General features: G+C 46.7%; 428 protein-coding genes across 428 annotated transcripts in view; 211 read left to right on the top strand and 217 right to left on the bottom strand. All coding sequences in view use genetic code 12, as the record gives it.

Moving 5' to 3' along the window:
* Positions 1 to 1,752: 1,752 nt before the first annotated feature.
* LODBEIA_P47380 (uncharacterized protein) lies at positions 1,753 to 2,202 on the bottom strand (the record flags this gene model as incomplete). The annotated part of the gene is made up of 1 exon (XM_066974992.1): positions 1,753 to 2,202. One exon carries the CDS (start codon positions 2,200 to 2,202, stop codon positions 1,753 to 1,755), a length of 450 nt encoding a protein of 149 aa, XP_066831676.1.
* Positions 2,203 to 3,379: 1,177 nt separating this feature from the next.
* Positions 3,380 to 4,420, bottom strand: LODBEIA_P47390 (uncharacterized protein; the record flags this gene model as incomplete). The annotated part of the gene is made up of 1 exon (XM_066974993.1): positions 3,380 to 4,420. One exon carries the CDS (start codon positions 4,418 to 4,420, stop codon positions 3,380 to 3,382), a length of 1,041 nt encoding a protein of 346 aa, XP_066831677.1.
* A 235-nt stretch (positions 4,421 to 4,655) lies between these two features.
* On the top strand, positions 4,656 to 6,164 carry LODBEIA_P47400 (uncharacterized protein; the record flags this gene model as incomplete). Its single annotated transcript, XM_066974995.1, has 1 exon — positions 4,656 to 6,164. One exon carries the CDS (start codon positions 4,656 to 4,658, stop codon positions 6,162 to 6,164), a length of 1,509 nt encoding a protein of 502 aa, XP_066831678.1.
* On the bottom strand, positions 6,161 to 7,471 carry LODBEIA_P47410 (uncharacterized protein; the record flags this gene model as incomplete). The annotated part of the gene is made up of 1 exon (XM_066974996.1): positions 6,161 to 7,471. The coding sequence occupies one exon, from the start codon at positions 7,469 to 7,471 to the stop codon at positions 6,161 to 6,163; it is 1,311 nt and encodes a 436-aa protein (XP_066831679.1).
* Positions 7,472 to 7,490: 19 nt separating this feature from the next.
* LODBEIA_P47420 (uncharacterized protein) lies at positions 7,491 to 9,173 on the bottom strand (the record flags this gene model as incomplete). The annotated part of the gene is made up of 1 exon (XM_066974997.1): positions 7,491 to 9,173. The coding sequence occupies one exon, from the start codon at positions 9,171 to 9,173 to the stop codon at positions 7,491 to 7,493; it is 1,683 nt and encodes a 560-aa protein (XP_066831680.1).
* Positions 9,174 to 9,727: 554 nt separating this feature from the next.
* Positions 9,728 to 10,237, bottom strand: LODBEIA_P47430 (uncharacterized protein; the record flags this gene model as incomplete). Its single annotated transcript, XM_066974998.1, has 1 exon — positions 9,728 to 10,237. One exon carries the CDS (start codon positions 10,235 to 10,237, stop codon positions 9,728 to 9,730), a length of 510 nt encoding a protein of 169 aa, XP_066831681.1.
* A 188-nt stretch (positions 10,238 to 10,425) lies between these two features.
* On the bottom strand, positions 10,426 to 10,743 carry LODBEIA_P47440 (40S ribosomal protein eS25; the record flags this gene model as incomplete). Its single annotated transcript, XM_066974999.1, has 1 exon — positions 10,426 to 10,743. One exon carries the CDS (start codon positions 10,741 to 10,743, stop codon positions 10,426 to 10,428), a length of 318 nt encoding a protein of 105 aa, XP_066831682.1.
* Positions 10,744 to 11,565: 822 nt separating this feature from the next.
* On the top strand, positions 11,566 to 13,083 carry LODBEIA_P47450 (uncharacterized protein; the record flags this gene model as incomplete). The annotated part of the gene is made up of 1 exon (XM_066975000.1): positions 11,566 to 13,083. The coding sequence occupies one exon, from the start codon at positions 11,566 to 11,568 to the stop codon at positions 13,081 to 13,083; it is 1,518 nt and encodes a 505-aa protein (XP_066831683.1).
* Positions 13,084 to 13,133: 50 nt separating this feature from the next.
* On the bottom strand, positions 13,134 to 14,633 carry LODBEIA_P47460 (uncharacterized protein; the record flags this gene model as incomplete). Its single annotated transcript, XM_066975001.1, has 1 exon — positions 13,134 to 14,633. The coding sequence occupies one exon, from the start codon at positions 14,631 to 14,633 to the stop codon at positions 13,134 to 13,136; it is 1,500 nt and encodes a 499-aa protein (XP_066831684.1).
* Positions 14,634 to 14,787: 154 nt separating this feature from the next.
* LODBEIA_P47470 (uncharacterized protein) lies at positions 14,788 to 16,377 on the bottom strand (the record flags this gene model as incomplete). Its single annotated transcript, XM_066975002.1, has 1 exon — positions 14,788 to 16,377. One exon carries the CDS (start codon positions 16,375 to 16,377, stop codon positions 14,788 to 14,790), a length of 1,590 nt encoding a protein of 529 aa, XP_066831685.1.
* A 192-nt stretch (positions 16,378 to 16,569) lies between these two features.
* Positions 16,570 to 17,850, bottom strand: LODBEIA_P47480 (uncharacterized protein; the record flags this gene model as incomplete). Its single annotated transcript, XM_066975003.1, has 1 exon — positions 16,570 to 17,850. One exon carries the CDS (start codon positions 17,848 to 17,850, stop codon positions 16,570 to 16,572), a length of 1,281 nt encoding a protein of 426 aa, XP_066831686.1.
* Positions 17,851 to 18,052: 202 nt separating this feature from the next.
* On the top strand, positions 18,053 to 18,724 carry LODBEIA_P47490 (uncharacterized protein; the record flags this gene model as incomplete). The annotated part of the gene is made up of 1 exon (XM_066975004.1): positions 18,053 to 18,724. The coding sequence occupies one exon, from the start codon at positions 18,053 to 18,055 to the stop codon at positions 18,722 to 18,724; it is 672 nt and encodes a 223-aa protein (XP_066831687.1).
* A 4-nt stretch (positions 18,725 to 18,728) lies between these two features.
* LODBEIA_P47500 (uncharacterized protein) lies at positions 18,729 to 20,738 on the bottom strand (the record flags this gene model as incomplete). Its single annotated transcript, XM_066975006.1, has 1 exon — positions 18,729 to 20,738. The coding sequence occupies one exon, from the start codon at positions 20,736 to 20,738 to the stop codon at positions 18,729 to 18,731; it is 2,010 nt and encodes a 669-aa protein (XP_066831688.1).
* A 543-nt stretch (positions 20,739 to 21,281) lies between these two features.
* On the bottom strand, positions 21,282 to 23,966 carry LODBEIA_P47510 (uncharacterized protein; the record flags this gene model as incomplete). The annotated part of the gene is made up of 1 exon (XM_066975007.1): positions 21,282 to 23,966. The coding sequence occupies one exon, from the start codon at positions 23,964 to 23,966 to the stop codon at positions 21,282 to 21,284; it is 2,685 nt and encodes an 894-aa protein (XP_066831689.1).
* Positions 23,967 to 24,808: 842 nt separating this feature from the next.
* LODBEIA_P47520 (uncharacterized protein) lies at positions 24,809 to 26,785 on the top strand (the record flags this gene model as incomplete). Its single annotated transcript, XM_066975008.1, has 1 exon — positions 24,809 to 26,785. One exon carries the CDS (start codon positions 24,809 to 24,811, stop codon positions 26,783 to 26,785), a length of 1,977 nt encoding a protein of 658 aa, XP_066831690.1.
* An 859-nt stretch (positions 26,786 to 27,644) lies between these two features.
* Positions 27,645 to 29,453, top strand: LODBEIA_P47530 (uncharacterized protein; the record flags this gene model as incomplete). Its single annotated transcript, XM_066975009.1, has 1 exon — positions 27,645 to 29,453. The coding sequence occupies one exon, from the start codon at positions 27,645 to 27,647 to the stop codon at positions 29,451 to 29,453; it is 1,809 nt and encodes a 602-aa protein (XP_066831691.1).
* Positions 29,454 to 29,698: 245 nt separating this feature from the next.
* LODBEIA_P47540 (uncharacterized protein) lies at positions 29,699 to 30,724 on the top strand (the record flags this gene model as incomplete). The annotated part of the gene is made up of 1 exon (XM_066975010.1): positions 29,699 to 30,724. The coding sequence occupies one exon, from the start codon at positions 29,699 to 29,701 to the stop codon at positions 30,722 to 30,724; it is 1,026 nt and encodes a 341-aa protein (XP_066831692.1).
* Position 30,725: 1 nt separating this feature from the next.
* LODBEIA_P47550 (uncharacterized protein) lies at positions 30,726 to 34,703 on the bottom strand (the record flags this gene model as incomplete). The annotated part of the gene is made up of 1 exon (XM_066975011.1): positions 30,726 to 34,703. One exon carries the CDS (start codon positions 34,701 to 34,703, stop codon positions 30,726 to 30,728), a length of 3,978 nt encoding a protein of 1,325 aa, XP_066831693.1.
* Positions 34,704 to 35,002: 299 nt separating this feature from the next.
* On the bottom strand, positions 35,003 to 35,434 carry LODBEIA_P47560 (uncharacterized protein; the record flags this gene model as incomplete). The annotated part of the gene is made up of 1 exon (XM_066975012.1): positions 35,003 to 35,434. The coding sequence occupies one exon, from the start codon at positions 35,432 to 35,434 to the stop codon at positions 35,003 to 35,005; it is 432 nt and encodes a 143-aa protein (XP_066831694.1).
* A 78-nt stretch (positions 35,435 to 35,512) lies between these two features.
* Positions 35,513 to 35,818, top strand: LODBEIA_P47570 (mitochondrial 54S ribosomal protein bL34m; the record flags this gene model as incomplete). Its single annotated transcript, XM_066975013.1, has 1 exon — positions 35,513 to 35,818. One exon carries the CDS (start codon positions 35,513 to 35,515, stop codon positions 35,816 to 35,818), a length of 306 nt encoding a protein of 101 aa, XP_066831695.1.
* Positions 35,819 to 35,879: 61 nt separating this feature from the next.
* LODBEIA_P47580 (uncharacterized protein) lies at positions 35,880 to 44,651 on the bottom strand (the record flags this gene model as incomplete). Its single annotated transcript, XM_066975014.1, has 1 exon — positions 35,880 to 44,651. One exon carries the CDS (start codon positions 44,649 to 44,651, stop codon positions 35,880 to 35,882), a length of 8,772 nt encoding a protein of 2,923 aa, XP_066831696.1.
* Positions 44,652 to 45,187: 536 nt separating this feature from the next.
* On the top strand, positions 45,188 to 45,973 carry LODBEIA_P47590 (uncharacterized protein; the record flags this gene model as incomplete). Its single annotated transcript, XM_066975015.1, has 1 exon — positions 45,188 to 45,973. The coding sequence occupies one exon, from the start codon at positions 45,188 to 45,190 to the stop codon at positions 45,971 to 45,973; it is 786 nt and encodes a 261-aa protein (XP_066831697.1).
* Positions 45,974 to 46,001: 28 nt separating this feature from the next.
* On the bottom strand, positions 46,002 to 47,264 carry LODBEIA_P47600 (uncharacterized protein; the record flags this gene model as incomplete). The annotated part of the gene is made up of 1 exon (XM_066975017.1): positions 46,002 to 47,264. The coding sequence occupies one exon, from the start codon at positions 47,262 to 47,264 to the stop codon at positions 46,002 to 46,004; it is 1,263 nt and encodes a 420-aa protein (XP_066831698.1).
* Positions 47,265 to 48,290: 1,026 nt separating this feature from the next.
* On the top strand, positions 48,291 to 48,904 carry LODBEIA_P47610 (uncharacterized protein; the record flags this gene model as incomplete). The annotated part of the gene is made up of 2 exons (XM_066975018.1): positions 48,291 to 48,297; positions 48,495 to 48,904. 2 exons carry the CDS (start codon positions 48,291 to 48,293, stop codon positions 48,902 to 48,904), a joined length of 417 nt encoding a protein of 138 aa, XP_066831699.1.
* A 274-nt stretch (positions 48,905 to 49,178) lies between these two features.
* Positions 49,179 to 50,456, top strand: LODBEIA_P47620 (uncharacterized protein; the record flags this gene model as incomplete). Its single annotated transcript, XM_066975019.1, has 1 exon — positions 49,179 to 50,456. One exon carries the CDS (start codon positions 49,179 to 49,181, stop codon positions 50,454 to 50,456), a length of 1,278 nt encoding a protein of 425 aa, XP_066831700.1.
* Positions 50,457 to 50,529: 73 nt separating this feature from the next.
* Positions 50,530 to 50,901, bottom strand: LODBEIA_P47630 (uncharacterized protein; the record flags this gene model as incomplete). The annotated part of the gene is made up of 1 exon (XM_066975020.1): positions 50,530 to 50,901. The coding sequence occupies one exon, from the start codon at positions 50,899 to 50,901 to the stop codon at positions 50,530 to 50,532; it is 372 nt and encodes a 123-aa protein (XP_066831701.1).
* A 603-nt stretch (positions 50,902 to 51,504) lies between these two features.
* Positions 51,505 to 53,748, bottom strand: LODBEIA_P47640 (uncharacterized protein; the record flags this gene model as incomplete). Its single annotated transcript, XM_066975021.1, has 1 exon — positions 51,505 to 53,748. One exon carries the CDS (start codon positions 53,746 to 53,748, stop codon positions 51,505 to 51,507), a length of 2,244 nt encoding a protein of 747 aa, XP_066831702.1.
* A 745-nt stretch (positions 53,749 to 54,493) lies between these two features.
* On the bottom strand, positions 54,494 to 54,844 carry LODBEIA_P47650 (mitochondrial 37S ribosomal protein bS6m; the record flags this gene model as incomplete). The annotated part of the gene is made up of 1 exon (XM_066975022.1): positions 54,494 to 54,844. One exon carries the CDS (start codon positions 54,842 to 54,844, stop codon positions 54,494 to 54,496), a length of 351 nt encoding a protein of 116 aa, XP_066831703.1.
* A 464-nt stretch (positions 54,845 to 55,308) lies between these two features.
* LODBEIA_P47660 (uncharacterized protein) lies at positions 55,309 to 55,911 on the top strand (the record flags this gene model as incomplete). Its single annotated transcript, XM_066975023.1, has 1 exon — positions 55,309 to 55,911. The coding sequence occupies one exon, from the start codon at positions 55,309 to 55,311 to the stop codon at positions 55,909 to 55,911; it is 603 nt and encodes a 200-aa protein (XP_066831704.1).
* A 32-nt stretch (positions 55,912 to 55,943) lies between these two features.
* On the bottom strand, positions 55,944 to 56,642 carry LODBEIA_P47670 (uncharacterized protein; the record flags this gene model as incomplete). Its single annotated transcript, XM_066975024.1, has 1 exon — positions 55,944 to 56,642. One exon carries the CDS (start codon positions 56,640 to 56,642, stop codon positions 55,944 to 55,946), a length of 699 nt encoding a protein of 232 aa, XP_066831705.1.
* Positions 56,643 to 57,088: 446 nt separating this feature from the next.
* Positions 57,089 to 58,930, bottom strand: LODBEIA_P47680 (uncharacterized protein; the record flags this gene model as incomplete). Its single annotated transcript, XM_066975025.1, has 1 exon — positions 57,089 to 58,930. One exon carries the CDS (start codon positions 58,928 to 58,930, stop codon positions 57,089 to 57,091), a length of 1,842 nt encoding a protein of 613 aa, XP_066831706.1.
* Positions 58,931 to 59,149: 219 nt separating this feature from the next.
* LODBEIA_P47690 (uncharacterized protein) lies at positions 59,150 to 60,832 on the bottom strand (the record flags this gene model as incomplete). The annotated part of the gene is made up of 1 exon (XM_066975026.1): positions 59,150 to 60,832. One exon carries the CDS (start codon positions 60,830 to 60,832, stop codon positions 59,150 to 59,152), a length of 1,683 nt encoding a protein of 560 aa, XP_066831707.1.
* Positions 60,833 to 61,305: 473 nt separating this feature from the next.
* LODBEIA_P47700 (uncharacterized protein) lies at positions 61,306 to 62,217 on the bottom strand (the record flags this gene model as incomplete). Its single annotated transcript, XM_066975028.1, has 1 exon — positions 61,306 to 62,217. One exon carries the CDS (start codon positions 62,215 to 62,217, stop codon positions 61,306 to 61,308), a length of 912 nt encoding a protein of 303 aa, XP_066831708.1.
* A 1,219-nt stretch (positions 62,218 to 63,436) lies between these two features.
* LODBEIA_P47710 (uncharacterized protein) lies at positions 63,437 to 67,168 on the bottom strand (the record flags this gene model as incomplete). The annotated part of the gene is made up of 1 exon (XM_066975029.1): positions 63,437 to 67,168. One exon carries the CDS (start codon positions 67,166 to 67,168, stop codon positions 63,437 to 63,439), a length of 3,732 nt encoding a protein of 1,243 aa, XP_066831709.1.
* Positions 67,169 to 68,159: 991 nt separating this feature from the next.
* LODBEIA_P47720 (uncharacterized protein) lies at positions 68,160 to 70,652 on the top strand (the record flags this gene model as incomplete). The annotated part of the gene is made up of 1 exon (XM_066975030.1): positions 68,160 to 70,652. The coding sequence occupies one exon, from the start codon at positions 68,160 to 68,162 to the stop codon at positions 70,650 to 70,652; it is 2,493 nt and encodes an 830-aa protein (XP_066831710.1).
* Positions 70,653 to 70,932: 280 nt separating this feature from the next.
* LODBEIA_P47730 (uncharacterized protein) lies at positions 70,933 to 72,798 on the top strand (the record flags this gene model as incomplete). The annotated part of the gene is made up of 1 exon (XM_066975031.1): positions 70,933 to 72,798. The coding sequence occupies one exon, from the start codon at positions 70,933 to 70,935 to the stop codon at positions 72,796 to 72,798; it is 1,866 nt and encodes a 621-aa protein (XP_066831711.1).
* Positions 72,799 to 72,912: 114 nt separating this feature from the next.
* Positions 72,913 to 74,511, bottom strand: LODBEIA_P47740 (uncharacterized protein; the record flags this gene model as incomplete). The annotated part of the gene is made up of 1 exon (XM_066975032.1): positions 72,913 to 74,511. One exon carries the CDS (start codon positions 74,509 to 74,511, stop codon positions 72,913 to 72,915), a length of 1,599 nt encoding a protein of 532 aa, XP_066831712.1.
* A 2,033-nt stretch (positions 74,512 to 76,544) lies between these two features.
* On the bottom strand, positions 76,545 to 78,032 carry LODBEIA_P47750 (uncharacterized protein; the record flags this gene model as incomplete). Its single annotated transcript, XM_066975033.1, has 1 exon — positions 76,545 to 78,032. The coding sequence occupies one exon, from the start codon at positions 78,030 to 78,032 to the stop codon at positions 76,545 to 76,547; it is 1,488 nt and encodes a 495-aa protein (XP_066831713.1).
* A 2,573-nt stretch (positions 78,033 to 80,605) lies between these two features.
* LODBEIA_P47760 (uncharacterized protein) lies at positions 80,606 to 81,766 on the bottom strand (the record flags this gene model as incomplete). Its single annotated transcript, XM_066975034.1, has 1 exon — positions 80,606 to 81,766. One exon carries the CDS (start codon positions 81,764 to 81,766, stop codon positions 80,606 to 80,608), a length of 1,161 nt encoding a protein of 386 aa, XP_066831714.1.
* A 5,176-nt stretch (positions 81,767 to 86,942) lies between these two features.
* On the top strand, positions 86,943 to 87,833 carry LODBEIA_P47770 (uncharacterized protein; the record flags this gene model as incomplete). The annotated part of the gene is made up of 1 exon (XM_066975035.1): positions 86,943 to 87,833. One exon carries the CDS (start codon positions 86,943 to 86,945, stop codon positions 87,831 to 87,833), a length of 891 nt encoding a protein of 296 aa, XP_066831715.1.
* Positions 87,834 to 89,599: 1,766 nt separating this feature from the next.
* LODBEIA_P47780 (uncharacterized protein) lies at positions 89,600 to 90,406 on the top strand (the record flags this gene model as incomplete). The annotated part of the gene is made up of 1 exon (XM_066975036.1): positions 89,600 to 90,406. One exon carries the CDS (start codon positions 89,600 to 89,602, stop codon positions 90,404 to 90,406), a length of 807 nt encoding a protein of 268 aa, XP_066831716.1.
* Positions 90,407 to 90,424: 18 nt separating this feature from the next.
* LODBEIA_P47790 (uncharacterized protein) lies at positions 90,425 to 92,527 on the bottom strand (the record flags this gene model as incomplete). Its single annotated transcript, XM_066975037.1, has 1 exon — positions 90,425 to 92,527. The coding sequence occupies one exon, from the start codon at positions 92,525 to 92,527 to the stop codon at positions 90,425 to 90,427; it is 2,103 nt and encodes a 700-aa protein (XP_066831717.1).
* A 513-nt stretch (positions 92,528 to 93,040) lies between these two features.
* LODBEIA_P47800 (uncharacterized protein) lies at positions 93,041 to 93,730 on the top strand (the record flags this gene model as incomplete). The annotated part of the gene is made up of 1 exon (XM_066975039.1): positions 93,041 to 93,730. The coding sequence occupies one exon, from the start codon at positions 93,041 to 93,043 to the stop codon at positions 93,728 to 93,730; it is 690 nt and encodes a 229-aa protein (XP_066831718.1).
* Positions 93,731 to 93,816: 86 nt separating this feature from the next.
* LODBEIA_P47810 (uncharacterized protein) lies at positions 93,817 to 95,019 on the top strand (the record flags this gene model as incomplete). Its single annotated transcript, XM_066975040.1, has 1 exon — positions 93,817 to 95,019. The coding sequence occupies one exon, from the start codon at positions 93,817 to 93,819 to the stop codon at positions 95,017 to 95,019; it is 1,203 nt and encodes a 400-aa protein (XP_066831719.1).
* A 60-nt stretch (positions 95,020 to 95,079) lies between these two features.
* On the top strand, positions 95,080 to 96,180 carry LODBEIA_P47820 (uncharacterized protein; the record flags this gene model as incomplete). Its single annotated transcript, XM_066975041.1, has 1 exon — positions 95,080 to 96,180. The coding sequence occupies one exon, from the start codon at positions 95,080 to 95,082 to the stop codon at positions 96,178 to 96,180; it is 1,101 nt and encodes a 366-aa protein (XP_066831720.1).
* A 38-nt stretch (positions 96,181 to 96,218) lies between these two features.
* Positions 96,219 to 96,695, top strand: LODBEIA_P47830 (uncharacterized protein; the record flags this gene model as incomplete). The annotated part of the gene is made up of 1 exon (XM_066975042.1): positions 96,219 to 96,695. One exon carries the CDS (start codon positions 96,219 to 96,221, stop codon positions 96,693 to 96,695), a length of 477 nt encoding a protein of 158 aa, XP_066831721.1.
* A 185-nt stretch (positions 96,696 to 96,880) lies between these two features.
* LODBEIA_P47840 (uncharacterized protein) lies at positions 96,881 to 98,974 on the top strand (the record flags this gene model as incomplete). The annotated part of the gene is made up of 1 exon (XM_066975043.1): positions 96,881 to 98,974. The coding sequence occupies one exon, from the start codon at positions 96,881 to 96,883 to the stop codon at positions 98,972 to 98,974; it is 2,094 nt and encodes a 697-aa protein (XP_066831722.1).
* Positions 98,975 to 99,816: 842 nt separating this feature from the next.
* On the top strand, positions 99,817 to 101,070 carry LODBEIA_P47850 (uncharacterized protein; the record flags this gene model as incomplete). The annotated part of the gene is made up of 1 exon (XM_066975044.1): positions 99,817 to 101,070. The coding sequence occupies one exon, from the start codon at positions 99,817 to 99,819 to the stop codon at positions 101,068 to 101,070; it is 1,254 nt and encodes a 417-aa protein (XP_066831723.1).
* A 279-nt stretch (positions 101,071 to 101,349) lies between these two features.
* Positions 101,350 to 101,634, bottom strand: LODBEIA_P47860 (uncharacterized protein; the record flags this gene model as incomplete). Its single annotated transcript, XM_066975045.1, has 1 exon — positions 101,350 to 101,634. The coding sequence occupies one exon, from the start codon at positions 101,632 to 101,634 to the stop codon at positions 101,350 to 101,352; it is 285 nt and encodes a 94-aa protein (XP_066831724.1).
* Positions 101,635 to 101,819: 185 nt separating this feature from the next.
* On the top strand, positions 101,820 to 102,278 carry LODBEIA_P47870 (uncharacterized protein; the record flags this gene model as incomplete). The annotated part of the gene is made up of 1 exon (XM_066975046.1): positions 101,820 to 102,278. The coding sequence occupies one exon, from the start codon at positions 101,820 to 101,822 to the stop codon at positions 102,276 to 102,278; it is 459 nt and encodes a 152-aa protein (XP_066831725.1).
* A 1,114-nt stretch (positions 102,279 to 103,392) lies between these two features.
* LODBEIA_P47880 (uncharacterized protein) lies at positions 103,393 to 108,171 on the top strand (the record flags this gene model as incomplete). Its single annotated transcript, XM_066975047.1, has 1 exon — positions 103,393 to 108,171. The coding sequence occupies one exon, from the start codon at positions 103,393 to 103,395 to the stop codon at positions 108,169 to 108,171; it is 4,779 nt and encodes a 1,592-aa protein (XP_066831726.1).
* Positions 108,172 to 108,941: 770 nt separating this feature from the next.
* Positions 108,942 to 109,856, top strand: LODBEIA_P47890 (uncharacterized protein; the record flags this gene model as incomplete). The annotated part of the gene is made up of 1 exon (XM_066975048.1): positions 108,942 to 109,856. One exon carries the CDS (start codon positions 108,942 to 108,944, stop codon positions 109,854 to 109,856), a length of 915 nt encoding a protein of 304 aa, XP_066831727.1.
* Positions 109,857 to 114,188: 4,332 nt separating this feature from the next.
* Positions 114,189 to 115,555, top strand: LODBEIA_P47900 (uncharacterized protein; the record flags this gene model as incomplete). The annotated part of the gene is made up of 2 exons (XM_066975050.1): positions 114,189 to 114,202; positions 114,256 to 115,555. The coding sequence occupies 2 exons, from the start codon at positions 114,189 to 114,191 to the stop codon at positions 115,553 to 115,555; spliced, it is 1,314 nt and encodes a 437-aa protein (XP_066831728.1).
* Positions 115,556 to 115,798: 243 nt separating this feature from the next.
* On the bottom strand, positions 115,799 to 117,979 carry LODBEIA_P47910 (uncharacterized protein; the record flags this gene model as incomplete). Its single annotated transcript, XM_066975051.1, has 1 exon — positions 115,799 to 117,979. The coding sequence occupies one exon, from the start codon at positions 117,977 to 117,979 to the stop codon at positions 115,799 to 115,801; it is 2,181 nt and encodes a 726-aa protein (XP_066831729.1).
* Positions 117,980 to 118,112: 133 nt separating this feature from the next.
* On the bottom strand, positions 118,113 to 119,261 carry LODBEIA_P47920 (uncharacterized protein; the record flags this gene model as incomplete). Its single annotated transcript, XM_066975052.1, has 1 exon — positions 118,113 to 119,261. The coding sequence occupies one exon, from the start codon at positions 119,259 to 119,261 to the stop codon at positions 118,113 to 118,115; it is 1,149 nt and encodes a 382-aa protein (XP_066831730.1).
* Positions 119,262 to 119,422: 161 nt separating this feature from the next.
* LODBEIA_P47930 (uncharacterized protein) lies at positions 119,423 to 122,221 on the bottom strand (the record flags this gene model as incomplete). Its single annotated transcript, XM_066975053.1, has 1 exon — positions 119,423 to 122,221. One exon carries the CDS (start codon positions 122,219 to 122,221, stop codon positions 119,423 to 119,425), a length of 2,799 nt encoding a protein of 932 aa, XP_066831731.1.
* A 130-nt stretch (positions 122,222 to 122,351) lies between these two features.
* On the top strand, positions 122,352 to 123,338 carry LODBEIA_P47940 (uncharacterized protein; the record flags this gene model as incomplete). Its single annotated transcript, XM_066975054.1, has 1 exon — positions 122,352 to 123,338. One exon carries the CDS (start codon positions 122,352 to 122,354, stop codon positions 123,336 to 123,338), a length of 987 nt encoding a protein of 328 aa, XP_066831732.1.
* Positions 123,331 to 124,488, bottom strand: LODBEIA_P47950 (uncharacterized protein; the record flags this gene model as incomplete). Its single annotated transcript, XM_066975055.1, has 1 exon — positions 123,331 to 124,488. One exon carries the CDS (start codon positions 124,486 to 124,488, stop codon positions 123,331 to 123,333), a length of 1,158 nt encoding a protein of 385 aa, XP_066831733.1.
* Positions 124,489 to 125,162: 674 nt separating this feature from the next.
* Positions 125,163 to 126,545, top strand: LODBEIA_P47960 (uncharacterized protein; the record flags this gene model as incomplete). The annotated part of the gene is made up of 1 exon (XM_066975056.1): positions 125,163 to 126,545. The coding sequence occupies one exon, from the start codon at positions 125,163 to 125,165 to the stop codon at positions 126,543 to 126,545; it is 1,383 nt and encodes a 460-aa protein (XP_066831734.1).
* A 203-nt stretch (positions 126,546 to 126,748) lies between these two features.
* Positions 126,749 to 128,314, top strand: LODBEIA_P47970 (uncharacterized protein; the record flags this gene model as incomplete). Its single annotated transcript, XM_066975057.1, has 1 exon — positions 126,749 to 128,314. One exon carries the CDS (start codon positions 126,749 to 126,751, stop codon positions 128,312 to 128,314), a length of 1,566 nt encoding a protein of 521 aa, XP_066831735.1.
* A 79-nt stretch (positions 128,315 to 128,393) lies between these two features.
* Positions 128,394 to 129,461, top strand: LODBEIA_P47980 (uncharacterized protein; the record flags this gene model as incomplete). Its single annotated transcript, XM_066975058.1, has 1 exon — positions 128,394 to 129,461. One exon carries the CDS (start codon positions 128,394 to 128,396, stop codon positions 129,459 to 129,461), a length of 1,068 nt encoding a protein of 355 aa, XP_066831736.1.
* A 50-nt stretch (positions 129,462 to 129,511) lies between these two features.
* LODBEIA_P47990 (uncharacterized protein) lies at positions 129,512 to 130,897 on the top strand (the record flags this gene model as incomplete). Its single annotated transcript, XM_066975059.1, has 1 exon — positions 129,512 to 130,897. One exon carries the CDS (start codon positions 129,512 to 129,514, stop codon positions 130,895 to 130,897), a length of 1,386 nt encoding a protein of 461 aa, XP_066831737.1.
* Positions 130,898 to 130,960: 63 nt separating this feature from the next.
* LODBEIA_P48000 (uncharacterized protein) lies at positions 130,961 to 132,397 on the top strand (the record flags this gene model as incomplete). Its single annotated transcript, XM_066975062.1, has 1 exon — positions 130,961 to 132,397. The coding sequence occupies one exon, from the start codon at positions 130,961 to 130,963 to the stop codon at positions 132,395 to 132,397; it is 1,437 nt and encodes a 478-aa protein (XP_066831738.1).
* A 59-nt stretch (positions 132,398 to 132,456) lies between these two features.
* On the bottom strand, positions 132,457 to 132,987 carry LODBEIA_P48010 (uncharacterized protein; the record flags this gene model as incomplete). Its single annotated transcript, XM_066975063.1, has 1 exon — positions 132,457 to 132,987. One exon carries the CDS (start codon positions 132,985 to 132,987, stop codon positions 132,457 to 132,459), a length of 531 nt encoding a protein of 176 aa, XP_066831739.1.
* A 61-nt stretch (positions 132,988 to 133,048) lies between these two features.
* LODBEIA_P48020 (uncharacterized protein) lies at positions 133,049 to 133,453 on the top strand (the record flags this gene model as incomplete). The annotated part of the gene is made up of 1 exon (XM_066975064.1): positions 133,049 to 133,453. The coding sequence occupies one exon, from the start codon at positions 133,049 to 133,051 to the stop codon at positions 133,451 to 133,453; it is 405 nt and encodes a 134-aa protein (XP_066831740.1).
* Positions 133,454 to 133,574: 121 nt separating this feature from the next.
* LODBEIA_P48030 (uncharacterized protein) lies at positions 133,575 to 134,844 on the top strand (the record flags this gene model as incomplete). Its single annotated transcript, XM_066975065.1, has 2 exons — positions 133,575 to 134,773; positions 134,838 to 134,844. 2 exons carry the CDS (start codon positions 133,575 to 133,577, stop codon positions 134,842 to 134,844), a joined length of 1,206 nt encoding a protein of 401 aa, XP_066831741.1.
* A 109-nt stretch (positions 134,845 to 134,953) lies between these two features.
* LODBEIA_P48040 (uncharacterized protein) lies at positions 134,954 to 139,696 on the bottom strand (the record flags this gene model as incomplete). The annotated part of the gene is made up of 1 exon (XM_066975066.1): positions 134,954 to 139,696. The coding sequence occupies one exon, from the start codon at positions 139,694 to 139,696 to the stop codon at positions 134,954 to 134,956; it is 4,743 nt and encodes a 1,580-aa protein (XP_066831742.1).
* Positions 139,697 to 139,879: 183 nt separating this feature from the next.
* LODBEIA_P48050 (uncharacterized protein) lies at positions 139,880 to 141,214 on the bottom strand (the record flags this gene model as incomplete). The annotated part of the gene is made up of 1 exon (XM_066975067.1): positions 139,880 to 141,214. The coding sequence occupies one exon, from the start codon at positions 141,212 to 141,214 to the stop codon at positions 139,880 to 139,882; it is 1,335 nt and encodes a 444-aa protein (XP_066831743.1).
* An 860-nt stretch (positions 141,215 to 142,074) lies between these two features.
* LODBEIA_P48060 (uncharacterized protein) lies at positions 142,075 to 143,673 on the bottom strand (the record flags this gene model as incomplete). Its single annotated transcript, XM_066975068.1, has 1 exon — positions 142,075 to 143,673. The coding sequence occupies one exon, from the start codon at positions 143,671 to 143,673 to the stop codon at positions 142,075 to 142,077; it is 1,599 nt and encodes a 532-aa protein (XP_066831744.1).
* A 79-nt stretch (positions 143,674 to 143,752) lies between these two features.
* On the top strand, positions 143,753 to 144,184 carry LODBEIA_P48070 (mitochondrial 54S ribosomal protein bL31m; the record flags this gene model as incomplete). The annotated part of the gene is made up of 1 exon (XM_066975069.1): positions 143,753 to 144,184. One exon carries the CDS (start codon positions 143,753 to 143,755, stop codon positions 144,182 to 144,184), a length of 432 nt encoding a protein of 143 aa, XP_066831745.1.
* A 5-nt stretch (positions 144,185 to 144,189) lies between these two features.
* On the bottom strand, positions 144,190 to 145,458 carry LODBEIA_P48080 (uncharacterized protein; the record flags this gene model as incomplete). The annotated part of the gene is made up of 1 exon (XM_066975070.1): positions 144,190 to 145,458. One exon carries the CDS (start codon positions 145,456 to 145,458, stop codon positions 144,190 to 144,192), a length of 1,269 nt encoding a protein of 422 aa, XP_066831746.1.
* Positions 145,459 to 145,615: 157 nt separating this feature from the next.
* LODBEIA_P48090 (uncharacterized protein) lies at positions 145,616 to 147,691 on the bottom strand (the record flags this gene model as incomplete). The annotated part of the gene is made up of 1 exon (XM_066975071.1): positions 145,616 to 147,691. The coding sequence occupies one exon, from the start codon at positions 147,689 to 147,691 to the stop codon at positions 145,616 to 145,618; it is 2,076 nt and encodes a 691-aa protein (XP_066831747.1).
* A 92-nt stretch (positions 147,692 to 147,783) lies between these two features.
* On the top strand, positions 147,784 to 149,802 carry LODBEIA_P48100 (uncharacterized protein; the record flags this gene model as incomplete). Its single annotated transcript, XM_066975073.1, has 1 exon — positions 147,784 to 149,802. The coding sequence occupies one exon, from the start codon at positions 147,784 to 147,786 to the stop codon at positions 149,800 to 149,802; it is 2,019 nt and encodes a 672-aa protein (XP_066831748.1).
* A 1,854-nt stretch (positions 149,803 to 151,656) lies between these two features.
* Positions 151,657 to 152,154, bottom strand: LODBEIA_P48110 (uncharacterized protein; the record flags this gene model as incomplete). The annotated part of the gene is made up of 2 exons (XM_066975074.1): positions 151,657 to 151,695; positions 151,744 to 152,154. The coding sequence occupies 2 exons, from the start codon at positions 152,152 to 152,154 to the stop codon at positions 151,657 to 151,659; spliced, it is 450 nt and encodes a 149-aa protein (XP_066831749.1).
* A 38-nt stretch (positions 152,155 to 152,192) lies between these two features.
* Positions 152,193 to 152,786, bottom strand: LODBEIA_P48120 (uncharacterized protein; the record flags this gene model as incomplete). The annotated part of the gene is made up of 2 exons (XM_066975075.1): positions 152,193 to 152,486; positions 152,535 to 152,786. The coding sequence occupies 2 exons, from the start codon at positions 152,784 to 152,786 to the stop codon at positions 152,193 to 152,195; spliced, it is 546 nt and encodes a 181-aa protein (XP_066831750.1).
* Positions 152,787 to 159,366: 6,580 nt separating this feature from the next.
* Positions 159,367 to 160,983, bottom strand: LODBEIA_P48130 (uncharacterized protein; the record flags this gene model as incomplete). Its single annotated transcript, XM_066975076.1, has 1 exon — positions 159,367 to 160,983. One exon carries the CDS (start codon positions 160,981 to 160,983, stop codon positions 159,367 to 159,369), a length of 1,617 nt encoding a protein of 538 aa, XP_066831751.1.
* Positions 160,984 to 165,088: 4,105 nt separating this feature from the next.
* On the bottom strand, positions 165,089 to 166,078 carry LODBEIA_P48140 (uncharacterized protein; the record flags this gene model as incomplete). Its single annotated transcript, XM_066975077.1, has 1 exon — positions 165,089 to 166,078. The coding sequence occupies one exon, from the start codon at positions 166,076 to 166,078 to the stop codon at positions 165,089 to 165,091; it is 990 nt and encodes a 329-aa protein (XP_066831752.1).
* A 2,184-nt stretch (positions 166,079 to 168,262) lies between these two features.
* On the top strand, positions 168,263 to 169,717 carry LODBEIA_P48150 (uncharacterized protein; the record flags this gene model as incomplete). The annotated part of the gene is made up of 1 exon (XM_066975078.1): positions 168,263 to 169,717. The coding sequence occupies one exon, from the start codon at positions 168,263 to 168,265 to the stop codon at positions 169,715 to 169,717; it is 1,455 nt and encodes a 484-aa protein (XP_066831753.1).
* Positions 169,718 to 169,998: 281 nt separating this feature from the next.
* LODBEIA_P48160 (uncharacterized protein) lies at positions 169,999 to 172,557 on the top strand (the record flags this gene model as incomplete). The annotated part of the gene is made up of 1 exon (XM_066975079.1): positions 169,999 to 172,557. The coding sequence occupies one exon, from the start codon at positions 169,999 to 170,001 to the stop codon at positions 172,555 to 172,557; it is 2,559 nt and encodes an 852-aa protein (XP_066831754.1).
* Positions 172,558 to 172,930: 373 nt separating this feature from the next.
* LODBEIA_P48170 (uncharacterized protein) lies at positions 172,931 to 180,718 on the top strand (the record flags this gene model as incomplete). Its single annotated transcript, XM_066975080.1, has 1 exon — positions 172,931 to 180,718. The coding sequence occupies one exon, from the start codon at positions 172,931 to 172,933 to the stop codon at positions 180,716 to 180,718; it is 7,788 nt and encodes a 2,595-aa protein (XP_066831755.1).
* LODBEIA_P48180 (uncharacterized protein) lies at positions 180,711 to 181,934 on the bottom strand (the record flags this gene model as incomplete). Its single annotated transcript, XM_066975081.1, has 1 exon — positions 180,711 to 181,934. The coding sequence occupies one exon, from the start codon at positions 181,932 to 181,934 to the stop codon at positions 180,711 to 180,713; it is 1,224 nt and encodes a 407-aa protein (XP_066831756.1).
* A 1,395-nt stretch (positions 181,935 to 183,329) lies between these two features.
* On the bottom strand, positions 183,330 to 184,340 carry LODBEIA_P48190 (uncharacterized protein; the record flags this gene model as incomplete). The annotated part of the gene is made up of 1 exon (XM_066975082.1): positions 183,330 to 184,340. The coding sequence occupies one exon, from the start codon at positions 184,338 to 184,340 to the stop codon at positions 183,330 to 183,332; it is 1,011 nt and encodes a 336-aa protein (XP_066831757.1).
* Positions 184,341 to 184,950: 610 nt separating this feature from the next.
* Positions 184,951 to 186,537, top strand: LODBEIA_P48200 (uncharacterized protein; the record flags this gene model as incomplete). The annotated part of the gene is made up of 1 exon (XM_066975084.1): positions 184,951 to 186,537. The coding sequence occupies one exon, from the start codon at positions 184,951 to 184,953 to the stop codon at positions 186,535 to 186,537; it is 1,587 nt and encodes a 528-aa protein (XP_066831758.1).
* Positions 186,538 to 186,624: 87 nt separating this feature from the next.
* LODBEIA_P48210 (uncharacterized protein) lies at positions 186,625 to 191,217 on the top strand (the record flags this gene model as incomplete). The annotated part of the gene is made up of 1 exon (XM_066975085.1): positions 186,625 to 191,217. One exon carries the CDS (start codon positions 186,625 to 186,627, stop codon positions 191,215 to 191,217), a length of 4,593 nt encoding a protein of 1,530 aa, XP_066831759.1.
* Positions 191,218 to 192,290: 1,073 nt separating this feature from the next.
* LODBEIA_P48220 (uncharacterized protein) lies at positions 192,291 to 193,475 on the top strand (the record flags this gene model as incomplete). The annotated part of the gene is made up of 1 exon (XM_066975086.1): positions 192,291 to 193,475. The coding sequence occupies one exon, from the start codon at positions 192,291 to 192,293 to the stop codon at positions 193,473 to 193,475; it is 1,185 nt and encodes a 394-aa protein (XP_066831760.1).
* A 182-nt stretch (positions 193,476 to 193,657) lies between these two features.
* Positions 193,658 to 208,519, bottom strand: LODBEIA_P48230 (uncharacterized protein; the record flags this gene model as incomplete). Its single annotated transcript, XM_066975087.1, has 1 exon — positions 193,658 to 208,519. One exon carries the CDS (start codon positions 208,517 to 208,519, stop codon positions 193,658 to 193,660), a length of 14,862 nt encoding a protein of 4,953 aa, XP_066831761.1.
* Positions 208,520 to 209,484: 965 nt separating this feature from the next.
* LODBEIA_P48240 (uncharacterized protein) lies at positions 209,485 to 210,699 on the top strand (the record flags this gene model as incomplete). Its single annotated transcript, XM_066975088.1, has 1 exon — positions 209,485 to 210,699. The coding sequence occupies one exon, from the start codon at positions 209,485 to 209,487 to the stop codon at positions 210,697 to 210,699; it is 1,215 nt and encodes a 404-aa protein (XP_066831762.1).
* A 49-nt stretch (positions 210,700 to 210,748) lies between these two features.
* LODBEIA_P48250 (uncharacterized protein) lies at positions 210,749 to 213,685 on the bottom strand (the record flags this gene model as incomplete). The annotated part of the gene is made up of 1 exon (XM_066975089.1): positions 210,749 to 213,685. The coding sequence occupies one exon, from the start codon at positions 213,683 to 213,685 to the stop codon at positions 210,749 to 210,751; it is 2,937 nt and encodes a 978-aa protein (XP_066831763.1).
* A 483-nt stretch (positions 213,686 to 214,168) lies between these two features.
* Positions 214,169 to 214,924, top strand: LODBEIA_P48260 (uncharacterized protein; the record flags this gene model as incomplete). The annotated part of the gene is made up of 1 exon (XM_066975090.1): positions 214,169 to 214,924. One exon carries the CDS (start codon positions 214,169 to 214,171, stop codon positions 214,922 to 214,924), a length of 756 nt encoding a protein of 251 aa, XP_066831764.1.
* Positions 214,925 to 214,981: 57 nt separating this feature from the next.
* Positions 214,982 to 216,634, bottom strand: LODBEIA_P48270 (uncharacterized protein; the record flags this gene model as incomplete). Its single annotated transcript, XM_066975091.1, has 1 exon — positions 214,982 to 216,634. One exon carries the CDS (start codon positions 216,632 to 216,634, stop codon positions 214,982 to 214,984), a length of 1,653 nt encoding a protein of 550 aa, XP_066831765.1.
* Positions 216,635 to 216,821: 187 nt separating this feature from the next.
* On the bottom strand, positions 216,822 to 217,910 carry LODBEIA_P48280 (uncharacterized protein; the record flags this gene model as incomplete). The annotated part of the gene is made up of 1 exon (XM_066975092.1): positions 216,822 to 217,910. The coding sequence occupies one exon, from the start codon at positions 217,908 to 217,910 to the stop codon at positions 216,822 to 216,824; it is 1,089 nt and encodes a 362-aa protein (XP_066831766.1).
* A 194-nt stretch (positions 217,911 to 218,104) lies between these two features.
* On the top strand, positions 218,105 to 218,395 carry LODBEIA_P48290 (uncharacterized protein; the record flags this gene model as incomplete). The annotated part of the gene is made up of 1 exon (XM_066975093.1): positions 218,105 to 218,395. One exon carries the CDS (start codon positions 218,105 to 218,107, stop codon positions 218,393 to 218,395), a length of 291 nt encoding a protein of 96 aa, XP_066831767.1.
* A 54-nt stretch (positions 218,396 to 218,449) lies between these two features.
* Positions 218,450 to 219,868, bottom strand: LODBEIA_P48300 (uncharacterized protein; the record flags this gene model as incomplete). The annotated part of the gene is made up of 1 exon (XM_066975095.1): positions 218,450 to 219,868. The coding sequence occupies one exon, from the start codon at positions 219,866 to 219,868 to the stop codon at positions 218,450 to 218,452; it is 1,419 nt and encodes a 472-aa protein (XP_066831768.1).
* A 468-nt stretch (positions 219,869 to 220,336) lies between these two features.
* Positions 220,337 to 222,838, bottom strand: LODBEIA_P48310 (uncharacterized protein; the record flags this gene model as incomplete). The annotated part of the gene is made up of 1 exon (XM_066975096.1): positions 220,337 to 222,838. One exon carries the CDS (start codon positions 222,836 to 222,838, stop codon positions 220,337 to 220,339), a length of 2,502 nt encoding a protein of 833 aa, XP_066831769.1.
* Positions 222,839 to 224,836: 1,998 nt separating this feature from the next.
* Positions 224,837 to 227,077, bottom strand: LODBEIA_P48320 (uncharacterized protein; the record flags this gene model as incomplete). Its single annotated transcript, XM_066975097.1, has 1 exon — positions 224,837 to 227,077. The coding sequence occupies one exon, from the start codon at positions 227,075 to 227,077 to the stop codon at positions 224,837 to 224,839; it is 2,241 nt and encodes a 746-aa protein (XP_066831770.1).
* Positions 227,078 to 228,841: 1,764 nt separating this feature from the next.
* Positions 228,842 to 229,567, bottom strand: LODBEIA_P48330 (uncharacterized protein; the record flags this gene model as incomplete). Its single annotated transcript, XM_066975098.1, has 1 exon — positions 228,842 to 229,567. The coding sequence occupies one exon, from the start codon at positions 229,565 to 229,567 to the stop codon at positions 228,842 to 228,844; it is 726 nt and encodes a 241-aa protein (XP_066831771.1).
* Positions 229,568 to 230,053: 486 nt separating this feature from the next.
* On the bottom strand, positions 230,054 to 231,792 carry LODBEIA_P48340 (uncharacterized protein; the record flags this gene model as incomplete). The annotated part of the gene is made up of 2 exons (XM_066975099.1): positions 230,054 to 231,327; positions 231,774 to 231,792. The coding sequence occupies 2 exons, from the start codon at positions 231,790 to 231,792 to the stop codon at positions 230,054 to 230,056; spliced, it is 1,293 nt and encodes a 430-aa protein (XP_066831772.1).
* A 255-nt stretch (positions 231,793 to 232,047) lies between these two features.
* LODBEIA_P48350 (uncharacterized protein) lies at positions 232,048 to 233,646 on the top strand (the record flags this gene model as incomplete). The annotated part of the gene is made up of 1 exon (XM_066975100.1): positions 232,048 to 233,646. The coding sequence occupies one exon, from the start codon at positions 232,048 to 232,050 to the stop codon at positions 233,644 to 233,646; it is 1,599 nt and encodes a 532-aa protein (XP_066831773.1).
* A 181-nt stretch (positions 233,647 to 233,827) lies between these two features.
* Positions 233,828 to 237,462, top strand: LODBEIA_P48360 (uncharacterized protein; the record flags this gene model as incomplete). Its single annotated transcript, XM_066975101.1, has 2 exons — positions 233,828 to 234,440; positions 235,628 to 237,462. The coding sequence occupies 2 exons, from the start codon at positions 233,828 to 233,830 to the stop codon at positions 237,460 to 237,462; spliced, it is 2,448 nt and encodes an 815-aa protein (XP_066831774.1).
* A 162-nt stretch (positions 237,463 to 237,624) lies between these two features.
* Positions 237,625 to 240,252, bottom strand: LODBEIA_P48370 (uncharacterized protein; the record flags this gene model as incomplete). Its single annotated transcript, XM_066975102.1, has 1 exon — positions 237,625 to 240,252. One exon carries the CDS (start codon positions 240,250 to 240,252, stop codon positions 237,625 to 237,627), a length of 2,628 nt encoding a protein of 875 aa, XP_066831775.1.
* Positions 240,253 to 240,690: 438 nt separating this feature from the next.
* On the bottom strand, positions 240,691 to 242,877 carry LODBEIA_P48380 (uncharacterized protein; the record flags this gene model as incomplete). The annotated part of the gene is made up of 1 exon (XM_066975103.1): positions 240,691 to 242,877. One exon carries the CDS (start codon positions 242,875 to 242,877, stop codon positions 240,691 to 240,693), a length of 2,187 nt encoding a protein of 728 aa, XP_066831776.1.
* Positions 242,878 to 243,256: 379 nt separating this feature from the next.
* Positions 243,257 to 244,534, top strand: LODBEIA_P48390 (uncharacterized protein; the record flags this gene model as incomplete). The annotated part of the gene is made up of 1 exon (XM_066975104.1): positions 243,257 to 244,534. One exon carries the CDS (start codon positions 243,257 to 243,259, stop codon positions 244,532 to 244,534), a length of 1,278 nt encoding a protein of 425 aa, XP_066831777.1.
* A 78-nt stretch (positions 244,535 to 244,612) lies between these two features.
* Positions 244,613 to 245,674, bottom strand: LODBEIA_P48400 (uncharacterized protein; the record flags this gene model as incomplete). The annotated part of the gene is made up of 1 exon (XM_066975106.1): positions 244,613 to 245,674. One exon carries the CDS (start codon positions 245,672 to 245,674, stop codon positions 244,613 to 244,615), a length of 1,062 nt encoding a protein of 353 aa, XP_066831778.1.
* An 8,754-nt stretch (positions 245,675 to 254,428) lies between these two features.
* LODBEIA_P48410 (uncharacterized protein) lies at positions 254,429 to 255,664 on the top strand (the record flags this gene model as incomplete). Its single annotated transcript, XM_066975107.1, has 1 exon — positions 254,429 to 255,664. One exon carries the CDS (start codon positions 254,429 to 254,431, stop codon positions 255,662 to 255,664), a length of 1,236 nt encoding a protein of 411 aa, XP_066831779.1.
* A 1,131-nt stretch (positions 255,665 to 256,795) lies between these two features.
* LODBEIA_P48420 (uncharacterized protein) lies at positions 256,796 to 257,233 on the top strand (the record flags this gene model as incomplete). Its single annotated transcript, XM_066975108.1, has 1 exon — positions 256,796 to 257,233. The coding sequence occupies one exon, from the start codon at positions 256,796 to 256,798 to the stop codon at positions 257,231 to 257,233; it is 438 nt and encodes a 145-aa protein (XP_066831780.1).
* A 65-nt stretch (positions 257,234 to 257,298) lies between these two features.
* LODBEIA_P48430 (uncharacterized protein) lies at positions 257,299 to 258,279 on the bottom strand (the record flags this gene model as incomplete). Its single annotated transcript, XM_066975109.1, has 1 exon — positions 257,299 to 258,279. The coding sequence occupies one exon, from the start codon at positions 258,277 to 258,279 to the stop codon at positions 257,299 to 257,301; it is 981 nt and encodes a 326-aa protein (XP_066831781.1).
* A 379-nt stretch (positions 258,280 to 258,658) lies between these two features.
* Positions 258,659 to 259,744, bottom strand: LODBEIA_P48440 (uncharacterized protein; the record flags this gene model as incomplete). The annotated part of the gene is made up of 1 exon (XM_066975110.1): positions 258,659 to 259,744. One exon carries the CDS (start codon positions 259,742 to 259,744, stop codon positions 258,659 to 258,661), a length of 1,086 nt encoding a protein of 361 aa, XP_066831782.1.
* Positions 259,745 to 259,929: 185 nt separating this feature from the next.
* Positions 259,930 to 261,531, top strand: LODBEIA_P48450 (uncharacterized protein; the record flags this gene model as incomplete). Its single annotated transcript, XM_066975111.1, has 1 exon — positions 259,930 to 261,531. One exon carries the CDS (start codon positions 259,930 to 259,932, stop codon positions 261,529 to 261,531), a length of 1,602 nt encoding a protein of 533 aa, XP_066831783.1.
* Positions 261,532 to 261,567: 36 nt separating this feature from the next.
* LODBEIA_P48460 (uncharacterized protein) lies at positions 261,568 to 263,325 on the bottom strand (the record flags this gene model as incomplete). Its single annotated transcript, XM_066975112.1, has 1 exon — positions 261,568 to 263,325. The coding sequence occupies one exon, from the start codon at positions 263,323 to 263,325 to the stop codon at positions 261,568 to 261,570; it is 1,758 nt and encodes a 585-aa protein (XP_066831784.1).
* Positions 263,326 to 263,423: 98 nt separating this feature from the next.
* On the top strand, positions 263,424 to 264,821 carry LODBEIA_P48470 (uncharacterized protein; the record flags this gene model as incomplete). Its single annotated transcript, XM_066975113.1, has 1 exon — positions 263,424 to 264,821. The coding sequence occupies one exon, from the start codon at positions 263,424 to 263,426 to the stop codon at positions 264,819 to 264,821; it is 1,398 nt and encodes a 465-aa protein (XP_066831785.1).
* A 209-nt stretch (positions 264,822 to 265,030) lies between these two features.
* On the bottom strand, positions 265,031 to 267,316 carry LODBEIA_P48480 (uncharacterized protein; the record flags this gene model as incomplete). The annotated part of the gene is made up of 1 exon (XM_066975114.1): positions 265,031 to 267,316. One exon carries the CDS (start codon positions 267,314 to 267,316, stop codon positions 265,031 to 265,033), a length of 2,286 nt encoding a protein of 761 aa, XP_066831786.1.
* Positions 267,317 to 267,647: 331 nt separating this feature from the next.
* Positions 267,648 to 268,421, bottom strand: LODBEIA_P48490 (uncharacterized protein; the record flags this gene model as incomplete). The annotated part of the gene is made up of 2 exons (XM_066975115.1): positions 267,648 to 268,338; positions 268,411 to 268,421. The coding sequence occupies 2 exons, from the start codon at positions 268,419 to 268,421 to the stop codon at positions 267,648 to 267,650; spliced, it is 702 nt and encodes a 233-aa protein (XP_066831787.1).
* Positions 268,422 to 268,629: 208 nt separating this feature from the next.
* On the top strand, positions 268,630 to 271,068 carry LODBEIA_P48500 (uncharacterized protein; the record flags this gene model as incomplete). Its single annotated transcript, XM_066975117.1, has 1 exon — positions 268,630 to 271,068. One exon carries the CDS (start codon positions 268,630 to 268,632, stop codon positions 271,066 to 271,068), a length of 2,439 nt encoding a protein of 812 aa, XP_066831788.1.
* Positions 271,069 to 271,292: 224 nt separating this feature from the next.
* On the top strand, positions 271,293 to 272,930 carry LODBEIA_P48510 (uncharacterized protein; the record flags this gene model as incomplete). Its single annotated transcript, XM_066975118.1, has 1 exon — positions 271,293 to 272,930. One exon carries the CDS (start codon positions 271,293 to 271,295, stop codon positions 272,928 to 272,930), a length of 1,638 nt encoding a protein of 545 aa, XP_066831789.1.
* Positions 272,931 to 273,359: 429 nt separating this feature from the next.
* On the bottom strand, positions 273,360 to 275,567 carry LODBEIA_P48520 (uncharacterized protein; the record flags this gene model as incomplete). Its single annotated transcript, XM_066975119.1, has 1 exon — positions 273,360 to 275,567. One exon carries the CDS (start codon positions 275,565 to 275,567, stop codon positions 273,360 to 273,362), a length of 2,208 nt encoding a protein of 735 aa, XP_066831790.1.
* Positions 275,568 to 279,191: 3,624 nt separating this feature from the next.
* Positions 279,192 to 280,190, bottom strand: LODBEIA_P48530 (uncharacterized protein; the record flags this gene model as incomplete). The annotated part of the gene is made up of 1 exon (XM_066975120.1): positions 279,192 to 280,190. The coding sequence occupies one exon, from the start codon at positions 280,188 to 280,190 to the stop codon at positions 279,192 to 279,194; it is 999 nt and encodes a 332-aa protein (XP_066831791.1).
* A 1,221-nt stretch (positions 280,191 to 281,411) lies between these two features.
* LODBEIA_P48540 (uncharacterized protein) lies at positions 281,412 to 283,118 on the top strand (the record flags this gene model as incomplete). The annotated part of the gene is made up of 1 exon (XM_066975121.1): positions 281,412 to 283,118. One exon carries the CDS (start codon positions 281,412 to 281,414, stop codon positions 283,116 to 283,118), a length of 1,707 nt encoding a protein of 568 aa, XP_066831792.1.
* Positions 283,119 to 283,421: 303 nt separating this feature from the next.
* LODBEIA_P48550 (uncharacterized protein) lies at positions 283,422 to 283,700 on the top strand (the record flags this gene model as incomplete). Its single annotated transcript, XM_066975122.1, has 1 exon — positions 283,422 to 283,700. The coding sequence occupies one exon, from the start codon at positions 283,422 to 283,424 to the stop codon at positions 283,698 to 283,700; it is 279 nt and encodes a 92-aa protein (XP_066831793.1).
* A 143-nt stretch (positions 283,701 to 283,843) lies between these two features.
* LODBEIA_P48560 (uncharacterized protein) lies at positions 283,844 to 284,587 on the bottom strand (the record flags this gene model as incomplete). Its single annotated transcript, XM_066975123.1, has 1 exon — positions 283,844 to 284,587. The coding sequence occupies one exon, from the start codon at positions 284,585 to 284,587 to the stop codon at positions 283,844 to 283,846; it is 744 nt and encodes a 247-aa protein (XP_066831794.1).
* A 4,882-nt stretch (positions 284,588 to 289,469) lies between these two features.
* LODBEIA_P48570 (uncharacterized protein) lies at positions 289,470 to 291,242 on the top strand (the record flags this gene model as incomplete). Its single annotated transcript, XM_066975124.1, has 1 exon — positions 289,470 to 291,242. The coding sequence occupies one exon, from the start codon at positions 289,470 to 289,472 to the stop codon at positions 291,240 to 291,242; it is 1,773 nt and encodes a 590-aa protein (XP_066831795.1).
* Positions 291,243 to 294,958: 3,716 nt separating this feature from the next.
* On the top strand, positions 294,959 to 296,737 carry LODBEIA_P48580 (uncharacterized protein; the record flags this gene model as incomplete). The annotated part of the gene is made up of 1 exon (XM_066975125.1): positions 294,959 to 296,737. One exon carries the CDS (start codon positions 294,959 to 294,961, stop codon positions 296,735 to 296,737), a length of 1,779 nt encoding a protein of 592 aa, XP_066831796.1.
* A 655-nt stretch (positions 296,738 to 297,392) lies between these two features.
* LODBEIA_P48590 (uncharacterized protein) lies at positions 297,393 to 300,169 on the bottom strand (the record flags this gene model as incomplete). The annotated part of the gene is made up of 2 exons (XM_066975126.1): positions 297,393 to 299,708; positions 299,777 to 300,169. 2 exons carry the CDS (start codon positions 300,167 to 300,169, stop codon positions 297,393 to 297,395), a joined length of 2,709 nt encoding a protein of 902 aa, XP_066831797.1.
* Positions 300,170 to 305,221: 5,052 nt separating this feature from the next.
* On the top strand, positions 305,222 to 306,994 carry LODBEIA_P48600 (uncharacterized protein; the record flags this gene model as incomplete). Its single annotated transcript, XM_066975128.1, has 1 exon — positions 305,222 to 306,994. One exon carries the CDS (start codon positions 305,222 to 305,224, stop codon positions 306,992 to 306,994), a length of 1,773 nt encoding a protein of 590 aa, XP_066831798.1.
* Positions 306,995 to 307,391: 397 nt separating this feature from the next.
* On the top strand, positions 307,392 to 308,279 carry LODBEIA_P48610 (uncharacterized protein; the record flags this gene model as incomplete). Its single annotated transcript, XM_066975129.1, has 1 exon — positions 307,392 to 308,279. The coding sequence occupies one exon, from the start codon at positions 307,392 to 307,394 to the stop codon at positions 308,277 to 308,279; it is 888 nt and encodes a 295-aa protein (XP_066831799.1).
* Positions 308,280 to 308,396: 117 nt separating this feature from the next.
* Positions 308,397 to 309,845, bottom strand: LODBEIA_P48620 (uncharacterized protein; the record flags this gene model as incomplete). Its single annotated transcript, XM_066975130.1, has 1 exon — positions 308,397 to 309,845. One exon carries the CDS (start codon positions 309,843 to 309,845, stop codon positions 308,397 to 308,399), a length of 1,449 nt encoding a protein of 482 aa, XP_066831800.1.
* Positions 309,846 to 311,413: 1,568 nt separating this feature from the next.
* Positions 311,414 to 312,916, top strand: LODBEIA_P48630 (uncharacterized protein; the record flags this gene model as incomplete). The annotated part of the gene is made up of 1 exon (XM_066975131.1): positions 311,414 to 312,916. The coding sequence occupies one exon, from the start codon at positions 311,414 to 311,416 to the stop codon at positions 312,914 to 312,916; it is 1,503 nt and encodes a 500-aa protein (XP_066831801.1).
* A 181-nt stretch (positions 312,917 to 313,097) lies between these two features.
* On the bottom strand, positions 313,098 to 313,778 carry LODBEIA_P48640 (uncharacterized protein; the record flags this gene model as incomplete). The annotated part of the gene is made up of 1 exon (XM_066975132.1): positions 313,098 to 313,778. The coding sequence occupies one exon, from the start codon at positions 313,776 to 313,778 to the stop codon at positions 313,098 to 313,100; it is 681 nt and encodes a 226-aa protein (XP_066831802.1).
* A 476-nt stretch (positions 313,779 to 314,254) lies between these two features.
* On the bottom strand, positions 314,255 to 315,712 carry LODBEIA_P48650 (uncharacterized protein; the record flags this gene model as incomplete). Its single annotated transcript, XM_066975133.1, has 1 exon — positions 314,255 to 315,712. The coding sequence occupies one exon, from the start codon at positions 315,710 to 315,712 to the stop codon at positions 314,255 to 314,257; it is 1,458 nt and encodes a 485-aa protein (XP_066831803.1).
* A 2,352-nt stretch (positions 315,713 to 318,064) lies between these two features.
* LODBEIA_P48660 (uncharacterized protein) lies at positions 318,065 to 320,053 on the bottom strand (the record flags this gene model as incomplete). Its single annotated transcript, XM_066975134.1, has 1 exon — positions 318,065 to 320,053. One exon carries the CDS (start codon positions 320,051 to 320,053, stop codon positions 318,065 to 318,067), a length of 1,989 nt encoding a protein of 662 aa, XP_066831804.1.
* Positions 320,054 to 320,293: 240 nt separating this feature from the next.
* On the top strand, positions 320,294 to 323,959 carry LODBEIA_P48670 (uncharacterized protein; the record flags this gene model as incomplete). Its single annotated transcript, XM_066975135.1, has 1 exon — positions 320,294 to 323,959. One exon carries the CDS (start codon positions 320,294 to 320,296, stop codon positions 323,957 to 323,959), a length of 3,666 nt encoding a protein of 1,221 aa, XP_066831805.1.
* Positions 323,960 to 324,191: 232 nt separating this feature from the next.
* LODBEIA_P48680 (uncharacterized protein) lies at positions 324,192 to 324,467 on the top strand (the record flags this gene model as incomplete). Its single annotated transcript, XM_066975136.1, has 1 exon — positions 324,192 to 324,467. One exon carries the CDS (start codon positions 324,192 to 324,194, stop codon positions 324,465 to 324,467), a length of 276 nt encoding a protein of 91 aa, XP_066831806.1.
* Positions 324,468 to 324,704: 237 nt separating this feature from the next.
* LODBEIA_P48690 (uncharacterized protein) lies at positions 324,705 to 325,526 on the bottom strand (the record flags this gene model as incomplete). Its single annotated transcript, XM_066975137.1, has 1 exon — positions 324,705 to 325,526. The coding sequence occupies one exon, from the start codon at positions 325,524 to 325,526 to the stop codon at positions 324,705 to 324,707; it is 822 nt and encodes a 273-aa protein (XP_066831807.1).
* Positions 325,527 to 325,917: 391 nt separating this feature from the next.
* LODBEIA_P48700 (uncharacterized protein) lies at positions 325,918 to 326,895 on the bottom strand (the record flags this gene model as incomplete). Its single annotated transcript, XM_066975139.1, has 1 exon — positions 325,918 to 326,895. The coding sequence occupies one exon, from the start codon at positions 326,893 to 326,895 to the stop codon at positions 325,918 to 325,920; it is 978 nt and encodes a 325-aa protein (XP_066831808.1).
* A 1,239-nt stretch (positions 326,896 to 328,134) lies between these two features.
* Positions 328,135 to 328,869, bottom strand: LODBEIA_P48710 (uncharacterized protein; the record flags this gene model as incomplete). The annotated part of the gene is made up of 1 exon (XM_066975140.1): positions 328,135 to 328,869. The coding sequence occupies one exon, from the start codon at positions 328,867 to 328,869 to the stop codon at positions 328,135 to 328,137; it is 735 nt and encodes a 244-aa protein (XP_066831809.1).
* A 167-nt stretch (positions 328,870 to 329,036) lies between these two features.
* Positions 329,037 to 330,233, bottom strand: LODBEIA_P48720 (uncharacterized protein; the record flags this gene model as incomplete). The annotated part of the gene is made up of 1 exon (XM_066975141.1): positions 329,037 to 330,233. The coding sequence occupies one exon, from the start codon at positions 330,231 to 330,233 to the stop codon at positions 329,037 to 329,039; it is 1,197 nt and encodes a 398-aa protein (XP_066831810.1).
* Positions 330,234 to 330,426: 193 nt separating this feature from the next.
* Positions 330,427 to 331,035, top strand: LODBEIA_P48730 (uncharacterized protein; the record flags this gene model as incomplete). Its single annotated transcript, XM_066975142.1, has 1 exon — positions 330,427 to 331,035. One exon carries the CDS (start codon positions 330,427 to 330,429, stop codon positions 331,033 to 331,035), a length of 609 nt encoding a protein of 202 aa, XP_066831811.1.
* Positions 331,036 to 331,070: 35 nt separating this feature from the next.
* On the bottom strand, positions 331,071 to 332,193 carry LODBEIA_P48740 (uncharacterized protein; the record flags this gene model as incomplete). The annotated part of the gene is made up of 2 exons (XM_066975143.1): positions 331,071 to 331,753; positions 331,938 to 332,193. The coding sequence occupies 2 exons, from the start codon at positions 332,191 to 332,193 to the stop codon at positions 331,071 to 331,073; spliced, it is 939 nt and encodes a 312-aa protein (XP_066831812.1).
* Positions 332,194 to 332,492: 299 nt separating this feature from the next.
* LODBEIA_P48750 (uncharacterized protein) lies at positions 332,493 to 333,584 on the top strand (the record flags this gene model as incomplete). Its single annotated transcript, XM_066975144.1, has 1 exon — positions 332,493 to 333,584. One exon carries the CDS (start codon positions 332,493 to 332,495, stop codon positions 333,582 to 333,584), a length of 1,092 nt encoding a protein of 363 aa, XP_066831813.1.
* A 40-nt stretch (positions 333,585 to 333,624) lies between these two features.
* Positions 333,625 to 335,565, bottom strand: LODBEIA_P48760 (uncharacterized protein; the record flags this gene model as incomplete). Its single annotated transcript, XM_066975145.1, has 1 exon — positions 333,625 to 335,565. One exon carries the CDS (start codon positions 335,563 to 335,565, stop codon positions 333,625 to 333,627), a length of 1,941 nt encoding a protein of 646 aa, XP_066831814.1.
* Positions 335,566 to 335,893: 328 nt separating this feature from the next.
* On the bottom strand, positions 335,894 to 337,189 carry LODBEIA_P48770 (uncharacterized protein; the record flags this gene model as incomplete). The annotated part of the gene is made up of 1 exon (XM_066975146.1): positions 335,894 to 337,189. One exon carries the CDS (start codon positions 337,187 to 337,189, stop codon positions 335,894 to 335,896), a length of 1,296 nt encoding a protein of 431 aa, XP_066831815.1.
* Positions 337,190 to 337,384: 195 nt separating this feature from the next.
* On the top strand, positions 337,385 to 338,719 carry LODBEIA_P48780 (uncharacterized protein; the record flags this gene model as incomplete). The annotated part of the gene is made up of 1 exon (XM_066975147.1): positions 337,385 to 338,719. The coding sequence occupies one exon, from the start codon at positions 337,385 to 337,387 to the stop codon at positions 338,717 to 338,719; it is 1,335 nt and encodes a 444-aa protein (XP_066831816.1).
* A 128-nt stretch (positions 338,720 to 338,847) lies between these two features.
* Positions 338,848 to 339,624, bottom strand: LODBEIA_P48790 (uncharacterized protein; the record flags this gene model as incomplete). Its single annotated transcript, XM_066975148.1, has 1 exon — positions 338,848 to 339,624. One exon carries the CDS (start codon positions 339,622 to 339,624, stop codon positions 338,848 to 338,850), a length of 777 nt encoding a protein of 258 aa, XP_066831817.1.
* A 58-nt stretch (positions 339,625 to 339,682) lies between these two features.
* Positions 339,683 to 340,408, top strand: LODBEIA_P48800 (uncharacterized protein; the record flags this gene model as incomplete). The annotated part of the gene is made up of 1 exon (XM_066975150.1): positions 339,683 to 340,408. One exon carries the CDS (start codon positions 339,683 to 339,685, stop codon positions 340,406 to 340,408), a length of 726 nt encoding a protein of 241 aa, XP_066831818.1.
* A 170-nt stretch (positions 340,409 to 340,578) lies between these two features.
* On the bottom strand, positions 340,579 to 341,874 carry LODBEIA_P48810 (uncharacterized protein; the record flags this gene model as incomplete). The annotated part of the gene is made up of 1 exon (XM_066975151.1): positions 340,579 to 341,874. The coding sequence occupies one exon, from the start codon at positions 341,872 to 341,874 to the stop codon at positions 340,579 to 340,581; it is 1,296 nt and encodes a 431-aa protein (XP_066831819.1).
* A 233-nt stretch (positions 341,875 to 342,107) lies between these two features.
* LODBEIA_P48820 (uncharacterized protein) lies at positions 342,108 to 342,863 on the bottom strand (the record flags this gene model as incomplete). The annotated part of the gene is made up of 1 exon (XM_066975152.1): positions 342,108 to 342,863. The coding sequence occupies one exon, from the start codon at positions 342,861 to 342,863 to the stop codon at positions 342,108 to 342,110; it is 756 nt and encodes a 251-aa protein (XP_066831820.1).
* A 364-nt stretch (positions 342,864 to 343,227) lies between these two features.
* On the bottom strand, positions 343,228 to 343,609 carry LODBEIA_P48830 (uncharacterized protein; the record flags this gene model as incomplete). Its single annotated transcript, XM_066975153.1, has 2 exons — positions 343,228 to 343,422; positions 343,604 to 343,609. 2 exons carry the CDS (start codon positions 343,607 to 343,609, stop codon positions 343,228 to 343,230), a joined length of 201 nt encoding a protein of 66 aa, XP_066831821.1.
* Positions 343,610 to 343,865: 256 nt separating this feature from the next.
* LODBEIA_P48840 (uncharacterized protein) lies at positions 343,866 to 345,113 on the bottom strand (the record flags this gene model as incomplete). The annotated part of the gene is made up of 1 exon (XM_066975154.1): positions 343,866 to 345,113. The coding sequence occupies one exon, from the start codon at positions 345,111 to 345,113 to the stop codon at positions 343,866 to 343,868; it is 1,248 nt and encodes a 415-aa protein (XP_066831822.1).
* A 609-nt stretch (positions 345,114 to 345,722) lies between these two features.
* LODBEIA_P48850 (uncharacterized protein) lies at positions 345,723 to 351,308 on the top strand (the record flags this gene model as incomplete). The annotated part of the gene is made up of 1 exon (XM_066975155.1): positions 345,723 to 351,308. One exon carries the CDS (start codon positions 345,723 to 345,725, stop codon positions 351,306 to 351,308), a length of 5,586 nt encoding a protein of 1,861 aa, XP_066831823.1.
* A 63-nt stretch (positions 351,309 to 351,371) lies between these two features.
* On the bottom strand, positions 351,372 to 357,131 carry LODBEIA_P48860 (uncharacterized protein; the record flags this gene model as incomplete). Its single annotated transcript, XM_066975156.1, has 1 exon — positions 351,372 to 357,131. The coding sequence occupies one exon, from the start codon at positions 357,129 to 357,131 to the stop codon at positions 351,372 to 351,374; it is 5,760 nt and encodes a 1,919-aa protein (XP_066831824.1).
* A 350-nt stretch (positions 357,132 to 357,481) lies between these two features.
* On the top strand, positions 357,482 to 357,805 carry LODBEIA_P48870 (uncharacterized protein; the record flags this gene model as incomplete). Its single annotated transcript, XM_066975157.1, has 1 exon — positions 357,482 to 357,805. The coding sequence occupies one exon, from the start codon at positions 357,482 to 357,484 to the stop codon at positions 357,803 to 357,805; it is 324 nt and encodes a 107-aa protein (XP_066831825.1).
* A 395-nt stretch (positions 357,806 to 358,200) lies between these two features.
* On the top strand, positions 358,201 to 360,033 carry LODBEIA_P48880 (uncharacterized protein; the record flags this gene model as incomplete). Its single annotated transcript, XM_066975158.1, has 1 exon — positions 358,201 to 360,033. One exon carries the CDS (start codon positions 358,201 to 358,203, stop codon positions 360,031 to 360,033), a length of 1,833 nt encoding a protein of 610 aa, XP_066831826.1.
* A 766-nt stretch (positions 360,034 to 360,799) lies between these two features.
* On the bottom strand, positions 360,800 to 362,149 carry LODBEIA_P48890 (uncharacterized protein; the record flags this gene model as incomplete). Its single annotated transcript, XM_066975159.1, has 1 exon — positions 360,800 to 362,149. One exon carries the CDS (start codon positions 362,147 to 362,149, stop codon positions 360,800 to 360,802), a length of 1,350 nt encoding a protein of 449 aa, XP_066831827.1.
* A 2,186-nt stretch (positions 362,150 to 364,335) lies between these two features.
* Positions 364,336 to 365,856, top strand: LODBEIA_P48900 (uncharacterized protein; the record flags this gene model as incomplete). Its single annotated transcript, XM_066975161.1, has 1 exon — positions 364,336 to 365,856. The coding sequence occupies one exon, from the start codon at positions 364,336 to 364,338 to the stop codon at positions 365,854 to 365,856; it is 1,521 nt and encodes a 506-aa protein (XP_066831828.1).
* Positions 365,857 to 368,055: 2,199 nt separating this feature from the next.
* LODBEIA_P48910 (uncharacterized protein) lies at positions 368,056 to 368,481 on the top strand (the record flags this gene model as incomplete). The annotated part of the gene is made up of 1 exon (XM_066975162.1): positions 368,056 to 368,481. The coding sequence occupies one exon, from the start codon at positions 368,056 to 368,058 to the stop codon at positions 368,479 to 368,481; it is 426 nt and encodes a 141-aa protein (XP_066831829.1).
* Positions 368,482 to 369,324: 843 nt separating this feature from the next.
* Positions 369,325 to 370,239, top strand: LODBEIA_P48920 (uncharacterized protein; the record flags this gene model as incomplete). Its single annotated transcript, XM_066975163.1, has 1 exon — positions 369,325 to 370,239. The coding sequence occupies one exon, from the start codon at positions 369,325 to 369,327 to the stop codon at positions 370,237 to 370,239; it is 915 nt and encodes a 304-aa protein (XP_066831830.1).
* Positions 370,240 to 371,946: 1,707 nt separating this feature from the next.
* LODBEIA_P48930 (uncharacterized protein) lies at positions 371,947 to 373,155 on the top strand (the record flags this gene model as incomplete). Its single annotated transcript, XM_066975164.1, has 1 exon — positions 371,947 to 373,155. The coding sequence occupies one exon, from the start codon at positions 371,947 to 371,949 to the stop codon at positions 373,153 to 373,155; it is 1,209 nt and encodes a 402-aa protein (XP_066831831.1).
* Positions 373,156 to 373,463: 308 nt separating this feature from the next.
* LODBEIA_P48940 (uncharacterized protein) lies at positions 373,464 to 377,255 on the top strand (the record flags this gene model as incomplete). Its single annotated transcript, XM_066975165.1, has 1 exon — positions 373,464 to 377,255. The coding sequence occupies one exon, from the start codon at positions 373,464 to 373,466 to the stop codon at positions 377,253 to 377,255; it is 3,792 nt and encodes a 1,263-aa protein (XP_066831832.1).
* Positions 377,256 to 377,410: 155 nt separating this feature from the next.
* Positions 377,411 to 378,070, top strand: LODBEIA_P48950 (uncharacterized protein; the record flags this gene model as incomplete). Its single annotated transcript, XM_066975166.1, has 1 exon — positions 377,411 to 378,070. The coding sequence occupies one exon, from the start codon at positions 377,411 to 377,413 to the stop codon at positions 378,068 to 378,070; it is 660 nt and encodes a 219-aa protein (XP_066831833.1).
* Positions 378,071 to 378,126: 56 nt separating this feature from the next.
* LODBEIA_P48960 (uncharacterized protein) lies at positions 378,127 to 379,821 on the bottom strand (the record flags this gene model as incomplete). The annotated part of the gene is made up of 1 exon (XM_066975167.1): positions 378,127 to 379,821. One exon carries the CDS (start codon positions 379,819 to 379,821, stop codon positions 378,127 to 378,129), a length of 1,695 nt encoding a protein of 564 aa, XP_066831834.1.
* Positions 379,822 to 380,065: 244 nt separating this feature from the next.
* LODBEIA_P48970 (uncharacterized protein) lies at positions 380,066 to 381,385 on the bottom strand (the record flags this gene model as incomplete). The annotated part of the gene is made up of 1 exon (XM_066975168.1): positions 380,066 to 381,385. The coding sequence occupies one exon, from the start codon at positions 381,383 to 381,385 to the stop codon at positions 380,066 to 380,068; it is 1,320 nt and encodes a 439-aa protein (XP_066831835.1).
* A 242-nt stretch (positions 381,386 to 381,627) lies between these two features.
* On the top strand, positions 381,628 to 382,803 carry LODBEIA_P48980 (uncharacterized protein; the record flags this gene model as incomplete). The annotated part of the gene is made up of 1 exon (XM_066975169.1): positions 381,628 to 382,803. The coding sequence occupies one exon, from the start codon at positions 381,628 to 381,630 to the stop codon at positions 382,801 to 382,803; it is 1,176 nt and encodes a 391-aa protein (XP_066831836.1).
* Positions 382,804 to 382,964: 161 nt separating this feature from the next.
* LODBEIA_P48990 (uncharacterized protein) lies at positions 382,965 to 384,143 on the top strand (the record flags this gene model as incomplete). Its single annotated transcript, XM_066975170.1, has 1 exon — positions 382,965 to 384,143. The coding sequence occupies one exon, from the start codon at positions 382,965 to 382,967 to the stop codon at positions 384,141 to 384,143; it is 1,179 nt and encodes a 392-aa protein (XP_066831837.1).
* A 270-nt stretch (positions 384,144 to 384,413) lies between these two features.
* LODBEIA_P49000 (uncharacterized protein) lies at positions 384,414 to 386,801 on the top strand (the record flags this gene model as incomplete). The annotated part of the gene is made up of 1 exon (XM_066975173.1): positions 384,414 to 386,801. One exon carries the CDS (start codon positions 384,414 to 384,416, stop codon positions 386,799 to 386,801), a length of 2,388 nt encoding a protein of 795 aa, XP_066831838.1.
* Positions 386,802 to 387,140: 339 nt separating this feature from the next.
* LODBEIA_P49010 (uncharacterized protein) lies at positions 387,141 to 388,463 on the bottom strand (the record flags this gene model as incomplete). The annotated part of the gene is made up of 1 exon (XM_066975174.1): positions 387,141 to 388,463. The coding sequence occupies one exon, from the start codon at positions 388,461 to 388,463 to the stop codon at positions 387,141 to 387,143; it is 1,323 nt and encodes a 440-aa protein (XP_066831839.1).
* Positions 388,464 to 389,090: 627 nt separating this feature from the next.
* LODBEIA_P49020 (uncharacterized protein) lies at positions 389,091 to 391,532 on the bottom strand (the record flags this gene model as incomplete). The annotated part of the gene is made up of 1 exon (XM_066975175.1): positions 389,091 to 391,532. The coding sequence occupies one exon, from the start codon at positions 391,530 to 391,532 to the stop codon at positions 389,091 to 389,093; it is 2,442 nt and encodes an 813-aa protein (XP_066831840.1).
* Positions 391,533 to 392,144: 612 nt separating this feature from the next.
* On the top strand, positions 392,145 to 392,930 carry LODBEIA_P49030 (uncharacterized protein; the record flags this gene model as incomplete). Its single annotated transcript, XM_066975176.1, has 1 exon — positions 392,145 to 392,930. One exon carries the CDS (start codon positions 392,145 to 392,147, stop codon positions 392,928 to 392,930), a length of 786 nt encoding a protein of 261 aa, XP_066831841.1.
* Positions 392,931 to 392,972: 42 nt separating this feature from the next.
* LODBEIA_P49040 (uncharacterized protein) lies at positions 392,973 to 394,708 on the bottom strand (the record flags this gene model as incomplete). Its single annotated transcript, XM_066975177.1, has 2 exons — positions 392,973 to 392,984; positions 393,038 to 394,708. 2 exons carry the CDS (start codon positions 394,706 to 394,708, stop codon positions 392,973 to 392,975), a joined length of 1,683 nt encoding a protein of 560 aa, XP_066831842.1.
* A 270-nt stretch (positions 394,709 to 394,978) lies between these two features.
* On the bottom strand, positions 394,979 to 397,468 carry LODBEIA_P49050 (uncharacterized protein; the record flags this gene model as incomplete). The annotated part of the gene is made up of 1 exon (XM_066975178.1): positions 394,979 to 397,468. One exon carries the CDS (start codon positions 397,466 to 397,468, stop codon positions 394,979 to 394,981), a length of 2,490 nt encoding a protein of 829 aa, XP_066831843.1.
* Positions 397,469 to 397,744: 276 nt separating this feature from the next.
* On the bottom strand, positions 397,745 to 398,617 carry LODBEIA_P49060 (uncharacterized protein; the record flags this gene model as incomplete). The annotated part of the gene is made up of 1 exon (XM_066975179.1): positions 397,745 to 398,617. The coding sequence occupies one exon, from the start codon at positions 398,615 to 398,617 to the stop codon at positions 397,745 to 397,747; it is 873 nt and encodes a 290-aa protein (XP_066831844.1).
* Positions 398,618 to 399,111: 494 nt separating this feature from the next.
* On the bottom strand, positions 399,112 to 400,221 carry LODBEIA_P49070 (uncharacterized protein; the record flags this gene model as incomplete). The annotated part of the gene is made up of 1 exon (XM_066975180.1): positions 399,112 to 400,221. One exon carries the CDS (start codon positions 400,219 to 400,221, stop codon positions 399,112 to 399,114), a length of 1,110 nt encoding a protein of 369 aa, XP_066831845.1.
* Positions 400,222 to 401,965: 1,744 nt separating this feature from the next.
* On the top strand, positions 401,966 to 402,586 carry LODBEIA_P49080 (60S ribosomal protein eL20; the record flags this gene model as incomplete). Its single annotated transcript, XM_066975181.1, has 2 exons — positions 401,966 to 401,972; positions 402,069 to 402,586. 2 exons carry the CDS (start codon positions 401,966 to 401,968, stop codon positions 402,584 to 402,586), a joined length of 525 nt encoding a protein of 174 aa, XP_066831846.1.
* A 287-nt stretch (positions 402,587 to 402,873) lies between these two features.
* On the top strand, positions 402,874 to 403,677 carry LODBEIA_P49090 (uncharacterized protein; the record flags this gene model as incomplete). Its single annotated transcript, XM_066975182.1, has 1 exon — positions 402,874 to 403,677. One exon carries the CDS (start codon positions 402,874 to 402,876, stop codon positions 403,675 to 403,677), a length of 804 nt encoding a protein of 267 aa, XP_066831847.1.
* Positions 403,678 to 403,859: 182 nt separating this feature from the next.
* LODBEIA_P49100 (uncharacterized protein) lies at positions 403,860 to 404,966 on the bottom strand (the record flags this gene model as incomplete). Its single annotated transcript, XM_066975184.1, has 1 exon — positions 403,860 to 404,966. One exon carries the CDS (start codon positions 404,964 to 404,966, stop codon positions 403,860 to 403,862), a length of 1,107 nt encoding a protein of 368 aa, XP_066831848.1.
* A 702-nt stretch (positions 404,967 to 405,668) lies between these two features.
* Positions 405,669 to 406,985, top strand: LODBEIA_P49110 (uncharacterized protein; the record flags this gene model as incomplete). Its single annotated transcript, XM_066975185.1, has 1 exon — positions 405,669 to 406,985. The coding sequence occupies one exon, from the start codon at positions 405,669 to 405,671 to the stop codon at positions 406,983 to 406,985; it is 1,317 nt and encodes a 438-aa protein (XP_066831849.1).
* Positions 406,986 to 407,054: 69 nt separating this feature from the next.
* Positions 407,055 to 408,239, bottom strand: LODBEIA_P49120 (uncharacterized protein; the record flags this gene model as incomplete). The annotated part of the gene is made up of 1 exon (XM_066975186.1): positions 407,055 to 408,239. The coding sequence occupies one exon, from the start codon at positions 408,237 to 408,239 to the stop codon at positions 407,055 to 407,057; it is 1,185 nt and encodes a 394-aa protein (XP_066831850.1).
* A 176-nt stretch (positions 408,240 to 408,415) lies between these two features.
* LODBEIA_P49130 (uncharacterized protein) lies at positions 408,416 to 410,590 on the top strand (the record flags this gene model as incomplete). The annotated part of the gene is made up of 1 exon (XM_066975187.1): positions 408,416 to 410,590. One exon carries the CDS (start codon positions 408,416 to 408,418, stop codon positions 410,588 to 410,590), a length of 2,175 nt encoding a protein of 724 aa, XP_066831851.1.
* A 2,453-nt stretch (positions 410,591 to 413,043) lies between these two features.
* LODBEIA_P49140 (uncharacterized protein) lies at positions 413,044 to 416,187 on the top strand (the record flags this gene model as incomplete). The annotated part of the gene is made up of 1 exon (XM_066975188.1): positions 413,044 to 416,187. One exon carries the CDS (start codon positions 413,044 to 413,046, stop codon positions 416,185 to 416,187), a length of 3,144 nt encoding a protein of 1,047 aa, XP_066831852.1.
* A 276-nt stretch (positions 416,188 to 416,463) lies between these two features.
* On the bottom strand, positions 416,464 to 417,072 carry LODBEIA_P49150 (uncharacterized protein; the record flags this gene model as incomplete). The annotated part of the gene is made up of 1 exon (XM_066975189.1): positions 416,464 to 417,072. The coding sequence occupies one exon, from the start codon at positions 417,070 to 417,072 to the stop codon at positions 416,464 to 416,466; it is 609 nt and encodes a 202-aa protein (XP_066831853.1).
* A 400-nt stretch (positions 417,073 to 417,472) lies between these two features.
* Positions 417,473 to 419,080, bottom strand: LODBEIA_P49160 (uncharacterized protein; the record flags this gene model as incomplete). The annotated part of the gene is made up of 1 exon (XM_066975190.1): positions 417,473 to 419,080. The coding sequence occupies one exon, from the start codon at positions 419,078 to 419,080 to the stop codon at positions 417,473 to 417,475; it is 1,608 nt and encodes a 535-aa protein (XP_066831854.1).
* A 4,981-nt stretch (positions 419,081 to 424,061) lies between these two features.
* Positions 424,062 to 424,574, top strand: LODBEIA_P49170 (uncharacterized protein; the record flags this gene model as incomplete). Its single annotated transcript, XM_066975191.1, has 1 exon — positions 424,062 to 424,574. One exon carries the CDS (start codon positions 424,062 to 424,064, stop codon positions 424,572 to 424,574), a length of 513 nt encoding a protein of 170 aa, XP_066831855.1.
* A 46-nt stretch (positions 424,575 to 424,620) lies between these two features.
* Positions 424,621 to 425,046, bottom strand: LODBEIA_P49180 (uncharacterized protein; the record flags this gene model as incomplete). Its single annotated transcript, XM_066975192.1, has 1 exon — positions 424,621 to 425,046. The coding sequence occupies one exon, from the start codon at positions 425,044 to 425,046 to the stop codon at positions 424,621 to 424,623; it is 426 nt and encodes a 141-aa protein (XP_066831856.1).
* Positions 425,047 to 425,921: 875 nt separating this feature from the next.
* On the top strand, positions 425,922 to 427,826 carry LODBEIA_P49190 (uncharacterized protein; the record flags this gene model as incomplete). The annotated part of the gene is made up of 1 exon (XM_066975193.1): positions 425,922 to 427,826. One exon carries the CDS (start codon positions 425,922 to 425,924, stop codon positions 427,824 to 427,826), a length of 1,905 nt encoding a protein of 634 aa, XP_066831857.1.
* A 165-nt stretch (positions 427,827 to 427,991) lies between these two features.
* On the top strand, positions 427,992 to 428,942 carry LODBEIA_P49200 (uncharacterized protein; the record flags this gene model as incomplete). The annotated part of the gene is made up of 1 exon (XM_066975195.1): positions 427,992 to 428,942. The coding sequence occupies one exon, from the start codon at positions 427,992 to 427,994 to the stop codon at positions 428,940 to 428,942; it is 951 nt and encodes a 316-aa protein (XP_066831858.1).
* A 964-nt stretch (positions 428,943 to 429,906) lies between these two features.
* Positions 429,907 to 432,543, top strand: LODBEIA_P49210 (uncharacterized protein; the record flags this gene model as incomplete). Its single annotated transcript, XM_066975196.1, has 1 exon — positions 429,907 to 432,543. One exon carries the CDS (start codon positions 429,907 to 429,909, stop codon positions 432,541 to 432,543), a length of 2,637 nt encoding a protein of 878 aa, XP_066831859.1.
* A 113-nt stretch (positions 432,544 to 432,656) lies between these two features.
* On the bottom strand, positions 432,657 to 433,295 carry LODBEIA_P49220 (uncharacterized protein; the record flags this gene model as incomplete). The annotated part of the gene is made up of 1 exon (XM_066975197.1): positions 432,657 to 433,295. One exon carries the CDS (start codon positions 433,293 to 433,295, stop codon positions 432,657 to 432,659), a length of 639 nt encoding a protein of 212 aa, XP_066831860.1.
* A 185-nt stretch (positions 433,296 to 433,480) lies between these two features.
* Positions 433,481 to 433,939, top strand: LODBEIA_P49230 (uncharacterized protein; the record flags this gene model as incomplete). The annotated part of the gene is made up of 1 exon (XM_066975198.1): positions 433,481 to 433,939. One exon carries the CDS (start codon positions 433,481 to 433,483, stop codon positions 433,937 to 433,939), a length of 459 nt encoding a protein of 152 aa, XP_066831861.1.
* Positions 433,940 to 434,958: 1,019 nt separating this feature from the next.
* On the top strand, positions 434,959 to 436,881 carry LODBEIA_P49240 (uncharacterized protein; the record flags this gene model as incomplete). The annotated part of the gene is made up of 1 exon (XM_066975199.1): positions 434,959 to 436,881. The coding sequence occupies one exon, from the start codon at positions 434,959 to 434,961 to the stop codon at positions 436,879 to 436,881; it is 1,923 nt and encodes a 640-aa protein (XP_066831862.1).
* Positions 436,882 to 437,022: 141 nt separating this feature from the next.
* LODBEIA_P49250 (uncharacterized protein) lies at positions 437,023 to 437,460 on the bottom strand (the record flags this gene model as incomplete). The annotated part of the gene is made up of 1 exon (XM_066975200.1): positions 437,023 to 437,460. The coding sequence occupies one exon, from the start codon at positions 437,458 to 437,460 to the stop codon at positions 437,023 to 437,025; it is 438 nt and encodes a 145-aa protein (XP_066831863.1).
* A 414-nt stretch (positions 437,461 to 437,874) lies between these two features.
* On the top strand, positions 437,875 to 439,398 carry LODBEIA_P49260 (uncharacterized protein; the record flags this gene model as incomplete). The annotated part of the gene is made up of 1 exon (XM_066975201.1): positions 437,875 to 439,398. One exon carries the CDS (start codon positions 437,875 to 437,877, stop codon positions 439,396 to 439,398), a length of 1,524 nt encoding a protein of 507 aa, XP_066831864.1.
* Positions 439,399 to 439,636: 238 nt separating this feature from the next.
* Positions 439,637 to 441,040, top strand: LODBEIA_P49270 (uncharacterized protein; the record flags this gene model as incomplete). The annotated part of the gene is made up of 1 exon (XM_066975202.1): positions 439,637 to 441,040. One exon carries the CDS (start codon positions 439,637 to 439,639, stop codon positions 441,038 to 441,040), a length of 1,404 nt encoding a protein of 467 aa, XP_066831865.1.
* A 367-nt stretch (positions 441,041 to 441,407) lies between these two features.
* Positions 441,408 to 463,940, bottom strand: LODBEIA_P49280 (uncharacterized protein; the record flags this gene model as incomplete). Its single annotated transcript, XM_066975203.1, has 2 exons — positions 441,408 to 454,510; positions 454,601 to 463,940. The coding sequence occupies 2 exons, from the start codon at positions 463,938 to 463,940 to the stop codon at positions 441,408 to 441,410; spliced, it is 22,443 nt and encodes a 7,480-aa protein (XP_066831866.1).
* A 4,696-nt stretch (positions 463,941 to 468,636) lies between these two features.
* Positions 468,637 to 472,017, bottom strand: LODBEIA_P49290 (uncharacterized protein; the record flags this gene model as incomplete). Its single annotated transcript, XM_066975204.1, has 1 exon — positions 468,637 to 472,017. One exon carries the CDS (start codon positions 472,015 to 472,017, stop codon positions 468,637 to 468,639), a length of 3,381 nt encoding a protein of 1,126 aa, XP_066831867.1.
* Positions 472,018 to 474,125: 2,108 nt separating this feature from the next.
* LODBEIA_P49300 (uncharacterized protein) lies at positions 474,126 to 477,215 on the top strand (the record flags this gene model as incomplete). Its single annotated transcript, XM_066975206.1, has 1 exon — positions 474,126 to 477,215. The coding sequence occupies one exon, from the start codon at positions 474,126 to 474,128 to the stop codon at positions 477,213 to 477,215; it is 3,090 nt and encodes a 1,029-aa protein (XP_066831868.1).
* Positions 477,216 to 477,918: 703 nt separating this feature from the next.
* On the top strand, positions 477,919 to 479,604 carry LODBEIA_P49310 (uncharacterized protein; the record flags this gene model as incomplete). The annotated part of the gene is made up of 1 exon (XM_066975207.1): positions 477,919 to 479,604. One exon carries the CDS (start codon positions 477,919 to 477,921, stop codon positions 479,602 to 479,604), a length of 1,686 nt encoding a protein of 561 aa, XP_066831869.1.
* Positions 479,605 to 479,915: 311 nt separating this feature from the next.
* Positions 479,916 to 480,416, top strand: LODBEIA_P49320 (uncharacterized protein; the record flags this gene model as incomplete). Its single annotated transcript, XM_066975208.1, has 1 exon — positions 479,916 to 480,416. One exon carries the CDS (start codon positions 479,916 to 479,918, stop codon positions 480,414 to 480,416), a length of 501 nt encoding a protein of 166 aa, XP_066831870.1.
* A 48-nt stretch (positions 480,417 to 480,464) lies between these two features.
* On the bottom strand, positions 480,465 to 481,517 carry LODBEIA_P49330 (uncharacterized protein; the record flags this gene model as incomplete). Its single annotated transcript, XM_066975209.1, has 1 exon — positions 480,465 to 481,517. The coding sequence occupies one exon, from the start codon at positions 481,515 to 481,517 to the stop codon at positions 480,465 to 480,467; it is 1,053 nt and encodes a 350-aa protein (XP_066831871.1).
* A 167-nt stretch (positions 481,518 to 481,684) lies between these two features.
* On the bottom strand, positions 481,685 to 483,241 carry LODBEIA_P49340 (uncharacterized protein; the record flags this gene model as incomplete). Its single annotated transcript, XM_066975210.1, has 1 exon — positions 481,685 to 483,241. One exon carries the CDS (start codon positions 483,239 to 483,241, stop codon positions 481,685 to 481,687), a length of 1,557 nt encoding a protein of 518 aa, XP_066831872.1.
* Positions 483,242 to 483,452: 211 nt separating this feature from the next.
* Positions 483,453 to 485,405, bottom strand: LODBEIA_P49350 (uncharacterized protein; the record flags this gene model as incomplete). The annotated part of the gene is made up of 1 exon (XM_066975211.1): positions 483,453 to 485,405. The coding sequence occupies one exon, from the start codon at positions 485,403 to 485,405 to the stop codon at positions 483,453 to 483,455; it is 1,953 nt and encodes a 650-aa protein (XP_066831873.1).
* Positions 485,406 to 486,345: 940 nt separating this feature from the next.
* On the top strand, positions 486,346 to 488,376 carry LODBEIA_P49360 (uncharacterized protein; the record flags this gene model as incomplete). Its single annotated transcript, XM_066975212.1, has 1 exon — positions 486,346 to 488,376. The coding sequence occupies one exon, from the start codon at positions 486,346 to 486,348 to the stop codon at positions 488,374 to 488,376; it is 2,031 nt and encodes a 676-aa protein (XP_066831874.1).
* Positions 488,377 to 488,726: 350 nt separating this feature from the next.
* Positions 488,727 to 490,073, top strand: LODBEIA_P49370 (uncharacterized protein; the record flags this gene model as incomplete). The annotated part of the gene is made up of 1 exon (XM_066975213.1): positions 488,727 to 490,073. The coding sequence occupies one exon, from the start codon at positions 488,727 to 488,729 to the stop codon at positions 490,071 to 490,073; it is 1,347 nt and encodes a 448-aa protein (XP_066831875.1).
* A 564-nt stretch (positions 490,074 to 490,637) lies between these two features.
* Positions 490,638 to 491,903, top strand: LODBEIA_P49380 (uncharacterized protein; the record flags this gene model as incomplete). The annotated part of the gene is made up of 1 exon (XM_066975214.1): positions 490,638 to 491,903. One exon carries the CDS (start codon positions 490,638 to 490,640, stop codon positions 491,901 to 491,903), a length of 1,266 nt encoding a protein of 421 aa, XP_066831876.1.
* Positions 491,904 to 492,449: 546 nt separating this feature from the next.
* Positions 492,450 to 494,888, top strand: LODBEIA_P49390 (uncharacterized protein; the record flags this gene model as incomplete). Its single annotated transcript, XM_066975215.1, has 1 exon — positions 492,450 to 494,888. The coding sequence occupies one exon, from the start codon at positions 492,450 to 492,452 to the stop codon at positions 494,886 to 494,888; it is 2,439 nt and encodes an 812-aa protein (XP_066831877.1).
* A 142-nt stretch (positions 494,889 to 495,030) lies between these two features.
* Positions 495,031 to 495,861, bottom strand: LODBEIA_P49400 (uncharacterized protein; the record flags this gene model as incomplete). The annotated part of the gene is made up of 1 exon (XM_066975217.1): positions 495,031 to 495,861. One exon carries the CDS (start codon positions 495,859 to 495,861, stop codon positions 495,031 to 495,033), a length of 831 nt encoding a protein of 276 aa, XP_066831878.1.
* A 192-nt stretch (positions 495,862 to 496,053) lies between these two features.
* LODBEIA_P49410 (uncharacterized protein) lies at positions 496,054 to 497,043 on the bottom strand (the record flags this gene model as incomplete). The annotated part of the gene is made up of 1 exon (XM_066975218.1): positions 496,054 to 497,043. The coding sequence occupies one exon, from the start codon at positions 497,041 to 497,043 to the stop codon at positions 496,054 to 496,056; it is 990 nt and encodes a 329-aa protein (XP_066831879.1).
* Positions 497,044 to 497,270: 227 nt separating this feature from the next.
* LODBEIA_P49420 (uncharacterized protein) lies at positions 497,271 to 500,258 on the bottom strand (the record flags this gene model as incomplete). Its single annotated transcript, XM_066975219.1, has 1 exon — positions 497,271 to 500,258. One exon carries the CDS (start codon positions 500,256 to 500,258, stop codon positions 497,271 to 497,273), a length of 2,988 nt encoding a protein of 995 aa, XP_066831880.1.
* A 1,587-nt stretch (positions 500,259 to 501,845) lies between these two features.
* LODBEIA_P49430 (uncharacterized protein) lies at positions 501,846 to 503,147 on the top strand (the record flags this gene model as incomplete). Its single annotated transcript, XM_066975220.1, has 1 exon — positions 501,846 to 503,147. One exon carries the CDS (start codon positions 501,846 to 501,848, stop codon positions 503,145 to 503,147), a length of 1,302 nt encoding a protein of 433 aa, XP_066831881.1.
* A 105-nt stretch (positions 503,148 to 503,252) lies between these two features.
* LODBEIA_P49440 (uncharacterized protein) lies at positions 503,253 to 504,299 on the bottom strand (the record flags this gene model as incomplete). Its single annotated transcript, XM_066975221.1, has 1 exon — positions 503,253 to 504,299. One exon carries the CDS (start codon positions 504,297 to 504,299, stop codon positions 503,253 to 503,255), a length of 1,047 nt encoding a protein of 348 aa, XP_066831882.1.
* A 219-nt stretch (positions 504,300 to 504,518) lies between these two features.
* On the top strand, positions 504,519 to 505,790 carry LODBEIA_P49450 (uncharacterized protein; the record flags this gene model as incomplete). Its single annotated transcript, XM_066975222.1, has 1 exon — positions 504,519 to 505,790. The coding sequence occupies one exon, from the start codon at positions 504,519 to 504,521 to the stop codon at positions 505,788 to 505,790; it is 1,272 nt and encodes a 423-aa protein (XP_066831883.1).
* Positions 505,791 to 505,966: 176 nt separating this feature from the next.
* Positions 505,967 to 509,146, bottom strand: LODBEIA_P49460 (uncharacterized protein; the record flags this gene model as incomplete). The annotated part of the gene is made up of 1 exon (XM_066975223.1): positions 505,967 to 509,146. The coding sequence occupies one exon, from the start codon at positions 509,144 to 509,146 to the stop codon at positions 505,967 to 505,969; it is 3,180 nt and encodes a 1,059-aa protein (XP_066831884.1).
* A 915-nt stretch (positions 509,147 to 510,061) lies between these two features.
* On the top strand, positions 510,062 to 511,507 carry LODBEIA_P49470 (uncharacterized protein; the record flags this gene model as incomplete). The annotated part of the gene is made up of 2 exons (XM_066975224.1): positions 510,062 to 510,079; positions 510,146 to 511,507. The coding sequence occupies 2 exons, from the start codon at positions 510,062 to 510,064 to the stop codon at positions 511,505 to 511,507; spliced, it is 1,380 nt and encodes a 459-aa protein (XP_066831885.1).
* Positions 511,508 to 511,728: 221 nt separating this feature from the next.
* LODBEIA_P49480 (uncharacterized protein) lies at positions 511,729 to 512,517 on the top strand (the record flags this gene model as incomplete). Its single annotated transcript, XM_066975225.1, has 1 exon — positions 511,729 to 512,517. The coding sequence occupies one exon, from the start codon at positions 511,729 to 511,731 to the stop codon at positions 512,515 to 512,517; it is 789 nt and encodes a 262-aa protein (XP_066831886.1).
* A 359-nt stretch (positions 512,518 to 512,876) lies between these two features.
* LODBEIA_P49490 (uncharacterized protein) lies at positions 512,877 to 514,223 on the top strand (the record flags this gene model as incomplete). The annotated part of the gene is made up of 1 exon (XM_066975226.1): positions 512,877 to 514,223. The coding sequence occupies one exon, from the start codon at positions 512,877 to 512,879 to the stop codon at positions 514,221 to 514,223; it is 1,347 nt and encodes a 448-aa protein (XP_066831887.1).
* Positions 514,224 to 514,345: 122 nt separating this feature from the next.
* Positions 514,346 to 516,050, bottom strand: LODBEIA_P49500 (uncharacterized protein; the record flags this gene model as incomplete). Its single annotated transcript, XM_066975228.1, has 2 exons — positions 514,346 to 515,635; positions 515,931 to 516,050. 2 exons carry the CDS (start codon positions 516,048 to 516,050, stop codon positions 514,346 to 514,348), a joined length of 1,410 nt encoding a protein of 469 aa, XP_066831888.1.
* Positions 516,051 to 516,488: 438 nt separating this feature from the next.
* LODBEIA_P49510 (mitochondrial 37S ribosomal protein uS17m) lies at positions 516,489 to 517,274 on the bottom strand (the record flags this gene model as incomplete). The annotated part of the gene is made up of 1 exon (XM_066975229.1): positions 516,489 to 517,274. One exon carries the CDS (start codon positions 517,272 to 517,274, stop codon positions 516,489 to 516,491), a length of 786 nt encoding a protein of 261 aa, XP_066831889.1.
* Positions 517,275 to 517,513: 239 nt separating this feature from the next.
* LODBEIA_P49520 (uncharacterized protein) lies at positions 517,514 to 518,701 on the bottom strand (the record flags this gene model as incomplete). The annotated part of the gene is made up of 1 exon (XM_066975230.1): positions 517,514 to 518,701. The coding sequence occupies one exon, from the start codon at positions 518,699 to 518,701 to the stop codon at positions 517,514 to 517,516; it is 1,188 nt and encodes a 395-aa protein (XP_066831890.1).
* A 262-nt stretch (positions 518,702 to 518,963) lies between these two features.
* LODBEIA_P49530 (uncharacterized protein) lies at positions 518,964 to 519,761 on the bottom strand (the record flags this gene model as incomplete). Its single annotated transcript, XM_066975231.1, has 1 exon — positions 518,964 to 519,761. One exon carries the CDS (start codon positions 519,759 to 519,761, stop codon positions 518,964 to 518,966), a length of 798 nt encoding a protein of 265 aa, XP_066831891.1.
* Positions 519,762 to 520,067: 306 nt separating this feature from the next.
* Positions 520,068 to 520,670, top strand: LODBEIA_P49540 (uncharacterized protein; the record flags this gene model as incomplete). The annotated part of the gene is made up of 1 exon (XM_066975232.1): positions 520,068 to 520,670. One exon carries the CDS (start codon positions 520,068 to 520,070, stop codon positions 520,668 to 520,670), a length of 603 nt encoding a protein of 200 aa, XP_066831892.1.
* A 199-nt stretch (positions 520,671 to 520,869) lies between these two features.
* LODBEIA_P49550 (uncharacterized protein) lies at positions 520,870 to 522,862 on the bottom strand (the record flags this gene model as incomplete). Its single annotated transcript, XM_066975233.1, has 2 exons — positions 520,870 to 522,265; positions 522,750 to 522,862. 2 exons carry the CDS (start codon positions 522,860 to 522,862, stop codon positions 520,870 to 520,872), a joined length of 1,509 nt encoding a protein of 502 aa, XP_066831893.1.
* Positions 522,863 to 523,350: 488 nt separating this feature from the next.
* On the bottom strand, positions 523,351 to 525,924 carry LODBEIA_P49560 (uncharacterized protein; the record flags this gene model as incomplete). The annotated part of the gene is made up of 1 exon (XM_066975234.1): positions 523,351 to 525,924. One exon carries the CDS (start codon positions 525,922 to 525,924, stop codon positions 523,351 to 523,353), a length of 2,574 nt encoding a protein of 857 aa, XP_066831894.1.
* Positions 525,925 to 526,405: 481 nt separating this feature from the next.
* On the top strand, positions 526,406 to 527,428 carry LODBEIA_P49570 (uncharacterized protein; the record flags this gene model as incomplete). Its single annotated transcript, XM_066975235.1, has 1 exon — positions 526,406 to 527,428. The coding sequence occupies one exon, from the start codon at positions 526,406 to 526,408 to the stop codon at positions 527,426 to 527,428; it is 1,023 nt and encodes a 340-aa protein (XP_066831895.1).
* A 79-nt stretch (positions 527,429 to 527,507) lies between these two features.
* On the bottom strand, positions 527,508 to 527,912 carry LODBEIA_P49580 (uncharacterized protein; the record flags this gene model as incomplete). The annotated part of the gene is made up of 1 exon (XM_066975236.1): positions 527,508 to 527,912. One exon carries the CDS (start codon positions 527,910 to 527,912, stop codon positions 527,508 to 527,510), a length of 405 nt encoding a protein of 134 aa, XP_066831896.1.
* A 278-nt stretch (positions 527,913 to 528,190) lies between these two features.
* LODBEIA_P49590 (uncharacterized protein) lies at positions 528,191 to 529,879 on the top strand (the record flags this gene model as incomplete). The annotated part of the gene is made up of 2 exons (XM_066975237.1): positions 528,191 to 528,413; positions 528,801 to 529,879. 2 exons carry the CDS (start codon positions 528,191 to 528,193, stop codon positions 529,877 to 529,879), a joined length of 1,302 nt encoding a protein of 433 aa, XP_066831897.1.
* A 142-nt stretch (positions 529,880 to 530,021) lies between these two features.
* LODBEIA_P49600 (uncharacterized protein) lies at positions 530,022 to 530,606 on the bottom strand (the record flags this gene model as incomplete). The annotated part of the gene is made up of 1 exon (XM_066975239.1): positions 530,022 to 530,606. The coding sequence occupies one exon, from the start codon at positions 530,604 to 530,606 to the stop codon at positions 530,022 to 530,024; it is 585 nt and encodes a 194-aa protein (XP_066831898.1).
* Positions 530,607 to 531,724: 1,118 nt separating this feature from the next.
* LODBEIA_P49610 (uncharacterized protein) lies at positions 531,725 to 533,044 on the top strand (the record flags this gene model as incomplete). The annotated part of the gene is made up of 1 exon (XM_066975240.1): positions 531,725 to 533,044. One exon carries the CDS (start codon positions 531,725 to 531,727, stop codon positions 533,042 to 533,044), a length of 1,320 nt encoding a protein of 439 aa, XP_066831899.1.
* Positions 533,045 to 533,160: 116 nt separating this feature from the next.
* Positions 533,161 to 534,114, bottom strand: LODBEIA_P49620 (uncharacterized protein; the record flags this gene model as incomplete). Its single annotated transcript, XM_066975241.1, has 1 exon — positions 533,161 to 534,114. One exon carries the CDS (start codon positions 534,112 to 534,114, stop codon positions 533,161 to 533,163), a length of 954 nt encoding a protein of 317 aa, XP_066831900.1.
* A 221-nt stretch (positions 534,115 to 534,335) lies between these two features.
* Positions 534,336 to 536,627, bottom strand: LODBEIA_P49630 (uncharacterized protein; the record flags this gene model as incomplete). The annotated part of the gene is made up of 1 exon (XM_066975242.1): positions 534,336 to 536,627. One exon carries the CDS (start codon positions 536,625 to 536,627, stop codon positions 534,336 to 534,338), a length of 2,292 nt encoding a protein of 763 aa, XP_066831901.1.
* A 1,926-nt stretch (positions 536,628 to 538,553) lies between these two features.
* On the bottom strand, positions 538,554 to 539,342 carry LODBEIA_P49640 (uncharacterized protein; the record flags this gene model as incomplete). Its single annotated transcript, XM_066975243.1, has 1 exon — positions 538,554 to 539,342. One exon carries the CDS (start codon positions 539,340 to 539,342, stop codon positions 538,554 to 538,556), a length of 789 nt encoding a protein of 262 aa, XP_066831902.1.
* A 2,175-nt stretch (positions 539,343 to 541,517) lies between these two features.
* Positions 541,518 to 542,138, bottom strand: LODBEIA_P49650 (uncharacterized protein; the record flags this gene model as incomplete). Its single annotated transcript, XM_066975244.1, has 1 exon — positions 541,518 to 542,138. One exon carries the CDS (start codon positions 542,136 to 542,138, stop codon positions 541,518 to 541,520), a length of 621 nt encoding a protein of 206 aa, XP_066831903.1.
* A 1,530-nt stretch (positions 542,139 to 543,668) lies between these two features.
* On the top strand, positions 543,669 to 545,564 carry LODBEIA_P49660 (uncharacterized protein; the record flags this gene model as incomplete). Its single annotated transcript, XM_066975245.1, has 1 exon — positions 543,669 to 545,564. One exon carries the CDS (start codon positions 543,669 to 543,671, stop codon positions 545,562 to 545,564), a length of 1,896 nt encoding a protein of 631 aa, XP_066831904.1.
* A 374-nt stretch (positions 545,565 to 545,938) lies between these two features.
* Positions 545,939 to 547,438, bottom strand: LODBEIA_P49670 (uncharacterized protein; the record flags this gene model as incomplete). The annotated part of the gene is made up of 1 exon (XM_066975246.1): positions 545,939 to 547,438. One exon carries the CDS (start codon positions 547,436 to 547,438, stop codon positions 545,939 to 545,941), a length of 1,500 nt encoding a protein of 499 aa, XP_066831905.1.
* Positions 547,439 to 550,727: 3,289 nt separating this feature from the next.
* Positions 550,728 to 553,700, top strand: LODBEIA_P49680 (uncharacterized protein; the record flags this gene model as incomplete). The annotated part of the gene is made up of 1 exon (XM_066975247.1): positions 550,728 to 553,700. One exon carries the CDS (start codon positions 550,728 to 550,730, stop codon positions 553,698 to 553,700), a length of 2,973 nt encoding a protein of 990 aa, XP_066831906.1.
* Positions 553,701 to 553,902: 202 nt separating this feature from the next.
* Positions 553,903 to 554,448, bottom strand: LODBEIA_P49690 (uncharacterized protein; the record flags this gene model as incomplete). Its single annotated transcript, XM_066975248.1, has 1 exon — positions 553,903 to 554,448. The coding sequence occupies one exon, from the start codon at positions 554,446 to 554,448 to the stop codon at positions 553,903 to 553,905; it is 546 nt and encodes a 181-aa protein (XP_066831907.1).
* A 611-nt stretch (positions 554,449 to 555,059) lies between these two features.
* LODBEIA_P49700 (uncharacterized protein) lies at positions 555,060 to 557,975 on the bottom strand (the record flags this gene model as incomplete). The annotated part of the gene is made up of 1 exon (XM_066975250.1): positions 555,060 to 557,975. The coding sequence occupies one exon, from the start codon at positions 557,973 to 557,975 to the stop codon at positions 555,060 to 555,062; it is 2,916 nt and encodes a 971-aa protein (XP_066831908.1).
* A 2,188-nt stretch (positions 557,976 to 560,163) lies between these two features.
* On the bottom strand, positions 560,164 to 560,595 carry LODBEIA_P49710 (uncharacterized protein; the record flags this gene model as incomplete). The annotated part of the gene is made up of 1 exon (XM_066975251.1): positions 560,164 to 560,595. One exon carries the CDS (start codon positions 560,593 to 560,595, stop codon positions 560,164 to 560,166), a length of 432 nt encoding a protein of 143 aa, XP_066831909.1.
* Positions 560,596 to 560,859: 264 nt separating this feature from the next.
* On the bottom strand, positions 560,860 to 561,840 carry LODBEIA_P49720 (uncharacterized protein; the record flags this gene model as incomplete). The annotated part of the gene is made up of 1 exon (XM_066975252.1): positions 560,860 to 561,840. The coding sequence occupies one exon, from the start codon at positions 561,838 to 561,840 to the stop codon at positions 560,860 to 560,862; it is 981 nt and encodes a 326-aa protein (XP_066831910.1).
* A 205-nt stretch (positions 561,841 to 562,045) lies between these two features.
* Positions 562,046 to 564,229, bottom strand: LODBEIA_P49730 (uncharacterized protein; the record flags this gene model as incomplete). The annotated part of the gene is made up of 1 exon (XM_066975253.1): positions 562,046 to 564,229. The coding sequence occupies one exon, from the start codon at positions 564,227 to 564,229 to the stop codon at positions 562,046 to 562,048; it is 2,184 nt and encodes a 727-aa protein (XP_066831911.1).
* Positions 564,230 to 565,796: 1,567 nt separating this feature from the next.
* Positions 565,797 to 567,161, top strand: LODBEIA_P49740 (uncharacterized protein; the record flags this gene model as incomplete). The annotated part of the gene is made up of 1 exon (XM_066975254.1): positions 565,797 to 567,161. The coding sequence occupies one exon, from the start codon at positions 565,797 to 565,799 to the stop codon at positions 567,159 to 567,161; it is 1,365 nt and encodes a 454-aa protein (XP_066831912.1).
* A 182-nt stretch (positions 567,162 to 567,343) lies between these two features.
* LODBEIA_P49750 (uncharacterized protein) lies at positions 567,344 to 568,927 on the bottom strand (the record flags this gene model as incomplete). The annotated part of the gene is made up of 1 exon (XM_066975255.1): positions 567,344 to 568,927. One exon carries the CDS (start codon positions 568,925 to 568,927, stop codon positions 567,344 to 567,346), a length of 1,584 nt encoding a protein of 527 aa, XP_066831913.1.
* A 304-nt stretch (positions 568,928 to 569,231) lies between these two features.
* On the bottom strand, positions 569,232 to 570,350 carry LODBEIA_P49760 (uncharacterized protein; the record flags this gene model as incomplete). Its single annotated transcript, XM_066975256.1, has 1 exon — positions 569,232 to 570,350. One exon carries the CDS (start codon positions 570,348 to 570,350, stop codon positions 569,232 to 569,234), a length of 1,119 nt encoding a protein of 372 aa, XP_066831914.1.
* A 521-nt stretch (positions 570,351 to 570,871) lies between these two features.
* On the top strand, positions 570,872 to 571,153 carry LODBEIA_P49770 (uncharacterized protein; the record flags this gene model as incomplete). Its single annotated transcript, XM_066975257.1, has 1 exon — positions 570,872 to 571,153. One exon carries the CDS (start codon positions 570,872 to 570,874, stop codon positions 571,151 to 571,153), a length of 282 nt encoding a protein of 93 aa, XP_066831915.1.
* Positions 571,154 to 571,727: 574 nt separating this feature from the next.
* LODBEIA_P49780 (uncharacterized protein) lies at positions 571,728 to 572,805 on the top strand (the record flags this gene model as incomplete). The annotated part of the gene is made up of 2 exons (XM_066975258.1): positions 571,728 to 571,773; positions 571,868 to 572,805. The coding sequence occupies 2 exons, from the start codon at positions 571,728 to 571,730 to the stop codon at positions 572,803 to 572,805; spliced, it is 984 nt and encodes a 327-aa protein (XP_066831916.1).
* A 264-nt stretch (positions 572,806 to 573,069) lies between these two features.
* On the top strand, positions 573,070 to 574,095 carry LODBEIA_P49790 (uncharacterized protein; the record flags this gene model as incomplete). The annotated part of the gene is made up of 1 exon (XM_066975259.1): positions 573,070 to 574,095. One exon carries the CDS (start codon positions 573,070 to 573,072, stop codon positions 574,093 to 574,095), a length of 1,026 nt encoding a protein of 341 aa, XP_066831917.1.
* A 277-nt stretch (positions 574,096 to 574,372) lies between these two features.
* Positions 574,373 to 578,227, top strand: LODBEIA_P49800 (uncharacterized protein; the record flags this gene model as incomplete). Its single annotated transcript, XM_066975261.1, has 1 exon — positions 574,373 to 578,227. The coding sequence occupies one exon, from the start codon at positions 574,373 to 574,375 to the stop codon at positions 578,225 to 578,227; it is 3,855 nt and encodes a 1,284-aa protein (XP_066831918.1).
* Positions 578,228 to 579,206: 979 nt separating this feature from the next.
* LODBEIA_P49810 (uncharacterized protein) lies at positions 579,207 to 580,601 on the top strand (the record flags this gene model as incomplete). Its single annotated transcript, XM_066975262.1, has 1 exon — positions 579,207 to 580,601. The coding sequence occupies one exon, from the start codon at positions 579,207 to 579,209 to the stop codon at positions 580,599 to 580,601; it is 1,395 nt and encodes a 464-aa protein (XP_066831919.1).
* A 105-nt stretch (positions 580,602 to 580,706) lies between these two features.
* On the bottom strand, positions 580,707 to 583,280 carry LODBEIA_P49820 (uncharacterized protein; the record flags this gene model as incomplete). Its single annotated transcript, XM_066975263.1, has 1 exon — positions 580,707 to 583,280. The coding sequence occupies one exon, from the start codon at positions 583,278 to 583,280 to the stop codon at positions 580,707 to 580,709; it is 2,574 nt and encodes an 857-aa protein (XP_066831920.1).
* Positions 583,281 to 583,610: 330 nt separating this feature from the next.
* On the bottom strand, positions 583,611 to 585,455 carry LODBEIA_P49830 (uncharacterized protein; the record flags this gene model as incomplete). The annotated part of the gene is made up of 1 exon (XM_066975264.1): positions 583,611 to 585,455. One exon carries the CDS (start codon positions 585,453 to 585,455, stop codon positions 583,611 to 583,613), a length of 1,845 nt encoding a protein of 614 aa, XP_066831921.1.
* A 530-nt stretch (positions 585,456 to 585,985) lies between these two features.
* On the bottom strand, positions 585,986 to 586,432 carry LODBEIA_P49840 (uncharacterized protein; the record flags this gene model as incomplete). Its single annotated transcript, XM_066975265.1, has 1 exon — positions 585,986 to 586,432. The coding sequence occupies one exon, from the start codon at positions 586,430 to 586,432 to the stop codon at positions 585,986 to 585,988; it is 447 nt and encodes a 148-aa protein (XP_066831922.1).
* A 914-nt stretch (positions 586,433 to 587,346) lies between these two features.
* LODBEIA_P49850 (uncharacterized protein) lies at positions 587,347 to 588,654 on the top strand (the record flags this gene model as incomplete). The annotated part of the gene is made up of 1 exon (XM_066975266.1): positions 587,347 to 588,654. The coding sequence occupies one exon, from the start codon at positions 587,347 to 587,349 to the stop codon at positions 588,652 to 588,654; it is 1,308 nt and encodes a 435-aa protein (XP_066831923.1).
* A 2,572-nt stretch (positions 588,655 to 591,226) lies between these two features.
* LODBEIA_P49860 (uncharacterized protein) lies at positions 591,227 to 592,585 on the bottom strand (the record flags this gene model as incomplete). Its single annotated transcript, XM_066975267.1, has 1 exon — positions 591,227 to 592,585. One exon carries the CDS (start codon positions 592,583 to 592,585, stop codon positions 591,227 to 591,229), a length of 1,359 nt encoding a protein of 452 aa, XP_066831924.1.
* A 189-nt stretch (positions 592,586 to 592,774) lies between these two features.
* On the top strand, positions 592,775 to 596,119 carry LODBEIA_P49870 (uncharacterized protein; the record flags this gene model as incomplete). Its single annotated transcript, XM_066975268.1, has 1 exon — positions 592,775 to 596,119. The coding sequence occupies one exon, from the start codon at positions 592,775 to 592,777 to the stop codon at positions 596,117 to 596,119; it is 3,345 nt and encodes a 1,114-aa protein (XP_066831925.1).
* An 83-nt stretch (positions 596,120 to 596,202) lies between these two features.
* On the bottom strand, positions 596,203 to 597,363 carry LODBEIA_P49880 (uncharacterized protein; the record flags this gene model as incomplete). The annotated part of the gene is made up of 1 exon (XM_066975269.1): positions 596,203 to 597,363. The coding sequence occupies one exon, from the start codon at positions 597,361 to 597,363 to the stop codon at positions 596,203 to 596,205; it is 1,161 nt and encodes a 386-aa protein (XP_066831926.1).
* Positions 597,364 to 597,670: 307 nt separating this feature from the next.
* LODBEIA_P49890 (uncharacterized protein) lies at positions 597,671 to 598,048 on the top strand (the record flags this gene model as incomplete). The annotated part of the gene is made up of 1 exon (XM_066975270.1): positions 597,671 to 598,048. One exon carries the CDS (start codon positions 597,671 to 597,673, stop codon positions 598,046 to 598,048), a length of 378 nt encoding a protein of 125 aa, XP_066831927.1.
* Positions 598,049 to 598,138: 90 nt separating this feature from the next.
* LODBEIA_P49900 (uncharacterized protein) lies at positions 598,139 to 599,515 on the bottom strand (the record flags this gene model as incomplete). Its single annotated transcript, XM_066975272.1, has 1 exon — positions 598,139 to 599,515. One exon carries the CDS (start codon positions 599,513 to 599,515, stop codon positions 598,139 to 598,141), a length of 1,377 nt encoding a protein of 458 aa, XP_066831928.1.
* Positions 599,516 to 600,691: 1,176 nt separating this feature from the next.
* LODBEIA_P49910 (uncharacterized protein) lies at positions 600,692 to 600,973 on the bottom strand (the record flags this gene model as incomplete). Its single annotated transcript, XM_066975273.1, has 1 exon — positions 600,692 to 600,973. One exon carries the CDS (start codon positions 600,971 to 600,973, stop codon positions 600,692 to 600,694), a length of 282 nt encoding a protein of 93 aa, XP_066831929.1.
* Positions 600,974 to 603,473: 2,500 nt separating this feature from the next.
* LODBEIA_P49920 (uncharacterized protein) lies at positions 603,474 to 614,648 on the bottom strand (the record flags this gene model as incomplete). Its single annotated transcript, XM_066975274.1, has 1 exon — positions 603,474 to 614,648. The coding sequence occupies one exon, from the start codon at positions 614,646 to 614,648 to the stop codon at positions 603,474 to 603,476; it is 11,175 nt and encodes a 3,724-aa protein (XP_066831930.1).
* Positions 614,649 to 615,993: 1,345 nt separating this feature from the next.
* LODBEIA_P49930 (uncharacterized protein) lies at positions 615,994 to 617,016 on the top strand (the record flags this gene model as incomplete). The annotated part of the gene is made up of 1 exon (XM_066975275.1): positions 615,994 to 617,016. One exon carries the CDS (start codon positions 615,994 to 615,996, stop codon positions 617,014 to 617,016), a length of 1,023 nt encoding a protein of 340 aa, XP_066831931.1.
* Positions 617,017 to 617,194: 178 nt separating this feature from the next.
* LODBEIA_P49940 (uncharacterized protein) lies at positions 617,195 to 617,974 on the bottom strand (the record flags this gene model as incomplete). The annotated part of the gene is made up of 1 exon (XM_066975276.1): positions 617,195 to 617,974. One exon carries the CDS (start codon positions 617,972 to 617,974, stop codon positions 617,195 to 617,197), a length of 780 nt encoding a protein of 259 aa, XP_066831932.1.
* A 695-nt stretch (positions 617,975 to 618,669) lies between these two features.
* LODBEIA_P49950 (uncharacterized protein) lies at positions 618,670 to 619,209 on the bottom strand (the record flags this gene model as incomplete). Its single annotated transcript, XM_066975277.1, has 1 exon — positions 618,670 to 619,209. One exon carries the CDS (start codon positions 619,207 to 619,209, stop codon positions 618,670 to 618,672), a length of 540 nt encoding a protein of 179 aa, XP_066831933.1.
* Positions 619,210 to 620,545: 1,336 nt separating this feature from the next.
* LODBEIA_P49960 (uncharacterized protein) lies at positions 620,546 to 621,628 on the top strand (the record flags this gene model as incomplete). Its single annotated transcript, XM_066975278.1, has 1 exon — positions 620,546 to 621,628. One exon carries the CDS (start codon positions 620,546 to 620,548, stop codon positions 621,626 to 621,628), a length of 1,083 nt encoding a protein of 360 aa, XP_066831934.1.
* A 217-nt stretch (positions 621,629 to 621,845) lies between these two features.
* Positions 621,846 to 622,190, bottom strand: LODBEIA_P49970 (uncharacterized protein; the record flags this gene model as incomplete). Its single annotated transcript, XM_066975279.1, has 1 exon — positions 621,846 to 622,190. The coding sequence occupies one exon, from the start codon at positions 622,188 to 622,190 to the stop codon at positions 621,846 to 621,848; it is 345 nt and encodes a 114-aa protein (XP_066831935.1).
* Positions 622,191 to 622,984: 794 nt separating this feature from the next.
* LODBEIA_P49980 (uncharacterized protein) lies at positions 622,985 to 625,147 on the top strand (the record flags this gene model as incomplete). The annotated part of the gene is made up of 1 exon (XM_066975280.1): positions 622,985 to 625,147. The coding sequence occupies one exon, from the start codon at positions 622,985 to 622,987 to the stop codon at positions 625,145 to 625,147; it is 2,163 nt and encodes a 720-aa protein (XP_066831936.1).
* A 611-nt stretch (positions 625,148 to 625,758) lies between these two features.
* On the top strand, positions 625,759 to 627,999 carry LODBEIA_P49990 (uncharacterized protein; the record flags this gene model as incomplete). The annotated part of the gene is made up of 1 exon (XM_066975281.1): positions 625,759 to 627,999. The coding sequence occupies one exon, from the start codon at positions 625,759 to 625,761 to the stop codon at positions 627,997 to 627,999; it is 2,241 nt and encodes a 746-aa protein (XP_066831937.1).
* A 1,149-nt stretch (positions 628,000 to 629,148) lies between these two features.
* On the top strand, positions 629,149 to 632,649 carry LODBEIA_P50000 (uncharacterized protein; the record flags this gene model as incomplete). The annotated part of the gene is made up of 1 exon (XM_066975285.1): positions 629,149 to 632,649. One exon carries the CDS (start codon positions 629,149 to 629,151, stop codon positions 632,647 to 632,649), a length of 3,501 nt encoding a protein of 1,166 aa, XP_066831938.1.
* A 223-nt stretch (positions 632,650 to 632,872) lies between these two features.
* LODBEIA_P50010 (uncharacterized protein) lies at positions 632,873 to 633,886 on the bottom strand (the record flags this gene model as incomplete). The annotated part of the gene is made up of 1 exon (XM_066975286.1): positions 632,873 to 633,886. The coding sequence occupies one exon, from the start codon at positions 633,884 to 633,886 to the stop codon at positions 632,873 to 632,875; it is 1,014 nt and encodes a 337-aa protein (XP_066831939.1).
* Positions 633,887 to 634,208: 322 nt separating this feature from the next.
* Positions 634,209 to 635,648, bottom strand: LODBEIA_P50020 (uncharacterized protein; the record flags this gene model as incomplete). The annotated part of the gene is made up of 1 exon (XM_066975287.1): positions 634,209 to 635,648. One exon carries the CDS (start codon positions 635,646 to 635,648, stop codon positions 634,209 to 634,211), a length of 1,440 nt encoding a protein of 479 aa, XP_066831940.1.
* Positions 635,649 to 636,092: 444 nt separating this feature from the next.
* LODBEIA_P50030 (uncharacterized protein) lies at positions 636,093 to 639,521 on the bottom strand (the record flags this gene model as incomplete). The annotated part of the gene is made up of 1 exon (XM_066975288.1): positions 636,093 to 639,521. One exon carries the CDS (start codon positions 639,519 to 639,521, stop codon positions 636,093 to 636,095), a length of 3,429 nt encoding a protein of 1,142 aa, XP_066831941.1.
* A 4,494-nt stretch (positions 639,522 to 644,015) lies between these two features.
* On the bottom strand, positions 644,016 to 645,923 carry LODBEIA_P50040 (uncharacterized protein; the record flags this gene model as incomplete). The annotated part of the gene is made up of 1 exon (XM_066975289.1): positions 644,016 to 645,923. The coding sequence occupies one exon, from the start codon at positions 645,921 to 645,923 to the stop codon at positions 644,016 to 644,018; it is 1,908 nt and encodes a 635-aa protein (XP_066831942.1).
* A 2,155-nt stretch (positions 645,924 to 648,078) lies between these two features.
* LODBEIA_P50050 (uncharacterized protein) lies at positions 648,079 to 649,752 on the top strand (the record flags this gene model as incomplete). Its single annotated transcript, XM_066975290.1, has 1 exon — positions 648,079 to 649,752. One exon carries the CDS (start codon positions 648,079 to 648,081, stop codon positions 649,750 to 649,752), a length of 1,674 nt encoding a protein of 557 aa, XP_066831943.1.
* A 1,746-nt stretch (positions 649,753 to 651,498) lies between these two features.
* On the top strand, positions 651,499 to 655,110 carry LODBEIA_P50060 (uncharacterized protein; the record flags this gene model as incomplete). The annotated part of the gene is made up of 1 exon (XM_066975291.1): positions 651,499 to 655,110. The coding sequence occupies one exon, from the start codon at positions 651,499 to 651,501 to the stop codon at positions 655,108 to 655,110; it is 3,612 nt and encodes a 1,203-aa protein (XP_066831944.1).
* A 314-nt stretch (positions 655,111 to 655,424) lies between these two features.
* On the bottom strand, positions 655,425 to 655,664 carry LODBEIA_P50070 (uncharacterized protein; the record flags this gene model as incomplete). The annotated part of the gene is made up of 1 exon (XM_066975292.1): positions 655,425 to 655,664. One exon carries the CDS (start codon positions 655,662 to 655,664, stop codon positions 655,425 to 655,427), a length of 240 nt encoding a protein of 79 aa, XP_066831945.1.
* Positions 655,665 to 658,235: 2,571 nt separating this feature from the next.
* Positions 658,236 to 661,802, top strand: LODBEIA_P50080 (uncharacterized protein; the record flags this gene model as incomplete). The annotated part of the gene is made up of 1 exon (XM_066975293.1): positions 658,236 to 661,802. One exon carries the CDS (start codon positions 658,236 to 658,238, stop codon positions 661,800 to 661,802), a length of 3,567 nt encoding a protein of 1,188 aa, XP_066831946.1.
* A 2,841-nt stretch (positions 661,803 to 664,643) lies between these two features.
* LODBEIA_P50090 (uncharacterized protein) lies at positions 664,644 to 665,375 on the top strand (the record flags this gene model as incomplete). Its single annotated transcript, XM_066975294.1, has 1 exon — positions 664,644 to 665,375. One exon carries the CDS (start codon positions 664,644 to 664,646, stop codon positions 665,373 to 665,375), a length of 732 nt encoding a protein of 243 aa, XP_066831947.1.
* A 340-nt stretch (positions 665,376 to 665,715) lies between these two features.
* LODBEIA_P50100 (uncharacterized protein) lies at positions 665,716 to 667,553 on the bottom strand (the record flags this gene model as incomplete). Its single annotated transcript, XM_066975296.1, has 2 exons — positions 665,716 to 667,228; positions 667,339 to 667,553. The coding sequence occupies 2 exons, from the start codon at positions 667,551 to 667,553 to the stop codon at positions 665,716 to 665,718; spliced, it is 1,728 nt and encodes a 575-aa protein (XP_066831948.1).
* A 3,776-nt stretch (positions 667,554 to 671,329) lies between these two features.
* On the bottom strand, positions 671,330 to 672,886 carry LODBEIA_P50110 (uncharacterized protein; the record flags this gene model as incomplete). The annotated part of the gene is made up of 1 exon (XM_066975297.1): positions 671,330 to 672,886. One exon carries the CDS (start codon positions 672,884 to 672,886, stop codon positions 671,330 to 671,332), a length of 1,557 nt encoding a protein of 518 aa, XP_066831949.1.
* A 371-nt stretch (positions 672,887 to 673,257) lies between these two features.
* Positions 673,258 to 673,512, top strand: LODBEIA_P50120 (uncharacterized protein; the record flags this gene model as incomplete). The annotated part of the gene is made up of 1 exon (XM_066975298.1): positions 673,258 to 673,512. The coding sequence occupies one exon, from the start codon at positions 673,258 to 673,260 to the stop codon at positions 673,510 to 673,512; it is 255 nt and encodes an 84-aa protein (XP_066831950.1).
* Positions 673,513 to 674,084: 572 nt separating this feature from the next.
* Positions 674,085 to 674,759, top strand: LODBEIA_P50130 (uncharacterized protein; the record flags this gene model as incomplete). The annotated part of the gene is made up of 1 exon (XM_066975299.1): positions 674,085 to 674,759. One exon carries the CDS (start codon positions 674,085 to 674,087, stop codon positions 674,757 to 674,759), a length of 675 nt encoding a protein of 224 aa, XP_066831951.1.
* Positions 674,760 to 674,950: 191 nt separating this feature from the next.
* Positions 674,951 to 675,922, top strand: LODBEIA_P50140 (uncharacterized protein; the record flags this gene model as incomplete). Its single annotated transcript, XM_066975300.1, has 1 exon — positions 674,951 to 675,922. The coding sequence occupies one exon, from the start codon at positions 674,951 to 674,953 to the stop codon at positions 675,920 to 675,922; it is 972 nt and encodes a 323-aa protein (XP_066831952.1).
* Positions 675,923 to 676,023: 101 nt separating this feature from the next.
* LODBEIA_P50150 (uncharacterized protein) lies at positions 676,024 to 677,514 on the bottom strand (the record flags this gene model as incomplete). Its single annotated transcript, XM_066975301.1, has 1 exon — positions 676,024 to 677,514. One exon carries the CDS (start codon positions 677,512 to 677,514, stop codon positions 676,024 to 676,026), a length of 1,491 nt encoding a protein of 496 aa, XP_066831953.1.
* Positions 677,515 to 679,494: 1,980 nt separating this feature from the next.
* Positions 679,495 to 685,026, top strand: LODBEIA_P50160 (uncharacterized protein; the record flags this gene model as incomplete). The annotated part of the gene is made up of 1 exon (XM_066975302.1): positions 679,495 to 685,026. The coding sequence occupies one exon, from the start codon at positions 679,495 to 679,497 to the stop codon at positions 685,024 to 685,026; it is 5,532 nt and encodes a 1,843-aa protein (XP_066831954.1).
* A 2,645-nt stretch (positions 685,027 to 687,671) lies between these two features.
* LODBEIA_P50170 (uncharacterized protein) lies at positions 687,672 to 689,543 on the top strand (the record flags this gene model as incomplete). Its single annotated transcript, XM_066975303.1, has 1 exon — positions 687,672 to 689,543. The coding sequence occupies one exon, from the start codon at positions 687,672 to 687,674 to the stop codon at positions 689,541 to 689,543; it is 1,872 nt and encodes a 623-aa protein (XP_066831955.1).
* A 2,633-nt stretch (positions 689,544 to 692,176) lies between these two features.
* Positions 692,177 to 693,430, top strand: LODBEIA_P50180 (uncharacterized protein; the record flags this gene model as incomplete). Its single annotated transcript, XM_066975304.1, has 1 exon — positions 692,177 to 693,430. One exon carries the CDS (start codon positions 692,177 to 692,179, stop codon positions 693,428 to 693,430), a length of 1,254 nt encoding a protein of 417 aa, XP_066831956.1.
* A 1,882-nt stretch (positions 693,431 to 695,312) lies between these two features.
* Positions 695,313 to 699,446, top strand: LODBEIA_P50190 (uncharacterized protein; the record flags this gene model as incomplete). The annotated part of the gene is made up of 1 exon (XM_066975305.1): positions 695,313 to 699,446. The coding sequence occupies one exon, from the start codon at positions 695,313 to 695,315 to the stop codon at positions 699,444 to 699,446; it is 4,134 nt and encodes a 1,377-aa protein (XP_066831957.1).
* A 266-nt stretch (positions 699,447 to 699,712) lies between these two features.
* LODBEIA_P50200 (uncharacterized protein) lies at positions 699,713 to 702,838 on the bottom strand (the record flags this gene model as incomplete). Its single annotated transcript, XM_066975307.1, has 1 exon — positions 699,713 to 702,838. One exon carries the CDS (start codon positions 702,836 to 702,838, stop codon positions 699,713 to 699,715), a length of 3,126 nt encoding a protein of 1,041 aa, XP_066831958.1.
* A 1,756-nt stretch (positions 702,839 to 704,594) lies between these two features.
* On the top strand, positions 704,595 to 705,263 carry LODBEIA_P50210 (uncharacterized protein; the record flags this gene model as incomplete). The annotated part of the gene is made up of 1 exon (XM_066975308.1): positions 704,595 to 705,263. One exon carries the CDS (start codon positions 704,595 to 704,597, stop codon positions 705,261 to 705,263), a length of 669 nt encoding a protein of 222 aa, XP_066831959.1.
* Positions 705,264 to 705,731: 468 nt separating this feature from the next.
* LODBEIA_P50220 (uncharacterized protein) lies at positions 705,732 to 706,406 on the top strand (the record flags this gene model as incomplete). The annotated part of the gene is made up of 1 exon (XM_066975309.1): positions 705,732 to 706,406. One exon carries the CDS (start codon positions 705,732 to 705,734, stop codon positions 706,404 to 706,406), a length of 675 nt encoding a protein of 224 aa, XP_066831960.1.
* Positions 706,407 to 706,628: 222 nt separating this feature from the next.
* LODBEIA_P50230 (uncharacterized protein) lies at positions 706,629 to 707,642 on the bottom strand (the record flags this gene model as incomplete). Its single annotated transcript, XM_066975310.1, has 1 exon — positions 706,629 to 707,642. One exon carries the CDS (start codon positions 707,640 to 707,642, stop codon positions 706,629 to 706,631), a length of 1,014 nt encoding a protein of 337 aa, XP_066831961.1.
* A 3,231-nt stretch (positions 707,643 to 710,873) lies between these two features.
* Positions 710,874 to 713,570, top strand: LODBEIA_P50240 (uncharacterized protein; the record flags this gene model as incomplete). Its single annotated transcript, XM_066975311.1, has 1 exon — positions 710,874 to 713,570. One exon carries the CDS (start codon positions 710,874 to 710,876, stop codon positions 713,568 to 713,570), a length of 2,697 nt encoding a protein of 898 aa, XP_066831962.1.
* Positions 713,571 to 713,691: 121 nt separating this feature from the next.
* Positions 713,692 to 716,355, bottom strand: LODBEIA_P50250 (uncharacterized protein; the record flags this gene model as incomplete). The annotated part of the gene is made up of 1 exon (XM_066975312.1): positions 713,692 to 716,355. One exon carries the CDS (start codon positions 716,353 to 716,355, stop codon positions 713,692 to 713,694), a length of 2,664 nt encoding a protein of 887 aa, XP_066831963.1.
* A 1,077-nt stretch (positions 716,356 to 717,432) lies between these two features.
* LODBEIA_P50260 (uncharacterized protein) lies at positions 717,433 to 719,178 on the bottom strand (the record flags this gene model as incomplete). Its single annotated transcript, XM_066975313.1, has 1 exon — positions 717,433 to 719,178. The coding sequence occupies one exon, from the start codon at positions 719,176 to 719,178 to the stop codon at positions 717,433 to 717,435; it is 1,746 nt and encodes a 581-aa protein (XP_066831964.1).
* A 2,657-nt stretch (positions 719,179 to 721,835) lies between these two features.
* On the top strand, positions 721,836 to 722,660 carry LODBEIA_P50270 (uncharacterized protein; the record flags this gene model as incomplete). Its single annotated transcript, XM_066975314.1, has 1 exon — positions 721,836 to 722,660. One exon carries the CDS (start codon positions 721,836 to 721,838, stop codon positions 722,658 to 722,660), a length of 825 nt encoding a protein of 274 aa, XP_066831965.1.
* Positions 722,661 to 723,212: 552 nt separating this feature from the next.
* LODBEIA_P50280 (uncharacterized protein) lies at positions 723,213 to 726,077 on the top strand (the record flags this gene model as incomplete). The annotated part of the gene is made up of 1 exon (XM_066975315.1): positions 723,213 to 726,077. The coding sequence occupies one exon, from the start codon at positions 723,213 to 723,215 to the stop codon at positions 726,075 to 726,077; it is 2,865 nt and encodes a 954-aa protein (XP_066831966.1).
* A 161-nt stretch (positions 726,078 to 726,238) lies between these two features.
* Positions 726,239 to 726,958, bottom strand: LODBEIA_P50290 (uncharacterized protein; the record flags this gene model as incomplete). Its single annotated transcript, XM_066975316.1, has 1 exon — positions 726,239 to 726,958. The coding sequence occupies one exon, from the start codon at positions 726,956 to 726,958 to the stop codon at positions 726,239 to 726,241; it is 720 nt and encodes a 239-aa protein (XP_066831967.1).
* A 375-nt stretch (positions 726,959 to 727,333) lies between these two features.
* LODBEIA_P50300 (uncharacterized protein) lies at positions 727,334 to 728,327 on the bottom strand (the record flags this gene model as incomplete). Its single annotated transcript, XM_066975318.1, has 2 exons — positions 727,334 to 728,197; positions 728,265 to 728,327. 2 exons carry the CDS (start codon positions 728,325 to 728,327, stop codon positions 727,334 to 727,336), a joined length of 927 nt encoding a protein of 308 aa, XP_066831968.1.
* Positions 728,328 to 729,722: 1,395 nt separating this feature from the next.
* Positions 729,723 to 730,910, bottom strand: LODBEIA_P50310 (uncharacterized protein; the record flags this gene model as incomplete). Its single annotated transcript, XM_066975319.1, has 1 exon — positions 729,723 to 730,910. The coding sequence occupies one exon, from the start codon at positions 730,908 to 730,910 to the stop codon at positions 729,723 to 729,725; it is 1,188 nt and encodes a 395-aa protein (XP_066831969.1).
* Positions 730,911 to 731,254: 344 nt separating this feature from the next.
* On the bottom strand, positions 731,255 to 732,679 carry LODBEIA_P50320 (uncharacterized protein; the record flags this gene model as incomplete). Its single annotated transcript, XM_066975320.1, has 1 exon — positions 731,255 to 732,679. The coding sequence occupies one exon, from the start codon at positions 732,677 to 732,679 to the stop codon at positions 731,255 to 731,257; it is 1,425 nt and encodes a 474-aa protein (XP_066831970.1).
* A 1,137-nt stretch (positions 732,680 to 733,816) lies between these two features.
* On the top strand, positions 733,817 to 734,692 carry LODBEIA_P50330 (uncharacterized protein; the record flags this gene model as incomplete). Its single annotated transcript, XM_066975321.1, has 1 exon — positions 733,817 to 734,692. One exon carries the CDS (start codon positions 733,817 to 733,819, stop codon positions 734,690 to 734,692), a length of 876 nt encoding a protein of 291 aa, XP_066831971.1.
* Positions 734,693 to 735,162: 470 nt separating this feature from the next.
* On the top strand, positions 735,163 to 736,413 carry LODBEIA_P50340 (uncharacterized protein; the record flags this gene model as incomplete). Its single annotated transcript, XM_066975322.1, has 1 exon — positions 735,163 to 736,413. One exon carries the CDS (start codon positions 735,163 to 735,165, stop codon positions 736,411 to 736,413), a length of 1,251 nt encoding a protein of 416 aa, XP_066831972.1.
* A 630-nt stretch (positions 736,414 to 737,043) lies between these two features.
* On the top strand, positions 737,044 to 739,254 carry LODBEIA_P50350 (uncharacterized protein; the record flags this gene model as incomplete). The annotated part of the gene is made up of 1 exon (XM_066975323.1): positions 737,044 to 739,254. One exon carries the CDS (start codon positions 737,044 to 737,046, stop codon positions 739,252 to 739,254), a length of 2,211 nt encoding a protein of 736 aa, XP_066831973.1.
* A 1,667-nt stretch (positions 739,255 to 740,921) lies between these two features.
* On the top strand, positions 740,922 to 744,497 carry LODBEIA_P50360 (uncharacterized protein; the record flags this gene model as incomplete). The annotated part of the gene is made up of 1 exon (XM_066975324.1): positions 740,922 to 744,497. The coding sequence occupies one exon, from the start codon at positions 740,922 to 740,924 to the stop codon at positions 744,495 to 744,497; it is 3,576 nt and encodes a 1,191-aa protein (XP_066831974.1).
* Positions 744,498 to 744,777: 280 nt separating this feature from the next.
* On the bottom strand, positions 744,778 to 745,746 carry LODBEIA_P50370 (uncharacterized protein; the record flags this gene model as incomplete). Its single annotated transcript, XM_066975325.1, has 1 exon — positions 744,778 to 745,746. One exon carries the CDS (start codon positions 745,744 to 745,746, stop codon positions 744,778 to 744,780), a length of 969 nt encoding a protein of 322 aa, XP_066831975.1.
* Positions 745,747 to 746,320: 574 nt separating this feature from the next.
* LODBEIA_P50380 (uncharacterized protein) lies at positions 746,321 to 748,966 on the bottom strand (the record flags this gene model as incomplete). The annotated part of the gene is made up of 1 exon (XM_066975326.1): positions 746,321 to 748,966. The coding sequence occupies one exon, from the start codon at positions 748,964 to 748,966 to the stop codon at positions 746,321 to 746,323; it is 2,646 nt and encodes an 881-aa protein (XP_066831976.1).
* Positions 748,967 to 749,501: 535 nt separating this feature from the next.
* On the top strand, positions 749,502 to 750,143 carry LODBEIA_P50390 (uncharacterized protein; the record flags this gene model as incomplete). The annotated part of the gene is made up of 1 exon (XM_066975327.1): positions 749,502 to 750,143. One exon carries the CDS (start codon positions 749,502 to 749,504, stop codon positions 750,141 to 750,143), a length of 642 nt encoding a protein of 213 aa, XP_066831977.1.
* A 3-nt stretch (positions 750,144 to 750,146) lies between these two features.
* LODBEIA_P50400 (uncharacterized protein) lies at positions 750,147 to 751,061 on the bottom strand (the record flags this gene model as incomplete). The annotated part of the gene is made up of 1 exon (XM_066975329.1): positions 750,147 to 751,061. The coding sequence occupies one exon, from the start codon at positions 751,059 to 751,061 to the stop codon at positions 750,147 to 750,149; it is 915 nt and encodes a 304-aa protein (XP_066831978.1).
* Positions 751,062 to 751,144: 83 nt separating this feature from the next.
* On the top strand, positions 751,145 to 753,994 carry LODBEIA_P50410 (uncharacterized protein; the record flags this gene model as incomplete). Its single annotated transcript, XM_066975330.1, has 1 exon — positions 751,145 to 753,994. One exon carries the CDS (start codon positions 751,145 to 751,147, stop codon positions 753,992 to 753,994), a length of 2,850 nt encoding a protein of 949 aa, XP_066831979.1.
* Positions 753,995 to 754,093: 99 nt separating this feature from the next.
* LODBEIA_P50420 (uncharacterized protein) lies at positions 754,094 to 754,423 on the bottom strand (the record flags this gene model as incomplete). The annotated part of the gene is made up of 1 exon (XM_066975331.1): positions 754,094 to 754,423. The coding sequence occupies one exon, from the start codon at positions 754,421 to 754,423 to the stop codon at positions 754,094 to 754,096; it is 330 nt and encodes a 109-aa protein (XP_066831980.1).
* A 200-nt stretch (positions 754,424 to 754,623) lies between these two features.
* LODBEIA_P50430 (uncharacterized protein) lies at positions 754,624 to 755,484 on the top strand (the record flags this gene model as incomplete). Its single annotated transcript, XM_066975332.1, has 1 exon — positions 754,624 to 755,484. One exon carries the CDS (start codon positions 754,624 to 754,626, stop codon positions 755,482 to 755,484), a length of 861 nt encoding a protein of 286 aa, XP_066831981.1.
* A 3,211-nt stretch (positions 755,485 to 758,695) lies between these two features.
* LODBEIA_P50440 (uncharacterized protein) lies at positions 758,696 to 760,837 on the top strand (the record flags this gene model as incomplete). The annotated part of the gene is made up of 1 exon (XM_066975333.1): positions 758,696 to 760,837. One exon carries the CDS (start codon positions 758,696 to 758,698, stop codon positions 760,835 to 760,837), a length of 2,142 nt encoding a protein of 713 aa, XP_066831982.1.
* Positions 760,838 to 762,702: 1,865 nt separating this feature from the next.
* LODBEIA_P50450 (uncharacterized protein) lies at positions 762,703 to 764,883 on the top strand (the record flags this gene model as incomplete). Its single annotated transcript, XM_066975334.1, has 1 exon — positions 762,703 to 764,883. One exon carries the CDS (start codon positions 762,703 to 762,705, stop codon positions 764,881 to 764,883), a length of 2,181 nt encoding a protein of 726 aa, XP_066831983.1.
* A 528-nt stretch (positions 764,884 to 765,411) lies between these two features.
* LODBEIA_P50460 (uncharacterized protein) lies at positions 765,412 to 765,690 on the top strand (the record flags this gene model as incomplete). The annotated part of the gene is made up of 1 exon (XM_066975335.1): positions 765,412 to 765,690. The coding sequence occupies one exon, from the start codon at positions 765,412 to 765,414 to the stop codon at positions 765,688 to 765,690; it is 279 nt and encodes a 92-aa protein (XP_066831984.1).
* Positions 765,691 to 766,240: 550 nt separating this feature from the next.
* Positions 766,241 to 767,158, top strand: LODBEIA_P50470 (uncharacterized protein; the record flags this gene model as incomplete). The annotated part of the gene is made up of 1 exon (XM_066975336.1): positions 766,241 to 767,158. One exon carries the CDS (start codon positions 766,241 to 766,243, stop codon positions 767,156 to 767,158), a length of 918 nt encoding a protein of 305 aa, XP_066831985.1.
* A 195-nt stretch (positions 767,159 to 767,353) lies between these two features.
* On the bottom strand, positions 767,354 to 768,544 carry LODBEIA_P50480 (uncharacterized protein; the record flags this gene model as incomplete). Its single annotated transcript, XM_066975337.1, has 1 exon — positions 767,354 to 768,544. The coding sequence occupies one exon, from the start codon at positions 768,542 to 768,544 to the stop codon at positions 767,354 to 767,356; it is 1,191 nt and encodes a 396-aa protein (XP_066831986.1).
* Positions 768,545 to 768,754: 210 nt separating this feature from the next.
* On the top strand, positions 768,755 to 769,507 carry LODBEIA_P50490 (uncharacterized protein; the record flags this gene model as incomplete). Its single annotated transcript, XM_066975338.1, has 1 exon — positions 768,755 to 769,507. One exon carries the CDS (start codon positions 768,755 to 768,757, stop codon positions 769,505 to 769,507), a length of 753 nt encoding a protein of 250 aa, XP_066831987.1.
* Positions 769,508 to 769,753: 246 nt separating this feature from the next.
* On the bottom strand, positions 769,754 to 770,296 carry LODBEIA_P50500 (60S ribosomal protein eL30; the record flags this gene model as incomplete). The annotated part of the gene is made up of 2 exons (XM_066975340.1): positions 769,754 to 770,068; positions 770,294 to 770,296. The coding sequence occupies 2 exons, from the start codon at positions 770,294 to 770,296 to the stop codon at positions 769,754 to 769,756; spliced, it is 318 nt and encodes a 105-aa protein (XP_066831988.1).
* Positions 770,297 to 770,974: 678 nt separating this feature from the next.
* On the top strand, positions 770,975 to 771,442 carry LODBEIA_P50510 (60S ribosomal protein eL24; the record flags this gene model as incomplete). The annotated part of the gene is made up of 1 exon (XM_066975341.1): positions 770,975 to 771,442. The coding sequence occupies one exon, from the start codon at positions 770,975 to 770,977 to the stop codon at positions 771,440 to 771,442; it is 468 nt and encodes a 155-aa protein (XP_066831989.1).
* A 181-nt stretch (positions 771,443 to 771,623) lies between these two features.
* Positions 771,624 to 772,670, bottom strand: LODBEIA_P50520 (uncharacterized protein; the record flags this gene model as incomplete). The annotated part of the gene is made up of 1 exon (XM_066975342.1): positions 771,624 to 772,670. One exon carries the CDS (start codon positions 772,668 to 772,670, stop codon positions 771,624 to 771,626), a length of 1,047 nt encoding a protein of 348 aa, XP_066831990.1.
* Positions 772,671 to 773,335: 665 nt separating this feature from the next.
* Positions 773,336 to 777,385, bottom strand: LODBEIA_P50530 (uncharacterized protein; the record flags this gene model as incomplete). The annotated part of the gene is made up of 1 exon (XM_066975343.1): positions 773,336 to 777,385. One exon carries the CDS (start codon positions 777,383 to 777,385, stop codon positions 773,336 to 773,338), a length of 4,050 nt encoding a protein of 1,349 aa, XP_066831991.1.
* A 2,568-nt stretch (positions 777,386 to 779,953) lies between these two features.
* On the top strand, positions 779,954 to 781,847 carry LODBEIA_P50540 (uncharacterized protein; the record flags this gene model as incomplete). Its single annotated transcript, XM_066975344.1, has 2 exons — positions 779,954 to 780,546; positions 780,692 to 781,847. The coding sequence occupies 2 exons, from the start codon at positions 779,954 to 779,956 to the stop codon at positions 781,845 to 781,847; spliced, it is 1,749 nt and encodes a 582-aa protein (XP_066831992.1).
* A 330-nt stretch (positions 781,848 to 782,177) lies between these two features.
* LODBEIA_P50550 (uncharacterized protein) lies at positions 782,178 to 783,761 on the top strand (the record flags this gene model as incomplete). The annotated part of the gene is made up of 1 exon (XM_066975345.1): positions 782,178 to 783,761. The coding sequence occupies one exon, from the start codon at positions 782,178 to 782,180 to the stop codon at positions 783,759 to 783,761; it is 1,584 nt and encodes a 527-aa protein (XP_066831993.1).
* A 4-nt stretch (positions 783,762 to 783,765) lies between these two features.
* On the bottom strand, positions 783,766 to 784,323 carry LODBEIA_P50560 (uncharacterized protein; the record flags this gene model as incomplete). Its single annotated transcript, XM_066975346.1, has 1 exon — positions 783,766 to 784,323. One exon carries the CDS (start codon positions 784,321 to 784,323, stop codon positions 783,766 to 783,768), a length of 558 nt encoding a protein of 185 aa, XP_066831994.1.
* Positions 784,324 to 785,366: 1,043 nt separating this feature from the next.
* LODBEIA_P50570 (uncharacterized protein) lies at positions 785,367 to 788,174 on the bottom strand (the record flags this gene model as incomplete). The annotated part of the gene is made up of 1 exon (XM_066975347.1): positions 785,367 to 788,174. The coding sequence occupies one exon, from the start codon at positions 788,172 to 788,174 to the stop codon at positions 785,367 to 785,369; it is 2,808 nt and encodes a 935-aa protein (XP_066831995.1).
* A 523-nt stretch (positions 788,175 to 788,697) lies between these two features.
* LODBEIA_P50580 (uncharacterized protein) lies at positions 788,698 to 790,263 on the bottom strand (the record flags this gene model as incomplete). Its single annotated transcript, XM_066975348.1, has 1 exon — positions 788,698 to 790,263. The coding sequence occupies one exon, from the start codon at positions 790,261 to 790,263 to the stop codon at positions 788,698 to 788,700; it is 1,566 nt and encodes a 521-aa protein (XP_066831996.1).
* A 263-nt stretch (positions 790,264 to 790,526) lies between these two features.
* On the bottom strand, positions 790,527 to 791,264 carry LODBEIA_P50590 (uncharacterized protein; the record flags this gene model as incomplete). Its single annotated transcript, XM_066975349.1, has 1 exon — positions 790,527 to 791,264. One exon carries the CDS (start codon positions 791,262 to 791,264, stop codon positions 790,527 to 790,529), a length of 738 nt encoding a protein of 245 aa, XP_066831997.1.
* Positions 791,265 to 791,547: 283 nt separating this feature from the next.
* Positions 791,548 to 793,653, bottom strand: LODBEIA_P50600 (uncharacterized protein; the record flags this gene model as incomplete). Its single annotated transcript, XM_066975351.1, has 1 exon — positions 791,548 to 793,653. One exon carries the CDS (start codon positions 793,651 to 793,653, stop codon positions 791,548 to 791,550), a length of 2,106 nt encoding a protein of 701 aa, XP_066831998.1.
* A 364-nt stretch (positions 793,654 to 794,017) lies between these two features.
* LODBEIA_P50610 (uncharacterized protein) lies at positions 794,018 to 795,358 on the top strand (the record flags this gene model as incomplete). The annotated part of the gene is made up of 1 exon (XM_066975352.1): positions 794,018 to 795,358. The coding sequence occupies one exon, from the start codon at positions 794,018 to 794,020 to the stop codon at positions 795,356 to 795,358; it is 1,341 nt and encodes a 446-aa protein (XP_066831999.1).
* A 229-nt stretch (positions 795,359 to 795,587) lies between these two features.
* On the bottom strand, positions 795,588 to 798,467 carry LODBEIA_P50620 (uncharacterized protein; the record flags this gene model as incomplete). Its single annotated transcript, XM_066975353.1, has 1 exon — positions 795,588 to 798,467. The coding sequence occupies one exon, from the start codon at positions 798,465 to 798,467 to the stop codon at positions 795,588 to 795,590; it is 2,880 nt and encodes a 959-aa protein (XP_066832000.1).
* A 794-nt stretch (positions 798,468 to 799,261) lies between these two features.
* LODBEIA_P50630 (uncharacterized protein) lies at positions 799,262 to 803,815 on the bottom strand (the record flags this gene model as incomplete). Its single annotated transcript, XM_066975354.1, has 1 exon — positions 799,262 to 803,815. The coding sequence occupies one exon, from the start codon at positions 803,813 to 803,815 to the stop codon at positions 799,262 to 799,264; it is 4,554 nt and encodes a 1,517-aa protein (XP_066832001.1).
* A 332-nt stretch (positions 803,816 to 804,147) lies between these two features.
* LODBEIA_P50640 (uncharacterized protein) lies at positions 804,148 to 804,918 on the top strand (the record flags this gene model as incomplete). Its single annotated transcript, XM_066975355.1, has 1 exon — positions 804,148 to 804,918. The coding sequence occupies one exon, from the start codon at positions 804,148 to 804,150 to the stop codon at positions 804,916 to 804,918; it is 771 nt and encodes a 256-aa protein (XP_066832002.1).
* Positions 804,919 to 805,067: 149 nt separating this feature from the next.
* Positions 805,068 to 806,221, bottom strand: LODBEIA_P50650 (uncharacterized protein; the record flags this gene model as incomplete). Its single annotated transcript, XM_066975356.1, has 2 exons — positions 805,068 to 805,623; positions 806,142 to 806,221. 2 exons carry the CDS (start codon positions 806,219 to 806,221, stop codon positions 805,068 to 805,070), a joined length of 636 nt encoding a protein of 211 aa, XP_066832003.1.
* A 269-nt stretch (positions 806,222 to 806,490) lies between these two features.
* LODBEIA_P50660 (uncharacterized protein) lies at positions 806,491 to 808,431 on the bottom strand (the record flags this gene model as incomplete). Its single annotated transcript, XM_066975357.1, has 2 exons — positions 806,491 to 808,270; positions 808,376 to 808,431. 2 exons carry the CDS (start codon positions 808,429 to 808,431, stop codon positions 806,491 to 806,493), a joined length of 1,836 nt encoding a protein of 611 aa, XP_066832004.1.
* A 356-nt stretch (positions 808,432 to 808,787) lies between these two features.
* On the top strand, positions 808,788 to 810,644 carry LODBEIA_P50670 (uncharacterized protein; the record flags this gene model as incomplete). Its single annotated transcript, XM_066975358.1, has 1 exon — positions 808,788 to 810,644. One exon carries the CDS (start codon positions 808,788 to 808,790, stop codon positions 810,642 to 810,644), a length of 1,857 nt encoding a protein of 618 aa, XP_066832005.1.
* Positions 810,645 to 811,190: 546 nt separating this feature from the next.
* LODBEIA_P50680 (uncharacterized protein) lies at positions 811,191 to 812,369 on the top strand (the record flags this gene model as incomplete). The annotated part of the gene is made up of 1 exon (XM_066975359.1): positions 811,191 to 812,369. One exon carries the CDS (start codon positions 811,191 to 811,193, stop codon positions 812,367 to 812,369), a length of 1,179 nt encoding a protein of 392 aa, XP_066832006.1.
* Positions 812,370 to 815,870: 3,501 nt separating this feature from the next.
* Positions 815,871 to 816,728, top strand: LODBEIA_P50690 (uncharacterized protein; the record flags this gene model as incomplete). The annotated part of the gene is made up of 1 exon (XM_066975360.1): positions 815,871 to 816,728. The coding sequence occupies one exon, from the start codon at positions 815,871 to 815,873 to the stop codon at positions 816,726 to 816,728; it is 858 nt and encodes a 285-aa protein (XP_066832007.1).
* A 1,251-nt stretch (positions 816,729 to 817,979) lies between these two features.
* LODBEIA_P50700 (uncharacterized protein) lies at positions 817,980 to 819,611 on the bottom strand (the record flags this gene model as incomplete). Its single annotated transcript, XM_066975362.1, has 1 exon — positions 817,980 to 819,611. One exon carries the CDS (start codon positions 819,609 to 819,611, stop codon positions 817,980 to 817,982), a length of 1,632 nt encoding a protein of 543 aa, XP_066832008.1.
* A 1,111-nt stretch (positions 819,612 to 820,722) lies between these two features.
* Positions 820,723 to 821,874, bottom strand: LODBEIA_P50710 (uncharacterized protein; the record flags this gene model as incomplete). Its single annotated transcript, XM_066975363.1, has 1 exon — positions 820,723 to 821,874. One exon carries the CDS (start codon positions 821,872 to 821,874, stop codon positions 820,723 to 820,725), a length of 1,152 nt encoding a protein of 383 aa, XP_066832009.1.
* A 1,735-nt stretch (positions 821,875 to 823,609) lies between these two features.
* On the bottom strand, positions 823,610 to 825,220 carry LODBEIA_P50720 (uncharacterized protein; the record flags this gene model as incomplete). Its single annotated transcript, XM_066975364.1, has 1 exon — positions 823,610 to 825,220. One exon carries the CDS (start codon positions 825,218 to 825,220, stop codon positions 823,610 to 823,612), a length of 1,611 nt encoding a protein of 536 aa, XP_066832010.1.
* A 2,311-nt stretch (positions 825,221 to 827,531) lies between these two features.
* Positions 827,532 to 828,908, bottom strand: LODBEIA_P50730 (uncharacterized protein; the record flags this gene model as incomplete). Its single annotated transcript, XM_066975365.1, has 1 exon — positions 827,532 to 828,908. The coding sequence occupies one exon, from the start codon at positions 828,906 to 828,908 to the stop codon at positions 827,532 to 827,534; it is 1,377 nt and encodes a 458-aa protein (XP_066832011.1).
* A 2,151-nt stretch (positions 828,909 to 831,059) lies between these two features.
* Positions 831,060 to 833,717, bottom strand: LODBEIA_P50740 (uncharacterized protein; the record flags this gene model as incomplete). Its single annotated transcript, XM_066975366.1, has 1 exon — positions 831,060 to 833,717. The coding sequence occupies one exon, from the start codon at positions 833,715 to 833,717 to the stop codon at positions 831,060 to 831,062; it is 2,658 nt and encodes an 885-aa protein (XP_066832012.1).
* Positions 833,718 to 836,273: 2,556 nt separating this feature from the next.
* LODBEIA_P50750 (uncharacterized protein) lies at positions 836,274 to 837,770 on the bottom strand (the record flags this gene model as incomplete). Its single annotated transcript, XM_066975367.1, has 1 exon — positions 836,274 to 837,770. One exon carries the CDS (start codon positions 837,768 to 837,770, stop codon positions 836,274 to 836,276), a length of 1,497 nt encoding a protein of 498 aa, XP_066832013.1.
* A 5,115-nt stretch (positions 837,771 to 842,885) lies between these two features.
* Positions 842,886 to 846,422, top strand: LODBEIA_P50760 (uncharacterized protein; the record flags this gene model as incomplete). The annotated part of the gene is made up of 1 exon (XM_066975368.1): positions 842,886 to 846,422. The coding sequence occupies one exon, from the start codon at positions 842,886 to 842,888 to the stop codon at positions 846,420 to 846,422; it is 3,537 nt and encodes a 1,178-aa protein (XP_066832014.1).
* Positions 846,423 to 846,753: 331 nt separating this feature from the next.
* LODBEIA_P50770 (uncharacterized protein) lies at positions 846,754 to 847,305 on the bottom strand (the record flags this gene model as incomplete). The annotated part of the gene is made up of 1 exon (XM_066975369.1): positions 846,754 to 847,305. The coding sequence occupies one exon, from the start codon at positions 847,303 to 847,305 to the stop codon at positions 846,754 to 846,756; it is 552 nt and encodes a 183-aa protein (XP_066832015.1).
* A 1,002-nt stretch (positions 847,306 to 848,307) lies between these two features.
* Positions 848,308 to 848,781, top strand: LODBEIA_P50780 (uncharacterized protein; the record flags this gene model as incomplete). Its single annotated transcript, XM_066975370.1, has 1 exon — positions 848,308 to 848,781. The coding sequence occupies one exon, from the start codon at positions 848,308 to 848,310 to the stop codon at positions 848,779 to 848,781; it is 474 nt and encodes a 157-aa protein (XP_066832016.1).
* A 3,177-nt stretch (positions 848,782 to 851,958) lies between these two features.
* Positions 851,959 to 854,496, top strand: LODBEIA_P50790 (uncharacterized protein; the record flags this gene model as incomplete). Its single annotated transcript, XM_066975371.1, has 1 exon — positions 851,959 to 854,496. One exon carries the CDS (start codon positions 851,959 to 851,961, stop codon positions 854,494 to 854,496), a length of 2,538 nt encoding a protein of 845 aa, XP_066832017.1.
* Positions 854,497 to 854,910: 414 nt separating this feature from the next.
* Positions 854,911 to 855,894, top strand: LODBEIA_P50800 (uncharacterized protein; the record flags this gene model as incomplete). The annotated part of the gene is made up of 1 exon (XM_066975373.1): positions 854,911 to 855,894. The coding sequence occupies one exon, from the start codon at positions 854,911 to 854,913 to the stop codon at positions 855,892 to 855,894; it is 984 nt and encodes a 327-aa protein (XP_066832018.1).
* Positions 855,895 to 856,412: 518 nt separating this feature from the next.
* Positions 856,413 to 856,946, top strand: LODBEIA_P50810 (uncharacterized protein; the record flags this gene model as incomplete). Its single annotated transcript, XM_066975374.1, has 1 exon — positions 856,413 to 856,946. The coding sequence occupies one exon, from the start codon at positions 856,413 to 856,415 to the stop codon at positions 856,944 to 856,946; it is 534 nt and encodes a 177-aa protein (XP_066832019.1).
* Positions 856,947 to 858,436: 1,490 nt separating this feature from the next.
* Positions 858,437 to 860,230, top strand: LODBEIA_P50820 (uncharacterized protein; the record flags this gene model as incomplete). The annotated part of the gene is made up of 1 exon (XM_066975375.1): positions 858,437 to 860,230. One exon carries the CDS (start codon positions 858,437 to 858,439, stop codon positions 860,228 to 860,230), a length of 1,794 nt encoding a protein of 597 aa, XP_066832020.1.
* Positions 860,231 to 860,415: 185 nt separating this feature from the next.
* On the bottom strand, positions 860,416 to 861,903 carry LODBEIA_P50830 (uncharacterized protein; the record flags this gene model as incomplete). The annotated part of the gene is made up of 1 exon (XM_066975376.1): positions 860,416 to 861,903. One exon carries the CDS (start codon positions 861,901 to 861,903, stop codon positions 860,416 to 860,418), a length of 1,488 nt encoding a protein of 495 aa, XP_066832021.1.
* Positions 861,904 to 863,288: 1,385 nt separating this feature from the next.
* LODBEIA_P50840 (uncharacterized protein) lies at positions 863,289 to 864,422 on the top strand (the record flags this gene model as incomplete). The annotated part of the gene is made up of 1 exon (XM_066975377.1): positions 863,289 to 864,422. One exon carries the CDS (start codon positions 863,289 to 863,291, stop codon positions 864,420 to 864,422), a length of 1,134 nt encoding a protein of 377 aa, XP_066832022.1.
* Positions 864,423 to 864,810: 388 nt separating this feature from the next.
* On the top strand, positions 864,811 to 866,457 carry LODBEIA_P50850 (uncharacterized protein; the record flags this gene model as incomplete). The annotated part of the gene is made up of 1 exon (XM_066975378.1): positions 864,811 to 866,457. One exon carries the CDS (start codon positions 864,811 to 864,813, stop codon positions 866,455 to 866,457), a length of 1,647 nt encoding a protein of 548 aa, XP_066832023.1.
* Positions 866,458 to 866,812: 355 nt separating this feature from the next.
* On the top strand, positions 866,813 to 868,114 carry LODBEIA_P50860 (uncharacterized protein; the record flags this gene model as incomplete). Its single annotated transcript, XM_066975379.1, has 1 exon — positions 866,813 to 868,114. One exon carries the CDS (start codon positions 866,813 to 866,815, stop codon positions 868,112 to 868,114), a length of 1,302 nt encoding a protein of 433 aa, XP_066832024.1.
* Positions 868,115 to 868,285: 171 nt separating this feature from the next.
* On the top strand, positions 868,286 to 869,827 carry LODBEIA_P50870 (uncharacterized protein; the record flags this gene model as incomplete). Its single annotated transcript, XM_066975380.1, has 1 exon — positions 868,286 to 869,827. The coding sequence occupies one exon, from the start codon at positions 868,286 to 868,288 to the stop codon at positions 869,825 to 869,827; it is 1,542 nt and encodes a 513-aa protein (XP_066832025.1).
* A 502-nt stretch (positions 869,828 to 870,329) lies between these two features.
* Positions 870,330 to 874,166, top strand: LODBEIA_P50880 (uncharacterized protein; the record flags this gene model as incomplete). The annotated part of the gene is made up of 1 exon (XM_066975381.1): positions 870,330 to 874,166. One exon carries the CDS (start codon positions 870,330 to 870,332, stop codon positions 874,164 to 874,166), a length of 3,837 nt encoding a protein of 1,278 aa, XP_066832026.1.
* A 443-nt stretch (positions 874,167 to 874,609) lies between these two features.
* LODBEIA_P50890 (uncharacterized protein) lies at positions 874,610 to 879,652 on the top strand (the record flags this gene model as incomplete). The annotated part of the gene is made up of 1 exon (XM_066975382.1): positions 874,610 to 879,652. One exon carries the CDS (start codon positions 874,610 to 874,612, stop codon positions 879,650 to 879,652), a length of 5,043 nt encoding a protein of 1,680 aa, XP_066832027.1.
* A 395-nt stretch (positions 879,653 to 880,047) lies between these two features.
* Positions 880,048 to 882,030, top strand: LODBEIA_P50900 (uncharacterized protein; the record flags this gene model as incomplete). The annotated part of the gene is made up of 1 exon (XM_066975384.1): positions 880,048 to 882,030. The coding sequence occupies one exon, from the start codon at positions 880,048 to 880,050 to the stop codon at positions 882,028 to 882,030; it is 1,983 nt and encodes a 660-aa protein (XP_066832028.1).
* Positions 882,031 to 882,231: 201 nt separating this feature from the next.
* On the top strand, positions 882,232 to 883,617 carry LODBEIA_P50910 (uncharacterized protein; the record flags this gene model as incomplete). The annotated part of the gene is made up of 1 exon (XM_066975385.1): positions 882,232 to 883,617. The coding sequence occupies one exon, from the start codon at positions 882,232 to 882,234 to the stop codon at positions 883,615 to 883,617; it is 1,386 nt and encodes a 461-aa protein (XP_066832029.1).
* Positions 883,618 to 884,439: 822 nt separating this feature from the next.
* Positions 884,440 to 885,666, top strand: LODBEIA_P50920 (uncharacterized protein; the record flags this gene model as incomplete). Its single annotated transcript, XM_066975386.1, has 1 exon — positions 884,440 to 885,666. The coding sequence occupies one exon, from the start codon at positions 884,440 to 884,442 to the stop codon at positions 885,664 to 885,666; it is 1,227 nt and encodes a 408-aa protein (XP_066832030.1).
* Positions 885,667 to 885,985: 319 nt separating this feature from the next.
* On the bottom strand, positions 885,986 to 886,207 carry LODBEIA_P50930 (uncharacterized protein; the record flags this gene model as incomplete). The annotated part of the gene is made up of 1 exon (XM_066975387.1): positions 885,986 to 886,207. One exon carries the CDS (start codon positions 886,205 to 886,207, stop codon positions 885,986 to 885,988), a length of 222 nt encoding a protein of 73 aa, XP_066832031.1.
* A 310-nt stretch (positions 886,208 to 886,517) lies between these two features.
* Positions 886,518 to 890,906, top strand: LODBEIA_P50940 (uncharacterized protein; the record flags this gene model as incomplete). Its single annotated transcript, XM_066975388.1, has 1 exon — positions 886,518 to 890,906. The coding sequence occupies one exon, from the start codon at positions 886,518 to 886,520 to the stop codon at positions 890,904 to 890,906; it is 4,389 nt and encodes a 1,462-aa protein (XP_066832032.1).
* Positions 890,907 to 891,106: 200 nt separating this feature from the next.
* Positions 891,107 to 891,472, bottom strand: LODBEIA_P50950 (mitochondrial 54S ribosomal protein mL49; the record flags this gene model as incomplete). The annotated part of the gene is made up of 1 exon (XM_066975389.1): positions 891,107 to 891,472. The coding sequence occupies one exon, from the start codon at positions 891,470 to 891,472 to the stop codon at positions 891,107 to 891,109; it is 366 nt and encodes a 121-aa protein (XP_066832033.1).
* Positions 891,473 to 891,972: 500 nt separating this feature from the next.
* On the bottom strand, positions 891,973 to 894,255 carry LODBEIA_P50960 (uncharacterized protein; the record flags this gene model as incomplete). The annotated part of the gene is made up of 1 exon (XM_066975390.1): positions 891,973 to 894,255. The coding sequence occupies one exon, from the start codon at positions 894,253 to 894,255 to the stop codon at positions 891,973 to 891,975; it is 2,283 nt and encodes a 760-aa protein (XP_066832034.1).
* A 2,746-nt stretch (positions 894,256 to 897,001) lies between these two features.
* On the top strand, positions 897,002 to 898,198 carry LODBEIA_P50970 (uncharacterized protein; the record flags this gene model as incomplete). Its single annotated transcript, XM_066975391.1, has 1 exon — positions 897,002 to 898,198. The coding sequence occupies one exon, from the start codon at positions 897,002 to 897,004 to the stop codon at positions 898,196 to 898,198; it is 1,197 nt and encodes a 398-aa protein (XP_066832035.1).
* Positions 898,199 to 898,332: 134 nt separating this feature from the next.
* Positions 898,333 to 900,780, bottom strand: LODBEIA_P50980 (uncharacterized protein; the record flags this gene model as incomplete). Its single annotated transcript, XM_066975392.1, has 1 exon — positions 898,333 to 900,780. One exon carries the CDS (start codon positions 900,778 to 900,780, stop codon positions 898,333 to 898,335), a length of 2,448 nt encoding a protein of 815 aa, XP_066832036.1.
* Positions 900,781 to 901,125: 345 nt separating this feature from the next.
* Positions 901,126 to 903,453, bottom strand: LODBEIA_P50990 (uncharacterized protein; the record flags this gene model as incomplete). Its single annotated transcript, XM_066975393.1, has 1 exon — positions 901,126 to 903,453. The coding sequence occupies one exon, from the start codon at positions 903,451 to 903,453 to the stop codon at positions 901,126 to 901,128; it is 2,328 nt and encodes a 775-aa protein (XP_066832037.1).
* A 303-nt stretch (positions 903,454 to 903,756) lies between these two features.
* On the bottom strand, positions 903,757 to 908,277 carry LODBEIA_P51000 (uncharacterized protein; the record flags this gene model as incomplete). Its single annotated transcript, XM_066975396.1, has 1 exon — positions 903,757 to 908,277. The coding sequence occupies one exon, from the start codon at positions 908,275 to 908,277 to the stop codon at positions 903,757 to 903,759; it is 4,521 nt and encodes a 1,506-aa protein (XP_066832038.1).
* A 231-nt stretch (positions 908,278 to 908,508) lies between these two features.
* Positions 908,509 to 909,243, top strand: LODBEIA_P51010 (uncharacterized protein; the record flags this gene model as incomplete). The annotated part of the gene is made up of 1 exon (XM_066975397.1): positions 908,509 to 909,243. One exon carries the CDS (start codon positions 908,509 to 908,511, stop codon positions 909,241 to 909,243), a length of 735 nt encoding a protein of 244 aa, XP_066832039.1.
* A 106-nt stretch (positions 909,244 to 909,349) lies between these two features.
* On the bottom strand, positions 909,350 to 913,363 carry LODBEIA_P51020 (uncharacterized protein; the record flags this gene model as incomplete). The annotated part of the gene is made up of 1 exon (XM_066975398.1): positions 909,350 to 913,363. The coding sequence occupies one exon, from the start codon at positions 913,361 to 913,363 to the stop codon at positions 909,350 to 909,352; it is 4,014 nt and encodes a 1,337-aa protein (XP_066832040.1).
* Positions 913,364 to 913,785: 422 nt separating this feature from the next.
* Positions 913,786 to 914,490, bottom strand: LODBEIA_P51030 (uncharacterized protein; the record flags this gene model as incomplete). The annotated part of the gene is made up of 1 exon (XM_066975399.1): positions 913,786 to 914,490. One exon carries the CDS (start codon positions 914,488 to 914,490, stop codon positions 913,786 to 913,788), a length of 705 nt encoding a protein of 234 aa, XP_066832041.1.
* Positions 914,491 to 916,474: 1,984 nt separating this feature from the next.
* On the top strand, positions 916,475 to 919,019 carry LODBEIA_P51040 (uncharacterized protein; the record flags this gene model as incomplete). The annotated part of the gene is made up of 2 exons (XM_066975400.1): positions 916,475 to 916,511; positions 916,612 to 919,019. The coding sequence occupies 2 exons, from the start codon at positions 916,475 to 916,477 to the stop codon at positions 919,017 to 919,019; spliced, it is 2,445 nt and encodes an 814-aa protein (XP_066832042.1).
* A 1,736-nt stretch (positions 919,020 to 920,755) lies between these two features.
* Positions 920,756 to 921,328, bottom strand: LODBEIA_P51050 (uncharacterized protein; the record flags this gene model as incomplete). The annotated part of the gene is made up of 2 exons (XM_066975401.1): positions 920,756 to 921,171; positions 921,316 to 921,328. 2 exons carry the CDS (start codon positions 921,326 to 921,328, stop codon positions 920,756 to 920,758), a joined length of 429 nt encoding a protein of 142 aa, XP_066832043.1.
* Positions 921,329 to 923,601: 2,273 nt separating this feature from the next.
* Positions 923,602 to 924,633, top strand: LODBEIA_P51060 (uncharacterized protein; the record flags this gene model as incomplete). The annotated part of the gene is made up of 1 exon (XM_066975402.1): positions 923,602 to 924,633. The coding sequence occupies one exon, from the start codon at positions 923,602 to 923,604 to the stop codon at positions 924,631 to 924,633; it is 1,032 nt and encodes a 343-aa protein (XP_066832044.1).
* Positions 924,634 to 925,374: 741 nt separating this feature from the next.
* Positions 925,375 to 927,435, top strand: LODBEIA_P51070 (uncharacterized protein; the record flags this gene model as incomplete). The annotated part of the gene is made up of 1 exon (XM_066975403.1): positions 925,375 to 927,435. The coding sequence occupies one exon, from the start codon at positions 925,375 to 925,377 to the stop codon at positions 927,433 to 927,435; it is 2,061 nt and encodes a 686-aa protein (XP_066832045.1).
* Positions 927,436 to 928,176: 741 nt separating this feature from the next.
* On the top strand, positions 928,177 to 930,597 carry LODBEIA_P51080 (uncharacterized protein; the record flags this gene model as incomplete). The annotated part of the gene is made up of 1 exon (XM_066975404.1): positions 928,177 to 930,597. The coding sequence occupies one exon, from the start codon at positions 928,177 to 928,179 to the stop codon at positions 930,595 to 930,597; it is 2,421 nt and encodes an 806-aa protein (XP_066832046.1).
* A 341-nt stretch (positions 930,598 to 930,938) lies between these two features.
* Positions 930,939 to 931,895, top strand: LODBEIA_P51090 (uncharacterized protein; the record flags this gene model as incomplete). The annotated part of the gene is made up of 1 exon (XM_066975405.1): positions 930,939 to 931,895. One exon carries the CDS (start codon positions 930,939 to 930,941, stop codon positions 931,893 to 931,895), a length of 957 nt encoding a protein of 318 aa, XP_066832047.1.
* A 138-nt stretch (positions 931,896 to 932,033) lies between these two features.
* On the bottom strand, positions 932,034 to 935,750 carry LODBEIA_P51100 (uncharacterized protein; the record flags this gene model as incomplete). The annotated part of the gene is made up of 1 exon (XM_066975407.1): positions 932,034 to 935,750. One exon carries the CDS (start codon positions 935,748 to 935,750, stop codon positions 932,034 to 932,036), a length of 3,717 nt encoding a protein of 1,238 aa, XP_066832048.1.
* A 1,327-nt stretch (positions 935,751 to 937,077) lies between these two features.
* LODBEIA_P51110 (uncharacterized protein) lies at positions 937,078 to 937,968 on the bottom strand (the record flags this gene model as incomplete). Its single annotated transcript, XM_066975408.1, has 1 exon — positions 937,078 to 937,968. One exon carries the CDS (start codon positions 937,966 to 937,968, stop codon positions 937,078 to 937,080), a length of 891 nt encoding a protein of 296 aa, XP_066832049.1.
* A 187-nt stretch (positions 937,969 to 938,155) lies between these two features.
* Positions 938,156 to 939,058, top strand: LODBEIA_P51120 (uncharacterized protein; the record flags this gene model as incomplete). The annotated part of the gene is made up of 1 exon (XM_066975409.1): positions 938,156 to 939,058. The coding sequence occupies one exon, from the start codon at positions 938,156 to 938,158 to the stop codon at positions 939,056 to 939,058; it is 903 nt and encodes a 300-aa protein (XP_066832050.1).
* A 1,488-nt stretch (positions 939,059 to 940,546) lies between these two features.
* LODBEIA_P51130 (uncharacterized protein) lies at positions 940,547 to 941,616 on the bottom strand (the record flags this gene model as incomplete). The annotated part of the gene is made up of 2 exons (XM_066975410.1): positions 940,547 to 941,183; positions 941,306 to 941,616. 2 exons carry the CDS (start codon positions 941,614 to 941,616, stop codon positions 940,547 to 940,549), a joined length of 948 nt encoding a protein of 315 aa, XP_066832051.1.
* A 1,558-nt stretch (positions 941,617 to 943,174) lies between these two features.
* On the bottom strand, positions 943,175 to 944,857 carry LODBEIA_P51140 (uncharacterized protein; the record flags this gene model as incomplete). The annotated part of the gene is made up of 1 exon (XM_066975411.1): positions 943,175 to 944,857. One exon carries the CDS (start codon positions 944,855 to 944,857, stop codon positions 943,175 to 943,177), a length of 1,683 nt encoding a protein of 560 aa, XP_066832052.1.
* A 955-nt stretch (positions 944,858 to 945,812) lies between these two features.
* Positions 945,813 to 946,136, top strand: LODBEIA_P51150 (uncharacterized protein; the record flags this gene model as incomplete). Its single annotated transcript, XM_066975412.1, has 1 exon — positions 945,813 to 946,136. The coding sequence occupies one exon, from the start codon at positions 945,813 to 945,815 to the stop codon at positions 946,134 to 946,136; it is 324 nt and encodes a 107-aa protein (XP_066832053.1).
* Positions 946,137 to 946,521: 385 nt separating this feature from the next.
* On the top strand, positions 946,522 to 947,256 carry LODBEIA_P51160 (uncharacterized protein; the record flags this gene model as incomplete). Its single annotated transcript, XM_066975413.1, has 1 exon — positions 946,522 to 947,256. The coding sequence occupies one exon, from the start codon at positions 946,522 to 946,524 to the stop codon at positions 947,254 to 947,256; it is 735 nt and encodes a 244-aa protein (XP_066832054.1).
* Positions 947,257 to 947,442: 186 nt separating this feature from the next.
* Positions 947,443 to 948,081, bottom strand: LODBEIA_P51170 (uncharacterized protein; the record flags this gene model as incomplete). The annotated part of the gene is made up of 1 exon (XM_066975414.1): positions 947,443 to 948,081. One exon carries the CDS (start codon positions 948,079 to 948,081, stop codon positions 947,443 to 947,445), a length of 639 nt encoding a protein of 212 aa, XP_066832055.1.
* Positions 948,082 to 948,439: 358 nt separating this feature from the next.
* LODBEIA_P51180 (uncharacterized protein) lies at positions 948,440 to 949,390 on the bottom strand (the record flags this gene model as incomplete). The annotated part of the gene is made up of 1 exon (XM_066975415.1): positions 948,440 to 949,390. The coding sequence occupies one exon, from the start codon at positions 949,388 to 949,390 to the stop codon at positions 948,440 to 948,442; it is 951 nt and encodes a 316-aa protein (XP_066832056.1).
* A 695-nt stretch (positions 949,391 to 950,085) lies between these two features.
* On the top strand, positions 950,086 to 951,240 carry LODBEIA_P51190 (uncharacterized protein; the record flags this gene model as incomplete). Its single annotated transcript, XM_066975416.1, has 1 exon — positions 950,086 to 951,240. The coding sequence occupies one exon, from the start codon at positions 950,086 to 950,088 to the stop codon at positions 951,238 to 951,240; it is 1,155 nt and encodes a 384-aa protein (XP_066832057.1).
* A 170-nt stretch (positions 951,241 to 951,410) lies between these two features.
* On the bottom strand, positions 951,411 to 955,475 carry LODBEIA_P51200 (uncharacterized protein; the record flags this gene model as incomplete). Its single annotated transcript, XM_066975418.1, has 1 exon — positions 951,411 to 955,475. One exon carries the CDS (start codon positions 955,473 to 955,475, stop codon positions 951,411 to 951,413), a length of 4,065 nt encoding a protein of 1,354 aa, XP_066832058.1.
* Positions 955,476 to 955,691: 216 nt separating this feature from the next.
* On the top strand, positions 955,692 to 956,501 carry LODBEIA_P51210 (uncharacterized protein; the record flags this gene model as incomplete). Its single annotated transcript, XM_066975419.1, has 1 exon — positions 955,692 to 956,501. The coding sequence occupies one exon, from the start codon at positions 955,692 to 955,694 to the stop codon at positions 956,499 to 956,501; it is 810 nt and encodes a 269-aa protein (XP_066832059.1).
* Positions 956,502 to 957,370: 869 nt separating this feature from the next.
* Positions 957,371 to 957,907, top strand: LODBEIA_P51220 (uncharacterized protein; the record flags this gene model as incomplete). Its single annotated transcript, XM_066975420.1, has 1 exon — positions 957,371 to 957,907. One exon carries the CDS (start codon positions 957,371 to 957,373, stop codon positions 957,905 to 957,907), a length of 537 nt encoding a protein of 178 aa, XP_066832060.1.
* A 177-nt stretch (positions 957,908 to 958,084) lies between these two features.
* LODBEIA_P51230 (uncharacterized protein) lies at positions 958,085 to 960,049 on the top strand (the record flags this gene model as incomplete). Its single annotated transcript, XM_066975421.1, has 1 exon — positions 958,085 to 960,049. One exon carries the CDS (start codon positions 958,085 to 958,087, stop codon positions 960,047 to 960,049), a length of 1,965 nt encoding a protein of 654 aa, XP_066832061.1.
* A 194-nt stretch (positions 960,050 to 960,243) lies between these two features.
* LODBEIA_P51240 (uncharacterized protein) lies at positions 960,244 to 961,641 on the bottom strand (the record flags this gene model as incomplete). The annotated part of the gene is made up of 1 exon (XM_066975422.1): positions 960,244 to 961,641. One exon carries the CDS (start codon positions 961,639 to 961,641, stop codon positions 960,244 to 960,246), a length of 1,398 nt encoding a protein of 465 aa, XP_066832062.1.
* Positions 961,642 to 962,300: 659 nt separating this feature from the next.
* On the bottom strand, positions 962,301 to 964,475 carry LODBEIA_P51250 (uncharacterized protein; the record flags this gene model as incomplete). The annotated part of the gene is made up of 1 exon (XM_066975423.1): positions 962,301 to 964,475. One exon carries the CDS (start codon positions 964,473 to 964,475, stop codon positions 962,301 to 962,303), a length of 2,175 nt encoding a protein of 724 aa, XP_066832063.1.
* A 1,100-nt stretch (positions 964,476 to 965,575) lies between these two features.
* LODBEIA_P51260 (uncharacterized protein) lies at positions 965,576 to 966,076 on the bottom strand (the record flags this gene model as incomplete). Its single annotated transcript, XM_066975424.1, has 1 exon — positions 965,576 to 966,076. One exon carries the CDS (start codon positions 966,074 to 966,076, stop codon positions 965,576 to 965,578), a length of 501 nt encoding a protein of 166 aa, XP_066832064.1.
* A 1,097-nt stretch (positions 966,077 to 967,173) lies between these two features.
* Positions 967,174 to 968,577, top strand: LODBEIA_P51270 (uncharacterized protein; the record flags this gene model as incomplete). The annotated part of the gene is made up of 1 exon (XM_066975425.1): positions 967,174 to 968,577. One exon carries the CDS (start codon positions 967,174 to 967,176, stop codon positions 968,575 to 968,577), a length of 1,404 nt encoding a protein of 467 aa, XP_066832065.1.
* Positions 968,578 to 968,882: 305 nt separating this feature from the next.
* LODBEIA_P51280 (uncharacterized protein) lies at positions 968,883 to 970,394 on the top strand (the record flags this gene model as incomplete). The annotated part of the gene is made up of 1 exon (XM_066975426.1): positions 968,883 to 970,394. One exon carries the CDS (start codon positions 968,883 to 968,885, stop codon positions 970,392 to 970,394), a length of 1,512 nt encoding a protein of 503 aa, XP_066832066.1.
* Positions 970,395 to 970,447: 53 nt separating this feature from the next.
* On the bottom strand, positions 970,448 to 971,533 carry LODBEIA_P51290 (uncharacterized protein; the record flags this gene model as incomplete). The annotated part of the gene is made up of 1 exon (XM_066975427.1): positions 970,448 to 971,533. One exon carries the CDS (start codon positions 971,531 to 971,533, stop codon positions 970,448 to 970,450), a length of 1,086 nt encoding a protein of 361 aa, XP_066832067.1.
* A 494-nt stretch (positions 971,534 to 972,027) lies between these two features.
* LODBEIA_P51300 (uncharacterized protein) lies at positions 972,028 to 972,768 on the top strand (the record flags this gene model as incomplete). The annotated part of the gene is made up of 1 exon (XM_066975429.1): positions 972,028 to 972,768. One exon carries the CDS (start codon positions 972,028 to 972,030, stop codon positions 972,766 to 972,768), a length of 741 nt encoding a protein of 246 aa, XP_066832068.1.
* Positions 972,769 to 973,014: 246 nt separating this feature from the next.
* LODBEIA_P51310 (uncharacterized protein) lies at positions 973,015 to 973,860 on the top strand (the record flags this gene model as incomplete). The annotated part of the gene is made up of 2 exons (XM_066975430.1): positions 973,015 to 973,158; positions 973,669 to 973,860. 2 exons carry the CDS (start codon positions 973,015 to 973,017, stop codon positions 973,858 to 973,860), a joined length of 336 nt encoding a protein of 111 aa, XP_066832069.1.
* A 305-nt stretch (positions 973,861 to 974,165) lies between these two features.
* Positions 974,166 to 975,080, top strand: LODBEIA_P51320 (mitochondrial 54S ribosomal protein uL22m; the record flags this gene model as incomplete). The annotated part of the gene is made up of 1 exon (XM_066975431.1): positions 974,166 to 975,080. The coding sequence occupies one exon, from the start codon at positions 974,166 to 974,168 to the stop codon at positions 975,078 to 975,080; it is 915 nt and encodes a 304-aa protein (XP_066832070.1).
* Positions 975,081 to 978,012: 2,932 nt separating this feature from the next.
* On the top strand, positions 978,013 to 978,831 carry LODBEIA_P51330 (uncharacterized protein; the record flags this gene model as incomplete). Its single annotated transcript, XM_066975432.1, has 1 exon — positions 978,013 to 978,831. One exon carries the CDS (start codon positions 978,013 to 978,015, stop codon positions 978,829 to 978,831), a length of 819 nt encoding a protein of 272 aa, XP_066832071.1.
* Positions 978,832 to 979,959: 1,128 nt separating this feature from the next.
* On the bottom strand, positions 979,960 to 982,521 carry LODBEIA_P51340 (uncharacterized protein; the record flags this gene model as incomplete). The annotated part of the gene is made up of 1 exon (XM_066975433.1): positions 979,960 to 982,521. The coding sequence occupies one exon, from the start codon at positions 982,519 to 982,521 to the stop codon at positions 979,960 to 979,962; it is 2,562 nt and encodes an 853-aa protein (XP_066832072.1).
* A 412-nt stretch (positions 982,522 to 982,933) lies between these two features.
* LODBEIA_P51350 (uncharacterized protein) lies at positions 982,934 to 985,033 on the bottom strand (the record flags this gene model as incomplete). The annotated part of the gene is made up of 1 exon (XM_066975434.1): positions 982,934 to 985,033. The coding sequence occupies one exon, from the start codon at positions 985,031 to 985,033 to the stop codon at positions 982,934 to 982,936; it is 2,100 nt and encodes a 699-aa protein (XP_066832073.1).
* Positions 985,034 to 985,300: 267 nt separating this feature from the next.
* Positions 985,301 to 987,280, bottom strand: LODBEIA_P51360 (uncharacterized protein; the record flags this gene model as incomplete). The annotated part of the gene is made up of 1 exon (XM_066975435.1): positions 985,301 to 987,280. One exon carries the CDS (start codon positions 987,278 to 987,280, stop codon positions 985,301 to 985,303), a length of 1,980 nt encoding a protein of 659 aa, XP_066832074.1.
* Positions 987,281 to 988,324: 1,044 nt separating this feature from the next.
* On the top strand, positions 988,325 to 990,094 carry LODBEIA_P51370 (uncharacterized protein; the record flags this gene model as incomplete). The annotated part of the gene is made up of 1 exon (XM_066975436.1): positions 988,325 to 990,094. The coding sequence occupies one exon, from the start codon at positions 988,325 to 988,327 to the stop codon at positions 990,092 to 990,094; it is 1,770 nt and encodes a 589-aa protein (XP_066832075.1).
* Positions 990,095 to 991,796: 1,702 nt separating this feature from the next.
* Positions 991,797 to 992,993, top strand: LODBEIA_P51380 (uncharacterized protein; the record flags this gene model as incomplete). The annotated part of the gene is made up of 1 exon (XM_066975437.1): positions 991,797 to 992,993. The coding sequence occupies one exon, from the start codon at positions 991,797 to 991,799 to the stop codon at positions 992,991 to 992,993; it is 1,197 nt and encodes a 398-aa protein (XP_066832076.1).
* A 725-nt stretch (positions 992,994 to 993,718) lies between these two features.
* On the top strand, positions 993,719 to 994,750 carry LODBEIA_P51390 (uncharacterized protein; the record flags this gene model as incomplete). The annotated part of the gene is made up of 1 exon (XM_066975438.1): positions 993,719 to 994,750. The coding sequence occupies one exon, from the start codon at positions 993,719 to 993,721 to the stop codon at positions 994,748 to 994,750; it is 1,032 nt and encodes a 343-aa protein (XP_066832077.1).
* A 295-nt stretch (positions 994,751 to 995,045) lies between these two features.
* LODBEIA_P51400 (uncharacterized protein) lies at positions 995,046 to 995,994 on the top strand (the record flags this gene model as incomplete). Its single annotated transcript, XM_066975440.1, has 2 exons — positions 995,046 to 995,155; positions 995,289 to 995,994. The coding sequence occupies 2 exons, from the start codon at positions 995,046 to 995,048 to the stop codon at positions 995,992 to 995,994; spliced, it is 816 nt and encodes a 271-aa protein (XP_066832078.1).
* Positions 995,995 to 996,096: 102 nt separating this feature from the next.
* On the bottom strand, positions 996,097 to 998,469 carry LODBEIA_P51410 (uncharacterized protein; the record flags this gene model as incomplete). Its single annotated transcript, XM_066975441.1, has 1 exon — positions 996,097 to 998,469. One exon carries the CDS (start codon positions 998,467 to 998,469, stop codon positions 996,097 to 996,099), a length of 2,373 nt encoding a protein of 790 aa, XP_066832079.1.
* Positions 998,470 to 998,719: 250 nt separating this feature from the next.
* Positions 998,720 to 1,002,025, bottom strand: LODBEIA_P51420 (uncharacterized protein; the record flags this gene model as incomplete). Its single annotated transcript, XM_066975442.1, has 1 exon — positions 998,720 to 1,002,025. The coding sequence occupies one exon, from the start codon at positions 1,002,023 to 1,002,025 to the stop codon at positions 998,720 to 998,722; it is 3,306 nt and encodes a 1,101-aa protein (XP_066832080.1).
* A 740-nt stretch (positions 1,002,026 to 1,002,765) lies between these two features.
* LODBEIA_P51430 (uncharacterized protein) lies at positions 1,002,766 to 1,003,785 on the top strand (the record flags this gene model as incomplete). The annotated part of the gene is made up of 1 exon (XM_066975443.1): positions 1,002,766 to 1,003,785. One exon carries the CDS (start codon positions 1,002,766 to 1,002,768, stop codon positions 1,003,783 to 1,003,785), a length of 1,020 nt encoding a protein of 339 aa, XP_066832081.1.
* A 268-nt stretch (positions 1,003,786 to 1,004,053) lies between these two features.
* Positions 1,004,054 to 1,006,630, bottom strand: LODBEIA_P51440 (uncharacterized protein; the record flags this gene model as incomplete). Its single annotated transcript, XM_066975444.1, has 1 exon — positions 1,004,054 to 1,006,630. The coding sequence occupies one exon, from the start codon at positions 1,006,628 to 1,006,630 to the stop codon at positions 1,004,054 to 1,004,056; it is 2,577 nt and encodes an 858-aa protein (XP_066832082.1).
* Positions 1,006,631 to 1,008,037: 1,407 nt separating this feature from the next.
* LODBEIA_P51450 (uncharacterized protein) lies at positions 1,008,038 to 1,009,519 on the bottom strand (the record flags this gene model as incomplete). Its single annotated transcript, XM_066975445.1, has 1 exon — positions 1,008,038 to 1,009,519. The coding sequence occupies one exon, from the start codon at positions 1,009,517 to 1,009,519 to the stop codon at positions 1,008,038 to 1,008,040; it is 1,482 nt and encodes a 493-aa protein (XP_066832083.1).
* Positions 1,009,520 to 1,011,848: 2,329 nt separating this feature from the next.
* LODBEIA_P51460 (uncharacterized protein) lies at positions 1,011,849 to 1,016,468 on the bottom strand (the record flags this gene model as incomplete). Its single annotated transcript, XM_066975446.1, has 1 exon — positions 1,011,849 to 1,016,468. One exon carries the CDS (start codon positions 1,016,466 to 1,016,468, stop codon positions 1,011,849 to 1,011,851), a length of 4,620 nt encoding a protein of 1,539 aa, XP_066832084.1.
* A 7,679-nt stretch (positions 1,016,469 to 1,024,147) lies between these two features.
* LODBEIA_P51470 (uncharacterized protein) lies at positions 1,024,148 to 1,025,059 on the top strand (the record flags this gene model as incomplete). Its single annotated transcript, XM_066975447.1, has 2 exons — positions 1,024,148 to 1,024,184; positions 1,024,272 to 1,025,059. The coding sequence occupies 2 exons, from the start codon at positions 1,024,148 to 1,024,150 to the stop codon at positions 1,025,057 to 1,025,059; spliced, it is 825 nt and encodes a 274-aa protein (XP_066832085.1).
* Positions 1,025,060 to 1,025,305: 246 nt separating this feature from the next.
* LODBEIA_P51480 (uncharacterized protein) lies at positions 1,025,306 to 1,027,411 on the top strand (the record flags this gene model as incomplete). Its single annotated transcript, XM_066975448.1, has 1 exon — positions 1,025,306 to 1,027,411. One exon carries the CDS (start codon positions 1,025,306 to 1,025,308, stop codon positions 1,027,409 to 1,027,411), a length of 2,106 nt encoding a protein of 701 aa, XP_066832086.1.
* Positions 1,027,412 to 1,027,500: 89 nt separating this feature from the next.
* On the bottom strand, positions 1,027,501 to 1,029,678 carry LODBEIA_P51490 (uncharacterized protein; the record flags this gene model as incomplete). Its single annotated transcript, XM_066975449.1, has 1 exon — positions 1,027,501 to 1,029,678. The coding sequence occupies one exon, from the start codon at positions 1,029,676 to 1,029,678 to the stop codon at positions 1,027,501 to 1,027,503; it is 2,178 nt and encodes a 725-aa protein (XP_066832087.1).
* Positions 1,029,679 to 1,030,686: 1,008 nt separating this feature from the next.
* Positions 1,030,687 to 1,032,051, top strand: LODBEIA_P51500 (uncharacterized protein; the record flags this gene model as incomplete). Its single annotated transcript, XM_066975451.1, has 1 exon — positions 1,030,687 to 1,032,051. One exon carries the CDS (start codon positions 1,030,687 to 1,030,689, stop codon positions 1,032,049 to 1,032,051), a length of 1,365 nt encoding a protein of 454 aa, XP_066832088.1.
* An 837-nt stretch (positions 1,032,052 to 1,032,888) lies between these two features.
* Positions 1,032,889 to 1,036,635, bottom strand: LODBEIA_P51510 (uncharacterized protein; the record flags this gene model as incomplete). The annotated part of the gene is made up of 1 exon (XM_066975452.1): positions 1,032,889 to 1,036,635. One exon carries the CDS (start codon positions 1,036,633 to 1,036,635, stop codon positions 1,032,889 to 1,032,891), a length of 3,747 nt encoding a protein of 1,248 aa, XP_066832089.1.
* Positions 1,036,636 to 1,036,899: 264 nt separating this feature from the next.
* LODBEIA_P51520 (calmodulin) lies at positions 1,036,900 to 1,037,517 on the top strand (the record flags this gene model as incomplete). Its single annotated transcript, XM_066975453.1, has 2 exons — positions 1,036,900 to 1,036,902; positions 1,037,071 to 1,037,517. The coding sequence occupies 2 exons, from the start codon at positions 1,036,900 to 1,036,902 to the stop codon at positions 1,037,515 to 1,037,517; spliced, it is 450 nt and encodes a 149-aa protein (XP_066832090.1).
* A 317-nt stretch (positions 1,037,518 to 1,037,834) lies between these two features.
* Positions 1,037,835 to 1,039,031, top strand: LODBEIA_P51530 (uncharacterized protein; the record flags this gene model as incomplete). The annotated part of the gene is made up of 1 exon (XM_066975454.1): positions 1,037,835 to 1,039,031. The coding sequence occupies one exon, from the start codon at positions 1,037,835 to 1,037,837 to the stop codon at positions 1,039,029 to 1,039,031; it is 1,197 nt and encodes a 398-aa protein (XP_066832091.1).
* A 361-nt stretch (positions 1,039,032 to 1,039,392) lies between these two features.
* Positions 1,039,393 to 1,040,025, top strand: LODBEIA_P51540 (uncharacterized protein; the record flags this gene model as incomplete). The annotated part of the gene is made up of 1 exon (XM_066975455.1): positions 1,039,393 to 1,040,025. One exon carries the CDS (start codon positions 1,039,393 to 1,039,395, stop codon positions 1,040,023 to 1,040,025), a length of 633 nt encoding a protein of 210 aa, XP_066832092.1.
* Positions 1,040,026 to 1,040,437: 412 nt separating this feature from the next.
* Positions 1,040,438 to 1,049,728, top strand: LODBEIA_P51550 (uncharacterized protein; the record flags this gene model as incomplete). Its single annotated transcript, XM_066975456.1, has 1 exon — positions 1,040,438 to 1,049,728. One exon carries the CDS (start codon positions 1,040,438 to 1,040,440, stop codon positions 1,049,726 to 1,049,728), a length of 9,291 nt encoding a protein of 3,096 aa, XP_066832093.1.
* Positions 1,049,729 to 1,049,819: 91 nt separating this feature from the next.
* LODBEIA_P51560 (uncharacterized protein) lies at positions 1,049,820 to 1,050,899 on the bottom strand (the record flags this gene model as incomplete). The annotated part of the gene is made up of 1 exon (XM_066975457.1): positions 1,049,820 to 1,050,899. One exon carries the CDS (start codon positions 1,050,897 to 1,050,899, stop codon positions 1,049,820 to 1,049,822), a length of 1,080 nt encoding a protein of 359 aa, XP_066832094.1.
* A 432-nt stretch (positions 1,050,900 to 1,051,331) lies between these two features.
* LODBEIA_P51570 (uncharacterized protein) lies at positions 1,051,332 to 1,053,707 on the bottom strand (the record flags this gene model as incomplete). Its single annotated transcript, XM_066975458.1, has 1 exon — positions 1,051,332 to 1,053,707. The coding sequence occupies one exon, from the start codon at positions 1,053,705 to 1,053,707 to the stop codon at positions 1,051,332 to 1,051,334; it is 2,376 nt and encodes a 791-aa protein (XP_066832095.1).
* Positions 1,053,708 to 1,053,882: 175 nt separating this feature from the next.
* Positions 1,053,883 to 1,056,393, top strand: LODBEIA_P51580 (uncharacterized protein; the record flags this gene model as incomplete). Its single annotated transcript, XM_066975459.1, has 1 exon — positions 1,053,883 to 1,056,393. One exon carries the CDS (start codon positions 1,053,883 to 1,053,885, stop codon positions 1,056,391 to 1,056,393), a length of 2,511 nt encoding a protein of 836 aa, XP_066832096.1.
* A 157-nt stretch (positions 1,056,394 to 1,056,550) lies between these two features.
* Positions 1,056,551 to 1,058,671, bottom strand: LODBEIA_P51590 (uncharacterized protein; the record flags this gene model as incomplete). The annotated part of the gene is made up of 1 exon (XM_066975460.1): positions 1,056,551 to 1,058,671. The coding sequence occupies one exon, from the start codon at positions 1,058,669 to 1,058,671 to the stop codon at positions 1,056,551 to 1,056,553; it is 2,121 nt and encodes a 706-aa protein (XP_066832097.1).
* Positions 1,058,672 to 1,059,203: 532 nt separating this feature from the next.
* LODBEIA_P51600 (uncharacterized protein) lies at positions 1,059,204 to 1,061,819 on the top strand (the record flags this gene model as incomplete). Its single annotated transcript, XM_066975462.1, has 1 exon — positions 1,059,204 to 1,061,819. One exon carries the CDS (start codon positions 1,059,204 to 1,059,206, stop codon positions 1,061,817 to 1,061,819), a length of 2,616 nt encoding a protein of 871 aa, XP_066832098.1.
* A 13-nt stretch (positions 1,061,820 to 1,061,832) lies between these two features.
* Positions 1,061,833 to 1,063,432, bottom strand: LODBEIA_P51610 (uncharacterized protein; the record flags this gene model as incomplete). The annotated part of the gene is made up of 2 exons (XM_066975463.1): positions 1,061,833 to 1,061,842; positions 1,061,904 to 1,063,432. 2 exons carry the CDS (start codon positions 1,063,430 to 1,063,432, stop codon positions 1,061,833 to 1,061,835), a joined length of 1,539 nt encoding a protein of 512 aa, XP_066832099.1.
* A 931-nt stretch (positions 1,063,433 to 1,064,363) lies between these two features.
* On the bottom strand, positions 1,064,364 to 1,064,807 carry LODBEIA_P51620 (uncharacterized protein; the record flags this gene model as incomplete). The annotated part of the gene is made up of 1 exon (XM_066975464.1): positions 1,064,364 to 1,064,807. One exon carries the CDS (start codon positions 1,064,805 to 1,064,807, stop codon positions 1,064,364 to 1,064,366), a length of 444 nt encoding a protein of 147 aa, XP_066832100.1.
* Positions 1,064,808 to 1,065,842: 1,035 nt separating this feature from the next.
* On the top strand, positions 1,065,843 to 1,067,636 carry LODBEIA_P51630 (uncharacterized protein; the record flags this gene model as incomplete). The annotated part of the gene is made up of 1 exon (XM_066975465.1): positions 1,065,843 to 1,067,636. The coding sequence occupies one exon, from the start codon at positions 1,065,843 to 1,065,845 to the stop codon at positions 1,067,634 to 1,067,636; it is 1,794 nt and encodes a 597-aa protein (XP_066832101.1).
* A 117-nt stretch (positions 1,067,637 to 1,067,753) lies between these two features.
* LODBEIA_P51640 (uncharacterized protein) lies at positions 1,067,754 to 1,069,358 on the bottom strand (the record flags this gene model as incomplete). Its single annotated transcript, XM_066975466.1, has 1 exon — positions 1,067,754 to 1,069,358. One exon carries the CDS (start codon positions 1,069,356 to 1,069,358, stop codon positions 1,067,754 to 1,067,756), a length of 1,605 nt encoding a protein of 534 aa, XP_066832102.1.
* A 1,848-nt stretch (positions 1,069,359 to 1,071,206) lies between these two features.
* The window catches only part of LODBEIA_P51650 (uncharacterized protein), a gene marked incomplete at both ends in the record, with an annotated part of 1,383 nt that continues 1,059 nt past the window's right edge, over positions 1,071,207 to 1,071,530 (bottom strand). The window contains one exon of the mRNA XM_066975467.1: positions 1,071,207 to 1,071,530. This exon is cut by the window's right edge and continues 1,059 nt beyond it. Coding sequence (XP_066832103.1) covers positions 1,071,207 to 1,071,530 — 324 coding nt within the window.

Consider the following 1,071,530-nt stretch of genomic DNA (forward strand, 5'->3'; position numbering starts at 1 on the left):
GAGTTTATGTGCATCCTTACACCAGAGTTTATGTGCATCCTTACACCAGAGTTTATGTGCATCCTTACACCAGAGTTTATGTGCATCCTTACACCAGAGTTTATGTGCATCCTTACACCAGAGTTTATGTGCATCCTTACACCAGAGTTTATGTGCATCCTTACACCAGAGTTTATGTGCATCCTTACACCAGAGTTTATGTGCATCCTTACACCAGAGTTTATGTGCATCCTTACACCAGAGTTTATGTGCATCCTTACACCAGAGTTTATGTGCATCCTTACACCAGAGTTTATGTGCATCCTTACACCAGAGTTTATGTGCATCCTTACACCAGAGTTTATGTGCATCCTTACACCAGATTTTATGTGCATCCTTACACCAGAGTTTATGTGCATCCTTACACCAGAGTTTATGTGCATCCTTACACCAGAGTTTATGTGCATCCTTACACCAGAGTTTATGTGCATCCTTACACCAGAGTTTATGTGCATCCTTACACCAGAGTTTATGTGCATCCTTACACCAGAGTTTATGTGCATCCTTACACCAGAGTTTATGTGCATCCTTACACCAGAGTTTATGTGCATCCTTACACCAGAGTTTATGTGCATCCTTACACCAGAGTTTATGTGCATCCTTACACCAGAGTTTATGTGCATCCTTACACCAGAGTTTATGTGCATCCTTACACCAGAGTTTATGTGCATCCTTACACCAGAGTTTATGTGCATCCTTACACCAGAGTTTATGTGCATCCTTACACCAGAGTTTATGTGCATCCTTACACCAGAGTTTATGTGCATCCTGGGGGCCATTTTGCACCCACACCAATACACCCAACCGTGATGCTGCTGTTGATCCCATAATGGTATCACTGTACTGGCTGAACCCTCTATAGACCATCTCACCCAGTTAGCTGATAAGGCAAATTCAACATTTTTGCATCTATTTCATCCAAAGTTCCCCGTATGGGTACCTCGAAATGAAACACCACCTACATATGACTTAACCAATGGTAGTACCTGCTTTGAGCTGATAGCTAAACAACTACCTGTAATCCTATGTGAAGTTTATGTCCTCTACGTCATAGGTCTCTGCTCGTCACGGCACCTATCTCACTCATATGGTTACTTTTTTTTTTGTGGACTCCAGTCGTGACCTTCGCGTACCAATTTGAACCCCATACACCTGAACTTCTAGCTACGGTCAACTTGCAAAAGTAGGGGCTCAAGCGAGCACAAACAAGAGCACTTCATTCGTTTTTGCTTCAAAGAGAAAGCTTCCCAGTGTGAGTACCTCGAAATGACAAAACTTACCCAGCTCTTGCTTGTCATTAATACCCCAGATCAGTACTACGTATTAAGTGCTACTTGGCACGCGCGGCGTGATTAAGAAAGGTGGACCTCGACTTCAAGAGCTCAGGAAATCAACATGCACTCGACTAACCACCCGCTCTTTTGCCCTTCACCATTACTCTCCATTGCTGAGGGGCTGTGATTTACACTGGGATTCCCCCTGGATCTACGCAACAGACTGTACTTGTAATTTCGTTCTGCGTGAAGCAATCTGAGTCATCTAATTTCGTTGTTTTTTGCAGCAAAATGTCTCAAAAATAAACCTGTGAGAAAACTCAAACTAAACAACTTATACGTTTATAAAGATTTATTAATTACGATAGTTTGTTAATGGCAAACTCATTTCAACTGATGTATTAATGATATGCCTACAAAGACTCAGAGTTCACTGTGTCTATTGATCAATCAACGGCGCGTCATATCTCACCTCGTGGTAGTCCCAAAAGAAACTCAACTCTGTGGGAACACTCGAGTTGCATTGGTCTCGCCTCGAAACAATCTCCACAAACTCCTCCAATGGACAGCTGAATCCAACCCCGCTGGTGCACTTTGGGTACGGAACCACTGCATCATTCATAACAAACCGCACATACAGTTGGCCTCCGCACTGCAACTTTTCCATGTAAGTTCGGCCTCCCTGGGGGAACATCTCGGCCGCGTTGTAGGGATTGGGCAAAACAACATGCGCCGGTAACGCAGTTTCAAGCTCGACCAACCCCATAGACGAAAAGTAGATCTCCATATCGGTGTCGTGGGTGAACATCAACCATGTCTTGTGCTCAGAGCTGCCCTGTAGTAGTTTCAAGGACGCGGCTACCATCGCCGAGCCCACGGTGGTGCTCATGTTGTTGCCCGGGCCGATCTGGTAGTAGTTTCCGAAATCCGTCCTGTACCCGCTCTTGATATACTCCTCATTGGTAAAGAGCTCTGCAAAAGGCGACCAGCCCTTGACGTTAATTTCCTCTCTACTCTTCGACTCTCCACCCAATCACTCCAGTTGCTGCTACTGGTCTTAGAGGGACTTTCTTTTTGTTCTCTGTCTCTCTTTCTCTCAGTGTCTACATAGTTGAGTCTCTTACGGAGCCAAATGGCCATTTTGCAGCCACACCAATACACCCAACAGTGATGCTACTGTGGACTCCATACCCGCACTGAGAGGACACTTTGCAGTCCAGATGGAAGTCCAATAGAACCACCTAGTCTTTTGCTCTCTATTAATTATTTCGTTGTTGAATTTCCCTCCAATTTTACGCAACATTTCACTGTGGTTCCTGTGCACCTACTCTCTACACTTCTCCGCACTTCAATCTCCGTGTCACGTGATCCAACCACCACACTAGAAGCACCCACAGACGTCACCATCGTCCTTCCTCCACTCTATTGGCTCCCTTTACGGTCAAAGATCCTGGCTCACGCCTCATCTAGATTGCTGCTTTACTCTCCTACATGAGTACATGTCATGTCTTCTGTTCGTTTTCAGCGCTACCAACTGCTTCACGTATGCTTCCCGCTCCCCACTGTCTGCACCTGTGTCTGTTTTGGGCAAGTTCACTTCAAAGTCCACTTGCTTCTAAGGCACTGTCTCGTATCAACAGCTAGAGCTTTGTAGTCAAAAACGTAGTCACTTCACCGAGTCTACAAGTTTTTGCCGCATAATCTGGCAAAATTGTCACCTTGAGGGCGAATTACAGTAGTATCGACTATGCAGTACATAACAAAGCTTTCAAATACACCAGAGTTTTAAAACATGCTTTGGTCTTATGCAGTGACGACATCCGCAATGTGTCTAGGGAATCCGAGAGTCACGGCATTCCCTTGCAATGTCACTGGTATCGCCTACCTAGTATGTACATACCAAGAGCTGTCAATTGTGGTGCTACTGCGTGTATATTGTGGCCTCGGGGCCCCTGTCTACGCTACTGCCGGCACGTGCATATCACGTGCATTGCAACCCAACGGACATCACAACATCTTAGCACACCTGCATTTTGATCTTCCACTGGCTATAGTCTAAAGGTGGCTCATCCCAAACCGTTTTTCCTGCGCTTTGCCAAGGCGTACCGCATCGACTTTAACATCCCCGATGCAAACACACCCTTGATCGCTTGCACAACCGAACTATAAATAATCGTCCTCGTGATCAACTGCTTGATATTGTAGGCGAGGTTGCGGTCGGTGGCAATCTCCTTGATGGACGACTCCGGGTACCGGCTGTATAGCTGCGTGCGGAACTTCAACGGTAGGCACGAGATGAGTTTGATCTTGGCACTGGCGTTCAAATTGGTCTTGAAAGTTCTGTCTTTGTCATCGTTGTTCGTGAGTATGAGGTAGTTGCGGTGGATAAAGTAGTCGAGTATCGGCTGGTAGAGTTTGCGAAAGTGGTGGAACTGCTTGGAGACAATGTTGCGCACCTTGTTCGGGTTCTCGCCTCCCACGTACATGCGGAAATCGCCCAAGTACGACAAACTGGTGATCTGCTCGTAGAGTTCCCTTTCGGAAAACTGGTTGGACTGGATCAAAAAAATCGCTATGGTCATGGCGTTCTTGAGGTTGTACTGGTTCAAAAACTTGACCATGACGTCGTGTTCTTTGATGTAGTTGACCGGTTTCTGCATCCGCCCTGCAAAGTAGAGCGACGACCACTCGCTCAAGTCCATGAGTGCGCTCCGCTCGTCCACCACGCCGTACTTTGTCACGTGGTTCTGGATGGAAACATAGGGGTTGAAGAAGATGCCCTTGCCCTGGATCAAGTTGATCCACATGAGCGATTTGGCCGAGTAGTGTCCCGGGTTCTGCTGTAAGTTTTCCCTGTGGAACTGGGCCGAGTCCTTGACCAAAAAGATAAAGTCCAACTGCTTGGTGTCGGATCTGTCTCCCGTGTCACTGCCGTACCCGTCTTGCGGAAGAATCCCCGAGCCGTAACCAATGGCCGCCTCAATTGCAGGCTGGAAAGAGTCAACAATGTTTCTGAGCTCGCTCTGTGCTTGCGTCTCTAGCGTCTGATTCTCGGCACAAAAGTCCAACGGTATGATGAGTTTTTCAAACCCGGCAGCCCCCTCCATGATTATAGGGCGGTAGTATTGGTCGGAGTACGGAGTCGTCCGGGTATAAGCATGCCGGCGGGCGAGCCGCCTGGAATAGATGCTAAAGTGGTGGCCAATGCGTCGTGGACACGTTCGTATCATTGTTGAGTCAACTAGACGCCTGGTAGTGAGTGAAAAAAGGTTCAAGAAAAATATAAAAAATTTTGAAAAATTTACAGGTCCCCACGCGAGTGACTAATAAGCATCACCATTCATGTCGGCACAAGCATACAGGTCCACTAGATCCACCACCCACGAGGACCTCTCGTTTGAGGATGTTGTCATGACCGGGTTGGCGCCCGATGGAGGTCTCTACTTGCCGTCGGCGATACCCAAGTTGCCCCCCAGCTTCATCACCAAATGGAAGGACTTGTCGTTCAACGAGTTGGCTTTTCAAATCATGAGGTTGTACATAAACGAAGCGGAAATCAATGACTCAGACCTAAAGGATTTGGTTGCTAGGTCGTACTCCACATTCAGGGCAAAAGAAGTCACCCCCTTGAGGCAGTTGGACGAAAACCTCTACCTTTTGGAGTTGTTTCACGGCCCAACGTACGCCTTCAAAGACGTGGCGCTTCAGTTTGTCGGCAACTTGTTTGAATATTTTTTAGTGAGACGCAACAGTGCTAAAGCCAAAGGGGAACCAAGAGACATTGTCACTGTGGTTGGCGCAACATCAGGAGACACTGGCTCGGCAGCCATCTACGGATTGAGAGGCAAAAAGGACGTTTCGGTGTTCATTTTGTACCCCACGGGCAGAATCAGTCCCATCCAGGAAGAACAAATGACCACTGTGGAGGACTCCAACGTGCACACTCTTTCAGTCAACGGCACATTTGACGATTGTCAAGACATTGTCAAGCTGATCTTTGGCGATAGGGAGTTCAACGACAAGTACCACGTGGGTGCGGTCAACTCCATCAACTGGGCGAGAATCTTGGCTCAGCAGACGTACTACTTTTATGCGTACTTTCAGTTGCAGAAGCTAGCACCAAGCAGCAAGGTGAGATTTGTGGTTCCCTCTGGTAACTTTGGAGACATCTTGGCAGGGTACTATGCCTATAGGATGGGCTTGCCCGTGGACAAATTGGTCATTGCCACCAACGAGAATGACATCTTGGACAGGTTCATGAAGTCGGGGGAGTATGCCAAGCAGCAGGGTGTCGGGGTCAAGGCCACCTACTCCCCAGCAATGGACATTTTGATCTCCTCCAATTTTGAAAGGTTGTTGTGGTACTTGATCAGGGACAACTTGACTGGTGGAGACGACGCAAAAGCCGGCACCGTGTTGAACCAGTGGATGACAGAGCTAAAAACAAAGGGTAGCTTCACCGCGCCAAGTGCGGTGGTTGACCGTGCCAGGCTGATTTTCGACTCGGACAGGGTCTCCAACAATGACACCATCGCAGCCATCAAAAGGGTGTACTCCGAAAGCCCTGAAAAGTACGTGATTGACCCACACACGGCCATCGGAGTGGAAACGGCGTACCGGTTCCTTGCAAAAGAGCCGGCGCAGTACATTTCGCTTTCCACAGCCCACCCTGCCAAGTTCTCGGAGGTGGTGAACAAAGCGTTGGAGTCGTTTGAGGGCTACTCGTTTGAAAAAGACGTGTTGCCCGCAGAGTTGAAGGCGTTGAGCAGCAAGGAAAAGAGGTTGAAATTGATTGACGAGCCTAGTGTGGAGAAAGTGAAGCAGGCTATTAGAGATGAGTTGAAGTTTTAGACCTTTTTGTTTATAGTGACTTGTCCGTCGACAATGTCGACTTTGTAGCCCACTTGTTGCAATACCTCATCATCGACTGCCTTTGTCGCTTCCAACTCTGCTACAAACTTTTGGTTCTGCTCGTTTTTTTCCAAAAGATACTTGACGCAGAGAATCGCTTGCTCTTTGATGAACGGGTTGTTGTTGTCGATCTGGCAGTTGGAAAGGACCAAGCCCAACCCCGCCAACTCTCGCACTCGTTCTTGGGTTGTAAATGACTGGTAGGAAAGGTACGAAAGGATGGTGATGATCATCCCCTTGGCGTTGGAATAGCCAACCGCTTGTTCAATCTTGGAGGTCATGGTCACTCGTTGCACGTTTTCATGTATTGTTTTGAGCACGTGGATGAGCAGCGGTAGGAAATTGGAGTCACTGCGGAGGAATTTAATTGAGTGGTGGTATTGTGCAAGATCTGATATAATGTGTAGTGTGTTTAAAACCCCCGACTCCAATGCGTCGTCCTGAATGGTGTCACTGTTCAACCGCTGGCTGAAACTCTGGAACGTGGTCACGGTCCAGTCCAACAATGCAACTAGCTGGTAGCCACTCCAGTCGTCTTTGGTCTGAACAATGTCGGAGGTGGCACCAAGCCAATCCATAACACCTGCATCGTCTTGTGTTTTGATCCACTGGCCAAAACTCTCGTGCGTGACAATGTCGTATATCAAGTGGACGAGCATCTTGGAATCGTGGTCGACTTTGTTAAAGTCAATACCCTGGTACAAGCGGTACACGTTTTTCATCACATGGTTGTCCTTGATGTGAAGCAATGTAAGTAAGGTTTGATTGGTAACATCTGGATCTTCAGTGTAAAACTGCCGGAATAGTAGATGGATCACGGGACGCTCAAACAGGCTCCTAGCTGACCCAAACAACTTATTGGTTTCGTTGACGTATTCGTTGCGGGGAAAATTGGCAAGTGCCTCCCAGTAAACAAGCCGGATCTTCTCCGTCCACTCACTCACTGGTAAGGAAAACTTTTCCAAGCTTGTGATGACCCGGGGGTAGAACTGGTGGTCCAATACTCGAGAGAGGTTCCTCACCACCAATAGCAACCCACGGTATAATCGCAACTGGTATGTCTCATTCTGAGGTGTATACTCCAAAACTGTTGTGACCGAGCTGGGGTGTAACAACTCTTTTGTTTCGCTCTCCGAGGTTAGCTTCACCACCTGCGCCAACTCCGCCAAGCGCTCGTTGAAATGAGAGTCGTCCGAGTCTCTAAGCTCTTGTAACACCTGCTCAGTAAGCTGATCAAGGGAACTCATCTGATTAAACACTACACGTCTAAAAATGTACAGGCGGCCTTTCTGCGTCGCACCCGTGCGGATTGAACAAACAAAACTTCGGCACCAACGGAGACACAGCAAAACCCAAGGAGACCAAATACTCGCGAAACTTTACAATACGCGTCGACATCTCGTACAACCGAAACTCGCCGCTTGCGTTCTTGTTGCCACTCCAGAGCGACTCTCCCAACGCCGAGGCCCGTGGCCAGATCTTGCCTGTCAACACAGCAAAGTCCACTTGCTCCGACCATAACACCGCTTCTGCGCCAACAACTAGCTCCTGCTCGCTCTGGGTCAAGTTGCTCAAAAAGTCAAACGTGTAGATCCTCTGCCAGGTTTTATACGGACCGCACCAACTGCCTCCCTTACAGGTATTAAACTGAGTGTTTTGCGGAGCGTCGACATACTTCCAGTCGTTGGTCAAGAATCCGCCGTAGCCGCAGTCGAGGTAGAGGTGGTCGTACAGGGACACAACCACTTTGTAACCGCGCAGAGTCAAGTTTTTGATTCCGGAGCCAGTGTGCCAGATCTGTAATGTGATGTTGCCCGGTAGTGACTCGACAGCCCCGTCTGCCAACAACACGTCGTCCCACATGATCAATTGTCTCTCGGGGACCGAGTTGTACATCGGCAAGGCGCGGTCAAGGTAGTGCTGGGTGATATCACTCAAGGTGGCATTGTCGTACCATGAGTCGGGATAGCAGTTCTTCTGAAGCTCGTCGTTACCCACGTGGAAGTAGTGGTCGCGGAAGACATTGCTCAACTCGTGGTAAACATCGCCAATGACGGTGTAAGTCTCGTCGTTCATGATATTCAATTGCCCCGAGGGAGGCTCCACGCCGGCATAGTTCCAAAACTGGTCGGCACATTCCACGATGTTTGGGTCCACTTTTCTCCACCCGGCTCGAGCGTGTCCGGGCATGTCAATCTCGGGAACCAATCGCACTCCGCGCGCCCTGGCAAAGTCCAATACCGAAACCAAGTCCTTTTTCGTGTATACTTCGCTCGCAGAGTAAGCGTCTTCGGTCATCTCCGGGTAGCTATCAATCTCCACCGGCCAGCTCTGCGAATCCACCAAATGCCAATGCAAGGTGTTCATTTTGGCAAGGGCCATGACTTCTATCTGCTCGGTGATTTTGTCCACAGGCAAAAAGTTCCGAGCTGAATCGACCATGAGCCCGCGGTGTTTGAAGAGCGGGTAGTCGTGGACATGCACAGACTGCTCAACCAAGTACTGGCCACACTGGTAAACCACCATTTGTTGTAGTGTAGTTAGCGCATGCAACGTGCCCCAAATGGTTTCACTGGAGATGCTGATCCCGTCCTCGTCAACGTTGAGCTGGTAGGATTCGTCTACCCCAAATTGCAAATCAGCATCGTAATCTGTGATGTTCACGGTGACGACGTTTGGAGCCAGGGCTTTTGACTCGGGACAATGTGCTGTGACGTTCTGGTACAAGTATGGTGACCATTTGACGGTTTTAATGTCATCAACAGCTCTCTCAAACGCCTCCTGGACCAAGCTGTTGTCCCCTGCTTCCTCTTCCAACTCAATGTTCTCCAAGTCGATAACGATTGCGTTTTGGCCGAACCATGTCACGTTCTGCGGGCGTGGTAACGGATCAACCGAGACTGCAAGCACCCTGCTGCATAATAAAATGTACCAAACGAGACCGAGCATTGACAATACCGTAAGCTTACTGATAACAGTTGTAGTAAATGCTTATCCTTGTAAGGATTTTGCTCGTTTTTTATATTCCACTCTGGCACCGTTGTGATCTCCTCCAGGACATCCATTTGCGAGTGGATGCTGTTTATCCGCGACTCGCTATTGTTTCCACCGATTGGTCACGGTTCAAAAGCTGAACCGTTGCACCCACGTTTTCATTTCCTAACCGCTAAACTCTGTCAAAACCACTTTCACCAAACCAATGTTATGGGTTGATTGTTTGTTTTCTTGTGCGGTCTATCCGTGTTGTAGTTTACCGCCGCCATGCTGAACGCGTCACCGGCGTCGCGCATCACTTTCCGTAGAAGAGGTGCTTGAAGTATCCTTGAGCCCGGGTCTGTCTAATCTTTTGCTTTTACCAACACAATGTCGGCTTCCCCGGCACCCACGAAATTCTAAAGTTCCAGGTTGTGTCTATTAAGATCTATATCTCGATTTATCCCACAATATGATGCGTCTTCCTCCCCTAATGGCAACCACTTTTGATGACAGGTTCGATTCTGGCCTCATCGTTGTTGTTGTTTCAACTGTTTTTCAAACGCACCAATCATGATGTTGCTAACCTGCGGAGCAAACATGGAACTGAGATGGTTGTACAATGGGTTTCGAAACTTGTACGTGAGTTTGAAATCGACTCGACACTTTGGGAACTTGCTCGTCGAAACGTGGCTGAACACCCACTGCGTTTCAAGGGTCTCAAACAACTCTAGCTCAACACTTTTGGCGTACACGTTTCTGTTCTCCTCGCAGTGGAGTTTGCATACAAACCGCTCGGTAATGTCGTTCCACCCGATTTTCAAACCAGCTCCCGAGGGGAGATTGCCACCATCCCTGCTTGTAATGAACGAGTCCTCAACAAACGGCACAAAGTTCTTGTAGTTGTCCACCCTGCTTACGATGTCGAAAACCTGCTCCGGTGAGCCATTGAGGACCCGTGAAATGCTATATGACTGGGGCTTCGAAGAGCCAAAAAATGCCCTCTTCAACACCAACGGGCGACTCGTTCGTATCATCATGTAGAAACAAGAAGGAGTGTTTGGAGCTCTCGTTTTTTTTTCTCTTTTAATTTCACGTCGAGGCACCGAAAGAGGCCATCTCGGTGGGTTGAAGAGTACTAAAGCTACACTGAAGCTAACACATTATGGTTTTCAAAATTTTTTGGTCGTAATATACAAATGCTAGCAAGAGCCCACTACACTATCAATTACTGAGCACGAGTGTAGATGGCTTGTTTGGAGTGCTTCAAGACCGGGGTAATGATTCCGTCGTCCTCCAACTGTCTCAAAGCAACACGGGCAAGCGAACCTCCAATCTTCAATCTGTCAACCAAAACGGAAACGGAAACGTACTTGTAGGTTGGGACATCCTTCAAGATTCTGTCGTATTTCTCTTGGTCCAAGATGACAATGTGCTGAGCCTTGTCCTTGACCTTACCCTTGTTCCACTTCTTTTTACCTTTCTTACCACCGGCCAAGGCAGCAGCAGCTTTAGCGGCCTTAGTTTGTTGGATCTTTGGCGCCATTCTAGTGTGGTTGTTAGTAATCTGAAAACTGTGGGACCCGGGAATTAGCTGCGATATTGGGAGCCAGGCGCTCTATAAAGACCTTTTTTTTCGACAAGCATTGTCGCCGCTGGTTGTTCAGTGCACTGTCAAAGGTTTTGTAGTTTCATTTGCAAATAAATGGCCCCCAGGCATCTCCAATGTAACTGTCAATATGGCCTCATCTTGGCTCCCAAGTTGATACACCGCTGTGGCATTGGTCGTAACATACTTCTATAGTTGCTTGTGTACTATAAAGATGAGCTGGTAGGACGTATTTTTCCAATCTGTAAGGCGTAAAATGGTGAGGTCTCTCTCTGGCTTTTTTTTCTCTGCAACTAGGAGGAAACGGGGGTGGTGTGTGCGTCCCACAAATGGCACGTGAATCCAGGTCAAAGACCTATTTTGAAAACAACGCAACCTGTTGCTACTACTGCTAAGATTCAGAAGGGGACTTTTGCAATGGATAGGACAGCCACTTTTCAAACCATCTCTGTTGCCTATTTTGCAGCACGGGTCTACATTTCCCGTTGTGTTGTATCACACCTCGTGCTTCACGTAGCGTCGCTTCCAACTCTTCCCAGCACCTGTTCTTGAATCTCCTAGGCTGTGGTAAACACCTCACCTCCACCTCTCCATGCCCACCTCTTTGACCTTGGAGCTGCCTTTACATTCTCTGGGCCACCTTCGAGAACGCTATTGCACAGTTGGTAGCTCCTGATTTTGTGGTGGGCATCACCAACATAGATTGCGCCAGAGACGGGCAATTGGAGCAGGATTATAGATTCAAGCAGCAGCAGCACCATGACCAAGAGGCAGGCCGCGGAGCAGATCACTAAGGATGCTTTTGATGACGACTACGAAACAAACGAGGCCGACGCACCCGCCCGTGCCACCTCGGAAACTTTGTCCAAGAGAAAGATCCTAAAGCCCAGGGGGAAGTTGAATGAACCGAAAGGAGAATCACCTTTCTCAACTGCACTGCAGTTTCCAAAGCCACACACAACGTTACCAAACTCGCCAACTACAACAACTTCCCAAAAGACTAACAAAATCCGTGCCTTGAATGAAAACTTTGTCAAGAAAGTCAACGAGTCTCACATTGCCAATTCGATTGTGGACTTTACCAGCATAGCCGAAGCCTATGTGAGATATTACAAAAGCATCGAGAGCGATACCAAAGAGATACCGGCAGAAAAGATAGAGCAGACTAAAGACGGGCACGACGATGCAGAATCGGAGGAAGAATCGGAGGAGGAGCCGCGCAAGCCCGAGGTCAAGATTCAGGGACCGCTGTTTTCTTTTAGCAACACGTCCTCTACAACCAGCAAACCCGCGTTCACATTTGACCCAAAGAAAATCGCCAAACTAAACGAACGAGATCCGGATGACTCCGATGACGAGCTAAAGGGGCCTACTTTCAATTTCAGCAAGCCCATCGTGGATAGTGTTTTCAAGTTCAAACCGAATGGTGCAGACACAAACAACGATACAGCCAAGGGCGGTACTGAAAAGTCATCGCCTTTTCAGTTTCCCGCGTTGTCAAAGCCGCTGGTAGCCAACACCTTCGGCGGGTTGCCGCAGCAGCCAGAAAGTAATGCACCTCCAAAATTCAATTTCAGTGCAAATCCACCCAGTTCTTCCGCTTTCAATACGGCCAACACCTTTCAATTCGGAAGCGCAAAGCCAACTGCATTTACCAAAGCTACAGCACAGCCCACATCCTCTCCTTTCCTGTTTGGTAAACCAGCAGGTGAAAACACCACGGCATCGCCCTTCCTGTTTGGCACCCTGCAGAAACCAGCATCTTTCGGGTCTACAAACCAAGCGGATGCAAACCCGTTCTCAGCACCCACCAAGAGCACGTCCACTGTTGCGGAACCAGAGGATAACAAAGCCGGCGAAGACGAACCCGAAGTGGAAGGAAACTTCACCCCCGTGGCTGAAATGGGCGAAATGAAGCAGGTCGAGACGGGAGAGGAGAACGAGGAGACAAAGTACACCATAAAGGCAAAGTTGATGGAGTTTGACCAGTCAAACAAAAACGAGCCGTACACCCCCAAAGGTGTGGGACTTTTAAAAGTCTTGCGCAATAAAGACACTGGCAAGTCGCGGATCTTGATCCGAGCCGAGGGCAATTTCCGTGTCTTGCTCAACACGACCATCTCCAAGGACATTGAGTACACCCGGTACGGCCATGGGTCGCTAATACGATTGCCAGTGTTTAGTCCCGAGGGCAAAATCACCACCTACTGTATCCGTGTCAAGGATGCCACCGGCGGCCAAGAGTTGCTAAAGCAAATCAACGACGCAAAGTGTTGATGAAAAAGTAATGCATCGTGTAATAATAATAGTAATAAGATATATACAGGTTATTGTTTAGACTCACCATCTTTCTTTCCATTGTCAAAGTTCAAGAACTTGCCCAAGACTTTGCTTATTCTCGCCAACTTGGAAGGGTGAAGATCCTTTTCATCCATATCGAGCACTTTCTCCTTGCCCAGGTCGTTCTCAAGCTCCAACTGCCAGTCGGCATCGGTTCGCTTGGCGTTCTTGTCGTCAAATGCATCCGCCAAGGCTTCAAGTAGCGCGGTCTGGGTCGGCGTTTCCGGAACGAGGGTCTTGACATGCAACACGACATCGAGATCGCCTCTGTTGTTCAAGTTGCCATTCACGGGGACACCCCTTTCCGGTATCACGAGCTTGCGGCCGTTTTGCACCCCGGGTCTGATCTTGAGCTTGATCTTTTGCCCGTCCAAGGTAGGAACAATGATCTCGCCCCCTAAGGAAGCCGTGGTCATCAAAATCTCCTTGTCCATGACCAAGTTGTTCTTATCACGGGTGAATATGGCGTCCTTCTCCACATTGACCCTCACTATCAAGTCTCCATTGCGCGTTTGGTTGTACTCGTCTTTGGTCACGTATGGCGCATCGCCGCCACCGGGGATCCGAATCCGGGCGCCGTTGCTGATCCCTGGAGGTATCTTGACAGTCGTTGACTTGGGGATCTCCTGCACGCCATTGCCATGACAGGTACCGCACTCGTCGGATCTGGGTATAGTCACGCCAGAGCCGTGACACGTGGGGCAAGTGGACGCCATGTGGAACCCACCCATGACGTGTGCCGTCTGTCCGGTTCCGTGGCAGGTGGGACAAGTTTGCTTCTTGGCTCCTTCTTTCAAGCCGCTTCCGTGGCAGGTGGTGCACGAGTCGAGAACCTTGTAGTTGATAGTCACCGATCCGCCAAATATACTCTCCTTGAACGGTATAGACTTCATAACCTCGACATTGTCCCCAACATGCTCCGTAACAAAGCGCGCACCTCCTTGGCCTCCGCCTCTCCCCGAAGCCCCCCTCCCACCAGCAAATGCTTCCCGAAACAAGTCTTCAAAATCAAACCCCATATTGCCAAAGGGTCTTCCCCCTGAGCTTGCACCGCCAAACCCTGCAAACGGATTGCCTCCTCCTGCGAACGGATTCTGTCCCTGTGCACCACCACCAGCACCAAAGGGACTTGGATTGCCATTCTCATCAAATGCACTTTTCCCAAACTGGTCATACTGCGCTTTCTTTTCCTTATCTCGCAAGATCTCGTAACTCTGCTGAATCTTGTGGAATCTCCTTTCCGCGTCCTTCTCCTTGTTGACATCCGGGTGGTACTTCTTGACGAGGTCGTAATAGGCCTTTTTGATCTGCTTGGGATCGGCCGACTTGTCCACGCCTAGAGTCAGGTAGGGGTCGTAATCAATCAATAGTCTGCCTGTCGATGCATGGAACGCCCTTCGAAACGAGCACGACACAGGGCGTGCCTTTAACAACCGCGGTCTAGAGCATGGGGGATGAAGGTTCAAGACAGTCTTTGGTATTCTCATGGTCGACTTGGCTTTTTGCCCTGTCAAAGTAGACCGCGTTTAAAACTGGCCGATGCGAAGGTATTAAATCTAGGTTAGACAGTATCGTAGAGAGAAGATGGGAATTTTCCACAAAATTCCATGGAAGAGAGGTCACGTGACGCGCTTCTGTATTTTACACCCGCTTGCCATCCATTTCTCGAGCTACGGTACGCCACTTACAAAACACCTGTTTAAAGAAGCGCACTCCCATACCGACGTCTTTGTACCCGGCGATGCTCCGTATGGAATGCATGCTGAGAATGGGGAGACCCACGTCGATGATCATTCGTGCCCCGTTGACACCTCTCTGGCTGCTCGACATGATCGGCCCGATGGTGCCTCCGGACCGCGAGTCGTTTCGTATGTGAAACTGCTGCAACTTTACTCCGTCCAAGTCAGCCACTATTCTGGTGAGAAACTCTTTGCCCAAAGAGTCGCTCAATACGTGTGCATTCGAGTCAAACTTGATCGACGGCCCCGTGTTTGGTAGCGGGAAGTTGTTCTCCAAGTAGGCCTCCTTGAAGTTTGGATTTAATGCATGCGTGACATCGCTTGATAACAAGACGGTGTTTGTAGTCAACTGCGCAACGGCCTCCGATACGGGGAGCTCTCTGCACCTGGCAGCCACTACTGATCTTAAAGTGTCAATCAAGAATCCTCCACAAGCCCCAGTCGAGGTCAAACTGCCAACCTCCTCGTTGTTTGCCAAGTATACCCCGTTGAGTGCTTCCGAGGTGGAGATGTCCTTGTCTAGGAGAAATTGCTGACTATATTCAATGAGACCGTAGATGGAATCGAAAGCACAGAGCCTGTCGTCCAAACAGCCCAGAAATATAAACTCGCGATTTACTCCTCCGCGACAGCTGGGCTGCACATCGACTAGATCCAAGTCAAAGTCAACTATCGAGCTCAAAGAAACCCCAGCTAGGGCGCAAATGTACCTTAGCAATCGCAATGAATGTCTTGCAAAAAACTTGCTACCTAGCTCTTCCTCCGTAGGTACTAGCTCGTCGTCCGAACGATGAGCAAAAACTGGAACGGCTTGGGTTTGCTTGTTGTAAACAGCCGTATCCACGCCAAAATGCGGTGCTAGCGACGGAATCACCGCGATTGGGAGCGGTGCCGAGTTTATCAACGTGCGCTGCACACCTTGCGGTGTCTGCACGAGCACACTCCCTGCAAGCCCAAGGTCCCGGTTGAGCCAGTTGCTGTTCAAGCTGCCAGAGTAAGGTGCCACTCCTATAAGATCGTACCCGTCCACCCGCAGCTTCAACAGACCACGGGGATTGACCTTGACACTCAATGCGTCGCAATGGCTTGCAACAAAGCAAGATCCCTTGCCAGGTGACCATTTCCCGCCAATGACAAATGCAACCAACGACTGGTCACCGTTGCAAGTGTAGTAGAACCCAGCATCGAGCTCTGCAATGGCCTTGTTCTGGCTGATGGACTTGAACCCGTTATTCTCCAAGAGGGATTTAAAGTGCGAAACAACGTGGTAGGTGGTGGGGTTTGTGTTTATGAAATCAAGAAACTGATCAGCATAGGCCTCGTAGTAACTGGCAAGTGGGTCATCAGGTGCTGGTGCTGCCGTGGTGTCATTATCCCCGTTCTCCTCTTCCGCTTCAATTGAGTCTGCAGTTGACACTCCACTGTCTTCCACTGACGAGTCACTATCGTCTGCCACGATGGACCACTCAGTGGCCACTATCGACCGCTCCATTGCGCTATCTATTGCTCTTGTGTCCTAAACCAGGGTCGGTTTTAGCATCCAGATGTGTTTATGCTGGCACTCCGTCTCCCACCGTCCCCCGCGAAAAAAAAACCCCCCCCCCCCTCGCAAGCGCGGTTCATGATAATACCTACACTTTGATCCTTACATTAACAAATTCACCGCTACACACTCATACAAAGCCTACCCCACGGCTGTAAGCGAGTCAAACAAAACCGATATGGACTCCCCGAAATGGTCTCTTCTGATACATTCGGCAAAGATTGGCGAAACGTCAATCACCACTAGCTTGTCCTTGTGCGCCTCGATTTCCTCTTTCGGGATCGGATACGTATTGGTAACTACAATCTTGTCGATGCATTTGGAGTCGGTCAAAGCGCTCAAGCAGCTGTCGTTAAACACCCCGTGGGTGCCAACCACGTAAACGGCTTTGGCGCCACAGTTCAATCTCAAGTGCTCCGCCGCGGCAATGAACGAGTTGGGCTTGTCAATCATGTCGTCCAAGATAATGGCGACTTTGCCCTTGACGTCGCCAACGAGAGTAATCAACTTTTCCTCAACCAAGGGCCCATCTTCGTCGTCCGAGTTCTGCGCGGCGTTATACGACCCACCAAGCACATCGCTGTCCAACATATTGGGCTTGGTCAAGTGCGAGCCGTTGGAGTCGCAGAGAACACTGTTTTCCAAAACACCCTCCCGATGAGCACGCTCGCTCTTGAATTGGTAGTCATCATCCACCACGTGGCCCTGGACAATCCGAGCCGTCTGAAGCTCGTTGACAATGTTGTCCTGCTCCGTAGCGTCCCCACCGTCTTCAGCAATAATCTTGGCCTTCTTCAACGCCTTCTTGCGTGCGTACTCGTCCTGGGTTCTCCTTCTGTCGGTGTGGATCATGGCAAAGTTGATCTTCAACGAGTCGGCCAACGCCGTGACTCTTTTGGTGCCACCGGGGTTCTTGGAAACAACAACCGAGTTTTCCCAGTCGGGGATGTTGTGGCGGATCCACCTGGCCAACGTGGGCGCCCCCAACAAATTGTCCACCGGTTTGGTGAAAAACCCCTGCATCTGGCTTGCATGCAAGTCCATGCTGACAACATGGTCTGCGCCAGCCATCACCAACAAGTTGGCCAACATCCTGGCAGTAATGGCACCACGGTGCTTCTTCATCTTGCTCTGCTTGCTGTAGGGAAACTGCGGGATGACCGCGGTAATCTTGTTTGCACTTCCGCCGCGGCATGCGCTGATCAATATCAACAACTCCATGATGTGGTCGTTGATGTGCGGCGAGCCGCTTTGAATGACGTAAACGTCCTCGTCTCTTACACTCACGCCAATCTGGACCGATGTCTCGCCGTTGCTAAACTTTTTCAAGGTGCACGGGGCCGGCTCGACGCCCAACCGGTCGCAAACCAACTGGCCCAACTCAGGATGCGACGATCCTACAAAGATTTTGCACTTGCGCATATCCAACGACGGTGACAATGTGGAAAAAGCCGGGGGTGCTTGCGTTGAGTGAAGTTGGTTCAAGGATGAACTCTTCTCAAGGGATGAAAAGTGAGAGTGACAATCGTGTAAGGCAACTGGATTCTCGCCTTTTTTTTTTTTTTCTTTGGTTTCTCTGTTCCCGCGGAGTCAGGAGATGGCAATGCATCCAGACTAGAGCATAATGGAGCAGCTACAGTTGAGCATAGCTTCACACAGGGAGACAATTCGAAACTCGAGCTTTTTCCATGAAATTCAAGAGTCATTGAGCGGGGACTTTACCAACATCCGGTGCTTGGCCTTAGGTTCACCCAGCGAGAGCTCAAATGCTCGGTACCAGTACGCTTTGCTTTTGGAGTTGGTGGAGACCAAGAACATCGCTGAGGTGTCTCTTTATGACCCTGTGTTTACCGATTTGGATATGGAGTTGTTCAAGCCGTTCACAGTGGAGGAGCACTATCGCGGTGGGGCGGGCCCTGAAACCCTATACTATATCCCCCATGCTCCACTCGAGGTGATGGAGCAAATACTAGTCACCGACAAGCCAATGGTGTTTCTAGGCAACGACATCATTGCTCACACGGACCGACTAACAAAGCGCAAGCTAGCTTCCCTCTATCCGACCATGGCTGTTCTTGTGCATTACTCAGATGACGGCTCCTGTAACGACGGGTTTACCCCTGTCACAAACAAAAAGAGAAATAGCCGCAAATTCAAAGAGCCAGAAATAGTTTACAATTTCAATGCTGTGCACTTCCACGGAGTAGAGATCACACGATACAAAAACAGCTTCAACAAGAAAACACCCTGGGGCAACGCGTTTTCTGACATTGCATTCCATAGACTAATAGACTAAAAAACTATTCTAATCTCAGTTTCTTGTTCATTGGCTCTTCACTCTCATCTCCATCTTTCAACAAATGTTTAGCCAAAATCGAGTACAAGTCGTCCTTTGTAAACGGCTTGGCCAAGATATCGCTCATCCCGTTTTGCAAATACGTCACAAGGTCGTTATCCTCGATGTTGCCCGTCATGGCAATAATCGGCGTCTTGGTATCAAACGAGCGAATCACGCTCGTCGCTGTGGCTCCGTCCAAATTGGGCATGACTATGTCCATCAACACGAGATCGTACTTGGTGTTTTCCACCGTGGAGATGGCATTGAGGCCGTCGGTGACAACGGTGACTTGACACCCGTACTTTACCAAAAACTTGCGACACAACTGAATGCACACATTGTCGTCCTCAACCAAGAGAACATGGAACTTTGGGTTGGCAATGGAAGTGGTGCTGGTCTGTGGTAGCACATTGGTTTTTGGTGACGCCGATGAACTGGTCAAGGGAGAGAGGGGTTTGTTGTTCGCTGGCGACGCATGCACATAGTCTTCAGGAGCAGTTCCGGGGTTGGTCTGCGATGAGGAGGACAAGCTTTGCTGGTGGTTCTCATGGTGCTGCTGGTGTTGGTGCTGGTGCTGGTGCTGCTGGTGTTGGTGCTGGTGCTGGTGCTGCTGGTGCCGGTGTAAGTGAGGCGGCTGCTGGTCAAGCGTTTGGCCGCTGTTTGAACCTCGTGGTGGTGGCCCCTGGTGGACATCATCCATGGACTGAGTTCGGTCTAGTGTCTGGTTGGCAGACTTGGTTGGAAGAAATGCTTGGTTCGCTTGTGTCACCGACAGCAGGCGCGAGAGCGTGGCAAGACCGCTAATGGGACTGGTGGCGGAGTATGCTGTTTGCGGCGGACGGCCACTCGGGATGGAAAGGGAGCGGTTGTTGTTGAGAACCGCTGGTTGCAGTGGCTGTTGCAGGGCTCCAACTAGGTGGGAAGGTATTGGCTGAGTCATTCCCATTGTGGAGGCGCCGCCAGACGGCTGCATCGATTGCGTTGAAACCACGGGCGATTGGAGGTGCGGTGGGATTCGCGGCGACTGCAGCTGCAAATGCTGCGATATACTGGGAAGCGACGTTGCCGAGAGCGAGCCCAAGTGGTTGGCCGTGGACATGCTGGCGTTTGGGTCCGGGTGAGTAAAAGGGCCGGGGCCAAGGGCATTTGGTGGTGGAAAGTCCAACGGCGGAATTTTGATCCCAGACTGCAACAAGACATTGATCAAGAGGCTCATGGAGCGGTAGTACCGCTCGTTGAAGGAATTTATGGAGACAATGTGGTCCACCAACGTCTTGTATTTCTTTTGTAGCACTGCATTTTCCTGGCTTAGCACCTGGTTGCTCTCTTTGAGAGCGTCAACTTGCTCTCTCAAATGGTTCTGCGACTGACTTAGCTGGATGTAGTTGTGATTGCTAGCTGGGTGTGAGCTCTGTGGAAGGGGGACCCTGGTGGAATCGTTTGCTGCTGTCTCCACATTCACTTCTGATAGGCTGGGGTTCTTCTTGATAGCTGCACTTGTAGGCTTTGATCCGTTGTTGGAAGACGATGGAGACGCTCCGCCGGTTTTCTTTGTAGTGGGGCCTTTCCTCTTGATATTGTCCAACGATTCTCGGTCGTTGATTCTAAAGTCGGGATGTTTAAACTCCCAAGCGTCTTCGCCATAAGGGTAGCTCAGTTTGGCCTCGTTTGGAATCTTGACTTTATGAAAGTCGTACTTGTTCAATTGTCTAACAAAACTTGCAAAATTGGAATGTTTGAAGTGGCGTGGCAAAATGTCCTTTGTAAAGTTGTTTGTGTTGATCACCACAAAGCTGTCCCCGTTTTGGGTCCATTTGACAATGTTCTTATAACTATCTTCTTGAAGCATGAGAAATAGCTTTTTGACAAAGTCGTTGGACCCGCTCTGGTTGGAGCTTGACGTTGTAGCAAGCGTGGAGTTGGGAGCAATGGTGTGCTTCAACGATGTGGTTGTAGAAGGAGGAACCGACATGATAGAAATGGGACGGGCTTGTATTCTAAAATTATTGGCTTCGCTGGCTAGGTGATGTTGTGGATGTAATCATGAGTCGGCGGAAGGAGCAAAAAGCAGGCCTCTGAATCGGGGTAAACGGGTGGAAGGAGGTTGATAAATAACTTGGGACCAGAATGTATAATGTGTGAGCTACCAGTGTAGTTTGAGAGTTCTGCAGCTACAAATCACCTTATAGAGTCTAGTAGTGGCAGTTCCCTATACTTGTGCTCTGGTGGTAAGTTCCAAAAAGTGTTGATCTTTTTTCGCTCTCCCTCAGTCACTGTCTCCCTTTTACTAATAATAGTAGTCTCCTTTAATACACGATACATATACTTCCGCACTGTATAGCATGGACTAATTACTCTAAACAAAACGTAGGAGGGATTGGATGCCAAAAACAAGGCATGTCAGATATAGGGGTTGGGGCTACATGTGAAGACATGGCACCGCCGTTAAGTAGAGTTGAAGAAAGAAGTTAGTCTCTTTGCAGCCACAAACGTGTTCACTACATACCACACATAATCACAATTCGTCGTGTCCGGCTCGGGCATTGTTGTTGAACACAATTGGAAACTCATGAGGTTTGACTATTGTGATTCTGCCCCTGCCCTCGTCGACAAGCTTGCCTGTACTCACCGAACCCACTTTGTTCTTGATTCCCACAATGACAATTCTTTCAACGTTGACTGCAAGTGTGTAATTTCCCTCCTTTTCCACCAGAATGCCTTTCCTTTCGTCAACTTTGTACCTAATGTATGTAAACTCGCCACCAATGGTTTCGCCGTCGTCGACATATAACGACCCTTGCGCCTTTCCCTGTTTGTCCAACGCCACCACCAAAGTGTAGGGGTCGTGCTTCATCAACTTGGTGGATCTCCTATACCTCAGCTTCATTGGCACCACTGACCCGCCTTTGAGCAACATGGGAACATCGTTGAGCTCGACACTGAACCGATGGGAGTTTAGTCTCTCTCCAATCACCCCGTTTGCAAAGTGGTAGTAGATGTCCTCGTGATCTCGAGGAAGGAAAAACTCCACTTCTTTGGCACCTGCATCCGTAACAGGCTTTACCAATATCCCAGTATCGCCAAGGAAAAATTCGTCGTCAACCTCAAACGTCACCTTGTCCTTCAGGCCTTGGTAGTCGTAAAACAACGGTTTAATCACGGGGGACCCGTTTCTGGAAGCGTGGTAAAAGCTCGTGTAAAAAGCAGGAAGCAACGCGTACCTCAATCTGATGGCATTTCTGATACTCGACAAGTATGGCTCCTCTACCATCCACGGCTCCCTTCTTCGTGAGTCAATGTGAGCGTGCGCTCTGAAGAATGGATACCAAATACCAGCTTGGTACCATCTGGTGAGCAACTCTGGCGAGGGATTGCCAAAGAACCCACCAACATCTGCCCCGGCGAATGGCATCCCCATTATGTTGGAGGTCAACACCATGGGGATGGATATTTTCAAATACTCCCATTTCGACATATTATCGCCGGTCCACATGGCAGCTGTCCTCTGACTGCCGGCAAAATACGACCTAGTCAATATAAACGGTCGCTGAGTGGGCAATCGTGCAAGCAAGGACTGAAATGTCGCCTCGTGGTAGGTCAACCCAAACACGTTGTGGATAGACCGGTGCTCCCACTGGCCATAATGGATGTTGTCCTTGGGGGCACTTGTTTCCGGTCCACTGAACACCGATGGCTCGTTCATGTCATTCCAGAGGTGCAAGTTTTTGTACCTGTCAGAAATCATGAATTTTCGATGGCTTTCGTCCCAGAAACTTCGGCTCTCCGGGTGCATGGTGTCCACCCAAACAGACTCACCGGGCCAGCAGTGTCCATAATACACTTGGTTGTCGGCGTTTTTCATTGCTATACCTCTCGTGACCAACTCATTGCTCACCTCGTAGCCGGTTTTAATGTGAGGGTCAATAATCACCACCAAGTTCCGGCTGCTCCGGTTCAACTCCTGCAACATCTCTCCCGGTTCAGCAAAGTTCTCCGGGTGCCATGTAAAATACTTTTTATTGTCGGCGTATTCAATGTCAAGCCAGATGGTGTCATAGGGTATCTCGTACTCGTCGAATTTAGAGTTGACCTCCAACACATCCTTGATGTCGTTGTAGTTCCACCGGCACTGGTGGTAGCCGAGACTTGACAATAGGGGCAACTGCGTGTTTCCGGTAAGCTTGCCGTAGACTTGGTTAACATCCCGCGGACTATCCTCAATAATCACCACAAAGTCCAAAATGCCGTTTTCCGACATCCAATGCACTGATGACGCGCGGGTGTCTTCTTCGATATCGATGTAGGTGTCGGCGCTGTTGATCCAAAAGATCCCCGCTGCCACGTTGCCGTTTACTGCCATGACCAATGGGATCGACCCGTACATTGGCAACCGCGAGTCGACCTCGTATTCAAAAATGTCCACGTTGTAGAGCCTGTATGGCTCATGCATTTTGGTATCCTTCAAAAGCATGGAGTCTGCATGCTCGGGGATGCCGTAGAGGCTTTCGAACCCAACCAAGGTAAAGTCGAGTGCCACCGCCTCAGGTCCAAGGGGCAACCTATCACCTTTTGAGTCGGCAAAGCTATCGGAAAACATATCAAAGTCGGACTCTTGAGGAAAAAGATTTTCCTGGTTGTTCTCTTTTGATCTGGAATGCTCAATGTTGAGCAACTGCTTTCCGTTGACGACAATCTGCTCCTTTCCGTCGTAAAAAAATGTAAACGTGACCGGGTTGAGCTGAATGGCAACCTCGTGTCTGGGGTATATGACGGTGATCTCGTTATCCAGTCTCTTTAGCCGAAACTGCTGTGGACTGGGGCTATCCTTGAACGCCCAGTTAGAGGCCTCGTTGTATCTATTAGGATTCACCAAGCCCTCACTCATGGGTCTCCTTTCGTCCATTTTGAATCTGAAGCTGTTTTCAACGATGCTGATTTCAAAGGGAAACACAGCTGGTGCAGCACTCGCAAGGGTCTTTTCAATCTCTCCACTCAAAACCCCATCCTCAACCTTAATCGAGTCTTTCAAAACTTGGTAAGGGCTCTGAAAAGCGGGATCAAGCAGTACTTGCTTGGCATAGTGTCGATTGCGGTGGCAAAACCCTGCCTGGTGACAGCTTTTGAAGAGATGGTCCTTGACACCCAAGCAGCAGCTCAACAATGCTGTGAGAAGAATAAGAATCCGCGATAGCAGGTGCATGGAGAAGGGATATGAGGAGAATGAAGTAGGGTGAGTTTGTACCTGTATTTAATTTTCAAGACGCATTTTATGCTGTTAATCTTTTGCTTTTTTTTTGATTTGCGCTTTGCGGGATTCGAAATGGGTGTCAGTACCGATTTGCAGCCATCACGTGACTTCCCAATGAGCTTTGCAAAGTCATACCCTATCCTGTAAAACAGGTCCATGAGCTACTCGCTCTGACTGTATTAGACGGAAGATGACTTTATTCTGTTTTCTCGAGTTTTGCTGCAACTGGTAAAGTTTTCCCAAAATTTTGGTGCAAATTTCATCATATATTTTTATGCGTGGTAATCTTCTGACACCTCATCTACATGGTGGTTTCAACAAATGTAAACCCCCGTGGTGCTCATGTTTTTCACTTTCTCAAACACAGGAAATGATTGTGAATGAGCAAGTGCAACTACTGTGATTGGGAAAAAGGAGAGTCTGGCATGCAGATTGTTGCTATTGACACAGCTCTGCAGTTCCCCTTATGGCCATAGAGAGCTAGAGCTTTATGATACAAGTGAGGCCATATCAACGCAGTGCATGTCTTGCCTCCTGCCCACAACGAGTCGACGGAACCGATGGCACGTTCAACAATCGTATCTCAACATCCGCTTCGATTCCCGGCCATGAAGGTTTAAAAGCGTACGGTCGTGTGACTTGCCATAAAAAAGATCCCAAGTGGTAGTATCAAGAAAATGGAAAAGAAAAATTCAGTCTCTTTAAACAGCACCAGAATATTCATCTAGAACAGAACAATCTGTTGCAAACACATATTATATCCAAATACAAGTTAAGAAACCGCCGCGATTTCAATGAGCCTGGACAATGATAGAAAGAGGTCACCTGAGACAGACCATCTACCGTCAAAGAAAGCCAAGGTGCTAGATGAGCTCAGCACCGAGGGCCCGCTCAGCCAGGCCGACGTTGTCTATTTCAAAAAGGAGGCCATCTACAGACAGATGCTCAACTATAAAGAGCAAGTACTCAAATTGCAAGGCAAGGCGAAACGGCTCTCGATGGAGTCCGAGGGAGTCAAACATGTCATTACCGTGTTGACGGCATGGTACAACCAGATATTGGCGTTGTTTGACAATAACGAAGGGACCAATGAAGATGTGTTGGTGCCGTTTCCAGAATCAACGGATGACGAAAAGCTAGAACAGCTAAGACGAGCAGTGTCAAGAGCATTGTCGTCAACGTTGCCTCTAAACTTTGACGCAACAAAGCTCCAACAGTTGAGTTCCATCAAAAGCCAGAACCAGATACTAGCGAGGGAGAATGAGTCGCTCTTGGTGCAAGTTGACCAGTTGCAAAAGGAAATCCTTGGTTTGATCAACCTGCGAGAACGCAACGCGTCAAAGACGCTAAAGAGAGTCGACGACAGTCGGAAGGAAGTTAGTGAAGATGTAAAAGTCAAAGAGGAAACACCGCAGCCTGTGCCGAGTGGTGACCAAAACGGAAACTCTCGCGATGTAGGCGACGAGCAATGGGAGAAATTAAACTTGGAGCTTGAGCAGCTAAAGTCGTGCAACCAGGTGCTAAACAGTCAGCTCGAGGAAATGACAGGCTCGAATAAGGCCCTTTTGTTGAAAACCACCGCGTTGGAGAGCAAGATACACAACTTGGACGAGTCCGACTTGCAGGAGAATGTGATTTACAAAAAGATTGTTAAAAACAACCAGTCCTTGCAGGAGCAGATTAGCAAAGTCAGCAAACTAAACACGGTGAATGTCGCAAAGTTGACCGAGTTTGAAGAAAAACACAACGAGCTCAAAAGCTTGATAGAGGCTGATATTGTCAAGGAGAATGAGAGCTTGAAGCAGACCTTGGCCAAAGTAGAGCAGGACTTGGTCCGCGTGAGAACAACACGCGACGAGCTTTTGGGCAAAAATACGTTGCTATCCAAGCAAATTGAAGACCAAAAGACTGCCGCGGCACTTCTCGAGTTGAATGCGGTGTACTCAAAGAGGATCGATGAGCTCATCCAGAGTCGAGTTGAAGTTAGCGGAGATGCTAAAATCGAACTCCTAAATAACGAAATTAAGGAAATCGAAAGTGCATTTAAGCAAACCAGAGAGTTTGCTATGAAGAAAATGTCCACAGCAATAGACCACGAAAACCAAGTGAAGAAGCTAACAATTGAAAAAAACAAGGCGGACCAGAAATACTTTGCATCGATGAGACTCAAGGACTCGCTCAGCAGTGAAAATAAGGTATTGAAGCAGCAAGTTGCCAAGTCGCAGGATTTGGTAAAGAGTTTCACCGAGCTTGAGCTGAACTATCTCAACAAAATCGAGGTCTTGACAAAGTCAATTGTCGACTACAAGATCATCAAGGAAAACTCGTTGCAGGATAACTATAACTTGCAAGATAGTATCAAAAACTTAAACGTCATCAAGGACTCCCTAGAGAAAGATGTGGAACGAAAAGAGGCCAAGATCGTTTCCATGACCACGGAGGTGGTGGAATTGAAAGACCAATTGAACAAACAAAGCTTACAGTTGGACTCACTAAGAAAAGAGTTTGCAAACGCAGAGAGCTTAATCAACAAGTACCGAACCAACAACACCGACTCAATCATCCAAGAAGACGAGCAACAGTTGGAGGCGTTGCGGTCGATTGCAAAGTGTTCGGTGTGCACAAAGAACTGGAAAGACACGGCGATAACCGTGTGTGGGCATGTGTTTTGCTCCAAATGCACGCAAGAACGGCTAGCTGCGCGGTTGAGGAGGTGTCCCACTTGCAACAAAGGCTTTTCCATCAATGATCTTTTAACTGTTCATTTATAACAATTGACGGAATGCGTTTTGTATCAACATGTAATAGTAAATGTGAAGAGTAACGAGCAACGTTGTATCAGTACTGAAAATAGTTCAAACTCTCTACCTTACCAAGCCAACACGCGTATGCATCTGGTGTCGACAGAAAAACAAAATAAAAAAATAATCTTGCTGGCTCCTTTTTTTTTTCCCCCACTGAATCGTCACCCATAAGTTTGTTGCCTCCAACATGTATCGCCCAGCCCCTACCTAGATAACCTAATAAATGCAATTACATAGTCAACAGTGGTGAGGTACTCCGACAGATGTTACTAGGCTTGAGTTTTGGTCGGAAAAGGTTTAGTACTGGCACCAACGGTACAGCGCACACGATGAATCTTTTAATCATGTGACCCATCGGTGAGAAAAAAAAAGTAATAGTCAACAGGGAGTCTACCACGAAATACCCCCCCTCAGCTGAATTTCAAGCTTGGTTTTACTATTGGCTAATCCACCAGCCCCGAGAGAATGACACCGCCATGAGAACTACTTTAAACAAGTACAGGGCAAGGTGGCAAAAAAAAAAAAGAGACACCAGGGGATATAATTTTTGTCTTCTTCCACGGTAAAGTCTATACGTTGGAGAAGGTGGCGTTGGAACTTTACAAGTAAACGACTCAAGAGCGAGAATTGCGACTGGAAAAAAAAAAATTAAAAAAACAAACAACATTGAGCCAGCAGTATAAATACAATTCAATTTTTCCATCGATTTTTCACAACACAGGTACAAAGGAGAGAGATAGATTTTCACCACCATTTGAAAAAAAAAAAAGAAAACAAAAAAATAGGGACTTCTGCACATGGCAAGATTTCTACAATAGAGTCCATCATGTCCACCGATCACGAGTTTCAGTCGCCGGAGAAACGGAAACTAGATGAGCGAGAGGAAGATTCTGCTGCCGAGGAGGGCTCGAAGAAGCAAAGGACTGAAAATGGACAAGTTGAGGAGACTGTGGAGACGGAGGAGACAAACGGGAATGGAGACTCAAGTCAGGTTCCTGATCAGCAGGAGGAGGCTGCAGCAACCACGCAGCCTACTGCAACCACCTCACCTCCTACGGCTTCTGCTCCCACACCCGCAGCCAAACCACCAGCGGAACCAGATATGGACAACTTGCCCGCGGATCCCATGCCTGCCCACCAATACAAGTACGCCCTAACTACAATCAAGGGCATCAAGAGATTAAAAGACTCCACCCCTTTCCATCTCCCAGTCGACACTGTCAAACTAAACATCCCATTATACTACAACTTCATAAAACGCCCCATGGACTTGTCCACTATAGAACGGAAGTTGCACGTGAAGGCCTACGAGAGTGCGGAGCAGTTCACCAGCGATTTCAATCTCATCATTGAAAACTGCCAAAAGTTCAACGGTGAGGCTGCGTCCATCTCCAAAATGGCGTTGAACATCCAGGCCCAGTTTGAAAAGCTCATGCTCAACATGCCCCCGAGGGAATTACCACAGGGAGTCACAGAAACAAAGGCAGTGTCTCCCGACATCAACAAACGAAGGGCGGACTCTGTTGCCGCCGCACGGCCAAGAAGAGCGGTGCACCCACCGAAATCAAAAGAACTACCTTACGACGTGAGGCCTCGCAAGAAAAAATTTGCAGCGGAACTAAGATTCTGCGCGCAAACCATCAAGGAGTTGACGTCGAAAAAGCACTACAACTACAACTTTCCCTTCTTGGCGCCCGTGGATGCCGTAAGCTTGAACATCCCCAACTACCACCAAGTTGTCAAGGAGCCCATGGACCTCGGTACCATTCAGTCCAAGTTGACAAACAACCAGTACGACAGCGCAGATGATTTTGAAAGAGACGTGCGGTTGGTGTTTAAAAACTGCTATGCGTTCAACCCCGAGGGAACCGAGGTCAACATGATGGGCCACCGCCTTGAGGCCGTGTTTGATAAAAAATGGGTCAACAAACCGGTGCCCGAGCCAACACCCCCCGCTTCAGAAGTGGAGGAAGAGGAGGTGTCGAGCGAGGAAGAGGAAGAGATAACCGAGGCCATGATTGCCGACGTGCCCGCGATCCAGTTTCTCGAGAACCAGTTGACGAGAATGAAGAAGGAGTTGGACGAGATGAAGAAAGACCACTTGAAAAAATTGCGCGAGCAGCAAGCGGCTAAAAAGAAAAAGAAGAAAGCAGCACTGTCGACTGCCAAGCGCGGCTCAAAGGCGAAGCGAAAGGAGTCGTCGGTGCCGCCCGTTAGCCAGGTGAAACTCACGCCGCCGCAACCGGTTGTCACATACGAAATGAAAAAACAGGTTTCCGAGGTTGTGCCTACGTTGTCCGACAAAAAGCTCAATGCGTTGATCAAAATCATCCAGGACGACGTGCAAATCAGCAACGAGGACGAAGTGGAGTTGGATATGGACCAATTGGGTGACTCCACGGTGTTGAAGTTGTACGACTTTTTATTCGGCGAAAAGGCGGCAGTCAAGATCAAAAAGAAGGGCAACAAGTCGGGAACCAATCTAGACGAGTTGGCGCATTTGAGGTCGCAGTTGGCATTGTTTGACGAGGGCAACGGGCATGCGCAGACAGAAAGTAACGGTCTTATGGGTATCAAGCATGAAGAAAGCTCCGACGACGATGCCGTGTCGTCTGAAAGCTCGGAGGAGGAGTAGTGAGGCCAGGATGCGGGATCTTTCTTCTCTTGTTTTTCTTTTTTTTTTTTTTTTTTTTTGGCTTCTATATACTTGTATTATTTAAAGAAATTTCCATCAACTGCTTATCTGTAACTTGCAAATTGAAAATATTCTAGAGTGGGACTCTACTCACGTGACTGTACCTAAAGCTGGTGTAGCAGATCATCACTTGTGTATTTGCACAGATTTCATCTCATCTCAGCTGCAACTGTGCAATTCCCTCAATGACAGTTCCCTCGAGACCGGCAGAGAACAGGCCCACGGCGATTATACAAAGATGCAAACTAGAGAACCGGCCAGTGTGCGTCGCAGGCCCCATGGTCAGGTACTCCAAACTCCCATTCCGTGAGCTATGCCGGTTCTACAATGTGGATATAGTCTACACGCCAATGATACTAGCTCGTGAGTTTGTCCGCAACGATATGGCTCGGTATTCGGACTTTACTACAAACGCCCGGGACCACTGCGTCATAGTGCAAGTGGGCGTCAACAACGTGGAGGACTTCATGAAATTCATCGATATGATCTTGCCGCATGTGGACGGGGTTGGGATCAACTGCGGATGCCCCATAAAGGACCAGATCCGGGAAGGGATCGGGGCTGCGTTGATGAGCGAGCCGCATCTCGTGGCAGCGATGATCTCAGCGGCCAAGGCCAAGTACGGGGGTTCTGTTTGCATTGACACAAAAATCCGAATACACAGCGACGTGAATGAAACCATCGAGTTTGTCAAGATTGTGGAGGCTGCGGGCACCGACATCATCACCATCCACGGCCGCACAAAGACCACCCGGTCGTCCACCCCTGTTGACTTGGACGCAATCAAGATGGTGAGGCTGCACATTAAAACGGTTCCTGTGATCGCCAACGGCGACTGCTTCACATTGGACGATTGTCGGAGAATCGCAGCTTATACCGGTGCCGACGGTGTCATGTCGGCACGAGGGATACTAGCAAACCCGGCACTTTTCACGGGTCAGGACCAAACACCCTGGAGTGCAGTCGAGGTGTTTATGGCGTTGACCACGAGCTACGGCTTGCCATTCAAGTTATCGCAACACCACGTACTGCAGTTGTTGGAAAATATGCCAGTGTCGAAAAAAGTGGTCAAGAGAGTGAATGCTGCGAAATCGATGGTGGAGATGATTGATGTGTTGGACACATACTTTGTGCTAAAGAGAAAGCATGAGAAGGGATATGCATGTGCTGTGGAACCTAGTTGGAAGAAAGAAAGCTTGAATATTACATAAGTTACATTTCGGCTAGTTCGATGTTCATGATTGGCACACTTTTGGTCTTGTTGTCGATTTTGTAGATCCCCACCAACTTTTGCGCCAACTCAAACATATTGTTCCGTAAGGAAATGACGATAAACTGGGCGTTTTTGGTCCTCTCCTTTATATAGTTTGCCACAATAGACACGTTGCGAAAGTCCAATGCGGCGTCGATCTCATCCATCACATAAAGCGGCGTGGGTTTGTATTTGTGCAAAGCAAACACCAATGCCAACAGGCTCAACGTCTTTTCGCCGCCAGACAAGTTGGAAATGTTTTTCCACGACTTTTTCGGCGGCATCACGCTGAACAAGATGCCCTCGGAAAAGGGGTCCAAGCTGTCCACCAACTCCAACTCGGCGTTGCCTCCCATGGTGATCATCCGGTACATGTCCTTTAGTGTCGAGGAGATGTCGCTGAATCCTTGCATGAACTCGTCGAGTCTCTTTCTCTTCATATCCTCGCAGTAGTCGCGCTTCTCGTCTCGATCGCCAATGGCTTTGTTTAAATCGTCTTTTCTCTCCTTGCACTCTGCGAGTTTGGTCCCGTACTCCCTCAAGATCTCGACATCCACACGCACAGTCGACATGTACTTTTCAATCTCTTCCACTTCGGAGTTGACAGCGTCAATGTCGATGTCGTCGTCAGACTCGTTATCTAATAGTGGCGTGGTATATGTGGACTGCTCGTGGTCCGGAAGCCAGTAAATATAGGGAGTGAGGTCCCGCACCGGTATCGAGTCTAGAGCTTGCTCGTTCTGGGCGACCAAACGCCGCATCTTTTCCAAATGTCCCTCTACTTTCTCCAATTGGTTCTTTATCTCAACCTTAAACTGTTCAAAGTCAGCAATCTCGGCCTGTTTCTCCTCAATCTCCAAACGCGCTACTTCAAGCTGCTCATCCTTTTCTTGCTTTTGCTGATTCAACACCTCCATTTGCACTTCCAAAGACTGCATCTGTTCCACCACCACGGCTTGTGACTCTTTCAACTCCTTGACCGCCGCTTCCAACTCTGCCAAGACCCGCGTTTCTTCGTCAATGTTTCGCGTGTGCCGTTCAATATCGCTTTCCAACTTCTTCACCGCAATTCTGTCCCCACTGGTCTTGTCGTTGGTTATAGAAATCTGCTTCTTTATACTATCAACCGTGGAGCTTTGCACTTTTAAATCGACACCTCCCGCCTCCATGATCTTCCGCTCTAGCTCCGAAATGCGCGTTTCCGACTCGGCCATTTCAGATTGCAATATGGATTTCTCCCGGTGCAACACGGCTAGCTGCTCGCGCTTGTCCGTAATCTGCGCTTCAAAGGGGTTCGTGGCGTCCATCTCCTCTTGCTCTATGGACAAGGTTCTCCTCAACTGAGCAATCTCTTTCATCTCTGATGCAAGCCCGGCAATGTCCAACTTTAACTTTTCAAGCGCCCGCCGTGTTTCCGGCTCGAGCTTTTTCACCTGCTTTAGCGCGGCCACGCTCTCGTTATACTGCTTGCTCGTGTCATCGTACTTGCTCTCCAACTCCGATATCCGCCCCCGCAACAGCTCCAAGTCCAGTTCCTCAACCTCGTTGGTATCCTCACTGCGCGAGGACGTCAACTTCATGGCCCCCTTTTGAATATAGTTGCCACCGCCTGACATTGTGCCAAAAGTGTCAATCACTTGCCCATCCAAGGTGGCCACCTTCCACCGTTTAGCACCGTAGGCGACGGCCTTGGCCTCTTTCAAGTCGGGCGCGACCAACGTGTGGAACATCTTGCTAAAGAATGCCGGTGCAAATTTCGAATCAAGTGGGTCAACGAGGTCAAAGAGCCGCTTGACCTTGGATGGGTCGCCAGGCGTGTTTATCGGGGACAAGTCAAACTTGCTCAACTTGGAGAGACATATAAAGCTAGCATATCCAAGTCGGTTTTTTCGCAAGTACTCGATGCAGGCCTGGGCGGTTTCAACGGAATCGACAACCATGCTGTCCAAACCTGGGACCGCTGTTGAGATTGCGACATCATATTTTGCGTCAATGCGGCCAAGGTCGCCTAGTCGTCCGTGGAAACCTTCAACCCTGCCGGACTTTGCCAATTTGCTTAGAGATGCTAGCACGCTGTTTTTGTTTTCCTTGGATTGCAAAATAGCAAGCGAGTCATGGAGCTTGTTTTTGTTCTTGGAGATTTGCAGCTTCAACTTGTCCAACCCGGCTTTTAACAAACTGGTCTGCTCCTCGCCGAGAGCCCACTGCTCGGTAATCTTTTCCAAGTCTCGCTCCTTCTGTTGATACTCTGCTTCCTTGGATTTACCCTCTGCTTTGATATCTCTGAGCCGTCGCTTGCTTTGCTCTAGCTGGGTCCGTTTACTATTCATTTGGCTCTCGAGCATGTTGATCTCTGTTGCAACCAACTGGGCTTTGCTTTCATTCTCCTTGATTTTGGACGTCCACGGCTCCAACCGTGTCTGCAAGGTTTCAATCTCCTGCGTAAACACGGAGGTCCTCGCTGTTAGCTTTGCCCTCATCTCGGCCATCTTGTCCTCCTGTGCCAGTAATTTCAAAGTTAGCGTCTCAATCTCGGTTTTGTACTGTGCAGAGGAGTTGGCATAAGTGGATAAGCTCTGCTTTGCCTTGTTTAAAGATGCAGTCAGCGACGCCACGGATTTGTTTGCTTTCCTGATCTTGGCGTCCATGTTTTTTGACTTTTCTTCAAAAGCAACGTTTTGCTTGTTCAAGTCCTTGCGTTGTTTGCTCAAACGATCCATCTCAGTGGTCAATCGCTTTAGCTCCTTGGTGGTTTGCAGCTGCTTTTCCTTCTCGGTGGTGATCTGTTTAGTGACCTCCGCGACTGCTTCTGTTCTCTCCTGCAACTTTCCCCTCAACTCGCTTGCTTCTTGCTCCTCCTCTTGCATCTGCAGTCTGTACCGCTGTGCGTTGCAACGGAACTGGAGCCCCATCAAGTGGTTCAATTTCCGCTCGAGGTCCAAAAACTTTAAAGCTTCAGCCTTTTTCTCCTCCAACAAACTTTTGTCCTTTTCCACAAACTCCAACCGATCTGACTTTTCCTGGCATATAGTGTTGAGCTCTTCAATCTCAGTGGTTGTATCTTCAATCAACTGCTTGTACTTGGTCGTTCCAATAATGTCTTCCAAATACTCAAGTAGGCCGTCTTCGCCCTCCTTCTCGGCCTTTGCCTTCATTTGCGCTATGGACTCGACCTCGCCTTGAAGAATCAAAAACCGCTTGTGCTCCAAGTCAATGCCTTGTTTTTTCAACAATGAGGTCACCTCGGTGTATGTGCTCTTCTTGTCGTTGATATAGTACGCCGACTGGTTGTTCTGGAACGCTTTTCTGGAGACGACCAAGCTTGAGTCTGGTACATTACCAGCTCCTTGAAGGATGGGGTCGCCATAGACCATCTTAAAGTGTATATCGACCTGGCAATACTCCGGCCGACTGGTGCCCGAGTTGTGTATCAACTCGGATATTTTTCCCTGTCTCATTTTGCTGGCTTTGAATCCAAACACAAATAGCATCGCGTCAATGACGTTGGACTTGCCACTGCCGTTGGGGCCAACCACTGACGAGAATGAGGAGTGGAAGGGCCCGATGAGCTGTCGACCGGCGTACGACTTGAAGTTGGTCAAGGCCAACCGATCAATGACTAGTCGAGGCTTTGTGGGAGTGGCGCACGTGGTTTGCAGCGGGTGGTTGACCACCGACGGCAGTGGCTCTGGCATTGGCGTTCCGTGGCTAGCTTCAGCAGTTTCTGCACCCTCAACATGTTCTGCGAGTGGCGCATCAATTTCCACTTTACCGGGGTCTAGCATATTTGTTGGTCCTTCATTGCCTTCATGTTCCTCTCCTTCCGCGTCCTCACTTTTCGAAGGAGCCTCGTCTTCATGCTCGCTTGCGGCTTTATCCGACTCATAATCGCTGTTGTTGATAAACGAGTTGTCGCTGGCGTCGAGTTTCCTTTTCATCCGGGAGGAGTGAGGTTGTAAACATAGAGCAGCAGTTTGGATGTAAGCCTGGTTCAGGTTGATTTTGTTGCAAAAACTGATCCCTACGCGTCAGGCAGAGGTAAACAAGAGACAGAGATTTTGCGGCAAATTACACGACTTTTTTCAAGGAACTGCTCATCGGTGCACCACCAGAGTGTGTGCCAGCCACCCAATGCCAAAGCTATTGCTGATCTAGCTTGTAACTTGAAGCCTATATAGTCTTTGAAACTGAGCTGCGAGCGACCGCTTCCGTATCCCACGCCATGACAGCAGAATTTCTATTCATCAAACACAATCTTTTTTTTTTTAGCGCCATCCTCGATTTCAGCGGCACTAGAAGATGTCGCCATTTTATCCGACAAGAGCGGTGGCAAGCCTCGTAAACTTCTCTGTATTCGCTTCAACTGCGATAACTTAGCCAGGCTTTCCTTGTCAGCAGCAAACCCGGTGCTCTGGTTCTGCTCCTGCTGCGTTATAGGGTTGTTGTTGTGCTCGCTAACGGTAATAAACTGGGACACGAGTGCCTCTGCTTTGCTATCCAGGAGCAGCACAGTGGCGTCTATGTGAACAGTTGTTGGTGAGTTTAAAGTCGAAGGGACAGCTCTTCTGCTGTCGCCGTGGAGCCCTGGCATTGTCTCTTGATGTTGGAGCAAATGAGTAACGTGCGGGTTGGTGATGATAAATACGCTAAAAAACTCCTTACCGTACATTGCAGAGAGAGTGGAAAAAAAATCACCATCCAGATCAGCTCCGCACCATATCAAGGTTCAATTCAACCCCCAAGCGTCATGTTGCAACATATCCTCAAAGCACAGCTCAGCAACGTGTTTAGACAGCCCGGTCATATTCCGCGGCTTACACAAGCGCTCCCTCGGCAGCTCTCACTCACCCAGCCTGCAACACCAACTATTTCACCGTTACAGTCGTTGCTCGGCCTTGTGCAAAGGAGATACAAATCCAGAGGAAACACGTACCAGCCAAATACGTTGAAGCGGAAAAGAACATTTGGCTTTTTGGCCAGACTCAGAACAAAAGGCGGTCAAAAGGTGCTTGCCAGAAGAAGAGCAAAAGGAAGATGGTTTTTGACTCACTAGATAAAAAAAGCTTACCATGTAAATACGAAATAGATGGAATAAAAAGACCTCATTTTTTTTTTTACATTTTGCCCAACATTTTCGAGTACTGCGTTTCCACCTCATGGACCAATCTCTGGAGGTTGACAATAACCAACTCATGGGTAAAGTTGGGGAACTTGTCTCTGTTTAGTCCAAACCACTCCAACGGCGGTGTGGCATTGCCCAACTCTTTGAGCTGGGGTGCTTCTATTATTGGCGGCGCAAGAGGCGAGTATCTGTATTTAGACTGGATCTCAACCTTTTCCATCGTCTCCTTGATGGCATTGTCTATTTCCTTTGTTGAGTCCCCCTCGCCCAATTGCTGTTTAAGCGTTGACAACGCCGGCGGTTCCTCTTTGACTGGCGAGTCAAACTTTTTCTGTATATTCTGCTTGTACTCAATCCTGGTGGAAAGTGCACTCGAATGAATGTTGTACATTTCGCGGATAAAGTTGACTGAACCCAAGTTCCACCGCACTGCAACTGTGCCTCCAAAGGAAGACTGGAACAAGTACTCGATAACGTTGCTTTGGCCCTTTTCAAATGTCCGCATGGAGATCTTAAACGAGGGAAACACAAATATCGTGCCGCCCTTTGCCTGCTTGGCAAAAGAAACAAACTCAGCAACAGTGCACGTTTCGATAAACGTCTCTGGTGGCGGAGGCATACTCGAGAGCGAAACTGTTAGATCGTTAAACTTCAAGTCCAAGTCATTTGAGATTCCGTAGCCGTACTCATTTTGTTGGAACTTTGCCCGCGATTCGTCCAACTTGAGAACGAGAACCTTGGTGTTGTCCATGGACGATGGGTACACGTGCACAAGCAAATGACCGATGGACACCAATATCTGCGTGTCTAGCTTCTTTACCGTTTTCAAGAGGGAGTGCTTCAGAAACGACCTCGACGGCATCCTTTGGCTTATCGACTTGCCTCGCGAGGAGTCTCTGAGGATCTCCTTGTAGGAACTTTTGTTGTCCTGGTTCATGCGTGAAATGGTATTGCCAATGTCCATAAAGTTCGACGCCGTCAACGAGGTCAAGTATATCTCGAGCGCTTTGAACTTGCTGACAAATATCAAGTGGTCCTTGGTGAGGGCGATTTCATTCTTTTTATTGTAGATGTCCATTGAAAAGCCGTCGAGGTAGGCAATGGCAATCACATGGTAGTCAAAGGACATCTTGAGCAGCAACTCGGCAATACCCGCCGAGATCAACACCAAGGGAACGTCCAAGGTCTCTGCTCCGCCAATGTTCCATTTGATAGCGGTGTGCAAATTCACGTTGCGCACAAGCAAGGACCCGCCCAACCTGCCCTCAGCGGAGAGATCGATCTCGTTGATGCCCGTCTTCAAGTCCTGCGACCAGTCCTGGGATTTCTTGGAAACGGCCCAGAAGTTGCCGATGACGAGTCTGAAGATGCCCAACGCTTGGCCAAAGTCGACTTCAACGTTGACCTTGTTTGTTACAAAGACCACGACCCAGGGAAATGCATAAGTTGTCGACACCTCTCGAAACTTCATAGCAATGTTTTTGTTCTGCGCCAACTCCGAGGAAGTCGAAGCTGTTGCAGCATGGCCTCCCGGGTGGTGACTCTCATCGTCGTGGTGATGGTCGTATAAGTGCTTTGGAAACCAGATGTCTTTGAACAAGTCCACATCTTGGTACTGCTTCACGTTGACGTACGCATCTGCGTTGGTCACGCAACCGGTGGAGAACATCCCCCCAGCTCGACCAAACTCGAGCACACTCAGGAGCAAGATTCTCTCCATTTTCAACGACGCGCTGATGTCTCTCGAGTAGACGTGCTGAAGCGATGCGGCAACACCGTCCATGAGCACTGAAAAGTGGAGCGATTTCCCCTTCAGGTCGTTGGAGCCAATCTGCACTAGGATCCCTTCAAGTCCAACAACTGCCGCAACCTTCGCGGTGGGCTCACAGCTGAGTGTAAGCTGCTGCCTCTCGATCCTTATCGCTATGTCAAACGCAAAGTCGTCCAAAACAAAGCCATCGCTGCGGCTCACCTCGTTCGAAGCCTTGCTAGTCAGCTCCTTGTCCTTGCCAGATTCAGGTTTGTGCATCGACTCCTTGATGCTGGAGATGATGTCCACGAGCACCGGCACACACTGTGGAAATAATGTGTTTTCGGAAGAAGAGGTCACCAACTCCCCACTAAGCTTTTTCTTGCCGTTTAAACATTCAGAAAACTTGAAGATGGTCTTGATGGCAGGAGCATGCAAAAACAACGACTTTTTCTCCCCAAGATCCTCGTCCTCCATTCTTGATATCAACACATTGGAGCCTGCAAATGTCGAGACAAACTCGACCGATTGGAATGGGATTTTGAAGTCTGATGACGGTCGCGCCGGCTTGGGCTCGGACGCCTTGTCGTCGAATAACCACGACTTTCTCTCCATATACTTCTGGATTCGCGATGCGGAGCTCGCAGATTTCTCAACAAAGGTGCCAATCGATGTCGACACAAACTGCACATCTATCTCGTCTCCATTGAGCGACAACCGCAAATGCTTGGACTTTTTATCCTGCTTCTCTATCATGTAGATCATCTGCAAGTTGGGCAAAAAGGCTCTATTCAAACTGGTTCTTTCAGACCGTGTGCTGTAGAAGTCATTGGCCGTGCCTCCATGTGCTAAGGAGATGTACGCCCCCATCAAGGTGAACTTGCCCAAGCTTTCCTCGGTGGCTGCAAAAAACTTTTCTGCGCCGATAATGACCCCGGGGCAGTCCTTTGACCGGTCGTTGAAAAGCCAGCCCATGCAAAAGTTGTAGGAAAGGAATTGAAAAGCGGAAAATCGGGAGTAGATGGCCATCTCGACGCTGTTGCGAACTTGATCCTGTCTGGGCTTTGGTGAAGTTTTTGCTTGTTTTGGAAGCATTGGCAATATATCGTCTAGTATCTTGATGGACGCAATCACAATAGATTCAGACAAGGCAACACGGCAAAACTCCGACTCAATCTGCAAGCTCTGGCGTGTGTTTCTGGAGTCCGTGTCATTGAACAACCGCACAGCCAAGTTTAGAGCAATGATGTTTGACAATGCCAACGGGATATTCTTTCCCACCAAGCTCACTCGGGACGCTGGTATCACAACGTCCCCGTAAGCAGGCACTTCCTTGGCGATGGGCAAGTTTTCCAACTCCTGGACTACGGAAATGTTGCAAACGTTGAAGCTGGTGCCCTCGACGCTGAACCCCAAGCTTGCCTTGTTGAAAACAGCTGCCAACTCCAAGTACTCTCCCTTGAACTTGAGCCTGAATAGATGGTTTGTCTTGTTTTCATGGCGGGCTCCCTTGCCATCGGAAAGCAAGGAGTGTAATTTGGCAAGCTTTTCTTGCAATTTGGGCATCTGAAATGACACAAATCTCATTATCCGAGTGACATCTGCAAATCGGAGCTTCAAGTATCCGATGGAGAGTTCCGACGAGAGCAACATCAAATCTTCAGCACTTTCAACACCGCACAAGCTTACAAGCTCGGTGGAATGGAGTTCGAGTACACTGTGGCGGTCGATGCAGAAGTTGCTCTTGAGTCGCTGGAACTCAACTCGAGTAGAGACACGGCCATCTTTCATAGTGGTGCTAATCGCAAATCCCGTGAGGGCACCTGCAAAGTGGAGCGGGTCAAGCAAGTCTATCTTCCAGACGATTTCCTTGGCCTTGGCAGTGCAGCTCAAAAATAAAGGCTTTGCAGGCGGCGACGACTTTGGAGATCCTGAGTCCTTTGATGCCAACCCTTTTACAAACGGGACGTCTTCCGCCATGAGTACTTGCAACACTTGCATAATTCGATCACGGCGACTGACCAAGCTGGTTCTTGTTCCCTCTGTCTCCACGTTCACCTGCATCAGCGACCCTAGTTTCACAAACACCACGTTTGACTTGTAACAGCTTTGCGTAAGCATTTGCTCTTTCATGGCATGTAGTGCCACCTCTAGCATTTCAATATTCGACACAACTTGCAACCGTGATTCCGAGTCATCCTTGTGGAACATTGTCAAGCAGTTCCTCACGCTGAAAGTACCTGCAGCGTTTAAAAGCTCAACTGATTGGTCGAAATGATCAACTTTTACCGTGACTTGTATATGACTTTGCTCCTTGGCTCCCTGATTCGAATGATGTGATTTTGTGGCGAGATCACCAAGGTTGAGTCTCGACAATGACTGGAGAAACGTGTTTGTGATTTTCCCCTCATAAGAACCCACGCTCAACGCTGCGTTGATACCTTTCTTTACATCACCCTGAGGTGGCAGCAGAGTCCCCGTGCAGTAGATGTCGCGCAACCGAAAGTATGCTGGCTCCTCAAGGCTTGCGCAATGGACCGAGACTCTGTGTATGGATGTGACAAAGTCAACCTGCAAAGGCGTGCTTTTCCCGGCTCCCTTGAATATTCCTTCCAACATCTGCCGCCGCTGCTGCGGGTTCGACTCCCACGCTCTCCAGTTGGAAAAATACACCCACACCTCTTCAAGCGCGTTTAGCGAGAGGCCCTTGTCGCGCAAGTTCTCCATCGCGTTGTGCAACCAACTACTCGGCAAGCTCCGAAGGGTGTGTCGCAACTTTGCCACGATCTTCCAGCCGTCGGAGTTCCGCATGTGGTCCTTCTTGGATCGCAATATGTACGCCGGTCGCGTGAGGACATCGGGGTCGTGATCGATTGCATGTTCAACAGAGGCCAACGTCAACTCGTGGATAAGCTTTGCCTGCAAGAAGCTGTTCTTTTCGATAGTGTCGAGAATCGTCAAAGCAGGGTTGATGGATTGAAGTACAGCCTGACAAGACTGAATTTGATTGCTGATTTCAGCCATGTCAACTTCGAAACTCAAATAGTTGACATCAGCGGAGCCCACGATACTGCCGTCTCTCACGTCAGCCCACAACTCTAGGTCCCTAGCTTCCGCCACTATTGCCAGGTTCTTACCCTCTTCCCCGAGAGATGTCACAGAAACACACTCAACGTGGACTGCAAGCGACAACTCCTCAGACTGTGCATCATCCACATCCTCTCCCGCCAAGAAGGCCTTTTGGGAGACTGCGGCGGAGAAATTGGACAACACCAATTCTAGCCTTTTTGCTGCGCCTCCTCTTTGCATACTAGCAACATCACTACCCACATCCATCGACAAGTGCACTACACACTCGTGGTTCACCACGCGAAAGTTCTTGACCGACTGGGACAACTTCTGCATTGCGTTCAATGACTCAATAGTGGAGACTTCGATCTGGTCCATGAGCGACTCCATGCTGACATCCGCCATGACCTTCGTCATCAAGGCAAACACTAGCGAAAAAACCTCGGGACAAATGTAGGCTTTGAGTGCGCCAAGCTCCACAATGATATTGTCATACTCAGTGTCTGGTTCCACCACATAAGAAGGAGTAAAGTCCTCGCTGTCATAAACGACTGTGGGATACGTCTGCTCACCAATCGGGCAGACATCATCAACACTGCTGTGCAAAACACTACTACTGCCGCTTTCAAGAACCACATCAGCAGTAAACTCCGTCAAAGGGATGGCCACTTGTGGGAGTGACAACGAGGTCATGAAGCTCCCCTTGTTTGCGTCGTAAAACCTATCCCTGTACTCCTCGGAAAGCAAAAAGGGGGCGCGGTGGAAAGGAGCATCGCTATTGCGCATGTGAAGCTGTTGTATCGCTCGACGGCCCATCATGTCCTTTTTCTGACAGATGTTCACCAAGGTCAACGACGTTTGAAGGTAAAACACTAGCTTCATATCGCCGTGGCGGCATGTTGTCAGTGCCTTGGCTGTGATGCCCGGGATCGACACCGATAGTCTGTTTGAGTACCGGTTGTTGCTCATGTCATTGTACGACAACAATAAATCGTCCATCTGGAACTCCAATAGGCTCAGCACGTCGGGTCTCAACTTGAATAAAAATCTCGGGCAGCGAAATGAAAAGTTGGCTGCATCAAACGCAGGTGGGAACAACTCACCCAACGCGTTTTCATGGTCCAGCAACCCCGATCCGAAGTTTGAAATCCCCGCTTTTAGTGCCCTGATGATACCGGGGTCGCCATCAATCACCCACTCGCCGCTGGCAAAATCCCATTTACACCAAAAGGTCAACTCGGTGGGAGGTATGCCAAACATTCTGTGCGAGTGGACGCTGAATCCGTCGACGTGCATGTCGGCACGAGTCGCGAAATGGCTCTGTGCGTATTCTCCTACATCTACAAATGGCATTTTTTCATCAAAGTCGTGGACCACGGTGCCTGAAACCGGGCTAAAGTCTGCTTGCATGTCCATGTAGTAGTTTGTGAATCGAAGGTCAACGTCCAACATGTCAAAATACAATCCCACATGGGACCGGCAACTGTACAAATGCTCAGGCAAGATGATCAACCCGTTTCTCACCTGGAAAGTAAACAACACATCAACATCGTTTTCTACTTTGAGCATCCCCCAGTAACTCTCGTCCTTGGCCGGTGCCTTGTCCTCCTCTGTGGCTGTGCTTCCACCTCGGTTGTTGAACTCCTCAAACGTCTTGAAATGAATGTGGTCTCCGAAATAGTTTTCTCGCATCGTAAACAAGTACCTGATGGCAAACCCATAGAATATCAAGCACACTTCATCACCAATGCAGTTCATCTCCACGCAGTTGGACGTGTTGATCTCGACGCCGCTGTAGAACGTGTAGGCCCCCGAGACCTCGAAATGACCGCTGCTGCCAACGAGAATCGTTTTCGCCATGAATGCGTTCACTGTGTGCCAGGGCGGTATATGCAAATTCAAGTTGAACTTTGGCGTTGAGACGTGGTAAGAAACTGTAGATTTTTTGGTGAGTGAGCCATACATGGGGATTCCCACAGTACAGTCCATCTGTTTGCCTTCAAAGGAGAGGTACTTGTTGTTGCTAAAGTCCAAAGGGTGGTTTATGATGTTGTTGTCGTTGACATTCAAATATAGCTCGTAGTTGATTAGCTTCCACTGGATGTTGTAGACAAATGGTCTAAAGTATTCGTACGGGAGCGGCTCGCCTGATGCAAAGTCAGCGAATAGGTCGGAAAATAGCAAAAGGTGCTCTCGCAACAAAAACATCCTCGCATTCAAACTGACCTGGTCAAATGTCCAGGTGCATTTCCCGTTCCACAGCAACGGGAGGCCAATGTCGGCGCTAATCTCGTGGGAGTCGGCCAAGAACAACACATCGTGATTCACCGATGTCCGCATTTCGGGCATGTTGAAAACCATCTTTAGCCGGTTCGGCCACTTGTCCTCCTTGTCGGTGACGTACGAAGTGAAAACACCCACGTTGGACCCTTCGCCGAGCTTCAACTCGATCCACCCAAACGGCCGGCCGGTCTTGGGCACTCCCAGGCTGATGTAGTCATTGTCTTTGCTCGGTTCGCGAGTGGGCACCCGCACGACCAAGTCGTCCCGCACAATAACGGCAATCTTGAAACCCTGGTATTCTCTTTTCTTGCTCCCTTCTGAGGCCACGCCTGCATAGTTTGGTGTTGAATCTTTGGCTAGCGGAGGAAACAACATGTCTTGTAGGGGTGCCCGCTGTTGGTCGGCCCATGGTCCATAATGTATAGTCCCATGGGAGATCTCAATCTCGAGACCTGATTCAGGCGCCTCCCCCGAGTCAATACCAGTTTGCACACCGGGGGAGTCATAATAGTAGATGAATCGTGTCATGGTGGAGTCTAAGATCAAACTGTACTTGGCATACTGTTCCTGGTTTGTGCTCATTGGCGACAACACCTCTGGTTCTTGAAACTCGCCTACGTACCGTTTCAAGCCTCTCCATTGGTTGTGCGGTAGGTCGACTCGTGAAGCCTCGCGGCCCTGATCGAGTCTCTTGCGCACCCATTGCATGGCACGAGTGAATCTGCGCCATACTTTATACCTCTTCATGTCTGCGTGACTCCTTTGGGACTTGTCTTTGGGGTGAGTGTCGTATCTATGCTTGTCGTATCCGAGATTTGTCTTCATTGCGATCTGGAATTGCAAAAACTGAAGATCGTGGAGTAGTCTGTAGGGGTCTAGTGAGTTTGGTGCTTTTGACACGTCTATTGATCCCCTTGCAGATTTGAACGAGGCCACTAGAATAGAAGGTGTCACGACATTCCCCAACACAATGGCTCCCTTTTTGACTCTAATCTCCAAGGGCAATACCCAGAGAAACAACATCAAGGACCTGCTTTTGGACTTTCTGACAAACTCAATCGACTCTCCTTCCTTGTCGTTCCGGTGCGAAGCCGAGCTCTCACCCGAAGACGTTGATGTTGACGATGCAAACGATTTTTCCGTCTCCTTTGTTGCTGAGTTGTCACCCGTTTTCAAAATCTCAACAATGTTGTCAAATGCCTCCGTGCGGTTGTAGATGAAAATCTCCAACCCATCCACAACCATAACAAACCGAGACGGCAGCTCGTCGTTTTGCTTTTGCGTGACTCCGCCAACTTCGTAGTCGGTGTCCCAGTAGTAGTTCGAGAGCTTGGTCAACCTAAAGAGCCAGTACCTCCAGGTCAAGGTTACGTTCAAAATGGAAATAGTTGCATCGCTAGTTGTGATGGTGAGGTTTTTGATGAATATCCTGCCGGCTAGCGGCGAGATTTTCATTGCGTCCACGCGGATCCTGGTTTTATACGCCGTCCAGAGTATCAACTTGAATAGTAGGGAAAATAGGAAACCCAATAGCTTGTGGAAGTAGAAGATGAACCCGAGACCCAAGATCAACGCTAGCACCCAGTCTACCAAGTAGATCCAAAAGGACACCTTAATGGTGGACGTGGAAGTGACTGCTATAAACTGTGATTCAAATGCCATTATCGGTGAGGTTGGAAGAGGAATGCTGTCGCATAGCCTTGAATCGCCCGAATCCCTGGTGTTGTATGCCGTGGAAAAAGGATAGATTGGAAGACGGGTTTTCTTTACCCTGGTGTTTGTAATGTAAAAGTCTTATTTGGAGGGCACCAATTAGCTTGTGATGAGTGTATCTATCGCCATACGACACTTTTTTTCCGCTGAATTCCGCGGTAAACTTTGGGAGAAAGGGAAGAACAGGGAGCAGCATTTGGCCGTGGTGTGTGCAATGGTTGGTTTCCACCACTACTGTTGCAGAAGAAGACGATATGTGTACCAGTTTAGAACGTGTCCTCACCATAATGGTGCTGTATATGATAGTAGTCAATGACTTGCTTGTTGTGTAGTCTGAAAGATAGATAGTGTTGTCTATGCTATATCAGTTGTAGTAGTGTGTTTTGGTGGTGCGCGTTTACAGCACGAAATATCAAAACAAATGTCACAGCTTTGATTACAACCTGCGTTTCTTTCACCACTTACTCCTTCATTCAGCCACCATCATGTCTCACAGAGTCTTTGACAACTCCGAGAACCGGAATGTGATTAGGTCACGAAATAAGCAGGAAAACAACAACACCGCAAACACCCAAGTCTACAAACGAGTGCCGTTGGGTGGTAAGAACCAAAACATCACCAATGTCGCATTCAACCGCTCGAAATCAACACTTGGATCAAACATATTCAATCCGCCCCAGTTGAGTAAATCAAACTCAACGTTGGGAATACCATCTGCTGCTTCATCTTCCTCGTCGGTGTTGGTCCATCAAGATGATTCGCAAGCGAAGCAATCGCTGCTACTGCCCAATCGAGTTTCCAAAAGAGTAAACCTAGAGCCAGTATCAGACAATACAGCTCTTGTCAAGCGGTCGAGGTTGGACGATGAGCCATGGACAGACTCTTTGATTAAACCTCAGTTGCCACAGAAGGGTCCTGCCGGCAGAATCGGGTCGACTTTGAGGACAGACGCGCTTCATGCGCGAAATCTTGCCCGTCCCGCTGCCAACAACATGGACCCGGTGAAACAGTGCCAGCGCGTTAATGACATCGACAGATTGGTTGAACTACATTGGAACGACGAGATCGAATCCGTCCCAGAGAGAGCACCTAGTGCAGTTCCCAGACTATTTGACGAAGCAGAGTTGCAATGCTTCTCAACTCCTAACAACACTGATAGCGATGCGGTAGATGTAGGAGAGATGACCATCGAGGTGGATATAGAAGAAAACCAGCAAGAAGAAGGGGAACTCGGGTTGAACGATACCGATTTGCAAAACTTGTTAGATTAAATAATGCGGTATCCTATCTACAATGCTATTATTGTTGACTACACTGTGGTGAGTATTCTCTATAGCCCTCTTCGTGTTCTTGCCTCGTTTCGTATGATGGTAAATCAGCAGGTTGGAGAATTGTAAAATCAGTGATTAGATTGACGTTTGCTTCGGGAGCTATTTGTGCTTCAGCTGACACTGGAAGGACGTTTCTGATTTTTATCATGTCGTCTCTCTCCAAGCACCAATTATCCCTGGGGAACTCAATTTCCGGTTTGAGATATAAATCGCCATTGGACTTGGCCGAAAGCCACGAGGACGCTCCTCCTCTAAGAGGCATTCCTTCTCCTGCAATCTTGATGAAGTCATGAGGTCTAATGACTTTCCCCGCTGGCGTGCAAAGCTTGATGCTTCTCCCATCCAAATGAATAACCACCTGCTTGGAGAATCCTGTCAACGCGTCTGCGAGGGGCAATGTGAAACTGGCGTACAAGTCATTCCCCTTGCGCTCAAACGTTTGATGTTGCTTACAAGCGTACTCTAGTATCACATCTCCGGCAATCTTTCCCGGGCACTGGTCGCTCTCGCCCTTTTTCCGAATCACGCCGTTATTGGGAGACCCTTTTGGTATTTCAAACTCGAGTATTTTAGTCTCCTCAGTGACTCTGGCTCCGCCGCACTGCTTGCATTTGTCTTTGGTTCTGTGTATTTTCCCTGTCCCACTACACTTGACACAGTCAACATAGTGTTGCGAGACAAGACCAGGTGCCACTCGTTTGATTTTGCGAATGTGGCCCTCGCCATTGCATATGCCACACGTCTTGCTCACCACGTTTGACGACCTGACTCCACTGCCTTTGCAGCTGGTGCAGATGACGTTTCTGGTTGACGTGGTCCGCACGGTCTTTCCCATGTACAACTCTTCGAGGGTGACCTCCACCTTGATTTTTGCATCTTCCGTTTTGGCCTCGTTGTGTCGAGCTTGGCCGTTGCTGAAAAAATCGTGAAAATCGTTGCCGTTGTACTCGTTGAAGCTCGCTCCGTAAAACTGCTCAAAGGGGTTTGAAGCGTAAGTTTGGCTGGCATCTGTACTACCAAACTGGTCGTACCGATATCGTTTCTCTTCATCGATGAGTATTTCATACGCATACGAGATCTTCTTAAACTGAACTTCCGCCTCCTCGCGTTCCGTCCCCGACGCTTTATCCGGATGGTACTTCAAAGCAAGCTTTCGGTACGCCTTTTTGATCTCGACGGCGGTGGCATTTGATTCAATTTCTAGTATCTCATATAGGTCTTCTTCCTCCATAGTTGCATGGGTGGAAAGGATCAACAATTAGCAGTGGTGGAAAATATATTGCAGAATCTCGCTCGCTGCGATGTGATTATCCACCCTCTGGAACCTTGCAAAAACCCTCGAGATATGACTGAGAATGAGACAAGGGGCAACTGGAAAACAGAGGCCAAGTGCAATACAGAGCAGATGATGTCAACTGTTTTGACCTTCAAGTTCAACTATAGAAAAACACCTAGATATCAGCCTCAAGTGGGATAAAAAGCAGCCAAAAAAAAAAATGGAAAAGCGACAATTGCAGGATTCGAACCTACGCGGGCAGAGCCCATCGGGAATAGCTTACCACCTGAGTAGAAACCTGCACCCGACTCCTTAAAACCACTCGGACAAATTGCCGAATGTACCAATCCGGAAGGTTCACAGCTGCTTGCAACCAGATTCTGCAATAATACAACTTTCTGGCCCTTTGGTGGGTCCTCGAGACTTGATTTCAATGGGATACATCATTTCTACAATCTTGGGATTTTGTTTTATTTTCGTCCAAATTTTTAGGCAAATTCGTACAAGATTTGGTATAAACTCAACAAGTACAGGACTTTGGCTTCTTTCTATCAATCTCAAGCGATGGACTCATGATAGTATCAATCCTGGGGTCCTATGTACTCTCTATTTTTAGGGTTGCCTCAGTTTTTTGCACCCAGTTACCTTACAATGAAAAAGGAGCGATTCTGACTTTATTTTGCCAGCGTTTCCCGAGATGGAGAAAACCAACTTCTCTAAAGCGCTACTGAGGTAACACAAGAATCGGCGGTTCAACAAAGATCTTTTTTTGCCTTCTTGTATTCACTGTTGTAGCCCAGCAGGCAAACAGTGCTGGTATACTTGAGGAAAATGCAAAATTGGATCCACTTGCGTCGACAGAAAAAAAAAAAAAACTAAACTCAGCCAAACCAGCAAGTTTAAACACAGGATATACAATCTAGTTCTTACTAGCACAACCACCACTTCCAAAACACTTATTTACATAGAGCCGAATCAATCATGGTATGTCTTGTAGTCGAATTGGTGAACCCTCTACTACAACTGCCACCATCTCCCTTACAACGTCATTTCTAAAATTCACATGCTAGCATAGGATACTAACCTTCATTATCTAGTCAAGATCAGGGTATGTCCAATGACTCCACTCGCTTCAAAAAAAAAAAATGCCACAAGCATACTAACATGTCCCATCCAGTGTCCAAGTTGCAGATGAATCGTTAAAAGCATTCAATGAATTGAAGTTGGGCAAAAAGTACAAGTTCATCATCTACACTTTAAACGACGCCAAAACCGAGATTGTGGTTGACGAGACGTCCACAGATCCAGAGTACGACTCGTTCTTGGAAAAGTTGCCTGAAAACGAATGCAAATACGCTGTTTACGATTTTGAGTACGAGATTGGCGGCGGCGAAGGAAAGAGATCCAAGATTGTGTTTTTCACTTGGTCGCCAGATACCGCACCAGTGAGAGCCAAGATGGTTTACGCATCGTCAAAGGACTCCTTGAGAAGAGCCTTGAACGGTGTTGCTGCCGATGTCCAGGGTACTGATTTCTCAGAAGTTGCATACGAATCGGTCTTGGAAAGAGTCAGTAGAGGTGCTGGGTCCCATTAAATGGAGATATTTAAAGGTATTATTACAGGATTTGATATTCTTTTTCTTTTGTTACGAAACAGCTCTTCTTGGTTGGAATTGATTTCAAGTGTACCTAAAGTCGCCAAACCTGCCAAAAGCCCTGTCTTTGCGGGAAAATTCCGTTAACCTCTGGCGGCCACGCACTCCTGAAATAATATCAGTTGCGGGTCAAGCAGAAAAGTCTGGGTCACAGCTTTCCCAGGTTAATATCTCTAGTCTACCTCCTCCACGCCGAGGGAATAAACAAATTAGAATGTCGACCAAACTACCGCGGGCGACGTTGGCGCAGAAATTACACGTGCTCGACTACTTTCATCAATCCGATAGTCCCCAGTTGAAAACCGTCGACAAGTTTAAAGAGCAACTCTCAATTTCAACGTCGTCGTTAAGTGAATGGTTGAAAAACGAGCCAGAGTTGCGTAGGCGGTACAGCGAAGCCAAGTTCAAATCGTCCAAGAACGCCAAGCGCAATGCAACGTTCAAATACGAGGACATCAACAAGGCCATGGACAAGTTTGTCCAGGAACGACTAGCAAGGAACGGTCCAATTAGTGAGCCCGTGCTTCGCGAACAATGGGCGCGGTATGCGCAACAGTACGGAGTAGACGACCCCAAGCGGTTGCACAGCTTTAGTCACGGCTGGTTAAGTCAGTTTCGAAAGAGACACGGGATAAAGACAAACAAAGTCAACAAGGAAAGGGGGAGGGTCTCCAAGTATACACAGGGGCAAGGAACTAGCGTAAGCCAAAAGTCACAAGAGCCGGGATCCGGCCACGACGGATTATCACCCCCCGCTTCAATATCGATACATCAGGGGGCCGACTGTCCGATTGATGTTTCTTATACGAGTACCCAGTCTATGACTCCCAGTGAGTTCAACCATGCGGCAATGTTTCGAGTCGAAACTGAAACTACTGAGACTGCAGAAACTCGACAGGCAAGACCGCCCAGTGTGGATGCAGATCAGGATATGGATGCAGATTTCATGTGCAATCATGAGGAAACGCACCATCATCAGAGATCAAATCACAAGTCAAACTTGCACGGGTCGGGAGCCCACTCGCAACTTGCAAACGCATCTCACCCAGCACATCCTGCTCAACTTGATCTATCTAGAAACGGGTTCGGTGTGGAGCTCCAATTCGAAAAGACTGAGAGGTCAGGGAGGGGCCATCAGCAGGGACAAGATCTCCACACGTCAACTCTCCGCTCCTCGCAGGCCATGGCACATAACAATGTCTCAGTACCGCAACGCGTTTCCTCTCACCAGATGAATCAGTTGACACCTAAATCAGCAAACGTGAGCAACCGCGTGCCGAGAAGCAACGGCCCGCCAACAATCGTAGATGTCGAAAGGTTCATATTTGTTACGGGCGACAAGTTCTTCCACAACCATCAGCAAAGCTATCCCAACACGTTTAAATTGTTTCAAAAATTCAAGGAGTCGTACTTTGATGAAAAGTACCTTGCTGAAAGTGCAAGTGTGGACCAAATTCAGAGCAGCCACAGCGATCCAACTTTATCTGAGTAGGAAGTTATCATCTAAGAGGTCAACAACTGCTAGTGGTTTCGTCTACATGTGTGATTTGAAAAAGTGACATGCATTATATCGAATTGGTGAAATCAATCTCATCATGAGCAAGCTCGACATTCAATCCAGGCTTAACGTTAATCGGCTGCTGGCTTTCCAGCCCCTTGACGGGATCCAATTTGCATTTGCAGGTGCTGCACAGCCTGGTGCATTTTGATATTTTAAAATCAACAAGATCAATCTCTTGCAGCTTTTGCGTGGCGGTGTTCATCTCGGACACGAGTCTTGTCGGTGGAAGGATAGGTTTCTCTGGAGTTGCGTTTGACTCCACTTGTGCGCTTGTGCCAGCAGCTTGCAGGTTAAGCAGGGTGGATTTGTTGATCTTGGTGTTTATAGCAGCATTAGCTTCGTCGTGTTTGGCATATAAATAGTTCCGAAGTGCCATCTTGCTGTAGTTATATAATTTTTGACGATACTGTGATTGGCCTTGAGGTGCTGCAACAATTGGCAAGCGCATAACTCCGATGTATGGAGTTGGGCAGATTGGCCTATCAGTAAAGACCAGTATATCCAGTGCGTTCTACTTTTCTATTCCAGCACACCACAATTCGAAATATACAATACTTCTGATGTTCTTCTTTATGGTATATATGTCCCCATCAGCTATCATCGCTGAGAAGTGCATTGCTATCGTCTTTTACTCCACCTCTTGGTGGCTGTTTTATAATTTTGCAGCATACTGTCCGTTTTCCTCTTGGTTTTTCCTGTGCTGCATACACGCAAAACAAGAGTGGCCTGATTTCTGCACCTTTCATCATACCACCATGCCCCTTACCGATTGCATCGAAAGGAGGTTTCTGCATTTGCTCCATCTGACAAAAGCCGTTTCCTGGATAGGCATTTCGTCTTTAACGAGATATTTTACAGCAGGTTTGAAAACACTGACCCGTCTGATATCATTTCCCACCACTTTAGTTAAACGCATTACATAATACAAAAGACGAAACTACCAAAACAACGGCCACCCACCCTTAACTTCACCCCCCACCTATTTTGCCGCTGGGTTGTGCGATTGAGGCGTTAACTTGAGCCCAATGATGACAATCCCAAGCGCAATGGTGAGAAACTTGAACTTTAAATTGTCATCCACGAGCGCGTCCCTGTTCTTTGATTTCCTCTTGGATTTCGCTTCCTTGGCTCCCCCCATCACTAGATGCTTGATCTGGTTCAACATCCCAACTTCCCCTTCGGAAGACGCAGAAGAAGACGATGCATATTCGCTCAGCTGCTGCTCTTCAGCTTCGTCGTCCGCCGCGTTCAACTGCCAGGTCATGTTCTCATACTCTGCTGCGTCGCTCTCGTTCTCACTTAGCGGATACAACTCGGACCGCTCAAACACTTCAGAGGCAAATTTCTTGACGATCCGGTCGTTGACAAAATTACTTTGCGCGTGCTGACGCGGGCTGTCTTGGTCTTCATCTAGTTCGAATATGTCAAAGTTGCCAATGTATTGCTCGTCTGGGTTGGGCACGTGACTGGCATCGCAAATCAACCCCACGGGACTCATCGAAAATGGCGTATTTGCGTCTCTGGCATTGTGCAAGACAGTGTTGATGGAAACGGACCTTAGCACGCGTTTCTTGTTGATCAACAAGTCGCGCGAGTCTTTGATCAACTTGGCATCGGAGTATTCGTAGCCATTCTGCCGTAATGAGGTCAACGACTGTTTCTTGGCCAACCGCTTGATGTTCTTTTTTTGCTTTTGTAGCTCAAAGCCAATGTAGGAGAGCAACTTTTCATTATGTAGCTTGAGTGATTGTAGTTCGAATTTGAGTTTTGTAATCTCCTGTCTTGTGCGGCTGTCCGAGTTTAAACAGCTGGATCTCTTGGAAGACAGTTCAGAGTCGTCGAATGAAAAGCGGTTGTTGCCCTCGGTGTCAGTTTCGGGTCTCATGTATCCATTCAATGCAAACAAGGTCCCCTCTCGGTGGCGCGACTTGCTGGAGTCAACGTCAACAGACTCCTCAATCACATCGAATATCAGCAGGTGCCGTTTCGAGCTTTGGCCCTGAGGCATGGATGATACCCTCGTTCCATTTTGCTCTTCAAACTCGACTTTGACGGGTATTATATCGTGACTGTTATATCGCACGTGGTTTGGCTTTGTTGATGAGTACCGTTTGACAGTTGCATCGGCCATTTGCTCAAACACACCGGCATCTTCAATCGAGTTGCTTGGTGCTAGTTTGAACGGAGATAGCACAAAATCCGTCGGCTCGGGCACTTTTGGTTTTGATTTCAAACACGTGGGCAAGGACCTGCGTTTGCGGTTTTTCGACTCTGGGTCTGGAGATGGAGGAAGAATGGCGGTTTCCGCGGGCGGGAACTGAAAGCCATGAGCCACCTTGATTGAGCCCGTGGAGGTGTCCTTGAGACAGGAAGAGTCGTGGTGGGGATCCTCCTGCATGCTATGATTAAGAAGATCCAACTCGCCCTCGCTGCTGTCAATGTGTTTTTCTGAAAAATTGAGCAATGAGTAATTGGAGTGATGACTGAGAGCGTCAATATCTCTGTCCAATGCTGCAACTGTTTTTTCACTACTTGGTCTCACTTGGCTAGCCAAGCGTTCACACTGGCGGTTTAAAAACTCAATTTGGTCCATTAGAGCAAGCTTTGAGTTTTTCTCCACTTCAAACTGGTTTTGCAACACCTTGTAGTCTCGCACAAGCTTGTCGTATTTCTCCTCCAAAAGGTCCCTACTGTGGTCACCAGTGTTGACCTGTGGTAGTGTGTTGCCAACTGCTTCACTTTGATGTTGTAGTTGGTTGATTTTCTTTTGCAAACAATCAACAGTTTTCTGGTAAAACTCTTCTTGCTGGTTAATGAGATCTTTGAGACACTCTTTTTCCACTTCCATCTCCCCCATGGCCCTTGCAACGGTTTGGATCTCCCTTTGAGCTGCTTCCAAGTCAGCTTTCCTGTGCTCGAGCTCGTGAACAAGTAGCTGGTTCTCTGCTCCAATTCCCTCCACTTTCAACAACATGTCTGCATATCGTCGCTCCAATGCGTCATATTCTTGTTTACGGGTGTCTAAATGAAAGTTGTCACTTGGCATCACTTTGGTTGTTGGTGTCTGCAGTTTAGCCGGTTTATCCGGAACAACACTCGTGTTTGCCTTTGACTTGTTAAATGCCAACGGCAATGCTGTCGTTACTGGTTTCCTTAGTAGATGTTCTGTTTGAGTGATTACTGTAATCTCATCACTATCTCGATGGTTTGCAGACTGTCCCATGCTACTGAAACCAGGAGAAAATACGCAGTTCTTGATTTCGATGCAACGCACAGACAAAGGCTTGATTTTGATTTGGTCTGGTTCTCTCGCTACTGCCTCTTAGACCATGCACGCCGTGGCAATATCTTCAGGTTCTACTGTCAGTTGTAGTGCCGCCAAGGGTATTTGAAAACAAACAGCCAGTGAAAATAAATTTCTACCCCCTTGAATAAACCAAGTTGGCTCTGAAAGAGAAAGTATAGACCCAAGATCGTGGATAACCTCTCCCTCTTCTAAATAAACGCTGTTCCACCTTTGGCCAGGAATTTTTTTCTTTTTTGGTTTTTTAACGGTGGTTGTTGTAGAGGGTTTTTCTGTGAGAATGTGTACAGTTCATCTGTTTTGGTTTTATCCACATACAACTCGGGACACTGGAATTATACACAAGCAAAGAACAATAAACCTTACATCTACCAGCATGCCTCGAAAACAGGCACCTGCTATGCCTAGTAAGGCACACCCTTGCTTTGTTTGTTTTTACAACTGCACTGAAGTCACCCGTGTAACGTATGCTAGTGTGGAGATGGCAAGCAAAGGAGGAAGTAAGTGTCGCGTTTGGTAATTTCACGACAAGCAAAATGTCGATTGCCTAGACAACTCAATGCTTCTATTGTAAGGAGTAGCTATACAAACGCAAGTCATGGAACTGTCATCATTTTTCCATATTCAAGCCAACCGTCACCCACTCTGTACAAAACTCGCTCCCTCACCTAAGGGCCTGTTCCAAAGATGTCCCCGGATTCAAACTCTTGGTCAAGTCGTGTTTCTTCATACTGGCCCTTAGGATTCTCGGGTCTTTTCGCAATGTTCTCAACAATTGCGCTTGCACATTACTCGAGGAATCAAACCCGATGATGAAGTTGTATCCTTGAAAGTGCCGTTCTTGTTCTCTGGAGACTATCTTGGGTAGTGGTCTTGCGCCTAAGCTCGTTATGTCCCTGATGACGCCTCTGTTGTTCAAGATCAACTTACCAACTGTCGAGGCAATCTTGGTGGCTTCCTTTGTAACATGCAACGGATCCGTGATACGGGCTATAGCAAATAGTTCGTAGTACATTGTCTTTGGCGCTGTCAGCTGGGTTCTAGCCTGGTTGACTATCGGCGAGGTTTGAAAATTTTCCCTTCACCATTTACAACTGCGATGGCGCTACCAAATGAAACACCATCCAGATATACGGACTCTTGACTTTACAGTTCCTCAATCCCATACAATCCTCAATCCCATACACTCCTAATAGTGCTGGTCTGGGGGCAAAACAATGAAGTGAATGTCCACATGCATCTAGAACTCCCCAGCATCAGCAAGCCCAAACTCATCTATGTGGAGACCGCACTGTCCCGCCGCGTTCACACCCGATTGCTGCAAAATATTATCAGTGACAAAGTCGAAGTCACGTGCAATGATAAATTGCAGCCAGCTTGACAAGGTATCTCGGCACTCTTAGCACTTCAAAATCTAGCAACGACTGAGCTCAAAATTTTTCCACCAGCAACGTATACTTTTACTCCAGCATCGCTATCATGGCTTCCAACATAACATGGCATCCTAACTTGACGCACAGTGAGAGAAGTGCGTTGAGGAAACAGCAAGGTGTAACCGTATGGTTGACTGGTTTGTCAGCGAGTGGTAAATCCACCATAGCATGCGCTTTGGAACAGTCGATTTTAGCAAGAGGGTTGAACGCGTACAGGCTCGACGGTGACAATGTTCGATTCGGATTGAACAAGGATTTGGGGTTCAGCGAGGCCGATAGGAATGAAAACATCAGAAGAATAAGCGAAGTTGCGAAATTATTCAACGACTCGTGCTGCGTTACCGTGACGTCATTCATTAGCCCCTACAGAGCAGATAGACGGTTAGCTAGGCAGTTGCACGAAAAGGACAACTTGCCCTTTGTTGAGGTGTATGTCGATGTGCCAATTGAAGTTGCTGAGCAAAGAGACCCCAAGGGGTTGTACAAAAAGGCCAGGGAGGGGATCATTAAGGAGTTCACTGGTATAAGTGCGCCTTATGAAGCGCCAGAGCACGCAGAGATTCATGTGGAAAACCACTCAGGTTTGACCGTGGAGCAAGCTGCCGAGCAGATAATAGAGTACCTCATAAACAAGAAATACATTGAGTAGATATTTAAAAGGGTTGGCATTATGTAGTCACTTTACTTCTTTAAACTGTCCAATCTAGCTTGCAAGTCGTCCTCCACGGTCTCGGCACCGCCGTGGGCACCCACGCTCTCAGCTACTTTACCCACAGCTTCTCCATGTGAGGGCGCACCCGTGGGCGTGTCCTTTAGATTCAAGTTCAGGTTCAAGTCAACCCCAATCTCGTCAAGCACCTTGCCCAAGATCTCGTCAATCTGCTCTTCCTCGCCCAACTCGTCCTCGTCCATCGCCATGGCGTCGTCAATGGCGTCATCCATAAACTCCTGTTTCTGGTCCATCATGTCGTTCTCCTTGGCAAACTCCTGCGCGATTCTCGATAGCTGAGGCAAGTTCATTGACCTGTTCATACCACTCAACACGCGTGTAGCGTCCCTCATTGACATGGCCATCTGCTGGTTGGACCGTACACTTTGCACACGCAACGATATCGCCTGTAGTTGCGCCTTCATGGAGTTGAACTTTTGAATGTACGACTTGGTTCTAATCAAATCCTTTGCTTGGATCTTGGCACTGGAAATCTGCCCCTGTTTCGCCGACTTTTTAATCTCACTGATGAGCTTCTTTTCTTGCTGCTGCAACTTGGTCACTTCCCGACTGAGTTCCCTCTGCGTCTTTTCCAATGCTCTTTGATTCTTTCGAAGCCGTTCCTGCGGAGTGAGCTTCTTCCCGAAGGCCCATTCAAAGATCTGCGACATGATGTATTAGAAGTAACTTGTTCCTGGGGTGTGGTGTTGGATGTGTGGGTTTACGCCTTATCTCGGCAAACTGCTACATTTTTTCTGCGAAATTTCAAAAAAAAAAAGACCTATACTTTATACCCACCAAGAGCCAGCAGCACAGCACGGTGGGCCATGCCATAGCCGGCCTGGTATCCATTCCCACCAGCACCATAGTTGTGCACAATAATCTTGCCGTCGTCGCATTTCTCCTTGCAAACCCTAGCTCTTACTGAACGCATACGTACCCTCACCTTGAAAAAAAAAAAGGAGAGGATAAGGTCTACTTTTCAGTCTTTTACAATCTTGTCGACTGCAAAAAGTATCATCGTGATAGGCGCGCGCAATTTTCATTATTCCGAGTCAGAGAAGACATTAGCGAGCACCATACATGTACTAACCCAGCATGGCTTCCTATGCTTTGTTTATTCACCGTCATGCTCATTAAGTATCGCACGCAACGTCTCAAACACAGCAGCAGAATTATCTTGCGAAACGTCTTCTATTCCGTAATTGTAAATCGACCCTAGCCCGTACAATGCAATCGATGTGCACACCGCCATGGCGAGATATCCCTTCCCGGTGAACCCGTTTGGTAACGGTGGTTGTTGCAAGTTCTGACCTCTTAAATCAAGGAAGCTCATGTGTCCGGCAGCGTTACCCTGTGTCGGTACCTGAACTTCCTTGCACGCCTTTGCGTGGTTATCGCTTATGTTTCCCTGAAGTTTCTGTATCTCATGCGGATCCTCAACCAAGACCAAAGCCAAGCCTTGCTCCAAATGCCAGTCCACGTGACAGTGGAAGAACCACACCCCAGGGTTCTCCGCCACAAATCGAAGCACGAAGTATCCATTGGGACGCACTTCAATTGTATCCCTAATGACTGGAACTTTGGGAAACTGCAACAGGCCCCTATGGTCTGGAACGTAAACCACTGGTTCTTCAGGGTCATTTTCACTACGCGCAATAACCTGAAAGTTGTGTCCGTGCAAGTGAAACGGGTGCTTGCCGTCGTCCTGGTTGTTCAACACTAGTTCAATCACCTCGCCTCCGTGCAAGACATACGCGTTGGTGTTTGTCCCGTATATTTCTTGGTTTGCAGCTAGCTCGCCACTTGACAAGACGGTGTACAAAGTGGGCACCTTTGGTGGAGTATACGACTTGCCGTTGAACAAGGCATAAGTGACACCGTCGCCCAAGACCTCCATTGAAAAGTTGACCTGGATGGTCATGTCCGGCTCGGGCAAGAGCCTCTCGCCACTGAGAGGCACAAGTTCGAAATCATTAAACCCTTTTAGTTGGCCAACAGTCTCCTCGAAATCGTGGTACGGATAGTGTCCCGGGTTGTCGACTTTGTCATTGTACACAACATAGTTTGTCGACACCAACTGCAAGTCCTCGGGCACCTCATCCAACATGGTCATATCCAACACGTTGGCAAACCGGTAGTTCCTGTTTGCACCCGGCTTGGTCTTTACAAGAACAGCATACCGTTGGCCAACAGTGATGTATAGCGAGTCCACCGTGTATGGTTGCACGGGCACCCCATCAACCTCCACAATGACCAAATCGTGGTCTTCAATGAACAAATACTGCGACACAAACAAGCCCATGTTGACCACACGAAGCAAGTACGTCCTGTCCGGAACCACGTTCCAAGTGGCATTCTTTGTCTCATTGAACAAGCTATTCTGCGGAATGGGCTCGGCACCCGTGGGGTTGAACCGCGACATGAACAGCTTCATTATCACGGGTGTCTCCAAATGGTAATGCTCCGACACGGATAACGCCACTTCCTCGTCATAGACATACGGCACACTCTCCTCATCGTCTTTTTCGATGACAAACATCCCTCTCAAGCCGTCGCCGTACTGGCTGCCGCTATGGGAATGGTACCAGTATGTGCCGGTTTGGTTGCCAATTGTGAAGTCATATGTAAAGTTAACCAGAGGCCCAATGGGACACTGCGTCACCATTTCAGGTCCATCCTGCCCATTCTGACCTTTCATGAAAAGTCCGTGGAAATGCAAGGACGAATTGCGGTCAGGTAGTCCATTGTGAAAGTTTATAACCACCCGGTCATTCCTCTTGACTCTGACTATCGGATTAGGCCACTCGCCGTTGATTCCAATCATTCGTCTTGGAAAGACCCCATCGGGGTTAGCGTCGACATAGCCTATATTCCAGTTGAAACGGTGAGTCTTTGCTAATAACGGCGTGAGACAGGCGGACAAGAGGACCAATAGCACCAGCGTGGGACAGTACATTCTTGAAACCTAGCGTGGTGGCTGTCTTTGCAAATGGTTAGAATGAATCTGTTGCGAGTAGTATGTCCAAACCGGAACCCTTTTCCTGACATCGGCTCCACCAGAGCAAAAAAAAAGGAATCACCTAACAAGTTGATTTTGTGTCACTTGTCAAATTTTGCAATCACCACACCCAAGCAGCCACTTTTCCAAAAGGGGTCCCCCCCCCCACCCCCCGGTTTACTCCCAGTTTCTGGAAAACACCCTACCAGGACACGGGCAACTATCAGCAATAGAGTTTCTGGGAAACGCAAACCCGGCCCCTTTCCAATCGTGTAGACTCAGATCCACATACGCGCGCATGTGGTCCCTGATATACTGCAGCGTAGGATAGTCCTCCGGATCACAAGTCAAGCTCACCTGGTCTCGCGGCTGGTACACTCGCACATAATCCACCAAGAACTTTGCCGGCAAGTCCAACCTGCGGAGACTCAACGCGGGGTTCCACACCCTCGACAAGCCCATGTTGAAGATAAGCGACATGGGCTCGCGCGAGATTTGCCTGTGGCCAATCCACTGGTTTCCATGTAACGCTTCGCCCTTTAATGTAAACGTCTCCACGTCGTTGATAGCGAACCGCACATACCCTCCGCCTTTGGTGTCGTACTCCATGGCGAACCGGATAAACCCGTCAATCTCAACCGGGGTCTCGAGCGAGATCGACTCCTGGTACACCGTGCCAACGTCTTGTCTAACCATTGTGTTGTTGACATTGGCAATGTCCACGAACCGGTAATCCGGTCTCCACCACTCGTCAAAGGGCGCAACTTGCACAGTCTGGACCCCCCAGTACTTGTTGCCATGGTACAACCCCTCCACAATGTCAATCTCGGGCGCACCGCGACCCACACCCAAGCTAGGGTGGTCTTCTCCGAAACACGTGCATGAACTCAACCTTTGTCCCGGCAAATAGGACATCCCCAGATTGGCGGTGCTTTGGTTCGGCAAGATCCCCACGTCGCACTCGTCATACGTATAGGGCCACACGCCGTCGGATGACGCGAGGTAGCCTGGCCGCGCCAAGTTGCCCAACGACCACACCGCGGGCCATAGCCCGTTCTCCACCAGGCGCGGCATCTGCACCAGGATCTCCACCCGCGCCTGCTTGTTGAAACACAACTTGTTCCACGACTGAACCATACCGGAAACGTACAGCTGCTGCCCCACCTTGTGTTTGTCAAACGTGATTTCCAAACAGCCGTCTCTGGTGGTGACCATCAGCGGCAGGTAATACTCCAAGTCCTGCGTGGCTTGGTAGTACAAGTCCACCGCCGTGAAGAATTGGTCTTCGTACTCGGCAAAAGTGCGGTTCTCGACGTTGAATTCGTCGGAAAACACCAACGTCCAGCTTGATTTTGCAGGCAGCACAGGGCTATCGGGATCGACTAGATTGGTACGAATGGCCTTGAGCTGAGTATATGTTCTGTTGGTCAATTTTTCCAACCGGTGTCCGTTGCGCATGGGGTTGTTGAGCATGATGCTTGCCGTTATAGCATACGCGCACGCGGCAGCGAAAACCGTAGTCACCACCAACACGGCCACAAGAAACCGCCAGTTCAGTTTGCAAAATGGCAATCTCCAGTAGCGGGAACGCATTGGCGGTGCCAGTGACGCATGAGCCACCACTTCTCGAACCACTTGCACGTCTTCAGACTTCGTCTGCAACAAGGCTTCATCGAGGTAGTAGCCTGGCTCTTCAAGGTAATCAAACTTGCCGTTACCAAACGGCTGGAAAAAGCGCGGATCCAACGTCGTTGGCGGGGTATACGTCTGCTCGGTGGCAGTCTGAGCCGTAGACACAAGCGAAGTGGATGTGCTATCGGGGCTCTCGCGGAGCTGTTTTGGCGAATCCCGGTTGACCATTGAAGAACCCACTGACTTGTTTCACGAATGAAGAAAAAAAAAAAAAAGGCAATGCAAGATCTGTGCTTTTGCTTTGCCTTTCGGTTCGTTCTTGAGTAGAGTATTTGTAGTTATTATTGCCTGGTGTGTTTATCCAAGAGTTTAGGATTGAACCTGGAATCCATATTTTGCAGCCAGGGGCCCCATTTCGGAAGTGTGCGCGGCGCGCTCTCAACACGGAAAAGATCCAAAAGTGGAAACTCGTATACAAATCCGAATGAAAGCAACTGTAAGCAAGACACGAGAGTACACTACGAATCATCTCTCTATAAGATAACTTTGCCTATCAATTGAAAAAGCCCTGAAGTAAAGTACAAAACTGTATGTATATAATCTGGTATCCCTGTTTCATGATCGACTCAACCGACAAGACCTCGTTGCAGAGGTCGTGAGTGATTTGTCTCTCGACGTATGTTTTTTTTCTTTTCTCTTTTTTATGCCATTGGTGCCTCGCCTTCAGGTCCAATGTATTTGGGATCTCTCCATGGACCCACATCGCCCAACAACAACTCATCGTCGGTGGCAGGATCCATGCCGCCGTACTTTTGGGGCAAGTTCTGCGGAGGAATCTGTCTCAACAACTGCTTGGTATAGGAGTAGCCGTAAATGTGGATCTTTGACACGGTGACTGGGTCCAAGAACGGCTTGAATAGTTTGAATGCAGTGGAAAAGCCAAAGGGGGCATTGATTAAATAAAACTTACCCATCCTCTCCGGGTAGTAGTCCTGGCCGATTTTCGAGGCCTCCCTTACGTAGCCAATGACGTTGTATGCGGTGGATATCGATATCCCTTTCAAGTCCAATATCGTGCACGAGGTCTCCACCAAGTGTCCGGCTTCTCTGGAACACGCGGGCAAACGGTACTTGACCATGGCCTCGTACTCCCAAACCAAGTTCTTGAGCATTCTTTCCTGGGTGGTGATCTTGAGCATCTTGTTCAAGTCGACTTTGCCCAACTCTTCATAGTAAACAGGGCGGCCGTCCTTGTCTGTCTTGTGGTAGTAAGTGGGGTACATCTTGGCAACAATGGGTTTCTCTTCGTACTTGAAGTCCTTCATGATGGTGTTGGTGCCAAACTCGTCTCTCCACTTTTCACACTCGATAAACATCTCCTTCGCCAAGGCCAAGTCGAACTTCCTAGCTCTGAGAAAGCGCAATAAACTGGCGTCGTCTAATCTCTGCGCGTACCCCAACTCGACCAAGTCCTTGCGCATTTGAATCACCGCCTCGACTTGCTCCTCTGTTAAGTTGGAAGTGAAGCCGGTCAACTCACTAGGTGCGGTGATTTGCGGGTACGACTCCAACAAGACATCTTCTGAAACCTGGCTCATGTTATCCGCTGTCATCTTTAAAACAAGCTAGTGTGACTCAAAGTGGGTTGCTGTTGATGGTGGGGTTTGAAATTTGAAAACAAATCAGTAACAAAGAAAAAAAAAAAAAGTAGACCAAAGTGCCTAAAATGGTAGGGTATCCCGTGACTGTATGTCCGATGAAGATCTCTCCCGTGTGGCTCTGGAGATCTTGAACACAGATGAGATGCAAAGAATGCGGTGGTGCCGTGGGATGTGTGTCTCTATCTATAGCAGTGGTGGGAATAAAAGAGAGTGTTGAGAATACAGAGATGTTTTATATGAAAACTACAACAACAACAAAAAAGAAAGAAACATTTTTTTTTTTCCCTGCGCCAGCGGATTGTTGAAAACACCAGCGAGTTGGAGCCGATGGGGGAGCCCAGCCTAGAAGAGGCAAACCGAGCGTCCATCTCGTAAAAACGAAACACCACATAGGGAGTCACTCGAATCCAAATGCTACACCCTGGCCAGACTTGATGCCTTGGGTCTCTCATCGTTGGCAACCATGTTGTTATAGACCGCCACTACGCGCCCAGCCCGCCCACACACCAAGCGAAACTCAACAAAAATAGATTTTTCTGTAGGTCACGTGATGGTCGTTGTTTCGCATTGCTGACGTGGGTAGCAATCGTATGGAGGCTTCGGATGCATTATCAAACACACACGTGTCTCTTGCAAAAGCTGCTTGCACCGCCACCCACGCCATCTCGTGCTTGAAACTGGGTGATAAGAGCGTTTGGAAAAGCGTGGGTTGGGGCTGGACTACATTGCCATGATCTCTACACGGTCCATGGTTCCGCTCGCTTGGTCTGAGGATAGGGTTTCTTCCAAACAACATCTCCGGCCCCTATTTGGCTAAGCAAGGTAGCGTGGTCCCCGAGTGATCCTGAAGATATCTGTATTGCTGTGCTGCTCTATTGTTCCTGCTCTTTGACAATCTGTCAGTAGCATGTATTTAGTGCAACCCGGTTACGTCAAACACCTCCCATCGGCTTTAACCACTTGTCGAAACTTCCTTTGTCGGTTAATTAGCCGCAGCCAAAAGCGACAAAAGACGACAACGTGGTTAGTTTCTGCAAAACGGTGCGAAAAGTACACTACTGAGCTGAGCAGTTACTACTCCGCTACCAACTGCTTCGGTTCATCAGTCCCGTGATCATAAAACATATTATTACAAAATAACACTACAACTCTAACAGCCCCTCGTTATCAGTCAACTTGCGCTGCTTGATTTGCGTGAAAGCCATTTGCGAAGTGAACTCTTGACTCTGCCTCCGTTTTGTCCACTCATGATACTGCCGCTGCTCCCTCCTCTTACGCTTCCCATATCGTCGCTTTGCAGTGCAGCCCCATTTCGGTCTATTGTTAATGTAGATATCGACGATGTTGATCTATGCTGAGGATGGACATCGCCGTAAAACTTCAACTTCAACGACGCCAACGCGTTGTCGTCGACTATAGATTTGTAACTGGAGCCAAGATTACCAACACCAGCGCCAATGCTGCTGCCACCGCCAACACCTCCTCCACTTCCACCACCATTGCTAACCCCGACGATCCCCCCACTAGCACAATGTAAGTTTAGATCCGAGGAGATGATCATGTTTCGTGACACGTCCAACCAGGCCCTGCTCAATACGTCGTTAGTGAACCCACGCCACAATACATAGTCGTTTTCCTTCACAGATAGATAGTTTGATGGGTACTCACACCCCTCGAGGTAACTCTCCAACTTATGGATCTTGTTCATAATCCTTGTGCTTTGGATCTGGATATCCTTTAGCGAAACCTTTGAGTTGATAAACGAAAAAATCTCCTCGTTGCCGTTGTATAGCGATTTGCTAAACCCTTCAGTCTCGTTCCCACCATGTAGATTCAAAAACTCCAGCTTTTCAAACTCGAGCGAGCCGATTTGGTAAAGCTTCTCCTGCACGGCGTCATCGCTGAGATCTCCATCCATGTTTATCCCTTCAAGGTTTATCGAGTGGTCACTGTCGCTAGCGTTATCGCGAATCAAGGGCAGCGGCTGCGCCGAGCCGGGCTTAGAGGCTGCACCCACGTTTCGTTGTGGACTTGCCATTGGCGAGCTCGGTTGACTATTCATCTTGTGCGCTGCAATGGTGTTGAAGTCCAACATGTGCACCAACTCTGTCATTCGCAAATACTTGTCAATGAGGTACGGCGTCGTGGGCAACTCGTGCGATGTCTCATCCAACCCCAAGTCGAACCTCTTGACCTCATGACTGAGATCAAGAATCTTTTCATTGAAATCGTTTTTGCGTCCCGTTATCCTATCAAAGTACTCGTAGACTTCAGACTGGTGCTCTCTTAAAAATGCATTCATCTTGACGAGATGCGGTTCCTTATGCGGACTAAACTCCTGTCTGTTGGCCAAGTTCAACAACACTTTAGCAATCAATGTCAAGGTGCGTTGGGTGACCCCCGTCTGGTGGTTCTTGGTTAAATAGAATAGTTTCGGGTTGAGTATTGCCGGGCAGAAGAAACGGAGGAAAATAAACGCGCTAACACAGTTTAAGCTGGTGACATTGTCGTCTGCCGCGCAAAACAACTCCACCTTGGTTCGAAAGTTTTTCAATTGCGTCTTGATCTGCTGGGGGATGTCGTTGGATGTGATGTAGATCTTGTGCCAGAGCTCTTCGGCATAGGCGTACAAGTTTTGGAAGTTATTCTCCACCATCTGCTTGACCCTTTCGTCCCTCTCATTGCTATCTTCTTCCTCCGAATCGTCTTCCTCATCACTGCTACCACCAAGCAGATCAGGCACGTCTCCTTCCGGGTAACCATGTCGCGCCGCTTTCTCTTGCAACCTTACATACCGCGGATCCACTTCACAATTCTTTTTCTCGCGATTGATCTTTGCAAAGAAGTCCCCAAACACTTTTTCCAAATACTCCTGTCCGATTCTGATGTTGTACCTCTCCAACGCCTTGGAGAAAATGGACGACCCTCGGAAAAGCGTGTTGAACACATTGCTCTGGGACGTGTTCTTGGAACCATTGGTGAGTTTATCCCCAAGTGTTGCAAGTGATATCTCCATCAACACCTTAAAAAACTTTTCCTCTTGGTTCAAGCACTGGAAAATGTCGAGCAAAATGACACTGACGCGCTCAAATTCAGATGCGGCAACGTTTTCATTAAAAAAATGAACGAGTTCATCGATTGGTCCGTTCTTGAGCAAAAACTCCAAGCTTTTGAAATGGAGACTGCTTGGGATGTGGAACTCCTTGAGGTGGACTTGGAGCAAGAGTTTGCCAATGGGGATGTTGCATGGGTCGTATATCGTCAATCTGACGATATCGAGACTGCGGTTGCTATTAAAGCTTGTCGAGATTGGAATGGACTTGACTTTGATTCCGGTGGAGGGCGAATTGGTGCTGGTCATGATGGTGGAGCTAGTGCTGATTTGCTTTGTCAAGATATCGGGCGTCACGTAAATAGTGCCAATGATCTTATCCGACGGAGAATGTCCATTGTTTGGGTTGCTGCATGTTTTGATCAAAATGTGGATCATTTGCGTGGATATCGGCAAGTTTGTCAGAAACTCCTCTTTCCAGAACGGGTTGACTGTGTGATTCACAATTGCCGTCCGTGACCAAGGGTAGCCCCACATTCTGATTTCCGCGTAGATCTTGCCCCCCTTTGCCGCATCGACGCTGCTTGTTTCAAACTTGGCTTCAATGATGTCAACGGAAATGTTTTTCGACACTCGAAAGTGATCGCGTGAAAAGTCTGAAACCGTTGGTGTGCGGTGCAAATTTGCGGTGGTGACCGGTTTGGACTCGCTGTTGAATGATCCAATGTACTCTCTCTTGGCAAAATAGTTAAGCCCCACAAACCAATCTTCGAGATCTATATGCAAGGGAAACTCAATGTACACTCTTTGGTTACTGGCAATGCACTTGCCATCGCGCGATAAAAACGGGGTCAACAACAACTGGTCCGCTGTTAGAGTGCTAGTGGTACGGATAGTATTATTTAGCCGGAGTTCTTTCAACTGGCCCAAGAACAACACGTTGGAGCTGTTGAAGATGGAGTTGTGGATCTCGCGGATCTCAGTTGAGTATAACGACTTTACATCGATTGAGTATAGCAAAGTGCCGTCTAGCTCGCTTATAAAGTTCAATATCCCATTTGAGTTCAATGCGCCCATTGTGTAAAACCATCCTTCGTTGATGTAGTAGTTGTTTTCACTTGCGTGGTTCAGTACGGAGTCATCAAAACTGCTATTGAAGTTTGAGTCAATCTTGGGTTGGTAGATTGGCCCTCTCGGCCCCAGGATGATGTTCAAGTTCTTTGACTTGTATGGCAACGGACCGTATAATTTGAACCGGCATACTAGCAATTCATAAGGAGTGGCACTAGATTTGGACGGTGGAACAACCTGCTTGTTTTCGCTATACCATTTCTTGGCCAAGCCCTCCGGCTTCAAGTTCTGCCAGGCAATCAAGGTGCCTATCAAGTTGCCAAAGTTTGTCTTTGACGCGATTTTGACGTACAACTTGTCGTTGGCAAATGTTTTGATGAATACCGTGGGCGGGTCTTCCTCGGGCGTGCTGGTGTCGCCGCCATTCTTTTTGTTTTTGTTCTTTCGAGTCGGTAGGATTGACGACGCAGTGGAAACGGACGAGGTGGAAGTTGACGATGTGTGTAGTTGGTGTAGCAGCTGTGGCTGGGTCTGCTGCAGTTGCTGCAACTGCAAGCTTTGCACATTCGGTATAATTTGTATGGAGCAGGACTGGAGCGCGCGGAGGAGCAAGTAATCGTTGCCGTGCTGGTCAGTGGAGTACAATTGTCCAATCGCGGTGATAAAGATGGACTCAACGTGGATCCAGCTGATGGAGTCTGTTGAAACCAAAAAGCTTGAGCCGTGGAAAGTGCCTTTTGAACGTGATAGGATCCTATGGAAAGCAGTCTGATGTGTCATCTCGACGGGTTTGGAAGGTCTAACAAGCGTGGTTCAGCTACAGCGTCATAAACCCAGCACCGGCGGTTACTATAACGAGGGTAATCTGTGGAGATGAAGAAAAGAGCGAATAGACGTTGGTTCTTTTGGTGTGGAAATAACCAACCTGTTTGGTTCTCAAAATGTTACCACAGCAGACTCTCTTTTTCGCTCGCCAAAGGTCCTCCAGATACACCCACGCGACGCGTGCCACGTCAGAATTAAGTTGTAGACGAAACTGGCACTTGAAACCGTGTTAGCAGGACATAGCTTAGAGACCACCCCTTTAGCAGGTCGGGGTTACCAGGAAGGAGAGGACGCGAAGACGTGTTTACAGATGTTGACCCGGGGGAAATTCTACCTAGGTGTGGGTAGTAGCTGTAAACATTTTTTATGAAGCCAGCGTAAGTAGAAGTCGCGGTTTACACCAATTCTTGCGTTTGACAATCAACTGCAAGAGCCAAACAACTGGGTCTACTCCATGCGAACAAGTTTCCTAGTAGCAATAAGTACTGCTCTTACCCTTCCGCTTCCCCACGCTTGTGAATAAGTGTTGGTGTAGCATCTTGCAAAGCTACATGCGGACTAGACTCCCAGGTGGGTGAAATTCTACTCTTTTTACGATTTGAGTTTGGCGGCTGTCTCTTCAAGCTGATGATTTTGTTTCGTTTTCATACCAGCTGTAGCAGACACACCTATCACCTTCGAGAGTTCACCGATCATCATCCATTTCACATTTCATCACCTCTAGTGTTGCAACTGTTAATATACTTGATTGGTTTTTTGAGTACTCCAAGGTAAAGGCGAGAGTGAGAAAACCACAACCAAAAAGATTTCACGACATTCCATCAACAACCAACCACTCAATCCATTTGGCAGTACAAGGCTGACACAGCATTCATTCCTTCAAACATTCTTCATTCGTTCTGTCTCCCCTTTAGCTTGTTCAACCACAGTTTATTTGCCGACTATAATGGACTCGCGCACGCCTCCTCAGCCATTTCGGTCATTTTCAACAAACTCAAACTTATCAGTGGTTAGCTCGTCCACCTCGTCCACAAGCACCACGGCTAATACAAACGGACCCTTGTTGCAGTCCACGGCCATGAGAACCAACCTGTCGGGTCCGTTAAACATCAACAATTTCAACAAACCTAGCAATTATAAGGACCACTTGTACTACAAATGCGAGGCCTTGAAGCGGAGATTACTGGCAATCAAGGGAATAACGCCGTTTATGAACCTCGCATTCAACAATGCGGAAAAGTTGTGTGATCAGCAGTCGCTAAGCTTGGCCCAGGAAGGCAACGTGGCCAGCTTGGACCGGTTTTCCATGCAGTCATCGAATTCCATGGGCAGTGGCAATTTGCTTCAACAACAGAGCAGGTCTGCTAGTAACGGCACCGGTAATACTCGCAGCTCGAGCCATAGCTATGGTGTTGCAAATATCCATGAAAGCTTGCTAACATTCACCGCGGGTGTGCTACCCGCGAATATCAGTGTTGACCCGGCAACGCAATTGTGGAAGTTGTTCCAACAAGGTGCTCCCTTGTGCCTTATATATAACCATGTCTCGGGTTCCACAGACAACCAGTTGGTTGTCGTTAGCTCGGACGACTTACGAATTTGCAAAAAGTCGGTTTACGATTTCATTGTTGCGGTGAAAACGCTCTTTGCTTTTGAAGAAGACGAGTTGTTCACCATATCAAATGTGTTTTCCGATAGCACCCAGGACTTGCTCAAGATCATTTCGTTTGTCAATAAACTATTGGATAGCGGCCTGCAGCCAACAACACTCGGACAAAAGGAGCAAGACGACATCAAGTTGGATGTGCAGATTGCCGACGAGCGGTCCAAAGTGTTTCGAGAAATCATTGAAACCGAAAGGAAATACGTGCAAGATTTGGAGTTGTTGTTGAGCTACAGAAACCAGTTGTCCGAAGCGGACTTGCTCTCGCTGGAGCAAATTCACACATTGTTCCCCAACTTGAACGATATAATCGACTTCCAAAGAAGATTTCTCAATGGACTCGAATGCAATATAAATGTACCGGTCAAGTACCAAAGAATCGGCTCGGTCTTTATCCACGCAAGTCTTGGTCCATTCAGAGCCTACGTGCCGTGGACAATTGGACAGCTTACGGCAATTGACTTGATCAACAAGGAAAATGCAAATTTAAAGAGATCCTCAAGCTTGATTGACCCTGGGTTTGAACTTCAATCGTACATCTTGAAACCGATACAGAGATTGTGCAAGTATCCATTGCTTTTAAAAGAGTTGATCAAAACAACCACACCCGAACTGTCCAATGGAGAGCCGGCAGACTCCCAGGCTTCTGAATTGCACGTGGCAAGATCGGCAATGAAGGAGGTGGCCAACCAAGTCAACGAAGCACAGCGAAGAGCAGAAAATGTGGAAGTGCTCCGCAAGTTGATGGAAAGAGTCAATAACTGGAAAGGATTCAATCTACGCGACCAAGGCGAGCTCCTCCATCATGGGATAGTCAGAGTCAAAGACGCAGAAAATGAAAAGGAGTACGTGGCCTACCTCTTTGAAAAAATCATCTTCTTTTTCAAGGAAGTGGGCACGGAGAAGGAGAAACCAGACAAAAAGAACAAGTTTGGAAGCAGAAAGAAATCGAGCTCGACAGTGTCACAATCAACGGCAAACTTGCTTGAATCGTTGAACGGGAAAAACGATCGCACACCGTTGGAACTCCGGGGTAGGGTCTACATTTCGGAGATATACAACATCAGCCCGCACTCCAGTAATGGGTACACATTGGTGATTGCATGGTCTGGCAAGAAGGAAAGCGGTTCGTTTACACTAAAGTACCGGTCAGAAGAGGCACGCGCGCAATGGGAACAATGCCTACGATCGTTGAAAACAAGTGAGATGAACAACCACATTTCACGTAAACTACGTGACTCGCAGCTGTCTGCAAACACCAACGACTCATCCATCTATGAGTACATGGGCGGCGAGTCGCCAAAGGCCTTGACCGGTGACCAGCAGCGCAACTCGTTCAACGAAACTCGACACCACTCTTCGTCTTCAACGCAATCGATGATGATGATGATGCGCAACGGCAACAGATCAAAATCAGGCGAGTTTTCCCGTCTATCTACATCGTCCTCAACATCCTACAACAACAGCTCCAGCACTACACCCGTGTCATTGGCGCCAACGTTGCCGTCGCCGGATGTCAGCATACGCTTAATCTTTAACAACGCCGAGCTTGCAGATTGTTTAATGGTGAGCTCGCAGATCCAATTTGCCGATTTGCACCTGAAGATAGCCCTGAGGATATCGGCGAGTGGGCTCGTGAGAGACCATCTTGTGATCAACAAGCTACGGTATAAAGACGAAGATGGTGATTTCGTGGTGATGGACTCAAACGATGACTGGAACCTTGCTATGGACGAGTTGGACGCTTCTCGTGCACTAACCATTTGGGTGTCCTAGAGTGTATATGGTGGTAGTAAGTAGAACAGACGTCTCCCGCGACCCGCGGCTAGCCGCGGCTAATAATGTCATGATGATAAGCAAATCCTCTACAAGTTCTGACCCCATTTTGGCTATGAGTAATTTGACTCATTTGATTTGACCAGCGCTGCATGCAGTGCTTCAGGAGATGAGATCAAAAAAACGGCTACCAGTCTGGAAAAACTCGAGTTCTATATTGAGCCACCAGATATGCCAGTACAAGGCTGAACCAAAACCCCAAGCATACACCCCACACGCAATGATACCCAGTCTAATACGCCAGACATGCAAACGTCTAAGAGCAACTTCAACGAGAAGACCGTACTCACCGGCGGTCAGGTCCCTCCCCAGGGCATTCACTCGGAATCTAACAACTGAACAGCAGGCAATTCTAAATCAGCCACGAGCCAAGGATCAAGTAGAAGTGTGCATAGTCGGTGGCGGTCCCTCGGGGCTAGCCACAGCAATAAAGCTAAAGCAGCTAGACCATGAACATGGCGCTGGCGAAATGCGAGTCATCGTCTTGGAGAAAGCGGCTGATTTCGGAAGCCACATTGTGAGTGGAGCCGTGATTGAGCCGCAAGCGCTCCGCGAACTATTTCCAACCAAAGACGACGGTGGTGACGATGTTCCATTGCCGGCGGATATGGTGACCAAAGTCACGTCGGACCACATGATGTACTTGACGCGCAACTCGGCGTGGCCCTTGCCTGAACCTCCGCAGTTGGCAAACAAGGACAAAAACTTTATTGTTAGTCTCAACACGGTGGTGAAGTATCTCAGCGAGCAAGCTGAAGAGTTGGGCGTGGAGCTATACCCGGGCATCAGTGTGAGCGACGTCATATACAACGAAGCAAAGGATGTGGTGTTGGGTGTAGCGACGCAGGACATGGGGTTGGACAAGAACGGCGCGCCAAGGGAGACTTTTGAAAAGGGAATGGAGTTCAACGCACGAGTCACCGTGTTTGCGGAAGGGTGCCACGGGTCATTGTCAAAACAAATAATCAACAACTTCCAACTTCGTCACGATTCAGCCCCACAAACATACGGTTTAGGGCTCAAGGAGGTTTGGGAAGTTGACGCGTCCAAATTCCAGCTGGGCTACGTGGGGCACTCGTTGGGGTATCCGTTGACTCGCGACTCGGCCGCGTATGGGGGTGGATTCATCTACCACTTTGGCGACGGTCTTGTAGCTGTGGGGCTCGTCATTGGCCTCGACTACGCAAACCCGTACATCTCCCCCTACCAAGAATTTCAAAAAATGAAAACCCACCCGTTTTATGCAGACACTTTGCGCGGAGGCAAGTGCATTTCCTACGCGGCGAGGGCACTAAACGAAGGCGGGTACCAAAGCATCCCGCAGTTGTACTTCCCCGGCGGCATCCTCGTCGGGTGTTCAGCGGGGTTCCTCAATGTGCCAAAGATAAAGGGCACCCACACCGCGATCAAATCGGGAATAGTTGCTGCTGAGTCTATCTACCACAAACTCAGGGACGTGCCACATGATGGCGACGAGGAGCAATTCGAGTTGGACATAAGCCAGCGCCCTGTCACTCTCAAGGAATACGAAACCGCATTCAAGGAGTCGTGGGCCTATAAAGAGTTGCACGCCGTCCGCAACGTCCGCCCCAGCTTCAACTCGCCCTTGGGCACATTAGGCGGATTGGCCCATTCCGGGTTGTCGACAATGCTAACACAGGGACACGAACCTTGGACGCTCCAGTATACCCACACCGACGCCGAGGCAACCCAGCCCGCACAAAACTTCAAGCCCATCGACTATCCGAAACCAGACAATGAGCTAACTTTCGATATCTTGACCTCGGTGGACCGCACAGGCACCTATCACGGCGAGGACGAGCCCTGCCATCTTCGCGTTCCAGACCAGGACTTGCACAAACACGCCGAGCTCAGCTGGCCCCGTTACCAAGGTGTGGAGCAACGGTTCTGCCCAGCTGGAGTCTACGAGTATGTGGAAAGCGACTCCAACCGCTTGGGAGTCGAGTTCAAAATCAACTCGCAAAACTGCATCCACTGCAAAACTTGCGACATCAAGGTCCCCTCTCAGGATATCAACTGGACCGTGCCTGAAGGCGGCGACGGCCCAAAGTACTACATGACATAACTTCTGCCCTTTCCAGTACAAACAATAAAAAGTCATTATACGTTATAACTATACAATATATTTTTTTCTTCTTTTCTAACAATTTTGCGCAAAAAAACTTGAAAACTGAAATGTTTAAGCAAAGAATGAGTCAATGTCGGTATCTTCAGGAGCACCAATGTCGAGAGATAAAAACCCGGAACGGATGACGTTTAACCATTTGTGGTTGTTTGCCTCGTGGCCGTGGTTACCGGCACGCAATGCCGCGGCATGCAACTCAGCCGCAGCAGCCGCGGCGTTGGCACTGTGCATGCTTGGAGCACGAGATGCGCGCGGAGCAGCAGCAGCAGCAGTGACAAACTTGGGCTTTTTAACCAACAAGTAGGACATTGACTTGGACCGCTTCCCGTTTTTGCGCACAGTTTCGATGGTCTCGTCGTCATCGTCATCCCTGTCTGATTCGTCATCAAAGACAAGGTCAAACTCGTCCATTTCATGGTCCGAGCCGGTGAAGTCGTCTTCCCCTGTGGTTGTAGTGGTGGTGGCAGTGCGATTCAAGGCGGCAGTGACTGGTGCTGACGAGTAGGGCACATTCAAGTGGTGCTTTTCAAACGCAGAGGAACTGGACTCGAAAAAGGAGTGTCTGGTGATGCCCAAGTCAAACATTGTTTGTCTTCTTGGTTTAGCCAAGCTGGCCTGTTTGGCGGTAAGTAGCGACTCGTCTTCAGCTGCGGGATCTTGAGGTTGCCTGTTGGGAGTGGAGGCCGTGGTTGTGGTTGTGGGTGTTGCTGTTTCCTCCGACACGTCTTCATCTTTGTACTCTTGACTGTGCTGCTCCCCCTTTTTAACCTCCGCTAATAGGGTCTTGGCAACGTGTTCGAACCCGGACGCAAGGATCCCACGGTAGACATAAACCATTCTCTTTGGCGACGCGTCGGCCCAGTCTCTGGAAATGGCATACTTTAAACTAGTGTCGCCCTTTTCGATTCTCTTGATGTACGCGTTGAGCTTGGCGCTGACCAAATTGGAGGTCTTTGTTGAAAGACTAGCCATTTCGGGTTTCTTTTCGCGCAAGATGTCGCAGACCTGTTTCACGGTTAAACCTTGCCCTTCTGGATCCTCTTTGAAAAGAATGAGAAAGATGTTAAAGAGGACATCGTCTTCCAAGGAAGCGTCGCCTTCTTGTATAGGCTCTGGCTTTTCACCGGTAACGGGGATAGCCGTTGAGATGCCAGTGGCAATGGGTGCTCTAGAAATTGGCTTTGGCTTTTTGATCTTCTTTGCAGCTGCGGTTGCAACTGACGAGTCGTTGGATGAGGGAGGACTCGATGTTGAAGTAGGCGGAGTCGACTCTCTAGTCGAGTCTGGTTGCGTTTCCAAAACGGACTCGGGGCTAGTGCTTCTAGAAGATTGCTGTTCCTTGCCGATATCCATCTTGGCCAAGTCCCCGCTAATCGAGTAATTTCGACCGGGCTCACTCTCTGCCTCGTGTTCGTCTTCCTCTTCCTCCTCATCCGAGTCCTGGCTCTCTTCCTCCGAGCTCGCACCGATGGCATCGTCGTCACCGTTGTCTTGGTTCTTTGCCCTCTCTAATGCAACTTTTTCCGTCGGATGCAAGGGCAAGCTCTTGGTTCTGTTCTTTTTAGCGACACCCAAAGTGTTTGGGTTGAACGTGGGCGAGGCAGCACTGGCCATCCCGTGTAACTCCAACGGACGTCTTTCAGTTAATGCCATATTTGACCACTCTTGCTATAACTTGTCTGGTAGATTGCAAAACTGTAACCAATAGTATCTGAAACAAAATTGAAATGGATCTATGATTTGATATATGAAAAAAAAAAAAAACAAAAAATAAAATAAAAATTGAACCTGATAATGTACAGTTTCTCCCTGCTGAGTATATGAAAGTAGATAAAGACAAGTTCTAGATATAAAAAGTCGTATAGGAGTAAAATGTCATCAAATGATACGGACGGTGTAAACAGTGTAACTTTGCAAGACCTGATTTAGCAGTTCATATCAATAGCGATTCTTTTTTCTGTGGGTGTATGGAACAAAAGTTGATAATCAAAAGTAATCTGTGGGAGTAGGGAACAAGTGATAGTGAAATACTTGTTTCTAGTGAGCGTGTGGATATGAATATGTGTTCTGGACTATGGAGTGTTTGTGGGTTCCAGGGTGTTACAAACGTGACGCGATAGCCCTAGGTTGAAAAAAGTGTTGGTCGTGGCAGCACTGGGTGTATATAAAGAGGATAAACTGAAAAACTAAAGGGTGGGAGGGAAGATGCAGGGGATGGTGCTTGGATTATATTAAAATATCCAATATTCCTGTTGCATCAGGAGGATCGTATCGATTGATTGTGTGAAATAAATTACTACGAAATTTTCAAAACTGAGATTGGGGGGGGGGGGGAAGAGAAGGTCGTGTCCGGGGGTCAAATTCAGCTTCCAAGAGCGACTCCTATTTTCTCAATCAGATGCCACATTATACCAGTGCGAGGCCTACCGAGTCTGTTAGCATGGGCTGTTTCCACTTCCCTGTAGCTGGGTCCCCCCAGGTGGTGCTTTCCCGCCCTTCCTCATAGCCTTTGCAGTCTATAGGTAAGAGACAGGGGTAGGATCTAAGGGCGGAGGTGGCCGGAGCACATGCTACCTCGGTACCAATCAGAACCTGTTGATGCTACACAAGTGTTTTTTTTTTCTTCCATTTACAACGTGCTGCAGGGGAAGTAGAAATGGCGCACTTTAGTATGTGAAAGGAGAAACTCATAGGCGCCAGTGAAACGCAATCGAAAGTCCTTCACGAATGTAAGACAAGTCCTTTCAGCAAGTCCTATTGAACAAATAGATCCAGGTCCTCCATCGATTGATCCGGTCTCGGGTCTCAGAAACTTGAGAGACTTGTGTGAAACCCTCGAGTGCCTAATTGGGAAAACAGGGAGCAATCTCGCATCAACACTTGTTGCCTTTCCCCTATACAGCGTGCAGTGGGTGTTGTTTCCATCTATCGATCCAATCAGAAGTCGCTCTGGCACGGGTTTAACCACTACCTTCTCTGTTCTATTATTCCCTATACACAGAAAGTGTTCCCGCCACTGCCTTGCGCGTAATAATAATCCATCTCTCTCTGGCCTTACACCCCCACCACCACCAACGGCGACATCTCGCTTATCGCTCGCAAAGGCAATCTTTCTAGACGTTGCTTGCTGTCTTATTCAACGAGAAGCGGTTCGACTGCGGATAATCAATAACCGGGAGAAATGAGTTTGGTTGGTGAAACGCTTCCACACCGCCGTCTCAACAACAAATAGCGCATCTTAAGCAATAGTTCAGAAACCAACACGTAATTAACTCGTAAATGTCACCCCCTCTTTTACTTCTAACTACCGCGCCGTCTTGACATAGAGGTGTAGAGCCAAAACCCAGGGCGATGAACCCCTAAGCCAATGGCGCAATCTAAACTCTGGTGTAGTGTCATAACTGCTACTGGCGCGTGGTTAAAGTAGACAAAGCACGTCAGTATCTCCAATCAATTCTATCTGCATGTATGGCTCTTTCCTCCTCGGTGCTAATCTAGGTAGAACTCCAGCGGCCCCTATTCCCGTGGAGTGGCCCGGGAACCGGGCTATAGCCCTCTTATATGAAATGCGAGGGTATCATTTTCTTATTTTTCGCAGCAATCAGATGTTGCGCGTTTACATACTTTTGCAACCAACGGCAGGTGGCTCCGTTAGAGTCTCTTACCTCTGGGCCTATTTACAGTACTCAATCCTTGGCATCTTCGTGCTCGTCGCCGCCACTTTTCAATAACCCGAGCGCTTGTAGGGTGACTTGCCAATCTTCTCGCCAATAGTCGTCTCTATACGGATCCTCAAACTCGTTTTTGTTTGGAGGAATAAACCAATAGTTTAGCGCAATATGTACATCTGCCCCGGCAGCGTGGTTATCCTCCACGCCAAAGCTCGAAACCTCGTGGAACCAGCCGGCAGGTAGGTATAGCATCTCGCCTTGTTCTAGCCAAACGGTCATCTTGTTCAACTGTAGTACACCAGGAAAGTGCTCCAGGGCAAATGCCTCCACGTGTTGTCTGGTGGCTTCATCCATTTCGTCAAGATGGAGTAGCGCGGGCGGGATTTTGGAAAAACTAGGCGGATCGAGCGATTCTCCATCGAGCAGGTGTGTCAGATCCACTCTGGTGTTCTCCACCAGCAACTCGTCTTGTCCATCACCATTGTGTCCCTGTTGCCAGCGCAAGACGTCTTCTTCAATTGCGCCGTCGTCTCTAATACTCATCCACTCCGGTGCATTTGCATCTCTCTTGTAGTCAATGACGCCGTTGCCATAGACTCTCGCAATGTTGCCCCAAGTGTACAATTTCTTTGCATCCGCGGGACTAAAGATTGTAAATCGTTTCCGTCCTTGCACCAATATGTACAAGTTATCGGCATGGTCGTGGTGTAGACCTGAACTAGAGCCATTTGACGGTATCTGTTTGTCTAGGTCAGTCAATGGGGTTGTCAAATCTACTTTGTAGTTGCCTGACTTTTGAGTCTTGCCCATCCATAGATTGATCTGCTGTGGGATCAATGTTGGAACTATCTTTGGGTGAAGCGGTAGTATGTCAGACTGGGCAAGATTAGACAAGGGTCGTTGGTAGAGTTCCGATACTCGTTCAACCGCCTCGTCCTGGTCCATCGCAATCGTGTCACCCCCTTCTTCATCTTCCCCCTCATCAAAGTCATCCCGAAGATTGTTGATATCGAATGATAAAGTCTCCGCAAAATGGTCCACCTCTTGTTCTTCTTCCTCTTCCTCGTCTTCTTCGTCTTCCTCGTCTGGTTGCTCCACGGGATCCACCTCGAGGTCACCACTCTCTTTATACTGCGTTGTCAAATAGTAATCGCCATCGCCCAGTTTCAACTTGTCCATCAACTCGCTCAACTTCATCTTGACCCGCTTCTGTCCCGAGCCGAACCCACCACTGTGCAATCGCTCGACTTGCAACTCATCTTCCTCGTCTCCATACTGTAAAGTCTCATAGAGACGGTCAAGTTTGAACTTTGTTAGCGGGACCAACCCTTCTCGACTCGTGAGTTTCACCGGCTTTCTCGAGCTGATGTATAGGTCGAAAAACTGTTTGGGGGTAGTATCATCTGCATCGAGCGTGGGAACTTGCACATCGCCAGCGGGAACAGCCCATCCATTGTAGTCGTTCACCCCCGTCTTTTGCTTCTTTCGCGGAGCCGGGGACATAACCTGTTTCAGCTTGTTTTTTTTTTTACCAGCTGCAGTGGATCAGCAAAAGCTTAGTTATCCCTTAGTTCACTATCGCTGTGGCATCCCCGCGTCTGGTTATCATCGTTTGATTTATTTATTGTCTCCAATGTCGCAACCCGAGTGTTTAGTGTCTGAAGATATTCAAGACAGAAAACAGGCGTGTGGTTTTTTTTGTCTGCGATAGAAAAGCTAAAGTTTTTTCTTTGTTCGTATCAAACAGAGCTCCACACTAGTTTTTTTTTTCCACCTTCCAGAACAGACGAGGCAGGTGTTAATGAAAGGTTATAGCAGCGAGTGCTTTCAAACAATGTAGGCCAAGAAAAGGCAAAGATGAAGGCGAAAGGCCTCGTCAGCTTTGCGTAATGCTCCCTCGGCCGCCCCCTGTCCCGAGGAGACTGTTCAATTCTGCAGCCTTGCTCAACGGCTGAGATAGCAATCAAGTTGCTGCAGCGTAGGGGAATCAATATCTACCGTTCTTGCCAGCGTATGTTGAGGACTGTCGCGAATCTGAGACAACGCAATGCTCGTCGAACGAAGTATATGAAACATTGAATCGGATTCAGATTTGACCAACTTACAAAAAAAGAATTGGTTCTATTTTTTTATCAATGGCCGGGCCGGTTAATAGGTTAACCTTTTTTTCTTTCCGCTCGGACTCCATCTGGCGAGCCAGACTCACCAAGCCATGGCGAAACCACAAAAACCTCCAGAAATATCCCTGCGAAGAACAAAACAGAACAGGTTTGCCCACTATACCCAATTGGGTGATTAGTCCCTCGTCTCCTCGGCTTGCGCTTGGACGTCCAGCCTTTGTGTAAGCAGAATTTGTTTCGAGACTCACACCGTGGGATGCTGAACATTCCACGATTTGCGAAAAAACGCAATGCAAGGGAAACAAAGACGCTCATGTCAGCCTTAACGTCACCACAGAGGGGATAATAAAGGTGGCCGGAGTTGAGGAGCTGGACAAAAAACTCTCTTCAACTTGCCCAAAGATACACCGTCTCCTTCTCCTACACGGGCCGGAAATGGGGGAGGGGGCCGTGTAACTTGTCCCTCATGTGAAGTAAACGTTTTCGATCCAGGCGCTACTAACCAGCATAAGAATCAGTCCACCTGGGTCCCCAATGAACAAGACAAACGTTTTTTTTTTTTTTCAAGGGCAGCTCTTTGCAGGTGGGCTCCTGTGCTTCAACCCTCCCCCCTTGCACAGCAAGTGTCCGTTCCAAGAGGAAGCTAATTTTAAAGTGAAGATAAACGAGGTTATATCTAACCTTACTATTGTCTCGCAGAACAATGTCCATTTGACAATTGCAGCCATTAGTGCGGAAAATAAAAAGGGAGAAATGTTGGAAAAGTCTAGGGTGAACAGTAGACGATGTTAAGCCCAGACGGTCAACAAGGGAGAGTAAGAGTCATCATCGGAGTTGACATCTCCAAGGCTGAGCAAGCGAGTTGAAACCACATGGAGGCAACCGGGATACCTTACACGTTACACCTTGTGTCTAACCTAATCTCCGTTGCTAGAGTGGGACACATCCAAACCCGATGGACCTCCTTTCTCACGCGTCGCGTCTACCGCGGTCGGCACGCCCTTCTCGACCAATATACTGCAGACTCCTTCCCCCCTTCCCGCGTTCCACCCTGTAACAAAGGACAAGTTGTCCTTCTTTTTCAGTCAGATGCGCCTAACCTGGACTGTCTTTGTTGGATTTTGAGTTTAGTCAGCTCAACTAAGCGCTAGTCTCCCTAATGGTCAGAGACTAAAGCCAGACAAGTTTCACAATTAGCCAAATGTGGCTTCCCCTAGGGTTGTACATTTGCTACTCCGTTTCAAGATAAAGTGCCAAACAACAAACCCGGGTAGTAATTTTCTTGTTTCCTTTTGGCTCCGCTGGATGAAATGTTTCACCCGTTTTGTTTTACAGTTTGGAGGGTTGTTAGAGCACAGGGTGAACGGGCGTCGTGAAGCACTGCCGTCACCGGAAGGCGATGTTTAACTTGGCTTCAAACATTTTACGCTCGTCTTTCAATGTACTCCCTCAGCGATAAAGTGACAATAAAAGAAAAAGTGATCTCACCAATTCCACTCTTTGCTTTTAGATCGCGTTGCAACAGTGCACAATAGCGCGGAGCCTGCGCTACCATGTGCTGTCAAATGATTGCAAAAGATTGCGCCCGTGGTGGGTTATCGATCCACTTCAATTTGGACCACTATTACCACGGCCAGCACCACCAGCGTAGTCGCACGTGTAGTTGAGAGAGTTCAAGTGTCACGTCAAGGATGCGGCACCAAGTTTGTTAGTTTCTTCCCCTTCCTCAACGAGATAGGGGCACAGGAATTCCTTCCACCCTCAACCGTAGATCTCTACGCTGCACGGATTATGACAAGATACACAAAAACGGTTTTCTCTCGGAACAATCACAATATAGGGGAAACGCAAGAGAAAGCCTGGAGTTCACCTCTGTTTCTTTTTTTTTTTTATCACGCTGTATTTATTTATTCACTTTTTTTTTTCTCTTTTTTCATTAGAAGTCATATATTCGTGCTATATTCTATGAGGGGCTCCTGAGGTGGTGGTATCATTACTCTTCATTCTTTTCGGACCGGGCGCGTTGTTCCCCCCAAGCAGAGGCTGGTCCAAAGTTTCCCGTCTTTTTCTATCAATTCGCTCTTCGGGACTTGGCCCCGGGGTCAAAGGCATGGAAACTTTTGGCGTCTTTGGTGGAACGGCTCTGTTGGCAGCAAGTGCGCCGTTGCGGTTGCCATCACTGGTGCCGTTGGGGTTGGTGCGGCGGCAGTTCATTAAATATTTCTGTTGCAAGCTGTTGGGGATAGCGAGGAACTTGATATTCTGAAACACTGTTTGGAAATCCTCAATCACTAGCACCAAGCGTGGAAAGTGCTGTGGGGAGGTTGACACTGCTAGCACATTGTTGTAGAAATGTAAAATCGTCATCAAGTTGATGGGGAGCTTCAGCAACGAGATGGCCGACATGATGGCCAAAATGGCGATTCTCGACGACGAGTAGTCAAAGTAAATGTTGGGGTAAAACTGGAACAACTCGCCAAGGTAATACGCAGTCACCTTGATCTTTTGGATGTTGTGCTTGATAATCATGGCCTGGGAGTCACTACCGGACGTCAAGAGGCTGAGAAAGCTATCGACAAACGCGTCGTAGGTGGGCGCATTGACCACCCACTCCAACGACTTCAAGATGTGCTTCTCCATCTCAATAAACAACTCCTTGGTGTAGCTATCAACACAGATCTTTCTCAAGTCGCTCAAGGTGGGTATTTTAAACTTGGAGTCCAAGTTCTTGCAGCTGATCCACAACGACGTCAACCCCAACAACTGGTAGTGTTGCTTCTTGACGATTCGTGTTGAGCAGTAACGGTCAATCAAGCTAACTGCAAGTGGGAACGTGGATCTCGACAAGTTGAGAATGTTGCCAACTTCGAACAAAAAATCAAGCAACAACGGTCTCATGCTCAACTTGATCTCTGGCTGCTGCTCAATCAACCCCAACGTAGGCAACGTCTGGATCTCTGCGGTGAACAAGTGCTCCAAGACGTCAATGTGGTATTCAGCAACACTGTCATTGTGGCATTTTTGCTCCAACTGCTGCAAAAACGGGTTATTAGCTTTATTTTGTGCTTGCACCAACCTCTGCTGGTGGAAAGCGTCCGGGGAGTTGTTAGTAGCCATGGTGGGACCTTATTCTATCTCGACAAATACAAAGCAAAGGCGAATAAAACACACACGGTGGGAAAAACCACTTTTTTGATGTAAAAAATGTGGTTGTCAAAAAAGAAAAATTGTGGGGAACTTGACTTGGTTGTAAAAAAAAAAAAAAAGGGACAGTGTCTGGAAAGAAAATGCGACACTGGTATTTTCTTTTTTTTTTGCGACTTTAACCAAGACTATCAAAGTTCAAGTTCAACGGATCTCCAGTAGTAACCAGTTACTAGCAAAGGGAGACGTACAAATGGTATGCAAATGTAAAGGTGTTGCGTCGTGAATCCGTGACGCTACAAAGAAAAAAAGTTGAAACGGTGTTGAAGAAAGACCTGGAAATGTGAGGCAGCAGTAGTGTGGGAATAGCGTTCCGTGAGTCCAACACTGTACAAGCCTAGCGATCGAAAATAGAAACCCTAGTGATGGAATAGTTGTTTTTGTAGTTGACAATGAAACTTCAACGGATGAGAGTCAGATGTCAAAGCAAATCTCTTTCCAGCAGCGGTGAGCGAGCGAGATTGAATATTCTTCTTGGTGGAGAACTAGTTAAAGCTACTTTGAAGAACCAAACTGTTTGACAACTGAATCTGACCTCAAGCAAGGAATAGCAGGGGGGGGATGGGAATGTTATAGCAAGTGGAACTAAATAGACCAGGCCCGTAGAAGAATGAAGCGTCCGATAGCGATGAAAGTGATTCTCTATGAGGATGGCAACTTAGCGTCAAGTGTCACACAGTCTATCAGCAAGACAAGAGCGGGGGTGTGTGTTGAGGTTTGAAGTGTAGAAAGTGAAGAAAAAGGGTTGGAGAAGTTGCAAAAGTTGGGAAAAAGTGGTGGAAATATATATGCTAGATGTTGAATATGTACTCTGCCTACTGCCATTATGTTCTCTTGTATGAAGCTCACCCTCCTTGAAAAATTTAGCATTAATTAAAAATTAAGAATAAAAAAAAAGATCTGTTCTTGTTAACAGTTCGTTACTAATAATATTATTAGCTGCTACTGCATAATGCCAGAGAGTCCAATTAAGCGACAGTGCATCCACCAGATATTACTACTTGACTACCAGATAGACACAGAGAGATAACCACATACAATTAAACATGACACAAGTCACAAAGACACCGACGACATTAGTTACAAAACCGTGGGGGGACACGACACGACACCACACGACACAACACGACACAACCACACTACAATGCCATCAACCACCAAAGAAGGCGCCGACAGTCTCGTAAGTCTGTCGAGTATAAGCACCAGCGCTATCACCCTTGGCATCACCGTGAGCAAGCTCAAGGTGAAGAGCCCCATCACGAGCTTGAATTCTACACCAAATCCTCTTGTTCTAGTGTAAAGAGTCCTCGCACGTGTCGTGCTGCTCAAAGGAGTGGGTTGTCCATTTTCACATTTTAGCTACTTTGGGCATACGTGCCTTTACCACCACTACAATTGCAAAAATGCAATTTAGCAAAAAAGGAGCGTTTAAACGTACCTGGACAAAGGCCTCCCAAAGAAACGAGATTGTTCTTGTTTGAAACCAGCAACAGTGGAAAGCTTCAATCAAAAACCACACATCGAAAATCAAAAAACGAAAACCGAAAATAGAAAATCTGCTCTGTCAAAGCCCTAAAAGAAAAGCTTAGTGTCTTGTTATAATCTCCCCCGTTGTGTCTGGTGGTTGGTAGCTCTAACGATCTCCTTTGTGGTTCCGAGTCTGCTTTCGAACCAATTAAAGTCACAGAGTGGGTGCGTTATAGCTTTGGGCTATTTTCTCTACATTGTTCAGCGGGACAAGGCAGAAGGGGGAGCGGAGGAACACTGACACTTCCATGCTGAAACTCCAGGGGGGGAAGAGGGAAAAATGCGGGAATGTTAAATTGGGAGCTCAGACTCACCGGGTGTTGCCAGTGAGATTTTCCAGCGTATCTCCTGGCATTGAAATACTTCGTACCACAATGCACCCACTTCTGGCTCTCCCAATCGAGACATAATTTTTGCCAAACGGTTCTGCAAATTATGAAACCGCAGGAGAGACAACCGCTGCCTGAGCTGGGTTCGTGTGAGAGCAAGAAATATAAAGCCCACGCAATGCTGGTGGCGGAAATAGACACTATTTTTTTTTTCATTCTCGACAATAGTGATCTTCTGTCTCAGTCAATGAAACCGCACCGACTATACTTACAAAATAAAGACCCCACATTTGGAAACCAAGTGTTGATCCGCCAACACCACAACCATCACCAGAACTCCTCCCAATGGTTTAAGCACTAAAGACCATCTTTGCTTCTAGAAAACGGCACACCACATGGGCCCAAGTGGCACTCTGTCAACATATTTTAGTCTCCATCGATCTCACTGTCTGTGTATAGTCTGAAACGCAGTGATTGTGACGCTAACTGTGCGGGCTCTTGGTTTCAGTGTCGTTGCCCCTATTTCCTCCCTCCCCCACTCCTGCTCGCTCTTCTCCTCGCTTCTTCTTTTTTTGTCCAAGATTTTTTTTTGCAATCTCCTTTGTATTACAACCGCTGGAGTGTGCAAATGAGCTGTTGAAAAAAGAATCTTGTTGCATTTATTTTCTCTCGGCTATCGAGTAGCGGTGGTGGTTCATTGGTGCTTTCGTTGTAGTCTACTGTACCGGTGCAGCCTGTATTCCAGGCACCAAGCCAGCTGCCTCTGTCTCAACCAGTCCCGACAGTATAAAAACCCAAGTCTCGAACCCTAATGTCCAACCTCAAAGCAGCTACTATTAATAACGAAGAGATTTAGGGCCGCGCGTATCTCGTGGTGGGCACGAAGAGCTAAAAGGTAAGAAAAAAAAAAAAAGAAAAAAAAAAAACTGGTGACGATCTCCCGCGGGCGACTCTTCTGCCTAATCTCGCACCGGGAGGCTTGACAAGCGGCTAGGTACGTTCAAGGGGGGAGGAGAAGCGTCTCACTCCGCCTGATGGCATCGCGGTGACGATCTTTGAGCCCAATTGCGCAACGCCTGCTGCTGCTGCTAGAGTTGCACTCAGTCAACCAATCGGTCAACCAATCAGCAGAATCGGGTAAAGTTTAACTTACTCTCTGCCTTTGCCGATTATAGAGTTTTAATTTTGGATAGGATAGTTGGAACACCCATAAAGGTGAGATCCGCAAGGTTTGGGGTTTTGCAAAAAGCCAAAGATCTACAATGGCCAGACATGTAAACTTTATTAGACTTTGGTGTCTTCAATTCGGTCAATTGTTCGCACGGTCGAACTGACAAAGCTCGGTAGTTGTCAGTGCAGACCACATGCATCCGGCTGAACTGATGCTCTCTGTGTCCCTTTCCACCCACCGGTTTTTTCACGCATTTGTGTGCTGCAAAAAAAAATTCTCATGGGGTCGATGAGATGAGCTTGGTTGAGCTTCATTACTGTATCACAGTGTTCCATGCTCTCCTTTCGAGGAGGTGCTTTTGTGATAAAGACATGGATTTGCATTGTGTGCAACCACAAATTGCGCCCAGCTAAGGCAAATCTCTACAAGTACAAGAGCTACCGAACTGGTGTATTTTTCATCGCCTGATCTTGCAATTTTAGTGATCCTTATCCTTCAATCACCAAAACAACAACGTTTGACTCTATTTTTTTCTGGAACCTGGTGTTCTCTTTAGAGGAAAGCTAAAACGCTGCTTCATTGACTGCATCAGAAACAATCTCAAAGACGAACCCGAAAAACCGATAAGGTGGTCTGTTTACGGATGTGTCTCGAGGGGTAAATCCCGCTTACCTCCCTCTCACACACGCCGGAGAGCACCATCTAGCGTGGACTCTGTCATATAAAACGTGGTCATCTTGACCTCCTTATCCCTGGCTGGAGCTGAACTGAAAAAAAGAACACAAGCAAGGCTTTACTGCCCCCCTGGTAAAAGTTTATCCTGAAGCAGTAGCTCCCGTTCTCCCTCCCCCCTCGAGTCTAGCCAGACGGAATGATTGCTGTCTGGTTTGAACAAGTGCAGATCGCGCCCTCCCGGGAACAATCAACCAATAGTGGAGCTGCTACACGCTAAAACATTTATAGATAACCTAGCGTGCATCACGTGGAAACTACTAACCTTCCAACGCCATGTCCGTGTCCACCAAAGGAAAGGAGAGCAGAACTGACAGTTATTGCAGGTATAGAGCCAGTGTAAACTTTCCAAAGTCGACTGCCTCTAGAGCACAACGCAGGGGCCTTTAACAGTCCACTGCTTTCTCTCTTAACCACTCCGTCTTGCTTCCTAGAGGAGTTGAAAAGACGCTTTGCTGTATTGCGTAGAAAACAGAAGCCAGCTCGGAGTCCTTTTTGTGCCGCGCAATACAGCAAAAGCTCATAAGTTCAAGATGTGAGAAAAGTTCTGATTTTAGTTGGCACCAGAGAGAACTAACCGCAGAGAACAAGAACAGCAGACAGAAACTGATATATTGTGGAGGCACAACGAAACAAAGAAGTGAAAATTGAAACACCTGAGTTGAGCTATCGCCCCCTTTTTTATCAAGATGTACGTTTGCTAGCACGGAAGTTTGACACTTGGTTTTTCCACTGGCAGCTCAAGCACGGCTTCCAAGGAATATGCCACCACATCACCGGGATTGCTCTTTCGCAGAAACTTTGCCGTTGGTTGCGAAGCTCCCGCAACCAGATCCCACAAAATAATGCAACATTCTCGGCTGCGGTGTTTACCTCGAAGGAGCCCACACACAATAAGCCATTCGAAACATCCTTTGCGCACAACAAAGCGTGCCGTGGTTGTGAATATGCCGAGGCTTTGAACAGACCACGTTGGTGTCCGCGCGTAGAGCCAAACGTTGTTATCAACTGGAGTGGAGTGATCTAAAGGTCTCTAAACACTAAAGTCACCAAGCCTCTAAGTGATACAACCGTTCCGCAACCAAATTTACGTAAACTGGATCAATTGGTTGACCCCTTTCAAGTGCAACTCAAAAATTGCGTCTTAGTGCGCCATTTCATCAACGCTGACATTTTTTTTCTCACCATGTTGACGCAAAAAAAAAAAAAAAGAAAAAAGAAAAATTCCAGAGCCATCCACCATCAAGTGTTACAATCCAAGGTGAAAAATTTTCTCTATTCACAACACAAAAGGTGCCTTCTCATCAGACTCAGCTCAAGGAACACAACCATGGAGGAGTTGATCCAACGTCACAAGAAGGAGAACAAGGACTTGATCGCGACAATCACAGGGTTGAAGAAACAAGCGACAAAGAAGAACAGAAAGAGCGTGCTTGAGAAATGCCAGGAGTTGGATGCTAGTCTAAAGAAACGGCATGCTGCAGAGCTAGCAATGTTGAATGAAAGCGACGACGTTGGTGGCGAAGAAAACGACGATGGTGTCTCTCCCGAGCAGCTACTAGCAGAAATGTCCCTAGCACCGGAGACACCACTGGACACATCGAACGAGGCATCACATGCTGCTCCCTGCAAGAGGCGAAACCGACAGAAGGAAAGACTAGACAAGCGCAAGGCCGAGATTGAAAAGATGCAGCGGGAGGCCCGCGAGGAAGCACTAAACACAACCGACTATCGACAAATCGAAATCGACTCGATGAACCAGCTCCTCCTGCTACACAACTTGGAACTACACGAGATCAAACCCGATGGACACTGTTTATTCGCCGCGATTGAAGACCAGCTCCGGGAACGACACCACATCCAACGATCGATCCAAGAGTTGCGCGACTTGGCCAGCGACCACATCTTGGCGAACCAGGACGACTTTGTCCCGTTTTTGTTTGACGAAACCACATGCAAAGTGCGGGACGTCGATAACTACTGCCTGGAACTAAGAACAACGGCAATGTGGGGGTCCGATATGGAAGTGTTGGCGTTGGCGAGGATATTCCATTGCTGCGTCACCATCCACATGGCGGGGGCCCCGTCTCTCAAGATCAACGAAAGTGAAGAGGAGCAGGAGCCCGAGTTGCAGTTGGGGTATTATAAGCACTCGTATGGACTAGGTGAACATTACAACTCGCTAAGGGATAAGAAGAAAATAGTTGAGCCAAAGGAGTGATCTTTATATATATAATTTTGTACTAACCCTCCACCCTTGGCCTGTCGATAATAGTGTCGTGCTTAGTGTCGCGACACTGCTAGAAGAAACATAATATCATATTATATTTAAGCTGTGCTGCATAGAGTTTAGATCTCGTAAATGTACGCCGTGCTTTTATACGTCCGTATTCACACACAAAACGACTCGGCTTCAGATTCCGCTACAACTCGGTTGAGGAGAATATGCCCCGAGATCTTTATCGGAATAGCACCAACGGGATGTTACTGTCTGGGCCACAAGCTGGATTCAGCTGGGGCAAGCCCAACTCGAGTCTAGATAATGGGCAGTTTGAAAAAGAAGGGAGGATCAAACATCCCTGCATCGATCAGGGATGCAAGACGCAAACCGCTGAGTCTAGAAGTGAGGGATGTACTCTAGATACTCTCATTCCCGGTTGTGGCTTCCTCTTTGCTAGCACGTTTTCGAATAGGGGCTGTTGCACTGGGTTCACTAGGGATAGGTGTCCTCCCCCCCCTTTTCTTTTCTTGGTGATAATCAAAGTATCCAAGGACAATTTCACCGAATTGGGAAGAGCATTATTAAACTGGCTTTTGCAAAGTTCCAGATACGTGCAGATGTATATTTTTCAAATTGTCTGGCGCTGGCTGCTTCGGAGTCTGTCGTGTGGCAGCGAGAAACGAAAAAGCAAAAAGTCGCAGACATAAAAAAAAAAAATGTTGTGAGCGTGACACCCACGTGACGCGCGATCCTGGCCCACATTTTCGTCTCTCCTCTTTTGCTTGATTTAACCCGAGCTGAGCTAACAATGGACTCCATGCCCGTGACGAAGAATGGGTGCAGTCTCACAGGCTCTGCCGCAACGCCTATGAGTCCTTCCCTCACGACAGCGTTGTCTGCAGCAACTGGGAGTGATCAAACACTCCAGGGGGGCTTTGTATCGTAAATCGTTTTGATAAACCAACGTGATACGCCTCAGTTTGATAAGAGAGGGAGCCAACTAAACTGTAGCTGAGTTAAAGGAATAGCGTAAAGCTCTGAAGGTCAAATTCGGGGGCAATCTCACACTTCTTCCAACTTCAATGCGGTAAGAGTGTACGGAAAAGACCCTGGATGAGTTCTAGCCGACAACGTCAGGGCATCCTCCCTTTCTCCACCTCTCCGAATTGCACATGTAGAAGAAAGCAAATGCAAAGAATGCAGTATCACTGGCACTACCCACTACCCTTGTGCTTAAGTTATAAAGTGACGTTCTTTTCCCACTTTACCACATTGTAGCGCCACTTGCATGTTACACCCCATCCATGTGAACCCTGTGTCTCACACTGTCAAATGGTTTTGAGGATAGGCAAGGGATGGAGGAAAAAAAAGTGTCAGCTCGACACCAAGGGATACGTTTATCCTGGACATAAGGCGGACTTGTACTGTAAAACAGCTGCGTGGAAGCCTCGGTGGAAGCTACTGGTTTGCTTAATTTGCATGGTGTTTGAACATCAACACCTATGGTCACGTGACATGGGCATACTCCAGGCCTGTGTCACTTGAAGGCCATCTTGCATTCACCAATGATGGAAAAAGCCAGGATAGACATCGTCCGAACTCACATCACCAACCACTCAACGTTGGTGTGTCACTTGCATCCAAGGTGTGCCCCCCCCCACCTGCCTTTGCTCAATCTCGGTCATCACGCTTATTTCCATTTTTTTTTTCCTCTTTCTCCATTTCGCATCGCATCACTCTCTCAACTGCAAAGATAAGCATTCATCATGGGTTGGCTCTGGGCAGACAAGACGGAAACCAAGTCCGCTCTGACACCTTCCGCTGCAAAGTCACTGGGATGCCCGGTCGATTACACATCGTTGAAATCTCTGAGTTCATCCAGGCCATCTGTTTGCCCCGTCCAACCAAGCAACAGCAACGATCAAGTGTTGAATCCCTTGAACAACATGCCCATGGCTATATCAAGCGAGCGAGCACCGGGCCAAAAGATCAAGTTGTCAACCGAGCGAACCATCTCCACGATCCCACGAGGCGAGTCGCTGGACCAAGGGCTCTGGGAGTATCCATCTCCACAGCAAATGCTCAACGCCATGCTCGCCAAGGGCAAAGGCGAGGGAATACCCGAGGATGCGGTGACGTCGATGGTGGAGGTCCACAACTTCCTCAACGAAGGCGCCTGGCAGCAGATCTTGGAGTGGGAAAACAAGTACACTAACGAAACAAAGGTCGAGCCGAGGTTGCAACAGTTTACAGGTAGACCGCACGATCTCTCGCCAAAGGCAAGAGTGTACTTGTGGTTAGGTGGGTTGTTCCCCGACACGTTCAACACGGTGCCACCGTTTGATAGACACGATTGGTACGTGTTGCGAAGCAAGGGGAGAAACCAGGGCTGGAAAAAAGTGAGGTATGTCATTGACTACTATGGCGCTCCCGATGATGAAGAAACGGGCATGCCGGCGTTTATGTTGGACACCCGTCCCGCGTTGGACGATGTGGCTAGTATACGTGATAGAATTGTCTCGTTTGCAGGGCCAGTGTGGAGAAAAGCCATGGGAGATGCAGATCAGTTTTAGTCTTTATATATAGCAGGATTAATTATTTACATGTTTCAGCAATTTTTGTGCTATAGCTGGCGGGAGCTCAACAAACTTGCTGACTCTGGAGAGCATCTTGACCATTTCCGGCACGTAGTCTGCATCGGGCAACTCGGCCATGTCAGCGAGAACGAGCGAGATCAACTTGTGGTTGCGTTTGCTTAGTAAGTAGTTGAGGATGAAGTAGTAGGTGAACCTGTTTGGTCTCACTCCAGGATCGTTCTTCATCCTCCTGTAGTACTCTAATGCGAGCGGCGTGTCTCTGGTGAGAAGATTTTTGATCATGATGTTCCAGATCCGCGCATCGTTGTTGATATTGGAGATGTAGTAATCGAAAATTTGCACTGCAATCGGGATATCCCCATGGGACAACTCCCCTTGCAACATCTTACTTTGAATGGCACTGGACCTGGGTTTTGTTTCCATCATGTGCTTGTAGAGCACTCTAGCAGCAACCATGTTCCCAGAGTCAACCAACCCGTTGAGCACCGCTGAAAGAGTGTGCTCGTTTTTGGTGGCGCCTTTCAAAGTGTGCAAGATCCCTTCAAAGCTCGGTGTTTTCCCCTTGTCAATGAGCGCATTGACATACGCGCCTACCAAGGTGGTCAACGAATGCACCGTCTCGGGAATGCCGTGCTCTTGCATAAACTCGTTGATGCCACGCACGGCTTTGTAGTTTTTCTTTTGCGCATAGTGGGACATGAACATGTTCAATACAGTGGCGCTAGGTTTGTAGTTGCCTTCTTTCATGTACTCGCGCATCCGGTGCTCGGCATCGTCAATCCGGTGGTTGAAAACGAGGCCGCACAAGACACCATCCTTTGCCGCGTTGCCGTTGAGTTGTGGGTGCTGTTTAATATGCTGTTCAGCAGAGTCAAAGTCATTGGCAATCGCAAAAGCGCTAACAATGCTGCCCAAAGTCTCCTCGTCAAAAGCCACTTTGCTTGCTTCTATAGTGGCCAACATCTTTTTAAAGTTACTCATAAACTCACGCTTTTGCTTTGCTGACGCTTTCGCGAATCTGTTGGGGTTGATTGTGGCGCGCAACACCACATTCCAAGCGCCAATCGATGGCTTGATTCCGGACTTGAGGATGTTTTGGAACATGTTAAACACGTCGTCGTACTCGTCAATGTAAAAGTATCGGTCCATCATGGCAACCAAGACCCGTTCATCGATCTTGATCCCTTGCTTGGATGAGACTTGCACAATCTCGGCGTATATACTGTCGAGCTCCCTTCTGTCACGCAATGAATATATTTTCTGAAGCATTTTGGCACTGTTGGGATTCACCTGCCCTAATCGAAACTCATCCAACACGCGTTTCAATTTCGCAAACTCTGGTTTGGAAAACACCTTGACCTCTTCAAGGGTCCGCTTTAACATATACACAGCTGGCACAGTGTCGTTGTTGGAAAATTTTTTGGCGTTCTCTTCTGAATAGGTGAGTCCTTCGCCCTCGCAGGCCATGACATATGCGTAGTAGCTCAAGTTGGGAAGATGGTACCCAGTGTACTTGGCTTCCCCGTCTTTAAGGCTCATCCCTACAAACACAGGTGAAGAGTTTTTGTACTCCAAGTACCTGGCCCATAGTTGCATCACCCTGTGGTACTGAGCGGGGTCTGGCTTATTCTGCAAGAGCGATATGGCAACTTCGGTAAAATGGTACTGGTGTGCAATCTGGTGCAGGGTGAGAAACTGCAACACCTCGTTGAGATCTTGTCCATTCTGCTTTGCTAGTTGGAACAACTCAATGCTCAAGGGAAGGAAAGCATTGTATAAGGCGATTTCCGGGATGTTTTCCTGTTTGCGTATCTCACGTAGAAAAGTGATTCCTTCCTCGAGAATGTCTTTTATTTCGTGGTAACCAGTTCCCGAGCTGATTGTCTCCTGGATTTGCTTGGTAATGTCTCTCAACTTGTGGTTCTCCACTCTTTTGGCAGCTGTTTTCGACGGATGAATGGGCGTGTTTGACGGCTCAACTGATTCCGACAGAGTGGTTGTTTGACTCCGGATTAGTCTCGGAGGCAAGGCTCTTACCCCTACACTCAGCAACACATGCCCGCGCAACAACGGTCTTGCTATTCGTCTGGGGATCATTTACGTTGATGGGAAGAGAAAACGTGCACTCTCTGGAGAAAATTTTGCAATTTTCACGAGTCGCGATTCGACACCAGGGTGGGTTCGTGAACACACTGTGGGTGTTTTTTTGAGAGCACTACAAATGGTTTCAGTTGCTGGAAGTGAATGTATTTTAAAAAACTGTATAAAACCCCTCGATGGTTGAGCCTGGGCAAATGTTAGCAAGTCTGTCAAAGACATTAGAGCACTACTTGTACATATCAGATAGATTTGAATAAACGGTTTTTATCATAAACAAAATATCAATTGAGCTGGGTTTATGCTATGGAGTCCTAACGACTCAGTATCATCATGAACAAGGTTGATAGAGATTTGTAACATACCAGGGATAGTAGCTGATTAAAACATGGTGGAAAGAAAGAAAAGAGTCGGTGAAGAAGGCTTGATTTTTTTTTTTCTTTGCTAGTACCTCTTCACTTTTGTTGCGCAGTTTATCAACACCTGCTAGGTGCCACCCACCACAACTACCAAATGACAAACCATGTCAATGACAAGTACAACATTGGCAATGCTCAAGAGACACCGCCAGATCTAGTGTTCTTTAACTACCATGAGTATTTAGTGTCGCAGCTGGGTGGTTCTGAACTGCCCGTGGTAGTCGTAAACCACTTTCCCAACCATTACAAAGACCAGTCATCCGTGTCGTTCAAGCACACGAGGGTTGTAAGAATACCACGTTGTTATGATATCCAGTGCTCGGACTTGATACCGCAGTTCTCTATATTCTACCCAGGGCAAGAGCCAGGGGCAATCAAATCAGAGGAAAGTAACTCGGTCATGGCCACGTTTGATCAGCATGAGTTTGGAGTTACATCTGAAATCTTGCAGCTCCGGCAACGCATATCGGAACAAGACTTGCTCAAACTTGTCACCACCATCAACTTCAAGTTGCAACTAGCCTTCAACCCGTTCTCAGTATGGACTCTTTGTGAAAACATTTGCAACGTCTTGACTGGCGGGTTATTCCTCCTGTTGATGAACTTTTGTCATTTGTACACTTACTCCAGGAGACAAGTTACCAAATTGGAAGCGTTTATCAGACATCAGAATGAACAGTTTCAAAAAGACGGAGTCGACTTGGTAATCACTTCACCAAGGAAAACAGCATATTTGTCAGTACGTGTAATCCTTCAAAGTCTATGGCGGCGCGCTAAATACTAACCAAAAATGAATATTTTTCGCAGTTGGATATACAAGTTTCCAACCTCATCCCCTCGTAACCTGTAGATACTTCAACCACCACCACGATGAAGCAAGTCATGAACGGTGTGTTTGCCATAAACAAACCCAGTGGGAGAACCTCAGCCAACATAATTGCAGAGTTACAAGAAATCTTCACCAAGTCGCAAGTGTTTGCCCTGGATATGCAAGCGATACGAGACAAGATGTCCTACGACTTGGGCCAGGACAAGAAGTGGAAAAACAAGGCCAAAAAGAAAATAGCCAACGCCAAGGTGAAAATCGGGCACGGGGGCGCGTTGGACCCTTTAGCGAGAGGGGTGTTGGTTGTTGGCGTTGGGCTAGGTACAAAGAAGCTACAGTACTACCTCACCGAGTGCCAAAAGACCTACGAAGCCAAGGCATTGCTTGGTATTGCCACGACAACGGGTGATTCAGAGGGACAGATTGTGTCTCAGAATGAAATAGCACATATAACACCAGACTCGGTTTTACACGCGGCGGAGAAATTTGTTGGCGACATTAAACAAACTCCACCGATTTTCTCCGCGTTGAAAGTGGACGGCAAGCCCTTGTATGAATACGCGAGAGAGGGGAAACCCATACCGAGGGATATCAAAGTGCGAGAGGTTAACGTGGGGCGTATCAAAGTGTGTGAGGAGGACCTCCTCACCACTGAACATGACTTTAAAAGATTGGAAAGCGAGTTGGATGAAAACGGCGTCGCAAAAGAACATGCGTTGATGAACAACCCCACGTTAAACGACTCGCCATTGTATTTTTCCAAACAGTACCTTGAGCAAACTGGGGGAGTGCCTCAAGAGTGCAAGCCACGGTTGTTGTCAGAGGACGAGAGCCATCCGGACAAATTGCCCATGTTCCATTTCACCGCCGATGTATCGTCAGGGACCTATATCCGGAGTTTAATCAGTGACATTGGCCGTGCAATGGACTCCTCTGCGTATATGGTGGATCTTGTTAGAACGAAGCAGTCGGAATGGGTTTTGGGTCGCAATGTGTTTGAGTTGGAGAACTTCCAAAGGGGTGATAGAGTGTGGGGCCCAGTGTTGAAAAAGGTCTTGGCTCATGGTGGTGAAGGGGTCGACTTGGCAAAGGAACTAGCCGAGGCTGAAAAGGAGACTCAAAGGGGGGTTGAAAACAAGGGCGATGAGGACTTTGACTTGGAATCGGAATTCGCCAAAGCTAAGCAAGCTCTGCATCGGGATAATGACGAGGGTGCCGAGGGATTCAAGAAGCGAAAATTGACCTAGGGCGGAAAAAAAAAAATGGTGCTGCGAAATATATAGAACCACTCTATAGACACCAACAAGATGATCCGTAAGCAACTAGCACGATTCGTTCATTCTCCAGCATTCAAGCACCATGCACGAACAACAGTAAACCCCGTTGACTTTAGACTAACTCCTCCAAGCAACGTTACCCCCAAGTCGGTGCTAGTTTTCTCGACACCGACGTGCCTACCCAACATCATTCAAGATGCCATCGATCTACACCAGACAAACAGACTACAGGTTGTTGTAGCGGGCATCGACACAATGGTTCCGTTTTCAAGTAGGAACGGTGTGAGTGAGTTGTGGCTTGAGCAGGAAATGAAAATCGGCACGTCGGTGCTACTTGAGGAAAAAGACGACATCAACAAACCGCCACGCGAAAGCGACGGGATCAACCCTGTCTCTGCGAGAAAAAACTGGAAGGACATCACCGGGAGCGTTAGTTTCAAGTTGAAGAATGAAATGGAGGCACGGGTTACTCTTGCAAACACCGTTTTCTCCTCGGGTTCAATCATCACCTTGTTTTACTTTGACTCGAAAATGGGCCTCTCGGGACAGCACTTGTGTGAGTTGAGCTTGGAGTTACCGCATGGCGTGATACCACGACACTCAAGAGCTATTGTCGAAGACCATTGGACTCCACTATACCCGAACGAGTCGTTCAAAATTACAAAATGCGTGGGTAATTTACTAAAACAGGTTGAGAACAAGCCAGCTGCCAAGTTTTTAGAAGAGAACAATCTGTTGATGAGCCTCAAGTCGAAAGATACAGAAGTGTATGTCAAGGTGAGGAAACAGGGCACCACCCACGTTGATAGATTCAAAGTGGTTGCAGGTGGCGGGGGATGGGGAGCTAAAGCTGACATAATCGCGCTATCAGCGGAGGCACAACCCAGTGTAGGTGACTTGATAGAGTTCTACATGGTGACTCCCCAGCACCGGTTCCAGCCGCAACACGATGTTTCGAAATACCACGACTGTTTCGCACTCCAGAGCAGCTACGAGGAGACGTCGTATGGGTCACGTCTCGCACAAGAGCAGGTGTTTGAAAATGCGTTTGGGTGCGGCAGTGAAAAGGGGTTCTTTTGGAACGGGGTGGGGCATGTGTCCCCCGGAGAAACAGTGTTTGTAAAAATGTAACAACCCACAGTTGCTTTTCTTCTCTCTCAATTTTCCGAATGCCAATCAAATACATCAAGGGCGACTTGTTTAGCCATACAGCCCGTAAACCGTGTATACTAGCACACGCTTGCAACACTGGCGGAAGCTGGGGCGGCGGGATCGCAGCTGTGTTTAGACGCAAGTTTCCTCACGCTAATCAACAGTACAGCGAATACTGCCACGGGAATCGAAACTTGCTCGGAACCTCGTTGTTGTTGAAAGGTGATGATTTTGACAAGAATAGGATCTACATTGCCTGTTTGTTCACCAGTGACTTTCAGCAGACACCAGAGGAGATTGTGGCGCTCACGGATGAGGCAGTGCATGATCTCGTTGGTCAATTAAAGGCAATCGACGTTGAAACAGACAACGGCAAAGCTGTCATCAACATGCCAAAGATCAACGCGGGGATATTCGGAGTGCCATGGCAAGACACCGAAGCAGTTCTTGCAAAGTATACAGACTTGCAGATCAATGTATACGTCATGGACTAACACCAGTTGTTTCCGGCGTGAGATCACATCGGTCAACGGTGTTCGTTAGCTGTAGGTCGTGTGTACCGGTGAAAAACTTGTTGCCGGTGCCACCAAGATGAAAACTACAACTTGTAAATATTTAATATACAGATTGTTATCGCCCTACTCCAAAACTGTCCAACCTCACTCCGCCATTATCAATCATGGATGAGGGCTTGATTGCTACAATCAACAAGTTGCAGGATGCTTTGGCTCCATTGGGCGGCGGCTCGCAGTCACCAGTCGACTTGCCTCAGATCACCGTTGTGGGATCGCAATCCTCGGGCAAATCTTCAGTGTTGGAGAACATTGTAGGGAGAGACTTTCTTCCACGAGGCACGGGTATTGTCACTAGAAGACCGTTGGTTTTGCAGTTGACCAATAGAAGAGCCACCCCTAAAAACAAACAAGAGCTACTCGATATCGAAGCGAATGAAGGCGGCGGGCAGAAGGAAGACAACCCTGACGAGTGGGGGGAGTTTTTGCATCTCCCAGGTAAAAAGTTTTACAACTTTGAAGACATCAGGACTGAAATTGTGCGTGAAACGGACGCCAAGACCGGTAAGAACTTGGGTATCTCGCCCGTGCCCATCAATTTGAGAATCTACTCGCCCCACGTGTTGACATTGACGTTGGTGGACTTGCCCGGTTTGACAAAAGTGCCCGTTGGAGACCAGCCAAAGGATATTGAGAAGCAAATCAGAGACATGATTATGAAGTTTATTTCCAAGCCCAACGCCATCATCTTGTCGGTAAACGCGGCAAACACGGATTTGGCCAACTCGGACGGGTTGAAGTTGGCCAGGGAGGTTGACCCTGAGGGCTCGCGTACTATTGGTGTCTTGACCAAAGTCGACTTGATGGACCAAGGCACCGACGTTATTGATATCTTGGCTGGAAGGGTGATTCCGTTGAGATTTGGCTATGTGCCAGTCATCAACAGAGGGCAAAAGGACATTGAAACGAAAAAGACCATTCGACAAGCGTTGGCTAATGAGGCCAATTTCTTTGAAAACCACCCTTCCTACAGAGCCAAGGCCCAGTTCTGCGGCACGCCCTATCTTGCCAAGAAATTGAACGGCATCTTGCTCCACCACATCAAGAGCACGTTGCCGGATATCAAAATGAAGATTGAGCACTCGTTGAAAAAGTACCTGAACGAGTTGAGTTTGTTGGGACCCGAGATGGCAGAGTCGCCCGCGTCCATTGCGTTGAGCATGATTACAAACTTTACCAAGGACTACACGGGGATCTTGGATGGTGAGTCGAAGGAGTTGAGCTCGCAAGAGTTGAGCGGCGGCGCGCGGATCTCGTTTGTGTTTCATGAAATCTACAAAAACGGGATCAATGCGTTGGACCCGTTTGACCAGATCAGAGACGCCGATATCAGAACAATCTTGCACAACACCTCGGGTTCGGCTCCGTCGTTGTTTGTGGGCACTGCTGCGTTTACAGTTTTGGTTAAGCAGCAAATCAAGAGAATGGAGGAGCCATCGATTCGATGCATCAATTTGATCTTTGACGAGTTGGTTCGCATCTTGTCGCAAATCATTAACCAACCGCAATACACTAGATACCCTGCGTTGAAGGAACAGTTGTCCAACCATTTCATCCAGTACCTAAGAGAAGCGTTGGTGCCAACAAATGAGTTTGTCACTGACTTGATCAAGTCCGAGGAAACGTATGTCAACACAGCACACCCTGACTTGTTGACCGGAACCCAAGCTATGGCGTTTGTAGAGGAGAAGTTCCACCCAAAGCCTCAAGTGCAAGTTGATCCAAAGACTGGGAAACCGGTGCCACAGCAGCAACAACAACAACAACAACCACAACACCCACAACACCCAGCAAACTCTGCCAGGCCGGAGGAGTCATCAAATGGATTCTTTGGTGGCTTTTTCTCTTCCAAGAACAAAAAGAGATTGCAGCAGATGGAGGCCCCGCCACCGGTGTTGAGAGCAACGGGTACAATGACCGAGAGAGAAACCATGGAGACAGAAGTGATCAAATTGTTGATCTCATCGTACTATAATATTGTCAAGAGAACAGTCGCTGACATCGTCCCCAAGGCGATCATGTTGAAATTGATCAACAAGTCCAAGGACGAGATCCAGAAGGAGTTGTTGGAGAAAATGTACAGCAACCCTGAGTTGCCCGACTTGGTCAAGGAGAATGAACTCACTGTGCAGAAGAGAAAAGAGTGTATTAGAATGGTTGAGGTGTTGCGAAATGCAAGCGAAATCGTGGCAAGTGTTTAGATTAAACAGATGCAGTGTAACCAATGAAATAGAGTATTCTTGTTTCCTTTTGAGGCCAATGGAGATAACGGTCGTGCGACCATTGAGGCTGGTGGCGTTTGCAAACTCGTCCATTGTGCAACAGAGCAATTTCTTAAGATCACCCTGTGCAGTGTGTTTGCCCTTGTCCCGTTCACGTTGTACGCAGCTTTGCTGTTACCACCACTGCGCAGAATAGAGTCACTTTTTCTCTGTTTTTTTTTTTTTTTTTTTTTTTCACCACGCCTGCAGTAACGTTGCGCAATAATAGAGCTGAGATTTTTCTTCTTTTTTTTTTTACAACCAATTCACCCATTCATCCCCAAAGCAATCACCAAAACTCCCCCCGTTTATCTTTTCGTCCGAGTTTTAGTATTGAATAATAGAGAGCTCCTGGTTAGAACTCAGCACAGGCCGCATCGTCCCTTTCATAAATTTTGCAGCGAAAAAGACTTTTCAAGCCATCGTCGTCTCGTGTCAAACAAAACAGGAGCTGTTACTTCAAGTCGATTTCAAAAACAAAGTCTTTTTGAGTCCTTGTTGAAGTCTCCGTGAAAAGTGCTTATATGCCAAAGAAACCACTACGAAAAAGCCTATTTTTTATCAATAGATTGATCGAGCCCGGGTAACGCCGAAAATATAAAGTACTACCAGAGCAAGTGCAACTCTTACAATCACACCTACGCCGATCGTGTCGTTCAAATTCTTACCTGAGAAACACCGCTGACATCAAAAAAGCAACCCACCTCCACAGTTTACCAATTGGAACGTTTCTTGCTACTTCTCCGTTTCAATAAGCGAACCCCACAAGAGTAAGTTTCGCTATGGCCACTCCTGCTTGCCCCGAACCGTTTGTCGACCATGAACTATCGATCAACTTAGACTCCACGTTTGCCTTTGAAGGTCCAGAAAAGTTGTTGGAGATTTGGTTTTGGAAGTCGGAGAGTGTCTTGCCCGAGAGCGCACCAGTGGGAGGTTTGCGCTCTATCGCGAGAGAGTCTTGGGCCAAGATGTTGGACTTGGTCAGCTGCAAGATCTTGTCCATGAAATCGTCCAGGTACATGGACGCGTACTTGTTGAGTGAATCGTCGTTGTTTGTGTTCCCACACAAGTTGATCTTGAAAACGTGCGGTACCACCACTACGCTAGCATGCTTGGAGGAGTTGTTCACAATGGCGCAGTCCATCTGCGCAATGGGCAGCAAGGAAATCTACCGAGTCTTCTACTCAAGAAGATCTTTCATGTTCCCCGAGAAACAGATCCACGTGCACAAGGACTGGAAACACGAGGTGTCGTTGTTGAACCAGCACTTTAGCTTGGGCAAGTCCTACGTCGTGGGCAACTTTGACAGCGACGACCATTGGTATCTTTATGTAGGAGGAGAAGAGCAAGACCACCCTCTGGCTGGCAGCAGCGCAGACCAGACTTTTGAAATATTGATGACTGAGTTGGACCCGGAGTGTGCGTCCAAGTTTATCTACTCGAGAAAACCAGGTGACGATATTGGCGAGCAGGATGATTTGGGACACGAGCTAGGCTGGGAAACCATGATGGAGACAGAGTTGGACACGGTTTTCCAATCGCCAAGGGTCAATACTCATTTGCCTTCGCCTTCGTTGTCGGACGTTTCCGAAGACGAGGACTGCATGGATTGCAAGACTGACGACAACTGCCTCCAGGCTAGCGCCAATTTTGAGTTCATCAACGATGCCTTTGCATTTACTCCCTGTGGCTACTCTTCCAACTCCATCTGTTCCAACGTTGCCGGTGGGTACTACTACACGCTCCACATAACTCCCGAGTCGGGCTGGAGCTACGCGTCGTTTGAAACCAACTACCCCTTTAACGAAACAGTGGACGTGATCACAGTCTTGACCAAAGTGTTGAAGATTTTCAAGCCAAAGAAGTTTTCCTTGACCTTGATTGAGGAGATTTCGGATGAGCAGCACTTGACTGGAAAGCAGTTGGTTGGGTGCGACTTGATCTTGAAGGAATTGGGCTACAAAAGGAATGAAAAGGCGGTGTACGATTTGAAAAATGAGTACAACTTGTTGTACATGAATTTTCGAAGTGGATAGGTTAGTGTATAGAGGAGATGTCATTTACATGTGAAAGTATTTTGGCAAATTTTGTTGCGAAAATGCTATAAAAAGTATCACTATCCCATTCTGACTCAGCACCATGATATCGCGCCCCTTAGGAGAAGGATGCGTGAGAATAAAGACTTTTACACAGCTACCGCTGGTTTAATGGGGACAGACCATTGCAATTGTTCTCTCTTTTCCCTTCAGTCTCATTCTGGTGCTACAGTGTCAGCTCACGCATTGCCAGTGCCAAGTAAACCATACCCAGTTGACTCAATCTCGCTCATTCTGGCCTCGCTGCTCCTGTTGCATCTTCTTTTGTATCCTCGACTTTGCCTCCGGAGTTAGCTCTAAAGTTGCAGAGTCCAGAACAGTCATCTTGACTGGGACTTTCTCCCTTTGCCTGCGCTCGACTTCCTCGGGAGAGTGTGGTTCGTATTTGACAAACTGGAAATCAGAGCCAACTTTGTGCGCGGCATAGACTCCAACAAGTACTGCGATGGTGCCCACGATAAACTTGTGGGACATTGGCGACCCCTGACCCATGCTTTGCCTCATTAGTGACGTGAGTGGGGCTAGCAACAGCTTCGAGGGAAATCTTCACTCTTGACCTATTGGCCGATTTTGACAGCGCTTGCACGACTTTGTACAAACGAGGGCGAGCAAGGTGATAACAGAGAGGGAAAATCACCAACCACTGGTGTCTTTTTTGACACCCAATTTTACAGCCTCCACACTAATTAATGGCTGCACTTCCCAAACGAATCCTCAAGGAGACCGAGCGGTTAGTAAGTGACCCAGTCCCGGGGATCACCGCGACGCCAAGCGAAGACAACCTTCGATACTTTGAAGTGACAATCGACGGGCCGAGCCAGTCCCCCTACGCTGAAGGAGTGTTCCACCTCGAGCTCTATTTACCTGACGACTACCCCATGTGTGCCCCAAAAGTGCGCTTTTTGACCAAGATCTACCATCCCAATATCGACAAGTTGGGGAGAATATGTTTAGACGTGCTCAAGGACAACTGGTCGCCGGCATTGCAGATCAGAACCATCTTGTTGAGCATACAGGCCTTGTTGGGCGCACCAAACCCGGACGACCCTTTGGCGAATGATGTTGCCGAAGACTGGAAGCGGGACGAAAAGAAGGCCGTCGAAGTGGCAAAGGAATGGACTGCCAAATACGCGACGAGAAAGGAATGAGCTGTTTACAAGGCATGGGAACTACACCAGAGGGTTTTTTTTTTTTTTAGATAATGAATGATGATCTTTTATCATATGTGTGTGGACAGAACTAGTCGTTGTACCGTATACTGCTACGAGTAAGTTCACCTATTAATAGTAGTCTCAACAATAAGATTTTGAGATCTGGCGGGTCTGCTTCGCAGGGCTTGTTTACAACCTCATATTCGGGTGGCCACCACAGGCCTGTCGAGGGTAAATGTATCCAGGTGATGGAGAACAAACTCAACCCAACGCGTCGTTTGTTAACCAAACACGGCCGTTGCTCCCAGCCCCGAATCTGAACTAACCGATCCCGAACATTCTTGAAAAAAAAAAACAAAAAGAAAATAGAGAATCTCGGACTCTTTTGTGGTGGTTAACTCCACCAATGAGAACAAGACAGTCCACTTATGGTCGTGATCACATACAGATCCCATAACCTAGCTATTGTCCCGATGCTATGGTCTCAGTATAAACACCGCATATCCTGGTGAAAACGGAATTTCCACGAATGCAGTTTTGATATTGACCGAAAGAGAAAGCGGCAATAAAAAAAAAAAAAAAAGAAAAGGAAAAGCGAACTCTTCGTGCCGCAGGTTCCCGGTTAGAAATGACGTTGGTCAGATGCCCACACCACGCAGCCCCCTTGCTACTTCACGGGCAGGCGATGTGCAGTCAAGGACCATCCACTAAGCAAAAGCAACTGCTCTGGTAGACTGAAAAGCGCCTGAAGGCCAGGTAGTAAGATGGCTGACAAGAGGAAGGGGGTCTCTCAGTCAAACCCCGTAATCATGTCAACCCGTAATGAAATTTTAATCTTTTTTTTTTTTTCTTTTAATATTTTATATTTCGGGCTTTATTAAAAGAATCGTGTTTCTCTGAAAAAGGTCAAGGGCCTGGCTTTTTTTTTTACAACCAAACCGGTGAATCCAAGATCTGTTGTTTGTATTGCTGAGGTTGACTTTCGAAAGTCAAACGCGCTGCTTCACATTCACCTACTGGTATCTTTTCACTGCCAGATCTCACCTAAGATCCGGATCGGATGGAAAGATTGCGAAAATACCGCAGACCCATTGAGTAGAATTACAGCACCATGGTGAGTCGTGATAAAAGCAGGGCACAGACGAGTCCCTTTAGTGATCACAGCGCCGAGTTGGAAGACGATGATGGCTCAATCTTGAAATCACCGTTGGAAGCGCACTTTGACAAGGGCCGTTTGTCGTACCACGGCTCGGCCAGCCTGGCCAACCACGACTCATACTCTGATGATTCCATGCCACCCACGCCAAAGCTTGCCGCAGACTCATTCGACAACGGGAAAAGCTCTCGTTTGAAGTTTCAATTGGGGTCCAACCAAACACCCCCCTCGTCGTCGTCTTCGTCGTCGGTTTCCCCGTCAAAGCACCGGTTTTCCAAATCGCCAAAGTCTCCCTTTTTGGACGACGTGATATTGGAGGATGAAGTGTACCAGAAACCCAAGGCGGAGGAAGCTGAAAACACAGCAGAGGTGTCGGGACTGCATGAAGACTTGGCCACCAGAAGACACCGGTGGGGCACGTTCAGAGACAAAAACGGGAGACCCGATCTGGCCAAAACAGGCGTGGGCCGGTCCAGGACCTTGAACAAGATACTACATCCACACCGCAACGACAAGGGGCACCACCACCGACTGTTGAAAGGGAGGATCAAGTCCATCAGGAAACCAAACACTCACTCGATTGACTTCCCCGAGCTCCACCACCGTGACTCGGACTCTGACAGCAACAAAGACGCGCCGGAAGGGGATTCTAAAAACAGAAAGCTGGAGAAGCGCACAGTGGTGTTCAACAGAGAGCTCCCTGAACAGTTTACAGACATGGAGACGGGCAAGCCAAACACCAACTACCCCAGGAACAAGATCAGAACGACAAAGTACACCCCACTCACGTTCTTACCGAAAAACATATTCAACCAGTTTTTCCACAACATTGCCAATATTTATTTCCTTGCGTTGATTATCTTGGGTGCGTTCCAGATCTTTGGTGTCCCCTCACCGTCAATGGCGGCGGTGCCGTTGATTGTCATTGTCATTATCACCGCGATAAAGGACGCCGTAGAGGACTCCAGGAGGACAATCACGGACTTGGAAGTGAACAACCAGCATACGCATATTTTGGAACAAGTGCATGACTCGGACTACCACTATGAAAACCGAAACGTGAATGATGAAAAAGTGTCTCTCTGGAGGAGGTTCAAAAAGTGGAACACAAAGTTGTTGGTCAAGTTCTGGGGAGCACTGAAGAGCAGCCTCACAAAGGAAGGAAGGGCGAATAGAGCGAGGGAAAAGCACAACCGTGAAAACAACATCCAGGAGGGAGAAGCACGAAAGTCGTTTGAAAGTGATGTTGTCACTCCGCGAAACTCGATTGATCCGTTTGGCGAAACCATTCGACAATCGTTTCACAAACCACGGTCCTCGGGACAGGCACAACCAAAGACTCTAAAATTTGTTCGCAAGTGCTGGAAAGATGTCAGAGTGGGGGACCTCTTGCGTATCTACAACAACGACGAGGTCCCCGCCGATGTGGTGATTCTATCCACGAGTGACGACGACAACTGTTGCTTTGTCGAGACAAAGAACCTCGATGGGGAGACAAACCTCAAGGTCAAACAAGCATTAAAGTACTCTTCAGTCGATGACAAAATCACCAAAGCCGACGACTTGATCGACAAGTCGTTCCAAATTGACTCAGAGGGCCCGCATGCAAACCTCTACTCATACGAGGGCAACTTGAAATACACTGCTCGCAACGGGCACCCACTAGAGGAGCCCGTCACTATCAACAACTTGCTTCTACGTGGATGCTCTTTGAGAAACACCAAATGGGTTATTGGGATAGTGGTGTTTACCGGAGACGACACCAAGATCATGCTCAACGCCGGGGTCACGCCAACAAAGCAATCGCGCATGTCCAAGGAGTTGAACTACTATGTCTTGTTGAACTTTCTCTTGTTGTTTATCATTTGTTTCGTCTCGGGCTTAGTCAATGGGTTGTATTATAGGAAAACAGGGACGTCGCGGGACTACTTTGAGTTTGGCACCATTGCGGGCACCCCCGCGCTCAACGGGCTCGTGGGGTTCTTTGTCGCGGTGATATTGTACCAGTCATTGGTTCCCATCTCGTTGTACATCACCATTGAAATTATTAAAACGGCGCAGGCGTTTTTCATATACTCCGACGTGGGGATGTACTATCCAAAGTTGGATTTCCCGTGCACCCCGAAATCGTGGTCCATTAGTGACGACTTGGGCCAGATTGAGTATATATTTAGTGACAAGACGGGGACATTGACGCAAAACGTGATGGAGTTTAAAAAGTGTACGATAAACGGTGTCTCGTATGGCCGTGCGTATACAGAGGCGTTGGCAGGGTTGAGAAAACGTCAAGGTGTGGATGTTGAAGCCGAGGCAGCGCATGAACGTGCGATGATTGCAGAGGATAAAGTGGAGATGGTTGACAAGTTGCGCGGGTTGCTCAAAAGCACCACCTACGATGACGAAATCACGTTTGTTTCGCTGAAGTTTGTTGACGATCTCTTGGGTGCTGCGGGTGAAGACCAACAGGAGGCTGGCTACCATTTCATGTTGGCGTTGGCATTGTGCCACTCGGTCTTGGCCGAGCAGAGCGAAAAGAACCCGCACAAGTTGGTGTTGAAAGCGCAATCCCCCGATGAGGCCGCGCTAGTGGGCACTGCCCGCTCCTTGGGGTTCAATTTCAAAGGCACCACGAAAAAGGGCTTTTTGGTGGACGAGTTTGGCACGTGCAAGGAGTACCAGGTGTTGAACACGTTGGAGTTTAACTCCACAAGAAAGAGAATGAGCACTATTATCAAGATACCGAGTGACCCGCCCAGGGCGTTGTTGCTCTGCAAAGGTGCAGATAGCATTATTTATGAGCGGTTGTCCAAGACCGAGAACGACCCGGAGATGCTCGAGGCCACTGCTAGGGACCTTGAGGAGTACGCCACGGAGGGGTTGCGGACATTGTGCATTGCCGAGCGAGAGTTGACGTGGGAGCAGTACACCGAGTGGAACAAACGGCACCAGGTGGCGGCGTCCTCGTTGGAGGATAGAGAGGGCAAGATGGAACAAGTGGCGGACGCTATCGAGCAGGAGTTGGTGTTGCTTGGGGGTACCGCGATTGAAGACCGGTTACAAGATGGGGTCCCCGATGCCATCTCGTTATTGGCCGAGGCCGGGATCAAGTTGTGGGTCTTGACTGGCGACAAGGTCGAGACTGCGATCAACATTGGCTTTTCGTGTAATTTATTGGGCAACGAGATGGACTTGCTCGTGATCAAAACTGCTTATTCTAGCGAGGAAACAGAAAAGATGGGCCTCGAGCTAGGCTTTGGCAACGCCGAGGCGCAAATCATCGACAATGTTATCAGCTTTTACTTGAACCGCCACTTCAACATGGAAGGCACCATCGACGAGCAAGAGGCTGCCATTGGTGATCACACTGCTCCAGATGCCCGGTTTGGCGTGGTTATTGACGGGGACGCATTAAAGCTTGCCTTGATGAACCGCGACACCAAACGGAAATTCCTCTTGCTCTGCAAAAAATGCAGAGCCGTGTTGTGCTGCCGGGTGTCGCCCGCACAGAAAGCCGCAGTGGTCAAGCTAGTCAAGGACACGTTGGATGTCATGACCTTGGCGATTGGAGACGGGTCCAACGACGTGGCCATGATTCAAGCCGCGGATGTCGGTGTGGGGATCGCGGGAGAAGAAGGCCGGCAAGCGGTGATGTCCTCTGATTATGCGTTTGGCCAGTTTCGGTTCCTCGCGCGGTTGTTGCTCACCCACGGCCGGTGGTCCTACAAACGCTTCAGCGAAATGATCCCGTCGTTCTTCTACAAAAACATCATCTTCAACATAGCCTTGTTCTGGTACGGGATCTACTGCGACTTTGACGGGACGTACTTGTTTGAGTTTACCTATCTCATGTTCTACAACTTGGCATTCACGTCGCTTCCCGTCATCTTCATGGGCATCTTTGACCAAGACGTGAGCGCAAAAGTGAGTCTCCTTGTGCCGCAACTATACCGCTCGGGTATTTTGAGAAACGAAATGAGCGATTTAAAGTTTTACATTTACTGTCTTGACGGAATATACCAGAGTGCCATTTCCTTCTTTTTCCCTTACTTGATGTACAAGACGCTGTTTCCTGGGGAGAACGGGAAACCGGTCGACCATAGGTTCTGGGTCGGGGTGCCTGTTACAGTCATTGCATGCACAAGTTGCAACTTGTACTTGCTTTTCCACCAACGTCGGTGGGACTGGCTCAGCTCGCTAATCATTGGCATCTCGATCCTCATTGTGTTTATCTGGACGGGGCTCTGGTCGTCGTCGGAGTACTCGTCGCAGGAGTTCTACAAGGCGGCGGCGCAAGTGTTTGGCATGACCGCGTTCTGGGCGGTCATCTTCATTGGAATCTTGGTGTGCCTACTTCCAAGGTTCTTCTATGACATTTTACAGAAATTGTACTTTCCCAAGGACGAAGACATCATCAGGGAGTGCGTGCAAAGAGGCGATTTCGACCCGTACCCTGCCAACTATGACCCAACAGACCCCGATAGGCCAAAGATCAGCGCCTACTCAAGCGCAGTGGTCAACCGGATGAGCATGGACCATCGCGTCTCCGACGATAGGGTCGACATGAGCAACCAGGCCACGACGCCGCACACGCCACCACCGGGGTTCCTCGCTCAAATGCGAAGGAAAAGCAAGAGCTTCCGCCACCACTCCGACTTGCTGACGGAAACCATCCAAATGGAGGTATTTGATGAAAACCAGAGACGCATTTCAATGATTAGCGAGAGAAATAGATAGACAGTGTAGATTATAGAAAACTAACAGTTGATGAGATGGAGCGAGAAAAGATTAATGGCGCGTGTCGAGGCGCACTGGCTCTTTGGCTCAAATTTTTCAGGTGGAAAATACCACAAAATCGAGCGATGGGAATGGGGAGAAAGTGAGCGAATGAAGTGAGGTTCAATTGGGCACTGGCATTGGCATTGGGATGTGCGCTGCTTGGAGGGGTCAGCAGGGACACATAGGATGGGGAGGGAGTCACCAGTACCGAGCCGTTGCGTTGGCCCAGGTCTAACAATTTTCTCTCCCTCTATATAGGTGGCACTAATTGGCCAATAAAAACCGTGCATTGTCAGTTCCTACATGAATTTTTTTTTATTCCGTAAATCACCGCGATAACCAGAAAGTCGTGTGTCACGGCGCCAGCTCTAGCTACAAAAGTGCCAACAACACGGGTCTTTGAGTCGGGAGTCCTCCTCGTTAAGCCGTTGGTGGTTGATCCATCATCATTGGCATAGTATTCACATTATCCAGCATGACCTCCCGACTCAAACGACACCAATAACACCGTTGTTGCATAAAAAAAAACAGAAATATACAAAAATAAAAAACTTTTTATCAGAAAATTATTCGCTCAACTCTATTGCAGTTTCTGAAAGAGAAAAAGTTTTTCCTTATAAAATGTCGAAAACTTTTCCTGATTCCTGTTCCTCTTTTTTACACACTCTTCTTTTTTTTCTCCCCTTTTATTTCACCCAAGCAACCCCGTTTACATATTCAATACTACAATGGCAGCTGAAAAGAGTAACTTCTTAGTCGATTTCCTTATGGGAGGTGTCTCCGCCGCAATCTCCAAGACTGCCGCAGCACCAATTGAGAGAGTCAAGTTGTTGATTCAGAATCAAGATGAGATGTTGAAGCAAGGTAGATTGTCCCACCCATACACTGGTATCGGGGACTGTTTCAGAAGAACGGCCGCAGATGAAGGTCTCATTGCCTTTTGGAGAGGTAACACCGCCAATGTTATCAGATACTTCCCAACACAAGCTTTGAACTTTGCTTTCAAGGACAAGTTCAAGGCCATGTTTGGTTTCAAGAAAGATGAGGGTTACTGGACCTGGTTTGCAGGTAACTTGGCCTCTGGTGGTTTGGCCGGTGCCACTTCGTTGGCCTTTGTCTACTCCTTGGACTATGCCAGAACCAGGTTGGCCAACGACGCCAAGTCTGCTAAAGGCGACGGTAAAGGTAGAGAGTTTAACGGTTTGATTGATGTTTACAAGAAGACCTTGGCTTCCGACGGTATTGCCGGTCTTTACAGAGGTTTCGGTCCTTCCGTTGTTGGTATCATTGTCTACAGAGGTCTCTACTTTGGTCTCTACGATTCGTTGAAACCAGTTGTCTTGGTTGGTCCATTGCAAGGCTCGTTCTTGGCCTCGTTCCTCTTGGGTTGGGCCGTCACCACCGGTGCCTCTACTGCTTCGTACCCATTGGATACCGTTAGAAGACGTATGATGATGACCTCAGGTCAAGCCGTCAAGTACAACGGTGCTCTCGACTGTGCTAGAAAGGTTATTGCCGCTGAAGGTGTCAAGTCTCTTTTCAAGGGCTGCGGTGCTAACATCTTGAGAGGTGTTGCCGGTGCCGGTGTCATTTCCTTGTACGATCAATTGCAAGTTATCATGTTTGGAAAGAAGTTCAAGTAAATTTTATATAGTTAGATAGAATACTGATTTCTATAAGCCAGTGGAAACTCTGAAAAGCCTTGGATGGTTCACGCGAGAGGTGTCAAGCGAAACGTTAATGCCGATGGACACAAAGTCATGGCAAATAACCTCTATTCCCGAGTCAATGAAGGTGTCACGTAGCCAAACAATAAGGTTGTCACGTGAGTTAGTAGACTCTCATTGATGGTGGCTGCTCTTGCTCCGTAAATTTTCAAAGATAGGGCCTGTACCGGAAGAAATTTCATAAAGCATGACTTCCTCTGGTGATGTAAGTTGTCAGGTAGAATTGGTTGTGAAATTGGGCCTTGATGCTGAGCAGACAACTGAGTGAGCAGATGAAGCTCAATTATATAGTGTCAATAGAGGAGAGAAAAGCCATGTTTTCGTCACTATGAAATGTTCCAGTTTCGTTTTCATGGCTACCACTGGTTTACTGTGAAGTCACGTGCGCGCACACTCAACTCTGGGCGTTGTTAAAACTCTTCAGGAAACATCTTTTTCCCAGTGTGAGGTTATTTTGTTCCACTTGTCCATTAACGCGTCAAACGGGGGTAGTGTCGACTCTGTTTCACGTTGTTTAAACGTTTGAATAACAAGAAATAGGGGCAGTTATTGATTGTCTTTTCCAACAACCGTGTGTGGGGTAACCCTCACTTTTGTAATTGTCGGGGAGCTTTTCAAGATGGCCTTTGCAGAATGCGCTTGTCGTAGCATGCCCCACCGCAGATCATGAGCGGCTCCCCTCATCTCTTGAGTGTGCTCTTTTTACAACTCCCCCATCCGCCCCGCTCTCTCTTCGAGAAGGACGTATCTCCGAGTCTAAAACTTACCCCTCGTGAACGCAACACCGACGACTGTTGGTGATAATGCCTGAGCTTTGAAACATATGTTCCCTGATTCAGTGCTTGCGCACCTTTACTGGATTTTGAAAGAGTTTGACCCGGACTTTGGTGTCACCACGAGCAAGGAGGTTCCGCAAGTGATGTTGCCTTTGCTCATCTCAATCTCAAACAGTTCCGCACTTTACAATCCCAACAAATTTTTGAAACCACTGCCGAGCACTTGCAAACATGGTGGTACGCACCAAGACTTATGTCTGACCCTCACCAATAAGCCTCTGCTGATCGGTCAAGAGGATTGTGGATCGATCGGCACACAGCACAAAGCACCGTTGGAGTTGTCCAGAACCAACCATCCCTTGTTCAAAGCAGTACGATGGTTTCGAACTCTCTCGAAACTCCGACACAATCGTTTCCAAGGTTATCTCCTAAGCGACGAGTGCAAAGTAGCAATTTGGTTGACCTTCCACAACCACTATTGCTCTGAGACGCGTACTATCATGTACCATCGTCAAAAACTGAGCAAGTGAATAGATGACTGAATAGGAAAGTGGAGTAAAACATTCTCTCTTGCCAATCGCTAATGGTTCATAACCGTCATGTATCGTGACGGCATGCTAAAACTGTTTAGTCAATGAAAAAAGAAGGGCACAGCTAATGATGTGCATGACGAGATATTTACAAATGCCATCAAAATCTCAACTCTTGTTTCACTAGGGATGCTTTCTAGAGAACACAGGACTGGAGAGAGAGACGACCACGATGGCGAGAAGACACTTTCCGCAATTGGTTCACCTTTTGTTCAAGGAAGAGCGCTTGCGTCAAAGCAATTCCTCAGTTTGTGCTTCTCCTTTCAAAGTGGGGCGCAAACAATCGCTAGAGACCTTCCACGAGGTCTATTTTCTTGAATCCGCTGAACCCGTTACCCCTCGCTCAGACTCTGGCTTGCCCCGCTAGCAACAGGGTAGGTTTGCAAAGGTTTTATCTCCTTCCCCAAAGCAATTAAAGCCTGTGCCTAACTAGTCAAGAGCATTCCTGGAATTGCTAAGATTGCCGGAAATTTGCGTCGCTGAGCCTACTTAGATCTTGACTAGATAGGCTCCTGCACTGTTTCTTATCCCTGGCCCCACAACGTTTTAGAGCAAACGTTTCAGTCCTTCTGAAATAGTCTCCACGCGCTAGAGCTCTAGGGAGGTAAAACTAGGGAGATCTGATTGGTTCCATTCGTGAGCTCTGCTGGGCACATCCTAATGTGCTGCTTAAGCACCTCCACTGTAAATATCGTTGTTCCAACCACTTGAAGCAGTCGACCCGAGACTCATCCCATCCCATGGAAAAGTAAAATTTTGTAAATTCACGTAGCAAGTGGTTTTAGCTGCAATTGCTGCAAAACGGCCAATGTTGTCTGCAGTAAATAAAACGGCCTAATTAGGCCGAGAGTGACTAGATAGGAAATGTAAATACTGCGACTGCTCCTCGCCAGCTACCAGATGCCTACGTCCGATTGTTGAAAATCACCCACTTGTACTTTATATTGCTGCACTTCATATCCAGAACAATAGGCCGCAAATGATTAAAAAGCGGGTTTCTCGATTTCAAACCTCCCCACGGTTAGTGCTTATTTTACTTCACCATTTGTAAACAGTGAGGAGACACCAGAGATTTGCTATTAGAAACGAGGGTGCCACCAGCGTTGTACACAATTCCACACTTGAACCCCAAGGTGAACTTTAAACCCTCAAGGATTCTGGATTGAGGCCTCTTGTGGTGGCGGGGCGATCTATTAGGAGGGAAAACGACAGTGAAAGCTTAAATTGGCGAGCCTAGCTTCCAAGTAGTATTGGCACTAAATCAAGTGGGGTCGAACCGCGGACATACAAAATCGAGGATCTGCAACTTGAATTGCTGGAGAAAACGTGTGGCTTACACTCTTCCCCCTCCCTCTTATTGTCGAAGGCCTTGGATGCTTCCTTTTCTAATTTTTTAATACGCACAGCATGGATGAGCGAAAGTTTCCTTTTCAGGAAGTCCAATTAACATTGCTTAGTCCGTGCTAGAGGTAAATAATATGGGATCCAGCTTGGTATGTGCGCGAAAGTCTACCAGAGGGTAAACCCGTGAAGTCAAGTCTCCGTCCAAGGAACACTCTGGAATTCTTGTTTGTAAAGAAATACGGGCTCGGTCCGCAGGCAGACATAATGTGAGGGCTCTCCCCCTCATCAATAAGTGACAGCTTTTTTTCAAAATAATATTATTTGACATTCCCTTGTTCTGTAGAAGCATGCCGCACCACCGTCCCATTTAGTATCACTTGCGGAATGCCCACCACCACCAGAGTCCTTCCAAGAACAACTTGTCCCGCGCCAATGCCCCTCCTCATTGCACTCTCGTGATCACACAGTCTCCCCAAGTCATCCCCTTGATCTCAGGGTTCATACTTCCGCGTCCCCTTCCGCCTTGATCCGCTGCTTAAATTAGGGCCCCCTCATCCACCCCCACAACTCGGCAGCAACCGCCTTAAAAGCTTAATATCCACTATACTCGGGAGCTACCACATGCCGCAAAATGCCAACTGGCAAACGGTTTAACTTCAAAATGGAAAGGGAAAAAATAAAGTGACGCAATGGTTGCAAAAAAGTTTGTCGGGGAACCTCAAGCAACGGGCAAGGGACGGTGTATTATTTTCGTAAATTATTTTCCGCGCCATCAACCACCCCGGCTCGTAAAGACAGGTGAGTTTCAAGAGGCAGCTCCACTGAGTCAACTGGCCGGCGCCTCGGGTGAACATCAATGACCGACAACCCCCCCCATAGATCACCTCATTAACACACGCTATTGTCAAAAGCTCGACTAACTAGGCAAGCAAATTCGCGATGTTATTTCCACTACCCCTCGCCCGATGCGTCTAATTAACACCAGGGTTGCTCCTCCGTCATTAGCAAGGGGGAGCCCTCTTTCGTTTATTGATTTTCCTGCTTGATTGGGGCCGGGGGGTCATGTACGCCATATACACAGAAAGCAATTACCCAAACAGGCTATAATCAAGTAAAGCGAGTTATATTTTCAGCCCATTCCACATGCCTTTTGCCTATTTAGTCAAACCCCAGTGTGCCATTACAGCAAATGGTGCGCAGAAAATTTTTAAGGTCGATTGGGTTAATTTGACCCTCTTGTGGGTGTTGAAAAAAGGGCCCACGAAAATTAAATTCTTTTTTTTTTTTTCTATTTTTATTTTTAGTTTGGCTATTTTCTTGCCCTGGGTGCATGGTGACACAATATCGCAAGTGTCGAGATACGCTCGAAATCTTCACCACAAGAACCATCCTCAATTGACTTGCCTAGTGGGCGGTCCGCGAATAGTACTATTCGGGAGTCCCTGGAGTTGAGTATATATTGGAAAACATATCCTGCTCTTTCTTACCTCTCTCGTTGGTTCAGCAACACCTCCATCAACCGATACCCCTACACCGATATGAACATTAACGCGTATGTTTGAAACTGCTACTCAGACATCATCAACTCTTACTAACCCGCTATAGCAACGTATTACCTCCAGCTAACGGTAAGAAGCTCTGGAGAGTCAAGAGAACTCCCTCAGCGTCTCACTCAAAGTCCTCATCCACAGACTCACACTCGTCGAGGCACCTGCTGCAGACGTCGATCGAGTGTCTCAACAACTCGTTGAAAATAGCTGCTGCTGCTGCAAAGTTTACCTTGAGAAGACCGCCATTGAGGAGGCCGAAGAACAAACCGGGTAAGCCCAAGGACTTTGTCTTTGTTGATCTCTCCCCTATCAAGTCAGACGACGTGGAGCAGCAAGAAGCCGACAAGGCCGTCCCTGTCAAGAGCAAGGCGCAACCGGAAGCAAACCCGTCCCCGGCTGCCAACTTGCAGTTGCCTTCGCCTACTTTATCCTTGGAAGACTCGCTCTTTGACTTGTCCACATTGCCCAATTTCGATGCACCTCCTACTGCTTCTGCTTCCACCAGCCCCGACTTGGGGTTGGGGATTATGAACTTGGGAATCGACTGGGACCAGCCTGCACCACAACCATTTGCCCACCAAAACAACAACGACCTTTTATACGGATACCAGCAAACCATGATGCAGCAACAACAACAAATCCAGCAGTTGCAACGCCAGTTGCTTGAACAGCAGCAAAGACAAGCTCAGCCGGTGTTGTTCCACTCGACGCCAGCATTGCAATCACAACCTCAATTCCCGCAGCAGCAGCAGCAGCAGCAACTACACTCGCCAATACAGGAGCCAGACTTTAACCAGAAAAGACCTCGACAATGCGCATCTTCTCCAACTGCAGGCCAGTTGCAATTCAAATCGTACCAGCCAAAACCAAAGCACAGCAGGTCATCCTCCGAGGCATCTGTAAGGAAGCCACAGCATAAGAAACAAGTGCAAGCGCACAGGTGTATGAGTTTGCCATACATCCCATCCACAACCAACATCCAACAACAACAGCTTCCCGAAGCGCCACTGTACACGTCAACAACGATGCAAAACGTCGACTCAAACGTGAGCTTGGACGACTTTATGATGCTCAACGACCAGCTCTCGATGAGCTTTGCCCCCGGCATCGCCCAAAACCCCGAATCATACACCCCAGCTACAACCTACTCCGAAGATGAACTCGCCAAACCGGTGTTTAACCAGTTTAGCTTCCAACCACCATGCGTAGAGTTATCATGCGGCTTCGAAGAGTTCCTCACTGGCTCCGCCACCACTGAGCAGCCACTGCAGTACCAGTCGTACCCCGTCTCGATTGCTGCTTCCACCGCATTTAATGAGTTTGAAATGGGCGCATTCTGTCCGATTATAGAGTGAAGCTGGCCTTTGCTCTCCTGCATTTACCCCTAGTTTCAGTTCCTGATATATCCACTTGTTTTTTTTTCCCATTGACTCATTCGGTTTCGCAATCTTATTTCGGTATTCTTGGTTCCACTCATCTGGCTATGAATGGACTCACTTGCTTTTCGGTCACTTTTTAGCACCATGCTTGCTTTTATTTATAACATAATGCAGATACTAAACAAAGTTATACTAGCTAATAAAGATTTCGCTCTCCGCCTATAATGGCGGAATATCTCCTACATAGTTGACGTGGTTCCAGTTGTGTGCAAGATGGATCGACTTTCCTTGCTGTTTCTTGCGCTGGGGCTGCGGGGTTGTACTCTCTGTGTTGTTATTTTTCTCCTCCCAGTTCCGAGCATATCCTACAGCCTGCTTTTGCGCTTCAAAGTCTTCCTCCATGTCGGCCTCCACATACTCCACCTCTTGGTTCTTGACATGGATCAACGGAACATAGTCGGTTTGACACGTGGGTTTGATGTAATCATCCTGATCATCGGTAACCATGCACTGCTTCCTTGCCTCGACGGAGAAACTGGTCACTTTGCAATAACTGGTGTTGTCCAACACCGCCTCTGAAAACCACCGCGTCTCCAACCGTTGGTACAACAACTCGGTCTCGGGAGAGTTACCAATATCCTCCGCCACGTGGTGCCACCACTCGGTGTTGAGGGTCCAGTCCAGCGGCCACTTCAACTCGGGGTCGTACAAGTCCCTGGCGGAGTAGGCAAACTCCCAGTTGGGCTCGGCGCCGTCATTGTAGAACGACTTGTCCAAGGGCGTGTAGTAGGTGAATGAGTTGACAATGCTAAAGCTCTTTTCGTCCACTGCATAGTACTTCCACGCGGGGTTATAGCCAGAGTATGGGCTCACCAGCGGTCCCACCAAGGCGTGGTTCACCGCGTTTTTCAACTCCTTGGCGTCGCTTCCGTCGCACCCGTACTGGACCATAAACGTGTCTGCTTGAACGTGGCCAAAGAAGATCGCCGCTATGACTTTTGGCGAGAACCGCTCAATGATGGAGGTGAAGATCTTGGTGGAAATGGGAAGCGCTTGCTGACTCGGTGGTAGATGCGCGATTATCCACACCCGCTGGTGGTTTCTCTCCGAGTCAATCAACTCCTCAATGAGAAACTTCCACATGCCGTGGGAGTCCACGTCCAACATGTTCCAAAAACAGTACAAGTTCTTTGTGTTCCACACGTTTGAGTTTAAAGATATAACCTTGAGTCCCTTGAGGGTGATGAGCGAGAACCCCGTTTGCGAGTACCGGATCTGCTTCGCGGTGTCGTGGTCGACCCAGTCCAACTCCAGCCACAAGTCCGCGAGAAAGTCAAACTGCCACTGGTACGAGTTGGAGTTTTCGCTGAGGTGCTTTTGCGGAAGCTGGTTCATGGGGAAAATGTCCCGCGTGCCAAACGTGGGGATGACATCGATCTTGTCGAGGTACTTTTTGATGATCCGGTAGCTAGTCTCCTGCGACTTGATGTTCTTGTCCTTGCTCATGTAGCAGCGGTCCGAGTGGTCCACCGTGCCGCCGGTGAATAGCGCAAACTCAAAGGAGAGGTGGTTTTGGTGCAAGTCTCTTATGCACAGCATGGTGTTGTTGAGGAGCAACGCCGGGGTGTCGCATGTGTACTCGCCAAACTGCCGCGCTGGAGTCCACGTCCGCTTCTTCACCTTGGTGATGTCCAAATACTTGCCCTTTTCGAAATGGTTCTTGCGGTAGGTGCTGTCGTAATAGCCGGTGTCCAAGTTTTCATTCACGTGCGGCGCGGCGGCTTTGGTGTTTCTGCAGTGGCTCGAGCAGCACAAGCTTTGGCTGCAGTTGGCTTCGGCAAAGACAGTATAGTCGAGCTGCAAGTTGACATCGCTGATGTGCAAAACATGGAATACCTCGCCGCACCCGTCTGGTGGCTGATAGTTTTTAGGCTTCAGCGGCCACATGTTGGACATGTCGATGTTGGGGGTCTCGGGCAAGACGTGGCACTTTTTGTCATGGTAGTAGCAGAAGTAGTCGCCATCCAACCCTGACGGGTTCATCAAACTGGCAACTTTGGCAAAGTCGTTCCCGGTGCTGGAGTAGTCCTCGCCCGAGTAGCCGTAGTTCATGTGGCACTGCACTTCATCATACCCGGCCTCAACGCACCATGTGAGGAATATCTGCGGCACCAAATCCGGTCTCGTCAAGCCAATGAACTTGGCTATTTGCAACCGGGTCTTGCAGGTGGTGCATTCGTCTAAATCAGTGGCAGCCTCGACGTTGTGCAACTCGGCAACCGCCCTTTTGCAGATTTCCTCGTCGGTAAGAGCAGCCTCCACGGGGGGTTTGTAATGAAAAGGCTGCGCCTCGTAGCCGGTGGCATACACAATGAATAGTGCCAACAAAACCAACAACATTGCCCTTGGGAGATTGTGGTTGTAAGTGTTGTAAGTTTTGCAACAGATTTATTCTAGGGGGGTAGGGGGGTATTTTTTTCTATGGTGTGTGCGGTTACAATATCAATTGCACTAAATAACAATACTTACACCATCAGAGCATCTCGCTGATAGCATTGAGCTTTTCAAGACTCAGTTGGGCGTTCCCCATGGATTCCAAGTCCCGTTTTAAAACAGAGACTAGCTCCTTTGTCAAGGCAAGCTGTTTTATGGAAAACTCCTCCTTCATTCGTTCAATGGCCTCGGCATGGTCATTGAGGATCCTCGTGATTTGTTTTTTCACCAGCTCGTTGTCCTTTCTCATGGCCAGTCGAACGTCGTTGGCGTGGGAGAATACGGACTCCAATAAGCCAATGGCTTTGCCGAGAGCGGCATCGCCTCCGGCCGCAACGTCGCTCTTTAAGCTGTCAACTTGGTCCAAGACTAGCGACAGTATCTCTTCCAAATGCGACGCGGCTGAAGTACTGTATGTTTCCACTAGCTCCGAAACGCTGCCGCTGTCCTCAAGGAGCCTCGTCGCCGCGGGGGAGGACTTACCCCTCGGTTGGAAGCTGCTCCTGACAATGTTACTGCTCTCTAGCTTCAACTGCTTGATCTTGTCGCTCAACTCGTGAAGGTCGAGCAACGCGCGCTCCATCGCCTCTTGGGGGCTCTCTGGCGTGACATGGTGGAAGTTGTAGTACTCGTCGCTGTCGATCTCGGACAAGGTCTCGGGGATCACGTGGGGCAGCAAGTCGATGCCATTGGCAGCCTCTTTGCTTCGAAGCGCCTCGGCCTTCCTGATCGCGGCCACCAACTGGCGCTGCAACGTGCGCACGGTGGGGACAATGAAGTTGGTGTTGTTCTGCTCTCTGAACTTGATGTCGTAGTACTTGTTCTGGATAATCTCCCACTTTTTGGTCTGGCTGAGCGACCTGTTGCCAACGTACTTGAACGGCTTGGTCTCAACTATGAGATAGAGAATCAACTTGACGTCTTCGCCAGACAATTTCATCCGGTGCGGGTTCTTCATGTTGTTGATATGGGCAAGGGCCTGCGACATGGTCACGGGGTCAACCTCCGAGCCCATCAGGTGCTGTCTCTTGCCGGCGGCTGCAACCGCGGCGGAGGCTGTGGCCGCAGCGGACTCTGCGGCTAAACCCTGGTAGTCGATGGAAGAGTGCTCATGGTTGCTGGACTCGCTCGAGTCAACTTTGCCACCGCGGTGCTGCGAGTCGTATTTTTTATGACCTGATGGAGACATGTCTTTAACGTGGGAAAAACTTGTCAATCCTAGTGTCGTGAAAAAGAGGTGTAGAGTCGTTGGTTCAGGATGTGTCTTGATTTTTGTCGTCACTCGTTTGCTTTGTTTTGACTTTGTGTGCTACCATGTGACACCAGAGTTTATACACCTACATGGGTCATTTAAAAGTTCAATCCCGCGGCAAACGAGCTGGTGATGCTCCGGATGTCGTCCTCGATATTCTCCCCGCTGTATCTCGCACCTTCGTACTTTTTATCAATCTTGTGCAACTTGCTGTAGAAATTGGCGCTGATGGAGTTGTCGCCGTTGTAGTAGTTTGACTGGTTGGCCAACGCGGGCCACAACTCGTCCCTAACCTTCTGCTGGCGTTGCACGTCAGACCCTTCATTGGCCATGCTGCCGCCGTCAAAAGTGGCGGTCGAGAATGCCGTCGATGGAGCGCCAAGCGGGTTCCTCTTTGGCCCTTTGGTGGTGCCTCGCGCAGCGTAATTGTTTAGCTGCACCATGGAAAGCTGCAAGTTGTCCAACGGTCCATCGACCAAGCACCCCTTTTCGCGGAAATGGATCAACAAGTGGTTCCATAGCTTGTTGCGCGACAATGCGCGTGGGTTCCCCAACACCAACAACCCGTACTTGGCCCTGGTGAGCGCCACGTTCAACCTCCGCGGATCGCTCAAGAACCCAATGCTTTGCGAGTCGTTGGCGCGAACACAGCTCAAGATGATAAAGTCCTTCTCCCGCCCTTGGAACGCGTCGACACTAGTAATCTCCACTTCAAGATACTCATGCCGCTTGTCCAAGATTGTCGAGTTGATGGACATGAACTGCACCAAGTACGCCCTTTGGCCCTCGTAGGGAGTGATCACCCCGATCTGCTCCGGCCTGATCCCGTCCTTGAACAACCGCGTGATGATCCGCTCCACGTTCATCGCCTCGACTCGGTTCAAGTACGAGTTGCCGCTGCCGCTCAACTCCTCACGGCCGTAATTGGCCCAGAACATCATCGGGGTGTCCAACACGGGCCAGGGGAACATCGCCTCCTCCACCAACCGGTCCTGGCTAGTGACTCCGTTTTGGAGTGAGCCTTCGTAAAACATGTTGCTGGGGAACTCGGACAAGCACGGGTGCATTCTGTACTGCACTTCCAACCGAATCGGAACGTGTCCGAGAAAGACCAATCGCTCAAATAGGGACTGCTTTAGCCCGGCATCGGCGGCTTTTCGGTCCAAGATAACAGGCCCCAACTGCTGGTGGTCGCCAACGAGAATCACCTGCTTGGCTCCTTTGACTATGGGGATCAACACCTCCGGCTCGGAAGCCTGCGTGCTCTCATCTATCAACACTGTTCTGAACTTGAACTGGGCTAGTCTCTTGTCGGCGGCACCCACACACGTACAACACACAACCTCGGCCTTGCTCAATATCTTCAACTCGGACGCACGCAAATTTTTGATAAAGTTTTTGGCATCCTCCACCGACAACTCGCCAACCTCGTTTTTCAATTTGATCAACTTCTTCAACTCTCCCTTTGCCGATTTGTTGACAATGTGGTGCAACGCCAAGTGGCTCACGGAGCTCTCGACGTCCTCGCGTGACTTGGCCGTCAACCGCACCACCCGCAACCCCAACGAGTCCAACTTCTCGGCCAAGTGGTCAACGGCTACGTTTGAAGGCGCGCAAACCAAGATCTTCTCCTTGTTCAAGCGGGACAAATGGTAGACTATCGTGGCGGAGGTGACAGTTTTGCCTGTCCCCGGTGGTCCTTGTATCAAGGAGAGCGGTCTTTGCAACACAGACCTCACAGCGTTGGTCTGGGAGATGTTCAACTCGGTCAACTTTGGGTGCGAGAATTTCTCCGGGGCCTCAATGTCAAACTCCACGGGAGCCACATCGTGGCCCAACAACTTGTGGTAGAGGTACGACGAAACAGACTCTTCGTCTGTGGCAAAGTCCTTCATTGCTTGCTGCATCCGGTCGTACGAGGTGCCTTTCCACACAAACTCGGCAGTAAAGTCGTTGGTCAAGTTTGTTGGTGGCGCCACTTTGGACGCGTTCAACTCCAATGTGAACTCCTCCTGGTAAGAATTGGGCAACCTCAAGATAAAGCCATGCCCTTCCCAGGGCTCCCTCTGGCTGCCGTTATAACGCAATATAATCTCATCTCCCACAGCCACTTTCAAATTGGAGGTCTCAAACGTCATCAACGTGAACGAGGCCAAGTGTCTGTTGTTCAACCCCAAGGCCCACTTGACCTGAATATGCTCTAGCGCTTGCGACTCCTTCAAGTTTTTATCGTAGTCGGCTTCCAATTTCACCAACGGGCCAAACGATCTCTGGTACTGGAACCCGTCGTTGTACCGCATCAATATCGGCAACACCAGCTCTTCGGCAACGTCGTTATTCTCAACGTCGTTAATAGTCGCATCCCGGTTCAACCGCCACTGGGCCTCCAACTTGGAAATCTGCTGCGGGGTCACCTGCCTGGAATCAATCAACGCCTCCTCGCTCGGGGGCGGCGCCAACCACGACAAAAACTGCCGGTCTTCAATGAGCGACTGCCAGTGGCTCGTGTCCCAGTTGATGTCCTTTGACCGTGCGCAGGGCAAACGGCAGAGGATCACCACGACAGACTCCTGTTTGGCAGAGACAAACCCCAACATAAACACGTTCTTGTTGCCGCAGTTGTAGCACTCCAACGTGGTGTCGCCTAGATCCGACTCTTCGTGCAAGCTGACTTGGTTGTGGCGGGACATTACCAAGTGGGTGACAATGTGGGAACTAGAAGAGTTGGTCTTGTCGTTGCAGAACCACTTGTTGCACGTGTTGCACTTGATCACCGAGTTGGGGGTGTTGACTCCACAGTAGGCACAGGCATGTGGGTTTTGGCTCAACTCAAACCCGGGTGCCTCTGCCGCCTCATCAAAGTCGTGCTCACGGTCTTCCCCAAACACTGTACTCATTGCTTGGTTTAGTACTGTGGTGAGGAGAAAGGTCAATTTTTTTTTTCATCTCGGTTTGGAAAAATAGACTACTACTTTATCATCGGATTACCAATCCACAGTAGACTGAATAAACTAGAGTAACTACACCATGAACATCGTGCCCCATCCCGACCAGTTGCGGGACATGTGTCCGATCTGCAAAACAGACAAGTACCTCTCCCCCAGTATGAGGTTTCTTGTCAACCCCGAGTGCTATCACAAGATCTGCGAGTCATGCGTCGATAGGATCTTTTCACTAGGCCCGGCCCCATGCCCGTATCCGAAATGCGGAAAAATCTTGCGAAAGAACAGATTCAAGCAGCAGATCTTTGAGGACTTGGTTATTGAAAAGGAGATCGACGTGCGGCGAAGAGTCGGTGCCATCTACAACAAAACCGAGGAGGACTTTGCCAGCTTGAAAGAGTACAATCAGTACTTGGAACAGGTGGAGGAAATAGTGTTCAAATTGAGCAACGGGGTTGACCTTGAGGCGACGGAGCAGGAGGTCAGAGAGTACGAGAGCGAGCACAAGCTAGAGATTCTCGAAAAGAACATGCGCGAGTCGCAAAAGACAGCCGACTTGGCCAAGTACCAGGATGCCATGGAACGGTTGAAGCAGGAGAAGCTCAAGATTCAGAAACGGATGGAGCAGGAGGATGTGGAGTTTAAGATCCTCCAGCAGCAGGAGCTTTTGGAGAAGATGACCAACAGCTCAATGAGCAGCGAAGAGTTGCTTCAGCAGCAGCAGCGGCAGTTGAACAAGCGCACGCTGCAGAGGAAGAAACAGTTGCAGCAGATAAACAGCCAGTTGGACCAGCAGTTTAGCAGTAGTGTACCCGAGAGCCGCCTGGCGGTGGCAGTTGCACCGTTTACGCCGTTCGACGGAGACAGAGATTTGACTTTGAGGTATCGTCTATTGAGCCAAACTGTTGACCCCAAGGATAGCTACCACGACCCGTATCTATTCGAGTTGGCAAAGAAAAAGGAGTATCTAGGGGGCGGCTGGAGGTTGGCTAATGTTTTTGAGAGAGCACTAGACGAGGCATTCTGCGGGCTAGGGTGTTTTGTGGAAGGGGAGAAACTAAGCATTAGCTAAAGTCCATGAATGTGGCTTCTGGGTGGTAGTAAATAGGGCAAGACCAGTAGCTTCTCTTTATGTCATCCCAGATACTTTCGCCTCCTTTTTTGAACAATTCTGGTGGCACGCGCATTTCCTTGAATCGGCACCTCAAGCCGTAATTTTCGAGGTCTATTTGAACCAACTTTTTGTAGACTTCGTAAATGACCTGTCTGTCAGCACCAAGCCCGTTGAAGAAGGAGAAAACACCGTCTGGTTTCAACAAACCAACAACATAGTCAAACAACTCGAGCATGTCCAGGTAGTGCTCGGAAAAAGTGTCGTAGTAGATGCCATCGAAGAAAACAGTGCCCTGAGAAAGCAACTTGTCGAGTTCATCCTGCCAGCGGCCACTCAAGACCACCACATTTGCTTTCTCAAACCAGCCATCTTGTTTCATCTTGGCTAGCACATCTGGGTGGGCTTCACAAATGTAGTGCTTGCGGGGGTTCTTCTGCTGAAGCATCGTGTCTATGATCCCCATTCCAAAGCCAATGTTGAGAATACACAAGTCGTCACTACCATTAACGGTGATTGAGTCTGCGGCTAGTTGCATGATATCCGACTCCCAGCTCATCATGACGCCGTCTTTTCTCTCTTTCGTGACTAGCGCATCGTCCACATACTCAAGTTTCGACTCGAGAAATGCTTGCTGGTTGTGGGAGGGAGCAGCAGCCTCTTCAGAGGCAACCACTTCCCCTTCTTCAACAAACTCCACGTCATACTCGCTCACTTTTCTCAACAACAACTCTGCCCTCACGCCAGCGTCCACAAGCTTCTCATACAACGCCCAGTCTTTAAGCCCGCGCCGGATCAACACGCACCCCGGGGTCTCATTATTGACATCGGTGAAGCTCCAGCCGGCGCCGTACTCAAACAAGACATCACACATTTCATCAACTACCGCGGTTTCACCCTCGTCCAAGTCTGTTGGCACATGAGTGCAGATCAAATGCAACGGAGTCGTGGCGGTTGCTGGTTCAGTCTCCACCCGATTCTCATAGTTGTACGCCTCCTCCACTGTATAAGTAGCGGGGACCCCGCTGCTCAAGTACGACCTCAACTGGGAGACATACTCCACAGTTATGGGGCGTGTGGGAAACTTGCATAGATCATGGAGCTGGGACATGTCTTGAGGAACAAACCTTAGCGATGATGTGAGAGAAAAAAAAATAACAGAAAGGAGGAAAATCAATGGTGGACTGCTAACAGTCTAGACCACGCCCAGAGGAGTTTATTTTTCCAAAACCTGTCTTTAAAGTCGTATGATTAGCAAGTGCTGCAAAAATAGTCCAGTATTATATCTCACGGTCCAAAACCGCAACATGGAAATCTACGAAAGATGCGGATAATGGCTGTTGTTGGTCTAAAAACAATCGCGACTTCTTATCGCTGGATTGGTCCGTGCAGAAGCCATGGTGGTCATAGCTGAAGAAGAGATACACCAGAGTTTGGTTCAGGTGGAAGAGCAACGGCGTGGCGTGGGGTGACTGCGCCAGAGGTGGTTTGGATCGTACATTGGATTGCATTTAGATATATTTTACAGGCCAAGTGCAAGAGCTGTCTTGATGAATGCAAAATCAAGCATCTAGGTTCCGTCGTTGGTGGATAAAAAGGAAATCCAGTCGGTAGGGTGCTTTTCTTGTTGAGAGTGTTCCACGCAGGATTCCACAGAGCCAACTACAGGTTAGATCCATTAAAAGAAACAAATACACTGGTTGAGGATTTTTTTTTATATATCGCAAGCACTTCCACTGACTGGAGCTGCCATCGGGAGGAGCTAACGACATTGCTTTCCGCCCAATGTCTTACAAGCTTAATGACTACAGTTCGTTCTTTTCGCCCATGGGGAACGCCAACGAGATGCAGAAACTGTTTGCGGAGGAGGAGGCTGGACATGTGCCGGTTAAGGAGCAGGTGCAGCAGCAGGATGTCACCTATGAAGCAAAGGATGCTCCGTATCACATGAGAATGGACCCGACTAGTCTCTGCTTGCTAGGGCAGCCGGTGCTTGAGGTCGGCAGTGGAGGTATGAGAAACCAAACTAGTGAAACACCCGGGTTCCCTGTTGATTTGGACTTTTCCCTCGCTCCCTCGTTTCAGCAGTGTGTCACCAATAGAGCAAAGCTGATGAATATGCCGCTGCCAATGTGCAGCGGGGAGTCCTCCTACATCGACCGCAACTTGCCGAGCAACACCGGGTATATTGCCGGGACAGACGAGATTTGCAACGACACGGGAATGGACTTGGGGTATAATCCGCCAGAGCTAGGGTTGCTGGAGTCGGCAGCGGACGATGCTAGAGGTCAGTCTCATGACCACGATGACGCGAATAAGCCACCCGGGTTTGAGTTTCCCCAGCTCGGCAATGAAGAGATTGCGTCGCACTTGTCGTACTCCGCCGCGGCAGCCACAGTGAGGTCTCCGTTATCTGTCGAGGCCAATGTTGAGACGTGCCCGCTGAAAACGGAGGACGGGGCGGTGGACCAGCAGGGCAACCAGTTGCAGCAGTCGTCCACTTCCTCCTCACTCAGCTCATTCACCGCGTCGCTGTTTCAAAGCATCTACCCGGTCATCGGAGGCAAAGGCCTGGACTCTATAAAGAACGGCTTCTCCTCGCCGGCTACACCAAATAGACTGCAGACGCCCAATATAAAACAGGAAACCGGCAGCCCCTTCAAGCCTAGCAAAAAGGAACCAACAAAGCAGAGACCCGCAGTGGTGACCGAGTCGTCCGTGTCGACCCCATTACTGCAGCCCCATTCGGGCAGACCGCGGGTTAAATCCGCGCACAACGTGATTGAACAAAGGTACAGAAACAAGATCAACGACAAGTTCAACGCGTTGCAGGAGTCGGTGCCCACGTTGAAAATCTTGGTGCTCCGGAAGCACCAGGAGAAAATGCGGTTGAAGCAGCAGCGGATGCAGTTGATCGGCGACGACGTGGACGAGTACGACAGCTCCGAGGGGGACGAGATGGTCCCCTTTGGCGACCAGTACAACAACATGTCTTTTGAAGACATTGACTTGGAAGGGTTGGAGCCCGCACGAAAGTTGAACAAGGGCACAATCTTGGCCAAGTCTATAGAGTATATCAAGTTCTTGGAAGAGAAGAACAGCAGAATGCAGCAGGACCACGACGAGTTGGTGGTCAGGGCCAAGGAGATGGGGTTTGAGATGCAGTGAGGATATTTATATAGATATTAGGGTGTACGAGCTCTAGGATAATTGCACGCGCGCTGCAGTTTTATTTTTCCCCGTCGTATGCCAAAAGTTTTTCGTAAACGACGAGATGCAAAAACACACCATTTTGGAGGGTGAGACATTGCAGTACTTATAATTGGACAAGTTCCTGAGAGTTGGTTCCCTCCATCGCTCTATCATCAGCAATGGCTATCGTTGACGGACTACTCCAAGGGTACAATTTCTTCCTCACCTTGTCCACTTTCCAGCAGCTTTCCATCCTCATTGCTGCTCCGTTTGTGTACAATATCGTATGGCAGTTGCTCTACTCGTTGAGGAAAGACCGTGTGCCGCTTGTGTTTTACTGGATCCCCTGGTTTGGCCTGGCGGTCGGGTATGGACAACAGCCGTATGAGTTTTTTGAAAACTGCCGCAAGAAACATGGCGATGTGTTTGCTTTTATGTTGTTGGGGCGGGTCATGACCGTCTATTTAGGCCCCAAGGGCCACGAGTTTATCCTCAATGCCAAGTTGTCTGATGTTTCCGCGGAGGAAGCGTACCAGCATTTGACGACCCCCGTGTTTGGCAAGGGCGTCATATACGACTGCCCTAACGCACGGTTGATGGAGCAGAAAAAGTTTGCAAAGTTTGCCTTAACCACGGACTCGTTTAGGAGGTATGTCCCGCTCATCAGGGAGGAGGTGTTGAGCTACTTTGTCAAGTCGCCAATGTTTAATTTGTCAAAGCAGAGTTCAGGCGTGGCCAATGTCATGCAGACACAGCCGGAGATTACCATATTCACTGCGTCGAGATCGCTCATGGGCGCAGCGATGCGCAACCGCTTCGACGAGTCCTTTGCTCAGCTTTATTCGGACTTGGACAAGGGCTTTACCCCGGTGAACTTTGTCTTTCCCAACTTGCCATTGCCGCATTATTGGAAGCGAGACGCGGCGCAGCAGAAAATATCCCAAACGTACATGAAGGAGATCACCAAGAGACGTGAAGCTGGAGTCGACGCCAACGACGACTTGATCAGCTCGTTGATGGTCAACTCCACGTACAAGGACGGCGTCAAGATGAGCGACCAGGAGATTGCCAACTTGTTGATTGGGGTGCTCATGGGCGGCCAGCACACGAGCTCCTCCACGTCGGCCTGGTTCTTGTTGCACTTGGGAGAGAAGCCGGAGTTGCAGGAGCAACTATACGACGAGATTCAGTCCGTGTTGAAGCCAAAAGGCGGCCGCCTCGACGACTTGACTTACGAGGACTTGCAAGGGATGTCCTTGGTCAACAACACCATCAAGGAAACGTTGAGGATGCACATGCCTCTACACTCCATCTTTCGCAAAGTCATGTCGCCGCTTGTGGTTCCAGGGACCACCTTTGTAGTTCCCAGGGGACACCACGTGTTGGTCTCGCCAGGGTACGCGCATACCAACGAAAAGTACTACCACAACGCGGCAGTGTTTGACCCGCATCGCTGGGACGACTCCAACTTGGCCAGCAAGGACTCAGACGAGGTTGACTACGGGTTTGGCAAGGTCTCCAAAGGCGTGGGCTCGTCGTATTTGCCATTTGGTGGAGGAAGACACAGGTGCATTGGCGAGCAGTTTGCCTATGTGCAACTAGGCACTCTCTTGACCACGTTTGTGTACAACTTGCAGTGGGAACTAAAGGGCAAAACTGTGCCTGAAGTGGACTACACCTCGATGGTCACCTTGCCTCAAGAGCCTGCGGAGATTGTTTGGAGAAAGAGACCCACCTGTATATGATTTATCGATTTGTATTTCTCTCGCTCTTGAAGAAAAAATTTCAAATCTGTAATAGACCCACACCATCCACCAAAGAGCTATGCCACGTTCGTTTCAGATCAAAGTGCCCGCGTCGTCGGCGAATATAGGTCCCGGGTTCGACGTGTTGGGGGTAGGGTTGCAGCTCTACTTGAGTATTAGCGTGGAGATTGATCCCAGTGTTGATACCACGGCGGACCCCCACAACGCGCTTCTTTCCTATGAGGGTGATCTCGCCGAGAAGGTCCCGTTGAGTTCAGACAAGAACTTGATCACACAAACTGCATTGTATGTGCTCAGATGCAACGGGATCAGCCAGTTCCCCCACGGAACCAAGATCCACGTGAACAACCCCATCCCCCTTGGGCGCGGTTTGGGCTCGAGCGCTAGCGCCATTGTCGGCGGAGCCTGCCTAGGGAACGTCATTGGGGACTTGCACTTGGACAAAAGGAGGATGCTCGATTACTGTTTGATGATTGAGAGGCACCCGGATAACATTGCCGCCGCCATGCTCGGCGGGTTTATTGGGTCGTACTTGAATGAGCTCGACGAGGGGGACGCAGAGGCCACGCAGGTGCCATTGGAATGGGTCTTGCCTAAAGAGGACACCCCCCGGTCCTCCATAGTGCTGTCACCGCCGCCACGGGACATCGGCGAGTACGTGCAGTACAAGTGGAATCCGAAAATCAAATGCGTCGCCATTGTGCCCAACTTTGAGGTCAGCACAGACAAGTCCAGAGCAGTGTTGCCGCAGACCTACTCCCGCAAGGACATTATCTACAACTTGCAAAGAATAGCCATACTCACCACCGCGTTGACCCAGAACCCGCCAAACCACAAGGTGATCTACGAGGCAATGAAGGATAAGATCCACCAGCCGTACAGGACGGTGTTGATCCCCGGCTTGGACACGGTGTTGAAAGACGTGGTCCCCGCGAAACACCCGGGACTCTGCGGCATCTGCCTCAGCGGTGCTGGTCCAACCATTTTATGCCTCGCTACTGACGGGTTTGAAAGTATTGCACGTGACGTCACGGGTATCTTCCAAAGCGAGGGGATCAAGTGTGACTGGAAAGTGTTGGACTTGGCCTACGACGGGGCCACTGTAGATGTAAATAGAGAGACTTAGAATGAAATTTTCCACGGGGAAAAAAGTAAAAACCCTGGACACCATAATACATGCATTCAATGGGTCAAGTTGAAACAGGCGGCATCCAGTCGTTGTTACTGGCTTCCTCTACGCAGCCCGTGTACTTGATAGCGGTGCAAGTCGAAGGAGGACAAGCGTTTAGCGACGAGTTTTACAAGAAATTGTTGACCCCGCTATTGGCTGGAAGCGACTACACTTTGGCCAGGTTGACCGCGGAGACAACCACTTCCTACCACCACTTGCTCGACACGGGAGTGTTTGACGAGGTGAAGGTCCGGGTCCAGCCAGACTACTACTCGACAGCTCCATCGGTAAAGTCGTACAACCATGAGAAATCGATCCCGGCAAAAGTCACCTTTGACGTTTCCCCTACTCCGCTCAACACCAGCCAGGGGTTTCTCAAGTTTGACGCTGAGGACTTTCTAAACCTCCAATTGAACCATGTAGATAGCAACTTCAACGGCAACGGCGAGGTTGTCTCCGTGGGGGTCGACTACAACCCGTACAAGCCTCATGACCATTTATTGAGCCAGTTTAAGTTTGCTTCCAGTTTGAAAGACCCGCGGTTCAAGGTTGTTTTGGACGGTGGGTACAACACCAAGGACAACCACGCGTGGCTGGACTTTCAAGAGAATGAATTGGGTGGTAAAATAGGGATCCAGTATAAGGCCCCGGGGCCATGGAGTGTTTTTGCTGGGTTGTCGTTGTTCAAGAGGAACCTTTATGATATAGACGACAGCGCGCTGGACAATCTCAAGTTCTTTGGTGGGCAGTTTTTGAAGTCCAGCGTTGCTGGTAGAGTCTGCTACAAGAATGTTTCATGTTTGGGCAAAGTGTTCCCTACTGATGGAATCGAGGTGGAGGCCGATGCCGAGTTGAGCTCCGTACAAGAGCAAGCAAACCCCAGTAACAGCGGCGAGTTTGCCAAACTGAAGGTTAGACTAGGCCTCTACAAGTCGTTCCTTAACATCACCACTAGTTTCACAGGGGAGGTTGGAGGCATTTACAACTTCAACAGCAAGTTCCCCGTCCACACCTTGGACAAGTTTTATCTCGGCGGACACAGCTCGTTTGTCGGGTTCAAGCAAAACAGCGTGGAGCCTAGTGGAGGGTTACTGTTTTACAAATTGCAGGCCACTATGCTTACAAAAGTGCCCCGGCTCTTCTACGCTCCGCCACATAACGTGGAACCTACTTCCCCATTGAGACTATACTGTACAGCATTACTAGGCAATGTGGATTCCAAGTTTTCCCTTACTGACAGCACCGCCGCGCTCTCGTACGGTGCCGGGTTAAAGTATTTCAACCAGTGGGCCAACTTTGACTTGGGGTATTATTTCAGCAAGCGTCTGGGAGGAGACGAGAGTGCAGGCGTGCAGTTTTCAATCTCTATTGGCGCCTGCAATCATAGATAGAATAGACGTGCTACCACTTCGGTGTAAAACAAGACGTGTTGACAACCTCTTCTTCCACCAACGATGGGAGTCTCAGGGCTACTCCCGCTTCTCAAATGCATCCAGGACCCGTGCTCGCTTGAGCGGTACCGTGGCAAGACGCTAGCTATTGACACGTATGGGTGGTTGCACCGCGCGATAGTCTCCTGTGCCGAGGAGCTCTGCCTTGGGAAACCGACTAGGAGGTACATCACCAGCATCTTGAACAAGATTGCCATGCTCCGGCACTTTGGGATCAACCCGTACTTTGTCTTTGACGGCGCGCTGTTGACGGCGAAAGCAGAGACCAACGCAAAGAGAAAGCTGGAGCGCGAGGAGGCACGCAGGCTTGCAGAGAAGTATACAAGGGCGGGAAAAGCCACCCTCGCGGCAAAGGCGTACATGAAAGCCGCTTGCGTGAGCCACCAGATGGCGAAACTGATCATGGTGGAGCTAGACAAGATGAACATTTCCTACGTGGTGGCGCCGTACGAGGCGGACCCGCAGATGGTGTACCTAGAGAAAACCGGCATTGTTGATGGGATCTTGAGCGAGGACTCAGACTTGCTTGTGTTTGGGTGCCGCAAGTTGATCACAAAGTTGCGAGATGATGCTAGTTGTGTGGAGATTGACAGGGCAAACTTCAACAAGGTCAAGGCGGTTCCTTTCCTTGGCAGTCTCAGTAGCGACCAGGTGCGACTTGCGGCGATGCTCTCGGGCTGTGATTACACCAGGGGCGTCCCCGGCGTCGGCATCAAGTCCTCGGTCCAGCTAGTGCATCGGTACCGGGACTTACAAAAAGTTGTAGTGGCCTTGCCTGCCGCGGGGAAGCCACTTCCCGAGGACATCGAGGGGGAGTTTGCTAGGGCGACCCTTGCGTTCCAGTTTCAAAAAGTGTTTGACCCGAGGACGCAGCAAGTGGTGGCATTGAATGAGGTGCCGCTGAGTTTGGATGTAGACGCAGCGACTCTAGAGCTGGTTTGTGGGCAAACTTGGGATTCAGAGTTGGCGGTAAAGGTCTGCAATGGATTGGTTGATCCAAACACCCACGAGGTGTTGCTTTCTAGAGAGCACCCCGGGTCTGTACTTGGCATGGTCAAGCTTAAGAGAGTGGGAACCGCGTCAGTAAAGTGTGCGACGAAAGTGTCACCGACGTCAAAGAAGTTGCGCAAGTTGGCCTCCACTGAGGTAAAGACACTGGGAATTAGTAAGTTCTTCCGCCCGCAGGAACCAGAGACCACCGATGGGAGACCAATTTGGATCTCAAGTTTGCCCGCGGAGTCAAAAGAGATAGTAAAGGTTGAGGTTGGTGAAGTAGAGGAGTCCGAAGACACTGCGGGGTCACCAGTGAGAAAAAAAATGAAGCCTTCCATCAAAGGAGGCCCGAGACCAGTCTTGGTGACAAAATCAGTCAATGTTGTTGAAAAACGGCAGGAACCCAAGCCCCGCCGTGTAGATTTGAATAGATTTGCATTCAAGTAGAGCCTAGCACCCGCGTAAAATACTTGCTCCTATAGCCAATCGTGTGAGGTCCAGGGGGGCTAGCACCCGCGTAAAATACTTGCTCCTATAGCCAATCGTGTGAGGTCCAGGGGGTCTTCAGCGTCATTCAATTTGTAGACTTTCTTAAACTTTGCAATGTCCGCTCTTTGGTAAAGTGCGTCGTCTGTTATGGGCACCACTGTGCCCAAAGACTGGGTGAACCGCTCAACTTCGATGGTGTTCTCCTCCCTGCCTAGTATTTTAATGATCACCGCACTGGAACACGCCTCCAGTATTCCAAACCGCTTTAGTGCTTCTGAGATCACATTAACAGGGCACAAGTTGAGCAAAATCTCCGCATTTAAGGTCCGCGTTTGCATCTGGTCCAGCGTGTAACTTTGCAAGCTATTGTGGATGCTGTGGTGGAGCTGCTCCAATGAGACGATGTACGTGGTGCTGCAAAAGCAATAGTCGTACTCGGGGTTAGCATCAGCGAGCTGCTTCTGTATATTGGCAATCGCGTCCTTGGTCAACCCATCCACCAAGAAGACGAGCACCTTGAACTGGGGAAACTGTGGGAACATCGCCATAGTGTGGTCTCAACAGTGCATATTTTTTTTTTTCCAACGCCAGAAACCGTTACCTTTATCAATGGCAGCCACGGAAGACGCTAGCCAGCTGATGGGGGTCACATTTGACTCCAATGGAACGACCAATCCATACCCGGAGGCTATTCTACAACAGTCAGGCAAGTCGAACAAGCTCTATTCTTCGCTACAGGGCACCACCCCGCAATTTATCACCGCAGCACCCACCATTCCAACGACACGATGGCACGGCTCCCACTTGGAAGCAGCACAGCGACGGATTCTAGAGAAATGGCTAGGTCAAACTGCAGGGTTGAAACAGGCACAGCTGAGTGTTTACGCTGCTCCCATTGGACGGGCGAACCGGCTCTTTGCATGGGCATCGAGTGACGCCTACGTCGAGTCAAAGCGACTACAGCTAAGGCTACAGCGGGGGAAGCGCAAAGAGCTGGAGCTGGAGGATCTGTAACTTAGAGTCACCGCCCGGTATGCGTGACGGCCCGGTAAAGTTGATGGAAAGTGCCAGTAGCCTGTAGTATATAGTTTTAACGCGCAGTGTTGAAAAAAATCTCATCTACCTCTTACACCAGATGATGTTCAAGGTACGCCACCTGTTACGAGTCCACCCCCGGTGCTACTCTACAGCACCTCCGATTCAAAGCACCACTCTTGCCAACGGATTGAGGCTAGTGACAGACTCCACCCCGGGCCATTTCAGCGCCTTGGGAGCGTACGTCGATGCAGGATCAAGATACGAGGACCCTTTGAGACCGGGACTCTCACAAGTCCACGACAGACTTTGCTGGAGGAGCACTGAAAAGTACACTGGCACGGAAATGACAAACACGTTGATGCAGCTAGGGGGAAACTACATGAGCTCGGCGCAGAGAGAGTCGATGATCTTGCAAGCGAGTGTCTTCAACAACGACGTGGGGAAGATGTTGGAAACCATCGCGCAGACGGTACGGTACCCGCAGTTCACCGACCAAGAGTTTGCCGAGGCCCTCCAGGCTGTGGACTATGAAGTCCAAGAACTACCATACAAACCAGAATTGAATTTAGCGGAGCAGCTCCACGCTGTAGCGTACAAGAACAATACCTTGGGGATCCCATTGTTTGCCCCGCGGGAGAGGGTGCCGTTGATCCAAAAGAAGGAGGTGCAGCAGTACCACCTACGCTTCTTCCAGCCCGGCCACATAGTCATTGCAATGGTGGGAGTGCCACACGAGCAAGCGTTGAAAATGGTGGAGGACAATTTCGGCGACTGGAACTCAGCTGGCCACAATATGGACAAGGGGGCCGTCACTTACACCGGCGGCGAGTTGTGCTTACCCCACGTCAAGCCGTTGTACACCAACCAGCCTGAGTTGTACCACATGCAGATTGGGTTTGAAACTACGGGCTTGCTCAGCGACGACTTGTACTCGTTGGCCACTCTCCAGAAACTTCTCGGTGGCGGCTCGTCTTTCTCCGCGGGTGGCCCGGGCAAGGGAATGTTCTCCCGGCTCTACACTCGGGTCCTCAACAAGTACCCCTTTGTTGAAAACTGCATGTGTTTCAACCACTCGCATATTGACTCGGGATTGTTTGGAATCACCGTGAGCTTGGTGCCAGAGGCCGGGCACTTGGCGCCGCAGATTATATCCCACGAGTTGGCCGAGTTGGTTGCTGAAAAGAACGGGTTGACCGAAAAGGAAGTCCAGCGGGCTAAAAACCAGTTGGCCAGCGCGGTGCTCATGAATGTGGAGAGCAAATTGGCAAGACTAGAGGACTTGGGAAGACAGGTGCAGTGCCAGGGGAAAATCACTACAATCGAGGAAATGGTTGACCGGATTCAAAATGTAACGGTTAAGGATCTAAGTAGAGTTGCGGAGAGAGTGTTGGTAGGTAAGCCGTCGGTTGTGATGCAGGGCGAAAGGGAGTCGTTTGGTGATGTTCTGGAGGCTTTGAAAACGCAAGGGTTGGGGAACTAGTTTGAGAGCTTCTCCTTTTCCATTACCAATAGTGTCTCCTGCAATTGATTGTGTTTCTCTTGCAACAACCTCAACTGTAGCTCTTTTTCTGTGTTTTCACTGTGTAGCACCTCGATGCTGCTCTTGTAGCGGTTGATCTTGTTTTGGTAATCAAAGTTTTCATCGTTATACCGCTTGCTCAATTGCGACTCATTGTCGATGCGCACTTGCAACGCAGCCACTTGGCGGGTTAGTGACTTGACCGTAGTTTCCGCGTCGTGTTTCTCCTGTAGTGCCAGATCTAGTGCACTGGACAACTCGTTCGACCGTGACTCTAGGTACTTGATCTGCTCGTTGCTGAAAAGCTTCTCTTGTAGATCCTGCACTTGCACACTGAGCTCCTGGTTTGTTTTCTTTAAGGAGTAGTTCTCCCCCTCCGCCACTAATAAATCATTCCTGAGCCTCTGCTGGTCCTTGTAATCAGAACTGGTGGATAGTTTCGAGAGTGCCAACTCGGATTGCATCAGCTGCGCCTCTTTGCGTTGGTTTTCCAAGTGTGTTTTCAAAAAGGCAGCCTCTGTTTTGGACTGGGCAAGCGCGGTGTGCAGGAGCTCCAACTCGTGAGACACTTTGGCCAACTCTTTTTCTAGTGTTTGTTTTTGTTCAGTTAATCTTGACTTTTCCCGTGCGTTTTCCTCTAGTATCTCTTTCATTCCCGCGAGTTGTTTCATGAGGGAGCCGATTCTCCTCTCATTCATGATCTTCGCACTCTCAAGCAGCCTGATGGTGTCAGTCTGTTCCTCAAGTCTTTGTTCTAGTTGTTCCTCCTTAAGACTCATCTCCTCTAGCTGGTTCTGTAGCTCGTCTCTGCTGCCTCTCACCTCGTCTAGATCAAGCTGCAACTTTTTGTTCTCCTTTTTTAGTGTTGCCTCCGTTTCCGCCTTATAGTGCAACTCCTGACAAAGTGTCTGGATCTCGTCTTTCAACTTTTCCGTCGCTGCTCGGTTCTCGTAGTTGCCAATGTGATATTCCAACTGACCGCGCAAGTCAGCAATAACCTTCTCTCCCGCACTCACCTTCCTGGTCAACTCCAACTGCACCTTTTCCAATTTCTCCGCTTCCCCCCTGGCCTCCCTCAACATACTCTGCAGCGTCCTTGCTTCGTCCCGCGCGAGTCGGAGCTGGCTCTTGGCCTCATCCAAGTCCCGCTTTGCCGCGGTTTCATGTCTCTTTGACAATGTCACTGCCGACTCGGCCAACTCTAGCTTGCTGAAGTACTCCCCGCTCCTGGTTTTATAAACGGAGAGCTCCAGCGTCAACTCTTTATTCCGTGACTCCAACACAGCGTTGTTCTCTCTAACTCTAGCTAGCTCCTCCTCATGCTTATCCATTGCCGCTTGAAAGCCCACCTGTTTCACCCGGTAGAGCTCCTCCTCGGACTCCCGCAAGAGCGATTTCAACCGCAACACCTCGGCCTTGGCGGTGTGCAACTCCTCCCGCAGCGCTTTCAACGACTTGTTGATGTCGTGGTAGATCTGGATAAAGTCGGGACTGATCCCGTGGAACGCGGTGGGTGTCTCCCGTGGAGGCTCTACCACTATCGGGGCTGTCTGTGTTTTGTTCAACTGCTTCTGCAAGTCTATAGCATAGCTCTCCGCTCTTTGCGCATTGCTCTGCTCTTGCTCTAGCCTCATCTGGAGGTTACTAATCTCCTCACGTAGCGCCTCAACGTTGCCTCCTCGGGGTTGTCCAAGTGCAAGCAGCCGCCGTTTTGGCGTCAACTCGGAGCTGCGCAAAGCTCTCTGCTTGACCGCGAGCAACTCCTCTCTCAATTTCGAGTTTTCAAACTTTTCCTTCCGCAAGCTTGCGCTTTGTTCGTTCATTTTGAGTTTAATATGGGCATACTCTTGCATGAGCTGCGGGTCCGGCGGTTGATTTTCTTTCTCAGTGCTGCGCTCGGTTTCAAGTTGGGAGATCTTGGAGGCTAGTGATGCATTGGTGGTGACATGTTTCTCCTGGAGGTTGGCATAGTCCAGCTTCAATCTCGCTAGTTGTGCCTCCATTTCCCCCAAAGCAGAGTGAAGTCTCTCATTCTCCATCGACTTTTTCTCTAGCTTGGATTTTGACAAGGTGAGTTTTTCCCTCGCCTCTGCTAGCTTCTGCTTCTGTTGTTTCTCTGTTTCCGCCAAACGCTTGAGACTGCCGGTGGCTGCTTCATGCTCCTTCTTCACCCTGTCCAACGCTTGTGTAGCCCCCTTCAACTCCACAGTCAACTTCTCCACTGCAGTTTCATAACCGGTCTTTTCCTGCATCTCACTCTCCAATCTGCTAATTATACTTACATGGCGCTTGTTCTCCGCCCGTAGCACCGCCAATGCCAGCTCCTGCTCTTTCACCACACTTTGACTCTGTTGCAAGTCGGCCACCACTGCGTCAAGCCTACTGGTTTCCATCTTCTCCACAGACTCTGCCAAGTATGGCTTGACGTGGAAAAAGAGTGCCATCCATGGATTCCCCTGGAGTCCCTCCAACCGTAGCATTGTTTTGGAGACGACCCTAGCAGCGTGGAACTGTTTGCTCTCCCTGGCAACTACCTTTCTTGTGGCATTCCCACGGATCACCCGCTGCAATTGGGTGAAAATCTGACCTAGCCGAGCGTCCCTCATCGCCTCCAACCGGCCCAAGACTGCGCTTTTGAAAAATATTCTGGTCTGTCCAATCTTGTACAAGTCTGGCTCCAAACACTTTAGTATGGACTCACATTGGCGCCGTTCCGGTTGCCCCGAGGCGTCCCCGAGAATGGCATACCTGCTGACAAACTCCGCAAAGGGGAGTTTGTTTGGGTACCCCGCCCTTGTGATCCTGATCCCCTCGAGCACCCCGTTGCACCTCAACTGGTCCACCACGAGTCCCCGGTCAAACTTGCCAGGGATCTTGTCCAAGTTCGGGAGTATGCACCGGACAAAGTGCGGCTTGGTAGAGTCGAGCTGCCGCATTAGCTCCCCCAACTGGTCCCTATGCTTCAGCGAAGCTGTCTTCATGAGCTTGTTTCTGGTTTTCAAGGGGTTCTCGTCATGGAACATCCCCCGGATGTACTCGTTGCTCGACTCCCCCATCAACTGGAGTATGCTTTCACTAAGCGGGTCGGTGTTTTTCTGCAACCAGCCGTCGACATTGTACTCGACATCCCCCGCGTAGTGCTTGACAATGAACCCGCTCTTGTACTTGTTTTCCGCAAACTTGGGGTGTTTTTTGTTAAAGTGGTGGCTCAATTTCCCCATAAACATTGCATCCGATGACTTGGGCATCATGCACTCTTCGTCGAGGAGCTTGAGAATCCCCATGGGCGAGCGAGACTCGATCATGTCTATGGTAGGTTGCAAGTCCCTACCAAAGTCGACATAATCCCACTGTATTTGCTCCCGCATGTACTCCTTCTGCTCCAAGATAAACGAGTGGTGGTTGAAAAACTGCTGCAACTTTTCGTTAGTGTAGTTAATACACAACTGCTCGAACGAGTTGGACTCGAAGATTTCAAACCCGGCAATGTCCAACACTCCTATGAAGTTCCCCGTGGACCCATTCAAACTGTCGTTGATCTTCCCCACGATAAACTGGAAGAGCTTTTCATACACCCACCGGGCAAAGGCGTCGATTGCGAACTTGACGTCGTCGGCGCGCTGCGATTTCACGACTAGTTCCCTCCCGGCCCTAACTTTTGGCCGGAGGAATGCATCGGAGAGGGAGGCCGGGGATACCCCCAAGAGCGCTGCTATTGTTCCCACGGGTGAGTCTTTGGTAAAACTGGCCTGCTCGGAGGTTTTGGAAGTAAACTGCAAGTTGCCCAAGTGCAACACCACGGCCAAACACGAGAATATCAACTCCTGCTCTTCACTGGTGAACCCAACAACGTCAAACGCGGACATAAGCAGGCTGAAGCCACCATCATGGGTTGTCTGTGCCAAGTACAGGTACTCCCCGTCCTTGCTCAACCCGAGCTTGTCCAACTTGTCGTATCCACTAAGAAACTGATAAAACACGTGGTAGTTCCTCTCCTTCAAACCCTGGCTCACCACCCGCGATTTTTCCAAAAGGTAGTAGTCGATGTGCGCTCCCGAGATCCCGCCCTGGTCGTCAAAGTAGATCTTGATAAACTTGCCAAACCGGGACGAGTTGTTGTTTTTGATGGTCTTGGCATTGCCAAAGCTCTCCAAGATGGGGTTCGCTTGTAGGATTTTGCTGTCGATACCGGTGGTGGCTCCCTTTGCGGACAAGTAGTGGATCACTCGTTTGGTGTTTTCGGTCTTGCCGGCGCCGGACTCCCCCGTGATTAGGATGCTTTGGTTTTGGTTCCCTCGCGTGAGCTCGGTGTAGGCTTTTTCAGCAGTGGCAAATATGTGGGGAGCATTGTCGCGGTAGCCACGGGCATCATAAATAGGCAACGGCTTGTACGGGTTCACCGCGACCAAGAACAACCCCGAGTATGTGTAAATCGAGTCCTTCGTATACCGAAGGTACAAATTGTACACCACCGAGGGCTCGTTCAAGTGGGTCAACTCGGCCATGTCATTGCACATGTCGAACCGCGGCGGGTTGCAGCTTTCCATCAGGCCCTGGTCGACCTCGACCGTGGACTCCACTGCTCCGTCTTTCCCCACAATGGCCACTTTGCACCGGCCATTCTCTAAATGCTCTGCAACATAGCCTCGTAGGAACTGCGACTGGTCGTTGTTGAGCCACACCCAGGCTCTGGCACTCATTGCTGGAGAAGGAGAGTGGTGCCTAGAGGTTGTTCTTGCCTCGATCTCGTTTTTTCCTCTGTCGTTGCCGTCTCGGGCGAGAACAAAAACAAACCAAACGCGTGAGGATAGCGTGGACTACAGCGTGGGCTACAGCGTGGGCTACAGCGTGGGCTACAGCGTGGAGGCTAGTGTTATCTGTATTTAGTTTATAGCAACAGGCGAATACCCAGCTACACAACTACTTCCGTACCGCTTCTTTCTGATCTTGGTGGCGGACCGCGGCGGCACTAACGGGTGGAAACTGGCGTGTGTCGGCGTGTTGCAGGAGGAGACAAACCCCCCGCTGTCGATGGACCGTTTGTTGGAAAAGACAGAGCACTGCGAGGTGGCCAGCGGCGGGGTTACCGGCGGTCCCGACTCGAAGCTCAGCGTGGAGGACGAGAACGACGGCGATCTGGGTTTGTAGTAGTACTCGTCGTGGAGCTGTAGCAAGATGTCGGCGAGACGTATGAGCCTGGCATCTAGCTGGACATTGTCTTTGCTCTCGCTGAGCTCCTGCATTACCAGCAGGTGGCTGGAGTGGTAGTTTCGCACAACCTGGATCACTCCCGAGGCCTGGTATTTTTTGGAAAGCACCTCTGTTGTTTTGTTCAAGTGGAGCATCAACATTAGCGCGGTCTTCTTTATCATGAGCAAGCTGGTGTCGTCGAGGCCGCTAAGGAACGCGCCGTGGACTGGCGGCTGCTTGTTTTCCACGTCGTCGTCAAAAGGGGCCACGGTGGTTTCTGTTTTCTCTAGCAACTGTTTCAACGCAGCGGCAGCTGTCGGAAGTTGCAACATTGAACACGCAAGCAAATGGGCAGTGATGGCAACTATGCTGGTCGGCACAGCCAAATAAAACTTATCGTATAGCGACAACTCGCAGAGAAACCGCGCCACGGCACCAACAGCACTCGCAGTGGTGTCGTCGAGGGGCCCGGAAAGGTGGCTCCCCGCGATGCTCAACTGCAAGCAGTCCTCCAACGTCGGGTGACCAATCGACCACTCCAATGTACCAAGGATGTGCATTTCCATCTGCACAAACATCTCCTCGTCGTAAGCGTGGCGGCACATGATGGTCAACTCTTTCAACGTGGGCACTCGCGACTTCTTATCCTCATACTTCCCCGCGATCCACAACGCCGTGCAGCCGACCAACTGGTAATGCCGTTTGAAAACGATCCTTTTGGCGCAGTACCGGTCGATGATGTTCAAGCATAGGAAGAGCGTTTGCGGCTGCAACTTGAAGCTCGAGTGGAGCTCAATGAGAAAGTCTATTAGAAACGGGCGCATGTACCATTGGATCTCGGGCTGCAAGTCAATCATCTCGGGGTTGGCAGAGGAGACACCCTCGAGCGTGGCCAAGGTCTGAACATACTCCTCGTGGTACTCCCCGGTAAGCTTCGCGTTGGCGTGGGTCTCAATCAACTCGTGGATCCGGTGGTAGACTCTAGGCCTGGGGTGCAGCGGCGGCCCATACTTGCAAACTTGCGACATGGCGGATGGCTGGCGAGCAATCAACAGTGGCTTCGGGCACCAGCGAGCTCAGCAAGTTAAATAACTCCAGCCTGGGTTTCCCTGGCTTCACCAGGGAATTCGGAGAATGTCACAAAGAACCAAAGGTGGTGCTTCCCGCGCAAAGAAAATCGTCCCCCCTGCCTGAAGCAGCTCTTGTTTTCAACTTCGCGAGAAAGAGTGGTGTCAAAGGAGTAAAAAATAGTAAACAGAGAAAATACGTAAAGCTGTTATTTTTTGTTCGACGCGTCGCTAAGCAAACAGTCTCCACGAGCAATGTGCAGATGGTTTCAATGGGGAATTGAGCAATGGTGCCCACTGCGAGGCGCTTAGTTGGGGGTATGAGCCAGACCCGATGGGCTGCGTTCACTCACAGCTCTGACTAGCGAAACCAGTTGGTTGTTGGTTCCGTGATAATATTGCACTCGTAGGGGAGAATTTTGGCTGGTTTGAGATACGCGTTTGCGCACTAAAATGTATATACCCCTTTGATTTTTCTGCTCGTGTTGAAAGGGAACGGCAAGGTACTTTTAGAGGTAAATTCAAGGTCCAGAAAACACAGTGAGCGGTGTTAGGTCAACTCTTAGAAGCCCTGCCCATTAGCGTGCTCCAAAGGACGCTTATAGAGGCAAGATATAGGTCCAGCGAGCTCTTTATAAAGGAACCCCTTTCGAGAGTCCCTGGCTTTCCGGTAGAAACAAGGTTCCACGTCTAAAGCTTGAAGAGGGAGGCTTCAGTAATCTCTGTAAAGAGGTACACCATCTAACCAAAGAGCAGAGATATGGAATTGCTTTCGAGGTGGTCAGCTATAGATAACACTACACTATCAACGATCTCATTCACTAGTTTGCGCCCTGGCCTCTACCCTGGCTCTCACTCTTGATAGTTTCATCCACCGATAGCAACAACGTGGCGGCCTCGGTGGCAGAGGCAATGGCGTTGATCTTGACTAGTGCCGGCTCCCAGACAAAGCTCTTCATGTTGTCGCCCACATTCTCCAGCTGGAAGTCCACCCCGTACCAGGTCTCGCCCTTGGCGTGGGCGCTGCGCAACTTGTTCAACAACTCGATCGCGTCCAACCCGGCGTTTTCGCAGAGCTGTCTGGGGATCACCTCGAGTGCCTTGGCAAACGCGGCGATGATCAACTGCTGCTTCCCGGCGATGGTCTTTGCATACTCTCTGAGATACTTTGAGAGCTCCATCTCGATCGCGCCCCCGCCGGCGACAACCTCGTGGTGCGCCACCGCGCGCTTGACAATCATGATCGCGTCGTGGAGCGAGCGCTCCACCTCGGCAATCACCTGCTCGGCGCCGCCACGCAAGATCAAAGTGCACGTCCGGGCCCGGGGGCAGTCCGTGAACAAATTGTACCGCTCGCTGCCGATCTGGACCTCTTCGAAAAGGGCGCAGGTGCCGAGCTCCAGCGGGCGGATGTCCGAGCACGTGCTTTGCAACTGGCCGCCCACGGCCTGCAACACACGGTCCATGTCCGCGGCGCTGACCCTACCGGCGCAGAAAATGTTCCGGTCGGCAAAGTATTGCGTGGCCAAGTCCCCAATAGGGAGCTTCGACAAGACGATGTTGGCGCCCGAGGCGGCAATAGAGTCGAGCTTGCGCAAGATGATCTCCCACTCGGCGTCGACTATGGCCTGGTAGTCGCCAACGCGGTGCACCCTGACCTCGGCGTTGTCTCTTTCAGCCTTCAACTCCAACTCCACGTTCAACGCAAGTATCTTTGGGTCCTTGATCTGCTTTGGCTGCTGCTCAAACCCGGCATACGAAAACGTCTTTTTAAAGGCAACGCCGTTGACAAACATCGACTCTTCAAGGGCGCCCCCGGGCACCTTCTTGATCCCGATGCGGCTCTCGTCCAAGTCGTCCGGGTCGAGACTCCTTACTGCATCGACGGCCATCTTTGTGAAAAAGGCCGAGTTCTGGCTGATTAGTTTCGACGACATGGCAGTGGTGGCGCATTTCTCCAACATCTCTTGGTCCCCCTTGTTGGTGTCCACCGCCAACTCCTCAATCTTTTCAATGCACAACTCGCTCGCGAGACGGTAGCCCTTGGCAATCAAGTGGGGGCTAACTCCGTCCTCGATAAAGCTCTTGGCTTCCTTGAGGAGCTCCCCCGCGAGGATCGCCACGGAGGTGGTGCCGTCGCCCACCTCGGCATCCTGCGACCGCGAGATATCCACGAGCATCTGCGCCGCAGGGTGGACAATATCCAAAAGCTTCAAGATCGTGGCGCCGTCATTGGAAACAGTGGTTTTGCCGTTGGACGCGACGAGCAAAATGTCGGAACCGTACGGCCCAAGCGTGGGCTTCAATGTGTCTTGAATCGCCAAGCAGGCATTGATGTTGGCGATGATCTGGCCCTTGCCCTGGGACGAGTCGGTCCCCTCTTTCAACACGACAATCGTGGGTGTCTGGTTGAAAGCCATGGTGGTGGAAGAAGATGATGGAAGAAAAAAAGAAAATTTTGAGGGCGCGAGAAATATGAAAATCTTCACCACTTCAGCAATGAAACAGTTCATACAGGTCAGGTACAGGTCGGTGTCAATGGCCGGAGAGGTCCACTTGTCCTCCCGCAGAGTGATGCGCAAGATCCAGCAAGGCCGGGCCAGGCCCGCTATATTCTACCAGTTCGACTCCCTAGTAGAGCTCAGCGATGGCTCGGTCATTTCGAGGAGGTCGCCCGCACCCAAGGATGAAATCCGGATGATCAACGATCAAAGAAACAGCGTGCTTTGGAACCCGCACAGGGCCGACTTGGACACGTTGGACTTGACTGCCACGGGCAAGATTGGCAAGTTCAAAGCCCGGTTTGGCCAGTTTGGTGGGGAGCAACACGAGGGAGACGAGAAATTGTTCAGCTTGATGGCGGAGAATGCCGAGGAGATCACCACTGGGAAGTTGTATGATAAGAGAGCAGACTACAAGCGGTTGAAATAGGGCGTTTAGTGTTTTAATGTGGTTTTGAGGTACCCCTCATGGTCGTGGAAGTGTAAGAACTCTAGGGTGGACGCGAGGCACCACCCGGAGCGGCGGAGCTCCTCGATTGCCCACCGTAGCGACTCTCTGTCGCGTCTCTGTACAGCCTTGATGGCGATGGTCTTTATACAGTGGACTAGACTTGCAGGCGCGAGCCTCACGCGGAGCCCCACGCGGGGCGGTTTCTGGTAAAGTCTGTTTGATTGGTGGAGGTGCCACGACGAGTCCCTGAGGATGCCGATGAGGCACCGGATGGACTCTTTGAGGTTGGTCTCCGAGCGGACCATCTCAATGGCAAACTGCTCCAACACGGGGTCGCCCGCAAGGCGGTGGAGCTGGCTGAGGAGGTCTTTGTTCCCTGTATGTTTGAATAAAGTGAGGCACCCCCATTTCGAAACCTCAATGGGGGTCCTCTGCACTAGCTGCCGTGCTTGGTGGGTCTTGCCATCCCAGATCAACCACTTCACAGTCAAGTCCAACTCTCGTGGCGTCGTCTGCCCAATGCTCCCGATGATTGCCCGCGCTCGTGCTCTGTCGCCCCCGTCGATAAACGCCTGTAGCAAGTCGCAGCGAGCTGACCTTGACAAGGGCGTCTCGAGGGCGCTCACCAACAGCTCAAACCTTGCTGGGTCGCGCCTGGCATAGAACGAGAGCATGTAGGAAGTCAACTCGGGGGAGTTTCCAAGCTGCGGGAGTTCGTGGTGGACTTCCTCATCATTGTGGTGGCACCGGAACACCCGCACCAACAAGGCGGCAACCTTTGTTGAGTCCACGAGGTGCTTCGCCAACCTCCACGCCTTGATCGCGGCAATGCTGTTGCCATTGTCGGCGTTGACCTTGAGCACTGAGGCAACAGCGAGGGTCACTTTCTCGGGCCCGAGCAGCTTGATCTCCCCCCACAGGTGGAAAAACAAGTGGTTGGCGTAGGTGTTGCCCACACTGTGCGAGGCAAAGTACTCCAAGCACTGCACCGCCACCGCTGGTTTCACCTCCGGGTACTGCTGCAACACTTGCAACACGCAGTAGGCGTTCTTGGCAAAGTACCGGGGGCTCGAGGCGCATGCGACTTGGATGAGCCGCAACGCGTGGGCCGGCAGCGGGCTGTACCCGCTGCGTTTGCTTTGGAGAAGGAGTGCTGAGGCCCGGGGGATCTGGTTTCTGTCGATTAGCAGTTGCAACCGTGGCTCCACTCCCACACTGAGCGTCCTTTTGATAGTGCGTGTTACTGACCTCATCGTGGGTGATGCTGGAGAGGTTTTCAGTTTTGGAAATTAACAGGATCGATATAGTCGCACTACTCTATGCACTAAATGGTTTCTACAAGTCTTGAGCAAATGTCCATGCCACTGCTTTATAGTGAGCTTTTTACCTCCCCTTTTTTGTTCAACGCCATTACATAAACTTACAATCGCCCAAGCCAAACCCGTACATCACCTTTTCCACGTCTTTTCGTATATCCGCCCAGTCCTTGCGCCGCTGGACAAACTCGTAGATCTCCTCCTGATTGAAGATCCCGTTGAACTTGGACAAGTCGCTGACCAACCGGCCGATCGCCTTGGAGTCGTTGCCGCTGATCAAGTACACGTTGCCGATTTGTTTTAGTGCCAGGAAGAGCGGCGCCACCACGCGCTTGTTGCTGCGGATGCTCCCCATGACGACCTCGAAGTAGAGGTTCAAGTCGGCTATCAACGTTGGTGCGCCTATCATCGACACCGTGCGGCCCTTCAACACCTTAACCACGGTTTGGAAGAACCGCTCGGCTAGTTCCTGCTGAAAGACGTCCACCACCGAGCCCTCCGCGCTGTCCACGAGGAGGTTCATGTTTTGCGAGAGCACCTCGGTTGCCCTTTGCGCTGCCTCGGTAGGGCCCACACTGGGGGAGCCCAGTGCGGGATCGTATTCGCTATCGTGGAGCCGCTTTGTGTAGATGGTCTCGATTTGATGCACCAACACCTCGATCCCTATGTTTAGCCCCTCGGCAACGTTTGTGTCCACTAGGACTTCCAACTTGCGCACGCTGTGTGTCAGGGACACCTCTTTGCAGAACCGGTCCACCATTTGGATGATGGTGTCGGCTGTGTTTATCAAGTCAAAGAACAACACCAACGGCTGTCCCGGGGGCTCCACCGAGGAGTATGTGGGCGACTTTGGGTTGCACGATTGTAGAAACGCGAGCGCACGGTCAAACCCGGGCCGCAAGTGGTCGCTGCCGACGGTGTCCATGACAAAGGTGATTATCTCCTGCTGGGACTGGGCGGCGTCGCTGCGGAGGGTGTGGATGGAGTAGTCCTGGAAGTTGGACAACCGGGACAATGCCGTTTTGGCGTCGTCGAGGAGCCCCATTATGGCCTCCGGAGTGAACGGCTCCACGGGAGCCACGGGCGGTGTTGGGGTCTCCTCCGGCGCCAGGAAAACACTCTTGAGGCTGGAAAGGATGGTAGACTCTGGGGTTACACTCACCACCGGCGGTTTCTTTACCTTTTCCTTCACGCTGGAGACTTGCTCGCGGATGTACTCTGCGGCAAACGGAGCAAACACCATGTCCAAGAGCTCGCGCTGGTAGGACTCGTGCGGCTGTGCCAACTGCGGAATCATGGTGGTGGCGAGCCGGTGGTACAACTGGGGCACCACAGAGAGGTAGGTGCCGTGTTCCTTGGCCTCCACGATCGCCAACTGTACCGCCGTGGCCACTAGCGTCGACATGAGCTCCTCGCAGACCTTGTACATCATGGAGAGGTCAGCGGGGAACGCTGCGTGGACAATATGCGAGTGCCTCCGAAACTCCAGCGTGAGCGCAGCAACTAGCGTGTCCACGTCCTGCGCCTCTATGTTTCCCTGGGCCATCTTCTGGAGGAAAAAGTCCACCAACACCAGCTGGTTATCCAACGCGACGAGGATCTCGGCAAACCGTTTAGTTGTAGGGTACTCCTCGAGGTCAAAATGGATCTCGATCTCGCGCAAGACGGCGTTTTCAAAGATCTCGAGCAACTCGCAGAGCTTCCCGTGGGCATTGCGTCGGGACTCGGGCAGCAAGTCGGCCCTGTTGTAAGCCTGCAAGTTCTTCAACATCCGCATCTGCTCCTCGGGTGTGTGAAAGTCCTGGAAAATCCGCAACCGGTCGTAGCTGTTGCAGCCCACCAAGTCGTAGTAGTACACGCCCAACGCCCGGTGGATCTTGAGCACTTGGTACCGGGCGTTCTTGGCCAGCCGGTAGACGTAGTCGAGGCAGGTGAGGGGGTCCCCGAGGTAGTCCAAGTGGCCCCCTCGTATTGTCTCCTTGCTGAGCGCCACGGCGTTGTCCCAGACGCCCATCTTTTGGAGAAGGGAGACCCATAGCCGGGGCTCGAGGGTGGCCTCATACGCGGATCTTGAAACTAATCCGAACACGAGGAGGTCCCGCACGGGGAGGAAGCTGGCGATCCGGCGGGCGATGGCAGAGGGGATGACAGCGGGGGTGGTTCGAGGCATGGTGGAGGAGGTGAGGTGCGCGTATACAAATTTTTCCACCGTCCATCATCATAAACCCAGGCCCCTGGTCCCAGCCCCTGGTCCCATCACCGATGCGATGGTTGCACCCCAGTGTCTGGTTTGTTTGTTCTCGATGCTTGAGTCTGGCGAGGCTGCGCCAGGCGTCCCTTTCCGATGCCATCGCCTCCTACATCGCCGCCACTGTCTCGGCGCAGGACGTGATCTCGCCCATACAGCCATACATCAGGCACCTCCCGGGCCTCACCAAGCAACTACAACTATGTCTCGACCCGCAGAACAAGGCCGCCGCCATTTTGGCCTCCCCCGTGCACCTCCTCCACCCGCAGGTGTACCTCTACACCGAGCCGCTATGCACTGACGCCCACTCACGAGGCGTGCTCCTCCAGCGGTTGCTTTTCCACAGGTGCTACCCCCAGTGCTGGGACTTGTTCGTGCGCGGGAGCTTGAGCGACGTGGATGAGCTTCTATCGGCGGTGGCACGGATGTCCAACCGCTGCGCGGCGGTGGACTTTGCCTTGGCGATGCCCGACGGTTATGAAAACCGCTCGTTCGGCGTGCAGGTGTCAAAGGCGGTGGGGTATACGCTCGGGGTGGACCCGGGGAGGCTCAAACTGGCGTGGCGGGAGTTGCAGCGTGTGGCCACGGCGGAGGAGGTGTTGGCGAGAGCGCCACAAGACCCTCCGTTGCTCGGTCTTAAACGAGCCATGCAGGTGGCCAGGGACGATGAGACTGCCGCCGTGTTGGCCCACTTTGAGGATGTCTTGAGGGCGCCCGGCTGGGTCACCTCGGTTTGTCCCAGCTTTGACCACAGCACCACCTTGCGGGAGTCCCCGGCCCCCGAGCTGTTGCGAGGCGCCCTCGCCTCCGTGCTTCGCCCCCCGGTTGCCCTCGCCGACGTCGATGTGGTCTACTTGATGAACGTCGGGGTGGACCCCTTGGCGGTGCTACGCGTGTACCAAAAGTCCCCCGCGTTGGTGAACAAGCTCGTGGAGAGGGTGCTAGAGGGAAGCGACGAGGACGTGCGGGAGGCGTACATCTTGGCCGCACCTAGGCTAACCCCTGGGGTAGCCTCCAAGTGCCTTTCCAGGGTGGCCCCAGGCTCCTCGATTGTCCCGTTGCTCAGGGCAGTCCCAGATATTAATGTCGTTGAGGTGTTGGAGGCGTTGGAGCTAGACTCCAAACAGTACATGGAGCTTATTAGGCATTACCACCGCCACCCGCGGGTCTCCCGGTTCTTGATTACCAACTTCTGCAAGCTGGGGCGGGTGGAGGAGCGCCACCTAGTATCCCTCGCCTCCACCCCCAATGCCGCCCGAGGGTTTCTCCTCGAGCTCCACCGGTCGGCGTTGTGCCGGGCGCACCTACTATCCCCCACGCTCCTCCTCAACATCGTGAACGCGCTCCTACAGCTGCTATCACCGGGAGTATCACTAAAGCAGTCGCTCCGCGCAATGGCCACCACCCAGAGGTCCCTCTTGCACAACTCCTTTCGCTCGTTTGCCCAGGCGGTGTCGGTGCTAGAACCCAGAAGCCTAGCGCGCGCGCACAACCTCATCTTCCAAGTCCTCCACTCGCCTCAGTTTTTTCTTGCCGCCGACCCGCAGGCCGCCGCATATTTATACAAGGCCATTGCCTATGATGTGTTTCGGTTCGTGGCGAGGAAAGAGAACAGGTTGGCGGTGTTTGCCGAGATCCTCCCCCACGTTGAGCCTGCCTACTGGGCGCGGCACTGGCACCTCTACAGCGTCGTCGCCAGCGACGTGGCCGCCGCGGGGATGCTCTTGCAGCAGCACTGCGGCCGCAAAATGGAGCTCCGTGGCCAGTTCCCCGCCATCGTGCGGGCGATATTGCACCACCGCGAGTTGCCCATCGACAAGCGAATCGCACACTTGGACGCCTTCCTAGCAACGGCGGAGCACCTCGACTACCCGTTCACGCTCAAGGCCAAGTCGTGCCACGAGATTCTCGCCGAGTTGCAGCGGGGGGGCGGCCATACCCTGGTGCAGTGGGTGGCGCGCCTCGCCAAGCGGAACCGCCACATGCGGCGGGCGTTGCAGCAGGTGAGGGAAAGAACCCAGAGGCTGCTATAAGCGAAGCGCAAAAGCGCGGCCCACAGGCTCTACTTGTTTTCGTGAATAGAGGGGGCTGCAAAGTCCGGGAGAGTGGGCTGAGCGCTCCCCCTAAGGGGCCGCTAACTTTGGCTGGCTCCGCAAGCTGAAGTTACCTCATTGCACTCCTGCAGTTGTCGCTTCAAACTTTGAGCAGTGAATAGAGGGAGTCCGGGAGCTCACCATCGACACTGCGTTGGTTGAGGTCTCTAGCCTCCAAGACTTGGAGACTTGAATAGAGGGTTGGTTTTGAATCCTGATACTTGTTACCACACTAGTAGCTTAAACTTGCCCGGTTTCAACGGGGCTGGCTGTAGCTAATCTTGGCCAAGCTCACATTAAGTCTTTACTTTCAAAACTGTAGCGTGTAGAGGTATCTAAGTCTGGAGCGAGTAGTGACTTGACTGCTCCCCAAAATGATACAAACGTACTTAACCTCTAGAGCTCGTACCACTTTGTTCTGACATCGCCATTGTGTAGGGTGCACATGAACACTGAACTTGTCTTTACGACTGACCATGTGTACCATAGCTTCTTCTCAATGCCAGGGGGGCCCAGTTTAGAAACTGAGCTTGGTAAGGTTACTGCTTAGTCCGGTTTCAAAGGTTGCCGAAACGAGAGAGTTGCTGGAGGGTCGCCCAGTTAAGCAACTGAGGTTGGTGGACTCTGGTGGAATGTAAAGTTCCAGCTTAGCCCGGTTTCAAAGGTTGCCGAAACTAGAGAGGTGCTAGAGGGTCGCTCAGTTTAGAAACGGAGGTTGGTGGACTCTGGCGGACTGCTTAGCTTTGCTACTTTCAAAGGTTGCCGAACGTGAGAGTTGCTAGAAGGGGGCGCCAGTTTAGAAACTGAGTTTGGAGGACCCTGGAAGTCCGCTCAGCTTTGCTACTTTGCCCGGTTTCAAAGGTTGTGGAACTAGAGAGTTGCTAGAGGGGGGGGAGTTTAGAAACGGAGCTTGGTGGACTCTGGAGGTATGTAAAGTTGCCACTTCGCCCGGTTTCAAAGGTCGCGGAAACTAGAGAGTTGCTATAGGGGGCGCCAGTTCAGAAACTGAGTGTGGTGGACTCTGGAGGACTGCTTAGCTTCGCCCTGTTGCGGAGACTAGAGTGCTGGGCCAACATTGGGTCACCTTGCTGCTCAGTTGAACTTTGCGAAAGTGTGTAGAGGGCGGCTTTCAACCAGTGTGTGAGTCTCAGAGCTGACTCAAACTTAGACCGACTTCAGCAATGACCAAGGCCGGCTGAGAGTTGACAAGCCTGGCCCCAGCGTGGCCAGTTCTGGCTCAGAGCTTCAACCTTGGCAGTTACAACGGTTGGCAGGTCTACACTATTACATGGTGTATATTCAATCTCAGTGGAGCGGTCATTGTTCACTCAGCGTCCTCTTCAAAATTGGTCGATTGATTCATCGCCGACTCTTGGACCGACCTCTAGCTTTGTCCAACTCAGGAGATTGGGCAACCTGCTATTCTCAATGTTAGCACACACATTCTCCTTCCAACTTACAACTGAGAGCATGAGGTGATCATTGACTTAGTAGTGAACCTCATCACGGTTAAGCCAGACTTACAAACACTAGCACCTCCAGCGTGGCTTGTCTAGCTGCCGAGCTTGGTGCAGCTGGCTGCTTCCTCGCGGTTTACCCCTTCAATTGGAGGAGGGGCTCTCTCAGCTGAGTCCACTGTAAGAGGCACTGGCTTCTACTGGTAAGTTTCAGAGCTGAAACGCGCTTGTAACATAGGTGCTACTATACCTCAGACATCGTATTTCAAGACGGGGCCTATGTAGTCTATCCAGCGCCTCAGAGTATCTTCCTATGTAGCCGATGCGCTCCACCCTGTCACCAATTCTTCTTCTTGCGCATCCGCTGGTTCGTAAACTGCCGCAGTTAGTATCAGCTCTCCACCGTGTCTCGATCTTTACATACCCAGACTCTCACCTGCAAAGGAGTGATGCCGCACTTCTCCGCGAGGAGCTCCCTCTCCTTCTTGTTTGGAGCCGACTTTCTGTCAAACGCCAGCTCGAGCAAGTACTTTGCTCTGTCACTCAACCGTTGTCTCGTTTGCCTCGGTTTGCCCTGGGAGTCCGCATTGGTCACCGCAATGGACACTTTTCTCATCGCAAAGTGAGGTCTTGCGGCGCTTACCACCGCCGCCTCCTCACAGCTGTACCCCTTGAGTTTCTCCAAAGTCGCCGGGAGCTTGCCCACGCTCCAGGAGACACACGGGTTGATCATGTTCAACGCGGTGTCGTCGCCAGAGTCGCCGACCCCAAGGGCCTTGTCGAGCTCCCCGAGGCTCCGTAGCAATGCCAATCCGCTGTCCAATTCCAGGTTCATGGTGAGAAAAGAAAAAGAAAACTGTTTATTCCGGCGCGCTATCTAAATATATCCTCAGTCACGATCCCCCAGCGGCAATTAAGCGCACCCTTAACCTGAAACAGTGGCGCTGCACGTTTCTTTTGCACCTTTTTAGCAGGGTTGAGTCTGAACTTGAGCCTGGTGCCTCCCCCTGTGGCCGCGCGCTTACTCGGCTGGAACAACTCAGTGTAGCTCAAGTTTGCTGTAGGAGCAGGGGCGAACATCGACTGCTTGCGGTCGTGCCAGATCGACTCGAGGAGGGAGAGATACTCAAAGTACAGCTTGAACGGGCGGCCGGCCGCAGCCCAGAGCTAGAGGAGGTTAGTAGCGGAACAACTAGACATGGCCTCGGTACATACACTTGCTGCGCTTTTGGAAACCAGCGTGAAGTTGGACTTCTTCTCCCGCATCATGCACGAGAGGGCGCCCCTGGCAATGACAAAGCTGTTGCGCGAGCGGAAGGTGTTCTTGGGTGGGGCGCCGTCAACAAAGGTGGTGAACCCGGTGGACCTCACATTGGTGGAGCTGGCAGGGAAGGACTCGGCGGTGGTGAGGCTCTTGACGCCGCGGGGCTGCCTGGGGCTGGTCTTGGGGAAGCTGAAGGAGTACATGGTGAAGCGAGGGGGGGGAGAAAAAATAATTTCTGAGATATTTTCTGGGGTTATAAAGGGGGGCGCGCTACCCTTGTTATTAACTCTAGTTTCAAACGTGGTAGCTGAGCCCCAGCCAGCCGAGAAAGCTGCTTTAGGTTAATTGAAACGGGCAGAGCTCACAACGACAACAGGGAGCACTAGTAGTCTGGAGCCGTGGCAAACGCTGGTTTACAGAGTGAGACTCTAGCAGGCTGAAACAGTCTACCTCAGTTTGGGCAAGTTCAACCAGTAAGACAGGCTTAACTCTCAACTAGCTTAAGCTGGTGGCTTCGTTGACAGACCACCCAGTCTAGTCCAAGTTCAACCGGTGAGAAGACTAGCTCTCAATCTCACTGAGCCGACTACTGTAGTTCCAGGTTGGACAGTGTAGCCAAGTTCAACCAGTGAGAAGACTGAGCTCTCAGTTCCAGACTGAGCCGACTACTGTAGTTCCAGGTTGGACAGTGTAGCCAAGTTCAACCAGTGAGAAGACTGAGCTCTCAGTTCCAGACTGAGCCGACTACTGTAGTTCCAGGTTGAGCAAGTTCAGAGAGACTTAGCTCTCAGTTCCGAACTGGTGACTTGGTGACCAGACCACCCAAGCTTGAGCAAGTTCAACCAGTAAGAAGACTTAGCTCTCAGTTTACAGTCTGAGACTTCTCTGGTCAAGCCCACCCAAGGTTGAGCAAGTTCAACCAGTGTAAGAAGAGTTGACTCTCAACCAAACTGAGCCGAGTAGCCAAGATTGACCAATGTAAGTACAGACTTAGCTCTCAGTTCCAACTAGAGCCGAGTAGCCCCAGTTTGAGCAAGTCCAACCAGTAAGAAGACTTAACTCTCAGTTCCAGATTGAGCCGAGTAGCCCCAGTTTGAGCAAGCTCAGCCAGTAAGAAGAGTTGACTCTCAGTTCCAGATTGACCGACTAGCCCAGTTTGAGCAAGTCCAGCCAGTAAGAAGACTAAGCTCTCAACAAGACTGAGACTACTCGAGGTCAAGTCTCCCCCAATTTGAGCAGTGTAAGACTTAACCCTCAGCTCCAGCCTGGTGGCTTGGTTACCAAGTGTTGTGTCTTCGATGTCAACACCCTCACCTCCCCCACGCTGAACCAAGAAGCTGGAGCCAGTGTCTGAGAGCTAGTAGGAGAGTGGCCCGTCCACGCTGAACCAAGAAGCTGGAGCCAGTGTCTGAGAGCTAGTAGGAGAGTGGCCCGTCCACGCTGAACCAAGAAGCTGGAGCCGGTGTCTGAGAGCTAGTAGGAGAGTGGCCAGTCCAAGCTGAACCCAGGGTCCAAGGAAGATGCTGAAGGTGGTAGGACTGTGTCAAGGAAGATGCTCGAGGGAGTGGAACAGTGTCAAGGCAGTAGATGGAGCTTGTAGAACAGTCAAGAGTCATGATTCCAAACCAAGGTTAGAGCTGGAGCTGGAGAGTAGTGTCAAGAGTGTCAACTCCAAACCAAGGTTAGTGGAGCAGTCAAGTGTCAACTCCAAACCAAGGCAGTAGCTGGAGAGCAGTGTCAACTCCAAACTGAGGTTAGAGCAGTAGCTGGGGAGCTGTGTCAAGAGTGTAGGTGGAGGTGGTAGAGTGGTCAAGAGTGTGAAGGGGGAGGTAGTAGTCAAGAGTCAACCACTCAAACTAAGGCTGGTGGAGCAGTGTCAAGAGTCAACTCCAAACTAAGGCTGGAGCTGGGGGGCAGTGTCAAGAGTGAAGCGGGAGGTAGTGTCAAGAGGGAAGCTGGGGGGGCAGTTCCAAGAGTGAAGCTGGAGGTAGTAGTCAAGAGTCAGCTCCAAGCCAAAGCCAAGAGTCCAAGCTGAACCGAGAGCGTGTAGTCAAGAGTGGAGTCCAACCTGGAGGTGGTGGCAGGAGTCCAAGCTTGTGGCCAGGGTCCAAGCTGGAGCCTAAGGTAGAGGACAGGGTCCAACCTTGAAGTGGTGGTTAGAGTTCAGAGTTCAGAATCCAAGCTGAACCAAGGTGGAGGTGGTGACCAAGGTCCAATCTGGAGTGGTGCCCAGAGTCCAACCTTACCAAGAGTCAGAGTCCAAGCTAGAGTCCAAGCTAGTGGAAGAGTCCAACCTGGCGCTGAGTCCAAGCTCAAACCAAGAGTCCAAGCTCGTGTCCAGAGTCCAAGTTGAACCAAGAGCCCAGAGTCCAAGCTGTAGCCAAGAGCCCAAGTCTAAGAGTCGAAGCCCAAGCTGTAGCCAAGAGCCCAACCTGAAGTCAAGCTGCAGTCAAGAGTGGTGGAGCCAAGAGTCCAAGCTGGAACCAAGAGTCCAAGTCCAAGTTGAACCAAGCTGGAGACAGGAGTTTAGGGTCCAAACTGTAGCTAAGAGCCCAAGTCTAAGAGCCGAAGTCCAAGCTGTAGCTGAGAGTCCAACCTGAAGTCAAGAGTCTAGGAGTCAGAGCTGGAGTCTCAGGGTAGAGTCCAAGCTAAAGCCTGTGTCCAGAGTTGAAGCTGGAGAGTCCAAGCTGAGTCCAAGGTAAATCCTGGAGCTTCTAGTGGAGTGTTGGGGAGTCAAGTTGGAGCTTGCAGCCAGAGTTCAAGCTAGTGCCCAGAGTCAAAGCTGGAGACAGTGGAGTGGTGACCTGAGTCTAAACTGAAGCTGGTGCCAAGGGTCCAAGCTGAACCAAGGGAGAAGCAGTGAGCCTGGAGGAGAGTGAGCAGAGTTCAAACCGGAGACAGTAGTAGAGTGGGCAAGTCCAAGCTGCAGCAGTGAGCGGGGAGCAGTGAAGTAGTGGTTAGAGTCCAAGTCCAAGCTGTAGCGAAGACAGAGCTTCTAGGAGAGTGACCAAGGTGGAGCTTGAAGTTGGAGTCCAAGCTGGAGGTGGAGTCCAAGCTGGAAGTGGAGTCCAAGCTGAAGCCTAGGGTCCAGGTCCAAGCTGTGGCCTAGGGTCCGAGTCCAAGCTGTAGCCTAGGGTCCAAGCTTGAGCCAAGTCCAAGCTTCAGGTAAAGCAGTTCCAGTGAGCTAGTAGGAGTGGACAGAGGTCAAGGTAAGGTGAGTTCACCAAGCTGAAGCCAAGATACTGAAGTGGTTATGGTCCAACCTGGAGCAGTGAGGAAGTGAGCTTGTGGCAGAGTCCAGAGCACAAGCCTAGGCAGTGGAGTGGTGAGCAGTGAGCAGTGGGCAGAGTCCAAGCTTGAGTGGTGGCTAGACTCCAAGTTGAGCCAAGGTAGAGGACAGAGGTCAAGCTGGAGGAGAAGTCCAGAGCCCAAGCTGGAGCGGAGTAGTTTCAGTGAACAGACCAAGCTGAAACCAAGAGACTGGAGGTGGGTCCAAGAGTCCAACCCCAACCGCAGGGAGGGGTCATGGGATCAAGGAAGATAGTAGAGAAAGTAGGACTGTGTCAAGAGTGTGAAGCTGGAGGTAGTGGAGTAGTCAAGAGTCAACTCCAAGCTGAGGCTGGAGCTGGAGCCCGGGTCCAAGCTGGAGCAGTCAAGTAGTTCCCAGAGTCCAAGCTGGAGCCCGGGTCCAAGCTAGTGGGCAGAGTCAAGCTAGTTCCAAGGTCTACGCTGAGGCCAAGGTCGAAGCTGGAGGTGGTGCCAAGAGCCCAAGCTGGAGCAGTGGAGAAGTTTAAAGTGAGAACCGAGAGCCTGTAGTAGTAGTGGTTAGAGACCAAGCTGGAGCTTGTAGCCAGAGTCCAAGCTAATTCCAAGGTCGAAGCCGAAACCAGTGGAGTGGTGTCCAAGTCCAAGCTGGAGCAGTGGAGTGGTGTCCAAGTCCAAGCTGGAGCAGTGGAGTGGTAGTCAAGGGTGGAACCAAGATTCTTAGAGCCCAAGTCCAAGCTGGAGCTAAGGGCTAAGGACCAAGCCGAGCCCAAGTCTACAGCACAAGGTAAGGGAGGGTGAGGTCACCAAGCTGAAGCTAGGTAGAGAGTCCAAGCTGGTGGTGAGAGTCGAAGTCCAAGCTGGAGGTGAGAGTCGAAGTCCAAGCTGGAGGTGAGAGTCGAAGTCCAAGCTAGCACCTAGGTCGAAGCTGAAACCAGTGGAGTGGTGTCCAAGTCCAAGCTGGAGTCCAAGCTAGAGACTGGAGCAGTGAAGCAGTGTCTGGAGTCCAAGCTTGAGCTTATAGTAGAGTCTCCAGAGTCCAAGCTGGAGCAATGCCCAGAGTCGAAGCAGGAACCTAAGGTCCAAGTTGAACCAAGGTAGACCAAGGCCGAAGCTGGAGCAGTGGTTAGAGTCCAAGCTGAGGCAGTGGAGTGGTGGTTAGAGTCGAAGCTAAGGTCCAAGCTGGAGCTTGTGTCCAAGGTGGAGTCCAAGGTGGAGCCCAACTTGAAGTGGAGTGGTGAGCAGTGAGCTGACTCCAAGTTGAGCCAAGGGAGAGTCTGGAGTAGTGAAGTACAGTGTCGAGCCCAAGCCTGGAGCAGTGGTTAGAGTCCAAGCTGGAGGCCAAGCTGGAGTCCAAGGTCGAAGCTTGAAGTGGTTACCAGGGTCCAAGGTCGAAGCTTGAAGTGGTTACCAGAGTCCAAGTTGGAGACAGTGAAGTAGTTTTCAAAGTCGAAGTTGAGGTTGAGGTCAGGGTCCAAGTTGAGGTTGGTAGAGTAGTTTTCAGAGTCGAAGTTGACCCCAACTTCACTATGTTAACTATGGCCAACTTCACCTCTTCCTAACTCCACCAGTATCCACCTGGACCCACTTTTGAGGCTACAGGGTGACTCGTGGAGGCCTGCTCTATACACTAGGAATGTGGTTGAACCCTCAACTTCAATTTTTCACCTACTATCGACCCTCCCTCCGGTCGGGTCATGACCCCCAACTTCACTATGTTAACTATGTGAAGTCTTAACTATGGTCCAACTTGGACCCACCCTAACTTCTTCAATTTCGAACTTGACCTACTTTTGAGACTATGGGGTTACTGGTGGAGGCCTGCTCTATACACTAGGAATGTGTTTGAACGCTCAACGTCGAAACTGCGCGAACTCATTCAGTTCTCAAGTTCATCTAATTCTGAGACCACAGGGTTACTCCTGAGAGTCTCAACTATACACTAGTAAGGTAATTGAACCCTCAACGTCGAAACTGCACGAACTCATTCAGTACTTCACTTGAGTCAATTCTGAGACTATGGTTCGACTCGCGGGGGCCTCCTCTATACATTAGAAATGTATTTGAACCGTTTTGGGCAAGTTTCAAAAGCTCACTAACTACTCCTAACTATGGACTCTTAACTATGGGAACTTCACCCTTCTCCAACTCACTCAATTTTCACCCCCACTTAATTTTGAGAATATAGGGTTACTCACGAGAGTCCACTCTACCACTCAGGAAGTTGTTTGAATGATTTTCAGCGAGTTTGAAAAGTTCAAGAGAGCCGCAGTGTTAACTATGGGGCAACTTTGAACCTCTATAACTTCCTCAATTCTCACCCCCACTAACTTTTGAGAATACAGGAAGACTCGTGGGAGCCCAGGCAACACATTAGAGTGGTGGTTGAAGTGTTTTGAGCGAGTTTGAAGTCACTAACTATGGCCACTAACTATGGACTCTTAACTATGGCCTACTTGGGACCTCTATAACTTCTTCAATTTTCAAGCGTATCTAATTTTGAGAATACAGGGTGACTCGTAGAGCCTCAAACTAAACACTAGAAGTGTATTTGAAGTGTTTTCAGCGAGTTTCAAAAATTCAATAGAGCCCCGGTGTTAACTATGGGGAAATTTCAACCCTCTCTAACTCCTTCAATTTTCACCCTTATCTAATTCTGAGACTACGGGAAGACTCGTGGGAGTCCCTACTACCCCTCAGGAAGTTATTTGAACCGTTTTGAGCGATATTCAAAAGTTCACTAACTATGGACTCTTAACTACTGTTAACTATGGTGACTTAACTATGGTGACTTGGCACCTCTCTAACTTCGTCAATTTTCAACCTCTGTTAATTCTGAGACTATGGGGCGACTACTGAGAGTCCCCTCTATACACTAGAGATGTAACTGGGCCGTTTTGAGCGAGTTTGAAAAGTTCACTAACTATGGCACTAACTATGGTGACTTAACTATGGCAACTTGACACCTCTCTAGCTTCTTCAGTTCTCAACTTGACTCAATTCTAAGACTACGGGAAGACTCGTGGGAGTTGGAACTACCCCTTAGGAAGTTATTTGAACCATTTTGGGCGAGTTTCAAAAATATCATAGAGCCACAGTTAACTATGTACTAACTATGGCCACTAACTAGTGTTAACTATGGGCAACTTCAACCCTCTCTAACTTCTTCAGTACTTCACTTGAGCTACTTTTGAGACTATGGTTGGACTCGTGGAAGTCTGGACTATACACTAGGAAGTTATTTGAGCCGTTTTGAGCGAGTTTGAAAACTTCACTAACTATGGTGACTTAACTATGGCCAACTTCGCACCTCACTAACTCCCTCAATTTTCAAGCTCAGTAAATTCTGAGACTATGGGAAGACTCGTGGAGGTCCCCTCTATACAGTAGTGATGTATTCAGACCGTTTTGACAGAGTTTGGTCACTGACTTCCAATCCCTCCCTCCGGTCGGAATTGGGCTATACTAGAGCTCCCTCCTCCAATCCCTCCCTCCGGTCGGGATCGGAGTCGGGGTCGGTTACGGGAGTATCCCCTGCGTCACCAACTGATACCTATCATATATCCTCGTCGACAAGCTCTCCCGGCTCTGCGCAATCAACCGCTCCACAAACACCTCCGCCTCCCCCTCATCCAACTCCAAGTGCAACCTCCGCACATCCATAAACGGCGCCAACCTTTCCCACCCCCTCCGCAAATCCCTAAAACAAACCTTACACGTCTCCACAAACAACCCGTACTTCTCCCCCAAAATCTCCACGTACTCCCCCGTCAACTTAAACGGCGCCGCCTCGAACGGCCCCGGCGCGCGCCCGAGCACAAACCCAAAATCAATATGCACCACATGCCCCTCCCCGTCCACCATAATATTCCCATTGTGCCGGTCCTTCACCTGCATCACGTAGCACAAGATCGAGTAGCTCGCCAACGACACCGCAAAGTTCTCCACGTTGCGCACGTACGCCTTGAGGCTCGTCGCGCGCTTCACCGCGTGGATGCTCAGCGCGGCAATCACCTCCACGAGCGCCGTCGTCGCGCTGATCGGCACCACCCGCATCTCCTTCACCCACCCGCGCGTGTACACCCTCGCAATCATGCTCACAAGCTGCGCCGCGCGCGCCTCCTCCACTATCTCCGCCGCGGTCTTGACGATCACGCACGCCAAGCTCCACCCGGGGTACCGCCCCCACGGGCTCTGCGCGCGGATGCGCGCGCGCCGCTCCGCGTACGTCTCCTCCGCGGCCTCCGCCCGGAGCGACGCCACGAGCCGCTCCCGGATCGCGGGGTCCGTGAGCTGCCCGATCATGGCCGCGGCCACCACCGTCTGCGCGGCCTGCGCGGTGCTCTCGGGGCGCGGCGGCGCGCGGAAGGGCTCGCCCAAGTCGGCCTCGTCCGCGAGCTCGGGGTCGCCGCGGAGGTACTCGAGGAACAAGAGAAACGGCGCGCGCTCGGCCAGGCTCAACACCACCGCCTCGGGAAGGCGCACGATCTTGTGGTCGACGAGCTGCGGGATGTCCACGCCCGCGCCGGGGAGCTGCTGGTTGAGGAGCGCGAGCTCGGCCTGGAGCGCCGCCAGCCGCGCCTCCTTCGGCAACTGCACGAGCCGGTGGGAGATGTTCTGGAGCTGCATGATGAACGTGGTCTCGCGCCGCGTGTAGCCGGTGTCGGCGCCGGCGAGGGTCGAGCCCAACTCCTGCGCGAGGATGGGCGCTATGGTGGCCCCTGGTAGGGCGACGCAAGTGGTGTACGCGGCCACCGCCACCGCCAGGAGCGTGTACCGCGTCTCCTTCGCCTCGTTGTCGGTGAAGAGGACGTGCTGGAGGCGCGTGAGGAACGCGCGGAGCGCGGGGAGGAGCGCGGGCGCGATGTTGGGGAGGATCGCCTGGCACCGCCAGAAGGTGACCACGCTGAAGTGCGGGTGCGCCACGGCGTGCGCGAGGAGGAACGTCTCGAGCGCGCGCGAGCCGCGCGTGACGAGGTCGACGAGCTGCGGGATGTAGAACTCGAGCTCCGCGGCGGGGTACTCCTGGAGGCGCTGCACGAGGCGGTGCTGCACGGCGATGTTGTCGTGCTCGCCGAGGAGCTGGAGGCAGCGGTGGATGGGGAGCCCGGGCTGGGTGATCTCCTCGAGCGACATCTCTGTTAATATTCTTCCTTTTGCAAAGGTCTGGGTGTCAGTCGATAGCGGAAAAGTTGGAGAGTATGACTGTGGCTTGGCGTGGGGTGAGCAGCGATATCGACTGTGTGAGCTCAATCCAAAATCTTTATGTCAATGCAGCTCTTCCAGTTCTCAAGTTCTGAAAAAGTGCGAGCTACTATCGAAAAGCCCTGCTTCTGAGCTTTGTTATGACACCAGCAGCTGCTACTAAGGTCTCGTATTGGCGGAGCTATTGAAGTTTCAAGTCGGGGGTACTTTTGCCACTGCCTTATGAAATTGTTGTCTTTTTTAGTGTCCAACTTTGAGTTTCCCTAACTCACTCAATATTCAAGCTCTGCTCAAGTTCTTGGTTTTAATCGACAGCCGAACAGCTGAATAAAATGATAGTGATAGCTGTTGCTAGTGATCAGCGATATTGACTGTGTTATTGCGTGTGCAAGTTTTTATGACAATGCAGCTCCCTCAATTCTCAAGCTCTTTAAACGATCAAGGTACTATTCGAAAGCCCAGCTCTTGCTCTTTATTTTGATACCAGCGGCTGTTCGAAAGGTCTCGTATTGGGTGAGATATTGAAGTCTCAAGTGGGGGCTCTTTTGTCACTGCCTTATGAAATTAAGTCTTTTTAGTGTCCAATTAGAGCTTCTCTAACTCGCTCAGTTTTTAGCCTTTTTTTAAGGTCTGGGTACCAATCTGGAGCTAGTACGCTGAATAAGATGATTGTGATAACCGTTAGTGGTGAACGGCGATGCTCGCGATGTCCTGGCGAGTCTAAATCTTTCGCGTAGCCTAACTCGCTCAGTGTTTACGCTTTCTAGATGGTGTAAATTGAAGGTGATAGCCCTGCGTTTGACCTTTATTTTGGCACCAGCGGCGTTTACAACGGTCTCTTAATGGGTGAGTTATGGAGGTTCCAAGTGGGGGCTGCTTACCTTGAAAATTTGTAAAGTCTTTCTTAGTATTTTTTGACCTCCTGTAACTCGCTCAATATTCAACCGTTTTTCAAGTTCTTGGTATTAATCGAAAGCCGAGCAGCTGAGTAAGATCGTAAGAATAACGGTCCGTGGTGAAGAGCGATGTGTGCTAATTTAGTGCCGGTGCTAGTCTTTATGTCAGCGTAAGTCTCCCAGTTTTGAAGCTCTTTATATGATCAAGATATGGTTGGAAAGCCCTTTATTTGCGCTGTAGAATGGTATAAGCAGATTACCGGTGGGTAAAGTACCGGTGGAGTTATCGAGGTTCCAAGTGGGCTCTTTACCTACTTCTTTGAAAATTTGTTGTCTTTTTTAAGTGTTTTTTTGGCCTTCTCTAACTCGCTCAGTTTTCAACAGTTTTCCAAGTTCTCGCTACCAATCGGGAGCTGAAATAGTGAGAACTTTGATAGAGATGGCGTCTGCTTGAGACCGGCGATGGTCGCAATGTTACTGCAAGAGCAAGTGTTTACGTCAATGCAACTTTTTCAGATTTTAACGTCTTCTTACGATGAAGAGATTGTTTGAAAGCCCTGCTTCGGAGCTATATTTTGATACCAGCGGCTTTGCGAAAGGTCTCTTATTGGATGAGTTATCGAGGTTTCAAGTGGGTGCTACTATAAAAACTTTTTTCAAGTCACTAGTGTCTTTTTTCTTAGTATTTTTTGACCTCACCTAACTCTCTCAATATTCAAGCTCTGTTCAAGATCTCAATACCAATCGATAGCTAAAATAGTGGGGAAGCAGCTGCGAATAGCGGCGGTTGAAGAGCAGCAATATTGACTATGTTATCCCAATCCCAAGTCTTTATGCCGATGTAACTTTCGCAGTTTCAAACCTTTTCAAATGCTGCAACTTGAGAATGACAGCCCTTTGTTTGCTCTTTATGCTGGTATAAGCAGACCTCCTTGAGGTTGAGTATTGGTGGAGCTATTGAAGCTTAAAGTGGGGGCTCTTTACCTACTTGAAAAAAATTTGCTAAGTCTTTTCTTAGTGTTTTTTTGAGCTTCCCTAACTCTCTCAATATTCAACCGTTTTTCAAGCTCTCGGTACCAGTCGACAGCTCAAACGCTGGAGAAAAGGATAGTGATAGCGGCTTTTAGAAATCAGCTCGGTGCGCGATGTTATTTCGGCTCAACTGTTTATGTCGATGTAACTTTCCCAATTCTCAAGCTCTTTACACGATCTAAATACTGCTGGATAGCCCCTTGTTTGGTCTTTATTTTGACACCACCGGCTTTTGAAAATGTCTCGTATTAGAGTTATTTCTACTGACTTTGAAAATTTTGCCAAGTTTCTATGCCAATTTTGACGGATTCTAAGAGTTTCTGTACCAATCTAAAGCTAAGACGCTGAATAATCTGACAGTGATGACAGTTGTTGTGAGAGGGGTTCTCTGTGTTATTGCGGTGCTAGTATGTAACTCTCTCAGATCTCAACCTTTTTAATTGTTGTAAGTTGGAGGTGATAGCCCTTCATTTGAGCAGTATTTTGATATAAGCAGCTTTGGAAAAGGTTAAGTATTGGCGGAGTTATTGAGGTCTAAAGTGTGCGCTCTTTACCTACTTTGAGAGTTGTTGTCTCGAGTCCAACTTTGAGCTTCTCTAACTCGCTCAGTTTTCACGCTCTCCTCAAGGTCTCGGTACCAATCGACAGCTGAAGAGCTGAATAAGATGATGGTAATAACTAAAAGTGATGAAAACCAATATTGACCGTTTCACGGCGGATGCAAACTTTATGTCAATACAGCTCTCCCAATTCTCAACCTCTCTGTACGATCAATATATTTTTTGAAAGCCCTTTGTTTGCTCTGTAAAACGGTATAAACAGCTTTTAAAAACGTTCAGTATTGGTTGAGTTATTGAAGTTGCAAGTGGGGGTGCCTTTACCTACTTGAAGAAAATTTGTTAAGTCTTTTCTTAGTGCCCAACTTTGAGGTTCCCTAACTCGCTCAGTTTTCAACCTATTTTTACGATCTCTATACCAATCGACAGCTAGGGAGCTGAATAAGAAGATGGTAATAGCCAAAAGAGATGAAGAGCAATATTGACTCTGTTACTGCGTGTGCAAACTGTTAACGTGGGTTCACTCCCTCAGTTTTTACGCTCTTTCTACGATCAAAATACCGTTGAACAGCCCTTGGTTTGCTCTTTAATTTCGTATAAGCAGCTTTTGAAGAGGTTTAGTATTGGTGGAGTTATTGAAGCTCCAAGTGGAACTACTTTAAAAAAATTTTATTAAGTCTTTCTACTGTCTTTTTTCTTAGTAGTTTTTTGAGCTTCCCTACCTCGCTCAGTTTTTAACCTGTTTTTACGTTCTCGGTACCAATCAATAGCTAGAGAGCTGAATAAGAGGATGGTAATGCCGGTTGGTGGTGAGAAGCGATATTGACTCTGTTGCTGAAGGTGCAAGATTGATGTCAATGTAACTTTTTCAGTTTTAAAGCTCTTTACAAGATCAAAATACTAGTAGAAAGCCCTTTGTTTGCTCTACAGAATGGTAAAAACAGCGTTTGAAAAGGTCTCTTACTGGGTGAGCTATTGAGATCTCAAGTGGGCTACTTCAAAAAACAATTTGTTAAGTCGGAGGGGTGCTTTTCTTAATGTTCAACTTTGAGCTTCTGTAACTCGCTCAATATTCAAGCTCTGCTCAAGTTCTCGGTACCGACGTAAAGCTAGAAAGCTGAATAAAAAGACAGTGATAAGAGTTGGCGGTGGTCAGCGATATTGACTATGTTAGCCCAACCCCAATCTTTTATGCCGGGGTAACTCTCCCAATCTTCAACCTCTTTAGACGATTCAAATACCGTTGGAAAGCCCTTGATTTGCTCTTTAATTTCGTATAAGCAGCTACTGAAGAGGATCAATATTGGTGGAGTTATCGAAGCTCCAAGTGATGGGGGGTACTTGAAAAAAAATTTTTGTCAAGTCGGGGGGTGCTTTTCTTAGTGTCCACCTTTGAGGCTCTCTAACTCTGTCAATATTCAACCGTTTTTTACGTTCTTATTACCAATCGACAGCTAGAAAGCTGAACAAGAAGCCCATGATAGCAAAAAGTGATGAACATCGATATTGGAGAAGTTACGGCGGGTCAAAGTCAACTCAATTCTAAACTATCTAATCGTAACTAACTCCACCTCGAGCCACCCCCTCGAGGTCAAAGAAGTGTGGCACAAACACCTCGCCCCTCTCACTCCTCCTTTTTGCCACCTCCCTCTGCCGCTCCTCCACCCTCGACTTCTCCCTCGTCGCGGCCTCCTGGTCGTCCCTCACCAACGCCTCAATCGTGCTCCCCCAGAGCCTCCGTGACTCCATCGCCCCCTGATCTTCGGGAACCCTACCTTCCTCCGGGGTCACCCCCGCCACCCTGAACAACTCAGACGTCTCCCCCGTGGCCAACCTCGTCACCAGCACCCTGTCCAGCCACTTCCCAGAAACTTTATAAATCTCTTTTCCCCCAAACTTAACAACCCCCACCACAACATCATACTCCCCACTAATAAACCCCTTCGTCTTGAACTCCAAAACCAACTCATACCCGTTCCCTGCCAAACTTACCCCGTCGCCCAATTCCACCCGCATCTTCCCAAAGAGGATCCCCCGCGCATAAACATTCGGCTGCGTCGCGGTGTACACCTCCCCCCGGATCTCTATCCGCGACTCCCCCTTCATAATAGCGGCCGACGAGTTGCCCAAGAACCTACTCTGGGGACACACCACCCCGCTGACCCTAATGTCATTCTCTTCATCGATGTAAGTGTATGCCAGTTTTGGCGGGTGGTGCAGGATCTGCTCCGCGAGGTAGGAGGCCCCCCCCCAGCGGCAGCGGAAGTACTCGCCCAACACCGGGTTGAGCGGTTTCTTGACCCCCTTGGGGGCGATGTGCCACGACGCGAGGTACCACTTGACCAAGGCGAGGAACCGGGCCTCCGCCGTGGGCTCGCGGGCGGCCTCTTCAAGTAATTGGTGGAGCTGGAACGGGTTGGCGATGCGCTCCAACATGCTCTTCGGCTCGAGGATGAACGTGGGGAGCGTCACCTTGGACAAGTCCATGCCCACCTTGAGCTGGGACACGAGGTTCACGAGTATGCTGCGGTTGTCGGACATGGTGAGGAGAAGAGTGAGTTAAGATTGCTGTTTTTTTCCGCAACGGGAAAAAAATGAGCCCCAACTTTGACCCTCCCTAGCTTGCTCAATTTTCAAGATAACTTACTTTTGAGACCGCGGGAGGACTGCGGAGAGGCTGCTCTATAAGATAGGACTGTGGTTGAGCTGTTGAGAGCAAGTTTGAAGTCACCAGACATGGTCACAAACTTGGGCTACCTCCAACTTCTGACAGGTTGGATTTCACAAGTTGGGGCCCATACTAATGTTGCTCGCCGCGTTTCTACGAGTCGATTGGTATAGGCAAAAGCCGAAATGGAGCTGATTTCAGTTTCATGAAAGTTGTGATTTTGCAAGTCAGTAGTCTAGGGTGAAACAGTCACTGACCCGCCAACATTGGCCAACTTGGGACCTCTGTAACTCTCTCAGTTTTCAAGCTACGTTACTTCTGAGACCATGGGACGACTCGTGGAGGCCTGGAGAGTACATTCAAGATGTATTTGATCCGTTTTGAGCGGTTTTCATGAAGCCTCTCTAACTCGTTCAATTTTTAAGCTACGTCAATTCTGAGGCCACGGGAAGACTCAGGGAGGCCTGCTCTATAAGATAGGACCGTGGTTGAGTTGTTATCAGCGAGGTCGGTTGCTCTAGACATGGTCAGAAATTTGGACACCCTCCAACTTTTCACAGGCTCAAGTTCAGAAGTTGTGCCCCATACTAATGTTGCTCGGGGAGTCTCTACGAGTCGATTGGTATAAGCGGGAGTGAAAATGGAGCTGTTTTCAGTTTCATGAAAGTCACCATTTTGAAAGTCAGTAGTCTAGGGTGAAACAGTTCATACCCCGCCAACATTGCCAACTTGGGACCTCCCTAACTCACTCAAATCTCACTCTTTTTCAATTCTGAGGGTATAGGGTTACTGCTGGGAGTCGGCTTTATACAACAAGAGTGGAATTGAATCACCATCTTGGAAACTGCGCTACTTCCCTCAGATCTGCTTCTTTTTGAAAACTGCGACCACTACGTTACTCCTGAGAGTCTGGAGAGTACATTGGTAGTGTACTTGAATCACCAACTTGAACACTGAACGAACTCCCTCAGTTCTCAACCGTTTTGAAATCTGACACCACTGGGAGACTCATCTAGGTCTCCTCTATACGCTAGGATTTTATCTGAATCGTTTTGAGAAAGTTTGGAATCTTAAGTATTGTCACAGTAGTTGGTCTTAAGGTCACGCGACACTTAATTGAGGCTTCTCCAACTCACTCAGTCTCCACCCTTTTTCAATTCTGAGGCTACAGGGCGACTCGTGGAGCCTCAAACTATCCATTAGAGATGTAGTTTCACCGTTTTCAGCGATTTTCAAATCTTCAAAAATTGGCAGAAAAATGGAGTGAAGTCTTAGTGCTAACTTGGGACCTCCCTAACTAGTTCAATTTTCAAGCTTATCTACTTTTGAGACCACAGGGCTACTGCCAAGAGCCAGCTCTACACACTAGAGATGCAGTTGAACACTCAGCTTCGAGGCTGCGCTAACTCCTTCAATCTCGCGAACCGCTGTTAGGTGTCTCACTAATGTTGCTTGCCACCTCTTTACAAGCATTTTGGTGTAGGCGGGACCCCGAATGGAGCACTTTTCAGTTTCATCAAGGTTGGCATTTTGGAAGTCAAACCCCGGGGGTGAAACGGTCCATACACCGCAACTATGACATCTCCAGCTCCTTCAGTTTTCAAGATATCTCAATTTCAAGGCTATGGGACGACTCGTGGGGGTCTGGAGAGTACATTCAAGATGGATTTGAAGTGTTTTCAGCGGTTTTCAAAAGTTCACTAAGTTTTCGCAGAAAAACGGAGTGAAGTCTTAGTGTTAACTAAAGTGTTAGTGTTAAGTATGTTAAGTCTTAACTTTGAACCTCTCTATCTCCTTCAATTCCCAACTTGAGCTACTTTTGAGACTATGAGGCTACTGCTGAGAGCCAGCTCTATACCCCTGGCAGTGGTCTGAACCCTCAACTTCAAAACTGCGCTAACTCATTCAATTCTCAAGCTTACTGAATTCTAAGACTATTGGCTTACTCGCGGAGCCTCAAACTATACAATAGAAAGGCATTTGAAGTGTTTTCAGCGAGTTTCAAATCTTCAAAAGTTCGCAGAAAAACAGCGCAAAGTCTTACCAACCACACACCAATGGCTTCCCTCGGCGTGACCCCGCCCATACTGTTGGACCCCCCTACCCCCGAGGACGTCCAAGCCAATGACCTCCTCATCAAAGAACTCAAACTGCGATCCTCGTTTGAGACTGAAACAGCCACAAAGAAACGAGCCGCCGTTCTCACCGAGCTCCAAGCTTTGGCCAACCGGTTCTCCCCCCACGGCTCCAAGTTGTTCACCTTCGGCTCCTACCGCCTCGGCGTCTACTCCCCCGACTCCGACATCGACGCCTTGCTCGTGTTCCCAAAGAACATCACCAGGGACCACTTCTTCACCGAGTTCCCAAAAATTCTAAAGGACAACCTGTTTTCCGAGATAGTCCCCGTGGTGGACGCCTTTGTCCCCGTCATCAAGATGAAGAAAAACGTCTCCATCGACCTCCTCTTCGCCCGGCTCAGCGTCCCCAAGATCACCTCCTCCCTCGTGTTGTCCGACGAGGTCCTCAAGACCGCCGACGCCCTGGACATGCGCGCTCTCAACGGCACCCGCGTCACCGACGAGATCCTCCAGCTCGTCCCCAAGCCCCAGTCCTTCAAGTACGCCCTCAGACTTATAAAAATATGGGCCATGGAAAGAGGCATCTACGGCAACGTCTACGGCTACCCCGGCGGCGTCGCCTGGGCCATGCTCGTGGCGAGAGTGTGCCAGCTCTACCCCAACGCCGTCGCCGCCACCATCGTGTCCAAGTTCTTCCAGATCTTTTCCCAGTGGGCCTGGCCGCAGCCGGTGCTCCTCAAGCCGATCCTCTCCGGGCCGTTACGAGTGTGGAACCCGTTGCTCTACCCTGGGGATCGACTTCACAGGATGCCGGTGATCACCCCCGCGTACCCCCTGATGTGCGCGACGCATAACATCACCAAATCCACCATGGCGGTGATCCTTGAGGAGTTGGAGCGGGGGAGGTCCCTTGGTTTGCCAGAGTTGCTCGCCCGGCACGACTTCTTCCACCGGTTCCGGTTCTACCTTTGTATTGCAGTGGCTTCCAAAGGGGAGGAGCTCCACTTCCACGGCTGGTGCGAGTCGAAGATCAGGTTTCTCGTGGGGAAGCTCGAGGTGGTGCCGGGGGTGCAGCTCGCGCGGCCGTTTCCAAGATCGTTTGAGCAGAGAGTTGCAACGGCGGAGGCGTTGCAAGAGTGTGGGACCACCACAGGAGATTCCTTGGAGGCTGGAGAGTACTGTGTCAGTCTCTACTATATCGGCCTCGTGTTGTCGGAGAAGGTGCTTGACATTTCTTCAGGGTGTGCCGACTTCTTTTCCGTGTGCAAGGGCTGGCCGGAGTATAAGCCGGGGGAGCACTTTGTGTCGATCAGGACGGTTAAGTTGGCGCAGTTGCTGGCGGCGGTGTACCCGCAGGGGGAGGTGCGGCCGAGGAAGCGGAAGAGGAGGGAGGCGGGGGGGGACAAGAAGCGGGCGAAGAGTGTAGAAACTTAGCAGCGTAGCAGCACGCCGGCAGGTGTGCTGCGGTGCGGGCTGCACAAGTTGATAGGTGGTTGGTAGGTGGTTGGTAGGTGGTTGGTAGGTGGTTGGTGTTCGGTGTTTCGTGGTAGGTTGCAGTAGCAGTACAAGTTGATTGTATAGGTCGATTGTATAGGCTGTGTCCAATGTTTCTCGCGCTGCACAAGTTGGTCGGTGTTTGCTGTAGGATTACGCTACCGTGTAAGTTCATTTTGTCCACACCTCGCTGTCCACTCCACTTCCTCTTCTCTTCATCAATGTCCGAGTCCACCACCTTTGAGCTTGACGGGTTGCTCGACGACGAGTTCTTGGAGCCGGAGCCGGAGCCCAAGCTGAACCTCTTTGACTTCCCCGAGAGTCTCGAGAAGCGGCGCCCCCCGCGCCGCGCCGCCCCGGTGAAGCTCCCCCAGAGGCCAGTGGCCAGAGCCAGCAAGGCTCGAGATGTTCAACCGCTCTTGGCTAATGCCGGGGGCCCCGCGAAGTCACCCCATCGGAGACCTAGTTCATCTGAGCCCAGACCCAACCCTTACCAGCCGCAGCTCCCCCAGACGTCCACCAAGTCGGCCAAGTACCAGCCAACGAGCCCGGTGCTGGACAGAAGACGGAGTTACCTCCCAGACAAGGCGCCGCCAAGGGCAACCCCACAGCCAGACAAGGCGCCGCCCCCAAAGGCTGCACTGGTGCCAGAGACCAACGGCGCGCCAGTGTCAACCCCAGTGCAGCCTGAGACCAACGGCGCAAGGGCTGCAGTGGTGCCCCCTTTTGAGACAGGCCCCAGGCCAAGCAAGCTTGAGCCGCAGGTTGAACCAAGCAATCCTCCGGGGAAGTTTGAGGCGCAAGTCGAGCCAAGCAGTTTTCCGGCACCTCCCAAGTTCCACCCGCAGGTGGACCCAAGTGTTCCTTCCATCAGGCTGTTGCTGCCGGGACCCCTGGAGCGCCCCCCGCCCAGCTCGGTCGCGCTGTTGCTGCCCCGCGCACTCAAGTACAGGCCCGCGCACTCGTACGAGCTGTTGCCGGAGAAGTTGAACCAGTTCATGCCCTTGGACGAGCTCAGCCCAAAGTCGGTGAGAAGCAAGACCCAGTTTGAGGTAGACCACGCGAGCGAGGATGAATCCCCAGGGTATGCACCAAGCAACGCTCCTGTAGGAGGTGACCTCCCACCCCCACCGAGTCTACCCCGCGAGGCTCCATCACGGTACCGCCCAGTGCAGCCACTGGGCCAAGTTGAGTCAGAGGTTGATGAGCCAAGGCCCTCCAGATATCAGCCACTGGGCCAAGTTGAGTCAGAGGTTGACGAGCCCATTGTTGCAAAGCCCTCCAGGTATCAGCCTCCCAGAAGCCAGTATGCGCCGGCCGCCGGTGCGTTCGAGCCTGCTACACCACCACTCCCGGTCCAGCCAGTGTCCAGGTACCACCCTGGCAAGGCCCCGAGAAGTCAAACCGCGCCCGTTGTGACCAAGCTTGAGCCCGTTTTGACCAAGCTTGAGCCTATTGAGCCCACGCTTTCCATACCACCGCCAACCATCAAGTACCGCCCCAAACCTCTTGCCCCCCAAAGGGAGCCCACACTGGGTGATAGACCCTCGTTCTGCCTGTTTCGATGGACCACCGAGGGGCGCTATGTCCTCGCTCGAAGAGCTGTTCAGATTGAACCCGTCTCGTCCATCGCCTCCGACTACCACTTGTATCGGCTGTTCCCCGGCCCAATCACGCCAAAGACACCCACCAGTGAGCTCCTCGCCTGGTTGGAGCTCAACCCTCCCTCCATCCTTGTCACCGCGTTGAGGCACCACTTGGAGAAGACAAAGCTAACGGCCACCATACCATACACCAGTGGGGGATGCGAGGGCTCCACGGTGGACCTCGGCGACGCGCAATTGGCCATTGCGCAGGCCAGCGGCCATGACTGGGCCCTCGCCTTGCTTTTAGCCCACTACATGGGCAACTTCAAAGACGTCGCCAGGCAGTACATTGACTACCTCAGCCCGGACCCGCTCCCGCAGGCAGTGCTACTCCTAGCATCGGGACACCCCGTGTTCTCCCCCGACTGGCTCCCGCTCGCCGCCGTGGCCCACCAAGCGGGCGACACCGAGTTCCTCAGAAACTACTCGAGCCAACTCGGCGGCGCGCCTGGAATCGCGTGCGGCGTGCTCAGCGGCGCCCCCCTTGGCGGCAGCTTCGCCCACGTCGGCACCAGCATGCTCACGCAGGTGTACAACAGGGGCAAGCCAAACCCCTTGGTATCACCATTGTTGCTCCACCACGCGATGACGCTCGCCGATTATGGGCTCAGCCAAGCAGCTCAAAAGTATATCGACGTGCTCGCGGCAGGCAAGTACCACCACCAGGAGCTCACCAAACTAAGAGAACGTTTCAAAACCGGCAACAGCTGGCTCGACAAGGTGTGGACCCGGTTGGACAAGTTTATCGGCGGGGACATCCCCTCCCCGGCGACCACCAGGGCCAACAGCATCTGCGCGCCGTACTCGTCCCGGTTGAGCGACTCGCCCCAGCTGGCCATGTGGCGGCAGTACGAGGTCCACGACGACACCGTCAAGGAGTACGTCCCCCCGGAGGAGAAGAAGGAGTGGAAGTTGTTCAAGAGCGAGAAGAGGCCGATCCAGGCCAAGTTGGGCTCGTCGGTGAACCACTTCTACTACGACGAAACGCACAAGCGGTGGTTGGACAAGAGGAAGCCGGTGGAGGAGCAGGTGAAGGAGGAGAAGGCGCCGCCGCCACCACGGAAGGCCACCACGCCGGTGGCCACGGGGGTGAAGCGAGGCAAGAGGAGGAACTATGTCAGTGTGCTCAAGTGAGGGGTTGAATAGTGAGTATAGTTAGTGACAGGCTGTTAATCAAAGCTAGACAAAGCAACCAAGTGCCAGCTCCTGGACTCAGCGGTGACTAAGCCCAGCTTAATCGCACCCTACTATGCCCCGTAACATTGGCACCTTGACAGCCCCGCAGTCCTCCGTTTCCACCACTGATCCAGCCGTGTGATTAGATATTTTTTATCTCTGTCAAGGCCACTCCCGGGTTTGACCGACGTTGTGTTCGGCTAGAGACCCACCTTATCTCCGCTCGCTTAACCCGTTTGGATCTCGCCCGAGATCCAAGCGAGGTGGGGTGATCGGTATCATCTTCTTGGCGGAGGCGGACATGGCTGGTTCCACGCGTGCATCAACGTGCATGCCCGGTTATAAAACGGGATCCGCTGCCGAACAACGCGCGGTGGGTAATCGTTACTCCACAATGTGGTTTGTGTTCTTTCTCCTACTGTCGAGTTTCGCGCTCGACCAGATAGCCAAAATCTACGCCGTGGTCAACGGCGCAAAGTTGTATCTCGAGGTCTCGCTGTTGGGGCTGGCGGCAACGCTTATCGACGATGACGGGAGCTGGGCGTTGGAATTCAAGCTCGACGCGCAGTTCAATTTGGTTGTCGACGGCGCCGAAACCGCCATGGTCGCGCACACGGAGGACTCGTTTCAGTTGCTCATGCTTGATATGGCAGATGGCCTAGCAGCGGCGGACCATCACTGGTCGCTCGCGTGGGGGCCCTCGGGCGAGAGCGAGCTCCACTACACAGACCAGCTCTTTGCCTGCGGCGCGAGCGACCCTTACGAAATATTCAGCCACGCCGAGGACACGCCGGGGTGTGTCCCGATCCAGTTGATCCGGGATAACATATTCAGAAGCGAGGAGGAGGAGGAGGAGGAGCCAGTGGAGGAGGAGCCAGAGGCGGAGGAGGAGTATGAGGAGTACACTATGGAGCCAGCAAGCGCAGGGTCAGAGACTCAGGGTCTGACCAGCGTTGAAGACACAGTGGTTCCAACAGAGACTCTGGCTCTGCCTATACAATCAACCACCGTTGAGGATACAGTGGTACCAACGCTGGACCCGGGGCTGTCAGAAAGCCCAGAGGGAACTGCTCTGGCTCTGCCTCAATCGACCAGCGTTGAAGACACAGTGGCAACAGAGCCCACCGGTGTACTGGAGAGCTCGCGGGGAGAGACCACAGAGGTGACAAACGTGACACCTGTGATATCCTCGCCAGAGTCTAGCAGCGAGAGCTCGACAGGAGCTGAGACCACTGAGGTGACACCTGTGACACCTGTGACATCCTCGCCAGAGTATAGCGAGAGCTCGATACCAACTGTCTCAGAGAGTCTGCCCGTCGATAACACCACAACGGAAGACACAGAAGCCTCCTCACAAGCGGAGTCCACCGGGACAAGCGAAGGCGCGGAAGCAACTGATGTGGAGACTGAAACCACCACTGAAGTGACAACGGCCTCTCCAGTGTCTGGCGAGCAAGTTGAAACAACACCCCCGACTGCGGGGCCACGTACTGGTGAAGACTATGAGACTACAGAGCTCGGTTTGGAAACAACGTCGGACGGTACAAGAGAAACAGGAGAAGCTTTAACTAGTCAGAGTATGGTGAGTGGAACCACCACTGATGCACTGACAACAGCCGAGTCAGCGTACACGAGTGAAGGTTCGTGGAGTCAAAGCACGGCCACGGAGATAGAAAGTGAAAGCGAGACTGGAGCGGTCACAACTGAGCTGGAGACACAAACCAAGGCCTCGGAAGCAACTGAGACGCAAGGCGCAGAGATGACAGAAGGGCTCACCGATTTGACAACCGCGCTGGAGACACAATCTAGCTCACTGGAAGGAGCTTCGGAGATTGGGGATGGCGAATCGACCAATGGTGGAGACATCACAATGACGAGCTGGGGTGCAATCCTGGAGTATGAGACTGCATCCAGTGAACCTTTGCCAAGTGAGAGTAAGGAGACAGTTGAGCTACTGGGGAGCTCAAACTCTCTACTGGAGAGTGGTGAAAGCACGGTGACTGGGGTGGAGCTGTACGGGGAGAGTGCAGAGACTGCTGATGCCACAGCAGACACTGGGGTAGTGGGACCTGTATTGACTGGTGAAAGTGAAACTGAAACTGCTGAAGCTGGTGCTAGGGAAACTGAAACTGGAGCTACTGAAACAAGACCGAGCGGGGAGACTCCTCCTGAGACTTCCCAAACTGATGAAGCGGAACCCACTGAAGAGTCCACTGAAGAGTCCACTGAACCTGAAGCTAGTGAGACTTCTTTTATTGATGAAACTCAAACCAGTGAACCTGAAGCCAGTGAAACTCCGGCTACTCAAGCTGGAGTTACTGAGACTTCCCAAACTGATGAAGCTGAGACTGAAGCTGCTGAAACTGAGACTCAAGCCAGTGAACCGGAATCCACTGAAACTTCCCAACCTGGGTCCAGTGAGACTTCCCAAACTGAGTCTAGTGAGACTCCAGCCACTCAAGCTAGTGAGGCTTCTCAAACTGGAGCTGAGGAAACTGAAACTGAACAAACTGAAACTGAAGCTGGTGCTGAGGAAACTGAACCCACTGAAACAAGCGGGGAGACTGAGTCTAGTGAGACTTCTCAAGCTGAAGCTACTGAAACTATTGGTGAAGCTGTAGCTACTGAAATTACAGATGAAGCTAAGGCTAGTGAAGCTGAAGCTGTACCAACTGACGTTAAGGCTACTGAAACTGAAACTGAAACTGGACCCACGGACTCAACCGAGACTTCCCCAACTGAATCTACTGAAGCTGAATCCACTGAAGCCGGAGCTAGTGAACCCACCGATGAAGCTACTGAAACTGAAACTACAGATGAAGCTGTGGCTAGTGCAACTGAAGCCGAGTCCACTGCAACTGAGGCTCCTGAAACATCACTTCCTTACGAAACTGAAGCTACTCAAACTGAAGCCAGTGAAACTAAAGTTACTGAAGCTGAAGCTACTGAAGCTGAACCTGAGACTTCTCAAACTTCCCAAACTGAGTCGACTGAAGCTGAATCTACTGAGTCTGAATCCACTGAGTCTGCTCAAGCTGAAACTCAAGGTACTGAAACACAAGCTACTCTTGAAACTCAAGCTACTGAGTTTACTGAGACTGAGTCTACTGGAGCTACTGAGACTCAAGCTGGAGCTGGAGCTACTGAAGAAACTCAAGTCACTGAAGCGTCTGCTGAAGAAACTCAAGTTACCGAGACTTCTCAAATTGAGTCAACTGAAACTCAAGCTGCTGAAACTGATGAAACTGAGACTCAAGCCGAGTCTACTGAAACTGAGTCAATTGAAACTGAGTCAATTGAAACTCAAGGTCCAGCTGCCGAAGCTGAGTCTATGGAGACTTCTCAAACTGAAACTACTGAAGTTAGCGAAACTACTGAAGTTAGCGAAACTACTGAAGTTAGTGAAACTACTGAGACCGAAACTCAAGCTAGTGAACATAGTGAACCTCAATCCACCGAGACTTCTCAAACTGATGAAGCTGAGTCTATAGAGACTGAATCTATTGAGACTGAAGCTAGTGGAGCTGGAGCTGCTGTTGAAACTCAAGCTGGAGCTACTGAGTCTACTGATGAAACTACCGAAACTGAACCCACTGAAACTTCTCAAGCTCAAGCTGTTGAAACTGAAGAAGCTGAAACTGAAACTGAAGCTGCCGAGACTTCTCAGGCTGGGTCTAGTGCGACCGAACCCACTGAAATTGGAGCTACTGAACTCGCTGAAAGTGAGCCTGCCGAGACTTCTCCTATAGATGAAACTCGAGTTAGTGAAACTCAAACTACTGAAACATCGGTTTCGTCAGAAACTGATGAAGCTGAAACTCAAGCCAGTCAAGCTAGTGAGACTGAAGAAAGTGAGACTGAAGAACCTGAAACTAGTGAGGCTGAAACTCAAGCCGGTGAAGCTGAAGCTACTGATGAAACTCAAACTATAGAACCTGGATCCACTGAGACTTCTCAAACTGAGTCTAGTGAGACTTCTATTGATGAAACTGAAACTCTAGCTGGAGCTGCTGTGGAAACTCGAGTTAGTCAAACTCAAACTACTGACGAAGCTGAACCCACTGAACCTGAATCTACCGAGACTCCTCCAACTGACGAAGCTGGAGCTACTGAAACAGGAGCCACTCAAGCTAGTGAGGCTGGAGCTATTGATGAAACCCAAGCTACTGAAGCCCAAGCCGAGACCACTGAAGCCGGAGCTGTTGGACTTGAAGAAACCGAAACTCAAGCTGGTGAGGCTAGTGAAACTCAAGCTGTGGAAACTGAAACTCAGGCTGTGGAAACTGAATCCCAAGCTACTCTTGAAACTCAAGTTCGTGAAGCTAGTGAGACTGGAGCTGCTGTTGAAACTCAAGTTAGAGACCCTGAATCCATCGAATCTACTGAAGCTAGTGAAGCTACTGAAGCTAGTGAAGCTACTGAAACTCAAGTTAGTGAAGCTGAGGCTACTGAAATTGAAACTCAAGCTACCGAGACTGGAGAAACTGAGTCTTCTCAAACTGATGAACCCACTGAGACTACCGGGTCTACTGAAACTGATGAAGCTGAAGCCAGTGAAACCCAAGTCAGTGAACCTGGATCCACTGAAGAGTCGACTGAGACTCAAGCTACCGAAACCGAAGTCTCGTCAGAGACTGAGGTTTCAAGCTCTGATGAAACTCAAGCTGTTGAAACTCAAGCTGTTGAAACTCAAGCCACTCAAGCTGGAGCTACTGAAGAAACTCAAGTTACTGAAGAGTCTACCGATGAGTCCACTGAAACTCAGGCCACTGAAACTCAGGCCACTGAGACAGAGTCTAGTGAAACTGAAGAAACTGAGACCCAAGCTACTGAAACTCAAGCTGATGAAACTGAACCCCTAGCTGCTGAAACTCAAGCTGATGAAACTTCTTCCATTGATGAAGCTCAAGCTAGTGAAACTGATGAAGCTGGAGCTGTTGAAACTGAAACTGAAACCGGAGCTTACGAAACTAGTGAAACTGAATCTAGTGAAGCTGAAACTCAAGCTGTTGAAACTCAGGCTACTCAAACTACTGAGTCTACTGAAGCTACTGAAACTCAAGCTGGACCCACCGATGAGTCTACTGATGACGAAACTGAAACTCAAACTACTGAAACTGATTCCGCCGAAGCTAGTGTAACTGATGAAACTGAAGCTACTGAAACGCAAGCTACTGAAACTGATTCCACCGAAGCTAGTGTAACTGATGAAACTGAAGCTACTGAAACGCAAGCTAGTGAACCTGAATCTCAAGCTGCTGAAACTGGAACTGAAGCCAGTGAAGCTAGCGAGACTTCTCAAACCCAAGCTGGTGAAACCCAAGTTGGTGAAACTGAAACTACTGAAACCCAAGCTGGTGAAACTCAAGCTACTGAGTCAACTGAAACCCAAGCTGGTGAACCTCAAGCTAGTGAAAGTGATGAAACTGAGACTCAAGCTGGAGCTTCTGAAACTACTCTTGAAACTCAAGTTAGTGAAACCACCGAAACCTCAGTCTCTGACGAGACTGAGGTAACCCAAGCCAGTGAAGCTGAAGCTAGTGAAACCACCGAAACCTCAGTCTCTGGCGAGACTGAGGTAACCCAAGCCAGTGAAGCTGAGTCTCCTGAGACCACCGAAACCTCAGTCTCTGGCGAGACTGAGGTAACTCAAGCTGTTGAAACCGGAGCCACTGTTGAAACTAATGAAGCCGAGACTCAAGCTAGTGAAGCCACTGCACCTGAGACTGAAGAAACTGAGTCTTCTCAAACTTCTCCTACTGATGAACCCGAGTCTACTGAGGCTTCTTCTATTGATGAAACTCAAGCTACTGTTGAAACTCAAGCTACCCTAGTTGTTGAAACTCAAGCTACCCTAGTTGTTGAAACCTCAGTCTCTGGCGAAACTGAAGAAGGTGAAACTCAAGTTGGTGAAACTCAAGTTGGTGAAACTCAAGTTGGTGAAACTCAAGTTGGTGAAACTCAAGCCACTCAAACTCAAGCTGCTGAAACTCAAGCTAGTGAAACCTCAGTCTCTGGCGAGACTGATGAAGCTAAGTCTACTGATGAAGCTGAACCTCAAGTTAGTGAAACCTCAGTCTCTGGCGAGACTTCGGTTTCCGAGACTGATGAACCTCAAGCTGTTGAAACCTCAGTCTCTGGCGAGACTGATGAAGCTAAGTCTACTGATGAAGCTGAACCTCAAGTTAGTGAAACCTCAGTCTCTGGCGAGACTTCGGTTTCCGAGACTGATGAACCTCAAGCTGTTGAAACCTCAGTCTCTGACGAGACTTCGGCCTTCCTCATCCACGCCCAGCTCAACTCCACCCTCATCCAATTTTCCCTGAACGCCACCCACGTCACCGCGGGCACCGGCGTCCCCGGCCGCTTCACCATAACCTCCACCTACCTCACCACCAACAACCTGTACGTCGCGGTCGGCCCCGGCGGCATCATGTTGTTAGGGGATGAGGCAAGCGCCTCCCCCGGGTGGGCGTTGCTCGACAACACGCTCAGCTTGCAGCAGCTCCAGCGGCGGGACGAGCCCGAGGGGCAGTTCTTTCTCTGCCCCGCGGAGGAGGGCTACGTGGTGCATGTGGAGACACCGGGGGGAGGGTGTGTGGAAGTGGAGCCGTGGGTGGAGCCCGTCGACCCTGTCGACAGGGTCGACACAGCTGTGACAACAGCTGTGGAGACAGCGACAGAGAGTGAAGAAGCTAAGGAGACAGCGACAGAGAGTGAAGAGTCTACTGAAGCTAGTGAAACTGAAGCTTCTCAACCCGAAACTGAGAGTGTGGAGACAGAGAGTGGAACAGAGAGTGAAGCTGAAGCTGAAGAGACAGAGAGTGAGACAGAGACAGAGACTGAAACAGAAGCTGTGGAGACAGAAGTTGTAGACACAGAGAGTGTTGAAGGTAGTGAAACTGAACCTTCTGGAACTGAGACTATTGAAACTGAAACTGAAACTGAAGCTTCTGAAACTGAGGGTGTGGAGACAACTGTGGAAGCTGAAGCTATGGAAAAAGAGAGTGAAACGGAGAGTGGTGGAGCTGTTGAAACTGAAACCAAGACTGAAGCTGAGAGTGGTGAAGCTAAGGAAACTGAAGCTAAGGAAACTGAAGCTAAGGAAACTGAAGCTAAGGAAACTGAAGCTAAGGAAACTGAAACAGGGAGTGGAGAAGCTGAAGCTTCTCCAACTGAAGGTAGTGAAACTGAAACCGAAGCTAGTGAAACCAAGACCGAGGAGACAGAGTTTGCCGAAGCTAGTGAGGAGTCTACTGAAGCTGGTGAAGCAAAGACTGAAGAGACTACTGAAGCTGAAACAGATGAAACCAAGACTGAAACTGAGAGTGAGACAGAGAGTGGAGAAGCTTCAGCTTCTCCAAGTGAAACAGAAGCTGAAACAGAAAGTTATGAAGCTTTTGAAGCAAAATCTAATGAAACTGTTACAACTTCTGAAACTGAAACAAAGACTGAAACAGAAAGTTATGAAGCTTTTGAAGCAAAAAGTTATGAAACTGAAACAAAGAGTGAAACTTATGAAACTCATCAAACTGATGAAACAGAAACTACTGAAACTGAAACAAAGAGTGAAACAAAGACTTGTGAAACTTATCAAACTTCTGAAACTTCTGAAACAGAAACTACTGAAACTGCTGAAACAGAATCTAGTGAAACCAAAGTGGGAGAAGTTGTTCCAACAAAGACTTATGAAGGTTTTGGTACCAAATCTTATGAAACTGTTTCAACTTATGAAACAAAAACTTCTGAAACTTTTGAAGCAAAAACTGATGAAACTACTGAAACTTATCAAACTTATGAAACAAAGAGTGGTGAAACAGATGAAACAGAGACTGAAGAGACAGATGAAACAGAGACTTGTGAAACTGTTACAACTTATGAAACAGATGAAACTAAGAATGAAGAGACAGATGAAACAAAGACTAGAGAAGTTGTTCCAACAAACACTTGTGAAACTTTTGAAGCCAAATCTAGTGAAACTGATGAAACTACTGATGATACTGAAACTGTTCCAACTGAAACAAACAAGTATACACTCTCCACGAGCTACGTCCTGGCAACACCCCCGACACCCCGCCCGCTCCTGGCCGGCGCCGCGCGGCCCCGCCCCTTCATATAGCGTCCATGTACCGTCTTAGCACCAAGCCTAGCTCCCCCATCCTAGCCTCCACCGCGCGCGCCTCCCTAACAAACTCCTCCTCTATCGTGTTTGTCTCCCTGACTCTCCCCGCGATGCGCTCCACCGTGGCCTCGCTCTGCTCCCGCATGTCAGCCTGCCTGGCGATACTAGAGTCAAGCTCCGCCTGAGCTGACTTTAACCCCTCGGCTAATTGTTTCACCTGCTGCTCCAACTGCGCCTGCGTGTCCTCCGCCTTCCTCCGTGTGCGGTCCAACTGCTTCCTGGCCACACTGTACATCTCTGCAACGTCTGTCTCCTCCCGCCTCACCCGGCCGAGCTCGTCCTCAGCCCGGACAAGCGCCTGGTGGCTTTGCTCTTGAAGTTCTTTTGCCCTCGCTACCTCCTCGGCTAGCTTGACAAGCTCCCTCACTTTAACCTTAGTAACCTGCACCGCGTCGACGGTCCGCCCCAACCGTGAAAACCGCAACTCCAATGTTGCAGCAGCTTGGGCCTGTGCTGTCGCCTCCCCGCGCAAGTCGTCCACCACCCTCTCCACCACCGAGACGTCCAACGACAACACCGCTTTTACCTCCTCCACCTGCTCCTGGACCTCCCCGAGGAGAAACTCCACGTCCTCCGCCTTCGCGGCGAGCTCCCGCTTCCTCCCCCGGTACGCCTCGTGCTCGCGGGTGAGTCCGAGCTGCTCCTGCTTCATCGCGCGGAGCCGGCCCTCGAGCCGCCGGTTGTAAACACGTACATGGTCAAAACTGGTTTGGGGGAAAGACTGGATCTGTTCCATGAGCTCTCTAGCACGGGCATCTCCTGCTTCTACTGCCTCCACGACGGCCTCCGCCTCGTGGGCCTTGTTTTCAAACTCCTGCGAGAGCTGCTCCCGGAACCGGATATAGTTGACCAACGCGCTGAGCAACCGCTGCGTGCGGCGTGGCTGCGGCCGGGTGATATCCCCGACGAGAAGGTCACTGACTCCTATGTTTTTGAAGAACCTCTCCGCAAGCTTGTAGAGGAGCAAGGTCTTTTCCACGTCGAGGCTGCGCTCGTCAATCCCCATGAACAAGTGGACGCACTCGGCGATGACCGGCTCGATGGCCGCCCGTGTGGGACGGCTCACCTGCGCCTCGCTGATGGCAAAGTCGCACTCCTGCAAACAGGTTGCTATTTCTTGTGGACTGAGTAATGGAAATCGGTCACGGGCCATGAGTGTGGTGTTGTGGTTATATCCTTTCTGCGGTGTGGATGGCGCACCGGCAGACCGTTTTGATCGCCTCTGTGAGAAGAAAGTATGGTCGCGCGCGCCGCGCGCCGTGCTCAACAGCCGTCCCGAGGTGCTCCAACTCGTCGTCTCTAAATTGGGAGATTGTCCTCATCAAGGACACCTCTGGGGCTATCTGTTTCATCTCCCTTAATTGCCCATTGTAGTGCCCGCCGATGACCGTCTCCACCGCCTCCGTGCACGCCATCGCCGCCTCGGGGCCCATCCACGCCGTGCCCGCGCCCAACGCCATGGCCCCGACCTTCCACACGGGGGTCAAGAGGCTCGGCCGCACCCGCCGGGCAACTTGGAGCCGGTCAAATGTTTTTCGGTGCTGCTGCTCCTGCTCCCACATGTGCTTCAACACGGGCCTCAAGTGGGGGTGCCTGGCCGAGAGGACTGAGATCTGCCCGCGGTAGATGTAGTCCGCGCCCAACTCGCCCGCCTGGTCCACCCGGATCACCCGCGAGAGGTACGCGCCGCGAGAGAGCCGTGCTGCTTTCATCGGTGGTCGGTGTTGACTGAGGTGGGGGGGGGGGGGGGGGGGTTGGTTTTTAAGCTGGTAAGCTGGGGTAAGGGGAATGTCAGACTCTGATCCAACAAGCGTATAAATGATTTAACACTGTAGTGGCTTCCAATGCTTGGTGTTCTTTGGAGTTGCCTGGTGCTCAAGATGGACCAGTAACGGTGCTGGTATAGTCTGCGTTCTTCTTGATCACCGAAAATCGCAAACTTTTCGCTTTTTCCACCTGTTTCAACAGTGGGGTTTCACGGCGAAATTGTGGCTTCCACCAAAACTGAATAGTTGTTCACTTGTCAAATGACAAAAAAGATAATATACACCGCTAAAGATAAGTATGACCATATATATACTAGACCGTTAACTTGACTCAGTAAGCTGCAAGCACCCAGTTTATGACTCCGTGAAATGTTTTCGGCAAATGGCAATGCAAGTGCGCTACCACTCTAAAATTCACCCAAGCTGTCTTTTTTTTCGTGCGCACTCTCCCATTATTTCAATACAGAACACGTGGCACGAGGGACTCACGGTCCTTTGCCAAGCGTCTAACAATTTCTCAGGGCCAACCACGCTAGTGCCATCTCAGCAGCATCTTTTGCTTCCAGCTGTTGGCTCATACATGCTCCGCGACTGCTCAAGTGGGGCGAAAATATTTTACTGAGTGATGCTCGCCCCAGTTTTTCTACGTCTACAGATTTTACCAACTTCTGGCCAATCACAGTCAAGCCTTAAATGATGCTTCAGATGGCCATTTCGTTCCGACACATCAACTTCCAATCGCATTTGCTAAAACTAAAAACGCGTAAAAAAATAAAGACTATTTAAATAGATACCCAGTGGTATTCTTCGTTGATGCTCACATTCCCATCAACAGCAACTTGGACCGGCCGAACTACACTGTCTGTCAAATGAATGTCTAGCTCACTTGAGCTGGAACTCAAGATGTCGTCGCTACTGCAGCTAAAGTCAAAACTACCACTCAGAATGTCTTCAAAAGTTGGACTCATGGGAGCTTGGCGAGAAGCCTCAGCACTCGTAGCTTTCTCCACAATCACACCTGCAGTAACCTCTTTTTCCCTGCACAAGTTCTCCAACCTCTCCTTATCACAGTTGGGGAAATATACACGAAGCACTTTGGCTTCCGCGAGGTATTGAATGGGGAGTTCTCCCAACTCAAAAACCTTTTTCAAATTGCTCTTTACTTCATTGAGTTTGTTCTGGAAAGCGGCAATGCTAAAGAATATGTCATCCAACACGTCTCCTGTGAGATATGTCTTGTTGTGAACGCCTATGCTAAAGTTGACTGGAAAATCAAGATGGCTGCTAACGGAGTCATTGTTACTGTCCACTGCTTCAGCACGAGCCATGGGTTTTGCAATCTTGTAACTAGCCGAGGACTTGTGGAAAGCTCTCAAATTCAGGAAAAACAACTTGTAGGTCATTCTCAAGCCCTGGTGGTACATTTTCAAACGGAAGCTGTTTTGGTAAGTTTCTGAAAAGTTCTTGAACACGAATCCGTGATTTAACGTTCTCAAAACCTGTGACGATCTTTTGAGCGGATGCACGATGGGCCTATGTGGTGTTAATCTGAACGAATAGCGCCAATGTGGAGGTGAATATGTAGAAAAGTCACGGACAAAGACCTTGGGCCTGCCTCCGTTATTCTGAGCAGGAACTCTGGCATAGGCTGGTTTGGGGGTCCGAGATGGTAACTGCGGGGTTTGATGAACTTCACGTTGGAGATTCTCCGAAAACTCTTTGATTGCCCTTTCAACTCTCCTGTAGACGTCTTTAGTTCTCAGGGACACGAGTTTGGAGAATCTCAAGACCATCATCCTTGCTCAATTTGTCAAAAGTGTACTGGTTGAACAAAGAATCCACCGTGTTGAGTGAAAAGACGAGCCGGTGTGGGGAAAATCAAAAATCAAGGATCCCCTTTTTTTGCCTCTTATCTAAAAAAAATATAACTGCCGAGACGGAGCCGAAGCGCGCATATCCCTACAACCGCTGGTAGTGAGGCCAGTCCTAAAACATCGTCTCACTTGATGGACCACACTATTGTCAGCAAAGACCAAATAGTGGAAAAGAAAAAAAACCAGCATTCATTGCAACTTTTATCGACCCCCCAGATCCAGTCAGAAGATCTCCCTTTGTCGTTCTTGTGCAGCGTGAGCAATTTTATAGCTACTATATTAAAAACCTCCACCTTCCTAGCAGAAAAGAGGACGAATCGTATAGTGGTTATTATTTCTGCCTTCCAAGCAGAAGACGTGGGTTCGATTCCCGCTTCGTTCATTTTTTTTTTTTTCTCCACCACCTTTATTTCCATCACCAACCTGTTGATCATCACATTCTGTCTTCTCTCTTCTTTTTACCATTTGTTAATCTTTGTTTTTTTTTTTCTTTCGCTCCTTGGACCCAGAGATCACGTTGAGGACTTTTATGCTCAGACGGCTAGGTCTCACGTATAAACTGTTTTACCGCTCGATGCATTCCATAGTATTGGATGAGCAGGAACTAAAGATACGCAACTTGCTTGTCGACTACTGCAGATACTACCAGGACAATGGCGGAGTGCCGCTCACGTTGAGGATCACCGGTGGTTGGGTTCGTGACAAACTCTTGGGCAGGGAGAGCCATGACATTGATATCGCGGTGGACCACCTCCTGGGGGAGGAGTTTGTTTCCGGGCTACAAGCGTACTTGAGGCAGCATGACCCCGAGCTTTCGATGCGACACGTCCACACCATCAAGATGAACCCGTTAAAGTCGAAGCATTTGGAAACGTGCACGACCAAGTTGTACGATGTAGACTTGGACTTTGTCAATTTGAGGTCAGAGGAATACTCGGACGATAGCCGGGTGCCCGTGATTGAGTTTGGCACTCCCGAGCAAGACGCAATGAGGAGAGATGCCACTTTGAATGCACTTTTTTACAACATGAACGACCTGAAGGTGGAGGATTTCACAGGCACGGGTTTGCTGGATTTGAAAAATGGCATTTTGAAAACACCATTGCCACCAGTGCGGACATTTTTGGACGATCCGTTGCGGATACTTCGGTTGATCCGGTTTGCGTGCAAATTCAACTTTGTCATTGAGCGCTCCACGTTGGAGGCAATGATGGAAATCCACAATCAAAAGGCTCTTCTGACCAAGATAAGTAAAGAGAGAATCGAGATCGAGTTGCGCAAGGCCCTCGTGAGTGCGAACCCGAGCTACGGATTGCGGTTGATCTACAACTGCAACTTGGTGGAGAGTTTGTTTTATGTGGAAGAGTTGGAGCAGCAGTTTGACAGAAATGCCCTTAAAAGTTCAGTTGACAGAATCCCGCACCACCTACAAGCAGCCAGCGCCATTTTCCCGTATTTCGAGCAAGAGGTCAGCTCCACAACGGTGGAAATGCTGCAGGCGTACCGAGATTTCGACGACGACTTTAAATTCAACTTTTGGCTCTCGATGATCTTGCACCCGTATTCCGTTGTGCCACGAGTCAAGAACAAAGACGTCTATGACCAGCTCCTACGCATGGGGTTGAAATGCAAAAAAAGCGATATACTCAAAATCACCGCGATCAACATGGCCGACAGGCTGCCGATTGACAGTTTCTTCGAGACCAGCGTCAAGAGGTCGGACTTGGGGCTATATTTGAGGAAATTTCCCGGGTTTGCCGATCTCAACTTGCTCGTGCAATGTTTCATCGACTGCATCCACGGCGTGCGAATAGAAAACCCATTACCAACAACCCCGGAACCTGTATCAATCCCAAATGAGCAAATAAACTCGATCAAGACGACAATTGCAAAATACGAAAAGTTGTTTGCGGCAGTGAAAGAGCTCAACCTTCGAGACGTGCATAATCTCAAACCATTGCTCGAGGGAAAGACAATCGCCAACGAACTAGGCAAGAAGCCAGGCCCCTGGATGAAACCTGTGACGGATAAAGTATTTATATGGCAATTAGATAACCCCAATGGCTCTGCCGGCGAGTGTTTAGAATATATAAAATCGCATTGCTGTGCGTCATAAAACAAACAAATTTTTTTTCTTTCTGAGTATTTGAATTTTTCAGAATCAGTCATACATAACCTCAATAACCCAGTACCCCATCATTCAATGTCAATTGAAAAGGTGCCCATATTGGGCAAAGAGACAATACATGTGGGCTACGGCATCCAAGAGCACATTGTGGAGGAGACCATCACCAAGTTGGCCTCTTCCACTTATGTCATTGTGTCCGATACCAACATGGCGGAGACCGACACTTTTGCCAAATTGAAAAGCAGCTTTGAAGCGAAACTTGAACAAAAGAGGCCCGAGTCGAGGTTGTTGAGCTACCTCGTTCCGCCAGGGGAGAATAACAAGAATAGGAAAACCAAGGCTGCCGTCGAAGACTTTCTTTTGCAGCAAGGATGCACAAGGGACACAGTCATCTTGGCGGTAGGTGGAGGCGTCATTGGAGACATGATTGGCTTTGTCGCCGCGACGTTCATGAGAGGAGTAAGAGTTGTCCAAGTGCCCACGACATTGTTGGCCATGGTGGACTCATCGGTGGGAGGCAAAACCGCCATTGACACGGAATTGGGAAAGAACTTTATTGGAGCATTCCACCAACCGGAGTACGTGTTTTGCGATGTATCCTTTTTACAAACGCTTCCAAAAAGACAACTCATCAACGGCATGGCAGAGGTGGTCAAGACCGCTGCGATATGGGACGAGGCCGAGTTTACCCGGTTGGAGAATTTCGCCAACCAGTTTCTCACAGAGGTGTCGTCTGCGAGCCCCAACTTGGAAAACATAAAGCAAGACTTGATCAAGACGGTTTTAGGGTCGGTGCGTGTTAAAGCGTTGGTTGTGTCTGCCGATGAAAAGGAGGGCGGTTTGAGAAACTTGCTCAATTTTGGCCACACGATTGGACACGCAATCGAGGCTTTGCTTACCCCAGAAGCTCTTCACGGCGAATGTGTTTCTATAGGTATGATTAAGGAGGCTGAACTATCCCGCTACCTTGGCATCTTGCCCCCCTCGGCTGTGGCGAGACTTTCCAAGTGTCTCTCGGCTTACAATTTGCCCGTATCTGTTGACGAAAAGAAGTTTTCCAAGATCGTCGGCTCAAAGAAACACGACTTGAAAATCGACGCCCTCATCAAGAAGATGTTGATTGACAAAAAGAATGACGGAAGCAACATCAGATGCGTTCTTCTCGAGGCAATCGGCAAATGCTACCAGTCCAAAGCACACCAAATATCAAAGGAAGACTTGAAGTTTGTGCTCACGAATGAAGTGCTAGTTCACCCGTTCAATACCCAGCCAGGCGCCGCGGTCACCATAACCCCGCCCGGGTCCAAGTCGATATCCAACAGAGCCTTGATCTTGGCTGCGTTGGGTCAAGGAACTGTCAAAATTAAAAATTTGTTACACTCGGACGACACCAAGCACATGCTCGACGCATTGGTCCTTTTGAAAGGCGCCAGTGTCGCGTTTGAGGATAACGGTGAAACGATTGTTATTAGCGGCAACAGCGGCAACTTGTACGCCTGCAAAGAAGAGTTGTACTTGGGGAACGCCGGCACGGCGTCGAGGTTTCTCACCGCCGTCGCATCCTTGATCAAATGCGACGACGAATCACGTGACTCCATAGTCTTGACCGGTAACTCGAGAATGCAGGAGCGTCCAATAGGTGCATTGGTCGACGCACTAAGGGCCAATGGATCGTCGGTTGACTATCTTAACCATACAGGCTCTCTTCCGTTAAAGATTGCCGCTGGAAGAGGCTTTAAAGGTGGCAAGATCGAGTTGGCAGCAACAACGTCGTCTCAATACGTCTCTGCCATTTTGATGTGTGCCCCATATGCTGAAGAAAGCGTCACATTGACCTTGGTTGGGGGCAAACCCATTTCTCAGTTGTACATTGACATGACCTGCGCAATGATGAGTGACTTTGGCATCAAGGTCACCAAGTCAGGCTACACCTACCACATTCCAAAGGGCGTCTACAAGAACCCCAGTGAGTATGTGGTTGAGTCCGACGCCTCGTCAGCAACATATCCCTTGGCATTTGCCGCGCTCACAAACACATCATGCACGGTGCCAAACATTGGCTCGTCGTCGCTTCAAGGAGACGCGAGATTTGCCGTTGACGTGTTGAGACCGATGGGCTGTAAAGTTGAGCAAACAGCGCATTCAACTACAGTTACGGGTCCACCCTTGAGCCAATTGGTGGCGCTTTCGTCTATTGATATGGAGCCCATGACTGATGCGTTTTTGACGGCATCGGTGGTGGCGGCTGTGGCACAAGGCACAACCACGATTTCAGGCATAGCCAATCAACGAGTCAAGGAGTGCAATAGAATCAAGGCCATGGTTGATGAGTTGGCAAAGTTTGGCGTCTCGGCACGTGAGACTGAGGATGGTATTGCCGTGACGGGCGTAAAGCCTCTGGAATTGAAGACTCCGTCACTGAGAGGAGTCAAGACTTATGACGATCATAGAGTGGCAATGTCGTTTTCATTATTGGCTGGATTGTGTAAAGAGCCTGTTTTGATTCAGGAAAGGTCAACTACAGGCAAGACGTGGCCCGGTTGGTGGGATGTATTGCATTCGCAATTCAACTGCACATTAGAAGGATTTGAAGCTGAAAATAGTGCCAGAGAGCCAGCTAATAATGGAAGCAAGAGCATTGTGGTTATCGGAATGAGAGCCGCTGGCAAGTCCACCTTGTCGAGATGGTTAGCTGATTTCTTGGGCTTTCAAATATTGGACTTGGACGAGTACTTGGAGAAGAAACTTGGTGTTGATATCAAAACACTCATCAAGGATAAAGGATGGGAGCATTTCCGTCAGGAAGAGACCAAGGTCTTGAAAGAGGCTTTGGTTCAATTTGGCAATGGGTATGTGTTGGCAACAGGCGGTGGCATCGTGGAAGGTGCTGAACCCAGAGCGCTCTTGAAAGACTTTATCTCGAGCAAAGGGATTGTGTTGCATTTACACCGCGACTTGGAGGAGACCCTTACCTTTTTGAGCGCAGATGCAACCAGGCCAGCATACTCGCATGAAGTGAGAGATGTTTGGCTTAGAAGAGAGAAATGGTACCACGAGTGTTCCAACTACTACTTCTACTCGACTCATTGCTCAACCGAGAGGGAATTTTCCGACTTGAAAAAGACGTTTTTGAAATACGTGGCCAAGATAACTGGGTTGGAAACTTTTGAAATACCCGCTAGTAGATCGTCATTTGTCACATTGACATGGCCCGATTTGAAAAAGGAAAAAGAGCTCATTCCAAAGGTCTTAGCCGGCTCCAATGCAGTTGAACTCCGTGTGGACTTGTTGGCTCAGCAGGATGAGTATTTTATTGCTGAACAGATTGGAGTTTTGAGAAGCTTGACAGATTTGCCCATTATTTACACAATCAGGACCAAATCTCAAGGCGGAGGAATTCTGGATGAAGATGCAGCTATTGAGCGGTTGTTGTTGTTTGGATTGAAAATGGCAGTCGATGTTATTGACCTACAATTGATTTCGAAAAACTCCACTATTGAAAATGTGGTTGCCAATCGAGGCAACACCAAGATTCTCGCGTCCCACCATGACTTTACTGGTGATTTGAAATGGGACAATGTGTTTTGGAAGAGTAAATATAACCACGGTGTGGCAATCAATGCCGATGTTGTTAAATTGGTTGGTATGGCCACTGAATTCAAGGATAACTTGACCTTGGAGAATTTCAGAAGCGAAAACGCCACCGTTCCCTTGATTGCGATAAACATGGGCCCACGCGGTAAATTGTCGAGGGTCTTGAACCAAGTGTTGACTCCAGTGACTCATGAATTAATCACCAATAAACCCGCGGGGGTTGGTCAATTGTCGTTGAAGGAAATCAACAGGGCCTTTTTCCAGATTGGCGGATTCGTCGAAAAAAAGTTTTGGGTTGTTGGATCGCCAGTTGGGCATTCTAGATCGCCTTCATTGCACAACGCAGGCTACGAAGCATTGGGTTTGCCTTACCATTTTGATCGCTTTGAATCGGACGATGCTGATAAAGTATACCAAGAATTGATGACCAAAAGCGATTTCGGCGGGTTGGCAATCACGATTCCGTTGAAATTGGACATGAAAAAGTACTGTAAGAAATTGTCGGCCTCGGCAGAGATCATCGGTGCCATTAATACAATTACATCTGAGCTTTTAGGTGACAATACAGATTGGATCGGCATTACAAACTCATTTAAACAACGCGGGTTCACCAAGGGAGGTAATGGGTTGGTTGTTGGCGGAGGCGGCACTTCAAGAGCCGCCATCTACGCATTGCATCAATTGGGATGCGAGAAAATCTACTTGCTCAACAGAACAGAAGCCAAATTGCACGATTTGATCAAGAGTTTCCCACAGGAATACAATCTCGAAATCTTGACACCGGAGGCTAGTGACATTTCGTTGATTATGTCGTGCGTACCAGCAGATAGACCCTTGGACGAAGGTTTACTAGCCAAATTGACGCAAGTATTGAGCAGCAACAAGGGTTATTTGTTGGAAGCAGCGTACAAGCCAGCAATCACGCCAATAATGAAATTGGCCAGCGACAATAAACAGTGGCAAGTGATACCCGGGTTTGAAATGTTGATAAACCAGGGCGATGCCCAATTCACAATCCATACTGGATTCAATGCGCCGTACGACGTAATACGCGAAGCCGTGTTGAATGAATGACTGAATGATGGAATCAATGAACCCACGCAGAGAACATAAATACGAGTCTTGTATCTGTAGATATATGAATATATACACACACTAACAGGTAAACATGCTTCTATGTAATGTCGCGGATCCTGTGTCGCGAAACAGAGCGGGGACATTGTATATATATTTTTTTTTTCGGACACTCGGATAAATTCGTAAACCTTCTATTATCAACCGCCCCACTAGCGGGGTCGCTACCTGCAGTCCCGCTAAGGAATATCTCGGATAATCCTCCGTTGTCTGGTCTATTTTAAGAAACCGGACATGAGGACCATCCCATCTGGTCAAGATGCCCGCGTCGCACACAGAGCACAACAGGTTGAAAAGTTTACTAAGTTAACAGCGGATCGGATGGCACGCTCTTTCAATTTTTTAGCCCTGACAGTTGTCTTTCTGGACCAGCCAGAGACCAAGAATGTGTGGACTCGATGAGCAGCTCCCCGTTTCGATTGAGCTTCCAGTGCAGTATAGGACCAACTATGTTGAAGAGCCTCTCCTCTATTCCCACTCCTCATCTCTAGACCTCTTCCCCCATCGCCCTTCGAGCGGGCTTTGGAGGTTATTGGAGGGCATTTGACATCTCAGCTGTTTTGAAAAGTTCCCCCAATTTTTTTTTTTCGTTTATATCCGCTTTTGTGTCGTGGGGGTTAATTTGTGAGTGATTATATTCGAGACATAAAACAGCCAGTGGCATCAAGAGATGGTTTTACCGGTTCCAGTACTCACGAGGAAAACTTTTGCAAAGAAAAAAAAAAAAAAACAGATCCCCCTTTGGCAACTGTATATTTCATCTGTTGATATCAGATTATTATTGCTAGTGATTCACATCAATCTATTGTCGTCTCCTCTTCAAACTCAGGGATCAAGAAAGTACCGGAGAGAGAGAGAGAAAAAGAGAGACCTTACCCCCCATCCCCGCATCATATAACTTACAACCAAGTCTGGTGTTTGATTGAAAGGCCCAATCCACCCACAGAGTTTCTTGTGTGTCCCCTGCCAACTGTCCTTTCCACACCGGTGATATATTTCACACAAGGGACGGAATGTATCGACAATACCGACTGATTGCCAGTAGAAAACTCCCGCTATGGAATCAGCCGCTACGTTGCCACCGACTAAAAAAGAACACGCGACTGTTGCAGAGATGCTATTCGTCCTCGTCCATCTTTAGGGGAGCACGAAACTACTTTCTAGGCTTTGGCAACTCGGAAGACGAGACACCTAGAGACACTGTTGATGAGAGTATCCCCTATGTCCAGTACCCTTTATTCACAAGAGAGCAGTTGAAAAAGATTGTCGCCGACAAGTACAAGTTTGACTTTGGTTATGCCTCGTTTGGATTCCACTCAGACTCGATAGTCCCGTCCATCAACTCGCTAAGCGACTTGACCGACCCGACCCAGCTAAACTCGCTATTACCAAGAAGAAGACCCCAGGGCTCGCCTAGTGATACCCTCAGCGTCAAGGCAGGCGACGATACCATGCTTGTTTCTCCCTCGGTCTTGGCCATCGCCGATGGCGTTAGTGGCTGGGAAAGCGACGGCTCCCTCGCCAACTCGGGCATCTGGTCCCGATCCATTGTTGAGACGTTTAGCAGACTAATGACGGAATACAAAATCAGCCATTCTCCGCACCACTTGAAACGAAGAGATATCGAGGAAATATTGGATGACTCCTTTTTGCACACATCGCACCTTATGGACTTGCAAAAGCTAAGCGGCTCATCGACATTGATCTTGGGCATGATCAGCGGCGACCGGATTTTGATGATCAGTGTGGGTGACTCCAAAATCTTCATCATTCGAGAGAATAAAATCATTGCTACAAACAAGGAGGAAATGGGCGAAGGCTTTTGTCCAACTCAAATCGGCACAAACACAATGTCCAAAATGCCCTCTGACTTTGCCTGGATTGAACTGTTCAAACTACAAGAGAACGATTACATCGTGGTGTGCTCCGACGGAATCACCGACAACTTGTACGAGGAAGAAATCGTCAGCTACATCAGCGAGTTTGTCAATGTCAAAAAGAACAACTTGAAAACTGTGGCAAACAAATTGCTCATCAAGGCTAAGGAAGTGGCGTTTGACGACTATGCATACACCCCATACAATGAAAAAGTGAACCTGGTTCTAAACAAAAACTCGGGAAGCACACACCACAGTTGCGGCGGCAAAGTCGATGACATGTCCATCGTGGTGGCAAAAGTGGTATTGAATGGGAAATAACTACAAAACGACAGAAATGGAAAGAGGAGGGAAACAAAGGATACAAAAAGTAGAAAAATTAGAAAGATCAGGAAAATAAAAGAAAAAAAAAAATTGGGTCCATGGGAGTAGGTTTTGGTTTTTTAGAGAACATACAAATGTTTTTTTGCTAATAATAAATAATTGCGTAGATTAAAGTCTAACTAAATTGTAGAAACCTCTGCAAAGTACTGTCTAAGAATCGTCGCAAGCATTTCTGGAAGTTCGTTGATATTCTTGACCACCACGTAAAACTCAAATGGAAAAGAGTCGAGGTACTTTTCGACTTTGAGAACATTTTCACCGGTATTGGGGTCTTGCTCGTACCGCACTTGTTGCATGTCCATGATTGACTCCTTCAGATTCACACCATCAATTACAACAAACACCATCATGATTTTCTCATCACGTGCCCTTCTCACCATCCGCAATATCGACTCGTGGCTCTCACACACTCCATCACTGATGATTATCTGCAACTGCCACAAATCGGCTTTATTGTTCACTTTTTGTTCGTCAAAGATCTTTAGCGATTCGTTGCAAAGAGCCTTGATGTCTGTTTTCGACTGTTTAAAGTCAAACCACTGGAAGATTCTGGCACCAGTCTCGTTGCTGAACGGCTTATCAAATGCATGCACCACTTTGACATCTTCTCCAAATCGCACAATGGACAACCCGCCACTCTCCAACTGGCTCAATGCTTTGGAAACCAAGGCTATGCTATGGAAAGCCAACCGATCTGACTTGCTCTCGGACATGGACTTTGAGTCGTCAACTGCAATCATGATTTGGTACTGTCTCTTGGACGGCTTTGTTCTTCTCATCCAAATCTTGTCTTTCTTGAAATCAGATGCAATGTATGGGATTATCCGCTTCATACTCAACCTTTTCCCGGTCTTGTAATCTCCTTTCAATTTAGTGCTGAGAGTGGGCTCCAAGATTAATCTCAATTGTTCGCACAAACCTGAGGCTAGCTCGAGAGTGGCTTGCTCGCTTTCTCTCCACAACTGGCGAGCATCATCCAAAGGAACAGGAGGTTGATCATCATGAGTATGGAGCTCATCTTCAACAATACTCTCTTTGTCTGACTCATCGTCGTCGTCATCATCCTCTTCAAGTCCATTCACTTGATCACCTTGTTGCTCCTCAGAAACTTGATCTAATGCAGCGGACTTCAGTTGATCGTCACCATCGTCATCACCACTACCACCACCACCACCACCACCATCACCAACTTCATCATCATCGACTTCATCGGCATTCAATTCCTCGCTTGCGTCCGCCTGGTCATTGGCTGTAGCCTCTCTTTGATCAATTGGTTCATCTTCTTCGTCAATCGCCATGTCTTCATCAACCTTTTGCGCCTGATCCTCGGTAGCGCTACCTAAAGCTTGCACATCTGCATCGCTATTTGGATTGTGTTGGAATTCATCGGCCCGTTCACCAGCTTCCTCTTCCATCTCTTCCTCCACGGCTTCTTGAATTTCCTGACGACGGCGATGAAACTCCTTGAGAGATTCGCCAAGCTGTTTGAGCGACTCCTTGGCCTCGGCTCTAGCCTCGTCTTGGATTGGCTTTTCAGTTGGCTCATTCGATGTATCCTGCGGACCAGTGTTGGTATCTCCACTGCTGTCATGTTGTGCCGCCAAAACGCCTTTCCCAGACTCGCCATCCTCTTCCTGCATTGCAGTGTCTTTGTCAACGTCTTCGTCGTCCACGTTCGCCTCGGATCCACCTGCACCTTTCTCGGTGGAGTCCTTTTCTTTGCCTTCGTTTTTCTCGTTAGTGTCTTCATCAACCTCATTCCCGTCCTCACCACTTGCTTCAGGCTCTGGCTCTGGCTCTGGCTCCTGTTCTGGCTCCTGTTCAGGCTCCTGTTCAGCATCAGCTTCGGCTTCGGCTTCGGTCTGATCCTGTTCTGGCTCTTTCTGTTCCGTAGCTTCTCCTTCAATGTTTTCCTCCTCTTCAGCATCCGTGTCATCGTCCTTATTTGTAGCGTCAGCGTTCGCTTCGCTTTCACTTTCACCTTCACCTTCACTTTCTTGGCCTTCATTATTGTCTTCCTCATCGTAGTCCTCCTCATTATTCTTTTCCTCGTCGTCCTCGTCACCATCGATATTCATATCGTCCGGTAGATCCAAAACTTCAGACTCAGAGACACTTTCCTCAAGCTGCTCACCCTTGCTGTCTATTTGATCCTCTTGTTCACCAACATCATCTTCCTCTTCCCCTTCTTCTTCTTCATCTCCTCCGCTGTCATTTGCGCCCTCTGCTTCTTCTTTTTTCTGATCTGGGTGCTGCAGATCCTCTTCATCGTTTGCTTCCATCTCGTCGTCCTTGGTAGAGTTTTCTGGAAGCTTGTCCGATTCTTTCTCTTTACTGTCCTCCTCGGCTTCTTCGTCCCACATTTTCTCATCCACGCTATTAGGATCTAACTCATCCAAATCATCAACTTCTTCGTCCAAGTCTTGTTCACCTTCGTCATTTTCATCTTTACCCTCGTCGCTTTGATCGGACATATCCTCGAGCTCCCCAGCCATGTCGCCTTCCATTTCCACCGCATCATCATCCTCATCATCGCCTTTGTCATCATCCTTTTTCTGCTCGTCGTTGGGCTGCTGGGCATTCTCCGTCAAATCATCATCTTCTTCAACATCCTTGGAGTTGTTTTGCGCTCCTTCACCATCTCCCAACCCTGTTCCATCTTGCAAGTTTTGGTCCTCTTTCTGCTCACTTGGTGGCTCTGGGGAACAGAAACCGTTTGTGGCCAACGCGTAAAGCAGAGAGGACAACATTCTTGTAGCACTGGACAAGTCGTCGTACTGGTTGGCAGCTCTCTCGAGTATTCCCGCGCACAAATGAATATAGCTCCTCACTAGCGGCAAAGTGAATGCAGCTAGAACGGAAATTAGCTTAGACTTGGAAGAAGGAAGCAAACCAGCCATTGCAATGCAACGACTAAGCTTTGACGCAACTTTTTCAATGTGCGTTTTGTTCATGAATTCGCTGATCCGGGCTTGAGAGTCGGTGAGCCAGTTGTCGTCGTCGCGACCAATGTCGTTTTTGACTGCCGTGATTTTCTGAACAGATACCAAAATCATAGACGAAAGTTCTCTAAACTCGAGCTCGCACTGCTCGATACCTGCTGTTGGTGAAGCTAGAGAATCAACGGAGTCGGGATGGGTGTTGTTTATCCAATCCGTGATGACATCTGCAACGAATGCAGCGCCTGGATGCTCACCTTTCCAGTCTCTCAAAATGGACAGCAAACCGTCTATATAGTTCTGGAATTCTGCCACTTGATCTTCCTGCTCGGTGGTGACAACGCGACCATTTTCAAAATTTCCCATTTGAGCAAAGCTGTCCAATTGCGATTGCAAGCGATCAAGTGCACCTGCATCCACTGATGTCCCAAAGTAACTCAACGAGGACAAGGTATTTCTCGCATACTCTAACAACCCGGGCAACCAGGATCGTATTCTTTTAGCCCAAGCCCAGTCCTGAGAAAATTTATTCTTTGTGTGGTTTGATATCAACTGTTGTTTCGACTCATTCATTCTTGCCAACGTCAACAAGTCCTTCCCATACTGGTCCGATACAAGGGCGTACTGAGATGCAAACGTAGCCAATGGTCGACGCTTGACTATCAACAAGTGAATCAAATGCTCTATGGCCGAGAGCGCTTTTTCCACATCAACTGCTGGAACATCGCCCGCTGGGTTCGAAGCTGCCGCTCGAAGACGAGGAAGCATCTCCAATATTTTGAAAAACTGGTTATCGCAACCGGCAAGCAATGTCTGTTGAAAACTGGCGGAGTTGGCGAGTATCAAGTTTACCGAGCTCTGCGTCGCGAGGATATCAGAACGCGAACTGGTGATGAGCCCAGCACGCCTTGCCTCCTTGATGGTATCACTGAGCAACTTTCTCTTTTGATTTTTCAAAGCAGCCACCAGTTTTTTGTTGTCATCGCTCAAGTGCGAAGGGGTCTCCTTTCGAAGTGCATTCATGTCCTCGGCGACTTCTTGGGCAAAGTCCAACATGGACGGGAAAGTACCTGCGCAAACTTTTTCAATGTAAACATTCATGTTTTTGTTGACTATAGTGAGATCCTGAAGCCTCTGGGGCCTTTCTTTCCAGGTTGTTATGCGTGAAAGGCCACTTGCATCGGTATCCAAAATAATAACCAGCTCCACGTCTACCTTGGGGATTTTGAAAAAATCTTGCTTAACACCAGAAGTCCCAGTAGGCAATCCTTGCTCAATCACTGGCTGAACCGGCGAGCTCAACACGGATCTATACTTGTGCACAATCTTGAACAAACTCGTGTGTGATTTGCGGGCGCTTTGCTTCAATGCATCAATGTTGACATCTTTCCAACTTGCCAACAAAATGACTTCTGAAATTTCCTTTTGCAATCTGCTCTTTGACTCGGCGATTTTCTCGGCAAAGAGGCTGCTGAACTGGCTGTAAAACTCGATAAAGTTTGACAATGCTTCCAGCGTCAGACGGCCGTTCTTCAAGCTTTGAGCGTGGTTCTTGAATGCTTTCAAAAGATTCAACCGGCTTGCAAACTCTCCGAAAGTGATTTTACTCATGAATGAGTTCAACGCAGCCAAAAGCTGAACACTGCTATTGCCACTATCATTTGCCACAGTTTCATCTCCCTCTTCTTCTTCGTCTCTCTTCAATATTGGTACAATTACCACTTCAAACAAGTGAAACCACCAGCCGCCAACTCTAAGCGAGAGTGAATCTTCCTCATATTTAAACAACGAGTTCCAAGTAGACAACTCCAATTTCCTCCATGAAACCATTAGCAAAGTCAACTTGTCGTAATGCGATTCGAGAGACGTATGCTTGGAGGAATACTTTTGCCATTCAGCGATGTAGGTGTAGATCTGCTCCAATTTCTGCAAAAATCTGCCCAAAGGTAAGCTCACGGGGTAGTTCAAAAACTCATCACAAGCAAACACAATGTTTTTTAGTGTCGCGTGCTCTGGCCACTCGTCCAATAACTTCTTTGCCGAAATGGCTAAGCTCGATATAATGTGTCCCGCTTTGCCAACCTCGTTCGGTTCTCCGTCCCGGTAGAAATGGAAATCCTTCACGGATCCATTCGTGATGACGGCCCGATGCGCTTCATGTGCTTGGTTGATAACAGCGGCCAACGAGGAAGTGGATGTTGCGTTTAGGTGCATATCGTAAGGCAGGAGGTTATCCACAACTTGACACCCTTCTTTCGTCAAACCAGTGACATCAATGGCCGCCTTGTGGTGTTTCGAGTACTGTTCAACGTACACTTCTGCAAGCTTCGCGTAAATGTTTTCAAAGTCTCTCGCCTTGCCCGACTCGGCATCTATATCCATCACGTCTTCGAAATCAGGGAACATGGATTGGAAATCTTCCTCGATGTTTTCCTCGGAGTTTTTGTACTTGTAGAGGTTGCCCTTTTCGGACTCCTCTGCTTCTTCTTTCATCTTCCGCAAATTCCAACGGTAGTAGACAAACTTTAATGATGACAAAACAATTTCTTCAGAGTCGTGGGTGAAGCCTAGCCTTAAAAAGTATATCATGACAGACTCGGCCGCTTGGTCTCTCAAATCCAACTTTTTGACAAATTCACGGGCTTTCTCAAATTCAACCTTCACTGAAGGCAAGCTCAAAATTTGCGAAGTGTTGAGTAACCAATCTTTTGAAAATGAGGGCATTGTCGCGGCCATGGCTCCTATTGCCGACAATTCAAGCCCAAATTTCAATCCTAAAAGATATCCAACCAAAATGTCATTTATATCAGAAAAGACCGCGAAATTCCGCTTCATTCTCTCCACAAACTTGGAGATGTTGTTTTGCAATATTGCCAACTTTCTTGTTGCCTTAGGGTCATTTGTTTCCATCTCTGTAAGCAAATTTTTGATTTCCAAAATGTTCACCGTTGATTCCATTATGGAGTTCCACTCTGAAAACAAACCGTCAAGTGAGTCCAGACCCCTGTAAACGATTGGTTTCTCTGGTCGCGCTTGAGAGTCAAGCTCATCAAGGGTGGTTTCTAACAACAGCGTTCCTTCCCCTTGAGTCACCAGTCTGATGGAGTTCCACGAAGACTTGAGTTGACCATTGTACTTGGTTTGAGCTTCATATAATTGCCACTGGACATATTCTTTGGTTGCAGGGTCATTTGGTTGATCTGGAACGTATAGCATAATGAGTCCGCACGAAAACATGACCCACGCTTTCCCAAGTTGAGACGTTGTCAATGCCGACGCCGAGGCCAACGACATTGCAGGAATCAAATACGTCTCAACAACAACAAGAACCTGGGGGTCCACCAGCGGATCTTTTATTTCAAACGTGTCTGGATCCACGCTTAGCACCCTTAAATATTGCTTACAGCAGCCAATTAACAAGCTGGAAAAAGCCGCCTCCTTGGGGCTCAAGATGGACGTTGAGGACTCGGTTAAGGACCTAAACAAAAGCTTTGCGTCTTCGCCAACTTCTTGGAGTTGGTTCACTGCCGTATCCTTTAAATGAGCCGCCTGCTTCAAGGAAGACAATACCAAAGTGCTGTCAAATAAAGCCTCGACCACTTTGTCGTCTTTGCTGCTTTCGCCGGCACCACATAAAATCTCAAAAATAACGGGATATGGCTTCATCTCGCGGCTTCGAATCAATTCGATAAGCGACCAGTCTGAGTACATGTACAAATCCAGTATCCTCTGCGTAGCGCCCGTGCTCTCCAAAATATTGCAAATGCAGGAAAATTCCCATTTGAACGCATTTTGGCGTCTTTTGGAAAACAGAGAGACCTTTAGCTTCAAATGCTCAATCTCCTCCATGGCCTTCACGGTGAGCGAATCAAGAGCCAATTGGTCATAGCCCTCGTCGTTGATTACTGAACGGAAAACAGCTCCAAATGCCTCAGTAAGCGCAGTTACTGCTTCTCGTGATTCAGGATAGAGCCTCTTGGCCACGAAATCAAAGTCTCTCATGACGCTGGTGAGCTTCTCGTATTGCACCCAGCCTTCCCGAGTCGGTGGGTATTTGCCCCTGAAATTGTCCCAAATTCGGTTCATCGACTGTCCTGTCTTTAACTCGGTTTCAAGCAAGCCTTGGGCAAAAGTGGTCTCCAAAAGTGGGTAGGACAGAGCCCAGTGCCTAAGCAAATCCATAAACACTCTATTCTTTGCTGCATTGTTCTCGTGTAATATTTGAACATATCCCAATGTGACTGCAAGAAGCTCGTGAACTGGGGTGTAGATAGCAACGACAAAGGCGCGGGATGGTGAGGAATCCATGCTTTGTGAAAGCAAAGCCACCGAATCGCGAAAGATTGCCTCTATCAACGGGAAAACATCGGCGTTGCTCATTTGCTTGATGCTTCTACCTTGCGACGAGGCAGCAGATTTTTCCAAATAGGTCATGTCCTCTACCTTTTTGTTCAATGCCTCCTCTTGTACCTGGCTGATCATTGAACCCAATCCTTTCATCTCGCCAACTACTTCAAAAAGCATAGTAGACTCGCACGTCTTCACCAACGGATAGGCATCGGCAAATGTGGATACAATCGAAGTGTTGATCAACGGGTGCTGGCTTTGATGGGAGCCATAGTGCGGGTCAATTGCAAACACATCGCTAGCAATCTTATTTGCTTCAGTGTACAAAGACTGAGTCATGCCACCACCACCACCTCCAAGCAGTCCCAATTGAGAATAAAATGCGGAATACTGCTGTAGATTATTGGCCATGCTCTTTACGGTCTGGTCAAATTCTGTGCTATTTCTGACCGACTCGGCCCAACTCTCGATAAACAGAACTTCTTCAGCGCGCAAAATGGACCACAACGAGCCTATAGCTGTCGAGCCCAGGGTAACAGAATCCACAATGTTGCTGAATCGCTTCATGTTTGAATCTGAATCAAAGACATACGCGGCTGTTGGTGCTGCTTGCTCTAGTGGGAAAGTCCCCATACCCAAGATCTCTTTGTCGAATAGAGTCAGCCTAGCGCTTAACGGCTCCAAATATACCTCGACACCTCTGTTCCGCATTGCTCTTGAAAGCTCGCCGTACTTTGGATCAACGGTTAGGAACAACCTAAAGTTTGGATGAGGCGTAATCACCTGTGGAGAGCCATCTTCTGCCGTGCACTCATTGATGACCAACTTCCCATTGGTCTCTAGCAAAGAATTCAACCGATCCAAGACTGAGGGAGGGCATAAATTGGCATTGTCGAGTACCAACCAGTGACCCTTTTGAACGGCTTGAACTAGAAGGCCATCAAACCACTCGAATTTCAAAGATCGTGGCTTTGCCAACTTTGTCAGCACAGCTAGAGTTTTTGTAATCAACTCGTTCGATGTCAACTCAGGAATGGTCTCAAGTTGGTGGAAAAATTGCTCAAAATTGTCTGAAGTCACCATGTTTGCAAAAGTTGCCCGAAGGACTCCCAACGCTTGCAAAGTCGTTTCCAGAGACATGCTGTCTCCTTTGCTTAACAGCGAATATTTCAGCAACAAATTGCGTGAGATGGTCAATTTCGCTTCACTGAGCACGCTCTGCATTTCTCGAGAGACGTCCGATTGCTCGTAACCTCCAAGGATGTCCATTGAGTCCACGTCGTTGTTCATCGAGAATTCGTCGAGTTGCGCTCCTTGCAAGTTAGCCAAGTACCGCACTATGCATGTTTTGCCCGAGCCCGTGGGACCGGTCAAGATCAACGGGATCGAATGGGCAACGCTTCGCATTGCAGTTTCCAAAATTGAAAAGTTGCACTGCAAGGGGAGAAGCCCATTCCCATTGTTGAATTGGAATAGCGTGTCTCGCAAGCACACAGCGTCACCGAATTGGATAAAACTGTCTGAAATGTTGAAATACCCATCGCGTCTTTTGATGTGTCCAAACTCCTCGACAAATAATCGTTGCGCGTTAGCTCTATCCTCCTCGTTACGAAACCGCTGGAATATAATCATGTCCACAAAGTCCGAAACCTGTAAATCTTGGTTGATGTTTTTGCTCAAATACATCGTAAGCCATCGCAAGGTGTCACGCAAATTAAACTCCCAGGGAGATCCAGCATTGCCCCAGGCCTTGTTTCTCACTACTTCGGTTTCGATTTTGGACATAAAGTTGATTAGTTTTGCACTGTCGGTGGACGACACCAGTGGGAACCCGCTTTTCAAAATTGATAAGAGATCCTCCGAGTTCAACGTGTCGACGTACACAACACTAAAACGATTGACAAACGACTTGGGTAACCCTTTTCTGCCGCCCCCTTGGTACTGCGGGTTTTGCGCTGCAAACACTCTGAAACTCGGGTCCTTCTTGAACGACTTGTCGAGTTCGGGGATGTAGACTTCTCCACGATGGTCCAAGCACGCATTCAACCCTTCAAGCACGGACTGGGATGCCAAGTTCATTTCGTCGAGCAAAACCCATTCACCTCTCTGCATGGCTCTCAAAAACGGAGCATCCCTCCAAGCAAATTCTCCCGCCGAGCCGTCTTTGACGGGAGCATCCGACCCAAACAAGTCCACCAAATCCGTCTGCTCCGATAAGTTTATCCTGTACAAGGGGTTTCCAGTAACTTTGGCGATGGTGTCAATCAAGCTTGTCTTGCCCACCCCGGGACTCCCCTCCAACAATATCGGTTTGTTGAGCTGCAACGCACGCACCACCTTCATCGCGTTGGCCGCCGTGGTGGGCGCGTGCAAACTAAAGGAGGAGTCAAACTTGTTTTGAAAGCCAACGGCTGCCATGGCCACGGGCACGGAGAATTGACCAGCTACAAATCTGTCCTGGTCTACGCTGATCAACGTGTCGACACTGGCAGCAATGTCAGGTTGCCCAAGTAGTTGCAAAAGTTCTGCTCTGCATGCCCGCTTCTTATTCTCCAACTGGTTAGGATCCTCAGCAAGATACGCCGTGTTGTTAGTACCTATGGCATCAATGAAAACCATCGCTGCTCCATGAAACGCGGCCGCCGATGGGTCCATGAAGGCGCCACATTTGTTGATGAACTCAACCCATGAAAGTATGTCTCGGAGAGAAATGACACCATTACTAGCGCCATCACCACCACCACCACCACCACCAAATTCCGTCGCGTACCATCGGGAAAACTCAACCACCGCACGCGTCAACAGTTTGTTGTCTAAACGAGTATCCACGATGGCTTGCACGTCATTGTAATTTTCCATCGATGGAACCCACACTTCAGTGAATCTGTTCCGCAAGGCTGGTGAAAGTTCCTTCTTACCATAATCTCCACCGGGGTTCATGGTTGCAAAAAATTGGAATGAATCAGCTGCCACGACAAAGACGTCCTCGTTTCCCTTTTCCGCAAGTAGCAAGCTCCGCTCCGGTTCCAAGACCGAATTCAACCGTTCCAAAACCGAGTCATCTGCCAACGATATCTCGTCTAGAAGGAAATAGTCTCCATTTTTCATGGCTTTCACCAATGGCCCGTCTGCCCATTCAAACAAGATGGACATTGACTTCAAGTTCTCTTTGATCTTCTGGGCTAATTCTGCAAGAGTTTCCGTGGAGTTCGAGTCGGGGCCCAAAGACTTGGTGAATTGGTGAATTTTCTCCTCCATCGTCAATGCCTCCGAATTTTCAACTCCAACTTGTCCTAGAAAATAGTCCAAGTCCGCCTTCAACTCCGCTTGCAACCTCACTTTGTTTCGAACGGGACGCTGGCTTCCCAATAAATCACCCGTCTCCGTGTTTTGATGGGCATTCACTGCAACGAGCTCCTTCTGGTTCACCGCGGCAATGACTTGGCAAATGGTTGTTTTGCCACACCCCGTTTCTCCAACCAACAAGAGGGGCTCCTTGTTCCTCATAGACGAAACAACAAGCACGGCTAAACGACGCATCGCTTTTGTCCAGACAATCAGTCCGCCGCGCTCGTAGAATGGAGAAAGGTCAAACTTGTCGTAGTACGACTCCATGTCGACTTGCACTTTCATCACTCTTTCAATCGCAGCCTTAACGGCCTCCTTCTCCTGCGGTTTGCGCACTCTTTCTGCCAAAAGCATGTACCCGTTGACTGCCAATTCTTCGTAGCCCACCGCTTCTCTCATGGCCCACCGGAACAAGTCCCTCAATGTGGCAAACGAGTTCTTTTGCTCAAATAGCCTTGTGGACTGACGCTGGACACTCAAGTTCTTGTAAACGTCAACAATCTTTTTGGCATAGCTTGGTGCAATCTGGCATCGTTGTTGCAAAATGGTCTCCAACTCGTCCTGGGGGATGTCGTCAAAATGAAGCTCCAAAAATCGGTTGCGAAAAGCTCGTGACAAAACTTTCCGCCCTCCGTACAATCCAGGTGGGTTCTGAGTTGCAAACAACATAAAGTCAGGATGAGGTTTGACCACCTCCTGTGTTTCTGGAATGAACAACTCTCGGTTGTCGTCCAATAGCCTATTCAATGCCTCCAAGACATCGGTGGGGGCGAGGTTTAGCTCATCCAAGACGATCCAGTGGCCCTTTTTCAAAGCTTCCACCAAGACCCCTTCTTGGAACACCAATTTACCAGAGCTATCGCTGACATAGGTTCCCAAGTACTCTTGCAAATCGGTATGCTCGTGGTTATTGATTCTAACAAACTTGTGCCCCGTGATGCTGGCCAAGTATTCGATCATCGAGGTCTTCCCGGCGGAAGTAGGACCTTGAATCAAGACTGGGAACCTGCGCCCCGAGGTCGCCCTCACCAAGTTCATCAAATTCTTTTCAACAAATGGGGTGATGATGTAGTTGGGGCGAGCGACGATTTCGTTGGGCCCCCGCTTCATCCAATAGTGCCTAAACTGGACATATTCACCTGCCGCGGGAATCGGAGGGATTTGGTTCATTACCGATTTGACATTTCTCAATTTCCCAATTGTGTGCTTGACAATCTCCGGTTTCAAGATCAGTTCCGACTTGGCATCCAACAATGTCAAAAACGTCATTGAAAACCCTTCGTACAACGCCCTTCGGAGTCCATAGATTCGAGCAATGTCGCACACGTATATCAATGTCCTTGTCAAAGTACGTATGCTAAAGTGAGGCCTCTGGTTAGCCCCATCGACAATCTGGTTCTGACTAGACAAGGTTTTCGCTTTCAAGTACAATTCGGCAACATCGTTGACCGCGCTCTCGTCGCCAACACAGTACCGTCCAATGTACTTTTCAATGATTGACAACAAGTCCTGCAAATCTTTATCCGGCGACTGGACGTACATTTCTGTGAATTTGGACCGAATACTCATGGGCAAGTCCCTTTTCCCGACATCGGTGGAAGGGTTCATGCAGCCAAAAATCCGAAACTCTGCATGAGCTGCAATTGGCTCGGTGTCGCCTCTTTCAGCCAAGAGGATGGACCTTTGGTTCAGCGACTCGTTTAGTAGATCGGCAATGCTTTCCAAGGTATCGGAACTTGCAAGGTTTAGCTCGTCGAGTAATAGCCAATCACCATTCTTCAAAGCCCTCACTAGCGACCCCTCTACGAAGCTAAAGGCAAACGAATTCTCCGACATTGATGACCTCGCGTCAAATTCGTCCAACATGACACGAAACTCCTGCCATTTTTTGAGCAAAAAAGACTTGTCCATTCGCGATTTGCGTTTTTTCCTGGGATTTCCTTCTTCATCGGCTTGTATATCATTCTCGTCGTTGTCTTTGTTGTTGTTGTTGTTGTTGTTGTTTTTGTTGTCCTCACGTCGAGGCTTTTCGAGGAAAGCAACGGCCATTTTATAAGCTTCCAGCCATAATTTGACAACATTCTTCCATTGACCATTGTTGAATGAACGAGACAAAATCTTGCTGAACCGTTCATTCTTCTTCTCCGAAAAAGTGGTCACAAATATGGTTTCGAAAAACTCCTGGATGGGCATGGCGAATGACTTGACGTTGACTGGTTTGTATCCTCCCAACAAGTCCCCCGTCTCTGTTTGCTGGGAAAGGTTAATCACGGTGAGTTTCTTACCCAAGAGTTTCGCCAAGTGCTGAATCACTGTTGTTTTACCGGTACCAGTTTCACCAACCAACAACACAGGCTCCGCCATACTCACGGCAACGCCCAACTCTTCCATCAAATGGAGCGCATGGTTGGTTCTGGCGAATGACGAGACGTCCACCATACTTTTCGTGCCAAGTTTCCTGGAACTTGGGTCCGGCTTTGCCACCACCGCCCTCCCTACTCTCAAGTATTCGCTGCCGTTGTCAAAATGAGGTTTGTTCCGCGCCAAAAATAGGTCAACTCTGGATGAGGGAACCTGCAATTGCTCGCCGATGAATCTCACAAGCACCTCGATCGCTTTAGGTTCCACAACAGAGCTTCCAAAGCATGCAACAGCTTCTGCAAAGATATGGTCGTAAGTAGATTCCTCTATGGCACCATCACCATCACCATCAACACTAACAACAGTAGCAGAAACGCCGTCAAGTAGCTTTTCACAACGGCGGCAGAATTTGATCAAGTCTTTACTTGAAATTGGTTTGGGCGGGTTTCCCAGGTTCAACGACAAGAACGCGCGTTGGTCGTAGAATTTCTGCACCTCGAGGAAGCAGTTCATGATGTGGTCCACCATTCTTGCGAGCAGGGGGAACTTGGCGTACAAAATAGTCTTGAGCTCTGCCTCCGCGAGCGGTTCCAACTCGATAAGCTTCCAAAAGCGGGAACCAATCATGTCTGGTACCGAGCCAGCCTTTGTTTGGCGGATCGTCGAAAACAATTGAAATCCATTCTTGGCCTTTATCACTTCGCCGCGAGATGGGATGCTGAGTTGTCTTGTCTCCAACAAAGTCAACAAAACGGATAAAATCTCCGTCGGTGCTTGATCTATATCTTCAATCAAGACCCATTTGCCTTCTTGCACGGCCGCGCTAAGGACTCCCGTGTTCCACTGGAAAGTTCCTGGTTTCTCGCCCGAGGCGTAGGTTCCCAAGAGAAGTTTTGCGTCCGTTTGCTCTCCAAGATGGATCCTCACTATGGAGTCGTGATACGACATTTCCTCGGCTAGGTGGTTGATCAAAAATGTCTTGCCAGAGCCCGCGGGCCCCACGAGCATGGTCGGTTCGTTTCTTTGAACAGATGTGGCGATTTGCCTGAGCGCGTGGATCGAATGAGGAGTGGGGACAAATGCAGATGATTGTGATGAATGTGAAGTGCGTGAATGTATCACCCGCGGAACAAGAACTCCGCAAACCGATGATATCATCTTGGTGGACAATGCCGATGTGTTGATCAAAATGTCTTTTGATGAAGAAGGAGCAATTTTTAAGACCTTGGGCAAGCTTTTGAAATTGGCGATTCTCTTTGCCTCGAAAAGCGGAAGAAAATGATAGTCGAGAAGAGAATCCTCATATGCTGCTATTAATGGGTGGTTGCTTATTTGGTACTTTTCCAACATTGCATTTCGGACTGTTTCCGACGCCAGGAGATACTTTGCTAGGATCTGAACCGCGAGATATTTCGAGACTTTTAGACGGTTTTCAGAGTCTTCTTGCTCCACTATGGAATGCAAGACCTCTGGATCGATGAAATGTCTATACTCGTTTGAGTTATAGTGGAGCAACCTGTAGAAGGCCAACAACGTCTGCTCCAAGGATGAAGACGTCGGGGATAGGCTTTTCCAAAAATCGTTTCGTTCAAGAAACAAGTTGAATAAAGTGATGTATTCGTGAGACAAATGAAGGAGCTTGGATAGTGCTAGTAAAATTATGGAGCCCTTGATTGGTTGAGAACCGGGTGCCTTGGTGTTTGGGCCACCATGTTTGCGGTATTCTTCTTCAAATACCGACGGGTACTTGATCCAGCGAGCGACTAGCTCTAGGTATATTGGTTGGTAACAGTAGTACGCTAGTAATGGATAGCTCAATGCAAATAAAGACAAGTTGTTCAAGTTGTCTTCCATAGACAACTGGCTGTTGAACTTGAATGGCAATTCTTTTGGTAACTTCTTTTCAGGATAGTTTTTCCTGAATACATTGTATGACTTCTGTACATGGTCTAAGTCTATTGCTATAGTGGAGCTTGCTTCGCTCATGGCAACCAAAATACCCCTTGTCTAGTATATATACTTTGGCCCTTCTTAGATGAGCGTTGAAGTTTGAGAGATTCGAGCCAGTATTTCTGGCATTTCTGGCAGTCTGGGAGATGAAAGCGATGAAAAATCCGATGGTCATCGGACTGCTACCAATTGACTTTTCTCTTTGTGTTTCACTCATCTCGCCAGCCCCCTAAAGCCCCCTAAGGGCGAACTTGGTGGATAGACATTGGATCCATCTCACAACAGTTTAGATGCTCCAATTGGCCCGACAAAAGACAAAGGTTACACGTAAACGTTGCACTGAAACTACAACGTAGAGGGCTTGAAATACTCTTTACCTGCATTTTTGAAAGTTCAAGTTCAAGTTTTTTTTTTTTTTTTGCAAAATATGTGATAAATTCTGGCAAACTTTTGAAAAATTGCAAAACTACATACGCCTGCCACCTCAAAAATGCTCTCAAGTACACAGTTCTTTCTCTCAAGTGCTTGCACTGTTTTGTTGAGTCTATCTAACCCTTGAGCAGCAGGGTTCCCGAAGCACCCAATCCTTGAAAGACTCTTTTCGTTCTTTTTTTTTCTTTTTTTAAGAAAACCATTTCTCGAGGTTGCACGCTGGCCCGGTAAACTACACTTTGGCAATTTCGGCGAACTATGGAGTTGCACCCTGGTACAGCTTTGAAAACCCTCAGCTCAAACCAATGAGCTCATACGGCGCTCCACCATCTCCTCTCGGTTGTTGGCGGATCAAACTGTGGCGTCTGCGTACGGCCGAGAAATTGTCTGTTTTGGGTTGTTCAGCTTAACGCCGAACTCCGCACGAACTTCTTATCACGTTGATTTCAATAAAAGGCGACGTTCGACAACGAAGGATGGTGACGAGTAGCCGCCATAGTTTGTTCCAATCATCGTCTTTAAAAGCTTCAGAGTCCAGTCTCCCGATTGATATCACTTGAGCAGTCAAAATGAGTGAGCTGTTTGCAATCTATTTCAAACCAAAGGAGGTGTTGTTGACATTGCTCCACACAGATGATCATTACTCGTTGCAATCCGAGGTCAAGAGTTGGGACAATGTTCAAACACCGGATTCAACCACTGTCATTGATGAGTTGCCGTCTTTCCTCCTGGAGGGCGAGGTTTTTGTAGTGGACTCAGTCAATTCAGGAAAGGGCAGAGCAAACGAAACAAACTTGTACTCGGCCATCGTCGCCCCCTTGTTGGAACGGTTAGAGATCAACCATACTTATATCGAGACCACGTCTGCCAGCTCAATCACCGAGTTCGCGCAGAACTTCAACACACCGGATGCGAAAATCATATTTCTCAGCGGTGACACCTCAATCAACGAGTTCATCAACGGCTTAACTTTGCAGAAAAAAAGCCAGTCCCAGTCGCAGAGCGCAAAGTCCATATACTTGTATCCAATCCCGCTAGGAACCGGGAACAGCTTTGCGTTATCGTTGGACCTAACTAGCCCCTTGCAGTCGGTTTCACGTCTTCTTGCAAGCAAACAAGCATCCCCGCTCCACTTGTACAACTTGTCGCTCCCGCAGGGCTCGTTCCATTTGGTGCAAAACTCAGCAGGAGACGTGGTGGAGTCGGCGGACTTGAAGTTCATAGTTGTGTTTTCATGGGCATTCCACGCGAGTCTAGTTGCCGATAGCGATACTCCAGAGTTGCGCAAGCACGGGTTGGAGAGATTCCAGATTGCCGCTCGCAACAACTTGAGCCGGACTCAGGAATACGAGGGGGACATCATCATCACCAATGCTAAAAGTGGGGGGAAAGATGTCATTGAAGGGCCATTTGCGTATTTCTTGTTGACGCCGTCGACGCGATTCGAGCCTACGTTTGATATATCGCCCAAGGGGAACATATTCGATACCAATTTGTATTTGGTTGCGTTTAGGACGCAGCGGAATCACGACAGCTATATCATGGACATCATGATGCAGGCATACGACAAGGGTAAACACACTGAGAACCCCGACGTGATTTACAGGCGGATCAACAGAGACGAGCAGGTGACGTTGCTCACAAAGAACTCGCAAGAGTTGCAGCAAAGAAGATTTTGCGTGGACGGGAGCATCATTGCACTTCCAAACGTGAGCAGTCACAAGATAGACGTACAAGCTGCTGGAAACACGGTATCTGGATACGAACTTTTCGTCATCCATTAGACATTTTTTTTACAGATATACATATGTTTATTAGACAATAGTTACAACTTTAAGATCTATAACCGTTCCTCCCCGACTGCAGCTTTGGTGGCAAAAACCCAGGGTTGGAGGCCGTGTATAGCTGCCCTTGGCCGTTATTGTAATACTTGTGCTGGTTCGACGTGTGGTGATGGTTTTGGCTCGAATGCCTGGAATTCGGACGGAATGCCGGGTTCTGGCCGTATTGAGAGCGGCCGTATTGTGCCGGTGGTTGCATGTACGAGTGGGACTGCATTTGCGTGTACGTATGTGTGTGCATGTGTGTATTCACGTATGCACCCATGTTTCCTCCCATGTTTGTGCCGCTGGCTTGGTTTTTCATCATGTGCAAATGAGACCTGTAACCGCCTTTTCTCATTCCATAAGTCTTGAAAATTTCAGTGCCGACTGGTCCTCTATTGATATAATCATTATTGCTTATATGGTTGTTGTTATGATATCCGCCCCTTCCGCGTACATCTCCCGAGTCCAACTTGTAGAGAATCTCGTTCCTGTCTGCAACAGTGAGGGCTGCATGCGGCGAAATGAATCCATTTAAAAGCATCGACTTGCCTCTCTTCTTTAAGGGGAAATGATACTCAACTTGAAGGTAGTCTTTCTTTTCCACATTGGGCATTTGGCCCTCTTTTAACGGGTAATCTAGCACCCCGCGCGGCTCAAATTTGCTCATTTTGATGGCGACTCCCGCGAGCCCCGTCTTTGCAAATTTGAAATCAACGGTGTCTTCCAGCTCCTTGTCATAAAAAGCGGTTGAGAACGTTTTGTAATTCTTGTTCTCGCTGGAAATGAACAACTCTGCCTCTTTATTGACGTTTCTGTTGCTCTCGTACTCGGTAAGCTGGTCGTACTTTGCCTGGACAGAGGCCAAGAGCCGTGTCTCGTCAATAAAGGGCAATAGAGGAATACCCTGCCAGCTCATCTTTTTGCCGTTCATATCGATTTCAAACTCCTCCGGGTAGAAATCTATAACCTCGCTGTCTGGGTCCTTCATCAAGGGATGAAAGACCTCGGGCAAGGCATGGCTCGAGGCCGCGGGAAGAACAGACATCAACTGCTCGTAGGGTTTGAATGGCTTCCCCAAGTTGAACTTGACTCCTTCGGGGAACAATTCTTTCAAATTGGTCATGTCCCCGGCAAATGGCGCATAGTGGTAAGGATAGAACCAGTTCCAAGAGGGACAGCCCTGGTAGTAATACAAGGCAACCCACGATATACCTTCGACGTAGCTCTTGACCACTTGTCGTTTTGTTTCTTCAACTTCTTCGTCTGTCTTGCAGTGGAACTTTACTTGGTAGTACCGCTTTTGGTAGCCCGGCTCGTGCAACCTGATCCCGTCAACTACTTCTGTCTCCTCTTGCGTTTCGTCGTTGCCGCCGAGTGTTCTCTTCTTTGTCCTGACAGCGTCTTCGCGGTCGGTGTTTGTAGCCGATGTGTTGTCTGAAGAATCAACAGGGGTATCCTCTTTCAGCAGCAGCAGCTTCCTTGAGTCAATCAACTTCTTCAATGCTGCTGCCGCGTCGTGGTTTGCCATTCCTGCCTTTGTTATGGTGTCCAAGTTGTGCACAATGTCCTTGTTCGACAACGGAGCAAAGCCCTCGACATTGTGTCCGCTGGTATCCATCAAGGGCATGTTTACATCTGCCTGCAAGGGGGCCTTTTCCCTGCCTTTTGAGACCTGCGACAAGTAAATGTTTTTCAACGCCCTATCCTGCTCGTCTGCGAGCTTGCGTCTCTTGCGGTTCTCCTCTCTTCTTTGCTCTGCCCGGAACCGGCTCTGGAAGATCTCGCCTTCTTTGTTTGCCAAGTCGGCCATCAACGTTTCCACACTCTCCAAATTCAACTTGCCGTCGCACGTCACATAGTCGCGGAGTCTGGGGAGACACTTTTTCCAGCAGTTGACCAAGGTGTCGATGCCATTGTCCCTGACGTCCAAACTGGGCAAGTGCGGCAAGAAATCGTTCCCGGCAAAGAAACAGATAAAGACCCAGTCATCGATGGCTCGCTCCAAATCAAAAGGGAATGACAATCTCGGGTTTTGGAGCTCAACCGACAAGTACTCGCGCAACACATTGACATGCAACCACAAAAACGGTTTTTTGCGTTCCTTCTCCTGGATGAGGTCGGCTTGGTCTCGCGACATGGCGATGTGGTCAGATATAGTCATTCGCTTTTCTTGATTGGCGAAAACATCCTCTCTCAAGACCCTGAAATGAGGCTCATGCGTAGCTAGACCCAAGAAGATCAAATCGGCATCCAACCCGTATATGCAATGTCTTGTGTTTGGGTTATACAGCGGGTCCGACCTCTGCGAACGTATAAAGCTCATTAGCTTATGCTCCCCTTCGCCGGGGACCGTGGCGTCGCTTATAATCACTTGGAGGTTGGCCCAGCCGGGGTCGCTGGCCAACTTGTACGCGACCCAGTACCTCAACGCCTCAGCTAGTCGGTCCATAAAAGGTGTTCCCGGGGTGATGGCGTTGGAATCCCACTGTTTCTTACCCTTAACCGCCTCGTCAATCATCTCGCCGCGGGCCTCTTTCTCGCGTATCTCCTTGGCTATCGCGAGATCCTTGATCTTGGCGTCCTGGGCAGACCTGAACCTTCTCGCTCTCTGCTGGTTCATCTTGGCCCTTGGTGCAACACCGTCTACGGCAATCATCAAAACTTTCCGAGGCCGCGCCATCATCAACACCCGGTCTGTATAAGCGAAAATGTCCAAAAACATCTCATCTTCTGTCTCCGGCGCCCTCTTGTGCTCGGGATGCGAGCAAGGATGGACGATCCCGTTCATATCGAGGTAAAGGTTGTCGACTTCGCCGTTGGGGTTTGGTTCCAGATACTTGGCTCCTCCTATCCCGTCGTGCTCATCTTCATCCGCTTCAATAACAGACGAGATAATCTTTGGGTATTTTCGAGAGAGCCACCGAAATAATGCTGGAACTCCCATCTCTTACTGCTTTTTGCTAAGTCCTTAGGCTAGCCTCGAATCAAGATCCTGGGCTCTGAAACTGTCCTGATGGCCTCCAAACAACATTCCCCCATGGCGTATCTTTTTTTTTACGTCTCTACTTCACGCGCAGTTTGACCTTCATGCTGGAGGTGTTTCCATGCTAAACGACTCGAATAAGAAGATGAAAAAAGAGCCAAACAAGTAGAACAAGAAGGCAGGAGCACGGCCAGCTACACCGGTACCGGGTCTGGCGTTGTTCCGCTACAAGCCCACTCGTCTTTGGTCGTTGGTTCTTGATGGCTACGAGTTGGGGGAGATGAGGTAGTGCGGCGTTCGAAAGTTGCGCCTCTTTTTTTTTGGTCATCACCATCCAACTTCGATGTGGTGATTCAGAACCACAGTTTCACCACTTCATTCCTCCATTCAAGGTGCTCAAATCCAAGGGTGGAAAACTAGAGTTAGAACTAGAACTGGAACGGAATGGGCGTGATAGAAGTGGAAAGTGAGCAGCAGTTTACGGACTTGACCCAGTCGAGCGGGTCGAAACTAATCGCGTTGTACTTTCACACGCCATGGGCGGGCCCATGCAAGACGATGAATCAAGTGTTCAAGACCTTGGCCGAGTCGAAAGCCACCACGGACCCCTCGACGCTTTTCCTTTCGATCAACGCCGACGAGCTTTCCGAAGTGAGCGAGCTCTTCGACGTTAGCGCTGTGCCATACTTTATCTTGATCCGCAACCAGACCATCTTGAAGGAGTTGTCAGGGGCGGATCCCAAGGAGTTCATTGCTGCGTTGAACCAGTTTTCGGAGTCGCCAGATGGAGGTGCGGCTCAATCGGCCCAGCTTCCCGCCGCGGCGGCTGCTGCTGCGCTGGGAACACAGGCCGGCTCTGAGCCGGAGCCCGAGGAGTCAGAGGAGGTTCTCAATGAAAGATTGACCAAGCTCACCACCGCGGCTCCCATCATGTTGTTTATGAAAGGCTCGCCCTCGAGTCCCCAGTGCGGGTTCTCGCGGCAATTGGTTGCCATTTTAAGGGAACACCAGGTGAGATTTGGGTTTTTCGACATTCTCAAGGACGACTCCGTGAGGCAGGGCTTGAAAAAGTTCAGCGACTGGCCCACTTTTCCTCAGTTGTACATCAACGGAGAGTTTCAAGGCGGGTTGGATATCATAAAGGAGAGCATAGAAGACGACGAGCATTTCTTTGAGAATGCGGTGAACGCAGCCTCCTGATCTATAGACAATTGCAAAAAAAAAAAGACAAAAAAGAACAAAAAAAAGGAGTACTTGCTATAATTTTCCTTGTGATATCAAGTAGTCTATGTCGCCATCTGAAGAGAATTCTGTATCTGATTGTGAGCTTTCCTCTATGGGGTCACTTAAATTGTCTTTTTCCTGTGCATCTTCTTCTTCTTCTTCTTCTTCTTGTTTGTTCTTGTTGCCCCTTTCGTTTCGAACTGCAATGTCAATGTCGTTTTGAAATTGATCATATGCATCAACCGTTGCACTTTCCTCGCTGGTGACATCCTCGTCGGCGTAGATTTCTTTAAGCTTGCCCCCTAACCGGTTGTACCTAAGCGGTGTCGTCTTTTTCTTCCTCGCAGCATTATATATGAGCGGAAGGAAATATCCATCGCGGAGATTCAACGTTGAAAACGAGCATTGTGGGGCTATGTATCGTCGGTAAGCTTCAATCTGGGCTCGCACCTTGCCTCTCGTCCTGAGCATCTTGAAATGGCGAGGAAACTTCATCTTCAATTTGGAGGTGCTCAGCTTCTTGTCAACAACCTTGCTTAGACTGAGTCTAGTGGCTCTTATTCCTATTTCGCCCCACGAGCAGATATCATTTATACTCAACCCTTCGCATATGGACTCTGCAACCGCGAGAGGGAACTTGGAATCTTGGTAAATGTGGTAGTTTTCCAACAAGCCCAAGCTGAGCAACGCTGCATTTTTATCAGGGTACAGTTCAATCACCTGGGCGATGGAATTCAAGTCGACCGCGTTGCTGTCGCCTTCAAACTCCTTGCTCGAGTAGATGATCTTGCCAAGGGCGTGGAATATGTTCAACGAGTTTTCGCGGTTAAACGTCGCTGACGACTGGTTGCGGCACTTGGCCCACATTTCCAAGTTGGAGATGACCGACCGGATGTCGCCTGTTTTAAACCACTCGTTGAGATGCAAAGTGAACGACGCGTCACCGAGATATTGCGTTAGACCCTCCTGTTTCAAGATTCCCTTGACGGTCTTGCTAAGAAACCTCACGGCGATGGGGTTAAACTTGATGACTTCGACTTGCGCACAGCTCAATATCTCTCTCCCGAGCAAAGTGTCCGCCGTCATGCTGTTCTCAAGACTGTACACGGCTCGAGAATCGTCGCCCTCGTATTCAAACTCGCTCAAACAGAGCACCAACGGCGGCAGCGCGTCATCGCTGTAGACCCATTCCCGAATCGAGTCTCGGAACTCAAGCAACGTCTCCTTGTGATATATATTGGGGAGCTCTTCGATCAAAACAACGCAGTTAGTCTTGTACCTGCACGAGTTGAGAAACACCGAGATCCGCTCACTTTCACGATACTCAACAATTCGGTCATTGAACACGTCGCCCGATTGCATCTCGTTGGCCAACACGCTTACCGTGGTGGACTTGCTTGCCCCGCACGGCCCGGAAAGAACCAACAACTTGGGTCCCGGACCCTTCTTTTGGCCCAGCATCCGGGCCAAAGCCTCCCTGACCTGCTGTAGTTTCGTGGGATTTACGCATATCTCGGATGAAGTAGACGGAGTGTAGATGTCCAACCATGAGCGATTCCATTTTTGCACCTGTTTTTGAGGACTCGGGGGCACCAGGAAGCAGTCCTTGGAATCGCTATCTGAGGACGAATCGACACCTTCAAACGAAGTTTCAACGAGTTTACATTTCTTCCTCCTTGGTGGCATGGAATGGATGTAAAAGATCAAAATAAAATTACACCACGCTGATGCGGTCCCAGTTTTTTTTTTAACGCGTGGGGAAGGCTGGAGCGGGATATTTGCAAGAGAAAGAGGTGTCCATCATACAAGTGGGGTTGGTGCACCAACGTCCTTGACGCTATTGTTTGTTTGTTTGTTTGTTTGTTTTCGCTATCTACAACCTTAGATGACTAGATGTGAATTTCTTGCGTAGTAGGTCAACGTTGATACTCACAGCATCCGAAATGCACTGACAGCACTCGGTCGTCTCGGCAAATTGGAACCACGAGTCGAGGGCAAAGTTGACCGACTCCGCTAGATTGTAGTCGTAGTTGAAGCCAGCATGGTAGCCATATGGGTAGGTGATGATGAACTCGCCTTCTCTATGTACAGTATGGTTGACCTTGATTCCCCTTTTTTCCAAGTACTGGGGCAGCACGATAAAGGTCTTATGTCGCAAGAACTGGGAGCAGTTCTTGTGCTCGTCGGGGAACAAGTCCTTCATCACATTGAAGAACTTTTCCCGGTCGCATTGCGGGATCAGGTACCACTGCTTGGGGGCGCCAAAGTGCAAGTAGTTGATCAGGTACAAGTCCTGGTCCTCCAAATGCCACGCAAACGACGCCTTCCACGTGCCCGCGTACAAATAAGCGTTGTTGACCCCTGGGATCTCCTCCTCCATCAAATCGAGAATGTTGGGTAGTTTTGCCACGTTCCAGATCTTGATGTCGTCATTGAACAAGGACCCTAGCGAGTCTGCGCCGTAGATGGGCTCGGCGTAGGTCAACCCCTTCCAATACGCACGCTCCAACTCCGCGCAGCGCTCATCGGTGAACGCCGAGGTGTCGATGTTATAGTCCGAGACAAACCGCTTCGTTTCCGACCTCCTGCGCTTGCGGGGAGGCTCGTAGCTTTTAGACAACTCCTTCCACTGCTCGATGTTGTACTTGCGAGCCCGCTCGACATTCTGCAGCTGGAAAACGCCATGCCCGTCGTGGTTTATACGCTGCACTATGGGGTTCTTGATGCAAACATTGGATAGCCTCTCCTTGGTGTAGATGTTGTCCAAACTAGCAGACCATTCCCGGGGAGGTATGATCCTCACTATCCCCGATTGCAAGCCGTACTTGTCTATGGCCTTGTTGAACTGGTAGAAATCCTTGAACTCGTCAAACGTCGGCTTGAACACGGGCACCCCATGATCGTAATAGGCTGGCTCGACCTCGATTGCTTCTAGTTTCGCTGTATGTGACCTGGTTTGCATTGGACTTCTGTTCTGGCGTCAGAAAACTGGCAATACTGAAATTTCCAAACCATGAGAAAAAAAACACCATCTGATAACAACCCTCAATTTTCTTCCCATCCCCTAGATAACCCATCCTATTCACATATAGACATCACAAGTGCTTCTTTCCCGTTCAGAGAAGCCGCTGTATCCTCAGAGTAGCTAGTAAAAGAATGAGTCCCGCAGCCAGGAGGAAAGAAGACGACGCTGTGTCAAAGTCGAGGCTATTCAACGCCACCTTCATCACGGTGCTCACCTTGATCGTAATGTTGCTATTGGGTGTCCATTTCATATGGAGTGTCAAGACCATGATCAACCAGCCGTACGGCAACTTGCTAAACAATTTGGTCTATGGACCGGGCACATTCTTGGCGAATGTCGGCTTGAGCAGCAAATTGGTGCGATATCTCAACAAGGTCTTGGTGGAGGATAAAGTCGACGCCGATTACAAGAAATACATATGAAGACAAAAAAAAGGAACAGTACGCAGGGCATTTATACATTTATAGAACACTAGACTAGACGCATTTCAACTTGTCTTCCGCAATTAGATTCACCGTGGAGTAGGCATCGAAAAAATGCTTGTTGCTTTCATCGTTCCACTTGTTGATGACAACCAACTGCTTTAGATTGCGGGTGCTGGTCTCGGCGTCATGTTCAATGAACGTTTCGTCATCGTCCTCATCTGCCGACGCCGGATCCTCCTCGTCCTCCTCTTCATCGTCGATTTCGTCGCCTTCTCGCTCGTCCTCGTTCCAGTCCAAGTCCGAGTCGTAGTCATAGTCAAATCCAGTGGTTTGCACGTCCAACGGGTTGGATATAATCTCGCCCATTTGAGCTTGGTGTTTCTCCGAGTGCCAGGTGCCGACATATGGAGGTTTGGAGTTTTCGTAGAAACTGATATACTTGATCGGGGGAAGGTTGGAAATCATTTGGTTCAACAACAGCTCTGTGGTTGTAGGCATGTTCAAGGCTGTCAATAGCGACTCTGGCGTCGTCATCGACCCGTTGTTTATTTGCAGCAAGTGCAGCTTCTGGCTCAAATATGAGTGGAAATCTGGCGCGGCGCCACTCTCCAGTTGGAGCAAACTGTCCAAGTACTGTCTTGTTTCAATTGAAAACCGCGTTTTCGGTTTTTTGAAAACGACATTTTCTTGAACGAAAAACGGTAGGAAATCACACTCGTAGTCGGTCTTGCCTTCGGACACCTCTTTGTTTTCCTGCAGCACCCCCCTCTCGGGGGTTTTCCTTTTCGGTCCCGCTTGGAAAAAACTTGAAATTTTCTTTTGGCTACGGTCCTTGGCCTCTTGAGCTTTCCGTTTCTCCTCCTCCATCTCTAGCTTCTCGAGCTCCTTGGCCCGTTTCTCCTCTTCGAGTTTTGCCCTTTTCTCGAGCTTTTCCCGTTCCTTCATTTCCCGCCGCCTGTCTTTCTCCGCCTGATCTGCTAGCCTCTTGCGCTCTTTTTCCTCCTGTTCCGCCTTTTTCCTTCGATCCTTTTCTTGCAGCTCCTCTTGCTTCTTTCGAAGCTTTTCCAACTTTTCTGCTTCCCTCTTTTTCTCCTTTTCGAGTCTTTCTTCCTCCCTCTTGCGTTCTTTTTCCAACTTTTCCTCTTCAAGTTTCTTTTTCTTTGCCTCCCGTTCTTCTTCTACTTTTCGCCTCTTTGCCTCTCGTTCTTCTTCCATCTTTCTCTTTTTCGATTCCTTGTCAGCCTCTAGTTTCCGCTTCTTTGCGAGTTTTTCCTCTTGTTTTAGCTCCACCTCCTCGTTCTTCTTCTTCGGTTCCACTTTGCCGCTGCTGTTTTCCGCGTGTTCCGCATGCTCAGAAACATCGACCGTCTCTTCAACTACACCATCACCCATCTTAGCCTCAATGATATTGGAACTGGAATCAATAAGCACGTTGTTGTTTTGCAGTGTCGACGCGTGAACACTGATCATTGTTTCCAAAAAAAAAAAGCTCAAAAAGATTCTCTTTTTACCAACCCCGAGCACTGATGAAAATGATACGGACTCTATGTTACCCTCTCTCCCTTCGATTGATTTCCCAGCTTGATCCAATAAGAGTAGAGCTGTGGAGGTTGTTATTGAATCGAAAGTAGGAAACAAAAATGAAAAAGTTCAAGTTAAAGTCAAGTTCTCAACAGACGCGACTCATCTCCTCGTTTCCTCACTTCCATTTTCTTCGGGCTCAATTCACCAACCAACGCTCTGGCTTTACCCTCCTTCAAGTGCCCAACTACATTGAAAGCTCACCAATGTGTGCAATCGAAATGCCCCAGATAAAAATGCCTCATTAAAATTAACAAATAATATACATGAGCTAGCGAACGTATCAAAACAAGAATGAAAATCTAAAAAATGCAAGCGCAAATGCAAATCAGCACCACCACCATATAATCACCCGCATTATCTATAATCGGGTATGTCTAAATGGAAGAAGGGAGTGTTTGTTCCCACAGCAGCAAGGTACTGCTCATCGACATTCTCTTCCAAGTCGTCGTATCCAGCGGCAATGCCCACATAGTTGTTGCTTGAAGTCAACCCGTCTTCATAAGTACCGAAGCCGGCATTCAACAAACCTCTTCTGATCCAGGGACTTAAAATGCCCGAGAAATGAAACTCCACTTCGCGATCAGCGTAAGCATTCAACGCCTTCCTCAAGTCAACCAACGCCTGGATGGAAGTCACGTCAATTTGCGACACGGTTGAAAAGTCGAAATGGATAATACGCAAGATCGGACGATAGTCCTGGTCGTGCTTCTCGGGCACGTTGTATTTTCTCAAGAATGGCAAGTTCCATTTCAATGGACCGGGGTCGTTCCATGGCCTTGAGCCGGTGTCGGATGTGCTATAGGGTTTGGCTCTTTTGGTCAATTTTTTGGCTTCATCTGAAACGATATCTATTTGACGCGATGCATTTGGATAAGTGAATGATTCTAGTGGCTTGTATACAAGGACACCCGGTGGTGGTGGACTCACAACGATTCCATCGTTGATGTTTTTCTTGTTCAACGGCACCCATCGAGTGTGGAACTTGACGTTTGGATTGGCATTTTGCAATGCATAGGTGGTGGTGCGGTCTTGCACGTTGATATCGCTCTTGTCCTTGATCTTGGGTTCGATCGATCCGCCAAGTTCGGAACCTCTGCTCAACACTTGATGGATTTCAATATCAGAGTCGGAAGTTGATCCATCGTTCGAGTTGTTGGACTTGGAACGGTGGTGGTGACCGCTGCCGCTGCCGCTACCGCCTTCGATGACTGGATTGACAATTTCAGCAACTTGGACTCTGCCCAAGAAAAACCCAGTGGGCAAGGCGATTCTCCACAACAAGACCACCAACGAGGCAGCAATGGCAAAATATATACCGGCTTCAATGGTGACAAACACGGTCAAGATAACGGCAATCAAAAATATTCCACAGTCAATGGGACTGATTTTCCAAAACGACCACGTGACTTTATAATCAGCCATCAAGTCAGAAACAGCGTGGATGATAACCGCCGATAACACTGCTTTGGGGATATAGTAGAAACTCGAGGTCAATGCGTACAAGGCCAACAAGACAACGCAACCGGTGAAGATACCTGCCAATGGAGTTCTCACTCCGCACTTGGCTTTCAAAGCTGATCTTGAAAATGAACCAGTGGCCGGGTACGCGTTGAAAAAAGTACCAATCAAATTGTTGACACCAATCGCAATAACTTCTTGATCTGGAACGACCTTATAATCATTGACTCTACCAAAAGATTTGGAAATGGCAATGTGCTCCAATAACAAAATAACGGTAGACACGGGGATTTCCGAAGCCATGGCGCCAACGATACCTTCGGGAATAGTCATGACACCAACGTGTCTCAACCCGCTAGGAACATTACCAATGGTCTTGATTGGGGGCACAAACTTTTTTTCTGGACCCGTCCAAGCAACCTTCTTTGGGTGGACAATGCCCCAGGAGATGGCAGTGGCCACAATGATAACCACGGCGTTTCTCAACTGTTGAAAATAGAAAAAATACATCTTGTGTCTGGGCCATCTTTTCTGGGCCCACTCGGTGCTAAACTTCCAAACGTACAAGATGAACAAACAAACCAAGCCAAACGCAGCATCGATGGTGCTTGATGGCAAGTCCTTTAAAGTATCAATGATGACTTTATAAGTTGACTCTCTGGTGTTGACTTTGCTTCCATAGCCCATCAACGCGGGCACTTGGCCCGAGATGATGTTGAATGCTGAACCGGTCATGAACCCCATGACAGCGGGAATGGAGATGAATTCCAAGATAAAGCCCAACCTCAAGATACCGATACCGGTGGCGATCCCACCGCAAATCAACGCTAAAAAAGTGGCAATCTCAGGAGGCGAGTACTGGTTGCCGTATTTGCTTTGAACGTGAGCAATGACTTTACCCACTTGCAACGACATCACAGCAACGGGGCCAATCGAGACATCTTTACTCGTGGCAAAGAATGAGTAGATAAACACACCAACAAACGAGGAGTACAACCCGTACTGGGCTTCCAAACCAGCCAACTGCGCATAGGACATGGACTGGGGAACCAAAACCACCCCAACGGTTATACCGGCAACCAAGTCTCCATAAAGCCACTTATAGTTGTAGTGGAGAATCCAGCGAGCAATGGGGAAAAGCGAGATGAGGTAATTCTTGATAAAAGTCAATGGGTGTGCAAAGACATGCTGAAACCATTCCTTGACGGTGACTTCTTCCTCGTCGTACGCTGGCACGTAGTAGCCACCTGGCTGCGCGCGGCTGCCCGAGTCTCTCGCTTCATGGAACTCGTGCGACTGCTTGTGGTGGTTGTCGGCGTGAGGGTAGATCTCAGGCACGGTGGACTGGGGTCCACTCTGGGAAGTTATCGACTGAACCTTGTGGATAAAGTCTGACATGGTACCAAGCTGGAGACTGCAACACTAGCAACAAAAAAAGACTCAATAATGAAACGGCTGTGAAAAAAAAAGAAACCCACCAACAGAAGGAACCTTTTGAATATATATATATATATTTATCTGGTGAAGATCCAACAAAGAAATACAAGATGATCCCTTAAATTGATAATGCAGGATAAAAACACAACCACCAACTGGAAGAATGCAAACGACAATGCAAATGCAATGCAATTGATAAATGAACCAAAAAAAAAAAAAGAAAAAACTTGAAAACTGCAAATTGCAAAAACCGCAGACGCCCTATGCACTGGAGAATCTTTTATCAACAATAGCAGCAAATGGAAATGCAAAAAGTGTGGTTTTGCAATTATTTTTTTTTCTTCTTGGAGGGAGGGGGGGATAACTAAAGATGCAAACAATCGAGGTGCAACGACGATTTACGGGTTAGCAAAGAAATTAGTTTTCTTTTTCTTTTTTAAACCTTCAATACAGGGCGTGAACGTCACTCTCAACCTGCGTGGTAAGTCTCTTGTGTGGAGTGACTGTGTTTGCTGGGTGCTGCTAAAATGGCAAAAATCTTGCAATCTTGACCCACCGGCAGACTCTCGCGTTTTATTCTAAAAGCTTCGCTTAGAAACCTCGTCGTATCCTGTTGGCTTCAAAAAACAAGGGCTACTCAACTAGCGCTGGAGAGTGTGTTGAAGCGGGGCGTAGGAAAGGGCAGCAGTGGTGACAAACCATCGAGACCAGGGATTTTCTACAACCTGAGACGGCTTGGTACGGTCGCCTCTCCCACAGGCGTGTGTGCGAGAGCAAATATAGCCCATGGACATGCTGTGATGTCGTCATCTTGATGGCAAGGTGTGGCAGTTTTGGCAAATTGGCAATCTGCAATTTTAATTTACAACAAAATCCACAATTTGCAGCAGTCACGTGCACACTCACACACTCGCGGTGACGCTGGTACTCCGTTTGGCATATTACTTAGCAGCGGAAAAAAGCGAGCAACACACACACACACACTATAATAGAAGCTTGCGACCAAGAGGGCAGGAAATGACGATCCCAGGACAAGTCCCAAGGACAAGAACTAGACGAGGGAGACGTAGAAGCAGAAGCAGAAGAAACAGAGGAAGGAAGAGGAGCGACAGATACGTTCTTAGTCCTGGCTCCACGACTTTTTTTTTAGTGCCAAAGGCGGAGATTTAGATGTATTCTATACCCCAACCCTTTTTGCAATACAAGGGTTACGAGGACGGTCGAGGGCAGAGACGGGGGAAAGAAACGCCACTGCGACGAAACAACGGGTCTCATGTCAACGCCCTGTGGTGCCCTTTGTCTCTGGAAAGCAGGCGCCTAGCTTGCAATCACCTGGTATTGGCTTGCAAGAAGGGGTTTCATCATCAATAGCTCATCGTAATTCGAAAGCGAGGAACTTATTTTTTTTTTTTTTAGTGCTTCGGGGGCTAAAGGGGGGAAGCGCAATGGGGGTTCAGATGTGTGGTTGGGGGAATATCGAGATGCATCGTCATTTCGTCACCTGCCGCCTTCTTTTCCTCACTTCTTGTTCTCCTTATTTCTTCGCATGAGGCCGAACAGGAGGATAGCTCCCCGTCATGGGGACGACACGCGTAAGCCCGGAAAAGAGAGATGGTTGCTGCTGTTTTCCTCTCTAGCAAAAAAAACTGGCAATTGCCATCGCGACTGCACCAACAAGTAGAGGCTCGTGGTGTATCGTGTGACCACGACTTCATCAAAGCTCACGGGTTACGAGTTTGGTTGGTGCGTCACTTGATAACTAAATCTGCGAACCATATTACCTGAAGGGGGGGGAGGATATTTCAGATAAGCTTTCTTCCGATATACCCCACTACAAAAAAAAAGTAGATAAAGATCAAGATAAAGATAAATCTACCCAACACGCTAAAGTTTATTGTTAGTCTTTTTTTCTTTGTTTTTTTATAAAAAATATATCTATCTTTCCACCATTCCATATTTCTACGCATCTGGGACATTTCCCGACTTTAAGTTTTCAGCCTCGATCTCGTCAACCATGTCTCTATACTTCTGCTGGCTGTAGCACTGCTCCAAGAAAATCTTGTATTTCCCATTCAACAACTTGCGGTCGGGGTCGTTTTTGGACCTGGGGTTGATGACTTTGCCAGGCCCAGTCATTTGCTGCATAATCTTCCACAACAAGGCGCCGGCATTGTTTGGATCCTGCTGCGAGGGTTTCTTTGTCGAGCTTAATGGCTTGAGACCCATACCGGCCAATTTCTGCGATAACCCCTTTTGCGTCTCTTGTTTCGAGCCAAACGACAAGGTGCCCTCGTCTTCGGACTCGTCGTCGCTCTTGACCTGTTGTTTCTGACTGGGCTGGCTGAAATAGTCAAAGTTGGCCTGTTGCGATAACCCGGGGTTGGAATGGGCATAGGCAATGGTGGCCAAGTTGATGGCCGAGGTTGCCGAGGGAGCAGTGTATGGCGATGCCGGTGGGATGTCGGCGTTGGCGTTGGCGTTGGCGTTGGCGCCGGGATTGTGCAAGTTGGCCTCTGACTTCTTCTGCAAAATCCGCAATCTGTTGCTGTTTTGTCTGTCCTTCAGATACTCGTCGACAGAGTCGGCGGCGGCAACGGCGCCTAAAATGGCCGATCCAAACACCACCGCTGCATCGATGTATCTGGGGATAACGATGGGCAACCCCGTGCAGTCGGCCAACAACCGCATCAACAACCCGTTGCGGCACTGGCCGCCGCTCATAAACACGCACGAGATCTTGTGGCCTCCTTCTTCCATGTGCTCGATGATTTGTCTCGTTTGCTGCGCGATAAACTCACAGGCACCGAAATAGTTGACGGCCAAATCCTGGAGCGAATTGTCCAACGACTCGCCAATGATGCTGGCCTTCATTCTCGGGTCGGCAATGGGCGATCTGTTGCCGTGGAAGTCTCCGTAAAAGAACAAGTGCTTGGCCAAGGACACCACCGATCGCTCGTGCTGGTCATGCACCATATGCTCCAAGATCGAGTTCAAATAGTCAAATTTCGAAATGCTCGATTGCTCAGACGCTCTCAATAACTCCTGATTGGCGGGGTGGACACTCAACACGTGTGCCAACAATTGGCCCGTGATGGATTGGCCACCTTCAGCTAACCAGTAGCCCTTGGCCATCACGTCCTTATATGGACCCCACACCCCCTTGACAAAACATGGTTCTTTAGTCATGGCAAGGTGGCACGTGGAGGTACCAGCAACAGCAGCTAATCGGCCACAGGCGTCGCCAATAGTGCCATCGTGGTGCTCTTCAGCAAGCGCAGGCACATCTGCCTTGGCGGCAACAGTTCCAATCCAACCGGCATACGCATCGATAACGGGAGATCCAACCACACACTCGGTAGTTAAACCCAACTCCTGAGCCGATTTCTCGGTCAATTTGCCAACTTCGTCTCCCGCGGTCAAATACTTGCCGTTTTTACCAGGGACACCACCTAATCTTCTGAAATTGTCCTCGACCAACTCGGGCATGTCAATCGACATCAAGAACGGCTCAGACCAACCGGTCTCGCTTCCTTCAACGCCCAAGGGAACAAACCCTTGCTTGCAAACAACCGAGCAAAACGATCTCGTCTCTTTTCCGGAAGCCTTGTGCACCAAATAATCCGCCAAATCGTAGAACTTGCAATCCTTAATCCCGCCCGGCTTATGATGTTTCAACCACTTCATCTTGGGCAACTCCATCTCAATCGACATCTGTCCACCGACATACTTGAGACACTTGTCGCCCGTAGCGTTGATGGCATTAGTTTCCTCTTCCGCTCTATGGTCCATCCAAAGAATGATGTTTTCCGTGTTATCGCTCCAGTCGGGCCCCACCGACTCTGGCTCATCGGAAGATTCAGACACAGCAACCAAGGAACACGTCGCGTCAAACCCAATCCCAAACACATGGGCAGGGTCAACTCCCGAGTCTCTCAAGCAGCTCTTGACGCAGTAGCATATCGCGTTCCAGATCTCGGTCGAGTTCTGCGTGATGTAGTTTGCCTTCAACTCGTGTCTGGAAATGGGCTTCTCCGCTAACCCCAAGATGATCCCGTTGGTGTCGATCAAACATGCTCTAGCGGAACCGGTGCCAACGTCGACTCCAACGTAGTAAATATCGGGTTCTGCCTGGGGCAATTGCGCGAAAAACGACGATTGTCTTCTGTTGGCAAGACTTGTGTTTGACTTGGACCCAACCATGATTTTCGTTTCTGTGTGTTTTAGTCTACCAATTGAGGCTCTATCCTGATGGATGTCAAAGGGAAAATGAAGAGAAAAGAAAAGTTGATGGGAGGGAAGAACTGTGTGTGACTGTTTTCTAAGTTTGTCTGACTCTTTCAGAATTGGGCTAGGGTCAACACCGACAGAGCAACGTTTGCTTTTAAATGAGGCTTGCTCCGAAAGTAAAAATTAAGTTAAAAAAAAAACCAAGAATATGTGGGGGAAGAAGGAGGAAGGGGGAAGTAATGAAAAGGGTTAAGGGTTGAGGATGAAGGGGGTGGGGGGGTGTTGATCGAAAAGTTCGGCTATTAAAGTCGGTGCTAAATCAGCGATTACGTCGAAATGGTGGTATGAGTGCGATTTGATGGATGATGAATTGGGAGAGTTATAGCAATCAACCAAAAATTGAAATTTGCGCCGGGGCCCGCTGTCGCTTAGATTCTGGGAGTTTGTCCCAAGCAGAGTGACTTTTGCAGGCACTGTCTGCCTCTCGCACGCTCGACATGGGCCATGACATCATATTTGCAACAGGGGAGTGGAGGATATTCCCTGAACAAGATTCAAAACTCAGCACACCCGCCACTAAGGCGGCCCTTGAGCTTTTGTAGATAAACCCAGTACTAGTGGTAGATGGGGATGGGGTCTGCCTGTCAACACATTCCACCGTTTCAACAGACACAGCAAGAGCAGCGCAAGAGATGAGCTGGAATAAAGCTTTTCATAGAGAACTGCCTCACGCATGATACCTCGACAAGCAACGGGGAACAACCAGCGTGAAACTCTAACGCACCAAATTTATAAACAGTTTGGGTGCGAAATTTTGTAAAATCTCTGCACAGTCACGGGTCCCATGTCTAGAGCAATATTCACCGACTCTAAACAGACTCCGGCCCTCCCCCCCTTACCGTGTGCCTCCATAATAACGGTTGAAAAAGAGGTTTACCGAGTTTTGAAGTTTGGCTCGCTGATATCCCGAAACACCCCTCTCTTAAAGCCGCCACACGTAGAGCCGCGGCGGCCCCTTAAATAGGAAACTCCCGTGGGTTGCAATGTGGTAGCGCTCGCCCTCCGTCAATCTTCCACATCTGGATCGGATCAATCCCAACCCTGGTTTTAAAGGGGGTATATATGTTGTCTATAGAAAAGGGACTTTATGTAGTATTAAAGGCCACGATAAAGGCATGACAAGAGCACGTCACTACAGACACCGCTTCGAAATTCATTTCCCATTCATTATTTAAACTAGATAACCTAATACACGTCATTTTCCATTGAATTGAAACCCCCTATAAAATGCCGTACCAAACTTTTATTTTCTCTTAAAAAAACAGTATTGTTGTTGTTGTTGTTGTTGTTGTTGTTTTTTCCATGGTGCATCCTTGCTTCCCGTATCTAGTGAGTGAAAAAAATATCAAGACTGGGTGTCAGTGGTGGTTTGAAGATTGCACTAGACAAAATCGAGGCAAACTATGTGAAATGGTAGGAGCCACTTGCCTCGCCATTCTCGCTTCTCCCAGGGTTCAAGTTCATGAACGCCGGATGTGAAAGCTGGTTTTACGGATAATTGGCTTTCCATGATAGAGGTCTCCCACCCTGGCGACTTTCAACATAAAACCCATTGGCCCTCAGTTTTCAGTTTTCAGAATTCAGAATTCAGAATTCAGAATTCAGTGTTCTTAAGGGCGCTATATGCGCGCCCTTCAAACTGTTATTTTCAATTTTTTTTTTCTTTTTCCTCTTTTCTCAACTTTTCAATGACGGGTATTTCTCCACCGCTTCAACCAAGAAATCAAACTGTTCGGTATTTTCAATGGCAGACTTGACATGAGAAGCAGTGATGCGCTTGACGCCCTGTTTTTTAGCTTGCAATATGCTCACTTCCACGAGATTCGCCATGAATATCTCCAAGGCACGCCCGACAATTATCGGGGTCGCTTGAGCAACCTTGCCAATCTCTTCGTCGCTCTGCATGATCTTCTTGATTCGCGCCGCGGGGAAATGGGTTTTGATTTTTTCAAAGCTGGACAAAATCTGTTCTTGCGAGATGTGGTTTGACATTTTATGCAACGAGGAAGACAAATTCTTGTTGTCGTTGTTGTTGTTGTTGGCTGAAGGTGACTGTTGGTCTTCCGAGTCCTCCAACTCCTCCAACTCCTCCTCCTCCTCCACCTCATCGTGCTCGTCTTTTCTTCCATGCTGTTTCCCGTGTCTAGTTGCTGCTGGTGGTGGTTTTGACTGGTTATATTGGTTGTACTTGTAATTTGGTAGCAGCCGCAGCTGCTGGTCCTCGTCAGGATAGCCATGAGCACAAGACGAAGCCGACGACGACGAAGGCACGTCGTCAGTAGCATCGATTAGGTTGCTAATACTGGCCTTTTTCCGGATATTCATATAGTTTGTGGTAGCAGCGGTGGCAGTGGCAGTGGCACTGCTATTATCGTAGTTCATCAAATGTCTCAAATTGGACATGGCTCAGATCCTGTTGTAAGTGCAATTGGTGCCTCTCTGAGAAAAGTCGTGCAATGGTGCTATAGTACAGGTGGTAGCCCCGAGTCGTGTCACGTGCTCCAATCAGCAGAAAAAAAAAAAGTTCCGTGTCGAAGAGAGAGGTGGAGCAGAAAGTGCGCTATTTATATAAGGAGCTTACATAGCAGAGTTTATGTGTGTGTGCGCATCGCACACTTCACGCGGAGAGACAGGGAAAAGGTGGAGCGTGGCAAGTGCATCCACACATACATACGTCTGCAAGGAAGTAACAACAACAGTACACACATACACATACACCGCAGCCAATAAAGGGGATATGACACTACTATCAGTGTCGTGTCGCATAAATATCCCCGGGGGAGAAAATTACGTCTACCTAGTCGTCACGTGTCAGTCAAATCACATCAATCAAACAAGCTGTGTTTCTATAAACAACACAATACACAAGTTACCTCTAACGTCTAGTGCCTAGTCCCTGGTCCTGCTAGGGTTCCATCGTCTGTAAATCACCTCGCTTATCTTGTATCTACTCAACAACTTTTTGATCATCAACCCGTCATCCTCGCCGTCTGCATTCAAGTAGATTTCGTCAAATTCCTGCTGACGAGGTGCTTCAACGTAAACGTGGATGAAATATTTCTTGACGCCACCAACCACTCTTGCTTGGCTGCTCATTTGAAACCAATCTACCGCGTCAAAGCCAGCAACCTCGTTGTCTTGTATAACCAGTACACAATACTCAGCATGTTGGAAAGGCGGCCCTCTCTTATATAGCAAATAGTCGCTACCAAACTTAATCCCCGATCTCACACACCATCCTTTGCTTCTAAAATAATGATACACAACATAGTTTAGTAGAAACTTGTTGTCTGCTTCAATGGTGGGACTGGCAGAATATAGCAGACAGCAGTGTCTCAACAAATCCTTCGCGCCAAGCAGTGAGCCTTCAAACACTATGCGAACTTGGTTCAAGGCAAACTTCAAAAAGAAGGCCTCTACTGCTTGCAATTGGAGAAATTCCAACTGAATCAAGTCGCCCAGTGACTCTGTCACTATTGACTCATCTTCCACTCTCATTCTCCCCGGCGTTTCTTGGCTACTACTGTTTTGCGACAACAAAACCACGCTACCGTCTTTCTTTCTAAACTCAACCAAAAACTCATCCAATATCTTCATCTGTTTCAATTCTTCTTCAGCAATCAAACCTTGCCTCTGTTTGAGCTGCAACTGCTGCAACTCCAGTCTCTTCTTTTTAAACTCGGCTCGCTCATTTCTTCTAGCTTTTGTCAATTCTTCCTTTGCAGGGTCCTGCTGTTGACTTGGAGCAGCAGCAGCAACCACCACCACACCTACATCATTATCATCGTTATTATCCGGATCTTGATCTTGGCCTACCAAATTCAATCGCGCCATGGTCCGCTCTTTCCAATTTGGTGCCGATCTAGATAAAACGCCCTTGCCAAAGAAACCCTCTTGCCATAATCTTGTCATTGACGACAACTCATCAACTTTAAAGATTCCATTTTCCACAAAGACATCGATGGGTTGTTCTTTCACCGCGGCGGTCCTACAAAGGGAAAATAGAGCAACTTGCACCAACTTGAGCCAATAGCTTATCCGGCCAAGGATGCCTTTGTTGTAAGGAGTTTTCAAGTCGATGCCATATTTTTCACCGGCTAGCAAGATAGGTAGCGGTTTGCGATGGATTTTATTCAAATGCCTTGTACTTTTCTTTGCCATGACTGAAATGAAAAAAAAAAAAAAAATTAGTTAGTTAGTTAGTAACTCTCCCGTAATCAGGTTCGACTCCAAGTTCAAGTTTCCTATTGAATATTGGTCAGATACCGTTGTAGTCTATTGAGAAATCATGTGCTCACACTGATCTTTCGATCTTAAAGACACTAAAAGTATGTATTGTCATCAGGAAAAAGTAATAGCCTCAAGAAAACTTGATCATCAAGAACTAAACATACACTTCAACTGTTAGTCATTCTATTCATTAACCGTGATGGAAAGGAAAGAAAGGAAAGAAAGAAAGAAAGAAGAGTAGCTTGTTCTGAGGATAAAAACCAGTTTCAATTTTTCTTCCAGCAGAGAGATGCACCCAATGCCTAGGCTGTCTTGAGCAAGAACCGTTGAGAAAAAACCGACAGTAAAAAAAAAAAAAAAAAAAAATAATGACACCTACGCGATTCGAACGCGTGCATCTTACGATACTAGAATTCACAACTTGTTAAAGTCACAAGAATTTGAAGGTTCTTGAGTCTAGCGCCTTAGACCAACTCGGCCAAAGTGTCAGTTTTTCCGACAGAAAGTTGCCACTGTGTGATTTTGTAGTGTTTATACTGAGCACGTGAGAATGCCATAAGCAACTCTAAATGGATTATATATATTGATACTAGCACATACAATAAACTACACTTCCCACCCCTACAAAGACACATCAAAAAACCAGTGCAAGAATGGATAGTGGTCAACAAATATGTCACGAATGTGATTCCCTGTTGAGAATAGGCGGCACTTTGAAAAGACTCAACCCGTCGCAATTGGGACTTATAGTCAATACGCGGCAGAATTCCGAGTTCAAGAAAGCTGATAAGGAGAGATTGAATGATTTGCAACCTCTGGATTACTTGACCAAGGAAAAGTTGAGCATTTACAACCAGCTCCCCAGGAACGCCGAACCTATGTATCTCAAGAGCTATTTTGAAAGTGAAGATGAAGACGACGATGAAGACGATGACGATGACGAGGAAGAAGAAGATGACGATGAAGATGAGGGCGTGGAAGTGGAAGTGGAGGCGGATGATGACCACCACAACGCCACCGGCTCCACGTCGAATACAAACTCGGAACTAAACTCCTATCTAGTGGTTAATGAAGATGATGTCGATGCCTTGAAAGAACAAGCAGACGCAGACGGAGAAGCAGGAGCAGCAGGAGGAAACCTCAAGAAGCCGGATCACGGCGATGAGGAACATTTTGAAATTAAAATCTCCAGCCGAATCAAGACATTGAACAAGATATTCAGAATTCTTTCCAACACCCAGGATATAGACCATCCTCTAAGCGTCGACTGCGCACATTTACTACTAGAAAACTTCAAATTGAAATTCGATCAAAGCCAAAAGGAGAAAGACCAGTATTTGAGTTTCCTAAAGAAGTTGAAGATCCAAGATGCAAAACTCAACTTATATGACGAACACGGGAATGTCAAGACCCAGTTTGAAAACCAAGAGTTGGACGACTCCCTTCAGCACTCTTTACAGGAGTTTCTGCGGCTTGGCCAATTGGAAAGCGAACGACTACAAGAGTTGCGGCAACTAGAAAGCGACAAGTCGAATTTGGAACAGCAATTGGCCAAGAATGAGGCCGAGTTGGAAGATATCACCACTAACCAGCTCAATGCGATTATAAGACTACGAAACGAGCTCCAGTTGAACTTGATGGATAAACAAAACAAACTAGACCAATTAAACGCATCCTACCAATTCCAATTGAACAGAATCGACGAGTTGCGCAGCTCCAATGTCTACAAGATGATGTTTGATATCAATTTGGACGAAAAGTACGGCAAGATCAACTCCTTCCGCCTCGGGTACAAGATTGTTTGGCCCGAGATCAACGCGGCATTGGGCCAGATTGTCTTGCTCGTTGCCTTCATCTTGAGGAGATTGAACTTGAAACTCCCCTCGTATAGAGTAGTGCCCATGGGCTCGCAATCGCACATTGTCAAGTTCACCGAGCTGGAAAACGGCACCAAAACAAAAAAAGTTTTGAACTTGTACTCGTCAGACGAGTTTACTTTGGGAAGACTATTCAACTTTAACAAGCTAGACGTGGCGATGATTGCGTTGTTGGACATATTGGCCATCATCGTCGAAAGGTTGGCTGAAATAGATAACGAGCTCGAATTGCCCTACAAAATAAGAAACGATACGATTGGAGGCAAGAGTATACGTGTCACCTCAAACTCGGAGTGGACACAGGGCTGCAAGATGCTTCTAACCAACTTGAACTGGATCTTGACCTTTGTAGGTGTCCATACCCACACTGAGTGATTAAGATAGTAAGAAGTAAAGTAAATCTTTCAAAACTTGTTTGTATAGCTCTCTTTCTTTTTTTGCCAACCAGACTTGGGGGAGGGAAATGTGCTGCAAAATATATATATCCATGCACATATATATCCTACTTTTAACAACCACGGTTGAGATAGAGACCACCTACAAAGGTTAGTTTCAAATGTCAAATGGAGTAAAAGGTCCATTTGAGAGCTATCTTCGTCATTCAAGTCCCCTCTGGAAAAAGACTTCCATTCCCGCAGTTTCTGCATCAAACGAATCACCATCCTGCGGCACCAACATCACCGACACCCCAACACGCGTCAATAATCCCTTCACTATAAGCAAACCAACAATCGGTGTCAAACCGGAGTTCAAGAGCTCGAAGCCAAAGCTGAGCCCCCATGACAAGCTAAATGGAATTCGGTTTGAAACACCGCAATTGATTGCAAGCTCGCCGCTTGCAACCGAGATCCAGCCACGACACTACATATTTGCCGGCTGTCGCACTCAAGATGAGCTAATTGAAGCAAGGCAAGTCTATAAGAACTTGTTTGAGGTGAGTCCCAGCACCAATACGTTGACGTCCAAATCCATTAGTCAACCGCTCAGCGCCAGGTCCCACTGGAGCAATGCGACGAGAGACGAACCAATCACCAAGACTCAAGATGCTGATTTGCGCCGCTTAGTCGGCTCTAGACGGGCTAATGTTTCCATGTCTCAATCTTCAACTGACATCCACACCGTTAGTGGAGAAATTGGCGATCTAGCCGCAAAATCGGATTTAGACGCAGGTGACATTCCACCGAGAAGGGCTCCTGCAAAAACCACTAAAGATTGCGAGCCACCACCCCCTCTACAAAAATACTTTGCGAGCGATGTGCAAAGTTCAAGTAAAGGCAAGGATATTTCCTGGAGAACTCAAGTAGTTCTACCGCACCTGCTGCCCCTGCTGCCCCTGTTTTCCCTGCTGCTGTTGCTACTGTTGCCGCCGCGGCTGCTAAAGTTCCCAGTAACGATTCGCGTCTCGCCGTTTTTCTTGAGAGGCTTGCGAAATGGCTGCGAAACGGGCCCGGGAAACACATTTGCTGCATCCTTGCACGATCTGGACTGGATCGAAAGTCCCGAGCCCACAAGTCTCCGCTTACGGAAAAATAGACAACACAACGCAAAGAAAGACAAACCATGGTCATCAAACAAGACAACCACAAACTCCACCAGTCGGGAGAAATCAGAGCCTTTGAAAAAAAGGTCGAAAACAGGTTGTTGGACTTGCAGAATTCGCCATAAGAGGTGCACAGAGGAAAAACCCGTCTGCAGCCATTGCATTCGGTTGAATCTAAAATGTGACTTTTCAGAGGATAGACCTCCATACATGACCAGCAGCAAGTTGCAAATGGCAAAACTCCACGAGATCAAGATGCAAACAACCGAAATTAAAAAGTGCAATCTTCGCCAGTTATGCACATCGCGCCAACGAAAAAAGTCGATGAAAGCAAAGCGGGAATGAACCAATAAAGAGAGAGAGAGAGAGAGAAGAGAGATCATAACTGTAAAAGATACGCTGGTCCAACTACTATCCATCTGCAAGGGGTACAAATAGTATGGTCTTGAGATGCAAATGGCAGGAGAATCGTTGAAGAGAAAACCAACAGCAGCAGGGGGAAAAGCCAAAACAAAACAAAAAAACTAGCAGAAAGACAAAATAAAAGTAAAAAAAGAAAAATAAAAAAATCTTGACGAAATTTGAAGATTTTTGAAAAACAAAAAAAAAAAAAAATGCGTGTCAAGTTATCATCAACTCCCAAGCCCTGTGGCCTTCTTGTCAAAAAACTAAAAAAAACCTATTCAAACAAAAGAGCAATTTACCTTTTTTTTTTTGTTTTTTTTTGTTTTCCAACCCCCAAGAGAGTTATGCTCCATTTGCTTATTGTTGCGCTAGGGCTATTGAGCGGCCTAGCTAACGCTTTCTATCTACCAGGAGTGGCACCCACAGACTACAAAAGCGGTGACCGGATTCCCTTGCTCGTTAATCACTTGACTCCCTCCTTGCACCATGCATCCAACCAGCACAAGATAAACTCCGCCACGTATGTCTACTCTTACGACTACTACTATCCCAAGTTTCATTTTTGCAAGCCAGAGGGCGGTCCGCAGAAACAGCTGGAATCGTTGGGCTCCATCATTTTTGGCGATCGTATCTTCAACTCGCCATTTGAATTGAACATGTTGGAAAAAGTGCAGTGCAGGAAATTGTGCACTTCGAAATACCCGAAAGCGGACTCGGTGTTTGTTAATAGGAACATCAGGGCCGGGTACAACCACAATTGGCTTGTTGACGGTCTTCCCGTGGCCAGCATAGTGCAGGATGCTCGAACTAATACCATGTTCTACGGCACCGGGTTCCACATTGGAGAAGTGGACGCCGACCAGCGCGCGGTGTTGTACAACCACTTTGACATTGTTGTGGATTACCACCAGAGATCCGAGGATATTTTCAGAGTCGTTGGTGTCACGGCCGCGGCAATGTCATTGGACAGATCGGAATTGCCTCCTGACACTCCCGAGGAGAACTTTTGCGACTTTACCGAGTTGAAAGCAGTCCACTTGGACAAGGAGAAAGACACCGACGTGGTGTTCACCTACTCGGTGAGATTTGAAAAGAGCGACGTTGCATGGGCCACCAGGTGGGACAAGTACCTCCACGTTTACGACCCCAAGATCCAGTGGTTTTCCTTGATCAATTTCTCCCTCATTGTGTTGATCTTGGGTATCGTTATTGCCCACATTTTGATTAGAACCTTGAAGAATGACATTGTCAAATACAACGAAGTCAACTTGGACGACGACATCTCCGATGAGAGCGGGTGGAAGTTGGTCCACGGCGACGTGTTTAGGCCGCCAGTGCAGAGGTTGCTCTTGTCGGTCTTGGTCGGTAGTGGGGCCCAAATCTTCCTCATGGCATTTGTAACCATCATCTTTGCATTGTTTGGGTTATTGTCACCATCGAACAGAGGAGCCCTTTCGACTTTTATGTTGATTGTTTACATCGGAAGCAGCGTGATATCCTCCTTCATATCGGGATACTTGTACCGCTTCCTCGGTGGCGATAACTGGAAGTTGAACATGATACTCACTCCTTTGCTCGTGCCAGGCTCCCTTTTTGGAGTGTTTGTGTTTTTAAACTTTTTCTTGATTTCTGTTGACTCGTCAGGAGCTGTGCCCATGGGCACCATGGTGGCCATCATTGTGATCTGGTTTGCCATTTCCATCCCCTTGTCGATTGCCGGTTCAATCTTGGCTTCCAAGAGGCCCTTGCTCGATGTGCCAGTGAGAACAAACCAGATCCCCAGGCAGATTCCCCAGCAGCCATGGTACTTGAAGCTGATTCCCGTGATGCTCATTAGTGGAATCTTCCCCTTTGGATCCATTGCGGTGGAAATGTACTTTATCTACTCGTCGTTGTGGTTCAACAAGATCTTTTACATGTTTGGCTTTTTGTTCTTTTGTTTCTTGTTGATGATCTTGACGACAAGTTTGATAACGGTGCTTATGGTCTACTACACGTTGTGTTCGGAAAACTACAAGTGGCAATGGAAGTCGATTTTGATTGGCGGAGGCTGTGCAGTTTACGTTTTCATCCATTCGTTGTTTTTGACCGGTGGTGAGAAATTGGGAGGGTTGACGTCAATGGTGTTGTACACTGGCTACTCGATTGTCATTTCTCTTCTTGTCTTTCTCTGCTGCGCCAGTGTTGGATTTATCAGCAGCTTGTTTTTTGTGAGAACGATATACGGCCAGATCAAGATTGATTAGTGGTGGTGTGTGTTTGGGGGATATATTTTAGAGACTGCATGGGAGTTTGAGATAGAATAAAACTATAGTTTTTTAAAACAAACAAACAAACAAAAAAGGAAAATGGTGATAGATCATATTGATATATATATACACACATATATATATATGTATTCAATTTATTTATACGTAAGAGGAATGTCCAATCAAGTCAGCGCGAGCCGTAGCAATGATCTCGTCGAGCCATTTCCCATCCGCCTCCGCGGCAGTTTCTCCTCCCGTGGCTGAAAAGTCGAGTTTTTCGGTGGAGAGCATTTCTTTAATGTGTCGAAACTGGTGTTCGCTAATCTGCAAATGGTGTAGATTCAAGTTGAGCAAATTGAACGAAATCGACAAGTTGTGGTTGATGCTCGAGACCGCCTTTGTTGGTGCCAAGTGATCGATGATCCGTTTGATGAACTTGATGGCAAAGAAAAGCTGCTTCAACGCGGCGTTCAAACAGGGGTGCACCACGTTCTTGTTTGACGCTGTCGTGGTGCACAAGTAGTTGGCGAATGACACGACTGTTGCGGCCATCAAATCAATGATTCGTTGGATCTCCGATAAGTCCGACAAAGGTTTGTCGTTAAAGAGTAGTCGATAGACCTGAAATTTTTGCATGTAAAGTTGATTAAAGTGCGAGTAGAATGTATCTTCGTTTGCACTGGCAACGGGTTCATTCACGTTGGTCAGCGTCACGAGACTCAGCTTCCACGAGATGAGCTTTTGAAATTGATAGTGGTTGCTCAACACCACGCAATCTAAAACCTCGTCGCTGGCAGGAAGCAAGTTGATTATCGCGGTGGAGACGACTTTTTCGACCCCCGATGATAGACTTGTAATGCTGTCGATTGTGTCCAAAATGAGATACAGCCTGGCCAAGCCCAAGCACATTCTGTTCAGTTTTTCCAGTTTGTCCACTTTGTGACGGGACGCTCGTCGCCGCACATAGGAGCTCAATGCAGACATGTCGTTTAAAAAAGCTGCTGCGTATGCAAGAAAAGATGAGTGCCGATGGCCTTTTAAAAGTAGACTGTAGTTCACCAAAAGCAAGGAGGACACGTATATAAAACGTGAATATGGGTTTACTTTTGCAAATGACTCAATCAGTTGCAATCTGGCAAAAATCGACACTGAGATATGTTCATCGTTGGTTTTGAAATTTATTAGGTCGTTGACAGCCAAGTGGAAACACTCAACGACGCTTTCCGCTGGAGTTTCCTTGCCACTAGACTGGATCATATTGACTAGCTCCTCCAGCGGAGCTTGGAGCACGGGGTAGCTCGATGCAATTATTTTTTCGTATATTTCCAAGTCCAACTTGAGCAATTCCATCGGTGACCGCAGGGACTGGTGTGGGTTTATTTGCGATATTTGCGGCGTGCTCAAAAACTGGTGAGTGCTGGGGTTGTAGGGCGATGCCGATGCCGCCGCCGCCGCCGCCGCCGCTGCCACCGTTATTGAAGACGAGACTGGCGAGTGTGGCGGGAGCACCAACGTCTTGTTCATTCTTCCATTGAGACTCGACAACGAAGTTACCGAGTTTCTCGGCGAAAGAGACTGGCTGTTATTTCTGGTGAGCTGGGGCCGCGCCAGCGACGAGGCCGATCTAAGCGAGTGAAAGTCCTCCGATTCCGAATCGCTCATGATACTGGTTGAGCTCGGGGGCCGAATGATGGGGATGATCCGGCTGTTTGTGGTTGAAGTGGAAGAGACAGAGTCGAGCGATGATCTTCTTCTGCCTTGCATTTGTCCCGGGTGCGATAGACTGGCGATGGATGAGCGGTGCGAGGCCGTGGATGGCGGCATTTCGTAAGGAACTTTCCAGAAAGGGCCTTGTATTGGAGGGCTTGTTTTGTTCAAGTCCGCTTGACTCTGTTGCACGGCTGAAACTTGCGTTTGCGATTGCGTTTGCGTTTGCGTTTGCGTTTGCGCTTGCGCTTGCGGACTCGGGCTCGATGGGTTTGATTGCGGTAAAGGCCCGGCATTGAGGCCCTGGATGGCGGCGGTTAGTGGTTTCGAATTGTAGTTTAGCAATGGAGGTAGCTTAATTGATCCTCCGAGGGCCGATAGTGACTGCGAATGAGGTCTCATGTGGGTTTCTGGGGAAAAGTTCAGAGCCCCATTTGTATGGTTTTCCTCGACTTTCGCGTGTGCTGGAGCAGCATTGTGTAGTCTGCCTTGGACGCCTGGGAGACTGTGCTGGCCCGAGGAGTGGAAGGTCAGCATGCCGTCACCGTTGGCTGTCGCCGCCGCCGCGGGGTGCTGGTGCTTGCGAGCGAGCCCCGGGTCACCAGAAAACTCCACGCGGTCCTCCAAGTCCTTGATGTACCCTTTCGACGGGCCGCGTTTGAGAGGAGTTCGCGAAAAAGTGCACTCTTCCAAGTTTTTCTCGCAATTGTTGCATATCTGGGTGACTTTGTTCAACGTGGTTGAAAACTCGGCATTGCACTTGACCTTCTTCTTCCGGCAGGCGTCGCAGGCACGAGATATCTTGGAGCGTTTCCGAGGCGGGTCGCTGGACTTGTAAAACGCAGCGCGCTGCGGATGGCCAGAGCCAAAATGCCCGGCGCCTGCCTGGTGCACCGCGGCGCCCGCCAAATAGCGCGACGGGTTCGAGTCGGAATGGCTGCCCATTGCAGGGGCGTGCTGCTGAATGGGCTCTTGTTGCCGATGGATGCTCGTAAATGCCAATTTCTTGTCCTGTCCTGTGTCGGCAAGAATGTCGCTAATCGATGGTATCAGTTTGGCCGTGGAGTTCGAAGTCATCATCTCTTTGCAAAGCTTTTTTCCCCTCAAACAGCTGTAGCTGGAACTTGTGAAGAAACCCAGAGGACGTTTGGAGGCGACTTGCTTGCTTATAAGCAGATATCTACCTTCTGGATACCTTGATAACTGTGGGTTCAGCCTCCACCGGGGCACCCAATTTATGGGGAACCCTCGAAAATGTGTGTCTCGCCAAGGGCGTGTCCCAACCAAAAAAACGGTCGTGTCCCGGTGCCCCCAAATTTCACACCAGCAGCTACAAGGAACAATAGAGATGCCAAATGCCAGTCGAATTAGAACTAGATGGCAGAAGCAGGAAGCAGACAGAGGGCCCAAGCTTGTCTGGAGAGTCAGTTCGTTTATTTAGCAGGAGCCCCACTAGTGGGCTGGCCAAAAAAAAAAAAACCGAGGGTGTTGTGGCCATTATGGGTTCTCTTTTTTTTTTCATCCTAGACTTAGATGAATGTCCCACTCTCGGATTAAGTTCATAAACCCTACGTTGTCCTCTTCTTCGCCATTGTCTCGCCTGTTCCAGATTTCAAAGAGTATCTGCTTGGCTCTCCAGTAGTTGGCTTGTCCGCGGAAACCGTGGCCGCTCCAGATCTGTTGCACGCGGGCTTGTCGAGGCGCACCGAGTGCAAGAGATCCGCAAATGAATAGGTTCCAGAACATTGGTTTGAACTTGAGCTTGAGTGCCTTGGCCAGTTCTATGGCGCCGACTAGGCAGTCGAGGGAGCTGTCGACCAAGTATTGGTACTCTTCGGCTCGAAAGTTTTTATTCATCAACTTGCGGTGATAGAGAATCACAGCTTGGTGGAACGACTTGACGTACTTGATCAAAATATCGTGAAAGGGGTTCTTTGGGTCCAAATGCCAGTTCAGCTTGCTGTGGTCCCAGGTGAGGAGCCTGTCCTCGAGGTCCGCCACGATCCGCGGGAAGTTTCTGGGAAACACCTTCTGGATGTTGAATATGCTTTTGTGGTTCGCCAAATGGATGGACTCGTGGTATATGTGGAGCAAATCGCGGGGGATTCCATACATCAAGTAGATCAAGTCCGCGTCGAACGCAGTGGTGAATTCTGTGTCCAAGTGCGGCGTGAACTTGTAGTTGCTGCTGGGCGCCAACGCGGATTCTGCTGTCACTTCGTAGGCTGCGCCATAGTCCTTGTTGCGGTCAAAACTGATGGTGTACGCCGTCGGCACGTACTTTGCTGAATTCATAGTGTTGGCGGAGACCATGTTGGAGATTGTCGGTCGAATAGGCGAAATGACTTTACCCGCGGCGTTGGTATACAAATTGGTGTCATCATCATCACCGTTGTCGCCATCATCTTCCTCCTCCTCTTCTTCGTCACTCTGCAGGTCAACTAAATCATAGTCGTCCTTCAAGTCTGCATAGTCGATTTCGGCCTTCATCGCGTCAATCTGGTAGTTGTCCTTGTTCACGGCTTGCGTGCTTTCATACATGAAATACTTGAGCTTGAAGATGTTGATGAACAACTTGTTGATCACCTCTTTTCTTTCATGGGCCTTGAGTTTTGTCTTGATGACAAAATCGCCGATAGCGTAAATCAAATCAAAGTTCTCAAAAACGCTAAACATGCTATCTAATTCAATCTGGAGGATGAGCGCAAGAAGCAAATACAGATCATAATACCCATTTCGCTTGCGCAGTTTCTGGTTTTCGTAAATCACATCGGACTCGTCAAGGTGGTATGTAAGTAGCTTGATGCTCAATTTACGGAGCTCCATGCTGATTCTCAAATACTCGTCGTAGGAGACAGCTGCTCGCGGCGAGACCGAGACCGCGACCAGCTCCAGCTCGCGCGAAAGATGAAACGCGCTCAAGCCTAGTGTGAGGTACATGATGCACAATTTAATGCTGCAAATGAGCTCTTCTTCATCCAACTCGGTGGAGTCTTGCAAACCAACCACGTCCCAGCTAGCAAAGTCCCAGCACACAAACTTCGCCACAATCAGCTTGACAAACGGTATCAATAGCACCTCAATGTAGTCGTGCTCGAGCCCCAATCTGGTAATGGAGATCAAGTGCAGGCTGAAGTTGCTCAATAGCTCGCGCATCAAGTCGTGCAACACAAGCGAGTCGCCGCACTTTGAATACAACTTGTTGTTGACCAATTTCGCATTCGCGAGCCAGTCGTCGTCCGAGTCAATGTTCAAGAAAAATTTCGGGTAAAGGATGTGCATCATGTTCTGCTCCGTCAAGTGGTAATCGGGGCCTTTTATGGCGTGGATCGAAAGCTTGGCAAAATGGGTAAGCTTGTAATGGACATGCTCGTTGCTCATCTTTATGAATATCTCCCCTTCGTTGAAAGTATGCGCCGCTTTCTTCGCGTGCGTGGGAGGCTCTGGGCTCTGGGTTTCTTCGTCAAGAGGCAGCCGCTTGTCTCTCGACACATCCAGAGCCTCCATCTTGGCTCCCACAAGTCTGAAGCAGCGGAACGGTCCCGCGTGCGCACCCCCAGTTAGGATCGCCGAGTTGTCGACATCCTCGAGGATATCACTCAACTGCTGATAAGTTTCGTAGCTCATGTGTCTAGGAAACTTCATCAAGCCCATGCTTCGTCTTTGGAAACTATCCAAATCATCGCCCGTCTCCAAACTGACCATCTTCTTCTTCCCTTTGGAGATCGATATAGGGTTGCTCCAACCTAGTCGTATTTCGTAACCTTGGCACTTGCGCTTCAGCTTAGCACAGCGTGTGCAATACGGTCGGGTCAAATCGCATTTAACCTTCCTGCTACGGCAAGTCCAGCACCCATTGAATGTTCGTCCTTTCTTTGGCATCAACAAGTATTATGCTCCCATGGTCTTCCCTTTCCTCTCCTTTTCTAAGCGCTGGCTTATTGAGGTAAAAGAAATCAAAATGGTTGGGACCAAACAAACCACCAAAAAAAAAAAAACAGTATCAACTTTCTTGATGCCATTCCGAGATAGCCCCCTCTCTCCAAATATACCCATATTCTTTTTTAGCGGTTTCTCCAATTGAATGAGTCTAACGACATTACCGATCCAAACCTTTGACGAGTACGATCCCGCGGTTCCAGTTGTTCTTCCCCATGAAAAAGTTTACTCGATTCAGGTGGGGTACAAGTTGTTCCGGTTGAGCGGGCTTTCCTTGTCCTCGGACTCGCCGTCCTACTTCACCAAGTTCTTTAGCCATCCCGAGAACAAAGAGAAAGTGTTGTTTTTCGACCGCAGTCCGCAGGTGTTTGAAAAGATATATAACCACCTACAGGGGTACTCGATAAACATCACCAACGACTACGAGTTTATGCATCTTTGGAGCGATGCGTTCTACTTTGGATTGAGCGGGCTCCGCAAAGTGCTCACGGAACAAGACTACTTTGCCAGCATTGGCAGCGAGAGCTTCAAGATCCCGCGGGCGCTATTGCAAAGCAAGGGCAACTCGCCCAACTACTTCACCATCAATGCCGAGCGGTTGCTATCGGACAATTTGCAAGTGATTGAGCGCAAGAACATGATGCGGCCGCCGCCCCAGCGGCCGGCCGTCGTGACGGGCCGCTCTTCGGACTTGTTTAGGGACTTGCTCGAGGTGTTGAAGGGCAACCCCTCCGTGATCAAAAGTGAGGAGCACCGACTTTTGCTCATGAAGGAAGCGAGGTACTACCGGTTCCTAGAGTTGGAGCAGCGAATGGTGCTGCACAAGGTTTGCAAGGGGTGCATTGTGTTGAACTTGAACCACTTGGCGCGCAGGGGCTTGCTGAATCCGTCGCCAAGCGACAAGAGCATCGAGCGGCCCATGCAGTACTCGCGGCCGTATATAGAGGAGCCGGTGCGCGACTTGATATTCCAAGTTGATTCAGAGGAGGACCCGGGGACAGCGGTGTTGTTTTTGAACAAACGCACCAGTTTGGCCACGGTTGTTTTCCGGGACAAGGTGTTTGCCAAGTTGGTGCAGGTTTTCAAGGGTCTTATCCTGGGCACGATTGTGGATGAGACCTCGATGACTTTTTTTGCCGGGTTCGGCAGGCTGCATACGTTGATCAATGGGCGCGAGATGAAGTCGAGCTGGGTCACCGATCTCATTGGCGAGAATCCCGCTTTTCCATCTGAAGAAGAGAGGGACGAGAAACGAGCATCAAAGAAGAGGAAAATGTCGGACAAGGTCGAAGGCGATGTGATTGAGATTTTCTTGAAGAGGTCCATGTGGAAGTTGCTAATGAGGGGCAATCTCGGCCGACTCGAGGCAGTGTCCATTGACGGTCTCACTGGTCTAGGCCAGGAACGAATAGACTTTTTGTAGAGGTTTCAACGTCTACTCGGCGGTGCATACTTCTGCGAGATCAAAAATAAATGTATTACGATTAGAGGGTGTCCTTATTTAATATCGAGCAACGGGCTCGACTGGCTGCGGGTAATTAATCTGTTGTGAGGTCATTGGCACGACATTGGAGCCCTGGGGAGGAGGGTACTGCGCAGGCTGGGCTCTCTGAAAGTGCAGGTTGTCCTGGCTGAATCTCTCCTGCGCCAAGCGCTGGTTCTGCATGATTCCCGGATTGACATACGTTTGCTGATCGCCATCGGAGGAGTATTGGCCGCCCATGTCTTCCTCCCACTTGCTTCCCACCTGTTGCTCATAATCGGACTGGTTGGTCTTGTAAAGTTCCGGGTGCCTCGATTTGTACTTCCTAATAGCACTGGGGATCAAGTCCATGGCCCACAAGATCAACAACAAGCCGTACCAGAAACAAATCAACCACTCAAACACGGCCGACTTGGAGTCCTGGTCGTGCTTCATGTAGTAGCCAAACGCAGCTGCGAAACAAATGGCGGCCAAGAGCCAGATGATTTTCAAGACAAAGCCAATATAGTACAAGTTTGCCCGGTTGGACTTGCCAAAGACGGTGACGGGGTGGCTGGGGTCCAATTTGCTGTTGTTGGTTCCAAAAATATAGGTGATGCCAAAGTCGCAGCAGCATGCAAAGAAACAAAATGCAATGAAAATCCCAACCATCGTCAAGTGGACGTTGTTAAAGTTCTTGGTGTTGAAGATGGACACGAAAAGAATACCCAATTGGCCAATAGCGGCGCAGATGATACTCGCAATGGCCAATCGGGGCTGGTGGTGGGAGATGTAGGGCTGGATCTTGTGCGCCTTGCGCAAGTACATGCCCACAATCAATGTGCCCACAAAGAAGATACCTTGGAAACCGGCACACGAAATAAACAATGGCTGCAAATTCGTGGCACCGATATCGGAAAGATAGACCGGGTCCTGGTGGTTGTTCATAAACGAATAAATGGGTCTTCCCTGGGCACCCCAGCAGGCGAGCATCGCGATCAACATACCCCACCACACGACAAACGCCACGATGGGGATGAGGTAGTAGTGGATGACCTGGAACCGAATAGCGGGCTTTTTCTGTTTCTCCGCGGAACCCATCTTTCTATTATCGTCTTAATTTATTTATTTTCTTTTTCCCTTGCAGTCGAGGGTCGTAGTGGCTAGTGCGTAGAGCGCAGAGCTTAAGGGGAAAGCGAGTGGTGGCCTAGGTGGTGGGAGGGACAACTGCTCAGGTTATGGAAGAAAACCAGCCCATATAAACCAGAAGATGGAGTTGCAATCGATCGCTTTCTTATACTTGCTGGACCACATTTTCATGTGTTTGATAGAGACTGCATGACAGCAAGCAAGCGTAAAAAAAAAAAATTTGACATTTTTCTTTATTTGTTTTAGTTGCGTTTTGCAAACTATGACGTTTCGAGTTTGGCAGTGGATGGAAAGCAAACATTGCGTGTGCAAGGAAAGGGAAGCTGCGAACCAGACGGGGGGTCGGAAACGCCGGGCAGCAGACGGCTTTATAAGCAGCAGGTATTCCCGAACGAAATTTCCAGGTTTTGATTTTGACTTTTATACCAGATGAACAATAGCCTCTGTGGACTAGAGATTGCTCTGAGTGATGCTCTCTGATAAAACTGGTGCTATCTGTCGTCCAGGATGTATTTCAACTCGCATAAGCAAGTGATTATCAGCCCATCATCAGCAAAATACCGACGTGTCAGCGAGTCGAAATCACCTCGGCCAAACTGTGGTGATCCTAAATTTCCGTAGTTATCGAGTAGGGGGGGAACAGGTTTGGTCGAGATCTGGATCGACGTGAAAGAAGGTCTTGTTTGAGATTTACAAATTTTGCTGCACTGGTAAACGGTTGTTAAAAAAAAATCTGGAATCTCACCCAGTGGGAGTTATCACCAAAACCACCAATCACGAAAAAACGCCCACGGCATAGTCTCCAAATCTCCTCTTGCAAAACCTTCCCTTCAACACAGCCACACAGAGAGAGGCGGGAAGGGCTCTTTGTTGGCTTGAGATTGCTCTTTGGCTTCTAATACGCAACAACGCTAAAAAGGTTGAATTTTGCAGCCTCAGGACGAGAGAATGGAAGGGTTAGGCTGGAGGGTGGTGGGTTTTCATCGGGGGAGGAAGGACACACGATGGGAAGGTTTAGTCCAATTAGCCGTTCGGCACCCTTCCGGCTCAGCCATTTGGGCAATTTGGGGACGACAGCGGGGAGCTTCCTCCACGTAGCAATCGGCTCTGGTGTGACTTACAAAGAACACACACACTTTTCCACACCGTACAAGAGAGTAGAAGTTTTTGCAGGTATTAATGAAGCTTTCAGGTGTGTTTCGACACACCCCCTGGGCCCCAGGAATTGACCCTTTTCGTTTAATTTCTCCAAACGTAGCGTCTGTGGTGGTTATGAAGTGACAAGCCAGGGTCAGTATTTCCATGACGTCAAAATACCGAGTTGCCTTGTGGAGCCGCAAATAGCAAGAAAGCATGAAAGAAGACTGAAAAAAAAAAGTCTCGAGCAAGGGCATCAATTTTTTCATGATTACGGCGGGGGTCTTGATTCAGTCCCGTATCCAGAAGGGAGTCCTCGCATATTTAGCTTAAATCGCAAGGCTACCCTATAGACGACCGTCACGAGAGGCGCTAGACAACTCACGGTGTGTTTTTGACTCTCTTGCATCCGCATCTCTCCAAAATGACCACCATCGAATGAAGAAGAAGAACCCGACCCCAGGTCAAGCCAGGAAAAGGACGCGACGCTCGAGAATGAGTCACTGGTGAGTCTATTCGTATTCAGGAAGAGTAAAACCCGATACTGGTTGTGGTAAGGACCCACTTGCAAAAACCTGCTCAGCAAGTAGCGAGTTCAACACAATTTGGTTGCAAATCGCTTCAAAATAACCAAAGTTTCCACCCACGAGCGGTAATGTGGTCATGCTTGAATTTAATTGCAAGTTTGCATACGTTTCGACAAAAGAACAGCACAGTCGAGAACTCACTTCGATTGCTCTGCAAAAGATTCTAATTCTAATCTACACAATCAATCAAAAAAGGCATAGGAGTATAGGGTGTTTTTTTTTTTTTGTTTTTTTTGGGCAAGCTGACATTGCTATTGAAACCACCCATGAAGATAGCGATTAAAATTTCACCTTCATAGCTCAAGGCTTTCTTTTTTTTTTTGGGGGGACCGTGGAGTCAGCTGCTCGTGATGATGAGCTGTCCATGCTGTACAAACAAGAACAAACAGGAAAAGGAAAAAAGACGAGGTGCCGCGGTTGCAAATCCTTCTTTCTTTCGATGTTGACCTGCTAGAACTCAGCAAACGCTGCATAAATTGCAAAGGCTGCACCACCAACTGCCGAAATAAAAAGGAAGCGAGGGAGCACAGTGTGGAATACGTTGCTCGTACAAGGAAGGGAAGTAGAAAGCTTGGGGGGGGGGGGGGGGGTTTCATTTGCAGCCTTTTGTTCATGTTTCTCAGAAACAAACGCACATTATCCAATCGATATGTGAAACTCCCATGCTCAAGTCAAATCTCATGCACACGGAGCAAAAATGGGGCACCTCAAACGTATCATGATGAAATTCAATCTCCTAATTTATCCAAGAGAATAGACTAATCTGTTTTTGGTTTCGGATTCCAGCGTGTTGCACCGCAAATTCCTATTCTCGAGAATGAGATGTGTGTTCGTGGTGCTGTAACGGTCGTTGTTGAGGCAACAACCGGGGCAATAGCCCGGCCAAGGCACCCAGTACAGAGAACCCCGACGCTCGCAGTCCTCGCCCTCCTCCTTCCTCCTTCCTCCTTCGGTAGGAGCTCTGACTGAGCAATTTAAGGCTGGTGAAGTAGTTTTGTTTTTTTTTTTCCACCTTATTATGCTACGCACACCTGTTAGTAAGTCTTCATCTTGGTCTATTTTTCACATAGAAGAGTCCTCTGGGCTCTTGTCTCACGTCTCACACACATAGACTCTGCCTCTAAGGCGATTTTAGGCGGTTAAACAATTTTGCCCTTCTTTTTCCTTTTTTACAATAAAGATAGATGGGCCTACTTTGGATTAGGTTTTCGAAACATTTTAGTTTCTTCTATTTCGGCGTCATATGTTGGTTAATAGCTATCGATTGTCGCATTTAGGTTGAGTCGCGCACCAGCGGTGCCAGCTCTGTTTTGGCACAGCTTGGTGACTTCTTTTGTTTTGGGGAGAGATCGGTTTTTGAGGGTATTGTCTGGAAATATCCGGAGGACTGGAGTGGGAAGGTTCACTTTGTAGAGGCGGGAGCTAAGTCCGTTAAGCTTTAGGATTTAGGACTAATGCAAAACCGGGTGACGATTTGAAACAAGAGACAAGAACCAAGAAACAAGAAACGGAAAAATGATCATAGAAGTGGAAGTAGAAAATTTGAACATTCTTGAAACGAACCATGCTTCAGTTTCAAAAGGTTGCAGTAAAGTTTCTAGATTCAAAAACCAACTAGATGTCCTTCTTTATTCTTTTCTTTGGTTTGTAAAACTGCAGGCCTATTGATAAATCGTCACCATATACGAACAATGTCCCCTTTCAACTTTCAGCTATTCGCTTCTACAATACCTCTCCCGCTTAGTCACGGGCATCTCGACTCAGAATGATACCACACAGAGCAGGACATGCAAAATTGCAAAAAATTATGAGACTCTGGCTGACACGAACCGACACCAACGGACACTTTCTGATAGCGAATGCGCAGCGCGGCAATGGCGGCTCTTCTCTGCTGGCTAATTGTCTTTCCAATTCCTCCTGTCTTGGGGAGTTTGGAGACAATTTTGGAGACGATTGGGGGCTCGCAGTCTCTGCCCAGTTTCTTGTTAAATTAGTGACCCCCCAAGGGTAATGGATTTGCAATTTCCGTTTTGCCAAATTTGTCCGCTGGGTTATGTTTTCTTTTTCGCAGTCAAATACGAAACTTTCTCGAACCGGGAAACCTCTTGAGAGTACATTTAGCAGGAGAAGCTGAAGTTGAGCTGCTATTCTCCAACCATTCTAAATGTCATGCCATGGACGATTTCTCTAGAACAAGCACATCCTATCTCCCAGTCTTCCCGGCAGCTCATAATTGGAAAAAGAAAACTGTAGGTGCTAGAAAACCAGAGCGGGTGTTCCTCATAACATCTCTGACTCAGTAACCTTTGCAAACTCGCAAACCCGCAACCCGCTAGCTAACATTCACTGAGACGAGATTGAACACTCCTGCTTCCTACTCATGCTCATACCACACAGCTCACACCAAATTGATCCAAAACACAAAATGGAGCTTTTCTAATCCTGTTTCATCACCAAAAAAAGTCCAACTTCTCATGCAAGTTGCAAAAAAAAAAAAACAAAAAAAAAATGGTGAGCTTACCCTGACGTTCCGTTACCCACCCACCTTCTTTCATTTTTACAGCAGCAAATCTAAATAAAGTTAGCTCACTGGCACAAGAGAGATGGGAGATGTGGGCTGCACTAGCTCGAGATTTTCGAGGGTTATGTTGACTTGATCAAGCACCAGACGGGAGTATTATCGCATTTCGCGATGCTTTTAGACGCCGGAAACGCCGCATAGGGAAAACATACCGAAAGAGGTAGAGAATAGGGTGAAAGGTATCTTGTTTCAGCAGCCCGACTCAATGGATGCAAAAAAAAGGGGGGCTGTCCCTTTTGCTCCTCTGTCTTTTGTAGGTTGAGGGAAGAGATCAGTTGATTGAGATGTGATCAAGTAGAAGCATCTTTTTCTTTTTTTATTTTAGCTTGGATGTTTGTGGGTGTTGGTCGGATGCAGCACTTTTCTTTGCCATATAACCAAGGGATATTACGTCGATATACATGGTCGAATTAGAGCTCCTCTTTTGCCAAAAAGTAAGCCAAGCTGCTTCGTTTCTGGTTAGATAAAAGAAAATTAGCCAAAAGGTTGCAGGAGGTGGAGTCTGGCCTTGTTTTTGGTCGCTACCATATGTGAAGATGACACGGTATTTCCACTTGTTGACGCACAACAACAACAACAAGAACAACCAGGACTCTTCGTGGGCAGGGAAGAACCAACAAGGGGGGGGGACTTTTGCTCCACTGCCTTAGAGGAAAAGGGAGAGCACAATACATGGTCTCTCGTTTCAACCTTGCAAAGCTCAAACTGCAAAAGAGACGACAATATTCTACCCCCGATGACGCCGAACAAAGAAGCGGCAACCAGAGGCAACCAGAGGCAACACTGACGCGTAGTGCGTGCTGTCTGTGATTGCGCCAACTTCCTCTGCAATGCCAGACCTAAATGCTGTTCGGGGGCGAGTGTTAGTGGCAATATTTTAGAACAACTAAAAAGGGCGTGTGAGAGAGATGGAGCCGTGACTTCGGCCAGCGCTTTTGGAGAGGAGGCAAAGGCAAGGAGGGAAGGTAAAAGGGGGAGAGGGGGGGGTTGGGGTGGCACACGCTACAAACAATTGATTTTGGTGACAAACCTGAAACGCACGCAACAAGAACTCGATGTTATGTTGTTGTAGTTGGAGGTATGGTTTATTACAACAAGGAAACAGCAAAACTGGGGCTTGGGGGGGACTCGTCAACAAAGGAAGCCATTTTCCATTCCCTTCGTTTCATAAGCGTGTGCTTCTCAAGCTGCTCCTTCGCCCCTAGCCTGACAATCACCAAAGCAGAATAATTTCCACAGTCCGCTGAGGAAAAGCACGATAATGCAGTCGTAATCAAGCAAGACTAAGACTAATGGTGTCCCAAGAGTTTCTCTCTCTATATATTTTTTTAATTAGTGTAGGAGAAATTATTCATCCTGAGCATCCGCATCAGCACGGATCTATGCCACAGCCAATAATTGCAAAAAAAAAAAAAAAAAGGGTAATACGTAACACCAAGCAAGGCAAATCTCCAATTTTTCAAGCCCTCTTTTTATTTCTTTATTTCCTTGTTTCTTTGGTTGGTTGAAGCAACATCGGGCGGTATTGGAAGGGGGATCAACCCGCCCCCCCGGCTTGCCGTGTTGCGCAGGACACCACCGGCAAGAAAAAAGAAGAAAAAGAAAATCTGGCGCGCAACAAGTGGACAGAGAGAGAGGGAGAAGCAAACAAAAGGGGGTAGTGATAAAGGAGAAGAAGATGAGGAAGATGACGGTGACGGTGACGACAACGCACAGAGGATGGATGAAAGATGCTTTCATGATGCAACTTGTACTGTTTTGCGGGTAAACGATTTGCAGTCTCTCATCCTCTTTTTATTTTTTTGTTTTCTTTTTTGGATACCCAGTGTCTTGACTTCAAACACAAAGGAAGCAGGGTATGGGGGGCCAGAGCAGCTCTTTCGCATGCTCAGCTGAGCCCTGTAGACGGAGGAGAAGGAGTTTGCGGGTGTTGTTCTTGTTGTTGTTGTAGCCTTTGTGGAGGCGCTGTGACTCGTAGTCTCTGGCTTTAAATCATGCAAGAAAACAGAAAAAAAAAAAAAAAAAAAAAAAAAGAGAATCACAGTGGTAGGTTAATTGGCAATGGTATGTGAAGTTTCATCTGAAATTTGCTGTTGGTTGTAGCCAACCCAGCTCTTGGTTTTGAGATTGTGGTGGTGGCAATGGCAATGGCGGTGTAAAGTAACATCACACCGAAGAAGGAGAAATTTTAAATCTTCATCTACTGATAATTTTTCGCGTTACACAAAAGTGGCCACAAAATATAATGGCATGGTCGTGCAGTTTGGCCAGTGTCGCAGAAGAACATTTTGCGACAATGACATAACTGAATCTACTTCACGTATAGTCTCCGTGTGTGTGTGTACACACATATGAGTGGATCCAGACTCCGTTTCACCCCCCCTCGAGCCCAAGCAAAACCTCTCGATTCTTGCCAAAAAAAAATTTCCCACCTTAAGCTGCTACTGCAGCTCTATTGTTTCTCCATAGAATCAAGGTGTGTTTGGGAGTTTCAGGCATTGAAAACTAAGATTTTTGCTTGTACAATTAAAATTTTTTTTTTTTTAACTCTTTCCACCAGTATCTTAAATTGGCTTAAATATAGTCGTGCTAGTTAGTTAGTTAGCCAGTCACTCAGGTGGATGGTTGTTGTTCATGCTCCATGTAGACGCATGGAGAGTTGCAGCACTGTTGTTGTTGGCGGTGAAGGTGGTTGGATTTGAGATGACCCTCCATGTATGGCAGTTTAATATGTTGAGTTTATGTGCTGTTTAATTGGCTTTGTTGTAGTTGGGTGAAGGAGCTAAGAGGATGGCAAAATTTTAAAACCGTATTGACTGGTGCATACAAGTAGGCAAGACTCTTTGGGCCAGACAGATGGATCAGCAGCGGCAGCAGCACTACATGAGCATGAGCACCGTACTAGCAGTGGAAACGGCAGACGGAGACAAGCGTCTGCCAGCGGAGATTTAGACATACATCAAGTTGCTACATGACTCTACATTAAACAAACAAACAAACAAACAAGTGGAAAAAGGAACAGGACAATCAAAAACCTCAAGGGAGAGCTCCAGCTAGCAGCAGCAACAGGAGCACCAGTATCGAACAAAGGGTGGGAGCCCGCGGTGGCGGTTTTTTCTTTTTTTTTTGCTTTTTTGTTTCAATTTGCTTCAAGCCATTGGTTGTTCTAGGAATCCTTAGCCTGAGCATGAGTTTGAGATGAGACGAAATGTGCTGTCGAAGTGTCAACTGGAAATAATATGGCAAACCTGACCCAGACGACGAGGACGACGGCGGGCGGGTTTGGTCGGGGCACCAGACACAAAAGAAGAAGAAGATCCCAACCGGCTCTGCTACAAGAAGCAAAGCAAAGACAAGACAAGCCAGGACAAGAAAAGACGGAGCCACCACCCACCATGGCAATAATTACAGAACTACAGAAACGAAAGGAAATTGGCGAAACAAATTAAACAAATATTAAAAAAAAAAAATGGGAAAAGAAAAAGAAAAAGTATGACAAGACAAAGACAAGATGGAACGGAACAGAGCAGAACAAGTGAATCATCTCTCAATGCAGAAACTCAAGGAGACAACGACACCCAGTCTTTTCAGACAGAGAACAGAGGCTCTTGCGCTAACCACCACAGCAACAACACAACCCAACGTAAAAGTAACCAAACTTAACCTGCATATGCACCAAATTGGCTCCAAATTAATTTTTGGGAGATTTACATTTTAACAAATGAGAAAAATTTTAATTGTTCCAAGCAGAGGCAATTTTTGCAATCTTGATATCTAGACTTAATAATATGTGAGCTTGTTAATGTTACAAGTGTGCCCGAAATTATTGTCTGGTGTCTAGGGTCTATGTGCGCTCTCGTCGTTTCTTAGCTCTTGTTGTGTTATGTGGGCTTGTGGGCTTGTAACAGCATCAAGCACAGGGTAATAGTTTGAAATGTAGTTAGTCTTAACTCTCCAGCACTAAAAGTAACGGTAAAAGAAAGTGGGAGGGTAGAAAGAAAGTAAGTAGGTAAGCCCTCCTAAAAATATCACTGATTTGTATATTCTGGTGGGAATTATCCTGCAACTTACTTCAAATTGGTACAGTCGGGACATGCTATTTATACAGTCTATACCCTTTCCATTCGTTTTACATCTTTATTTCCTCCAACATACCCTGAGCTTGTTCATAAATATATATTTATATAAACATCGTCTTTCACCGGGAACCAGAACCAGAACCAGAACCAGGACCCAATCACCATAGTTTGCTAGCTGTTGTTGGTTCAAGTCAGTTTTTCATTTTCCCACTATTGCAGCCTAAATTTATTAGTGATCAGCTCGTTTCGCAACCACTCGTGCCGCACATTATTTCCACCACTTTCAACCATAAAACATCAAACATCAAAAAAAAACAAAGCCATGGACCAGTTTTACATCAACGGATACATCAAGCTTCTTTGGATCCTAATATCAAACACGCGCAAGTCTCCCGCGCTGCTGACGAGCCATCGATTGTTCACCCAGTTCAACACTCGATATGGCAAGTTTATCCAGCAGTTGATCAACAACTCGCAAGTATCCTCGACAAACTTGATGATCTCGCTCTACTACTTGTACAAGTACTACTACAAGAACAGCATATTGAGCCACAGCGTGTGCGAGGAAACGGACGGCGAAACAGCGGAAACCTTGACCAGTTCAACCATCATCTACATGATTCTCGCCTCGTTGATCTTGTCCAACAAGTGCTACGACGACCAGTCCTACACGCTCAAGACGTGGTGGATCATCATTGACACCACGAATAAGCAGATGCCAACGGTGGAGTTGGACTTGAAGTTGTTGAACTCGATTGAGCTGTACTTTCTTGCCTCGTTGAACTTTAAATTGTCGTTTATTGAAATGTCTCAAGACGTGCAGTTTTGGAGCATGATTGAGTGCGACAGCTTGTTTCGTTTCAACAGGAGCATCTTGAACAAGTTCAAGGCCTTGGTGAATGTCGGTTCTGGACAAGATGACGACAAGACGAGCAGGCAGCAGCAGCACCAAAACTGCTACAGCCCGTGGCAAGGAGTGGGTGCCGTGCAAGAGGCAACCAATCTCAACATTACTCCACCTTTATTGTGCCCTGCCGCTTCGCCGGTGCCTTCTGCAACAACTACGTTTTCATCGCCTTTGGACTATCCATTGACCCCACACACTCCCTTTAGCCACAGCCACGAGGACTATGGCAGCAACAAGAAGAGAAGGACAAACAACTCGTTGCTTTCCAACCCGGTGAGAGTCTTGCCTCCACAAATGTGCATCACTCCCGTCAACATGCCTCCTCCACCTCAAGCAAACTACAAGCCTACCTCTGCTGCCCCTCCAACTGCATATTACAACGGCAACTTGCCTTGCACCCAGCCATGTTGCCAACCTCACTCCCACCTGCAAAACTTTGCCGTGCCACCTGCAACCCTCCACCAGCAGTACTTGGCACCAACGCTTCCGCCTTTGCAACTGCTGCATCTCTACACCAAGCACAACACCACCACCTACAGCACGGCTATCCAACAGCCTTATCTTCACTACCAGGCTCCAGCGCCACTTCCACAAGTGCATTCAGTCGCAGTCAACCCTTACACTTGCCAGCCTTATTTCGTATACTGGTGAGATGACCACGTGACGCAATCTTTAAAACTCTCTACACACTGCATTTAACTTTATGACGATTTACGAGAAATCAAAAAGGACAGGTCAAATTAAAAAAAAAAAAAAAGAAAGACAGGAACATATCATGGTCATTATCTTTTCATTGAAACCGGATGACTGTTTTCATGGTTCAGCAAGTTTCCTATTCTTTTCTTTAATTTTTTTTTTTTTTAATTGATTTGGTTATTTATTAAACAAAACGATATGATGAAACGGGCTATAATTTGGGTATATATTGGAAATATATAAAAAGAAAAACAAAGAATAATTACGGACAATAAAGGACTTGAGTCTGATATTAGATTGTAAGCTCGCCATCGTTATACCTCTTGCTTCAGCTAACCTCAGCCATGCTATCTCCACGAGGCAAATTGTCACCCGGTTGTCAATCAGGTGAGGAGGCCCCTCTATACAACAAGATTTTCAAAATCGCTTGCAAGTCCATTTTCAACAAAACAATAGCTCCTTTTGTATCTATCGCCAATCGCCATGCGAAAACCGAAAATGGGGAAGCTAGTTGCCAAATTGGAGACGATGCAGCCAAAACACCTCCCTTGATGTTTCGCAGCCATTTTCCAAACAGTCGTGTAGTTTTGGCCATGCCCCTGATTGTTTTCAGAAGTTGAGTTTTGCTGGCGCTTTTTCATAACCTCCTTCCTCCCAGGATGCTTCTTTCTCCTTGTCTCTGCCCCCCTGTTGTCTTGTTTACGTCGGCAAAGCACTTCTTTGAAAGAGAACCGGGAGAATAGCTCAAAATGCGCTGCAAAAAATGGAATCCATGTGGTGTGGTTCAGGGCGATGTTTGTCATGTAGCGGGAACCTAGCTGCTCCCTTATTTGTTACACCATCTCTATACCTATTTTGGAGCTGCTGGTTTCGCCAATTGGATCGGCGCATAACCAATACTGGCTGCTACTGGCTTATCCGGTCGCTTCTCCAGAAGATGGTTGTGTCCCTGCCTACTCGTCATACCGTTGGTTGGAGGGAGTCCACTGGCGATGCCCACTTTACACGACCTCATCCCAGCTTGCAACACCCACATACACCACACCACAGCCAAACTGAAACCCCCCCCTTGTGGACTAGAGAGCAATGGCACTATGTCAGATATGCCGAGTCGAGACGAGTAAATACACATGCCCCAAATGCAAGATTCCCTACTGCTCACTCAAGTGCTACAAGTCCACGCAGCACCAGCACCATGAACAAAGTGTCGACGTCGAGCCATCGCTGCCGGCTACAGACATCGCCTCGACAACCACCAACGGAAGCAAATTCGACCTGCTTTTGAATAACGAAAAGATCCAGTACTTGCTCAAACAGCCAGCGTTGCAGTTCCACCTCCTCTCGCTAATCACGATCCTCCAAGATGGCTTCATCCGCAACCTCAACCATGAGCAGAAACTCGAGGTGATGAATCTCAAGCTCACTGATCTACGAGCTGGTGGGATCGAGGAGAATGAATTGGTGGATGAGTTTGTCCATCTCGTGCTCCAACTCACCGAGGAGCAGAATGAACACCAAAGCTGATTGAAAAAGAAAAAAAAAAATCTATAAGCAAAAAGTATTTATATATATAGAGACGGCTCAATTTTTTATACATCGCCACCCCAGATATTCTGCGCTTGGCCCTTGAGGTCCACGGCCGCCTGGTACCTGAACAAGAAGCCACCAAGGTCGCCAAACAAAGCAGCGTTGTCGATCTTGGCGTCGAAATCGTCCATTTTCTCATTTGCCGTAGTGATGAACAACTCGTTGCCGCCCTGGCCTCCAATGGTGACGCAGGTGGTCTTGGCAGCAGGCACATGGATCTTCTCAATCAAGTTGCCCTGTTTATCGACATGCACAATGGTGCCCGTGTTAAAGACAGCAGCGTAGATCTCTCCCGTAGCAGTGCGCACCATTCCATCAGGCTCAGCATCGTCAACCCCCGGAAAAATGGTCCTGGTATCTAGAAACACCGTTTTATTCGATAGCTCATTGCGCTCGTGGTTGTATTCAAACTTCCATATTGTGAAATCCATGGAGTCCGTCCAGTAGAACTTGGTGCCCTTGTTACAAAACGCTAACCCGTTCGAGATTAGCGTGTTGGATAGCATCACGTCCACCTGCTGCAAGTCCAGCGTGATACGCAACAACTTCCCCTCCGGCTTCACACCGCCCTCGGCGGCACTCACGTCGAAATCGGTCATGAGCCCAATCCACAAATGGCCCCACGGGTCAATGATCCCATCGTTCGACCTCAATCTCTCCTTCTCCCTAGCGCTAAGTGGATACATGAAGAAATACTCGATGGTGTTGGATGCGAAATCTCCCTTCGCGAGTCCGGATTTGCCGCACACGAGCACCACGTCGGGGTTCTTGGTCAAGCCAATGAACCCAATCGACTCTTTCGGCTCGGACCACTTCAACACTTCGTGCTTGTTCAAGTCGGCTAGATACACCCGGTGCACTTCGCCCACGATGATGTCGACCCATAACAAGGTGTTGTTGCGCGCGTCGTACGTTGCGCCCTCCGCCAAGCGGCCGCGGTAGTCCTCGGGAAAGATGTTGGATGACGAGAGTTGGATGGACATGGTATAGATCAAGTGTGGCTGTTTAGTTGCTTTATAGTGGGGGGTGTTGTATCAGCAATGGTAATTTCAACTTCTTGCGCATTGGAAGATCGCCATCCGTGTGCACGTGCAAGTCACCAGGTGACCCACTCCTCTTAGCCAGATCTACGTGTTCGTGTGTGCAAGACAGAGAGCTCAAATCTCGGGAGAAGAAGAAGAAGAGGATAACGAGTTGGCCAGTCAAACTCAAGAAGTATCACCTCAACTCGGTGTCGATACTATTTATCCATGGGAATGGATGGTATCTTATGTTTCATTCCAGACGAAATATTACCCCTTAAAAAAAGCGAAAAAAATACCCCCTAATAAGCAGCCACCAGCTTATTATATGGCATCAAAGTTAGTCGTCTTCACCCAAGGAGCCATTAGTTTGCAATTTTCTCCATTCTCTCGCTAGTTCAATCAACGTCTCGGTGTCATGACTAGCGCCGACTACGTCGATGGGCACCTTGCTTTCGCTAAACTGGGTTTTCGCAAAAGCACCCATATTGGTCTCATTGATTAGCCTCATTTCGTAATCTTTGGTGACGTTTTTCGTCAAGAGCTCGTTCCAGGTGAACAAGTACGAGTCCGATTTTCTCAGAAACGGGTTGACGTCAATGATGTAGACTTTTTCAAAAGGTTCGGGGATGTATACATCCAAGGTGTATTTCTTCAACTCAGGTAAGGACGCGTCTAGTCTCGGGATAGCCTCTACAGTTACAAATGCGTCAATCTTGGCTTTCAACTGCAGGTGCAAATCCTTGAGAAAATCATAGTGGTTCAAATCTCGCTGCGTTACACCCAAGATCTTCCCGTCCCGGACAAACACGCGGAACTCCAATGCGGGGTTGATATCCTGCCACTGTTTCAACACCAACTCGTACTCAACGCTCGGCACACTACTGCTGCTGCCGCTGCTGCTGCTGCCGCTTTGCACCTCCAGGAACGGATCCACTAGATCATCAGTGATGTGGTCCGAAGATTTAAGCAACAACAATACATCGTCCACCCCCGTGCACCTGATGATGTTTCCCGGCATTAGCCATCTGGCATCCTTGGGACTCGACCAGTTCAACTTTGGAATGACACTGCCCCCAAGATCTTTGATGTCTCGTGAAACTTGCTCATAAAGAGCCGAAATGCAAGCATCACCACTAGCTTTTTCACCTCCAACTTCTTCAATTTTGGTCTCCTCTTCTTCCTCCTCCTCCCAGTCACTGTACTCGTTATCGCTGTTCCGCTCCAAGACCACCTTTGCCTCTTTTGAAGATGGCAACTCGATCCCATCTGAGAGCAAGTACTTGAGAAAGGCCTCGGCTAGTGGCGAGATTATCCTATATGGAAACACGTTTTCCCGAAACAAGGGTGCCCATTTTGAAAACGAGCAGTCTAGCACCTCCTGAGCTTCAAGAGCTATCTCTTCAAACCTTGCAACTTCAGCCATTGACACACGGCGGGATCACGGTGCAAACGGCATCGTGGAATCTCGTGGAAGCAGAGGACGAAAAAAAAACCGGAGGTCGAACGAATGAGAAAAAAATTGTATGTGTACCAACAGAGCCAAGTTTCACTGCCTTGAACCAATTGTCCATCACTAACTAAGGCAACTAACCTCAATTATCTCCGAAAATGGCATCAGTGACTAGAGCTCAGGCTTTGCCCTCCAATGCCACCTTCAAAAACAAAGAAAAGCCGCAGGAGGTGCGCAAAGCAAACATTTTAGCAGCAAGAGCCGTGTCGGATGCCATCAGGACATCTCTTGGGCCCAAGGGCATGGACAAGATGATCAAGACCAAGAACGGCGAGATCATAATATCCAACGACGGGGCCACCATCCTCAAGCACATGGCAGTTTTGCACCCGGCAGCGAGAATGTTGGTCGACGTGAGCCATGCGCAGGACGTCGAGGCGGGCGACGGAACGACAACCGTTGCCATCTTGACTGGTGCTCTCCTTGGAGCCGCGGAGAGACTACTCAACAAGGGGATACACCCCACGTTGATTGCCGAGTCTTTCCAGAGGGCGGCGCAGAGAAGTGTCGCGATTCTTTTGGAGATGGCGCACAAGATCAAACTCGAGGACAGAGAAGCGTTGATTAGAGCCGCGTCGACGTCGTTGAGCTCCAAGATCGTGTCGCAGTACTCGCAGCTATTGGCGCCTTTGGCGGTAGATTCCGTTTTGAAAGTGATGAATGAAAACAAGGACAATGTCGACTTGAACGACATCAGATTGATCAAGAAGTTGGGAGGCACCATTGACGACACCGAGCTCGTTGATGGAGTGGTGTTGACCCAGAGCGTGGTCAAGAATGCCGGTGGACCCACCCGGGTGGACAAGGCGAAGATTGGATTGATCCAGTTCCAAATCTCTCCACCAAAGCCAGACATGGAGAACAACGTGGTCGTGAACGACTATAGACAAATGGACAAGATTTTGAAGGAGGAAAGAGCGTACTTGTTGAACATTTGCAAGAAAATCAAAAAGGCAAAGTGTAACGTGTTGCTCATCCAAAAGTCTATATTGAGGGACGCCGTTAACGACTTGGCTTTGCACTTTTTGTCCAAATTGAACATAATGGTGATCAAGGACATTGAAAGGGACGAAGTCGAGTTTTTGTCGAAAGCGCTCGGGTGCAAACCAATAGCCGATATTGAAAACTTTACAGAGGACAGATTGGGCTCGGCCAACGTGATTGAGGAAATAGAAAGCTCGGGATCGAAAATTGTCGAGATAAAAGGAATCACATCCAAAAACACCAAACCTACAGTGTCTATCATCATCAGGGGCGCCAATAACCTCATCGTTGACGAGACCGAGAGATCCTTGCATGACGCATTATGTGTCATCAGGTGCCTAGTCAAGGAAAAGGCATTGATAGCCGGCGGCGGGGCACCGGAAATTGAAGTTTCCAGACAGCTCATGAAAGAGTCGCATCTTTTGTTTGGAGTTGAGCAGTTTGTCTACCAAGAGTTTGCGCAAGCACTCGAGGTCATCCCTACCACTTTGGCCGAGAATGCCGGATTAAACCCCATCAACGTCGTCACCGATTTGAGAAACAAGCACGAAAATGGAGAGAAAAATGCCGGCGTGTCGGTGAGAAGAGCTGGTGCGTCAAACACATTTGATGAACATGTGTTGCAGCCCGTGTTGGTGTGTACAAGTGCAATAGTTTTGGCTTCAGAGTGCGTAAAGTCTATACTCAGGATCGACGATATCCAATTTAGCCGTTGATTGTATTTATATATTTGGTAACAAAATATATACACCTTACACTAGCTTTACTGATCTCGACAACCCTTTCTTTATACCCGTCTTTTCTCCTTCGTATGGACCTCTATGCTTCTCACTATCGTAAACCTGCCTGACAGATTTGAGTTTCTTTTTGGCAGTCTCATATTGCTTTCTCTTTTTAACTCTCGAGTTTCTGTACTCCTTCTTGCGGTGCGGCGTGAGACCTTTGTTCTTCAAGATTTGGTAGTTGACGGCTCTCTTTCCATCCTCGCCCGCTTCCTCTTGCAATTCAGCTAGCTTGCCCTCCTTGGCTGCCTTGACCGCTGCCAAGTGAGCGGATTTCCTGCTGTCCTGTTTGGTTTGCTTCTTCTGTTTGATCCTCTCGTAATGGCTTCCATCGCCATCGCCATCGCCATCGCCATCGCCATCGCCATCGCCATCGCCATCGCCATCGCCATCACCATCGCCGTAATCTTCGGCATCGGGAATGTCACGTTTATCAAGGCCCCTCTTTCGAGCTTCTTCAACGAGTCGCTGTTGTCGCTCGAAAAGCCTTTCCTTATACGGCACGTCCATGTCTCCTGATATGGCCTTGTCTTTCTGAGCAGCAGCCTTATCGATCTTGGCCGTGTAGAACCTCAAGTTCTTCTTTCGGCGCTTTTTATCTTCCAAATCGACGTCCTCTATGTTGCCTTCCGCGAAATCGTCTTCCGCCGTGTTTAATGCTTGTCTTATCACTCTTTGTTTGTGAACATCAATGGCGCCATCCGATTCGTTTCCTTCTTCTTCTTCTTCGTTTTCTTGCTCTTCTTCCTCTTTCTCCTCCTCCTCCTCCTCCTCCTCTTCTTCTTCTTCTTCCTCGCCATCATCATGGTACTCCTTGGCATCCACAAAGTTATCCTCGTCGATATCGCTCGATCCCACTTCCACCGTCTTTTCAAACGCGGTCTCCGCCAGTGCCTTTGATTTTGCCACTTCCGTTGGCAACTCGTTTGCTTGTCGCCAAACCTCGCGCGAACTTAATATGGTCTCCATCACTGGGTGGTCCTTCATAGACTTGAACCCTTCTTGGCTCTGCAATCCGTCAACAAACAAGGCAAAGTAGGATGATATCGAGGCAAGGTAACCTGCTAGAGCAGCAATTTTAATCTGGATGCAGCGGTTCGGGTGTTCGATATCTCTCAACTCCGCCAATCTAGGTTGTAGAGACTCCAACTCTTTCATTAGCGGTATGAATTCTGGGAAAGACTGGCGCAACATGATCAAGCGTTCGTTATCGTCGAGTTGGTCCATGGAGACACCCGTATCAATCACCAATTGCGATGCAGTGTCTCCTTGGCCATCAAAAGCGGCGGCTTTCTTCTGCCAGTCTTCCATCACAGCCTCATCCACATAGTCGTCCATTTCCAACTCCTCGAGGTGCCTTTTCTGCTGTCTCAACGCTTCCTCTGTCATCCGCTTGGCGTCTTCGTCGTCACTGGCATCATCGCCTCCATAATAGTTCTGTCTGCCACCCCATCCTTTCTCCTCGTCCTCGCCTTCTCCCTCTTCTCCTTTCCCCTCTATTTCTGACGCTTCATCTTCCAAGTCGGAGTCTCCATGGTCCTCCTGACTATCCTCTTCGTCATCTTCCACTCCCATGACCTCTTCCTCGGAGCCCTCGTCTTCCTCGTTGTGCCGACGTCCATACTCCCCCGCGTCGTTAAGAAGTATCTTGTCTCTGTTTGAATGAAACAGGTCCACCTCATCTAGCTCTACATCCTGCTCCTGGATGTTTCTTGTACGTCTGGCCATGTTTACTCAAAAAAAGTACTAGGTCGTTGCTTTGAAGGCTGCAAAATCAAAAGCTCATCTCGGTATATATCCTTAATTTTTTTTTCAGTGCTCTCTTAATGGAGTACATTCATTTTCAAAGTATCACGGTTTCCACCAAGCCCAAGCCCAAATTCAAGACCAACAATCTCCCCAAAGCAATGTCAAACAGGTTGGAATCTTTAAATTCCAAGAAGCCGTCGTCTAGCTCACCTGGATCAGGGTTGAAATTCAAGCCGAAAGTCGTCCAAAGAAAGTCCAAGGAGGAGCGTGCCAAATCGGCACCTCGAGTCAAGGAAGAGAATGCCGATGCACTGAGGACGTCTGCTAGAGGACGCGGAGGATCAATGAGAGGGAAAGGCCGCGGGGGACGTAGTAACTACGCGGGAACTCATCTCGTGACACAAGGTCCGTTGTCAGCTGGCTCAGTTGGCATAGGAAACTCGAGCGGCTCAAAACTAGGTCTCACGTCAGACTTGATCTACAGCAGCAGCGGGGAAGTGTCAGCTCCAGATTTTATCAGCAAGTTGAAGCTCAAGCAGGCAGGTTTGAAAGGGGAGAACAGCGAGTCCGCTAGTAGTATTGACGGCAGCAGCAGCAACGATAACGACGATAACGACCTTAACGACGATGACGACGACGATAATGATCCAACAAAGATAAACATGACGAAGGAATATAGGTTCGAAGACAGCGAAGTCGAGTTGTTCCCACACAGACCCTACCGTGACGACGGCATACAAAGGCCAAAACCCACGAGCATAAAGGTAAAAGAGGAGCAACTGCCTGTAAAGTTGGAGCCTTCAGTTAGCGCGACACCGGAAGTGATGGCACTCCACGAAGTGGAGGCGGTCAAAAGTGAAGATATAGAGGATAAAATTGCCCTGATAAAAGTCAACAAGGCAAAGTTGGAGAGCAAAATCACGCAAACGGATTCAATTGTGCAGGATGAGTCCGAAAAGTTGATCACGGACCACCAGCAGATCGTGGACTTGTTGATGGGGGACGGCAACAATGGCGAGGAAGACGACACGTTTGTATTGTTCCAGCTCCCGCTGCGTTTGCCCGAATATAAGCAAGAAGAAAGCAAAGTGAAGCTAGAGAAGGATTTAATTAAAGTAGAGCCAGGAGAAGAAGACGCAGGTGAAGGGGAAGAAGAAAAAGTGCCCGCGGATGCAAACCGTTCCGTCTTGTCGACCAACACTTCCACACTAAAAGGAGAATTTGGTAGGCTCAATGTGCATCAGTCAGGGAAGATCACCATTGATCTAGGCAACGGAATAATTCTAAACGTCACCAAGGGGTCTCCCGCAGATTTTTTACAAGAACTAACGATGGTGGAACTTGATCTGAAAGCCGCGAAAGACCCGAACCTGGATGAAATGGACATGGTGGATGATGAAGGTAAGGAAATAGCAGGAAAGGTCATGCGATTGGGTACGGTTAGGGATAAGATCATTGCAACCCCATGTATATAGAGACTAGTATAAGAATCTATTATACATGGAGGTGTTGAAATGACTTGTTTAACGGAGAAAGAAGAGAGGAATTATGCCGCAGCCAGGGACGTTGCTATGAAGTTTCTATCGATTGAATTTGACGAAAGTGAAGTTTCTACCGATAAGACTAGACAAGATGTCCAACAATTTGAACTGCTATTTTCTTGATTGTTTTTTATTTCTTTAGATCAGTTTCCAATTAAAGTAGCCGCTAAAGATTCAAGATCTTCCAAGGTTTCTGGCTCATTGTATTCAACAAATTTGTCATGCGATTTTTGCTTCTTGGATGCCGGTTCTTCATCAAACCAATTACTTCGTTTCTTGCCATCTGTGTCGGCTTTCGGCTCCATGTCCCGCTCCAAATCAGGAATTGACTCCCTGTCATCATCATCGTCATCAGAATACTGCGCCTCTTCTCTAAATTGTCTCTCTGCTTCTTTTCTCTTTCGTTTCTTTTCCTGTCGTTTCTGCCTTTCCATGTCCTTGTCGGCCAAGTCCTGAACCTTCATGGTTTCGCGTTCTTTTGTAACAAAGTCTTGCTTCTGCTGTTTAGCATCACCAGCTTTGATAAAGTCTTCTTCGTCTTCCAACTCATAAAGAGCATGCGCCACGCCGTCGTCATCGAATTTGAGTTTAGTCGGATTGCCCTTGGACGCCAAAGTCGCCTTTCGCGAGAGGGCTTTCTTTGCCTGGCGCTTAGAAACAGGTAACAGCAAGTCTGGGAGATCTTGCTCGTTCAAGTCGTGGTCGTGACGTTTCACAGTCATGAACCCACCATCTTCATCGTCATCATCATTATCTTCTGCAGCATCTTTTGCTTTTGTCATGTTGAGGTAGTGATCCGACAAAATCGTTTGATTCTTTCTTTCAAACATCCTATCATACTTGGTCCGTACTTTTGCCGGTTGGTCACTTGGATCACCATTGTCATTAGACTTTGACAATTGAAGCAACTGCCGTGATTGGTTCTTCTTGTTCTTGTTGGCCTCGCCTCCTTTGATTTTGATTTTGGGGGCACCAGGCAAGCCTAATGACGCAGCATACTCCTCCACTGGTAACTCGTCTACTTTGAACACGTCCTTGTCCTTTTGTATGTAGACAGACCTGAAATAAGCAATGAATGCACGCTGGCCCAAATTCTTCATCACCGGGTCCTTAAAACACAAGGACTGAAGTTGAGGCCTGATTGATTTCTTGCTCTTTTCCTTGATATTCATGAATTTCGGCTCAATCTTGTGCAACTTCATCCGTTTCAACATACCTTCCTCCTCTGTCGGCAATAGCATCAACAAGGATTTTCCCAGTCTTCCGAAACGAGCCGACCTTCCAACTCGATGAACATAAGTTGCCACGTCCTCGGGACAATCGACTTGGATCACCCAGTCAATGGCGGGGAAGTCGAGTCCCCTTGCCACAATGTCGGTGGCAAAAAGACAAGCGTGCTGTGCCTGGGAGAATTTCATTGTTGTTTCGAGTCTGGAAGTTTGCTTATGACGGCCGTAGAGTTTCATTAGTGGGATACCGGGCTGTAGTGTCCGGAAAGTCTCGTATGCATACTGAACCTGTTTCGAGGATGAGAAAAACACCAACATCTTGCTTTTCAAATGCGATTTGATGAACGACCAGAGAACGTCTAGTTTTTCATTCAAGGCAACTTTGACGTAGTATTGATCCAAGGATTCCGGCACTGCTGAAACGTCCAGGTCCAGCGAAGAACCGATCTTTTTGGGATTAACTAGCGACAATCTGGCCAAGTCCTGAACGCTATCCGTTTGAGTAGCCGAGAATAACATAGTCTGCCTCGTTGGCGGAAGATGCTTGATTATGTTATCGATCTGCTTCCTGAATCCCATGTCTAAACATCTGTCTGCCTCGTCCAAGACCAAGACCTGAAGATTTGACGTCTCCATGCCTACGGACTCGTTCAAATGCTGCGAGATCCGCCCGGGAGTGCCCACCAAGATGTTCATCCGCGATATGCGGTCTTTCTCGTACTGGACGTCCTTTCCTCCAGTGACCAAACCCGCGGAGAAAGAGTTGTATTTCCCAATCTTGACCAACACTTCGAAAATCTGAACAGCTAGTTCCCTCGTGGGCGAGACTATCAACGCGGCTAGTCCATCGAATTCTGTAATGTCATTTCGGAGCAAGATCTCAATCACAGGCACCAAAAACGCTAGAGTCTTGCCCGAACCGGTTCTTGCCGTGCCCATCAAATCTTCACCCTTGAGTGCAACGGGGATGGATTTTTTCTGAATCTCGGTGAGGGACACAAACGCCGAGTCCTTGAGCCCCTTTAACGTGTTTTGAGTGATTGGAAGGTCGCTAAACTGTGCGAGGGAGGCCTCGTCGACGGCGGGGTCGTATTGTTCGACCCTTTCACGAAGACGTTTTTGTTCTTCTTCCTCTGCCTTTCTTTTCTCGTTCGCCCTGCCATTCTTCGGGTACTTTTTTTGCTTATTGGGCCTGGCCATTTGAAATCTGATGGGAGACGCAACTAGGGAAAACCGGGAAGGAGGCCGTTGACAGTGTTTGCTTTTGCAGCGACTATCAAAGATGGCCATCTTCTTCTTGCATCTCAACTTTGCAAAAATTCCTGGACCGGGATGTGATGTGGTAGCGCATGGACCCACCGAAGATCCATCATCAAAAGAGTTGAACCAACCTGTTTTTACATCTAAGGTCAGTGTCAATTCCCCAGAGTAAGAAGAGAGTGTGTGGGATACTCACTTGTTCGGTGAAAACAAAATTCTTTGTCATTTCAGCCTTGCTAAAAACTCTATTCCTTGTTTCTTCATTTTTTATTTAAAAGTCCAAGGTACGAGAATACTGCAAGCATAGATTCCCATATCGATCACTATGATTCTTGTCCAAGAAGTCACAGGACATTTTCCCGCGCGGTATATTGTACTTTTCAATCACGGACTGGATCACATCTTCGCCGCCGTCTTTATGTCTCTTGTCGCTGACTTCGATTTGAACGAGCAACCCTTTGAAGCTTCCATGCATAAAGACGTTGGAGGTGCGGATCCAAAGATTGCCATTTTCGAGCTCGTAGATCTGGCCGCCGTCGCCCTTGATTATCTGCTTCTGTGTCCAAAGACTTTGCAATTTCTGGTGGACAAACATGTCAAAGCTGTCGTTGAGGCCCGTGGTGGCTCCCAAATGAAGGTGGGAGTCAGGTATGCACAACTCGGTGTTGCCTCCGAGCTCATGCACTTCTTCTCGCACCGGATTGCAAAAGACACTAGCGGAGCTGGAATTGATCACGGTGATGGTGCTTCCAGGGAGGTAGGACGGCGATAACGTGAATAGAAACTGAACAGCCGAGTTTTGGTCGTGGGTTTCTGCCATCTCCTCGGGCACCGAAAGCAGGTTATTTCGGAAAACTTTGAACGTGAAGTTCCACTTGCCTCGTCTTGTCGGTAGTTCGTTGGACAATTCATCTTGAAACTGGATAATCGTTTCCGGGGTAGCATGCTGAACTAAAATCACGCTTTACAACGTATATGTTAGTCACTCTCTCGTTCGCTTCACTTCACCCTCTTTTCCCTTGAAGTCTACATACGCAGAAACCATTGGCTGGAACGTCACTTGGCTGCTATCCAGTGGGTTTTCGTTTCCTGAATGTTGATTCCTGGGGGGAGTTTTCGTGATATCATGACTTTTGCCAAATGAGAAAAAAAAAAGGCTTGAAATTTTGGAACCATCTCCATCTCTCAGCTGCCAGGTTTCAACTGCCAGGTTTCAACTGCCAGGTCTTTTGAGTTCCTAATATTCCAACAGAATGACTGCTTCGGAAACAGCACAGGAGGCCATATTCGTTGGCGCAAACAAGCAAAACTGTGGGTCAGCCTACAACGCAAAGAACTCCGTTGTGGCATTTGCGGCAGCAAACACAGTAGCGCTTTGGAAACCACTAGACAAGAACCACAACGGCGTCTACTATACTTTGAAGCACCATACAAAGGAAGTCACTGGAGTCGAGTTTTTGCCCGAGAGCCCTTACCTCGTGTCCGTGGGCGAAGACCATGGTGTCCATGTATGGAAGGAAAAGAAGGATGTTTACGAGCACCACCAATCGCTCGAGGGCCACACGCACTCTGTGCAGTGTGTGGCAGTGGTGAACCCCGCAGTGTTTGTCACTGGTGGAGCCGACCACGAAATCATAATCTGGGTCTGCAACGACAATCAGAAATTCGAGATGGGCTACAAGTTTCAAGTAAAGAGCAATTTTTACCCGCTAACGTTGGCTGTGCAGGATATCGACGACAAGGGTAACTACATACTCGCGGTTGGCGGAACTACAAATAACGTGTACATTTACACTTTCCAGGTCCAGTACGGAAGCGTCAATAAGTTCCGAAAGAGCGAGGAGTTGACTGGCCACGAAGACTGGGTCAAATGTCTAGCATTTGTCGTGCAAGAGAAATCCGAGGACTACATCTTGGCCACTGGCTCACAGGACAGATACGTGAGGCTATGGAGATTGCGGTTGAATGACAAGATTGACAACTCGGACGAAGATCCGACGAAATTGACGCTACTTGCAAACAAACAATTCAAATTTGAATATGGCGACGGCGACAAGGCTGCTTTCAGCTTTGAGGCTTTGATAACTGGACACGACGATTGGATAAGTGGGTTACAATGGCACCCTTCGTGTCGGAATGGTGATGGTGGCAGTGGGGAGAAACAGCTCCAGTTGCTCACTGCCACTGCCGACACGGCATTAATGATCTGGGAAATGGACGTTGACTCCGGAATCTGGGTTTGCGTGAGTAGACTTGGTGAGATGTCAATTAAAGGAGCATCCACGGCCACGGGTGCATCGGGAGGATTCTGGTCTTGTCTTTGGTTCATTGATCACCAAAACAGCGAGGAGTGGGTGCTTGCCACCGGAAAGACTGGTGCTGTGAGAGCCTACAAATCCGGTCCTGCAGATGAAAAATATTTCAAAGAGACGCTAGGTGTCACGGGTGCAGTGGCTGCCGTAACTGATTTGCGGTGGTCGCTAAGTGGGGAATACTTTATGGCAACATCGTTGGACCAAACAACACGATTATATGCGCCCTGGACACGCGACAGGCACGGTGTCACGACATGGCACGAGTTTGCCAGACCACAAATCCACGGTTACGACATGATTTGCTGGGATAACATCTCGTCGACAAGGTTCGTTTCAGGAGGAGATGAGAAGATTTTGCGTGTGTTTGAACTCACCAAATCGATTGACGAGACGCTTAAAAAATTGTCGGGAATCGAGATCAACAAGGCCAACTCGCAACTCCCAGCATTTGCCTCGCTACCTGTCCTCGGTCTTTCCAACAAGGCCGATACACAAATCTACGAAGAGAAGAAAAACGATGGCGATGAAGAAGAAGAAGATGGAGAAGACGAAGCAGCAGAAGGCGAAGCAGCAGAAGCAGAAGTAGCAGAGGAACAGTTCAACCTGCCACCTTCGGAATCATATTTGCAGAGGCATAGCTTGGCTACGGAGGTGGAAAAATTGTACGGCCACGGGTACGAAATCAACTGTTGCTGTACATCGCCCAATGGTGAATTAATCGCTACAGCCTGCAGGTCAAACAGTGAAAAACATGCCGTGATAAGAATATTCAAGGTCAATGACGACTTTCAACAGAGTCCCCAAGTGTTGGCGGGCCACAATCTCACGATATCCAGTCTCGCGTTTTCGCCAGATGGGAGGTATTTGTTATCAGTGTCGAGAGACCGGCAGTTTAGCTTATGGCAATTGGCGAACCCGGCCACTGCAGAGTTTAAGCTTGTAAAGTTGAATACCAAGGCCCATACCAGGATCATCTGGGACTGTGCGTGGTTACGCGAGGAGAACTGCTTTGTGACTGTGTCTCGTGACAAACTGCTCAAGTTGTGGAGGATACGCGACGAGTCTGTTGTTGAATTGGCAAACAGCTTGAAGTTGGACGAACCAATCACGTCGGTGTCGTCATTCAAAGGCAAGTTGGGGGGAGAAAATGACATACTAGCAGTTGGGTTGGAATCTGGGGCAATCGCCATAGTTGCAATCTCAGTGACCCAGGGCTCCTTGCATCTGGTCTACTCTGTATCAAGTGATTGCACACCTGCGGACAGGATTGAGAAGTTGAGTTTTAGCCCGAAACTTATCAATGACAAATTATACTTGGGTGTTGCAAGCAGAGACACTTCGGTGAGATTGTACAGCTTCCATAAGAACATGTTTTAGAAATAGTTTACCTAGGTGATAGAAATGCCTCAGCGTAGGCCGTAGCTCGTGATCTCTTGATCTCTTGACTCTTTGGTAGAAGTTTCGCAGAGATGGTGTTGATCACGTGATCTCGTATTCTGTGTGAAAACAATATGGAAAAGCAGAAATCCTGATCTGAGGGGTTTTCACACCAACCAAGCACAGACACAGCTGTGCTTGTTTCCAGACCGTCGAGCTGAGCCATGTCGATTAACCAAGTGGTCAACTCAGTGCGAACTGATGGCGCCACAGAGGCAAACTTGACTCAATTGAGAGTACTACTCAGAGACGAGCAAGTTCGATCCTCACAAGAGCTCAAGTCAAACTTAGCATTCTTGATGGAAATTTTCATACAAGTTTTCAAATCTGCCATTGACCAATATAACAGTACCGACGCTTCACGGTTGTTTTCGATTGCGATCGAGGCGATTAAGGTCGCGATCAACCTCGTGGCGTCCAATGCCGACAATTGCGATTTTTTCACCAAGGACGCGGACCTCACTGCCGCTTTTTGGAATTGCATCCACGAGATATACACCTTGAATGAAGCAGCAAGCCTTGAGTTGGTCTTCACGTTAATATCGCAGTTTTTGTACGTGGAGGGAGACGTGGCGCATTATGTACGGTACTTGCATCTGCAATCTATGAATGCTGTAGTTTACACCGAGTTTGCATCTAGTGGCGATCCCGAGGTGGCGCGTGAATTCATCACGGCAAACAAGCACCACTTTGATCTGGCAGACAAGAAGTTTCTTGAACATTATGCCAATCGTTTTCACGAGATATATGCAAACGTAAGCGATCTGGATAAAGAGACTGCTATTGAGATCTTGGAGTTTGTTTCGCCGAGTCTGCGCGCTTTCAAAAGCGTGCTCCTGCTTTTGGAGCTGGAAAAGGATACGAAATTGTTGCGGAAACTCATGGTGGCGAGCACTGATGTTTTCCCGGGTGACATACAAGATCTTGCCAAAGAGGAGGAGTTTTTGGTATCACCACAACTGCTGCTCGTGCTGCTGGGGCTGGCGACGCGAAAAAACCTGTATGCTTTTGCAGCATGCTGCATCTGCGTCGGTAACACTATCCTGAGCGATGAAACTCGGATCAAAACGATCCAGTTGATCAACGACAGCTTTGGAATCAAGAACTTGCTTTTTACGTTCTTTTCCGAGTTCAAAATCACCGACATTGTCCAATTGCAAGCCATCCACATGTGGAACAACTTGTTGGACCAGTCAATCGCGAGCTCGATTATTGACCACTACCGAGAGGAACTAACCACATTGACGAAATTGATGATTGACAATGCCAATTACTACAAGGAAATCAGCGTGGTCTACTTTAAGTTTATAAACAAGTTGATTAAATTCTCAACAGGAACCCACGTACTTCCTGCACCATTAGCTCGACTAGTTTCCGATTTTAACGACAATAGTAATGCCCAATTGACATATGCAAAGTATCTGCTACTACAACAGCATGCAAAAAATCTTAATGACAATCTCAGTGAGTCCGCAGTGACAAAACTCGTCAAGTTCACAGTTAGTCTGGTGAACCGCCAGGACATATTAGAACAATTGAAAACCGTCGCCATACTCAATACTCAACTCAGCGAGAAAAAAATATCAATTCGAGATCTCGATACAGTCTATCTTGGCCCACTTGCGAAATTGCTCGACCAGCTCTATACTCAACTTCCATGCGCAAGAGAAGATGAATCATGGAAGACCAAAATTTTCGACAATAATTTAAAGTTCGTGGCGGGCTCTACAATTAAGCTCCTTGATGGATCCATTGATTTTGCTTCGCTTAAGAGGCTATGTGACAAAATCCTACAAAACTAAAGTTAGTAGAAAGCAATGCGCTAGTCATAGAATAGATAATTTACTAGAAGCTCTTGTCTGTATCTTTCTCCCAATACAACCGAGTTGAAGTTGTTTAGACAAACTGCGCACGTGACTAGCACGTGATGCTTCTGTGCAAAATGCGCCGCGCAAAATGCACCAAACTGGAAACACATCGCACGACGCGTTCTCGGGTGCGGTTCGCAATTCCTCTCACTTTATATTTTCAGCGCCAGACCAAGAAGCTCTTCATTGGAGAGCAGAAACAAGAAACAATTATATGATGTTTAGAGTAGATGACGGAAAAAAAAAAAAGAAAAACGAATATGAATATATGAATATATATGTATGTGTCTTTGGGTCTTTGTTTCTGAATGTGTGAAAATTAATTTGGGGGAGCTCAGTTCATGTGCGTCAAAATTTGTGGAGCTACAGCTGCATGATCCCGTGAATCTTTTTTAAGTGGGCTTTCAAATTATCCTTACGGTTAAATTGCTTGCCGCAGTCTGGCTCCTCGCAATGGTAGGGCTTTTCCGATGAATGCGACTTGAGGTGTCTTTTGACATGCTCCGGTCTTTGGAATCTCGAGTCGCAAATGGGGCACTTGTGTTTCTTTTTAGGGTCCACCTTGTCGTTCTTATCCGATCGATTGTTTCGCACTGTGGGTCTAGTCACGAGTAGATCCGAAGGGATTGGTATTGTCACTGTTCCATCTTCGTCAATTTCTTCCTTGAGGCTGTTTATGCTATTGTTGCTGGAGCTGGAAGAGGAAAAAGGCGACTTCAGCGTTTTACCACCAGTTCTCGAAGAGCAAGATGAATACGCCAAGCTCTTTTCCGCCTTGTCCGATTCCCCGTGCTGTTCATTCAATGTGCTTTTCTTTGCCGCGTTTTTAAGTAAATCATTCGAAAAAGTTGCCATTGGAGGTAATAGATTCGGTGTCGCGGTGTTTGTCGTTGGCGGCGACACCATGGTTGATGAATAGTCCTCGTCTTCTGAACGGGCCAAATTTATGGACGCGTTCAAGTTCATCGACGCGCTTGGGAACTCGATATTGACGATATTCTTTCGGTGCGGATTATAAGGTGAAACAGATAGATTCAAGTTTGAAGTAATTTTCTTGTCCAACGCTGGGTAATCGTCTGGAGTCCTATCGAAATCGGGCAGTAACAAGTCGATTTTATGTGATCGCGGAAGCGCCAATTGTCGCTCGCTTTTGGTGGATATTATGGCACTTGACGAAAGGGTATTTTCATTGAGGCTGTTGTTCAACCCCAAGGGACGTATTTGGCTCTCTCTTCTTTGTTTTCGTTTCAAGCTTGAAAAAGATTTGGCCTTTTTCAATTGCTTCACAGCATCATCTTCGTCGTCGTCGTTTAACGAATCCAACGCGTCGTTGCCAAAAGGGCTGAAGAAAGTTGATTGCGAATGTTTGATTTGGTTTGAGTTGGGGGATTTAAGGGGAGTTGCAGTTACATCGCCAAAGCGGCCAGCACCACTAACACAGCCGCCACCGCAGTTGCTGTCATCGTCAAAAGATGTGGTAGCCTGTGATGGCGTATAAAAGGGGTTCAATGTCGAGTTGTATGACGACGATGAATTTGTCTTTGAGGCAAGCGCTGCTGCTGCTGCATCTAGCGACACTTTCGATCTAGATCGCGAGTGGCCTTTTAATGATTTGTTTGCTGGTGTTTTGGTGATTTTATTGGCAAATGCCGACGAGGTTGTCGCTAAATTTATTGGTGAAAACGAGTCAGTTTTTAATGGTGTATTGTATAGGGACAAGGATGCTGAATTTCTTCCGATTCTTCTTGGAGTTGAGGCAAACTGCTGCAGTTGAGACTGGTAGTTGTGACCGTTTTGCAGTTGCTGCTGTTGCTGAGGTGGTGGTGGTGGTGGTGGTGGTGGCTGTTGTTGCTGATGCTGATGCATTGGAGAGTCAAAAGAATGTCCTGATTCAAATGAGTATAGAGTATTTAATGACACTGAGTGAGGTATATGGGAGTTGGAATTAGAGGTGGGTGGATCTTGGTTGACTGAGATTACTGAGTCTTGGTGTTGATGGTGGTGAATTTGATAATTGTTTGGCATATTAAAAGTCGGTAAATTATCATCGATTGACGTGTTTCTTGAATGATTTGCGAAATCCACCTTGTCCGAGTCAATAACGTTGATTCCCAACCCGTTTTCATCTGTTATATAGAATTTGTTATCGGGTAAGTTGGTTGAAACCGGCACCACTTCATTTTCGTATATTGTTGTTTCATTTAAACTGTTATATGTCGAGTGTTTATTGGTGCCAGAAGCAGCAGTCGTGTGAAACTGGGCAAGAAGCGGCTGTGATTGTTCATTCTGCTGCGGAAATTGTTGAAAATGGTTGTGACTGTGGGAGTTGGGCGTGTTTGATCTCAGTTGCTGTTGTGGTGGTGGTTGTTGTTGTTGTTGATGTTGTTGTTGATAAGAATGCTGGTGCGGTACTACTAACGGGTTGGCGCTTGTCGAGGCAGCGCTATTGCTGTTGTCAAACATGTCAAATGGTGGGTTCCTGCCAATGCTATTGCTGTTCAATATGGAACTTTCATCGTAATTGTAAGGTTGAGCCAATTGAGTTGGAGAACTGAGCAAAAACTTATCCATGGTATCTCAATGACTTGCCAACAGATTGGAATACTTTTCTTTTTCAATTCAATTCAATTCAAAACGGAAACAGTGTCTCTAGTGATATAAATGACCATGAAAGAGAATCTCAAGATATAAAAAAAAAAAAAAGTCGAGTCAAAAATAGAAAACTTGTTCAATCCAGCCAGCAGTCCCTGCGGAGATAAACTTTTGAATCTAACAGCAATTGGTAAAAAATCAAAGCAAATCAAAGAAACAAGGAAAGGAAAAAAAAAAAAAAAAAAAAGCGAGTGTGTAGCTGTTGTTGGATCTTTTTTGGAAATATATTGGTGGTTGGTGGTGGGTGGTTGGTTGGTGGTTTTAAATCTGTAATAAGATTGACAGTGAAACTGATTGATTGGGTGAGTAACGGAAATGAAGCAAAGCAAAAAAAAAAATTCCCTTTTTCAAAACTGACGGCTGGGAGGAGGGTAGCTAGAAAGAAGAAGCCAGGATATATGGGGTTCCCGAGTCTGGTTGAAAGCAGAAGAAAGAAGGGTTGGTTGGTGGGTTGGATCGATTGAATTTGGTTGTAAAAAAAAAAAAAATCATAGTTAGCAGTGAGTGGTTGTTCAACTACTGCTACTGCTATTATATACCACTACAACAATAAGGGAGAAAAAAAAAAAAAAAAGAGAGACGGGGAGGAGAAATTCTTGCAACCAAAATTGCCCAGCTTGTAAGTTGGATGCTGAGCCAAAGAGAGAGACGTGGGTATAGAGCTGTTCTAGCGATGGGGGAGGTCGCCTTCAGAACTCGCCGGATGCAAGTGAATATATTGACCGTCGTTCTTCAAGCGTGTTTGCTTACCCACTGTCCGTGTGGGTGTCTCGCGGGCAAGACGCGACTTTCGCTGTCTAGCCTTCTTGGGATATTGCGCATTTGGTAGCGCGGGGACACGATTTACGAGATCCACTTTTCTCGGGGCTGTCCATGACAGCAAGGTGCTCGTTATAACACGGGCGAGCTTGGGAGTTGGCCCGATTCCACTGGCACTTCTGGGACTCCTAGTGCAGAGACAGTGAGCGAGAGGGGGGAAACGGAGGGAGGGAAAGAGAAAAAGAGAGATGAGCAAAGGGCCTCTTATTGTTGTGGAAATCGGTGATGTTTCACACTGCAGACAGCAAAAAAAGACCCACCAGTGGAAATTAAAAATTACAGAAATTCCAAAAATAAAAAAGATCGACAGTTTCGTGCTCGGATTCATCATGTGCTTCTTGTTCTGAACCCCCCCGGGCGATAGCAATAGAAAAAATTTGCTTTCATATATTTGTTTGCCTTCCGTCCATTAGCTGCTGCAGCGCCCTATCCTCTTCACCAGCTGTTTGTCCGTCTATAGACTAGACGGGGCACTATGTGTTATACCTCGGGGGCAGTGTCATAAAAAAATTGACGTCATTGCGTCGACACGGAAAATAAAAAGACGCGTCGCATTTTCGTGTCGCGACAATTTTTTTTTTCTTTTTAATCAATTTGCTCCATTCAGCAATTTTTTTTCTCGTGACTTGCAGTGGGTGAGGTAGGGGGGATAGATAGAAAGACTCGGCTATCTCCTTTCAGATGTTTAGGCCACCCGGACTTAACCCCCCCCCCCCCACGCTGTTGACTTTCGCCTTGATTGAGGTGGTGGTGGTGGTGGTGTTTTCGGCAAATATCACTCTCGAGCTCTGGTTGCTCTTGCTCTAGCCAGTCGACGTGGAAATTGGCTTGTTGTTGGAGTGGACATAGCCTGTTATTTTCTTGAGCTTTTTTAGGATAAACGCAACTCCGGAAGTTCTCTGTGGTGGCATTGTTTTCTCATGAGTATCGGTGTCTCGAAGGCTGCATCTAATAGCAATCTACTGAAGCTACAACAGAAACTGCAGATTGGCCAGGACCATACTAGATCAAACCTGTGGCCTAGAGGCACCGCTTCATTCTCTATTAAAACAGAAATTGCAAAATTGGCAAAAAGCGCAAATCAGCACATGCAACCAACCCACCCAAAAATAAAATAAAAAAAAAATGTCTCGGGCGGGAAATCCCTTGTGCTCGATATCTGACATTTTCCAAGGACCCAGCACGGCAAAGCAGAGTGAGAAACAAGAGTGAAGAAGTAGCTCAGTTTCTAAACATCATCCCTCACGGGCATATTTCCACCCAAGTGAAAAGCGCATTTCGAGTCACCAGCCACTAGACAGGCCCCACGACCTGAAACATCTTGAACCCCTGTCCACCACAGCAGTTCTCAACAATCTCGTGGTTGAGAGGGAGGGGGAGGCACCGCCGCCACCAAAAGAAGCTTCTAAAAAAAGAAGGGTTAAGAAGGGTTCAGTGTGGGCTCAAGGCAACATGCGCGGGTACTAATCAAATCAAAAATCAGCACAGCTGGTTAAAATCTAGAAATCGTCGTTTTGCATTTTGCATGGAACAAGCGAGAAGCCTTCGACTGTGACTTATTTGATCCCGCCTCCAGTATCAGCATCATTTAAATCCGGCCTAGGTTGCGCGGTCATTGCGGTTCAAGCTTTGAGCTTTCAAGGACTCAAGAATCCATGATTCCAAGATTGCTCTTCGTTTTCCCCTTGCATCTGCCAGACACTCCCCGTCAAAAGTGTCATTTCTTGAAGCAAAGCCTAGTAATTTTTCGTTTTTACACTGAAATATCGGCCAAAAAGTTGGTATTTTTTGGGTTTTCTTTGCTGGTGGGTGCAAAATAAAATCAAAAAACGTCTTCACTTTACCCCCGACTCTGAACAATAAATCTTGATAGAGTGCTTCGACAACCCGGGAGAAAAGCCAAACTGTATTTAGTAATAGAGCTCGCTCCCATATAAACCTAGAAAAAAAAATAGAGATCAATGCTACGTTTGACCAGGTCAAGTCTTGAGATTTGCGGCATCTCATTTTAAATTTTCAGGGAATATCTACCGAATTTTTGAGCCCCCCCCTCCCCTCCCCTCGAAATCATGAGATGAATCACCAAAGTTTCCATCAGTAATATCGATCAGCGCATAAAACTCGCGTGTTTGCTTCCCGCATCTTCCACACTTATTGTTGTTTTGTCAAAATGCCGGGACTTCTGGCGTGATGCTCTATACTTTAAAAAGTTTTGGCGATTCTATACGCGCTCACGCGTATAAGCTAGGTTCAAAATTCCCATATTTAAAGAGTACCCCCATGTGATGCCATGGCTGATGCACACCACCAAGTGTATCCAATCGTCACAAGGTGAGTCAAGGTAAACGTCGTCTAGCAATTGACTCTCTAAACTATAGCTTTCGTCCAGTTACATCACGTCTATCTACAGGGAAAACACACGTCGTCTCCGGATTGTGAGGGCGGGGGTTATACTGGTGAAAGTCCCTCTTAGCAGGAACACACATTGCTGCTGTCACGAGCAACTTGTTAGAAATTCGTGTCACGTGCATTATCACGTGTATTATCACGTGCGCCCTCCCCCACACTAATACATGCCCGCGGCTCGTGGGGGATATCGATTGCAACTCCCACCCCTTCAAGGTTGACTCCAGAGTCGACTCATAAAAAAGACTACTTTCGATTCACATTCTTCTGTCTTCACACCTATCTAAGCTATGAACAAGTTACCTACTCCAAGTGAGATTATGGGTTTTGCTTAACAAATTCAACTCCCTTTTGAATGTTCTTAATCAAGGTATCCTTAGCTTCCTTAACCAAACCTTCTTCGTAATCGGAAATGTTACCCAAGCCGTGGACTTGCTTGACACCCTCTGGTCCCAAAGTGACCTTGGAACTGAAAAAGTCAACACCTTCGTCTTTGAATAACGGAGAGTCGACAAAAGTGCACTCGATAACATCCTTCTCGCCCGCCAAACCATTCAACAAGGCACCAGTGAATCTGGCACCGGCTTGAGCCATCGACAAAGTAGCTGATCCAGCACCGTCTTTAGCCTTGACAACTTCGTCACCGCCAAATTGGATTCTGTGCACCAATGGGTCTCTAACGTCAGCAGCCAAGTCCTTGTGCGTGGTCTGCGACAACAATGGGATAATGGTGATACCAGAGTGGCCACCGACAACTGGCACGTGCTCGTTAACGGGGTTGGTGTGGGCAACCTCGGAGACAAATCTAGCAGCTCTCAAGACGTCCAAAGTGGTGACACCAAACAACTTCTTGGGGTCGTAGACTCCCTTGGACTTGAACACCTCAGCAACAATGGGGACGGTCGAGTTGACGGGGTTGGCAATGATGGCCACTGCGGCGTTGGGGGCATAGTCGGCAGCGGCCTTGGCCAAGTCTCTGACAATCGAGGCATTGGTGTTGAACAAGTCGTCTCTGGTCATACCTGGCTTTCTTGGAACACCAGCAGGGATGACAATGACATCGGCGCCAGTCAAAGCCTCTTTCAATTGGTCTGGATTGTAGCCTTTAACGCTGGAGTCGGTGGGAATATGCGAAACATCAGCAGCAACACCGGGTGCGCCCTTGATATCGTAAAGCGCCAAGTCGGTGACCTTATGGTTCAACTTCAACAACAAGGACAATGGCTGACCAATTCCACCTCCAGCACCCAAGACTGCAACTTTGTAAGCAGTTGAGGCTGATGAGGAAAACGTTCTAGTAGCAACTTTCGAGAACATTGTGGTAACTCTGTGAAAGAAAAGAGGACTCAATTGGGTGAACTCGGCTCAAAGAAGACAACAAGACAGAAGGAGGGAATTTGCGTGAAATAAATAACTCCATGAAACTGAGGGTGAAGAATTAAAAAAAAAAAAAAATTGACGCCGACCCTCTCCCCAAAAATTAGAGTGTGGAGGGCAAATTGACCAATCAGAGGAGAGTACTCCAGATTTCAAATCTGGGGGGGGGGGGTTTAAAGAAAGCTACTTCCTCCGAGGTTGTCCAGTTTCCAGTGCATTTGAACGGGTATGTGGTCTCTAAGCCAACCTCTTACTCCAACGTTGTTTGTCTTTTCCAAACGACCCACCGGCATGACCACCACCAAGTCGTAGAAGAACGGGGTCTATTCCGAGCCGTGAACCGATCAAATCACTTCGGAGCCAGCGAGCCGACAGACTTTTTTTTTTCTCTCTCTTTCTCTCTGCGTCGTCTTAACTTTTTTTTACCCTCGGATCAAGAACAGGCTGAAGAAACAAGCCGGGTAACATTGCAAGTTCGGTGTGTGTGAGGAGTATCTACGCCACTTTCGACTGGGCCAGTTTTCAGTAACGAGAAGGCGGCTTTGTTTATATACACAAGAGAGTCACACCTTTTTGTCTTTTGTTTTATGTTTTTTGCTCTTTCAGTCGAGTTGGTGAGGCATATTTTGAATGGACATGTCACGTGACAGACAAGTGACTGTCACGTGGTGAGTTGGTTGTGAGTGTCACGTGATAAACTAACCGCTGTCACAGTGTCACGTGAAGAGCTAACAGTTGTGAGTGTCACGTGACAGGCTAACCGTTGTCACGTGACTTTTTTTTATCAACTTGAACAACTAGAGCAGAAAGTCACAACTCAAATCAACAACTTTTTGAACCTCTTTGCTCAAGCTTCCCAAAGGCATGTCTTTGGCTACATTGATATATGGACACTTGAGGAATGAACCTCGTCGAAAATTCTCGTCAACCATGGCGTATTCGCGCCCTCACGTCCTCGCTCTCTCGCGCTATCGCTCTAGCTCTCCATCGAAAGTAGAAATACCGAGAATCAAAACATCGTAATACCACGCGAGCTTCACCATTTGAACCCCAACCAGACATCCCCAGGACATTTTTCTTTTTTTTTTTTTTTTTTTCTTTTTCATTTTTTGCAAGGAAATAGCGGAAAGCACAGGGAAGCACAGGAAAGCCCACATTGCCATGCTGGACCAGACGCTAGCTCAGCTGTATCCCATGGATATACCGCACGTCACGGCAGTAGAACTACCGCTCGCAGTGAAGCACGTGGATCGAGCAATAGCAGCAATTGGAGGCAAGAAGAAAATCGCCGACGCCATCAACCACGGCGAGCCGTTGGAGTTGCGCTTGCGCAAGGATCCGTTCCACCACCCGGTGATGGCGCTGACCTCGTCGAACGAACGCATCTTGCTCAGGGTCTCCATCCCGAAAAGCAAGCTCGCGGCGCGTGGCGACCACGCGGCGCAGGGAGTACTGGTGCGCGATTTGATCAAGCTCAATGACGACGACCCCACTACGCCTAAGACCAAGATCAAACCCGTTGCCATTGTCGACAAGACGTATCGGTTCCGTGCCATGAGCGATTTCCAAGTGAACACGAAAAACAATGAGATGGTCCAGCAGTTTAACCAACATATCCTCAATTGCAAAAACTATACTCGCTTGAAAAGATACATTGGCTCGCATCATGATTTCCAGGGATTGCTCGAGTGGAACGAGACCTACTTCCAGAACAACGACCACGGCTTGATCCCGCCGCCGATCTTATCCCCGATCCGATTCCCCTTTGATTACAACTACAAGAAAAACAGAATCACCACCTCCGTCAAAGACGAGAAAAGCGGCCAGGTCAAGATGGTCTCGACAAATGTGTCCATAAAGCTCCACACAAAGATCATTGACCACTCTAGCGAGACACCCATGCAGCCAGCTTTCAACTTGTTGAAAAACAGAGAAGCCATCTCCAAACTGAAGATGCATCCGCACGACCCCAGTTTCCTCCTAATCCAATGCATCGAATGGACGGAACGAATGTTTGAAATGAAGCCCGTATGGATACGAAAACATCTTTACGACTTGGCGCCCGAGGATTTGAAAAAATACTTGAAATTGGCCTTGCCCTACGTGACGTATATTTTCCGCAGCGGGCCCTGGCGATTTTGCAATCTTAAATTGGGGGTTGACCCGCGGAGTGATTCAAAGTATTGGATATACCAAAGCGAGTATTTCCGCGTTCCGGGAGTCACCGATTCATCCGAGGTGAGCGCAAAGGGGAATATAAAGAGAATCACACCGCGATCGTTGGAGAAGGCACTGGAACAAGTTGAAATTGCCCAAAATCTATTTTTTGATGGCGTCAATCTACCCACGACGTCGACGTATCAACTTGGCGACATTTTGGACCCCGTGATTACTTCCATCTATGAGAATGACATGAAGGAAATGGGAAAGGACTTTTTGCGGCGAACTTGGGATCTTCAAGATGGCTGGGTCAATGCTCGAACGATGAACCTTGTGAGGAAAATCGTGAGGTATAAATTAAACCAATTGGTCAAGGAGGAGCCGATCGACCAGGGCAAGGTATACGCAATGGTTGACTCGGTTAAGGAGGAAGCTTATGGAGTAAAGGAAGACCCCGATAATGAAGTTGAAGGCGAAGCTGATGGTGCTGACGTGGAAGAAGAAGAAATAGACGAAGAAAACAACGAGGACGACGAAGTGGAAACGGAAATAGCAGCCTCTGACGATATCAAAGACGATGCCATGGAAGTCGATGAAGAAGACGTGTTGGCAAGATTACAAAATTTAAATGACGACGCTACTGCGAAATTGCGCCACGTTCTACAATATATCAAACAGGACGATCTAGATGACTCAGAGAACGAATGAATGACCCAAAACATAACAAAACTTAACGAGCGAACGAACGAACGAACGAACACGGTGTATAAAAGCCACAACTCTTGAAGCGTAAAATGTTGATTGCAAAAAAATTACGAACATTCTCTGTCTCTTTTGCAACATCAAAACACGTCAATTAAAACAGAGAACAACGCAAAAAAAAAAACCCCCCCGGCCCCTGGAAAACGCCAAACACATACACCACATTTAAATACCAGACACTTTCCCCCTGATCCACATTCACATCCACATCCACCGCCCAAGCCCTATCACCACATATCCCAGACAAAAATGACGAAAGCCACAGAAGCAGGATTGACTTTGTTTGCCTTATTGGCAGTCTACTTTGCGTTGTACACCCAGGTGATACCATCCCCCCAGAAGTTCCAGCAGGAGATATTGCCATTCTTGCCCTGGTGGGCCCTAGTTGCGTTTGGTTCGTATGCTTTGTTCACGTTGGGGTGGGGCATCATCACGTTCAAGACTAAGAAGGACAAGTACGAGGAATTAAAGGTTCAGATTGAAGAGGCTAAGCAGTTTTACAGATCCAAAGGTATCGAACTTGATTAAGGAAAAAAGTGAAGCAATGGCGAAGGAACTGGGTTAAATATATACCAAATCTAGTTGTTTGTTTCTAAATCGTCTATCCTGTATACTATAAAGGTCTGTCGATGAACTTTTGAGTGTGTCTGTGGGAGGGGAAACGCAGAAAACTACGGTTGTGCCCCCTCGTCCTGCTTATGCTTCAACTTCAATCTCTTTTCCGTGGCAGCAAACACACGAATCGACACCGGCACATCCCCCCACTTTTCATCCTCTTCAGCTTTCGAGCTCCCCTGGTGTCCCTTAGCCCCGCCAAACAACTCGTCATCGGACTTGTCCTTGAGCGACTCCGGATAATGCGCACGATCAAGCAACTTCAAAGGCGCGTGGAAATGCTCGGGCCATCTCCCACCCGCAGGTCCCGCAGCCACCAATTTCAGCGCCGCCTCTTCTCGCTTCTCGCTCCACTCCTTCAAGTCCTCTTCAAAGAGCTCCCACACGCAATTGATGCATCCGCTCATGCAGCAGTTGTCAGGTTCCGGTGGTCTCAGCGGCACCGTGACTCCAGCGATCACGCGCGACTCGCCGCGCTCGACCCGGCTCGACGACTGGCGGTCTTCGCCCTTGATGCGGCCGCCAAACACCACCCGGATGCGTTCTTCTGGTGTCATCGAGGTGTCGATGGAGTAGTTGCCCTCGAAGCGGGTCTTGGTGGCCAACTTCAACTTCTCGAGCTGCTTCGCGCTCATTAGGCTGGCCTCGATGGGGTGGACTGGATGCGACGGGGTGCGCAAGATCAAGTCGTAGAATTCATATTTGCGCTGTTCTGCCCGCGAAGTCTTCTTGGGTGGTGTCGGTCTCAATTTCGACGATGTTGTTGCTGCTGTTGCTAAACCTCGAGATCGCACTACCATCGTGTTTTCCTCATTTATCTAATAGTAGTGTAACTTTATAAACTGTGTGGATCTAACGTGGTGGATCTAAAGAAAGTGGGCGTATCTGTGTGTGGGGAAGGGGAAAGCAAGATGTTTGCCAATGCGATGCTGGAGCGATATCACTGGCCAGTAGGCTCTTCTCTTTTTTTTTTGATACTGGTGGTTGGAAATTGGTAGCGCATGAGGTATGACGTAAAAGCCAGAGATTTCTTTGAAGTCACGTGACTCGAGAGAGATGCAGAAACTGGACCACCATTGCTCTCATCCTCTTGCGGTCACTAGTGAGGGAGTTAGCCAGCTCAGGACAGTCCGGCAGGGTGTTCCTACCTGACTCTACTAACAGATTTACAGCTTTCAGTTTTTTTTGATTTTTTTTTTTTGTGGGACGTCCTGCTTGGTAGAAAGTCAAAGCTAGAAGCTGTCACGTGATGCAACAAAGAATCCTTGTTACATGTTTACCACTGCCATCACTTGCAATAGAGCTATTATGGTAGAACCAATTTGAACTCTTTTAACTCTATGCCGGTGAGTTTCGAATCAAGAGCTTTGTATTGGACGATAACAGGAACAGAGAAGGAATATTGCGGCTGGTCGGTTGAAGAGCTTCACAGAAACGGTTCAAGAAGCAGACATACCTCGCCCTTTTCATCTCATAGGTGGGTGATTATCCCTGGCATCCAGTTTTCCTCACGTTGTAGTTTGGTTTCTTCAATCTAGTCAAGTGAAAGATAAAGCTTTTTCTCAGTGAACAAAAATCATATCAGTCGATTACTCTTATCAGCCTCGTACAGTTGCAGTGGCATTGACAAAATTTTCCTGTTTCCAAGATAAAAAAAAAGACATAGAAGAAATTGCTGGTGTATCCCGCTCGAGCCCATGAAATCCATGTTGCAATCAGATCAAAGAAGAAAAGAAACCACAAGAAAAAACAACAAAACAACAAGAAAAAAAAATGAGGATTGACAATGGGTGTTAGATGATCAAGGCAGCTCGATATCACTTAGCCTTTCATCAGTGCCGTCAGTGCCTGTACTCATCATCGTAAAATTCGTACCCACTCTGTATGCATCCATTCCCAATCAAACCAAAATGCAAACGCCGCATGGACGAATTCGTCAATAGGTTCGCTTTTGTGTCATGTGTCATTTTTTTTTCTTCTTCAACTGCAAAATTCTTAAAAATAGCGACTGGCAAAACGTCACGATGATTGACCCATGCAATCTTTTCACACTCAACCCCCCAAAAACAAACATTCTTGACCCAAGGCGTTGGAGCATAGATCTTTGACTTTTTCCGAAACCACAAAAACTAAGAAAAAAAAACGACCTCCAGCCGCCTTATCCATATTTTTAGTCATTTGAACCACAAAGAAAATGAACTAGGTCGAACGGGCTGATTGCTACAAACCACGCGAGTCAAATTCAGACACGGTATGGATGAATTGGGAGGCAAGGACAAGAATCTGGGTTGAGTTGATGCAAACCCGCTACACAAATAGGGAAAAGACCCACAGCGGAGTCGGACCAAAGCGGAAACTAGCGGCGCGGGTAGAGCGTGCCGTCGCCATTGCACTCTGCTGATTTTATGACCTGATAAACGGTTCAAAAGTGAAACTCTGGCCTGGCCTCCCCATCACCACGAGGGCAAAAACAGGCTGAAGGCAGAAGAGATAGAGAAAAGAAAGTGAGTTCTCATTTTCCCTTGACGAACGAGATGTGAGAAAATGCATGCAAAAATACCGTGGTCAACCAGGCCCGCGTGGGCCATGGTTGTACAGGAAAATAATCTGCGCCCTACTCGAAGCAAACCAACAGCATACACGTGCTCGAAATGAATCAACATTTTCTCAAGCCCTGGATTGAACAGGAAAACCACCGTGGACCTCATTTTTTGGTGAAACTTTGATGTCGTAGAAGAGTCTCGCAATTGCAATTTATACCTTTTCTTTTTTTTTACCGATCTTCATCTTCTTTTGTGGCCCAGTCTGTTCACAGAAGATCTGGCACTTGCTCTGCTGGCATCTAGCACGAGGCTCGAATGGTTCTTTTTCCGTGTTTCTGAGCCCCCAGGCTCGAAAGGAGAAAGCAAGTAGCAGCAACAGAGTCAAAGGGTATTCTTTCGTAAGAATATCAAACATTTGGTGCAAAATTGACACCAAAACCACTCCAAATTTTTGTCAATCTCCTCTCTTTTGCCACATACGACCTAGACAAAGCAAAACGAAACAAAAAGTAAAAAAGGTGACCAAACGCCAACGGTAAGAGAATCTTTTAGACAAAAAAGTGGGAAAAGAGGGGAGAAGAGGGGGGGCTGTCGAATCTTCTTTCACTGATAAGATCAACCATGGAGTCATTGACGTGATATTTTGGCAGCTGTTGCTGATTTCTGGGAAAATGCCTTTCTCGATCCAGAATTCCCTTCATCCCGCTCAAACTCTCAATGCTGATTAAAAAATAAACCAGAGCAGCATCGGACTTACCACAGGTTCAGCTCTTGGTCTCACCTTGCCCGGATATGACATTCAAGACCACCTTCGCCGTCTAGTTGAAGAACCGCATGGCGCCTGGCTCTCGTGCACCGCTCTGCGTACTTCGTGGGGAGTACAAAAAAGAAAATCCCCCTGGCGTGATAAAAAAAATTTGGACCAATGACACAAAACTGTGATTATAATAGGAGGATTTTTTTTTTGCACCCACGTGGGCGTTGACGTCGAACAAGCAGCAGCAGCCACCCAGGATAAGCGGATCGCGAGTGGATAGCGCAACATGCCAGTGAGATTGATCCTCTGTCAAAGTTGGGGGTCTTTGATTTCACCGGTTGTGGTGACATTGGATCTCAATCGCTCGATCAACTTGTGGAGAGAAAGATAGAGGGAGCATGTTTCAAAGTTAGCAAGATCTACTTTTACGCTGCAACAAAAAACGCGGCATTTTACACCTTCGATGGCATCATGCATACCCGCTAGTCTTGTCCTGACACTATCTCAGCACCTTTCGCAGCACCTTTCGCAGCACCTTTTGCAGCACCTTTCGCAGTGAATTGCGCGTGGCGTTCAGTCTTCAGACCAAAACCTTGTTGCTCGTTCAAACCTTCACCTTGAAGTCTTTTTTTTTGTTCTTATCTTAAAAGCTTGCGCAAAGCGGCAGGGACCCGAGAGAGTCTCGAAAGCTTGCCTGAACTAAGGTTTAGGCACTTGTTTGTCATTTTTGTCCTTTAGTTCAAGCGGCTGGAACAGGACTCTTGCCCGACTTGTTAAGAGGCCATACGAGCCTTAATTTAGAATTGCGAGTGTTGGGAGCGGAAATGCAACAACATATAGCTCTGCGAGGAAAGTTGCAACACTACCACGCCTACACATGTTTTCTTTTTGTTTTTTGCAAAACTGTCGTTGTGGATGATATGCCGAAGAGAAAAAGAAAAGAAAGGAACTGGTGGCATATGGAACTTGAGCAGGAATAGACTCCTCTTTTCGAGCATGACCTAAACCCACAAACTAAAGCCAAAACTGAGCAGACCAAGTTGCAATCAAAAATTTGGCTGCAATAACTGGGCGGCCCATATAAGTCCATGTGGGCGTGGGGAGGGCCGCGTAAGATAAACCGACTCGGGCCTGCGTAAATGTACATCATCGACCACGTTGCCTCTCCCACTCCCTCGCCCTCTCGCTCTCTTCAATTTTCTCCTTTCGCCGCGCTCCCCTCCTTCCCTCCTAATTTCCACCACCGCCACTCCCCCCCTGCGTCTTTTTTTCCCGCCCAAGATCAGATATTTTTCTTGATTCTTGATGTCTCTGATGGGAAAGCGCGCCCTCGGGACTCGATGGTGGCTCTTGGTGCGGCACCTCGTGCTGAAGTTTATTCCCGCTTGTGTGAGTGAGTGAGTGAGTGAGTGAGTGAGTGAGTGTGGGTTTTTTTCTTTTTCCTTTTCTTCATAGCATGATTCTTGTAGCTCCACGTCTAAGTACGCCTTAGACCAAGCACCTGGGCCATATACCACAAAGGGCACGATTTGCTCTGGCTTGATTGCTCTGTATTATTTCTTGGGGGCAATTGTGTCGTATATTTCCATAATTTGAAATTGCAAATTTTCACATTTTTTTTTCTTTTTTTTTAGGGAGCGGATTTTTCGCAGCCTCATGAGAGATTGATGTAGTTGTTACTGTTGTTGAAGCTTATCAGGTGGATTTCCCTCAAAGACTAACCATAAATTTTTACCTTTTTAGCATTTAGCCAAATGGTACGGCTGGAGCATCAGCTTGAAACAAATGTCTTAAGTTTTAGGCCAGGAGGCAAAAAAATGAATGTTTCGACAACATGGGCTCCTCCCAATCAACCTCTCAAACCTCCTTTCAGCACGCTCCCATGAAGCGATATCCGAATAATACAGCCTCGTGGCTCATTTCTAACACCACAACCAAGTATTTCAAAGATGAAAAAGAGAGAGAGAGAGGGGCCCCCGTGGGCCAAAGGTGCCGTCGATTTGCTCAGGCTACAACCAAGAAAAATATTGCAGGAGAAAACAGAAATTTTTTTCAACAAGGTTGCAAAAAAAAATATCCGCACATTCCAAACCAACCCAAACCAAATGCACATTCAATCTTTCTGTCTTTCAAAAGTCATTGAGAGATAAAAAAAATAATTATACAACCAGGAAGCAGAAGATGAGAAAAAGAATACCCACCCACTGCCTCCCGGCTCTATGGTGCTTCTTGTCGTCCTCTCACCGCTCCAACATTGAGTATAAATATCCCTGGAAATTTATCAAATAGACGTCTGCATTCTACAATTTTTTTTCCTTCTACTGTTCACATCACTCACCATCCGACTCATTCCTCCCCCATACAACAAAACCACAAATCACGATGTCCTTACATCAATTTGATTACATCTTCGCAATTGCGATGATTTTCGCCTTTTTGGACGCTTGGAACATTGGTGCCAACGACGTCGCCAACTCCTTCTCGTCTTCAGTCTCCTCGAGATCGCTCAAGTACTGGCAAGCCATGATCCTCGCTGCGATAATGGAGTTCTTGGGTGCCGTCTTGGTCGGTTCGAGAGTCTCCGACACCATCAGAAACAAAATCGTCGACGTCAGCGTCTTTGCTGACGAGCCCGCCGTGTTGATGTTGACCATGGCCACCGCTTTGGTCGGTTCAAGTACCTGGTTGACCATTGCTACTTCCATGGGTATGCCCGTTTCCACTACTCACTCCATTGTTGGTGCTGTCATTGGAGCCGCTATTGCTGCCAAGGGTGGCGAGAACATCCGCTGGGGATGGGGCGGTGTTGCCCAAATTGTGGCTTCCTGGTTCATTGCCCCATGTATCGCTGGTGCTTTTGCCTCGGCGGTGTTTCTCATTTCCAAATTTGGAGTCTTGGAGATCAAGAACCCCAGAACCTCGTTAAGAAACGCCCAGATGTTGGTGCCAATCTTGGTCTTTGCCGCTTTCTCGATCTTGACCATGTTGATTGTCTGGAAAGGTTCTCCAAAGTTGAAATTAAACAAATTGTCTACCGGAACCACATGTGCCGCCATCTTTGGCACCGGTGCCGTTGCAAGTGCCAAATACCTCTTGTTTGCTTACCCATACTACAGAAGGAAATTGAAGTACGAGGACTGGACCTTGAAATGGTACGACATCTTCCGCGGCCCAATCTTCTGGTTCAAATCCACCGACAATATCCCACCAATGCCCGAAGGACACCAATTAACCTTGGACTACTACAAAGGTAGACGTTATGACGAGGCTGGTAACTTGATTGACTCACACGCTGCTGCACCTAGCGAAATTGCCGACTCAGACGACAGGAAATCGGACGAGTCCGACAGTGCTAGTCACAAGGACATTGAAAAGACCCAATCCACAACCGAGAATGCATTGTCAAAGCAAGAATCCGGCGAGCAAAAGAAGAAATTCCCAAACAAGTTCTCTGCTTACTGGCAATTAGTCAAGGAATCGCCAAAGAACTGGCCATTGGTTCTTTTCTTGGTTGCTACTCATGGTGTTAGACAGGATATCATCTCCAACCAAGCTAAATCCAAGGACATGTTAGCTGGTGACTTGGCCAAGATGCACACTTCTTCCAAGTACTACGACAACAAGATTGAGTACATGTACTCCTTGTTGCAAGCTATTACTGCTTGTACCATGTCCTTTGCCCACGGCGCCAACGATATTGCCAACGCTACAGGTCCATTAGCCACTGTTTACTTGGTGTGGACCACCAACACCACTGATACCGAAGCAGAGGTTCCAGTGTGGGTTCTTTGTTACGCTGCTTCTGCTTTGGTCATTGGTTTGTGGACTTTTGGTTACAGAATCATGGCCAACTTGGGTAACAAGTTGATCTTGCAATCACCAGCTAGAGGTTTCGCCATTGAGTTGGGTGCCGCTGTCACTACCGTCATGGCTACCCAGTTGGCTATCCCTGTCTCCACCACCCAGTCTGCTGTCGGTGCCACTGTCTTTGTTGGGTTATGTAACAAGGAATGGAAATCAGTCAACTGGAGAATGGTGATCTGGTGCTACTTGGGATGGATCTTCACCTTGCCCATGGCTGGTTTGATCGCTGGTATCCTCAATGGTATCATCTTGTACGCCCCATCCAAGGGTATCACATACACCATGAGTTAGATATGACACTCAAACTAGACGATTTATTAGCTTGATCTTAATCCCTGTTGCATTTACATTGTTTAATGACAATCCCTCCTTCTTTTGCTTCTTTTTTTTTGTACTTTTTTTTGTACTTATTTGCATTTATTATCTGGTAACTTGACTTTTATAGACTTTCGCAATACACAATGACTTGTTTTGAACATGGTTTGTTACTTGTAACAGCTTTCGTTTCTTCTCGGACAGTGATACTCAACAAGAACTTAGCTGAGTCAAGCTGTGTTCCTTGAAAGAATTGCTTTGCAGTTGAAGATCTTGGCAGCTTACCGGAAAAACACCTTGTTCGCGCAGATCTTGCCCCTCACTGAGTTATGTGTATTGCAACACCTTCACCATGTAGCCAACACAATTTTTGACTTTCAACTCTACTTTTGCAATTTCTTGTCTTCGACAGGTTGCAGCTGTTTTGTTGTTCTTCCGGGAAAGCTTGACTACGACCAGAAAAGGGGGATGGGACGAGGGAAGCTTGAGGCCAAGACTGAACCCTGCATGCTCTCGGGTGATTCACGATGACAAAACTTTATGCTCCATAGACTCTATATAAAGCGCGTGAGTCCTCTCACAATGAGTATGTTGTCTGCCACCACTTGATTGTAAGCAACAGATACGAGCACGAGAGGGAGAGAGAGAGCCAGCGGCACTTTTGCCGTTGGTCAATCAACCCTGTTGGCCTGCTAGCGCGTTGGGACTATGGTGATGTTTGAATCTGAACAGATGCAAGAGGCAAGCGGCGATGACTGGAACCCAGCCGCGCAGGGTTTCATCTCATCGTACATAGAAGCAGTTTTGCATCACCGGCGCGCAAAACAAACTTTGATACAAAGACATAAACAGGCCGTGGCGCAGTGCCAAAAGTTCAAACTGTACTAGAATGGGAAGAGACGGGGCTCTGGAGCTCTCGCTTTGTTCGATTCGTTTTGCAATCTGCTTCCCAAGCGGTTTTACTTTCTCCAGAGTAGCTGGAGCATTTACAGTTGGCCTAGAAGTGGACGATCGACGATTCGAAATCCAACGGTCCCCCAGAGCAAGAACTCAACCGTTTGTCAATCGAAAAGTGTCCTGCAAAGCGATACAGAGTGTGAGCGCAGACCGGGCATCCACCGCGCGAGGCTTCTTTGTCCCCCATTTCATCTTCTCTCAAGCTCAACCTGGAAACAAGGAACTGAGAACTCATGCAAGCATCTACAGCACACTCTACTCTTTACTCTTTACTCTTTACTCCTGTTTTTTTTTTTTTTTGAGAATGGTGAGGGCTGGTTATGCACATATCGACAACCATGCGGAGGTCTCACTCAAGAGTGGCCGTAAACGAGGCCTTTGGTCATTTTCAACTCCATGTTCCAACTTACCATCGTGAGTCCGCAATGGGGTTTGGCTGTGAGTGGGCCAGTCACATGGTAGCACACTTTCCACACACAAAAACCAGCCACTACAATTTCAAAAAAAGAATTGCAAATTACGTAAGCCAATTATAGTTAGGCATGACACAAAACCTTATAGGTAAAGAATGAATTTTTTTTTGCACCCACGTGGGCCTCTCGCTGACAAACCCACTCAGACATCTACACTTCATTAAGAGCACATGAACCCAGGCCTATTGTTCGCAATTACGATGATCTTGTGAGGCCCACCTAAATAATTGCTCTATGCCCAGACTATTCACGGCGCTATTGTTAACCCCACCCTCCCACTCAATCTGCAAATGGTTTAACGGATGTCTAACCTATCCCACCATCCTACGAGGAAAGAGATGAGGAGGAGGAGGAGGAGGCTGTACCAAACACGGCATTTTATCCCGACATGTGACAGTGGCATGCGTTTCTTTCAAGCCTCTGTTTTCACCCTTCAGTGTGAGCCCTCGGCTGCCCTTGGTTGTTAGATCCCATGAGAAGAAAAAGAAAAGATAACAGACAAAAATAATTATCAAGACTTCTGCGAATTTCCCAACCACCAAGCATGTCCACCTTCAATTAGCGTGCCAGGGAAGGGCCAGATTATTTCTTCGAGAGCGTGACGTATTTTAGTTTCGATTCTTTCTTGGAGCAGCTGGAAAGAAGATAGCTCCGCAATTCGGTAAGACAAGCGTTTCAAAAAAAAAAAAAAGTTCCAGGCTTAGTCTCTCAGCCGTGAACTAATCTAGTCGATTCCTGCTCGATTTGTCAATAGATCGTACGAGCATAAGTCCAAAGTCGACCATACACCAGCTTTGAAGGCAAAAAAACAAAAGGTAAAAATTAGTTGGCTTCAATTGCAACATCAACAATTACGGACAGCAAGATTTTAATCAAGGACCTCTCTCTCTTGCGGTTTGGAGACAAGTCTGGAGGTAGCAAAAAAACCAAAAAGTAAAACAGCACGGCGTTGCCTCAAAACACCTCATCTGAACAGCGCGTGATTCTTTACCTTTCAGTTGGTTCGTTTTCAACGTGTTTGTATCTGTTGAACTTTCCACCACCACCACCCTTGAGGGGTTTTCTTTTCTTTCTTGCAGGAGATATGGAGGCAGTGGTTGCTTTACGAAGATCGCCCTGCCCTGCCATAACACTTCTGCGCCTAAAAACGTCTCAGCTTTCGCGCTCGGTTGCTGGTGCGTAGCAGCAGGCGGCTCAATCGAATGGACTCCCATTACGGCACAGGTGAGGTGTGCTGTTTTTTTTTTCTTGAATCGACTAAGGCTGTTTTACTTGGCGTCTAATAGATTTTTGCAGCCGGTGCTAACCCCCTCCTTCCATCTCTTCCTTCTCTTGCCTCCAACGTCTCCAACCCTCTTTCACTTTCTTGAGCTGCCATCAAATGCCCGTAATCTGAGCTCTTGCGTTGCGCAGCTTCCAACCCACTCGCACCATACACGCACCCCATCTGAAAGTTAGCTTTTTAGCATCCAGCGTAAACAGTGATATTACGAGGGACATTTCAAGCTGGGGACGACACCGCTAGTGGAACAGCACAAGACGTGTCCTCCTCAAGGGCAAGAACAAAAGGGAGAGTTTACTGGCAATCAAAAACGGGGACGGATCTACAGCTGGTGCTTATCTTACTGTCCCCCCCCCGTCAAGCGGACCCCTTGAATGAGCTGTCAGAACGAAAGAAAATAAAAAAAAAAATGCATACATAGCTCTCGTCCTGCCCCCAAGCCAGATCCAGATCCAGATTCAACTTCAGTGTGGACAAGCCGTCTAAGTTCCACCTTGCACATTTGCAAGTTGGCCAGTTGACCAGTTGACCAGTTGCCCAGTTCGACAGTTGGGCATTTGAGCTGGCAGTGGCATGGGCCCTCGTGGGTGCCCTTCTTCCAAGAAAAATGCCAGAAAAAAAAAGCGACAAGAAAAAAAAAAAGAAAATTAGATCTGCCTACCGACGCTACCAAGTTGCACTGGCGTACTTCCGGAGGCAGAGGTTGCAAAAGACCAAAGTGCATGCATTCAAAGTCACAGCTTTTGGTTCAATTAGCGTCAACAGCAAGTGCAAACATTTGGGGATATTGTCAGGATGTTGTCAAGGAATCAACTCCGTAATTGTAGGTGAGTGAGGCGGGGCGGTAGCTGGGTTTCAATTTGTATAAATAGGCATCGATGTCGTCCCCAACTTGTTCCCAAATCTTGCCAGTTTATCTCCACCTTCAACAAGTCAAATCACCCTACCAGTACCAATCACAAACAACAACAAATACAAAGATGGCTTTACACCAATTTGATTACATCTTCGCCATTGCGATGATCTTTGCGTTTTTGGACGCTTGGAACATTGGTGCCAACGACGTCGCCAACTCCTTCTCGTCTTCAGTCTCCTCGAGATCTCTTAGATACTGGCAAGCCATGATCCTTGCTGCGATCATGGAGTTCTTGGGTGCCGTCTTGGTCGGTTCGAGAGTCTCCGACACCATTAGAAACAAAATCGTCGACATCAACGTCTTTGCTGGCGAGCCCGCCGTGTTGATGTTGACCATGGCCACCGCTTTGGTCGGTTCAAGTACCTGGTTGACTATTGCTACTTCCATGGGTATGCCCGTGTCCACTACTCACTCCATTGTTGGTGCTGTCATTGGAGCCGCCATTGCTGCCAAGGGTGGCCTGAACATCCACTGGGGATGGAACGGTGTTTCCCAAATCATTGCCTCGTGGTTCATTGCCCCATGTATCGCTGGTGCTTTTGCCTCGGCGGTGTTTCTCATTTCCAAATTTGGAGTCTTGGAAGTCAAGAACCCCAGAACCTCGTTAAGAAACGCCCAGATGTTGGTGCCAATCTTGGTCTTTGCCGCTTTCTCGATCTTGACCATGTTGATTGTCTGGAAAGGTTCTCCAAAGTTGAAATTAAACAAATTGTCTACCGGAACCACATGTGCCGCCATCTTTGGCACCGGTGCCGTTGCAAGTGCCGTCTACCTCTTGTTTGCTTACCCATACTACAGAAGGAAATTGAAGTACGAGGACTGGACCTTGAAATGGTACGACATCTTCCGCGGCCCAGTCTTCTGGTTCAAATCCACCGACAATATCCCACCAATGCCCGAAGGACACCAATTGACTATCGACTACTACAAAGGTAGACGTTATGATGAAGCTGGTAACTTGGTCGACAGCGAAGCAGTCGCAGCCGCCGCCACCAACCATGGCGCTGACTCTGTTCACAAGAAATCAGACGAGTCAGATGACGCAAGCCACGATCTTGAAAAGACCCACTCAATCCAAGTTAACCAATTAGCCAAAGAAGAGTCAGTTAAGCCAAAACAGAAATTGCCAAACAAGTTTTCTGCTTACTGGCAATTAGTCAAGGAATCGCCAAAGAACTGGCCATTGGTTCTTTTCTTGGTTGCTACCCATGGTGTTAGACAGGATATCATCTCCAACCAGGCCCAATCCAAGGACATGTTAGCTGGTGACTTATCCAAGATGCACACTTCTTCCAAGTACTACGACAACAAGATTGAGTACATGTACTCCTTGTTGCAAGCTATTACTGCTTGTACCATGTCCTTTGCCCACGGCGCCAACGATATTGCCAACGCTACAGGTCCATTAGCCACTGTTTACTTGGTGTGGACCACCAACACCACTGCTTCCAAAGCAGAGGTGCCAGTGTGGGTTCTTTGTTACGCTGCTGCTGCTTTGGTCATTGGTTTATGGATGTACGGGTACAGGATCATGGCCAACTTGGGTAACAAATTAATTTTGCAGTCGCCTTCGAGAGGTTTTGCCATTGAGTTGGGTGCCGCTGTCACTACCGTCATGGCCACTCAATTGAGCATCCCTGTCTCCACCACCCAGTCTGCTGTCGGTGCCACTGTCTTTGTTGGGTTATGTAACAAGGAATGGAAATCAGTCAACTGGAGAATGGTGATCTGGTGCTACTTGGGATGGATCTTCACCTTGCCCATGGCTGGTTTGATCGCTGGTATCCTCAATGGTATCATCTTGTACGCCCCATCCAAGGGTATCACATACACCATGAGTTAATCCCTCTTCACCAGCATCTTAGGGGGGTTGCTTCCAATTTCTGTTCTTTCCTCGCACTACGTTTGCATTTAAAACTTATTTCTCACCAAGTTTCTAGTACAGTTTGATTTAATAGACATTTTTCAACCAAAAAGCCAAAAAGACGGACAGCGTCAAGTGATCGATTGTAGAGCTACTCTTGCTAGTTTTTGTTAAAATATCGTTATTTCTCTGCAACCAACCATGGACATGAACATTGTCTCTAGCCACCCGATGACTGACGGGAGGATATATCCAAACTTCAGCTCAATTCGGCCCTAGCCCCGAAAAACCCTGTGGCGACGGCAATCAAAACGTGCCTCTCGACTATTTTGATGTTTTGCAACAGACGTGCTGGCAGGAATTTGGAATTTTGTTGCAAAATGACGTGCGTTTCGCACGCACCAAGGCCACGCTGGATCAAAAACCGTGAAGTTGTCTGTGGGAAGAACAGAGGTTAGCCTTTCAGCGTGATTCTTTCCCTGTTTAAAGCAGTGAGAGGAGCTCATTTGCATTGTCAAAGAGAGATCAGTTACTAAACTCAATAGACCCAGGTCCACGGGCGTGGGAACTGTATTTGCTCTTTTCTTTTCAAGTATAGACGGCTTGGTTGCCAAAATTTCCTACGAGCACGAGCTCATGGGTAATGGCCTTTTCTGGGTCCGAAATAACCATCTGGGGCCAGCTCAGTAGCATTCAAGCGACCAACCATGCTGCCATCGTATCCAGCGTACATGACAGTGTTACCCCACCAGTTGATGTCCTTCTCGTGGTACTGCACAGCAAAGAAAATAATAATGGAACTAAAGGCGATTCCAGCATCAAGACCCGACGAGAGAAGATAGTTGTACTTTTGCCACCAAGCCTCGTATCTGCCCTTGATGTGCACCATAAAGGCGTAAGCAACGTAGACACCTGGAATGTAGTAGGAAAGATTGTAAGGTGCGTATTGCAAGAACCCGCCAATGATGATCGTGGGCTCAAACGTTTTGAAATATTTCCTGGGACCATACTTTTTGATTGCAATACAGGGGAATGCAAGGAGGAAACCAATGAGGAAACACCATCTCAAGATTGGGTACAAGTGATCAAACACTTTCTTGGGACCAATGACACCCCACAACACCGAGGCACTGTAAAATATCGTAGTTCCAGGACAAGTAAACTTTTGACGATTGTGGGGCATGCAGTAGTCTTTGATTCCCGTGATTTGGAAGTTCAAAATTCCCAATTGTATAAACGAGGCAATAAAGATACTGAGCAACTGACACCTGAACATTGCGCGTGGTGGGATCTTGGCATAGTGGCCAAGCTTCAAGTCGCTAATGTAACTTTGCGCTTGGCCGTCGATATTGTATCCAAATGCCTTGATAATGGAAAGCGCCAATCCATTCCCTGGACAGGCGTAACCGATAATCAACTCCACCAAGACGTTCAATCCAAACGAGAACCCGGTTCTAGCAGCAATCGTTGTCAATGGGATCAAAAAGACAAAGTTGATCCCCAAGGCGAAAAATAGACCCCAAACTGGAGTTTCGGCTGGATACAATTTGACACAGAGTATGGCCAACACCAAGGAAATCACCAATACAATCATAAAGGCCCACTCGGGCACTTCCTTATACGCGCGCATCATCACCGAGTGCGGGTCGTCGAATCCGTCATAAGTGGATGATCTAAAGCTCTTGAAGGCGTTTACAAGCGAGCGCATCGACTTGAGCAACTCCCTGTGGTGCATACCGGTTTCGTAGACAATGTGAAATGGGTAAAGTGCAAAAAAGGCGCCATAGACAACCAAATTAGCGGCACTGTAAAAGGGAGGACCCACTTGCTGGTACTTGTCATTGTCAAACAAACTGTCCTTATTGACAACGGCTTGCACTTTATAACTGTGACCCTTGTTTGTGTAAAGCGAGTTTGAGTTGATTGGTAGATACCCGGTCCATTTGTAATTGGTGTAGAAGATCCCAAGGATGACAAAGAATGCAATAAACATGCCAGTGATCAAATTGGTCTGGTTGTAAAAAGGCACCGCCAAGGGACTATTCAGACCAATGATGTTCCAATCAAAACTGGATATTGGGTTCAAGCCAAGACCACCAAAGGAACCCGTGACGATGGCAAGGTTTAGGTTATCGGGCGCAATCCACGTCATCCAGTTAAACTGACTGAGAAACTGCATCAAGTACGAGGGAATCCAAAAGTAGAGGAAACTGGCTCCAAAAGTAACAAAGAAAAATGAGAAGCGGCGTATTTTCCAACCATTGATGGTCTCCTTCTTTCCCTTCACCAAGAGTCCTCGATTCAATGCAAGCGTGGGAAGATCCGAAGGCCAGATTGCTTCTGGTGGGTAAACCGCTACTTTCCTCAACAATCCGGCAAACCCGATTCCCAAAAAGTTGGATGACAAGATCAACAAGACCTGATAGCCGAAATCGACCCAGGTGTTGCCGTAAAACAATTTCGACTTTTGCATCAAAATGTTAGAAGTGACGTAAGACCCGCCCGCGGCAACTGCGTAAAAAACCGAAATGAGCAATTGTTCCTTGTACGAGTACGGTCCGGGGTTCAAATCAACGGTCTGACCAAACACTTTGAATTTCCATTTGGGGAGTGTCCACTCTAAAAAGATGCCGCAAAAATACAGAAAGATTTGAACAACGCCGCCGCCTAAAGCTATACCAGGCTGACGCTCGGCAAAGAACTGATTAATGACAGACCCAATAGCAAGCCATACGATTCCAATGATATAGACGCGAACAGTCTCCGCGGGAGTACTGGGGTCGTCAAAGGGGTCAGTGACGGATCTCACTTCAGGATAGGGGGACCAATAAGCAATCAAAACCGCTTCCAACCTGACTTGCAAACTCCAGTCAACCACTTTCGGTGCATTGTCTCTTATGGTGGAATGCTCGCTAACGTCAGAAAGTGTAGACACTTTAAATGGGTGCCCCTTGCCGTTGAAAGATATTGAGCCACCAAGGCCATGGCCTTTTTTTCTTCATCGCGGGTGTGTTTTACCCCTTGATCCTGGTTGTGGTTGTGGTTGTGGTTGTGGTAGTTGACCAACTCGCGCCATAGTTCAAGGTCCGCCTCTTGAACATTAACGTCATCCCTGAGCTCGTCAATGGCTTTTTCCAAAATCTGCACTGCTTCTTCATCGGACATTTGCTCGATTTTCTCAAATATAAACGTGCATGCTGGCGGCAATTCTTCAAACGAGTTTAAAGCGTCGAAATGCAATCTATTCATCACAAACTTCTTTTGAGCATCCTTCAAAGTGGTACCAACTTCCCCAAGCGACAATGGGTTCGACAAGACCGCATTGATGTTGAGTTCGTGGTCTGCTGCCGACAAATGACTTCCAACGTTGCTGAGGGCAACTTGAATCTGTACCTGATCTTTCTCCGCCATCTTCAACCTGTGGAGTGGATATTACAAGAACGAAACCGTCTACATCAAGAGCCTGCGACAGCCCTGCCATTCTTATACCCTTCATATCTCCCTCGCTTGATTTTGGTACCGCTCGTCAACCACTACATTGCAAATCTTTTGACCTCAATTTTCACGCCTGGGGATAATCATTGTGGCAACGCTCGTTCTATGCGGTGGAGCTCAAGAAGAACCACACAAATTAAACAAAGCACGTATCTCTTTTTTTTGATACTGACAGTAGTAATATTATCACCACTAGAGATAATGGATCTGGCGGGCACGATGTCATAAATCACACGAGCGAATGGCACCAACCTCATAACCCAAAGCAACAACAAATGCAAATAATTTAGTTGCAAAACCAGCCCGTTGGAAAGTAAAAATTTTTGAAAAAAAAGGACTCCACACCGTAAGGATCTGAAATCTGTCTGGAGTTCACCCTCTTTGGTCCGATGCTAAATGTAAATGTTCCAGCCGGGGGGGGGGGGGGGGGGGGGAAACTCACAAAGTTCAGCCGGAGAAAATTTAGACCTTACATGCTCCCCCCTCGGGTTAATTTTTCCTTGTGATGCCATCTGTCAAACGCAGCAGTCGCTAAATATAATAATATGTCAATATCTGTCAGCTCCGTGAACTGTCAAACCCCGGATAGAAGATAGCGGCGAGGAAGTTCTCATGTTGCAGTATGGTGTTGATTTGTAAAGCCAGCATGGAAATTAAAGATAGATGCAATACAAATCTTTTTTGTTTCCCATCTACGGCACGAATGTGTATTGTATCGACTATCTGTGGTGGAGCCCTATACACCGTCTCCACCACGCTCGATGGCAATTGTGGAATGTGGCTTGACAGAGATCAGCCACACAAAGGATGTGCCCCTCTACCCCCTTCAGACTGGACCACCCTGTAAAAGGCAACATTGCGCTGGCGAAAGAAAACTTCCAAGTTTAATGATTCTCGATATACTCGCACTCCGGCAAGTTTTTTTTTTTTTTTTTTTTTGAAAATTAGATGCTGTTATCGCCGAAATGTCTTTTTTTTAATTCATGCCGTTCCTTGACAATGCCAAAATACAAAATATTTAAAAAAAACGAAGGGATGATATTAGAACTCAGGCGGGGTTGTAGTTAGGATTGCCATGGCTCCTTCTCTCTGTCTTCTGTAAGTCCCTATCAACCCCAAGCCAGTCTCAGAACTCCGAAATAGTGTAATGGCCGCCTTTTTTTTTTCCAGCTCTAAATCTACAAAAGTTGCGAAAATGTGATCACAACCACTAACAGGGCCTGCCCAAGACTACAGAGACCACTGGCAAGATCCAAGAAGAGGACCTAAACAGACCCATACTGAGACTTACAGTATGAGATCAAAGTCAAGTGCGGATACCTGACGATAGAACGTGTCTGCGGTGTGGTGGGGGGCACAGCGCTGCCTTCTCTTTGCAAAGGGGCTTTTTTCTGGAAGTAACCGAATAAAGACCTGGATATCCCAGCCTCTAACAAACGCTCCACCAGAATAGCTGGGGAGGGAAAGAATCGTGGTATTGAAGTTCTCGTGGATCTGAAGATTAGCCAAAAGTGCAAACAGATTTAATATCATACTGATTTAACTCAGAGAAATGACAGGTTGAAAATCAGGGCGGTGTTGGACCAAAGTCACCGGATCTGGCCAACATCTCAAACTTGTGTATGGTGGTGATTAACCACCACAAGTAACTCTGGAAGGTACTCAAAAGCGACCTCCTATGTCAGATTTAGCGATTTAAAAGGAAAGCAAGACATCACATGGTCTGCAATCAACTGGCAACGCCTCAAATGATAAACTAGCATATCGTTCCTTATGCAGATGAATCATTTGACCCCGTCTTTTAAAGCACTCTCTTCCCAAAACGGTGGACATACCTGCATTTGCCCTACCATCTTGTGATCTGTCACTCCCTTGTTTGTCTAGCATGTCCAGGAGGAAAACTTGAATTCAACGCCAAAACAATAAAATGACAGGTTCAGCAGTTAAAAGCAAAGCCGCTTTAGGAAACTATTTTTGTGTCATGGCAAAATTCTCCGGCCGCCGCCACCAAACACCTGGCGACTTTTCATGGAAAATGTCACACATACCATGTCATCTGCTTGAGAACGGGAAGCCGCGTCAATTGCAATCGATATGCCGAAGTGACAGCAGACAGTAACAGTTGTTTTCCTTCCTCGAGGTAGTTTTAGCAAAAAAACAACAAAGGGGAAAAGGCTGCTGAACCATTCCTCAAAATTTTCTAAGCCACGTACATGTGTGGTCAGCCCTCCCATTCGCCACTGTATCAGGTGACTCAAAACTTTTGCGCCAAAATTTGGAGAAAGAGGCATCATAATCCTGCTTTTTCTGATCAACTTGCCACATTAATAAACAAAATCCAAATCTGCCCGCTCTGCGAGCGTCTTCTAATCCAAGCCAGCAACAGCAAGTGATTGCAATGACAGTTTTTTCTTCACTCCTGTCTGTGCTTCACTTGACTCGTTTTTCACTAAAAGGCCTGCTAGGTCAAAAGAGGCTTCACGATCTTATAGCCATTGACCGTAAAGGGACCAACAACCAAACTTGGGCATTGGCTTTTTTCAGTTTACTATCATGCATCTAGAGCGTCAAAAGTTATCAAAAGTTCCCCCCTAGATAGCATTAGAGTTGGACTTGGAGAGCCGGTTACGGGTATCAGATCAAGGACCAATTGGCTGCAAGAGTCACCCAATGCATGAGAGGAAACGTAATGTTTTTACGTTTCCGTGACAGGACCCATGAGGCCATGATCAGACTACTACGAACTCCTCAGTTGTTTTTGTCTTTGTTTTTGTTCTTTGTTTTTGCTTATTTCAGCCCCTGAAAACTCGCTTCGAGGTTGTTGTCTTTTCGTATCCTCATACAAACGTGGGTATCCTTGGTACTGTCTTGGTGGTGGAAGGAGCATTGGACGACGATGACGAGCAAGTCAACAGCTTACGGCTAGGACCACAGTTTAGCTGTTGCCTTGAACATTAAAAATCTACCTGGCCCACCACCTGAAGCTACGTCAAGCAAAAAAACAGAAAAAGTATAACTTCATCTAGGGGATTTGGGCAGGTTTGGTGGTAGTGATGGTGGGCAATTTTGCAATTTTTCACAAACCAAGAATTTTTTGAGTTCAGTTACACAAAACTGAAAACGGCGAAATTTTGCACCCACGTGGGCCCCAAGCCATGATAACAGCAAGGGGAGAACCAACCAACAGCAAGGGGGTAGGATACCACCCCCCCCCCCCCCCCCCCCCAATAGCGTGTCGATCGCGAGAAATACGACGAGTGTTGAAAGCAGAATCCCTTCAAAAGCGCTTCACCGCGTTTATGGTCCAGCACTAACCTCGATGGTTTGCTTAATTCATCAGCCGCTCTCTCATCTTACAAGTCTCTCTTGAGAAAAAAACAGGGCACAGCATGTGAGAAACGGAGGTTTTGCCATCAAAGGTCTCGTACCCCCCCTTATCGATGGCAAAACGCGCCCTCGTCTCAAGATTCTGACTATACGGATAGAATAAAGCTTATTGGCCCTGCCTCAGGAAAGTGATATCCAGCTCTTTGTCCTTTGAAAAGCAAAAAACCAAAAACCCAGGAACCCCCTCCCCCCCCCCCCCCTTCCTTTGTCTTCTGATGAATGTTTACAAACACCTGATTCACCATTGGCTGGTCAACTATCGTAGCCATTTATTTGGCTGGTTATAATACTCAGGGGCCACTGCAAATAAATTTACTAGTCGCTGCTTCTTTTCTATTTTCGGGGATTGGCCATTTCCCGATTAGTTAAGAAGTCAGACGAGTCTTGAACCTCGACAATCCTTTTTTTTTTCTTGCTGGAGAGAGAGCAAATTCCGAGACAGAACAATAGAGGGAGAAGAAATGGCATTCTTTCTATAATTAGAAATTCGAAGTATTCAATGATCTTGCTCAATGATCTCGTTCAATGTTCCATGTTTTCCCTCCCAGTTGTGATTCCCTTTCGAAAACAACGTTGTCAATTAAAGCGATCAGCTCCAATGGGTTTTGATATCGCATCGACGCTCTGCAAAATGCTTCATTTCGAGTACCACCCCCATACCCGCCCAGAGCACAGCTCTTTGCTCCCACATACAAAAACATATTACAAAAAATTTGAGTTCTAGCGAAAGAAAAAAAAAGCCCGGTTACATCGCATATTGGAAAGCTAATGCCCGGACGCGGCGTGAGAAACCTAGTCAGTTTCTGATTGATCTGATTAGATGCAGACCAGTCCATCCTTTCACTTTCCTGGCCGCTCTATTCTTTTTTGTTTTTTTTTACTTGGCCAAAAACCTTTTCGATCTTTTTTTTTTAACAATTTTTTTACCAATTTCTGCGAAATTTTAAAGCCTTTTGAGGCAAGGCTTATATTGATTTCAACAGCTTCTTTCCATGCCGGAAAACAAAGGGGAATAATGCCAGAAAAACGGCTGACTTCACCAAAGCTAGGACGTTATTCATGTTGTGAAGTCGATTACCATCTCATTTTTTTCCTGCTTCTATTTCGACCCCACCCAGAAATTTTTTTCAATCAAAGAGTCCAAGATAGATACACTTGAGTAAAGCTGGCCCTCGTGGGTAAACCAAGAACGTACGGCTCTGCCTCGACCCAATTAAGATTCAGCTAATAAGACGAGTGAAAAGAAAGCCTATAAGTGAAACCAGATAAAGAATAAGATTAAGATTCAAAAAGCTGGCAAAACTCACGGCTGCAAAACATGGTCGCACTCAACACCAAAGAAAAAACACACACTCTAGGATCCTACAAACGGGCAATAGAATTGTAAATTTTGTAAATGAATTGGAAGCAAGCCTAGCCTCCAAGAGTTTACAACGTCAAGGGTAAACTCACTATAAATATCCTTGCAATTGTCATGGCTCCCCCACCAATAGCTTTTTGCTCTTTTGCTATTTTTTTTTTTTGGAAAACCACCACCCAAAGACTCCATCACATTAAGCGAAAAGCCATACACAATACGCAATGACTTTGCACCAATTTGATTATATCTTCGCAATTGCGATGATCTTTGCGTTTTTGGACGCTTGGAACATTGGTGCCAACGACGTCGCCAACTCCTTCTCGTCTTCAGTCTCCTCGAGATCGCTCAAGTACTGGCAAGCCATGATCCTTGCTGCGATAATGGAGTTCTTGGGTGCCGTCTTGGTCGGTTCGAGAGTCTCCGACACCATTAGAAACAAAATCGTCGACGTCAGCGTCTTTGCTGACGAGCCCGCCGTGTTGATGTTGACCATGGCCACCGCTTTGGTCGGTTCAAGTACCTGGTTGACTATTGCTACTTCCATGGGTATGCCCGTTTCCACTACTCACTCCATTGTTGGTGCTGTCATTGGAGCCGCTATTGCTGCCAAGGGTGGCGAGAACATCCACTGGGGATGGGGCGGTGTTGCCCAAATCATTGCCTCGTGGTTCATTGCCCCATGCATTGCCGGTTGCTTTGCCTCGATGGTGTTTCTCATTTCCAAATTTGGAGTCTTGGAGATCAAGAACCCCAGAACCTCGTTAAGAAACGCCCAGATGTTGGTGCCAATCTTGGTCTTCACCGCGTTTTCAATCTTGACCATGTTGATTGTCTGGAAAGGTTCGCCCAATTTAAATTTGAACGAATTGTCTACCGGAACCACATGTGCCGCCATCTTTGGCACCGGTGCCGTTGCTTGTGGTATCTACCTCTTGTTTGCTTACCCATACTACAGAAGGAAATTGAAGTACGAGGACTGGACCTTGAAATGGTACGACATCTTCCGCGGCCCAATCTTCTGGTTCAAATCCACCGACAATATCCCACCCATCCCGGAGGGACATAAGTTGACTTTGGACTATTATAAAGGTAGACGTTATGACGAAGCTGGCAACTTGATTGACTCACACGCTGCTGCACCTTCCGAAAGTGCCGACTCAGTCGACAGGAAATCGGATGAATCTGATATCATTAGCCAAAAGGATATTGAAAAGACCCAATCTACAACCGTCAACGCGTTATCAAAGCAAGAGTCAGCTAAACCAAAACAGAAATTGCCAAACAAGTTTTCTGCTTACTGGCAATTGGTCAAGGAATCGCCAAAGAACTGGCCATTTGTCTTGTTTTTGATCTTCACTCACGGTATAAGGCAAGACATTATCTACAACCAAGCAAACTCAAAGGACTTCTTAGCTGGCAACTTATCCAAGATGCACACTTCTTCCAAGTACTATGACAACAAGATTGAGTACATGTACTCCTTGTTGCAAGCGATTACTGCTTGTACCATGTCCTTTGCTCATGGCGCCAACGATATTGCCAACGCTACAGGTCCATTAGCCACTGTTTACTTGGTGTGGACCACCAACACCACTGATTCCAAAGCACAGGTTCCAGTGTGGGTTCTTTGTTACGCTGCTTCTGCTTTGGTCATTGGTTTGTGGACTTTTGGTTACAGAATCATGGCCAACTTGGGTAACAAGTTGATCTTGCAATCACCAGCTAGAGGTTTCGCCATTGAGTTGGGTGCCGCTGTCACTACCGTCATGGCTACCCAGTTGGCTATCCCTGTCTCCACCACCCAGTCTGCTGTCGGTGCCACTGTCTTTGTTGGTTTATGTAACAGAGAGTGGAGGTCCGTTAATTGGAGAATGGTGCTCTGGTGCTACTTGGGATGGGTCTTCACCTTGCCAATAGCCGGCTTAATCGCAGGCCTCATCAACGCCATCATCTTGTATGGTCCATCCAAGGGTATCACATACACCATGAGCTAGACCCAGGGAGGGGATACGCTGGCCAATTCATCTTTTTTTTTTTATTATTCTTACAAGTTCATGACACCGAGTTGTTCCAATAATGAGTTTTTTCTTCTTCTTTTTTGATTCAGCCATTTAATGTTTATTTTTGCTTTCTTGATTTCTTGATACATTTGCGACTCCTGGCTCCGCGACGTCCATCAGTAGGGTCTTTGTCGTATTCTCTTGAAAAGGTGTTGGATCAACCTCTGGTGGAACATACGGTAGGCATTTTTGAACCAACGGTAGCGTCTCCGAAAGTTTGTCCTCGCGCAACTTCAACATTTTGACTCCCCAACCGCCGACCGCCAACCACCAACAAAGTACCACCAAACCTTCCTCTCCCCCTTGTTTTTGAATCCAATTGTCTCAAGTCATGTCCGAAGACAAACTCGACGCGTCATTAGAGCTCCTCAGAAGGTTGGACCCACAGGCAATCGACAAAAACCTCACTAGCATATGCTCCCTAATCACTAGCTCGAGCACCGATGCCGACGAGTCGGCAGAGATCGTCGCCGATTTGCTTTCGTCGGTAGATGTGCCGCTCAAGATTTCAACTTGTGCGAAATCAGGCAAAGACTACTTATGTTGCGACTATAATCGAGATGGCGATAGCTACAGATCGCCCTGGTCCAACATGTACTATCCTCCACCCGAAGACGAGGACGAGGCGCCTCCGCCTTTCCCCAGTGAGTTGTTGAGACAATTGGAACTCAAGGCCAATGACGCGTTTGACATCTACCGCGACTTGTACTACGAAGGCGGGATCTCAAGCGTCTACTTCTGGGACACTGCAGATGACGAAGCCGAGGACGTGAGTTTAGACGATGGGTTTGCCGGTGTGGTGTTGTTCAAGAAGGAGACCAGCGACAAGACAGGCAAGTGGGACTCGATACATGTTCTTGAAGTTGTACCGGAAAGCAAAAGCAAAGTGCTCTACAAATTGACCACTTCGGTGATATTGGACTTGCAAAGCAAGCTGCAGAATTCGCTTAGTTTGAGTGGAAACTTGACAAGACAATTGGAACAGACGCAATTGTTGGATCTAACCGGCGGCGTCAATTTGGAGACCAACCATTTGATCAACATTGGCACCTTGGTGGAGAAGGCCGAGTACAACATCAGAAACGTGCTCCAGGAGGTTTATTTCGACAAGTTGAAAGATGTCATGTTGAAAGATTTGCGATCTTTAGACGGCGGGTCCTCGGAAAGGGCATTTAGTGCTAACCAGGCTGATATCGTCAAAGGTTTGGAGGGTTTGTGAAGGAAGAAAAGCTGTTTATTTCAAAACTGGCATTCTAGAATAAATAAGTTACATAAAAAGAACGAGAATACGCAAAAAGCAGGGCATCTATTCGTGTTTCTTGTAGCTTGAAATATCTTATTTGCTCCGTTCGTCACCCATGTCAACTAGTTGATCATTTCCTTCGTCGTTAAAGTTTATCAACAACTCGTTATCCCCGTTTGTTTGCAGCTCGGGAGGTTGTTTAGCTTGGGTATTCGGCAACCCGCCAGCGGTGCCGTTTTTGTTGGGTGTATGCAGTTGTTTTGAGTTGCGGTAGTTGGCTGCATCTATCTCGTCTTCGTTTAGAGAAGATAGCACGTTGGTTTTGACCTCGTTGACGAACGACCAGATCGAAGACGAGACAGACTGTAGCATATCCTCGGATTTTTTGTCGTGTCTCTCTTGCCTCTCGTGTCTATTCTCGCGGTGTGTATTTGACGATTTTGAATGAAGGGGCGATGATATCGATCCAATGCTATTCACGGAGTCCTCGGAATTACGAGGCTTATAGCTAGCGGTGCTGTCCCTGTTGTGATCGCGTACTTTATTGTCCAAAACCAACGATTTTTCAAACTCGTTTTGGATAAGATTGTCCAACTGCTGGAGCATGTTGAAAGGCTTTGATAATCCTCCCCAGAATTTCGATGTTCGTTGTTCAGAGTTTGGTTGGGGTGCGGGCTCTTGCAAGTGCTCAACGTCCTGAGCATTTATCGACAGTGATCTCCTCTTTGCTTTTAAGCTCTCGATTGCTTGGTCATGTGGATTGCTATCGGTCCTCTCTCTCAGGAAGGTTGTCCCCGCAGACGAATTGCTTGCTGCGCCACCAATCTCCTGGTACAAGGATTTTTGGATAATCTCCCTCAAGTGGTGCAATTCACCTTCGTGGCTGCTCAATTTGGTGTTCAAATTTTGGATCTGGTCCTTGATTTCCACGAGGCACATTTCCTTTAGTGCCAAGACGCGTAATTGTTCGTCAATGTTCATATTCAACAACTCCTTCTGCAGCGGCATCGGTATATCATACTTGAAGTCGCAGTATCTCTTGTTGTGGGCGCTCAGTGGAGGTTCCTGGTACAGCTCCGAGTCGCTTGCTTCGGATAATAGGGGCAAGGGCAAGGGCAGCTGCAGGAGTAAAGTTGACGATCTTTTGCGGTGGTGCAGCTGTGTCGAGCCAGTGCCTCTCGAGTAATCGCTTGAGTTTGCAAGCGGGGTCTCAGAGCCCTGTGAAACACTTGACGACACAGCAAAGATGTTCAACCCTTTTGACTTGGGCAATGGTGTTTTCCGCACCGGCTGAGCAGTTGGACCTTGTGAGTTTTGATTTTCCTTGTCCTTATCGCCGACGCTAGACGTTTCAAAAGCACTTTGTACTTTGAACTGGCGTGGGCTCCTCTTTGAGCCGAGAGAACTTGTGGAATTGAGCTGCAATCCTAGACTATTCGGTTTTGTTGGAGACGGGGTCTTTTCGGCTCTCTGCAATACATTGTCATTTGGTTCATGAATGTCTGTTGTGATGCTAGGAAACGTGCTTGGCTCCTCGGTCATGCCTTTGAGAAAAGAAAAAGGCGTTGAAATCGGACAATAAAGAACAAAACAAAATAAAACAAAAAAAACGGTGAGAATTATGAAGGCAAGTGGTTTCTCTTCCATTCACAAGTCCCAAGGTGAGTTGGTTGTGTTGTTTTTGACTGAGCCGCGATAAGGCGATGGGGTATTTGAAAGGGGTTTGGTGCTTTTTTCGGCTTTTTGTTTTTTGTTTTTTTTTTTTTTTGTTCTTTGGCCGATTTGAAGTTTTGACATTTTGGCGCAATCTTTGACCTTTTGTTATCGCAGAAGCAAAACACCGTTACGTTGATGAGAACGGTTCATTACATAGTTTGGCTGAAATGAGAGAGGCCTCGACTACGGGCTACGGGAGCTTCCACCCCACTTTTGCTAGGTTGTGAGTGTGTTAGAGCAAAGAAAATTGCTTCATTTCTACTTCATTTATCGTCGATTTTAGAGGTTATCACGTGCTCTGTAAATTCATGGAAGCCTAACAAGGTAGAACATGGCCAATGTTCCAACTGGGGACAGCTCTCCGGAACTGGCTGCAAAAAAAGTTAGCACTTTGATCTGCTGACGTGTGAGTCTTGACTTGACCTAAACGTGTCAATGCAACGACTAGGCGCACTGGACGGAGAAAGCAGATGGTTATACCTTGGTCCAGTCTAAGAAAATCTAACATGAGAAAAAGGGCTGGACGTACTTTCAATTGAATCTCACGGACATCTTGAATTAACCTGACGCAGGCTCTCGCGTTGGAGATTGGAAATGGTTTCAGGAATAATCACGCATGGTGAAGAAGTCAAAAGCCAATGGATTTTGCGCTTTTTTTGCAAATTTGTCGTCTGGTGGAGACGACATTGCAACACTGCGACACTGCGACACTGCGACACTGCAACATTGCGACACTGCGACACTGCGACACTGCAATATTGCGACACTGCGACACCGCGACACCGCGACACTGCGACACTGCGACACTGCAATATTGCGACACTGCGACACTGCGACACCGCGACACTGCGACACCGCGACACTGCGACATGATGGCGCCACAAACGGACTAACTGAACACCCCCCTTCTCTCTCGAATACTTTTCCCTGAGCCTGAACATAGACCAAAAAATACCTGTGTTCGCGTTACTGAAATTGCCAATCTATCAAACGTATATAGCTAACTGTACCACCGACTCCATCAACCTCGACCGGGGTAACAAACATAGAGCAGAATAGTAGAAAAATACCCCTTGAACTCTTTCCCCCCCCCCCTGGATTACCCCCTAAGCACAGTTGTTTTGGTTTTGCACTAATTTAAACAACACAAAACTGCCGTTGATGAGTAGCAAAAAAAAACCGTTATCAAAATAAAAAAAAAAAAAAAAAGAACCAGCTGATCTGATCTGATTCCATCTGGGGATATCCGCAACCACAGCCTAGACACCCCTTTCCAGCCTCACATCCACAACACATAGTCTTCTCACAGTTTGTCTTATTTTTCTGGACTAGCTATTGAATCCACTACAACCAACGCAAAGTGCACCCCCTTTTTCCTCCCCTAGGTTTGAGAAATGCCAGGAAGCATCTACACCTATATTGACGAAAGTCTAACCCACTTGGATGAGAAGCTAGAAGAAGAAAGCGCAAAAATCTCGAAACAGGTCCCGCCTTTTTATCGCCGGATCTTGTTCCACCCAGCATTGCGCAACTGGGTCAAATGGAGCTTGCTCTTTTCCATCTTCCGCGTCCAGAACCCCATTCAATGGGCAAACTTCCTCAGTTTGAACAAACCCATACGTGAGCTTTTGCATCATTATCACAGAATACTCATGAAGCTACTTTGGTTCTCGCCGAACGATAAGCTGAGATTTCAAGCTTTCATTCAACACTTTTCCAACTTCATCACTTGCACTTTTCTATACTTTGCCACGGTTCGCAACAACCAGGTGCCCAAGGACTACTTCATCGTGGAGTTGTTCAGTGGCTATTACGGAGACTTGAATCCACCTTCCAAAAGCCAGATTCTAGTTGAGCCGCGGCTCTCCAAGTTTTTGAAATTATCCACTTATAAGCAAACCAAGTGGTACAACTTGGTCAAAACCGGTTACGACCATAAGGAATACGTTATTTTTCCCATCTTGTTTGCCCAGATCTTGAGCAACTACCTAACCCCCACCAAGTACAAACTCAACCAACGATACTTGTCGCCCTTTATCAAGCGCAACATCCTCAACCCCATCTGGATCAATTTCTCGATGGGGATCAACTACAACCGCATGAACTGGGTGAATCTCGCCACGACGTATCTACTTCAAAACCTAGTGTTGAGCTTGGTGGTAGCAGGGTACAATTTCAAAGAGTTGATATTGGACAAATTCTACGAGATTAAATTCGGCAAGCGATCAAAGCAAGATGAAGTGGGGATAATTGAGAATTTCGTCGCTTATTGTTTCCATCGATCCAACGCCATTTTGAACTTCATCTACTGTCCCAATTTAATATCGATCTTCTTGTTAGCTGTCACGGCACCGGTGCTAAGACTCATCAACCCGATACGCGGGCGCAAGCCGGCGAATGCGCTCCAGAGCTACTACATCCGAAACTCAAAGTCGTTTTTCAAGACTTATACCAAGCTAGTCGGGTTCACGGCGGCCTTGGCTACCCTCGGGTTGAACTCGTTGAACTTGGTGCCGGATCTATGGTTCGACAAAACTTTGGCTCAAAAGATCCGGCTCGAAGAAGAGGAGAAACAAGCCTACGATGATGAAGAAAATGAAGAAAATAAAGAGGAAAAGGCTCCAATACGACTCATCTCGAAGGGGTTCTTGAATGCACTAGATTTGTACTTGTTCAGAGTCATCCTTCTTTCCAAATGGCGCATTGTCAAATCCAACCATCCGTTCTTCAAACAGGTGAAATTGAGCTGGTACAACAAAATCGAGACGGCGTTGATGTGCATTGGGTTCTTCAAATACATGAACTTGAACAATTTCATCCATGGCAAGCGGTCAGTTGAAAAAGACCGGATATCGGGAAACTCAACCATGAGAGCTGCAAATTTCGTGATGCAATAGACTCCAGTATTTTTTGTTGGAAATATAACTTACATTTACTTTAATTCAATTTTTTTTTTCTTTAATAAACCACAACAGTACAAAGATATCTGATTCTCTCTACAGTATAGCCTCTGCTCTGTTCTGTTTTTTGTTTTTTGTTTTTTGTTCTTTCTTCTTTCTTTTTGTTCTTTCTTTCTTTCTATTCTTGATATCCACCAGCACCGGGAACGTCGGCTTTCCCCTTCAACTTCTTCAAAATCTCCTTGAACCTCGTCTTGTCCCTCAGACTCTCCGCCTCGCTATCATTCTTGCTCAATTCGCCAACATTGTCAATCAACTCATTGACTCTATCCCACAACGTGCCGTTTTTCAAAAACCCGTCTCTCTTGGCCAAGAACTTCTCCTGCTCAGAGACAACCGTTTGCGAGTGTTTTTCCTTCTTCAAATTGTAATTTTCATAGAAATCATCAATGGTTTGCTGCGCTTTCGCTAACAAGTCCTGCTTCTTTTGCCTGCTGACTTTTTCACGCTCTTCAATCTCCAAGTCTCTGCGTTGTTTCCACTCCTTTATCGGCTCAGACGAGGAAAGATCCTTCGACCCAGACGAAAAACCCTCAAATTCCTCCTCCTCCTCCCCGTTTTTCCCCTCTTTCTCATCACCTTGCCCGACTTTTCCCGCTGGTGCGCTGTGTTCAAATTCAGGAAACTGCTCCTTAAACTCATTGATTTCATCGTCGCTTTCTTCTTCTTGCAAGACACTCTTGTCTTGATCCGTGGTGAATTCGTCTCCCACTAGTTCCTTTTCACGAGACAAGAAATCCGATCCGCCAAAGTCGCCATCGTTTCCCGATGCATCGATTTCTGGAAATTTATCAGCCATTGTACTTTGCAAGATCTTTTCACTATAACGGAGGGGCGGCGGCGGCTGTTCTGCTTGGTGAATGTCAATTAACCGGTGATGTTGCGTCGAGGTCCGTTCTCTCTAGTTGCTTATAGCTGTACGTTGATTCCGGCTCGATTTTGAACAACACCGAGAAAAGCAAGGGGGTCGTGTGAGAGTGCACATATATTTTCAAATTTTTAGGTGGCTTTTTCTGCAACGCACGTGACTCTGTTTTTTTCTTTTCCGCCACCTAAGCGAGAGCTGGACATTCGCATTCTTCATATGACGACCACACTCATCATCATTTGAGCTGAAACTGTCATCGTCCATCTTCTTCTTCTTTTCTTTAACACGTTAACTTTTACATTCTCTAAAACTATATTCTAAGCATGATAGAAAAAAAAGAAACAATTTCAAACCATTTGTTACAGGTGCATGTGCATGAGCATGCCGCAGCGAGTCGAATCCCCGCTTCAAGATTCAAATAACTTTTCGCCGTTTTTCAATCCCAAGATAAATCTCACATCGATGCATAAGCTCAAGCTGTGCAATAATGGCAACAAGTTTAGCAAGTCTCGATCGTTTTGGTCGTTTATCCAGCCCTCGATACTGATAGCATTGTCTTCGTGCAATGCATAGCTTATTGGCGAGTTATCCAAAATCATGACATTTTTCAATTCGTCTTCTCTGATAAACGCTGAAAGGTCTTTGATATATCCAACTCCTTGTCTGTAGGTGCAGTTGTTTCTATAATATCGTTTCGTGAAAATCTTGGGTCGCGGCTCATCCAGGAAAATGTGATGTTGCTGTTGGTGGTGGTGGTGGTGGTGCCGCCTTTCGGGATTCTTCTTCTCCATGGTGTTTACAATTTCTTCTTCTAGCCAGTTGATTATCGGGTCGGCATACTCCTTGACGCTGGCGGTGAATATTTGTAGTTCAAACCATTTGCTTATTTCTGTTAGGAAGTAGTCGCAATAGGGTCGTTTGTGAACATGGTACAAGGAAGAGATATTGTTGATCTTGATTTCAATCATCTTGGAATGAGATGCTGGGTGGAAGGATCTTGGCGAGCCCTGGGACAACGAGTGTATTAGAGTCTCGTCGAGATCTAGAATGAGAATCTTCTTCTTGCGCTTCTTTTGCGGGTTTCTTGATAACGGATACAACCGTATTGGAGGTGGAATGATGTATCTTGAGAAAAAAGTCGGGGATTTGACTTCGTTGGCCAATATGCTGTCTTGTTTCAACTGCTGTACTTTTGCATCATCGTTGTATTCGTCTTGTTCTTGAGTTTGTAGTGACTGTTCTGATTTGATCGAAGCCAGTCGCTCTCTAGTGACCACCGGGTCCTCTTCCATCTCGAGTTCCAGCTCTTTGTCATCGAAATATGTCAATTCGTCAATGGGTTTTTTGCCAAATCCCAACGAGGTTTTGATCATGGCAAAGGGGTAAGTGATCACGGTGATGACGAGGCGAGTGGGTTTGATGATGAGGTAGTTGGGGAGAAAGAAAATCACTTGCCACACTGCGTATAAAATGGAACCAACTGCAAAAGCTGGTGGTGATGATTTTCCAGTGTTTGAGCCTGGTTGTGCTTCGGCATTGTCCTCTTGTTCTGTTAAATTGACTTCTTCCGCAATCTGGTCATCGTAGTCGTCGTCCTGCTCCTCTTTTGACCCAGCAGCATCCTGTAGGACAGCTTCTCTTTCCAGTTCTTCTCCAGGTCCAGACGAAAGTAGTTTACAAGGTCCTTTTATAACTCGAGATTCATCATCATCGTCAACTGATTCAATCTCGTCATTGACCTTTTGCTGTTGCTTCTGTTGCTGCTGCTGCTGTTGCTGCTCAAAGTCGTCTTCTTTCGTGGAAGGTACTGAGTTGCCAGGTAGTATATTATCAAAGGAATTGACAAGTATCTTGATTGAATTCATTCTTTGACTACAAAAGTGTTCTTTTTCTTTTTTTGCTCTAATTCCCTTAATTCATCTAGTCGAACAAATGTGTGCTTCCAAGCAGTAGCATATAGGGATATATAAGTAGGTCCGTACCAAGTAGATTGAAAGAATAAGTCGACCGGAGATGGAATTCAAGTAAAAATGCGCCGTGACGATGGATAGAAGCTTGGGGTGGCTGTACTTGGGAAGGGGGGGGTCGAATGAACGAATAACTAAACTAAATGAGTGAGCGATGGTGAACTTACTGGCTACAGATGATGATGATGACGATGAATGGATGATGTATTGGTAGTATCCGGGTGTTTTGTTGGGGCTAATTAAAATATCGAGTGAATTATAACTATCTATCGGTATCGAATGGAGTCCGGAGTATGGAGAGAGTGTGTTTTTCGGTTACAGTTGGGCTGCAACTGGCTGAATGGGTATAGATTGTCTCCGCCTGCGAGTGGGATCTGGGTTCCAGTGGCTGGTGCAAGTCGTGCTTCGTAGAATGGCTGCGTGCCGCCGCTGAGTTGCAGAGAAAGGAACGGTGGGTTCAAGGTTGGTCGAGGTTGCCTCTGTTGGGATTAGAAAGAAGCAGCTTTGGAGAGCGAAGCTTGGAGTTTAAAAATGTTGGCGTTTTTCTTTACGAAATACGAGTCCAATTTACATTGCTATGTATACGCCATCCACGTTACTCAACTCGCTAACCTCCCGCAGTAGATGAGCTGCGAAGATGTAGACATTAGTAGTTAGTCCCTGGGATGGACAGATTGCCTGTCGGACGTCGCCACTGTCTTCCATTAGAAGTTGGTGCTCAACAGATATTCCAAGAACGAGAATACCCTTGCTAGCAGGGTGTCTATATGTACGGTGCTGGTGGCACACAGGGGCAGGGTATAGCGAAAAGGAAGACAGGTGGCAACAGTCACGGTGGGAGAAGAGTAAAGGGAGAAAAAGGGAGACGAGTGGACTGTTGGCGGGAAGGTGTTTTCGAGAAGAGGAGGTTGATTTGTAGGTTTGGTTGAGGGAAATTATGTTGGTGAATTTTACCCAATGCCCAACCAACGTTGTTCTCAAAGTCAAGACAGGGTGGGATTGAAGCTACCCGGTGCTGCAACAGCATCGGCAGCACCAGCTAGTTCTCTTACCATTGTAACCGGCTCATTTAGGGGCATGTAGACTGAACAACCACTGATACCGCTGGAAGATATCACCACTGAGAAAGAATGTGTCCCACGATAACCGCCCTCTTGATGACTCTTGCCACAGAGACTTTAGCCTCTCTCTCTCTATGAGTGTGTGAGTGTGTGTGTCACTCCGTAGCAGTGGCAGTAGCCTCGAAACTAAAGCACGTTGTCTGTAGATCGAAATGCCACCCGGTTAATCCTACAGCAGTGACTACACCGAGATCATCACTGCATGTGGCAGGGCACGTTGTCTCTTCTCAAAGCTCTTTGCCTTTGTTCAGACCGCCCCGATTCCCTCTAAAAAAGCCGAGACAATGGTCCTCCTAGCAGACAAAAGAACCAGAGCACGACTCGCATTTTACGAAGCGGAAGGAGCTCACATGCCGATGGCAACAGAGGTCGATGGTTGACCCTCGTGGCCGTCAGCCGTCAACCTTCAGGTAAGAAAAGAAAAAAAAAAAAAGAATCTCGTGGGGTTTCACCGTGTCATTATCAGCGGAAACGGTGGGACCGTGACACCAAGGACTAAAGAGAACTTTAGAAAACTGTGGTCTATGGCGGGGACAAGCAAGACTTCTATACTTCAAACACCCTCTGTCATGTGTAACTGGAACAGCACCAGTCCCACCTAGAAGTAAAACGTTTTCGAGACATATATATCGGAAAAATCCACCGTGACAGCAATCGCGTTGGTCTTCCTCCTCCTCCTCCGCTCTGGCCCCCGCCCCGGTTCCATATTTCCAGAATATGTTGCTTCGGATGGCATCTTCAACGCGCGCTAGCCTTTTTTTACCCCAGAGGAATGGGGTGGTTGTGCAGCCCCCCTCTCTCATCTGTTGTTCATCTGGAATAATGCGTGTTGGGCAGCGACAGCATCTCTTTTTCCGTTTTCGGTTAAAACTTCCGTCGCGGCTCATCATCATCGCGTCGATCACGTGAGTGCAAGTTTCCGCTTGCGCTCACGTGACTTGCTGTCAACTGTAACCTACTCCCGTATAGCCACAGTGCTAGCTCTAGTCAGCCTTGAGCATCTGCAAAAGAGAGGAAAGTATAGTTATGGAACGCTTGCAGACTCGCTGAAATCGAGCTAATGTGATGTGTGATGTCATCGTCGTCTCATTAGCTTTCTAAGTAATCTATATCTTCCCCCCCCCCCCCCTCAGTTTTGCCTCAAATCGATACCAAAGTTACTCTGCAAATTGGTCTCAACTGCCCGCATGATATTAACATCGAAATCGTGATTTTCACCCTCACCAACTTCAACTTCGTCCTCGGCATTCTCATTGGGCTTGCGTATCTTGACCTGGTTCGTGTTATAACTGTGACAATACTTGCACTTGAGTCCCAACACGTGATACTGGCAGTTCGACTTGCCCTTGCAATCGTTGCACGTGATGGTGCAGCTCCAAGTGTTGTAGGGCTCGGGCATGGGACTATGGGCAATCTCTTGGTCCAACAACCGAAACCTGTTTTCAACATTGGCTATCGATTTCTTGCAAATGGGACACTTGTAACTATGCTTGACCAACTCGTCATAGCAAAGCTGGTGTATCGAGTGGCCGCATTTCATAAACACGACTTTTTGGGTCAGGGTAAACAAATACTCACTGCAAATGGCGCAGTTGCAATGGGTCGTGTTGCTCACACACTTGTGCTTGTCCTTCAAGTCTATCGAGAGGCATATATTGCAGGTATCACAATGGAAGTAGTCCTTATCGAGCCCAAGTCCCAAGCGACATATCCCGCACTTGTCGCAATGATAAATCTCCTTGTTAGGGTCGTCATCGTAAAGAACACACTTGTCGCAAAAGTAATTGGCCAACTCCTTTTCGCAATTGACACAGAAGCTGGTCTCCACGTCCTGCGGAGTCAGACAGTGCATGCACAAGATATGCTTGACTTGATTTCTAACCATCTTGTGGTCCGATATCTTTGCATCGTGGCAAAAGGGGCAGGTAAACCATTTGTGGCAAGTTGGACACTCCGATTTGCAGCTGCGCTGATAATGCAGACACCCAAGGATCGAGTTTGCCGCGTCGTAAAATGTTGGTTCTTGGTCCCTTTCAGTGATGATGACTTCGTCCTCCTCGCTTTCGTTATGTGCAGCAGCCTCGAGGTCTGTTTCTTCGTTGCTGTCGCTAAATGCTTCTCCCGTTTTGATCGAGCCCCTTTCATGTTCTAGTATGGTTGAAAATCGTTCTTCTTCGTTCTTCAACTGCTGGTTAATGAACTTGTAGTAATTGCCCATCATTAGTTTTGTCATCAATTGGTTCTTTGCAAGCTGCTCGACATTTAGCTGCTGGATGGCGAGGATCTTTGCGCGAAGTATCTCCTCCTTTTTAAAGTCGCTCATGCAATCCAACTCGGTCAAATCCTTCACGACTTCGGGACTCAAGCCGGCAATCCTGTCCGAAGACATCGTCGTCAGCGACGCCGTTGTCGAGATTGTCGTCGTCGACGCGGTTTCATCGCCATCTTCGGGTAGCCCATAATGTGGCAAACTCTTGTCGTCTTTCGAACCCTTTCCAGTCACTTGGTTGATAAACTTTGAGAGAAACTCCTGGCCATTGCTGATTACCTCACTTAGTCCAATGGCGTCCACCACTTTCCTTATATCAGGATCGATGCGTGCGTGTGAATCTACTCCAATCTCCTTATCCTCTTTTCTCCCTCCTTCTTTTTCTTCTTCTTCTTCTTCTTCATCTTCAAACTCACTCAAATCCTCCACAGGTAGAGATACAGCTCGATGCACAACTTCCGTAAGCGGCTGCAACTTCTCCAACGCCGACTTCACGTCGGTGGAAAACTGTTTAATCTGTAGCCGTGTGTTTAAAAGCTCCTTCAACGAGTCCATAATCCGGAAACTATCCCTGTACTCATCCAGAATCACTATCCCCGTCTTATAATACGACTTGTACTTGTCCAACTGCTTGTTAAGCTCGACCGAGATCTGCTTGATGTCAAAATTGGGCAAATTAAAGTTGACCTTGTCTAGAAAGTAGCTGATATTGATCTTGCCAATTTGGTCCAATTCACGAGACAAGTCGTTGAAATCGTCGTCGCCATCGTCGTCGCCGCTGTCGTCGTAGTCCACCTCCTTAAAGTCCGAATCATGGAGAGTAGCTCCTTCCAAGTCCAAATCAGCCATCATCCGAAGCGCCCTTGCTTGTAAACTATTTGACGGTCCGTACAAGCAGCAGCCTCTCTCTATCTCCCGTCTTTTTATTTCTGGGTTGATAATAAAATAAAATTATCAAAAAAAAAAGTAGAGTCTCCGAGAAGGAAATATTTGAAATCAGCCCAGTTCAAGAATATATATATCTATATATCTACACTCACATACACTCTGGACGCTTTCATTCTTCTTGATAACCCAGATGCTCATCTCATGACCAGCTCATCTACAGATACAGCTGATCTTTTGCCGGGCAACCGGGGCCGGTACGAGCAGAGTAAGCTATCGCCCAGGAGCACGTCATCAACCGTAAACTCGCCAGTTACCAGTTTGAATCTCGACGCATTCCGCAACGAAGAGCATCTACTGCCCTTTGATGGGGGTGAGGAAGTGTTTGGCGAGTTCAAGAAGCGCAAGGAACACAAGGTCACCGAGGAAGATTCGAATATGAGCGAAGACGAGTTTCTAGCCAAAAACACAGTGGGTTGGAACCATGGTTACAGATTGCCCTTTTCGCTTATTAGGTATTTGCAGTTGCAGGAAAAGTCCACCAAGATTGAGTTGGACACCAACAACAAGGATCTCCAGTACTTGTTCAACCCCAAGTTCCATTTGGACGTTATCGAGCATGCCACTCAAGGACGTAAAGACTCCGATGTGTCCTTTTTTGAAGCTGCTGATGAGCAGGCTAATCCGACACAGGGACTATTGATGGCCGCAAATGTCCCCATAAGTGCCTTCTCCGGCTACTTGTCCATCCCCAAGATCTCCCTCAACATCCCCAACAAGTTTAGCAAGGATAAGCGGCAGTTGAAGATCATGTCGGATGTGCCCAAGATTTGCTATCAGACGTCGTTTGCAGTTGGAGAAAACACCTTTGTCTTTGGTGGGCTTTACGTTTCCAGGTTTACCAACTTTGACCATTTGGGCCTACCGCTTAGTGTTGACGTTGACAAAATCTCGGTCCATTTTCCCTACGAGACGCCGCCGTTTCTCGACCGCAAGATCTTGACCAGCCCCTTTTTGATGCAGCACAAGGAATTTTTCCAGTTCAACTCGACAAAGGGAACGGTCACTGATTTGGACACCTCAAACACTGAGAATTTCCCCGGGCATTTGTGTGCCATGGTTGCCACACGTATCGCCCCCAGGCACTTTTTCTTTTATGGTGGATTTGAAATCAAAATCGACAGCGTCAAGCATGATATTAGCACCGGGAGGTGGATTGTTGAAAAGAGGATGGTGTTGAATGAGGACGGGTACATTGTCAACACCATCAATTTCAAATTCGTCAAGGTTAAGTTGAAACTGAACAACCCCACCATAACTTTAGGTCGCATCGGATCAGGGATTTGCTCGAATCTTTACGACCCGTTGCTGAAATACCAAACTGGTGCCATGTTTGAGTCGAAACTGAACCCAACCGCGGCAGCATATGAGCCACGCACGTCGCTGCCTCCAATCTTTGCAGATACGGCCACAAAGTCGAGCCAGGTGCTGAATGAACCGGGTTTCGGGATCACATCTTCAATATCGCGCCATTTGGGCAAAAACTCCAAGGACTCGTCTTTTTCAAGCAGTGGCAAAGGCAGTGAGCAGACTTCAGAGAATAGCCAAGCGCGTTCTTCCTCGCCAAAGGAGTACAGATCCGATGAGCACACGCCGGTGAAGATGCAACCGAGCAGGCAGACAAGCTTGCAAACGGTGCTAACTGCGACTTCCCTCGAGTCGCCGCTCTCTGAGTCGCCTGTTAGCAAGTCCAGCAGCGGTGGCTCCAAGTCGTCGCCTTCCAACTATTCAAAGATGGACAAGATCAAAAAGAAGTTTCAACGAACCAATCTCAAAAACACTTATTCCCACAGTGTTCGAAGACACAGGTCCAATTCCCATCACAGTATTAATAGTAATCAAAACCAAAATACAAATCAAAGTCATAATAATAATAACAATAATAAACACAATACTACTACTACAACTAATAATAATAATAATAATAATAATAACAATAATAATAATAACGATAACCATTCTGGTGGAAGCAGCAGGGCTGAATCACCCGTGCATGGCGCAAGTACAAACTCAAGCATGAATGCAACTCCAACCACATCGAATGCCGGAGCCACTACGGCCGGCTCAGTGGCAAGAGCAATCTTGAGCAGAAACCCTATGTCAACTAACCCGTTGCCAGCTGTCAAGGCTAGCATCCCTTTTGCACCCAAACCCATTTTGCCAAAGCTTCATGTCAACACCGGTGGCATCCATGCGCCTTTGGTGCATACAGAGTCGAGCAGTTCAGACCGGTCGTCGCGCACTCCGCACAGCCGCGAATCGCCTAGCCGTCGAAGCATGACTCCGCCCGAACACCGCAGAGTGGAATCGGAAAATGGTAAGAACTCGGGTGACGCGCGCGACCATTACGAGGATGTGATTTCTCACTCAAGTGTGATTGACGATGAGGGGGGAGATGGAGGAAGAGGAGGAGGAGATGAGCAAGAAAGAGGAGAAAGAGGAGGAGGAGGAGGAGACGAACACGAGAGAGGAAGAGAAGCCGCGGAAGAACAACAAGAAGAAGAAGAAGAAAAAGGGATGGAGAGGGAAGAGGAGGAGGACATATTTTACGAGGCTGAACCAAAACATACCTCAGTGAACCGATTGTTCAACGATGCAGTCACCAACCTGTCAGTTTTCGTATTTGGAGGATTCATCATGGGCGAGCCAACTGTGGTCGACGGCGTCACCATGCAGAAATTCGTGGCCACCAACGATCTCTTCAAGATTGATCTTTCCACAAACGACGAAGCAGCCAAAGCAATGGGCTCCGCTTGCTTTTTGAACAAAGCATTGGTGACGAGAGTGGGACCCGACCCGGAGTCCTGTGACATTGTCTTGGATGAAGATGAAAGCTGGCCCAGCCCTCGAGGCTATTTTGCCTATTGCATGGTTGACTATTCGGAAGAGGTGGATGAGAAGTGCACTTTGGACGTGAGCGAGTCCCGGGACCCGTGGCGGGCACACCTGATCAGACGCCAGACTTCCCCCGGCATAAGTGAAAGTTCAAGCAGCTCATTCACTGTCGGTGCCAACATCGGGAGCCGCATGAGTTCGACATCGGCACGCAACTCTGTGAGCGTCTCGGATGAGCGGTCGCTTGGGCCTTCTCAAGTGCAGAGCTACTTCACCAAGAGGACTCTCATCGTTCAGGGAGGCTGCGCCGAGGATGATCAGTTCTTTGGCGATTTCTACCGGTTTGTCTTTGACACGTGCAAATGGGAAAAAGTCTCGACTTATGCCTATGACTATTTCGATCGTGCTTTAGAACCGGGCGAAGACGACGATTCTGATATGTACTTGAAGGAAAACGAAGTTGCCCATCCCGAGTTGAAGGAGGCTGAACTACGCTGCTGCCACCACACGTGCCTCTATTACCAAAACGAAGAACGCGACTATTTGTTCTTTGTGGGCGGGATCAAGAATAGCTACTTGAGGTACTTTGACCGCCAAGAGTACCAGTCGTCCAAGTTTGATGTGTCTCGAATCAGCGGCTTGCCGTTATCGACGACAAACGCCAACTTGATGCGTATCGCCGTGCTCAACATCCGCACTCAAACGTGGAGATTTTCCAGATACTACTTCGACATCAACAATGCCATCAGTTCTTCTTATATCGAGCGATTAGCTGATCGTGAAGCGTACTTGAACACGCGAATCTCCCATTTTGCCGGCACCACGACCTTGAATGGCAAGACGATCACCATGGCTCAGGGCTTGGTGATTTTGACTCCCGAAAAGAAAAAGTACATGCAGGAGATAAAAGACGACATACCCATTGAAGAAATGTTTTGGGGAGGTCACATCCAGTTAACTTTTGCTGGTCTATAGGTTAATTGTAATGAAAAGCATATGAATGAGTCAATGTAGGCAAGAGTAAGGAACTCTATCCATGTCCCAGTGTCGCGAAAAATCAAACGCGACACCCCTTCGCATTAACCGACACCAACCAGCACCTTCCCAAAAAAAAATTCTTTAGCAACCACCACCACCACCGCCGCCATCACCAACCACGATCGAAACCGACACCAAAAGGTAAAAGGAACAAGGAAAAAAGTCAAGAATGTTCGGATTAGGAGGCGCACAACCACAGATCTCACTGCAGGCCAAGCTCGCAGCCGCGGAAGCAGAGTTGGACATGGTCACGGGGATGTTCAATTCGCTCGTCTCGCAATGCCACAACAAATGCATCACCAAGACATATAGCGAGAGCGACTTGACGAAGCAGGAGAGCTTGTGTCTTGACCGTTGCGTGGCCAAGTACTTTGAGACCAATGTGCAAGTTGGTGAAAACATGCAGAAAATGGGCCAGAGTGGCCAATTTATGGGCAGAAGATAGATGATTTTGGAAAGTGAAACTGAAATTGGACCTGAATGTGGGAATTACTCTAGGACTATTGTTGTCACGGAGGGGGGTGTTTCAGAAGATGTTGGTTTTGATATAGATTTATTTTGTCTTTGTTTATTGTATATACGCCACGAAATCGATATATCGTCTTGCAACTTGAAAAAGAGACCTAGTCGTTGACCTTCTGCTCCACCCGCTATTTACATCCACTCAGTTTGGGAACTCACCTCACGAGCTCAGCCCGCCAAAAGCACGCATCAAGCGCAACTTGACCCCTTCGAAGCTATTCAACTTGGGCCGCACATCAAGCCAAACCAGCGCGCCCTCGCCATTGTAAAAGTCAATCACATACTCAACCTCGCCTCCGCCGCCAGCCCTCGAGACAACCCAGTCGTGCCTGTCGAAAGGCCGATCGCCACCAAGCACCACCAGCTTGAACCACGCGCGCGGCGTCATGCGCTGGCTATCGCCGCGGAACGACGTCAAGCTCACTTGAGCGCCATGCTCCTTTTCCCACATCAAGATGTGTTTCCACGCGCGCTCGTTGACCAAGTTGTGTATCGGGACAATCACCTTCATGTCCTGCGTCGCTGGCTGCCAGTTCTTGCGCGTCATGGCTTCAAAGAACTGCTTTTCGCTGGGGTATATCCAGTTCTGCGAGGTCGATGTGCGTGGAATCGAGCTGATTTCGCGCTCGGTGGGGAGGTTCACCGTGGATGTGGTTGTGTCTTGCGTCGTGTTGACTATGGTGGACGAATCGCACGATTTGGACTTAGTAGTGGGTGGTTGCGGGGTTTCGATGGCTTCTTCGGGGGAGATTACGTGGACTGAGACTTTGTCGAGCCATGCTTGGCGTGCGCTGTGGTCCACGGGGCATTTTGGTTGCTCTGGCTGGTCCTCGTTTGCCATGTTTGGGGAATGTGGCACAGGGCATGTCTGTGATGGTGCTACTTCTGGGTGTGGTTTCGGTTGTGTTTTCCAGAAAATACTAGATAGCCAGCTTTGCTTTGGTGAGTGGTCCACTGGACACTTCAGCCCTCCTTCAGACATTGACATGTATATATATGTATATGAGCTTTTCTTTGGGTTGGAATTGGCCGATGGGAGGGTATGGGTGATTGTCTTCGTAGACTGGTTTATGTGCTAATGTAGTGTATAAATTTTCGCTTAATAATCGATTTCCACTCGCATCGTATTTGCTGGAACCCATCGGACATCACCAACCACCATTCACCAGTCAGAACTAGAGTACCACCACCACCCGCTTTAACCACTCCAGACAGAAAGGCCAGGACAACTACAAAGTACCGTAAAAAAGTCTAACTTACCTATTTTCTTTTGCTTTTTCTGGTTTTTTTTTTGCGTTAGTATATATGTACACACACACCAGTCACATTTGCTTCTAGCTCCACCCATGTTGTTCACAGACAATGGGTTCCCTCTAATAAATCTTCTTCTTTTCGTCAATGGAAAATTCACCGGCTCCCGCGTTAACGACAAGCAACAAACCACCCACAATCGACAACACCTGGAAGAACTCATATCTCAAAAAGTCTCTTCTTGCATCTCTCGACTCGTAGGCCCAGAACTGGTTGGTGAAGATGTTATAAATAAACAACAAAATCAACATTATCGCAGCCGAGAACTTGGTCTTGTAACCAACAACAATCGAGGTGCACGAGATCAACCCCACCAAGATGATCAACACTCTTCCAATCGACCAGTCTGACGAAAAGACAAAACCTAAAAACAAAAGCACCAAGAGTAATCTGCCCGCAAGCAAAAAGTACTTTTTGTTATCCTGGTTGTTCAACATGGGCAACCCGGGCATGTTCAACGATCTCTTGTCTCTCACAATGCTGTCGCTAAACGCCAACACCAAGCCGCCGACAACCGACAAGTTTCGCAAGATGAACTGGCCATCAAACAACAACCCATAGGCAATCCCCTGGGCGACAACCACGATGATCAAGCCAATTGTCGCAATGTTGATTTTTTTCCTGATAATCACCAAGGTCGAGGCAATCGACATCACAAGCATGTTGTTGACAAGAAACACAATCGTGAACCATCTCCAGTAGTGTCTATAGTTGTGCAAGTAGTACACCTGCTCGTTCCACTGGCTAAAGATTCTGATGGTGTCCTCGTAGAATGTAGCAACGAGGAAAGCTCGGCCAATGGCGGGCACATAGGGCTTCAACGGCTTAAAGTACTCGTCGATCAAGTCCTCAATCTTCTTGCTGAACTCCTCAAACTGCTCAAAGGGCGACTTTGAGCTTGCAATGGGGCCAATGTGGGGGTGGGGCTGCGGGTGGATGTTGGCGGCGCCCGGCACCTGCAGCTGCTGCTGCAGGCGCTGGCCTTGAAGGTGGGGAGCAGCAAACTGGTTTTGAAACTGGTTAGGGCCACGGTAAGACATCTCTCTCTTTTTTCAGAATCTCAAGCAATTGTAACACGGCAAATCAATCAATCACGCAGGTAGCTAAGGGAAGATAGTCCTTGTCTCTGCCTCTGTCTCTGTCTCTGTCTCTAGCTTTTGCCCCTTCCTTGGTCTTGCGTGGAAGCTTCCGTGTGAGCAGGTAAAGCAGCGGTCTAGCTGTGGAGTTTGTTGCAGAAGAAGAAGTGGTTGGCTTGCTGGTGCAAAAGGGTCTGTCTGCTACGGGTAGTATCGAAATTTCAGTTGACGCTTTGGCAGAAAAAAATTACGCTGTCCTTTTTTAATTTTTATTTTATTATGTCAACCCGCCGCGGAGCCGCACGGCTCCCCCGCGGGGAAGCCCTCGCCACCGTCGCGCCCCCTGCCGGCAAGAATAGGTCGATGCGGCGCGGAACTCTCGCCAGGCTCTCGCCAACGTTTGCGCAATTCCCAGCGAGGGTGACACCACCAAGAAAAAAAAAAAAAAAATAGAGAAGAAAGAATTGCAATTTTCTAATGAAACCTCCCCTCTGCTCCTCGAAGGTGCTTTCTAATTGACGAGTAACCCAATTAGGAATTTGCTGTTGCTTTGACACAGCTGCCATTGGAGAGAGACCCATACGTGTGTGTGTGTGTGTGTTTTTCTCCTCAAGAGTATATCGGCGTTGGTAGGGATACGTCGCGCTCTTCTCTCGTGGCACCTTTCACTTTGAAATGTCACACGAATGGAAACACCTTCTCCTTGCTGACCTGTCACTTTCAAGGAGAGACGGGGGTTATTACACGGCCTACAGTGGGACTTGGTGGTGGTTGTGGTGCCCCTGGAATGTAATTCGCTGACGTGTCTCCTCTTAATCAGTGTCCCGTATGGCTTCCCGCCAGTCCGTGAGAAGAGCACCCAACAACTTGGCCGGCAGCCACCGAAAACCGAGACCTGGCTCCTCTTTGTCTGCGAGAAGGATGAAGCTGCCTGGTTGGCCTTGTTTGACGGCTACTGGGTTGAACGTGTCTTGTGGGTGGCATGTGCAAATTGGTGTCGAAGTTGGCGCTACCAGTTGAACCCGCCCTCAGTGGTTGGCTAAATGGCAACTATAGAGACTAGAGATGCAGTTTTCTTTCAAACGGCTGCCTGTCACTCACTTCCGCTTCTCTACAATGCAAGTGATTTATTGTAGTCATGTTCCATGCTTGGTGGAAAGCTCTATTTCCAGCGCTCCGCGGCATTCGGCCTCAGCAGCGTCATCACTTGAGTAATTTTGCAGCTCTCGAGTTTCCGTGTCTCCGCACCTCCATGTCCATCAAGTCCTTGATTCGGTGGCTTCCGGCAATGGCAATGCTCAAGATCTTCTCCAAATTGTCCAAGGGCATCTTATCTTCAAGCATCAACAAGGCCAACTTCTCGCTTTTGCCAATGACGCCAATGGTCAAGCAGCTCATGTCCAGCTCCTCCAAATTGTTCAAGTCCAACAAGGGCGACTGGTCATGTAATCCACAGCTGATGCTGCTCACGTAGTCGTACATGGCAATACCCGCGTCCAACAACGCCAACGTGATCGCGTTGGTTATCGCAGCAAGCATGCCTCCATCCTGGTTCAACACTTGCACATTGACAATAATACTGGTCCTAGGGTACAAATGGAGCAAGATCAGCTGCTCAAACGTCCGCTCAAGCGTGGTTCGCAACTCCACGAGCCTCTTTTCGCTCTTTGACCGTTTTTTTCTCTCAAAAGTGGAAAAATTGGCAATGGTGAGATTCACCTCTACCTTGGCTTTCTCTTGGTTCGTCTGTGCTCTGCTGCCCGGCTCAACTGGACCAGTCACCGTGCATATGATCTTGGTGTTGCCTTGCTCAACGTAGGATGAGCCATCTGACGAGTTGGGATGGGTGTTTATTCGGCATTCAAACCGGCGTAGCTCGTTCCATCTTCGCCCGTCTATCCTTAGCCCTTCGGGCGAGTATAACTCCATTCGCGACATCCTCCTATAGTCTGGGTCTTGGTCTTGGTTCCGTTTTTATAAGGGTGCCTCTTGTGCAAGTAAACTTCGCTTACTTCACTTCTCTTCACTTCCATCTCGTGAGAATAAATTGGGTGCGTGCCTTGACTGGGCGGCGCTTCCAACTAGCCATTTGCAAAAGAGTTACTCTATAAACTGACTATGAACCGATGGATACAGATGCAATTGCTCAAGAAGAAGAAGAGCGAAGAGTTGAACAAGGCATAGTCAAAGGTGTTCTCGCCGAGAAACTCCAACCGGTAAGCGTTGTATAGCCACAACGCTTGCGACGCGATCCATAGCAGCAACACCACCACGCCGTTCAATTTCTTGCTCGAGATCAAATCCGACCTCGACAAAAAGTGCGGCAAAAAGATCAAGAACCAGATAAAGTACTGCGAAGTGATGACCTTGTTGAAGGTGACAAAGGTGAATGTTTGGATAAATAGACTCGACAGCAAGTCCAGCTTGGCCAATAGTAGTGGAATCACCACCGCCGAGAGCACGAGCTGGGGCACAAACGCCATTTTTTCAGTATCAAACCCACTCGTAGCTGCCGTTGCCGCCGCCGACTTGTAATAGAGCAACATGTGGTAAACCGAAAAATTGTGTCTGTGGTCCAATCTCGTGAAATGGTAAAAGTATGAATGTTCAAGAAACTCGCGTCCGTAAACCAAGTACATCACCCCACTCAACCCGGCAAACGTCAACCCCGTCACGACAAGATACTTTAGATTCTTGCAGTTGACCAACCGAATCACGGGGAAATCAACCACTGGCTTGGCCTTGTTTGACAAGTAGTAAAGCATGCTCGGCAAGTAAATCACGGGGTATATTTTAAAGTGTATAGCGAGACCAAGCCAAAACGCCGAGGCAGCAATTCTGTCCTCTATGCCATAGTACAACGACAACATAATCATCAGCGTAAGTATGCTTTCAGATGACCCCCTCGTGCTAATAGTGACCACCATAGGGTTCAAAAGCCAGATTGACGCGAGCACAAGATTGGTTCTCTTGGAAGCCGATTTATTCTGCATAAACAACAACTTGGCAATCATGATCCCCGTGACCAAATCGCCCACGATGAACAAGATCTTGCCAAAATGGCACCATGCCCCGCCCCAGCAGTTTGGCACCAACATGAATGCCAAAAGCGGCGTATATCGATACGTCTCTCGCAAATAGGGCGAAGCTCCCTGGGAGACGTATTTTGCAGCATCGCTAAAGACAAGATAGTCGATATCGGTGTATTTCACGGGCAAGTACTCGTCTTGGTATAGTCCAAAGGCGAAGAAACCTATTCGTAACGCAACGGCTAATGCAAGTAGTATTCCCAAGCTACTCATGCCCTTGCTCTTGCTCTTGCTCTTCCTCTGTGGCGGGATATATAACAGTGATAGCTCAACAGATTCTGTATGGTCTGTTGCATTCGCGAAGTAAAAAAAAAGACCACCAAACCCACCAGCAAGTCGTTTCTTTATCCTCACTATACACACGGACATATCCGTAGAGATCCACTACACACTTGATTCACGAAATATGTCCACAAATCCACAGGAAAGCGTCTACATTGAATTCCTCAACTACGACTGGGATCAGTCGGCAGATTTCCAGAAATATTTGAAGGAATTGGGACAAGCAGAGGTTCCTAGTTCAGATACTACGCAGCTTTTGGACCAGGCTAAATCATTCTTCTTTTGTCAAGAAACGGGCCATATTTTGAGTCTAGATGAGTACGAAGAGTGGAAGTTGCATAATGGGGATAAATATGACGAGAAAGCCAAAATTATTGAACTTGATGCTGGGGCTGACTCTGGAGCTGAAACGGGAGCTAACACGGGGGCTCTGACTGAAACTGGAGCTGTTGAATCGGGCGGTGATATCGGCACGGAAATTGAAAAACGTTCAAACGCACAGCAAATTGAAGATGATGCACCTTATTCGTCCAATTACCACAATTTAATAGAGCTAATCATGACGGGGCAACCAGTGCCGGGAGTCAAGGAGATACCAGACACAGTGTTGAAAGATCAAGGATCAAGTTCAGTCAAGCCGCAAAGGAGCAAGCCGTGGGAGTTGCATGCACTGACAGACGATCTGGCCACTACTACTACTACTATCACCACCACCACCACCTCAACTACATGAAAAAAATTCTATAACTCATACCAGTCCATATTCCATCACGATCCCTCGGTGAATAGTTTCATTACAGCTTCAAACGCAGCCAACGCGGCAGCATTTGCAGGAAAACTCCTCAATATACACGGCAAAAAGCCCCTACCAAAGCCCAGAAGACCTCTGGTGTCATAAATATATCGAACTGCATCCCTATAGCGATGGAGTTTCCGTTCAGAAGGTACGGGCGAATCCGTCATTATGGTTTGCTTGACCACGTCTGCGGGGTAGGCAAATATCCAAAACACGGTGGCACTCAACCCGCCGCTGAAAAAATTGATGGATGGGTCCGACATTTTTGTCGACTTTTGGAACCATTGCTTAAAGATCTCGTAGGAGCTCCACCAAAAGACGAAATTCGACCTGAACACCATGGTGGCGAATAGACCACGATATATACCGCGAATCCCCGCACTGTCGTACACTTTTTTCAAACAGTCAATTGGCCCCGTGTACAATCTCGTTTTGGCGCCGTATTGAACCTGTAACCGCGCCTTGATTTGTTCCACTGGAGCAGCAACGAAACTCACCGTCATGCCGCTTCCAAAACCGGCAATCGCGTGTCCCAGAAGTGGCAATTGCAGATGGTCTGGATACACGTTTTCCATGAGCCAGTGTCGGTAAAAATGCAAACTGCCCAACATCGTGGCATCCATCAAAACCCAGCCGACTAACGGCGGAGTGAACCCTGGCTGTGAGTTAGTAAAATTGAAACTATTTCCGAAACACGCGTGTCTCGTGTCATGGCCCATTTCTGTTGTTGGCTCGTCCACAGCAACCAAGCGTGGCGCGTGAGTCCAGAAACAACCCGTGCCTTTTCTTGTACGTATGACAATCCGAGATGCTTTCCTTTGTGAACAACGAAAACATACCCTTGTATAGCCCCGAGACTCCCTCTTTCCTCAACGTCTCCAACAAACAATTAAGCGTGCCCGTGAACCGTGAAGACGTTTGCAATCTCACCTTTATGGTATCGAAGGGATGCCCGACGAGGTTCTTCATGAACCCAGAAGCGGTACCCGCAACAAATCCGAGATATTTCGAAGGTTGGCGCGGTACATGGTTGTCGTTATCCGTCCATAACTGCTCTTCCTTCTCGATCACGGGGATGGGGTCTACCTCACTCATCGCCGGTCCAATATCACAAATTAATATAGACCTCTAGACGTGCTGGCGTGGTGGAGTTTTCAACCTGGCAGTTGGCGAATATTGTCCACCGTTTTTTGGAAAATCTTTGACAATTTCAGAGACAGCGGTAACGGCCGCCAAAGGAAAGATGCGCTTCCCAATTGGGGAATTTTGGCGTGCGCCGCATGGACGTTGAGGAAGGTGCCTCCCCCATCGCATCATCTCGTGAAAAAGTTTGAGATTGCCCCCCTGCTGCAAATCGAACAGTACAGCTTGGAAGAGAAGAACAGAAGAAGAGAATGCCCACGGAGTTGGAAGAGTTGGTGGAGTTCCTACACTCTCCCCAGCCGGCAGTGGTGCAAATAGCGTTGAGTAACCTAGTCGGCTACTCTGGTGGACCGCAGCAGCAAGTGTTCAGTTACAACAACTATGAGGCCATCAAGGACCTCAAGCACCTCACAAAGTCCGAGAGCAAGACCATGGTGGAGCACTCCACCACGATCCTCGCCAACTTGTGCGAGGATCTAGTGATGCGCAGCCTCATCGTTGAAGATTTGCCGTATTTGCAGTTCCTAGTCGGCAAAATCGCCAATTTGAAAAACTCCAATGCTGATTTGATGTGCATCTTATTGACCAATTTGGCCAAGGACGACCACATCAACAAGATCTTGGAGTTTGAAATTCCCTTGAATGAAGAAACGAGAAAAGTTTTCACTTCCACCAAGGCCATCGATTGTTTAATGGACTGTTTCGTCAAGGGCAACGACCGAAAACTAAACGCCTACGCCAACTACGACTATCTTGCCTACTTCTTTGCCGACTTGTCCCGTTTTCAACAGGGGAGACACTACTTCATAACGGAGCAAGCATACGATGCCGTGGTGCCCATCTCGAAATTGCTCGTGTTCACCGAGAAATACGAGGACAAGATCAGAAGGGAAGGTGTTGCGTCCACTATCAAGAACTCGCTTTTCGACACTAATGCCCACATGAAGTTGCTAACTGACCCCAAGATCAACATCTTGCCCTTTATATTGTTGCCCTTGGCCGGTCCCGAGGAAATCGACGAGGACGAAATGTTTGACTTGCCCGAGGAATTGCAGTTGTTGCCGCCCGATAAACAACGAGAGCCACTAAGTGGCATCCAGTGCATCCATTTGGAGTCCTTGCTTCTACTATGCACCACGAGGCCTGCTCGCGAGTATCTTCGAGAGAAACAAGTATACTGTATCATTAGAGAGTTGCATAAGGTCACCCAGGTGGATGAAGTTGCGGAACTTTGCGATAGAATAGTGCAAATGCTAAAAAGAGACGAGGCACCGGAACCTGCTGAGATAGAAGCTATAGAGAGTGACGACGATGACGATGATAAAATTGTTGAGATTGTATAAGCTGCCGCTGTTTTTTTTGTTTTTTTTCTTACTTTTTTTTTCAGTCTCTAAGTGCTAATTTCCCATCAACCAATTTCAAATTCTGCTTGACGATACTGATGATCCTCTGCTTGTTATCAACGTGAGCGCTGACTCTGCTTTTCAATCCAACAAGTAGTTCCTTAGTTGTAAGTGGGTGGTTTCTCACTATATCCAAGACATCCTTGATGGTGACCAATAGATTGGATGGCCCGGCATCGTTCAAATCGTGTGTACTTGAAGCCAGTGGTGGCTTGGCGGGGACTGGGGTAGGAGAACCGGACGGAGAAAAGTCCCTCTTGCTTGGCGACGCTAAGCTGGGCTCATTTTCAAGCTTGATTTTCTTCATTGGCGATTCCAACGAAGGCGATGGCCGCTTTCTTCCGTTGGGACTCCACTCACCTGGAGGCAACGTATCTAAAAACTCCTTGGGAGCTTTCACAAGAACAAACCCGTCGCCGAGGTAGGAAGCGTTGATTCTCCTGACACTGACTGGTTTCTTGGCAATCTCTTCAACGGCGCCACTGTCAGTTCCACCTTCAACTTTCACTTTGATGTTTTCTGTTTCGCTCTCTTCTTCGCTTTCCAAGTCGGATCTCGACAAGTATGGCATCTGCTCTCGCTCATCGTCCTCGCTGTCATATATTCCCCCTTCTCTCTTGTTCAACATTTTCCTCAATTTTTTCCCTTCCTTGTCGACTTTTCTGCTTTTTTCAGTCTCGAAAAGGTCATCCAAGTCATCGTCAACCTCAGCGTCCTCCTCTGCTTTCAAATGAGCAGCCTTTAGCATTTCCTTTTTGATTTTCCGCTCAGACATCTTGTTCTCCTCTTCGTCGCCATCCATGATCGGCGCCTCTTCGTCATCGGCAAACTCTTCCTCGAAATCTAGGTCGTCGTGGTCGGAGTCTCTATCATTTGCACTGGCACTTGCCCCGCTGTCTCCTCCCAATACCGACCTCATCCTTCCTCTGCCACCTCCTGCTCCCCCACCATAACCACCACCAACACCTCCTCTACCTCCTCCTCCTCCTCCTCCATAACCACCACCGGCTCGTCCGTTAGATGAAGAGCCATTATTTCGAAATCTCTGATCAGGTGAACCTTCGGTGAGCGAGTCATTCTCCATATGCTTCATAAGCCATCTCGGCACACTCGAATTTCTCTCCATCTTTGCCTCGGCTTCTTCCAAAGTCAAAGTGGCGTATTTGTTTCTCGGAGTGAAACGATACACTTTCTCAGCGGGGATCATCTTGAAGCCGTCCTTGTCGAAAACAAATAGCACATTCTGCAACTCGGTCGATCCTGCCTCGTAGTTGCCCACATAGACATTCTTCCCGGTATAATCTTCAATCACCCAGGGATAGTGCTCCTCGTATCGCAACTTCCGTTTCCCTTCATCCATGAGATTGATCTGCTTGGTTTTCTTTTTAAACATGTTCTTTTTATTCTTGCGCGCTTTGCCATCGGGTGCAATCTGCGACAAGTCGGCCTGGCCTCGCATGAGTTTGGGCTCCTCGGGTGCTATTTTACTTTGGTCGGCCTTTTCTTTAGAATCCGCCTTGTCTTTAGAATCCGGCTCATCCTCGAGCCTACTAGCTCCACCTCCTCCTCCTGCTGCTGCTGCTGCTGCTGCTTTTTCTTTTCCTGCTTCTTTTGCCTCTGCCTCCTTGAGACGTTGCCGTTCAGCTTCTTCCTTCTCCCTTTTCCTTTGATCTAGCTCTTGTCGAGTAAGATGGAACTGCATGTTTCTAGGATCCTTCCGATGTAGCCTCACCGGCTTCGCAAAGTCATTGACTATATCCACGTTGTTCTTGAATGCAAATTTCATGATATGCACCCGGGCATTTTCACCAAAGTCCTCTTCCCCACATGACTTCAATGGTATCGTTTGCCACTCGTCATTCGCGTTGCGTTCTTGCTTGACCTGCGGTTCGCTTTTGATCTGAGTCGGAGGTACGCTCATCTCGTTTTTCAAACGCGTCGAGGGAGACTAACAGACTACAGAGAGATACGATGGGCCACCTTGTCTCTTGTGGTTGTGCCTATGGTATGCGTGGGCTTTGTTTGGCGAAGAGGTTGGTGAAGATTCATTAAAAAATCAACATCAAAAACGCTACCTACTCCACTACAATCTCCTGGACCCACGGCCAAAGCCCAACTCAAAGGCCAACTCCAAGCTCAGCGCTTGCCAGCTAGCTCTTATCCCCTTCCAAGGCTCCAGAACCAAAGCGGTTTCTTCGGCGCATCTCAGTTGAACTTTTTTTTTTTTATTAAGCAGATCTATCATTGTTTCACAATCCGACATAATCATCGGGGTTCTCGCACCTCACACCTTCGGCTTCTTCATGTAGATCGACCCAATGGACGTTGTTGTATAGTTCAGGTGATGCCGCGGTGGTGGACTTGATGTCCTTCACAGCTTCGGTCAATGCCAAGACCGCTATGGCGTCGTATCCGCCAGCACCGGGAACAACCCCGCCCAAACACCCTTTGATCCTGCCGACGTTGTCCAACAACTTTGTTTGCACTTGGGGCTCAACTGGGACATCTGCAGCTGCAGTTAGGGCTTGGAGCCCACTGCGGATCTCGCGAATAGCGGATGCAAGCTTGTCCACATTCGACGCAGTCAAACTAGACTCTGCATCTTGGCCAAGTGCTTGGCCAATACCTTCGATGGTCCGTGTAAAGTGGGCGTTGGCCATATCGAGTTGTTTGTAAATCTCCCTGGCACGCGCGGGGTCATCTTTCCTCCATTGCATAATCTTGGAAACCATCTTTGGAGTTTCTGACCCGCCCTGGATATCGCCCATCAACAAGCGCACCGTGCGGGGCAACGCGCAGCGTTCGTGCTTAAAGTCCCAGCTTTTGTCTATCAACAGCTTCACTGTCTCCGGACTCGATGCGTTTTCAAGAGCTTCTAAAATCTCGTTCATCACTAACGGCTGGAAACGGCGGTAGATGATGGATCCGTATACGGCGGCGGCAACGTCGAACCCGGACCCGATTTTCTTCTGGGCCAAACAGTGGGCCACTTGCGCTATGTTGTGAAGTAGATCCAGCAGAGATTCACTCCCAGGAGCAAAGTGGGACATCAACGCTGCCGACACCACCGTGACTAGCCCCGCCGACGAGCCGAGGCCCGTTTTCGGGACGTCGTTGATGGCCATTTGGTGGAACAAAAAGCTCTTTTCTCCATTCGCGGATGACTTCACGCGGGTGTTTTCCTGGGAATGGTAACCCGGGTCAGAATAAATGGTGATTTCCAAATGGAAATCCCGAGGTTGAAAGTAAGCTAGCACTGTGCGTATCGCTGCTTCCAAAAACGGGTTTCTTCGAGACTTGACTTCGGTTATGTCATAACGGTTGGACGCATTGACCTTGCATTCCCATTCCCATTCGCCCTGGCGGAACTGAGGCGACGCAACTTTGATCGAAGACGGTGAACCTGGTTTTTTTAACCCATCCAGCTTGATAATAGCATGCATTCTAGCCGATAATGCAATCACGTAGGCGTCATACTCGGGATCTAGCACCAAGTACCCGCCCGCAAGCAATGCCTTCCCAGGCGAGCTGAAAGCTTTGGTCATTGAGTCTTGTGGGCGTATGAAATCCTTTCCCAGCCAAACGGGTTGGTCTCTGGTTGGTGGACTGCTCGAGTTTCTCAATAAAATTCACAACCGCATGAGTTCAAATTTTCCACGAGAGATGCATTCTGCTCCACACTGCTTCAAACCTCCCCCCCCCCCAACACACACACTTTCTTCTTTTTGGACCAAAAAGGTATGGGTATCGACAGTGCAGAAGATGAACAAGAGCTCAAAAAGTCCAAGATCATCGGGATAATCGGGTTGGGAGACATGGGTCTTCTTTACGCCAGGAGGTTTGGCGAGGCCGGATGGAGAGTTATCGCATGCGACCGTGAAGAGCTATACGACACCATGGCGGCCAAGTACCAGGATGAGAAGTTTGAAACAAGGCGCAATGGCCATTTGGTTTCTCGGGAAGCGGACTATATCATCTACAGTGTCGAGGCTGAAAACATCGGCAAGATTGTTGCTCTTTACGGTCCCTCGACGAAATATGGCTCGGTTGTTGGCGGTCAAACCTCGTGTAAGGCCCCCGAGATTGAAGCGTTTGAAACGCATTTGCCTTTAGATACCAAGATTGTCTCGCTACATTCGTTGCATGGGCCGAAAGTCAACACTACGGGACAGCCATTGGTTATCATACCCCACAGAAGCAACCAAAACTCGCTCCGGTTTGTGCGGTTACTTGTATCATGTTTGAATTCCAAAGTTGTCGAGTTGACCGCGAAAGAACACGATCGAATCACTGCAGACACACAAGCTGTGACCCACGCGGCGTTCTTGTCCATGGGGGTTGCCTGGCGCACTTCGAACCAGTACCCTTGGAGGACACCCAAATGGATTGGTGGTATCGAAAACGCCAAAATCAACATTTCACTTCGAATATTTTCAAATAAATGGCACGTCTATGCCGGCTTGGCAATCACAAACCCTTCGGCTCATGACCAAGTGCTTCAATACTCGAAATCCACCACGGAACTATTCACATTGATGATACAGGGCAAACGCGAGGAATTGAACCAACGATTGCAAAAGGTCAAGCGGTTCCTTTTCCATCATATCAACAATGACGATCTCTTGTTGAATGATGACATCTTGAAGGAGTTTTCGTTGAGCAAGACGCCGCCAGAGGGCAAGCAGCCCAACTCGCATCTTTCAATCTTGGCCATTGCCGATAGTTGGTTCAATTTGGGGATTGTTCCCTATGATCACATTATCTGCTCGACTCCGCTTTTCAGAATCTTTTTAGGAGTTACTGAATATGTGTTTTGTACTCCTGGTTTGCTAGAAGAGAGTATAGAAGTAGCTGCCAACGACCCTACCTTCCGCCAAGATGATTTACATTTTACAATTGCTGCTGAATCGTGGGCCAAAATTATCAAATTTGGCAATTTCCAACTATACCGCGAAGAGTTTGACAAGACGCAGGCTTTCTTTCAGCCAATGTTTCAAGAAGCCAATACCATTGGCAATGCCATGATTAAAACGATATTGGAACGAGTCAAGGAAAGAGACCTGACAAAAGAGTAAATCCAAAGCAAAGTAAATCTGAAGCAAAGTAGCTAATATAACACTGATTTCATTTTCCATTAAATAAACTTCTATAACTGGTGGTGGTACGAGTGGGTGAGTAAGTAAGTGAGTGATTTGAAAAAATGTTACAATTGTTCATCTTTGATGACGTCCATCAACCAATCTAGACCTTCGGTTAGACCCTCTCCCTTTATAGCACTAGAAGCAACTATGCTCCAGCTTCTATCTTTCAAATCAGTTAGACTCAACGCTTGCGAGACCTCGGCTGCAGTCATGGCACCGGGCTGGTCTTGTTTATTGGCAAACACCAACAACGCACTATCTTGCAACTCTTCTTCTTTCAACATGGTATGCAACTCCTTGCACGCGGTGTCGATACGATCCTTATCTGTTGAATCAACCACAAATATAACTGCCGAGGTGTTTGAATAGTAGCATCTCCAGTAGGGTCTGATCGACGTTTGTCCGCCGAGATCCCAGATATTCAACGTGATGTTTTTATACTTCAAAGTCTCGACGTTGAAGCCGATGGTGGGCTTGGTTGTTACCACTTCGCCCATCTGCAATCGGTACAAGATGGTGGTTTTCCCGGCACCATCTAGACCTAATATGAGTATTCTAATCTCCTTATTCGTGGACCATAGTTTGCCAAATATGTTTGTAAAACTGAATGCTTGTCCCATTGTTGGAATGGAAATCTCAACCCTTGACCCTTTGCTGTCGCTGCTAGACTCTCTTTCCCACTCAATGACCCAAGACAGTGCTGTTCTGCTCGGTGGCTCTTGGTGTGTTGACTTGTAGCGGTTGTTGGTGTTGGACATCCTGACAAATTGCGAGAATGTGACACTGGCTTCTTTTGCTCGCACGAGAGCGTCACTCTGCAAAGACCACAACCACACCATCTTGAGCACCAACGCCAGCAGGATTCTTACCCAGCACGGCCTTGTTCGTTACCGCATCATGAGCGAACGCCAGCCAAGAGGAATATTGCGGAACAAATCCGTGAGCGACGAAAACAGCACTAGCCCCCACGGAAGTAGCTCAAGCCACCATGTGTGCAACGAATTAGATAGACAAGAAGTTGTCAAAAACACTAGACTAAACGCCCAATTGCAGGCAGACTTGTCGTCGAAGGGCGATGCCATCAGAGCCAAGATAGCTCAGATGAAGAGAGAACAGGGCATAGATGAAGCTGAGCCAGCTTCTACATCGCACGAGCATTTGAGGTGGGATGAAATCAACATTTACAAAAACGAGCAGGAAAAGAGCGCAACCATGAAGATTGACGAGCCAAAGACCCCTTACGAAGGCGGTTTCAATCCCGAAGGCGAATACTACAAAGATGATGACGATGAAGATGAGGAAAGAGGCGGAGGCGAGGAAGATGATGGGATTCCCGAGTTTGAATTGGGTGAAGGTGAATACGATAAATTGCCCCAAGGTAGTAGTTCTTCGCTTTATGGCGGTCAAGTCATTAAAGACTATGATGGCGATGAACCGCAAGAGGCGGAGCCGCAGGAAGAACAGCTCTCTGCCGAGGAAAGACACAAGAGGTTTGAAGAAAAACGAAAAGAGCATTATCATTTGAAAGCGCTTCCTTTGAAACACAAGATAGATATCCCTGATGATGATATCGATGTCGATAACGATGATAATGCTGATGCCGATGATGTTGCAGAAAAATGAGCTGTTTACCACCCCACCCCCGTGCCTTGTATTTCTCCTATCTATCTATATTAATGATTTTTTTATTTTAATGAAGTTGCTTGCATTTCCAAAAAAGAAGAAAAAAATCAAAAAATCAAAGTGTCCTTTGTAGTTGGTCTTGTTCTTGTTCTAGTTTCATGTGTAGTCTCTTAGATTTGAAAGTACTTCAAATGCGATTTATCCAATGAACCAGAACCAACCAACTCCTTTGCGACGGTTTCAATGGTCGATTTGACCAGCGCGGCATCGGCATCTTTCAACTTGTTAGCAACGTCTGCCAAAAGAATGTCATCAAACTTCTCAATGAGCAAGTCAACATCGGCATCGATATCACTGGCTTTGCCTTCGTCTCCAAAATACCCGTTGTCCTTAACGGCAGCTCTGATGTTCCTCTTGTTTTTCTTTTTGGCGGCTTTAGCTGCCTCTTTGGCCTTTTTGGAATCGGCTTTGGCACTTGCAGCTTGCTCAGCGGCCTTTTTAGCAGCTTCTTCCTCGGCGGCCTTTTTAGCAGCTGCTTCCTCGGCGGCTTTTCTTGATCCAGCTTCTCTGTCCCACTTCTTGGCAGCTTTGGCCTTTTTAGCATCTTCCTTAAACTGTTTAACTCGAGGGTCTTCGTTGTGGGCTCTTTCAACCAACTCGTTGACTCGTTTGTTGTCCTCTTGTTTAAACTTCTTTCTCGAGGCAATGTTTTTGCGCTCAATGTAACGCTTATGGTCTCTATTGGCAGTGTCATCGGGGACATCTTCGTCTTTAAACTCAAACGTCTTCCACGAGTCAAATTTACCCCAAAAAGTGTAAAATGCTTCAACTTCCTCTTTAGTTGCTTGAGGTGATCCCAACAAAGGCACGGGTTGCTTGGTGGAGAACCTAGCCTCGCTTTCAAAAACGGGGCCCCAGACTTCAAAGAAATCGTACTTCAGCTTAGGCGAAGGAGGCTTTGGGTCGTTGTTGGTGTCAACCGAGTCATATTGTTTTCTCTTTACGGGGTCCAACATCACTTCAAACGCCTTTTGAATAATCTTGAAAAACGAGTCGTTTTCTAGTCCTCCACTGGCCGACTTCTTGTCCGGGTGGTGCTTCAACACCTGCTTTCTGTGAGCTCTTCTAATCTGGTCCTCGGTGGCCCTGTGTCTCAAGTGGGACAACCCCAACACCGCGTACAAGTTGGCCGTTTTCCATTCTCTTGGATCGTGGTCCAACAATTCTTCGCTCTGCTCCTCGTCGCCCAAGTCGTCATCGTCGTTCAGCTCAATCTCCTTGACATTCTTCCCCGCCTCCAACTTCTCAAACTCCGACCACGTGTGGCCTCTAAGCGTTCTCGAAGCATGAGCTAAGAAATAGCGGCCAACCGGTTCAATTGGTCGGCGGTTTGGCTTCGAGTACTTGCCAACAGCTCTGAACCCATCGGTCTCCCCCGATGGCAATACAATAGTGGCAGCAGACATGACTCTCTTGACGATACGAATAACAACGGTGCTCTGGCTTGGTCAAAGAAATCCCCAATTTTCAATGGGAATATGGAAATTTGGAGATTTGGAAATTTTTTTCATCACCACTACAAGGGGGGGACGCTACCAACACGAACACCACGGGCCATGGAGATGGAGATGGAGATGGAGATGGGAATGACAGGACATCACCGGCAGTTTATATGTATATTAGATCTAATCAGAGGTGTCTATGTTTCCTTAATAGCAGACATGTCCAACACTTCAAGCGAGCTTTCATTCTTGTAGTCTTTCTGCTCCAATAGAGTGCCCAACACGCGATAGTTGATGGGATCAATGATGGCTACAATTTCGTATTTCCCGTTCAGCAGGTCCAATTCCTCCAAATGGTCGATTGTGGGCTTGATCTCGTCTTCGTAGAGCTTCAGGTATACCCTTTTGGACACTATGATGCGGATTTTCAACTGGGCTCTGGCGATTGGCACGATTTGTCTTTCCACTAGCAATTTGATTGCTTCGAGAGCTTGCGTCTTTGCAGGCTTTGTCGGGTTGAGATGGAACTTGACTTCGTTCAAGCACTTTTCAATCATCGAAGGCGGATATCGTTTTTTCGAGCGTGGGTTTATGCATTTTGTCGAGATGATGTTGAGGAACTCGTTCTGCTTCTGTTGCTGGTTGGCGCTGCGTTCTTTTTCATTGAGCTGGATCTCGCCCTTGTTCAAGATCTCCAACACAATCTGGTCCTGGTCGGTGGTGTTGAACGCCTTGAGCAAGTCGTCGTTGTTGGCGACCTGGCCCTTGGAGACGTTGATAAACACCTGGGGGATCTGCAACACCTCCTCCAAGTCTTTCTCCACCTTCAGTCTCCAGTCCTGCACTTTGTTTTGATAGCAGGCAATTTCAAATCTCTTTTTGCCCTTTTTCATCCGCACTAGGGACACGTTGGTCAACCTGATCTGACTGTTGGGCTGGTTTATAACCGCCATCTTTCGCTGGTGATGTTATAGGGAAGAAGTTGGTGTGGTTCACAGTCAAAAGAGGGCTAAAAAGAGGGCTAAAAAGAGAGAGAGAGAGAGCAAGATGGTGATGATGGCGATGGCGGCGGATGGGGGCCATTTTTTTTTCATCCCAACTACAACTATCACGGCCCCAAACCACCACTCGCCAAAGCAACAAGACACCTAGAGGAGTAGCGAGCTCTTATTGCTCCCCTTGATGAGTACGGTCTTCCTTCGTGGGTTTATTTTTTTTCTTTTTTGTTCTCATTAAACAATCCATCTGTATAAACTGTCCCCACTCGACCAACTAGACCAACTATTCAACAATTTTCTCTTTTTTTGGTTTGGCAAATTATTCATCGTCGTCGTCGCCATCCTCTCCACCTTCAACAAACTTGGTTTTAACAGTTGACCACAACTTGGCGTGGTTGTGCTTGTTCCACCAGGTGTTGACTGCCACGTCGAAAAAACCTTGAAATGCAAACGCTCCAGCAAAGATTGAAGCAACAAAGATTGAGTTTCTCTCAAGTATACGTCCAAGTATAGACTATAATCGGCCATATAAGTTAGTATACAGCCACCTCTTTTTTTTTCAATGACGGGAAACAAGGCTCTTGAATTACATCAACTCGTCGTCCTTTTCTGTTCTTTTTTTTTTGTTTTTTTGCAAAAGATGACGGTAACGACAGTTTTCAACCTTCAAAAGAGGGTCGGAAGAGTGTACATACAGCCATGGTTTTCTCCTGTTGTTTAAAGATAAATGGGGGGTTGTCTTGTAGTTGGATTCAACCCTCTCTGGTGGAAATTCTGGAGCGTAAGAAATAATCAGATTCCGCTTGATTGGTTCGCTGCTGCGCTACCACATGCGCCCGAGCTATACCCACCCGCCACTTTTACTAGCACAATTTTGCAACTTTCCTATTCAAAGAGAACAGCTAGGCAAGGTAGGTTGGAGAGTATTCTAATATCTTAGTAGCTAATCCGGGTAATCTATTCTTCTAGTTCGACATTGTCAACGGCTTTAACCACGTCTTCAACCGAGGCGGCAGTGGCTGCAGCATCGGCTTCCAATTTCGCATCCTTGCCGTCCTTGGCGTCTTTGGCTCCTCCGGGGTATTTGCTGCCTTTATTTTTTGGCTTTTTAGCCTTCTTCTCCTGTTTTGGAGCTTCAGCTGGGTAACCGTTGGCTTGCGCTTGCTGGAAAAGCTCATTTTGGGCAAACTCTTCTCTTATGGGCGCCAACAACTCATTGATCTTGTCGGCAACTCCACTCTTCAAATCTGGCGGTGCCAACTTGCCTTCTTTATAGTCTTGCTTCAACTGGTTCAAGGATGTGTATTCCATTAGCCCGCCATACTTCTCTGGCCTGTCAATGGTCAACTGGAAAGCGTCCTCCTTGCCACTTTTCAACTCGTCAATTGGTTGAACCACGTATTCCAAAAATGCAATCAACCCGTTATCACTAACATCGCCAGGCGCACAGTATGCACTGTTGATCTTCTTTTTAACATCCTTGGGCTCCTCCAATATATCAATCTTGGAGTTTGGATCGGAGGCGCTCATCTTGCCGCCTTGGCCTAAACCAGGCACCATGGCATTCATCAAATGGCCTCGTTTCTTGTAACCAAGACTGGGCAAGTTTTCCTCGGCCAACACAAAGATTTTTCTCTGATCAACACCGCCAAACTGGGCATCCACTTGCAAGTGCTCTTCGTCTATCGCTTGCATCAAGGGGTAAATCAACCCTGACAAGAGCGGGTTGGCCACTTGCTTGACAACATCGGCGCCCGCTCTCTTGGCGTCATTCTGCGAAACAACATTGGACATTTTGAAGAGATCCATCACATAGTCGCCGCCTTGCTGGTAAGACGAGCCAACGACAAACCTCAACCTCTCAATTGGCACATTGATCGACTTCAAGATAGCCTTGACAACCAACTCATAGTACTTGGCCCGAAACTGGACAACCTCCAAGGGCGCCTTCATGTTGTCTAAAAACGCATGTAAATCGGCAAGCAAAACGGTAACTTCGCAGCCAGCCTTCAAGAAGTGCGCCAACTTGACCATGGGCACAAAGTAGCCACAGTGCGGTTTACCTGTGGGTGCGGTACCCCAATAAATCTTGACTGGCCTATCCTCCTTCTCCAACACATCCTTTATGATCTGGCCATTAAGAACTTCCTGTAGTCCTTTCGTGATCAACTCGTACTTCTCCAGCGGGGATAATTCCTGAGTCATGCTGCTTTTTTCCTTCTTTTTTTTCCTACTTCTTCTTATTCCGAGACCAGCCAACCGTTTCTCCTTCTAACACAACCGTGGGGCCGCTGCTGTATGTATATATATCCAAATACGAAGATATCCAGAGGGTATGAGGTGTAATCTGAAAAATTTGAGTCAATTTTAAGAAAAAAAAAATACTAGCGGTTTCCTAATCCGGCGATGTGTGCGGCTCACGCCCATGGGATCGCCAAAAGGCAGCCAAAGGGGGTCTCATTCTTCCTCCCTGGACGGTTTGGCAACACAATTTAACAGCAGCAACAGCAACCAACAAACGCCATTGGATCAAGGTTTTGCAGCTTCTTCTGTATCTTCGTGATTGATTGTGCACGTTTTCTTACGCAGAAGGAGGAACGAACGGACGGACGAACGAACGAACGAACGAAGAAGAAGAAGCAACGAGGAAGAGGAAAGAAGTGAGGAAAGAAGTACGAAGGACGTAAGAAGGACGTAAGAAGAAGAAGAAGAAGGAACGAAGGGAGAAGTAAGAACTACAAAGAGTTGGAGGTCTGACTCGACGTTACTAACTACATTTGCGTCTGCATCTACAGCTACATCTACAGCTCAACCATGGAGGGGGAAGATTTGAAAAGAACCCTCGTGGAATTGCCCTCGAAATTAAACTACAGGGACTCCGGTTCAATCAAGCATTTTATATTCAAAATCCTATACTACAGCTGCACTAATCACGGCCAACTGCTCCGCCGGCTCTTCCCCGATCTATCGGCCTCGGACCTTGCCTTGCTTGAAAGCTCAAAAGTCGACTTTGACTTGGAAACGTTGCGTCAAGTAAGTCCCTTTTACCAAACCGCCAAGAATCAAAACGCGGCTTCTTACACTCATGATCCCGATAAGCCCTGTGCGAGATTATTCAAGTCTAATGATACCGTTTACCGGTGCGAAGACTGCGGATACGACGACACGTGTGTTTTATGTTCATATTGCTTTAACGAGCAGGACCACGTCAACCACAGTGTGCTGCTGTATTCTTCCCAGGGCATGAATGGAGGTGTATGTGATTGTGGAGACCCCGAGGCATTTGTCAATACTTTGCACTGTAAATGCTCAACTGGTGTTGCCACCGAACCCAGTTCCCTCTCAGAGTTTTCATCATCCTCAAAAGCCAGCAACTTTGATGTGCAAAGCATTCACACAACCATTGAAATCTGTCTTAAATACGTTTTGGACGTGTTGAATTTCTCGATAGGCACTTTACCCCTTGTTCATAGGCTAATGAATGAGCAAATTTCATTGACGGCAAAGAGATGGTCAAATTACTCGTCGCTACCAAGAGGCCACTATGGCGGTGCCTTTGATGAAAACTCGGTTGATAAATGGTACCTTGTGCTATGGAACGACGAGTTTCATGACGTGAATCAAGCAGTTTATGCAATCAAGCGATGCATCAACTGTAGCGAGGGCAAGGGGATGGAATTGGCTTCTAAAATCGATAAGGAAGGTTTCTGCATCTTGCTTGAATCGAAATCATACGAGTCGCTCATCAAACCGAAAAATGTTGTTGAAACAGGAGGTTTGGTTGCAACTATAACTTCAGCTCGAGATTACATGAGGGACATGATTGTAAAGGCAATCTTTTTCTGGTTAGAAAATATAGTCACGTCAGACGATAAGGCTTTTAAAAACTTGTGCCAAACCACTTTATCGCAACTATTGGTGGATAACGATTACAATTTTGCCAAGGCTGTTCCTGCCGAGTTCTTGCTCACGACTGCTGGCAACAAGGCTAGTTGTTTCCGAAACGGTATTCCTATTGATAACACATTTGTGCCTTTCACCATTTCCTCCTTTTCCTCCTCGTCCTCGTCCTCGTTCTCCTCCTCCTTTTCCCCCGACAACAACAACAACAACAACAACAACAATAGATCAAATTTCCCCTATGAGGAATCTGATCTTTCAATGCCCTTTTCAAGTCTAAGTACAGCCAAAAATCCGTCAGGTCAACTATCAAGGTTCCAAATACTACTCGTTTTTCAAATAAGATTACCAAAGCCAGTTAGGAAAAAATTGGTGCCCCTTCTACTTCCTCTTTTAGTCAGGAACAAAGACTTTAAGCAGATATTTGCCAGACAATTTACGGAAATTTATCCTACGCTTTTAACCATACTTGCATATTCGGACCGCGAAGATCAACTAAATATCATTGATGAAATAGTGGCTCAGCTCTATACTTGTCCCATGACTGTGCAAAATCTACTAAACTCGGTAGGAATCGGGTACATCTTGGCCCCCATTATAGCGATTATTGAAGAAAGTTCCGCCTTTTGGGACTCTAACCAAGGTTACAAGGTGTTTTGCCATCAAGGAGACGCAACCCATCAGCAACGGACTATCCAAAAAGCCATTGAAAGAGGGATCCGGGACTTTGATCATTTCACATCGAGCACTTTTAGCCCCGCATCCTTGGCTAACTTGATGGAACACGACAATATGATTTGTATTATTCGGTTCTTGCAATTGTTTCAAGGATATATTCCACTCAAGAGAAAATACGGCGAGCACGTGGAACAAGAACTGTACCTCTTTCGGTACCACGCTACGATCTCGGTGCCCTTGCTCATTTGCATGAAAAATCTAGCAATGTCCCAACATGCCAACCCCAGATCGGACATTTTTATTAAAACCATAATCGAAGTGTTGACAAGCAACAGACTCCGACAGGATGGCGCTGGTGGAGAACATTACCAGCTGTTGGATGTGAGTAAGCATCCACACGGCCTAGTCTATCCCTTGTCCTCCTTTCTTTCCTTTTTAATCCAGAGCCGAGGAATGAGAAATACTCAAGACTTGCTTTTGAAGCATTATCAAAACGAGGTTGTTGCCTTGTCTCGTGACTCGCTTTGGAGTATAGTCTTGGCCTCTCAAATCAAAATTGGCTTTTGGATCAGAAACGGTTTGTCTGCCTCGCGCCAGGCCTCGATGTACTTTGGTTCTGCAATGTCCGAACTCACGTTTTCAACCGATTTTCACCTCCAACAACTAGCCCTCTTGGCCGGAGACCCAAACGAAATGGTCAAGAATATGCTCAAGCGGTGGGAATTATCCGAATGGTTTGCCAATGAAAAAAAGTACAGCGAGACTGTTTACGAAGACCGGTTTTTCTCCATTGCTGAAATGTTCATCTGGGTAACCTACAATTTATTTGTCGATAGAACCAAATTTATTGAGGCAAATGATCACGCCGAGTATGCTTCTTTTCATGCGAAAAGAGTTTTGGCGTACACCTTGTGCGAGCAATCCAAATCATACTCAAGTTTGAAGGCCAAAGTCGAGTTGCGAGTGTCTCGACTACCGGAATTTGACGACTTGTTGTACAAAGTTGCCGACTATCAGCCCCCATCTGCACTTGTAGACAGCGGTATTTACAGGCTCAAGGAAAAGATTTATGATGAGCTCGATCCCTTGAGCTTGTATCTGGACCCTGTGAAATTCCATACATTATCAGAGGTTATGACAAAAGCAATTGCAAAGAATTCTAGAAGCAAGAGAGAAGAAGACAACAAAGAAGAAGATGAAAAAACCAAAGAAGAAGAAATCAAAGAAAATGTCGTTATTTTGAAACCCGTTATTTTAAAGTGCGGGTTGGCAAAAATTGACAACTCGCTCGGGGCATTTACCAAAACCACCGCGTTTATCAAAATCATTTACAAGCTTTTGCGAGTAGCTGTTGACACCTCAAACGAAACGTACCTTCCCCAGCTTTTGCACTTGATTCATGCAATTCTACTTGATGACGAAGTGATACACGGAAAGGACTATCTCAATCAGAATTTTGTCGACATTCCTGTCTGCGACCTTTTGGTCACTATCGTGCAACTAGGCTTGTCGAAACTGGTTTGTTCAAAGACTGAGTTTTTAATAGACTTATTTTTGGCCAAAGACGATCGAATCTCGGAAAACCTAGTCAGCTGCTTTGGAGAGGAGACTATACAACTGTTTAAAGAGCGCAGAATGAATAAAGCAGGAAGCAAGCAAGAAACAGCGAAAAGGAAAGCCGAGGAGAGGAAGAATAGGATTTTGAAAAAGTTTGCGAGAAAGCAGGAAAAGTTTTTGCTGAAGAATTTTGAACCGGTTAAAGTCGACGACGGCCACAGTCAAGTAGGAAAAGAAAACACAGAAAACACAGAAAACACAGAAAACACAGGAAACACAGGAAACACAGGAAACACAGGAAACACAAGAAATACAGGAAATGCAGGAAATGCAGGAAATGCAGAAAACAGAGAAATTGCAGAAAATGAAGCGGACCATTCTCGGATCTGCGTTTTGTGTGGTGAACAGGAAGCGGGTAAAAAAGCATTTGGTATTTTGATACTGGAAACGCTAGCACCAATCTTTTGGAAATTGGACGATTCATTGGTAGATTCCGCTTTGCATAATTGGAGTGCCGATTTCATTCAGGGCCAGGACCGCAGCGATTACGGAGATGGCTATCCCGTTGCTTCTGCTTCTTGCAAAGACTTTGAAAAGGGCGTCCTTTCGACTTGCGGGCACGGCATTCATTACTCTTGTTATATAGGCGGCGTTGGAAGGCTGAATAACTACCCCTGTCCGTTGTGCAGAAATCTATACAGCTCGTTCATTCCCACGTTACCACTAACTGGGGCGTTGAGGGAAAAACCCAATCTTTTGAACGATTATTTATTCATGGATCCCACTTCAATGAGCTATTCAGACATTGTCAAATTCAAAAGCTTTTCCCCCAAGCGGGGACTTTTACGTGAGCTTTACATCCCCAAGGTGCACGGTCTTCACTTGAACATATACGCGAACCTGATGCCTTATGACCGGTTCTCAAAGCAGAAGCTCCGCAATTGGGCTCCCGAATTGGCTAACACGATTCAAATGGCAGAAATCACCACAAGATTGCAAGGGGTAGATGCATATTCGAAATTTGTGACTCAGATACCGAAGCACACAAAGATTTTGTTGAGATCCTTGTTCCAGGCCATCATTTTGATCCCCGTGCTAGATAAGGAAGAGTGTCTTTTGCGGAACTCGGCTCGTTCAAGATATGATGAGGCCACCAAAGAGGTCCATGAATATTCCAATGGTGTGTTTGCATGCACACTTTCCTTGTTTTTCAAAACGCACGAGTCCTTGGCCACGTTGGCTCGAGTAGGATTGTGTGAACTCTTTGCGATTTTGGTCAGCCGTTATCCCAGTGGCTTACCACAAGGAAAAGACATGATGCAATCGCCCACCGATGGCAATGATGAAGCAATTTTGGATCTTTTCCAGATTGTTTGGAAAAAATACGGTCAACAGGTGAGTGCATCTGCGGCAGCCACGTTGTGCCAACTAGCCTGCCAAATATTCTGCATTTACCTAAGACAGGTGATTATATTCCAGGACATACTCCTCGGTCACCAAAACGGAGACGACTTTGTTAGTGACTCGAGATTTGAAAGCATGGAACAGGAGATTGCCGATCAAGATCGTTTGCTGTTATTACTGTGCTTGGATGCAATGTGCCGGGTAGTACGAGTTCCATCGTTGAGTCATATTGTTGCAAAATTAACCTCTGAAGAAGATGATGATTCGTTGGAAAAAAACACTTTTGAGACTACCCTTAAAATAAAGAGGTCACAAAGTGCCTTCTTCACACTCGATTACCCGGGAATAGTTCATCTAACGACATTGCCCCAGGATTATCAAAACTGTTTGCTTCGCTTACCTGAAATGGGTGTCCATGACAAAATCCGGTGTTTGCTCTGTGGCACTTGGCTAGCGAGGAACCAACACGAGAACCACATGCACGAATGTTCTTATGATATTGGAGTGTTTTTCAATCCAAAGAAAAACGTCTTGCGGGTCTGCATCTTGATCAGCGACACTCCAATCACGTTGGAAATACCGGCTCCGTACTTGACCAAGCATGGAGAAGTCAAGACTTTGGGTTACAAGGGCAAGGCGTCACTAAGCGACTTTAGATTCGTCGAGCTCAACAAGCTATGGATCAATCAGGGCTTGTACGCGTTTGTGACGAGAGCACTATTCGCGGACACTTCGGGCGTTACAATGAACGGCCTAGGTATAAACTTGGACAGAACAGGAATGTTTGGCTTGGCGGTCGAGGACATTGAAGAAGATGATATGGGTTGGAATGAAGAAGACGAGGAGTTTATGATAATGTGAGTAAATAGATAATATATTAACGATATTTATATATATATTTATTTATTTATTTATGCACTTGCATTATAACATTTCCCAACCACCAGGATCAACAACGCTTTCTAAACTTCTGGCAATGTAGTTGGAGATATTGTGTTGCAACCACACGTGCTTAGTGAATTCAACGTATCGCGGTTCCATCAAATGCAACGCTTTCGCTTTCTTGTTTTCGTCCGGTGATTCTCCTTGTTCATCCAAAAAGGGCGCAACGTGGAACGAACCGCCGTTCTTGTGTAATAGAAGCATGGTTCTGTCTTTTGGGATTAGAAACACGCCAACATCACTAGCGCATTCTTGGAGGTAGTGGACGGTGCATTCGCCTTCGTTGCATCCGGTGGCTTGCTTCTGTAGGTCGACGACCTTGGCGCAAAACAAGCAAATGGCCGGATCTTCAATCGTGCTATGGGGATTATTGAATTTATCCAGATAGTAGTATCTCGAAAAGAAAAAATCTAGCCTTTGCGGTAAATCAATCAATTTAATGATACCGGGGTACTCGAGCTTTCTCGCAATCACGAGCTCCGATGACCTCGAACTAAGGTGGGCAAGAAAATCACAAAAAATCTCATTTTCCCAAGATCCAGCGGTACAGAATGAGTGAATGATTGTCAGAACGCGATCCACGTTTAACACACGGCAGATCTTTTCCGATTCTAGTTCTGGTTCTGGTTCTAGTTCATTGCTGGTTGAAAGTAGTAGCTCATCGGCTCCGTCGAGATTCGCACACTGCACATAAGCGTAAATCAAAGCTCGTCTTAAAAACGGAGTCGCGGCTTTCACCACCATGGTGTATATTACTTCACCCAAAACTGGGAGACGTGTGTTTGATGATTGATTAGCTTTATTATAGAAGCTGTTGAAACAGTCGAGCGCAGCTGTCGCCACGTCCAGTGGAATGCTGCTCAAAATTGGTATGTCGTCCAAGCTATAGTCACGCACAATTGGTTCGCATGAGCGCAACTCCTTGAAGATGACAAAAAAACATTGGAGTACGTGACAGACAAACGTGACACGCAAAATCGAGTTGAATGACAAGCCGAGTGAAGGAATGGAAATCATGCTCGTCAACACGTCAAAGAAATCGGACTCCATGATGGTGTTGTTTATCTGCCCTGGCGAGAGCGATAAGATGCTTGAGACCAATTTGGTTCTAGTGTCGCTGTTCCAATGAGAGTTTGCAAGCACGTTGTTCAACTTCATGCCAATGATCGACAACCTCAATTCGTATAAAACACGCAAAATGATTACTGAGCTATTGGGAATTTGGTGAATAACCGTGGTGGTGGTGGTGGTGGTGCCAGTGCCAGTGCCAGTGCCAGAAGACACTCCTCTGAGGCAAATTTCAGTTGACTTGATTGAATTGCTCAATATAACCGATAGGTCCGGTTCGCTTACTTGAGGAAAAGTCGATAATTTGAGTGTGTGGAAGATGTTCTCCATCATTCTTTCGAGATTAAGGTGGTCTTGGGTAGCCCACATTTTCCAAAGCGAAGGATCCTCCGATCCAATCATTGCTCTTAAATCGGACTGCAAAAAAAGAGTAAATTCATTTCGAAACTTTTCGTCAACAAATCTGCCCCAATTGTATTCCCTAAAGGGATTGTTGCTGCTTGTGCTAGTGCTAGTGCTAGTGCTAGTGCTGGTGCGAGTGTTAGTGCTGGTGCTGGTGCTGGTTTTAGCCACCAACTGGATGAAGCTTCTGCCATTTCTTCTCGAAAGAACCGGGATAAATGTATTGTTGACCAGCTTGCACAAGGGACAAAGGATTTCATTCAGATTCGAACTTTCGGGCGTGTTTCTCGTCACTTGAAACTGTCTGCCGCGAGTGCTCTCCATATAGTTGAGATAGCACTGGAAATGCATTCCGTGGCCGCAGCTCAGAGCAACCACTTTACTTTCCACTGCAGATGCAGTGTCAAAGCCAGGTCCAAACGCGTTGTTTTCGCGGATATCGGCCATGTAGGACCGCCAATTTGCTGACCTTATACAAGAATCGTCGTCCTCGTTTTCGGCGCAGTTCAAATTCGCAGAGTCGGAAAACGCCTTCAAGAACCAATAACTGCTGTTGAAAGGGACCTGACGAAAAGTCGACGCTCGTCCAATGTGCGCAATGATTCCAAAAGGACCCGCATTTTCGGTGGCATTTTGGCATAGGATGCAGTGCTGCTCCGGGAACGCCCAGCCGGCATTTTCTTCTTCGTCCGAAGCATTCATTTCCACATCCCTCAATTCTGGATCATCATCATTGGCATTGTTCTTCAAAAAGGCAGCTTGTTGCTTTTTGAATTTCTCCATCAACTGCTTTTGCTTGATGCCAGCAAGACGCTTCTTGCGAGCAGCTTCTCCTTCAACATTCAAGTATTTTTCTGCGGAGCTGCTCAAGACTTGGCTGCTGAAATTTGCAACTTGTCCCCGCATCGTTTCAATCAAATCTGGATGTTTCCTTTGAAGGGTGTGGAAAATCATGCGGATCTTGGAGTGCATGGAGCGGTACTCATCGGCGTTGAGAAATTTATACAACAATTCGCAGATCGAAGTCGAGTAATTTGCAATGTGCTGTACAAATTTGGCATAAAAATCGCCGTACCGCGCAGTATCGATATTGTCCTCGAAACTGCATATGTGGATCAAATGCAAAACGGTCTCTAGCAAACCGTCAAGCAGATCCCTGTTGTCGCTTCGCGAGATGTACACCAAGGTCTTCATTAAAAATGCTTGAAAATGTTGAGATGCTGAAAAGTTGCAAATGAACCTGTAGATGGGCAAAATATCATCCGTTGAAGGAACGGGCTCAATCACCACTTCTCGTTTCGGCAAACCTGTCTTTTTATGCTTGCGCAATTTGACAAATGCTAAAGCTTCATCCCTTCTGTTTGTCGTGTAATTGAAGTAATATGGGTTGATTTCCTCAAAATACTGTTCTTTTAGTTGCAACACGCCGGAGTCATTCAGCCCCACGGGCTTCTTGTAGTTTGTCATTTCGCTCAAAGTTATGTCAAATCTCTTATCGCACACAACGCTTTCAGGAATGTACGAGCATAGCTTTTTGTACCCAATCGGTTCAAAGCATAGGTGATGCAAGATGACTTGTTTAATTTTGATTTTGCTCAACTCTTCTTCTGAAAGACCCTTTAAATGACGGACTTCGGTTGTCAAATGGATGAAAAAATTGAAGCATTCTTCAAGCATGTAGGAAAAAATCTTGCCGTCGTAAACGGACTCGGTATCAAGCGACCACTCCTTACCGAGGCACCACCTATCGAGTATAAAGAATGTCACGTAATCTGGGTGGCCAATGTTAAAGTATACTTGGATGAGATACAAGTCTCTGAGGTAGCCATAATCTCTGATTCCCGTGTTTCTGTACAAGTGCGATTGGGACTTGACACTGAACCCATTTCGGACCCAAAATCCGGCTTTGATCTGGGACAAAAGCACCGTTGTTTTGATTGGATAATCAAAAATCAAGTTTTCAACCTCGGCGGGGCAATTGGGGAAACTTTGAACGCGAGCTTGCTCGATAATGTTTTGCAATATAGACAAGTTGGCGAAATTTGAGTACTCAATCAACCAACTGAGGAACGAGTGCATTGGGTGGAGGAAACTAACCTTGTCTTCGTGCACACTGGATTTCTTTAGTAGTCGCTTCGTGACGGGCTCGACGATAAACTCGTGCTTCTTTAAGGTTATGTCGGTATTCTCGTACTTTACACCCTCGATTTTGCCATATTCCAATTTGATCAAATTGATCAAGACACCGAGTATAGCCGACTGGGCTCTGCTCTGGCGCGAGGGGCTGTTGTTCTCGAAGCAGTTGATGGAGTCAGCAGCTAGTTCGGCAAACTTGTAAATAGCTTGAACCGCGTGGAAAACCGTTGAAAAGTCCGGGTTCTCATACTCAACGTGAGCATTTTTCTCTCTCTTTAAAACAGGGCGGCCCTGGAATAGTTCCAAAATGTCGCAAATCACGGCAACGGTTTGCGGGTCCAAAACATCCCGAAATTCTTTTCCCCTGCTTATAACGAAACTTATATCGAAAAAAAGCTGTCCCCATCGTCTATTCTTGAGGCTCTTCATAGATATCTCTCTGCCTCGCTTACTGCTAAAGTCGTAGGTTATTTTGTCCGAGGTCAAGAACGCCTGGATCGAGGCAAGGATGGATACGAAATCTCCGCGCTGGATTATGGACTTGGAGTTTCTTGGACTCATAAAGAGCTGAGTCGACAAAGTTGACATGAGGTTCCATTCGGGCTCGCGGTCCGAGACTAGGAAATTGTCTGCCACGGCGGTGTATATGTCAACGTACTGGTTGGAAAGAGCGTTTTTGAACTTCAAGTTTGTGATTAAAGAAGTCGAAAACATGTCGCGTAGTAGTACTCTGGCCGCTTTCCAAAATCGAACGTCCAAAAAGATCATGTACTGCAAACGGGACCCATAATTGGTGGTGTCTTGGCAAGTCTCCAAACATTTCAGACAGTGGGTTTCTGTCCTCGGACAGTGCGGGTCCCTGGCATGATCGCCTCGAGGGATGCTCAAGTCCGAATTCAATCGGCCAATCTTGAAATTTGACTCCAGCACGTGGTTTTTACTGGGTTCTTGTTCTTCTTTTTCTTCTTCTTCTTCTTCTTCTTCTTCTTCTACTTCTACTTCTACTTCTTCTCCGTCATTTCCCAAGACACCTCGCTGCCATCGTTGGCAAAACGCCTCACAAAACAAGTCTTTGGCGTCAGTGTACACCTTGAAAAACTCGCTTTCGGTAAAGTCATTTAACCAGCTAATGAGCTCGTTGCACACGTCCTCGCGGAAAAGGTCTCTCTCGCTTCTTATGCAGGTGGTCAACCCGGTGGAGTTTAGCACCACTTGTCTCTCTAGAAGCAAGTCTATGCTTTTCGAGCTCACGACTCTGGCCTTGCCGTAGAATTGGACCTTGTCGGTCACCATGGCAGCAAACTCTTTGAATTTCTTGCTTGCGAGCCGGATGCGCTGGACCGCGTCTCGGTAGTGATGTACTTGGTCGTTGTAGAGAACCAAGCTGTACTCGTCATTGCTAGCGTCGATGAACTCCTCTGGACAACTGCCGTATCTATGAGGGTCCAAGGCACTAATACGGGTGTTGTGTTCAATGCGACATTTGTTGTTGCTGCTGTTTTTGTTTTGTTCTTCGTCAGTTTCGTCTAGGTGGCACTCACTGCGCACCATCACGTCGATAACATGGTCTAGTATGATGCTCACCGTGCTCAAAATCGCTTGCTGGAACTCGTGCGGTAGCTCTCGATCCTGGATGTTCAAATCGTTCAATGCAAAGGGACAATTGAACTCTCGTGTCCAGGCCTCTGGGTCTCCACAGTCGCAGACTCCTCCATTATCGCGAAGGCAGATTGCAACATAGGTGTCGTGGCCCTCGTGCTCAGAGGCCCGATAGCAATGTGAACATAGGGCACACGTCTCGTTAAACCCACAGGTCAAGCACCGGTATATCGGCTCGCCCTTTCTGAAAATCCGCGAACATGGCTGATTAGGATGGAAAGCCGAGATGCTATGCACTTCGCGGACATCTCTCTGCACAGCTAGCTGCTTGAGGTACTTGTCGAACCTCCAATCGTACTCCTTCTCCAACGTATCCTTGACATTGGCTACCCCGGGCAAGACCCAGTCCAAGAATCTTCCATCACTGGTTATCGACAAGAAAAGCGCTTTCCGGATCTCCTTCTGGACATTTTCGTTGAGTTCAAAGTTCAGCTGAGAAGGTAGAAATAGAAGAAATCTCTTCAACTGCTCATTCATGGAGCTGGTTATCTAAGGGTAATTGGCGAGCGGGGGCGGGTCTCTTAGGAAAAGAAAGAAGATCTGGAGGGGGGGGTCTGGGGGTCCATTTGCCTTCGTATCTTGCAAGTAAAGAGCATTCGTCTGCATTTTTTTTTATTTTCATGGTGGTAAAAAAACCGCCACCGCTGCAAAAAAGTGGCAACAGCCCTGTTCCCTCCCCCCCCCCCTCCCCAAGGTTCAACGTTATTTCGCCTACACCAATCCGCCAGGCCCTGACTTGACGCTGCCGTCTCAATTTGCTTTCTCAGCCGTCTCAGGTTACACCGGTGCCGTCGAAATTTGGAAAGGAACAAGAGAAGAAAGAAAGGATGAGTGATCGCACAAGGTTCTACAGTCCGCATAGTATAGAGACGAATCGCCAGAAGCTACAGCACGTCCATGATGTTACTTCGCTTGCGCTTGGAGTAGTGGCGGGGATCATGACCTTGGAGTCGCTCTACGGGTTCTTGGTCTACTTTGTTGGCATCCTGGTGACCAACGTTGCGTTTTACCTAATATGCGGGGAGAGCAACGCCGGCAAGTTTTTCAGGAACCCCATCCAGGAGATCTACGTCAACAACTTGTTGAACAACATTCCGGGCTTTGTCATGCTGTGGTGTCTAGTCTACGCGTTGGTCAAGTCAAGCTCGTGACCAACCTCCAGCTCAGCGCAATTCCAGAAAAATTTAGAAAAATGAATATACATACATCTATATATATCTTCCAATACCAGCACTCGATCTCCATCGCCCCTGGAAAGCCCCAGAGTGCCTCTCTTTCACTTTCAGCAAGATCCACAGCATAGCAGGTGGGTTCCCTCTCCACATGTGCCACTTGAACTCCTACTTGGTAGCGACGATCTCGTTGGCGGGTGGCCGTGTCTCGTAGTTTTACACGTTGGGGATTGCACCAAGGGTGATCCCAATAGCAATTCAACCACAGCACCATCGCTTGTTGATCCAGTCTAGTCGAATCCGATCAAAAAACAATTGATTGCGCTGTACTGTATTGCACGAATCCTGTTGCTCTGATATTGTTACCAAAAAAAATGGAGAAAATTGACACTTCGACCAATTCCAAAAGGATCCAAGAACCTTATGACAAAGTGGTTCGCGGGGACCCCAGTGTGTCTTATGTGGTTTATCTGGTCGACAAGAACTCGACCTTGGATCTCGCCGAGACGGGCGACGGCCCACTAGAAGAGTTTGTTGAAAACTTTTCCGACGGGCAGGTGCAGTTTGGTTTGGCCAGGGTCACTGTTCCTGGCTCGGACATTTTGAAGATTATCTTGCTTGGCTGGTGTCCCGATAACGCTCCAGCAAAGGCGAGAATGTCGTTTGCCAATAACTTGGCAAGTGTCTCCAAGATATTTAGCGGGTACCATGTTCAAATCACTGCGAGGGACCAAGACGATTTGGACGTTGACGAGTTTTTGAGTAGAGTTGCTTCAGCAGCCGGCGCAAGATACTCCGGTTCTGCTTCCGGTACAGCTGCAGCTGCAGCTAAGAAGCCAGTTGGTTCTGTCTCCAGGCCCATTGTATCCAGGCCCATGCCCACTACTAAAAAGATCGAATTTGCTCCCAAATCGACCGGTAAACCACTCAATGTTGTTTCCTTGGCAAACGACGGCTGGGGCGACGCCGAAGACGTTGAGGAAAGAGATCTCGAGAAAAACCCTTTGCAAAACACCGAGTCGGCCTACAAGCCCACCAAGGTCAATATCGACGAATTGAGGAAGCAAAAATCCGACACCATCAGCTCGACCCCTAAACCTAAAACGTCGTCACCTCCTCAAAACGCGGAGAAAGATGAGCCGGCGGTTTCTAAACCTTTGGGCGAGCGTATAAAGGCCTATGGCAGTCACAATGACGGAAGATTGACCTCGTTGCCAAAGCCAAAAGTTGGCAACGTGGCCGACAAGTACAGGGCCAACACGGAACAGGCGAAAACCGCAGCATTTGGCGCCAAGCCGGCGTTTGGGTCCAATAACGACGCCAAGGCAAATAGACTTATCGGCGGGTTATCTAGAAACTTTGGCGCCGATAATGGAAAGACACCGGCTCAAATCTGGGCGGAAAAAAGAGGAAAGTACAAAACGGTGGACGCTGGCGATTCAAATGACGAGCCTTCGCATGCTGCACCATCTCACCCATCACATGCTTCGGAACTAGCAGCCAGATTTGAAAAGAATGCCAAGATTGCCGATGAAGAAGGGGAACAGGAACAGGAACAGGAACATGAAGAAGAAGAGGAGGAGGAACCTCGGCCCAAACCTGTGAGCTTGCCAGCCAGAAACTTGCCACCTCCTCCCGCGGCAAGAGGCGGCAGAGCACCAGTCGGTTTTGACGATGAAGATGAGGAGGAAGAAGAAGAAGAAGAGGCAAGCGCACCCATATTGCCTTCAAGAAACGGAGCACCCGTGAAAGCCAAAGCTGAAGACGAGGCGCCATCTTTGCCTTCGAGACATGACGGACCTCCAGCTCCGTCATTACCTGCAAGAAACTTGCCCCCAACACTTTCAAACCAGGGCTTTGAAGACGATGACGAAGAAGAGGAGGAGGAAGAAGAAAAACCAGCCGCGTTACCAGCAAGACCACTTCCGGCTAGACAAGCTGTCCCTGTCCCTGAACCTGAACCTGAAGATGAACCTGAACCAGTTGCAGAACCACAAGAGGAGACTTTAGCATCATCGGCAGGCCGTCCCGTGACTGCTACTGCAGAATACGACTACGAAAAGGACGAAGACAACGAAATCGGCTTTAAAGAAGGTGATCTTATCGTTGAGATCGACTTTGTTGATGAAGACTGGTGGTCCGGAAAGCATGAGAAAACCGGTGCTGTTGGTTTGTTCCCGGCCAATTACGTTGTCTTGAACCAATAAATCTAGAAAGAAAAAAAAAATAAGAAAAAGATTAGATTTTTTAGCAACAAAATTTATAGTTAAACAAAATTTGTGTCTGTGTTTGACTTTATACCTCTTTGATATGTTCTCTACTCGGTTCACGATGTATGGTGAGAGTGGTTGTTTCCTAGGACTTGTCATGGCTTGTTAATGGGTGCGAAATAGTGAGAGTGAAAAAATGAGTGCAAGAAAAAAATTACGACCAGAGTGAGGATCGAACTCACGATCTTGAGATTAACAGTCTCACGCCTTAACCAGCTTGGCCATCCAGTCCTTCGCTTGAGAAATTGAAGCCGTTGTTAAAACTCATCAAAGCTTATCCAAGCTTATGTTTATCAACTCGCTGAAACTGAACATGAAACTGACATGTATTATTTATTCTGCTCTTTTCATTGGAAAACTTGGTGCAAGACGGCCTTGGCTGAGTTTAGCAGAGTTTCTATACGACCAATGTCATTATCAATACACTGAAACGGGGATATTCTCAAGTAGGAGCAGTTTCTGTTTTCGATCTGCTCCATATTTCACATTAATTTTGTCTGAATTTCAAAGAATATGGTTGCGAAACCAACAATTGCTGCAAAAAAAAAAAGAAAAATAAAAACCCCCCCCCCAAACTCCTAATACAGAAACGGTATTAATTTAGCTCAGCAATCGACCAGATCGATCTCTTTTCTACTATGTTTTTCTTTTATGAATTAACAATGCTATGTATTAATACAAAAGATTTAGAGACTTAGTAGCTCTACAAGGCAATCATAAACACCGACAGCAAGGCCAACCACGCGAAACTTTCAAACGAGAAAGAGGTAGCGATTGCGCCGGATCCTTCCGATGCTGATGAAACAGAAGGGGCTGTAGAGGTGGATGTTTGAGTTGTAGTTGTAGAAGATGCAGTTGTAGAAACCAGCAGACCGGCAGTGGCGGTCTCTGATGATGATGATGATGATGATGATGATGTTGTTGTTGTTGTTGAAGGAGCTGAGCTTGAAGAGCTTGAGGGTGAGGAAGTAGGAGACGACACAGCTGAGCTCGTTTGCGATGACAGTGACAAAATCGAGCTAGATACCGAAGCGCTCGACGATGATGACGACAAAGCCAGGCTAGATGCTGCTGTGCTCGATGATGACGACTCTGACGACGACGACAATTCTGATGGTGATGGCGAGGCGCTAGATGAAGACGAGCTTTCATCCGATGAGCTGAGGGAATGAACAGCCGCATTTGAAGCAATGCTGCCGCCACTAGCCACCTGCTGAGCCTCGCGCTCTCCCTCCAGCTGTCTCCCATTAACCTGTCCATTTTCAGCCCGAATCGAAGTCCATAATCCCGATTGGTCACTATAAGAATAGCTATCCCCAGTCGAGTAGTCGATGGCAGTAATCGACTGAATGTGCATCGAGAACGGCGCCTGGCTATAGTCGGGATTTCCACCGGCCCACGCGATTGTGCCGGGGGCATTACTTGGGTCGCCACCAGCCCATATTCCAGCGAATATCTTCATGGGCGACTGCGGATATCCCTGGGGTCCATCCTTGTGCAACGTTCTCATCACTTGCTTGTTGAAGATCCAGTTCAATCTCTCCGAGTTCCAATCGAGAACATAGCTGTTGTATTGGCCCACGGGGTTATGGATATCGTGGTATTCGCCGCGGTCGTAGGTAGTAGTGGACCCCTTGACGAAGTAGTTGGACTGGAACTCGTAGTTGTCGCCGCCAAAGAGCTCGATGTCGATCTCGTCTAGATCGTCACTTTGGAGGAAAAAAGAGGAGACGATGCCTTGTCCTGGAGCCGCTTTCATCACCACTTCGACGTAGCCGAACATCATATAGAAATTGGAGACGATCCCGGGGTACTGGAATCGCTGTTCTAGTGTTATCGAGAGGCCATCGCTGCCGGTGGTGACTGAGCCCGGGTGGTTCTGATTGTTGAAATAGGGACCGAGGCCATTCTGGAAAGTTTCTCGCATGGAGCCGCCTAGGGCAGGCACGGGGGAGCATCCCTGGGTCGTCAAGGGGTTGCATGCTTGAGCAGGTTGGGCAAACGTGGCCAACAACAGTGCCACGACGGGGAAGGCAATATTCAACATCATCATCGAAGCGAGTGAAATGAAGCGAATGGAAGGGTGTATAGGGTATTAAGAAGCTGTTGAAATGTATAAATGAGCAGTGACTGATGAAGAACGCGCAAGTGGATCCACCATTGGCTTTATGTGAATATATTCACAGATATATATACAGACTCTGTTCGGCTCTTCGCCCCTGTCCTCTCATTTGTATCTCTTACTTTTTGCCAACTGTACGTCATCGTCACCCTCAGCATCCCCGATTGTTGATGTAAATACTTGATGCAATATTATAACCTGGCACGATTACCGGTTTAGGGTTTTTGAGTCAAGATGATGATCCCTCTCTGGGCATTATTATTTGCCAAGCAAGCGCAGCGGGGATCAAAATATCCTCCGCAATCGTTACCAAAGACGTAAACTGAGACAAGCACATAGGTATGCAGCCTGGCTATCATCGCTGGATGGTTGTTTTTTTTTTTTTTAAAAAAAGGGGAAACCTTTAACGTAGAAACTGCGAAGCCGAACCCGCCACCCCCTTTCTACCCCCCAAAAATTTTATTATGGATGGTGTAAAAATAGAACACCAACAACATCCACCAAGAATCAATAAGGAAGACAATGCATTTCTGTCTCTGTTATCCACCGCGATTAGCGAATCATACATGTAAATCAGCTACCCCTACAGCCACCCCCTTTCCCGTTTAAAGGGGGGAGCGTTTAAAGCCTGGATAGCGCTCGTTTAAGGGAAAAAAAATTGAAAGGGCATCGACGATCAAAATGGCCTTGACCAAACTGGAAAACTGGACCAGAACAAAGCAGAGAGGGGGGAAGGCGAGAGAGAGAAAGGGGACAGTCCAGCATTTGGCATCGACATAGCGACCCAGCCAACTCCCGACTCTATCATCTGGCAAAGAAAATCCCTAAATTTGTAAAAAAAAAAAAAAACAAAAAAGAAAAAAACAGATGATCGTGTAGACCGCGGCTGAGTTGTGCTGGTTGCATTACCCAAAATGGCGAAAACCGTAAGCCAAAAGAAACCCACCGTGACGAGCAACGACGCTCCAAAAATGAACCAACCACTTTCAACTTCCACTCTCTGTTCCAACGAGCTCTTATGAAGCAGGAGACGGTTTCAACCAATTATATTCAGGTTTGACTAGGCCTGTTTCTTATTTTTTGAACACTTGCTTAGCGATGCTTGTATGTCATCTCACTGTAAACAGACTCGACGAAATAACAAAGACAAAAAAATTAAAATTCTCGAAACAGTCGGTTTAAGCCGATGGCTCTATTTTTAAATACAAAGTTGACTGGATCTGTTTGTTTTCACTTTGATTCAAAGTCCAAGGTCTTATGATGCTGGAGCAGGTGTTGTTTTTAATTTTACCTCACTTGTGCGCTAATGGTTCTTCGTTGTAGTTGGTCTCAATCGAGTTGTCCAGACGAAAAAGCACCTCAACGGTATTTTACGCAGAAATGATGGAAACAGAAGCTAATCTGTGAGAGGCCTTGTCTTATTCCGCAGCAAGGACTTGACAAGAAACGAGGACACGAGGGGGGGGGCTGGACTGTGCTAGCGACATCTATATATGTATATATGTATATATGTACATAGAGTGTACAGAGTAGTGCCGGGTAAGTTAGTTGTCGTGGACTGTTTCACGACACGACACGGGACTAGCCGCTGTTGTTGCCTGATAAATTGCCGGGCGGCGACGACAGCGGATGGAACAATAGCAATACAGATAGCAGGAAGGCAGGAAGGCAGGAAAGAGACAGGCACGGCATTAAGAAAGGCAAGTAGTAGAGAGAAGCGCCCTATATTATCTACTCTCTCAAGTCAAACATCCCAAGACAAAGAGATAGCGAACACTGGTGGAGAGATCTAAAGTTTGATCCCATTTATCAAAGAAAAAAAATCACTCACATCCATTCTGGTGCTTGTCTGATAGGTTGAAAACCCCATCTTCCTATTCGCCATACTTCAATACACACGCAAACAAGATCTAATAAGAAAGTTTTGGCAAGAGCCGTTCGATTCCAACATCGGTGATCATCCCCTCCGTTTCAAATCAACTGAAATTGAAAAAAAAAGGAAAATAAAAAAAAAAAACAACGAAATACGTCACCCCTAGACCTAATACCTGCCATTCATCCACTTTAGGCTATAAACTCATAAAACTGCAAACTCACAGACCAGATAGATTGGCAAGATGTACGTTGCGTTTGACGAGCCCGATATACTCCCACCCTACAATAAGCATCGAAACGATGCCTACGGCGACTTTGGCGACATCATCCTCATATCGTTCATCACCATGGTGTCGATGGTGGGGCTCTTTATAATCTCGGGCATGATCTACATTGTGATTCGAAGATCCCACGCCTTGTCCGACGACGAGATTGCCCGCGAAGAGGAAAACCAAGCGTATCTCGAACTAAACAGCGACGAGCAAGAACTCTATTTCCAGTCCAAGGAGTTTTTGCAAAGTAACCCTTATTACGTGGGCGAGCTCACCTTGAGCCAGAACTTGTCCATCCAGGAAAAGGGCATCAATGCATTTGAATTCACCAAGGATGCCATGCTCACCAATAACGACTTGTTAATCGTCAACAAGACTGAATTGAACTTTTTCAAGCTGTTTGAATGCTCGACTCAGACCAATTTACCGATACCGATGAAGAACGAAGTATACTACTACGAATGCAAGATTTATTCGCTTGCCAACCCGCAGGAGACCTTGATTGCCATGGGGTTGAGCATCAAACCTTACCCGTGGTTTAGATTACCTGGGAGACACCCGCACTCGGTGACGTATGATTCCAATGGATATAGAAGATACAACCAGCCGTTTAATCTCGATAGCGAGCCTGCGCCGTTTCCCACCGTGGCCGAAGGGGACGTTATTGGAGTTGGCTATCGGACACGATCAGGCACGATTTTCTTTACGCGCAACGGCAAGAAAGTCAGCGAGTCGAAACTTGGAGGCCACGTTAAGAACTTCAAGATTGCCAACCAGGGCCAGATTTTCCCCACTGTGGGCGCCAACAATATCTGCTCGGTGCATGTCAATTTGGGACAGCGCGGGTTTGTGTTTATCGAGGCCAACGTCAAAAACTGGGGGTATGCTCCTATAGAAGGGAACGGGCCCGCGCCGCCGGCGTACAACAAGTTCAATCTGGATATACTTTTGGAGCGATCTGAAGCTGGTGACGATGACGACGAGTGCCAGGATTTGGAAGATGATTTCCCGCCTGACTTTTGGGCCACTGTCAAGGTGATCAACGGCGGTGCTAACGACGAGGGAGACGACGATGACGTCAAGGGCAAATTGGAGGAGAATGCTAGCTTGGACCATGATAAGTTTAGTTATAATGCGTATTCGGAGGTGAATTCGAATGACGAGAGGATAACGTTGAATAGTTTAGCCCCGCCAAATAAACCGCCGTCGTACAACGACGAGCATGATTTGGATGAGGCAGGAGAAGGAGAAGAACAAGCCCAAGAGGGGGAAGATGAAGAAGAAGGAGAAGAACAAGCCCAAGAGGGGGAAGATGAAGAAGATGATGATACAGTGGGAAACTCGTCGCCACAAATTGGTCCTTCGCCGCATTCACCTGTATTGTCACCCGGAACTGAAGATACAGATCTACCAGCAACCGACACAACCAAGACATTGTCTTCTCCTGCTCGTGAAGACGATAATGGCAACAAGGACTGGGAATCCAACTAAATGACACTCACCATGGGGAAAAATATTCATATCCAGTATTCATATCCAACTTGCATCGCACTACAACACTACAAACACGCCGTTGTCTTTTTTATTGTCCTGTTCTTTTTTTAAACTAATTATTGGAAATCATTCACGAGTTTTTGGATCTTCGTTTTCTTTTTCTTTTTTTTTTTTTAGTTCTTGATGGTTTAGCAGCGTGACTAGACTGGTTAATGTTATAGAGAAATTTGAGATTTTATCATGAAATATCACAGTCTTTTGAGAGGAAATTGCAGAAGTTGGCTCCTCTTGGCGCGTGTTCCACTTATCTGGTAGGTGAAGTTTGAGTTGTAGTTGTAGTCCAGCAGGAGCAAGTAAACGAAAAAACGAAAAAAAAACGAAAAAACGCCAGTGGCTACTAACGGATTAGACGTGCTGCTTCAAGTCTCAATTCAAGGCTCCCGTGAGGTCCTCTACCCTCAAGGGGAAACGACTCGATTACGCTGTTGAAGAGCTAGAGACGCCGCTGGTTTCCAGCCTCTCTCTCAGGTGCAACGAGACACACAAGAGAACTGCGACGTTCCTGCCTCATCGAATGCAGAAACCGTTCCCGAATTTCACGAATTCCAAGAGATGGACCATAAGCATCCCGGGAAGCACAAATACCAACGGTTATGAAACCCACCAATCCAATCACGACGTTTGTCTCCATTTCTTTCTTTGCCTGGGTGGGAGAGTAATTTAAACGTCGTGTGACTCTAAAAAAAAATTGCCATCGTGGTTGCGTTTCGGATATCCACACGCCATCCACTAAAGGCAACCAAGACTACAATAGACCCCCATCCAGTTTCGAGGGCAGGGGCATAAGTCGTAGTGCGTAGTTTGCAAAGCCTCATTTCCGATGAAATGGATGGGCTTCTCACTCCACCGGTGGCGCCACTTCCAGCTTGCCTTTCTTCCTCGGGCAAGACGAAGAAGAAAGGCGGGATCTGGCGTTGGACCCCCGGTTCAAAATGGTGGAACTCGTCGTCGCCATGGATTTGGGAAGGTTAGGAGTATCTAAAGTTTAGAGTGGTCCACTGAAGGTGAAAAGCTTAAAGGCACTAACCGGATTTGGGACAACAGGGAAGTACGTCTCGAAGGGAGTCTAGACACACTAGCTGTAAGCGGCAGCCATAACAGCAGCAAAGAAGAACAATAACAGCAGGAGAAGCAATGCAGGTGTGGATGGCCTTTTGGGAGAGGATTTGTAATTTGGATTTGTACCCAACCCCGACTAATTCCTCGCCCGAGTCCAATTCCAAATTTTTTTTTTTTATTTTTCACTTATGGTTTCTGGGGGGAGGTCTTTAGAGTTGGCTAGTGTTTTCTTGATCTTATCTCTGAGTTTAAACCTGCCCGTGAAGAAAGACTCCAAAAGCAAGTCTGGATGATGTTTCAAGTGGGCGTTTATGGAGTTGAGAGACGGAAATTTGCCCCCCGGGGGGGACAGGTGGTAGCTCGGAGCCAATGTCGCGTAATTTTGAGACACTGCAGCAACCCCCGGAGTTTGCGACACTGCAGCGAAAAAAAGAAAATTGGGGGGCGGCGGCGGGAAGTGACACAAAACCGAAACTTTGCTTCTTCGTCTTCTCAAGAGCAATCAAAGGAGGACCATCAAGAGCAGGAGGGTTGGAATTGCACAGGTTGAAGGTCGCTGGAGGTGGGTAAAAGTGGGACTGGAAGAGGGGATTGGGGAAGACGGGGATATGGGCCCATAGGGTGCGGCTATTGCTCAACTGCAGTTGATTTTTATTTTTAAAACGGAAAAGAGGGCCCGAATACAGGCTGAATTGTGGTTCCATTCCGTACTAGTAGCACTAGAGGAGTAGTAGCAGTAGAGTATAGCCTGCAAATAACCAAAAACTGTCTGGGTTTATAGTTGTACAGACTGCATTACAAGGAAGAAGACTTTTCTTTTAAAATTAACCCTTGTTCTTGCTGGAAATTCCTGTGTCCCCTTGGAAGGGGGTGGTGGTGGGTTTTGGGTTCTTGGTTTTTGCTTTCTGCAGTATATATATAACCTCGAGAGTCTCTTTGCTATCCACCGGCGTTCCCAATTTCATCCCTCTTCTCTTCTTCTTCTTCTTCTTTTGCTCTTACTCTTGCTCCTACTACTTACACGTTCTTGTTCTACTTCTTCTTTGACGGTTCATTCAGACAAGTATTCAATCACCCATGCAATTTGCTACTGTTTTATCGCTCGCTTCCGTGGCCTTGGCCTTGAACTTGGACCAAATCAGATTGGTCAACGACGACGAATTGATCATCCAAGACGCTCAATACGGCTACCCAACCATTGTCAACTTGGCCCAAGAAGACGCCGAGGTTGAAGGCGGCAAGAAGAAGGAAAAAGCCCCATCTTCCTCCTCCTCCTACCACTCTTCTGCTTCTGCTTCTTCCTCCTCAGCATCCAAGAGCCACTCTACAACCGTGTCAAAGTCCTTGTCCACCTCGGTTTCCACCACCACCAAGCACCACTCGACCTCAAAGTCGACCCAGACTTACACCTACTCCATCACCAAGACCGGCGGTGCTGCTGAGGCCGTCAATGTCGCCAACGTGGGGGGCTCCTTGTTGTTCGCCTTGGGCTTGCTCTTGTAAGCCCCTTGCAAAATTGCAACATTGCAAAATTACAAAAGAGTTGGTGCCAAACGATAATTTTTATTTTATACTTTTGAGTCTAGCGTCTATAAGTTTATAATTGAAGCAAAAAAAAAAAATTTCCATGAAATTTATAATAGAAAAATCGGTGAATTTTAATAGACTGAGATGCATCTGCCTCTGTTTTAGTTGGATCCTACTGGATGTTGCTCAATTGGCGTTATTTTCCGCAGTAGAATGTATGTGTATCCCCATTGGCTGGTGAGGTCTTTGGTGATGTTGCAACTGAAATTTCGTTTCCGTTGCGCTCCCACGTTGGCCACATCGCGTTAATAAAACCTCCCCTCCCCCCCTCTCCACGAGTGCAACAACACTCCATTTGCGGAATCACTTGCCTTGCCGTGCCTTAAACTCCAACTACACAAGCATTGTTCTTTGTATTTATCTATGTACCAGAGAGTGGAGCATATATCTTCATAGTGGAGACCTGGCGAAAGTAAAGGGCATTTAAATTACTCTAGACACCACAGTGAGAGTACATCTGGTAGCGCAACACACGCCCAATACCGCGATTCCTGTTCCGGCTCGCTGGAGTTGGGCGGCTCGTTTACGGCGAGGGCTCGCCCGCCGGTCGCCCTATTTCTCGCGCGACCCGCCACGGGACTCTCGCCGTTCTCGCGAGAGACCCCGTCTCTTCCATTCGTCCTTGGGGCGCGCACCGGAACAGGCACCAGAGAGGGAGAAAAAAAAATATCATGGAGACCACATCAAAAACTTTTTCCTCACCAACAACCAACCACTAACCACTGCCCACCAGGACCCAACGCAGCAAGCTCCGCAGCCATGTTTGCAAGATCCCCCAGAGTGCTTGCCCACGTGAGGCCCCTTGTAAGGGCCAAGAGCTCGAGCTCGAGCTCGAGCTCGACCTCGGCGCTCGCCTACAAAACGTTGCACCGCAACCAAAAGCGACCACCGTTGCCCACGTTGGAGACCCCCAACTGGTCCGCCGACACCGCGGTCTCCTCGATCTTGTACGAGACGCCCGTTGCCTCGAGGGCGCCCCCAAAACAGCACGTGCTCAACTGCCTAGTGCAGAATGAGCCCGGTGTGCTTTCGAGCGTCTCGGGCACGTTAGCGGCGCGCGGCTTCAACATCGACTCGCTTGTGGTGTGCAACACCGAAGTCAAGGACTTGTCGCGCATGACCATCGTGCTCAAGGGCCAAGACGGCGTCGTCGAGCAGGCGCGCAGGCAGATTGAGGACTTGGTGCCCGTGTACGCCGTGTTGGATTACACCAACGCCGAGATCATCAAGCGCGAGTTGGTATTGATGCGAGTCTCGATCTTGGGGCCGGAATACTTCCAAGAATTGATCGCGACACACCAGCTTCACATTGATGATGCGTCGTCTATACCGGACTTGACCGCGTGCGAGTCGGCTTTCCATCCGTCGAACTTGGCCCCTAGTGAAGCGTTGAGACAGAAGCACGAGCATTTGGACCACATCTCGACCATCACGGCCCAGTTTGGCGGGAAAATCGTCGATATCAGCGATCGGAACGTGGTGGTTGAGTTGAGTGCTAAGCCGTCGAGAATCAGTGCGTTTATCACCTTGTTGCAACCATTTGGAATCTTGGAGTTGGCGAGGTCGGGAATGATGGCGTTGCCTAGGACCCCGTTGGAGAGGGCAGGTGAAGAAGACGAGGCTGCTATCGACGCCGCCGACATTGTCGACGCCTCTCAATTACCCCCAGGTTGAGCATTTCCCCCTCGTTTTATCCTTGGCTGAAACAGGCTAATTTCTCACTACTGGTACTACTCGGCGTCGAGACGATAGAGATGTTTCCTTATTGCGTATTAAATAGTGTATATAAACCTAACGTTATCCCATGGCAAGCTGAAATTATTCTAGAGCTGGAAAATTTTGTAGAGTTGTAGCGCTGAGGCTAGTTTTGTCAACTGGGAGCTCATCTGGTAGGAGGTGGGAGGGGAATGCGCATCAAATTCTTCATGTCTAAAAGGTCACACGAGTGTTGATAAGAGTCGAGGTACAGTTCAATTTTTCTCGAGATGGTTAAACTTGATGAAGCTGAAGTCGAGTCAGATGCATGGGCCGGGTCCATTCTTGGCCTTTATTTGTAAAAACTGCCGGCTCTGGTATGACACAAGTTCTGTTTTATAAACGGTGGAAGAACAACCAAGGGAATTGCACTGCTACCGTAGTCAAGCACGTGACACACATTACGTGACACTACAGCACGTGCTACGTGTCACGTGCAAATGTCTCTTGTGAAACACGGCACGTGACAGTGTCGCAATCACGTGACATTAGTCACGTGATTGCGAATCTCAGACTTCGGGTATCTCCAAACGCCAGCAACCACCACTCGATTCACTTCGGCTAAATATCCTTTTCCTTTCTAATCAAGCAGAACCAAAATAAAAAGACGCGTCTTGTGAAGTCTTCATTTTTACTTCTATTGTTCGTGGTCAGGTGCATTGCCCTGACGAATCTACCGTCACTTTCACCCAACCCAAGAGAAGGTTTCAACTACCATAAAGGTGGATTTTTTTTTCATTTCAACAATAAGATTAAACTTTACATTAATGGAGGTTGAAATTTGGTTTTTTTTTTTAAAAATTTTTGTATACACCTCTCTGTATTGAGAGCTGCGGATATCCCTAGACTTTGCCCTTCTTTAAGCTCGTCCGCCCGGGAGGTCCAGCTTCAGATAGCTCTTTTAGTTGAGAGTTTGGGGTTTGGGGTTTCGGTCCAGGAAAAAGCGTCGTTTCTGAGCCGTCGTCAGAGAGTGTGTGGGTGAATGCAGGTGGGTGGTCATGCGAGCTATTAAGGACAGACGTACACTGGCTATTCTGTCAAGTTGTTCAAATACAAGATGGAGTAGAGCGCTTTCTTGTTTGCCTGATTGAACAATCAACGTGGAAGAAGAAGAGCACTGGTCTCTTTCAAATCCACTTGAAAATTGACTCCCAGCTCTCCTTCGCCATCTTCGTTTGAAATGGCTGTATAAACCACTACTTGCCTACTAGTCGACAAGTCGACCAGTTAGCAAGTTAGCAAGTTGCACAGGTTGACCCTGGCCTCCTCCCCCTTTGGCAGGGCGGGTAGCTTGCCTCGACACCCTAATTAAATTTAACCGAATCTAACCACAACGAAACAATGAAAAAAAGCATCTTATATATAACCTTGGATACATGGGTGGGCGCCTTTCCCTCTGTTTGTTCGTGTTTGTTCGTAGTGGTTCTATTTAAACCCGAAGCGTCCCCTTTCCGAAAATATCGTGAACTTTTTTTTACTAAGAAAAAAAAACCAACAAAAAGCGACCAAGAAGGTTTCAGCTATCATCATTACCAACTAAGACGAAGGCCCCCCCTTCCACACACACACACTAAGTTGAGTGCTTGGATCCATCCCGAGAAGAATCAATCGAGTCACAGTTGCACGATGCCATTGTTTGCCGTGACCCTCTACGAGTTCAATGCTGAAAGAGACGACGAATTGTCGGTGTCTCCAGGTGAAAATTTGACAATCTGCGCCCACTATGACTATGAGTGGTTTATTGCGAAGCCGATTAATAGGTTGGGCGGTCCCGGGTTGGTTCCCGTGTCGTATGTCAGGATCATCGACTTGATGAACCCCGCCAAGTATGCTTCGACGGATACGTATGACCGCGAACAAGTTGTCAAGATCATCACCGAGTTCAAGATCCCCACCGTGGAACAATGGAAAGATCAAACCAAGAAATACGAGGCTTCCACCATCCAGATTGGGCTGAATAGCTCGGCCACTAATAGGTCCTCCACCACCAATAGATCGTCGAGCTCGAACCGCTCCTCGAAAAGCTCCATCTGGGTCGAGAAATCCAATGTTTCGTCATACCAGTTGTACGAAGGCCGATATCAATACCTCCTCGTTGCCAAAATGTCCAATGGCAAGACGAGACATCTCTATAGGTACTACCAGGACTTTTACGACTTGCAGGTGAAATTGCTCGAGTTGTTCCCCTTTGAAGCGGGAAAGATTGAAAACTCGAGGCGGATCATACCGTCGATCCCCGGGCCCCTCATCAATGTCAACGACTCGATATCCAAGCTAAGAAGAGAGAAGCTAGACTATTATTTATCCAACTTGATTGCGTTGCCGGCCCACATCTCCAGATGCGACGAAGTGTTGAACTTGTTTGAAGTGCTAAACAACGGATTCGACTCGGAGCTGGATAGCAAGAGAGGCTCCAAGCCAATCAGCCAAATCTCCAACTCCCACCACGACCGATTGTCGCAATATAGAGGCGACATCGAGTCGATGGCGGAGCCGCAGCTGAAAAAGGTCAAGGTCAAGTTCTTTTTCGACGATGACATATTTGCCTTGCTCCTTCCGACAAATCTACGGTTGCAGGATTTGAAAACAAAACTTTTCAAAAGACTCGAGTTGGACGACATGAAACAACACGGCTTCCACATGCCGAAAAACTCGGATTCGATACGGTTGTATTTGAAGAACGACTATGACGATTTCACCCACGAAAACAACATCCAGGGCAACGTCGATTACAACTTGCACGGCGCGAGATTGCGCGAATTTGAAGTTGACGACGATACAAAGTTCCACGATATCCTCTTTGACAAGTGTAAGCTTATAATACGCGTAGTGTGATGTATGACTACTATTTCGTTTACTATTGTTTGTTGATCCCCACACTGATAACCCAATTAACCTGACCTCTCTCCCAATACATCCCCAAACATCCAAGAGCTACGCTTGGAACCCGATCTAGCCAAACGGTGGCTTGTTTCATCATGAATGTTTCATATCTCTAAGGTGAAAAAAAAAGCGATCCCACCACCACGTCTCCGCCAGACAAAAAAAAAAACCTCTCAAGTGACTATTTTTTATTTTGATGGACTTGTATTATGGTTGTATAGCCTGTGCAATTTGCAACAGCAGATGTCCAATACGTCCCCATGAGCTTCTTTGGGTTGCGGAAAAAACAACGACACGCGAATGGTTCAAACGATGGTGATGTGGCGCATCGGTCAGCTTCGTTTTGGGGTAGGCTTCTTGGTGTTGGCTCTTTTTCATCTTCATCGTTCGCACCACGGGAGGAGGTGCATGGAGATGGCACGGTGACGAGCTTGAATGAACGAGGGGTGGAGACACCTGGGAGACCCGTATTGCAAAGCGTACTGGATGGTGTCCAAGGTGCAAGTGAACAGAGAGGTCGCGGCGTAGAGAAGCCATTGCTTGACAGCATATCGGATGGACATCATGGATCTAGTCAAATGGAGGACGGTTACAGCGAGGCGAATTCGCATGTGGAAGTGGAGAAGAGTCAGCTTGAAGAAGAAGAAGAAGAAGATGACGATGATGATGCGGAGTTTTTCGACGCTTCCGAGGTGATAATAGAGCAGCCACGCGAAATGGAATTGGAGTCAGTGGTTATAGCCATTGGATCAGAGAAGATACCACGCAAGGATGAGGTCAACGCGGAGGAGACTGGGCTGGTGCAAAGTCGAAATGATGAAAATGTGGGGGTTGGGTATCTGCAATCTAGCGATGTTTCAACAGCGAGCGCACAGGACAATGCGTTGCGGTCACGGTTCGTTCCGCGTCTCAAGGGTGAGTCCGTAGCGGAGACGGAGGAGGAGGAGGCCAAACGTGAGAGACGGAGAGAACGGAGGGGGACATCTCAAACCCCCCGAGACTCACCGCAGGTCACCAAGAAAGAGCAAAAACCACGTGTGCGCAAGTTGAATCTACTAGAGGAATCCGAAGAAGAAGAAGAAGAAGAACAGCTAGCTGGGAGTAATGACGATGAAGCACTTGAATCTCAACCCGTTATATCACCACTTCAAACCAATTGGAAGCTAAATATATCAAATGACCGTTGGGATTCAGACATAAACAATCACAGAGCGGATTACCTCGGTACTAAACTGACGCCTCCAAGAGAGAATCTATCATTTGACGAGACCGTTGAGCTAGTGTACACGGCAAAAAATACTCAAGCTTTTGACAGACATCGGACTCCGTCGCCAACTAGCTCTCAAGCGACCAACACCAACAATGATGATGATGAGCATGCTGCAGACTACATCCCGAAACGACGACGCATAGGGCTAAGAAAAAGCAAAAGGTTGACTGGCAAGAAACTTCCTCCTAGAGTTAAATCTGGTCTGCCATCCTCACCAGAATCGCCACCCGAGTACCACACGGAAAACTCAAGGATCCAAAATGACAAAAGAGAGCAACTTCTCCGATCTTTGGAAATCGATGGCTTCACGCGGCACTTCCAAAGCCTTGAAGAACGGTTTCTGCAAGTACCGGCAAATGTCCCGCGACGGTTGCGTAGCCGACGCTTGGATCAACTAGACTCCAACTCGCAAAAAAGTAGTCGAGAGCATACAGTTGACCATGCCAAACCAGACTCTGATGCACAGGAAGGTAATCGACTACGCACAGTCGACCATATCGATCTTACCGAAACGCAAGACGAAGAAGAAACTCCAGCGGGAGAGCATGTTTCCTCTTTAGATGGGGCATTTGAAGCTGCTGCCGCAAAGCCCGAGCTTGATTACGGTGACCATGTCTACGGCAAAGACAATGATGACGCTGTGGAAGTTGAGATTGAGACGCTGCTGGAAGACGACGACGACGCCATCTTTGCACCCGCCCCTAGAAAAAAGCCCAAAAAAATCACTGCCGCCAGAGTTGATGGCAGAGTGCATCTGAAAACTTCATCGCGTAATGGGGTAAAATTTGGCATTACTGAATCACAAGATTCAGACACTCACCATTTCGATGCCCCACCGAAAAGATTGTCATCTTTGCAAAACGCAGCGACTTTAAAACGCAATCGAGAAAAGCCAGCCCCGGTCGTGTTTGGAGTCTTGCACGACAGCCCTGAAAAAGCGCCATCCGGATCGAGCGTGGCGCTTTTGTCCAAGGTGATTGCTGGTGGGCAGAGTCCTGTCTCTCAACTCAGCTGTGTACCGGTTCCAACAGCTGTTCTAGACGCTACTGTTTCCCCAAAAGATGGCACTAGCAATAGCAATAGCCATAGCCAAAAAGCAGCACTATCAGTTGACCTGGACGAAATGCTGAAGCTGCAAAAGAATCATAATGACACGACACGAGCAACGTTTGACAACCGGAGCCAGGAATTCAGCAAACTGCCGATTCTTTTGAAAAGCAGGCAAAGGAAAATACGCGAAAAGTTGACGCAACGGGCTCGCAAGGTACAGGCCAAGCACAAGGTGTCGAAAGACAGGATAAGAAGAAGAGGCAACACCATAACAGTTGTCAACACCACCTCCGAAAGTGAAAGTGAAAGTGAAAATGAAAATGACAACGTCGAAGACTACAGGCCGTTTCAAGATTCCGGTAGATCCTGGAGTCAAAGTGACGAGCGCGAGGAACCCCATCATCGGCTGTCTCCTGTCACGAATGAAAAGGATGATGTCCCAGCGGTTGATGAAACAAGTAACCTTCAACAAACAATCAACGATTTTGAGCAATACGACTCGTTGTTTGCTCGGGACTCGCTGCAGAGGGACCCAGTTGCTGATGCAGTCGATGCATCGCGTGAGAGCCGAGGAACGAGCGGCAGAGAGAAAACCGCCACTCCTGCTGAAACTATACGAAATGGACATGTCGGTCCTGAAGCTGTAGCTGTCGCAACTGCAGAGCTCTTGGAAAAAGGAATCACGCCAAAATCACAGAAATCTATCTCGGTTCCCAATCAGGCCGCAGCCGGCGTCCAAGCTGCACCCAAAAGACAGACTCCAATACGGATCAGAAAGGAGGACGCAGATCTCGTTGGAGGTGATGTTGGTAAAAAGAATAAATCATCACAGGCTGCAAACGCGAACGATTCGTCCCCACTTTTGACTTGCAAGTCACCAGACGACGCCGCTATAGCTACAAGCACACAAGAGCCTGTTAACAAGGACGAGAATATACTGGGTGAGCTGGGTAGAGTATTTTCGGGGCTTCTGCCGCTGACGTCGGTGGTTATGCATTTGCGTAACGACGGTGGACCCAGTAGAGATGTCTTTTCTTCGCAGCATTACACATTAACGAGCCCTTCTCCAAACCAAAACCAAAATCTAAACCCTCATACTGCTCACGACTTACTGGTGGCTGAAACAAAAGTGACCCCGATCCGAATTCCCTCGTATCTCGAAACCATCAAAGGGCTCAACCCAAGAGAAGGCGACCTAAAAAATTTGTTTGAAGAAGAGTCCAATATTCCATCTGCGCGCGAGATTGCTGCCGAGATCAATAGAGATCTAACTTTGCCGACAACGGCCCAAAAAGATGGTGCCAGCGATCCACTAAATCACATACAAGTGGAAAAGACCATTTCGCAAATCCACCTATCCAACGAGAGCGAGAAACTCAGGAAAGATTACACTGCGTTACTGGTGGTTTCGCCAACAGAAGTCAACATCGGACCTAAACCATTTGGAACAGCTTCCAAGTCCAAGGCTAACGACGCGGAAGACGAGAAAGACGAGAGTTTTGACATGAGCCAAGTAGCGGAGCTTATCGAGGACATCTCCTCGGGGAAATTGAAACCACGTAAACGGAAGAGAGAAGAACCGGCCGAGCAACCTGAAGAACTTGAGGATCCCCTCGTGCCGGAGGAGACAAACATGAACACGAAGAAGAAGAAGAAGAAGAATAACACCAGAGCAAACAAGAGCAGGAGACGGAAGAGCAGGCGACGGGGCCAACAAGCAGCAAGCGATTGATTCCAAGAGGTTGTTCGTTTGCAGCCGCCAAAAGTGGGGCACCCGGTAGCGCACGTATCCCCTACTCGGTTGGTGAAATAAATTGACCCCCCCCACCCCCCTCCAAATTTCCACATTCCCACAGCAACGTTCTTTTTCCTCACCAACCATCAACCATGATATCCCCCAAGTACTCGTTGACTCACTACTACCTTGGCACCAAGACCTTATCCGTGGCAAAGCATGCACCGCATGTGGTGAACTTGTACTTGGATTACAATTGTCCGTTCAGTGCCAAATTGTTTTTAAAGCTTTACGCCTCGGTGATTCCAGAGTTACAAAAAAAGCATCCCGATCGCTTTCAGTTTGTCTTTGTTAACGTTATCCAGCCCTGGCACACCAATTCTACCTTGTTGAACGAGTTTGCGTTGGCCTACGCTAAGGTTTTGAGGGAAGAACAAAAGGGCGACGAACAGGAATCGTTTTGGGATGTCAGCAAGGTTTTGTTTGAGAATAAGGAGGACTTTTACGATACTTCAAACATTGAGTTAACCAGGAACCAAATCTACGAACAAATCTACGACGTTGTTTCCAAACACTTGCAGTTGCAAGTTGCCAAGGACAAGCTCTTGTCCGAGCTCGTGATCCAGCCCAGTAAGGAGGCTAGCAACTCGGGAAATGGCGCAACTACTGACGTCAAGTACTTTACGCGGTACTTGAGAAATACCGGTATCCACATCACTCCCACAATTACAGTCGATGGCATAGTTGAGGATTCTGTCTCGAGTGGAACCAGCGAAGATGAATTGGTTAGAATCCTTGAAGCAAAATTATAAACGTGTCATTTTTTCCCTTTTTTAAGTGCATATATATATATGAATATGCAATGACTTTAATTGTCTTCTATAATGTCATCCTCTTCTTCAGATTCGGAGTCGTCGTCCTTGGAACCATCCACTTCAACTATGGTGTCATTGGCATCAGACTGATACTTTCTAGCGATTCTCGAAGCACGGCCCGCGGCTTTAGCCTCTTCCCTTGCTCTCCGCTGCAAACTGTGCAACTCATCCCTAAACACATTCTTCACCGACCTATTTGAAAAAGTATCCCACATCTTCAATCCGCCCGTGACACCGCCAACGACCAAGTTTCCAGCGACTTCAATATCGGGCGCATACGAAGTGGTCAACACGTTGCCCAACCCGAAATCCCTCGACAACACCATCGAGGGCCCCGCCACTGCAGATTCAGGCGCTTTCCAAAGCTTGACGAGTTTTTCACCCATGGCGCTCGTGACCAACATGCCAGGCACGTACTGGTTGATATCCAACGACGAGATGCCCGCGTCGTGCGCGTGCAACGTCCACAACGGCTCAGCGTCCATCTTGATGTCGAAGCAGTAGACGTTTCCCTTATCGGTGCCCACGTAGAAGATCTCGGGATTGGCGCTCCACCTGACACTCTCGACGTCCTCGTTGTTGGGCACGCGGTAGTATTTCGACATTTGGCTCTCGTCGGATATCCTCACGTCGGTCAAGGCGGCTTGCGAGTCGTAGCCTCCGGTGAGGAGGATCGAGGCCTCGCTCTTGTGCCACTGCGACGACGAGACGGTCTTGCCGTGGTGGATCTGGTTTAGAGAACGGGCGGCGGCGGCGGTGTTCAAGTCCCAGAGCTTAACAGTTGCGTCAGCTGATGTTGAAGCCAAGATGGATCTGTGGATTTTGTTATGGGATAGCGACAAGACGGCGTCGGTGTGGTGGGTCGTGACGTGCTCCGCCTGCTTCTTGCTCTTCTTGTTTTTGCTCTTCTTCTTGCTCGTCTTGTTCTCCACTTGGCCCAATATAACATCAGGGAATGCCTTGTCGACATAGTCCAAGTCCCACAATTCAATTTGAGGGTCAAACGTGCCCACAGCGGCAAAGTTGCCGATATTCGATCCTTCCTCTCCGCTTTGAGGCTTGAAATTCACCCATTCGACACATAAGGGGAACGCAGGCAACATGATGTCGTGGTGCACGTACAAGGTGGAGTCTCTCACCATCCCGTTGGCCACATCTGCGTCCAACATGTCCTCTGCCTCTTCGTCAGCACCAGCGGGTGCGCCGGCACCGTCGTCGTAGATGTAAATGTCCAACCACGATATGTCGTCCTCGGTCCTAGTGGCTAGCACCAAGTTATCCGTGGTATATATCTGGTTCTCCTTCTTATCTTCCTGCTCGTCCAACTCCGTGGGCAACGTCAAATACTTGTCCTCGTCACCTTCGCCGTTTTCATGAAGCTTGGCGCCGGTGTTTGACAAACCGGGGAATATCGTCACCTTCTCCCCTTCGCCGTCGTTCTCCTCGTCGTCGTAGGTCTCCAAGTTGTACTCCTTCAAGTCGTCATCTAGCTCAATCTGGTCCTTGAGCTGGGTACTCTTCTGACCTGCTCCTTCTCCTTCCTCTTCTTGTTCTAAATCTTCTCTGGCGTCGTTAATTTCCAAGTTTGCCATTTCGTTGATTCTTGCCATTTCCTCGTCGTTCAATTCGTATTTCTCCGGGAACTCCGAGGCATAGCCTCGAGGCACCCAAGTGCTAGATGAGATCATTCCTTCTGCCTGTAAATGAACGGTGGTTGTTTCCAAAAACCAAAAAGGATGTATATATTTCTATATTTCCAAGAAAGCGATGAGATATCTCTGCTCATCTCTGGCGTATTTGGTTGAAAAAAAAAAAAAAAATTTCAAACCTCCATCACAAATTGTCAAAATTGTCAAACATTTTGGGGCGATTTTTCTACAAGAATCATAGTCTACCTTTCAGTTCAGTTCAGTTTTTATCCTCATAAGAAGTCTACAACAATACCACCCCTACGCCGCTCGTCTTGTCCTCGATGACTTGCTTGGTCTGCTTGTCTATTCCCCCGTTCATGGGGAACGTTTTGTAGTTGAATAAATAGTAGTTGAGGAAGCCGTCGCCGCTTCCGAATTTGCAGTCTTTCAAGAAGAATGTGTTGTCTTGGCAAGTCAAGCAGTTGAAGACGTCGACGTCAAACTGTTTTGAAGTGATCAAGGCGTCCGTCATCAAGTCGTTCAATCTTTGCTTGTAATTGTCGCCTTCCGTGTCGGACGCGTAGTAGTACAAGTAGGCAATGCCCAATTCGTCATGGTGGGTGTTGTCCAAGACCGTGAATGGCAACAAGTAGTATGAGAAATAGTCGGTAATCTTGCCCTCGGAGTTTTCCACCACGTACGACTTTATCACCTCCGAGGCAGAGCCGTCCTTGCCGAGCATCCAGTGCTTGAACTCCTCCTCGGTGAATATTTGCACGATATCGAATTTCTGCTGATACTTGTTTAAAAGGGACAAGGCTTGAGGCACATCTTCTGCTTTCATCTGGCGCAAACCGGGGATGTTAGTTTCGTTGGGCAAGGCGTAATAGGCCAACATGGCTCCTTTAGTTTGGTTTGCTGGTAGATGGCTGAACCCCACGTCATGCAACTTGGACCAGTTGATGGGGCGGTGTTGGTAACGGCAAGTGGCCAAGGGCGTGGGTAGAATCAAGCCCCCGGTGTACAATGCCTGCCAGATATTCTGCTTGTTGACCCTTCGCGTGATCTCCTTGATCATGATGGGAGCGAGTCTCTTGTTTCTCAACTTCTTGTGGATGCACAAGAAATTGATCTCCACGCATTCAATCACCTTGTCCGACTTGGTCAACTTGAGCGTCACCGGCGTGGCGGCAATGAACGCCACAAGCTTGCCCGTCTCCTTGACCCGAACCCCGGTGTGCCAGTCCTTGATCCAGCCCGGAGGCATCAACGCCCACTTGAAGAAATCGTGACTATACTTGAATCTGAAGGTAGCATCGGTGTCCTCGACATAATTGTCGTACAACAACTTGTACAACTCGTCCAATTGCTCGCTGTTCTGCACGTCAATGTTGCTCCACTCAAAGTCCTTGATCAACGGCATGGGTTCGTCGGGAACATCCGCGGGCGTTTTGACGACATCGATGGGGCCTTCTTGAGTGATTTGTTCGTCCAAAGCCGGCACCGGCTGCGTCTTCCAGAACTTGTAGTCCTTCATTTCCTTCTCCTGCGACGGGGTGAGGGCCTCGCCCATTGCCAACAATTTCAAAAGGTCCTCGATCGACTTTTTATTCCCCGACATGGCTAACTCTTGAGACTCACCGCGGTGGATTCACGCTGGATCTGTTTGAAGGTGGGCAAAGATTGGGCAAACAATATTGGAAAAGTTTTTGAAAACCAACTGGAAAATATTTGGAACGCGCGAGAGGGCCGGTTGGAAAAGTTGAAACCAAAGCCAAAGCCAAAGCAAAGCCAAAGAAGTCACTTTCAATTGACTCGACCCGTGCAGTTGAAGGCTTTCGTCCTGAACGGGAAAAGGATAGGATGGTTTTGAAGGACTCGAAATGGGACAAGAAGGCCAAGTACAAGTACATGAAGAAACATGGCTTGTCCAGTAAACCAGCGGAGACAAGCAAGGTGACACCGAGATGGACATCAAAGAAGACGCCAGGGCGCGAGCATAATAGAGTGGACTTGAAAGATTCCGACGACGAGTGGGACTCGGACGTTGACGAGGCGTTGATTAACCATTTTTACCCGCTGTTGCAAGCGGGAGAGGCGTTGTCGATGGAGCACAAGTTGAAGATAAAAGAGCAGATCTTGCGAGAGTTGGGGAAAGAGGAGGAGGAGGGCGAGGCGGAAGAGCCAAAGCTTGACAAAGAGAGAGATGGCATTTACTTGGGGACGGAAGAAAACGAGGCAGCAGCGGCAAGAACCGCAACGGCCAAGTTCAACCTAGAAGAGTTCATCAGCAGCGTGGAAAGAAAGCCAGCCAAGAGCAAAAAACTACTAAAGAACAAGATCTCGGACAACTTTTTGGAAGAATATGGTTTAGATAGTTATCACTACAAGAAAAACACCCGCTGCGATGACGATTTCCTAGAGAAACGGCTGCATGTGCGAGACAAGGACATTCTCAGTCGACTCAATTTCGGAGATTTTGACGAATACGAGATTGGCAAGGGCTTGCATGCACCCAAGGAGGCCACCAGCCGATCTTTGACTGCCGCGGAACGAGAAGAGGAGGAGAAAAGGCAACGTCTTGTCAGGGAGGACACCTTTTACCGCGAGATCAAGCGCAGGTTTGGCGACAAGGCGGAGGCGAGGCCAAAAGTGTTGGATTTGAACAACTTTGACGCGGGCGACGCAAACCAGCTAGATCGGTTACGGGCAAGAATCGAGCGAGGCGAAGATGCAAAAGATGACGAGGAGCGCCAGTACTTGCTAGATGAAGACATAGATGTGCTACTAGCCGGTTCCATGGGTAAACTTGGCGTAGACGTGCCGGAACCCGAGCTCGAGCTCGAGCCCGAGCAGCAGCGTCAGCTACTAGCCGGTTGTTCCATGGGTCAATTTGGCGTAGAGGTGCCGGAACCCGCGCCGCTTCACCGGCGAACACTGGCGGCCGCCGATACAAAGAGTGATAACAAGCCATCAAGAACCGACAAGACCGACAAGACCGACGTCGAGACCTCTTTCATAGATGGTTTATTGGACTGATATCTGCCTCTTATTTGTATGTCAAGTTCTTTTTGCAAGCAGTTGGCGATAAGCCCCAAGACGCATAGTAATTATTTTCTCTTTTAGCTTTCAGTTGCTCTCCAAACCCCCCAACCTCAGACTCCAAAACCCGATAAGCAAACACACTTGGCCGATGCAAGATGAGCACCACAGCCGCCAGCAAGCCGCAGGTGAACGACTTGACTCATTTGGACTATGAAGCCATTCATTATTTCGAAAAAGCGATTGAGAAAGAGGCCCAGGGGTTGATGTCGGACGCAGTTGAAAACTACCGAAAGGCATTCAAATTGAACGAGCGAGTCGACACCTTGTACCGGTCGTGGAAGGTGCCGACGACGATAAAGAAGCTTACGAATGAGCGGGGCAAGAATGTCATGACTAGAGTTGACGAGAAGGTGGTGGCCAAGATCAACGTCAAGTCGTTGATTGCAAGTTTTGAGCACATCGATGCGGAAGCGCAGTGCCAGCTGGAGGGACCAAAAGACAAGTCAGACGTGGCAAGCTCAGTTGCAGTCCTGGTCTCGCCGTTGGTGCGATTGCCAAACGACATATGGCTCTACATTTTGGAGATACTCGTCATCTCCAGCCCCGAGTCGTGGTTCCAAATGGCAATCACGTGCAAGAAATTCGCCTACCTCGGGCTAGGCACGAGTTCCATCTGGAGGATCCTTTGCCAACTAGTGTATTCCAAGCAGGTGTACGAGGAAAACCAAGGCCGGTTCGAATTGGCGATCCCCCTCGACCAAACCGAAATCGTGCCGCAATACGGCGGTTGGCGCAACATGCTACTACAACGGCCCTTTGTCAAATTCCACGGCTGCTACATCAGCGTGGTCAACTACTACAGCGAGGGCGCACGAGGCGAGTCCTCGCTATCCTGGACAAACCCCGTGCGAACCATCACCTATTACCGATATTTGAGATTCTACCCCGACGGCACCGTGTTGAAAGTGCTCTCAATCATGCCTCCAAACCAGGTAGTATCCCACCTCCAACGGGACTCGCGAACGATACCCTATGAAGACAAATCGGAGAAGGAGAAGGAAAGCCACAAGATCTACAGGGGGAAATGGACAATATCTTCAACGGGAGAAGTCCACATCCGCATCGACAACGGCTCCGTCCTGTACTTGATCTTCCACTACTACTTGCACGTCAAGTCCGCAGGCATACACAAGCACGGGAAATTGAACTGGAACAAGTACTTTGCCGTGAGAAAGGAAACTCCCGATGATGACCGATCTGGTGAAATGTTGGACTATTCAATCAGGAACGAGAAACCGTTCAAGTTCCTGCGAGTGAAAAGCTACACCGTATAACTCACACACACACTAACGGACGAACTTCACTTGATCTAGAACTATATAGACTCTATACAAATAGACCCGATATCGAGGATAACAGGGGGGGAACTGGGAAACGGGTGAATCGCTTCGTGTAGAGTGCTTGAAGATGGATCCATCAGTGTGGAAACTTCACACGACCTTTTTTTTCTCTTTCGCTGTTGGTGAAAAATTGCATAAAAAATTTTCCACACCAGGACCACCAGGAGCAGCAAGACCGGCCCTTCTTACAAAGATTAGCTAGAGATGTCCCGTTTCTTCGTGTCTGGATACAATTCGGAGTCGTCTTCCGAGGAGGAGGACTTGTTGAGTTCTGAAGAAGAGGCGTTGTTGTCGTCTTCCGAGGAGCAGGAGGAGGACAGCGACTTTTTCAACGATGACGATGGCGAAGGCAGCAGCAGTTCCGACGAAGAGGATGGCCGGCCCACGGGCCCGGCGTATTTCTTGAAGAAGTCGTTCTTGAAAGGCGCTGGCGGCGACTCTGATTCGGAAAGTGACGACGAGGGCAGAAAAGTGGTCAAGAGTGCCAAAGAGAAGTTGTTGGACGATATGAAGGGGTCAATTGAAGTTATAAATGTCAACAAGAGGAGCAATAATTGGATGGGTGTCTTGAGTGAGTTTGAAAAATTGGGAAGGTTGCTCAACAGAGCCAGCCAGCAGAACTTTGGCACTCCCAAGTTCTATGTCAAGTTACTTGCCAGTTTGGACAATTCGATTATCGAGACTGGTATTAATGAGAAGGACGACAAGACGATGAAGGCTGACGAGGCAAGAGCTTTCAATACCTTGAGACAGAGGGTCAAGAAGCAGATTAAAGAGTTTCAGGTGTTTTTCGACTTGTACAAGGACGTGCCTGAAAGCTTTGAGAATGAGGATGAGCCACTAGACGTGCCTGCAACTGGCGACGAGAGGCAAGAAGAGCAACGAGTCTTGAGCCCCATATTCCACGCTTTGAAACAAGTAAGCGAGTCGAGAGGTAAAAAGAACATTGATAAGGCGGAGCAAGTCTCGAGATTGGAAAACTTGATCACGGAAAAAGCCAGCGAGTTTGAGCTCATCTCATTATACCAAATGCTCTTGTCGGTCAGATTCGACGCTTCTTCAAACCAAGCTTTCATGCCTGTTCAAGACTGGCAACTAAACAACAGAGACTTGAACGCGTTGTTGGACATATTAACCAGCTCCAAATCTTACCAGCTCAGCGAGGAGGGCGAAACCACCGATGACATTGATATTGAGCCAGTTGCCAATGCCGAAGGGGTAAAAGTGCTCTTTGGATCGATAGCATCGCTTATCGACAGATTGGACGATGAATTCACAAGGTCATTGCAGACCACCGACCCTCACTCGATAGATTACGTTGAAAGATTAAAAGACGAGGCCAAAGTTTACAATTTGATTGTGAGAGGCCAAGCCTACGTGGAGTCGATTGTTGCCGACAAGAAGGCCAGCGACCAGTTGGCGAGAATTGTGTTAAGGAGGTTGGAGCACATCTATTACAAGCCAAACCAGTTGATTCAAGCCAACGAAGAAGAAGCATGGAAAAAAATCAACAAACCCACTTCCACGAAACCATCTGAAGTCATTGACGAGTTGACCCAATTTTTAAGCACGAGCAGACCATACGCAAGATCCGCTGCATTATATTCCATCTACTACTATGCAGTCAACGGCAACTATGCCAAAGCCAAGGAGTTGTTCTTATCGTCTCATTTCAACCTTTCAGACGCGTCTTTGCAAGTTCAATACAACAGAGCCTTGGTGCAGTTGGGCTTAAGCGCGTTTAGATCCGGCGCCATTGAAGAGTCGCACAAGATCTTGAATGAAATTGTCAACTCGCAAAGGTCGAAGGAGTTGTTGGGTCAAGGATTCAGCTCGAAATTCCCCAACCAGGCAACCTTGGTTGAAAGACAGAAACTTTTGCCATTCCACCAGCATATAAACTTGGAGTTGTTGGAGTGTGTTTACATGACCAGCTCCTTGTTGATTGAAATCCCCGCATTGGCTGCCAACAAGGACCCCAAACGCAGGAACGCCTCTCTCAAATCCTTCAAGAGCAAGTTGGATTTCCACGACAGGCAGTTTTTCACGGGTCCTCCAGAAAGCATAAAGGACCACATTGTGCATGCATCCATCGCTTTGCAAAAGGGCGCCTGGTTGAAATCTTACCAGTTGTTGTCTTGTATAAAGATTTGGAAACTTTTCCCCGACACCGAGAACTTATTGGCCATGATGAAGAACCAGTTACAAGTTGAAGGGTTGAGAACTTATATCTTCACTTACAAATCGGTGTATTTGAAATTGTCAATGGCAAAATTGGCCTCTATTTTCAGCTTGTCGGAAGAGACGGTGCTGGCTGTGTTGAGCCAGATGATTGAGAATGCTGAAATCAATGCCGAGATCAATGGCAGCTTTATAATATTCACAAACGAGTTGCAGAGACCCAAATTGCAAGAGTTGGCAATATTGATGAATGAAAAGATACAGTTGTTGTTGGAGAAGAACGAGAAGACGGCTTCCAACGGGTATGGTAAGAAACCACAGACACCGGCACAGCCCCAGAGTCAATCGAAGGAGGCCGACGAAAACAAGTTTAGGTACGCTAACGTCAACACTAATAATGATGACTTCTGATTGTATAGATTGAAGAAATATATAAATAAAAAAAAAAAAAAAGACTTTTTGAAAAGTCTCTGTCTGCCTGGGGGGGGGGGGGACATCACATCTTAGAGTATCACTGGATGAGTCTTGAACTAGTGGAGGAATCCAAAGTTCAAAGCTTTCTGAATTTTGAGTGCTTGGGTACATTTTGCCATAGAACCCACGCAAAGGTTATTCCGATGGATGCAAAAAAAACCGGTATACACAAAAAGGACAACCCATTTCGCAACCAACAAAGCGCAAAATTTTTTTACTCTCATTTTTTTTAAATCTATACCGGATCTACATGCAAATAGGAAACAAATAGTTGAGTTACTCGACTCTTCTATTGGGCAAGACAGCAGCCAATATGTTTTCGCTCTTGTTGGGTGCGTCCAAACTCCTCATGGCTTTGTATTGGGCAATGTTGTCAAAGAACTTGTCAAACAAGTACGCCGTGTCCTCGGGGCCTCCCTTGGCCTCAGGGTGGAACTGGACCGAGAAGATCGGCTTGGTTTTGTGGATGATACCTTCGTTGCTCAAGTCGTTCAAGTTGACAAAGAACTGCTCCCAATCGGGTCCAAGCGTGGGGGCGTCAACGGCGTACCCGTGGTTCTGGCTTGTGATTGAGCATCTGCCTTCGACCAAGTCAAGGGTGGGCACGTTGGCGGAACGGTTGCCAAACTTCATCTTGGAGGTGGTCACGTCGGCACCAGAGGCCAAACTGATCAACTGGTGGCCCATGCATATGCCCATGATGGGGATATCGGAGGTCTGCATGATTTTGCGGAGGTTGTTGATGGTGTCTGTGCAGAAGGAAGGGTCTCCGGGACCATTGGTGACAAACACGGCGTCGAACTTGCTTGCAATGCAGTCTTTCGTCTCGTCGGTGTTTGGTGTTGCAAAAGCAGCACTGTTTCCGTCGTCGGTCGTGGTGGCATTTGCATTGGCGTCCTTCAGCAAGTCGTAGTTCCAAGGAAACACGGTAAGATGGGCGCCCCTCTTGGCCAAACAACGCAAGATGTTCTCCTTCACACCACAGTCAATCACGGCAACGTGGATGTCCTTTGAGTATTCTTTAGGGCAAGCAATGTGGAATGGCGCCTTGGTGCTAACTTTCAGCACCAAGTTGATCGTACTGGGGTCTTCAAACGCGGCGTCTTCGTCAGCGTCATATTCTTCGCCAATGGTGATCTTGCCCAAACTGGAGCCCTTGTCACGCAAATAGGAAACCAACTCCCTCGTGTCGACACCTGTGATGGCTGCAATCCCGTTCCTGGTGCACCATTGCTGCAAACTCTCCACGGCTGTCCAGTGGCTGTACTCCAACGCAACGTCTCCAACAACTATACCGGCACACTGGATCTTGGGGCTCTCCATGTACTTCAAGAGCCCAAACTCGTCTCTCTCCGTCGACGAAGGAACACCGTAGTTGCCAATCAAGGGCTGGGTGAAACACAAAATCTGGCCTTTGTACGAAGGGTCCGTCATACTCTCGGGGTACCCCACTAACGACGTAGTGAAAACGGCTTCTCCGCTGACATTCTTGTTGGCGCCAAACGAGTACCCGCTGAAGATAGGTCCATTCTTGATCGTGAGCGTGGCTCTGTCCAACTGCCTCTTGTTGTTGGTGAAGCTTTTGGCTGCTGTGGCCATGCTCCTTCTAAACTGTTGAAACATGCCTCAGCGATAGTTAATAAAAAAACAACTGCTTGAAGAAAGCACCAGCTGGAAATTTAATAAAGTAGTACACCTGCCCGAGCAAGGTTGCAGTATGAAAGGAGTTTGACGAGTTTGAAAAGGAAATAAAAGGAAATGATGTGGATATAGGGGGGAAGGGGGGGAATAAAAAAATTTTTCTTCCCTTCTTTATAGTGGCAGAGTCGATGAAGTGAAGAGAGAAAAAATTAACCGCGATTACCCAAAACGGAAAGCCACTGTGAACTGAGTCATCGCCGGTACATCAAGGTGAAAAAGAACACATCCAGTGAGCCACAGAGGATTTTTGCAAAGAAAGCACGTGGTCACAACGGTGTGGTTGTGGAGATAGGGCCCAGATGAAGGGGAGCCAGGCGGAAGTAGTGGTGTGGTCGAGAGACGCCTCTATTGTGACCTGGCTAGTTGGCAAGTTCTTGTGCCAACAGTGTTTGTCAGATTAAATTTATTTCGGGCTCTCTCTATATATCTAGTCTAGAAATGTAAATGTCTAATGCATGTAAGCTGGTGTAGAAAAAGTAACGGGCTGGGCTGGGCTGGGCTTGTACGGAACTTGGCGAAAGTTTTCTAACCCACTATTACGGGAACATCCACAGTTAATGTGTTGCTAGCGTCGTTCGCCTCCACTCCTTTGAGCTTGACGGCAACCTCTAAACAGTAAACTCGCCCCACGAGACAGCTCTGGAAAGTGGGCAAAAGGTTCTCGTTCCGCTTGTTGTCCACAACCAAGGGCACTTTCAACTTGCTCTTCCACTGGAGCGAAGCCCCCTTGTGCACCTGCCAGTGGTCAGTCACGTGCGCGGTCTTGAAGTATTTGCGCACAGTGTCCTTCTTGACGCCCAACTTTTCAGCAGCTTTCAAGTAGGTAAAAGCGTCCTTGCTCACCTCGACGTTGTTCTGTTTCACGAAATCAATGTAGTGGGAGACTTTGTCTTTCAAGTGCTGGAGGTTCCTCGTGGTGATTTGCACGGCTTCTTCCGGCGTTTGACTATCATCGTAATTCTTGTAGAAAAAATCATAGCCAAGTTCAAACGGGAGCGGATACTCGGTGAAGTACGACCAGATGACAACGTTGATGTCCACGGAGGCAATCTGAGGCTTGGCGTCGCCTTCATACGAGATTTCCACTTCGACATCGTCTAGTATGTCGTGTAGATTTCTGCCGTATAAATTCTTGGGACCTTCCTCGTTGTACTTCATCAACAACCGCGGCGTTGAGTAAGCAATCATCTTGTCGGGTACCCGGACCCTCATTGTCAGCTCGCCCACCTTCATCGTCGAAGAGCCAAGCAATTTCTTCTTCTTGCCCAAGATCTCCCTCGGCCGGCTGCTGATGTAGTAAGAGGGCTCTCGCTTGACGTCGCCCGTGTCGAGCACCGTTGTTCCAGTGGAGCGCAAAGAAAGGTTCTTCATCTTCATCTCAGTCAAGCTCTGTTGTTGCTGCTGTTTGCTTGCAAACTTACCTTCAATTTCCTTTTCAACTTGGCGATTTTCCCCCGCGATGGCGTCCCACGTGGTATTGTACTGGTATTGCTCCATGAATTTCCTCGCGACGCCGGCGCCGGTATAGTGAGCAACATCATGAGTCTTGCAATACTCCACTTGCTCCCTCACGTCGGGCACAAATCGGAGAAAGTACTGTGCGCTCTTGGAAATGACATAGTCGTGCTGCTTCGCATCGTTAATCTCCTCGTGCGAGAAAACCTCCTTTGAATTGACGCTGTCAATGATCTTGGCTTCGATGGCATACGAGGTGCTCAAGTCGTCAAAGCTATAATCTCTCGTGACCACGGGGGTGCCGCGCAAGTTGAGCGAGCCGTAGCCCAAGGCCTTGTTGAGCACGATGCCTTCGCCTCGATTGTAGAAACACGTCTTGTCGACCCCCATCGATGGCGGCGGCAACAAGTGCTGCATGATCGAGTCCAGACACGCATAGTCAAGCAAGACGTGGGGGAACTTGAAAGTGAAAAACTTTTTGTACTTGCCGTGCGGTTCCATCACTCTGCTATCGGGCAACCCTACTTGGCACCCATCGCTCTCGTCGAGCGAGCCCGGTTCGTACTCGATGCCGGCACTATTGGGCAAGTAGCCGTAGCTATAACCAGCGCTCAAGTCGTACATTTTCAAAACCTTCTTCACCAAGATCTTGCTGTACTTGCGGCTCGAGTGCGGGCTCCTTTCAAGCGATTTGATGGTTCCTTCCAACGACACCGTGAAAAGCCCAAACCTCACGGGAGCATCCGAGGTATTGGTTACAATAACGTATCCGTTGACGTGCTCGCCGCTGGTGTACTCTTTCAACCTCGTCTCCAATTCATTCCCGACTCCGATTTGCGGCACTCCCTTGGTGACGAAAATCTGGATATCGATTGGCGAATGCTGCGCTTTTTCGAGCCGGTCGATGTTGTCCAAAGGCGAGTGGCCGTAAGTCTCTCTCGTCACCGCGACATTCTCATTGTGGACTCCCGAGTTGGCTTCGGCTGTGCTCATCACCGGTAGCAACCCACTGTCGTCGGCGGCGGCTCCTAGGTCTCGCTGCAAACCCTCTAGCCTCTGCGAGACCAGCATCAAATTCTGGTCTATCGACTGCTGGGGCAGGAGTCTGGCAGTGGGAGTAGTAGGGAGACTCAGTCGGCTGTGCGTAGTGTCTCCGTAAACCGGCGGCATGGCTGACAAATCTTCCTGGAACTGCTGATCATCTCGTTTCAAAAGGCTCTGAAACATTTCAAACGAGGGCAAGACGTCGAAATACTCGGTTTGAACGTTGCTGCTCACGGAGGAGAGGTTCTTGACGGGCTTGTTGCTCCTGGCGTTCGTCAAGAGGTTGATCTGCTTCTGTTGCTCCTTGGACGGTCTATAGGGAACATTCTTTGGTTTCCTGGTTTGCAGGTTGGAGCTGGAGCTGGAGCTTGCGGGGGTCCTTGCTGGAGACGCGGATCTTGAACTGGGCACCGAGTTTTCATATGACGGCGGGAGATCGCTGGCACTGCCATTGGGCGTTCTATACATCGTTCAAAGGGGGAGGGGGGGTTCCTGGGATCTTGAAATCGGACGGTTTCTCTCAACGCAGAGATATCGGAGAGATTTCGCAATCTCGCTGATGGTTTGTTCTCCTCGGCATTCGCTTAAAACTGCAAGATTTTGCAAGCGACAGGGGGGGCTGGGAGGTACACCCAAGTGAGGGGAAAAGTGGACTCTTGAAATGAGCTGGGAGCTACTGGGGTGACTCTTGATACAGCTGAGATGAGTCCCATCGCCGTGATATAGTTGATTTCACTCGTTGTTTCTTGGGTTCTATCTCGTTCGAACGACCAAAACCATGGCATAGTTGCGGTTTTTTCACCCCTTTTTTTTCTTGCGAGCGGTCATTGTAGATACCAAATCACCTCTGGTAAAGCTAAAGAACCGAATCGGTCGTCATTATCTTATCATTTTTGCAGTTGTTTGGGAGGTTCGATGTGCGTTGATATCCCTTCATCGCAAAAAAAGCCCCCTAAAATGCGCAAAAAGCCGCCTAAAGTTTGCGATGGTTGAAGCAACAGAGGTAGAAAAAAAACAAGAAAGAGCCAACCAGATGGAGACCAAGAGGCAGATCCAGAGGTTGATCACCACATCACCATCATGTCGGGCCAGAGTCAGGAGCTCTACTTTTTCAAGAACCAGACGTTGACGCCCGATTCGTCTCGCGACGCCCCGTTTTTAACCACAATAACTTACGACCAAAGCACGAGCGCATCTTGGTTGGTAAACGCGTTGGTCGAATGCACCCTCCTCGGCACCGCTTCGCTGGTGCATAAAGAACTCAAACAACCCTACCAGAAGAAAGTAGTTCTCGTCAGCTTTTTGCACGACGAGCAGTTTTTCATCAGAAACTGTCGGAGGAACGGCGTGGATTTGCTGAGGCTGCAGAGTTTCACATTTGTTGACTACTTCACGGACTTGTTTGAGAAAATTACAGATGCCACTGACCCAGGCCAAGTGGGTCGCTTGTTTGATTTCAACCTGGTGGATCTTGCCAACTCGGTGGTGTTGATCGAGGCGCCCGAGGTTTTGCTATATTCAACCGCCATCCTGAGCGACGAGTTGCTATTCCAGCTATTAAAGGTGAACAATCGGAGCCCGCACATGTATCTCGTTTGCGCCAAGGACTCGCCCCAGTTTGTAAACTATCAAGTCAGCGATTTCTTGAATCCAGCGTACAAGATCACCGATTTCCTAACGAAACTCCTCTTTAGATCCAACATGAACGTCACTTTGGAGCCGCTCGCCACGGGGCGAGCAAACGATATAACGGGAAGTCTAACTGTGGCCAAAGGCGCCATCCCCTATATGGGAGCAGCCATTTATGAAAGAGAATACGTCTACAAAGTCACCAAGGAGCTAAATGTCAAGGTCTTTTACCGCTAACCGCGCTTCCTATGCAAATTGTATAAATCATCCAAGGCAAACTCAATGGCGCATCTCGTCCACAAAAGCGGGAAAAGAGGCCACACTGATCGTTCTCCAACGAGCACCCAGTACGGGATATTCTCCAACGTGCGGTGCACATCAAACACTCTGCCGAAATCCTTCACCAAGTAGCGAACTTCGGGAACTATCGTCACCTCGCGGATGGAGGCCAAGTATTGAAGCGCAGTGGGCTTTTCATCGATGAAAAACCGCTTCATCACTTCATTCAACAAGCCAAGCTTGTTGAGCACGACTAGCCGATGCTGTATCTCCATGCCAATGATGGTCTTGAACCGCTTCATAAAGTTGAAGCCGGTGTCCTTTGTGTACTTTTCGATATCACGCTTGGTCATTTCCTTTTCCTCGTACTTCTTTCTCTTTTTGTCGTACTTGACCTTGCCGTATGACGCATGGTAGTGTTTCAAGTCATTACTGATCAAGGGCGCAAGGTACGGTCTCGCCAAACTGATGACAAAGTGGTTGACATTGAACAACTCGGTCAATTTTGTATAAGGCGACTGATGCTGGATGTTAACCGACAAGTTTTTCTGGAAGTACGAAGTTTGATAGGTAACGTCCTGCGGTTTCAAGTACCGCACCTCGATATCGGGGTCCTTGAGCACAATGTCGTTGTTGAAGTTTTTCACGTACAACGCAATGTCGTCCGACAACACCCCTGTCCCGATGGAGGCGTAGATCGCGGTCCAGATGATCACGTTTGGCGCCGTGATATAGTTGAGAAGCGAAGGCACGCTTCTGTTTGTCGGATGCACCACGATGTTTAATATTTTCCTAGTCTTCATATATGCTTCTTCAAACGTCAAGTCTCCAATCGTGTCACGGACAAACTTCAAAAACAACAAGATATCCTGGCTGTAGCCTTTCTTGACGACATTCTCTATAACATTGCCGTATCTCTCGTCAATCTCGTGATTCAACACATCTATATTCTTCATGAGCTCCTCAATGTTGACCAAGATCGGAATCAAGTCCTCTTCGGTCAACGTGCACACCAACGAGGCAACTGCGGCCCCCACGGCACTTCCGGCAATGACCCTCGGGAGCAACCTCTTGAAATACAAGGCCTTGACGACTCCCAAATGGCACAACCCAAACAAGGAGCCACCTTGCAACAACAACGCCGTGCATCCAAAGCTCTGCCGTGCGTCATGGAAGAAATCCAACTTCAACTGCTTGCTATTCATAATGTAGTCGTCGCCATTGCTGCTGCTCAAACTATCGTTCAAGAAATTCAAACAGTTCAACACTTCATTGATGTACTCCTCAATCTTGAATTTGGTACCCATGTACGACTTTAAGTACAACCGCTTCTGGGCAATACCGCCAAAGTTCCTAATAAGCCCCGCTCGCAACAACGACATGATCTGGGCGGAGTCCTGCTTCTCTCGAGCCTCACGGAGCAACCGTAACCGTTCATTAATGAGCACATAGTCGTAGTGCTTGCTGATAAAGTTCTGCCGCCACAAGTCCATATTGGTCAACTTGTCAATCTCAAAAGTGATCTGCTTCCACTCGGTGTAATTCGACACATTCTTGAGCTGCTTGATCTGCTCCTTCAAGGGGTCCTTGCGGTAGTAGATGTGGTACAAGTGCTTGACCCAAAAGAAACAGATGTCAAAGAAGAAATCGATCAAGGCCCAGATGAAACTCGGTGTGTTGTTGATGATGACCGCTAGTATCGGTAGCACCGTCTTGTTTAGTATCAGTTTGATCATAGGCACTTGCACTTGTCTGAGTCCATGAGAGTTCTTGAAGCTGTCTTTTGCTGTGCTCTAGTACGCTCTGGGGTGCTCTAGTGTGTAATGGCCTCGGGGGGTTGGGGGGTTTGCTAGAGAAATAAATCACACGCTCTCGAGACGCTGATCCTGCGCATACGCTTTATTCTTTATATATCCCTATACGTACTACCTAAAGCCATCGTACTTTGTTTTCCACCATGTGCTTCGATTTCAACTCTTGGGGCAGTTTCAGTTTCGGTTCCAGTTTCAATCCTTGCTCGAGATGAACTTCTTGCTCCGGCTGAACAACTTCTTGCCAAAGTTTGAAGCAGTGGAGCCTCTGCCTTCCACTTTGTCCTTTACAGCAGAGACTCGGCTGAGGAGAGATGCGTGTCTTCGGAGATCGTTGTGAGGGGCATTCTGGTATGCCTCCGAGGCGATCTTGCCAATGTGGATGTTGTTCGATTCGGAATCTTGCTTCAATGTGTGGTTTAGCCAGTACTGTAGCCCCGTGTCGTATTCGTATTCTTTCGCCAACGCCTGTTTAAACGCGGCAATGCGGTCGGCGGGCTGGGAAATTGTCACAATGCTTTTCCAGCTGGATACTGGGTACTTTGCAGGGGCAAACGACCCGGTCTTTGCCGAGACGAACGCGTTGGCGGTAGCGTTAGTAGTGGATTCACTAGAGTTGGAAGTATCCCTCTTTGGTTCTTTTAACGTGTCCATCTCATCCATGTTTTCCGGAATCAAGCTGCTGTACTTGGGTCGTGGGAGACTTTCCGTTGAAGGCTCCGGCGTGAGTTTTTCTTCAACAAACCGCGGTTTGGCATATGCCTTGGGATCCAATATGGAATCTTGTGTCATCATGGTGTGGGCCCTACTACTGGAATTAGCGTCGTGAAACTCGTCTTCATCTCCCAACTCTTCCTTGATACTAGGAATGGCGAGATCAATGGTCTCTGGAACAGAAGCGGTGCTTGTATTTGAGTCTACTTCGCTCGATGCTAGGGAGTTCTTGACTTTGGTGAACTGGTCGTAGCTGCTGGGTTCTTGCTCTGGACCAACCACAGACTCGCGGTCGTTACCATTGATAAACTGATTTCGGAAGCTATCTTTTGGAGGGATCCAATTTCCAAAATCCAAAGTCCCACCTGAAACTTGCCTCGAGCCGTGATTGTGAGAATGACTGGATTGGTCGTCGTCGTTGTCATTGTCATTGTCGTGGTCGTTGTCGTTGTCGGGGCCAACTTCCGGCTTTTTTGAAAGAGCTTTGGAGTCCATGGACATTCTACCGGTAGATAACGAACCAGTCGACGCAAGCGATTGAATGTCGTGCGGAGGCACGAGATCATCTTCTTTCTCCTCTTTCACACCAGGCACACTCTGCAGCTCCTTATTTTCCTCAATTGCAGGATTTGCAGCCGTGTGGGTGTGGGCTTCGAGTGAATCTAAAGCGGTGGCGGTGGCGGTGGTGTTGTTGTTGTTTGTTGGTGGTTTTCGAACCAGGCTCTTTCGCTCAGCAAACTCGTTAAGATACAAATTGTGTTGTTGCTGCTGCTGTTGTTGTGCAGCCGTCAAGGGGGCAATGGGGCTGTCAGGATCCCATCGATCCAAGTGCTTTTCCTCTCGATTTCTGTCTAGATCGGTTTGGACATTCAATGGATCCAGATGGTTGTTTTCCTCCTGTTTGAAGTAGGTGTAGCCGCCGGCGAGCTCGTCGATAAGAGAATCAATGCCATTGGAGTGGTGTTCACTTTTCCGTTTTTGTTCCTGTTCCTGTTCCTCGTCTGAGGAATTGGTTCCGCTATAGCCCCAGTCAGTGGTGCTGTCGCTGTCGTCTGCATTGTGCTTATCAATCGAGAGCACCAACTTTGCCGGTTCCTGGCGAGATGGGCCTTCTTCAGGGATGGACTCTGCCGAAATGGCGGAAGCTGTGCGAGAATGGCTCGAGAGTTTGCGCCTCGACAAGTCGATGGGCTCTTTTTGGATCGAGGACTCCGATAGGTAACTCCTATCTGACATTGTTTCTGCAATCCCTGAGTGAGCCGAGAACTCGCTGTAAGTAGGCGTTGGAAGCGCATAGTCGTAATCCGACGTGACGGTGCTTGTCCTTGGAATCGACATCTCCGTGGGGGGCAACCCCTGATTCAAACGAGCTGAGCTTAGGTCAACTTCAGCCGATGTCATGGGGGAGTAAGTCTCAGCCGCACCTGGCACTCCGAGCGACGATTTAGACTGGGTTCTTTCTGCAAGCTCCTTTTTCGATAGCATCACCATGGCCTCTGGAGTCTTTTCTTTAGCTTCGTCGCGAGTCGGATCTCGTGCTAAGACCTTGCCAACCCCTCTATCTTCATCTTCTTCATCTCTTGCGCGATCTCTGGAAGTTCTGCCCAAGGACACTTTTGGCTCCTCCTCCTCCTCCTCCTCCTCCTCCTCCTCCTCCTCCTCCTCCTCGCTTGTGTTTGAAAAAGAGCCATCTGGTTCCCTATCAATCGACAACACCAAGTTCGCAGGCAAAGACTGATCTTGAGATTCCGATTCTCGAGCTTGGGCAAGCCTCTCCTGCAACTCCCGAGAGATTGAAGGAGGATTTTGTACGTGGTTGCTGATCTCGTCAGCGGGGTGCAGATCATCAGCATCCGCGTATTCTTCCTCGCCAAAGTCATAATTGCCGCCATCATAATCGCCCCACCCACCATAGGAAGGAACACCCTTGACCCATCTTGCGGACTTGTGTCTCTCCACGTTGTCTGCCATTTGAACTTGCTATCCAGCTGGTGTAGATATATCTTTAAAGGTCTTCAAGACCGGGCTGTGATTCAAGTGGCGCGTTGTGTGTGTGTGTTTTTTCCCGCTGTCTTTATTTCGTATACGAGATCAACTCAACATGACGTAGTTGCAGAAGCCACCAGAACTACGACGAAATCACTTTATAATGGGCCCCTCAAGAAAGAAGAGAAGCACGTTCAAGTCGTATGTGTATATGTACTAGCGTATAACTACACTACCAGTCAACCCGCAAGAGAGATGCTTCTATAATTTACCTTCCGGGTCCTCATTCTGCAGCTTGATGACCGCCGGGTATAATTCGCCCAAAAAGCCACCAATTTGCCATAAACCACCGTCGACAACGCTGATGGTTCCGGTGACATAGGAAGCCGCGGGCGAGAACAAGTACACGGTCGAGTCGGCAATGTCGGTGGTGGATCCGATTCTGCCCAAGGGCACTTTTTGGTCCAAGGGCACTTCGGTGGGAGGGCTCAAACGGGCGCCGCCTTCGGTGTTGCCAATCAAGCCGGGGGCAATGCAGTTGAGACGCACGCCCACGGGGCCCAATTCCACGGCAAGGGCGTTCATCAAGGCGTCGACACCGGCCTTGGCGGCACCAACGTGCGACTGGAAGGGGACCCCGTAGTAGTGCAAGGTTGCACTGACGAAAATGACGGCACCCTTGTTTTTTCTCAATTGCTCGAAACAGGCCTTGACCGTGTTGAAAGAGCCCAACAAGTCGATGTCAATCACGGTCTTGAATGCGTTTGACGACAAGTGGTTGAAGTCGGCCAAGAAGTTGCCTGCAGCGCCGGCAATCACGTAGTCGATTCTGCCCAACTCTGCCACGGTCTTGTCCACGGCCTCCTTTAGACTTTGGACCTTGCGCACATCGACATTGCCCAAACCAAGCACCCTGGCGCCGGGCCTCAACTGCTCAATCTCCTTGGCGGCGGCTTGCGTCTTTTGCTCGTTTCTGCCCAAAATGACGGCGTTGGCGCCCAACAAGACCATGGCCTCGGTCTGCACCCTGCAAATAGTACCTGCTCCCCCTGTAACAAAGACAACTTTGCCCTTGTAGATATCGGGCTTCCACACCGAGTCTTGGATGTACTGTTGCGTCAACGTATTTGGCATTGTGAAATCGAAAAAAACTGTTCAAGTCACTGAAGAAAGTGGGTCTAGAAAAGAAGATCCACTGATGGGTTCAACCTGAGAGTCCCTTTTTTGTTTTTTTCAAAATTGGGGTTGAAAGCTGGGGGGAGGGGGGGTCTCTCCGCTTATTGCTTTCGTGAAAGAGTGGGGTGCGAGGCGGGCTTTATTTTTCCCTGTGCGAGGAGTTTATCCGAGGATGCTATTTTCTCCGTCGCTTGGATTAACGGTCAGATATAGGGGGAAGAAGATGGAACATTCAGCCTTCAGAGGATTCAAATCTGCCATCGTAGGTTAGTGGATTCAAACGGCCTGGTTCTTCTCCTCTCTAAGCTTACGTGCTTGTTCCTTTTTTTTCTCTTTTTTTTTGTGGGGAGATGGTGATACGGGTTTTCGATGATTTTTTTTTAGAGTTCGATATGATCAATGATTTATATACAACCAACTAAGTGGAAGTGGCTGACTAGCTAGTTGGGGGTCTAAAAACGCAAACTCTCAAGGGTCTTGGTCAACTTTGCAGCACCAAACTCGCCGTTGCTCTCGACTGCAACCTTGGCTCTGCTGACTTCTAGACCAGCCAACAAGAAACACGCTTGGCATAGCTCATTTGACGCTAGACTGCCGCATTTCTTGCATCTTTTCGTTTCTTGTTTGATGGAAATCGACCCATCGGGATTCACCTCTTGCTCCAACAGCTTTTTCCCTCCTCTGCGTGGCTCTCGCGGTTTTCTTTTGAACTGCTCTCCGCTGTAGATTGTATTTGTGTGGACGCTGGGAAGGGCAGACGACAAGGCGTGGAAAAGATTGCGACACTCGCCGCGGAATGCCTCTTCGGAGTAGGTGCACTCGGTGCTGAAATAGGTCAAGTTCTTGTAATGGGCATAAAGGACGATTTCCTTCTGAGACATAAACGCAAACGGCTTGCTTCGTTGAATACTCGAGTTCTCGGACTCGGTGATGATTTTGGTGCTATTCTCGATTCTGTTGATGTCGCCTCTCAACAAGTTCAACAAGACAGTCTCGGCCATGTCGTCGGCATTGTGCCCCGTGACAATGTGGCTGATGTCGAGCTTCTCGGCTCCTTTATCCAAAGCTTGACGACGCAATACTCCGCAATATGTACACGACGACCGCACGCCGGCGCAGCTGACCACCTCGTCCATGGTCCAGTCGTACAAGTCCTTGTACGATAGCACTTCCAACGGCAAGTCGTACTCCCTTGAGTTCACTTTCACCGTCTCCAAGCTGTGATCTCGATAGCCCTTGATTCCCTCGTCGATGCACAAAAGAACTAGTTTCAATCCGTAGTTGTACCGTTCGTTCAAGGTCTTCATCACCGACGCCAACACCGTCGAGTCCTTGCCTCCCAGCGCACCAATGGCAACAGCCTTGTGCCGGGCGTTTTCCAAGCCAGCAAATAGCTGACGCTCGACAATCGTGTTGTGCACTTCCGTTTCAAACACATGGAAAAAGCACTCCTTGCACAATCTTTGCAAATTTTTGGGTCGTTTCATCACAGCCTTGCGGCCATGACAAAGCTGGCATAGCGAGCTAGTTTTGAGCTTCTTAGGTGCCTCTGAAGCTGTCATATTCGGTGCCCCTATGTTTAGGTGATGTAGATGGGAGATGGAGATGGTGTGAACGGGAAGAGGGAAAAAAAGAGAGAGGCCACAAAATCATGAGTAATGGGGAAACGCTACCTGAGAACTTCACGAAGCATCAAAGGGCGATAGGCTCTGACACATCGACAAGAGGGATTAGACTGTGACCGTGTAAGGATCTCGTAGTTTAAATGACCGTGATCAGAATTGGCAATCCCTGGTTTTAGTCGGCCGAAATGGCGGTGAGAAAAGGATCCAAAATTTTGTTTGTGTTGGAAAACCTTGAGCTGACCGTTGAAAAAAACAGACATCTTGTGATTTTCGTTAACCTTGATCCTTAACCTCCATAGGAACAACAACTTTAGTCAACTGAGGGTCGGAAAGTGGTCAATTCCCAATAATTTCAAAAAAAAATCATTGTTAAATTGGTTGGGCGGGGGGAGAAAAACTCTGAGCCATTGTCAACTCAATTTTTTGGTATGATTTTGACTTGAAGTTGATAGAATCGAAAATCGAATTTGGCATATAGAGGTAAAATGATTTAAAATAGCTTTCTAGGATAAACCGTAAGGCTTCAAAAGACTCGCTTCAACAAGTCAGCTTTTATATCGTGTTTCTTGCAAGTATATATAGATTCGCTTTACATCACTAGGGGGACAATATTTTGCGCTTTGTCTTTTTGTGGCAAACGGCTTTATGCCTGAAATTGTCTTTGTGTTGTAAACATTTGTGGCGAATTGCACCACTTTATCAGGCAGGATCCTTGCCGTAAACTGCTTTTTTTTAACTAGCATGGAACTTGCCGCACAACCGCCTCCCGCTTCAGCTGATTCATAAGTCGCTTGTAGGGGGGGGGGGGGTATGGGGAGGGTGTCTTTCTCCAGAGGCATAAGAATTTTGGAGCCATTCCGATCGAGAAGGAGCCGACTATAGATTGTTATGAAGAACAAGCAGAGGAAACATCTATTGATTTCGAAGATGATACCTTGACATGGCCACCTTCCTTCGTCCCCTTCCATTTGAGTCAGTACGAGAGTGGAAAAGCACTCCTAGGAGATGGGGCTGGTAACAACGCCATAGTTTATACAGTGACGAGTTTAGCAGAAAGTCCACTTTCCTATAAAAGAAACCAAGGCTCTGGGCACCAATGGTTATCGGTCTAGTGGCAATCAAATGGATATGCCCCCAATCTTTCCATCTCTAGATTCGACTTGTCATCGTATGCAACAAACCCCACCAATATTAACTTTGAACAGTACGCCATTAGGGTTTAGCCCTAGCATACACGTGCACGTGCACGTGACCCATCTCTCTCGCAAATGCATTACGTAATCTCCATGCACGCTAGACAACAGCAGAGCATTATCGAGTCACGTGATCTCTCACACAACTGGCAAACGCACACAGAGTTTCTCGCACACCAAAGAAAACAATTTCCCAGAAGGAAAAACTTTCAGACAAGCCTTTGGATATAGAGGTGATATTCATTAATAGCCAAAGAGTATGTGATTGAGACCAAAACGAGGTGGGAGACGAGGAATAAACCAAATGGGAAACGTACCATGATGGAATAGTGGAACTCAATCGAGCCGGGAGACGCAGGGGACCCAGTAGAGCTAGAAGACCTTTGATGGCATTGGTCAAGCAGCAAACCTATCCAGCGGGAAGATTCGAACCCAAATCTCAAAAAAAGACCATTGCTTGAGGGTCATCACCTGAGGAGTGTCGCTCAATGACAAGTTTCTCGAGTTTTTTGCCTATTTTGCTTATTTTTTTATTGCCCCTCCACCGTGTCGTTGTTTGTTCAGCTTTACTAACGTTTTAAAATTTTACAGTGTCAAGATTAAACGAATATCAAGTGATTGGTCGTCGTTTGCCCACTGAGGCCGCTCCAGAACCAAAGTTGTTCCGCATGAGAATCTTTGCCCCCAACACCGTTGTTGCCAAGTCCAGGTACTGGTACTTTTTGCAAAAATTACACAAGGTCAAGAAGGCCTCGGGTGAAATTGTTTCCGTGAACATCATCAGCGAAGCCAAGCCAACCAAGGTCAAGACTTTTGGTGTCTGGATCAGATACGACTCCAGATCAGGTATCCACAACATGTACAAGGAATACAGAGACGTTACCAGAGTCGGTGCCGTTGAGACCATGTACCAGGATTTGGCTGCTAGACACAGAGCTAGATTTAGAAGTATCCACATCTTGAAGGTTGTTGAGTTGGAGAAGGCCGACGATGTCAAGAGACAGTACGTTAAGCAATTCTTGACCAAGGATTTGAAATTCCCATTGCCACACAGAGTCCAGAAACAAAAGAAGTTGTTCCAAGCTCACGCTCCAACTACCTTCTACTAGAAAGGTTGCATGTGTATATTATTTCCTCCACCTCCACCACCACCATCACTAGTATTACTACAAAATCATAAAACTTCGTAATTTTTGAACATCTCAACCTGTAGTGAAATGGTCTCTGACTTCGATTCCCACATCTTCCCTTTTTTTTTTTTTTTTTTTTTTTTCACAACATTTTGAAGCAATCGCCAAACTCCACAATCCACAGTTTCGTCCGAAATATCGTTGGACTTGATAAGATAGACCTCCGCTTTTTCGTCCTCGCATTTCCCCAATTGACAAACCCCGCCATGTCCTACGGAAAAGCAGCAGCAGAGAGATTATTAAACAAAGTCATCCTCATCACAGGAGCCTCTTCCGGTATTGGCCTTGCCATTGCGGAAGAGTTAGCAGCCGTGCAATCCAACATCAAGTTGATCCTCACTGCGAGAAGATTAGACGTGTTGAAAGAGCTGAAGGCCTCGTTGGAGAAACAGTACCCCGGGATCAGCATCTTGGCTCAGGAGTTGGACGTCTCGAAAGTCGAGACCATTGCTCCTTTCATCAAGAACTTGCCCGAGGAGTTTGCCGATATCGATGTCTTGGTCAACAATGCGGGCTTGGCGTTGGGCAGGGACTTTATCGGGGAAATCGAGACCCAGGACATCGAAACCATGTTCCAGACTAACGTCTTGGGGTTGATCACCATCACCCAGGCCGTGTTGCCAATCATGAAAAGACGCAACTCTGGTACTATTCTCGGTATCGGGTCGATTGCTTCGCGTGATGGGTACCCTGGCGGCTCAGTTTACTGCGCCACTAAAGCCAGCGTTCGTGCATTCTTCCAAAGCTTGCAAAAGGAAACCATCTCCACCAAGATTCGCGCTAGTTTGTTGGAACCGGGCCAAGTTTGGACCAACTTCAGCTTGACGCGATTCAAAAACGACGAGCAGAAAGCCGCTGACGTTTACAAAGGCGGCGAGCCTTTGAACGCGGCTGATATCGCCGAGATTGCGGCGTTTATCTTGACGAGGAGAGAAAACACCGTGATTGCTGAAACGTTGGTGTTCCCTACCAACCAAGCTAGCTCAGCCCACGTTTATAGAGCAGAATAGAAAAAAATGGGCAAATAGATGAAGGAGATTTTTCTTTTATAGATGAAGGACATGTCCTTTAATAGATTCAGTTTTGAACAACTCTATTAGATTTCTTTATTCTCTATTTACACATGGCGTTGTATATTTTTTGTTTATTTGTGTTTTTTCTTTCTTTCTTTCTTTCTTTCTTTCTTCTTTATCTATGCTTGCAAAGTTGTATCGTCCTGTCCAAAGTAGTATCCCAATTGCTTTAATGACATCTGGTACAACAACAACATGATGGAACTTTGGATTCCTGTCCAAATGAATCGCGGTCCTACCCCGGAGAATGCGCCTAGGACTCCCTCGTGTTTATAAATAGAATACAATGCCCTCAAGGTGGCATTGTTGCTGAAATATCTCATGATTGGGTTTTGGATGTGCTTTTTCGAAATCGAGCTTCCCAAGTCCGAGGTGTTGGTTGCAGTCTGGATGCGGGTCTTGATAACGTCCAAGGGGGTCGTTAGCACCCCTGCTAACCCACCTGCTGCTGCGCCTGTTGCCAATTCAGCGCCCACAGGCAAATCGGACGAGTTGCCATTATAGTATATGGCGAGCTGGCGGAATTTTTCATAAAATGACAATTGCAACGCACTAAATGGTAAATCTCGGAAAAGGGTCTCCTTGTACCCAAACACAAACGTCTTGAGTCCATCTGTTCTATATATGCTGCCAATAGCATGCCACAATCCCCGGTAATTGTAGCCGCATTCTCGTGTATACGGGTTATTGTATCTTCCTTGTAACTGGAGCCTGGTTTTTAGCACCTCCGACGGCACGTAAAACACGCTCGAGGCCAAATCGCCCAACGTCCCCGCTATCAAATACGACAAGGTCTCGGGCATGTGCCACTCAAAGATCATTTTCCGCTTGGAGTATTCATAAGTGCCGAAAAAGGCCGCCGTGGAGGGAAACGACCCCAACGCCGCCGGCGCATAGCCTCCGTACAACCCACGCAAAAAGCCTTCTTCTTTGAAAATCGTGGCGTACGCTCGGAGCATGTTCTTGTACTTGGCGCTGTGGGGGAAACCCTGTTGCCTCGTCTTGACCGTGTCCAATGAATGCATGGCGCTGTCGCCAACAACTCCGCCAAAACCGCCGGCAATCATGCATTGCCATATGGGCGCTCTGTCTCCTATGTCCTCCTGTTCATCTCCACCACCATCACGACTCGGCGATGGTTTCAGCTTGTAATGCGGGAAACGTGGGTGCTTTTCATGCGGTTCAAACGTTAGCGGTATTGTGGACGACGTGAATACCTGTGACATATCATATGAATCGAGCGTTTCTTCAGGTTGATATCAGCATAAATTTGACACGAATCGGGTATAGTATCAGAACACAACGGCCGGCTTGAAAATGAAAACGAAAACAAAAAAAAAAAAGAACGCAAAAAATCTGCAGTGGACAGGCTGGAAGTCAAAAGAATGTAAAAAATAGTGATCGGCAGCAGGCGGTGGGTCGTTATGACGAGTGTCTCTCTAGTTGGGTTCTAGTATAAAGCTGAATATGTAGGCAACTTGCAGCAATTGCAGACCGTCAATCAGAAATGGGCCCGGACTCGATTTCGATTTTTCCACCAGACAGATTTGAAGGAGATGAACTCGGGCGGCGCTACCAAGTGGTCGTCCAAAGTTGGTTGCAAAAAGACGAAACCTACCCGGCCACCAAAACCTACCCGGCCACCATTTGCCAGGTCGGTGCATTGGAGCATTCTGTTGCATGTTCACATATATAAACACACATAAGGGACTGTCGATTCATAGAAGGTGATCACCCTCTTTATTTGAACCCTTTTGGGGATGGCTCAAAGTCCCCGACCTTCAAGTGTTAGCCTTGTCCCTTATTAAGCAGAACCTACCCGGCCCAGCTGCCATCGCATTCCGCACAAAATTTTTTCTTTTTTAGACCCCCCATCGGCGAAACACCAACAGCAACACGGCCCCAGATATCCAAAAGAATAATATGCTATGGTAATCAGGATACCCAGATGCTCGAGGTATTTCATACGACGCCTGCTGCCGAGGAGACACTACCGGGTGTTGGCCATCGAGTCGTCCTGCGACGATTCGTGCTTTGCTCTTCTAGAAAGAAACCATCCAAATGAGACGCCGCGGATCATCGACCACGTCAAGAAGACCATGCATTCGGCAGACGTGGGCGGAATCATGCCCACGGTGGCGTACAACTACCACATGTCCACTATTGCCAACTTGTGCACCGAATTTTGCGGCAAGAACCAGCTTTCAGCGCAGTCTCCGCCCGATTTGATCTGCGTTACTCGCGGCCCGGGCATGGCTGGGTCCTTGAGCAGCTCGACCGAGTTTGCCAAGGGGCTAAGCGTGGCATGGAATGTGCCCTTGGTTGGAGTTCACCACATGTTGGGCCACTTGTTGACCTCGTTCTTGCCCCCTGCCACCAACTTGCCCCCCGGTTGGCAGCCGCCGAAATTCCCGTTTTTGAGTCTTTTGTGCAGTGGCGGCCACACCATGCTAGTGCTACTGGAGTCGATTTCCAAACACGAGATTGTCATCAATACCAGCGATATCGCGGTGGGTGATTCTTTGGATAAATGTGCGCGAGAGTTGGGCCTTTATGGCAACATGTTGGGACCAGAATTGGAAAAGTTTGTCAACAGCATCCCCTTGGAGGAAAAGTTGGAGCTTAAAAGTCTAGATTTCAGCAATCGCGATTGCAATCGGTACAACTACAGACTCAACCTCCCCTATCTTTCCCCAAAAGACCCCAGCATGATCCAGTTTTCGTTTGCTCAATTTCTCAGCAGTATACGCGATTACAGATTGAGCTTTTACGACGGTGGTGCCGAGGCAGAGAAAAACACTGGTGAGTTTGATCTCAAGACTAAGCAGATGTTGGCTTTCATCACTCAGGAATACATTTTTGACCACATTGTAGATAGAATCAACCGAGCGTTAAAGACACACGGGCTTGGACGCTTCAAAGATGGCAAACTCATTGGCGTGCGAGATTTTGTCTGTTCGGGGGGTGTTGCTGCCAACAACCTCTTGAGAACAAAGCTCGCTGCTAATCTCAAGTACCGTGACGTTGGAGACACACCGTTCCGGTTTCATTTCCCGGATCTTTCATTGTGCACAGATAACGCCGTAATGATCGGGTTGGCTGGCATGGAGATCTTTGAAAAATTGAAACTTAAAACTGACCTTGGGTTCACTCCAATAAGAAAATGGCCCCTAACTGACTTGTTAACGGTGGACTCGTGGGTCAACGTTGACGACAACGAGATTGGAAAAGTCTGTAAATACTAAAAAACAAAAAAAAGGAAAAACTATAGAATTACAATAGAACGTGTAAATATATATATATACATACATTATTTAATCTTGAGAATCTACGTCTTCGATAACTTGTCCCTCTATGTGACTGCTATCGGATGAATCTGAATTGGGCGGTATTAGTTCATTCAAAACGGTTCTAGACTCGAAATCGTTGAAATCGTCGTCCAAGTCCTCAGAGGGCATCTGGTCCTCAACTTCGTCACGATGACCAAGAAAAGAGTCCCTGATGTCATTTTCCTCTATGAGCCGTTGCCAAACATCGTAGCTGAAAGTGGCAATGTGATGAGAGGAGAACAAATTACTGCTGTCCAATTTGTTCTCCTGTATTTCCTTCTGGCTCACTTTTTTCACATAGGGCCGCCCATCGTCACCGGCAGAGAGCTTTAGTCGCCCATCCTTGATGAGAAAACTGGTGTAGAACAAATTCTCAACCGACTGGGCAAACGAGTCGGGATCGATGAAGAACTTGTAAAAACTAATCTCGTCGCCGTCGTCTTTGCTCAAAAATGTCTCGTATATCAATCTCACCATGTACGCGGTGTTTTTCTCCTCATCGTGTTGAATATCTCTAGCGGCAACTGATTTGGCGGTGGTGGACGTGCTGACTCGTGTAGTGTCATCAACGTTGCGGGCACGTGCCGCCACTTTGCGTTTCTCATTGGCCAAAGGACCGTAGAGAAAATCCACCAGCACGGGCTTTTTACTGAGTTGATGATAAAGGCTTCCTAGCTTCAACCAATTCACTTGGTTAAAAGGTAGCTCATCGGTAATAGGGTCGTCATCGTCGTCGTCGTCGTCGTCGTCGTCCATACCTTCCAAACCGTTGATCCCCACTTGATTACTCGCCACCGCTTCGTCTGTCGCGGCCCATTTCTTGATCCGCTTGAGCACATCACTCTCGTTCAAGGCTATCCCACTGTCTCCGAACCGCAAATTCTTTGCGTTTAATGCCGCAAACCCCGAAGCTTCTTTAAACACCTCGGAGTCTTCGAGGTGGACTTTGGTGTCCCTCACGTGGTCGCGCTCTAGTATCGAATATAGATTGGTAAGCTCGTCTATGTTGTCTAGCGACAACCGTGTCCCCTGGCCTTTGGCTGCTTCCTTGAGCTGGTTCTTCATGCGCTGGCGGAGCGTGTGGTAGGCTTCAAAATGCTGCTCTTTTGAAACCTTTGCCGGTCTCGATGCCTGCAGCTGTGAGCGGTCCATCACATCAACTGGCGGCATTATCAGGTCGTTCTTTAGGGAAGGTGAATGTTGGGGATGGGATCAACTCTGATGGCTGTACATATAAAAGGGAAACATGTGTGAATCTTGAGACACGCGTTTTTTCCGTGGTGCCAAATTTCACAATATTCTTACATGTGGCTGCAACAACTACGAACATAGGGACCCACACTGGAATGAGCATGAGTGGCCATCATACGAATCGAAAGATCAAGCGGTTGGATGAGTCTGTGATCAACAGGATCGCGGCTGGCGAGATCATCATCCAACCGGCAAATGCGCTCAAGGAAATGTTGGAGAATTCGATTGACGCAAAGGCAACCAACATTGAAATTGTGGTCAAGGAAGGTGGCCTCAAGCTACTACAAATCACCGATAACGGTCAAGGGATCGGTAAGGACGACTTGCCCTTGTTGTGCGAGCGGTTTGCCACGTCCAAATTGACCAAGTTTGAAGACTTGGAGCTGCTTGCAACGTATGGGTTCCGAGGCGAAGCATTGAGCAGTATTTCGCACATTTCACGGCTCTCGGTGGTGACCAAGACCAAGGAGTCCAAGTTGGCGTACAAGGCGCATTACATGAATGGGAAGCTTTCAAACCCGAGTTTTAAACTGACGACTGAAAACATTGAGCCAAAGCCTATCGCCGGTCGAGATGGCACTCAGATTATTGTCGAGGACTTGTTCTACAACCTTCCCTCGAGATTCAAGGGGCTCAAATCGAAAAGCGACGAGTTTGCCAGAATCTTGGACATTGTTGGCCGGTATGCTGTTCACACTGGCCATGTGGGGTTCAGCTGCAAGAAATATGGCGATCCGCTTCACCAGTTGAACACGCGGCCAAATGCTCCGTTGAAGGAGCGGATACGAATGGTTTTTGGATCGAGCGTCGCCAACGAGTTGTTGCATTTGGACTTTGTGCCCACGGAAGACGAAGATGGCGGCCATATGGGCCACAAGGCGGCAGATTTGGGGCTCGCTCGAGTCAGCGGCGCCATAACCAATGCCAACTTTAACTACAAGAAGAAACTACAGCCGGTTATTTTCATCAACCACCGACTAGTCTCGTGTGACCCCTTGCGGCGAGCCGTCAATGCGGTTTTCCAGTTTTTCCTACCCAAGGGCAGCCACCCGTTTTTCTATTTGAGCTTGGAGATTGTGCCGCAGCACTTGGATGTCAACATTCATCCGACTAAACGAGAGGTGCGATTTCTATACGAAGAGGAGATCATTGATTTGATCGTGTCCAGGATCCACAAGTTGTTGTCGAGTGTTGACACCTCGAGAAAGTTTAAAACGCAAACCATTGTTACGAAAAGAATGAATGAGTTGGAGGAAGAGAGGCTATTGTTTGGGGACGATAGCGCACAGGCAAGCCAGACACCGTCTTTGAAAAAGTACAGACAAGAGAATAAGATGGTGAGGGTGGATGCATCGCAGTCAAAGATTAGTCCGTTCTTGCTGAAAGGTGTAGTTGACCCAGAATCGATCAAAAGGGAGTTTATCTTTGACGACTCAACCGCGAGCGTGGCTGATGACGAGAATGCAGGGTCTTTTGTGCAAGAACAACAAGAGGAGGAGGACGATGATTCTGTGGTTGCGACCCTGCAGCGAACTCAAGTGGTTGTCAACTTGGCTTCCATAACGAGTTTGAAAGAAGAGTTGAAGCAATTTGTCGACAAGTCTTTGACCAACGTGTTCAACCATGCAGTCTTTGTCGGGATCGTTGATCCGTTGAAACGAATTTGCTGTTTCCAGTACGATGTCAAGTTGTTTCTTTGCGACTATGCAGCTGTGCTACTCGAGTTTTATTACCAGGTGAGCTTGCACGAGTTTTGCAACTACGGCGAGATTGAGTTTGACGAGCCGATTCCCTTGCGAGAATTGCTTGAGCCAATATACAAGCTCGACAATGGCGATGTCGCGCTAGTTGGCGCTGCCGAAGTGATTGCAAACATTGTGGCGATGAAGGAAATGTTTCAGGAGTATTTCCAAATCTCGATTGATCAAGATGACAATTTATGCACCATCCCCATGCTCATGACCAAGATCCAGCCAGATTTTAGAAAACTACCCTTTTTCATCTACAGATTAGGCACCAAGATCAATTACCAAGATGAAAAACAGTGCCTACAGGGGATTTTAAGACAGATTGCGTTGCTCTACCTCCCTGAGCCGTTTGACGATACTCAAGATGACGGAGCCAGCAAACGAGGGCACATAGAGAACCAACTCGAAAACGTGTTATTCCCGGAATTGAGGAGCCAGTTTTTGGCAACCAGGAATCTTACCCGTGACGTGGTACAAATAGCGGACTTGCCTGGGCTCTACAAAGTGTTTGAACGGTGCTAGTTCCTTGACAGAGACACCCCAGAAAATAAAAAAAAAAAAAGAAAAAAGAAGCGTGCCGGTGCCGCAATATTACAGCGGAGATTACTCTTTGTTTTTTTTTCGGTTTTTTGACATCCTGCCTCATCAAAAAAGTGGCAAGATATAATAGTATTGTTTTACGGGTAGATCTTCTCCAAAGCCCTGGATTGGTATCATATGCAGCTGTGACTTCTGTGATAAGCGTTTATTCTCTTTTTTTTTTTTTTTACTTTTTGTTTTGAGGTGAAACCCAGTTGTGATGGCCTTTGCCGATCAAATCTTGAACATTTGGCCCCCCGTTGAAGGGCAAAGCAAAACTTCTTGAACAAGTCCAAAGCTTAAAAAAATTTTGCGTTTGCTTGGATAGGTTGTGGGGATAACAACCCATTCCAACAGCTTGCCAAAATCGACATCAAATGTTGGTATTGGCTCTCCAACTTTCTACCCCTTGACACATTTTCCTTTCGTTTTTTTCCTTTTTTTTTGTTTTTTTTGTTTTTTTCGTTTTGTTTTTCACCAATGTTTGTGGAGATGTGCCATGTCAACATGGCGCTTGCGTTGTAGCCCCGGTATTAAACGCCATGTGCATGGCGGATTTAACAGGAACGAGCAAACTAAAAATCCATATTGGAGAAGAAAAGAAATAAAAAAAAAATTAATGGGATATTGCAATTTAATTGTTTTTGAATAATTCACAGGGTACACCAATTTAACAATTGAACAATTTACCAATTTAACAATTGAACAATTGAACAATTTAACAATTGAACAATGTAGATTTCACTCGGTTTCACAGCCATTGGGGATCTCAGGGGCGGGGGGAAGAAGGGTAGAAGGGTGAAAAAAAAAGCAGGGAGAAGGAAAGACCCTTACAGCGGGAGATTATTTCAACAACCACCACTGATTATACGGAGTTGTCTTTTGTCTCTTTGTTCGCGAAATTGAGCTCCCCGCTTTCTAATTCTGGTTTTTTTTGTTTGTTCTTTCAACTGCTTCATATGTCAATATGGTTGTAATCAATAGCTTTAGCAGTTTCGCTTTTTCCGCCCCCGCCTTCTAGTTTGATTCAACCAGGCAAGCAAAGCCAGTAGGTATCAATTGTGCGGTGTTTTGCTGGCGGCGATAGGGCCCCAAGCTGCTACTTAATTGGGGAGGGAAGGGCAACAACAGTACACAAAACAACGTTGCATTCTTCGAGTCGAGTAATGTTTGGTAAATAATGAATGAGATTTCGCCACTAAGCCGTATGGGTTGACGGTACCCGGAAGCTGTGTAGCCCAGCGCCGAGCTGAAAGAAGAAGGAAAAGAGAAGACGAAACGTGCAGAGTTCAACAGTTGAGAGCACCCCTCTCCAGCGAAGAAGCTAGTCAAAGGAAAAACAAAACAGGAGGACACATTTGCTCCTGGCACAACCGCTGGAGACAAAAGATGTCCACACTTTGCAAGGACCTACCAGGGTCAAAGCCCTTGCTGGAAAACCGTTCTCTTACACTCGGCAACGGGACAAGGAGACCAATTTCTTTTTTTAAAAAAAAGCCAAACAAAAGCACGTAGTTTCACACGAGGCAAAAGGGCTCGAATAATATTTCAGCACTGCTCCAAATTACGACACAGCAGCACACACATGTGGATAAGAGCCGTCCAATCCAACCCTCAACAGCAGACTGGTATCTCCCGGAAACACACTCCTTGACTTGGAGTGGCTGTCTTGCGTAGTGGGCCGCTCTCCACTTTATACCCCAATCGAGTAACTATTACGTAAGCCCCACAGCTCCTCCCTTTTTTTTCTCGCTCACGCGCTACCAAGTGTTTCTCGCTTGCGAGCGGGCACGCTATATATAGGGAGACGGCCAGACTGCGACTACCAGCAACCTCCTTTTACAACACTTTTTACAACACTTTTACAACACTTTTTACAGCACTTTTTACAACACTTTGTTGGCGGCCACTTTGTTCGTTCAATTCATTTGCGCACGCTTGCAACCAGAGTAAGTTGCGGCCGGCCACCTGTTCAGTCTTGGATAACTGGCCAGACAGCTTTTTTTTTTGAGTATTTTCAGAGGCAGAGACAGCGTCGAAACGGCGACTCTTTTACCACCAGTAGGACTTTTGGAGTTGGTACCACGGGGGGTTTACACCACAGTCAAAAAGCACATGGTCTTTGACAAGCACAACACCCCATAAAAAGCTCGTATTTATTGTTAGAAGACACTACAACAACCATATAGTAGAGAAAAAACCAACCTTGTTTTTATTTATTTGTCCCCCTTTTTTTTGTTTTCAATCCGACAATTGCATAGGTAACTTGCAACTTACAAACTTCACCTGTTGAGAAACCTCTTCCGCATATTTCCTAATTTATTGTTTGCTTTTTTTTTCACTTGTAAACTACATTATAGCATTTTTGAAACAAACAGAAACAGATTGGGTCCAGAATGTACATTGAAAACTCCATTAACGAAAAATACCTAAGAACGTTGAATTTGGGGTGTTTTCCGAAAAACGTCCTAAACTTCCAAGAAAGCCAGGACTATTTCCAGCAGTTGGTGTTCATCGACTACCAATTGCAGTTGCTCATCCAAAATGAATTCAATGGCAAAGAGTTGGTGAGCGTTCTCGATTACCAGCAAATATATCACGGGTCGGCGATTGACAACCCCAAGGAGAAATTGATCCAGTTGATCAACTACACCAACTCGATCCATGTCAACTACCAGCACGAGCCAAAGACAGCGCGAAGTTTTGAAGAAAACTTGTACTACATCACGTTGATGACGAATTTATTATTCTTGGATGGCAACTTGCCGGAAATGAATAGGTTGCTCACGTCAATCACAGTGACTTACCAAGTCAACAAGAAAGCCCACGCCAATGTGTCACAAAGCTCCTTGGAATTTATACAATATCTCACATGTAGATATTATGTATTGTTGGGATTGAGTTTACCGGGCAACACCCAAGTGTGGACGGAATACTTGGGCCACTTTAACAAACCTTTTTCCAAATCTCAAGTCACGGCAAACCACTGGTTGGACTTGATGTTTGCCAAGTTGGCGTTTGCCATTGGCCAAAATGGCGCCGTGCAATTGTCCTTCACCAACAATGTCATCAACTTGCCGTTCCACAAAAACAAATTGTCCACGATTGCATTTGCAAATTATTTATTGAGACCCGAGAATTTGAAATTGGTCAACAAGTCTTTTAAAACCGAATATTCTTCCTTCTTAACGGTGGACATTAACGAGTGTATCCACTCGCAGTTGAAGTTCCCCGATGCAAGCGATGACAATACCCAAGTAAATGACTTTATCAATAACCTTTACGAGTCCTTGAGCTATGTTCCTTTCAACTTGGCCATTTTCAAACCATCATTGTCCAAAAAATTTCTCGTTGACGCAACAAGGAAAACCTTTCAAAGCAGAATTGTTTTGTCAAATTTGATCTACACTTTGATTGATTTGAACGAGTATGACGAGGCCCTTGCAGCATTCAACACCTATATCGCCTACCTGGAGAAGGACCAAGAACAGTGCCGCGGGTACATTGATGACATTTTGGCAATCATTGACACTTATAGCACATGTCTCATTCATTTCAACCCATTAAAGGCGTTTAAAAGCGGAAGCAGCAGTCTCAAAAAATTCCAATACAGCGACGAGGCCTTTGTTGCCGATAATTTAAAGAAATATGCTCAGCAGTTGAAATTGTACATGACCAAATTGGGAGAGTTGATTGATTTGACCTATGACGATGAAAACTATGCTGGCGATCGCAACCCATTGTCGTTCTTGTACAGGAAATATAATTTGAATGTGTTGCAATCAGACCACTCGCAGTTTATCGAATTGATTTCGAAAGCATGGCATGCCATTGGATTTTACCATTCATACTTGGCTGTGGGGCAGTCGCCAAACCAAAAGATTTTGGATACTCACATTTACGAGGTCTTGAGAAATTACAAAAACTCGTTGATCATCAACTCTACGGGAAATGTCCTTTATTTGTTCACATATGCCTTGGCATTGGCCAACAAGGGCGAATTGAAGCCATCGTTGAAACTATGCAAGTTCATTTTGAAAAAGTATCCCGAGTCGTTTAGGACTTGGAACTTGTTGGTGTTGTTGATCACCTCGTTCAACAATGACAATCCGGAAGTCAACAAGCCTGCTGGAAACTACACAAATATATTACCAGATAATTTCCTCCATGAAGATGACAATGAAATTGGGAATGGGAAAAACCTACCAAACGGAGGTGTGGCAATTGACCAGCATGTCAACTCCTACGTCCCGCCCACGCCAACCATGCGTGAACCCGAGAAATTCATCAACAAGGCATTGAACATTTCCGGATTGTACATCTTGAAACACCAGCAGAGAAACATTGCCTTGACGAACGAGGCAAAGCAAGAGATTCTCCAGTTGAAAATGACCCAGATGGCGGTTTTGGAGTCAATCCACGGAGCTCAGTACATGATTGACTACATTCCAGAGGTGTTTGTCCTCTACCACGAATTATTTCAAGTGCAATTGGCACCTCTGTCAAGCTCAAGACAATTGGGTTCGCGCGAGAAATGGTCACATAGACCAACGTTTATTGATGCAAAGACTGCTCATAGTGCCAGCACTACAACACCAAGTGCTATCCCCATGCAGCCTAAAAAGGCAGCAACCACGCCGGCTCCTATAACGGAGATGCCCAAACGCAGTGAAACCAAAGTTGATGCTTTGAAACACAGGTCGCATAATGCAGTCGACAAGTTGAAGAGGCTCTCGAAGTTGCCGGCGAAGGAATTGTCGTCGATGAAAAGAAGAGAGTCGGTTTCCTCGTACAAATCAGCCAATCAAGATGAGTTCCCAAACCACAGTGAGAAAAGACCAGTTGGCAATGTAATTGCAGGTAAGGAAAATGCACCTGTTGCCAACAACAACTACAACACCACCACCACTCATACTACTACTACCACTACCACTGTTCCTCAACGTTCTGATCATCAGCGACACTCGGCTTCTGCTGCGGCTCCACTCCATCAAGATCACATATTCGAGCGTAAATTGCTCCAGGATATCTGGTTGTGGACTGCGCGCATATTCTTGAAAGCCGGTTTATTGGATGAATGCGAGCAAAGTCTTAACGAGGCCGAGGTCATCTACGAGCCAAACGTCAAGGTTTTCATTGCTACTGGATACTTGCACTCGAAGCTGAAAAAGTTCTTTGCGTTGCAAGAGTTTGAGCGGTCGTTGGAGATTCTTGATAAATCGGACAGATTCAATAAAGTTGACCATGGACTAGCCATCCTTGGACTCGCCAAGCTTTTCCTCGTTGACGACAAGACCACCAATAGCCTATTTGTTTCCACGAAAGATATGGATGCAGCCATCATCCGGTTGAAGAATTTGTTGGAAAACTACTCGCTCAGTTGGCCCTATGGGGTCAACAATCCCGAAGTTTGGTTCTATCTTTCCAAAATCTATGAAATCATCGATGACAAGATTCTTCTAACCAAGAGTTTATGGAAATGCATCGATTTGGAAGATTTGAGGCCGGTGAGAACCTTTGAAATTTGTAATTCTTGTTGAAATAAGAAAAAAAAAAAAAAAGAACAACCAAAATAAAAGAGAATGAAGGAGATGCATTTTGTTTCCAGTCCAGTTGTTTGTAATTCCAGAATGATTAATAGAGTTAGTGACATAACTTAAGAAAGAAAGAAAGAAAAGGAAAAAAAAAAAGAAAGAGACATTTAATATTTATAGATTTTTGAAATTGATCGATGACGTTGTAGTTGTGATTTGAATGTTGAGCCTATATCGAAAGGAAACAACTCAGTATAAACCGGTGTAACTTCGAGCAAGTCGCTACTTTTTCCCCGAGGCAGCAGCAGCAGCAGCAGCAGCGTCGGCCTTCTTCTTGATCTTCTTATCGTCAACCTGCTCAACCTTGACATCCTCCAACCCCAGCCCCTCATGCTCAGCAATCAACAGCTCGATAAACGCCCTCGCCTCATCGCTAACGTCGCCTTGCACCAACACCTCATCGCTGCCCTCGGCGTTCTTTGTGACGCTCGCGCCAGTAGCGAACTTGGCCGCCATCAGCTTGGCCAACTTCTTGACGTCGATGACTTCGCTCAAGACCTCTAGCCCCGAGATGGAGATGATGTGCTTGCGCTTGTTGCGCTCGATTCGCTTAATGGTGATCTTGGCCGCCTTCAACCGTGCTTGTTCCTTGGCTAATTTGGCCTGTTCGCGCGCCTGCTTTTTGGCAATGTCTTTTTCAGTGAGGGCGTCGCTACTGGTGCCGGTGCCGCTGGTTTCGTCGGCGGATGGATATAGACGGGTGTAGAGTTCGAGGTTGTTGTCCTCGAGCCAAGCTTGGCATTTCGCGAGCTGGATTCCAAACTCGCAGAACTCGGGGGGCATGGTGCACACGCCGCAATAGGTGGTTTTCCGTGGCTGCACTTCTGTCATTCTAGATGGGACGCGTGTGTACGGTGGGTGTTCTTGTGGTGGTGTTGGTTGCTTCATCATGTCATGGTGATGGGTTTTTTTTCATGTTCTCTGGTGGCGGGGGTCGTGTGTGCTGCCCACGGTGATATTTCAGAGTTTTGCAACAGGCGTTGAAGTGCTGCTTTTCTTGATGCCACGGTCAAGGGACTCTACGGCAAGTGGGTCAATTGGGTTCATTAATGGTGGTGAGGTCCTGGACCGTGTTACCGTGCCGTGTTGATTGAATCAGGCAAGACTCAAAGAGACAGATTTCGAAAGAGGCAGCCAAAAGTAATAATACAATCTTGATAAACAGTGAATAAATAAGTAGAGAATGAAAGTGAAAATGAAAGTGAAACCTACCCGGCACAACCAACCGCCACTAGGTGATCAACTTCAGAATCGGCACTTTCTCCTCGACGTCGCCGTCGTCACCGCGCAAGCTTTCGATGCCCGGCAACCGCACCGCGTCGCTTTCACCATCATCGGGCAATTTGCCCGCTTCAACCTCCGAAATGGTTAACTTGCCGAAGTTCGTCACTGATCCCAGCTTTGGGATCATCAATCCGCCATTGCCGTTGACGTTGATGTTGCTGCTAGCGACGTGGTTGGCACTCGCGGTGATGGACGCGATGCTAGGCAACAATGGCGATTTTTCCGGCGTGGACGACGGCAGCGACGACGACGATCTCGTGGTTGCCATTGTTGCAAGTGGGACGGTGGTGATGCTCATGTTCAAAGATGAGTCCGAGATCGAGGCGGAGGACGCGGGCGACTTGATCGACAGCGAGAGCTTCGGCGCCAACGAGGGCGACGTGGGCGATTTCGACACGTTGATCTGCGGGATGGGCAACGAGGTCGGGATCGGTGGGAGTTTGACTGCTTGATTGAGGGTGGATCCGGGAGCAGATGAGGCAGACGCGTTGATGTTTTGCGAGGCCATGGTTGCGGCGTTGACTGCCGACGACGTGCGCGGCGTTAGCGACGGCTGCTGCGGGATGGATAATGACGACACCGGCGCTGATGCCATGCCCTGCGATAGTGAGAGTGGCGGAGCCAAAGTGTGTGATTTCGGAGCCACCAACGATGGCGGCGGCATGCCCTGTTGCAGAAGAGGAGGCGGCGTTTTCGAAGTTAAGGGGTAATTCAGTGCCGGCGTCAAAATTTGTGGCTGTTGCTGCTGTTGTTGTTTCTGTGGTGGTTGCTGTGGTTGTTGTGGTTGTAGCAGTGGCGCTGGAGGAGCCAAGGTTGCAGTTGGGGCATAGACCATGCTGCCCGTGTTGGTGATCACGGGAACGAGCGGCCCATACTGCGATTGCATAATGGGTGGGCCTTGCGGCGCAGGTTGGAAGCCGCTCGTGATGAATTGCGGTTGCGCGGCGGATGGAGCCGCTGCCACAATCACGGGCTGGCCGATGCTGTTGGTGGTAACAAGCATTGGTCCCTGCGACGTCTGGATTTGCTGTGTCGCGTGCCTCGTTGCATCCATCATCATCGACGACGACACAGACGCAGACGACGAGGGCGGAGGTGCCATGGCTATCATACCAGCTGGCGCTGCCGCTAGCCCGGGAGGCGCCGTTTCCAATTTTTCCTGGCGCATGTTCTGGTTGAACTGAGCCAACCTCAACGCGCTTCGAGCATTGTTATCCAAGTTCAAATAGGCACAGTGCAATTTGCCCTTGAGACAATTGAGACACGAAGGTAAAGTTTCGTCGCACTTGATTCTTCTTTTTTTGCAGGTGCCACAGCCAAGATGCGAGTTGCGATGCTTTCTTCTCGAGTTTTTCTTTCTTCTTAGACTATCTTTCAAGTCGGGGTCGTCTTTGGGGGACAAGGGTATTCTGTTTTGGTGGTAGATGGGAAGCATCGAGCCTGGCGGTGACGTGGAGGTGAAGTTCGAGGCCACGTAGTTTGGCTGCTGGGGTATGGGGAAGCCTTGTTGAAACATGGGTTGAGGTAGCACAAGCGGATGGCCCACCAGTGACATCTGTCTCTGGTCTTGATTTTGGTTGTGACCTTGGAGTTGGACTTGTTGACTTAGCAGGGGTGCCGCTATCTGGGGTTGAGGTAGCAGGTGCTTACCATGCAAGGAGCTCAGTGGAGAAGGCGATTGCAGCAATATACTGTTGTTTCTCAACCCCGAGAGGAGGGATGTTTCCGAAGTGCTTGAAGTTCTTGATTTCGAGCTCGTCACAGGTTTCCTCGGAGGATCTGGGTTTTTTAGGGCCTTATTGTAAATGTCCATCATTGAAAGATTTTTAAGGGGGTGGAAGGACTGGAGATTTCAAAAGTCAACCAGTGATGGGAAAAAAAAAAAACCGACTTGAGTGTGTGGAAGGAGTAGATGTGATGGTTGAAGTTGATGGGAATAAGTCGAGTGATTCGATGCCGTCGATGAGAATAATAAAACTTTGATGATCAACGTGATGACGACTGCAACTGATGAAAACAATTGACGAGGATATTGATGCTCTTAGTAATAATAACCAACAGTCGACCAAACCTTTCCTTGCTCTTTGTTTTTTGATTTTTTTTTTTAATTTATTTATTTGACCCCAGCGGAGCTAGATATAACCAGAATTTTAAAGTGTTATGCAAGTCGATGGAACTGTGAAGCTGGGAAAAAGGAATAGGGGCCCAACTTGAAAGCGATATAGTCGGGGTTCGGCGTCTTAAAAGGTGAGCTTGAAATGTAAGTTCAAGTACGATGATGGAAATCAAACTTCGAAAAAAAAAAAAAGAAATCGGTATATAAAATACGAAAGTAATGAGGTTTTTTTTGGGGTTGGTTGGTTGGTTGGCTCTATTCGTTTCTTTTTGCCCTCTTTGATATAGTTCGTGAATGAGAGCTGTCACTTCGTACTTTTTTGGTTCTGTTTAATCCGCCTTACGGGAAAGGGGGGGGAAAGCAATGGTGCTAGATTATATCAAGTCAAGGAAGATGGTTTGGTTTAGCGGATAATTTTTTGCAAACTGGGGTGACGGGATCTGTTCTGGTTGGGTGGAAATTGGGGGTTGTGGCCCACTTTTGAAGGGGCAGCGGGAACAAAAAAAAAAAAAGTTGGACAAGAGGAGGCCGGATGGGGACAACAGCTTGGTGTTGGGTGAGTATGGGGGCCCGGGTTCTTGGTGATTTGTCTTGATGGTTTGTCTTTGCAGGGGTGCCTTGTGAGGTGCCTTGTGAGGTACCTTAGTAATCCAAGAAATTGGAGTAATGAAGCACCTGCTATTATTTAATTGTTGGTTTGAAATATGAAATATGAAAGGAAGAAAAAAAAACAAAAAAAAGGAAAAACACAGGGGATATTTTTCTCCAACAGGGTTGGCAAGCTGGATGAGGTTGAGGATGAGGTTGTGCTGGTGGCAAGGAGTAAGTGAGTTAATTGTCAAGCCCTGGGTTGAGTTGGTGAAATGAAATACTTTATTATTCAGGGTTCGCGAATAAAATTTCTGTACCTCAGTTACCACGCACACGCTGACACACCCACGCAGTCAACTTGTCTTGGTATTGTTGACTGAGGGAGTTACTGGGCTGACTGCTTGAACTGATGGGGTAGGAGTGTTGGTCCCTTTATTTTATTTCAGAAAAATTTTGCTTTGAAGATGTGGAGGGGGGATGCCGCGATGGAGTAATAGCGCAGACCCGTGGTATGTGTGTGGGTGTTTGGCCGTGAGGAAGAAGGAAAGCTAGAACCAGTGGCAAATCGACCAGAGCAAGAAGAAGAAGAAGAAGACGAAGAGGACTGGAGGTGGAAATCTGGCACTAGTCGATTAATGAGTCTCAAGAAAACCGAGATTTACGATAACTTTCTTTGACACAGCCAACTTCTCCACGCTTCATAACCGACTAAACCCAGCGACTAAAGACCCACGAACAAGGGCCCCAAAAACAGCGTCATTGTCTTGCATTCACGTTTAACACAGGCAGCCTAACCCACTCCCCCCTCCCCCTACCTCAACTCCAGTGGCCCCAAGTCAACCACTTTTTACGAAGTTGGATCCACCCGTTCGTATCCCAACTCTTTGCAGCGGGTGATTACGTCATCAGCCGGCAGGCTGCTATTACGTAATTGCACACAAAGCCGAACTTTTTTTACGCAGCAGCAATTGAGGCTTATATGCAGGTCTCCGGATATTTTTTTACGAAATATACAGCCATTAGTGCACGACCTTTTTTTCTCCTTACGGTGCCGGAGATTCGGACCGAAATACGGCCCGACGGAGTTAAGCGAACCCCTTTTCAGGCGTACCTCCGACCCCTTAACTCCTTAGTTCCGCCAGTGATATCGAGTATAAGAAGACCTTTCAAGACGTAGGTTGAAAAACCTCTAGAAACCACGCATGTCGTTTTCTTCCGCCCCTCCCCCCCCATGAGGTTGCTACGATCGCAAACAAACCACCTCAAAGTCCTTCTTATTCTCTTTTCTTTGCTCCTTGTTCTTTTCTTTTTTTTTTAACTTGCTTTTTTACGAGTTAGGCTGCGGGGGATGTAGGTTCTATGAATTATAGCTCAATGGTAGAGCGAACCACTCACAGTGGTTTGATCTCAGTTCAATGGCTGTGCTTGTTCTTTGTTTGGGAAAGGAAAATGGGCATTTTCCGGAGTGCTCGCATTTGCCGTTAGTCACGGCTTCATGCGTCCCATGACATGAAAGGTTTAGAGCACGGTGCATTGCTTTAGGTGTCGAGCGTCTAGCGTCTAGCGTATTTACGCATCTCGTTACCTTCGTGGCTCTCCCCAACGCACGACATTCCCTCGTCAAACACCAGACTCACACGCGCCAATCTTGGTTTGTTCTTTTCAGGGGGGGGGGGGGGGGGCAACTTGCGATAGCGGCGACAGCGGCGACAGCTGGCAGGTTGGGAGTTGTAGCGGGAGCGTATGCTGTCACCGCTGTCAACCAACTATACGGCGGCAGGGTATTGTCTGGATGCACCTGCTATCGGCATGTCATTTTTTTGTTTGGTGTATCTCATTTCATCTAAGACATCACGAATAAACGAACCTCACCAGTGAAAGTGCCACATCATGACCTCTAGTAAAGGCCAGGGCCTCTGGCTTGCCAGGTTTACCCTCCAGTGGATAAAGCTACTCTACCAGCACACACCCATCGGTTGCCGAACTCAGCCTACTTTCAAATACCGTCAACAAGAAAGAACAAAGAAGCAGGAACAACCGCAACAGCATCTCCACCAGAAACAATTTACTTTACTCTTTTTTTTTTTTTTTTGTTTTTGATTGTCCATGTTTGACAATAGCACATCCAACGAGCAACTCTATCGTCAACCCCAAGCGATTGTTCCACCAACAGGGCTTAAAAAAACAAGAGGAAAAGGAAAAGGAAAAAGAAAAGAGACGGGGAGATTAGCAAGAGTGGGCGGATATTCACCATTTCCACCTTCCCACAGCGATTTCCGCATCGCTTCGTAAACTTTTCTCATTTCTACAGATCCGACTCAATTCCAAATTTCCCTGTCTTTTGGTAACTGGAAGAGGGGGTGGTTTCAATCAGCTTAACTGAAGTGCATGCTGAACAGCGAGTTTGCCACTTGTAGGTGCAATTGCCGCGGCCTGTGACGTTGTTGACGTTGCAGAGAACACCAAAGGGGGGAGGGGCATCCCACAGGGTCAGAAGCCCGAAACGTGCTGTTATAATCTCCCAGTCACCAACACGGCCCTGAACGCCAGACGCCAGGGTCAATTTGCTCAATCCCTCCAGTGTCAAGTTGGAGGCTCCACACGATTGCATCTTCACACAATAACGGGCAAGCCTGAAACATGAAACAATCAGAACCTCCACCGAGTTCAACGCTCTCCCCCCAACCCTAAAGACAATAAAGACAATAAAGAAACCCAGCTCAGCCTCTGATCCCTCCCCCATCCCCTCATGCTAGTAAAAAGGTCAAATGCAAAGGAGGACTCGCGACAAGAACAAACGAGGTGGAGGTGCAGACACACGCGTTGCGCGGTGACATCATCTAACCTCCACCAACCCTATCCCAGGCAGTTGAAACCCCCCACTGGAAAAAGAAACAAGGTCTGCTTGTCTCCACCGCGAATCTCCATCTCTTCACATTTCGAGGTTGGAAAACTCGTGGAGATTTACGTCTGGTTTACGGAAAGGTGCATCACGACACAATCCAGGCTTAATTTTTTTTTTATATATGTTAATCTCGGCTGGAGTTGTTGAGGTTGAAACTAACTCGATCAAAGGTAACTTCCTGAGACGGAACGTGAGGGTTTGCCCGGTGGAACATTCCACCCGGTGGGGCTTCATGTCCTCCTATTGGTTGAAATCTCGAAATTTTGCATTTTTTTTTTCAAAAGCTGGTACAGCAAACTCCAAGGGCTGTTTCTAGTTTCTTTCCCAGTCTGTTTATATCTCATGCGTGTTTCCGGGCTGGTCCAGACATCTCCCGTCTCAACAAGGCCAAGGCCCAGTTCAAAAGCACACGGGAATACAGCAGGCTCTATAAAATAAGCAGCGACACACACGTCAAGCTCACTCAAGATGTCACCACGTCACCACGTCAACTTTTCCGAGTATATACATAACCGTTGAGCAGCATCACCACCACCACTGCCACAACCGTACCCACCTCCGTATCCATAAACCCCTAGAGTCGCTACAGAAGACATCCAGTTTTCCGGGTGGCTTTTCCCTTGACTGAATTTTTTTTCTTTTCATCGTTTATAACTCGCTGGAGCCGCTGCTGAACCCGCAGCGAGTGTCAGAGTAAAAGCAAATGGCCCGGCTTTTACCCCCCACTAATATCCACCCCATGGTCTAGTATATTCTCTTCTCAAGCCAGGTGGAATCCGAGGGCCCATAGTTTTCCACTTCTCTGTATTTTGCAACCATCGCCAAATCGGGGCGCGCAATAAATCTCTCTCTCCTCTTTTTTTTTCGCATTTGCCAACGCGATGACCGTTGGCCATCTCATACACAACCAACCATCCCCTAGCCATGTCATCAAAGGAACCCTCACAAGAGCCCGAGCTCCACCTGGACTCGCCACCACACGAAGCGCATCTGGACCCGTCTAAACCAGCAAACGCCGCATCGCATCCCAAGAAAAAGAAACAACGGCGGCCTCAAACGGAAGCAGAATACCAACACCAACTTGACCTCTGGCGCACAACAGGCCCGCAAATCAACACCGAGACCTGGCTCTACGAGAAGTTGGACCAGCTAGACCCCGAGAACCGCGCTCATCGCGTCAAGATCTTGCACGCGTGCGAAAAGGCCTACTATGAGCGCGACTGGAACCTATGTCTACAAATGTGCCATGTCGCAGAGTCCCTCTTTGGCGTGGAGTTGGACTCGATGACGGCGGATGCGCGAGACGTGGCGGCTCCACCTGCTTTGGAGAATAAAAAGACGCGCAAGAGTTCGAAAGTCGAGCGACATGTGTTTGAGTTGCATGCTATCAAATTGCGATGTTTGCAACGGATCGAAGACGACAATAGGAGTCGATGATGGTTAGATCGGTTCAATTTTTTTTGTTTTTTTCATTTATTATTATTTATTCTCGTTTGAGCCATATTCGTGCTTCGATTGAGCTGACCATGCGTTTGCGGTACTCTCTTTCCTCATCGCCGTCTTTGGCGCATGCGTCTATTTCAAACTCGTCCAAGACTTGCACGCTGCCAGTCAAGATATCGACGCGGTAGTCCAAGTCTTGAAACCTCATGGCGATCTTCAACGTCCTCTCGATTGTCCTCCCCATCCCTTTCACTGTGATGTACTGGATCTTCTTATACTGGTCATTGTTGTATTTCTTGACGCCGGTGGTTTTCAGAAACTTGTTTAGTTGCTTGGTGATTTTCTTGATTGCCGATATGTACGGTGTCGATGATTTCACGTAAAAAGCCGACGCAAACTGCGTTTCCGTTTGTAGTTTCACATTGGGGCTGTGTTTGATATGCTTGCCCTGTATCCGCTTCGCCATTGCTTGGAGATTTCAATCTGTCTTTGAAGAAAGAGTTTGGAGAAAGAGATGATGGTATGATACAAGACTTGATACCTCCACTGCCTCTATCTCTCTGTGTGTGGTAGTGTCGCAAATGCTTCTGCGACACTGCAAATCAGCGACATTACTCACGTGACAGGGTCACGTGACAGTCACGCGACACGTGAACAGACGCGTCGGTGGGGCTTGTGGGCACGAACACATACAAGAGCTATCCAGAGACAACCATCCACATCTTCATCCTCCAGCAAGGCCCTAGACCCAGCCGGAGCCATTCAATGTCTTCCAAAAAGAGACCGTTCGATGCTGAAACCAACCATGAGTGTTTGTCACATTCGTCTTCGTCTCCGTCGCCGTCTTCGCCTCCATCGGCGGCAAATTGCTCTTCTTTCACCATGGAGCCGACACCACTTGCAGCAAAGAGATTCCAGAGCCATAGAATTCACACCGAAGCACACAACAGAACCGTTGATCTTTTGATGAACGCACAGAGGCTCTTACAGCGACAGCAACAGCAACACCCGCATGAGCACGAGCACGAGCACGAGCAACTTGGCACTGCTGATTCTGGCGAGAAATTGTCAAGTGAGCAAGAACGCACTTACACTCAACGGCCATTCTGGTGAGAATAAAAAAACAAAGTTAAAGGAAGAAACACCTTTGTCTCGAGCGGTGGACTGTAGAGTAGCCATAAACTGGGGTGATCGTATCGTGCCATTTCCAGGGCCTAAATTTTGAGCGTGCGGCTTTTCTCGCCAATGGACAAACCACCTCAGCTTTTTTTCTTTTTTGTTTGGATGTTACGAGGACTGTTAATTTACTGCTTCTTTTGCCATGAACCCAAACTTTGGCCAATGCTACTACCCAGGGTCCGCCTAGCACGGCCTTTGCCTGTGAGATACTTCCACGGCTCAAAGCTGCGGCAGTTGAATCCGCTCGTGGAAAACTTTCTCCAAGAATTGAAAGACGATGGTGATGATTCCAAAGAAGATAACCACGGCAGAAATAACCACAAAAAAGATAGCCAAAATGACGATGAAAAGAGCAGGTTCGACAAGTTCAAATCGTTCTTGATGAAGTGTTTGGAAACGGTGGGAATCACCATCTCCTCGGTCGGGGTGCTTGGCCTCGCCGGTTTCCTTTACCACCGTTTCTACAACAAACACGTTCTCAACAAGATGAACTCGGCGTTTGAAAAAGGCGACCCCGCGGCGCAAATCGCGATGCATAAAAAGACCCACGATGAAAAATCGGACTCGGCTGTTAACGACCACTGGGTGCAACGACCGCAACAGCAGCTCTTGGACGAGATTATCGCTGGCAAGATCATTGGCAGATACTTTTTAATGATTGGAGAAAAAGGAACGGGCAAGACCTCGTTGATCATGGAGGCGATGAAAAAGGTCCACGGCCACAACGTGGCCATTTTTGACGCTCACGCCGACCCCGAAATATTCAGAATTCGACTCGGTAGGGCCTTGAACTACACGTTTAACGAAGACTACATAGGCTCCCTTTTCTCAATCAGGGGTCCAAGGGACACGACTGCTTTGCTTGACATTGAGCGGGCATTTTCCAAGCTCGAGGAACTCGCTATTGAACGAGTCAACAAAACCGAGCGGCCGCTCATCATGATCATCAACAATTGCCACTTGATCAAGGAAAACGAGGAAGGCGTCAAGCTTTTGGAGTTGTTGCAGCAGAAAGCCGAGGCATTGAGCGGAGCGGGACTCCTCACAATCTTGTTCAACTCCGACGACTACTGGGTCTATGAAAAGCTCAAGCAGCTCGGCACGCGGCTCGAGTTGATCAACGTGAGAGACTTGAACCGACTTGAGACTGTAAATGCCCTCAAGTTCATCCGTCACCGGTTTTTCCCCAGTGACAATTTCCTTTCCGATAGTGTTTGCAACGCCGTATATGACTTGATAGGAGGAAGGCCCCAGCACATCACCCAAGTGGCCCGCCACAACGACATCATCAAGGCCTGCCATGAGATAATCGACCGGGAAAAGACGTGGTACCTCAACCAATGTGGCCTTTTGGGGCTGGGGATGGACGACGACGTGATGGAAAGCGGCAAATTCTCGTCGAGCGCCATGTTGTTGATGAAGGAGTTTGTCGAGATGGACAGAAAGAGAATGAACACCTTGATCACGAGCGAAAACGGCACCAACGACAGTGAAGACCACCATCTACCGACATTGCCTCTCTGGAGAGCTCGCCAGATTATGACGCGTGCCGACTACATTCAAAAGTACGACAACCTCAACATTTTCACCATCGACTCCGAGTCGAGGGTGCGCGCCGACTCCGTGCCCATGATGCGCGCGTTCCACGAAATAGCCTCGCAGCCGCACTTTGACCAGATCTTGGAGGATACCATGGACCGCGTTGCCGACATTGAGTCGCTTGGCAGAACTAGGGAGATTGTGTTGAAGGACTTGAACTTGGGCGGGCATTACGTGTGGAGCAAGGAAGATCGAAACGATACAACTATGAAAATAGAAAAGTCGGCCAAGATGATTGACGTGCATGGCGACTTTACCGAGTTTAATAAAGAGCAAGTCCAGGGTCAGGGTGACGATGACGATGCCGATGACGAAAATGAAGATGACTTGTATTTGGAAGAAGTCAACAAGGCCGAGTCGAGGAAATGGTGGAAGAAGCGGATGCAAAAGTACCACCAGCTTTACCTTCCTGAAAACTACAGACACACACAAGAAGGTGATATCGATTTAAACAGAGTAGATGAGTGAATAAACTGGAAACAATAAAATAAATTCCACCACTACATATTAATTTTTCTTCCTTCCTCCCCCCCCCCCCTTCTCTCTCTCGTGAACCTCTTGTTTTTACCTCGCCAAAGAGCACCAAGAGGTTCAAAACTACCAACACCCAAAACACTCAAAGGTCAACCATTGATGACACGAACCTCCAATCCAGTGTACGTGACAAAAGACACCGCGCGTAAAATCGTCGACAAGTACGACAATTTTCTATTTGACTGCGACGGCGTGGTATGGCTCGACGAAGACCTAATACCAGGAGCTTCATCCCTCCTCGAGTACCTCACAGCCCACCGCAAGAAACACGTTGCGTTTGTCACCAACAACTCGTCGAAATCGCGGTGCGAGTACCTCGCGAAATTCCAGCGGCTCGCGATCGAGAACGTCACCTTGGACATGATCTACCCCACGTGTTATTCCGCCGCGTTGGAAATCCGAGACGTGTTGCACATCCCGCCCAAGTCCAAGATCTGGGTCTTGGGCGACCACGGCATCGAGCAAGAGTTAGCCAACCTCGGATACGTGGTAATGGGGGGCACCGACACCCAGCTAGATGACGAGTTTGACGCCAAGTCGGCCCTATTGCGCGTTGACCCCGACGTTCGCGCCGTGGTGGTGGGATCAACGAAGCTGCTCAACTATATGCGCATCGCCGCCACGCTCCAGTATTTGCTCTACAAAAACAAGCTGATTCCGTTCATCGGCACCAATATCGACAAGACTTACCCTGGCGCGGACGGGTTGGTGTTGCCCGCCGGTGGAAGCGTCGTTTCCTTCATGGCCGACACCGCCCAGCGCGACTTTATCAGTGTCGGCAAGCCCAGCCGCAGGTTCTTGGATCTCATCTTGCGCGATCGCGGTTTTGACCGGGACAGGACGTTGATGGTTGGCGATACGTTGTATACTGATGTCAAGTTTGCCAATGACGGCGACTTGGGGGGTGGACAGGGGTCCTTGTTGGTTTTGTCGGGCGGGACAACACGGGACGACTTGGAGGCTGTGGTTGGGCTCGAGCGCGATGAGTCCTTGACGCCGCTGTACTATACGGAATCCTTGGGACATTTGATGGACTTGCTTAGAGATTAGGGGATGGAAGGGAAAATAAATTTTATAGATAATAGAGGTGGTGCATTTGCTTGGTCAAGTGTGCTTGGTCGATATCGGGAAGTTTCTGGAAACGTCCTGGCTGTTGGTACCGGGTATTAACCCTGCGCTAGAGTTTACCATTGGAACTGTTCACCGGAAGGTTTCTTCAGGTATGGAATTGATCCTTGAAGGGTCAACCGCCGGCACCAGTGTGGGGATCACGTGCAGATGACCTCACGTGATCTTAAGCGGCGTTGTCAGAAAGCCCCCTAATTTCTGCAACTTGAGTATCAATTCGACCAGTCTTTCACGACTTGGAACACCGAAGGAAGAAACAAATGGGGTAAACATCACAGATACCCCGCTGTCCTCTACCGAAAAAGCCAGCCCGGTACCTCAGAGCTGGCTCTTCTTCTTCTTTGTTGGCAGAATCTTTGAATCTTTCTCCGGGGCTCGTTTCGATGGCAGTTGACAGAGGACACTACCAGAGATGCATTAGAGGCATTTCGAATCCGTCATAGGGACAACATTTCCCTCTTTCTTTCCCTCGAGTTTCTCAGCAGCAGTCTCGGTGAGTATGTAGATAGGCTGTCGTCTATAACTTCTTTCAAAGCTTGTGTGCTCTGGCTGTGTACGGTCAATCACGAACCAGGTTTATCGGAGATATGCCATTTCTAAGCAAAATGGTGCCAAATTTCCCCCAATTTTAACGAAACTTGACAGTTATATCCTTGCATTTGCTTCCAGGGGCCAAGAGGGCTTAGAATACATATGCATCTCATCGGTCTTTACCGTGTTAGTCTCTTTCAATCGGCGATTTTACTCAAGAACCTGGTCCTCGGCTCGTGGGGGTAATTTGCATCCGTCCTCCTCCTCCGCAATCTCGAAAATCTCCGCACACGCACCAAAGTTTTTACACCAACAAGTCAACACCAAACCAACCCTTTGACCACCGCCAGCAACAATGAACTTCACGGGAGTAAGCAGCAGCCGACGCAGAACAGTCAATCTAGGCAACAAGAAACAGCAGCAGCCAAACACCAATTTCCTCCAACAGGCGAAACTACAACGGCAACAGCGAGAAGAGCAGCGCACAAAGGAACGAGCGGCCAAAGTTCTTCAAAAAAGCATACAGCGGTATCTTGACCGGAAACAGCAGATTGCTCACCTTTTGCAAAGATGGCAGGACGGTGAAGGTGACTTGAGCACATGGCTTGCTGATGCCGTGTTGCTTTTAAAGTATCTGGAGCGCAAACCGGAAACGATCCACGTTTTAGTCAGCGTTCTTTACAACCGCATGAGCTCCAGCGCAGAGACAGTCGAGCAATTGCCCCCGTTCATCAACGCTAGACTTGTTGATGGCCTCGCTGATGTGCTTCCACACGCAAGCCGGCAAAACAAAGCTCTAATTTTCAAGATCTGGCGCTTGGTCCATTTCCCCAGCGATAAGCTGATTAATGCCTTGTACGACTGGATACAATCGGACCGAGATATCGACCCAGAGATGCTATCGGAGGTGGTTTCATACGTGTTCCAAGTGGCATGGGAGCAGGAGTTGGACTTTGCGACCTTTATCCGCGTCTTGGGCTTGAACGTGTTTCATGAAGCTAACCCGCACTATTTAACAGTGATTCGGGATCGAGTGGAGTCCGCACACAGCGGACAAGTGTCGGCGAGCAAGGTCATGACCAAGAACTTTTTCATCATCCATGGCAACGAGAGCTTTACCGGCAAAGACTTTAAGTTGATCTCGATGATTTTACCAGACTCTGCAGAAAATAATGATGAAAATGATATCGGTGATGACGATAACGATGTGGTGGGTGAATTGTATTCACTAGAGTTTTTGCGAGGGGTGGTTTCACTACTACAGGAAGAACCAACCACCTCGCTCGCCATCCTTTCGACTTTGCTTCGGCATTCACCAGCTCAAAAGCAGGTCGTCTTCAACATGATATGCGCCAGGGCATCCAACATAGCTTCAATTTTCCATCAACTAGTGCAAATGGATGCCTATCTGAGGAAGAATGACCGCGACAGGCTGTTTGTCAGTTTGTTCCAAGAGCTAGTTTTGTTTTGGTTGATTGTTTCCAACGACTCTGAGTTTTACCAAGCATTGTCGCGCGAAGAAGTTGTCGAATTGACAAGTCTATTGAAATCCATGTGCTTGAAATTGCTCAACACCGACATCAAAAGCGACTTTGCCGAAGTCTCGTTTAACTTGCTAACTCAGATCTACCAAAAGAACTTGCGGCTTGAGTTCTTGCCCACGGGTTTCTGGATACAGGACCTCAAGATTAATGTAGACAAGGTGATTGTTCACGTGCGTGACAGCTTAAACGAAAATGACAACGATGATGATGATGATAATGATAACTACGATTATGGCTCTGGCTATGGCTATGACAATGGGCGCGAAGATGGCAAGAACCTGGACTATTTAAGCCGATTGATGAAGAAAATGCCATACACATTGCCGTTTTACACTCGAGCTCAGATCTTTCAAGGAATGGTGGACACTGAAAAAAAAGATGATGCCGTGCTGTTTTTCATGGAGGCAACAAGATTGAAAGCCAAGATCAGACGAGAACACTTGTTAGAAGACGCCTTTTCGGCGTATGCTCAAACGGGCTCCCAGTTCAAAAACAAGCTTCTGGTTGAATTTCACAATCAATACGGGCTAGAGGCGGGCATAGATGGTGGTGGAATCACCAAGGAGTTTCTCACGTGCGTGCTCGCTGCTGGATTTGACCCCGAGGAAAGGTTATTTCTGGAGACATTTGATCATCAAGTGTACCCCACGGGCGAGCGGTATGAGATGCTATATTTCTTGGGGATGTGCGTGGGGAAATGCCTTTACGAAAACGTTTTGCTCGATGTGCCATTTGCCACGTCGTTTCTCAATAAATGGACGGGACATCGAAACACATTTGACGAATTGCAAATATTCGATCCGCTGTTGTACCAGAGTTTGAAATTGCTCGCACATATGCCACCGCTGGAACTTGAAAATTTGAACTTGAATTTCATGATTGACGACATGGGCAAGCAAGTGGAATTGGTCAAGAATGGTCAACATGTCTACGTGACGAAACTGAATGTTGCAATATATGTTCAGAAATATGCCGATTACAAGTTGAATCGAGCTTATTCGCGTCAAACCACCGCGTTCCTCTCGGGGGTGTTTCAAATTATCCCGCGCTGCTGGTTTCAAATTTTTGATGCGTTCGAATTGCAGAAACTAATCTCCGGCGAGATGCTGCTGATAAATAGGAAAGACTGGCGTGACAATTCCATTGTCCATGGGTTTGAATTCAATTCACCCGTGGTTGACATGTTTTGGCAGCTCATGGATGAGTTTTCCGATGAGGATGTGGGCAAGTTGCTTGCGTTTGTCACTTCATCCAAGCGAGCCCCCTTGTTGGGCTTTAGTCGGCTTGAGCCTAAATTTGGGATCCAAAATAAGGGCAGAGGCGACGCCTTGCCCAGTTCATCCACTTGCATTAATCTTCTCAAGATCCCAGAGTATCTGCTGAAGGAAAAAATGAGGGAAAAGATTCTTTACGCGATCAATGCCGAGGCCGGGTTTGACTTGTCATGATGTCGACTTATATCTATTCAAATGTATAAAGATACTTGTATACTGTATTTCACTTTGGGCCACTTGAGAAACACATTACCTTTCTGGAACAAAAACAAAAATTGAAAACTGGTTCATCTTTTGGCTTTCCGTTTGTTTTTCAACAACACCTTCTGTTTCACCTTGCCACTCTCTTTCTCAGTTTCACCTTCGCTTTCGCTTTCGCTTTCCATTTCCTCGTCTTCGCTAACCATCTCTTCATCCTCCTCTTCCTCCTCAACCTCTTCATCCTCGTCTCCGTCTTCCTCAATAGCATTCTCCTTGGCTGCCAATTTCTCAGCTTTTCTTCTCAACTCAACCTCTCTCAACCTCAACAACTCAGGATTATCTGCCACCAATTTCCTATCGGCAGCCAACTCCCTCTCCTTGTTGCCCTTCATTCTGTTCTTGTAGAATGCCCGCTCTCTTCTCTGTCTAATCTCCTCGATTCTACTCATACCTTTCAACGTCGTAGCCACCAAGTCTCTGTTGTATCTCACGGGCACGTTGCGCCTAGAGGCAAAAGTCAAAGTCGAGTCAACAACGAGCTCCTTGCCCGCGGCTTTTCTAAACGCCTTTGTCCATCTCAACTTACGGGGATTACGGCGTTGTTTGAATGCTTTATGGCACTTGGAACGGCAAAACCTAAACTCTTTGGCGTCGTTTCTGACAAAGGTGATTCCGTGAAGCGGGTATACTGGCGACGAGCAGAAATGACATTGGTAAATCCTCATCGTGTGCTATGCTTATCTCTGGCTATGTCGGTCTGGGTGGCTTGTTGGTTCAGTTGGTCTGGTTGACTTGGAGTCAATATGAGATGGGATGGATTTGATGATTTTTTTTTCTCACCAAAATTTTCAACTCCATCCCATTGACGCCGACTTGAAGAGGTTGAAGGGTATACGAAGTCATGGCACCGATGGAAGTCCCCACTCTCCCGATCCCCGGGGAAACCGGTCAGCAGCAGCAGCAGCAGCAGCAGTACACGGGACATCTCCAGAGAAAACAGGCTAGCGAAGGCTCGATCGAGTGGTACTTTGACCAAGGTTTAAACTGGATGCTGAGCCACCCGTGGATAACAGGTCTAGGCGGCCTTGCCGTGGTGTATCTTGCCGCGGGCAGAATGAAGTCGAATAAGCCAGGCTTAAACGGGAAAGCATTCATCACGGGTGGATTTGGGGCGAAAATGAGTGCTAGGGAAGCATTGCAGATTTTGAATTTGAAAGAGACCAACTTGAGCAAGACGAAATTGAAGGAACACCACAGGAAGTTGATGATGGCGAACCACCCGGATAAAGGCGGCTCGTCTTTTATTGCTACAAAAGTCAACGAAGCCAAGGACTTTTTGGAAAAGAGAGGCGGCATGAAGGCAAAATAGGTCTTGATCACCAGGTTGGAAATTTTTTTTGTTTTCCTCTTTTGCTTTTGCTTTTTTCCAGCTTGGGTCTTTTAATGATGGAATGCTAATGATTAATCTCGAGAACTACTAGCCGGGCTCGTTCAAGAACTATACTGCTGCTGCCTGCCTGCTTCGCTTTTGTAAATAGATATAGAATAAGTACGTAAAACGAGTGAGTATACGAGGTGACATGTTCGACGCCCTTTGACTGCCTTTCTAGGGAACCGTGTTGGCACACCATCAAGGTTCAAGTCTAGACACATCTGTTAATGACTCCCTAGCTGGAGTTAAAGCCGAAGTTTTGCTTCCCATCAGTGGATTCAACCCTGGCCTTCTTCGTCGTCTCCTTCCTCCGTCTTTCGAGACGTACACGGATGAGCTCTCTGTGCCTGCTTCACCACCGCAACATACCGTCCCATGCTATGTCTTGTCCGTGTGTTGATGTGCTTTTTTTGACCGGATAGATGATAACCTCGGTGCTTTTCAGGCAAACCAGTAGCGGCAAAAAAACGCCAATCATATAGCAAGCAGTCCAGTGCATTATGCCCTCTTCCACTCCCACTCTCAGCTTGGATCAGCCCCTCTCTTTCATGTGTCAATCTGTCTGGGGGGGCATGTCCTGGCGGTTGATGAAATATCTGCCGTTGCCTCGGTGTTAAAAATTGAGGGACCGCAAGCAAAAAATTACCAACTAATTACAACAAGGAAACCACCAAAACCAACACCATTAACCACCATCAAGACCACCACCAACAGCAGGAGAGCCGGCTTGCTGCTACTATTCATACCAGAAACAAAGAGACCTCTCATCCATTTGGAATCTTCCAGTTCAATCCGATTCGATTCAGTTCAATTCGTCCAATCTTGAGTCGGAGGAGGGCAGCTCAAATCACATACTATCTGCCCTTGAAAACTACTAACAAAGCTACAACAAAGCGGGATTCGTTCATTTCCTCACTGGTTTATACTTCGTGGGATCCAGTTTGGTCTAGTTCAATATGACGACGTATGAAAAGATTGTCAAGGGCGCTACGAAGCTCAAAGTTGCAGCGCCGAAGTCGAAATACATTGAGCCGATTTTAATGGCAACTTCGTCGGATCACTCAATTATCTCGAACGACAACTTCAACACGATCATGAGGACTTTGCAAACGAGATTAAAGGACAGCGCGTGGTCGGTTGTTTACAAGTCTCTCATTGTTATCCATTTGATGATTAGAGAAGGCGATAAAGATGTGGTTTTGAACTACTTGGCGGACCAAGGAGGCCACTCGATGTTGAACTTGTCGCTGAGTAACATCTCGCACCATGGCAGTGGCGGCTCGGGAAATGACGTTCGCTTTATTTTGAAGTACGCCAAGTATCTCCACGTCAAAGTGAAGCAGTTTGACCACACGGGGATCGATTATGTCCGCGATGAAAGATCGAATAACAGTACTAGTCAGCAAGGGGGCAGATTGAGGTTCTTGACAATCGACAAGGGTCTATTGAGAGAAAGCGAAAGTGTTCAAAAGCAAATTGACTCGTTGTTAAAGAACAATTTCATGGAGAATGAAATCAATAATGAAATTGTCTTGACTGCATTCAGACTACTTGTTAATGACTTGTTGTCGCTTTTTCAGGAATTGAACGAAGGCGTTATCAACATCTTGGAACATTATTTTGAAATGTCAAAGTACGATGCAGAAAGATCACTCAAGATTTATAGGAAATTTGTTGATCAAACAAAGTTTGTTATTGACTACTTGAGGGTTGCCAAGCATCTTGAGCATACAACGAAACTACATGTCCCCACTATAAAACATGCGCCAACTGCATTGACAAGTTCGTTAGAGGAATACTTGGATGATCCCAATTTTGAAATTAATAGAAGACAATATTTAGCGGAAAAGGAGAGCAAAAAGAATGGCAACATTGACAAAAAGCAACTGACACTGCAGCAGGCACTGCAGCAGCCGAATCTTGCAGCCCAGGCCTCAAACGGCAATGCAAGTCAGGCTCAATCAAATGCTGATCGGGAGTCACTATTGGTGCAACAAACTTATAATCCATGGAATAATATGTTTGTCCCTGGACATGCTCAAAACTATGTTAAAAGTGATCCATTTGCGTTGCAACAACAGCAACAGCAGCAGCAAGCTTTTCAACAGCAACAGCAGCAACAGCTTTTATTACAACAACAACAACAAGAGGAGGCTCAACGGCAGGCCCAACTTCAAGCTCAACAACAGGCACAGTTACAGGCACAACAACAAGCACAACAACAAGCACAACAACAAGCACAACAACAAGCACAACAACAAGCACAGATGCAAGCACAACAAACAGGAGGCCTAGGTCCTATATTCCAAGGCCAACAATATCAACCATCTTCCTCTGTAGCCACATCACTGCTGTTTCAACCCTCCCCCTTTCAATCTGTCCAAACCGGGTATGGATTTGGAAATTATGGTCCTCAACCATTGCAACAGCAAACCACTAATCCATTTTTACAACACTCTACACCTGCCTCACAACAACAACAACAAGTGCAACCAAGCCATAATGCAATATCGCAAAATTTCACTAGTCAACAAACCGGGTTGGCAAGGTCAAACACCAATCCATTTTCTATGCGCACTGGTTCTCAGCTCATGCAACCAACTCAACAACAACAACAACAACAACAACCATTACAGCAGCAATCTACCAATCCATTTCTGCGTGCAGCTAATGGCCAACTGCATTACACATTTCAGCTTCCACCGCACGCCGAACAACCACAGCAACAACCACAGCCTCTAGTTCCTCAATCTACAAACCCATTTGCGTCATTTACTACAGGCAACAATGCCTTCTACCAACAACCGCAGCATCAACAACCGCAACCGCAACCGCAACAACAATACACTTTCAATCCTAATACTGATAGTTTGATATAAGCAACAATAAAATAATAATTCATCAATTTAATAATAGAGCAGCAGTATACATATATATATATGTATATTGCACAAGTAGGTACCGTTAATACAAAATTCCAAAACACTCCACTTTTATCTCCAGTTCAATGACCCTGTAGTTCAACTCCAGATATCAGCAGCATAATCCTCAGTGACGTTCGGATCCAGGCCATATTCACCTTGCCAATGGCTAAACCCGCCCTTCAAAATATAGACATGGACATGATCCATGAAATACCGCTTCATGGCAGGATCGGCAATATCGTCGATAGCACGTAGAAACATTAGAGCAGCCTTGGGGCCTCGCGCTTGTGACAACATGCAATGAAACACCACATCGGAAACTTGCTGTTTGTACAACCTCTGCTGGAGCTCCAACAACGTCGAATGGAAATTGGCGGCCGGATAGTTGTAGCTGGACCTTATATGGCCCCCTACATAGTCTGAATCTCGCACGTCTACCACTTGGAACTTCCCGTGCTTCGACTTCCCTTGGAGTAGCCACGAATGGAGTGTCGATGAGCTGATTGTTTTCAAATCGGAAACGGTTCTAGTCATGCCGACCCGCTCTGCTCTGAGTAAGTTAACCCACAATTGATACTGCCTAAGCAAACACCCCGCCAAAAGAACAGAATGAAAGCTCGCTGAACTGTAAAACGTGGTTGAGTTGAAATGGCCATCCTCATCTCGTCGTTTCCACCCCAAGAGAGCTGTTATCACCACACTGGCCTCAAGTCACGTGACCCCCCAGCCACGTGACTTCAAGGCGGGTGATAGCCATCGCCGTACCGACAGCAAAAATGTTATGATTGTTGCTGGTGGAGCTGGAACGAAGCAATCAACCAGAGCCACTCGTGCCGATTCGTTTTGAACGAGCCGATTAGTTGCCTCCTTTGCTGGTCTACTAGGTAAGCGAGTTCCCGCTTGAAGTAATTGTAGAAAAAGACGACGAAAAGAAGGAGGAGGAGCTGAATGACAAAGCTAAGTAAAAGAAGAGAAATCGAGTGCAAACTCAATGGAACACCACCACCAAAGCCCTTGTACAAGATGGACTCGATTTCCAATCTATTCAAGCGAAATAGAAAGAGGAGATTAGACGAAGACGAAGACGAAGAAGAAGAAGAAGAAGAAGAAGAAGAAGAAGTGGATGGAGATAATGGTGGAGCTAACCGCGACTCGACAGTTGCTGCTGGTGCAACGGATGAAGAGAAATTGGAAACGGCGTCAACAGCTTTGAATGGCGTTGATGTTGGGCGCGAGCAAAGTTATAAGAAGAGGAAAATCAAGACCAAGGAAGAGGAGGAGTTTGAAGAGCAGGAAGTCAAGTATGACGAAGCGCTTCCGCCAAATCTCCGCAAATACCGGCCAAAGGGGTTCCCATTCAACATCCCGCCAAAAGACCGGCCAATTAGAATATACGCCGACGGTGTGTTTGACTTGTTCCACTTGGGCCACATGAAGCAGTTGGCGCAAGCAAAAAAGGCGTTTCCAAACGTCGAGTTGGTGTGTGGGATACCTTCCGATAAGGAGACCCACAAGCGGAAAGGGTTGACGGTGTTGACGGACGAACAGCGGTGCGAGACGTTGATGCATTGCAAATGGGTCGATGAAGTTATCCCCAATGCACCCTGGTGTGTCACCCCCGAGTTTCTCACCCAGCACAGAATCGATTACGTTGCCCACGATGACTTGCCCTATGCGAGTAGCGACAGTGACGACATCTACAAACCAATCAAAGAGCAAGGCAAATTCCTCACCACGCAGAGAACCGACGGTATATCAACGTCAGACATCATCACCAAGATTATCCGCGACTACGACAAGTACTTGATGAGAAACTTTGCTCGTGGTGCCACGAGAAAGGAATTGAATGTGAGCTGGCTCAAAAAGAATGAGCTTGAGTTCAAGAAACACATTGACGACTTCAGAAGCTATTGGATGAAGAACAAACTGAACATCAACAACGTCAGTCGTGATTTGTATTTTGAAATTCGAGAATTCATGAGAGGCAGGAAGTTCAACGTGCAACAGTACTTGGAAAGTCAAAACATGAAAAAGAAGCACAAGGGTCTAATTAGCGACTCGGAAGATGTTGCTTCGTCGTCATCGTCGTCTTCTTCTTCTTCTACTAAAACTACTACTACTGCTAATACTGGTTATAAAGGTGGTTCTCCCTTGACTGACTTTGCTTCAAAATATATTGGAAATGCCAACAAAGAATTGAATAATGCAGGCAAGGCCATACTTGAATGGATACAAGGAGAAGAAATCGACGAAGATGCCGATGACGATGACGACGACGATGACGACGACGATGACGAGGAAGAAATCAAGCCAATTGTGATACGCAGGACGAGGAGGAGAAGCACTGGCAATGGACCTAGCGGGTCAATAATCAACGGCACGCCAGTTAAAACTGCCAATAGTGCCCCGGCAAAGAAAGAAGCTACCCCAAGAAGGACCCCAAAGAAGAAAGTATGTAAGACGCAATTGTAACTAGCTTTAATATTGATATAATCTCACCCATCTCATCTCATCTCATCTCCATAATCATGTGAAATCAGTGGCTCAATGTGACGTTGAAATCTGGTGATAATGTTTCGTTGCGAGAAAAAGAGGCGATGGGCTACGGCGAGCGATCACTACTTTTGCCAATCTCTTGAAGGAAAAACCACCCGTGCCAGGCCAGCTTGCCTTGTCAAGAGGGAAAGGGACGCCAATCAACCAAACCAAGATGTCACAGTTTGAGATATTCACAGGTCAGGCAACATCGGAGCCATCGATGGACAAATCACAGGATCTTCTCGCTCAACTACGGTATCAATTGAAGCAACAACAGGAAGAATTGCTTCAACAACAGCGGGAGTTGCTTTTGCAACAACAAGAGCAGCACCACCACGACCTCAACGTCGACCTCGGCCATCAGGGACTACCGCATGGCACCCGATTTTCATCGACATCGACGTCGACGTCAATATCGAACCCGTACTGGAGCTTTACACAGGGTTTGGTCATAGGCCAGCTCAGCGTGATACTAATAATCATCATATTTGTCAAGTTTTTCGTGTTTGCCGACTCGTCATCAGCATCGTCGAAATCGATTATACGCGATGCCTCGGGTGTCATAGTCAAGAGAGATAAAAAGCTGGCTACAGCAGCTGGTTCAACCGGCTCTGCCACCACCAAATCCAAAAGTAAGAGCAACGCCATGGCCAACGAGCGGTATTCTCATTTGGACGCTGCTGCTGAGCTCCCCACTACAGATGATGAACGATTGTTCAATAATCGAGCCAAGGTCTCGAGCATTTTGGAAAAGACATATTACGACGTCAACAACCACTCGTCGGAATCATTGGACTGGTTCAATGTCTTGATAGCCCAGACTATATCGCATTTGAGAACCGAGGCGTTATTAGCTGATAATATCTATCATCTGCTAAATGATTTCTTGGAAACTAATGAACTACCGGAGTATTTGGACAAGATCACTTTGACTGAAATCGACGTTGGTGACGATTTCCCAATTTTCTCAAACTGTAGAATCAAGCAAAGCGATGAAGATACCTGTAGGTTGGAAGCCAAGATCGATGTCGATTTGTCAGACACGTTAACCTTGGGCATTGAAACTCGCTTGCTTTTAAATCATCCCAGACCACTAACTGCCATTTTACCCGTGGCCCTAACGATTTCCATCGTGAGGTTCTCGGGCTGTTTAACTGTATCGCTTGTGAACACCAATGATCAAGAATTTGTATTGGACCAAATTGATCAAAATGGACTTCAACCCCCGCAATCGAGTACTGAGTCCAGAGGAAACAAAGATAAAGCCAAAGTCAACGATGCAACCAGCAATGCCAATCCTGGAGGCGCAGGCACAGCGTTGATGTTTTCATTTTCACCAGATTACAGATTGGAATTTGTTGTGAAATCCTTGATTGGTTCAAGAGCTAAATTACAAGATGTACCAAAGATTTCATCGTTAATTGAAAACAAATTGAAAACTTGGTTCCTTGAAAGATGTGTCGAACCTCGATTCCAAGTAGTTAGGCTTCCTTCACTTTGGCCCCGAACCAAAAATACTCGCGAGCCTCCAAAATCAAAAGACGGAGGAGCAAGACCCGGAGCAGACGATAAGTAGCAAGTCATAAATAACTTCCGAACTCACCAGCCAACTTAGCCAACTTAGCCAACTAATGATAGCGGAAAAGTTTCTTCAAGAAATGAATCTCGATTTCGACTTACAATGTGCAACACTTTAATATAACAAACAAATTTATCAAATCTATAAAGATATACATGGTATTTCTAATTCTCCTTCTCCTTCTTCTTCTTTTTCTTATATATATGTAAAACAAACAACTTTTTCTAATTCATACGATGAAAGTGTGAAACTGGCTCTTTAATTTTTTTTTTTTTTAATTCCTATTCTTTTTGAATATATCGAAACATCCTTAATGTACAAAACAAAGCGAGTCAAAAGACTCCTTTGTCAATATAGTCTATGCTCAAAGCAAGATCATCAATGATGAAAGCAATAATGCGAAAAACTTTCCCACGTGAATCGTTGTAGCTGATCCCGCGTATGTTTCAGTAATTGCCGGAGACAGTCCCGTAGCTCCTGATGCATTAATGTAACTGGTGTCAATTTGGTCATTGATTGGAGCAATGCTTGACAGCAAAGCTTCATTCGGTGGGTAGAGCGTGCCACTTGGGATAGCAGACTCCAAAGATACTCCTGTTGTTCGGCTATTAATTGCTTCATTATTCTCAATCGGCTGAGTATTCATTTCAACGTCAGTAGTTCTCAAAGTACTCATGGTGAGAGCGGTTGTATAGCAGCCGCTGTTATTACACACAGTGGTTGTGATAACCGAGGGTATCGAGGTCATTGACAAGTGACCGCTGCTTTGCGCACTCACATCATCGACAATTTGTGTGCTACTGCGTTCAAATCCATCGCTTGAAGAATCCTTCCTCGTCATTGTGGAAGATAAACTGGATGCAAATTGAATGGAGCTCGTTACTGCGGCGGAACCGGCAGGCGTCTCTGATGATGATGCGCCGGAGCTGACACCATTGGCGGTGGTCAGCGAGGAAAACGCAATGTTACTGTCAATTTCCTCAGATACCAGTGCCGAGCTTTGAGTGCTTTGATCGCTCACAAGTGAGGATGTCGATTGGAAAATGGTCGACTCAGGTGGTATTTTGACTGTTTCTTCATCAATATCGTTTGTAGAAATAGTAAACAGCGAAGTGGCAGTGGGTTCAGAATACGTGGTCACGGCACCTGCTACCGAAGATGGGAGCGTCTTGGACGAGTCATTTGAAGTTGCAGTCTCAGATCCCAAAGATGGTTCGTTCTCACTAACGCCTGAGGATGACGATGCAAGAGGGGAGTATGTCAGCATTACTGCTGAGGTATCGACTGATGTTGGATATGACGGATTCAAACCTGAAGTAGCTGACCCTACACTCGTCTCTCCACTGAAATCAGAGTTTCTTGACGACTGTGAGGACCATGTATCAACTGCGTTGGAGTCAACGCTTTCATTTTGCGAATCAGTTTCTGAAGTCAAAGTCGACGAATCCAAAGTACTGAGACTAGTGAAGCTGACAAAGTCCAGAGTAGTGGCCTCGGCAGGTTCTGTGGATAAGAGTGCATCATCAGATGACTGCAACTCTGTCTCATTTACATCTTGGTTCGTGGATGTATAAGTCGAAGCCCCCGCGGCGACTGAGGTCAGTCTCACTTCCAGTGACACTTGTGTAGAGCTCTCCAAAGCGGCACTCGAGGAAACCAACGTGGAAGACACAACTATTGATTCTGTTTGGACTGCGCTGGACCATGGTTCCCCAGTAGTTGACTCCGTAGTGGTGGTACCTGTTCCTGTAAATGACGGTGGAACACCTACACTTGACGAAGGAACCAGCCAACTAGACTCGTCTTGAGCCGATCCTACAGAGCTAACTCGTTCAACGGTCTCTGAACGGACAACGGGTGACTCTGTTTCACCTTCTCCTGAGCCTGACGTCGTAGACGAAACGAATTCAGACGACACTCCAGCAATCGATGTGCTCCACTCTATAGTCTGGGATGGTTCGACCAATGTCTCGGTTGCAACTTCTCCTGAGCCTGAGCCTGTTCTTGTAGACGAGTTAATGTCAACGGTCTCGGTTTCACCTTCTCCTGAGCCTGAGCCTGTTCTTGTAGACGAGTTAATGTCAACGGTCTCGGTTTCACCTTCTCCAGAGCCTGAGCCTGTTCTTGTAGACGAGTTAATGTCAACGGTCTCGGTTTCACCTTCTCCAGAGCCTGATCCTGACCTCGTAGACGAAACGAATTCAGACGAGCCTCCAGCAATCGATGTGCTCCACTCTATAGTCTCCGATGGTTCGACCAATGTCTCGGTTGCAACTTCTCCTGAGCCTGAGCCTGTTCTTGTAGACGAGTTAATGTCAACGGGCTCGGTTGCACCTTCTCCTGATCCTGACGTCGTAGACGAAACGAAATCAGACGACACTCCAGCAATCGATGTGCTCCACTCTATAGTCTGGGATGGTTCGACAAATGTCTCGGTTGCAACTTCTCCAGAGCCTGAGCCTGTTCTTGTAGACGAGTTAATGTCAACGGTCTCGGTTTCACCTTCTCCAGAGCCTGAGCCTGTTCTTGTAGACGAGTTAATGTCAACGGGCTCGGTTGCACCTTCTCCTGATCCTGACGTCGTAGACGAAACGAAATCAGACGACACTCCAGCAATCGATGTGCTCCACTCTATAGTCTGGGATGGTTCGACCAATGTCTCGGTTGCAACTTCTCCTGAGCCTGAGCCTGTTCTTGTAGACGAGTTAATGTCAACGGGCTCGGTTTCACCTTCTCCTGAGCCTGAGCTTGACCTTGTAGACGAGTTAATGTCAACGGTCTCGGTTTCACCTTCTCCAGAGCCTGATCCTGACCTCGTAGACGAAAGGAATTCAGACGACACTCCAGCAATCGATGTGCTCCACTCTATAGTCTGGGATGGTTCGACCAATGTCTCGGTTGCAACTTCTCCAGAGCCTGAGCCTGTTCTTGTAGACGAGTTAATGTCAACGGTCTCGGTTTCACCTTCTCCTGAGCCTGAGCCTGTTCTTGTAGACGAGTTAATGTCAACGGTCTCGGTTTCACCATCTCCTGAGCCTGAGCCTGTTCTTGTAGACGAGTTAATGTCAACGGTCTCGGTTTCACCTTCTCCTGAGCCTGAGCCTGTTCTTGTAGACGAGTTAATGTCAACGGGCTCGGTTGCACCTTCTCCTGATCCTGACGTCGTAGACGAAACGAAATCAGACGACACTCCAGCAATCGATGTGCTCCACTCTATAGTCTGGGATGGTTCGACCAATGTCTCGGTTTCACCATCTCCTGAGCCTGAGCCTGTTCTTGTAGACGAGTTAATGTCAACGGTCTCGGTTTCACCTTCTCCAGAGCCTGATCCTGACCTCGTAGACGAAAGGAATTCAGACGACACTCCAGCAATCGATGTGCTCCACTCTATAGTCTGGGATGGTTCGACCAATGTCTCGGTTTCACCTTCTCCTGAGCCTGAGCCTGTTCTTGTAGACGAGTTAATGTCAACGGTCTCGGTTTCACCTTCTCCTGAGCCTGAGCCTGTTCTTGTAGACGAGTTAATGTCAACGGTCTCGGTTTCACCTTCTCCTGAGCCTGAGCCTGTTCTTGTAGACGAGTTAATGTCAACGGTCTCGGTTTCACCTTCTCCAGAGCCTGATCCTGACCTCGTAGACGAAAGGAATTCAGACGACACTCCAGCAATCGATGTGCTCCACTCTATAGTCTGGGATGGTTCGACCAATGTCTCGGTTGCAACTTCTCCAGAGCCTGAGCCTGTTCTTGTAGACGAGTTAATGTCAACGGTCTCGGTTTCACCTTCTCCAGAGCCTGAGCCTGACCTTGTAGACGAGTTAATGTCAACGGTCTCGGTTTCACCTTCTCCAGAGCCTGATCCTGACCTCGTAGACGAAACGAATTCAGACGACACTCCAGCAATCGATGTGCTCCACTCTATAGTCTCCGATGGTTCGACCAATGTCTCGGTTGCAACTTCTCCTGAGCCTGAGCCTGTTCTTGTAGACGAGTTAATGTCAACGGTCTCGGTTTCACCATCTCCAGAGCCTGAGCCTGTTCTTGTAGACGAGTTAATGTCAACAGTCTCGGTTGCACCTTCTCCTGAGCCTGACGTCGTAGACGAAACAAAATCAGACGACACTCCAGCAATCGATGTGCTCCACTCTATAGTCTGGGATGGTTCGACCAATGTCTCGGTTGCAACTTCTCCTGAGCCTGAGCCTGTTCTTGTAGACGAGTTAATGTCAACGGTCTCGGTTTCACCTTCTCCAGAACCTGAGCCTGACCTTGTAGACGAGTTAATGTCAACGGTCTCGGATGGTTCGACCAATGTCTCGGTTTCACCTTCTCCTGAGCCTGAGCCTGTTCTTGTAGACGAGTTAATGCCAACGGTCTCGGTTTCACCTTCTCCAGAGCCTGAGCCTGACCTTGTAGACGAGTTAATGTCAACGGTCTCGGATGGCTCGACCAATGTCTCGGTTTGACCTTCTTCTGAGCCTGAGCCTGTTCTTGTAGACGAGTTAATGTCAACGGTCTCGGTTTCACCTTCTCCTGAGCCTGAGCCTGACCTTGTAGACGAGTTAATGTCAACGGTCTCGGATGGTTCGACCAATGTCTCGGTTTCACCTTCTCCTGAGCCTGAGCCTGTTCTTGTAGACGAGTTAATGTCAACGGTCTCGGTTTCACCTTCTCCAGAGCCTGAGCCTGTTCTTGTAGACGAGTTAATGTCAACGGTCTCGGATGGTTCGACCAATGTCTCGGTTTCACCTTCTCCTGAGCCTGATCCTGACCTCGTAGACGAAACGAATTCAGACGAGCCTCCAGCAATCGATGTGCTCCACTCTATAGTCTCCGATGGTTCGACCAATGTCTCGGTTTCACCTTCTCCTGAGCCTGAGCCTGTTCTTGTAGACGAGTTAATGTCAACGGTCTCGGTTTCACCTTCTCCTGAGCCTGAGCCTGTTCTTGTAGACGAGTTAATGTCAACGGTCTCGGTTTCACCTTCTCCTGAGCCTGAGCCTGTTCTTGTAGACGAGTTAATGTCAACGGTCTCGGATGGTTCGACCAATGTCTCGGTTTCACCTTCTCCTGAGCCTGAGCCTGTTCTTGTAGACGAGTTAATGTCAACGGTCTCGGTTTCACCTTCTCCAGAGCCTGAGCCTGACCTTGTAGACGAGTTAATGTCAACGGTCTCGGATGGTTCGACCAATGTCTCGGTTTCACCTTCTCCAGAGCCTGATCCTGACCTCGTAGACGAAACGAATTCAGACGAGCCCCCAGCAATCGATGTGCTCCACTCTATAGTCTCCGATGGTTCGACCAATGTCTCGGTTTCACCTTCTCCAGAGCCTGAGCCTGTTCTTGTAGACGAGTTAATGTCAACGGTCTCGGTTTCACCTTCTCCTGAGCCTGAGCCTGTTCTTGTAGACGAGTTAATGTCAACGGTCTCGGATGGTTCGACCAATGTCTCGGTTTCACCTTCTCCTGAGCCTGAGCCTGTTCTTGTAGACGAGTTAATGTCAACGGTCTCGGTTTCACCTTCTCCAGAGCCTGAGCCTGACCTTGTAGACGAGTTAATGTCAACGGTCTCGGATGGTTCGACCAATGTCTCGGTTTCACCTTCTCCTGAGCCTGAGCCTGACCTTGTAGACGAGTTAATGTCAACGGTCTCGGATGGTTCGACCAATGTCTCGGTTTCACCTTCTCCTGAGCCTGAGCCTGTTCTTGTAGACGAGTTAATGTCAACGGTCTCGGTTTCACCTTCTCCTGAGCCTGAGCCTGACCTTGTAGACGAGTTAATGTCAACGGTCTCGGTTTCACCTTGGCCTGAGCCTGAGCCTGTTCTTGTAGACGAGTTAATGTCAACGGTCTCGGTTTCACCTTCTCCAGAACCTGAGCCTGTTCTTGTAGACGAGTTAATGTCAACGGTCTCGGATGGTTCGACCAATGTCTCGGTTTCACCTTCTCCTGAGCCTGAGCCTGTTCTTGTAGACGAGTTAATGTCAACGGTCTCGGTTTCACCTTCTCCAGAGCCTGAGCCTGACCTTGTAGACGAGTTAATGTCAACGGTCTCGGATGGTTCGACCAATGTCTCGGTTTCACCTTCTCCTGAGCCTGAGCCTGTTCTTGTAGACGAGTTAATGTCAACGGTCTCGGTTTCACCTTCTCCAGAGCCTGAGCCTGACCTTGTAGACGAGTTAATGTCAACGGTCTCGGATGGTTCGACCAATGTCTCGGTTTCACCTTCTCCTGAGCCTGAGCCTGTTCTTGTAGACGAGTTAATGTCAACGGTCTCGGTTTCACCTTCTCCAGAGCCTGAGCCTGACCTTGTAGACGAGTTAATGTCAACGGTCTCGGATGGTTCGACCAATGTCTCGGTTTCACCTTCTCCTGAGCCTGAGCCTGTTCTTGTAGACGAGTTAATGTCAACGGTCTCGGTTTCACCTTCTCCAGAGCCTGAGCCTGACCTTGTAGACGAGTTAATGTCAACGGTCTCGGATGGTTCGACCAATGTCTCGGTTTCACCTTCTCCTGAGCCTGAGCCTGTTCTTGTAGACGAGTTAATGTCAACGGTCTCGGTTTCACCTTCTCCTGAGCCTGAGCCTGTTCTTGTAGACGAGTTAATGTCAACGGTCTCGGTTTCACCTTCTCCTGAGCCTGAGCCTGACCTTGTAGACGAGTTAATGTCAACGGTCTCGGTTTCACCTTCTCCAGAACCTGAGCCTGACCTTGTAGACGAGTTAATGTCAACGGTCTCGGATGGTTCGACCAATGTCTCGGTTTCACCTTCTCCTGAGCCTGAGCCTGTTCTTGTAGACGAGTTAATGTCAACGGTCTCGGATGGTTCGACCAATGTCTCGGTTTCACCTTCTCCTGAGCCTGAGCCTGTTCTTGTAGACGAGTTAATGTCAACGGTCTCGGTTTCACCTTCTCCTGAGCCTGAGCCTGTTCTTGTAGACGAGTTAATGTCAACGGTCTCGGTTTCACCTTCTCCTGAGCCTGAGCCTGTTCTTGTAGACGAGTTAATGTCAACGGTCTCGGTTTCACCTTCTCCAGAACCTGAGCCTGACCTTGTAGACGAGTTAATGTCAACGGTCTCGGATGGTTCGACCAATGTCTCGGTTTCACCTTCTCCAGAGCCTGATCCTGACCTCGTAGACGAAACGAATTCAGACGAGCCTCCAGCAATCGATGTGCTCCACTCTATAGTCTCCGATGGTTCGACCAATGTCTCGGTTTCACCTTCTCCTGAGCCTGAGCCTGTTCTTGTAGACGAGTTAATGTCAACGGTCTCGGTTTCACCTTCTCCAGAGCCTGAGCCTGACCTTGTAGACGAGTTAATGTCAACTGTCTCGGATGGTTCGACCAATGTCTCGGTTTCACCTTCTCCAGAGCCTGATCCTGACCTCGTAGACGAGTTAATGTCAACGGTCTCGGTTTCACCTTCTCCAGAACCTGAGCCTGTTCTTGTAGACGAGTTAATGTCAACGGTCTCGGTTTCACCTTCTCCAGAGCCTGAGCCTGACCTTGTAGACGAGTTAATGTCAACGGTCTCGGATGGTTCGACCAATGTCTCGGTTTCACCTTCTCCTGAGCCTGAGCCTGTTCTTGTAGACGAGTTAATGTCAACGGTCTCGGATGGTTCGACCAATGTCTCGGTTTCACCTTCTCCAGAGCCTGAGCCTGACCTTGTAGACGAGTTAATGTCAACGGTCTCGGATGGTTCGACCAATGTCTCGGTTTCACCTTCTCCAGAGCCTGATCCTGACCTCGTAGACGAAACGAATTCAGACGAGCCCCCAGCAATCGATGTGCTCCACTCTATAGTCTCCGATGGTTCGACCAATGTCTCGGTTTCACCTTCTCCTGAGCCTGAGCCTGTTCTTGTAGACGAGTTAATGTCAACGGTCTCGGTTTCACCTTGGCCTGAGCCTGAGCCTGTTCTTGTAGACGAGTTAATGTCAACGGTCTCGGTTTCACCTTCTCCAGAGCCTGAGCCTGACCTTGTAGACGAGTTAATGTCAACGGTCTCGGATGGTTCGACCAATGTCTCGGTTTCACCTTCTCCAGAGCCTGAGCCTGTTCTTGTAGACGAGTTAATGTCAACGGTCTCGGTTTCACCTTCTCCTGAGCCTGAGCCTGTTCTTGTAGACGAGTTAATGTCAACGGTCTCGGTTTCACCTTCGCCTGAGCCTGAGCCTGTTCTTGTAGACGAGTTAATGTCAACGGTCTCGGTTTCACCTTCTCCAGAGCCTGAGCCTGACCTTGTAGACGAGTTAATGTCAACGGTCTCGGTTTCACCTTCTCCTGAGCCTGAGCCTGTTCTTGTAGACGAGTTAATGTCAACGGTCTCGGTTTCACCTTGGCCTGAGCCTGAGCCTGTTCTTGTAGACGAGTTAATGTCAACGGTCTCGGTTTCACCTTCTCCAGAGCCTGAGCCTGACCTTGTAGACGAGTTAATGTCAACGGTCTCGGATGGTTCGACCAATGTCTCGGTTTCACCTTCTCCAGAGCCTGAGCCTGTTCTTGTAGACGAGTTAATGTCAACGGTCTCGGTTTCACCTTCTCCTGAGCCTGAGCCTGTTCTTGTAGACGAGTTAATGTCAACGGTCTCGGATGGTTCGACCAATGTCTCGGTTTCACCTTCTCCAGAGCCTGATCCTGACCTCGTAGACGAAACGAATTCAGACGAGCCCCCAGCAATCGATGTGCTCCACTCTATAGTCTCCGATGGTTCGACCAATGTCTCGGTTTCACCTTCTCCAGAGCCTGAGCCTGTTCTTGTAGACGAGTTAATGTCAACGGTCTCGGTTTCACCTTCTCCTGAGCCTGAGCCTGTTCTTGTAGACGAGTTAATGTCAACGGTCTCGGTTTCACCTTCGCCTGAGCCTGAGCCTGTTCTTGTAGACGAGTTAATGTCAACGGTCTCGGTTTCACCTTCTCCTGAGCCTGAGCCTGTTCTTGTAGACGAGTTAATGTCAACGGTCTCGGTTTCACCTTCTCCTGAGCCTGAGCCTGTTCTTGTAGACGAGTTAATGTCAACGGTCTCGGTTTCACCTTCTCCTGAGCCTGAGCCTGTTCTTGTAGACGAGTTAATGTCAACGGTCTCGGTTTCACCTTCTCCAGAACCTGAGCCTGACCTTGTAGACGAGTTAATGTCAACGGTCTCGGATGGTTCGACCAATGTCTCGGTTTCACCTTCTCCAGAGCCTGATCCTGACCTCGTAGACGAAACGAATTCAGACGAGCCTCCAGCAATCGATGTGCTCCACTCTATAGTCTCCGATGGTTCGACCAATGTCTCGGTTTCACCTTCTCCTGAGCCTGAGCCTGTTCTTGTAGACGAGTTAATGTCAACGGTCTCGGTTTCACCTTCTCCAGAGCCTGAGCCTGACCTTGTAGACGAGTTAATGTCAACGGTCTCGGATGGTTCGACCAATGTCTCGGTTTCACCTTCTCCTGAGCCTGAGCCTGTTCTTGTAGACGAGTTAATGTCAACGGTCTCGGTTTCACCTTCTCCAGAGCCTGAGCCTGACCTTGTAGACGAGTTAATGTCAACGGTCTCGGATGGTTCGACCAATGTCTCGGTTTCACCTTCTCCTGAGCCTGAGCCTGACCTTGTAGACGAGTTAATGTCAACTGTCTCGGATGGTTCGACCAATGTCTCGGTTTCACCTTCTCCTGAGCCTGAGCCTGTTCTTGTAGACGAGTTAATGTCAACGGTCTCGGTTTCACCTTCTCCAGAGCCTGAGCCTGACCTTGTAGACGAGTTAATGTCAACGGTCTCGGATGGTTCGACCAATGTCTCGGTTTCACCTTCTCCTGAGCCTGAGCCTGTTCTTGTAGACGAGTTAATGTCAACGGTCTCGGTTTCACCTTCTCCAGAGCCTGAGCCTGACCTTGTAGACGAGTTAATGTCAACGGTCTCGGATGGTTCGACCAATGTCTCGGTTTCACCTTCTCCTGAGCCTGAGCCTGTTCTTGTAGACGAGTTAATGTCAACGGTCTCGGTTTCACCTTCTCCAGAGCCTGAGCCTGACCTTGTAGACGAGTTAATGTCAACGGTCTCGGATGGTTCGACCAATGTCTCGGTTTCACCTTCTCCTGAGCCTGAGCCTGTTCTTGTAGACGAGTTAATGTCAACGGTCTCGGTTTCACCTTCTCCTGAGCCTGAGCCTGTTCTTGTAGACGAGTTAATGTCAACGGTCTCGGTTTCACCTTCTCCTGAGCCTGAGCCTGACCTTGTAGACGAGTTAATGTCAACGGTCTCGGTTTCACCTTCTCCAGAACCTGAGCCTGACCTTGTAGACGAGTTAATGTCAACGGTCTCGGATGGTTCGACCAATGTCTCGGTTTCACCTTCTCCTGAGCCTGAGCCTGTTCTTGTAGACGAGTTAATGTCAACGGTCTCGGATGGTTCGACCAATGTCTCGGTTTCACCTTCTCCTGAGCCTGAGCCTGTTCTTGTAGACGAGTTAATGTCAACGGTCTCGGTTTCACCTTCTCCTGAGCCTGAGCCTGTTCTTGTAGACGAGTTAATGTCAACGGTCTCGGTTTCACCTTCTCCTGAGCCTGAGCCTGTTCTTGTAGACGAGTTAATGTCAACGGTCTCGGTTTCACCTTCTCCAGAACCTGAGCCTGACCTTGTAGACGAGTTAATGTCAACGGTCTCGGATGGTTCGACCAATGTCTCGGTTTCACCTTCTCCAGAGCCTGATCCTGACCTCGTAGACGAAACGAATTCAGACGAGCCTCCAGCAATCGATGTGCTCCACTCTATAGTCTCCGATGGTTCGACCAATGTCTCGGTTTCACCTTCTCCTGAGCCTGAGCCTGTTCTTGTAGACGAGTTAATGTCAACGGTCTCGGTTTCACCTTCTCCAGAGCCTGAGCCTGACCTTGTAGACGAGTTAATGTCAACTGTCTCGGATGGTTCGACCAATGTCTCGGTTTCACCTTCTCCAGAGCCTGATCCTGACCTCGTAGACGAGTTAATGTCAACGGTCTCGGTTTCACCTTCTCCAGAACCTGAGCCTGTTCTTGTAGACGAGTTAATGTCAACGGTCTCGGTTTCACCTTCTCCAGAGCCTGAGCCTGACCTTGTAGACGAGTTAATGTCAACGGTCTCGGATGGTTCGACCAATGTCTCGGTTTCACCTTCTCCTGAGCCTGAGCCTGTTCTTGTAGACGAGTTAATGTCAACGGTCTCGGATGGTTCGACCAATGTCTCGGTTTCACCTTCTCCAGAGCCTGAGCCTGACCTTGTAGACGAGTTAATGTCAACGGTCTCGGATGGTTCGACCAATGTCTCGGTTTCACCTTCTCCAGAGCCTGATCCTGACCTCGTAGACGAAACGAATTCAGACGAGCCCCCAGCAATCGATGTGCTCCACTCTATAGTCTCCGATGGTTCGACCAATGTCTCGGTTTCACCTTCTCCTGAGCCTGAGCCTGTTCTTGTAGACGAGTTAATGTCAACGGTCTCGGTTTCACCTTGGCCTGAGCCTGAGCCTGTTCTTGTAGACGAGTTAATGTCAACGGTCTCGGTTTCACCTTCTCCAGAGCCTGAGCCTGACCTTGTAGACGAGTTAATGTCAACGGTCTCGGATGGTTCGACCAATGTCTCGGTTTCACCTTCTCCAGAGCCTGAGCCTGTTCTTGTAGACGAGTTAATGTCAACGGTCTCGGTTTCACCTTCTCCTGAGCCTGAGCCTGTTCTTGTAGACGAGTTAATGTCAACGGTCTCGGTTTCACCTTCTCCTGAGCCTGAGCCTGTTCTTGTAGACGAGTTAATGTCAACGGTCTCGGTTTCACCTTCTCCTGAGCCTGAGCCTGTTCTTGTAGACGAGTTAATGTCAACGGTCTCGGTTTCACCTTCTCCAGAGCCTGATCCTGACCTCGTAGACGAAACGAATTCAGACGAGCCCCCAGCAATCGATGTGCTCCACTCTATAGTCTCCGATGGTTCGACCAATGTCTCGGTTTCACCTTCTCCAGAGCCTGAGCCTGTTCTTGTAGACGAGTTAATGTCAACGGTCTCGGTTTCACCTTCTCCTGAGCCTGAGCCTGTTCTTGTAGACGAGTTAATGTCAACGGTCTCGGTTTCACCTTCGCCTGAGCCTGAGCCTGTTCTTGTAGACGAGTTAATGTCAACGGTCTCGGTTTCACCTTCTCCTGAGCCTGAGCCTGTTCTTGTAGACGAGTTAATGTCAACGGTCTCGGTTTCACCTTCTCCTGAGCCTGAGCCTGTTCTTGTAGACGAGTTAATGTCAACGGTCTCGGTTTCACCTTCTCCTGAGCCTGAGCCTGTTCTTGTAGACGAGTTAATGTCAACGGTCTCGGTTTCACCTTCTCCAGAACCTGAGCCTGACCTTGTAGACGAGTTAATGTCAACGGTCTCGGATGGTTCGACCAATGTCTCGGTTTCACCTTCTCCAGAGCCTGATCCTGACCTCGTAGACGAAACGAATTCAGACGAGCCTCCAGCAATCGATGTGCTCCACTCTATAGTCTCCGATGGTTCGACCAATGTCTCGGTTTCACCTTCTCCTGAGCCTGAGCCTGTTCTTGTAGACGAGTTAATGTCAACGGTCTCGGTTTCACCTTCTCCAGAGCCTGAGCCTGACCTTGTAGACGAGTTAATGTCAACGGTCTCGGATGGTTCGACCAATGTCTCGGTTTCACCTTCTCCTGAGCCTGAGCCTGTTCTTGTAGACGAGTTAATGTCAACGGTCTCGGTTTCACCTTCTCCAGAGCCTGAGCCTGACCTTGTAGACGAGTTAATGTCAACGGTCTCGGATGGTTCGACCAATGTCTCGGTTTCACCTTCTCCTGAGCCTGAGCCTGTTCTTGTAGACGAGTTAATGTCAACGGTCTCGGTTTCACCTTCTCCTGAGCCTGAGCCTGTTCTTGTAGACGAGTTAATGTCAACGGTCTCGGTTTCACCTTCTCCTGAGCCTGAGCCTGTTCTTGTAGACGAGTTAATGTCAACGGTCTCGGTTTCACCTTCTCCTGAGCCTGAGCCTGACCTTGTAGACGAGTTAATGTCAACTGTCTCGGATGGTTCGACCAATGTCTCGGTTTCACCTTCTCCAGAGCCTGATCCTGACCTCGTAGACGAGTTAATGTCAACGGTCTCGGTTTCACCTTCTCCAGAACCTGAGCCTGTTCTTGTAGACGAGTTAATGTCAACGGTCTCGGTTTCACCTTCTCCTGAGCCTGAGCCTGTTCTTGTAGACGAGTTAATGTCAACGGTCTCGGTTTCACCTTCTCCAGAGCCTGAGCCTGACCTTGTAGACGAGTTAATGTCAACGGTCTCGGATGGTTCGACCAATGTCTCGGTTTCACCTTCTCCAGAGCCTGATCCTGACCTCGTAGACGAAACGAATTCAGACGAGCCCCCAGCAATCGATGTGCTCCACTCTATAGTCTCCGATGGTTCGACCAATGTCTCGGTTTCACCTTCTCCTGATCCAGACTTGGTAGACACTTTTACGTTAGAGGTCTCGCTACCTGACTCCCACTTACCAGTTTCCGTCTCCCAGTCTACTGTACCACTGGCCACATGCGATGACGAACCTTCCTTGGTCTTCGTCGACTTGGTCTTATTGGTCTTCGTTTTCTTGGTCTTGGCAGTCTCGGTCTCAGTGCCTGACTCCCAGTGTCTAGTTTCGGTCTCAGTGCCTGACTCCCAGTGTCTAGTTTCGGTTCCGGTTCCTGACTCCCAGTGTCTGGTTTCGGTCTCGGTTCCCGACTCCCACTTACCAGTTTCGGTCTCCCAGTCTACTGTACCACTGGCCACATGCGATGACGAACCCTTCTTGGTCTTCGTCGACTTGGTCTTCTTGGTCTTGGCCGTCTCGGTCTCAGTGCCTGACTCCCAGTGTCTAGTTTCGGTTCCGGTTCCTGACTCCCAGTGTCTGGTTTCGGTCTCGGTTCCCGACTCCCACTTACCAGTTTCGGTCTCCCAGTCTACTGTACCACTGGCCACATGCGATGACGAACCCTTCTTGGTCTTCGTCGACTTGGTCTTCTTGGTCTTGGCCGTCTCGGTCTCAGTGCCTGACTCCCAGTGTCTAGTTTCGGTTCCGGTTCCTGACTCCCAGTGTCTAGTTTCGGTCTCGGTTCCCGACTCCCACTTACCAGTTTCGGTCTCCCAGTCTACTGTACCACTGGCCACATGCGATGACGAACCTTCCTTGGTCTTCGTCGACTTGGTCTTCTTGGTCTTCGTTTTCTTGGTCTTGGCCGTCTCGGTCTCAGTGCCTGACTCCCAGTGTCTAGTTTCGGTTCCGGTTCCTGACTCCCAGTGTCTGGTTTCGGTCTCGGTTCCCGACTCCCACTTACCAGTTTCGGTCTCCCAGTCTACTGTACCACTGGCCACATGCGATGACGAACCTTCCTCGGTCTTCGTCGACTTGGTCTTCTTGGTCTTGGCCGTTTCGGTCTCAGTGCCTGACTCCCAGTGTCTAGTTTCGGTTCCGGTTCCTGACTCCCAGTGTCTGGTTTCAGTCTCGGTTCCCGACTCCCACTTACCAGTTTCGGTCTCCCAGTCTACTGTACCACTGGCCACATGCGATGACGAACCTTCCTCGGTCTTCGTCGACTTGGTCTTCTTGGTCTTCGTTTTCTTGGTCTTGGCCGTCTCGGTCTCAGTGCCTGACTCCCAGTGTCTAGTTTCGGTCTCACTGCCTGACTCCCAGTGTCTAGTTTCGGTCTCGGTTCCCGACTCCCACTTACCAGTTTCGGTCTCCCAGTCTACTGTACCACTGGCCACATGCGATGACGAACCTTCCTTGGTCTTCGTCGACTTGGTCTTCTTGGTCTTCGTTTTCTTGGTCTTGGCCGTCTCGGTCTCAGTGCCTGACTCCCAGTGTCTAGTTTCGGTTCCGGTTCCTGACTCCCAGTGTCTGGTTTCGGTCTCGGTTCCCGACTCCCACTTACCAGTTTCGGTCTCCCAGTCTACTGTACCACTGGCCACATGCGATGACGAACCCTTCTTGGTCTTCGTCGACTTGGTCTTCTTGGTCTTGGCCGTCTCGGTCTCAGTGCCTGACTCCCAGTGTCTAGTTTCGGTTCCGGTTCCTGACTCCCAGTGTCTAGTTTCGGTCTCGGTTCCCGACTCCCACTTACCAGTTTCGGTCTCCCAGTCTACTGTACCACTGGCCACATGCGATGACGAACCCTTCTTGGTCTTCGTCGACTTGGTCTTCTTGGTCTTGGCCGTCTCGGTCTCAGTGCCTGACTCCCAGTGTCTAGTTTCGGTTCCGGTTCCTGACTCCCAGTGTCTAGTTTCGGTCTCGGTTCCCGACTCCCACTTACCAGTTTCGGTCTCCCAGTCTACTGTACCACTGGCCACATGCGATGACGAACCTTCCTTGGTCTTCGTCGACTTGGTCTTCTTGGTCTTTGTTTTCTTGGTCTTGGCCGTCTCGGTCTCAGTGCCTGACTCCCAGTGTCTAGTTTCGGTCTCAGTGCCTGACTCCCAGTGTCTAGTTTCGGTTCCGGTTCCTGACTCCCAGTGTCTGGTTTCGGTCTCGGTTCCCGATTCCCACTTACCAGTTTCGGTCTCCCAGTCTACTGTACCACTGGCCACATGCGATGACGAACCTTCCTCGGTCTTCGTCGACTTGGTCTTCTTGGTCTTCGTTTTCTTGGTCTTGGCCGTCTCGGTCTCAGTGCCTGACTCCCAGTGTCTAGTTTCGGTCTCAGTGCCTGACTCCCAGTGTCTGGTTTCGGTCTCGGTTCCCGATTCCCACTTACCAGTTTCGGTCTCCCAGTCTACTGTACCACTGGCCACATGCGATGACGAACCTTCCTCGGTCTTCGTCGACTTGGTCTTCTTGGTCTTCGTTTTCTTGGTCTTGGCCGTCTCGGTCTCAGTGCCTGACTCCCAGTGTCTAGTTTCGGTCTCAGTGCCTGACTCCCAGTGTCTAGTTTCGGTCTCGGTTCCCGACTCCCACTTACCAGTTTCGGTCTCCCAGTCTACTGTACCACTGGCCACATGCGATGACGAACCCTTCTTGGTCTTCGTCGACTTGGTCTTCTTGGTCTTGGCCGTCTCGGTCTCAGTGCCTGACTCCCAGTGTCTAGTTTCGGTTCCGGTTCCTGACTCCCAGTGTCTAGTTTCGGTCTCGGTTCCCGACTCCCACTTACCAGTTTCGGTCTCCCAGTCTACTGTACCACTGGCCACATGCGATGACGAACCTTCCTTGGTCTTCGTCGACTTGGTCTTCTTGGTCTTCGTTTTCTTGGTCTTGGCCGTCTCGGTCTCAGTGCCTGACTCCCAGTGTCTAGTTTCGGTTCCGGTTCCTGACTCCCAGTGTCTGGTTTCGGTCTCGGTTCCCGACTCCCACTTACCAGTTTCGGTCTCCCAGTCTACTGTACCACTGGCCACATGCGATGACGAACCCTTCTTGGTCTTCGTCGACTTGGTCTTCTTGGTCTTGGCCGTCTCGGTCTCAGTGCCTGACTCCCAGTGTCTAGTTTCGGTTCCGGTTCCTGACTCCCAGTGTCTGGTTTCAGTCTCGGTTCCCGACTCCCACTTACCAGTTTCGGTCTCCCAGTCTACTGTACCACTGGCCACATGCGATGACGAACCCTTCTTGGTCTTCGTCGACTTGGTCTTCTTGGTCTTGGCCGTTTCGGTCTCAGTTCCTGATTCCCAGTGTCTGGTTTCGGTCTCGGTTCCCGACTCCCACTTACCAGTTTCGGTCTCCCAGTCTACTGTACCACTGGCCACATGCGATGACGAACCCTTCTTGGTCTTCGTCGACTTGGTCTTCTTGGTCTTGGCCGTCTCGGTCTCAGTGCCTGACTCCCAGTGTCTAGTTTCGGTTCCGGTTCCTGACTCCCAGTGTCTGGTTTCGGTCTCGGTTCCCGATTCCCACTTACCAGTTTCGGTCTCCCAGTCTACTGTACCACTGGCCACATGCGATGACGAACCTTCCTCGGTCTTCGTCGACTTGGTCTTCTTGGTCTTCGTTTTCTTGGTCTTGGCCGTCTCGGTCTCAGTGCCTGACTCCCAGTGTCTAGTTTCGGTGTCGGTTCCCGACTCCCACTTACCAGTTTCGGTCTCCCAGTCTACTGTACCACTGGCCACATGCGATGACGAACCCTTCTTGGTCTTCGTCGACTTGGTCTTCTTGGTCTTGGCCGTTTCGGTCTCAGTTCCTGATTCCCAGTGTCTGGTTTCGGTCTCGGTTCCCGACTCCCACTTACCAGTTTCGGTCTCCCAGTCTACTGTACCACTGGCCACATGCGATGACGAACCCTTCTTGGTCTTCGTCGACTTGGTCTTCTTGGTCTTGGCCGTCTCGGTCTCAGTGCCTGACTCCCAGTGTCTAGTTTCGGTTCCGGTTCCTGACTCCCAGTGTCTGGTTTCGGTCTCGGTTCCCGATTCCCACTTACCAGTTTCGGTCTCCCAGTCTACTGTACCACTGGCCACATGCGATGACGAACCTTCCTCGGTCTTCGTCGACTTGGTCTTCTTGGTCTTCGTTTTCTTGGTCTTGGCCGTCTCGGTCTCAGTGCCTGACTCCCAGTGTCTAGTTTCGGTCTCAGTGCCTGACTCCCAGTGTCTAGTTTCGGTGTCGGTTCCCGACTCCCACTTACCAGTTTCGGTCTCCCAGTCTACTGTACCACTGGCCACATGCGATGACGAACCCTTCTTGGTCTTCGTCGACTTGGTCTTCTTGGTCTTGGCCGTTTCGGTCTCAGTTCCTGATTCCCAGTGTCTGGTTTCGGTCTCGGTTCCCGACTCCCACTTACCAGTTTCGGTCTCCCAGTCTACTGTACCACTGGCCACATGCGATGACGAACCCTTCTTGGTCTTCGTCGACTTGGTCTTCTTGGTCTTGGCCGTTTCGGTCTCAGTTCCTGATTCCCAGTGTCTGGTTTCGGTCTCGGTTCCCGACTCCCACTTACCAGTTTCGGTCTCCCAGTCTACTGTACCACTGGCCACATGCGATGACGAACCCTTCTTGGTCTTCGTCGACTTGGTCTTCTTGGTCTTGGCCGTTTCGGTCTCAGTTCCTGATTCCCAGTGTCTGGTTTCGGTCTCGGTTCCCGACTCCCACTTACCAGTTTCGGTCTCCCAGTCTACTGTACCACTGGCCACATGCGATGACGAACCTTCCTCGGTCTTCGTCGACTTGGTCTTCTTGGTCTTCGTTTTCTTGGTCTTGGCCGTCTCGGTCTCAGTGCCTGACTCCCAGTGTCTAGTTTCGGTCTCAGTGCCTGACTCCCAGTGTCTAGTTTCGGTCTCGGTTCCCGACTCCCACTTACCAGTTTCGGTCTCCCAGTCTACTGTACCACTGGCCACATGCGATGACGAACCCTTCTTGGTCTTCGTCGACTTGGTCTTCTTGGTCTTGGCCGTTTCGGTCTCAGTGCCTGATTCCCAGTGTCTGGTTTCGGTCTCGGTTCCCGACTCCCACTTACCAGTTTCGGTCTCCCAGTCTACTGTACCACTGGCCACATGCGATGACGAACCCTTCTTGGTCTTCGTCGACTTGGTCTTCTTGGTCTTGGCCGTTTCGGTCTCAGTTCCTGATTCCCAGTGTCTGGTTTCGGTCTCGGTTCCCGACTCCCACTTACCAGTTTCGGTCTCCCAGTCTACTGTACCACTGGCCACATGCGATGACGAACCCTTCTTGGTCTTCGTCGACTTGGTCTTCTTGGTCTTGGCCGTTTCGGTCTCAGTTCCTGATTCCCAGTGTCTGGTTTCGGTCTCGGTTCCCGACTCCCACTTACCAGTTTCGGTCTCCCAGTCTACTGTACCACTGGCCACATGCGATGACGAACCTTCCTCGGTCTTCGTCGACTTGGTCTTCTTGGTCTTCGTTTTCTTGGTCTTGGCCGTCTCGGTCTCAGTGCCTGACTCCCAGTGTCTAGTTTCGGTCTCAGTGCCTGACTCCCAGTGTCTAGTTTCGGTCTCGGTTCCCGACTCCCACTTACCAGTTTCGGTCTCCCAGTCTACTGTACCACTGGCCACATGCGATGACGAACCCTTCTTGGTCTTCGTCGACTTGGTCTTCTTGGTCTTGGCCGTTTCGGTCTCAGTGCCTGATTCCCAATTTCTTGTTCGGATCTTCGTATCCCCGTTATGCGACTCGGTCCCCCAGTCTGTATAGCCCGCAGTCTCAAATGTCCAGTCCAGGGCAGAGTCTCCGTGGAAACTTTCTGTAAGACTTTCGACAATCTCAGCCAGTTCTGTTTCCGCTCGTGGAGCCACGACATTGTCGGCAACAACTTCCAAAGGAAAACATGCGGTGTACTCACCAAAATAGACGACAAATCCAAATTCAGCGGGACACAAAGAAAATACAACCGGCGCATTTCTTTTCGTGATGCTGCGTCGGCGTCTCTGCGTTGTTTCAAATGTAAGGACATTATACTCCATTCCCCAACCTATAGTAGCTTCGTCTTTTTCGACGATCAAAAGTATGCCGTTGAGTCCAATCTGGACATAACGGTTGCCGACATGTAGATACCCATCGTTAATAGTAAACGTCACAATTTCACCATTTAAATGCGTGATGTGGGTTCCATTGGTCTCAAATTTGATCACATTGTTCTCCATCTTAGCATTTAATTCGAAGGGATCTTCAGGGACGACCTGGTTGGTTGGCAAAGTAGTCTGTACCGAAGTCAGACTGGCTGAGAACGAACTGGGTGTTATTAATGTCTCTGATGGATATTCGCTTTCCCAAAGTGATGTTTCCATGGACAACTCTGATTCATAACCAGTCTCTGAACTAAAGACGGCAGTGCTTGGATTCAGCGGATGGAAGATGTAAACCTCGTCTCTGGAATTTGGTCCGTAGGTCTGGGTAGAGGTAAAGTCTTCTGCGCCCGTCCAGAACGCCGAGATAGTCGTGGTTGGGTTCAGCGGGTAGAATATCTCAACTTGGTCTAACCCGTTTGGTCCCTTAGTCTGAGTCAGCGTCGACGCCTCCGTGCCTGTCCAGAACGCCGACACCGTAGTAGTAGGGTTCAGCGGATGGAAGATGTAAACCTCGTCTCTGGAATTTGGTCCGTAGGTCTGAGTAGAGGTAAAGTCTTCTGCGCCCGTCCAGAACGCCGAGATAGTCGTGGTTGGGTTCAGTGGGTAAAACACGTGGATCTCATCGTGATTCTTTGGCCCAAACGTCTGAGTAGAAGTGGAAACATAGTCTCCAGTCCAAAATGCGGAATACACGGTTGTTGGGTTCAGCGGATGGAAGATGTAAACCTCGTCTCTGGAATTTGGTCCGTAGGTCTGGGTAGAGGTAAAGTCTTCTGCGCCCGTCCAGAACGCCGAGATAGTCGTGGTTGGGTTCAGCGGGTAGAATATCTCAACTTGGTCTAACCCATTTGGTCCCTTAGTCTGAGTCAGCGTCGACGCCTCCGTGCCTGTCCAGAACGCCGACACCGTAGTAGTAGGGTTCAGTGGATGGAAGATGTAAACCTCGTCTCTGGAATTTGGTCCGTAGGTCTGGGTAGAGGTAAAGTCTTCTGCGCCCGTCCAGAACGCCGAGATAGTCGTGGTTGGGTTCAGCGGGTAGAATATCTCAACTTGGTCTAACCCGTTTGGTCCCTTAGTCTGAGTCAGCGTCGACGCCTCCGTGCCTGTCCAGAACGCCGACACCGTAGTAGTAGGGTTCAGCGGATGGAAGATGTAAACCTCGTCTCTGGAATTTGGTCCGTAGGTCTGAGTAGAGGTAAAGTCTTCTGCGCCCGTCCAGAACGCCGAGATAGTCGTGGTTGGGTTCAGTGGGTAAAACACGTGGATCTCATCGTGATTCTTTGGCCCAAACGTCTGAGTAGAAGTGGAAACATAGTCTCCAGTCCAAAATGCGGAATACACGGTTGTTGGGTTCAGCGGATGGAAGATGTAAACCTCGTCTCTGGAATTTGGTCCGTAGGTCTGGGTAGAGGTAAAGTCTTCTGCGCCCGTCCAGAACGCCGAGATAGTCGTGGTTGGGTTCAGCGGGTAGAATATCTCAACTTGGTCTAACCCGTTTGGTCCCTTAGTCTGAGTCAGCGTCGACGCCTCCGTGCCTGTCCAGAACGCCGACACCGTAGTAGTAGGGTTCAGCGGATGGAAGATGTAAACCTCGTCTCTGGAATTTGGTCCGTAGGTCTGAGTAGAGGTAAAGTCTTCTGCGCCCGTCCAGAACGCCGAGATAGTCGTGGTTGGGTTCAGTGGGTAAAACACGTGGATCTCATCGTGATTCTTTGGCCCAAACGTCTGAGTAGAAGTGGAAACATAGTCTCCAGTCCAAAATGCGGAATACACGGTTGTTGGGTTCAGCGGATGGAAGATGTAAACCTCGTCTCTGGAATTTGGTCCGTAGGTCTGAGTAGAGGTAAAGTCTTCTGCGCCCGTCCAGAACGCCGAGATAGTCGTGGTTGGGTTCAGCGGGTAGAATATCTCAACTTGGTCTAACCCATTTGGTCCCTTAGTCTGAGTCAGCGTCGATGCCTCCGTGCCTGTCCAGAACGCCGACACCGTAGTAGTAGGGTTCAGTGGATACAAAATGATAACCTCGTCTTTGGAGTTTGGACCATACGTCTGGGTCGTTGTGGTCAATCTGGTACCCGTCCAAAAACTCGAAGTGGTTGCGGTCGGGTTCAGCGGATAGTATATATGCTTCTCATCCGTCTGGTTGGGACCTCGGAGTAGGGTGGATGTCGATGTGTATCTTAGCCTCCAGAATGACGACAACGTAGTGGTTGGATTCGGTGGGTAGTAGACATTTACCCTATCGAGCGATTGCGGTCCATAAGTCTGAGTAGTCGTATATGGAGCCTCGCCAGTCCAAAACGCCGTTACTGTGGTTGTTGGATTTGAAGGGTAATAGATATATACTTCATTCAACGAGTTTGGCCCGTATGTGACTGAAGAAGTTGATGTGGTTTTGCCTGTCCAGAATTGCGCAATTGTCGTGACACTGTTGGCGGGATATGCGACAATGACACTGTCACGACCATTGGGACCTTGAGTTACAGTTGACGTGCTTACTGAGTTCCCATTCCAAAAGACGGTGGTGGTGCTGGTAGGGTTTGGAGGATAGACTTGAACAACGGTGTTGGTCTGGCCCGGAGCTTGGGTGACTGTTGACGTTGTTGCCTTTGTTCCAAACACACTTGTTGTAACGACGCTGTTGCTTGGATACTGAACAGCGACCAAGTTTGTGCCTAAACCCGCTCCATTGGTGATGGTTGTTGTTGAAGTGTAAAAGTTTCGCCAGAAAGAGGTGGTTGTTGATTGGCAGGTTGGTGCTATCCAACAGAAATTCGGTACAACGGTGTTGGATGTCGATCTTGATGGATTATCGAAATTTTGGTTTAATGTCCAAGTGTACGTTTGCTTGAGAATAAGGGCCAAAAGACCACTACCTTGGGCCTGGTAGTAGATGTTGAATGAGTCTGGCATACAGTACATACCATTGTGAGATGATGCTTGGACTAATATCGAGGTAGTAAACTTGTACGTGTCTTTAAAATTATATTTGCTGCCGCTTCCCTTGATGGTGATTGAATTGGCGTAGCCTCTTCCCAAATTGTTGATGCTAATTGTAATACCTCCAATTATATCTAAGGATGTGGTACCTCCCAACACTTCAAAAGAAATTGCCACTTTAAAGTAGCCATTGCCGACATTTTGAACGTCCAACACTTGGAAGTCGGCTGTTGGTGCTCCTGTAAGTATGGTACCTCCTTTGGGTCTATCGGTAATTCCAAACTGCGAGATCAGGTACTCCGAAGCTTGCCCGAAACACTGCAGTAGTGGCACTATTGTATATCTATAACTTTGCGTGTAGTCATAATAATCTGATGGCGGTGTAAAAGCTGCAAAGGCAGGCTTGAAAAATGTTGATGAGGAAGCTACTAGTAGTAGTAGTAGGGAATAAAATAGGCTAAAAGCTCTCATATTCCTGCTCCAAAATTTTAGCCAACTGGTGTTTGATGGTGGTGATTAAAAAAATTGGCTTTTCCCCTTTCCCCTCTACAGTTCCTCCTATTGTTGTTCTTGTTGTTCTTGTTGTTCTTGTTGATGTACTTGTGGTTGTTGATGTGGTTGATGCAGATGGTGTTGCAAATTTGCTACTGGCTACCCCTTAAGAGAAAAATCAACAAATGCTGCAAAGGGGTCTGTTTCAATAGGGTCTGGTCAAAGATGAATAGTTGCAAAGTAGAACTTAACAACATCAACAATCAAGATTCTGGTTTCGCCAATCGATTTCAATATATACCCTGCTACTAAAATCTAGACATCACCTGGTGAGTGAAGGTTTTTTTTTTTTGAAAGCAGTATTCTGTGTGATTTGAAACAGAGGTCTTTACGGTGCCGTATTTTTTTTGTTTTTTTTCATCATCAATACCCTCTTCTTCCTCTTCCTAGCGCGCTTCTTCTCATTCAATCCCTGCCCATTGCCTTGGCATTTTCTCTCACTGAGGTGGAAAATATTTTATTACAAGACGCAAGCAGCCTATGTGAAAAAAGGAAAAAAAACAATGGTCAGCTGGTCTCGTATTATAAGATGGTGAAGGAAGAAAAGTCGCTTTATCTTTTCGACCTTCCTATTTCGGTGCTGGACAGAGTTAGTCAACCAAAAGGAGTGGCGGGGTGGGGGTGCTCGTTCACTTGCCTGCTGCGTGTAGCTGTTGGTTGTTTCAGCTAAGGCTGAAAGACCCCAACCACACGCGGTGTATGTGCTGGTGATGCCATATCTATATAATAAAGTGACTAGAATGACCATCTGTCATAGTAGGTGCTTTTCTAATTAAAAAAAAAATGCCTTGTTCCTCTTGCAATTTTTCGCAACCAACAGAGGGGGTTATAGGGGGTGCACTTAGACCTATGCTCATCTCTCTCTCACAGTGCACAACGACAACAAATTCTTAGCGAGAAGACTATCTTATAAGAAATCGAGCGATGAGATCAAGAGTTCTTGGTCTTGCTGATATTGTGCTAGAATCTTGCAAGATGCTAGCCGCTGATTGGACAATCTTAATCTTAGTCATCAATCCTCTCGATAGAAAGATAATTAATTGGAAAATAAAGTGGAAAATAAATTGAGAAAAAAAAATTCCAGATCATGTCACTGGTGTTTCAGCATCGTTCTTCACTTTATTCCAGCCATAACCAAAACAGCCTTCCAATCTCCTGAAAAAAAAAAAAGTTCAATTACCTGAACCAGGGCCTCAGTCTTGTTGAATAGACACCGAAGAGTAAAGTACCTGTCCTCCTGAAAATGCGCCGCATTTTAGCCCCCTATTGGAGCTGAAAACCCGCACCTGATACCACAAGGGGACCAAAAAAAAAACAAGAATCCATAAGCGCATTTTCTGCCTATTGTAAGCCCCTAAGACCAAGTTTCTGTCATCTATGTTTCTGTGGGTAGGCATTATTTCCGTGCTATTACTTCATCTGTAGTAGGCTTGCATGGATAAAACGAAACAGTGGAGAAAATAGAAATAAAAAAAAAAAAAGGAGAGCAAATGTTTGAGTATAATCTAGCGAGCAGTTTTAGTATCCTTCTATGAGATGGAACAAGGTAGAAAATGCAATTAGAGATAATACTGCTCCGCAGCTTTTAAGAACCACAAGAACAAGTAGAAGAATCTAGAATTTCGATTGTTCGCAATTAATAATTGGGTTGTCGGAAAGGAGGAAGGAAGAAGAAAGCCAGATTTGTACTTGCAGTAGTTCAAGTACCCAGGGAAACAGATGAAGGGTAGACTGTCCCACAAACAACTGCGTTCTTTCCAAACTGCTGAAAGATAATAAATTCTACTACATTGCAAGTATAACGTGGCCATGTATCCGTGAAAACAAAGGCTCCAAATTGGGAACAGAATAAACGGCCGCTATTTTCCCCATGCACCTAGTGGAGATCCGACCTCTTTAAGTAGACTCTTTCCCCCAGCGACAGCAGTTTTCACTCCAAAAGCTCATTTTCTAGAAACTTGGGGACGAAAGAAAGAAAGCCGCCAAAAAAAACAGTCTAACCTGAAACACTACACACAACGAATGCAATTGCACGGATCACGCTTAAACTTTTGTGGTGATACATCTGCCTCTGGTTATCAGAGACCCCAGTAGAGGAAAACATCCCCCCACTAGGAGTTTTTCTTTTTTGATTCACACGGCTTTTGACAAAGTTTTGGAATCACAACCCCCTCTTTAAACTGGTCTTAAAGTTTCCATGGTAGTTTTACTATATACAAACGCTAGTAAATACACTTGCGTAGTGTAGCTCTCTGGGGAATCACTGCTAGACTTAGCCACTAGTGTGGTAACAAAATAATAAATCCCACCATCCAACGAGTGGTCTTGAAAAGATATACCTCGGTTGAGGCTTCTCTTTTGCTTATTCTACACTCTTTTTCCTCTTTTTTTGTTTTTTTTTTTTTTGACACCCAAAAGAAGAACTATCCCACTTGCTGAAGTTAGTCAACGATTGGAGAGATCTTCGCTGCAAGATCCTGCGAAGTTTTTCCACAAAGTCCCCGCGAGATCTTTCTCTTTACTAATTGTGACTACAAGATCCCTCGAATATACGAAGTCCACGGGAGTGCTTCTTTATTGAAGAGAATAATATTTGTGTTTCACAAAATATAAAATAACCCCGTAGAGTGGGCCGAATTTTTATCTTCGGTTGTCTCACCTGATCCATGCGGTTATCGAACGATGCCTAGGTCAACCTTGGCAATGTACTTTTTCCGGATACCGGTGAGGGGGAGCAAAAGAAGGGTTGGGGTGGAAAAGAAAATATCTCACTGCTTGGAGGGCTCGAGTGAAGGGAAGAATTTCTTTTTCTTGGTTCCCAGTTGCAATTTGTTCTTTGGTTCTATTGAATCAGACATTCTATTGATTGTTGAACTCAGTGAACTGGGCTCTCCTAATCAAACAGCTGAACTTTGGCCTGTTGACTAATACGGACTCACTTTGACTTTCGATGAAGGTCGACCTACCTTTGCTTCCGAGTTATTGGTGAAGCAGTCTGCATTACTCTAGACCATCGATCCTCTTTTGTGTGTTTTGAAATATATGACCCAAAGAACAAAAAAAAAAAGAAGTCAAACTGAATTTGTGAAAAATTCTTGAGCTTAGTGGCATGCCATTGAGGACTATTTGAAGTTATGCATGTACTGCCAGTCATTCTATCTACGGCATAAGCTGGCATATAGAAGCCATTTGACGCAACTTTATGAGACACAAGGTCAAGGATGCATCTGTCACGCTGGTGAACTTTTTTTTTTTTCTCTTTGTTCTTTTCTTTCTTTTTTTTTGTCTTTATTTTCGAAACATGCTTGGTACTCCAGACAACTCTATTTATAAACTCCAACATGAGTAGCGGGTTGTCTTTCGGGGTCCGGGGTCCGCCCTACCATGTACGTTTCTGCGCCGCAACTCTCAACCAGAAGAGCTCCTCTTTGCAGGTAAGCATATTACTCCCATCTTTGGCTCGTCTCGAACAGAGTACAAGAACAACAGACTACTAGTAGTTGTCATTCACAAACATTTGCACGTCAAATGTGATTGAAGGTAAAAAGGAAGAAGGGTTCTCTTGAAGCATGAAAAATTTTATAGTATTCAGGTGGAACTATCTTGTGCAAATAGGAAAAAAAGCCACTTCATGTGTCAAGGCAATCTTTGAAACTCTCGGGTTTTCAGACATAAAAAGAAAAAAGAAAAAAAAGACAAGAAAAAGTTTGGCACAACCAGTTGCGCTGGTTTTCAAATTTTTCTTGATAATACTTTGTATCCTCGCATAAATTGAGATCAAGCTGCTTGATTTGAATGGTAAACACGAGTATTAAATCCATGGCTATATCCCATAATAAAGGGAAACCAATTTTTCAAGGCCCACTTAATCATGAAAAAGAAAAAAATTCTGAGGATGCTATACGTTGAAATTGTTAAAGTCCTAACCTTAAATGGCACCTTTGAGCTCTTACATGCTCTTGCTCTGTCAGCGTAATAGAATAAATTAAAACCAATCACTTTATTCTACAGTTTAGACCTTTGTCGCCCCTTAAGAGGCGCACTAGCCACAAGTTTAGTCAACGTTTTAGTTTAAGCATATCTGCATGTCGCTTAATTTACAAAAAGCGCAATAATTAAACGCAAAAAAGTAGTTGTCTTAACAACGCTTACCAAGGCTGCAAAAAAGGTTATAAAGCAGACGACCCACAGATGCCAGCTCCTCTCCTTGATCTCAACTACTCGGAAGTGGGGGTAAAGGGAAAAAATAAAAAAACAGTAATGAAAACCCGCCAAAAGTTAGTGCTCTACTGAAACAAAAGATTTCCTAACTTACAAAGACACAATTTGAAAAAACAAAACTAACCTTTAATAGACGCAGGGGAGGAGAAGAGGGGGGGTGAAACACTTAAGATAGAAAGTCCTTCTGGCTCAATAGCTGGGACCAAATGTCTTTTCCTTTTTTGAATTGTGAAAAAGCTTCAACCTATATTAAGAATGACAAAAAAAAAAAAAAGAACAGAATAAACAAATTGCAAACGCAAACTCCCCTGTGAACAATCTATCAAGTGATTTTCTAGGTGAAAAAAATAAAAATGAATAAAAAAAAAAAGACTTCACGGTCCATAATCTCCTTTTACATCAAGAAGAGTGCCAACATAAAAACAGCGCCGGTAACGCTGTTTCTGGTGGCGGCTCCTTCATAAACATCGGCAGAGGCAGGCGCAACTGGACTTGCTTCTGCAGAGACAGACCCGCTAGCTTCTGCAACATACGATGTTGGAAACTCAGTGGGAAGTTCACTAGTTTCTTTTGCAACTACTGGGGCAGCGGTAGTTGAGGTCTTCAAAGTACTATAATACGTGATGACCTCAGTAACAGTGGTAGTTGAGTCTCCCTCGGTCAATGTCTGTGTAGTAGCTCCTAATGAAAGAACTTCATCCACTAAATCCTCACAAACTTCCTCGATGTCGTCTTCGTCGTCAAACTCACTCTCCTCAAAGTAAAGGGTAGTCTTTGGTTTTTCAACAATAGTTGTCGTCTTGGCCTCGGGGTGGATAGTGGTGGTGATTGTGAGGTTTTCGTCAACAGTAATTGTGGTGACAACTTCTTTGGACTTAATTTCTGTGGTGGATTTTTCAACAAATTCCTCGATGGTGGAGGTTTTGACTATTGTTGAGGACTCGATCTTCTTTGTAACAGCTTCAATGACAGTTTCCTCGGTCACAACTGGTTTTTCATATGATGAGATGGAAGCCTGTGAAGTAGAAGGTTCAGGTGAGTAGATGGTGTAAGGTGGTATTCCTACGGAAGTTGACCAAACCGTTGATGTTTTTGTGACTTCCTCTTCTTTTTCGCCCTCTTTTTCTTCTTCTTCTTCAACTAAAACTTCGGGTTCTGGTGATGGCTCTGGGGTAGGCTCTGGAATGTATGTGGTGGGCTCCTCAGTGGTAGTGTACTCCTCCTCCTCCTCTTCTTCAACCACAACTTCGGGTTCTGGTGTTGGCTCTGGGGTTGGCTCTGGAATGTACGTGGTGGGCTCCTCAGTGGTAGTGCACTCCTCCTCCACTTCCTCAACCACAACCTCGGGTTCAGGGGTTGGCTCTGGGGTTGGCTCTGGAATGTATGTGGTGGGCTCCTCAGTGGTAGTGCACTCCTCCTCCTCTTCTTCAACCACAACCTCGGGTTCAGGGGTTGGTTCTGGGGTAGGCTCTGGAATGTACGTGGTGGGCTCCTCAGTGGTAGTGTACTCCTCCTCTTCTTCTTCAACCACAACCTCGGGTTCCGGTGTTGGCTCTGGGGTTGGCTCTGGTGTTGGCTCTGGTTTCAGTTCAGTGCTTGTAGTCTTGACTTCCTTCTTCTTTTCGGAGGTAGTCTTAACTTCTCTCTCCTTTGTTGAGGTTTCTGGGGTTGGCTCTGGAATGTACGTGGTGGGCTCCTCAGTGGTAGTGCACTCCTCCTCCTCTTCTTCAACCACAACCTCGGGTTCAGGGGTTGGCTCTGGTGTTGGCTCTGGTTTCAGTTCAGTGCTTGTAGTCTTGACTTCCTTCTTCTTTTCGGAGGTAGTCTTAACTTCTCTCTCCTTTGTTGAGGTTTCTGGGGTTGGCTCTGGAATGTACGTGGTGGGCTCCTCAGTGGTAGTGTACTCCTCCTCTTCTTCTTCAACCACAACCTCGGGTTCTGGTGTTGGTTCTGGGGTAGGCTCTGGAATGTATGTGGTGGGCTCCTCAGTGGTAGTGCACTCCTCCTCCTCTTCTTCAACCACAACCTCGGGTTCAGGGGTTGGTTCTGGGGTAGGCTCTGGAATGTATGTGGTGGGCTCCTCAGTGGTAGTGCACTCCTCCTCCTCTTCTTCAACGACAACCTCGGGTTCAGGGGTTGGCTCTGGGGTTGGCTCTGGAATGTATGTGGTGGGCTCCTCAGTGGTAGTGCACTCCTCCTCCTCGTCTTCAACCACAACCTCGGGTTCAGGGGTTGGCTCTGGGGTAGGCTCTGGAATGTACGTGGTGGGCTCCTCAGTGGTAGTGTACTCCTCCTCTTCTTCTTCAACCACAACTTCGGGTTCCGGGGTTGGCTCTGGGGTTGGCTCTGGAATGTATGTGGTGGGCTCCTCAGTGGTAGTGCATTCCTCCTCTTCTTCTTCAACCACAACCTCGGGTTCAGGGGTTGGCTCTGGGGTAGGCTCTGGAATGTATGTGGTGGGCTCCTCAGTGGTAGTGCACTCCTCCTCCTCTTCTTCAACCACAACTTCGGGTTCTGGTGTTGGTTCTGGGGTAGGCTCTGGAATGTATGTGGTGGGCTCCTCAGTGGTAGTGCACTCCTCCTCTTCTTCTTCAACCACAACCTCGGGTTCCGGGGTTGGTTCTGGTTTTATTGAGGTACTTGTAGTTTTCACTTCCTTCTCCTTTTCGGAGGTGACTTCTTTTTCCTTAGTAGTCTCGGTAGTTGTCTTCACATCGTGTTTGTCACTGGTGGTGCTGACCTCATGTTTGTCAGTGGTGGTTTTAACCTCGTGTTTGTCACTGGTGGTGCTGACCTCATGTTTGTCAGTGGTGGTCTTCACGTCGTGTTTGTCACTGGTGGTGCTGACCTCATGTTTGTCAGTGGTGGTTTTAACCTCGTGTTTGTCAGTGGTAGTTATGACTTCTTTTTCAGTCGTAGTTTTAACTTCGTGTTTTGCGGTGGTGGTGGAAACCTGTTTTTCCTTTTCGGTGGTGCTGGTTTTAACTGGCTCTTTTGACAGAGTTGTCACAACAGGCTTGTATTTTTCACAATCGGGTGCTAACCAACAGTAGTTTGGTATAGTTAAATCAGAAGTCTTGTGAGCATCAAACTCAGGGTACAGGTACAGGGTCTTGAAAATGGTCCTCTTGTTAACTTTACTCACGTCCTTGTCCAATGTGTACTTGAAGCTGGGCTCAAAAACATTCTTCCAGTCGGTATTCTTGACGGTGAGAATGTACTGAATTGCAAAATTTTCTGGCAAACACAAGTAATCACCGTACTGCTTTGGTTTAACGGTGACTGATGCTTCAAAGTCGAAAGGGTTCTTGTACGAGGCATCTGTGTACTTACCGTAAAGGTAGAGAAGACCCATCCATTTGGAGTCAAGCGATGTACAGTAGACGTTAAAGGTACTCTGGCCGGCAAACGCCAACAATTTAGTAGCATCATATGTCGTTTTGAATTTGAAGTGGATTTTGTAGTACTTGTCGTCGACTTTTTCGACTTTTTTCACCACAAAGTCAGCTTTTGGGTAGTACTTTGTGGCAATAGTTCTCTTGACGGTGTCGACTTTCTTGGTGGTACCCTTGGCCACAATTTCAGCGCTCAGGAAGATGTCGTATGGAACAGTCTGGCCATAGCACTCGGGCTCCTTGGGATCCAAGTTATACTTGGCGGTGAAATCGTAGTAGTTACTCTGCACCACACTAGTGGTTGTTTCAACTTTTTTGACAGTTGCCTCGACCACCCCCCATGAAAAGATAACGAACGACAAACAGCTGGAAAAACGCATTTTCGAAAGGTGGAAGTTTTTGCCCTAGACCGCAAACATCTCCGTGGCGGGAAGCCGGGAAAAGCTGTGAAGTATTTATAAAATCCATGCCTTTCATCTGTTGTTCCAATTCAGCAAATATCCCAATGAGGCAGACCACCAACTTGTTTGACAAAACCATCCACTCTAGCACTCTGGGTTAAGTTTTACCTCGGTATGATCTGGCTCGACAATGTTGCCAGTTAAAGTTAAAAAAAAAACCCAAAAAAATCAATAAAAAGAAGAAAATGGGTTCTTCTGTAGGCAATATGGGACACCCACTGGTGTTTTTTTGATGGTTATTTTTTGCATTTTTTTTTCCAATTAGCAAAGGGTCTCTGGAACTTGAAAATAAAGCAACAGCGACAGCAGCAGCAGTAGCAGTAGCAGCAGTAGAAGTATACGAATACTTGATTGTCTAAACTCTTGAAACCTTAAAGTTTGACATTTGAAGTAAAAAAAAATATGGCACTTCGTATCTCCCCATGGCGAGAAAGGGTCTTTTTCATTAAATTACTCGATTTGGTGAAGTGTCCATGGTGGTGGTGGTGGCGATAACAGTGGATATGAATGTGGTGATGGTGGTGGTGGTGGATTTCAGTAATAAATTATATTATCGTCAAAGCCCAAAAAGAGATAGAACAAGAGGGTTGCAAAATAATATCCAGTTTCTTCACACTCACGAGGATCAGAAATCAATGGACCCCTTCGTTAAACGACGTCAACGCCATACAAGAAGAGAAAGGTGAAGCTGGATATCGATTGGCTGCAGCAAGAGACTCGGGTTCATGGTTCTTGGAATAATTTTTTTTTGGTGGTGGAGGTGTTTCCAATGCAGAAGTCATTTGGCCTAAATGAGACAACATCCATGGAAATAAAATCACCATGTCCTGGGTTTTCCCACGCTATTTTGGCAATTTGAAAGCTAGAGCGCGCCTGGTATGAAGTACGGTTTGCAGTGGAGACCCCTCTTGACCACGAAAGGGTATATTATTTTGCCATGATTGCTTGTATGGGCTAGCTACAGAAACGGCTGCTAGAAAGTCAAGAAATGCGAGAGAGGGCTGCAAAACAGCCACTAGTGGATAATTCGATTTCTACACGGGATTTTTGGACCCATCCACGTTTCCACAAGAAACATGGAGTTCCAGTCGGAAAACACAAGCAGAAATTGTTTCGCCTCGTAAAAAAGAAGCAATGCAAAGGTTATTAGTTGCTTAATGTTGGAAATTGTGGGAAATAATTTGGCACCATTTTGAAACAAAAACCACTCAAAAAAATTGAAAAAGTTTGACACCGCTTAAAACATCAAAATATACTCAAAAGCCAAAAAGGCAAGGGCGTGTTTAGGCTCAGCAGCTGTGTGACCAAGGGTAAGAAAGCACGCTCTTTGATCCTCTCTCCTTTTTCTTTTTTATTTGTGTTTGCTTAGACATCGGAAGATCCATTTGTGAGGTGGTGGGTCTTGCGTGATACCAAATCCGGACCAACCCCCAAAAAAAACAAAAAAAGGAAAATATTTCAAACGAGATCCCCTTTCAACTTTGCTAAAGCTGCTGGAAGTGAACGTCAAAGCCGAATTGGACACTTTGTGGAAACATGGCTTCTTTAGAGGGGAAACTGGGATGCCGAGAGGGGGTTTTGGTGTTCTTTTACTTTTGAATTTAACGGCGGTGCCGGGATTCGAACTGATGATGCGGCGTTGGATACCGGGAGCAGGAGCGCTACCAAATGCGATCTCATCGGAAATTCTTATACACTGTCCTCATCCATCACCACCACCGTAACCATAACCATAACCAACATCAACACCACCACCACCATCATCATCATCATCATCATCATCACCATCAACGATCGAAATTTCAAAAAAAAATAGACAAAAAAAGAACAAAAAAAAAAAAACAAAAAACAACTAGGGGGAGAAAAAAAATAGAACAAGCTCAAGGCAAGTGGGTACATCATCAAAAGCATTCCTGATATACTCATACCTTCCATATTTTGTTCGTTTTTGAAGAAAAAAAAAAAAAAAAAAGACAGCGAGAACTTGCAACACTGCAGCATCTACAAAGAAGAAGGAAAAAAGGAAAATGGACTCGAATTTGATCCTCGAGTGCTTTGCAGGCACATTGCAGATCAACGAGCAGTTGAGACGACAAGCGGAAACGAACTTGCAAACATTGTCCGTTCAAGCGGGGTTCTTGGGAGCTTGTTTGGACATCTTGGAGCAGGAAAACCCCATCCACATCAAGAAGGCAGCAGCCGTCTACTTCAAGAATAGAGTAGTCAAATTTTGGAGCATCAAGGACGCGAAAAGCGCATACCGGATAGCTGCAGAGGAGAAGCTCGTTGTCAAGGAGAGGATACTATCGGTGTTCTTGGTGTGCGACCATGGCACCAGACAGCAGCTACTCCCCGTGTTGAGACTATTGATCATGGTTGAGTTTGACGACTGGCTGCAGTTGTTGGACAACACGGGCCAGTTGCTACAGAGACTGGAAGAGTCGGATGATTATTTATACACAGCGGTCCTCTGTTTAGCCGAGATCACGAGAAAGTTCAAGTGGTCGGACAACAAAAGCAGAGAGAAGCAACTAGACCCCATCGTATCGCAAGCATTTCCCTTTATCTTGAACTGGGGCAAAACCGTTGTCGGCAACCACGAACAGGGACAAGAAATCACCGAAATGAAGGCAGAAATATTGAAATTGATTTTGAAGATTTATAGATTTGTTACTTTTTATGAGATCCCCGCCATGCTTAGAGAAAGGGACCAGCTTCTACAATGGGGCGAGTTCCATGCTTCAGTCATTGAGATGAGCCCGCCGGCATACGCTTCAAATACAGCTGTTTCAGAGCAGGAAAAGATTTTGTTGCAGATCTCGAAATGCTACAAGTGGGCAGTTGCCAACATCTTGAGGATTTTTGTCCGCTACGCGTCAACAAACAGCTTGACCAAGAAGATTGTTTATCCCGACTTTCATGAACTTTTTTTGAAAGAGTTCATTCCGCATTATATAACGCATTTTCTCAAGGTCATTGAAGAATATTGCCACGGGAAAAGATGGATCGGCCTTAGTGAACTCTATCAGCTATTGGAGTTTTTGAGCCACTGCGTCAGCGAAAAGTCCACGTGGAAAATGATAAAGCCCCATTTCGAGACATTGGTCAAGCATTTCATATACCCGACTGTGGTGCCCAAGGATTACACGTTGGAAATCTACGAGGACGACCCGCAGGAATACATCAGCTTATGCTTCGATATCTGCGGCGACTATGACAATGCCGAATATGCTGCAATAGGCTTCATCATGACCTCGTTGTACAAACACTCCAACTACTGCTTGGGCCCTATCTCCAGCTTCATTCAGGAGGAGCTCTCCCATTTGCAGCTGCAGCCAGAGGAAACGTTGGAGATCGCCAAGAAGAAGGATGGCATGTTGAGAATACTCGGCAGCATTTCGGGAAACTTGCCAAAAAACGCAACGATAGCTCCTCTCTTGACCCAGTTAGTCATCCCAAATGTGAAATCGAGTCACGACTTTCTTAAAGCACGGGCTATTGAAGTATGCTCACAATTCGCCGAGGTGCCGCTTGATGTGTCCGTTTCCGATCAGCTTTTCCGGGCCATTTTACAGAATTTTGACGGAGACAATAACTCCCTTCCAGTTCAATTCAACAGCGCGCTTTCAATACAAGCATTTATCCCCAATGATCAATTCAAACAGGCCTTGTCGACAATCATTCTCCCCACCATGTCGAAGTTGCTAGAATTGTCAAATGAGATTGACAACGATGCCATCTCCATCATCATGCAGGAATGCGTGGAGAACTTTTCCGAACAGCTCCAGCCATTTGGAGTGGACTTGATGAGTAAATTGGTCCTGCAGTTCATGAAACTAACCTTTGAGATAAACGAGGCCTCGAAAACGGATATTGACGAGCTCGACGCCAACTATGAGGACCAAGGGGACAAATCGATGGCCGCCTTGGGATTCCTCAACACCATGATAACAGTCATGCTCTCATTTGAAAACTCGCACGAGGTCTGTATCAAGTTGGAAGAGATCTGTTCTCCCGTGATTGAGTTTGTGATTCAAAACCAAATGGACGAGTTTTACTGCGAGGTGGGCGAGTTGATTGAGAATGCATTGTTTTTATTGCGAGACGTTAGTCCCGTTATGTGGAAAAACTTTGGATTTCTACACGAAGCATTTGAAGAAGGCACGGCGCTCATGTACGCCGAGGAGCTTTTGCCCTGTTTGACCAACTACATGATCTACGGTAAACAGATGCTTGTTCAGGATGAAAATTTGAGGAACATGGCGTTTGCCATATTTGAGAGAATTGCAGTTTCAGCTCAGGACGACGAGCTTGGATCGATTGCCGATCTCAATCTCTCTTACGAATTTGCTCAATGCTTCATTCTCAGCTTGGGCGATCTGTCGGTACCATACATACCCAAGATCTTGGAAGTTGTTCTTGGAAACTACTCCAAATGCGCGGATAAAAAAATGACCAGCCCCTTTGCTGTCAACTCCAACAACACGCTCATAGCTGCCCTCGTGTACGCCACTGAAACCACATTGTCGTTGATACATCGAACCGCTCACTTGGAGCCATTTCTCACTTGGTGGTTTGATGCACCACGCGACCGAGTGTATGATTTAAAGCTCTCGATCTTGGGGTTCATGAAAGTTGCTGCTGCCACAACCGAGCAAGAACTTGTACAAAAGATTGGCCACAAGCTTCCCGGTGCCTTGACAGAGTTGACGCGTGCCGTTAACGATTTAAACAACAAGAGAAGCCGAGCCGATGAATTTAACCAACCGGGCACGGCGGCTGTTCCTGTAGAAGGGGGAGCGGAGGTTGACGGCAACGGAAACAACGACGAGGAGGAGTGGGAGGAGGAGGAAGGGGAAGGGGAAGGAGAGTGGGACGCCGATGAAGCTGCCGAAGCACAGAAGTTTGAGTTTGCCAACGAGGCTGGATTTTATGAGGAAGACGAGGTATACGAAGATCCTCTAGGAGTCACCGCATTGGACGAATTGAATGTGTACGAAGTTTTCAAGACGTTCATGTATAATTTGCAGCAATCCGATCCTGAAAGGTTCCAGCTGCTATTTGGAAGCTTAAGCGAGGATGAACAAAAATTGATCATGGACGTTGTTTCCATGTAACTGGAGTGGAAAACTCCCACCACTTCACCACCCCACAAACATACATATATATATATACATGTATATAAACAGCATTTGTAGATTGCTGATAGTAGTAGTAGTAGTAATAGCAAGGGCAGTAATGGCAGTGGCAAGCAAATATAAACACTCCAGCAACTTATGGTTCTGTCAATAAAAGTAGGGCATGTGAAACCCCGGAAACTTTAGAGGGAATACAGCATTGCTTCATCCCCTGCCACCCCTGCCATCCATGTGTTTGACCCTTGTATCATGTGTCCATCATTCGCAACCCCGGTGCAACTGTTGCAGTTGCTGGCAGAAGGAACAGGCAGCGGAACAGGCACGTGACATCCTGTCACGTGACAGGATGTCACGTGGGACATACGACCACGCAACAAATGATAAACTTCCCGCGACATCGGGCATCCAAACTTAGCCCCAACCCTCAAAAAGTCAGGTATAATTCCACCTACTTCTCCCACGTGAAATAACCCTCCCCCTTCTTCTTCTTCTTCTTCTTCTTCTTCTTCTTCTTCACCACGAAAGGGGTCCCTTTTGTTCACAGCTCGAGCTTTCAAGCTGAACGTCGTTGAGTCTTTCGAGGCACTTTTGCACTTTTGGCACTCCTCGCTCCTGGCACCATCCATCACACCCCCCACACAACGCCCCACACAGGTTCTTTTTCACAGCCTTTGCTCATACGATGACCGATTCCAAGTCTGATGTGTTTAACCCGATCAAGCCATCGAAGAAAGGACCTTCAAGCTACCAGAAGCTGGCCATGTTCAACAAAAACCAGCAGAAGCGCAATTATCCACGAAGATACGACCATCGAAACGACGACGAGATAGACGTGAATAGATTCATCGGGTTCAAATCGTACACGCAAACAGAGGAGTACCAGCAAAACCACCAAAAGAACAAGAGGAGCACACGGCGTCGAACCTCGAGCCCTGCAAAGAAACTCACGGCAATGGAATACATCAATGTCAATTTCCGGTTTGTAGTCGACTCGCTGAAGTCGTACAAGATTCAAGAAGCAGATCCGAATATCCCCATCAATGCACCGGACATTGCGGCGATCATTGCGCCTAAAAGCCAATGCCCCATCTGCTTGACCGACGACATTGTTGCGCCCACCATGAGCTTATCGTGCGGCCATATAATGTGTTTGACGTGTCTTTTGAACATGATGCAGCAGGAAGTTCCAAAGGCGAAAAAGAAGGAGTCGGCTGCCGTGGTGGAGAGATATAAGGAGTGCCCGCTTTGTTCTTCGGTGATCCGGAAAGCGGAATTGAAACCCGTGGTATTCAAGAACATGGACGAGCAGTTTGAGATCCCCAAGGTCCAGGAGGAAGTGGTGTTGACAATGATGGCCCGGAGTCTGCGCAACATTTTGTCGCTACCGCAGACCTTGGCAGCTCAGTACGACTCGTACGATTTTCCAAACACGAAAGACGAAGCCTTTGTGCCTTATTCTCGCATTGTCAAAGCCGACGTCGACTATGTGGTGTCGTTCTTGGAGGATGAAAAAAAGACCATCATCAAAAATAACGAGGAAGAAAAGGCGTTGTACGGGGAGATACCCGGTGTTGGTGACGCGCTTTGTTTCATCGATAAGGAAATTGAGCGCTGGGAAAAGAAAGTGCTTGATCCACCAGCTCAGGAAGACTACAGCGAGACCACCGCGGAGGATAAGACGTTTTATTTCTACCAAACTGGTTTCAACACCACCTGCACTTTTGTCCTCTCGTCGTTCGACATGAAGCTTTTGAAACACAATTACCATACCTATGACTCCCTCCCGACAAGCATAGTGGTGAAGATTGAGAACATCAAATACGAAGAGCTCAGCCAGGAAACAGTTTCGTCAAAGTACAAGTATCTTGGACACTTACCCGTGGGTCTGCAGATTGCATTTATCGAATGCAACTGGCAGGACAATGACTTCATCCTGCCCGAAACGTGGCTGCATTTCAAAGACGACTTGCTCAGACGAAGCAAGCTTTCCAATAAGAAGCATTCGAGAGAAGAAGCAAATAGGAAAAGGGCGCTCAGGGACGAAGAGGTCCGCACGAGGCAGTTTTACGCCACCGAGAACGGAGACAGCTCCGATAATGACACCATGCACGAGTTTACCAGCAAAATGAGCTCAATCTCCATCATCGACAACCGGCCAGCCGCGTTGTCGGATCCAGAGATTTCCGATGGCGAGTATCAAACCACGGTGTGGGGGACCAGAATCAAGCTGAATAAAAGCAAGCCTTCCTCCAGTCCGGACGACAACAACAGGGAGTCCGAAGAAGGGGAGGAGTTGATCAGGCGAGCTCGCGAGAATGAATCCAAGAGGTCAAAGAAGAGTAAACGACTAGTTCTCATGTCGACGTAATGAACAAGAAAAGTTGCATAGTCTTTGCAGTACTCTGTTCTACTTTTCTCCTCTATTCTCTTCCCTTTTTCTATTACTCTCTTCTCTTCCATTTTTCTATTACTCTCTTCTCTTTGCTTGTCTTGATGCTGTTGCTGCTGAAGATGGTGAAGATGTTGATCTCAGTATCGAACATGAGCCGCACACGCGTCAGCAGTTGAAACGTAAAAAAAAAACGGTTCTCCACGTCACCAGTTTTCATACCCACAGACATAGACACAGACACCCACACGAACTCATCATAATCCGGTGAAACTCCCCCCCGCTCAACCATGTCGCAATTGAAGAAATCAAACCTCAACTCGGTGAAGGACTTGCAGAAAACAACCGACGAGCACCTCGGCTCCGTGTTGACACAATTGGGATACGAAGAATCGTTCAAGTTGATCGATTTGAAGTTGGGCTTGGGGTTAGTCAGTGTCTTGATAGCGGGACTATTATTCGTTGCCGACAAGAAATTCCAGTTCAAAGATATCTACAGTATCACCGTTGTCTGCTGCGTTGTCTATTCTGTGCTCAATGCAGCCATATTGGCGATAAATTACCGATACAAAAACGTCAAGTATGTGGGCTACGATTCCAAGGGCAACAAGCTCACGTTGGCGACGGAGACAAAGAAATATGAGCCTGTGTACTACCTCAGTGTTGATTTGAATGGCAGGAAACACTCCACTTCCATACCATTCAACAAGTTTTTCGACGCAGTGGGATATTTCATCAGGGATGAATTCACCAAGGAGCTATCGGAAGAGATTAGCAAAAAAAACCAGTAAATAAAGAAAAAAGAATGAAGAAGTGAAGAAATTATAGGGTCTCTTTTGTTAGGTCTCTTTTATTTTATCGTCCATTTCGCTAATCCAGCGGCAAAAGTCCTGTATGAACATGGGAGCTGTTCTCACGCCCGGTAGGAAACTGGCGTAGATGGGCTTGGCGAGACAGCCCATGTACCCCTTATTTACTCTTTCGACAATTATTCCGGCTAGCTTCACGTGGCTTACAACAGGCGCGACGAGTTGCTTTGTCGGTGTAACGTCTTTGAACAACTCGGTATCCATTTGTCCCGGAGTCACCAACAAAAGTCTGATTTTGGGGTACTCCTTGAGTTCTTGCTGGAGCGACTCGTGAAACATGATCTGGGCCGCTTTCGACGCCGAGTATATCGACAAGTTCCTAGGCGCAAACACGCCTAGAATGGACGAGACGGTAACGAGGGATAATTGGCCCATCTCGTTGTGCTGCAAGTGGTTAGAGATGACCTTTTGTAGAATCAACACCTGCAGCAAGGTGTTGACGTTGAAAATCAGCTTGACTCGGGAAAAGTCCAAGTTGATCATCGCCTTATTGTCTCTGATTCCAGCATTGTTGACGAGCACGGAAATGAACCGGTTAGCGCTGCGCAACTCGCGGAGCAAATTGTCCACGGTGTCACTAATATCCTCCTCATTGCCCAAATCACAGGGAAGATAATACAAGTTGGGCCCCGCTAGCAACTTTGAAGGAGGAGCGACTCGGTCTAGCACGTAAACCGTGGCCTGCTTCTCCATGAGGGCTTTTGTTATTTCCAACCCGAGACCGTTGGATCCTCCCGTCACCAACGCGACGTCAGACAGCCCGAGTTTCTCCCATTCTCCATTTGGAAAGTTATACGACACCAAGTAGCCCACAAACATGACGATCGAAGAGGCTATCGAGATAGCAAGTAGGTAGTAGGCGGGGAAGCTGAGGAGCCTGAAACTAAAGGTGTTAGCACTGAGCACATGTGGGTGGATTTCTGCATACGATAGTAAAAACGCAACAAGCGCAATAACGTCAACGACGAGCAACGCTTTTAACCAAGAGCTGCTGTTGCCTCCCACGGACTGCCTGGAGGACATATCCACATATAACTGTTGATAATGGCTCGGTGACTAGCAAATCTGGCTCAGAAAAAGAGGTGAATGTACGGAGAGGCTACAAGCATATTTTTTTTTTTTTGGCTCTATTTGGTCTCGTATAATCAATAGGTCTGCTGGTGTGAGCCATGTGAAGCCACCTCTCGAGGCTAGTTGGTTTTTTCACCGTATCCTCTAGCGATGCCTGCCCTGCCTTCTTCAACAGCAGCGCCCTCCTCGGTGTCGTCTTTGTAGTAGTCGCTTCCTAGTCCGGTCCAGTGTCTGTTCTGCAAATGGATAGCAGAAGTGCTGACCGTGTTTCGTATCGACACGGTATTGGAAAACCGCTGCACAAGCTCACTATTTTGCGGAGTTTCATCGTTCTTGATTGCGAGGTGGTCCACTTGCCTCAACGGCCTAGATGTGCTCACGTATTTACCAGTGACAGGGTCAAACTCTGGCTCGTCGTCGGAGCTTCTGTTGGAGTCATTGCTCTCGTGAGTGGCATTCTCATACTCGGCAATGACGCTGTTGTAGTCAGTGACCCATTTGCCCGTCCAAGTGACTTCGTCGCTCAAGCCGAGTAAGAGCTCAAACGGGGTGACGATTGGCTTGAAGAATTCATTTACTTCATCCAAGATTATCCCCAGATGGTCACAGCCAAGGATGCACCAGACATCGATGCTTTCGAAATTTGCCAATTTTGCAACATTGGGCTTCCCCACTACAAACGTGTAGTGCTTCTTACCGGCGGCTTTGATCGCTTCTTTGATCGTGTTTATGAGGAGTTTGGTGTTGGATAGCGATAGCGTGTTTACAAGAATTCCAATTGTGCCCGCGCTTTTTGCCTTGTAGACGTACCGATATCGTCTCATCAAGTTTGGAAAAGGTCCATTGGAAATGCAATTGGACGCGGGGTCGAACAAGGTGACGGACGCAAACGAGGTGGTGAGCTGCAACAAACGCGGCGGATGCGGCACGGTGATGTGGAATAACTGGGCCTGCGTGGTGTCCTTGATGGAAAGGGCGCGGTTGAAATGAGTGTGAATGCTGGGGGTCTGCTGGTAATCGATAATCTTGGAGCTGGAGGTCAAGTCGGCGACAGTGAGGTTTTCATACTCGGGGAGACGGCTCTTTAGCTCGCCGAGTATATAGGTGTGTGGGGCATCAGCCATCAAAACCACCTTCTCCTCTACCCCAAATTTCCCCTTGAGCTCCTCAACCACGCGATCCACGTCTACCTTGGGCTTCCCCAAGACGTATATTGCCTCCAATTTTGCAACCTCGTTCAAACAGGCTTCTCCAAAATGAACAACGAGGTCGCTGTTCACGTGCTCGGCAGCCACTTCATCAATGCAACACTCCGAATACGACGTGTCCGCAAGGATCCATATCTTTTGAGTGTGATTATTTGCTCCCGCTGGGTTTAGCTTCTTTTGAAGATGATGAACAACCGTGGCCGAGTCGCATATCAAACTGTCGGGGAACTGCAAGGTTATGCGCTTGTATTTCATCAAACCGTCGTCATTTGTCTCTTGGAGCTTTTCCACCAACTGGTCGAGCGAGTAGTATTGGCGTATTCTGGCTGCCACTTCTTCAAGATCATCAGCGTCTTGCAAATCTAGATGCCTCCTCTCTTTTCTAGTGGATTGGACTTTGCTGTATGAAAAACTAGAGTCATCCTGATACGTGGAAAGGACGGGAGCCACTTTTTCTTCCGAAGGCATGTGTTCCCTGAGATGAAATCACGGTCCAGAGGTCAAGTTGAGAAATCCCCCCCCTCCACTCATCACCAGTCTTCGATGAGGTCATATTCAAGCCGCACACACGCCAAAATAGGAAACCAACATAGGAACCTCCCCCCAAACATAGAGCAGTGAAATCATCATCCATATCTATTCTTCAAGTCACAAGTCTATAAACCAAGAAGTTGAACACTTACAAATCACCAGCCCACTCAGCAGGCATGGCTCTGAATACCGTAACTTGGCCGCTTTTCAAACTCGCCAACACGTACAGTCCTTGCACAACTTTTCTGACCCCATTCACGTTTTGCTCAAGAACCGTCAACGTGCCGTTATAGCTATCGACAACGACGCTTGTGTGGTCGGGCATGCCGACTGTTTGAGTGACCCCATTAGGAGAGACAAACTTGCACTCCCTAAACTGTAAAATATCACCACGTCTCACGTCATCTAAAGGAGCACTAGCGTTCCCGTTGCCGAGCTTGTAGATTGGATATCCATGAATGTAATACTGAGAAACAAACGCGTGTTTTCCGCAACCTTTTTCCAAAGCGAATTTTGCCAAATCCCAGCACTCTCCGCTGCCAACCTGCTTCCCCTGGTTATGCTCGCACCAGGACGCGACGTATTCCCCGAACTTCTGGTTTTGAGCAACTAGATACTCTTTTGTGACTGGAACCTGGAGGGGGCTTTCAACGTACTTCTCTATCGACACCCGCGCATCTTGTGGCCTGTTTGTGTGCCATTCAAACTTGTAGGACAAAATCGAGAGATCTTGCAATCTGAGCGTCAAAATTCTGGTGTTGTTGAGCGAAGAAGATATGGATGTGGATGTCTGATAGTTGAGTCCCTGTAGGGAAGGGGGTAGCTGCAACGGCCCTTGGCTGGAAAACCACCCTGACCCCAAGTCAAGGTCAAGTTGAGGTGGCCCTGGCCGCGATGCTGGCGGCAAGGGAGCCCTTGACCGACTATAGGCTGGCTTGGGACCCTGGCTTTGTGCCGGTCCAGCCTCCTCCAAATTGGTTCTTGAGGGTATAGCGGCTGGCTGTGATGAAGCTGGACTTTGTGCTGGCTGGTTTTGGTTCGTATTGTGAAATGTTCCTGCACTAGCAACTAAAGCTGCCGGCTTAGCCTTGACCACGGGCGGCGGCGGCTTCTTTTTCCCCTGCGGAGCTTCTGATGGACTGGTGTTGAATTTCTTTTTGAAAATGCTCTCCAACTCGCTAATCTGGGAGTTTGCCAGAGAGTTTCTCTCTACATCTGGTCTCTTTGCCGGTTTGGGAGGAGCTGGTTTTGCAATCGGGATACCGAGCGATGAGGAGGAGGTGGCAGCGGAGGGGGAGGAGTAGGAGTAGGAAGAGTTCACGCTTGAAATGTGAGGTGGTGGGGGATCAGCCTGCGCGGGCTGCACAGTTGGCCTCCTTGCAGGAAGATTTGGTTGTTGAATAGTCGTCTCAGTAGAAGGTGTGCCAGGGTGCAGCCTTCTTGGAGGAAGATTGGGTATCGCACCCTGGCTTGGAGATGGGTTCGTTTGCGAAGCAGGCGTAGCGGCGGTCGGCCTTCTTGGGGGGAGGTGAGGTATCGCGGCTGTTTGTGAATGGTGATTTGCATCCACTGCTGCTCCATAATCATACGTTGCGGAGGCGGTGGAGGAGACTCCACTATCATAAGGTGGAGGGGCGTTGACATGAGGTTCTGGAAACAGACCACCCTGGCTAGTCGGAGGCATTGTTGTTGGTTGATTCGACAAAGGTTTCCGAGTTGGCAAGGCAGGAGGAGGGGCGTTACCCACGGCAGGCACCGACTCAACAGGTTGATTCTGATATTGCGGCTGATATGCTTGCTGTTGAGGCTGTTGAGGCTGCGGAACACTTTGCTGAGACGGCGGGGCATACTTTGACGCTTCTCCCGGTTTCAGGATCTGATGAGTCTGGACGTTGCGTTTCGGTGGCTCTGGAAACGACTGAAGCTTGTCCTTGCTGGGGAGCGGTTTAAACCTGTACTCAGCGGTCTCTGTTGGTTCGGGACCATCATGACTCTTGCTTGGTTCACCAGTTCTGTCCTTGTAGTACGAATACCCTTTCTTCGACAAGCTCTTGGATCCGCGGAACGCCGCTGCCCCGATGGTCTTTAATTGATCAGCCATTGGAGAAAATTTGAGTTCTGGAATGGCAAATGTGAATAACTCGAGAAGAAGAAGAAGAGTTGGTGAACTTCGCAATATTTATCCACCACTGCGACAGCACACTTTTTGCTCGTGTGGATGCTACGAATGCCACAACAGACAGTCAAGAAACACGCAGTCAACAAAAACAGGATGTTACTGTCACTGTCAAAGCACAACCCGGCGGTGATAACGGCAGCAGAGAGGAATGTGACTGCAGATCTTGCAAGTTTACCGGCCACCGCAAGGCCGTCCGTGCTGTGAATCTACAAGTGACGAAAGGGCGCGAGGCAGAGGCTATGCACAAAGGACGGACCAAAGTGCTGCAAAACAGACAAATCACGGCCATACACGTTTCCTATAACCCGCTTTTGAACCAAGCACAAGCATCATGAGCCAGAAGCAATGAAGAGTAAACTCTGAAGCAATCAAGAGCGTGAAAGTGGTCCTTGAGTCTTTGAGATGAGGCTTGGTTGGTGTGGGTCACGTGCACCCGCGCTACCAATCAACACGGAAACGGATGATGAGGAACCCCCCCCCCCCCCCCCCCCATGTGGTTGATCTTCTTGTCTGACCAAGTCTTCTCCAACAAGCATAGACACAGCTGGTGCTTTAATCGTTTCCCCGGATCGTTTATCGAGATCTTCAGCGTCTGAATACTGTTCTACTTCGTCGAAAAGAGAAAAAAAAGAGGCCAAAAAAAGCACAACTTGTTCTATCAACTAGTTTCCTCTCTGAAATTGTCATTCTTGCGGTAAAGTTATTGACCATGTCCCCGTCCGGTAATTGATATATATCTAGGATACCACAACTGGCTGATAGATTAAGCAGAGAGCCACAAACAGGGAGTGCACAAGCAGATGGCCAAGGCACTTTCTCACACATTAGTAATTTTTCACCACCATAAGATAAACCAGATTAGATGTCAGAAGCCCCAGGTCAAACCCCGAGCTTGTTGAGGAGGGCCACCACGATGTTGAAGCGGGCAAGAACGGTTCTCCAGCCTACTCATCCCATTATACCGAAGCTCGACGAGAGCCACGAGGAGTTGCTTTCGCCGTTGCTAGTGGATACCAAGGCCACGCTGGTGAGCAAGAGATTCATGGTGCTGTCCAGCTTGGACGTGCCCATGGTAGTGTTGAACCTCAACGTGAGGCCGGGCGAGCGGCACTTTGTCACCTGGTTCATCATTTCTTCGTATTTCCCCTTGATTGCAGCGTGTCTTGGCCCGTTGGCAAATATGATCAGCATCGTAGCCCTCATCCAGCATTGGAGACAGGACAAGGTAACTGGAGAGTTGTTGCCCGACCCGCGGCACGTGATGGTTTTGAACGGACTATCGTTGGCGTTGGGTGTTCTCGGCAACATTTCGTTGTTGATGAACTTTTCAAGATCGGTGAAGTACTTGATTACCCAGTGCATCTCCATCTGCTGCTGGTTTTGTGCGTCGATGCTTTTGGTGGCAGCGATGTTGATAACCAGGTACAGGGAGATGGGGACGCTGCTGAGCTTGGCTCTATCGGAGGGTTTCTACTTTGCCTGCTTCACCGCTGGCTACTACTTTCTGTGCATGATCATTCTTTTGGTCAACTTTGCCGGCTACAAGTTGAAAAAATACCCCGCGACATTCAATTTGGACCAAAAGCAAAGGACGTTGATGTTTTACACGATATTGTTTGCCATGTGGGCCGTGGCTGGCGCAGTATCCATGAGCCATTTGATCAAGGACTTGACCTACGGGCTGTCCTTGTACTATTGCATAGTCAGCTTCTTGACGGTGGGGCTTGGAGACATCTTGCCCGAGACGGCAGCTGCCAAGGCCATGGCTCTTGTTTTTTCCTTGGGAGGTGTGTTGATCATGGGGCTAATTATCGCAACTTTGCGCTCGGTCATCCTTGCCTCGGCGTCGCCGGCGATCATCTGGGATGCAACAGAAGTTGCGCGAATCAAATGTCTTTGCGAACTCAAAAGGGAAAACCGCCGGTTGTCGCCCGATGACTCCTACCAGAAGATGCGCCGTATTCGCCATCACGTGCATAAGAAGCACAACACCTTTTCGCTGATCTTGACGATACTAGTGTTTATCCTGTTTTGGCTTATAGGAGGGCTAATATTCCACTACGTTGAGCACTGGTCGTGCTACAATGCCTTTTATTTCTGCTCGCTTTGTCTATTGACAATAGGGTACGGGGACTTTGCTCCTCTGACCAGGCTTGGCCGATGTTTCTTTGTCAGCTGGGCCATTACGGCGGTGCCCATGATGACGATATTGATATCGAGTGTCGGTGATTCGCTATACTCCGGGATCAACAGCTTTAGTGCCATTTTCACCAATTTCATGATTCCGATTGATGCAAACGGCGAGTTGAACAAGTTGCTCAATCGCCAGGCGAAGGAGGAGGAGAACGAAAACCAGGTGGGGATGAATGGGTTGTCTAGAGTTGAAGAAGATCTTCTCAAGCTCGAAGGTGACGATGAGGCTGAAGACGAAGCCGCTAGCCACGGAATCCACCGGTTGAGCTACGATTCAACTCTGGAAACGGCCAACTCGACTCTGGTTGGCGTCAACAAGATTAGACGACGACTAGTTCGCCAGAAAAGTTCTCATGAACAGCTTTTGGGGTACCTAGAGAGACTCAAACCGCTAATATCCGACGGCATCCAGAGCCCCGACAAAAAATATACTTTTCAGGAATGGAACACAGCATACAAGACGTTGGAGTTGAAGAAAGTCCCCGATGATGTTGAAATGGAAGACTACGGAGGTTTTTGGCTCGGACAGTATAGCCCCTTGCGACTACCTTTGAAAGAGCCAAACTACCTAATGTTGAGGGTATACTACAAGATTGAAGAGTCGTTGGCGACAATTGTTGAGTCTGAAAGACAGGAATTGCAGAGCATCAATGAGTTGGAGGACGATAGGCCGCGAGCGAAAGATAGCAAGCCAGTATAACGACAATAGAAATATAGAGAGAGCACATTATAATCTAAACAGCCACTAGTCGAACCAAATCTAGCGAGCTAATATAAATTGGTCCGACTTCTTGTAGCTTTTGGCATCGACGAGTTATGGGAGATAACGGCTCCAATATTTTTTCATTCTGGAGAGCCGCGCGTGCGCCTTATCTTCCCTCCATCAAGAAATACGACGAAGACGAGTGAATATCACCTCCACAACCTATTAGACCCTACACCTACACCTACGCCCACTCACAGTCATTTTCGTTGCCATAGCCATAGCTGGAGCCAATTCTGCAAGCAGTTGCGCCGCAAAACCACCGAGGCACGCAATACAACCCAACCATGGACACCTCACACAATGGCCAAGATGGCCACAAGCCAACACACGGGGAACAAGAAGAAGAAGAAGAAGAACAACCCACCACACGGAAGCCGTATTTTGTAACGTTCGACATTAAGTACATCACGTTTCTATTTGTCGGGTTGGCGCTATTATGGCCCTGGAACTGTTTTCTTTCAGCCTCGGCGTTCTACTCGTCGAGATTCTATGCGTCGCCAGCATTGAGTCTGATATATTCGCCCACGATGATGAGCATTTCGACGATAACTTCCACGGTGGGCAGCTACATCCTTTCGCAAAAACAGAGTGGCGTCAACTACAGGTCCCGAGTGCAAACAGGGTTGAGCGTGACGATTGTTATTTTCGTTGTCATGGCGTTGACGAGTGTTGCTCCCCTCTTTTTGCACATGGGCGACACGGTTTTTTTCGCGATATTGATGACGATGGTGTTTATGTCGGCTTTGGCTACGTGTCTCGCCCAGAATGGCACTATGGCGATTGTCAATGTGTTGGGAAGCATCTACGCCAACTCGGTCATGGTGGGCCAAGCTGTCGCGGGGGTTTTACCTTCCATCGCGTTGATTATTTCCGTGATTCTTGCCGGGGAGCAGGCGATGGAAGTTCACGAGATCAAGCCCGATTTCGGCATTTTCTGGTACTTTTTAACTTCGAGCATCGTGTGCATCCTTGCGCTTGCCTTGTTTTTCATCAGCAGAGACAAAAAAGAGGCTTCTTACCTGGGGCTCGCGGAGGCAATGGTGAGTCAACACGAGGAGTCGCCGGAAGAGGAGTTGGAGACGCAGAAGAAATTTGTGCCGTTTGCGGTGCTATGGTCAAAGCTCAAGTACATTGCAATGACGATTTTTCTCACCTTTAGCATCACGCTTAGTTTTCCCGTGTTTGCATCGGTGGTGCAGTCAACCAACGCAAAGCTGAAGGTCTTGTCTCGGGTTTTCATCCCAAGCATCTACCTCATTTGGAACGTGGGCGACTTGTTGGGGCGCATATTGTGTGGATATCCACGCTTGCGCATGTTGATCACCAACCCGCGCACCTTGCTTGTGTACTCCATTGCAAGGCTCGTTTTCATCCCGTTGTTTATGACGTGCAACATCCACCCAGGCAAGGCGGACCCCCTTATTAACTCCGACTTGTGGTACATCTTGCTCCAGCTTCTCTTTGGCGTGTCCAACGGCCAGTTGTGCACTTCATCCTTCATGGTGGTTGGTGATTTCTGCGACACCGACGACGAGAAAGAAGCGGCAGGAGGCTTCACTGCGGTCTTTTTGAGCGTGGGGTTGGCCGTGGGCAGTGTCCTTAGCTATCTCCTCCTCCTTGTAGTGAACTGAACCTGTGGGGAGGACGCTCTTTTTTATACATAAATATATTCATTTAGACACACTGACAAAGAGTGGCATCTCTGTTGGCCCCTATAAAGTAATATGGGAGATCTGACGTTGAGGCTAAAGAGGAATCTGACCGTCTCATCTGGATCAACGCCACCCCATCATCTCCGCCCGACTTCACCAAAAGAAACCTCCCTTGCTTCATAACGAATTCCAATTTTTCTTTTGGTTCAACTTCGACATTAACGTTGGAACTGGCACACACACACACACCCATATACTTCCAGGACCTTGCCCACCCATGGGACCCCATGCCGGCCCGGGGTAAGCGCCGGACCTAACCCCCGTCGTCCAACCTCAAAGCAAAAGACGAGCCGCTGATAATTTTCAAGTGCCGTTGGTCGACGGAGAAAGGAAGAGGGGACATGTAGCGGAGAAAAACCGGCCAGGGGGGGTTTTTCTCCGCTCCTTTTTCTTGCAAATATAACCTGTGGGGGAAAACCAACTTGTATCCACTTCTTTTCACTTCTTTTCAGTTCCTTTTTGCTCAGGACCCGTGTAGTAGAGATGAAGTTTTCGGAACTGGTGGTGAAGAGCCTTAGCGGGAAGCTTGACAAGTTGCTCGACGAAGTTGTGGCTCATGATGCCGGCAAGGAGCCAGCGATTATCGCACCCGCATGCACCATGGGAGTCACCGACGTGCAACACACCGTCTACCTCAACACCAAGGGGGTCACCAACTTGAACCAGCCGGAGCCGGCTACGAACGAGCATCAGTATGCGTTGTTCTCGTGCACAAAGTCGATGACGGTGATGGCGGCGTTGATCTTGTACGAGCGGGGCCAGTTGAGTTTGGATGCTCCCGTGAGCAGGTATTTCCCCGAGTTTGCAAGCATTGGCTTGTTGGAGGCGGGCGTTGTTGATAGGAAGACGGGCACCTTCCTCAAGCCGTTGCAAGCGCCCAAGACGCAGGTGACGGCCAAGCACTTGATGACGCACACAAGCGGCTTTTCCTACGGGTTCATCCACCCCGACTATTTCGCGTTGATTACAAAGGGAGAGAAGATGGACCCGGTTGACCCCGTCATGGATTTTTTTTTCAAAAAGACGCCCTTGGTGCATGAGCCGGGGAGTGCATGGATGTATGGACACAGCATTGACTGGCTCGGGTTTATTATTGAGAAGATCAGCGGGGTCAAGCTCAGCGAGTTCTTGCAACGCGAGGTGTTTGGCCCCGTGGGAATGGCCTCGTGCACATTTCACAAAAAGACAGTGGAGAACTTGGTGAGGGTGCACTATAGGAAAGACGACGAGTCGTTGAAGTTGCAGGAGCGTTTTTCGTTGAGCTTGGATCCCAAGTTGGACTTGGGGGGACAAGGCTGCTATGGTACCGTTGGTGATTATTTGAAGTTTATCCGCGTGTGGCTCAATTATGGGTTCAGTCCCGATAGTGGCAACCGCATACTCTCAGAGTCAACCGTGAGATACGCGATTCGAAACCACCTCCCTGAGAACATCCATCTCGAGTTTATTGGAGTGGCACATAACGCAATTGACGACGATGACCCAGGGAAAAAACAGGACGGCTGGACCTTGACGGGGAATGCATACTGTTCAAACAACCTCCCCACTGGAAGACCCAAGGGATCAATTTACTGGGGCGGGTTGGCAAACTTGAGCTATTGGATTGACTTTGAGAATGAAATCGGCGGGTTCTATGCCGTGCAGGTGTTGCCATACATGGACGAGTACAATGTCGAGTATATCGAGAAGTTTGAATCCAGCGTTTACGGCGCTTTGAAAGAGAGCAAATCCTCAACCGGGAAGCTTTAAACTGTTGGCTTTAGAATCACCGATGAGATGAGTGTGTAGAGAGAACCCCAGAAACAGGACCTTCGAAGCAACTGGAATCACTTTTTTTTTTTTTTAAAACATAAATTTACAAAAGAAGATATTTATCAAAGCATTGGATGGGGCAAGCATGCTCTTCCGGCCAAAAGTAGCTCGACTCTTCTATCTTCTACGGACGGCTAGTATGGTTAAAGGTCGGGTTGGTTGTGGCGCTGTATACTGGCTATTTTTCTGCAAAAAACTGGCCAACTTGGAGCTTAATGAGCGTGCATCCGGTTTCCACCACCACTAACCTCTCGTAACCTCAATTGATGAAGATGTTGGTGTTCATTATCGTCTTTACTGTGGTGGTTGTTTCACGTCAAACTGGCTTCCGTGTTGAAAGCAAAACGAAAACGCTACACGAGATTCAACAAAATGCGGCATCCCGGCTCCGCCCACATTCCACACACTTTGACATACACACCACACCAACACCATAGAGGAGGAACAGAGACGCCAGATCCACGATAAAACCCTCGAGAAGATATGCCACAGGAGTACCAGAGACTAGGCACGGGCTCCAGCCGGTCTCGGAACGAGGAAGAGACTTTTCCCTCGAGCCCTCCGCGATATAACGATATCGACGGCAACTACGAACGAAACGAGTCGTCGTCAGCTTACATGGAGCAGTTTGAGATAGAAGAGCCGGTGGAGGAGCAGTCGCTACTAAATAGAGCCCATTCGTTTTCCAAAAAGTTTGCCAACAACGTGCAAACACGAATAATCCACCCCGTCACGCGCATGATCGACCCAATATACGAAGGGTACAAGTTCTTGCAGTTGCAATACGAGAGACTGATACTCAAGCTCGGGAACCCGTTGGTCATCAAGCGGTTGCTCTACGTGTTGGTCATGATGGTCATTGTGTTTGGGATATCCAAGTATGGCTCGAACGACACCCTTTCCGGCGTCACTTCAGGATTCGCCAGAGGCAAGTTTTACGACGTTGAGAAACTAGCGGGGACAGTGGGGAAATTGATCGATACCAAGGCCATGAAAGAGCACCTTGAGTATTTTTCGTCCATACCGCACATGAGTGGCTCCAAAGGAGACTTGGCCTTGGCCAGGTACATTGAAAAGTATATGAAGAATAACGGTTTGCACAACGTTGAAATCAACGAGTTTCAAAGTTTCATAAACTACCCCAGCAAGAAGGATACATTTCTACGGCTAGCCGATGGCTCGTTCGAGGCGACATTGTTTGAGAAACATAACGAAAACATGGAGTTTCTTTCGTTCAACCCGAACGGGTTGAACACGGTGGAAACAATCACCACCGAGTATTTGTATGTGAATTTCGGCCGAGACGAGGATTTCCAGCGATTGACTGAACACGGGGTCAACGTCAAGGGCAAGATTCTCTTGGTCAAATATGGAGGCAACGTTCCCGAACCAAATAAAATTTTTACCGCTGCCAAGCATGAAGCGAAAGCAGTGGTGTTTATCACTCCCAAGCTCGAGGCGCTGGATAATGCAATCCAAAGAAGCAATGTTGGCTTGACAAGAATGGCCTCGGGCGACATTCTAACTCCCGGCTGGTCCTCGGAAGACGGCTACGTCTCGAGGTTGTCTTGGGAAAAGTCGGAAATAACCCCCAAAATACCATCCATCCCCATTTCGTGGAAAGACGGGCAAGCACTCGTCAAGAAATTGTCTGGTGGCTTCAATTTCGAAGACGGCAGCAGTGGAGATGGCAATTCGCCCTCACCCAAATTGAACCTCAAAGTAAGCGACACCGATAGACCTGTTCACCCTATCTGGAATGTGGTTGGACTGATTGGTGGTCGCGAACAAGGCGAAAAGGGCGTCATTATAGGATCGCAGCGAGACGCCCTCTGTTACGGAACCATGGGATGCAACACCGGGGTGGCCGCGTTCCTTGAGCTTATTAAAATATTCACATCATTGCAAAGGCGATACCAATGGTCGCCATCGAGATCGATCCATTTTGTCTCGTTTGATGCCACAGATTATAATCTTGCCGGATCAACCGAGTGGATTGAAAACCGCAAGGAGCCGTTGAGAAAAGACGGCTATCTCTATATCGACCTCAGCGATTTGGTCACGGGGGACGAACTTCACATCAACATGCACCCATTCTTGAAAGAAGTGCTCCATGACGCACTTGGCAAAGTAACCACGGGCGACAAGACATTGCTCAGTTTGATAGAAAGCCAAGGCGGTGCAAGCATCGAGAATACCTTTATGGAAACGAAAAACTACTTGCCATTCATCAATCTTGTGAATATGCCGGCTTTGGAAGTCAAATACCGAGGCAAGAACAACCAGGTCAAGAACACGTGCTACGACAATTTCCAGCACTTTGAAGATTCCGATATTGACCGCCTGATGCTGAAGCACTCGCAGCTCGTTGAGCTCATAGCACGAATAGTCATGGAGTTTGCCGAGGCGCCATGGATACCGTACAACTTTCTCGACCTCAGTGACATGTTGAATTCATACGAGCAAGACTTGGAAAAGTACGCGTCGTCGATCACAGCTTCACTCACCGTGAAGCCGCTTCTCCACTATGATGGACTCAAGCGGTCGATAGCGTTGCTCAAAGACGTCAGCAGCCAATACCACCAGTGGGTCTCCGATTGGAAGCTGTTTATTTTTGAAAGCGGCGGGCTCGAGCCGCCCATGTATAGCATGATGAGATGGAGATGGAATGATAACATGATTGATTTCAATAGCAACTTGCTCAAACGCGAGATCCACCCAAAGAGGCCCGGTTACAAGAACATGCTATTTGGATTGCCATTTAATGCTCCAGCTGATGATCCTGGTGAATTTGCATGGAACACAATGCCGTTCATTCGAGAGGCTTTATCTCAGGGAGATTTCAGCCGGGCACAAGAGGAAATCAACTTGTTGGCTTTAGCCCTAGAAGACGCTGCCAAATCGTATCTGAATCTACATTAGAATGATGAAACAAGACACAAGAAGTACACAGAATATACCAAATACACAGAAATTAGAACCACCTTCTCCTCTTTTTGACTTCAAGAGCAACTTGTGGCTCTATTACACCGCTCTATAACTCTAGAAATTACTCTCCCCAATTCTACTGTTCAACAATTCTCAACAAATCTTCAAGATACCGATCCTCATGGCCCAACTCTCGCACAGATTCCACCAACTTGACCAAATACTCGATGTTTTTCCCACTGGGTCCAATGCTATGTCGGATAACGTCAGCAGTATCTTCAATCCGTTCAGGCCCAACAAAACTCTCCAATTCGAGTCCACCAATGTAAACAGAACTTTCAATATACAACCCGCCTTCATCTTCCGCAACGCCCGGCACATCCCCAGCCCCCTTCTCCTTCTGATCTCGATCTAAGTAAAACTTGATGCGATGCAAAGAATACCCATTCTGCTCCCTCAAGTCCAAATAAGCGCGCACCGCCTCGACATATTGCGCCTCGACGAAATAAGCACATCCGCAAACTTTCAAATCCCCCTCGTGCAAATCATCAATATCCAAACATGGTTCCTCGCGACGCATCTCGTACGCGAGCAAATCATGATACCTGAACCGCTCATCAACCAATTGCTCCAACGAAATTAGCGTCGCGACGCGGCCGGGCGCCTCGCGGGTGCCGCGGTGGTCGTTCGAGCTCTGCCAAAAGCGCCGGATGTAGCCCTGGATTACACCGGTGATTCTGCGAGATGTGTGTGGCGGCGGCTTGAATATGAGGGAGCCGTAGCCTATGATCCACATTCCTTGCGGCTCGTCGCGTGTCATCGTTGCAAAGGATGGGTGAGTTTGCGGATGATGGTTGGGGTGTGGTATGGTGGAAAAGTGTTGCAAATTTCGTCTATGCGCCACCAGCCGTTTTTCCGCGCCGATCACCTCTACAAGATGGAACGGAGCGCATATGACACCATTCATCTTTACCAATGATCACAGCTGATCTGATCTTCTTGCTCAATGAGAGTTGGGTTTATAACAAGGGCATTTAAATACTTCAATATTTCATCTAGAGCATCATACGAGTTTTTTTACTCTTTTTTTTTGCACATATCACCTCCAAAGCTTTCATCCCAGGTCACTTTCCAAGGATGAAGCGGTTAAGACGGTGTGTCACACGTAGGTGAACTTGAAGGCCATCTTGACAGTCTCAACAAAGCGTTCTCTCAAATCAGCACGTTTCAAAAACGGCATGCTTCCGAAAACCAAGATCGCCAACACAATCAACACCATGTAGTTTCTCTCCATATAACGCATAACCAATCTGGTCAAGTACTTCAACCTAACCACCAAGTCCTCTCGCCCATTACCACGGCTTTTCTTCTTCTTGACGACACTTTCGCGTTTATCATCCGTGCTATACCCCAGCTGGATCTCGCGGATGGAACGATACTTCAACTGCGACTCCCTCGCCAACTTGCGAGCTTCGTTAGCCTCACGCTCGCGCAACTCCAGTTTCCGTTTCTCATCCTCCAAACGCTTGAGCTCGACCCGCCGTTCGCGATCCTGGCTCTCTGTCTTGATCCTAGCCAACTTCTCGCGTGCCTCTGCATCATCATCACCATCACCAGCTAGCAACGCCGCGGCGTCATCGAACCTGTTGAACACCGGCAAGATTTCAAACACGGCGAGATCACGCAACTTCGCAGCGTATTTATCCCCCGCGTCGAGCCGCGCAACTGAACCCACCACGTCGCGAATATACTCCGCTTCATCACTGATCAAATCTCGATTGGAGATCATCATCAAGTGGAAGTTGTACATGATTTCACACGGCACACGCGCGTCCCAAATCGAGCGGATCAAGTTGGTGACTTCGTTCGACGAGATCGAGTTGCGGGCAACGTTGGCCTGCACCGCGTCCAACCTGTGGTCCTTCAAACATACCCCCGTGACCACAAGATACAAGGAGATGATCTTCACTAGCAAGTTGTGCGATATGGTGCCTTGGCGGTACTCGGCGAACGAGCAACGGTAGAGCTGATGCGATAATCGGAACGCTAGCGGGAAGCTTTTGTTTATGAACTGCTTGAGCGCAAGCTTGTAGTTGCGCTCTATCTGCTTATTGCCGTTTGTCGCATTGAGGGTTGTTGACGTGTCCATCGTGCTAACAGGTGGTCCTGGTGGTACTGGTGTTGAACTTGTTTGGTCAAGGTGAATGGTGGTATCCCCACAAAATTGTTTGCAGTGGAAAAAAATAAAGAAAAAAATGGGAGGCATGTTGGTCCTCGGTCGTTCTGAGTCCCCAGCAGGAACCTACTCAAGAAAGTGTTCTTATTCACGCAATTACATTTATTAATTTCCAGAGCTTAAAGCACTTGTGGGTTAATCTACTCTTCATCGTGGGCATCGCGATTGGTATTGGGTAGGTGGCCCAATGCCTGCAATCTCCGCTTTTTCTCCGCGGGTGTCTCCTCGTCGTCGTTGGCTCCTCTGCCGCTGCCGATGACATCATCTTCGTCATCATCATCGTCATCATCGTCACCAAGATCCGCCACATCCTCCTCAACATCATCGTCGTCGTCGTCGTCGTATTCTTCATCGCCGTGTACTGGCGGAGGTGGACTTGCCTGGCGCATGAGATGGTGGTCGCCGCTCTCGTGCTTCTTCTCCAAGATTCCCGCGACTTTATCCTCCACCTTGTCGAATGTATGCGAGATCGGATGCTCGTCGTGTTGAGGCACAAGGATTGAATGATGTGTACCTTGCTCTAAATCTGTCACGTGTACAGATGGTACCGGCTGATCCTCAGCTGGTGGTTGCGGCAGCTTGTCCGACTTGATTCCAACCATGGACTTCATCATACCGAGCAATGTCGACGAGCGCGACCTGCCTGCGGTTTTGGTGTTGGCGTTGGCGTTGGCGTTGGCGTTAGCAGACGACCCCGGCAAGTTCGAGGCTTGTCTATTCACTTTATACCGCCGGATGATTTCCCCATCGGCATTTTCAATCAAAATCAAATTATCTACACGATGCGCAAAAACCTTGCGCTTTGCTGGATCGTCCTTTTTGTAATAACTTCTGCGCGATGACGCTTTCCGCGACAACGAATCGGAGATTTTCCTGCCCAAGGGCACACCAGGAAGTTTGGGCTTTTTCTTCTTCTTGTTCTGCTTCTCGCTACTTGCTTCCGAGTCTGACTCGTCTTCGGTCGAACCTCTTGAGTACAGCGACAAATGTCTTTGTAAGGACCCCATGGAATGAATACTATGCTGCTCATCCTCACTATCCTCGCCTCCATGCATCCGCTTGTGCTTCTTTTTCGGAGGCTCCTTCTCCAATTTCAAATCGTCCATAACTTCACCATGCTGGTCTTCAACAATGAGTTTATCGCCGTCTTGATAAGCAGTAGTAGGGATACTAATCTTGTCTTTTGTGGCGCCTGAGTTTTGTCCATACTCGGACCTTCCAGATACTTTCTCCGGGCTAATCACCTCACTAGTAAAGCCATCGTGCTGAGCATCACCCGGCACTGCCAAATGCTTGTCGCCGGTTGACGACGAAGACGAGGAATTCTTCACCTCGCTTGTAGAAGTGTCGGGCTCTGTTGACGCGCCACTCTTGGCAGCGTTATTTCCGCCGCCGCCCAATTGTAAAATCTCATTAGCAGGACGATACCGTCCTTGTCTCGCCTCTCCTTCTCCGTCGTTATTATTATAATAGTCGTCGTTGTCGTCCCCGCTTCGAACTCTCGATAGGGTCTTTTGGATAATATTCTGCTTCTGTCTTCTCCTACTCTTCTTCTTCTTTCTTCTCGTCATACCACCTGCTGGTCTCACTTTGACGCCACTCGTCTCCGGAACCGCCACACCCTGCTGTTCCCCGTCCTTAACTTCTTGTTTCTCGGTAGGTGCCATGGTGTCGACTCTTTGCAACGAAAATGGCGTATTGTTCTTATCAAGTCCTTGCAATCTTTGGATCCAGTTGGATCCACCGCTGTCCCCTTGGGTAGTGTTTGTGCGTGTATACGTCATGGTGATGGCCATTCTATTCAACCTCTTACCCAACGTCAAAACGGCAACCGATGAGCCGTGCACGATGATTGAAGTCACGACAATAAAGCAAACAATCGGCCAGATGCTAGCCAATAGTAGATAGTGCGGAAAGTCGTCATTGGGCAAATGGTCTAGTGGTGTCTCTTCATCAGTATAGTGGCTCTCCAAATCTTTTCTAGCCAAGATGCTGGCAAATATCGCGCCTACTCCAATGGGCCCGAAATGGCCGCAAAAGATGGCTTCTCTCCAAGTCTTGACATCGGGGACTATTGGCTTCAATATAATCACTGCGGGCAACCGTCTTAAAAAGATAATCACGAGGGCCAATACAATCAACCTCCACACATTCAAGCCAATTCTCACATCGTTAAATTGAGGCCACGGTATAATTGCTCCAAAATAAACGAAAAAAGATAAATTCAAAAGTAAATCGATAACCGTTGAAACGTGAGACTCTTCAGTCTTTTTGGCAAAATCTCCATTCCAGCCAAAAGCAGTACCAGCTGCAAACGACATCAACAAGTCATCAACACCCAACATAGAGCCGATACCAGCACAATTAAACGCAAGGAAAACAAATATAGCCAAAAAGGATTCTCGATCAATCAAATTTTTCTCCTCGGCAAATGCAACCAATTTCCTCAATACAAACCCCAAGACCGCTCCCAACAAGCAGCCAAAGAAGCACTCCCACAAGATGGTTATGCAAAACCAGTTTTTCACAATCTCGCCTGCTCTGCCCGAATACGTTATCAAATATAAGGACAAGTATATAAACGGGAACGCCATACCGTCGTTGCAGCCCGATTCTGCCGACAAGAGGTTCCTCAAGTGGCCGGGCACTCGTTCGGCAAACTTGCCTTTACCAACCACGGCTGCAGCAAGCACAGGGTCTGTTGCCGTGACGCATGCACTCACCAACAAGCCGTCATTGAATGAAAAATGCGGTATCAAGCACCAAATGAACAATCCAACAATCAACCAGCCGGTGGTCATCACCGGCACCAAAAACACAAAAACCGAGAGCCAATGTTTTCGCATATACTTCTTGGGCAATTCAACGGCAACGGCAATGATCTGTATGCATAGCACTATCCGGCAAATCTCCAACGTGATAAAGTCCGAGTTGCCCCACTCGACGGGGCTGAACCAGTTCAAGCAGTGCGGGCCCAAGATCAAGCCCGCAATAGTCGCCACCGTAGCCTCACCGATATATAGCCGTTCCTTGACAAACAACGAAACTAGCGAGAAAATCGTGCAAAAGATCCCCACGCAGGCATACGCTATATGCGGCGTCTCCATTTCCAACTGGTCCCAAGCCATTTTTACTCTATTTTTCTAAAAACCTAGCTTACTAGATGATAATGAAAACGTGAAAAGATGTCTAAAAAGCTGTTCTCTAACCATTTAAGTTGGTAATGAGTTATAATTCTATATTGCTATTTTCAAGTTCCTCGGGCAAAGCCTGTTGCAAAAAAAAAAAAAATGATACAACAAAAAGATGTATGCGTGTATGTATATATATGAAAGATCTTCTAGTTTTATGATCTAGAACGGTCTTACTTATCTAGTGCTAGGATTGAAACACTATAGGATACTGCTGCTATCAAGGCATGTGTATCGGAAGTTGAAAGAAGAAGATGTGTATGTGTTTGATTCCGGCTCTTGATGATCGCAATTGTATAGTTCCTTCCTTCCTGCCTGCCTGTCTCGCCAGTGTCGTGTTTTCAGTTTCGCGACACACACTGACTCTTCTCTAGGTGGGGGGAGGAAGACACAGAGCGGATGGGGGTCCCCTTGCTGGCAAAAGAGATCTCTTTTCTTTGGAGGAAAGTATAAGCTCCCCAGAGGTTTTGCGCTTTTGCTTACCTTGTTTGCAGCCAAAAGCACCGAGCCCAGCTTTGCTTTGGGGAACAGCTTGGCCGATGATAATATGTCAAGCTCTTTGCCTGGGCAGATCGAGCGGGTTTTGATGTCGCAAAATTTACGAGTCAAATGTGTAGAAACGCGACACTGGATACGCGACACGGAGTTGGCAGTCTCCCCCACGCATCCCCCACGCACCCCACGCGCCCCCACGCGCCCCACCCAGAGAGTTTCCAATGGTTGCGAAACCTGCCTTTTTTTTTTTTTTGATCTTATCGCTGCAATTGTTGGATCAGATCAAAATCGATGATAAGATGATAATATGGAGGTGTGGTCTCGAAAGACGATTCTTCTCTGCATATCCTACATCTTTATTCTCCCCATGGTGATTGTCCCTGAAATTTTCAAGTAGGAGCAATAAATTTGGTTGGCTATTTTCACAATATTTACAAAAAACTAATTGCAAGTATTTAAATTGTCAATCTTGTCTAATTTCTCGCAACTCTAGTGGTCGATTCACGTGTACTAGAGTCAAAAGCAAAGTCCTGACACGCTTTTTTCTTTCCAGAATGAAAAGTCTGGATATCGGATGAAATGGTGGAAATTGGAGAGGCGAGTAGAGCCTTTACAGAATGCACGTGACATGCACGTAACAAAAACATCATTTGGTAGCAGTGAATATATTAGATCACGTGATACGCCTAATATCGTTGAGTATGTTTTGCAACCTCGCATCGCCAGCACATCCAACCCACAACAGCTGTTACTTTCAACTGTCGATCCAAACAAAACTCACAACTCCGCCGGCGTTGTCCCTGGTTGTACTTCAATAGCAGCAACAACGAAGTGTGTTTGCCAGTGTGGGGGGTCTTGCTTCTGCTGTTGCTGCAAAAAATGTGAGCCGCAACTTGCCTATTTGGGTAATCAAAAAAATCACCAACCTAACGCGTAAGTACTACTCACTACTGCCATTAAACATCAAGGTCAAACATGATAAAAGAAACCTACAAAAATACATGATTCACCGTTAAAAACTCTGGTGGTATGTCTTTATTTGTTTCTTCAGACGATGAAGCGCCAGACGACATCCACAGAGCTCACTCAATACCGCTGCGCCAGAGACTACTTCTGCGCACGTCGATGACTACTGCGTCTTCATCAACCACGTCTCGCAAATCGATAACATTCACAGCATCAACCACGCAAATCCAGCACTTGTGTGAAACTTTGCAAAGCTTGCTATCTATCAACAACCAGACAATCATCACGATAAAGTCAACAGGTCTAGCATTGTACTCAACATACAACTACATCACCAATGTCCACGTCAACATCGATCCATCGCTATTCAACATCTACAATATTTCCTCTAGGCGCGACAATGATCCAACGCAGGAAGATGAGCTGGAGGAGCTGCAGTTGCGACTAGGGGTCGACATCAACTTAATTGCCGATTGCTTTGCCTCAGTCATGAGCACGCTCAAGTTCGAGTCAGCAGTTACCTGCTACTTGACCTACCACGGAGACGGCCACCCGTTGATCATCGAGTTTGAAGATTCGTACATTTCGGAAAAATTGGAATTCTACACTTTTTACGTCGATGAAGCCGATATCGAAACACTGGAGTACAGCTTGAGCATAGACCACGAGAAAATCATTATGGAAGTCATGGTGAAAAGCGACGTCTTGACCAACTTGTTGCAAGACTTGAACCAAATCGGTACCGAGATTTTGTTCATCTACTGTGCCGAGAACGTGTTGAACTTTATCAGTTCCGGACCCATAGGCGTATCAAAGCTAATTTTCCCCAATGAAAAGACGATATTGGAGAAACTTTACTTGGGCAACAACCACCAGCACGTGATATCACAGTTCAATTTCGACGATTTCTATCGAATATTCAAAGCTGTCAAACTCAGCTCGAAATGCAAGATTGTCAAGGACTCAAACGGGTGCTTCTCAATCCAACTCATCTGTAAAAACCACCAGCAAAACTCGTATGTGGGGACCTTGCTAACCATCAACATGACGGAAATGCTCCACGATGACGAAATGGTGGAATCAATCCTACAAGATGAGCAGATCCAAGCAGAACCCGCTGAACCCACCAAACCGGTGCGCCCTCGCGAAAAGAGCCCACAGGCTTTAAGCAGGTCAGTGATACCTGACCTCACCATTAAAGCCAACGAACCCTTGTTTAACTCGTTCAAGAGAGCAAGACCGTCAGATGCTGCCGCGCGTGCACGTAGCCCCACTAGAGGAAACGAAGATGCGCCTTCAAAACGAAACCGTCAAGAGTCCACACGAAGATCCAATCGACCCGAAGGATTGCCTTTATTTCTATAGCAACAAAAAAGAAAAAGAACAAAAAAAAATTAACAAAAAGGAAAGAAAGATAGGAATTAAAAAAAGTTTTGGTGGTTTGGTCTTTTTTTCTTCTTGTTCTCCTTCTTAAAACACGGAAATGTAATCATCAATTCTGCTCTTTTGGTTCTGGGCAATGCATTCGGCAATCCAGTAAATGTTTCTAATCTCCTGCTCCTTCGCTTTCAACCACGCGTAAACGGTACTCAAGGTAAACTGCTGAGTAAGTGCATTTCTACAGTACTGCATCTCCATCAAGTAGAACCAGTCGCCAATCGATTTCGATCCATCGGAAGTATCGCTGAAAATCTGGTTATAGTCACCAATGTTGGACACAATCAACTTCAACTGCTCATAGTCGTCAGCCTGGGCCAACTCCAAATGATACGTGGGGTACAACTGGCCCAAGTTGGGGAACAAGCTCAACTTGCTCTCGACCGTCAAGTCTTGGTTGTTTGCCGAGTTCAAGGCGATATTGAGGACTCGCTTGTCTGCTTCCAAAGTCAACAACCGCGTCATGATCTCCCGATCGGGGCCCTCAAATTTCGTGTGGACAAAGTCCATAAACGCCTCCAAGTAGTTTTTGTATAATTTGTTTCTAATGATTTCAATGTTCAAGTCGTCCAAGTCATCGGCGCTAACGCAGTTTTTGAAAAACGGAGCCAAGGGCGTATCAATCAAGACCGTGGAGTACAAACTCTCGATATCGGTGGCAATGCACAAGGTAGGCAAAGTCTCGAACCAGCCCAAGGGATTGCATTTCTTCAAAATGTCAGACTTGTCTCTTTCGTGCAAAGTACCGGTGATCATCAAGATGACGTTATCAATCATATATCCGTATTGGATATAGTCCATGAACTTGGTCAAGGTGCCGCTCGATTGGCTCTTGATGTACTGGTACTGCTGGAAAACTTTCTTGTTCAAGTTCTCCTGTATCACGGACGTACTCAACGGACCGGAGTGGTTGGCCAAGAAGTTGCCGTAATCGGTCGACGATAATTGTAGTTTGAGGTCTTCTAGGTTGTCGCATTGGGTCAAGTTGACGTATTGGTTTGTGGTGAGCAAACCGCTCCTGTAGCCCCTAACGACACCTTCGACGTATCCGTAGTCGATATTAAAGAAAAGCCCCTCCATTTTCGTTACCTATATAGAATGGGAAGACGCCAGTGTGATCGATTGGTTAATGGCTTCAACTAGCGTTGCTGTTTGTTGGAGCCGATGTTGGAGAAATTGTAGCGATACTGAACTTCAGCCTTGTCGTGTACACATCATCATTTCACATCCACAGCCAAAGACATCAAAATTATCAAGAAACACACATACCACCACCACGGCAAAGATACCTAGCATTATATGACGTCGCTGATACTTCTAGATACATTGAAAACAGATTTGGACCAAAGCTACCGGACCCAGCTCGATTCAGACCCAGAATTCTACAAGGCGGCAAGCAAATACCTCCAAGATCTACTCGTCAATGATGAGCTCCTCTCAACAGATGCATTCACTACCACTACAACAACAACACCAAAGAGGCCGACCCGCACGATAGTTGAAGAGATTGCAGAATTGGACTCGGCAAGACACAACATAAGCCTACAGCTAAGCTCGCTCGCAAATGCAAATCGAGACCTTATCCTCGACGTGAACAGCGACTTGGACGAAGTTCAACGCAAGTTCGCTACTGAATACCAGCAATGCATAGACTCCATACTCAAAAATCTCGATTCAGCCCCCTCCGTACATCATAATCGTAACCATCACCACCACCGCCAGAACCAAAACCACCATGATAAAACCCAGCAACTGCATCAACGTCTACTCGATCTGATCAAACAGGGAAACATGATTTTGAGCAACATGGACTCCGTATTGGATATACTCGAGCTTCCCACTCTATGCAAGCTATGTATACTACAAGGCAATTACCAGGAGAGTCTAGATATTTCCATCTTTGCCAAGTCGCTCACCATCAGATTCCCCAAATTGCAGATTTTCAAAGCGATATCGATCCAAGTCCAAGCCGAGTTGCAAGTGATGCTAAAGGGGCTCATAAAGCTCCTCAATACTGACCTCAGGCAAAACCATATCCTCAAGATATTCCAAATCTTGAATAAATTGGAGAGTGTAGACGACAAGTCGCTACAACGCATCTACTTGAATAGTCGGTTCAAGTTTATCCTCGACGAAATCTCGAGCTTGACGCCGATTTTAAAGTTTAACAAATTGACCTATTTGAAGCGGTACGTGGAGATTTACCGGGAACACGTTTACGCCGCGTTGTCCATGTACCATACCATTTTCAAAGAAGAGGAGAATTTGTTGCTTTTGAACCAGTTCATCACCACCTTGGGTGAGAACTTGTGCCGCGAGTTTATCAAATACCTCCCGGCAATCAAGTCGCAACAACAACAACAGCAGCAGCACGGTTCGATTGAATCGGAGATGGAGTTGAAAAACTCAATCGATGGTTTACTACTCCAGTTGATCTACTTGAGCAAGTCGCTATCTAGTTTCCAATTCGAATTTGAGCCAATTTTTTTGCTTCAGCTTTGCTATAAAAATGAAATCTTTACAGAAAAGGAATGGGTAGAGAACATGTCAAAAGTGAAAAAACACCGGTAAGTAATAGTCAAAACCAAATCTAATGCAAAATTATAATCCAAAAAAGATATAAGCTTATATATATACGTTTATAAATAAATAGTTGTCCACACAATGGTCCCTGTTCTAAGAAAAAAAAAAACACACATACACTCAACCACCCTCTTGTCTCCTCTCTCCCTCTCCCTCTCTCCTTACTAACGCAACCCGTTCAAGCCAAACAAGAAACCAAGCTCTCTCCTGCCCAATTTGGAAATGGACTTCATTTCATTCTCATTCAAGGCGTCGCCAATCAATTCCTTCTTTGCTTCTTGAAGTTGCACAATTCTACTTTCCACCGTGTTGGCAATCAACACTCGGTGCACATGAACTTCCCTCTGTTGCCCGATACGATGAGCTCTATCCATAGCTTGCTCCTCGACAAATGGGTTCCAGAATGGGTCCATGATAATGACATGGTTGGCACATGTCAATGTCAACCCCACGTTACCAGCACGTAGGGATAACAAAAGGACATCTTTATCAGTCTGATAAAACTGCTTTATGACGGCATTCTTTGCCTCGACAGACAAGGATCCGTCGTATCGCAAATGGCGGATCAGTTGGTGGTCCAACACCAACCTCATAAGATCAAAGAGCGTGGTGAATTGCGAGAATATGATGATTTTTTGCCCCGGGTTTGCTTCTTGAATTTGCGTGATCAACTCCACGGCTTTTTCAATCTTGGCAGAGGGCTCAAACCCTTGATCACGAGCAGTTAGCTGCTTGATGATTGAAAGGTTGGTTAGCAGAGTCTTGCTATATTGACTTGCACACAACCGTTCCACTTCAGCAACATCCAACCCGTCGATGTAAAGCCGGTGGAAAATGGCATAGTCGCAAACATTGGCTTCTCGCACATTTTTCCTGCACTCGATACACTGGCCAAGTCTAGAAGTGGACTTTTCTTCCTCGACCAAGGTGTTGTCAAAGAATGTGTTGACGCATGCTTGACATATTCTGTGTCCACACTCGGCGAATATCGCCAATTTGCTGGATTCATCCACGGCATCGTAACAAACAGGACACGAGAACTGAGATTCCTCAGAAGTCACCCTAGCTTTGACCTCATTGGTGATGGTCTCGGGCAATTCGCAAATGGTGCGCAACTGCTTTCTCCAATCGTTTTGCAGCCAAAAACCTCCTCCTCCTCCTCCTTCTTCTTCTTCTTTGCTGCTCTTCTCCCTTGCCTTGGTTTCTCCAATCTCCACCAAGTACGAGTGGCAACAAGCTTGTCTTAGGCGAAGCAAAAGCGTGAGAACGCTCAGGTGTTGCGAGGTGCCAAGGATCTTCCTTGCCAATTTTTGCACGCCTAGTTCAACTTGTTTATAATAGTCCAATTCTTCGCCTTTCAATTCGACATAGTCGCTAATGATGTGCTTCTCAGGTAGTTGAAGGATCGGCTGGCCATCAATCAACGAGTTTTTGTTTCTTCGTAACAAAATCGAGCTCAACAAGGCCCTCAACTTCCTCATACTGTTGCTTTTATCCATCTCATCGTAATATTCCGACTTTGATTTAACAGGAATGGCGATATCGGCACGGAACTTTTCTTCGATGCAGTAGGGGCGGATTTTCAAAAAACGGATGATGGGGAACAACTCGTCAATGTTGTTCTGCATCGGTGTTCCAGATAAGCAAAATCGATATTCGCTCTTGAGATAAATGACTGCCTTGGAAGCAATGGCAAACTTATTCTTGATGTTCTGGGCCTCATCGAGCACCACGCGATGGAATTGGGAGTTTCGTCCAAAGAATGGCGATGTGTAGCTTTCGCCACCAGTATCGGGCCTGGGCAAGAACGTCTTTCCTCTATCCTTATTTTCGCGAAGTTCTTTGCTAAAGTGCCTTTTAAATTCCGAGGCTAAAGTTCCGTACGAGGTAAGCACAACGTCATATTTTTTCATCGATGCAAACGAGGCCATGTTTTTCTTCTCCTCGCCGTGGAAAATCCCCACCTCGATATGAAACAGCGGCTTTGTTTTAGAATCGATTTCCGCTGCCCACTGCCTCAACAACGAAACAGGCGCAACAATCAACGTCGTCTTGACCCCCGCGTCTTGTGACCGGTTGGCAATAATCAAGGCAAGAGTCTGAATGGTTTTCCCCAAACCCATGTCATCGGCCAATATTCCTCCTTTGCTTTTGGACTCCTCCATTCTTTTCAACCACGTCAATCCTATGCGCTGGTGTTTCAAAAGGTTTACTGACATTTCCTGTGGGGTATTGGCAAGCCCTTCCTCTGTTATTTCATCGGGTCGTATATTATCTAGTAGATTTTGCAAATCGAAATCTGCATCTCCCGCGCCAGCGTGATTTGAATTGAAACTTGAGTGTTGCTGTTGAAAATCCCTGGAGATCTGTGCTTCGTATGGGTTGAATGACGCGTTAAGAGAATGTCCCAAGCCTCTGATTTTGGCATTAAATGCTTCAATCTCCCTTTTGCGGATGCCGATTTTGTCTTCCATCTTGTTCAATTGCTTTTGGAGATTGTTGACGAGCTGCCGGGGAGCGTCCATTAGACGCTGCGCTTTACCAATTTGCCTTCGAATGCGGAAAACCAGGCCGTGGTCTCCCATCGAGTTGGCTTGGCTCAATTCTGTCTGTAGTTTGCGGCTAATCCGCGAAAACATTTCGTATTGAGCCTGGTGGGATTGCATTTGCCTGGTTATGTTGTTTCTGGATTCGGTCAAGGTCTTGATTTCGGCGAGTTTCAACTCTGCGCGCTGTTCTAGCTCGTCTCGAGTGATACCACCAAGGTCTTGGTCAGCATGAGGAACAGGCGCCGGTGTGTTCCAAGCGCCGGGCATAGCTAGCGGGCTAGGTTCCAGTATCGGGAGTGGATGCAGGTTCAGGCTCAGCGCTTGTGGTGCTGATGGTGTATAGATGACAGGATTGGACGACACCAGTGGCGTTGCTGAGTTGAATGAAAGTTGGGTAGGGATTTTCCTGTTGGGCTGCACAAACGCCAACCCCGTTGAACCCGAAAACGACGAACCTCCAGGCCTGGGTGTATAAGCCTGCGACAACCTATATCTATCTGTCAAATTCAGTGGATCTGGTTGAGAATACGCAAATCGCGAGAAATGAGTAGGTTTGAATGAGATATTTGACACTTGATGCAGGTCAAGTATCATTAGATCGTCGTCGTCGTCGTTGTTATCACCTTCGTGGCCGTCGTCGTTGTTTTTGTCTCCAGCATCACCTCTTACCTTTCCACCCCCCTGGCTTCTTTTCAGCTCCTCCTCGTCGGAGCTCAAGTCGATTGTTTCGACTCCGTCAGGAATCTCCGCTTTCCTTCGTTTGAACGCAGAAAAATCAGCAACAGACGCACTCATCTGGTTCTTATCGTGGGCAGGTTTACAGTAAACTAGCAATCAACTAATGTGTCATGTACAAGAAGTAAACAAAAAAAAGCAGAAAACTGGCAAGTAAACTCTTGTTGGAATATTGATGCCGTTCCAAACTTTTTGCCGGTTTGATTGACTGATAAAGATTGATACGTGAGGTTCTCCCAGACCCCCAAAAAAAAATCTATCACTGTATGCTAGAAGTAAATGTCAGCTGGATATTCTATATAGATATATGGTTCTTTCCTCCTTCGATCCTCTCTCTCTCCCAGTGGTCTAGAGGTTGTTGGTTCTGATGTACGCGTTGGTTGAGAGATGTACGTGTCTATAATGCGATTGTTAGTTTTTTCTCTAGTTGTTTTGGTTATTTTGGTTGCAAGAATCATCAAACCACACTGTTGAAACCGGCCACTTTCTTACACTGTCCGTGGTGGCGGTTGCAACTGAAGCTTATGGACGCTTCGAGGGGAGGATGTGCTACTGAAGATTTGCCGGTTTGGTAATACGGCGGTGAATATAGAGAGAAACGACAGGGGTCGTCATCAAGTTGTCTCTTTGAGTGGTGGATACTTACCTTAGCTTTCAACTTCCACGCAAATCAGTGGGGGGTTTCTCCAACTTTTCTTTGTTGTCGATAGGCCTTGTAGTGGCTCCGGACTAAAGAGATGGATGCTGCTGCCAGCAAGAAGACCGGATCAGGGATAGGGTACGAGTGGTGGCGTTGGTGCCTCTTGTTCATGTGTAGGGTCCTTGTCAGGAGGAGGCAAAAAAGTGAGTGAAAAAAAACACCGAGTCGTTTGGAAAGTTGATTGAAAAGTTTCAACCAACTCATCCAACTCACACACAACCCTCATATACTCACCCACACATTGCCCATTACCCCTTGAACCACCATCGGGCATCATGGTTTCAATTTCAGATGTAAGTGTTTCCATTTTCATGCAAAAAAAAAGGGTTTTTATTGGGCTAGTTACTAACAGTTAGCAGACGTTGTCCTTTCTCGACAACCCAAAGATCAACTGGAAACAAGTCATCATTGGCTTCACCGTTGGCCAGTATGTGTTTGAAACCTATCTTGAGTACAGACAGTACCAGGTGCTAAAGAACAAGGCTCCGCCCGCGTCGATCAAGGCCGAGGTCAAGCAAGAGACGTTTGACAAGTCTCAAAAATACTCGAGATCCAAGGCCAAGTTTTCCATGTTTTCCTCCACCGTGGGACTATTGGAGAACCTCGCAATCTACCAGTTCAACTTGTTGCCCAAGTTGTGGGGCTGGAGCGACTCCATAATGCGCGCGGCTGGGTTCTTATTGCCGAAACTCATGGGCGGCGTCATTACCCAATCGATTATTTTCGTCTTCACCAGCCAGATCTTGTCAACAATCGTGGGGTTGCCGCTTAGCTATTACAGCCACTTTGTCTTGGAGGAGAAATACGGCTTCAACAAGCAAACTGTGGCCATTTGGGTCTCTGACAAGTTGAAGTCAATTGCTCTTTCCATTGTGCTTGGATCGCCCGTGCTTGCTGGTTTCTTGAAAATCATTGACTATTTTGGCGACTCGTTTATTTTCTACTTGATGGGCTTCCTTTTGGTGATTATGTTGATTGCCATGACAATCGTGCCCACATTGATCATGCCCTTGTTCAACAAATTCACCCCGTTGGAAGATGGCGAGTTAAAGACGGCTATCGAGAATTTGGCCTCGTCGCAAAAGTTCCCATTGAAGAAATTGCAAGTCATCGATGGCTCTAAACGCTCGTCGCACTCAAATGCTTACTTTACCGGTTTGCCCTGGAGCAAGCAAATTGTCTTGTTTGATACTTTGATTGAACACAACACCACCGAGGAAACCGTGGCTGTGTTGGCCCACGAGATTGGACACTGGAAATTGAACCATATCCCCAAGATGATTGTCATGCAGCAACTCCACTTGTTCTTGATTTTCTCGCTCTTTGGCGCATTTATGCACAATCGGTCCTTGCTCCACTCGTTTGGCTTCTACAAGGAGCAACCAATCTTGATCAGCTTTATGTTGTTTAGCGACATCTTGCAGCCTTTGGAATGCATCTTGACTTTTGCCCAGAACTTGTTGTCGAGAAAGCACGAGTACGACGCGGACAAGTTTGCATTCGACTGCGGCTATTCGGAGGAGTTGAGCAGATCCTTGATCAAATTGTCCAACAAGAACTTGTCCAGTATGAACGCCGACTGGTTGTACTCCTCCTTCCACTACTCGCATCCGATTTTACCAGAGAGATTGAGTGCTTTGGGATACGTGTCGAGAGAAAAGATTGGTAGAGACGACACCGAAGATGAGCCTGTGGTGGTCAAACTGGATAAACAAGAGTAGACCCGTACCTGAAGACCGTATATACATATATTCATATATAAATGAAGCTGAAACTCTTGTGAAGTATAGAGTAAAAAACCGAAAGGTGTTTGTTCAAGTGACTCCGGATCCTCTCTGAAAGAAAGAAAGAAAAAAGGTTAACTGAGAAACAATCCCCATATCGACTCTCACGAACCACCATCAGATCCCCCCCACAACGCAACGGGGTTTTAACCAGGACAATGGCAGAAGAGCAGCGGAAACTGATAGAGAAGCTCATGGGGAAGCAGCTCTCGCTGAGCTCCATACGACACTATAACGACCCCGGGATGACCGCGCCGGGAGTGTGCAAGGCCTTCATCGTCGGCATCTGCCCCCACGATTTGTTCGTGGGCACCAAATCAGACATGGGCAAGTGCCCCAACCTCCACATGCACAAATACAAGCTCGAGTACGAGTACAAGACAAAGAAGCTCGGCAAGCTGTACCCAGAGATGGAGCACGAGTATTTCGAGGTGCTTGAGTCGTATGTCTACGACCTAGATCGCACCATTGCCATTGCGCAGCAGCGACTAGAACATACCCCCGAGGAAAAAGAAAAGATCTCGAAAGTTAGTGCCGACTTGGACAACTTGGATGTTGAGATCGGGCTCATGATCCAGGAGTTGGACTACTTGGTGAAGAAGAAGAAGAAGACGAAAAGCACGCGTGAAGAATTGCTGGAGAAGGAGCTGGCGAAACACCAGAGCGACCACATCTTGAGAATCATTGATTTGTCAATCAAGCTCGATGAGAAATGCCAAGCGCGAGACGAGGCTAGTAAACAGGCCAGAAACATCATTGACAATGTCGGGCAGACTTCGCAGCAGAAACTACAGGTGTGCGACGGATGCGGCGCCTACTTGTCCCGATTGGACAATGATCGAAGACTAGCTGACCATTTCGTGGGCAAGATCCACTTGGGGTTCGTGCAGCTACGACTGGCGTATGAAGAATTGAAGCCCAAGTACCGGAAAGGAGTCGGTGTATAATTACCCGTCTGTATGAATGAAATAGCCCCCTTCTTACTAGACCTTCTCTTGATAGACCCTTTGGCCCTTTAACCCTTTGGCCCTTTAACCCTTTGGCTGTTGAGGGTGTGTGGTGAAATCTCGTGGCGAGGCGGCCATTTCCCGATTGGGGATTGCGATGCGAATGAGCCACTCTTTTTTCTCCTTCAATGAGCTGGTGGGACTGCCGCCCTTGCGGTTGTTGGAATTGTTGGCGCTGAATGTTGCATCAGCATCTGATATGAGATCTTGAACAGTGGCATCTTCTTCTTCTTTGTTCTTGTTGAGGTCCTGATGCCAACGCTGAGAGAGACTTAGAGGGAGTGGGGCCATCTGAATTTATGCGGAATTATCAACTAATTGGCAGAAAGGGGAGGCCCGCAGGTCGAAGGAAAACAGTCGAGTACCCCAATGCCCATCTTCATTCGCTCCCCACGGAGATCTTGACTCGGATAGTGGAGATCGTTGCCGACGACACCAGGAATTTGCTTGCGTTGGCGCTCACGTGCCACAGGTTCCACGGCATCATATGCAAGAACTTTCTCTACAACTCGGCCGAGTTCAAGTCCCCATCGGGATTCTTCCGGTTCACGGGCCAGCATTTGAGCCACGATACCAGCAACAAGATCAACTACTTGCAGACGGTGCGGTTTGTGAATCCGCAAGTACCAGATTCATCCAAGTACAAGACCAAGATTGCCGGCAGTTACGCTGTCGAGTCAAACACGAGACTCACTGATAGCTTAAGCTACTCCGAGTTCATCAAGTCGTTGGGCACGCTATTTGCCCACTCCTATGGGTTGCAGTGTCTTGAGTTCACCGAGATTGCGCCCGAGTTTGCATTCCCCGGGGAGCTCAAGGCCAGACACGCCAGCATTTTCAAGAAGAAAATCACAAAGACAAAGAGACGACTAAACAAGTTGGTGCTCAAATCTCAAACTGGCTGGTCGATACCGCTACGAGACGTCCACTTGTCGCTTGTTTGCAAGTACTTTGACGTGATCAACGAGCTCGTGCTTGTCAATTTCATTATAACAAACCCAATAAACTTGGACATTGCCATCAATAAAGTCACGTTTGACTCGTGTTCGTATCTGTCGACAAGCTCGCGGCCGTCGAGCTCTGCTTTCAAAGACGTGGCTGCGTTGGAGTTGCTTCGAATGCCGAGCTCAAAAGAGTTGTCCTTGATTGACCTCGTCAAGCTCGACGCTCAGAAGTTGAACACGTTGACCATTGATCTTTCCTCGAGCATGTTCTACACGGGCAAGGAGTTTAATTTTACTCGGTACAACCCTTTTTTCCGCTTATTGTGCTCCCGCGAGGGCGGGTATGCTCGCTTGTCGACCCTTGTGCTAACGGATTTTGGCTTGTTCACCTATTTGCAACATGAGGATGTCCATAGCCAGAACCGCGACTCGTGGATTGAGCCACCAACCAATAATTTCGAGACGTTTATCAAATACGTGTCGAACATGGCCAACCTTGTCATTGTGCTTAAAAGGACTCCCGTCAAGATCCAAACGTGCAAAAATTGTGGTTTCAAAGAGCAGCTGCGGGACAAGGCGATTGAAACCTTGACCAGCCAAGAATGGGAACACTTTTTGTCTCCCTTGGAGTTTCACAACAACTCGCTTCGAATTGAACTGTACAAAGGTATTCCATTATACACAGTGTCAAAACACAACTAGAAGAGAAGTACAAGTATAAGTGAATCTGTTTTTTTTTTGTTTTACAAGCAAGCTTTTTATTTTTTATTTTTGTTGTTTTTCCCCTTTTTTTGTTTATGGTTCTACTACTATCACAGTTGCAATCACGGGTTGAAGACGTTGGAGTACCACTGTTTAACGGAATCCGTGACTTTATGAACTACATTGACTAATGTGTTGTTCGACCCGACATGGAAGTTTCCTATTGTGTCCTTGGACCTGTCCTTGCCTGGATTTCCGCCGCCTGCGCCAATGCGCTTGCTCAGCTCCTTGTGCCTTTCCACTCCTTTCGCTTTGGGGAATGAAGTGCTCTGGTCGGTGGCGGGCTGGCCATCGTCCAACTCGAAATCCACCACCACGTCGATTTCATAATCAATGTCCATGACTTCGCCCGATGGGTGGTAGAACCTGGCGTCCGTTTTCAAGTCCTCGCTCGACAATTTGACAAAGCTGCCCTGTCTTACATCTACTCCCGTTTCAATCATGGTATCAACGACAGAGGGCGGCACCCCCGTGGAGATGTCCAAATTCGGGTACGTCGACTCGCATTTGGGGATTGGCGTTTTGAACTGCTTGATTCTGACCTGGATGTCCCTGGCGTTATCCTTCATTGACTGGACAATGAACGTATAGTCCAACTCCGGTAAGGTGTCGAACTTCAGCTGCAATTGCAAGAAATCGCGCAAGATCTTGACGTCGCCGTTGGGCTGGATAGCAACGAGACCGAAATTGTTGGGCTCCTGGGTAAACTCATAAACCAAGCCGCCGCTGAACACGTCAATCATGTTGTTTGTATACAAGACGGTGACCTCGTCAAAGTTGCGAGGCAAGACCTCGTTGCATCCGTACTCGGAAAAGAAGATGGGCTTGGTGTATCCTTTGTAATCATTGACCAAGATATTGTACCCGCTGCTGTAGAACGTTTGGTCGCCGCACCACTGGTAGGAATTGACGCCGTAAAAGTCGACACTCTCCAACGGATTGTCGTTGGCGCACTCCAAATAGCGCGCCAAGGGCATGCGATAGTTCAAATCGTCGGCAGCCGAGTATCCCACGGGGACAGGTCTTGGCGCGTTGCTATTGATGTAGGTCTTGACGTCTCTAATCACGGCTTTTATAAAAGGTCCCGCAACAGCAGCCGAGATTGGGTCATTGATAATTTCGTTGCCCGCGAGAAAACCCAAGGTGTTGTTGTAGGTGGAAAACAGCTGGACGACTTTGAAGATGTTTTCGAAATAGAATAAGTTATAACTCGACCACGGCTCGTACCTGTTTAAATGATGGTTCGGCAAGGGCGAATTGACGTCGAGGACCAAGTATATTCCTGCTGCCGCCAACATGGTCATGCATTTATCGTGGTCCAAATCTGCATTCACCGAGTATATTCTGACCGTCTATAACAGTATTGAAGTTAGTAAGTCTTGAGATGGAAAAATGGTGATTTCGTTTTTGACACTTACGTTTATACCCAACTGTTGAAATAGAATAATGTCCCTTGCACACTGCACGGGGTCCGACAACGGGTCTTTCAGACTGGAGACCGCTGAAGAACCTCCCGGTTGGTAATCTATTCCTTTTATGTAAAACTAGCACTGTTAGTATCTAAAAAGTTACACACACCACCTCCCGGAGGAACAAAGCAAAGCAAAGCAAAGCAAAGCAAAAAAAAAAAAACACAACACTACATACTGGCTCTTTCGTGACGCTGTTGACGAAGTAATGTCCGTGAATTGTTATGGGATGTACATTGGCGAGAATGGCCCCGATGAACTCTACAGCAACCACAAATAGTATCATCATCGTCATCATTGTATATATATATTTTTGTTGTTTTCTGTGGTAAAAAAAAAATTGAAAAAGTCACTGGGGCCGATGGGAGAAGTGACAGGGTTTGATATCAGTTTTTTAGGTGGTTTTAACTCGAATTTTGGGTGTTTTTGGGGATGGTCTTTTTTGATATTCGAGATCAGAGATTAGCTGCAAAAAAAAAAGAAAAAAAAAAAAGAAGTGTTGCACGGTCGCAGCGACACAAAATCCCACCACCATGGCGATCTGATCTCTCCAGCGGGAAATGTCCTGAGGGACAGAGAAAGACGGAGAGAGATGGGTCAAAGCAGGGCAGCCAGCTGGTATAAACTGTCTCGAAGCTAGTGTTTGCCCGATATCTTTTGTTGATTATTGAATCTATTCACACATGCAGTGTTGGTTATTTACAGTTCAGTATATATATGGATGTGTTTATGAGCATCAAGGGAAGGGCACGGGACACTCGTTCTTCTCCTTCAAGAGCCAACTTCTCATGATATTCTTCTGAACAGCAGGCTTCAAATCCTCAATCCGTTTCTCCTTCCCGAGCTTGTCTTGGATTATTTCGATTTTCCGCGCGGCATAGCTGGGGTTCTCCATCAATTCACGCAAGATGTGTTTCATGTGGTATACCCTTTTTTCGATTTCGGTTTGGTATACAGGCTGGTTGAGCTCGATGTCGAGGATGGGCTCCGTCGAGGGCCACGCCTGGATTTGGTATTTGGCCTTGATGGCATTGACTTCGTTCAAGAGGAAGCTATTGTCAACGCTGGGCGCCGTTTCGCCTGCCGCGTGTGCTTCTTGTTCAGTTTCAATGTTCTTCGTAATGAGATGGCTCAACTCGTCGAGTCGCTTCAAGTCGTCCAACTGCGTAATCAAGCTCTGGAATTTTTGTCTGTCCTCAAGAAATTTCCTCGCTTCCTGCTCGTGCTCCTGCTTGCTTCTTCGTCTCGCCAACTCCTCGTATTGGGCAAACTGTTGGCCTCGATTGACTTTGATCTCGGCAATGGCAAACGCCTTGCGTTTGGACACTTTGGGGATACTTTCAATTCGCACAATGTCTCCTTCTTTGCATATGTTGCCTTCGTCATGCACGAGGAAATCCTTACGTCTGATGATCTCCTTGTCTACTCTTCGGTCGTAGACTTTGCCCTGTACCCGCACTTTGACCGTCTTGTTTGCTCGGCCCTGCGAGACAACCAACCCTACAAAGTTCTGCCTGGCCATCTTAATGCACTCCTGACTTATCTTTGTTTATGCTTAGCTTAGATGCTCCTGTGTTTGGTCCTGGTTGGTGGTGCTATCTGGTTGGACGTGGGTTGTTTCATACTGAAAAATTTTGTCCTTGTCGAAATTGGTGAAACGCACACGATAATTACACACACACTATCTGCTTTAACTTATACCGAGCAAGAGGTCAATTTACAAATATCCATAGCATTTATTCCACTCCAAAATTGAAGTATCTACTTGTTCAATTCTAGTAAAACACGCTCGAGTTTGCTAAGCATGACCTGGTTCTCTTCTGTAGTCCCAATCGAGATTCGTAAGCCTCCAGTACAGTTAAGCTCATTGCCTCTGAATCTCACCACCACGGCGTTGTCCACCGCCAAAGTATTGTACAATTTCAAAGCAACCTCGTTCGAAGGTTTCTTCTCCTTGTCCAATATCTCAACCAAGATGAAGTTCGAGTCCAACCCACCGAGATTTCTGCCCACGTATTCCAACGCGAGGATTTTCGCCAACACGAGGTCGCGCTGCTCGTTGATGCTCTTGACGTATCGCTGCATAACTGCAATACCCCGTGGTGAAGTGGCCTTGAGCGCAACGTCAGAGGTCAAGGACGAGATGTTGTAGGGGTACTTGACCGAGTTCAAGATCTTGCTCAACTGCGCGTTGCAAAACGTGACGCCCAACCGTATCCCCGCGAGTCCAAACGACTTGCTCAACGTTTGCATCACCACCAAATTGGGGTACTGGTTCACCAACGTCGCCATCGACTGGCTGAATCCGTCCTGAGGCGGCGCAGTGAAGTCAATATACGCTTCATCCACCACCACGAGCCCGTTCCATCCATCTTGAACTTTTTCCAAAAGCAGGATGATCGTGTCCACGCTGATGAGTTTCCCCGTGGGGTTACCGGGCGAGGTCAAATAGATCAACTTGACCCCAGTTTCACTCTCGAGTTTGCTCACGATGGCCTCGACGTCGATTTGGAAATCGGGCACTGTCAACGGCACCTTGACAATTTCAACGTCGTTCACGGCGGCGCAGATACTGTACATTCCATACGTGGGCGGACACACGAGCAACTTCTCCCTTGCCGGCGCACAACAACAGCGCATCAACATGTCTATACTCTCATCTGACCCAACTCCAAGACACAAGTTCTCCACGGTGACCTTCCTTGTAGCGTGCATGTTGGGCGTGCCGTTCCTGGAGTCGACAATTTGCTGCTTGAGCTCCTCCTGGTGCGGGTCCGGGTACCGGTTGAGTTCCAACTCGAGCTCCAACGCACTAGGCTCAGATAACGCGGGGCCATGTGTGTTTTCGTTTGCATCGAGGAGAATCCCCGTTTTGAAGTCGTCCCTGGCGCACCTGTATGGCTCCAACTTGATAATGTTTGGACGCACAATCGCTTTCAAGTCAAACATGGGAAAAACAACAGAAACTCACGAAATTGGCTAGAAATGTAGAGGTAAAAACGAGCCCTGGTGAAGTGGAAAGGAAGAGAATGGTCTTCTCTTATGGTGTTTCTGTCTCTCTATAAAGAAAAAAAAAATTTGGGGGGAGGTGAAAAATTGACGATGCGCCGCATGAGTCAATCGTTTTCTCTTTGTATCACGGCACCTTATCGGGTGCAAATTTTGCAGCCAGAGGAAACCCCAGCAACAACAACCGCCAGAGCCACCAACATTAGCTTATTCCGCTGAGCTTGGTCGGGTCTAGCGTCTCGTCGGTGATCTGGGAGTTGTCGTACTCAATCGGCTGCCGCGCGCCGTACTTGAAGAAGCTATTCTCGTACAAGGCCTTCAAGCTCGATTGGTAATTGCCCTTGACGTTTTCGTCGCATTCATCAATGGGCAAGAAGCTTGTTTCTCTCGTATTGGTGTCTGTGCTCTCGCCGACCATGTGGACGCTCTCTTGCACCGACTCAATGGTTCGCATGGGCTTGATGCTTGGCGGCGATGCCAAGTCGAGGAGTCGCGGGGAAGGAACATCGTTCAGTTCATCCAAGGACGAATCAAAGTGAAAGTTGGAGAATGGGTGGAAAACCGACACCGTTCTGTTTTTGCTGAATTTCCGCACCCATGAAACTGAAGTGACGTTGTTGTTGTTGTTGTTTTGGTGGTGGTGGTGGTGGTTGTTGTTACCCACGCCATGCACCGTTTGGCATTTGTTTGGTATGGGCTTGGACTTGCCGACTTTTTCACCAGACTTTTTGCTTCGAAATCGAAACAAAATCCTGGTAAACACCGAGTGTTTGTTTTTCGAGGACCCACCACCGCCGGATTCAAAGTTGAGCTCTTCAACTATCGGCGAAAAGTGCGTTTGGAGAGGTGGCTTGGTGCTGCTATTTTCCCTGCTGTGCTTGGACAGACGGCGTTTGCGAACTGATACTTTGTTATCCTTGGCGGTGTCACTCGAGTCAACGGTATCCGATAGCACTCTCTCTTCAAACGAGATTGTTTCAAACTTCGCTTTGCTTCCCATCTCTGCTGAAGCCAATAGGGAGACTACTCTATAGCACTAGCTGTCATGGAAATATGGAACTGGGGTGGTTTTTCTCTATATATAAAAAAAAAAGGACCAAAAATGACTGCAAAATGGAATGCCCCAATCGAGAAGTGAAACGGCGCCAGCCTAACAGTCACGTGATATGCACGTGCACGCTCGTTTCTTCAAAACACACGTCAACCACTACACATTTTTCACCTCCATACCAGACCAGAACAGAAGGGAACAGAAAGGAACCAGAAACGCCAGTAGGTTTCTAGCTCAAGCTCAGCTTCATACAAAATGGAATTGGTAACATACGACCCAAAGACCAAAAAGCTATCCCTCCCAAAAGAGTCGGCCTCGTCATTTCCAGCATTGAAGTTGGAGATTGAGCAGCTCAACACCCTTACACAACAATACATAAACCAAGGCAGCGACGTGCCACCGGTACCAACTCCGGAAAACTTCAACAAGGACATGTCGAAAATGATCAAGAAACTCTACGAAGGCGGCGTGCAAGCTTTCAAAATGGGCAAATTTGAAGAAAGCGTGCGCCAGTTCAGCATTGGCCTCGAGATGATTTGCAGGAGGCCCCGCTTTGAAAGCTTCCAGGGGACAATCCAGGAGATGTCGCTATTCTTGATGAGTCGGACCGATGCGTATTTGAAGACTAAGGAGTACTTGAAGGCTTATAACGATGTCGACATGTTGTTGAATATGCAGATGAATAGTCCTGATAATTTCTTGAGACGAGGTGTTGCTAATTTCTTTTTGGGCAATTATGAGTTGGCTAGAGCCGATTATCAGCGAGGGTTATCTTTCGATGAGAATAATGAAAGGTTGCAGCATGAGTTGAACATTTGTCTCGACAAGATTTTGCAGGAGAATGGAGATTACTTGTGAGGGTGATAACAACACACACACAACAGCCCAAACATATATACACATATATATCTACGACATATGCATGTGTAAAGAGCTTAGATTGATGATTTACACCTCTGCTGAGAGAGTCTAGAGTCTAGGTATTGGTTTATTCTCTTTTCTTTTCTCTTCTTTTTTTTTTTTTTTAACTGCAATTCAAATGTAATATAAATTTGATCTATTTAGATTCAGCAGCCATCTTCTCGGCCTTGGCAACAATGTCCTCTTGTCCACCAATCATGTAAAATGCATTTTCTGGGTAAGCATCGTACTTACCTTCCAACACCTCCTTGAATGACTTGACAGTGTCGGCCAATCTCACCAACTTACCTGGGATACCGGTAAAGACTTCGGCAACGGCAAATGGTTGCGACAAGAATCTTTGAATCTTACGAGCTCTCTCCACAGTCAACTTATCTTGTTCAGACAATTCATCCATACCCAAGATAGCAATGATATCTTGCAAGGACTTGTAGGCTTGCAAAGTTTGTTGGACACCAGTAGCGACATCGTAGTGCTCTTGGCCGACAACTGAAGCATCCAACAATCTCGATTTGGAGTCCAATGGATCGACAGCTGGGTAGATACCCAACTCCGAGATACCTCTCGACAACACAGTGGTGGCGTCCAAGTGGGCAAAAGTTGTGGCTGGGGCAGGATCGGTCAAATCATCAGCTGGCACGTAAACGGCTTGCACGGAGGTGACGGAACCCTTCTTGGTGGTGGTGATACGTTCTTGCAAAAGACCCATATCGGTGGCCAAGGTTGGTTGGTAACCAACGGCAGATGGAATACGACCCAACAAAGCAGACACTTCGGAACCAGCTTGAGTGAATCTGAAAATATTGTCAATGAACAACAAGACATCTTGACCCTCTTCGTCTCTAAAGTACTCGGCAATGGTCAAACCGGTCAAGGCAACTCTAGCTCTAGCTCCTGGTGGCTCATTCATTTGTCCGAAAACCAAGGCAACTTTGGATTCACCTTCCAAATTGATGACACCAGTCTCCTTCATTTCACGGTACAAATCGTTACCTTCTCTGGTTCTCTCACCGACACCGGTGAAAACCGAAAAACCACCGTGGGCCTTGGCAATGTTGTTGATCAACTCTTGGATAAAGACGGTCTTACCGACACCGGCACCACCAAACAATCCAATCTTACCACCTCTAGCATAAGGGGCCAACAAGTCGACAACCTTGATACCAGTCTCCAAAACTTCGGCAGCAGTCGATTGCTCAATAAATGAAGGTGGTTCAGCATGGATGGGGTTTCTCTTTTTACACTCAATTGGGCCTCTTTCGTCAATTGGGTCTCCGGTAACATTGATGATTCTACCCAAGGTACCTTTACCAACGGGGACAGAAATGGGGGCTCCAGTGTCGGTGACATCGGTACCTCTCACCAAACCTTCAGTACCGTCCATAGCAATGGCTCTAACGGTGTTTTCCCCCAAGTGTTGGGCAACTTCCAAAACCAAGTCGGAGTCTCCGTTCTTCAAAGTCAAGGCATTCAAGATGGCTGGCAAGTCGCCCTCTGGGAATTGGACATCGACAACGGCACCAATAACGGCTCTAGAATAAATAAACAAAGAAAACAAAGTACGTTAGTATTGAAATGTGGGGGTAACCCATTCCTCTCTTGGTGTTTCGGTTGGTTGGTAGATGGGAGTTTGATTGGTGGCCAACCAGAATCTGCCAAAATTTTTCGCCAGGTTAGGGGTCGTGTACCGAGGCCCAAAAATTTTTTGTTCGGAAGGCCTCCAAAAACTCTTTACCAACGCCGTGGTCTGTCTGTTGAAATCAAAAAAAGGGAGGGGGGGAGGAGGAGATGCAGCCATGCACTTGGTGGAGGGTTTGTTTCAGTTCAATCTAGGTGGAGGAATGTTTCCAATTCCCACTGTGTAAGAAGATAAAACTGCCCATAAAAAAAAAAAGGCTGCCGTCAAATGGCCAATTCAACTCCCGCAGACCTCGACTCTATCCCCGCTCGTGACTCAATTGATCCAACATGCTGACCCCGTCAAGGAATCCAAGGTTGAAAAAGGAAGCAACATACCTAACCTTACCGTGGGCCTTCGTAGCAGCAGCAGTAGCCAAGCTAGCTCTTTGCGATCTGGCTGCTTGCAACGCAGAACGCGCAGTAGCATTAAACAATCTGGGTAAAACCATTGCTAATTGTAGAAACGACTAACTCTGGTCAACAACAACAAGTATCGAAAAGAATGCTGTTGAATTTTCAAGCTGATGCAGACTGAAAAGAGAAGGTGTATGTTTCCAACTGGAAGTTAAGAGTGTCTCTTTTTTGGTTTTTTTTTTTCCACCCTCTCTCTCTCCATAAACTCTCGCCCACTAACAGTGTCTCTCTCGCCCTATGCCCGCACCAGACACGCTATACACGCAGCGAGAGTGGTGCCGGCATCTCATTGGCTTACGCCGGAGGGGTCGTGCAGCGACGCACAGGAAAAAAAACCGCGCAATTGGTAGCACGCCGCGCAGTGGAGAGGGAGAGGCCGGCGTCAGCCAATCAGAGCGAAGCCACGGGCAAGCGAGAGTTTCCCGCTTATATAATACCGGCATATGCAAGTTACAACGTATAAGATGCAACTTACAATGTACAAGATACAACATATAAGATACAAGATATAACCAAGACGCCGCTAGACGCTGCCCTTATGGACCTTACCTTGTTCTGGCAGCCAGACTTGACCACTAACCTCGCACGGTCTAGGCGGAGCTTCCGCTCCAACATCCGCCTTTATAGGAGGCGGATGTTGGGAGTCGCGGCAGTCTCCTTGCACCAGTTGGGCCAATTTCGTCTTGGACTCGTCCAACAATTCTCTCATGGCCTCGGGTTCGCTTTGGTATATCAAGACCGTGTCGACAGGCACATCTGTTCTCTCCAAAACGCAGCTCAAGCAGATCTTTCTCGAGTTGATGTTGAAGAGCTTGTTCAATTTCCTCATGCCCAAGTTCTTGCGCTTGGCCTTTTTCGGCTTTGTTTCGACTCTGTGGAATTGCTGCTCTTCAAGGTTCAGTAGCCTGCTCGACCTTCTCCGTTTCTGCGATTGAGTTTCTCTTTTTTCTTCTTCTTCTTCCACGCTTCTCTTTTTCGCTTGCTTGATCAATTCGTCGTACTCGTCCATGACGCATTTGGCCGGTGACGTCAAGCGAGACATGGCTTTTGCAGAGTCGTCTTGCGCAACTGACTTTGCCTCGGGCTTGATCAGTTTCCTATCAATCTCCTCCTGGGGAGACGTGTGCGGCGTGGGAAGCTGCAGCACTTGCAGTAGCTCTTTTGGCCGCTCAACCTTGACTTCTTCGCAAAGATTGTAATTTTCTCCCAAGATGCAATACTGGAAGCCCAAATGCGTCTTGCACGTACAACACAAATTCTCCTCCTCCTCATCTTCATCGCCTCCCTCTTTCTTGCCATAATCTTCAGTGACTTCGCCAGCTTGCTCGACATCAAACCGTCGAGCTTTATAGTACTTTGGTTTATGTTCAACTTTGAAATTCCGCACTCTGATACGGCTCAAGAGAGACTCCTGAGTCTTTGAAAACCGGTCAAATATATCAATACTCCGCCTGACAAGATCCAAATTCTCCAACTCCAACTCCGTCTCATCTTCATTTTCATTGGTGTTGCTGGTAAACTTTTTCAAGATATTCTCCACCAACTCGTAATAGTTAAACACATTCTCCTTCCTAATAGGTTTATAGTTGGTGATGGACTCCTCGCCAAACTCAAGCCACTCATCCATGGCAAAATTGACAGCCTCATTAAAGTTGAATCCGCAGTTGAACCCCGCGTGGTACACCTTGGGGTAAGTAATCACAAACTCATTGGGGTTCTGGTCAGCATAAACACAAGGAATGCCATTCTCAACCAACTGGATGGGGTTCATCAAGGTGGTAAGCTGGTGAAGTAAGTCCGGCTGTTTTTGGAACAAATCGGGCGCAGACCTCCTCATCAACTCCTCGAACCGATTCGAATACAGCGAGGGAATCCCATACCATTTCTTGGTGGCGCCGAAATGGCAAAAATTGGCCGAGAGCGTGTAGTGGTCTTCGACATGCCAGCAGAATGTCGAAAGAAGCGAACCAATATAGATCCACGGCACCGTCATGCCCGATATCGAAGTGTTGATGTAGTTGAGCAAAGATCCCCGGGCAAACGGAAGCTTGGTCAAATTGTAAGGGTGGTTAATGTAAAACTGGGTTTGAGGGTTTGAGAGGTCCAACTCGGGCGTGTTGATCATGGGGAACCCACTGATCTCGCCAGGCTTCAAGTTGTGGATATCAGCGCCGTACTTGACTTCCAAATCGCTCTTTTCAATGTCAACAAAAGACCAGAATTTCGCCTCGATTTGGTCTAAAGTCAACGGTTTGCCATCGTTGTAATCCTTGGCGAATTTCTCGTCAAACTCCTGGCACATTCGGTAGAATTCCGGTATGCCATACTTCACCTCGGGGTCCTCCTCAAACCCATACTCTCCAGTGCCGATTAGACACTTGTCACAGTACCAATTTGTAGCTGGAACCTGGGCCAAGGGCGGGTTCAAGCACTTCATGTGGAAAGCATGGTCACAGTTGTCACAGAGAAGAGTCTCTTCCGGGTGGTCATTGACACCGCAAATCAAGCAATTGTCAGCGTCCTCGCCATCATCATCACCATCACCATCATCATCACCATCATCGGCGTCACTCTCGGGCAACTCCACAGCGTCATTGCACTTTAGGTAGTTGGCATAATTCTTGATAGTCACATTATATTCCATCTCGATGGCCCTGGATTTGGCGTCAACGCCAAACTGTTTATTTACAAGCTGCCAAAGCGAGCGATTCATCGCCTGGACACCGCCATACTTCTCCACCAACACGTGTAGATCATAGTAGTAAACGCGCTGCCCTTCAACTCTAAAGCTCAACTTGACCAACCGTTTCCGTCTCATGTTGAGGAACCGGTTGATGCACTCTCTAAAGAACCGTCTCGACCGGGTCTTGATCCCCAAATCGCTAATCACCTGCTGCCTCACGTGGAACTTGAAGCTGGGCGATATCTGGAAGCTCGGCTTCCAGCTAGCGGGCGGAACAATCTTGACTATCCCATACTTCTTGCCCATATCCGACACGGGCTTGCTCGACAAGTACCTAATCGGGTCGGAAAACTCCTCCTCCGTTGGCCGTAAAACGGGGCAGGGAGTCAAGAGGCCCTTATCGAAATCCGACATTTAGCAGCAGCAGCAACACAAACAGTGAATATATCCCGCTAATAATGGGTATCAATGTAATCAGCAACCCGGCGCGTCTCTGATTCCAAGTTCAATTCGAATGGGTCACTAACAAACTTTGGAGCTAGCTGTGAGCCATAGACTAGGTTGAACTGCCTGACTACCCAACGGGGACAGATTCCTCAAACCACTTTTTAATTTTTTTTTTTTCTTCCTCTTACTGTCTCGTTCTTCCTCCTTTGCGGGTTCTCAGTTGTATTGCTGCTTAGAGTGGGCACCAGATGGACCATTTACAGCAAAAGGGCCCCGTTTTATCAGCCTTCTAACAGGGAACCAGAGGTAGTACTTATACTGGTGATGAATGTGGACATTTAATATCAAGCATACTTGCAAAATTTACATAGTCTTACAGTGTTTGGCACCTCTTCTCGCCCCTTAGAATGCTTTCTCCCTCTCTTTACTCACTCCCCTTAAGTGTTGAATGGACCGATACTGTAGACTTCCTAAAGCGGTAATATGCTGCACGAATCTGACTGTCGCGCCAACTGATATGTGTTGGTTTTTTTCTTTTTTGTTGTTTATTTTTCCAAGACCGCCACCAGCACCAGCACCAGGATCAACAAGGGTCAAGATTCGTGGCAGTATGAGTGACAGGACGGGTGACAGGATGAGTTTGCGCGGGTTGAAGGGTTACACAATTACAGTGTTGGGAGCAGGTGTCATGGGAACGGCCGTTGTTTCGGCCATATTGAACCTGGAAATTGACCCTTTCCCAAAGAAGATCATCTTGTGCACAAACAGCCCTAGCGCGACGCTCCAGGAGACATTCAAAGGTCACGAGGCCATTGAGTTTTCCTTTGGAGTAGAGGACAACAACAAGGCTGTCTCACAGGCAGACGTGCTAATCTTGGGAGTAAAGCCCTACATGTGCCGACAAGTCTACGAACAAGTGCTGAGTTCCTTGACGGGCCGCCAACTCGTGATCTCCCTACTTGCAGGCACCACGCTTGGCGAATTATCCATCTTTTCCCCCTACGTCGTCAGGGTCATGACCAATACGCCGGCCAAATACGGATGCGGCACTGCTGCGATCTCCTTCTCGTCCGAGGTGACTGCCGAGCAACAGCAGCTCGTCAAGCACTTGATTGACCCCATTGGATTGTCAGTGGTGATACCGGAAAAGAACATGGACATTGCCACCTCTTTGATAGGATCGGGTCCGGCCTTCTGCTTGCTCATGATGGAGTCGCTCATTGACGGCGCGGTTCGAATGGGCATGCCCTTCGACGTGGCCAGACTCTCGGCTGCAAAAGTGATGGAGGGAACCGCAAAAATGCTCTTGGAGTCCGGTGAACATCCCGCCGCGTTGAAAAGCAAAGTTTGCACCCCGGGCGGCACCACCATTGGCGGGTTGTTGAAAATGGAAGATGGAGCAATTAGAAGTACAATCGCGAGAGGTGTTGAAGAAGCCGCCAACATCTCTGCCTCGTTTGCAAAAAAGTAGTTTGTCTGTTACTTGACCTCCTGCTCCTTCTTCTTCTCCCTATCTTTCTATTTACAGATGTCTATAATTATACTCCTCCTCATATCTCCTTTCCTTGGAACATGTAGGCCCCAGTGATGGTAGCCAACTCGTCCTTCGTCAACCCCGTATCATTTGTGTCCAAAAACTTCTTCAATTTGGCCCCGTGAGCAATCACATCTTTATCAGTCAAGAGCCTCATCATCTGAGTCATGGAAGGTCTACCCTGCGCCAACAACCCTTTGCCTTCAAGCAAAGTCTTGAAATCCATCGTCAACTGCCTCAATTCCGGATGCGCCTCCAATGCTTTCCTCACCTTGGCAAGGGCTTGTTCTTGCTCTTCGGGAGTAGGGCCCTTGTTGAAAAATTGAGCTCGTGGCGTGGTTCTAAAGTCCCTGACGCTAGCTTTTGCGCGTGGTAAAACTCTAACCTTTGGCGCTTTGATTATCGGAGCAATTCTAAACATGTCTTTGTAAGCTACTTAGATGTTGAATGTTGAATTGTGTGGGTGTCAGTGTGTTGGTATATATGCGTATGTGGAAGATGGACTTCCCGCTCTAGTGTTGGAGCCAAGTGGAGAATTTCACGACACACAACGCGACACACGACACACGACACACACACGCATGGATGGTGAAAGTGAAAAATTATACCGGCGACAAACTGACAACACCTCAGTCAAACCGAATCCATTGATACCAAACTCAACCCCCTCCCGCACATATTTCCAGCCAGCTATACGATATGTCCGCTGAAAATCAAGAAGAATTATTAGACTACTCTGACTCAGAGGAAATTGCAGTGCCAACCACCGCTCAAGCCGGCGAAGGCGAAGCTTCCAACGACACCGAGGCTGACAAGAAAGGTTCATATGTCGGTATCCACGCCACTGGTTTCAGAGACTTTTTGTTGAAGCCTGAATTATTAAGAGCCATTGGTGATTGCGGGTTTGAACATCCCTCAGAAGGTTCGTACACCATTTAATCCATCTACGTGAAGTGACCAATGTTCTTGATGCTGCAAGTTGATTTCGACAAATTTTTTTTTTTTTCACTTTTCTAATTCAATCTTGAAGACGATTCATGTGTGTGTGTGTTCTTTAGATGGACGAAGTAGCCATCTTTAAACTTTTCCAAAATTTGGGGGAAGAAAAAAGGAGAATGCAAGCCACTGCCAGCCAGCCAGCCAGCCAGCGGAGCCTTCATTTACTGAAACTTTTTCAGTTTACAACCTGCCAGGTTTTTTTTTCCCCCACCACTACATGGAATCGGACTACAGCTCAACGAATATTGCGTCCTTCATATTTCACGAAAACAAACGAACAAATGAACTAACAAATTTTTTTTTTCTCAAGTCCAACAAGTTTGTATCCCACAATCCATATTGGGTACTGATGTCTTGTGTCAAGCCAAATCCGGTTTAGGTAAAACTGCCGTGTTTGTATTGTCTACATTGCAACAGTTGGACCCGGTTCCAGGCGAGATTTCCACGTTGGTCATTTGCCACACGAGAGAATTGGCCTACCAAATCAAAAACGAGTACGCGAGATTCTCCAAATACATGCCCGACGTTAAAACCGAGGTGTTTTACGGTGGTACTCCGGTCAAGAGAGACATTGAAAAGTTGAAAAACAAGGACACTTGCCCTCACATTGTGGTTGCCACTCCCGGTAGATTGCACGCTTTGGTTCAAGACAAGGCCATCAGATTGAACAACATCAAGTCGTTTGTGATTGACGAGTGTGACAAAGTGTTGGAGTCCATCGATATGAGAAGAGACGTGCAGGATATCTTCAGAGCCACGCCACACCAAAAACAAGTCATGATGTTTTCAGCCACCTTGTCTCAAGAGATTCGTCCCGTTTGCAAGAAATTCATGCAGAATCCTTTGGAAATTTATGTTGACGATGAAGCTAAGTTGACTTTGCACGGTTTGCAACAATACTACATCAAATTGGAAGAGAAGGAAAAGAATAGAAAGTTGTCGGACTTGTTGGACTCTTTAGAATTCAACCAGGTGATTATTTTCGTCAAGTCCACTCAAAGAGCAAATGAATTGAACAAGTTGTTGTGCGCTTGCAACTTCCCTTCCATTGCCGTTCACTCGGGATTGCCACAAGAGGAAAGAATCGAGAGATACAAGTCGTTCAAAGAGTTTAACAAGAGAATCTGTGTTTCCACTGATGTTTTCGGTAGAGGTATCGATATCGAGAGAATCAACTTGGCGATCAACTATGACTTGCCAAACGAGGCTGACCAGTACTTGCACAGAGTTGGTAGAGCTGGTAGATTTGGTACCAAAGGTTTGGGTATTTCTTTTGTTTCGACAAAGGAAGACGAGGAAGTCTTGGAGAAGATCCAAAGCAGATTCGATGTGAAAATCACCGAGTTCCCAGAAGAAGGAGTCGACCCATCCACCTACATGAACACATAAAATATAAAAAAAGTTATGAAAGAAGAAGAAAAAAAAAGGAAAAAGAAGCTCAATCTCTTTTTTCTTTGATTTATAGGTTTCTAGCTTTTTTTTTCTTTCTTTTCAAAAACCAAATAAAGAAGAATTGTATTATATTGCAAACTCAATTGGCTCTGGCGTGTGCGTTGCACGTCTCGTCGATCAATTTGTAGACCAGAGTAAGATCTGTCTTGGGCACCAAGAACCATTCCACGTGCACTTTGAAATTGTGCCTTAAGGGCACCGCTTTGGTGCTTTTGTTGACGGTGAGGTCATCGTCAGAAACACACCCGCTGCAGAAAACATCACCCTTGCCATAATTTGCTCTTAGCTTGGAATGTATCGCCATCTCGACATTTTTCAAATTCCCGTTACAATAAAACCCCTCGTTTTGCAAATTGCGGTACGTTGCATCTACTCTTTGACCATCTTCCAAACTCAAGTTCGCCATCCGCTGCCACCAACTCAAATGCGGCTTAGCCAAATGCAGATTCGCGGGACCCATATTGACCAACTCGTGCTTACATTTCAACTCCCACTGTTTGATGCGCACGTTGGGCAATTGGGTCGTCATCCCTACTTTGATCAAAATGTACGGCGACTTGATGCTCTTGAAGCTGATCCACTTGTCTCTATGTCGCTTCGAGGTCTGGGGCACGTTCTTCACTTGGAAATCCCAATCTTTGGGTGGAGATATGAAATTTCGCATGGTGTAAACGTAAATATAGCCCTTGTCAACTCGTTGGTCGTGTTCAAACAGGCCAATGCAATGCACTTTTGTCTTTTTTGGCGAAGAACCAACACTTAGGGGAAGCTTAGCTGGGAGTGGATGGAATTGCTTTCCTGCTTGATGCAGATGGTAGGAACAGTATCCTTTCTTTGTGCCGACGCTGATTTTGCATCGTTGTCCCTTTGTTGTAGTGCCAATGCACTGGTGAGCCTGGACTACCATACGTAAACACCCTCGAGTGCATTCATCATGGGGGTTTTTTGTTTTGGTGTTTTGCAATCACGGGGTGGTCTTGGTGAAGAGTGTTTTGGCATGTTTCAAAATCGGCCAAATCGGGAAATGGTCCGAGTGTTCGGACCAAAAAAAAAAGAGAACATGGAGTGATGACAATCACGTGACAAAGAGTACGCGCGTGCGGGTCGACACTCAAGATCAACATTGCAAGCGATGAATGAGCTTTGACACCGGGGCCTGTCTTTCCATAGACCTTCGGAGGATATCAAGGGGGAGTACTACTTCGATTGTGACTAGTCACTCCCATGAGAACAACTTGTGTCAAAACCGTGTCGATTCTGAAGTTTCGAAACCCAGTTTTTCTTCTTGCACATGGTCGACAGTCATATCTTCAAGTTGAATCTGTCCGTTGGAGCTTCGGCTTTCTCAACCGCAGTCCAAACTGTTGACTGTTGAAGCAGGTGCCAGCAAGTAGGGGTTTCAACTGGGGGGGGTTCAAGAGCTTGAATTATACTTTTGGTTGATATCGTGTCACGTGATATCAGTGAATTTTCAACCAAAATAATCAAATCTCGACTGAGCCGCACCACCTACCCGTTTAGGCAAGTGAGACATCCCAAGCGCCACAGTTGAAAGTTTGAGCCCCCCACAAAAAATCAATCGATTTCCCACCTCCCCCTCAACCCTCGATTTCCCATGGGTCGTTTATGCAATCATATGTAAGAACTACTAGGGATACTGTGGTTGAAAAAGTTACCATTATATATATTACCCATCAGTCCTTCTTCCAAACCTATTTTTTTTTTTTTTTTTTTTCATTACTTTCATCCCCCGTTTCATTCTGTACTTGAGAGTTTTTCACAATGCCTTCTCATTTCGATACCCTTCAGTTGCACGCTGGTCAGCCAGTTGAAAAGCCACACCAGGCTAGAGCACCCCCAATCTACGCTACTACGTCGTATGTCTTTAACGACTCGAAACATGGCGCCCAATTGTTTGGCTTGGAGACCCCAGGCTACATTTACTCCAGAATCATGAACCCCACAAACGACGTTTTTGAGCAGAGAATTGCTGCTTTGGAGGGCGGTATTGCTGCGTTGGCCACCTCGTCGGGCCAATCAGCCCAGTTTTTGGCCATTGCTGGTTTAGCCCACGCCGGCGATAACATTATTAGTACTTCGTACTTGTACGGTGGTACCTATAACCAGTTCAAAGTTGCCTTCAAGAGATTGGGAATTGAGGCCAGAATAGTCAATGGTGACGACCCCGAGGACTTTGCCAGGTTGATTGATGACAAGACCAAGGCCATCTACTTGGAGTCGATTGGTAACCCAAAGTATAACGTGCCCGATTTCGAGAGAATTGTCAAGATTGCCCACGATAACGGGATCCCCGTTGTTGTCGACAACACTTTTGGTGCCGGTGGTTTCCTTGTCAACCCAATTGCTCACGGTGCCGATATCGTCACCCACTCAGCCACCAAGTGGATCGGCGGTCACGGTACCACTATTGCCGGTGTCGTTGTGGACTCTGGTAAATTTGACTGGACAAAATACCCCGAAAAATACCCCCAGTTCTCCAAGCCCTCTGAAGGCTACCATGGCTTGATCTTGAGCGAGGCTTTGAAAGAAGCCGCTTTCATTGGCCACTTGAGAATCGAATTGTTGCGTGACTTGGGTCCATCCTTGAACCCATTCGGCGCCTTTTTGTTGTTGCAAGGGTTGGAGACTTTGAGTTTGAGAGTGGAGAGACAAAGTGACAATGCGTTGAAATTGGCCCAATGGTTGGAAAAACACCCTCAAGTGGAATCGGTGTCGTATTTGGGATTGCCATCGCATGAATCGCACGAATTGGCCAAGAAGTACTTTAACAATGACGCCAAATACTTTGGTGGTGCCATTGCATTTTCCGTCAAGGACATTGAAAACACATCGGGCGATCCGTTCGACGAAGCATCCCCCAAATTGGTGGACCAATTGGAGATTGCTTCCAACTTGGCCAATGTCGGTGACTCCAAGACGTTGGTCATTGCTCCATATTTCACTACACATCAACAATTGTCCGAAGACGAAAAGAAGGCAGCAGGTGTCTCCAAAGGGTTGATTAGAGTCTCAATTGGTACTGAATTCATCGATGACATTATCAACGACTTCGACCAAGCTTTCAAGAAAGTCTACGGTTAAAAAAGAAAAAGAAAAAGAAAAAGTTTATAAACATCATTCAAGAAAAAAAAAAACAAAGACAAAAAAAATTTATTAATTTTTTCAATTTAGATCGATAATAGTTCAAATATAATAGATTAATATGGAAACCTGATTTTCTCGTATTCCCTCTGTCTTTTGGCGACGAAAATCATGGCGATGAAAAAAACGATATCCCACGCGATCCAACACCGAAAGTTGAACCTGATTTGACCAACCTGGTACTGCTGTACTAGTTCCTCGATCGATTGCGAAATGTAGAAAATGGCAACATACGTGAGATTCACACAAACCATGCTCATGATGATGCACCAGAGCCGCAACCGGAACGTAAACTTCCAACTGACGCCAAATAACCCGTACAACAACACAAAGTCAGCGAGACACACAGCAACGGCCAACGCCGTTAGCAGCACCGCCAAAATGGCAACGTACTGCAATAGGAACCCCATGCAGTTATATCCCTGGAGCACACAGGGAAACCTCGTGGTCCACATGCGGCCCCGGCACAACTGATGGATCAAATCGTAGTAGATCTTGACCAACTTGTCGTCAATGCCACTATGCTCTTCTCCAGTCAAGGTCTTTAGCTGCATCCCCAAGTCGGTCAAGAAGCACGACACGACATTGATGCCTTCACCATCAAAGCAGCCGTGCGTTTCCGCCAAAGGATCAGTTCGGCAGTAGCCGAACAAATTAAATTGGTATGCGCTGCCATCATATAGCGTGTCTAGCTTCTGCAAGATGGTGTCGTTAGTGGTGAAATTGGCGTAGACGTTGAGGTCATTCGAGAGGTAGGTGGCGAATTTGAGACCCTGCTGAATTATATCGATGGTGTCCTTGGCCAAGTTTGACTGTGCTTGGATCTTGATTCTCAAGGGATTAAACGCTTGTAGCGGCAAGAAGCTGGTGCCGGATAGTAGAAACCCAAACGTGGTGAGGAAAAGGAAAACGAGTGAGACAATTTCAAAAATGGAGTAGGCGAGGAAGCAGAGTTTGCTTCGTCTCTGTTTGGGCCTAGGAAGGCTCTTTTCATAATCTATGTTGTCCATTGATGCCGCCAATGAAAACAACAAGCAGTTCCTGTTGGAAAATGGTGAAAAGCTTTGTATAACAATTTTTGGTTTTTTTTTCCCTTTTTTGTTTTTTTTTTTTTTGCACCCAAATATTGTAGCATGGAACTTCACAATAAAAAAACAAAAAGTTGCGTACCTATACATAAACCCCCCAAAAGCAATTGTGGTGTGAACATTGAAAACCCCCTTAGAAAATTCTAACCAGCCTTGGCCAAAGCGAAACAACGTTCAATGGTCTTCTCATTATTGCCCCACCAATTGGGCATTAAGGTAGTTTTTCCTGCCGAAAAGAAGATAAAGATGAGCAAGACTGCCAAATTGTAACCGGTATCAGCGGCAGCGGCTACCAAATAGTTCCATTTCTGCCAGAACGAATGGTGGTACCTAAAGGCATAGAAATTGGTCACGGTTCCACCAATGAACAGCGAAAGCGGACCAGTTGAGATATTACCGTAGAAAGTAGACATTGTCGAAAAAAACACCGTTGTGTTCCACAAGTTGAACTGAAGCTTCGATTTGGGGAATAATCGGTAGACGCCATAGACGATTAGTGGCGCCACCGCGCCGAGCAAGAACCCGTAAGGTAAGATTTGGTAATTCTTGAATAGTCTTGAAGGGCCCAACACCACGTATTGAATTGCGTTTGTGTGGTACGAAACGATGCTTTGGCCGGTCCACTGATGCAAATGGTCAACTTTGGTACCGTTCAAGTAGTCCTTCTTCAGCAGCAACACCCATCTAAGAGCACCATAGTTGACAAACACCCCAATAAAGCTTCCCCAGACCTGACTGAAAAACACTGCCCTTGGAGGGATATGCATGTAATGGCCGATTTTCATATCCTGGAGCATATACTGAGCTCGGTACCAACTGTCTCCTGCAACTGCACCAAACACCGTTGCTCCGGCTGGGTGCCGGTGGGGCCTGCCTTGGATCATGTAGCCGTAAAGGAGTTCATTGAACGTGCCTATAGCCAACTGGAAATTCGACAATGCATAGAGCCAGGCCAAGGGGGTAACAATCACGGCACCTATTCCCACACCAACAAGCAAACACCACCACGGCATGAACAAGCTGTCAGTGGCAAAGATCACCAAGAGTGTGATGAACGATCCAAGGAAAAGCACAAGGTACCAATATATGGGGACTTCCTTGTATGCAGATTGAATCTTGTTTAATCTGTCCGTGTACTGCGAAGCCAACGATTGTTTCTTTTTGTGTGACTCAACTAGCTTCATTAAAGAACCTTTGAGGCTGTCAAAGCCAAACACCAAAGCCCAGACAAACCCGGATAAATACGCGGCATAGTCAAAGAACATGTTGTAGGCACGCTGAGCTCCAAGGTGCACCTCCCCAAGCTCGTGATAACGAGTCACGTTCAATTGGAAATCCGAGGTTAGCAACTGCAGTGTTGGGTATCTGGTCCCGTTGGCTAGAAACAAACTATTTGACATCAATCCGTGCTTGAAGCTCGACAAGTTGCCAAACTTGATCAGCGGGATCAAAATCCAAGCGCTCAACACAAAAGCCAAAAACAGCACGACTTGGACCCAATACGGATACAACATGATGGATGAAGTAATGTTGGACCAGTCGAGTGTGAAATTCAAAAAACCCATGCCGCCTAGTCCAGAGCCAACAAAGTTGGCCACGTAGTTTTCGGGAGCAACCCAGCACAAGAAGGCCAACGATGAAGTCATGGGAAAAATGTACTCGGGAAAGAAATGCCAAACGCAAACACCAGCTATCACGTACAAAAACACTTTCATTTGCTTTTTGCTGCTTTTGGAATCGGAGTCTCCCCGCAGTTGCACATTCATTAAGTTTGCTGTCATGAGCGATTGAGGCCAAATAAACTGGGGGTCATATAACAAGAGGGACCTGCTTATGGCTGCAAAGGAGTAGCCGATCCCCACGATTGCCCACATAAAGAACAAGCTGACAGCCGCCAGGACTGTTTCGCCATAGTAGATCTCGGCGAGCGATAATGAGCTTGTTCCCAAGTTCCCCGTGGCACCACTGCTAGCCGTGAGCGTCACCAAAACAGTCTCCTTTACGCTATATGGACAGGGATTGAGACTGAAGCTGAAAAACCGGCCGAAACGAATGGTCTTGTTCGGCAATACTCGGGCCAACCATCTCCCCGCCCAATGCGAAGCAATCTGCACGAAAAAAATCGAGTACGCGGCCGAGGTGGTTCTATACGAGTTCATAGTATCGATAAATGCTCCAGGGATAATGAATATCATGGAAAGTAGAAAATATCGGAATGTGAACACCGCGATGGTTGGGTCATCCTCAAATGTCACCGTGTCTCGAACAACCTGGGGCAACTCAGCGATATCCGAATCTAACTCCTCCTTACCGGACTCATTGTCTTGTGGAGGACTTTTGGACAGCAACGCATCTGAGATGTTGGAGTCTGAGTTCTGACGCTCAACGGTGTAAACTTCGGTGGTCTTGACGTTTGCGTCCTGGTTCTTGGCCATTTTCTTCCCTTCCTTCCTTCTTTCTTCGGGGGTTTTTTTTTTTTTTTTTTAGAAAAAAAAATTTGGTAAAGGCAGCTATGGCCCAGCAAAGTAAGTATCCGGCATTGACAAGCGCATCTCAACGTTTAAGTACCTCCCCCCTCTCCCAAAAGCATCGACTCTTTTTTTTGAGCTCAGAACTGTGGTATGCTGAATCAATGCGTTCAGATAGTTTGGATCTATTGTTTTGCCGCTTAATTTTGTTTTTTGCTTTTTCTTTTTTTGTTCTAATTAGTGGTTCGATGCCGTATCTCTTCGAGCAGCAGCATTGCACGTGACCAAATATGTAGATGAAGCTAATAACAAAACACGGAATTCAGGCCATCTCGAGTGAAATGCCTTCGAGGTGACACATCCTGTCAAAAATAAGAAAGCATAAAAATAGCCTCAGCGTCGAGGTGCAAGGAGGGAAGAATTTGAGATTTCTGTTTCTGTTTCTTTTTCTTTTTCTGCCTTTTTTTTTTACTTAATCGAGGAGGTTAAGTTCCATCAATAAATTACCAATAAACAGATGATTTATGCCGTTTGTTTGCAATTTTGGATTTGCGAGCCTTTGTATGTGGAGTCACTAGTAAAAACAGGACTGTGGCGTAAACGCACGGCCCCAAAATTCTTTCCACAGCATCAACTTCAAACCCCTTGATCTTCTTTAAAGTGATGCTAGTGGCAAATTGGAAACGTGCAAACGTGCAAACGTGTGTGCGTGTCGCTATATGGATCGAGATGATAAAGGATAACCCGACGATTCTCAAAATTCCATTGCATGTTATAATGGTGGGCTTGATGAGTCTTGGCTATCAAGACTACCTGCAGCCACAAGGCACTTGCTGTAGCCGGCCGCCTATAGCCGACCGAGTATAGCCGCCCCTCCACCTCTTTATCCTCTTGAATCAAACATCGAGTTTGCTGTTTTTGATTACTTTTGAAAGCCGCATAACATTAACTATCTCAATTTCCGAAAGAGTTGACCCCCCCCCCCCCCCCCCCCCTCCCCCAACCCTCTTTCTCTAGCTATGTACTACACTCTATTCTGTTCTGTAGTCTGTAAGGTCCTTTTCGTTGGTTTCAATTTGGTGACATGAAGCTAGCTATCCGTAGCTAGAAGCGAATCCATATGAAACAAACAGCAACGGTGCTGACATGATGCAAGTATTCCACTAGCAACAAATAGACATAGACCATGGGGATTTTTTGGGGGTTGAAAATTGTGGCAACCAAGTTGAATCTGGAAAAAATTTTGATACACAACTGTTACCAACACCTACTCACTACAAACTACTCACCATTATTGATGTCGATAATAGTACGTCGCAGTGTGTGTGCGTGTGTGTGTGGTAAATATAAAACTATATGGTTATATTTTGGTTGATTTTGGTTGAAGTGGTTGAGTTTGGCTAATGTTGGCTAGTATTACAATGGCAGTGTGGATGCAATTCACCGCCGTGTGGAATTCTTTCAAGGCCGCCGCTCAGAGCAAAAGAGCAAACCCAAACATATAGAGAAGATGTAGAGCCAACGGGATATTCCACCAGCCGCAGTAAACTATGATTAGTATGTATTGATGTCAAAAATATATTAAAAGCCAAAGGCAAGCTCTAACATGAACTAAGCTGTTTATCTAGATTGCAAAAAAAAAGTGTTCAACTATGGAATTAAATCAGCAACTCATGATTAAATTGTGCCAAAACAGAAAACTATGCCAGTTGAATATAGCAAGAAACCAAAAACAAGCAAAGAAAGAAAGAACAAACAAACAAACTTTAGAATCAAAGCAGGGTAAGTCTTCAAGAAAAATGAAACGGAAGGTGCATACTTTTTAAAAACCAAATCAAATCGAATCAAAATGAAATCAACAAAAGCAATGTAAAACAACGTCGTCGATCTTGTTTACATCAAAGCAGCAATGGCAGCAATGACACCACCGACGGCAACACCTGGAAGAACAGCACCGTTGGCCAATTGAACAGAGATGGATGAAGCTTCTGCGGATTCAGATTCCTCAGCAGCAGCAACAGAAGATGATTCAACTGGGACAAGCGATTCTTCTTCTGGGGTAAAAGTAGTAGCGTTACCTTCACCGCTGGCACTGATGGAAGTTGGTTGTTCTTCAGCTTCTCCAGCTTCAGCAGCAACTGAGGTTGGTTGCTCTTCTTCTTCAGGTTGTGCTTCTTCAGCAGGAGCACTGGTTTCAGCAGCAGGGGCAGAAGTGGCTGCTGCTTCAGAAGTGACTGCTGCTTCAGAAGTGACTGGTGCTTCAGTGGTGGCTTCAGCAGTAGCAGCTTCGGCGGTGGTGGTTGGCGCGCTTGGCTCTTCAGTTGAAGTTGGGGTGGTTTCAACTTGAGTAGCAGCAGCAGCCAAAGCGTCGGAAACACTGGCTGGCAACATCCAGTATGGCTCCCAGACACCGGCACTTGAACAGATGGAGGTGGCTAAGGACTCAGCAACAACAACATCGTTACCGGAACAGTTGTCGGCGATACACTGGGCAACAACACCGGACCATTGAGTCATGACACAAAGACAACCAGTGTCCCAGTATGGGCATGGGGTCGAGCCGGTGTTTTCAAACATACATGGTTGAGCACAAGCTGGCAATTGGTCGTAGATTCTGTCAGCGAAACCGTTGATAGAAGCGGTTCTTGGAACTGAAGGGTATTGAGTGTAAGCGTCAGCCATGGTGATTAATTGATGAGCGAGTGTCTTTTTAATTCTTTAGGAGAAAAAGAAGCAAAGGAGGATATTGTTAAAACAGAAGAGAAAAGAGAGGGAAAGAGGGAAGACATGAGGCTAGTAATGAAAAAAGTTCAAAGGGATTTGTTTCCTTTAAATAATAAGATCCAGTCCTCGACCTGGGAAGAAGTGCCTAGTAGCCATCAACCCATGGGTCATGTTGAAAAATTCTACGAGGTGACTTTTGCCAACCTTTTTTTTTTTTTTTTAATATTCTCCAACTGAGAGAGCGATTGTGCCAATAAACACAAAGTTGGGCACACTGGCAGGATAAATCCTTTTTCACAACCTACAGTCAACATGTCCATTATTAACGGGGAAGCAAACATATATCCACCGCTAGACCCACCAAGAAAAATAAATCGTCTCGGTAATCTAGAACATCAAAACAATTCAGCTCAATTGGAGGGGAGAGGGGAGAGAGGGGGGGTTTATGAGGTTTTGCAGTCTCCTGACCGTCTAAAACCTCCAAAAAAAGGGTATCAATTGACAAAGGTATCAAAAACCCGGTCAAAATCCAAACACTTCAATTTTCCGAAAAAAAAAACACTTCGGAACCTTCGCTACAAGTGTCTCAAAAAGAACAACAAAAAAACATGAGAAAGCGGTGATATACTGCGCAGTTTGTTGTGGTTTTTTTAGTAATGAAGGCTCATGTGCGAAATAGTTTGAGTATGGAAAGCTTCTAATTTGTCAAGCCTTTGCTGAAAGCGAAGTTCGGCATCAAGTTAAGATTTTGCCACGGGGAGTTCAAAAAACTTAGGAAAAGGCATCCTTGAGCAAATTTCTACAATGAAGAGATAGCCAATTGAGGTTCCCTCGTGTTCTTACTCTGGTGCACCTTGGTACAAACAGAAAAAAGAGTCAAAACGTCCATTTTGGGAGAAGGGGAGAAGGAGACGGGCGGTGGGCGGGGGGCGGAAATTATAATATAAGTTTTGCACGTATAGGGAGAGACTTGCGGTTCCGCTTTCTTCCCTCCCCGTCGTCTCTCTTTGCCTCTCTTCGTGCTCTTCGCAGTCAAGCTTGACCAATGATAATACGAACGACACTGGAGAAAAAAAAACAGAGACCAAGAAAATTTATTTTGTTAACAGCTTGGTCAAAACATTTTTTTTGCTAGAGGTTGCAGAAGCGGCCGCAGTAGTGAGAAGTTGACGTTGGCATTGACAGTAACAAAACTCTGTTGGCGAGTAAATTATCACGCGGGTGGGCACTCTTTTTTGGTTTTTGAACCGGGGATGTGACAAAGGAAAACCCATGGAGGGCTTACAAGTCGTGAGATATACGTCATGTATCCGATTAATTTCGAAGTGCGAGTTAGTGACAACTCGCTTGTGGTTTGTATTCAGTTTCGGGGTTTTCGCAGCAATTGATCAAATAGATAAATCCCAGGTGAAGCAAGAATTTTTTTTTTGTTTTGTTTTAACCGCCATCGATTGTAATTATTCTTTTACCATACCATGCATGAGTCTAAAAGTTGTGCTTACAAGAAATTCCACCGCAAATGGAAAAGAATAATCTGCTATTTTCGTGCTAATAGGTGGCATAGACATGCATGAACTGGAATCGGAGATTCACTTTGGAACAAAAGAGATTTAGTAAAAGAAAACAAAAAAAAGGGAGAGAAATGGTCAACTGTTTCGAGATGAAGAAGCGCGGCATTCGTGGATTGCATTGCCCCGTTGGATCGGGCAAGAAGTAAAAAAGAAAGGAAAAACGTGAGAGGGATAGTCTTGTTTGAATGGTCACGAGACACCACCATCACGTTCGGGTTTCTGCAGAGCGCAAGGGTGGAAAGGGTTAATATTGCTCGCAACCACCACAAAAGAAGGAGCACTGCAGTCTGCGCTTCGCTAATACTTGTCTCACATCTTCGCCTAGATTCCGTTGAACCTTTGTGTCGTGGCAGGCATCGGAGCCACTATTGTACAAGAAGACCTTCCGCGATCCTGGTTGGCGGGTTATCCCTTAAAGAGCAAGCACCGTCCAACTCACTCACTTAGTAGCCCACGGTCATGCAATCCAAACTAGAGTAGAACAAAGGCAAAGTTGAGGTTTTTCCGTTTTTCGTCGATTCCATACAGGTTTTCTCTATAGTATAGACACTAACTCCACCAATCAGAACAACCAACTCAAAAGGAAACCCGCGGTAACCAACCCAAAGCTAGCAGTTTGCAAAACGGCGATATTTGTAGCTGACGAAGAGCCACTAGCCGTAGTAGCGGAGGTTGTAGCAGAAGAAGCAGCAGCAGTGCCAGTTTCAGTAGCAACATCAACAGTGCCAGTGCTAGCCGAGCTCCCAGGACCAATAACCCACGACATGGGTGTCATGCCCGAAATAGTAGTAACTTCTCTCGCGTTGCCAGCAGCAGTACTCAACATGGTCGAGATCGAAGCAGGCATCATCCAAGTGTTGGCGCCCACCGTTGAACACAACGAGGTGGCCAAAAACGTAGCACTAGCTACATCGTCCCCGGAACAGCTCAAGGCTATGCATTGGCCCACTAAGCCGGCCCACTGGGGCATGACGCAGAAACAACCGGTGTCCCAGTATGGACAAGGAGTGTTGTTGACGGGGAACTTGACGCATTCTTTGGCACATTGCGGCAACAAGTCGATGATGGGGTCGGCGAAGCCGTTGATGGAGGCCGTTTTGGGCACTTGAGGGTAGGTGGCCCAGTCCTCGGCACGGGCAAATAAGAAGCAGAACGCGGTGATGAATAACGAAGTTGCGAGCATCTTGGATTGGGGCTGGGGGGAGGGAAATGACTTTTGCAAAAAGATTAAAAATCCCCAATCGCCCTTGTCTCTCCTTCTCTTTCTCTCTATATATATATTATACAAGAAATATAGCTTTTCGAAGGAGGTGGACTCAAGTCTTTTTTCAAAATTAGTGGAGTGTTTTTGGACCCAAGCGATTATAGTGTGTCATACCCCAACTAGTGTCATAGTATAAAAATCAAAAGACACAGAAAACCTTGTCAAGATTTAGCTAAGGAAACAGGATTTACTACAAAATGGACGCACTTGATTTCAAAACTGAAAAACAAATTATATCTCCAAAATTATTCAACTGGATAAGATCGAAAAAACTCCCCCCCTCCTTCCAGTAGTTATTGCAAAATCCGAGCCGTGATGGGATTCACCGTTCGGAGTCGTGGACGGTGAATTGATCAAATAGATAAAAAAAAGAAAATTAAGACGCACTGCATATTTTAACGTTTTGTCCCACTTGAAAATACGGTCGTCTTTTTTTTTTTCTTCCACAACCCCCTAAAAAAAAATAACATTCTTTTTGCAATACACCGGATGTATCTTGGCGACGATATTCCCACCAATCAATGGCACACCAGTCAAACCAAAAGAAAAAAGAATGCCAACCAAATTCAACAGTGGGAAGCTTTTTTTTTTTGCCGTATCCCCAAGAGCTTGGGAGATAGTACAGCGTTAATCCAATATTATCTTTCATCTGAACCTACACGCAATGGCAAATTATCTCAAACACCTGTCTATGTGTCTTGCCTGCTTTCTCCGAGCAATAAGAGAGAGGGGGGGCTGATTTTAAAGCTCGTCCAGTGTTCAGTGAGACTGGCGGATGGATACGCTTCGCATGAAGAAAGACCCACAAACAGTCGCGAGTTATCTCTGTGCTTATTTATTCACAACATAATAAACATAGTCTAGGGTTGTTCTTGTTCCCAAGTTTCCAATCCTCCCTGCCTTATCTCTCCTCCCCCTTCTCCCCCTTCGCCTCCACCTCGCTTTCACGTCTAGCTTTCCTGATGAGTTTTTAAATTTTTCTTCTTTTTTTTTAACAAGGAAAGGCTTTACATAAAGAGAAGCTTGATTGTCATCCCAATTTTTTTTTGTAAAGGCCTCGTGGTCCATCAAGGTGTGCGTTTCGTTATCTTTGCAACGAGGGTTACTTTTCAGAATTCCAACGCTGGCATAGCAGTCCGTTCTTTTTTGTTTGGTTTTTCTCAAACTAAATCGAGTGGTATTTTTATTGTTCCCAACTGATTGCCAACTGAGTCCATCAATCCAATCTAGATTTTTTCATGTACTTGAGGAAACACATCATTTGTCCAATCAACTCAACTCCAACGGCAAGTCCTTGAAATATAAAAGCTTTCAGAACCCAACCAGCGAAATCGAAATTGCCAGATAATTTCCCTCACATATTAATATATATAGAGAGATATTTTCCCCCCCAAGCAGCAAGATCTTTATCTATTCCATCTAGCGTCATCCCACATATAATTTGCAACCATGGCGATTCCATTCGACCAGCAGTTCTTCGCCGAGAAGGACCGCAACAACAAATACGAATGGCTAGTATTCATTCTAACCCTAGTGATGCTCGCGCTCCACGGCATCCTATTCCACCACATCCCCAAATACTTGCGCTCGAAACGCGACCCCAGCTCCTTGCTGCATATCAAGTACTTCAAATTCATCAAGAGATGGGACGAAGTGACAAGTTGTTGCAAGTTCACCATTTACAAAGAGTGGCATTTCTACTACCAGCCGAGCCTCATCATCTTTTGCGTCGTCTACGTCGGCATGTGCGTCGGGTTGTGCTTTGCCCAGATCGGGGAGATTGATTACCAGGGGTTCATGTATGCCATCTCAAAGAGAATCGGGCGGATCGCAGTGGGGAACATGCCGATATTGTTATGGTCTGTCGCGCGCAACGATTGGATCACTACGATCTCGGGGTTCCAGTTTGATCGGTTGGAGTTCTTGCACAAGTGGTTGAGCAGATTGATGTGGGTCATGGTGCTGGTGCACTTGTCGTTGGGGTCGTACTACTGGCTCGCGATGAACTTTCGAATCATGATCATGATCCCGCCGCAGATCTTTGGGTTCATGGCGTATGGCGCGTTGTTCATCTTGACGTGGTCGAGCACCAAGTTTATCAGGACGTGGGCTTATGATTTCTGGTTGATACAGCACCGGGTGTTTGCATTCATCATGCTCTTCATGTCCTTCATCCATAACCCCGGTGCCCGCGCTGCGGTCTTGGTCGGTGTCATTGGGCTTGCTTTCGATCGCGTCGTTTCCAAGATCTTGGCTTGGATACACAAGAAATACTCGCCAACACAAGGCAGATGCAACTTTGAGATCCTCGATGAAGGCACCGTGCTCATGACCATCCCCGTCAAGACCAGCGAGTACGAAGCTAAGAAATGGTTCAACAAGTACTTGTGTTACAAAAACTGGAAAGCAGGGCAACACATCTACATCAATGTCCCCAAGATCAAGTGGCTCCAGTACCACCCCTTCACCATTGCCTCGCTTAGTTCCTCGAACGAGATGAAAATCTTGATCCGGGTCCAAAAGGGCTTCACCAAAAACCTCATGAGGTACTTGCAAGAAATCGACCACAGCGAGCACGAGGACGAAGTAGTCAACATCGAAGCCATGTTCAGTGGCCCTTATGGCGCGGTCCACCAGCCCTTCATCTCGTTTGACTCGTGCGTCTTCTTGGGCGCAGGTTCAGGGGCCGCCTTTACCTTCCCCGCGTGTTTGGACTTGTTGCGGCAGATTGAACAGCGAGATGCGGCCCAGGACTACATGTTCCGACCACTCAGTCCCAAGATCAGATTCGTGTGGACCATCAAGCACCGCAGGAACATAGTCTGGTTCAAGTACATCTTGGATGAGATGATCCCTTACGCGCTGCAAGGTAAAGTAATCATCGACATCTACATCACCCAGGAATACCAAATCCAAACTGATGGTGAATTATTTGACCACGCGTCAACCAAGCTGAAGCTTCTCCAGGACTCAGAGTACAATCTCCAGATAGTCGAAAAATCGCCATCGAGCCTGGACTCGAGCACGTCAAATCTGCTCCCGCCGCTGAACCTCACCAAGAACACCTCCTCGGCCAACATCACCGAGCCCAGCCGCAGCCCCAGGAGAAACCCCGATTTACTGAACGAGAAGTACAATGTGTTTAGTGGTCGCCCCGACATTGCTCAAATTTTACAAGGGCACGCGTCTGAGCTCATTAACCACGACGTAACCTCTAGCCACAGATCGCTTGCTGTTGCATCTTGTGGACCGCCCAAGTTTGCCAATATGGTCAAGGAGCAATGCCAGGTTGCGAGAAGGATGAAGAACTCGCCCGATGTCTATTGCTATACTGAGTCGTTCTAAGTTTATATATATATAAAAGAATAAAATTCGCTCTGCTTATTTATTGTTGTTAGCAAACTACATACCTTTGTAGAAGACATGTAAATCTATACAATTCTCGTGATTGCGTCTACAGGTGCAATTTTTTTCTCTTGATAGTTTTGCTCGGTTGGTTTGTTGATCCTGTTGACGGCTTTTTATACGGGCTGGTTCAGCACTAACTACACACATTTGAGTCCCATAAAATCTAATCATTAAAGATCACTAGACATACATTAAAACTATTAAATTCAATTTATTTCATTTTCGAAATGAAGCAAAAGTTGTACTAAAGAATTTTCTCTTCTTTCTTCTTTTTTTTCTGAAATTTCCATCAGAGAAGGGAAAGATTTGATCTATTTCTTTGAAGTTGATTCGTCGGTATTGCTATTTTCGTTTTCAATACCTTCGATTTCTTCTGGAATAGGCTGCTCTTCAGCGGTGTTTGTTGTAGAAGCCTTTAATTTTTCCTTCATCGCTTCAGAAGATCTGATAGGCTCCAACACATAGGGGGAAACTTCTTCGTCGTCTTGGTAGTAGGCAAACTCACCAATCTGGGCCAAGTCGGTTCCCAACATTTCCTCGTCTTCGTGTAATCTGAGTCTCAAGAAGGGGATTCTGTCCATGGCCAACAAGATGATCGAGGTGACGCCGAAGGACCACGCAGCAACGGCAACTGAGCCTGCGAGTTGGTAAGCTAATTGGATGTAGTGTTGGTTGATCCAGCCGCCCTCGATTTCGGTACCGTCAATCATGGCGACGTAGTCAGCAGCAAACAAACCGGTTAACAAGTTACCTACCAAACCACCAATACCGTGCAAGGCCCAGACATCCATACCGTCGTCGATTCCCAAGTACATCTTCAAGTCGACGGCAAAGTTGCACACGATACCGGGGATGATTCCGAAAATCATGGCAAAGTAAACGGGCACGTAACCGGCGGCAGGGGTGATACCAATCAAACCGGCGATGATACCGGTACACAATCCAACGGTGGACCATTTACCGCCGGTTCTCCAGTAGTCGACAAGCATCCAGGTTAATCCACCGAAGGCGGCAGCAATGTTGGTGTTGACACAGGCGTACCAGGATCTAATGTCGGCGTTACCAGTGGAGCCACCGTTGAAACCAAACCAGCCAAACCAAAGGAACGCGGTACCCAAGACGATCGAGGAGACCGAGTGGGGCTTATATTTGGGGACCTTGCCCGCGGTCAATGGATCGTGTCTCTTACCCAACCAAAGCGAGTAGGCCAAAGCTGAAAAGCCCGAGTTTTCGTGAACGGGACCACCACCGGCGAAATCCAAGGCGCCCAAGTGGATCAACCATCCGTCGCCACCCCAGGTCCAGTAGGCAATTGGCGCATAAACCACTGTCAACCAAATGAACAAAAACACCATCATGGGACCCAATCTAGCTCTTTCGCACCCGGCACCAACCACCAAAATACCCGTGACTGCGGCAAACATACCTTGGTAGAAGCAAAAGAGGATATCGGGCAAGGATGACACCACCGAGGGGGCACCAAGGACATCTTTCAAGCAAAAGTTCTGCAAGGTGCCCAAGAAGCGCGAGCCGTTATGAGCGAAAATCAAGGAATAGCCCCAGAAATACCACTGGAAAGCGGTAACGCAACCGGCCATCATCGAGGCCCACAACAAGGAAAGGGCGTGTTTTTTTCTTGAGATACCCGAGTACAACAAACCGACCCCGGGGATCATGAGCGACACGATCACGGCGGAGATGCCGATCCACACCATGTCGCCCTGGTTGAACTGCTTGCTCAAGTCGACCTGGAAAACGTCTCCTCCAGTTCCCGTTCCAGTATACCCTGGATCTGACGTAGGCTCAGACATGATGTATAGTTTCTAAAAAAATCTCGGGTCGAGGTCTCGGCTGGAAAACAAAGAAAAACAATAGGGGGGTTGGAAATGGCAATGGAAATAAAAAACTAGTGAATCGATCCGATTGATCCCTGTTGCAAAAGACAAAAATGAAAAATGAAACTAATGTCAATTGAGAAGAGAGGAGGGCTGGTAACGGAGACGCAGACGGAGGGAGGGGGGAGAAACGCCTCGATATTTATACTGGATAGCAGCTGTTTGGGCTGCTGCTTTTGGCGGGGATGTAGAGTACGTTGTTTGAAGATTTACTGTTTGGCCACAAAACACAATTTAATCAACTGCAGTAGCCTTTGCAAAGTAAGCAACCTTTCTTATCGTCAAAGGTAAAACCACCACCACAACTACCACTACTATTACTAATGTTGTTGGCAAAATTATATCAAGACAAACGCCAGATGCAGATAAACGAGCAACCACAGACAATTACGGAACAAGCACTGCAAAAACAATAGCCGATTTTGAACCCTCTACATTACACGAAAGTGAGCCCTAGGGTGTGTGTTAAAGAGACAGACCTATAGTATGCGCATCTCCACTTCTTCTACATCAACCACTCCCTCCCACCCCCCTAGCTAAGAAAAAATAAAAAAAATGGCCTATCTCTGGCAATCGCTGGTGGTGGAGGCAGTGGTAGAGGCTGTTGCAGTGGAGGTTTGACCAGTTGGAAGCAATCACAAGCCAATAGGAAACTGCGATGTGCCCTCTGATAATTTTTCACCAGCTTCTCTTGGGTTTTCTCAGCGTCCAATGCGATAATACCCTCTGGTTTGCGAGAGCAGTACAAGAACGTGGTTTTCTTGTAGGTGAGCCTGTCAAACGGGCATTATAATACCGGTAGCCCCCCCTCCTTCCTCCGTACCATGGCCTTGGTGGGTATTTTGAAGGAAAAAAGCACTGGTGGATGCTGTTGTTGATAGTGTCGTTGGTGGTGATGGTGGTTTGGTGGTTGTCTCTTCGCGACAAAATTGCAGAAATTTTTTAATTTTTTTTTTTTGTTTTTTCTTAGCTTTTCGAGAGATAAGAGATATGGCGCTACCACATGCCACCCTCGCCTATCTCTGGGTTGCATTGTCCAATCAGAATGCAGCATTGCAGCCAGACTGGGCTTTTGTGCCACACATCTTTAATTTTAGAGATAGAGAGACGAGGAGATAAGCAGACGGCGTGTGCCCGCTTTCACCCTTCTTCCCCTCCACCAACCCCCACGGCCGACTTTCGCACCCGGGATGCTCCTTGCCGCAATGTCGCGTTTACATTTTCTTGCTGCAGCACGTGATTCGCCGTTGAGCTCAAACTCCGGCACGTGCACCTCCACGGGCGAGGATGGGCCCCGGTTCCGGGGCTGCTGGTTTTGGCATCGCTGTGTGTGGAGGATTTTTCTTCCATCAATCAAGTTGCTCATACTGTCTTGATAGGTTGGTGTTTTTTTCTTTCACTCTAATCCCAAGCCCCCAAATCTGACCGGTAACCGTCTATCAGGTTTAACTGATAATCAATTCATACCAAACCAAACCAAACCAAAACCAAACGTTCTTTCGGTGTGTCAATTACGCCGCTTTGTGAGGAGCAACACCGGTCCGGAAGTGGCTGGAAAGTCGACTAGAAGAACGCAAAAGGTTCAACCGGGGATGGGTGAACCCTTCTTCTCCTTCTTTTTTTTTTTTGTTTTTTTTTTATTGTCCCGGTGGAGCCGACTTTGAACTTTTCAAGCCCCCTTTCCCGGGCGGTAACAAGAACATTGAGACTTCTTTCACCTTTCTTTGTATCCATATGAATGTGGTTCTACGATGCTAGAGACTAGAGACAAGAAACCAAAGAGCGTCGTATCTTGGTCCCCATTTCGTCGTTACGGGGTCGGGTGTTTGTCCTCTGCTCGTGATGCTGTCCGGAAACGGCGATGAGACTAGATGGTGACTCCCACCAGAGAATCCCCATTGCCTCTTTAGCTACGTCAGAGCTCTTGCCTCTATCTCCTCTCTATTCAAAAAAAAAAAAAAAGAACCAGCAATGTGGGTCTTTTTCCATTGGCACATTTACAGTGCGCGATACGGGGTTAGACCCTTCCTCGTGTTTTCTCTTCGTCAAAGATCAGGACCATGTCTGCACCTCTTCCAGTTCCATAGCTTAGGGGGAGGGAGGTGGTTCAACTTGACTCCACTCGACTCGCTCTCCAGAGATTTTTCATTGGTATCTCCGAAAAGCTCCCTGGGTTCAAGAGTAAAGGCCTACGCTTCTCGCGCTGAGTTTGGTTTGCTTTTTCCAAGATTCAAATTGTTGAGACTAGACATCCATATTATCTACTGTATAATAATTGATGGCCTCTGCTAGCCCATTCGTCTATTCGTCTGTTCGCCTGTTCGCGATATCTCCCTCCTGATCCGCGATACTTTAGCCGGTAATTATATCTCTGCAACAAGAGCCCGAGACACCCTCGTTCGTTGCAATAAAAATTAAGAAAAAAACAACATCTTCCCGATCTTCTTAGCTTCATGTTGGTTTGCATCGTTTGTGAGATGAGCTGAGATGAACCCAAAAACCCCGACTCGTCTACTCCCACGGCGCTTTGCAACTAGCCATCAATTTTCTGTTCTTTTTCTTTCAATTCCCTCTTCCTCCTCTCGAGAACACTTTACTCTATAATGAAGTTTCATGCATGGCGACAGTAGCAGCAGTACCAACAAGAGCGAAGCTATGCCCAATTGGCGACCCTGCTGAATAGAAAACTTTAACAGAGAGATTTTTCAACTGCAGTTGATTCCTTGACTTTCAATCCCCTCAAAAACAAACCCAAAAGATACCCCAAAAAATGAGGAATTTGGTCTGTGAGAAGTGGGTTCCTACCAGTAACCATCTTACAGGCCTTACCCAAGCCGATGTTTCCTAAACACACTCCTAAAGGACTACAGCTTACTCCAAAGCAAACTGAGTGGGCTGGTTTTTAAACCCGATTCACCAAGGGACCGCTTCCTCCCACCTCCGAATGCGAAGCGAGAAAATTAAAAACCGAAATTCCATTCGCTTCAAGCCAACAATGCCCTCTGTCCCACCCCACGAGTTCCTCCTCCTCCTTCCCCCCCTCTCCTCTTCCGCCATATCATAGCATTCCCACCCCTCCACGCCATAATCAATCTAATCGTGCAGCTCAAGTATAGGTCAAGTAAAAGGAAACCCGCCGACGGCATCTCACTAGTTGATTTTGTCTTTTCGTAGCTCAACTATACCGCAAAGCTTGATTGCAGAAATGGAGGACTCCTATAATTTTGCAACAACAATTTTAACGTCCAAGTCGCCCGAGCAGGCCGCTTCGATAATACCCAACGTTATAGCAGGGTCAACCGGTATCAACAAGGACTTGATTGCTTGGTTCAACCACTATAGCTCGGCATTGGCCAGCCACAACCAAAGTTTGAGGCAATTAGTCGAAGACGCCAACAAAATTGCTCAGCGCAGCAACGTCGGCTTCAACAATTTTCCCCGCAACTGGAACTGCTTGACCAAGTCCGTCGAGTTGGAGTTGAGCGACAATGAAAAGATCCAAAGGAACTTGAAGCAGGAGATTATCAACCCCTTGCGTGACTTGATTGAAAAAGACGTGAGGGTGCCCGAGTTGGTTGTCAATGGACAAGAGCTCGAAGAGCTTAGTAGCCATTTGACCAAGGACGGCGAGTACCAATGGAATTATAAAGCCCCGCAATCGTTCCAGAATTTGGAGGACTTCAAAAAGATTGAGATCCAGTTGATGTTCAACGTGGTGTTGAATTTTTTCCAAATGTACAATGCCAAATTGACCAAGGAGTTGAAAAATAACGAAAACTCCACCAATTACTTGTTGGGCAGCTTCAAATTGGATAGCGAGATGCAAAACCAGTTGAACTACTTGCAGACTACCCAGTTCACCTCGACTCGCAAAAGTGCGACAGCAACAGCATCAAATACAAAATCAGCGCAAACGTTTGGTGCCGCTCAAGGTGCACACGAAGGTCCAGCTCTGCCAAAACAGTCAAGGAAAGGCTCGTTTGGCAAATTGGACAAGCACCCAACGGGCGACTCGCCAAAGAAATCTTCCAAATTGAAATCCAAAGTAGGATCCATTTTTGGAAGGAAAAAGAAGAAGGACAAGTTTGTTGGTAATGAAGCTGTGTTGCCCGAAGACGCATCAGAAACGACTGAATTATCTGCTACAAGAACTCAATCGACTTCGATGTTGTCGAGAAATACAACGAGAAGGTCGAATATTGAGCAACCAACAGCGCAGAGACAAGAGTCCAGCAACTTTGGTTACCCACAAGATTCTAGTGCCGGTCGCTCGCAGCAGCAAAATGCTTTTGCTTCGCCAATTGAGCAACAGCAAAGACAACAACCACCACCACCACCACCACAACAACAACAACAACAACAACAACAACAACAGCAGCAGCAGCAGCAGCGCTCGTTCCAGCAGCCAGTTTTAGCTGACCCTCGCTCTTCAAGAATCCCACAATCGCAATTTCCTTTACAACCACAACTGCAACCAAATCCTGAAGCTGAACCGGAACCGTTCCCACGCCACGTGCAGCAAAACCAGAACCGCGTCTCATCGTTTGACACATTGTCGTCTTCTGGACAACCCGTCAAGGCCGGAGGAGTGCCGGCAACATCTTCTCAGAACAAGTTCTTACCACCCGAACTCCCCACGGCTCAAGCCGAGTCTCCTAATTTTGTAAGGTACGGCCACGATGAGGACAACGATAGCAGCGATGAATCTGTCCTTGCAGGGCGCAGAGGATCTTTGTTGCAGAGACATGAACTAGACGACGATCATCACAGAGAGTCGGGAATCTATCCAACTCCGCCGATCCTGAACCAACAGCAACCACCTGTGCAGGCCTATCCTCGTACGTTGCAGCCGCAAACTGTCTCCAACAGAGTCGATACTCAAGGATCGAGACAAAGCAGCGATGGCAAATACTCATTCGAGATGGGTGACGACCAGAAGCCCATTTCGGCAACACCGAAGAGCCAGCAAAATGGATTTGATCTTGTCCGTGAAGAGATTCCAGAGCAGTACCAGAAACCGGATACATTTCCGCAAACAAATGGTGCTTCTGCACACCTGGGTCCATTTGGCAACGGAACAAGTCAGGGTGGTGGTGGTAGTGGTGGTTTGGCCGGCGCTGCTGTTGGCGGTTTAGCTGCAGCTGGTGCTGGTGCTGGCGCTAGCTTGGCCGCAGCATCATCTTCATCAACATCAACATCGACAACAACAGCTGAGGCTCCTCCTAAGCCTCCACCTTCGAGAAAAGTTACACATCCAGAACTGAGCACATCTATTAGAGATTCGCAATTTGTCAATGCGCCTCCTGCGTCGGTTGATCGCTCTGCGCGCAATTCCGTGTTTCCGCCGGCGCCAATGGTAGCTAGAAGTTCATTCTCGCATGCCAACTCGCCATTCAAGCAATTGACAAGCCAAGACACGGGCACGTTGCTCAAAAACGAATTTAAGCATTTCAATTTGACTGAAGGAGCTGGCGGGTTGAACTCCTCGGTTGCCGAGATTGTGAATGCCAATTTCAAGGATGGAAATTTACTCAGCGCGCAAGTTATCGGAGAAGTTGCCTTTAACTACAATGGAATCGAGCTGCCAAGCATGCCCGTTATTGTCAACATCCCCTACAGTTACGATAAATTGATTGTCAACCCCTCGTTTGTAGAGGACCTCGGCGGTAACAACTATAAACTCGAGCCCTCGCAATTGGGATCAAAGACAGTGGGCGGGTTGAAATACTCGTGCAAACCGGCTCAAGTTCCATTGACCATCAACCAAGTGTGGAAGTACGAGCCGCACCAATCCAGCTTGCTTTTGAGTGTGCGCTCCAACGTCGATGAAGATCTCGTGTTGGACTGTTTCATGGTATCGGCAGCATTGGGCCCCGAAGTGCAGGCTACTTCAGCCTCTTCCAAACCACAGGGCGCGTTCAACAAGGACAAGAACAGAATTACGTGGAGGTACAACAAGGCCTTGGTGTTGAAGCCTCACGGCGAAGAGAAGTTGATTGCAAGGTTCATGACTAATGGACAAGGCACCGAGCACGAACAGGGAGTTCAAGTGAAGTTTGTCATTGAAAACCCGGCAAGAACCATCAAGTATTGCTCGATTTTCAACACGAGCAATGGTGAAGAAATTCCTACTTATCGGAACTTGGCCAGCGGCCACTACAGCAGCCACTTCCATTGAAGCCAAAAAACAAAACAAAAAAAAAAACCCGCAAATCATCCACCTCCACCTCGACACTTTCGTTCATCATGTGTATTACAAAAAAACCCTTGAAATAATCTTATCGAAATTTTAATTGCTATAGAAGTTTTTCCATACTCTTGCAACTTGCAACTTCACCTTCTCTGCACCACCTCTATTCTACCCCTCCCCCTCGCAACCTTTAGTCATCTTTCAATCTCGTTTCAGTTGTGCTCAAATTATCATAAGCAGACTGCATACCCTTAAGCTGCTTCTTCACCGCCTCAACATCGCGATTCTTCAACTCCAACAAATGCAGCAACCGCACCACCTCCTTCCTCTCCGCCTCCTTCAATTCCCGGCTCTTGACCGCGCCCTCCTTCTTCAGCCGTTCGAAATCGCGCAAGATGGTCTCCTTAAGCACCAACTTCTTCACGATAGTAACCACGGTGCCAATGCAAATCTGCAAATACAAGATGGCGCCACTCAAATACAAATTGCGCTGCGAATAGAATTTGCTCGCTAACTTGTCGTAATTGACAAACTCGCGATACTGCGAATTTTCATCAACGTGACGGAAGCGTTGGAGACGCGCAAGACAGTCCCAGAACTGCAAAGACATGAGACAGATCAGGAATAGCACAAAGACTTTGAAGTTCAGCGACTTTTGGATCTTGGCTGTTATCGAGATGATGTTGGCGCGGATCATGTAGGGGAGCGGGAGCACTAGGAGCAAGAGCACCGTCATTTGGAATAACATCGTGCAGAACACGAGCGACATCTGGAGCGACATGGTTAATGAGTTGGGTCAATTGATCGCTAATATGAGGGAAAAGAATTGAATATCTGATGGCGAATTGGGTGTAGGATGTTTTGATAGAGATTGCGCTCGTTCGTGGTTTTATTTTTATTTCATCCTTTTTTTGGGGGGAGCGGCGAAGGGAAATTTGCTGTCAAGATCGAATATGCGGTGACAGCACTGAACCCTGAATTTCACGATTCCTCATTTCCCAGCAAAACAAGGCTGAGCCAAAAACTACGAGATATTAAGGTCTCTGTCGAAGCTAGCACACAGTGGGGGATACTCTGACTTTTTCCAAGTACTATACTCGGTTTTCTGCCCAACAAGTTCCATTCAAGTTGAGCCTGTCTCGACTTGTCTCATCTGCACGTGATAACAAATCTCAGCTTCTTCGATGGCCTCGTCTACTCTGCGGTATCGTTATCTCGCCAAGAGTCTCAAAAATTTCACAGCACGTTCATGTTCAAGAGGGACCACCGTATTTTTTTTCATCGCGATTGATTGAACAGTTACAGATTAAAATGGTATCTATATAAGCACGCATACAGGTTGCTCTATTAAAGTCCAGTAACCCTTCGGGCGTAATTGTAAGCTATGATACTGAAAAGGGCCATAGCTCCAACTATGCACCAGAACCAGAGCAACCCATCGTAGTCTTGACCCGGCACCAAGCAATTCATACCCCACAAGCCGGTGACAACGTTGATGGGAAGCACAATGGTACCCAAGATGGTGATCTTGCCCAAGACGTCGTTGGTGTCATTGTTAACTTTGGTCATGTCGATGTTGATCTGCGCCAAGTAGTTGGAGTGAAAACGTGCCAAGAGCTTCTCATAGTGGTTCAATGCCTGGATCATGGTGACAATATGGTCTTGGATGTCGCCCAAGTACATGGCGATTTCCAGCTGCGAACTGCCGCTGTCATTGTCGTTGAACCGTTTGCTTAGCCCCTTGATGACATCGGCTTTGGAGCTGAGAAGGCGCAACACCGACATGACTCGCTTTCTGCACTCGCCGATTCGTCTCAACATGTCTCCTTTACGTTTCCACCCGAGGATGCGAGACGATGCCGTGTCAGATGTCGACGAGCTCGACGAGCTGGCTTTCGACTTGGTCATCGTTTGGTTTGTCGCCATGCGGAAAAAGCCATTGTGGCTCGGCTCAACAAACGATTTGGACCGCTGCCTCCACACAAACGCATTGTCGCGGCTAGGATCATGAAGTGCCGTGCGGTGCGTTTGGCGGCGGCGGTTTTTGCTTTGCTTATAGTAGTGACTGGCATTTTCGTCGTCCGAATCGTCCGAGTCCGAGTCCTCGTGCTCGCCTGAATGCATTCTCAAAATGGCATCCTCGATCGAGTTCACTTCCGTTTCAATTGTCTCAATCATCGGCGCAAAGGCGTCAGTGATGTCATCAATCAACGCGTAGCAGATCCAGTCGGAGGAAACGGTGAGGTAATCCTTCAACATTCTTGCCCTTCTTCTGACATTGATTGGATGCGGCGTGGGTGAGAAATGGAAACTGATGACGGCATTTTTGAAAACAATCATGTACATGTTGAGCGGTTGCAATTCACCCTCTCGAACTTTTTTGTTTCTTGACCTCACCGTGGACGTCAAGGGCTTTTCCAAGGAAATGGAGGGCGCTTTCCGCTTCTTCTTGAAAAAGCCAAATATCCAGTTTAATCTGCTTCTCAACCCAGGGTGCTGGCCGTATAAACTGCCGAGGTCGGAAAGATTGTCGTACATCTCCTGCAATTTGTTGTATTTTTTCTCCTGTTCCTTGGCTCTTTGCTTTCTCCGCTCATAAACAACGTCAAACGATGTAAAGCAAATGAAGTAGTAGGACTTGAAAAGTTCGACTTTTTCCCTTGCTTCGCCCAAAAAGATATCCTCGGTGGTTAGTGGGTGGATACCAAAAGTCCGCGAGATCACCTTCATTTCCTCTTCGGTGGGGTCGAGAACGTCAAGCCAAAAGGGATCAAAAGATGGTTCTCCTCCATTGATTGACGGAGGCAAAGGGGTCTCGTTACCCGATCTGGGGACCTTCAGTGTCTGCAACACGGTGGATGCCAAGGAGTCTTGATGCTTATGGTTGTGCTGCTGCTGCTGCTGCTGCTGCTGGTGATGTTGATGGTGATACAGGTGGCCAATGCTAGAATTTGACCCCGAAGGTTTGTAATTTGGTCTAAAGAGCTCGATCAACTTGTCGTAAATGCTCAAGTTGGGATCATCGCTCAAAAGTCCACCAATAGTGGGTGAATAAATGGTCTTTGGCAAGTCTTCTCTGAAATACGTGTACCGGCAAACTTCGCCGTCCTTGTAGCCACTTTTCTTGTGGTTTGATTGAGAGTCCTTGCGTTTCAAAATGGTGGGAATTTGATCCTTTGACTTTTCCCAGGGCTGGGTAGCAGGTGGTCGAATTCTGATTGAGTCAGTCAAGGACGCAAGCGATTCCAACTCGTTTGTTTGCACGTTATCAACAACAAGAGGCGTGGTTTCATCCACCATCTTGCTGTCTTGTGTCTGGCTTTCTTTCATTTGCAGTGGTGGTAGCGGTGGTGCATACCGCCGCTTGGAACTCAAATCTTTTTCATGCACCACGTCTTGGCCAAAATTCACACTATGCTCAGGCTGAGGGTGTTGCTGTTGCTGTTGCTGGTGCTGTTGCTGGTGCTGCAGCAAATGCTTTTCCCTTTCCTTCTCGGCTTCTTCAAGTTCCTCCTTGACAAACTCCTCGAGAATCTCCAAATTGGGCCACTCGTATCTTTTTTCATCTTCGCCTTCGTAGTCATAATAGCAAACGTCATCGAGCGACGTTGAATCGCTAGAATGGTCAGAAGAAGGGTTCGAGCCACCAAACTCAAGTGAGTTGACGGAATAGTTTTCGCCATTGTCAAGATAGCGCTCTTCTTGCTCGTCGTCAATCTCGTCATCTTTGTACGGATGACGATGCCACGACGACGACCTTGCGAGCTGGCTCTGCTCCCTGGCAAATTTTTCCATATCGAGAGCCACGGCTTCTGTAAATGTATTGTCGTCGCCTCCCTGTGTCGAGACCGAATTTCTCAATAAATGCTGCAAGTTTCTGTTCGTCAAGGGCAAGTTGGAAGGTCTAGGAGACTCCACCGAACCTTTTGGAGATTCATTGCTCCTGGCAGGGTTGTTGCTGTTGTTGTCATTATCATTGTTGTTGGCCACCTCACTTAGAGTTGATCTCTTAAAAGCCTTGCCTCCACTGCCACTTCTTCTTTTGCCCAAGTTGACCAGTCGAAAAGGATCAGACTGGTTTCTGTGGTCGACATAAGACCCCGAGTTGATCAACTTATCCAACGAACTTGTACTTTGGCTGGCACTGTGACTCCTCCCATCATTAGGATACCTCTTGGTCCTCACATGGTTATTGAGACTGCTGGACAAATGCAAAGTTGGCTCGCCGCTGCCGTTCGTGGCCATGTGATCCGCCATATCCATGCTCCTCTTTATATTTTCCTAATGATACCTGTGTGCAGACACCCTATTCAAAAAGAAAAAGATGGAACGGACGGTGTCAAATATGCTGCTGCCGCCGTTGCTGCTGCAAGTAGTACCAGTACCAGGTCAGTAGAGACTACTTTATTTATATGCCTGCCTGTCAATAGAAAAAGAAGAGACTAGGGTCCTTCTTCTTCACATGAATGAACGTTTAGCAATTTTCCCGTTAAAGTCCAGTGGTGTTTAATAGCAATCCTTTGCAAATGGCCCGGCTGTAGAGGAAGCAAAAAAAAAAAAAAAAACTTTTCTCTCCCACGCTTCTCCATTGTCCACCGTGCTCCATCACAAGAACCCACTAGCTGCACAGATGGTGTTTCTTTCAAACATTGGACGCAACATGGACGCCAACACATGATATGTGTCCAAGGTTAAACATTGGGGGGGGACGGAGACGTATGCAATCAAGCCCCCCTCCAAGGAAAAATAGAAAAATGAAAAAAAAAATAAAATTAAAAAGGAAAAGCGCATCAGGAACACACCAGTCCCTGACTGAAGTTGGTTGGTTGTTTCTAAGCCCAACCCTCGAGTTCAAGGAACTAAGCCGCTGGTAGTCGCTCTCCACAAGTCTCATCATCTCAGGTGTCAATGTTGCAGCAGCACGCTGGAACGTAAGATTGTCTGCAACATTGTTAGCGAGTCTAGAGGGCTGTCTCACCACTGCTAATCTCGCTTCCTTCCGTGCAATAAAGCGTTATCGCTAATGGATTACTACCCTTGGTACATGAAAAAAATGCAGTTGTAACCAAAGGTCTCTCCAAACTCTGATATCTCGCCCGTGGACCTTGAATAGGAAAAAGGAGAAAAACGGAGGCCTTTTGAACCACACCTGTGTCAGCGTAGAAGCGGGCTTGAGAGCTGCAGCCGCCTCTCGTGGCTTCGCATAGCAATACTTTGTTGAGCTTTGAAACGAGGCTGATGAGCAAGGAAAACCTCCTTTACCTCCGCTCCTCTCGCTTTCCGCGTGCTGTTCATTCTAAATTTAGCCACAATACAGTGCGAAACTCCATTGCCACGGTTGAGTTAAGCGTCGTGTGATGCTTAGCTCTGTCGACTAGGGGATGCTGTCCTATGTGATAGATAACCCTTGCAGAACCCCTCTCCCCCGTTGGCGATAGTAGCAACCAACAAGTTTGCCAAAAAAATCAAAAAAAGGGATCCATTTTTATTCTAATTTTTGGATCGACGATAAGAAAGACGGAATTCGGGGCCCCTCTAGATCTCACACACACACAGCCGTGGGGTTCTTTTATGTTTGTCCATGTGGGTAAACAAGACGAACCGCGTCGTTGAATTTTCAAACCAAGACCGCGCCAGTTGGGGAACAAGCACGAGGAGGAGAAAGTCTTTTTCTCAACTTGTCACACAACTCTTGCTTTCTGGCCCGGTTCAAGCCATGTTCATGGCTTTTACATCTCCCTAGGTTTCTCTGCCAACCACCAAGTATCCCTCTCTCAAGGCTATCTATGTTTTTTTTTTTTAGACTGCATGGTTATGTGAATTCACACAGAAGCAACAAGGACAGAAACGTGCAATGAAAACGGTTATAGATTGTGACTCCGGTATGCATTGCCTTGAACCAGAGCTCTCCTGCCATATTACCTTCGGGCTGGGTATTCCTTCAAACCGTGGAAACTTCCCGATCTATCTCCGTGAGTCCCAAGTGCAACCTCGTCGTGAATTGATCTTCAAGGAAAAGCAGACAGATCTCGACTATTGCCATTTCAATTTGATTTTGATTTGATTTGTAAATTCGCCTCATACTCATATAACCCACATTCCACGTTCACCACGAAGCTTGGTTGCAAAAAAAAAAAACTACACGTGCCACAACATTTTACTCATCGTCACCTCAAGAGCTTCAAAATGAAATCTACACTGTTTTTTGGGAATGAACTTTCCTGAATAAAAAGCGATTGCGGAAGGTTACATTTTTGTTTGCATGATTTAAGCTAAATACAGTATTGGGGAACCCCCACCCCCTCCGTTCCCCTCCCTTCTGGCACAATCATCAATCAATGAAGCAGTGAAGGATGATCATCACATCACTAGGCAAATCCCCAATAAAACAAACGCCAAATCGCCATATAAATACATCAGCACGCGTCCCGTACCATTCTTCCCCCTTCCATTATTTCTCGTCTCCATCGCCAGCTTCGTTGTCCCGAGCTCCATCGCCAGAATCTTCCTTGCCAACCTTTGCCTCTTTTCCAACACCATCGTCCTTGTTCGCCTTTTTCGGGCTCTTTTCAATCCTGGCTTTCTTAGTTGCACCACCGCCAACGCCGTTCAACTTATCCAACGCGTTTTGAATCTTATTATGCGCCTGGATCAACTCGAAATACGTGTCCTCCGTTAGCGAGATCCCTTTCTTACCGGGCTTTCTCTCTCCCAGTGAATCGGTCCAGTATTCACGTATATCCACCAAGTTGATGTCTTTGAATTTGCGCACCGTGACGCGTTTCTTGGAGTCCAACACGATTTCTATTTCTTCGCCGCCTCCCGTATCTGATGAGGCGGCAGCTCTGGATTTCGTAGGTGAGTAGGTTCTCTTTGGCGGCATTCTGAGTGGTCTTTATAAGTCGTATTTGCTTGTGTGGTTGTGGGTGTTTGTATGTCACGGTAAAGAGCGGTTGGTGTATTGCTGACTTGGATGCGCCTTGGTTGCGATTTATTTCAAGACTTTGTGGTAGATGCATGCACGTGACATGACCCATGCAACAGGGTTGACCTTGCATTTTGCATTCTGCATTTTTGCATTCTATAGGTCTATAGGTCTATAGGTATATATGTCTGTATGTCTATACGTCCACAGGTCTAGATGTCTTTAGTGAAACCCACTGGCCCAGGTCTCGTTAAAATGATCGCCCAATCCACTCTGAAACCTCTCAATCAACGCCCGGTCTCTGTCACTCAACCCATTAGCCCTGACCTCGTTGTACGCCAGCACAGCAACGTCCAACTCTTGCAAGTTCGACACCCCCAAAACGAGGCTCGACTTCAAAGTGACAATCCACTCATAAATGGCAAATTTCGTAGCCAACTCAGCCAACTCTACGTTGTCCTCCTCCTTCATCTGCGTAGCAAGCTCCAACACACGCAGCTTGAGCTGCGCGCCAGCAGGATGGAATGCATGCGGCTTGACCGACCGCAACATCGACATTGAAAGAATCGACCCATTCATCACAGCAGCGACACCCGCCTCCTTCTTAAACCTATCGAAACACTCCAACAACGTCACGTTTTGAATACACCCATGGCAATACGACAACACGGCATCCAAGGGCTCCCCCGAGCGCAGTCTCCACTTCAAGGCAATATCAAACAAGAACGCCACGGGATACCCCGAGACTCCATAATTGCGAATCAACCCCTCCGATTTCATCAGCTTCAACTCGTCCAACGCGCTCAAGATTTGCTCTTCCGCTTGGAACTCGATGTCGTGCATATAGACCAAGTCCAAGTAGGTGGTGCCTAGTCTTTGGAGTGACCGTAGCACAGAAGCACGGACGTTGCTTCTTGAATAATCAAATTCGTCGAGTTTAACGCGACCCGCTTTGGTGCAGATGTAATAGGAATCACGCGGGAATGGGAGCTTGCTGAGTGCTGCACCTAGGATCTCTTCAGAGGGACCGTAGTAGGGCGACGTATCGATTGCGTTGAACCCCAACTTGAAGGCGCGGGCTAGTACTGATTCAACGGGGAGCGAGTGTGGATCGGATGAGTACTGGTGGTTGAATACTGCGCCGCCAATTATGAGCGGGGGTAAGTTCGCTATCGAGTACGGTTGTTTCACTTCTGATGCCATGGCTTTTGGGCCAATTGAGTGTAATATCGATGATGATGGTGATATCCGAGTGAAACGGTAACTGTGCGGGACGATTAACAACCGTTGAATGAAAAATCGCTACTGCGGAAACAAACACAACCAAAAGGAAATAAAAATACAATATTCAAAAACGTACATCATTACTATTACAATAAAACTACATAGAAACTACATAGCACTAGGCTCACCGCTCTACGAGATAATTACCAGGAACTAAACCAATCATACCAGCGTATTCATCACAGCTTGGACCCAACTCTGCAACAAACCAATTATCCTCTTGCTTATGAATTATATACATCTGCCAGCCTTTTCTGAAAAATAGCTCGCCTTCCTGCAGCGGCCTAAAAGTGTACCGCGCGATAGCCGTCGACACGTACGGCTTGCCGTTACTCGGAGTCAATCTCACGCTTTGTCGGACTGGTCTGTTGCGAGGCGAGGAACCGGCACTGGCACTGGCACAAGAACTTTGGAAGTAGTTCTTTTGTGCATAGGGCAGCTTTTGGTGTGGGTCAAAGGTGAACTTCTTGGTCAGGCCCGCCGTCATCGACATCATCAGATCAAAGTCCATCGACTTGGGTCTTCTGAAAGTGATGGACTCGTGGCGGTGGGCAACTTCATCGTGGTCGTCGATGTAATCGGACTTTGGCCTTTTCGTGGGGCTAGGGGTGGGTTGGTTGCCATTCTCGCTTCTCACTGACCTTCTAAACTGGTTGACGTCGCCATCGCCTCCCGAGTTCAAATCTTCCAACGCCTTGGCTATAAAGTCAATGGAAAAGTCATTGACAATGGGCACCTTGGGCTGCTGCTGCTGCTGCTCAAAAACCTTGTCGTCCCGCAGCGGCGTGGCTCGAGACTTGCCAAAGTCATTTGTGGCTCTCCGCAGGATCTGATCTTGAATCTGGTGCAATTGTTTCTCTTTTCTTCGTGGCGACGCCCAGTTTCTCTCTGAACTATAGTTTGAGCCCGAGCCGTTGCTATAGGACATTCTCTCATCTTTGGAAAAGACATCATTCTCGGGCCCCGAGCTAGCTGTCGACTGGGTTTTACGTGACATCAAGTCCACTGGTGGTTTGCGCGAGGGAGTTTGACTTTGGCTAGCTCGTTCTGCTCTAAATGGTAAGGACTCGTATATGGTGTTTTTCACCGGAGTCACAAAGTGGTTCTTTCCATTTGTGTGCAATTCTTTTAAAGGCGACAGCGGGGATAGGGTCGTTGCTGTGTGTGCCGCAACTTTTGCAGGGGAAAATCGCGGTGTCATTTCAAGCAGCAGCAGCTGCTGCTGTTGTTGTTGTTGTTGTTGTTGTAGTGGTTGTTCTTCTTCGTCCTCGTCTTTGTCCTTGTGGAAAACTTCAGATGTCTGGCTATAAGGCGTCCTGGGCTGCGATCGACTTGTCCCTTGAGAGTAGCTTGAATTTGCTCGTGCCAATATGTCCTTGTAGCCCGGATTGCTCAAGCTCAGTACAATATAACTGGGTGGGGTCTCCTCCAGGCCCGCCATGTAATCGACAAACTCCGGGTCGTTGTATATCTTGTTTCCCGTACCGTAGTTATCACTAAACTCTTGCACGTCGGCTTGCGGCTGCACCGTTGCAAAAGTCGATCGTGCCACGTCGATTGCTTGGTCGATATCCACACATAGCGTTGCTATATTGTTGCAGTATGTGAAGCAGTTGACTTTTAAAATCTGTATTCGTTCAATCTCCAACTTGTAGAAATCGTTGATCGATATTGTCCAATCCCGCTTGAAGATCTCGTTGATGTCCTTGAACAGACGTAGTGCCAATTGATAGTTGTTCCTGGTTTGGTTGACACTAGTGCTGAGCTTGTTGAACTTTTGCTGGTTCTTGTCCAACTCCTTGCCCCATGTTGTTTGTAGCGATAGTTTTAAAGACTTGATCATACTGCACTCCTCCTGGTACTTTCTCTTGAACATGGCCACCTCCTTCAAGGCGCTAGCTCGTCGTGCGAGCACTTTGTTCATGTGGTTCCTCAATTTGTCCACTTTCTTTGCGTAGAGTTGTTGGAAATGCTGTAGTTTCTCGATGTTCGTGCTCTGAATAGATCTGACAAACTTGACGCCATGGTTGATCATTGCCTGATTTTCGTTTCCCAACTTGTCCAAGGACTTTTTCATGCTGCCAGTTTCATGCGCTCCAAGGGGGCATTTCGCCTGGAGTTTCTCCAATTTCCGGATGTACTCCTGTTCGATGTTGGTCCTCTCCAGGTAGAAATTGACCACCTCGGTCAACGTTGCCTGCGAATCTCGGATTCTAGTGGATACGATTTGGAAACTCGACTCTGGGGAACTTCCCCAGAAGTTGTTGACAAAGTCTATGTGATTGTCTTGATGATCCGATATCCTCATCTGTAAACACCTGTCTTTTGTGACTTTGACTCTGCAAACACAAGATAAACAAGTTTAAACGCTCCTGTCTTTTTGTTCTTTTGCTTCTATTTCATGCAAAATGGTAATGATGAAGGAGATGATGATCTTCTTGTTAGGTTGTTTGTTTAGCAACTTGAAGAAATAATTAAAGGCAGCCTTGGAGGGGTTTGTTTACCAACCGGCCAAATCGGGTATCAGTGTCGGCACTGCCAAATTTGCGACATTGGTTCTCCTTTTTTCGCGAAACCCAAAAGCACGTGATGTTGACAAACCAGCCCTTTGGAATACGGTGGTGATAGCCAAGACTGCTCCTTCAAGGGCTTTAGTGTAAAGATCAGAACGTGTTAAAAGAGAGGATTGGTCATGACATAGACCGTTGACGCCGGAGACTCGCAGAAAAGCATCCGCAGTGCATGCATTTCGAGTATCCCCATGTCGAGCAGAATAGACGCTGCTACCAAATGCCTGCACGTGAGACAAGTAGGCACGGCTGTGTTTGTCGCTGAAGGAAGAAGCCTGTGAATGACTCTCTGCGCCTCGCGAATCCGGGAGAAAAAAACATCACGTGAAAAGCACGTGTTGAGCGTCACGTGCAACTTGAATATCAAACGCCAAAATTCAACACAGTTCAGTCGGACACTTTGAAAGACGAGGCATGGCAAAATTCTTTTTCAAATTGAATGTGCTCTTCCGATACCACTCTCTAGCTGCAATGTGAGCCCACGTATCCATCGTTTTCCTTTATTTTTGTTTTTTGATACATCTCCCAACCAAATCGATGCCAAAAAAAGGAAAAACAGGCTGAAAGAGCCGAGCTCGAGAATAAAATAACCACAATTCTCGGATCGACATAGACAAATTCCACATCCAAGATGTTTCTCGAGCAAGTCTCAATTTTATCCCGGAGGCCCCATTTTGTCCTCGACCTCGCATGGAAAGTTGTTCTTGGTCGCGGCGAGGATTCACGTGTTTTCTATCTGTGGTTCCAGTTGAGGGGCGGATTTTGCCCAAATTTTTTTTTTCTGCAGCTCGGACCGGTGAGCCGGACCGACCTAAAAGCCATCCACGTCTCCAGCTTTCTTTGCTTCCTCAATAACCAAACATAAACTTTAAGCAACTTGGTAAAACCTTGATCTTATCCCCCTTCAAACAATTCTGCAACCTTGTTCCCAGCTACTCATTTAATTCGTTGTTGTTGTTGTTGTTGGCTCCGAGTTGTGTGTGGCTGGTAGAAGCCGAGTTGCCGTATGCCCTGTGTTCCGAACTGGTGATCCGAACTGCCCCAAATTCCTTTTTTTTCACAGGGGAGCAGGAAGCGCGCAATTTGCAAGTTGCTTCACTGCAACGAGAAGCCACAAGTGGAATGCAGCAGAGAAGAAGAACTCATCCATAGACCTAGACTTTTTTGTATATATTCCCTTCCAACAGCTCGTTGAAAGGATAAACAGACACTACAACAGTCAAGCTTGCCTTCTTTTTTTGTTTTTTGTTTTTTGTTTTTTGTTTTTTTTTTTTTCATGATATTCCACCTTGATGCAACTCCGTCATGTCAACTTTAGAAACTATAACTAGCAGCAAAATCTACATCTGGGGTAAGAAGATACTAGATTTCCTCATTGGACAGTGGTTCTTCTGCCTCTTGGGGGTGTTCGTGGCGTTGGCCTATGAGTATCCGCAGTTTGCCAAGCAGGGCGGCATGATCCGCGCCGAATACTCGATAGGCTACGGTGCCGTTGCCGTGATTTTCCTAATTAGTGGCATGTCAATGTCGTCCAAGGCCCTCCTCATCAACTCGCTCAACTGGAGAGCCCACTTCACGGTCTTGTCGATGTCGTTCTTGGTCACGAGCTCCATCATCTACGGCATCGCGTGCGGGATCAAGGCGAGCCACGATGGCCAGATTGACGATTGGCTTCTCGTGGGGTTGATTGTGACGCACGCGTGTCCCACCACGGTGAGCTCGAACGTGGTCATGACAAAACAGGCCGACGGCAACGATATCTTGACCTTGTGCGAGGTTTTCATTGGCAACATCTTGGGTGCGTTCATCACGCCGGCATTGTTGCAGATGTACATGTCTGGCACGTGGGAGTTTGGAAACCCGAGCCACCAGGCCACGGGCGAGAGCTCGATCCAGGAGTTGTACGCCGAGACCATGAAGCAGTTGGGATTATCGGTTTTCATCCCGTTGTTTGTGGGGCAAGTGGTGCAGAATACTTTCCCCAAGCAGACGAAATGGACATTGGCGACGTTCAAGTTGAACAAGGTCGGCTCCTTCATGTTGTTGTTGATCATGTTCCAATCTTTCTCCACCGCGTTCGCTCAACACGCATTCACGAGCGTCTCCCATGTCTCCATCATCTTCCTCGTTTTTTTCAACATTGGCATCTACTTGTTCTTCACCGTCTTGACCTACCTTTACGCACGGCCCTTTTTCGTCAAAAAGTGGCTCTGGGAGTACCCCAATGAAGAGTCATCCAAACTCTACCGCTGGTCCTACTGGTTCTTCAACCCTTTTTACTACAACAAGAAAGACACCGTGGCGGTGATGCTCTGCGGGCCCGCCAAGACAGCAGCATTGGGCGTCTCCTTAGTCTCCTCGCAGTACGGCGCCCATAACCCCAAGTTGGGCATCTTGTTGGTGCCCTTGGTGCTATACCAAGCCGAGCAAGTCATGACGGCGAACGTTTTGGTGCGGTTCATGAAGAAATGGGTGCATGCCGACGACAAGAAGGAAGAGTCGAGCGACGACGAAAACCAGTTGAGCCATCGCGACACGAGACAAGAAGACGAAGCTGTATCGCAAGAAGAGGCCGAGTTGGATCGAGAAGAGAACTCGGGCTACGTTGGTTCGGGAGGCGAGCTGGAGACCCAATCCTGTTCCACCGATTCCCACCCGATAAAGGTTTAAGCAGCATACTACAAGAAAAACAGAAAAATAGAGAAACTTCAATAGATAAACTTACTGGGCAGACTTATACATATACAAATACATATAGATAGAATGCCTAAAAGCTAGACTTTTCGTTGCATTATTATTCATTTAGTTTAACTTATTTATTGACTTATTTATTTAGTTAGTTAGAGGATGCATTAGAATGCAAATTCTCCCAACTCTTGCTCCAAGCTGGTGATTGTCTCTAATATTTCGTCCTTGTTGGCAATCAACGTCTCCAACTCGTCAAACTTTCTGTTTCTGGTAAACTCGTGGATCTGGGTTTCAACGAGGTATTTCTGCTCATTTAAAACCATGAGCTGTTCTCGAAGTTCCCTGATCTGTTTCTTGGTTAGCCGTGGGTGTGCAGACACTGGTTCCGGTGTGGGCAGCAGTGCCGACTCAGACTCAGGAATGTTTCTCTCGTTGGCAGCTTTGAATTGCACCAACGTATCCTGCAAGAATGAGCTGATGCTTTGAAACATATTCAAGAGTATCCTGCCATGCTGCACGTACTTGTCTTGAACCTGCAACAACTTTTTATCATCCACGAAAAAAAATTTCTTTTTGAATTGCAAAACAGAGCTCTCGAGTTGTTTCAAGAACTGCACAAGCTTATGCGCCCACTTCACAACGTCGACGTCGCCATCGCCTCCGTTGTTTTCGTACAGGTTCATCGCCCGCTCGATGAGCTGCTTTTGTAAAAGCATCCCTTCAAAAACTCGGAAAATCTCATTGCTCTCCACATCTTGTCCGCCATGTTCTCGTTTCCAATCATGCAAAACGGCGTTTTTGCAATTGACGCAGCATCTAAATCGCAACTCATCATCAATGCTATCCCATTTGTCCCTCACCAACTTTGAGTAGTTTAAACCGGGGAGCTTCACGAGAAACGCATTCAAGGGCACATAAAGCGAGCAGCTTTTCCTTACACCCGAGGAGTCATCGCATACCACGGCGCCGCATAGTCGACAATGGTGCTTTCTGATGATAAAGTTGAACTTTGAGAAACATATCGAGCAATATTTCGCCTCAGTGTCCGATGCCCAGTTGTTGGCGCCTACAATACTCTTTTCGTCTTCATCAACCTGCCCCAGCAACAACGCAAACAAAACACTGGACTTCTGCTTACGCTGGCTTTTTTCAAGCATCAAGTTTGTCAATTTGATAAAGTTCCGCTGCACTTTTGTGCGCTGTAGTTCCTTGAAATCATTTTCTTCGCGCCGCTTCCTTGTGAACTCATCCGTCAAGTCTCGGCAATGGACGTACGTCGTCTGCGTCCTTTCATAATAACACGTCTCGCAACATCGACTCAAGCTCCCCAGCAGCGATGAATCGAATTGTGGGGTTGTCTCTTGGCCCTCTGGGTTTCGCAATTTGACCGTATACTGGGTGTGCGCGTTGCAGAATAAATCTCCACACTTGCGGCAATTGACACATCCATTGCGGCCATTCAACTGTCTCTCGCAAAGCTTGCACTTTATCTTTTGTTGCAGCAGCGGCGGCGGTGGCTGCCGCCAGTGTGCTCGCAGTATCGCAGTCGAGGGCAGCGACACCAAACTATTTTCTCGGCCGATTGCATCTCCCGTGCCTCCCATGCCTCCCGTGCTTAGGCGCCGTTCCATGACAGGGAGATCTTCGGATTCAATGCTTGAGTCGTCGCGCCGTCGCAGGGTCTGCGTTTCGTCAGTCTTTTCTGGAGACATGCTCCCGAGGAGTTTTGTTGTATTGGCCAAGTTCATTACTGTGTCCGTGCTTGCCACGTGGTCATTATTTTTTCTTTTTTTTCTTAATGGTCACTGGTTATGTTGCTAGTAAGTAGCAGTACGCTGGAGGGAGGAAAGAAGGTGGACGGGTGACGGTAAAGGTAAAGAAGTATGGTTGTCAATGTTTGCCATCATTCTTGATCTTGGAATTTAAAAGATAAGTCGTGTTGGTTTTGACAAATCGTTAAATTAACTAACGATTCTCTACTACTAGTATTTACCACCATCACCACCACCATTACTTGCTTATTTACTTACTTACTCTCCACCCCCTATCAATCTATAATACCTTTATCAATAGTACCGTCACGTCGTCTTCTTTACCCCCCAAGTATTTCTGTCCGGTTAGCCTCGACAATTCCTGGGCAAATGCACTAGGATAGTTGCCATCTTTACTAACCTTGACCACCTCTTTGACAAAGTTTCTAGCAACAGCATCAAGCTCCACTTTGCGATCCTCGATCTGGTCTCTCAAGAAAATCTCTATATCTTGAGGTATCACGTTATCAGTGACGCCATCGGTTGCAAACATGACAATATCATCCTTTTTTAGATTCCAAGTATACTCGTCGGCCATCTCGGGGCTGTCTATTATATATCTCCGCCCTTCCATTTCCGCCTGTTTCAAGATATGTTGTGGTATCTTGGCCAACTGGTAGGGAGTGTTGAAATTGTGAGTTTGGAAATTGGTCTCGGTGATCAACTTGTAATCTCTGAATAAACCGCACCACGAATCTCCCAAGTTGGCCACTTTTAGTTTCATATCTGCCGTAAACACCCCCAAACAGGCGGTGGTGCCGCCGATTTCGACTTTTTCCGACATGAGCACTTCCTGGAAGGCGTGGTCCAACAACTCCCTAGGGGTGTTTGATTCGCCCTTTGTTTCAAACGTCTTTTTTATGCTTGCGCAGAGCTCGCGTGAAATGGCCGACGAGTCGTAGCCTGCTTCGGACCAGCCTCCCACGCCGTCGGCAACACCCACGGCAATTGATCCGCTAGCAGCTAGCTTCGACACGAACAAGTTGTCTTCTCCCGTGGGCGAGTCCAACGCCGCGCTGCTTTTGGCCCTTTTGAAAAGATTCGAGCTGGGTTTCCTCTCCTTGGGCTGGAACGCGGCCGCGATCTGGTAATTGGGAAACGTCGTCAACGCGGTTTCGTAGTTTTGCGAAGCCGTTGTTGTGGGTGATGCGGGCGGAATCGAAGCATTTTTCGACTGGGCAGACGTGGTGTAAGTTTTGCTACTCCCCCACGATGAGCCTGACCCTGACCCTGACCCTGACCCTGACCCTGCGCTGGAACTGGAACTCGAGGAAAAACTTCGTGCTGCTTGCCATACTGTTGACTTGAATAGGACATTCCCCACCGGGATGGATTTTTTGGCAATTAAAGATAGTAACATGGATACAAGTAAAATGAAAAGGTATAGCTTAATTGACCTTAACGTGATTTCCATCAAAATAACGAATAGGAAAGGCTGGAAAAAAGAAAAAAAAAAAGGGAAACGTGGAGCTTTCCCGGCTGAAACTAGTGGAAAGATTCGAGTTCCACGTATACAGATCTGTGGATGCCGTGGTTAATTTTCACTATCTTACTGGTAGATACCACCTACCGTAGTTAGTAGCTAACTCACTAACTACTACGGACAGCTACAAAAGAAAAGAGAGAGAGAGTCTCTATAGCGTGAGCCCTGCGGCGGTTAATCTCCGCGCACGTGACTGCGCAACCAGTTGCGCAATCACGTGACTGTTTTGCTCGATAATGTGCGCTACCAAATGTCCTCCCCAACAACAACCAATCAGTAAATTTCCACACAGCATCAAGAGTTTTTTTTTTACAACCCGGAAACAGGTCGAGAAACGAAACAGCCCACTCGTCAAGATAGATATATACACACACATATACACGAGTATCCACCCTCCGATGTCGACTATAAATATATTGAGATACTCCGCGTTGGGCTTGGGTGTCGTTTACGGCGCTTACCACAGATACTCGCTCGAGTCCACCTACGCGAAACAGCAAGCTGCCAAGCAGTGGAAACAAGAAGAAAAGTTGATTGCAGAGGCCAAGGCGCTTTATAAGAAGATAGAGACCCCTCCTCAACCGGTGAAACCTCAAGGAAACGCGCTGGCCATCAATTGGGAGGACCCAAACTTGGACGTGGGTGCTACTTTGGAGTCGTTGCTCGCTAAATTAGACTAAGGGCCAGCTTTCTTTTGCGTGAAACTTTGAAGATGAAGGCGAAGATCAAGATGAAAGAAAAGGAAAGGGAGGCTCGCGTTGTTTGCCATTGATAGAAGAGTCAGTATTTAATCAACTACAAAATAAAAAAGTCAGTGATTCTCGGCACTATTGCATATGTGAGAGAGAGAGAGAGAGGTATACACGGTGAGAGAAACTGTGCTATACTTCTTTGGCCCCCCTCTGGACGTTGATTTTGTTCTATACTCTTTTTTATCTTCTCTTCTCTTTTCCTCTTTTCCTCTGTTTGATATTTCGTCCAGTCATCTCGCCGCCAACACACGCGGTCCTGTTCCCGTCCCATCCCGCTGAATCTAAATTGACTCTACAGGAGGTAGTATAAACCGTAGCTCGAGATCTCCCGCTTTTGTTAATCTGTCTCTCTGCTACTGCCTATGTGTATGTCTCTCTTGCAAGCTCGGTTTCGTTGACGAAAGTGTGGAGAAAAAGGAGAAAAAAAAAGCCGAGTATAAAAGGAATACACACAACCAAAACCAGATCGAGCAACATATACCCACAACGCCATCCACATCCAATGAGCAAAGAGAGAAGGTTACCCTTTGCTGATGCTGCCACTATAGGTATGTTCTTGTTTATCCTTTGTTCACTTCTCTTTATCTTTTTTTTTTTTATTTTTTGGGCTTTCTTGCGTCTATACTAACACGGGTTTTGAAGTTCGAGCACACCAAAAGGATGCGTACTTTGAATCCTCGTATAGGAGCCAAATCCAGGACCTTTTCCAGATCTTCAAAGGTCAAAGGTTTATAAACGAGTTTCCCAAGGAGATAGCCGTGTTGTCCAAGGGTTTGTATTTGGCACTAACGACGTTGATTGGCGCAAGAACCCTTGGGGAAGAGTATGTCGATTTGATATATGTCAACAGAACAGGGACCAAACTACCTCGACTAGTACCCAGGGTTGGGTTCATCCTATCCTACGCCGTGGCGCCCTACCTTGTTAGCAAGTTTGTCAAGTGGCTAAAGATGAAGAAAGAAACAAGGGAAGGTAGCGGCGAGCCAAGCAACGACAATTGGCTCGTCAAGCTCTTGTCAAACTACTACGATGTCTTGGACACGATAATGAACCTCCACATTGCCGTTTTTTACTTTAAAGGGGCCTACTATTCTATATCCAAGCGACTTTTCGGGCTACGGTACGCCTATGGCCATCACAAGGAGCCAGAGAAGATGCAGAGGGGCAACTACTCGCTTCTTGGTGGATTGATCATTGTGCAGTTTGTTGTCAAGTTGTTGATGAACTTGAAAGAGATTAATGCCGAGCAGGCAAACAAGCAAAGCGAGGAAAAGAAGCCCGCAACCGACGCTGAGGCCGGCAACGACGCAAAGATCTACACCATCACACAACTAAGTCACTTGAGCGACAACTTTGACAAGAGTCTTTTGGTCGACCTTGCCGATGAAAAACAGTTGCCCTATTTGCAAGGAGTCTCGAGGAACTGCATGTTGTGCTTATCACCCATGGTTTCCCCGTGTGCTGCATCCTGTGGCCACTTGTACTGCTGGGATTGCATCGTTGACTGGATCCGCGAAAACCCAGAGTGTCCACTATGTAGACAACAGTGTTTAGAACAGCATCTACTTCCCTTGAGGTGAGTATTCAATGTTGCAATATACGTACATATGTATGATCCATCTAAGCACTTGCAAACTGTAAAAGACACGTGAAGCTTGAGCCCAAAATAAATTGAAAAAAAAAAAAAACAAAGGGACAAAAAATTGAACGGGATCTCTTGAGAGATTTCAAAACATCAAATAATATGCCATTCTTCTCTAAGAAGATAGAAAATTATCCCCACCCCTTTACTAGAACACAAGCCTAGCCCAAATCTCAACACAAAAGAGCATTTTTTTTTGAAGATGAGCGGGAGTTTCTCATTACCGTATACGACGGATTTGGAGGACTCGAGCCACCAGGTCAAGCCCTTTGAGCCTCCGAAAAAGAGCTCCTTTGAAGACACCACGCTTCGTTTCATCATCAAGTACAAGAAGGTTGTGCTTTTGATCATAACATTCGTCTGCTTGTCCCTATTCACAAATGTGCCGTTTATACCGCATTTCAAGTCGTCGACCCCCAAGATTGTCATCATTTTGGCCGCCAATGAAGGCGGCGGTGTGCTCAAATGGAAGTCTCCGCAGGAGTGGTCGGTGGAAAGATCGTCAATTGCCAACAAAAAGTACTACGCTAAGCAACACGGATACGGCCTCACTATCAAGGACATGACCATCAAAAAGAGGTATTCCCACGAGTGGAGAGAGAGCTGGGAAAAGGTGGACATTTTGAAACAAACAATGAGACAGTTTCCGCAAACCGAATGGTTTTGGTGGCTCGATTTGCACACGTACATAATGGAACCTCAGATTTCGCTCGAAGCCCATTTTTTGAACAACTTGGACAATGTCACCTACAGGACGTTGGACAACTTCAACCCCTTGGGCTTGCCGACGGACATACCGTACGTGGACTACTCGCTGCCAATCGACATGATCATAACCCAGGACTGCGGCGGGTTCAATCTCGGCTCGTTTTTGATGCGACGCTCGCAGTGGTCGGAGATGTTGTTGGACATTTGGTGGGACCCAGCAATGTACGAGCAAATGCACATGCAGTGGGAGCACAAGGAGCAAGATGCGTTGGAGACCTTGTACACGACACAGCCGTGGATCAGAGAACGCGTTGCCTTTTTGCCCTTGAGAACAATCAACGCGTTCCCTCCGGGGGCCTGTGCAGAACAGGCTGACGACCCTCGCTATTTCTTCAAAGACCACGACTTTGTTGTCAACATGGCTGGCTGCGAGTGGGGCCGAGATTGTTGGGGCGAAATGGAGTCTTACAAGGCCTTGTCGAGGAAACTACATAAGAGATGGTGGAAGTTTTGGCAGTAGTACCAATACATAGAGAATGAACATATTTTATACTACTGGCACCCTCTCTCAATCATAAATGGACCCAAATGTAGTTGATGATATTGACAAGGGGAACAGGCATCGGCATGGGGACGTTCCCAGTGCGGTCGTGTAATTTTTCCCCAAAATACCTCTTTGGAAAAAGATACAACAAAAAACTCAACCAGTACTTTTCCAACCCTCTTGCTAATATAAAAAAAAACCAAGCAGTAGCAGTTATACCAGTGGACAATACTTTGAGTCGTCGTTGTGGATCATGTCGGATGGAGATTGGATAAACGATCCCAACTTTGTTGGCGGCAACTCCAGCGATGACTTTTTAAATTCGATATTCGACCAAAGCCAAGGTCAACTGCAAAACGAACCTCAGCCACAACCTCAGCAACAAGTTCAGCCTCCTCAAGGACTGTTTGTTCAACAGCAGCAACAGCAACAGCAGCAACAGCAGCAACAGCAACCGCTTTATGGTACTCCGCCGGTTATGTCTAATCAACAAACTCAACCGAGTCAGCAGCACCAACAGATGCCCCCGCAACAGATTTCAGATCCTCAAGATTACAGCGCAATGTTGAATATGAGGCAACAGCAAATGGCCCTGCAATCCAACGCAAGTAAGCAGGAAATGTTGTTGAAGATGAAGCAGCAGATCTATAGGCAAAAGATGCAGGCCCAAGCCCAGGCTCAAGCGCAGGCTCAGGCTCAAAATCAAAGCCAAGCTCAACCGCAGGGTCTGTCACAAAGCTTCCAGGCAAACGTATCTGCTCACGGATCGCCGATGCCATCTCAGATCTCAACCCCGATGCCACAGCAAGGCACGCCGCACATTCCAAGCGGTAATGTAGGCGTGAACTTGAACACTGCAAACAGCTTCCCATCTCAGTTCCAGCAAGACCAGGGGCCACAATCACAACAGAGTCGACCCCTTGCTCAGTCTCTGCAGCAGCAACTGCAGCAGCAAGTGCAACCACAACAAGGAGCAAATCAGTCTACGCAGCAACAACAGCAACAGCAACAGCAGCAGCAGCTCCAGCAGCAGAGGATGCAGAGGCAGAACATGAGTCATCAGATAAACAGCGAAATCTTCCACTCGTTAGTGTTTGACTACCTCCAGCGTCGAGGGACGCCCATCAAACTGCCTCCAATGGTGAATAGCAAAAGAATGAATCTCTTCATGCTTTATTTGTTATGCACCAAGTTAGTAGGTGCCAACCAATTGAAAAGATTCATAAACATGAATCCGGCACAAATGCAACAGAACCCTTGGGCTTTAATAGCCTCGCGAATGGGATTCTACGAAGGCGTAAACTTGCAAGAGCCTGGCACTAAGGAAAGAATTGATCAAGAAGTTTGCAACTGCTACGCAACATTTATTCTCCCTTACGAGGAATACAGTGCCACTCCCGCAGGTCAAAGAGATCTTGTGCAGAGGAGGCAAATATTCCAGCAGCAAATTTTGCAAAAGATGCAACAGGCGCAGCAAGCACAGCAAGCACAGCAAGCGCAACAGGCCCAACAGAGTCAATCTTCTTTACAACAACAACAACAACAACAACAACAACAACAACAACAACAACAACAACAGCAGCAGCAGCAACAACAGACTCATCCGTCACAACAACAAAACCTAATGCAGTTGCCCCAACACCGGCAACAAGTCCCACCGAGTGCATCCCAACAGTTTCAATCCGGACAGCAGAATCGTACTTTCTCGCCAGCAGCGGGTGTTCCTACTCCAGTTGGCGGCCAGACGAGTCATCAAAGTCCGTTGATAAGCAACGCTCCCACTCCTCAACAAAGAAAACTTTCAAAGACAGGCAATTCTACTGCTCACAATTCCCCATCGCTCAACTCGCCCTTTGTGCAAAACATGCAAGGTCAACAGCTCAGACCGCAGCTTCAGCAACAACCACCTCAACAACCACAACAAATGCAACAGATGCAACAACCACCTCAACCACCTCAACCACCACAGCAACAACAGATGCAACAAATGCAACAGAAATCTCAGCATGGGTCTCCTCAGCAACGGGCGCAAGCTCCTTCTCTGATGTCTCAGCAGCAGTTTCAAAAACAGCAACAGCAGCAACAACAACAAGCGTATTACCAACAGCAGCAGCAGCAGCTTTTCAAGCAACAACAGCAGGCGCAATTTCAGCGACAACAACTAGAAGCTGAGCAACGGCAAAGGCATACGCCCCAGCAGCAGCAGCAACACCAGCAGCAACAACACCAGCAACAGCAGCAGCAACAGCCACTTTTCAATGAGTATGGAAAAATGTCCGTTGGCAGTCAGCAGCAGATGAAACACGAAGTGTCCAAAGAAGAAGCTAATATTCTTCGAAACTACATTCCGTACAAGAGAATCATTGACACTCATGGATTTCACACTATCAAAGAGCTTTCTCACTTGGCCGGTGAAATTGAAGCTACTAAACCAATATATTTGTTTGCTCCCGAGTTGGGAATGATCAATTTGCAAGCATTGACAATGTCGATCAAGAGCTACCACGGTGTTCAAAGTGGAGAAGTTGTCAACGCATTAAACACCTTGCTTGTGACCACTTCAGACACCAACTACACTTTCCAGATTAGAGACTGCCTAGACTTGTTGGACGCGTTGAGTAAATTGGGCCAGGAAGTGTTGCACAAGATAATCTATGGCGTGTTCAAAACCAGCGACGTGGTGGATGACGATGTGACGAAATTGAACTCGAAGAGCAAAATCGATGAGGTTTTCGCAAAGTACGTTCAGGGGCACGGCGAAGACATTCTGTACAAAGTGTGTTCATTGACAGGAGAGGTTGCCTCCGACGAAGAAGATATGGTTAATGATTTGTTTGACATTGACGAGCCTGAGTCGCCCATTTCTCCCTCATCGGCAACGGAGGAGCCCACGGAGTTTCACATTGATGACTACTCGTATGCTCTCCAGATATTCAAGGAAGAGAATAAACACCATTTCAGCAAGTTGCAAGTGAAAAGCGCGGACGACAACCAAGTGATGTTGATTGACGAGTTGATTACAATCACGATGATCTTGAGAAACATTTCATTTTCTGAATTTAATAAGGAGGTGATGGCTGGAAATTGGATTTTCAAGGATCTTTTATTTTCCATTATCAAAAACATTGGGTTGCACAGGGACAAGTTCAGATTCAGTAGGAAAAGGTTATGCTTGTTGAAAGATTGCCTCTTGTTGTTGGATAACATTGCATTCCACACCCACTTGCAGTCGTTGGAAGAAGCATTTTTGTCCTTTGCGTTGATTTCAAGTTTCGGGCCCGCGATTGAGCACGTTTGGAACATTCCCCGCTGCAGTTTAGACACACATACGTATTTCTCCTTTGCGATCGACTCATTCACCAAGTTGTTGGTGCGGGAACCATACAACCGGTCGCTCTTCCAAGCCATGCTCAATGGAACCTTAAACTTGGGGTTGACTACGAGCTACACTAATAACTTTGTTGTCAGCCAGCAGGACCAAGAAAACACGAGAAAGTTGATTGGCTTGTACTTGAAGAAAAACAACGGGCAGTACAAGACAGGAATATTGCTTACTAGAGCATTCCAGTTGTACATGAGCATCATACCCTACGACGCCAACAGTTTTGAGTTTTCCAAATTCGTCTTTGTTCGCGCACCAACTGTGTCTCAAATGTTGTTTGGAGTGAAATTGATTATAGACATGGCGCCAGTTGAAGATTTGCACACGCCCTTGAACAAGTTGACCTTGTACTGGATTTTGGAAAACAGAGAGTTGATCCTCGGCAACTTTGCCAGAATCGTGGTGGCTCTCTCTGCCGAGACGGGGAAATTCCCACGAGGCTCAGCCGAGCACTCCATCTTGTCGTCGAGCTTGACGAAAGCTCTCTTGGTGGTCAACTCCCTTGTAGACAATGCCGTTATTGCCAAGAATATCGAAGACGCTACCCACCACCACTCGGAGTTGATGGAGAAGTTGACGGATTGTTACGCATTGCCGAGAATCATCCCCGACGTCAACTTGACCTTGGACACGTTCCTCGCTCCGGCCATCGACAACGCCTTGGGCGACGAGATTGTGCGGTTGTTGAGGTACTTGAAGGATTTGAAAGCCTGCGAAAGCATATAGAAAAGAAAGAAAGAAAGAACTTGGTCAATTCCATTAGATTGTATAATTTACGAAACACAGATGTATCATTACAAAACAAGCGCGAGAGTTCCATGCGTACCTTCGCTCTTCTTTTCTTCTTCGGTTCAACATCTGTATCTTTCACGGGGGAAGTTTACTTGTCACCTGTACAATCTAGAACGTGCTTTCGTTATTGGGGAGGAAAGAACGAAGCACACAACTGCGCAAGGTCCATACATGTACTGTGCGGCCGCATAGATAAGAGAAGAAGATGCGCACTTGCGCTTTCTCGACCTTTGCTGGGAGAGATGCTCCTGCTCTCTCAAACCCTTGCGATAAGCGTCTTTTCGGGGCAATCTCTGCGGGCTCTCTGTCTGGGGGTTTCCCTCATTCGTTATTCCCACTGGCCTCAATATACGTCTCTAGTCTACCTCAAACCTCGAACGGAAACGACTAGAAGTTGATTCATCAGCGGTGAAGCCGGTGCCACGAGAGTTGCCGCAGAAGGAGTTAATAAGGGGTCAATTTTAATGATGCACTTTTGTGTAACGTTATGTATCTTTTTTGCACCCATTGAATATTCCCCCATGTCCGCTTATCTCTCAGACGCAATTCAGGTGTGTCAAGGGCACCCCTTAGCATGGATTGACACTTGAAGCGGAGACGGGGGAGAATGAGGGTTTATTTTTGCTGATAAGCACAGCATGGATTTCCAAAACACACACATATACATTTACACTTTCACTTGCCAATTTGGGAAAAGCTTTCCTTGAGCAAGTCGATGCTTGATGTCGAGGTTTTCCAGCACGATGTATCGTTGCTAGTGAGTTTATATAAATGGACCAGGTGTTGCAACTAGTGCTTCTGCTGATGCTTTCTAAATGTGTATATATATATTTATTTTGCAACACCAGTGTGATACGTCCAATTTGAAACCAATCTACTAGGTCCTCGAAAAGTACTCTCCATTATCAAAAGCATGGCTTCGGTTCAAGTTTCTCAACAGGCAGAGTTTGCAGCTAAACTCCCAGCTGACCCAAAGACACCACCAGCAGTCTCGGACGGAGCTTCAACACAGCTCTTGGCGGGCCAACACACCTTGCCAGCAAGCTGGTGGCACTCGGAAAAGATCTTTGCCTTGGAGAAGCGGGCCATTTTCCATAAATCGTGGCTCTTTTGCATCCATGCGTCCCGCTTTGCTAACGCGGGCGACTACTACACGTTCAATGTCACTGGCATAAACTTTTTTCTCATCAAGTCCAAGACGGATGGCCAGATCAAGGCGTTCCATAACGTATGCCGTCATAGAGCTTACCCCGTGGTGAGAAAGGAAAAAGGCACCAGCACGGTGTTGGGCTGCAAGTACCATGGATGGAGTTACAACGCTGATGGTAAGCTAAACAAGGCTCCGCATTTCGACAATGTTGAAGGGTTTGTCAAGGAGGAGAACTCCTTGTTCCCCATCAACACCCACGTCACTCCTCAGGGCTTGGTCTTTGTCAATTTCAGCAGCAACCCCATGCCTTTCCAGGATTGGTACTCGGGCCTCACTGAAGAATTGAATGAGTTTGACTTTGGTGACTATGAATACCACATGAGCTATGAATTGCACGGCGATTTCAACTGGAAGACCTTGATGGACGGATACCAAGAATGTTACCATTGTCCCACGGCTCACCCCGGTTTGAACTCTGCATTCAAGATGGAGACTTATAAAGTGGTGCCCAAGAATAGATATTGCCGTCACTATGCTGCGATTGTGCGAAACGAACCGGAGGCTAAAGAAGAGCCTGTTGAAGCTGAACAAGAGAAATCATCATCGTGGTTTGGATTCGGCAAAAAGCCACCTCAACAACAAGCAAGTACAAAGACGGCTAAAGCAGCCAAGGCCAATCCCGGGGGAGAGTTTGATGGATTATGGGTCTACTTGTACCCAAACAACGGAGTCAACTGCTACTCCCCCGCATGGTACTCGATCCGCGTCTTGCCCTTGAGCGCCAAAAAGACAACGTTGCAATACGACATTTACACCAAAAAGGGCCTCGACGAGAAATCAAAGAGGGAGTTTGTCGATTTCTTGCAGTTGGTTGAAATCGAAGACTTTGATCTTTGTCAATTGACTCAGCGTAATTTGAATGAAGGCATTTACAGCTCGGGCTACTTGCATCCGCAAAAGGAAAGAGGCGTGTTGTACTACCAGGGCCTAGTGCGTGATATGATTAAGGAGCATTTGGAGTTGGAGAAAAAGAATGGCGGTCCCGTCGATCCAGCTGTGGTCAAAGCGAACCCCAAGAACAAAGATATCCAGGAATTGGAGGCTATATGTGACTCTGTCGATTGCGGCAGCTCGAGCGGTGGTGAAATGGACTGGTGATGGGCGGATCCAACTGTATAGTGCTTTAGTACCTTTATCAAAAACATCAAAAAAAAAAAAGAGATTGCTTTCAATTTATATATATATACTTTTTTCCATAATTTTTTACAACAATCCAAGCTTTTCCATTCTAACTTCAACGGCTCTTCTGTGGGCCTCTAACCCTTCAACGTGGGCCAAAGTCATCACGGCTTTACCTATGCTCTGTAACCCGGTCTTGGTGACATCTTGAGAAGTGATGAATTTCTGGAAGGTGGCAGTATTGACACCGCTATACTGTCTAGCGTATCCGTAAGTTGGCAAAGTATGGTTGGTACCTGACGAATAATCACCGCAGGATTCAGGAGATAATGCTCCCACAAACACCGATCCCGCGTTTTCAATGTGTGACGGAACAAACGATTTGGCGTCATCGATCTGCAAGATCAAGTGCTCGGGGGCGTATTTGTTGGACAAGTTGAACGCTTCGTCGTACGTCTGCACGAGCAAGATGAACGAGTGGGACAAGCATTTACTGACGATTTCCTTTCTTGGCAAAACTGAAGCTTGTCTACTAACGGCATCTTTGAAAGAGTCGAGTTTCTCCGTTGTCAAACCGACCCCAATTAAAATAACTTGCGAGTCGATGCCGTGCTCAGCCTGAGATAACAAGTCGCTAGCAACGAAATCGGCGTCGGCGTTGCTGTCGGCAATGACCAACACTTCACTTGGCCCCGCTGGCATATCAATGGAGCACAATGCCTGTGTGTCGTTTTGCACGTACATCTTGGCTGCAGTCACAAACTGGTTCCCAGGACCCAAGATCTTATCGCACTTGATTATCGACTCAGTACCATAGGCCATGGCCGTCACGGCTTGAGCACCGCCAGCCATGACGATTTTTTGTGCGCCCAATTTATGAGCGACATAAACGACTTCGGGGGTCAATTTGCCAGTGGCTCTAGCAGGCGGGGAAGCGATAATGATGTTCTTGCAGCCGGCTACTTTAGCGGGCACACCAAGCATCATTGCTGTCGATGGCAACACTGCGGTTCCCCCTGGTACATAGAGACCGACATTTTCAATCGGCTTGGCGAATCTAGAGCAGTAGACTCCGGGGCACGTCTGCACAGTCATGACTTCTTCCTTTGGTAGCTGGGCCCGGTGGAATTTTTCAATGTTGGACATGGACAAGTCTATTGCATCCTTCATTTCTTGAGAAATGTCCATCAATTCCAGCGGGAATGGGGCTGAGAGAACTGGAGTTTCCAATTGCACGCCATCGAATTTAGCAGTGAGTTCAAGAAGAGCACTATCACCCCTCAGTTTCACGGCTTCAATGATCGGGAGCACCAATTTCATTATATCGGATGTCTTTTGCACGGGTCTGGTCATGGCTCTGATGACATCGGACGAGTCGATATTGTCGACAGTTATCGTCTCCATATTATAAGAGACACTAGCAGTAGGTTCCTTCTCTGTCTCCTTCTCCTCCTCCTCCTCCTCCTTCTTCTTGTTCTCGGCCTGTGTGTACTGAGGCTTGGCATCGCCTTTCCTTCTTGTGACTTTCAAAGCCTTGATATCCAAATTCTTCTCCACATCGGCCAAATTGACTCCATTCTTTACACACCACGTCATGACAAAGTACAACAAGTCAGCGGCCTCCCAAGCAATCTCATCTTTGTTGCCCTTGGCATCAACCAACTCGTCCAACTCCTCCTTCAACTTTGCAACTAACAAACTTTCATCGTTAAACAACCTTCTAGTATAGGAACCCTCGGTGGCATTTTCAAATCTATCTTGCAAGGTCTTGTCCAATTTCGCAAGACCTTTGCCCGGTGAAGCCACGGTGTCATCTCCAAAACAAGTATACTGCGTCTCTTTGTGGCAGAATCCGTAGCCTTTGCGACCTTCGACTATAAATTGCACCACATCCGAGTCGCAGTCCTTTGTGATCGCGAGCACCTTTTGAGTAGCTCCGCTCGTCTTGCCCTTGTACCAAAGCTCATGGGTTCTCTTTCTCGACTGGTAAACGCCGACTCTTTCCTCAATCGACGCTGCAATCGACGCATCCGAGGAGTAAACTATCCCCAATGCCGTATATTCTGGAGCTGGCGACGTGATTAGGGTGGTGTACAATCCATCTGGTCTGTCAGTAGTCAAAGTGCTGATGAAAAGGGCGGAAATGGAGATCTTGCCGGACTTGTCAGACGAGTCTGGTTTCTTCGTGGTCAACTCATCTCCAGGGATTATGGGAATGTATCCCGCCTGGGCCAACTCGTTAGCCTTTGTCTGCAGCGGTGTCTGCGCCAACTTGATATAAATGTCTCTATTCTCTTTGTTGTTGTACTTGGAGATATCGTCTAATTTCTCAGTCACAATAAGCGATGAGCCCAGATTGGATTTAACAGGGCCAGCAAATCTCGTCGCGGGAAGATCCTCGGCAATGACTGCCGTGAACTGCTCCTCATCGTGGATGAAGACCCTTTCCACTCCCGTGTTTAAAAGTTCAACAATCTGGTCAACGGTGACGTCCTTATCAACCTCCACATACACGGCTAATTCGTGGGGAAACTGGTTGAGCCAGTGCTTGTTGATACTGAGCGAGGAGTAAGGTAAAAGTATGTGTCCAACTACGCTGAACAACTCGACTTGTGGACTCTCGGCCGAGCTGACTAGCGGGAGCACGGGGAATGTCATTTAAACTGCTCTTAACTGGTTTAAATGGACCAAAACAAGAAAGTGAAGAAAGTGAAGAGATGTGTATATATGTGTGATAAGGAATCTATTGGAGAGTCCCTGAAATTTTTCAGCCGAGTCATGGGTGACTAAATTGGTAGCTCGCGTGAAGAGTAACGCAGCAAAGAGATTGCACGAAGTGAGTCAATCCATCCATCTACACCATCTTCATTCCACAAGAAAGAAGGGGCTTCCAAGTACAACGGAGTTCTTCAACTGCTGCAAAAACAAAAAAGAAGAAGAAAGAACCTCCTTATTTTTTTAACCTTGCAAAAGATTGATTCTATCTACTCAAAAATTGAACTCGCCTCTGAACTGGCTCAAATCCATGTTGGGCTTGACTTTTTCCACCAAATCTCTCCGCTCCATACCAATGAATGCCCGTTTCAAAGTTTCAGTCAACGAAGTTGATTGGTTATGGTTCAACGTTCCGCTTCCGTTTCCTTCGACTCCTTCGACCTGGTGCATCAGTAGACCACTAAGTAAATGCTCGACGGCTTCCTTGTAGCAGCCGATATTTATACAGGAGACGCCCAAGTTGTATCTTGCTCTCACAAACGTTGGCTTCAACTGCAACGCCTTGAAATATGCATCCACGGCTTCTTCCGACCGGTTGGAGTTGGCCAAAGACGCACCAAGTCGGTTCCACAACACGGCATCGTCGGGTCTTATAGTCAAGGCCGCTTTGAAACAGTCAATGGTCTTGTCGAAATCTTCATTGGCGTAAAACAATACACCAAGGCCCGTTTGGACGTCGGCGTCCATGCTTGCCTGGTCTGGCGATAGCTGGGCTGCTTTAAGGAAAAGCTCGGTTACTCTCTTGTTTAAAGAAAACCTGTCCTCATCGGTGATTTCAGGGTGCTCTTGTCTTGCCTTTTCAGCAATGGCGGGGTATTTGGTCGATATCCACCTTTCCAACGTTGCAAACGCAGCATTGTCGTAGCCTTCGTTGATATACGAAATGGCCAAATTCATCAAGGCCTCGGAGTTTTCTGGGTGCAACTCGAGACACTTCTCCAACGCTGAGATTCCGGCAACTTCTTTTTCATTTTGAGTTTGCACTTCACCCAACTTCAACCACGCATCCACGTGGTTTTGGTTCTTTTGAATGGCAGCTTCAAAAGCCAAAGCAGCTTCAGACAACTTGGCGCCGTTCTCCATCAACTGCAATCCAATCTCGTAGGGGTCTTGATCAGCAGGCAAGTCCAAAAACTGGTTTTGGGTTTTCTCTTCAAATTTGTAGTCGCCGAAATGGGCTCTAGTTGAAGCGTATTTGGCAAAATCCCTCTCCCACTGGTTCATGTCCGCTGGGAAAGGTTCTCTTTGTGTGTTTTTGAACTCCTCGTACTGCTGTTCAATCAAGTCGTTTTCCAACGCCTCCGAGTTTAAGCTGTCCCACACCTCTTGGAAGGTGGCTTGGTACTTGTCGTCAATCACGATATCGTCCTTGTCGTCAGCCACGGCGGCAGCTTCTTCTTGTTCTTTATTGAGCTCCGAGGTGGAGAGTTCCTCAATTTTTTTAAACTGGTCGTCCCAGTCAACTTGTTGCGAAGCACTCTGTTCCTGTTGTTGAGCTTGAGCTTGCGCTTGAGGCTGTTGATGCGACATACTCATCATTGGGCGGTAACTGCCCATGCCCATGCCCGTGCCCATCCCCATCGCCATCATGGGCCTGTACTGATTATAGCCGCCGTTGGTTTGTATGTTTGAGCCTTGAACTGGCTGCTGAGCCTGCTGCACTTGCGGAGAAGCAGACCTGAACTCGCTGGCCCACTGTGAATTGATTGGGTTCGCGTTGCTTGCAACAGGCGACGCAGCCTGCTGTGTGAAATCCTGCGACCAATTCATCTGAGGCTGCTGCGGCCCAGGACGATGTTGCATCCCGCTTAGTTCGTGCCTCATTTGCTGGAAATGAAAAGCGTCCGCCTGCTGAGGGCCACTGTTCATAAACTGGTCCAAGTTGTGTCTGTCCCTGGCGTTGATCAAATTGTCTCTCTTGAACCCTTGGTTCTGGATGATTCCTCCTTGTTGCGCAGTTTGTTGTTGCAACGATCTGTCCTGCTGGGTGTGCTTGTTGAGCTGCGAAACTGCGTTGCTGCCCACAGCGCACTCTGATCCTCCTCCGACAAATGACATTCTGTGATTTCCTGACCTATAAAGTTGCTGCTAAAGAAACCTGGAGCTAACTACTTGAAAAAGTGCTGATGGTGGCGAGTTCGCTTGGAAAGTTGATCACTTATCGGAATAGAAGTCTTAGAAGCTCTTTTTTTTTTTCGCCCCCAGGAGATTTTTTTCGTTAGCGGGGTTGGGTTTGCACGCTGGATGTTCACATGCCCACTCCTCGGATGTAAAGGCCCAGCCAAATCCAACGGTCAAGTCCAACGGGACCCTCCCCTTTTGACGCTCCAGAGTGGGAAAAGTTGCTCTGGTACCAACGTTGTAACTGCCAGTTTCCAGTAGCAAAAGAGTCTGCGCTGAAAAGTACAAACAATATTTATAATACACATCCATTCACAAACAACTTCATGGAAAACCCAAGCCATATCTAAAGAACTGAATCAAAATGTAAAGAAACAAAGAAGGAAAGTAAGAAAAGGACCAAAAAAAAAAGCCCAAGCAAATCAAGATATCACTGTTGGAGGCACCTTTTTTTTTTTTTGTTTTCTTCAAAATTCTTCGTTAAAGTGTAACTCGCCATATTTAGCTTGGTACTGAGCTATTTCAGGCTGACCGCCAGGGGAATCTTCATATCTTCTCTTTAAATGAGACGTTTCCTTTCCATGACCGTCAAGTGTCCAGATAGGAGCGTTTTCAATCCTGTAGTAGCTATCCCATTCTTCCAAATTCGACACGGTTCTCGTTGATTGCGACGAACTCAACAGCGGCGGTTGCGACAAGTGGTTGGGGAGCGGCACGCGTTGGTAATTGCCGCCAAAGTTGCCGTCTCCCGTGTTGTAGCCCTCGCTCACAGCTTTCCTTATCCTCATTGCCACAGCAGCTAGTGGTGAATCCACATTTGGGCCATAGGCCGTGCCGGCAAGCGACAACGTGTCTTGCTGGCTTTGTGGTTGATTGTTCGCTCTCTTGAGTCTCCTCTCCTCAACAGCTGGCATTTCTATTTATTTTTTTGGATCTTTTCCTCGTGCTAGAGAGCTTAATGTGTGCTTGTGTGTTGAAACGAGCTGATTTATCGCCATCCCTTTGCCCTAGACTTCTATGGCCTCCTCCAGCTCCATCCCTTTTCGCTTGCGATTATAACCCTGCGCTACCAGCTGTCGGTGTCCATAGATTGGAATAATGTGCACGACCTTTTTTTTTCCCGACTTAATGAAGAGGATTTTTTTTTTCAGCTTAGTTAGAAAAACAATTCTTACAAGATGAATGGAAAGGTGTTTGACAACGTCCTTTCAAAAACTTGGCTGAAAGTTTTCAGCTTGAAAAAGCCGGGGGGAAAGTGTCGACGTGTGTGTCTGCGTTAGTGGGTGTGCCGAAAATTTGATTGACGGAAAGATGCACAGTTGGTAGCAGCCGTGTTCGCTCAATTCCGTGTCACGTGCAGATCGACTTGTGTCTGCGTGGTAAAGCTGTTCGCTTGTTCCTGCCATTAACTGATTAGATTTGAAATGTGTCCCCCCTCACACATTAACAGACAGACACACGTCGAGCTAGTAAGCCGGTCGGCGTGGGCTGCCGTATCCGAGGTATCGTTGTTGTATACCGATAGAAGGCGGCTGTTGATCTTTTTCTCACATCCGAAACCCGCAACTCAACCAAGGAATATACAACACGTTGGACCGTCATGATCCAACCAAACTTCCTTCTTCTCCTTCCTCTTCTTCTTGTCTATAAATACTCGCGTGAACCCACCCACTTTTTTCTTTTCAACATTCAATTGTCTCTTGTGTCTTGCTGATCCAAGTTGAAAAGTTGCAACCTTTCCACGCAAAGATTGAGATTTGTCTCATTGTTAGCTTTTTTTTGTTGTTTTTTTCACGTTTGAACCTCGATAGTAAAAGAGTAGAAAAAGATGTCAACCGCGCCAGATTTCAACATTTCGTCAAATACGGCTCGCGAGTACGAGTCGCAGTACTCGGCACACAACTACCACCCCTTGCCCGTGGTTTTCAAAAAGGCCAAAGGTGCGCATGTGTGGGACCCCGAGGGCAAGGAATACCTTGACTTTTTGTCGGCATACTCAGCGGTGAACCAGGGCCATTGTCACCCTAAGATCATTGAGGCGTTGGTTGATCAAGCTCAAAACCTTACCTTGTGCTCCAGAGCGTTTTCTTCGGACGTTTTCGGCGTCTATGCGAAATACATTACTGGGTTTTTCAACTACGAAATGGTTTTGCCCATGAATACCGGTGCTGAGGCTGTTGAAACGGGGTTGAAGTTGGCTAGAAGATGGGGCTATGTCAAAAAGGGCATCCCTCAAGGCGAAGCTATCATCTTGGCTGCTCAAAACAATTTCCATGGGAGAACATTGGGTGTCATTTCCATGTCTACTGACACCGATGCCACTACAAACTTTGGCCCCTATTTGCAAAATGTTGGTGCGCACATTCCAGGAACACAAGACGAGATTATCAGATACGGCGTGATTGAAGACATTGAAAAGGCTTTGGCAAATGCGGGAGACAAGGTTGCTGCAATATTGTTGGAACCAATCCAAGGCGAGGCCGGTATCGTGGTGCCGCCATCGGATTACTTGCCCAGAGTGCAAGAATTGTGCAAGAAATACAATGTCTTGCTCATCTGTGACGAGATTCAAACTGGTATTGCCAGAACCGGTAAATTGCTATGCTATGAGCACTCTCAAGGGGTCAAGCCGGATATCGTATTGTTGGGTAAGGCAATCTCGGGTGGAGTGATTCCCGTGTCGGCGGTGTTGTCGTCGAAGGAGATCATGTCGACATTGGAACCAGGCTCGCACGGTTCCACATACGGTGGTAACCCCTTGGCTTGTCGCGTTGCCATTGCTGCGTTACAAGTGATTAAGGATGAAGAGCTTGTAGAAAGATCACAACGATTGGGTGACTTGCTTCGATCCAAGTTGGAACTGTTGCAAAAGGAAAGCAATGGCATCATTAGTGAAGTTAGAGGTGTCGGCTTGTTGTCGGCTATTGTCATTGACGAGGCTAAAACTAACGGCAGAACTGCCTGGGATTTGTGTCTATTGATGAAAGATCACGGGGTGTTGGCCAAGCCAACTCATGATAACATCATCAGATTGGCTCCACCTCTAGTCATTAGCGAGGATGATTTGTTGAAAGGTGTTGAAGCCATTAAGGAATCATTGAAGGAATTGCCAACGGCACCAAAAGCAGACCATTGAGCAAGCAAGAAAGAGAGGAACAAAAAAAAAATTGTACTTTTATGTAGAGAAACGAAAATAAAACAAAAAACAAAATTGGGGGATTTGCAATTGGAATTGCTCCAAAGGATGCAACTTGCTCCTACCTCCACCTTGGTTGGGAAACCCCACATTCCACCTGCACTGCACCACACAAGCACTTTTCGTGGTTCCAGGTAACAGCCAGTTGATGTTGAGTTCACATATGGCTTTTGAACCACACGTCTCCCTTGGTCATGGATGAATTCTTGCCATTTGATCCAAGAAACAAGTCACACTTATGCGGCAGTTAGTACTCGTTCGCAAACGGTGTATATCGTGTGCTAAAGGAATCAGACTGACATGCAAATCGAATTAATTATGGAGTTTGTATATCATTGAAGTAACTCTCATTCGTCAGTTTATCATCATCTATCCCACGCTCTGTGGGTTGCCCACATTTAAGAATAGAGAACATACTTTTTCAATCATGGGCCACATGAACGTGCAAGATAAAAGACGAAATTGGTGATGATTGAAAATGTGTTGCAAATTTTTGGACGTGTCTTCTGGCAAAAAAGGACGCTACCACGTGACGTTCAGTAACCAAAAGTCTTCAAATGGGAATTTGCAATTTGCCATTTGCAATTTGCAGACAGAAGGCACATTGGCAAGAGGAAGGGTTTTGTTTGCAGTAATGTCTAGAGTCGAGGTGTTGTATTGTCTACTACTTAACATAGAGGGTCCTAGGGCTTTGTAAGAGAGACAGAGACAAGGGGAAGCTTCACAGGCATGTTGTATCAGGCACCACGGCCGGTCAAGGCCAAGATTTATCATCAGCATTTAGAGATTAACAGTCCCTAAACAAACAGTAGACCGTCGTGAAAAAATGTGGTATAATCATCATAAACATACCGTGTGAAAACTCGCCTCAACCTTTCTCTCTCTCTTTCCAACACAATGGCTAGTGGCTTCTTAACATGATTTTCAATGCACCATTTATCTTGTTCTTGGCTGATGCGCAGCTAGTTTGTGAAAAAAGATCAGACACTTGAGAAGACTATCTCCATAAGAAAGTCAGACATATGCTTGTCTATTTGTCTTTTATTTTGATTCATCCTGTCAAAATTTCACAAACCACCTCCGCAATCAGCCAAAAGGGCAAATTTCCTTTAAAAAGAATGGCCATTAAAAGAGCAGCTAAAATGCCATGCGTGTGTTTTTTCTGGAGAAGCCGCACACTCCCTTTTATTTATCTTTTTTGTTCAAAACCTCATCAAAGTTCTGGTTTAATATAGTTAAAACATGTTAGTCACATTAACCTCTTTCACGTTGGTCATTGAATCAGAAATGCATGAATGGTATTGAAATAAAGTTTGTCAACAGCGGAGAATCCGAATCTGACTCGTCATCTAAAAAAGGGTATCATCACACTTCAATGGCTTGGGAAATATTTTTACATACTGAAACCTCTGACCTTCTGCAACGAGATTGAAACTTTCGAGGTCGCTTCATTGCAATTTTCGTTAGTACAATGCTCTCGAAAGATAAAATATAAAAAAAAAAAATTTCCAACCTTGGATCAGTAACGGTGGGTTTCTGAGGCCCACCATAAATGCATTCTCACTCATAAAGTATATATCAGTGCCCAGTGCAATAATTCCTCATAAGAAAGTATTGATTCCATAAAAAAAAAAAAATCAAAGACATACACTAGCTAGGAGTTAGTATAACAGTCCCTTCGTGAAAATCATTCCCCGTCATTTTTCTTCCATTCCAACGTGTAATCAGAGGCGTATAGTGCAAAAACTTATCAATCATAGAGATTCAGCCAGTAATTCCAGCTTTGTTTTTGTATAATCATCATTGTAGTTTGGCTTTCGTAGTAATGAAACTGGGGATAAAATGTTTTTTTTTGTCCATTATTCACATACGTTTTTTGAACTTCAAGACATAGTTAGTAAACCGTTCCCCTAGATTTCTAAAAGAAAGGCGGATTCAATGGAATAGAGAAAAAACTAACGATATATGTCGAATTCAGAATAAACTTAAAATCACAAAGTGTCATATACTCTAGTTTGAATTGTTTTAAAATGTTGGTTCATCCTCTTCGAAGTATCATTGTCTTAGTCCTCCACAAGGCATAAAAACACATACGGCTTAAATAGGTTGAAATGAAGCAACCGTGGTTCTTGCAAAAGAAAAAGAATGTGATGAAAGTGAAAAAAAACTCAAGGCCCAATTTTCTTTTATAACCCACCTCTTCGCGTGGTGGAAGGAAAAAGTTTTGGTGATGTGATGGGATGGAAAATGGTAGTGGAAGTCGTGTATTGGTTGACGATTGGAGTCTACCACACTGGCGGCCACCAACGCAGACCACGCTGGTGATACTGAAGACACTGGCGGCAGCTTTGTTTTTAGATAGATAGAGATGCTAGTCTTGTTGTTAGAATTGATCTCGTATATGACATTACAGTACTAAACTCGTCGACAGTTCCTGTGTATACGTGTATATATATTTGCAAACATTGGCAGATTCTTGAATCCTGTTTGCAGTTAACCCTCCAAAAAGAGCTCATCGAAAAGTATTGAGGGGTAACTGTGCTGGAGGTACGTTGAACGGAGGCATCATAGCCATCTGGGGCTGCTGCTTTTGTCTCTTGGTCTCGGGACCAGTGGTAGTACCAGTAGTAGTGGAACTACCACCCTCTGCTGCAGCTGCTGCGTCTTCCAAACTCCTCTTCTTGCTAGGGTCTTTGATCCCCAACTCAGCCTCTTTGGTCTGGACAAAAAAAGTGAGCCTCTTTTCCAAGTCTTCGTTGCGTATCAAGGAATCAATGTAAATGTCCTCGCTGCCACAATTGGGGCAATGGAAATCATTTTCAATCAAGACGTTTTCAAGCTCATCCTGGTTATGGTTAAAGTTTGTGAGTTTTTTGAGCTTGCTCGCGTCTGTGCAGCAAGGCGTCATGTAGATTGGCGGCAGAAGCAACTTCTTTGTCACGGATAAGCAGTCAAAAAACTCTGTTTTGCCCTCTTGCTCGGCAGCCGCCACTAGCCGTGAGTCGTACTCTTGTTTAGACTTCATGGCCGCATTCCGGAGCTTTTCCTGGTAGCTGATCCAAGTCTTGGAGTCCGCCAAGGCAATGGCATAGTCTCCTTCATCGGTGATCAACACCGCATTGCCGTCTCTATCTATCACGTCGCCATTTTCATTCGTGCTGAACAAACTCGAGCTTTTTTCAACTTCTTCCTTGGAAATGGTTTTCAAGTACGATTTCGGTATACCCGTTGTTCTCATAATCTTCTTCCCCTCGAAATTGGGGTCGCTGTTTGTGGGACAGTTTTTAATCCAGTGGTCTTTCTTGCCGCATCTGTAGCATATGTATCCCGGGGGCGGTTTGTCCTCGCTAGTGCTGGCGGTGGAGGCCGTGGGCTTGTAGTACACCATCCTGTGTTGTGCTAGTTCATCTTGCGTGTGGGCCCAAGCAGTATTCTGGTTCTCAAACATTTGCTTGATCCTGTCTTCCTCGGTTGCATTTGCCCCAAGACTCAGAATGTTTGAAGGTAAACCTGGCGCAGTATTAGCAGCGGCAGCGGCGGCGGCATTTGTACTGTTGATTGCCCTCCTGTTGATTCGCGGTTTACCGGTGATGTAGCGTGAGGCATTGTTGAATTTGCCCATTTTCGCCGAAGCCGGAGACCGTTTTGCAAAAACATAGCTTGATCTTGCGATAACGTCATTGTCTAGTTCGTACTCAACATCCGGTTGCTCAGCGTGGTATAATCGTAAATTGAAATCGGTGCCAGAGCCCAAATTGTTCTGGGTGATGATTTCCTTCTTGAGATCAAACACGCTGATGGCTGTACCGTCAAAGTGTATCACGCTTTTATTCTTTTGATGTAGAAACTTGTAGTATATTACAGAGGACATAACGGTGGTGGCAAAGGTGGTGGCAAAGGTGGCGGTCGAAAGAGGTGAAGGTTGTTCTTGAAATTAAAACCAACTTTTCATGATGTTGAAAACAAAAAAAAAACATTACAATCCACTTTCGTGGAAGACTTTGAAAGGCACTACATCTACATCATTGCGAAATACACTTTCATTGACAAAAGCATTCCCATGGGCTCCCCCGTCAATGTCAGCTACGTCACGTCCAATTTGCTAGGGTATGCAGAAAGCTTACCCACACAGAGTATCAGACTACCGTTGAAATATCCGCTGGCCGCAAACGATGCATCGCGTAGTTCCAACGCCAACGAGCAGTTTATCCAACACATTGCAACTTCGAACCAATTCGTCAGTTTCGGAGACTCGGCGTTGGTCCATTCTGTGTCGTGCTCTATATTGAACGACTTGAAAACTGTGGTCCTCACCCCGGTTGAATACAAGGCCAACAGTCTCGGGTTGAAATTCCAAAACTTGCAACTCGAGCTCCCACACCAGCTATACTCGTCCAAATGCTTGAGTGTTTATGCCAACGATGATCAGATTTTTTTGGACATTATCGATTCCAATTCCTTGTTGATCAGCTTGCAGTTGCCAATAGAAAGTTTCATCGAGAATAGAACACTAAGATTGAGTGATTTCGAACGATGGGGGAAAATCTCGGTGCCGTACTCGTTTGAAATGAGGTCATTTCCCTTTTGTATCAAGACAATCTCCGAGTGTGACTTGATGGTTGCTTTAAAAGATGGAGGCCTACTTCATTTCCAAAGAGAAACACAGCTTGCGGACGTCACCGTAATCACATTTTCAGAACCAGTATCTTTTATTGGTGGACTATTCTTTGGCGGTAGGAAAGATTTCGAGGTGAATGGCATTTCACTGAACGCCATAGTAGACCTGCTCAAAGTTGGCGATAGGTTAGTGACCTTGTCAGTTAGCAAGGAATTGAAGCTTTGGGACTTGTCAAAGCACCTACTAATAACGTCTGCCTCGCTATATCAAAAGCAACGGCACGACATCTGGCTCACTGGAGCACCTACAACTTATCTTCGCGTGCTTGAAGTGGATGGCGCCAGCATCATTACTTTTTTCATCACCACCACCAAAGCGGGAGAACTGAAAAAGAGCAGATTTGCGTTCAAGAGCTGGGAAGTGGCACCAACGAAGAATAATAATTCCTTTCGAGAAATTGAGAAATTTGATTTCCAGCCCGAACTCCCCAACAGTTTGTTGTCTTTATCCAATGCTTTCTACCACGATTCCCATTTCCAAAATAGCATTTGGTTCATTCAAGATTTCGATATCGAAAAATCTGGCGAAAATGAATTGAGATATCACATTCTATGGAAATCCAACACCAGCTCTATGCTTGTTTCATATACCATTGATTTCACCACTGGTGAAGTGAATAAAGTGGACTTGTCGCAGCCTCCAGCTCATGTAGAGGAGGAAGAAATATCCGTATATCATGATTCCGACTACTACCAAAGAAGAATATTTGCTTCGGGCAAGTTTGACAACTTGATCGTTTCCACCTCGTTGACGATTCTACGCCAGCACTTGAAAGCATCATCGCCGGAAGCTGACCATAACAACACAGCTCCTCCTCCTCCTCATCTTCTTCGAACTGAAGCCAACCAGTTGATTTCATCCAACTCGCCGTCAGGATCAACGAAACGTTTATGGTTCAAGCTCTTGTCGTTATGTGAAGAGTTTGCAAAACTAAGCCAGGAGGCCTTTTCGGTCATTTTGTTCAAAGACCGGGTGGTGACCGCCCAGGCAAACGGGTACGGGATCTTCAGACCCTCCAGTTACTATGAGTCGATAAGCTACAAGGACTTGGAAAGCCCCGATGGGAAATTGACGCGTATTTTTGACAAGTTCAAAACTGTCTTCTCTGCAAAATCTTACCACCGGTTACACGACTCCTTGTTAAAGACTAAAAGTCCGATAGATGTGCATGCGTTCAACGACTTGTTCCAAAATTTCCTTTCGAAAAAATTGTCAGATAACGAGATTCAAGTCATCTTGCAGGATTTGAGTGAGATACCTGGGGTGTTGGATATCATCAAGTCTTTGATTCCCGACCCCGACTTTCTGTTGGTTGAAAACCTCGCGACAATTTCAAAGTTGGGGGATTTTTTGAAATTGGCGTCGTTTGAAACTATAAAGAACATATCTTCCCAGCATTGCGCTTTCTTGTTAGACTTGACTGTGTTGCTTCTTGTATGCGAAGCCAACGAGGAGATTTTAAAGATTTTAAACAGTGCTGTTGAAAGTATAAAAAGTTTCAGTGTTGCAGACACCATCTTTGATACCTGCTTCACGTCAGACACTAGTGATGCCCCGATTGAAGTAAGCGGACTTAGCAACCCAAATTATTCGTTATTTTGGTCGGTTTTTGTCTCGCGAAACAAGGACATGTCGCAATTGTTGAACAAGTTGAAAACAAACGAGGCCTATGACTACTTCTACAATGACATATTGTCAGGAAGCAATCGCTTTCTCACAGATGCAGTGATTGAGCTCATCAACCACAAGCAGGGCAAGTACTTGCAACAGTATTTCTGCGACAAGTTGGACCCGTCCAACGTGGGTGAAAATTTTTTACTCGGCTTTATCCAATTACTCACCGCTGATCCACAAGGTTTTGCCGCCACTTTTGCAAACTATGACCAAGTCGAGCATCTCAACGTCAAGTGCTTGCAAGGGTTGAAGCAAAATGGAGATTTTGCTAATTTTTTGGAAACTTTCGATAGCTTCCCCACGAAATCAGAATACTACCACGCCTTGTCTGTCTTGGCCTTGAGTCCATTACAAAAGGAGTCTCGTTTCGCACTTGAAGTCGAAAGGGAATACATTGGAACAGCATTGCACTTTGAACAATTGGCGATTGACAACACGGATCTCCAATCCGCGGTGGAAGAATACTACTTGAACATATATGACTTGGCGCTGCAGATTTCAGACTACCAGTTGACTATAACATCGCTAATAAAGCTAGAGAAAACGAGGCAGTTTGAGTCGTTGCTCACGAAATTCATCCAAAAGATCATCCAGGAGCTGAAGATCAAATTGATAGTCTTGACCCCGGGCGGTGAAACTAGCACATTTTTCCGTAACCACTACAGCGTAGTTGCTTCCATCATTGCTGAATACGCGTCTGAGCAACCGCTAGTCCAGTCATTGAAAATATACAAGTACTTGTACTCGTGGAAACTATTTGGTTGCGTTGAATCCGAGTTGGAGTTGGGGGATAAACGAGGTGCCGTTGAGGCATTGTATGAATACATTGTGCGGTTCAAGGATCAGTCGCTAACCATAGAGAAGAAGGCCAAGTTGGAGATCTTGGAGCTTTACATGATCATTTTGAACTGTATAAAGACGTTCCCCGATGAGGATCAATGGCTAGTCAAGCGCTTGCAAAATGGAAGAGAAGTGGTTGAGATTAAACAACTCAAGATCGAATACTACGAATGGATGAAAAAATTGGACGATGACTTGTCTATTTTGTACTGAAAGAAGTGCTTTAAAATTTAAGAAGAGGAGTATATATACACGTTTTTTTACATTAACGTTACACCAGGTATTTTTTTTTTTGCCTAGCCGATGTTACCCATTGTGTTACCTGAACCCTTGGGATTGTCGTCTTTCCAATCGTCCCATTTCCTCTTTTCCAACTGCGCTTCATCGTCCCCACTATCATCTTCATCTTCATCATCGTCGCTCAATGCACTCTTTTTAATCTTGGGCTCTTCTTTCATCATTTTCCCATTGGCCAATTCATACTCTAGATATTCGTCAACACTCATCGAAGGCAACACTTGGCCCGTTCCAAAAACCCTCAGCTTCAATGCCTCTCTCTTGTTGCCGCCGGTGATCGTAAAAGGTTGCAATATTTTCCCTTGTCGATTAATCAAATCGGAAATGTTCTTTTTGCCATTTGGATTGGGTACCGATTCAACTCTCGTGGTGAACCCCGTGGGATCCTGTCCTTTTTTTTGCTTCATACGCTCATCGCCATTAGCTTCAGCTGCCCTTGCTCTCGCTCTTGCTAGTTCATCATTTTGTGAATAAACGGGTCTATGGGCAAGAACTTGTAATTCCATCGCTATCAGCTCGGCCATATCGAACGCGTTCAAAATATGCAACTGAAGTTGATCTAAATACATTTGCCGTACAATTTCTTCATCTATTCCTTTATAATCGTCGAAACCCAGGCTACCATCACCATTATCATCATCACCCCCTTTCAACAGGGCAAAAGTATCTAGTTTCGCCTTCAACTCGCGCTCCTTTTTAAACTTTTCAATCTTCTCCAGGCGTTTGAGTTGCGGAGACTGCACAATCTCCTCGCCTCTCTTCAACATGTCCAACTGTGTCGTTTGGTCCTTGGTGAGCTGTTCGTAGTTGGCCACGTTGGTCAAAAAATCAAACAAGTAAGTCCGCGCCTGAGCCAAATGGTCCACCTTGTTGGCGACAGCAATCTCGCCATCCTTGATGAGGAGTTTCGTGAATAAGCTGCAAAGATAGTACCATATGTTAAAGTACTGGATATAGGACGTGCTCAACTCAGCAATGAGCTCGTTTTCGCTAAACAAAGACAAGGATTCAACCAACCGGAGAAGTAATTGGAACTCCGATATCAACTTGACTAGTTTGGTTTGAAATTGCATCGAATCTTGCCTTTGCAGCAGCGCCAGTAGCGACTCATACTCAGCAACTGCTCGCTTGTACCTCTCAGTAACTGTCAATTGGTCCATTGCAAAGGTTTGACCTTTCTTGAAGGGGGTGGAGGACAAGATCAAGATCAACTGGTGAAGTAATACTGTAGAAGAAGGCCTCTTTGCTAATGGCTATCAAGAAGGTGTCTCTCGCGTGTGTGTCACGTGACCGCTGTGTCGCATTGTCGTGACATGTTTTTTTGCAACACGACACTGCCGATAACGGAGCTTCTCTCTTGAACCTTCAGGTGTTGCCAAACTGGACTTGTTACAAATCAACCACAGCTGACTCTCAACTGGATACAACACACCTCCAAGAGACAAGGACGACGTTGTTGCGAAAGAGATGAGCGCGCCCGCATATTATGAACTATACAGAAGATCCACAATTGGAGTGACGCTAACCGATGCGCTAGATGCACTCATTTCCGAGGAGAAAATCCAACCACAGTTGGCAAACAGAATACTAAACAACTTCGACAGGATAGTTGCTGAGAATTTGAAAAACGAAACAAACATAGCGAAATCAAAGTTGACTTTCAAAGGCGATTTGGATACGTATCGCTTCTGTGACGATGTGTGGACTTTTATCATCAAGAATGTGCTTGTGAAGTTGAATGATGTCACGAGCAACTCGAGTCTGAGTAATGACGGCGACATGGAGATTAGCGTAGATAAGTTCAAGATTGTTGCTTGTAATTCGAGAAAAGCCGGTGAGGCCTGAGACCTGAGAAAGTTTCATGGGGTATAGAATAGAATAGTCAGTGTACATATAAGTAATATATATATATATATTGTCTCTATTTAGATTCTATTATTTGTTGAAAGATATCACAGCCCACTTACCTGAACTACTCCAGAACTCGCCAACTTCATTTCCCGCCTCCTCGTACTCCTTGATCAACTTTTCATTGAGCCCCTGGGGCAATCCCACAACAACGTCAGCCTTACAGGTACGCAACGACAAGATACTCAATCCGCTGCTCTTCAACTCCTGGATAGCTTCACTAAACGGCGTGGTTTTGGGCCATTGCAAATCGCCAGTCAATTTCCTATAGTTCAAGTCACCTTTGAAAATGACCAAATCGGATTCTTTCAACTGTTTATACAAATCAGCAAACTTTGGAATTGCCCAGTAGTTGTAGTCCAACGTCCAGAATGGGTGGTGGTTCACGATGATCTTGTTGCTCTTGTAGTAACTGGTAATCTTTTCATAAACTGTGGTGATACTCTTGGCGTCATCCTTGTAAATCTCGGGGAAAAACTCGCCATCGCTCAACTGTTTCAACAAGTCATCGAAATCCTTGGGCATGGTATCACTAACAAACCAAGGAATCTCTTTACAGTGAACGTGGATCTCCGACGCCAATTTGGAGTCAAGGAGAAACAAGGAAAGAATCAAATCGGCAAACAACTCAAACCCGGAATTGTCCAAAACAATATCGATCCTCGTGCTCTTGTCGCTGGTGTTGCCCAACCCACTTTCAACCCAAGCATTTTTCAAATCATTAACAATAATCTTCTCCTCGTTCTTCTTGCGCACTTCAGCACCTTGCACCGACTTGATGTCTTCAAGAGTGACGTTTCCCGCAAGCAACGACAAGTCCGTGGCGTTGCCCCATAGTGAAATGTCGATGAATTCAGCAAACAACAAGTACAATGCTTCTTGATCGCCTGCAACTTGCCCCAATTGCTGCGATAAGCTCTCGTACCGCTTGCACAACTCCAAGACTCCCAACTCGGACTGCTTAAACGTCTTGGTCTTTAATCTTGCAAAGACATCATATGTGTGCCAGAATTTATCAGTTTGCTCATCGATAAAGAAATTGTTGACAAACTGGTAAAGGTAGCACTCGAGGTATAACCATGGTCCCGTTTGCCAAGTGACCAACCTTGCTTGGTTGAAGTGAGCCAAACTGGTATTGAAATGCTCCAAATATGGATTGATTGCAATTTCCTGCTCGGTGAATGCTCTGACTTTTGCATCGTTCTTGAACTCGGTTAATAGCTCCTCCAACTTGTGGACAATAGCAGTGCCCGATTTTTGCAACTCTGGGTGTTGCTCATCAACACTTTGGCGGACATCGTCAATTGCGCCTTGGATAATTGTCGGCCAACGTTTATGAATGGTTGGATACGCAAACGACTTCTTGTCGTCGTTATAGTACGGCGGTGGAAGTGTTGACGGCATTTGCAATTGTGAGGACGGGAGATGGGGATTAAAACAAATTATGAGAAAGAGTCCGGTTGTTACATTGTGCCAAAAGGAAAAAAGTAATACCTTGATGCGCCCCGGGTACCGTACTTGAAGAAGACTTCTCTATTGCCGCGCGCAGGTGTGGAATGTTTCTTTCAAAAGGGATATAGCTCAGAACCCCCCCAGTTGACCCGACCAGACACTCAGCGGGGATTTTCCAACAACCAGATATCTAGAGATCTCCCGGTTGGCTCTCTAGGTCCAAAGAGCCTCAACATTGTTGAATATAAACTGTTCCCCACATCCTCTTCCCGCAGTGCAGGGAAAACCACAATAAACCCAGATATCCTGGACCAGGACGTCAAAGTAGTAGAGATGATCTCCTATTTATACACATATATATGTAGATGTTTATAGAACAAAGTAATAATTCAATATATTGATGAATATAAACACTGATAGTAATGACAAAAAAAAAAGGATAAGATATAAAACAAAACAAAAAAAAATCAAGCAATCATCAGCCGAATATTAGTAAAAGTAGTAGTAATAGTAGTAACAGTATTAGTATTAGCAGCGAGACAACAACGGGGGGTGGAATTTTTTTTTTTTATCATCAATAATAGCTCTTTATAATTTTTAATGATCAGGATGAAGAAAGACACTTAAGCGAAGCAAACAAAGACGTTGATCAAATTAAAAAAAAGCAAGGTTATTGAGGTGTGGGACAAAAAAGTGTGTGGTGTGTGGTGTGGGGTTCAACTCAATTCATCCAGAAATCCTTGTTGAAAGTGGACATGTCATAGTATTCGTTGGGGTTCTGGCCCTGGTTGGAAGGCTGGTTTGGATTTTGAGGATTCTGGGGGTTTTGAGGTTGAGGTGGATTTTGGTATTGTGGTGGGTAGGGATATTGGTAGTGCTGTTGTTGTTGGTACGCTTGTTGGAATTGCGGTAAAGTAGGTGGGGGAGGTTGGTAGTGCTGGGGGGGCAATTGTTGATGGAGGGGCTGTTGATGCGGAAGTTGAGGAATCTGCGGTTGTGGCGGGTGTTGTTGCGAGGGGGTTGTTGATGCAAGCGATGAAGGTGGAAGCGGTTGTTGTTGTTGGTGGTGGTGTTGTTGTTGTGCACTGCTTGTACTAGTACTAGTTTGTTTTTGTGTCTTTGCTGCTTCTAAACTGAGTTTTTTTTTGCATATTCAGCCTTTTCTTTTTCATATCTCTTCTTGTCGGCTTCCGCCTTGTTTTCATAGGGAACCTTGTCCTCGCTGCTCAAGGCCTTCCATTTCTCTCCCAACAACTTACCAACTTGGCCAAAGGAAATGCCGGGGTTCTCAGCTCGAACAATGTCTCTGTTTTCATTGGCGAAAAACATGTACGCGGAAAGAGATCTCTTTGGCGCATCGGGATCCTTCTTCTTTCTTGAGCCTTTCTTCCTTTCTCCTTGGTTAGACATTATGGACTGCTGCTAGCTAATAGATTAGTATACAATGTTGGAAATTGAAACCGGGGTTGTTTATTCGCCAACAACAAGAAACAAAAAAACAAGAAACCAAAAAAAAAAATGAGATCTTGAATAAGTGGATTTTTTTGCCAACGGTTGGAGGTCACAATATATATGTGTGTGTGGGATCTGGAATGTCTTGTGTCTTGTCTTGTGGGAAACCAAAACAACAGTGGAAAAGACGCGATACAAATTATTATGCCCTTGGTGTGTGTGTAGAGTAGTGTCTGCGGTAATGTGTGGTCGTGCAGGGAGTGCCAAAAAAATAGCGTGTCGCAGTTTGGAGCACACTCACTGTTGTATTGTATTGGAAACAGGTGGTAGCACCAGCAACAGCTGCAGCAGGAGAATGTTTACACTTTGTAGACAGACTGACCATAGTATGTATGTGTGGTGGTGAAAGTGAGGGGTAGTGCAACTGGCACCAAAACACTCGCGGCGTGTGTGTTCGCCCAAAAGGGGAGCAAACAGTCAGCTGGCTGGCTCAACTTGTCTCCCGGGCAGTTTGGGGCAAACTCAATTTCCCTCCCATTTCGCCAGCGGGGAAAAAAGGGCCAAAAAAAAAAAAAGAGGGCGCTCACCAAAACTGCTTCCCACATGGCGCAGGCAACACACACTCACAATCACAATCACACATATTGACTCGATAAGTTGGCGGTTTCCCTTGTCACTCCAATTGGTTCGCATGGCCGTCATTCTCATCCAGAGGGCCAGAGGGCCCCTTCTCTTATCCTCTGTTTTGCCTGTGTTGTAAAGGGCCACATTGTATGCTCTGGTCAAGTGTGGTGTAGTGTCGGTGTGGAGTTGGCCAAACGGGGGCTAGTTGTTGTCTCCCATCAACGGCTCGGTTGTGCCACGTCTTGCCACTGGCTGCATCTTCTTATCTTTTTGTTGTGGTGGTGGGGGTGGTGGTTGTACCTGGACTCAATGGCATTTTGGCTGTAAAAAAAAAAACCTTTGGTGGTGGATGGTGGTGGGTATATATATAGAGAGAGAGATGTGTATATATTGTTGTGGTGGTTCGCTTGTTGTTCTGGTTGTAGCTGTTGTTGTGCGTAGTAATATAACACTTATACATACTTAATAATATACGGTCCCTAGTAGTAGCAGTAGTAGCAGTAGTATGTGCCTAACTATGGAGCGATAGTAGTTAGTAGTGTGAGATGTAGTATGGTAAGAGGAAAAAAGTGTATTAGCATTTGTATGGTGAGTTTTTTGTATTATCCTCTAATATATATACTGCTAACTACTGCCACTGGTAGCTGCTGCTGCTGTTGGTGTTAGTGTTAGTGCTTGTTAAGGGAGGGGTAGTGTTTCATACACCAAAATGCGTCTTCTCCGTCGTTGCTACCATGTGTGCACGCTTGTCTTTGGCAATGCAATCAATCAATCGGTCATCAGTGGTAGATCCATATATACCAGGGCCAATCTTCCCTAGTTGAATCTTTCAGATTGCAAAAAATACCAGTGGTTTACCAGTGGTTGTGTCCTCTCATTGCTTTGCTGAGATCTAGCACCCTTTAACAAGTATTTTCTTTTTTTTTTGACTTTTTTACTCTCTTGCTTCTCTAGGAAGTTGTTGCTTGGATAACTTTTCAGAGGAAATTGGCGCCAAATTTTGCCAAAACCTCAATTCTACATTAAATCCTCAACTACGCCTAGAGGTTGGCTATTTCCCCTTCTTTTGAAATATAGGCTTCTACTTCTCCATTTACCTTATCTCGCTATGCACAACTGGCTTGTTGAATTAGTCAAAATACCCTACAATCGTTGATTCAACTCAGTGCCAAGTCACGTGATGTTTACTCATTTCGAATCTCACGGAGGGACCAGATTTATCAGGATTTTTTTTTTCAACACAAGTGCCATTTACACAATCATGATTTAGCTGCGAAATCTTTCTTTTATGTCAACAGCCGCCAAAAAAAAAAATGCCTACTCTTCAAGCTCTAGCTCTTTTTATATATGTATATAGGTTCAAAGTGGATTCTTACTCTTCAAATTGTCCAAATCTCCTACAATCCTGACCAACTCTCTCCGCCAATACAATCAAAAGGAACGTTACAGATATACCAACATTGATTAAAATCAAACACACAATCCATTAAACATTTACCTACAAAAAAGAACAAAAAAAAAAAAAACAATCAAATTTCCTAAATCACTTAGTCAAAAACCATTTGACTCGATAACCCCCCCCCCTGGTCCAAATCTATCAAAAATTTATTATACATTATCGTCTCGTGTGAAAAGTATCTTTCATCATCCGCGTCATTTTATAAAATTCCTTCCCTCTCATCTTTTCTCGTCTCTTTTTCATCATTGTATATGCTGCGTTTAAATCACCCACGGTTTTGCATCCCTCCACGTCAACACACATATTCTGCACCCTCATAAAAAAATAGCATAATTTTGGGGATAGACTTGAACATATCCCTCACAATGCTCAAACCTAAATCATCATTAAAAGAAGTGCCAATTTGAGCAGGAACGAGTAGCCTCTTGAGCTACCAACGCCGTTGGTTTGGTTCACAGCAGCCATTGTCAGTGTCAGACTGGATGACGTGGTCTCAAGAGCCAGGTCGGCATCATTCCCGTAAGGATCAGGCAAGACCTTCTCGTTCTCTTTCTCCAGTTGAGCTGGAGCTGGAGCTGGAGCTTGATCTTCCACTTCTAGCAACATCTCTCCATTTTCTTCAACTGGGACTCCGCTTGCATTCGTCTCTTGATTGGCGTCGTTTTGTGTCAAAGGCACCGAATCTGAGTTTTGGATCTGGGTATCGTCAGCATTCTGCAAAGAAAGATTAATATCTTCATTTGGTGCCTCTCCCACCAGCAATGGCTGTGGCTGGTCAGATTGAATGTTTATCGAGCCATTGTCTGCGGAATTTACAACATTATCGCCTCCATTCTCCGGCGCAGTCACTCTTCCGGCCCCTCCAACAACAGTGGCGGTAACCGTTGTAGAGACGCTAGCCGTGATAGTGACTTGCCCCAAAGCGGCGTCAGATGGAAGGGGCCCGGAAGTTCCGGCACTTTGGGGGCCCACCGTTGTACTTTGCGCTTGATCAACTGAACTAGCCGCACCTTCAACTACCACAGAAACCGTTCTATACTCAGTCCTCTGTTCGGCAATTTGCACAATGTTTTCAGTAACGGACCTAACCACTGTAACCGCCAGGGCTGTCAATGCACCGATAGTAACTTCTTCCGCAACAGCACTGGCGCCTTGTAGCGTTTGTGCCGTATTAACAACAACGCTCGCTAGATATTCTGTCCTTTCATCAACCACGGTAGCTGTCACAACCTCAGTCTTTACTTGCACAGCTTGCCCAGTGTTTTCAGCCTTGGTGACTCCCGTCGATAAACCGGAAGCGGAATTTTCAGCACCTGTGGCAACAACAACTGATGAATCCTTTTCAATCTCAAGAATCTCTTCACTGCTCGTGTTTTCCTTTTCAGTATTTGTCATTGCACCAGCAGTGGTAGTTACAATGAGTTCAACCGTTTCAAGTTGCTGGATCAGAGCCTCGGATATTTCGTCAGTGGAGAAACTTTTGTCTCCTGGTCTCGTGGCTACTCCTGGAGCGATAGAGGTATAGACACTGGTGTCCAGAGTTGAGGTTGCGTTATCCTCATTCGTTTCATCCAATCCTCCAATTTCTGTTGCTGACGATGTGGAAATTGCCATGGAAACAGCTTGATCAGTAGTTTCCGATGGATTTATATCTGATGGACCCAATGTAGAACTCGACACAAGCATTTCGGAGATATCAACAACCTGCGGGTTACTTGTCACTTCCAGCGCCACCAAAAACGGTGCTTCAACACTCTCGATTTCATATATTGACTCCCAGCTAGGATCGGATTGTGAAATCTCACTCAGCAGGACACCGGAGGGATTACCCATCGACGTTTGTAAAGCATATTCATCACCGTCCCCATTCGAGGTAAAGAAAGATCCCGCTTGCTCCGACTCATAGGAATCGGAATCGGAAGTAGCAACAAGTGCGACTTGTTCACTCGTTACTAGTCCTTCATCGTGCAAATCTAACGTAGTGTCTGATGACAGCATCGCCACCATGTCAGTTGTGGTGTACCACCAGTTCTCGGCATCGGACGTGACCCTCACAATACCAGTGTAGGTGCCTTCTCCCTCATCAACAGTAATGGTTTCTGTTCTGGCAACTGGATCATCCAACAATGATGTCACGTAGTAGTATCCGAAGCCTTCGAAATCGAGACCAACCATCTCCGCGTCCTTAGTCTGCATCACTCCCTCCACTTCCGTCACCACCCGACTGGTAAACGTGGTGATATCCACAATCTCGGTATAGGTCGAGGTCACCCACTCGCCTCTGTCATCGGTGTGTTCGTCATACAAACCAGTCACCACCACTTCTCCCTCCGCGTCTGTCGTTGTAATAGTAGTCAAATACGTCTGCGAAACCGGGGTGTGGAAAGACGTCTCTGTGACCCACGAACCTTCGTTGTTTGTGAACGCACTGAAAATGGCCGTGGCACTCTCGCCGTCCCTGTCTATAGTTTCCGTCGAGGTGTAGGACAGTCGTGGTACCACGTCAGTTGTGGTGTACCACCAGTTCTCGGCATCGGACGTGACCCTCACAATACCAGTGTAGGTGCCTTCTCCCTCATCAACAGTAATGGTTTCTGTTCTGGCAACTGGATCATCCAACAATGATGTCACGTAGTAGTATCCGAAGCCTTCGAAATCGAGACCAACCATCTCCGCGTCCTTAGTCTGCATCACTCCCTCCACTTCCGTCACCACCCGACTGGTAAACGTGGTGATATCCACAATCTCGGTATAGGTCGAGGTCACCCACTCGCCTCTGTCATCGGTGTGTTCGTCATACAAACCAGTCACCACCACTTCTCCCTCCGCGTCTGTCGTTGTAATAGTAGTCAAATACGTCTGCGAAACCGGGGTGTGGAAAGACGTCTCTGTGACCCACGAACCTTCGTTGTTTGTGAACGCACTGAAAATGGCCGTGGCACTCTCGCCGTCCCTGTCTATAGTTTCCGTCGAGGTGTAGGACAGTCGTGGTACCACGTCAGTTGTGGTGTACCACCAGTTCTCGGCATCGGACGTGACCCTCACAATACCAGTGTAGGTGCCTTCTCCCTCATCAACAGTAATGGTTTCTGTTCTGGCAACTGGATCATCCAACAATGATGTCACGTAGTAGTATCCGAAGCCTTCGAAATCGAGACCAACCATCTCCGCGTCCTTAGTCTGCATCACTCCCTCCACTTCCGTCACCACCCGACTGGTAAACGTGGTGATATCCACAATCTCGGTATAGGTCGAGGTCACCCACTCGCCTCTGTCATCGGTCTTGATCTCCACCAACTCTGTCGATGTGACAGTCTCGCCGGCTCCATCAATCGACCTCGACACCTCGAGATACGTTTCCGAAACAGGAATATGGTACGACGTGTGGGTTACCCATGCTCCAAACTCGTCAGTCTGTGCGCTCACAATAGCAGTATTCTTGAGCTGGTCCTCGCCAACCAAGGTAAAGGTCGAGGTGTAGGACAGTCGTGGTACCACGTCAGTGGTGGTGTACCACCAGTTCTCGGCATCGGACGTGACCCTCACAATACCAGTGTAGGTGCCTTCTCCCTCATCAACAGTAATGGTTTCTGTTCTGGCAACTGGATCATCCAACAATGATGTCACGTAGAAGTAGCCCTCGCCGTCGTAGTTGTACCCAACAATCTCCGCATCCTTCGTCTGCAAGCTTCCCTCAAGCTCAGTGACATCTCCCTCAAGCTCAGTGACAACTCTTCTTGTGAACGTGGTAGCTTCGTGCAAAGTGGAGTGCACCGTGCTGACCCAGTTGCCCTGCTCATCGGTGTGTTCGTCATACAAACCAGTCACCACCACTTCTCCCTCTGCGTCTGTCGTGGTAATAGTAGTCAAGTACGTCTGCGAAACCGGGGTGTGGAAAGACGTCTCTGTGACCCACGAACCTTCGTTGTTTGTGAACGCACTGAAAATGGCCGTGGCACTCTCGCCGTCCCTGTCTATAGTTTCCGTCGAGGTGTAGGACAGTCGTGGTACCACGTCAGTTGTGGTGTACCACCAGTTCTCGGCATCGGACGTGACCCTCACAATACCAGTGTAGGTGCCTTCTCCCTCATCAACAGTAATGGTTTCTGTTCTGGCAACTGGATCATCCAACAATGATGTCACGTAGTAGTATCCGAAGCCTTCGAAATCGAGACCAACCATCTCCGCGTCCTTAGTCTGCATCACTCCCTCCACTTCCGTCACCACCCGACTGGTAAACGTGGTGATATCCACAATCTCGGTATAGGTCGAGGTCACCCACTCGCCTCTGTCATCGGTGTGTTCGTCATACAAACCAGTCACCACCACTTCTCCCTCCGCGTCTGTCGTTGTAATAGTAGTCAAATACGTCTGCGAAACCGGGGTGTGGAAAGACGTCTCTGTGACCCACGAACCTTCGTTGTTTGTGAACGCACTGAAAATGGCCGTGGCACTCTCGCCGTCCCTGTCTATAGTTTCCGTCGAGGTGTAGGACAGTCGTGGTACCACGTCAGTTGTGGTGTACCACCAGTTCTCGGCATCGGACGTGACCCTCACAATACCAGTGTAGGTGCCTTCTCCCTCATCAACAGTAATGGTTTCTGTTCTGGCAACTGGATCATCCAACAATGATGTCACGTAGTAGTATCCGAAGCCTTCGAAATCGAGACCAACCATCTCCGCGTCCTTAGTCTGCATCACTCCCTCCACTTCCGTCACCACCCGACTGGTAAACGTGGTGAGATCCACAATCTCGGTATAGGTCGAGGTCACCCACTCGCCTCTGTCATCGGTGTGTTCGTCATACAAACCAGTCACCACCACTTCTCCCTCCGCGTCTGTCGTTGTAATAGTAGTCAAATACGTCTGCGAAACCGGGGTGTGGAAAGACGTCTCTGTGACCCACGAACCTTCGTTGTTTGTGAACGCACTGAAAATGGCCGTGGCACTCTCGCCGTCCCTGTCTATAGTTTCCGTCGAGGTGTAGGACAGTCGTGGTACCACGTCAGTTGTGGTGTACCACCAGTTCTCGGCATCGGACGTGACCCTCACAATACCAGTGTAGGTGCCTTCTCCCTCATCAACAGTAATGGTTTCTGTTCTGGCAACTGGATCATCCAACAATGATGTCACGTAGTAGTATCCGAAGCCTTCGAAATCGAGACCAACCATCTCCGCGTCCTTAGTCTGCATCACTCCCTCCACTTCCGTCACCACCCGACTGGTAAACGTGGTGAGATCCACAATCTCGGTATAGGTCGAGGTCACCCACTCGCCTCTGTCATCGGTCTTGATCTCCACCAACTCTGTCGATGTGACAGTCTCGCCGGCTCCATCAATCGACCTCGACACCTCGAGATACGTTTCCGAAACAGGAATATGGTACGACGTGTGGGTTACCCATGCTCCAAACTCGTCAGTCTGTGCGCTCACAATAGCAGTATTCTTGAGCTGGTCCTCGCCAACCAAGGTAAAGGTCGAGGTGTAGGACAGTCGTGGTACCACGTCAGTGGTGGTGTACCACCAGTTCTCGGCATCGGACGTGACCCTCACAATACCAGTGTAGGTGCCTTCTCCCTCATCAACAGTAATGGTTTCTGTTCTGGCAACTGGATCATCCAACAATGATGTCACGTAGTAGTATCCGAAGCCTTCGAAATCGAGACCAACCATCTCCGCGTCCTTAGTCTGCATCACTCCCTCCACTTCCGTCACCACCCGACTGGTAAACGTGGTGATATCCACAATCTCGGTATAGGTCGAGGTCACCCACTCGCCTCTGTCATCGGTGTGTTCGTCATACAAACCAGTCACCACCACTTCTCCCTCCGCGTCTGTCGTTGTAATAGTAGTCAAATACGTCTGCGAAACCGGGGTGTGGAAAGACGTCTCTGTGACCCACGAACCTTCGTTGTTTGTGAACGCACTGAAAATGGCCGTGGCACTCTCGCCGTCCCTGTCTATAGTTTCCGTCGAGGTGTAGGACAGTCGTGGTACCACGTCAGTTGTGGTGTACCACCAGTTCTCGGCATCGGACGTGACCCTCACAATACCAGTGTAGGTGCCTTCTCCCTCATCAACAGTAATGGTTTCTGTTCTGGCAACTGGATCATCCAACAATGATGTCACGTAGTAGTATCCGAAGCCTTCGAAATCGAGACCAACCATCTCCGCGTCCTTAGTCTGCATCACTCCCTCCACTTCCGTCACCACCCGACTGGTAAACGTGGTGAGATCCACAATCTCGGTATAGGTCGAGGTCACCCACTCGCCTCTGTCATCGGTCTTGATCTCCACCAACTCTGTCGATGTGACAGTCTCGCCGGCTCCATCAATCGACCTCGACACCTCGAGATACGTTTCCGAAACAGGAATATGGTACGACGTGTGGGTTACCCATGCTCCAAACTCGTCAGTCTGTGCGCTCACAATAGCAGTATTCTTGAGCTGGTCCTCGCCAACCAAGGTAAAGGTCGAGGTGTAGGACAGTCGTGGTACCACGTCAGTGGTGGTGTACCACCAGTTCTCGGCATCGGACGTGACCCTCACAATACCAGTGTAGGTGCCTTCTCCCTCATCAACAGTAATGGTTTCTGTTCTGGCAACTGGATCATCCAACAATGATGTCACGTAGTAGTATCCGAAGCCTTCGAAATCGAGACCAACCATCTCCGCGTCCTTAGTCTGCATCACTCCCTCCACTTCCGTCACCACCCGACTGGTAAACGTGGTGATATCCACAATCTCGGTATAGGTCGAGGTCACCCACTCGCCTCTGTCATCGGTCTTGATCTCCACCAACTCTGTCGATGTGACAGTCTCGCCGGCTCCATCAATCGACCTCGACACCTCGAGATACGTTTCCGAAACAGGAATATGGTACGACGTGTGGGTTACCCATGCTCCAAACTCGTCAGTCTGTGCGCTCACAATAGCAGTATTCTTGAGCTGGTCCTCGCCAACCAAGGTAAAGGTCGAGGTGTAGGACAGTCGTGGTACCACGTCAGTGGTGGTGTACCACCAGTTCTCGGCATCGGACGTGACCCTCACAATACCAGTGTAGGTGCCTTCTCCCTCATCAACAGTAATGGTTTCTGTTCTGGCAACTGGATCATCCAACAATGATGTCACGTAGTAGTATCCGAAGCCTTCGAAATCGAGACCAACCATCTCCGCGTCCTTAGTCTGCATCACTCCCTCCACTTCCGTCACCACCCGACTGGTAAACGTGGTGAGATCCACAATCTCGGTATAGGTCGAGGTCACCCACTCGCCTCTGTCATCGGTGTGTTCGTCATACAAACCAGTCACCACCACTTCTCCCTCCGCGTCTGTCGTTGTAATAGTAGTCAAATACGTCTGCGAAACCGGGGTGTGGAAAGACGTCTCTGTGACCCACGAACCTTCGTTGTTTGTGAACGCACTGAAAATGGCCGTGGCACTCTCGCCGTCCCTGTCTATAGTTTCCGTCGAGGTGTAGGACAGTCGTGGTACCACGTCAGTTGTGGTGTACCACCAGTTCTCGGCATCGGACGTGACCCTCACAATACCAGTGTAGGTGCCTTCTCCCTCATCAACAGTAATGGTTTCTGTTCTGGCAACTGGATCATCCAACAATGATGTCACGTAGTAGTATCCGAAGCCTTCGAAATCGAGACCAACCATCTCCGCGTCCTTAGTCTGCATCACTCCCTCCACTTCCGTCACCACCCGACTGGTAAACGTGGTGAGATCCACAATCTCGGTATAGGTCGAGGTCACCCACTCGCCTCTGTCATCGGTGTGTTCGTCATACAAACCAGTCACCACCACTTCTCCCTCCGCGTCTGTCGTTGTAATAGTAGTCAAATACGTCTGCGAAACCGGGGTGTGGAAAGACGTCTCTGTGACCCACGAACCTTCGTTGTTTGTGAACGCACTGAAAATGGCCGTGGCACTCTCGCCGTCCCTGTCTATAGTTTCCGTCGAGGTGTAGGACAGTCGTGGTACCACGTCAGTTGTGGTGTACCACCAGTTCTCGGCATCGGACGTGACCCTCACAATACCAGTGTAGGTGCCTTCTCCCTCATCAACAGTAATGGTTTCTGTTCTGGCAACTGGATCATCCAACAATGATGTCACGTAGTAGTATCCGAAGCCTTCGAAATCGAGACCAACCATCTCCGCGTCCTTAGTCTGCATCACTCCCTCCACTTCCGTCACCACCCGACTGGTAAACGTGGTGAGATCCACAATCTCGGTATAGGTCGAGGTCACCCACTCGCCTCTGTCATCGGTGTGTTCGTCATACAAACCAGTCACCACCACTTCTCCCTCTGCGTCTGTCGTGGTAATAGTAGTCAAGTACGTCTGCGAAACCGGGGTGTGGAAAGACGTCTCTGTGACCCACGAACCTTCGTTGTTTGTGAACGCACTGAAAATGGCCGTGGCACTCTCGCCGTCCCTGTCTATAGTTTCCGTCGAGGTGTAGGACAGTCGTGGTACCACGTCAGTTGTGGTGTACCACCAGTTCTCGGCATCGGACGTGACCCTCACAATACCAGTGTAGGTGCCTTCTCCCTCATCAACAGTAATGGTTTCTGTTCTGGCAACTGGATCATCCAACAATGATGTCACGTAGTAGTATCCGAAGCCTTCGAAATCGAGACCAACCATCTCCGCGTCCTTAGTCTGCATCACTCCCTCCACTTCCGTCACCACCCGACTGGTAAACGTGGTGATATCCACAATCTCGGTATAGGTCGAGGTCACCCACTCGCCTCTGTCATCGGTGTGTTCGTCATACAAACCAGTCACCACCACTTCTCCCTCCGCGTCTGTCGTTGTAATAGTAGTCAAGTACGTCTGCGAAACCGGGGTGTGGAAAGACGTCTCTGTGACCCACGAACCTTCGTTGTTTGTGAACGCACTGAAAATGGCCGTGGCACTCTCGCCGTCCCTGTCTATAGTTTCCGTCGAGGTGTAGGACAGTCGTGGTACCACGTCAGTTGTGGTGTACCACCAGTTCTCGGCATCGGACGTGACCCTCACAATACCAGTGTAGGTGCCTTCTCCCTCATCAACAGTAATGGTTTCTGTTCTGGCAACTGGATCATCCAACAATGATGTCACGTAGTAGTATCCGAAGCCTTCGAAATCGAGACCAACCATCTCCGCGTCCTTAGTCTGCATCACTCCCTCCACTTCCGTCACCACCCGACTGGTAAACGTGGTGAGATCCACAATCTCGGTATAGGTCGAGGTCACCCACTCGCCTCTGTCATCGGTGTGTTCGTCATACAAACCAGTCACCACCACTTCTCCCTCTGCGTCTGTCGTGGTAATAGTAGTCAAGTACGTCTGCGAAACCGGGGTGTGGAAAGACGTCTCTGTGACCCACGAACCTTCGTTGTTTGTGAACGCACTGAAAATGGCCGTGGCACTCTCGCCGTCCCTGTCTATAGTTTCCGTCGAGGTGTAGGACAGTCGTGGTACCACGTCGGTTGTGGTGTACCACCAGTTCTCGGCATCGGACGTGACCCTCACAATGCCAGTGTAGGTGCCTTCTCCCTCATCAACAGTAATGGTTTCTGTTTTGGCAACTGGATCATCCAACAATAATGTGGCAGAAAAAGTCTCGACCCCTGCATAATTATAACCAATCACTTGGGCGTCCTTGGGTTGGGGTTGCCCCTGAATTTCAGTTGTAATTCTGGTGGTGATTGTTTCTGTCGGTACTAAGTCGCTATGAGTGGTACGAAACCAGTTGCCCGAGTCGTCAGTCCCTACTTCGTACAAGCCTGACGTAACTAATTCGCTCCCAATCTCATTCGTAACCGTGTAGGTTGTAAGATACTTCTGAATGGAAGGAATAAAGTAGGCAGTTTCCGTTGTCCAGGATCCAGCTTCGTTTGTTAAAGCGCTCGCCAAAGCAATGACGGTTTCACCTGATACATCTATAGTCTGAGCGGTTGTGTATGACAGCCTTGGCACCATAATCGTGGTGGTGAACCACCACTGCTCCGCATTTGAAGTCACAACGACCAATTCTGTGTAAAACTCTTCTTCGTTGCTCACGGTTGAGGTCCTTGTTGTTCCAACAGGATCCAGTAGATGGCGTGTTTCGTATCCAACTGTAGCACTCTCGAATTCGTACATTACAATTTCGACGTCTTTGGTATTACCTCCTTCGACGGCCCTCGTTGTTACAGTGTTTATTGCCCATAAATTCGAATCAGTCATACTGCTCCAATGTCCATCAGGCAAAGTCGACTCTTGAACAAAAGCGGTGACTGTCGTTTCCTCGTTCGGTAACCCAGTAGTGAAGGTTGTAACATATGATCGCGATGAAGGTGTGTGAAGTGAGGTGTAAGTGACGATTCGGTTTTCATCGATTGTCAATTGAATAACTTGCGTTTCCGTTCTAGTGACACCCCCTTCTTCAATTGTCACTGTCGCCGTTTCTTTGCCTCCAATGTATGAATTAACCGTGGTCCACAAACCATCTGCACCTGCCGTTACCACAAGCGCGTAATCGGGGTTTTCTTCGTCCGTTTCGACTATTCCTTCCGGGAGCGGTAAGGACACGGGCTCTTCACACAATGAGCAAGCATCGGGAATGGCAACTTGAGGTGCTGGGCCATCATAGGTCAACGCATTTCTGCGGTATCCGCCAAGATCAACGATACGGAACTTTGAGGTAACGTAGCCGGTTCCAATTCTGAAATACTTGAAGAGATCATTTGCGCCAGCTTGTAATCTCAAGTCACCACTACCAGTGTTGTAAGTCCAGCTACCACTGCCTTCTATGGGCGCGGTGATACCAAGCGCCATCCCCTCGGAAAATCCGTAAAATGTCCAATCCGTATATGCAAAATAAGCAGACTCGAGATAAGTTGATTTCCCTCGCATGACGATGTTGTGCTTCTGGTAAGTTACACGAGAGGACGTTGCGATCATGTTTGAGTCCACAAGAGCGACACAGCCCAGCCCCATGATTCTCATATTTTCCACAAAATTGGTGTTGCGGAGACACATGGCACCATTATTTGTAGCGTCATTAGCTGAATCGCTCATTTCAAAGTTGGCGACTCCGGGCGTGTCTTTCTTTATCGTAATACGGCCTGTGTTTGTCCAGGTCAAGTCGTTGAACAAAACTTTCAATTCAGAAGATTGGCCATCGGCGTGGATAATCATCTCCCCGTTGTTGACAAAGGAAGACATATGGAATTTGTAATAGTTTGAAGCAGCGGTGTTTAAAGCTTTGATCTGGAGAAAGCCTCTGTTGATGAAAGACGACCCTGCCTGACCGGTTCCAATCTGTATACTGGAGAATGAGTTTCTGTTGAGAATGAGTATATGTGCCCTCTCTTCGATCAACACACTATGGCTGATTGTGAAACCAGGCACATCGTAGATTTCAGCCGAGCCCCCTGATCTCACTTCCATCGAGTTCTGAGGTACGTTGAAGACTCCTCGGAAAACGATGCTGTCCTGCACGACATATGTAGCGCCGCAGATGTTGTACAAGCTACAGAGGCATACTATCACGGCCACTATTTGTGGCAACATCTCTGTCGGATTAAACTATCTTTCCAACGGCTGAAGCAGTTGAGAATTGAGTGTCCTAGCATCTTACTTGACTTTTGATGTCTACTGTAGCATATTTATCCTGTGAAGCTGAAGAATTGCCATCACACCATCTCCGCCTCCTGGACATCGGATACCAGGATACCAGGACCAGCGAGTGACATTGACATCCACATGTCAAAAAAAATCGTGACGTTTTTATGAGATATTTTTGTTGTCGTTTTTTTTTTTTTTTTATTTTTCAATTCAAGGTCGGAATCGATTTTTCCAGATCTCGGGTGCAGATACTTGCATAAGCGATCAAGAACGTCAAAAGTATGTAGATCGATTTGCCCTGTACCAAACACGAGCTTAGATCGACATGTATTTTGATTTTTTTCACCTAAACTCAAACCCACTGAGCATTTGAGAACAAGCCATCAATCTTGAATACAACGCCAAGTTTTCCTCGACCTTGTAGGACTGCTGAATTTGAATTTGAACTTGAAACTTGAGCTTGAACTTCTCTACGAAAACGCCATATGGCCTTGCGTGGCAATAACTAACAAAAAAAAAAAATCAGCAACAACCAAAGACTGCAAGATCTTGGCGATAAGCAAGCACTTGCTGATGGAAAGGGAAGGGGATGTCACCTATATGATTTTGTATGCGCCTTGATTTTTCGACTGCCTCGCGTTCTATAGTCCTAAGCGCGAAAGTGACCAGTCACCAGAGTTTGGAAACATCCTGATTCCAAAACGGCTACTTGACGGTCCATTTTTGAAAAGGTTTCAATAGCCACCACCAAAAAACTTGGCACCACCTTTCCCCATCAATTTCATGGCCAGTGGCGTTTTCAAACTCAGAAATGAGAATCCACGTTGACTTTTTTTTTTTTATCTTTTCATACTTGTAGCCGATACAACTCAGTCATTATCAGTATTTTTTGGGTCTTTTTTTTTCGCTTCCCAGCACTAGAAGTTGGTTTCAGTGGTTTCAGTGGTGGAGATTCTAGAGTTTGTAGGACGCATCCGGGTGGCGTTGAAGTGAAAGACTAGATCTCAGTACGAGAAGAGAAGCCCTCTTTCGATTAGGCTGTTATCCCGATTACCCACAGTTCATCTCTTCAACCTCTGTTTGAATAGCAGAGTCTGGTTGAGTCCAGTTTCTGTGGAATATGGGATTGCATTGGTTGTAAATGGTTTGGTTGCCACAAATTTTTACAGCACTGGTGGTTTGTCTGCAAAAAAAATATACTCACCACACCACCATAGAAAAAAAAAAGTCTATCCGCGTCAATTGAAACAACCAAACGAGCTTGACCTCATTATCAAATACCCTCCCCACGATGATCGATACCAAATCGCTTGAGATTATACTGAAATTCAAAGAAGCGTTGTCTTCAAAGCAACCTAGAAAAGAGAATGAGAGTCTGATAGCAAAGGACACTAATTTTGAGGGGAGTCAGACTCTCCCGCAATATAACCGAGGCTTGAAGCTTCTTTCCCAGCAGCCCTCTCTCGATTCGTTGAACTCGATACTAGTCGAGTACGATGGAGAGGTCTATACGGTGTTGACCAACGAGCTGTTGGAGAAGAGCAATAGGAGAAGTAAGAGGAAGTGGAGAGATTTCTACTCCAGCGCAGGGCAATGCGATGGCCCAAAAGCAAAGGCTAAAGCAAAAGCAGACCCAAACCGAGAAGAAGGTGAAGATGAAGAAGATGAGGAAGAAGAGGATGAGGAAGAAGACGACGAGGAAGAAGACAGGATACATCCATTGAAACAGGCCAGGATAGTCGAGTTACTATCGCCAATCAACCACCCGCTGGAGTTGATCACGCACCCGGCGATCTCCAAAACGTACAAGCTGCAAACGTTGAGCAAATTGGCAATGGAGTTGATTGAGCAAATCGAAACCGAGCAAAATAACCTCAACTGGTTCAATAAACTACTCCAGATACTGAACGGCGAGGACTGGTTCTATCTCTTGGAGGAGCACATGGGGTTGAGGGAGTATGACCACGGCTTGGAAGAAAAGAAAACGGTGGAGAAATCTGCCGATGCCAGCGACAAGGAAGTGGTTTTGAAAGAGATTGACGAGTACGCCGATGAGGACGAGGATAAAGCGGATCCGTTTTTTGCGTTGCCCCGAGCTGTCAAGCGGTATGAAGCGTTTCAGGAGCTGCTAGAGGCCAAAAACGACAATCTGGTCAAGGAGGAGCTCGTGAATTATCTCCAAGTGAGCATCCAGCGACAGCATGAGTACATTGAGAATTTGATCCAGTTGCGAAACGGACTAGTGAGAGCAGACCGACTCAAGTCGGACCTCCGCAAATGGGCCAAGGAAATGCACGATAGAAAGAGCTCATAAAAAAAAAAAAAGAAAGGAACTTTTGGTTAGAATGAACGTGGTGTGTACTTTGTATGTGTACTTTGTATGTGTACTTTGTATGTGTACTTTGTATGTGTACTTTGTATGTGTACTTTGTATTGTGTATTGTGTATTGTGTATCGGGTATTGGTTGATGTACATACATATATGAAAAGGATCACTCGTCTTCGTCAAATTTAGGAGCCAAGTAGAATCTTAAATAACCACCGACATCCAACTTGAATTCAAACATGGCCGGAGTCTTGTCGGCCAATTTGATGGTGATTGCACTCGACAAACTGGAGGCTTTGATGATATCGTTCAAGTACTTGGCACCAAAAGTCAAGTCAACGGGATTATCCAAATGCACGGTGACGCTCTCGTCGGGCTTGTCCATGTCTGTGTATGGCTTCAACACCACACTTCCGCTTCCGGTTTCACCTTCGCTTGTGAACTTGACCGAGTCCTTAGTAACGATTATGTTTAACGATTCGCTCAAGTTCTTCAAGTCTCTCACGATTTTGGCGAACTCGCTGCTGGGCATGTTGATGACGGAATCGTAGTCCATCTCGTCTATTTTCAAAAACTCCGAGTCGATATTCATCAACTTCAAGCTGTATTCACTCACTCTTTCCTTCCTTTTATCTTCGAATATGGTCATGACGCTGTCGGGGCTGTCCTCCGCCAACAATGTCAAATAGTCTTCGTTTTGACCGCACCTGATGATCTTGCTGAAGCTCTCCAAATCTATGCCCAAGGTGACGTCTCGATCACATCTGTACTCACTGAAAGCAGTCTGGCCAACCAACAACGACACGAGCAACACACGCGAATCGTCAACCGCCTGAAGAGTGATGCCGTGCTCGGTGCAATTGAAGTTGCACAACTTGACGGAATCCTTGATGGCGTCAACGATTTTCTTTAGCAAGGTGGATTCATCAAACTTTCCTTCCAACATGATTATAATCTGTAAAAAACTCTTCTGTTTCGGTGTTTTCTTCTGTATATACCTTAGTAAAAAGATGATTCAAAGATGAAAAAGTGGAAAAAGAAAGAGGGAAAAACTGGGTTAGAGGGTGGGTGGATAGATTTCGCGTCAAGGCGCCCTCTCGCATACATTCATGTAAAATTTCCACGCGACGCGTGTGGCCGGAAAGAGAGAGCGTTTTTTTTTTAAGGACGTGTCCTTACCCCAGGACCCACGATAAGAGAATAGTATCAGAGATTATGATGATAAGGTCGAGCTCTAGGTATAACTACTCCTTTTGGTTCAATTCTAGTGGATGGATTTTGATCTACAGGCGTCTTGCTTATAAGGCTTTTTTTTCTTCACTTAGTGGATGGATTTTGATCCACAGGCGTCTTGCTTTTAAGGCTTTTTTTTTCTCCACTTGAAGCCAGCTCAGACCAACCCCAGCCCATTCCGCTTGACTTGGTGAATCTTCCCCTTTGCAATTCAAGCGAGGGGCCGTGCCCTTTCAATGGAATACAGATCCAACTCCTTCGGACTGGAGGTGGATGCTAAACCAAGTGAGCCATTTTTTTCGTCACTCGTCAACTCTAAGTTTTCTTTTTTTTTTTTTTTTTCCTTTCTTCAAGGTCAACCTTTATTGGGTTGTATAATGACACCACGACCATGGTGGTCTTGCCGTGCTATTCATCGGCAATTGGATCTAGGAATGCAATTCTGGTGTGCGACTTGTCGCTCAAGGGAAGAATGAGTCGAAACGCATCGTGAGTGTTCAAGTAATAGCGGTATAGTCGCTTTGCTCTCAAGAAACCAAAGCTCTCATATAGATTCAATGCGCCTTGGTTTATCACCTCCGTCTCCAACATGATTTCGTCGACGTTATCCTGCTGCATTTTCTCGATGGTCAACTTCACCAATCCACTGGCAAGGCCCTTGTTTCTGTACTCGGGGTCAATAACCAACATCCCGATGTAGCCGCGCGACCTCACCTCGCGATGGGGCTCGACTTTGGAAATAACCACGCCGATCAACCGGCTTTCGTCCATGACGACGAAGCTGTATTGCGGCCAGTTGTTGAGAAAGTACCAGTAGACGTAGATGGAATACGGCTCGGAAAGATGATTCGAGATGAGACTCGATATCAGATGGAACTCATTTTGGTCTTGCACATTGAATTGGCGGTAGGAATACTCTCCTATCTTGGACGCAGCAGCAACACTCATCTTCCTCTTGAACTTGAGTTATACTGTTTGTGGGGGTATAATCAAATGTTATTTTTTCCAAGAGGCGAGGCGCAAGCCTTTGGCCTTTAGCCTTTGGCCGCACAGGGATTTCCAGCTCTGGCTGCTACTGAAAGAAAAAAAAAAATGCAACTGGCCTGTGACAGACTGGTTCATAGTAAGATCCAACACGAGCAAATGGACAAGAGTGGGTGCTAGCTACATTGTCTCTTTTGCATTGACAAAACAGAGCCTGGTCTTTCCCTTTTTCCAGCTCAAAATGAGCTCTAAATGAAATTGCAATGCTCCCCTTCTCCTCAGAGGGCTCAACAAAGAGCTCCAAAGTGCTGCCAAAATTGGCACCAAAATTGGCACCAAAATGGGCCAATAAAATCAAGAAACAAACAAAACCACGTGACCTGACCCCGGCTTGGCACGGGTCGGGCCTCGAAACTCTATTTATTTACCCCGAGGCAAACCTCCGTTGCATATCCACCTGCCCCCCCCTCTTCGCTTGAGACACGACAATACAATACCATACAAGAGAACGAGGGATAGAACCAGTGCCCCTTGCTTCCCTCCGAAAGATTACAGCCCAAACAAACCACAAGTCAAACCTCAAGTGCGCCTACACAGAAAAAGAAAAGAACGTTATTGCAGTTCTCTTCAGTTCAATCCACTTTGGTTACCTGTTGGTTAGCTGTTGGCTGCTCTTTTTTTTTTTTTTTTTTTTTTCTAGTTAATTTTTCGCTCTATTTTGGGCCACGGGCGAGAGTGAACCCCTCCCACACGCCGGACGTTGGCAAACAGAGACGGAATCATCATACAGCAAGCAAAGCAACTATAAAAAAAACAACAAAACCAAACCCAGAGCCTTATGAAGTCAGCGTGCTTGGTTCTCACCCACTGACAGCTGCTTCGGAGGGTGGTGAGCCACTAGAGAGCAAAATGACGACAACTTCAAGAAAGTAGCAAAAGAGACAGGGGACCTGGAGTTGAAAAATCCGGAGAAGAGCAGATCTCAGCATTTTTTATTTATTTTATTATATGTTTATTGTATTGCATTGTGGGAGTATTGTAGGCGGTAGGCTGTAGTTGAACAAGTGAGCGTAATTAGCTGTGCTGCTACTGGTATATAAACTTCTCCGTTTCTCCTGGAAAATACAACACAGTTTGATCTTGCAGTACTTTCTCTTTCAGATTGGAATTTCAATTCAGATTCAACTTCAATCTTTAAACTCAATTCGGTTCGGTTACGTTTCCTCTGTCCAGAATTGTTCAATTGAGTTACTAAGGTAAGTTCAGAAGAAAAAACACACACACAAACCAAAAAAAAAAAATGGCTCCACCAGCAGTTTTAAAGAAATCCGGTGTCATTTACGGACAAGACGTCAAGGACTTGTTTGACTGGGCGCAAGAAAAGGGATTTGCCATCCCCGCCATCAATGTCACTTCCTCCTCGACGGTTGTTGCCGCTTTGGAAGCTGCCAGAGACAACAAGGCTCCCATCATCTTGCAGGCCTCCAACGGTGGTGCTGCCTACTTTGCCGGTAAAGGGGTCAGCAACAAGAACCAAGAAGCTTCAATTGCTGGCTCAATTGCTGCTGCCCACTACATTAGATCCATTGCGCCAGCCTACGGCATCCCAGTGGTTTTGCACACTGACCACTGTGCCCACAAGTTGTTGCCCTGGTTCGACGGGATGTTGAAGGCTGACGAAGAATGGTTTGAAAAGACTGGCACTCCCTTGTACTCGTCGCACATGTTGGATCTCTCCGAGGAGACCGACGAAGAGAACATTGGCACTTGCGCCAAGTACTTTGAGAAAATGGCCAAGATGAACCAATGGTTGGAGATGGAAATTGGTATCACTGGCGGTGAAGAAGATGGTGTCAACAACGAGCACGTGCAAAAGGAGTCCTTGTACACGTTGCCAGAGACTGTCTTTAAAGTTTACGAGTCCTTGTCGAAAATCTCGCCAAACTTTTCGATTGCTGCTGCTTTCGGTAACGTTCACGGTGTTTACAAGCCAGGTAACGTTCAATTGAAACCTGAAATCTTGGGCGACCACCAACAATACGCCAAGAAACAAATCGGCACCGACGCACCTCACCCATTGTACTTGGTCTTCCACGGCGGTTCCGGCTCCTCTCAAGCAGACTTTGACACCGCTATCAAGAATGGTGTCGTTAAGGTGAACTTGGACACCGACTGTCAGTACGCATACTTGACCGGTATCAGAGACTATATCTTGAAGAACATTGACTACTTGAGAGCCCCAGTTGGAAACCCAGAAGGTGAAGACAAGCCAAACAAGAAATACTTTGACCCAAGAGTCTGGGTCAGAGCCGGTGAACAAACAATGTCCAAGAGAATCACCGAAGCTTTGGAAATCTTCCACACCAAGGACCAATTGCCATAAATTCTTTGCATTTTTTATCTTGTAGTAGGAATATTTACAGTAAAAAAAAAAAAAAAAGACGACTATATATATATATAAAAATTCAAAAGAATCCTTGCAAAATAACTTTCCCCTTCCATTCTTGATGAACGCATCGTCTTATGCATCCAGTATTTAAAAAACTATTAGATAGCTTTGTCTATATTTCCGTCCTCTCACAAGAGGTCGATCTATTTTGTCATATCCTGCTGCTGTTGCTGCTGCTGCTGCTGCCTATGATGTCTTGGATTTTTCTGAACGCCGGCATGCTGCTGTACGGATCTTGCCTTTGACCCTGCACTTGCTCACCGACAATTTTATTAGCCTTGACGTATTTCGAAACGCATCTATCAATACACTCCAGCTCGCCTTTGGTCAACTCGCCTTCGCCATATTCATGCACTAAACACTTGGATTCGCATGTGCTCAACACCTTATTGAATGTGTGGGCCATTGCTTGAAATTGTATATCCGCTAGTTTAATCTTCTCTGGATCCACTTTGGCGTAGGAGTACTGCGACGTTGATCCCATAAACAACGACATCTTTCCTTCAAGGTTTCAGCTCCGTTTTCTTCTTTTGTTTTTGTAGGTCCTTCCAAACAGGGGGATTTCTTCACGCTACGCAGTCGCTGTGCAAAAATGTTCCCTAGATGCCTCCATGGCAGTGAGAGTCTCGATACTGGGACTGGCTTCGCGAGAGCTACCAAGCGACGAATCCATCTTCTGACTCAAGCCAACATGATTCGTTTTCCACAAGCCATTAGGGCTCATGAAGCAATGCCAACTGTAGATTGAAGAAGAGCGATCGAAAAGAGAAACAAAGGTGGAAAAAGGACTAAAAAAGGTGGTGTTTTCCACCTGCTGTGTATTTTAAAAATTTGCTGAAGAACACAAGGCTTTCACACGGCTTTCACTGCTTCAGAGTGGGGTAATGGTTGTCCCTTCGTCAATTTTTTGGGGACCCATCCTAGGCTCTTGTTTGTTTGTACATGCGTTTCAACTAGCGTATGTATATACGTAAGTATATATATAGGTGGTGAGTCGGTCTGTTTCGAAGTTATGATGGTTCTTCTACATAGCTATATTTAACTTACTGTTAGTATGGTAGACTCCCTCCCCCCCCCCTCTAACACACACACCGTGGAGCAAACATGCAAAATAAAATGTGGAAAATCTCGAAACAGAAGAAAATATTGGGAGTTTGTTAACAAAACACCCGGCTGGCCAAAATAAACCACCAAACAGGCTGAGAGATCTCAAGTGACCAATTCGCCTTCCTCAGACTACCTTAGCCCTTCTTAGTTTCAGCCTTTTCCACACAACAAACTCAGCCTTTCATGCACGTTCTTTTAACCAACGATGACGGTCCCATAAACAACCACTCGTGTCCCTACATGAAGTACTTTGTGGATGAAATCAAGACTTCAACAGATTGGGATTTGTCAATTGTTATTCCCGATCAACAGAGATCCTGGATCGGGAAAGCCCATTTTGCGGGCAAGACTTTGGTAGCCACCTATATATACACTAAGTACTCCACTGCCAGCCCCAATCCCCACGTCAATGCATACGAGGGTCCATTTGACCACCCCGTGGCGAAATACTCAAACGACAGCGAATATCAAGAATGGTGCCTCATAAACAGCACGCCTGCAGCATGCGCCGATATCGGCATCCACCATTTGTACAGACACTCCAAGGACAAGCCCGTGGACTTGGTTATCAGCGGACCCAATTTCGGAAAGAACTCGAGCAACTTGTACATATTGGCTAGTGGCACAGTTGGCGCGGCAATGGAGGCCGTCACACACGGAGTCAAGGCAATCGCATTGAGCTATGCTTTCAATAGTCTAGACCACGATTTCCGCAACTTGAAAGAGGCGGCAAAGATTTCAGTCAAGTTGGTTCAAAAACTTTACGCGCAGCTCGATGCAAACAAGGAGATTGATTTGTTTTCCGTGAATGTGCCCCTCGTTGACTCGTTGAAACTTGGCGAGACCAAGATTTACTATGCGCCCATTTTCCAAAATACATGGGCCTCGATATATGCTCCCGCGGCTGAGCCAAATGCTCGCGGACAGTTGGAGTTTCATTGGGCTCCCAACTTCAAACAGGTTTACAAGGATGGGCTCAGCGACCAGGCCCACACAGATAGCCGCGTCTTGTTGAACGAGGGAGTCAGCGTCACGCCAATGAAGGCAGCCTTCAGAGCTTTGGACACGTTGGTCGGCGAGATTGACCTCTCTAATGACAACACCGTAAATGAGAAGCGCCAAAAAGAAGCACCAGTTTTTTTGATAACAATACCGAAGGAGTCGTATCTATACAAGCCTTTAGTCGCACCTTTTGCTAAACTCGGGTATCGTATAAGCTCAGACAGCAACGTCATTAGATCATCAAACGCGGTTTTCCACTACGGCGAATATGAGCAGATTGACTTGGATGCAATTCACAGAGACAATTATTTTATTTCCTCCTACATCTATCGAAAAGCGCTCATTCGAAAGCACTATCTTGCCAATACCGTGCGTCATTACATTACAAAGAAACCCCAATCGGTATTGGCGAGAGCCGTGCCGGAAAATTACCAATTGGAGCTTGATTATGCCGAGTTTTTGGACGACGCGTTGGACGAAGTTCCCGAGCTTAGAGATGCCGTCGAGCCTGGCCGCGACTGGTGGATAGTGAAACCAGCGATGGCTGATGGGGGCCAAGGGATTGGAATAGTAAAGACATTAGACCAGTTACAGAGCTACTTTGATTCTTTTGGCAATGACGACGACGATGAGGAACATGAAGAAGGAAAAGGGAAAGAAGAGGAACTTGATGACGATGATGATGACAGCTTGGAGTGCGATGAAGTTAAGGGGGATAACAGAAACCGCGAGTTGATCTTGTCGCAATTGAGACATTTTATAATCCAACGGTACGTTTCGAACCCGTTGTTGTTATCAGACTACAACAACAAGAAATCCCACTTGAGAGTTTACGTTCTTGCTCAGGGCAACATCAATGTCTTTGTTTACAGAAACATCTTGACCTTGTTTGCAGGCCAACCATACACGGCTAACAAGGATGAGATACAAGGGGTTGAGTTGAGCGGGCACCTCACCAACACATGTTTACAAGCTGGAGACGAGGTCCTTGTTGTTCCCTTTTGGAAGTTGCAAGGCATCACCAAAACTGCCAAAGTCGACATTTTCAGCCAGATTTGTGAAATCACAAGAGAAGTGTTTACTGCTGCCGCAACGGTGGACAAATTCAACTTCCAGCCGCTTGATAATGCCGTTGAGTTCTTTGGCGTCGACTTTCTCGTGGATTCCAACTTTCAGGTACATTTGTTGGAAGTCAACTCGTACCCGGACTTTAAGCAGACAGGAGAGGAGTTGAAAGACATCATCTTTGAACTATTTGACCTTGCTGCAACCGAAGTGATACACCCCATGTTGAGCAAGTCAAAGATTGACAAGTATAGCAAGAACTTGCACAAGGTTCTATAGGTAGTTGAATTTATAGACTAGACCACCAACATATTCTTATAGAGTTCTTTCTTTCTTTCTTTTCTTTCTTTTTTGCAAGTCAATAGATGTATATGTATAGTTATTTGGGAAAAGAGGGGCTTACCCCCTACCCCACGTAGGTAGAGTGAAGCGTGTTCGCCTTACTCTTGCCCCTTGCCCCCCCTTGGGCCGTCCCTAGATACAGGTCGATATCAACCCTCTGAGGCTGACGTTGTTCCATCTAAGTGTTTGCATATACGTCTACATCCACATACCCAGATATAACAATGCTCTTGTGTGGTTTTGGTTGGATTTATGAAGTTTTGGGCAGTGCTTCGAATCGTTTCCACCTGTTTTTGTTGTTACATGAAAAATTTTTCTACGAAAAATTTTGGCTGACTAGACAAAGTTTCGTCACCTTTTCTGTCAACCTTGACAATTTTACTTAACGCCATAACGAATCACTATATCCTTTTGATACTTTTATCAGATACTTCCATTTTTGCCCCGATAGAGGTTTCAATAACGAATATTATCTCGAAGTAGGAGGTTCAAAACTTCAGGCATCCCCATCCCCCCCACCCCACTAGACAATATATCCGAAAATCCAAATGTCGACGCAGCGAAAGACTTTCAAGAACCAACTGAAAAGGTTCAGCAGTAATAATAATAACAACAACAATAGCAGCAACGGCACAACCCCCGAGCTAACTAGCTTGGCGGAGATGTTCCCGGACTGGGAATCCGACGAGTTGAACTCGTTGTTGGTTGAAAATAACAACGCGCTCGAGATTGTGATTGACTTGATTGTGAACAACAAGGTATCCAAGTGGGAACCCATCAAGAAGGAGAAAAAGAAGAAGGATGCCAAAGAGGAGGATGCCGCTGCCAATAGCACTGCATCTGGACACACGCTGGGCAAGACATTCAACAAGTCATCCAAATCTGCTTCTTCGTCTTCGTCTTCTTCGTCCAAGCCTGCTAGAAAACACAATGCTTCGTCTAAAAGACAACTAAAGGCAGCAGCAGCAGCAGCAACACCGGAAAAGCCCGCGGCTGGAGCAACGAGCGAAGAGAGCAAGGAGAAAGATGCTGGCTCTACTAATTCCTGGGCATCGGCTTTGGGTGATGAAAAACCAAAAACGACCAAAAACAAGGTTGACAAAGAGGAGAATGCTCAAGAACAACCAGTAGAGGCTAAAGAGCCCGCTCAGGAGACCGAAGTTGCCGCCAAGGTGGAACCAGAAGCTGCATCAAACAAGGAGGCACCTCCTCAAGAATACCTCAAACCTGTATTAAAAGAAGCCACGATTCCAGCGTTGCAACAAGGTTCTTGGGCATCTGCAATTACTCCCAAAACCAAGCCCAAGCCCAAGCAACAAGCCAAACCACAGCCACAGCCACAGCCCCTCACCAAAATACAGGAGAGCCGGCCTCAAAAGGAGGAAGTTGATGTCGCAGCGCCTGTCGAGGAAGCAGAATCGATACCTGAACCAGAATCGGCGATTCCCGAGTCATATCACTCCTCAGTTCCAGTGCCTCAAGAGTCTTACGAGCAACCCGTGCCAGCCACGGCTGAATCTGTTGCTGCTACAATTGATGTCAATTCTCAACCTACAGCCCCACAAGTTGTTTTGCCTTCTTCACAACAGAGAGTCGGCTCGGTTGGCATCAGTTTTGGATCCTTGTCTTTAGAAGAAGACCCAAAAGAAGCTCAAGGTGATTTGAGCGAGCAGATTTCAGAGGCTCAGCAATCAGAACACGTTCAACAACAACAGCAACAACAACAACAACAACAACAACAACAACAGCATCAAGCACAGCAACAAGCACAGCAACAGCATCAACAGCATCAACTGGAATTGGCGCAACAGCCACAACGTTATGGATCGTACAACGAGCAAGCTCCTCAAGCAAGCTTGCAACAATCCAGCAGCTTCCAGCAACATCAACAGCAAGGCCAGTTTGCTAAACAGGCTCCTCAAACTGCATCTCAGCAAGCTGCCCCAGCTCAACAACAACAACCACAACCACAACCACAACAACAGCCACAACAACAACCACAACAACAGCAGCAACAATATGACTATTACAACCAGTTCCAGCAGCAGCAATATCCTCAGCAAGGGGCTCAGCCAGGTGCGCAATATGGCGCTTATCCAGGCTACGACTACAGTGCTTTCAACCAGCAAGCATATGGCGCTTCGCCTGCAGCTACACACGCTAGCACCACCTCGGGAGCTGCTTCAGGATACAACCAGTACGGCCAACAAGCTGTGAATGGATCGGAATCTACGCAAAGCCCAGTGACCAACCAAAGCGCATTGCAGCAACAAGCCGCCGCCGCTTTGGCACAACAGCAGCAACTGCAACTGATCCCCACTCCATTTGGTTATCCTTACTACTACAACTACTACAACAATCCTTACTTTGGTGCCGCCGGTGGTTTGGGAAACAACGGGTTTGCTTCGGGATCAGGTTCTGTTGGGCAACAAAGCCAACAGGGCGCACACCAGCCAAGTGTCCCAGCATCCAGCCAGCAATCCTCGGTGTCATCAAATGGGTTTGGAGTGCAACAACAGTACTATAACCCAAACCAATATGCAAACAGGTACCCAGGCTACTCCTACCCTCCTCAGCCACAGCAGCCCACACAACAAGTGCCAGGCCAACATGTTGGCCAATCCACCACTGGATCTGAGAGTGAGGCATCACAGCAAAGCCAAGGCCAGCAATCCCAGCCACAACCGGGAGCCCACCAACAACCCATGGTTCCTCAATACGGTGGATACCAACAATATCCACAGTACGGCTACCAAGACTCGACTCAATACCGCGGTAACTGGTATTAGGCCCATCCCTTTGTTATCTTCTTTCTAAAAATCAGATGGAAGGAGGGCTATGGTTGAAAAAAATTTCAAGAATGTCACATCATAGATAGGTATATACTCTGAGAAACGAAAAACAAAGAAAAAAAAAAACAATAAATGTATTCATATTCGGTTTTCTTTAAACGTTTTTTTATGTTTTTAACTTGGTTTGCTTTTCATTTCGATAACCATCATTGCATTTGTCCAGCGGATATAGGCCGACTTTTAGTGAGAAATATGAAGGAGAAAGAGTTGTGAGATTGACAGCCTCGATCTGCGCTGCTGCTGGTTGGTGGTGGTACCTGATATTCCAGATTGTACCAGAGACAGTCAACGAAAAAAAAAACCCTAGTGAGCTCTTTGGTGGCAAAAATACCACTGAAGACGAAACAAGCCTAGTTTCCAGACCTTCCGTGCCCGTAGTGACTCGTATTGGCAGCTGAGAAAGTAGAGAGAGCACTCTATGTTCCCCCTACCCACTCCAAGGTTTGTAAAAGAGGTGGTGGTTGTAGATGTTGGATCTTTCATGGTTTACGCAAGTTTTGCAGCACTTTGGAGGCAAAACATGATGGAACTCTAAAAAGCACATCTATGAACAAACCGGACTGGCTTTTTCCTTCCTTCTTCTTTCTCTTCTTCAACTGTAGCCCTCTTCAGCCCTACTACCACTAGATGACGGGCTCACACTCACAACCGGCTCGCTTTAGACAAGGTTACGCAGCTGTCAACGTTGTATGGTGGTTCAATTGAAGGAAAAAAAAGCAGCCCTGGCTTTGTCGATAACAGGATAGAGACTGAAGGAGAGAACAAGGGGCGAAGGGTTTGCAAGAGAGCCCACTGTTTTATTTAAGGCCAGAGTACATTAGGCTACAGAGATACGCCACATAGCGCTATTTACTACCAAAGTAGTTGAGACGCATTTCACGATCCTTGCAACGCCATCGAACCTTTGCGAGTTGTATAAATTAGAAAGGAGCCATTTTCAAAATCCATGTAATCTCTTGTTATTTGTCTGTTAGAGCAAACTGCAATACCCTTGACCAAAAACTAGAGACAAACTACAAGAAAATACAAAAAACCCCAGGGGAACTCAGGTTTCAGTTTTCAGTTGTTACATAAATCTGAACCATCATGCCCAATATATCGTATTTGACAGCGCATAGTGCACACAACGGCAGCTCGGTCAAAATCCCGAAGCCTATACGGTTCCACACTTTTAATGAGCTCAAGGAGTATCTACTGCAGGTTTTCCCAATTGAGAGCACCGACGATGTGTTTCTCTTGAGCTCGTTTGGGATCAAGGTCAACTTCAATCTCATTAATGAGACGTCTGACATTTTCATATTTGATAAGCGATTGTTTGTGCCTCAGGTGGACGGGGGCCTCGTGAACTCGTACATTAGTAAATGCGACGACGTGACCGTGACCCAGCAGGAGCCGGAGAGGCTGCCGTTGGCTGAAACACAGGTTTCGAGCAGACAGGGCTTGCAGAATTTGATCCGGATCTACAACGGGTGGGCCAAGGCTCTACTACAGGATTCTATGATCATGGAGAACTCGTGCCAGCAGCTAGTGCGGCAGATCAACATCATCTTCCAGTCCTTGTCGACAATCTTGCAGTTTGCCAACAATTTCATAGACGACATTGAAAAGAACTTTAACCACCACCACAATTATTTAAAACTCATCAACCACAAGACCTTGCACAAGACGTGGTCGGAACGATATAAAAACTTGCAGCAGTTGCCACCGGTGAAAATAGGCGAACACCGGATCGTTTTGGTGGCGTATCTTGACTCCAAGGCCCTTTCCCAGTCGTCTCAGTTTGTGACAAAGTATCTTCCGTTGATTTTGCAAAAGTTTACAGAAATGCGCGACGTAATCGTGGAAGTCAACAACGACAGAAAGAGAATTGATGCGATCGTTGAGAGTTTTAGAAAAGAGTCGATTCAGAAATTCAAAAACATCCATGTCAAGGAGTTGGTGCAGCAGGTACAATCAAAAGTCCATCTTGTTGCAGAGGGAGCCCAGTTGCAAAACCCAGACCTTGCACAGTTGCAGCAGTTTTATAGCCTTCACAAATCATCCGTGTCCGTTGAACTATTAGAGCTGGCAAGGAGGCTACATATTTATCTCAAGGAACTAAGATTGTTTAGAGAAAACTTGATCAGGCAGGGCCCGCAGATTTTCCACACAATCGCCAATTTGCAAATGAAGATGGTGGAGTTTAGAACAGAGTTGAGGTCTTTAGTCGAAAAAGACGCCAATAGACACAATCCAGATTCAATCAACTCGCAGACAATTGCCCTTGTGAAAAAGTGCGAAGACGAGTTGTCATTGACGATTGACCTCCCCTTGTTGATGGGACTCTCGATGATTGAGAAAAGGAGACAGTTTGAATGGAATGATTTTTTTTCCAAGGGTATAGTCCGCAACGCAAACGAGCAATTTGCAACGCTCATTGACCACGAAAAGGCGTTTAGAAGCATATGGAACAAGAAGTTTGGCTCGCTTCTCGACTTCATTGGCGATGATTCCGCTTCCGCCACCATCCGCTTACCTAGCGTGGACGTGTCCCTCGCAGCGAATAATTTTACGTCGGTGCCGATGTTGAAGGATATCGAGGTGGAACGGGAAGATATTCTAAACTATATTTCGTTGCTTGAAACCTCAACCTCAACAGTGTCGAAATCATTTCCCGAGTTACTCCGCAAAAACTTTTCAGACATGAGAGCCTCGACCAATAACATGAAAAAGGTGACAAAGATGATCTCGTCTATGGGAAGCATTACTTCTCCGAATAACGCGAGAGCAAAAGATTCATCGCTCGAGGAAAAATCTTCTGGCGAATTGGATGTGGACTTGAACGTGGTCTACGGCTTAAAGTCAAGAATAGCCAAGCTCGAGAGTTTGCTACATCAACATCAGTATAAGAATATTACAAATTGGCCAGTCACTAGAAACGGCTCATATTCAGACAATAGAATGAGCATGATTGTCGACTCTAAGCAGGTTGCCAACTCTGACCCAACAAAGCTTTTGCAAAAAAGAAGGGTATCCTCAAATGAGAGCAGAATCTTGACTACAACCAACAATTCTCAGGTGCTTGATGGTTCTTCCATTGATAAGCACCTTGATAATCTCAGACTTCGCAAGAATAACTCTGAGTTAAAGTCAAAGAATGAGTTGCTCACTAAGGATGTTGAGTTGAAAGACAAAGAGATGGCAAATTTGAGACAGCAACTCGCCGAGATGAAAGCTTCTCACAGCAGAGAAATTGACGGTTTAACGCGTCGTGTATCAGAAGAAGAGGAAAAACTCAAACTTGCCAAATCAAAGACGCAGAAAGATGAAAAGGAAATTGAGCAGCTCAAGGTGAAACTAGAAGAAAAGGACCAGCTCATTGCTGATTTGAATACCAAGTTATCCAAAGCCGATGAAAATATCTCCAAGCTGTCGAAGGAGACCGTTCTGTTGAACGAGACATTGACCACGCTTCGAGGAGAGTTGGCTGATGCCACCAAGATGAAGAATGATTTATTATCCAACATGTCCTCGAAGGAGTCCGAGTTCGCATTAGAGCGAAACAGCCACAATAACGATCTTGCAAGATTAAAGTCCAAGTTTGAAGAAGTCACCGAAGATTATGAGAATTTGATGGAGTTGACGCAAGTAAAGCAGAAGAAACACGATGCACTTGTCCATGACTTGAACAATGTCGTGATCAATTTGATGAACATTGTCAAGCACGTTTGTGAAAAGATTTTCCAGGATTTTTGGCAAACATGCTATATTCTAGAGTCAATGGGACTTTTATTGACGAAGGAAGGAAAGAATTACCAAATCAAGCGAGTCAAGGGTCTCAAGTCGAAAAAAGTACACCACGAAGATGATCAGTCGATATCAACAACAGCAGCAGCCACTGATGCAACTCCGAATTTCAAAGTCATTGAGGAAATCGAAGCCAAGATGTCGTGGACTGACGAGATTCCACTGATGAACTCATTAAGCCCGGACACTTACTCATCGGGCAACGACAGCGAGATTGTGGTGGACAAGTTTAGCGAACAGAGCGAAAAAATAATCGTTATATACAACGACTTGTTCAAATTCGACGTGCTGTCAAGGTTTGATGTGTTTTTAAGGTCAATCAGCTTTGTGGAACATGTGCAGCTCGTTGACGAAAACTCCAACACCAGTCATTTCTTTGCCAACGCCATCTTGAAAAGATTCAAAGACGTCGAAGGGTTTGCCAAAAAATTGTCCAAGGAGATCAAATTGAAAGACCAGGAATTGAAGAAGCTTACGCTGAGGGCCAAGAACAAGATTTCAGTGAATCATTTTCAAGAAAACGACTTGCTATTGTTTCTCCCCACCAAAGTCGATAGAGGAAGCTACGTGCCAAAGGAAAACGCAATTCAGCCGTGGGCTGCTTTCAACGTGGGGTCGCCGCACCATTTCTTGCAAAGCTCAAATGAGCATCGTCTAGAAGGCAAGGAGTGGCTCATTGGCAGAGTCAAGAAGATTACAGAACGTAAAGTCGATCAAGAGAATTTTGAATCTGTTGAAGAAAACCCGTTCCGACTCAGCATCGGCGTGACATGGTACCTCGTGGAAGCTGAAGAGAATTAGTCAAGATCAAGACCCCGTTCAGTTCAGTCCATCTTGTGTCAATGTATGTGAATAGAAATTAGTTCTTTTTTCTCCCCCTCTACTTTCTCCGTCCCACTAAAGGTCTTGTCGTCGTTTGAAACATGGGGGTCCCACGAACATTTGCAATTCTATCAAGGGTAAACGCAAATAACGATGACAAAAAAGACGTTGTATATCGCTAGAAAAGGTTTCTATACATAAATCATAGCGGAGCATGTTTGAATAAATACGAGATACTTTCACCATTGTGTAACCTCCTTATAGCCTCTGCGATGCTAGCAGACACATCGATGGCGTCAAGTTTGCTGCAGAGCTGCAACTTGTCCTCCAACGGCACAGTGTTTGTGCAAACCACTCTCTTAAGCTTCGAGTTGTTGATGTTCTTGATGGCGTCACCCGACAATATGCCATGAGTCACGATAGCTATAACTTCCTTGGCGTTGTTATCTAGCAACACCTCCGCTGCTTTGGCCAAGGTGCCACACGTATCGGCTATGTCGTCCACAATGACGCAGACCTTGTCACTCACGTCCCCCACCAAGACCATCCTCGAGACTTCGTTAGCCTTGGCTCTCTCCTTGTGAATCAAGGCAAAGTTCAAGTCGAGTCGATCCGCCAAACCCGCGGCTCTCTTGGCACCACCAGCGTCGGGGGAGACAATAATGGCGTTTCTGTAATCTATCTTCTCCTTGATGTACCTCACCACGCTCGGCTCAGCGTACAAATTGTCAACTGGAACTCGGAAAAACCCCTGGATCTGCGACGCGTGCAAGTCCATGGTGATGACATGGCCGCACCCGGCAGAAGTCAACATGTCCGCCATCAACTTTGCCGTGATGGGCGCACGAGACTTGTCTTTCCGGTCTTGTCTCGCGTAAGGGAAATTTGGTAGTATCACCGTGATTCTTCGAGCACTAGCGGTTTTGCAAGCGTTGATCATGATCATCAACTCAATGACACGATAGTTGACTTCTCCCGACCCAATCTGGCAAATGATGTAGACGTCTTCGTCTCTCACGGACTCGCCTACCGCTACAGCGGTCTCGGTGTTAGTGTATTGGAAGGCACCGACACGTGCAATGGGGATCCCGAGCCGCGCAGCTATTTTCTGACATAGCTCAATGTGGGAGTTCCCAGCTAAGATCTTGATGGAGTTGGGCAATCTGGCGTGCATGTTTAGTGCGCTATCTGAAGTCAGGCTGAAGCTGGAGGACATATGTGGATCTATCAATCTATCTATTTATCTGCTTCCTTCTTCTCTCTCTGTTTTTTTTTTCTGGTTTAACTTGGTGGTTATGAGGAGATGGACCGTTGGAGGTCTTTATCTTTGGAAACGCACCTTTGGTTAAAAACAGAAAGATGAGGAGTTTTGAACAACCACGGAAAAAAAGGCTACCAACTGTGTCTAGAATTGCTGCAAAAAAAGTCCTCTTTAGATGTCCTCTCTCCAAATACCCTCTGTATTTCCTCTACTTATCCACTATATATAGCCTCCAGAGGAGCACTGTAGATCCCCTAGATATATATATTCAAACTAATCAAAGCTTTCCCTTGCCTTGTATATTCTGTGCCGAAATCTGGTCTAAAATGGCCCTAGCTTCTCTCTGTCCGCTAAACCAAGCACCATGCACGCACCCACTCGAAGTATTATCCATCGTCTCGGCACCAGCAAACCTGATCTTGCCGCCATGGCAACCCTTGGCGAATGCACGAATAGTATTTAACGGATCGGCCGTGCCGACGAAGCTGACGCCATAGGCACCTCGACTGAAAAACTCCTCGTTCCAATGCGAGCAATAAACATTCTTGGGTTCAGGAATGTCGGTCTCGGCAGAGATGCCGGCAATTTGAGCCATGAGCGGCTTGTAGATATCGTGCCAGACTTGCATTTGCTTGCCCGCGGCAAATTGCTCTTCGATGTATTTCGAGAGCGGCTTTTGCGTGAGTGCAACTAATGCAGGAACACCACGCACAGATTGGTAATTGACGAGCAAAGAAGGGAAATCCCATGCTTGGACACGTTGCGTTGGGTTTTGCGCGTCTTTGTTGGTCAACGCGTAAAACCTATCCACGTCGTGCGGCCAAAAACACTCGTCGAACTCCATGATGAATTTCCCAAGAGATCCAAAATTGACATCTTCAATCAGCTTTTGGATAGGCTGAGGAAGCTCGGGTTCCCATTGGATACAGCCTGCGTCGTGCTTGTCACTGATTTTGAGAATCGACTGCGGGATAGTCACCACCAAGTAATCGCAGCTGTACCGACTGCCATCTTTCACATACACCACAATGTGTTTGCCAGAGTAGTCGATTTTGACAACTTGCGAATCGAGCTTGATCTGCGTGTCTCTGTAGCTCTGGGGCAACTCCTTCAACTCGTTATTCAACACCTTGGTGTACCCACTCTTAACAAGGATGTTTCTCCCCAAGTGGCGCTCGGTGTTTGCATACTTGGCAGACAACTTGTCCCAGCTCTCGCCAAGCCACAACTCGGCCCACATCCGGATGACTCCGGGACAGTATTCCCGCTGGTGGTCATTCAACTTGTCCTTGAACTTGTCAAGATACTCCATGCAGGCTTCCTTGATCGAGACATCTGGCTTATGGGGATTTTCCAAATACTGCAACGCGGAGTAAGTTTGAAACTCCAGGACAACAGCTTCAAATTTCCACGTTTCAACCACAGCGTCCAGTTGACTCAAGAACCGGTACTTGCCATCGTCATAATAGTATTCAATATCGCCGCTCGCCAAGGCCTTATCAAATAGCGGGTTTCTCAATCCGTCATGAAACCAGCTCGCGCCAATATCGTAGCGCGCTCCGGCGAAACTCTCCGATTCCATCGTCAAGACTCTACCGCCAAGTCTTGATCTTGCTTCCAAGATCATGGTGTCCTTGACCCCGCCTGCGTATAAGTCGATGGCGGTTTTGATACCGGACATGCCGCCTCCAAGTATAATGACTGATTTGTGCTGCATTTTGAAGAGTGTTTTTTTTTTTTAATGGTAATCCGATGCCTTTTTGGAAAGAAGGAATCCCTGATTTCTAGATGGATATATTGATAAGTATATATAGATACAGATCAATTTATGCATCCACCGAAATTATCTGTGTGGGCTACTAGATTGCGCTTACAAGTCGAGGAAAACGGAACGCGTTCGGCGTTAGCATCCCGCTAACGCATGAAGCGAATATCAAGACTGCTCGGGCAATTTCGAGCTGATACGAAAAAGAAAACAGATTCACATTAACGTACGGTTTTATTTTCCCCAAGGACCCTATGGCCAGTTTCATGAATTGAAAAATTAATAAAATTCTAAGCGTTTATATATAAAATTTTAAGAGAAAATAATAAAAATAAGGGAGAAGGGGGGGGGGGGGGAAGAAAGGGGAGTCGGGGTCTAGTCTGGCAGCCAACAAGATCAGCCCTGTGCAATGCAATCTTGCAACCCGACGATTTCCCCCATCAAACTCATGTATTCCTGAATAAATGAGTTGAATACCCACCAGTTTCCAAAACTATTCTCACCAAGCGGATTGCTGCTCTTTGGTTGTTGTGATTCCAGACCACTATCTTCGGATGCTCTTTGTTGTTGCTGCTGTTGCTGCTGTTGCTGTAATTGAGCTTGCTGCTGCTTGAGGAAAATGTACTTGAGAATATCGTTTAAAATGTATGCAATGTAATTGTTGTAGATCAAGATGGGATACTTTGACTTGAAATGAGAAGAAAGTAGCTTAATGTCAATAAGACCAATCAATGAGTTCAATTTGGCCATTTCTCCTGCTGTTAGCACGGTCTCGGAACCGTCCCCTGGAACTTTTTGCGAGCCTGCTGACTGCGACTGCAACTGCGACTGGGACAAGTCACCCAGCTGTGGGACCGAATCGACTTGCGTGTCAATGTTGTGCAAGTTGGTTGCAACTTGAGAGCCCGACTCGTCGTCATCATCATAGTCGTCGTCGTAATAGCTCGAGCTCAAAAACTTGAGCAAGTCGTTTTTGAAAAACTCGTCAATGATGTTGATTTCCTCCGTTATAAAGTTCATCGATATCGATGATTTCAACTCACTGTTGACCTTGGGGTCATAATTGTATCCAATCAACGTGTAGATCAAATCATTCGACAAGATATCGTTCTTGAAATTAAAATTGATCTCCCCCATAGACGTGGTGCTCAAATTGAAGAAAAAATTGTGGTTGCTGTCACCTGTATCTTCATCCAACTTGATGGTCTGGGAGTTGATCTTGAGAAAGTTTTCAATGTCCGTTGACATCATGCTCTTGGACGACTTTTTGTTGATTAGCTTGATAAAAGTGATGAGCAAGTCATTGAGATTGATGAGCTTCTTCAACAGAATGAGGAAAATGGTGGAGTTGCTCAAGGGAAACTTGCTCGAGTCGACATTTTTCAACTCCAGATTCAAGTTGTTGATGACGTGCAACAAGTTCAACCGCAAGTTCTTGAGCAAGTTGATGTCGGCGGAGGCCTTGATCAAAAGCAAATACGGCAACACTTCCAACACAATCACTAGGTACAAGGACAAATCGACATTCTTCTTGTCAAAAGTTATCCTGTCGTCCAGAAGCGGCTTGATGACCGAGTCAATAAGGTTTCTCAACAAACTAAAGTTATTCTTCAAGTTGGCATTTTGCAAAAGTATCAGCTCAACCAAGTTGCGATCAATGTGTGGATTTTGTGAGTATACATTGTCAAGCAAAGTTTGAAACCAATTTCGTTCATTCTTGGCCAACACGGTAAAGTTCTGGTCGTTGGGATACATTAAAAAGGGCTTGACAAATGACAATCTCGGCGATGAAATCGGATTTGCAACTTGCAACTCTTCCTTTTGGTGGTGGTGTTGGTGGTGTTGGTGATGGTGATGGTGGTGCTGGTGTTGTTGTTGTTGTTGTTGCTGGTCGTCATCATCATTGTCATTATCTTCACCACCAATACCACGGCCACCATTGTGGTCTCCCAGATCAGGAAACGACTCGCTAATCTGGCCTAGTTTGATCTTCAGCTTGGAGGAAAGGCGCCGGTGGGATTTCCTTGGCGTGCTCATGTTTGATAACACGTCACCAGGGGGCGGACCGAGCGAGGCCATAAATGGATTTGGCCTGTTTGAATTGGCATTTGCATTATCGCTGCTAAAGATTTCAGTCAAGTCTTGCAATTCATTCTCCTCGCACAACTGCTTCATCGAGTCGTTGATGATGTTTTCATTCCAAATGACGCCCAAATAGTTGTATTTCGACTCGCCACGACTGCCCAATCTCTTTATTAAAAGATTCGGATACACCATCTTGATCAACTTGCCCAATTTTGATTGGCCCAATATCAACTTCTGCTGCTCGCTTGCGGTATTTGACGAGCTTGGATAGCTCGCAATCAATTTCTGGCAAATGATGTAGTAAGTCTTGTAGATGGATAGCCTTGGTATGGTGTAATTTTGCGGATCTTCATCTGACGTGAGCGGTAATTGTATCATCATATCACTGAGCACTTTGATCGCCAAAAACGTTCGAAGCAACTCGTGGTAGTTGATGGTGTTTAATTTGCTTTCTTTATCGTCATGCGCGGGAAAATAGTCAGTTAAGGAGCTGGGGTTTTTAAAAGTGTTTAACAACGAGTTGATAATGTGGATGCTGATTTCGGAGCTGCTGGGCGATACAGGTGTCTTGTCTAGTTTCTGGTGGAAGTTGAAATTGCTAACGTAGGGCCGCTGGCGGTCATTGTTATAAAGCAAGTTGTAGAAGTCGTCTAATGGGAATGGTAAGTTGATCTTGTAAAGGACAGAGAGAAGGAAATTGTTGATGTTGGAGCCATCAACACTGGTCAAGCCAAAGATCAAGTCGTTCAACACTGCATTGCTTTCCTTTCCCGTTCGCTTCAATGACGGTTCTGATAGTGGTTCATTCGGGTGACTGTTTAAATTAAACAAGGTGAGATGCGACGAAATTGACAAATTATTCTTTTGGTGGCGGTTATACGCTGATGCCGATGCCGATGCTGTAGTTGGCGTAGTAGTTGACGCGGCCATGGGGGCCGTCCCCAATGGCTGCGGCGTTGCAGCTGTTGCAAAAGACGAAGATGCTAAAGATGAAGAAGGAGCATGAGGAGGAGGAGGAGGTGGTGGTGGCGGAGGAGCAAAGCCGGTGGCAGGCATGGGGTACTGCTTGCTACTTGTTGCGGTGTAGGAATGGGCAAATGACGATAGGTTGTTCAGCGCACTGCCTTCAATGGTGGCGTACATGGATGGTTGGGAATGCGTGTTGTAAGCAAATGACGAAGGTGCAAGCGCAGGCGCAAGTGCAGTTACACCACCACCACCAAACATCGGTAGTTGAGGCTGGTGGTACTGAGAAGGTTGAAACGTTGAGCTTTGATCCGATGACGACGAAGTTGGGGCATTTGTAGCCGAATTTTGCTGCAGCTGCTGCGATTGGACTGAAGGGTCATGGTAATGACTTACCAGGTAGAAAAATGAAGGCTGCGGTTGCACCAGTGAAGAAGTTGCAATGTTTGGGAGATCGGAGCCGTGATCAAAGGCAGATGACGCTCCGCGTTTCAACGGTGATCCTTGTTGCGTTTCATGCAGATAGTCCCCCGGTAGTCTACCCGAAGCGGATATTTTGGACCGGTTCATATCGGGGGCGACAAAATTGTAGTTTGGATACGGGTCATGCTCTTCGTTTGGAGGTAGGCCCTGTTGGTGGCTAAATGAAGGTAACGACTGTTGTGATTGCTGTTGTGTTGGTGGTAGCTGTGGTTGGTCTTTGTTGACAAAATAGAACCCGGGATTCAGTACAGAGGACTTCTGTCGCTTATGTGATTTGTGTGGTGTAGACATTTCTTGATAAAGGAGTTCATGTAGTCCCAAGTGTGTATAATGGATGTTGGAAAAAAGTTGCAAAAAAAAAAAAAGAAGAAAAAGAACAAAATCGAGGTCCAAATGTGAATGTCTATTGACTCCGTTGAATGAAGCTGATAGTGCCGTCTAATCCGGAGGAAACTGGAGTGCTGGTAGGTTAGAAGGGGAGAAAGAAAGCTGGGTATAAAGTGGCTGCACCGTGTTTTTTTGGAGTGGTGTTGGTGGTGGTTGTATTTTAGGTGGTTGGTATTTTAGGTGGTTGGTATTTATCTCCCTCCGTGTATATATGTGTGTCTGTGTGGAAACAATCTGGTGACTGTGCTAGTGCTAGTTCCAGTGTTATAGCTAGTGCTAGTGGTGGCAGTGACGGTGGCAATGACGGTGGTGCTGTGCGTGCACAACAGGGTCGACAAGGAAGTATAGTGTAGCCTCGTGAGGTGGAAAAGAAGGGGGTCAACAAAACAACTTCCTGTATTTCCTCTTGTGGCTAGTTTGGCCTGCCTTGATTGGTGAGAAGGGAAATGTGTAACTTATACCCTCTAGATTAGAAGCCAAAGTGTGGGAAAGTGATGCGATACAGCGAGGAGAGGTTCCACCGAGAACGAAAATGGTGAGATAAATTGGGGATCGAGAAATCGTTGTTGTTGTTGCTGGGGTGTTGGTGGTGGTTGTTGTTGCCCCAGTAACAGTCTGGAATGTGGGTTTACTTACTTGTCAAAGAAAGCCAAAAAGAAAAAAAAAACCAAAAAAAAAAAACCAGAAAGGGCAGCAGTAGCAGCAGTAGATAAAGATCTCTTGACCGCTTGAAGCTGGTTTGTTGTCTCGGTTTCTTGCACTGTAACTTGGTGATGGTTTTGTTGGTGATCACTTTTGCCTTCTCGTTCTGCCTTGCTTAGTTCAAGAGTCGAAGTTCGGGAGGGTTCGAAGGCTGTCAAGTCAACACCACAGTTATGGTTGCAAAAAAAGAAAAGTCAAGTCGCTTATTAATTTCTCTGCACGCTCTTTTTCTTTTTTCCCCCCTGTTGCTTTTGTTGCTCAGGTACGTGTTTTTCCGCCTCGGTCGTTTGATTGAGGGGCGGCTTTTTGAATGAGTGTGCAATTTTTTTTTGTTTAAGGGGTGAAATAACACCGAAAAGGTTGTGTTTCAGTCGACCAGTAGGGTTTGGTGGTTTCAGTTCGAATGAGTTGATCAGAACAAAAATAAAAAAAACTCGGTTTCAGCCCTTCAATATATGCTGAAATTGGTTCGTGCTTTTCGGTTGATGGTTGTGCTCACTTGTTGACGCAGCTCGAGGAGGTTTTTGGATTCTGCTCTATTGTTCTTCTTTTCCAAAGCTGAAGGTGGTGATAAACGTATGCGATGCTATTGTCTCGGAAAGGAAGCTTGGAAGGTAGGCTTGGTAACTCGTAGGCGCGTGATATGTCGCTGTTGTTGTTGTACTGAGCAATCTTACTATTTCAGAGATTTCAGTTGAACTGATGAAATTGCCTCTCTTATATACATATATATATATATGTATCGTTTACCAGGATGCCCCAAGATGAAGGAGGGGGGGAGTGATTGCTTTGCTTGAAAATCTACGAGGGTGATTGTTGGTGTTTGTAGATCTTGACGCGTCTATTTTCGCAGCTGGGAGGTTGGTTAGACAGAAATAGGAAATGTGGGGAGTTGTGCGCTACTGTTGTGATGAGGGCTATGGCTGATGGCGGTGGTGAACTGAGTCCTCCTGCTCCGTAGAGGAAAACGTTAAAAAAGACCCCGTGGTTGTAAAGCTGATCTGGATGTTGGATAAATATATAGCAAAAAGACAAAGAGAGTAGAACGGACAGCGGCTGCTGACTAGGGTGCTGTGTAGAGTGCGTTGTAAGGACAACTGCCGTACCTTTCCTTCGTTGCCTCTCTCTCTATTTAAAAAACCCCCTTTTTGAACCTCCCGGCTTTGTGTAGCCTCAGTTCGATAATAATAACAACAACAACAACAATCCCAAGAAGAGATATCACTTTGTATACTCTATTACAAACTTAGATCTGGTGTGTTTAGAGCCTAATTCACTCGGGTGTTCCCACATTTGGAATTTAGACGATGATAAATACCAGATGGATGGACCCCTGTGCCACTTGCAAATCAAGTCTGCCTCGGTACCAGAAAAACCACTTTCGTGCTTGGTTTTCTATTCTCTTGCCTGTTCGTGTAGAAAGCACATCAATACAATACCTAAATTAGTCATAGAGCGACTGTAATACTGTTCGTTTTTCTTTCTTTCTTTTTTCTTTTGACGATTAAACTAATGGCTTTCGATGATGGATATTTTTGCTATTTTTTGATTTTTTGTTGTGCTATTTTGTTGTTTTTGTTGTTTTTTTGTTGACTCGATGTAGTCAATTGAGAATGCTAATTGTTCACCGATTCAGTTTCAAGAAAGGGTGCATCATCAGTCGTCTTCGCTATTAGACTTTATTTTTACTAATGAATCAAAATTAAAATCAAAAAAACCGTATTTTAAATTCAACTAGTGCTAAAGCTTAAAGACATTTGATCTATCTTTTGAAACCACCACGAGAACACTTTATCTCCAGTTTCTGACTCTTTTTCCGAGGCTAGAGTACTCCGAGCCACGCCATCCACACGGTTATCACCCTGTACAAAAGTTCGTTTCTTCTTTCAATTTTTACCATCAAATCTCGACTTCAAACCAAAACTACACAACCTACAGTGCTTCAAAATTCAAAATCATGCAAAAATAAAAAGAGAAAGGGAAAGAGAAAGTCATCTCCAATGTCAAGACAACAACTAGGCCGATCTTTAAATGTGGCCAGGCTAACAATAGCACACGATCCCACCTTGATTCGAAATCATCGCCCTTCATCTCTTCCTCTCTCTCACCCAAGAGGCCCTTTTACCCAGATAGTCCTTTTTTTTCTATATATGATCCCCCCCTGTGCCAAAAATAAAAACCCATCCTCAAACAAGCAAACGTGTGTGGATAGTATCACAATCTGCCCTGTGTAAAACAATTGCATATGTATTTTTTTTTTGTTTTTCGCAGCCATGCAGCAGCTCGTAATGTAGAAATTTCACATCACAAATGGAATGAACCACAACAGCTCCAGATATGGAGCATATGAATCTGTTTTAGGTGGGGAGGAGGGAAGGGGCTGCTCGTTTCCAATGGTGCAACAAGATGCAATGAGTATAACTCTGGGTATCTTTCTACACAAGTGAAGCACGCGCCACCGCCACCACCACTAGACCGAAAAGACCACCATCTCCACCACCTCTAAAATAAAATTATGGACCACGTCCTCTAACGATCTCAACGAACGGCGTTGTCAAGACCCCCTCCTCGACCAAGTGTACACCGTACAGAAATCTTCATGACTAACTTTTTATTTACCGGTCTACTAGCCTAGTTGTACAGTAATAACAAGCGCCATCCATTCATTGCTTCAAAAACATCGATAAAAAAAAAATAGAAAAATGTTAATTAGAGATCTCGAGATCGATCTTGGGCTGTATGGTCAGTGACCAACCGACTCATGCCCGACTCCTCATTTGCCACCTCGCTCACCCCGTTTTAAAATAAAAAAATAGACATCACTCAACCAGTTTCGTTTTAAGACGGGAGGAGTATCACAGATGTAGCAACGGACATCCTTAAAGTCACGACATCTACACACATGAAAGACCATCAAAAAATGTTGCACTGCTTCTCACAAGCAGCAACAAAAGTTCCCCACGCTCTCGTAATTTAAAGAAAAAAGGAGAAAAACTCTTCGCCACATTTGAAAATCATAGCCTCAACTCGAAGATTTTCATAATTTGACCACATCCAGGCGTCCATACAAAGAAGACGATTTTTTTTTGTTTGCCTAGCCTAAGGTGGTAAGGTCTCGCCTCAAACCTTGAACAAGACAACGATGTGTAAAGTATAGAATATCGCATTAAGCTTTCCTCATTGACCACGGTGCATCAGCCTCGAGTCGGGTAAAACTGTGCCCTTGCGACGTCATTCCTGGTCCACGTTACTTCAAGTGAGCAAATTATCTGACTGCCTGATTTTCAAACTTGTCTTACGACCTGTTTTTGATTGCGTTGAACTCGACAAATTGGCGATTCTGGAGATGATCGGGGCAAATAAGTTGATCAGCTGCCCCATCTGAATAATCTTGGCAGCCCCGAGGAGCCGCCCGCTGCCTTTCTCTTTCCCCCTTGCCTCTCGCCCCTCTTATTCCTAGGGCGTGCAAGATAGGGTCTCGATGGAGTTATAAGCTAGAGGAGGTGGAGATATTGCAAATTGGTCCCAGCAAACAAGAACACGCACGCTATTTAGTACAATCCTTTTCAAATTTTTCACCATAAATCTTTGCTGACTACTCTATCTAGGAAAAACCATCATCACATTCAAGCCAGTTTTCCTTTTCCTTTCTTTTCCTTTTTTTTTTTTTTTTTTTTTTTTTTCTCTCTTGTGTTCTTACAATTTAGCTTGGTCGCCCAACAATCCCTTCACCAAAACGTCTTGCATTTGATTGGCACTGTCGACAAGAAACCACTTCAATTGGTCCGATTTCAATCCATTGCCACGTTTACATGAAATGTGAACGTGGATCCAGTCGTTGTTGATCAAGTAAGCCAACCCGAAACCATCGTCAATAACTTGTGACCAACCCCAGGATTGGAAAAATTCAGAAGGAACTTGCGATGATGAAATGTACCAGGTTTGCGAGTATGCAAATACGGGGTCGGTAAAGATCTCGGGAACTGGCTCGCCTGGCTTCAACATTGACTTTAATCCAAACAAGTGACGATCGACACCTTTACCGTCTGCAGCTGCCGTCAAGTACACAACATGTTGCTTAGTGGCTGCTTGGAAAGTGGCAACTTTATCCTCAATCGACGAGTTAGGGTCGACCCAAGTCTCAACAAACTTTTTCGATTCGTTCGAAACGGTTCTACCGGTTTCAGTTCTGCCCTTGAGGAACTTTCTAGTGGCGGCTGATTCATAAGTGGGTCTCACTTTACCAGTCAATTTGTAGTAGGCCAATTGCATCAACATTTGCACATAGGCATCGGGCGAGGTCTTAAATTTCTTAATCAAGCCTTTACCGTAGCCCCAGTGTTGGAAGATTTCTTCATCATGAGCAGCAATGGTGGCGTCAAACTTGACAATGGCCGAGGCAATGTTGGCTCTCGTGGTGGGGTTAATGTCAAATGGCAAAATAGTCGCGGGGCCAACTTTAGGTGCCACGGTGGCAATCTCGGCAAGCAAATCTTCGGGCTTGGTTTGAGCAATCTGCTTCAAAATGGTATTGTTCATTTGCACAGTGGGCGTGGCATCCATTCTCGAGTGTTCACCAAGGAAACCAGAGTTACCATTGGCACTAACGAAAAACTCCAATGGCTTATCGAAAAATCTGTTTTGTCCATCTCCGTGCCAGCAGTTTTTAGACTTTTCTTCAATGGTCTTTGGAGTATTGTCGTCTAAGCAAACGACAAAAGTAGAAGCGAAAATGTCCGTCAAGGAAGCCTCGTTAACAGGGGACTTCAACAAGTTTTGGTAAGCACTCAACCATTCGTCTCTGTTCAACGAAGTCAAGGCACCCAAGCCCAAGCCTTTTGGTGTTGGGTCATTCTTGACCTGTTGAAGGTAGCTGTATATTTCACCTTTGCTCAATCTCTCGCCTGTGGTGGCATCGTGGGTGGGCACCTTGTAGAAATTGTTCTTGTAGACAACAATGAAAAACCTGTTGGCATTGCTGTCATAGTGCTGAGTAATGTCGGACCCTGGAGCTGGAACTCTCGAGTTGTTGAACATGTATTTAAAAGCATTCATGCAAAAAGGGTTTCCCTTGATAACTTCTGGCTCCAAAACTTCAGTTTGCACTTTTTCGGCAAACTCAATTGTGTAGTAGGCAATCAAGGTAGCCTTCAACAACTGGTCTTCACCAATAATGTTTCTGATATCCTTGTGGGAGAAGAAATAGGAAACAAATGGCACAACGGGGTCTCTGTACGACATGTAGGCGTAGTCGTCCCAAAACTCAGCCAACCAGTTATCCTTGTCCTGAGCAAAAGCAACCAATCTTTTTTGTAATTCCTCGCCAACACCGCCTGGCTGGATAAAACGGTCAACTTTTGCTTTCGAGTCTGCCAATTGCTGCGGAGTCAAGTATGGCTCAATGGTATTGACATACTTACCAGCAGTCTCTTGCAACTCGGGAACGGGCAATTTGGGCAATTGCGATTGAAATTTGTAGGTCTCGCCCTTAGCGGACAGGGACGAAAAGGGCTTTGTTTGCAAAATGGGCATTATAATGGCTTTAGTCGATGTCTTGTTGAATGCAGCTGCTAATTGTCCCTTGGTCAAACTTAACTTGAACATTTGAAAAAAGCAACAACGAGGAGCAGATCAAGTCTCTCTAAACAGTGGTATATATATATATATATATGAGGTCTATTTGGTGTAAAAAAAAAAGGAATCTACCAATAGATTTAAGCTGAAATGAATGGTCTAAGAACGAGTAATTGAATTTGGTGCAACTCGCCTATGAATAAATAAATATGAAAAAAAAGACTCTGATTCTATAGCTGTGGATATATCTCCTGCAAAAGATCTTAACCAACTCGGATCACGTAGGGAGGGTCAAGAAGTGAGAGCGAACTCAGCTGCTTTATATATTGGAAGAAGAATAATGGAGGCTGCGGGTATAGAGATTGGATTCTTTTTGTCTGTCCACTGGAGAGATCCTGTAACCGTGAATTTTTCAAGCACTGGAACCGTGGAGTTCTTTTTTTCTTTTTCCCTGTAGTTGTCTCGGTATCTGATTTGTTGGCGGGCGACGGAGAGGACTACGCTGGTGGTAATGGTGGTGGTGGTGGTGGGAGAGTTTCCACTCGGCACCAAACTGCTGTCTTATGATTTTGTGGGGGAGCTATTTTTTTCTCGTTTGCATACCAGAGTGCACGACCACACCTATAAAAACCGAGGGTAATTGGGCCACTTACAACCCATACAACCCTGATAGACATAGAGCCATATGGCCATCGAGCCATGTAACCATGCAGCTGTTGTCGGCTATACTGTTGGTTCTTTTTCTCTTCTTTCGCGAGCTGCTGTCTTGCTTATAGTGGGCATGTGTGTGTGGCTTTCCCTGGCTAACAAATGCCTTTGCTTCCGAGGTCATGGAGTGGATCCACACGGTGGTGATGGCAGTTCTAGTAACATCAACCGTGTGTCGGTGCTCTTTACATTCAAACTATCCCCAGACTCCACATGTAAAGCGATCTCTATCCTCTCCTGATCCTCAAATGGACAAAAGGACAAATAATACAATAGAAAAGTGGAAAAAAAAAGAGTGCCAACGTGTACATCTAGTGGCTGTTCTTTTTCCAAGCATCTTTCCATCTACTGTGCAATGATGCAAGGTGGATTCACAGAGAAGAAAAAAATGGAAAGACAAAAGTTGAACGGTGTTTCAAAAGTTCAACCATGACTCTATACCAAGCAAGTTTTTGCAACAAAAACCCCTTTTCACTTGTTTCATCGGTCTTTGTTGCCTATGGCTTCCTAATCTCAACACCCCAGAGTCAAGTGAAAAGCCTTTGTGCCGTAGCCCCCCCACACTCTCTGGGCCGCTCCCGGCAATCAAGCCGGTAATAGACATACACATATCTGTGGATGTGTATACTGTGTATATGCGTATATATGTACACATGTACATATAAGTCCGGATCTGGGGTAGAAAGAGACCGCTGCTCGTTGGCCCAGCTTAAAAACACTCCATACTCTCACAATTATTCAGGTGATCCGATCCAGCGGCAAGCGGTACCGGAAAGCTGGACCGATGAATGAAAAAAGTTTTTTACACCACGTTTATGAGCTGCAAACGTTGAAACAGTATACACTCAATATCGCCCCTCTGAAGCCTCATATCAGGGCCAAACTCGCCAAACTCGCCAAACTCAAGTCCCTCCCTCCCCCTAGTAGAATCTTTCAAATCCAGACATTTCAAAGTTTGGTCCTAGAGAACAGAGAAGAGCATTTGTTCGCTAGTTCAGCTACCCTGCCCACACAAACACACACACAAAGATGACGGAGTTTGAACCGGGTCTGTGAGGGTTTGCCATGGGGAAAACTGTTGTACACAACCCCAAAGCCACCATCTCGCGGTGCGGTTTTGGTCGGCTTCAAGGTATTTGTTGTCGGACTTTGGATGCACCGGTTCTGTCACTCACGTGCAGCCTCCCATAATGATATTTTCTCGCTTTGACAAAGTTAAAGAACAGGAAAAGAAAAAAAAAAAAAACAAGACAAAAAGACACGAGAGGCTCTCCTGCAACACACCACAACTCCATCCAGCTTCACATTTGATTAATCTAGAGTTTGGGCAAGACTGAAGTATCAAAAATCCTTCACTCAACTCATTCGCATTACAAATTTTTTCCAAGTTTTTTTTTGGTCTCTCTCCTTTTTTTTTTTTTTTGTTTATTTAATTTATTCATTTATTCATTTATTCATTTATTTATTTTTCACCAAGATGGAGGAACTATCGTGGCTGCGGTACTTTGCGGGAGTCTTCTTTCTCATATGGTACATTGTGATCCTAATAGCAGCCTACAGCGGCTTTATCGAGATCTTGCTCAAATTCAGGTCTCGGAAGAACTTGACCGCGGCTGGTGGCGTGCCTGGACCCTCCAAGGATGCACAAGAGCTAGCAACTCTAGAAGGAGTCACCATTATCCGGCCCATAAAGGGAATAGACCCTGAACTCAGCTCGTGCTTGGAGTCGTCCTTTGTTCAGGATTACCCGCTGGAGAAGATTCAAATCTTGTTTTGCGTCGATAACCCGCGCGACAGAAGCATCCCGATTATCAGGAAACTCATCAAACGATATCCGACCATCGATGCCGAAATCTTGATCAGCGAGGGCTACAATGAAGAACTGAAAATCAGCACGGAGCACTATGGGCCGAACCCCAAAGTCAACAACTTGGCAAAGGGGTTCATCAAGGCCAAGTTCGACATTTTGTGGGTCATGGACAGCAATGTGTGGGCCAGCTCCAACATTTTGAAGAACTCGGTGGTTACATTGAATCTGAACTTGAACAATGGCAGAAAATTGGGAGACCAGCGACCCGTGAAATTGGTGCACCACGTTCCCTTGGCGGTGTGCACCGACTCCATCCTGGATTCAAGCTGGGAAACCATTGCATTAGATCACTTGGAGAACCGCATTACTCCAACTGCCTCGGACGAAGACCTGGATAACTCGATGCATTCACTCACCAACCGGAAAACAACTCCAAGCAGGTCATCGACTCCCACTTGGGAATCATTACAGCATCCGCATAAACAGCATAAACAGCATAAACAGCATAATTTGAGCAAGAGTGGAAAGAAACTAGGGGCTACGCTCGACGAAATGTTTCTCCACACATCGCATTCGAAATTCTACATTTCCCTCAACAATTTGGCCGTGGCCCCCTGCGTCAATGGCAAATCCAACATTTACAGAAAATCAGACTTGGACCAATCGGTCAAACTCATGCCTTTTAAGGACTCGCACTTTTTCAGAGACCCAAAAGTCAAGCGCGACGCCCTCGATTACACCAGCCAATCCATCCCCGGTAACGCCATCAAGTTCTTTTCTCGATACATTGGCGAAGACAACATGATTGGCATCGCCTTGTGGGAGAATTGCAATGGACGCACGGGACTCACGGGCGACGTTGTTGTCCAGCCGTTGAGTCCCGAAAACAACACGGTGCAAGACTACGTCAAGCGCAGAGTACGGTGGTTGCGTGTGCGCAAGTATATGGTCTTGATGGCCACGTTGATTGAGCCAACGACGGAATCGATAGTTTGCGGCATTTACGGAACATTTGCCGTGTCCACCGTGTTTTTCAGCCAGTGGTTTTCCATCAAGTGGTTCTTGATGCACATGACCATCTGGTTGCTCACCGACTACATCCAATACAATGTCCTCATCATGCTTGCCAAGGACAAATCCAACATCACATATCTTCCGCAATGGATGAACTCCGTGTGTGTGATTGACCTGGTGCATAAGTTCTGGCAATGGTTCAAAGTATGGTGCATTAGAGAATTGTTGGCGTTGCCCATTTGGATCATTGCCATGTGGGGCCATGAGATTGATTGGAGAGGCGCGCCATTCAAGATCAAAAACGACTTGACTGCCGAGGAGTTGTGAAATGAAGCCAGTTTTGTTTTGTTTTGTTTTTTTTTTTTGTTTTTTTTTTTTCATTCATTCTGAAAATCGAGCAAGTTTGTACGGACAAACGCTTCTCTTTCGGCACGTTTCATGTCCGCTTAGATCAACAAGCCCCAAAGTCAAAAAGAAGAGAGAATATCGGGAGTTAAGAAAATGACTGCGAAAAACAACCATATTTGGGTGTTAAGAGTGGTTGATCTAGCTTTACGAATCACGCCAAGTGATTTTTTTCAGTTGTATTAATAGATCGATAGATCGGTAGGAAGGTAAACAGGAACATTCTTGTTTCAAACTTGATTACCACATGCAGAAACCTGCGTTTTTTTGAGTGAAGATGAGGGCAGGGTAACGCCCACCTCTTTCTGCGCCGCTTGAGTTGGCATTTATCCATCGAGTCCAACCCGTATGTTTTGCAATATAAGGCAGTATGAGAGACCACAACACCCGCATGCCTAGTGTGTGTATGTGGGTGTGGGTGTGTCCTGAAATTGCATTTCGCGACACCATGTTGAGTGTAAGCCGAATAGCAGTTGGCTTACACGGGAAGGCTGAGTTTCATCGATAAAAAAAAAGCCCACGCATGTCGCCGCCTCATCGCCACTATATCCTATGCGTGACTGAAGAAGAAGAAGAAGAAGAAGGGAGAAATGTTTCTTCTAGCTAGTTCATGCAAAAGGAAAAGGGGAGAGAGGCGGGGATGGAAGGGGAGTTGTGGGTCTGCATTTGTATAGAGACGGGGACCGTTGCTGTTGCCCTATGTGCTTCGAAATACCCGTTTCTTTCTTATCGACAGCTGAACTTGTACTTTCTTTGAATCAGCCACGGTTGTTGCTGTTGCTGCAATTGTAGTCAGTGGAGACGAATGTAGGTATATCGAAGCACTACCATATTAAGAAACTTGAAATAGTCTCTGCTACGCAGGCACACTGCCAACACAAGCACCTAGCTTCGTCAAGAAGCTCGAAACGCCCTGCGTATGTACTCTTCAAGTCTGTGAAGTTTAAGAAGCTTTAAGGGAACTGGAGAAAGAGGGATTTTTATAAACGTTGAAACCTCGTTTCCAACTAGCGACTAACCTGCGTCTCAATTCTCTCAACATTACTCTCCCGCGTAAAAAAAAAAACTGGACCTGAGCGAGTAGACTTGTTTTGGCAGGCCCGTCATTCTGTTCCTTCCGCGAGCCCCAAGAGTCGTGGTTGGATTTAGCTAGACATATTATCACCTCCGACTGGTGCCCTCCAGATAGAAGCCAAAAAAGAATAAAAAGAGAATAATAAAAAACAAAGAAAAAGACACCTGGTTGGCAAGAAGTCTTTGTATGGCGCAGTATCTCAATCCGAACCATATAATCAAGCATACTACTAAATTCGACAATCTGTGAAAATACACGTTTTATTCAACCAGGGGGAATACTTCAACAAGAAATTTTTTTTTTAGAGGCACGCTTTATCATCCATCATTTTCCTTTCCTTGTCATATTCTTCCCGCCATAAACTCCCATCCACTCCCATCGTTCCATCCGCTTCGTACTACCCACCATCGTCGTATTCTGTTTGTCATTCTTTTTTTTTTTTTTTTTTAACTTTACACGAGAATCAAACGCTCTTACCGCCAACCAAGCAAGCAAGCAAGCAACCAATTCTCTTCCCTCCCCCATACCCTTTGCTATCGACGTTGGATTTTTGCAACTAGCTATTCATTTCATCTCGGCCCATCCATCCCCTTATGTCCAGCGCGATCAAAAAGTCCTCGTCAAACACGAATCTACACGACCAGATTCACGACGACTATCTCAATCCTCTGCCATCGCCACATACAAGTGCAAACCACACGCCAGAGCTCAATAGAGAACGCGAAATCTGCAAGAAATGCAACAACCTAATCAACGAAGGCCACGCTTACGAATTGGGCGAGGATAGGTGGCATATTGACTGTTTCAACTGTTCGAAATGCGATACTTCACTCGGATGCAACTCGAATTTCTTGGTGTTGGGCAATGGCAACTTGATTTGCTCAAACTGCTCCTACAACTGCAAGCAGTGTGGGCGTAAAATTGACGACTTGGCCATTTTGACCGGCGACCAAGCCTATTGTTCAAATTGTTTTAAATGCCGATCTTGCAAGAACAAGATTGAAGATTTGAGATATGCTAGAACTTCAAAGGGCTTGTTTTGCATGGACTGCCATGAAAAATTGATGGCAAAGAAGAAAAAGTATGATGCGAAAAAGAAACAGTTGGCGTTGTTGCAACAAAAGCAACACTTGTTGGAAAGAGAACAAGAACAAGAACAAAAGCTGCAACAACTGCACCTGCAACTGCAACTGCAACTGCAGGATGAAAAACGAGTGAGCGCTGCTAGCTCAAGAAATAGCTTGTTACAATCGTACATGTTCAACAATAGAAGCGGCTCTTCAACAAGCTTCTATGGCCAAGAGAATAATTCACTTTCATCGCTAGCGTCTCACAAGAATAAAACATTGCCCAAACCACCACCAGAGGATGAGTCGACGATTGTATCGCCTGCAAAATCGCAATACTATACCCCGCATTCAAACGTTTATCTGCAAGAAACTTTGCTTAAACAATCACCATTGGCGAATTACACCACCGAACCTCCACGCAACAAAATTCAGCCAGCCGAGAATGATTTCTCGATTGAAGAAGTTCACGATTCTTCCGACTCAGACTCTAGCGGGGACGGCTCCAAAAGGAATGGCACATCTTTGAGAAACAAGAGCTCTGCCACGCGTCTGGTTAACCATTTCTCAACTCCAACAATATCCAACGAGAATCCAACATCCCTGGCCTCTGAAGAGTTGACCGACCTTGAAAAAACAATTTATTTGGATATCGGCACCACGCCGTCGGAAAAGGAGATTTCCCAGTTGAGACCAGCTGCAGCGTTTCCGGGACCCAACAACATCAATCTTCAAACACCGCAGCAAAAGCAGCATCTGATGCATAGTCTAGAAAACAAGAGCAAGAATCTTCTCATTTTGTCACCCAACCAGTACCACGATAACGAGTTCCACAATGCAACAATGAAAACGCCTAGCGAAAGCTCGCCCAATACTTTGATGAATCTTACGCCAAACCACCGCCAGAGCGGATCGAATTTGCATCCACATGGATCAAACGACGAGAATTCCAGGTCTGCAATGAACTCACCGTTTGCTAAAGGCAATAGGCAAGCCAGAGTAGTCGAGACCATTGACGATATTACCAATGATGACATGGACCGGAGCGACATTCTCCCGCAAGTCATTTGCACTCCACAGCAGGAACCAAGACCAAGATCAGGCACTGGCATTTCCTTGTCATCGCCTCCACCGAAGTTGCCTCTCCCAAGCACCCCTTCGAAGAAGAATCCATCAAGCAGACTGAAGTTTGACGAATCGATGGCGCATGGATTGGGACTAGAAGGGGTCACATATGAAGTGCCCGAGGCTGGCAAGCCGCCCATGAGAAACAGACCAAGCAGAGAACGAGTTGACACAGTCGACAGGCTAGAAAAGCATAGGAGCGACGAAGCACATGTTACCCCAGTGCAAGCAGGTACTTTAAATAGAATGATTGGCAACGTGACTCCTGCAGTTACCAACTTGGAAGGACAACACCAGCATCAGCATCAGCATCAAAATCAGCATCAAAATCAGAGTCAGAGTCAGCCCCATGACGTTGACACGCCGCCCAAAGAGGCCCAGTTGTCGAGAAAGTCGTCAGTGTTGCGGACGTTGAAGCATAAACGTACAAAGTCGGGCAATACTCTGTCAAAGTTTGCATTTTTCAAATCACCCAAGGATGAAGCAAGTTCCCCTAGACAGTCAAGCCATACACGCCACATTTCAGAAGGTTCTGTTATGAGCAACTCGGGAAACTACTCGGCCCTCAATAGCACGAGTAACCGTTCTCCCATTAGTCACATGCGACTGACGTCTGATTCAACTGCCATGTATGGAGAAGTTGATCACTACGCATTCTTGAAGCCTGAAGTGCAGAAGTTGTTGGCAGAACGCAACATTCTCGATCAGGACGTCAAAAAATTAAAGAATGAGAAATTGCGACTTGTTGATGAGTTGAAATCGTTGCAACATTCAGTTGCTTCTGAATCCAGCACCTATGAAACGTTGATTGAGCAGATTAAAGAGTTGAAAGCTGACAGATCGCACTTGACTGACGAAAACCAGGAGTTGACTGCGCAGAATAGAGTTTTGGAGTCGAGGATTTCTGAACGGTCCTCGAGCTTGGATACTGATTCGTTTGACATGTCAACCATTGCCAACAACAATAGCTTTTCATCGGCATCCCCCATGAGAGATTTGAGGCTGGAGCATCTCCATTTCCCTCAACACCATCAACATCACCAGCAGCATCACCACCAACACCACCAACAATTCTTGCACAATGGCCACAATTTGCAAAACAGTGCCCAGTCCGAGGAGGAGCAGCCTCAAAAGGCCACCAAGTTGAAGTTTTGGAGACGTGGCAAAGTGGGTGCTCCGCAAGTGGTGGCCACAAGCCAGGGCGAGAACCCCAATTCAGCATCGAGATTGCCCAACAGTCTTTCCTCTAATGCATTGCGCGTGCCCGCCAACGGCAATAATAACGGTGCCGCCGGGAATGTGTATGGCAATGGGAAATTCACCAAATCAGTCTCCACAAACATCTTGGACTCGTTTCTAGGCGGTGACTCCAACGGTTCCGCTGCATCGACACCAGGTTCATCTTTATTCAACTCCACCATTCAGCAGCGAGCCGGGTTTGAAAAAACATCTGTGCCGTTTATCATCTCGCGGTGTCTCAAGGAAGTTGAAGATCGCGGATTGGATTACGAAGGTATCTATCGAGTTTCCGGAGGCAGTTCTGCCATTGTTGCCATTGAAAATGCGTTTGCCAATTTGAACCCGAGCAACCAATCGGACGAGAAGCAGTTCAACAAGGTGGAGGACTTGGTGACCAACGGAGACATTCACGCGGTGACGTCTGCACTCAAGCGGTATTTGAGAAAGTTGCCGGACCCCATCGTCCCCTACGTGATGTATGACGAGTTTATAAGAATCGGGCAGTCGCCAGAGGATATGAGAGTCAAGGAGCTTGTCTATTTGGTCAAGAGACTCCCACCTGCCAACCATTGCGCGTTGAGTCAGTTGTGCCTTCATTTGCACAAGGTTAATGATTTGAATCATTTGAATCGGATGGGGTATAAGAACCTTAGTGTTGTCTTTGCGCCTACTCTAGCACGAGACCGACTGGGAGAACGCGAGATGACCGATATGGGGCTCCGCAATGACGTTACCGAGTTGTTGTTGCGTGAATCAGAACGGATATTTACATAAGTCGAGATTAGATGGGTTTTTGTTTTTTTTTTAAAATTGGTTTCAATTCAGGTGGGAGGTTTTCTTTTGGTTTTTTTTTTTTTTTTTTTTTGAAAAGAATATATATATTCATCACATGCATTTATAAATAAGTAGCAGTAATATCTCAGGACATTTAGAAACGCTTCCCCTTTTTTGTTTTCCGATTCTTAGTCACGAACACCGTTTGTTCTTGCAATCGTGGGTGAGAGGGGCGGAATCTCACACGCGATCCATCTCCCATCTCGGCAAAATATGAACCAGTCGCGGTCCATCTCTAACAGCTCTTCCCCCACTCAATGAATATCCTTAATCTGGGGATTCAGAAACATCTCCAACCTCCGCAGACCCGTGCGCAACAAGTGCTCAATGGTGCTGAATTGTCGCTTGGGTAGGTTGCGATACTTGTGGAACTCCTCGCGGATATAGTTTCTCCAATGTTGCTGTGTCTCTTTCGGCTTACTGTATGACGTCTTGATACACTGCTTGTATAGTGCGAGTACGTCTCTTTGCAAACCTGATAGTTTTCTCTTCATTCTCCTTTTTTGGGGTGGTTGGATGAGTGAGTGGTGATGGAGTTTTGCAATCGGGGTTGAAATTTTCGAGGTGTGAGGGTGTTGGGGTGTCGGCCAGGGTGCATCACGTGACGTCATGACGATATTAATTGCGACACTTCATCGACCTTTTGACTTTTGCAGCAAAATTGTTCAGGAACAGTGATCTTCTGAAGCAAGTCGCGGAAAACGCAAGCTATGCGTACAAGCCGTAGGCTGCGGGTAAATTGTAAATTATAAATATATGTATATTCTTTCTGAAGACGAGCTCAACTGCTTTTGAATGAACTGAGTTTGGAGAATCTCGTTTATTTTTTTTTCGCCGTGATTGGAGTTTGGGGGTGGCTTGGTGCCAATTCTGAGATATAGAAACTGTGATGGTTTGTTCTCGAGAAAACGACGCTTTGCCACACGAGGAAGTCAAGCTGGACCGTCCTAGTCCCAAGAGGTAACGGCTGCCGGGATGGAAGCCTGACTTTTGAACTTGCTTGACATGAGCCAAAAAAGAGAAGAGGCGTTTGAGTTTGCGGGTATGCAATCTCTCCCTTGCCCAGTTGACATACAAGTGCCGTTCGTGACAAAGTGTGGGATGTGAGGAGACTTCGCCACGTGACCAGTTGCCCGAGATGCTACCATGTGCCTACCACCTTGTAACAGGGAAGGAGTAGCGCAGCGGCGCTACCAATTGCTATCCTACATCTCTCATGTCTCCGATATGATCTCAGATTTCAAGCCAAAGAATGACACGAGAGAGAGAGAGAGATCACACGAGATCAAACAGTTGCCGACTTGGATCTACCAATGAAAAAGAGAGGTGAGATCGTGCAATCTCGTAAGTGATGGGTATCGAAACGCCTTGAAATCACCAGCCCAATAAGTGACGAGAGAGACTACGAAGAAAAACAGAGTAAAAAAAAAGCACCATGAATTTCTTGGGGGGATTTCGATTTTATTCTGGGCTGATTTTTTTCTTTCCCCACGGCAGTCGGCAGGTGGAGAGAGATACCAGCGAGATTGACCCGGTGTGTGTGCTCGGGGTGCTGTCACATCAGACTCTTTTTTGTCTTTTTTTTTGAATCTCGAGTGGATCTTGCTAAGAACTGACGATTCCAACCCTTCCCCCGCTTCCCTTTTCCCCCCCCAGAAGAAGTCGTGCCGTAGAGCTAGTGGTGAGTCGGTTAGTCAATTAACCGGTCAGCCAATGAGCTGGTTTGTCAGTTTGGCCAATTGGCTCTCCCCCGAGTGAACGGGCAAAAGGTGTTACCACTTTCCTTCCCCTCGCTGCCCCCCTCCTCTCCCTCTCCCTCTCCCTCTCTCGCGCCAATGGGAAACGCTAACTGTGTGTGTGTGTGTGCCGACGAACCTCTCACCCAAGGCAATTGAAAGCAAGTTCACGTCACCACCATCTCCCCTTGATCTTGCTTTGGTCTTACTCCTTTGGTCTTACTCCTTTGATCTTACTCCTTTGATCTTAATCCTTCGATCTTCTTCGTCTCGCTCTCTTGCTACCTCTCGCTCTCTCTCTCTTCCCCTCCTTCTTCCTCATATGCCGCTAGAAAAAAGTTAAGGAACAATAAATGCAACAATTAAAGAGGTTCAAGACAAGAATAAAATCGAGGACCGAACGCTAGAGGAATCTCATAGCACTTACATCGAACGGTAGGACCCGGTATAGCAGTACCTGGTGTGACAGCTACTGGCATCACTGGCGTCGTTCCTTTTTTTTTTTTGTTAAGGTACTGGGAGGAAACAAGGGGAGGGAGGGCAAGCTTTCCGAGCAAGGAGGAAATTATTGAAATCCGCTCTCCACACTTGAATCTGTGGAAATCACCTTACGTCTCTTTACTGATGGAAATGGTACTGCTGGTGGTGGTGGCAAGTGTCGAGTTGTTCAACGGCCTTTCACTTCATCTCTTCATCTCCCTTCCTCTTCTTGTATCCTTTGTCCGTTCCCCCGTTCCCCCGTTCCCCTTCTCTCTCATTGAATTAATGGACAGTTACCCTTGCGAAGATCCCATAGCCTCTGCTAACCTCAGCATTCACCATACGTATCAGCGCCCCTTGGCCATTGGTGGAGCTTATCCTCACCTTACCGGCACCAATCCCACTTGTGGCAGCGGCAGTGGCGGCGGTAGTGGTGGTGTTGACAAGAGCGATAATAATCATTTACTGCCATTCATGTCCAACCAACAAAAATTACATCACCCGCGGGTTTTACAACATCGACAACAAGCTTTTAAGAACAACCACAACCGAAAACACCACCATTACCACAACCACTTGCACCATCATCACCAGTACAACCACAAACGAAAACACCAACACCGCCACCACCGCCACCACATCTGCAACCAGCATTATCTCGTAGCAAGAGATCGAAACCAGGTACACCAACCGACTCTACACTCGCCATCAGTGTCAAGAGTTGCAGCGGGAGATTTAAAATTTGCTAGTCGCTATACCTATTCAAAACAAATCAGCGATTCCAGTCCAATCACGAAAACCCTGGCGTCGCAAATGGCACACACAATTCGCAAAAATGTATTTCAGCACATGAAAACACCAACCCCTTCAGCCTATGAAGTTCCCTCGTCTCCCAATATCAATAATAATCCACATCTAACTCCAGTAAACCAAAACCAATCTGATCTGTCAGATCTGGTGGCTCCCGAGGTCAAACCAGAGGTCATGCCTCCACAACCCCCCGTCCTGCATTCTCAAAGACATTCTATTGCCTCTCAAGAGAACCAGCAACCACCACAGCCACCACAGCCACCATTACCACAACAACAACAGCAACGGCAACAGGCACTGCATTTTCAACAACTGCAAGTTTTCGACCACACGGGACAACAGCAACAACAACAACAACAACAACAACAGCAGCAGCAGCAGCGGGCCATGTCTGATGAAGAACAACAGCTAGCCACCAAATTGAAGGAAACGTACAAAAACATTGTCAATTATGAAGAACTCGTTCAAAAAAACTGCATAGAAATCACAATCAAGATCAATCAAATCACTACTAATTCGAACCCAAGTTTAGTCTACGGATCTCAAATCGTCAACCAAAACATATCTAGCTCCCTTAATTCAAACTCGTCATTGGCGTCGAGCTCCACTAGGACTTCCGAGTTGCTGAACGACTTGTGGACAGTATATCACCACAATATCAACTTGTTGGACAATTACTATGATTTCTTGGTGACTTCACTAAAGCCGTCGTCGAATCAAACACAGTTCAAAACGGGGAAAAACATTGTAGAGTTGTACAAGATCCCCCGCAGAATGTGGGTTTACGGAATAGTGGGATTCCTAGAAGTTTTGAAAAACATCATGGGCATTTTCCAAGATCACGAGATCTGCTCGTGTTTCATATCGCATTGCTTCAACATCATTTCCAATCTAACAGATCCCATCTTGGAGATGGAAGGATGGTGGGCCGAGAAATTGGGAGACTTGTCCCGAATGGCCATTGCCTTGTACTCGTCCAAATCGATCGACTGGAAAGTCAGCGCTGAATATTGGTACTCGGTCGCCATGAAGACACTTTACGGACACGGCAAGATTTACTACCACATGTGCACAGTACAGCAGGACAATCTAGACGCCCTCGTCAACATCAGCAAATCTGTCACTTGCCGTGATCCGTTTGTGCCCACGCAACACTACTTGAGACTTGTGGTTGAAAACATTTGCACACAAAGAAACATTTTATCATTACTAGAATTGCCAATTATAGACTTCATCAAGATTCATAAAGTTTTACTAAGCATTTATAATGGGCGAAACAGCGAAGGCGGCTCGGTGGAGAATATCCATGACTCCCAGTTACAATACGGCATGGACTTGGTCACCAGGTATGGCTTGACGTTTGGATCAGACTCAAACGGGTACAATTTCTTTACAAGGGAGATGTACTCCACGGGCGGAAACATGTCGTCCCCGGAGACAAGTAATCCTTATTATCACAAGCTTCCCCAACATCTCGCGCACGCGTCGGGCATGAGCGGCGGTCCGATACAGCCACCCAGCGCTACAAACACATTGGAAAAGATGAACTTTTGGTTCAACAAGGGCTCGCTCTTTGCCATTTCCAACATTAATCATTTGATTGGCTTTGGCGATGCCAAGAACCCATTTGCCAAGTTGTTTGAATTGCCAGAGGCATTGAAGGAGAGAAAAGACAAGAAGGATCGAAAGCGGAAGACAAGGAGCGTTTCGCAAACAGAGGAGGTGATGCTTTCAAACATGGGAACAACTAGCGGCATCGACGGGCAGTCCGTAGTTGCTGCCCACATGCATAACTATGATTGGTTTCACAGTTTACAATACATCAACAAGTCCGTGTTGGAGTTGTCGATGCGGATCCTCAACCATTATTTGATTGGTCCAAAGCAAGCCTCGACCTCGCACGTTATTGTGTGGCTTTATTTTTTGGTGAGTGTTGGTGAGGCAACAAAGAAATACGCGGTTGCCCAGCCAATGTTCCACTGGCTATTCAAAACCTTGTTTCCATGGGAATCGCTCATTAATTACCTCAACTCGCTCTTGGCGTTTGTGAAAAACAGTCCTCGCTTATGTGCATTGTACACTCAGTATTTGCAATTGCCCTACATCTTGTGGTTTTGCGAAAACGAGTTCTTGCCCGAGGTTTGGAAATGCTGGGGCACCTTGTGGTTTGATTTCATCAATGAAAAAGGTGACTACATTGACTTGGATGACGCCGGGGTGAAGAATAACAATTTGTTTGATTTGCCCATCTGCGGCACGTACCCAGTGGTGAATATGCCATCGGACAATTACGACGAAAAATCAAAGAATAAGTTGGAGTCCGATAATGACGAAAGAATTATCCGTATCATTTTGTTGGCTAGAACGATTACCGATGATTACGAGTTTGGCTTGGTTCGCACCAGCACCGAGTTCAAGTTTGACGAACAGGTTTATTTAAAGACGGTGAATGAGTCGTTTGCAGAAGAGTTTGTCTCCGATGTGAGGTTTTCGCAGAATAACTTTATTCAGTCCATATCGTTGGAAAACTTGACCATGGAAACCAACAATGCGTTAACGTCGTTGCAAAAGGACGAATTGTGGTTTGGCGGACTAGATAGCCATCTTTATGAAGACGAAAACGTGGAGTTGGAGGACGATATAATCGACGATGAGGATGAAGGCGAGGGTGAGGGCGAAGGCGATGACGATGACAATATTCACTATGATGACGAGTACGATAGCCTTTCGCAACACCAGCAGCTTCACTCTCATAATCCTCATCATTCCCATCCTCATCAACAGCAACAACAACAACACTACGGAAGAGGCAGTAACGGAGGCGTACCAGATTTTTACAACGACAGCTTCATCGGCACTCCCACGGATCCGTTGGCGTTGGGCAGCTTGAACAACGACGACATTGAAGGCAATTTCGGCGACAAGATCGATAGCAATATCACGCATATAACGCTAGACACCAACATCTGGTTGAAGCATTGCGGACGGATCTACAAGTGTGTCAGGAGCGGCGTGTTGAAAATCACCATTCCCTTGATTGTTTTCCAAGAATTGAGAGCATTGCGCAAGTCAGCCGAGGCCACGATTGCCGACGCGGCAACCAGATCGGTTATTATCATACGCGAGCTCTACCTTACGAGGGAGATTATACCTTTGCGATTCGACGGCACTGTGGCTCTGGACATCAACGAAACCATTGAGTTTGAAAACAATTCCAACTGGAGATCCAACGTGGATGAGACCATTTTGCACGCGGTCAACGAGTACGATGACTTGGGCAAGAGGACAATGAAAGGTCTCAATCTCAAGCTTTCGCCGTTTTCGAAATCCTATGGCGCGTTTGCCTCGTCGTCGCGTCTTATTGATGACGACCCTTATGACCGCCAAAACTCGCATTACATGCAATTGAGCAAAAACGACGGTGCGGGATCATACGAGCCGTCTGTTCTCAATTCGCGAATGGCAAAGCTATTCAAGTATTGTGTGTTGATCACCGATGATCGCAACATGAGATTGAGAGCAAAGACAATTGGTTTGACGTCATTTCAAAGTAAATGGTTATTCAGTCAACTAGAAACGGTATTTTCTGATAGATGTATAGACTGAAGATACACGATCGATAGTAAACTTGGGGAAAGAAATTGTAGATGGTGGAGAAAAAATCACAATCGTCGTTGGGTCTTTGGCCAGAAGTTTCAAAAAAAAAAAAAAGAGAAAGGAGATAGATTCGATTTATTCCTTCGGTTGACAGCCCTAATTTGGTGTGTTTTCTAAATACACGACTTTGAAAAGTATACCGACTTCAACGCCGATTTCTTTTGAAAAGTAATCGTGCTGCAACGGCATGGCTTTCAATCTAGACTTAGTTGTTTTTTTTTTACCGCACGGCGCGATTGGCGTTGAAGTAATGCATGTGCGTAGTGAGTTGTCCGTCAGCTTTCCATCTCAAACTCTGTCAGGAGAGGAAAGACAGGGAGTGGTTTTGAGCTGATAGAGTGTGAACAACGTGGACTCGTGGTTTCAAAAGACGATTAGCGAAAGGGAGTGGACTAATCGAAGCTCCGAAGCTGCTGAATTGCAACACGGGGGAAAGGCAAGAGACGCTCATTCGGTTCAAATTTAAACTAAAGGAGTGGGAAATTGCGTTGTCATCTGCTGCATTTACACAAGAGGACATCTCAAAACCAGATAAAATGAAGTGAGGAATCGAAGCCATGGATTTATCTGTTTGGGATACTTCACGATACCGATACCATCAGTTCATCCTTTGGTGTGGTTGTTCCCGGGATTATGTCTCGATTCCGGCTCTTTTTTTAAGTTTTTGTTTTTCTGGCTGCGAAAAAATTGGAATTTTTGCAACTAATTCCCGATGCCTTGATTCACCATGCGTATCTCACACACTCTCCCTCCCTGCACATCTTCCCCTATTTTGCAATTATATCAATCAAAGTCCAGAATCGCGGCATCTGTGTTGTAATTTAGGCATAAAAAGAAAAGACTCTCCCGACAGCCAATTGGCGTACTCCAGGAGTCGCCCCCTGTCTTTCTCTCTTTCTTTCTCGTTAGCTCATAACTGTACCTAATTAAAATATCTAAAAGCAAATTGTTAATTTGAAACTGCTTCAGCAAGTTGACACTCGTGGGTTCCAATTAACGACAACGGGGATTGGCTGTTGTCGAAACTACCGTACCAGGAAACTCCTACTTCTCAGGTACCACCACCCAGTCAATCAGAGGATGCAAATTTTTTTTTCCTTTTTGACCTTGGTTGGCTGCAAAATGTCAGTTTACCAAGTTTTACACTGTTATTGACGTGCCATATGGCTAAAGAAAAACATGCAAATGCGTCGCTCTGGTTTCATTGGTGGCCCTGCCATCCGCTTACACCAACGTCCGAGGAGGACATGGCACACGCAGGGGGGGTAAACAAACTAACCTACCGACCGGAGATCCTTTGAAAAACACGCACACACGCACTCTCTGGCGAAAGGGTCGGGAGATGAAGGTTTCTTTGTTCAAACTAAACAAAAGGTGGAAACAGCAAGGGGGGCTCTAAGAAAAAAATATTCCTTCATGTGGGAACCCTGGGGCTACGTTTCACGTTGAGATCGGCACTTGAAACCCCAAATGGTGCTGCGTGATGGAGGTGATGGAGAAGTGTCGCAAATCCTTTGGGCAACAACAACAACAACAACTCTCTTCTTTTTTTTCCGCGCGTATAATTCCCACTTTTACGTGAAGTGCGCGACGACCGGTGACTACCGCCAGTTCTAGCCCCACCACCACCACGATCACCATGAAACAGCACAGAAGTTGGCATTGGCCCAGACAACCCACGTTCCGGACTACTCTCCCTCTCAAGGCGGAGGTCCTCTAACTTTCACTAAAAAGCTTTGTTCTTTATTCCCCAAGTCGAAGAGCCCAAATGACAAACGTTTGCAGGGTGAAGATGTTTCGCCCGCTCTCACACGCTAACTTCGGCTGCATGATTCTTTTTTTTTTTTTACGAAGGGAAGGATTTTGCGTCTATGGAGCGCATCCTTTGACATTTGCAGCTATTGCTCTTCCATCTTTCAAAAGCTTCTTATTTTACCCTCATCCTTTCAATGACGTCTGTTCTCAGTCAAGACGTCAACATCCAAGCTAGATGAAAACCAGCCATCTCGACCGGAGGGGAGGGGGGGTGTTGTAGGTGCGGGCGGCCCAAAGAATAATATCAAGAAAAATAGAGAGAGAGAATTTCTTCCCGATTAGGAACTCATGGCATGAATCCGCATCTCCATACAAATGCCGTGAGATCGTCTGGTTGTGAGCTATACTTTATAGACCCCACCAAATTGTACACCAAGTGCTCCTTCAATTGCGAAGCAAACAACGTCAACCACTTAAAGTAGTTCACGGTGCCGTACGATTCGTGGGAATTGCTTGAGTTGGGCTTGGTGTTTGGCTGTTGGACCCACAACAAGATCGGATCCCTTTCTTTTTTTTTTTTTTTTTTTTATTTTAATTGCTGCAAATGTTTGCAACAGTGACACAAACGCAAACGCAACCTATATCCCCAAAGGAACCATAACCATAACCACAACCACCAACCAAATCACCAAATGCAAAATACTACCCCCTTTCATATTATATGCGTTTTTAATTTTCTTTATTTGTTTGAATTGAAACACCTCTTTTTTTTAAGCTAATTATCAACATTTTCTAGATTCGCCCAAAGCACTCTGCCAAGTGCAATAATTATGGATATCTTATATATAAATACCCTCTTCTCGGTCCCCATGATTTATTGAAATCTGTCCGTCTCTCTTTCCGAGTTCACCAGCCAGCTTCCAACACCACCTCCAACTCAGTCACTCCTTGCCTGCCGAGTCCAACCACATTCATTCATTCATTCTCATTAGCCTACTCACCAGTCTTTCCTTAACGCGCTCCTTCCAGTAAATCATGAGATTCTCTACAGTCATTCTTGCAGGTTTGTTATCGAGCATAGTCCAAGCTGCTCCAGCAAACGTCCACACCGTGGTCCTCACCTCCTACACAACTGTCATCGTTGACCAACACGGTGCCACAATTACTCCAAGTGACAACGACAACAACCCCCCAGCTGCTGCTGCCACTGAAGCTCCATCTGAGACTACTCCGGTCGCTAAAGCTGCACTTCCAACTGAGAATGTCGTTGTCGAGGTTCCTTCTCCAGCAGCTTCACCAGTAACGACTCAAGCTGCACCCCCTCCTCCTCCACCTCCTCCAGCAGCTCCACCAGTAACGACTCAAGCTGCACCCCCTCCTCCTCCACCAGCACAAACCACCACCTCAAGCGCTCCATCAACAACCACCACACAAGCCAACGGCGCCGTCCAATCGGGCCAAGGCACCTACTACGACGTCGGCATGGGCGCATGCGGCGTCGTCCACTCCAACTCCGAGAACGTCATCGCCATCTCGCATCAATTGTTCGATAAATACACCCCCGGGGGAAATCCAAACCATAATACCTTGTGCGGCAAGAAAATCAGAGCTTCATACCAAGGTAAATCGGTCGATGTCACTATTGTGGACCGGTGCGAAGGCTGTCAGTATAACGACTTGGACTTCTCGCCTACTGCATTTGAATCTATAGCCGATAAGGGTTTGGGACGGATCCCTATCACTTGGCAATGGTTGGATTCCATCTAGAACTATGAGATTTTTTCGTCAAAAAAATAGACGTTATTTACTTAGAATATACCCGGTTTCTTTTTATATTTAGATGTGTCACATGTGTATGAGCCGAGTTTTTTGGTCTCTGCCTCTCTCTTCATCATCTACGGGAATTAATCAAGTGGAATCATCATGAGATCGCGATTGTAACTAAGAACGGTTTTGGAGCGTTGGTTTTATTACCAGTAAAAAAAAAAAGTTACGAATACACCAAAGATCAACTATTGCAGCGCAAATAAAACGTTTGTACACATAAAGCTAATATACAAAGAAGTGAATATACGGAGGGGACAAGAACATCTCAAGCCGACTGGAATCAGAATACCCAATGCAAGATGCCCTTGATCTTTCCTTTGAACCCGGTTTCCGCTTCCTGCTCGTCTCCCTTTTGCGCATTGTACTCAAACTCATGAGCCTCAATCTCGTCCAATCCACTCGTCAAATCCGCTTCCGAAGGCTTGACAAACTTGGTTTTCTTGATCAACTTCCACGCAATAAACACCGCCAACGAAACGAAAATCATAATGTAACTGAACAAAAAGTCATCAATCAGCCAACGACCGGGCATAAGCACATGGTAGCCCAAGATAACAACCATGATGATGTAGTATCCCGTGGCAATATAAATCAAATAAGGTTGGAACCATGCTCTGTATGTAAACTTGGAACGGTCGACTCCCTGCGCCTTGCATGCAAAGTAGAAACCAATGTAGGTGATACACATAAAGGCATAGTTCAAAATCTGCGACCCAGTACACAAATTAACCATAAAGTTCAACACCTTGGTTCCGGCATCTCCCAATTGCATCAACGACAACAACGAGAAACAAATGGAAACAAACACACAAAAGATTGGCACACCTTGCTTGGTGCATTTCTTGAAAAACGAAGGGACAAAACCCTTGACGGCCAAATTGTACAAGCAACGCGATGAGGTATAGGTGTAAGAACAGCCAGCCAGGAACGCAGATGTCAAAATGATCCCGTTGGTGATGTGGGGCAAGACTTTGATGCCCAAGTTCTGCATGGCAACCACATATGGAGACGAGGCACCGTTGGAGCTGGCTGAACTCAACTTGACATACTGGGGATCGTTGTAAGCGATCAAGATACCGACACACAAGGCACCGCCAACGTAGAAAACCACCAAACGGTACAACACAGTTCTAAACGCAATTGGCATATTGTATCTCGGATTGACCAGCTCGGACGCGGTCATCGAGAGGTACTCCGAGCCAACACACGTGAACGAGGCACTGTTTCTGAGACTATACAAGAATCCTTGAAATCGACCCAAGCTCCCCGTTGTATACATCACGCCAATGGGTCCGCCTGCAACGTGCCAGTTTCGAAAGCCAAACGCATCGCCTTTTGGGTTACCTCCGCACATGGTGATGAGCGTGAAAAAAAACAACCCAATACACAAGACCAATTTGCAAAGGGAAAACCAAAACTCACATTCACCAAAGATCCTCACGGCGTAAAGATTAATGGCAGCGTAGACGGCGATTTGAATGCACAAGGTGATTGCGGGCGAGTAGTCGTCACGCCAAAAGTGGATAACACCGTTGACTGCAGTGATTTCAAAGGGAATGTAAAGACTCTGCATGATCCAGAAATTGACCGAGGCGGCAGCTTCAAAAGCAGGATCAATGACTCTTCCGGCCATATTTAAAAAAGGCGAGTTCACCGGCATGTACGAGACCATTTCTCCCATAGCCGTGGTCAACAACATAATCATGATTGTTGCCAACAAGTACGACAACAAGAGCCCAAGCGGGCCTCCAGCGGTCAACCCAGTGGTACCAATAGTAACGAAAAGACCAGTTCTGGAAAGAAAAAGAAACTGAATGTTAGTACTCTTTTGCAAAAAAAAAAAACAAGCAAACAAACAAGTAAAGGAAAAGATCAAGGCCTTTTCAAATCTTGGTAAACATACCCTATACTTCCACCAATGGCAATGAGCTGCACGTGACGGTTTTGCAATGTTCTATGCGTCTTGCCCCAGCCTGCATTGGACTGTTTTTCCGACTGCGACGATAAACTGGAATGGTCCACAAACATCTCTTCCAGTGCAATCACATCTTTCTCTTTACCTGCGCGGTGGTTGTCATTCGACTCCGCTTCTTTATTATCCTTGCCAAACCAAATCATTAATTGAGGTGTGAAACTTTCTTGCTATGCTATGGTTGTAAAAAGATTTTAATTGAGTAATATGACGACTTGATGTATGAAACTGGATTGAACTAAATTGGATCAGCACCACCTACTTATACATATATCTCAAACTGAAGGCAGAGTGCCGAGCAGAGGATCAACCAGATCAAGCTGAGCCATCATGAGAACTTGGGAAATGGACCACTCTTTTGTACTCGTAATTGTCTCTTCTTCAAGTCGATGAAATCTTTCTTTTTTTTTGTTTTTTCACTTTATTCCCCATGCATGCGATAGTGAAGCAAGGTGTTTTCCTGTTTTGCAGCGGGTCCGCTGCTCCCACACACTCTCTGTTTCTCTCACGCTGTCTCTCTATCTCCCGCCCGGTGTGTGTGTGCGGAAAGATTATCAACATTCAAGTGGACATACATGAAAGAATATACTGATGGGAAAAAGAAAAATTTTCACCATGCATGGCTCTCAGCATTGTCAATCACACGCTTGTCTCTTTTGTCTCTACATCAACATAAGTCTTGGATTCCCTAGCAGCTATATCTCCTGGTTGTGAACTGACTTTGCAGAATGCAAACAGCAAAAAAAAAAAGCAAAAAACAAAGAAAAGTGGAGGTTTTAAGCAACGATACATGCTTTTGATAGCGATATTATTGAGCGTCAGATATCGATTTTCTCTGCTTGAATTGGCAAAATTTTCCATCTTGCTCATATCTTTGTGGTAACAATTCAGGAGATAAATACACCAGGACGACGTAGTCTGTAAATAATCGATGGATGGCTTCTGTCGTAAGAGCAGACGCAGATATGCATTCAGCAAACCACCGCACATGAGCCAAGAGTTCGGGTTCCCGTCCAAGTTTGAGCTCGAGGCGAGGCGAGGCGGGGCGGCCTAGTCATGGTGTCTTGGAATGGTTGCTGAAGCTAGCAGAGGGTTCTAAATTTGGCCAGTTTACGAAGAACTTCTTGAGCTTCTTGAACTATCAGCACACACCCACCGGAAAAAAAAAATGAAACCTCACACGACCCCTTCACAGCACGAGCCATAAGCACGACGAAGAGACCCTTGACTTTGACAGACGCAAGAGTAGAAACTTCTTTTACTTCTGACTCGGTCTCAAGCAAGCTATCCGGAGACAGCGGGCATCTTGTTCCGGAACACCTCTAGCGCATCTTTTTTTATATTTTTGGCTAGTAAAAGGCACTCCATCCATTCACAACAAGACCTGCTTGGTGCACAGCTGGGCAGTGAATCTTAGGTGCCAAAAAAATATTGTTATCACGTGACCAACCCTCCCCCCCCCCCACCCACTTTATTTTGAAAGTGGGCAGAAAGTTGCTAACCTCCTGGCCAATAAAAGAAACTCGACATCTCTGGTATCGTATGTGTTGTCTTATCTCTGATGGTTCACCCCGGTTCAGCCACGTACTTACTTCTCTTTATCTAAGAAATTTTCTGACTCCGTCCGTCTTGTTTTTAGGGTCTTTTGACTTAAGATTGATTCGATTGGAGGGAGGGGGGAAAGTCCGGTTTATTGCAGGCATGCTTCAAATCATGGACATCTCAGAGTTTCTGCAGAAGTTACTCTCGCTACTCTCGCTACCGGCAATCTAAAATGTAGACTTGGCTTCAACAGTCAAGACCACTTGGGCCTTCTCTTTCCAGGCGGGTGTTGTCCAAGGTTTCGGAAAAGAAAAAAAAAGAAAAGAAAAAGACAATCAGGAACCAGCTCTTTAGATGAATTGTCAAAGGCAATCCCGCTGATCTCTTGCCAAAACAAAAAAAAAAAAAAAGATAAAAAAAAATTGGGGATGTGAATTCTCCTTTTAGCACGGTTTACTAGTTTTCAGATAAGATGCAAGGTTCTCAACTGTGCTGATAAAACTCGGTTCGGATCAAGTTTGTGATAAACGTCTGCGCTGATAAGCCACAGTGTGCACTCTTCATAGAACCCCATTTATCGAAGGAGTTGTGGATGCTACGACCCCTATACTGCCTGGTAGTCGAAACAGGATGCATATAGGTGGTGGTGGTGGTGGTGGTGGTCAGCTCAGGGTGCAACATAAATTGGTGTTGATTCGTGGAGTTATACCTGATCTCGTAGATATACACGTAGCCGACGATCAAGGCCACCATCAGTTGTGGTAGTAGTTTCAAGGCGTACCCTCCGTTCCAATGCACCGGAGACCAGGCGAGAGTCCATTTCGCGTTTAATGAAACCCACATATATGACCAGAGCGAGGCAGATCGAGAGATAGCACCAAGCTGGCTAGCAGATACAGTACAAGAGTAGGCCCTTCTTTTATCTTTTTAATTGTCCCCTATGAAAACTCCCAGTATGATACATATCATGCCAATGACAAATACAACTTGAAAAAAACAAACAAAACAAGCAAATACTAATAGTTCTGGTGTGGATGTCGAAAACCAATCTACCAACGCGTCTCGATTGCACTCTACTTCAAATTGGTAAAGTCAACTTCACCATCTCTGTGACCATCGCAACTAGCATTAGCACCACATGTACAACTATCCTTGTTTCTCAACCCACACGAACAAGCATCGCTGGCCTTTGGCGTCACGTTTTCCACGCTTGCTTTATCGCAGTTGCATTTCAATGCTGGACGAGCTCCACATGAGCAAGTTGATCTTTGAGCGCAAACACATTCACTAGCTGAGCAAACCATCTTTCCTTCTATCTTTTTCTTTGTTGCTCTTTCTGTTCTTTGCTTTTAACCACTAAGCTAATGAAGGTCTCTTAGGGGTAAATTGATTTTGAAATGAAAAAGATTGACAGAGAGGACGGGGGCACTTACACGCCTATTTATAGTAAAAGAGATCCGAGTTGCAGTCGTGAATGATTGACCTTTTTATGAGTGTATTCAAAATATACACAAGCTTTCTTTTTTTTTTCTTCTCTTGCTTTTGCTTATGCTCTTTTTTTTTTATTTTGTTTTTTTTTTTTGCAATTTGCAGCATCATCAAACATCATCTGAGCAGGAAAAACAAACCTGCTTACGTAAATGTTCCAGCCAATGAGAGGCTGTATATTTGTCATCTCCACGAACGGCACACTCGTTTTGGGTCTTGAGTCCCCGAGTCCCCGAGTCCTGGGCCTTGAGTCCTTGGTCTTGAGTCCTTGGGGGCCATCTTGGTCCAACAGAAGCACCGCTAGGTCATCAAGAAAAGAAGAAAACAGGGAGTCAAGAGAAAAATCCCAATGTAAGCTTTAAGGTCGAAAGCTACCCCTTGGATTTGCTGAGTCCCAGTTTCGAGTTTACAATTACTGTGTCCGCAGATCCCTAGGAGAGACTTGAGTATTTTACGCATTTTCATCTTCAACGCAGCCCTCCTTGACAAAGGGCGACGACGGTAGACTCCTCTAAAGAGTGCAGTATTCTTAGCAATACATTTTTTTGATACAAGACCATGGCCAGTCCACAATTGAAACAAAGTATTGTCCACGTGTTGTCAATGTGAACACAGGTTACTGATGAAGAAGTGGCATAAAATAAGCTTCGAGCTTGGGGGAAGAAAAAAAAATAGGGAAGGAGAGCTAGCTGGAACTCACAAGTGCAACGATAATCTACGATTCTTTTGATAAGCCAACGTGGACTCGGAACAGGGATTCATGGAAATCTATCTAAAGTAAAATTTCCCCCTTCCCACCAACATAACTTCGTTTCGTTAAGGTTAGTTTTGATAAGCGAGGCAAAATAACTTGCATCACCCCCGCTCCTCCGTCCCCATGCCGTCCCTTGCTCTAGAGAGCAGAGAAGTACTTCCATCTCTCCTTGAGTGGTCCCAAATCAGCAGTGGAGCCCTCTGTGATATCATTGCCATCTTGATTCGCGCCTACCGTTATCTCCTCCACTGCTTCAGTCTCTTCTACTTCTCCGCCCGCGTATTCTTGATGTCTGAACTTTGATATCTCCTCGGCGTATATCTGCGAGATCGACTTTGAATGGCTGGCATCCTCGCCCTCGGGATTCTCATTACCTTCCGGCAGCATGCGATCCTTTTTTTCATAAAATACATTGCCCTCTTCGTCTTCATCTACTAGATCTCCTTTATCTATTTCATGTTCCTCATCTTTTTTTGCTTTTCCCTTTTCTTCTTCACCATCAGCATCATCAACGCGTCGTCTCTTGCTAAGGGGTTCTTTTTCCACCTGCGCCTGCCGCCTGCCACTGCTAGTCAACTCGATGGTGTTGAAAACCGGCAACTGCTCCGAACTCGACTCGCTATCGATCAATGCTGCTGCGTGGGTGCTTATTTGGCTGCTCGTTTCCAACTGCGGCGGCTGCAACCCACTATCTCCTTCATCGCGCACAAGCGCACGCACCAAAGGGGTTCCATGCGACGACCCGCTTCCTATGCCAGCATATTTGGGGGTATTTGGAAATCTTCGCAAGTGCGGCTCGACATCGCTACTGCGGTGAGGAGACGTTGTGTTTGGTAGTCGCGACGCTTCACTTGGTATATCGGATTTCAACACCGGTGGTTCAGGGAACGTTGGAGACGAGTTCAACATGCTCTGCATAGCCTCTGATCTACTTGAAATCGGGGTTCTATACTTCCGAGGCGAGATCGATACCCGCTGGTACGCATCGAGAGACCGTCTGATGGTCTGGATTCGTATGGGGGAACCTCTCTCTGGCGGCGACTGCCTGGGCCCAACATTCGATGACGGGTGCTGGAGATTGACCGTCTCCATCAATTTCGTCCCCTTGATGATGTCATTTCCAAGAGCAAACCTCGTTCGCTGCTGGCCACCAGAGCGGCCGGATCTCTGAGGAGTAGACGAGGTTGCCTTTGATAGATTGGTTTGCTCGGTGGACCATGTGGGACTTCCTTCTTCGATGATGGCCCGAACATGTGGATTCTTGACATTGGATCCTGAAAAAGGTTTTAGCGAACCTCCCTGTCGCTCTTCTTCTTCATATTCTTCCTCTTCTTCTCCTTCTTCTCCTCCTACGTCTTCTACTCCATCCACATCATGGAGCAAATTCGCGTCGTTGACCTCGGCAATTGGCGCTTCGTAGCTGTCAAGAACCACGTTGGCGGACAGCTCAAAGAATTTCTTCCAAAACCCGCAGTGCTGGTTGATCCTCGAGCTTTGCACTATGTACTCCTGTAGCACCGACTTTAGTTTACCGTTGATAATGGCATTGGCTCTCGAAAGGCTTTTATCGATCCCCTGGAGCACCAAGGTGGTGTCCTGATCTAGCTGTTCTAGTTCCTGTCTGGCTTTCTGGTCCTCAAGGGAAATGCCGGACTTCCTTCTCGAGGCAGATGGCGCTATCGATAGTCTTTTCATTTTTTTTTATTTTATAGCAAGATCTTGAGATACAGACACCAACGACGTTCGGTTTTGAAGTGTGTAGTTTGACGTTTGACGTTTGATGAGGGTGAAGGTGGTGCTTGTCGTGCCTTTTTTTTTTTTGTTTACGCGTCATGAGATAATCCAAAACACAACCGCAACGACATTCTACGGGAATGTCGCAATTAATTGTCGGCACTCCACGACATTTTTCCAGCAAGCATGTGGTAGCACCCCACTGCGCTCGACTATACTCAACTTCAAACCTCAAATGTCCTCTCCAACAAGAGTCCCTCATGTGGAGTTAAAACAGAAACCGTTGGTTCAGAGTCAAATTGGCAAGCTTTTTCACATAGGTTTCAACAGTTATGGGAAACATCATGTCAGTATCCTTCGCCCCCGAGTGTACTCCAGCCAAGAAAGCATACGACGACTGTTTCAACAAATGGTACACTGAAAAGTTTTTGAAAGGAAAATCGATGGAGAACGAGTGTTCGGAGTTCTGGGACACCTACATCTCCTGCATCAACGCAAACTTGGAAAAACAGGGAATAAAGCCCATGTTGGATAAGGCCAGGGAAGACCAACCATTTTCGCACGACGAAATCGAACGATCGAAGTAACCTGGTGCGGTTCTCCCCCGAGAAATAGATGGCGTGGTGTCCGAAATGTCTTGTTCTTTTTTCTTGTTTTTTTTTTTGTTGTTAACGAAGATAGGACGAAGACAAGGGTTGTTTGGCGGTGATACTCCCTGTTGCAATATATACTTCATTGACGAAACAAGCGTACATTGGAAGGGGGCCGGGGGGACATCTGGCAGGAACAAATGTCAGACTTCAAGGGTTTCAAATCACACACACACACGCACACGGGGACACAATTTGCCCAAGGAGGCTCCCATTTTTGTTTTTTGTTGCAAGCTGCTTACTTGATGCAAATGTGGATGCCATACTTCCTTCACCCCTCTATCCATTTCCTCCATCTTCCTCCCTCCCCCCCCCTCGTTCTTTCACCAACTCTAGCGTGTAAATAGATATAGTCAACTCCATAAAACAATGCATTGAATCACGAGGTCTTTGAACTCCAGCGCTGCCACCCTTAAATGGAGAATGGAAAATAAATAAAGGACCAAAAAAAAAAAAACAGTTATGGGTGCTGCGCGCGGGCCACACTAGAGATTACTCTCTGCTCCACGATGCTAGTCGAAGAGGTTCCTAAATCCATCAATACCAATGCAAAGACAGTATACTTTAGCTCTTCGGTCAACCTCAGTGCTCGGCTGAGTGGAAACAGATACGCTGACGAGAGTGGCGCCGACTCTGCCCAAAAAGGCAGGGCCAAAGTGAACTACAACCTCAACCAGCTTTTCAACGCTCAAACCCAGTCCAACTCTGCTTCCAAGGATAATGGCTCCTTAAAATCTGCGCAACAGATTCAGTTGGAGAGATCTGTTCAGAAAAGGGTATCTGAGTTGAACCAAGAAAGCTCTGGCAAGGGCTTTGAGTTGCCCAAAAATTTCCAGTACACGGGCATCCGCGCCTCGAGGGATCCACGTCACGCATCTCAAAAGTCAAGATTGGGAACAACTCCTGCCACGAAAAGGATCTTGGCTGCTCGAAGAAACTTGAATCTGTATTACGAAGAGGAGAGAAACCTAATCTCGGTCAACACTATTCTTTCACTCAACTACCAATTTCTAGATTACAGCGAGACCGAGGGGAAGCCACGGAAAATGGAAAGACCAAGACCGAAAATACGTCTTTGTTGCATTTGTGGTTCCCAATCTAGCTACTCACGTTGCCCCTCCTGCGGCTTGTATTTTTGTTGCGTGAAATGCAATAAGTTGCATCTTGAGCTGAGATGTGCATAACATTAACGGCAGCTGCCAAATTTTCACAATTCACTTTCGTCTTCATTTTGTTATTGTTTTTTTTTCATTTTTCGTTTTTCATTTTTCATTTTTTCAGTTTTGGAACGTCTGGGGGGTGTCTATCGATTTCCTTTTTTTACTTTACGTGGAAACACGCACCACGAATGATGAACCTAATATTCTTGCTAGTGATGGTTGGCTTAGCATTCTGTCGGCCAGCCGCCGGCGAAGCGAACGATTATATAAAGTTGGTGCAGTTTGCCAATCTAGCGTCTGTGGGGTATTGCGTGACAAAGGGGTTGTCCCCAGGTCGACTAGGCGATCCCGCGACCAACTGCACGTTGAAGGCGTGCAAAAACTCGATGTTGAAGGATGTTGAAATCATTAGAATCTTTGACTTTAACACGATGAACGAAGTGGGGACTGGATTCTACGCCGTGGACAGGAAACGCAAGTCCATCATCTTGGTGTTTAGGGGATCAGTATCGAATCGTGACTGGGCCACCGACTTGAACTTCATGCCCATCAAGTACACTCCTATTGTTTACGACGACAGCTTTACCGATAGTCCTGTTTTCATCCAAAAAAAATGCAAGGGCTGCCAAGTGCACCGCGGCTTTTACCAGTTTTTGAAAGACAACTCTGGCGCCATCATCAGCGCCGGCGTCAAGATGAAGAATCAGTTCCCAGACTACACGTTTCTCGTCATTGGCCACTCGCTAGGCGCTGCGTTCACCGTCATGTGCGGGATCGAGTTTATGTTGCTTGGATACGACCCGTTGGTTGTGACTTTTGGCGGCCCACGTGTCGGGAACCAAGAATTCGCCGACTTTGCCGACTCCTTGTTTGATACAGAGGAAGTTGCATGCAGAATCGAATTGGAGAAGGACTTCACCAGAGGATTCATCAGAGTGGTACACCGGCACGACATTATACCATCTCTCCCACCGCTATACTGCCATTCGGGGTTTGAGTATTTTATCGACAAGAGAGAATTACCGCATGAGGAGTGCGACATAGACAGGCGAGGGATGGACCATAGCAATTTATTTTGGAAACGAAATTTCAACATACATCTTCGGCCATCATCGCTCTGGCCCGAACGATTGGGGAAGTTTGAGCACACACATTATTTCAGGAAAATTACGAGTTGCAAAGGCTGACTCCAAAAAAGTAAAGATAAAACAAAAAAATTCAAAAAAGCCAAAAAAACAAAGCGAAACAAAATGAAATCTATTTTCCTTTTTTTTTAAAAAAAAATTTATCATTTAGAAATATTTAACATTTCTTCTTTATTACAGACCTTGTACCTGCTCTTGCCCATTTCTTTCCCCTTCCGTAACTCATATGCATTTAGTTTTTCCCAATTGTTCCATTGCACAATCGTCTCTGCGACCGGAGACGAGGCCAAATCTGCTGAGTCCATAATGTCGGCGGCGTCTTCGTCGACCTCAATGAAAGCCCCATTGGTCAAATCCTCCAAAATATTCTCGGCCGTGTCAAAAGAGTCCATCATCGTTGTTGCAATCACCCCCTTTGGCCCATTTTTGATCCAACCAGAGGTGTACCAACCTTTTTTGTAGGTGGAGTTGACATCATTCTCTCCTTCAGATATTTGCGATAAGATTCTTCCCCCTTTATTATGGAGCTTGTTTTTCTCGAACCAGATCCCAAGATCTTCGAATCCTGCAATTGGAGTTCCCTTATATCCTATGGAGAGGATGACCAACTGGTTATCAAAAGAAACAAATTCATCAGTTGGGGCAACTTGGCCAGGCAAAAGCGGGTCATCTATGGCTCGATTTCTGACAAACTTTGTTGACGCTAGTTGTCCCTTTGCGTCGGCGCAAAATTCCACTGGACTTAGCAAATAGTCTAGAGTCCAAGTGCGCTTGCCCTGGTCTTTGGCCAGTGGAGACGTATTGTACTTTTCAAGTAGTGCCACTCTTCTCTTGTCAACCCTGCCGAGCTTCTTTGTCGACACGCCCTGAAGCAAGTTTGCATCCACGGGAAGAAACTTGGCGTCTTTCAACTCAAACAACTCCCTTATTTCCTTATTGGAAAACGCAGACTCCAAGATTCCTCTTCTCGCTACAATTCTAACATTTTTAACTGTGCTCCGTTCAAGGAGATCTTCTGCGTCAACAGAAATGTCCGTGGGTTTCCAGTGAGATTTCGGATCGGCCAACAAGATCCTTGCCACGTCGAGCGCAACATTGCCGTTCCCAATGATTGTCACGTTTTCTATCTTGTCCAATGGAGGCGGCGTGTACTCGTTGCCCTTTTGATAACAGTCCGGCTGGCCATTGTACCAGTTTACAAACTGCCGGGCAGAAATGACCCCTGGCAAATCCTCCCCTGGTATTTGCAAGCTGTTGTCGCTGGATGTTGCCCCGTACGCGAGCACTATCGCATTATAGTACTTTTCGAGATCTGCCAATTTAACATCTTTACCAATCTCAACGTTTCCTAGAAACCGCACTTTATGGCGACCAGAGGAACCAAACTGGCTCATTAGATTGGTCATAAACTCCTCGCAGTTCTTGACCTCGGGGTGATCGGGAGCCACTCCATACCGACTTAGCCCGAACGGAGCGGGCAATTTCTCAAAAAAGTCGAGATGGATCTTCTTATCCCGGCTCGACTTGTTCAACAAGTGGTGTGCCGTGTAAAAACCAGCGGGGCCCGTGCCGACAATGGCAACTTTGAACGGCTTGAAAAGATGAATTGACAGCGAGAACAATCTCCGCTGCATTAGGAACAGGCTCATGACTACGGACCCACTCTGGCAACCTCCTGGAAGAACATGGGTGGTGGAGGGGACCCTGCTTTGGAAGGGCTAGAGAACTGCTACCATGTTTGAACCACCAAAGTGCTTAGGTTCCACCACTGTCAAGCAAGCAAGCAAGCCAGCCAGTGGCCGGGTGAGCCGGTACTAGATGTAGTCACTCGTACCCACAAAGAAAGAGACCAAGAATTGTAGAAAAAAGAGGGGGCAAGAGTTGGTGGACTGTGTCGCGGAAGCAGTAGAGACGTCTGGCCAGAGCGCCTGAGATCAAACTGCCAACTCTCCATGGAAGAAAAACCCCATGGCGTGAGCTAATACTAGCACGAACAAAGGACTAGCATCGGGGAGCCAAGGTTTCGACAAGTCTTTTCCCTTTGTTTTCCTTTCGAGAGTGATCTGTTGGCAACAGAGTCATGGCCAAGTTGCAGCACTCACTTCGATCCAAATGACTGTGTCGTTCATAATCCCCCCCTAGCTGTAGCCTGCTCACTGGTTCGTTCGTCCGTTTGTTCTTTTCTTTCCACTTCGGTAGAATATCGTTTCTCTCCTTTCCTCGTGGGACTTGTCCATATTCAGCCTCTTCACAATATGCAATTAAACAAATACATTGATTTTCATGATCTATATCTCCCTATTTGACACCAAAAACTCGGCAATGCTCATTCTCGTCAAGCTTTTAACATAACGCAGCTTTTGTATAATCAAATCTGGCTGAATATCTCCCGCTGAAGTTTTTTTCTCTTTGTAGCAGAAACCACTACTTCAACTTCTTCTTTGGTCTCAATTGGTTTGTGTGTCCACACTTTCTCTTACGGCAGTTTGTAGCTCTTGGTGGAAGTCTAGCGTAACATTTACGGCAGATCGATTTCTCACAGTTGTATTTTGAGGCCAAGGCCTTCAATGATGGTTCAATCATCCTTGCTTGGTTGTACTATGAAAGGTGGTTGAAAAGTTTCACCAGGCTACACTTTCACGCAAAGAAACATTTTTTGCCCCTGTCTCGCACTCGCTTTCGCACTCTGTGTGCCACCCACTGTGTAGCGGGCAGTTCGTGACCCAGAGTCACGAGCGTAGAAAAAAATTAGGGCTAAGCCCTAACGCAGTCAAAAGAGCGGCAGCGCTACCGACACGCCACCGACACCTGTATACTCCGCGGACACCAACACCAGCAACCAACACTATTGCCATCCTATTGACATCTCTGACATCTCTTCTTGAGTCAACCAGGTCAGGCTCCAGCGGCGTTCCAAAACCTTGCGAACTAATCTACAATGAAATTAAAGGAGTAACTTCGATTGGTAAACAGACTTTCATTACAGTAAAAAAATCAAAAAAATCAATCACTCTCCGAACCCAGATCGTAGCCTCGGGAGAGTTGGATCACGCCCTTTTGCAGTACAACTCCAAATTATTTGATATTCTCTTACCCGTCCCGCCAGAGAGTATTGGAAAACTGGACTTCTACACCTTAGAGCTTCGTGGTGTGTTACACATATCTCTACTCTAGAGCCGTCTAGTGAATGGCTCTCTCTCTCTCCAGGTGCATGCATACCAACAAATAGGCTGAACACGATGATTGTCAGCTTATCCAAAAATTATGCTGATTCACGACAGTTTCGAAGTTGGCGCATTCTTCTCGAAGAACATATATAAACATATATATGTATAAGCGTATACATGTATAAATATATGTTCAGATATATGTACATGAAAGATATGCATGGGCCAGCTGGCTTATGACGTGGGTAGAGTACGTTGCGCGCTCTGTCTCCAACTTTCTTGAATGTCATTTCTTCAGTGTCAAAAAGAGCGAATATCCGACATGTCACTCGATCAAAACTGAAGCACCTCCGGTACTGTGTAGCGCATTCACCACCTTCATCACCACCACTCCTCCAAAGCGCAATCTCAGCCCAAGCCATCCTCTCTTTTTTATATCGAGCGACTATGGGAGATGGTAACTTGCCGCTTAAGCAATTGACAAGCGACTCCAGCACAACGCAGGAGGACAAGCAGGCAGGAAACACACTTGCATCTGGAGGATCTGCCAACAGTGACGGACATGTTTCTGTTTCTGCTTCTGTTCCCAAAAGCCCGTCTGCCCCCAGTGAGAACACAACCGCCAATCGCGGCACGTACGAGGAGGCCAATTCAACACAACCGGCTCCCCAATTCACCTCGGCCCTGGATAAGGGTGCGGTTGATGCAAAGCGAGATGCAAACCACCCTGCCCACAAACACAAAGATGTCCATACACCCGCCTCGATTCATCTCGCAAAAGACAACCAGAATCAAGCTGAGCCTCGTCGATTTAACGAGTCGTTGACTAAACTAGGCCAAATCTTGAAGCTCGATCAGATAGGCAATCTGCTGGTCGACCACGACGACGACGACATTATTACCCGGCTTCTACAAAAGGCTGGAGAAATGATGTCGAGAAATGACCAGCTCCAGTCAACGTTGGATGCTAATAAAGTCCTCGTTGAGAATGCTCAACAGAGGTTTTCTACGGCCGACGATTTGATCCACACCATGAAGATTGAAAATGAAAATCTACGGAAGCAATTCAAACAGCAGGAAGAGCGGCTCAAGGAGGTCGAAGACGACAGCGTGCAAGCAAATGCGCAATTGACACTGGCTCTTCGTCTGAAATACGAAGCGGACTCGCAGTTGAAGGACCTCAAGGAGTCGCAAAGCAAACTCGAGATGGAATTTCTAAACCAGGTGGAGGGCTTGTCATCCAAAAACATCAGCCAGAGCAAGGAATTAAACAGCCTCCGGCTCGAGATTGGAAGATACGAGCAGGAAAAGTTTACAACCAGCATGGAGTTAGCCAAAACGCAAAACGAAGTGTCCTACTTGAAAAGCCAGACCAAATGGTACGACGAGGAACTAAAGTCTACGCAAGCCAAGTACTCCAAGTTGCTCAAGAAGCAGGAGTCTGTGGAAATAGCCAATGGCTCCATATCTCTGGACTTGCAAGCTGAGGTTCAAAGCTTGACGCTATTGGCAAAGGGCCACGAGTCGACAATTGCCAGTTTAAGGGCTTCGTTGGCATCGGCGTCAAAAGAAAGTTCAAAGCTTGAAGCCAAGTTGTCCCAAGCAGAGTCACGGTTACACCAGGAGTTGAGTGCAAAGCAAGAATTGATTGACTTGACGAAAATCCAATCGGACCTGAGGCAGGCTCGAATACAGCAGCTCGAGGCCTACACGGATCGCATAAAGAAAACCTCGGACGAGGCCGTATCGGCTCTTGAAGTAACAGTGTCGGATCAGCAGGAAGAGATCAACGACTTGCAGGAGCGGCTAGCTCGCGCCGAAGGTGCTTTAGCTGGAAAGAATAATCTGGAAGACGGATTGGTTGGCATTCACGAGGGCGGTATCTCCCTTGCGTCCTTATACTCGGAATACATGCATGTTAAAAGGGAAATGACCTTTGAGCGCACTCAGAAGCAAAAGTTGGAAAAAGAAATGGAAGGCTTTGTTACAGAGTTGGATTCGTTGAAAATCGTCATGTCGAATTACCGGGACCAAAAAGAGTTTTATGACAATCATACTGCGGACATGCAAAAGCAGATGAGTTCATTACGCCAGGAGAAAGTTGAGTTGGAGAAGAAACTCAAGTACATGAACTCGTCAGTACAAGAAACTGACAGGGAAGTATCAAGATTGAAAAAATTGCTCAAGGACGTGGGGCGGCAGTTGTGCTTTGTGTTGATTCACTCGAAAATAAGAGATGGAAATGAGAGCCCTTTAACCGCGAGCGAAAAGTCAACTATTGAAGGCATTATAAACCGCACGGGGAACACGGAAGAGTGCTATGAGTCGGACACGGATAAGCTCATCACCGAGAGGCTTTTGGACTTTAAGAACATTGTGGAACTCCAACAGCGGAACGAGGAACTATTGCTCGCGGTGCGACAGCTCTCAGGGAGATTGGAACTGCGGGAAGCAGAGTTCGATCACTCTGAGACGGTGGCTATTGAGGAAGCCCAGGAAGCAGTCTTGATGCTAGAGAGCGAGTTGGAAAATGTCAATGCACAAGTCCGGAATCTCACAAAGGAGAGGGACGCTTTCAGTCGTATCATTCTGAATGGCTCTGCCAATGAATCTGGCGCTGGTTTAAAGGAGCCGGATCTTGAGCTACAGAAATTCAAGGATGAATCAGCAGAAGCCTTGAGCCGAATATCGCGAGAGTTGCGTGAAGTCAAAGAATCAAACGCTGATCTTGCGTCTAAGCTCTTGGCGGCGGAAAAGACAGCAGAGCGTGCACAATCGAGGGCATCGATTTTGCAGAAGTCTGTGGAAATGGAGCAGGAGCAAAAGGACCAGTCCAAATCGAAAACCGACTTTTGGAGGTCACGCTCTGAAAAGCTTCAAACCGAGTTGGACCAGCAGCTAAAGTTGGTCAACAACCTCAAGTCCGAGATTGCGGAATGCAGGATCAATGTCAGCACCTTGCAGCACGAGATCTCGTACGGGAAAGCAATGAAAGAGACTTTGGAGAGCGCAATCTCGACCTTGCAGGGCGACAAGCAGCATTTATCAGAGCTTGTGTCGAATTTGCTGGCCATTATTAGAGATAAACAAGAGGAGTTGAGCGCGTTGGCAGCAAAGATGAGTGAGTACACCAGGACAAACCAGTCATTACAGCAAAAGCTTTCCGAGGCGCAGGAGCGATCTCAAATTCTATCGGGCCAATCCGAGATGTCCATCAAGTCTCAGAACACAAAGTTAGAGCAAATAAACCAGTTGAGCTTGCAGTTGTTGCACACCAAAGACGAATTGTTGCAAAAAGAACGACTACTAGCAGACTTGCACCACCACCAGGGGGGTGCCACTTCAAACTTCCCAACCAAGGCAGAGGTGGAGCAACTAAAGGAAGAGTTGAAGGAAGCAGGAGACCGCATTTCCGAGCTTGCAAGTTCAATACAGGAGAAAGAAAAATTGCTTGAGAAGGAAAGGAGGGAATCGGAGCAAGCACTAGCATCGAAAGGATTGGAAAAGGCTTCGGCTGATGCAGAAATCACACGACTCACTCAAGTGATTAATTCCAAGATCGAGGAGCAGAACAACACAAGAAAGACGTTTTTGAAGGAGTTGAATGAAGCTCGGTCGAAACTAAGGTTACACCAGGAAAAGGTTGACCAGTATGACAAGGTAGAGCAGAGATTCCAACTTCAGTTGGACAAAACCAACCAAGAATTGATTGATCTGAAGACTTTTGCAAGAGAGTTGGAAAACAGAATCAAGGCCGATAACTCCAAAACGCGCGGTTTGCATCAGCAAATTGATATCTTGAAAGCCAAAGCGGAAGAACAGGAGGATAGCATCAAAGCGTTGGAAGCACAGATACAGAGAAGCCGGGAATCTTTCAGTGAGACTGAACGGAGACTCTTATCCGATAAACTTGAGCTTCAACAGGCCAGTTCCAAGACCTCAACAAGAGTCGCCGAGTTGGAAGAGCAGAATAGACTTTTGCTTGGTCAAATCGAGGTTAGCAAAAGCGCGCACGGCCCCAGTTCTGACAGGCCCGAGGAAATCTCGCAAATAATCGGCTTCTTGCGCCGCGAAAAGGAAAAAAGCGATGCCAGATTGCCCGTGTTGGAAGAGGAAAATGTTGCCTTGCGGGTTAAAATCGAATCGTTGCAAAATGAAGTATCGTCACGCCAAAACGGACAACAGCAGGCTTCCATAAATCTAGGGGCAGACGTGGCGGAGCATGCCAACTTGACCACTCAGTTGGACCAGCTAAGTGCTTTGAGGGAAAGCGTGAACCTGTTGACGCAGGACAATGGCAGAAAGAACGAAGTAATCTCCAACATGAACTCGGTTGTCACGAGACTACAGTCAGAGCTAGAAAACGCAAAACAGACTTATCAAAACAAGCTTGCCCAGTTTGATCTTGAGCTGCAGCGGGTGAGGATGCTCACCGAGGAGACAACTCGTTTAACCAACTTGTTAAAGAATGTCGGGGCTCGCCAACAGGAAACCAACGCTCCTGCAGCAGCACCCCCACCCCCTCCTTCAGAAGCGCAAAAAACACCAGCATCTGAAATAGCTAAAATGCAGGAACAGATGGATAAGTTGAAAACGAAAGCAAACGAGAGAATCAGGCAGTTGAGAAGTGAGCTAGACTCCAAGGTGGAGGATGTCACCAAGGCGAAGAATGCGGAGATACAACAGTTGCAAGAGAAATACGAAGAGTTGGTGGGCAAATTATCCTCCAGGGACTCGAAAGACTCGAAGGAATCAAAGGAATCCAAGGAGGCAAGCTCTGGCGCAACCAACGTTGATGCGAGAGATCTGGAGAGAATTGCGGCGCTTAGCAAAGAGCTCAAAGCTGTGCGGGAGCAAAGTGCAACTTTGGTTAAGGAAAAGAATGAGTTGGTGTCAAGATTGGCAAAGATGAAATTCAACAACCCGGATCCGGCAAAGGCACCCGGTGCAGCAGAATTGCAGGAGAGTCAGAAGAAGTATAAGGAATTGGAAGGCGTTTTGAAAAAAACACAAGACGAGTTTCAAAAAAGGATAGAGGAAGAGAAGGATAAAGTGAGGGTGTCCGTTGAAAAGAAATTGGAGTTTAGAATGAAGATTTTGAGCAGGAAATTGGAAAATTATGAAAACGGGGGTGGCTCTACAAGAGTGAGAGCAGCGCCTCCTGCTGTTCCTCTGCTGACAGAGTCGCTGGAGCCTAAAACTTCGCCTGCACCGCTGGACAAATCCTCGCTTGCCGCCGCTAAAGCACCAACGTCAACGCCCACGGGACAAACACGACAGCAGCCAAAAAACAATGCATCTCAGCAGTCTGTGGTTCCAGTCATTGCAGAGCATGTGTTTAATCAAGTACCACAGTCTGCGCATAGTGTTGCGCCACCGCATTCAGCCACACTGTCGGGCAATTCTCAAATGCAGTCCCCGTTGACCCTCCGCATGGAGAATTCTCAGCAAAATGAACCCAATCTGTCATTGACGAATCCAGCACGACAAGAGCAGCCAGCAACTGAAAACCCCACTGGTTCTCCAGCACATGTCGTACCATCGTCATCATCATCATCACCAACAACAACAACATCAACCACAACCGCTGCACCACTGCAAACGCAAGTGCAAGTTGAAACGGCTCAACTGAAGCCCACGCTAGTGACACCGGAATCAGGGGGGCAAGTCACACCAGAGCTGAATCCGTCACAAGCACCATCACAAGCACCGTTACAAGCAGCAGCACCAACGCAGGCAACACCGGTAAAAACGACAGCCACTGCAGCTCCCGCTAATCAATTGCAAAATCAACAACCAAAACCGCAGATCAAAACTTTAGCTTCAAGGCCGCAAATCGGAAAAGAGGCCGTGATAGCTAAACGGCCCGAGATTGCTAGACCTGAGCCAAGAGCACGAAACCTGAGCTTACCAAAGAACGAAAAAAAGCGCTCATTCGAAGACGAGAGGCCGAAAATCAAGAAAACCAGAAAGGATTAAGTTTGTAGTGGGGTTAAAGGTATAGTTGTATTGAATGGCTAATAATGTGTAATTGTGCATACAAGCTCCACGGAGTCGCATCGATCTTGCTCTACAGCTTCTACTCTGAGTTTTGGGTGTTGAGATTTGGGTGATTTTGGTGGTTGCGTCAAAAGAGGGGGTAGCAAAAAAAATAAATTCATCGATAGCGAAACCAGGCCAAGAAATGCGTCATCAGCACCTGTCAGAAATTGAGGCGCTACATGGGAAACTCAATCCAATAACGCTTCTCTCCAACCATGGTTGATGATAATATTTCTCGGTGTTAAATTAGTCCCATCTCTATAGCTGCAAGGACTCAAAGTCAACAAAAAACCGTGTTGGGGTAGACTATGCGCTTAGGAATCGATCCTCATCCAAGTGTGCCTACATTCTGCTCCGGACTCGTGTCTTTGTCTTTCTTTTACACGATGACGAGCTCTCTTTACTTCCTGTCTGATGACAAAAAATTTATCAAAGAAGGGATGTCACTATATCGCGTGCTCGCCCCGGGAAAAGGAGGGGGGAGGAAGGGTCTCACCACATGAAGACAAACATCTGCAACTTGCACCTTGTAAAAAAACACACACACGCAACTGGACTCCTGGACTCCTAGACTCCTGAACATCTGAACACCTGAACAACGGCCATCCCTTAATTTACATCAAGCGGCCACTTTTGCCGCAGTTTTTGCCTTTTCCCCACCTTTTTGAGAAAATGTTGGCATTATTGATTCGGGAAGAGTGGGGTACAGAAACGGCAAGAAACTTGAAGCAGAGAGTAAACAGCGATCGGCCACCACCCGGGCAAGCACAGAAGCAAGCAAGTCTTTTTCCTTTTTGCTTCTTGTTTCTTGCTCGGATGTTGTAGGAACCACGTCTGGTCATCACCTAAATCCAAAGAACCTTCCCCACCTTTCAGCTCATGTCCAATGCACTAAACTCGCAATTTCTCCCCCAACTTTAAAAAAGTTGCAAAAGCTGCAAAAGCTGCAAAAACTGCAAAAGCTGCAAAAACTGCGAAAAGGTGAAGTCACGTTTTCAGCACGCACGAGGCTTAATGTGTTTTCATTTGTGGTTATGAGACTCATGCTTGTTTCAGCCGCTATTTGGGGGAGCATGACGAATCACTGAGACCGTGATTGGCATCCAGCCGACTTTGTGTTATGTTTTAATCGAGTCAGCTGTGAGAGGTGGGGAAGGGAGGCGTTCATTCAACTTGTTTAACCTCTCTCCATGGTGAGTGGAGGTTTCAAGAGCTAATAATTGTGAGGGTATTTTTTGTCAGCAGGTTGGTCGTGGTGGGATTTGCTAGAGCGAGGAAGCATCCCTCGGAGTGGAGGAAAGGGCACGCTCACAGGACAACAGACCTTGCAATCAGAATCGGAATCATACGATGTGGGAACGATGCGCTGTGCCATCCAACTTTTTGTTGAAAATGTACTTGGACCGGGTTTGTTTTGATATCCCAACAAAGCTAAACTCGAAGCTCGGTTTCAAGTCATCTTAAAATAGCTCTTCTTCAAACCGTGCCTTCTATGGGCCTTTACAAAATTTATATACACCTGAAACTGCAAAAAACTTTAGTTGTCATCGATCTAATTTTTTTTTTTTTTTGGTTGTTGAAAGACGTGAACCTAGCAACTAAGCTCTGCTAACCTAACCACGGCAGATCTTCCTTGTTCACCATGTTCTTTTTTTCCCCATGACAATTAATTAGTAGACTGTATCCCCTGGTGTTTAGAGCGTGGGGTACAATAGCTTTCAAGTAAGCGATACATTGTTGCTCGACAATAGCAAACCATGGAAAACAATACAGTAGCACTCATCTAGCTCTTACTGGCGGACGTATAGAGCAAGGGAGACAAAGGAAGGGGAAGGATGAAAGAGGCAAGAGAAGACAAGACAAAGAGAAGTGCGGTTATGTACTTCGTCGGTGGCCTCGACCTTGCTCTTGTTGTCCATTTTTTTTTTTGTTTGCCTGGCAAAGCGAGTGGCCGTGTGCCTGCTGATCATCAGCAAAGACCAACAAACACGGCGACAAAACGTTGTTGAAAAATAAATACACCTAGTTGTAAAACAGCGGTCGTATATCCAATCCAATCTATGTCAACGACTCAGAGCCTCCCCGCAGGATCAATTTACTCTACTCGATATGTTTTTTTTTGCCCTTGCTGGAGAAGAAGTGTAAAACGTTTACATCAGAGCGTCTCCTGCTCGTCTTTTAGTAAACTGCAAATAAACTAAATAAATAAAAAAAAAAGACGCAATATCTAAACGGAGCGTGTGTGCGGTAAGCAAATGAGAGTTGGATTAATTACTGCTGCAAAGTGTAAGCAGAGCGCTGTGAGGCATTCAAAAACTGTCTTGTTTGAGTATTGCCATGTTAATAAAAAAACAAGCTCTGACACACCTCTGAGTGTATAAAAAGACCAATGAAGTCCCCCCCCCCCCCTCACCTCACCCTCTTGGAACAGCGTTAAGGTTTAAAGCCTGTGTTACTCTCTTTCAATATTCAAGACTATTGCAACTCAAGCTTGCAACATAGAGAAAGAAGGGGTTTTAAATCTGTGCCGCTCAAGAACTTATCGGAAAAAAAAAAGAAAAACCTTCTATTCATAGTCTACGATGTCGGATTCGACAAGAAATTTGGATGCCTGCAAGGAAGCTTCACCAAATGTTTCCATCGACTCCTTAAGGAAGAAATACGAAGAAAACTCCGATGTCAACCCTTTGACATCACCACCGCCAGAGAAGAAATCGTTCAGGTCTAGATTTCGTTTCACGGCAGATACCTCGGACCATCCACCAGAGATTTTCAATGCTACGTTGTACCTTTCGATTTTCCTTTTTGGCTTGTTTGGTGCTGCTAGAGGCTTGGACGAAGGTAACATATCGGGAAACATTGCCAACCCGTCGTTTATTGCTCGATTTGGCTTGAATGATAAAAGCAAGACCAAGGACCAATTGGCCAATTTAAAGTCAAACATCACCTCCATGGTGCAGCTCGGTGCTATAGGAGGCGCCATCATTGCCATGAAGTCTGTTGACTTTTTGGGGCGTGTGAGAGCTATGCAGTTTGTATGTGTAATTTGGATTGTTGGTGTCATTATCCAAATCACGTCGTCGCTGGTGGGTCAGTTGTACGCGGGTAGACTAATTGAAGGTTTGGCTGTGGGGCAGACCGCGGCTATTGGTCCCGTCTACATGTCTGAAGTTGCTCCGAGTCCCATTCGAGGCTTGGCCAACTGCATCTTTGCTGGTGCCGTTTACTTAGGTATCATGTTGGGATACTTTGTCAACTATGGTAGCGTGTTGCACATCCCCACCCACACGCCTCAAGGTGGCATCAATGACAAGCAATGGCGCGTGACTTTGTCCATCAAGTTGATCATGTCCGGATTGATCTTCATCTTGTCGCTCTTTATCAGCGTTGAGAGTCCCAGATGGTTGTTGAAAAAGGGGAAAGCGGAAGAGGCATTGGCCAAACTATCCAAATTGAGAAGATTACCCACTGATCACCCGTATATCGTGGCTGAGATTAGCGACATTAATGAGCAAGTGATGCTGGAAAGAGACGCAATGAAAAACTCAAACCTTTTCACTTTTTTCAAGCAGTTTTTCACATCCAAGAGCATTGCTTATAGGTTTGTGTTTATTGCCGGGGCAACCCAATTGCTTGGTCAGTGGAGTGGCGCAAACGCAGTGACCATTTACGCCTCAGAATTGTTTGCCCTTGTGGGTGTGAAAGGTATTGACAAGTTGAAAATGTCTGCCGTCCTCGGAGTGGTCAAGTTTGTTTCCGCGTATCTTTCTGCGTTCTTTATCATTGATATCTTGGGCAGGAAGCGCGCCTTGTACATTGGCATCGCTGGCCAAATGTGCTGCTTGTTGTATTATGCCATCTTCCTAACCGTTGTGCCACAAGCTGCTCACGATGGTGCCGTGATTGTTGGGTCGGCAAAAAGGGCTTCCACGGGCGCGTTGGCTGCTATTTTCCTTAGTGGAACTTTTTGGACAGTGGGGTTCAACTCCGTTCAATACTTAATTGGCGCTGAAATTTTCCCCTTGGGCATTCGTTCTTTTGCCCAGTCCTTGGTGATGATTTTGCATTTTGCCAACCAGTACGGAAACTCAAAAGCATTGCCCAAGATGATGATTGCCATGAACAGCTACGGCGCTTTCTATTTTTTCGTGGGTGTTCTTGCAATCTCGCTCGTTTGGGCGTTTTTCTTGCCCGAGTTGAAAGGAAGAAGCTTGGAGTCGATTGAAGAGGTGTTTACTTTGCCATGGTACAAATTGAGAAGGTGCAACACTTTGGTGCCTGACCACTCGCAAATCCACAAGATCAGGTATACAAATAGCAGGGCCGGCAACACTGGCTTTGACCACATCCAATACGATTTGGAGAAGAATAAGCCCAGCAGTGAGTTTGTCGAAGACTTGATGCAACGCACGTCGAATGACGCCGAGAAGGAAGAGGACGAGAAAAAGGTTTAATACGGAATCGAAGACTGTGTCTTTGATATTCAATTCTTACAATTCTTGAAAATTTGCAGCAGTTGTTGCTGCCGTTGATGTTGATATTTATATAGAATTATGATGGTTTCTTTATGCACTGTCAAATGAGTTTTCTATTTTCTTTTCTTTGTTTGTCGTTGGTCCTCGTATTCTTTCCTAGTTTTCGAATGAAGGGAGGTCTCCCTTTTCTTTTCTTTTTTTTGTTTTGTTTGTTCATTTCCAACAGGGCTGGACCTGCAAGCAGCTACTTACTTGGTCGGCAACAACAGCAAATGCATCTTGAAACTCCACCAACTGGACTCGCTAGATTTTCAAGTGGGGATGTTGTTTTGAACGAAGCAGGCGCAACGATCTCTAACAAAAAAAGAAGAATCGCACTCTTGTTCTTTTTTTGACATATATTACACAAAGCCTCCCCGAGGGGTTTATGCGTTATCGAGAGGAGGTGGGGAACGTTTCGGTTGCTCTCCGTTTCTGTTTCATCCGCGTCTCGTTCCGAGCAGGTGCAGAGATCTCGAACCCGAGCCGGCCAGACTTCTCCAACATGCTTAAGCCACTTTTTGGAATGACACTGTGACGATCAACATTTATTTCTGCAACCTGTTTTCTTTTTTGAAAATAGACTAATAGACGAAGAGCAAGGTAGGCAGTTTGGATTTTGAATGACCATGCCCGGGAGGTATCTTCTAGCTTTATAACTGAGTGTCGACAAGCAAAACAGGCTCCCCAAGCTCATGCCCCTCAACAATAGATTTCTCTTATCTCACTTTTACTTTATTTTATTTTATTTTCGACCTTATCGTGGGTAAAGGCTTTACCGTGACAGGGGGGACTTGTGAAAACAAGAATAGATCAACACTTTACCAGGTGGAAAGCGATCAAAATAAAAAGAAAAGTGAAGCGGAGGGGAAGGCAGAGTAAGAGCGGGCGGTGTCTAAAAAAAAAACAGAAAAAAAAAGGACGTGATAGTGGGCTGAAACGATAACAGAACCGAATAAAAATTTAGGTTAGACTCTCCATTGGTTGTCGGAAGAAGTGGCGTAAGAAGTGGCTGAAATTGTTGAAATTTTTTCTGCTTGCTTCTTCCCTCACAAGTAGGAGATTTGGCGAAATTCTCACCGGATGCTCCTCCTCCCTTCTCCCCGTCTCCCACTAGTTCTACTTCAAATTGCAACAATATGATGTATGTTTCTTGCTGTGTGGTAGCACTAGCACTAGCACTAGCAGCCAGGTTGTTTCCCTGCTAAAACTGCCTTGCGAAGAGCAACAAACGCCACCTCTTCAGCCACAACAAAAGCGTTTGAGAGATTTGCCCTCCCTGGGGATTCTGGATGTGATGGCTAGAAGCTGGAAAAGCTGGAAAAGTTGGCTTTTTTTTGCTCCTCCATGTGTGCAGGTTTGAGAAAACACGCGGAGATGTGGTGACACAGCAGCTCTCAAGACTGACGTTGTGAGCCATGCAGAAAAGGGTTGCTCGAACACCTTCTTTTTTTTTTTTGTGTTGCTTATCGTGCATCTTCCTTTACGTCAAGAGATTAGGTGGCGTGTAGAACAAGGGATTGGGAGATGCAACTGCTGAAATTGACCGAGTCGTGTAAATCACGTAAAAATGGAGTGTTGCCAAGCCCTGCCATGTCTATTATTAGGATACTCTGGGTATCTCTTGCCAATAATTTCTTCCCCCTCGTGCCGATGATGATAACGATGGTGGAGATGATGGTGGGAGTTTCACTTGCTTTGAGAGGTTATGTAAATGCGCCATATAAATAATCCCGAATGTCTTGGCAAAAATGCAGGGTCCAGTATTGGGGGGGGGGGGAGAATAGGGGGCTAGAGGGGGTTTTTTCTGACCGTACTACTACTACTACTACCACAACAAAAAGTAATTTCAAGATGATAACGTTTCATTGGAAAGTTGATACTACAGACCATCCGCCACAGATCTTCAACTGGACACTATATCTATCCATACTATGTTTCAGCATCCTTGGAGCAATGCGAGGCCTAGACGAAGGGTGCAGTATGTATTTTTAAAAAAAAAAAGAAAAAACTGTCACCCATGAAATAGCTTCCCACGGTACTAACATACTTTCATCAAGTATCTGGGAATATAGTTCTTCCATCATTCAAGCAGCGATTCGGCTTGAGCGATCCAACCAAATCAGCCGACTATATAGCAAATTTGACGTCGAATATAACCTCCATGTGTCAATTGGGGGCCATATTGGGTAGTGTGATCGCAACAAAGCTAGTCGATCTCGTGGGAAGAGTGCGATCGTTGCAACTCATCTGTACCGTTTTCATGGTGGCTGCCACCATCCAAATCACAAGTAAACATGTGGGACAGCTTTACGTGGGGAGGTTATTGGAAGGAGTAGCAGTTGGATGTACGACTTCAGCGGGGCCAGTGTACGTATAGCAAACCCTTTTTTTTTTTTGTTTTCATTTTTTTTTTTTAGGTGGTTGGGGAATTTCAGCGGCCGCCCAAGAAAACTCAACAAGAAGCGGAATATTAACCACACGGATGGTTTAGATACTTAGCTGAAGTGGCACCAGGGGTAATTCGAGGTCTCACGGGTGCAATCTTTGCCGGTTCGGTTTATTTTGGAATCATGTTGGAGTATTTTGCCAATTATGGATCAGTGTTGCACATTTCCGGCACCACCACCATCAGTGGCACCACCAGAGAACCCAATGATAAGCAGTGGCAGGTGACGCTAATCCCCAAGTTTGCATTACCGTTCCTTATACTATCAATGTCGATATTCTTTGCTGTCGAAAGCCCACGTTGGCTAGTCAGAATAGATAGGAACCAGCTTGCCCTTAGAAACCTTGCCAAGTTGAGAAACTTGCCCATTGACCATCCCTACGTGTTGGCCGAGATTAGCGATATCAATGAACAAGTGATGGTTGAAAAACAGGTTTCGCTGGATTCGAACTTCTGCCGTTGCATCAAGGAGATCTTTACTAAAAAGAGCATAGCCTACAGATTCTTTATGATGGGGGCCATGGCGCAGATATTGGGCCAATGGAGCGGTGCAAACGCCGTCACCATATATGCTTCCAAACTATTTAGTTTAGCTGGTGTCAAAGGCGACGTTGGCACTTTGAAAATGTCGGCGGCGTTGGGAGTAGTCAAGTTTGGTCTGGCCTACTTGGGTGCCTTTTTCCTTGTTGACACGTTGGGCCGCAAAAAGTCCTTGTACACGGGCTTGTTTCTACAGTTGGTGAGTATCTTGTACTATGCCATCTTTCTCACGGTTGTACCGCAGGCTACCACTGGCGATACATGGTCATTATCGTCGTCACAGCGCCAAGCAAGCAAAGCTGCCCTCGCGGCGATTTTCCTTAGTGGCGTTGGCTGGGTTATTGGTGCCAACAACACGCTGTATCTTTTAGGATCGGAGATTTTCCCCTTGCATATCAGGTCATTTGCCCAATCGTTGGTGATGGTTGTTCACTTTGCCAATCAGTATGGCAACTCCAAGGCCTTGCCCAAGATGATGCTTGCCATGCACCCATACGGTGCATTTTACTTGTTTGTTGGTGATTTGGTGGTTTACTTGATTTGGGCTTACTTCTTGCCAGAGTTGAAAGGTCGCAGTTTGGAGTCTATCGAGAAGATTTTCACTTTACCTTGGTACAAGTTGAGGTATAGTGATCGACTTGTTCCTGACCATTCGCAACTCTGCAGAATCGCTCATGTTGGTGCTGGCGTTGGTATTACTCAACAAGGTGATGATGCCGATAAAGAGCTTGAGTTTTTGCAGACAATTGATAAGCGCGCAAGTCCACCTACAATGATTGAGAATCTAGCAGAGTCGGAGCTGTCGGATGACAAGGAGAAAGAACGGGAAGTTGTGTAGACACCGTTGAATTTACGAGTTCTTTTCTATGCGTTTTTTTTGGCTCGAGAGTAGTAAGGTAAGGGCGGCCATGTCGGGGAATAGAAATGAGGGAGAATAACGATTTTTGTCTGATTGAAAAAGATGCCGTTCTTCCTGGGTGCTGAGTGCGAGATCTTTCTTGTTGTAGTAGTTGTTGCAGATCTCTACCCCAGATTTTCGTCTCGGCTGTGGAGTCTGTATGTCATCTCATGTTGTGTGGGTAAATCGGTAGGTGGTCGCTGTCGATGTCTGATAATACACCATGTAGATAATAGAAAAAGGAGGGAGGGAGAGAGAGAGACTTTTGTCAGTTCAATAGTTGTGTTACTTTTGGTGGATGTACGAATGAATGAATGACCGCTTTTGTCGGTTTGCGACATGACTTTTTCGAAATTGAGAGAAAACCACCTAGTTGAACTTGGACCGCGCTTGACCCCTTGGCTTGCTTGTACCTTTTGTCTCTATTCGAGTGTGCAACATTGCATTCAGGTACATCGACCAGGTGCCGGATGCCCCTGGAGGACTACAGATCTTTCCGAGTTTATTATATTACCTTCTCTGTGGTTTCAGTTCCGTTCAGTGTGGTTCAGAGTGGTTCAAACATTCTGGTTATTATTTTTTTTTTTTACCAGTTTGAGAAAGCGAAGCAGAGCGCGGAACCCTGTCCAAAATCTTTGATACCTGGTATTAGATCTCGTTTATCAGCGTGGGATTTTGTGAGGTCAAAGTGCATTGCTGCTACTTACTCAAGGCTGATATGTTGAATGATTGAGATGGTTTTTTTTTTTGTTGAAAAATATGTAGGGGCCATGGAATGAGCGGTGGGGAAGCCGGGAGAATATTTGCGGAAAGAGAGCTCCGGATATGTTTTCCATAATCCATACCCACGGGTTCGGCTCCTTTTGGTATAGGGAGATGCCAACACGACGAGAGAGCATACGTGGGAAAAGTTTCGGCCGAACAACAGAATCTCCCAACGGAATCGATAACCAAGAGTGTCTGTCCGTGTGTATATTTTTTTTGTCTTGTTTGTCTTTCCGTCTGTCCGTCTGTTTTGTTTGATAGCTTGTCTGTCCGAATGTCTGTGTACTATTCCCTTTGTTTGCATGTCTGTCCATACAGCTGTCTGTCGGGTTGCTAACTTCTGTCTGTCGGGTTGCGCATCTATCTGTCTGTCGATGCAGCTGTCTGTCTGTTTGCAAACTCTTGTCTGTCGGGTTGCATTTCTATCTGTCTGTCGGGCGCGTTTCTATCTGTCTGTCTGTAGATGTCGCTCCCTGCGTGTCTGTCACTTGTCCAATTGTCCAATTTGTCCGTCTGTTGTTGTTATGTATCCAATGTGGTGACCCCACAAAAAAAAATATTATGGCATAGTAATAAAAAAAAGGGTAGGAAAATAAGTGGTGTACTTTTGGTTAATTTTCTTCACTCTGTTTAAACGAGAAGAGAGATTGAAGGGTACTGCTGTTGAGTTAACTGGGTACGCTAACAACGCAAGCTGAGAGTAAGTGAGTTGGTGAGTGATTATATTGCAAGAAACAAAGAGCCTAGGTGAAGAAGAAGCAACACGCATACAACAAAGCACAGTATAACTGCACTTGTATCCACCAATCTATCTGCCACCCGATCAGTCATCCATTCATTCCTTTCCTTTCATCTCTTTCGATTCAAAGGATAGCGTAATATGTCTAATGAAGTCATGCTATCACCTATACCACAACAACAACAGCAACATTCACCAAACAAACAAAATTTCTTACCCCAGGTAAATGCTAATGAAATTTCTGCCGCTGCCAACAACCTCGAAGTACATCACCAGACTTGTTTTACAACCACCACCACCAACAACAACAACAACAACATGATGCTAAGTCCACTGAATACATCGGATCTACCTGATACACCTGCACATTTGTCAAACGAATCTTCTGTTTCCTCAGCAAGCACCACGAAAAAGGCCAAAAACATTCCCGTGGAGTTGACTGCTTATGGAACAACCCCGTCGGGTAAACCTAGGTTGTTTGTTTGCCAGGTTTGTACACGAGCATTTGCCAGACTCGAACATTTACGAAGACACGAAAGATCTCACACCAAAGAAAAACCATTCAGCTGTGGAGTTTGTCAGCGTAAATTCAGTCGACGAGACTTGTTGTTGAGGCATGCTCAGAAACTACACGCGGGCACAACCGATGCTATTGCCCGGCTAAGAAGGAAGTCAGTCAAATCTAAAGATGGCGATGGCGACGGCGATGGAGACGGAGAAGGAGGATTCGAAGACGAGGAAGAAGAAGACGATGATGTAACAATGTCAGATGCAAGAGGCAAATCTCAAACAGAAAAATCAGTGGATAGCAAAATGGAAGAAGTTGAGTTTAATCTTGACTTGTTTGACAAGGCAAAGCCATCAACTGCAAAAGTGAAAAAAGTGAAACGTGTATTGTCATCGTCATCGTCTTCATCATCCAATGTGCCTACAAGGAAAAGCTCGCACACAACTTCTCTACAAAAACATATACACGAAAAGAAACGCGCCAACGAGACTATGGCAGCCACTTCTGGGTTTTCTGTAGCTCCAACAAGATTGCGACGAGGAGCTTCCTTTTCAGCCCAATCTGGTGCAAACTATGCTGTGAATGTTCCCGAGTTCAACGATGCCTACCCACACACGGAGAATGTCGAGTTTTCCACTCCACAACTATTGCCATCGGTGGATCAAGAAGAAATGAATTGGTTGAGCAGCTTGAATGCTATCCCTGGACTATCTGATACCCTCAAGACGACTTCTCAGCGTCAACCTTCGTTGGCTGCTTCTACTACAACAACTAATGATTATCCTGCTCCACCTCCTAGTGTGAGTCAGCACAGTTCATTTTCACACCAGTTGAATATGCCCAACATGGATTCGACACGGGCTAGCAGTATTGCCACAGTCAGTTCCAATTTCGACCCCGGATTTGGCTTTTTGATGCCAACGGCAACTTTGACCAATCAAGAAATTAGGAACGGTGTCACTGCACACCACCAAATGCTTCAAAAACAACAACACCAGCAGCAACAACAACAACAACACGAGCAGCATCAGCCACAACAACAACAACAACAACAACAACAACAACAACAGCAACAACAACAACACCACCAACAACAACAACAACAACACCATAACCTCCATCATCTCCAGCATCTCCAGCCCCATCAGCAGCAGCAGCAGCAGCAGCATCTCCAGCCACTTTTAAATCGACAACTTCTAATGTCCGATCTCAATGATCCCAATCTAAATATCCCAGGATACTCATTCTATGATGTTCCAGAACACTTGCTTGACTCACCAATGGCTGGTGACACTGCTGCAAATTTACGTGTCTTGACCCCGATTCGACAAGAGCCGGAAGAGGATTTGTTATCAATCAGCATGAACGAAACTCCTGTCATGGACGTTGACTTGAATTTTTTGAATGACATGGACTGCTTGACTCACGAAATTGATGTGAATGCTAAATTCATGTCGGGTGGATACTCATTTTACGGCGACAGCATATCTGCTTGTTCTTCAGGTATGGACACCAATTCACCGGCGTATAGAACTCCACCAAAGCCCAATGAAGTGAAAAAACTCGATTCTACAATCGACCAGCACAAGATAAACATTGATACGATAGGTTCGCCGCACCAGGAAATTGCCGATCAAATACCGATAAACAAGATTAGATCTGCCAACTACTCCAAAAACAAGACGTTCACCAACAGAATGCGACAAATGATCAACAAGGCGTTGAACAAATATCCAATCAATGGCATCACCACTCCATCGATCCCATCCAATGAGAAACTAGAGTCGTTTTTGTCGGTCTTTATCAGAGACTTTCTATCTCACTTCCCCTTTATCCACGTTTCCAAATTGAATGAGTTTGAAATTATGAACATGGCTGCGAACGAAGACGAGTCGAATGAAAGCGCACGTGTCTGTTTACCCCTATTGGTTGCCACTATTGGTGCGTTGCTCTCCAACAGCAAAAACGACTCCGAGCATCTTTATGAAGCATCCAGAAGAACAATCCACATCTACTTGGAGAGCCGCAAAACCGTGGTTAATGAGAAGAGAGACGCGTCAACATCGTCCGCCAACCCGTTGTGGCTAATCCAGTCGCTCACTTTGTCTGTGATCTATGGGTTGTTTTCCGAGAATGTCAACAATGTCTACATTGTCATGAGGCAGTTGAATGCGTTAAATTCGCTTGTAAAGACTTCGATTAAGGAAAAGCACGAGATCTTGTTCTCGATCCATGGAGAAGACGAGTTGATTTTTAAAAACTTGAAAGAGTCAAGCAAAACGGAAACTTCGTTGTTTTCAAGCAACCACAATGACGAGATAAAGTTTAAAAATCAAATCAACATACAATCGCAGAGCCGGATAGTGTTTTTGATTTACAGGCTCACAAACTTTTTGTTTATGATGTACAATGTCCCACTAACGTTGTCGGTGAATGATTTACTACAGTTGCCCATAACTGATCGAAAGGACGAGTACTTGTGGAGTTTTAAAAACTATCAAGAGTTTCAGCAGGCTATCCAGGCCAGAGGGAACGAGCTGATCTCCAGTTTCATCAACAATAGAAAAGTCATTCATTTCAAGGACTTGTTGCTCAAGATCACCAAGAATGCCAATCCCGATAAGCCGCCCTCGGCCGATGCAGAGTTTGCAGTGGCAGAAAAACTAGACTGCTTGAGCAAATTTGGGTTCATTTGCCTCGTGCATGGGTTCTATGAGATAAAGTCTTACAAGGAGATGAAGAGAGTGGACGCGTTCAAAGTGTTGGACCAGATGTCAAAGCATTTCCCTCTGGACGAGCTGTTGCCGAAACACGAAAAGGATATTGAGAAATTGGACTATGCCTTGTTGGTCAACTACACCAAAATGTCTTCCCTCTTTGATTTGAGCACCATCCAAACCCAGAGCTGGTTGACCAGCTATGACGAGTTGGTCAATTCTTTTGGCAACTTGATAACGTCGAACCTCCCCGAGAGCCCGCAGAGCACGTTAAACGACATGAACTACTTGCAGATTCTTGACTGCGGATTGATGATCTTGAAAGTTGCCTTGTTCAAATGCGAGAGTGCTTCAGCCCATCATCCAACCCAGCAAGTGAACCAGACAACAGCAACAACAACAACAACAACAACAGCAACAACACAGCCGGTGGCTCTATTATACAACGAGCCTTTCAACACAGACTTTGGCTACTTGGACAACAACGTTAACGCGAGAGGCGATCTGACCAACGGGGCCTTTGTCAATGAGTTGTTGAGATTGCAGGCTCAACATAACACTTCGGAGGAGTTTGAAAAGTCGATGAACTTGTTCATATCCGACCAGTTTGAGCCAACGAGCAACTTGATCCATTCGCAAATGCTTTTCCACGTGTTTGCTATCTTGTCGCTTGTTTCGATAATCCTACTCAAGCGGCAAATGGATCATGAAACGGAGCCAAATGCGAATCAAGATGCAGACGAGGGCAAGGAATTGTTGTTTGAAATGAACCACAAATTCATTGCCATCATTTCGCTTTTGGACAAGGTCAAACACCACTTGAAATCGAGGTATCATTTGCTATCGAATGGCGCTTTGGGCGCAAGCGCTGCTATCATGGCGCCACCGCACATGAACGGCTTTATGGTCCCCCAGCCGGTCAAATTGGAAGAGAATAGTTTTTCGACATTGTACTTGTTCAACGGCAATGACGGCGGTGCTCCGGCTTTTTCCCCTTCGATTGCAAGTAATCAGTCGCCACCAGTGCACAATCTCACCAGCAACGCACCTGCGATTAGTAGCGGTTACGATTTGGAAAAGACACTCTATATCTTGAAGATTGGGGAGACAAGTTTGAACTACATGTACGATTCGAATATAAAAGTTTCCATTTTCAAGAAATTGGCTGCTAGTTTGAGTCAGATCAGAAAGTACATCATTGACAATGAAGCGAGCTTGTTGCATTGAAAACAAAAAAAGAAATATAAAGAAAAAGAAAAAAGGAAGAACAAAAACAAAAACAAAAAAACGTTTCGCAAGATTTTTTTGACGGGCGGCGTAGCTAATAATGCTGTATTTATTTATCATTTTGGGAAGGGCCTACTTAATATAGTGGTGTGTATAAATCTACAATTCTTGTACTAATTTGTGTGGTATTCGCGAAAATGACACTCTACAATTCAGTCTACAAGTGAAAAACGAGTCTTTCAATAATTTCTGCATTCATTTCGTCATCATATTTTGGCATCGTACAATAGATCATTCAACCCAACACTATACATAAAGTCGTCTAACTGGTCTCGGCTCCTCTTGCGGCCATTATTGTTGTTCCCGTTCTCTGTAGCATTTGCGGTGTTAAACGAGCTTGTCCTCAAATTCGAATCTGGATAGCTTGTGCTGGGCAAGCCACTGCTGCCAACACCAACACCGCCAACACCAGCACCACCAACACCACCATGTCCCGTTTGATAATGCTGGTGGTTCATGTAATTAGGAGGATATCCGTAAAGTCGCCTCAGATTCTGTTGGTTGTCGTATCCGGAATCAAGTGCGCCGTAAGCATGATAGCCGTGAGCTTGATCCCTGTATGGCTGTCCTTGTTGATTATGAACATCTTGTGTGTGTAGTGAACCTTGCAAGTGCGACTGTTGCAGCTGTTGCAGCTGCTGGGGTTGGAATTGTCGTTCCTGGTCCTGCAGCGGTGAGTACTGCATGATATTTGCAAAGTCGTTGTTTTGCAACTCCGGAAGTAGTAAGCCAAAAGTGTCAATGAAATGATCGTAGTCCTTGTTAAAGTTGTAAACTTCGGCTTCTCCAGTCGAAGTGGGAGCGCTTCCGCTGTTGGGGGTCGTCGTATTCGCTGTCGAGGTGGGAGCAGAACCAACAGACGAGTAGGGCGAATTCAGCTGGTCGGCACCCTTGACTGGTGCATTCGAATCGCCTTCTCCTTCAAGCTCAGTTTGCAGCTCCTTCTTTACTTTGCTCAGTCCAACATTTTTCGCGTCGGTATTTTCAACCGATTTCGACGCGGCTGTCGCAGCCGCCTGGTTCTTGGAAGTTGCAGCTTTGGGCTTTGCTTTTTGCTGTTTCAAAGGGTGGCCGTCAACATCAAACGCAAATTTCGTCATTATCGCCTGCTGCATTTTTTCGATAATATTGAGAAACCTGCTGGCCATGGGATTGGTCAACAGGAAATGGCAGAAAATCTTCTTTGTGGAGTTCAAGAAGCCCATGAGTTTGGGAGTATTGTAGCCTTCACTGGAGTGGTACTGGTTTAGTTCAACGCATAAAACAGATAGACCGACAATCAAAGCCGCCATAAACACGCAATGGACTATGGCATAGGACTCTACTCTTTGGTTCATGTATTTGATGTAGTCGGTGTAGCACTCAATAAACTGGATGATCAAACAGGACGCCTTCACCGTCGCCTTTGTGAAATTGCACATTGCAATCTCTTGTCGGTTCTTTGGCCGCTTCAAAATGCTCTTGCCTCGCTTGTCCCTGAAAATCACATACATGTAGAACGGCCGCGCTAGCAACGTGATGGCGTACAATTGTGACAAGTGTATCAATAAGAGCGGGATCTTGACATCTGTCGGCCCATCGCCCCAAGTAGTCCCCACGGCGACATCAATCTGGCTGTAGTCAATCACTTTATCAATCTGCAAAGACTCCGGTAGGTTCATCGACCAGATCTTGACGTCGATGGCAAGCTTCTCCGCCTTGTACGGGTCGATGATGCCATCCAAGTAGAAACTTTTGATTGCACTGCCCAAGATCTTGGCCAACTTGCAAGTTTCAAAAAGCGCCTTCATGTGCACGTCCTCAATCACCTTCCCATTCTTGTCCTTCTCGTATATGTCTTCGCTCAGAAAATCGTCCCAGTCGTAGTCATCAATGACCAAAGGCCGTCCGAGCAACACCGAAGCGATACGATCACAAACGTAAAGGCTTTTAAACAATTTACGCCTGTGGCGTGTATAAGCGGGATCTTTAAATGATTCGTTTATATATCGCCGGTGGAGCCCCAAGGCCTGCGCGTTTCTGATCGACATCCCCAACATGAGCCAAGCATTGTTTCTTTGTTGCTTTGCTTGGTAATAGAATTGCGCCAAGTAGAAAGCTTCCGTGATCCACAACTTGCCAATGTTCATGTATTTTTTCGTCAAGTAGATCCCGTATTCGAAATACGCTGCCGACTTCATCTGCGGCGATTGCAATTGGTAGATTATCGGGTGCTTCATTGTTTCGGCGTACAAGAGACCAAGCGCTATCACGAGGTTTATAACCGCAATCTGTTCGATGGAGCACGCCGAGTAGTTGGTGTAGATGGGGGTGATGACATTTTTTTCAAAAGCAACGGGGTCTAGAATGTAGCATGTCATGTTGACATTGATGGAGAAAAATCTCAAAATGTGGGACAAGGTCTCCTTGTTTGGTAATGCTACTTGTACGATTTCGGAAAACTCGTCTGGCTCGTCAAAGACTTCAAACGAGTCCAGGTCTGTTGTGAATGCCGATTCTCCAATCAAGGTTTTGAAGAGGTTGCGGCACTCAAATAAAAAGGAGAGCGGTGAAGATTCGCCCACGTATCGGAGGTTCCCATCGGAGTCGTATAGAGCTCTCTGTGAGCGCACAGTATCGGGAACCGACGTCTTTGCGAGTAAATGGGCAGTTGTCCCAAATGCTTGCAGGGAGCAGTCGCTACCGCCATCATCGTGATCGTGATCGTGGTCGTGGTTCTTATCGTCGTCGCGATGGCGGTTGCGATCGAGTGGCTGTTCAGAAACTCTCGTCTTTACATCAACAGATGGTGCCACTTTTTCTTTTAGCAGCATTTTCGCCCTGGTGCCTTGAACCGTTTTGGGCACGGCTGAGTCGCCAGTGGCAGTTGTTATTTTCTCATCGGTTTCCTCGCTGCTCAATGAGCTCTCTTTTCTTTCGTCTCTCTTTATTGAAGCTTCTTCGCTCTCTTCTTCGTCATTTTTGCCGTCCACCTTGTGCAAGGGGAATATCGTCAATGGCTGGAAGTGAACTGGAATCTTGCTCTTTTGCTTCAATAGTTTCAACGTATCCTTATCGATATGGCCGTCACTTTGAAAGTTTTTATGTACAAATGTGTTCAAGGGCGCAGCTGCCTCTGGCGCCTCGTCGCTCGCTGTCAGTTTGGCCTTGACGGTTCGTTTCTTATTCTTTCTCCTAATGGTTCTCCGGTCAACAATGCTAAACGTGCACTCCATCTGCTTCTTTGAGCACAAGTCGCACGGCACTTGGCCCGAGCATTTGAACTTGCGTCGCTTGCAATAATCACATGCCCGTGACACCTTGGTCCTCTTTTCAATCTCCAAGCTCTCCATGGCGGCGGGTGGCGTGTAGCTCAGTTTAAATACAGAAATACAAAAGTGGCAATCATCAATTTGAGGCAAACCCCCAATCTTCATAAAAAAATAAAAAAAAAAAAACAAACTTTCAGGAGTGGGTTCTCAACGTGTTCAGTCCAAAAGAGCAAAAAGTGACAAACAAGATCTCGGTCTCTGTCAACATCTGACTTGATCCTGGGGAAATAAATATAACGTTGTCAATCTTGTCAATGATGAAGACAACGATAATGAAGGTGGAGAAAGCAAAAACGGATAAATATTATAGATTATATAGGGGTGCTCAGAAGCGGAAAAAAATTTCCTTGATTGCCTCTTTGGGTAACAAGGAGAAAAACAAAGAATGAAGAGAGACAGGCGAAACAAACAGAGAAATATTGCTGGCAGTTGGCAGTTAGCTTTTAGCTGTTGTTCCTGTTCTTGTTCCTGGGGGGGGGGGAGTAAAACGTATGTGCTTCAGCTTTTCAAACGGACTTTCACATGACACCTGTTCACCGTAGTTTGCAGGATATGTAATCGGATCTCTTTTCGTTGCTTTTTGGCCAGAGATTGCTGATCTCTTCAACAGAAAGCGGTTACCAACCTACTCTACTTGTTTAGTCTCTCTCTCGCTTTTTTTTTTCCCCCAACCCCACAGTTTGATCTGATGCACCCGAAACCCCCTTTTTTTGCCTTTCTGTTCTTCTGCTCCCTTAAGAAGGACTTTTGGTTCTTTGGCTCTTTGCAGCTTCAACCAGCGTGGAACAAGTAACCGTTTGAAAGTGGGTAGGAAGTATATAGTTGACGGTTGGTAATGCTTTCACTACAGCTACTAGCGCTACTTGTTAGAGTCCATACTCCTTGCGAACCCTGTCCTTGTCCCTGTCCCTGTCCCTGTCCCTGTCCCTGTCCCTGTCCCTGAAATAACATCTTTAATTGGAAAGTTCTTGGCTTGGAGTGGCCCACATGTTCAGCAAGCTGAGTGAAAAATTTCAGCAGCTCGCAGTCTCCACTGAGTCCTCTGAGTTGTAGAATCCGCTACAACTTGTGTAAATATGAACTGCTTCCCTTCTCCATCCTCCTTCCACGCACACACGCATACGCAATTTGCTCTCCGTTTTCAAATTTTTGACCACGACAGCGTGTTGACTTGGCCAACAACGCTTCTAAAGGCGGAGGTAAAACAGTCACCGCCTCCGCTCCCCGAAGACATGAGAATACTGCAAAACAAAAAAAAAAGACTAGCAAGGGGGACCCTCCGTGTAGCACCTCCGTATTGAACCTCCGTATTGCAAGCGGGCACGGCACACACACACACACCAGCCCCGTCCCGTCGTCTATCGCCGCCTATTCCCGCCAGGGAGGCCGACCCCAGTCACTACAACGTGGCCAAGGGAACCCTTGTAGTTTCTTTGAAAGGTGTTTGGATGGTCCCGTCCATACTCCTAATCTACAGTGAACAGCTCCCTCCCTCCCTCCATGAAGATTACTAATAGAATTATTAAGCAATCTAAACTTTTAAGCAAAAATAACCACCACCTCTTCCTTGTTTTTGCGAGACACACGCTTGTACATATGGCAAAAGGTATGGTTGTAGATCCACCCTCATCTCATATAAAACCTTGCAAAGTTCCTCTCCTTTCCTCTTCTCTGCTCCCTTCACATGTCAATTGCCTCCATCAGCACAGCTACAGCTGCTAGATAAACTACGGAAAAAGAAAAGAAGAGAAAAAAAAAGAATAACCTCCTTGCAGCAATGTCTTTACCATTGAAATTGTTCACCTGGGGAACCCCCAATGGCCATAAAATCAGTATCTTTTTGGAAGTTCTTGGCTTGAAATACGAGACTCACCCCGTTGACATTTCCAAAAACGAAAGCAAGGAAGATTGGTTTGTCAAGCTCAACCCCAATGGCCGTATTCCAACAATTGTCGACCCCAACTTCAAGAATGCACCAACTGAGCAAGGCTTGGTCTTGAGTCAGACCGGTGCCATTTTGCAATATCTTGCTGACACTTACGACAAGGAGCACAAGCACAGCTACCCCTTTGGATCAGCAGAATACTACAAGACGTTGGAGTACTTGATTTTCCAGGTTAGTGAAAACGGCCCTATCCAGGGCCAAGCAGGCCACTTTAAGGTCTTTGCCAAGGAGAAGATTCAATATGGAATTGACCGATATGTCAATGACACCAAGAGAATCTACGGTGTCTACGAAGACATCTTGAGCAGAAACAAGGAGAACCAGTCAAAGTACTTGGTTGGCGACAGATATACTGTGGCTGACTTTGCATTGTTCACTTGGGCTAGTTTCTTGCACAAGTTGGATATTGACATTGAGCAGTGGCCATTGTTGGCTAAATGGCATGCTGCTTTGGCCCAATTGCCAGGAGTCCAAGCCGGTTTAAAAGTTCCCGCTGTTTGAGTATTAGAGGTTGTTGTAGATGTGAGTTTTAATTTCATGCAGTTTGTTTACTAAATACGGGGGGTAAAACTATTTTCTCTTATGCGAGACCCCAAGTCTTGGGTCCCATCAAGTAACTGGCCTTGAGCAACTACACACCAATTGTGGGCCCCGTGTCTCTACTTTCATGTTGATTGTTCTTGCATAAATGTTCTTGTATAATCGGATAAACCGCGGAGGGAAGAAAAAACCCCTAAAATTTCCGCATTTCCCACAGTTGGATGCTGTGCTTACAAATGGATCAAGAGATCCGCAGTTTTTTGGTTTTTTTCCACATTTCCAAACTTTCAATCCATGGCCATAAATACCACCAATTGACCTCTAACTTTGCTCGTTACTTGGGTTCTTTTCTTTCACCACGGCAATTGATTTCCATTTTCATTTTCATTTGCAGTTTTTTTTTTCTTTTTTTTTTTTTTCTCAAAGGAAATGTCATTATCACCAATTAAGCTCTACACGGCACCAACCCCCAACGGCTTCAAAATCAGTGTCTTTCTTGAAGTTCTCGGGCTTGAATACGATACGCAAGTCATTGACATTTCCAAGAACGAAAGCAAGGAAGATTGGTTTGTCAAGCTCAACCCCAATGGCCGTATTCCAACAATTGTCGACCCCAACTTCAAGAATGCACCAACTGAGCAAGGCTTGGTCTTGAGTCAGACCGGTGCCATTTTGCAATATCTTGCTGACACTTACGACAAGGAGCACAAGCACAGCTACCCCTTTGGGTCAGCAGAATACTACAAGACGTTGGAGTACTTGATTTTCCAAGTTAGCGAAAACGGCCCTATCCAGGGCCAAGCTAATCATTTCATAATTTATGCAAAGGAAAAAGTTCCATATGGAGTTGACAGATATACCAATGACACCAAGAGAATCTACGGTGTCTACGAAGACATCTTGAGCAGAAACAAGGAGAATGGCTCAAAATTCTTGGTTGGCGACAGGTACACTGTGGCCGATTTTGCTTTGTATGGGTGGGCTTATAGGTTGGCGCGTATCGATATCGATATCCATGACTGGCCGTTGTTGGGTCAATGGTTTGACCAGTTGTCCAAACTTCCTGGCGTTGAAAAGGGGTTGCAAGTGCCCCCTTCTAAATAAAGCTTTATAGAGAGCTGGCTGGCGACAACTCCCATGGCATGCCATGATCTTTCTGGTTGAGTTTGTTGAGCTTCTAGAGCTTCTAGAGCTTCTAGAGCTCGCTGAGTAGAGATTCCCACAAAAACAGAACGATCAGCAAAGTTGAGCTCTAGTGGCTATCCTCATTTTCAAAGTCTATACGTATATTTTAGAAAATGATGAAAAAATAAAAAATAACCAAATTCAATAGTAATAGAAGAATTGAAACATTTCCCAAACGGCAAGAAAACAAATGAGAAACTCGATAACTTGCCATTGATGATGAAGACCATTGACCAACTTGGAGCTATTGTCTAGCTCCAACTGTAAGCGATGGAAATTAGTGCACGATCCCTGTTCGTTAACTAATTGATAATTAGAATGTCTCCTGTTTAGCTTTTGAGAATAAGTCCTCAAGCAAGTATAGGGCACACCCTTGATTGCAGCTTCTTCCTCGGCTGACTCCTCGACTGAAGCAAGGTAGCAGTTCAACTGCGACTTGAACTTAAACGGAGGCGACGGTGTGTGTGCTAGCGGTTGTGGCGCGTGGTATTTTTGTTCGCGCTTCAACGATGGTCGATACTGTGGAGGTGGTGGCGTACGCAGCAAGGAGAAGTCGTCGACTTTCCAGCTACTCACGGCCCTCTTGTCGTAGATGATTTCACTATCGAGATCGTCCTCCAAGTTTTCATCCAAATCGCTCAAGGCTTCTTCGTCAAAGACCAAGGAGCCACGCCTGAAGATCGAAATTGAGTTTCCATTAAAAACCGTGCTTGAGTCCTCGAGGTCATCCAACGATAACCTGGTTGTTGTTTTGGAAGGATAGTATCCAGATGCCAAAGCCGACTTTAAATCGTACACGTCATTAACAACGATGGTTCTAATAGTAGACACGTCGCTCTCGTCATCGTCGTCGGATTTCGTAAATATCGAGCTACGGAAATTACTCCGCACACTGCTCCTTCTCGAGAGCACCACCGGCTTGCCAGAGTTTATGTTGCTGTTGCTGATGCTGCTGTTGCTGCTGCTGCTGCTCCTTCTAACGCTATTGTTTCTCCTCTTGACCTTGACCTTGAATCTCACCTTAATCTTTTGCTTAATCTTGTACCATTTGGCCCTGTACTTGAGGTACCTCTGCTGGTTCTCACTGGCGGGGCTCCCCAACTCAAATGTTTCCTGGTTGTATGCTGCTACTCCTGAATGCAACAACAAAGACATCTTTTCCCTTGAGACATGGGAAGTGGGTTCCAAAAAAAACGAAAGCGGCGCTGTTGCGATTTAAGGGAATTGAGCAAAAGGATATCCCATTGCTGGAGAAACGGAAACTGAACACGGACTATCTGTGCGTTTAAATACTTTGGCCTGTATAGCAAAAGTGAAAAACATGAGCATCTATGCCCATGACGATATCAATGGAAATGTATATGCATGCTCTCTTTCTCTCTACTACCACAACCACCACTAGTGCTAGTCTATTCTTATCTGTACATCGGTGTCAATTCTTTTATTTTTTTTTATTATTTATTTTTGCACATTGTCAAACGTGAAAACTCGCTGGATGCCACCTATCGCTACACTGGTGATGTCCCGTTTTGTCATTTATAATTGCCAAAAACGTTTATCGATGTAAACAAAGGCAATTAAAAACACCACAACAAACGACTGCACATACCTTGTCTACGGAAAGAAGAAAGAAGAAAGAGACGAGATGCGCAATTTCCCTGAGCTGGTTTGAAGTGAAACATCAGAGAAGCAGCAGAGAAGCAGCAGAGAAGAACCAGAGGAAGAAACAGAGGAAAGGACACATTTTGCTGGGTTTTCATATACGAGTTCTGCCTGCTTCTCCCTGTTCAACATGAAGAGATTCTCGTTGTTTTTTTGTTGTTTTTTTGTCTAAATCAAATCTGCAATCTTGTTATGATGATTGAACCTGGCTAGTTTGTATCACCTGGAGGCCTTGATCTCGAGCAAAAATCTCAAAGAACGATGGGATTTGATCAAAGCAAGAATTCTAGTAGTCTTGGTAACAGTAGTAGCAGTAGTAGCGTTGGTTGAGGCTGGTTGTGAAATTTCAGCTATCAGATGGACTAAATTCTTACCCTCATCCCTGGTACTCCTGAGAGTATAGCTCTCTCCCTCCCTTTGTCTATCCCACATTCTTCAACAAGAAACTTTATGTCTATTGTTCTCGGAGTGTTTCCCTCGAGGATCTTCACATGGATTGCTATTTCACCTTGCGACGCTAATCTCATCAAGAAATAGTGTTGTATTGATCTCCTCCCCCCCCCCCCGGTCGTGCTAGCCCCCTTTCTCGTGGCCGAATTTCACATGGGGCAGAACAATCGAAATCGCTTTTTTGTCGTGAGGTCCAAGATCACTCCTTCTCATTCTCACTCAACTACCCACCTACCCTATCGGTCGGTCGGTCGGTCGGTTGCAGGAGTAGAGAATGGGCATGTTGTTCGTCTAAATACACACAACGGTAGCAGTTTGTTGCGGTGCTACTTTTCAACTCAGTGTCTTACTTTAAAATCCCGGCTCTTATGGAAAGGTTGATACTCGATTGAGACATTTTCTTTCCTACTTCTTCTTCCCGTCCTTGCTGTCCTTGCTACTCTCTCACCGACTCCAGCGCTCTTGACAGCAACATTGAGCAACCTCTCTGCCGAATCAAAAGGAACTAAAACAAGAGGTTGCACAAAGTGGGGCGAGGTAAGGGGGCAGAAAGTGTTGATTTAGTTTAGCAAGTTTGGTTCCATTCTCGGTGGATTGCTCTCTCTGCCGGTGAGATAAATCCATCCCGTGGCTGAGGAGTTGTTTACACTCTTTGTTCGTATCATGAGAAGCGCAGGAGTGCAGGGGAGAGAGAGAGAGAGAGGAAGGGGAATGGAAACGGGAATGGGGAAAGCGGGAGGGTTGGGGCTCATACACTTTTGGTGACAAATTTAGTGGTGTTTTGTAATAAGATTGTGCGCTTGAAGTAGGTGTGTGTGGTTTGGTTCTCGTGAAGAATAAGTTGCATCTGCAGTATCCAGGCAACCTCGAAATGGACAAGAAGTGGAACCAAAGGGAAAGTGCCACACGTGGAAACTTCAAATCAACCGGAGAGGGTGGTTCCCCCTGCTGCCACTGGCCATAAATTCCGCTCCTGTAGGAACTCTCGAGGCAGCTGCACGAAAAAGTTGTGAAATTTCAGAGCACGACGGTTGCTCAAAAATATCCGGACTTAACGACGATGGAGATAATTTTCGTATCCCCCCTCCGCCCCGTGAAAGTGCTGAACAAGATCCTCCTTCAACAAGAACGAGAACAACAACGACAACATCATTCGTCTGAAGAGCTTGCAATTCAAGGTCAAATACAGCTTCGAAAATGCAATCATCTTTGACTTTGACTTTGGCTTTGAGACTTTCTTCACTTGATCTACTTTCAACTTGTTTTTTTTTTTTTTTGATTTTGTTAATTCTCGAGGAGTATGTTGAAGCAAGCAAGTATGCATTGTCGTCACTTGAGGAGGACCCTGTTGGCTTTCTTTTCGCGGAAACCCATCACTTTTTTTTGTTTGAAAACATGGGTCAGAATCGTGAACAGCGTAAACATCATTATGAAATTTCGTAAATATCATAAACCCCCCCCCCCCTTTGTTGTCTTATTTCTGCATTCTTTCTATCTTTTTGCTTTTGTCACCTCTGGATTTTGTTTCGGGCGCCTTCACGCATTCAAAGGAAGCAGGTTGATGCTATGTTGAAATTCTTAGAAACTATCGCAACCTTTAAAGCCCCTTTTTCTTCCGCCTCGATTGATCCAAAAGCAGCAGAAACTAGTTGCAAAATTATGCCCTGGAACTTAACGAGTACCAGAGTATAGAAAATAAAAAAAAAAAAAAAACGAAAGCTTCCCACACGTTGATTTCATTCACGTGATCTAGATAGGTCCGCTTGTTTGCGACGCCCCTTCGCGTCGTCTTAAGGTCTCCTTAGCTTAGTGGTAGAGCGTTGCACTTGTAATGCAAAGGTCGCTAGTTCAATTCTGGCAGGGGACATGTAATTTTTTTTTTCCTTTCTCTGCTTTAAATATTTGCCACTCACAACCTCAAACTAGCCCCCGTAAGTGTCTATCTCTCTCTCTCTTCCCTGCTAGACCGAGGAAGGATGGGACCAACGAACCTACAGAGTGTGCAGAGTGTGTTTGTTTCTTCTTCTGTTTTCTTTTCTTTTCTATTTGGTAGAGACAAGCTGGAAATCAAATGATCATCCCATTCACCCCTGTGTGGTGATAACGTTGGCACCAAAACGGCGGTGAAATTGACGGATCACCACGCAAAACGTATTTTTTTTTTCTATTAGAGGGCGAAAAAAAAATCGAACTGTTATTCAGTAACCAGAAAGTCACGGTTGCGCTGCAAAGACCTAATCCCATCAATCATCATCATTCATCCCATATGCCAAGATGCTACCGACACTCAACAGGAAAGTGACGAGCTGCAGCAGAACGACGCTATTACGCAATAGAAGAACATATCTACTAGTTAGAACTCTTAGACAAGACCCTTCTAAAAGCCTTATCGCAGCACGCTATGGAAGACACAAGTCACTAATACCTAGTAGAAACATAGGCTTTATTAAGATCATAGCTCGAGCTACGAAGCTCCCCGCTTATATAGGAGGAACCATGGCGGCTGGCGGGACTTATGTTGCATACAAAGTCGAACAGGCCAGCACGTATACCCAGGACAAGATATCGGCAATCAAAGACTTTGCAGATGGCGTGTTTGATAGAACAGGCGACTTTTTCAAAAGCATGAGCACGGGCGGTGAAAATGGATCGAGTGGTGGTGGCGGCGGCGGCGGCGGTGAGAATGACACTGCGACTGCACTAGGAGCAACGGCTGCCGCGGTCGGTCTATCTGCAGACGAGGACACCGACGAAGAGACCGCGGCGGAGGATGAGGATGAGGCGGAGACATTGATTGAGGAAGACGACGACGACGACGACGACTTGGAAAGCCAGGAGGAAACACATGACCACATGTTGAATTTGACTCGTCAGATGATTGAGATTAGAAACTTGTTGGCCAGCATAGACCACGACGGGATCCAACTCCCATCCATAGTCGTCATTGGTTCCCAGTCAAGCGGCAAGTCGTCTGTTTTGGAAAGTATTGTGGGACAAGAGTTTCTACCAAAGGGCTCAAACATGGTCACGAGAAGACCCATTGAGTTGACTTTGGTCAACACTCCAGAGTCGGCATCGAATGTAGCCGAATTGCCGGCGTTGCGCATGTCAAACATCACTGACTTTAGCCAGCTACAAAAGCTCTTGTACGACTTGAATATGGCGGTGCCCGAACAAGAGTGCATTTCGAAAGATCCCATTCAAGTGACAATTAGATCGCCCACAGTCCCCGATTTGTCGCTCGTGGATCTACCAGGCTACATCCAAGTTGAAGCAGCTGACCAGCCGACCGAGTTGAAGCGGAAAATCAGGGAACTCTGCTTCAAGTACTTGGAAGCTCCAAACGTTATTCTCGCGATATCGGCAGCCGATGTGGATTTGGCCAACTCTGCTGCGTTAAGGGCCTCCAGATTGGCCGACCCTCGAGGCGAAAGAACCATTGGGGTGATTACAAAATTGGACTTGGTCAGTCCGGAAACTGCCAGGAAGATTTTGACCAATAAAAAGTATCCGTTGAAGCTTGGCTATGTTGGTGTGATAACCAAGGCTCCTCCAGCAAAGGAGTCCGGTGGCTTGTTTTCAAGGTCCAAGGTCACTGGCTACCAAGCATTTGTTGCTCAGCAGAACTTTGAGCACAACTACTTGAAAGACAATAAAGCCGACTTTTACGGAACAACTGTTGGCACGAAAAATCTCAAGAAAAAATTGATGAAAGTCTTGGAAAAGACCATGGCAACTTCATTGAGACCCACGCACTTGGCGATACAACAAGAGATGGAAGAGACTGCGTATAAGTTCAAGGTTGAGTTCAACGACCGTCAATTGACTCCAGAAATGTACTTGGCCAACAACATTGACATGTTGAAGCTAGGAACCAAAGACTTGAGCCATGATTTCTCACGAGCCGAGTTGAAGGCTCTTTTGAAGAATGCAATCGACCAAAAAGTGTTGGATCTACTTGCGGAAAGATACTGGAACAAGCCGTTTGACTTGAACAGTGCTGCAGCCGAGCCAAACTTGCGTGAGCTCACGCAAACCATTCACGATGGAGACTTGTACTGGCACAAGAAGTTGGATTTGTCCTCTGGATCCTTGACCAAGTTGGGCGTTGGCAGGTTGTCGACAAACTTGATCACCAACGCGTTGCTCACCGAGGTGGATAACTTGGTGGACAATACCCAGCTAAGGAACCATCCCATGGCTCGCCAAGCTGTCAAGGACGCTGCGAAAGCTGTTTTGAGCAACAAATACTACTCCACGGCCGATCAAGTGGAGAACTCGATCAAACCATACAAGTACGAAATCGAGCTCGAAGACAGAGACTGGCAGATTTCGAAAGAGAATGCCGCAAACTTGCTAAAGGAAGAATTGAGGCAATGTGAAGAAGTGTATCAAGACTTGAAGAGCCAAGTCGGTGGAAGAAAGTTGCTGCAGGTGGTGACGTATTTGGAAAAATTGAAGCAACAGAAATCACAGGATGTGGACCTCACCTCGAATGAAACCTTGGGCTTTTCGCCAACTTTGATCCAGCGCGGGAAAGAAGCCATCTTTTTGAGAGATCGAATGTCCACCTTGAAAATGAGGTACTCGTTTGTGAAAAACTCCAAAAAGTGCCGCACAAAGGAAAACAAGTACCAGTGTCCCGAGATTTTCCTAGACGCGGTGGCGTCCAAGATTGTTTCAACTTCGATTCTTTTTTTGAACGTGGAGCTCTTGAGTGATTTCTATTACAACTTTCCCCGTGAATTGGACATGAAATTCTTCAACAATTTGAGCAAAGACGATATCGAAAAGTTTGCCAAGGAAGACCCCAAGATCAAAAAACACATTGAGTTGCAGGAGAGGAAGGATTTGTTGGAGAATGCCATGAGTAAAATTGAGAGTGTGTTGGCCATCCAGAGAAGTCAAAGTAAACAGTCTTCGAAGGAGGTGGAGGCAATGGAGGGGGAGAAATCCTTATTTAAATGGTAATCCCTATCTATACCAATATATATATATATAAATATATATATATAATTATATATTTGTATGGATATATTTGATGTGGAGCGTGAGGACCTTACTTGTTCTGAAAACGTTAAATGTACTGCCTCTATTTAAGAATATCTGTAATACGATCGAATATCGTGTCAACCTGCAAGCCATTTAAATTCTGAAACACTGATTGGAAAGTGTGCAAACCTACAACCTTTTCGCTCGTGCTCATGGCTGCTTCGAAATCTTCCTCAGTTGAGCCATTCTGTTGTTGTTGCTTCGGCCGCATATTGCCGGCATCGGTTTTGTAGTTCATCAAGTCCACATTTCCCTGGGCACTGATCAACATCAGCTTGATTTCATCCGTCAACGACCCCGTCTTCTTCTCCTCGTCGTCGTCGTCGCCGGCAACATCTCTAAAGTCATGGACGTCCTCGAGCAAGGTCGAAGTGATTGAACCGGCTCGGCACTCCAAATCTACAAATATAAATGACTTTGAATCGGTGCGCAAGGAAGCAATGCCCAGATCGTGCTCCTTCACGAATATGGGTTTTGCTTGATCGGGTTTGAAAATGTACAATTTGGACGCAATGCTCAAATTGTCAGCCTCCAGCGGCTCAAAGTTTTCATAAAAGTTGATAGCCAAGCCAATCAAGTTCCTCTTAGCGTCGACGGTGATCAATTGCTTGGCGCCGCTCGTGGTGTGGACCTTGGTGACCAAGTCCGTCAATTGGGCCGCGATGAGATCGTAGACAAAAAAACGGGTCTTGGAAAGCACCACGAGATGGTTATTGAGGAAATGGATCGCCCTGATTTTCGACTCGGTCAAAGTCGGGATCTGGAAATCGGGCACTAGGTCAAACGTCTTGGAATCAACGCAGTCGATCGAGCATTCGTGGCTCATGAAAATGGTGGAGCTGTCGTCGGACCAAGCGAGCGATACCGCGTCAAATGTGCTGTTGGACGACGAGGCGGGCTTTTGTTTGCGCAACGTCCATGCTATCTGCTGCGATTTGTTTTGTTTATTCGGCGTCGATGCGGTGTTGACTTTGTATGCTTCCTTGGGGAACGTTGGTCTCCATACACGCAAGCCTCCGCGGTTGTCAGCGGTGAGGAATGCTACACCGTTGAAATATGAAGTAGGTGCAGCAATCAAGCTAAGCACGGGTGTGCCTTTCCCGTGTGGATCCATGATTATAGAAGTCAATTCCCAAAAGCCATTTCTGCTATCTTTGTTATCTTTGTTGTCCTTGTTTTCCTTGTCTTTGCTCTCGTTGAACTTCCAGAATTTCAAAGCGTGCTGCTTGTCCTTTTTGGACATCAACGAATCAATCTCGGAGTCAGCGACTTCGTCATAAGTGCACATCCATTCGCCGTCTTTTGAGAATTTGAGAAGAACAATTTGCGGATCAGCAATCTTTTGCTCTCCTCGCACTTTACCTGTCGAGATTGTCGGCGCTGCATGCTGCACAAAGCTTTGCTCGTTTCTGATTATGTCGTAAGCTTGTATCGACGATTCGTTGGGAAAATACAAGTTTTTCGTTTTTGAGTGTATTTCAAAAGCACAAGTGTAGTCGTATTTCAATTTGAGTTTGTTGAACTCCTTACGGAAAGAAGCGTCCTTAGCGTATCTCTTCTTGGTCCTTGATAGTGTTGTCTTTAAAATGTTTGCAAATTTGGGTCTGATTGTGTTGACAGCCAACCTGGAGACCAAGTCCACCAACGATAGCAACAATATCTCGTAGTTGCCCACGTCTGTTTTCAAAAGAAGCGAGATATAGTCGTTCTTGTGAGCATCGATGGCGATTTTGTCAATGGGTCCGTTCAATCGGGGCAAAAATTGCTTCTTTTCCGTCTCCAACTGCCAAAACACCAACACTTTTTCAGATCCACCCGACAACAAATAGTTGTTATCGCTTGTGAAATACAAGGCATTCACCTGGTCGAAATGCCATTTCAAGAGACGTTGGGTGGTGCTGTCGCTATTATTCTCCGAGCTGCCGCCATAAACAATCTGTATCACGCCCGAGTTTGTTCCCAATGCAACTATCGAGTCATTGGAGACGGCGGCGCACGTGATGGGAGATCTGTACTGGAAAGGTATCACTTCGCTCACAATCAACTCCTCCCAGTTTTTAGCCAGGGTGAGCGAGAGCGGTTCCACGTCGTCTAAACTGTTGCTGTAGAAAATCTCGAGATCCAACAACAATATCAGCTGGTCAGCCGTGACAAATGCAATCTTGGAAGTGTCCAACGACACCGCGTAGTTGAGGACATTTTGGATCTCCACAATGTGGCTAACGGAATCTGCAGTGCGGTCAACGGAGATGAGGTGTCTCGTGTGCGGACCGTGTCCCTTTTTCTTTTTATCAAGAGCCTTGCCCGTCACAACAACATACTTGTCGTGCTTTACACTCACGACGCTCAACACGCTCAAAGTCTCCAATTGCTGCTGGATACTGGTCCTGGAAATCACGGGATCGATCAACTTGTCTTTGTAATTGACGACGATGATTTCTCCCGAGCTTTTGAACAAAACAACATGGTTCGGATTTGTAACGTCCAACTTGACATCCGCGAGCTCGCTGAGGTCTATGTCTATGGTCCTGATGCACTGTCTAGTGGAGATGAAGTAGACTCTTATTTGATGCGATAATGTCGTGATTAAATACCTGCCATCTTCGGAGAAGACTGATGCGGAAGATGCTGAGTAAGGGAAGTTGACAGGTACCCCGCCTGTTAGCATGGACACTGACCACTCGTCTATCGTCTTGGAAGGCATTCTAAACTAGCTTGGTAGAAGGTGCTGCTGCTACTGCTGCAAGTGTAGTAGGAAGACTTTTATGAATTTTCCAATTTTTCAATGAGTGTGTCAGTTAATGAGAGCGCGAAGAGCATCGGTAATTTTTTTGTAGAACCAAAGAAAAATCATCATCAACAATTTTGAGCGAACATACACCATTGCCCGTCTTTGAGAGATAGACCACTTTCCATCCCCCACACACATCTACAATAAACCAACAAGCTTGGAGTTAGACCAAGCTCTCTCATAGCATAAAGACAAGATTACCATTACGCGTGCATTTTTCATTCCAAACTTGAGCAATACAAAAAAATACAAAATAAGGACAAGATGATTATTCCAATACGTTGCTTTTCATGTGGGAAAGTAGTGGGAGACAAGTGGGAAACCTATTTGGAATACTTGCAAGACGAAAACACAACGGAAGGCGATGCGTTGGACAAGTTGAAATTGACGAGATACTGTTGCAGAAGAATGGTGTTGACACACGTCGATTTGATAGAAAAGTTTTTAAGGTACAATCCTTTGGAAAAGAAGGAGATAAATTGAAGTTGCTTGTTTGAAAGACGAGGCGAGGGGAAGGATAAAGAAATGCAAGATGCTAAAACAGGGGGGGGGGGGGGGTTGCGCCGTCCCTCTCGCCGTACGAGACCCGTCGGGCTTGACCCCTTCCCCTCCCTTTTGCCAATGAAGTTGTATTATTACCGTTCAAACTGAAGCCATACTGTTGAGCGAAGCTGTGTATAGAGGAAAGATAAAAGGAAAGGTCGCGTTTGAGCTCATGATATTGCCATCGATTCTCTCTCTAAGGCAGAACGAAATACATCACCAGGAAGACTTGGAAAAAGAGAAAACGAAAGAGCAAAGCCGAGACTAGGTGGTGGTATCATCAGTGCCAGATAATCACCACTGACGAGAGGAGCGATTTTCCGGGTCAAATATCGTCGCTGTTTTTTGTTGTTATATGAATATATATATTGTCTATACTTGTTTTTTTTTATTTTACTCCCAGTTGAAACCGTTCGTTTCAAGAGATTCTCTTTTTACACTTCATCTTCAGTTGTCTGCTTTTACAGTGTCGATAGCTTGCAAATACTCGTAGAACCAAGCGTGCAACTGCAAGTGACCTTCAAAAGGCAACCTTTCGTCGACGGAGTGTATACCCAATCCACCAATAAAACTGTCGACAAAGAATGGAGAGTATCTAAAAATGTTTCTCGTCAAATTCCAGTAGTATCTCGTGTCAGTGTTGCCAGTCATGATTGACGGACTTGACACGATGGGATAGGTGATGTTGGTAAACACGAGATCTTCGAAAACGTGGCGGGTGACTCCTGAAAGATATTTCCAAACATTGTCATCTGTGGGAGTCACAGGGGCGGCTTCCAAGCCTCCCTTGGTTGAGTAGACACTGAACTCGCCGGCACCTTCGTATTCCTCTGGCTCGTAAACCAACTTGTCAAACGATTTAACTCTTAAACCGTGTTTCTTGGCAACCTCAACGACTCTAGCAGTGAAGTGCTCCTTCACGGCGTCGACGTTGGATTCAATTGCAATTCTATGGTTGACTAACAACTTGGTGTCTTCAGGCAATGCGTTTGCCTTTTCCCCGCCGCGAATTATATCGAGCGCTTGTGAGGTTCTGATCAAGTATTTGCTAAGTCTGTCTTTGGAGATTGCTTCAACCAATTTGGAATTGGCCAACTTGTTGTAGCCTGCCTCCAAGATAATCTTCTTAAAGAAACGTGGGATCTTGTGCTTTGGGTCGTGTACAGCAAGGCATTGGTAGTGGCCAAGGATGGGGTTTTTTGAAGTCAATATGGGCTTGTATGGGTCCTTTTCGATAAAGTAGCCCAATTCAGATATGATACCAATAGAGGTGTGGTCTGGTGGAATACTCGAATGGCCACCGGGCGTGGTCAAGTCAACGAGGATATCAATGTAGCCCTTTTCGCCTGTACCGGGGTTGGCAAAAATGGTGTCTGTGACGGGGTCGATGTTCAATCCCATTCCTTCATCGACGATGGCGTAAAGTGAGTCGTGACCCCACGTTTTCTCCAACGCCTTTGCGATTTGCGCGGCGCCATGGTGGCCAGAAGCTTCTTCGTCAAAGCCAAAGGCGGCGATAATGGTTCTTTGCGGCTTGTAACCTTGGATAACCAATAGTTCCAACGTCTCCAAAATCGCAATCAAGACATTCTTACAGTCGGCGGCACCGCGTCCGTAGATGTACTTGCCATCGTAGTGGCCTGAAAAAGGTGGGTATGTCCACTTGTCCAACGTTTCCTTTTGCACGGGAACAACGTCTTGGTGAGCAGCCAACAACACAGGCTTCAATTTGGAGTCCGAGCCTTTCCAAGTGTAGATCAAGCCGTATGTGTTTACCGTTTGCACGTCGATCTGTTCATAAACCAATGGAAAGGTCTCCTGCAAGTACTTGTGGAACTTTGCAAAGTTTGCCCAAATCTTGGGGTCTTCGTCAACGTCGGGCTGGTCGTCAAAGATTTGGGTGTCAATCTGAATTGCGCCTGCTAATTTTTGGATGGACTTTTCCTTGTACTCTTTGCTGTTCAAAATCGTCAACACAGTGGCATTGTTCTTGTAAAATGAAGTTGGCGCGATTCGGGGAGAAACGGGGCATATCCCGGCTTTGTCTTTTGCAACTGACGAGAGCGCAATTGAGAGATGGCCAAACAAGTTGCTTGAAAAAAGGACAATTGCAAGAATTGAAAATGTGGTGGCCAAGCCAAAAACAATCTTCCTTCTGCTTCGATTGGGACTCTCAGTTGGGAGACCTTTCATTTTTCACTAAATTCTTTGCTTCTTTTTTGTTTTCACGAATCCGACTCTGGCGGTTGGTTGGATCGAAACGAAAAGTAAATGTGTGCGTAGAGAGTGAGGCAGGGGAGGTAGACAGGAAAGGGGACAATTTCACTGCACTTTATAGTTGCTCGACTCTTGTGAATGGTGACAGTAGGTTGAAAACTGTGCAAACTCTCTGACTCTGTCTAATCAGAGAATTTCCCCTTCCGCCAGAGTCGACTTATAATAAGCGCCATTTACTGCCAATGATCAAGGTAGGGGGGTAGAATGGGGGAAGCAAGTAATTGGGGGACAGTCTCTCGCCAATTCCGCACCTTTGTGCGGCACCACTTCCAAAGACCAGGAGTGTTCCTTACCAGGCCAGCATTACTCAGCATTACCCGGCCCAGGGATTATACGGTGAGATGAGCGAAGCTGCTCAATGTGCGTGTGTGTTATCGTTCACTTTTATCTCCGGTTCGGCACTCTACCCTTTGCAGTTCCTATAGTGTCTGAAACTGCCGGGCAGCCACTGCAATGGTCTACCCCTGAAATTGTAGGAACCCACTAGGGGGGGGGAAGGGGGTAAATAAAAAAAAATCACCAAAATAATTTCCCACTCCGGGATTCGAAGTGACTTGTTGCAAATTGTGAAACCACATAATACAAAAAAAGAAAGACAAAGAGTGGCCAGCTTCATGGTGTCACACGGGATGGGCTAATTGAACAGCATCAGAAGAAAGAAAGAAAAAAAAAAAAAACAGATTGTTTTTGAATTTGAGTTGGCGGTGGCAAGATCTTCAATATTTCTTCAAAATTTGGTACAGAAATTGGGTGAAAAATGTTAGCGTGAAGTCTCGCTAAGCAAGTTTCCCTTATTAACCAATTTGTTACAATAATACGCCAGGTCTATTGTTAATGGCTTGTATGTAATCCAAATATAGGGTCAGAGTTCCGACTACAGGAGAGATGTTTCTGGTAGGTTCAAGCAACTTAATCTCGCTGCTAGTAAGCACAGCGCTGCCCAGTTATTTTTGATCTTGAGATATTTCTGGAATTCAACTCTGAAACTCGTCCAGCTTGCCTCACGGCCATAAATGGTAAAGAAAAAAGAGAAAAAGGAAACAGCTTAGAATTAGATGCTGACACACGGACCCTCATGTTGTATCTAATTGTTTGCTTCTCCTGATGAAAGATGGTGTCACGGGTGGACCTCTGACGCATTCCAAGTCAAGTCGATAGACTACTTACTGCGGACGCATCGGTTTGAGAGCTGGACAGAACAGACCTGAAGCCACAACACACACACACACACCGTATCCATATATAATCTTCTGGCATGACTTTTGTTTTTAAAACAAACAGGGTCTGGTTTCGAGAATGTAAACAAGAAGCTCGACCTCGGGAAGTTTTGAAAAAGCAACAGTAGATGTAAGCGCGTTTTTTTTTCTTTGTTCATTGGACAAAGAAGCAGTTACGACGTTTTACATTCTCATGTGCGACGGATATGCTCAAGAACCCTTACAACCAAGCACATGGATCGGCAGATGTTAACAGATGACAACGAAAGGGGGGATGGGGGATGGTATGAGCGACCGTTGATAGTTCATGAGCTCACAGCATTGTGGGCATGGATCGGGATCCATTCTTATTTGTAATGTAATTGTTTGAGGTTGCCAGTGAGAGCCGGGTAAAAAAACACCCAAATAACAATCCACTAATCCACTTGGCACCCTCGACGCCAAACTCTAGCTTTATAAGCTGCTTCCTCTACTTCTGAAAGATCTAAGCTTTTTAACTCCTGTCAAGTGCAAGCTTTCTGGGAGCAAAGTGGTTCTGGAAAGGGCGGTCCCCCCTTCTCCCCCCCAAATGAACAAGGACCGATGGTTTGTTTGTTTGGAAGGGGGAGTGGGGAGGACTACACGCCGATTCCTGAGAATGATGACGATGGCAGTAACCTTTTTCTTTCCAGCAAGTTGTTAAAGTGTAAATACACCAAGCCACGGACAACAATACGTTGCAGTCCCTCCTCTTTGTAATGGATAATCTCGGTGACGAAGATTCCACTGCAAAACATCAACTCCTTAAAGCCACCCAAGCGACACGAAAAATAAAAAAACATATAAATAAACAGAATTTAGACAACAGGAAAATTCTCGAGCTTTTCACCATTTTCAAAACACCATAAACGGCACTGCTAACAATGGAGTAACTGCAAGTTAATCAAGCAATTAAAGTAGTCTGCTAAGGTTATTGTTTTTAGCCACAATATGTTGCAGCGGGTTTCTTTGCTAAAAAAAAACTAACCAAGAAAACATCAACATAAACGGTAAGGGGGGGGGGGAAACTTTGGGCTAAGGATGAACACAGCTGATTTTGAAGGTCGCTATAAAACCAGGCCACGCTGCCCACTCTCTGGACGGAGGATGCTTTCCTAGCTTTCCTGGCTTTCGTTCTTTTTTTTTTTTTCAATTAGCTGATTATTGCCACCTTCTGATCCAATTTTCATTATCGACTGCTTTTTGTCCAACCCTAGACATTCCTTTCCCAAATAGTAGTCATTTGAAGGATCCCATCATTCGAGACAGCTAGCAATATATACATTGATACATATATTGATTGAACAGAGTACGAGAGAAATTCACCGAAAAAAAAAAATGCAAATTGAACCACTCATTTTGCTAGCCTTTGCAACGTCGCTTGTCCAAGCAGCTGCATTTAAAGTGAAAAGATATGACAACTCCAGTGCCGTTCATAGTTCGTCGTCGTCACCACTCAGCTCTTTGACGAGCTTGACATCTTCTGAAGAAGAAGAAGATGTCACTTCGACCATTACCCAGTATGTCACCGTGACATTGCAAACCACAACGGAGACATCGGCACTTGGTACAGTGACCACCACTTTTGCCTCGAGTGCTTCGTCACAGAGACAAACTATTGACGCTCAAGTCAAGGCCGCTGTCACGCCAGAAGCACCATCGTCTGCTGCTCCTAGTACAGTGGCCAGCTCGTTGCAAACATCAGCCATTGCCGCAGGCGCAGTTGAAAAGGCAGTTTCCCCAACAGGTGCAGGTGCAGCAGCATCACAGGCTTCCCCTGCTTCCAGCGCCGACGCTGATGATGTTTGCGTTCCATCGACGGTGACCGTCACCGTCACCGCAACACCAAGTGCAACTCCAGTTGCTGCTGCTGCCGCAACACCTAACACCCACGTCTCAACTACGACCTATGTCACTCAATACCCAGTCGAGGCCGCTTTTACACACGACGATACCACAACTACCATCACTTCATACGTCCAAGTGACCCAAACGCAGCTTTACACTTTGAGTTCGAGTTCAGGCTCAAGTTCAAGCGTGGAGGCAGTTCCCACGTATGGAACAACTGCTGGCTCGATCTCGATCGTTCCAACCTACGTAGGAAAAGCTTACTCCAACAACACCATTGCCGCAAACACTTATGCCAATACAACCACTTGGTAAGAGAAGACGGTTTTCAGAGATATACGATGCCTGAAGTTAACCAGTGCAGGAACTACCCCTTATTACCACTTCTTCTTTTTTTCTCTTTTGCAGCACCCTCAATTTTCTTTCTTCCACTCTTTTTTTGAACAAAGAGGGTGTGGGTGACAACACTAGAGTTTGATTTAGTTCTTTTTGCATTATACTAGTCATATAGAGATAAATAACATGGATATACAAGTTTTCATGGTTGGAATAGATGTAGTCTTTGCAGAGTTGGGGGGTAGCCGATGTGGGTTATCTCAGAAAGCGCGTCTTTTTTTTTTCGTGTCTTGTTTGTAGTTGCATTTGCGACACGACACGGCACGTCAAAAATAACAGCAACACAGCTAAAAAAGAGAAAGAAAGAGGTAGAAAACCCGGTGCTAGAGAGGAAGAAGAAGAAGAAGCTGCCTTTTGATCAATTTCTTTGCAGGTTCATCGCTTCAATCATCACTTTAACAACTGTCCATAACCACCGAGAAATCTGCTGCCTGGTTGCAATTTTTTTTTTTTTTTTTTGGTTCACATCATATGATAGTCGACAATTCGTCCTCACCTTCCAAACGCGTATCTAGAAGTGACGGATCCATTCGCCAGCGGTCACCACTCTATCATGAAACTCCAGTGAAGGAATCGACCAACAACTTTCATGCCAAGTCCACGTCGCAAAAGTCGATACTAGACATGTCCTCAATAACGCGCCATTCCTATCGACGAAGAACGACGCATAACTCGGGCAGAGAAAACCGGTACAATGCCATATCTCCATATGAACGCCGCCGCGCGCCGCTGAAACGGTCGGAAAACTTGAAATTGAGCAAGGAAGTCGATGAGATTTTGAACCGGTCATCCGGTCTGAAAAACGCGCGCAGGGCGAGCGAGATAAGGAGGCATTTGGATAGTGATTTGGGAAGTGGGTCCGAGATGGGGGATGCGAGCTCGCCGTTGAGAAATAGGAAAGCTAGAGTGGCTGCGCTGGTGGGGATGGGTGGCTTGAACCGCATACCCAGCTTGAAACAAGATGACCACAAGGAGCAGCAGCAGCAGATGCATCAACGGGAAGAAGGAATCCACGAGGAGGATCATCTGCCACTGCTGGAAAAAGCCTCCCCGGTTGAATCAAGGGCAACCACTGCGCGGAAGGGTTTGCAGTCGGGTGAAAAAGTGGCTGATGACCAGTGGGGGGTGGGAGAGGACCAGATTGACGAGGAAAGCAGCGATTTTGAGAATCCCGATGATGATTTGTATCTGAAAGAACCCACACAAACTTTGAACCATACGGAATTGACGAAAATTATCCGTGGCCTGAGAAACGAAACGCAGCATGGGTCCGAAGAGCGCGCGGGAGATGGAGGTGAAACAGAAGGCGACATTCACGACTCGGGTCCGGGTCGAGGCTCTCTAGAAGCGTCTGGATCGCCTGATCGAGCTGATGGTGGTCATCTCACGGAGGGTGACCACGACCTTGCGATTCACGAGCGTGATGAGAATTTTGAAGATGACAATGGCAATGGCAATGGCAATGACAACGTCCATGACGATGGAGATGGAAATGGAGACAGAGACCAAACATCTGATCATTTGCTAGACTCACCGGACTCTAGACCCGTGTTCTCTGGCCGTTACCTAAAGGGAATAGAGACCCGCCACATTGAGAGATACCGAGAATTGGAGAAACAGTTGGAGGAAACGAAAAGCAAAGTCCAGGAGCAGATGGAACTAACTCAAGAGTTATTCTCTGCCAATCAACGACTCGAAACTTTGGCGAGGGAGTCGCAGGACAGAGAACATGCTATGAAAGCGTCGTTGGAAATGGTGCGCGTGCAACTCGCCGATTCCGAGAAGCGGGTGGCCAAATCGATGAGAAACGAATCGATTGCTGAAAATACAATTTTGAAGTTGAGACGCGAGATTCACGAGACCAAAACTAACGCGCACGAGACAGAGCAGAATGTGCGTCTTCTCAAGGAAAGCAACGCGGAGTTGGAGACTAGGATCCGGGAAAGTGACCAGTCGTTGAGCACCTTGAGAAAAATGTACAATGACCAGACTGCAATTGTGCACCAACTCAAGGAGGAAAAAAACCAAATTTCTCAGAATGCCGAAAAACTTGAAGCAAAACTTACGTCTGTTGAAAAGCTGCAAGCCAGCAAGGATGGACAAATTGCCGATCTTGAGAATGAACTAGAGAAGATCAGAGATGCTGCCGCCGACGCCGAGCAAAGAGCCGAGGAAGCAGAATTGAAGATTGCAAACTTGGAGTTGGCCAAAAAGAACCTCCTTGCTACAGTAAGCGAGCATGAAGACTTGATAAAAAGCTACGATGTGGAGTTTGAGCGTGCCAAACGAGATTTTGAGCACAATATTGCCGAGATGCAAGCCAAATCGGAGCAACGAACCGGGGAGCTAGACATGGAGCTTTCCAATGCCACGCAGCAAAGCTCAAAGTTGAAAGAAACAATCACGTCCTTGCAATTGGCTGTTGTCAAAGCCGACGAGAAAGTTGCTGACTACGAGGTGCTTTTGCAAAAGTACGAGGATTCAAAAAGTAAATTCGAAATGACACAAGCACAAGTCGAGAAAGTTAACCACGAGCTTCTGCGCGTTAGGGATGAACAACAGCAACAGATGGCCAGTAGGGACCAAAAAATTGCGGAATTGGAGCAGTCAATCCAAAACTCTCAACTCGAGTCTGCCAAGTTATCCGCGGAGGCCGAAAGCCTCAGACTATTGCTTGCTGAAAAGGACTCAGAGAATTCCAAAACAGCAGCAAAGGAAAGAGCCCGAGTTGAGGCTGACGTTGCAGAGTTGCAAACACGCTGTGCACAATTTGAGCGGACCATCAAGGACAAGGATGAGCAGATTGCTCAACTTGAGTCGCTGACAGCGAAACAGATGGACCAACTCGACGAGTACTTGGTTCTTCACCGACAACAGAGCAGCAAATTGGAGGACAGCCAAGCAGAGCTCGCCAAGAAGAGCGAGCAGAATAAGATTTACGAAAGCAAGATTGGCGATTTGCTCGATGCTATTGACAAGCTCCGGCTCGAGAATGACGAGTTGAACAGCCAGCACAAGTTGCAGCAGGAAGAAAACCAAACTCTTGGACTTGAGTTGCGTCAAGCGCAGGAGTCGTTTGAGCTGCAAATTGAGCGAATTTATGATTCTGTGTATAAAGAGTACGCCGAGAAGCACACCAGGAAGATGCATGAGCTCAAGGCTTATTACGAAGGGCAACTCAATGCCAGGGCGGGCGAGATGAAGAAAACCACGAGGGATTTAGATTTCGCTAAAGCGCAAGTGGAGAAGTTGCGAGCCGATTACGTCAAGCTTCTTTCTGAGAAATGTGCATCTCCACAAAAGGGAGAGCCAACGTTGGATGGTTCGAGGATTTAGATATATAAGGTATAGCTATAATTTTCTATAAATTAAAAACAAAAATGAAAACTCACCACCCCCTACTATCTCTAACTCAATCAATAGTGAAACAAGTGATTTTTTTTCTTTATTTTTTATTTTTTCTTTTTTTTTTTTTTGCAGCCAGAGAAAAGTTCACACTATACACTGCCAATATCAACAAAAACCCTACTTTTCCGCTCGATATCGCGAGGATTCAACACCCCCGAGACGTCCCGCGACCGCAACCACAAATACTTCTTCCTACCCCAATCCGCCTCGTCGCAAATCTCCAACTTCCAACCTTCAAAATATCCATCCCACGCAAGCGTAACGCCATACTCGAGAAACTTCTGCTCAAAGCGCGCATACGTCGAAACACCGTGATCGGCGCAGGGGTCACTGACCAACTGTCTCCCATCTTGCCACACGGGATGTAACTGCAACCGATAATTCCGGTGGTGGTGGAGGAGGAGGTGGTAGTGGCCGTGCATCCAGATCAATTGGGCTTTGGGACACGAGTGGTTTTGCGCGTTGCTGAAGATGAGATATTGTGAGGTTTCAAACCAGCCGGAATCGAGCACAACGGTGCCGTGCTTGAGTCTCGCCTTCTTTCCCCCCTCACCCAATAATGATGATGTATTATTTTTGGATGATGATGATTCAAAGGTGAAGCATGTGCCTGGGGCAGTTGGCTCGATCAAGTGTTCCGTGGCCGGGTCGTAGAACGCGGGCCCCGTCATCACGCGTGCGTTTTGCAGTTGCCAGATTCCGTGGATTTGCGGGTGGTTTCCGAGGAGATTGGGCGTTTGCGTTTGTGTGCTGGTTGTTGTAGCGATGTGGATGAGGAGGGCTGCTATTATCGGTATTGGCCACAACATGCTATAGTGGAGCCAGGGATGAAGGCAAAGGCAATGCTTGATTTCATTCTCTAGAGCTAGGTGTGTGGAGTCGAGAGAGGTGCGTTTGCTCACGTCGACGTTGTTTTATAGAGCTAGCTCTGTGTGCAAGGGATTGCCTTTGCCTTTGCTTTTTATTCTTAGGAATGTCGAAAACTTGATCTTGTACTTTCCAGATCTGAATCCTAGAAAGTAAAATTGGAAATGCAAAGTTTGATTTATTTTTTTTTTCTTTTTTTGAAATCTATACGAAGTTATATAAAACGAGGAATAGTAGAAGCAAGAAACCTGGGCCTCAAAAACTCATCCAGGTTCTATACTCATGGCGATGAAAAATGATGCAATGGTAAACCGAGGCTAATCGAATTGACAGTTGATTGGGTACTTCAAGTTTGAGTTGGCATCCCAAACACCCCAGTGCTTTTCAACACCGCCAATACCTGAAGAGTCTGGTTTCCAAGCTTCATCAATGGCTTCGAAAACAGCAACATTGACGCCCCAGGCTCTCATGGCACAAATGGCATTTTGCCAAAAGTTTTTGGCATTTTCGACACTTGGCACCGAGGCTTCAAAGTTTTCACCACCAGTGGGCCAGCCGGTTTCGCCAACCCAAAAGTCGATATCGGTTGTTCCTTTGATACCCTGGATGGTTTGCAATGCTTGCATAATGTCGTCAAAGAAGGAATAAGATGCATTTTGGTTAGTTTGTCCCTGCCAGTATGAAAAGGCGTTGGCGTAGACAACATCGGCTTCTTGGATAGCTGGTTTTGAACCGCCGTCAACGAGAACATTCCAAGAGTCAACCGTGCCCACTGGGATTGCACCATAGGAGTTTCCGTTTTTGTCTTTGATGTTGGAAACCAAGGACTTGATTTCGTCGATTTTGCTGGCCAACTGGGTAGCGGTCAAGTCGTTTCTGTATAGAGCTTCCGAGCCCACAAGAAAGGTTTTGATTGTTGCCGTTGAAATTTGCGGCAAAAACTGCTGCAACGCGTTTTTCTCGGCTTGGAAGTGGGCGTCGTCGTTTGGCCATATGCCCAACATGATTTGGAAACCTTCCGCCTCTGCAGCCGGGCCCAAGTTTTGCAAGGTGTTGCAATCGGAAACCGCATAAGTCTTGATGATGTTTGTTGTTCCCTTGAGTAACTCCAAGTCGGACTCAAACTCCTGGACGGTTTTGCAGTTTCCTGCATTATCCTTGACACCCAAGTTGAAGGCAAGCTGTGACTGTTGTTAGTAGACGATTCAATGTGCAGCAAAAAAAAAGGAAAAAGAAGCAACAACATACACCTCCAATGGCTTGGGCAGTAGCTAAACTAGCAGCCAACGTTGCTAAGAATTTGATTTGCATGGTCACAGTAAAACTAACGACGGACCTTGAATGACAAAAAGATGAAGAAAACGAAGGTGAAGAACCGTTCAAGACCAGGGGTATCAGTTGAGGAAACGAAGGAAAAGAATGGCCAACCGTTGGGGTTTATATTTGGTTGTAAAAAAAAAAAAGGACAACCAACAAAAGAACAGGGGAAAAGAAGAACTTGAGCCTAGGCAGTTTTTTTTTTTTTATTTCGGGCCCTAGAGGTTTGGCGGTTGGCGGTGGTGGTGGTGCTGTTTGCGGCGGCCGTGGAGGCAGTTGGAGGGGGACGGTGGTGTTGTTGGCGACGGAGAGTCGCTAGAACTATTAATAGTTACGACCGCAGCAGTGGCGGTAGTTTACTGAGCACATGTGTATCTTGTCGTGTCGTGTCGAATGTTCTAAAAAAAAACAGAATCAGACAACTAAGCCGCATTGCATTCTATTTGGCAACTGGGCTACTTTTGGAGGAGATACGCTACCGTCTTGTTATTGCTTTGGCGCCGTGGACACGCTCCCCCCCTGAGAGAATTTCCCAATTCGACAAACAGGTGCTTTTTCTCTGCGTAGGGCACACTGCGTAGGGCAACCAGCGTAGGCACAGACGGCAACTGCAGATTCGCATCCAAGGCGAAGTCGACGGAAAACAATAGTAAAAAAAAAAAAGAAAAAGAATCGATTGGTCGATTGGTTGGTCGACTGATGGTCGATCTGTTGGTTGGATGATCGAGACTCCGATCCAGATCCTTCCTGTTGTTGTGTTTTGTATGGGAGATATGCACGCACTATATCGCCTTGTCAACAGTGTTCAAACACGGTAATAACCATTCCACATTCTTCTGCCTCCCTCGTATGACTACACGTGATCTGCACGTGACATCTTGATCATGTGACTTTCTCCAGCATTATTGCAGCTCGTTTAGTTTGCCACCTGATTTTGAAGCAATGCTTAGTTAGAGTGGGTCAACTACTATCTACTAAACTAGCCTGAATCATCACCCTCAAGTGCTTTCAAGATAGAGGATTCTGGATGCTTTAGATTGCACTGCAGTTTATAAGCGAGGTGAACTCTGGTGACTCCCCTTTTTCCCCAATGACATCATTATTGTAGTTGCAACCACTCCATAGCTTGGGCCTTATTCTTCTTCTTGCTTAGTGACTAAGTGGTATCACTAATAGAAACCGCCGCTTTCTCTCACGCTTGTACAGCTTCACTTTTTTTTTTTTTTTTTTTTTTTTAAGCGGTTGTGAACAGAGTTTTGGACCAAGGTCAATGTGTTTTAAATACTGGAAACCTGTTGATTGTAGGCTAGTTTGAGAGTAGAGAAAGAGGACAAGTAAGCCAGATTGGCCATCTAGCTGACATTTCGAGGCTATCTCTATAAATTTGTGTCACTCTAACAACCTAGTCAAGGCAATTAAAACGCCGTCTTCAATCCTGACACCGCGAGGTATGTCCAACTTGTAATCAAACAACTTTTCCACACCCGTGATCCCAGCAAACATCGAATCCTTGGCTTCATCCAACTCAAAACTGCGCTGGAAATCCCAGTAATTCCCCAAGACAACCAATAAATTCTTATCACCTTTCTCCTTCTCCTCCGCATCATCATCATCGTCGTCTCCTTGGTATCTTTCAACTTCGCTAATCACTTTACCAACCTTATCGAAATAATCATCGCATGGAACGAAAACGGTCCTGGTGTACCCCTGCTCCAACGGAGCACCCGTGAATACCTTATTGAACTCTCCCGTTTCATTAATCAATCGCACCAAGTACCCGAAACTCGACTTGTGGCCCGTGACGCCATATGCAGCCTGTGGACTCACAATGGTGCGATTCTTCAAATCCACCGTGATCCGCAGATATATGGGCACCTCGCGCTTGATCTCCAACTTGATCGCTTGCGCCTCGCCCACGTTGACGTATTTGCTCACGGTGACCTTGTGGGGTGATTTGGCTTTCATGCCCAGGCGTTGCTTGACCTTGGGCGTCTCTCGCGGTATCACTATGCCTTCTTTGAAATCACGATAGACTTCGTTGTTCTGCATGAATGGCAACGTGGTGATCTTGGGCAATTTGTAAGCATGTTTGAACTTGGGCATAATGTGCTTGAATTGCGGATTGAGACTCGGCAGAAACACGGTTTTGACCAAATACGGCGGAGTAATGAAGAATTGGAAGAGGCTCGCTAACAATATGGCGTCTTCGCCGCTGTGCAGTTTGTCCCGCCCCGCGTTTTTAGTGGTGCTCTTGGTCTTGGTGGTGGAAGAGTCATCACCATTGAGATCTTCATTGAATAGGACTTTGTTTCCCACGGTGACGGGCTCCACTTTCGTCGTCTCAGCCATGTCCTGCTTCTGCGGCACGTTGAGCACGATAATTTCCGAAACGTTGTATATTAGACATGCTTTAGCTATTTGATAAGCTATCATCGTCTTTTGTTCGAGATTATGGGCATTCTTGTTGCTGATCACCGATGACGGTATGCATATTGAAATTGAGGCTTTATTTGGTGTTTTTGTCGGTTTCTTGACTTGCTTCTGCTCAACCGTTTCCACTGCTTTCCGCTTGGCCATGTTGACTCGAGCAAAATAAAAAAGAGTGTGTGAGCCTGTGGTGAACTTGTACTATCCGGTATTCACACCTATCAATCTATCAGTTTAGCTGCAACTTCTCTCCCTCTCTCTCTTTTTTTTTTTTCTTCTTCTGGTTTTGATCCTCATCGTCATCGCTACCTACGCGAGGTTTCAAAATTTGCAACAATTTCACCAAAATGGCGCAGAGTTCCACAGTTGATCTGAAGAGACTCTAAAGTCAATCCTTTTACGTCTAACTATACAACTATTAATCTACTATTTGCAATTTTCTTTGCTTCTCTTTTCCCTTCTTTTCGTTTCATTTTTTCTTTTTCCATCTATTTCTACTCTTGATCTTCTTCGGCCTCCTTGTTTCCATTTACAGCTCCAGCTCCAGCTCCAGCTTCTTCTTCCTCTTCATCTTCATCTTCATCTTCTTCAGTTTCAAATTTGGCGATTTTGGCTTGCGCTCTTTCGATGTTTACTTTGGTTTGTTCTGCTTGTTTCTCTTGCAATGCCTCCAAAGTTTCTTTCAAAGTCTTGATGGTCTCAGGAACATCCTCCTGTTTAAGCGGGAACGGAATGGCCAAGTCACTCAAGGCAACAACGATATCAGAAGCAACTGAAAAGTTTTTAGCCTTTTGCTGTTGCTTCTTACCACCCTTGCCTTTCTTCTTTGACCCAGTAAAGAAATCTTCTTGCTCCTTCTTAACAACAACCAAATCCTCGGGGAATTCAATAACTCTAGCGGCATTCTTGGTTGAAGATGGAACCGACTTGCCATTTAAGGAATTAGTCTTCTCATCCTTGGCTGGTTTGACATAGGAAGGGTCAAAGTAGTTTAAACAAGTGTGGATTGAGTTGATTTCGTCAGTAAAAGCAGGAATCGACGCCTCGGCCAACTCGGCTTCAGCCCTCTTTTTCAACTTGGCTTGCTTTTCCTCTAATCTCTGCGCTTTTTCTTCTTCTTCTCTCTTTTCTCTTTCCGCAGTGAGCTGTTTCTTAAAGTTGGCAAACTTTTCATCAAACTCGGCTCTCAATTTTCTAATTTCGTTGTACTTGGCATCTTTTTCTTTCTTCAACTCGGTTCTCTTATCGTACAAGACATCTCTCTTGGAAATGATGTTCTTGTTGGACTCATTGATTTCATCCAATTTCTTCTGGATCGATTCGTATTGAGCATTCAATTCCTTGTTATGGGTAGCAGCCACTTTTTTCTTCAACTCGGCAATCTTCTCCTTATCTTGATCGATACTAGCTTGAGTTTGTTCAATTGATCCGAAATCTTTACGCAATTTGCGCAATGAGCTCATCTCCTTGACAAATCTTCTTTCATCGGCCAATTTCAAATTACCAGCGTCAATTGCCTTGTCCAAACTATTGATTCTCTCGTCAACTTCAGCAACGCTCTTGAAGCTGTTTTTCGAAGTTTGTTGCTGGATCTCTTGAATTTTCTTCTTCATTTGAGCATCAATCGATTTGATTTGCTCATTCAAGGCGTGTCTTTCATTTTTCGAGCCCGACTGCTTCGATTGCAAAGATCTCAATTCAGCGGTCAACTTGTTTCTCTCGTCCATGACGCTTTGTTCAATCTGGTGTTTTGCAATCTGGGCACTAACCTCGTTGCTTTGCAAATCCAACTTCTTGATCTCTTGTTTCAACAACTCGATGCCATCTTTCATCGCCTTGTCATCGGGACGTTTGATGAGCTTTCTTTGAGAAGCAGGTCTCGAGTTTGAACTTGGTTCAGGACCGTTTAAATCAGACATGGTTGTAATTCAGGTGGGGGGGGGGGGGGGGAATTAAACTTGAACGGGAACACCAAAGGGGGCAAGGAGACGTGGAACAGGCAGTAGTAGCAGCAGTACCAGTGACGACAACGAAGCAAATCAATAACTTTTTTTGTTTCTTCTGAAAAAAAACAAGGCCAGGAAATGTTGTAGGGGAAATCCAAAAAAAGAAAAAAACAAAAGACTACTCAGCAATCAAGTTGAACAGTCTAGAGTATAGATAGCAGTTTCCGCTTCTAACGTGGATTTTCAGTAGACGGTTTGGTTTGGTTGTTGGATCAAAACTGTTGCCAGTAGCGTGTTGTAAGGATTTTTCAGTAGAGAGAGAGAGCGAAAAAAAAAAGGCCATGTCACTCACTAAGGCTTACTGGTAGTAGTTAACTGTATGCTATACTACACTACATTATACAGTATATAGTATAGTACGTGTCGTGTCGCGTGTCGTGTGTCGTGTCGTGTGTCGTGTCGCTTTTTTGTCGTCGTTGGAAAATTTGAAATTTTTTTGTTCGTCTTCAAAGCGTACTGCATATAATGTACCACCCACCACACACAGCACACACATAGTCTCTAGGACACAGCATAGAAGCAAGAGAGGAGATTTGCTAGTTGGATTCAAGTGTCCTTAGCATGGCAGTAGCAGTAGTAGCAGTAGCAGTTGAGACTGGTTGAGAGTAGAACAAGCGTTCATCACTGCAACCTACTAGTGTGTATGATGGGACTGCCTTTAAGGTCAGAAGATAACAAAAAAACGCTGGCATTTCGTCGGGTAATTTTTCCTCTTCTGCTTCTTCGTATAAACGAGAGCGAGCCAGAGGCTTGAGCCAAATGAGAAGACGCAGCAGAACGAACAAAAAAAACCCAACTTCGAGAGGATCAAAACCGTTTCTTCTGATAAACATACTCTTTTTCCATCGTATAGCCGCTCCTACGCGTGTACACCAAGTATCACTAGGAGAACTTCCATCCCCCCTCCTCCTCCCACATCCTGGGGCTTTTCAATCTATTCATCGTTAGCTAGCCACACTCTTGCGACGCTCACACCCAGTTTTGGCCCATCAAGTCTAATTCATATAAAAAAAAAAACAAAGACAAGAAACTTGGCTAATTCCAACCGTCATGACATCAGCATATGCTAGTTTAGTTGCCAGCCTCACGCCAGAGACGATTTTGCAGAAATGGCCCGACATCACCCCGCTCAAGATGATCTCGGGCATCCCTAGATCAGCAGGCTCCGACACTTCGTCCATGTCGAGCTCCCGGGAAGACCAGGATTTGTTCAATGGCCACGATGAAGAGCAGATTAGGCTAATGGAAGAGTTGTGCATTGTGCTCGACTACAACGACAAGCCCTTGGGCGCAGGAACCAAGAAGTTGTGCCACATTATGGATAATATCAACCAGGGCTTATTGCACAGGGCCTTTTCCGTGTTTCTCTTTAACGAACGTGGCGAGTTGTTGTTGCAGCAGCGAGCTGACGAAAAAATCACCTTTCCTCAGATGTGGACCAACACATGCTGCTCCCACCCGCTCTGCGTGCCCTCGGAACTCGGCGTCAATGTCAAGTCTGGCGCCAAAGACGTCAATTCCCTCGAAGTGGCTGTTGAAGGCGCCAAGATTGCCGCGCAGAGAAAATTGGACCACGAGTTGGGCATCAAGATTGAAGATATCCCCATTGAAAACTTTACCTATCTCACTCGTATCCACTATAAATCTGCTAGCGGCGACGACTCAACCAGCAAATGGGGCGAGCACGAAATCGATTACATTTTGATACTAAAAACCAAAGACGATATAACAATAGATGCAAACTACAATGAAGTTAAGGACTTTAAATACGTCAGCGCCGAGGAATTGCAAGAAATGTTCAAGGATGACAAGTTGGTGTTTACGCCATGGTTCAAATTGATTTGTCAGACTTTTTTGATGAAATGGTGGAATAACTTAAATGACTTGGATCAATTCAAGGATGACAAAGTACATCGATTACTCTAGGGAGGAAAAGAAGAAGGAGGAGGAGGAGAAGAAACAGAGGATATGACTACAAAGGAGCTGAAGAGGAGCTGAAGAGGAGCTGAAGAGGAGTTGAAACAGACATGTAAATTGTTTTTTTTTTTTTTTCTTTTTGACAAGTATTAGATGTATAGAGATATAAACGCAATATATGTAATAATCCTTGTTCCTTGATAGACTTTTTGATGGTGTTGAAGATCAAAATTGGAAGGTCTGGGTTATCAGAAACGCAGTCAATAAAATTTATCCTCGTTCCACAAATTTTGACTTCTTTTTTTTTTTTTCTCTCTTTCACATCCTGCATATATCCCACAGTGCAACAAGGCACACATCTTCCCGATATCAAGACCAACATATATCTTGCAATATCTTGCAACCCAATCTCATTCAACTTCGACAACAACGGATAAACCCTCGCATACGGCTCCCCCCATACGGCTCCCCACACGTCCATGATTGCTCGAAGTCTAATAAAAAAGAGTCTGAGTCTAGGCGTCTCGTTTCGATCACTAGCCACAGACTCCACCCTTTCAGCAGCATCTTCCACAGTTTCCATTTCATCCTCAGCAACAGTCACCACCACCGGCGCCACAGCAAAAGCAACGGAATCAACCATAACCAAGCATAGACGAAAAAGAACCTTTTTCACGGACGAGTTGAACAAAGGCCCTTCATTCGATGACTTTGTCAGTGGTAAAGCGAAAGATTTGCTCGAAGACCCACTCGAGCTTGCACGCAAAGACCCCAATGCAAAGCTTCCTAGTTGGTTAAAAGTGCCCATCCCCAAGGGCAAGTCGTTCCACAACGTGAAAAAGGATGTACGCGACCTCAAACTCTCCACTGTGTGCGAAGAGGCCAAATGCCCCAATATCGGCGAATGCTGGGGCGGTAAAAAGAGCGAAGCCACTGCGACAATTATGTTGTTGGGCGATACTTGTACTCGAGGCTGCAGATTCTGTTCCGTCAAAACCAACAGAACCCCAGCTAAGCCCGACCCCATGGAGCCTGAAAATACCGCCGAGGCTATAAGTCGATGGGGATTGGGATACGTGGTGTTGACCACGGTGGATCGCGATGATTTAGTCGATGGCGGTGCTCACCATTTGAGAGAAACCGTGCAAAAGATTAAACAGAAGGCGCCCCAGATTTTGGTTGAAGTTCTAGGCGGCGATTTCCGCGGCGACTTGGAAATGGTGAAAGTGTTGGCGACATCGGGGTTGGATGTTTATGCCCACAATTTGGAAACCGTTGAAGCATTGACTCCGCACATCAGAGATAGAAGGGCAACTTATAGGCAATCGCTTGCTGTTTTGAAAACGGCAAAGGAGGCTAAACCATCGTTGATCACCAAGACGTCCCTTATGCTTGGATTTGGAGAGTCGGATGACCAAATTTTGGCAACGCTTCGCGACTTGCGCGAAGTTGGTTGCGACGTGGTTACGTTTGGCCAGTACATGAGGCCAACCAAGAGACACATGAAAGTTGTTGAATACGTGACGCCGGAGAAGTTTGACTCGTGGAGAGATGTTGCTCTTGAGATGGGGTTCTTGTATGTTGCCAGCGGTCCGCTTGTTCGCTCTTCATACAAAGCGGGCGAAGCATTTATCGAAAACGTGTTGAAGAAAAGAAGACACAACGTTGGCGAAACTCCAAGATTGGGCGTGGAGGTCAGACCCACACCCACCATCTTTCAAAGATCTTGAACAAGAGGCCACCCTACCCGACACCGGAGGATTGCCATATATTTATAGAGCGGGAATAGCAACGATGAAACTTTGTCAAAGACGCGACTATTTGCACCTAAAAAAAAAAAACATCTCATGGTTGTGAAATGATTGGCCTTGTCTTCTTTTGTTATCCTCAAATAAAAGAGTGAGTCCAACGTGAGCAAAAAAATCAAAAAAAGCGTCGAAGCTTGTAGGAACCCCCGTCCAGACCAAGCTCTGGTAGAAAGATGGAGAGACCAATTAAAACAACATCATTGTTCAAGCCACTCCTACCCCCCCCCCCCCCTTCCGTGTCTCGGTCGTACGAAGTGGGAAAATATCGCCTCTAACAAAAAACATGCGTGAGCGCTTCCTGAAAAAAAAAAAAAAAAGTAAACATGTTAAAATAGTGCCAGATTGCAGGGGCCAAACACGCCTACTGCTGTTTCCCACACCCACAACTACACCCCGCCGTCCGTCTTTTCCTATAAAGAGATTTGGGTTTACGTCGCATACAGAGCAAGAAAATTGGAACGTTGATCTTTTTCGAAAAAAGCAAACAGAAATTTCGTCAACCTTTTTTTTTTGTTTTTTTTTTTAATTTTTTCAACTTCAATCCATTGATCAATGGGTAGAAGAGAGCACTTAACCAAGCACAATAATGATAGTGAAGATTCTCTCATTGAAGCCTTTGAGACAACGCTTTCGATAAGACCCAGCACCACGGAGTATGAAGAAAACGACATTTCAATTGACCACACTGTGCTCCCCAACGCTACAGTCAACTATACCCATGATTTATCCAGCATTGTCGACGTTGAAGAGCTTGAGGAACAGGAACAAGAGTCGGAGCAGATCCCCAAGTTTAAAGCTCGCAGGAGGTACAGCTTGCTCCCGACAATCCAAGCCTACAAGAAAGTGGGATCGCCCGGGTTTGAAGAGCATAACTACAGTCTGCAGACGGTGGACCTGAAGTACTATGAGATTCTCAAGCCGAGTCCTTTAGTGGATGAAAAATTGCTCAAGTACCAGCATACGTTTAGTGACTTTATTGAATCTAACCCGCACATCAACAAGGAGTCGCCGCGGTTCCAATTTGACGCAGACAAGACCTTGATTGTGTTGTCGCCGTATAGTCCCGAGCACGCGTTTGGCCGAAAATGGGTCACCAAATCGTATCTCGCTACCATCTTTGAACGGCCTCAACGATTGTTAGCTTGCTGTATCGGGGTTGCAGCCGCCATCACAATGTACCCTTTTTATTACAAATTGATAAATTCGACCAAACGGTCCTCGGTGTTTGCCTCGCACGTGAGAAAGATCCACGGACGCAACTGGCCCAAGAAATTGTTTGAGCTATGTTTGGAAAGTCAAGACAAGTTGAATAAGGACGAGTTGGAAGTTCCCCAGGATTGGAACTCGGGGGATATTTATTTAACGCCCAAGACGATCAATGCCATTGAGGGCGTCATAGGGACAATTGAAACCGCAGTGGATAAACTTTTCAAGCCGAGTTCACCGCGCAGTTCACTTTCGCCAAGTGGAGTTGCTGATCTGGGGAAAAAGAACCACAATTTGGCTTTTGTTGTGATACGGCCTCCGGGGCACCATAGCCACGCGTGCTTGCCGAGTGGGTTTTGCCTACTCAATAATGTCCAGATTGGGATAGAATATGCATTTGAAAAGTATGGCGTCACTCACGCGGTGATTTTGGACATTGATTTGCACCATGGAGACGGCTCGCAGGATATATGTTGGGAGAGAGCCGGATTCACGGGAGATTATGGACAGCAAGAAGAAGACGAGATCATTGATCCTAAACTCAACCCACGCGACGACTACGGCAAGCGATTTGCCACCTATCCTAAAGTTGGATACTTTTCGTTACACGATGTCAAATCCTACCCGACTGAGCTCGGGTACGCGACAAAGGAAAACATTAAAAACAGCTCGACTTGTATAATGGACCACGACTTGAACATCTGGAACGTGCATTTACAGCCGTGGGCCAACGAGGAAGAGTTTTATAAGCATTACCTGACGAAATACGTGGCCATTCTCAACCGCGCCAACCAGTTTCTCAACAACTCGAAAAAGCAATACGAGCAAGAAATCCAGGCGTATCAAGCTGAGCTCGGCAAATACACCAAGCTAATGTCGAGACCCAACTTGAGCGGCGCCGATGCGCAGAAACTCGAAAAACCGACACCGCCACCGCCATTCACTCCGCTTATAGCCATCTCAGCCGGATTCGATGCCTCGGAGTATGAAAACCCCCAGATGCAAAGACACGGAATCAACGTGCCCACGTCATTTTACGCGTCATTCACTCGCGACGTGGTCAAACTTGCCAAATTGCAAACTAACGGCAAGGTGATTTCGTTTCTTGAAGGGGGATATTCGGACGGTGCGTTGTCAACGGGGATCTTTTCGCATTTGATAGGTCTTAACAATGACGACGATTTGCAATGGAACCATACTTGGGGCTCAGAACAAGTTGTTAAGGAGCTAGTTAAAGGGTGCAAGAAAAACTGGGTGCCTTACAAGCAGCCCAAAAGCGACATCACGATATGGGCTAACGAGGTTATTAAATTGGGGAGAAGCATGATGCCCAATGCCATTTTGCCTGCTAATCATATCTACCGAGATCTGCAGCTGAACGAGGAACAAGCGAAAGTGGTCAATAGGATGATCAAGGGGTTGATGGATAACGACGGCGGCGTTGGGATTATCGAGAGTCCCAAGGTCAAAAAAGATTCAGTTGGCAGTAGCGGTGGTGGTAACGATGAAAAGGTTGAAAAAATTAGACATACTAGATCGTATTATAAACGTGTTTGACACCCAGGTTGAACTGATAGTGGGGGGGGGAGACAACCACTACAATCACTACAACCAAGTGGCGAATCTGTTTATAGAGAGTATTTGCATCAATATAGAAATTCATTAAGAAAAAAAAAAAAAACCGGCGGCAACAAAACGGGAGGCAAAAGAAACCAATCCTTGCTTGAGCGTGGGTTTTCCAGAGCTTGATTCAGACATATGGAGTTCACATGAACGGGGGGGGGGGGGGGGGGGAAGAACCCTTCAATGGCTCGACGTCTGAACTAAGCGTATGGGAAAGAGACGCGTTCCCAAGCTCTTTTACCTTGTCTCAAATGTAGGTTCCTTTCCTTTGTTTTTTTTTTTCCCAATTTCACACACGAAGCATCACGTGCCCCCTCCCCATCCTCATGGTTCCTTAAACGAAACGGCATTGTCAGGGTTTCACGTTCTTTCCTTTCCAGAGAGACCACCCTATAGTTCAAACCCCAAGTTTACTGTCAACGAGACTCTTGTGCTACCCCCATACCGGGAACGTCCATGGGGGGACAGGACTAGTGTCGGCAGCAGAGAGTAGTGCATCAAGAGACAGCCGCGTATATAACCACGACCAAGTCAGCCCTGTTTCCAGCCTACCCTCCTCCCTCCTTATCTCCCCCATTTGGCAGGTGGTTACGAGCCTAAAAATTCTCTAATGAATGTCTTATCACGACGGGGACGATTTTTTTTTTTTTCAAATTTATTTTCGAGCCAGGGGAGCAGAAGAAACGGTTCATCGTCAAGACAGACAGATTCGAGCATGAGATGTAATGACAAGATGACTAGATGTTTTTGAGATACGATGCAATGAAGAGCATAAAGATTGATGATGAGATTAAGGAAATTATTGGGTGACCCTATTCCTTTTTTTTTGTCTCTTTCTCTTGAGTATTTATTATATGCTTACGTGAAAAGTGGCGATAGTGTGTGATTGTAGCAGCAGGGTAAGAGGAGCAGGAGGGAGTATCATCTGCTGCAGAGCCAAACGCGTCGTCGATGTGTGGAAATGAGAATAAGACAGGGAGAGAACAGCGGCATCGAGTGTTAAACAAGAAAAAGACTTGGTTGGTTATTGTTTGACTTGGAGTGGTTTGCCACCAACAAACACACGTCTGGCGAGATTAGCTGGTTGTCGTTGGCTGGTGATTGTCGCGCCAGAAAACAAAAAATGACAGAAAAAAAAAAACACGACACTGACTTTTTTTTGCCAAACGAGACACGACACTTGTTCGCTGTGGGTTCGCTTTAGGCCCATAGCGGTAATTTAACTCTCATGACATACTGTCTGGTACAAGTGCTAACGAATAATATTATCATGGTGCTAATTTCGTTTTTACAACACCATCCACCATCCACCATCCACCATCCACCGTCTTTCACTAATCCAACCGTCTTCTACACAGGCTACACTCGGTTCTGACGAGTTTCGTTTTTTTTCTTTTTTTACTATAGCACCACCCGGCTAGTACTGCACATTTTTTTGCTACTTTTCCACCTTTCCCCCACCAATTACTGGACTCATCGTTATTTATCTTGCTGCTGGTTTTGCTCGCATTTTGCTGCTTTTTTTCTTCTTTAACCGCACCATACCCGCTTCATTAGGTCAAACACATCCACGTACACGTCCACGTTTTACAGGCTAGACCATGGATGTTGCTGAGAAACTATCGAACTCTCCCATCGATGCAATGACCAGCGGCCCTTCTAGACAGTTTGAGACAGCAGCTGTTGCCAATGACTTTCCTCCGTCAGATGCGAGGTTCGATCGCTCGAAATTGTCCGATAGCGAATACATCAGCCAGCTCTTGTTTGAAAACAAGGAATTGCAGAGCTTGGTCCAGTCGCAAAAGAAGATTATCGACAAACTACAGCACCAGTTTGACACTTTGGCAGCTTCGCCTAGACGGAAAAATCTCATGCCTCTGCAACGTGTACCAAAGCCAAGCGATGGTAACGCTCCACATGTTCCACTTCAACCTTCAAAGAGCCCACCCTCGCCTCCGTTGCACGCCACGGGTTCCCCCGCTGGAGACATCATCACCCGCATATCCACCCCGAAAACCTCGTATTCGCCAACGAGAGAAGAGGAAATCCCATCTCCCACACAACAATTGCAACGTTTGGAACTAGAACAGAAGCAATCGCGCAACACATTGCTGCTGCTGCTGCTAGCACAATCGGCCATCTTGCAAGAAACCACAGAGGCTTTACCTGTTCATGAAATACCAGTGAGATCGTCTCGAAGACATCAGGACGCGTCAGATCCATCGAATGATGGGCGATCCTCGTGGATTTCATCTGCAAGCGCAACTACAACTTCAAATGTGCCTGCAAGTGCAACAGCAACTGCACCAGCTCAACTTGTCACTTCAAAATCAAATTCAAGCAATCTTTCGTCCCATAACAACAATCCATTTTCTCCATCAATAGCCAGGGAAAAAGCAGATAAAACCGATTCTGAACAAACTGAAAAAATCCCAAAACAAGCGGAAACCCTGTTTGACTCTTTGAGCAGCAGCAGCAACACCAACACCAACACCAACACCACCTCCACCAGAGACATCAACATAATTCTGGATCTTCTCAAACCTCCAGCAATTGAAAACACTTTAACTACAGTGGAGTCAATCGACTCAGCCAAAGAGGAGAGCATAGATCACCATTTCAACCGGACTTTGGAATCGTTGAAATTGCGCTCCGACATTTCGATATCGGCGAACTTGAACGGCTATCTCACTAGTAAAAGCACCAGCAACCTTGGTGCAACTTACAAATCATCCAGAATCAAGCCTCCCTCTTTGCAACAGAAACTATCCCACGGTAACGGCAGTATGACGGATTTGGCACCTCCCACATCTTTGAAATTGGCATTGGGGGAACGCAACGGATCCAAGTCGGCAGTGACTACTCCGCAGACTCAACTGGCTTCAAACTTTGGCACAGCCACTCCAAATAAGGACTTGCCGATGACTCCTGATGACTTGAATGATCCAAAATTCGATCAATTTGAATCGCCAAGATCCAAATTTGAAGAAGAATCATTTTACCAACTGGGTCCTCCTCCATTTCTACCTCAATCTCAATCTCAATCTCTACCCCTGACACAAGCGACGCAAGGGACGCAGGCAAACGAGGATGTTAATGGTGGTGATCTACAACGTACTATTAGCAGCACTTCGTCTAGAAGATTGGCCCCCGCTTACGAAGCCCAAAGACAGCACCTGAACTCATCGAGGCTGCACCAAACACCAGTGAGACATGTTTCAGTTACAAGTCCACTGGCATCGGGAACCAGCTTTAGTGTTTTGAGCACTCCCAAGATGGACATGGACGAGTCGTCTTTGTTCATCAAGCCAGACGAATTCCACACGATTTTCATCAAGGTTGTCAGTACGATCCACATCAATACCGTAACACACCAAGCCGCGTCTGTGAGAAAAATCGATGATCCTAACCTCACCATCACAATCAATGACCGAGAAACCAATAAAGAAATGTGGAAGATTAGAAAGACGCATTCTCAGCTATGCGAGTTTGACGGAGAAATCAGAGCACTCGTGGAGTATTTCGGCTTGGCTAACCTCCCTGATAGAACGAGCTTTTTCTCAACGGTGCCGAGCAAAATCGAAAATAGACGATCGATTCTTCAGAATTACTTCAACTCGATATTTTTGATGCCGCATATTCCGCAAATTGTCTTGTACAAAATATGCCAATTTCTTTCTTTAGATTTCGTTAACCCACTCGATGATTTCAAAAGTGGATCACGCAAGGAAGGATACTTGGTTAGAAGATACAAAGGGTTGGGCAACAGTTGGAAAGTGAGATGGTGCCAAATTGAAAACCACAATTTAGAAATTTACCCTTACCCAGGTGGGCCCATGCAAGAAGCCATTCCGTTAGTCAATGCACAAATTGGACGCCAAGCATCTGACTCTGTTGCCGACGACAAGGGATACCGACATGCCTTTTTGATCATGGAATCGCAAAAGTCCTCCAAACTACACACGACTTCGAGCAAGCATTTCTTTTGCGCAGAGACCGATGAAGAGCGTGACGATTGGGTCACTGCTCTCATTGAGTTTACTGAACCTTCTCCACGTTCCAGTGAAACATCTCCAGTGAACTACAACACGTCAAGAGATGGAAGCACATCTTTGGAAGACAAGAAATTTCTGTATGACAGTTATAGCAATGGCAACGACGCACTGACGGTGTTTTCGAGTGCCTATGGCGGCAGCAGCAACGGCAATAATTTAGACCAGGTTTCGTCTCAAACTGTTATTCTGGTTGATGATCTGACAAAGAAAGTGCGCAAGAGAAGCATTTTTCCCTTTAAAAACAGATCGTTTTCCGTTGCCGATGATCCGTATCCACCTTCAACACCCGGAGCAGCAGCAGCAGCAGCAGCAGGAGTTCCACCACCATCAGCGGCAGCACTAGCATCACTAGCAGCAGTACCACCCCTGCATATACAGAATGGACCTCTGTCCGGAGGATTGCAGAGCCAAGACACTACCAACTCAATGCAACAGTATTTGGACAACATGAATCTTGGAGACGAGGTCACAAAGTCAATCTTTCGCAGGGAAGTCGAAGTTGCTTATGAACTCTCGAACCACGACTTTATGGGCCGCCAAATCCCCAGTATCTGTTTCCGGTGTCTTGATTACTTGAACAAAACCGGCGCTGTGTTTGAAGAGGGGATCTTCAGATTGAGTGGCTCAGCATCGACGATCCGTCAACTTAAAGAGGCATTCAATAGTCAGTACGACATTGATTTGTTCAAATCGCCTTTAAAGCCAGATATCCACACCGTGGCAGGATTGTTCAAGATGTATTTACGAGAATTGCCCAGTCCGATTTTGGGCTCTGAGGCCTACAATAATCTAAACTCCATAATCCTTAAACACTCGACTAGTGTGCCCCCGTCTCAGATTGCACTTATGTTTAAAGAATATATCAATAACCCCAACAAAATGGACCGGATTCATTACGATTTATGTTATGTGATATTCAAGTTTTTGAGACTCATTATATCTCAAAATCAAATCAATAGAATGAATTTGAGAAACTTGTGCATTGTCTTTGTTCCTACGCTCAACTTGAGTTCCGAGGTATTGAGCACAATATTGATTGATTTTGAATGCATTTTTGAAAATGGCAAGCCCATATCAGATGCAAATAGGGAAGTTTTGGATTTGAACATTCCAAAATTTTAAATTTTTAATTTTAATAATTTTTTTTTTTAAATTAAGAAAGAGAAGAATACGGCTCTGCTGCTGCTTTTAAACAAATTGTAAATTTCAGTAAAGTTCAACTCATCATCAGCACCATCATCAACAACATCATCAACAACATCAAACGCTTCAATTCACATTTTTGGAGAGAACATCACATTTATAAATATTTTTCAATTTTTTTTTTTCATTTGTTTATGACGTTCTTTTTTTTTTTAATACATTAATGATACACATTTTTATCCCAGACAAACCAACCGACCTACCACTCACACTCTCCCGTAGCTTTATGAAATACATAATCCTTGCCATCGATATTAGCAATCCCCTCCTTCAAATTCAGTTTCCACTTATTTTTAATTCTCTGCACTTTATCATATAAGCACAACATGATTTGCCCTTCTTGGTCGCCGTCTTCATCGTCGCTCTTCTCGCTCTCCAAATCGTCATCCAAATCGGAGTTGATATCATCTGAATCGTTAAAGATATCAGCGTCATCGTCATCGTCGTCGTCATCATCGTCGTCGTCGTCATCTAGCGCACCGTCAACTTGATATAGGGTCCTTCGCCTCGCTTGGGTTTTCATCTTGTGATGGCGCACTTGGTCCATTATGGCGAGGGCGTCAGATGAGTTTGAGTGGATGGTGAGCTCAAATGTGCCGTCCGTTTGGTTGATTTTCGGGAGAAGCAACCCGTCGACGGAATTCAGCTGGGTCAGATTGATATCTCCTTCTATTTCCTTCTCTCCGTTTTCGTCTTGGTCTTGGTTGTTGTTGTCGTTTTCTGGTTCTTGCTTTGTTGTCGTTGTTGTGGCGATTGAAGGTATCTCGATTCCGAGGTTGTTGTTGTAACTCAATGGGTCAGGTTCAGCTGCACCGCCATTGTTCTCGTTCTTGACGGCTACCGTCTCCGTGACTCCAACCAGTGGAGCCACCACGTTGCCGTTATTTTGCTGCAAAGCGGAAAGATCCGCTACCGGTTTCGAATTCGAATTTGCTAGTGGTTGTGGTTGCAATTGTAGTTCAGCACTATACTCTGGCTCTTCATCATCATCATTGTCATCCCAGGAAAATTTACAAACTTTAGACTGGCTCAACTTCTCACACCATATCTTACGCAACTCCTGAAGCGTTGATTCATCTATCCCCATATTCTCAAAATCTTGTCGTGAATCCGATATCACATCCTCCACTATCGTCTCGTACAATTTACTTGCTTCAGCATTTGACATTGCGTATTTTTGATAAAATTTCAAGCTAGGAAAGTTGACTGGTGATGATGATAAATGCAGTTGGTTTAGTTCCCAAAAAATTTCTCCTATGCAATTTTTCTTTTTAGATCAACGATGGAAATGATGAAATGATGACTCGGGGGGACTGGCTTGCTAGCTTGCTTGTGTGCCCTCTTGCCTCTTTCTGTCTATCTTCCTTTCAAGGTCTATAATGAATGTGGTGACCAATTTCTCTCGCCCTCGTTAAGTTTCAACAATTTATAGGTCGTGTACAATGGTCCAAAAGGTGTTGATATCACCAGTGTAGCGAGCCACATACACATCTACGTAGAAACCACTCGTAGAAACACCAACTTGCCTTTTTGCAAACCAAGTTCCTGACTCTCTTGACTTGCCAGAGGTATGTGTGAATTGAAAGAAAGGAAGAAGATTGGTTTCCTTTTTTTTTTCTCTCCTTTATTAATGCCTATATACATGCATACGCTTAACATTTTCAACCACTTTATATAATGTCTCTCCGGAACAATTTTGCAATTTTGTTGTGTTTTTTCTTTTTTTATTTTGGCGACGGTGTCTAATCAACAGAAATCACACTTTCCAAATCAATCTCTTTCAAAACTTTCCGTTGATGGTTAATCTTTTTCAACAACTGCTTGAAGAACCCCGAGCTGAGTTCTGCATCCTTAATGTACGACTCGAGCTTCTCCTTCTGCAAGATCCTCTTGTCAATGCTAGTTTGGAAATTGTTCATCACCTGTCGAGATGGAAAATTCAACACTTGGCGACACTCACTGGCTAGACGATTCGAGTTATTGTGCACGTAATTCATCTGCTCGATCTGTTTCTTGATCTTCTTTGCTTGTTTTCTTGGTAATGCGTTGGGAATGTCACTGATGAGGTAGTATATTGCAAGACCAGAAGCACCAATCAAGACGGGGACGGCAATCTTTCTGATCATGCTTGTTGACACGTAATGGCTCCAATGATACGCCTTGCCGATCAAAGCTCCCGTTGTCAAGATTTTACCCGACGAGTATAATGTGCTCAAAGTCAATTGCGTGGTTAGTGAGTTTTTCAACTCCAAGGCATTTGATGGCGCCGACGTTATCACGGAAACGGGGTTGAAATAGGAGATTTGGCGAGCTGTGGCACTAACGTATTGTTTAGGTACACCAACAAAGACCAAAAACGATTCAAACGAAGGGTCAAAAAAGTCATAGATGTCAATGGTGTTTTCAACGTTTTTCCCAATATCATCTTTTGCTCTGGTAAACATCAATTCCGGGTTGAACTTTTTGTCGCTGAGGAATCCCTCATTCAAGTTATTTTTGCCCACGTTGATAATCTCCTCGACTCTATCCTGGGTCATTTGCCTAGCGGCATCTTCGCATTGGAAAACGGCATCTCCAATGACATCGATCATGGCCAATTGAGACTCGTTTGCGTATTCAAACAAGAATTGCAACCCGCCGTATTGGACAACCGGTTTATCTCCCAAGTTGTTAATGACTGTGGATATTTCCTCCACACTGCGGTTGTAGACAGCGGTGCAAGTGGCTTCAATGAGGGCATTTATGGTGTCGGCAATCTTGTGTGACTTGTAGACGATTTTGTTCACCTCAGGTGCAACTTGGTTTGTGAGTTCTTGCTGCTTTTCGCGCTTCTCGTCATTGTAGATTCTTTCGTTGATCTCCGACAAGGTTTGCAAATCTTGGAACAAGTTTAAAAGGTAGCTTTTTGCGGGAAGAAGCTTGGAAATTGATCGCTTCTCAAGTACAAATTTCCTTAAAGAAGCTTCGAGGAGATCAAAGTCCGGATGCTCCGGTCGGCCATTGTTGTTGTTATCACCGTCGTCTCCACCGTCACCGCCATCGTCACCTCCACCGTCACCTCCACCATTACCATGATCGCGCTTGGAAATCTCCCCTGAGCTCACAAAATGTACAAACTCTTCTGCGTTCTTGTGAGTGTCAGGAGACAAGTTTTTGATCTGGTCCAAGATTCTCCGTTTACACTTCTCCTTGTCCTTGATGCCGTCAAACTTGTTCACCACAATAAACACATATCGCTTTTCGTTTGCCGCGGTGGCGATGAACTCTTTCGCCGATAATGTAAAGTGGTTTTCCGCGCTGACAACAAACACCACCAAATCAATCTCCTCTTGGCGAGAAAACACCTGTGTCGTCAGGAACGAGTCCATGTTGAGACCGGGAGCATCAATCAACTTGATGTCAATGACCCCATTATGTAGAAGGCTCTCTTGAAAGGAACGATTATCTAGCACATACACCTTCAATAGTTTAAACTTGTCGCAGTCGTATACAAGGTCCTCTAGCTTCTTGATGGGATGTATTTCAAATGTCGTTTCGTCCCTTTTGTTGTACTCCTTTTCAATAGGCACGGCATGCACTTCTTCAATACCGCCGTTCTCCGACTGGGCGTCAATGACTTCGCAAAAGACAGAAGTGCATGGTTGCTGGTCCTCGGGCAATATTTTTCTTCTCAACAACGCATTGCAAAACGTGGATTTTCCGGCATTCAAGTCACCCGTGACAAACACCTTTGAGCTGGTGTCATCCACACGTTCTTTCAAGTTGTAGAGATACTTGATTTGCAGATGCAATTTTTTTTCCAACAAACTTGCAATGGATTTCTTGTCCAAATTTGACGTCAAATCATCATCTCCGTGGCTACCTCGAATGTTGATTTTCAAGATTTTGAATTCGGGAAGGTCCTTTTCCATGGTCTCTTCTTTAATCTTCTGCTTGCTCAACAGCTTGATGCTGCTGTTTTGTCTAACAAGTGCCAAATGCGCCTTGGCACTGTTGAGCAATATCTTGCGGTCATCTTCGATTTCCGTAGGGTAGAAAACCGGCCGTTCCTTGTTTTCCGCCAGTAGCTCGTAAATCAACTCGATGGTTTGGTTTATGCATCTGTCCAACGACATCTTGTTCTCGTTATACCGGAGCTGCTGTAGCGAAGTATTGAGGTGCTGGCGATGTTTTAACGACAACCCGTTCTTGGAGTCACTTCGACTGCTGCTGCTGCTGCTGCCTTCGTGGCTGCCGTTGACCAAGGTAGACCCATCGTGGCTCAAATGACTTTCTCCGGGAGCGTAGACCAACTGCACTGGTTCCGAAGGCTGGTAGTTCTCGATCAAGGTCCTGGTATCCTCCTCATCCGACGAGGAGTGGCGCAGATCCGACTCACGGCTACTCATCTGTTGTGTGATGTTGCTAGTGCCACCTTTTCAAAAGTGTCTTCTATGCAAACTTCTCTTGTAACCTGACAAGACAAGATTTATTGAGTTAACAAAAAAAACAAAGGATAAAAGGCACTGTCCGTGAGTTATTAGTAAGACGGTGCTGGGGGATAGAAGGGTTGTTTATCAAGTGGCAACTTGGTTAAATTTTTGAAATTAAACAGGTGCTTCAGTTTTTGGAATGATCTCTCCCTCTCGTTGGTAGCAACAAAATAGGGATGATATTTGCGCCGGAGTTTAAACGCCGTGTCACGTGATTTTCTATTCTACTAGTTTACGGCTCGGCTAGGCTCGGCTAGGCTCGGTCTACTGCGATATCTATCAACCTCCATCGTCGATGGCAAAAGGCCCGTTTTCTCTTCTATTTTCTTTTGTATAAATGTGTCAAGTGAGTGAGTGAGTGAGTGAGTGAGTGTGCCTGAGAGTCATCTTTGAAGTCGGAGTTGCGAGTTCATTCCTTAGACTTGTGCTCGTGATAATAAAGAAACAAGTGATGGTTTTAAAGACTTTTGAATTGGGCAAGAGACCACATATTGTTGCTGAGCCCTTAACGCCCGAGGCGTTTGCTCCTTACGGTGGAGTAATCAGCGCAGACCATCAGCTCCACGGTGCCGAGTCATCGCTGGCGAACTACGGAACAGCTACAAAGCTTCACAAAGTTGCCCCTGTGAGCAACAACTACTCAAATGCTCCCAGCGGCAAGAAAGAAACTGCCAACTGGAACATCTTCAGATGCAAAGCTCCCTCGCATTTGATAAAGCACGGAGGCCTGAGATCGGTTTACCTTTGCAAAGTGCTTGAGAGACATCCTTTTACAACCCAGACTTTCTTGCCCATGGGCCAAGATCTCCGCAAAAAGTCATTCTTGGTGATTGTTGCTCAGACCGACGAGGCGACACCCGAGAAATTGCCCGATCCAAGTCGGATCAGGGCCTTTCTATGCAAGGGGAACCAATCTGTGACATACGGTGCCGGAACCTGGCACGCGCCCATGGTTGTTGTGGATGAAACCATACCGCATTTGGACTTTGCTGTGTTTATCCATGAAAATGGTGTTGCCGACGAAGATTGTCAAGAATGCTACTTTGAGCCCGGCTACAACGTTGAGTATTCGTTGGATAGTTCCAAATTGTAGATCTTATATATAGTCTATAAACTCCTTTACAATATCATTGGCATATTTCTCCTTCTGCTCGGGCATCATCCCCAGAGCTCGTTCTCTATAAACTGCCAATTTTGAAAACAAGTCATTTAAAGGGTCATCCTTATCGTCATCCTTGTCGTCATCATCACCACCACCATCGCTATCCTTCTTCAAGAGGAGAGGCTTCTCCATAGTGGCCTTTAATTTCTCCGTCTTTCTCTCATGGTAGCCGGGCCCAGACGTAGGCTTGACATTGTCCAAATTTGACCATTCATGGCTTTCCAATAACTCAACTATTCGGTCCCGACCTTGAGTTTCCCTGTACTCATTGTAGCCAGACTTTTCCAAGTTGATGAATTCCATCCCATGCGATATCACCAAATCCTCAATACCCTCCACGTCTTTCTCATCTACCTGCGACCCCAAGGGAACCGAACCAACAACAGCAAAGAATCCCGGCCACTGATTTTCCTCACCATCGAGCTTGCTCCTTAGCTGCTGGAGTATTTCGAGCTCTTTGGCGATAAGGTCCATGCTATCCGCCGTCATATTGAGAGCGAAGAATATTCCATCCAACACTTCTCGTAGCTCCTCCATTTCGTCGCTACTGAACTCACACTCCCATTTCCGCAACTCCTCAAGTTTCTCCTCCCCAGTGAGACTCCCTAGCAGACGGCTTGGAACTTCGTCTATGAAAATATGAAGCCGCAATGAAAAGTGCTTTGTGCAGAGAGATGTTCTCCAAATCATCCCCTCGTGGGAGGCACCCAGACCCAGACCCAGATCTCTATGGCCTAACACGTCTTCTTCTTCTCTTTCTTCTTTTCCTTCATCTCGCAGAATCACGTCAGCTACCCGGAGCTTGCCACTTGTAGGTGATCCAATTATCAAAATGTGGTTTGGTATCATTCTCAAACACCAAGACCGAAATTGCCGTTACTACCTACAAAAAAATCAAAACCAAAAAGAGAGAAAATAAAAGGTGTTAATAAATGGGAGCCGCCAGTGAAAACCAAGCGTGTTTAGTTAAAAACGACAGATTCACATCCGACACTGGCTCCCCCCTTCAACTGCAAAGGGATATGGCCTCAACAATAGCAACAACGGCAACGACAGCTCCGAATGGATCTGCTCCCAACGGTCATGGCAAAAAAGCAAATGGTGAGGCTAGCCTGAAAAATGTGGAAAAGTCAACAAAGGGGGACACTCTACAATTGGAAAATCTACTATTGCGGGACGAGGAGCTCTTCCAAAGCTCGTTGGACTCTGATGACTATCTAGAGAACCTTGCTCCCGTTATCAAGGACGCGGTGAGGCGGAACGGTCTTAGTGCGTTGATAACTAAGCTCAACGACATTGTAAGGGCCAAAGACGAGGAATTGAACGAGGTCTCGATGAATTCCATGGACGAAATTAACCAGTGCATGAATACTATTGCCAGCATCCACACCGAGGCCGACCTGTTGAAGCGACAGTTTCTTTCCGTGACTCAGAACTTGTCCAAGTCGTCTATTGAGCTAATGACGAAAAAGAAAAATTACGTCAAGTACAAGGAGGTGTGCAGTCGAATCAGCGAGGCGCAAGTTGTGCTCACCGAGTGCATCCAGGTGCTAGAGCTCATGAACCGGATCTTGGAGCTAATCAAGCAAACAAAGTACTTTCTGGCTTTGAAGTTAACCGACGAATTGACAAACATCCACATTCAAAAAGTCAATGAGTTTAGCTTTGCCAAGAAGATTGTCGACTCCATCCCGCATTTGACCCAAATGATCAAGGACGACTCGTTTGAAAATTTGATCAAATGGCTATCGTTGAATTTGGAGCGGAAGTTGCCCACAATCGGCGATGCACTATACGACAATTTGTATGACTTGCAGGACAAGTGGGCCGAGTGCAAAGCGCAAAACCCTACTTATGCCCCGTACAAGTTGAATTCCCCTGTTGAGTCGAGTTTGAGAGACCCCAGCTCATACTACAACGTGTTTGAAGACGAGACTTTGAAGATCCCCTTGAGCAGCGTGTATGATGCGATATTGGTTTATCGCACCTTGCACGAGCTGGAGAACTTGAGTGCCGCCTACCACAAGGAGTGGATGAAGAAATACAGCAGAATTATTTACCCCTTGACGTCAGTGGCCACCAATACCAAAGAGCAAGGGTTCAAGCTTGACCAATTGGAGCCTTATTTGAAAAAAATGGCTGCTTTTTTCGTGATGGATAAGCAATTGAACCTTGTCACCAAATTTCAGTTGCGAGCAAACGTCCAATCTGAGGAGTTGTGGTTATCGTATGTTTCGAAATTGAAGCCGAGACTTTTGCAAACTATTGAAGAGAGCGATTTTTATGATGTTCGCGAGTTGAGTCAATTCAAGAATATCTTGGGGGACTTTATGCAAATCATGGACTCCAACGGGTACGACGTTACCGAGATCTACGAGGTGATGATGGTGATTTTCAGAAACAACTTTGCTCCGCTCATTGTTCAATCTTTTAAGAAAAAGTTTGTTGAGTCCTTGCAATCGGAGCATAACCAAGCATTCAAGAGCGACCAAGAGGAGTATGAAGGGGTGATGAAGCATATTTTTTACGACCAGAATGCGCCATTTGTGAGAGCAAACGTGAAGCTGTTCCCAGTGAATTTCCCCTTTAGCGAAGATTTTGTCAAGTTTTGTATATTTGTGCGCAGCATGATCAAGCTGGTTTTGGACTTTATCAGAGAGTTTTACAATTACGAAGTCAATGAAATCAACAACATTATATTGAATGACATCGTCGAGGCATTTTTGAGCGACAGGAAAGGAGTCGGTATCGCATGGGAGATTGAGGATTTCATCACCAGAAACGCCGATAACAAGGAAATCATTGCTCAGAGCTTTGTAAACTTGGAATACTACACTCTAAGTTTGTACAAGATTGGGGTGTTTTTGAACGAGCGGTTGCGAAGGGAAACCGGGATGGGGATACACAACATTGACACCAACGATGCGTTCACTTTGGTTGCTGTGGGCACGTTTGTCCGACTCAAGAAATTTTCGGAGGACACAGTTTACAAGATGATTGATTCAAAGATTACCCAATTGTTGAGTATTGTTGAGTACAACGACTACTTACCGGTGGAAAGAAACACTGAGGCCAATTTTGCAGTCAAGGATTTCGCGCTATTCTTGGAGAATTTGTTCACGTCCATCTTTGAGAATTTCCCGTCCCTGTTGAGAACGCTTGGCTTATTCCGGAGCTATGATTTTGTCTCGCAGCATTTTTTGGCCGTTTTGAAAAACGCCGACCAGTACAACGAGGTTTTCATTGACAACTTTGATCTCGATATACAGCACTTGGAAAAGTCCATCAAAAAGTTAAACTCAACAGCAACCGCCGAGGATCAGGACTCTACGCAAGGGGCCGTCTCGATCGAATCTACATTTACAGAATTGAGACAAACTGTCGATCTATTAAAGTCTAACAACTACGACGAATATGCAACCAATTCTTCTTTCCGAACGAGACACTACAACAGCGTCAAGTTTGAAGATGGAATGAAATACATCAAAAAAATGCACGGAGCTGGCTCTCTTGCGACCTCACCACAAATTGCGCACCAGCTGCAGTTTCAACGAAGCGGCACCATCAAGTCCATCTCGCAGTCTATATCTGGATCAAACTTTGCCCACATTTTACAAGGTAAGCAGCATGAAGACGCCAACACCAACACCAACACCAACACCTTGCCCAGTAAGCAGTATGAAGAAGCCAATAATTCCAACGAAAGTTTGCAGAGCACCCCGACAAGCTCTAAATTTGCATCTATTGCTGATAGATTCAAGTTGGCCAATACCTCTCGATAGATATACTTTCATTATTTGCTTCATTTCCTTCCTTTACTTAATCCCCGCCTCCCAAACAAACCAAAGAAAAAAAAAAAAAGAAAAAAAGAACAAAATTTATTACTTCCAAAAGCTGAACCATCCTTTTCTTTGCTTTTGGATTTCGTTATTCTTTTCATCGACAATGGCTTGTATTTGGCTTTCTATCTCCTGCGACTGCAACTTGAGGTCGTTCTCAACTTCATAGTACTCTAAATTCGTCCATATCGTGTTGAGTAGCAAATATGTAGTTAGCGAGATGGTCAATGTGTTGAAGATGGCATGTCCAAACTGCGAGATCTTGGGCTTGGAAAAAGGCGGCAGGCTCGGATTGTGAACGTTTATGCTACGGTATCGTCTATGCCAAATCTGGTTTTTGACCGACTGTCTCTGGAGTCGGAATGAATGCATATCTGTGTTAATTAGTGTGTTCTTTTTGGTTTTTCTTTCTTTTATTGTTGGTGTGTTTCCTCTTGGTTCCCTTGATTCCCTGATATTCTCACCTGTTGAAACATTCGATACCAATTTTTTTTCTCGTTGTTTTAAATTTTCCAGCACTGGAGATGCAAGGACATTTTCTGAGCAAACATCAGTCTTCAGCACTCTAACAGATGATACAACTAACGTCTCGTTGGTCGCTATTAGCGAGCCGTTGTGCGCTCAAGCCGAACATACTTGTCCTTTCTCGCGTTTCCATTGCCGGTTTACGCTGTTGTGGTGGTGTCGGAACTCGTCAACTACACAGATCAAGCACATTACTGCAACACCAGGGGCAACCACCACTGCATGAAGAACTCAAACTAGCTCACGAACGTGCGAGAGTAGACAAACTAGTCAAGGCCCGCGAAGAACGACAACGATATAGAAACAGAACCGCCACATACTACGCAGCCTCGCTCGGGATTGTGTTTTTGGCATTGGCGTTCTCAGCAGTGCCCATATATAGAGCCATATGCCAACGTACCGGCTGGGGAGGCATACCCATAACGGACAGCTCAAAGTTCACTCCCGATAAGCTTATCCCGGTGGATACAAACAAGCGGATCCGGGTGCAATTCACATGTCAGTCCTCAGGTATCTTGCCCTGGAAATTCACTCCGTTGCAACGCGAGGTCTACGTGGTGCCGGGTGAGACTGCCTTGGCGTTTTATCGCGCTAAAAACATGAGCAAAGAAGATATTATTGGTATGGCGACCTACTCGATCACCCCTGAGAATGCCGCGGCGTATTTCAACAAGATTCAGTGTTTCTGCTTTGAGGAACAGCGGTTGAGCGCCGGTGAAGAAGTCGATATGCCCGTTTTCTTCTTTATCGATCCCGATTTCGCCAAGGACCCCGGCATGAGGAACATCGATGACATCGTTTTGCATTATTCCTTCTTCAAGGCTGCCTATTCTGAAGGCGAGTTGGCTGCTGTGCCTGCTGCTGCTGCTCCTGTTGGAAGTGCCGAAGTCAAGGTTTCAATTACCTAGTATATAATGGGTGAGACTTGGAGCACCCCCCGTGGTTGGTGGGGACCATACTTTTACGTGTAAATAGTGTTAGTTTAATGTTAGTGATAGGAATGAGACAAAGAGAAAGAGAAAAAAACGGTTCAAGCACTTTGTAATTATAGCCGACTCTCAAGTTTCAAATCTTGTTGAATTAGTTGTGGATAGATTACAGAAAGAGCATTGGCTCGAGTGCGGAAGCCAGAGTTCGAACATCGGGAATTGAGTTGTGGAAGCTACGGGATCTGTAAAATAGACTAGAGTCTTTTGAAAGATTGGGGACTGTGGACAGGGTTGCGTTTGCAATCCAAACGGCGCCAAAATTGCCAGCTAGCAGTTGGAACCCCGTCCCAATCTTTGCTATTTTCCAACCAAATTTGTTTTTTTTTTTTGGTTGTAGGTCTTACCCGTCAGTGTAGAATTCAATCTGAATGATCCATAGCTTTTTCCATTTTTTTGGCAACGTGTGGTTGAAAAAATGAAAAGACTGTTTTTCATGGTCCATTTGCAGATTTTTCCAAGGGGATGCAAACACGCTTGCATTTCAACTAGCTAATGGGGGACAAGTCGAGACGGCAGCAGCACGGAACGCAAGGCAGGTTCATAACCGATGAATTAAATGGGAGGGGGGGGGGATGGAAAGACGGTCGATCGATCAAGAACATTTTATACCAGCCGGGGCTATCCATTTAGCCAACCAACGGCAACTCTTGAGAATGTCAGACCTCTACGTCACATGGGCACTTGTAGCAGAAGCAGTACGACTAGGCTCTTTGGTGGTATGAGAAGCAGACAACCAGTAGAGTGGCCCGCCAAAAAAAAAAAAAAAAACATATTTGATCAGATAAGATTAGATCCGATAAGCCACCATTTAATCCTACATGAACTGGGCTTTTTTTTTTGTATCTTTGCCATGCTATGCACATGTGTTTAATTAACTTTTTACGAGCCCGCAGAGGCGAACGGGGAGAGCTGTGCTTCTTGCTTTGAGACGTTTACCAATGGATCGAGTGGCTTCTTCTGCTGGACAGCAGTAAATTGGTGAGTGTGGGGTGGGCACCTGCTATTACTTCAAATTCTTCGGCCTTTTTCCCCCGTTTCGAGCCCCTTTCCTCCCTCCTTGTACTGCTTCGTTCTACTGCTAATTTGCAAAACTTGTTTTTGTTCTCAAATCGCATGTACGCAAAAAATCTAACCAAGTCTAGACCCCGGGATATTCCATCAACAGGTCTCTCTGTGTCGGTGCCGTTTTGCAAAAGTAAAAAATTGCAGCCGGTAGTTCAAGAAAAAAAAAATAGCAAGCTCGGTTGCTTATATAGACGCCGGTTCTGTCACTCTTACTCTGCCATTTCCTCATGAATAGACAGCTCCACATGTGTCCACCTGGACATGGACAAATTTGCTTCCCAGCCTACATAGCATACGAGTGCTTACGGCATTTTACTAATGCTGACGAAGAGTAATCCTGCTAGAAAAAAAAAAATAGAAAAAAAAAAAGAGAACAATAGAATGTTTGTGCCGTTTCATTTCCACCATCCGATCCTTTGCTATTAAAAGGCGGACTCCAGGGAAGATAGTCTAATTCAGCAGAAACAATAGCTCACTATACCCTTTCGAATCAGCACCATTAGGAGGAGGGAGTTTGCTTAGAAATCCATGAGTAAGTGGATTACATAGCTCGACTGGCATCGAAAATTTTCTTGTTCAAGATCAAGCTTTTGGAGACGTGAGGCTGTACAACATGGTCATCTTGAAATTGATTGCTGAGCATGGCAATCTTGGAAAAGTCCCAAAGAGTGAGGGTGGGGGGAGGGAGAACTTCTTCGATGCGCTATTTCGTGGTTACATCATAGTAGTAATTAGCCAATTTCATTAAATGCCATGGGTTATATGTCGAAATGGTTGATTGTCTTTTTTTTTTTTCTTTGTTTCAACTCGCCCACTCAAACGCTGTGTATGGCAATAGGGCTAAACTGATCTCATCAGATAAAAAACAAGAGACAGAAAACAAATAGAGAGAGAGAGGTTTCATCAATCGGAACCTTCCACTTTGTATCAAGTGCATATTGCCGACAGACGCCTACGCTGCACACCTGTGAAATCCCTGTGAACTGGAGTTTGTCCGGGAAATTCACCCAGCGCTCAACGATCAATCCATCAATGCATCAACCCATCAACAACTCACCAACAACCAACCATCAAACAAGTTCCCCCTTGCCAAGACATCGTTTAAGAGCTTATCCGTGCGCAGCCTCGCCCCCTACCCCTTAATCCTTCCTGCTCCTGGGCTGTGTTCAGCCAAGATAAAGTTTGCAAAAAAAGAGAGATCTGATTGCTGTGGCATAGGCTCTACCCCCAACCAACCTTGTTGCGAAAACGTTATCCATTGACAAACAAAGTTAGTGGTTGTTACATTTTTTTACAAGGACGCTGTTATTACCGTTGAGACTCCTTTCAACCGTGATTTCCAAAAAAAAACCAAAAATAACCAAAAAAAAAAAGAGAAAATGGCGCAAGCACAAACGTCAACCTGTCAACTTATCCATCTGAAGCCTGAGAGTCTAGTTTTCACATCGATCTTGGCAAATGGGAACCCTCTTTCGTTTCATTTAAGCAGGTGGTGATTGGCTATGCCGACTCTCGCTAATTGCAAAAAAAAAAACAAAAAATGCCATTTCAACCTCTCAGAAAGCAGAAGCGCTCTGCTTCGGCAAGGTAGAAGAACAAGCTCAATCTTAGGTTCAAGCTGTAGCGTCTACTTTGGAGATTTTGGGAAATTTAGCAAGTTTTGCTTTGCATCAAATCTTTTTTTTTTTTTTTTTTTGATTGGAAACCATTTTTTTTTTTTGGGTTTAAAAAATTATCTATTGTGAGCCTTGTCCCCACCTAATAGTAGGCATGAGCGATAGACGTTCTACAATAAGATGTAGTTCTTGTTGACTATTCGTTGGCGATGGAGAGATCCCGCCTCAACAATACAGTATTTGAAAGTATAAAGATGAAGCTGAATCTCCTACCCTTATCCAAGCCCTTTGCGCAAGATGTAGTGAGCCAAACTCTGCAGATACACATTCCTCACCAACCCTGATAATAGCATCGAAACTCCACGACCCCCTTAAATTTTTTAGGCGGCTCAGAAAACAAAAGAATAGATAGAGAGAGATAAAGAAAGGTAGAGAGGTTTCTAAGAATAATGATTTCGACAATTCGAGCTTCTTTATTATTGATACTTGCCACGTCGCTCATCCCCGCAGCTCAAGCAGCAGGTGATTTTGAGATTTACCATGCTGACGACTTCCCTGTGCAGGCTTGCACTGGTCTCCTAGGCAAAACAGCCAACTTTTTTGAAAGTAAAAAAGTCGCCAAGGATGCCTATTGTAGTGTCAAGAACCAGCAAGCGTTGGGGACCATGGCCGAGTGTATTGAACGGTTACAAGAATCAAGAAACCACAACTCGAGAAAATTGTTTCTCAAGAGCTGCAAAAAATCAAATCTCACCGAGGCAAAGTATCTTGACGCCTATCACAATGCCACTAGTTTCGGATTCGTCGACACGACAAAGGACAAGAGTTTCAACAAGACCAAGCCTTATTCTAAACCGGTGCTCGTTTCAGCAAAGAAGATTGATGCTGCGTATGATGCCGTTGCCACTAGATGGTACAACTACAACTATGCCCACTGGTTCGGCATTGCGTTGTTTGCCTATTGGTTCGGCATCTTGTTCTACGCCGGTGCCGTTAACTTCCTTTCCTTTGCCTGCCCCGGGTTGATCATGTCCTTAAAAGGTAAAGCAGTCAATGTTTTCCGTCGGTACGTGACGCTTCCTGCCTTGTTCGGCAAGACCCATGCTCACCACAAGACCATCTTCAGCCACTTTCACGTGATGTTCCCCACGAGGCTCGAGTCGTTGATTGTATTTGCCTGGTTCGTGATGGCAGTTGTGTTTTGTTGCACCAACTATCACCATGTCAGCCCCAACTACATCTGGCCTCAGAAATGGAACGAAATGGGCAGGAAAATCGCCGATAGAACCGGGATCATTGTGCTCTGGCAGATGCCCATCCTTGTTTTGTTTGCAGGCAGAAACAATTTCCTCCAATGGATCAGCGGTTGGCCCTATGCGAGATTTGTCTATTTCCACAAGTGGATCGCGAGAACTGTGTTTCTTATTGGCATTGTTCATGCCGTGGGTATGACTTTTAACGGAAGAGGTATCGGCAAATACTATACAAGAATGGCCCAGGCGTACGTGAGATGGGGTGTTGCTACTCTCACCATGATGGGGTTGATGTGTTTCCAAGCGTTGGCTGCGTTCAGAAGAAGCAACTACGAAGTGTTTTTGTTGATTCACATTGTGTTGGCGATTTTTGTTGTTGCTGGACTATGGCTCCACACAACGGAGCCCGGGTTCGATATGTGGATGTGGGGAGCCGTGGCTGCGTGGGGGTTTGATAGAGCTGTGCGTATTGCAAGATTGGCCTTTTTCGGTATCAGGACCGCCCAGGTGCAATTGGTTGCCAATGAAACGTTGAGAGTTTCTGTGTCGAGACCAGCGTATTGGAAACCATTTCCCGGGTGCCATGCGTTTATACATTTCTTGAGACCAACGTGTTTCTGGCAATCGCATCCATTCACTATTGTTGACTCCGTGGAGGAGAAGGATACCATCACATTCTACTTGAAGGTTAAAGGCGGTGTCACTCATGGGCTTTACCAGTACTTGTCGCAGCAGCCGGGCCAAAAGGCCCAGGTCAAAGTCACAGTGGAAGGACCATACGGCAGCCCCATCCCCGCTAGCAGATACGAATCGGGTTTGTACATTGCTGGTGGAAACGGTATTCCCGGCATATACTACGAAGCCACCGCGGTGGCGAAAAAATTGGGGTCCAAGAGAAGACTCCAGCTTTTCTGGGTTGTGCGCCATTACAGATCTTTGGAATGGTTCTACCGTGAGTTGCAAAAACTTGCAACCTTGCCCATTGACACTAGGATCTACGTCACGCAACCACACGTGGGTTTAGTTGAGCCAATCACGTCCAACATCACCGACGACGAAGTTGAGCAACAAGAGGAACAGGAGAAGAAATCGGACGTGGAGGAAAGTACCGATTACATTGTCCAGTTGAAGAAATCGTTGAGCCACATTGAGTTTGTTGAGTCGCGACCAGACATGTATCAGCTTGTCGCTACTGAAATCAGCGCTGCCACTACTCCTTTGGCGATTGCAAGTTGTGCTCATGGCAGCATGGTGGATGACATTAGAAAATCCGTGGCGGACAATTTGGACAACTCGCCGTATAGAATCGAGTTGTTTGAACAGATCCAAGCTTGGTGATTGGCCAACCCTGTTGCTACACACACACACAGAGATATATATATCTATTTCTTTTCTTTAGTGCTAAGGTTGTAAATTTATAGAGTTGTTAATATTTATAGATTTTGTATTCTGTATAGAAAGAGTTGCTTTTAAAGCAGATAGAAGTTTTTGAAATTTGCTTGTTTGATTGGCCATTTGGACTAGGCCGTTGGAGCCGGCCATGAAGCCCCAGCAAGTGTGGGAAAAGTAGTCGCGTTGTTTTTTTTGTTTTTTTTGTTTTTTTTTTTTGGTGGTGGTGGTGGTGGTTAGGAACGAACGCGCCATTAAGTTGAGTCTTGAAACTTTTGCGATTGGGCGGTACCCACGGTTGAGTCGGGCAGGACGGGAACAAGTAACGAGCACATTAGCAGTAGAATTGGCGGGATTTTCGAAAGCAGGTCCGTCCAGCATTGTCTAGTCTACACCATGCCGCAAACTATGAAGAAATGGTCCTCCCGTTCCTTCCCTTGTTGGCCGACCCAGTCTCTCGCTCTCGCAGTCGGCAAAAGCACCGCGTGTAGACACCAGAGGAGGAATGGTGGTAAAAGCACCGCGTGCTTTTGTTGAAAAAGAGTAGACACCAGAGGAGGAATGGTGGTTTTGGATGTGGATGTGGGCGACTCGGATAAATAATAGAAGCAAGTGGCCCTAAATCAAAGGAAACAGAGCCATGGATAATAATAAAAAATCTCTCGCACAAGGCGTGTGGCAGCAGAAAATAAAAAACATCGAGATGGTGAATGATGGTGAGGGCGATAACGATGGTTGTTGCTGGTAGGCCGCGACGGACGGAGAAGGGCAAATTACTCGGTGGTTCAAGGCCAAAGTGCACTGGACGAGGGATAAGCCAAAAACCAATGGCCTTGACTCCTTGACACATCTGTATCTACGCTGATCTTCACTGCATTGGGACAACACACAGACACGAAAAATGATTGCAACTCGAGCTGGAACAAAGGAGAGACGTGTGTGGTGGAAGCGAGGGTCGTGCAAAAGGGGTGAGAAATTTGCTGAATCCGTCGAGAGATGCTACCAAGTGCAGCAGAAAAAATAACACGACAAAACAACAACAACGAGAACAACAACAACAACAACAACAACAACTACAACAACAACAGCAACATAATTACAGCAGATACATGGTAAACAAAAAACTGAGGAGGGGGGGCACACACAGAGAGCACACAGTTATTATTGAACTTATTGTGACTATCGGTTTTCAACTCGGGAAGGCGGCAGACGAAGGCAGGTTGGGGGCAAGTGAGGGGATGCCATTTCCAGATAGCTAAAAAATTATTCAAAGAAAAAAAAAAAAAAAAAAAGAAAATAATCTGTTCGTTAACACTCTTTTTCATTCGCTCCTTTATTCATTCATCTTGTTGATAGATCGAATTTGCCGACATATCGTTACTGGACAGTAGTGATACTAGCAAGAGCAGTGACAGTAGTAGCGGCAGTTGCAAACAGATTGGACCAAAAGTGCCACACGACACCACTTCAAGCCAATCTTACCAAGGGCAAGAATTTGGATCTGCGAGATTGGAAGGAATCAAAAATTTTCGAGATTGGCACGCAATAAAAGCTTTGAGTCGTCATTGGTTTGACAGCCTAACAGAAGAGAGAAGAAGAGCAACAAGAAGAAGTAGAGCAAGACGGAATCAAAGTTCAACAACCACTGGACTCGCTTCTACAAACATAAAGGTTATTAACTTTAGTCATTCGCTTAATCACATTTTCAAACAAGAGACAATTTTTAATACCAAGGTCGGAACCTTTTTTCATCAAAGCCCAAGATACATCACACATATACCATTTGAAAGCACAGTAAGGGAAAAAAAGAGACAATGATTTATCATCAGCTTCAGCCACGGGAACATCGTCCAACCTCAACCACTTTGGGGTCGTTGCTCAAAAGAGCAACGTCCAGCTCGAGTCAAAGCGAATCGAGCTCCGATTACTGCAGTGAAAGCCCCAATGCCTCGATGTGCCAAAAACCAGTCAGCGATAATGCACTTACAATAGCCTTGTCTATAGTGTTACCCGTTGTGGCCATCATCTGTGTCCTTGGATACTTTCTTTATAGAAACTATAGAAAGGATAAAAAGGAAAATTTGGAACACGATCCAGATTTTTTCGAAACGGGCGAAGCTACCGCATTACCTGACTTCCCCGCCATGAAAGATCCATTCCACAACAGCAACTCTGCCAGATATCCAATGCAACACATCAACAAGTCAACTTCGCTGCACGGGGGATTGAATGAGAAATACAATGGATACAATGTCCACACCAGACACGATCCATACTTGGACAATTTGGTTCTACCTTATCAGCATGAAACAGGATCGAAATTGTCATTAGACGACTATGCAAGGACTCTCGGAGATCTGCAAGGGTACAAGACATCAAACGACCCAAACTCCGTGGTAAGAGCAATGGCAGATACCGCTCACGTGGAAAAAGTGTTGACGCACGTTCTGTCCAAGTATCCATCGACCCACGCTAGTCCCATAAAGAGCCCAAGCAAAAAAGTCGAGGGCAAGCAATATACGAATTTGCCCAATGAGTCGCAACCAGACTTGCAATTTGCGCCACCAGAAGCTATCAGTGTTTTGGAGACTTCTGATGACGATATCGCCTCGCCGAAATTTCCTCGATTCGATGTCAAGTACGAGAATGAATCAGACCCGGCAATAAACAAGACCATCCCTCAGATTGTGGTGGAAAATGAGAAACAATTTTCCAGTGATGATAACTCCCACGAGGACGAGGACGAGGAAGAGAAGACATCGCATCAGTTCCAAAAGGAGAAATTCCCCGAGGATGCTTCCAAACCAATGGACAACCCTGCTGCAACCGAGGAGGACCATGATCACGATGATCATACCCGTGAAGGCGACTTTACTTTCTCCTCCTATGAAAGCACCAAACAACATCAAGAGAGTGCTGCACCTGAAACGCGGGAATTGCCTCCTCGTTCCAAATCACCTAGAATCTCAGCATTTAACTTGTTAAAGAATGATAGCGACAACGAAGAAGAAGACGACGACATGGACAATTTATCACCCAACCAGCAGGAAGAGATCAAGAGAATGAAGTCGATATACAAGGTATACTTTGACAACAGCTACGATCGCCATGGACACGGTGAGCTCCAACCTGATCCAAACTATCCAGTTCCTCCACACCTGATGAGTAATGCAACCCGTGCCCAGACAAATAGAGATAATAGGACCAGCGAAGGCTCCTCAGTATACGCTGACGGCGACCAGGCTGCTCAATACCAGCAATATCAACACCAGGAAAACCAGCAGGCCTACTATGACCAGTTCAACCAGCAATATCAGCAACAGTATGGCTCGCCCGTTGACCCGCACTTGTACCAACAATTCCAGCAGCAACAATACAACCATTATTTCCAAACGCAGCAGCGGAAACCACCACGTCCATTACCACCATTGCAGAACTTGCGCAACCCTGCCGATCTTAGAAAGTCTACTTTGCAAACTTTTACCGATTTTGTGCCAAATGTAAAGAATCAAACGGTGACTTCACCACCAATGGGTAAAACACCTTTTGTGCCCATCGAAAATGACGATGTTTGGACCTCACCAATAGAGTCTCCTTCAGTGCAATCCCAGGCTTCGTTCCCACAACAGATGCACCACCACCTTCACCATCAGCAGCACCAACAACACCATCACCAACAACATCCACACCACCATCCACATCATCATCATCAGCAACAACAACAAGAGTATTTTCCACATCAGCAGCAGCAAGTACCACCACCTCAAACGAAACCTGTGCCTTCAGCATCCCAATTGGCAAGGTCTTCCGTGGTTATGCTCAACCCCGTGACAGAAATCACAAAGTCGAGAAAATTCAAACCTGCTGGCTCGTTCCCTTCTAATCAGAACTTGCACGTACAATACGGACACGGTGATTTGAATGGGCCTGAAAATGATTTGTTGCCAGGTAATAGAAAGAGTGATGTCAGAAGAATGATGAATACAAACTTTTAATGTTGAGATTCACGAGAGTAAGAGTTGTTGTTGCATGATGGAAGCATTTTTTCCTGTATTGAGTATGACGACGTTGAAGCCTTGTTTATTTAACTGCACAATTAGATTTATTTAATAGATGATTAAAACTTAGAGACCAAATTGAGATAGACGACCCTCCTCTTCATCCTCTTCTTCTTTGAAAAAAATAACAAAACTACCAGCAGTATTTATAAAGCCACTCTAAGAACACCACCGATTGTGCCTGGAACCGGATTGATAAATTGCAACCAACCAAATTGCGTTATAAAACATTGCAGCAAAAACAACACACCCAGCGGTACACCTGGTAGCACCGCGTTCTTTCCACCAACAGTCTCCAAGGGAAAAAGCCTGGAGATAAAGTTGGAAAAAAACCAACCACCATTTACAGTGAGGGAAACATCGACAGCCAGAGAGTGCAAGAGTTGTGGAACCTAGTTGAGAGACCCCCTTTCGTTTTCTAGTATAGTACAGCATAGCCAGTTTTAGTAAAACCACACGAAAGCCATGTCATCTCCGCTGACCGCAACACCAGCTTCCGCTGCTCAGAAAATCATTCCTACTTCGTCGCAGAATTTGTTGAATGATAAATGGGACGTGGTGTTATCCAACGCGTTGATCAAGACCGGATTGGGATTTGGAGGCGGTGTCTTGGTGTCGATTTTGTTTTTCAAGAGAAGAGCGTTCCCTGTGTGGTTGGGAATCGGATTTGGGTTAGGTAGAGGATATGCTGAAGGCGATGCTATTTTCAGGTCGACTGCTGGATTGAGAACCGTCAAGGCTTAGCCTCACCTAGGAAGAACATCATCATCATCATCATCATAATCGTCATTGGCGTGTTGTGACTGCATCATCGTCTTATTTTTTTTTATGATCATCCCATCTCGATTAATGGCCCATTTTAAAAACGGGGAGCAACAAGATAGACAATTGATAGCTACATCTCATCCTCAATCAACTGTCAGAACCATTCATATCATCTACTAGCTTTTTTTAAAAAAAAGAGAGGAAAAGTAACAATAATTGTGTATCTTCCTACTTATTTAAACTGGAAAAAGTTTTCTGCAAAGAATTATAAAAAAAAAAAAAAACCAAAAAAAAGAAGAAGAAGAAGAACACCATATAGAAAAGCTTATTATTTTTGAATAGTTTCAAACTTGTAGATGTGATGACAAAACCTTTGATATGGCCTCTGTTTTCGTGGATGCTCCGTCGTTGAAAAAGTGCCAATTTTTCAGAACATGTTTAGGTGCTGGAAAACGAGGAGTTTTCTAGAGAGAGAGAGTCGCGTGCCGGGCATTTGCAGCAACTTCCACCCATCACCACTAACGAGAGCATGGATCAGCGAATAGCAAAGATAATCAAGGACAATGTAGACATATACGAAGCTCTACAAGTACCTCCAGATGCACCCGCTGAAGAAATACGACGAGCGTATCGAAAACAAGCATTGCTCCATCACCCAGATAAGCAAACTACTCGCGGTGCCGATGCCGATGCCGGTGCCGATGCCGATACCAGCCAGTTCAATCTTATCCTCACTAGTTTCCAAATACTTTCAGATGCGAATTTGCGTGGCCAGTATGATAATCTACGGCGAGCCAAACTACTGAAATTGGCTAGCCAGGCGCATGTCGATGGGTTAGTTAGGAGATTCCAAGATGATTTGCTCAGTGGGGAGAAGAAGAACAACAACAATAACAACCAGAGAAGCAAAGCTCCGAATCTTGATCAACTTCGAGAAGATGGGATCAAGCGGCGCCGGTTGCAAGAAGATAGCCTCCGCCAGCGTTCACGAAATGAAGCCACTTCGACCATCCGCGATTTCCCGCAGCTGTTTCCATTAAAGTTGCGCCCCGCTACTTATTCCGCTCAGCTCAAGTACAAATACAAACCCGGGGTGGAAATCGACGAGTCAATCTTGAGAGAAATCATGGGCCTGTTTGGTCCGGTCAAGAATGCCACATTGGGCGAGCAAGATGAACGATACGCGTATGCTACGATCGAGTACGATGATGCTCGGAGTCTTCAACACGCACTCGAGTACGATTATTCGTCAGCTAAGAAATGGGATGGCACGCGCGTGCGCAAACTCGCGAGTCTACTACGCTCTTTCAAGAAATTTAATGGTGACGATGGTGATGGTGATGGTGATGAACAAAAAAATTCATCGCAACGCTGGACAGATAACCCCGTTGTGAACGAGATTCTTGACGAGTATGTAAGATCCGTATCTGACAAGAATATGGCGTGATTCGATGGCCATCTTGGCTTTTTGGAGAGCTGAGTTTTTTTTTTTTTTTGATTTGCGATCACAGCAAACGGACAAAACATTCAAGTCTCAATCCGAGGATCACCTGGCAAATAACCTCCTACTCCGTTGGGAACCCCTTACATGTATACGTATATATATGTTGGTAAAAACTATAGCGGGCTTTTTTTCGTCGCCTTAATCGTCTCTCCAATTCACCCATACTTCATCGGTTCTGAATCTTTGAGTGCACACACTATCGTCCAACTCGGTAGTTTGGCCCATCCGATACTGCAACAATCCCGCATGGGCAATCATGATTCCATTGTCGATACAGAATCGTTCATCGGTAGCGTAGATTTGTCCGTTGCGGCGATCCTGAATCATAAGCTTCATCATCTCCTGCAACCGTTCGTTGGAACCTACCCCGCCAACAATCAAGACTTGATTGCTATCCACATGAGCCAATGCACGCTCGGTGATCTCCACCAACATGCTGAACAAGACCTCCTGCAACGAAAAACACAAGTCCTCAGCAGTGATGGGCTCGCCCAGCTCTTCATCCACCACCGTTTTCCCTCGCTTACCACTGAATAAATCCTTCGCGACGCCATCGATATAAGCCAATATCCCCGACATTGACAAATCCATCCCCTTGACAGTATAGGGCAAATTCACCAAGTGGCGGCCGCGTTTCGCCATCTGCTCGATATTATAGCCGGGCGCAGGCTCATTGGGGATTTTCAACGTGCGAGCAAACCGATCGAGGCAATTGCCAATGGCGATATCTAGAGTCTCGCCAAATATACGGTATCGTTGTTTGGAATACGCGATAACTTGAGTATTACCGCCACTGACGTACAACACCACGGGGTTGACGGCACCAGTAATCTCTCGCCCCATTTCAATGTGGCCCACACAGTGGTTGACTCCAACTAAAGGTACATCCCATATTTGAGCCAAGGTACGCGCGGCGATAACGACGCTCTGCAACGGTGCACCCATACCGGGGCCCTGCGTGAAACAGATGCAATCGAGATCATCGCCGGTGATCTTAGCGGTAGCAAGCGCCTTTTTAATTACCCGCACCACCCAGTTCCGATGGTGTCTTGCCGTGTCTCGCGGGAGGAAACCTTCGCCTGGGGGCGTAATGTATGTATCTCGAATATTGGAGAGAACTTGGGCTCTATTCGATGGTGTGAGATGTCCGTGCGGGTGAAGAATCACGCCCACGCCGAGTTTATTGGCGGACCCTTCTAGCCCCAAGGCTATGTAGCTGTTCTTGCCTGGTTTTAGATGTTTGTCTAAATTCACGGCCATTCTGTAGGGGGGAATGTCCTGCTTGCGTCCTCTTTTTTGGTGTTTTGTTGGAGAATTGTGATTGACCATATGCCTCTAGTTGGGTGGGGAGATGTCTCTAGTACGCAATACTCATTTTTCTCTATTTTCCAAATTTGGCAAGTGATGCGGCTCGCGCTTGAAAGATCAACATAAAGAGAAAACACCCGTGTTGCTTGAAACCCTCGAACTTGATCGATTTCAAATACCTATAAACACGTCTATCCACCGCCAAATAAAACATAAAGAACAGTTATTATCATGTCGTTGGTAGAGCAACTCGGCCGTTTGGAAGATTCGACAAAAAACTTGAACTCGTACAATTTCGCCAATCCAGGAATGTTTACCAATACAAGAGTCGATACACCACCAATTGAACTCATACTCAAAGATGCACAAGACGATGAAAAACATTTATACAAAGTGGTCAACTCCAAAACCAACTTGGACGAGCCTGAGGTTGAGCGGATTGACGGACAAAGAAGCTACATCGAGGCTGATCAACTCGAAGAGTCAATCTATGAAAACGCCAGGTATGATAATTACTCGCAATTTGAAGACTACGAGACTCCCATAGCTCGAGTCCCCACCATCTTGTCTCCGACCAATCCCAGAAACACGCAAGTGCTGCTAAATTTGGACAATGTGGATAACCCCATCGAGCGGGTTGAACGACTAATTGCGATTGTCGCTAAACACCCCAATTTGATTGAAGACGCCGACGAGATCAATATGAAGTTAGTCGAGTCGCAACGTGCAATTGGCGATTTGATGGCGGAAATCAACGCGATGGAAAATGAGATTGAAGAGTATAAAAGCGTGCTTCGCAATGACTACAACGTTGCCGTGAGTCCCGTGAAGCGAGGAGCTGAGTTGAAGTTTGAGGATGCTGATGATGATGCAAGCGACCAGCTTATTGATCTTGATGCCCTGATACGACGAGAGGAGGAAGAGATTGCGAGGTTGGAGCATCAGATGAACCTCTGGAATGCCAGCTCAAGCTTTGGTGTGTAGAAATCAACTTCAAGTTTTTGTTTTCATGGGTGCGATATTTCCTATCCGCTTCTAGTAGAGATGGTGCCCCAGGTCATCAAGGTCCGCCAACTCTCCCCGCCCTTGACTATTCTTGACATACTATGATAAGTAGAGAAAATTGATGTGCCCCGCTGAGTTTCAACTTTAAAGAGTCAACATTGTGATACATTAATGAATTCGTCATATCTAAACACACCAAATTAATCAACATAACCCAACACCTATTTAGACTGAGCTGAGGATATCAGAGTCACCAGCGTCCAAGATAGACAAAGTACCGACTCTGAACAATTTACCGCAAACGGTACCCAATTCATTGTTACCACCTTGGAAGTAGTAGACCTTGGTCTTTGACATCATGGCGTAGTATTCCAATTCGGATTTTCTCAAAACTGGAGTGTTGGCAGCAATGATCACCAACTGGGCCTTACCGGTTCTCAAGGACTTGACAACGGACTTGTAGCCCAAGGTGTATTTACCTGACTTGATGGTCAAGGCCAACTTGGAGTTGATGTTTTCTTGGTTCTTGGATTTTGGGGCCTGAAACATGGAAAATGGATTTTGTTAGTAACAATGTTTTTCTTCCTCTTTGGTTCATGTGCTCAAGACTTTTTCATCTCAACTGAGGCTCCCCTAAAGGCCCCTCGTTACCCCAACTGGTGCAAAAGAGGTCACACCTCTGCCTCCATCGCCGGCGATATTCAAAAGGGTCGGCGTGTATGAAACTTAAGTCATGTGCGGTTTTTTTCAAATGATTATACGGACCATCTCTGTGTTTGTTTATCTGATATCAATAGTACACTCCGGTCTTGATGTAAAGAAGAAAAGGATGAGATATGCTCTGCTTAGAGACTGGTGAAAAATTGCATTCCTATGTAACGGGTGCGAGTTTCGCAGCGCAAAAATTTGCCATATCAAGAATAGGGCTCCAGCCCTAACGCACGTGCACGCACGTGCCTTTCTGTCTCTCATTTTCATTTTTCGCCTGCCACCTCTCTCACTGAAACCTCCCACAGACGAAAAAAGGGCATAGATTTGAAATTTGAGAGTCGTACAGGAGAAGGCAGTTTCTTAGAACCAACGACCAAGCCAAAGGTATGTGAATAACAACGGCACCTATAGCATTTGTCATGAACTGGAACTACGTCCAATCTGGAAAAAAGCTGAAATCAAAGAATGCAAGTTAGAAAGGGGGACATGGCAGGACGGAAGACGAGCCGGACTATACATCATTTGAAGGAAAAAGGTCAACATTCGGGATGTCTTGAAATAGGCTCAACCACGTTCAAACTGCTCCCTATGCAATGGCTCCGATCCCTGGACATACTCAACAGAGAGCAATGTTTTTCCAGATGAAACTGGAAATGGCAGACAATAGGTGTTAAATTGAAAAAAAAAGCCCACCTTGAGCAACATATACTAACGTATTCCCCTTTTTTTAGCAAGATGAAGATTGAAGTTGATTCCTTTTCAGGCTCAAAAATCTACCCAGGTAGAGGTACTTTATTCGTCAGAGGAGACTCCAAGATTTTCAGATTCCAATCATCCAAATCTGCCTCCCTTTTCCACCAAAGAAAGAACCCAAGAAGAATCTCATGGACCGTGTTATACAGAAGACACCACAAGAAGGGTATTTCTGAAGAAACCTCTAAAAAGAGAACCAGAAAGACCGTTAAGCACCAAAGAGCCATTGTCGGTGCTTCATTGGAATTGATCAAGGAAAGAAGAAGCCAAAAGCCTGCTGACAGAAAAGCTTCAAGAGACGCTAAGTTGGCCAAGGACAAGGAAACCAAGAAGGCTGCCAAGGTTGCTAGAAAGGCTGAAAAGGCTAAGCTTGCTGCTTCTGGTGCTTCAGTTGTCTCAAAGCAAGGTGCCAAAGGTTCTTTCCAAAAAGTGAAGGCCACCTCCCGTTAAGTCAATTTGATATAACCTAAAAAGAAGAAGAAAGTGAAGAAACCGCGTGGGATTTGTATTTTAACGACTGGAAACTGTTGTGTATATTGCCATTTAATTTATCAATAAATATATACAATTGGATCTATTTGCATATATCTATATAAATCTAGAACAAGAAAGGTGGTGGTATCAGTTCAGTTTATGCAAGAGATAGTCGATATTCACCAAATGTGAAGTCTGCTTCTTTCTCTGCAAAGCTCAAAATGGCTTTCGTTTGATCCCCGACTCTGAATCCAAAGTGGAAACTCTTCGTTGAATGTCCATATATCAAGTTCCTCGTAGCTTCTTCATCCATACCACCACGCCGAGCCACTATAAGAATGAACCCGAAATAAAAGTTTGGATCCAATCGCGTCAACTCCAGCTTGACATATTCGCAAAAGTGCTGCCGCTGTGACTCGTCATCGTCATCGTCATCGTCATTGTCATTATCATCATCGTTATTGGCTTTTTCATAAAGAGTGTATTTTTCAATTATTGTTGATGCCAAATGATACTTGACAATTTGTTCACCATCCCCAGAACACATGCAACAAAACAAGCCGGATTCATTTTGCAAAAACGCGATTGCAGCGCCAGGGATTGCCGCGCATCCCATCCTACCGGGCAATTTGAAGAAATTCCCACCCGACGAAGTGGCAATGTCAACGCCAACATGAGTAATGTGAGCTAGTCCAATAGTATCCATCACTCCTTCTCCTTCTTCTTTGTCTCTCGCTACTGAAGAAACCCCATTCTTGTAAAGTTGGAAAATCCGGTACGATTTCTCACTGACTAATCCCTCGCTGTCATCCTCCCGAATACCCACAAAACTCTTTAAGCTAGTACAATTGAGAGCTAAGGGAACATTCAACTCCGGGGTTGTTTGATACTCTTTTGCAATTTCATCGTAAATGCGAAACATTTCCACGGTGGGATTGCGACATTTTAGACCCGTTAATGAACCCATGCGGGTCGTGCCGTCGTCGCCGCCATGCGAGATGAAGCTAGCGTCAATTTCAACTTGACCTAGTCGGTTCAAGCTTGATCCGTATCCCGTGTTGGTCCATGGCGAGTCTTCAAGCACGCGAGATGATTCAGCGATGGTGTGTTTCAGTAGTGCTTTCTTGATCAATTTGGCATATTTGCTATTTGATGAAGCGTGGTGGTTGCCTGCTCCAATGTGTATCACGAGGAGGTCTTTCATGCGCCCCTCGCTATGCAGAGTCAAACAGGAATATATCTCTCTTCTGAGAAGGCGGGATGTTGCAAACTTGTTAAATTTTTTTTTTATAACGTTTGGAATTTTGGCGTTGTTTTCGGGGAAAGTTGTGCTGGTGCTGGTTCGAGATAAAAGATGCTGCAAAATATCATCCAGTTGCAAAAAAAAAAAAGAACCAAAATACAAAGATAAGAGATTTTATAAAACTTACGAATAATAGCAGCTCGGGATATCAAAGTATGCAGGCAACAGAAACGATAAGATGGGAAAAGAAGATTCTAAGCAGCTTCAATGAAAGCTCGAGGCCGCTTATTTCTTCAATAAACTCGCCCACAAGTGTGTGTGTTACGGTGTCATCATGCGGTGCTGCGAAATCAAGTCGACTATAAAAATGGGAAGCGGATTCAGCGGATTCGGGGTTCTCTTCCAACGAAGCTAATGTATGTTCAATGACGTGCTACTTCCAATTGAAGAATAAGCGTCGTAGAACAAAACTATCTCAAGAGAAAATTTCAACGCCAGTATAACCCCTTTTGAGAAGATGCAGACCTGCTTTTACAACTATAGAAAACCATAATAAACTCAAAACGCTTCATTTTTCACCCGTCATCCAGCTGTTAGCTTTCTATTCAAGAAAAACATTTTTACTCCTACTTGTTGTGATCACGTGGGTTATTCCCGCTCTCCATCTTTTCTTCAATCATATCGGTGATCAAGCCATCGCTCGTGTGTTGCAAAACACCAACAGCAACGGAGTTAGACCTGTAATAAGCTGGGCGATTAGCATGGAATTTCCGCGCGGAAGTTTGTAAAATGGCCTGTTCATCGTTATCTAAATGGTTAACAGCATCGGGGAAGGCCAGAAACACGGGTGCCTTTTTGTAGTGATTGTTGAATTGGTAGTTGAAGATATTTTCACGAAACAACTGCTGCTCTGACTTCTTGCGGTGCTCACTCGACTCAATGTTGCGAATGATTGCTGCCTTGCGCACCGCGGCCGTGGGGGACAAGGGCATTTGAGCAGTGATTGTGGATGACCCGGGCTTCAACTTCAGTTTAAATGTAGTTGCCACACATGGATCTGGTGATGCTTTGACTCTGCTGTCATTCATTTGGTCGATCCCCGCTCTGACAACCGTGGGCAGTGAAGTTTGTCTTTGCTCATTATTCACTGGCGCAGCAATCATCAATGCCAGCGGGACATCTTCCAATTCCGGGGAACCAGTGTGGAAAATCACAGGAGGTGCAACATCATCGACTCGTTGCTGGTGGCCATTCAAGTATGGAATGTGAGAATCGTGGGATTTGGATCTATGGGCATGCGATAAGAACGGTGGCCTGTTAGCCGGCGCAAGCTTTGAATGGAACGCTAACGTCAAATCTTCACCATCTGATTCTTCTTCATCCTCCTCGTCTGAAGATCCGGTATCGGTCGAAAATGACGAATAGGAATCGCTGCGGCTCGATGTTCTCGACAAGAGTGCTGGCCGACCTGTAGCCGGCACAACGAGGGCATCTTCCTCTTGCACTTGCCCTTGCCCTCGCCCTTGCTCTTTTTCCTTTTTCAAGCTGGGAGATTTGTTGCCGGACATCTGGTCGCTGAGATTGAAAGCCTCAAATTTGTTTCTAATATTATCCGAGGTGTGATAATTGCCAGAAATGTCCGCTTCGGAAAAGCTTGATTTTCTTCTGCCCATTTTAATGAATTTGGTCTTGGCATCGTGTTGTTTCGCCTCGTACTCTTCATATTTTCTCGACAAATAGTCATCGTTGATGCTATCAAGCGAAGCAAAGCTTTCAGTGAGTGGTAACGACATGAACGAATTCTCCAAGTTTTCATTGTGACCGAGGTTCCTAGGCGCAGTTGCCTTGAAAAACTCTGTCTGGACGTCGTCAGCGCGACCACCATTACCACCAACACCACCACCAGCATCATCGTTGTTATCAGTGGGCGAAAACTCGTCGGAGTGAACTTCAATCCTCCTAATTTCGTCGTTGATAAACTCATAGTTGGGTCTGACCGCGGGCACGGGTATGGGAGTCACAATTGCTGGCGGAATCTTGAGAGGCTGTGACATCACCTGAGCTTTTGCCTGTTCTAGGTACAGGTTTTGGTTTTGGTTTTGGTTCTGGTTCTGGTACTGGTACTGGTACTGCATGTTGGAGTTTGAGGCCGGATTCAAGTCACTAGACACAGAACTCTTTGTTGAAGTGTTTAGATGCGAGGAAAGCAAACTTGAGCGTCTCCTCTTGTCATCCTCTTCCTGTATCTCTTTAAAAGTGTCAACGAGCGATTGGTTTTTCAAGTACAAGTTACCTCCAACGTTTCTCTTTGTCTCAATTTGTGGAGCTTCAACTCCTCCTGCACTTCCTCTTCTACTGGTGCTTACGCTTTGCGATTCAATCATCTCGTGGAGATAGCTTTTCCCGTTTTCTCTCGGCACAGTGAGCGAATAAGGATTTTGAAATGAAAAAGTTGAATTCAACTGGCCCGACACTTGGTTCGATAGATGCGACGGCACATGCGGATTATAGTGCAACGACGATTCGGGATGAGCCTTGGTCAGATTCGCGGCAGCAGCAGCAGCGGAGGAGGAGGAGTGACTGAGTAGTGGTGATGCCGGTGTTGTCAAGGGTTGTTCCGATAAGATGACAGAGTGGTTGGTCTGCAACCTGTTGAGCTTGATTCCGGAGTTGAAGTTGGAGTATTCACTAGATGACTCTTCGCTGGATCCTCCGCTTTTGAGCCGGTCGACTTGCATGCCGTCAAACTTGCTCTTGATTTCGGAATCTTTCAACCCTCCAGCTCTGATGGCCCTCACCAAGCTTCGCTTGATTCTTGTACCTACACCAATCACAGCATTATCGATTTCCTCTTGGGTAACAATGTCGCAGTCATTCAAGTTGAAGTCAAAAGTAGTCTCCAGCCCATTAGCGGCGTTATTGAGGTTGAATAAGTCATGGAGGGAATCGACGTCGTCTTCCAAGTCCATCAACGTGAATGGGTGTTCTTTAATCTCGCGAATAGATAATCTTTTTTCGGGGTTTTTTTGAAGCATTTGCTCGAGCAAGTCGCAGGCTAATTGAAACTCGAGCTCCTTCACTGGGCCTGGAGAGTTGAATGCTTCGATGCTTTGCGGGAATTCTAGCTTCTTGTTGGCAATAACGTTGAATAATTCAAACTCCGAGTCGGCGTTGAAGGGCACTTTTCCAAATAAAAGACAGTACAATGTCACGCCCAAGGCCCAGATATCGATCCTGTGGTCAATGGGAGGTGACTTGATGGCGTCATCGTCGGCATCTCCTACATCTCCCACATCTAGATGGCACAATTCCGGCGCAAAAAACGCGGGCGTGCCTGCTGTTTTCGCCAAGTCCAATTCATTAACCAAATGGCCCTCTTCGCAATCATTCAACGATGAAGCAAACGAAACGCCAAAATCACTTATTTTGACAGTGTAGTTGGCCGAGACCAATAAATTTGCCGGCTTGATGTCGCGGTGCACCACACCCTGCATATGGAGATACTCCAACCCAAGCAACACGTCGCGGAAAATCTTTCTAGATTGTTTGAACGTGAGATTTGGGGAATATTCATTGGATAACAAGTCGTCGTCATTGGATAAACGATGGTGAGGCTGGCGAGGTCCGCCGCCGCTGTTGCTCATGCCACAGCATGGAATCACCATATCGTCAACATTACAAATTTTTTCTTCGTCATTCTGCAAATCCGACTTCAATTTCTTCCATTTAATCTCCCCTTTCTCCAAATATTCCAATACCAAGTATATTTTGTGGGAGTTGATATCATCCAAGACTTCTCGTAAAGATACAATATGTTTATGCCTGCATTTTTTCATAATTGCAATCTCGCGCTTGATTTTCCGTTCGTATTCATTAACAACGGGCGTTTTTGAATCTCGGCGCTGCCGGAGCGATGGTCTTTCCTTTTTGGATTTTCGGTTAACAATTTTGATTGCCACGAGTTCCTTGTGGATCAAATCCTTGGCCAACTTGACTTTCCCATGCTCGCCCCTCCCAATCTCTCGTAGGATCTCGTAGGTGTTTAATACTTTTCTCCGCGTTATGGGGTCATACTCTAAAAGTACATGCTTCGTTTCCCTCACTGGCGTGGAAAAGCGTGTTGCAGGGTTGAAAAACAGCGATGACCTCGAATCTTCAAGGCCTCTGCTCCGCAAGTGGTTCATGTGCAACCGAAGACTGTCTTGAGCAGAAAATGTCGAGTCGGCTCTTAGACGAATAGTAGAAGGCACAGCGCTGAGATTATCCAATTGAATCAAGTTTTCAGGATTGCTGGCTTTCGGTGAAGAAAATGGCGAACATTGTTGCGAGGCCCTATCCTGCTGTGAGTTTAGACTTGTTGTCTTTTGTTGTTGTTGTTGATGCAGAGATTTGCCAGTGGGCGAGTGATTTCCATTAACGCAAAGTTCCGGTCGAGGCACCACTGGTGAGGTAATGCTGGGTTGTTGTTGTTCTGAGGGAGGTTGAGTTGTCTTTGCAACAGCACCAACATCAACGGGATCTCGATGTAGCAGCGAGGGAGCCAAGTTCGATGAAACGCCAGGGGCCGATTCATTGAAAAACGATGAAATGTGATGCGATGGTTCGTTTATGTGTGTAGTTGGCAACACACTTGCGGTAGCCGTCGGTGATGCCGAAGTTGGTGATTTCACTGACATCTTCGTGGTAAGAAGATCTTGCAAAGGAGTAATATTACTGTGAAAAAGTTGTGATGCAAAAGGAGTGGACAGTATGGCACCAACAAAACAAAACAAAATTAAAAAAAAAAAAACAAAAGAACCTCTATTCGGTTACGAAACACAGTTTGGAATGGTTGATGGTATGTCGTTTGAACATGTGAAACAGCAAAAGAACTAGTTCACTCGGCTCCTGTTTGACTTATTTCTTTATTTTTGGGGTGTTTGTGGGTGGAAATAGCTGAAATGAAGATTGAAATGGAGATTGAAGTTGAAGTTGAGGTTGGAATGGACGCTGGTTAGGTAGTAATGTTGAATTAATATTTGTGCTTGAGTGAATCGCAATAATTTTACGATATAAGGTTGCGATGTTAAATTAGTAGTAGTGGTGATTTTTGGTGGAAAAAAAAAACCAAGATGAGAAAGTGAGTTGTTGGGTTGTGGGTGTTGTTAGCTGGGCCAGGATATCACTTGCAAAATGCTACCCAGGTCTTACCTACTTATCAAGTGTTTCTCTCTGTGTGTGCAGTGGGAGCAAAAGATGCCAATGTGTAAAAGCTGCTTTGGCAGTGGTGGTTGTTTTGGTGTAGGCGTAGCAAGTGGTAAGTAATGAGTATTGAAGAGTATGCAAGCTGCAATTTATATTTATGTATGATCAAGTGACGTTTTTTTTTTCACCAGGAACGCAACAGACAGACAGACAGACAGACAGACAGAGAACCACCAACCACCAAGACCATTGACTCCTAAGCTGTTTAGCTGTTCACTTGCTACTACTATTAGTACCACTACTGCTACTACTACTGCTGCTGCTGCTGCTCCTTTTTTATGTACCTATGCCCCTGAAAAAAGGGTAAAAAAAGAGACTTCCACATTTGGGGGTACGCAGCTGGTTTGTTGTATCTGGAGGCCTAACCCAGTCTGGATGATGGCTGAGACTTCTCAATCTTGCCTTGCAAGTTTATTATCCATCAGATGATTTTTTTTTTTTGACTCAAGGACCATTTCGATGGCGTTTGTCTCTCTAGATCAACAAGTAGACATTGTAGTTCAACTACGCAGCTGCTCATAACCAGGTACGAGTTGTCGCGACGGTTCAGAGCTCCGAAGCGAAGCGAGGTGGAGAGAGCTCACACTATAATTTTTACTTCCAGAGCTGAAAATCAAACTTATTCTCACATAGTGTTTACTCATGCCTTCACCCGAGCCAGGTTTTCAACAGTAAACTTGGTCAGCGAGGGCCGTGGAAGTATTTGAAACTCGTCATCCTTTGATTTGGCAGTTACAGAAAAAAAAAAGACAAGAAACAAAGCAAAAAGCACAGCGGTCGATAGCTGTCCACAGTTGTCCACATTTTGTCCCCTTGTTCGCAAACATTTTTTTGATAAGAAATGTCCACTTGATTGTGCTTGAGCAACGATAAGCTTAAACTCTTAAAAGCTTACAACTACTATTTGATTCTGCTCAAACACATCCAACGTTTCTCTCTCGGTCTATCCCCTCCCCTCCCTTTTTCTCTTTCTCTTGTAATCCCTTGATATCTTATTATGACCCAACTTCAACAATATGCTTACCATATAGCGCTGTTACTGGTGGGATGTACTAATAGGGAGTTTCGTGGAATCCTCTGGAACAAATAAAGGGTTCTCTCCCTCTTTTTTTTTTTTTTTTTCTTGCTGCGAAAAAGTTCTTGGAGGAGCGTCCAGCATCCACTTGGACGGACATTTTTTTTTTTTTCGACAACCAACAGAGATTGGTTTGGATTGGTTTAATTGTGGTTTGCCTTTTTTGTAGGTCAGCTGGCTGTATTATATTATTGCCTGTGCGTCTTCAAGTTTGCAAGTTGAAAAGCTAAATGAGTGTTGTCTACTGGTGTGTGTGTGTGCGTGTGAGTATTGATTGATTCATGGACAAGAGTTGTTGATGATGGTCACGTGCTTGCAACCTGCCGTGGAGCAGGTCACGTGCTTGGACGTTGGACCAAGTCAGCAAGTATTATTTCACCAACAAAGTCTATAAATTGCTACAGTTGACTCTGCTGCCACAATCACTCATAGGCAACAGTTTGAAAGTACTTGTAACCTCAAAAACGTTTCCAACGGGCGCCAATTCTTTCAATTCTTGATTGAAAGCAAAAAATTATGTAGTAGGTGAAGCAAGACACCTTCCAACCTTGTGTATATGTTGCAAGATTAAAGCTCATGGAAAAGACAACCGAATTTTTGCTGCAGATATTGCAATGTGGAAAGAAAGCCTGAGTTCATATTGATATCGGCCAAGTTATGACCCAATAGCAGTCTGTTCGCCTTCTTTACATATCTATAGAGAACAGTAGCAGCACGTATATAAGAAGACGAAGATCAAGAAGATCAAGATTTCTTGTTACACGTATAACTAACTAACTTAACTAAGTCTACAATTTGGCTGTAAAAAAATCTAGCCACCACCACCACCTAACACATTTTTGTTTGAAAACCCACTTGACTTGAAGTCAACAATAAAACTGAAATTTTCTCAGTACTTTTTCTATTTTACTCCGTAGTTAGCAAGATGGACCTTCCGGCTATTATTATCAACTTTGAAGATAATGATATCCTGCAACATTTTGGTGGTGCGGCAGCGGCCGAAATTGAAGCAAATACTGCCGCGGAATCGGGCATTGGCGGTGACCAAACGATACCAAGCACCGGCGGGGGGATACATCCCATGATGCTAAGAGAGAAAGCCGAGGTTTCGGCCATGTACGATACGATTCTGAAACTTTACATGGAAAGCAACTACATGGAAATAATGTTCCTTTTACCGCAGTTGACAAAATTCAATATGCTCCCACCCATCTTTAATTTAATCGTTGGTTGTTCTTTTATTCATTTTGGCCGGTTTTCAAGTGCTTTTAGAGAGTTGGGGTTTGCCATTTGCATGGCACCCACCGAACATAAGAGAAAAGAGTTCATCAGAGTCTTGGCTTGTACATATGCAGATTTAAACAAAAGAGAACATGTTATGGGATGTCTTGGTGAGATCTTGGATATTTCAAGGAACAATTTGATCACAACCAAGGATTTTGATAGTATGAAGATTGAAATTTGTAATTTGGAAAAGGAATTGTTACAGAGATTGGAATTGGCGCAAATCAATAACAAGTATGTTGAGACAACCGTTATCTTTAAAGCAAAAAGCTATTGCAGAGTAGAGCAAGTGGGGGGGGGGGAGGGAATGGTGTTTATTTTTTGTTTTTTGTTTGTTTGACCCATACTAACCATACGCTTCTTTTCACTCTTTTTTTAGGTTCAACAAATCCAAATCCTTTGACGACCAAATCTTGGACTTGGAAACGGTGGATAAAGTATTCCACAAGGATTCATTCACCGGTAAATGCCAAACTATTGTCAACAAGCTTTATCATGCAGATGCGGCGCTTGAAAAATGGAACAAAGAACGAAAGCCCCTTAAAAATAACCCTTTAAAAACCTTGGTTGAGGCAATCTCTGTATTCGGGCCAAACATAGCCTATTACCATATGCTCAAGATGGAACCGATAATGAACCAGTATTTCGAGTTTTTGGCAAACCAGTCTTTGTTGCCCAAACCGAAAGGTAGAATAGTTTCAAATTTCTTCACTGGTCCCGTTTCGACGGTGTCGATAACTTTTGCCCACCAGATCAAAATGATTAAAGGGTTCATAGCCATGTTGCGTCACCAGTATAAGGAGGCGGCAGACTTGTTTGCCGAGGCTGCTGAAATCGACGATAACAACAACGAGTACAGAATCAATGCCGTGTTTCTCAAGTCCTACTGCCAAGCGAACGAAACGAACCAAAGTAAAAGAGACTTGGAGATCTTGGCCGGAAAAATCACCAGGAACCCCATCAAGTCCTCTTTGAAGTACCATGTGTTGGCCAAAGTCTACCACAAATTGTATTTGTTGGAAAAGTCCAAATATAGGAAGAGCATTTTGAAAAGCTCGGGCCCAAACTACCGCGACATGTCCCTCAAGTGCTACTTGTCTGCAGCCACCTTGGCAGAAGAGGACGATTTGCTTGTTGCAGAATATTACGACAATATTCTCAACTTTTTGGTGGACGAAACCGATAACCACCAGAACTTGGATATGAAGGTTCTAACTTTTTTTTATCAGGTTCGGAACTTGTTTTGCTTGTACTCCGACTACAACTACTTGCACATACCAGGCTTGGTTTGCGACTGGCAGGTTGTTAAGCAGAATCCAAAGCTTTTGAACCAGATCCAGCAACATATTGAAAGAGGCAACGCGGGCGCCGCGGGCGATGATATGGTTAATTTAAATCTAAGCACGCCAGCCACAAGCTCAGCAGGCCCATCGAAGAAGCTTGGGACTAAGCAATTTGACCTTATCAACTACTGGATAAAGGAGTACCAAAGGTACAAAGGTGAAATACCAGACGCGGTAAAGAAATATTTGTGAAAGTTAACAAAAAAAACATGAAAAAACAGGAAAAAACATGAAAAAATGAAACATTGAAAAAATGAAAAATTTGACGAAAAAACCATTCACTTCACATCACGTCCTTGGTCTTTTGGTCTTTTGCTGATTGCACGTGTGATTAGTCGTAGCAGCTATAACTCAACAACCTGTTTTTGCAAAAAATTGTCTCCCCACATAACCCCCATAAGATCGGTTCTCGAGTGCTTTTATCGCGTCTCACTACTCTTGACTTTTTTTTCTTCTTTAGATCTTGGAAATCTGCTGCCACAACCGCCCCAATGTTTCGTAAGACTTGAACTTGTTCATTATATGACCAAATATGAAATCAACGATCGAATATCAACAGTCGACAACAGCCAGACTGCGACGATACGGTACATTGGTCAGATCCCGCAATGGGGGACCAAAACGCTAGCTTATGGTGTCGAGTGGGACGATGCGTCACGTGGCAAGAATAATGGCGACTTGGAAGGCATTCAATATTTTCAACCATTGGTACCTAATCTGGGGTCCTTCATCAAATCGACCAACAAGAACTTTACATGGCTGAGACGCACGTTTGTCCAGGCTATTAGAGAAATTTATCTTGATGCCGAGTATCAAAACCGGGAAATTCAAATCGGGACCAAGATTGTTGGCGAGTTTGGCTGGGAGAAATTGAACCGGTACTACTCGGATTTGCGAAATTTAAAGTCACTCAGTTTGGACCGGGCGTTGATATACAAGGCATACAATGATGACGAAGAAGCAGAATTGGCCAATGTGATTTTTGAGCAGTTACGGAATTTGCACACGTTGGACTTGAGCTCGAATTTGTTTGCCGATTTCAACGAGATTTGGAAAATCGTTTCCAGGTTACCGAGTTTGAGAGAATTGAATTTGAATGGCAATAGACTGAGCTCGTTGGAGGTGAGTGGGCCCGTGACAACAACTTGCTTGCATCACTTGAAGAAGCTCAAGTTGGCATCTACTGCCTCAAGTCCAGATCCAATTCCAGATATCAATACTTTGATTCGTCGTTTTCCTAGCGTTGAGGATTTGATCCTTTCAAGCAACCGGTTGTGCGATGAGCATTTGACGAGACTTGAGTTGTCAAGTCTCGCCAGTTTGCAGTCGTTGGACTTGTCATATAATGAACTACAAAATATTCCCCACGAAATAAACATCGAGAATCTCAATTTATCTCATAATAGCATCAAGCCTGTTCCAGATGGCACATCAAGATTAGAGGGGAATGGAACAGTAAAATCGCTAGACATGAGGTGCAACAATATTTCACATTGGCTGCAAATTGACTTGCTTTCACAGATTTACCCAAACTTGACCAAATTGCGCATCAACCACAATCCCGTGTTTCAAGACCTCTCGATTGATGAGATGACAATCCAACTAATTGCACGGTTTACATGCGGTAAAGACCATTTAAAGAATTTGAACGGTACCAACTTGACTCAGGAGGAAATCGAAAATGCCGAGTTGTATTTCATCTCCAAAGTTCAGTCTCGTGATTTTCGGCTTGCGAGTGAAGGTCGATGGCAATATTTGCTCCACAAATATAACAAGCGAGACGATTTCTCAAATGAGTCGCTGACAACAGTTAGACCCTGGATCACACTCAACTTGAAACTTGAAAATGCAAATTCAACCGTGATGCGCAAGCGCCGATTTCTCAAATCGACAACTATTCTCAGTTTTAGAGGTTTCATCTCATCGTCCATGCTACAAAATTCATCTATCCTCGACTTTGAAGTATATTTCTATACAAACGAAGGAACCGAGTTTGCTACAGCTCACACAATGAAAAACTACTTGAGTACCTTGAATGACTATGCATTAGCCGAGAATCAAATCATTCACATCACCACCACCATCACTTTATCTGAGAGTATATAGATCTCTAATCCTCCTTATGATGCCACAATCCATCTCCCAAGTAATGCAACAACTCTACCCCAACACCCTTGTTCTTGCTCTTTATATCATCAATACTCATCGTCAATTTCCCCAACGCCAACGCATTCTCCTTGTCTTCAGCATAAACAGCAACAATCGTACCCACGTCCCAATTCTCATCGGGCAACGCTGCGCCTTTACTAGTCAAACCGGGACACATGATATTGGCACCACCTAGCACGAACTTTATCGCTCCTCTATCAACTTGCACGCGGGGGAAGCATTCAGGGTATTGATGCACTACTTTCAAAGTGGGCACGATGTCATCGAAATGCTGAAACAAGACCACGTCATTCGATCCGTCTCCGTTGTTGACGGAGTACAACTGTATTTTATCTTCGCATTTGATCAATATCACTTGCGATTTCTTGGGGATTAAGTTATCGATAGCTGCTTCGAGTTTCGGGTATGCCGCAGTGAAATTCAGCTTGAGGCCTCGTTGGGCCGAGGACTTTATGTTGGAGCGCGAGTGGATGTCTTTTCTGGTGAATTTCTTGAACATTTTGTTTTATTATTGGTTGGTGGTTGGGTGCTTGCTTCTTTGAGAAATAAGCCGAACGGAATTTTTCACTACAGACACATGCGATGCGAATGAGATATGTTCAACTTTCAACTCTCTGAAACACCACAACAGGCTCAAAAAACAATCCATTTCCCTAACACATTCAAGAAGGACCGCCAGAGAAGACACTACACCACAGGACGGAGCTGAGCTTGGTCCAAATGACAACGCAAGAGCAACGGAAAGAAAGAAAGCAAAAAATGTAAGGATTTATAATTACAATGCCACCATCCAACCCTTTTTCCAAAGGAGAAAAAGAATCTTGGTGTCATCGCACTCAAAGGAAATCTTCAAACAATCAATATGGCCCATTAACAAATCTCTAATCTCCCACGTTAAAAAAAGAGAGAAGCAAGATCGCATCCAGCTCAAGACGACGTTATGAATTGAAAACTAAGCCGAGCGAGGCACAGGGCATCAAAGTATTAAAAAAAAAAAATCACCCACACATACCCACACCAACGCATTCTCTACAAAATATGTTTGACCAAAGTATCTATTTTGAATAATCATGGTAATGGCCAACCATGTCTCAGCAAGTTGACCACTAAGTCCAAAATAAAGCCATGACTTAAAACGGAGTATCGATCAAACGATATGAAAAAAAAAGAATGCGTATGGTGCATTTATGATGTGGTTACTCTCCAACCAAAATTGGTGGCGAAAGGGAGGAGGGGGGGGGGGGGGGTGTTTTCCAAAAATTCTCTCAAGGTCGTACATCACGAGGATATAAACCATTGAGAAGCTGTCAGGTTTAAAGTTTTCAACCAGCAAAAACATGATCTCGGACGAATCCTCACTGAAACACGTAATGCCCCTGCATAAAGATGGAGAGGAAAGAAAGAAGAGGCGTACGAGCGATTGGTGGGTGAAAATTTTTTCCCTTTGGGACTCAATTTATACTCTCGTGAGAACACTGAAAAAGAGGTCGGTGCGCTACCTGTGCTTGGGACCAAAGTGGTCAAAAGTCACCAGTCAGGCAGTTAGGATGCGTTTTTGGACGCGTAATGCGCTATGACTTCGTCCAAATCGTCGTCGTCAAAGGGATCGTCCGCTTCGGCTTCGGGGTCTGTCCATACTTCTTGTACTTCGGCCGCCACTGGCGCATCCGGTGATAACTGTCCGCTTGCCCCAGCGTCAGTTTCTTGCTTCTTCAGGCTCGGTGCTATGCGTACTGGTCTCAGTTTCGTGGCTCCCAATGACTTTCTCGTTGTTGTGGTGGTTTCAGCAGCAGCGGTCTTCAAGTGGCGCTGCTCCTCTCTAAATTTGCGGACTTCTTCTTCATCCATGAGAAATCTCGGTTTCGGCAGAGCCTCTCTTATCAAACAGTGAGGGCGAGGGATGCCCAAGGCTTTGTTTGAACTTGTTTTCGAAACAATGCCAGAGTCCAACTTGGATTCTTTTTCATTGGGTTTGGGCCCTTTTGGTTCGAGAAGCGGCATATCTTCATCCTCGCTGAACAAAAGCTCTTCGCCTAAAAGATCAATGGTGGCCTGGTCTGGTGCATGAGGTGCAAAGGCCGGATCTTGCTTTGGGGTGTTGTCTATACCATCAATGAATGACGTTGCGGGAGTTTGGTCCTCGCTTTTGTTTGCTTGTTCATCCTCGCTTAGCGAATCAACAACCTCATCCTTCACCACGGCAAATGACTTGGCGTCATGCACATGCATGGGGCTCAACGCGTCGTCGTCGCTACTAGATTCCATGAGATCATCCAAAACAGTCCTTGCACGTGGTTGTTGTTGCTGTTTTGGTTGCTCCTCGACTGTTTCCTCTCTGGTTTCAGCACACTCAGCCTGTAGCATGTTCGATACATTTCTGAACCCGGTTATTGCATTGTCTGGTAAGAAAAACCGCTTTTGGCGCTTGCTGTTGTTTCTGTCATTCGCAAACTGCTTGCCCCTCTTTGCCCGCGTTTTGGCTATGGGGGTCTTTCCCAACATGTATTGAGTCGCTATCCGGATCACCTCATCGTCGTCTTGTTCACGTTTGATTTCCATATTCTCCTCTGGAATTTCAATAAATTTCTCTACAACCTGCGGCTTGTACTCGGCTGGTAAAATGCGGTTTTGCTGGCAGACGCTGATCAAGTCTCCCTTCATGATGTGGGTTTGGATATACTCGTAGCCGGCCATGGCCTTGTCAAACTTCATCTCCTCATTGCTTGAGAACAAGAGAACCACTTTCCCGTCTCGCTTACGCCCAGTTCTACCCATGCGCTGGATATTTTTGATGGGAGATGCAGTTGAATCGTAGCAGATGATAAGATCAACTTCACCAATATCCAAACCTTCCTCACCAATCGATGTCGCCACGAGCACATTGTACTCGCCGTTTTTAAACTGCTTAATTATTTGCTTTTGTAATTTTTGGTTCATTCCGGTAACTTGGGCGTTTTCGGAACTACTTCGACTGTTGCTTCTAAGCTCATCGTCCAACCTCTTACTCTTCCTCTTATTATTGGCACCTTTCTTCTTCCCATAGTTTTCTTCATCGAATTTGTCTTTTTCCTTGGCTTGTCCTATAAAAATATGTGGCTTGATTCCAGAGTCTGCTTTTTCAATAGTGCTCACAATCTCCAAAGCGGATTCTCGATATTCTGTGAAAATGATGACCCTTGAGCTGCTGTCCTTCTTCTCCAGAAAGAAATCATCAAGCTCCTCCATTACTGCTTCAATCTTGGGGTGGCTGTACACTGTCTCTGGCAGGTCATTATCCCCCTTTCCCCCCTTTTCTCTCTCTTCTCTCTTTTCCCGCTTTTCCATCAATCTCTTTATTGGCTCACTAAAGTAAAAATCAGCATTGAGTTTGTTTTTGGACTTTTTGGCATTCCATTTGGTTTTGAATTCCTTGTACTTTTCCGTGAAATAACTGAAAAACGAAGCAACCCCATAGATGTTCAATCGCCTCAAGCATTGCCCTACGGTGCCCAAAAGCTGAATGATAAAGTAGTTTGCCCATTTCAAGCCTTCAGGCATAGATTTGTCCGCAAGAAGCCTTCTTGATGCCTCCATACATTTGAATGCATTGATTTTGGAAGGGTCCGTCACATCAATCAACCCTTTCTCATTAGCCAACCTCAATACCGGGGCAATCGCTTCGGAAAGTGCATCAATGCACTCCTTGATCTCGTCCGAGATGTCCAAAACACGTCGACAGATTTTCTTGCTCTTCATATACTTTATAATGTCGATGCTCTGCTCGGTCCGCACCTCAACTTTGGAAATCAGCAAATTGTCAATGACTTCTTGGACCCCTTCCACGTCGGCTGCTGGTGTAGCAGTCAACGCCAATATCCTGAATGAGAAATTGAACCGATTCAAAAATCTGGTCACGTTGTTGTAGGCATAATTTCCACGTGCTCTATGGGCTTCATCGATAACGAGCAAGGATATCGACTTGGGGTCCACCACGCCGGCACATAGGTCATTCTCCACCACCTGCGGCGTGGTGAAGAACACTTGACGCGAGTTCCAGATTTCCTCTCGATTCTTGCGAGCTTTATCTAGCAAGATGGCGACTTTTGACGTTGGTATGCCTGTTATAGAACAACAGGCTTTGATTTGTTGCGCGACTAGCGGCTTGGTTGGCGCCATGAATACAATCTTGGATTCAGGGAACCAGCGCATAAAGTTCAACATGACCGTGGATGCTATGAATGTCTTACCCAACCCAGTTGGCAATGCCACTAATAAGTTGTGGTAGAAGGCGGATCTCACGATATTGTACTGGTAATCTCTAACTTCAAAATTGGTTGGGTAAATGTACGTCTTTAATTCTCCAAAATGCATAACGTGATGTGTGGGAATATTCACGGCTGTTGGCCACTGTTGATGGTGGTGATGGTGGTGGCGCACATCTTGAGCTTTGGTTGCTGACTTTTCTTGTGGCAAATTTGGAAACTGGTTGTTACTCTCTCGGGACGGGCTCCTGTTATGATTCAAATCCAGGCTAGCTTCCCTTTCTTCGTCATCCAGAAAGTCCCATTCGTCATCTAACTCCAACACCATGAGGTTCTAAGCCTAAAGGGGCCAATATGGTTATATTTTTAGAGAGAAAGAGGGCTGCTCGCTTATTTCTCGGGAACTGGTGATAAACGCGTAAAACCTGGCGCGTTCAGGGGGAGATACTAAAATTGGTGATCCGGTTCCAAGAGCCGCACGTTGTTCCCGTTTAGGAAGTGGGATTGTTTTAATACGTTTCAGAGCATCGTCTCTCTCTACAAGTACCCTTCAAGGCATTTACATTTACATTGCAAATGGCATTACATTTTATAGTGCCGATATAGATATATTGTCTTCTTCTTTAATTTTGTCACACGCCAAAGTCACCGCCCAACAATCCGTCCAAATCAAACTCCTTGGCCCACGAGGAAACAATTTCGGTTTGTTCGACCTTTGGTGGTTCCTTCTCGCCTCTCAACGAGCTCTTTGGAGCGTTTGGATCCGATGGTTCTTCTGCACTCTGTTTCGAAGCTTTTGGTAATGTCCACCCTATAAGTCTGCCGTCCCTCCAATCGTTCAAGACAGACAATGCGGCAGATTGCATATTTGGAATGCCGCCTTTGCCCAACCTTCCCTTGGTTCTGGCAATGTGGATCAAAAAATGCTTGGAAAACTCGTTCAAGTCCGAGGACGGTATTGGAGGCAACTCGTAAAAGCTTTTCAAGCCGTCTGCCATTTCGGTGTTGTTTGAAAATTTTTTCAAAAGGAGCTGCACTGCTGAAACGGGGTCGGTTATTTGCTTTGGCGGGATGGCAGACAACAACGCGAGCTTGGCGTTCTGCTGCAGCTTGGATTGCTTCTTGGTGTTCATGATTTCGTCTGGGAACACGATTCCGGGAGAGTCCAAGATTTTCAACTTGTTGTCAACCTTGACTTCTCGCATTGAAGTGGTTACACCGGCTTGGTTTCCCACTGGGCAAGCTTTGGAGCTATTGTTGTGTCTCTTGGTCAAGGCGTTGATGATCGAGGACTTGCCGACGTTGGGGTACCCAATCACTCCCACCACAACTGATCTTTTCAAATTCGACTTGTTGGCGTACGATTTCAACGCCTTCAACAAGGTTTCTGCTGTGGCAGTATTGGTCAAGTTCTTGTTGAATGACTTTGCGTTTGTGGCCCCCGGTGCCGCCTTGATGGGGATGGTTGGAAACGACGATTTGAGGAAATTTAACCATTGGTTCAACGAGTCGGTGGGGATCAAGTCCACTTTGTTCAAGAGTAGGATGAGTCTCTTTCCTGGATTTTGCAACACTGCTTGCTCCACTTTTCTCGACCTCGTCGATTCGGGATCTCTCGCATCAAGAACGTACAACACCACGTCCGATGCATCGACCACAGCTTTGAATATCTTGTCATATGACTTTCGCGACTTTTCAAGTGCCCCCTTTTCCTCCTCATCGTCATCGTCGTCAGCGGCAACGTCACTTATGTTGTATTCAACATCTTCCTCGGAATCTATCATCTCGTCGTCAACTTCTCCATCGTATTCCTTGGCAGCCTGTTGAGCAGACTCTAACAAAGCGCCAAGGCCGTTTGCGCCATCGTCTTCTTCTTCTTCTTCTTCCTCCTCCTCCATCTCATCGTCGTCTATTTTTTCACCCCGTGACAAGGCTTGCTCCTTTGCCAACTGCCTCTGCAACTTCAATTCCTCCTTCCGTTGCTGGTCAGCGCGTCTTCCCTCCTCCAACTCCGTAATTATCTTGTCCTTGTATGGGAAACTTGCTGGGATACCGGGATCTTTCACATGTCTTGACTTCCAAGTAACATCCTTCTTTGATAGTTTCTTGTCCTTCTTTCTCTTTGCCGCTGCTTTCTTTTTGATACCTTCCCGCATACGGGTAGTCACCCTCTTTGACGTTGGCTTCTTGACTCTCATCTCTGCTGGCTGTGACGCTTGAACGAAGCAGGAAACTGGGGAATCTTTGTCGGTAAAATGAAAAAGCACTGAGATGCTCTTCGCTTCAACTAATTTGCGAGTTTCAGTGTGTACATACAAGGCAGAGACAGAGACAGAGAGAAGAGGCAAAAAAAAAAAAAAAAAAAGTTTTGCAGTGAATAAAACTAAAGCCGCCCAACAACCTTTCCAATACCCCCTATCGCCTACTCCTCCTTGGTTTTTGAATTTTTTCTTCTTCCCATTCACTCTTCAAAAGCATCATACTCCAGAAGTTCAGCTGTCTCGTCCTCGTCTATGTTGTCGTCGCCAGTTTCGCTGTATGAGAGTTTTCTGTCTTTACTTTTTTTTGTGGCCGCGTTTGCTTGTTTTTCAGGAGGTTTGTCTCTGAACGTAGCAAACTTGGGTTTATCATTTTTGATTCTGGATGGGTTCAGGTATCCCACGTGTTCTGTTTTTGGCTTGGATACCTTGGGCGCAGACATCACGTCGAGTGTGGAAAACCCTTTCATTTCGTCTCCTTCTTCTCCTTCTTCTTCTTCATCATTGTCGCCGTCGGCGTCTTTCGGCAACCAGCGGACTCTCTTTTGCTCCTTCTCGGTGAGAGAAGGTCCTTTCAACACCCCGGAGACGAGTCCCTTGGGCTTGGCGATTTCAATTTCCACGTTCTGGTTCTTCAACACTTTGAATGTCCCTTCTGCGTCGGGTTCGGTGGCTTGCAGCTCGAGGACTTGCTTTGCTGGCATGGGGTACGGGTAAAGATCCTGTAGGTCCTTCGATAGTAACCGGTTGAGCAACTTCTGCTTCACCGTGGTTTTGAAGTTATTCTTCACGGAGGGGACTTTCCATAAAACGTAGTCTGTTGTCTTTTTAATGTCCTGAGGCGTAAACACCAACTCGATGGAGTCTTTAAATGGAACTATGGCTCCATGGACCCCTAAATTGCATGCGTATAGAAGCAAAAGGGCTTTCGAGAGCAACATGAAGAACTGTCATCAACCTATTGCGTAGAAGCATCTGAGAAAAGACATTTGCACTGGCTACACTTTTTGATATTCATGAGACCGGTGGTGTGGGGAGGGGGGGGGGGGGGAGATCTCTCTTTGCAGCCAGAGAATTGCTGCAAAAAAAATAAAAAAAAAAAATGAAAAAAAGGCAAGCACACTGCATCTTCTAACTTTCGTCTATTCTTTTATAAGTCTATACTTTTTTTTCCTCTTCTTCTTTTTCTATTTTCCTTTTTCTTTTTCTTTTTTTTGTTTTTACCTACTCCAAAGAGCTTTTTGATCTAGTGATGCTTGCACCGCTCGGACTTCGAAGCGACTCTTTGCTGTTGTTGGTGCCACCGGGGTAAAAAGTGCTCTTCTTGGTCGACATGAAGGGCTTGTTCAAGAAATTATTGACACGCGGATTGAAATGCTTTGGACTCAGAGCATCGTGATAGTCTGGAGGAGCGCTGCGTTGAGCACCTGCTTCGTACTCGTCATTCAACCCGATTGCCAGCCTTGTTCTCAAGAAAGTAGACAGATGCAGGGTGGAGTTTGACGATTGTTTTGGCGATTGTTGTGTCCTGACCCCGCCCACTCCTTCTTCCAAATTGATTTGCTCGAGCTGTTGATACGATGCTGCACCTCTGTCACCAAAATATTTCCTCAAAAAACCTACCCTGGAGGCAGCCGAGCCTATTTTTCTTTTCAACTCAAAGGGAACTTCAAACCTGCGCAACCCATTCCCCCATTTTCCAAGATGGCCCTTGCCAAAATTGTAGATGAAAAATGCAAGCAAGAAAAAGAAAATAATCGAGTAGATAAAGTGGCCAAGGGCTCCGTCTTGCTCGTCGTCGCTATCATCGTCGAGGGTGTACCCACTCTTGGAAGCACCTCCCGGGATGAACTTGTGTCCCGATATCTCACTTGGGAAAATCCCAATTACAGGTTGACTCTTGTCCTTTGCTGCAGGTTCTATTTGCGAAGAAGCAAAGAGCAAGATTTTCCCCAATGTCCATGATAGTTCTTCGCCCTCCACTGAGTCGGCCGATTTGAACGGAACGTGTTTGCTCATGATTTTTTTGGAGTTTTCGTCTTGGCTCTCGTCCAGATCCAACTCAAAGCCTATTCTGGGTAGCTCGAACCCTTCATGCAACACATTCATCACCCAACTGGCTTTGAAACACGCGTCTTTCAAGAAATCTTCGCTCAATCCCGAGTAATGTCCCTGTTTCGACTGTTCCAAGACTTTGCCCCAGCTGCTCTCGCAGTATTCCTTCACTTTCACATTGAAACCCTTAAAGTCGTACTCGCCGCCGCTCTGGAATATGTCGTTTGCCGTGTACCAGTACTCGGATATCCCAACAAACTTGTCCTTGGTAAAGTCCAACTTGGGGCCATGGATCCCGTTGAACAAACAGGGCTCGTCTTGGCACGGAATGCTCTTCATTAGCAATGGATAGATGGACTTGATGCACTGTTCGTAGTTTCCCACACCTTCAACAACGTACTTTTGGCCTTCTCGAACATGGTCAAACACGGCTCCTTTCGGCAAGCAGGGGTCGTTGATGTGGTTTTGAAGACCCGGGTTGACGCTGGCTAACGAGATCAATTGACTAATGTATCGTTTGCGGGCCTCATTGGCACCAAATCCCAACCAAGTAGCAACAAACACGTTCCAGTCCTGTGTTTCCCCGTTGATGTTTCTCAAAGTGACTCGAGACAAGTCATTTTTGTGACTCTCGATTTGCTCCGCTGACGATGGAACAAAGGCAATCTGAGTAGAAGCTCCTCCCATATCCATAAAACCCACGGAGTCGTGAGTGGCTGACTTTGAGTTATAATTTGTAAACAGGCCCATCAAGTAGTTCAAGCCTAGCCATCCATATATCCCCTCGGTCGACCCATCTATAGTCTGAACAAACGAGTCACAGTCCGGGAGATAAAAGTCCGTGTTCTTCCTGATACTGGAACAGGTCTCGCTCAATATCGCCTCCTGAGTTTTCTTTGGAAGTAGTCTCATTCCTGCCGTGCTCAATACAAAAACAGGCGTATCCTGTCGATTTTCCACTGGGATGATCAGCTCGGCAAACCGCATCAACTCCGAATAGTGCTGGCTCCATATTTGCTTGATCTTGGCCTTGGTGTTGTAGGACGATATCCCGGGGCTTATTTTCTTGCTCCAGCCCTTCTCCTGCAAAATCAGCGGAAGCGACTGAAGAATGGTGGCTTCTTTTGTAGATTGCATTTGCGCTTTGGGATCTTTCCACCGATAGATTTGAATTCGAGACCCCGAGGAGCCGGAGTCGATGACAATCCCGTACTTGTCGTCATTCCCTTCGTTCCCACCGGCTCTGGCCTGGATATCCGAACCCAATCCTGACATGATCCAAAAAAAGATAAAACAAAGGTGGGCGGTTGGGGTTTTTTGTTAAAGCTGGCAAACAAGTCACCAGTTCACCAAATGCCACACTCACTCTCTCGAGTTGAAGAGTTCAAAAAAAGCGAAAAAAAAAGAACATGAAACATGAAGCGGAAAAATCGTAACAATCAACATAAGCCTCTCACCACCTGTCTCAGCCCCCCCTAACTCAGAGTCTCCGCCACGCGCAAAGGACGATAGACGTCTGATCTCGGTTGTTCTTTATCTTTTGCTAACCGACAAAGTCAATTGACATCTTTCAAGAAAAAAAAAAGGTTTAAAAGTGAATAGCCTTGCCCCGGCTAGAGATCAAAGAATCGTCAAGTCAATGATAGTGTTGCCCAATACTCCACCAGTCCCAGTCCAGATTGAGGGCTCGACCACGGCTCTACCGGCTCAAGTGTTGTCGCTACGGACATCTTTACAGAATGTCAAGTTGGCGACGTACAACGACTCCATAAACTACGTGGTCAACCTAGAAAAATACCTCGACTCCATCGATCAAATCTCCGACGGCGTGGACGCTAGTGAGACTTTTGTCAGCTCCAATATACCCTGGAACCACTTGTCCAAGACGAAATTCAAGCAGTTCTTCAACACGGGGAACAAGAAGATCGAGTCGGTGAGATGGTCGTTGATGAACGAATTGATCATGACCTCTCTTTCCATCAGCTTGATTTACGTTAGAATAGCGTCGGATTTGCTCAACAGCACCATCGACACTGATGTCGAACCTCCTGCAAAGGCAGAAGAATACAACGAGAGCTGGAAACAAGTGATGAATTTGTACAAAAAGTCCATTTCTTTTTTAATGTATGAGCAGCTGTTGGAGTCGAAACAAGGCTCATTCTCCGAGGGGGCACTAAAAATCAACCCGGTGCTTATACCGTTCTTGTCCAAGATCAGCGAGATTTGCATTCAAGTCTCGATACTAGCCAAGTACTTGTGGATAAACCGGGCGTCCATCAACTATAACGAGCAAGTGACGACGGAGAATAATGCCACCTTGGCCAAAGTTGCCATTTTCTGCGTCAACGAGTTGGAAGCGTCGCAAAAGCTCTTGGAGAGTCTATTGCACTCAACGGGGAAGAAAACTGAAGCTGACAATGAATTGATCAATCTAGATTACAGAGACTGGGAAGACTACTTGCTGTTGTTCAAGAGATATATCAGCGCTTATGCCGGATTATTCTTGGCCATCCAAAACTATAGGGATGACAAAATCGGCAACGCCCTTGGCTTGATCCGGTATAGTCTTTTGGCATTGCAGAGCAAGAAGGACTTGCCACCAAGCTCAACTTTGCACAAGAAATTTTCCTTTCAGAAAATTCGAAACAAGGTCCAGCAGCGAAGTCAAGAGAATGTACTACAGAGCTTAAATTCGATTTCAACTTTGGACATCAAGAGGTCGGCTTTCAATGATAAATCCGGTATCGTGCTAAACGATCTCGCGTACTTGTATGACCAATTGATTAGGTTGAATTTGAAATTCACCCTGGAGAATGATAACTTGAAGTACCAAGATGTCGTGCACTGGTCGTCAGTGGGGTCCGACTCCAAATGGCCCATCGGATGCAAGATTCCAGTTTCAAACATCGAACCTTACGAGGTCCATAAGAGTGTGGAAAAGTCAGAAAATGAATACGCTGGTCGAGGATCATACTTCTGAAAGCCCGATATATATATTCATATAGTTGGAACCAAAATGAAAAAAAAAACCATGCCTTTGAAAAGAATAATATACAAACGATGAAAACCAAAAAATAAACATAAAAAATAAAAAAAAAAAGTAAAAACGAATTGATTGAACCCTCAAAAAATCCCGGTTGATGTGTGCGTGTGTCACCCAACCTTGAGCAATGCCTTCCCTCTTTCTCACCTTCCCGAGCGTGAAATATTCAAATATAGAACATGGTGTTTTGGATGTTTTGCGCGATATTGTCACCAAGCTTTTTGCGACAATAATCAAGAACAGAACCGCCAGATACGATTTCCCTTGGCGTGGGACCAATGTAGCACCTACCGCGCGTGCACAACAAATCTGCATAGTAAGCTGCCGGGACAACCTTGACGCTCTTTGTGGCCCTGCCAAACGTGTGGCAAAGATTATACGTGATTCTTTGAATTTCATCCGACGTGTAGTTGTTTTCATCGTGCAACACGTAGTAGTGTGCAGGTATACCGGTTCCTTTCAAAGCCTGTTGTGACTGAATGTAGAAATCAAAATAGGCAATCGAGGTTATATCTCTGTCGACAACGGTGCCGGGGATAACATTGTCGTTCGACATCGAAGCTATGGTCTTTTTGGTTGCCAAACTGACTGCATTCTCCTCGAGGGGCACGAAACGGGTCTGATGTCGCTTAACAACAACGATAAAAGTAATCTTTGGGTTGAAAGCGACTGCGTTGGCCTTGCCGTATTCTCGGAACGCCGCCTTGACTTTGGTCAACTCTTCTTTGAGCACAGTATAGTACTGCCCCTCTGAGACCCCGTCGCGGTAAAACAAGACTTTGCTAGGCAATTTGCCAACTTTTTTCCTGAAGTTTGCAATTCGTTCCATCACCATCTCTTTGATGTCGGAGATAACCTCCTGTCCTCCAGTTTGAACGCGGAAAGAGCCGGGGAAATTGTTGAAAATGCCATCCTCGCTGCCGACAACCGAAGCAACTGAAACAGCTTTTTCGTTTTGCTCGCCAGTTGGGTGCGTCACATCGGCGCCAAGAATCAATAAGGGTACTTTATTCTGGTCGTGAAGGCCCTTGCTACTCGCGTCGGATAACTTGTGGTTGGAACCACCGAGCTTCAAATTTACCTTCATGCCAACTTGAGCAAACACCATCATATCAAAAGAGCCAAATTTAGTCTTTTTGATAAAGTTGTCGATAACAACACAGCTGTTGGCAACACCCACTTTCAAATCGGCAACTCGTTTCACTGCGCGGTAGTACTTGGCATCCTTGTTAGACAACACAACCAACATGTAGTCAACTTTGTCCTGAGTTTTAGCCTTTTGGAACAACTTTGTAAGCTCCCGCTCCATCGAGTCGTCGTCACGCACAGCAGCGTTGTCCAAGTCGAGCATGTACTTCAGAAAATTGGCGCTGTTTTTGATGCCGAGTCTGTTGAGTTCCTTGAAAAACAACTCTGTGGCTTCTTGGAGACTTGCCCTCTTACGGTCAAAGAATTTGTCTCGTAATACCATAACACCAAACTTGTACAAACTCTTGCCAGTGGGCGGTTTCAAATACTCCATTTTTTCCAAATTCCAAACTCCTTTCCGTTTCTCATTTCTACCATTGAACGCTTCTTCCCTGTAAATCACCATTTTGTTGCCCTTATACTCGATACTTGGTGCCGGCAAGATACGCGAGGGGATTCTGGTAAACTTGTCATCAATTTTACCAAAATCAACCTTGCTGAGAATATTGGCCTGTTCTTGAGTCAAAAATTTAGCCTTTTGCATAGGTCTCAAAGCAGTCAAGTTGATCAAAGTTTTCGTGTCATACACTTCGCCTTTGAATCTTTGATTCGGAACAATATAAGCAACTTCCATTGGTAAAGAAGCGGTGCCGCCAATTTGGATCAAGGGCAACTGCGGATACTTTAATTTTATACCCCATTTCGATGCAAAGTAAGCAGCCACCGTCGTGAGCTCGCCATTGGCGTTTTCAAATTTTAAAGTGTTGCAATTGTTTTTAAAATCAAAACCCTGAATAGCCTTGCCGGACCTTTTCTTGAGGTAATTCCTGTACACCTTGACACCCTTTAAAAATTGCTGAATCAGTCTAAAGTTTGCCTCAGTTGGAATAGAGGCCAATTGGCAATAGTCCTGGACCAAATCAATCACATTCATGGGCTGTCCATTTGATTTTTCTGACTTGTAGAAAATACCCGGAGTTGGGTTCAAATTCACCCTCACTTTTCCAAACGAGCAACGAACAGATACAACGGTGCCCAAGGCTATCAATAAACCCTTTTGGAAGTTTTCAATGGGCGATGACTTGTCAAAAAGGAAAAACTTGTTGGAGCCAATGCCAACAACGTGTTGGTTTTCTAAAATCTTGGACCCAATCACGGCAATAAGGGCATTGGTATATTCTGCCGCCTCTTGGAAGTCCTTGGTGTAAGTTTGAAGAGTCAGGATTTTCATCAATTCGCTGAAGTTCAACTCCTTCACATACTGGATCTTTACCGATACTTGCCTGTCCGGAATGGGAAACTTCAACACGTCTTCAATTGGCAACGGTACGGTTGCATACATCATATTAAAATCACGATAGTAGATCTGGGATCGCTTGGATCTGAACGGCTCCGCGACAAAGACATAGTTTTCAAGCGCCAGTTTAGTCGTCAATAGAGGCTTTTTAATCTTGTCCTTCTTGCCCGACTTGTCGCTTTTCGTTGCCTCGAGATCCAGTTGGTCTTCAACTTCGGCAAAATAAACATACAATTTGAAATTCGTCACGGTGTACTTGAGAAAATTTGTAGCCACGTCAACTGCAGTACCTTGCACACCGTAATCGTGACGCAACAAAATCTGGTGAGGGTCTTCAGAAATCTGGCGTGCAAAGGTTTTCTTGTACTTGTTGATAGCCTCCAATGAGCTTACTGCTTCGGCCTTTGGCGTAAATGAAACTTTTACATTCTCCAATTTTTGCAACCCCAAGCCTGCGCCGGTTCCGGGGCCACCAAAACCTCCTCTATCTCCACCACGTCCTCTGCCTCTAGCTCCACCTCTGTCACCGCCTCCTCCTCTACCTTGAGAATGATAACCCATTGTGGAAACAGCTTTATTTTAAACCACTTATAATAGTCATAAATTAAAGTGAAATAGTATGAATAAAACTAAAAATAAATTAAACATAATTACAGTCTAAAAAATCCAATCCAAAAAAAGGGAAAACTAATTTGCTTAGAAAGAAGGGACTTGTGGATATTGGATGAGTGGTTCATACAGCCTTGAAATATCTTCCACACACAGGGGGGGGTGGCGGAGGTGGGAGGTTGGTGTGTGTGTATTGGCTTAGGGGAGAACAATGCAGAAAGGAAAAGATAAGGGGGGGGGGGTCGTTTTATCGGAAGTATAATCGTGCTGTCCGGTGGCATATACCACAACCAACACCAACACCAACACCTCTACTATCACACGGGTTGTTTCCATGATGTATTCCATCCAGTAAATGTAGGTTCAAGTCCCCACGTTTTCGTCGGCATTATATTCTTTTGGTTAAGCAGTGTTGGACCTAGCGTAAGTACCTATTAAGAAAAAAAAAAAAGCTACACTCCAACCTGTATCAAGAAGAAAGTCGGCTGGTATATGTTGTAGAAAAATCAACATTTGATCAAAATCCTGGCTCGTGTAGCTGTTGTCACCGGCAAAAAAGATTTTGACAAGATACAACGTGTTTTATTTTGTTTTCATTTACTTTCTTTCTTTTTTGCATCTAAAGATTCGGGTTTGATCAAATCAGATCTAGGTCGGTTTGAGAATAGATGAATATTGCGTTCATAAAATAATAGACTTGTCGAGTTGGTTGCTAGCTTACAGAATTAAAGTGTCGAGGTTGACAATTACTTGCCCAATATGGATAGCCAAGAGTCGCTCAAGATCCAGCTCCCGCCACCACTGCCACGTCTAATGCATGCGCTCTGCTCTAGCCATTTCAAGACTGCTTCAAACTCAGCGTAGCTCATCAAGTTTTGGAAAATCTCGTAAAGTGCATTTGCGGTCGATCCGGGGCGATAGTGGACATAGTAAAGCACGGCGGAAATGATCTGGGTCCACAACTTGCCATCAATTTGACCTTGAGCATCGACCCACACATACGAGCATGGCGCTCCCACGGGGACGGGCACTCTTTTTAGCTCTTGCTGGATGGGCGTTTCCCCTTTGCCTACAACAATCACATCGCACTCTAGACAGTCTTTATCCATTTGCCGTGATTCGTATCCATCAAAGTTGTAGTTCTTATCCACGTGCACTAGCAAGGCGGAGTTCAGGGAAACTAGTGCTAGCAATTGCGCAACGTTGCTGGATTTCATGCCTTGAGATAGCACTAGTGCCTTGTTGGAGCCCATGATTTCCATCAAACTCTCGCGGAATAGAGCAGCTTGCTTGAAAAAGGTTTCCGGGATACGCATAACGAGACCGCTGTAAACTGCGTCGGTTAGCTGGAATTTCCCTAGCGGGTTATCTTCACAGTAAATCAACTCCTTATCTTCAATCATTGCATTTGTTGCCTTCTGAACATCGTCGGCGTTGAAACGCAGAATCACCTTGTCTGTGGCTGCTCTGTCCAGTGACTGGTTTCTAAACACCGACCTCAACGCTGTTCGAATTTCCTCGTGTGGTTTAATCATTGGTTCTCCCTTTAGATAGTTGAATGGTTTTTCGGCTAAATACTCTTCTCTCTGCTTCATCGACTGAAATTCCAATGGTTCTAAAAACATATCATGGGTGCCAGCAGAGGAAGTAGTGACTCTTTCATAGTGTTGAAGATTTTCATCCCATGTCGCGAACAACGGGTATTTATCCGGTATGACAATCTTTGACGTGTTGACTCTCGACCACAAGTTTAAAAAAAACGGAATCTCGGCATCTGCCAAGTCATCCGAGGTGACATAGTCATCTTCAATGGCTTGCAACACTGTCTGCTCAAACTCTTCTATTCCCTTCTCTACTGCACTGAGTCCACCCAAATCTCTCCTCGCCAGGGTCCATATTTTCTTCACCATTGCCGCATCAAGATTCGTGAATAGCTCCGCTATAGAAGCGAAATCAATGAGATTCTTGCGAAATGTTTTGCAAATGCACACGGCCCGGAATAGAAATGTGAAATCGCCTTTTTCAAACTGGACGGGGAAATCCACTGTTGGCCCTTTATATGATTTTCTCTCGAGCTTAACCAGTCTTCTTTTCGATGCATGCGACTTGTTGGACGACAGCCCATTATTGTTGTTGGTGGTGCCGCCGTTGCGTGCTTTCTTTTTGGAGCTTGAACGAGAAAGCGTTCCTCCGGCATTATCGTCAAGGGCGGGATCATCGTCCAAAGAAGCCAATCTCAGCTTAGGTCGGAGCACTTCATCGGGGTTCTTCACGACATATTCGGCCCCTTCCACCATCTTGCGCTGCTTTGGTGCAGAGCGGCCGATTGCCAAGTCATTCTTGACATTGTCAATTTGGCTCTGCAGCGGACGGAAATCTGGGTCGGTGAGAATCAACAACCTCCTCACTACGTTTCTGCCGTTGAGCCAATGGTGCTCCACTTGCACTTCCAATTCCCTAGTTGCAACAAGTTTATGGATGTCACGAACAACTGTTTTCAAGTCGGTGACATTGGAACTTTCCAAGGCTTCGTCCAATCTCCTGGCTAGATTTGCTCGCGCATAAACGACACCGCCAGACTCTTTAATCAAATCCAAAAGTTTTTCTCGTCGTGTTGCTCCAGTAACGTCGACTTCGCGGATGATTGAGCGCTTCGCGGTTGGTCGGTATTTCTTTATTCTGAAAGATTGATTGATCTTGGGAGTGAAGACCTGAGAAATGTCCAGGTTCTCGTTTTCCGTTGTTTCTGGATCTGGGTCTGGCATCGCCTGGCCTGTGAAGATTTTTGCGGGCTGCTGCGATAATTTTCCTTCGGTCCAATCAGCATCATCATTATTATCATTATCATTATCTTTTGTTTCATCTTTTGCTTCATCTTTTGCTTCATCTTTTGCTTTAGGAGTTTCTGTTTCGGCAACTTCATCACGACCGATCTCCACGTTTTCCGCTGGCTTATTCAGATCGTTGGCAACGGGTCCTGCGCTCAATCTCTCATCCTTGTCACCAACCTGTGACGACGAAAATGAGTCATCAAGACGTCGCTGACGCTTGGCATTTAGTTTGGGTGAAATGTCTTTCACTTCATTTTCAAGCTCATTCGACTCCTCGGCTGCTCTTTGGCTTCTTGTTCTCCGCCTTTGGAGACTACGAAGATCTCTAGTGCTTGAATTTTCCATTAGGTTCCCCTCCGGTTGACCTTCCGTCAAGTCTGTCAGTTCCTTCAATTTCCTCAATTCCCTCAATTCCCGCTTCTCTCTTGCCTTTCCGTTCTCGGTCCTCCTCCCGCTCCCACTCCCGTTCCCGTTCCCGTTCTGTGATGGGTTGGTGTCCCCATTTGCTGCCGTTGTAGCCAGTTTTTCTCTCTCGTCTGAATTATTCACGTCAGTTGCATCACCCAGCCCCCTTGGTAAACTGTCAACGGACTCATTCGGCTCTTTGCTCTCCTTGAGCGGATACTTTCTCGGTCTCCCTCGTTTCGTCTTTGGTTTAGCTTCCTCTGCATCTTCCTCCTTTAAAGGATGTTTTCTGGGTCTTCCGCGCGCCTTCTTGGGCTTTCTCTCTTCTTCTTCTTCTTCTTCTTCTTCTTCTTTTTTCACTTTTTCTTCTCCTTCCTCGTCTTCCTCTTCTTCTTCTTCTTCTTCGTTCTTTTGCTTTCTTCTCGACAGTTTCTCGCCAGCGCGAGATTCGAACAAGAGCTCCACCAAATCTGCATCTTCCGCGACATCGAGTGTTTTATGCTCAATAAATCTGGGAACTTCGATCAAGGCGGATGCAGAGGACATTACCATCTTGACCTTGTCCAACCTCTCCAATTCCGTTAACAGCTTGTCCATGATCTTTCTCTTGGGCCTCTCTTTCTTGTTCTTTTTCACAGCTTCACCTTCAAAATGTTCTTTCGCGTAGTACTTGTAGAATTTCATACGGCCTTTGGTTTCACTTTGCTTTACCATGCCACAGCTTGGATCTTCGTCTGGGTAATCGAGCTGTGGAAGGAGACCGTTGCCTGTAAACACGTAGCTGCATGACAGTTCAAGATATTTTTTTATATTGCGATGGCTGGTGTCGCCCGTGATTTGCAGAATGATTGCTCTTGCCGTGATGCCATCTTTTCCCGCATCCTTGACAGTTTGATAGATTTGGGAGGCCAAGGGGAACAAATGATTGAACGTGGGCGCCGAGTCTGCTTCACTCTCTTCATACTGGCTACCATCATTATTATCATTATTGTCATTAGCATCAGCAGTGGTGGTGGTGGCAGTAACAGAACCATCAAGTTTCAGTTTTAAATGCAACCGCTCCAATAGCTCACTAGTTTCGGGTCCTTCGTCCATGCTCAGCATCGGGATGTCCTTCACAAAACGTAGCGCATAAAGCAACACATCCTCTTTGGTTCGGTGTGGCACGTCAATTCTCTCAACGTAGCCATTATCACACAATTTCTCAACCACGTAATCAAACAATCGCGAAGAACGATGGCTCTTGTGCATATGTAACTCGACTTTCAAGTCTCTAAATAGTCGGATCTGGCTCGGTGCCTCCTTTAATGACTTTATGATAAACTTTTTTATTCGCACCGTGGTTTTACTTGCACCTTCGTTGTCCTCGGTTTGCAGATTGATATTGGCGTTCCCGGCAAAGCGGTTGTGGATGCACCATGTGCTATGGAGTTTTTTCTCCTCCCAGTACCGGTGCTCCTTGTGGATGAATCCAAACTCCGCGAGCTTGGCCAATCTGCCGGTCATTGACCTCTTATCCTGGCCCGTTGCTTCGGAGATTTCCACCGACCACGCGCCCTTTTCACCGTATCTGGCCAACTCTACAAGCAAATGATAGGGAAACTCGCCCAAGGTTTGCATACATCGCTGAAAGCTGCTGTGTCCCGTGAGGTAGAAACATTGCGTGTCATCAGTTGCCCTGACTCTCAAATCTGACGGCTTTGTTTGTTTGCTCATGAAATTTGTGTAATCAGATTCAATAGTAACTGGCTCGACATTGTACGTCACGTAAAATCTCACTCCGTCGCCATCATCGTCATTGTCATTGCCATTGTCATCGTTATTGTCGTTGTCGTTGTCGACATCTTCACCATCCTGATTTTTATTTCCACCATTCTGTCGCAATTCAAAAAACAACCAATTCCAAATCGTTTGCTTTTGAAACAAATCCAATTCGCCCTGCTGATTGAACTTGCGCTGAAGCTCAGTCCACAACTCTGATAGTAGTAAACCGCGAGATCCCGAAAATGATAGTTTTTCCTCAGTAAACGCCACAAGCTCGTAGGGAGCACAAGGAAACAGCATACTCTTTTTTTGTTTTTTTTCGTGGAGAAGACGGATTCACTTTGTCAATCCAAGAAGGAAGAAGATTTAACCTCCAATCCACGTTCTAGCTGAGATGAAGGGTTGAGCAACGTGTGGGTCTGGGTGGGGTCTGCTCGTGTTGTCTCTCTATTTACCTTTCTTCTACAGGCCATGATCGTTATCTCCATCAGCCATCGTCTCTTTTTTCTCTCTATTTTTTTTCCAAGAAGGTTCACTCATCACCGTTTGACAGGGAGATATTGACAGCTCTAACAGGTCCAACAGCAGGCTTTTTAGCGACAGAAACAGCCGCCCCGTTTTTCTCAGTGGGGATGGATTCGGACGACGAGCCAATAGCGTTATCGGCTCATGCATTAGCAGCGTTGCAAGAGTTCAAAACAGAGGAGAAGCAACGGATAGAGAAGTTTGAATCTCTCTATCGGGCATCAGAAGAACGCTTCGATGAGCAACGAGACGCACAAAGCCAAGTCACGATCGATGATTTCAAAGAGGACTGGCAACTTTCGCAGTTTTGGTACGCTGATGAAACAGCGAGGACCTTGGCGTTGGCGTTGCTAGAAGGTGCCGACGAGGACACCGTGGTGGTGATTGCGTCGGCTCCCTCCGTTTATGCTGCCATTAAGCAGTTGCCTGCAAACAAGGTACCGACACGTCAGATCTACTTGTTGGAGTATGATCCCAGGTTCAGGATTCTTGCTGGCAATGACCATTTTGCGGTGTACGACTATCAAAAACCATATGATGTGCCGCTGCATCTCAAGCACAAGTGTCATCGACTCCTTATTGATCCTCCCTTTTTGGAAGAAGAGTGCCAGACCAAGAGTGCGCAAGCTGCTCAGAATTTGCTCGTTGCCGAATCTCTTTGGCAAGAAAAGACAAAATCGGGCGATTCTAAATTCAAATTGGTCTCGTCTACTGGGGAGCGAATGAAGGATGTGGTTTTGAAAAGTTACCCTGGGATTCAAGTGACGGACTTCTTGCCTGAGCATAAAAACGGCTTGAGTAATGAGTTTCGATGCTATGCCAATTTCGAAGGATCATACTGGAAATTCAACACAACTGATTCTCATCAAAAAGTATAGAGGGCGGTTTCAGTACGATCTTTTTTTTTGCTTTTTTTGGGTTCTTTGTTTTACAAGTCGTTAATAAACCGAGTACGATGTAGAATGCAATACGTTAGAATTTCTTTCAAAAACTCTATTACTTTCACAATATTTTTTTCCGACTCAATTTACAATTTTTGCATAGCAGCAATATCAGTTGATTGAACGTGGTCTTCATCTTCTTCAACAGCAGCTTGCAAATCATCCAACGAAACTAAGGCATCTTCAACAACCAAGTTGATTTGCAACTTCTTGATACCGAAACCAACTGGGATCCATTGGTGAGCACCCCAAGTCAAACCCTCAATTTGGATGTTCTTGACGTTTTCCAACAATTCATCCAAGTTGGTTTCATCATCCCATGGCTTGACATCCAAGGTAACGATAGACTTGGCAGCTGGTTTTGGACCTTTAGCGGCTTTTTTAGCAGCGTATTCAGCCAATCTTTGTTGCTTCAATTTCTCAGCTTCTTCGTCAACTTCTTCGTCATCTGAACCAAACAAGTCGACATCGTCGTCCTCTTCAGCAGCTTCCTTCTTAGCTGGAGCTGGGGAGTCGTTACCAGCTGGCAAATCAGCAAATTCGTCAGTGTACGAGGCAATGTGGTTGAACCATCTGGTGAAGGCTGGGTATTCCTTTTGGAAAGCTTTGTAAACCTTTACATCGGCCTGAGTTGGTGCAGCACTAAAAAGTTAGAACTACTAGTTAGTATCTTGGAAATTTCAATGAAAAATTGTAACTTTCTACTGCCAGTTGTCAATCGTTACAGCTTATCCAGTGTTGAACTTTTTTTTTTTTTTCAAATTCAACCAATGTTGTGGTTATTGTCCCTCTTTTTTCAAATTTTCCAAAAATATCAGATAATAGATTTAAATCTCCTTTGTCACTCATGCGGTGGGTCTTGAGGCCACCTCATAAACACGGACCAAAGATTGCAATCATCATTTTTTTTTTTAAGAATATATATATATGAGCAACAGAACACAACACGGGATAGCAGCCAATTGACAACCGAGTTTTCCTCTCAAGAAAGCAAAAACAAGATACATGTACGCAATTGACGTGATTGTCGTCAATGCCCTTGAGAAGCACTCGTGTTTGAACAACCCGACAGTAGAAATTTGAAGCAAGTTCTTTTTTTTTTGTATGTTTTTTTGGCAAAACTAAAAAAAAAAAGGAACGAAACAAAAAACTAGACATACCCATCAATGTATGATTTATCAGCCAAGAAATGGTTCAATGATTTGACGGTTTCAACCTTTTGGAAGTCTGAGAAGGACATGATTGGAAATTGAATGTGTGGTTGAAGTGGAGAAGAGCACGTTGGATTGGAAAATCCCTTGAAATCAAAAAATTTTTCTTTCTTTACTGAGACGACACGCAAAGGACATCACCATCACCGCGAGAGGCACTGGTTCAATTTGGTTGGTACACTACTGCTGTGTAATAGTTCACTTGGTAGCTCGCTGTTGCTGCTGGTACTTGTGCTACCATGTGTCTGATATAGTGTGTTTTTATCCAATAGCCGATAGTTAACAGTGTTGACAACTGTCAAAGTGGTAGGTAATCGACGCCCTTTGATAACCATTCTAGTAGATATTCTTCTTGGCTACTGTTGGTCTCCCACACTTTCAACACAACCTCCCTTAGTGAGTGGATCGTGCCCATTTTGGTGTTTTCGTATAGCGCGTCAATGAATATCAACATGTGACTCCTTTCAAATTCGGTTTTGCACTCGCAGCCAATGGCATACATGGGCCAAACCATTTGGGTCAATATGGCCGATTTCGAGTCCATCTGGCCGTAAATGTCGATGAATTCAGCAAGTAGTTTGCTCGTGATGGCTTGTGCCTCCACTGGCTCACAGACTCTAATGAGGGTGATCCACACTGCAATCGACCAGCACAAGGCGCACTTCATTCTGTTCATGTAATCTTCGCTTGCCTCTTCGTCATAAGTAGGCACATAGTCACGGTAGCTCATTAGTTTGTATTTGATATTCTGATAGGCTCTAGATTTATCTTCGGTTGTCAAGATTCCGTGAAACTTTTTATGTCTCAATGTACATACTTCGGACATGGCCATGAAAATCTCACCGGGGCAGCCCATCATTTTAGATGACGATATTTCATCGCGTACTGTGCCGTACCACAGCGGCATGCAATATGGCAAGCGACAGTCGGGCGAGACAATTGCACTAACAGTGTCGTACCAACTGAGTACAATCAACAATGACTTTTGTTTGCTATTTTGCGACAAGATATCGTTGAAAAACTCTTCATCTTTGCATATGCCAGCAAACACTTTGAAGAAATCCCGCGCCATGGAACTTTTGCCCTTTTCAACAACGGCAAACAATATGTGGACATTCATCAAGACCAAAATCACAAAGTAGCTGATATGTTTCTTGCTTGTATCTTTCTCTTTGCTTAGGGTGCTTCTGTCTGCATTTTGTCCATTGACCTTGTTTGCATTTTCGCGGATATACCGGATCAAATGGTCCATGGTATTGTTGATGTGCGCCAACCCTTTCTGGTAATATTCATTGCCGCCAGCTCGACTTTCGTACATGTGGACACAAGCTAGCGAAATAAAACAGCTTCGCGCAATGTCAAAATCACAGTACTTCAACGCCAAGTCTGGCCACGGCGATTTCGGGTGGCCATCAAGCAACGGGAGTAGTTTCTTGAAAAAGTGTTTCAACATCATATTCTCTTCCTGATGGCTCATGGCAAAAAGCGAGTTTGCATCTGGTGCAGCAATGGGCGTATCTCCTTCATGTTGATTTTCAGGGCTGTTCAATAGTTCCTTGTGGCTTTCATCAAAGATCTTGGACTTGTCTATAAAGTTTATTATCTCAGAGTCAAAGTTGAGTTGGTCAATACTTGGCGGCGTCAATGATCTGGCTCCAGGCTCGAGATTATCTGGTTTGGGCTTTTCGTTGAATGCGGATGATAGCAATGTCTGGAGATCTTCAAACAAGTCGCTGCTAAAGTAGTTCAAATTTGTGCTCGACGTGACTGGTTCAACGCTGCTTCGTTCATGTTCATGCTCCTGTTCCTGCTCATCTTGGTGCTCCTGTTCAATTCCCTCGTCATCATTCAGACTCGCAGACAAGTGTTCTCGAGGCAACGAGTCATGTCGCAGTGCTGTATGCTCATCGTTGATCTTGTCCCTGTGCCGCAAAGCTTTACTCTTTGGTTTCTTCACACCCGCTTGGCGATCGTGCTGGAAAATGTCAAACGAGACTCTAATGTCGTATCCTTCACAATGTCTATTGGTGCTAGAACAATTTTTGCAAACTGGTTTACTTTCATCGCATTTCCGGTGTCTACATATATCGTTAGTATCAACCAAAATATCCCCATCCTGTCTCTAAACTAAAACCGAGTATTTTAGATTGACAAAAAAAAAAAAAAAAAGAAAAAAAACGTACCGCTTCTTACACGTCCAACAACCGGTTCTCACTCTTGTTATCTTGTTGGAACTCATTTCAGTCATCTATTTTCCAGCTGCTGGCTATGCACTGGGACCTGGTCTTTTCTTCACGGGTCTTGTATCTCTTGTAAGTGGAGAGACGTAAGGGCTTTGCATTCAAGTTTTGGCAGCACAATCTCTGGTTGTTTTTGGTTTTTTTGTTGTTTCTGCGAGGAGTTGGAGGAAGGGACGGAAAGGCCAGTGTCGTGTCGTGTTTGTTGGATCTGCGACATGTCGTGTCGTGTTTGTTGGATCTGCGACATGTCTTCTTTTTATATTGGTTCAGAAAGTCGGTTCGTTTGGTAAAGGGTTTTTCACACCTCTGTTATCTCCTGCTCTGTGTGTGAGTGAGTCGATTCATCTTTAATTACATGGCAAAACCACTATATATAGCGCTATTGGTACTAGCAACAGGTGTAGGCTGCCTAGAGTTTGAACCGTATGATAAAAGCAAGCTACATCCGAGCTCGATTTTCGAACAATTCAGCTACACGTCGCTCGCAGAGTCGCCGTGGAGACAGTCCAAGGCCAAAAAATACGACGAAGGAAGAGACGAGATAGTCGCATATACGGGTGAATGGTCAATTGCAGAACCTTACTTGTACCCGGGTCTTGACAACGACTTTGGACTCGTGATGGGGTCGAGGGCAGCATATCATTCCATCGCGTATAAACTACCGCACTCGATAGACAACCAGAACGGGAAAGATCTCGTTATTCAGTACGAGGTCAAGGTGCAAAATGGATGGACGTGCAGCGGAGCGTATATAAAGCTTCTCAACCAAGCGCCAAACTACTCGTTCTTCAATTGCGACACCGCATACCAAATTCAGTTTGGACCAGATCATTGTGGTAGCGACAACAGGGTTCATCTTGTCCTTAGCAAACAGTTGCAAAACGGCACAGTGGAAGACAAGGTGTTGCAAACTCCTCCCTTGGCGAGGATAAACGAGTTGACCAACTTGTACACCTTGATATTGAGGCCAGCCCGAGAACAGCAACAGCAACAGCCACAGTTTGAGATTAGAATCAATGGTGAAACCGTCATCACCGGTGACTTGGTCGAGGGGGTTGGAGAAGACTTGTTTCAGCCACCAATCTTTCCTCCCAAATGGATTGTGGATCCCAGCGACAAGAAGCCAGCTAGTTGGGATGATCGGATACTGATACCTGACCCCAATGTCAAGCCACCTCCCGGGTATGAAGAGAAACATGCTCATCCACAAATACCCGATCCCGACGCTGTCAAACCCAAAGAATGGATGGAAGATGAGCCCAGGTATATACCTGATCCCAATGCCGTGCCTCCCGTGGTGGGTGCAAATGGAAAAAGCCAGGAGTGGAGCCCTCCTCTAGTTGTTAATCCTAAATGTAGCTCGGGCTGTGGCAAGTGGTCGCCACCAATGATCATCAATAAGGAGTACAAGGGGCCTTGGTTTGCTCCAGAGATAGATAACCCCAACTATCAAGGAATCTGGCAACCACGAAAGATACCAAATCCAGATTATTATCAAGTAGTTGACCCCGTATTATTGGATAAACCTATAGGAGGCATTGGGTTCGAGTTATGGACCATGGATGGAGATGTATTGTTTGACAACGTCTACTTGGGAAACTATGTTGAAGAAGCCGAAGACATTGGAAACAAGACATTCAAGATTAAATCCAAATTAGAATACAGCAATAAATTACAAAATGCACCCAAGATTCAAAATGAACCAACCTTACCTCCTCGCAATTTCGATGAGATAATAAGAGACGATTCCATAGGAAACATGAAGCAATTTGTCGTCTTTTTACGTTTGCTTTGCTGGAAGCAGTATATGGACTTCAAGGATTTTGTCTACGAGGCACTACTCGACCCCGTCAGGATGGCTGTCAAGCATCCCCTCAAGACACTGATATATGTTTCCATCATCTTGTTTTCAATCACCATCACCTGTGGCGTAGGAAGCGTGCTTCTTTTCCTTCTCCAGAGCGGTGGTCTCCTGTCCAAGACCTTGGAAGAGGAATACGAGGAGGAAAACGGCACACAGGCGCGGAGATCCGATGATGGCGATGACATTGTGATTATGAATCGGAACTTTGCCAATGGCGACGTGGAGACCTTGGAGGAGACTTTGCAACAAGGTTTGAGACTGAGGAAAGCTGCGAAAAATGTGGGTACACAGAACAAGGGCGGGGATGAAGAAGAAGAGGAGGACGAGGACGAGGGTATAGTTATATAAACTTGCACTTTTTTTCCATTTAGTTGCAAATGAATACAAGATTTAGCATTGTCATAGATTCAACTTTTGTCTCGTATTCTCCTTTTTTTTTTTTTTTTTGAAAAATTTGCAGCCATTTAGATTGAAATTGGAACCCCAACAGGTAAAGATTTTGATTTTTTCAGCCAAAAAAAAACAGCAATAAGAAAACATACAATCCAAATAGCAATTCACAGCTGGCAAGGTATTGTATATGTATTTTTCACCACCTCTCGGCGATGAAAGATATAGGAGAACCAAAAAAATACAATGATTGTGGAGTGGCATCAACGGGTTTCGAAAGCGGGTTCCTCTTGGTTATTATTTTCTTTTACTACCCCACGTTTCTCGCTCTTATCTCGCTTGTGCCCTACGCGCAAACCTGACCCCTGTTGACCCTTTTTCCATAGTTGCGAAACAAGCAAACAGAGCAACAACCCTGTGTTTTGCGCCATTGATTCATCTTGTCACTATTCGCTTGAGAGAAAACTGGACTTGTTTCTACGAATTACAAATGAAAAGAGCACGATGCAGCCGGACGAAAGAACACCACTAGTCTCGCTTCACCATCGCAACGGGAAACCATCATCATCATCATCATCATTGCTGGTTGGCAACTTTTCTCCACGAGCATCATCATCATATTCCAAGCTATTCCGCCCCATAATTACCGCCCTCGCTCTCCTCAGCATACTCCTCTACACTTTCCATTCCAGATACCCCTTTCCGATCCCATTTCTAAGTCGTCAATCCGCTTATCCATCCTTGGGGCCCAGCTTAACCTTGCGCTTATACACCAACAACATCAGATTTGACAATTTCCAACACCCGGACCGCCACGAGAAACCATGGCTGAAACGGCGCGTGCAGAGCATCAACTCGATGGAGTTCAACACCATCAGCGGCCACGCCAACGTCATTTGTCTTCAAGAAGTGCTCTCGAACCAATTAACTGATATCATCAGGGGGCTCAATGAAGGATTAGGCGTCGATGGCGAATGGCACTATTGCGGCGTGGGACGCACTGATGGTGTAGCGCAGGGGGAATTCGCGCCCGTGATATATAAGAAGCTGGACTTTATCGTGTTGGAGAACGCTACGTTTTGGCTTAGTGATACGCCCGCTGTGCCCAGTAAAGGCTGGGATGCCGCGTTGGAGCGAATCGTCACTATGGTGACGTTGCAGAGCCGAGTCAACCCCTTGATCAAGTTTAATGTCTTCAACACGCATTATGACCATCGCGGCAAAGTAGCCCGCAGGAAAAGTTCGCAGTTGATTGTTGATAAGATGAAGCACTATAATCTGTACCCGTCGTTCTTGTGTGGCGACTTTAATACTGAGCCTAGTGACGAACCGTATCGAATTCTCACTGAAGCTGGCTTTAAAGATGGGCGGATTACTATTGATTCGAAGTTTGCGTATGGGCATGAGTCTACATTTACAGGGTTTGATTTGGACAAGGAGCCGGATTCTATTATTGATTATATTTGGTCGCCCTATTTTACCAAGCTGGCTCAGCGAAGCAGGGAGAAAGAGGTGGAGGAGAAGAATCAAATGATCAACTACTATAATTTGGATCATCATGAGTATTACGACATTGTGTTGAAACTGTTTGGGATATTGGGTAACTTTTTCCACGGTTTTTATTTTTCGGACCATCGTCCCGTTGTGGCTACGTATGAATTGACAAGGACCAGATTGATTTAACTGAAAGGTGAGGATGGGGCTAGTGTTAGCAGCCAGGAGCTGCCAAGTTGAGGAGACGCATTTTCAACAAAATAGTATTTTACTTTTTAGGTGTTTCAAAGAAACAGTGGACTCTGCTTTACTTTCCCAAGCGTAGACATCGTGGGCATGGCGTGGCGTAGTTTTGCCATTGGCGAAGGATATGGCAGGTGCAATCCAGTCTCTTTCTTCCAGTTGCCGTTCTAATTCTTGCCCTCTTTCCATTTTTTTTTTCTTGCTTCAGGATGAGAGCACGTTGCAAGCACAACAGAAGCCGTTTCAATGTTCAAGTTGCTCGCAAAGAAAGAGAATGCAGGATGATGTGAGGGATAGAGGAGAGGAGGGGGCGTGGGTAGGTGTGATGGAGTAGTTTGGGCGTTTGGAAAGTGGGCCGGGGCCACTGATGCCGTTACTATTTCCAATTATTGAAGCCTCTTCTTGACGAGTTTACCATTTGGAAACGTGCGCAATTTCGTACAATCCACGATTAATCATCATCTTGCTGCCACACGAGTCCTCTCAAATTCATTTCTCCAGATGCTTTAAATCTCCAAAGATACTGGAAGAGTCTTGTGACGTCTATCTTTGCGAAGAAAAAAAAAGAGCAAAAGATCTCTAGTAGCTAGAAACTGCAAACTGCAAACTGCAAACAGAGTTCAAGAAAGCTAGGAACTTCGATAAAAAAGAGTTTAGGCATCTACTCAACGCAACCTAACTCCGAGACCAGTGTTCAAACCGAATGTGGAAAGAAACCCTCCTCAACCTGTTTTTGAAACAATTATGGTTTTTTTTCAAAAGCGCGATTTTTCAAGCCGAAACAGTTCCTGTTCCAAACAGTTGCCCAGTAAAAATACATAGCCATAAACCATAAACCAGTACTGCAACCACAACTGCAACCCACAAGAAACTGAATCGAGATGGAAACATGGCAAAAACCAGAAAAAAAAAGATTACACTTTAGACTCTGACGACTTTGCTTGACCCAAATGGTAATACTACTAACCATTTTTGGTTTTCAGGAAAGACAAGAGAGACTAAGGAGACGGTTTGGCCATGGGCGTGGCGGAAACTCTTAACTTTCTTCTATTTTTTTTTTGGCAATGGGATGGACAGTGCGATTGCCTTCCAAACGCTTCTCTCTTGAGCGGCAGTGGCAGTGGTAAGGGTAATTGTGGGGGGTTGGTGTTGGCGGTGGTGATGGTGGTGGTCTATTTTTAGAAGTGCAACATCAACGATTTTTTCCAGCGATCGCGCAGTTAAGCCATGATTATACGGGTCGCGTAACTGGTGACGATCTTGATCTTTACTCTCTGCAGCCGTGAATCAACCACCCCCTGCCGCTGAGGAACTTGCATGGTACCATCGCCATCATCATGTAGCTATTTAGAGTGGGTCGTCCGTGGTGCCATAACCGGAGTTGGTGATGGCGTTGCCAAATTGCCAAAATATCTACACCGAGTTCCACTATGCTTTTCGCACAGGTATGTGGCATGGCATGGCATGGTATGGTGTGACGTTGTTGCGGGATGTCTCCACTACCTCCACCATGTGACCCCCATGACCTCATGACCCCATGACCCATCCAACAAGGCCAACGCGGTTAGAGTCTTGACAGTGTTGGTTATTTTTTTTTAGAAAGTCCAAACAACAAATAGTTCCTTTGTTTATTTGTTTGTATGGTTGGTCGATAAATATAGTTTGATATTATCGGATGTTTCTCAAAAACCACCTGAAGACACCCACTCGTCATAGCTCTTGTGCTCACAGGGGGAGGTTATTTTGGATCCGTGCTGGTTAATATTCAAGCAGCTTTTGAAATGGGAAATGAAATCCCAACATTATTATATTTTTCTTGCAAATTTATTGCCCCAAACGAGCCAGGGGCATTTCGTAACTACAACTTTTTTTTTTTATTTTTGTCTTTGGAACGCGATTATTAAATGAGGGTAGGTGGATAATATCTGGATAAACCGGAAAAGCAGGTGGCTGCTCGGTTGATGTCACGTACTGGATGATCATATCATTCAAATGAATTCAATTTCAATTTAATTTACAGGGGTCGGTGTAGAAGTTGCGGGAATCTCTGTGACTACTCCCTATCGTGATAATATTGCAAACATTTCATTCACTAGAGAAAGGGAGGGAAGACAAGGTACCTTGTGTGTTTTGGATATTTGTCGTGTCAGTGCCCAGCCCCCCCCCCCTTCCCCAACACGCACACACTGCAACGACCGAAAATGGCTCTGATGCAACGAGTGACAGCTCCAAGCGCCAAAACTGGGTGTTGACTGGGGACAATTTTGCAATCGATTGCACTTTAAACTCGACGACAAGACACACAGTAGCTCTCGCGCTAGAGAAAAAAAAAGCTTACAAACGGTGGTGCTTCATAGCCCCCTTACTCCCCCTCACCAACACCTCAACCATCACACCACTGTAATCGTTGGACGGTTAGTTTACAAGTATCCAACCCATCGTTTGTTTTCACTTCTAAATATAGCTCTGTTGGCTGTCTCATGAATAAACATGGTTTCTGCTCGAGTAAAGCTAATTCTTTTTTAAAAAAAATGCGGTAACTTTAATGGAAGACACATTCCAAATCACAATACGCTCGCAAGCACTGAATCACAGCGTTTCGAGTTCCAAATAAAAAAGCAGGCTGTTCAATCTTATTATACTTCCCTTTTGTTTTATTCTTATTTGGTCGCTTTGGTCCACTCTCCCGCATTTCCTTCCCCCCCTTTCAGCGCTCTAGCAGTGGTTTTGATGTTAGGGGGTCGGGCTGCAATTTCGTAACGTGCAGCAACCAGCAGCAGATTTTGCACCACCTTATTTTATTTTTATTCTTTTATTTTATTTTGTCTTTCACAGCCGTCACCATCACCCACCATCACCCACCATCAACCACCATCTCCATGGCCACCTGGGACCAACCACCATCACCGTCACCACCCACTACCCAAACATATACCCCATGGGTAGCTAGCTTTATTCTATCCCCACACCTTCGTCATTCTTTTTCTCCTTTTTTTTTTGTTTGTTTGTTTTATACCCATTAAAATTATAGTAGAAGTGTAGTGAGATTTGAGCCTAATTGTAACTTCTTTCTTTCTTTCTCCATGTTCTATCGTCATGCAATCTCCCCTTTTTTTTTGGAATTTGGAATTAGCTACTACGGTGATTTCTTGACATAAACAAATACTCCGTCCATGGCATACAAACTTCAAGGAAAAACACGCTTGACCCACTTTCTTTCTTTCTTTCTTTCTATATTTCTTGTAGTCAAGGAAGAGGGGACGGTATAAATATCAATTGGCTTCTCCCCTTTTCTTAACCAGATTTCTATTTATACATATATATTTCTTTCCTTCCAACGCCTTTTCCTTTTTTTCATCATCAAGAACCATTCCATTCGCTTGATATATATATATACATATTTATTAATTAATTGTGAAAACAACTACAACAAAACAACAACGGAAAATGAAGTTCTTTACTTTAGCATCCACTGCTTTATCATTATCGTCAACAGCATTAGCTGCCATTAGACAAGTGCAATTGTATGCCACTTCCGACTCTGAGGAGATCAACGGGCTGGGTCTCTACTCAACCCACGAAGGTGCCGGTATCAACTACTTCTTCCTCGGTGCTGCTCAGACTTTGACCTATAACGACGAGTCAAGAGTCTTGTACATTGACTTGGCCACCCAGCCACCAGCCCAGCAATACTTGGCTTTTGAAGGCGAGTTTTTGGCCTTGACCGTTGGGCAAGAGCCATTGCCAGTCGACATTACCGAAGAGGGCACCATCACTTTCCCCGGTGTCGAGACCTTGTCGGCTGCATTCAATGTCAACGACCCATACAGATACTCGGAAAGCGTCCCCGCTGTCGTCAACTCATCCCCAGAAGGGTCAACCCCAATTGGGCTTAGAGCCGTTTTTGTCGAAGTACCGGAACCAGAGCCAGAAGCTCCTTCCGAAGCTCCCGTTTACGAAAACACCACCGTCGTGGCCACCGAAGACCGTACCGTGACTGTCTTTACCACCTACTGCCCCGAACCAACCACGTTGACTTTGACCATTTGCGAAGTTGTCTGTCAAGCAACCGAGACTTTTGTCAGCGAGCCAGGCTACGTTACCGTTTCCAATGTCGTTATTGCTGAAGTCACCGAGGCTCCCGTTGCACCTGAACCCGAGGCTGAAGTCACTCAAGCTCCAGAAGCTCCAGCAGAACCAGAAGAGCCAGCTGTGGTTGAATCTATTTTCGAAGGTGCTGCTTCTAAAGCTGGCGGCGCTTCCTTATTGGCTCTTGCTTTGGCTGCCATTGGCTTTGCCTTCTAAGGAAAAGATGGTACTCACAGAATGACTGTTTTTTTCTCTTTTCACTCCCCCACCTTACCATTCCTAATTGAATATTTTTTTTGTTTCGAAACTGACTTGATGTAAAACAAGAGTTGGTTATTACTTGTTTGGTACTAGTTTTTACTACTACGTCTTTTCTTTTTGTTTTTTTTTTGTTTCCTTTCGTTTTCTTTGGCTAACTGATTAAGTTATATACAATTTTTGCACCCAACCACCGTCAACAAATAAAGTCGATTATTCCAACTTATTTACCCGCTTGATTTTTTCTTCTTGCCTCTACTCTCTGTGTTAGCAAAAGCCTGAACTTGTTCGATGTTCCAGTCGTCGAATTATTCCCAACTTCATCGGCAGTCAGACGGCGCAGTTTCCGACGTGTTTTGATCTGTTCAAATGTTACCGCGCACCATCTCGACTTTAGAAGTTTCCGTTCCGGCAGCAGGGACTCTTGATCTAGATTGAGTGGCACACTAGTTATTCCATTATCGACATCACTAGCAACTGGCACCGTAGTATCTGCCGCTGTAGCAACCGCCACTGTAGTAACTGCCGCTCTAGTATTTGGCACTGTAGTATTTACCATTGTAGTAGCTGCCACAGAATTCCCCCGCCTGATAACCAGATTCTCAATCTTCACCGTTGCTGCTGCTGCTGCTGCTGCTGCTGCGGCACCCTGATGATTTCGCAAAGCAATCCGTCTTTTTCTGTTATTAAATGCACGTGTAGACACTCGAGCCTCAACCTTGGTCAGCGGCATGGGTCTATCCTCGATGTAATTCATAACTCCACATATAAATAGCACTAAAATCACACAAATTAGCACCCCAAGATGATTCCTAGTGACAGCATGACTTGATTTTCAAAAAAATCAAAATGTGAGGCAGATCCTGACTAGCCTAGTTCTGGAAGAGTTGCAAGAAGCTCTTCTTCTTCCAGCTTCCCTTGCTTTTCGACAATTCTAAAATGTTTGTCTCTCACACACACTCTTTCTATCCCCACCAACCATGCTCCACCCTTCCATACGGATGAGAGTAAACCATACCGACAATGAAATGGATGCAAAGTCGAGGTGTTTTGTTATTTTTCAATTGTTGGCGGACTTTTAATTTTACCCCCTCTCTTTTGTAGCTGCTGCTGCTGCTATAATTACCGTTCTCTGGATTACCCATGAGGTTGCAAAAGTTGCAACGGCTCGTTTCTAAATTAAATATTATGAACTACACATTAACAAGGCTAAACTCTTTGTTCACCTTTAACACTTTCTTCATCTTCAGCAGCCACTTCTTCCACGGTGACCTTGACTTTTTTCTCTTCACCAGCAGACTCAACTCCGTCAGACTCAACCGATTTTCTAGCGGCTTGTTGAGACTCTTCATCTGCACGAGATTCGTCCTTGTGCTCATAAATGTCGTATTCGTCATCCCGCTCAACACCCAAGTCCGAACCTCTATTCTCAGGGCCAAGAATAATCACAATTATCATGTAGATCAAGATTGCAGCAACAAAAATGGCCATGGTCTTTGCCAAGTCATTGATGCTTTCATCGAGTTTGGCTTCAATCGTGGCACTAGCGGAACTGATCAAATTACCCAACTGGTACGATACACCAGCCACAAAAGCCTTATATTGAGGTGGCGACAACTCCGACAAGTGGATTGGCACAACGGCCCACGAGCCTTGAATGCCAAATTGCATGAAAAAGGCAGTAACCCACATGGGTTTGAATGCCCAGGGGTAGATCATGGCACACGCAATGACATTACCCGTCAATATGGCCGTTCTTCTGCCAATATAAGTGGAAACGTGGCCGATGATTGTTCCTCCTGTAATGGCACCCAACATGGCGCAAACGTTGATGATGGTTGTCTGGTTTGCAGTGTACGTGTATTGACTTTCCAACAAGTGTGGGTACAAGTCCTGGGAGCCGTGAGCCGAAAAGTTGAAACCAGCCATCATCAAAACCATGTAAATGATCGTTAACCAATACGTCTTCATGGCCTTTTTAGCCTGGCTCCTGAACTCGGCCAACTTTGAGTTTCTCTGCTCGGCACCAGCGTCAAACCTTGCCTTTTGCCGTTGGAACGTGTCAGTTTCCGGGTGGCACAATCTCCAAATGACCAAAATCACCGAGACACCAGCTGAAAAGAAAAACATGTTGTTCCAAACTCGGTCACCAGTGGTGATGAATGCTCTTTGGAAAACAACAGCCAACAAGTGTCCAAACGCATACCCTTCTTGGAAAATACCCGACAAGATACCTCTAGCTCTAGGTGGCGCATCCGCCAATGCTTCAGCTGAACATATACCGAAAATACCACCCATGGCCACCCCAAAGATGGACCTCACCCCTAAAAACTGTTCATAAGTCGTGACGAACCCCGTGCCAAGCTGGATCAAAACGAGCAAAGATACATTGACAATGTAAGGCCACTTGCGCCCGTACCTATCACCAAAAAAGCCAAAGATGATAGCACCAACGGACCTAAACATCAACACCAAAGTGATCGCCCACGTGATATCGTACGTGGTCCTGCCAAAGCTAGTAGCTAAATTCTGCACGTTCAAAGTAGTGCAGAAAAAATCAAAGGCGTCCATGGTCCAAGCGCCGAATCCCATAAGGAAATAATTCCATTGGTGCTTGTTCATTTCGACTAATGGCAGGAAAGGGTTCACGACTTCGTACCAGTCGTTCTGCCTCAACTCGTCCCATCCGACCCAAAGCGAGGAAATTCTGGTTTTGAAGTAGGTCTTGATTGCCACTGAGGTGAACTCGGGTGGGTGGACCACGTGCTTGTTGTGAGCTATGACATCTTTCGACGCGATTGAGTGCACCGACTGCGCTGAGCTTGATGGTTCAGCAGACATTTCTCTCGCCCCGGGAAGTGGTATTGAAGGATTGTAAAAACTAGCCCATTTATTTTTGTTTTTTTAGCGAAAGTTGCTGTTGTTTTATACCAACCGTGGTGATAATAACGCCCTCCTTCATGATTGCAAGGCAGGATACGTTGAATCTGTTCCCAGCTCGGGTATTTTCAGTTGAGGTATTGATAAGTTGAACTAGCGCAAGCTGGGGCCCACACTCACAATTTAAAAAAATATGCCCCATATTTAAAATGGATGCAACCTGGGCGACCAGACCAAGTTGAGCCGAAAAGAAATAAACCCTATACTGCTTACCTTCAATTTCAACGGGCCTTGCCAAAAGCAGCAAAAACATTTGTCACTTCTTTGTATTGTTGTTGCATTGCATGCGAACGCTCAAAACAGCACCGTCAATCTGAATTTATATCAACAACGTGTGCGCTTGTTTGGAGCTGCATTCCGATGCTACTCGCCGAAAAGATATACCCGCAAACGATTGCTTCGACACATCCCACGCAAGCAACGAGAAATATTCCTCGTGGTTTGGATTTAGTCCTCTTAAATCTTTGAATCCCCTCTTCCCCTTTCTCTCTCTAAAAGCAATAACTTATAACTTTGTTCTGTCGTTCAAAACCGAAACGTAAACTATTTCAAGTGCCTGTTTTCGCCCCACCCCCCTTCCCCAGGTAGCTAAATTTCGCGGTTGCAAAAAATAATCCGAAATTTTATTTATTTCTTTTTTTTTTTTCCGGTGGTTGCAAAATTTGACAGGTGGTGTCTAAATTATATGCGTGTATGAGGAAAAAAACCCGAGCGGTTCATGGTGCTTGCTTTCTGTGAAAAATTACTACACAGCGGAGGGATTTACCTACTGCCATGAGAAATAGGCAAGTTGACGTTCTAAAAATTTTTTTCACTTTTCGTTACCCCATCCCCACATATCACCCAAAGTCGCTAAAAGTGAAGAATCATTTTGTATTTCCTACACTTCAGCGATAACTGAACAACTGGCTATTTCTAAAATATAACAAATATCGCTCGATTTTGTTGATCTCTAAACAAAGCTACAAACTCTAGGGAGTCTAGCCATGACAAATTAAAAGTCATGTTTTGCTTACTTTGCTGGTTTTTCATTGTTGTGTTGACCGTATGCCTTGGTAGCATAGTGACCGTCGATACAGATAACATCTTGTGGTCTGTACTTGTAAGTCTTGTCAAAGTACTCGGTCAAGATTTGCTTGACACCGGCAGAGTATCTAGCTTGAGCGTCCAATGAGGTACCGGAGACATGGATGGTCATGGCGTTACCATAATCTGGACCGTATGGGTTGTGCATCTTTCTCCATGGGTGGTCGGCGGGTGCGGGCTGGACGTTCCAAACGTCACCACCGTAACCGGCAATGTGACCTGAGGACAAAGCTTCAACAATAGCGTCGGTGTTACAGATGGCACCTCTAGCGGTGTTGACAATGTATGAACCCTTCTTTATCTTGGAGATCAACTTCTTGTCAAACAAACCTTCGGTGGTCTTGTGCAATGGGCAGTTGATGGTGACAATGTCAGCTTGTGAAACCAACTCTTCCAAATCGGAAACGTGCTCGACAATCTTGTCAACGTCATTGTACAATTTGGAAGCTTGGTTCAATTTCTCTTCAGCAGCAGCTGGCAATGGTTGGTAGTCATAGTACAACAACTTCTTGGGGTTGAAAGGGACCAATCTCTCCAAGATTCTGTAACCGATTCTACCGGCACCAACAGTGGCAACGACTTTACCTTCCAAGTCATATTCTTCCTTGGCAACAGCGGCAACATCCCAGGTGCCTTCTTCAGCTTGCTGGTGGCCAATGTTGTAGTTTCTAATCAAAACCAACATGGTCATGATGGCGTGCTCGGCAACTGATTGCACGTTGGAACCGGTAACTTCCAAAACGGCAATGTCTCTAGCGTTTGCAGCATCCAAGTCAACGTGGTCGGAGCCGACACCAGCAGTGATAGCAATCTTTAAGTTTGGAGCCTTGGCGATTTTCTCCTTGGTGAGGTAAGCTGGGTAGAATGGGGTGGTGATGACAATCTCGGCTCTTGGCAAGTACTTGTCGAAGGTCGAGTCTGGTCTGTCCTTATCGGTGGTTGCAATTAATTCGTAACCGTGGTCTTCAATGAACTTTCTGATACCCAACTCGTTTTCGACGGTGCCCAACAACTTTGCTTGTTCCTTGGCGTGTTTACCACCGGAGTAAAGGACCATTAATACGACTGGCTTGGACATTGTTAACTGCTGCTTTTTTATTTTGGTTGTTTGTTTAGTGCTGAAAGATCTGGATGTAGAATATATCAATTGATATCCTGAAGACTTTCAAGAGGAGCGACATCCACCGATACTTATACCATTCTGAATTGAAGACTGCCCTCCCCTTTTCAATTGCCTCGTCCCACCCCTCCTACATGCGTCGAAAACTAAACACGCATCTCCGCAAATACTCCTATGGAATCCATTGGAACATCGTTTTCCAAGCTACGTTGTTCCTTTCTTTCCTCTCCAGCAGAGTAGGTTAGGCCATCATGCGTATCTCACGCATGCTCAGCAAAAGTAGCAACCGCAATGGCTACCACATTATCCCCAAAATATGTGCGCTTTTAAATTGTTTCCCACCCATCCACTCAGCGCAACTCTCCCAGCGCACATACACCCGTAGCACGCACCCTGCCGTGGTGGGAAGGGGAAAAGGGGCGGGAAAAAAGCCGCGCTCTCGCTGCTGCTCCGTCAGTAGAGGATTAACAAATGAGAATTAATCTCGCGGAAGGTTCCAGTTGATGGTTTGCAAACCCACGGAGAGAATGAGAGAATTTAGAGAACGAAAGACATGCACCTTCCGCAACCGGTGTGTTTGGTGCCTTACCAAATGAGAGGACACAAGGGGGTGGAGGTGGGTAGGAAAAGGAGAGGAGGAACGGGGAGGTCAGATTTCACTTAACCCCTTTCCAACCTGCGAGGTCCTTTTTTTTTTTTTGTTCCTTTTCTTTATTTGCGCAATTGCTAATCGGCAATAGTGTCCGTATTGTCGACAACACATCAGTTCATGCTGCCAAAGTGTTCTTGTTCGAGTCAATTGTGACTCTGGTGTAAACAACTCGGGGTCGGACCAAAAAATGTCGAAAATTGAGCAAACCGTGTGGAGTTTTCGAGTAGAAGAGGCTTTTGCTTGGTATTTGCTATAACGTGAAACTCATGATGGCACTTTTCCATTGCTTTTCCACATCCTTTTCAATCTTTGAATTTCGTTCTTTCTTCTGTTCTTTCTTCCGCTCCTTCTTCTGTTCATCATCGTCGCTCCTTAACCACTACGATAGGTCATTCATTCACTCATGAATCCAATCAAGAAAGAGGCTTTGTAAAGAGCTAACAACAGCATGGTCGAACGCGATGACCATCCACGTTTGAGCCAGATACCTTATTGGACGCTCAAGCTAGACACACAGCCCGAGCTAGGCAAATCCTGACAAGGCTTACAAGTAGAGATCTCAAGATGTCAATCGTATTGATGGCCAACACACCAACCTTGAAAAAAAGTAGCAGCAAATTGAGCTAACAAGAGTGCTTTTACGAGTTCATAATCCCTATAAACCCATTTTATAAACCCACTCAAACAGAGCGATCTAGAAAATTCATCGTCTAGTTGCTTCAACTCTGTTGACGTTTCTCTTTCTTACGCTAGGTTGCTGGGAGATTATCTCCGAAATAGTATCCTGATTATCAACTGTAGGTAGAGAAAGTAAAAAAAACTTTGGGTTTGGCCAAGTTCCCTTTCCTGCCCCCCCCCCTTGAGAAAAGTTGTTGCAAGAGCAAAACAAGTCTCTCACGGGCTTCATGACGATGGCCAACACTTTACCTCATAATAAAGAAACAACAAGAAGGACTCTACTTTCATGCAAAAATGCAATATATTTAGCATCGGTATATACTATATGTACTCTAGATAAAAAAAAAAAACAAAAAACAAAAATCAGACCTTATGTTCTATGTCAACTTTCTCATAAGACTCATCTGCAAATGCAGATGAATCGTCAGACTTTGGATGTCCAACTTCGTGGACTTTTTCCTCGTCCTCCTCCTGTATGTCGTCGATGGTGAGCACATCGTCTCTTTCCACGTCCAAGTCAGCGTTTCTATTTTCGGGGCCAAGCAAAATCACAATCATCAAGTAAATGAGAACAGCTCCAATGAAAATGGCCATTGTCTTTCCATAATCATGCAAGGTGTCGTTTATTGTGGCCTCAATTGTCGAACTTGCCGAACTAACCAAGTTACCCAACTGGTAAGCAACCCCACTGACAAATGCCTTGTACTGAGGCGGAGACAATTCAGACAAGTGGATTGGTACAACTGACCACGAGCCTTGAATGCCAAATTGCATGAAAAAGGCAGTGGCCCACATGGGTTTGAATGCCCAAGGGTAAATCATGGCCCCCGCGATAATGTTGCCAATCAATACCGCAGTTCTTCTTCCAATAAATGTCGACGCATGCGAGATCACGACACCGCCCAACAAGGCACCCAAATTGGCACAAACATTCACCACGGTGGTTTTGTTGTTATTATAGTGGTATTGCTCAGTCAACAAAGTAGGGTAGAGATCCTGAGATCCATGCGAGGAGAAGTTGAAACCGGACATCATCAAAATCATATAGATGATAATGAGCCAGTACGTCTTTAAAGCAGTCTTGATTTCGCTTTTGATATGGGCCATACTAGAGCTCCTCAGCTCAACCCCTTTTTCATAACGGGCCTTTTGGCGTTGATAATTATCGGTTTCCGGGTGAAATAATCTCCAAATAACAAATATGACAGAGACACCAGCTGAGAAAAAGAACATATTTTGCCAAACGCGTTCAGTGTTGTCAAAGGCTCTTTGGAAACAAACAGCCAACAAATAGCCCAAGGCGTATCCTTCTTGGAAAATACCCGAGAGCACTCCTCGTGCTCTTTGTGGAGCATCGCCTAGTGCCTCTGCGGCGCAGATTCCAAAGACACCACCCATGGCAACTCCAAACAAAGATCGAACTCCCAAAAACTGTTCATACGTGGTGACAAACCCCGTGCCTAGCTGAATCAAGATGAGACAACTCAAGCAAATGATATAGGGCCACTTGCGTCCATAATGATCCCCCATAACCCCAAAGATTACCGCGCCCACGGTGCGAAACATCAACACCAAAGTGATACCCCACGTGATATCCTTGGTTGATTTATCAAACGATTTAGCCAAGTTCCTAATGTTCAAACTCGTCAAAAAGAAATCAAACGCGTCCATGGTCCAGCATCCAAACGCCATAAGGAAATAGTTCCACTGGTGTTTGTTCATTTCAACCAACGGTTGGAAAGGGTTGACAACTTCGTGCCAGTGATACTGGCGAAGCTCATCCCATCCGACCCACAAGGAAGGTATCCGTGAAGCAAAATAGTCCTTGATGCTCTTGGAGGTGAATTTCGGTGGTCGTATAATGTGTCTATTGTGTTCTTCAACGTGTTGAGACCTGATACTCAGCAAAGAAACCCTCCTGTTGAGTGACCTCGACGTGGTTGAACGGACGGACCCAGAATCAATTCCCACCATTTTTTATGCTATGTATCGTTTAGTTCAGATCAGAATTTGTCCTTGTCTTGTCTTTTGATGTGAAAGTGTGGAATACTAAATCCTCCTTCCCGTCAAGCAAAAAATCTTGTCTAAAATCTTGTCAACCTTGTCAGCTTTGTCAACTTTGTCAACTTTGTATGCCAAGATCTCAAGACAAAGCAAGATCAAAAAATTGAGGGAAGATCTGTCTCTTTAAATAGGCAACTGCAAGGTGTACTTACAAAGGGACGAAGAGAAGCTTCTTTCCTTTGCTTTAAAAAAAAAAGAAGATGTAGTATAGAGATCCCAGCCTCCTTTTTCTTTTTTTTTCTTTTTTGATATTAGTTGTTAGTTGTGCTTTTTTTTTTCATTCAATTCTTGCTAGTCCATGTTGAGTTTCAGGCTTATGATGTCAAAAGCCCCATCACTTTTATAAGCCATGACTTTTATCTCGAAATCTCAAAGTGTGTGAAGTGTGAAGTGGCTCGACGTATTTCAATTGCCCTAGTTTGTAGATGTCACGGTAAGAGTGGGTGGAATTGTGAGTACCTTTTGCGTGTAAAATTAATAAAGTACACCACCTCGAGCATAATTTTGCATCCAAAGTAGCAAGAGCAGCAGCAAGAGGAGCAACACTAATCAGCAACCGTAACCGCGATCATCACCCGTTTGCAAAGTAAAGTAGAGACAATAGTGGTGTTAGATTTTTCGGTCGTTTGTGACGGCGTTTGCAAGTATCAACCTACTAATTTGGCCCACCCCCCCTCCTCTCTTACGGTTGAGATCTGGGAGTTCCACGTTGCAATAGCCGTGGAATCTATCGATTTCTAGGGTGGGTCGGTCGATATGAGCAGCGAGGGTTTCAGTCCGCGGAAGAAACAAAAAAAAAGAAACGGAGACACGCGGGAAAAAAGAAGACACACGACACAAAGACAATTTTTTCTTACGAGGAAATTGGGGGTTGGAATTAGAGGGGGGCAGGATATGGGAGGATGTGGTGGGGAAGAGGTGGGGGGAAGAGAAGATATCGAGACATTGCTCCCCACAAGAAAGGGGTTAGTAGCCTAGTATTAAAAGATGGGGGTACAGACATTAGACATTAGACGCTGGTTGGATCTGGTTTCAAACCCACTAAAAAAAGAAAAAGTAATAGGTTGCAATTGAAGGTTGTAGGAGGTGCGCTAGTTGAAGTGCCGCGCAATAAAAAATTTTTACAAAAAAGCTAAACCCCCCCTACCATCCAAATGTGACAGGTGGCGGAAGAGGTGTGTGTCTATTTTAGACTATTGGGTTTATCTTGGTGGTGGTGCTCGAACACATTGCATGAATATCTTTCCATTCTGGCTTCGTTTGTAGTGGCCATGAGAGGAACAGGCGGGGAAAAAGTAAGCCACTCCCCGTTTTTTAGCCACCAGCCATGTGCACTAAATTGTGGGGGGAAGAGAATGGAGGAAGTAGGGGAAGAGAAAGAGGGGGGGGGAGAAGATATTCATTTCACCGAGTGTTCCTAGCCCCATGCTGCATGTATCAAATGCAAAATTAAACGAAAGCAAAAGCGGAAAAAAAAGTTTGCAAATCTTGACCGTAGCGATACTTCAGTGTGTGGGGTTGAACTAATGAGCTTTCATCGTATCTTTCTGCGAGAGAGCAATCCGCATAACACGAGTTTTTTTAACACACGAGGCAACCAAAATTTCAGCTCTTGCTGAAATTATCAATATTTCAAGGTCATAAGCCTCTTTGAATCTGCGAAAAACTTGTCCGCCTTTGAGTAAGAAAACGTCGCTGTTCCAAGTCCGTTGTTTTGAAAAAAACATCGCGTCACCGTTCATCCCCGTTCAGCTCAAAAGTGGGACTCTACTTGCAAATTACCCGAGTCTCCGACTTGCTCGATATGTGGGGCATATTCGAAAGACCTGGATGCGGCTGAACCTCCAATAACCTTCACCCTAAACTAAACACTTGTAGAGTTGCTCGGACTAAACAAGGCATAGTACAGCATGAAGCGCCCGTTATATCACAGAGTGAGTGGCTGTTGACATTTTTGGGTTCACAAGAATGTGGGTGAGGTGAGATTTTAGATGGCAATACCTCAGTCTGTGGAAACAACGTCCAAGACGCGTCGACTAGAGAGAGAACCTTGAGATTCGACATCATCAACTAAGCCACGGCGGTATCCGTTTCGACTGCGGAAAAGAAAGAAAAAACTGTGATGATTCTCATCTACCAAGAAGAACAAAAGAAAGTGGAAAGATGGAAAAATTCAAGTAAACAGACTCGACCATTGGCTGAGTTTTCCATGTTTCAGCGTTTAATACATGAAATGCCTTTCGTGCTTGCCATCTGGGTGAACGAGAGTACAAGTTCTCTGCTGGACAGCCTTGCTTTTAATCATCTTGTCCCTCTTCAACCTTTCCTCCGAGCCTTTGGCACCATAGCATTCGACATTGATAACCATGGAAATTCTCTTGATGTTGTGATTGAGATTGTTGAAAAACTCATCAACGTTAAAATTTGGAACCACCAAAGTCATCCACTGGACTTTTTCCAAACTTTGCGCCAAAACACGTTCAGGTCCAATGGATTTGAGACCGCCGTTTAGTTTCAACTCAAATGTCCCAATCTGCGCCAAATCAAACAAATTGCTCAAGAGAGACACGGACACTTGACCTTCTGGCGATGTGCGTTCGTAATCGAACCCATAATCAAACAAATACATCGTTAATGAGCTCACTTTGAAGCTACTAGGGGACAATTGCGTTTGCGAAAAAAGCAATAAGCTCTTGTACAGAAGCCCATATTGGACCCGACTAGCCTGCAAAAAGTTCCTTCTCATTCGACCATAAGTCGATTTGCAAATGATTGGATCCTCGCTATTTTGCAAACTCAACATGAACTGAATCCACTGGCTTGCTTTATCCATCACTTTTTCCACTTCAGCCAAGTCCGAGCCGGCGCCAGCTTGCAAAAACGGATCGCTGGGATTGTAGTAATCGAGTTTCCCCGAAGCTGCAGATGAAAGGAAACAAGCATCGTCAAACGTAAGCGGGAAACTCAATACTGTCAACCTCAGCGGGATCTTGTAGTTGCTCCATATTTGCAAAAAGGGGAAAATGGCAGGGTCAAACTTATACAACCCGACTTTCTCCAATAGGGCAAGTTTTTGCAATTGTGACGCTTTTAAAAAGACATGATCAAACTTGTTGCCTTTGACACTCTCGTCCTTGTCGTCGTCTCCTTCGTCAAAGTAAATAAAGACATTGACGGGGTTCCAAGCAGTGGCTCTTTTATTGCCCTTGCTAAGTTCCTTCTCTTGTCTTATCTCAACATTCAGGATGTAGATGTCTGCTCTATAATGGTTCAATTCAAACTCCTCGTCGCTTTCGGAGTTACTATCTTGCACATAGTCGTCAAATTCTCCATCATCCTCGTCCTCGTCCTCGTCTTCACTGTCACCTTCATCTGTTCGTTTTCTCTGCCGTTTAAAGCTTTTCGAATCTTCTTTTGACCAGTCGAGAAGATGGCGCTTATGTTGCAATAAAATCTCAATTGTCTCTCTTGCACTTAGACAATTCAACCAGTAGATGGAAAGTGGACTGAATCGCGTGCTAGGGTCGTTGATACCTGGTAAGATTTTGTTCCAGAGCTCAGGAGCTAGCGTGGTTGGTAGGGATGACTGGCTACTCATGTTGTGAAAAATTAGATCAAAAAATAAGGCAAGGGGCAAAAATTCCAAGCTGTCCTCTCGGATCACAAATTTTCTTATCAAAGTTCAAACATAGTTTGATCGTGAACTAACTCTGGCCTTTAACAAACACAACATTGTTTGTAAGTTGGGGGCACCGACAGCTGGGTAAATCTTATAAACTAGAAAGTGGGATCAATTTGTGCACGTGACTTGAAAATTTACGAACTTTTCAATGAATAAATAAAACTGAAAAATGAAACAATGCGAAGCTTACTGACATGAAAAGCACTGGTGTGGGCACATTTCTTCGAAACTTGCTCTAGAATGCCGAGTATGAGTGAAAAGGATCATTCATGAGTAGACAAAATGGTAGGCTAGATAAGAATGAGCTACAAGCGAGGTTTTTGAGAATCCATCCAAATGCTTGTGAGTTTCAACCAATTCCAATTCATCATCTCTTTTTGTCGTTCTGCCCCTTGTCCAACATAAGATCTCCACGTTTGACCTTTTTTTTTTTTTTTTTCGATTAAATGATGCCAGTTATTTCACCTTAATCCTTTGAGGTTGCAAAACTACCATAGATAACATCTTCTTAGCGATTCGCCTATTTTTTCTATATTGTGGCCGCATAGCTCGACTGGCTCTCCATTTTTTTTTTGCAAAATTTGACCCCTATCCCCCTTTTTTCTTCTCCACCCCTTAAAATTGTTTGGATTTACTATTCAAGACAAAACTTGAAAACTGTGAACTTTCTCAAAGACTAGCTCCTGTTCCAGAGATGAAATAAAGAAATATTCGTCCCTAGTGTTGATGCAAAAATCCCTTAGCTTGAAGGGCGAGGGGAGGCCATTTTACGGCAGTGTTTTCTATTGCAGCATGTGAGCCCGACTATATTCTTCACTGGCCATCTACAACTATTTTTGAGAAGCAACTATCGCTCAGGGAAAATTATCAACTGCTCCTAATGCAAACACTGAGTTGATTGTAGACCCAGTAAATTGCCCGCAGTCAAAGAAGTTATGGGCTAACAAAAAAAAAATGAATTGCGAAAGAATTGCGCTTGTGCCGCTTGTAATTTTCAAACCACCCCCCTTCCATTTCAGTGTTGGAAATGCCAAAAGAGCATTTCCAACACAGAAATGAAAATGAATCTGCAACAACATCCACATATCGACATCGGAGAGACGACAGATACCAGTCTGCAAAAGTTACAAATGTTCCTGGAGCAAGAACAAAATATCTAAAAGGGAATATGAGCTGACCAGTCTTTAAAACTTGAATTACGTTCAGCTTCATGTCGGTGGAGGTTGACTCTATGGCGGGGCGTTTTGCATTATTTTGAGCTATTCTAGACTGACACACCCCAGCAGAAATGAAATCAGATGAGCCTATTTGTGCAAGTCCCATTGGGTTTGCGTCTCGAGAAACGAAGTCATCGATATTGGAAAGAGCACCATTTTCAACGGTAAATACTAGGGGGACGTAAGAAAAAAACAAATTGGAGCGTTTTAGGAAGATAAAGCAATATAACTGATGTTTTCCCAACTGACACCAATGTTGACAGTCATCACATTATAACGCAAACTTGCGTTCTATTCGCGAAATCTTGTGTTTGTATGCTTTCGTCGACCTGACTATAAAGAATGTTGTTGGTGTTGAAATTTCACTTATAGAGACGTGCCGTGCGAGATTCATCACCGTCAGTTGTGTCGCAAGGGGGAAAGAGGGGATGCAAAAACTTAAGCGGTCGCACGTCCCCCTCAGCCACATCTTAAGCGAGCTCATTTCTCGTTCCCATTGAGGGGCGTTTTTTTTTTCATTTTGTTTTTTCCTCTTCCCAAAAGTTGCAAAAAATTTTCCTACTCTTTTTCTCTACTCTTTTTTCAATTGTTTTTTTTTTTTTTTTTTAAATGTGTTCATACGTTAACGTGATAATTTTAAAAATTACAATCCTATAGAATATTTCCACTTGTCTCGAGCCACGCTGGACAAGTGGGTTATATATATATGGGGGTTTTTGAAACAAAGCATAATACAAATACAAGTTTGAATAATAATCACAAAGTTTGCTCAAAGAAAAAAAAAAGAAAATGAACAACTTTTCCTCTTCATCTCGCCTTTTTTTTTTTTACCTCTGGCATCCGCTCTCAATCATCCGCGTCTCTTTTGTCTGTGTCTAATGATACGTTTGAACAAGTCCTCCACGTCCAACTCAATCTCACTGATAAACTCGTCCAAGATCAGCTTATCGCGAATGTACCTATCACAGTCGTTAGCCATGACAAATATGTCGGTGCCGACTTCCTTGGCCAATCTTTCAACAAATCCCACGATGGATTTTCTTTCAATAAATGTGTTGTGGTCGATTTCGTCACGGATCCACCCTTCACCATATTGTTGTAAACGTTGAGCAATCGGTGGTTCTGTCTTGTACCACTCTTCAACCATCTCGTAGACAGTAAAGATTTCGTGATTGAGATCGAAAATTGGAACACCGGATTCCAGTTGTTGTTGTTGCTGACGTACAGGTGGAGGACCGTTGAGTTCCAATTCAAACCTGTCCAATGAACTATTGATACGTTGAGATAAACTTGACACAAACGCTGGATCAACAGACACGGTCTTTTGCAAAGTGTAACGGATTTCATCACGAAGTAAAGCAAAAGATTTACGAATTTCTTCAACATTCTTTTTGGTGATTTTTTTGGTGTAGATGGGTGCTTCTTCGGGATGTGTTGTTGAAGTAGGCGGATGCGCAAGTGTTGGTTGTTGTTGTTGTTGAATTTGTTCGTGTTGCTGGTCTGGCGAGTAACTTGATTGAAATTGTGGTACTTGGTGGACTCTTGATTGTGGTTGTGAAGAGATAGCAGCAGCGGCAGGAGCAGAGGAAGACATCACTGAGGATTGAGGAGGATATACAGCACCAGCTTGGAACTGATTAACGCTTTCATCGATGGAGTCTTCGCCTGCGCCCTGCTCGACAGGTGTTTTTGGCATCCCGGAAAGCTGTTGAGCCTTGTAGATTTTCTTGACCATTCTTCTCTTTTTCTTTGAGTTGGATTCATTCGACGAGGAATCGTCGATGGGAGATTCAGACGACAGCGTGTCTTTGCCAATCTCCTTGTACACCAAATATTCCAAAGCAATGTGTCTATTGGGGATTTCTTTATTCTCCAAATGGTAAACTAAGAAATTGATTTCCTGCAATTTGGAAAAAGCCGGGTCCATTTTTCTCAACCTGATAACTGGTTTGGCTGATGAGCTATTGGCAAATTGTTCTTGATAAAACTCCTTCATCAACTCTCCAGTAACAAAGAAATTGGATAATTTCTTTCTGCAGCAGAATCTAATGTAATGTTTAAAAGTTGTAATGTATCTTTTCCTTGTTTCAAAGCCGAGTGACAATAGTCTCTGTTTTGCTTCAGGATGAGTTAAAATCTCGTCATCGAATTTCTTAAACATCTTGATGACATCCTCGGTATCTTGCGACATGATTCTCTTGTTGATTTTGATGTTGTCCTTGTCCACGCGATATCTTCTCTTGGTCTTTCTATCATCGGCACCACCAATGAGGTCGTCTTCATCTTCATCTTCTTCCATCATCAAGGGAATATCGGCTGCATCAATCTTTTGAGATATAATCGATGTAATAGGAATACGACCTTGTCCTTGTCCCTGTCCTTGTCCTTGCACTTGGTTTTGACCTTGACCTTGACCTTGTGCTCCACTAGTAATGCGTGGTGGTAAGACAGGCTGAACAGGGGCTGTATATGGATTAGGATGAGAAGACATCTGCTGAATCGATGGATGCTGTGGATGTTGTTGTTGCTGTTGCTGTTGTTGTTGTTGTTGATGATAATGGAGTTGATGTTGTTGTTGTTGTTGGTGCAAGTGGGACGAGTGGTTTTGTTGAAGATGTTGTTGAGGGTGTTGGTACCCAGCCATACCAGGTGAAGTACTTCTTTCATAACTATTGTTGGCACCGGCACCAGGGTGCTGAGGAGCGAAAACATTTAAAGATGGAGGCGAGTCATTGGTCAATAAGTGGTTGATGTTGTGCTTGTTGACGCTGTTCAAGCCCATGGCAGCAGCAGCAGCAGCAGCATTAACAGCACCACCAGAATTACTGCTGTTATGATTAACGTTTCTGGTAGTGGTTGTGGTTGTAGTTGTAGTTGTAGTTGTTGTTGCCGATGATGACGAAGAACGAGTACCAGCAGTATTTTGTGTGTTGGTGCCACCCCTGCTATTAGCGGGAAACCCCCCAACTCCATTATTTGAGCCAACATTTGCAGCTTGAGATGTGAGATGTGCATCCTGATCTGGATTGTTTCTGGTATCAGCATGTTTCCTTTTGCGTCCTCTGGTTTCCACTTTCTTGGTTGTCTCAGCGGGCTGTTGCTTCTCCGAAGCAACAGCTTGAACCTCATGGCCACCCAAGTCGACCACACCTCCAGAATTCTGAGTTGGTGCCTTTGCACCGTCGTTCGCGTCAACTTGCACCTTCTTCTTTCGGCCTCTTGTCTCCTTTTTAACTGGTTTGACCTGAGCCGGCTCCTCGTCCTTGGAAGAGGAAGCAGAGACCGACGATACCGACGACGTTGACGACGACTGCTGTTGCTGCTGCTGTTGTTGTTGTCTGCTGCTTCTTCTAGATGAGGTAGTTGGTGCATCTTGTTGTTGTTGTTGTTGTTGTTTTTCCATTGCTGCTCGTTGCTCAGGGATGGGAACAACTTTTTTCAACTCTTTCCCGTTGGTACTGAGTTCAACATCAACGTGTTGAGCTGATGATCTTCTAGTCACAACCATGTGCTTTTTTTTTGGTTGTGGTTATAGTAGTTGGAAAAAAAACCCCCAGTGGGTGTATCCGAATAGTGTTGTAGAGGTTGGAGATTTTTATGAGGGGGGGAGGAACCGCACACACTCGCTCACAAGGGGGGTCGAGTTTTTTTTTTTTGTTTGAAGCCTATGTGGTTACAGTTTACAGTAGGGGAAGAGGGTGCTACCAGTTGGGGCTGGCAACCTCGTTACCCGACACTGTTATAATTGCCGTTCCCACAGCCAGACTGGGGTATAGAAAGTGCCCTTCTTTTTTGAGTACCTAGCTTACCTTTTGCTCTAAAGTATAGCCGCTTTTTATCATTGAGAGGAGTGTAGTCAAAGTGCAGTCGTGTTGGTCCTTTTGAAGGGTGCTTAAACTCCAAGGTGGGTTGTGTGTCGGCTAGTAGGTAGCTTATAGGGGTAGTGCATCTGGGGACTAAATTGACCACCACCCAACTCGGCAGAAAAAGAAAAAAAATCTCATCATCTTCTCAGACGGGCTGCCAACAAATACACCCCTCCCATATCCAAGATGCTTTGCACTCTCGTTGGATATCGCTTCAGCTGGCAGTGGACTTGTGACGGGCGACAGTGAGCACCATTATCACTAGGTGGGCTTTTATCTCAAGCCACTGTCAGCTTTTTTCAGCCTCGATTTAGCCTCCTCCCCCTCCTTTTTCCCCTTAGACGGCCCCAGATAGCAATACACTGCTCGTGGAAACCAACAGCTCTACACTGTTAAGAGGTTTATTTATATACCCCTTATACCGTAAGTAGCATGTAACCAGAAGAGGGTTGGCAGCATGTCTTTTTTTTTTTTTTTTTTTTTCTTTTCAACTTCAAAAAGCCGCCTCTTTTCCCTCTGCACTAGGTTTATCGACAGCAGACGATAGGGAATTAAGCTTAGACAAGGAGCTTTTCATGAAACACTTTTCACCAACCACTTTTAATAAACCCGCTTTAATCATTGTCCATTCTACACTTTATGTCTACTGCTTCCACTCTCTCAAAATTTTTCTTTTGCATGAAAAAAAAAGGACAACCACTTAAGATGGGATCCCTTGGAGAGTCGTTGGCTCTTTTTCCACACCCCCCCCCCCCTCCCCAAAAAAAAAAAAAAAAAATGGCTCATTGCAGAAAATTTAAAAGCTCTCTTCAGGTAGATACCAAAGAAGTAATCGTAGAACCAGTAGCCGTCTTTACTCGCTGTTGCTTGAAAACCGGCAAACCCCCCAATTTCCTTCTTTTCCCCCGGGGGAAGGGGGGGACCAGCTTGAAGACGCGCTTCAGTCATGCTTTATCCAACCCCTGGACATCCACAGACACAGGAGCTGGACTTGGACTTGGACTTGGCTTTGATGTAAACAGCTCAAGCAGGTACACATTGACTAGATTAAGATAGACGGCACCAACTTAACCAATTGCTCCTTAATTTTATTTTCACGTAGCTCATGCTTAATCTAAACAACAGCAAAATAGCGTGCCCTTATCCCCCCCTTCCCCCCTAAACAGCAAACGAATCGGAACAAGCAAAAAAAAATACCCCTTTTTTTGTCCCTGCTGGAAGTTTTTTTCGGCGATGGTTCACTCAGACACAAGAACAACAACCACAACCACAAGAACAGCACGCACAGATGAGATGAAGCTTTGCCCCATTTATCAGTGTGGGATAGGCCAGCTTTGATGAGCTGAGCAACTGCCAGACCTTAAAAACAGGAGAAACCCCGCTATCCCAATCCTAATTCCTGGCCCTTTTATCACTCCATCATTCACAATACCACCCACCACCCCCCACTCCAGTGGAAGTTTAGAGGATGGACCAAGTCGAAGATACGCGCCACCGCTGGCTGAAACAAATTTTCAAATTCAAAAACTTCCCCCTCCTCTCACCAAGAACCAGCTTGCATCGCTTAATCTCACGATGTATGGAGGATACGGCTCCCTTTTCAAGAGTCAAACTTTTTTTTTTCTCTTTTTTTTTTTTTTTTTTTTTTTTTCGCGTCGTGGGCTTTTGTGTAAGTAGATAACGTGATAGCGATTATAACCTCCCAACGCCGCCAACGCCCCATCCCACTTCCCACCCCTCAAATGAAAAAAAAAATTAAATAACCCGCTAAGTTGCAACTTGGTTGACTGTGGGTGGGAGTTTTCACGGAAATGAAAATTCGGTGCGGCATGTGGTGAGTTGAGAGGTAGAGAATAAAAAGGATTTAAACTGCGCTTCACGGTATCTCCCATCGTATTTCGTAGGCACTTGACCGGCGGGAACCTCCCTCATGCTTCGATTACTCCATTGGCTAAGCTTCTTTTCTGCTGACCATTCCCCCCCTCTAATCAGCATTTATGCGAATTCTTTTCTTTTCCTTGCCGTGCTATTGTTCGCTGACCCGGTGGAGCTTCGTAACGTCCATGAATGAAAACTACAAACTAAGCTTTCCCCTATTGGCTACGTTTTCCAAGCAACATCAACTTGTAAAGTACACATACATTTGCTATTCACATGTACAAAACCCTAATCCCCCCGCCTTCCTCGCTGGATTGTGCCTACTGATTCAGCTTAGCCCGCTCCTTCAACAACTTGACCTCATCATCGCCCTTCTGACTGCCCTTCTCAATGATCAAATTGCGCAACAATCGATTCTCCATCTCCAAATTATTCAACTTCTCCTCTAAATTCTCGATCAAGTCCTGGAGACTACTGATCTTATTCTCCATTTGCTGCTCCTTGAGCTTTTTCTTGATGCGGAAGCGCGCTGATGCTGCCGTGTTTCTTCGTTTTTTATCTAGCTCGGCGGCGTCGGGGGAGCTTATGTTTGAGCTGGTTGATGCTACCGACGACGGTGCGTTCTGGTGATGCTGATGAAGTTGGTTGTGCTGATGCAGCAGGAGCAGGTTACGATGATGCTGCTGCTGATGCTGAAGTTGGTGATTGTGATTTTGCTGGTGCATTAAAGGGTCGATGAAGGAAGTAGCCGACGCGTTGGGTTGTTGAGAATGAAGGAGTGGAACTTGCGGTTGCGAGACAAATTGCAGCTGTGTTTGAGTGAGGTGGTCCGTAGGCGAGAGAGATGATGTGGTGGGCGTGATTGGGGCTATGAAGATGTGGCTTGGGCTTTGGTGGTGAATATGATTGTGATTTTGATTATGATTATGGTGGTGGTTGCGGTTATGCGGCTCGGTGAATGGTGCAGTCGAACTTGCACTCGGCACAATGCCATGTAGGGAAGGGTCAACATCTGCAGGTCCCGTCCGCGATGGCCGCGGTTGAGGTTGTTGTTGTGCTGGTGCTGGTGGTTGCAGATGACCTTGGGCAATGGGTTTACCCATACTTGTTTGATGTTGAGCCACCAAAGCACTAAGCAAATCAATTTGGTTCTGCGATAAACCAGCGCTGACCAAAGAAGACTTGGCGCCTGGAGGCACGGGGAATTTAGGCAAATCATTCAAGTTGAGGATGTTTTGAGTTGCACCAGCTGATTTTATTTCATGACCAGTGTGGGCGTGATTATGGTTCTGCAGTTGTAGAAATCCAACGGCTCCATCTTCGTGTTTGCTAAACACATTGGTTTCATCCTTGACTTCGTTATGACTGGGAAAGTTTGTAGCGGCGATAGCATTGAAGTTTTGAATATCCCAACTGCTCAACCCATCATTCTCCCGCTCCCTCTTCCTCTTTGCCTTGGCCTTTGCCTTGGCCTTGGATTTACTCGCGCTTTTCCCCTTTGCACGTTGTACCTCATCCTCCTCCTCCTCCTCGTCATCCCCTTCCACTTCGTCCTCATCATCATCTTCTTCTTCATCTTCCTCTCCGTCATGCTGCTCATTATGATCATCACCGTAGAACAAACCCTTGGGCTTATCCTCATCATGGAATATAAATGAATCATCAGCAAACGCTGCCAAGTCCAAGCTCAACTGTCCATCGACATCGACGTTGGGCGTAGCATTGGAGCTTTCAGTATTGTTCCCAGACTGGGCATTGATATAGTTGTCGATATAAACCAACTGTTCAAGTAACGCCGACGATGTTTCTTCGCTCATGGTTTGAGAAATTTCCCACGCTTGCTTCTATGCTCTGAGACAATAAATTCGTCAAGACTCTAAAATAAAAAAAAAAAAACAAAAAACAAAAAAATCCCCACGAGATAGGTGTCCGCCTTTCCAGCTGTGGTGGTGGCGGTGGCAGTGGCAGTGGCGGCGGTGTTGCTTATGAAGGTGGCTCTCGGATATCCAATATCTGGGCTTCAAGGGCAATCCAAATTCGAATCTTCCAAAAGTGCAGCACTAGTCAAAGGTTCCAAAAGGGCACAACAATTCAATATATATCACAGGGTTATACTCGGATAGCTACTCCCTTGTCAAAAGAAAACACCGAAAAAACCCTAGGATCTGTATAGTTTCCTTTCCTATTTGCTTCGTGCTTCGTGCTTTCGTGCTTTCGTGCGCTTCTTCTACTTCTCAAGTTGGATAGATTTCTTTGCAACCACAGTTGAAACCGTTCCCCCTGCTCTTGTTATTGTTGCGAATTACTTTAAAACAAGAACAGAAAGAGGAAAAAAAAAAATGTAATTGCACGTGACTTCAGATAAAGATTATTTTCAATCTGTGACACACCCACCACCCCCGAAAACCGACATGGGGATGAGCACGAGCGGCCCCCACTCCTCTTTTCCCCCTTAGTTTCCAATCCCGAACTTTCTACCATTTTCCAGTAGACATCTATGTGGAGTCTTCGGAACGAAGTACAAGAATGTCGAATTGGTGTAGGATTCTTGTTTTTTGCAGTAAATGTGCCATGAAAAGTAGCTTGGACGACTTACACTGCCACAGCAAATTTTTTTTTTTGTTTGGTTTCATATCAGTTACTTTGTCTCAGGTTTTGTTGTTTCGGTGTAACCCTCCAACCCCCCACAGCTACGGCGCCGTCTCAAGGACCTTACCTTGGTCGGGGGATAAGAGCTCGCGAAATACGCAATATTTCATCGGCTTTAGCCCTCTGAATTGGAAATTATGAACCGCGAACTACGGACCCACGTAGCAGAACTTAGAAGAAAAAAAACGAATTAACACGAGTTCTAGCCTCTGGAAATGTCCGCCTGCTTAATAGTGTGGCTCTCCATGCAAAAGCTTGGTGACTCTTATTTTGGAATCTCACATTTTATAAATCGGATCGACTTCACGAGTGCTTTAAAGTTTATAAAGTTGAAGGTAAGTTAAAAGTAGACAGGATTACTAATTCCTGCTCCATTGGTGATTATTACCGGCTTGACCTTTTAGTGCTGTGCATAAGCCGAGGATTTCAACACGTGACCACAGCACGTGACTCCTACAAAAATATCCTACAAAGTGGTCTTACAAATATACTTGACTCTGGATGAAGAATGTCACACTTTGGTCAATGAGATACGCGCCTACGAGAGCACTAGATAACGATATGATATGACGTGAGTTGTAAAAATGTCGATACTTTTTTTATTTATTTCTCGTTACAGATCATTCAACATAACAACATATACACCACTCAATGCAAGCCCAATGGTCAAGTATTGAACGAATCAATCATCCAAGTGCTGAAAAAACAAAAACCAAAAAAAAAAAAACAAAAAAAAAAATGATCCGCTAAACAACTACCGACTCTGGTCCCAACCATTTAACCAAACAAGCCACCAAGGCCTCCAAAATCTAAAATCAAAAGTGCAAAATGTGCAAAAATTGCGAATGCGATGAACTGAATGTAAATTTTTGAAATATCTAAACCAGATACCCCCATATTTTCTATCATTTTTTGTTATTTTCCCCTTAATAATTGTCTCTCCTCTAGTGCTGAAAACACACCCTCTCTACTCCAATATAACCCCGCAGTCCCAAAATGGTGTACAAATATACTTATTTATAAACAAAAAAAACATTGGTTCAGTGTATCCACCCGAATCAAGCTTGTTGGACCACTCTCAAGTTGGAGTTGAAGGACTTGGATCTGACAGCCAAGGGGGACTGGTTAGCTACTTTCAATCTGTACTCGGCAAATGACTTGAACGAGGGGCCATTGTTGGAAATGGTTTTTTGTTGTAATTGGACTGGTTGAGTTGAAGCTGCCGCAGGTGAAGATTTGGCAGTCTTGGCTGCTTTGGTTGCGTTTCTAGATGCTTGTGAAAATGATCTTCTAAACATGGCTTTACAGATGGCTTGCTACTCCTGAGTCTATTGAAAAAAAAAAACTAGCCACTTTTAAAAGAACGTCAGGAGGGGGAATGATATGGAGTATTTATATTGCAAAAAAAAAAGAAGGACCCAGTTGAATCTGCCGGTGTTGTGGTTGTGGAGATTGCAAAAAAAAAAAAAAAAAAAAAATTAAACTAAATTTAATTAAAACGCAGAAGGGTAAGAATTTTCCACTCTTTATCGCAGAAATCATACCACCCACCACCCACCATTTAACACTACAAGACTACAGCTGGCACAGCAAGCCTTCGCTGAAAATGCATTGTTGCGTAATCATTCTGAGGACATACGGAGCCACCTCCCTTGAAAAAAAAAGAAAGAGTCTACAAGGGAAAGTGGACAGGCGGCTGCTCCCCCGCAGGACAATGGCGAAAAACATCAATCCTTTTGCCCTGCATTATTCACACCTCCACGTTTTCTTCTCGCCTTTGTTATCTTTGCCCGAGCTGGCGTACGGTTCGCAGCGAGCCATCCGCAGTAAATCCCCTCCCCTTTTCTTCTCGTATGATAACTCCAGAACCGACGAACCAGGATGGAATTCACGGGATGCAAATCTAGTCACGAAGAGAGAGAGAGGGGGAGAAAGAGGGAGAGAAAAATCGCGATCTATTGAGTTGTCTTGATTACCATCCGATCAACCATATCATCATCACATTTCCTTTCCCCTGTATCATTTTTCCTGTCTTTTACGTGCTCCATCCGCCTCTCTCTTGTCTCTTTGAATATGGAGGGCTTAAGCAGATTGGGAGATGGAAAGATCAGATTGTTTGGATTGTTCGCCATGGCTTTGCAAATTGAATCTCCCTCTCCCTCTCTCTCTCTCTCTCTTTTTACCCCCCCCTTCTCTTTGTTCATGGCAGGGCTTTTTTTTCAGGGGTGACGGAAGGAACAAAAAAAAATTTTTTCTTCGTTTTGGAACGGGTGATTAGTTGCTGCGAGATAGCGATGAACCCACCACGAGACAACCACGAGACACCCACCACGACAAAGAACAATAGCGGGGGCTCTCTCTCTCTTGCTCTCTCGCGTAGTGGCGGTGGTTTGAAACCACACCCAGCCCACATGGCAAACTGGGGGTGGACCCATGGTGGCTGCTACAGGTGTAAGACATGTCCATGGCTATGGCCCACGAGAAGTCTGTGGAAACATCAAGAAAAAAAAAAAGGGCCAAAGGACAAACGGGCCAAGTGTTGCGGCTGTCGATCCTCGCCATTTTACGGTTTTGAAACTAGTGCTACTTTCAGCACACACGTCAACCCTTATCATCAGCCAATCACAGGTCAGCATTCCTTGCCATCTAAATGATAATTTTTTTTTACTCCGTTTGCTTAGTTTGCTGGAAGAGTTGGGGGAAGAGGGGATTGGGGCGGAGATGCAACTCCGCCAGCCGAGGGAAGACCCATTTTCGGTGTAAGCGTGTTAACTCCGCGCGGGTCAATGCGTCTTTCTTCCGATGGCGAGACTCGGCTCTAGAATCACGTGCCCACTACTTTAAAGCCGCCGCTGCTGCAAAATTGGAGAAATCAAGAACCGTGTACTTGCGCTCGATTCAAGTGCCTCTTTCTTGAACAAGATCTTGTCTCGTTTCCTCCAAATAATTCCCTCTTTTCACTCTTGACAAACCTGACAATAGTGAGATGGGCCCCACTTCATCACTAGTAGGTACTTGCCAAAGGCAAGGACCTCGCACCGCGTATATAATTAAAAGGCGACCAGCAAAAAAAAAGGAAAAAATATAACGACTCGGTAAAGTCATCATCATGCCTCGTCTTTCTTTCATACATACCCCAGATTTTCCTCCCATTGCAAGGCCCGCTTCGCTCAGAAAATCACTGGCCGGAGATTAACCTCCGTTACTTCTTCTTTTTTCTTGTTCAGCCCCAGGCATTGTGTGGATGTTAACCGTTGAATAGCCGTTTGGAAAACCCCAAACCACACTGCGGATGTGAGTTGTCCGCTGAGGAAAACGAAAATAGACGCAGAACACAATAGTCGTCAAACAATCAAAGAACAAACCAAACACCAAGAACCAAGAGCCGGTAATTGTCAGCTCTGGCTTCCGTAGTTGAAGCGGTTGATAGAACAATAGGGAAAGGAGGGGGAGAAGGTCTAGAGATCTAGAGAGGTTTGACCAATGATGACACTGTCTGAACAGACACACCAATCCCCGTACTCTGGAATTGGGGTGGAGGGTTCTCCATCGTCAAAGCCGATTGAAGTAATCGATATTCTCTTCATGGCAGAATGTGTAAATGCGGGCCTGCTGAGCAAGTGCCGTTTGCAGAAAGTGGCAGCGTCTTATCTCGGTCTCTCGTATCCACCTGCAATCCGAGATTTTGGCTCTTTTTCCCCCTTCTGTTTTAGCTTGTGGCACAGGGGCAACAAGCTTTGCGCTGATGGAGAGGCCAAGCTGGGCCAGGGGGAGTCTTGGACGAATGAATTGGGCCCAATTGGCAAACTAGGTCTATTTGCCGATGGTTAGGGGCATCTTCTGGCCGTATCTCATCGATTTCGTGGCAGATTTAGAGTCCCAACTGGAGAGATCCCGCCTCTTGGACTTCTTTGTATGAGCAACTATCACGTATGTGCAAGGCGCGCTCTCTCCCCCCCACCCCTTAGTCTCTATCCGCGTTATCATCACCACCACCCACCACCCACCCCCGATACCCATCGCTGCAACAAGATAAGTAATTATCCCTAATAAAAAAAAAAAAAGACACCTTAGATTAGCAAACTTTTATACAATTGTGTTGTTCTACTTTTTTTTTCTTCTTTCTTTCTTTCTTTCAATCGTGTTTATATATAAAGACATATTAGACTCCCGCCACCGCTATTCTTTGGAGGCTTTTGGTTGTTTTTTTTTAAGTCCCAATTGATCCAAATTCCAACCCCTTGGTGTCGGTGGCAGCAGATACACATCGACAGAGTCGCGCCATGACTAGCGTGCAGCCAGAGACGAAAGATGGCGCCATCAACCAGATGAGACGCAACTCGTCGGTTCTTGGGCCCGTCAACAAGATCCTTGTCGCCAACAGAGGCGAAATACCCATCAGAATCTTTAGGACCGCCCACGAGTTGTCAATGCAAACGGTTGCCATTTATTCGCACGAGGATCGCTTGTCGATGCACAGGTTGAAAGCAGACGAGTCATATGCTATTGGCAAAAAGGGGCAGTTCACCCCCGTGGGTGCTTATTTGCAAATCGATGAAATCATCGATATTGCTAAAAAGCACAATGTAAATATGATCCATCCCGGTTACGGTTTCCTTTCTGAAAACAGCGAATTTGCCAAAAAAGTCGAGGAAAACGGCATCATTTGGATTGGTCCGCTGTACAAGACAATCGACGCCGTGGGTGACAAAGTCAGTGCTAGAACTTTGGCGATTGAAAATAGCGTGCCCGTGGTGCCTGGTACCCCGGGCCCAATTGAAGATGTGGCAGATGCGAGGAAATTCGTTGAGAAACACGGCTTGCCCGTGATTATCAAAGCTGCATTTGGTGGCGGTGGAAGAGGAATGAGGGTTGTTCGTGAGGGCGACGATATCGAAGACGCCTTCAAGAGAGCTACGAGTGAAGCCAAGACTGCGTTTGGCAATGGTACTTGTTTCATTGAACGGTTTTTGGATAAACCAAAGCACATTGAAGTTCAATTGCTTGCTGATAATTATGGCAATGTTGTTCACTTGTTTGAAAGAGATTGCTCGGTGCAGAGAAGACATCAAAAAGTGGTTGAGATTGCTCCAGCAAAAAATTTACCGAGAAACGTCCGCGATGCCATCTTGACCGATGCCGTGAAATTGGCCAAAAGCGCCAACTATAGAAATGCCGGTACCGCCGAGTTTTTGGTTGACGAGCAAAACAGACACTATTTCATCGAGATCAACCCTAGAATCCAAGTTGAACACACCATTACTGAAGAAATCACGGGAGTCGACATTGTTGCTGCCCAGATCCAAATTGCTGCTGGCGCGTCATTGGAGCAATTGGGTCTTTTACAAGACAAGATCACCACTAGAGGCTTTGCCATCCAATGCAGAATCACCACTGAAGATCCCACCAAGAACTTCCAACCAGATACTGGTAAGATTGAAGTTTACCGTTCAGCTGGTGGTAACGGTGTCAGACTCGATGGTGGTAATGGATTTGCTGGATCCATCATTACCCCACACTATGACTCAATGTTGGTCAAGTGCTCTTGTTCCGGTTCCACTTTTGAAATTGCAAGAAGAAAAATGCTTCGTTCATTGATTGAGTTTAGAATCAGAGGTGTTAAAACCAACATTCCCTTCCTTTTGGCATTGTTGACCAATCCTACCTTTATCGAGGGCAATTGCTGGACTACATTTATCGATGACACCCCGTCATTGTTCCAAATGGTTAGCTCGCAAAACAGAGCTTCGAAATTGTTGACCTACTTGGCAGACTTGTATGTCAATGGCTCATCGATCAAGGGCCAAATTGGCTTCCCTAAATTGGACACGGAGGCTTTGATTCCAACTTTACACGATCCAAAGACTGGCATTGCCATTGATGTCAACCATACGCCTCCACCAAGAGGCTGGAGACAAGTGTTGCTCGAAGAGGGACCACAGGAATTTGCTAAAAAAATTAGAGAGTACAAGGGCTGCTTGATCACCGATACCACGTGGAGAGATGCGCATCAATCCTTGTTGGCCACTAGGGTCAGAACAATTGACTTGTTGAACATTGCACCCACCACGGCATTTGCCTTGAATGGCGCTTTTTCATTGGAGTGCTGGGGTGGCGCCACTTTTGACGTCAGCATGAGATTTCTTTACGAAGACCCATGGGTGAGGTTGAGAAAATTGAGAAAATTGGTGCCCAATATCCCCTTTCAAATGTTGTTGAGAGGCGCCAATGGTGTCGCCTACTCCTCGTTACCCGACAACGCAATTGACCAGTTCGTTAAGGAGGCCAAGGAAAACGGAGTGGATATTTTCCGGGTCTTTGACGCTTTGAACGATTTGGAGCAGTTGAAAGTTGGTGTTGATGCAGTCAAGAAAGCCGGCGGTGTTGTTGAAGCAACTGTTTGCTACTCGGGTGATATGTTGAAACCAGGTAAAAAATACAACTTGGAGTATTACTTGAAAGTTGTCGATGAAATTGTCCAAATGGGCACCCATTTCTTGGGAATAAAGGATATGGCAGGCACGTTGAAACCAGCAGCTGCTAGATTGTTGATTGGTGAAATTAGAAAACGTTACCCTGATTTGCCAATTCACGTGCACACCCATGACTCTGCCGGAACCGGTGTTGCTTCGATGACCGAGTGTGCCAAAGCTGGAGCCGATGTAATTGATGCCGCTTCCAATTCAATGTCCGGGTTGACTTCACAGCCATCAATCAGTGCCATCTTGGCCTCTTTTGAAGGGTCCATCAACTCGGGCCTTTCCGAGTCATTTGTTAGAGAGTTGGATGAGTACTGGGCGCAAATGAGATTGCTCTACTCCTGCTTTGAAGCCGACTTGAAAGGCCCTGACCCCGAGGTTTACTCGCACGAGATTCCAGGTGGCCAATTGACCAATTTGCTTTTCCAAGCTCAGCAATTGGGACTCGGTACCAAATGGTTGGAGACTAAAAAAGCTTATAAAATTGCCAATCAAATCCTTGGTGATTTAGTTAAAGTTACTCCCACTTCTAAAGTTGTCGGAGACTTGGCGCAGTTTATGGTTAGCAACAATCTTACTGAGGAAGATATCAACCGTCTTGCCGGAGAGCTCGATTTCCCCGACTCGGTCCTCGATTTCATGGAAGGGTTAATGGGTACCCCTTATGGAGGATTCCCCGAGCCACTCCGGACAAACATGTTGGGCAACAAGCGTCAAAAACTCACCGAGAGACCTGGTCTCACCCTCAAACCAGTCAATTTCCGAGAGGTTAAAAAGGAGTTGCAATCGCGCTACGGAACGCAAATTGACGAAACGGATATCGCGTCGTATATCATGTATCCAAAAGTCTACGAAGCATACAGAAAGCAAGTTGAGAAATACGGCGACTTGTCGGTGTTGCCCACGCGCAACTTCCTCAAGCCGGCAGCCGTGGGAGAAGAAATCGTGGTTGATATCGAGCAGGGCAAGACTTTGATCATCAAGCTTCTTGCCATTGGCGAAATCAGCCAAAAGAGCGGCACCAGAGAAGTGTTTTTCGAGCTCAATGGTGAAATGAGATCGGTTACGGTGGAAGACAAGACGGCGTCGGTGGAGACCAAGACTAGACCCAAGGCGCAACAGCCCAACGACGTCGGTGCTCCCATGTCGGGTGTCGTGATTGAGATCAGAACCCACAAGCACCAAGAAGTTAAAAAGGGAGATCCGATTGCTGTGTTGAGTGCCATGAAGATGGAGATGGTGATTAGTGCGCCAGTCAGCGGTGCTGTGGGAGACATGCTTGTTAAAGAAGGAGACTCCGTTGATGCTAATGATTTGATTTGTAGCATCACCAAGACATGATGAGGGGAAAGTTATCTGAGTAGAGTCAACTCTATAAATTTCAGTTCTTGATTCAACAGACGATACTAATTTATTCAACAATTAAATCTATCAGAGGTGTTCTTATTTATTAGAGCGATTCAAGGTTGTATCTTGAGAAGTAGGCTGTAACCGCATGCAGTTTCCGTGAGTTCTCTCTATATTCAAACAACACATCATTGTTTGCTTGCTCCAAAGTTGCCAGCTTTGCCAGATCTGTTGAAAGTTGAAACTCACTGCTCGCCCCTTCCCCTGACGTAGATTCAAGCAAAACACTCAACTATCATGCAATAGTTTTTCTTCCTTTTTATGATCACCGATTGCCAACCTTGCGCCTCGTATCTCGGCCAGCCAACCCCAACTCTCTCAACCTCTTGCTCCTTCCATCCTCCAAACGAGCCCACCGCTCACGCTTCTCACTCACCACGTTATTAAACCTCCGCTCCAACGCCGCATTATCAGATTCAACCATTTGAAGCCTGCGCTGAACCAAAGCCAACTCATCATCAACCTCATCCCGTTTTTGATCTTCCTCATCATCATCATCATCATCATCATCGTTTTCATTTTGCGGATCCCAGTTGCGATTATCGAGCATATCGAGCGTGAAGCTCGCCCCCTGCAAAATCAGGCTCCATTGGCTCATCATCTTGCTCGTGTTGCGCGTTGAGTCGTTGAAATGCGATATGTCGCGCGAGATTTTGGCGAGGGTCGAATGGAGGGTGGTGAGGGTGTTGTTGATGGTGAGGAGTTGCGAGAGCTCTTTCTCTAGTGCTGCTTCGCGGGTTCGCGATGCTTGGTGCTTTGGCGGTGATTGTGATTGTGATGGTGGTGTTTGTTTGGGATCTGGCTCTGGGGTCGACATTGTTTCGCTATGGATCGATTGGGGAGTGTGGATTGTGGTGGGGGAGGTGGTTCTGGTGGGTAGTTAACGCGTATGTTTGCGTGTGTTTGTTTCGGGATTTCGAGAGATGCGCACGTGATTTGCGCATTAGGCGGCGGGGGAGTTTCGATTACTCGTGAGAGTAAAGTACGGGGAGGGGAGTTTCCACTCCCTCGAGGTTTTGAAAATGAAGCTGGGCTGCCACGGCTCATGAATCAGGTGAGCTGCTGTCAGAAAGCTCCTTTTGATCCGTTGCCAACTGGAGCTGAAATGCGTTTTTCTGCCCTGCCAATGTACAGCTAAAACTGCAAAATATTTGGGCACTACGACGGTATACAATGGATTGCTGGCCCCATGCTCTCGAGCGTCAAGCGGACTGCTCTGTGACTGTTGCAAGGAGCTAGCTATCTGGGCCTACAACTACTAGAAATGGTAAAGTCTGGCCCTGATTGACTACGCCCCGTTGTGGCCTGGGTAAACGTTGAGACGAAACAAAAAAAAAGGGGCCAAACCCCTCCCCGTATCTTCGATTGCATGAGACTGCCTTGATGATCACCAGGAACGTTTCACAAATGTTTCTAACCTCTGCTTTGGTATCCGCCTCTGGCGCCTCTTTTCTGCACATTCGTAGTCCCAGTTTTTTTAAGCCACTTTGAAATTGCCTAGTCTCAGCAAAAAACGTTTCTCACTTCTAGCTTGTTTCAGAGCCATGAGACATCTGGACATAATATTCTCATCGCTAGATGAGGCTAAAAATGGGGACAAGCGCAGATACATCAGTCTACCCTTTTTTTTAAAAACTCCTCGCAGGCGTGGTGTTTCCCATGTTGATACCCCCTACCTCTTTCCTCGTTGCCTTTTGTCGCGGTTTATCCGACAATCAGAATCCGCGACACATGGATCATGAAAATAAAAATAGAAAAAAAAACCAACCACGAACTAAAGACCGGCCACCACTACCACCGACGCTTGAGCCTCAACCAAATGTCGGAAGTAGCACCGCCCGCGCCAGCACCTCCAGCAGACTCCATAAATCTGAAACAGGAAGAGGAATATCAAAACTTGATAAACTCGCTTCCAACACGCTGGGAAATAGAACTTGAGTTTGTCCAGTCGCTTTCAAACATCCCCTACGTCAACTACTTGGCTCAAAATGGCTATCTCCTGGACCCACAGTTTATCCACTACTTGAAATATTTACAGTACTGGAGTGAGCCTAACTACTCGAGGTATTTAGTTTACCCCAACTGCTTGCACATTTTGAAATTGTTGCAGCTGGAAGTGTTCCGTAAGGATATAGTCAATCCTGAAGTGATGAATCTTTTGATGAATGATATGGTCCAGCGTTGGCAGCCTTCTTCCAATGACAAAGATGACGAAGATCAAGTCATGGCTTATGATAATGGTGAAAATGATGATGATGATGACGGGGCTAGGGTGGTGCAGAATGGGACCTAGGATCGGAGAGGAAAGACAACGATTGGTAACCGTTGTCGGCGGAGATGAATTGAATACGGCTGGTGTGGCTGAACCTTGATGCCGTTGGAGGTTTTTTCCATTCGTCGACATGCGCGATTTTTTCGTGTTTGGATGAACAATAATTCGCGCAGCTTGTTTTGATGCTGCAAGAGACGAAGAGAAGATTAGGAAGAGGAGGTTGTAACGAGTTAGGGAGAGGAAAGGAGATGGGGCCTGAATTGAGAGTATGCGATAACAATAGGATGCCACGCTGTGGTTGTTGTGTTTGATGCAAGTTCATCCTGAAGCTCGATGCTCAAATCAAGCACACGACAAGGTGATTCACTGTGCGTTCAAAACGTCTCGACTTTGCTTCCAAAATCGAAAAAAAAGCGAGCTCGTAGATTGCACAGGAATGCCAATCGCAAAGCGGATGGCTGAGAGCAGATTGGATTCAGTTAGTTACAAGTTACACCGGAGCCACAGGAGCTGATTTTAACGTCAGATCTCATTCTAAAAGAGGAAAAAAAAAGTTCCCAATTTTCCAAAGGGGCCATGCTCTACAGCGTGAAGAAAAGTTTTAGGATTGTTTACAAGCTACGTTGTGTTGTTTACATGTACATGTTTATTTTGGCCAACTTTAACTCGGATTCGGGCCTGGCCAGCAAAAAAGTAAGCCACTGTTTCCTTTTCCTTTTTCTTCTCTTTTCTTTTCTTGTTCTTTCTTTTCCTTCGTTGACGCTTTGTTGCGTCTTGTCCTCAACTTATCTCTCAGTTATACCCGAACTCTCCGTCTCCACAAACATGGGGATACTGCTAACCATCATAACTGTGACAAATTCTGGTATACGACCTTTTTTTTTTCTATTCCGCCTGATTCTGTTCCATGCAAAGCCGCTTAATTAGTAAGGCAAAGCGTGTGTATTAGGTAAGCGTGTACAAAAGCATATTTTTTTAATTTTTTTACTTGAGAGGTGGTGGTTGGCAATAAGGGGGCGGAGGACGATGCAGATCGAATTACCCGTGGTATTTAATTTATGTTCAATGAGTTCATGATACCAGCAATACTAAAAAATGCTCTTGAACGTTGGTACAGACTATAAACTATCACAGTGGACCTTTGTCTCTCTGGTGACCCAATGACTAGTCCAAAAAACGGGAAAGTGTTGAAACTCCACTCCTGTCTCTCCTTCCCCCCTGTCGACTTTACTCCTGTTGGATAGAGGTGACACCAACGGTGTGGAGGGACTACGTTCAAACGTCAAAAGTGATTGCGAAGAAGAGGGTAAAGGACGAAGGTTAGATGCAGAGTGATAGGTTCGGTTGACCTCTACTCTCTTCCCGCCGCCGCCCCCTTCGCCAACTCGAGGAGAGCTGAAAAGTATCATTAGCAGTGCGTGTAGCATTTAAAGCCCCCCCTGCCTGTGAATGTAAATATATCATGAGCGCGACAAAAATGACCAGTGATGAAACACGGTGGTTGGATTCACAGTGGTTGCTTCACGGTCTCTTTTCCAATGCCATCACTTCTCCCCCCCCCCCTCTCGCGGTCATGTAACTCCACAGTGCTGGCCCAGGTCCGAGCTGGACTAGAAAGTTAGGACTTTGGCCTCTCGAGTGTGACAGGTACAACTCCACAGGAGTCGAGAAAATGTCCCGAGTTTTTCATCAAGCCAGTATCATCAGGAGGTTGAAACGTTAAAACAAAAAAAAGAAAAAACTAAAAACTAAAAACTAAAAACAAAACACTGAAAATTGAAAGGAAAAAGAGAGTAGAAAGATATTTTTGGGGTTGGGTTTCGTGGATCGGCTACGATGGGCAGAGTCTGGGTTTCGGAATAGCTCAAGGTGCGCTTTGGCTGGTCTGAGAATCTAAAATCCCTGTCCTTTATTTTCAATTTTTTCGAGGAGGGGGAAAGAGAGAGTGAGAGACGGGAAAAAGAAAGGGGGAAAAAGGAGGCTTGTGAAGTCCCTCAAGGCCGTGGGGCTATGGCGGCGAACTGGTACTCTTGTTGGTGGAGGAAGAGGTGGTGATGTGGGAGTTGAGAGTCGGGTGTTGGGCTAAATATAACCTGAGCTTGAGTTCATCGTTTGTATCGGAGCTGGATCACATCGCAGCTTTCAAATTTGCACGTTGCGCTAGAGGGAAAACTTGCCGAAGCGATAATTTTTTATTTTGCAATGGTGTATAACCAGAGGCAGAGACATTGGCTGCACGAACAAGGGTTTGTTACCTTGCCTGCACTAGTCTATTAATTAATATAAAAAAAGAATAGAGAGAACTGTAAGGGAGAGTCATCTTCATCATCATAATCATAACCAACCATGCAGATGCGTCATGACTCTAACCGTTAACAACAACCGGTTATTTGATTTGGTTATTTGCAAATTTGCTTGTACATGTGTAGATATATATGTATGTATATAAAGCGTCTTATCCCCCCCCCCCATAATCAAAAGCTTCTTGCTCTTAGTCCTGCCGTACTTTGCTCATCCTCAAAGCTTTCCTCAACCTGTCCATTGAAAATAGCAAGCGATATTCCATAATCACTTGCTCCTCCCCTCGCATCCTTAAAACGCCCTTGAAACACCCTGTATTCGTTCTAGAGGGGAAATACTACGAAGACACACACACACAACCTTTTCCTCAATCTTTCAACCACTTTCCCACCCCACAGTCTCATCACTTTAAAAACCCTTCCTCCGCTGGGATCTTATCGGCTTCATCATCTCCCCTGAGACTTGACACAGGGTTTTTTTGCTTGTTCCGACACACAGACAGACAGGGGCTTCTCAATTGTCTGAAAATTTATGTTATATGCATAAACAGCAACGCTTTCGTGATTGGAAAATAGCAAGCGGTAGATACAATAGAGAGAGATCCATTGGAGTACCACCGATTCTTCAATCTTTCCATCTGAAACAGACTTCATACACACACAGATAGAGAGATAGATAGACACACACTCTAGACAAATAGCTCCTTTACTTGAACCCTCATCGCATCAAGCACCAAGCACTTTTGTCAAGACGGTTGGCTTAACACGGATTCGAAAGGCGATCTTAAGGCAAGAAGAACACATCAGCTACAGTCACGTGTTTTCTTGCAGCCAAACTCATTCGCCACTGACACTACCTCTACGGAGTACTAGCAACAACAATAATAATCACCACCATATGACTGAGGAACCGGAATCGGCGGCGGAAAAGGAGGCCAGGAAAGCTTTGATTGGGGACAAGTACAAGACATGGTGCAAGACGTTGCCCAGGCCCCACTGGCGGTGGCTCTACGACCCCATTGCACTCATTGCTTATGCACTCACATTCAACGCTATTGCAACTGCGCTCTACGCGGTGTTCACCAGACCCATCTACTATCTCAATTTTATCCCCGTGGTGTGCATCTTGATGAACATCATCATCTTGGTGCTCGTGCTCAGCGAGCGATATTGCTTCAAGATCAAATTGAGCTCGCCTTGGGCGCGACTGGCCAAGTGGCTCATCTACAACCTTGTGCAAAAGGGGCTGTGGTTGTGCTTGTTTGTCATGTGCATCTTCACCGTGGTCCAGTTGTCCCTGGGCAAAGCTAGCAACCCCTTAGATTTGAGCCGCGAGGACATGTACTCGATACATGTGGGCCACGGCGACAAGATTTGCTATTTGGTGATTTCGCTTCTCAGCTTGCTCTGCAACTGTGCCGTGTTGAGCATCTGGTGGAGCACCAGCATGTCTTCGGTCTACTTGCTCTTTGCCGTGCTCAATGTCATTCAGATTTTAATCAGCATTAGCATTATCCAGATCAATTTGGACGTTATCAATATCTCGGCTGATTCACCAGCGAAAAAGATGCACAACTTGTTTGTTCTTAGCGGCGCGTTCATGATTGGCCAGAGCATCATGGGGATCACTATCACCATCTTGGTTGACCAAAAGAATCGGTTGAATGAGATTATTGGCAGGTTGATCTTTTCCTACGATTTGTTGTTGTTTTTCCTTGGCTTGTTGTACATTGCATGCACGGCTGTTGCCAGTGTCAAGTTTGATTACAAGCCCACTGGCAACTTGAATGAAATTCCCATCAGCTTGCCCATTTTGTTCGGGGTAAGTGTGGGGATCTTGCTCATTGAATTTTGCTGCACCAGGTATTTTAGAATTCGAACTTTACAACACGTTTACGAAGTTGAAGAATACGACCTTGAAGAGTTGAGTGATCACCAAAAGCGAGGCTGGAGCAAATTGATTGATTTCAACAAGAAATATAACGGAGGTGTCACGGGAGCCTACGCCATCAGCTTGATGGAGAATTATGTCCACGCGGAACTTCCGGGCATGAAGTGCAAAGTGTTGCGTATTTTTGATAAGGAAAAACAAACCGAGCACCCCAGGAAGAAAGGAGAAGGAGAAGACGCAAACGAGGGAAATGGCGGCGATTTGGAAAAACAATTTGCTTCGCTGAAAAATCACCACCATAATCAAAATAATTTTAACAATTCACATCATAGCAATAATAGTAGTAGTAGTCACCACCACCACAACTATCTTAACAAGATGAACACCCCTTACGACGAGTTGGACCAGGAAACTTTGCTTTTCCAGAATGCACCAACCTTGGCTGGCAGCGATATGTCAATTAGATCGCTCGAGGAAGAATATAAACCATTGAGTAAAAACCAGTTGAAAAAATTGGCGAAAAAGACTAAGCAAGCCAAGCAGCAACAGGAAATGCAGTCTTTGGAAAACAACACGGAAAAGTTTTATCAAGAATTGATGAACACGCAGGCATTGGTGTTGTTGACCATTGTTGAAGAATTTGACTTGAGTGAAAGAATTCCCGGGTGGATCGGCAAAAAATTGAACAAGCTTTTCGGTAAAGACTCCAAATGCCCCATCTTGTGCATCAAGTTTGGCTTGCTTGGTTTCCATTGGCCGTTCAAGAGAAGCACTTTTTACACTTCGTTCACCAAGAAACCAGTTGCGAGAAGTGCTAGCGTGTTGTATGCCATTTCGCATTGGAACCAAACTCATGAGAAATGCACGGTGTTGTTGGACCCTGGATACAAGGATGCAAGCTTTGAAGCAGGTGTCGATTACTCCGGGTGGATCAAGATCAAACTTCCCAGTAGCCACATTATCGATTTGCGGCCGTTTGTCAATCAGAGCAGCACCGAGTTCTTCAAAGCCATCAAGTACAGGAACCAGGAAAATGCCTTTAAGCAAGCTAAAGGTGTGGTTGACCAGACTTTTAGCTTTAATTACGAAAACTGCCAGGAGATTATCGTGATGAATGACAAGATTGCCGAGTCTAGACTGCTGAGCGGCCAAAGTTCACAATTGTTGCACCCAAACTGGGAATTCATCTACAATTTGGGCAACTTTAGCAACGACAAAAAGGAAAGATCACTACTTTTCCTCAAGGTTGGTGATCAAATTATTGCATCCTGTGTCATTTTCAGATTAGGTGAAACCATGACCTCAGACATACAAGGACTCGACCATGAAATCAGCAAGAAGTATAAAGCGTACTTTGTTATGATGCAAGAAGTTGTTAAGATTGGATTAAGTGAGCACGTTAGCTTTATAGATTTTGGTCCAACTACCGAGGATGCCAAAGTTGCCATTGGATGTAGCGTTGTGCCCTTAATGGGTTCAATCTATCCCAGGTATAAATTTATGGGTCCAATAATCCTGTTTGCCGCTAGTAAAGTTGATGTGTAACAAACAAACAAACAAACATTTATTAGTGGATGAGCCGATGAAACATGTTTTTTTGATGACTGACGCAGACACAGACACAGACACAGACACACACCTCTCTGTCTAATGATTTAGTTCTTGTATATTTATTTAGAATTGGGTGGGATATATGTTTAAAATAGAGAAGACGTTTAGAGTTTGAGATTGTGCTTTGCAGCCAACACTACTATGACGCGACACGACACAACGCGACACGACACAACGCGACACGACACTCAATCACGTGCACAAAATACCTTTCACTTTGCCATCACACCTTTTTGGAAACCGTCCCTTCTCACCCCCAGCTCCACCTGTCAAACCCAGTGCGTGGCAACTTGAAAAAAACAAAAAAACTGACCAATCCCATTAAAACTTCCATAAAGTAGCCTCACAATGTCGTCTTCAGCGTCGTCGATATATGACGTTCACTATGCCAAGATCCAGCAATGGTCCACCATGCTTGAAACGCGATTCAAAATCACATTAAATGAAGTAATTTTCCTTGCTTCGTTTCTACTAAATTTCCTCTTGTCGAGATTGATCCATTTCGGGGCCCCCGAGGAAGAAGTTTACAACTACTACAACGACAAGGGCAACTTTATCAATCAGTTTTTCGTGAAGCGGGGATGGGGGTGGACTACGCTTGTCATTTTGGTTTTCTACGTTGCTCATGTCGTGCCCAAATTATACTCCACCACAAGGCATACGAATGGCAAACTGACACAGGAGGATGAACCTGAAGAGCGCAACACGATGGTTTTGCTCAAGGGTGCATTGCGGTATGTCCTCGTCACCGCATGGTGGTATTTGTTCACCCAATGGTGTTTCGGATTGCCGATAATGGATAAAGTGTTTGTGTTCACTGGTGGCGTATGCACGTTGGAGCAAGCTACGCCACAAGAAGCTCATCGTCATCACAGCTATCATGCTAGCATTGCGCGTCATTTCATCCAGGATTTGGAGGATTCAGTCTGGAAAAGCTCGAGTGTCTCTTCGTACCATTGTCGTAAGATCAAGGGCAATTGGATCGGTGGGCATGATCCACTGGGCCACGTGTTTTTATTGATCCATGCTTCGTTGTATTTGTTCTTGGAACTGGCTCCTTATTTCAACTGGAGCCTGATTTTGGCTGCTTTGAAGCGGAAGCCGAGAAAGGAGAAGTTGGATGACGATGTTGTTGTGGTGGTGGAGGATAAAGTTGAAGTTGCGTCGCAGTTGTGTGTCGTGGGGCTCATTTCCATGTGGTGGTTCATGCTCTTGATGACTAATATCTATTTCCATAGCATTGGCGAAAAGTTGGTGGGGTTGGTGTTTGGATATCTTGGTATTGGTGTGATTTATTTTGTGCCGAGATGGATCAGCATACCTGGACTTTAGCACAAAATTTGTATAAATAATAGCATAGAAACAAAACAAGAAAGCAAAGGGAAGATGAAAATTGAAATCTACTTAAAGGTGTAAATTTTTGAGATTTTGTCAATGTCGACATTTACAAAACGCTCACACTCTCTATTCGTAGAAGACAGCACAGGACGGTTTTGCTTCACGAGGTGACTTTCACCTCGTAGTTTCAACAGGGGGGGGGTTGTTCCACAGCCGCTTAAGCTACCACATGAAGATTTCGTTTGCAAAACATTGCTTGTGGCCGCAAAATTGGTTATGCAACACCCCCTTACTGGTTTTCAGAATTCCACCAACGAGTCCTTCTCCTACTTCAACCTTCTCCCCAATCTACTTCTTTTCTTTCACACCCTTGAAGCGTTGTTTAGAATCTCCCCAATTGCCCATTTGAAGCATTTATTTTTGACAAACCCAAACACCTCAATTGGAAGGAAAAAGCTGCAAAAAAATAAGAAAATTCACTGCGAGATCTTTATTAGTATCGCAATCCTCAAATGGCCACGGTTCAGAAGGATCTAATCAAGTATATCTTGGGTCTTTTGGATGGTGCCGGTGACTTCTTAGAGAAGTTTAAAGTTGAAAGCGCCAGCTACAAAACCGCGCATGAATCACCACCGCCACCACCATTAGCGACGTCAAGTTCCGATGAATCATCTTTGCCCTCGTCAACTCCCGTGAAACCATCCCCAAAACGAAGCTCTATTGTGTCTTTATCTTCGTTGTCCATCACACCCTCGATTGGAACGACGATTACTTCTAAAACTTTGACGATCCCCGAGTTGAGGGATCCTTTGCCCAAACCGCACAATCACGTGCGATTCAATGACGATGTGATTAAAGCGCATAAACACGTTTCCACCGAGGAACACAAAGTGAAGAGAGTTGGCACTTACACGCAAAGAGTCATGGCGGGAACAGACGAAAGGACGGGAGGGCCGCTATTGATTGATCGTGAGCCACGTGATGAATCCAAGCGTGGTAGTGCCAAACATCTGCGCCTCTACTACTGGCTTAGTTCTAGGGGGTAGCCCAGTTTTATTGCTAATGATGCCAATGAGTTCTACGATTGTATATGTATATATTTACATTAGATTTTGACTTTTGTAGATGAATGCCATCTCTAGTAGTGGCTCTTGTGGTGACTGGATTAGGCGTGTGTAGATAAGTGAACCGCGCATCAAAAAAAAAAAGTCACGTGATGCAATATCAGCCCCAGATCTTGGGTGGGGAACCCTGAGTGGCCACAACCTCTCCGTGAGGTTGTGGCTCTCCTACATCGGCAACCTCTCCGTGCAGTTTCCCTCACCCCTATTGGTTCAACGCACGAGGAAAAAGGGTGGAGGGGCGTGGGAGTGCAAGGAACGGGCATTTGTGGAGTCCTCTAGATCCTCGAGACTCCTGCGCAAGTTCTGCAACATGAACTAGCACCAAAAAAAAAAGTCACGAACCAGACGAAACGACCTGGATTTTATCTTCATTGGGACGGAGGCGAACATCTCGAGAACTGAACGGCGCCTTTGAATGCTGCTGTGGTGTGTTTCCCCTTTCCTTTCCCGCTCGCTCCTTTCCACCACCCCTTTGCGGGCCAAGTATCCCAATTGCGCGTTGTTGTCGGCACTTAAGTATGTATGTTTGGATGTACACGCCCATGTCCATTTTATTATCCCGAGAAGGTCAACAAGACGCCAAATTTCAACAAAACGAGAAGCAACATAAACAACCACCACCACCACAACAACAACCATAAACATAACCACCATGTCCAATAATAATACGGTATGTGTTTTTTTTTTTACTTTTATTTCTTTACTGCCACATACGAGGCACGATGGTTAGTTTGTTTGCGGCTGATTCCAAGCTAAATTGAGCTGGAGATGTTCTTGTACAATTGACTGAATTGGAACTGAGATGAGAGGCATTGTATTTTTTAACCAAAAAAGGGGCATCTTTCAACCAACACATACACACACAACATCCCTTTCTAAACAATCCGTTATTATTTCGTCAATTGCCATCTTTGAATTTCACTGGGTTGTGAATGGATCACAACGCGCATTTTGGAGCTAGCCATTACAAAACACTCAGATCCCCATCTTCACAAAGTACATTCATCAGTTAAATAATTCTTGACGATAATCAAAAAAACAAAAAAAAAAAAAAAAAGGGAAAAGGAAAGGGAAAAAGAGGTTCATTTCACTTTTACTTTAGCTGATTTAACTTGCTGGTATTTGCTCGACGGGAAAATCTTTTCAACAGCTCTTGACTACTCCCATCATCATCATCATCATCTTCACCATCAGCACCACCATCGTTATTACTTACACCGAGGCAAAGATCTAGCAAAAAGTGCTGCAAGTCACCTTCAATTCTAGTAAATTTCACCAAATTTCATCAAACTTTGCCAAAATTCATTCACTTCTTGGAAATACCCATTTTTGATTAAATCTGTGATACCGTCGAACTGATACTTCCACCAGCCTTGATACCCAAGCCATCAATTCCCAAGGACAAACAAAAGATGTATTTTTTCCTTTTCCTACTACAGTTTCGATTAATCTACGGGAGCATATACCAAGGATTTGACTTTAACCAACAACTTCCAGACCTCGCCGTGGTCAACCAGCCATATAGCTACTCCATAGCGTCAACAACTTTCAAATCAACCACGGATGCTCCCATAACCTATAGAATAACAAATGCACCCGACTGGTTGCACTTTGACGGCACTACATTTTCCGGTACCCCGTCACAAGAAGGATCATTCACCGTGACACTTATTGGCACAGACACGGGAGACCAATCAGAACTTAGCCATGAATATCAAATGATGGTAGTGGCTCACCAAATCCCCATCACTGCTTCTTCGTCTCAAGTCAACAAAGAACTCGCAGAATACGGCCCAACTGATGGACATAATGGTCTTGTTTTGAAACCAGGGGAAAACATCAACTTGCAGTTTTCAAAAGATGTCTTTGATACAAACAGCAGTGACCAAGTCTACTACTATGGAAGATCATGCGACAAGTCCCCCTTGCCACCATGGCTCACGTTTGACGATAGTCTGTTGACTTTCCATGGTGTTGCCCCAGATCCAACTTCAGAATATTCAGCTGCGTCTTATTGCTTTGCATTGATTGCATCCACCCATCAAGGCTTTGCTGAAGCGTCAAACGAATTCACGATGAAAATCGGATTGCACCAGCTTACTTATAACGGATCAAATCCCATTGAAATAAATCGCTCAAATGGCGGTCTGGTCTCTATCGATGTTTTGAATGGTATCTTTTTAGATGGCAGCCAAATTGTGAGAGATAACGTGAGCTCGATTGAAAATAGCAACTTGCCAGGATACTTGAGTCTCAATGATGACAAGTTAAACGGTGACGTTTCGTCGTCTGACTCGTCTGCAAACTTCACAGTTACCGTCAAGGATGTTTACCAAAACCAAGTTGTGCTTTCATACGCGGTTGACCCATTAGAAACCTCGTCTTCATCATCCTCAAGTTCCTCAGCATCATCTACATCATCACTGTCATCTTCATCGTCATCATCATCATCATCATCTAGTTCGGTATCAGCAACAACAACAACTAGCACGGCATCTTCATCGACCGCTACATCATCTCAGGCTACTTCGACATCTTCAGAATCTACCGCAGCGGCACTGCCAACGAAAAAGGACTTGAAACTTCCACTAGGAGTTGGATTAGGTGTCGGAATACCAGCATTGATTGCCCTCATACTCCTCATCTTCTTCTGTTGCTGCAGGAGAAAAAAGAAGAGTCAAGATATAGAAGAAAAGGCCAATTCCAACTATGATGCTAGCAACGCCGCAGGAGCTTCCACTGGCGGCGCCCTCACTGGCGCGGCAATGATACCCAGACCAGACACTTCATACTTGACGAAATTGGACAATCTGTCAGATGAAGACGAAGATGAAAACGACGCGTCGTCATCGGCATCGACACTCGCTACACCCCAATCGCTGATGCCCAGAGTCGAGAAATCTTGGAGAGCCGTGGCTGCTTCGGACGATAAGAATAGAGATAGCCAAATATCCAACGCCACCATTGCCACCGAGCATCTTTTCTCGATACGACTTGTTGACCCCACCAATTCGCAGATACTGGTGCCTGCGCTGGTTCCCGAAGACGCGGTGCTACAGTCCTTGGACGATGAGCACATTGTGAGGTTTCGAGAGTTGAGGAGGGGAAGTTGGAGGGACCTGGTATACGAGGGCGATCTGCACTTTATGGAGTCGACGGCAACGATACAACACCACGATGACGACAGCAACAAATCTTTCAATTAGTTAGCAGCTGTAGTAGTAGCACTACAGCAGTACTGCAGTTGTACCAAAGCAGTGGGCTTTTGAAATTTTAGAGAATGAGAGAGAGGGCGATATATATCTTATGTAACATTATGAAACAAATTTTTTAATAATTTTTTATGGTTTTATCGATTGAGACAGATTTATGTATTTATGTATTTATATAACTAAGTATTTTGAGGTAACGTTTCTGCAAATCGGGCAGTTTCACGAGCCCTGCGTCTTCCACTTACATACCTCATCATTTCTGAATACGTTTGAGGTATAACTGAGCAAAAGCCAGTTTCGCCTTCGCCATAGCTATCGCGTGGTACGAAAAAGGAGTAGATGAAGGTGCCAGCGGGTTTCTTGTCCTTGTTCGATTCCAAATGCTGGGTAAACGTGTCGACTTTAACTTGGATCAAGGTGCCTGCCTCGTTCAAAAAGGCATTGGGGTTCTTCGAGATCTTGTTCATGGCGGGCAAGGTGAAGTTGAATGGCGAGTGGTCTTTTTCTTCCACGTCGTCCTTGTGCAAGTGTTCCGTGTATGAGATGGAGGCGTTCATGCTGAGAACTGAGCCCACGGGGACGGGCGATTTGAAATTTGTCGAGTCCAAACTGACGAATCTCGGACCGGCGCATGAGAAGGCGGCCGCGGTACAATAGGCCAATTCAAAAGATTGACGCAATAAGTAGCCTCCGAAAATCATGTAGGAGTGGCGGTTTCTATATTGCGGTTGCATAAACAAGGTTGACTCCTGAGTGGTATCCTTCATGAATGCCAATCCGTTTGCTTGGTTCTTGACCTTGTCTTCTTGTTGAATCGACTTTGAGCTGAGCCACATGTCGTAGATCAACTTCAGCTCTTCAGCGGTTGGTTCCAAGATCTTGGGGTTCTTGGCCATCAACTTCTTTTTGCTGTTGTGGCTCTCGGCTCTGCGGAACTCGATCCAATCCTGTTCCGTGACGGGCAAGAGGCGATTGATAGCAAATGATTTATGCGTCGTGGGGTTCCTAGCGACAAAGGTGAAGTTTGCCGTTAAAAAGACATTTTCCTGGGCCAAGTCATCTTCACTGTTTAATGTTTCTTCATTTACCTCGTCTTCAAACGCATACCCTTTAACGGTGATCTCCATACTCGACCTCCCCGTCCAGGTGACACTGCCAGCAAGGACAAAGTTGTAGTTGATAATCTCATCGACTTTTTTAACCATGTATATTCTATCGACGCTCGCGGTCACGTTAACGGGTTCCGCGGGCGAGCAATGGCGATAAGCTATGCGCCCGGCCAAGGCGTCCAAATCCTGAAACAACTGTCCCACGCGCAAGCGACCAAAGGCGTTGATGTAGGCGTCGCAGAGCCACTTGTCGTTTTTGAAAGGTAGGAGCAAATAGGTGAAGGAGTCCTGTCTTGTCTTTTCGCCAACTTCAGTGGTTATCGGGTTGACATAGGTGAAACTGTCGATAGTCTTGCCCTCTGCCTTGAGCTTCTCGCGTTCTCTCAAGGCATCGATCCAGGTGGCCTTGTTGGGGTTGGTTTGCTTATCTCTCATTTCCGCCAATATCGTGGCGGCGGCATCTGCTGCGTCCGAAGGTTCTTGCGAGCCAACGGTGTCTGGTCTGTGGAAGTTGCCCTGGACGGATTGTGCGTTCCAGCGGGAGGCCATCACACGCATGCATCTTTGAAGTGGTAGGCCCCGAGGATGTCTTAATGACAACGATAAGAGCATTGTGGTTTGAGGAAAGAGAGTCAACTAGTGGAATGGCTGTCTGAAAGTAGACCTATTAGCTCTAATTTCAACCGTCAACTTTTAGGGCCGGCCCGGTGGTTTGGAGTTTCGCAGCATTATATAGCTATATATTTATATATCGACATGCATCAGAGTAGAGCATCTTATTATTACAAGAGGAAGATGGCATGGTCCCGGAAATGTATAAAATAAAAACCAACAAAGAATGGTGAGCTTTCTCGGGGAAGAAAATAGCCAGCGTTTAGCAGCAGCAGATGTTCGCCTCATTCTCCAATCTAGCCATCAATCTATCCGTCTCTTGAGCCGATCAAGCTTGGTTCGTCCAAGGTAATGGTGAGGTTGCTGGGCTCAACACACCGTGTGGTGCAAGCTCGAGATGAGCTCGAGGGAGGAGGCGACGGAGGGTGCTCCGTTGCTGCTGTGTTTTCGTGTATCTTGTTTTCCCACTCTGTCTCGAGCGATTGATCAATGTTTCAATGTGCTCAAAATGCCGAGCAACAAGGTGATGGGCAATAGGGCTCTCTACTCAGGATGGTACACAACGGCCGTCATATGGTTTTGGCTGGAGCTGTAGCCTGGACCAAGCTTTGGCTGGAGCTGTAGCCTGGACCAAACTCTGGCTCTGGCTTTCGCTGGAGCTGTGTTGCAAAAAAAACAAAAAAAGAGAAAAAGAGGAGACAAAGAAGAAGAAGAAGGTGTTTGTTGGGTTCAAGCCTTGGGCCCTTCAACGTGGAGAAAGCCCTTGACGTAGATGTCCTGCGAAGCTCTCAAAACTGGCAACACCGTGCAGAGTTAGATGCTTCGGCAACCCTAGAACGGCGAATGTGGAACCCGCCGTGGCTAGGGGGACTGGTCTGAGACTGGTCTCGCTTTTCCCCACCAACTGCCCACTGCTGTTGGAATGCAAAAGCTGTGAACCGTTGGCTCTAACGTTGGCTCTAACGTTGGCTGTAACGCTGGCTGTAACGTTGGTTGCCAATTTGGTTGTAAAAATCTCCCTTTACCCTTTGGTGGGCCTGGTACGGACAAGTGTAGTCCACCACGCTAACAATATTTCATCGCGCGCCATTTGGTAGCACCCGCCCAACTGTCAACCACCTACACACACACTTGGTGCACACATAGTAGAGTCTCTTCTTGCAATGGGGGAAATGTCACGTATAGGAGATAAAGGTCCATTTTCCGAAGAGTTCCCTCCTAAAAGATTCAATTGCAACGGAGTCCAGCAGGAACAAGCAAAACACTTCACTATCCCTCCTCTTTTGCTAATTCCTAGCATACCAGTTGGCTGAAAAAAAAAAAAACAAATCATGGTCTCTTCTGTGGCAAAGACGGCGCAATTGGCAGCCCGGGCTGTCAAATACCAGCAGCCAATACACAAGATTGCGCAAGGGCAAGCCATGAGAATGAACTTTGTTTCCCAGCGCTTCAACAACTCCAAGTCGGGCCAGCAGGAAATGACGGTCAGAGACGCGTTGAACTCTGCGTTGGCCGAGGAGTTGGACAGGGACGACGACGTTTTCCTTTTGGGCGAAGAAGTCGCGCAGTACAACGGCGCGTACAAGATCAGCAGAGGCTTGTTGGACAGGTTTGGCGAGAGAAGAATCATCGATACGCCCATCACGGAGATGGGGTTCACCGGCTTGGCAGTCGGTGCTGCGTTGAGTGGCTTGAAGCCGGTGTTGGAGTTTATGACTTTCAATTTCGCCATGCAAGCCATTGACCAGATTATCAACTCGGCCGCCAAGACATACTACATGAGCGGAGGCACCCAGCCCTGCAACATCACCTTCAGAGGGCCCAACGGTGCTGCTGCCGGTGTTGCTGCCCAGCATTCGCAATGCTACGCGGCGTGGTACGGCTCTATACCCGGCTTGAAAGTGCTCTCGCCTTATTCTGCCGCCGACTACAAGGGCTTGCTTAAAGCCGCCATCAGAGACCCCAACCCGGTTGTGTTTTTGGAAAATGAAATCGCATACGGCGAGTCCTTCTTCGTTGACGAAGAAGTTCTTTCGCCCGACTTTATCTTGCCCATCGGCAAAGCCAACATTGAAAGAGAAGGCTCCGACTTGACCATTGTTGGCCACTCGAGAGCCGTCAAGTTCTGTCTCGAAGCCGCCGAGCAGTTGCAAAAGGACTATGGCGTCAGTGCCGAAGTCATCAACTTGAGATCCATCAAGCCCTTGGATGTGCCCACCATTATCGACTCGTTGAAAAAGACCAACCACTTGATCACCGTTGAAAACGGCTTCCCCGGCTTTGGGGTCGGCTCCGAGATTTGCGGCCAAATCATGGAATCCGAAGGCTTTGACTACTTGGACGCCCCTGTTGAAAGAGTCACCGGTTGCGAAGTTCCCACCCCATATGCCAAAGAGTTGGAAGACTTTGCCTTCCCTGACACCGAGGTTATCATGAGAGCTTCTAGAAAAGTATTGGGATTGTAACGTGACGCGAAAAATTCTACACTACAGTTGCACCATAACACAAGACAGCACAGCAAAGCACAGTATAGTATAGTACAGTATAGTATAACTCGAACCCTGCTTCTTAATCAAAAAAGTTAAAAATAAGCCTGCTCTTGCAAGGGTCTCACATACGTGGTGTATCAAGTAGAAGCCTTGCTCTCTACACGGTTTGAAGTTGAAAGCGCGTAATCCTATAAAAAATCCAAAATTTCATCGTCTTGACACCATAACGTACACGTTACTGATATCACCCCGATAGGTTCCAACACAAGGTCTACTTATCTACAAAACTGAAAAATATCGTCAATTGCAATACATATACATATATATATATATGTGTGTGTATGTGTACAACTTTGAATAGGTCATGTCAGAAAAGAGGTCTTTTGAAGATATAGACTCGACGGAAAACAAACTCAATTACAGACATGCAGCATTTGGCGAAGAAAACGACGGGTTATTACCAGTAGCTCAGCAAGATGTCGAGTTGAAACCGAATCATCTCCCCAAGCAGCAAAGCTTGCTACCCCAGGACCGGCCGTATTTTGTCGTGCTAGTCATACTTTACTTATTACAAGGTGTTCCGGTGGGGTTGGCCTTTGGCTCGATCCCATTCATGCTCAAGGGCAAATTGACGTTTTCACAAGTTGGGGTCTTTTCACTCGCAGCATACCCATACTCGTTGAAGCTCTTGTGGTCGCCGTTTGTTGATTCGATCTACGTGAAAACGCTCGGACGCAGGCGCTCTTGGATCATTCCCATTCAAATTTTCTCGGGAGTATTCATGATTTACATGGGGTCAGTAATGGATGCCTTGATGCTTGACCCATTGACACATTTGAGACTCATCACAACCTGTTTTTTTATCCTTGTGCTAGGTTGCGCCACGCAGGACATTGCAGTTGACGGGTGGGCGTTAACCGTTCTTTCGCCCGAGAGTTTATCGTTTGCGTCAACGGCGCAAACCATTGGCATGAACTGCGGCTATTTCCTCAGCTTTACGATATTTCTTGCGTTGAGCTCGCCCGAGTTTGCCAACAAGTATCTCAGAGACACCAAGTCGCCACAGGGGTTGTTTACACTAGGCCAGTACTTGACCTTTTGGGGCATCATCTATCTTTTGGTCACGGTGATGGTGGTGCTCATCCCGGAAGACCCGCACCATCTAGTCGCCATCAACAAGGACCGCATGGCTCGAGAGAAACTGCACAAGAGCGCATTTAACGATAGAAGAAGCAGATGGAGCCACTTGATGGACGTTTACGCATCGATGTACGAGGTACTCAAACTACCCAACGTGCAAACATTTGTGGTGATTTTGCTCCTCGCCAAATTCGGATTCCAAGTCAATGAAGCAGGAACCAACCTCAAGCTTTTGGAAAAGGGGCTCTCAAAGGAAGATTTGTCAATCACGGTGCTTGTCGATTTCCCTTTTGAGATGATCTTTGGCTACTACGCAGGCAGATGGTCTACGGGGAAATCGCCGCTCAAGCCCTGGCTTTGGGGGTTCATGGGCCGGTTGATCGCGGCAGCATTGGCGCAAGTCATTGTCTACTACTTCCCGCTGAATGGCAAAATCTCCACCGGCTATTTCGCGGCCGTCATCCTCCAGCACTTGCTAGGCTCATTCATGTCCACCATCCAGTTTGTCTCGCTCTGCGCTTTCCATACCAAGATTGCAGACCCGGCCATCGGAGGCACTTATATGACCACCCTCAACACAATCTCAAACTATGGCGGCACATGGCCGCGAATATTCATCTACTTTTTGATTGACAAAATCACCAAACAAAAATGTGTCGTGGACCCGCGGGGGGAGTTTTTCTGGATCGATGGCGAAGCCAAGAGAGAGCTGTGCGAGTACGCCGGTGGCAAGGTTGAGACGTTGCGCGATGGATACTACTACGCCAACGCGTTCTGCATTGGTATCGGGGCGATTATCTGGTTCTGGACAAAGAAGAAAGCCACCTATTTGCAAAGTTTGCCCAATAGTGCCTGGAGAGTGAAGAAGTGATGTCCTTTTCTTTCTCTTTCTTTTGGGGGGGGGGGGGGGGGGGGTTTTTCAATGGAATTCAGATGCAAAAGTTGTGTATATATAAGTACGTAGAGACGGATAGATTTGCTTTGATTGACCTTGATTGACTTTTGGAGGCTGTAAAGGGAAACTTTCACTCTCTTATTCTTCTTCCGCGATGTATCTTGACAGGTGGTGCAGATGTGGCGTAGAGGGTTAGATCTTTAGCCGTGGATGGTTTCGTAACACGCGTTTTGAAATTTCAACATCATCGTATCCATCCCCCGAGACTGGACACACACCATTTTACTGTTTTTTGCACACCAGTGCTACTTGAACCCCCAGCAGCAATGACATGGTTCTCCTAAGCGACCTCGTCAGCCTGCAGCAGGCATTCAACAGGCTCACCACGTCGGTGCCGACGCTCGACGAGATCATCTTGCAGACCTCGGTCGTCAAGAACAAAGTCTACGATTTCCAGTCGTCGCCCGGGTGCCACGGTATGCACATCGTCATGTCGTCGCTCGTCGTTTCCCACTTACTCGCGGGAAACAAGGTGGTGATCATCGATGCGTTGAACCGGTTCCCTTTCAAGTTATTGCAGAAACAGCCCGATTTCCGCATGGAGATGAAGCGCCATGTGACCCACTACTTTTGCGACACTTTTGCCAAATTGTACTCCTTGCTAGCCAAGTTGAAAGTCGACAACGACACCATGGTTGTGATTAACGACTTTAACCTGTTGGTGGAGTTTTACAAGTTGGAGATGTCCTCGACTTACGAAGAAATGATTTTAAGGCACCATTTGGACGTCAATGCTGTCCTTGTGCACAATAAGCAAACGGGACTGAGCGAACCGCTACCTCAGCTTCCCGCCAACTCGGATTTGCTCAAGATCAGTCCAATTGTGAAATTTGAGCTGCATCTCGGTCATCTTTTTAAAGTCATGAACGATATCTGCGCCCAGCGCAACTCAATGATGTTTTTGTTGGGCTACATGGAGACTAAATACCGACCGTACAAGCTTAAAGAAACTGGAGATGAAAGGACACCTTCGACTCAAAGCTCGTTTACTGAAAAGGGCCGGACGGTGTTGAAGCCTAGTGAAATGCACAAGTCGACAACGAACAAGTTCATCTTTTATCACGATTGGTATCATAAATCTCCGCATTTCGTGCAGACTTACCCCGTCGAGGAAAGTGGCAGAGTAACTTATGTGAACCAGTCGATGTTGAGATTCGTTAACGCGGTGCAAGTGGAAACGCGCGCGGAACTATTTGCTCCCGTGTATTTTGATGTCGACGAGGAGTTTTATTATGACAATGACGAGGATTTTGACCACGGTTTTAGAGTCAGGGACCTATCTGCGGTGAGCCAGAATAATCATACTAACACCAGCATAACCACCAGCGGCACCACCACCAGTAGCAGCAGCGCCACCACCACCAGCACGGTGGGTACAAGAACGGAACGAAGTTCATTGCGCACCATAAGCACGCGCTTGTCTTCTTCGCAAACCTCGGTGGACGCCACCGTGATTAATGTTACTCACAATATGAGCACGCCAGTTGAAGCATCGAACGAGTTGAGCCCAACAAGCGATACAGAGTCTGTGATTCAGGAATCCCAAGAGGACATTTCAATTCTTCAAAGGTGACCCACCCAAAAGCCTGCGCGCGCTACCTGAAATCTGCCCATCCCAAACCACCCCCATCTCAACAACTCTCTTTTTTTTTTTAAAGAAGGAACATATCGATGCAATATCAACACACACATACACACAGAGATTGGTGATAACCACCTACAATACAGTCTTTATAGCTAAATTATGGCTACAGTAGTACCGCCCCCATCTAAGAAACAAAAAAGAGAAGCCCAAAAAGTCCGAGAAGTGGACTTGGTGCCTGAAGACGTGGGCAATGTACTTATAAAGTTCCAGGCCTCTGATAGTGGCGAGGCAACCGGGGGGTCAATACGTGTGCCGGGAGGCATCACCGAGAAACAGTTGGAGGAATTGCTCAACAATCTACTTCAAGAATCAGATGAGCCGGTGCCGTACACATTTGCGCTTCTCAACAAGGAAGACGGAGATAAACTTATAGATATCCAGGATACAATTTACCACTCGGTGTTGAAACCAGGCATCAAAACCACCGAAGATTTCCTCACCTTGGTATACACGCCCAGAGCCGTGTTCAAAGTCAAGCCAGTCACGAGATCCAATGCCGCCATTGCCGGCCACGGTTCCACCATCCTTTGCTGTTCATTTGCGCCTAATGACTCTGGCCGCATGGTTTCAGGGGCAGGAGACTCGACTGCACGTATATGGGATTGCAACACATCTACACCCTTGCACACATTGCAAGGACATACAAACTGGGTATTGTGCGTTTCTTATTCGCCAGACGGCACTATGATCGCCACGGGGTCCATGGACAACACGATACGATTATGGGACGCCTACACGGGGAAACCTTTGGGGAAACCATTGACCAGTCACTCGAAATGGGTCAGCTCACTTAGCTGGGAGCCGCTCCATCTCGTGGCGCCCGATGCACAACCGAGATTAGCCTCGGGCTCCAAGGATGGCACCGTCAAGATCTGGGATACTACATCAAGAGTGTGCACCATCACCATGTCCGGGCACACAAACGCGATATCGTGTGCGAAATGGTCAGGGTCGAACATAGTGTACAGCGCATCGCACGACAAGACCATCAAAGCGTGGGACATTTCGGCCGGTGGCAAATGCATACAAACTTTGAAAAGCCACGCACACTGGGTCAACCATTTGTCATTATCGACAGACTATGTGTTGCGCAAAGGTGGATTCGACCACTCGTCGACGGGCAACACCAAGGACACTCCGCAGGAGCTCCGAGCAAAAGCCAAGAAACAATACGAAAAAGTTGCCAAGTTGAATGGAAGAATCAGTGAACGGTTAGTTACCGCCAGCGACGATTTCACCATGTACTTCTGGGAACCTCTCAAATCGTCCAAGCCCATCTTGAGAATGACGGGCCACCAGAAACTAGTCAATCACGTCAACTTCTCACCAGACGGAAGATACGTCGTTTCTAGCTCATTTGACAATTCCATTAAAGTGTGGGACGGAATCAGAGGCACCTTCATTACAACCTTGCGAGGCCACGTTGCCCCCGTATACCAAACCGCTTGGTCTGCCGATAACAGATTGCTTGTAAGCTGTTCCAAAGACACCACTTTGAAAGTGTGGGACTTCAGAACAAAGAAGTTGGCCGTTGATCTCCCCGGTCATGCTGATGAGGTTTATGCTGTTGATTGGAGTCTAGATGGTAAGCGGGTTGCTTCGGGAGGCAAGGACAAGATGATTCGCTTGTGGTCGCACTGAGAACCTTCCCAACCTTCCCAACCAAACCGGGCCATGATTATGACTTTCGTCGGCTACATAGATATTCAACTAAAGTGCCTGAGCATAGACTGCTCAGTTTTATGTATGGTGTAGACTCTAGAGCTGCGGCCCGAAAAAATTACGAACCGACCAACAGACACTCTCTCGTTGTTGAATGGCCCTGGAGCATGTACTGGAAAGCAGTGCTCTCAGTCGAGTCTTGTTCCTACAACCACCTAGGAAAGACAACTGTCTAGCTGACTTTCCAACTGACCTCTTCCTTGGCCGTTTAAATTGGGTCCGAGCTAGTCGGTGGTGAAAATAGGGAGATTCCAGCGAGTCAACTAACCATCCCCCCAAAAATACAGCCCCAAAGAAACAGCGCCTTTTTTTTTTTGGTTTTATTTCAAATATATATTTTCGAAACTTCACTGATAGCAACTTTCAGCCACCGCTTTTACAACTGCTACTAGAACCCAGTTGAATCATATAGCTACCGACGATGGCAATTGTCAAGAGAGGGGGCCGTACCAAGGCCAAGCAACAACAACAGGCGCCCGCGAAAGTCAACGGTGCAGGTGCAGGTGGCGGGATCAAGAAGGCCGAGTTTGATATCACCAAGAAGAAGGAAGTGGGAGTTTCGGATTTAACCTTGTTGTCCAAGATCACCGATGAGGCCATCAACGAGAATCTACACAAGAGGTTCATGAATGACGCTATCTATACGTATATCGGACACGTGTTGATCTCCGTTAACCCGTTTAGGGATTTGGGGATCTACACGATGGAGAATCTCAATCGATACAAGGGACGCAATCGGTTGGAGGTGCCCCCGCATGTGTTTGCCATTGCTGAGTCGATGTACTATCATTTGAAGTCGTATGGAGAGAACCAGTGTGTCATTATCTCGGGGGAGTCGGGAGCCGGCAAAACTGAAGCAGCCAAGCAGATCATGCACTATATCGCCAATGTCTCAGTCGACGAGGGCAACGCCGAGATTTCGAAAATCAAGGATATGGTGTTGGCGACGAACCCGCTCTTGGAGTCGTTTGGATGCGCCAAGACCTTGAGAAACAACAACTCGAGTAGACATGGGAAATATTTGGAGATAAAGTTTAGCGAGGGAAGTTATCAGCCCATAGCTGCTCACATTACGAACTATCTATTGGAGAAGCAGCGGGTTGTTTCGCAAATCACCAATGAGAGAAATTTCCACATTTTTTACCAGCTCACGAAGCATTGTCCCCCGCAGTACAAGCAGCTGTTTGGCGTGCAAGGGCCGGAAACGTATGTTTACACCTCAGCCGCCAAGTGTATAACCGTGGAGGGAGTAGACGATGGTAGGGATTTTCAAGATACGTTGAGTGCTATGAACACCATTGGGTTGACTCAGACTGAGCAGGACAATATTTTTAGAATGTTGGCCACGATCTTGTGGATCGGGAACATTTCCTTTGTTGAAGATGAAAGCGGCAACGCGGCGATTCGCGACGAGAGCGTCACCAACTTTGTCGCCTACCTTTTAGATGTCAACCCTGAGATTTTGAAAAAAGCCATTATAGAGAGAACGATTGAGACCTCACATGGAATGAAGCGGGGCTCGACTTACCACGTGCCTTTGAACAATGTGCAAGCCACGGCGGTGAGAGATGCACTCGCGAAAGGCATATATGACAATCTTTTCGACTGGATTGTCGAAAGGGTCAATTTGTCGCTTGCTCCAAGCTATGGTGCAGCAGACAGGTCCGTGGGTATACTTGATATCTATGGGTTTGAGATTTTCGAGCACAACTCGTTTGAGCAGATTTGCATCAACTATGTCAATGAAAAATTGCAGCAGATTTTCATTCAGCTAACACTTAAGGCCGAGCAAGATGAATACGTGCAGGAACAGATCCAGTGGACCCCGATTGACTACTTCAACAACAAGGTTGTTTGCGACTTGATCGAAGGGAATAGGCCTCCCGGGTTGTTTGCCGCCTTGAATGACTCCATCAAAACTGCTCATGCCGATTCAGATGCCGCCGATCAAGTCTTTGCGCAAAGGTTGAGTATGGTTGGTGCCAGTAACCGTCATTTCGAAGACCGTCGAGGCAAGTTCATCATTAAGCATTACGCGGGTGATGTCACCTATGACGTGGCCGGTATGACCGACAAAAACAAGGACGCCATGTTGCGTGATCTTTTGGAGCTCTTGAGCACCTCTTCCAATTCGTTTGTCACTCAAACGTTGTTCCCGCCAGACTTGTTGGCGATCTTGATGGATAACAAAAAGAAGGCGCAAACGGCATCGGACAAGATCAAAAAGAGCGCCAACTTGCTCGTTGACACTTTATCGCAATGCACCCCGTCCTATATTAGAACTATCAAACCCAATCAAACTAAAAAGCCTCGTGATTACGACAACCAGCAAGTTTTGCACCAAATCAAGTATTTGGGTCTTAAGGAGAATGTAAGAATCAGAAGAGCTGGTTTTGCGTACCGTTCGACGTTCCAGCGATTTGTTCAAAGATTCTACTTGCTTTCGCCCGCGACGGGTTATGCCGGTGACTATATCTGGCAAGGCGACGATTTAACCGCGGTGAAGGAGATCTTGCGGTCTTGCCATATCCCACCTACGGAGTATCAATTGGGAACCACCAAAGTATTTATCAAGACACCAGAGACTTTGTTTGCCTTGGAAGACATGCGAGATAAGTACTGGCACAATATGGCAGCCAGGATTCAAAGAGCTTGGAGGCGGTATTTGAAGAGGAAAGAAGATGCCGCCAAGACTATTCAAAATGCATGGAGAATGAAGATTCATGGTAACCAGTTTGAACAATTTAGAGATTATGGAAACTCGTTGGTGCAAGGCAGAAAAGAGCGAAGGAGATTTTCGATGTTGGGCTCGCGTGCATACATGGGTGACTACATGGCCTGTAACGATAGCAGGGGCTTTGGTCAATACGTTGTCAACCAAGCCGGCATCAATGAACGCCCAGTCATTTTCTCGGCCAAGGGTGAAATTTTATTGTCCAAATTTGGTAGATCGTCCAAAAGAATTCCGCGGATAATCATCTTGACTAAATCGAATTTGTACATTGTGGGCAACTTGTTGGTGGAGAAGAATAGATTGCAATTGCAAAAAGAGTTTACACTCCCCGTGCATTCCATCAAAAGCGTTGGGTTGTCGCAATTGCAAGACAATTGGATTGCTATCAATTTGCAAAATCCAACCGCTCAAACACCAGACATTTTCTTCAATACCGATTTCAAAACCGAACTCGTTGCTCAGTTAAAAAAATTGATCCCCGGGTTGCAGATCTTGATTGGGCCCACCGTGCTGTACCAGAAGAAGCCAGGTAAAAACCATGTTGTCAAGTTTGTTGTTGGCTCGGGACCCGAGGTTCCTGCAACCAGTGATTTTTACAAATCGGGAACCGTCACCGTGAATCAGGGATTACCTCCAAGCAGTAGGAATCCAAAGAGACCCAGAGGCAAGTCAAGCAAAGTCGATTACAGTAAATACTACAATAGAGGAACTAGATCGTCTGCCCCGGCATTCCAACCAAGAGTCACCACAAACTATAATTCACAGCCTAGCTATTCCCAGCCAAATTATTCGCAGCCAGCGCAACCTGCACAGCCTGTGCAACCAGCAACATCAAGACCTGCTGCTACTGCTGCTGCACAACGCAAGGCACCTCCACCAGCAACACCAAACTCGGTTGGAGCACAAACTGCTGCTCTTGCAAATACTCACATATCTCCACAGCAAGCTCACAAGCCAGCGGCTCCAGCTAGACCTGCAAAGAAAGTTGCTCCTCAACCACCCGTTAAAAAGAATTCACCTGCTCCGAATCCAAGGAAACCCGCCCCAGCACCACCTCCGCCACCGCCAGCGTTGTCAAAACCGAAATTCCCCACGTACAAGGCAATGTATGCGTACGATGGATCGGTTGCTGGCTCACTACCACTCGATAAAGATACTATATATTACGTTACTCAAATCAATGGCAAGTGGGCATTAGTCAAGACCATGGATGAGACGAGAGAAGGCTGGTCGCCAATTGATTATTTGCAGGAGTGCGCACCACCGACAGGCTCGTCGGCTCCTCCACCAATGTCATCATCTAACCCAGTAAGTGCTACTAGCTCAAACACCTATTCAACACAAGCTACAAGTGATTCATCTGGAAGTTTAGGTTTAGGTTTAGGCAATGGATTAGCTGATGCTTTAAAAGCTAAAAAGACAGAGGAACATAATCTAGCGGGCTCGCTAGCGGATGCTTTAAGAAAAAGACAAGATGCCACTAGAAACCTAAGTGACGAAGACGAAGACGACGATGATTGGTGAAGGTTGAGTTTACTTAAAACTACATTACATATAAGAGTTGAACAGTTGAGAATAGTGAATGTGTAGACTAACATACGTATCTGGGGAAAGATTGATGTGTAAAGTATAAACTTTAGAAATGGAAGCGAATGACCTATCCTGTACTTATCCTCTCGTTTTGCCCCTGAAGTATGAATAGTGTGAAAGGCCTGGAAAGTCTGGAAAAGGTTGAAAAGGTTGAAAAGTCTGAAAGGTTTGAAGAAAGTGTGAAAAATTGTGCCTGTATGAGATTGGGCTTGCTTGTGTGTCAATATCCCAATTTCCCCAAAAATATACTATCACACATTCACTTCAACTTGTCAACCAACCAACCAACCAACCAACCAGGCACTTACAAACGTCACCCTCCAACTTAGTTTCTTTTTGAGTGGTTGGTAGAAACTCTACTCAGACAAGTCCAAAAGATGTCAAGCAAAACAAAGAGTCGGAACCGTCTACTATCATCCCACAAGAGTACAAGCCACAGTAACTCTTCCACTAGGGATGAATTACTCCAGTTGAAATATCAGATGGAGAAACCGGCACTTCCGATCTACCCCCTAGAGGAGACTAGTGAACAAATCTCAAACTCTGCATCCGGTTCCAAGACACGAAACTCAAATGAACCAAAGACTTTTTTGCCAACGGAATTGACTTACCCTGATTTCACACCGTGGAAAGATCACACCCAAGTGGCCAAGAACTCGCAAGACAAGGCTGAAAGCCAGAGCCAGAACCAGAACCACTCGTATTTGACCAAGGGCTTTTTTGAAGCCCCCCATGTCCAAAATGAATACTATTCAGGCCGGAATTTGTTGCAAGCGACGCTTTTCTTGTCTACTGAAAATTGCAACAAGGTAGTAGCAGAGTTGTCTCAGCACTTGGCCAGCTCATACAAGGCCCGCAATGAAACTATCAACAAGATCAAGTTTGACTCGAACCATTTTAGAATACCGCCGCGGGTCACGCTCACTGCTTCGAGAAAGGAGAGCTGGTTACGTGATTTGAGCAACCCCCAAGTTCCCTTGCAGCGTGTTGGGGAGAAGATCCCCCATGGGATCAGGAACAAGGTGCTTGTTGATTCGTTGACTTGCAAGCGCGTGCCTACTGACCGGGCGTTGTGGTTTACGAAATGCATCTTGTACGGCGAGCTTTATGCCTTGAGGAGGAAAGTTCAGTCTCGCATGTCGAATGCTGGTGGAGGTAATAGTGGTATCGGTGCATCCGCTGTTGAAAATTGCAGCGTTGAGAAATACGAGCTCCTCTGGTTGCAAGATTGGACTCAACAAGTTGCAGATTATATCTTCAAATTCTCCAAAGACGTGTCTCTTGTTTCGAGCTTGGAGATGAAAGACTCATGCATGAGGAAATTGAATTACTTGTTGGATCTCACGAGATCATATTACATTGAGGCGCTTATCGATAAACAGTTTTTCCTTTCTTTCATCTTGAAGCCGTTGAAAGATGGCATATCGTTGGACCCGCTGTTTCTTGAAGAGTTACTGTTGAAACGCGCCAGGGATGAGGATGATGATCTCGATGATCTCGATGATCTCGATGATGGAGACCATGTGGACCACGCTGTTGCTGGTGTTGCTGATGCTGTACTGGACGAGGCTAGATTGGAGTTGGACTATGGTCAACGTCTCCTTTCGCTTTCATTCATCAAGATGTTTTGGAATGACATCATCTTGTATGATTACTTGGCTACGGAGATGAGTGGGCTTTTATTGCTCAACTACTATTTCATCACCAAATTTCTGCGTTGGTCCAAAACTGCCGAGTTACCGGAGTCCTTAAAGTCAAACTTGGTCAAACTAATCACGGATACCGTCATTTATCTATTCAAATACAACACAAACTTCTTTGTCATTCCCGACACTTGGAAACTAGCTGAGTCCGCGTTGAATGCGATCCTCATACCTCATGCTGATAGCATTGATGAGATGGGAAGAGAAAAGATTTTGAAACAGTTGGAGTTGGTCAAGTACAGAAATGAAAGCTTGGTTCTCAATCTGAAGAGCCAGCAGCTCTCCCCGGAGGAGATAAGCAAGCAGCAGCAGCAACAGCAGCAACAGCAGCAGCATCCTACGCCCATGTCTCAAAGAGAAAAGAGCACCAGGAACAGAAATTTGCTGAGCACAGTCTCGCGAGTTATCGAAAGTTTAGACTCGCTCCGACTTAATCAAGAGTTGGCCCGATTGTTAAAACCACAAAATGTGGCCACTAGTACGACGACCACCAACGCGACCACCACTAGTACCGTTTCCGATTGGAAAGTCAATTTGAGGTTTGCTTTGCTTTGGTGTGTTTCCAAGTGGAGAGACTGGCCCGATCAGCAAAATAACGTCAACATCTTGATTGTTTGCAAGTTTTTAAAAAAGTCGGTTTACACTATCATCTTTGACAAGGCTTCCAAATCAGAGTTTGAAAATGAGATTCTAAACATTATTGATTTTATGGCTGCAAATGACCGACTTTCAATCGATAAGCACCGGTTGTTTATCTTGATCAATGAGCTAGTTGAGCACAAACTAATCACAATTGCATCGTACTTAAGAAAACTCATTGCGTCAGGAGTGTTTTTCACTTTTGCACCAGAGGAAACCACTGATTTGACAAGGGCTCCAGTGGCGTTGAGGACGCATTTGGAAATCTTGCAGAACTTGCCCGTTTCAAACAACAGACAATGTATCAGTATCCTCAAAAAGTGGAAGCTTGAAGGCAGTGCCGAGAAACAAGTATTGGAAGAAGCTAAGAGATTATTGAAACAGGATTTCCTCGTCCCGATAATGAGAAATAACGTGCATGACTTGCCGGATACTTGTCGCAACTCAATCGAGTCGCTCAATGTTGGATCTAGGTACCTCGTTATTGGCTGGTTCACAAATGAGCTCCATCTCAGTATAAGCAAAACTACAAAATTGATCCATTTCACTCCCGCAGTCATCATTGCGCTTTACCAGTTGTGTCTACTTTGCAATAATCTCGATGTTTTCTTTGAGACGATTGTCCCTACAATTTTGCAAAATGATAGCGGGATCGTGTTGGTTTACTTGGACGGGCTATATCTAATATCACGGCTAGTGGTGAAACATTTCAAATTGATTAAACAATTTTCAGACACGACAACGAATATCACAGCATTGAACACGTTTCGTTTAATTATACAAAACTTTATCGAGTTGGAAGCCAATGAATACAACTATCTTGATTTTGCCCAAGTGTGGCAGTTTATCGACGGTGTTGTGGAGAAAGGTGGACGAGCTGGTAATAATAGTAAAAGAAGACGAGTCTTGGATCCGTCAATGGAAAAGTCATCGAGCTCCTCTGCGACAAGCGTCAATTTAGAAACACCCATGCAGATCAATACCGTGGACTTATCGGTAATGAATCAGACTCCAAGGTCGCGAGAGGTGTACACTTCTGATCATTTTTGGGAGGACTTGAACCGATTGCGCAATAAGAAGCCCACTGAACTCCCACTTGATGATTATAAAGATTTGACCTCTGCTGTTGGTGCAGATGACGTCGACAAGCTCCTTGATGTGTGGTACCTGCAAGTAGATACCATTTCCGAAGATGATGAAATTAAGATAGTCAAGCTTTTGAAACATTTCGTGGCGAAAGATGCCACTGCTAGTCAAGGCAAAATTCAATCGTTTTTGAGTTCCAAGATTGGCCAACCAGACACTGAAACACTTTCCATGTTGAGGAAACTTGTTGTTTTCGACATGACCAAGATGAGCCCGATTGTTTTGAGATGCGAGGACTTGAGTCTATTATACTCCTTGTTAATGGACATTATTGGATCTGAGAAGAAGAAAAAAACTGGCTTGTCAGCAAGCCAACAGGAGTTGTTCAACATCCATGTCAACATGTTTAAGCGGAAAAATGAGACATTGTTGTTGGACTTGATTACGCGAGGATTGCTTCTGGGTGAACTAAGTCCCCATGATGACTCCATAATACAACATCTCCGGCATTGTGCCGCCACCGAGGGACAGCTTTTTGCTTCTAGAGTTGTTTTCAAAATGCAAAGAGACGAGGCAGGAAAGTTGCTCGGTATATTATTGGGCAAGACAGGGACAGGGAGCGGGGATCTCGACCTTGACCCTGACTCCATTCTCACGTTAGACAGTTTTGAAAAGGACTTTATTGAAATCAACGAATTCAACTTGACCTTGTATCAGCTACTATTGAGCCGCATTGCCGAGACACTTGATGGCGTTGACACGATGACCCGAAATGAGCGCTGGCAGCAATTTGTGTCCAGCTTGATAGACTCTTTATCTTTGTCGATGCACACTTTGACAACTGGAAGAGCCATCTTCGATATATTTGAAGCTGTGCCCTGGACGCACAAGGAATCCGTTCTCCAGGCATTTGAAAATATGTTCATGGCGCAGGCAGAAGGTGAAGGAGAAACACCGCTTATATTTCCTGGCAATGGCATTTTTTTATCTTCAATTGACGGGTTTTTGGGCAAGTTTCTATTTTATTCGTTGGGAAAGCTCGGCTGTTCTAGCGAATTTGTACAGAAACTACTGGTGTTTACCAAAAAGTTGGTTTTGCTTTTAAATGAAGAGCACGAAGGGAGCCAGACGGGAAAGATCGACTTGTTGTTATCGACGACGTTGAAGATTCTTATACTTCACAAGTCGAATCTCTGCAGTTACATTGCAGACAAGATGGGGGAGCAAACTGCAGATGCGTTGGTGGGACAATTAATTGACGTTGTCAAGTCCAAATATTTGGCAGAGTCAGATGGCAAGTTTAGAATTCTTCTTTGCGATTTGTTATTATTGATGAAGTCGACGGTGGCGGAAGAATTGGTGCTGAAGCTGGATTTCGAAACCTCGCCTGGTCTGGGTCTGGGTCTGGGTCTGAGCGGTAGTGGCAATAGTGGTGGCGCAGGTGTCGGGGGTGGTGGCAATGCTCAAATATCGGCATCAGACGACTTGACATCTGTGCCTCGATACCCCGGCTCAACAGCTACATTGCAGGTCCAAGAACTCTTTGACTTGCCCACTATGAACGAGGCCAATATATTCAAGGACGAAATTGACGCTTCGCTAGTAAACTGCTCAATAATGCTCGATCGCCAGGAACTAGACCATGGCGGCGACTTTCATGTTTTCAACAACAGCGGTATCAAAGTATGCTCATCTAGAGTTGATTCATTTGGGCTAAATTCGTTTGTTGGCAATATTTTGAGCTCAAACAAACACCACGGGGACTCACCACTGAAGCAAAATGGTGGTCGAAACGTGCGTTCTTTCAAAATGAAAAGTTATGAAATCTTGGAAGATACTAGCACTAGCAGCAGCTCAAGTGCCAGCGCCAACACCAGCACCAGTGCTAATACCAATACCAATAACAACAGCACTACTACCTCAGCTGTTAATGATGCATGTATTAACTTGCTGTTACTTGATGCCTATGCTACTAAGGAGAATCCTTTATAAACTTTTTCTAGATTTTACGTTTTATTTTCAATTTTACAATAGTCAATACATACCATGTTGCATTTTTACATCAAATCGGCAGCCAAAGAAAAAACAAAGCTGGACATCTCTGAGATGGAGCTCTTCCTCCGAGCAAGTCCCTTTAATTACTTTGCGTTCAACCTGCTGCTGGAAACGTGCTGGTGGGTGCAAAAAGTATCACGGTACCAACGCGTTGAGGCTAATGTCGTATTTTTGTTTCTGGTGTCGTTTATATTTTTCCGACACTGGCACGTGCACGTGAGAGAATGGTGCCAAACGGCACAGTGCAAAATACACTCGATTTTTCGAGTGAAACCGTAGTGGTCATATATGGACCCGTATCTCGTGTATCTTCAGTCTCTTTGCCAACAATAATGAACCATAATGGAACCGCTGATATTTCTGCTGCTGCTGCTGACTACGACGATATGTCTAGCGTGAGCTCGGAGCTGAGTGAAACGCCATATCTCGAGAAAAAACCCCCAATAGCAGAACCAAGTGAATTGCTAACTCCACCAACTTTCCAGTTGCAAAACAAGAGCAATGGTAATGGCAAAGATCTCAGATTTCTCGCGAGTTCCAATTTCTCATCGGACTCAGTTACCGAGCAAACGCTAACTCCCGCGTCGTTTAACCAGATCAAGACTACCCCTAGAAGATATTCCAATGGCTCGCCGAATGGCGTCAACACAACAATAACATCGGCAACGTACCAGCCTTCTTCTACGACGAGAACGGGCCGATCGAGACCCGTCTCTACGTTTTTAATGGACTCCAACAATTCCATCATGGAAGACCACTCAGAACTCGATTTTGCGCTGGAGAGAAGCAATTCAGGTGCAAGCATGAAACATCAGCTGGCGGACTTGACTAAGCTGCCCATGTTTTTCTCCGATCTCCCCATGTTTGAAAATCAGAACCAGAACCAGTACCAGTTCCGAGGTGCTGCTCCTAGGTCACCCACGACGTCTCCGTCGCCCGTGAGAAACGGTAGGAAAACGTACCGGCCGAAATCACCCGTGAGGTCATCATCGCCCACCAAAAGGATTAGCCCCTTCAATTTCCAGCCGCAGGAGATGATGATGATGATGCATAGTAACGGATCGGGCTCCTCTTTACAAGTCAAGCCTGCGCATAGAAAGGGGCACAAGTACAAGCATTCCTCCGTGTCCATGAACATGTTTCAAGAACCGCCACCCGTGACGTTGGCAGACTCACCCTTAAAAGCGATACCTGATCTGTACCCTATACCAAACTCCAAGGAGGCGTTTGATTCCATCACCAAGAACCAGAAGTTGCGGTTGCTTTGGGCGGCGTCGCATTTTGCTGCTTCTGTTGTTGTGTTTGTCACCGGTTTCAGACTACACATTAGTTCGTTATCTACATTGGCGCACTTGATATTTTACGACGCCTTGGGCTCGCTTTTTGTGGTTTTGGTGGACGTAATGGCTAACTTTGAAGTATGGAACAATTCATCGATTGCTTATCCTTTTGGACTTGAGCGTCTTGAAGTATTGGTTGGGTTCGCATTGAGTGCATCGTTGGTGATGTTGAGTTTTGACTTGTTTAGCCACTTTGTCGAGGAGTTTGTGTTGTCGTGGGTTTCGCATGATGATCATGCTGGACATGAGCACATGTCGCATCACGTTCATGACGAGCTGGGGAAAATTGGCAACATCTACGCGTATGAGTCCGTATTGGTTCTTGCGTTGGTGATTTCGCTTGTTTCGTCAAACGTCATTTTAACTTATGACCGGTTGAATGAGATGATGACCTCGACGGAACAGGTTCGGCACCTGAATGGTCTTATTGTCAACCTGGAGCAGAATAAGCTGAATAAACTGCGGTTGATGAAATTGATCTACGCGTGGAAAAACTACCCCACGCATTTGATCACCATTACTTATGCCTTGTTTCTCATTGGAATACCGATGGTTCCTGAAACTTGGGCCAAGAATCTAACGTATGACATTAACAAGTGTGCCACGTTTCTAGTTGGCGCGTTGATCTGTTATAATGGATGGAGTTTGGTTAAAAAGTTGGGTGGGATCTTACTTTGTGCGTTCCCTTATTCAGATTACCAATATAGTTTCATCAAATCCAAGATAACTGATCAGATACTAGCATTGGAATGCTTTAGACAAGAATTTGAGATTCAGAGATTATTTATTACGAAATTTAGCTATAACTTATACGTTGCGGGAGTTAGCATCAAGATGAAAGGGGCCGATTCAGACGAGGAAGTTCGCATGCGGTTTGAAGTCGCTCGGATCTTGAATAGGGAGATCAAGGAGTTGGAACGAGGAGGGTTCCGCGATGCGAGTATTGAAATAACGATTGATATAGATAGATTTTAAAGTTAGTTGGCGCCATATTGCAAGTCACGTGGCGCGATCTTTCCGAAACTTCCCAATCGAGTAAGAGTCATCACTTCTTAAGCGCGCAATCCCTTCTTCCAGTGAAATTTGAAAAAACGAAAATTTTTTTGTAGCTTCATCTCCGTGTTTATTACCAGGATTACAATTACCGTTTTCCAGCTCCTACTACCAAGATAGAGAATGTTGAGAGCAGTGGGACAGAGACAGGCGATTACAAAAAGCCTAACAAGCTCGACGAGATTATTCTCCACCACCGGCTTACTCAAGAATGCTTCATCACCATCGTCATCGTATCGGGGTACACCAGACGCAGACAGTGAGTCCCACACGGGTAAATACGTAACAACGGTGTCGAAGCCATACACAGTGACCACCTATGCGCGGCCCAACTTGGTCCTAACGCACGGCAAAGGCTCGCATATATACGATTTGGAAAATCGCGAATACATAGATTTCACCTCGGGTATAGCCGTGACGTGCCTAGGCCATGCGCACGAAGGTATAGCCAAGATCATCCAGGACCAAGCAGAGAAATTGTTGCATTGTTCTAATTTGTACTATAACATGCCCGCGGGTGAGTTAGCCAATAAGTTGGTTACCAAGACTAGAGAGTTTGAAGGGATGCAGGATGCGCTGCGGGTGTTCTTGTGCAATTCGGGAACTGAGGCCAATGAAGCTGCGATGAAGTTTGCTCGTAAATATGGTAAGCTGGTTAGTGGCGGGGGCCAGGGCGACGCCAAGGTGGAGTTTATTACTTTTGAAAATTCATTTCATGGCAGATCATTGGGAGCATTGTCGCTCACTCCCAATCCCAAGTACCAGGCACCTTTTGCGCCTTTGATCCCCGGGGTCAATGTTGCTAAGCCCAATGACATTGAGAGCGTCAAGAAGTTGATTTCCAAAGAGAAAACATGTGGGGTTATCATTGAGCCGATACAAGGTGAAGGTGGAGTCAATACCGTTGACGAGCAGTTTTTGATTGAGCTCCGCAAGTTATGTGATGAGAACGACGCGGTGTTGATCTACGACGAGATCCAGTGTGGCTTGGGGAGGTCGGGCAAATTGTGGGCGCATTCCCACTTGCCGCGTGAAGCCAACCCCGATATCGTGACCATGGCTAAAGCTTTGGGCAACGGCTTCCCCATTGGCGCCACTATGATCACGGAGAAGATTGAAAACGCATTGAGCGTGGGCGACCACGGCACCACCTATGGTGGCAACCCGTTGGGATCGCGAATCGGCGCCTACGTGGTTGACCAAATTGCCAATGAAGAGTTCTTGAACGCCGTCAATTCCAAATCGGAGATGTTCACTGCGAAATTGCAAGAGTTGGCCGATGCGTACCCGGACAAGATCTTGAAAGTTAAAGGCAAAGGCTTGCTTTTGGGCTTGCAGTTTAAGGACGATGTCGACATAAACAAGATTGTTGCTAGATGTAGAGAGAATGGCTTGTTGATCATCACTGCGGCCATGAACACGATCCGGTTGGTTCCTGCTTTGAACATCCCTGAAGCTGACATCAAAGACGGCCTCAAGGTATTGGAACACTGTATCGCATCTACTTAGAAATTGGAGCCAATGTGGTTCGTGTTGTCTTGGATCTTTTGATTGACTGACTGATAAAACTTAGATAGAGAGTACATTTGGCGTCTTGAAAATGTACCGGTTGTATTTCGCACTATAAAAAACTGCCGCGGGCTCTCCCGCGAGCTCTCGCAATTTTCCCGTCGAACTTCCCCGTCCCAGGTCGACGCTCGCCGCGGGGCGCCGCCAGCGACCCGCCAACCGCCACGTCCCGCGCCCCATGTCTCGCGGGCTCTCCCGCGATCTCTCGCTATTTCCCCCCGCGAGCTCTCCCGCGAGCTGGCCGCGATCTCTCCCGCGATCTCTCCCGCAATCTCTCGCTATTTTCCCGTCGAGCTTCCGCGTCCCAGGTCGACGCTCGCCGCGAGGCGCCGCCAGCGACCCGCCAACCACGGCGAGACTCATTCTGGTCCACTCTCTTTCACTTTCTCTTTTATCAACATCAACGCCAATCAGTTCCCACAACAACAAACGTTGAATACCCTGCTGCCAGACTGCTACTAGTGCAACAACAACCAGAGCAGAGGATCCCGGCCTAGCTTAGAGTGATACAAGAAGAGGCTACCGCTACTATTACTGCAACTACATATATATACACAAGATATCACCTGTGCCGTACTTTTCACGACATTCCCCCCCCAAATAATCTCAAAAGATCAGACCCTTATTTCCATTCAAGCTTATATACATATATATATATATGTCGGGCATTTCAAGAACCTTGGTCAGTAACACTCATCATCTTTGAACCCTGCCCTCCTGCCATCTTCCTCCCTCAGCCATTGCCCCATCGCGTGCACGCACATGATGACAGTGCCTTTCAGTATACCAACATCGGATCTAGATTACTGCCTAGAACAATTATTAGAGCATAAGCCTCCCAAGATACTACCTCCAGAAACCATCCATCAACTATGCCATTTGTTGAAAACACAGCTTTTGTCTGTGCCAAACATCATATCGTTGCAAAGCCCCATTTCCGTTGTGGGTGACATCCATGGCCAGTATCATGATCTATTGGAGATTTTCAAGATCGGCGGTTCGCCGCCAAATACAAATTACTTGTTTCTTGGTGACTATGTCGATCGCGGCTACTATTCAGTAGAGACGATTTCGCTATTGTTGGTTTTGAAAATACGATACCCCAACAGAATCAGTCTAATACGAGGCAATCACGAATCGAGAACTATAACGACAAACTATGGGTTTTACACTGAAGTGTTGAATAAATACAACGGATCAGCAGATGTCTGGACGTATATTACTGACTTGTTTGACTATTTGCCCTTGGGGGCCACGGTTGACGGTACGATATTTGCATGCCATGGCGGATTGTCTCCCAGTTGTCAGCAATTGGACCAAATACGGGCGGTTGACAGGTTTAGAGAAATACCTCACGACGGGATAATGGCGGATTTAGTCTGGTCCGACCCCGATGTTGAGATTTTGGATTTCAAATTGAGCCCTCGCGGGGCCGGGTATCTCTTTGGAAGCGATATAATGGACAAATTCTGCCATGATAATAGCTTGGTGCAAATGATTAGAGCACATCAGCTATGTAACGAAGGTTATACTAGCTACTGGAAAGGGAAATGTCTAACTGTTTGGTCAGCGCCAAACTATTGTTATCGCTGTGGCAATAAAGCCAGTGTGTTGGAAATTTTGCATTCAAACTACGACACCAAAGAAAAGCCAACGCTGCTGCTGCTGCTGCTGCTGATGACACGAAATAACAACAACAACAACAACAATCACCATGACCCGGAAGAAGAATCAAACGATGATTCCTTTTACGACCGGAATAATCTCAGATTCGATAAAACAAAATCTCAAATCGAACAAGGAGTCTTGCCAGGACAATTTTTCAATGTTTTTGAAGCTTCCAGAGAGAATGACGAAGATACCGTGAATGGGAAAAGCGTCAATGGTTTGAACTTTAGCGACGGCCTTGAGCTGACCTCCAACAATTATGACTTCTTTGCTGCATATTTCCAAGAGAAACCCAAGAGACATGTCGAGTACTTCTTGTGATTTGTATTACTATCAACAACCAACAAACAAACCAAACAAACCAAACAAACAAACCAAACAAACCAAACAAACAAACCAAACCAAACAAACCCAATCAACCTACTATATCCTTTCTTTTTTTTTTCATTTTTTTGTTTTCACGAGGTTTAGCCAAACGAACCTCTTTGCATATTACAATGTGTCCAACCATGATGATTGCCTTCCCATAGATGCTGTATTAATACTTGATGTTTTTTTTTTATTGCTGGTTGCTTGTTGCTTGCTGTTGTTCCTTTTTTCCCACTCTTTAATTTCATCTACATACACTATCGCCCCTAATTCAAACATAATACAACTCAAAGTTGAACCCGTCATGAACCTCGTAGTCGTCCAACGAAATGTGGTCCTTGTAAACCCGGTGCCCTTTCTTCAACACGATCTTCTCATACGAAGTGCCAATCTGCAACGAAAGCACCTTCTTCAAGTCCCCAATGGTGTCCTCGAGTAGACACTTGACTCTAATCTTTTTACCTAGCCTATCGTTCGCCTGAACCTCAATCATTGTATAGCGGTCCTTTTTCCTTCTTTGCTTACCTTCGCTTCCACCGGATTAGTCCTCCTGCCCTCTTGACCATCGACCGTGTAAGTCAAAGCCCATCTCCAATAAGTTGCGGTGATAAGATGTCCCCCATATTCGAATCTGGTTTTTTTTCTCTCACACTGTTGGATTGATTGTCCGTGAGAGAGCGAGACGCCTTAGAAATTCTTGCAACCAAATTGAGACCACCAGGGGCAATACCAGCTCAAACCACCCACAGGGATACAGGGAAGCCTTTACACAGCCGCCGCCTCCGGGTCATTATATTGTGATCATGGGTGACATTGTTTCCGAGATTCCAGGGGAAGAACCGACAAAATTGACAGCAGAGGCGCTTCGCAAACAAGAGGAACAGGTGAGCCAACAACTCCAGCAGCTCCAGCAGCAAGGCCAGCAGAGGAAGGCAGAACGGCCGCCGGTGGAGCCGCACGGGACATTGCAGGTTCGGCAGGCTCAGCATGGGTCGTTGCCAAACTCTAGAAAGGGCAGCAATGCGTCGAGCAAGGGCCGAAGCTCCTATGCGAGCGTTTCCACTACTTCGTCGCTTTCAACGAGTCGACATCCGTCGCTTTTGCGGGCGCAGACGTCCAATAGCATACCCACGATACCTTCGCATCTGCATGTAAAACGGTCATTGAGCAACGGCAACAACGAAACGCCCCAGTCGCCCGCTGCTCCTTCGGCAAGTGGCGTGCCCGGAAGCCCCACTCATGCACCGCACCACCCCTCGGTTAGCCGGTCTCCCAGTGGAGGATCGGTTATCCGATCAAGATCCAGGCTGCTCAATCAGCCGTCGTTGCACCAGCAAAATGCCCAGTATTTTGCGCAGGAAAAGTCCTACTTGCGAAAGATTAAGAACCAGACCGTCGACGACTACTATACGAAAGGCATCACCGGCGCCGACGACGGTAATAGGAGCATTGCCGAAGAAGACGAAGATGAGTTTGAAGATTACGAAAGCGGATCGACCGATGGCGGCGATAGCGCATTGTTGGCGTCGATTGACGAGGACAAGTACCAGATCGACTATAGCATGGCGGTGTCGTTGATGAAAAACTCGAGCGTCAACTTGAAGAAAATCACCAACTTCCGCAATGAAGAAACCGATGATCCGGGGGTCATTGAGAGACTCGATTGGCAATCGATGCTATCCTCGGTTCTAACTGGTGATGTTGTTCGCTCGGAAAAGACCAAAATCATCAACAATAACAACCCAGATAACCCACTCGAGGGCTATTTCCATGCGGCCTTCAAGGAAAATATCTGGTTTGGGATACGCGCCAAGATCTTCAACAGAACCGAGGATGATCAACGGAAAATCGTAGCTTATAGGAGAACTTTGGTGGAGCAACTCATTGAGGACATTATGCAGTTTGAAGTTAGCTACGACGACCCAACTGGGAACCCGATTCGTGCTCAAGTTGAGCTTATACTTGATCGGTATGACGAAGCTTGCAATTTATGGAGGAATTTGGCCGAAATGCGCAATGACAAGCCCGCTTGCCGCAATGAAGAGTTTGAAAATAGAGTTGATGCATTGACAGCATGGCTCACCATCACTGATGCCATCAATCGAGAAACTCAGACCTTGAGAATTTGGATCGGGAACGATGAGTTGGACATTACCAAGTCCCCAGTTGACACCACTCCGCAATCGGGACTATCGTCGCCTTCGAGTAGCAAGATTGTCAAGAAAATCTTTGACGAAGATAATAAATCATTGGCTGAGCGGTTGATGAAGGAGAAAGATGTCCATACCATTTTTAGAAAGCGAATCTTTAAGCCCATTGCACCATGGATGATAAAGTCGAAGGACACCTACATTCGATTAGGCAGCATGTTTGAAATCATGAAGTTGCCCGATTATTTGCACGACTTGATCCAGATTTGCATCGTTCCTATGAAGTTGATCAAGGAGATCATTATTGTGCGATTAGGTTATGCGGTCAAGCTCCAAAACCCAACGTTGATGATGATTGACCAGATGCTTGAAGATGTCAAATCTTACATCACGATTGCGTTGGAGGTGAAGCTGGGGATCCAGCAGTACAAAAAGCCCGATCCTGCCAACAACTGGATGTTGGGAGACTTGTTTGATGCCGAAATTGCCGACTTTGATAGTGTCTTGCTTCGGTCGATCCGATACTACTTGAGCTTATTGAACAAGAAGTTGTTAGATAGTTCAAGATCTCCAACAAACTTTAGAACATTCAAAGAGCCGGAGGAACTAGAAGAGGCATGGCATTTTCTCAAATCGCTCGGCTACTACATTGATGGAGGATCCGCGGTGGTGGCTGAAGAAGTTGCCTCGTTGACACTGCGATTGAACCATAGGCTTTTGGTTTATTTCAATCATTCAATCAGAAGCCCCTCGTCCAGCGGGGTGCACCAGGATTTGACGCGATGGTACAGTTCCACTTTAGACAATTTCGGTCAACTACGCCGTAAATTGGCTAGATTCACCGGTGATATTTCGAGATCATTTACCAACTCGTTTGTGTTTGAGATACCGCCCTCGTCACTGCAGAACAATACCAAACTCTTGCTCGACATTTTGAGAGCCACGAATCATTTCTTGGTCTATACAAATACACTTGAGTCGCAAGGCACCTATTTCTTTGCCAGTGCCGAGCTCACCGGTAATGATGTGCAAATATTGAAAATCTTGAGTGGAGACTATGTTGGTTTGGAACCAAACGCAAAGCATTTGTCGTTTACCGAACTACTTAGAGTGCTTCAAGCCTCCAGCGATGGCGATGGCTATAGAGAGGAGATTGTTGAACGAGATCCAACAAGGCATGGTTATGTTTTAGCGCTTTGCCCTCAAAAGCCAATTGTATGGGAAGGAGCTGTTGTCAATGTGAGCATTGAATCTGTACCCATCACCGATTTGAAAAATGGCCAATTATTGGTGGTTGCCAAGGTGCCAAGCAACGAAATGCACGTTATTCAGGATAAATTCTTGGACCTTGTTAGTGATGTCTTTACGATTGGCGGTGGCATGAAGCCCGTTGAACATCGATGCTCGTTGACCAAAGTTCATCAAGAGTTGTCCAAGACAAACAAGGCGTTTTTTCGGATGAGTTTGTCGGTGTTGGACTCGGCCAGGATTGCCCTAAATCAGTTTAAGGAGTTGGACACAAGAGGCGATTACCAGGCCGTGATAAACAACTATTTTGTATTTGCTCGAGATTATGGGAAAAATGCCGCGAGAAATCTTGACTCCTACAGGAAATCATCGGTGATTATGAAGTTGATCCAGTTGGCCATTGACTGGGTGAAATTTATCTGTGACGACTGCGTTCCTACTGACAGAAAGACATTTAGATGGTGTGTTTTAGCATTGGAGTTTGCCATGGATATGACTAGAGGCGTCAACATCTTATTCTTGAGCGATGAACAGTTTAGCAAGTTGAAAGTGAAAGTTGCTAGATGCATGTCCTTGTTGATATCGCATTTCGATATCATGGGAGCAAGGTCGAGTGAAGCTGAAAAGAACAAGTTGTTGAAATGGTCTTCTCAAAGACAAAACATTGAAAACTCACTGAATGATGAGTATGCATATAAGCTCTACCACGACGAGCTCATGGAGCAGATTGACGAGATTGAAAAATACCGAGCATCGCTTCTGACAGATCTCCAGTCCGCTGGAAAAGTCATTGACAATAGCGATCTGGAGTACCAATTTGTCACCTTGTTGGCGTCTTCCTTCTCGAGTGTGTCTATTCGTTGGCAAAAGGGGAAATACATCGGTGGCGGTACATTTGGCCAAGTGTTTTACGCTGTCAATTTGGACACTGGTGGAAGCATGGCGGTAAAGGAGATTCGATTCCACGATAGTCTGTCGATCAAACAAGTGGTGCCGCAAATCAGAGAAGAGATGACCGTTTTAGAGATGTTGAACCACCCAAACGTTGTTCAGTATTACGGTGTCGAGGTCCACCGAGACAAGGTCTACATTTTCATGGAGTTCTGCGAAGGTGGATCATTGGCAAGCTTGTTGACCCACGGGAGAATCGAGGACGACATGGTGGTGCAAGTTTACACGTTCCAAATGTTGGAAGGTTTGGCCTACTTGCACCAATCGGGTGTCGTTCACAGAGACATCAAGCCAGAGAATATCTTGCTTGACCATAATGGTGTGATCAAGTACGTCGATTTCGGTGCTGCCAAAGTCATTGCCAATAGCGGACGAACTAGAGCATCAACACAGTCGATGAGACCTACTTCTGCTGCTGCTGCTGCTGGTAGCGGCGGCGGTAATCAACAAAATTTGAATTCCATGACAGGAACACCAATGTACATGTCTCCCGAAGTAATCACCGGTGCGTCAACAGACCGCAGCGGAGTGGTGGATATCTGGTCTTTGGGATGCTGTGTTTTGGAAATGGCAACGGGCAGAAGACCCTGGGCTAATCTCGATAACGAGTGGGCAATCATGTACCATATCGCTGCGGGACACAAGCCTCAATTGCCAGCACCGGACCAGTTGAGTGCAGAAGGTAGACGGTTTATTTCAAGGTGTCTTGAACACGATCCAGCAAAGAGACCTAGTGCCGTTGAGTTATTGAATGATCCCTGGATGTTGGCGATCAAACAGGTTGCTTTTGGGCCTTCATCGGATCTCAGCACACCATCGTCTGAAAACGGCAGTATCATTTGAAATCGCTGCAATCGCAAATCTTGTTTTTCTTTTATTTTCTTTATTTTTAATAACGACATAATGGAGTTTTAACGAAATCGAATAGTAATACATATATGTATACATATATATGTATAGGTATGTATTTGTTGCATTTACCCATCATCTTCTACTTCATCTGCTTCTTTTTCTTTTCTATATACAAAACGCGTTCCTCCAGCTTAGTTGATTTCCCTATCCAAGAGCAGTTTAACCTCATCAACATGGTCTCCCTTGATATTAACAATCCCAGCAGCCTGGTTCATACTAATCACAAACTCCTCATTATAACGCAACAAGTCGCGCTTGAACTGGTGTATGTCGCCCTGGACCCTCTTGATCTCAGTCACTACTTTCGTCGAATTTGAAGTCTTGATGTAGACTGGCCAATGCAGGAAGCGGGTCTTGGGGATGAAGTAGTTCTTGATGCCAAAGCCGTTATTGGGCAAATCTCGCTGAGATATCGATGCGAGGTCCGGGATGGCGTAGCGCGTGAGGTCGGGTTGCGGTGGCTTTACGTTGAGGAGACGTCTTGCTGTCTGCTTCATTTCAGGTATAGAAGGGAGGTGGGGGGTTGTTTATAGTGTGTGGGTGGGTTGAGGTTGAGGTTTTGGTGAAATTTTGATTATTTATTTTTTTTTTTTCAGAGCTGGATGGAGCGCCGCGTGGGATGCGGGTTGAGCGGTTTTTTCTAATACCTTTGAGCATTTGTGAATGAATGGTTTCGATATTTGATCACGTCCGAGATCGACCTATGCTGTAGCAAGATGGATCTTGAATGGCTCATGAAGAGTTCGGGGTATCTTGAGTTTTGATAAGTGCAAGTAGTTGATTTTGCCATGAGCTCGGAGTCGTTCAAAGGCATCAAAGGCATGTGTGGTGCGCTTGACATTCACGTGACATTTCATACTATAGTTGGAATCATACTTGCTTTGCCAAACTAATCCATTACTCCTGCTCCAAATTCTCGATATTGTAAACAGCTACAACGTAGATAAAGAGTCCCTCACTTTGACAGACATGAGTATTTTTTTAAAAAAAAAAGTGTTTAAACTATGCTTTTATAAACGTTCCCGTTGCTCGGCAACGGACTGGTCAACTTGACACCGCTCTCTTCGCGTTCATGTACTTTAGCATGCCGGTCAAGTTCATACTTTCTATTAAATGAAGCTCCACACTCGTCGCAATCATACTTCTTGGTATGGATCTTCATATGCTTCGTCAAGTTTGAGCTTTCGCTGAAGCTCTTGCCGCAGCCGGGCCATTTGCACTTTAAAGGCTTCTCTCCCGTGTGGACGCGGTGGTGAATCGATAACGAGCTGCTCGTGGCAAAGCTCTTTTTACACACGGAACACACAAACGGTTTCTCACCCGAATGGATACGGAGATGTTGTTGCAACATCGATTCCACCGCAAATGAAGCGCCGCATTGGGGGCATTTGCAAGGCTTGTAGTTTGTGTGGATGTGGATGTGGCGGTATAGTTTCTGCCTCTGCGAGAATAGTTTCCCGTTGTGTCTGTCGCATCCTATCCAGCGGCAATAGTAGGTTGACTTACCGGCGCCAATGTGGTCCTTGATGATGTGTTCCTGGAGCTCTTTCTGTGACGCATGGAAAATGTTGCATGGCACCGGTGGGGCGCCTTTTTCCTCGCGGCTGATGTCCCATTGACACGAAAACTCTGGCGCTTGTGCGCAGCACGTTGGTCTTGCGCTTGCAGCTTTTCTAGTTTGCTTGGGCAAGATTTGCATCGAGGTGATGTTGACTTCGTTGTGTGGATGTGCAGGCAAGGCTTCCGCTGGCAGCAGGTCTTGCGTTGCATTAACGCCGGTGGATGACAAGGGGCTTAAAACGTCAACTTGGTCTAAATGCAGCGTCGATTTCAATGTTGGTGGCTGTTTGTGAGATTCTAAATGTCCAAGCAAAGCATCTAAACTTTGGTCTGTGAAGTTGCAGTTGTTCCATTCGCATTGATAAGAGTTTGACTTGCCAATGTCCATCTCTTGAGACAAGTGGTTACCCATGTGGTTCATGAAGTTGTCGTGGGTTAGTTTCTGGAAACAGTGTTCCCATTGGCACGAGTATCGCAATAGCGAGTCGTCAGTCGGGGGCTTATTTTCCTTGATTAGTGGCGTGGTCGGCACAAGCGAATTTGAGTTTGTAGCTGCACCTGACGCCATAAGATTGTTGAAGTTGTTAAACTTGACGATAAAATCAAAGTCGGACATCACCTGCTCGTTGTCGGCAGCAGCAGTAGAAGTGTTCGGTATCGTAGTATGGAAACACGATTGGTGGATATGGTGATGTTCCTTTGATTCAGCAGCATCTTCAGAATGGCACTCGTGTGGGAAATGGATTTCAAACTCACTCGGAGCTTGCCTTTTGACTCTCTTTGCTGCGGGCATTACAAACTCATGATCAGGTGTGTGTACGTGTTGTTGTTGTTGTTGTTGTTGTTGTTGCTGTTGTTGCTGCTGCTGTTGCTGCTGCTGCTGCAAGTTTTGGTGCACGTTATTAATCAAGTCTTCAAAGATTGGACGCTTGGAAAGCTGCAAATCGCAAAGATAGCTTTTATCCACATGTGAAAGCGATCTAGTTGGGGCCATTCCACAAGTTGGATCAACACAGACTGAGTTATCGGTAAGCAGACAGTCATCACTGGCGTCACAGCACCTGGGGTCATTACAGCACTCCAAGCTTTCCAGTGAATCCTGACACAGGTTCATCAACTTTGCATCTTGATGATGCTGAGTGCAGACCTCTTCACGCAAAGACAACTCGCACTTGGCATCGTTGCAGCAGCAGAGACTCTCTTCATGGTGAGCCCTGTGGTCGCAGCAATCAGCATTGCATTCCATCAATGTCCTACTATCATCGCAGTTCAAATAGAAGCAATCGTCTAGCTCGTCACAGAATACATCCTGACACATGGCGATATTCTCTAATTCAGCGCATAAGCCGTCGGAACTCCAACTAGACGCTTGAGCGTTGGTGTTGGTGCTGGCATTAGCGCCAGTATCGAGTGCAGCTTCTTCGATTTTAGCCACTTGTTCAACACCACTGGCGCTGCGAAAGTGGTGGTCGTGGTCGTGGTTGTGGATGTGGCCATGGATATGAGTGTGGTTCCTGTGCTTGTGGATGTGGCCATGGACATAGCCATGGGTGATTATGGGAGGTTCCGAGGATGCCTTTTTGACGGTTTCCTGCGGAAGCGCCACCACTGATGATGATGCAATCGGCGGCACACTCGACAAGATCGGTCCATCCCTTTTGACGCCTTCAACAGCGAGCAATTTCGGCGTCTCAAGTTTGTCAGACCCTGGTCCCGCCATTGCTTTTTCCGTTAAATGTGGAGACCGACGCTAGATGAATGGGGTCTCTGTTGGTAGCCAGTTTTCGTTTATCTACCAGACCGGAGCTGACAAGTGGTTCATTTACAACTATTGGAAAAAAAAAAAAAAAAAAAAGCAGAAAGTTTCAGCCAGTTCGTTTATTGTTCACTGTTCTTCTCAATCTGAATGGCTCTAATGCCTCTGGAAATAAACCAACGATGGTGTTCTGCTGGCATCCAATAAATGAAAAAAAAAAAAGTTGAAAATGAAAAAGTTGCAATAAAAGGTGGTTCTTAAATTTGCAATCACCCTGGTGGTTATCAATCGTGTTGGAGTATAAAAGCGCTGCAAAGGGCGGCTATTTCGCGATGCTAGGGAGCCGCTCCGATGGATGGTGATGGAAGGAAGGGAGGCGGATCCTTGATGAAACTTTGGCCAGTGAGTGGCAGATGTTGGACGAATCAACTTGCAACAGGCCAGCTTGACCCGAAGCCAGGGTTTTTATGGTGGCTTGCGAGTCTCCTGTGGATGGCCTGGATGCCTGGATGGGAGGGCGGTGGGTGTAGGTCGTGTAACTTGGGTATAGCATCACGTGACCACGTTTTGCAGGTGTCGCATTTTTGGTTGCCGAAGTCACGACACTCCATTGACGACAGTGGACCGGGGATAGTTGGGTCAGGGTCTCAACGAAACCACAGAGAAGCTAGAATGCTACGAATAAGCAGCCAGTGAATCATCCTCGATATACTCTCTTGGCCTGCGCCTGTGTAAGACTACCCGCTCCAAGGATCTACTCTTTTTTGCTTGATTTTTCAACAGGAACCGAACAGCAAGGAATTTCAAGTAATTTGCACGGGAAAATGGCAAAGATGCGTGTTTTGATCCGTGTGGGTGGGAGGAGATCCAAGATGTAGAATCATGCCACATTTCGCCATTCCCCTTCTTCTAGAAGATACCAAGTGTGCTTAACATCCGACTCAGACTTGTCTCTAGACAGAGGAGAAGAAGAAAGAGGGAGGGAAATCCTAGAACAAGACCGCTGCATGATTCATTGCCGAGGCGAGTCTCTTGTAAAAACAAAACAATCAGAGTCTCGAAACTGAGGTGAGATCTGACATCAAACGTTCTGGCATTATCAGTACGATAACGACAAACGGAATTGTCTTTGCAGCTCCCCGCTTTACCTGGGGGGAGGGGGTACGAGCAGCATTTGAAAGAAACAAAGGGGACTCGATTCCCCCAAAGAGTCTTTAGCAACGATGATCTCCTTCTCTTTTCATCTTCCATATCGAGCAAACCCCATGGCCCCTGCAAACGGCACGGCACAGTTTGCAATACCGAATGTCCCAACTCTCCCCCGGGTGCTTGTGTGCCAGCAATCCGATAGGGGTCTCTCTCCCTCTCTTCAGTGAAGTTGGTTACGAGCTTCCGCTCTAAAAAAGTCCAATTCGAAGCCAAACTCGACCAGATGGTAAACAACCCAGCTGCTGTGCCCTGCGCAAAATCCTCACCACAGCTGCCCTCTTGGACGCCAAATGTGGTATTGTTGTGACAAACTGTGCGTTTATCCTTGTTACCAAAAAGCCTATGCTCGTAATGAAATTAAAAGGCAGCACCTCATAAATACTATTGGAGATCTTTAAGTCTTTTTTTTAGTTTTGGTTCTTTTTTAAAAGCCAAATGGACGGTTTTATTTAGAAATCGTGGGCAAACAAAGCACCTCATTTCAACCAGAGTTGGCCGACGGTGTTCGCAAATGGCAACAGGCAAGAATGTACATGTGCAAATACTGGAAGGCGCAGGTCTTGCCGGGGCCGTGCTAACAAAAGTCCCTCTATCCCTCTCTCTCTATCCGTGACTTCCAGATTATCATCATGACAATGCTCCTTGCCCAGTAGATCGCCATGGCTCGGACTATTTTCAATACTTCTTAAACTGGCAGCAAGGGTTTATTTCTGCACAACATTAGAGTAGGAGAAAGACAAAACCCCAGCGGGTCTAAAAACTGAGCACTATTTCCCCGAAACACCCTGAGGCCCCTTGGCCTATTGCCTCTACGTTGATGACGAAGAAGAAGATTGCTAGAGGCAACCGTGGAAAAAAAGGGATACCCGTCACAAGCAAACTTTCCCCATTCTCCGTGCCCTGATGCAATATTCTGCGATACGAGCCGCAGGTGGAATTTGTTTCTTTCATTGCCGGTGATTCTTTCCTTCTCCTTCCCCTTCTCTCCCTCTGTTCTTCTATTTTGGTTTTTTTTAGCACCAGTGTAGCGGCGATTGTTGAACTGCTGTGTGGTTTATATCCAACGTGGGTGGTATGTGCGATGGTTAATCGCAGGGCTAGTTGTGTCCCATCACTCGTAACTCATGGCAAATTACGGCGGCTAGATAGCAGGAGAGGTCAAGAAGGTTGCTAGGTTAAGCAGACTATACAAGAGACAACGCTTTGTCTAGACAATCCGATGATGATGTGATGCTGGTAAAAAAAAAAAGGAAAAAGTGTATCAACATTTTCACACACTTCAACAACCACACCTATACGAAGGGAAGGAAAGGGGTGGAGGGCAACATTTTGAAACCGGTCTAAAAAAACGGGGGCATATTTATTTAAATTGCAGCTGCTTCCTCCAAGTCTTACAAGTGCTCCGCATCCTTTGTCAAAGCTTTACCTCGAGAACCCAGGAAAGGTTCAGCATTATCACCACCCGTCGGTTTCCTTTAAATCCAATTGCAAATGGTAGTTCATGATGCTATTCAAGAAGAGCAGTAGACCCACATTAGCAGCTCCACCACCGCAGCCTGCGCAAGCTGTCAAACGAGTAGCAAGTGCCCGGAACTTGCTCCGCAAGATATCGATACCCAATTTCAACTCATCATCAGCAGCAGCTACCACCACCACCACCACTACAACATCGGCGGCAGCAGTACTTGCTCCACCTCGACCTCGGCAAAATGCTCAACCAGAAGATATTAACCATGTACTCCAGACGAAACCTAATCCCACTGGAGTCAATTGCACGCCGCCTTTGCCAGCTCCTGAATCTGGTCTCGAGAAAACCAAATATTTACCACTACCGCCGTCGCTGTCGCCAGACACGCGTCACGAGAGCAAAATTCTAGATGACAGCTTTATACTTGACCTATATGACTCCCTTGACCATTCGGAAAGCTTGATCTCCGTCAGCGTCACCCAGCTGGAACTAGAGCCAGAGCTCCAGCATTCGCCACAGCTCCAGCAATCGCCACAGCAGGAACAAATGCCCAGCCCGAGATCAGAACTCACTTTTGAAGAAGAAGCAATGAGCTATTCCACCATGATCGAATCGACACCCATGCGCGAATCGGACGCCATGTCTGTGACCGATGCCAATATCCAGATTTTCAAACGAGCCCATTTGGAATCGAGAAATAGCCTCCATCTTGTGGAAAATAAGACACTTGCTCAACGTGGCTCGCCTAAGATATCGCGAAATAAGTCACTGCTGAGTACGATTCAAGCTGGTCTTGAACAAACAGAAACAGAAATAGAAATAGAAGCAGAAACTGAAACTGAAACTGAAACTGAAACTGAAACAAAACCAAAACCAAAACCAAAAATAGAAGGAGAAACAGAAGCAGTGCCTGACTTTACCAGGACAGAAATGGTGAGTGAATTTGACGATTTGCATTTGCTAGAGTTGATGCTACTCGAAGAAAAACACAAGTACGAATTGAAACAACAAGAACGCGAGATCCACCGGCTCCGAACCCAGTTGAAGAAACAACGCTTGCTCAATGTCCATTTGGCTACCCAGTTGGAATTTGCAAACAGTTCCAAGCAAACCACCGAGAATGCCCCTAATTCAAGTGTTTTGTTAATACCGCCGGTGCAACCTGATTGTGCTTCGCTTATGTCGTCGGATGATTCAATCATGAGTAGTGTTCCTTCAACCAAGTCGTAATCTCATATGCAAAACACACATACATACACATATATATTTATTTCTTTCGTTGGACACACAATTTTTTTTCGTTTTTTTTTTTTATGGTTTATATATAGGTATATAAACTTTGCTAGACTAGATGCCATCTGTTTTCAAATCTCTTTAATTTCATTCTCATCGGCAACAAGCCCCATCACAACGAGATACATGTTCAAATTGTTCAACAAGTTCTGTTTCTTGTACAAGTTGGCCAAGTCCAGATTGTCAATAGCCTTGGCCCGGTTCATAACGCCAAAGATTTCATCTCGCAACTCGTCAACAATGATTCTCTGGTGGCTCAATTTGCCTCCGAGCGATAACGTAGCGAGGAACTGCCAAATGTAGTTTTCTCTCGATGATCCATCGTCGACTTCAACTGGATTGGGCGGGAAAATAGCTGCAATCCTCGATTCCAACGCAGTAAACAATTCATCGTAACATGATGACCATTCCGATAAGTCAGTGGCGGAAATCTGCCCTTCGCCAATGATCAACTCGGCACGCGATAACAAAGTGGTCAAGATGGTTAAGCCGATCTTGGTGGTGGAGACAAAGGAGACATTGTTGTGCTCGATCAAAATCACCAATAGCCCCACAATCTCATTGAACTTGAAATCCAACACGGCATTCATCAACACTTTGGAAAAAGTCAACGAGTAGGCGTCAACGAGTTTGAGGATCGAGGCAGGTACTTTCTTATCGGGGTAAGTTGTATATGACCCGTTCTTGATGACGGACAAATTCTCCAAGTTCGACATCACCAAAGCGGCAATCGTCAATATTTGCTCCCGGTTGAGAAACTTGAAGAAACGAACCAAGATCTTCAACATCTTGTTGTAGTTTAAGCATTGGATAAATGGGTTGACTTCGCTCTCCTCGTCGCCCGAGGTCGAGGTCTGCTCCAACACTTTTGTTGCTTCCCAAAGCTTGGCGGTGTCGACCTCAGCCTGGGTTCTCGATTCGCTCTCGGCATTCATCAATTCGGTAATGATATTCTCCAACGTGGCCAAAATGTCCTTTTTGGAGTACTTGCGGATATCCTCCTTCTTTTCACTCCGATCCTCCTTCTTTTCCCTCTCGGCGGCTTTGCTGATAATCTCCAATTGCTGTCTGGGCTTCTTGCCGCTAGCAAACGAAATCTTACCCAAAGCTCCTTCCTTGGTGTATTGCTTAGGCTTAGGTCTGTCCTTGGCAACCGCCACTGCTTTCTGCACTTGCTGCTGCATTCTCTGCAAGGCAACGTCGGCTCTCTTGTAACGCCCGCCTAATCTGTGTCCACTGTGGTCCAAGTATGCCTGAGCAATGGAGTTGTTCTGCTCTTCTGGAGCGGTCTGGATCCCATTCACCGTTTTGGGGTGGATGACTTTGTAAACTTGAGCGTAGAAATCTTCATTATAAGGGTCCTCAGTGACAATTTGCGACAATTGGAATCTGGTCACAAAATCCTTGTCCTTTGGGACCATTATTCCCGAGTATCGCATGATTCTTGAGACCTTCTCTTGTCTCTTTAATGCCTTTTCCCGTTCCTCCGGTGTTAGGTCTTGTAGACGCTGGTGGGGGTGAACCTGGCCAGAATGAAGCTGCTGTTGACGTTGATATTGTTGCTGTTGCTGTTGCTGTTGCTGTTGTTGCTGTTGTTGTTGTTGTTGTTGTTGCTGATGATGGTGATTTTGTTGTTGTGGTTGCTGTTGTTGGTGTTGCTCCAAGTACTCATGCTGCTGCTGTTGCTGGTGCTGGTGCTGCTGGATGGCTTCTTTCGATCCGAGCACTGGGAATTGGGACAAGTCGACTTTTTGAATCCTCACGGGTTGTGATGAAGCAGCTTGTTTTTCCTTTTCAGCCACCGATGGTTGCAGATTGTCACCTTGTTGAACTTGTGGTGGTTGATTTTGCTCAGTAGGTTGCTGAAACTGAGGAGCTTGAGCCACGGGAGGCGGCATGTGGGCAATCTGCTGGGGCAACATTCCGGGATAGCCAAATTGATTGAGCATGTACCCACCCATGACATAACCATTAAATTGAGGTGGTGGTGGCGGCGGTGCATGTGGATTGAGATGGTGAGAAGGCATCATCCCGGGGAGTCCGTAACCGTGAGGAGGGAACAGGCCATGTTGCTGTGGAGGAAACTGCTGCTGAGATTGGTCAATAGCAGTAAGCTGGGCCTCGATTTCCTCCAACGACAAAATCTTCTTCTCCGGCGCTCCTCCCCCCTCCTCCTTCTCAAGCGGAGCCGGCTTGCTTGGAGCATTCGACGTTCCCCACAACTCTTGCATGAATTCGTCATCATTCGCGGGCCCGCTCAGCACAGCTTGGGCATAACTAAGCGAAGTCGGCTGGTTTGCAGTGACGGTGGTTTTTAAACTGCTATCACTAGCTGCTGATTCGTCCGAAAACTTAAAATCTTTCCTAATCTCGCTGGTACTGGCGCCAAACGTCTCTGAATTGAATGCGTCATCCTCTTCCGGTTCACCTAATCCTTGATACGTGTTTTCAAAATCGTAAACTTCCTCGTTTCCTGCGCCTGGCGGCGGCCTGGTGGGATCAAATCCAAAAAAGGACATGCTGAACCTATATCTATAGATATAAAAATATACTAATATAGCCTATGGCTCAGAATGTGGCAATCTTGATGGTGTAGATCTTGTTCGAGGCGTAAAAACCAACAGAAAACTTTGCTCTTTTCTTTGTCGATGTTTCGGGCAAGTATACATTGCGAGTGCTACCAGATGTGCAGAACTCTAGATACCAGATACCAGATACCAGATGCCTCTAGATACCAGTTAACATGCCCTTCGAGGATCAATCGACTTGCTCCTATATGCTTCTTTCTCCGGATTAATGCTGCTATGCATGTATTTACAATCTATAAGTTTTCTTTTTCCTTGTTTTTTTTGTTTTTTTTTGCTTTAATCAAATGCTTGCAAGGCACTAGTGAGTTTCAAATTCATCTCATCCCATTCGCCTTCAACGTCGCTCAACACCGTGATTGCTCCCCCTGCTCCTATTCTCCAAAGGCTCATAGTCTCAGAGTTTTCCGAGTCGTTCTTGTAGTGGAACACTGATCTAATGATGACGCTCCAGTCTGAGTCGTCGGTGACAGACCAATATCCGACAACCCCACTGTAAATGCCTCTTCTGCCACCCGAGCTGACATTCTTCTGCAAGCTTTCTATGCTCTGTAACAATTCCACCGACCTCTTTTTCGGCGCACCCGTCATGGAGCCCGGTGGCAAAGAACGCTGAAGCAAGTCGATTCCTTGAAAGCGCCTGGGGTTGGGCAAAACTCCTCGAATCACACTGACCAACTGGAAAACCGTTTTGTATTCCTCCACCGACATCAACTTGGCAACGGTGACATTGTCGCTGAACTGGTGCAAGTCGTGCCGGATCAAATCCACAATCATGAGGTTTTCTCCCATCTCTTTGGGCGTTTTGAGGATTTGCGTGGCCCTGGCCATGTCGACGTCAGGTGTGTTTCTCACGGTTCCCTTTATTGGCCGCAACTCGACAACTTTATTGGAACCTTGGTCTTTGCAGGATAAGAACCTCTCCGGTGAAGAAGATACCAAGCAGCAGTCATCAAAGCTCATGAAACAAGAGAATGGAGAAGGGTTTTTTCTCAACGTGAGTACCTTGTATATTTCCCATGCCTTGACATACGCAGGTAAGAAAATCTTCAGCTGAGTAGTGAGGCAGAGTTCGTACGAGTCTCCCGAATGCAAAAACTCCTGGCATTGCTCAAATTGTTTCTTGTAGATGTCCTGTGAAGGGAGCTCGAATCGTATTTCCGCGCCGTCTTTGCAAGTGGCGAGTTGCCTTACACTGAGGCTCACCGAGTCCATGTCAATCTGAGAAACATTTTTCAACTTTTCCACAGTCTGCGATAGCCAGTCATCGCCACCATGATCATCTTTATCACAGATAGATATAATGAACCAATCTTTTGTAACATGATCAAATACAAGAGATCTATCCACCTCCACCAATTTCAAATCGGGCGTTGTTCCCGTGCACATCAGCTCCAACGACTCATACTTGATGTGCTGACCTTCTTCATACGATATCAAGCCCAAGTAGCCGCCAAAAAACGGGATTTCCCTACTATGGTATTCGCTGATTTTCTTGACGATGGCCTCGCGTGGTATATACTTGCGGCGCATTTCTTGGGCAATAAACAGCCATAATCCCTCACGTCCACTCACTGCAACTTTCTGAGGCTTTTCACGAGACTGGTATTTTGATAAATAAACGTGGTTCATCTCGTCCACGGAATGGGTGATGATTGTGCTCTTTCCTTTCGTTGGGAATCCGATGATTGACCATTCTCCTGGCGTCGACGCCGAGTTGAGCAAAATGAAGTCGGCTTCCTCTTTCGACAATCGGTAAAAGTAATCGCACACGTCCACCGGTGTAATACCATTGGGAAGGTTGAGTTTTTGAAAGCTGATGTGGACGTCATTACTTTTCGCGTGGAAACCATTTTGCACTTGTGAGTGGTCATTTATGGCATGAGTTTGCATCCATGCTGGACGTTCTTCATGTCCCTCTTGGTCATTCGCTCGCATTCGTACGTTTCTGTTCCCTTTATTAAACCCAGAGGCCAATTTGTCAAAATTCTTGATCAACTCCAGCCCCCTTTGCGAACAAACTGACTCTGGATGATATTGAACTCCATAAAGTGGTAGATCCCTATGTCCCACAGCCATAAGAACTCTCAATTTTTCTGCACCGCCAACTTCTTCATAACAGTATGCAAGCGGTCGAATCTCGCGGGATAGAGTCTCGCCATCGACGTACAACGAGTGATACCGTACGCTCTCAAACGGCGCCGTATCTTGATAAATCCCACACTGCTCCGTCGGGTGTATTTTGTAAATCTGGCCGTGCTTGACGTTTGCCAACCGCGCCACCTCGTTGCCAAACTCGTGGCAAATACTCTGGAACCCCAAGCATATCCCCAAAACCGGTATCACCTCTCCACTTGCACCACCGGAAGCAATCTTGTTGATGAGCCAGTGTATGATTCCAACGTCCTCCTTCTTGCCCGGGTGTCCCGGTCCTGGTCCAATGACTACATACTCGATAAACCTTTCACACTCTTGGAAAAACTGCTCGTACTCCTCGGGTGCAAAGGAGTCATTTTGAATGATGATGACTTCCTTACCTGTAGACTCCTTGATCAAACGAGCCAAGTTGTTTGAGAAGGAGTCATATGAGTCTATAAGTAGAATCATTCCATGCAATTGCAACCGAATATGACAAGTAGCCCCAAGAAAAGGAGAGCAAGGGGGGCAACGAGGGTTTTATAGATACTGGTACTTGACTTGCCCAATAACACCAAAATTTGCACTTTTTAAGTATCGAGGCAGTTACGCCTGCCGCTGCATACGTTGAAAAAAAAATATAAATTAAAAACAAGAACGATGGGGTTGGAGAAGAGCTATGCACAACAATACCGGCTTTTGGCGGTGTTCCAACCTCTTCTATTTTCTATTCTCGCACCAACGGGGCTTACACTATTACTTTTATTTATCATCTTAGGCGTCATCGTCGTCGTCGTCGTCGTCGTCGTCGTCGTCATCACTCAGTTCTTCGTCTTCGGTGACTTCCTGACCCAACGCTTTCAACTTGTTGATGTATTTGCTTTTTCTTTCATCCAAATCGGACATCAATAGCATCAAATCGTCAAACTCAGACTTGGGCACATACGCTTCGAGCTTGGTCTCCAATTCCTGGATTCGCGCTTGCAATCTCGTCTCTGCGTCTTCCTTCTCTTGCTTTGTGCTCTTTGCGAGCAGCTCAAGATCGGCCTTCGATCCCAGGAGAGCTTCTTCCGATCTGAGTTTACTCTCTTTGAGCGATGCAGCTTCCTCGGACAACTTGGCAACCTGGCTGTGGAGTTGGTCTAGTTTCTTGCGGGCCTCTTCATTCTGGTCCTCAAGTTCTTTGACCTTTTTGTTCTCCGTCGCCGTCTGGGCAGCTTTGAGGTCACCAATTTCTTTCTTTAATGCTTCAACATTCGTCGCGAGTTTATCCTTTTCCACTTCCATGAAGGTTATTTTCTTTTTCAACTCCATCTTTTCTGCATCGTCTACTTGGGATTTCAAATCTTTCACTTGGTCCAAAAGGGTTTGCTTTTCTGTTGCTAAACTCTTGTTTTGGCTTTTCAAATCCTCGATATCTTTTGACAAGGCTGAGGATTCGTCTCCTTTCAGTTGTTGAGTGGCCGCTTCGGATGCAGTTTTTTCAAGTTGCTCAATTTTTTCAGCGAGGTCCCTTTTGTCAACTTTGAGTGCCTCGTTTTCATCTTTCAACCGCTTCATCTGCTCGCTGGCCTCTTTCAGACTAGACTTGTGACTTGAAATGTCACTCTCAAATTCTGTCTTCTTCTTTTCAAGTTCTGATTTGGCCTCCTTCTCAAGTTTGAGTTCATCTTGTAATTTTCGAAGCTCCTCCTTTACAGCCTCTCGGTCGCAAACACTCTCCTCTAGGGTTTTTATTTTGGAAATTGAATCTTCATATTCGCTGCGAAGCTTTGTAAGTTGCGCCTCGAGGTCAGCTGTTTTCAGTTTAGAAGAGGTGGTGGTGGTGTTAGCCTCGGCGAGTCTCTTTTCAACTTCAAACAACTTTTCCGCAGTCTCATCTTTCTCAATGACTAGTTTTTCATGCTGGCTCTGTAACTTCTTGTACTCTGTCTCAAGAGCTGTTTTCTGCTCAAGATCCAACTTGAGCTTTTCAATCTGACCCAAGCTTTCGCTTAGTGAGGTCTTTCCATTTGCAGCATCCGAGTTTAATTTTTCAATTTTCTCCTCAAGACTTTTAATCTTTGCCTCGCTAGTTTCAAGCTTCTTGTCAACTGCTGCTTTTTCCAGAGTCAACGTTTCAATCTCCCTCTTGGCTTTGCTGAGCTTCTCGTTAAACTCTGCCTCTTGATGAATCGTATCCTCTCGAGCCTTTTTAAGCTTGTCGGCCATTTTCACAGCTTCGGCTTTTGCTTTCTGTTCTTGCAGCTTCCAATCATCAACTAAACTCTTTAGCTCGGTGACTGCCAACGTCTTTGCAGCCAACTCCTCCTGCAAGGAACTTTTCTCATTCGTTAGTGCGTCCAATTTCCTACCAAACTCGCTTACTTGGTGTTTCAACTCCTCAACCTCCGATGTCTTTGTCGCTAAAGTCGTCTCCTGGTGCGCAATCTTGGCCTTGTGCACATCCAATTCAGCCCGAAATTCAGCCAAAAACTTTTCTGCCCGTTCCTTATCCGCCTTGATTTGCGCAATACGACCTTCATAATTGTTCCTTGTCTTTTGTGTCTCGGCAGTGGCATGACTCAAATCTCGCTCAAATTGTTTGATTTTGTTCTCGCTCTCCGTGTTCACTTTTTTCATTTGGAACAATTCTTTAGTCATGGAATTGACTCCAGCTTCCAATTTCTTCTTTGCCAGTTCGGTTCCATTCAATTGAGCTTCAATTTGCTTTTGCTGAGTTCGCAAAAAATCAACCTTGGCTAGCGCCTCCTTTAAGCTTTTCTTGTCTTGGCCCGAAGACGACTCGAGATTCCGGGTGAAGGTTTTGAGGTCGGCGAGCTCTTGCGACGTTGTTTGGAAACTCTCGTTGATTTTCGACAACTCGCTTTCGGTGTGGGCCAATTTTTGCTCAATTTGGTACAAGCTGTGCTCTAGCGTTTGCTTTGCGCTGATCAATTCTTCAATTTGCTTTTTCAACAGTGCATCGCTCTCTCGAGCTTTTTCCTTCTCTGACTTTAATTCCTTGGCTAGATCTGTGGCACGGGCGTCAATTTCCTCAAACGCCTCGAATGAAATCTTTCCGCGAGGCTCCGAGGCAGGATCATGGAACAAGGCCCTCTTGATTCTCGTGAAATGGTCCCGGACCAAGTTGACGTATGCCAAATCAAAATATACATCGGGCAAGCCGCTTTCCTCTTGCACCGATAAGAAATTCAGCGACTCGTCAAAATATCTAAACAAAGGATCGGATCCCAACTGCTTCACTTTGAAAGAATAGTTGTCCATTCCGATTCCTTTTAATAGCAACGCATGAAGTTCTTGCCTGGAAATGGGAGAGTCCTTGGATGAAAACTCGTATGCCACTCCCAATAATATGGCAGCCATCCCCTTTACAAGAGTACCGTTTTCGGATCTATTATTGGACAAAAAGGCGACAATTGATTTAACAACCGTGCTGTCGCGGAGAAAGTCGTTCACGGCTTCAAAATCTTCAAAGAGCCAGGACGTTAAAAGCATCAAATAGCCAATCGCCACTCGCTGGTCCGCGTCGTCAAATGTCGTGACGAGCAATTCAGACATGGCCTGAATGGAGTTCATCACTTCCTCTCCGGCCTCCTCGACTCCAGTCTTGACGGCCCTGACCGTGTCCCTGTTCAGGGGCTCATGCTCAAAAATGTACATTAAAATCAACGCTGCAAACCACACCTTGTACGGGTTGAGTTTCACGTCCACGTCGTAGTCCATAAGAATTTTCAACACGTTTCCAAAAGGCGTCGGCGTGCTATTGCCGTTTAATTGGGGGTCCCCTTCTGCAGCCTCTGTGGCCCTGTGAACCTTGGTGGACTCGTGTTCTTGGTGGTCCTCGTTGTCCTCGTGGACTTTGGTTGCCTCTGAAGCTTCTTCTGCGCCAATATGAAGCCCTTGACTCTTACCGTAGTATGCATCAATCTGGTCCTTGAGAAACGCCAGCTTTGACTCTTGATTATCTTTAAAATAAGCCTGCAAGCAAAATGCAGCACTGATCCTTATATCAAACAGATGAACTGAATTTATAAATAAACACCAATTCAACAACGCTAGCGGCACCAGAATTAATCGGTCGTATTGCTGGATATGCGATGGCAATGACGGATCAATGTAAGGAATATCAATTTTGGAAAACCCAAACTGAATAGCATGGTTTCCTCGAATGGCATCAGCAGCTGTCAACAAAGCCACTGCTCGAAGCGAATTTTCTGTAAGCGGCGAAAAGATGAGTTTTAGCACAATGTAATGTATACCCGCGTGGTACAAATGGTCTTGATTTTCAACGACAAATTCGTTATCCTCTGCAACCAACAATCGGCAAATCTCCAACGCGATAACCATATTCTGGATCCTCTGTTCGGTCCAAACGAGCGGGACGCCCGACCCGTTGACAAGCTCGTTTTCTCCCTCCATGATAACCTCGGGATCTTCAGTCGGCTCACCAATGAGCATAGCTAGCCGGGGCACGCATTGCGTTTCCATAAAGAATTTCTGGTTGGAAGCATTGTACTGGAGCAAGTTTGTAATGAGTGTGAGACAATCCTGGACAAGAATCGAGCCACGGATGCCGCCTTCCTCTTGAATAATGTTGAACAAAACCTCAAAGGCATTTTCAAATGCCACCATTTTCTGAATGTTGAAGTTGTTGTTGACGAGGGCCATGAGAAGCAAAATAGCCTCGTTTCGAACTGGTTCATTGTCGTCGTTGAGCAAATTGCATATTGTCAGAATGGCCGTTGGTGTGTTTAAAAGCATCTCTTTTATCCTCATCCCTCGACACGAGACCAAAAACTCCAATAGCTGAATGGTGTACAACCTCAAGTGGTAGTCGCCTTCTTCCAAGCTCTCAATCAAGAGCCTCAAGACCTCCGGATCCTGCATCAACGCATCGGCAATCCACAACGACAATTGGTCCACCGAGATCTCCTCCATTAGAAGCGGCAGCGGGTACTTGCCATTATGCTTCCGCAGCTGCTGCGAAATCCACCCTCTTGTCAAGTCTTCATTGGCCTCTCCTCGGATGATAAGAATGAGAAACGATTCCAAAATCGCCTTGGCTATGAGCAGATTCTCATGGTCTTTTTTAAAAGTCGAGATCAACGCTCGAAGCCCGTGCTCTACAACCGTTTCCCTATACTGCCGACTGAAACTCTTGAGTCCAAGCACGGCTGAGCGTCGATCCGAGGCCATGGTTGCATGCTGTAGTCGGTTGCATAGCGTTGGAATTGCCTCCTCCACCAGTTGAGCTTGCAGCTGAGACCCTAGAATGCTGTTAATGTAGCCCATATTGGAAAATGAAGACTATGGTTGTAAAAAAAGAACGAATAAGAACGGGTTTGGGTCAATTGGGGTATAAGTGGAGTGGTTCCTGAAAAATTATGTGACACGCAAATCATAAATGAGAAAGAGAAAGTGGTGATAATTGATACACGTTCGTGTTGTAAAACAAACGGATCTCTTGCTTGAACATACGGAACACACGGAACGTAAGACGCGTACGAAGGATAGGAGGCATGCATGACGACTGAAGAGCCAAATAGCGATTTTGGAGAGGAAGCTGGAGAGGAAGCGGCTGCTGGAAGAGGTTTGTCATCTCTACCCGGTCCATCCTTCTCCTCCTCCTCCTCCTCCTCCACGACGACGACGGTTTTCTTTCCCGATTTGAATCAGTTTGAGTACGAGTTGCTGCAGCGGGGCGAAGACGACTATGCTGTAAACGACTGGGCCCTTTCCAAAATCGGCACCTTGCAAGCAAAGCTCGAGCAGATGCAGCATCTTAAGGATACAAAGAAGTATAGCGGCGCCAGTGGGGGTTTTCTCAAGTTTCCAAGAAGCGCAATCTACAATTTGGCGAACGAGGTGTTTGGATTCAACGGGTGGTCAACGGAGATCCTAGAGTGTACGACTCTGGAGATACGGAACGATGTGCCGACTAGGGTTCTCGCTAACCCGCGCAATGATATCAGTGGCACCGCCGAAGACGCAAACTCGAACAGCACGGATAAGGCCCGGTTCGTTGCCTATTGCACCTGTCGCATCCTCCTCACTTTATTGGATGGAACATCGAAGGAAGGCCTCGGGTTCGGAACGGCGACTAACTTGCCGCATAAATACATGTGCTACGCCAAGTGCAAGAAGGAGGCAGTCACGGACGCGATAAAGAATGCAATTTTGGGTCTACGTGACCTATACTTTGTGCACGAGCTGAACCAACTTTTACAAGAGTTGAACGGTGGTTGGCTTGAGAAATGAAAACCCCCAAAAATGAAAAAAGATTCATTAGCTCTATAAAATGTGTGGTTTGTATATATATATGTATATATATATGGATAGTATTATGGGTTTTTGAGTTCATGGATCAATAGTCTAGGATGCTGAATTTGGGAAAGTCTCTAACGGCAGGCTTTGGAATTTCATCAATCAAGTAAACTTCGCCATTGTCATCGATTCTCTCGCGGTCTTTTTCGCTCATGTTGTGGATCTCGTCGATGTTTTCCTTGATGAAGCCGATGAGCTCGCACCAGTTCTTCTGGATCTGGTAGGCTTGCTCTTTCATGCGTCTTCTGATCAAGGCTTCAATGAGTCTGACCGCGTCCGCTTCAGTCGTGTCGAGTCTCTCCAAGAGTCTTCCCACGGATTTGATCAAGTATTCCTCTTCGTAGATGGTGCCCATTCGCCCTTTTGCCTTCTTTCTCTCCTCCCGTTTTTTATTCTTCGAAGTACGTCTCGAAGCACCAGTCTTGGCTGTTCCTGCAGTTTTGCCGGTGTATCTAGTGAAGAACGAAGGAGCAGTCGACGTTTCCGAAGCAGCAACAGACACATTATCGGGTGTATCCAAGTCGTCGGGGTTGCCATAGAATGCATATGGGTCCTGCTCCTTTTTGCTCCGCAACTCTCGTAGCCTGCGCAATTGCGAGCTCATCTGCCCTTTGCAATCCGCCAATAGTTCTGCTATTGCTCCGAATCCTTCGCTGATCTGAGGATCCACCACGGAGTCAATCAAGTCGGTGTTTTTGGTTCTTTGAGCCAACAAGATGGCTTCGTCGAACCAGTATTGTTTGCAGTATAATTTGACAGCTTCGCGCACATTATTCAAAAATTGGTACTCAATCTCAGCAGCTTCGCTGTATCTATGGTCAGCTGTAAGAGTGGCAACCAAGGTGTTCGCGGTGTCGATTAGTTTTTCCTGGTTCTTGGGGTCTGCCGTTTCAACAATCGACAAGGCCTGTCGCCATTTTTTGGCAAGCACATAGTTTTCCAAGGCCTCGTCCAAACGACCCAAGTACTCGTACGTTATCGCTGACTCACTGAAATTGGCCTTCTCATGTAGGAATGTCGCAAACAAGCTCATGATGTCACTCGTTCTTTCCTTGTTGTATGTGTACATTTTCAATGCAAGCTTGTATAAATCGTGCAGCACCACATACTCGTCAAATTCCTTATAGGCCTCCTCGCCTCTTTCATTCAACCATTGGAGTGCCACTTCATAGTTCTTCAAATAATCATCAATCAAAAATTTCTTCTTCAATTCCGGCTGAACATGCAAGTTTTGCAAAAATGGCAAGTACTCCTTTGGGTCCATTTGCGATTGCTGGGCAATGACTAATGTCAACTTGACGTCATACAACCCCAAGGCCGCATTATACAACTTGTTGACGTCTTGCAAGAAGCACAAATGGGTGACGGCGGTCTCTTTTTGCTCCTCGCTCTCAAATTTGCCAACCATGGTCAACGCATCGACCAAATTGGCCGGTTTCTCGCACGCGTAAATGGTGAGCACGGTCTGCAAGTACTTATCGAAATACGCAGGTTTGAGCAAGACCGATAATAGCGTCTCGCATATCCTATTCACTTTCAGGTCGGCAAAGTTTCCAAATGTCGCTTGTTCTTTGTTGTGGAATTTCCGTTTAAATGCTGGCTGCAACGTCTCTCCATTCTGCTTCAACTCGCTTTCGTTTATGGCAGCATCATTCAATGTTTCTCTATATTTGGTTGCCGCGACATCTTCCTCGTGGAGACAAGAAACAAACAAGTCCATATAGTCAACTCTCGCGATTTGGTCCACAAACAACTCGATGTTGTTGAAAAATAGCTCGGGGTTGTAATCGTGTAGCAAATCCAAATCAATCTTGTGAGTACGACAAGCTATAAATGCGTCTTTGTAGTTTTTAGCAGTGATGAATTTCCTGATGGCGGAAAGAACCATTATTCTTGGACATATAGTTTCGATGTTTCCTCTGGGGGCTTCCAACACCACCGAGTACTTTGTGGGCATGGCATTCACCAAAAATGAGCCCCGTTCGATTTGGCGCACTCTTTCGTCAACCAAGTTTTCATTTGTCAAGTTTTCAAACACTTCAAACGTCTCATGCGCTGAGTTCAAGTGCAAAAAGCACAATTTCGATAGCACCGTGGTGAATAGCAAATGCGACTCCGTTATCAAGAGGGATGTCACACCGCTGACAATTGCAGTATTGTTTCTGAACAACTTGCCCGTGCGCGAAATACCAAATGCCTCAAATTCGCCCGTTTCTTTCCTGTAGTTGACTTCAAACTCGCGGCACAATTGGGGGAAATTTGTCACGTCTCGACTATCCTGAGTAGAGCTCAACTCCACCAAACGGTTGTCTACTCTTTCGATGATTACAGTTTCGAAATCGGCTCTCGACTTGAGAAGCACGATTTTGGGCGTGAGATCCACCGACTCGTTCAATCTTGGGTTAGCGATATCATCAACTTCAAATAGAGTAACACGCGAGTACATTGGCGCGTCAACAAGAACAGCCACAAAGCCATCTTTGATGAATGCAATCTGTTTCGCTACTTCAATAGGCTCATTGATGTAAACGCTGGCAGGTATCTGGCCTCTAACTTTGGGGTGTTGCCCTTCTTTCATCTCCTTGAGCGATAGCTCGCTAAAGTAGATGTTGTTGTCACTCGTAATGGCGGCATATTTCTCATTCGACTTGCTCACAGCAAGGTCAGTTATGTTTCCCGGAACATCCCATTCTCGGTAACTGATTGGAGGAGGCACCACTGCCAATGCAAGCGGCGTTATCTTTGCTGTGTCTCCATCGACCACCACAGTCATACCCGAATCATTGCCCAATTGTGTGGGCCCCGTGACAATCTTGTGCGTGAGGTCCACCACTTGGATCCCCTGGGCAGTTCCAATCATGAAATTCATGGGGTTCTCCGGGTGGAACTTGGTGAAAAGGATATTTTCCGCAAAGAGCTCTTGCTTCAAATACCAATGGTAGTTCTTGGTGGTCCACAACTGAACACGGTTGTGCAACTGCATCAACAAGATTTCGCTGTTTGAACTCCAAATCACATTTTCGACGATTTCCTCTTTGGCATTGAGTCTGGTGTTGAACTGTCCGTGCCTGAGCCCATTCCTTTCGTAAAACACTAAATCAAGAACTTCTTCTCCATCTTCGTCGTCAACGTGTCTTTGCGTGGACGCTATCAAAGCGCCCTGCGGTTTCCAGCTAAGATTTTGCTCTAGCCCATCGACGGCCTCACTCACACTGTCAAGTTCACCATCTCTATTGAAAACGCGAATTACTCGCCGATCGTACGTTTCACCAGTATCCTCAACGAGAACTTGCTCCATGGTGTTTACCGCGAAAAATTCAGAATCGCCCCTCCAGCTTATCCTAACGCTATGGTCGTCGACGTTTGAAATTGTACCTTTCTCAATCTCGTTCACGGTTGGATCGCGCAACTTTCCGAAATCATCACCATCAGCAGCAGCAGCAGCAGCATCATTCAATCCTGCGTGTTTCAATGCATCTCGTTCTCTCTCCAAGGCCTTGAATCCTCTGCCTTTGAACTGGGTCTCCTTTTTACCCCATCCAACGGAGACGTGTTTCGAGTCGGCGATCTTGATATCGGCGGCATCCAACGTCTTTTCTAAGATGGGCTCGAAAAGCCGCGATAACAAGATCAACTTGTTATCATTGGTCACCACGGCCAACGTTTCCTCGTCACTTGACCACTGCGCCGCCTGGATTCCGACATCTATCGACCCGACAATCTCAATAATTGTGTGGTCGTAGTCCTCCGGGTTGTGTAGATCATAGGTTGCAGTTACAATATCTCCGCTGGAAAACACAAACACCAACTGCGAAGAGTCGATGAAGTGCAAGGTGTTGAGAAGTTTGGAAGTGACCTCAAAGCTGGCCAAAACGGAGACATTGCCGTTCTTTTGAAACTGCTGCGCTTCAATCATTTGACTTTCCGACGAAGATAGTATGAAAGTGATGGCATCGGAGACTGAGTCATAGACTGAATCGATGACATGCAAGTCGGGATAGGTCCTGGATTCCGGGGTGATGTAGCCCCTATTGAGCACTATCAAGTTTCTCATGACAAACTATTCCCTCCAAAAATATATAAAACCGACTCTTCTAGTAAGCTCCACGGGAGATCTTGTGGCTTTGCTTTGGTTGTTGAAGAACCCTCCTCTTTCTTGTGGAGCTTCAACTGGTGTACAAAAAATTTCGTGAACGGAGAATAGGGCCTTACTATGTATGAGGCACGTGACCGGAACAACCTCATCTCGGAAGGCGTTGCTACCATTTTCCGAGTCGACTTTCTACTACTCCCCCCAACTCTTCTATTCGTTTATCTAGAGTCTGATGGGAAAATGAAGCGGACAAAAGAACTATTTTCGTTAGCATCTGCTATTACCCTCTATCAACTATATCAAGATAAATTTATCTAAAAAAAATAGAAAATTGGGTGGTTTCTTGGTGGGGGGAAGGGGGGGGGGGGGGGTTTCAATTTATGTCACCTAGCGCTCACGTCTCGCTTGTATGCCTCGACGGATTCCTTTACTAGAAGGTTGGGGTAAATTTGGTCCTTGCGTAGTTCCTGCTTACTGATGGGGTCATATCTCCCCTTTTTGTTCAAGTGGTTCAATAGTGTCTCTTTTTCGTATGTGATGCCGCTCGGGGTGAGAACGGGGTCGGTGAATAGTTCAAACGAGATGGGGTCCAACAAGTGGTCGGGCGCGTCCTCGAAAATCTCGCTCTCGTTATCGGCCATCGACATGCGGGATGTCACCGAGGGCGACGCCGAGGTTTTTGACGATATCGAGGAGGAGTGACTTCGAGCAGGTTGTGCCATTCGGGCTTTCTGCAACGAGTGCATGCTGTGGTTGTTTTTAAAGACGCTTAGGAGACTCGACAATTCGTCCAAGTTGTTTTTCCGTAGTTCAAATAGTTTCTGGTAAAAGGCTTCGCTTTTGCCTTGGTTACGATGTGCTTGCTGAAGCTGTGTCTTTTGGTCTCTGTGACTGGTCTCCATGAGTAGAATAAGCTTGTTGAATAATGAATTGTGGTCGAAATGGCGAAGTTGGGCCATCGTTACGATGATGTCATTCTCCACATGCGGTATTAGTTCTCGATAGCTGCTGCTCCGGATTTGCTTCCCGCGAGGAGCACGTTTTGGTTGGTTGGAAGCCCCAAAAGTTGACTTGAAGCTTGAGAACATGTTAAAGACGAGGTTCAAAAGCTGGGGAACTGAGAGGGAGAAACTGGCGGTTCGAGTAGAAGTGAAACTGGGAGTGGAAAATTATATATATATATATACGTACGCCTATAAAAAAATCGTACTGCATTGTACATATGGTTTCCGATACCTCTGCAACCCGCATGCAGATACATGTTTCGAAGCGGTTTTTCGTTATATTTACGAGTCCAGTCAAAGGAGAAATCAGGTCGATTATACTCAGCACCGGGGTTCCCTCCTCCCCTTTTTCCCCCATGTATGGAAACCTATTTGATTGAAAAAATAAAAACAACGAAAATGCAAGAGCGATGATTGTGGTGGATGCTGTTGAAATTTTGCAGCCTTTACATTTTGTCTTACGTAACCACCGTTTCTTTCCACCAGAAACGATACCCTTTTCTGCAAGACAACCGTGTCTCGAGAAAATTTCAAAGTCCTCCAGACGACAGCTCAAGGGTTTTGGCAGGGGAGCTTATAATCAGTTTGTCATTGTGCATCACTCACAGACTCTCCCCACTCAACAACTTGGCCTTAAACAGTAAAGTCCAAGCAGCTTTCACCGCTGTATTTCCTCTTTCCACTCCCCCTTGTGATGGTAACTCAGCTGGTTTACAGAAAGATAGCTACACCCTCCTCTCTGCAAACAGAAGCTTGCACAACAATCAGCCGATGCCCATGACATCACAACCACTTTTGTGTTGTATAACAAGATCTGCAAAAGTGTGTCAAATTAACCAGAAGCTCATGGGAACCACCACCACGATGCAGCCATACCCGAAGCAAAACCGAGAGAAAAGAAAAGAGAGCAAAGAGCAAAGGGCAAAAAGCAAATAGCAAAGAGCAAAGAGAATTTTTTTGACAGGGCTTATCTCCGACACGAAAAAAAGGCTGCAAAAGAAGACAGATGAGCATGTGCACAAGCCACCGGACTTGAACCCGAGCCACCAAGTGAAATCAAACTAGAGCAGGTTAGAGATGTTCCTCTATTCATAACAAGGTTTTTGGCTGTTGCGCCAGTCCATGTGCCCAACACGCCAAATAAGTTTTGCAAAAAACTTTTTCGCAGCCAAACTACCGCGGTTGTTGGTGTTAACTGGAAGCAGGAATAGCCAAACAGAATCCAGTTCAGATCCAAGTATGTGCCTGTGAGAAAGTCCCGGATTGTGCAGTTTTGCAGATTACAAGCAGGGCATTATGTCATCGATGCCGAGGTCGATGCCCAGCTGGAGTACTCATCCCTTTCACGGCGGCGTCACCTATTAGATCGGGCTTTATACTTGAAGGAGACAAATTTTTCAATCTTTATGCACTGTGCGCCATCATCGTCACAAACTCCTCTCCCCCACCCCTGAAAAAAAAAAAGCGTTTGGGTCTGCTGTCAAATCCCCTGATAGCCCTCACTTCTCGTGAGATGACTTCTGGGAACTGGTAGAACTTTAAATATAGGGTCCCACTTACCATCTTTCCTCCGTCACTCTTAGACTAAACCAAGTGCGGCAGGTCTGGTTTACACAGCCGCGAACAGTCCTCACAGCTTCTAACCCAACAGCGGAAGGGTCCTCCAATTTCCCCTTTCAACGGGCCTTTTTTAGTTTTTTTTGTTCCCATGGATATGACATCATTAAGCGGTGGGAAGGGGCGATGGAGCAACAAGACATATCCCCAGGCAAGATCGATCTCAGTAGGCGCTACCATATGTGCCTTGTCCCATATTCATTTGCTCTTTCGATGTCGCAAAATGTTTTTTTCCGACACTGCTGCTGGAAGAGATTTGCGACACCGCTGACGGCGGCTGGTGGTCGTGTCTGTTTGGCCAAAAGTGCACGTGACAAGCGGAAAAAAATAATCCAATAAAGCAATCCATCATCCGGGTGAACAAAGGTCACTCGAGTCGCCAGTTTTCAAGGTCCAATCGAAGATCCTAACTCCAATCATCACTCTTTTGTCAAGAAGATCGTAGCAGAGAATGACGGAGAGAGAGGAGAAAGAAGAGGCTGTTTTCCGTATGTTCAAACATTGCTGTATATGCCTTTTTTTTTGTTGTTTTTGGCCTTGTTCTTTTTACATCAGATTACGATTACTAACATGGATGATGAAATACAGGTTCGGCGGAAATGTCCTTGGTTCAACTCTATATCCCCACGGAAGTTGCAAGAGCGATAATCTACAAGGTCGGGCAGCTCAACGCCATCGAGTTTAGAGACTTGAACTCCAAAGTCACCGAGTTTCAGAGGGCCTTTGTCAAGGAATTGAGACGCTTGGACAATGTCGAAAGACAGTTTCGCTTGTTCAAAAAGGAGCTCGACTATAGAGACATTAGCATTAAATTGTACCCTTACGAGTTTCTGATCCCTCAACAAGGCGACATTGACGATTTGGTTGAAAACTCGCAACTCTTGGAGGACAGGGTCGTCCAATTGACCGACTCGGTGGAGACTTTGTACCTGAAACAAACTTATTTAAAGCAGTTTAAATACACCATTCTTGCAGTTGACAGGTTTTTCAACTCCCAGGGCGAGAGTGCTATTGCAGAGGAAAGCGCTTTCTTGTCGTCGATTGAGCAAGGACGAGACTCTGGTGATGTTCGCTCGGCATCCTCGTTCATCGCCGGGACTATAAACTCGGACAAGATCGGAGTCCTACAACAGATTTTGTGGAGAACATTGAGAGGTAACATGTACTACCATAGCGAAGCCTTGCAAGAGGAAATTTTCGACATCAAGCACAATGCATTGGTCCCCAAAAGCTCATTTTTGATCTTTGCCCATGGGTCGATGATTCACGAGAGAATTCGCAAAATTTGCGAGTCCTTGGATGCAGAGGTTTATAACGTGGAGGCAGCTAATGATGCCAGAAACAAGCAGTTGTCTCAAGTCAACATTCAGTTGAATGACTTGGCCACCATTGTTACCGAGTCCGAAAATGCACTCAACTCGGAGTTGATCGCCATCAGTTGCGACTTGTACAAGTGGTGGGAGGTGATCGCCAGAGAAAAAGCCGTTTACAAAACCATGAACTCGTGCGACTATGACGGGTCGAGAAAGACCTTGATTTGCGAAGGGTGGACCCCAACTGACACGATTGGCGATTTAACCCAAACGATTCAAAACTACGACCAAGCGCAGTCGATCCCCACAATCATCAACGTTCTCACCACAAACAAGGTGCCTCCAACTTGCAACCGTACCAATAAATTTACATATGCATTCCAGGCCATTTGTGACGCTTATGGTGTTGCAAGATACCAGGAGATCAACCCCGGTTTACCCACAGTCATTACATTCCCGTTTATGTTTGCCATTATGTTTGGAGACTTGGGCCACGGATTCATTGTGTTCCTCGCCGCTATTGCTATGGTTTTGAACGAAAAGAGGTTGGACGGCATGAAGAAGGATGAGATCTTTGACATGGCCTACACCGGTCGTTACATTCTTTTGCTCATGGGCATATTTTCCATGTACACTGGATTCATCTACAACGATGTATTCTCGAAATCAATGTCCTTTTTCTCAAGTGGCTGGGAATGGCCCGAGCATTTCAAATTGGGAGAAACCATTCTTGCCAAGCAAGTTGGCACCTACATTATTGGGTTAGACCCAGCATGGCATGGAACTGAAAATGCATTGTTGTTCCTGAACTCATATAAGATGAAGTTGTCAATCTTGATGGGGTTTATCCACATGACATACTCATATTTCTTCTCACTTGCAAATTTCCTTTACTTTAATAGTATCATTGACATTGTTGGTAATTTCATCCCAGGTTTGTTATTCATGCAGAGTATATTTGGCTACTTATCCCTTTGTATTGTCTACAAATGGTCCGTGAACTGGTTTGCAATTCAAAAACAGCCACCAGGGTTGTTGAACATGTTGATCTCGATGTTTTTGTCGCCAGGTGAAGTTGCCGAGCCTCTTTACCTGGGACAGTCGCAGATCCAAGTGGGGTTGCTTCTCATTGCGTTGGTATGTGTCCCTTGGTTGTTATTGGTCAAGCCCTTGTATTTAAAGAGAGAAATGGATAAAAAGGCCAAGAGTCACGGCCGCTACTCGCAATTACCAAACGACGAAGAGCTGGGAGGAAGCAATGAGGACACGGTTCACGGTGATGACGATGACGAAGACCACGAGGAGCACAACTTTGGAGATATAATGATCCACCAGGTCATTCACACCATTGAGTTTTGCTTAAACTGTGTTTCCCACACCGCGTCATATTTGCGATTGTGGGCTCTTTCATTGGCCCACGCTCAGTTGTCGACCGTTTTGTGGACAATGACCATTCAAAAAGCATTTGGCTTGACAGGCGTGGTCGGTGTTATTGCCACGGCCTATTTGTTTGCCATGTGGTTTGCACTTTCCGTTTGTATCTTGGTTATTATGGAAGGTACATCCGCAATGTTGCACTCGTTGAGATTGCACTGGGTCGAAAGTATGTCCAAATACTTTGAAGGTGGCGGATCATTATACGAGCCTTTTGGATTTGTTGGATTGCTCGACAATATCTTTTAGGAAACGGGTGGGAATTTTTAACATGTAGACAACTTGTATAGAGTTGATTATTTAGACACAAGTAACATATCGCGTGCACACGTTTGAAACCCCCCTCGGGATCATGTAGTTTACACCGTAGCTTGTGCTCCTTTCTGTATACACCCAGACACGGTAGAGATCATCATTGGCGAATCTATCTAAAGAAACTGGCAAATTCGCGTTGGGAGCTGGGTCGGTCAGGAATCTGACTTGGTATCACCAATTAAAATTCTTTTGAAATTGCAGGAAACAAGGCTCAAGGTATTTGCCTTCACCAACACAGACGTGAGTTTCTGCACGCACCATAAAGTTTTCCTCACCGCTGTTATTGTTTATTGTTTGTACAAATGATTTGAGAGCCATACCCCGTACATGGCTTCCCCATACTTGGCTCAACATGAAACTCCAGGGAAAGCAGAAACGTCCCCTTTGTTTTGACAGGGTAATTTCTCTCTCCTAAAATGAAACTGTTTCGACTCCTTTTGGACAGAAAGAGAGAAACGCAAAAGGCTGCGAAATTTCTCGTACATAGGAACTCAACCACAGTACAAAACGCCAATACCCGTCACCAAAGCAGGAAAAGTCTGACGACTCCCCCACGTTGTTAATGGAGGACACGGTTTGCCAGGCTCTATATGTTGCACCATATCCTGTGGTGTTGTTCGGAGCTGAGAATGTTATTGTTTGTTTTATCGGTTATTCTGTCTTGAATGTCAAGAACTGTGGCCACCGACACGCTCAAACAAAACATGCAGCCACTTTGGGTGACTAATTGTGAATTGCTAAGTAGTAGGAGGGAACCTATACGCACTGAATGGTAAAAGGGTTTCTCCTTTGTTTGAGTGGCCATGAAGGGGGCAAGACACACGCTGAGACTAGTACGGTCACCTTCGCAGTATCGCGAACTGCATTACAGATGGGGGTTTCGCAGCCTTATCCCCTTACTCTCACGAGGGTTTAAGTTCAATCTCCTTCTTTCGTATCAATGTCCATTAAAAACACAAGCGTCTTTCTTGAATGTGGAGACTCGACATTTCTGCAAAATGGGGCCCTTTTCTAGGAATGATTGCTCCGCCACATATTTGGTTTTGCTTCGGTCCTCAATGCCGCATTCATTACGTCTCTTCGTAACAATAGTCGCTTAGCCCCTCCCGCTTGAGCAACTTCATTTGAGTTCACGATTGTTTTTCCTCTCTATACAGTGTGCTACACTAGATGCAACGGGTCTATTGAGAGTCCTTAAAAGATATTCTTCCGTCTCTTCTACTTGACACTTTTTTTTTCGATTTCAGCTATTTGTTCTCGAGACAGGAATTGCCGCATTTTAACTCATCGTCATCCGCAAGCTTAGTTTAAGCCACCGTTTTCGTCAAAAGTTGCAACTAGACAATGTGCAAACGATTTCTGTTTGTTGTAATCTAGCCACCATGTGGAAACTTTTCTGATGCTGAGTGGAGGGAAGATTTTTTAGTGTGGCGTCGCTTTTAGACAAGTTCAACGGTGTATAAATACTTTGTGATGTACAACACCTTCCATTTCGTCTTCCCCCCCTCAACTTTCGCCTCACTCAACAAAGATCTCCTACATTCGCTTGCTCTGTTTAGTCTGCCAACAATGCAATTTACAAAAGTCGCCATCTTGTTAGCCCTTGCAGGCCCAATTTTCGCCGAATGGGGTCTCAGTACCGTGTACTTGACTCATACGACTTATACGACCTACTGTGAGCTTTCGTCAACCACAACCAAGCCATCATCGTCAATCCCACCCTCATCTTCTAAACCAGCGTCGTCAATCCCACCCTCGTCATCCAAGCCATTTTTCTCGAACACTACTCTTGCTTCTAGCAAACCCTCCAGCTCAATTCCAGTTTCTGCCTCCTCAAAGCCAGGCTCTTCTATCCCATATTCATCCAAACCGGTTTCGTCGACTCCTTCCGCTTCATCGTTGAAGCCCTCTTCAGTTCCAAGTTCAGCAAAGCCAGCCTCATCAACTTCATCAGCTCCGCTCGTTCTGTCATTGAAACCCTCTTCGGTTCCAAGTTCAGCCAAGCCAACCTCGTTAACATCATCAATTCCGATTGCCTCATCGTCGAAAGCTTCTCCAATTCCAAACTCTTCCAAGCCAGCACCATCTACCGTTCCATCAGTTCCACTGGTTGCTGGTGCCGCTCAAGTTCTCCCTGCATTTGGCTTGGTCGCATTGGCTGCTTTGATATAATTTGATTTGGTTCTTTTTTTGGCAACCAATGTTGTCTACCGAAAAAAGGAGTTTCAACAATTATCGATCATCTTGGAGCCAAACTCTTTGAGAACTTTGGCTGCCCAGAGCTTTTCTCCTTTAACGCTTTATCACTTCTTTCGCTCTATAGATTTCCCATTTTTCTGTTACTACATTAGTTTTAATAAATTCAAATTTCGGTTCTTTTTTTTTTTTTTTTTTTTTGGAAGCCGCTTAGGTTGAAATTTTGCAGCCTAATTTTGCAGCCCATGCGCTCTACCAAGTGATGTTATGGAACAACGTTGAATTGCAGTGTGTCTAGGACAGTTGTCAATTGTGACCCAACAGTCCTGCCAACGCTAGGACTGTTTTCTTCAACGCTAAAGGGTAGTGGCTTATTGTGGTTCCAGACATTGAGGTTCTGAGTTGTAACTAATGTTTATCGGACCCAAATTGAGTTTTTTTTGTTGAGAACTGACTCAGCAAACTCATCCGAGGTGAGTAGTTTGCTCACCTCGGATCACCTATTCTTGATTCCCATGGAGATGGCTCTTACAGAAACAAAAAAATGGGAGCCAGAGAAGGTGGGTAAATCTCGGCTTCAACAAGCTTGGACTTCCATGTTTGATTCCATAACTGCCATTGGAAATGTTTCGACAATCACTCTCTTAAACTGACCTCAAAAAAAAGCGATTATTGCAGAGCTTTGCTTCTGGGCGCCGAAGTAGTGGGAAAGGAAGCTCTGGTTCAAAGCGATAGTAAAAATGGCTCAACTACTGAATTCGTGGTTTACAAATCCAATTCCACAACTTCAAGCCGGGCCCTGAGTGTCACCATTACTTTTATCAGCAAAGATTTACTTGAACAGGAACAACGTTAGGTCGACATGGTTCTCCGCTCCTACAAAATGACGCCACTTTAGTTTTGGGTACAATTGCCGCAAAAAAAAAAAACAAAAAAAGCCAGGGATAATCCCCACCTTTTTGGGAGATGTCAACGAGTCATTTTAACCAGCTAACTCTCCCCACACCCACTCTAAGTAGCAAGTAACGGGAAATGTTTTGACGGAAGTCAAAGAGTTGCTTTTTTTTTGGGAAAGAAAAAAGAAGGGGCGACGTAGAATCTAGACTCCCAGCTGCTCTAGCAGCATATTATATAAAGATAAAATTAGCATTGACAGTTGAATAATAATGTCAAACTCATGAGCTATTTCCCTCCTCTATCCCTCTCCCCGAAGTTGAAGTATCCTGAAAATTGTCTTTCATCAACTAAGGTAATCAAAACCCTTTGGAAGCTTTGCACAAAGAACCTACAACTCACCTTCCTGCATGCTTTTTGTTTATGTATATTTGAAGGATAGGCCCTGGACGAGAGGTCTTAGTTCGTTACCGTTGAAACTGGTGATAAGCTAGGAATAGGGGGTCCTTGCATACATCTTTTTCCAAGGAGAAAATCGACCAGCTGCAAGTCTTACCTGGTGATTATCCATGAGGGATCTATATGTCGAAGGTGGGCAGAATATCGTGCGAGTTGCTTGTTTGGGTTATGCAGCTAGGTGGATATTTCTGGAATGAGTGTTGATCTTTCCAGAAAAAAGGTAGAACTAGTAAGCTATTAGTATTAGATGTATCTAATAGGTTTTATGGGTAAAAGCATAGATACGAGAAATGGGACCTTGTTTCGGGGCTTTTCCAATTTTTCGAGAGACAAAGACGGGAAAAGGAAATACAGAAGGGAACACACACAATCTCTGCGAAAAATAACATCAAATAGTCCAACGTTGGTTTACATTTACATAACAGGTGCTCCTGGAGGCTGTGTGTGTTCCCGGTATATACCAGTTTATAATTATTTTGGCAAGAGTCCACAGCACCCAATTTTACTGGTGTTGGTCCTCTTGGTGCAAAAGAGATTGCTGCAAAATTTTTTTTTTCAACTTTTCAGTTTGTGTTTTCTTTGTTGATTGTTTCCTGTGGATCTTGCCCCACACTGTTGTTTTGAAAACATATGTCCCTGGTTGGAGGATTTTGCAGCTATTTGCCAAAAGGGTTGTTTCTCAAAGGGTGCTTTTTATTTTGTACATATCGTTGTTGATCATGTGTCGCTTTAAATATAGAAGTTGTCAAAAAAAACCCCCCACATGTGCTGCAGATTCTATTGATCGATACTCTCAGGGAGTGTAACCTCCTTCAAATTACATTTTCCCAAGTTGCAAACCGGAACCAATGGTATAAATACCCATTCAAATTTCCCCGTTATGCAATCTCCTCCACTTCTTTCATAACATCCTCAACAACACTCCACATTCGCTTTCTCAAACCAATCAAACAAAACAAAAATCACGATGCAATTTTCCAAACTCGCTATTCTTACTGGTGCCACGGGAGCTTTAGGCGGCTATGTGAATTCAACAGTCGCTGATATTCAAACTAAGGTTATCACTATTACCAGCTGTGACGACACCAAGTGCACTGCTATTCCCTTGACGACTGGGTTGACGACTGTCACCCAGTTTGACACCACATATACCACTTATTGTCCTTTGCCAAGCACACCAGCAGGACCAGCTTCCAGCGGTGCGCCAGCAGGACCAGTTCCATCCACTGGAGCAGCACCACCCGGTTCAACACCATCTAGCGGAGCAGCAGCACCACCCGGTTCAACACCATCTAGCGGAGCAGCAGCACCACCCGGTTCTACACCATCTAGCGGAGCAGCAGCAGGTTCAGATTCAGGTTCCCAAAGCGGAGCGGCAGCAGGTTCAGGTTCAGGTTCCCAAAGCGGAGCAGCAGCAGGTTCAGATTCCCATAGCGCAGCGGCAGCAGGTTCAGGTTCAGGTTCCCAAAGCGGAGCGGCAGCAGGTTCAGGTTCAGGTTCAGGTTCAGGTTCCCAAAGCGGAGCAGCAGCAGGTTCAGGTTCCCATAGCGGAGCAGCAGCAGGTTCAGGTTCAGGTTCAGGTTCAGGTTCCCAAAGCGGAGCAGCAGCAGGTTCAGGTTCCCATAGCGGAGCAGCAGCAGGTTCAGGTTCAGGTTCAGGTTCCCAAAGCGGAGCAGCAGCAGGTTCAGGTTCAGGTTCAGGTTCCCAAAGCGGAGCAGCAGCAGGTTCAGGTTCAGGTTCAGGTTCAGGCTCCCAAAGCGGAGCAGCAGCAGGTTCAAAGCCATCCAAAGGAGCACCAGCAGGTTCAGACTCATCTAGCGGAGCAGCAGCAGGTTCAAAGCCATCCAAAGGAGCACCAGCAGCATCAGGCAAACCAACCTCCGTAGCTGCTCAAGCCACTGCTGCAGCTGCTTCCAAACTTCCAGCGGTTGTCGCAGCTAACGGAGCTTCACAAGCTCTTCCAGCCTTGGGTTTGGTCGTCTTGGCTGCTTTAATCTAAGCATTTTCACTGGCCTTTCCACCATTGATTTTTCTATTTTTTTTCAAAAATTACTGAAATTCGATCATATTTGAACAATTCTTTCAATTTTCGTTTTGCGGATTGCCATCGATAGCATCAACTTGGTTGCTGCTTATCCTCACCCAAAAATCATTCGCTTATTTTCGCATCAAAAATGGGGTTTCAACCACATCAACATTTGAACCCATGGATATCACCTTTTTCACCAAAGAACAAACCAAAAAAAATTAGTTATTGCTTACTTCGTCATTAGCCCTCTATCGGCTTCTTAATTTTTTTTACGCTATATGTATAAATAACTTAATACATTTGATTTCGGTTTTTGATTCCAATTATGTATTGGTACCCTTGGTGGGAGGCGTTGGCTACAAGTGCCGAGGAAGCAAAGCGTTGTTGTTCAGGCCAGTCAACTTTCAGCTCCCAGTTGTGAGCACCAACTTGTTTTTCAGCTTAGGTCTCTGGCTCCGTAATGAAACGCAGAGCAAACATACTCTAGACGTAGCTTGACTTGACTCGAGGAGAAACATCGAGTTTGCATTGAAGAAAGAGCCTTCGTCGTTGGCGATGTTTCATGAAATCCGCGCAAACAGCAATTATAGTAGCAATTGAAATTATTGCCGAACATGTATTTACCGCCAACTACAAGGCAGATTCCCATAACATCAACTAGTCAACCAACCAGCCAACAAAATAGAGGCCACTTTCCAGTTTGTAGATGAAATGATCATACGCCTGTTGAGGAATAACTTCAAAAACGCACCTCTCGCCGTGCGCCATGCATTGGTCAAGCCGGCATCAGGCAAACATCTCCACACATGCACCAAGCCCGCATCTCGAAGTTCCTTTACAAGATCCGCCTTACTAGGAACAACATCAGCAGCCGTGGGGATACTCTACTACTCGACCCAATTGCACAATGATAAGCTCCACAACGATGTGCATGCGCTCGACACTTCAGTTCACGAACTCAACCCTGTTAAAGAGGCAGACACTTACGAAAATGGTCTCTACCAAGCATCCCAAGAAGAAGAGAGACGGCAATACGCCGAGTATCGCCAAAGCCGAACGTCTCACCCGCTTTTCCTTGTCAGAATAGCTTACTACCTCAAGTTTGCATTTGAGGACTGCGTGCTCGACCCATTGCTCACTTTTGGCCGGTTTATCGAACTTTCATTCATATTCTTGCCCGTGCTTCTATCGAGCCCCCTCTGCTGGTTTGGCCGTAAACACAGAAACGCGGATGGCGTCATGGTTAGAACGGGTGCCCTGATATGGTACAGGTACTTGCGCTGGACTTTGGAGCAAGCGGGCGCAAGTTTCATCAAGTTGGGCCAGTGGGCAGCTAGCAGAACTGATATCTTCCCGCAGGAGATGTGCGATCAATTGGCTACGTTGCATAGCAACGCCAAGGCTCACGGCTTGGCGGCTACTAAAAAGACCCTCGAAAAGAGCTTTGGAGGTTTGCCGTTTGAGGAGATTTTCGATGAGTTTAACGAGAGTCCCGTGGGTGTTGGTGCCATTGCCCAGGTTTACACGGCAAAGTTGTCGAAAAAAGTATTGCAAAAGGCAGCAGAGGAGGAAAAGAGGATTGAACAAATGTTGAAGGAACAAAAAGGTAAAGGCAATGGCAATGGCAGCGGTGACATGGCGAACAAATTCTTTGACCAATTGGTGGTGACGGAACACTTGGACAGCAATGAGGCTGTTGCTATCAAAGTTTTGCACCCCAACGTTGAGGTTAAAATCAACCGTGATTTGAAAGTGATGAAATTTTTCGCAGACTTTATCAACATCATACCGACCATGGAATGGTTGAGTTTGCCAGACGAAGTTGAGCAGTTTTCCATCTTGATGAGATTGCAATTGGACTTGAGAATTGAAGCAATGAATCTAGCTAAATTCAGGCAGAATTTCAAGAGCAGATTGGACATCCACTTCCCCAAGCCGTACTTGAACTTTACCACTAGAGATGTTTTGGTTGAAGAGTACATCTACGCCATTCCATTGAGTAAACTATTGAGCTTGACCGAGAATTTCGGCAAAAACTTGTCAAAGGAAGTGAGTGACAAGGGTCTCGATGCCTTTTTGAAAATGTTGATATTGGATAACTTTGTTCACGCCGATTTGCACCCTGGTAACATGATGGTGAGATTCTATAAAAATGATATTTACCCGCACAAGAAGGAGTACAAAATCGTCAAGACTGCAAACATCGACGACACAAATCGAGTCACCCAGGAGCTATTGAAACTCGGTAACAACCCAACCAAGTGGTGCGAGCGACTCGCCAGGCTTTACGAGGAAGGGTACCACGTCGAGATTTGCTTCCTCGACGTTGGCCTTATCACGGAACTCAACCACCAAGACCGGGTCAACTTTATTGACTTGTTCAAATCACTATCAGAATTTGATGGATATAAAGCTGGTGAGCTTATGGTTGAAAGATCACGTACACCCGAGACCGCCATCAATAAAGAGATATTTGCATTGAAAGTGGAAAAATTGGTGGATAGAATGAGGGACCGTACATTCACTTTGGGTAACGTCAGCATTGGAGATCTCTTGGAACAAGTCTTGCTGATGGTGCGGTCGCACCACGTTCGAATGGAAGGCGACTTTGTCACGGTCATAGTGGCCATCTTACTATTGGAAGGAATCGGACGACAATTGGATCCAAACTTGGATCTCTTCGCAAGGTTCGTATACGCTTTAACATTCGGGCTCCCCACAGAGGAAGTGTCTATGCGCACCATGATCTCATTGGGGATGCTTGCCCTGTAAAAAGAGAAATTCAAAAAGAGAAAAGGATTTAAAATGATTGAAGATGACTAACTTTCCCGTTTTTTTTGTTTTATTTTGGTTTTTTTCTAGTTCGTTACCAGTATTGAGAAAACTTGGATTACTGAAGGAAGGAAGAGATATCTTTAGAAACGAAAACAGCTTGAGCACGTTGAAGATCTGGATGGCTCTTGAGGTTCGACAGTTTATCAACGCGTCAGTGCAAGACGTACGTATTAGTTTTTCGAGTCAACATTGAGGTCTGTGTGAGTGAGGACCCCTTCATCGAGGATATGATTTACTAACAGCCTTTCCTTTTTTTTTCATTTGATTTTAGATTCATAGCTTGGTTAAGCTGGATATGCTCAGTCCTAATTTGTAGAAGGTTCTGTTGGAGGAGGTGCTGGGTTAAGATACAATATATACATATAGAGAGAAAGACAATCATTGAGCTCGTCGGTTTCTTTGACCCCCCCCCCCCTATTAGATGCCAGTTTCCATAAGTCAGAGTCCGTGGTGGTTGGTGATAACGGTGTTCTTGTCTTTATCAACATTTCTCTTTCCTCGCGGGAATCTTTATTTTTCACCACAACAGTAAACGGCCAGAACATATCACTTTCACAAGAGCCAGATTCACACCCACCACTCAATCTTCACCCTAAACAGAGATCGATACGATCAAGGAAAGAGAAAAAGAAAGAAAAATCTAGAGAGAATAAAGTAAAGCTTTTCTTGAAAAAAAAAATGCCAATAAAATCACTTGAATCCTATTTTTTTCAACGAAAGCAGGTGTTTCAAGCGCCGATTGAAATTTTAGCAAATGCCACCATCGGTATCGACCTCGAGTACTACCTCAGCCGTATATACACGCCAAAGAAAGAGCAGTACTTGGTGGCCATTGGAGGAGTGCCTTCGTCGCTCAAGGACTACCTCCAGTCGGATCTCCAGATATTGAAAGAATACAACATCAAACCCATTTTCGTCGTTTCGGGCTTGAAAATCGAATCTCAGCTAACCGAGTATAAACAGAATGAATTGAGCCGATACGAAGAACACTTGGCCGGCACGTGGACGAAAGTGGCCAACTCGCAGAAATTGGGACCTCAACAGCAACATAGCTTCCACAGCGAAAGCTTCAGAACCGCCCAAGAAGGCATTTCCTTGGAGCCTATAATTAATGACATCATCAAGTGTTTCATCGAGTTGGGGATCGAGTATATGATATGTCCGTACGACGCCTCTTTCCAACTATCTTACTTGTTGCAGAACAAGTTGATTGACACGATTTATGGATCAACCGATTTGATGTTGACCGAGATTGACAAGTTTATCCTTGCAATGGAGTTCCAATCAAAGGAATTCAAGTTTGTTGACAAGAGAAAAGTGCTTCAGGAGTTTGGGTTGAACGATCGGCAATTCACCGACTTGAGTTTAATGGTTGGCTGCGCGCTCCAGCCAAACACTTTCCCCATATTCCCTCCGCAGCCTCGACCAACAAACCCTCAACAGCCGTTCCCGGCTTTGAACTATTTCAAATTGGGCCTCGATATGGTTTACCAATACATCCAGTTTAGCGGAGTCACGAGCGATTTTTACGGCTACATTCTCAACTTCAATGACCCCAAGCTCATAGACTGGTACACTAGGGGACTCAGCGCCATCAAATATGTCCCCGTCATCACAACTGAAGGCTCTGTTGAATTGTACAATGTGGAAATGGCCAAATTGAAGCTCAACAAGAACGTCGACTATTTAACCGACGAAGAAGATGACCCAGAAAAACCCTATTTGGAGACGGAGGAGAATAAGCGAATTGTAAGAATTCCATCTAATTTGCACGAGGTGATCTCGCAACGGATCCCGCCTGAATTATTCTTTTACCAGTCGCTTGGCTTGTTACCGGTGGACCTTTTAAGCTCGATTGCGAGGGGCATTTATGACATTAGGCCGCCCGCGGCGGTGGGGCGGAGCGATTCGTACAAGAGCTTAGTGTCATCGCCATTCTTTATTGAGACTTTGGAATATCAATACAACTTGATTACCCAGTTGTTGGCCAGATACTATCAGGTCAAGAAAGTGGTGGTCAAGTTTTGGTTCAACAAGGAGGTGGAGATCAACAATAGGATCTCGCCTTCGATCGCAAAACGGGTTGGTGATATCTTTGTCAAAACCTCGGAACTGACAAATGGAGTATTCAACTTGCAGCAGTTTCTCGCTTCTGGTTTAACAAACGGAAAGGAAGAAGTGGAAGGGGAGATTACGTCTAGCAGAGACATTGTGTCCACAGCGTTGTTGAGAGCTTTTTCTCTATACGGAATCATTGATAAGAAACGAGACTTGTCTTCTGTTGGAACCATATTGCAGCAACTTGCCGCCAACAATGCGATAAACCAGGCGGAGAAGGTCGAGGACGACTTGGAGCAAGTGGTGACCATATTATTGCTTTTGAAAGCGTCGTCCCTGCAATTTGAGCCGGATAAGGAATACGCCAGTGTGTCAAAAGCCTTTTCCGCGGTGCACGGACCAAACGGCGTGGCTCCCAATTTAAATGAGGAGGAAGCTAGAAAAGTCTTGCTTATTGCAAAAGTGTTTTCATTCAAAAAAATTGCCGCTGCTCCGTTAAACTATCAAGGTCCCGTCTCAAGAAGCCTCTTGAGTTTCAGAAGCCACACTGAACTCGTGAGGTCGAGCCTTTCGCACACCATTGAGTGCGTCTTGGTGGATCTAATGGTTCGCCAAGAAAAGAACAACATCAAAGGCCAGTACCAAACGAAGCAAGACTGGTTCAAACTCGTTGACCAACTCCCATTCTACAAAACGGAACCCAATACTTTGCTAGGGGTGATCAGCGAGATATTCTTTGAAGTGGCATTGAAGCAGCAGAAACTAGGAGCTAGCAACAAGGACGCTGCGCATTTCGCCAAGGACTACCTCGCGGAACACGTTTACCGAGCTGGTCAACCAACGCACAACATGAATGCGCATGGCCAAAACGCATTCAGCAAAGAGCAATTGGAGCGCGACTTGGCAGAAGGTGCTCGCTGGTGGAAAGTCTTCGTCTCTGTCATCAAAGCAGCAAACGAGAAGGATAAATCGTTGTGCTCGGACGCGTTCCTCAAGGAAGTCATAGATGCAGACTCTTTGATTGATCAAGTGTGGGTATAACTACTTCCTTGGTGACTAGTCTTTTTTTATTTTTTTTCATTTTTTTTTTTAGGAAACGATTTCACCGAGAGAAATCCTGTTCAATGGTCATTTACAAATAGTTAGATATATAGGTATAGGTCTAGTTGGGCAATGAAGAAGACAAATCTTTGGTGAATCTGTAAAACTTGGAAAAAGGTGCCGCAATTTTTTTTTTCGCAACCACGAAATCCAATCGTGCCAGCCGAAAATTATGCCATCAATCGAGGACTATATTCCTCATCTCACCTCCCACCCCCCCTCCTAGTCCAAACTTCATTACAAGTTGCCCAATTGAAATACGCAAGAGATTGCAAAAAAAAATGACTTCACGGTGGCTGAGCCGAGCGACGTCTAGAGCACTAGCAACACTAGCAACTCCCGTGGTGCCACTCACCAGGCCTCAAGTGACGGGAGCAGGCCCCTTCCGCGCCTACCCAAAGTTTGCACCACTAGGCGAACCATCCACGCTCCTCTCCATCTCGATCCCGCAATCGTCGCAAATCTACATTTCGCAAAGCACAATCGTGGGTCTCAACGGCCATCTTGAGAATATCCGCGCTGAAACTCGCTCGGTTTTCGGCGCGCCGTTCCAGAGATTGCAAGCCGATGGCGGCGCGTCGAATGTAGTTGTCAGTGGCAGAAGCAACTATACCGTGTTGGACGTGGCTGACAACTGGACTGTCCACGATACTAGTAGGATCATCGGGTGGGCTGGCGACGAGGTGCGCTTGACGACGGAGAAACTGGTTACGCAAAATGGGCTCGTGAGGTTCCTGGGGTTTGGGTCGTTGGTTATTGATGGGGACTCGGAGATCTTCAAGATGGATGTGAGGGAGAACGAAGAGGTTTATTTGAACCCGAGGGCGTTTATCGCGGTAGGGCGGGGAGCCACCAAGGAGGGTGTGGATGTGGCCGCGTCGTTGTTGCCCTATGCGAAATACGAATTGCATACTTTGGACTTGCAGCATTTCCACTGGCCCCGCGCTGTGGTTGACCCCGTTGTGAAGCTAAGAAGACAAATAAGGCGACAATTGGCTGCATTCAACAAATGGCAAAAGTCGTACCAGGAGTATCTTTTGCCGTATCTTACGCCGATGTTTGATTTTCTCGGGAGGGTTGCGCAGAGCATTTACAATTATGTCAATGGTCGGTTGATACGGAGAAAGCCAATCTATGTCAAAATTCAGGGCCCCTGTTCGGTCCTTTTGGACAACCACAGAATGTTCAGCAACAATAAAGTCTTTACAAACGCGGAAATAGACGAGGTGTTCAAATGAAGTTTATGACCAAAATGAATATATATATATACATTATATATATATATGTATAAATATATACATACTACCAAACATATATGGATTTTTTCTCTTTTTTTTGGTTTTTTTTTGTTATATTTATTCAATTTATAAATTTATTCATTCATTCCCGAACAAGGTTCCTAGTGCACTATTCTCTGTCAATGGGTCATTCATGACATCGCTCTCGCTTCCAATCTTCTTTCGCTTGGATATGTGGTCCAACTCTTTCTTCCTCTTGTTCATCTCATCGTCTTCGTACCCTTCGCTGTCCTTGGAAATCTTGACAAGTTCAAGCAAAGCGGCCCTCTGGTGTCTCAAGGATTTGGACGAGACTAGCATCGACTCGAAATTGGAGATGTGCTGCGCCTTGATGTTGGGAAGATTCTGCATCAAGACTCTCGCTGCATAGTCGTTCTTGGAACGCAACTGGCAGTACAAAGTGGTCAATGCAAGCGCTGCTTCTCCGTGCGTTTCCACGAAATAATCATCCAACAACACTTTTAGTAGTGCTGGAATCAAATTATCACATAGGAACTTGTCAACTTCGTCGTCTTTGGATGTCACTTCGTTGAGGATGTTTCGTACCACCAAAATGGTATTGAACGAGCACTTGGTGTCCTTGAGTGCGATAATGTGGCAGCATATCTGCAAGAATGGCGCGAGAACTTCCTTGTGTTCAATAACCAACTTCCGGCTGGCAAACTGGGTATCGGTGAGCAACTTGGAGTTGTACTGGCCGACAATGTCCATCAACATTCTGACCACGGTTGCTGTCAACTGTCGAAGCATGTGCTCCTCCATCATTTCCTCGGACAATGTTGCGTCATCTTCATTGCCGTGGAGTTGAAGACCGCACTTGTACACTTCTTCCCATCTTGAGACAATCACATTGTCAATATCGACAAGGGCCTTCGGTAGAAGCTCACTCATAAACACCTCGACATATTTCACGGGACAAAATTTAATCACCACCCGGAGACAACTATTGATCATATGCTTCCACGAGTGAAGCGTGACTCCAACCGTGTCACCAGCCACAGCTTTCCAAATCATGGAGGCAATGTTTGGGATTTCATAGAGCGTGTCCTCCAATTGTGCCAAGGACCCCACCGTCAAAAAAGCGTACTCTCGCGTGTAACGTATCATTTGCCCCACTGAGTCTGCAAAGTCTCGCAAAGTGCGCGCTGCTTTAACATTCTCTTCCATAAACGATTCCTTGGATTCAATGGAAACACCCTGCTGCCAAAACCTCTCGGTGCAGCTGTCCTTGACGAAACTTTGCACCTCAACAGGTAGATCGACCCAGTTTGCTGGATCATGGTATGCTTGAATCTGGGTCAACAACTGCAAGATGTGCGGTATTATTGGTTGCACCCGGGGTTTCCATAGCTTGAGCAAATTGATATATTCCGGCAGCTCGTGGCTCAACTTCTCAATACTGTACTGAATATATATCCGGGTAGCTCTGATTGGGAAAATCAAGCTCCAATGATCCCTCAATTTCTCCTTTAATATTTTCCCTTCTTCGTCCATTGCCGCCTCTAGCAAGTTGGTATTTGCTGTGATACCGCGGCTCTGGAAATAGGACGCAATTTCGGCAATCCCAATCCGTTCCATAAACCAGTGCAAGTCCATCAAGCCCTTTTCAGTTTCTGGAGCAGACCATGCTGAAAGATCCGGGTCAACAACTTTGGCAAAGAGGTCGTTCTTGTCATCAATAGAAGACCTCGACGATATAACCAACAAAAACGACTTGAACGCGACATTTTGATGAGGACTGATTTCTTTCGAAGACAAGATGTTGGCGACTACATTCTCTAGGTCATCAAAGATTTTCTTCAAAGTTTCGGGCATGATATAGGCTAGTCGGTTTAGTTCCGTGCCACAGCTATTTTTCAAGTCGCTGATCAACGTTCTTTCCTCATCGGAAATGTTTTCCGGCCACGAAAAAGTGGCCGTGGTCAATATCTTTTCCAAAACTTGAAACATTAGTGCACTGTCGTCATCCTTGAGTAAAGGTGCAAATTGGACCAAAGTCTGCACTTGCTTTCGTATAATCAAAGGGGAGGCCAAATTCATGGCCAATAATCGCTCACAAAGCTGGATCACGAGCTTGTTGAGCCTGTCGTTTATGGCGTCGTAATCGTCGCCATTGTACCAGATTCTCCAACGCGATATCCCTCGGATGCTGTTTTCAATAGTGTTGAATTGGGACGAGCCATAATTGAACGCTTTGGATTTCTCGCCGAGATGATAGTCATTTATACACTTGCTGCCCAAATCCGAGCTGAAAAACACTTGCAACCTGTTTTCAAGCCACATGAGCCCTTCCTCCGGTTTCTTGCAAACTGTTATTCGAATGATATCTTCATGGAACTTGCGGAAATTCAGCAAAAAGCTGTTTGCATCTGGGGTCGAGTCGAAATCGAGGTCGAAAAACTTTTTCGACACGTGCTCTTCATCCCAGAGAAAGTTTATAACTCTATCAGCCGAGATGTCCAATAGGGGCATCATTACATCGATAACCTGCTGTTTGGCGCTCAACTCGTCGAATCTTAAGATGGTGACCCACATCTGCAAGGATAATCCACTAATGATTAAACTTGGATGATTCGTAGTGCTCAAGACCAATCTGAGATAGCCACTAACGTCATTGGTGTCCCAATTGATCTTGTTTTTGGATGTTATATTCAAGTACTCGCTAAGCGAGACAATCATTTCAACGGTTTTCTTTAAAAGCGAGTAAACTTGTTCGTCTATATCATCTGGGTCCAAAGTGAGCGACTGGTAAAACTCAGACAACTTGTTGATCCCCTCTGTGGTAAACACCGAGCCAATGAAAAACTCAAAATCTTCGTCCTTGGCGTAGGCCCTGGTGAAGAGAATATGCAAACAGTCCACGGTCAAGATTTTGATCTTGATGTCCGACACCGACAACATCTTGATCAAGGTTTGCATAATGTTTTCCTCGCGCAATACCGTTGGATGGATCCAGTGCAAGCAGGTTTTGAACATGGACAAGATTTTGGAAACAAACTTGTTTGAGTCTTCTTGGTTACTCGACAATATCTCTGATAAAAAACTCGACCACGAGATAAACCAACCGTCGGACGAAAATTTGCACACGCTGACTTTAGGGTTATCTTCATAAATGTCGTCTAGGATCCTGTTTGGTGTCACAATCAACACCGAGAGCTGATTAAGGATTGCACTGTTTTTGGACGCGATGGGGTCATCCAATAAGTAAACATCCTCGAATAAGGTGCGGATGATTGTTAGCGACAACTCTCGACAGGTGATGTTGCTGTTCCATAGCGTCCATAAGTTAGAATCCATTGAGACCCATCCGTCTTCCCTCTCCTTTGTAGTTACAGTTTCCTTGCACTCGTCGTTTTCGGCCGAGTCGTGGTTGTGGCTATTTTCCGAGTGCAAGTCATCGGATTGTTGCTTCGCCAAGTAGGAGCCCCATATCCTCTTGGCCAACGCGACCCACAAAAACGCAATCTTCTCCTTTATGTAGTGGGGATCGGTGGGCTCGACTTTATTGGCCAACTCGACGATCCAGTTTCTGATGGCGGCAATTTTTGTGGAATCAAAAGTTTGAAATCTATAACGTATCGAGGCCTGCAACAAGGACAACCCGAAATGCCTCACTATATGGTTAGACGCATTGTTTTCCGGAAGCGCTAGCTGGAAGCCCCAATAGGGCGACTCGTGGTTGGATTTGACCGACTCCAAGAAGATCTGCGCTTCTCTTCGCTGTGCATTTGTGGATTTAGGTTCATAAACTACTCCCAACGCAGCTATAATGTGTCGTACGCCGTCACTATCCATCCGTTTACTATGAAAATGAAGGGTATGAAAATGTCCAGGCAGGCGCAATTGAAGGCGTGCAGGCTTGATGATCTAAACTGCGGTGGGGAGGGGGGGAAGGATGATTTTTGGATCGATAAACGAAATAAACAAAATTTCAATTGGGAATACACAGGCGTCCACCAGTTGTATGAAAAAAAAGGGTAGTGACAGGACAGCGGTTCAAGATTATGCTACAGAGCTCCTGGTAAACTGATTGTCTCTTTCAATTGTGTATCACCGGTGTTTCTGGCTGTTTGTTGTACAACGTAAAGACGGTAAATCGATTCCCAAGCAGTTGTTTGGCTCTTTGTTTTTTTGTTTTTTTTTGTTTTGGTTCTCATTTTCGCTGGTTGATTTCATGGCAGGGATCACGGCGAAGGCCACCACAGATCAACGAAATCTGCAAGCTTGCAGTAGGGAAACCGGCAAGAGACGCGTGGGGAGAATGTTGTCTAATGAGGTACTTGCTATCTACTTCGTTCAAGGACTTTTGTTGCTGTTTTTTCTTGCACCAAACGCATCGCCAGCTGTCGATCTAGCATGGTGACCATGGGGATCTCTACTTGGTACATTTTGCGTGATTTAAACAATTAAGGGTCTGGCAGTCGGACTGGCTACTGCGCCCACTCCAACGCAGGACCAAACGATGCAATAATGGACGCCGCCGCCATAGCAGAGGGTTCTTCTCTATAGGTGGAAAGGATGAGATTGTTGCAAAGTTGAGGGTGGCTGAATGCCGCGCGGTTTCTTCCAAAGATCAACCACAAAAGAGACCAGAGCAAGCGGGCTGGTCTACTGCTAGACTTGTTGAGGCAAAGTGGAAGAGGGTTTGGGAGATCTGGAATCACAGTTTTATTCTCTGAGAAAACTATTCAGGAGCGGTTTTGTTACTTGGATGTGTATTATTGGTCTGGTGTCTGGGTTTCATAGACCTCAAGCGCCGAATGAGATACACGGATAGAAAAGCCAGCTGTGAAACCTACGTCGATGGGCTTGCCTCCTTGTCTGTGGAGCAGTTTGAGCAGTACTAGTTCTTCCAGCTCCATTCCAACAACCTAACCGAAAGAAATAGGGTCCATCTTTTGGACCAGGGTAGTCACGTGAGCACCGCGGTCACGTGCACCGCGGTCACGTGAATCAAGGTCACGTGAGCAGCGGAATGTGTTGATGAACGCACGCGTATCCAATGTGCCGTGTCACGTGATCTAACATGAAGGACTTGCAAAATGACTCGAAGGCGACTGTCGGGGGGTGCATCGTCCTAGGTAAAGGTCGATATGATCTTGGACACGGATGTAATTGTCTTTCACAAGTAGAACTTCTTTTTGTCCTTCTCCATGTCGGGCTTGAACTCCCAAACTATATCACCTCTGACCCCCTTTTGCATGCGCCTCAACTTTAAAGTAAACTGCGGCCCTAACTCCTGGAGCCCCACTTTTTCTTCGTTCCGGAATACATACCTGTGCCTCCTCAAGAAAATGTAGTCTCTTTGGTTATGCAACGTGATAACTTGCCGCCCTTGCAATTCAGGCTTGTGCGGGAAGATCGACTGGAACAACCTCCCCACGGTTTTACCCAACCTAGTGTTGAAGTTGTTTAGCACGAGTTCCGGAATGTGGTCTGTGGCTCTACCGTGGCCTTTGATTCTCTTGCCATCGACTATCGAACTAATCGAGAAATAGAAAGTTGGGCCCTCGGGGAGATTAATCATCGTCAACCCATTGACTTTTTTCTTGTCTTCATTGATAATCACTAATGTGGTGTACTCCCTGTTGGAGCAAAATTTGGCCATCTCCTGAATATTGAAATCCCGCTTACGTTTAACGAATGTGGTATTTGGCAAGAAATCCATCAACATGTCTGCAAACTCATACGCTGCTTTCTTGGCTCCGATATTGGTGGTGAGTAGTATCTTTGGGTCCGTGGTGAGGTTTTCGAAATAACGTGCAAATTCGTCACTGCCTTCAACCTCGCTCGCTATAGTCTCATCAAATACCCGCTTAGATTCAATAGTCTCGGGTACATTCTCTGCTATTCTCTGCTCGCGTAGTGCTGGATTCAACCGTTCTTCTTGGGCTCTCTCGGCTCTAAGCTTGTGACGCTCCTTATCTTTTTGCTTCTTGATGTTTTCATAGACTTTCTGTCTCCGCTGTTTATTCTTGATGCCCTTCAAGGCTTGACTAGTGCTGCTGCTCATTGGTGACAAATGTTATTCACAAATGATGATGGGAGATGAGGTTCAAGTAGAGAAGGTCGATGAGCTCTCAATGTTAAATTTTTTTTTTTGCCTTTATGCCGCGAAAGCGGAATTTCCAAACTTTTGATTCTCCAAAACCCATGCCATTTCCCACTTTCTACCCCTTGCCCTGCTTCTTTTCTCTTTCATGACAAACATCACAAGAGAGATTATCAATACATGGGCCAATTCGATCAAGTCAAGGACGTTTCGGTTCAATGACACTTATTCCTTGGGCCCAGCTACTCATTTGCAGGAGATCTTGCGCGGGATATTCGCAAGACAAGGACAAGAGAGGAAAATGGTACCATCGAATTCGTGGCTCTGGGGATCGCATTTCCTCTTCAACAACCAGCTGAATTTGGTGACTGGAAGCGACGGCTACGATAACTACCAGGCCCCGGTCATTGATGGCCATCAATTGTACCTCAGAAGATTATGGGCTAAGGGCAGTATTCGTTTTTTCGATGTACCCGAACTCAATTCGTCGTTGCATTGTGACGAGCACGTACTGTCGGTGAGGTTCATCAATGAAAATGTCTTGGTCAACATAGAAAGAAACTTCCATACCCATTTGGCCCCCTTGTTGCAGGAGAATCGCACTTTGATCTACACAAATGCGCTACATTCTCCTCCTCCGGCAGCAACAACAACAACCGACAGTTCAATTTCAAAGACAATCAATATCAATCGAGACGATGGTTTAGCAGGAGCTTGCCTAAGTTTGACACCAGTGGATCTCTTGAAATACAGCATGTTGACCTATAATCTCCACAAGATCCACATTGACACCAAATACTGCCATCTGGTGGAAAACTTGCCCACGTTGGTGGTGCATGGTCCTTTACAAGTCACGTTGTTGTTGTACCATTTCGCGATACAGCATCCCGAGTTGAAGCCGACTCAGTTTAAATATCGCACTTATCAAGTATGCTTTGTCAATGATAAGCTTAGTATCTGCGTGACCCCCTCGGATGGCATTTACGACCTTTGCTTGTTCAATGCCCATGATGGGAGAGTATATATGCAAGGACAATTGACATGTCAATAATGAATTATGACTGCATCTAGGGACCAAAAGCTCTAGGCCAAAAATAAAAAGCAAAAAAAAAAAAAGGGTAAAAAGAAAAAGGAAAACGTTTGTCTACTTGGTATATAGGAGGTTAATAAATGGATTGTATAATGACATGAGGAATTTCTGAATACAGCTATCCTTTTTCTTCTTTTTTCACTATAACAAAAAAAACCCTCGGTATCTTTTGAGCCCAAACTAGTCATTGATACACGTAGTTAACAAGGGCTACAACAACTGGGTAGTTTAACTTCTGCATGAATTTTGCATGAAAACGCTTCATCATGTGCTGCTTGTTCCCCTTTCAAACGCATCTGGCCCAGCTTCATTCCCAACCCGCTTACTGCGTGAAGCAGCGAGGTGCTACCATATGCTATCAAAACTCGATTGACAAAATTTGCAGCCAAATTTGCAGCCACAAACTAATAGCGAAAAACACCGTCCTTCTACAAGCTCATACGCCAAACTTGTGAAATAAAAGTTATTAAAAAGGATTAAAAACTACTAGCAGAAGACTAAAAAAGCTGCTATATAAAAGAAAACAAAACTGGGGAAAACCAAAACGAAAATGGAGAAGAATTTTGACAAACCTCTACGCTAGACAACAACAACAACAATAGCACCCATCCTAATTGTGATTAATAGTTGACCATGTCCATCGCTGCAATTGTGAAATTAAAAATTCAAAAACCGATAACAAAGTTAAAAAAAAAAAAAACCAAGCAAAGAATCAACAAGCGAAAAAGTCAAACGGCTGAAAATTAAAAAGTAAAAAAAGGGAAGCCAAGGGGGATGTGTCGGTGGTTTCACTCCTAGATGAGAACCGCCAAAGCCAAGAGTGCAGCAAGTGCGGACACTGCATGTCTTGTTGAGCCAGCAGTGATTTGAGGCGCAATTGCAGCTGGATGTGCTTCAGGTGCGGGTGGCGCTTCAGGTGCGGGTGGCGCTTCTGGGGCAGGTGGTGCAGGAGGTGCGGGTGGTGGTGGCACTCCAGTTGGAGCGACTGCTGATGGTGCGGGAGGTGCAGGTGATGCAGATGGTGCAGGAGGTGCGGGAGGTGCAGGAGGTGCGGGAGGTGCGGGTGGTGGTGGCACTCCAGTTGGAGCGACTGCTGATGGTGCGGGAGGTGCAGGTGATGCAGATGGTGCAGGAGGTGCGGGAGGTGCAGGTGGTGCTGATGGTGCAGGAGGTGCGGGAGGTGCAGGTGGTGGTGGCACTTCAGTCGGAGCGACTGCAGGTGGTGCGGGAGGTGATGATGGTGGTGGTGGTGCAGGAGGAGCTGGTGGTGGAGGAGGAGGTCCTGGTGGTGCAGGTCCAGGGGGAGGAGGACCAGGTGGAGGAGATGGATGAACGGTTGGGAGTGCAGTTGTCTTTGCGGGCTTGGAAGGTGTCTCTGGTGGTTTAGGAGCCGAAGTCTCTTTAGCAGCTTTCTGAGGTATCTCACTGCTGGTCACCGTTCTGGTCATTTCAATAGTTGTGGTCAGGTTTCTTGGTATGATAGGGCGTGGAGGAGTTGGAAGCACGGGCAAAGTTGGGGAAGGACGTGGAGGCTGCGTAGGCTTTGCTTCTTTGGAGGTAGGCACTGTTGGTTGAACTGTTGGACTTATAGTTGGAGTTGGAGCCGTAGTCGTGGTTGGACTTATAGTTGGAGTTGTGACAGTGGGCGTGGTTGTCTTTGGTGCTTTCGAAGTAGGCACTGTTGGTTGAACTGTTGGACTTGGACTTGTAGTTGGAGTTGGAGTCGTAGTCGTAGTTGGACTTGGACTTGTAGTAGGAGTTGGAGTCGTAGTCGTGGTTGGACTTATAGTTGGAGTTGTGACGGTGGGCGTGGTTGTCTTTGGTGCTTTCGAAGTAGGCACTGTTGGTTGAACTGTTGGACTTGTAGTTGGAGTTGGAGTCGGAGTCGTGGTTGGAGTTGTGACGGTGGGCGTGGTTGTCTTTTTGGGGCTCGTCTTTGGTGCTTTCGAAGTAGGCACTGTTGGTTGAACTGTTGGACTTGTAGTTGGAGTTGGAGTTGGAGTCGTGGTTGGAGTTGGGACGGTGGGCGTGGTTGTCTTTTTGGGGCTCGTCTTTGGTGCTTTCGAAGTAGGCATCGTTGGTTGAACTGTTGGCGTTGTTTCCTTAGTAGGTGTACTCTTTGGACTTCTAGTAGCTTTTGCACTAGTGGTCTTGGGAACCAGCGTTTCTTCCTGGCTTGTTTTTGGAGCACTAGTAAAAGTTGGCAACACCAGAGTAATGGTGGTCAAAGTCGTTGGAGTAGCGGGGCGGCTACGCTTTGGTTCCTCTGAAGTGGTTGGTACTGGAGCAACGGTTGACTTTTTCGACTCTTTTGAGCTGATCAGAGACAGCAAAACAATTGAAGTCGGTTCAAGGGAAGTTTTGGGCTCCTTGACAGAAGTGGGCAAAACAGTCGAGATGGGCTTCTGCTTCTGGCTTGAAGCCGGAGCCTTGCTTGGTTTCTGGAACAACTTCTCGAGAATGGCGCCCTGAGCCGAGCCGCTGACTAGGGCTACAAGAAGTAACTTTGAAAGTAGCATTGTCTGAAAGCAAAAAAAAACAGTAACACGAAATGTAAAAGCGAGTGTAAAATGCTACTTGCTGGTGGAGTAAGGGACAAACCTCGAGCACAGCTAGAACTTGGATGGATGATGGGGTTTTCAGCGGGTATTTATAATGCGTTCTTTTTTTGGATGGAGGGAGTTGCATCAGTTATATTTTTAGCATCCTTGAGGGCAGAAAGGGGGTAGCACAAGTTCTTCCTCTTTATGCAAGTGTCCCATTTCGAGAGGGCGAAGCTCAAAGACGTACATCAAGGACTTGGAGCTGGTGATGTCAAAGCAAGTGGATGTGAGTAAAGAAATGTGGGTGGAATTGATATTTCGCAGAGAGTGGGTTTAAGCGGTATTTTGTTGCAACTGGGAATACAAAAAAAAAAACCACACAAGAGAGGGAGGGGGTTTGCAACAGCCGTGCGGTCTAAATAGATGTTCATAGCAGATTGGATTTCAAACTAGCAGCATTCTATATGTGGGGCTATATACTGGCTTGCTGCTGCCTGGATGGATCTTTTCATTTTCATCTTCAAATGGGGGTTGCATAAAAAAATAGGTTCATGAAGCTCACTTTCCATGAACCCAACAAAAATGCAAGTTGGTGTGAATAAAAAACCCGATAACAATGATCCAAATTGTCCAAATGAAGTCCGTTTTCATCAGTTGTTATCCAGACGTGCTGGTAACTGCGTTTCACCTATGGAGGGGGAGGAGGACAAAACACGGCCACTCCACGAAGAATAACTTTACTTTTCGAATTCTACCGATATTATTGAAAACCAATCGCCTGTGTGAAAAAAAAAAAATGGGAAGCTCCAAGCCTGCGTGCCGCCTTCTCCCCTGGAAAGGGAAGAGCCTGTCTTGTGCTATTCCTTCTTTAAATGAAAGATTGATTATTGAAGTGGAAGAAATTGTTGATCTTTTCTATACATCAACTGGTGGTGACAGGTCTGTCGATGCAGGCGCAGACCTTTTGCGCTGTTATTCCAACCAAAAATCAGGGAAATACTCTACATCAAACGTAGTTATGTTTCCCTAGCTTCCACCAGTTAGTGGGCAAGTCCCAGAAAGAATTGATATATACATAGACTCTAGTGTCTTCAGGGAGGGGTCACGGGCGACTCATGTGCTTAATTGAAGGGTAGGGGGGTTACGAAGGATCTGGAGGTGGTTTCGGTTCCTGCGTTCCCCCTCAAAGAAGAAGCAGTACTAGGCATAGCATTGCTACGCGTTCAAACAAACATTGAGGGGTAATCTTGCATTTCTCGAAAGACAGGCACGCTTGGGGTGATAGGGGCGGGGGTCCACTTCGTACATGAACTGGTTTACCTTTGGCCAGTTGAGAACTTGCGTCACAGCAGTTGAGCTGAGTTGGCTAAAGAGTTCAATAATTTCGAGGCCAAAAATAGCTTTCGGAAAGAACAACAACAGCAGCAGCAGCGGCAGCAGCAGCAGGGTAATAACGATAACTCTAATAAATATATATTTATTGATATTCAAAAACCCTCGAAATAAAGCAAGCAAACAAAAAGACAAGTTCACGTCAGGATACATCAACCAAGGTGCTATCATTATCTCTATATTTATCTTCACCTTGCATGTAAGTTCTCAAAACCGAAACCCAGAGGCCGATTGTGGCAGCTCCTTTCGGATTAGTCTTTGGACCTCGACGGCTTACAATGCCATCATGCGCATTCCAGACATCCAAAAACACGGGTACTTTGATCCACTTGATCTTGTTCAAGTTTTCCATCATGTATCTCTTGTCGTTGCTTAACGGGAGTTCGACTCTTTTTTCAAAAAGTTTGGAGTCAGTGTAGTTTTCTAGCGTGGGGATATGCTCGACAATGACCTTATCGTTTAACTCGTAGTCCATGTCAACTAGCTTTGAGGTGGAGATTTTCTTTCCCGACAATATATCCTTTTTCATTTTTGGACCCATGCTGTTGCCCACTTTGAAATCGCCATTCTCCTGCCCCTCGAGCTGTGACTCGGGAACTGATACTCTGCCGGAGAAAGAGGAAGAGTCATCTGCATCTGCATCTACATCTTCATCATCTTCATCATCTTCATCATCATCATCTTCTTCTTCTTCTTCTTCTTCTTCTTCTTCGTTAGCTCGGGAATCCTGGCTCTTGTTTCTATCGGCAAACCTCTCTTCGGCATAAAGCATGCCTTCCATTGTTCCCTCGGTGATGTGTGAAGTGTCGCCTTTGAAGCTTTCATGATTTTCAACCTGGCTCCTCTTTTCCCTCAGTTTCCGACTAGCCTTGAGATCTTCCGGGTCAATGGGCGAGTTTTCGTAAACGTATTCCAACACTCGTTTCCAATGGTGTTTGACATTTGGCAACTTGTGGATCTTGACCTTGACAAAGCTGTAGATGGACACCGTTATGCTCGTGGAGAAGATAAATGGGATCCAGACGGGCACAAACAAGGAGGTCAACAAGATAATCACCAATATCTTCAAATACTTGTTTTTCCTTATAAGTGGGGTCTCCTCTTGGATGTTGCCTTTGAAAAGGCGTGATTCGTGCAAGGGCACCACGTGAGACCTGTTCAAATCGATAAATTTCGGCCTCACCAACTTCCCCGCGATCCTCGTGTGCGGCAATTTTTTCAAATACTTGATCTTTACTTTATCCAAGTCTTCGAATGGGGAATACAGGGTGATGAAGGAGGTGTAGAACGCCACGGTTCTGTCATTCTTGACATTAGCGAGCAAGATGTGACGTTTGAACTTGCTGAGACCTTGCAAGAATTTCTTGTCAGGGTCGGCAAGCTGGACTAGCAATTTTTCGTGGTCGGCAAGAAACAATTGCCCTCCGCTTTTCCCAAACAAATAGGGCCCCACATGGTTGGCGATGCCATCAAAGACATTTTTTTTGAAAAACTCTATCCCCAAGTGAGGTGTAGCAAAAGTGGTGAAAAATACAGGCTCGACTTGTTCGAAAAAGCCAATTTCGTTTAGCAAGCCAATTACATATCGCGAAATCAATCCACCTAAGCTATAGCCAATGAAACTGATTCGTTTCACAACCAAGTGGTTTTTCTCTTTCAAGGACTCGATCTCGTAAAAGATTTCCTGGATGATCTTGCGCGAATTGAGGTCCAATCCGTCGTAGGTCTTCCAAAACCTGAAACAGGCTGGTTTCAACGTGGAGATTTTATCTGGGGTGATTTCCGACGTGATTGAGTCTTTCAAAAAGCTTTCGATTGTTTGCATGTGACTTGGCGAGCCCCAGAGTCCATGTATAAGTACAAACAAATGTGTCGGTTTTTCTCCGGGGACGGTAGTTGACATGTCAAATCCGCTCTATTCTTATTTCTAGTAGTAGCTGTGCCAGTGGTTGTAGCAGTGGTACTTACTGGACCAAAGCAATCTTCATTACAAGTTGTATTGGAAAGTCTATATTCGTCAAAACTGGAGAAGACAGAGGTCCAATCTTAAAAAAAAAAAAAAATCCATGGTATATGCGCAGATAGATATCCAGATATACAGATGCCGATAGATATATATCATACCCATGTGTCTGCGTGTGTTGTATCGGCGAGCGCCGGTAACCGTTTTGTTTTCTTCTCAATGCAAAGAATGCAAACAGCTAGCGGGCCTTTCCTTTAAAAATACGCCGGAGAATACGAGCATCATATGCGAATCTTATACGGATAAGGAGAAGCAGTACAGAGGGAGAGGTGGCAAGGGATCGCGAGACATCCGGAATGGCACGTACTTTATCTTCCTCGGTAACTCGCTAACCAATAATAGCTCTCACCGGCTCTTGGCTGATAGTCCTTATCTCGTACCAACCAGTTGGTTTGACTGAGATCCCGGTAAGAAAATAAAACGGAGCAAAGAAACACTCACGCCAGCAAAAGAAGTGCCTCGTAATTACTTCATTAAACCCCCCCCCCCCTTCTTTTTGGTATCAGTGGTTCAGTTCGGCTTATCTTCGACAAGTGTCATTGTCGCGTTGGGGAGGAAAAAATATGCGACACTACACGTGATATGCACGTGATACGCACGTGCATGTACACGTGATGCGAACCAACTTTTTTTTTTCGAGACATGCCGGTGGAAACGCAAGTGGCTGGCAAGTGGTGGTGTAAAAACGTCGTAGTAGACATCCTTCCCCTTTGCCCTCTCCCGCAACGCTAGATAGAGAGTCATATATCTTGCATCAATGGCATTCTGGAATAGCACCCGCAAAGCAGCAGAAGACTCAGCCTCGGCGACCGAGCCGGCAATTTCAACTCAGGCGCAGAAGATCACTGCGGAGTTGAAACAGCAGATAAGCCAGGAGTTGGCCGCCGCTAACGCTACTGAGTTGGTGAGAACTATAACGGAGAATTGTTTTGACAAATGCGTTGAAACACCAAAGGGGTTTCTTGACGCCGAGGAGAACTCATGCATTGCTCAGTGTCGAGAAAAGTACATGCGGTCCTGGAATGTCATTTCCAGAGCTTATATCGCTAGAATCCAGGAACAGCTGCAGTTTGGAAGGTGAGTGGACAACAATTACTTGAGGGATTGCTCAAGAGGAATACCGGGTCGCCAGGAGACAAGTTGGTAAAATCAAAAGACGAAAAAAAAAAACCCCTCAAAAAAAACCAACGAATCTAGGAACTGCATTGTAATAGAAGCCTTGTATATATGTATATAAAAAGAGACAGCGAGAGAACATGGCCCTGTGTATGTCAACTTGGATAGATCCTGTTGATGTCTGATCCTTTGGATGCTCTCTACATTTCACGGTCCCGGTGGGTTGCTACCAGTTGTTGATACCCGACGCTGGAGTCGTAGTGGCGAACAAAACTTTAGCAGCACAATTACACCCACACCAACCAACAAACCAGCCTGGTAGGTAAGTAAGTAGGTAAGTAGCGAAAGCAATGTCGGGTCAAACAACGGTGGCATCGGAATACTCCGCGGAAATACACTCGGTGCCAATTGAACACCGATTCAACCCTTATTCGGATAATGGGGGGACCGTGCTTGGCATAGCAGGAGAGGACTTTGCCGTGTTGGCAGGCGATACTAGACAAGTCGAAGGATACTCGATACAATCCAGATACGAGCCAAGGGTCCACAATGTGGGGGACAACATCTTGATGACGGCAAACGGGTTTGCGGCCGACGGGGTGGCCTTGATAGATCGGTTCAAGCAAGCGTTCAAATGGTACAAGTTTGACAATGAGAACAGAAAATTGGAAATCAGGAGTGCTGCTAGATATATCCAGCATTTGCTTTACGGCAAGAGGTTCTTCCCCTTTTACGTCAGTACGTTGATTGCCGGCTTGGACGAAGAAGGCAAAGGTGCGGTGTATTCGTACGACCCAGTGGGAAGCTACGAACGAGAACAGTGTAGAGCTGGTGGTGCCGCGGCAAGCTTGATCATGCCGTTTTTGGATAACCAGGTCAATTTCAAGAACCAATATGTACCGGGTACCGACGGTAAAGAGAAGAAACCCATGAAGTACTTGACTTTGGAAGAAGTCATCGAGTTGGTCCGAGACGCTTTCACCTCGGCCGGAGAGAGGCACATCTACGTGGGCGACGGTCTTGAAATCATGATTGTTACAAAGGATGGCGTCAGGACCGAATACTACCCACTAAAGAGAGATTAAAGGTTAAGAAAGAATTGAAACTATTATTGAAAAAAAAAAAAAAAAAAAAAAGAAAAACTTCAGATCAACTTCTAGATATACACAGACACAGACCCAGAGATAACCTCACGCAGCATACACGAACCACTAGCGAGCCATAGTATTGTATCCCTTGGCACTTTCTCCTCTTGCTTCAGCAACTCTCTCTTATACTGGCAATTCAAACTTCTTGCCCTTCATAACCTTAGTATAGTAGATGTAAAAGAAATCAGAATAAATGGCCGTTTGCAACAATCCACTCAACACCGAGACATAGTCGAAATGGTTCTCGGCAAAATACCTATAGATCCAATTGGGGATGTACAACGCACGATATAACCCCAACGCGAAAATATAGTGGGTGGTGATGTTTTCAGCTTCGCCCGTGCGTTGCAAGATGAACATCTGCGGCAAGATGGCCACGGCCTCAAGCCACAAACTGAAACTCCAAATGATCTCTCCCGGGGTGTACTTGTGCGTAAAGATCAAGCTCGCTAGCGCAGCACCGCCAATCAAGTATCTCACGGGGAAAGTGTCCACGTGATTCGTGATAGTCTTGGGATACTTGTACACCATGACGTAGACGGTGTATATCGAGCTCGCGATAAAGATAATCTTGAGCAAGCTGTTGTATACCGAGTAAAACTTGGTGAACAAGTTCAAGTATCGCGTCAAGAACACCAACACGTATAGCGCTTGCGTCTTGAGCGAAAGCCCATTTATGGATCTGTTGGTTTCGATTGCGTATAATAGTATGAAGATGCTTGCCAAGTGGGACAAGTCGCCTAGAAATCTGAAAATGTTCATGGCTCGGCTCTTCTTCTACTTCTTATTTTACTGAGTACTGGAGGAATCGCTGCTAGCTCGGGTTTAGCAGGTGGTGGTGGTGGTGGTGGTGTTATTGGTCTTGTTGGTGGTTGGTTCATGCTGAGGTTTTTTTTCAACACGTCAACGCATCAACTACTTTTTGCGGGGAGTATATGCAGGATGGTAACCAGGGGATTTCCATTCTCCACAGTTTTAGCAAAAACATCACGAGTTGACCACTCACCATCCATGATGCCCCATTCCAGGGGAAGGGAGGGGGAAAAGGGGGGGGGGGGGGGAGGAGAGATTGCGTCCTGGAGTTGAGAATGCTAGAGTAACGTTAAAAACGAAAAGTCGGTTACAATTCTATATGCTCTAGTTCAAAATCGTCGTCGTCATTAGTGTTTTCACCATCCTTTTTCCCCGTAGTGATCCCCCGCGAATTCTCATCAAAGCTGACCCAGGAAGAACCAGCAGAGTCTACTGCTTCAATGAATTTCCTGATTCGTATTTCGTTCAAATCGCCAAAGTTTCTATCCCGCGAGTCGGTATTGAGCCGCCTGAACGAGTTTCCTCGAACGTATACGGCACTCGGGAACTTGCCAGCTCCAAATTGCGAAGGCACGCTGAAATCGGTCATTTCATCCACGTTCAACACGTAGAAGTCTATTGGTGCAAACTGCGATGCAACACGTTGGATGAAATGTGATGGATAGTGAGAATCTTTCCAGTCGTGAAAGTACGACATGGTAAAGATGATCAAACTATCTCTGCTACTGGTCAAAATCGAGCTCACATTGGCGAATGGCTGAATTCGCGAGGCAATGTTGGAGTAATTGGGCTCGATTTGGGTGTGCCGGGTGATGAATTTGGATAGTTGCTCAATCTCTCTCTTGTCTTCAAATGTCCATATTCTGTTACTCGACGAGTCTAGAAGTTTGATAGTCGGGTAATGTTTGATACTCAACAATTTGCTCAATTTCTTATTCTCCTTTGCATTCGTCGATACAAACTGCAAGTTGGCATTACCTCCAGTACCTTCTTCTTCCTCTTCGCCTCTGCCTCCACCGCCGCCACCACCACTTCCATTAAACAACAATTTTAAATTTTCATAAATTGGTTCAAACCGGTGACAGTAGCCACAAGAGTCCGAATAAAAGTAAATGACCGAGTATCGCACTCGGGCTAGACTTTCCTTAAAATCTCCATCATGAATCTGTGCCGTGGATGCTGGTGGCGAGCTGTTGTGGCACAAGAAAGCGGGGAATTGTAGAAGCCAAAACAGTAGTATTATATGCCAGATCCTCATCGATTACCGCAAATGTTCCGAAAATCCTGCAAGAGAACTTATAACTCGATGTCAATGACTCCCTGTGGTATCACCACCATTCCAACAACTACTACGAAATCTGGCGGGTCCAAGAACAAAACGGTTCGTGACGGCCGAGGCAACAACCAAAAAAAGAAAATTACAAGCCGCACGTATTACCACTTTTGGAACAACCAAAAAGAATAAGCCGCACGTACTACCATTTTTGGAACAACCAAAAAGTTCAAGCCGCACGTATCTCCATTTTTGAACAAGCCGCACGTATTTCTCCTTTTGCAACAACGGACCAGAAATCCAATTTTTTAAATTTCTTTTTTTTTCTTTTTTGCAGCCATAAAAATAACCAACCAGCAGAACCAGCCAGCACTCCAAACTCGAAAAATACCAATAGTGGAGCAGTCTATGCACACGCGCCGGCGGTGGGTAGAGAAGGCATGCAATCGAACCCCAAACGAGTCAACGAAGCAAGCTGCGCTGTACCAACTCCCACAAGCACGCAAGATCGCAATCATTGATTCACATGAATCATGGACAAACAAAAAGCAAGAAGCAAAACGCATATATAAGAATGATGTGATCTGACAACACGCATAATCACAACCCACCACCCGTCTTTTTTCTTCCAAACTTCTTCCTTCCTTTTACATTTTTATTTGCCATCAACATTTCCCAACATGAAACCAACATTAACTTTAGTCGCTCTTTTCACGTCATCTTTGGTCCAAGCTGCATCGGAAGCTTTGACAATTAAGTCGACCACGATATCGTCATATTGTCCACCCTACGCCAACTCCACCGTTCCAGCTGCCGCTATCACCAGTACTGCAAGTCGGGCGCCGGTTGTATCATCTTACGAATACGAGACGGAGTACGAGAGCAACTACGTGGAAGAAACGCTTACCGAATGCGACAGCTTTGGTGGCTGTCACGTCACGACGCATTTGGAACGTGAAACCACCGTGACTACCTCCGTCAACGGTATACTTACCGTGTACACTACTCTAGTGCCCGTTGAGACCGGCACCCAGGAATGGGACGACTCGCAAGAAGAAGAAACTGAGCTTTACAATACGACACTTACCCTTACGACATGTTCAGAAGGCCAATGTTCATTGACGGCTGTGGTCACGGGCGTTTCGGTTTACACTTCCGATTTGACGGTTTATACCACTTTTATCCCAGTTCACACTGAGATTGTCACAGCTAGCACCGGCGCAGTTGCCGCTGGTGCAGTCTCGGCAACTTCCTCCTCCACTGCCACCACCGCCACATCCGCGCCTTCATCTTCAGCTGTTGGCGAATCGCCGCTTGAGTCATCGACGGTAACGGCATACGCAACCACCGTGCTCACTGTTGTATCATGCAACGACGACGCTTGCAACTCACAGATTATCACTACCGGGTTGGGCATCGTGAGCGATGTTCATACGGTGTACACTACTTATTGTCCATTGACTGATTTACCTTCATCTTCAGTAACAAAAGCAGCAGCTCCAGCAACTTCAGCAACTCCAGCTCCAGCTCCAACTACCACCACCATCACCACCATTACAACAGCGCCAACTCCAGCGTCAACTAAACCCAAGACCGTCAATGTGTTCACCAACAATATAGTCACCGAAACTCCAACTACCGCTGCTACTACACAGGCACCAAAGATTGTGTCTAGTTCCTCGTCAGCTCCAAGTTTGGCTATACAAGGACAAGAATCCACCTCTGATGCGGGAGATGGTATCTATGGAGTTCAAACTTATGACGGTGCAGGTTCTCCCGCGGCAGTTTCAAGTATGTTCGGCGTGCTCATTTCGGTTCTCTTGTGCTTAGCTTAGAGAGGCGAGACGTTGTACCATTAGTTGTTTTCCTTTCCAATTCTATTTCTTTAATTTATGTTCTGTATAGTTCTTCTTTCCTTGATATCACATCGATTTTTTTTAAATTTGTTTTGCTGCTTTAGCACCATTGAAAAATCGAAAAATAATTACATCTATTACTTAGTTTACTATAGATCTTCTAAAGAGTATTCACATTCGATTATATCTTTCCAGAGTTCCAGCGTGACACCTTTATTGCTGATCTTGTGTGCCAACGTTTGTTGTCTATCAAGATTCAACTTGGCAAACTCTTTGATCAAATTGTAGTCCAAGATTGGCTTGGTGTTGGTTTCACTGTCGTGGATAGTCAATGCTCCACCAAATCGGTTGAGTCTAGGGTTGAGGCCACAGAAATGGTACTGTTTGTCTGATACTTGTTGTTGCAAGATGTACAATCTTCGATACGTCAATTCGTTAACGGGGAACATGTTATACATGGACCCATCAATCATTGATCCAAAGATTTGGTAGTTGCCCGTTTCGCCCTTTGGCACTGTTCGGAGACACGTTGTCGCCGCGTGCGTTTCAAAAGACGCCTTGTTGAGCAAGATTGTGCCATTGATGGACTTGGGATCGTCGGGGTCGTACTGCAAGATGTGTAGGCAGTTGTTGTTGTCAGCCACGAGGATATAGATTTCTTCATTCTTGACTATGAAATCAGCATGTTCAACGTCGAGATGCTGACGATCTTTGCCGAGCATCACCACCCGAAACGGCTCAGCTTCAAATCCAACTAGCCAGATGCTCTTGAGCGGGTCGCCCAAGAGCATCAAGTTGCCAAAGCTCTTTGCCTCGGAAATGTAAACCGAAGTGTCCAAAAATGCAACGGGGACAACCCCGTCATCTTCAATATCCCGAACAATTACTTTTTGGCCCTGTCCAACAACTAGTCTCCCGCTCAAATCGCAAATCGCCGTGACGGCACCGCGCGACTCTTCTTGAAACACTTCCTTGAATTTGTGATTGGTTTCAGGCTTACCCGGTTCTGGGATAATATCAATGATTTCATAAATCTTGAATGATCCATTAGCGGCAAGATCTTCCATCCGGATTTTACCTGTGCCAATAACGATATACTCACGTTTGATTTTGAATTTCTTGTTTATGCCTGCACTGCCCAGTCCAACGTCGAGCACCATTGATTTGATCGTCATTCCAATTTCATTATCATGTAGATCAAACGAGTCGATAACCTTCCAATTGAGTGTTGATATCAATTTGATTGAACCCTTGAATGATTGCGCTGGTGGTTTATCTCTATGGACATTGGCAATCACTTCTCCTTCTTCATCTACACAATCATACGGTATCTCCTTGTAGGTTGAAGCCACCAATGTGTCCGATTGCTCATGATAGGCCAACGACTTGATCAGCTCTCCAATGTGCACGCGTTTAATAGGGAGATTGAATTCGTAATTGTACTCGAGTGACAATTCGCAAATACGAGCATTCTTGTCGTTATCGAGGAAAATCAACCCATTTTTAATCTTGGAATCAGAAAACGCCGAAATCGACACTGCAGGCACTTTGGAGAACTGGAAAATCCTGGGGATCGAATGCGAACACTTCATAATGAGGAAAGGGATCACTCCAGTGAGGAAAATACAAGTGTAACCGTTCAAATTGGGGAAATACACTAGTCGTCTCTCAACAGAGGTGCCCACTGAAAATGCATTTTCTGGCGCACCTGTGAGCTTCAAATCGTGATCCTTTTTGAGGACATAGTTTTCGCCATCAAAGAATAACTTGTACATGAAAACTTCACCGCTGATTGTTAAAATCGTCAAGTACTCTTCTTTGTGGTCCTTGTCACCGATTTCATTGAGAATCACTTGCTTAATGAATGGGTCTGGCGGTTGTTGCTCAATGTTGAAAAAACTCAAGTTGAGTAAATCGGTAAACTTGCTGACGTGGTTTAATTGGAAACATTTTTCATTATGGTGTCTGTTGAATGCCACGATTCTATTGTCACCAGTAACAAGCACAAATATTTTCTGCTTGGCCTGTTTGGGTGCCTCAGCCACTGGAGTACTAATGGTGGTGACTGAGCCAAGTCGTCTCTTTTTGGGATTGATCAACAACTCGACATTCTTCAGCACCGCATTCAACAAATGCGAGCTGGCAATATACCCAGTCGTTATGATGGTGTCGTCCAAAATTTTGGGAATGCTAACCTCGGCGTATGTTTCGTTATAGGTGTTGATGGAAAAGATTCTGACATCACCGCTAGCCAAAAAGATCATCAACAATTCGTCACGTAGAGTACTGCTTAAGACTTCATCACCTTTTAGTTCATCATTCAATGATAATCGTTTTTTAAACTTGTTATCATATAATGCAATTTGCTTTGGTGTTATCTGCAAAATATACTTGCCATTGTTCAACTCGTGCATGTTGATTGTCAACTCGTCATTGATGAAATCTTTTGATTTCATCCTGGCATACGATTTCTCGATTTGGAAAATTTCAGACTTGAGATTGACATCATCGGAGGTTATCAAATACTTTTGGTTCAAGTTCCACATCCGATTAACTTGGGAAAAAGTCAATGAGGATGAAATGTTTGGTTGAATCGTTGGAGTAATGATGTTGATCTTGGACTGCTCGTGCGAGCCGGCATTTGTAATTATTGAAACCTCATTATAGCTTGGATTGGGCAAGTTGGATTTGAATTTTTCGCGAGAGCACAAGCCAAGAGTAAAAGAAGAAATTGGACTGTTATTGACAAGCGTATCTTGAAGTACAAATTCAATGTGGGATTTGCTCAAGACTTTTTGTTGTTCTTCTTCTTCTTCTTCCTTATACAAATCGTCCTCATCCGAGTCTTCGCCCGCTTCGCCCAGTTCCCCCTGCTCTTCGTTGTCTTGCTCTGCCTCAACCACTTTCAGAGAAGAATCTCGGTACTTGACCTCGACCAAGGAGCTGTCTCCGTTGAGATTGGACATGAAAAGCAAGTTTTTGTCCAAAACAGCCACTTCGCCCGGTAGTGTGAGTTTGATATCGTTGTACATCTTTGGATCCACCGTTTCGATAAAGATTCGCTTGATGGATTTGCCATCCAACTCGAAATTGACAAAGTAAAACAGGCCCTGCTCCGATATTATCAACACCCGATGATCATCTGGAATAGGTATCACACTGCAGTTTTCAAGTTTCAAACTGAGGTCACTTTGATCCTGATAACTTTTAACCGACGCAGTTGTGAGTGCCGTGAATGGATTGACGGATATACGCTTGATGATTCCGCCATTGTCGACGTGCATCACCTCGTTGCATCCAATCAACAAGCAGCCATTTAACGGCAAGGGCAAGGGAACAACTCGCTCCACTTCATAAGGCAAATTCTCGATTCGGTAAACGGATGACGATGTTTTCAGCACCAAGTCCAAGGCCATCACTTCGAGCTGGATGTTATCTTTTCGTTGAATCAAATTGCCTGCCCACGCATGGGCTCGGTGTGATAGTATGGCAACTGTGGGTTCTCGGTAGTTGTGTAAAAATTGCATATCAATCAAGGTGTCGATGGAGGGGTCCAACACTCCCGCATCCAAAATGAAGCTCGAATCGAAAAACTGGCGCAGTCCAAGCACAGTGCCGTTCTCTTCTTCATTCCTCTTGGCATTTCTCCCATTGGCTTTGCCATGGTCCGTTTTTTTACCATTCTTTTCCTCTTCGTCTTCCTCCTCATCATCATCATCATCGTCGTCGTCGTCGTCATCTAATCCCTCCAAAGGTAAAAAACACAAAAGATTCTTATATCGAAGACATGTAACTGAGTTGTGAGTCGGCTCTACGAGTAGTTCCGAGTACCCCAACTCTTCAATTGTTGAGTTCTGAATACAGTTTTCGTAATAATGCAAGGACACCGTCGAAATGTCATGCAGGAGATGGTTCCATTTCACGATGGAGAATTTAGCATATTTCGTAGATACAATGAGATAATCGAGATCGGGGCTTTCCAACGTTTTGATGGCCTTTAAATCCAAGATGCTGCCTTGGAGTTTAAACTGCCGTACGAGATGTAACCGAAACTGGGGCTTGTTGACAGTCGACAGCTTGAGCTGCACCACATCAAAGACTTGAAGAAGCGAGCCCTTGGCGACGATTAGATTCTTCGCCTTTGCAGATATAAAGTTGCAACCAACGCAGCTCGTTATTCTCGATGGATCGAGGAACTCGTTATACACTTCCATTGGGCTATTTGCAAGAACCTCGTGTGGTTGTCTCTAGATACAGCTTTGACAAGATCCTTTTCGTGAAAGTGGTGCCAAATCTCGATTTTTTTTCTCTACAAGCATTTTTTTCTTCCAGTCCTGTGGTGGTGGATATCGGATTCTACTGGGTACGCTGTTTGAATTGAATTGAAAAGAAGTGGCTAGACACAGACCGCAGCCAAAGAACATTGTCGAATGAAACGTGGAGCAGGTCCTGCGAGGGAAAAGAACGGTAGTGGCGGTGGAGCCACGGGTGGCATTAGCAGCAACAACAACGCGCCGAAGCAGATCAAGAAGTCGGTATCTTTTCGAAGTGACGTGAACGGAGCATTTGCCAATGCCGCTAGTAGCTTGCCCGACCCCCAGGACGTCGTTCCTCAGGTCAAGAGTGATTTGGCGGTTCTACCAGTGCACAATTTGCTAGTGCTCGGCGGGATGTTTTACTTTGGTCTAACCAACAACGTGGAAGGGGTGATGCTCAAAGGATATATCACGAGTTTACCGCTCGAGGCCATCTACAACTACATGGTAATCACCAACTTAAAGAAACGGTCCAAGCACGATAATGTGCCCTTGCTCATACTCTCGAGTATACTAGTGAGTCTCGTTTACGCGGTTCCCTTGTTTTTCATCATCATCTTGCTTGGTGCGCCAGTTTACGGATACACCACCAAGACCATTTTGCTTGCGCTACATTTATCTCAATTGGTCATCGGGCCGCTCGCGTGTTTGTATTCGTTAGATTTCGACAGGTTCAAGATCTTGTTTGAGTTGGAAGACATCTACTACACCATTTTCAGCCACAGCATTTTGTCGCAAGCGTTGTTGACCCTCGGTGGTTGCTGGCTAGGTGTGATACCGATCCCGTTGGACTGGGACAGACCGTGGCAACAATGGCCAATCACGTTGTTGGTTGGTGCGTACTTGGGCGGTGTCGTTGGTGGGTTGGTCACCATGGCTGTGCGTTTGTATGCGCGGCTGAGGACAGTCGATGCATCAGGCTAGTTTGGGGATAGATCCTGCCCACGCAGGAGGGCAGGCGAGGTTTATTTAACATCATCTATAGAAGATTCGTCGAACGAAAACAAAACAAGTAAACATGGTAACAGAAGGGACAACTGGGTTTTTGCTCTCTGTTTTTTTTTTCAATAGGAACTGGGTGGATGTAACGTCTCTCCCTGTAGTTATACGGAAAGTGCCTGGTTCATAGCATCACCAAGTTTCGTTTGAAGTGCAAGAGAGCTTTTAGAGCTGAATCATAGAGTTACCCCGTGCCATGCGAGAGGGTAGGATAGTATACGTTGACGATGCTCCGAAGCGGTTAAGACGACTCGCATCCCCCTTTCTTGAAGCTTGCCCCTTATGCCACGACGGCCAATAAGGGCCCGACGTTCGTTCATTGCTGTCCCGCTCTCAAACCAAAATGAAACCAGGAGTTGGTGGAAGCCGGTGGAAAACCGCTTCTTTTCAACAGTTTGCATCAATTACATCATAGGGGAAAAACGGGCCAAATAAACCCCCCCCCCAAGTCAAGCATTTCAGAGGTTCAATTGTGGGAGCATTGGCAATCTAGACGGGCAAGGATAACTAATCAATAACCACTAGCACAACAACCGCAACAACCGTGGAGATTCCCAATTCGTATACTTGCTATCTTCACTAACCGATGCGTCTGCGAGTGTGCGCTTGCTGTTAGGGGGGAGGTGGCCGTAGTCCGCCACCGGTAAACCTTTTCGTAGTTTGCTCTCAGTCCAATGAGTCGACTTCATCCCTTGAAAGTGGGCAGTAGCATATATAAATACCACATCTTTCCTCTCCTATCCCTGTAGAGACCATGACTGCAAAGCATCGATCCCTGTAAGTTCAAAATAAGCATGTCGACCAAGAGCGAAGAAAAGTTCCCAGTGAACGTTACCCCAAAATACATCCCATTCACCAAGGATCACGACGGGATCTTGTCCAATGGGGATCCCAAACCACTCGACTTGGCCCAAGAGTTCAAGGACGCCACCGTTGTCGTGACTGCCATTCCAGGCGCGTTCACCAAGGTCTGCTCCACCAAACACATTCCAGCCTACATTGACCACATTAAGCAGTTCAAGGAAAAGGGCGTCAAGAACATTATCGTCTTTGCCACCAACGACCCGTTTGTCCAGGCCTCCTTTGGTAAGGCCTTGGGCTACAAGGACCCAGAGAATTTCATTATTTTTGCTACTGACCCCGAGGGCAAGATCTCCAAGGAGTTGGGCGACGACTATGTCTTGGACATGAGCAAGGCGGGCATGGGCTTGAGGTTGGAGAGATATGCGGCCATTGTTGTCGATGGCTACATCAAGTACTTGGCCAGTGAATCGGACGGTGACTTTACCGATATCTCAAGTCCTGAAAACTTGCTCAAGAGATTGTCATGAAATTTTTTAATGATTTTTTTTTCTAGCTATGTGTATTGAATACATGATGCTTTAGAGAGGAGAAGAAGAAGTAGGTTGCAGCTGTCGTTGTGGTTGAAGTTGTGGTGGTGGTGCTGGTGGTGGTGGTGATAAAACGACGCATATCGACAACCGCCAGCTACTGCGGCATCTCTCGGTATGAAGTTTTTCGTAGTGCGGCTCAACACTATAGCGACAAGCATCTTGATGCCATCCAGCTTAGAATCTCTACGGATGCCCACCACGACTGCCACAGCTGGTCCTCGGAAGTTTCCCTTGGTTCCAGCATTCCACGAGGATACCGACGAAGACCATTCGATAAACTTGCAGAATATGGTTGGCAAGGCGCGGCCACTACGATCTCCACCGGCACTAGAGGAAACTCTACCCACGCGAACATCGGTCTTTGAGAATACTTCCAATAGCCGGTGCGTGGTGAACGGCAGCCTGAACAGGAGAATCGAGGTGGAAAAAGAGATCTCAATGACTTTGAACGGACAAGTAGACAAAGATCTAGACGAACAAGAGTTGAATCAGTCGTATCATGAGTTTCTTCGTAATATCAACAATGGAGATTTTTATGATAGCCACGACGATGATGATTCTGGCCAAGACGAGGACTTTGACGTGAGCGAGGAAAACACCTATTTCGAAGGTATCAGTGATGAATATCAGTCTGAATGTGAGTATGAATCGGACGTGGGCTCTAACGCAGGCGCAGGCGCTGACGACTTTTTCAAGCAAAAGGGTCAACAAGCAAGAAATCTGCCTGGATTGGTGCCCACGCCTAAATTATCCCAAATCGAGTCTCCTGAACAACCCGCAGCAGATTCAAGAAAACCAAGGTCACCTTCGGCATCAACCAGCCCGAGCGTGTCTTTGCACTACTGGACTTTTGCGCTAGTTGCCTTCCTCTTGTCCTGCGTCATTGCCTTTGCCGTGTTAATATTGCAACAGGAATCACCACAATTTTTCAAAACCATCTCCATCAGCAACAAAATCAGCCAACTCGAAGACCAACTACGAGACAACATTATGAGCATGGAAACAAGATTCGAGAAACTCAAGCTGGAATTGACCAATTTGCTGGTGGTGGGCAGTGGTGAAGCTGTCACTCTCGAGGATGGTCACGTGCGCATCGCTCCAGAATTTCACCAATTTTTGAATAAATTCCTTGACTCGTATCAGAGCTCATACATTGATGAAAAACTAGAAAAACTAAAACAGTTCGAAAATCCTGAAAATCTTGAGAAATTGGCGGATTTGCAAGCGTTAAAAGATTACGTGGACAAGGCCATAGTTGATTCTACTTCTGAGATCAAAAATGACATTCAAAATGAGATCAAATCCGAGGTCAGCTCATTCATGGACAATTTGAATATTGTCAATGACACTTTACACCCGCCTTCAAACAAGATATGGTTGAATTCCATGCTAGAATTGATTTCAAAGTCTGCCAAGCACAAAAACTATGCTGATTTCGCCGAGGGGGCAAGAATCTTGGGGTTTCTCACCCCTCAGCCGCAACTGCAAACTGGGATATTCCACACTTTGCAAAACTGGTTTGCTAATGACGTCAGCAGTCCCCATAATGCAAACCATGTAATATTAGACGACGAAGTCACATGGCAAGGAGGTGACCAATTGGGAATTCGTCTATCTTCACCAATCATACCGACAGATATCCTCATACAAACAGGAGCATTGCCTCGAGAGGGAAACGAGGATACACAAGTCTCGATTGGGTTTAAGCCCGACTCGAAAGTTGGGTTTGACAAGTTGAAATTCGACGTTATCGAGAGCAAGAACAAATACGTTTCCAAGTACAAGGTGCTCAAGAGCAATCGCGTAAAACCTCAAAGTATCAATCATATCAAATTACCGATACGATTCATCAATAGTCAAGTTGCAGGTTCCAATTTATACTTTTTGTTTAATCACGCTGTCAATGTTTCAAATATTAAAGTTTACGGAGTCACCGATGTGGATACTGTTCATTTCAAACACCAATTGGATTTGCTTGTTGATAAATTCAATGAAGACGATACCGTCCACCACCACCAACAACAACAACAACTGGCTGATGAAGCTGTTTATGATATTAACGAAGATATATATTTGTGAGATATAGCTAGCTTAGATAGAAGCAAAAAAAGAATGTATTATTATCGATTTATGAAAAAATGGAACTGGAGTTGCCTATGGCGCCAGGGGGAAAGAACTTCCTGTCCACCAACTGAAACACTCAACGATAGTCTCCACACAGATAAAAATAGACACATCTCAATTCCAATTCCACTTTTCAACATTGAACTAAGCTACACATCCAAAGTAGCGCGGACTTTACCAATGCAATAATCAACGTATTCGCGAACGTAGCCCTCGTGGTTCAACTCGACCTCGCCCGCTAACTCGCTCACAATCTCATTCAGACCGCCAACCAACACCATCCCGCGCGGCATGGTGCTTAACTCAGGCATCTTCTCGACGCATGAGCCCAGGAATATCAAGCCCGTGATGTTGTTAGCGGTTTGTCTGCCCATGTACATGGCCCACCCTGCCGACTTTATAATCTCGAAATCGACCAAGTCGCCCACTACGAAAAAGTTCGCCACCGTGGATGATGATGCATCATCATCATCACCTTTGTGGTTGAGCTGGAGGTAGGAGTTGACGCGGATTTGGTTCGTTGGAGTTATGTACGCGGCGAGTTGGCGCGACAAGAACTGGATATTGTTGAACTTGGCACAGCACCAGAAGTTGACGTTTGACGAGATGCGTTTGTTGGTATGCATCGTGACCAAATCGCCGCCGTTATCATCATCATTTCCAGCTTCTTCTGCGCTGTCTCCGCTGTTATGTTGATGGATGCGGGTGTTGAGGTAGATGTTGATCCCCGCGCGCTCAATCAGGTCCTGGATCATATGCTTAAACTCCGCGGTTAGCGGCTCCGGCGGGAACTCGCCATGTGGATGGATCAAGTTGACGGTTTTCTCGGGGTACGCCGACTTGACGTCGCCGGCGATCTCAATTCCAACGGCGCCGGCTCCGATCACAGACACCACTGCGGCTTGCTTGATCATCTGGTGGGCTTTGCTCATCTCGGCGAGGTATTGCTGCAAGGTAGCGGACGCGGGCGTCGTGGGCCAGTTCCGATCTCGACCACTGGCCAAAACGACGTAATCGAATCTAATCTCGCCTTCTTCTTCTTCTTTTTCTTGTTTAGCATCAGCTGAGATTTGATATTTTGCCTGCTGGCGATCCAAATACGTGATTTTACCATGCACGAAATTGACATCGATGGCCTCAGCCAGAGCATACCATGACTCGTCAAACTCGCTCGCCTCGGCGCTGACTATACTGGTGAACCTCACGTGATTGAGCTTGTTGAAGGGGATGTATTGCGTCGCGGCAAAAGCGGGATCGACAATCGATTTGGGTATACCCAAGATATTCAAGAGTCCGTTGCGCGGCTCAACTAAGGTGACGCTGATCTTGCGATCTGCGTGGTGGTGGTACGGGCTGATGCTTTGCTGGAGTGAGCGTAATGTGGCCAAGCCGGCGTACGAGCCGCCGATGATCAAGATGTTGGTGGTGAATGATACGGGCTTGGATGTGAATCGAGGGAGTTGGGTAGGGTGGAGCAAATTTGCGAGTGTTTTAAAGGCCATTTCATCGCTTGGTTTGGTATCAGCGCTAGGATCCACCTTGTTCATCTCCGTGATTGTGGTTCTGACCTCTTCTCTTTATATATCAGATGAACTTCTAGAGTGGTTCTGCTGCATATGCTAGGGGTAAATCCTCCAAAAAAAATGCAAAAAAAATATTCTTTTATCTATTTCATCAATTTTATCTCCTGGGATCTCTAGCTGCTTGGATGCAGGATTGACAGTTTTTTCGGGATGCTTCACGATCTACACTATATGAGATCCGAGATCTGAGATTTTAGGCCTGAGATCAAAGTCATTCAATACATATTCGGGGATTTCACTCAACAAGTGACATGTTGGGAACTATTGCCCGGTTTCCCGGTTTCCCGCTTTTGCGAGTCTCGGAGAGACAGTGTTTCTCGGGGGGTGAAGTGGAAAGGGGCAGGCCCTTCTTTTTTTAAAGTTTCATTTGAGGGGATGCCACAACGGTACAACTCCGAGGTTCATCGTCATTGTCATCGTCATTGTCATCGTCATTGTCATCGTCATCGTCTCAATGCGGTATATTGCCTGACTTGACAAACAAATTTTTAGACCTAATAAATATCCGGCATTTCTCACCTTTATCTGAGATACCAATCAAGGCTCTAACGTATTATCAGTCTTTTTTTTTTTCCTTTTTATTTACTTATTAATATATATATATGTCTTACCAAAGTGTAACCCTAATCAAAATACTTGAATGCAAAAGTGGCAAAAGTGGACAAGAACAAGCAAGCGCAAATCATATTGGGACCAAATTTATCGCCATATTGAACGGGCTTCTTTTCTCTAATCATCAAGACTCTCCAAATGTACCTGTATATAGCATAGCCCAAGGTGAACAATGCAGTAATGAAAAACCCAATGCTAGCAGTTAATGCGCTATTGGAGCCATAGTTCAACAATGTAGTGGCAGTGAATCCCAAAAGCATACCAATGGTGATCCAACTCAAAAATGTACGTTCATTGGCAAAGTAAACCTTGGGCTCGATTCGAACTGGAACGCAAATGGTTTTACCCGCAGGGATCTTATCCTTGAATGTAGCATTGAGGTCCCAGTTGGTACCAGGCTTAACGGTGAATGTACGGTCATCATTAAAAAAATGGAGAAATTGACCGTACAAGTGGTAAAAGAAATCCTTGACTGGTGAGTTTGTGTGCCTTGATGAGTAATTGCTTGGCAACAAGAGCGGCGTTTGTTCATCCAAATCTTCTTCCAACGGATTGGTGTCGTTGGAGAAATGAACACCGCCAGCATACGAGGAGCCAGTCAATTCTTCATCGTCCAAATCATTGCCGCTGGTGCTGTCTCCCAATCTCTGTTGTAGTGGGCCTTGGTGGCGGCGAATACCATACTCTTCAATAACTTTTGGCTTTCTAATATCCACATCCATTTGCGTATACCAAAAGGGCAACAAGTCAACATAGTCAGTCAACAAAGTTGCACCACCATGGATGAATTTCGAGAATTTGGGCACGGCTTCAACCAAGTGCGAATTGATCAATTCTCTAATCCACATTGGAGGTTCTTGGCCCAACTGTGTTTGTAATTTCACTTCCAAAACAGCATAGGGGAATCTACAAACATCCTTTTCTTGCAATTGTGGGAATGGGTAATCGACTCCGATATCGGTTCTTCTCCAGTTGCCATGGGTTCTGTCGTAACCGTCAAAGTCGTCTTCTCTAACCATGGTCAACTCAGTATCCAATGAGATACGGACTCTTGCGTCACCTGGTAATTGGAACGCGGTTCTATTATAAAAAGATCTCATCACGGGGCGATACTTTTCTTTCAAGATACGATATTGGCATTCTTGAGCTAATCTTTCCAAATTTTCAATCTCCTGTGGTGATTTCTTACCATCTTTTCTCATTTTTTCAAAAACTTCACTAGCTTTCAAATCACCACTAAGAAAAGCATTGACTTTTTTCTCCTTGAGGCCAAACCTGGCCTTGACTGATTTCTCACCCGTCCAATCTTCACGATGAGTTTTCCTCTCAACAAAGATTTGGTCCGACTTCATGCCACCGTACCATCTCAATCTGATGGCCTCGGCACCTTCGTCTTTTCTCAACCTGCCATAGTACAAGTCCATATCTTTGTTATCGAAATAAATCGAGGTGATTGCAGAGTCTTCAGCTTCAAATTCCTTATCGGCGTTAAAGACCAACACCGGCAAGTGTTTCAATATGATCAATTTCAACTCGGTGATGTTATCAGGGTGAACCCAGTATTTTGTAGTTTGTCTAACGAAATTTTGTTGCGAGCCGCCAGCCGACGAGTCACCTTTGACTGGATTACCTCTTGTTCTCACCAAATCGTACAATTTACTCAATTTGACAATAAGATTGTCATAGTTGTCTTTATAAAAAGGCTTTGAGTTCAATCTCGCTTGAAAGACGGGTTTCAAGTGAAAATGAGTGGATTTATCGTGCTTTTTGATGATTTTTTGGAATCCCGTGTAGTTCAAGCGGGTAAATTTGGCCAAGTCGTGGACGTCGGCGATGATATCGGACAACTCCTCTTCCAAGTCTTCGAAGTCCTGCTCCTGGGGCGGTTGCGTAACCAAGGGGTCGTTGTTCTGATAGCGGTGCAAGGTGTTGACCACGTCGTGGACATACTGCTCGCTCTGCTTGATTCTCCGGTTGACCTCGGTGTTTTTGACCCTGGTGAAGGAGTAGACCTTGTCCAACTCAGTTTCCAACTCGTTCAAAAAGTCTTCTTCCAACTGGTTATTCCAGGTGTAATCGTGGTCTTTCAACCCTTTCTTGAGCTGGTGTTTCAAGTCGTCGTAAGCAATGTAGTAGTAGACATAGTTCTTGATCAATGCCTTTCGCAAGTGTTCACCAAACTTCATCTTGAACTGAGCGTCGAAATTTGGTTGCCAAAATACAAAAAAAAAAAAGGGGGGGAGCAGGTGCGACTAGAATGAATTCAATTAGTAGATGAAGATAACAGAGGAGGTGGTTTTTTTCTATCAGATTTAAGGTATATAGCTAACTGCCCACGGAGCCTTGCGAACCAAAGTGTGAAAAGAACTGAACTCGTCGAAGTGAAAGCTCTGGACTGGCTTGGAGAACTGAAGATGTGAAAGTGGTTGTAAAAAATCCCTGGGAAAAAGAGTGGAGTCTCAGAGAGCAGTGGGTGGATTAGATGTTACATTTTTCTAAGATGGTAGCGTATAGGTGCAGACAAACAATAGGAGCACGCTAGAAGGCGAAAGGCGGTAGAAGCCACGTGGACAAGCAACACTCCTAGCACACACACACATATACTCAGTAGTGGCTATTGGTTCCAGTCCTATAGATCACTGCAGTGCGCCACTAGTCACCGGATCTATCTACTCCCTCTTCGACTCCTGTTACAGCTCCCCGATCGATCCAATTGGATCTTGAACACCAGCCAAGAAGGGAGAAAGAGATCTCCTTTCTTGGCTGGAATCGGAAGGTCGTGTACGATTGACGCAATTTCCCAATTTGGCTCAAGTTATCCAAAAACAGAAGCGGCGTAAATTACATCCAAACACCAAACGCCCCCCCCCCCTCCGCTGCGAGAAGAAACACACCAACTGGTGGTGATGGCCAGTGCCAGTGTTCCACGTGGTTGACTGTCATCGCGTCAAAGTGGCAAGCTTGTGCCGGAACTGGACCCACGACACTTTATATCCACGCGTGGGAACAAGCCTGGCTGGTGTGGATTCAGAGCCGCACGCGCTATACTCTCGCTCTCTCTCTCTCTCTCTCCAGTGTTTTTAATTACATACATGTCCGAGCGAACAAACCAATCCAAATCAAGCCAGACGTATATCTCCCCCCCCCCTTTCTCGCCAACCCGCAGCCTAGGAGGTAGGCTGCGGGGGTTGTATCCCTTGTCATATAAATTTATGTTTTTATATTTATTAGGCTGCGGGCCCGCAGCCAAATGGCTAGCCAATAATGCTCTTGCAAACAGACTCACTCACTTGCTCTCTTGTGCGTGTACAGCACTAGGGGCGTCCAAATTCTCAACTCGGTCCTTCAACGCTTCATTGAAAAGCTTGAACGACTCCTCCGTCTTTCTAAACACACCCAACACCTGTAAAACGTAAACTAGCAACCCGCCAAACTCCTCGCTTTGCCCAAACACGGTCCGGGCACCGCCATCATCCAACGGCTCAATCTCAAAAGTATGCACCCCGTAAAATATCCAGCTGCTAATCAAACACCCTTGCCACACCAACTTGTCCTCGTCAACTTGCAAGACCGTGGGGTACATGGTACTGGTATGATTCATCCCTTTCAACTTCATCTCGATTTGCAACTCATCGCCAACGTGCAACTGCGCGGTCTGCTGGTGGGTGGATTTGCGCCAGTTCACAAAAAAGGGGTTCCAGTCTTTGTAGCTCTCGTAGTCGAAAAACACCCGTCGGACGCTTGCTGGCGGCGCGTTGATTATGATGTGCGTTTGAATCGATGGCATCTCGTGCTGAAAACCTGTGGATACACACACACACACCTGCTTTTTTTGTAGCTTTACTTCGTGTCTGCTTGTTTTTTAGTTATAGTGGGGTGATTTTATAGCAAACTGGGAAAGAGAGGAGTACTAGTCCTGGGGGGTAATCCTTATACGTCACGTCCGCGCTCGTTCTCTTGACGTTTTGGCCCGTTGTAACGTTCTTTATTTATATCTTATATCTTATATCGTATATATCTATTGTATTCATAACATGTTTTCTCCCGTGGGGTTTAGATTCTTCTTTTTCCACATCCATGGAGACTCTATAAAAAAATTCTTTTATAAAACTTGACAATAGATCGGGTAACTTACATGATAAGAAACTCACCTCCACTGTTGTATCCATAATGTCTCAGTTATTATCGCCTTGCCCCCCGGCGCGAGGTGTTGCCTCAACTAAAAGCATGTGTATGTTTGACCGACCAAGGTGTAGAGCGTATTGGCACATCCTCTAGCTTTCTCCCCTTACCCCCTCCCCTGTGTCAACTAAGGGGGTGGTGGGAACACTTAACCGAGTTCACGGAGATAAGAGCCACTTCAACTTCAATCGATAATTTCACGAGAGGCAGCATTCCAAAGGGCAAAATAAAAAAGAGCAAAAACCAGTAGCAGGAGGCAGAGAGTGAATCTAAAGGATTCAAAGGACGGTTGACTTTTAACTCGAGTTTGAACTTGGTTCCCCAAAAATTTTGAGTCATTATAGCTCTTTTTTTGGCGGAAAAAGCTGCCAAAGGTTTTGTTATCGGGAAACGGGTGGAGGAGTTCATCGAGCAAACTAGCCTGTAAATGAACTCCTGTTCTAGCCATTCTTGCGAGAGATATTTATTTATAGTTTTCCCTGAGTCTACTACAGACAATATGCGTTGTATATATAGACTTTGTTTAAACCTGGGTGTTTGATTGCAAAATCGTGGGGCCAAAATATTCAGAACCGATGCGAGAGATTGTGAGATGGAGAGATAGATAGAGAGCGTCTATTACGACGAATTTCCATTCACGATAACCTCGACTTTACATTTCTACAACTTTGCAACTCCATCCAAGACAACCCCCCCCCCCCAATGAACATTTTAGTGATTTTGCTCACGGTTGCCTGGGCAATTGCAACCCCACCGCTACAACAATCACCATTCAGCCTCGATTCCAACTTGCCTCCGCTCTACACTTTAAAATCACAACCAATCAACCAACTAGGTCTAGAAAACCCCAAACTCAAACAAGAAGCAGGATTCCTCACAACACCAACCAACGAAAACCTATTCTACTGGTTTTTTGAAAGTCGCAATAACCCGCAAGTTGACCCGCTCATACTATGGCTCACGGGCGGACCAGGATGCTCATCAAGCTACGGCTTGTTCTTCGAGCTTGGTCCCAGCTCAATCACCACCTCCAATTCCACCACCACCCCCGGGAAACTCGAACCGCGGTATAATCCATATTCATGGAACTCAAACGCCTCGATTATATTTCTTGATCAACCAACATACACGGGGTTTTCGCACGGTGGTATACCTGCACTAAACACCGACGCAGCAGCCGAGCTCATTTACCACTTTTTGCAAGCATGGTTTGAGCAAAATCCAGATTTCCAAAACCGAGACTTTCACATTGCGGGCGAGTCCTATGCTGGTCACTACATCCCACGCCTAGCCCACGTCATCACAAATAAACAACAACAACAACAACAACCGAGATTCAAATTGACATCGGTGTTGATCGGGAACGGGATTATCGATCCGTTGATCCAGATTGGCGCATACATCCCCATGGCATGCGGCCAAGGTGGATTTGCGCCCTTGTTGAACGAGTCCGATTGCGCTGCCATGGAAGCAAAATACCACCAGTTCCAAAAATTTGACCGCGCATGCTATTTGTTGCAGGACTGGGCCTCGTGCGTCGTGGCTCGCCAATTGGGCAAACAAGTGGGCGAACCATTCAACAAGCTAGGCTTGAACCCCTATGATATCCGCAAGAATTGCGTCGCCAACACCAGCGACTGCTACGCCGAGTCTCAACCTATCGACGTGTATTTGAACCAGCACCAAATTAAAAAACGCCTCGATATACCTCCCGGTGTCGACTTCCAAATGTGTAGAGACGACGTGGCGATCCCGTTTGAAATCTGGGGCGACAATATGCGCCCTTCGCAACAGTACGTGCGGCAGCTTTTGCAACTGGATATACCGGTGTTGATATACTCGGGTGACAAGGACTTTGTCTGTGGATGGGTTGGATTACTTCAAGTGTGCAATGAGTTGCACTATGGTGAGTTTGCTCATGCGGAGACACGCCCCTGGCGAATTGGCGCTGAGGCAGTGGGACAAGTTAAGAATTTTGACAAGTTGACCTTTGTGCGTGTTTTCGACGCGGGGCATATGGTTCCTTTCGACCAGCCTCGCGCTGCGTTGGACTTGGTAAATCGCTGGATCGCAGGCGATTATGCCTTGCAATCAGTAGATGTATAGCTTGTATTATTGGAGACTTTTGGCTGCGAAAAGAACAAAAAAAAAAAAAGTTACGGAGTTAACGCACTCGGCCGAATATTTTTTTGTTTCGGAGGTAGTTCCCGATTGGGCTATAATTACGAGATAATAGCATATGCCAGCTACGGCACCAAATTGCGTCAAATTCCGCTTTTCTATTCGACCTTGATAGTTGATACGGCTCATCCTTTGCTTGCCCACTTTGCAAAGTATTTAATCTAAACAGTTTACAACACCACAGCACGAAAGCACAAAGGGCAGTACAAGCCGCCAATTGCTAGACAAGAATGAAGTTCTCAGCGTTTGCATCGTTGCTCGCCATTGCCGCGGCAATTCAAATCCCATTCCAGGCTTCACCACCATCGCTAGAGTCCACTTTGTTGTCGCAAGCGTTCCGCTCAACAGACTTGTCGGCGCTCAGCTTCCAAGAACAACTAAGCTTGCAACAGCAATGGACCAAATACGAAAAAGAGCTCGGAGCATCCAAAATGTGGTCGCTCTTTACCGCATTCAAACGGCAATTTGAGCCACCAACGCAAGACTTGACATATACATTATCTCAACAAGAATCGACCCCGGAGATCTTGGGGTTCGACGCCGTCAAGCAAATCACGGGCTACTTTGACATCAAAGAAACAAACAAAAAATTCTTTTACTGGTTGTTTGAAAGTAGAAATGACCCCGAGAATGACCCCTTGATATTATGGCTCAGCGGTGGACCAGGATGTTCATCCAACATTGGCTTGGCGATGGAGTTGGGCCCCAGCTGGATCAACGCCACCATCGAGCCCGAATTCAACCCTTACGCCTGGAACTCCAACGCCACCGTTGTCTTTTTGGACCAGCCCGTTAGCGTTGGCTTCAGCGTCGGTGACGAAAGCGAGATTCCATATTCTACAGAGCAGGCCTCGGTCGATTTCGGTAAATTTGTCTCGTTGTTCCGCATCCAGTATCCGCAATATGCCAAATTGGACTTTCACATTGCGGGCGAATCGTACGCGGGCCACTATATCCCCAAGTTTGCCCTGGCGGTAGTCAACGCGAACCTACCTTTGAAATCGGTCTTGATCGGTAACGGAATTACCGATGCCGTGGTTCAAATGGGGGAAATCGCCGAGATGGGATGCGGCGCCGGCGGCATTGGCCAGATCTACACCGATGAAGAATGCCAAAGTTATTCTCAATATTATCAAGCGTTTGTTCCATTTGGACTCTTGTGCTACGCGTGGGAAAACCCCATCACGTGCTTTGTGGCGTTGTTGGCGTCGCCCAATAGGCCCAGCATGGGCGATTTGAACCCGTATGACTCGCGAGTCAAGTGCGGCGATAACCCCTTGTGCTATGGGCAAATCGGGTACATTGAAGAGTATTTCAATATCGCCGAGGTGCAGCACGCGTTGGGGGTGGTGCCTAAGAATTTCACTGCTTGTAATCCGCAAGTTGGCGCGAAATTCGTCACGGACCACATGAGACCTTATCAGCAGTACATTGCCGAGTTGTTGGAGAAAGATATCCCCGTGTTGATTTACGTGGGTGATAAGGATTTGGTGTGTGACTGGTTGGGCAATTTGGCATGGACTAGCAAGTTGGATTACTCGGGCCATGAACAATTCAATGCTACTGAGTTTGCGCCTTATATTACTTTGCAAGGTAAACATGCTGGAGAAGTGAAAAATTATAAGCATTTTACGTATTTGAGAGTGTTTGAGTCGGGTCACATGGTGCCTCTTAACCAGCCTGAAAACTCCTTGGATATGGTCAACCGTTGGGTTAGAGGTGACTACTCCTTCTCTACATAGAGTTGGTGATCACCCTTCCGTTTATTCTATAAATATTCAGTCTTTTTATATATCTATAGCTTAGACTTGTTCAATAAATCATTAACCGTTGATAAAACCTTCAAACTTGAGCCGTAGCTCAACTCGTACCCCATCCCACCAGCTCCATAGTTGTTAACCACATACTGCCCGTTGTGTTTCTCCAACTCCGTATTCAACCCCCCGCATCGACCAGGTCGCAATCCAACATTAATCCTCATGACATCGAAATACAGTTGGCCCAGTCTCGCGTCAGTCTTCATCAACCCGGGGAAATACTGCTTGCCCAACTTCATCAAATGCTCAGTATCACGTTGTCTTACCCCGAGATAGGTATCACCAACCTGTTTCGTCCCACCCAAGATGAACCCGCCATTTAAAGGTCGCGGAATGATGAATATCCACGATCCGTCACCCAATTGATACGTAACTGTTTGGTTGACGTAGGGGCAATCGCGAGGCGGGTTGATCAATAGGGTCTGGCCTCGCACTGGGATGTATTTCGGATCAACGCCGCCATAGTAGCGCAACCCCGACCCACTGCAGTTGACAACTATGGGTCTGCCACTGACGTAATTGTTGACTTCAGCTAAGCTCGTGAGCTTGACGCAGAGGAAATTGACATGGTGCTCAATTAGCAATTTCCGATATAGGTATTGGAGATACACGGGAGGGTTCACCACCCACGTGTCGTATTTAAAACCGCAGAATTCCCGTTTGTCGTCGAGCTTGGTGAAGTTGGACATGCCTTCGCAGTAACCAGGAGCACAGCTCTTGTACAATTCGCTGGGCGATTGCAAATATTCGACACCATCGCAAAACTGGATCGAGCTCTCGGGGTTCGTTTCGGCAACGTGCCGGAAATGGTTCATGGTTACACGCGTCATTTGCATTTCTTCTTGATCCTTTTTCGAGGCACTAGGGAAAGGGCGGAAATGGGCTCCGGCCCAGGGGGACGTGTATTCATTTGAGTTTGTCATTGATGCGTTCATCTGCGGGTTATGCGGACCCCATTCTGCCACCACCGTGATTTGTGCTTGCGGTAGGTTTTCTGCTAGGGTGAGTGCTGTCGTGAGACCTAGTATTCCTGCCCCGACTATGACTATTGGCTCCTGCGACATGCTATCCAGTGGTTAATGAAGGAAACAAAAATGAAAAAAACTGAGAAAAGCGAAAAAATCAACGTTGTCTTCTGGTTTTCTCAGTGGGGGGGCGGGAAGGGGCTATTTATACTTACTCTATAGCAGGTGCGATAGCCTATCGCTATGAAATTTCACTTGACTATGATTATCGAGCTCATGTCCTCTCTATCCTAGTCTCATACGATTCATGTCTCAATCGGCACCTCAAAAATAAATTAAATTATATAGACCCTCGCAATCGATGTACTAATTGAGCCACCGGTGCGGCAAAAGTTCCCCTTCCGCTTTTGCACCTTATCAGTCCCAATTAGGAAGCATTAACCACGCGGCGCAACTATACGCAGCCAACTCGACAAAGACACTCTCCTAGACACATTCTCCGCCTCCACTAATGCAACATTTGAATGTGCAGCCTCATCAACCACACAACATCGCAAGTCACAAACTTTCCCTGCCCCGCTTGACAGATAAGAATGGCGAAGTTGATGAAATACAAAGATATAGTGCCCATAGGCACGTCCCTTATCGTGGCATCGACATCGTTTGCCCTCGGGATAATCTACGGCAACTGGCCCTACGACTTGAACACATTGTGGAGACACACCGATGCCTCAGGGTTCAGCAAGTCGCTAGTCCACTATCAGACATGGGGCGAATCACCAATGTACATCCACTACACCTTGCACGCCGTCGGCGTCTTGGGATTGATTGGCCATTTCATCAAATTGTACAAGCCCGATGAAGATGCCAAGTATTTCGAGTACGGCTCGTTGGGCTTGTTCATGGTGGGCGTGATTATCTACTTGACTAATCTTAGAACGGGGGTCGCCTCTTGCATAACGGGACAATGGGGCGAGGTCGACTTCGAGACTGGCATCAACGTCATGGCGGCCTCGCAGATCATGATTGTGTTTGTCTTTGTTGGAGTGTTGGTTTTACAAGGCGGATTATACTATGCGCAGTGGTATGACCACCAGTTGAAGTTGGAATTCTACGAGAATGAGGCGAAGGAGGCTGCGGCTGCCGCTGAGGCCCAGGCCAAAGAGGAAGAGAAGTTGGCTAGGAAGGTCAAGGGCAAGGGCAAGAAAGCTGCTGGGGCTGGGGTAGAGGTGGAAGCTGAGATTGACGAAGATGATGTCGATGTTGTTGAAGCTGGCGACGGCGCAACTGGTTCCAAGAAGAAATCAACAGGTGCTAAAAAGAGAAAGTCTTGAAGACTTTTAGCAAATAAAGGTCTCGTTTTTTTTTTTTCACTGATTGGCTTGTACGTCCAATTGAGACGTGGTTTTGAGTTTTAAATAGAGGTTTGAACAAACATTGCTGTACCTAAATGATGAACTTGATTCGTAGCTTTGAAGTTTCTAAATTGTGGGGTTGGGCTGGGTCGGGTGCTATGTCGCGGTTTGCGTGTCCGTAATTGCGCGACATTGGAAAAAAATGTATGTGTCTCGCTTTAACCAATGGAGCTTAACAAAAATAATCATGATGGTTATACCGTCAATATACATTTTCTAGAATTGCAAGTCGATTCCCAAGACAAGACAATGGTGGCATCGGATAAAGTTTGGGGAGATAAACCTGTTTACTATAAGCAGCCAATCAGGGTATGTTGCAGAGGCAAGTGGAGCCCAGGGAGAAGAACTTAGGGGGGGGGGGGGGTGAAGGGAAGGGAAGGACTGGTAACAGCAGACATTTTTGGAATCCACAGGGCCAGGAAGACGAGGTGGAAGACATGAAGTGTTCAAGAAACTGCTCAACGCGGGACTTTTGACTCGACCACTGTTCCTGTTTTTAGAATCTAATATGAATCTGTTCAGAGCAAAAGTGTCTCGGAATATAAATCACTTTTACAAAAGTGCAATTGTCAACGACAAACAGGATGTCATTAGTGATGTTTCAAATGGGACTGAAATTTCGAGAAGCAAGGTTGAATCAACTCAGAATTTTCCAATATCTCATATACACACATCATCTCATATTCGGCTACCCCCAAGAGAAAGTGGGTCGGTCAACACACGGGAATTTTTCAATTCCCCAGTTCCCCGATTCTTCCAGTATTCTTCACACTCAGTGAAAGCTTTTCTTTTTGATACTAACAGCGCAATAATATCTAGTGGTTCAGATATCACGCACACGTCAATCCAGCATTATTCACAGCGGTGCTCTTGGGAGCATCAGCACCAGTTTTACTTTTGTTGGTTCCCTTCAGAAGGAAATATCTTTACCCTGACCATGAACCTGTGCCATTTGTTTATCCCTTGCCTCAAAGGCCCAGAGATAAGAATTTGACGGGATACGATGATTAAATATATACACATTGCTGGGTTAAAGAAAGCAAGAGAGAATAAACGAACTAGGCTGAATTTTGTAATAAAAAAATGTTGTTGTAGTTGTCGTCTAAGTTTAGTCGGTTTTTACCCTGTAGGTGTCTCTTGTATCCTCTGACTTTTCCAACACATTGAAACGTCAAGTCTCACCGTGTCTTGACTTCTCTCTTCTTTTTTTTTTTGCAGTCTTTTGAGGTTTGCGAAAAATATTCGAGTACGCACTAAAAAATTTTCAGCGACTCTTGACCAAACTTGACTTTCAACAAATACACCATCAAGTAAAGATGAATCGGTGGTCGTTCCTAGCTAGGCCAGTGCTACAGTCATCGTCAAGATCACATATATCGTACAGACAACTTGCCATTTCTCGAATCAGCCATGCTTCGAATCCATTTGGAAAGCTCACATCGCTCAAACAGAAAGACACCACTGCAGCCACCACCACCCAGACACAGACACAGACAAAAGCAGTAGAGGGGGGAGAAGATACCATAGTCAAGAACGAGGACGGAGAAGTCGACATCAAGTCGATAACGCCGCGGAACGACGTGCAATTGCGCGAGTACCACGCAGAGAAAGCAGCCAAGGTCCGCGAAGCCAACTCGCTCGAGTCGATGATCCACCCGTTGAAACTTGCGCTTTTCAACAAGGTAGTTGCCGAGCACGGTTTTTTCAAAAACGACCAGATTGTGCAACACGAGGGACGAGCATTGCGATTCCATTTGACACCGGAGGAGATTGAAGTTTTGGAGCCGTCGATTTTCCTCCACTCTTACCGGATCAAGTCGTCGATGAAGAAGGCCACTGTCGTCAACCGATTTGTGCGCGGGATGGAGCTCAAGACCGCCATCACGCAGCTCCATTTCAACCCCAAGAAAATGGCTACTGAGTTGGAGAAGTTGTTGAAGAATGGCTTGGAGCAAGCACGCCAGCAAGAGTATGATGTCGATCGCGTTTATATTGCGCGGTTGTGGACTGGTAGTGACGGAGACTGGAAAAAGAGAGCTGATATCAAGGGAAGAGGCAGATGTGGGATCATCCAGCATCGTTATGTCCACTTGAAGTGCGTGTTAAAGACTCAACAGACCAAGTTGCGGATTGCTTGGGAAAAAGCCGAGAAGGAAAAAGCCCGCAAACCTAAGATGTATTTGAATAATGAGCCGTTGAACATCAAGGTGAGAGGCTGGTATAAATGGTAACAAGGTCGGCTCTCATTTGCATTTTGGAATTTGGCACTTTAGTGGGTGGAGAATCACACGTGTATATAGATGTGTAATGAAAAACATTGGTAATTAGAAACAAACCACCCCTCCTCAATCGAAATTCTCAATTCTACACAGGGATCAAAAAAGAAAAAAAAAAATAAGCGAAGCCTAAAAGGCTAAGCTATGGGGAAAGGCATTGATGGTCATGGTGATGATGGTCGTGAAACTTTAGCATGGCGCAGGAGGAAGAAGGAGGGGATGGGAGTGGGGAGAAAAGAGGAGTACGAGGAGGAAGAGGAGGGATTCGTTGTTGACGATTGTAACGAACTTACCGTTTAAGCGTATATGAACGATTCCGATCTGAAACGGGGTAGCCACAGCGTCAGCTACAGCTACAGCAGCATGGGGAATGCTTGTTTGTATATTTCGTATTTCCTCGAGTGTCATGTCAAGAAACATGAGCAATGAGGAAAGGCGGATTGGGGGATTGGGGAAAAGAGGGTTAGAGATGATCAAAACACCGCACATGGGGGGGGGAGGGTTAGTAGAACTGGTTGAGAGACATCTCTGATTAATCTTTGCCGATTAATATAAAATTATATTCGACAATAGAGACACCTTACCCCTCCCTTCCCTCTGTCTCTACCTCCCTCTGTTTGTCTACTGACCTGTATGCCTCTATTGCCAAATGGAATAAGCATAGAGTGAAGTGCAAGAGCTAGTTTAAGAGGGTTAGAGCTGTAGCTAGATAGCCCGCCGTTGGATGACCCTCTCTCTGCCGGAGTAAATCACGAGAGATTTTTGTTTGTTTGGTTACTTGTCTCTAACACACACCGTGGAGAGCACGTGACCCATTCCAGTGCCACCACGACTACTTACTAGCACCGACGTAGGTCTTGTCTGTGAGGTTGAGCCACCTTATGCGCCAACCACTAGTAGATCCAGCAGTGGACAGTCATAGACAGCCACGGGCAGTATAGCAGTAGTGATACCATTTCTAGAATCTCTCGCCAAGAAGCGGGTAGGATTATCTTCATGCAAATAGGAGGTTGGGTTTTTTAAAAACGGAACCAAAAAGCTCGCCAGATGTAGCAGTAATTGTTTCATAATAGGCAAACTAATTGAAACTACCACTGTCACCACCAGCACCACTAATAGGAGTTAGTGGCTACATAGATCTACATTACATCAAGTCCGATAGGGGGAACGGGAAAACGGGGGACAGCAAAGGGGAGAGAGCCAGACAGTTGGCTATTATTATCGTATTATTTTGAACAGACAGACACACACGTCCAGCGCAGCCCATGTAGCAGTTGGCCAATCATGCCTCCCCTTCCCGTTTCTTGTTTCCTTCTCAAGTGGTTGTGGCAGTCTTTTAGATTTTACTTTAATTGCCGTTTGCCCTCTGCACATACTGCGTGCTGTTTACTGCTTGCCCACTTCACTCGCTTGCCATGCCCAGGTGGCAAATCCTTGCCAGCATGCCATTTGGCGAGTGAGCTTGTGGGTTCTTGTTGCAATGTAGCAGAAATCCACCACCCCAACAGCTGAATTTAACTTTGATTTGGAAAAAAAAATAGACACACAGGGGAACTTGAACTTTTGCTACACTCGGCCATGTCTGTAGAAAACACCGTGAACCCAACTCTTCTGACTCATTTTCACCAATCGTAAGTGAATTGGAAAATAAATAAAAAAAAAAAAAAAAAGAAAACCAACATTTATTATTCCACAACTTGTTTGCAGCTCTCGTTGTAGTCTGGATTGCTCATAACTTTTCCCTGCTCTTCAGGCGTCGATCCCGAGGTTTGAAACAGGGAGCGTCATGCTTAGGAGACACGTAGGAGCGATTGCTCACTGGCAAAAGGCAGGGAGGCGCAAAGGGGAAGCAGAAGCTCGAAGCTCGAAGCCCCACGCAGGAAGAAAGCAGCAGCAGCAAGAGAGATCACATCATTATTGGCTGGGCTGCAGTCTCTTGCTTAGTAATGTCTCGTGGGAAAGCAGAGACAAAAAGTGTCTCAGTCTGGCACTCTCTGTCGGCGTGTCGGTGTGTACCCTTGCCACTGGTTGGTTATAATACGGTGTTGGGTCAGCAGTGGCAACATCACCATTTCAACCGGGAGTGTTTTTGGTGAGCAGTGGTGGTGGTGATGTATGTGTGGGGGGGGGAGATAAAAATATATACTCGCACTTTTCGCCCTCTTTAATCTACAACTACAACCACCATTACCATTACCTTTACCACCACTCTTCTTTCAAAAAACAACCACTGCGTTTTTGGTTTTTTGGTCTTTAGCAATTACATGTTCAATACCGCTTCGTCTTATACCACAGCTACAAGAAGAAGACTCGACTGCACACACCAAAGAGCAGTGATATAACATCAGCCTGGTTTTACGTCAAAACCCACTTTCCAACCCTTGCAGCGTTTTCTTTTTTTTTTTTTTTCCTTATAATTCCTTATCTGGGACTCCATCTGCGTGCGTGTGTGTCATCTAACTAGGGCCCACCCACTGATACCTCAATCATCAAGCAGCAAGAGACTCACGACTCAGGAATCAAAGTAAAAAAAAGAATCGGGAATCAAGCAAGTACTCAGAAGCAAAAGTTTTTAAAGCTTTTGGGGGCCGGTTTCGAAAGAAAAAAAAAACTTGATAATTGCTATTATCACAGGACGAGAAACACACACACCAGGAGCAAGAACGGAAGAAAGAAGCAAAGCGTCATTCTTCAATAAGATCATAAGCCCACGCCACTTCTCGTGCTCCTCCTACTACCATTCCCACTGTTGGTGCCTAGCCTCCCTTTTTCTCCTTTTTTTTCTTGCTCACCTCCAGCTCCTCCTCCGCGCTGCTTACCTACAGAAATATCCCCGCGTATAGTCAGAGAGCTTGTCAAGGAAAACACCAACAAGAAAGAGGAAAAGATGGGTTTAAAGTGCACTGATTATTTTGACAATTCAAAATACGATTCTCCCAATACCCAGATCATCACCTGTAGAGGATGTTCGAGCCACTTGTGCTTGTCGGACTTGATACTTTCAGACAACTTTAATGGCAGCTCGGGGCCGGCGTTCTTGGTGGAAAACCTAATAAACATCATTGTCAATCCAAACACGGAGGACACCCACATGAAGACTGGGTTGTACAAGATCAACAAGATCAAGTGCCACCAGTGCTTGAACAATCTTGGCTGGTACTACAAGAAATCATACTCGTATGCTGAAACTTACAAGGAAGGCAAGTTTGTCATTGAAAAGAGCTTCATCAAGTTTAGCGATAACTTGTCGACAACACAGTTGCTCAAGGAAAAAGCAATGCAGAGTAAATACAGAAGATTCAGCAATAGCTCGAGCCGCAACAACTCGACGATTTCAGTGGAGGCCGATGACTCGTTGATGGACCACCAGGATCCGTCTTTGTCATATTCAATCCTTCACAATGAATCATTGCCCCTTGCTCCAGAACACGAGACTTTAAATGCAACGACCACTTCAAATACAAACACAACTCCTCCTCCTCCTCCACCGCAAAAGATTTACAACAAGACGAGACGGACGTCCTCCTCCTCGTCTTCTTCGTTGTGCGATGCCAGCAGTGGCAGTCTATTGAACAGATTGAGATACCCCTATCGCAACTCGGAAGTTGAAATCTTCACCAATAACGGGGTAGCCAATTTTGGAGTCGAGGGCAATGAAGTTATACATGAAGATCCGTCAAGTGACGATGTTTTCATCGATACATAAAGAGACTTGAGAGAGCATACCCTTTATTTTTTTTTTTTTGGCTTAAGAGCAGGAAGAAGTCTTTAGTATGCTTCGCCTCTACTGGGCTGGTTGGTTGGTTGATGGTATAGCCGGATTGGAATACATGGGGAGTTACGGCTAAGGTTTGGTTTTTTTTTTTCCTTCCTTGATTTTAGTTTCTAGTTTTTTGGTTTTTTGGTTTGGTTTGGTTTGGTTTGGTTTGGTTTTTGGGATGTGGTTTAATTTGATTTGGATAGGTTTCTTATCTTTTTTTTTTTCATATGTTGTGTTGGCCGCCCCTGTGTGATCTTGCCTATAGTCTTGTTTAGTTTAGTATTTTTTTGAAGTTTTCACTTAATATAAATTTCATTCCAGGAAAACAATGGAGTCGAAATTGAACTTGAACTTGAAGTCCTTGGTGACTTTGGTGAGCCTCATGGGGCGATTCACCGTCTCTAACGTCAACTTCTTCAATATCCTGTCCACGTGCAAATCACCCCACGTACCCCCGTTTTGTGTCAAAACAAAAATAACGACAAAAGACAAAGGGAGATAAGCAGCTACCAAGTGTCCAGCAGCTGCTGCTACCATATGAGATAAGAGTGGCAAGTGAAATTGACATCATCTCGAGCAACAACGGGCTCAAATACTCGTTACACTTGAAATTACTCAGCTTTTTCCTCTACTAATGTTCAATTACTTTGCCCTTGACGATCTTGAACGTTCTAAAACTAGAAAGACTTGCAGATGACGTAGTTGCTCTCACGATCAGAACCCTCCCCCCCTCCTTCGCATCCTCCAGTTTTGCTATTTTGCCATAAACGTACTATCTTGTTATATGCTTTGTCCTTCATGTACATTTTGCAAAGTTCGCCAGTACTGAAATCACTTCCATGTCTGTCTGTTGCCAAAAAAAATGCACGTATGCAACATTTACGAACATCCGTCAAGGCTACAAACTGTCAAAGTCAGGAAAAAAAAACATCACGAAGGCTCTACTCCTTCCAGTTCAATGCGAAAATTACAATTATCGAAAAATCTAGGTTATTCAAAAAAAAAAACGAAGGAGAGATAAAAATAGATTTTGTTTTGATTTGTAGTCTAAATCGCAACATCTCTAGTTTTCATTCATGAGGCAGCCCCCACTTTCGGGGTCAATTTAGTATAAACCAAAACATAGGCATTGGGATCACTCAAAGCTTTCCTCTCGTCGATAACATTGACGTACTCGTCATCATAAGTCAGCCAGGTTTCGCCATCCGGCTGCAACACATGCGTGATGTAATGCCCCGAGGAGATTGATCTTCCTTCGTGCACAATCACCGCGATAAGTCTATATTTAGCTGGCGCGTTGTGGTTGTCCATATACGGCGACAAGTCCAAGTACTTGGAGTAGTTGATCAGTTGTTTCATCTTGCTCGAGGAGTTGCCGTTGAATTTGAATCTCTTCAAGTGAACGGTTAATGTCTCGGGACTAGTCGAGATCTTGGAGATCTTGTTGGCGTGGGTGAAATCCTTGCATTGTTCACAATAGTAACCGGATTTTTGATCCGAGTCGGTTTTCTTGATGGTTTCGTTGGAGAAGAAATCATGTATGGATTTTTCAATTGATAATTTGTTGGTTGAGATCGGCATGGGCGATGACACTCCCCCATTAGATGGTGTTGGTGCTGAAGCCGAAATTGGTTGCACTGATTGTGCTGATTGTGATGCTGATGTTGATGGTGGTAATGGTGGTGGTAATTTTCTCTTATTCAAACCCAAGGATAAATCGTAAAATTCTTGTTTTGTGATTGAGACATTACCACATTTCAAACATGTAATCTTTTGATTCAACAATCCGCCAAAGATATCATAGATTATCGATTCGTTCAACTTGCGGCCCAGTGGAGTGCTATCTTCTTGCAATCTCGACATTAAACTCATGAAATACTCGTGGCTATCTTCTTGTTGCCATTGGCTCATCATACAATTGATTTCATCTAATCGCAGAATAATTTTCTTGGGGTTGACATACATGACTTTTTCACTCTTGGGAGACCATAACCTCTTGGACAATTCAGCCAACACTTGGGTGATTGAACGGGGCTTGAGATCAGGTACTTGTCCCTGGTACACGCCATTGAGATAATGTTGTACTGCGGGAATGTGAATAAGAGATTGTATCGCGGAGTTCATGTAGCACGTGACTCCGCCGTTGAGCAAACCCAATGGTGGTTTAAACAGTTGCATTTCCCTCCAATTCTTGTAGATTCGCTGTGATCCATTGGAGCCTCTATCCAGTGGGTTTTCATTAAGGTTGAAGTATGCAGAAATCTTGTCCAAGTTGTTTCTCTCCTTGTCATCTGGTGACGTGGGTGGTGTTGAGCTCCCCTTGACCACGGGCGGTAAGGAAATGTTATTGTTAATGGCTGCGCCACGCTTCGCTACAACTCCATCGTCCCTAACTTTATCTTCATCCACCTCTTCCTCCTCCTCCTCTTCTTCTTCTTCTTCTTCTCCTTCTTCATCGGCTTGATTCCCATCGGAAGCGGATACACTCGGGCTACGTGTATCGCCATTCAAAATCTCGTCCAACTTCAAATCGTGTCTCAATTTCTGTATATCTGCATCTTCATCCTCCAACGCTTCCAATTTGCTTGATTTTTTCAGCACCGACGATTCATCGTCGTCGTCTCCCTCGTCATCTTCCTCGTCATCTTCATCCTCTTCTTCACCATCGTCGCCAATTTTGTACTCTGCATCATCCTCATCATCCTCATCATCCTCTTCTTCTTCTTCTTCTTCTTCTTCTTCTTCTTCTTCTTCTTCTTCTTCACTACTCAACTCATTTTCCCTCGGCTGTACTTCATTAGTGTCACTTTTCTCCGCTTCACTAAATCCAGTAAACGGCGAGTTCTCCTCGTATATTTCCCCCGGCGACGATTGTTCATCTCCGGTTTCTTCAGGTTTCTGCAACAAGCTGAATCCTTTTAGCAGGGGCTTTTCGACAACATCTTCTCCTTCCACAAACTCCTCACCGACATCTTCTCCTTCATCGTCATCATCTCCTGAGGGCGTTGCACTAAAGAGAGATTTCAAGGACCCCCATAGACTTCTCGCTTTCTTTGGAGAGGGCTGCTCTTCCGGCACTTCGTCAACATTCTCCTTGTGTGCCACCGCCGTCGCCTTTACCTCATCATCTTCTTCTTCTTCCTCTTGTTGTTGTTCTTGGTGCTGTTCTGCAGCAACCTCGGCTTCCTTTCGCAGCATTTCCTCGAATTTTCTCTTCCTTTTCTTGTCTCTGGGTCTCTCATACTTATTCCCACTATAAGATGCAACAGCATCAGCTAAAGATGTCGGCCTTATAGTATTGGCATTTTTCCGTTTCGGCAAAGAGCCTTGTTTCCCCTCTGCACCACTTTGGTTCTGAGTTTGATCCTTCATTTTCATGTCGCTGCGCTCTTCTTTGGATAAAATAATGTAGGAAGAAGGTAATTCGTCTATATTGGTTAGATTTTCCTGGACTTTCGCTGGCTTGAATGTAATTGGAGTCGATAAATATCTCTGCAAAATGGGGTTCGTTATTGCCGATGCCGCGCTATTGGTGGTGGCTCTCAAAGTTGTCGCGTCGAGTTTGCGAATTATGTTGTTTGAATTTTGTGATGATGATGGCGGCAATGACGATGAGCTTGGTGAAGCGTAAGACATCGAATATTGTCTTGTTTGAATAGATTTAGATATATATATTGCCGGCGAGGACTCTCAGGTCCAGATGCTCCAGTGGATACAGCGCTATTTGGTAAACCGGCGAGCGTTGATCTCCCAGTATGGCTGCGATGCGATGGTCAACGATATATATATGTATATATATATCGTATATCGTATATCGCGTAGGAATGTTGTATCCACCTTTTGGTATATATCTCTCTGAATGGTTAAAAAATTGTTGCACCGGAAATCAGCTCTCTTGGCTTCCCTTCTCGACTCCCACAATTTTTTTTGTATTAATTTCGCGCAGGCCCATCGCCGGGTTTAAGAGCAGGCACAAGGCCCAATTACGTGGGGGAAGCAGGATCCAGAGGGTGACGAGTTCACGCGTTATATGGCTATTACAAGCTAGTTAGTTGCTTTTGGCAGATGCCAATAGTTTCTCCCGAGCATCCAAGCTTATCAAGTCACAGATATTCTGCGCAGCCAACGAGAAGACAGTGTCAAGTATTTTCTTGTTTTTGTCTCTTGGCTCCATCGATGATGCAGACTGAGCGTAGGAGTAAAGGAAGGAAGTAGCTTCCAACGCCAGCATGCCATTCCCGCCAACGACACCTAATTCTCTTCCGCTTCCGCCGCCGTGACGGGCTCCTATTATGTCGCCCATTCTGCCCAAGGCTTCGCTTTCATGTTTCAGTTGGTGTCGCATAAACCTCCTGCTTCTTGGGTCGTCTCCAGCGAAAACAGGGCCAGCCATGGGCGAAACAGCGTAGTTGGAAACAGGCGTGCCGCTTGACCTCGATCTAGAGTGTTGTCGAAGTCTCCTTTCGTAAAATGCTTGGTCGAGTGGCACTCTTCTCGCCAATTTCAGTTCGCGCGTCAACTGTCTGCTGTTCCAGTTTCGCGCTTGTGATGGGCTCATGTCAAACCTTCGACTTGCCCTGGGGATGCTGCGTCGATGTCTCCACGGGTTATCCTCTTGGTCTTTCATTATTTCATCATCACCGTCATCATCACCATAAACGTCGTCGTTCTCTTCATCTGCATCTGCATCTGCATCTTCATCATCACCGTCATCATCGTCATTATCCGTTGCGTCTTGTTGTCCACGATCTTCCTCTTCGACTTCGCGCTCGTCCCTCACTGATCCTTCGCGCGTCTCGACTTCATCCGCGGAATCAGCTTCTTGATCGGATGTGCCCACAGATGCAGTAGTCCCGTCACGGTCACCTTTGTCCAAATCACTTTCATCCATCACTTCATCATCTGCAAGTTCAGCTTCCCTCCTTCTAATATTCGCTTGCTTCTTTTTTTGCTCTCTGCTTCCAGCTGCCCCTTGAACTAGCAATTTTCTATACATTACATCTTCAAAATCATGGCCAGTTCGCTTCAACAACACGCTATTGGCAAACCGGTCCTTGTGCCGGTCTTTTGGTCTCCGTTGTAAAGTATTGATCACGTCAATAATGAGGTCATCTTGACTTTCCAAATTGTCTTCTTCAATAACGCGGTAATTGTGGAAGTAGTTGACCGTGTTGAATTCGTCCACCTTGGCAGCTCGCACTTCTTGGTTCAAATCAACTTCCAATGTCTTTATAAGCTCCAAAAAATCACCTTCACTCTTTAACAATTTCAACATTTCCCGATCACGAGGACTTTCAAAAATTTCAATGTCCAAAGAATAATACCTAGACGAGTGGCTACCAAACTCCGATCTCTTCAGTTTGGGCAAATTCTGCAATTGTGCAGGTGGAGCAGCACTTGACTGGTTCTCCATGTACCCATCGGGCAAAGTTCTAAACGCGCCAATGTCCACCTTGCCCAGCTTCAACGTCTTGACGGGGTCAACAACAATGGCCAAATACGGATCTTGGAAACCCTGATTCAAGGCCTGGGTGCTATAGTCAATCCCACTAAGCCAGCACCCGTACCCGGGATGCGAATGATACCATCCAACGATATTCTCGTCTCTCTTGCCGCCCTTTTCATTCGATTCGCCGCCGGCTTTTTTGTTCAAGTCCAAATACTGAACCATGTACTCATAGGCCTCACTTTGCGCATTGACTCTCGTTTCTGTTCCTTCAACTGGTAGTCTATACGTGTCCATAACAACAATGGTCCGATCGACAATCTTGCCAACTAGCATCCCCATGATTTCAATCGAGCCTCCCGTTTGAGCATGGACGCACATCTTGACGAGGGCCAACGAGGAGATTTTGCATTGGTTGAAATACTTTGCATCCGTCTTCCATGGTTTCCGTTGTGCCAATACGGGGTCAATTGACGGTAGTTGGTACACTTGTTGCCCTTGTTTGCAATCTGACGTACAAGTGTTGCCACTGTTGCTTCTACTACCGCCACTGCTGCCACTACTCCCTTCACTGCTGCTGGTTTTAGCTGAAGGGTCTCTTGCATTGTCGTCACCCGAGGCAACCGTGCCAACTGACTTAAACTTCAAAGACGAGTCTCTTTCTTCAGCTATGGCTTTTGCCAACTCATCGTAACAGCCCATCCTGACTGTTGTTGGATTATTGTGGGGTAAGAAGGTGTAGAGAAAAGGGAAAGGTCCTTAGTGACCATACAGGTAATTGAATATAGATCGAAAACGGCAAGCGAGAAGCAATAGGAAGAAGCGCAATTTTCTCCAGTCCAACGGGGCTGGGTTTCTCAACTTGTTTCATTTCGTTTTTATTTTATTCCTATACTGCAAAAGCTAAAGCAAAACTGATAATAGTAAAAAAAAAACTTCTCTAGATAACACCAGGTCATGATCAGAATTTTATAAGTTTTGGTTTGGTCTCGTAGCATCGGCGTTGTCATTTGAATAATAGATGAAATTGGGCACTCCATAGTTTGCAGGCTGCGAGACGCTTCCAACCGAATTGAACTCATTCTTAGCACTACCATTACCACCACTACCATTACCACTACCATTACCGCCACCACCACCACCATGACCATGACCATGACCATGACCGTTACCACCCATTCCAACATTTTCAAATTGAGATTGCTGTGGATAGTAAGGAGGGTAGACCCCGTAGAATGTAGATTGTGAGTTAGCAGAACTGGGATTGGCAAAGTTGACGCTTTCAGCTGGCACGTAGTAGAACAAGGAAAACCCGCTATTTGGAGGAGCAACATAATTGGAATTGACAGCAGCAGCAGCAGCAGCAGCAGCAGCGGTGACTTTCTCCTCCTTGTGTGCAAAGTCAACGTCTTTATTCACCTCTTTCTTTGCGTCTCCAGTACCTTCCTCGGTTGAAGATGACTGGCCCATTTTGATCATAGTAGGCTTGAATTCCTGCTCCAAGTTGGGTGCCCTTAAAACTCGTGGCTGCATCTCGTCGGAGTTCGTAATATCCACCTGGGAGGTTTGCCAAACAATCTTTTGCGAGCTGTCACGACCGGCTGTGTCGTCCACAGCGGACACATTCTCCGCCTCTGCTTTTCCCTTGAAAACTCTGCCGGTTCTTGCTCTGAACCCATTGGCTCCAAAACTGTTGAGTCTCGACTTGGCTCCAGCGAAAAACTTGTTGCCGCCATCATGATTCTTACCAAAGGATTTCTTGCCCAAGTTTATTGGCGGCGGCGCAAGGGCCACGCTGAATTTCCTTGGAGCACGCACGCGAACTTCACGATATTGCACATGCATAGTCTTGCCACACAACATGGAGTGGTTCTCAGCTTCAACGGAACCAGCGGCACTTGACTCGTCTTTGAACTGGATAAATGCAAACGTGCTGGTGGCCTTTTTCATCAAAGTCAAGTTCAAAATCTCCCCGTGCCGTTCAAACCTCTTTCTGAGATCAGTTTCCTTAACCGTGGAGCTCAATTGACCAACAAACACGGAAAACTTGTCAAATTTAACCTTGTACTCGATTTTCGAATCCAGATCGTCAAACTGGGCCACGGGGTTTGCCTTGTCCACGTTTTGCGCCCATTCGATTTGATAAAACCCTTCTTCCGTTAAACTGGCAAACGCCTTGATTGCATCGTCGCGGTAAACAAATTTGCAAAACCAGTTGCGGTACCCTTTACAAGCTGCAGAACCAGCCGTGGCAGTGAATATTTGGCCGCGACTATTACTGGGAACCAACTCTTCAATCTCTCCAAACCTGTCTAATATAGCTCTAATGACACTCTCGGCAAGAACTGACTTGGAAGTGAAAAACAAGGTGCGGTTGACTTTTGCCGCTTCGCATCTGATACTTCTCCCATTCAACATCGAGTTGTGGCCCATTTCGATGGCGATCTTGGAATCTTCCTCAGTCAAGTACTGGACAAATGCATATGGGCGGTTACTTGTGTCTCTCAACACCTTGACAGTGGTCAAGGACCCCCATTTTTTAAAGTGGTTAGTGACTGCCACACAAAGGTCATCATCGGCCATGCTAGAACGCAAGCTGGCAACAAAAACACAAGCGGAAGGGCGTCCTCTAACAAAACTTTCGTCTTGCTCTGGTTTAGCAACGTGTTCAGTCAGCTTCTCGGGGGATACAGACTTGTCATTATCTTCAGCAGCACCACCACCACCATCACCACCGCTCGACATTGAAGAAGAGGTAGAGGCTCTCTTTGACTCCCACGCTGTAGAATACAACGAATTCATCTTCTCCTTTGCAATTGCCTGCGGCTCCCACTCGCTCGTCGACATGTTGATGCTGCCGCTGCTGCTGCTGCTCGAATTGTTGGTGCCTGATAAATCTCTTGAATTTGAGGATTCTCTCAACACACTGTAATCTACTCGTCTTGCCATTTCTGGGTCATGGTTTTCCAGCTAGAAGCAAGGCTCAATGAATCTAATAACGGTATCACTCTTTGGGCTCCTCTCTGAGTCTTGTTGATTCACTGTGGTTGGTGTTTGAGAGAAGACGAGCTTGGTTCTTCTTCTGAATTTGGTTGCAAAACTTTTGACTACGTTTTCCAACTCCCGCAAACAAAAAAACAAAAAAAACAAAAAAAACATACGATGGGGAAACTTTTGAACATCAATCATTCATACTGTCATGATGCAAGAACGTCCATTCTTGAGTTGAGGAAATGAAAAACTAGCCCTATTTCATGGTGTATTTCCTCCGTAGGGGCTAAATGCTCGTGATTGGAGAATGGTAGATACTAGGTCTTTTTTTTTTTTTTGTTCAGTGAAAGCTACAAATGTTGGCAGATCCACTCCTCAGTGAACCAATTTCCAACCTCCAGGCGCTTTCTTAAGCTCCTCGTTGTCAATGATGAATAATCTCATCAGCCTCGGTATGTTAAAATGTGTTTTCATCCCTAAAACAAAAAAGAAGCGAAGCTCTTCCCAGTCTTATCTGCTAATTTGAGTGCGGCATATCTTGTACCTCCTCCGGGCTCCCTTCTATTACTTGAAAAATTTGCGCCATCTATCAGGATGCTTTAGCTCTCTCCAACTATCCAAGGTCCATCTCCCTCACATCCTCGCTCGAAGAAGACTCCCAATGTTGCTCTATTTGATATGAGATGAACAGAGGGAGGGTCGATATTTGGTCTCTCCCTCTTTGTATAGGCTAAAAAGAGAATGAAGGAAAACGGTTTGGCGCCCGGCTCGGTCCGAGTTTATCGGGAAACCTGTGCCGGAAGCGCGGAGTTGATAAATTGTATTACCCTTTTGGGCATACCCGCGTTGGACCCAACGCATGTACACTTCTTGTGATTACGTCTTGTGTATGATTTTCTTTCAAAGGTTGTGATAAATGTATATTCTGTCACTTTGAAACCTGTCAAAAAAATAAAGAAACATATCCTAGCCCAAAGCACCTCCACATTCAGCCACAAAGTGATGTCGCTGGAATTTTTGAAGTTTGTATCGCGAAGATCGACAGTGTACTCGCACAAGGGAATGGTTGCGTCGACTCAGCCGTTGGCCAACTCCGTGGGGTTGAAAATTCTCAACATGGGTGGGAACTGTGTTGATGCGGCGATAGCTGTTTCAGCCGCATTGTGTGTCAGCGAGCCTGCGTCAACGGGTATTGGCGGCGACTGCTTTGCGCTTTACTTCAAACTCGACGATAAGCAGAAGAACAAGGCTGCGGGAAGCGGGAAAGTCTTGGGGTTGAACGGCTGTGGGAGAGCTGCGAAGGCAGTTACCCCGCAGGATGTTTGGAACGAACACAACGACGGGCACCCCATGTCGAGAATCCCTTACACGTCGGCGTTTTCTGTTACTGTTCCAGGAGCCATTGCCGGGTGGTACGATGCTTTTGAGACGTGGGGATCGGGAAACGTTTCCTTTGCAGACATTTTACAGCCAGCTGTCACGTTGGCCGAAGAGGGGTTCCCCGTTTCCGAATTGTCGGCCAAGGCCTGGAGAAACTCGATTGCCAAGTTGAAGAAACAAAACCCGGATGCAAAGGTGAACCCATTTATCTTGGAGGGAGAAAGAGGCCCCAATGAAGGGGAATTTGTCAAGAATTTGCCCGTTGCAGAATGCTTGAAATTGATATCCAGAGAAGGTAAAAAGGCCTTTTACGAAGGCCCGGTTGCAGAAGCAATACTTGAAACTACAAGCAAAAGAAACCACAAGCTTGCAAAAGAAGATTTCAAAAACCACACCTCTACAATTGTCGAGCCAATCAAATTAGACTTTCAAGATCACAAGGTGTGGGAGATTCCTCCAAACGGACACGGGTTGGTTGCGTTGTTGGCATTGGGTTTAATCCAGGAGTTGCACAATGAGGGTAAAATCAACTTGCGCGAATTGAAGCACAACTCGCCCGAGTATTTGCATGTTCTTATCGAAGCATGTAAGCTTGGATTCCATGACTCCGACGAATATGTTACTGACCCAACATTTAAAGAGTTGCCAGTGACGGCGTTGCTTCACCCTCATTATTTGAAAACAAGAGCAAAGCACTTTGACAAGTCCAAGATCATTGATGGAGAAACAATGACACACGGTGTTCCCGATCCCAAATACAAATCAGATACCGTTTACTTTTCCGTCACCGACTCCAATGGGGAAGCGTGTTCATTTATCAATTCCGTTTACGAAGGGTTCGGCTCGGGTATTTTGGTTGAGAAATACGGCTTTTGCTTGCACAACCGTGGGTCAAATTTCAATTTAACTCCTGGTTTGTCCAACTGTTTAGAAGGAGGTAAGAGGCCTTACCATACGATAATCCCGGGTATGATCACCAACAAGGATGACTCCTTATACGCGGCGTTTGGAAACATGGGCGGGTTTGCCCAGCCGGTGTGTCACGTGCAGCACGTGTTGAACATGGTAGTCTTTGGCATGACGCCGCAACAGCTGCTTGACTCTCCCAGATTTGTTTTGAATTCTGATAATGACAATCCTAAGGATAGGGGCAGAGGAGCTGATGGTCCCGTTAGGACACCCGTCACCATCGTGCAGATTGAAGAAGGGGTAGGTGAAGAGACGATTCAGCAGTTGAAACACTTGGGTCACACAGTGGAGGTTTTGAAAGGGTATGCACGACAAACTGTCGGGAGAGGTCAAATCATCAGAAAGGAATCGTGCGGTGAGCAGTTGGTCTTTGCCGGTGGAAGTGACATGAGAGGTGATGGAGCTGCTGTTCCGTTTGTGTGAGAGGGCTCACTACAGCACATTACAGCAGTGCAGTGCGGTATAAAATTTTATTGACATAGGCAACCGGAATATATGAACGAATGCAAATCAAGCAGCTTCTGACGCTATTTTTTCATTTATGCTCTAGTCTGGTCTTGAATTGAAGCTCAACTATAGACGCAGAAGAGTTGTCGGACAGATGCATGAAGTAATTGTCGACGGTTTGATCCTTACCTTATCTCTACTCCTCCAATCCTGCCATCTTCATCCTCTTTGATACTTTGTCCAAATTTAGCGCATCTCCAAGTTTTTCACGTGACATACTTTTAGTTTGCGGGCCAACGGGGGAAAATGTAAAGGGGGGTTGTAAACAAGTACCCCTTAAAGATAATGCTGCAACTTACCCCTTCTACCCCTAACGATGAGTCACTCGAGAACTTCAACTGTCAGATAAGAACATCCCGAATTTTACGAGGGGTGGAAAGGTGTGACCTGAAGTAGGCTGGTGTATCAAGGATAGAACAGTTTTGACCAATTGCTTCTGCGGATGGAAGTTAATGGCGAAGCAGAAACATCGCCATTAACTTCCACCAGAGTTGGCGGTGTAGTCGAGTGGAACGGTTCGTAAATGCCCACAATCAGTTTTGCCCAGATAAGCTAACGATACCATCAATGCAGACAAAAAAAAAACAAAAAAACATGTGCAACGCGGCAATGATCTGACTTCAGAAAATTGAGATAGGATGCTTAGGCTCTGGCAAGTCCATGAAAGTCAATTGAATCGCGTTGCTACTCTGTAGACGGGAGACAAAGGGTTGGTACCAAATGCGGAGGGGATGTTGAGTATCATTTACAAAAGACCAGGAGTTGGAAACACAACAGCGTAAAGCAAGGCAGAGAACTCAATGAGGAGAAAACTCAAAACTTTTCTCACTAATCCGCTCCGCCTCCAACTGTATATCGTAGACAGTTTCAAAGAGTCCACGAGTCATCACCAGTGGCAAGGCAACCTTAGCTAGCAGCTAGTATCTTGCTTTAAGCCCGTCCATCGGGCTTAAAGCTCGGGTATATGTGCAGGGCGAGATAGAAAGCGAGAAAGAGTAGTTGACTGATCTGAAAACTGGAGAAGCTAAGCACTATTGTATCTGACCTATCAAGCATGACACACACGAGAAGATCTACGATGCATGGCGGATTAATAACCAAAAACAAAATTGACTTTGAACACCACAAGTCGCTTATTCTCGTACTTGATTTCGTAGGTGGCGAGGCAAGAAGTGGAGGGGGGCATTGGGGGATGTGCCCTGGATGATGACTATTGCATATCGCAGGTTGAGTTTTAATTACATGTGATGCTGTGGTTGGATAAATGCGGCAAAAAAAGGTTCGTAGATTCGATCCAGGGGATAACACGAATTGGCTGTTATACTGGAGGGAGGGAAGTGTCTGGTTGAAGGCACGGCTAAAAGACTGCAAGGTAGAGTAGTTGTGAGCATGAGAAAGCTAATCTCATCCCGCTTGTTCTACAGCACAGACACATTGTCGATAAGCATTGTGATGTAATGGTTTAATTCTGGAATTCTTCAACTTACCCCAGCAATACGCGTATGGCATATGCCATGGCATACATCTATATATATGCATGCGTATATAAACATATATGTTGTACTCGAGGTCGCCTGCTCCTTCAAAAAAAAAAGTGCAAGTATTGTAGATATCAACCATGATTAACGCTATCTCATCTCCACTTCCACCATATACTGCTGTTGACCCGTCGCTGAAGGACGTTGGAGCACCACACGAACCACCATGTTCAGATACGCAACAAGGCCCAGGTGAAATCGAGGCAACTACTGCTTCTAAACACCCACCTACTGCAACGGCTACTGTTGCTGGTGCTGGTGCTGCTGGTGCTGACAGCACTGTTGCAACTTTAGTCAACGATTTTGACAAGATCGATGTCTCGCACCCTGACTCTACTTCGGAGTCTGAGTCAAAGTCATCGGCCAAGCCGCAACGCCAAGTGTCTTGCTCGTATTGCACGAAAGAACGGAAATTGGTAATGAGCAGCTCTCGCCCTGCTCACGTCTTTGGCGTTTACGTCAGCGAGGATTCGAGACTAAAATACGAGCAGTCCTTGAAAAGCAAAGACGACGCCTTGAGGACGTTGCAGCAGAATGGAATCGGTATTCCCGTGTTGAAAGGAGTATTCAATACGAAAATTGACGACCCCTTGTTTATGACTTTTTGGAAGTATTACCCCCCGGAGTTTGGTTCGTTTGATTTCCAAAAGGACTACAAGACTTTCTGCACTGTCAAGAGGTACAACAGACCATCATACGACTGCTATGTTTTCGAGTTTACTCCCGATATCAGTTCACCCGAGCTGAATTTTTCAATTACAATGTTTAGCCACTGCGTGCGCCCAATAAATGACTACATATACAACGGGGAGAGGACCCGCTGGGTGGATGAGTCGAAAAACTCGAGTACTAGTGATTTCAAGCGTCGGAGGTTCCTGTTTAGCTCCAAGATACAACACGAATTCAAGCATACATTGCTTCTGCCACTTCAGCCAGCATTGACTGACGACTGGGACGGCTCGAGTACCAAGTTGGAGGTCCGTTCGCCGAGCAGCTTAATGAAAGTGGCCTTGGGTCTATCGGCCAAGTCGCCGGGTGAATACTATGGAAATGGCGTATTTGGAAAATGCACAAAGGAAGCAAAGAAGCCAGCTGTACTCAAGCTACGGGACAGCTGCACGCGCAAAGATATGCATTTGGAATGCGTTGTATCGGTGGGGATCGACGCTCTAGTCTCCGCCTGTATTGTGAAAGTTTTACTCACGAGCAAGTCCTACATCGACAACGACAAGAAAAGACAATACCAACTACAGAATCCCAACTCATTTGCTGCTTAAATGGGGGAAAATGTTTGAGAAAAGGAAAAACAAATAGAAACTCCCCTCCAGAGTCAGATTTTACTGCGGCTGGCTGCTAAATATTGCACGATGTGTCTGGACCCGTGTAACTATATAGAAGGCTTGAATTGGTTTCCAATGATCTAGGTTTTTCAACAAAATTGACTGTAAGATCCGATGTGATGTACACGTCGGGTCCCTTTTTTTGCACGCTGTTGCGGTAAGGTCATCAATCCAGTGTGAGGTCACAAGATATCAGACTTAGATGTTGCTCTTTCCGCCTAAAGCCGAGCCCAAATTGAAACGAATGGTGAAATGGGTGGGATTGTTGCAGCAAGCATGCGCATTTGCACTTTACGGGTTAAAAATAGAGCGCCCCTTAAGAACCTCGTAAATTGGACTTTAAATTAACGGCTGACATCTCGGGGTTCAAGGGGACCTCCATGAAGATACGAAATAAATGCCCTCGAGTCACAGCTGTTGCCGATTCCATCAGCCTCCATCGTCCCTCGCCCCCCCCCCTCCACTCTTATCTCTAATATGTCCTTCTCTACACACTCTCTCTCCCTCCCTCCTTCCCCACGTATCTCCCGAGGTCTTGTTCTTCCTCAACCATGCTCTTTGAGACCCAAGAGTTGGTTTATATTGGTGTTGAAACCCACCCACCAACCCAACAACTTAGCCACTCAAGAAGTCGGAACCACATCAAAACTAGTTGACTCACAATGACTTTTAAAAACCTACCGCCTTCTTACCAAGAGAGCGAGCTTGAATTCAAAGGAGATGAAAAAGTTGATATATCCGCAAAAAGCAAGGAATCGAAAGCTGGGCCTTTTGAGGGTACTACTGCCACGGTCCACCACAATAGTGCGGACTCTTTGCTTGTACGAGACAGGGAACTAGCCATTTGCAAGACCGATACATACACATTCGTTAGTGAAGACGCTTGGAAGATGTACGAGAAGTCCTTAAAGTCCAAAAACGATCACTTGCGAATGCTGCAACAGAATGGCATTGGTATCCCTGTTTTGAAAGGTGAATTTAACGCCTATGCTTCATCTGCCCAATTTATGGAGTTTTACGCATACAAACTTCCCGAGTTTGGGTCGTTCAACTTTAACAACGACTACTTTCATTTCTGTGCCGTCAAGAGGTTGTGCCGTCCTGCTTACGACTGCTTTGTATTTACCTTCACTCCTGATCGTGAAGATCCCAAACAAAATTTCTCATTCACAATGTTTAGCCACGCCGTGCACCCGATCAATGACTACAAATACAAAGGTGAAATCCACAGATGGGTAGATGAATCGAAAAACAGCTGCAATTTGGAACCAAAGAAGAAACGAGGCTTGTTCTTCTCCAAGGCAAGTCCCGAAACTGAGTTCAGGCACACTATACTTGATGACAATCAGCCATCCTTGGTTGATTCTTGGGATGGCAAGGGCACCAAGCTCGACATGAACTCGTCAAAGAATCCCTTGTTGAAGCCTCAGTATGGAAAGCTTACTGATGACCAACTATTTTACGGAAGAAGCAATATAGGGAACTGCACAAGGGAAACGAAAGGGAAACCGGCCATACTCAAGATTTGCGATGCCGTGGCGCGTAAAGATTTGGATCCGGAATGTGTTGCTTCTGTGGGGCTCGAGGCATTGGTGTCCGCGTGCGTTGCAAAAGTGCTATTGACCAACAAGAAATACATTGATAACGATAAAAAGAGGAATTATCAATTGGCAAAACCGGAATTGTTTGATTAGAAAATAACAAAAGCAAGAGTACACTAGTAACTCGACGACGTATCCAATGTAGGTCATAGTAAGAACATGTACCGGTTTCAATTGGCATGCTCTGTCTTATCGTGAACTTCTCGGAGTTGAGCACGTGACTCAACAAAGAAGAAAAACATTATGACGTAATGAGCGGAGTTAGAGCTCAATCAGCGTTCTAAATCCGACCGTCATATCTCACGAGCTCAGTAACCTCGGGCCCTTGGAATTTTCAATTTATCCAGACAAGTGCATAAACAATTAAACCAACCATGGTTCAAGAGCCATGATTATTAAACCACAAGAGCAAAGGGCGGATTCAAAAGAGCCGCCCAAGTACATGCAAGATCCCAATCGCAACAGCAGCAGCAACAAGGAAACTGCTGAGGCGTGGAGGTCAGAGAAAAGCACGCTTGAAACGCCGCCTGGATACGACGAGGGAAACTACACACGGGGCAGTGCGGTGGATCCTCTGGTGCATCACCGGCACGAGCAGGAGAGCAAGCAAGAAAGGACAATTATCATCAAGAACCGAGCTTGAAAAGACGGGTACAAGGTCTTTTGTGAGCCGAGACTCTTTGGAAAAGCACAAGGCTTTCAATAAATCCACCCACGGCTACGTGAAAGGTTTGCGAAGTCAAGGAGTGGGCGTCCCGCTATTCAGAGTGATTGTGCCGCTGTTCTCAAGGACTTTTCTCAAGTTCAGATACAAGTCCACCCGGAGTGGCAACGACGACGTGGATAGCACCTTTTCGATAAATGTTTATTTATATAAAGGGATAAGGCACAGATGGATCAAGGAGACTTCAGGTGGTGAAATCCGGCGCCAGGGCCGTACCAAATTCAAGTTTGGACATTTTATCCTCGCGGATGGTCAACCCTCACTTTGCGACAACTGGGACGGCAAAAGCGACGCTCTTGATAAAAAGAGCAAATTCAACCCGCTTCTAGTCTCGCCGTTCAAGTCGTTGTTCAAGTCGTCGGCTCCTAAGCCAGAGTATTATGGAATCTCGAGTCTTGGAGCTTTGATTGAAAGTAAGCAGGATTCATTTGGGGTATTAAATTTTGAAGATGTTTGCCAATGTCCAGATCCCGGTGCCAATTTCGAAAGTATATATTCCGTTGATGAGGACGATTTGGTCCATATTTATATTGCTACGGTCTTGAAAAGAGTGCGAGATGCGGTGGAGAAGAGCAACACCGCTGCGGCAGCTACTATTGCGGCTACGGCTTGACATGGCAGCCAGTGGTTACATGGGAGAGGACTATCGAGAGAGAGAATGACTTGTGTATAGACCACTGCTCACACAATGCGTGTAATAAATATATCCGGCGCTTTATTTCTTGAATTTAGAATAGCCATTACTATGGGCATCACCCGCATCATTATCATGATCAGTGCCATCATCACTATCTTCATCACTATCACCATCGCCGTCATCATCATCTTCTTCTTCTTCTTCTTCTTCTTCTTCATCGTCATCGTCATCGTCATCATCATCTTCCTCTACCTCTTCCTCTTCTCCTTCCTCCTCCTCCTCCTCGGAGCTCGACTCTTCCTCGCTCTTAAAAAAATCATCCAAGCTTTGCAATTGATAAGTCTTTTGTTTCTGCTGTTCAAACTTCGCCCGATTAACCGAGCTTTGGATTTGGCTAGACGAAATCGCCTTGTCCGTAATGGGCGAAGGCGATCTGGCCTTCTCTGACGACGCAAACATGGCCCTGTCGGAAAGTTTATTATACTGGATAGGTGCTTCAGTTCTGATTGAAGAAGGTGGCAATGCTCCGGTGTCCTCGGTCCATGCCGGCTCAGTGAAATACAGCCTCATACCATTTTCGTTCGTGTTCATGCTCTCTGGATTCACTAGTGGGATCAACTTGGGCACTTGCAAAATCAACGAGGCCAACTGTGCTCGCTCTAGCCCCGAGTTCAATAACGCGCTAAACATCCGAGCGCGGTCTCGTGTATCGTATGAAACATCATACTTGGCCAATTGTAGTGTGTGTTGAAACATTTTAAACTCAACCGACTGCTGCAAAATGAGGCCCACGGCCTCCTTGTCTGATTTACCAGACTCAACGTCGCTCGCTAGAGTAATCAACTGGTATGCATAAACTTTCGACGCCAAAACAAGGAGCTGGTACCTCACCGGTTCCGCTTGGTTAGCAAACGACTTGAGCATCAAGCGCAACACATCGGGTCCGATGGAGTTTTCAACAAATGCCGTGTACTCTCCTATCGTCCATAGAATTGAAGCCTTGGCTTCGGCGTCCATTTCCAAAGCTGACGTCCTCAAAATCGAGGCCAATTTGTTCATAATCCGCAAAATATTTCTCTTTTCCGCAATCGGATTGGTATCGTACATCTCCTGAACGATGAAACGTATCACGGTCAAAAGCTCAATCAACAAGTCGCCCTTGAGTTTCTCAATTTTGGACAAGCACCAATTCAAAATTGACTCGTTCCATTGGGGCGAGAGCCGAGAACAGTTGGCCATTGCCTTGATGGCTTTGCTCGACATTTCATCGTTGGAATTCATGGAGTAGTATTTCAATTCTTCGAAAATGTACTTGAAGTTGTCCTCTGTCGATAGTAGTGAAAGTATATCAAGCTTCAATCTTGCCACTTCGTCAAGGTCATCGGGAAACAAATAAAACAGTCTAAACTCCGCCGCGAATAGCAGTGCGTCTTTTTCGCAAATCAAAGCCACAACTTCAAGGGCAAATGCAGCAAACTTGGATGAATCGCGGGTCCCGATTCTGCATAGCATAGTTTCCATTCGATATTCAGCAAACGTAGCTGGGGATAATAGGTACGTGGCCTTTGCCACGCCTACAACCACCATTGGAGATAGGGATTGCACCAACGGCCGCAATGAGCTCAAGTAAAGCTGCAAGTCTGCATCCATAGTGTCTTTGCTTGGTTTGGCTATAAATTTACGGCAGTACTCTGTCATGATATCGATCGCATATACTTGCGCCCACTCGTCAAACCTTGTCAATAGTGCACAGAATCTCCTGAAATTGCCATGGATATGCTGCCATTTAGTAGCATCATGCTGGTTGCCAAGCTCGTTTTGCCTGATTCTGGAGTAGGACTTGATGGCAGCGGAAACCACAACCACATCGCTGTCGGACAACAACTTGCCCAAAATTTCGTAGATTTGCTTTTTGGACTTGCCCGCTATTCCGTAAATCTTGCCGATAGAGATAGCCGCCGCGGCTCTGGTTAACGCTGACGGGTCCGTTGACGCCCGCTTCAAGCTCAACGTTACAATTGGCACAATCGAGCTAATCTTGATCCCCGCTAGTGCCCTAATGGCAATTGCTCGGTTTGCTGGCAGTTTGTCAGTCAATGATTTTTGAATAGAATTGATCGAGAGCAATGCAGTATCGGCTTCTGCGTCAGCAAATTTGGTCAAGTAGACAATTACCAACTGCCGAATCTTTGCGTTGTCGCTCGTGATGTTCTTGACGACATCTGCAAAATAGAAAAGTCCGTCTTCGCCCTTGGAGACTATCGTCGTCACGCACTTCATCCCATTGAGGACGTCCCTGTTGGATCTGGAATTCAAAAGCTTGGAAATCTCCTCTGGCGCCGTTGTTCCTCCTTGCGAATCGATCAAACGGGTCGATGCCGAGAATGCCTCCATCGACAAGTCCTTGGCGGACTCTATTATGGACGTGATTTTGGATAGTGAGTCATTCATTGCTTTCACAGTCCGTGAGACCTGTGTTGAAAAAAAGGAAAAATTGGTCTTGAACCAAGAAAGTTATCATGAAAAGGTAGATGTTTTTACGTCAACATATATTTCTTTGCGACCGGTAGAGTACCACCACAATTTATACACAGAGACAAAAGAATTGCAAAATTTGCAAAATTTGCAAAAATGCAAGAATACAAGAATACAAACTATAACGTACAATCTATAAGGAATACAAAAAGTACTGCTACTCGGATTAGTTCAATTTCTTCCTCTTGTGTAGCTTGTTTGCAGCTGTTTTCATTCTCTTGCCCAAGTGGAGCTCTTTTCTGCTCTGAATATACTCTTGAGGGAAAAACTCTCCAATGGTTGACTGCGTTCCTTCAGCGCGCTTTTTGTTCAAGTCCCGTATCAAAGGAATCATCACCTCGTCCACTCTCTCCTGCGTCCAACCGACGTTATACATAAGGAACGACCGAATCTGGTCCAAGTTCGGCACTCCCCATTTGAACTCGCTCTTGTCGTGATCTACTTGTGGCTGCTTATAAGCTTCGAAAACAACCTTGTCGGGGAAGCTGTCAGGCAAATACAATTTACCATTCTTTGTTCTCGTGAGCAAGTTCTTCTCCAACGATGTCAAGTTACGTTTATCTCCCGTGGCGGCCTTTGTATGCTTGTCGAACCACTGCTTGAACTTGGTCAAGTTTCCAAACTCGGCCAAGATTTCCATTGCAAGAACAGGGCCAATGCCTTTGATTCCCTCGGTGTAGTCGCTTCCCAAGAGCAACGCGAGTTCGATTAAACTATCCTGGGATAAACCAAGTTTAGCATCAATGTCGTCTTTGAAGTAGCATTCAACAAACTGCTTTTGATTAAACATGTTCTTGTATACCTTGTCTCCACCAAACAAAAAGCAATCGCTATCGTCCGTGATGATTCCATCAACTAGTCCAATCTTCAAGAGCTCGGCGCATTGCGCCTCTGCCTCCATAGGTGCTGTTATAAATGGTATCCCAAATCTTTTCAACAATTCCTGCACGTCGTAGATCATGTTCTCTGTAACCTCGTCCGAGTCTCGCTTGGCCTTTTGCAACTTTTCCTGCAAAAGATGCTCTTCGGTTATTCTAGTCTCAACCGAGGAAACTGGCAAAACGTGAGATTGTCTAATTTGCGTTTGGAGCTTCTCGCTATCTGCTTCCTCTGCCCTGAGCTGGTTGAAAAGGTCCTCCTCTTCATTCTCTTCGTATTCGTAGTCAATCACAGCAGCTTTTCGGGACACATCCGTGGATAAGTCTTCAGTCGATTGCTGCTTCTGGGCTGAATCATCATTTAGTGGCGGCACAGGCTTGTCCACCACAGTTGGATGAATTGGTGACGCGTGAACGGGCGAGCCGATTTCAACCACGCCGTCGTCGCTATGTTCTGATTCCTGCTGTTCTAGATATTCCTTTGCTTCAAACCACGGTATGAGTCCCATGGCTTCCTCTTCTTCTTTCGGTTTGCTCTGATTGTAGATGGTATTAGATACGAACTTTTCATTGTGGGGGTTCAATGTCTGGTTGACTTCGTTCCGGAACCAGTCGGGAATCTGTTGCTGGCACTTGGTTTGGTTGATTTCCTCCTTTTCGTTGTTGTCGTTCTCCTCTTCTTCTTCTTCTTCTTCTTCTTGTTCTTCTTCTTCTGCACTCGAACTGTACCTGATGCGCTTGTCTGGTTGATGAACACGCGCGGTTTCGGTAGTTACCGATTTGGAAATTTGATTTGACAACCCCTCAGTCGGTGCAACAGGTACGGCAGGTGTACTGTCCTCCATTTTGTCTTGTGGCGGGGGGTGTGATCCACGACGCTTGTTTTCTCTTTTCAATTCAACCCTGCCCGTTCTGTGATTATCATTAGAAAACAAAAAAGACGAGCCGAGATCGCTTTTGAGGGGCAAATTTGTCAGATGTTTATTCCCCGCATCGGATTTCAATGTTTTCTGTGTATGATCTGGAGCTGGAAAGGATGAACGCAACTTGTCTCTCGAAGCTGGCTCTTTGTTAGTATTGGGCGCCTCGGTCGCCAGTATTTCGCTTGGTTTGCTCTCAAAATTCAAGCCGGGAAATAGAAAAGATTGTCCAAGTCCAATCGAACCTTGGTGATTGGTTGGTGCAGTCTTCATTAGCTGTTTTTCATCTTCAACCAACCGATAATAGTCCTTCTTGCTTTCTTCAAGTGCCTTTGCCAAATCAAAAAGTCCACGGTTTTGCTTTTCTTTCTCTGCAACAGCGCTGTCCTCCTCTTTGTTAGGTTGCTGATGTTCATACTGATCATAAATCGATCGGATTAGCGCTTGCTGAAGATCTCGCTCCTCCTGTGTTTCTTTCTCTTCTTCGAGTGGAACGTCTTCAAAATCGGAATCACTATTCTCGGATATATTCACTACATCTGTTGGCTGCACCTTTTCGGCTCTACCAGGAGGCCTCAATCTCTGCTTTGCTGCTTCATGCTCCTCTTCTTCTTCACCATCAGATAGAGCAACTGGGTTTTCAATGCTGGAGCCTTGGCCCAGCAACGCCAACGTCCACCCATCTTCGTTCTTGACCAATGCGTATTTCCTATCCTTGTCGCCTGCAATACGGCGTTCTACATTGAAGTCGTCACCCATACCAGTCACATTCATCAACTTCTGGGTGAAGAAATTTCTCTTTTGCACTTGCTGAATTTGGAATTTGGAAAATTCCATCAGGCTCGGGAATAGTTCTTGCAACTGCTCTTTTCTGTACCCCATTCTCAACCGCGACTTCAATCGAAGGTGGTTTAAAATCATGTACTGAGTCGCGATGGGGAGGTCCCTGGCAAACTCCTTCGATTTGGGGTCAACGTCATTGATGTTTATTCCATCGACGTGATCAAAGTCCTCATCTGCTTGGATTGTCTCGTCATCGAGCATGATCCGCTGGTCGTTTTTAGACACCTTGAACTCGTGCAAATCGGGCAAGTGGTACTCGTCTTTGCGGCGAAACTGGATAGTTCTGGGCCGCTTTGGTGGTGTTTTGACTTCGGTTTGCTTGTTGGCGGGCAAATCTTCAAAGTATATCACGTCGTCGTCATCGTCATCGTTATCGTTTTCGTTATCGTTATCGTTATCGTCACCAAAGTTGCCGTTGTGATTGTGATTGCGGCGGTTAGAGCTTGGCAATATCCGGTCGCGTCTTACGGCGCCTTCAGCTTCTCTTTGAAGTTGAATGGCAAGCAACTTCTGAGCAGTTTCTCGAGTAGACTCTGACTTTTCCTGCCTTCGATTCTTTCTCTCCAAAATCGTCTGTCTCTTCAACACGGGGACGCCTCCGTCAAACACAAAGATTGGGAGTATGCCGAAATACAATAGCTTGCATATCCTCCTGAAGAAACCAACAATATGAGACAGGTGGAGGGCGTTGCCTTCCTTGTCCCTGACTGCTTTCAAGAACTGGTAGATCCATATCGAGGCGTCAACGGCTAGTTTCTTTCTCGATAGCGCCTCTAGCCTCACCGGCCTTGCTGATGGTCCAACTATATCCCATAGTGACTGGACACCCATCTAGATGAATCAATCATTCAGATGTGGAGAAGAGAAGAAGAAGAGAGCCACAAGCACTGGCAAAGGTTGCTGCCAGAAATCTTTTGTGCCGCAAGAAGTTGCTTCACGGGTTTCTTCGCAGAAGCACTTTCGCAACTTTTGCATTCAAATACTACGAGAAGCAACGTCACTGACAGGTGTTTGTTGTATTGTTGGCGTCGGTACCAGCTTTCAGTCGAGGCTATACCTGGCATTGTTTGAGCTAGAGAATATCAGAATCGAATGCGCTTGTCCCCCACCTACGACTCAAAAGTGAATGACGTTTTGCAAGGACGAAGATGTAAGAGAAACATGGGTAGTCCGTCTACGTTTAAACTGCAGACATGGCTCATTTGATGCCGTTTGGTTCACTTTAGATACGAGGCTGTGATATTTGCATCTAAAGACACCAGTCATTTCCTTTCCCTGTCTTGGTTTGGCTCAGCCGCTCACATACAATAGTCTTTTGCACGTGCATGTGACCCTCTCCTCCTCCACCCTCTTAATTTTAAATCCCGACCGGATCTATTGGATCTTGAATTAAGACATACATCCCTTGATATACCCCACGGCAAAGTAAAAAAATAAAGATCTTTAGTTTCAATTTACGATCTTGAGAGGTGATAGGTACCAGTTAGTATAAATATGGGTGGAAATCCTCGCCTCCTCAAGATACCAGTGCTTTTGCATCAAGTGTGTGTGAATTTTCATCTACCCAAGAGATGACAGACCAAGAGAAACAACCACCAGTTTACCCCAGCGACGGCTCATCTGCATATCCAACTGCGGCTCAAGAAAAGGAAGCTCTCAAGAAAAAGAATCAACTGCCACCAGGGCCTGCCACTGGCCAGCAACCAGTTTATTTCGAGAGTGCTTCTCCGCGAGGGTGGACCATCGTGATCAACAACCGGTTCTGGACGGACGGATTCCGAGTATTTGTAAGCCGCGACGCCTGCGACAAGTACGAAGCATTCAAGAAATCCAGCAATGAGCACGTCCAAGACTTGCAGAACCAAGGTATCGGGATCCCCTTGTTCAAAGTTGTCAACCCTGTTTTCCCCATCAACTCCAGGTTCCTCACGTTTAGGAAGTACACGCCTAACGCCATTGGTGGCCCATTTGACGTCGACAGGGACTTCCACGAGTACTGCGTTGTTAAGAAACGGTACCATATAGGCTACGACAGCTACATCTTTGAGTTCCATCCCGACCCCAATAACCCGAAAGCTGATTTTTCATTTGTCATGTTTAGCCATACTTCGTTGCCGATAAATGACTACATCTACAAGGGCGAAAGACATCGATGGATAGACGAGAGTTATATCGGTGGGTTCAGGAAACGGTTCCAGGTGAAGTTCGGCTTCAAACATACCGAGCTTCGTCCCGAACAGCCCTCGCTTTGCGACAACTGGGATGGAGTAAGTGACAAATTGGACAAGAAGAAGCAACCGAATCCGCTCTTGGATTCATTCTGGAAGAACAAATTGAATGCGTTTTCGAAATTCGCCAAGCCGGAATATTACGGACTGCACTGCTCGGCAATCTTGGGCGAGTACGAGTCGTATTTCGGCTTGGGCCACGCGGAGGTGCTGATTGATGATGTCTATAATTCTAGTGCCGATATCGACTATGAGAGTACCCGTAGCGTGCACGAAGACGCAAGTGTCTTGATTTGCGTTGCTTCGGTTTTGAAGCGACAGAAGGATATCATTGAAGATCGGAAGAAGAGAAGTTCAAACTAAAATGAAAAAAATGAAAACAACTTTGTTGGCGTGTTGGCCGAGAAGGGCATAAGTTTGTATGATTTATTTAACTAATGATGATTAATGAGAACTACGATCATGGTTCAGTAACCTCGCCATTGCTACTCGAGAGACCCAATTAAACACACCAGTTCTATGTAATCACGGCTCCTATGTTTTTATTCTTTCTAAATTTCTAGTTTTTACTGTAGATACAAATATAAATCTATTTCTAAAATATGGCAAAGTGGAATAAATTTTTTTTTTTTTACCATAATGGAGTCAATCCACTCCAGTCTTGGTTCTTTCTTCTATTCCAATAACTTGCGGGACCTTGGATAAACTCCCACTTGCCCTCATCGACGGGCCCATTGCCAGCAAATTTGAAGAATGCAGGAGTGTGCTGTTGACCAGCATCTTCCGTCTGCTTTCTTCTGACTCTTTGATCTTGTTCCAATTTGTTTTTCAAGTTTTCGGCAGTGTCCACATCTCCCTTTTCATAAGCTTGCAAATCTGGTCTGTTTCTAGAGTCAGTTGGAGGAATTTGCCCTTGTTCCATCTCGGTGATTTTATTCAAAGTACCCGCAAATGTAGTGAAACCGTACTTCTTTTGATAATTGGGCAACAATTCGCCAGCTTGCCAAATGGTCTTTTCAGTCGAGCTGGTTTTAAGGGTGAATTTCTCGGTCCAGTTACCGCTCACTGTATATGGCAATTCTTTCTTCTTGTTGTCAAACACTTTAATCTCAACGCCTTCGGATCTACCACTCCACATACCGCCTTTGGAAAACTCGGCAACGGCTTTGTACCCATTGGAAGACTTGATGGTGACGTTACCAGTTGGCTCGGCATAAGTCTCACCAGCAATGATATTCTTCAACATCTGCGTAGCCTGAGTCCATGAAAACTCTTCTCCTGTGGCCTTGTCCTTCAAGACAACCACACCTTTGGTGGTGATTTCAGATTGCTTACCCCAAAACTTTTGCGATGGGGAAACGGCAAAATCCATTGTCCAAGTTTCAGTGTCAACATGGTAGGCGAAAACCGGTGGTCTATGACTAACTTTTTCCGAGACTAATCTGAACCCGAGATCTTCACGCACCAACTCATATGTTTCTCCCAATAATGGAGTAAATGGTTTACGTTTATTTCTCTCCTTGGCACGCGATGACGAGAGTGAACTCAATGCAAAAGCAGCAATTCTCAAAAGTTTTTCGCCTGACTCGTCTTGAAAGTCGGAGCCCAATGCATTGGTGGCAATGTCGGGGTACTCGAGCATCTCGGCAAACTTCTGCAACACAGTGGTTGGTTCGTTATACGTCACGGGCATGGCAATGGTTGACAAGTCTTTACCAACGTTTTTACGAACAAAGCTTAGTAATGAAGGAGGAGTATGCGTGCAAATTGGAACATCGGGGTTTCTTTTAACGTCAGCGTGGGGCAATGGGTACAAGTCGTCTTCGGTGGATGCTGGTGTAGAAGCACCATCCTGGGGAGGTTGACCCTGAAGGGCGGCAGCACCTGCATCTGCATCTGCACCTGCACCTGCACTTGCTCCTACTCCTACTCCTGCTCCCAATGCTGCACCAGCAGAGGCGCCGTCCTTGCCATAAAAGTTATTGTCATCTTCCTCTTCGTCGTCAGATGAGTTTTCGTCAACTTGATCTTCAACTTCATCTGCTTGTGATGGCAGGGCACCATCGTCCAAAAAGACAACTCCATCCTCGTCAAAGTGGTCCTCTGCATCGTGGAATTCACTCGAGTGGATCGATTGCGAATCGGCCGATTTGGAAGCTGGAGCTTCTCCTCTGCTTTTAGCCAAAAGTGTTTCCATGTCCCTGTTTATATCATCGACTAAAGGTGATGGGTTCTCTGCTTGTAATTTACTCAATTTCTGGGCAATCACTGCCAAGGCAGCAGCACTAACTCCGCCAGCAGCAGCACCAGCTCCAGTGGCAGCACCAGCACCAGCACCTAAACCCGAGGTTGGTTCACCCTGTGGTGAAACGTCTTCCTTTTTGACGGCATTAAAGGCATTCACCCATGCGTTGAAATCAGCAACATTAACAGTTTTCAAATGCCAAACTTCCATTCCCGAGTCGATGATAAATTCACGACTATGCTGATTGGCCGAAATGATGGCATCTTTAATTGGCATCTGGCCCCTCAACTTGTTGTCATTGACTTGGAAATACGACAAAGTGCCTCTCTTAAAGTTCAACACAAAGTAACGCTTCGTAAAACCCTGCATCTTCTTTCTCCGTTTTTTCAACATGACACTTTGCAACACTTTGCCCGGTTGAGCTGCTTCGTGGCCATTTTGGGTGCCGTCAAACACATATTGCTCGTGCTGCTGCGGAGCTGGCTTGTCCAAAAGAATCTCGGCTGAAAACTCGACGGATTTGGCAATCGTCTTGGAAAAAGAATTGTCAAAGACAAATGCAAACATACCGCCATTGGGAGCTTCGTACTTGCCATGGACCAATTCGTTAGCCACCAACTTGTGGTAGTTTTTGATCAAGTCCAAGTTTGACTCGCCAATGGTCGACAACGTCGATGTTCGAGATTTCGACTTGTAGACATCGTTGGACTTGGTGAACTGGTTCACGGTGGCGGTGGAGTTGGCTCTTAATCTCGCGTTCGTGGGTGTCAGGTCGGAAAGGCCGGCGCTATCAGCGAAATCACTCGTGGAGGAAGGTTGCGAGTCGGCATCGTCCCTTTTCTGGTAAAGGGCAAAATTGATGGACTTCTTCAACGGTTTGACCTGCCAGTCAATGACTGAGTTTTCAGGAGCACTGATCCATTTTATCAAGAAATCCTTGGAGTGGATCTCAAGAGTGTCCATGTTTGAGGCTGAGGGAATTCAAAATAAACAAAAAAAAAAGATAGGGGGGAAGGAAAGAAAGTTCCAAAAGGAAAGTGGTGGGGGGGTTTTAAATGAACAGTCGTGGTTTGTTTCTGGATATGGGGGAAAAGCAGACCCGAAGTAGAAGCGTGTGTTTCAAGAATGCAGCCCCGGTTGTAGTTGAAAAGTGCCTCTCCAGCAAGCTTGAGACTTGCAAATATTCGAATGGTTGTATGTGAATATATACGTGAATGGGTGTGTGGGGTGGAGGAGAGAGATATTGCAGAATTGGGGACTTGGGTAGGAACGAAATGCTTACCTGGGTAAAACTTCAGAATCCACCTATGAATCTGCCCTCTGAATGTCGCTGTGTGGTTGAAGTGGATGGGAAAATCTTCACTTTGCGAAGAAGCTTACGTCTCGAGGGGAGGGGGTATATATATATATCTTTAGAGATATATACGAAAAAGAGAAAGCAAAGAACCGCTGGTTTTGTTCTTGATATACTCTTCATGAGCATCGGTATAAGCGACCCCCAAATTGAAAAAAAAGAGAGAGCTCCAGAGAGCAAACTCGTGGTTGTGAAATATTGGTGCACGTGATCCTCCTCTGTGGGTGTCCTAATCGGGAAATTATCAACCACCACCCACATTGCACCAACAGGTCAATTTCGGGGTGTTTTTCTCAACGTTGCAGGAGGACAAAGCTTAGCAGCGTGTTCATCTGCGGTTTAGTTATTTTAAATGTCCGGTTACACCAAACGCAAAGTGGGAAAGTACGAGCCGGATTTAAGACGTATCTGTTCCAAATGAATTTTTAAAAAAAAAAAAACGTATTAAGAGACCTTGGGTACCTGTACCTGACGGTGAATATACTTATCAGCAATACCCCCACTCAAACAAATGACCTTCATGCCGGGGGGCCTGACAAGTCCAATCCTATCCGGATACACCGCAGTCACTCTGGAGATCAGGAAACTTGCTCTGCAAAAACTAGAACGGACAAGCGAAATAAACAAGTGCAATTATGATTGCGTTTTCCTCACTATCCGGAAGTTTGTCGTTGTGGTTGTTGTTGTCGTTTTTTATTATTTGCCTTCTTGCCTTGTCCTGGCGGAGCTCGCGATAAATTTTAATATTGTTACTGCCGCTTCTCGCCGCTGGCCTAATCCAGGAAAAATAAAAAAAAAAGGGGGGCCCTGCTTGGTACGTTGAAATTTAATTGAAAGTGGGACCAACAAATTGTTGCTTGGAGGGTCTTTTGCTTTCATCACAGAGAGTCCCATTCAATCATAAATATTCATTACAAAACTGCATGCTTCTACACCAAAAAAATATATGAAAAAAAAAAAAAATCTCGAGGCAACGTCATGTGTGATATCGCCTCTTTCTCTCGTTGTCTCTAGCTCTATAGTTTCAAGTTCAATCTTTCCTCTGAGTTACTTCGGGAGATGGAATTGTAGAATTCACCGGGAACCATCGATTCTTCGCCCGTGTTCTGCATCACCATAAGCGAGCCGCTGTTGGCATTCAACCCCACATTCTTGTTCCGTGCAAACAACAAATACTGGAGTTGTTTTCTTAGGCTGTTGATCATCATGCGCTGGACATTCATATCCTCTCTCATGATAAAGTTGTCGCTGATCAAGTTCTTCAACATCGTGGCGTTGTTGATGTTTTCCTGTTCGTTGCGGCTGGTGAAGCTGTTGTTGTACTTGTTCATAAACGGCACGAGTTTCTCATTGATTTCAAACTTTAACCGGTCAAGCTCGAAATTCAAATAAATCAACTTATCCTGGTCCTCGACATTGTCCTTGAACTTGTTGATCTCTTCCAAATTGTCATTGTAGCCGAGATTCGAGACTTTGCCTTGAATGATTGAATCGAGAATCTTGTGTACTTGTTTTTGTAAAAACTCGTTTTCCAGCTCTAGCGTCGACATCCGGCTCGACATCTTGTTGAAAGAGGGTAGAAACTGGTTCAACTGGCAGTGGCCATCTCCTAAGTGTATCTCCAACGAGGTCTCATTAGAGCCGACCCATTTGCATCCAATTTCATGCGCGGGGCACTTGATTTTGCCCGTCTTGATGCAGTTTTCGCGATGTTTTTCCAAGTTCTTGGCAGCAATGGAGTCATTGCCGCAGAGCTCACAGCTCTTGTAGTTGAACAAGCACTCTTGTTCGAGGTGTTTCTCCTGTGTCAAAAGCGAGACTTGCCGTTTGCAGAATTCACATTGGAATAGTCGATGAACGCATTCAGCATCTTTTTGCTTCTTCATGTGCCGCCTTTCAACAAGCAAATCACACTTGTTTTCTAATTTTTCAATCTCGTTTCCATTTCGTTTGAGTCTTTGCCCATGGCAACGCACCCCCGTATAAGGGCAAACGTCCAAGACGTGGTGTTCAACCTCCCACCGACACCCACTCCATTCGCATCCTCGCTCGTGGTTCAAACAGGATACTTTTAAATCATCAATGAGGTTCGTGACTATAAGCGGCGTGGGAAACAAGTCATTTATGTTGGCCGCGTCGAGTGGAGTCCGATCAAGTGGACAGAACCCGGAATCCGAGCCCGAGCCCGAGCCCGAGCCTGAACCAGTTGAGGCCGAGGTGGTGCCGGAACTTTTCAACGACTTTAAGCACTCATAGATGCAATCTTTGCAAAACGTATGCCCGCATATCGTTGTAAGTGGAGCTATAAAAGGCTGTTGGCAAACGGGACAGTTTAAATGATCAGTCGATGTTCTATACTTCAAATTTCTCAAATCTGGAACATCCTCGGCGCTAGTGATGTCGAACGAAGTGGCGTAGCTCTTGATCCTCACTGAGTCATCGTATCTAATCTGTTCTTCTTCTTCTTCTTTCTCTTCTTTTTCTAGGTCTGAACTCATTCTTGAGCACTGGAAAGGAACAACCGTATGGGCTCTTGTATTGTTTTACTTTAATTACTTGTCTCCTCTTATAAAATGCGGAGCAGACTAGACGAGCACGGCAAACCCACCCACACTACATGCATGCACTTGTCGCGAGCGCAGAAGTGTCTAAATATTTCGCGACACTGGGAGACACCACCCCCCTGGGTTTTTAGGGGGCGGCGTCTGCTAACCCTCACCACTGCAGAATCAGAACTCCAGATCATGAACACATTCATTCATCGTGATACATATACAAAGAAAAAAGAAGAACACATGTTTAACGTATCATAAAAACAATAAAAGTACTTTCTCATCTCAATTGACCACAGCAGCTGCTTTGTTCTCAAACGACTGCAACGCTGTCTCTTCAAACAATCCAATTCACATGATCGTCATCTTCTTCTTCTTTTTCTTCATTTCCTGTAGATGGTCTTGATTCTATAGTTACCAACGGGACGATCGTGGTCTCTGATCTGATGGTACTCGCAGAAATCCTTATCGTCATAGAACTGGCAACAGAAAGTACATTGATAAATGAACGAGGACATTTTTTTTATCAGTTGGGGCCAAGCAAGCAAAGCAGATAGTTAGTGTAGAAGGAAATACTTGATATACGACTAGGTGACCTAGAGTCGAAAAGTCGAAACGTCGAGCATGAACCCGTAGAGTCGACACTTTCCATCTATATATATATATACATACATATACATAAAGATGTGTATTTGCTAGATTTGCTAGACAAGGGGCGGGATGCTACACATCTCATCCTGCGTGTGTTTGATCAACAGCCATGTTTGGTTTCAGTCCCCCCTACCACAGCGACATTTTTTTTTTTAACTTTTTTGCAACCACACCAGACGTCATAACATAACCTTAGTTTATCCTACACCACCACGTCAAGGGCAAAGAAAAAAAAAAAAAAAAAGGAAAATGAAACATCGTGTTTTTTGAAATAGGCAATGTAGCAATCGCTTTGATTGAATCGAGCAAATCAAGCTAATCGAGCATCTTGCTGTCCTCTCTCTCTCCGACCCCGTGGTGTCGAGGTGACAACTAGGTGAAAAAATGGGTGTGGACTGGTCGACTGTGTTCAGTTTGGGATAAGTTGCTTCCCTTCATGGCATTTCATGGACAAACTTTATTCACGGATCGGGGAAGAGCAAATCCGGGGAGTTCATATCTCGATTGCCTCCTGGTGGCAAAGCCTCAAGTTCGCTTTTGCTTTCGCTTTTAAATAAGCACGACAAAAATGCTTCAAAAAAGACTCACCTTCAAAGTTTAAACGTTGATTAGCCAGCACTTTAGAGATTGGACTTGTGGCAGAAGTAAACGTTTGCGAAATCTTCAAAAAAAAAAACTAATGGTCAGCCCTAGGCGATGTGTAATGTCATTCTCAACAGTCAAGAATTGCAACTGCATTGGTGAGAAAAAAAAAAATGTTGAGAAAGTGGACAAAAAAAATTAGGTCCTAACCAGATTCGAACTGATGTTATTTGGATCAAAACCAAATGTGATAACCAAGCTACACTATAGAACCAACCAAGCTATTCAGCTGTAGTTGTTGGCCACAGGATGTCGACGGACTGTGTGATAGCACATTAGTCAATAATCACGACAGGTCCAGTGATTTATCCACCATTATCAAAAAGGCTCTTCGGCTGAAGAGATGAGCCGGTTACTTTAAAATGGAACAAATTTTTGATATTTTGCTTGACATTGACATGTATTTTTCATCATCAGTTTAACGATGAATGCTCACGCGACCCTTAAAAAGACATATAATGAAACCACAGTCAGCTTATCAGCTTATTTTACTTAGATTATGAACTCTGGGGCAACTCCAGATATCTCCACAGAGTAACAAAGTAATAAAAGTTCTACGCTTTGCACCATCGGAGCTGGCAATGAAAAGATCCCTCCTGAAAATATGGGGTATAAATGGTCTTTGGAAATGATATATATATGGAATACATAAAAAAAAAAAAAGATAACGGCAGAAACTGCTTTGAACCCACCATGATCATCATCATCAGCGAAACATGACAGACAGTCAATTCCCAGGGAGTTCGTTTTTGAAATTTTTTTTTCTTTAAATAAATAAAAGAAAAAGAACAATCTATTCACAATAATTATGAACAACAACAACATCAGCAAAACATGACAGACAGGCAATTCCCAGGGGGTTCGTTTTTGAAATTTTTTTTTTAAAATAAATAAAAAAAAAGGGGGCATCTGTACTCCATTTGTTGTTGTTGTTCACAAGTCGTCAATTATTGTGAATAAATTGTTCTTTTTCTTTTTTTGATTATGCTTGGTCATTGTAGCCATCATGGAAAACCAATCGACTGAACCATCCGTTATTCTTCCTTCTGTCACCTTTGGGCACTCTGAACAACCAGTAAAAGAAAACAGTGAAAATCATATTGAACGCAATGAATCCAATAAAAACGCCGCAGTCTCTCCCGAATTGGGATATTGAAATGTTCAAATGCTTCAAATATTGATTGGTTTGGTTGGTGACACAAAACTGACAATTGTCTGTAGCCTCGGGGTTGGTCAAATATCCTCCAGCGACTGCAATGTATGCACCCATGTAGTCCTTACATTTTTGAACACCAGGGTGCTCTGTGGGGAAATGGAGAAACTCGTTAGCGGCACATTGGACGCTGGAGTTACCAATACCCATGGAAAACATGGCTGAAAGCAAATACGTGAATGGATTGAATCGGTAAAGGAAAATCCAGAAACGGGGCATGAAATCCTTGGTGGCAATGACACCACAAAATGTCATGCAAATGGTGATCAACATCGAAATGCCATTGGCGGCATTATCGGCCAATTGATTGAATGAGATGCACAACTGGGCCAACGTGGATGAATAAATAAACATCAACGTCATGATAACCCACATCAATGCCCCACGTTGCACCACGGCATCGCCAGCGTTACGATACATTCCAACGGGGTAGTACCAGCAAAAGAATGAGATGGACGCAGCAACAATTTGATAAGGCAACTCGGCAGTAATCTGCGCCAAGATAAATGCAAACCAGGAAAATGTCTTTGCCGGTGCTTCTCTGGCTTCATAAAGATCACGCTGGGTGACAAACATGGGCACATATTGTTGAGACAAGGTGGTCATCACCACAAACAACATAAAGATTGAAAGCATTTGATTTTGAAGTCCCTGCATCGAGTTTTTCGACTTGTAAAAAGTGAATCCATTGAAAAGCGAACACAATATAGCCATGGCAAATTTCGAGTAGATATAGGATGGTGTTCGCCAGTATTGCTGAAACAAACGCAAGAGAACATAGTGGTACTGCTTCCACAAGGGCGCAGCATATGACTTATTTGTCTCCGAGTCTTCAACCCCACCAACTGCTGAATCTTCCTTCTTGCTGCCGCGTTTGTGTTCCAACCGGTCCAACTCGCGCTGGACTCGCTTGTACTCTCTTGATTTTTTCCAAACTTCAAAGTAATCTTGGTTCGCAGTGGATCCAGGAGCAGCACCAATCACATGCAACATCCACTCGGCAGGGTTGGCATGTTTGGGGCATTTGGGTGCTCCGTGAGACTCAAAATAACGAATCAAGGTTTGGCACTTGTAACCAAACTCGCCGAAATAAACAGTTTGCCCACCGCGTTGAAGAAACAATAATCGATCAAACTCTTCCAAAAGCACCGATGATGGTTGATGGATGGTGCACAAGATGGCTTGGCCGTGATTAGCCAATTTTCTAAGCAATTTACAAATACTCCAAGCGGTTTGCGAGTCCAACCCAGAGGTGGGTTCATCAAGAAACACCAAGAGCTTTGGCTTGGCAACCAACTCCACGGCAATGGTTAATCTCTTTCTTTGTTCGACATTGAGACCTTCACCTGGAACACCAACAACGGCATTGGCATAGGATTCCATCTCCATCAACTCAATAATTCTTTCGACATAGGCATCCTTCAGTTTTTTGGAAACGTCATTGGGCTGTCTCAAGTATGCACTGAATTTAAGAGCTTCTCGAACGGTGCTTGTTTCCAAATGCAAATCCTGTTGTTGAACATATCCAATCGATCTTTGGAAAGCATTGTCCAAGTTGCCTCCGTTAACCATTCTTGAGCCCGATGTAATGACACCAACGGTTAACCGTTCACTCAATGCGTTAAGCAACGTTGTCTTTCCTGCACCCGATGCACCCATCAAGGCAGTGACTTGCCCGGGCTTGACCCATCCATCGATACCGTTCAAAATAGTGCGGTCCTCGCCTTTAAGACGAATATTGTAGGACAAATTTCTCCAATGGAAAACATTTGAAGTTTCCAAAATCTTGCTGCGGTCCAACGAGTCAAACGAGCCATCGGAAAATTCAGTCGATCCATTAAAATCATAACCGTGTTTTTCATCGATATAGCTACCTTCATTTGAGCTTCCACCGCCATTTTGTCCCATATTCATCTCTTCGTCATTTTCAAATCTTCTCATTTTCTTAATATCCTTCTTTTTAAACACCAAAATTTCACCTTTGGAGGTACCAGACCGGTTATACTGTACGCAAACCAATGTTGTGATAAGCAAGAAAATGACAAATGCAAGCAAGATTCCAAAATTTCTCCACGCGTGGTCCCATTCATAACTAAAGGCTTCTCGAATGTACAGATCGCCATTAATAAAATTGCTACCGGGAACCGATGCCAATGAGGCGCAAACAACCGAGGGCCCACTTGTTGGGTAGCCAAAACCCAGCGGCACAAAATAGGTACATTCAAATGATCTGCCGTGGAACTCATTGGCGATTAAAGCCTCATAAGCATAAGCAAGGGGATTCACCCAACGGATCCATTTACACCACCCAAGCATATAAGTGACGGGGATAGCAAACCCAGTAAAAGTACTCATGGCAAACAACAATAAACTCGAAGGGGTCATGGCCTCGGCCAAGGTTGACGTGTAAGCACCAATGGTTCTAAATAAATGCGACATCATGAGTGTGGAAAGGAAATTGATCAACAAGTAAAAGAAAAAGGCACCGGGTTCTCTTTTGAAATTCACCATGAAATACAATGCACAATTAAAACAGATGCAACAAATCAACTTTAACGGCACATCTGCAATGATCGAGCCCAATGCGTCCGCCATGGGTGGATACAATGCATATTCGCGGTGCTTTTGCACAACGGGCCTCGTTTCGTAAATGGTGTAAATTTCCAACACCGAGGAATAGGCATTAAACAATAACGCATAGTACATCACTGCACACCGGTAGTAAAAAGAATCGGTATTTGGTTGAAGGTTGTAAAAGACAGATGCCAAAATCAAACTCATGGCGACATTTCCAACAATGGTAAGAAGTGGCACTGAAGGGTCACCCTTCATTCGATCGAAATTTCTCGAAATGACATAGCGCACTTGCATGGGGAATGACACCGTATAAGGGGACTTGGTATGGGTATGCTTGGCCTTTTTAGCAATCATGGCTTCAAACACTTCTTGCTTTTGGTCATAGTTTTCACAATTGTCCAAATACTCGTCAATCTCTTCCACCAAGGCCTGTCTCTCGGGAGATCTTCTCCAATATCTATAAAATTCTTTTGGAGTTCGAGGAACAATCTTTTCAAACCCGGGCTTGACTTGTCTTTCCGCGGGGTTTGTTACCGAAGTAAGGAAATCAGGAGTAGTTTGTCGTTCTTGACACACATAGCCCATCTTTTGGAAATAAACTGAAGCGCGCTGGCTAGATCCGAAAAAGATTTGGTAACCTTCATACATAACAATGACTTTATCAAACAAGTCATAGGCATCTTGAGAACATTGGTAAATGGCAATCAATGGAGTTTCATTCATGACACTAGCCGAGGTTTTCAAAGAGCTGATAAATTCCAACGCCGTGGCAGCGTCCAAGCCTCGTGTCGAGTTGTCCCAACATTGAATTGATGCCTGCACCAATGATACTTCAGCAATCGAGACTCTTTTGCGCTCACCTCCGGAAACTCCTCGAATAAAGTCATTTCCAACTTTGGTGTTTTTGGTATGGGTCAAACCATAAGTTGCCATAACAACGTCAACAATGTGTTTTGCGTACGCCGAGCGCGAGACCCCAAGCGGTCTGTTTCTAGGAGTCTTCATCAACGCTGTAAATTCCAAAGTTTCGCCAACGGTTAAATTGGGGAAATGCGTTTCTGTTTCGGCACAATAAACCACTTCGCCTCGGAGATTCTTCTTAATCTCTTCTTGAGTGATACCATCGTATGAAATGATGGAGCCATCGGCAACTTTGAAGCCCTCGGTGTGGCAAGCAATTGTTTTTAAAAAAGTCGAGCAACCTGCACCTGGGCGGCCTAAAACCACAGTGACTTCACCGGGTTTGATCAAACCTTCCATTGGTTTCAAGATATCAAAAGTATAATCTTCATCCGAATGTTTTTTGAACTTGTTGACGATTTTGCTAGCAAACTTGAAAATACCATTGGAAACTGTAGTTTGGTAATCCAGCTCAATAGCGTCACCATAGACCCGGAGGTTTTTGTAGGCGACTCCCAATTTGCCCGGCTTGTAGTATTCAGAATCGCTCTGGTATAACGTCCACATATTCTGCACCCATCGTTTCGAGTTGAACTGGTCCGACTCGGGATCTAATGTGGGATCGGTCTTGTCTGTCACTGGGTTGACGCCGTGGGGAGTAGCCACATGGCTGTACGGTTGAGTCGGGTGGTGGCCATGCTGATTGTGGTGGCCATGGCTCGACGTGTGTTGTCTCGAAAAAGTCTCGTCGAAAAAGGAAGGTGCTCCTGTGGTTAAAGTCTTGGCCAAATGATGAATCTGGGCCGACGTGCTATGGTTGAAGCCCGAGTAGTAGCCATAGTAGGGCTGTCCTTCTGGTTTCCTGACGTAGCCATAGTATGGTTGTGGTTGACTGGGATTTCTCCTTCCCATATTCAAAATCAATTTTTGTTTGTGGTTCTTCTATTTCTTTTTCTGTTAATATTTTTTTTTCTGGTTTCTTTTTTTGCGACTGTCGTAATTTGTTGCTAGTGTTCCCTCTTTGCTCTTCAATGGAGAAACAACGCTGGTTTCCAATGCAATAAATGAAATGCTGAAAAGACGAAGATGTAGATGTAGAAGATGTACAAGACGACAAGAGGCAACGATTTTTTGTAACCTGACCAATCCCGCAAAAATTTGAAGTTTTTTTTTTTTGTCTTTAAAAGTCTAGATCAGGTGTGGAAGCTTTGACTTTCTGCAAGAACGAGTTTAGCAGCAGTCAGCAGTGATTGCAGTGGGTTTTTCGCAGGGAGAAATGGAAGAAGTGAAAGTTTAATTCTATTGGTGTAAATCTCTCTGCCTGCTCAAGTGCGAGTCTGGCGTCCGATCTAGGAAGGTACAAGCAAGCAAATGCCTCTATACTGTTAGTGTGAAAACGGACTGTTTGTCTATATAAATATCCAAGTGAATGGCCCTTCCTTATATCTCTTGGAGAATGTGGAACGTGTTTCTTCTAAACCGGTTTTTTTTTCACCCCCTAGCGCTGTTCTTGTTCTAAGATGTGTCCGGTGACGGAGCCCTTGCTTTTTTGGTGGTGGTTGGTTGGTTGGAAGCAAGAAGGAAAGGAAACGGGGGGAATAGATGGTGAAGGGATGTTGGTTGTAAAAAGTTCAAAAGTGCTGTAAATCAGATTTTTATTGTTTTTTTGCAACAGGGGGGGGGGGGGGGGGGGGGGCAGCTTTATTCATATTAGTGCAGAAAATTGATGATTTAAATACAAGAAGCTGCCAGAAAGTATCTCCAAAAAAATAAAAAACCTCCTCCCCACTAAAGGACAGCTTCTTTTTTCTTTACTCAGTTAGTTGCAGTGGGTTAAGAGCGGTTCAAATTAACGAAGCAGCTCAACCAAAAAATAAAAACGTAAAAAAAATAAAAAAAAATAAAAAAGCAAAATGACGCCAGTGGTGAGAGGGTGGGAATGGTTGATGGAGGAGAGCGGAAAGTGGTGGTGGTTGGAGAAGGTGAAGATGGCTCGCTCAGTGGGAGAGAGTGTTAGTTTCTGGAGAAGCAGAAACAGAACATTGTACGTTTTACAGTTTTAAGCTTGCACGCTTCTGCCAATATTTGCATGCTCTGCACGTTTGAATGCCCACACAGACACTGCAAGAGCAGTTTGCGCCAGTGCCCCTCCCCCCTCTGGTTAGGGTGGGTAAATGGGGCAGCACCTGTTTTGGTGCCCTGGTGCTTAAAAGCCAAGTTGGTTGGGATATTTTCCTTCGTTTCTTTCTTTTTTAGTGTTTGTGGCACCAGAGGGTTATTATCTCCAATCGAGCTGAGAAGTAAATACCGGAAACCAACCCATTTCTTTCGATACCAGCTGTTACCGCCCTCCTGCAACGCTGCAACGCTACAACGCCACAATGCCTTTTGCCCTTTAGGTTCCTCTGTTTCGCTGACAATAGGTTTATTCTAGCCTGCTTTTCTTTTTCGATTCATTGCCAAAGCGGCCTTTATTTTGCAAGAGTGAATGCTGAGACGCCAGTTTGAAACACCTACTCCAGAGTTGATTGATCTGGGGTGAGGTGGCGGGCGAGGTGATGACGCGTAGCCGTGTTTCAGAGGTCAAGAGCGGCCAGCTGCTGTTTTGTTTTTCACATGCCCCTCGTCTCCTCGTGTTCTCCTTTGTCGAAGCTGATAAGCATCTTTGGCAAGAAAATAAAAGGGGGGCAGAGAGGGTCAGTGTTATTATAATTGCAAGAGGGCAAAAAAAAACCATCTAGCTTTTTTGATGATTTGGACTTGGTTTCAGTTATTGGCGTAGTCAACTTGCTTGAGGGTGAGGCGAGGTTGAGGTTGCGGTTTATCCGATACTTGTCGGTGAGAGTTGTCTTTGAGTTCATCTTCCCCACAGTGCACCCATGCACTACGGGATGCTCAAGTCAAACTAGATCCAAAGATTTTAGACCCTTGTTACAACGTCATTTGCTCTTGCCCTCGTCCTTGCCCTTGTTAGGACAGCTAACGGAGTTAACTGCCCAAAGTCATCGTTTGGGCTCCATTTGACACCATTGCCCCTCACCCTCTCCACAAGGGACAATCTTTCATCCTTTTTTATCATCCCTTTTGCTTGCCAAACGTGCCTCACGGAAAACCCAGATACCTCTCACCAGAAAAACGTTTCACCATGATCCTCCTTCCATCCTTCCCCCCCCTCCCCAACTCTTACTCCTCCTAGCACAAGAGATCTGCTATTAGCATATGTCCACTCTAGGTTTGCAACCCCAGTAGTCTGTTTCTTGATAAGAAGACTTTTTTTTTTCTTTTTTGGTTTTTGACCGTTGATCATGTACGATATTGCTTCCCTATTGTAGTAATTGATAAATACCCATGGCCTGCAACGCAGCAGCTGCAAAATCAAGAAATAAAAAGCATAAAAGGTTGAAATAAAAAAAAAAAGAAAAATAGAAAGCTAATCATCTGGACGAAAGTAAACTTAACCATCGTAACCATCGTTTCACCTGCGTTTTTGCTTTTTTTAAAATTGAACAGAGAGATCCACCTGCCCCAATAGTGGAAGTTTTTTGTTCAACTCGAAGCTACATTGCGCACATATGCAAAAAAACTGGAATACAGAAATGGGTGGCGTACTACCCCAGTGCGCTGTTGATGTACACCAGAGTTTATGTACACTTCTTGCAAAACCCGATTGATTCTTTTTTATATATATATATCTTTCACAGCACAGCCCACGCACCGGTGACGGCGAAAACTCTACCTTCTCCAGCTAGGTTCATCATCAATCACAAGATGGAGTAAGATATAAAATGGCAAGCAAGAGGCAGATCCAGCCAGCAACTTTTCGCAGTCGCAGAGTGTAACGAGCAGCAACCAGACTGCCAGGGGGGAAAATGGAGACTCTGTGTCCTGAATCTCAATCTCAATCTCAGATGTCTCTCGAATCACCACCATCGTCACCATCTTACCGATTCCAGTTTCCTCTCACCGTCAATTATCCGAAGCAAGCAACTGGCGCTCTTGCTTCCTTTCTTTTTTTTCCTTTTTTTTTAAGATATTTATTTTGTTCTTGTTTTAATCTTAAAGTCTGAATCTCATTGAATCTGTCTAGAGTCGGCAGTTCCCTAGCAAAACACGGGTATGGCGGGATCCGATTTAAAAAAAAAAAAAAAAAACAGACACATTCAAGAAACTTTAACAAGAAGAGAGTAAATCCTGGTATTCTTCGATCCACCATCGTCGTCCATCACACTACGATCTTTCCTCTCGATTGCTAAATTGAAAGAAGAAATGTTTCCCTCACTTGATGGTACCTGGGTCATTTTTTTCCCGGGTTGCTCCGCTCACGGCGTGCTTGGATTTTGCTTTCCTTGCTTGGGGGAAAGGGCCAGGGGAGGCGCTGCTTATCTCAGAGTGTGAAACCAAGAACCGTGCCCTCAAGACAAGAGATGGAGGTGGCAATGGTATTGGCGGCGAGTCTCGACCTTCCCCCTGGCGATATTATTTATCCACCAATTGCCCCAAAAATGCCCGGGTTGCAAAGTGACATATTTAGACGTTTTTGTGTAGACACACAGCTCTAAAGCGTAATATATTTTGTTTTTTCTTTTTTTGCAACAATAGCTTCTTGTCCCAACCCGCCCCTCGCGTTATACAAGCAAAAAAGCATGGTGGCAGAGTGGTATGTGTCTGGCAAAGTGCGCATCAGTAATTGGCCCAGTCCAAGGGAAAAGTCAGACAAGTGGCTTTGTCGGTTGTGTAATTTGGATAACTCAATCAGTCCACATTCCGTTGAAACTAAAAGTAAGAAAAAACCCTCTTTTTTCCAGCTCGAGTAAAACCTACTCATCTCTCGAATGCAACACGATTATTACCTTGCCTGTACCCTAACCCTTTAACCCTCAACCCTGGAAGCGTTTGACTTTGAAACGAGCAATTGACGGACAGGGGGGGCGATCATCATCAACTAAAACAACGCCAACCCCCTCTCTTTTACTCCACTTTTTTCGCAGCCTTCTCCACAAGCTTAAAAATAAAGCCCTATGGAATGCACTGCATATAACCAGATGCTAATTTGATTGTGGAGACAATTGAAAGTAGGGTTGCCGAATCGGGTAATAAACTTGCAGGGGGGGTTGGTGGCTATAATGGCACTCAGCCATCGGAGACCACCCGACCAAACCAGAAGGGGTTCAACGCTGAGAGTCGTCGTCATCATCCAACCACGCATGAATGGGCAAAGAGGTCACACGACCAGGTTTTACTGCAACAACGATTATGATAACTTTCGCATGCTGCATTCCTTTTTCCCAATGTGAGAGAGAGAGAGACAGAGATCAGCAGAAGCCAAACTCAATCATCAAACATGACATCCAGTGAGGGAGAGCCAGAGGAGGCTGAAAGTTTGAATGATACATGCCTTGACCAACTCTATTATTACAGTTTTAGCTTCCAGTTTTTAAATCTGCCTTTTGTTGCCCAAGGTGCTTAAAAGTTTAGCTTCAACAAATGACGTGGGAAGATACAATCCGCGAGATTATTTTTTTCTCTCTCATATTATCCTGGCCTTCCTTGCCTACCCCCTCTTGGGTAACCTGTCCTGATGCAACCCCCCTCCCGTTGTTGCAATTTCGTTCTCGATCTCACCTTCTTGTTCCTTATTGTTTTTTCTTTCCGTGCTGTTTATCGTTGATTCGACAAATGGACTAACTCCAACAATAGAGATAGAGGAAAGATTTAAAGCCAACTTAACTTACCTGCCTACCCCCGTCCTCCTACTTCACCCTTGGCTAAAGTGTTTTTTGATGACAGTTCTGCTCTTTAAAAAGGAGATTATAAATTGGTGATTTAACTCAGCTAGTCGAGCCGAGAGGTGGACCTACAACATTGTCCATCGAGATGCAAGTAATTTGACCAACACTGCCGAACAAAAAAAAAAGCATAGCAATTGGTGTGTGTTTCAACATCCAATAGCTTTTATCTTTCCACTTTTTGTCTTCCGGCTATCCCTGCCACAGTGCATCCACAACGGTTTCACAACAAAGAAGCAAGGCCGTAATTTTTTTTGAGATTTGTGAGATAATTGAGATAACTTTACCCACTTCAGCTTCCTTTGCAACCATCCATTTCCAAAATAAAGCCACGCCACGCCCTCCTTGAACCTAATCTTTGAGTTCAACTCAAGCATCATTTTGCTTCTTCTTCAACGATAGGACAAATGGCGCCAACGCATTCAACATCATCAGCAGGTTCTATTGCATTGTGTGCATTCAATTAACTCAGAGAGCCGTATATTTTTTTCTGCAATACTTGAACTCTACCCACATGTCTCCAACTTCCAACTTTCTCACGTTATTGCTATTGTTTTCATCAGAAAGTCTAACACGTTGACACCATCAGAATCCGTTTAGATGATGATGGCTTATGCTTGAATCCGGCAACTTGATTTTGTAGAACCTCACTTTCAACTAGGAAAAATTAACCCCTTAACCCTTAATTAACCTCAACAACGTGGGGTCGAGGGGTCAATATTTTTCTTTTCCACACCAAAAGTTCAAGGTTTCTCCAAGACCCAAGGCGTCCCGGTTTCGCTCACCTGCCGTACGTGCTATGCACCAGAAGATAGAGACAACTGAAACATGTCTCTTGATATAAAAAAAAAACAGGACAAGGAAGGTGACGCAAATTGGCCGATGCAAGGGGGTAGAATTGCTTTACCAGCAAAATGCGTATGCACGGCATGAAATTATCCGGGAAAAATAAATAAAAAAAAAGAAAGCGCAATTTGGACAAGAGATGTGCATAAACATAATTCTACTGATTATATCCAGAATCAAAATAGACAAAAAGGTCGGGATTTGGCTAGATATGAGCTAAATGTAGAACTAATAGGGAGAACAACGCAACAAAGGTGGGCTGATTTACATGCTTCTACCTTGATTTAACTTCATTCTTTCATCAGAGCTGAATTTCACAGCTTCAAGCTTGTAGATGAGCTGGCGTTAGGGATCTCACATATACACATACATATACGTATACGCATGATTGGGTTGTGGGTTACGTTAGGTTACGTTGTACCATCTGGTTCTTTCTTTTTTTTTCCACAAGTGTATGAAATTGAAATCATGCATGTGTGCATCTTCTATTTGATAACCAAGAAATGATAATCATGATGATGAGGGTGAATAACGACATCGGCAGGTGGCAGGTGGAAGGTGTTGGGGGTGACAATCAACGCAAAGAAAAAAGAGCAAAAGAAGCGATAACGGTTTTCTCTCAACGTTTGTGGTTCGAGAAATTAAGGCTTAAACTATTCATGTTCCAAACGCTGCGGCGATCCCCCTCTCTTGCTTGAGAAATCAAGAGTCCCAAAAATCACAGTTTTATCCACGGCTGCATCAAGATTGGATTGCTTTTCTTTTAAATTTTCTTTTTTGTTGATGATGCCATGTCTGCAAAGGCACACCGTGCACCCACTCATTCGATGCAAAGACGTGAGGTGAGATAAGATGAGATGAGATGATATCGAATGTAACTTTCAGGAGAGCAAGAGGAAGATGAAATCGCCATAGCTTGCTTTCTTTTTTTTTTTTATTCTGGAAAGAAACAACAGAGTCATGGCCAGCAGATACGTTACAATTTCTGCAGGTTGCGGGTATCTAGTTGTTGCACGGGTATAGCGAGCTGTGCAAAATATCCGGCATTAGACCAATTTATGCCTTGGTTTACTCTGGTCAGGGATCATCAGATACCATGAGTCTGAGTAGGGGGGAAGGGGAAGTGGGGGTGATTTTCCTTTTTTTGGGGGGGGGCAGGCTTTGGGGAGTTCCGGCACAGATCTCGTTCATCATGCATCATGTTGTACGGCGTCGGGGGTTCTCGCTGGTGTCAGCGCGGGAACCATCCAACTCTTGCGATTAGCGTTGGGAGAGATAGATAGAAAGTCAAGCACATGTTTGCTCAACTGTTGGGTGGATTTTAGCATGATCAATCTCAACTCCTCCCGACCGGTGTTTATATATGTATATATATAAATGCATCGGAAAATTTGCGGCTCGAGAACAAGCAGCATCTTCACCCAAACAAAACCACTAGTATGAGCTTGTCAGGCCGCATCGAACTTCGAATCCAACGTCCCTACGTTTGACATTTCATCAAGTATGTTACTTCTTGCTCACCAATAATTTGGTGCAAAAAAAGCGCAAAAAAAGGCAAAAAAGAATATAAATGCGAGGACCGGGAATCGAACCCGGGGCCCAACGATGGCAACGTTGGATTTTACCACTAAACCATCCTCGCCTGTTTGTTGCAAAACATGCTTTTAGTTTTAGGTCTATCAGTAGAGATGCACTTGGGTATCAAGTGGGGGCACCTTCAAGGCCGTCAATCTTCGAGCTGCCCATGTCCATGTAGATTCTACATAGCCTAAGATCTCTAAAACCACCTTTTAACTGCTCTTTAATGTCTCCACACCCAACTTGTAAGTGCTCCCAGGGGTTGTGGACAGCGGCCGTACAACTCAGATCGGGATAGTGAAGTTCATGAAAAAAAAAAGAGACCAAAAATTTCACAGCAAGTTGCTCTAGCAAACTCACCCACTAGAAACTTCTCACGTCATGTCCAAGACCCAAGTGCAACGAGTAGTCAATGCTAGTATGTCTAGAAATTGCAAGAAAAAATTCGCATCCACAGTTTCCTCCTAGATAGATATTAACATGCAAATTCAAAATGTTTAAACAGTTCAAAAGTTTTACCCGATTGCATTAGCAGATAAGACATGGGATAACACGGGCTTACTCGTGGACTCAAGCTTTGAAGAAGCAACCACAACGGCATCACCAATCAAAGTTCTCCTAACAATCGACCTCACTCAAGCCGTGGCTGAAGAAGCTATAAATAAAAATGTCAAATTCATCATGGCCTACCACCCATTCATCTTTCGTGGATTGAAGTCGATTTCGCAGCAAGATCCACAACAACGGTCGCTCCTCAAATTGATTCAAAACCGAGTCAGCGTTTATTCGCCACATACTGCAGTCGACAGCGCGCAAGGTGGCGTCAACGACTATTTAGTCGACGTGATCACCAAGGGCTCCATTGTGGAAAATAAAGTTCCACTTGAAGAAGATGCCAATTACCCCAATAACGGCATGGGTAGACTCGTTACGCTTCAGCAACCACAATTGCTCTCGGATCTAGTCAATCGAGTCAAACTGGGGTTGAAGTTGAAACATGTGCAAGTTGCCGCATCGAATGACAAGCAAGAGATCAAGTCGATTGCCATTTGTGCTGGCTCGGGCGGTGGAGTATTCAAGGGAGTCAAGGCTGATCTATACTTTACTGGAGAACTATCGCACCATGAAGCACTCTATTTTAAGGAATGCGGCTCGTCTGTCATTTGTTGCAACCATTCCAATACCGAACGTGCATTTTTGGCGGTGATTCAGCAACAGTTGACGCAGGAGTTGGAAGCTGGGGACGAAGTCGTCATTAGTGACGAGGATAGAGATCCTTTTGAGACTTGGTGAGTCAAAGTCCCTTCTTGGATGTTGGGGATGTGTGTAGTAGTGAGATATCTGAAATTTGGAAATGGTCTCGCACGTGACCTTTCCTTTCCATGTAGTGGAATCGATTTAACCAACATCCCGTTCTCGTGAATTTGGCAACCTATTCATCTCATTATTTCAATCTAAATTCAATCCAAATACAACCATACCTTTTTTCTTTTTCTTATATTTGTTTCTATGATATAGATAGCAGAGACAGGAAATAACATGGTTGACTCTCAACCTTTGGCTGCCATGCTAATGCCATCACAGGGCTCTGCCCAGAGTCCACCACCACTGCAGCCACCACCAGCAGTCACGATCCACTTTTCCAAAGGAGCCACCGTGCCAGCACATAACTTGAAATCAACCATCGTGGCTTGCACGGGTACCCCCTATGTGTTTCTCTATGGAGGGTTCGACGAAAATGACGCATTGGACAGCAATGTTTACCTCTTAAACACCCAGAAGATGGAATGGGAGGTCGACAACACCGCCGATGGGTTGTATCGAGAGGGACATCTGGCAGCGTATATAAACAATGGCAACATTTTGGTCTTTGGAGGACTCCCATTTGACGATGAAATTACTAATGAGTCACGAGCGCGGACTAGAGCCCACGATCAACGATTCGGCAATACCACGTCAACCTCGGGGCAGATTCGCCGCGATAGCTTGATGTTGGTTTACAACATCTTTGAACGGAAATGGATTGGACCGCCGGAGTTTGCGTTGGAAAATGCGCCTAGCTCACGCTCACGGCACGCGTGTTGCTTAACACCAGATGGATCGAAATTGTTCATTAGTGGCGGGCTAGTCCGATCAACCCCTTTGAGCGATTTGTACTGCTACGATTTGACTAGTGGGAAATGGACCGGTCCCATTGAATTTGTCCCTCGATTCGACCACAAGATGATTTATTATAACGAGCGCATCTACTTGTTTGGCGGGTTGGATGGAGATATGAACCACGTCAAATCGATTACGTATTACTCGTTGAAAAACCAAACCTTGGGCGAATTGAACCTTACCAATTTCATTGCCAACAATTTCTCCACGCTCTACTTTGACTTGCACATTTTGGAAAGCAAGATCAACCCCAGCCAGAGCATTTTCTTGAACTTGCCCACTTGGCATTCCAACGGTGGAATCGATATTGCCAGCTTCAGCTTGCTTGATTTCGAAACGCAAGTATTGTTTGAAAACTTGAATGTCACCGAAAACTTGGCGCTGGAGCAAAATGCAAGATTCACGTGGACGGCTGCTGTGGTCAATGACCAAGGTAAGCTCTATCTCTTGGGTAACAAGCGGACCCACTTGGCTCACGTATTTGGAGCACTAATCGCGGGAGAACAAACGGAAAATGATACAATTGCCGAGGAAGAACCTACCGAGGAAGACGAAGAGATACGGGCGCAAAACACCCAGTTGAACCATGTTTTAGAAATAGACTTAGCTGCGTTTGGCATTGTTGCCAAAAAACTCGAAAACCGACTATCGCTAGATTTCGAGCAACTTTTCGAACATGGTGAATTTTTCGACTTCCAAATTGAAACGTTGCTTACTGAACATGACCGGCAGAATTACGAAAACCAAGCAGCATATGAACTGAAGATTATACCGGTGCACAAGTCGATCTTGGTGGCGAGATGGCCCCATTTCCATCGCATGATAACCTCGGGGATGGATGAAACCATAAATGATAAAGTCTTGATCCCAGATCCGTATCTTCGAGTCAGAGCCATGCTCTATTTCCTCTACACGGGGAGACTTGAAGATAACAGCACCTTTAAGCTTTTGGACTATTCAGGGTTGCTAATCTTGGCCAACTTGTACGAGCTACCTGAGCTCAAAGTGTTGGTTCTTCAAAAATTGTTTGTGCTTTTCAACGAGTTGAAGATACAATTAGCAAACGCCGAAGAGGAAGCAATTTCGATCTTGATTCAGTTTTGGAAAGACTTGACTATGGCCAACGATTCGATCCTTTTGCAAAAAGTAATTGCTGAAATTAGAAAAAAATGGGGGGCAATCACTCGATCAAAAGCGTTTACCCAGCATCTATCAAAAGAAGATTTGATCAAGCTATGTCAAGACTCGACGACTCAACTCCACCTGGATCGCAGCGGCACACAGTCGAGTCTCACCACGCAAGCTTCTCAAAGTCGGTTCACTTCAATATTCAACGCGAAAGCTCGCACTAGCCCCAGCCAAAACTCGTTGAATTCGTTCGATCTTACTGCGACGCCCGATACGCCTGCTCGAAATACCAACTCGCCGTTTGTGATTGATGCCCCGGCAAATAATCCATCGCCATCACAAAATTCAGTAAACTAGAATAATAAAAAGGCGAACTTGATGTTACAAAGTTGATGCAACCTCCAAGTTTATTTCAATCGGTTCTCATTTTTTTTTTTTTTTTGCTTCTAAAAAATATCGTCTATAAAATCATGTATCCAATCACCAATCCTCTCAGTACCATCTTCGATCTCTTCCATAATGTCGTTGAAAATTTCACCAAACCCTTTATGAGGAAGTTTCGTTGTTGTTGCCACCAGTGTCGATGTGTTGATTCCTGTGGGTTGTTGTTGTTGTTGCGCTGCGGTGGTGGTCTCGGTCGTGGCTTGGAAATCACTGGGCTTTGGAAGTGCTTCCGTCACGAGCTGGGTAATGGTTGAGGCCTCTGACTTCAATGCTTCACTTGGCGTGGGATTCTCTTTTGCATTTTGAAGCGATTTGCGATCCCCTTTTCTATAGAGTTGGTCATAAGTGGCATTATTTCTTACAATATGTTCAACTTCAAAGGGCAAATTGGGGAAATCCAAATCGTCGCTCCATGCTTCGGGCAAGTGTGCATCGAATATATCCTGTGTTGACAAAGTGCCGTTGTTTGCTGCAGGGACCAAATCCAACGTGTCGCAAATGATGTTGTAAACTTCAGTATTGGCAAATGGTTTCACTTTTTTGTTGCCTAGTCTAGATTTGAAATAGGGGCCGTCAGCAATAAAAATTGCTCTCATCAACAAATGCGTATTGTCATAACCGTGAACACCCTTGGGCTTGTAATCGAAATCGTTATCTTTCATCTGTTGATGAGTAGTGATCAGGTAACCGACATCGGGGAATATCCAAATTGGAGCTAAACGGTAGTTGAATCTGTGAGCGTCCAATTGGCCCCCAAATTGTAAGCGTTGTGGTATATCCTCCATTTTATAAATGTGGTAATTCTTGGTGAGCTCTTGATCAAGTTTTGCAAAGTTGGCAACGATTTCATTGTACAATTCTTCAACATTGTTATCCTTCGAAGGTCTCAATCCAAACAAGGGCCAGCCGTCAATGTGTTCGATTTTGTTTAAATTGACAAAATCATCGAGATACAAAAGACGATCGTTTGAAGTTGGCGCCATACCATGGTCACTGAGAATGATCAAGTTGACAAGATCGTCAAGGTGTCTCTTATGCAACTCCAACTTCATCAATGCGATGAAATTATCCACGTAAACCAAACTTTCCGTCAAGTTGCTTCCCGAGATGCCGAATTTATGGCCAAACTCATCCACAGTGGGAACATAGGTCAAAATCAACTCTGGCCGTTGGCTTATATCGCGGTCAATCCATCCCATGACTCTATCGACTTTGGCCGACAACAATTCGCTACCGTTGAACTTGTCAAAATCAACATCGGGACCCACATGCGGAACTTCTGAACCAGGCCACATGTGGATGGCACTTTTCAAACCTTGATTTTTCGCCGTTTGCCATATAGGTTCACCGCCTTGCCAAAAATCAGGATCCAAGCCACCAACTTTGGGATCAGTGTTGATGAATTGTTTTTGCAACTTGGGGTCCCAGAAAGTATTGCCAACAATACCGTGCTCTGACGGGTATAGACCCGTGACTAAAGTCCAATGATTGGGGAAAGTCAGCGAGGGGAAACTTGGAATCATATAGGGAGCCCCGTAATCATTCACCATCATATTATGCAAAGTCGGTGTGTCTTGCGGACTAACGTAGTGCGGATGAAATCCATCCAAGGATATCACGATGGTGGTCTTGTAGAAATCATGCGTTGAATTTGTAAAAATCATTCGATGACCACCATTACCATCTACACCCTTGGTGTTGATTGGCAAGTTCAGTTTAGTCAAATAGAGAACCAAAAACACAATGGCAACCGCAGCCAAGGTGACACCACCGATTATCGTCCTATTCTTGACTTTTCTCTCCAACAACTTGAGTCTGTGCTCGCTGACATCTATAGGTGGCTCATAATATTCGTCATCATCGACCCGCCAGTCTTGATCCGGAGGGGTCTCGGCTGAATCCGAATGCAGCACTAACTCATAGTCATTACTTCGGTTGGGTTTGCCGCCAAGGACGGATGTGAAGTATTTGCTTATAAATCCATGTTTCTGCCGTGCATTGTTGCCATCATTATCGTTTTCATAATCTAGACCCCGGAGAAAGTTTTCGTGGTTACGTATTGGCGCCCGGCTGTTGTATGTTTCATCATGGTGGTTGGGGTGTATGATGTCTTCGTCCAGCTCATCCATGTCTGTCACCGGAACGTCAGCTGCATACGGCTTGCCGTTGTTGAAAGACATTTTGGGATGTTTCTAAGAATCAGTTGAACTCTTGAACCACGGGTGTGACCCAAGGGTTTGATTATCTAGGCTGAGAAACGTTTTGAGAAAAAAATTAAATTAATATCCGGTTAAGGGGCTGCCACGAAAACATTTTAGGGGGCTTTTTTTTATTCCAAGGCTATCAATCAGTTTGAGAAAAGAAACCAAATTATGGAGTCCTGAGAGACCCCAAACGCAGCCCTTATTGGTATATCACACTTTACTTTTCTTTCTTTCAACTAATAGGTGCAAAGTTGAATTTGGGCCCACCGGTGTTTCAAAGAATTGTGAGAAGAAGTTACACAATCGATTACGACAGTGTTCTTTTCCGGGAAGTTTATAAACACTCAGGGTAAATGAAAGCCAACGTTGGGCCAAAAGTCAACAGATTTTCTCCTTAATTGCAAAGAAAAGCCTTGAGATGGGTATAATTCAGGATAGACTTTCTCGAGCTCCCCCCTTGACTTGAACATGCCAGTAAAACTTACTCCACAAACCATGCCAATTTGTCGAATTTATGTATTATTTGCAAGGAAGCTTTTCTTTGCAATTTCTAGACAACGCATACACGCACATGGAGTCTGAAATATGGAGACTACTCTTCACGGTGACCTTTGTCAACTTGCTTTGAAATTGTCCTTTACATGCTCTTCTGTCTTGGGATGCCAACTTCTAAGCACGTGATTATTTTTGCTGTGGCTACACTATGATGGGCCTTACCCGTGGTGGTGCGAATGGCAACTTGTCCGAGTGGTTAAGGAGAAAGACTTGAATCAATTCCAAGTTATCTTTTGGGCTCTGCCCGCGTAGGTTCGAGTCCTGCAGTTGTCGTGTTTTTTTTTTTTTTTTCTCTCTGAAATTCTTAGGAACTCCAGCATAATGGTTGTTGTTGATGTTGAAAAACCCCCGTTTTTATAGCCTTACACATGTCAGCTGCTGGTTTCTCAGCTTTTGCTTTCGATAGACTATTCGTAGACATCATAAACGATGGTAGAAATTATCAAGTACCAGGGCTTTGACCATATATGGCAATACTCGGGCCCATGGCTATATTACTTGTTGGCACTATACGTCAGTTTACCATTCCTTGCTTACAAGTTGCTTCCATACGTGTTTCATAGAAAAGTCAACCATAATAGGAAAAGTATACTCATACTCGTTATGGGGGACTTGGGCCACTCGCCGAGAATGTGTTACCATGCATTGTCGTTTAGCAAGCTTGAGTTTAGCGTCAACCTATGTGGATACGTGGAGACACAACCGAGTCACCAAGTCATTGACGACCTCAACATCGACATCACTCCAATTACTTCAGTCAAAAACACAGAGAATCTTCCCTTTGTCTTGTTTGCAGCGAAAAAGATTATTGTCCAAATTCAACAAATTGGCGAGATCTTGTGGAAAACCCGCGATCAAACCGATTTCGTCATGATCCAGAACCCCCCGAGCATCCCCATTTTGTTGGTCATCGTATTGTTCAAAATCCTCTTTAGTCGACAATTGAAAATAGTCATTGACTGGCACAACTTGAACTACACCATTTTGAACCTTCGGTACAAAAACCTTGCACATCCAGTGGTCAAACTTGCGAGAGCCTATGAAAAGTTCTTGGCAAGGTTTGCTAGCTTGAACATCACCGTGACAAAGAAGATGAAAAACTTTTTGGTGGACGAGTTTGCATTGGATAAATCAAAAGTAACTACATTTTACGATCGGCCAGGTGACCAGTTTCAACCCATATTGAGCAAAGATGCTATTTTCAAACATGAGATTTTCCAAGGTATAGAGAATATTGCAGACTTCAAGATTCTTGTTAGTGCAACATCCTTTACGCTAGACGAAGACTTTGGCATCCTACTAGACGCATTGAAAAAGTACGAACTAGATCCAAAATCGCAACCAGTGATTCTAATAGTCACGGGAAAAGGCCCACTCAAAAACCAATTCCTACAAGCAGTGGAGGAGTGTAAATATTCACCAAAAGTCATTGTGAAAACAGCATGGTTGTCATCTGAAGATTATCCACGAATCCTAGCGAGTGCAGACTTGGGGGTTTCGCTACACACCTCATCGAGTGGGATCGACCTTCCGATGAAGATTGTCGATTTCTTTGGATGCGGCGTCCCCGTGGTATCTTTGAATTTTCCAGCAATCAATGAGTTGGTCAAGGAAGGTAAGAATGGAATGATTGCGCAGACATCAACCTCAGAAGAGATTTGTAAATTGATCACAGACATTTTAGCCAATGATGCATTATTGGCACGTTTAAAAGAAGGAGCTTTGCAAGAAAGTAGATCACGATGGAAGGAGAATTGGATACAGACGTTACAGCCAAAATTTGTAACTTCATAGTACTACTTAAAAAAGAAAAAGATAGAAAAAAGAAAGTTGTAGCATGTGTTGATTAACCTAACTCTATCTTTTCAGTTCATCTCGCTGGGACGTCTTTGCAACAATATTGATTACATGAAGCATCTCTCTGATACTCGGACTGGCTACAAAAAAGCGTACACTCTCGAGCCCCAATTACTACATATAAAACGCAACTTTCACGGCGGTATGGATCTTCAAAAAAACCTGGTGTTTGGATGTTTTGAAATCTGATGTTCGGGTCTCGTATCCTGGTGTTCGGGTTTTGGATCCTGGTGTTTGGGTTTTGGATCCTGGTGTTTGGGTTTTGGATCCTGGTGTTCGGGTTTTGGATCCTGGTGTTTGGGTTTTGGATCCTGATGTTCGGGTTTTGGATCCTGGTGTTCGGGTCTTGTTCCTGGTGTTCGGGTCTCATTTCCTGGTGTTTGGATGTTTCCAGATCTGGTGTGTGGATGTTTCCTGATTTTTTAGATTTGCATCCGAACACCAGACTTTTGAACAAGCGAAAATCTGGTGTTTGGGTCTCGTATCCGGGTGTTTCCTGATATTTCCTGATATTTCCTGGTGTATGGATGTTTCCTGATCTGGTGTTTTGGATGTTTCCTGATTTTTTAGATCTGCATCCAAACACCAGACTTTTGAACAAGCGTAAATCTGATGTTCTGATCTCATATCCTGGTGTGTGGATGTTTCAAGATCTGATGTTCGGTCTGGTGTTTGGGTCTCGTAGTTTGGTGTAGATAGAGAGAATAAAGTAGAAACGGATCTGACCAGTACTAACATCAAAGCTCATCTCAACTTCATTAAAAAAATTCACAGCTACGCAGTGAGTTCAACTCTCACGTTGTTCTTATGGCAGTATTCAAATATTATCGGGAACAATTTGCTCGTCAATTGGGCTTTCCAATCTTGCAATGATCGCTTCACGAGTGCCCTTTTTTCCTGCGCAGCTTCACAGTTGGCCATAAATTGGTAGAAGCTCAACCGGGTTTTTATGTCCTCAACAACCAAAACAACCCTCGAAAGTTGATTCCTTTCCAACAAACTCCTCATAAAAGTGCCTAGATATGCAACATCTTCTTCATGTGGTCCTTCTTGTTTCATCGAGGTATCAACCCATTGATTAATGTTTTCTCGCAACTGCCGTGGGGTAACCTTTTCGTTTAAAAACGGCGGCATCTCATTTAAGCAAGGTTGATTCTGCAACCACTCGTCCGTGACAATTTCCACGTTGACCCTTGTATCTTCAATCTTTTTGTTGATTTTCTCACGCAATGGTAGCAAGTCGAAATTTCTAATTTTCTTTTTATACTCCATGTCCTTGAGAACATCCTGCTTGATTGAGGATGGAAGTTCATTAACAATCATAGAGTCATAGGACTGTGATTCTTCATAAGCAACCTCATGTTTTCTCTTTATGGGAGACGGCGCAGCAGAGAGTTTACGCTTCAGCAATGGCTTTGTTGGAGACTCCATGATTCGCACGTATTTGGGTCTGCCACCAGCTTGTGTTGGGATCAATTGTTGCAAATACGATTTCCCCTTGGGAGGGCTCTTGAACTCGGGGAGTAATCCTCTTTTCTTTAATTCGCCTTCAAGTTCTCTTCTAATCTCCATCGGCAAGGAATCAAATATTTCCCAGTCAATGTTTTCTGCATTGTTGAGCGGGTCTGATGACGTCGTTTGCGGTCTGCGGCGCCTTTTCTCGACGTCGTCTTTGCTGAATACTAGTCTCTCTTTTTTCATAAGCTTTGCTTTCAACGGACTAGTCTTGCTGCCGCCAACACCACCGCCACTGCCACCGTCGTTGCTTCTTCTTTTTGTTTCTCTTTGCTGTTGAATGGGGTTCCCTGGATCCAACTTCACTAGAGGTTCAGTCACAGCAAGACCAGCTATTTTGTCTGACTTGGCAAAGGGCAACTTCATCTGCTTCGATGATTTCATCAAATCGGCATCCTTCAATTTTGTCATTCCCACGGATATACCTCTCAACTCCTTAACAGGGATATTGGTCATTCGATACAAGACTTTGATTTCACTGCCAATAACTCCCCAATCGTTTGTAGCAACCCCAAGTCTCGAAGATTTATTAACAAAATCCACTTGACCGAGTCCCAAAAACTTGGAAGTAACAACATCGGCTCCAGCAGAGCGCTTGGCAAGTTTGAGTGTTAAAGTCGAGCCGCAGATGCCCAAATTGACCATCCGCTCGTACAATTCGCGTGCCAATCTCATAAAGAACTCATCCAACTCCTCGATTGTGTCAAACCGAATACCAAAATTGACATCTACCGAGATGGATTTCCGCCCCAAGACAGTCTCGGGGTTAGATGTGTCTATTTCGATGCTAGTGAAATCCACTCCTCGCGCATACTGGTGTAGTTTTGACCCCGTTTTGTCTCCCAACAATTGAATCAATCTAGATCTCGGAAGAGCCAAGATGTCCTGAATCAAAGGGTTTTGACGCTTCACCACCGCCTCCAATTTTTCTATAATTCGCCAACTGAAGCCTGGCAAATCTTTAATCGCGACGGTTGAAAGGAGCTGCTCCAAATTCAGGAAAAAATATTGCTGCCCGTTAGGTTTAGCCTTTTTGATGGCCAATTTGGCTATCAATACGTTGGGCCCGGCACCAATACTCACCAGGCACTTTGTTAACTGGAAAACGTGTCTCCTAATCATGGATGATAGTTCATCCACGGCTTCTTCAAGGCCCTTGTCTGATTTCAGGCAGTAAGAAGTGGCGTCAACCAACACTTCATCTATCGACACCGGGAATATGCTATCGAAATAGTCACTTGTCACTAGGTAGTTGTAAAACTCACTAGAGCATTTTTCATATGTTTCAAACTCGTAATTTACCAATTTTAAATCGGGACATAGCTTCAAGGCATTTCTAAACCACATTCCGTTTCGAACCCCAAATTTCCTGGCAACATAGTTGCAGCTTGCTACATCTGACGTGCTGCCTCCATGTCCCACGGCGATTGGGTCCTTATGGATATCCAAGTCCGGGTGCTGTAAACAAGAAGCCGTGGCAAAGAAACAGTCAAAGTCAATGTGCATGATTACTTTTTTACCCAGCACCTGTGCTTTATCGAAATGGCCAGCGTGGCCCTGGTGTAAATTTTCCTTGACAATTCGTCGTAGAAACTTTAGTCTCAACTCTGCTTTCCATGTGCTCAAATGGTGCAACCGTGAATTTGCAAAGAAACCTGACAAGAAATCCGGATGCCTTGCGTCTAGAACGTATTTGCCTCGGATCATGTGTATACCCTTACCAGGACGGGGAGGTAATATGCTATCAAGAACAGGAATATCATCAACATCATCAACATCATCAACTTTCTCGTCTTCAAAGCCGTCCTCTTCTTGGCCTTTTCCTTCTCCTCCTCGTCTCAAGTGTCGTTGCTGCAGCTGCTGCAGTAGCTCCAATTTTTGTTGGGTTTCCAAAACATCAATCTCCTCAGGTAGCAAAGTAGACACTTCGTCCTCGTCTTCGTCCTCGTCCTCGTCCTCGTCCTCGTCCTCGTCCAATTCTTGCATTGGTGACAATCTTCTCCCCTCCAAATTTTCCAACTTGTCCCGGTTGCTAACCTCTCGGTCAATTTGTTCACACGGTTCCAAGTTGGAGTCAGCGGCCTCTTCTTCTATTGCCTCCTTGAATTGAGGAAACTGTAATCGCTTCTGGTCGTAGGCCACGTCCAAGATGAGTCGATACTTTTGCCAATCCAAAAGTTCGCCGCGTGCAACACAATCAACAATCCATTGAGCCTTGACCACTCGACAGTTTTTAAACATCACGTTTTTTCTGGGAGTTAGCCTGTCGCAAATAATATGCGTTGCAGCAGACTTGTTTGCCAAGTAGCTTAAAAACGTTCCTCCGTGCAAGATCACCAATCGATGAATCTCGTTAATGGACGGCCTCGTGTGGCCATTGACAAAAATAGTGCAACCTTTAAACACCGGGGCAGGCAACTTTTCAAGGTTTTGCAATCGGCGTCTTTGCCTATCCCAGGCAACATAAGCTTCATCCTGTCGCTGTTGTTTCTTTAGCTTTGAGTGCAAGTAGGTGGCGTAGTCATTGAATCCATGGAGTGCGCCAATGGCATCTTCATCTTTGTCACTCTCCGACCCCTGGCTGGCCTCCACCTGCACGCTCGCTTCTTCCCCCGTGACGTCTACTTGTGGATTAGCTAGTCTTGGTGACAACAGCAAGGGGAAAGAGGGGAAAGAGGGGAAAGAGGAGGTGGGTTGGGGGCCCATCTGCTCATTTCCAGGTTGCGGCAAAGAGTCACCCAAAACGTCCCACACGTGATCATCCAACCCATCATCAAAGGGGTCCGAGCTCGCCGTAACGCGTTTCGGAGTCGAGGCCACTTGAAACAAAGGCTGCTTCTGCTCCTGCGACGACTGGCTGAAGCTGTTTATGTGTAGTATCAAGCTCTGATCATCCAACGATCTCAAGTACACCACGTACTGACTATCGTCCTTGACAACGCCCGCGTCCCTGCTGCCGTGATCGCCGTCCTTTGCAGCTTTCTCCAACCGCTTGCCATCATCCATAAGGCTCCATCTAATCGAGATCAACCAAGAACCAACCAAAATGAACAGAAGAAACCCGTGTTGTAAAAAAAGCAGCCAAAGTGTTGTAAAAAAAACGCACTGCAAAGGGGAGAGAGAAAAAGGTGCCCGTGATACTTTCTCCTCCAGAGCAAAGAACATAAAAAAGAGAGAAAGGGCGACAACACACACATTCATACAAGAGCTTTTGATTTCTGACATCTACTTGCATCCAGACACTAATCAGAATCAGCAATAGAGGTAACAATGGTATGTCATGATAGTAATTGTCGAGGGTGTTTTTTTTTTCGTTCCTTTTCTGTTCATTTTTTGGGCCCATGCCTTGGGATTGTTTGATGAATTGGGACTGTTGTTGTTGTTGTTGTTGTTGTTGTTGTTGCCGCATAGATATACTAACGCGAGAGCTCCACCCCATAGGCTGAGAAATTGTCAGAGCAGCAAATTGCCGAGTTCAAAGAAGCATTCTCCTTGTTCGACAAGGACAGCGACGGAAAGATCACCACCAAGGAGTTGGGCACGGTGATGAGATCGTTGGGGCAGAACCCCTCGGAAAGCGAATTGACCGACATGATAAACGAGGTGGATGTCAACTCGGACGGCTCGATCGATTTCCCCGAGTTCTTGACCATGATGGCCAGGAAGATGAAGGACACCGACTCGGAGGCGGAGATTGCAGAGGCGTTCAAGGTCTTTGACAGAAACGGAGACGGCAAGATCAGTGCTGCGGAGTTGAGACACGTTTTGACTTCGATCGGCGAGAAGTTGTCCGATGCCGATGTCGACCAGATGATCAAGGAGGCCGATACAAACAACGATGGCGAGATTGATATTCAAGAGTTTACTCAATTGTTGGCTGCAAAGTGAGCCATTTGCCGGGTTGTATTTATTACCCATTCTTTACAGCTGTTGTCCTTTTTTTTTTTTGTCTATTTCTATATAAAACTTACATTTAAAGAGAAAGGGAAAGGGGAAGTAGTTGGTTGGAAAGTGTTATCCCTCTGATAGGTTCTCTTTTCACTGACTTGGCCACCCGAGTCGACGCCAGGCATGGCGTGGATCATCGAAAGGCAAGATCTAGCTTGCCGTGTGTAGTTTGGCCTCCATAGATAAAAAAAGATAGAGGAAAAAAGTGCGCACCAGGGGGGTTTCAGCATTCCAGTAATGATAAGAAAGCAGCTCGTATGGATGATAGCCTCAAGAACTTGCTCAGCCGGTACTCGTTGGATGAGTTAGACCTTGCCCAGTCGCAGACTCAACGTGCAGAGCCAATTCCGGATCGGTCCCCGAGTTCTGGGTCCCTTCCCGTGGCGACTGACGGAAACAGCACGTATGTCCCTCCGCATAGAGCCAGGTCGAAAACTCAAAAGAGAAACGCAAATGGCAGGGCCAGAAATGGCACTTTTGCAGAGCGCAGCGACCACCGCGAGAAAGTGAAAGACAAACAGGGAGAAGCAGCAGAAGAAGAAACAGCAGCGAAATTGGCTCAAAGGCGGGCGCGGTTTGCTACACTGGACAAGGCGGGCTCAAACCAGCGCCATAAGCAGCACGAGTACGGACTCGTCAGCAGAGGAGAGGATAAACGGCTACAGGAGTCTGAGGCTGCCCGCGAGGAGTACTTTGTCTACATATTGAGCCAGTTTATCCGCTTCACGTCGGCGCATTCGTCGGTGGAGCTCTCCGAGGCTTTCCAGAAAACCAGAGATCTGGATCCGGAGAACTTCCGCACGGCCCAAAGCTCGGCGGAGGAGGACTCCAGTCAAGGTGCACCAAATATCACTATGGATTCCATCACATTGTCGATTCGGAAATTGAGAGAAAGCCTATTGGGCCTCCCGCCAAGTCCGTTTCATAAAAAGGTGTTTTTGTTTTCAGTGCGAATATCGCACTACTTTAGCCACTACCAGACGTACATATCGAGCATCAGGTACCTTCTACACAACGAATCTGCCCTCAACTTGGCGGAGTTTGAAGTTGAAGAAATTTCGGTGATTTTGGTGTTGCATTTATGCAACGTCAATAACGATCCTTCCTCGGCCATTGCGATTTTCTACAAATACATCCCGCACAGACAGGACATTGCTACTATTCTACGGTGCTGGGTGCTCAAGGATTTCTACAGCTGGTTGAAGATATACAACGAGGTGGAAAACTCGGCGGTCAAGTCGATGATGAAGCTTGGCTTGCAAACGATGCTCAACTGGATGGTCCGCGCCATAACATCCGGCTACTACACTTTGCAGAAGGAAGTGATTGAGACCAATTTCCTACCTCTGGACCTACCGTACGCAGAGTTTGCTGCAAGGTACAACATTTCCTGGCACGAAGAGGAGAATGACATGATTACGATAAGAAGTAGAGTTAAGAAATGGAGCCGCTAGCTCTTGATGGAAAAATCGCTCCCCCCCTTCCTTTTCCATCTCTTGCAATCTCTGGGCCCTCAAAGCCGTCTAGAACCCTGAGGTGTCTGGCCCGTTGTGTAGTTTCGGTTTTGGAATATTGCACTGTACTGGGTATACCTACTATCATTATAACATGTGCATGAAAACACACGCGGAAATACCAGGGACGAGAAGAAAAAAATATACCAACACGAAACCACTCTTTACCAGCACGGAGAGGTGGAGAAGGAATCTTGAGCAAATACCGAAATCCTGTCTTGGGCTGATACTAGACTTGCACTGCACCCGCTTCAACTGCTGCTTCAACCAAGGCTCTTGTTCCCGCAAAAAAGAAGAAAAAATGTTTAGATTTGACCAAAATGGCGGAACCCTGCGGCCAAAACTACCCAATCTGATAAAGATCGATGATATAACATCGGGGAGAATAGACCCAAAGCTCATATACGAGGAGATAGAACGGCTAAAGGCCGAAATCAACATCCTCAGAAACGACATGTCCTCCTTCCTAAAAGCGTTGGCGACGATTCCAGAAAATGGCTCCCAACAGGAGTACTACGGCACGGTCATCCTACGGTTGCAGACAATGCAACAGAGCATAAACGAGTACTGCGAACGGTACAACAAGCTTTTGCCAATCATCAACTTGGCCCAGATCAAGTTGGGGCACGAAGTCGAAGCGCCGGCGCCGGCGTTGAAGGGCAAGTTGACTCCATCAAACCCGTCTACCACGAACAACACCCCCGTTATGGGAAGCAAGACCACCCCGGTGCTCACCCCAGGAACTCCCAGCTTGGCCGGGACTAACTTTGCCACCAACTCGGCGTCGGCGTCGGCGCCTGGGCTCCTGGCGCCTACAAGCCAACAAGGAACTGCCAATGGTTCCAGCAAGAATTTGAAAAAACCGGCAAAGAAAGCAATTTCACAAACTACAAAGACCGGTAATGGAACGGCAGCTCTGCCGATTGTTTTATAATTATGTACAAGTTTACTTTAAAGAAAAAAGGAAGGGGGGGAAGAGCAACGACCACTTATGTCTTTACTTAGCTATCTCTGTCTGTCGGTATGTGTGTGTGCTAGTAGGTGTGGGACTGATGTCGCATTTCCCGTGTGTCGCAAAATTCTCGACACCGATTGCATTCGGATATTCCACTTTGATTGCTGTGCCAACTTTTGACCACTGCAGCATTCCCTCCACCCCCCCAATGGAAAATGCATTCCAGCGACTCTTTTGGAACCCATTCCTAGATCAAAAGTATTAATCATTATTAAGGACTGAATTCTTTTGTTGTTTTTTTGTTGCTTTCCTTTCCTTTTTTTTTTTTTGTTTCTATTACAGAATTCTCAATTGATCCCGTGGCCAACTCGGCTTTTGTAAGAACCAAGGCATGTTTGAGTCGCTTGTTGCAAATCTTCTAAATAGGTTTCTCGGGGCATACCTCGAGAATTTCGACCCCAAACAACTAAACATTGGGATATGGGGCGGAGACGTCAAATTGACCGATTTGCGGTTGAAGAAGGAGAGTTTGGATAGATTCAAGTTGCCAATTGATGTCAAATTCGGACACCTTGGGGTGCTCACGCTTCAGATCCCCTGGGCCAACTTGAAAGGCAAGCCCGTGCAGGTGATTATCGAGGACCTTTTCCTCCTTGCAGCTCCGATTATTGTCGAAGACTTTGACGACGAAGAAGACGAAAAGCGACAACAGGCAGTCAAGCAGAACAAGTTGAAGAATTTGGAGTCGATGTTGGAGGCCAGGACTGAGGAGTTGGGCAAAGAACTCGGCGACGAGACGTTTGCAGAGTCGTTAATCACCAAAATCGTGGATAACTTGCAAGTTACAATCAAGAATATCCATGTCAGGTACGAAGACGAGTCCGTGTTGACGGAGAGCCCCTATACTTTTGGAGCCTCGCTATCAGAGTTGTCGGCCATGTCAGCTGATGAAAACTGGAAACCTTCGTTTATTTCCATCACGCAAGCGTTTACGAGAAAATTGCTCAAGCTAGATAGTCTTTCCTGTTACATGGACACGCAGTCTACCGACTTGTTGTCGCACCTCGATAGAGACAAGCTATTGGACACTTTCAAGAGTCTAAAAATCGACCAAGAATACCTCGTGAAGCCTGTCACGGGAACGGGGAAAGTCACAGTGAACAAGGCTGGCGCCACCTCCTCGATGCCCCATATAACTTCGGACCTCTTTTTCGAAGAGTTTGGCGTCGAGTTGAACTCGCAACAGTATCAGGACATTTTATGGACTGCTTCCAAGTTCCATTGGTACATGAAGACGGCCAAGTTTAGAAAACTTCGGCCAAAATTGCCTCCCAGCGAAGCCCCCAAGGAATGGTTCAAGTACGTGGGTAGATGTATTCTAGATGAAATACACGATAGAAACTACAAATGGAGTTGGGAGTACATTCAAAAACGAAGGGAGCAAAGATTACTATATATGGAGCTTTGGAAGCTTAAGCTCGGCAAGAAAATCAGCGAAGCGCAACAAAAACAGCTAGATGGCCTTGAGTGGGATTTGCCCTTTGACGATATCAAGCTATACAGAGCACTCGCTAGAAATGCCATCCGGCAAGAAAATGCCCATGCCAGGTTGTACGATACAAACACTGCTGAAAAGAGTGAACAAAAAAACAAAGGTTGGTTTTCGAACTGGTGGGGAAATGGAAATGGCGCTGGAACGAACAAAAACAACAACAACCAAGAGTCTGAGAAGCAGCAAACTTACGAGGCCGATGGAGAACATGCAGACTTGTCACTTTCAGACGAGCAAAGAAAAGCCCTCTACAACGCAATCGACTATGACGAAAAAGCGCCCGTCACTACAATTGACTTGCCTGAAGATTGTGTTAAAATACGTGTTAGCGCATCTTTAGAGAAAGGTGGATTGGTGATCAGACAAGACCAGAAAAACAACATTGCAGAAGTGGTTTTTGAAGGATGCAAGACTCAATTCCTTCAACGACCTCACTCATTCTTGGCTGGTTTCCAAGTGCAGGAGTTTAGGGTAGAAGATGGAACTCGGACAAGTATTTACAAACACGTGGTCAGTGTGAAGCAGGCTGACGATCAGAAAGCAAACAAAGTGCCATTTTTCCAATTGCAATATGAGCAAAATCCACTCGATGGTAAGGCAGATTCAAACCTTTCTGCTCAACTTAAATCCATGACCATTTTCTACAATCCCAGATTTATCGAAGAGTTGATGATCTTTTTCACGCCCCCTAAAATCCATTTGAATACCATTGGCGCGATTATGAATGCAGCCGAGTCGTCGATAGAGGGCTTGACTGCACGTACAAGAATGGGGTTGCAATATGCTCTCGAGGAACACAAGACGATTAACTTGAAATTGGATCTTCAAGCGCCGTTGATCATTTTGCCTCTCGATCCTTCTAGCTTCAAAACTGCCGTTGCTATTTTAGATGCCGGACACGTCAGCGTCAAGAGCAACTTGGTGGAGCGGTCCAAGATTAGCGAATTGACTGATAAATCAAAGTACACCGAAGATGACTGGAAGCGACTAGAAAACCTCATGTACGACAGGTTCACTGTTTATTTGAATGACATTGAGTTTTACGTTGGCCATACTATAAAATCCACAATGGAGCAATTGTACGCCGACGAAGACAAAAGGCCAGCTCGAATGCTAAACAATTTGAGCTTGACCTTTGATCTCGGTGTATCGATCATCCCCGATGCTCAAAACCTCTCCAAGATCAAGCTCGACGGTAACATTCCCAAGGTGAGTTTAGCCATGAACGACTTCCAATACAAGGCCTTGATGCAAATCATTGACGCGGCCGCGCCCAACCCGAGTCCCGAATCTTCAGATAGTGGGAGCGTCTTTAACGCGTTTGGAGATCAACCTAAGGAAGAAAATTATGATATTGAGCAAACACAGCAGCTGCTGGACTTGCCCAAGGATCAAACGACCGCCGATAATTCTGCACAAAAACGTTTGTTTGAGTCCAGGTTTTGTATTAAAAACATTGATTTGGCGCTATCGAGGTGCATCGATGGAGTATCTTTGGAGCACGAGCCCCTCATAAGTTTTGTTGGAGAGTCGCTCAATTTGAGTGTTGACAAGATTGGAATGGATATGGACGTGGACTTGAGCCTTGGCGCATTGAGTATACTCGACAGAGTAGAGACCTCGGGGGTAGCTGAATTTGAAAAGATGATGTCCTCGATTGTGCAAGAAGAGGGCCAGAAATTGCTTACTGTGAAGGTGGCCCGCAAGCATCGTTCCGTAGAGTTTCACAACAAAAAGATTGATGTGTTTGACCAGGACATTGATCTCAAGCTCGCGACTGTGAAGTTCGTGGTTACGAGAAAGACGCTTTTGGATGTAATCACTTTTTCAATGAATACGTTCTCCGATCCAAATGCCGCACCAGTCCCCGCGGATGAGTTGAAGCACAATGCAAAAGACGACGATGCTGCACCTCAAAAGATTGACATGAATGTCAAGTTGGAAAGTATTATAGTAATCTTGAATGACGACGGTCTCAAGATTGCTACCTTGGAGTTGGACTCGGCCTCAATTGATTTGTTCTTGTTACCAGAAGCCATGGACATCAAGGGCAATTTAGGGTCGCTCACGTTGAGCGACGATGCCCTCAGCAGTGATTCCAAATTGAAAAAATTAATCGATATGGGAGACAAGAACTTGGCCGAGTTCAGTTACAAAACTTTTAGCAACCACCCGCAGGATAAAGAGCAGCCATCGGAGTTGGACTTTAAAACAGGCGCAATCTCGGTCAATTTTGTCGAGAGCTCCTTCAACAAGATTTTTGAGTTTTCTAGCCAGTTTATGAAGATGAAGGCCATTTACGATGGAACGAGAGAGGCGGCAATGAACCAGGCTGCCCAATTGCCGGCAAAGTTGAAATTCAACGTGTTGGTGAATGCACCAACAATTACCTTTCCTTTGATCCACAGAGGCGCAGACACCATTGTGGCGAACTTGGGCGAAATATATGCCCACAACGAGTACAAGGGTGCACTTAACGTTATCAAGACAGGTATCCGCAAAGTAAACTTGACGTCGAATTTGAGTTTTAGCTCAAAAGATGTGCAACAGACGTTGAAGATTCTCGATGACTTGGATATTGGGTTCAACATCAACTGGTCCGAGAGCTACGAAAAAGGTGTGCCTACTTTTGCAGTTGAAGGAAGCATGCCCGAGATGGATGTTGGTCTCACCGAATTCCAGATCAAACTCTTGACCGAGCTCTCTTCCTTCATCAGCGACGCATTCACGATTGACTCTGCTAACAAGAACTTGAAAGACGTGCATGAGGATGCCGCGTATGCAAATGAAGTCTTGAAGTACAACACCAATCTTTTACAGTCTCAAAAGCGCTCACTGGTTGTTCGCAAGCCTTCCATTACCACCGGCGCCGGAGCCGTAGACAATCTGATACCACTGATACCGGAGGACCACATTATGGTGACTTTTAAATTTGATGTCCCGCTTGTCGCATTGACGCTATACAACAAGTCTGAGGGAGTAAAGGATATAAGCAAGAACCTGCTCTCCAAGTTTTCCTTGAATGGACTAGTCGTGACACTCGATGCTACCCAGAACTCCCAGTTTACATCTAAAGTCGAAATCACTTCGTTTGTCGTTGAAGATGTACGACACCAAACTGAGAGTAAATTTGTTACCTTGATACCTGCAGCCGAAGGTGTGGAAAAGCAGTTTGTCTTGAGCGCAAGCTCGTCAGATGTCACTGGCCAGAAAAGCATTGCCGTCCTATTGACCGTTGAAAAACCGAAATTGGTGTTGGCTTTGGACTATTTATTTGAGCTCCAGGCGTTTTTTGAAAATTGCTCGCCGTCTCAAAGGCCACCTCTTACTACCCCTGGAAACTCCAGAAGGTCTGTTGTCCTGATGAAGTCAGCACAACAGAAAAATGACCAGGACGACGAAGAAGCCGACCAGACCAAGTTGGGGTTCTCAATCAACATCATCAAGCCTTCGGTGTTTTTGCTAGCTGATGATTCACGGAGCGACACCGAGGCAATTGTGTTTAAAGTCGAGCAAGTGCAGTTGTCTAAGCAAGATATCTTCTACTTGGCCACGAGCAACGTGGGGATGTATCTAGCGAGAATGGATAGTCCCAAGACTGCGCGGTACAAGATTATTGACGATTTCTCGATATCATTTGCCTATGACGACCGCAAGTCGACAAAAGAAAAGTCGCATGTGAGTTTGGAAGCATCAGTTGAAACCTTGGTGTTTAGAGTCTCCTTGAGAGATATCCGCTTGGGCTATGCTATAATCCAAAGGGCCAATGATCTTTTTGCAAAGCACACTGTTTCAACCAACGACCAAAAGCCAACTTTGTCTGACGACTTTAGGCGAAGGTTTTCGCAAATCGCTCCGAGTATCACGTCGTCGTCGTCGTCGGTTTCACAAGACATGCGAGTTAATACAGATAAAGATACGGGACAGGTTCCAGTTGCGCTTGAACCCATGAAAGAGGAAGAACTAAATGCAAGCTTTGGCGGGGTGCGATTCGTGCTCATTGGTGATGTTTCGGAATTGCCCGTTTTGGATATGAACTTGAAGCCATTCGACTTGCGAGCCATCAATTGGTCGACTGATTTGAACGCCGAGGTGCACATTGAGAGTTTTGTCAACATTTTCAACTACGCCAACTCGTGCTGGCAGCCCTTGATTGAGCCATGGCCAGTTGCCATTTATGCGTCCAAAACGCGAGCACCAGAGTCAAAGTTGCTTGTGGAGACCATATCTCGACAACTTGCGGAAATCACAATCACATCCAGATCCGTTGCATTGCTTTCGCAAATCCAGACTAAATTGAGCACCGATGAAAAATTGAAACCTAGAGGACAGGATTACCCTTTTGTGATTGTCAACGACACGGGATTAGACCTCACAGTTTGGACGGACGGCAGTAAAGAAGAGACGGCAAAGGAGATCAAGTACCAAGAGAATATCCCATGGACATTTGAGGATTGGAGGAAAATCCGTGAGAACTTGGACGCAGACACTGCCAGCACATTGGGCATTTCCTTTGCTGACAACAAATATGAAGCAGTCCACGCTGTATCTGCAGCTAGGGTTGGCGAAGAACTATTTGTGCTTCAGCCACCAGTGAATAATGGGGAGGTGCACAACCGTCTCTCGGTCAATATTACGCTTCGCGACGATAACGTTAAAGTCATTACGTTGCGGTCTACAATGTTGGTTGAGAACGACGCCGACATTCCAATATTGATAGAGAATGTTGGAAGCAAGCAAACCAGTCTTGAAATTAAATCGAAAGAAAGCAAAGCAGTACCCATCGATTTGGTTTATGACAGCAAGCTTCGTGTGAGGCCTCAATTGCACACCTCGTATAACTGGTCAGATGAGACGATTTATTGGAAGGATATAATGAAAAAGAATAATGGTATATCATTAAGGTGCCCTTCCAAGTCTAGCGAAAAGAGGTCGATATATTATTTCCAAACCGAGGCTGTTTACCAGCACGAGGAACCCTTGGCAAGGATTTACCCTCACTTGAAACTAGTCATCTCGGCTCCACTTGAAATTGAAAACTTGCTACCATACGACTTTAAATACCGGTTGTATGACAAAAACTCGAGGAGGGAATGGACGGGGTCTGTTAAACGAGGCGTCAAGAGCTATGTCCATGTTGTAAGTTTGGACAATCTCATCTTGCTCAGCGTCGAGCCCGAGAATTGCGGTTATGGGAGATCAGAATTTGCCATAATCAATGGAACCAAGACTAGTGAGTTCTCGCGAGAGTCGACGATGCTGATTCGTGGTAAAAACACGTTCAAGTTGCACATTCACTATCCTAGAAAACAAGCAGATAGCACCAGTTTGAAGGTTGTTGTTTACAGCCCTTATGTCATTTTGAACCGATCCAACTTGAACATTGTGGCTTTTGAAAAGGGCAATATGTTCCCGTCACCTGGCAAAACCTCTCAAGGAGCAGATGTGCGTCCAACCATGTTTTCGTTTGAAAAATTTGAAGATCGGAAAAATAGGGCCCAAATCAAAGCAGAAAACACGGAGTGGTCGCCGCAGATTAGTTTCGACGCGATTGGGCAGTCGAACCAAGTGAGGTTGCACATTTTAGGCCAACAAAAGGAAATAAACTTTGGCGTTTCCATACTGGAAGGTGAAGGAAAGTACAACTTGACAAAGACAGTGACCATTGCCCCAAGATACGTCTTCATGAACAGGCTCAAGACCAGTTTGAACATAATGGAGGAAGGGTCGGCTCTGCAGGTCACGGCGCACAACGACGTGTTGCTTCCTCTTTACGGATTGCGGTGCGTGGAAAAGAAGAGCATCGTTATCAAGTCGCAACAGGGCACGAAATGGACCCAGCCATTCAGCATCGATGACGTTGGCCAAATCTATGTCAAGGTGCAGGATAAAAACCAGATACAGCTATTGGTGAAAGTTACTATGCTTTTAGAAGATGCAACCATGTTTATTCACGTGGAGGACGCAAACAACCAGTGGCCATGCGCAATTAAAAATTTCACGGATGAAGAGTTCTACATTTACCAAAATGATCCAAACATCAATGCGAATGGAGAAGTTGTCAAAAAGGATGTCCTTTATAAACCCATCTACTACCGCATTCCTCCAAAAAGCGCCATGCCTTATGCATACGATTACCCCAACGCAATTGTCAAGGAGTTGATTGTGAGAGCGCGCGGAAGGGAACGAGCAGTTAATTTGTCCGAAATCGGCAATCTTCGACCATTCAGGATCCCGCCACCCGCGGATGATAATGGTGATGGTGGTAGGGCTCAACAATTTATTGTCGATTTGAATGTCTGTGCTGATGGTCCCACACAAACGTTGGTTATATCGGATTATGATCCTTCCAAGAGCTTGTATAAAATATCAGATGGGAACGAGTCGCTGCATTCGTCGTCGCTATCGAGATCGCAGGGTTTCGAAGCCACTCCAGTTGACGAAAACTATACAACAAAGATTGTCACTAAATTCGACGGCTTTGGCATATCGTTGATCAACACCAATGAGAAGGAATTGAGCTATATCACCATCAAGGGGCTCGAGTTTAGGTATAACGAGTCAAACATTTATCAAAACTTTAGCGTCAAGCTCAAGTGGGTGCAGATTGATAACCAGCTTTATGGTGGAATATTCCCAATTGTTTTATACCCTTCGGTGGTGCCCAAGACGGGTAAAGAATTGAACGAGCATCCTGCATTCTCGGCTTCAGTTTGTCGAGTCAAAGATGAAAGCCATGGGGTCTTGTTTATCAAATACGCAACGGTTCTTTTCCAAGAGTTGACATTTGATATAGGAGAGGACTTTTTGTACGCTTTGCTTGACTTTGCCAAATTTCCAGGTGCCTCGTGGAACAAAGAACAAGTTGATCGACTCTGTGATGACAATTTGGACATTCCCGAGCCGTTGCAGCTAAACGATACGAGCGACATTTACTTTGAGGCGTTGCACTTGCAGCCAGTGCAAGCAAACATCTCGTTTGTGAGAACCGATTCTGTCGATGCCGAGGACAAGACTGTAGCGCAGAATGCCTTGATGTTTTGCTTCAACGTTTTGACAATGGCCATGGGTAACATTTCAGACGCACCCATCAAGTTGAATGCGCTCTTTATTGAGAATGTCAGAGTTCCAACGCCGCTTTTGGTTGACTCTATCCAAACTCATTACAAGCAAGCGTTTTTTTACCAACTCCACAATATTGTGGGGTCGGCTGATTTCTTGGGAAACCCAGTGGGGTTGTTTAATTTGCTTTCTTCCGGTGTCATTGATATCTTTTATGAGCCTTACCAAGGGTTTGTGTTGAATGATCGTCCTCAGGAATTGGGTATTGGCTTGGCAAAAGGTGGGCTCAGCTTTATGAAGAAGTCCGTCTTTGGGTTTTCGGATTCCTTTTCCAAAATCACTGGCTCGCTTGCAAAAGGCTTATCGGTGGCGACGATGGACCCCAGGTTTCAAGAACGCCGACGCCTTCAAATGAAGAGAAACAAAGCCAACCACTTTGCTGGCGGTGCCAACTCGTTCTTTGAATCAATCACTTCAGGAATCGGAGGCATCGCGGTGGATCCAATCGAAGGCGCCAGCACGGGCGGTGCAGCCGGGTTCTTGAAAGGTTTAGGAAGAGGTATGATTGGTTTACCGTCGAAAACAGCAATCGGGGTGCTCGACTTTGCTTCGAATATTAGTGAGGGGATCCGCAATACAACTACTGTATTTGACGGGGACGGATTAGAGAGAACAAGGCTCCCGCGGTATATCAACCCCGATGGGGTCATCAAGCCGTATTCGCCAGTAGAGGCGCAGGGCCAGTATTGGCTTTACACAGTTGACGGTGGCGAGTACTATGATGAAACCTACTTGGCACACATGCTCCTCCCAGGGGACGAAATGGCGGTTCTTGTTACATACAGAAAGATCATCCTTTTCGACACGAAATCATTGGTGTCAAAGTGGGTCATCAAGTTTGATCAAGTAAAGTCTATATCGGTGGAAGCTACAGGTTTAACTGTTGAATTGAAGAATCGAAAAGGTCCTTTTATTCCAATACCAGACAGGAACAATCGAACCTTTTTGTATCAAAAGATCGGTATAGCAGTGAAAGAGTACAACAAGCACTGTCGTGTTGCCCTATGATTGTGGGTTTTTTTTTTAGAATATGCTAGTCTAGTCGGAAGGAGGAATAGAATAAAAATAAAACAAAAAAATGTATCAAGATAGAGTTTGATTAGTCCACGAAATGTCGAGGCAGCAGCTCACTTGCAACTTTCTTGTACCATTTCATGAAAGCTTCTGCTGAGCCATCAGGTTTGGTTTGCGGTTGAACACGTCTTGCAATTACATATCCGTCTTTTGCTTTGATGCACAAGCCGTCTCCGAGTAGTTTGAAATCCCCGCTTTGACTCAAATCGTCGAGATTTCCTTGCACCAGAGTTTCAATCAATTCCGTAACATCTCTCAAGAGGATGCGCTGTTTTTCGTTTACCCTTTCCCCTTTACGGTAGACAGTCACATTCAAGAATGTGAAAACTGCGCCCAAGGCATCGTAAACTCGTTTGACTTGCCTTGCCGAAAGCTCTTGCCAAAGAGCTTGGCTTTTCGACTTCAGGATTTTAGGAGCCAAAGTTCGCTGGTATGCATTTACCAAAGGTCTCGTGTTTAGAAACGCACCTTTGCTGACGACATCCACTAATAGATCTGCACCTTTGCGACCCAATTTGATGGCAAGGCTCTCATAATTGTCCAGGTCCGTAATCTCCACGGCAGATGACTGAGCCACAATGCTCCCGTGGTCAAACTTGGTAGGGTGCAATGTTTGCACCGTTACTCCAGTCTCTTTATCGTCGTTCAACAAGGCATACTGTATAGGAGACGAGCCCGAGTATCTCGGCAACAACGACGGGTGGACGTTCAACCCACCATACTTGCACTGCGAAATGAACTGCAGCGGTATGAGCTTTCCGTAGGAGACTGCAATCGCAAGATTGAACATGTCGAGGGACACAGACGTCAAACGCATAATATCTTCCGACGAGTCGGCCCGTTCTATGCTCACTTCATTTGCACATGCCCATTGTCCAACTGGGAGCTCCTGAAGATTCTTCAAATACCGGCCCTTGGGCTTGATCGAGCGTGTTATCACTGTCAACTTGTCCACGACGTGCGGATTCTCATCCTTGAATCGCTTGAGCTTGCTCAAGCTCTCAACACTGAAATGGTCGCTTCCAAAGAATGCGATTCGTAGCGGGTCATGTCGCAGGTGGATCCACCTTCGAACTCCAACACGCCAAACTGGTGGCACCATCATGGTTGGAATAAAGACATCTTGGTGAGAGCAGATGGCAGGAACTGAAAAAATCAAAACCTCAAAATGAAAATGAAAATAAACGCAGAACTAACAAAAACACTCTTTCTTGACTCTTCACCACTTTCAATAGGACCCGCTTCCCCTCCCCTCAAAACATCATCATCCACAGTCGTCGTTCAAAAATCCATGCTGCAGGACACATCAGACTTGTTGAAAAAATTAGCCGCTATCATGGGAGTCAAAAATATCGACAGCACCACGTTGAATCTATGCTATAAATTGCTCGATGAAGGCGCTGATCCACTGGTTTTGGCACGGAAAATCAAAGAGATACAAAACGAAGTGCGTTCTGTTCATGATCGTTAATGACGTGTGTTCTATTTACGAGAGAGGTGGTGAAGCATGAAACAAGAAACAAAATTTGGAAGCAATTTAAAACCCACCTTTCTTTTTCTTCTTTCTGCGCTGGCTTCCTCCTTGAGAAGCTGTTTGGGACGTACGGACCCTGCTTTGTGACAAGAGAACATCGTCCATCTGCGAAGATGCGCCTCTGGGTTGGGAGGACGAGGGGGGGGAAAAGTTGGTTGCTTGCGACAGTTGAGTAAAAGACGGCTGTAAGCTTGGTGATGATTCCTTGACCTGAGTCGTTTGAGTTGCTCTCGATGATGGTGTGCCATCAACAAGGTCACCACGAGTTCTAGCTCTCTTTCTGAGTGGAGAGACTTTTTCATCGGGAGACCCTTTATCCCAAGAATTGAGCAAACTTTGCACGGCAGCCGGCGATTTGTTTTTCAAGGACTGCAATCGGTTTTTTAATAAATCGGGATTGGGCGCGGTGTACTTGAGCGACGACAGTGCAAGCATGACGGCTGTGTTTTCGATGCTTTCCACCAGGTTTTGAGGATAATAGGATGAGGATAGTGACTTTATCAAATGCTGAACTTTGTTGTGTAGTGTGGCATCGCTAATGTCCTTTCTGCCACCCAGGTACGCGCCGAAATTCACCAGCCTGATGTCATCACGACCAAAATGGTTGATTTCTCTCATTGCTTCATCCAAGTCTCGCATACTTTTAGCATTGACGGGCATGTGAGAGCCTAGGTTGACCGCGTCATATATCGACTGATAGCAAACAGATGTAGTACCCGGCAAGTGTCTGAGACTCAGTTCCAATCGTTGACGAAACATTGGTAAATCAGGCGCAATTTGACGACGAGATAGTTCAGAAGAAATCACCCAATTAAAGATTTTTTTCAAATTTCGAGTCTTGGGTGCCATCCGGTCGTACTCTCCTGGGAGAGGCTGAGCTGACGAGGCAATCTTTTGCTTGATTTCATGTGACAATGCTGCGGTTGCAAGCGTGGCCGAAGCTATCGAACGGTCCTTGGCCATCAGCAAAATTGTCATCTTTTGATTTTCGTCTTCTTGATTCCATGCAAGCAGGAGCTGTTTCGTGGGCTTCGGACCCAATCGTATGATATAAGGATCGCGAAGGATGCAAGGGAGCCCGTTTTCGTAGCCAAATGTATAAGCAAGGATTAGCGGGCTCAACTCGCTGTGTAAGAAAATGTAATAGGTCTGTTGCTTTTCCAAAATTGACATCTTGAGTGAAGGGTCGCTCCCGTTTAAAAAATGTCTCCAGGATAACACTCTCCTTAGTCCCTTTTCATACTTGAGCCAAACCAACTCTCTCGACGTCAAAAGGAAAGCTTCATCTCCCTTGCAGTCAAAGTCTCTGATTCTGGACCAGGTGTTTGCAGTCAACAAGAGCTCCGACTGGGCTTCCTCACAGTCGCTTGAGACTCGAGAGATTGTGGTATTGGTCACGACTAGTATCACTTTCTCCTTCTTTGGCCAGTAAAGCCGCGTCCATTTAGTCAACTCATCGAGATCGAAATCGAGATTCGATAAGGACAACTTGACCTTTTTTGACCGCGTGACTTTTTTGAGCTTCTTTCTTTCAATGTGCCACATAGTCATTGTTCCATTTGAGCCAAGCAATACAAACCTTGAATAATCCTGTCGGCAGAAACTCACATGCTCAGTGCCAGAGTCCTGCACTATTTCCTCAAGTACCGACAATTCAAGCTTCGGGTGGCCCTGGCCCTGGCCCTGGCCTCCAAGTCGGGGTTCAGCGTACTGGCAAGTCAAGACAAACACCTTCAAGCTTGTTCTAACTAGAATAATCTTTTTCTTCTCTTCATCACCATTTTTCTTTTTCAACCACTGCGATACTTCGATTTGCCGTATGGTATCAAGCAAATCAATTTCAACATGGTCTCGGGCTCGAAATGAGCCACTTTCCTTCGACATGCGAGAAAAGCACAAGATGGACGGGATATCGCTTTTGGCAAACGCCAAAACATCAATGCTCCGTCCAGAATGCTCTCCAATTTGTAAACCAAAGATCTTCATAAGCGCCCCAACTTCCGGGTCGTATACCATATCGGAGTCCAAAACCTGTGCCTCGGAACTGAGTGACGCTAGCGTCCTTTGAGGGATGTAGTGGGATAATAAAAACCTTCGAATTTTCGAAATGACAAAAGAGTTTGTTTCGTCCGCCAGGACTGAAGGAGCCACTATCTCCTTGACCGTTCCTTTCTCCACGGCAAACGCTGGCTTTGAATTCTCACGCCTGGGAAAGGTTGCCTCAAAGCTCCAACCTTCATTCGGCGGTTCATGAACATCTTTTCCATCACCTGCTTCTCCTTCTTTTTCTGCTTCTCCTTCCTTTCTAAGACGTACCATTGCATTGCCGTAGACTCCATAGCTTAGCTGTATTCCGCGGCCATGTTTGTGAGGCCACATGTGGCAAAAATCATAGGCTATGAGAGTAGATGATGGTGTGGTACAAGCAGTATTTCACATCAAGCATCTCTTTCGGGTGATGTTTTTCTGGTTTCATTTGATTGCAAAATTACTCCGGTGAGTATTTGGACAAAGTTTTCCTGCTACACCCTTTTAGCATCCACCACTAGATACCATGAAATGGCTTCTATCTTATGTTTCGGTGCTTCTCCTCGTATGTCTATCTGGATTGACGAGCGCAGATCAAGTGGCATTCAACTTGTATGAGCAAAAGGCTCGCGTTGAAGAATCGTTGGCGGCCCAATACTTGAAGAAATCCAACGACTCGCTTTTATGGGGGCCTTACAGGTCGGCACTCTACTTTGGCTTGAGGCCGAGGCTCCCAAGATCTTTGCTTCTGGGGTTGATGTGGTTCCCGGTAAATGACTACCAGTCTATTGGCAAGATCAGGCACTTTTACGAGCAACACGACAAGATGGGCCGGGCCAATTGGGTTTCGTATGACCCCAGAATCGGCGGGAAACAGGTTATCCAGGACAACGAGTGTCATGTCGATATAGTTATTGATTTTGTCAAGAGCAAAGATGGTTTGTCGTGGGGTGTCAAGATCAAATCCAAGCCGCATAAAGGGCACGAGGATACTAAAATGTCCTTTGTCTGGTATAGTGGTTTGGAAGGAGAGAAACATGGTGGCGACGAGCTTGACCAGCCCCAGCTTACGGGGTACTTTAGGCTCGAAAACCAGAAAAACGAGTTGGGGTATGACGGGACGTTGGAGTTTGCAGGCATATCGGAGGAATTGGGTGTTTTTGATTTGAAAATCGACGACGGCCCCAAATCCAACAAGCACCCCGCTGGCAAACAAGGCGCACAGGACTTGGACCCAGGGCGTGCTCATCATTACAGCTTGAGGGTCCCTGATGATAATGTCTGGCAAGCGAGAGATATATTCATGACAATGTTGCAAGAGTCCATGCAAGATTTGAAGTCAAAGGTCAACTCTATAGCGGAGATTCCACCGGAAAACTTGTTCATCATAAGGGACTTGCACGGTTTCGAGGGAAACTTGCATTTTGTGCAAAAAGTGTACCAAGGGCCATGCGAGTTCAATGTCATTTTCTCAAACGCCGAGACTCCTGCTGAACAAAGGATTACCTTTGCCAATATCAACGGCAAAGTCAAGGCAAATGAAGAAACATTCAACGAGATGTTTACACAGCATTTCCAACTTCAAGCTCCGTTTGACAACTCGGCTAAGTACTCTGCATTTGCCAAGGAGATATTATCTGGTTTGCTAGGTGGGTTGACCTATATGTACGGCGACCACTTGGTGGACAGGCAAACAGTTTTCGATGAAGACACGTTTGAGTCATACGACCTCAAGGGCGCATTTGAAGGTCCACATGAGCTTTTCACGCTTGTTCCATCTAGACCCTTTTTTCCCCGTGGTTTTTACTGGGACGAAGGGTTCCACTTGATGCCCTTGATCGATTACGATTCAGACTTGGTGTTGGATATCATCAAGTCCTGGTTCCATCTCATTGATAGCGACGGCTGGATCGCAAGAGAGCAGATATTGGGCCGTGAAGCTAGATCGAGGGTGCCAGCGGCATTTCAAGTCCAGAGTCCACAAATTGTAAATCCACCAACGTTGACACTCGTATTGACGAGCTTGTTGGAAACTTTGGAAAAGAATTCCAAGTCTTTTGGTGATTTGCAAACACCCAATAACGTCGACGACGACGACAATCAAGTGGAAGAAGTGGAAACAACTAAGATGGGCAAAATCGTCTTGAGCAATCCGGATGTCTTGTTAAACTACACCAAAGATGTCTACCCCAAACTCAAATCTCACCTTGAAATGTTTAGGAGAACGCAACAAGGGTACGTTGAGGAGTTTGATAGAGGTTTGACAAACAAGGATGTTTTCAGGTGGAGGGGCAGGACCGAGACGCATTGTCTTGCGAGCGGCATCGACGATTATCCTCGTGCTCTGCCTGCAGATGTAGCCGAGTTGAACGTGGACTTGATCTCGTGGATCGGGATAATGACACGGTCATTGCGACTCATGGCCGAGATTCTTCAGTTGCCAGATGAAGTTGCCTCTTTACAAGAATTGGAGAACAACATTATTGAAAACATCGACAAGGTCCATTGGTCGGAAAATGACAAGGCCTACTGTGACGTTACCGCAGACGAGGACGATGAAAACGTCCACGCCTGCCACAAGGGCTACGTTTCCTTACTTCCCTTTCTCACCAAATTGATACCAGCACGTAACGTCACCAAGTTGGAGCACGTGATTGATCTAATCACCGATCCAGAAGAGTTGTGGTCGCCCTACGGCATTCGTTCCCTTTCCAGATCCGATTCTCACTACAAAACCGGTGAAGATTACTGGAGGTCGCCAATTTGGATCAACATGAACTACCTTGTGTTGAAGAGCATCAAGGAGTACTACGAAGAGAGCAACAGTTTGATGTCGCCTGAACTTCGCCAAAAATACAAAAATGCTTACCACGACTTGAGATTGAACCTCGTCAATAACGTGTTTAAGCAGTGGGAAGAAACTGGCTTTGTATGGGAACAATACAATGACGAGACTGGAAAGGCACAGGGAGCAAAGAATTTCCTAGGCTGGACATCTGCTGTGTTGTTGATGATGACGATGCCATCAGAGATCTGAATAAAAAAGAAAAAAGGGAAATTAGAAGCATTTATAGAAATGAAAAAAAGAGAGTGAAAGAAAAAGAATTGGAGTTTTGTAAAATTTTGGTATTTGTTTGTTCATTTTTGTTCATTTTTGTTTTTTTCATTTTGATCGTCTAATGGAAATACATTCTCTAAACTACATTCTTCTCCGAAGGGTCCTCGTCGAACCTCAAGTCCCATCCAATCTGTTCACCCAACTTGGGCAAGACCTCGGCCACGGATTGCACGTCCTTATCACCTCTTCCAGAGACGTTAATCACGATATGCTGGTCCTTAGGCAAAGTCTTGGCCAACTCTACACCGCCGTAAATGGCATGGGAAGACTCTAAAGCAGGAATGATACCTTCCAATTGCGACAAGAGCTTGAACCCTTCCAAGGCTTGCGCGTCGGTAGCAGCAATAAAATCAGCTCTGCCTGTGCTTTTCCAAAAAGCCAACTCGGGCCCAACACCAGGGTAATCCAAGCCTGCAGACACAGAGTGGGTATCGTGCACTTGGCCATCGTGGTCTTGCAAAACATAGGTTCTGACACCGTGGAAAACACCCGGTATACCTGCGGTCAACGTGGCTGAATGGCGTGCCGTGTCAAGACCATCGCCACCAGCCTCGACTCCCAACATCTTGACCTCCAAGTCCTTTTCAAACGGCGAAAACATACCGGTAGAGTTGGAGCCTCCTCCTACACACGCCACAACCGCATTGGGCAACTTGCCATCGTTGAGTTGTTTAAATTGTTCTTTCGTCTCTTGGCCAATCACGCTTTGGAAAGTCCTCACCAAGACGGGGTAAGGATGCGGACCAATGGCTGAGCCCACGATGTAGTGCGTCGTTTCTAAATTCGAGACCCAGTATCTGAAAGCTTCCGAGGTGGCATCTCTCAAAGTCTGGGTACCATTCTTGACTGGGATGACATTGGCTCCCAAAATCTTCATTCTGAAAACATTCAAAGCTTGACGTCTTGTGTCCTCAGCACCCATAAACACGGTGCACTCCAACCCGAACTTGGCGCATGCGGTCGCGGTGGCGACACCGTGCTGACCAGCACCAGTCTCTGCGATGATTTTCTTTTTGCCCAATCTCTTTGCAATCAAGACTTGAGCAAGGGCGTTATTTATCTTGTGTGATCCAGTATGGTTGAGGTCTTCTCTCTTTAACCAGATTGTTGCCCCGCCGGCGTGTTCAGATAACCGTTCGGCCTTGTGCAAGGACGAAGGTCTGCCAATGTACGAGTACAAGCTTCTAAACTCCTTCCAGAACTCAGGGTCGGCCACCGCGTCTTCAAACCCTTTTTCCAACTCGGCTAGACACGAGTGCAATGCCTCTGGAACGTACTGGCCTCCAAAGTCGCCGAAACGTGGGTTATACTTGTGCGACTCCTCCAAGATTGGCTTTGACTCCTTGTGCTGGTTACTTGAGTCGCCTCTGTTGAAAGAAGTAGGCGCGTTGCTCTTGTATTCATCGCCCAATATCGACCTCACGTATTCGTAAGCAGTCTTGCCCCTCTCGCCAGGAGCAGATTCGCCAATCAAGGTGACAATCTTGGATCCAATAACGACCCCATCGGCGACTTTGCCCACTTCCAAGAAATGGTCTCTCGTGGAAACACCGAATCCAACGGCAAGTGGCGTCTCCTCGCCGGCAAACTTCCTTACACGTGCACACAACTCTTCAATACCGGAAGAAACTTTACTTGAGGCACCCGTGGTGCCCATTTTGGAAACGACATAGATGAACGAGTCGGCAATCTGGCCCAACACCTTCAATCTCTCGTCAGTGGTGGCTGGTGCCACCAAGGGAACGTACGACAACCCGTGCTTGGCGCATGCCGCTCTGAACTTGACTGCTTCCTCAGGGGGCAAATCGACAATAATGAACCCGTTCGCGCCGGCCTTTTCGGCATCCTCCAAGAACCGGCTCTCGCCATACTTCATAATAGGGTTATAGTAGCCCATTAGGATCAATGGAACGGTGACCCCTCCACCACGAGCCTGCTCCACGAGCTGCAAACACTTTTTCACCGTGATTCCATTCTCCAACGCCTTGATGTTGGCTGTCTGAATCGTGGGTCCATCGGCAATGGGGTCCGAAAAGGGGATACCTATCTCTATAATGTCGACGCCGGCATCCTGCATGCCTTTGAGAATGGGTAATGTGTCCTCAATCGTAGGATATCCCGCAGTGATGAAGTTCACAAGGGCGTTTCTGCCTTCTTTCTTGCACCGGCCAAACGTCTCTTTGATCAACGCAGACATGGTTCTCTGTACTATTCTAAAGCAGAACTAGGATGGTCTACTGCCTGCTGAAAGTGTGTTCTCCCGATTTTCAACAAAAGAAGAGCCACCACCACCATCCGTATAAGAGTGAAAAATCCTGACGATGAGTCAACAGAAGAAACAAGAGCGCGCCAGTGAGTCACGTGCGGGCATCTGCAACACCATTATCATGCGCTAACCACGACACTTACACCCTGCTCTTGAAACGGGCCCTGGCCTCCATGACTCATGGGTTTGGCCCTGTTTTGTCTTTTGAAAGAGTAGGTGCTTTGGCACTGTCTAGAGAGACTAGACTACATTGGCGAAGTGAAAAGAAAATGAGAGAAAATGAGTTTTGTCTCCAATCTCGACATCTTTGAGAGATCACGAACTTGGCTGCGAAAAATGCCAAAGAAATATCAAAAATTGCGTAGATTCAGTGGGTTCTGTTCCCGGTGTTCATCAGTAATGGAGATTGCTATATTCAAGATAGAAGCTTTTAATATTCCTTCTCTTAGCGAGCACCAGCGCCATGCTGTCATTTGATAATCAACACTATGAGTACCGGAAACTCACGCGGACGTATATGGACTTTTTCTATTCCGACAAGTTCACCAAGTTCCTCAACACGACACAGACGGGGTCGGCCCATTCGTCACACGGCATCGATTTCCCCATCTTTATGAAAACAATGTTTACCTCGATTTGTTTCTGCACGATTCAGCTCACCTTGTTTTGTCTATTGCGGTCAGTTTTCAATTTCCTTTACCAGCCACGGTGTTTCTGCGTGCCGGTGAACGAGCGAATGGAGGTTCTTCCTCGCGGATTCGTAAAGTGGATCATCCCCACTCTTAAAAGCAGCATCAACACCTACTTGTCGTTGGGGTTGGATGCGTATTTCTTTGTCAGGTTCATCTCGGTGCTATCGCTATTCTTTCTTCTCATTGGATCCATCAACATGCTCGTGTTGATTCCAATAAATTTCACGGGCAACTCGGCCGAGTTCACGGCTCAAGGGTTAGACAAGCTCAGCCTTTCAAACATTGCAAACTGCAACGTTGCGCGCCTCAATGCCCACTTTATCATGGGGTTGTTGACCATTGTCGTGTTCCATTGGTTGATCATCTACGAGTTCCAAAGCTTTGTCATCATACGGCAATCGTATCTCCTTTCTGAGTCCCACAAAAGCTCCATCATGGCGAGGACTTTGCTTATATTCAATGTGCCCGAGTACTTGCAGGACGAAAAAGTATTGCGAGACCTTTTCCACATCGTTCCTGGAGGTGTTGGCAATATCTGGCATGTTTTCGACTTTGAACGGATCGAGCATCAAGTGGCCAAGGCCAAAGTTGCTCTTAAAATTTTGGAAAAGTCTCAAATCGAGGCTTTACGCAGGTACTATCCATTCAAATGGTCAAACAATCCAAAAGCCGGGCAAAACAAAAAAAAGATAAAAAAGCTTTCAAAAGATGTCTTTTTTTACCCACCGATATTTTGTGATTTGATTAGAATACCCCAGATTGATCGCAGTTTCCAGCTTAATTTACCAGGCTGGTTGAGGATTTTCACTTTGCAAAAACGGATATCGACATTGAATTGGGCATTGGACACATTGAAGCAATCGCAATTGATTATCGATGAGGAAAAACTGAAAATGGCAACTAACCAATTGAAAAGACACAATAAAGTCTTTATCGAATTCCTGGATCATCGAGGTGCTTGCATCGCCAACCAGTGTCTTCTTTCACAGAGCCAAGGCTGTCTCGACAAGACCTTGGTTGAAGTGCACCCACAGGATATCATCTGGAGAAACGTTTCCAGAACAGATGGCGTCGGGTGCAAATTCGAAAAATACCTCGTGACCATCCTTTTCATCAGCATCATTGTCTTGTATGTCATACCGGTATCCTTGATCCACTCGCTATCGCAAATACCGGTGCTCATTCACATAATGCCTTTCCTCAAATGGATATACCACTTCCCCGAAGAAGCAAGACAAACGATATCGGGGTTTCTACCGTCAATCTTGCTCACTATATTGACGGAAATCGTCATGGTTACATTCAGGTTTCTCACTTACTTCAAAGGCAAAGCCACTGGTTGCGAAGTTGAGATTGACTTGCAAAAATGGTTCTTTGCGTTCCTCTTTGTTCAACAGTTTCTCGTGGTGACAATCTCGTCAAGCGTCACCGTCATCTGCAAGCAGATTATCGACCAGCCAACGTCGATCCCCATTTTGCTAGCCACCAACTTGCCCAAATCAGCAACATTCTTTTTCCAATACATCTGTCTTCGTGCATTTGCATTTTGCGGAAGCAATTTCCTCCGCATATCCCAGTTGGTGTTGACAAACTCGTATTACAAATGGAAAGACGTCACGCCGAGACAGCAGTTTACTCGCATCACTTCGTTGCCACAGATCAAATGGGGCACCACATTTGCTATTTATTCGATCTATGCCTGCATTGGCATTTCTTACTCCATCATCTCCCCCTTGATATCAATATTCATCATCTTTTTCCTCAACTTGTCCATATTGTACTACAAGTACGCTTTGAAGTATGTATACAGCCACATCAACCCTTCGGAAACATTGGGAAGATTGTATCCAAACGCCTTGCTCCATTTATACACGGGCATCTATTGTCTCGAGTGCTGTCTAATCGGTGTTTTTTTCCTCCTGAAGGACTCCTCAGGGAGGTACGCAATGAGGATTCAAGGGTGGATCATGACGGGTGTCCTATTTGTTACCATCTTCTGCAACAATTTGATATACAGTAGGTACTTGCCCTACTTCTCCAACCTCCCTATCTTGTCCGATAAGCCATATAGGGATAACAAAAAGACTGACGAACCCACACCCAATTCAGAAGACCACCACGACCACGACCACGACCACGACCACGACCACCACGAGATGACTGCCGCAAACCACACATTGCTATACCTCCACCCCGCATTCAAATACGAAACGCCGATAGTATGGTTGCCCAAAGATCCCAACGGGTACACGGAGTTGCAAATTCAGGAAATCGAGTCAAAATCAGACTTTATCAAGGGCGAGACCAGTGGCGCCGAAGTTCAAATCACAAAGTTTTTGAAAAATTTGAAAATGACAATATCGGAAGCACCCCCAGATTATAGGTGACCGTGATTCTTATCTAACCGGTTCTTGATTCGCAATCTTCGAAGCAAGATCAGCCAGGCGTGGAACATCTGCAACTGTCGCAACCGTTGCATCCTCTGGTGTTCCTCAATTTTTTCTGATAGCCAGAGTTTCTTTGCTGCAACTTCGTCATCTTTGCGGACAATAAGTCCATCCTTAACAGGGTAGGCTTGGCCCTTTTTGAAAGAAAATCCGACAACCACTGGGACATAGTCAATGACCTGTCTTACTTCTTCGTTTTTGGTGGAGCTGCGAAAGATGCTCTCGACGTTGGACAATTTCAACCATACGGCTCCTTCAGGAACCATGTTTGGTCTATATATTTCCACATTGCCGTATTCATTTCGTGGCAAGGCGCCTTGCGGTGACACCTTGAGCCTGAGATAGGGGCAAGTTTGGGCAAAGCTGTATAGTTTGACATCATTCAACTCCGGATCATTCATTTGGTTTTGAACAAAGATGCGTTTATTGTACACGGTACGCGGAGATGCCTTGGCGAGTTTTATGGGTTTGTTGATTTCCTCTGGCTTTATAGATCTGCCCAAGAACTTCCATTGCTTTTCGGACTTGCCAATCAACAAATGGTTTTTGAAATACACGGGCTCTCTTTTCCCATCCAACTTGACAAATTGAAGCGGCGCAACTCCTTCTTTCATTATAACTTCGTTGTACCTTAATGTAGACGGCGTAGTAAAGTTGGGACTCCGATTCATTGCTGAAAAAGTCTTGGGGATCGTGCAGTTGTGCATGGCCAAATATCGAAGAGCATCAAGTTCAAGGTTGTCATCCTGCGAGTACGATTTGCGGGCATTCGCAATCCTAATCACAGATTGCATTAGCAAAGCTACCCTGCCACTTTCTGTCCTCAAGTCCAACCGGTTGAACCAGCGGTATGACACGTCTTGCATGTATCTCGAACTCACATCCAAGACCAAGTTGTTGTTAGTGAGTGCCACTACATAATGCATGGACATTTGACAAAACTGGTTTTGCAGGGGGAAAAACTGGCTTGTATAGGATGATGATGATGAATTTGAAATACCACCCTTGTAGCTGTACCTTTGCAAACGAATCAATTGCTTTTCGTCCTCCCAAAAGCATTGCGTTTCAATAACAAACAACTGCGACGGGTCCAACGGATTCACCAACTCCGTCCAAAAATAAGGATACAACAAGTCATTGTCCTTATTCACCTCGGTTATCTTGCGCCTCAACTTTGGCTGCATCTTAAACGGCTTTCTCAACCCCAAAAGCGGTATCGAATATACTAGACGGGCTTCAAAGCCCAAGGACCGAAGTAGAGCAGTAAAAATCTGGGCGCCTGTGTCTCGATTATGCTGAAACTTTTTAATCACCTTGTTTAGATCAGCAACATTAGCAATGGGCTTTGAGTTTGCTGGGAAATAATCCTCATATTTCGTCTCCTTGGTACTCTTTTTGGGCACGTACCCCAATACTCTCAAGCCATTGGAATCGTGTTTGAAATTCTTGCGGAACCACTTGATGAGGTACTTGAGTAGATAAATGAGTAGCTCGTCGTCGCCACCGTCGCCACCGTCGCCACCACGCTTCCTGAAGCTTTTGTAGTGCTTCATGAACTTGTCAGGTAAAAGCCTTTTGACAGTTTTGAGAACCTTTGCATCTGACAACAATTGATTGCGACGCCTAGCGTTCAATATATAGCAGACGACACTCAAATTTTGTAGACTCAACCGCTGTCGCTTTTGAAGAACAAGCTCCTTGATCCTTTTCCGTCTCTCTGCATCTGCTGAGTGTATGCTTATACTAAAGGAGCCCTCCCGATGTGGCTCAGCGCTGGCCTGTGTACCTAGCAGCGGCCGAGTCGTGTCCAGAAAGATGTCTTCCCAGTCCGACTCGTTCAATGAATCCAAATCCGACTCTTCTAGATCATCCACCTCGTGTGTTGATGATCTTGCAGCTGATCCACTCTCTTTAGCTTTTTCAAAGGAGGCTCTCCTTCTGCCAAAAGCTCAAGGTCTTCCTCACTTCCGTCGTCCTCATCATTCAAGAACAATCCACCCATAATCCATTCAACTGGACCAGCATTATCCACACCTCATCTGTTTCTGTGAGGAAAGATCTTGCTCCCCTTGCCAATGGGGAAACGGCGAGCTGCCGTCTCGCTAAAAATTAGGCTACAGTGCGTGGAAGCCGCGAGAAGTGAGAGAAGTTGATACAACACGAGTTCTTTGAATCCCTGTAGGATTGTTGACACTGATGTACAGTTTTATAGGCTATATGTCCCATTTGCTACTGCAAGAACCCCTCTCAAACTTTTTTGCTGATCCAGGTCTTGAACCGTTGTGGCTCCGTGGTGGCTCCGTGGTGGTTCCGTCGGGGTCTTTTGATTCTTTTTTCCAACCACACGCGTTTTCTCATCGAGGCTAGTGTCACATAGATCCGCATCATATAGTCGACCAGACGAGCCGGGGGGTGGCTCTCACAACAACTACTTTGGGAATGGTTGTTTGGTTGGTTTGATTAGCGGGTAAGGTGGTCCACGGCTCAACCGTGGACCACCTTACTGACCTCCAAAAACTCGGGAATCATCCGCCACTGATCACTCAGCTCGACTTCTTCGTCGTGGCCAAACAAGACCAACTTGTCAAACGTGGCAGTCGGAGCGAACGTCTTTACACTTTTGATGACCTCTTCCCCAGCCTCTTCCTCCTTCTCTTGGTGTTCATTTGCTTCCCTTACCAAAACCTCGGTGCCATTAACAATAAAACCCTGCATTTCACACTGCTTGAGATCGACTTCCTTGGCCACGAGCCTACATCCTCGAAAATAAGCCGTCTTGACTTGAGTGCCATCGTGTTGAGTCTCCGTTGCATGTGAAGGCGTAAAGTACTCGGCCGTTTTAGCCGGACCGCTATACTGCAAATGCATGGGAAGTAGCGACGCGGTCACTTTGGGGATCTCGTCCCCGCCGACGTTGATCGTGCTCATCTTGCCGTCAAAGTCTCTAGCGTGGTGGATGAGACGCGTGTAGGCCAGGCTCACTCAATTTCAATATTTTTTTATGGCGAAATTTGGCAGCAAAATTGAAACGCGAGGCTACACACCTTGACAGCACCAAATCCTCGATTAAGAGGAGAGTCTTGCACTTGCGAGAGCGTGGGTTAAGTATAAGGTGGCTGGGATGCTGAAGCTTTGCTGCTGAGCTCTACGATATTTGGTTGAAAGTGTGCACTTATGGTTCTATGCGGTTCGAAGAGGTGATTGCGTGGATACCTTACTTTGACGACACTTTGACCGGGGGCAAAAAGAGGTTTTCTTTCGTGGAAACACATCTACACCAACTCGCCTCCTCGGTTCTTGATCAGCGAATCATCCAGCTTCAACAAATCATGAAAAAAAAAAGATTGATCCCTGAAGGTTGGTTGAAAATCGCTGCAGATCTGAAAAGACTAGCGGCCAAAAAGAACACCGCTTCACTCGCTATGATTTCAACCGCGCTTGGTCCAAACTGCATTTGACCCAGCAAGAGCCAGGTATGTATAAGAGACATTCCATATTAGAGCCCGGTATCCATCTTCTCCCACTAGTCCAGTCTGCCTGTCAATGTTTGACTCTGTTTCATCAAATTTGGTGCTAGAACGGAACCTGAAAATTCCGCACATGCTCTCTTTCCCGCATTAGGGGGGGCTTATCAGCGGAATTGTTTTCCCAATAAAATTGAGCCACACTACAATTACCATAACCACCACCACCACCATCGTTATGGCCAGGGTTTATAAGCAACCGAAATGTAATATGCACAGGCCATTATCTTAAGTTTCTGACAAATTATCTATAGATTCCCGTCATTGAACAAGAAAAAGAGAATTTGGGGGGGGAGGAGGGGGGTCAAAACGACTGTGAATTTTTCTTTTTTTTTATTTTTCAATTTTCAATTTTTTTTCCACCACGAGTCGTTGAGCTTCAAGTCGCTCTGGACATCTTGAAAACAGGCAGATTACAAAAAAAAGAACCTCCCAGAGAATGCCGGATAAGAAGGATTCACACGAGCACCACCACGACCTCATTCCTCACTTGTCCCCGAACATCATCCATGACCCTTCGGCAGGAACGTCCGGTATTATAGCAGGGGAACTCGCAGCGAATGAGCGGTCGCTAATCTCACAAGCGAACCTCAAATCGCATAGCTACGGCTCAATTGCACCCTCGGACGAATCGACACTCGCTGCGGCAGAGGAGAATTACGCCATCGATGATCCTCATGGCGGATACGCGTTGCCCCGGGCACAATTATACACGGTGGTGTCGTGCTTGTTCATGGCCTCCTACCTTGCGGCATTGGACGCCACGGTCGTGACAACGCTACTCTCGCTAATTGCATCGGAACTACACGCAGTGCAAAACATTTCTTGGATCGCGACAGCGTACTTGTTGTCGTCGGCGGCGTTCCAGCCCATTTTCGGCAAGATTTCGGATATATTTGGCCGCCGCGCGTTGTTGCTTGGATGCAGTTTACTCTTTGGTATTGGGTGTATGATCTGCGTCACCGACTCGTTGTGGTGGCTAGTCTTTGGCCGGTTTGTCACTGGAATCGGTGGCTCGGGGTTGACTTCGATTGGCACCATGACCATGTCGGATTTGATCCCCTTGAGAGATCGCGGATTGTACCAAGGGCTAGCAAACATTTTTTTCGGATTGGGCTCGGCATCGGGTGGTATTGTTGGTGGCTTGGTTGCGGATACTTTGGGTTGGAAATGGGTATTTGCTTTGCAAGTGCCATTGGCATTGATTGTTGGTCTTGCGATTTTCTTTAATTTGAAATTACCTGCTGGCTCGCCTGGGTTGGGTATGCATGGAGAAGACATTAGGCAAAAGTTGAAACGGGTGGATTTCTTGGGCAGTTTCTGCTTGATCAGCTCGTTGATGTTGTTCTTGACTGCTGCCTCGATGGGAGGTAGAGAAATCGCATACAGCTCAAACTCGTTCTTGGGGTTGATCTTGAGCAGTTTTGTACTTATCCTGGCATTTGTCTATGTTGAAGCTTACGTTAGTGCTGAGCCGATCATTCCTATTGAGTTATTGGGCAATAGAACCGTGCTCGCTTCGTCGTTGACCAATTGGTTCTACACCATGGCGGTGTTTACCACATTGTTCTACATCCCCATCTACTTCACCTCGGTGATGAGCCTCACTGCAAGTCAAAACGGGTTGAGATTGGTTCCCAACTTCCTTGGAGTCTCGTGTGGATCTGTTGGTGCAGGCTACTACATGAAGCGGACTGGGAAATACTACAAACTAGCTGTGTTTTCCGGGATATTGTCGATCTTGGGTGTTGTCAAAATCACGTTGTTGACTCCGCAAACACCAGTGTGGCAGCAATTCATCTTATTGATCCCTTCCGGGTTGGGCTACGCTGCAATCTTGACCGTGACGTTGCTCGCGTTGATTGCTGCTGCTCCCATGAAATTCCAGGCGTGCACTACATCGATCCAGTACACATTCAGATCCACCGGTTCCACTTTGGGTGTCTCGATTGCCTCGGCCATTTTCCTGAACATTGTGCTCCAGCAATTGACGAGAAACGTTAATGCGGTAGTGAGTGACCCCAAGAAAGCGGCGAAAATCATTGCCAAGGCTTTGGACAGTACAAGCTACGTCAATGACGCTCCCGAGTACGTCAAAGGAGCCATTCGAAGCTCGTACGATGCTGGTTGCAAAGGGGCATTCTATTTTGCCTTGCTCACTATAATCCTCGGCTTTGTTTCCTCCTTGTTTATGCGTGAGCACAAGCTCCACACCAGCATCAACAGGGACTGAGAGACTTGCAAATAATAGACTAACATGTATAAATTTTTATTTTTTACTCTGTTTTTACTCTGTTTTCCATTCAAATTTGTATATATAAATAAATATATATTTATAGATATGTAATGTTCAAACGTCTATAAGTGTATCGTCGTTTTCGTCTTTTAATTCGATTCGATAGCGGTGGTTGTTACCAGAAGTAACGACAAACGATGGCAATTGTGGGTTGCTCTGGTAGCTGCTTGGCGATTCGTATAGTTTAGGATGGTGGTTCCGGTTATGTGTGGGTGGGCTTTCATCGTTTTCGTTCAAATTGAACATTGGTATCCTGGGGATATCAACTCTGGTCGCAGGAGGCAGGTGCAACACCAGCATCTTCAGCAGCAGCAGCAGCAGTGTCGTCGTCGTCGCCTCCTGTTGCTGCTGCTGCCAAAGTGGGGACTTGACAAGGAAAGGCTTCATCGAAAGCGAGGGTCTCTCCAATAACGGCGACAATATGGGCGACAACACCTGATCGTGCGTGATGGCGTTGCCCAAGGCATCTTCAATCACATCGTCAATCATCTCATCCGTAGCTGATGAATTCAAATTCACCATCAAGACAGCAACAAGAATGCATAGAATGCCCAAGACATACACAAAGCTGGTGGAGTGGATGGGCTCGCCCGTCCAGATCAAGATCATGTAATCGACAAAGATGGTGATGGGGATCGACGAGGTCAAAGTGAGCGAGACCACGAGCGGGCTCGTCAAGAGCATCGCCAAGATGGAGGTGAAATCCGATATGACGGAAAACACCCCGTTTATGAACACGCTAGTGAAGATGGTTGATCTTTCCAGCGGAGGAGGCAACTCAAACGTCTCGACGCCAAAGAAATCCGCCGCGATCAAGATGGGGATCCCCATTAGAATTGTAATCACGCCCACGTAGCCAAACAAGCGTCTCTCGTTGGTGGTTTTCCCGCTCGAGCCCCCGCACTTGATGCGCATCACGAGCAAATAGCACGCATAGAGGAACGCACCAGCTAAAGCGAGCGTGTTGCCCAACTTGGGGTCCTTGGGCTCAAACTTGCCCTCGCCGTCGGATTTCCTAGCGGTGGTGTTGACTAAAAACACGCCAAGACAGCTAAAACACACGCAGATGGCCTTCTTGAGACTGAATCTTTCCGTGTTTAACGCACATCCCATCAAGAGCGTGAACACCGCCGTCGTGGAGCCAATCACCGTCTGGTTGCTGGCAGATGTGTACTGCAACGCCTCCATCACGAGCAAATTGTAGGTGAAATAAATCACAGCAATGTAAAACGCTAGTGTGGCAACTTGCGCACCAGTCATCTCTTCTTCATTCTGGGCTTCCTTCTCCTCGCGTTTAGTCAACAAGGGCTCGATCTCGCCCGTTTCATGCGCTTGCTTTTTCCGCTTGAATAGTTGTGGTATGAGCAATAGATCAGGGAGGAAATTGACCAAGAAACACGAGCCGGTGATGATGGCAAATAGCACCGGTTTGCGGTAGTCGCTAGTCTTGAGAACACCATTCACCAACTCGAGCCCCGTGACCCACGTCACGACCGATACCACCAACAACGTGATCCCCACACGATAGTTTCTTCGTTCTTGACGCTGGATGAAATCGACAATTGCCAGGGGGTCATTCGATATCACCGACGATAGCAAAGGCGTGTCGCGGATCGAGATGGGTGACCCGCTATATGATAACGGCGACTGAACGGGCATAACAATTGAGTGACTGAATGGGCTTAACTTCGACTGAATGGAATGGTGGCTTATGATATGGAAAAAGGAGGAGATCTTCAAAAAAAAAAAACCAAAAAAAAAAAAAATACGGAGAAGTTAAGCCATGAGGGTGGAATACAGTTGAGTAACCTGTTTCTTCCAATTGGCAGTTGTTATAGTCTTTGTTGTTGTCGGGGCAGTTATTCGGTTGTGATGTTACCTGCTCCCGGCAGTAGATAAGACGAAAAAGACAAAGAGCCGCAATATCATCTCCGTTTGGTAGCGGTGCGGTCCTGTGTCCCAAACGGGCATGGGGCCCTCGGCGGTATAAGTCGTACATCAAGATACATGTACCAGAGACACAGACAGGGACCATTCTTCTTCTTCTTCTTCTTCTTCTCCTTCTTCGTATTGCTTGTTTGTTCCTGAAATTATATTTTGATACAAGTAACATTCGCCTGTCTTGGTGTGTGGCGGGTGGAGAATTCCGCTTTTGGTACGGGGGATGCTTCACGTAAACCAATCAATTTTCTCTCATTTCCAGCCCCAGACACTGCTTCAGCCCCAGCTCTAGCCCCTGAAAAGCCAAGAGCAAGGGTGTGACTAAGCAAGTTCACATTCACCTGAGAGTTTGTTAAAATTAGTAACCAGAGGGGGAGGGGGGGCAGGAGATGACCGCCGCCGTCTGCGCGGTATCGGTGCACCTTGGGGACTTTAGGTTCCAGGGGGGGGCTCGAGCTAAGTCAAGGAACAGACTTTTCGAGAACGCTGAGCCCGGTTTTCACCAGCCACCGGGGTTTCAAAAAACTATGCAATGTGCCTCATGATAAAGCCAAGATGGGTGAGCCAGAAGAGTTAGCACGTTAGCTTAACAAGTTAATACCAAGGCCTTGCAAAACCAATTGGAGGTTTCGTGGTCTAGTCGGTTATGGCATCTGCTTAACACGCAGAACGTCCCCAGTTCGATCCTGGGCGAAATCACATTTTTTTTTTGGAATTTTTCAAGTGTCCACTCTTTTCCCTCCAATATCATCAACAAGCATGGCTCCCTCATTCGCTTCTTTTTGACTCCAATTTCGTCTGTCTTGGATGTCAAAGAGAAATGTGTTGACCGTCCATAAGTTTGGCAATTTCGCAGCAATTTGTTCATTTTTTTGTTTTTTTTTTTGCAGCCATTTCTCTTTAAATTTAGTACAATTTAAGTCTACAGAGATTTGAGCGGTGACCTCAATGGACGGCAAACAACGTAACTGCACTATTGACGTTATCATGCCAGAAATAGCATAAGAACAGAGAGAGAGCGCAAAAGAACAAGGTCAACCTCCTACAAGATGTTCGTAATCAGGCTGTTTCTTACATGAATCTCTATTAGCAAAAAATAGAGTTCAATATCAGGAGCCAATCGGTTATGGAAGAACTGAAACGCAGTGAGGGTTTTTCCCAGTCGCTTGGTCGCGAGCAACACCTCTACTGCCATTGCTAGTGACCAAGCCACTAGGCACGGGCTCCACCAAAGTATCGGTATTGAGATGGCAGAAAAACACTAACGAATAGCGATCTTCTTTCCTTGTTTCGCGGTCTTCGAACCTGACTCTATGGATGGTAGACTTGAGCAATCCGTTGGTCTAGTAGCTCAACAAATCGCCAATGTTGACCACGATGAAGGTGCCAGGTTCTAAATCCCAAGCTCAGACTTTTCACATGGTTGTTTTTTTCATGGTGAAGGTTGGAAAAATGCGAGCTTTTGAGATTAGTTGTGTATTGGTGAAATATAGTGACTATTTAGCTGGCCAATTCTTCCTACTTTGACCCTCTCTCTATTAGGTGTCCCCTTTCGGGAACTTTAATTTATACCCTACCCGATTGGGTCCGGAACGCAACTTCCTCCGGTAACTGGAAGGAAACGCAAAACATGGGCTTGGTGGGACTCACCATGCGCACCTGGTGAAACTCCATCTTTTCAAAATCCAACTCAAAGTCAATCAACTTGCATATCCGTCGACGTATACGCTCGCTCAACTCCTCTACCGTCGGCCCTTCGCCATTCTCGAATTTCTCAAAACAATGCACGTGAACCCAGGGCAATTTGAAACCCGGCTCGCTCTTGATCTGCGGACACTTTGAATACAAACCAACGAAAGCATCGAGGAAGGTGATTGCTGAATCGGGTAA

Source organism: Lodderomyces beijingensis (assembly GCF_963989305.1).
Source record: "Lodderomyces beijingensis strain CBS 14171 genome assembly, chromosome: 6".
In the NCBI taxonomy this organism is placed as follows: Eukaryota; Fungi; Ascomycota; class Pichiomycetes; order Serinales; family Debaryomycetaceae; genus Lodderomyces; species Lodderomyces beijingensis.